Source organism: Pleurodeles waltl, chromosome 1_1 (genome assembly GCF_031143425.1).
Source record: "Pleurodeles waltl isolate 20211129_DDA chromosome 1_1, aPleWal1.hap1.20221129, whole genome shotgun sequence".
Taxonomy (NCBI): domain Eukaryota; kingdom Metazoa; phylum Chordata; class Amphibia; order Caudata; family Salamandridae; genus Pleurodeles; species Pleurodeles waltl.
The window spans coordinates 226,684,301-227,504,827 of record NC_090436.1 but is presented as its reverse complement, the minus strand read 5'-3'; the positions used below and the strand labels follow the sequence as shown (position 1 = coordinate 227,504,827).

The 820,527-nt window shown below is 44.9% G+C and overlaps 1 protein-coding gene across 2 annotated transcripts; it reads right to left on the bottom strand.

Moving 5' to 3' along the window:
* Positions 1 to 145,363: 145,363 nt before the first annotated feature.
* On the bottom strand, positions 145,364 to 708,492 carry EGFLAM (EGF like, fibronectin type III and laminin G domains). Of its 2 annotated transcripts, XM_069221264.1 has the most exons (24): positions 708,051 to 708,492; positions 588,785 to 588,894; positions 544,743 to 544,820; positions 518,944 to 518,970; positions 517,299 to 517,416; positions 515,049 to 515,184; positions 416,746 to 416,912; positions 331,925 to 332,040; positions 327,165 to 327,510; positions 316,894 to 316,994; positions 281,339 to 281,439; positions 256,329 to 256,473; positions 247,840 to 248,029; positions 233,545 to 233,670; positions 231,554 to 231,797; positions 223,610 to 223,721; positions 209,202 to 209,318; positions 189,152 to 189,332; positions 170,987 to 171,010; positions 165,399 to 165,477; positions 162,783 to 162,926; positions 159,010 to 159,093; positions 153,602 to 153,705; positions 145,364 to 150,389 (listed from the first exon to the last, which is right to left on the bottom strand). In XM_069221264.1, exons 1-24 carry the CDS (start codon positions 708,148 to 708,150, stop codon positions 150,235 to 150,237), a joined length of 3,105 nt encoding a protein of 1,034 aa, XP_069077365.1. In that variant the 5' UTR covers positions 708,151 to 708,492; the 3' UTR covers positions 145,364 to 150,234. The 2 variants fall into 2 exon arrangements, with proteins under 2 accessions (XP_069077365.1, XP_069077369.1); XM_069221268.1 differs by lacking the exon at positions 170,987 to 171,010.
* Positions 708,493 to 820,527: the final 112,035 nt, after the last annotated feature.

The following is an 820,527-nucleotide window of genomic DNA, read 5'->3' as shown; positions in this document are numbered from 1 at the left end:
AACAGATCCCAGCATGTTGCAGGCCAGTTACCTTCAATACTAAACCTAAAACAGACCATAAACCTTAAAAGACCAGGACGACAGTAAAAGACTAGACTATCTTCCCAAACTTTTAACTTACATTTATAAAATGATTTACAACTACAAACACTAATTTAAATTTAATTTACTGGGGGTACGCCCCCCAACCACCTTTCCTGTTTTAATTAAATGTACAATAATAGCTATGTTTTTACATGGAGTTAACCCATTTCACTTAGTTATAATTAAAGGTGCAATAAAACTATTTTTTTATAGCATGTTTTGCTGTAGATACACATTCTCTGTATACTCCTGCCATCTAATTTTAACCCCAGACGTTGTAACTTGTTTTTGTTGAAAAAGTTAGTTCTGAGATATGCTGTGACTTCTCCTACAGTCCACGAATGAAAGAGGACACCTGGTTCTCTTCAGATTGTTTTCTGCCCTCAGATTCAGACATTTAGACTTTTTGCTCCTAGGCCGTCATGTTCTAACTAGCTTTTCAGTACCAACTCTTTGGCATTTTGGGACCAATGACTCAAAAGACAACTGGCAAACCTCTGCACAGCTGCTTCCTCTGTGACTCGCAGTCGATGACCCTTAGAGCCCCTTGACCCAAACTCCAGCACCAACCAGCAGTCACTAACCTTCAAGGAAATGCAGGTTGTTTCAATGTAGAATATCTATTAGAAGGTGTTAAGGAATGTATGCCTTTCCAATTCTGCCCTCTGAGTCATACCAAGTACCTGTGGTCAGACTAGCGCGCTGACACTTAATGCAACTTTGGGGTCACGTGTTGGTGCAAGAAGGCTCTTCAGTACCGAAGTGAGAGTCTGAGAGCATAATAAGATGCAGTGAGAAGCCTCGCCTCAAACCATCAAAATCTGTAGGCCACAAGACGCTCTCAATGTTGAGGAAGGAAAAAATGGTCCCTCTGGCTTTTTGCCGATGCAGGGTACTCCCAGCACTGAGGCCACCTCTTCCAACAAGGAGCTCGAGGAACCCAAGTGAAACCGTCCACCTCTCAGACCAAGACCATGGGCCCGATTAGGAATCTGGTGGTCTGTGCCACCAAAAGACCACTGTCTCCGCCAGGATCTCTGATCCCGATGGGATCATGCCGGTCGTGGTTATAATCAGCCACAGCGGGACTGAAGTCAACGCCGCTGTGCTGATTACAGCAATGTTCTCCACCAGCCTTTTCATGGCAGTTCAACTGCCATGAAAACGCTGGTGCAGAACAAGTGCAAGGGGCCACAGGGGTGACCCCTGCACTGCCCACTACATTGTCGTGGGCATTGCAGGGGCCCCCCTCCCCAGCACCGTCGGAATACGCATTGTCTGCCGAGTCCAGTGCCACTGCTCGTTTTCCACTGGGCTGACCCAGTGGAAAACTCATAATGGGGCACGCGGGGAGACTGCCAGCTCCAGTGCAGTCTCCTCACCGCAGGTTTGGGGGTCGGGTTTTCCGACTGCCAAACTCATAATCAGGCCCTAAGTCTAGGTCCTATGTTGGTACACAAAGGTCCAATAACAAAACCTCACTCTCAGAACACACCCAGGCCAAGGCAGAGCACAGCTTCTGTGGGAGTCAGTCATCAAGCTCCGAGCTAAGCCATAAAAGGCAACAATGTTTGGTCCTGGCTCTGACACCCCTCTCCTTTGAGAGCAGCCTTAACCGTCTACCAAGCTACTGCCCAAAGGTGTTGAGTCACATCGGCAGATAATTCTGCCTCCAGCACCGAAGAATCAAGCATCGTCTGGCAGGGTTGAGATCGATGGATCATCTGGGCAGGACAGAAAGTAACTGGATTGTTCAATCTCTCTTGCGAAAACGGCTGAATGATTCCTAACACAACACTCTGCAACATTGTAACTGCAGTTACTGCCCATGTTTTTCTACCCCTGTCCTCATCTGTAACCTCTCTCCACTTAAACTATTTATCTAGAATGTAGTAGGCCTGGTGTTAAACATGGTAGCAATTGCTCAGCACTGGTTAGCAGTAGTAAAGTGCCCAGAGTCCTAAAGCCAGCAAAAACGAGGTCACCAAAATAGGAGGTCTGAAGGCAAAATGTCATGGGGAACCACACCAAAGATGCCAGGTCTAACAGTATTGTCTAAGAGGATTGCAGTTCTTGGACCTGCTATTCTGTCCTGACCAAATGATCCTTGGGAGAAGTACCTTCCAGAACCCCACCTTCCAGCAGCTCCGACTCTGATCGGTATCCCACAGAGTATCAGAGTGGCTAGACGAGGGGAAGGAAAATTAGGAAGGGTACTGCTGGGAAGGAAACCTGCAAAAAAAAAAACATATACACCAAAAACAGCACCTTTTTGATCGATCCTTTAACTTAAGGAGTTAAGGAAATCAGGCAGCAAGAATTTACAAGCAATGAGATGCAATCAGGGTTAGTATCATTGCACTTTTCATCTGAACCATATAAGTTTCCTCATAGTCAGATAATGTGTGCTTAATGACAACACACCTTTCCTCCAAACCGTACAAGTTGTAATGTAGACAATAACAAGCTTAATCACAGCACAAATTTTCAAATGTAGGTTTTCCCCAGGCCACAAGTTTCTTTTCTCAGCCCAGTGTTACATTACACTTAGGCAAAAGGGCGAGATCCCTATAGTGTGCCAAAACTAGTAATGTCTCAGTATCCCCGTGTTTCTTTAGTTTAGTCACAGCTTTTCTTCAGCATATTCTATGTGCCTAAGTTTCTTACAAATAGGTTCCATTCCTCCCAGGAATATTCCAATGTTAAGGTCTCTCCTATAACCTAGTGCAGGAGATGTGCCCAAAATAACAAGACTGTTTTCTACTGTTCTGCAAAGGTTCCCCCCAATGCAGGCGTCGCATCGCCACAATCAAACAAGACTGAAGGAGGCCCACTCAGCTGGCCCTGTGCCTCTTTTGGTGATCACCTGAATGCAGGGAACTGGATTTCCCAGAAGCTAGTCCATGAGATTCAGTGATGCTCCGCAGCTCCATCGGCAAATGAATAGCAGTTGCTGGATGATATCAGCACCCCCTTAAGTAGAGATGGTCGCCAAGAATTCCGGAGTTGCGCAAGAGTTCAAGGATGACAGTCATCTTTACCTAGTGTCCAGTGATGGCAGCCAACTTGAAGTGGGCAAGCTCCCTGGTCATCCTGATGTCGTGATGGCAGGTGGGGAACGACAAGCAGCAGCACAACCACCACCCGGGAGGCCCCAGAAAGTACTTCTTGTCACATGGAAGGGAGCCAGCAAGAGTGTTTGCTGTGGCAGCAAGATGGGCCTGCATGTGGCCCATGACATCACTACAGGGTAACATGGGAATAGTGGTAAGAAGAATTCCACTTAAAAAGTATCCATTCTACCTTAGTTTAGTCAACCAGTCTTCCCAAAAATACAGTAACTTACCAGGTGACAGACCAGTTTACCTGTTTAAATACTTGACCACGGCAAAGGAACCAGAGACTTCTGTATCTTCCAAACGTCCCATGATGAGCATAAGATGTAACACCCACTTAAGAAGCCTTTCAAACATGTATCAGGCCTGCCAATGCAGCGCTTGTGTGTGCAGTTTTAAACTACCATTTCGATGTGGTAAGTTAACCCTCTTGCCAGGCCCCAAACCTTTTTTTTAATACATATGTCACCCCTAAGGTAGGCCCTGGACAACCCAAAGACAGGGTGCAGTATATTTAAAACGTAGGACATGTACTTTTACGTTTTACGTTTCCTAGTAGTGAAAAACTCTTTAATTGTTTTGACTGCTGCAAGGCCTATCTTTCCCATAGGATAACATTGGGATTGCCTTATTACATTTTATAAATGTAATATCCAATTGGGAAGAGATGGGACCCCCAGAATTTTCAATTGTAATTCTGAAAATGCCACTTTTAGAAAGATTTTTATTTTTTACTTTAGTCATTTGGTGCATTCTGCCGGTCTCTGAATACACATCCTGAGTGAGTGACAACTGGGCTTTGTGCATTTATTCTAGACAGCCACCCACCAATGGAGCCTAGGTGTGGTTGATGGGCCAGCTACATCCTGCTGGCAGGGAGGAGCTGACACATTTGAATAGGCTGTGTCCTGTCCCCACATGAAGGGCTGCATACCGCCGTAGTGTGTCTCTTGAGCCAGGGCAGGAAGGGATGACCTCTGTGCACTTCAAAGACCTTTCTTTTAAATAACCCCCACTTCAAAGGCACAACTGGGTATAAGTAATGGATCTCTGACACTACCACTTCAGTATGCTTCTGGACCTGTAGATACTCACCCAGGAAGAAGGACAGCTGTGCTTCTGAAATGATTGCCACTCTGCTGGACTGCTACTCTTCTGCACTCCTGCTCTACAGACCTCATTGCCTGGGAGTGAGGACTGGACCTGCATCTCTCCAACCCAGAACCAAAGTCACTCTAAAGGCTTGCTAGTTTGCCTCCTGTTTTCTGAAGTCTCTGGGACACAAAAGACTTCGAAGTCACCTGCTACAAATCCTGGACCCTGCCAACTATGAGTCTTGTTCTGCAAAATGGTGCCAATCCAGTCCTGAGCCCTTGGATGTGGGTATAAGTGTTGCTCCAGTCAAATCAATACATTGCCACCACTGCGCAGATTGGAACTAGTGCATTATCCCCCAATGAGTGGATTAGAGTCCATTTTTCACCTCTCCAGGGAACGTTGACCTCGGCGCATTGCCTGCAGAACCACCGCATCCCGGGCCCGATGCATTGCTGCTGCTGCGTGGAGAAAATCGACTCATCTTTGCTACTGGATGGGAAGAATCGATACATCACCTCCACTGCGCAGATCAACAACTGTAGGAAAGTACCCTCTTTTTGGCATAGTTACCTCCACTTTTTGCCTGCTGTCAGTGTGTTTTGATTGTTCTCACTGGGATCCTGCTACCAGGACACCAGTGATTGCGCTCTCTCCCTCTAAATTTGGTTGCCTAGAACTTTGCACATCCCACGATTGGCATACTGGTGCTCCCCCATATAAGTCCCTAATATATGATACCTAGGTACCCAGGGCATTGGGGGCACCAGGGGTTCCCCATGGGCTGCAGCATGTATTGTGCCACCCTTTCACTACGTTACTGCACCAGGTCACTGTAAGTCACCCCATGAAAGGTCTTCCTAGCCCAGAGGGCAGGGTCTAGGTAACGGTGTGAGAGGGCACTCCTGCGTGAACAGAGCTGCTATTATGAAGTACAGCTCCATTACACGGGACTTCGTAAGTGCGGGGAAGCCATTTTACCAGTGTACTGGACACTGGTCCAGCTACATGATGGAAACTCCGAACCTTGGTATCAAACATGTCAGAATCATACCCCAATACTGTTACCTGTATTGGTTGTATGATTATTTTCACTCCAGCATTGCTCCTACCAGTCTTCTGGGGTTTTCCGGGCAGCCAGTGCTGCTGCCACCCCTCAGACAGATTTCTGCCCTCACGCTGCTTGACCAGCTTAGGCAGCGGAAGGCAGAACAAAGGATTTCCTGGGGGAGAGGGAGCTCTGGCTAGAAACTGGACAATGGAAAGGGGAGTAACCACTCCCCTGTCCATCACCACCCGAGGGGTAGTGCCCAGAGCTCCTCCAGGTGGCCTCTTGATACTGCCATCTTGAATCCAAGGTGGGAAAAGGCACCTGGGAGCATCTGAGTGGCCAGGTCAGGCTGGTGCCGTCACAGCCCTCTCCTGATAGGTGGTCACCTGATAGGTGGTCACCCTGCTAGGTGACCAATCCCCGTTCCTGGGCTATTTAGGGTCTCCTTCTTGGGTAGGTCCTCAGATTATGAGTATAACGTGGTTTACTCTCCATTAACATAGCAAACATAGGAATGGAAATCTTAAATTCAAATATACAACATACAATATATTTCAATTTAGATATCTAAAGGCACCTGGGAGCATCTGAGTGGCCAGGTCAGGCTGGTGCCGTCACAGCCCTCTCCTGATAGGTGGCCACCTGATAGGTGGTCACCCTGCTAGGTGACCAATCCCCGTTCCTGGGCTATTTAGGGTCTCCTTCTTGGGTAGGTCCTCAGATTATGAGTATAACGTGGTTTACTCTCCATTAACATAGCAAACATAGGAATGGAAATCTTAAATTCAAATATACAACATACAATATATTTCAATTTAGATATCTAAATTGAAATATATTGTATGTTGTATATTTGAAATATTTGGTTTACTCTCCATTAACATAGCAAACATAGGAATGGAAATCTTAAATTCAAATATACAACATACAATATATTTCAATTTAGATAATCACCTAGCAGGGTGACCACCTATCAGGTGACCACCTATCAGGAGAGGGCTGTGACGGCACCAGCCTGACCTGGCCACTCAGATGCTCCCAGGTGCCTTTTCCCACCTTGGATTCCTGATGTCGTGATGGCAGGTGGGGAACGACAAGCAGCAGCACAACCACCACCCGGGAGGCCCCAGAAAGTACTTCTTGTCACATGGAAGGGAGCCAGCAAGAGTGTTTGCTGTGGCAGCAAGATGGGCCTGCATGTGGCCCATGACATCACTACAGGGTAACATGGGAATAGTGGTAAGAAGAATTCCACTTAAAAAGTATCCATTCTACCTTAGTTTAGTCAACCAGTCTTCCCAAAAATACAGTAACTTACCAGGTGACAGACCAGTTTACCTGTTTAAATACTTGACCACCGCAAAGGAACCAGAGACTTCTGTATCTTCCAAACGTCCCATGATGAGCATAAGATGTAACACCCACTTAAGAAGCCTTTCAAACATGTATCAGGCCTGCCAATGCAGCGCTTGTGTGTGCAGTTTTAAACTACCATTTCGATGTGGTAAGTTAACCCTCTTGCCAGGCCCCAAACCTTTTTTTTAATACATATGTCACCCCTAAGGTAGGCCCTGGACAACCCAAAGACAGGGTGCAGTATATTTAAAACGTAGGACATGTACTTTTACGTTTTACGTGTCCTAGTAGTGAAAAACTCTTTAATTGTTTTGACTGCTGCAAGGCCTATCTTTCCCATAGGATAACATTGGGATTGCCTTATTACATTTTATAAATGTAATATCCAATTGGGAAGAGATGGGACCCCCAGAATTTTCAATTGTAATTCTGAAAATGCCACTTTTAGAAAGATTTTTTTTTTTTACTTTAGTCATTTGGTGCATTCTGCCCGTCTCTGAATACACATCCTGAGTGAGTGACAACTGGGCTTTGTGCATTTATTCTAGACAGCCACACACCAATGGAGCCTAGGTGTGGTTGATGGGCCAGCTACATCCTGCTGGCAGGGAGGAGCTGACACATTTGAATAGGCTGTGCCCTGTCCCCACATGAAGGGCTGCATACCCCCGTAGTGTGTCTCTTGAGCCAGGGCAGGAAGGGATGACCTCTGTGCACTTCAAAGACCTTTCTTTTAAATCACCCCCACTTCAAAGGCACAACTGGGTATAAGTAATGGATCTCTGACACTACCACTTCAGTATGCTTCTGGACCTGTAGATACTCACCCAGGAAGAAGGACAGCTGTGCTTCTGAAATGATTGCCACTCTGCTGGACTGCTACTCTTCTGCACTCCTGCTCTACAGACCTCATTGCCTGGGAGTGAGGACTGGACCTGCATCTCTCCAACCCAGAACCAAAGTCACTCTAAAGGCTTGCTAGTTTGCCTCCTGTTTTCTGAAGTCTCTGGGACACAAAAGACTTCGAAGTCACCTGCTACAAATCCTGGACCCTGCCAACTATGAGTCTTGTTCTGCAAAATGGTGCCAATCCAGTCCTGAGCCCTTGGATGTGGGTATAAGTGTTGCTCCAGTCAAATCAATACATTGCCACCACTGCGCAGATTGGAACTAGTGCATTATCCCCCAATGAGTGGATTAGAGTCCATTTTTCACCTCTCCAGGGAACGTTGACCTCGGCGCATTGCCTGCAGAACCACCGCATCCCGGGCCCGATGCATTGCTGCTGCTGCGTGGAGAAAATCGACTCATCTTTGCTACTGGATGGGAAGAATCGATACATCACCTCCACTGCGCAGATCAACAACTGTAGGAAAGTACCCTCTTTTTGGCATAGTTACCTCCACTTTTTGCCTGCTGTCAGTGTGTTTTGATTGTTCTCACTGGGATCCTGCTACCAGGACACCAGTGATTGCGCTCTCTCCCTCTAAATTTGGTTGCCTAGAACTTTGCACATCCCACGATTGGCATACTGGTGCTCCCCCATATAAGTCCCTAATATATGATACCTAGGTACCCAGGGCATTGGGGGCACCAGGGGTTCCCCATGGGCTGCAGCATGTATTGTGCCACCCTTTCACTACGTTACTGCACCAGGTCACTGTAAGTCACCCCATGGAAGGTCTTCCTAGCCCAGAGGGCAGGGTCTAGGTAACGGTGTGAGAGGGCACTCCTGCATGAACAGAGCTGCTATTATGAAGTACAGCTCCATTACACGGGACTTCGTAAGTGCGGGGAAGCCATTTTACCAGTGTTCTGGACACTGGTCCAGCTACATGATGGAAACTCCGAACCTTGGTATCAAACATGTCAGAATCATACCCCAATACTGTTACCTGTATTGGTTGTATGATTATTTTCACTCCAGCATTGCTCCTACCAGTCTTCTGGGGTTTTCCGGGCAGCCAGTGCTGCTGCCACCCCTCAGACAGATTTCTGCCCTCACGCTGCTTGACCAGCTTAGGCAGCGGAAGGCAGAACAAAGGATTTCCTGGGGGAGAGGGAGCTCTGGCTAGAAACTGGACAATGGAAAGGGGAGTGACCACTCCCCTGTCCATCACCACCCGAGGGGTAGTGCCCAGAGCTCCTCCAGGTGGCCTCTTGATACTGCCATCTTGAATCCAAGGTGGGAAAAGGCACCTGGGAGCATCTGAGTGGCCAGGTCAGGCTGGTGCCGTCACAGCCCTCTCCTGATAGGTGGTCACCCTGCTAGGTGACCAATCCCCGTTCCTGGGCTATTTAGGGTCTCCTTCTTGGGTAGGTCCTCAGATTATGAGTATAACGTAGTTTACTCTCCATTAACATAGCAAACATAGGAATGGAAATCTTAAATTCAAATATACAACATACAATATATTTCAATTTAGATATCTAAATTGAAATATATTGTATGTTGTATATTTGAATTTAAGATTTCCATTCCTATGTTTGCTATGTTAATGGAGAGTAAACCACGTTATACTCATAGTATTGCTTCCCTGTGTGTTACTCTCTGTATCTAGCTCAGGGACCCTGCTTAGATACTAGGTCCTCAGATTAGACATGCAAGATTCCTGGAGGACTCCTCTGCATCATTTATGTAATCTTTTGGCCATTGGACTGCAACTGGACCCTCCAGGAACCGACAATCTGCAACCTCAGCGATGACTCCGCACTGCAACATTGTTTCTCCGGCTCCTTCGAACATCTGCAACATTTCCCTGGCTGTGCATCCTCTGAGGGTGATGAGTCTTCCTCCTGCACAAGAAGGAATCTCCCTTGGAGTGAAGGAGTCCCTCCCCTGCATCCGCAGGCACCACCTCAACGACGAACGGCTGAGTGGATCTTCTCTCCTCCAGAGCTGCATGGATCCTGCATCACAGGTAGTGGTCTGGAGTGGTCCCCTTGGTCCTCTCTACCAGCTATCCAACTTGGGAAACAGTAATCCCTTGCCTTGCAAGACAGTACCCCTTTGCACCATGATTCTTGCAACTACCAAGGCTTGTTTGTTCCTCCTCCAAGGGATCTTCAGGCTCCGTAGTAGCTCCAGCCCCCAGCACTCAGTCATGCAAAGCACAGTCTCCTGCCTGCTTCTCCTGCTATGTGGGACTCCTCCTCAGGTGTGCTGCATGGGCCTCACTGTGACTTCTGTGCCTGTGGGTTGCCTGTGAGGACTGCCTCCTCTTCTTGTGACTCCCAGCTGCTGAGGGTCACCCTGGACTCCCCTAATTGGGTTGAATACCCTGGACCTTGCTGGTCTTCTTCAGCTTTACAAACCTTCTTCTCCAATTCTTGCATTTGCCAAGGCTTGTTGGTGGTTTTACAGCACCACTGAACGGCTGCATCACGACTGCCGATGTGGGATATCACTTGCATCACTTCTGGGACTTCTCTTCTGCTTCTGTGCTGCACTGCTGACCTTCTTTGTTTGCTGTTGATAAGGTCCTGCATCCACAGAGGGGTGGGTAGTGGATCCTGCCACCACCGGGCACTCTAACTCGAACTGGACTTAGTCTACCTCCTTTGCAGGTCCTCTTCTGTCAGGTTCTACCTTTGAGTTCTTCCAGTCTTGTCTGGGTCTCTCACAATCCTTTTCCAAATTCCTCCTGTTGGTTTTTCGTAAAACCAGATACTTACCTCTGTTCTTCTGGTCGCTGGGGGTCACTTTGGTCCTCACCTCTTGGGGTTCCTTGTTCCTCCAGCTCCCCTCTACTGATTCCAATTCCTTGGGTGGGGGACTGCCTTTCACATTCCACTTTTTTAGTATAAGGTTTGGCCCTCCCCGAGGGCCCTCACTATTTGCTATTGCTTTTATCAATGCCAGTTGCTTTCTATGCTATTTACTTATTGCTTATGCGTATATAATATTGTGTTTACTTACCTCCAGTTGGGGTATTGCCTATACAGTATTTTAGTATTTGTGTTAATATAATGAAGTACCTTTATTTTTGTAACACTGTGTGGTTCTTTAATGTGTGTAAGTGCTGTGTGACTGTAGTGGTATTGCACAAGCTTTACATGTGTCCTAGATAAGTCTTGGCTGCTCATTCACAGCTACCTCTAGAGAGCTCTGGCTGCCTAGACACTGCCTTCACCTCACTAATAGGGTATACCTGTACCTGGTATAATGTAACACCATGGGTGCTCACCACACACCAGGCCAGCTTCCTACAACAATGATGCCTCGCTTCAGCCTGCTTCCCACATCTTAGACGTTGATGCAACCAGGATTAAGGTACTTTTGTTCAGCGGGCTCAACAGGATCTCTGTAGCCAGCCCTCACTCCATTGCGGTCAGCCTGTATTTTTGACTTTGTCCTGGTCTGGCATGTCTAGGTATCCTTGGTCAGTGGTGCTTCTTTCTAAGCACTTTTTCCCAGTTTATTCTTTAAAAATTCAAATCATGGGCTCTACTTATTGGATCTTTGTCATTTGGGTCCTGTTGTATTTACTAAATTAAGCATTATTTTTCTAACCAGGTTTGGTACCTTTGTGTGGTGTTTTCACTACTTTACTGTCTAAAGTGTTGCATAAAAAACTTTACAAATGACCTCTTAAGTTAAGACTATCTACTATGTGTCAAGCTACCAGACGTTGAGCACAGATCACTTTAGGGTGTGTTTGTGTCTTACCCTGACTAGGATTGTGATTCCTCCTTAGAGAGTTGCATACCTCTGCCAACCAAAAACCCAGTTTCTAACAAATACCTACCATGATGTCCTCAATAGAACATTTGTGTGCCTAGATGGTTGATTTAAAAAGGGAGATTGTAGCTTTCAGGTTCAAAGCTGTGCCTCTGACCCGACGCATGAATATCATCCAAACCAGGTCAGACGCCACTAGTAGTTTGGCTGATAGACAACCTAACTCTGGGGTTTCAGGGCTCAGCACACCTCACGTGTCCACAGTAGGAGTTCACCTTCCAACTCCAGTACTCCTCACCACCCCAGAGAGATTTGTAGGAGACCCCGCTAAGGCTCAGATTGTTTCTCACACAAATTCAATTAAACTCCATTCTGACCTCCGGCATTCTCGGATGCACAGTCGCGTGTTGCTTTTCCCATCTCGTACCTAAGAAGTGATACCACCTCTTGGGCTATTTCTTTAGTCACTAATGATGTTCTCTTGTCATACAATTGGTCATGTTTCAAAGAAGAGTTTGAGAAGGTATTCGACTGTTGCACCACAACACGAACCGAAGATTGTGGATTCTTTGAATTAAGACAGGGTAGTAAAGATTTGATGACCCATCTCACACAATTCAACAGACTTGTTGCGGAAACAGAATGGCCAGAGGAAAAAAAAAAAAGAGTCGCAACATATTATCAATCTCGTGGAGAGGAGATGAAGGGCTTTCCGGCACAAATAGATCCCCAACTACAAACGTGCTCCAAACTCATTAATTTGACTCTGAGGTTGGATCAACACCTTGAAGAAAGGCAAGAGGATAGAACAAGAGTTGAGCCTAGAACCTCATTCAAACCCAAGGAGTGAGTGCAAGTGATGGGAGAGAATCCCAAACCCATGGATATCTGGTCTATATGAGGCCCTTATCGCAAAAAGAACGGCAGCTGAGGTGGAACCAAGGGCTGTGCATGTACTGTAGGAAAAAGGAGCACTCCCTCAAGGAGTGCCCAAGCTTCTTAAACCCAAGACAATAGTGCAAAACTAGAAGTCCTGTTGCTTAAGCAGGCCTATTTATCCTGGCAAAGAGGTGGCAAACACCTTACAAAGTGCAGTATCCCATTTAACATTTTGAGCAATGATCAAAACCCCTCATGTTGTGGACGGTATGGTGGATTTGGGAGTGATTGATAACTTTATCAATGCTAAAAACCTTGTGCAAATAGGGTTTGAAATCCGGCGCAAGAAGAAACCTGAAGCTGTAAGAGCAGTTGATAGCACCATGGTAATTTCCTGTCCCATTACCCTCCAAACCATTCCAGTGGATTTCCTGTCACAAATAACCAGATTTAACACAGTGAAAAAATACAGTTTGTTGTTGTAGCTGCCCCACAGTTCCATTTGATCTTAGGAATACCTTGGGTCATCTTGCGCAACCCCAAAATAGATTGGCAACAACGCCATATCGCCTTTACCTTCCCCTTTTGTATAAACAGTTGTATGTGAGCACGCCACCCTCCCACACACTACATATCTACATCACACTGTGGCCACTGCCACTGAGAAACATTCTAATTCTCATGTAATACAATGAATTCACTGATGTCTTCAACGAATCTAAGGCAGAAACGCACCCAACTTATTGCAAATGCGACTGCCAAATTTACTTGATCCCAGGAGTCAAAGTTCCATGCAGTCGTATTTACACACTTACGAAAAGAGAGCTTCTACATCTAAAAGAATATTCAGAGAAATATTTAAATAACTGGTTTATTCGACCTTCTAAGTTGCTGGCTGCTTCACCCATATTCTTTATCCCAAAATCTAATGGTAAACTGCATACTTGGCTCAACTATGAGCGCTAAACATCACGGTAAAGAACCAGTACGCACTTCCCCTTAATTCTGTTCTAGATCAAGCGCACACTGCAACAGCCTACACCAAGCTGGATTTACCGGGCGCTTACCATCTGGTCAGAGTCAGAGAAGGAGACGAGTGAAAGACCATGTTATGTACGTGTTTTGAGTTATACGAGTACTGTGTAATGCCTTTGGGGTATGCAGCACCCTGGAGGCCTTCCAGTTATTCCTTAATGATACATTAAGGCAATAGTTAGACAAGTTTTGTCATTTTGTATATCAATGACATCCTAATCTACTCTCAGTCAGAGGAAATGCATTTATGACATGTTACCACTATTCTGGAGATCTTGCGACAGCACGGTCTCTAATGTAAACTATCTAAATGTGAATTTTATGTTAAAGAGGTGGAATTCCTGGGATTCATCCCGACACCACGTGGAATCTCAATGGCCAAGAGAAAGGTCCAAGCTGTAATCACCAACTCGATAAAGAGACAGACGTTTCTTGGGCTTCATGGGCATTTACCAGTGATTCATTCCAAATTGCTCAGCCACTGTTACCCCATCACAAGCCTTCTGTGCAAAAATATCACCTTCATCTGGTCTCTCGAGGCAGAGCAAACCTTTGCCATACTAAAAAAAAGAGCTTTTACATTAGCCCCCGTTCTTGTGCATCCCGATGTATGAAGACCTTTATTGTAGAAGCAGATGCCTCAGAAAATGCAGTAGGTACTCTATTCCCCATCACAATGTTGAAACAGGACAGATACATCCACTGGCCTATCTGTCAAAAAAAATTGGGACAGGGGGTGCTGAATTAAATTATACTGTAGGGGGAAAAGAACTGTTGGTCATTTGCACTACATTTAAGAAGTGACAACACTATATTCTGGGGAGCATCCACCCTATTATGGTATATACAGATTGCTGAAACCTGGAATGTTTGCAGCCGGTTCTTTGACCCCACATCAGTTACAGTGGTCATTCTTTTCCGTATTTGACTTCCAAAGTCACCTTCTACCCAGCTCATAAAACCATAAGGCTGATTTGTTATCATGCTTTGAAGAGTTGGGGAATACAAAGACTCCCGATCAACCACCTCTCATAATCTAACCCGTCCATATGATGGGGGAAAAACCAACATCATACACTGTTCCTTGACAAGGTCAAAAGGGACTTTTCATTGTTGGACCTGGCACAGTGGATTTACTTAAGAAAAATCAAAGCATACGGGAGCGGTTATCGTTTCAGGGGGAGAAATTGTACATACCATCTTCACTAATCCATTCGCAAGCAATAGACTGGTGTCACCAGACCCCATGCTGGGACATCCGGGGAGTGCAAAAACTCAGGAAGTAGTAGCCTGACATTTTTTGTGGCCTGGAATGACAAAAGATGTAATCAAATATGTATCAGATTGAGATGTGTGTGCCCAAGCCAAAGCCGATAGATCTAAGCCAAGAAGTCTTCTCGGTCCCTTACCCACTTCCTCCCACATGTGAGAAGATATTTTGGTGGATTTCATTGTGGGGCTCAAATAAGGTTACGATCATGGTGGTGGTAGACAGATTGTCAAAAATGGCCCATTTAATTGCATGCAGAGGAATTCTCATCTCAATTAGTTTGAATCAATTAATGTTGAAGCACATTGTGATGCTCCACGGGCTACCCCACTTCCTTATATCCCCCCTTGTTTTTCAAAAACCTGGTGTGAGTATCTAAGGATCCAGGTGTCTCTCTCCACCAGCTTCCACCCTCCAAAGTGATGGCCAAACAGAGCGCATCAACCAATGCATCAAGCAATATTTCTGATGCTTCCTTCAGGAGGCTCCCAGGTCTTCAAGAGATGTGCTTTGGCATGCAGAGTTTCCACACAATGTGGTTCCTCATGCTTCTACACGTTTTTCCTCCTTTCTTGGCCAATTAGGGTTATCATTCACATTATTTGCCTCTGCTCTTGTCAACCAAGGATGAGACAGTGCTGCATGAGGAGGAACACATCCAGAATCTCACCCAGTTGACTGCACTGGCTAGACTACATGTTCTACATGGTAAAGGAAAGTACAAGCTATTTGCAGATTGCCAGGGCCCAGGCCTGATTATTAACCCAAGGACAAGGTGTGGATGTGTACAGAAAACTTCTGCTTTAAATATTGGAACAAATTGTTAGCCAGTTTTCAGTCTTGGCCCTTGTGACTCTTGTCAGCTTCTTATTGGAGCTCCCTTCCACTATGAGAATCCATCCGGTTTTTCACACATCCCTTCACTGCCCTGCTTCCCACAGAGCTCACCCTCGGCCCCCTCCAGTTGTTCTTCATTGCGCTTCTGAGCATAAGGTCAAGGCTACTCAGGCTGTGTACAAACGGCAGGGCCATGTGTGGTACTTGTTTTACCTGGCTGGGTATGGTCCTGAGTATAGGAGCTTGGAGCTTGCCCATGGCATTCATGCTGCCCAGCTCCTCTGCCGCTTTTTGATTTCCCACTTTGTCCCCCCACTTCTGACGTGCTGGACTTAAGGAAGGAGGTGATGTCATGGGCTACATGCAGGCCCATCTCTCCACCGCAGCGACCACTCTCGCTGGCTGCCTGCCATGTGGAATGCTCATTTTCCAGGGCCTCCCAGGTGGTAATCATGCTTCAGCTTGTCATCCCCCACCTGACATTCCAACATCAGGATGACTAGGGACCTTGCCCATGACAAGATGGCTGCCATCACTGGACACTAGGTAAAGATGACCACCACCCTTGACTTCTCGCGCAACTCTGGAACTCTTGGTGGCCATCTTGTGGCCTCCTCTGCTTAAAGGTGTGCTGACATCATCCAGTGCCTGTTGTTCATTTGCCGATGGATTCGGCAGCTGCACAGCATCGCTGTATCCCATGAACAAGCTTCTGGACAAACGAGTTTCCTGCATTCAGGTGAGCAGTGAGTAGTCCCCTGGTGGGAGGAGGTGTAACATCCTCCTGACAGGAAGGCAAATACAATTCACACCGTAACTTGCCCACTCCTGTGTGTAAATAGACAGGTTGGCACCTCTTCCAGAGTGAAAAACCCATGCAGAACCGATTTTCCTAGAGGGGTGGCTGATTATAATGGACATACTTTGGGGTTGTGCCCATATCTCTGACCCCGGTAAGAAGGGTCCAGACATTTTGGATTTGGGCAGAGAGATGTATGATGAGATAGTGCAGTGCCTACGTCCAAGCTAGTCTATGGAGAATTTCATCCACCCATGGCCGATTATGTGCACCTCAAGCCTGCACATCCCACAGTCATCTAATTAGGCAACCCTACTCTGAAGGAGACTCCAATCCCCCCAACACGTCTTGTCTGCTGAAGAGAACGGGGCAGAGGACGTGGTCTCAAAAGCGACGTCACTGCCCTGCACTATGGAGCGTTTGAAAGTTTCTCGCTGCACAGGATGCAACGCCGCCCTGAAAGGGACTCCTGGTGCCACAACACATCTTGTATGCTGAGGAGAAGCAGCAGAGGAGGTGAGGCCAACAGAGACATTACTGCCCTCTACTATATAGCACTTGAAGGTTTTCCACTGCGGGAGCCGCGCCTGTGGGAAGCTTGTGCCAAGGACGGGCCCGCACTTCTTGGATTTTGATTCAAACGTCACTTTTTATATTAATGGCTTGCTACTTTTTAATATCCCATTAACATGGTATCTATTTCTGAGTGTTTCTAACTGACTTTAGCTGCTTTGCTACTATTATTAAGCATATACTTGCGATCAATTAGTTGGTTTCTTACGTTTTATTTTTAGGTTGCTAGTTTCTGGTTTATTGGAAAATATTTTTTAAATGGTAAAATGGGTAAGCATAAACCGTTCAAGCTGTTATTACTCACCCAAGAAAAAAAAGTTAAATCACCCACCAAAATAACCCGTTTTTACCAGAGAAAGGACAATGGTCCCTTTCGCAAACGTTTTTTAACAGATCAGAGAGCAGGCCTCGAAGAGATTCTGCCTCTCACTGGATCCTATTTCTTTTAATGAACCAACAATCGGTTAACACATGCACCTGATGGCCAGCATCATCTCTATATGACAAAAAAATCACAGCCAGAATGGGGAATTAATTTCTAGCCCTTCAGACACTCTGAAGTCCATGCTTTCGCTAATTAGCAAATGACATCAAGGAACTCAAACACTTGGTCCCGAAGCTAGTCATAAGGATACATGATGTCATGAGCAGTATAAACCCTCATCACTTACACTCGACTGGCAGTATGTGTAAGTATGATAAGGTACATTAAGGCTCCCCTTTACCTGAATGTGGAGAAAGTAGGAAATGCCATAGCGAGATATGCTAGAAAAGAAACATTCCATGTTCATATGGGACTGTTCTACTCTTCTATACATTTATAAATGCTCTTTCATATCATACCTAATTGACTGATTACTCCTCATTTGGATAGTCACAGGACTCTGCAATAATCAATAGTAAAACATACAACATTATTCAGGAATTGCATTATAAATCATGCAGAGAACATAACGAGTCCCCTTTTGAAAGCTTATAACAAGCCCAAATCAGAAATATCTGTATACAAATGTTCTCTCTTTGGTTTCATTCTTGTCTTTTTTGCAATTTACCAAATCACTGAATATGTTTGCAGTGCTTGAAGTAATTCCCGGAGCTCAGTATTTCAATGTTTGAATTATTAAATTAAATTTAAATGTTTAGCGCGAGCACACAAACGGTAATTTTTTTGCTAGTCTTGATACTTGTTTTTGCTCCTTTGCTGGTAGGGATTCATGGAGAGACAAAGTTCCAATACGAAGAGGAACAACTCCTAAAGAGATGATGACACTGGAGTCTCTGACATGGAGTGCAGGATATAAGATAAGTGTCCACTAGTTAGAAAGCTGCCGCTTGATTAATGCAAATTGCTGAGGTGAAGAGAACATGCCTTCAGGACTGCTGAAGGGAATAGAGGTAAGTGTCCACGTGTCAGAGGGAAGTGACACGATTCCAGGAAGCTGCAGCTGAAAAAACTGGAACGACCAGCAACTTCCTGGAGGATGGCGTGCATCTTATGGGCAGCGCGTACCGCCCCCATTGCCACACCCTTCATGTGCACCCGGGTTGGATTTGCGAGCCAACACGCCCAACACACAGCTCTATTCAGGTGCAAGTGTTGGCTCCTCCCTCCCATCTAGCCCAGGAAGACTCATCAGCCTGGTGATCGGCTATCAGGATATAAGTGGTACACCTCAGCTACCTTTGTGTGTAACTGTCTAGAGGGAATGAACAAAGCCCAGCTGTCACCCACCCCAGACACGTATCCAGAGACAGGCAGAGGCACAGAATGGTTAAAGTAAGAAAATGCCAACTTTCTAAAAGTGGCATTTTCTGACTTACAAATTAAAATTCAACTTCACCAAAAGTTATATTTTTAAATTATGAGTCCAGAGACACCAAACTTCAAATTTCTCTCTTTTCCCAATTGGAAATTATCCATAAAAGCTGTATCAAGGTTATCCCAATGCTAACCTATGGGAGAGATATGTTTTGCGTAGCGAAAAACGAACTTAATAGCTTTTAACTACCAGGACAAGTCCATCTTTTAAAATACACTGCACTCTGCCCTTGAGGCTAACTAGGGCCTACCTTAGGGGTGACCTACATGTACTAAAAAGGAAAGTTTGGGCACTTGCCAGGTCGAAATGGCAGTGGCAGGCCTGAGACATGTTTAAAGTGCTGCTCTAATGGGTGGCACAGTCAGTGCTGCAGGCCCACCAGTAGCATTTAATATATAGGCCCTGGGCACATATAGTGCACTTCACTCAGGAATTACAAGTAAATTAAATATGCCAATTTGGTTAAGCCAACATCACCATGTTTAGAGTACAGAGCACCTGCTCTTTCGCGTTGGTTAACAGTGGTTAAGTGCACAAAATCCTAAAGCCAGCAAAAATGAAGTCAGCAAAACAGGAGGTCAAAAGGCAAAAAGTCAGGCGAAACCACGCCAAGGGTACCAGCTCTAACATTCTTGAAAACAATAAAGCTGGTTATAAGAAATAATGAAAATTTTCCCAGTTTGGGAACGTTAACCATATAAAAAGTTTCCTGCTCCCCCTGTGTGGGGCCTCATCCTGAGTACCCCTTGAGTTGTCCAAACACTAATAACCAAAAGAAGTGAATCCTCATCCCATATAATTCCAGGCCCTCTGAGATCTTTCTCAACAGACCCTCAACCTTGTATTCTACCCTCAATGGGGAATGTTACCGGTAGTTGAATCCTTGAAACGTCCATCTTTGCGTTGAATTCACCAGATGGGTCGGTGGAGATTGCAGGACAGCATGTTACTCTTTTGAGTACAGGGGTTACACTGTATACATTCACTGTGTGCAATCCAGTTGTTATTGGTTGGATAGCAATGACTATTACCCCAAAACATCTGTTTTTGAGTCAGAGGAGGTGCATGGGTGGGAGGGGGGCATATAAAGGGAAGCATCTGCCTGGTTGAATAGGTAACACTATTTTATGTTTACTGCAGAGAGATCAGCAAGTAGACGTACATTAGACTGAAGTGCTGGACTCTCCTCTGTGGACGTGGGTGTTCTCTGTTTCCTTTCCCCTTTTCCCTGTCAGCCAAATTGCACTGTGACATTGTTGAGACCTTTCAATTGATAGGGAATTGGGGAATCACTCTTCATGCTGCTTTGCTTCACTCCTGTGGATATAATTAAGGTGAGAATATGACACTGTGCCAGTCCTCACACAAAGAGCTGCATAACCCCGTGTAGAGTGTCTGGAGCCATGGAAGGAAGGACAGGGAACTTGTGCACTTCAAAGGCCTCTCTTTGAAGTCTCCCTCACTTCAAAGGCTTAACTAGGTACTGGACCTCCAAACCTCACCAAGTCAGTACACTTCTGGATCCAAGGACATTCTGCCAGATAGGATGACTGCTGTGCTGCCAGGACGGGATGCCACTCTGCTTTGCTGTGTTGGCCTCCGCCCCTGCTGCCTCTTGCCTGGGAGTGAGAAGGACTGGACTTGCCTCTCTACATCGGCCAAGAACATAAGTGACTTCAAGGGCTTGCTGACTTGCCTCCTGTTTTAAAGTCCCAGGGCCATCAAAGACTTCCTTCAAACCTGCTTCCGGTGCTGGACTCTGCCAACTGAGAGTCCTGCCATGCTCTGCAGTGGCAATCCAGTGCTGGGCCATGAAAGTGGGCTTTGCAGGTGTTCTTCTACAAAAACTGATGCATCTACACCGTTGCGCCGATTGGAACCACACCATTCTCCCTCGCATTGCTGCTGAGGGTGAGGACTTTGCATCGCTAACTACGCGGCTCAGGATCGACACACCACTACAAGCACCTGGCGCATCGCCAACTCATAGCCGGCTGCACAGCTCGATGGTGATGTATCACCTTCACCACAAAGGGTTTGATGCCACACCTGAGGACCTGCCATCAACGCCTTTGCAACTTGATAATGCATTCCCTGACTGCGCAGAGCAGAACCAACGCATCGCCTCCTCGCCTCAATGCAACCCTCCAGCCAAGGTATTTTTTCAGATGGCCCTACATGGGTCCTGTAGCTGGCCTGCCCTCCATCGTGGTCAGGCTGAACTTTGGATTTACCCCGTCCAGCATGACCTCAAATGACCTTGAAGCGCTATTGATTTCTAAGCACTGTATTGCAGTTTATTCTTCAAAAAATCATATTGCGAGTTCTACTTGCTGGATTTTGTCTTTTTGGTCTTGTTTTATCTATAAAAATGTTCTGTATTTTTCTAAACTGGTGTGGAGCCTTTTTGTGGTGTTTTCCCTGTGTTCTAGTAATTTAACTGTTGCACAAATACTTTACACATTGCCTCTTAAGTTAAGCCTGACTGCTCTGTGCCAAGCTACCAGAGGCTGAGCAGAGGTTAATTTAGGTTGTGCATCTGACTTATCCTGACATGGATTGTGGTCCAACTTGGACAGGGTGGACACCTCTGCCAACTAGAGACCCAGCTTCTAAACAACCACATCATTTTCAGTTATCATTGGACATTGAAAAGGGAAGCATAACACCACTTTTCTGATGGTATCAGTAGATTCACCCCAAAGACATAAGGGAGAGACACCTCCCATAAATTTATGGTAGTTGATCCAGCCCAAAATGATCCCACCATTTATTTCAAATCCGGATGTGTGTCTGGTGGCACCCCCTGGCCTCTTACTGGTTTCTCTTGTTGGGCATACCAGTCTACTCTGCGGTGCCATTGAAACATTGAGGGCTGGCTAGGAGACTTCCATCTAGCTGAAATATCCCTGTTGGCCACCAAGGCAGTCACCCCAAGCATCTTCTACTCCACCCTCATGCCCCAGTCCCCTCAGTTATGTCCAGTAGAAGCAGCATAATTGAGAGCTCCACTCTCCATACCAGTATCTCAGCTAGTTCGCCAGTCACTGCCTTCCAGCATTTCAAAATTGTGGGGCAAGTCCAAACCATCTGCCCCAGTGCATAAGCATCTGGTGCATGCCGGGCTTGGAAGGAGATGTGCTTTGTAGAGGCGACTGGCGGTAAGGTAGGCATCATAGGGGAAATATGTCTGCACTAGCCACAGTTTGGAGGAAATCATGGTAGTACAGGTAACCATCATGGTATCATGTCAATCTTCATCATTTAGTTGACCCACCATTCTCTCTAATCAGGCTTTCAGGTGTGCCAGCTTGTCAGATGTGTTACTAACTAGTGAACAATAAATCTGAGAAATACCGCCCTTTAATAGTGGTCCCATTAGGACTTTGACCTCTAGGGTGCTGAACTCAGGAAGTGTTGTGCCCATAGGAATGTGTGTCTACAGTGCACGTCCTAGTTGGAGATATTTGTGAAACTGTGTTGGTGAAAGAGCATACATGGACTGACGTTCTTGGAATGAGTATAGTCTAGTGCCTGACCAAACCTCTCCCAGTAGGGTAATACCAATGTTATCCCAGTAAATAAAGCCTTCCAGGCCATCTGTTTAATGCAACCATTTCCCTCGCCACAGTGGAGTTTGTTGTATGAGTTTAAAGTCCCATCCTGAGTGTCGTCGTGTGGCCCAATAGCTGAGAAAAATTATGCGGGTCACCTCTGGGAGGTTCATGGTAAGTTGGGTGCTGTAGAGCGTTCCCAATATAGTGTTGAATCCTAGAGAGGTTACTTACACCCTGTCCACTGGGTCCGACCATCCTCCACTAAACCAATCATTTATTACTAGGACCTGAGATGCTAGGTTGTATAAATATAGGTTAGGCATGAGCAAGCCCCCCATTGTATGGTGCTCTCTGACAGCTCATCAGAACCTGCCCCTGCCTAAAATTGTGCCAGAAAAAGGATGTCACCAACGAATCCATCTCTTTGAACCATTGTCAGGGTATTATCTGCAGGAAATTTTGAAAGAATTATATGAAGTTTGGTAATATCATCATTTTGTAAAGGGCAATTCTCCCCAATACATTGACGGGGATGGCTTGTCAACTTTTCAAGTCTGTCTTCACCTTTTGGATCAAAGGAGTAAAGTTAAGACTCCATGACATCTATGGATGGAGTGTGACATGAATACCCAAGTATCGGAAATTTAGCCATAGCACTGGTATGGTGGCCTGCCAGCCCGCACATTTTCGTGAGAGGTAGAGCGGGAAGAGCAACGATTTTGCATGGTTAACCTGCAGCCCAGAGGCCTCTGCTTAAATTTGGAGGTGGTGAAGGCAGCCCAGGCCAGACTCGCTGGGCTTAGATGGGAATAGTAGGAAATCATCTGTATATAGTACAATACGATCATCATGCCCTGTGTTCCATTTCCATCCCTGCACCTGTGTGTTGCATCGAATGATCCAGGTTAGGGGCTCAATAGCCAAGGCAAATAGGAGGTGGGGACTAGGGGCAGCCCTGCCTGGTCCCCCGGCAAGTGGGAAATGGTTCTGAGACCGCACTAATGATTTGCACTCACACTGTTGAGTTGGAGTAGAGCAATTTGACATAACCACAAAAGCGGGCCCCAATCCTGCTTTCTGTAGGACGTAAGATATATAGTTCCAAATTCTTTCTCAAAGTATAAAACAGCAAGGCCACCGGTTGTGTGTCAAGTGGTGTTGGCAGGCCAATGCAACATTAACTCGCTGGAGGTAATGCCTCATGCTTCTAGCTGCATAAAGCCACACTAATCCAGGTGTATGAGGGTCTGAAGAGTTGCTTTCAGATTTGTGGCCAGTATTTTGGCAAACATTTTTAACTCCTCATTGATTTAAGCGATAGGGCCCATACGCCGTACAAATATTGGGTGGGGAAGTTGATTTTGAAATGACTACAATGCTGGCCATGTCAAGTTCCTGAGGAAAGAGGCCAGTCTTTGCAGCTTCATTGTACAGAGCAAGCAAATTCAGAGACAGGATTTCCCTGAATTTGCTGTAAAATTCAGTGGGGAGCCCGTCCGGGCCAGGCATCTTCACAGTCACCAATGCGGATATAGTAGTGTTGATTTCTTTGCCCGAAATGGCTTGATTTCGAATATCCCTGTCTGTTTGTGACACCATGGGCAGTGAGATGTCCTCCAAAAGAAGAGAGTTCAGCTTGCAGTCTTGTGACCGCTGCATACAGACTGGAGTAGTAATCTGAGAATACTTGGGCAATGCCTGATGTAGAACATTGGGGGATACCTGCGGCATCTATTATTTATGGGATTACTCAACTGGCCATGGGCCTTGTAGCTCGCCAATATGAAAGTTTACAATTTTTATCACCCCTTCGTATACTCTTGCTGTGGAGGCACACCACGTTTGACCTGCCTCCTTAAGGTAGATAAGACAAACCTCAGCCCCAACATGCACAAGTTGTTGGGAGGCCTCTGTCTAGGGATTGATTGTCACATGTCGCATTGACCCACCCTTAGGCCGAGGGCACAGGCCTCCATCCCGGTCACTTGCTTAATTTTATTCCTCTCCCTTCCTTTAAGAACGCTTTTAGTGTGTCCCCTGATTGTGGCCTTGCAGGCCGCTAACAGGGTGCCAACGGATTCAACCGTCCCCTGATTAATCTGGAAGTAAGATTGGAGCTCATCAGCTAGATTTTAGGAGTATCTTTCATCTATAAGGTTCCACACACTGGTTTCCAAGCAATGGAGGACAGGGGCATGATCATAGAATTCCTCTGGGGGAGAATCTGTACCTCAGGGATAAGCAGGCAGTCAGTGGCTGGCATAAATATACGATCTGTGCGTGCATGGGAGTGGTGGGCTACAGAGGTGTGTGTATATTGTTGTTGCTTAGGATTCCATTGTCGCCGAGTCACACATGCCCAGGGTTTTTACCCATTCGGAGAGCTGTCGGGCACTCGTACACTTTTATGTAGAAGATACACCAGCATAGTCTGCTTCAGGGTCTATGACTGCATTAAAGTTCCCCCCCAACCACTGTGGTACCCTTGGGGATTGCCAGGAGCTGGTCTGTAAGAGTATGTAGAAAGGAATCAAAGGCTGACGGGGCGTGTACACATAACAGGTTTAGACTGTGGCCCTCTATCTCACCCTCCACAACAATGTATGGATCAAGGAGAGCATGAGTAACCTTTATATGGAAGGAATGACAGAGGAAGATTGCTACTCCTTGGGAACCTCTGACATCCAGCATGGTAGACTCTATCATACCCTTGTCGGAGTAAGAAGGGACAGTGAGTGCCCATAAAGTGTGTATCTTGGAACATCAGGCTTGCAGGAAGGAAACATTGGACATAGTGTAGGACCGTAGATTGCTTAATGCAATCTAAAAGTCAATTAACATTCTATGACAGAATATGTAAGTCTGTGAATTTTGGTATGACTAAAAATTCAGGACAGGAGGGGTGAGTCTCCCATGATGGGCTTTAAAGGATCAATAATGGACAACTGCCTGGTGGCGTGGTGCGCACTTCATGAAATCTGATGTGGTAGAACAAGGAAGCAATAATCAGTGCATAACAGTGAAACATATTTACATGAAATTAAAGAAACCACCCACCCCAAACCCCCCATCCCATACTTCTACCCCAGAAGCATCTGTTGCCCTTGAAATTCCAACAAACCCCCAAAACATTATGTAGTAGAACGTGAAGTGGTGGAGGCCTCCATTATGTAGGATCTTCAATGGCCAACACCAAAGAAGAAAGAAGAGGAAAAATAACAGTATGGCCGCTTAAGGCTTTCCCTCTCCAGCACCAGTGCACTCCAATCACGGTGCAGGACTCAACAACAGGTCCACATCATCAGAGTTGAAGTGCAGGATGGTGGGTCTCTCCTGGACCCCGTTGCTTGAAACAAATTTAGTAGAGGTCATAGCGATCTGCAGTGGTCAGTCTGAGTGTTCGGGTTGTGTTTCAGAAGTGTCCATATCCGGGGAGAGGGAGCCAGTTTTAGGTTGATCGTGCCTCCTGCAGGAGCAAGTCAGGACTCTCTCTTTCATCTGGACTGTGTCAGATTTCCCCGTTGAAGGCAGTCGCTTGGTAGACTGAGGTGATCAATTTGGGAGGAGGAGTTGTTTCTCTTCAGTAAGCCACTCCCATGCAGCCTCCGGAGTACCAAAGGAGTGAGTTTTCCCTTCATAAACTTTTTATTGTCAGAGAATAGGAGCATATAAGACAAATTACTGACCTTCAGCTTCTTTTTGACTGCTGCATAAGATTTGCATTTAGCCTGGACCTCTCTAGTGTAGTCCCTAAAATTTGTATTTTGGAGTGCTAGGTGCCGGACTTCTTGGAGGATAGAGTCTCTATCTTGAAAATTTAAATTTAAGCTATTATGGGCCTATGTGGAGCCCCGGGGACAGTTTAGGCATGGGAGCCCTATAGGCGTGTTCTTCCACAAATCAAGTGAAGAGTTTGTCCGGCGACATCCAGGACCTAATCTATTGTTCCAAGAACTATGTGGGATGTGGCATTTCTGCCCCATCTGGGAATTCTACACACCTAAGGTTATGACATTGTGATTGACTTTTGCCATCTTCTGCTTGGTGGTGTAGTTCTACTGCCTGAGATATGAGACCTAATTTTGAGGTCGGGAACATCATCCTCTATTGTTGAAATTTGTTCTGCTGCTGTGATTCAACCAATGACATTCCACAGGTCTTGTCAGAGAAGTGCTCCATCTACTTGGACCTCTCCAATCTTAGTTTTCACTGATGCCTGCGATGTTTGGATGGCTTGAAGGATCTTGTCGAGGTCTCCATTTCCAGGAGGCCATTGGTCCACCACAGCCCCTCCAGAGGCCAGGGGCCTTCTCCCGGTCACAGCAGTTAATTTGTCAATGCAAGACTGAGAGGAGTAAAGATTGGGGACTTAGTCTATCACTATGTCTGTATTTGGAGAGGTCATCAAAAGTAGTAGTCTGGGTGCCCAGCCTGCTTGATACAGGCTGTATGGCAGCACGAACAGCTAGGTACCCCCAGAGGGCAAGGGGAGCAGCAAACATAGGGTAAGTACAATTAGGGTCTCAGGCCACACAGCAGGCTCAAAAGCAGCTGATGTCCATTGGAGAACTCAGCCCACGCAGTGCAGGTACTCCTCAGCCATCAGGGCATCCTACGCAACAAGTTCCATGTGGCATGAGCACCTTGCCCCTTTTTCAGTGGCACTCAATGATGACAATCTGTGGTCAGAGCATACAACTACATAGAAGATAGGGGGAGGTCAGGCCATGTCCAAACTGGCATCTCTCAAGGACAAATGAGAGGCCTAGAGGCCCTTCAGGAGCCTAGGGCGTATAGCAATCAGGCATGTAGCTGGGGGCACCATGGCAACCCAGCATTCAATCTCAGCTCCAGCACCTCCACGGGGTCTGCAAGGCCATCAACGTGGGAACAGTGGGCAAGGCCTCCCAAGGCTTACCTCCAGGCCCAATGTCAGCTGTGTCGCCCCTGTGGGCAGCACCAGGTATAAAGGGGGGAGCTGTGCAGTACTTCAGTGGCTCCCAGTGCTCAGTCTGATTGTGAAAGCCCTAGTGCCTGGAGTCCCTTGGCTGGTGGAGGCAGGCCTGTAGCTAACTCAGTTTGAGTGGCGAGTCCAGCCCACTTCAGGTGAGCCTCCCCACCCTCTGTGGCCCAGTGGAAGCTTTCCCACTCTTGATCACCACCTCAGGCCACGCGGATCTCTCAAGTGCAGGGGGAGATGTTCATTCTTTGTAGCCTCCAGCCAAGCACCAGTCCCTTGGGTCGCCCTACCCCTCCAACTGCTCCAATGAGGGACATTCTGTGCACTCTCTGCCCCTAACACACAGCCGGGGTGAAAGCAGCAGATGCCAGGTCTCTCCCGAGTACCAGAGGCTGCCACCCACAATGCATATCGCCCAGGGGAGTATCACTCGAGGAGTCCTCCATCTTAGTTACGGTTAGGACTTTGTCATGTTCCCCTCCCTCCACGGCACCCAGGTTACAGTCCACTGCAGTCAGGGCCCCCACGGAGTTGTCAGGACAAGCAATGGCAGGGGAGGCGAAGAAACTGTAAGAAATGGTGGCTGATGACAGTGGATGACGGAGGGGTCCCAAGCACTCTTAGAGTGCAACTGCCATTTTGACACCCCAGGCCATGCTCCCAAGCTGAAAAAGTTTAGAAGAGAAGACAGCAACTCTAAAAGTGATCTATTTAATCAGGTCACAATCAAATTGTCTTTCCCTCATTCGCTTCAACATTGTCGGGTGCTCAACACAAGTCCAGGAACTGGGATCCTAATTACATGATCAAGTTGACCCTTATTGACTTCAAATTTGCAGATAGACTTGTGTCATTGGATGTGCGTAATTCTCCCCCGATACACTTCAATTCAAGTTGCATCCGTTTTCTGCTTCTGGCCCAGGGTCAGTTGACACCCCATGCCATTGCATCCTCTCAGGCTACAGGATGAGTATCTCCCGCGAGGTTAAGCCCTTCAGCTCCGACATTAAAAAAACACTGATTGACTGCCCCTTAAATCACTTACTTCCATGTTTTCCACAACTGAAAATGATTACTTAGAGATGGTGCCATTAGCTTTTACATCGGCAACCCTCGGAGAGATGGTTTTGGGTACCCCAGGAGTTCTTCTGGGTGCAGGTATTGTTTTAGCAGATAACTCTAGTAATTATAGACCCCCAGTTGTGAAAAAAGGTCTCTTTTGTTCTGGTTAGCCCCCACTTTTTGCCTCATCTTTGATGCAGTCTCAAAGTTGTTAGTGCCCAGGGCCCCTGCTAACCATGTTCCCTGGGCCAGATCTCGTTCCCAAAACTGTCGTGATGAATTGGCACAATTGGCAACATCTTTACCTGCCACTATAAGTCCCTAGTAAATGTATTTATGTACCCAGAGTATGGGGTACTAAGAGTAGGCCCCTGAGGGCAGCAGCACAGATTGTGCCACCCTCTAGGGCCATGCATCTAGATGCACCCGGCACTGCCATTGCAGGCTGAGTGTCCTGGTGCAATCCTAAAATGCAAACTCCAGATGGCACACATCCTGTGTGCCCTGTCCACTAAACATTGCATGCAATATAGGTAAATCACCACTTTGGAAGTCCTTCCAGCCTAAAGACAGGGTACACTACACTATACTGTGTGTGTGGGCATGGATGCATGAGCAGTATGCCCCTACTGTGTTCTTGCCAAACCTAGGACATAGAAAGTGAACAGAGCAGCCATTTAAAATGCATGTGCTAGACACTGGTCAGAATGAGTTTCACAGTTACATGATGGGCACTCTGAACCCTGGGTTGTTCAGTATCAATCAACTCAGAATGATAAATCCAAACTGGTACCAGTATTGGATTTATTCCAAAATGTACCCAGGGTCACCTTAGAGGTGCCCCCTGAAAAAGCTAACTACCTTGGTTGCTGACCGGTCACAACCTGCCTGCCACCACCAGACAAGATTCTGGAACCCTGGGGTGAGAGCTTCTGGGTCCCAGATTAATGCCCTTCCTGGGTGGAGGTGTCACACCTCCCTCCTCAGGAATGTGCACTGCCCTCCTGGCGAGCTTCAAAGGGCTACCACCTTTGAAACTCATCCCCCAGGCCTGCTGCTAGCAGCAGATGGCCACCCCCATTGCAAACTCCCACTTTTGGTGGGAGCAGTGGCAGGAAAACACACAAAGGACAGGAGGAGTAGTTAACCCCCCCTGAGGTGTTGCATGCCAGGAGACCCCTCCGTTTCACTTTCCTCCATCTTGCATGGAAGGAAAATAGGCAATCAGGTGTAGGGAAGTGACCTCTGCCCACAGGAAGTGGTCATATAGTAGGTGTAGCTGGGTATTCCTCTAGATACCCATTAAATACAGTATTTCGTGAGCACCCCTAGACCAGAGATTTGGATTCTAAGGACAGAAGAAGACCAGCAACAAAGAAGATCCAAGGCTCAAGAACTGAAGTCTTGCTGCACCAAAAAACAGGTGCCAAACCCTGCCTGCTGCACCCAGGACTCAACAATAACCACTAAGGGGTTGCTCAGACATCGGACAGACTCTACAAACTCCCAGAGCACACTCTCAAAATCGCTGAATCAATCAATCAATCAGTGTATTTGAAAAGTGCGCTACCACCCGCGAGGGGGGGGGAGAGGGGTGCTGCTACTGCTAAAATTGCCAGGTCTTGAGCTGCTTTCTGAAAGTCAGCAGGTCTTCGGTCTGTCGAAGGGGCAGGGGAAGGTTGTTCCAGGTCTTGGCGGCGAGGTGGGAGAAGGGTCTGCCTCCGGTATTCGCTCTTCGGATGCTGGGGACAGTGGCGAGGGTGAGGTCGGCTGAGTGGAGTTTGCGGGTCGGGGTGTAGAAGTTGAGTCGTCTGTTAGGGTAGGCTGGGCCGGTGTTGTGGAGCGCCTTGTGTGCATGGGTGAGGAGCTTGAAGGTTATCCTTTTGTTGACGGGGAGCCAGTGTTGGTTTCTCAGAAGGGGAGTGATGTGGCTGTGGCGGTGGGCATCGAGGATCAGGCGTGCGGAGGCATTTTGTATGTGTTGCAGTCGTTTGAGGAGTTTGGCCGGGGCTCCTGCGTAGAGGGCGTTTCCGTAATCAAATTTGATGCTGACGAGGGCTTGGGTGACTGTTCTTCTTATATCTGTGGGGATCCATCTGTAGATCATGCGGAGGGTGTTGAAGCAGGATGAGGAGACGGCGCTGACTTGCTTGGTCATGGAGAGTGTGAAGTCAAGGATGACGCCCAGGATGCGTGCTTGGTTGGTGGGTGTTGGGGGTGCTCCTAGAGCGGTCGGCCACCAGGAGTCGTCCCAGGCTGAGGGGTTGGTGCCGAGGATGAGGACCTCTGTCTTATCTGAGTTCAACTTCAGTTTGCTGTTCCTCATCCATTCGGCGATAGCCTTCATTCCATTGTGGAGGTTGGATTTGGCGGTGAGGGGGTCCTTGGTGAGGGAGAGGACCAGTTGGGTGTCGTCGGCGTAGGAGATGATGTTGAAGTTGTGTAGTCGGGCGACGTGGGCGAGCGGGGCTATGTAGACGTTGAACAGTGTAGGGCTGAGGGACGATCCTTGGGGAACGCCGCAGATGATGTTGGAGGATTCGGAGCAGAAAGGGTGGAGGCGGCCGCTCTGACTTCTGCCGGAGAGGAAGGAGGTGATCCACTCTAGGGCTTTGTCTCGGATCCCTGCTTTGTGGAGGCGTGTGCATAGGATGCAGTGGCAGAAGGTGTCGAAGGCGGCCGAGAGGTCCAGGAGGATGAGAGCCGCGGTCAAGCAGGGCCCTGATGTCGTCGGTGGCGGCAACAAGGGTGGTTTTGGTACCGTGGTTGCTGCGGAACCCTGACTGAGATGGATCCAGGATGTTGTTTTCTTCAAAGTAGTGGGTCAGTTGTCTGTTGACGATCTTTTCAATGACCTTGGCCGGGAATGGGAGCTGCGAGCTGGGGCGGCTGTTCTTGAGGCCTCTCGGTCTGTCATGGTTTTCTTGAGTAGGGGTTTGATTTCAGCATGCTTCCAGCTTTTGGGGTAGGTCGCGGTCTCAAAGGAGATGTTTTTGACTTTGCAGAGGTGGGGTGCAATGGTGGCGCTTGCTTTGTTAAAGATGTGGTGTGGGCATGGGTCTGATGGAGATCCAGAGTGGATAGTGCTCATGGTTTTGATTGTGTCGTCTTCGTTCACGTTGGCCCAGGAGAGCAGAGGGTCGTAGTTGAGGGTGGGTGGAGAGTCTGGGGCGTCAGTGATTGGCTGGGTGTTCTGGCTGTTGAAGCTGTCATGTATGTCTGTGATCTTGTGGTGGAAGAAGGCGGCGAGGGAGTTGCACAGGTCTTGTGAAGGTGGGATGTCGTTTGTGTTGGAGCTGGGGTTGGAGAGTTCCTTCACGATGTTGAAGAGCTCCTTGCTGTTCTGTGCATTGTTGTCCAGGCGGTCTTTGAAGGAGTTTTTTTGGGCAGATCTGGTGAGGTGATGATGATTGCGGATGGCGTTCTTGAAGGCGGCATGGTTGTCCAGTGTCTGTTCGAGGAGCCACTTTCTTTCCAGTTTCCGGCAGGTTTGCTTGGAGGCTTGAAGGTCCAGGGTGAACCAGCTGCCTCTCTTGTTGGCTGCTCTGTTGGAAGGTTTGTTGAGCGGGGCGAGTGTGTTGGTGCAGTCGTCGATCCAGCACCAGAGGTTGCAGGCAGCGAGGTTGGGATTGGTGGGTTCGTTGGGAGGTTTTTGGGCGAGGCTGGTGTTCAGCTGGTCCTGGTTGATTTTGCTCCAGTTGCGGTGGGGGATCTGTTGGGTGCGGTGGTGCGTGGTGGCTTTCCAGAAGGTGAAGGGGACGCAGCGGAGGTCGGTCCATGGGAGTTTGGTGGTGTGGCTGAAGGCGACGTGGGGGCTAGCGGAGAAGACGGGGTCCAGCGTGTGGCCGGCGGAGTGTGTTGGAGTAGTGACGAGTTGTCTGAGTCCGAGGGTGGCGAGGTTGTTGATCAGGGTGGTGGAGTTGGGGTCGTTGTTATTCTCTAGGTGGTAGTTCAGATCGCCGAGGAGGACGTAGTCGGTGGAGGCTAAGGCGTGCCTGCTGACGAGGTCGCCAATGGAGTCACAGAACTGATGCCGTGTTCCGGGGGGCCTGTAGATGAGGGTTCCTCCGAGGGTGGTTTGGGGTTGGTGTGGATCTGGAAGTGCAGATGTTTGGCTGTGCTGAGGGTATCTTCAGTGCAGGTTGTAACCCTGATGGTGTTCTTGTGGACGATGGCGATTCCGCCTCCGGTTCCGTTGGTGCGATCTCTGCTGGTGATCTTGTAGCCATCTGGAATGGCTATGGCGATGTCTGGGGCCGAGGAGGCGTTCATCCAGGTCTCCGTCAGGAAGGCGACATCCAGGGTGGATGAGTCCAGCAGGTCCCAGAGTTCTATGGCGTGTTTGCGTGCGGAGGTGGTGTTTAGTAGGATGCATCCGAGATAGTTGCTGTCCAGTTCAGCCGGTGGTGTGACAATTTCGAGGCTGATGAGGCTGCAGTTCCGGCAGGTGAAGGGTCCCTGGGTGTGGCTAGGGAGGCCAGGAAGCAGGCATGTGATCGTCCGGTGTTAAGTGGGTGGAGGGTGCTGGCGGTGTAATGGCGTTGCTGGCCGTGGTGGTCATGGGGACCAGGGGTCCTGGCGCTAAGCGCGGTCCGGGCGCGGATAGGCTTGCCTCCGGCGCGCGGCCTGCAGCTGCCCCCATTAAGGGGAGGTGGGAGGGAGGAGCAGCTGGGAGGAGGGAGGGGGTGGAACCAATGGGAGCACGAGGGGGGTGGGGCCGCAGGGGACACAGCGGCAGGGCCAGGGAACCGGCAAGAGCTGGAGTGAAAAACAAGGCAGCAGGAGCAGCGGGAAAAACGAAGTGGGCCACACAAATGGGACAAATTTAAAAGAAATCACGGGTAAAAACGAAATTTGATATATATGGAACGAAATATAGAGCGAGTGCAGAAAATGCTGGACGCTCTTACTGTAAATGGCAGCGAGGCAGCAGGGATGGTTCATGGACTCGGGGGGCAGAATGGAGGATCCGCCCGACGCGAGGAGTCGAGCCTGGCCTTACAGCAGGTCAGGGGTCACTCTTCGCGGCGTGCAGCGGCCGCCATTAAGAAGGGGAGGTGGGAGGGAGGAACTGCTGGGAGGAGGGAGGGGGTGGAACCAATGGGAGCATGAGGGGGCGGGGCCGCAGGGGACACAGCGGCAGGGCCGAGGGAACCGGCAACAGTCGGAGTGAAAAACAAGGCAGCAGGAGCAGCGGGAAAAACAAAGGGGGGCACACAAATGGCACAGATTTAAAAGAAATCACAGGTAAAAAACGAAATTTGATATACATGGAACGAAATAGAGAGCGAGTGCAGAAAATGCTGGAAGTTCTTACTGTAAACGGCAGCAAGGCAGCAGGGACGGGGCCAGGGACACAGGGGGCAGAATGGAGGATCCACCCGACGTGAGGAGTCGAGCCTGGCCTTAAAACAGGTCAGGGGTCACTCTTCTGAGTGAAGGCATCCCTCTCCTGCAACCTAGACCAAAAGACCAGTGAAATCCAGTTCACTGACCAGCTGCGGACCAAGGAACAAGATGCCACAGCTGGACCAAATGTCACTTCACAGACCGTGAGGACAAAACCTGACTGTGTACCAAGTTTGGTGGCACTTCACCTCCAGTGGTCGGACCATGCAATAGCCCCAGGTACTGGTCACTCAACATAGGACACCCAGAAGGACAGTCCACTCCAGACTGAAATAGGACCAGGAGGAAGCCCCAGTTAAGGGACTTCAGAAAACACCAGGGCCTCCCACCAGAGTGCCCCTGCTGACCTGCATGCGACCCCCAAAGCGACCTACCTCCTGCTTCCAAGGACATCTTTGTGCACAGCTCCTGGCTCACCGATTCACTCTGCAGTGGCCGTCCTGTGCCCTGCACCAAAGATCCAGCTGTGTTCTAAGGGTCCCCAACCCCTTGTAACCATAACACTCCAAGGGGAGCCACCAGACCCCCCTTAAAGTCCACCTGTGCAGTGCTTTTCTATGTGGTCCCCCGCAGTGGCCCTGAACCAACTCCAATTTTTTCTGCAGCTTCTTGCGCCAAAACCGGGAGACGCCCAAACTCCTCCAGCTGGACTCCAGGGCCCACCATTGCCCTATCTGCAAAAAGTTGCAAAACCAGCCTCTGGACAATTATTAGACCTTAGGACACTTTCCATTACTTGAAGATGTCCCTGACCACCAGAGTATTTTTTTACACTGGAGTTTAGGTGCTACCGACTTGAATTTCACTGTCCTGATGATGACCCTCTTTTGATTTGTCTCTACAACTGGGTCGAAACGTCGACATATCTTTGAGTGTGGAATATATAAATATGAAGAAATCTTATCGAACTTCAGGGCTTCCTGGACTGACGGAGCCACTAGAAGTCCATAATTTTCTTAAAACCACTCTTTGTACATACTGTATATATCACCTTCACTTACCTGCACTTTTTATCACCTTCACTGTTTTCACTAGGAGCACCTACTTAGACAAATACAAACTTTATGTTCAGAATAACATGTTTTACGAAATATACACCTCATATCTGTAATAACATGTTTTAAGAAATATTAATGCAATACATTTCAATTGATGTTACATTGTTTGTACACATAGAATTACTTTAGCTATTTGATTTCCGTAGAAGTCTAGGCTACTGCCCCCTTGCATTGACCATTAATCTATCCACTTTACTACCCTGGTCATAAGGGTTAGAGGGTACTTGCCTCATTGTCTTTTACATCTGTTACTTTCAAGCCACTTGAGTGCATGCATCTGGTAACTGAAGAGAAAGAGGAAGCAAAGGGCATAACATTTCTTGTTTCTTTCTTGTATATACATGGAACAGTACGTGCTATACAACTTACCCAGCTGACGTGCACTCACAACTTACATAGCTGTAATGGCCAGTCTAAATCTGATGCAGCTAGCTTTCATTAGGGGAAGGTGTAAAACAGGATTGATTACTTTTTGATGGCAACAGCTCTATGGGACAGAATGATACATTTTATTGTTAACATAACATCAGGTAAAGTTTATTCTGTGATGCACTGTAGTATGAGCTTTAGTCTTTTGGTTTGCTTAGAAAACAATGATCTAACCTCAGTGGAGCCATTAATAGGAAATAGCAGGCCCGGACTGGCTGCAATGGACATCAGGTGTTTCCCGGGAGGCTGAAAGGGTGGGGGCTGGTTTTGCAGTGGCAGGGGCAGGTTTTGTTAATGGGGAAGGGGTTGTTTTGTAGTGGTGTTGCAATATCGGCCGCCAGTAACGTAAGCATTTCCAGTCTCCAGGGGCCAGGCAGTGCTTCCCACCACTCACCCCTCTAGGGCATCCCCCCCTCCAAACGGGGCTGATCCGAGACAATTGCCAGCACTGCTTTAGGTTCCTAGTAGGGTTCTGGACAATAGTCGTAGGACAATCAAGTGGCCCAGGGTATTAGCTAATAGGGAAGCACTAATAAAGATTGACTTTTTATTCAGTAATTGATCCTTTCGCTTATCTACCACAGTGCGACATCCCTATCATTGAAATCAATCAACCAACCGCAAAAAGATACAAAACAGCTTGTGGTATTCTAATAGCTGTCACAAAGCAAAATATATTCTTATTCAGGCAATTAAATCTCATAGTCCATCTGCAATTAGAGTTGCTTGGTCTCACTCTAGGCACAGTTTAAATGCTAGTAAGAGGTGTGAGGAAATGTGTATTACATTGTGTGGTTGTGTGACCTCACTGTGTAATACTCTACGAACCCCTTTAGGATCAGTCAGGTTTCATTATTAAACCTTTAGCTCAACCTTGGTAGCTGTTTCAGGTTTACACAAAGTAACAAGTGTAAAGCTTTTAAGCATCATCAAGGAGTAAAAAATACATGAGCCACCATTTTATAAAAATAGATTAGATTGTTATGTAAATTCAGCCACTAAAATAAGAAAACGTCCATCGGATGGTTCTGGAGATGCAGAATTTACAAGGTATAGTAAATCATCTCTTTTTACTTAACCAGAAACAAACGTTGGCAAGTTCAACAAATTTGACACAAATTGTTTCAAGAAAAATTTATGTAGTTACTTGAAATTAAGTTAGGGGGGACTAGCAAGGTCCACAGAACCAGTGACCTCTCCAGGAAAAGCAGTCTTCAGTTCAGTTCCAGTGGCTCCTGGCCTTTGAATGATAAGGATTCATCCTGATTCAAAGGATAAAGGATGCAAAAAATGCTCAAGTATGCTGAGGATTATGTGTGGCTGAAGGGGGGGAAGGAGGTCTTCATAGAGCTACCTCTCAATCCACTGGCTTGGTGAGGCAATCCTGGTCACTGGGTTGACATCACTGGAAGGCCTCTTGAGCTTGGCAGAAGTCGAGTTGTCATTAGACTACCAGTCACTCAGTGCAGTGGCTTCCTTCTTTTGGCAGTAGCATACCTTCTGGGTGACCAGCTGCACCCCAATGACTCTCCTGGGTTCAGCAGACTCAGGGGCAACGTTTAAGGGTTGGGTCTTGATCCCTTGGGCTGCACGGCAGTGAGGAGCAGCAATTTGGGAATCTGGGCTACCAAAACTTGCCCTAGCAAGCTTCTTCAACTGTTGTGGCCTTGTGCTGTGAAAAGGAGGTCAGCTCACCCTTGTAGTCTCTTGCTTCAGCTGGGCTCAGCAGTTGATTTTTCCACAAGTAGGACACAGCAGTCATGGGCCTTTCTACTTTGATAGACACCAGGTGCACTCCGAATTGGTGCAGCCTCACTTCACTGGTTCAGCAAGGCAGTCCTTCTGTCCTCTTCTTCAGTCCAATAAGATCTGAGTTGTGGTTGCCGGGGTACCCTTTCTACACCCAGAAAATACTCTCAGGGGAGGTTGCGGTCACTGGGGAATGGACTACCAGCTTCCCTTCCTCCTAATGACAACTTCCTGTGAAGAGTGGCAGCTAGCTATCCCACAGTGCTCTGTTCTGCCCACTCTCACGATGGCAGATTCCTGTTTCTGTCTCGAGTGTGGTAGCCCACCCTAGTTGTGTGGCTACCACTGAGCTACACCCCCCCGGCTAAAGCGGCTTGGTAACAGTTTTCTCCTCTTTTCCCTGTTGCCAGCCTGTCTACCTACACAATAGGAAAGCCCCTCCCACATGTGCTTGCTACTTGCCCTTCAAAGGCAGCTTCCACTTTGAAGGTCGCCCTTTGAGCTAACACCCCATGTGGCTTCCTGCCAGGGAGAAGTGTGGATTCACCCTTTATGTCTCTGTCTAGGTCTTCAGCACTATCTCCCTATTTTGAGTCCTACAATCTGATACTTCAGCCCTTATTGTGCTCTACTTAAGTAGATTTTTACATTGTCTCTAGATAATAAGCAACCATGCAAGGGTGGCATTCTAGGTCACAACTGGATAGCCCTGGAATTGCATAGAATAACTTTGGTGTGGGCATCTGATTTTAGGATACTGTTTTTGATATTGAGCAGTGAGTTTTTATGATAGATGTCCTCTAATGTTTCTCAATGGCGTTCTGCATTGGTAAATTGTATTTTATATGTATATTGCAGCATTTTATATTCATGAATATTGCACTGTGCACGTTATTATATTGTTGCATTATGTTGCATAATTTATGAGGGAAATATCCCTGAAAAAAATTTGATTGATTGGTTTAGAGCCAATCCCACCGGAAATGATGTAAGAGTGGGTTTGGTTACCACTTGAGAATTTTGCTCCCATTGTTCACGAAGCCCTCCCTAACCCACAAGCTAGAAATTTGCATCCAGACTTATTACACTGCTAGACTTATAAAGAACAGAAGAAGGACTGCACTTGCTGTACCTGTGGATCTCAGACAGAAAGGCTGCACTAAGAAAGACTACACCTGTTGAACCAAGACAGGACCTCCAAAAGAGAATGACTTCTCCTGCTGTTAAACCCATGGCAATAGACACTAATTGCCTGACCTGCTCCCACTTGTGCCAAGGACCAGTGAATGGACCCCAAGGGCTAGCTGACTACACTCCTGTTAAGCTTCAAGGACACAAAAGCAAAAGAAACCTGCACAGTGTCCAGCTGACCTGACACCATTGGACGTGACCCAGATTCTACTGCTTTAGTCCGTGAGATGAAGTTTAAGAGGTGCCCCAGAGACCCAGGACTCTTGGCTGGTGCTAGAGTGTACTTTTTCTCACTACAGAACTGCAACTTATAAGCAAAAACCAAAAGATAATGCTTGTTGGGCACAGTCTCCAAAGCACATATTTACAAAACTTTTTAGAATTAATTGATTTATCAGAACCTTGCAAAAATCATAACAATGTTTCCCTTTATCTGATTTTTGGCATGTGGGTGTCTGTTTAGAGATTACAAAATATATATATATGATATTTATAAATCAGAGTGGGATTTTTATTGTTATGCTTCTCACTTATTTACTGTTTTGGTGCTGACAAATGCTTCAGCACTTGTTTTCCTTTAAGTTGAGCCTGACTTCTCTGTACTACAGCTACCCTGGGCCGAGCTAAGGTTTCACTTATAGAAACCTAACTGTACCTGTTACAGAGTAGTGACATTATCACTTGGTGAGGCCCCCACTAATAGCCCACTTTTCTCACTGCAGATAAACTGGAAGCCACTATCTGAATCCTGTACAGTGGAGCAAGTGTCTATCTTCTAGAGGGGTTTGGTGCGGTGGGAAGAATGATTGGTTGAGATGACATGTATTTATCATGACAGTGCAAGCCAGTGGCAATGGGTGTTACTAAGTCATTTCTACCATTCGAGGTGAGCCTGATAGTTGTGAAATACCAAAAGCAAATTTGTTGACATCAATTAATAATAGTAAACGTTTGGTATGTTTCTGTGGCTGCTGTCATCTAAGCCGACTTGACAAGAGGAGCTATGAGTGCTTTCGGATGTTTTGGGAGAAATGACTGGGTCGAGTTTAGCTGCAGAGTGTCCTTCAATACCACAGTTTGGGCATGTTTGCATGCTGGCTGACAAGAATGGGTGCTCTAAAAAGACTGAGTCAGTTGCGCTGACCAAAAAGTGGATAAATATAGAGAACTGGATGCTAGATGTCAAACAGTCCATGCACCATCCACCACTGAGAGAGCAAGTTGGTAAGCAGTGGCGAGTAGAGAAACTGTAACAAATACAGTGGCAGATAGTGGTTGTCGGAAACTGAATAAGTTAAACTCAAAGATTCAATAGAAGATCCATTCTTTAAATCAGTCCGAAGAATCCGTTCAAAATCTTCGTAGCCTGGTTCCACAAGGAAGTACCAATACATGTATAAAAATTTAGATAACTTTAAGAAGAACAAAACGAGAAATGGGAGAAGAAAAAAAGAAAAAAAGTTAACTTATCCTCCCCCCCTCCTAGCCCCAGTAAAAAAATTGGGGCACACATCCACCTACAGAGAAAGAGACCATGCAGAGTCCAAAAATCAGAGGGTGTGCTTTTGAGCATTTAAGGAGTGCTAAATCCAACTGTGCAGAAGACGAAAGAGGCAAAAACAGATCAAAAGGATTCCCCTCTCATGGGCGGCATGATCCACAGGCTCAAAGGTCCCAAATCCTGTATCGCCAAATCGACTGTGCTCCTGTACTCCTGGACCAAGTGGAGAGTGGAGCAGGGTTCCTACTGGCACCTTAAATCCCACAAGGAAGGGCCCATCCCAGCCAGTTGCGGCCCACCAAAATCTGGGCCATGTGCAGCAAGATGCCACCATTTGTCCTTCAGCATGCTCGGCCCTGGGCTCCAGAGGAAAGGTAATCACAATCATGGCATGGTAGCTGCGGAAGGAGACAGAGGTACGTGGTGAGAGCAGAAAAACAGGCCACGCAACAGTCAAGTGATCGGTATATAATGGTAAGTGGCCACTGAGGCATGTACTGAAGACTCCAAGGGTGCTGCAAGACAGGCAGATGACAAAGAAAGAAAGTCCAGGCAGCATGCTGTAGCATAAGTGCACTGAGAGAGAGGTCCAGAGGCCTAAGAAGAGTGAAGAGTGTCTGATGAATGTGACACCTCTGGGTGGGCACAAGCACAGCACAACCAAGGGGAATAAAAAAAAAAAAAACAGAGCAAGCACATTGACGGGGATGGCAATGAGGTGGCTGTGGGGGCCTCCACCCATTGGAGCATCACCAACTCTTTGGTTCTTCTATGTCAACTAATTTTAAATACTTCAAGTTTCCTTGCATTTATAAACTTTTAGCATCAATTTACCCACAACTTTATTGGGATAACTTGGGGTATTACTTGTGTTGTGAAAAAGGAAAATATAAAGAGAGGGTTTGATGGGATGACTAAGCTAAAACAGCTTTTAATGCAGTCAAGCACCATGTTATAATGAAGAGAGATCAATGGTTCTTTGGAATCACGCTTTATTCTCATCTCCACTTCTCCTCATCAGCTCTTCACATCTCCTCTTCTCTCAGCTCTCTCTCCCAACATTCTATTGTGAACTCCTCTACCTAACAGTCAGAACATTCCATTCTAAAGGGAAGGTGAGGGGGGACCGTACTACTAATATTTAATTATGTCATAACCTCTAATCTAACAAAATCTGCCTATATGTAATTACATGTTGCTACCTTAAAATATTACAACTAAATTACAACACATCTTCCCTTCCACACACAATATATACAAAGTGATAAAAAATATATACATTCAATAATAATTTGACATACACTACATTGATGTCTTAAATATATACATTCAGTAGATAATTTGACATACACTACATCGATGTTTTAAAAGAAGTTCTATTGGTACTCTGTACCGACGTCACGTCTCTGTTGAATCTCCTCACTGTCGCCATTCTCCATGGAATTTTCTTCACTCCTCACGAGGGCTGATGGCTGTTGGACAATCCTGTCCATACTCCAACACTGACCATTTGTTAACGTAACCACATTGTTTTTCACTTTGGCAATATCAAAAGGACTGGAAAATGTAGTGCCTCGCATATTCGGACAAAAACCCCTTACAAGATTTTTAACATAAACCTTATCCCCACTTTCCACTGTTGTTGTTTAGTACCATGTTTAGTATTGTATCTTTTTTTGTAATTGTTTTGATGATTTTCTATTCTAAGTCTGAATTGTGGAGTTATGGCATCCCTTTTTCCTCCTCCACCTAACCATGAAGGGAAGAATTTGGTACTTGGTTTCCTGCCCTTTAGAGCAGAAAATGGAGAAATTTTTGTAACTGAATTTGGAGTAGAATGGTACGCCCATAACATGTCTCGAATAGCATTTTCAATGATTATTTAGTTTACACTAGGTAACTGGATGCACTCTTTAATCATGCGGTTGGTCCTTTCGACTAAACCATTTGCCCTGGGACAATATAGAGCTGTAGTGAGGTGGTGTATGTTTAAAGAGTTAAGAAAATCTTTCATTTTTGATGACGTTAATTGAACTCCATTGTCAGTGATCAAGGTGGTGGGTATTCCATCCATAGCAAAAGCATCTTTAAGGAAATTTATAACTGATTCAGTGGTGATTTGGCTTGCCATTTTTACATTAATCCAATGCGAGCAATAATCAATCAGTACTAAGGCAAAACGTTTGACAACACCTTTCATGTTGATAGGCCCTATGATGTCTAATGCCAATTTTGTCCTAGGCTTGTCTGGTACAGCCACAGGATATATAGGAGTTTTACGAATAATTTTAGTTTTGTCACTGCAAGCACATTTAATGCAATTTTTGACTTAATTTTCTGTCATAGAGTCCATATTAGGAAACCAATATCTTTCTCTAACACAAGCTTTTGTGAGGCTCCTGCCTAAATGGCCTTCATGAGCCAGATTGATAATTTTGTGTATCAAACCTGCTGGTGGTATTATCTTATCATTTCTTAAAACAAAATTTCAGTTTTCATTTATTTCATGTCTAACCTCCCAATAGTTTTTTAGTGTTTCGTCCATATCCCTCCTAAATTCCGGCCATCCCTCCTTCGCTAATGTTCTCAATAAGGATAGGGATTCATCCTTATGATCAGCCAACTTCCATTCTTCTTCACTGATAGGCAGAGTAGAAACAACCATCACTGGGTATTCCGGGGTCTCATATTCTTTATTTATAGTCAACGGTACTCTAGATAGAAAATCCGCAGCACAATTATTATTACCCGGTAGGTACTCAAACTTAAAACAAAAGCTCTCCAGGCCTAAAACCCACCTAGCAATTCTAGGTGTTCAGTTGTAGAAACTTTTTGTAGAGAAAACAGAAACTAGTGGTTTGGTGTCTGTACATAAAGTAAATTGTGTACCCCAAAGGAAGAATTTAAAATGTTTTATAGCCCAGAAACAAGCCAGAGCTTCTCTTTCAATTACTGAGTATTTGGATTCTGCCTTATTTAAAGCCCTAGAAGCAAGTGCTACAATTCTCTCCTTACCATCAACCACTTGGGATAAAGTAGCTCCCAAACCTTTCTTGCTCACGTCAGTAGTAAGAATAGTCTTCCTTTCATGATTGAAAGTACCCAAGAATGGTGCTGTTACAATGGCTTGTTTAATCCTTTGGAATGCAGATTCATGACATTCTATCCATTTGTAAGGTGTGTGTTTTTTTTTAGTAACTCTCTTAGGTCATATGATATCTCTGAGAATCCCTTGACGTATTTTGTCATACACTCAGCAAGGCCTAGAAAAGATTTTACTTCTTCCTTGTTTTTTGGTGCCTCTGCGTTCTTAACAGCTTCCACTAGTGAAGTTTTATGTTTGAACCCATCTTTAGATATAGTGTGCCCTAAATAATCAACTGAATCTACTCTAATTTGACACTTATCTTTTCTCAATGTCAAACCCGCCATTTTTAGTTTACTAAGTACCTGTTTCAAGTTTGTATCACGTTCCTCTACATTTGCTCCATATTTTAAAATGTCATCCTGAAAATATAGAGTCTTAGGGGTATCTTCCAAAACATGTTGCATGATTTTTTGAAATACGGCCTCAGCTGATGCAAGCCCGAATGGCATTCTATTGAACATATACGATCCTAGGGGTGTAGTGAAAGCTGTGAGCCATTTAGAATCTGGGTGAAGTTCAACCTGGTGGTATGCGCTGGAGAGATCCAGCATGGAAAAACATGCTGCCTCCCCCATAGTGCTTAATATTTCATGAATAACAGGAAGTGGATGTCTTTCCACCCAAATGTTTCTGTTCAAATCTCTTAAATGAATCCACACCCTAATGTCATCGCAATTATGTTTCTTGGCAATTACAATGGGAGATAACCATTCTGAACTCTCAATTGATTGAATAATTCCTAGAGATTCTAGTCTTTTAAGTTCCTTTTTAAGAGGGTCTCTAAGTGAGTGAGGAATCTGTCTAGTTTTATGTACTATCGGTTTAGCCTTAGGTTTTAATTTAATTTTATGTTGGAAGCCTGCCAGTAGACGTAACTTTTCAGTAAAAATCTCAGGAAATTCCTGGAAAATCAACTCACTAGAGTTATTTTTGTCCATGAGCAGCACTTGCTCCGGATTGTTAGGGTCCAGTTTGATTACCAACTCCTTCTGATGCTGCCTACCCAGTAAACTGGATCATTCTTCAACTACATAAACTTTCCCTACAGTGGTACGACCCTTAATTGATATTAAAGCCTTGAACATCCCTTTAAGAGGGATGGGGTCTTTGTTATAACCCTTGGGATTAATGTCTGGTTTTGACAATCTGGCGGACATTTCTTTACCAATATCTTTAAAATCCAGTTCATTTATGATTGTAAAGGGTGAGCAAAATCCAGCGAAAACTGTTACTGGACTGCCATCAAGGGAAATATTACACTGAGGATATTGAAAAGAATTTTCCTGTTCCTTTTTAACCTGCAGTATGATCTTTTTAACTTCTTGAGAATCATCTGCCTTTTTATACACATATTGTTTATCGAATTTAGACACCTCCCTACACACTCTGGCAAAATTGCCTTTTTTATTACATTTTCTACATATGGCTGTCCTGGCTTGACAAAAGGTAGAGTTTGCCAAATGATTGCTGCTCCCACAGCGGTAACATTTTAATCCTGTAGTAGGATTAGTGATTTTTATAGATTGTTTACCTCCAGTTTTAATTTTCATAACTTTTTCTTCTTCTGCATTCACCTTAATCTCTGCAACTTGATCAGAAGAAGTAGAAGGAGATCTTATCTCTTGTAAACATTGCTGTGTGTGCTCAATGGATTTTGCTATTTCCACTGCTTCCTGCAGATCAGGTTTTTTTTGTAGTAATTTTTCCTGAATTTTTACATTACTAGTACAACGGACTATTTGGTCTCGAATCAGTGAGTCATTAAGATTCCCGAAGTTACATAATGTACTCAATCCCCTTAGAGCAGCAACGTAATTAGTCACACTCTCTTGTTTGCCTTGGGAACGACAGAAAAATGTATGACGTTCTAAGACCACATTTACTCTGTCTCCAAACTGTTTTTCCAATTTCGTATATGTGGTAACATAATCATCCTGAACTTGTCCATCTGGAAAAGGAGGGTTCAGGTAACGTATCATAAATTTGTTCTGCCATGCGTCCCTAAATTGTGTAACAATATGTGTTGTTTCCTGAGTGGGTTAAATTTATCTCCACCAATGGCAATTAAATATGATTCAAATTTTTTTAACCATTCTTTCCATGGGATTTAGGTTCTCCAGTTTCATTTAAAAATTGAATTGGCTGGGACATGCCTGCTGCAGCCATTTCTAAATGATAGTGTGATTTAAATAGTTATGTATGTATAAACTATAGCAATTACTATGTACTATCAAGTGTATTCTCAAAGTGCAACTATAAACAATAAAAAGTTAGAAAATAAATATAGCAATCATCACATGTTATTAAATCTAAATAGTAACAGTTGCATGCATATTTATGAAGACATTAAAGAAAATGCACAGTCTAGTGTTGCGGCCGATTTAGAGGAAAAGACCTGAGAACAGTAAATTTCCCATAATGCCACAAGCAGGAAAGAGCTGTGCCTGTCAGTACTACCACCAACAGGCTAATATCATTACCAATGCTTCTTAAATGTTCATGCTGTGCCTGTCAGCGTCACAACAATATGCCAGTCCAATTGCAGGAGGAAGACAATTCAGTGAAACTGCGTTTGAAACCGAAGTACAGATGATCCTCAACCGTTTCAAAAACTCCACTAAAGCTGAGGTAATTATCAAAGTACAACCTCTTGTTGATTATAAGTTAATGCAATATGCTCCTCATGTAATTGTGCGTGCTTCCACACAGTTAAATATAATACGAACGTTCCGTTTCAGAGCTGCCTTTCATAAAATGTCATCAGAAAAAGACCCGTTTATTTTCATGTGGATTCAGCACCTATTCATTTTGCAGTATTGTCAGTATTAACTTGTGTTATTTAAAGATACAATTCTCATAGATGAAATACTTGTGTGTGATAGATTTATTTTCTTGACCTTCCCTCTCAGAATAGGTAACGTCTGCTTGTCTGTCATGAAATAATGCTGGTAAAAGACACATTTATTTTCCTTTCTTTCCAGGAATATCTGTCATGTGATTGATTGTGTCTTCTTGACCTTTCCTCTCAGAAAAGGTCGCTTTTCATAATGTGTGCCTTATATTATTTTCCTTGTAAAATTATTGTTGAATTGAAAGGCTGACCGTATGAACTCTTCTTGCCGGTTTCAAATCACTTCTTCCTGAATAAGTATGATAATTCTACATGGGTTTACACACTTCTTTCCAAATTAACTTTGCCAATATCAGGTTTCGTTTTGTTTTGTCAACACTATGCTTAATATTTTAAGACTTGAAAAATCAGTAATAGTGCTATCTGCATAGTTGCATTTTGTAGTGAAGTACTTGTTGAATAAACAGGATGATCCTTATGACGATCCTAGATTATCCAGTCATTTAATTAAGAATAACAGTACCTTAAGTAAATGGTGGTCACTTTGATGAGGATGCAGCACAAGGGGTAGAGATTAAAGTGCCCCCTTACACACTCCAATCGTCGCCAGTGTTATAATGAAGAGAGATCAATGGTTCTTTAGAATCACGCTTTATTCTCATCAGCTCTTCACATCTCCTCTTCTCTCAGCTCTCTCTCCCAACATTCTATTGTGAACTCCTCTACCTAACAGTCAGAACATTCCATTCTAAAGGGAAGGTGAGGGGGGACCGTACTACTTATATTTAATTATGTCATAACCTCTAATCTAACATAATCTGCCTATATGTAATTACATGTTGCTACCTTAAAATATTACAACTAAATTACGAAACACCAATCTATTGTCATTCTGATACGTCAAAGAATTTACTGTGGAAAGTGACACCTCTGAAAGAGTAGTTTTGTTACAAGGGCCAGAGTATAATCAAGAAGAGTACTCTCTCTTTTTCATCTCATCTTTTGTCTGAACAGAACTGCTCATTTCTTGAAAGGGAATTATTAGTTGCGAATATATCTTGTACTAAATCGAGACATCTCTTGGTGGATAGTAGAGAGACATTTGAAATCCAAACTAATCGTCAGGATTTCCAGTGATCATGAAATCTTCAGTGCAGGAATAGTAATTTTTTCTTTGCACAGTTTGATTTCATTATCACTTATATTCCTGGTTCAAAGTATGGTTGATGCTCTATCCCATTGTTACCCTGAGTCACCACTTAATTATCATTGTCTGTAGTTCAAGGTCAGTGTATATTTGCAATCTTTCTTACTCATATTCAAGATGACTCAAGAACAGATGGATCCAAAGGAATCAGAAAATCTTTGTCTAATGACCTTTTGGCTTGAAGAAATTAAGAGCCAGATAAATGACCATTTTGCAAGTCACAAATCGATCGCAATTGGGTTAGTGAATGCAAAACCGGCAGTGTGCAATGTGCGAAACCGATGCGACTAAATTGTGACTTGCTAAATATTGTAACTCTTGCGAGTCAGTATTAGGAAATTGCAAATAGTGGCACACAATTTGTATTTATAAGGCAGTCGCAAATAGCAAATTGTCGCTATTTCACCCGTTTGTGAATGCAATTTACCACCAATTCAAACCAAGTGGTAGATGGGAGCAAACTAAAAAAGCAGGCCCGGAATGCACTATGGCTATCCATAATGACTGCACTCTACTTGATAGTGAGGAGGATGCGAATACTGGCTGCTTATCAGAGACATAGGCGGAGACAGGAGTGGCTATTCAGAGGCAGGCTGACCATTTTTGACTAAACTGAGGAAATATTTGATAAATACAGGCTAAGTAGCACTGTGATATTAGATTTAATTGACCTCTTAAAGCCACATCTTGAAAGTAGTACTCTGTGCAGCAACTCCATTCCCACCCGTCGAGGCACTATGCTCGTTACACCTATTAGCCACGGGTAGTTACAAGGATGTGGTAGCTGGTGCAGATGGGGTGTCGCAAAGTGTGCTTCTTTCGCTCTTTCCTCGATGCCATGATCCTCAATATCCACCACTACAAATACATGCCCCGTATTGATGAGGAAATGCTTATGACAAAATTGCAAATTGATCACATGGCTAAATTTCCCTAGGTGACAGGGTGCATAGATGGAACACATGTGCCTATATGTCCCCATCTAATCTTGAATACCTGTTTAGGAACCATAGAAACACCCATTCCCTCAATTTATGGATGGTTTGGAATGCCCATAACATAATCACCGACATCCTGTCACAATATCTAGGGAGTACACTTGACTCATTCATGTTCAGGCACAGCGGAATATATAGACGACTGGAGAGTGGGGAGTATGATGACAGATACCTATTAGGTACTGACACATTTTTTAAATGCCGCTATGTAAGTGCCTAATCTGCACAAAATATTTGTTCACTCACATCCATATATGTATCACAGGTGACAGTGCGTATGCCCTTCACCCATGGATCCTCACACATAACCTCTCTCCGTCGACCCCAAATGATAGGCGATACAACACCACACATCGACGCTCAATGACTGTGACGGAACTAAAACGAAAAAGGGGGTTGCCCGTTTAACCCTCTAGAGGCTTCGGGTCATTAACCAAAATATACCTAAAACAATAGACTCCACAGGGATGAATTAAACAACTTTTATCTCTACAATAATCATTTAATCATTATTGGAGCAGTGTGTAAAGATTATATCAAATTTACTTTATTGTACATCAAACGTATTTAAGCATTTCTTATCAGGAAAAAAAAAACACCTACTGTCTCATTAAACATGTACAGTCATAACAAGATGACACAAAACCAAATAATTGTCCATACATATATGAAACACCAGTCCTTATTATTCATTTCGTAACCAGACCTCCTATGTAGATAATCCCATCATCTAGGGTCCGTCGAAAAAAGGTAGTCCTTTTCAGAAAGAACTTTAGCTCCTGTGTCCCATTCATATATGGCGGGAATTGTGGCTGCCAAGCTCCCTATTTGCATATTTATGGAATACTTCTTGTTTTTCAATCATGGACTCCTAGGGAAACAAAATGTCGACACGTTTCGGCCTGCTCAATAATGGCCTTTTCAGGACAATATAAGGAACTCGTGTTCCCAAACATCAGCTGGACATGATTATTGCAGCATTCATCAGTGAGGATCTCAAGCTCCCTCTGTGAGAACTTCAGTTTTCTGCCTCTCTCCACTGCTGCCTTCTCAGACTGGCGGCTGGCCATTGTGAGGCCGGTTTGGTGTTTGGCTGGATAGTCTATGTGTGCTGCAGGACTGCCCACTGCACTCTGCTAAGCCACCACTTCCTCTCCTTAGGGTCCTTCCCCTGGGTCAGGAAGTGTAAATGGGCTGTTTCTGACCACATGGTCACAAACTGCAACTGCATTACCAATTTGTGACCGGTTACAGACTCGCAAATAGAGATTTAGCTAATTGCGATGCGACTCGTTATTGAGTCACAATTTCGGGGCCAGCCTTGTCTGTACATTTGAAATAACGATTCACAAACTGTGAGTTGTAAAATTATGCAATTTGCGAGTCGCGCTTTCAAACTGTCGTACATCTGTCCCTAAGTGTATTTCAACCAACAAGCTACATTTGAGCCAAATAAGGAATTACAGTTGAATGTAATGAAACTATCGTTACTCAACCATTTTGATCTTTAAAAAAAAAATAATTATGATGTGTTTGGTGGCCAACTGACAAACATAACTTATGGCAAGCACAAATAGAACCAGCAAGAAAATCTTCATAAATATAAGCATACCACTTCTTTTGTCCAAGTAGAGAATCCCACAATATGACTGTGTGATAATGAATCTGTGGGTGAAGGTATGTGCAGAGGCAACTTCTGCGTACGTACCCTACTGGAACAAATCTATCAATTAAAAGAAGTCACCTAACAGGGGGCTACCCTTGGGTCCACTGATATTAGGAATTCCGTGTTCAGGGCTTCTTATCATTGGTGTGATCCTATTAATGGGCAAGGGGTTGATGAGGATGTGAATGTCATTAGCTGGTGAATCCCATCTGGCTTCTAATCTTGGTTGTTAAGGTCTAAGGCTGGTGACCCACCTGACTTGTGTCCCCTCGGAGCTGTTTTAAAAAAAAAGTTTTTGTTGAAGTTTTTTTGAGTAATTACATAGAGCAATTACTTATATAAGAGCGGCCCAGTTTCTATCATACATCAGTTACTAACAAACGGGTCCCATCTCATTGTTATTTTAATATTCAGTTTTTCAGCATAGAAGAGACATCACATACGATACACTTTTAATGTCAACAGTTATTATTTCCAACTGCTTATCCCTTGGGTTCTATGATCATTCTTCACTAGCCATGCTGCTAGTTCAAATGCGATTCTTCTATTCAGAGAGTGTCCCTCAAACATCCATTTTGTTTAGTTTAATTAATAATGTGTCCCTTTCACTAAACCTTTATTGTACATTTCGTTTTGGTGCTAATCATGTCAGTTCCCTGATTTCTACTTACACCCATCTACATAAGTCTAGATTCCACTCGTCTCGGGATGATTTTCCAGCCTATTGCTATCTGTGTCTTAGCCTGCTGCTTAGCAAGATCTGCAAACCGGCACGCTATTATGTGATCTTTACCTATGTAAAGGACCCAGAAGAAAGACTCTTAAACTCAACTCTAGTCTTATGCAAGTAACCTCTTCTCCAGGGTCAAATACTCCAGACCAATATGAAGTCAGTGGCAGGCCCAGAACATATGCAAGAGGTCAGCCCTATCCACCAGCACATGTGACACATGGCACACCGATCTGAAGCCCCTGGGAACATTCTGTGCAGTCTCCTAGGTGCAATATGTTAAAGTTCAGAATATGGAATTCTGCACTACCACATGAGGACATGCCGCAATTTTCCCCCAGTCCCTATCTGAGATGGCGGCCCTATTTACATTTTTCACCCATACGTCTCATATCCACCAATTCTCAGGAAATGTAGGTTATTGCTTTATGTGAATTGCCCAGTTTCATTTTTGTATCTAGTACTATTTCAGGTCAGGGGTTTTCTCTTCGAACCTCATACACTCTGTACTGTATGGAACACAACAATAAAAGCTAATATTTGTCTCACAAGTATTGTGTGTGACTGAAATGTACACAATCTACTGCCTTCAATCAAGTCTGCAAAGGTTTTCACCTGTGCTTCCGCCTAGGCCCCACATCCCAGAGGACAGTTTATGAAAAAGTGGCAGTGATCACCGAGGGATGTCAGGCACATATGGCACCCAAGACAATTCTAGTTATGCAGTACCTCGCAGCCAGCATCAGCCTAATATATCTGACAATTTTGTTGTAAGGGTCAAAAAAACAAAAGTGGACGTTGTGTCCCTCCCATCCATTCCAGACATCCAAAAGTTTTTTGTTTTGTTTTGTTTTTAAAAGAGTTACATAATTTTGAGCAACTTATCCACCGGGTATCACAGTTCCAATAAAGATAACATGGCACTAGCAGTTACAGCAATAAGTGAAAACAATAATTACATGCAACAACATACATTGTCATGACCATAAGTTCACTCCACTCAGTAATGTATGGAAGTATATCCACGAGAGATGTATCTGCGTTTGGGTATGGAATCTATACCTCTGTCTGCCCAGACTTTAGTATGTTTGAGAAGCCTGGGGATTCGTATACAAGTAGTTCGGAAACCATGCAGTGGTCCAGCCCCCTGGCCCATCTCTCAAGTGGGGCAGTGGACTCATTCTTCCATCCCCTCGCTATCTCTTTCCTGGCCACCAATAAGCACATGAGCAAAAAAGGCCATTTTGTAGCTCTTGGAGTCCAGTTCAAACGTAATATGAAGAAGGGCAGGCCTAGGCTCGGGGTTCCAAGGAGCAACCCAGCACCTTACACGTAGTGGCAAACACAGTTGGATTTGTAGGGAAATATGGTGGGGATTGTTATAAAAAAGGAATTATTCGTATGTATATGTTTTTCATTTGATTAAATAGGTAATTAGAATAATTACTATATTTTTACATTTAAAATAAAGGCAATGGATTGTTGACTTTGTAAGAGAATTAAAAGTGGAATGATAAAAAAATAATAATTATTTTAACGTTTATGTTAATATTTTTAATTAATTACTAAATTAATTAGATTAACTGATGTATTAATTTAAATTAAAGTTAAATGGGTTGGGGATCGTTTTATTATATTGCAAAAATGTTCTTGATTTGTTGTAACATTTATATTAATACGTATTAATTAACTTTCCATTAAAAATGAAAATAAATGGGTTTTGAAGATTAAAAGCCTCATTACAAGACTGGCAGTCACTAGACCGCCAGACTCACAGTGGTGGTGGATTGGTGATCCCACTGATGGTGGGTGCAGGTTGCAATCAGCCGGGGAGTCGCTGCACGCAGCATCTCCCTGCTGTTTATGACCTGGTTCTCTGCCAGCCTACTGCTGCTGTGCGCATTACGAGGGTGCTGGTGCCCCCTTCAGGCAGCAGCATTGCCACTGCCTCGATTACGAGCTGGCAACAATGCTGTCGCCACTTTCCTGCTGGGCTGACGGGCAGAAACCTTGGTTTTCACCTGTCAGCCCAGCGGGAAAGTCATCATAGATCCAGCGGGGAGGTTATCAGTAAGGCGCAAATGCAGTTTTGCGGCAAAAAGTATAGTGCCGGCTTGCGTCATTCCAAAGCACCAGCTGGGTGCCAAATTAATGGAATCCTGCAAGACTGCGCTATGGTTGGGCTAGCGTCAGGAAAAATTACGTTAGCCGGGTGGGGGTTGCGGTCCAGGGGAAGGGGCTTTTGCCTTGAAAATTGACCCTAGGCTGGTTAGAGGCAAAAAGGTGCCATTAACCAGCCAAGCGTCATCTTCTGACGCAAAACCATCCATACCACATGACTCCTGTCTTAATAAAGACAGGAGTCATGCCCACCACCCCAATGGCCAGCACGGGGACCAGTGTCCCCTGGGCATGGCCATTGCACCCTGTGCCATGCAGGGGGGCTCATTACAGGGCCCCCAAAGGCACTTACATTTTTAAAAAATAAATTACTTACCTATGCTTACCCTACTAACCTGGGATGGGGTCCCCCATCCTCTGGTATGGGATGGGGTGTTCCTGGGGTTAGGAGTGGGCACCTGTGGGCCCTTTCCATGGTGTTTGACCATGGAAATGGGTCCACAGGTCCTCTCACGCCTGCTCTGACCTGGGCATTAAATAATGGTGCTAAGCAGGCTTAGCGCAATTACTTAGGCCCTTCTCCCACGCGTGCACCTTTTTTGCACAGGAGGATAAATAAGGCGCTAGAGGCTTTCAGTCATTTTTTGGACAGAAATGCCTACCTTGCATCTCCTTGACGCAAGGTGGTTTCACACATCCCAAAAATGACGTTAACTCCTAAATTTTGCCGCTAGACGGGTCTAGTGTCAAAATGTAAATATGGAGTTAAGTTTGCTCCGAATTTGCGCCAAAAAAAGATGCAAATTCAGCGCAAAGTATAAATATGCCCCTTAATTTGTATATGTAATACATTCAATAGATTTTATTAGTTAAAAGATTCAAATATGTAACAAATAATTACTATAATTGTTTAAAATGAAAAAATGATTTACTTTGAAAATCAGAAGAGAATATTTAAGTAATTAGTGTGCATTGGAATTAGAATAGTAAATCAGATGGCCCACAAATGAATAACTTTTCTAATGCAGGATAGGCTGGAGTTAGGACAGTAAATCTGAACATCCAGAATGTAAACATTTTCCTCAATGGGTGAAGGATTGGAGTGAGAATAGTACATTTTCATTTCTTAAAATTAAATACATTCACCAATGAAGGACCATTTAAAGTTAGAAAAGTAACACTGTACTCCCAAAACTTCAACTCTTTCCTAATCAGGTTGTGTTTGGAGTAAGAATATTTAGTTTGATCATCCCAACTAGAAATGTTTTTTATGTAAGAGTGAGATATTAGTTATAATAGTATGTATGTTTTAAAATACATCTATTGATATCACTTTAAAAAGGGATTTTATTTACTTAAAACTATATTAAAGATGTGTTTATTACATAAATACCAAATATCAAATTGTAAATGTGAATTTTAAAATGTTAAAAATAGTTAGAATTCGTATGTAATCAGGCAAGTTAATGCTTCATTAAATATTACCTTAGAAATATTACAAATATACTATAGAACAATGCCATATGTAAAGTACACATAAATATATAATAAATTAGAAATTGTATTGAAAGACACAGGAGCTGATTTTCTGAAGGCTGTTAAGATAGTCTTAGAATAAGTTTAAGAGGGACCTTAACTTAATACTCATAATGGATTTAAAAAACATAAGTTGTCATTAAGAGTAAACAAAGATTTACACTACATGTGATTTTATCTTCAAGCAATTCACAAATAATTGTAAACGTATGTAATAGTTTTGCATGAGAAGTTGCATATATTATGCTAGTTTAATATTTTACACCAGTAATATTTTTGTTACTTTTTTACCCATTTTTATATTAATATGATAAATATATTCTTCAGGAACAGAATATTTTTCCACAGCTCTTCTATTTTACCTGCATTACCCCTGTTATATTTGTAGTGAAAGGATGTCCTTCACAAATGTCTCAACCCCTTTTACACTACCTTTTTTATAATAAACCTGGGATTAATATTTCCACTTTAAAAAAGAAGTTAAGATTTCTAGTGAATTTTCTTTTCTTTAACAGAGTGCATGTTTCCAAAATATTTATATATTCAATATGTACACCTTCCTATTTACATTACCCTCACAGCATAATCCGTGAATACTGGGTGTGACCATTCAAAACATATTCGCATATTTGAGGTTTTTCTTGTTATGCTGCATTTTTTGTAGTTCCAAAAATGGTAATAAAGATCTGGTGCAAAATTTACATATTCATGCATAAATTATGCATGCAATAGAATCTGCAATTTTAAACATGCACTAAATATACCTAAAACAAATTAATGCATAATACACAAATGAGCAAATAGTATACACAACTTTCATATTTTATACAAGGATAATTTTCCAGCTAATTACATTTATTTACTTTATTAAATATTTCTAATTTATTCGTGGTTATTTATGTGAAATGAATAATTAAAACAAAAATGAATAAGTTATAACATCATATACATTTTTTAAAAATACACAGTTTACAGTCTACATATTGATTCACACTTCATAAATACTTTACATGACTATGTAATGACATGTCATTCTTGGTGATTGTATTACTTAAATGAAGCATACATTTACTGTAAGAATATATCAAAAATAAGGAAACAAAACAATAAGCACAACTGCATCCACAGTACATTGATGATTGTCAAATAACAGCTTGAGTGGCAGAATGCCACTTTCATATTTTAATCAACCTAAAGGCTTCCTTCATATCAGCTAAGCTGTTTAAAGCAAAATTGGGCTTCACAATAAAATGTTAACTATATACCTCACTGACAAACGACTATACAAAAACAAACCAGAGAAATGTACTGTAATTCAACAAAACTGTGGAATTGTAAATTTGCTGTGGTGGAAACCTGGTCTTTCAGTTTTGGATCCAGTACAAAACATAAGCCAAAAAAGCTATTTTGCAACTGACGGGACACATTCATAACATAGAGGAATTGAAAGTGTATTCTGCTGTTTTGAAAATGCAAAAGTGTAAGAAACGTTTCACTAAAACACAAATAGATGTTCTGATGCATTATGTGGCACCACCATCTTCAACAAAGCAAGCTCAGTCATCGCACCCAAACTCCAGAAGATCATCAACAGCTCCTTCGAGACCGCCTCTTTCCTGGGAGCTGGAAACACGCCGAGATCAACGCCCTCCTCAAGAAACCTAAGGCGGACCCAAAGGACCTCAAGAACTTCCGGCCCATTTCCCTGCTCCCCTTCCCTGCAAAAGTCATTGAGAAAATTGTCAACAAACAACTGACCTGCTTCATGAGGAGAACAACACTCTAGACTCGTCCCAATCCGGATCCGCAGCAACCACAGAACCGAAACCGCCCTCATTGCCGCCACCGACGACATCAGGACCCTACTTGACACCGGCGAAACCGCGGTCCTCATCCTCCTGGACCTCTCGGCCACCTTCAACACCATCTGCCACCACACACACACCTCAACGACGCACGGATCCCTGACAGAGCCCTGGACTGGATCACCTCCTTCCTCACTGGCAGAACCCAGAGACTCCACCTCCCTCCATTCCGCTCTGAAGCCACCAAGATCATCTGCGGTGTACCCCATGGGTCGTCCCTCAGCCCGACCCTCTTTAACGTTGACATGGCTCCGCTTGCAAACATCGTCCGATCACGCAACCTCAACATTGTCTCATACACTGATGACACCCAGCTGATCCTCTCCCTCACCAAAGGACCCCGCCACTGCCAAAACCAACCTCCACGAAGGAATGAAGGCCATCGCCGAATAAATGAAGAACAGCTGCCTGAAACTGAAATCTGACAAAACTGAGGTTCTCATCTTCGGCTCCACCCCCTCCGCCTGGGATGACTCCTGGTGGTCTGCCACACTGGGAACCGCACCAACACCCACTCACGCAACCTGGGGTTCATCTTGGACTCATCGCTATCAATGACCCAGCAAGTCCGGCCGTCTTTTCCTCCTGCTTCAACATCTTCCGCATGCTTCAGAAGATCTTCAAATGGATCCTCACTGGAAGCAGAAGGATGGTCTTCCAAACTCTCGAAAGCAGCAGACTGGACTACAGCAACGCCCTCTTCGCAGGAACCACAGCCAAGCTCAAGAAAAGATTGCAACGCATACAGAACGCCTCCGCACACCTCATCCTGGACATCCCCAGCACAGCCACATCACAGCCCACCTGAGAGACCTGCACTGGCTCCCCGTCAACAAGAGAATCATGTTCGACCTCCTCACCCATGCTCACAAAGCACTGCACAACACTGGACCAGAATACCTCAATGTTCTGCCCTCCTTCTACACCCTGACCCGACAGCTTCGCTCCGCTGACCTTGTCCTAGCCACCGTTCCACGCATCCACAGAACGACTGCCAGTGGCAGATCGTTCTCCCACCTCGCAGCCAAGACTTGGAAAACTCTTCCTATCCACCTGCGACAGACACAGGACCTGCTAACCTTCAGGAGACACCTCACAACATGGCTGTTCGAGCAGTAGCAGCACCCCTCCCTCAGCGCCTTGAGACCCTCACGGGTGAGTAGTGCGCTTTACAAATGCTATGATTGATTGATTGATTGACGTGACACAGATTGGCACACATGGCTCTAAGGACAGCTCTGTAACTAAAAATTCAATATGGGCTACAATCACTGACATAGTTAATAACTTCAGCATCGAGTCACACAGAAATAGCAAGACGAAAAGTTCTGTGCGAAGGGACAAATTTTGTGAAAAAAACAACTTGCGCAACAATCTGGTGGACAGGGACTTGGGAACAACTTAGAATTTATTGAAAGGATGCAAGTGATCTGTAAATTTTTCCCAATACAGTCCTCTATAAGGATTACGGGCCAGATGTAGCAAGGGTTTTGCGCCTCGCAAACGGCGAAAAATGCCGTTTGCGAGGCGCAAAAGCCTCTACGCGATGGAGAAACGCATTTTGCGAGTCGGAACCGACTCGCAAAATGCGTTCCCGACTCGCAAATAGGAAGGGGTGTTCCCTTCCTATTTGCGACTCGCAATGCGATGCAAGTTCATTTGCGACCGCGAAAGTGGTCGCAAATGAACTCGCAGTTACCATCCACTTGAAGTGGATGGTAACTCATTCGCAAACGGGAAGGGGTCCCCATGGGACCCCTTCCCCTTTGTGAATGCAAACAAAAATAATTTTTCAGAGCAGGTAGTGGTCCTATGGACCACTGCCTGCTCTGAAAAATACCGAAACAAAAGGTTTCGTTTTTTTTTCTAAGTGCAGCTCGTTTTCCTTTAAGGAAAACGGGCTGCAGATAGAAAAAAAAAAAAACTGCTTTATTAAAAAGCAGTCACGGACATGGTGGTCTGCTGTCTCCAGCAGGCCACCATCCCCGTGAGTGCCCAGACTTGCAATGGGGTCGCAAACTGCGACCCACCTCATTAATATTAATGAGGTGGGTCTTTGCGACCCCATTGCGAGTCGCAGAAGGTGTCTGAGACACCTTTCTGCATGGCAAATTGCAAGTCGCAATTTCCTTTCTTCCTACATCTGGCCCTACATGAGTTAGATACTGCAACTACCTTGCAACTTCGGTTTTTTGCCATTTGTGCTACTGTACTTCACTTAGACATGTGAAATGGATACATACAGAACTTCCATATTGAATTATTGCCTGTTTACTTCGTATGCAAAACATAGCATGATGCATTATAGCAATGTATTGGTGTACCACATTGCTCAACATGAAGCAAGATGCATGTGGCATACATTTGTAAAACACTCTTCACTCAATCCAAATGTTACTAGGACATTTGAAATAAAGGGGCTGATTATGAGTTTGGGGGTCTGACTGTTGGACGGCCATACCCACGGGGATGAGGCTGTTGTCAAGCTGATGGCCTCACCCCCTGTCGTATTACAATGTTTCCACCGGGCTGACTGGCAGAAACATCGTATTAGGACTCTTCCGCCAGTCAGCCTGGCACAAACAGTGCAGCGGCATTGGCCTCAGCTCCCTTTGGGAGCTGAGGCCAATGGCGTCGCACACCAGCACCCTCGGAGTGAGCACTGTCTGTATAGCAGACAGTGCACATTCTGAGGGTGCTGACAGGGGAGCCCCTGCACTGCCCACAACATGGTCATGGACAGTGCAGGGGTCCCCCTGTGGCCTCCAGCACTGGCTCTCTGCCAGCCATTTCATTGCGGGGACCCATCAATGAAAAGGTTCACGGAAAGTGGAGTCGTAATCAGCACGACGGTGGCCGAACTTGGCACCGCCTTAGCTGACCATGACTCCAACAGCCCCCAACCTGTCGGGATCATAATCTGGCAGTCGGACCGCCAGGAGTGCGTTGGTCCAACCTCCACCGCAGGTATATATATAATCACTGCAAAAAATCAGATTGAGAAAGGGTTTAAGGCTGTCGATCAGCCGAAACGCATCTCTCCTGTGTGTTGTTTGGAGTTGCCTGATGCAATAAATGGATTGATTCGTTCCCATCTTCGAGTGCAGGCTCTCAACACTTTAGGGAGGTTTTGTCGCATATATATATGTATATATATATAAAAATACATAAAAAAATCACTGCAAAAAACATAGGTTAAAGTGACATTATAGTTAGGTCTCGTAATAAGATCTTACTTTGGGCCTTATTATGAGTTTGGCAGACCGAATGACCAATCCGCCGAAATTCCGACGGGGGGGTTGCCACCATACTGGCTACCTCCCCACCAGGCCCATTAAGACTTTCCTGCTGGGTAGATGGGCAGAAATCGAGGTTTCTGCCAGTCAGTCCTGCGGGAAAGTGGTGGCAGCATGAGCCGGCGTCAATGCTTCCTCCCGCAGGGTGCACCAGCACCCCGCAACACTCACTGTCTGCACAGTAGACAGTGAGCATTACGAGGGTGCTGGGCCAAGTGCATAGACAGTGCAGGGGCCTCCCTGTGGCCCCCTCCACCTGCTCTCTGCCAGCTTTTTCATGGCGGTAAAACCGCTGTGAAAAGTCTGGCAGAGAACTAGGTTGTAATCAGCAGGGCGGCGCCAACTTCAGTGCTACCCTGGCTGATTCCAACCAGGACCATCGTCAGCCCGTCTGGAACATTGTTCCCGGTAGTGACGGCGGTCGTTTGGCGGTCTGATTTTATATATAAAATCACTGCAAAAACAAAGGTTCAAGTGACATTATAGTTAGGTCTCATAAAAAGATCTTGCTTTGGTCCTGATTATGAGTTTTGCAGACCGTATGACCAATCCGCCGAAATTCCGATGGGGGGTTGCCACCATACTGGCTACCTCCCCACCTGGCCCATTAACTTCAGTGCCGCCCTGGCTGATTCCAACCTGGACCATCGTCAGCCCGTCGGGAACATTGTTCGACGGCGGTCATTTGGCGGTCTGACTGCCAAGGTCTTAATTTGGCGGTCGGACTACCAAACTGGCAGCAGTCAGGACCGCCACTGCAAGGGTGGTGGTCTCAAGACCACCAGCCTCGCAATAAGGCCTTTTGTCTTAAAAACAACTCAGAAATTCACTGAAAAACAAAGGCTAAAATGACATTATAGTTGGGAGAAATGTAATGTTTTAAACTATCTGGCCAGTGAAATTAACTGTAGTAACTATAACTCACACCTCCGTCATGCACAGTGTTGTCATAAATGTCATTTCATATGTCTTCAATAATATTATCAATGATGTCATAGGACGTGTCATGAGTAGTAGGTGAAATCATAAGCAGTGCATGGTAAGAGTGAGTTACAGTTATTTCAGTTAAATACAGCAGGTCCTGGGGGATGGAGCCAGTTCCTAAGGGAGGCCCACGCCCCTCTCCCCAACAAAACAATTACAGGCCCCTGAGGATGCGATCCAAGGGGCTGACATCGGCTTGGGGAAGAGGTTCTGGGGTTCTGACACTCTCTCCTCTAAATAATGGGGCTGGACTCATGGAATGGCTCACTGAGGGGGTGCGCACACCCACTTCCCTTTAAAGTAATAATGCAGTGACCCCAGGGCCCTTGCCCACCCAGGGGATATTGCTTAGAAGGGGATTGGCTGTTGTTATATTTTTTTTTAACAGTCTGGCAGATCCTCTACATATCAGTGGTAAAAAAAAAATACTTTGTGCTCCCCATCCACAAGGACAAGGTAGTCAGGATATTCCTACTCTGCTACCCCTTATGTTTTAAAAAATATATTTTTTCAGGAAATGGGATTGAGTCAGCAAGAACTAAAATGACTGCCACAACTTCTTTGACATTCGGATCTTATCTTTTGATCTGTTGGATCCATAGATCCAATGTGTCTCTATGTATGCATACATTCATTTTAACCATAATATTTCAAAAACTACAGAATGGATTCATGAGAAATCTGAAAAAAACATGCTTTCTGGATCAATATCTAGCCTTCTGCCAAATTTGGTAGAATTCTGTTTAGCCATTTTGGTTGTTGCTGTGTGTAATTGTTCCATGGGAAATCACATGGAGAAAACACATGTTGGTGCCATGCACCCTCTGTTTCATCTCTTTTGCATCAAAAAGCTGCACAAATGCGGTGCTAAAGAAGTATAAATATGGGCCTTAATGTCTAGAGAGATCATTGGAACCTGGGTTACCTCAAAGCAATGAAGTGCTCCAATCCTCAAAGTGCACAGCGGTCACTTTTCTTCTCCAGATTTCTATGAAAAATAACTTAAACACCTGGGAATCATTGTATACGTATGTGGAGTTGGTTGTAGTGTTTCTTCCCCAGTAACATCCCTTGAATATCTGGGTAGGTAATTTTAACACTATTTACAAGGATTGTAGTCATCCAGCTCTGATGTTTTCTTGAAACATAAACCATGTTGTACACAACATCATTAGACCAAGCACAACATGCCAGTAATGCCCTGCTACACAAGCAGTTGTCAGAACATGACACAGTTACTAGTACTCTGCAAAGGCCAGCAGTAGTCACCTGAAACACATAGGTTACTGGTTATTCTGCAACATAAGCAGTAGTCAGGAAAACATTGTTAGCAAGAATGCACAGGTCATAGTGAATACATTATCAAAAATGCACATGACCTAGTAAACATATTACCAAAAATGCACATTTCCTAGTAAACACATTATCAAAAATGCACGTCCTAGTAAACACGTTACCAAAAATGCCTGAACATTATGATAAATGCATTCTCAACTGCATCATACAAAAGGGGTGGTAAATCCCAGCCCCATAGATGCCATGCATGAGCTCATGTGCTCCTACTACCAGGAATATGGTAACTCAACGTCCATCGAGGGGCTCAGAGACACCTTCACGCCTATTCCATATAATTCCGAAAAACAACAATGGGGGTTTGGCAGGGACTGGGCCTCTGTTGAGGGATCCTTCTGCCCTGCCCTACTATCCTAGAACTAGCCCCAGGTACAGACTAAGGTCATTAGGTTCCACCCGGGGGCCTCCGATGAGGGCTATCACTGTGAAGCAGGAACCACTTTCCAGGCTACAACGAGCACTCCCCTCAAACCGGTGCGAGGACAAACATTGTGGGGAGGGGGGAGAGGGGGAGTGGCGGCTCACTAGAACACTGCCGCCCGATTCCAGGCATCCGGAGCCCTCTTAGGCTCAGAGACACGTAACCCGGCACTCCTGCCAGGCCTGGCCGGTGTCCAGGGCTCCAGGCCTCACTCACGGTCCAGCCTGAAAGCCGGGGCCCTCTTCTGCCCTCCACAGGCCACTGCTAAGCTCCCAGCAGCTTCCTCGCCCCCCCATGGCAATACGATCAGTGGGCGGTCTGGGTCGCGGTGGTCATTGCACCTTACTCCTGCTGGTACCCTGGGGGCACTTTGCTTAGTGGTCCTCACTCCGGGGGCTCCACAAGGAGCCCGCTTGCTCCATTTTCCATTTTCCTGTGCCCCCTGGGCACTAAACATAGCACGCCAGGGTCGCAGCGGTGGTTCTTTACATCTACCAGGGAAACTAAAACAGCACTCTTCACGCACTCGATGTGGAAGAAGGGGCACAACCGTCAGCGCTCTTCCTGCGCTGAGGAAATCAGGTACATGCAGCACTCTCAGGTGCGTTTAGAAGGGCAATAGGAAGCCACTCTAATCGGCCGGCACAGGGGGAACACAGCATTTCTGTGCTTCCAGGGCTAGGGAAATAAATTGCCAAACTCCCTTCCTATGCCTGAGGGAGGGAAAGTGCAGGGGAACAGGAGGCACCAGGCTACTTCAATGGGTGGCGCAAGCAATGCTGCAGGCACACTATTAGCATTTAATTTACAGGCCATGGGTATAGAGATACCACTGTACAAGGGACTTACAGGTAAATTAAATGTGCCAATTAAGTGTAAGCCAATCATATCAACTTTAGAAAGGAGAGCACCTGAACTTTAGCTTTGATCAGCAGTGATATGGTGCTCAGAGTCCTAGAGCCAACAGCAAGAGGTCAGAAACAATAGTAGGAAGTAGGTAAAAAGTTTGGGGATGACACTGCAAAAAGGACCAGGTCCAACATACATCCTTTCTTTACCACCACCATGTCACCAAAAAAACATCCCCAATGCACAGATGACGAGTTAAGAGTGATGGTGGATCAAATTATAGGTAGAATCACATTTATTTGGAGCCCAAGTCCAGCAGAACACTATTGCTAGAAAAATAGAAATGTGGCAAAGGATAGTCTACATAGTGAATTCTGTAGGCAGCTACTCACCCACAAAGGATGACATCAGGAAGAGGTGGAATGACCTCAGCGGGCAGGTATGCTCCATGTCTGCAAGGCATCAGCTGGAGGCCCAAGACAGGCGGTGGGCCCTCACGTCCTCCCCCACAGTTCACATCATTGGACGAGAAGGTCTTGGCCATTCTGCATCCTGAGGGCTTGACAGGAATACCTGAGGAAGTTGAGTCGGGTAAGTCACATCAACAGATTTTGCCCACCTCAATGTATCGGCATGCATGCTCAAGGGTCACCTTTCCCCACCTACAATGTCACATCACACAACAGTCCAGTGGCCACCTATCCGTAAACCTTGGAGGGTACCCACCTGAGAGGATATACACTGTACACTGTGTTGGTGGGACAGGCAAAGACAGCAATGCCAAGATCAGCAGGCACTGGCAATGCCACTCCACTCAACTAACACTGTGTTCTCTGCTACTAGGACCATTCTCCCTCTACTCAGCCTTTGCCATGTACTCACCTATGGGGATATCAACTGTAGAGTGTGTGGGTGCGACAAGCAAAGACAGCAATGCCAAGCTCAGCAGGCACTGGCAATGCCACTCCACTCAGCCAATACTGTGTTCTCTGCTACTAGGACCATTCGCCCTCTACTCAGCCTTTGCCATGTACTCACGTAAGGGCATATCCACTGTAGAGTGTGTGGGTAGGACAGGCAAAGACAGCAATGCCAAGGTCAGCAGGCACTGGCAATGTCACTCCACTCAACCAATACTGTGTTCTCTGCTAATAGGATTATTCCCCCTTTACTCAGCATTTGCCATGTACTCACATATGGGCATATCAACAGTAGAGTGTGTGGGTTGGAAAGGTAAAGACAGCAATACCAAGGTCAGCAGGCACTGGCAATGTCACTTCACTCAGCCAATACTGTGTTCTCTGATACTAGGACCATCTCCCTCTGCTCAGCCTTTGACATGTACTTACCTATGGGGATATCAACTGTAGCGTGTGTGGGGAGGACAGGCAAAGACAGCAATGCCAAGCTCAGCAGGCACAGATCACTCAATGCAAAATACCTGCTCATTGCAGTTGTCCTAATATCCTTGTACAGCAACTTGCTATGAAAGTCTACTCACCTGAGAGTTTGACTTATGTATGCTGTGTGTTGTACTTGGTATAATATGTCTGTAAGACCTATAAGGAACAGTCCTTCTAACTCCAATAACCAGGAGAGTGTCCAGAATGACCTTGTGCTGCTGTCTGTTAATTCACAAATGCAGGTTACCTACCTGGGAGGGACCATACCGATCATGGTACCTAATCAACCATTTCCTGCTTGAGCAGATAAGCCCAACCAATGTGCCTAATGAATGTAGGACAACGCAGAGGTACCACAATTCATCATCTAAATGCTGGTGGCAGAACACATTCACTATGCACAGATCACATGATGACAACTAACAGATAAAACAACAAGGATCCGGGTCTGCATGCATAACAGTCTACTAGGTCTTGAGATGACGTAAGACACATCAGGCTCAGACACTGGTTTGACTGCACAGCTGGGAAGGTAGGAGTCTAGGAATAGACATCTAAGTGCCAAGATACTCTGACCTCCTGTAGCAAGGTGACTTGAAATGGAATTGGTCTGTTCTCCAAATGTTAGGTCTATACAGTTGATAGCAGGTGTGCCTCTCACATAAGGGAAAAACTAAAAACCAGTGTGTACATGCCCTTAATCAAATGTTACTGTAAACTGTTGGAGGTACATGTCTCAATACAACCTGTAACATTCTGTCTCTCACTTCAACAGGGCTACCTGCTACTGGGCACATAGACACTAACCAAGAGACTGCTGCTCCCCCCATAGATAAAGCCCTTAGTGAGGATACCACTCCTGGATGTGTGGACGTTAAGAACGGCGCTGGCCCATCTGGGGAACTTGGTCAGACGACACCTGTCAGTCTTACCCTAACCACATCAGCTCCTCACAGCCCTGGTGCATCAACATCTCTGGCAACCAGTCACCCCCAAACCTGTGTCTCCAGGGCAGACTCAACAAGTGTGTGCCCCCCCACCCCTTCCAGTCCAGGTACCGGAGTCACATCTAGACACCTCTGACAATGCTGAACCTGGACCAGTGGTAGGGGCCAAACTGTGCCAAGGGCACAGGCACGTGGGGATAGGGTGCGTGGGAGGGATGGTGTGGGCCAGTGGCATGAGGCTGTTGGGGGATGGGTCTGGCCAGGACACCATCACCGAAGCTTTGGGTGCCTACCAACAGTCCCAATGCGTGATGGGCCAGGTAATCACCAAACTCAGGGAGATCAAGCAGATGCAGATGGACAACCACCATGTTATCTTGCAACAGTGGGAGTCCAACAATGCCACCTTGGCCTCCCTAACAGGGATGCTGAGGGAGATCAACCCCACCCTGAGCAGGGATTGAGAACAACACCAGATCCCCTGCCACTGGCCTAGTAACATCAGCCTCTTTGACCTCTGTGGCAGCCTGTGGAATGGAGGCCCTGCCAGGGGAATAACCTGTTTCAGACACCCCTGTCTCTGTAGCTGAAGAACCCCCCACAAGCAGGGATGTCCACCCAAACATCCAGGAGGTGTAGATGCCAAGAACTCAACCACTGCCAGGAAGTGACCTCTTCCTGATGGAGCCCCTTTGTGTGCCACAGACTCACTCTGTTGACTGTTCTTCACATACTATCCATTTTCCAGCAAAGTAGGACACTGGACTTTGGTCTTCAAATGTTGTGGCAGCTACTCCAATGATTACAATCGTCATGACTGACCCCTTCACTATTTGTCTCTTTTTTAACAATCAATTTCCACCTTATTGTTCAAAGCACATGTGAATAAACACTACTAGCACACAATCAATGCCTAATAGTGATCTGCTAACATTGGGGGATGTACAATGTGAATTTCATGTGATGTAAATGAGCAACTTATAAGATGGTAATGTTAGGAGGGACATGTCACAGGCAGAGTCAGGCTGACGAATACCAGCAACACCAGAAGTGGTCACTTACACACAATTTTTTATTTACACTGTACAGCCTATCGGCTGCAAATATGGCTGGACTGTTGTTGCCAAGAATGTGTGAACATTGTTGCTTCTGGCTACATATCTCAAAGTACCATCCCCCTGGCCACAGAAGAAAGGGCTATGTCAGACCCTGTTCCATAGTATAGGCAAACAGATTGTTGAATGTTGTCACCTGCTTGAGCCTTATCACATACCAAAACCAGGCCTATCCAACTTAACGTACCCCATTACACAGACAAAGGACAGTACAACAGTCCCTAGTCCAAGGCCCATCCTGTTACAATGGTTAGGTATCTGATGACATGTTACACACCTATGTCAGTGTTATGGCACAGGCACTATGACCTGCAATGAGGAAACACATTGACATCAACATACAGTGCATACAGGAGCATTATCAACACAAGGGAAGAATGGATGGATTGCAGAGGATGCCATGTCACAACGCCACATTAGCACACGCATGATACGATTGGACCAACATACCAGGACAAACAGGTCTAATCTGCAGCTCAGATAACTGCCCTCCCACTGTCCAGGCAGCCTGGGCATGGAACTCACACACCCAAATTTGCGATATAGAGTACATGCATCAATTCCATGTCCCCTTCACATGTCAGACCAGCTACAGCCACCTGCAAATGACACGACTGAGAAATGCCCACATGAATATGGCATGGAAGGGAAAAGTGACATACAAGGAGTTTAGGCATACATGAGACACAAAAGTCATTTCAAAGTCCTGTTGTTCCCTGACAGTGCAATGTGACTGCCCCAAACAAAGGAGATCCTCAAGAGAGGCACATCTCCAAATCTGATGCAGCCAGCAGACCTGGCCTGTAGGATGCATAGCATGAAATGCCCCGTCTCATGATAACAGAGATACCCTTCACCACAAACCTGACCCCCTACAGTACCCCATGCAGTGACAGTTATCACAGACCATCACATACTTACACTCAAGTGCAGTAATGATTGATGATATCTGCCCCATGTCTCCACCTTCATCCTCATCACTGTCATCCTCACTAGGCATTTCAGGAGGCTCACCCATTTACATTGGCAGCTCCCCCTCATCAGGGATGTAAGGGATGGGTCTCCTCAGGGCAAGATTGTGGAGCATGCGGCAGGCCACAAACTTTTGTGGGTGAATAGAGGAGGGCTCCACTGGATTTGTTTATGCTGCAGAATTTTGCCTTCAGGAGCTCAAAAGCCTGCTTCACGACACAGCGTGTTCTTCCATGTGCCTTGTTGAAGTGGACTTCCCCTGGCATAGTTTAGTTCCTCACTGGTGTCAACAACCTGGGACGGTTTGGATAGGCAGAATCCCCTGTAAGGAAAAGTGACATGCATATAAAACATCAGTCCAGGGCAAGGTCTTACTAGCAGCAGACATATCAGACATACACACATGACATATGTTACTTACCAACCAGCCAGGCCCTCTCTGGGTACAGTCATGCCATCAGTTTGGGTAATGCACTGTTCCGCATGATGAAGGCATCATGGACAGAACCCGGGTACTGGGCACAGACTTGAGAAATGCAGAGGTCTGCCAAACACACTACTTGGACATTGATAAAATGGAATTCTTCCTGTTCTGATAGATCTGTTTATTGCCATGGGCTGGAAACAGAGCTACATGGGTACCATCAATGACATTGAGGGGCATATTTATACTCTGTTTGCGCCGGAATTGCGTCGTTTTTTTTTACGCAATTCCGACGCAAAACTAACTCCATATTTATACTTTGGCGTTAGACGCGTCTAGCGCCAAAGTCCATGGAGTTTGCGTCATTTTTTTGCGTGGACACCTACTTTGCGTTAATGATATGCAAGGTAGGCGTTCACGTCTAAAAAATTGACTCCGAGGCATGTGCGCCGTATTTACACTCCCGGGCAAAATTCACGCCCGTGAGTGGGCGGGTCAAAAAAAATGACGTACGGCTGCTTTTGCGCCGTTTTTTAGCGCCTGCAAAAGGCAGGCGTTAAGGGACCTGTGGGCTCTGAAGGAGCCCAGAGGTGCCCTCCCATGCCCCCAGGGACACCCCCTGTCACCCTTGCCCACCCCAGGAGGACACCCAAGGCTGGAGGGACCCATCCCAGGGACATTAAGGTAAGTTCAGGTAAGTCATTTTTTAAATATTTTTTTGTGGCATAGGGGGGCCTGATTTGTGCCCCCCTACATGCCACTATGCCCAATGACCATGCCCAGGGGACAGAGGTCCCCTGGGCATGGCCATTGGGCAAGGGGGCATGACTCCTGTCTTTGCTAAGACAGGAGTCATTTCTATGGGGGCTGGGAGTCGAAAAAAATGGCGCAAATCGGGTTGAGGCGAAAAATTTGCCTCAACCTGACTTGCCCCATTTTTTGACGCCCAAGCCCCATATCCCCCTACGCCGGCGCTGCCTGGTGTACGTCGTTTTTTTTCACGCACACCAGGCAGCACCGGCGGCTAACGCCGGCTAACGTCATTGATTAAATACGGCGCCCGCATGGCGCTTCAGAATGGCGTTAGCCGGCGCTAATTTTTTTGACGCAAAACTGTGTTAGCGCAGTTTTGCGTCAAAAAGTATAAATATGGGCCTTAGTATGTGTGTAAAACCATAGAACTCTGCTTTCACATGGGCAAAATCCTCACATTGAGGAAAACTAATGTAGCTGTCAAGGTGTTTCAACATTGCTGTGAGTAGATCATTCAACACCAAACTTAACATAGGCTGGAACATTCCAGCAGATAGGACCATTGTGTTTTGGAAGGAACCTGTGGCCAGGAAGTGCAACACTGACATGACTTGTACAATGGGTGGTATGCTATTTGGATGACATATGGCTGGCATCAGATCTGGCTCCAACTGATGATAGAGATCTGTGATTGCCTGCATAGCCAGGCAATGAATCTGTATGACATGTCTGTTCTCCATGGTCTGCAAGTCTGCTAGTGGACGATGCACAGGAGGATGTCTGATCCTTCTCCTCCCAGTGTAATAATGTGGGATAAAAAGTTTTAAAAAAGCTGTCACTTAATTTGTCCCTAGCAATTTACTTTATACATGTCAGATATGAAATGTCATGTCATGTGAGTCACTGTAAAGATGATGCACAACACACACCAGGGCTAACGCTTGCACATTTGTGAAATCTTAACTCTTTGTTCATCCACATATGTGTGCAAAACCTCTATCTCAACAGCTACCTCACATGCAAATTACTCCAGAATCTGCCTGTGAATCAATGCCCCAAAGCCTGGATTACACGTGGGGGAGAGGGTGGTGGCTGTACCCCCAATAATGTAGTCACATCTGCTGGACCGCATACCCACATTATAACTGAAACGATTGACCTACGTGACAGGACAAGGCCAGCACTCAATATTCACAAGACATCATTTCGATACTTGTGACACATCAATACATATCTTGTAAAATATATTGTAAATGGCCGCTGCCAGAACAACTTCACTGGACAATGGGAACCGCCAGAGACCGCTGGCGGAAGTCGTCATGGCGTTAGACGGATGCCACAACGGTGGACACTGCCATAGGAGAACATTGCTGTCTGTGGTGGTCTTGGCCCAATGGCACTGTCTGCCGCTGAGCCAGGAAGACCACAGAGGCCCAACTAGGGATGTCCTAAAAACGAGGACGGGGTCCCCGTCACACCAAGACCCCCTTAATGGCCTGCATTTTGGCGGTGGCCTATCCGGCCTTGGATGGGCATTTGAGGCCAGCACAGTAGCCACAAGGGGGTGAGTACATATAACATCATGATTGAACCTCTACCAGGGGATTGAGTGAAGAACAGACTGCTCCCCCTGACAATGTAGCATGTGTCATGTGTTACATAACCTCTGGGAACAAATTGGTGTAGACAGGACATGTACTTCCAACTGGTGTGCTCATCCTTTTGAAGCTGGGACCTAGGAGTAAGTTATGCAGAACCCTCAGTCAAAATGTCCAGCATGGATCTGATATGACTGTGTTTAGTGTTCAGATATCCTGGTTTGACTGGTCTGGTGGATGTTAGTTTTCCACCAAAAGATCACTCTTGACAAATGTTCTAGTTTAAAGGTAAGTAGGATGTGTGACACTGTCCTCTGTCATGTGTCTGGGGATATGTGTAGGTTGACATCTACTAACTGGATGACATTTTCCTCCATTTTATATCGGGTGTTGGGGCCCCACGGCAGTCTGTGATGCATGGATGTCTATCATACATGTGATGTTAAATATTGGCAGCTGTATACTACTTTCCCTTGGTAAGTGGTGAATGTGCATTGTCGTGGGTGGTGTGTAATCAGTGTAGTAAACATACCTTGTGCCAACATGTCTGCATGTGCTCCATTCCCACTAGGAGACATATATATGCAGAAGATGTATGGCATGTGCTAGCCATGCATATGGAATGATGTTGTACAAATATCTTACATATATGTTCATGGGGTCCATTTGTAATTATGATACATCTGCAATGGTTATCCACTTACTGTGATGCCACAGACAGGACCGTGCCACCATCATATGTAGTCAGACAGAAACATTCATGCCTCATAGTATATTTTAAGTCCTGTGTACCAGGACTAGCCATGATGGACATGACAAGTAAGGGCAGGGTGTCGATCCACTTGATGATAATTTGTACCCTTGATGTGGTATGATGGGTCCATCACACCTGTGTGTTGTTTGGGAATTCTGCCCTGACTATATGGATGCATCACCGATTGACTTGCAGTGACATGTGTTAGGGGTCAGGAATTCATCCACAGAGAGATGCCATGCATGTCATGTCTGATATGTGGGTAGTGATGTTGATTCTCGTTGTACAACAATTTGCTATCCTCCTGACAGTGATTGCTAGGTCTGAGGCCCTACATCCTGCATGGTACAGTTGTCGAAGACAACCACACTCAGAAGTGTACATGCAGATGGGTGTGAGACACTGCTGGGGGACATCCCAGGCCTACAAGGGCCATTCATGTGTGTATTCTGGAGACCTCTCTCCATGAGGTGTGGGACCCGACTTCTGGGTGACCTTGCTACTACCTCCATTACTCATTTTGGAAAGGTGTGACTTGTGGAGCTGTTCATTGTTGTGAGGTGTCCATTGTGACATGAATGTTTCCTTGTCACCTAATCCAGTTATAGCATGTTTGAACCAGTGTTGCATGCCTTTCCTTACCAACATCACTTATTGTAGAGACATCATGTTGGTGCAAGTTAGATGTGTTCATAGGCTTGTGTGAGTGTAATTGGTAGGGTACCTTACAATGGTATCCAATTTTTAGTTACTAGTTCCATGTGGTGGGCTGCATGTGACACAGGTTTGCTGTGGAGTGCCCAGCTAGTTGGGTTATGGTTAGTGTGGTAGCTAGTCTTCATCCTTGCTATTGTAGTTATCTGACACCAATATTTGCTCCTGTGTTTCCTTAGTGAATCCATATAGCATGCATGGTTTTGTATTGGCACATGATGCTGACACTTTTGCTTTCACTTTATGCTGTGAGCCTCTTGACATGATGGTATGTGTTGTCTCTCAGATTTGGGATTGATGTGTCATCATGTACATATAATGACCTTAATTCACTTTCTCTTTTGCAGCATCAGCATTGGAATCATTGACAGGTGAAGGAGACAGTATTGAGCCAAGTGGGAAAGCATCTGGTCACGGAACCTCAGGTCACAAGACCACTGACAGCAAATAACCCAGTGGCCTTGTGGGTCAGGGGAGTGCCATGGGGAGTCCAGATCTGCCTCAAAATCATCAGATTCCTCCTCCAGTTGCCACTCTTTAGTGGTGGTGGAAACATGGGGGTACACCCTAATACCATCTTTGCCCCTCACCCCATTCTATCAATGCCCTCTCTGTTGTTCCCCCACCCAGTTAGGTGTGCCCGCTCACCCAAGCCCCTGTTACACCTGCTTCCCTCGGTGAGGAGGCCATTGACCTCCTGAGGTTGATCTCTGTGGGTCAGACGGCCAGCGTGAATGCCATCCAGGGACTGACATGCCAGATTCAGCAAAGCAATGCATTCCTAGAGGGCATTCATTGTGCAATCTCTGGCCTACAGATATTATTTCAGAATCTGTCCTCCACACTGACGGCAGGCAGTCACTCCTTGTCTTCCGTCCCCCCTCCACCTTCCTCTTCCCATTCAAAATCTCTCCTTGCCACGACCCACCTAAAGCACACAGACAACCTCAACAGACAAGGCTAGCGCACACAAACATAAGCACCACAAGACATACCACCGGCACACCCATAAACAACATCCACCTCCAGACACAGCAACAGATTACGGCTTCCTTTGATACTCCGCCCCAGCATCAGACACTCACACACGACATCTGGCACACCTACTGACACTGCATCACCTGTCACTGGTCCAGCCACCACACCTATAATACCCGCAGACACCACCCTAGCAGACCCCCAAACATCCACCCCAGTCACCATACCCATAGACACCACAACCACAGACACACCTACATGCCACACATCCACCAAACCTGCAGTAACCACCCCAATAGACAAACGCCCACACACCACAGCATCTCCCAGCACCTCCACCCCAACACATAAATGCCCTCATTCACCCACCAGAAAGACCCCCACCACACACAAGCATACCTCAAACAAACATGCACCCAAAACATCCACACCAATACGCCAGACAACCACTCCCTCAACCTCCAAATCTCGACCCACTTTCCCACTGTGTAGAACAAAGTTTTCCTCTGTTCTCTTAACCTTACTCCTGTTCTCCCCCCTTACCACCCCAAAAGGTCAGTTTTCAAAGGCCATCCCTTCCACCTCCAAGACCTCCCATGCCCCCTGCAAGCACCCATGCCCCTCCCCGCTGAGGGGCCTTCCAAGAAGGCCACCCCTCCCAGGCCCAGACCCAAACCCCCACCCCCTCCACGACCCCACTCATCCTTGATGCCCCTACCTGTGGAGGTTACATGGCAGTCAGGAGTCAAGTAGGGGACAAAAACAGTACCTTTTGGGCAAACCAGATTGGACTGGCCTATGGCCTTGCACTGAATAACAGTTTATTTAATAAACCCAACCAGTTGCTGGAGTTTTGGATACACCTTGTCCTGCATTTCCTTCCCCAGCTTTCTGTTGTTCCTTGATGACATTGGTTGGGTGTCTACAGTTGTGTGTGTTTGGTCTGCTTGCTGCTCCATGTGGTGTTTTTTGAAGTATGTTAGATTATGTGCATTGCTGTTGTCCCCCAAGGGAAGGCTGTGTGTTGTGTGATGAGTATGTGTGTGTTGCTGCAATGTTGGTGTCATTGCTTTGTGTTGTGTTTGTAGTGGTATATGTATTTTTTGATGTTGTGCGATGTGGGCATGTATGGTATATGACTTGTCCCATGAAATGGCTATCATCAACCTGTGGTGTGTGTTCTTGAGTTTTCTCAGTGCAGACCTGGAGTGTGTTGAGTTGTGGTAGTTTGCTTTCTATGTGAGTGCACATGTGTCGTTTTAGGTGTGGGTCACTTGCATTTGGGTAGTGTAGGGGCATGTCCCATTGAGTGTGAGTTGTGTGTGCTCTGTTGCCTGGCCCTTCTCCCATTGTGACTATGCATATCAATAGGTATTGGTATGTCTTGTCCCTGATATTCATTTGTGTGCAACTGCTGTGCCCATGTTGTTTGGTGCCTTGTTCAACAAGGTATGTGTCCCATTGCCGCCTCCAAGTATGTTCTTGCTGCCCGCAACGCAGCTGTGCAGGTGTTGTTGTGGTGGTGTCGAATTGTCTCTATGTACATTGTGCATGGAATTGTTGGTCCATTGTGCTATGAGTGTGTGTGATGTGTGTGTCGATAGCAGTGTTGTTTGATGGGGGTGTTGTGTGTGTGCCATGGCAGATGGATGTTTCTGTGCATCGTATGTGTGGCCAGTTCGTGGCCAGTGTGGGTTGTGGGTTTGTGGACTGTCTCGGTATATGTGCAGTAGTTGTGTAGTTGTTGTTGTGGTGTGTGTGTGTATGTTGTGTCCCTGACCCTGTGTTGTGTAGCCATGCGTATATATGTGGTATTGCCATGCAGTGTGTGTGCTGGCTGAAGTGTGAATGTGTGGGTGTCTGTGTTGCAGTATGTGAGTGTGTCTGGAATGATAGCTGTAACTGCTGGCCTTGGCGGTTCCCCCCTATAGTGTTTTAGGCACCGGTACAAATTTGTTATGCATGTTAATAATACAGGTAGGTGTGTTTGTGTGTGTGTAAGTGTGTGTGTGTGTGTGTGTACTTACGGTTGGTGTCTTCCACATCAGCATTGTATCCCTTGTCTTTCGGCGAACAGAAGCAGCAGCATAACCTTTAGGAATTGCTCCATGGTGGCTCAGGACTTGTATTGCTGTGTGCAGGTGAGTGGCTCACTTTAAAAGGCTTGTATCCGCCTGCTGATCTGTGGTTGGACTGTGATGGTCACATTGGCTGTATGCAACATCACAAAAAGTCTGACGTAAATAATGTCCCCACCAACCTGTTTGTGCCTCCAGGAGGCCAAGGTGGTCTGTCCCTAGACTGCCAAACTTATAATGCGGCGGTCCGCTCAGGCAGACTGTTGGCGGTCAGACCGTCACCACCAACATGGCAGTCACTGGACTGTCAAACTCATAATCAGCCCCTAAATTTGATTGTAATTCACAGATGTGTACTACCGTGATGAGGTTGCATGTAGCTCTAACTATTGTTCACACACACTCACAGATGCGTACATGGTGTAAACTACACATGCATGTGTATTTAACTCATGCAGGGTTGAAGTTGCTTTTGTAAGTACTTTATGCCTTTACTACATACAATGGTGTAAAATCTAAAAGCAGGCACAAATTTAAAAACAAACTTTGATAATGAATTCAAAAAATTGTTTTGCAATAATTATTATACATATCAACTTACAACCATTAAATATTTTTTAAATACACACATTAACAAATATTTAATTATTTTTATACAATTCAAATTTATTATATAGTTATATAAAGAATAATGAATAAGTTGCACATTTTCTTATGATTATTCACAAACTTTTAAGAAGGAACTCACGCCCTTTTGTGACCAGCAAGCCATATAAATAAAAATTAGTTTAGACCTTATAACACAAAAGACACACATAAGCCTGTTCTTCAGTACAGAACATTGGCCCCATAAATGTTACTAAAATAAATTCTATAATTACAGTTAAATGGAAAGCTTTAGAGTTATTTTTTACACATTTTAGTATGCATAATTAAAAAACACATACTTGTAACATAATACTCATCTTAGGTAAATTTCAAAATAATTGTCATTTAATAAAAAATAGCATTCCTTTTTTTGGCGAAAACAGTTTTCAGTTTAAAAATAGTATAAACAAATTATAATGCATTAATAATATATCAGTAAATATTGTAAATACATGTATTGCCATTTATTAATCAGTATTTAATGTTGTTTTCTCTTTATAAACATTGTGTAGTGAGTATATCATTTATACAAAAATGATTTACATATTGTAAACCATTTACAATTATTTGAAAAGTATTTTCATTCATTCCAATGTAAGTAATTTGGCTGACAGTGTTTTTACTACTAACTGTATCTGTTAGCCTAATTTCCTCTATATTATGGATAGGCGGGCAATGTAGATGGCAGTTAAGAGGTTTCAGCTTTTTATCCGCTAGTGCTTTGTTTGGTGGGTCTAACGTAATATTAGATGAAAGCTAGTAACTTTAGTTATCGTGGTTTGGTTCTTTTGGTTTAATAAATTGTTAAATTAAGGGTCATATTTAGAAGCCCCTAGCACCACATTAGCGTCATTTCTTTTACGCTAATGTGGCCCTATGAGGCTAAAATCCTAGCTCCATATATGCAAAGTGACGCAATGCAAACATTGCGCCACTTTGTAACCCTTTGCGCTACATGATGCCTGAGCCAGGGATAAAGTATGCAAAGGGGGACTGCTCAGAGCAGGCATTAAAAGGGGGTTTCCCTTATTTATAATGGGCTCCTATGTACTCTGTGAGAGTAGCACCAATATTTTGTAAGGGGCGCTAAGGCGCGCAGGGAAAGTGGCGCTGCACTTGGTGCAGCGACACTTTCCATTAATCTGCCCCTAAGTTTTGTAAATATGTTAGGACCTGAGTCAAGCAGTGATTTTTTCAGGTATTTTATTGTAGTTAAAGACATCCATACAACTTTAAATGTATGATATTGTTTCCTTGTTACCATTTCTTCCTCTCTTTCCCATATTTATCAACCTGTTAGACTCTGTTCCATTTTATCTAGGCTTAAGCCTGCAATTGTGCATTGTCCATTGTGTTTCCTTGTATTACATCATTGGTTGTTTGGAATGCAAATCATATTTTTGTTCTGACACAAAAAAGACCAATGAGAGATCTAGCCTACACTTCTGTTACCTCCACCTGCTCTAGCCTCCTAAAACTGTTGCACTGATGTTCCATATGAAGTCAGTGGCTTCACCCAAAGCCCACGCACTGATACTGCAGGTGGCACTGGGATGGAACCAACCATTTTAGTGATATATGGCTACACTATGAACATATTCTAACTGTGGATAAGCCTTTGGCAATGCACCTCCACAGGCACCAGATATTTTCTCACTCAAAGGCTTTATTTGGGTCAGACTTTGATACCCTTGAGATGTAGTTGCCAGGCTGTGTTTGCAGAGAAGGTAAGAATAGCAATTCAGACTTCTGGACTGATACTTAGTGGTAGGCTCTTCATCTGAATCACCAGACTGCCGGTAGGAGATTTCACAAAGAATATTCTCCCTTTGAGGCATTTGCTTGCTTTGCATCAGTCATAAGAAATGTGTCAGATTGTTGGAATTATCCTTGTTTGACACAGAAGTCAAATTACTGGCATGTTACATGCATACGTTGTGGGAAATACCTGATATGACCAGGATGTGGCTAAACACAGTTGTAAAACAGCCCGGGATACAATGAAAAATGTGTCTAGTCTGTAGATGGCATGCATGAATGTGCTCAAATGTTTTCTCCATTTATGTGCAAAGAAACCTGTTATGGTAAAAATGCTGAGTTCTCACTGAAAAGGTTTAAACACATGTTGGATCTGGTCCTTTTTGCAGGGTTATCCCCAATATTTTTGCCTTCCTCCTCCTGTTTTTCTGTCCTCCTTTTTGTTGGCTTTAGGGCTCTTGACACTTTATCACTGCTGATCAGTGCTAAAGTGTATGTGCTCTCTCCTTTAAACTTGGTATGATCGACCTGCTTGGCACATTAAATTTACCTGTCATCCCCTTGTTAAATGGTATCCCCTATACCCAGCGCCTGTAAATTAAATGCTCTTAGTGGGCTACTAGTGGGTCTGCAGGCCAGATTGTGCCACTCACATATGTAGCCTTTCAAACCTGCCTCAGCCTGCCACTGTAGGACCTGTGTGTGCAGTTTACTGCCACATTGATTTGGCATTTAAAGTTACTGGCTAAACCTGAAACTCCTTTTTTACTACATATAGGTCACACCAAAGGTAGGCCCTAGGTAGCCCTATGGGCAGGGTGCTGTGTAGGTAATAGGTGGGACATGTGCTTTCATTGTGTGGCATGTCCTAGTAGTGACAAACACCCTATTTGGTTTCTCACTGCTGTGACGCCTACTCCTCTCATAGGCTAGTATTGGTGATTCCCTTAAAGGTACTTAAGTGGTCATTTCTGATCTGTGAGGAGTAGTGTGGACATGGTTGGCCTATTTGGAATGGTAGTGAGAAATCCTACTTATTGGTGCAGGTGGATTTTTCATTACTATTGTAGAAATGCTACTTTTAGAAAGTGGCCATTTCACTGTGCTTATGACTCTTGTGCTTTACAGCCTGTCTCCAATCCACGTCTAGGATAGAGTGATAGCTGGGCTTGTGCATACTTTCCAGACAGCCATTACACATGGAGGGTTTGGGTGTAACAGTATTAGATCTGCATACTGAATGGTCTTCCAGGGCTGGGAGAGAGAGAGGTAGGGTGCACTTACATTTGTATAGGCTGTGTCCTGCCCTCACACAAAGTGCTTGTTTACCCCCTATTGATGTCTGGAGCCAGGGCTGGGGTTGAAAGTGGGTGTTGTGCACTTATAAGGCTCCTTTGAAGTTGCCCCTAGTTCAAAGACATTTTGAGTATACGTACAGGAGCTGAGACCCCATGATTTTAGACATTGTATTGGACTTGTAACCAGACACTGCTGGCTCTACATACTACACTAGAGGATTGCTGTGCTTCCAGGAAAACCACCACTTTGACTTTGCTTTGCTGTGCTGACCTGGTTGCCTGCTTGGCTGCTAGTGAGACTGTCACTTTGCTGAAGAAACCAGTGTGCTGGACTGCTTCCTGCCTCTCTGCTCTCATGCTGCCCCCGTGTTGATCTCCAGAGGCTGTTTGACTGCTTCCGCCCACCCCTGTTTGTTTAGAAGCTTGAGATGTTTTCCCTGTTGATCCCAACCTGTGCCAAGAAAGAAGTGTGTGCTGAGCACTTTAGTTTTCTGCTGCCTTTTCTGCTGCCAAAAGAGTAGCGTCATGATCTGCAGTAAGCCCTTGGTGAGAGTTGTTGCCCAAAAAAGCTGGGCAACCTCTCTGCCTCCCCTTGTGGCCGTGTTCCCTTATATGGCGACACTGAGAATACTGCGTTGTTCCCCCCTGCGAGGAGTGGCTGGGGAGAAGGAGGAGTACTGAGGTGGCTACAGGCAGTATCAGTTGCCGGCAAGCACGGATGGAGTGCGCACAACCCAGTGACCCCCGGGCACAAGCAGGCATCCACTGCTGTAGCTCAGGCTCTGAGTGACATGGCACTCCTCTTAGCTGTTTTTCACCGCTGTGACCCGAGCAGACCCACCAATGGCCACGTGAGGCCGAAGTCATTACACTGAGAACAGAGGGGTGTCATGGCCCTCCAACAGGCCCCAGGAGGCCTACGTCGGTGCCCTGATATGAGGAAGCCTTGTGGCGCTGGGGCAGGTATCGGGTTGTTGGAGCTGTACCGCGCATTCGTGGGCAGCTGGCTTCAGTGTGTAGAGGCCTCTCCGGTGACATAGGCCCTGTGTGTGCCTTGCCCCCACCTTTTTGTGCAAATATCTTGGGGCATCTGTCCTATGTTCTTGAGGGTGAAACCTCTGGAGAGGACCCTGGGAGCGACACGGGCTGTATCTAAAAAGAAGGTGCTCCAGACATTGCCATATACTGTGTCATAGGAGTGCATGGGTGTCTGTACTCTACATTGGGACTCTGAGATTAGCACATAATACGTAACAGGAGCACTGTGCCCTATAGCCCTGGAGAAATTATCATGTCTAATGTATGTATGGTGATGCTTTGGTAACCCTTATGTGTTCTGCATCTATCTACTGCATTTTGGGCCCTGATGTGAAGATAGATGTCGTTTTTATTTTTACACTGACAGGATAACGAGTACTCTTTCAGGGACTGCAGAGTATGCTCAGTACAGTGTTTTTATGACAGGTGCAACTTAGAAACCTTCCTCTTTTTGCACACACTGTAAGGTTGTGACAATTGCCTAGCCGGCAAAGTAATTATTTGGTTATGTTGTTTTTGGGCTATGATTTATATATAGTCTATTTTTAGATAATACTGTGTGGAGTCTCTTTTGTGGTGTATTTATTGTGTCACTAGAGTGCATGTGTTGTTCAAACGCTTTACACATTGCCTCTGGATAAGCACGACTGCTCTGGCCAAGTTACCCTTGACCTGGCCAGAGTGGCGGGTTCTGCCTGGCTGAGGTGCATAACCTAGCCAACCAGAAACATAATTTCTAACAACACGGCAGGGGCATTATGAGAGCATTAGGACTTATGTCACCTGCAAGGCAATTTCTCCAAGTATACTGAAAATGTTAAGGCTGTTCTAGACCCCAGTCTTTGAGGTAGGAGCAGAGATTCCATGTTGTCCAATCTAGCCGACAACCTTTTCATCAGAACAGGGTCAGAGATGTGGCCAAAATAACCTTAATGTGCTCATTCCAACAATTTGCTTTTAGAACTGGTAAGGCTAATTAGTCTGGTACATCTAAACAGTTAATTTCTTAATGGTCAATACGATTTACACTGCTACTCCTACTATATTTCTCTGCCAGAATCTTCTGTCTGTCTCGATGATTTTTTAAAAAAAAGCTTCCCTATCCATTTCAATTCTCCCATCTTCCTCTGACACAGCTCCCTGAGCAATGACACACTTGTTTCATTGGTAACGAATCCTCTTCAAAACCATAAACTAATCTAGACAATTTGCCACACCGATCACTACACCTGCAATGTATTCTACTCTAAAGTTATGCTCACGAAGAGCAACAAGCCATGTACTAATTCTTGATTACACGAAATCCAGCCCTTTTATAGAACATTTTTCTAAGCGGCTTGTGGTCAGTTCTCCTGGTGAGTTCACAGTCCAAAAAAACTTCCAATGATCAACTTTGTCACCCAAATAAAACTACAGAACTTACTTACAGCAAACAATAGGAGCTTCCTTTTTCATTACAGAGCAATTCACTTTGGTGCCCCTAATGCCCTAGATGCACAACAGCCCCAAACCCATGTTGTTATCAATGAAATAGTTTTCCTACCTTGTTCAAAGCATTGTTGGCAGAAGGTATGACTCAAATTATTCTACACATTCAAATTAGACATTGTTTTCATCTGCCCACTGTTAGACCTGACAGCCCTAGGGTGGTCACCCCTAACTTTTTGCCTGCCTCCCTCCACTTTTTGGACACTGTTTTTGCTGGCTTTTAGACCCTGTGCACTTTATCACTGCTAACCAGTGCTAAAGTGCATATGCTCTCTCCCTTTAAACATGGTAACCTTGGATCATACCTGATTGGACTATTTAATTTACTTATAAGTCCCTAGTAATGTGCACTATATGTGCTAGGGCCTGTAGATTAAATGCTACTAGTGGGCCTGCAGCACTGGTTGTGCCACCCACTTAAGTAGCCCCTTTACCTTGTCTCAGGCCTGCCATTGCAAAGCCTGTGTGTGTAGTTTCACTGTCACCTCGACTTGGCATTTAAAAGTACTTGCCAAGCCTAAACCTCCCCTTTCTCCACATTTAAGTCACCCCTAATGTGTGCCCTAGGTAACCCCTAGAGCAGGGTGCTGTGTGGGTGAAAGGCAGGACATGTACCTGTGTAGTTTACATGTCCTGGTAGTGTAAAACTCCTAAATTCGTTTTTGCACTACTGTGAGGCCTGCTCCCTTCATAGGCTAACATTGGGGCTGCCCTCATACAGTATTGAAGTGGTAGCTGCTGATCTGAAGGGAGTAGGAAGGTCATATTTAGTATGGCCAGAATGGTAATACCAAATCCTGCTGACTGGTGAAGTTGGATTTAATATTACTATTCTAGAAATGCCACCTTTAGAAAGTGAGCATTTCTTTGCACTTAAATCTTTCTGTGCCTTACAATCCACGTCTGGCTGGGCTTAGTTGACAGCTCCTTGTGCATTTACTCAGACACACCCCAAACACAGGGTACTCAGCCTCACTTGCATACATCTGCATTTTGAATGGGTCCTCCTGGGCTGGGAGGGTGGAGAGCCTACTGGGACCCTGGCAGACAGGATTGAACTGAAAGGGGACCTGGTGCACTTCTTAGCCACTCTTTGAAGTCTCCCCCACTTTAAAGGCACATTTGGGTATAAAACAGGGTCTCTGCCCTACCTCATCAGACACTTGCTGGAGAAGAAACCTGAACCAGAACCTGCATCCTGCCAAGAAGAACTGCCTGGCTGCCTAAAGGACTCACCTGACTGCTTTCTACAAAGGACTGCTGCCTTGCTGTTGCCCTGCTGCCTTGCTGAACTCTTGTCCTGCTGCTGAAGTGCTCTCCAAGGGCTTGGATAGAGCTTGCCTCCTGTTCCCTGAAGTCTCAGGACCAAAAAGACTTCTCTTTTTCATTTGGACGCCTTGTGCGTCAAAAAATGCGACGCACAGCTTGCTCCACGGTGAAAGATTCACCGCACGCCGATCCGGAAAGACGCCGCTCGACGCGACGCATGCGGTGCGACCGGAACTTCGAGGCACGGCCTCGCCTGGACAAACGCCGCCCGACTCCAGAAAGGAAATCAATGCGACGCCTGCCGTGAGGGAGAAGATTCCACGCACAGCCCACCGGAATGACGAGCAGCCGGAAAACAAGCCTAGTATTCCACGCACAGACCCCGTGAACCACAGAAACAGACTGTCCGCGCGCCGGAAAACGACGTCCGACTTCCCAGAGTGAAAAATAATGACGCAAGTCCGTGTGTGCTGGGGAGAAATCGACGCACACACCATTTTTCCACGTATCTTTTCTTCTGCGGCCCTTTGCGGAGATTTTCCACTTTAAACCAGGTACTTTGTGCTTGAAAGAGACTTTGTTTGCTTTTTAAAGACTTAAGACACTTTATATCACTTTTCAGTGATATCTCTACAATTTCACATTGCATCTTTATTCGTTTTGACCTGCAATTATCCAGATAAATATTATTTATTTTTCTAAACACTGTGTGGTGTATTTTTGTGGTGCTATATTGTGTTATTGTATGATTTATTGCACAAATACTTTACACATTGCCTTCTAAGTTAATCCTGACTGCTCGTGCCAAGCTACCAGAGGGTGGGCACAGGATAATTTTGGATTGTGTGTGACTTACCCTGACTAGAGTGAGGGTTCTTGCTTGGACAGGGGTTAACCTGACTGCCAACCAAAAAACCCATTTCTAACACCCACATTAACTCGATATAAACTGGTTATTTTCTTATATCTTACTGGCAAAATCTTTTAGAAATTTCCCAAAAATTTCACCATCCCTACGAAGCAAAGCAATTTCTCTGTATTGTCGGTACAGCAACTTTCAACATAGTATCTATCAAATTATTCATGGGTTTAACAACTTCTGCAGGAATCTGATTACCAAAATAACATATTTAATTTCCTCCCAATTTGAATTTCTTTATGTTCATAGAACCTTCTCAAAACAAACACACAACTCTAGAATCATGCTCCTTTTCTGTCCTACCGAACACAAGCACATAACCACAAAAAACGTAACTCCATTCTAATCACCTAGTGGGCATCATAGTTCTCTGGAAAACAGAAGCCATCAAACTAAATCCACAAAAGCACCCACATGAACTTGAAAGCTCCTTGAGAATCTATATGTAACCTTATCTGCTAATAATAGGACACAAGGTCAAAAGTCACGACAATTGTATCATATGACAACAAACCAATCTCTGAGATGCTGGAAAATGCAGATATATCCATAGTCACTTTCTTGTTAAGTTCCCTTAATTTGATGCACAGATGATTTTCTTGGTCACTCGGTTTTCTGGCTACTAGAGTAGGAGTCTTTTACTCCCATCTCATGCAGATTGTTTTCACAGATTCATTCATACTCATAGGTAATGTTCTCACTTTATTCAAAATTGTTGTCTTTCTTTATTTTTATCTTATGTACATAGCCACGCAAACATCCTAATTTCTCACTGAACACTCACACAGTAGGGCTGGAACAAGTTTCAGAGTGGGGGTGCTGGCTAGTGATCTCAACGACTAAAGTCATAGGGAGTTGAAAAGTCCCTGTGATACTGAATAAGCTAGTGACAGTATGTAATACTACTTTAAATATATTTTGTGTGACCTCCAGACATGTTTGTAACAAATAGTGCAATTAGTGCAAATTGAGCCTCACATTGCAATTTATATAGGTAAAATATACAGTGAACACATTGTCCAGAGAAATGCTCTCTGGGTGTTATTAAAGCACAAAAGAACCATTGAAGGGCTACTTACATGTACTATTTTCAGAACAGCCGGTAGCTATTTGTGTTTTTGAGCTTAAGGTAGCCTGATAGGAGGTAAAGCCTTATACAACTGAAAGTCCTCTATAAAATACACTAACTGACTGTATCAATTTAGATGTATAGACAATTGGATGTGCCTGAGATGCAAGGAGAGGAGGGCGCTTTGGTAAACAAGATATTTGAATGTGACTAGGTCCACGCATTCTGGTTAGCGGTGCATGGGCAACTGTCAGTAGTAATGGATGTACAACTGCTTCTGATCCCACAGACAACATTACTGACTATCAAGAATAAGTTAGCTCTCCTGAAATATAGATGGGTCTTTTACTCTGTCTCATTGTGGCTCAATGACACATACCAAGGCTATTGGAAAGCCATACATGCTTAGATGTTCACAGACTGTTAAGGAGAATGGACTGGTGCATGGAGATAGAAAAGTCAATCTATGAGAGCATGAGATGCTCAAAGAAGTGGGAAAAGATATGGGGTAACTGGAAAGATGGCTAGGAAAGATCATTCATCTTGTACTCTAAGTGGACACGCTACACACATGAAATACATTTTGATGTGTACTGGTTGAGCACATTTGCTGTGAGATTAGACAATGTCTTGCTTTATGGATATTGTTTTGTATGTTATATTATGTGTTGCAGGCATGGATATGTTTTTGTCAGTCAACCTTTGCAGGACTGTCGTGGACTTATATTTAGCTTAGCCTCCTCGACCGCTATTAAAAGATATTTCAAAAAGGTAGTCCAATAGGAACCTTGCGAATTACTTGACTGCTTTAAAATTCACAAAACTTCCTGTTAGACTTGGCATCCTTGGCATGGTCTCCCCTAACTTTTTGCCTCTGCTTCCCAAGTTGTTGATGTGTGCTGGACTCTGTTTTTGCTGTTTTTGATACTCTGGGCACTTTACCATTGCAAATGAGTGCTTAAGTGCAGGTTCTCCTGTGTATATTGTATGTGTAATTGGCTATCTATGATTGGCATATTTGACTTACAAGTAAGTCCCTAACAAAGTGTACGAGAGGTGCCCAGGGCCTGTAAATCAAATACTACTAGTGGGCCTGCAGCACTGGTTGTACTACCCACATGAGTAGCCCTGTAAACATGTCTTAGACCTGCCACTGCAGTGTCTGTAGGTGCAGTTTTATATGCCAATTCAACATGGGAAGTGTACACACTTGCCAGGCCTAAATCTTCCCATTTTATACATGTAAGGCACCCCTATGGAAGGCCCCACGTAACACCATGGGCAGAGTGCAGTGTATGTTAAAGTTAGGACATGTACTGATGTGTTTTATGTCATCACAGTGAAAAACTGCCAAATTCAGTTTTTCACTGCCCAAGGCCTTTCTCTCTCATAGGTTAATATGGAGGCTGCCTTTAAATATCATTAAAGTGTAGATTCCCTTTTACGAGCAGACAGAAATGTGGAGTTTGGAGTCTCTGAACTCACAATTTGAAGATACATCTTTTAGTGAGGTTGGTTTTTAGATTGTTAGATTGTTAGTTTGAAAATGCTACTTTTAGAAAGTAGGCATTTTCTTGCCTAAACCATTCTGTGACTCTGCCTGTTTGTGTATTCCGTGTCTGGGTCAGTTTGAAAGTTGGGCTGTTTGTGAATCCCCTCTAGACAGTGAGACAAATGGAGCTGGGGTGTAGCCTGCCTATCCTGATGAACCATCTGTGCTAGAGTGGAGGGAGGAGTGGTCACTTACACCTAAATGGTCTGTGCCTGCCATCTCACAATGCAGTCTCCATACCCTGGTATGTGTCTGGGGCCTGGCCTGGGCAAGGCAGGATCTTGCAAACAAGAGAGACTTCCCTTTGAAGTTTTCCAACTTCAAAGGCAGAAAGGGGTATAAGTATTGGACCCAAACCCCCTGAAAATTAGTTCACTTCTGGATTCAAGAGGAACCTGTTCCAAGGAGAAGAGTTGAAGAGCTGAGGAGAAGTGCTGCCCCTGCCTGTGACTGTGCTTTCTTGGGCTATCCTGCAATTGCTGCTTCTGCCTGTGGAAGGGGACAAAGACTGGACTTTGTTGAGCATTCCTGCTTGAGAAGAATCTCCAAGGGCATGAACTGAGCTTGCCTCCTGTTTTGAAGTCTCAGGGCCATCAAAGACTTCCTCTGCCAGCACCTGGACTCTCTGCTGAGACTCTGCCCTGTCAAGTGGTGCCCTATCAAGTCCCTAGGCCCTTGAAAGGTGAAATTCGCAGAACAAGAGCTGAAAATCCACGCACATAACTCCGTGCGGGGATATTTTCAAAGCACCATCTGTAATGTGGCTAATAAATGACGCGCCACCAGCTTCGTGGCTGAAATCAACGTTCCACCTGCATCATGGCTGGGAGATCGATGCATCGTGGCTGGAGAAACTACGTGCAACACCTGCTTGCAGCTGCTGATTACGACGCAAACCCCACGCAGCGCAGTTTTCTAACACCGTGTGACCGGATTCTCCACGCATTGTCCCTGGGCGTCAAAGTCACCCGACTCTGCGTGGATCCGAGGTGCCCAGTCTGGAAATCAACGCTTTGCTCTCTTGCGGGGGAGAAAAAGAACGCATTGCCAACCCAACCAGAGAAAAAATGATGCACAATCTCTCTTGCGAGGAAGGAATTGACACATCGCTGACTTTTCCAATGCACGCTCGCCCGTGCGGCTTTATTTTCGAAGCAAACCAGCTTCTTTATGCAAAACCATCATTTCCATTGTACTTATTCTTTAGAAAATTCATATTTTAGCTTGCGTTTGTTGGATTTTTGTCATTTTGGTCTTGTTCGATTTAGATAAATATTGCCTAATTTTCTAAACTGGTGTGCTGTCAATTTCGTAGTGTTTCCCTGTATTACTGTGTGTGTTGGTACAAATACATTACACATTGCTTCTGAGTTAAGCCTGCCTGCTCATGCCAAGCTACCAAGGTGGTGAGTGGGGGTTAACTAGGTGTGTTTCTCCTTTGCCCTGACTAGAGTGAGGGTCCTTGCTTGGACGGGGGTAACCTGACTGCCAACCAAAGACCCCATTTCTAACAGATCCCTTATGTAGTAGCGATGTGTAGATCAAACAAGCATGTTATGCCCCACACCTACATGTTGTGCCCAGAGAGAATCATGGATGCAGTAAAGATTGTAGTCGAACTCGTTCAGCCTAAAACGTGCATCACAAATTCAATAATGGGATAAATAATGACCTTGAGAAATACTGAGCTATGGTTCAAAAACACCATATAATGCTGCTATAACAACTGCTGTGTTTCAAAAATAAAAATACCCCGGTACTGTGCCAAGAATAATGACCCTCCGAGTCCACATTTATTTTTGTATTTATTTAGCCCAGCAATATATCTGAAAGGGAACAGGGTGGTAAAACCAACAGTGTGATAAGTAAATTCTAGAAAGTGCAGTCTGAACATCCAGAACCCTGCTCTTGACACCAAATAGACTGACTCGTAGCTCCTTGTAAATAGAAGACTTTTTTTTAGTTGTGTATAGTACATACATGTTTTAGTCCATATTGGACCATCAACAGCAGCAGACATTTAGTTAGCCTTTGATTGCTAACCAAAACTATGATAACTTACTAGGTTCATGGCCAAGAAGGCGTCAAAGTAAAACATGAAAGACACAGTTCACAATTTGGCAGCATAGCTTAACATACTTTCACATCACAAGAGGTAAAATTAATTTCTCTTGTATGCTTTTTTACTCAGCTCACAATGTGTGTTCCTATCATACACCAGCATTAAAGGACGTGTCAGGTGTACTTGAAATAACGATTGCACATGTATCCCAAACATTTGAAAACGTTTAAAAGAGTGCTGCCAGCAAATCCTTTTTGCAATTGTGAAATGTAAAAAGTTTAAAAGGCCTTTGCCATAAGCATTTTGCTGTACTTCTCTATAGTTCTTGCAAGTGTTACCAAGCCTCAAGTTATAAAATGCCCACTCGTTTTAGCTGAACATATTTAAAGAAAAATGTGCTCCATGAAAATGAGTGTTTATAAAGACGGTTGCCCTGTGGGTTAATTAGGCTTAACCCTGGCTTAACCCTGACTATGAACAGAGAAAGGACTGCAGTAAAAATAATTTAAAGTGCCTCATTATGACCTAATCTCTTGTTGAAATCTCTCAAGGTTTTCTCGGGGTGCTGTAGCACCTGCCGCCCTCCTGCTCCAGCACCACTGTGAATACCTGTGGAAATTCAGATTAAAAATACATATTTCCATCTACAATCTTGTCACTTCAGGATTAGCAATGGGATCCAGTTTCACTCCCAAAGACCTTTGCCTACACCAGCCTAAAATACAATCTCCCTCCGAGAAATACCTTAATCTCTGCTACTACAAATCTGTGCCTCAATTCAATGCATGCTACAAATTATCCATTTATCCTAATGAGTTCCCCAACATATCCCCTGGCTCTTGTGAGAAGGGGCTCTCATGCCTATTCTCCTTATTTTGATCTTACTCTCAAATTCTCTTTCAAGGATCTCACTTAAGATTTTTGCAGTCTTTGAACGTGAATCATACCACACATTGGCTGCTACTTACTTATTCCTAACATCTACAGAAGGGTGTCCTTGAAAGTCATTCACCTGTTTCACAATTTCATCGGTCACTCCTGGAATCTCGCATATCCACTTTGTTCTGCCACTCTTGCCACATTTGACATAATATCATTTCTTACCGTAGGTTTTGCAAACTGCATTACAGCACAGAAAAACGTTGAAGGCTAGTAGCCATGTGTCCAGTGATACCATATCTAGGACATTTCCCATTACATTTCTATTCTTGTTTCCCCTTTCTTCAACTTTCTTCACTTCTACCACGTTCACACCCATTTTCCTTTCATAATCTCTTTTAATTTCATGTAACCATGCGCTTAACTCACTTAGCTACAAATAACACCGCAGTAAATGGGGGATCGTCTTTTAAAAACCATTCTTCTCATTGTTTCCCAACATTTCATTTCACTTAATTAGAAATTGGTCTATAATATGGTCATCAACTTAGTCTCAAATTTGCAGACAACATTTTTCATTCTGCATCGCAGCTTTCTACCAATTCCCTTTTAATTTCTCCATGCATTCCAAAATGATACTTTCAAGACGGTGGTTACCTATGGAAGGTAATGATAATTTAATTTCTAATCTTCAATTCTCCAAGGCAATGAATGAGAAGAGAATTCTCTGCTCAGCATTCAAGTTCGCTGTACACACCCCTGCATAAATATTGGGGGCCAGACATACAATACATTTCACCGGTCGCAAACGGCCCATCGGCACGTGCCAGCACCGTTTTGCAAATCAGTAGCTATTACCGGCTCGCAAATTAGGATTTGTGAGTTTCTATTAGAAATGACCACTGCCTACTCTAAAAAAAAAAAATGAAAATGAAACTTTTCATTTTTATTTTTGAAAAGCATCCCATTTTCCTTTGTGGAAAACGGCCTGTATCAAAAAAAAAACTGCTTTATTTAAGCGGCCACCATCCCTATGAGTGCCGGCCATTCCCAATGGATCGCAAACTGTGACCTGCCTCATGAATATTAATGAGGCAGGTTCCTTGGGACCCATCTGGGAATCGTAAATAGTGTCTCAGACACTGTTGCAATGCAATTGCGAGTCACAAAAAAAAATGTAAATTGTCCAGTCACAAACGCTGAGGGTTGTACTTCTGGATAAAGATACCTTCTTCAATTTACTCCACGTTATCATCAAATTTATTCACCTCCCAGTTGATCTAATTAAAAAATGGAGAAGCAACATTTTGCAGAGTGGCTGTTTCACAACAATATTGTCTGTATTAAAACACAATCAAACCCCTGAAATTGGATTAGAATTCTGGGATCTCTTGTGCCTAACTTCACTCTTTATCATAAACTAATATTGAGTACTACTATTAGACAATATTTGCAGAGAGCGTAATAATATGTTGCTATTTTTTTCTAAAAGAATGCAATTATCTTCCCTTAAACAAAACCACCTTACTAGACATTCAGATCGATTATTTTACTTGCTACATACACATAATGTGTGATTTACAAGTACAGTCAAATGTAGTATACCTAGAGTATCATGAAGCGAGACAAATATACAGGCATATAATTTGAAAGGATACATTAATTGTTTTCTTTTATTGTCAGGTATTTCCAATGATGTGCATGTCATTATAAAATTCTGTGTATGATCCACTAATAAGCACATACATCATTTACTAAACCATTGTGAAGATATTCATATTATCTATAACGTTTGCGTATGCTCCAGGGAAGTGCAATATCTGTGTATAGGGCTCCCTAGGCATGCAGACAACAAAGGTAACTTCTGCTTTCTCTTCCTTGCCCATATAGCAGTCTCTATATTTTAACATTTAAAATTACTTTGTTGTTCCACACAAACAAGCTCTTTGTCCATTTGACTCTAAACTTGACAAGCATTTGCCCAAATCCTCTCCCACCCTAGTCATTGCCCAGTAACTTGATAACATTAGCTTCGAAAACCTGTAAAAAGGCCACCATATCTTGATGCAGTGTTACTCAAAATGCCGTCTTGTTGAAGTCTCAGAATAGTACGAATTGGCTTTCCTCCTGGTATAGCAATCCAAAGAGACCTTGACTTGACTTGTCACTGTTATAACATATTTCTCCTTGCTGCACCTCCCCTGGATAGGCATGCATTCCCAGGTTTACCAGTGTTGCTAAATCTGGGAATTTGCCAATATCCATGGGAGGATGCATGGAAACACCCATGGTCAACCCATCACACATCTCGCTGGGGCAGAGTAACGCAAGGCAGCGATTTTCACTGCCTTTTGTTACTCCAGATTTATAAAGCCACACAGGGTCATGCAAAGTGGCTTTGCGCGGCTTGATAAATCTTGTGTGATGCAAGGGCGATGCAACACAATGATAAATATGCCTCCAGGTTTCTTCTTCCAGACATGATGATAGTGTGAAGTCCTGGAAAAGCAACTATCTTAAATATCATCCTTTGTCTTCCACATTTAGGGTCTGAGATTCCCTTCTTTGAATTCCTCTTCTGTAAATGGGATGTGCATGATTACTAATTCATCAAAAGTGGATTGAGGGATCAAATCAAATTCACATTCTTTTTCATAATGTTCAGTTCCTGCAAATGTGATAATCAAGCTCACACAAATATATATTCAGTATTTCAACATTGCTTTTGATCATTTATTTATTTCATCATTATTGTGAAATAATGGTGTTTCTAGAAATTTGATAAATATGTTACATTTTTTGTCTTTCCAAGCCAACACTGTTTGATAGATTGAAAATAGCTGAAAAGGTCTTATGTCATTTCTTGATGAATATGTATCCTAAAAGTCTAGAAAAAGACTGGAATAATCTATAAAAGCCAGACAGAAAGGGCTACGAATCAGGGAGAACTTGACACCCCAAGACAGAAGGTGAAAGGGACACAATTGTGTACCCACCTTAACTGAAGATACAAAGCATTCAGCCTACATTGGCTGCCCGGTTGGTAGCACTGTAGACTGTGCCTGACCCTACGCACACACATCTGCCTTTGTGATATGGAAATATATCTTATTGTTCTGGAATAAGGTATGTAGGTACTAACCATCTTTGAAACTCAAAATAGGCTTTTAATGTTAATGTGCTACTAATGTGCTAGAACTAGTATAGCACTTAGAAGTAGTAAAAGAGGGTGTTAATGGTATAGTTTTCATAGTAACGATTTGGAAATACCTCTTATTGTCTATGTTGCTCATGATTTTCCTTGTTGCTTTACTGTTCATATTCATTATTGTGACAATTCATCTTGTGTCCACTAAAATAAGGTTTTTAAATAAAGGTATTCAAATATTTATCTCATATTCTATAGATCCTTGAGTGTGTGGCTTTTTTTTTTAAAGAGGATTTGGTGTCCACTAAGTGTCCTTATCTCATGGGACTGCACGTTACTTGAAACAAATCTTACACAAACATTACTCAGTGGTTGTGTATTGGTTACAGTTCAACTGGCTTTGTGATTCGAGTCAGTACAATGACTTAGTCATTAATGTCGGTGGATCAGAAATTCAAACCTGTGGTTCTGGAAAGCTCTAGAGAAAATAACAACCTGATTATTTTCCTGTAGCAAAGACACAGATCCACAGCTGATGCTTGTTCCTAATTCCACCTTCGAATTGATAGCTTCCTGTGAGTGTTACACAAGAGCAATGACCAGCAAGATAAGGTAAGGGGCAGTGCAAATGAAAGAAGAAAAGAGAGAGACTATAGCTCATCACAGGATGTCCTCTTTTCACTGGAATATGACTCCTTGAGTGGTTTTTTCAACGTCCTGCAGCTCCCACTCACTACTCAGAGGACTGTTTTTGAATCTGATAGAACTGAAGTGCAGAACAAGTTAGTCTACGACTCATAGCTATTCTTTATCTCTTCTTATAGTTCCCTCCTCCCCCTTTTCATCATCATACTGGACTATCTCCTGTTAATTGTTTCTGGGCTTGAACAGAAAAGAACTTAACATTAGGTCTCCTACTAATACTACCTAGCTCCTTCAATCACTAATGCTTCTCTCTTTTACCTGCTTAACTCTTGCACAGTGTTTATTTCTTCTTCCTGGTTAATGGCACAAATACTTCTTTGCTCTTTTGAATCTAACTTTCTTACTGTTATTTGCCTAAGCCATAGCAATGTATTCAAAAGGTCCTCCACAGCTAACATTAAACCTTGGAAACTACCCCGAACTCCAACTAGGGCTAACACCAAACTGAAATGTTCATGAGAAGAATTAGTCCAACTGTCTTGTTCATCAAAGTTCCCTTTCAATGGACACCAGTCCTTCTTGGTTGTGCAAGACTTTGCACAATGGTTTTCCTTTGCAACACTCATATTGATCTTATTTCTTCCTTTGGGCTATGGCAATGCACTGGACTGAATATTCTCGTAAAAAGATTTAATTAGTTGCTATCATGCATGCTGACATCTTAACTTTTCAGGTGTCTTTAACATTAGATCTTACTGATTCAGTTCTTCTTCAACAACAGGCCCTCTGACTTTGGATGACCTTTGCATTAATGAAACAGGTAGGTAGTTACTGTAAACAGAAATTGGAAAGTGGAGCCCCAAATAAGCTATTCTCATGCTCAAGTCCTGTGACTCTTCCTCTGGGCATGTCTTAAGTAGTTTAGTCTCTCCCAAGATGGTGAAGGTCCTCACAAGTTCTTGTGAGAGTTAGTTCAGATTTTGCAAAAAGACCTTCAATTCTTAGCACATGCACCACCAGTAAACCCTGCACCCCCTTGATGTTACTTGACCCTACATTCCAGCCTCTCCCTTCCACAAACCCTCAAAACCACTTTAAAAGGCATCAGCACACCAACAAAGCTCTTGTCAAAGTGATGGGGGATCCTGACAGGTAGTAACCAAGCCCAGCTTTGGTCTTGTCAGGGAGAAGTTATTTGCAGTGACTCCATTCACTCACATGTCAGAGCACACTATACACTGCTCCTTCGTCAGCTCCACAACAAACACACATCTTCTCCAGCCATAACCATTATGGTGAGGTACCATTCCACCAACCTTGTGGCATGTGAGAAACAAATCACATAACATTTGGTGTAGTAAGAGGATTTGTTAATGTGCCTCTTCCATAGACTACCTTCCAGATTGTCATCCTACAACTTAAGTCCACAATGAAGCTCAAACAGTTCAACATTCCAATAGGCTAATGCATAGAGTCCTAGCACTATACCACAGTTTGGTGCCAGTGTTAGACAGATCCTCACTGCAGCTATCTCTCCAAAACTGATTTAATATTAGTCCATGGTCCACAGTCACAGAGCAGTGATCAGGTCTCTGTTCTTGGACAGGTGAAGGGACATAGGGGGTCACCCGCCAAACTTCCCCCGTCGAAAGACCGCGGGGGCCATTTCGACTTTCCCGCTGGGCCGGTGGGCGACCGCCAAAAGAATGCCCGCCGGCCCAGCGGGAAAGGCCCTGCAACATTGAAGCCGGCTCCGAATGGAGCCGGCGGTGTTGCAGGGGTGCGGTTGCAGTTGCAGTTGCAGTTGCACCCGTCGCGATTTTCACTGTCTGCAAAGCAGACAGTGAAAATCCTGCTGGGGCCCTGTTAGGGGGCCCCTGCACTGCCCATGCCAGTACCAAACCAGCCCATCAGAGTCATTTAAGCAACACTAACAGCCTGGATCCCCACAAAGAGGTGTGAGAAAGAGTGCATGAATGACAATAGCTGAATAGAGAGAGATAATTCAGTCATACCTTTTTACTAAATTAGTGTAATTGCTTGACCTTCATTGATGTGTGTTTATTCATTTATAAAATCCTGTGCTGCTCATATGTTTAAAACTATAAGAAGTAATGAATGTTGTATTCTGGTTTGCGTGTTTTCACCCAAATTGCATGAACATTTGAAAGATTTATTTACATTTTAGGGGAGGTGAAAGTGTAGACAAAGACTCGTCCAGTACAAAGAAATGACATGTGAAATATTTGATTGTGAGTAAAAATATCTTACTCCACCACCACGTAATATAACGCAATGGGTCTGGACTGGCCCACTGCTCATTGTGTTGTAATATTGTAAGTGTTGAATTTAACACCTAGTGTTGTCACATTGCTGTAACAGTGGTTTTCCAGGAAGTAGGGGGATATATCATATCAAAAAGAGCACATGTGGCTATTGCACAACATCAAGCTGAACTAAAAAGAATCACCAGATGTCCGAAAAAGCAAAAAGAATGAGTAGCCAGGTGGAATTGCTCACCAACTGAAAAGCAGAAGAACTGTGTAGGTGGCAATAAATCACGTATTGTTCCTGATATATTAGTCTATTTAAAGAGGATATAGATGTCTGCAAGTGTTTAGAAGCATTTTGGACACACTTTTGTAAGTTACCTTCCACCTACTCTTACAGGCATTCCCGATTGGCTAGGATGATCAAGCGTTAACCAGTTTCAATTTTGTGAGCATTTAAAATCCTATTTTCCATTTTTTAGACAGACTGAGTTTTACTAATTTGCATTGAACAAAAGGTAGGGAACTGTACAACACATTTATAAGCTCTTCAAGTAACCAAACGTTAAACCTTTTATTGTGTTGCGTAGGCTCTCATTATCCTAATGAGACTGGATTTTGAGCAACAAGATCGTCCACGATGTGGGAGACTGAGTCTAACCCACGGTGAATGACACTTGCCACTCTAAATCCGGGATTTGCTCTGGCTAACTAGCAGTGCCTCATCTCTCCCAAATGGAAGAGACAATTGGGCAGCCGAGCGCATGACATCTTAGTACTTCTCAGGGAAGTCGTGGTCACTCAGGTCACAACCAGTTCTCTCATACACAGTACAGTCTCATATATAAATGACAAAGGCAGTTTACGTTTTAAAGATTGATTTAATAAAACAACTGCATTTTAGATAGCAAAGCGTGAGCTGCAATAACCAGAACTATACAACACAGTAAGATTAAAATAGTAACGATTAGAGTGAAGCACAAGAATAAGGCTATCATAGTGCCACTAGATTATTTTCTCTCTAAGTTATATTTCGAGCACAGCATGTTAAGCTCTAAGCCTGCCTTTCAGGTTCCCCCGGGAGGACATCAACCCTCATACCTGAGCAAAGGCCTGTAATCTGCATCAGCATCTGCAACGGGGCATTCAGTATCTAGTTGTAGGTCCTTGGCTGGAATCTCCCTCTTAATGTGTACTAGGACTAGGAAGTGTTTTGATAACTAACACGCAGATGTTCTAAGAAAATGTCCCTACGTAAGAATGTGTATTTTCTACGAATGCTGGAGACTAAACTTCTACCACATTTACCGGCAATGTACCAGACTGTAGCCTTGACTGAAGCACAGTGCGATTAAGAATGCATTATTTGAGAACACAGTGCTGAACTAAGCTAAACAGTGTGATAGAAGACATTAAAACAAGACCGTAAAAACTGGTTATTGTAAAATAACAGTGCAAAGCTGAATAAAATATATCCAGGGCAAAGTGCACAGCAGCCTAGTATGTCAAACTAACGTGCATGAAGCTATATTTAAAATGGCTACACTACACCTGCTTCTCATTCATCATCCCTGCTTCTCATCCCTGCCTCTCATACATCATCCTTACTTCTCATCCATCATCCCTACTTCTCATCCCTGCTTCTCAACTCTACCTCTCATCTATCATCCCTACTTGTCATCAATCATCCCTGCTTCTCATCCCTACTTCTCATCCATCATCCTGCTGCTCATCTGTCATTCTTTCTTCTCATCCATAACCCTTACTTTTCACCCACCATCCTTTCTTCTCATCCATTAACCCTACTTCCCATCCATAATCCATACTTCTTATCCATCATCCTTGCTTCTCATCCATCATACATCATCCCTACTTCTCATACATCATCTGTTATTCCTACATCTCACTCATCATTCATCATCCCTACTTCTCATCCATCCTCCTTACTTCTCATCCATCATCCAAACTTCCCATCCCTAATTCTCGTCCATCATCCCTACGCCTCATCCCTACTTCTCAAATATCTCATCCATTATGGCTTCTTCTCATTCCTCAGTCATATCTCATTTCAATCACACTTTCAATGTTGTGAAACACACCTTTACACTGATTGGTTGGCAACAGCCATTCAGAGTTAATAGAGGGGGCTGCATTCTATTGGTTAAGCAACTGAAAAACAGCCTTCTCATTGCATACTGTGCAGTTTGCTTCTAGTGAACCTAAGGCTGTACAGAATGTATTTTTATTCAAGTGATTATCTATTCACAGCAGGCCTCTGATGAAAGCTCTTATAGTTTGGGAAAGACAGCCGTGGTGGGCCATAAACCAACACTTGGAGCCATGGGTATACAGGTTTGTTTGGTTTAAGTTTAGTATTGTAACAAATAAAGGGGCATATTTATAATGCCCTAGCGCCACCTTGCACCACATTTACGTCATTATTTTTTATGCTAATGTGGCCCGAGGCAGAAATCCCCATGCCGTATTTACAGAGTGGCGCAATGCATGCATTGTGCCACTCTGTAATCCTTTTCGCTACAGTATGCCTGCGTCAGGCACAATGTATGCAAAGGGGGCGTTAGGGGAGTCTGAAAAATGGCACAAGGAAATCTATGAGATTTCCTTCCACCATTTTTCAATGCACTTTTAATGCCTGCTCAAGAGCAGGCGTTAAAAGGCGGCTTCCATTCTTTAGAAAGGGCCCCTATGTACTTTGCAGGAGTAGCGCCAACATTTTGGCGCTATTTCTGCAGAGTACATCAATAGCGTCATGAAAAATTACGATCTTGCCCCCTACCCTGCGCCATGGTGCACCGTATGGCGCACATGGTGGCAGTACGGGGTGCTAAGGGGCTCAGGGAAAGTGGCGCTGCACTCGGTGCAGCCCCACTTTCCACAAATCTTCTCCAAAATTTTTAAAATCAACACTTGCAGACAGGGCAAAATAGTTAATCAGAAACCTTTTCTGGTTCCAGTTTTATTTGTAACAAAGAGAGGGCCTGATTTATACTTTTTTAGCGCTGCATTTGCATAATTTATTGATGCAAAAGCGGTGCAAAATTACAAAATATAATTGAATTTTGTACGTTTGCGCCGCTCTCGCATCAAAAAATGATGCAAATGCGGCACTAAAAAAGTATAAATCAGGCTCAAAGTGGCATATTTATACTGTGTTTGCGCCGAATTTGCGTCAAAATTGTTTACGCAAATTTGGCGCAAACCTAACACCATATTTATACTTTGACGCCCGACCCCGCTAATGTCAAAATTCAGCAGTGTGCATAATTTTCTGGATGCGGTAAACCGCCTTGCCTTAATGACATGCAAGGTAGGTGTTCCCGTCCAAAAAATGATTTTAAGTCATGTGCATCTTATTTATACTCCCAAGCAAATTTGACGCACAGGAGGGGGCGGTCCTTAAAAAATGGCGCCCAGCCTGATTTGCGCTGTGTTTTAACGCCTGGGTGAGGGCAGGCAAAAAGGGACCTGTGGGCTCATTTCCATGGTTTCTGACCCCAGGGACACCCCCTGCCACCCTCGACCACCCCTGGAGGACACCCATGGATGGGGGGAACCATCCCAGGTAAATAGAGGTAAGTATTTTTTATACTTTGTTTTGTGGCATGAGGGGCCTAACTTGGGCCCCCCTACATGTCACTGTGACCAATGACTTCTCTCCCCTGGGCATGGCCATTGGGCAGGGGGGCATGACTGCTGTCTTTGCTAAGACAGGAGTCATTTCAATGGGGGTTGTGCATCAAACAATGGTGCAAGTCCGGTTAGAGCCATGATTTTTTACTCTAACCTGACTTGCACCATTTTTTTAAGCACAACCCCCATTCTTCCTTACGCCTGCACTGCCTGGTTAGAGTCATTTTTTAAAACTCTAACCAGCCTGCAGCGCTGGCTAATGTCAATCCATAAATAAGGCACCCGCCTGGTGCGTTGGAATGGCATTAGCCGGCGGTAATTTTTTTTACGCAAACCAGCGCTAGTGCTGGTTTGCGTCAAAAAGTATAAATATGGGCCAAAGTGTTTTACTTTTAGCCTGAGGCTGCATTTAGCCCTGGGAGATGCATTTTTTCTTTCTTTGCGTTTGTGGATTTAAGGGCCTGGGCTTCAGTTGTGTAGACAAATAGTAAGAGCAAAGCCTGGACAGAGTTGTTACATATAAAACTGAAACCTTAAAAGATTTCCAATGAACTGTATAGCCCTCATTCATAGTATTGATTTATGGCCCAGGCCAGGCTTTTCTCTTCCCCAAATGTCTGAGCTTGCCAGAGAGGTCTGTGTTAACAGGAAAACACCCAAATAAAATGAAATGCTGAAAGTCTGTATTCACTGGAAGCAAACACCAATTGTATTTCCTCTCCGCTGTCCTCACCCAGCATATGTAATAAGCAGGCTATTTTTTCCATGGCTAGACCAAAAGAACTCAGCCCTCTTTCAACTCTAACTTTTGCCAACCAAAATGAAATGCTGTACAGCCTTGGATTCACTGGAATCAAACACCAATTGTATTTCCTCTAGCTATCTTCACCCTGCATACGTAATAAGCAGGCTATTTTGTCCGTGGCTAGACTGAAATAATTCCGCCCTCTTTCACTGCTGACTGTTACCGACCAATCAGTGTGAAGGGGTTCTTCACAACATTGAAAATATGTTGGTTTGGCTGAGTGATGAGGAATGAGAAGTAGGGATAATGGATGAGGAGTAGGAATGATAATTAGGTATAATGGATGAGAAATAGGGATGATGACGGATGAGAAGTAGGAATGATGGATAAAAGGTAGGGATGAGAAGTAGGGGCGATGAATACGAAGAAGGGATGATAAATGAGAAGAAGGGATGTGAAGTAGGGATGAGGAGTAGGGATGATGGAAGAGAAGTAGGGATGAAAAGCAGGGGTGAGAGGTAGGGATGATGGAAGAGAAGTAGGGATGAAAAGCACGAATGAGAAGTAGAGATGATGGATGTAAAGTAGGGATGAGAAGTAGGGATGAGAAGTAGGGATGATGGATGACAAGTAGGGATGATGGGTGAGAAGTAGGGATGACGAGTGAGAAGTAGGGATGATGGATGTGAAGTAGGGATGAGAAACAGGGACGAGGGATGAGAAGTGGCGATGATGGATGAGAAGTAGGAAGGATAGATGAAAAGTAGGGATGATGCATGAGAAATAGAGGTGAGGAGTAAGGAATGAGCATGTCCTAAAATGAATGCTGCCCCTTTTTCTTGCTCTTCCTGCCTTCTCCCTATGTGACGATTTTGCCCTTTTTCTCTTCATCCGTCTTTCAGAACTGTGGGGGTCATTCTGACCCCTGCGGGCGGCGGAAGCCGCCCACCTGGCGGGAACCGCCTGAAGACCGTACCGCGGTCATTCTGACTTTCCCGCTGGGCTGGCGGGCGACCGCCAAAAGGCCGCCCGCCCGCCCAGCGGGAAAGCCCCAGCAACGAGGAAGCCGGCTCCGAATGGAGCCGGCGGAGTTGCTGGTGTGCGACGGGTGCAGTTGCACCCGTCGGGATTTTCAGTGTCTGCCAAGCAGACACTGAAAATCTTAATGGGGCCCTGTTAGGGGGCCCCTGCAGTGCCCATGCCTTTGGGCGCCCAATGACACCCGTTCCCGCCATCCTGTTTCTGGCGGTGAAAACCGCCAGAAACAGGATGGCGGGAAGGGGGTCGGAATCCCCATGGCGGCGCTGCTTGCAGCGCCGCCGTGGAGGATTCCCTGGGGCAGCCGGAAAAACCGCTGGTTTCCCTTTTCTGACCGCGGCGTTACCGCCGCGGTCAGAATGGCCCCAGAAGCACCGCCAGCCTGTTGGCGGTGCTTCCGCGGTCGTTGGCCCTGGCGGTCCATGACCACCAGGGTCAGAATGACCCCCTGTATGTTTTCCCGCTCTTGAACTTGCTAAACATTTGATGCAGGAAATAAGTGCCAGTCCCCAAAAATAAGTACCGGTGGCTCCCACCGCCAACCACTGGCTCAAATTAAGCGATTTACTTGACCCCTTTACTCTTGTGGATCTGCATTTTTGGCATCATTAGAATGTCTGTAGGGTGATAAGGTACAGTCATTGAGCAAATAATCCTGGTCAATGCTTTGTGGGGAGCCAGGAAACACAATTATTATGGGTCTTTCTCCTAGTAGGGTTAGCAAGCAAAGCAGATGATCATCACCAGTGCTCAAGACCTCCACTCAGTGGCCAGTTTGGGGAAGACGTACAATTTTTCACAAGAAGGAAGAGCTGCATTGTGTGAGAAAGAAAGATAACTCTAATTGGATCCAAATGCTACTTACTTTCAGGGAATTTATTAGAAGTGTTCCAACCATTTGGTGTCAGATGAAGGACAATGAGGTTGCTTCTTTCCCTCACAACACCAGAATTACAGTTTTAATTCCATACAGAGAGCTTTACTTTATGAAGTGGAACGTGAGATTAAAGCATGAAGTGATGCTAACTTAGATCTCAGGATTTTTTTTCAGCCAAAGTGAATTAGGATGTCATCAGTGTACATCTAGAAATTCACTAGGCATTACTACAAGATCTGCGCACAAGCATGAAGAGGAGGCAAGAGATGGGTGATCTCTGGGTTTGTGCCATGACACCATCAAGACGATGACTTTGCTGAATCGATCTTTTTTGGCTACAATTGGAAAGACAGGCTTGGATCTAAGCCAAGGCAGATTCAGACAACCCTGTCCAATTTCCCAGTCTATTTGTCATGTTTGTTGAGCAGGTACTGACAGTTTTAGCTCCTTCTCCATCCCCATGGTCTTATGGTTTTTAAAGTGTTTCAAAACTGATGCGCCGTGTGGACGGGTTGAAGGATGTGATATTGCATCTGCAATCTTTTTAGAAGATGCACTTTTGCAAAGTCTCTCCCCTTTTCGAAAGTACATCCCTATTCTCACTATGTATGTGAAATGCAACACTTTGTCCTCCAGGCACGCCACAAAGCTGCAACATTTTTGCATATGTAGAGCCACAAATGACTCTCCCAAAATAGATGATATTAGCACACCGGAGGTATGCTAATATCACCAATGGAGGTGCCAGTGGAGGTTGCAGCAGCAATTCCTCTTTCATCCCTTGTACGTAGTCACAATAAATAAACCCCTTTGCAGGGACCAAGATTTCTCTGACACCGGATATTTGTATACTGAGGTAACATCCCCAGGAAGCCACAGGAAGTTCTAAGTACAGGAACTCAACTGTTGAAACACTAGATGGACTAACACATCCACATTTTTTTTGTTTTTTAGACATGCACTCATATCTACATTTTGAGACCTTCATAAGACTGTCACGTGCTACTACTGGATCAAAATTTGCTCCAGTGAAACTGTGAGGAACGGAGAATGTTGCTTCTGAAACACACTGTATTGGTATGGAGGTAACTGTGCAACTTTCAAAATGATTTCAATGATTCTTATATTTTTAAACAATAAAGACCTGTGTCAAATGTTCCAGCCATCACCCTTCCAAGCAATTTCAATACTAATTTTGGAGAACTATTTTAACATCTGCATCCTAAATAAAACATGCAACATGCAAGTGTGAGCGAAACCTTTCCGCACCCAGGTACTCCAAAGACTTTGTTGAAAATAAAAAATGCATCCGCAGAAAAAGATTGGGAGATAAAACAGAACTCTTGATAACCTCATGATACTGAGGCCCCACCCCTTATCACATCAGCCAAAGCGAAGGCTTTAAATGGGCTGTGTCCTGCCGGTGCTGAGCACTGGCAGTTTTTATATGGGGCCTCGAAACAGGTCGCTATTTGCCTCTCTTTTTATGCCCGGGATCTTTTGTGTCACGCACCGCAATACAAACTGGTGGACAGGCCTAACAAAAACAAAACGTTGCTAAGTGAGTTACAAAACACTTTGTGCTCAATTCGAGCAAATAGAGGAACTTTTGAGCCTGTTGCAGCTGCCCTGTATAATTTTGTGTAGACCCGAACTCTCCAGGTACTTCCCGTGATCTTTGCTGTGCTGCTGGAGGCAGAGTTGTTGGCAGTCGGACTGGATTCATCCCCTGGACAGATACCACATCAGAATAAGAGGAGTCACAGGTGGCACTTGGCTGAGACTGACCTAGCTTAGGAAGTGTTTTCACAAATAGAACAGCACCACTCGGTAGGACACAGAAATGTTGTGTGAGATCTGTAAGCAAAATGGGAAACCCAAGAACATCTTCAGCACAGACGTCCCAAAGGACGTATAGAAACCTGTGCAGTGCCCTGTCTTATGCCAGTATGTGTGCCCTCAGTGCCAGAGCACTGGAGAGAATTCGCACACACAGCACTTCTGTTCATTAACACAGAAAGGCTACAATACTATCTCTTAAGTTCAAGGCCTTATTAATTTGTGCCTGGACTATGGTAACCCTCTTTATTTAGGTAGTCCTAACTATTTTATCAAACGTCTTCAGATAATACGGAATGCGGTGGCCTGCACGCTCTGTAAAATCTCCAAAGGTGCATCAGCGGCCCCTGCTCTAGCAGCCCTTCATTGGTTGTCAGTCCAGAAAAAATTCAAAACCTTGTGCCTGGTTCATAAGGCGGTACAGAGGAGAGGACCTTTGCCGATTCAACGGCTGCTTAATCATTATGTTCCTAAACTGGCATTATGGTCACAGGGTCAACACCTTCTCAAAGTCCATAGATTCAGGAGAGTGAGGAGAGGAGGCAGCTCATTTACACACTTAGGGCCTGATTACAACTTTGGAGGAGGTGTTAATCCGTCCCAAATGTGACGGATATACCACGAGCCGTATTACGAGTTCCATAGGATATAATGGACTCGTAATACTGCTGGTGGTATATCCGTCACTTTACTGTCACTTTTGGGACGGATTAACACCTCCTCCAAAGTTGTAATCAGGCCCTTAGCCTCCAAAGCTCTGGAATGAGCTTCCCTACATATTAGGTGGGAGCCATTGGAGATTCTCTTTAGGAAATTATTGAAACCCATTTATTTTAGTATCAGTAAGAAAGATGTATATAGCTAGTGTCTTACCAGCGCTGGGATGCCAGTTGGTTTAGCCATGGGCTATATAAAAACAGGTAAATAGTAATAGAAAATACTGTCTATCAATGCACAGCTGGAATACGGCTGAGATGCGCAGTAGAACAGACCGCCACTCTGCAGAGGTCTAGTGGCACTACTCACTGTTAGGAGAGCATCACTTCAGGGCATCATGAAGCACAGGCAGTCCTGCCATTCAACACCATAGAGTCTCCCTTCCATTATAGCACAACAAAGCAGAGTCTGTTCCTCTGTGCTCCTTGCAGTGGCAAAACGTAAAATAGAGGTCACCCTGCACAGTGATGCGAGGGGCCCTGAGTCACCCATACCTCACATATATTCACTGGACTTGATTAAATGGCACCCACTGCAGGGTTGCTCCGAATTCCCTTTTTCTTGACTCATAATAAAGTGAACTACAGTTGTAGTCTTGCGATCAGGAGTGTTTCTGACAGTCACATACTTCCTGGCTCTAGTTCTAACAGGGAAACATTTGAAAATATGTCATCTGAAGCCACCTACTCTGCAGATGCCTTAATATAGAATAGGGAGACCCCATAGGGATGGGTGTGATACTCATTCAGCATTGCCTGGTACATTCACAATGCCCTTCTCATTCGTGTCTAAAGTTGAAACAATATAGCAATCCTCAGCCCTTATTCCAAGAGACCCATTATTTGGGCAGGTAATACAGCTCCCAGCAAAAACTAATACTGCAGGTTGAAGTGTTTACCAGTTGCAGTATCACCTGCCCAGTTCAGCACATAGGAATGCAGAGGAATGTGGTACTACTGCATGCTGTATCCAATTAGTAGTTCCAAAACTTAAAATAGTTACATCTGATCACGCCCAAGTTCTGCTAGGGTCATGAGTGCTTCCTTTGTGTTTACACAGCATAAAGCACAACAATGATTTGTCAGGGGTATTAAGGGCCATATGTACAAACACTTTTTTCCATAGACACAGAATGGGTAAAAAAAAACCATTGCTACATCTGGCCCTAAGTGCTTAATAATTTAATTACAATACAATATATAACACACACGAAAACTAATATAGCACTCAGCAGCCAGACAGTAGACTGTAGTTCAAATTGGCTGCTTAATAATTCCCCTTTTCCGCTTGACACTCTTGGAGTCAAATTAGACAAAACTGCTAATGGTCACATCCATCATGCAGTACTGTACCAGTTCACTGCAGTAAACCACCCATTAACATATTGGCCTTCATTGTGACTTTGGCGGTCTATTTCTTAGACTGACGAAGTCACGCCCGCCACATGACCGCCAGTGTTGGCGGTCTTCAGACTGCCATATTATGACTGCTGGCTGCTCTCCACCACCTATTGGCAGGCAAGCCGCCAGCAGCCATATTGGCGGTTTAGTGGAGCTTGCTCAGTCGCTACGGCACCGCCCGCCATATAACTACATTGTAGACAGTGTGGCGGTGTTGTGTTGGCTGGGTGCTGGCGGCGGAGCAAGTGCCATGGACCCTGTTCCCTCCCGGACGACCACCAGGTAAGGTGATCGACCAGGAGGGGACATGAGTGTCGGTGTTGAGTGTTGTGTGTGTGAATGGGTGTGTGTGTGAGTGTGTGTAGGTGAATGGAGGGGGGTTGCTGTGTGTGTGTGTGTTAAGTGTGTGCTTGTGTGAATGCATGTATGCAGGGGTGGGGGGAGTATGTATGCGTGTATGCGGGGGCAGGGCATGAGGGGTGTTGTGGCCATGTGTCCGTGTGTGTGTGAATGAGTGAGGGTGGATGTGTGCGTGCATGTATGCAAGTGTGGTGTGTGCTTGGGGGGGTACAGAATGGGGATCGGGCGGGGGTTTAGAACAGGGATCGGGAGAGGGGGCGTCGCTGCTTGGGGTGGTGGAGGGGCTTCTGATGGGGTTGGGGGCTCCTACATGGAGGGGGGTTGGGGAGTCCTGTAGTGGCGACAGGAATGAGTATTCATGTCGCCAGTATCCTTACCACCAGGGATTTTGTGGCGCGCTGCCCCCACGGAATCCCTGGTGGTAAGGATACTCAAAATACTGTGGGTGGTGTTAGGTGGACCGCTGGGTCGAAGGTGGTCAACTTTCGGTTAGGCGGTCCCACCCCACTAGTGGTACATGTGGTGAACTGGCTGCGATGCAGCCAGTTCACTTGCAATGTCATAATTTGGCGATCCTGCACTGATACGCTGTTGACGGTTTGTCAGCCACCGCTGCCGTGATGGGGGCAGGTCCTCCCGGGTCATAATGACCCCCATAGCCTTTTAAAACAAACACAAAATATGTGTCTATACAGTGCACAACCTGAACTTGTATATTTGTGATAAAGCGCAAAAGGGAGGCTTGGTAAAACAGAGTATTTGCAAGTGCTCTTTTTGAGCCTAATAGTTATCCCTCTCTGTAACTCTCTTAATTACATGGAAGGTTAATGCTTTGTCCTTAATTCTTGGAGAATGAGATCAGAGTGTGGGCAGGGTCAGACTGGGATAGAAAATAGGCCCGGTGCCAAAATAAAAGTGATCCTCATTCGAGAATCAGACAGGTAAAAAGTTGCTCATATTTGCAAAGTGGGCAGCTTTGAACATGTAAAGACATGCTGCATAAGTTTTATGCAACGTCCGGAAGGCAGCATGGATTTCCGGTAGCTGCAGCCAATGTCAGTGCCTGAATACCCACATTGGTAACAAGTTTTGCGCTCTACAAATCCATGTTACATTACATTACATCTTCAAGCTCTACATGGGGACGCTTGGTGCTCTACTCATAGATAAAAGCATCAAGATTCACCATAACACAACATAACTCTACTTCAGACAGCCAATGCCTCAAACACGGCCTGCGCATCATCAAGACCTTGATTTCCAGCACCTACCTGAAGTTCATCCAGCCAAGAAAGAATTCCTGTTATTTTCCAAGAACATGAAACAGTACACAAATGGCTCAATGGCATAAACCTTGATGGCATTACCCCCAACTTTTACTGAATGTCAAGTGGTGCACTTGAATTTACACTGGAAACCAACCGAACCCTAGGAATATGTTGCAAAAAAGACAAATACGGCCAGTAGCTGCTTCTTCTAAAGAAAGTTGAAATGCTTGTGCAAGAAAGCAACTTCAGATCTGCTGGTCACGTCCTTCTACTCTTGCACCTGGATGGTGCAAACACTCTGCTCCATGGCCTTCCAGACAATATTGGCACCCCATAATGGCATTCTACATGCATTAACACTTGCCAACCAGGGACTGAACAAATATGATGACATCATCCCCATCCTGATAGAACTCCATTAATCTACTTGCCAACCCACAACATCATCAAAAACAGCTGCATAATTTACAAAGCCATAACAGCCAGCACCCCTGCTTATTTGCAGACAAGCACACCATTTTTGGTGGTTCTTGGCACACCCATTGTGAGGACATCATCAGATTGCAGAATAAGGCCTATTTTTATACTTTTTTAGCCCCGCATTTGCGCCGATTTTTAATGCAAAAGCGGGCAAACTTACAAAATACAATTGTATTTTGTAAGTTTGCCCCACTTTTGCGTCAAAAAATGACGCAAATGCGGCGCTAAAAAAGTATAAATATGGGCCTAAGTAGGAAAAAAACAAAAAAGGCTGCAGGTCTTTTTCGCCTGTATACCCACCCACAACAATAACATCACTGAGGTCCACCTTAATGTTACTCCAGTTTAGGAACGATTTAAAAATGCACCTCTCTAGAGAACGCTACCTTTCTTGACACTCGTTGTCCTCATGCAAGTCTTAGACCTCGTACAGTGCTTGACTGCCTTTTGACTCGGTGTGCGCTATTGAAATACCACATGCATACATGGCTTTTTACCCAAGAACAATCTGCATGGTGATTGGTGTGCGCTCAGATTAACAATAGAAAAGATTAAACTAGAAGCCCTAGAATTCAACATGCTGTTTACTAAAACGATGGAGTTGACAGAAGATATCACACATGACAAGGTGCTACTTGAAAGCAATTGAACAGAGGATTACAAGTCTTTAAAGTTTCAATTGACATGGAATAAGAATGATATGATTTTTTCAGTAAAAGGCAGGTAAATTATTTATAAAATCAATCATTAACATTGTGTACCATAAAAAATGGGAGTAGAGATCCCGTATAAGTAATGCCACATTGAATGCTAATTATGTGTGTCTGTCTCAGATAGTTAAGGCTACTGTGCTGTCCAATGCTTTCTTGCTAGAGTGAGTTGTTGCATTTCTCTGTTGAGGCCTAAATGCTACCCTCTGTGAGGAGACATTGCTTGGTATACAGGTGTATGTCTCTTGCCCTCCCACGCTCTGAGAGAGATAATGCACACTTGAAATGAGTCTCACTTAATGAAATATACTGATGTTTTTTTCACACCTTCCACTGTATTGAGGGAATTGTTATGCTGCAGCACACCATTTCTTTCTGAGCTTTAAGTGTGGCAGATTGCTTTGTGCTCAATTGGGGGATGTCTCTACTCACTTGTAATACACCATTACAGGCCAGTAGTGTTGTAATTTTTTAATTACAGGTGCCCTCTGATGTCTGAATGTGCTTGTGATAAGAAAATAAAAAGGTTAATGCGATGTTACAAGGGGGTTTTGTAATAATATAAAAACTAATGTTTAAAAACAGAAAAAACACTGAAATTCATCAATTATAGTCCACTGAGCTAGCTATAGCTTTCACCCCTTCTATTCACTCCTTATGACCTTACATATCACATCACTTATGAAATGTTAAATAACATCAATGATGACATCACTGATGACAACTCAAATGACATCAATGATCGCATCACCAATGAGAACATCACACACATATATATATGTATCTGTGTATGTATATATATATGTATATATGTATATATATATATACAAAGGAATAGGGGAGTGTAATAAATGGGGTTACTGGTTGGGGGGGTGAAACCCTACTCAGGCAGTTACTACAATCATTGTCAGGGCGAAGTCACAAGTAAACCCCTAAATTAACCTGTGCTCAATCCTTGAGTAACTTGGCACAGAGCAATCAGAATAAATGTGTAAAATATGTGTGCAACACTGCAAACAGTAACACAATGAAAACCACACCACAAAGGGATCCCTCATCAGTTTAGAAAAAAAAGAGTACTTTTTAATAAATAAAACAAGGTCACAACAACAGAGATTTAATCAGTGAAACCGGAGAAATGCAGGTTTTAGGTTTTCAGTAAAATTTGCACAAAGAAGCACAAAGCAGCAACTGTGGATACCTGTTCACAAGTTCAGGTTGACTGCGATGGAGGTGGGCCTGCGAAAGGGACCCAGTTAGGCTCACTGAACGAGAGTACCTTAATTATTGGTTTGTGGAGCATTGCGAGGTTCTGCTCCAAGCATGAGTCATGCAGGCGGTGGTTCTGATGCGGCTATGGGGCCAAAGAAGAGTCCTTTGCACTGGAAGAACCCTTGCAGCAGAGGCGATGTGTCAGTTCCGAAGGCAGTGCATTGAACAATGCACTGATTCTACTGGAGAGGCACCAAGCTGTGGAGGAAATGCGTCAGTTCTGCTGGATCCACACCTTCAGACCCACTTTCAAGTGTCCAGAATTGGGCATGGTAGGACTCATAGATGGCAGAGTCCAGGTGCTGGGTTCAAGGCTGAGCTTATGTCACTGAGGCTCTGGTCAGGAGGCCGGCTAAACTTAGTAGTCACTTTGGGGCCCTGGGTTCAACAGATGCAGGTCCAGTCCTCTCACCCAGACAAGAGAGCAGCAGGTCAGCTCTACAGGACAGCAGTTCCTTCAGAGCAGCAGTCTATCAAGAGTAGCAGTCCCTTCAGCAGCACAACAGTCCTTCTCCTGACAAAGTACCCAGAGGTCCAGTAGTGTGCTGAAGAGTTGGTGTCTGAGGTCTAATGTTTATACCTAGTGCCTTTCCTATGGAAGGTGGGAGAAGCTTATAGTTTCCTTTGAAGTCCCCAGGCATCGTGTCTTCCCTGCCCGAGTTCCAGACTAACTACAGGGGGCATGCAGCCCATTGTGTAGAGGCAGGACACAGGCTATTGAATTGTAAGTACGGCTGTGCCCAGCTTTGCTCTCCCATCCTTCCAGTGATGGTCATTTCAGGTACACCTAAGCTCTCTATTGTGTACTGCCTTCTAGGAGGAAAAAACTCAAAGCTCAACAGTTAGCTACACCCAGTTATGTGACCCAGAGGAAGGCTGCAGGCACCACAACCCTATATTTATACTTTTTTTAGTGGTGCATTTACGCCGCTTTTTGATGCAAAAGTGGCGCAAACGTACAAAATACAATTGTATTTTGTAAGTTTGCGCTGCTTTTGTGTCAAAAAATGATGCGAATGCGGTGCTAAAAAAGTATAAATATGGGCCCAAATGGCTAAGGCAGGGAAAGGTTCAAATCTCTAGAAGTGGCATTTTCAAATACTGTAATTTAAAATCCGACTTCACTGGAAATTACATCTTATTAAAAGTAATAAGGTAACTCCAATGTTATCCTATGGAAGAGGTGAGACTTGCAATAGTAAAAAACGATTTTAAGAGTTTTCACCACCAGACATGTAAAACTTAAAAGTGAAATACATTGCACCCTGCCCTCTGAGCTGTCTAGGTCTGACCCTCGGGGTGATGTATATGTATTAAAAGTGAAGGTTTGGGCCTGGCAGGAGGTTTATTTTGCCAGGTCGAAACAGCAGTTTAAAACTACATACACAGGCTGCAATGGAACACCTGAGACATGTTCAAAGGGCTACTTAAGTGGGTGGCACAATCAGTGCTCCAGGCCCACTTATAGCATTAAATTTACAGGCTCTGGTGATATGGTGTACCACTCTACAAGGGACTTATACGTAAATTAAATGAGAGCACAAGCACATTAGCACTCGTTATCAGTGGTAAAGCACACAGGCCCAGATTTACTAGATTGTCACGCAACACAGTGCAGCAGCCAAAAAGTCTGCCCCGCGTGAAAAGGAGAAATACAGAAATATGGCTCTCTCCTCCTCTCTCCCTAGCACTGCCAAGGATTGTAGCTGCTGTGTGCCATGCACACACCTTAGCGCCATAGTGCTAGGGTGTGTGTGTGCGTTTAGCATAGGTTTTGTACTGGAAGGGTAGCCTTCCAGTACAAAATACTATGCGTAGACAGTTTACAACTTTTCCTATGTTGTACGTGTGCTGCACAATGCAGCAGGCCTGCAAAGTCAGAAAAAATGAGAAATTAAAACATTTATCTTTTTAATTCTTGCTTTCACATGGTGTTAACTTTTGATGCAAAACCCTGCCTACTATTGTTAGTCGATAGTGTTTTGCATCAAAAGGCATGGATGGTTGCACTGGAATGCCCATGTACCACCCATGTAACTCCCCCTTGGAGCTAAGTAACGCAAAGCAGCCTGCAAAACAAGTTTTGCCCTGGAAAGTAAATAGGTAAAAAAAGATTTTGCACCAATAACACCACATAGAATCTTGGTAAATATATCCTACAGAACCCTAAGGCCAACATAAACGAATTCAGCAAAAAGTGGTAGGTAAAGGCAAAATGTTTGGGGGTGAGGTCCAACAGGGAACAACATATACTGGGCTTATACAATCACAGTGGTATTCCTAATTATGGTTGGCCTTCTTATAACTGATCCTCCTTACCCTGGTCCTGCAAGCACAGGCTCTGCTTGATCTACTCCGCTTGGTAGTCTATGCCCTCTCAGAGCCCTCTTGCTGGGTTACCTGGTCTTCTTATTCCACTTAATCCTCCTTGTTCTGGTATTTCTTGATCCAGGCCCTTGGTCCTGGTTCCCCTGCTATTCCTACTTTTTATCCTGGGCTCTTGGTCCTACTAGACATTGTTCTCCTGATTTTCATAGTGACACAAACCACGTAGGGTGGCTTGAAGGATAGCAAGGTGCAGCAAAAGAAGATCCGTGGAAACAGTTAAGAAGGGAGCCCATGTCTTGTGCCAGCAGCCTGTAAGACAGCCAGGGGGATATTTATAGTCCCCTAGCGCCACCTTGCGCCACATTTACGTCATTATTTATGATGTTAATGTGGCCCAACGAGGCCGAAATCTTCACGCCATATTTACATGGTGGCGCTATGCATGCATTGCGCCATCCTGTAACCCTTTGCACTTCATTATGCCTGCGCCAGGCATAATGTATGCAAAGGGGGCGTTTCCCCATTAGAGGAGCAGGAAAAATGGCGTAAGAAATCTATGAGATTTCCTTGCACCATTTTTTTACGGCACTTTTAATTTTTAATGCAGAGCAGGTGTTACATGGGGGCTTCCATTCTTTAGAATGGAGCCCTATGTACTCTGCAGGAGAGGCTCCAATATTTTGGCGCTACTCCTGCAGAGTACATCAATAGTGTCATGTGAAATGACGCTATTGCCCCCTAACCTGCACCACGGTGCGCCATATTTTATATACGGTTTACACATGGTGGTGGTAGGGGGTGTTATGTGGTGCAGGGAAAGTGGCGCTGCACTTGGTGAAGCGCCACTTTCCATAAACATGCCCCCCTGCTCCAACTGACCCCAGTGGAACCCAAGCGATCCCAGCGTACTGAACCAGAACATGCAAGCCCAGATAACTTTAACCAATAACATTCTACTGGAATCATTTGGCAATAGACAATAAATGAAACCAAAATCAGAATGTGAAAGAATAACGTAACTTTCATGTTAAAACAACAATGCTACATCGCGCTGCGACTTGCAATTAGGAAGGGAACGCCCCTTCCTAATTGCGACTTGCAAACCTATTTTGCGATTTGGTAAATAGATTACTAAATCACAAAATAGGGTTTGTACATACTAAAATGTTTTTTTCCTGTTGCAAACGATCCGATTCTGCTAATTGGGCCATTTGCGACAGGAAAAATGGTACATACATGTGCCCCTTAAGTACCATATCCTTGACATTATGCTTTTTGTCAAACTATTCTTTGGAATATTTCTGCTGAGACAAAACATTAGCTGTTACCCTTTGTCATAAATCAGTTTCCCAATCAGTTGCTGCAACATTACTTTTCAACCAATCAGAGCACAAAGAAAATCTGGGTTTTCTTTTTTAAAATTGTATGAATGAAGAAATCCCTGTGGTACTGTGAGGAGTAGGTAAATAAGCCCAAACGTTCTGTTTCAAGAACACTTATACATCAATGCCGGTTGTCAAAATGGTCTGGATGCCCTCCTTTAAAAATCTATTCATCACCTCTACGAGGCCATTGGATGTGGGTGAATATAAGGCTACTTAAAGATGTTATGTGTTGTAATTCAATAATCTGTTTCATTAGCAGCAAGGTGAAGTGTATCCTGTTGTCAATAACAAGGACAGAAGAGGCACCTTCTGTTTGGAAATTTCTTTTTTAAAATTATATCACTGTAACAGTATTGGGATTAGTTACAAACTAAATATATATCCATTTCAAGAAGTAATCCACCAAGACAATTCAATTTTTTTTAACAGCCTGAGCCTTTGTCCCAGAGATTTTGGGGTAGAGGAACTACATGCAAAGGTGACTCAACAATTCTCCAGTGCATGTCAGAGTTAAGACACACACTACAAGAATTGATCCATTTAGCTACTTGACTATCCATTGAGGGCCATCAGTAATACTGCTTCAGGTTTTTGCATGTACCACTGATGGCCAGCTGCCCCTCATGTGCTAAATTGATAAGCTAATGATAGATGGGGGAACACATAGATCTTGACGTATTAGAAAACCATTAACAATTGATAGTTCACACAAAATCTTTGCAAAGGGTCTAACACCAACATCCAAGTTCCTCACGTGAGGACAACCTTCCTTCACATACTTCAATGCTTACTTCAAATCTTAATCTAAATCAAGTGCTTGTAACCAATTGTTTGTTTTTTTAAATGGCCCCTTTGCCATCAAATAAGTCTTTCAGTGATGCAACTACACAATCAACATCATCATCTTGAACAGTTGAATCATCAACTGCCAATGGCATTCTGGAGCCCTGCTGCTTTTACCTCCTGGGATATACTTTATGGAAAAAGAAAACTCCTGCAGTCGCACTAACAGCCTGACCAACCTAGCTGATGCTCTACTAGTGCCCTTTCAATTCAACAAATACATAAGTGGTTTATGGTCTATAAAACCTTTGAAGTTGCAACTCCACAAAAAAAGTTCTGAACTTCTCTGTTGCCCAGCAGCACGCAAGCAATTGATGCTCTATGGTACTGGATTTAGTCTCAACCTGACATAGGGTCCAAGATGCAAATGCCACAGTGAGTTCTTTACCACCCGCCCACTGTGAGAGGACAACACCAGGCCAATTTGGCTGGCATCAACTGTTACAAAACATCTTTTATCAGGATCAAATGGGGCTAGTGCATGAGCAGAAGTGATATGTGTTTTAACTTTAGAAAAAGCCTGCTCAGCATGTTTATTCCAAATAAACTTGACACCTTTTTTCAACAGACAGTGTAGTGAAAACCCCTCTATGAACCAAGAGTAGTAGTCACTCAGCCCTGACTAAGGAACAAAGGGTGTCTTTACCGTCTTTATCTTTAGGAGGAGTAGTCTCCAGGATCGCTTGCACTAAGGAAAATTTGGGTTTTATCCCTTCACTGGAAATATGATGACCCAAATAATCCAGATCTTGTACTAAAACTGACATTTGTCATTCCTTAATGTGATTCCAACATCTTTACAAATTTTAAGAACCTTTCATTATGTTATTGAACATTTTCAGCAAAAATAAGAACATCGCCCTGGAAAGCTTGTACACCTACAATGCCGTCCAGGTTGACATCCATGAATGTTTGAAACACACTAGCAGTGGAAACTAATCTGAATGGAAGGCATAGGAACTTAACCACACCAAAAGGTGTGATGAAGGTTGCTAAATTCTGAGACTCCTATGCTAATGGAACTTGGTGGTATGCTGATCGTAAATCAATTATGGAAAATAATTTGGTCTGTTCCAAATTTGCTAAAAATTCCTGTACCTCGGGAAGGGGTTGTCAGTCAATGATAATGTTTTTGTTTAGGGTGCGTAGGTCCACAACAAATGGAGTTCCCCAGACTTTTTTCGAACTTCAACAATGGGGCTTACCCATTCAGCAGAATCAGTTGATTTTATGACTCCCTCTGCTACTAACTTTTGTAACATTTATTTTTAAATCATCACGGGCAATGAATTGAGACAGTCTGTCTATATGGACTTTGGGTACCGCACTAGATTTAAGCTTAATCTTATGTTCTAAACCTTTAATGGATCCAATATTGTTACAAAAAACACCTGGAAATTTTTCTAAAATTTCTGTGATGGTCTGATTAGTAGTGATTCAGGATGTGATACTTTACGATGACGGGGTATATACTAGAGAAAGAGATGTGTCATTATGTGAGTGTTTGAGGCCCGAATTGTAGGAGGCTGGCCTGGTTTGTAGTGGGTACCTAAGGTACTTACACCTTATACTAGGTCCAGTAATCCCTTATTAGTGAAATGTAGGCAGTGTTCTAGCAGCTTAGGCTGTCTAGAGGTAGCTGTAGCAGAGCAGCTTAGGCTGAACTAGGAGACATGCAAAGCTCTTACAATACCACTAAAGTTACACAGTACTTATACACAATAAATACAATACTCAGTGTTACCCAAAATAAATGGACTTTATTCTAATGACACAAGCCCAAAAATATCTTAGAGGCAATACTCCTTCTGGTGGTAAGTATTATACACAATATATACACTTGTGACCAAAATCAGGTAAGTAAACAGTCATAGAATAGTGCAAACAGTAGAAAATACAATAGATTGCAATCGGCCTAAGGGCAACACAAACCATATATTAAAATAGTGGAATGCGAACCACGAATTCCCCCCTAGGCAAGTGTAGTGTGTAGAGAGGCACTCGGAGTGTAAGAAAACACTGAAGGTAAGTAAATTACCCCACCCCAGAGCCCAAGAAAGCAGGAGTAAAGTACAGCAAGTTTCTTCAGGACACACTACAAGTCGTGATAAGAGATTTTGCAAGAACCAAGCAAGACTGCAAGCAACAAACAATGTATTCCTGGACCTGAAGACCTGTGGAGAAAGGAGACCAAGGCGGTCATTACAACATTGGCAGTAAAAGCTGCTTAGCGCCGTGCAGAAGACCGCCAACACACCGCCGCGGCAGCGGAGTTCTGCCACAGCTATTATGACCCACAGCACGGAATCCGCCAATATTCAGACACCCACACAAGTCCGCCACACCAAACGTCAGTGATAAACTGGCGAAAACAAAACCTCCACCGTCACACCAACAGAAATACGCCCACACTATCACGACCCACAAATCCACGCGGTGGTCTTTCAACCGTGGTATTCCATTGGCGGTACACACCGCCGCGCTCAAAATACACACACATCTCCAAAACACAGCCACATTGGACAATTCGAAATACACACACCTGATACACATACACACACCACTCCCACACACCCAATACAATATAAAACACACACCCACATCACCCACAAACCCCTACGACCACAATTACCGAGAGAAGGTCAGAGAGAGACACTATCATCAACAATACTAGCATCCACAAGCACACAACACCATCACCCACATAACTTCCACGCACCTCACACAACACACTACTACATATCACCACACTTATCACACCAACACACCACCCCACACATCACCCACAGCACCCCATGGCACGGCAAAGACACCCCAGGTTCTCGGAGGAGGAATTCAGGGTCATTGTGGAGGAAATCGTCCAGGTAGAGCCACAGCTATTCGGATCACAGGTGCAGACACCTCCATTGTAAGGAAGATCGTGCTATGGTGCAGAATAGTGGACAGTGTCAACGCAGTGGGACAACACCCAAGAAATCGGGATGACATCAGGAAGAGGTGGAACGACCTACGGGGGAAGGTGTGTTCCGTGGTCTCAAGACACCACCTTGCGGTTCAGCGGACTGGCGGGGGACCCCCACCTCCTCCCCCACAACTAACAATATGGGAGGAGCAGGTCTTGCTGATTCTGTATCCTGAGGGCCTCGCAGGAGTAGCGGAGGAATGGACTCTTGTAAGTCAAACCTTTAACTACCATATCCCCCACCCTACCTGCATGCCATCACATACCCCCACCCTCACCCTCACCCCCATCACTCCAACTCCTCACAAATGTCCCAACATCACAAACCACCCATCCCAACACCAAGCCCTGCATGCAACAACAAAGCATGGACACACATCACTAAAGCATGTCCACTGCACATACCCATACACCCCCCTAAAACATCATCACACAAGGTCCCACACAGGAATGCAAGCACTGGGGTACACGGTCACCCACCCATTGCACACCATAGCACACACAGATGTAATAAACATCCTTTTATACCCCTGCAGGACCCCTACCCAACGTCACCGGACAGGAGGGTCCACACATGTCAACACCACCAACAGAAGAGGCCCACAGTGATGACAGCACCTCTGTACAACTGGATCTGGATGACCAGCCCGGCCCATCGGGGACCTTGGGACAGTCGGTTCCCCTGACACAGTCACAGGTCACCACAGAGCTTTCCCCCCTCTGGAAACACCAGCACAGCACCCACCCAGCGGGCCCATACCTCCGTCCCCAGGACACGTCAATCAGCAGTGTGTCCACCACTGCAGGGAACCCAGGCTAACCCACCACCCCAACAACAACAGGGACCTGGGGGCAGTGGTAGTGGGCACACGGTCCAGGGGACGGAGGTCCAGGAACACAGGGGAACTGGGAGGGCTGCTGTGCGACAGGGGGAGGACAGGCCAAGGGAACCCACTCTTCACGAGGCCCTCTCCAACATCATGGGAGCCTACTACCACTCCCAGGAGACGATGGCAACGGTACTGGCCAAGTTCCAGGAGACCCAGCGCCTGCAGGAGGAACAATATTTGGGCTTCAGGGAGGAACTCAGATCCATCAATTCCACCCTGAGCACCATTGTAGGGGTGCTGAAGGAAGTACTCAACACCAGGAGGGACACTGTGGCACTACAAGGAGCCCGTGACACTAGCCTGGACAATGAACTGCCCACCACCTCCGCTGTTGCTAGTGGACAGGACGCCCCGCCACAGGACCACCACACCAGCACCCCACCTCCTGCAGAGGGAAAACCACCTCGCAAATGGTCCCTGAGATCCAGGACAAAGACAGAGAATGATGCCAAGACCCCGCCAAGAAATGAGACCACCCTGATTGTCATCCTTCTGTCCCACTTTCTCACCCTGTCCATCCTTAAACTGCCCCAGCTCCACTTCCTATGCCCATTTTCCCAATGTACCTGTGAGACTAATAGACTGGACTCTGCCATGGACATTCCTCCGCCATCACCCCTCACCATTTTGCTACCCTCTCCAATATTGAGCACTAAAATAAACACCCTTAAAGCACAAAACAATCAGGAGTCAGTCTGTGATTTCGGAATAGTGTATTAGCAATTACTGTGGCAACATGCTCTTTCATTCGTAATGTCAACATACCTATGTCACACAGCTGTAGTCCATGATGAATCAAAGAAGAAGTCACACTGTGGACACACATCTGTGGAATCGTAAGTGACCATACACTGGGTGAAAACATCAGACAGTAGAGAGGTAGTAGTGTTAAAGTACAAGTAGTAGGCTGGTTTGTATTCTTACCTGTGTCCCACTGGAAATATTGCTGGATCACTGAGTCCCTGTTGTCCATGTCTTCTTCCTCTGCTTCCTCGTCTTCACTGTCCACAGGCTCCACAGCTGCAACAACACTGCCATCTGGACCATCCTCCTGCAGAAAAGGTACCTGTCATCGCAAAGCTAACTTGTGAAGCATACAGCAGGCCACAATGATCTGGCACACCTTCTTTGGTGAGTAGAATAGGGATCCACCTGTCATATGGAGGCGCCTGAACCTGGCCTTCAGGAGGCCAAAGGTCCGCTCGATTATCCGCCGTGTACGCCCATGTACCTCATTGTAGCATTCCTCTGCCCTTGTCCTGGGATTCCTCTCTGGGGTCAGTAGCCATGACAGGTTGGGGTAACCAGAGCCACCTGCAAATGGCGAGGGACAACTCAGACAACCATTCCCACTGTCTTGCTTCCTGGTGCTCACCTAATAGCCGCACACGGTGCCTCTGGAGTTGACCCATCACATAAGGGATGCTGCTATTCCGCAGGATGTAGGCATCATGCACTGAGCCAGGGAACTTGGCATTACATGGGAGATGTACTGGTCTGCCAAACATACCATCTGTACATTCATGGAATGGTAACTCTTCCGGTTTCTGTACACCTGTTCACTCCTGCGGGGGGGACCAAAGCGACATGGGTCCCATCAAGGGTGTTGGGGATATGTCACAGGGCATAGAAATCACTTTTCACTGTAGGCAAATCCTCCACCTGAGGGAAAACGATGTAGCTCCGCATGTGTTTCAGCAGGGCAGAGAACACTCTGGACAACACGTTGGAAAACATAGGCTGGGACATCCCTGATGCTATGGCCACTGTTGTTTGAAATGACCCACTTGCAAGGAAATGGAGTACTGACAGCACCTGCACTTGAGGAGGAATTCCTGTGGGATGGCGGATAGCTGACATCAGGTCTGGCTACAGCTGGGTACACAGTACCTGGATTGTGGCACGGTCAAGCCTGTAGGTGATGATCACATGTCTTTCCTCCATTGTCAACAGGTCCACCAACGGTCGGTACACCGGAGAATGGCGCCATCTCCTCACATGTCCCAGCGGACGGTTCCTATGAAGGACAACAGCGAGCACAGAATCAACCAACTCAGAGGTACGTACCCACAGCTTACACAGAACACCAATCATAATCCAAAAAGTGGCCTGTATGTGTGTTGAGTTAAGGCCTAGGTATGTGTGACGCAGTTAAAAATGAAGCCATGTGGGCCTCTGAAATGGCGGCTGCCTGGCCTGTAAAGTGGGACAATTGGATGTGAGGTAACTGCGCTGGCGTTGTACACCGTTGCGGTAGGCGGTTGAAGACCGCGGCGCAATGCTGCATTGGTTGACATTGGACCCTATGGGTCCCAGGAGCCAATGACGATGTACGCCGGCGGTGACGGTACGCACTGCCGCGGACGTGACCGCCATTTTCTATCTGTTCAATCACTTGATACCTGATCTTCGGCAGGAGAGGAACTACACTGCAAGTGCTGCTGTGACCTCGGTCTGGAAGAGACAATGGCTTGTGCGTCTAGGGAAAGGGCCCCTGCCTTCACATCAGAGGAGTTGGAGAAACTCGTGGACGGGGTCCTCCCCCAGTACACGCTACTCTACGGTCCTCCAGACAAACAGGTAAGTACACTGGGAGCATGCTGTTTGGGCTATGCCTGTGTGGAGTGGGGTGGATGAAAGATGGGGGGGGGGAGATTGCGGTGTGCCTGAAACGACGGTGAGTGCATGTGCCACATGGCAAGGGTAGGTATGTGGGCCAATGACTGTGACCGTGCAGTTGGTAATAAGTTCCTCTTCCACCTGTACAATTCATGTAGGTCAGCGCCCACCAGAAAAAAGATATTTGGCATGCCATCGCCAAGGACGTCCGGACCCTGGGGGTCTACCACAGACGGAGCACCCACTGCCGGAAAAGATGAGAGGACATTTGCCGCTGGAGCAAGAAGACGGCGGAGGCTCAGCTGGGGATGGCCTCCCAACGTGGGAGGGGTGCCCGTCGCACCATGACCCCCCTGATGTTCAGGATCCTGGCGGTGGCGTACCCGGAGTTGGATGGGCGCTTGAGGGCATCACGGCAGCCACAAGGGGGTAAGTACTCTCTCATCCTGCTGATTTTGTGCGCAGTGGAGGGGTCTGGGTGGGGGAGGTGGGCTGTGGGTTTCCCTAGGCTAGGGCTAGTTCCTTAGGCAAGGTCCCTCCGTAAGGCAGGCCATGTGGCACCCCACCCCATCTCTGTAGAGTGCCAAGTACACCTAGTCATGCCCCTGTGTCATCCATGTGTGCAGATGTCGTCCATAGCCTAGTAGGCCATTTCCCAGGAATTGAACAGTGGAGCCCAAGAGTGCGGCGTAGTGCAGGGGGCTTGTGTGTCTGTCGTGTACGCCAACGGTAGCGGTAATGCATGCACTCAACATGTCTTTCTTCTGTCGTCCCCCCCCTTTTTGTGGTCTCCCTGTTCTTGTGTGCATTAGCACCATCAGGCGGAGGAGCAGTGGCACCGGAGCATGAGGGGGCTGCATCCCACATGGCCATGGAGGGCCACACTACCGACTCGGACTTCACCAGTGGGACGGAGGGCGAGGGGAGCTCCACAGCGGGGACAGGAGCTGAGACCAGCAACATGGACTCGTCCTCTGATGGGAGCTCCCTTGTGGTGGTAGCAACATCTGTGCCCCCCCCCATCTACAGGTACATCTGCCACCCCCCCTACCAGCACTGCCATCTCAGCAGCCCCTCAGCCTTTGCACCGTGCCCGCTCACCCGGGAGGGTGGGCATCACCTTCGCCCCAGGCACCTCAGCCCCTGCCTCAGTCACCCCTGCTGCCCTCAGTGAGGAGGCCATTGACCTCCTCAGGTCCCTCACTGTTGGGAAGTCTACCATTTTGAATGCCATCCAGGGTGTCAAAAGGCAGTTGCAACAAACCAATGCATTCCTGGAGGGCATTCATTCTGGTCAGGCGGCCCTTCAGCAAGCTTTTCAGACTTTGGCCTCAGCACTGATGGCAGCCATTGTCCCTGTCTCTAGCCTCCCCCACCAACTTCCTCCACCCAGACCCAATCCCCTGTACCCCAGCTTATCACAAGCACACCTACAGACCAGCATGCACACACGTCAACACACAAGGGAAGCTCAGGCAAACATAAGCACCACACATCCCACAGGCACTCACACAAGTATCACACACATGCAGACATAGCAACATCCACTGCCTCCACTGTGTCCCCCTCCTCCTCGTCTCCCTCCTCCCTCCCAGTCTTGTCTACACTCACACCTGCATGCACTACATCTACAGCCACTACTGCCATCACCAGCACACACACCACCACACCCCGCTCACATGCAGTCACCACCCCCACTACCATTCACACGTCCCCTGTGTCCTCTCCCAGTGTGTCTGTGACGCCATCTCCCAAGTTACACAAACGCAGGCACACACCCACCCAACAGCCATCCACCTCACGACAGCCTCCAGCGCATGCACCTTCACCCAAAGTCAGCAAACGAACACCTCCTACAACCACAACCTCTTCCTTCACTCCCAAACCCCCACCAGCTACCTGTTCCAATCTCTCCAACAAACTTTTCCTGTCCAACCTTGACCTCTTTCCCACACCTCCCCCACCCCATCCGTCTCCTAGGTCCAGAACTAGCACCTCAGCCACAACATCTCCAGGACCAGTGGTGCCTGTAGTCACCAGAATCTGGAGTGCACAGGCCACCAGGGCAGCCAGTGTGGCCACAGAGGCACAGCACAGACAGTCTCCCACCTGTGAAGCATCAAAAGTTGGCCAGTGCCCGGCGGGAGAGGGGGAAAACTCCAGCCACCAGAGCCGCTCCCAGGGGTCCCGGTGGGAGTGTGGAGTCAGCTGCGACACCTTCCAAGGTGGGGAAGGGCCACAAGAAACCAGGAAAGTCTGGAAAGAGCAGCATGGCAGAGGAGACCGCCATCATCCCCGCTCCCCAGGAGGCCACAGCCATCATCCCCGCTGCCCAGGAGACCACAGCCATCATCACCGCTGCCCAGGAGGCCACCGTCATCATCCCCACTCGGCCAGAAAGGACCGCCAGCACAAGCCCCGCTGGGCTAGAGAGGACCGCCACCACTAGAGAGGACCGCCACCACAAGCCTCGATGAGCTAGAGAGGACCGCCAGCACAAGCCCCGCTGGGACAGAGAGGACCGCCAGCACAAATCCTGCTGGGCTAGAGAGGACCGCCAGCAATAGCCCCGCTGGGCTAGAGAGGACCGCCAGCACAAGCCTCACTGGGCTACAGAGGACCGCCAGCACAAGCCCCGCTGGGACAGAGAGGACCCCCAGCACAAGCCCCGAAGGGCTAGAGAGGACCGCCAGCACAAGCCCTGCTGGGACAGAGAGGACCGGCAGCAGCTGAGTCACTGCAAAGGAGCCCGTCGCTGAACAGGGCATGGCCGCCTCAAGCACCGCTGGCCCATGACCGCCAAGGGCACTGACGCTACTGAGTCCGTCACGAGCAGGATGTAGTACTCTGGGCACAATGCCTCCTCCAGAACCAGTGGAGACTGTTATCCACTTGAGAGACTGTGGCTTTGCACTCCCCAGGATGGAACAGTGGGCAACCCACCCACTGTATAGACTTGAGAGACTGTGGCTTTGCACGCCCCAGAATGGAACAGTGGGCAACCCACCCACTGTATAGACTTGAGAGACTGTAGCTTTGCACGTCCCAGAATGGAACAGTGGGCAACCCACCCACTGTATAGACTTGAGAGACTGTGGCTTTGCACTCCCCAGGATTGAACTATGGGCATGTGACCCTCTCGTGGATTTGGTGTTGTGTACTCAACCGGCTGAGGTGCCCCCCTTGCCCCCCCTTTCCCTCCCCCTGAGGTGCCTGTTTTCTTGTTCTCTGATGCCCCTGCAGTGTTCTCTCCATCATTCCATCATTGTCGGGGATCTTGTGTGGGCCTCGCCCAAACCGTGTGGGCCCAGTGTTCCACAGACTTAATTGGAGCACTACCTGGACTACTATGCTTGGTGTATATTTTGTTTATGGTGTATATAGATATTTTTAATATATTACAATGGTTACACTCATTTGCTTTGTCTTTGCGTTCTTCTGGGGGGTGGTTAGGGGGTGTAACTATCATGTATTAATATGTATTAGTGTGTGTGTTGTAGTGGGTGAGGGTGGGGGTGTTGCGTGTGTGTGTCCCTGTTTTTTCCCTCCCCCCTCCCCTATGTCGTAGGTGCGGTGGTCTTCGCCGCCGGCGTTCGTGCTCCTGGTAGAGGAGCAGGAAGACTATCGCAGGGAGAATTTGGAGTTCCAGCTCCATAGTGTCCTGGTTCCTCGTGGGGTGTGTAGAGGTGAGCGTTTTCCCTTCGAAATCCTGTTTCCGCCGTGTTTTTATCCACGGTGAATCCACCCAAGAAAAGGTGGCGGATTGGTAGGTTGTGATACTGTGGGTGTTACTTTGTCTTTCGCCTGTCTGTTGGCGGTGACTGCCAAGCTGTTTGTTTGTACCGCCGTGGCAGTCGGACTGTTAAAGTGCCTGTCTTTGTTGGCGGTTTCCGCCACGGTCGTAATTGCAAATAAAGTTTTGCCGGCCTGTTGGCGGTCTTACCGCTACTTTAACACCGACCGCCAGGGTTGTAATGACCGCCTAAGTCCAGAATTCAAAGAAGAGTCCAGGAAAGACAGAAGCCTCTGCCAACCTAGAAGATGGTGCAAAAGTGAATTCTACAGTATGAAGAAGAGTACAGAAGAGCACCAAAGAAGATGGCTGTGAGTTCCTGCTTGATGCAGGTGATGTCCCACGTCGAGTTGTTGGATGCAGGCTGTTTACATCACTGGATTCCACCAACAATCCTTGGTTCATGCAAGTACGTGGTTTGCGTCAAAATGGAGCTGACGGGACCCAGGAGGGACCTGGGGGTCTCAACTAAGACTGAGGAGACAGAAAGGGCTCTCAGCACTTCAGAGAGCCCACAGAAGACCAGGCAGCTCCCACGGGAGTCCCAGAACATAGTGACAAAAAAGATGCAAAGTGCGGTTGTTGCAGCACTATAAAGGAAGGTCCCACGCCATCGGAGAACAACTCACCGAGTTGTGCGTCACAGGATGCAGTGCTGGGGACCCCGGCTAAACTGTGCACCAAGGATTATTAGAAGAAGTGCACCGAAGCCCAGGAGCTGGAGAAGATGCGGTGCACAGGGGTACTGTTGCAGCACGGGGAGGCAAGCTCTTACCCCCACCAAATATGGACAGCTGGACCTTAGGACAGTCTGGGTCTCGTTGGTCCACCACCTGTGTTCCAGGGAGCATGCTCCTCATCAGGAGAGGAGTCCCAGAGTACCAGTCATCATCACAGAAGGGTACGTGCAGAAGCAGGGAAGTGACTCTGTCACTCCACAGGAGATTCCTTCGGTTCTTCTGGTGCAGGATGAAGACATGCAGTCCTCAGAGCGTGCACACCTTTGGAAACTGTTACAAATGCTGCCTGGAGCTGAAGTTACAGGTCACAGGAGTCGTCCTGGATACTTTGGTGCAGTTACAGCGGTTCCTGGAGCAGTCTGCAGTTGATCTGATGGTCAGAAGCTGAAGCAGAGGATGCAGAGGATTCATGGAGGAGTCTTGCAAGCTGAATCTGAGGAAACACCCAGAGGAGAGACCCAAGTTGCCTTGAGAGGGGGATTGGCTACCTACCCAGGTATGCACCTATCAGGAGGGGTCTCTGACGTCACTTGCTGGCACTGGCCATTCAGAGGTCTCCACAGTGTCCCCACACCTTGGAATCCAAGATGGCTAACACCAGGGATACACTGGAGAAGCTCTGGGCACCACCGCTGGGGTGGTGATGGACAGGGGAGTGGTCACTCCCCTTTCCTTTGTCCAGTTTCGCACCAGAGTAGGGACTGGGGGCCCCTGAACTGGGGTGGACTGGCTTATGCGAGGAGGGCACCATCTGTGCCCTTCAAAGCATTTCCAGAGGGTCTGGGAAGCTACACCTCCCAAGTCTGTAACACCTATTTTCAAAGGGAGAGGTGTAACACCCTCCTCCCAAAGGAAATGCATTGTTCTGCCTTCCTGGGGTGAGCTGCTCAGTCCCCAGGAGGGCAGAAACCTGTGTGTGAGGTGGCAGCAGCTGGGGCTGTAGTGGAAACCTCAGAGAGCTGGGATGGCAGTACTGGGGTCTAGGGTGGAGGCCCCAGGGTACATGGGATTTGGCCCCCCATACCAGATTTGGAATGGGGGCACAACTCCATGATCTTAAACACCTCACATGGCCATATTCAGAGTTACCATTGTAAAGCTACATATATGTACTGACATATAGTAGCACGCTTGTAATGGTGTCACCGCACTCACGATGTCTGGGAAATTGGCCCTGGACAACGTTGAGGCGCCTTTGCTAGTGCAAAGGTGCCCTCACACTTAGTAACTTTGCACCTAGCCTTCAGTAAATTAAGGTTAGACATATAGGTGACTTATAAGTTACTTAAGTGCAGTGAAAATGGCTGCGAAATAGTGTGGGCACTATTTCACTCAAAGAAGAAAGGTTTTGTCTCGGCTCCTTATTGGTGCAAAAGAAATCCTGCAGCCCATAAGGATCTCCTGGAACCCCAATGCCTTGGTACCTTGGGTACCTTGGTTCCATATATTAGGGACTTATAAGGGGGGTCCAGTGTGCCAATTGGAATTTGGGTCACTAAACTATAGTGACAAATTTGGTAAGTAGAGAGAGCATAAGCACTGGAGTTCTGGTTAGCAGAACTTCAGGGACACAGTTAATCATAGTGCCAACACACACATAGGTCACAAATTATGAGCACTTGGGTCCTGGCTAGTAGGATCCAAGTGAGACAGGCAAAACACACTGACAAATAGGGTTTTAACTATGAGAACTGGGGTCCTGGCTAGCAGGATCCCAGTGAGACAGTAAAAACATGCGGACAAACACTCACAAACAGGCCAAAAGTGGGGGTAACCATTCTAAAAAAGGCTACTTTCTCACACCAATTAGCTAAAAAGGAGTCAATTGTCACTACTTGTGTTTCAGAGTCAGGGATTAACATGAGACCAAGCTTTGCCAAGTCTTGCCAAAAAACAAACTTTCTGCCCTTAAGAGTGGCATACACCTTGTTAACTGAAAAAAAAACAATAAATCAATGTCCTGCTTGAAAAAGGCTTTGGGATGAACATCAGGTTTTTGAAGAGGCATGTCTTCACCCCAGTGTTATGAAAACAAACATTGGATAATAATATAATAATATAATAGGGGTTCCTGAATCAGTCATCATGTTGATATTAATTTCACTGAGGCTCTTTGAGATTTCCACTCACCATGTTAATATTACAATCTTCTAAAGAAGAGTTGGTGTGAACTGATACAATGACTTGATATAAATGAGATACACATTCATCCATTGCCACATCAACACTGTTGATTTTGAATGATGGTTTGTTATCTCTGCAAACTGCTGGAAAGTGGCCTATTTTCTTGCATTTACTACACCTTTTCCCCAAAGCTGAACAATTTGTATTATTGCCCACATGCAACTTTGAACCACAGCTATAACAAACATTCTTAGACATATTCTTAGCAGACTTGTCCTTCATATACAGAGCATTTATAGGTTGTTCTTCTGAGCATCAGTAAAAATTGGTATGTGAACTATTTGAAACTTCTACCACCATAAGTTTACTTGAGATCATGAAACATTCTATGTCCTTGGCAAGATCAACAACTTCAATCAGGGTGGGGTCTCTGCTACTCAAAAGGAGCTTCTGTATTTTTTTAATGACATGCAAAGACAAATTCATCTCTAATGTACGTTGTAGGAAGCTGGCTCTGTATATACTATATCAAAATGAGATATAGGCAGTCATTTTGACATTGTCTGTAAAAACCACCTACCACCGCAGTGATGGCCGCCAAAATACCGGAACCGCGGCTACCATCCGTCCGTCATATTATGAGCACTGCCGGACTTCCGCCACAAGAAGGGTGGAAATCTGGCAGTGTTCATGGTGGTGGACGGTGGTAAGGTGGCGCTGCTACCACCAGCACTGCCACGCCAGTAGAACGCTGCCAGACGTACTATCACAAGTAATACAGCCTGGTGGTGTTCTGCTGGCGGGGCCCTGCTGGAGGTAGCAGTGCCCCTTCCCTTTCCCTGATGGAAGACCTCCTCGCTCAAAGTAAGTTGGTCTTCTCACAGGGGAGGAGGGTGGGATAGTGGGGGCTGTTGTGTGTGTGTCTGAGTGTGTGCATGAATGTGTGAGTGTGTGTGAATGCGTCTGTGTGTGTTGTGTTGTTTGCATGGTTGCATGCATGTATGTGAATGCATGTTTAATTGTGAAATGAGTGTGTGTCTGCATGTCAGTGTGATTGTGTGTAAGAATGTGTGCAAGCATGTCTGGAAGTATGCATGTATGAATGCGTGTATGCCAGTGAGAGTGATTGCGTGAATGCGTGGTGCGTGTCTGCGGGTGTGTGCGTGTATGGGGGTTGTGTTATTATCGGAGGGTTGTGGGTGTGTGTGATGATCCGAGGGGGGTGTGCATGGGTGGTGGGGGGCTTTGGATGGAGGGGGGTAGGGAGTGTCAGGAGTGAGTTGGGGGAGCCGCCTACCGGTGCCAGGGAAGTAATTCCCTCTCACCGGTAGGGCCTACCGCCATAGTTTTTTGTGGCGTTTCTAACACCACGAAAACCATGGTGGCAGGCGGATCATAATGCCTCTGGCGGTACTGTGCCAGCCGCTGGGCTGGAGATTGATATCTCCGGCCCAGCGGCTGATACCGCCATGGCGGAATGAGTGGAGAAGTGGCGGGTTGGCTGCAGCCAACCCGCATTCTCATAATGTGCCAGTATGTACCGCCAGCCTGTTGGCGGTACTACCGCCACATTAACACTCACCGCCGGGGTCATAATGACCGCCATAGTGTGCACAGAGTCCAGGGGTTCCCCTGAGACTTGTAGATAATACTAATGCTCTCTTTTGTGGTAGTGTGGTTGAGCAGTTAGGCTTATCAGAGGGTAGTGCAAAGCATTTGTTGTACACACGCAGACTATAGAAGAAGCACACACTCAATGACTGAACTCCAGACCAATGGCTTTTATATAGCAAAAGTATGTTTTCTTAATTTATTTTTAGAACCACAAGATTAAAGTAGCAGGTAAGTACCTTAAAAGATTCGTATTTCACACAGGTATCAACAGACCTTTGTTTGAAATCCGTAAGTAATACAGTTCTTGAAATATTGGAAATTATCTGTTTTAAAAATGGACACAGTACAATTTTCAGAAACAGTTCCTGAGGGGAAGAAAAGTTAGTTCAGTTTACCGGTATGTACAACACTTACAGTTTCAGTCTCCCAGTTTTAGGAAGTCCACCGGTTGGAGTTCAAATTAACCCCAAACACCCCCCACCAGCAACACGGGGCCGGTCGGGTGCAGAGGTCAAAATTGAGCAATTTTAAGGTGGGCTCCTATGGAGACAGGGGGTACTCGGAATCAGACCTGCCTGCAGGTAAGTACTCGCGGGTCAGAGGGCAGACCAGGGGGATTGAAAGAGTACTGAAGGGGCCACAAATAGGACATTGGGCTTCCAATGCTGTTCTATGAAGAGACCCTGGGGGTCTCCCAGAGGCTGCAGGCAAGGTCCAGGGGTTGTCTCAGGCACACCACTGGTCAGGCAGGGAGGAGAGCCACCTGCTGAACGTAGCTGAACGTAGCTGCACTGGCTGTTGGTTTCCCAAGGCCGGGGGGCTGGGGGTGAAGTGTATCTTTAGGCATCGGCTATCTTCGTCCGTGGTCAGGAGGGTCCTCAGGGTTCCCGCTGCAGGTGTCATCGTGGAGGGGTGGAGAGGTCAACCCAGGGTGGGCACTTGCTCGCAATCACCTGGGGACCCTCTCTTGCTAGGTGGACCACCTGCACATGGGCCGAGGGCGTTGGAAGCACAGGGGTCGGGGCTCACGCATCCGGAGTGAGGTGTGAGTCCTTGGTTGTTGGATTTTCTTAGACAGAGCCACTGTCCTTGAAAGTTCTTGGTCCTTTTGGGTGCAGGGCAGTCCTCTGTAGTTGGACAGAGGTCGCTGGTCCCGCTGGACACATCACTGGTCTTTTGCAGGTTCTTTGAAGCAGGAGACAGGCCGGTAGGGCTGGGGCCAAAGCAGTTGTCATCTTCCTCCTTCTCTGCTGGGGGTTCAGCTATGCAATCCTTCTTCTTCTTGTAGGTTGCCAGGCATCTGGTGAGTTGGGTTCAGGGAAGCCCTCAAGTACAAGATTTAGGGGTGTTACAGGGGTCAGAGGGCAGTGCCAATGGGTACTGTCCCTGAGGGTGGCTACACCCTCCTTGTGTTCACTCCTTTTGGGGAGGGGAGCACATTCCTATCCCTATTGGTCCCTGTCCTCCAAACCAAGATGAGGGATTCTGCAGGAAGGGGGTCACTTCAGCTCTGGAACCCTTAGGGGTGTTCCCAGCTGACATTGTCACTCCTCTTTGTTTTTCCTAAGTTTCCCTCCGAACTGGCTGCCAAAGTGGGGTTTTGTCTCCCCACCAACACACACAATCTGCAATGGCAGTGTGGATGTGTTAGGTGAGGGGTCCCTTAGGGTGGCACAACACATGCTGCAGCCCTTAGGGACCCGGCCTGGTCACAGGGCCCTTCGTACAACTAGTACCTTTTACAAGGGACTTATCTGTGTGCCAGAGGTGGGCCAATTGTGGAAACAATGGTATATTTTTAGGTAAAGAGCACTGGTGCTGGGGCCTGGTTAGAAGGATCCCAGCACACTCTCAGTGAAATCAGCATCAATATCAGGCAAAAAGTGGGGGGATAACTGCAACAAGTGCCAGTTTCCTACATATGTGTCCAATGCATCCCCAAAGCTACAAGTGGAAGCCAAATATCTAAGACCAGAAATTAACTCTTCAATACTTTCATCAGGTGACTGCTTCCTTTTGAAGAAATGTAATCTTTCAAGCAGTACACTGGGTTATTAAGAAAATAGGGAGTTGCTGATTTGCCATGCTGAGCCATAAAGTAGTAAAATTAAGAAATGAAATGGTACCTGTATTGTGATGTCCCTGCCATGAGGATAATATTGTGCCTCTTTGACACAATAAGTGTGTTGCTGTAGACATCGCAGCAGCAAGACATTGTCACCAAAACAACTATCTACAACATGTTGCTGCTGTTTCTGATATCAGCTTTGTTTTCAATATTAACTTCCAGAATTAAGATGGCCGCTCTTTCATGAGCGTCACATGATGACGTGTTCAGCGTGAGTATGCGTGTGACGCTGCTGCTGATGAGTATGCACGAGCTGTGGGTCGATTAGTTTGTGCGCAGCACTGTGTCAAGCTGCAGGTGATCCGACAAGATTAAAGTTGAGGAAATTAGCACAAACCTTCATCACCAGTAACTCTCAATTCAGGGGCAAAGCATGTAAGGCAGAATGTGTTGGTAGCAGCGGGCTTGTGCTTGGAGTGTGTCAGCCAAGGGGAAGGGCAAATCCAGACATTAACGATTGGCTGCATCTCACTCTTGAATATGGATTCCCTTGAAAGGTGATCCTCGTTGTCAAATGTAGCAAAAGAAGATCTGTGGAAACAGGTAAGTTAAAGTCCAAGTTTATTGTAAGAAAGGGAGCCAACATCTAGTGCTAGCAGACCATAAGAGACCAAGCTCCAACTGACACCAGTGGAACCCAAGCGATCCCAGCATACTGAAACAGAACAGGGTAGCCTAGGTAACTTTAACCAGTAACATTCTACTGGAATCATTTAGCAATAGGCATGTGAACAATGCACAAGTACAATAGCATGACACTACACAAGGCTAATCTCACCTTCGCTACCTAGAGGTTGTCCATCTATCAGTATATGTCAGAATTCTGCTATCCTGCCATTAGATGTCACTCATGATGGCCCTTTCTGGACCTGCCTTTAAGTCTGTAAAGGACAACGTGTAGCAATACTTTTGTCCAAGTTTCTGTTCCACTTCCCTGATGCATTATGGTAATTGAATTTTAGTGTCTACAGACCTGCCTTAGAGCATTTCCTGGTAGTGGTTTCATGCTCACTAGATTTGTTCCCAAATCCCATGGTTATTCGGACCCCTTTACATTTTATTTCTTGACCCTTCTTTATATTTGTTCCAATCCACTCCAGGTTTTCCTATTCCCTGTCATGTGGCTCCTGCTTCTCCTGGTCTTTCCTTCTCCAGGTCCCAGTTCAGCCTTACCCTCATTGGTGGGTTCCCTGGTTCCCTGCCCCTAGTTAAGTCCTTGCACCTGGCTTTCTCACTGCACCTGAGCTCCTTCCTGAGCTTTCGGCTAATTAAGCCCCGTGGACGCAGACTGCATCAGCTTGCAACTACCTTCTGTTGCATTCCCTTGTGCAATGTTGTGTTCCTGTTACCACAAGTTTGTTCTTTGATTTGTTTTCCTATATTCCTTGTGCCCATTTTCCTGTTTTTGTCTATTTGTAGTATCTGTTTCTGTCCCTTGTTTTCCTGTAGCTCTGTTCCTGTGTTAGCCATTCATCATAGTCTCCTGCCTGCACTCTTTTTGATTTCCCCTGTCATGTGCAGACTCCTTTGCTTGTGTTCTGTGTCCCTGTTGGTCTGTATATTTCTGTCTTGCCTTTTTGAGTGTGGATCATCCCTAGCCTTGTTTTCAGTATGCCAGCTCTGTGCATTCTAGCCCTGTTCCTGACCCTGATGCCAGTCCTGAGCCCAATTTCTGTGTTTGTGTTCCTTGTTCTGTTCCCTGTTGTTCTGTCTGTTCGATATTGTAATTATGACGGTCTTAGCTTCCAAGGGTGCCAGTCAGACTCCAAGGCTTGTGCCTTGGGTATGTAGAACCACCCTGCACTCCCTTCCCATAGGAGCTGCTGGAACTCTGTGAGAATATTCTGCTGCCTACTTTCAAATAAAATCTTTTCACCGTACAGAGATAATTTCCGAGGATCAGTCAAAATATCATTTAAGATAGTTTGTCTATTGATCTTCTGCTTTACCTTCCTGCTGTTAGTACTTGTGTTTTCTCTGCAGGCTTCCAATTCCCCATTCTCTGCCTGTTCCAGCCTGCTTCAGTCCTTTACTTCTGTCTTGCTTCCCTTCCAGCCTTCAGGTCCTCTCTTGTTTGAGTTCTCTTCAGAGACCACACACAAACGCAATATCCAGTCTTGTCCCAGTCTTATCCAGTTAGTCCCCTGACAGATCATCTGCAAGTTCCCTGACAGTATCAGTATCTAGGAGACTAATGAGCACCAGTAATGAAGGGGAAACAGGGTAAGGAATAAGAAAGGGACACACACACACCAAGACCGACCCTTGCTTCCAGCAGAGCTGGACTCTTGGAGGTTCGGGATGGCACTGCATTCCTGTGGCACACTACCTGTTTATTGTGTCCTGCTCTCTCTGACCTTTAAGTCATGTTCTGGTCCTCTCGTGGCTGGGACAGTATTTTTGGACCTTACCCTGGAAACTATTATCCTACATGGTTGTAGACTCTACTGCCCTATCTTCTATCTCCTCTATGACATGCGTTTCCTGAATCTCTTATGTGGTGTCTTGTGTTGAATCTGTAACATGGTCCTCCTCAATCTGACCCTGGTCTTCCGGGCCCAAGTTCTCCTTGTTGTCATGGTTCTGGAATATATTCTTTTGGTCCACAACAGATCATCATAGCCTTTCCCAATTCTGATGGTGTAGGACCTATTGTCCATAGTAGTTTCACAACTTACTGGCATTCCCAATCCTTGTCCTTCTGTTTGCCATTCCCAGCTACTCCTGCCCTGGTCGTCTGGATCCTTGTCCTCCTATTTCACAGTCTTTCAGTTCTGCCTCTTTTCATCATCCTCACCCTAGTTCTGGTGCTCTGGTTCACCTGCACTAGCTCCCCTGGTGTATGTAGTCTTCCTGGTTTACCTGTTTCATAATCCCTCTGCTCCTGGTCCCTCTAGATCTGGTACTCCTTTGTGTGGTGTCCCTGAATCTGGTCTTCTGGTGCTAGTCCCACTGGCCTTGGTTTCCATAGACCTCCAAGAGCCCCTGCTTCTCCTGCCCTATCTTAGTCCTACCATTCCTCCTGTTCCCCTGGTTTCAGCATATTCTTGTTCCTCTGACCGTGGTCCTCTCCATCCTCATAATGGACTTGGCTTTGGTCTTCCATGTCCTCTGGCCCTAGTTCTATTAGTTTTTCATGGTGCAGATCATCCTGGTAATAGTGGTCCTCCTGGGTCTGCTCTTCCTTGTCCTTGTTGACCTGGCCCTTGTCCTCCTAGTTCTTGCAGTGTCGGTCACCATTTTTAGCACAATTTTAAGGTCCTCTTAAACTTGACCATCATGGGTCTTCTTGTGCTGGTCCAATAGGACCTGGACTTCCTAGTCTAATTTATTCCTCTTGGCCCTATTAAGCTGTTGTCTCCTGATCTTCCTGTTGTGACCTTCCTGGTCCTACCCCTTAGGTTTCTGGTCCCCTGATCCTCGTTGATCTGATCTCTGTGGTCCTGATCCCTTTAACCCTGGTCCTCTTTCTTACAGTTCTCCAGGTTCATTTCCTCTTGGGTCTCTCCTCTTGGGTCTCTCCACCTGGGTCTTCTACTCCTGTCTCTCTTCCCCTTGTCCCACTGGTCCTGGTAGGAGTTCCTGGTCTACTTACCCCTAGGTTCTTGTCCTCATTCCAGCCCTGGTCCTCTGAGCCTTAATCCCCCTTGTTTCACAACTTCCTGATCTTTATTATCTTGGTTTGAGTGTCCCATACTATTTTTCTCCCGATCCTGCTCTGCAACTATTTGTCCCTGGTACACTCTGGTTAGGGTCACCCTAGCCCTCTTTGATTAGGACTGCCTGACCCCGTTTCTTTTGTCTTGTTCTCATGGCTCTGGTCATTCTAGCCCTGAAAGTGGCCCACCCTTTCTTTCTTATCCTGCTGGTCATCATCCTCCTTCTACCAGTCCTCCTCCTTCCTTCCCAGATCCCCTCTACAAAGACTTTTACTCAGGTACAACCTCCAAGCCTGTCACTCAGACATATTTTTTTATTTTATTTTATTTTTGGCTTCCTGTCAGAGTCACCAGATCCTCGGGGTCTGCACATGTTCCCAGCTCTTCCACCACAAGACAGCTCCAATACTCTGATTAGAATTATCACAGGGTCTAAGAGAGTCCAAGTGGGGAAAAGGGGATTAGGAAGGGAACAGCTGGGAAGGAGACCTGTAGGAAGCAAAGGGTTCAAACACACAATATCAAGATTATATCATATGAATCAGTACTAGATTATAACTCTAAGCATTGTCGTTCTGAACTCATAAATAACCTATGAATGGACTTAAACAACTAGGCTTCAAGATTACTGAACACCTGAGAGGAAATCAAGAAATGGTTAAATGCAATGTTCAGATTCAAATATTATCTTTTGCATGATGATCAAGGAAAGAAAAACATTATTATATGCACACTACATCACATCTAGAACTCTAGCATTTTGTTCTTTCAAAAACTGTAGGAAACATGAATTGTGCACATTGTATACTTTCACAAAGGTTGTAAATACCATAGAATGATTGTGCACCATGAATAACATAAGCTAGGCTCGAGAAATAAAACACGCGTCTTACTGGCTAGAAAACCACCTTGTAAATGCCATGAAGAGGTAGCACATTATGAACACCGTGATATTAAAAACAAGAAAAGAATTGCGCTTCCTGCCGATTCAGATGTCACAATGAAAATGCCAGAATAAGTTAACGCACAATGAATAACATGAATTACACATGAGAATGAAATTGCGCGTCTCGCCGATTTAAATGCCACCATGTAAATGCCAGGAAATGGTAGCGCACAATGAACTGCATGAATTACACACGAGAAATGAATTGCACGTTTCGCCGATTCGAATGCCACCATGTAAATGCGAGAAAATGGTAGCGCACAATGAACAGCATGAGTTACACACGAAAAATGAATTGCGCGTTTCGCCGATTCGAATGCCACCATGTAAATGCCAGAAAATGGTAGCGCACAATGAACAGCATGAGTTACACGCGAGAAATTAATCACACGTTTCGCTGATTCGAAAGCCACCATGTAAATGTCAGGAAATGGTAGCGCGCCATGAATATCAAGGTTTAAAACACGAGGGACGAATCGTGCATCTTGCCGATTCTAATGTCACCATATGAATGCCTGGAAATGGTATCGCACAATGAATATCAAAGGTTAAAGCACAAGGGAAGAATTGCTTGTCTTGCCGATTCGAATGTCACCATATGAATGCCTGTAAATGATAATGCACAATAAATATGAAGGGTTAAAGCACGAGGAAAGAATCACGCGTCTTGCTGATTCGAATGTCACCATATGAATGCCTGGAAATGGTAATGCACAATGAATATCAAGGGTTAAAGCATGAGGAAAGAATTGCACGTCTTGCCGATTCGAATGTCACCATATGAAATCATGGAAATGGTAACGCACATTGAATATCAAGAGTTAAAACACGAGGAAAGAATTGCGCGTATTGCCGATTCAAATGTTACCATATCAATGCCTGGAAATGGTAACGCACAATGAATAACATTAATTAAACATGAGTAAGGAATTGCGCATCTTACCGATTCGAATGTCAGCATGTAAATGCCCAGTAAACATCAAGCACACTTTCACACGAACGAGAGTCAAAATATTTTATCATGATAATTAGGCCCAAGAACTCGAACTCCTTCGAGAACGGGATCGGGGGCCCAGCCCGACCTCCGTCTTACCACCCTGATCAAGAATCACCAAGCGCAGTGAAAGGGCGAGGTCTGGAAGATCCAATTAGGCTTCCGGAATAGGAGCTCAGGAAGTTGCTGCTGCTCTGCACCGGGACCTCTGAACAGTGAGCACGCGGAGCTGGGCTGGCTCCCTTTTATAGTTTTAGCCCAGCCCACCAACCACACCTAGGCATGCTGCAGGGAAGCTTCTAGAAGGCCCTGGAAAGGGACCACACCCTGACACAGTCTGAAAGCCTGCAGCAGTACATTACATGTGGACAATATTTATATGCATGCTGAACATAAGTCTTCAGGATGAAACTCTGCAATGCAAAAGGTTAAACAACATTATATCAGCACAATGCATAAATTATGTTAGCTGAAAATCATAGGGTTTTTGCATTCTGGCCGCCTGTAGAGCGTGCACTGCCCTGATGTTGACAGTACTCCCCTCTCCCAGACGCGCTCTAGGGCCTGGTTTGTCTGAATTGAGACGATGAAAATGCCTCACAAGTACTGGAGCATGGATATCAGATGCGGAGACTAATGAGTTACTTTCAGGGCCATAACCTTTCCATGAGATTAAGTACCATAGGTTACGCCCTCTCAATTTAGAATCCAACACTTTCTTGACTTCGTATCCTACTTCTTCTTGTACTAGAACTGGAGCTGGATGAGGACGGACCTTCTGGACTGCTTTTTTCAAGAGGGAAGTGTGGAACACTGGATGAATCCGTAATGACCTTGGCAATTGCAGTTTATAGGTCACAGGATTAATTTGCTAAAGAACAGTGTAAGAACCTATGAATTTGGGGTTGAACATGTGCTTCTTCTTGAAGGCTATATGTTTTGTGGAAAGCCACACTTTGTCACCTGGTTGATACTGCGGTCCCTCACAATGTTTCTTGTCATAATGCTTTTTGTATTTTTGTTTGGCTTTTTCTAAATGCTGTTGAATCAATTTCTGGGTTTGATGCAGATGTTGAATGGTTTCTGACACAGCTGGAGTAAGGGAACTTTATTGAGGGATAGTGATGGGCAAGGTGTCAGGATGATAGCCAAACAAGCCAAAAAAAGGTGTGACCCCAGTAGAAGTGTGGGAAGAGTTATTGTAGGCTAGTTCAGCTAACCATAGCATTGATGTCCAAGAATGAAGTGCTTTTTCAGCGTAAGCATGCAGGTACTGCTTCAAAGTCTGATTTAATCTCTCGGTTTGACCATCTGTTTGAGGATGGTGGCTAGTAGATAGTGTTGATGTCACTTGAAGTGTTTTACACCATGTCTTCCAGAAATTGGAGGCAAATTGCGACTCTCGATCGGACAGGATCATTTTAGGCAGTCCATGATAACGAACCACCCTATTCAATAAAATAGTTGCCAGTTCACTGGAAGTGGGCAATTTCTTACAGGCACTGAAATGTCCATATTTCGTGAGACTATCTACTACCACCAGGATTACTGAATGTTGTTGAACCACAGGCAGACCTGTAATAAAGTCTAAGGAAATGTGCTCCCAAGGACGACTTGGAGTTGGTAGTGGATGCAACAACCCTTTCGGTTTTGAATGACTTGTTTTCGTGCGAACACAGACTTCGCAGTTGTTTACCATCGTTTTTACATCTTTCATTAAGGTAGGCCACCAAAAATAGCTTTGAATTAATTCAAGAGTTTTAGGAGTACCTGGATGACCTGCTGTAGGTATAACATGCAGCCAATGAAACACTATCTTGCGAAGTTTGGAAGTGGGCACAAACAAACGAGCGTCATGAAAAGGTAATCCTTGCTTGATTGACCTTTTGGGATTTGCTTGGGCCCATGTTTGCCATTTCTCAACAGTGAAAGAATTGTGGATGTCTTCAAAGAAATCTTCAGTTCTTATGATACATAGGACTTTGTCTGGAGCAATGATACTTCTGGAGGTTTGAACGGTAGGCAACGTGGTAGACTCTTGGCAGGACAAGGTGACAGCTTTGAGATTGTCTTTACCAGGCCGGAGGGTTACCACAAAATCAAATTCGGCAAAAAACAGCATCCAGCGTAATTGCCGAGGAGTCAAAAGTCTGGCGGAACTCACGAACTAAAGATTGCGATGATCAGTATATACTGTGACTGTGTATTTGGCACCCAATAAATGATGTCTCCATTCTTTAAAGGCATCACAAATCGCCAGAAGCTCCTTTTCAGCAATGACATAGTTCTGTTCAGCTTCATTCAACTTCCGAGACATGTAAGCTACAGGATGAAGTTGACCATGGTAAGCCAAGGATTATTTCATATTGAGGAGCATGGATAACGTCAAGGATAAGTTTCTCTTTATGTTTCTTTCATTGATTCTTATCCTCACAAATCACCAACAAGGGGACAGTCTGAAGAGTTACTGGACTTCCAGTCAAGAGTTTTCCATCGACTGCCTGGATGATTTCTTTTCAATACATGGGATCCCCCATGCACGAACCAATTGGGCGTCAACAAAGTTCCTGGTAGCCCCAGAATGGACTAGAGCCTTCTTGAAATAGGTATTTTTCTTAACCTGAACTCTTATTCCCAGTTTGAGATGTCTAGATTGTGAAGGGTCCACAGTGACACCCAAGAGCAACCCTTCTCTGCCTCTTGGGTGCTTTAGTTTTCCGACTCGACTTGTGCATTGGCTGCAACCTTCAGTACTGGGCCTCGTTTGCTCTTTGGTTTGATTGGACAATCTTTGGCAAAATGACCCTTGAGTCCACAATAGAGACATTGTCCATCCTTCCTACGTAAGTCTTTTTCATCTTTGGTCAACGGTCTCCTGATGGTTCCAATTTCCATTGGTTCCGGCATTCTTTCTTTCGGAGTTCTTGAGTCTCTATTATCGTGAACACGCCAGAAATATTTTTCAGTCTTTTTGATTGTTCCTTTTCGTTCTGATAAACGATGATCAAGCCTCAAGACAAGGTTTATCAATTCTTGACAGTCTGCAGGTTGCGGGTCGATTTGAGCGAGGATATCTTGCAACTCCTCTTTGAGTCCCTTATAGAACAAGGCTGGTTGTTATTCTTCAGGCCAGGATGTCTCAGGGACCAGCTGATTAAAGTTGGCTAAATATGACACTAAGGGGGTGATTCTAACTTCGGCGGGCGGCGGAGGCCGCCCGCCAAAGTTCCCCCACCAAAATACCGCTCCGCGGTCGAAAGACCGCTGAGGGTATTTTGGGATTTGCCCTGGGCTGGCGGGCGGCCGCCAAAAGGCCGCCTGCCAGCCCAGGGCAAATCAACCTTCCCACGAGGACGCCGGCTCAGAATTGAGCCGGCGTAGTGGGAAGGTGCGACGGGTGCAGTGGCACCCGTCGCGTATTTCAGTGTCTGCATAGCAGACACTGAAATACTTTGTGGGGCCCTCTTACGGGGGCCCCTGCAGTGCCCATGCCATTGGCATGGGCACTGCAGGGGCCCCCAGGGGCCCCGCGGCACCCCCTACCGCCATCCTGTTCCTGGCGGGAGACCTGCCAGGAACAGGATGGCGGTAGGGGGTGTCAGAATCCCCATGGTGGCGGAGCGCGCTCCGCCGCCATGGAGGATTCTGCAGGGCAGCGGGAAACCGGCGGGAGACCGCCGGTTTCCCGCATCTGACCGCGGCCGAACCGCCGCGGTCAGAATGCCCTGCGGGGCACTGCCGGTCTGTTGGCGGTGCTCCCGCCGACCCTGGCCCCGGCGGTCTCAGACCGCCGGGGTCAGAATGACCCCCTAAGTCCGGAATCCCTTGGCGTAAGTCTAATAATTCTCGATCTGCTGACAGTGTTACAGTTCTACGATCAAAAACTCGCTCAAACTCTCGAACAAAATTTCTCCAGTTGTACAACAGAGGACTACCTTTACGCACAAGAGGAATAGCCCAGGTAGCTGCATCTCCAGTCAGATATGATAACAAGAAAGCTACTTTGGACTGGGCATCAGGGAAAGTCTGTGGTCTGCAGGTAAAGTGTAGTTCCACTTGAACCAGGAAAGATTGCGCTTTCAAGGGGTTGGCTGAGAAACGTTCGGGGGAGCTAAAGGAATGGCTGAAGGGACATTGAGGGAAATGTTTGTCGGATTACCTCCAGAACTTTGAGAAGAAGGACCTGGCCAAGACACACCTGTGGGATGTTGTTCCTTCTTCTCTACCTTATCCTGTAACTGACTCACTCTGTCAGCTAGGCTAGATGCCAAATCCTTTGATGATACCACCTCAGCTTGGAGCTGAGTGATAGCCTTGACTAGCTCGTCCAGTGTGGCCATGCTGAGAACATACACAAACCAGGAGGATAATAATTTGTGGGCTCACTATTCTGTCAGAGTCACCAGATCCTCGGGATCTGTGCACGTTCCCAGCACTTCCACCACAAGACAGCTCCAATACTCTGATTAGAATTATCACAGAGTCTAAGAGAGTCCAAGTGGGGAAAAGGGGATTAGGAAGGGAACAGCTGGGAAGGAGACCTGTAGGAAGCAAAAGGTTAAAACACACAATATCAAGATTATATCATATGAATCAGTACTAGATTATAACTCTAAGCATTGTCGTTCTGAACTCATAAATAACCTATGAATGGACTTAAACAACTAGGCTTCAAGATTACTGGGCACCTGAGAGGAAATCAAGAAATGGTTAAATGCAATGTTCAGATTCAAACATTATCTTTTGCCTGATGATCAAGGAAAGAAAAACATTCTTATATATACACTACATCACATCTAGAACTCTAGCATTTTGTTCTTTCAAAAACTGTAGGAAACCTGAATTGTGCACATTGTATACTTTCACAAAGTTTGTAAATACCATAGAATGTTTGTGCACCATGAATAACCTAAGCTAGGCTCGAGAAATAAATCACGCGTCTTGCTGGCTAGAAAACCACCTCGTAAATGCCATGAAGAGGTAGCACATTATGAACACTGTGATATTAAACACAAGAAAAGAATCGCACTTCCTGCCGATTCAGATGTCACCATGAAAATGCCAGAAAAATTTAACGCACAATGAATAACATGAATTACACACGAGAATGAAATTACGAGTCTCGCCGATTTAAATGCCACCATGTAAATGCCAGGAAATGGTAGAGCACAATGAACTGCATGAATTACACACGAGAAATGAATTGCACGTCTCGCCGATTCGAATGCCACCATATAAATGGCAGAAAATGGTAGCGCACAATGAACATGAGTTACACACGAGAAAGTAATTGCGTGTTTAGCCGAATCGAACGCCACCATGTAAATGTCAGGAAATGGTAGCGCACCATGAATATCAAGGTTTAAAGCACGAGGAAAGAATCGCGCGTCTTGCCGATTCGAATGTCACCATATGAATGCCTGGAAATGGTAATGCACATTGAATATCAAGAGTTAAAGCACGACGAAAGAATTGCACGTCTTGCAGATTCGAATGTTACCATATGAATGCCTGGAAATGGTAACGCACAATGAATAACATGAATTAAATACGAGTAAGGAATTGCGCGTCTTGCCGATTCGAATGTCAGCATGTAAATGCCCAATAAACATCAAGCACACTTTCACTCGCACGAGAGTCAAAAGATTTTATCATGATAATTAGGCCCAAGAACTAGAACTCCTTTGAGAACGGGATCGGGGGCCCAGCCCGACCTCCGTCTTACCGCCCTGATCAAGAATCACCAAGCGCAGTGAAAGGGCGAGGTCTGGAAGATCCAATTAGGCCTCCGGAACAGGAGCTCAGGAAGCTGCTGCTGCTCTGCACCGGGACCTCTGAATAGTGAGCACTTGGAGCTGGGCTGGCTCCCTTTTATAGTTTTAGCCCATCCCACCAACCACACCTATGCATGCTGCAGGGAAGCTTCTAGAAGGCCCTGGAAAGGGATCACACCCTGACACAGTCTGAAAGCCTGCAGCAGTACATTACATGTGGACAATATTTATATGCATGCTGAACATAAGTCTTCAGGATGAAACTCTGAAATGCAAAAGGTTAAACAACATTATATCAGCACAATGCATAAATTATGTTAGCTGGAAATCATTAGGTTTTTGCATTCTGGTCGCCCGTAGAGCGCGCACTGCCCGATGTTGACACTTCCAAATGTATTTTGCTAACAAAGCTGCCAATGTCAGAACTGAAGGCCCAGTAGAGAAACGTCCCAGCCAAATTAAAACACTGTTTAGTATGGTGAAAATTAAAGTGAGTGCAATTCCAAAGACACATTGGGCAGATTACTAAAATGCCAATGTGGCAGAATGGGCCACTGACAATATGAGACCACTAAAAAACTATGCCTAAAAGTCATTCTGGGTGAATGGTGTAAAAAGGTGTGTTTATTCAGGGGCCAACAGAGTGAACCGACATTTCCCTCTAATGACCCAGATGCTTTGCTTACCTGCACCCTACATTTACTTCTCCTGTTACACAGAGGCCACATTACTGTTTATACACTCAATTTACCTCCTGCAAGTGCCCCAAAGCATGCTGTCCATTTACTTCAGTTGCTTTATGTCAGTGTCCCTTCCTCTGTGGCCGGATACCACCTGTCTTTCTATACTCTCTGTTTGCTACTACTTATTGGCTGTTCGCCATTTTGTAATATCTGAACTACTAAATAAGCACAATATCCCTAAGAAAGACGTCCAAAATAAGTGCAAGGCCTTCCAATAAGAAGTCCAAGATGAGTCCAGACGTAAAAAACATAAAAAGACGGATAATGAACATTAAAAAGCAGTGTATTTTCTTGACAGATCAAGATCAACATGCTATCAAACACTAACCTGTTTGTCCCACGTAGGCACAATGCTGACCCTAGTTGCTTGTCCCCAACTTCACCTAGACATTGCGTACTTGCGCACTTACTTGTACCTGATTACCATGAGAACATTCTGGGGGAAAGGGGATAGATGAGAGCGCGAGAGAGAGAGAGAGAGGAAGAAACACGGACATTGCCTGGCAGGATCAGGATGGATAGCGGTGGTCTAAAGAAAGAGCAGATAAGTCCTACGATGAATTAAACTTATAGTCAAATAACACTGTTCATGTAACTGATATGCTAAAACTACTCTTTGCCAATTCCCACAAACTAGGTGTACCAGTCAGGGTCTCGTTTCCCACTTTTGATGGCTCTCCCCTCTCTCTGGGGATCTTCAAGAAACAGTATTGAATCTGCAACCAGACATGAACACTAATTACGAGTATGGTGGTCCTAGGACTGCCAGGCTCGCAGTGGTGGTGGTTGGACCATCACCAAAGTGGTGGTCGGACAGCTACATTACGACCGTGGCAAAAGTCCCACGGTCTGACCGCTGGCACCACCACTTTTTTGCCGGCTGCCAGCCTGGCGGTGCCGGTGATCTTATTCCGCCAGGGCAGCACTGTCCTGGGGATTATGACTCCTGTGTCTGCCAGGGTTTGCTTGGTGGTGGAACCGCCATGCAAAAGCTGGCAGGGATAGGGTGCCGGGGGCCACATAGGGGCCCCTGCACTGCCCATGCTACTGGCATGGGCAGTGCAGGGTCCCTCATGGACAGCCCATTGCACTTTTCACTGCCTGAATTACAGGCAGTGAAAATCTTAACAGGTGCTGTCACACCCGACACACTGCAACATTGCCGCCGGCTCGATTAAGAGCCAGGGTCAATGTTGTGGCTAGTTTCCCGCTGGGCCAACGGGTGGAAACGCTGTTGGCCCAGAGGGAAACTCCTAATAGGGCCAGTGGGCGGAAGACCTGAGTGGTGGTCTTCTGACCCAAAGAGTTTGGCGCCGCCCGCCAAGATCGGAATGAGGTGCACAATGTTTAGCCTTCTATACTATATACATGTATTCCCACCATGTTCCCAAGTCAATGTGGCCACACTGGAAAACCTACCTAAAGTGTTCCAGAAATTCAGCCTTGCTCGTTGGGTCTTGTTGAGACTTTCTAAAACACAGTCACACTCACAATCATAAACATATAACAGGCCATAAGAATGAAAATCAATTCTTAAATATTTAGATTTCTCAAATATTCAGGGATTAATCAATGCAGTGTGTTAATATCGAAAAGAACACAGTTCAGTGTTTTAACCACACTGAGAGCATAGGGTTAACATACTAAGGCTCACTTTTGTCAAAAAATGGTGTAATTACTGTTACATCACAGTGACAATTGAACATAGGAATAACAGACCATTGATTCATCTTTTGAAACTAGTGTGCACCAAGCACTGAGTGTTCTTTATCATAGGCAGCGATTGGTATCACAAAAATGCTACATAAAACTCAACTACAAACATGTTCATAGTACATCGCTAAAATAATAATTGTCAAACACACACTCAGATCTGTACTGTCATTGCAAGCTAACAACAATTAGCGTTATTATTGGGCAGATAGCAAGTATTCAAGTAACTAAGGACACTGATAACGTGCCTTTCTAGTGTGCACTGCCCGTCTGAACATCAGGCAATCAACTATCAAAGGTAACAGGTAAGAATCCTTTCAAGTGCGTGCAGCACGTTACTGCCTTTTATGATGCTAATCTTCTTGATCGCTTCTTTGCTAGGTTTGGCATCTGCAATGCTAGGCTTTGGAATAGACGATCCAGGAACAAGTTTGGAGGAGCAGAGAATCCCACTCTACATTTGAAGACCTCTGGCGGCAAGCAATTACCTTGAGACTGGTGTAGTTTTAAAACCTGCTGGACCTGGCCATACCCAGTCTGAGTCACCTGGCCAAACACAGTCTGAGTCATGAGGCTGCTGTACCTGGCCACACAAAGTCTGAGTAATGAGGATGCCACAAGTTCAGGCAACAGGCTCACACGTGCCCCAGATTCCTTCACGAGTTCTAAAATAAGCATTGTCTCAAGTAAACATTCCTCAAAGGCAACAACAATCAGTGGCCCATGCTTAGGAGCACACTTTACTAAACCCCAGATGTGGGTTCTGGAGCATATCCAGGTTTTCAGGCCCAACACATGCATGCAACATTCATTAAAACATATTCAGTATGCTTTGAAGAGATGAGTTTAAACTATCTTATACAAACAGCCAGGTACACTCAAACTGAAGAACAAAACATATGTATGACATTTCCTGAAGCTTCTGAAGCAGAAGTTTGATTTACAATCTGTAATTTGAATTTCATACAGCATACATTTATTTATTCTAAACTGCTTTTAAATTTTTACCTGTAAATAACTTAGCTTAATCTTTTCCCTTTTCTGTACATACTTTTTTACATTTGTTTATGCACTTCATTTGAAATGCTTCACACAATTTCCTGCAACCCATTCGATTGCCTGAGTCTCTTTATTGTTCATGTCTGGTAAAATAACGATGCCTTTTACACTAATCATTTAGTAGCTTGAGAAATAGTACATAATATTTGCTATTGAGCATGTGGCCAGATAAATAAAGAAGTTTCAGATATTTAGCTGGCTGATGGGTAAATAGCAGAGAATGAGTATTAATTTAGCAAATAGCATAGATTTGGTACTATTACTGTTCGGGTGTTGGCCAGGTGAATAATCACTTTTTTTCTTTAGCATAAAGAAAGTGGTTGGTAATTGTTTGCTTTAGAAAGAAAATAACTATAGACTAAAAAGACACCAGTGCATTAGTTCAAATCTTTAATTTGTTTACGTCTGATGGCTTCATAAATGTACAAGTTAACTCATCAAAATTTACAAAAGAAAACATCAGATTTAAAACCAGTTAGAATTCACACATATCTCTACAAATAATGTTTAGGCCTTGGAACACATAGCATAGCTCTTCCAAATCAACAAACAATATGATTTTGGAATGGTGCCAAGGATTAAAATGTGAAACGTATACTAAGTATTCATTTACCAGAGCCTGTTGCATCTATAAAAATATACATGTACAAAATGTCTAGTTTGGTTTTACAAAGGTAGGGTCAAGTAATTGGGCTATAGTACAAAATATGAAGACACTCTTGTAAGAATTTGTACCTTTAGCCAAGTTCATGGTTCACGTTTTTGTTATAAAACATAATGCCTGGAATTGTATTAATTATATATGAAAAAATGTGTAACCTTATTTAAAAATAGGTGAATCAGCCCACCAACGTGTGAAGTTAGTGTAGGAAGGAACTCCCTTTAAGTATTTGAAACTGTTCATTATTTTCTATTAATGCTGAATGGGTTTCTTCATTTATTCCAACATTTGATATTAACTTTGTGCCAATGATACAGGATTAAAATAATTAATTTATTGTCAGATTTTATGGTTATCTTTGTTGCTTTCCATGAATATTTGGTACCTATTTCCACTGGAATCCATACATGAATGTATGCATTTCTTCATTCATTCCAATATTTGATGGAGGCTCGCATATTTTCAATGGTCCAAGGACAATTATAGTAACCTCATTGTAAATTATGTGAGTTAGAACTAAAGCTTTTTTGTATTTCTGTACTGAAAAAAGCTATTACAGTACTACATCTTCATCTAGTTTTCTATTGGACCTTGGTGTACACAAACGTATGTGTTTGAAAAGGCAGCACAAACACACAAAAGTAGTATGAGATTAGGTACTTGTCTTAAAAGCTAGAGAAGGAATTTGTAAAATGAGTTCCTCAGTGAGACACGGTAAAGAAGAAATAGTTTGATACTTGCAGGCAGAAACAAAACATTAATTATTTGAGAGGATGCATCTGGATATATTAGAGAAGGATTTACCTAGAGCTCAGTGAACATCTTCATCCATTAGTTGAACAGGCTAGAAGTAACAAGCATACTGAAAGGTAGTTTGTATGGGCCGGAAAATCCTTGTTGGCGTGGCTGTCTTTTTAGTCTATTTTGTCCCTTTTGTCTTTGTAAAGCAGAAATACTAAGTTGTCAGAATGTGTTGTTGGTTATAGCCTTATACAACATGGCAATAGCTGATCATTACATATTTTTCCATCATCTTTTTCTTTATTTGGCTACTTCTGCATCGCTTTGAATGAGGTATAATGTGTAATACATTAAAAACAGCACCACTGTCTTCTTGCTTGACAGTAAGTTTACTGTGTTTGCAAGAATGTGGAAACTGCTTCTATAGGCATTTGATAAACAAAGAGAGGCAGCCGCCCAGTAACCTTGCTTGAATGTCAGCGAAGATCTCACAGTTTGGTGGCAGGAGTAAATCACAATCCTGCAGGGTCCGTGTAAAAGCCCCAGCAGTGGCATGGCCAGACTTGGAACAAAGAACTGCAAGATGAAGACCAGACTATGATCCAGGATCTGAAATTTCATCCCAGTTCACTAGCTCATTCTGTTCTCCACTTTCTAAAGCATGTGAAGAACCTTCAAGGAACATCTCATACACTAGTAAATAAACCGTCCGCTCCTCTACTTGTCCTAAGTGGGACTTACAAAAACATTCTGTCTTGATAAATTACTCTTCATGACCCATTCCTTCCTCTGTACTACTTTCTACCATGCTGTTTTACTTTATGGCATGATGTCTGCTTTATAAATGCACATAAATACAATGGAAGATAACAAATCATGAATCGAGATGAATGTAAATTTACACTGCAATGTCTAAAGTATGCAAACTACTCAAGAGGAGCTGTGTATCTCGTGATGGACAACTAGGGGGGCCAAAAGAGTAGGGCATTCAATTTGGGCTTTTGAATGAATGTCCGGGTGCATAACTGTACAGGTGGCATATATTTGCTTCTGATCTATAAGTTATATAGATGTACATGTGTATGAGTATGTATTTAGACATGTAGCAGCATTATAAATAAGTCCTAATTTTCCTTAATCATGGTTCTTGAAGACAGTTTGATCGCTAATCCTCTTTGATGTGGATGACTGGCAACATGCCATTTTTGCTGCTTTTTGGAGTTTCGTACCACATACAAATGCTACTTCTGAGGGGTTAACTTCATTTTAAATTATCTGTTCAAGCAGATGTGACAGGGCCAAATTCGAGGAAAAAACTGCTGTGTAGCAGTTACAGTCTGTGGGGCACTTTTAGAATAAGGAGTCTTTCTTTGCTTTCCTGTGCTCCTTTTTGAGGCAATCTGAATGCTTCCCTCAAAATGGGAACAGGCTGGACATGTACTTTATATAATTAGGCCCAATATAAGGAATGAGTTAGGTGGAGGTCATAACTCCTCTTTCATTCTAAAAAAGGAAGGACCATCAGAAAGCCAATTTTCTGCCATCTTTATAGCTGAGAGGAGCGTGAGGTGCCTGGCTTGAACTGAAATCAATTTGATTAAAGGAGCATTTAATTGTTACTGAATCTTTGGTGAATGTATATTGTATAGTGTCCTACAGAGCAAAGTACAAGTTCCGTCGGCTCTAATATCAAGTCAGTAGCAGCCAAATTCACCACGTATATTTCAGGCTAGGTTGCATGACTATGCTTAGTGTTTCTACACTCCAATTCTTCACTAATTTGTAGGATGTTATGCCTTCCTAAGTGTGGTGTCAGCAGCGCTTATTGTTCTGTTTTCTAAATGCATTTATATAGCATATATTCCTGTTATGTGATTTTGCAATTACTGATAGATACACCTCTCCCATTGGACTGTTTCTTAAATGTGGTAGTAAATTCTGTATATTTACTTGAACCTATTACTTTATACTTTAGTTCATGTTCATGTTTGACTGTTTTTGGGTGGGGGCAATTAACACACACGATGCAGTGATGATGATAGAAGTGAGCAAGTATTGGTAGGAATTAAGACTTTTCTGCCAGGCCATAAAAGAGGTGCTGTACTCCTAACCATTGCCTTTCTTGACGATGATGTGAAGTTTATCTTTACTCGAGGGCATTTATGGAGGCAAAGTTTACAAACACTACCTTTGAACTTTTCTTTATGGAGGAGCATGTACTGGACAGTTCATATGTCCCCTGTCTGTGCTTGTTTTTACAAATGATCTTAAAGTAAATGATCATTATTAGACACACCATAAAAGGGATTTACAACAATCCCTAGACAGAGCAAAATGTATTGTGTAAATATATTAAAATGTATATGTAACATTGTTTACACGCACCTTGATTACATCAGGAAATAGCCAACAATGAAGTAATGAAAACAATAACTCAGAGGCAGCCTTCATTTACCCACTAAAAGAGAAATGTAATAACCTGGATAACAAATCTTTCTTATTACGTAATCTCTGGAAAAGGATTCAGGTGCTATGCTCTAAGCACAGTGCAAATGCATGAATGTGCAAGAATGACTAAACGGTGCTGGTAGCTGAAAAAAGGTATCAGGGAAACTTTATAAAGTGTTAATCCTTCTAGGTAGTCTGAACTGTCTACTAGATTTCTTTATGGGCAATGATTTTAGGGTGAGATATCTGTAGTTGTGAAACTATCTCAGAACATTTAGCAAACTACCTATACTATATGTCCAGAACTGAGCCTCTTAAAGGTATGTTATCAATATAGAGAAGTTGTTGATCTCCGAAGTACATTCAGAGGTGTGACATGTCCACTGAGCTATTTAGCCTTCATTGGAATTCACCTTGATGTAGCCTTCAAGAACAGCTTATAAAATGGTAGATTGTGTCTGAAGCCCAATTATGTTTGCTGTGGGTCCATAACTAGTCCTGGGGCTTACCCACATAACTTCTCTGTATGGTTCCTTTATTGTTCAGACCATAATGCCATAATCTAGTACTGCTGGACAGCTTTTCGAGGTACCACTTGCATCTTTGGGGAAACAAGAACTTGCTTGATGTATAGCAGTGAGACCTCCACCTTTAGAAATAACACCTGTGATGTTGATTATTTTAGCATCAAGTGGATCTGGTTTTTTTAAGGAACTTCTATAACAAAACGAGAAGCGTTAACTGTATGGAAAGGATTGTAGAATGGTTCTATAACATTTTTTTCTCAGTGTTATCCTCACTGCTAAGTAAAGCACTAATACTGATTTTTAGACACTGGCACACTTTAGTAAATGACTGATAAAGCTTTCAATATGCCTTCTAGAACCAATAAATACTATTATTTGATGTCAAAATTAATCGCTCATACATTCTATTTTGGACATGCAGATTTTCTTTAACTTTCGAGTAATTCAAAGTGATCTGGAAACCTGCATATTTGTCAGTCATTTTGGTTGCTGTATGTATTTATAGACAGCATGTTAAATACCAATACCTATTAACAGAAAATTAGGCTTATGGATATGAAATGTTATATCACATTTCCCTTTCTGAGTGCATCTTTTCATGTAGTCAGACGTCAATTCTGTGAAGGGGATTGTATAATTAGACTCAAAGACACACACTTCATGTAAATTAGAAGTCTTTCAACTTTAAATTCATTCACTAAAAACTGTGCAATTTATAAAGCAAAAGATTTACAAGAGGGATTCATATTTTCCCATCTTCTGTAATATTCTTTCGGTGGCTCCTTGGAAGGTTTTCCTCGGGGAACAATAAGTCTTTTTTAGCAGTCTCACAACGCTGGAAGTATTATTTTCCTGAAAGTCTCTACCTCACTATTTTGCTCCACAAGTGTTGATGTTTTTCCCGTCTGCAGCATCTTCCACCAGGGAGACATGGAAATCGGTGGACAGGGTGAAGTGCGATATGCACCCTACAAGGCCCCCCATGTATTGCCGGTTTGTATGCAGGGCTATCTCCTTCATTCCACCTACAGAGCAGAAAAAAACAGACAGTAACAACACTGAAAATATGACCATAGGTTTGCTTGTTGCAAATATTTTTATTTGTCCCTGTGTTCTCTGGACACATATGTCTGTGCTTCTAACTAACATGATATTGATAAAGAGACACACATATTGCTTTAAAAACACTACACCATGGCACGGTTACAGTCCAAATGCACCTCAGAACCCAGTTATGCCTCCAAATCACTTGTTAACTGTATTTTTCCCTTTGACCCTGCACTGTGCCCAATTGCCTTTCAGCTAGATTCATGCTATACATACAACACATATGTACAAGCAGTGTTCAGTTTGGGCCCGTGCTTGGCTCCGCTGCTTACTTGTAAAAAAACTTGCTTGTATTTATTAGAATGCGTCACATGGGGCAGTGTGTGATGTTTTCTAGCAAACCCGTTAGTGCAGCATGTAGCCATTTATTATAACAAAAAATGATAAAACTATGGTTTAAACCTAGAGTTTAAGCTGACAAGCGAAAGTACAGCTGCAGTGCACTTGTGCAAAATATTGTAGGTCCTGGTATTTTTGTTTCCTAATAAATCAGGCACTGTACACAAGTACATATATATTGAAGGCCTGGTTTTGTTTATCTCAGAATTTATCTGCGGTTGTGCATGTAAATCTACCTATTTTTAATATAGGATTTATACAGTTCAAATGCACGGAAAAGTGCATCTGTGTGCCTGCCTGTCTGTCTCTCTGGCTGTGTATCTATGCATTTGCTTTGCATACTTATGTACAACCCCCACTTCTCTACTGCTGTTAATATAACGTGTTTGCATGGACACATTTCAATTCAACATAGTAGTAACAAAGTTTCTTAGTCCCACAACTGGACGGACGTTATTTGACAGAGAACGCAGTGCGATCAACTTCATACTTACTTGCAAATATGTGGAATTTTGTAACAAGTGATGCAAACTAAAGCTGAGAAAGTTAACAATGTTTCTACACAAATTATGCAATAAATGCTACGTTGTTGCTCTCAGTCTGAAATATACTACTTGGAACATGGCTGCTTTAGGGCTTGCCATCTCAGTTTCTTCTGGTCTACTCATGCCAGTTTTAGGAAATATTAACTTTCGGTTTGGTTTCTAAGTCTGTAGCTTTATTATTATATTACCATTATAATAATCCATTTTTGGGTAAATGTGAACTTTCGCTCCTCAGTGTTGTTGGGGACCAAGATCTGGAATGCTTGTGTAGTGAAGAGAACTTCTCTCACTCTATGGTAGGATGGTATGCTCTGTTCCAGCAATTAGGTCCCCATTCTGGAATTTTATTACTTCCACATTTAGCAGGCATGTTTCCAAGCGGGTGCAGTCTCTTTTCCAATGATCCTGCCTCTCAGAGTAGCTCATGAACGTTTTGGCATTGGGACTCCTGTTTAGCTAGACTTTATGGCTATATGCATGCTAATCATTTATCTTGTTTACAGATTCCCCTAAAGGATGTATATATGATATGCCTTTGCCATTTATTGATACCTGACGTTTTACACTTTTTTGTACCTCCTTTTTTGTTATGCAGGTTCTTCAAAACAGACTGTTGTGTAAGTGCTGATCTTAAATAAACTTTGGGAATAAGGGCCCTCACGTGTGAAACACTTTTATGGTCACAAGGCATACAAATCTCAAAAACCCAGGCTTCGCACTTGCAAAAGTATGTTTTGTTATGTACAATCCTTTGACAAGTCATAAAAGTCTGGGGGTTTTGCAGACCCTAATGAATATCAAAAAGAAGGGGCATAAAAGAGGCATCCCATGCCTAATTAGGAGTCACAATGATACATATCAATGATTTGCAATAACAATTGCAGATGCAAACCACTGATTGGATATGGACACCTGACTTTAGGTGGAACAGTGTTCCTTTTGGTAATTGTGACTGCCGACCGTGGGGGCTCTGGAGGAGAAGGCACCTCAATGTCATTCCTGAAAGGACCTTTTCTAGGTCTGGCCTTTAAAAAAGCATTAGTTGCCTCGCCATACTTGTTTTTCCAAAGAATCAAGACATAAAACACATTCATAGATGGGCTTTGGGTCAGTGGTCTGCATCTATAGGTCAGTTAAACGTCATTCACATTTTGCATCCGCCCATCACAGTAGATAGCATGGGACAATGGATCAGCTCACTTTACCCACTGGCTTCCTTCACTTTTAGTGATTGCACAAAGCCTGTGTACATTATTCACCTAAAAGTAGTACCTTTCTCTTCACTGACAAACCTGGTTCAAAGTATTTTTATTTAATTTATTTATATTTACTTTAAATACAGGTTATTCATTTTGCCTGCACTTCAGGCATCCAGTTAGGTGGTAATTTATTTTCTGCCTTCTCTTTAGATTTAAGTGACATTATAAAATTGGAGGAATCTGAATCCAGCGGTGGGAGGTTGCTGTGCTTGCCGCCATTTGAAGTGAGTTGCAAAATGCCACCTACATAATTAATTTTTCCCAGGCAACAGGTTTGTGAACTTCAGCAATCCACATTTTGGGATGTGACTAATTACTGCAAGGAAGACAGTAAATGGGTGATTGGTCTGTATCCAAAGTGCCCAATGCAGGCCCAAAATGTTATGTTGCTCATGTACACAGCTTTCTCCCTCTTATGACCTCTTTGGTATTTTAGTGGTTTCAGTTGAAATTTTTGTCTGCAGTCGGGGTCCTTGACTTAATATCTGACTCAAAATGTATAATTAATTATGTATCAAATTGTATAGCAGCATGTTGGTGTGCAGGTTTGTATATTCTGGGACAGTCTCTGTAGAGGGTGGTCTGTGGGGTGGGGCAGTGAGTTTCCTTACACACACCCGATAGTGTGTGTAGTTGAAAGCTGTTGTCCATGAGCAGATCTGTGTATAGTTGTCTTACCCCAGTGTGTGAGATTTTCTAGAATGTATGGTGTAGGACACCCCATCAGAGGAGCTTCCAAGAATCCCTGGAGGTGCCAGAAAGCAGGGTGCTATTGATTCAAGTGAAATAAGTATGCTCAAACAATAAAGTCTGTTCCTCAAACTCAAAAGGGAGGTGCCTCATGGCTATATTTCTTAAGTGGCAGTTGGGTTCCGACTAAAACTACAATTTGTACTTGAAAATTTGTACTTTTTGATAAAACGATTTTTCCATTTGTCTAAGACCATGATAAAAGTAAATCATTGTCATCTTTAGGTGGACACTTACCAACATATAAGTCTCCATTGATATTTAACTGACGCATCATCCCCGGTGATTTTCCGGTCCGTGCACCATAATCGTCCACAGTTACTTTTCCTGATTGACCATCACTGCAACAGAAATACAAAGCTATTCATGACTGCTGGTGCACATGTTCTTTACATTTCTCTTGGTATCATAAAAAATAAATACACTAAGGAACAAAGTGAATGAAAAGGAAAACTACCAAGAGTAAATTCGAGTAAAATGCCAAACAATGGCATATTTACATGAGAAATTTAATTTTGTTTGAACTATTTCACTGCCACAAAAATGTATCACAACAATAAAAGTTTAAATCCAATTTAAGATGGGGGGAGTGGAGGTGGTCCCTAAATATTTGTGGCTACTATATCTACCTGGTAACTACCTGTGGTAACTAAAGTCAAAGATGTACAATAGTATAACTACATGAATTAGGACTAGTCGCTTCTGTTATTGGGAAACTCCCCCGGGTACTGAAAGCCCTGCTTCGGTTGTAATCATTCAGAAACCTAGAGGCAGATTTACCATTCTTTCATGCAAGCACGGCAACTTGCTGCGCTGCATTGTGTGACAGTGTACAGGGCAGAAATGCTCCATATTTCTAGAAATATGGAGTATTTCTGGTCTCGCATTGCACTGGTGCACTGTGTGCTGCCTAGCATACTGTGTGCCGGGAACGCCCATGCTCCACCCATGTAATGTCTACGCGACACAAAGTAAAGCAATGCAGCGGTATGGGTTGCCTTACATTACTTTGTGTTTACTAAACCATACAAAGCCACGCAAAGTGGCTTTGAGTGGCTTAGTAAATCCCAGTTAAGGTCTTTTGTTGCCTTATGATGACTTGCATCATGCAAGAACAACACAAGTCCTTAGTAAGGATGAATCTCCAGATTAAAGCACAAGATAGTATGGTAATGGGCTTCACTCAGGTTGAAATTGTGTCTCAACAGATGTCACACTTGATGTGTTCGTCTTGTCATCTGTTTTGTTATGACCTCAGTCCAAGTGCATTTTAAATGAGTCATAGTACATTTCTTCCATTGCTACAGGTCCAACTCCATCACCTGGTATGACGTTTGTATTATTAATACCATAACTAGAGGTAATCATAAATGTATAAGACACAACGGGCAGACATATTTTAATTATTGTCAATTTATAGCTTATGCTGAGGTATGGAGATCAAGGCTCAAATAAAATAAAAAGAGGTTCTTCAGAACGGAGGATTTACTCTCTGTTCTATTAGCACCTTAAAAATGCAACACAATTGCTTTTGTAGTACTTTTAAATCACATGTTTTTAGGTTACTTAGACACAATTTGCACTAATATGCGTCCACTGGGTACCAAGTTATAACATGGCTGCAATTGAAGAACTCAAACAGCCAACTGCAGTGCAGCTACAGCCGCAGCGGTTGAGCAAGGTAGGGCAGGCCATACAGATAAGAAGGAGTGGCAAACTTCATTCTGGCGCCTTTCCCTGAAGGAGAACATTGTGCATTTGCCCCGTCCTGCCTGCTTATTCAATAATAGGATGAGGCAAAGTGCTAACCTGCAGAGGACACTGTGCCAGGAAACCGCCAGAGGAGCAGTAAGTGAGCTACATGATGAAACCCAATCCAATCATCGATTTATATAGTGCTACTTATCACCCTGGGGGTATCCAGGCGCTGTGAGATGATGCTGCGGGTGGGAGGGTTCCTCCTGGATATTGCGAGGGTAGGTGTGGTTTGAACTTAGATGGGTAGTTTGTTCCAGTTGTTGGCGGCAATGTAGGATAAGGCAAGTCCCATGCTTCAGGTACGCTGGATTCTAGGGGTATATGTGAGAGGACAAGGTTGGCTGTTCGGCGTGCTCTGTTGGGCTGGTGGAAGGAGAGCCTGTGGTTGAGGAGACTGGGTCCAATGTTGTGGAGGGCTTTGAAGGCAAAGGTAAGAATGTTGAACCTGCATCTCTTGTGTACAGGAAGCCAGTGAACTTTCTCAAGGTGGGGGGTTCTTCCAGTTAGGTCCAGGATGAGTCTAGCTGCAGCGTTCTGGGTGGTCTGAAGTCTGTGGAGCAATGGTGTGGGGAGACCAAGTACAAGGCGTTTCCATAATCAGTCTTCTGGTGGTGATGGCAGCCTGTGTGACAGTTCCTATGAAGCATGCAGAGTTGATGGAAGCAGGTTGCTGTCACAGTGTTTACTTGTTTTCTGAAAGTGAGCTTGCTGCCTATGATGAAGCCTAGATTTTGGGCGGGTTTGTTTGCGGCCAGAAGTACTCCGAGCTCAGTGGGCTACCATGTGCCATTATAAGGTGATGGGTTGTTCCTGAAGATGATCACTTCTGTTTTCTCTGGGTTTAGCTTAAGGCAACTGTTTCTCATCCAGCCGGCTACGTGGCACATAGCCTTGCTCAAGTTTTGTCTGGGTGATGTGTGGGCTTCGAGTGGGGCATCTTTCAGCTAGGGAGAGGACTAGCTGCGCATCGTCAGCGTATGATATGATGTTGAGTCCATGGTGGTGCACTATCTCTGCCAAAGAGGTAATGTAGATGTTGAACAGGGTGAGCCTAAGGGAGGAGCCTTGGGGAACTCTGCAAATGATGTCCTTGGGTTCTGCCACGAAGGAAGGCAGGTGGATTTTCTGGGTGTGTCCTGTGGGGAAGGCCTGGATCCATGTGAGGGTGTTTCTCCTGATACCCCCATGGTGCAGTCTTATGGTGGGGGTGTAGTGGCTGATGGTGTCAAAGGAGGCAGAGAGGTTGAGTAGTACCAGAGCCATATTCTCTCCTTGGTCTAGGAGGATCCGGATGTCTTCTGTTGCAACAATGAGGGTGGTTTCTGTGCTGTAGTTGGAGAGAAAACCACACTGGGTGGAGTCCAGTAAGTTGTATTTTTCCAGGTGTCCCGAGAGTTGTTTGCTGATCGATTTTTCCAGTACTTTTGCAGAGAATGGGAGCAGAGAGATAGGTTTGGTCATTTTTGAGTTCACAGAGGTTTGCAGTGGGTTTTTTGAGGAGGGGTTTGACTTCAGCTTGTTTCCTGGATTCGGGTATTGGTGGCTGTTCTAATAAAGGAATTGATGATGGGATTGGGGATTTGGCCGATTTCCTTCTGGCCATGTTTAAGATGTGATGGGGGCAGGGGTCGGAGGGTGAGCCTGACTCGGTCGATGTCATGATGTCTGCCGTTTTCTGAATGGAGAGGGGCGACCAATCCATGATCAGGTGGGTGTGGTCTACCTCATTGTTGTGAGCATATGGTCGCCGTTGGAGGGTTGGTGAGGGAAGTTGCTGTAGATTTCAGTGATCTTGCTGTGAAAGTGTTCCGCAAGAGTCGCACGGTGTCTGGGACGGTTGTATAGTTTTTTGGGTGGCCCCTGGCCAGGAGAACTCCTTGACAATCTTGAAAACTCTTTGGGGCAGTTGTCGATTTCCCTGATGCGTTTGTTTCCTTGATTTAGAGGAGGTTTTTTTTTTTCAGATTCCTTGTAGATTTGGCGGTCTGCTTGGTCTTTGCTGGTGCACCATCATCTTTCCAGTCATTTGCAGTCTCTTTTAAGCATGCAGAGTTCAGGGGTGCACCATTTTGCTGGTTTGCTGGATCTTCTAGGGGTGGAGGTTGTAGTGGGAGCTACTTCATTGGTGCAGTTGAGGAGCCATTAACTTAGTATGTTGGAGTCTTGTTTGGGGTTGTCCAAGAGCGTGGGTCTTTTGGCGTGGAGCATGCTGATCCATTGTGTTTCTGTGTTTTTTTCCATCTGCGGGTGGGGGTAGCGGACGGGCGGTCATGGGTCTGAATTCATAGCTTATGGAAAAATGCACCAGGTGGTGGTCGGTCCATGTGAGTTCCGGGGTGTGGGAGAACAGGACAGGCAGTGATGGATGACAGGATGTGGCCCGCAGAGTGAGTGGGGGTAGTGACCAGTTGTCTGAGTCCAAAGTTGGCAAGGTTATCCAAGAGGATGGCAGAGTTAGGGTCAAGGCTATCGTCCTGGTGAAAGTTGAGGTCTTCTAGACCTAGAAATATGTAGTTAGTTGAGTCGATGGCCAGCTGGGTGATGAAATCGGTGAGGTCTTTGCAGAACCCGGGGCGTGAGCCAGGAGGTTTGTATGCAAAGGGTCCTCTGAGGAAGGTTTTGGCATCCATTGTTATGAGAATGTTGAGGTGTTCGATGAGGTGGGATGTACCGTCTTCGATGGAGGTACAAAAGATGTTTTTCTTGTGCACACTGGCAATTCCTCCTCCGAGCCTGTTAAGGCAGTCTTTGTATCCTTCTGGGGTGGCACATTCTATGTCTGGGTGTAAGCCATGTTTAAGTGATGAACATTACGTCCGGTCTAAGGGTGGTAGGAGGGTCCCATATCTCTGTGGTGTGTATACCAAGGGATCTTACGTTGATCAGTATGGAGTGCAGAGTTTTTCTTGGCTTACAGGGCAGTGTTGATGGGCTGATTGGAATTTCCCTGGAGCAGATGGAGCGGTATCAGCGGCAAGCAAAGGGTCCGTTTGTGTTTCTAGGGAATGTGGTGCCACAGCAGTTATCCTTGTTCTTGGGAGCCAGTTCCGGGAGTTCGGTGGCGGAATACTGGATGGAGGGAGGGCCTGGGTTCCTGGCTCTGGGCACAGTCCAGTTGTGGATTTGTGCTGACTGGCTTGCCTTTGGTGTGCCTTCGGAATGCCAGTGGTCCGAGTGCCCATAGCACCGTTGCGCAGCAACCGTCAATCAGTAGGTCCTGGGGAGGGGGCTGGGTGGGGAAAGCGGAGGGGCAGAAACAGCGGGAAAATCAGGTGCTGGGGTTGGGGGCATAAAGAACAGGTGCACAGAACAAAAGACAGACCAAGCCAAAGGAACAGCAGCGCATAGAGAGCGGAAAGGACACAAGTGGCTAGCACGTGAAAAGTGGCAGATCGAAGAGGACAGATGAAAAGCAGAAAACAGATGAAGCACAGGGGTACAGAGAATAGGGAGGACACACAGAAGACACAAGTGAGACAGATGAAACAAAGTGACATAACAGAAGAAAAAGCAGTGGGATAGATGAAATGCAGATAACAGCACGAGCACAGGTGGCAGAGATACCGGGGGCACAGAAAACAGGAAGGACAACCAGAGGAAAGCACAAGTGGCACAGAAGGAGAAAGAGGCAGTCAGAGAATGGAGTGAGGCACACCTACCGAGGCACACCTAGAGTGGAGCTCGGAGAGCTCAGAGTGCCAAGCAGCAGCGAGGGGGTAAGGTTCAGGACCTGCTGAAAGAGTTGTGCAGCCATCAAATTGCAAATCATATGATTTGCATTTAGTTGCTCCCCTTTTAAATAGTGGAGTCGTTGTGACATACAACTATCCGTGATATAATTGATTCAGCTACACAAAGTGTAAACAGTTTAGAAATAAATCACGTACCGAACAGCTTTCACTCTATGCCACCTTCCATCATTAAAGGATCCATTGACCAAAATGGTTGCAATGCCGCTTCCGAGGTTGTAGCTGAAAAAATAGAAAAAGGCACTGATAATGATGCCACTCATTTACATAAATGTTCATCAGTTCAATAACAAAAACATACAGAAATACCTGAAACCGAGCATCATCAGCTGACTGACTATGACCTGTAATGTTGTCCAGCATACAAAAATGAGAAATGGTGAAACTAAATATATTAGTCTTACAACAACTAGAGCGCCATTCTTCTTATTCATTCTGGACTTAATTTTGTAAAAACATGACATTGGCATGTTGATGCCTTATTTACTTACTCCAATTGTGTTACATTATAAAATGGAATGCTTAATCTGATATTACATGATTTATGAATGTATAAATGTAGATAGTGAAAAACAAATCAGAAAATAATCAAATCTTCATGCTTGGAAAAATGTCCTCCAAAAGTAGAGAAACAGCGAGTAGCATAAGATTACAAGTGAGATGTTTGCATTTGTAATTTACAATAGCTGTCAAATTGAAAGCCGAGCAACAGACACACTTCGTCCCTCACGGAAATGCACTTTACTTGTGACTTTGACTTCAGTTTTACAATGCCCCATGGATAAACCTAGACACCTTCAGCATTGACATATAGGTTTCCATTTCATGTCTTAGATAAAAGGGACAATGGTTTTGGAGTAATAGATGTACAAAGATCATACCTCAGAGGGACCACAAAGTTTTCAGAAAAACACAAGATTATGCGCCTCATTACAACCCTGGCAGTCAAAGACCGCCAGGGCTGTTCTGGAGTTTGTACCGCCAACAGGCTGGTGGTACAAACTCGGGGATTACGACCGTGGCGGAAGCGCCGAGGTCGCACCTCCGGGACGGGCGGTTTCCCGCCACATTGGTCCCGGCGGTTGTAATCCCCCAGGGCAGCGCTGCTTGCAGCACTGCCCAGGGGATTACGAGTCCCCCTCCCGCCAGCCTTTTCATGGCGGTAGGAACCGCCATGAAAAGGCTGGCAGAAAGGGGGGTCGTGGGGTTGCGGGGTCGCGGGCCCCTGGGGGCCCCTGCACTGCCCATGCCTTTGGCATGGGCTGTGCAAGGGCCCACCGCCACGGCCCCAGGGAGCTTTTCACTGTTGCACCGCCGCAACACCGCCGCAACACCGCCGGCTCCAATTGGAGCCGGCTTCCGTGTTGCGGCCGACATCCCCGCTGGGCCGGCGGGCAGAAACTTGGTTTCCGTCCGCCGGCTTAGCGGGGATGTCTTAATGGCCACCACTGGAGTGCGGCTGCATTGGCGGCCGCACAGCGGATACAACTTGCCGGGCGGCGGTTGCCGCCCGCCAAAGTTGTAATGAGGGCCTATATATTTAGAGATGAAGGGTGCCCAGTCCTGGTAACACAATTTCTGTCTTTAAAAAGGTATTGCTTTATGAAAGGTTTTTTTTTAACTTTAGTTATGTTCATTTGTCTATGTTCTATGTAGTGTATATTAATGTTTTCCAATTTTCCATTATCTGCATAATGTGACATGAATTGTTGTCCAACAACAAAAGTCAAAACACTCCAATGCAGAGAAATAACAAGTAGAACAGTTTGGCAAAAAAACATCGTTCTCATAGTTTTTTAAATTCTACTTTTTTTTTTTTAAATCAAATTGGGCATGCTTTGGCTTGATTTAGCAAGGACATGAAGAATAATGCAAGTGAAACCTTGTGGTAGCTGAGAATATTAATAGACACAGTTACTAAATACCCATGTACTGACGTAATGCGATGATCCACCGGGCATTGTTAAGATTGAGGAATTATGACTTCATGCTCTCTGCACACAAAATGTAAATGGCGACTCTGAAGGGGGTCATCTTTGAACACCTGCCTCAAGCTCTGCCACTGGGCCATGACTGTCTGCTCAGGTAAAATAATGGAAACAAGTTTGTAACCAAATCTTGGGACTAATGTGTCGAGGAAATACACGGTGATCCCTGTGTTTGCAGATAACAGTAGGAAGACATACCGATTTAGTTGAAGTGACAAAGAAGTTCGAATACTCAGGTGCTAGTACTTCACCCAGTTTCAAGGTACCACTCTTTAGGTAAGTCTCTCAACTGGAATATTTACATTTTATATAGAAAGGTATCATGGACATTCATTAGATTATCAACCAATAAACATTCTGGCTAGAAAGAAAATTAATGGAACTGGTTTGAAAGCATAAGACATAAAGCAGAGCCAAAAGGTTTGACATTTGCACTCGAGCACCGACAGAACTAACAAAAAATTGCAGCTTCAACACAAAACAATTAGAAAAGAAGATTGCTTTGTGTAGGCAATGCATGGCTATATACACAATGCATGGCTAAGTTAAAGAGTAAAATGTTTGGTGATAATGTGTACTTTTTAGCTGTAAAATATTCCCTCATCCATTTCAATGGAAACAACCAATAGAAAGAAGAGGAGGATGAAATACTCCTGTAGTATGACAATGTTTCCAGCAGTCGCTAAATTTTCCTGAGCTAGAGATGCCAACGGCTAAAAAGGATAAACCAAAGCCCCTTTGTAGCATGAACAGAATATAATGTGTTTGCAATGAATGGGGCAAATGTTATTACGCATCAAACCTAAAAACATATACATCTGAGGGAAATACTATAGCCGCTTTTCAAGCAGCAATTAAACTATGCAACAACAAAGGATCAGTGAATCGTTTTCTGTCATGTCATGAATGTGTTTAAGAGTTCTTTGAGAGAAAGTGTTGTGATTGTCACTACCCAATATAGTTCATATACAGTGGTAACCATAAGTCAAGAGCCGTGTTCATTCAGAATTTGCAGGCATTCGCCTTAGAAGGAATGTCTGAAACCACTTTGCAGTAAGGGATATAATTCTCAGGTAAATGCTGTTGTAGGTGAAGGAACATGGGTAATCCAGAGGGAGGAACACTGGAAACAGTTAGTAACTGTGAGTTTGATGAGGGAAATGTGCTTCATGCATGAAGAGAAACAAATAGATCAGAACAACAATTGGTAACTAAGGATATCCAAGACTTCAAAACTGGCATGAAATTGTTATGAATCTTCTTTGATTAGCCTCAGTAAGGAGGTCTCTCTCAGAGTCACAACAGATGTGTCCTTATAATAAATACTCTAAATGATGCATAAGTTATGTATATTTGTGATCCCTCTATTTAGCAGAAATACCTGCCAAGTTTAATCCCTGCCTTGACAATTTGGTCCTTAATACAGAATCTAGAAATGAGAAAAACCTGTGCTTTAGTAACATTACCTGTATATAATGAAAGGTAACCATAACTATTTATGATTTCCTGTACCCTTCATTCCCATGCCCTGGAAAGCAGTCACCAGATGGAATGAAAAAACAGTATTCATGCAAATTAAATGAGTAATACATAAATGGGGAAGCAGCCCACTTGCAGGATGTAAATATTTGAAACAAATTACAACTATAGTAGTCCATAGACAATTAGTAGGCAAAATACCTATTTTGGCCAATTGGTGAGTGTGTGGAGTGAAGGACTGAGAGACAACATAAACTATTAGGCAATGGTAGATTAGGTTTAGAAAATGAAGATCAAAGATGGAGCCAGTTCAGAGGAAATAGTGGCCAAGTGTGAATTACTAAAGCCAAGATAATATAGAGATAATGCATTAGATGCTGTGATGACAGAAATCAATACAATTAACACATACACATGCAGACTGCAGCTAAAACTAATGCTTACCTGAATGCTAAAGTCCCATCGTGGAGGCCAAGAGAGATGAAATCACTGTTTGGCCTCATAGGGCTATCGCCTCTCCACATCAGCAAGCCATCTCTTGCTGTTGTCTTAAACCGCATGAATATGTTTGTTCGAGTTCCTGAAACTCTGGAGGTTAAAAGAAAAATAAAGGACAGGGCTTGGTTATAAAATCAAAAATCAGTTTGAAGCAACCAAATATATCTTTCTACAGTTTAGCAATTGACTAATCAGTTTTGCAAGAGGATGACAACAAAACTATGACTTTCTCTCTTATGTTAACTATGTAAAGCAACCAAAACACTAACTCTTTGAGCCATTGTTTTATGTATGGATACATGTGTAGTGTGGTTTTTATTTTCTGATCCACTGCTAGAAGAAGATCTGGCAGCCTTCCAGATGAATATAAAAATTATACAATATTTCTGGGAACACTAGATTAAAGCAGACCCAAGTGGCCTGGTTACACAGATCCACTCCTGCTTACACAAATTGTAGTACTGGATGAGAGCAGGCTGGCATATTCTAAAAGATTACCTAAGGGTGACTGTTATGCACAGACATTGGTCCTGTGCTTACTGTGCCATAGTACGTAAGCTGCATTCTACTGGTGAGGTCCACAAAGGTCTAAACTGGTAGGGGACTGCTTGAGTTCTGGTTCAGAGGGGTCTGGCCTGGTAATTTGGCCTGGACTGTTCCAATTGAAGCAGGACCAGTGCTAGTTGCACGAGGATGGGGCCTATCTGAGGTGGCATAGTTGGCAAAAACAGTAGATCTGATTTTGGCCCAGAGTAATTACCAATAGCTGAAATGAATTCAAGCAACCCCCATATCAGTTTGTTGTTGTCCTCAGTACAATGCCCTAAGAACAATGGGTATGTCCAGAACTGGCTCCTGTGCTAATTGTGCCACTAGAACCAGGCTGTGCCCTGATGATAAGGCTCAAATATGCTGAAACAAGAAATCCCGCCTTCCCTTTTTTAGGTCTTGCCTTCGTAAGCATGCACTAGTGCATGCACTCTCACTTGGGAGACTCTTGTGTTTTATAATGGGCTTGGACCCTGCCATTGCTTAATGTTCATTTGCAGCATTGTCACTCTAATGTGCTGCCTTCTAATTGGCCAGTGCTTGCAATGTATCACTTTCTTTTCTTTCAGTGGCACATGAACCAAGTACAGATTAAGTTTGATTAATGCCCCTCCTCTGGCCATCCGCTGCTTGCACTGTGATTCAGGTGCTATTTCTTTTTTTTTAAAACACGCTATGAGAAGGTCAACTCTGGCCACATCATAACTTTTTTTTACCTCCCTGCACCCACTCCCATCCTGTTTCTTCTACCCTCCACCGCCTCATTCTGTTTCTTTAGAGTGATCCTGTTTGGTCTCCCCCCACCACCCACCCCTGGCCCTTTTGGTTCTACCCCTCCTGTCCCTATTTCTTCTCCCCCACCTACCCCTTCTTCCATCGAATTTTCAATCCCACACACACAGGAGTAAAAAAAAAACCCCAAAACAAACAAACTATGAAGCCCTTCTTTTAACCGTCACGTTAACCACTCCCACCCGCTACCTATCCCACCTCCTGCACCCGTTAGCCATCCCAATCCAATTCCCAAAGCCAATAGCTTGCACATAGGCAAGCCCTATTGGCTTTGCCAATACTTGTTTGGTTTCCTCAGTATGCTCTCAGGCGCCAAACACATTTACTGTAGGATGACTGATGCTGAGAAAAATAATATCTGTTAAGATCACCTTGTATTGCAAAATGAGAGATATTTAGTGTTCTGAGAAAATTCTCCATATCACTGTTGTTTACTAGTTCCTCGTCTTCACCAATGTATGGTGATCTATGATTTGACTTACCTGAGAGAGAGACCATAATTAAACAATACAAATAAGAACAGCGAATCCTTTAAATGGCATATTTTATAAATAGTCTGTCTCCTCTTTGTTTCTATGGAGTCTTCTCTCAAAAAGAATGCTATACTCATGTATTTGTTGTCTGCCAATGAAATATGTAAAATGTCTTTACATTTCCTTCACCTTAACGTTTAGAGCAAAAGACAGGCTAACAAAACTTATGAGAATGTCTCGAACTTTTATGTGAATAACCAAACTTGAGTAAAGACTATTATTTCAACTATCCTTAGTTTTTATGAACAGCAACTGTCAGAATGCAAGTCAATATCATAAACATCTGTCAATTTAGGATATATAAAATCTGTTTTAATGGTAGCACTGCTGATTTAACAGAGCTTTTGGGGTAGACGACATCAATTCCCGGCTTTAAAACGTTCTGCCAAAGCTAGTCCGTCGAGGCAGCCAATAAACAGTATTGGCACACAATAAACAGGCCCGAGGAAAACAAAGGAATAATAAATGTTAGGTTTGATGTTCAATTAAAAGAGAATTCAAGCATATAATAATTCATGCAGATGCTTTCAGTTAGTCTAGTTTCTTCAAAAGCCAAATGGATAAAAGTCTCAAAAATATGTTATTCAGGCAGCTGTTTTAAATTCAAAGTGTACAATATGTGTGTTTTTAATGCAAATATGCGAATCATAAAGTGGACATCCATTTTGTAGTAAGGCAAAGCTCTTACCTTTTTAACATGTCAGTATTGTCATAGGTCAAGTAACTACGACCAATAAACTGTGGGATTTCAATGGCTTCTGTAATGACTGGAAAATTAAAGAAACCACAATTAGCAACGCATGACACTGAAAAGCAAACATATTGCATATTCACCAAGAAGCTTATTTTTTACCACAAGGTTGCACAACATTGGCCATATGAGGAAAATGTGTTACTTACTTTCCAGATGTTCATTGTTTCAGCACAAACATTATTGCGACATATCAATAATAATTCGTATTTCCAAGAATACATTTGTTATTCATAATTGTGGGAGCGTTCGGGTTGACCAGAGGCTACGTTCCGTATTAACAAAAAATACCCCCCCATGACCTAACAAGCAGTCTGATTCACCCAACTAAAAAGGGTCAGCAGTGAGGTTTGTGTTTGTGACTCTACTCATGGAATCTTTAACATCAGCATTTGGAAGTGGGGGGCTCTGGTGGTAAAAGTTGTTTGTGAAAGTGAGGGTGCAGGTAAAGGCCTGTCCATCTCAGCACCAGGTATATGAGGAACTGTTGATTCGAGTTGTAGGTAGCTCGGAGTGGTGTCTTGACCCCCATTCTGTATGGTGGCAGGGGCGAGCCTATTCCCGCACTTTTCTCTCCACCTCTGTCTGCCCCTTGAATTATCCCAGCAACATGTCCCATTCCAAGGAGATGGTTATCTTAAGCAAACCTCTATATTCTTCTCTGCCTAATGCCCCACTCACAGCCAGACCCTTGTTAGCAACTTCTTCTCGCTACTGCACTACCAGCAGGGCAACTGAGAACTTATAGCGTCTCATTATTAATCGTTTAGCCAGGAGTATAGCCAGGTCTGTGAAGAGTGTCAGCTCCTTGGATCCTTTGGGTCGGGGCTTAGGGTTAGAATACATGAATATGGCGTCTGCCAGTAATCCTGCCCAGTTAAGTCCGAGTGACTGGTCAATATCTGACCAATACTGCGAGAGGGGTAGCCCCATACCATATGTAGCAGGTCTGCAGTGACTGTGTGACAGCAGGGGCACGCTGCAACAGTATTGGGGAACATTTTATTGATTCTGTACGGCATGAGGTATGCTGTGTGTAGTAGTGAGAATTGGATTAATTTAAATCTACTTCCGAGATATGTTTTTGGGAAATTCCAGCAAAATCCCCACTCCCTATCAGTGAACACTCTGGACAAATCTGCCTCCCACTTGGCCTTCAAGGCTTCCAGGGCAACCCCTAGATGTGCCCAAAGGCCACAACAAAGCCAGCGCACCAAGTGTCTGGCATACCCCATTGTGTATAGTGCTTGAAGCAATTTGTGTCTACCAGGTTCTGTCCCCTCTGTTGCCCAGTTATGGCATACATAATGTAGAACACTCACATGTGTTAAGAACAAATTATTGGGAAACCGATGGCAAGGTACAAAGTTGGAGTGGCATTTATACGCTGTCTGCAAACTGCGAGGATACTATCAGCATTCCGTCTTGTTCCCACATGTGTAATCTCTATGCTGTCAGCGTGTCCATGGTGACGGGGAGGCCACGTAAAGGAATGCTGGGTGTGTAGGGGAGTTTGTGTAATACATAGCCATCTTGCAGTAAACGAGTGCCAGTCGCAACACCAGCAAGGATGTGCAGGGAACAGAGGTTCCCGGATATATCAGTCTATGCAACTGTCCATGACAGATCTGATCTGCTGTAAGGTCAATTTCCATTAAATTATGCCAAGCCAGCCATTGTAACAGTCCAGCTACACAATATGCTTTGATATTCTGGCATCCACCTCTCCATCCGCCGGCAGCTGTAGTTTTGCCAGGCTGACTCTCGGACGACCACTCTCCCAGACCAACTCGATCAATAATGTATTCAGTAGTTTAAACACTCATGCTGGCACAAGGATGAGTAAATTAACAAAGGAGTACAACAATCGTGGTAGAAGAACCATCTTCGCCAGTGCCAACTGGTCAGAAATCAAAAGCGGTTAGGTAGTCTAAAATCCCACCTGGGTTTTGAGTGAGTTATTCGTACGCATGAGGTTCCCCTCCAACAAATCTTGCGCCTCCCGATAAACATGGATACCTAAATGACAAAAAGGAACACCATCCTGGAGCCATATTGCTGCTCCGTGACAAAAGGCCGAATGAAACGTGTGGAACAATTGACCCCTTCACTTCTTTTGCAGTTTCCGAGCCTCCAATGCTGTGAGATGCATTTCTTGCAAATAAACAATCTGTGCCCGTCATCTGTGCAATTGGGCCAGCACCCTGTGTCGTTTGTGAATCGTGCCCAACCCCGTACATTTCAAGTAAAAATATTATATGAATTCAACACTGTAGTCATTGTTCACAGAGCGTAAGACATTAGGCAAGACTTGTAGCGCACATAGCACAATGTATATAACTCAGAATATAAGTGACTGCATTAACCAACTAAACATTATTTACCATTACGTGGTCCAGTGATGTGCTGTTGTTCGACCAAACTGTATAACAAATCTGAACATTTGAACTAAAGAATAACCTTTGCCTTCGCATTTGGGGTGACCGTGGATAACCTGTGTACACATTGCCGAATTATAGAATAGAAGCACCTTGGTGCTGTAGGGGGGCTACCTGAGCCCAGAACCCCAAGGATAACAATTTCAGTAAGCTACTTATTTACAGCAGTAATGGTGAGCATCAGGGGCTTGACTGCGTTGGAGCCCTTACATACGGAATCAGCAATCTCCGCAGTGCATCCCAAAGCAGTTAATCTAGAATATGGAGGCATCCTACCCGTCCACCCGCAACCCTCATTACCTAAAGTTATTTCCATAGTGTCATCACATCTGACCTCTTATAAGTCATTGGCCGTCTGTGGTGTTATAGACGCAAACAAAGCCATACTTCCCATGGACTCAGAATCAGAAGCACTGCTGTGTGGAGAGCTGGAGCTGGCTAGCACCTCTGTGGTAAGGAAAGTGGACGCCAATTTTGTTTGCTTCCAGTTGGCCTACCAGTGCCTGTTGAGGAGAGGCTGGTCCTCTTTTGGTACTCCAGGCAGTCTCACCACACTAACGTTGACGAGGCCCTCGATGTGCCCCTGGAAGAGTGAGTACCTTTGGTCCAGCCCCGCAGCTTTCGGGGAAGTGTTGCCCCTTCCATTCTCGCACCATGTCAGGAGAGTCAAAGAAGATGGCTAGTTGCTCGTGTACCACCTTGAGTTTGGCCGGAAACAAGAGGCTTAGGTGAGGCCAGCTGAATGTAAGCACCTCTTTAGTTCATGGATAGAAGAACGATGGTGAAGAACAGCTACAGTATAATCAGGAAATAATGAAATCCTCATGTTTTCTTTAAGTATAGGTGTCTTTTCACAAGTGGCCCTCAGCAGCATGCCGTGATCTTTGAAATTCAGTATCTCAGCCACTATGGGCCCTGGTATGGCTCCCGGGATAGGTTTATTGGTAGGAACTGAGTGAGCTCATTCAACCGTGAACAAGTCCGATAGACCCGTGGTGGCCACCGCCATGCGTAGTTAGTCTTCAATATACAGTGTCGCATGTGGACCCTCTGTACCCTAAGACATCCACACTATTCAAACATTATTTCTGCTGGCCCTTCCTTCTGCACCTGCTGATTCTTGCAGGAGCACTACTTGTCACTGTAACTTGGCAAGCTGTGCAATATACTCCATAGAGTTAGGCCTCAGGGTGGCGATGGACGCCTCATTTGCTTTAACTTTCTCTGTTAATTTTCAGTGGTCATGATTGAGCAGGCTTTTGTCTGTGGTGATGACTCCCATCTATTGTTCTATAGCCAGACAAAAGTCTTGTATTTCCTGAAGGATTACATCCAACTTGTCCATGGGGGGCCCCGGCTCAGCTGGAGGAATCCAAGTCTCTGGTGTGCTGGTAGAGAAATATTCAGATGGAGAGGAGCATGAACGTGTATCTGACACTGATCTGCCACTCCTGGCCTTGGTCCACCCCATCATGCAAGCAGCGGGCTCTCTGGCACCCCAGGGTTGAAAAGGAACAACGATATCCTGCAGGGGAGCCTATGGAGTGGGGGCCCACTTGGAGCTTCTGACCTCCACAAAACCCCTCTGTATCGTCAGTGGTTTTTTGTGGACAGGAGATGTTGGTCGTTCCCACAGCAGGCTCACACGTGGGTGTTGCTGGCACAGTGATCCTCACCAAATCACCTAATTTTAGTATATGAAATGTTGGTGCCAAGTTCAGAATGTAATAAATCCACTCTCAGCTATTGGCATGTGACCTTAGTCTTTGCCTGGTCCATACATGCGTCCGTTTTCCAGGGGCGCAATGGTCTTCCAGGGAGCTTTCATACAAGGCAGAGTGGCGTGGAAAGGTCTCATTACTCAGGGGGCTCCCATGCCTGTGCCCATACAGCTCCGCCCTTCAACATTCCCAGCGCTGGACTGGAAGACATCCGCAGTAGGCCCCAGGCCTTTCTCGCCAGGAGGAGGCACCAGTGCTCGGTCACATTTTGGCTCACCCGTGAAGGTCAGCGCTGAAGTCCATCGGTGCACAGCACCCCCCTGCATCCAGGTGGGCAACAGATCTCACGAGGAGTTTGATTACTCCGTCCACCCCTCCTCACCACCAGAGATCCAGGCGCCCCAGTTGGGCCACACGGGGAGACTGCCAATCGGACACCCATCCGGCTCGACTCAGTTCTCAAGGCCACACCGCTCCGTGCCACTGCTCCCTTAGATGTGTAGGCCCTCATGGCCAGGTAGTCTACAGTGCACTAGGAACTGGTCTACTGTGCTCTGGAGTGGGCCCAGTGATCAGGCGGCCCTGGCCAATGTCTTCCTCTTCAGTCTCATTCTCGGTTTCCCTGTGGTCTCAGTGGGATTGGCAGTCATTGCAGGGATATTAGCGCGATCCTGTCATGGACGGATGCTAGTGTTCAGTGCAGGATTAAAAGGATTAGGGATCTGGGCTCAGGAGGTGCACATCTAGGCGTCCACCATCTTGGGCGGCTGAATATATCCCTTAATTTTCCAGATGGTTATATCTGATACTTTCAATGAATCTAAATGGGAGAGATTTACATAGTCTGTAATTGTCCTGAAAAACTGACAGACCTCCTACATTCTATTCATTCATCAAAGATGGAGGACTCTGTTTTTCCCATGGACACTGACTTGAACCCACAGACATAAAGTAGAATTCTCAGAGGATTTTCTCGATACTTCTGATTGTTGCTTTTATTTTTAGTCAATACATTTATTTATTTTTGTTTATCGGTTGCCGCCATGTTCCCTTGCATGAATGCCAGATCACTTAACACAATGAGGATGTTGACTGTTACAGTAGGTGACAGATATCCAGTTTTAAATAGCAGCACTGGTGTATAACTTAGTTTATAACTTGCGTCTGGAAAATAATCTGTGAATTTGTGTCACCCTCTAAACAGTCTGGCAACTGAAAGTGTAAGTCATTGAGATAAAAACGTATGCGTGCTTATTTTTGAACAAAATTAGCTACATAGATATTGTGGTGAACTCCTCAAATAATTGGGTGGGTAATTGTCAATCCACAATGACTCAATCAATGCTTAGACATTCAAAGTACTTACTGTTGATGCAGTAATTTCCACACTCTGCATGCAGTAAGCATGAAACAAAATGATCATTAGAATCCATCATTCGATATAATTAAAATAGCTTTTTAGTAAAAACACTTTACTGTACAAGAAATGGTTGAGTTGCATTCCATAATATATATTCACTTAACCCAACTGAAATAACACAGTTTAACAATTTAAATTAGAGCACTGTCCATTTGTACACAACTCAAAAATTAAGTTCAGGGCTTAATTTGAGCCAGTGGTTGCAGGTGGAGCCTACCAGCACTTAAGTTCTGATCCCCAAAAGTATTTTCCCTCATCAAACTTTGACCTAGAGCTGGAGAGAAAGAAACACAAGGGGGAAAAGAGGAGGTAGGAAAAGATGGAAAACCATAGGCAAAGAAAGAAAGTAGAGCTAAAAAAACTTAAGAGTGAGATAAATGGGCAGGGAGTGCCTGGTGATTTAGAAAGGAGGCATGACGTTAAATAAAGACTACAGTGTTGGTATTTGGCACCCCAACATTTAATAGTGCTATTCGTGGACTTCTGAGCAATACTTCCGGCTCCTGGATTTATTCTTCTAGAAATTAACCACTGATTAAGTTGGTAACTCAAAAGACCCAAAAGACATTCTTTCTTCGGCATTCCAAGTTAACTTCAAGAAATACGTCTAAATGTATATTCACATCAGTTCCAGAATGTTAGTGAAGTATTATAACTAGATGGCAGAATGCTTAAAACTGTGGTCAAGAGGGTTGGCTTTTGTTAGTTAAAAAAGAAGCAGTGCCCACAACTTTTGAACCCAAAGGTCCAGCCTCTTTATGTATTTACGGTTTTAAACCACTACTTAAGACCGTTTTAGTTTCACTGCACAGTATTACATATCACAGTTTACATGCATTTGCAGTGCATACTAGAACTTAAGAGAGATTTTCATAAGGGGAGTATAGGAATATTCACTTGGCACATGGTTTTGCCTACATTACTACCATCAGTGATACACATAATTTTTACAAAAAATGTAGACTATTTACTCAGTGGGGGAGAAACCAAATGTGTCCATCGTCAGTGCCCATTATTTTGTCTTTGGGGTTGACAGTTACCATCTAGTTTAAGCAACCCTCTCATAAGGTCTAGAATATTTCAAATTGAAAATATTTTCCATTGAAGCAACATGACCGCATCTCGCTGAAAACAAAAAAGAACATAGGAAAAAAGAAAGTTACACCAAGGGCCAGATGTAGGAACCGTTTTGCATGGCGCAAACTGCGAAATTCGCAGTTTGCGCCATGCAAAACGCACATCGCGATACACATTCCCATTTTGTGAATCGGTACCGACTCGCAAAATGGGAATGCGACTCGCAAATAGGAAGGGGTGTTCCCCTTCCTATTTGTGAGTCGCACTGCGATGCAGAATTGCTTTGTGACAGTGAACGCGGTCAAAAAGCAATTCGCAGTTAGCACCAATGTGAAGTGGGTGCTAACCCATTCGCAAAAGGGAAGGGGTCCCCAGGGGACCCCTTCCCCTTTGTGAATGGCGCCAAAAATATTTTTTTAGAGCAGTGTGAGAAAGTAGCCTCTTTCTAGCCTTGTTACCCCCACTTTTGGCCTGTTTGTGAGTGTATGTCAGGGTGTTTTCACTGTCTCACTGGGATCCTGCTAGCCAGGGCCCCGTGCTCATAGTGAAAACCCTATGTTTTCAGTATGTTTGTTATGTGTCACTGGGACCCTGCTAGTCAGGACCACAGTGCTCATAAGTTTGTGGCCTATATGTGTGTGTTCCCTGTGTAGTGCCTAACTGTCTCACTGAGGCTCTGCTAACCAGAACCTCAGTGGTTATGCTCTCTCATTTCTTTCTAAATTGTCACTAACAGGCTAGTGACCAATTTTACCAATTTACATTGGCTTACTGGAACACCCTTATAATTCCCTAGTATATGGTACTGAGGTACCCAGGGTATTGGGGTTCCAGGAGATCCCTATGGGCTGCAGCATTTCTTTTGCCACCCATAGGGAGCTCTGACAATTCTTACACAGGCCTGCCACTGCAGCCTGAGTGAAATAACGTCCACGTTATTTCACAGCCATTTTACACTGCACTTAAGTAACTTATAAGTCACCTATATGTCTAACCTTTACCTGGTAAAGGTTAGGTGCAAAGTTACTTAGTGTGAGGGCACCCTGGCACTAGCCAAGGTGCCCCCACATTGTTCAGGGCCAATTCCCTGAACTTTGTGAGTGCGGGGACACCATTACACGCGCGTACTACATATAGGTCACTACCTATATGTAGCTTCACAATGGTAACTCCGAATATTGCCATGTAACATGTCTAAGATCATGGAATTGCCCCCTCTATGCCATCCTGGCATTGTTGGCACAATTCGATGATCCCAGTGGTCTGTAGCACAGACCCTGGTACTGCCAAACTGCCTTTCCTGGGGTTTCACTGCAGCTGCTGCTGCTGCCAACCCCTCAGACAGGTTTCTGCCCCCCTGGGGTCAAGCCAGGCTTGTCCCAGGATGGCAGAACAAAGGACTTCCTCTGAGAGAGGGTGTTACACCCTCTCCCTTTGGAAAATGGTGTGAAGGCAGGGGAGGAGTAGCCTCCCCCAGCCTCTGGAAATGCTTTCTTGGGCACAGATGTGCCCAATTCTGCATAAGCCAGTCTACACCGGTTCAGGGACCCCTTAGCCCCTGCTCTGGCGCGAAACTGGACAAAGGAAAGGGGAGTGACCACTCCCCTGACCTGCACCTCCCCTGGGAGGTGTCCAGAGCTCCTCCAGTGTGCTCCAGACCTCTGCCATCTTGGAAACAGAGGTGCTGCTGGCACACTGGACTGCTCTGAGTGGCCAGTGCCACCAGGTGACGTCAGAGACTCCTTGTGATAGGCTCCTTCAGGTGTTGCTAGCCTATCCTCTCTACTAAATAGCCAAACCCTCTTTTCTGGCTATTTAGGGTCTCTGTCTCTGGGGAAACTTTAGATAACGAATGCAAGAGCTCAGCCGAGTTCCTCTGCATCTCTCTCTTCACCTTCTGATAAGGAATCGACTGCTGACCGCGCTGGAAGCCTGCAAACCTGCAACAAAGTAGCTAAGACGACTACTGCAACTCTGTAACGCTGATCCTGCCGCCTTCTCGACTGTTTTCCTGTCTGTGCATGCTGTGGGGGTAGTCTGCCTCCTCTCTGCACCAGAAGCTCCGAAGAAATCTCCCGTGGGTCGACGGAATCTTCCCCCTGCAACCGCAGGCACCAAAAAGCTGCATTACCGGTCCCTTGGGTCTCCTCTCAGCACGACGAGCGAGGTCCCTCGAATCCAGCAACTCTGTCCAAGTGACCCCCACAGTCCAGTGACTCTTCAGTCCAAGTTTGGTGGAGGTAAGTCCTTGCCTCACCTCGCTCGGCTGCATTGCTGGGAACCGCGACTTTTGCAGCTACTCCGGCCCCTGTGCACTTCCGGCGGAAATCCTTCGTGCACAGCCAAGCCTGGGTCCACGGCACTCTAACCTGCATTGCACGACTTTCTAAGTTGGTCTCCGGCGACGTGGGACTCCTTTGTGTAACTTCGGGTGAGCACCGTTTCACGCATCCTCGTAGTGCCTGTTTCTGGCACTTCTCCGGGTGCTACCTGCTGCTGAGAGGGCTCCTTGTCTTGCTCGACGTCCCCTCTCTCTCCTGGTCCAATTTGCGACCTCCTGGTCCCTCCAGGGCCACAGCAGCGTCCAAAAACGCTAAGCGCACGATTTGCAGCTAGCAAGGCTTGTTGGCGTTCTTTCGGCGGGAAAACACTTCTGCACGACTCTCCACAGCGAAAGGGATCCGTCCACCAAAGGGGAAGTCTCTAGCCCTTTTCGTTCCTGCAGGAAACCGCAGCTTCTTCTGTCCAGTCGAAGCTTCTTTGCACCCGCAGCTGGCATTTCCTGGGCATCTGCCCATCTCCGACTTGCTTGTGACTTTTGGACTTGGTCCCCTTGTTCCACAGGTACCCTAGATTGAAAATCCACAGTTGTTGCATTGTTGGTTTGTGTCTTTCCTGCATTATTCCTCTAACACGACTTCTTTGTCTTTTGGGGAACTTTAGTGCACTTTGCACTCACTTTTCAGGGTCTTGGGGAGGGTTATTTTTCTAACTCTCACTATTTTCTAATAGTCCCAGCGACCCTCTACAAGGTCACATAGGTTTAGGGTCCATTCGTGGTTCGCATTCCACTTTTGGAGTATATGGTTTGTGTTGCCCCTATCCCTATGTGTCCCCATTGCATCCTATTGTAACTATACATTGTTTGCACTGTTTTCTAAGACTATACTGCATATTTTTGCTATTGTGTATATATATCTTGTGTATATTTCCTATCCTCTCACTGAGGGTACACTCTAAGATACTTTGGCATATTGTCATAAAAATAAAGTACCTTTATTTTTAGTATAACTGTATTGTGTTGTCTTATGATATTGTGCCAGTGACACTTGTGGTACTGTAGTAGCTTCACACGTCTCCTAGTTCAGCCTAAGCTGCTCTGCTAAGCTACCATTATCTATCAGCCTAAGCTGCTAGACACCCTATACACTAATAAGGGATAACTGGGCCTGGTGCAAGGTGCAAGTACCCCTTGGTACTCACTACAAGCCAGTCCAGCCTCCTACATTGGTTGTGCAGCGGTGGGATAAGTGCTTTGAGACTACTTACCACTCTTGTCATTGTACTTTTCATAAGAGAAAAATATACAAAACAAGGTCAGTGTATATACACATAGCCAAAAAGTTTTGCATTTCCTCTTTTCACTCTTTTCTAAGTGCTGAAAAGTACTTCTAAACTTTCAAAAAGTTCTTAAAAGTTTAAAAAGTTTTTTTCTGTCTTTCTAAAAAGTTCTGAAAACTTTTTTCTCTTTTTCTATCACTTTAACTCTCTCTAAAAATGTCTGGCACAGGCCAAAATGTTGATCTGTCCAAACTTGCATATGATCACCTTAGCTGGAAAGGAGCAAGGAGTCTCTGCATAGAGAGAGGTTTGAGTGTAGGGAAGAATCCTTCCTTGGAACTGTTAATTAACATGCTTAGAGAACAAGATAAGGCTATAGGTGCCCCATCTGTTGAAAAAGTACCTAATAGTTCCCAATCTGATTCAGGGACTCCCCCAGGAAAAGATTCAGGAAAGAAACTTCCTAGCCTGCCCATAACTAGACAGTCTAGCATAGTTGGTAATGATGATGAGCCACACCATACAAATAGTGTTGTCTCACATCATAGCAAAAGCATTTATTCTCACCATACTGGTAGTAATGTTTCTGTTAGCCAAGCTGTTAGGGTGGCTTCTGTAAGGGACAGGTCTCCTTCTGTTCATTCCCATCATACCTCTGTATCTAGGAATGTCCCTCCCACCAACCCTGATGACAGAATGTTAGAGAGGGAACTCAATAAGTTGAGGGTGGAACAAACCAGACTGAAGCTTAAAAAGCAACAGCTGGATTTGGATAGACAGTCTTTTGAACTAGAGAAGGAAAGACAGAAGTTGGGTTTAGAAACCCATGGAGGCAGCAGCAGTATTCCCCATAGTCATCCTGTAAAAGAGCATGATTCCAGGAATCTGCACAAGATAGTTCCCCCTTATAAGGAGCGGGATGACATTAACAAGTGGTTTGCTGCACTTGAGAGGGCCTGTGTTGTACAGGATGTCCCTCAAAGGCAGTGGGCTGCTATCCTATGGCTATCATTTAGTGGAAAAGGTAGGGATAGGCTCCTTACTGTGAAAGAAAATGATGCTAATAATTTCCAAGTTCTTAAGAATGCACTCCTGGATGGTTATGGCTTAACCACTGAACAATACAGGATAAAGTTCAGAGAGACCAAAAAGGAGTCTTCACAAGACTGGGTTGATTTCATTGACCATTCAGTGAAGGCCTTGGAGGGGTGGTTACATGGCAGTAAAGTTACTGATTATGACAGCCTCTATAACTTGATCCTGAGAGAGCATATTCTTAATAATTGTGTGTCTGATTTGTTGCACCAGTACTTGGTGGACTCTGATCTGACCTCTCCCCAAGAATTGGGAAAGAAGGCAGACAAATGGGTCAGAACAAGGGTGAACAGAAAAGTTCATACAGGTGGTGACAAAGAGAACATTAAGAAGAAAGATGGTGAAAAATCTCAAGATAAGCATGGGGATAAAGGTAAAACCAAAGATCCCACTTCAAATCTTAAACACTCTTCAGGGGGTGGGGATAAAACAAATTCTTCCTCTTCTTCTCAACCTACACAATTTAAAAAGCCTTGGTGCTTTGTGTGTAAAAATAGAGGCCATAGGCCAGGGGATAAGTCCTGTCCAGGTAAACCCCCTGAGCCTACCACCACTAATACATCAAGCTCTAGTGCCCCTAGAAGTAGTGGTACTAGTGGTGGGACTGCTGGCAACAGTCAAGTTAAGGGTGTAGTTGGGTTCACTTATGGGTCCATAGTAGAAACTGGGGTAGTCACTCCCAAGACAGTTTCTCTCACACCTAGTGGCATTGGCCTTGCCACACTGGCTGCTTGTCCCCTTACAATGGATAAGTACAGGCAGACAGTTTCAATAAATGGTGTTGAGGCCTTGGCCTACAGGGACACAGGTACCAGTATCACTTTGGTGACTGAAAACCTAGTGCATCCTGAACAACACATCATTGGACAACAGTATAAGATTATTGATGTCCATAACTCCACTAAGTTTCTTCCCTTAGCTATAATTCAGTTTAGTTGGGGTGGAGTTACTGGCCCTAAGCAGGTGGTGGTATCACCTAGCTTACCTGTAGACTGTCTCTTAGGTAATGACCTAGAGGCCTCAGGTTGGGCTGATGTAGAGTTTTATGCCCATGCAGCCATGCTGGGCATCCCTGAGGAATTGTTCCCTCTCATTTCTACTGAAATGAAAAAGCAAAGGAGAGAAGGCCTGAAAACTCAGGATCCCTCTCCACCAACAGGTAAAAAGGGTATCACAGTATCCCCTAACCACCCTACCATTCAGGATACCATTCCTGTGGTGGGAGAAACCTCTCCTGGGGTGGCACCTGTTCCAAGGGAATCATCAGTTGGCAAAACTGTACTCCCTGAGGTAGAAGTACCTCTCTGTGGGATAACTAACATTGGTGAAAAAAACAGCACCATTTTAGTTAACATGGAGCATCCCTCCAACCCTCCCAGAGAAACGTTGGTGCAGAAACTCTGCACTGCCTCACAACACTTAGGACAGCATCCCTGCCCTAGTGTGGAGCTCATAGGACAGCATCCCTGCCCTGCTCCAACCCAAGAGAAACAGCATCCCTGTTCTCTCTTCCAGCCATATGAACAAAGTTTTTGCCCAGCTATGGCTTTTCTGAGACAGCATCCCTGTCTGGCATTTCCATCACTACAAATAGGTTCAGTGGACAATTCCCACTGCTCTAAACTAAAACTTACTGATAGAAACTCTGATAATACATCTTCACATTGTTGCTTAGCTAAAAAACTTCAAACAGGGTGGTTTACATCCCCACAGGGAAGTAACCATATAGTGGATGATAAAGGGAGTAACCAGTCTATTGCAGAGCTACTCTCTACTTATCACCACTTAGACAATAAAGTCTCAACTGGCCAAGGTTAGCCTTATTATCCTTCGTTTGGGGGGGGGTTGTGTGAGAAAGTAGCCTCTTTCTAGCCTTGTTACCCCCACTTTTGGCCTGTTTGTGAGTGTATGTCAGGGTGTTTTCACTGTCTCACTGGGATCCTGCTAGCCAGGGCCCCGTGCTCATAGTGAAAACCCTATGTTTTCAGTATGTTTGTTATGTGTCACTGGGACCCTGCTAGTCAGGACCCCAGTGCTCATAAGTTTGTGGCCTATATGTGTGTGTTCCCTGTGTAGTGCCTAACTGAGGCTCTGCTAACCAGAACCTCAGTGGTTATGCTCTCTCATTTCTTTCTAAATTGTCACTAACAGGCTAGTGACCAATTTTACCAATTTACATTGGCTTACTGGAACACCCTTATAATTCCCTAGTATATGGTACTGAGGTACCCAGGGTATTGGGGTTCCAGGAGATCCCTATGGGCTGCAGCATTTCTTTTGCCACCCATAGGGAGCTCTGACAATTCTTACACAGGCCTGCCACTGCAGCCTGAGTGAAATAACGTCCACGTTATTTCACAGCCATTTTACACTGCACTTAAGTAACTTATAAGTCACCTATATGTCTAACCTTTACCTGGTAAAGGTTAGGTGCAAAGTTACTTAGTGTGAGGGCACCCTGGCACTAGCCAAGGTGCCCCCACATTGTTCAGGGCCGATTCCCTGAACTTTGTGAGTGCGGGGACACCATTACACGCGCGTACTACATATAGGTCACTACCTATATGTAGCTTCACAATGGTAACTCCGAATATGGCCATGTAACATGTCTAAGATCATGGAATTGCCCCCTCTATGCCATCCTGGCATTGTTGGCACAATTCGATGATCCCAGTGGTCTGTAGCACAGACCCTGGTACTGCCAAACTGCCTTTCCTGGGGTTTCACTGCAGCTGCTGCTGCTGCCAACCCCTCAGACAGGTTTCTGCCCCCCTCGGGTCAAGCCAGGCTTGTCCCAGGATGGCAGAACAAAGGACTTCCTCTGAGAGAGGTTGTTACACCCTCTCCCTTTGGAAAATGGTGTGAAGGCAGGGGAGGAGTAGCCTCCCCCAGCCTCTGGAAATGCTTTCTTGGGCACAGATGTGCCCAATTCTGCATAAGCCAGTCTACACCGGTTCAGGGACCCCTTAGCCCCTGCTCTGGCGCGAAACTGGACAAAGGAAAGGGGAGTGACCACTCGCCTGACCTGCACCTCCCCTGGGAGGTGTCCAGAGCTCCTCCAGTGTGCTCCAGACCTCTGCCATCTTGGAAACAGAGGTGCTGCTGGCCCACTGGACTGCTCTGAGTGGCCAGTGCCACCAGGTGACGTCAGAGACTCCTTGTGATAGGCTCCTTCAGGTGTTGCTAGCCTATCCTCTCTCCTAAATAGCCAAACCCTCTTTTCTGGCTATTTAGGGTCTCTGTCTCTGGGGAAACTTTAGATAACGAATGCAAGAGCTCAGCCGAGTTCCTCTGCATCTCTCTCTTCACCTTCTGATAAGGAATCGACTGCTGACCGCGCTGGAAGCCTGCAAACCTGCAACAAAGTAGCTAAGACGACTACTGCAACTCTGTAACGCTGATCCTGCCGCCTTCTCGACTGTTTTCCTGTCTGTGCATGCTGTGGGGGTAGTCTGCCTCCTCTCTGCACCAGAAGCTCCGAAGAAATCTCCCGTGGGTCGACGGAATCTTCCCCCTGCAACCGCAGGCACCAAAAAGCTGCATTACTGGTCCCTTGGGTCTCCTCTCAGCACGACGAGCGAGGTCCCTCGAATCCAGCAACTCTGTCCAAGTGACCCCCACAGTCCAGTGACTCTTCAGTCCAAGTTTGGTGGAGGTAAGTCCTTGCCTCACCTCGCTGGGCTGCATTGCTGGGAACCGCGACTTTTGCAGCTACTCCGGCCCCTGTGCACTTTCGGCGGAAATCCTTCGTGCACAGCCAAGCCTGGGTCCACGGCACTCTAACCTGCATTGCACGACTTTCTAAGTTGGTCTCCGGCGACGTGGGACTCCTTTGTGTAACTTCGGGTGAGCACTGTTTCACGCATCCTCGTAGTGCCTGTTTCTGGCACTTCTCCGGGTGCTACCTGCTGCTGAGAGGGCTCCTTGTCTTGCTCGACGTCCCCTCTCTCTCCTGGTCCAATTTGCGACCTCCTGGTCCCTCCAGGGCCACAGCAGCGTCCAAAAACGCTAAGCGCACGATTTGCAGCTAGCAAGGCTTGTTGGCGTTCTTTCCGTGGGAAAATACTTCTGCACGACTCTCCACAGCGAAAGGGATCCGTCCACCAAAGGGGAAGTCTCTAGCCCTTTTCGTTCCTGCAGAAACCGCAGCTTCTTCTGTCCAGTCGAAGCTTCTTTGCACCCGCAGCTGGCATTTCCTGGGCATCTGCCCATCTCCGACTTGCTTGTGACTTTTGGACTTGGTCCCCTTGTTCCACAGGTACCCTAGATTGGAAATCCACAGTTGTTGCATTGTTGGTTTGTGTCTTTCCTGCATTATTCCTCTAACACGACTTCTTTGTCTTTTGGGGAACTTTAGTGCACTTTGCACTCACTTTTCAGGGTCTTGGGGAGGGTTATTTTTCTAACTCTCACTATTTTCTAATAGTCCCAGCGACCCTCTACAAGGTCACATAGGTTTGGGGTCCATTCGTGGTTCGCATTCCACTTTTGGAGTATATGGTTTGTGTTGCCCCTATCCCTATGTGTCCCCATTGCATCCTATTGTAACTATACATTGTTTGCACTGTTTTCTAAGACTATACTGCATATTTTTGCTATTGTGTATATATATCTTGTGTATATTTCCTATCCTCTCACTGAGGGTACACTCTAAGATACTTTGGCATATTGTCATAAAAATAAAGTACCTTTATTTTTAGTATAACTGTGTATTGTGTTTTCTTATGATATTGTGCCAGTGACACTTGTGGTACTGTAGTAGCTTCACACGTCTCCTGTCTCCAGCAGGCCACCATCCCTGTGAGTGCAGGGAATCGCAAGGGGGTCGCAAATTGCGATCCACCTCATTAATATTAATGAGGTGGGTCTTTGCGACCTCCTTGCGATTCACAGATGGTGTCAGGGACACCATTCTGCATATGGGTTTGCGACTCGCAATTTGCGAGTCGCAAACCCTTTTCTACCTACATCTGGCCCCAAAAATTTGATTATCACTCCCCACTTTAAAGATCCAATTTCAAGCAAGCAATGATCAAACCTGTATTGTACCACCAACCAGCTGTCTTTTTGTGGTAAATCAAAAAAGTACCTATCGTTACTTTTTACATATAAAAAAAAAAAAAAAAACTTTCCTTATCATGTTTTGAATCATGCCACACAGACACATGTCACTAGAGTCCGTCAGTAAATAATGATACAGGATGCATAATATATCTACTCATTGCGATCACCAAATATCACAATTATGGTGACTACTTGGCCAATGTTCATGTGCAATGAAACAAATAAACCTTGACTGCAATACAAACAGAGGTCCATATTCAGGAACAATCGACCGTGTACAGGGTGGGGTAGGGGGTAGGCATGGGGGATCCCCTGCCATTCCAGTCATCATGGGTCAGATGGCTGAGTCTTGGGAGCCTTGTGCCAAAAGGTAAGTTTGCAAGGGTTGCCATATGGCTAGAGGTGGCTAGTTGTAAAGATGCTTATAGCTCATTCGTGGTGTTGCAGTACAGGAGGATTTGGATCAAGTCTGTTTTCTCGGGTGGGTGTAGACTTCCCCACTGTATGGTTACCTCGCACTTGGCCAACAGTAACACTACGGCGACAAATCGGTGTACTGTTTTGGGTAAATCCAATACATAACTCAGCAAAGCCAACAGCAGAGTGCGCACAAGTGCGATACTTATCATCAGCGCAAGTCAGTCAAATACCTCCCTCCAAAAGGGGACAATCCTACTGCAGGTCCAGGTCATATGGGCGAAGTCTGCCACGGGTGTGTCTTTGTGCTTTGGTTGCCTGTGTGATGTATGCCTTCCGAAGGAATTTATAATGGAGGAGTTTATGGTGGTGGTTGAAGGAGACATGTCACATGCACAGGATACATACCAAACCTTATCAGTTAATGGATGTCCCAGCTCTAGTTCCCATGTATCCCTCAGCTTGGAGTCTCTCACTGGTAGGCGGTATATGCAAACGTTAAATATTGTTGAAATTAGTCTGCTCCTGTCACTGTCCGTAATTATTAAAGTCAATGGTGTGAATTTGTCATGGCCAACAGATAAGTGAGGAACTAGGTGCGCAATGCATTCTGAAGTCGTTGTAGTACAAAATGATCCATGTATGTGGTGTCGTGGAATATCTGGTCTTCCATATGACTAAACACATGCTTGTCCGGGAAGAGATCCCCAAATTTATGTACAGCGTGGGTTGGCAATGTGCATTTCACCAGCTCTTCATGTGCTATGGAAAGCCAGGAGTTGTCTGCCAGTGGAAGTGCAGAAGAATAAAGCATCTCACCGCCCAGCACTGTAGCGAGTTTCCTCCAGGACCATCTAGTGGCAGATATGGGCAATATCTCATTCTGGTCCGGGGAGAGGCCCGCTGGCAACAGGGCCTGCAGCAGTGTCAGGGCCACCAGGTCTTGTTCGGGTTTGGCATAAGGGAAGCGGGCAGGGTGGAAAAGGGATGAGAAATGGGGCACTGCCACCATTCTCAGAATGCTGATACAACCAGTACCCATTGTTACTTAATGTACTACCTATTGCAATTGTCCAGAACTCAAATAAACATTATGCCGGTTGGACCCAGAGGTCACGATGGGGTATATAAAATAGCTGGTTATATCTTTGCCTTAGAAAAAACATGAACTGACTCATATGTTCTTCTGTGATAGGTACATACAACAGTCAAGGCAAGTAGCAAGATTTCACTGTGTGAGTAACCCTGTATAATTTCATGGCATGTGCGAGCACTTATGCTATATGCAAAAACTGTTGATCTGATAGAAAATTTGGAGTGTGCTTTTTCCTATGAGTAAGATTTTTCAGTCTTGTGGATCACTGTGTCATTTTCTGTCAGCCATGCTCTAATCATTGTGTTTCATGCTCCTTTGCTACAGGGAGCATCCACACTATTAAGTTTATCATGGAAGTAGAGACTTCATAGCAGTAATATTATGGGCCAAGGCATTTAGGGGCCTTATTAGTAATGCAAGTGGATTTACGGCTTTAGCAGATTCAGGTAAAGAATAGCTGAAACTTTCAGGTCTGAAGCATTCAGATGTCTCATGCCCCAATAACTGGCTTTAAATCAATGTGTTTACCTTTTGTACATGAGTTCACCATCTACCTGTGTGGCAGTCTTATGAATGTAGCCTGGCAGTCGAACTTCACAATTAAAAGAATCAAAGGCTCACTGCTTGAACTCTGACATGAGAAATGCCCTGAATGGATGCAGCCTAATGTTGCCTCGACATCACCGTACAAAAGTAAGCTAGAGATGCCTAGGGATTTTTACGATCACACAGACATACTGGATAATGTTTGTACCAACTTTGCGCCTGATTTATTTAGAGTATTTTACAAAGTACTAGATGTTTATTACTTTCTAATCTTTTTTAATTAATTTTGTATCCATAAATCAGGTACAAGGTATAGCATGAAAAGTAAGGAACACCCTTCATAAAGTCTATCTAAATAACGTAGGAGTGAGGATAAATAACTGGGACTGCTTTTTAGCTGCCTTTTGTCGAATATGAGTACTAGCAGCATCATCTACTGTATTGTAAGCTTCAGATGGATGTACCCCAGTATTTGTCAAATTAAAAAAATGCAGCGAATTTCAACAAGAGACAATTTGGATTTACTGTTTATGTGTATTATTTACAATCGAGAGGAATTGATCTCCTTGACATGAATAGATTTATTTAAGCTAGTTTGAGGACTGGAATAAAAACAATGGACAAACTAAGGATCGGGTGATTTGAAATAAGGACATATAATGAATAAAATTTCTAATTAGCTTAATATAGTATAATGCTTGAAAGTAATAGTATTTGTATTATTTTTCTTCCTTGGTAGATCAAATATTGCTTTGCATATATAATGTTTGAGGATCATTGCATCCCCTGACGACGGACCATTACAATTTTCAAAATGCATCATGTATAAGATCTATTGTGGAGGAATGTTACACTTGGTTGGTTTTATTAACAACACCCAGAAACTTTATTAATATTAGATAAATCATTATGAACAATACAAGCAATACAAAAATGTAAGAAAGTGCTTTATTTTGAAATCACAGAGTTGTTTTGAATTCTTCAACTGTTCCAAGAGTAGCACTAGCCATAATGCCCAGTGAACTTTCTGAGCAGCAGCTAACATGACATTCTTCCTCCTCCACTCTCTCATCCTTTCTCCCTCATATTTTGTCATTACTCTCTACATACCTTATATAAATAATATTAAATAATACATTTGCCTAAACTCTACTGCAGAATAGTCAACCAATATTACTTTACCCACATTGTCAGTAACTTCTAACAAGATCCTACGAAATTGTGGCTGAACATAAGTAATTTCCTAGAATCATGTGCTTTTCACACTTTATCATTATCAACATGATTAATTCAAGATTCAATTTCACTTCTCACTAGTGGAAAAAGGTAATTCCTTTAATTAAGCATCAAGAACAACTCAATATTTTTGTCCTCCTGCACTATTGACAAAAAGACTCATAGGACATTTTTCTCTCACAATGTTATAAAAGCTCTAGTAGCAACAATAGCAAAAAAAGCGGGAATGATTGGTGACCAACACCTGTGGGTTGTTCTATTTTGAGGGATGGGTATTCTAATTTAGACACCATACAAACAGTGAGTAGGCTTGCAAAAACCTTAATTTGCAACCAGCAGACCGCTCTACATTGCCATCAAGTCCAAAATGTTCAATAGTTTAAACCTATTGATAAAGTTGAAGGTCATTAAAAGGTAGCCTTTTTTTACATTTACATATATCAGAATATGGAAGTTAAGAGAACATATTAAAATGCTGGTTCCTATTCTGCCATTAAACCTGATTGTGAAGCATTAATTCCTTTGAATATCTAGCTGTATAGTTTTCTTATTTCCACTTCCTGTAACTGCTTGTTCAGTCCACCACTGTTGAACTCATCAGATGTCCCTTCTTAAAACAGTGAAAGCTAATGATTATGCACTGGATGTAAGGACTGCCAATCCCTTCTAGTCTATCTTATAGCCTTTCTAGCAGCATAGATTTTACAGAAAAGCTCTGCCTTTTGCCTCATTACTTCTTATGGATTGTTGCACGCCTTTTTAAATGGTTTCTGGGTTTTACCCCAGGAAAGATTAGGAGACTTCATTTGCCACTGGCAGTGGGCAGGGCTGAAGACTAACATAACTCCTCCCACTCTTGCAGGAAGTGGCAAATTCAATGAAAATCTACCAGTGTCACACCACCACATCATATTACCCTGTGGTGAAGGAAAGTCTACTGGCCCACCCTCCCTTCTCCCCTGAATAGGGCCCTCCACCAGGAGCTGAAGGATCCCCACCACAACCCCCCTCAGGCTCCAGGCTGCTGGACCCCAAGGGAACTTTGACAGTGCTCAGAAATGGCCATGGTGATGTCTCAGTCCTATAGAAAATTCTGTAAAATTAAGTCACAAGTGTGCACTATTCCTGGTTGTGATTGCAACACCACACGTTGACTAGTTTGTAGTAAAATTGCACAAATGAGTTGTTCCTTCACTTTGCTGTACACTCTATCTTCTTTTCCTTCCTTTGTTGCCTCCCTACTTACAATGTTTGCTTTCCACCTTCCATCCTTCACGCATGCCTATCCCCTACTTTTTCTCTCCCTCACTTCACACACTCCATCTCCCCCTCACCACCTCTGATCTTTTCTGTTTTCCCTCTTTTATTCCCTTTTTTCTAATATACATCTTTTTGTCTTTCTGCTTCATTAGAATCTTTTCCTCCCTCCCTCCTTCACTTCCTTCCTTCCCTTTCGTCTGTTCCTCCTTCCGACTCTCCCATCGCCTTTTTGTCTCAATGCTCCCCCTCTTTCAACTCACCCCCTCCTTTTCCATTTCTTATTCCATTGCACATTTTCTATTCTGCTTTTGTCTTTCTCTCTCTCCTCCACTCACTAACCTCCCTGGGCACATTCTATTTTTCTTCCCGTTCCTTATTCTCTTTAAGCTTCCCACTCAGCCCTCTTTCCTTTGCCCTTTTTACAGTGTTTCTCTCTCTCTCTTGTTTCTTCCTCTGTACTTGAACTTCGCTCTTCTCCTTTTGTCCCTCTCCTTCTCACCTCGCTTTGAATCTTTCTTACTTTTTCCCCTGCTGTCTCTTCTTTTCCTTGCTGTCTCCCCTCTAGCTCATATCTCTGGTTATTGCGTTCTCCCATTAATTCAAGCCTCCTTTTTTTTCTCTCCTTTCTCACCATTTTCCCTCTCGCCTTATTGTGTCCCTCGCTCTTATCTTGGTTCACGCTCCCAAGTGACTGTTGGCATAACATGACTAAAACAAACTGATTTTGGCCGACGTGTCACACATTTCAATTACTTATATGACCTGATTTAGTCCAAGAACCGAACTCTTTTGGCCTATTAATGTAATTTATGTGAGCCAAAAATGCTGGGACATAAAACCTCACATTTAGTATTCTTCACTCATATTACATATTGAAACTTTAAAAAACATTATGCTGATAAAAAAATGTCCTTGTTATGGTATGAATAATTTTGACCAAACATTTTAATTTGTGCTCAGAATGGTGGGACTTAACGCTGGTTTCTCAAGTCACTCAGATAATGTAGCACTGTACAGTGTCACAGAATGTCAAACCTCATGTTTCTTACTACCTGAAATGAGGGTAGAGTTTCCTCAGGTGGCAGTCATGACTTCCGGGCAACAGCTCCTCCTGCCTTCGCTTAGCATCCAGTGTGCAAAGTGTGAAAGCACTTTTCTTCACAATACTTTAATTGTTCCAGATCAGTCAAGGCCCAAATTCACTTAATGCATGCATGGCAAAATTACTTCTTGACCCCACCCTCTGCCTCAGCACCTGGCAGCAGCAGACTGACAACTCCTACTAGCAATTACAATGAAGAACTGAATGACCTCAAGCAATAGTAAGAAAAAGACAGGGAGGAGTTCTAAGTACATGCTAATCCATTCGGTATATGCAGGGACAGACACTGAAATAGGTTTCATAAGTGGTACTTGGTTGGGCTAAGTAGAACTCCTCCTCAGCCCTGATCGCAAGAATTTGTGTTGTCACAGAGCCACATCACTCTGGATTAGTTTTCAAGTCAAGCTTCCTGGGATACACCTCCCTGACTTCAGTTCTTAAAGCTGTGGTCCCGGGAATTGTTGTATGGATCATTAAAATCTGCATTGCATCTTTTTCCTCTAGTGTCGTCCCCTTGAAGAGTACAGTGGTTGTTGCCCTTAAAAAGAAAATCACTTGCCTTGCCAACCTCCTTAACTTCTAATCATTTATCTTCTGTAGGCAAAATCATACAGAAAATGACTTACTCTGAGGTGGCTTATTTCCTGCCTCGTCCCAGCAGTTTTAGTGAACTCTGACACAATTTCAGCACAGAGTTGATCTATAATGGTATCATGAAGGGCTACATGGGTTTCAAGTCAAGGCATGCATCGTTTTCCACTTGCCGATTCATCCCAGTGCTTTATTTGTGCTGGTGTCTGCACGTGATAAGCACTGGCACTTATTTTTAAACACCAACACTTCTTTATGAGAGTACACCACACGGTGGTGCTCTCAGTCTGTTTTGTGAGTAATGCATGCTTGTTTAGCAATGCAATATGTTAAAAATGATAAAACTTGCAGTTCCAGGCCATCCCTACCGCTTGAGGCGACCCGCAATAGTCCAAAATGGCACACTTGTTTGGATGTGATAAACAGCAGGTCACGCTGGCCTTGCCATTTGGCACCAGTGGCAGGAGTTGTGGGTGGTGCTGGCTGCAGTGGAATACCCTGGGCCCAGGCACTACAAGTTAAGCACTGCTTTACCTGGTCGCTCCTTTCACAAAGCATGACTCATTTATATCCTAGCTCCCATTTTCTTTGCAACCGATAAAACTTGTCTTCTTACTGTTCCTGCTATATCTACATACCTTGAAGATGTATATATTGCCTAGGTGCATGTGAAGTTAAATATAGTTAACATATACGTATCTAGATTATATTTTGTTACATTACATGTGTAGCCCAATATTTTTACATGACATTCCAATAAATGTTATTTGGTCCCAGCACCAAGAAACTTCTAGTGTATTCTTATTCACTTAATGAGTCAGCAAACACAAAGACATCTGGAGCCTCTCATACAAAGCTTTGCTCACTTTCAGTGCATTTGTTCTTACATTGTTGCAATATTATATTAAGAACCTATTTACTTTGATAAATTACTTTTGAAAGGACATTGAACTGGTACTGGAGCTCTTTCCTTGGATAAGAGAGGGAAATATCCTGATTATCCTTGGAAAAGAAAACATGTAATGTTCATTTTTTTCACTTTAAAAGAAATGAAAATGTGACGTACCTTTCTGACAATGCTTTCCATCAAATCCTAGTGGACAATCACACTCATAGCTGTCCCGTTTTGGCCTACAGCTGCCTCCGTTAGCGCAGGGTACATTCGCACATGGGTGCACAGTATTGTCAAGGTTTACTCCAAATGCCAACCCTTGCTTGAGGTGGATGGTGCGGTCATTTAGGATGATCTGTGAAAGGATAAACAGAGACACAAGTAGTCTTTGGTAATCAGAATCCATCTTCGTTAACATGACAAGCCTTTAAGTTCCATTATAATAATGTGATGATAATAATGAATGTAAGACACAACCTTGATTCTGAAGTTTGTCTGAATTTAATAATCTTGAATATTTTAATTCAGTGTCAATTCAATGAATCTTTTTTCAGTACAGAAAAAAATATGATCATAAGAGCACATAAGTTAAAATACAACAATTAAAAACGCAATGAAGTATGAGTAAAAAATATTTAAAATTACAGAGTACCACTTAAAATTGCAAAGGTAAAGTCTTAAATAGGACATTCTGCGCTATTTGCTGGTAAATGCCTTCATTTATCCTATAGTCCTTATTAATTTCCTTGTTTTTATCATACACAAGGAACGATGCCATGGCAAAGCTGGTCTTTATATCGTGTAATTCCATCAAGAATTGGTATGCCTTTGTGTATGTATACAGACCTCCTCTTATGAAAAGGGGCTGTCATAATCACATGCAATGTAGATTGAGTCGTAGTGTCACCACAGGGGCATTTAAAATCAAGGTGCCTGCTTGTAACCACGTTGGGAATGCTATCAGATGATGGAATATTGAAAACAGGAATCTATTCAATAAAAACATGTGGTATTAATTGTTAACCCAGCCCATGTGCAGTTGTAGACCATGAGACATCTGATAGGATGTATATAACACAACTGTTAGAAGGACCTCGTTCCTAATGTTAGTTATTAGTTCAGATTTCTACTTAACTAATTGGTTCAAGACAATTTTAGAGGTTCGTGCTATATCGCACGAGGTCTCCCGAAGGTTCAAGCTGTTACCTGCTATGATGTGTTGGGCCCTTTTAATTTCTGAAAGCCACAGTATATTACAAACCTAGTCTAGCGACACACTGTCACTTATAATGTCCAGGGTTAGAGTGGCATCATTTATGGACCAACTGAGTGCCATAACAACAAGGGTCCCACTTCTATTAGTGCTGGTATGGGCTGTGAACAAAGTTCTATGTGAATAATCGCACTTGGTTTTGACTTTGGAACCACCTGCAACCTTCTAAGAAGCTTATATTCTTAAATTTGAATGGTTGTGTTAACCCCCAGACCTCAAATACCCACCCGATATGCAGCAGCTGATACGGAAACGTGTTGTATAATTTTAGCATATCTGGTATTCACTTTGACTCAAGCTTGGCGGCAAACCTGAAAATAGCCTCATTGTTCTTGGTCATAGTAGTGACACAGGATTCTCTTTGAGTTCTCCATTCTCCGTTTTCAGAAAATCTGAGGTCTAGATAATTAATGTGCCATGGTTACCCCCATTTTCTGCCTGATGTTAGTGTGCTTTACTGTATTCACTGGGATCCTGCTAACCAGGACCCTATTGATTATGCTCTCTCTCCTTTAAGTTTGGTTGTTGCATACTGGAAACTCAGTATTTCACCCACAATTGGCATACTGGTGCACCATAGTGTATGGTACTTAGCTACCAGGGCATTGGGGTTCCAGGGGATCCCTCTGGGCTGCAGCATATCTTTTGCCACCAATTGAGAGCTCATGCAAAGGCTTCTGTAGGACTGCCATTGCAGCCTGCGTGAAAGAGTGTATGCACTCTTTCACTGCCATTTGCACTGCACCAGGTCACTTATAAGTCACCCCTATAGCAGGCCCTCCAGCCCTGAGGGCAGGGTGCAAAGTACCTGGGTGTAAGGGCACCCCTGCACTAGCAGAGGTGTCCCCATGACCTCTAGGACCAATTTTCCGGACTTCGTGAGAGCGGGACGCCATTTTACGTGAGTACTGGACATAGGTCACTACCTATGTCCAGCTACATAATGGTAACTCCGAAGATAGGTGTGTTTGGTATCAAACATGTAGGAATCATACCCCCATGCTTTTTCAAGCATTGGTTGTATAATCCCATGCACTCTTGGGGTTCCTTAGAGGACCCCCAGTACTGCCATTACAGCCTTTGAGGTTTTCCAGGCAGCCCCAGCTGCTGCCACCTCACAGATAGGTTTCTGCCCTCCTATTGCTTGAAAAGCTCAAGCCCAGGAGGGCAGAACAAAGGATTTCCTTTGATAGAGGGGTGTTACACCCTCTCCCTTTGGAAATAGGTATTACAGGCTTGGGAGGGGTAGCCTCCCCAAACCACTGGAAATGCTTTTAAGGGCACATTTGGTGCCCTCCTTGGATAATCCAGTCTACACTGGTTCAGGGACCCCTAGTCCCTGCTCTGGCGTGAAACTGGACAAAGGAAAGGGGACTGACCACTCCCCTGTCCATCACCACCCCAAGGGTGGTGCTCAGAGCTCCTCTAATGGTCCTTGGGTTTTGCCATCTTTGATTCCAAGTTTGCAGGGAACTCTGGGAGCATCTGAGTGGCCAGTGCCAGAAGGTGATGTCAAATAGGTGCTTACTTGTGTAGCTGACCAATCCCCCTTTCAGGGCTATTTAGGGTCTCTCCATTCGGATTGCAAGACCCTAGCAGAAATCCTCTGCATCCTCCACTTTAAATTCTCACCAAAGAAACTGCATCTGGACCCTCCAGGCACTCTACAAACTGCAAGAAAGAAGCAAGACACCTTCTGCAACATTGTATCTTCAGCTCCTACCTGCAACTTCAACTGTTTCCCGATCGTGCATCCTTTGAGGAAAGCCTGTCTTCAGCGTGCACCAAAAGAGCGAGGGTATCTCCCTTGGGGTGAAGGAGTCACTCCCCTGCTTCAGCAGGCACCTACTGCAACGATGACCAGTTGCTTGGATCCTCTCTCAGGCTGAGGTGCGTGGATCCTGCATCATAGGTGGTGGACTGAAGTGGTCCCGATGGTCCTGACCTACAACTGTCCAACTTTGGTGGAGGTAAGAGCTTGTCTCCCCATGCAGGATAGTACCCCTGTGCATCATGTGTTTTGCAGTTGCCAAGGCTTGTTGGCATCCTTCCACGAGGTTCTTCATGCATCTTGCGGCTTCGGTCCCCAGCATGCTATCCTGCGAGGCATTATCTTCCTGAGTGGTTCTCCAGCAACGAGGGAGCCTTTGTCGTAGTGCTGCGTGGGCCACTTTTGCACCTTCCTTTGTCCCCGTTCTGTAGGACTCTGGGGCGCTCTGTTTGGTCTTATGTGGGCTCTCTAAGTTGCTGAGAGCCCCCATCGACTTACCCTCCGGGGTAGAATCTACCTGGTCCCAGGCAGCGCCATTTTCCGCTAACCGCAAGCTTTGCGTGTGCCAAGGCTTGTTGGTGGACTCCAGCGACACAAACCAGACTGTAATCCTCCATCCAGCATGGGACATCACTTGCACTAACCAGGAACCCGAATCCATCTTCTTGGGTGCAATACTGACTGCTCTTCTCCAATGGTGGTTCTTCTTTTGCACCTTTATCCGGGTTACCAGGGGCTCCTGTTCTCCCTGGACTCTTCTGTGCTTCTTGGTCTCCGTACCCTTCTTCCACAGGTCCAGGTTGGTGTCTTGCAGTCTCTTCTAGTTCTTGCATAACCTTCTTTCTCATGTTATTGTGAGTTCTGGGAAAGTTACTGTGTTTTACTCCTGCTTTACTGGGCACTGGAGTGGTTCATAGTACTTACCTCTGGGGTTTTGTAGTACTCCCAACGACCCTCTACACACTACACTTGCCTAGGTGGGAAACCGACACTCGCATTCCACTTTCATAGTATATGGTTTGTGTTCCCTCTCTATGGTATTTTTGGCAATTGTGTCACTGGAATAAAGTACCTTTATTTTTGTAACACTGAGTATTTTCTTTCAGGTGTGTGAGTACTGTGTGACTAAAGTGGGATTGCATGAGCTTTGCATGCCCCCTAAATAATCCTTTGCTGATCACCCACAGCTACCTCTAGAGTGCCTGGCTTATAGACACAGCTACCTCTGGAGTGCCTGGCTTATAGACACTGTCTATATTTCACTAATTAGGTATAACTGGACCTGGTATAAGGTGTAAGAACCATAGTCACCCACTACAAGCCAGGCTAGCCTCCTACACCGTGAATTGTGTGGATTAGCCATTGCAAATCCCGGAAGTAAGTATATTAGTCCGTATGTATGAGGATCAACTACAGTGGAGTTGAGTCGCCTTTTCAAAGAGAGCAGGTATTGTTTTTGGCTTCTATCTTAACCACAAACCCATCCTATATCTCATAGCCCCCGCTGACCAACCCCCTGTCTCTCAGGGAGTGGTGTATGCCCCCTTCTGTTTGGGCCCAATGTTGCAGAGCTTGGAGCCATTTACTGGTGTCCGGTGTGGAAGGCGCCTTCCACTGCATTGCTATGAGCCGTTTAAACAGTACAAATCCCGATCAATAAACCTATGGAGGTGTTTGTCCCCTTTGGCTTTAGGATGGAGGCCAAGGAGGCAGGATGCAGGATTCAGGCATGGGAGTTAATACATGGCATGCTAGGTCGACTGTTGTCTCAGTTATCCCTTGCCAGGCACTATCTCAAACCATATGGTAGAACCCCGCATCTTGAAATCCACAGCGCAGACACTCCGGAGTAATCAATGGGAGCATGAGTTTAAGACATTGGGGGTATACTTGAGGCAAATAATTAAACTGGGTAAATTGGATTCTAGGGTTACATGAGATTTCTTTTACTTGTAGAAGGGCTCTCAGCCATAACATTTGGGGTAAGGGCCTAGGAAGGACCACGTTCCAACAAGCTAGCATTTCCTCTACATCAGTTTAGGCATTTGTGGCGAAGGTATCATATAACAGGGAAATAGTGCGTCTGTGACCTACTCCCATCAATAACACCTAAAGGACTGCCGACAGCGGAGGTTCTGCTTCGCCCTATTTCCAGGTAGTGTGTACCAGTTGGCAAATGGCACAATACGGTAAGAACTGCACAGGGTCAATAGTGTAAGACTCCATAATGTGATCAAAGCACATAAAGGACCCATCAGTGAAGAAGTCCCCAGTCATCGCTAAGTTTGCAGCAGTGCCTAGTATGCAGGCCAAAGGGATTAGAGAGGAGTAGGGTAGGATTAGGGTCCTGCACAAACCTTTCTCTTCAATGGGGGGCATGCGCAGTCCAACAGCCAGGTATACACACTAGTCGGGACCAATTCTCGCTCGTATAGATGTTCTTTCTGCACTAGGGGAATTACTAAGCCAGTGTAAGGGCCACTGTAGTTGCACTGCAGCATAATATAATTTAAAGTTAGGCATGCCTTATCCTCTCTCTTCTAGCAGGTGTTGTATTGAACTCTGGGCCAAGTGGCGCTGGTCTTTTCCCCACAACAGTTCTAGCATTAATCCATGTAGTACAAGAAAGAAGGATATAGGAAGCACTAATGGTAAAAATACAGCAGCCTAGGGAGTATGAGCATCTTAGCTAAGTGAGAAAGCAGCAGAGAACACCAAAAGGGGAGTGAGCCATGGATGGAGCGGATGACACAACCCAAATATCCTTCCTTGAGGTCTTCATTGTAATGATATATTTGGATACTACCTAAAGGAATCATGGCACCATTGCAAATGATAAGTTGGGAGAGTGGCTCTCAGGGGTGTTGGAATCTGGGCAAGAGGCAACAGACAAGATTTTGTCCAGTTTACCCTAAGCCTAGTACACCCATTTCATCCAGTAGAGAGACCACACCCTTTTGAAGATGTATCAATGCATCATCGGCATAAAGCAACACACTGTGGTGTGCGTCTAGGTCTGGAATCCCTCAGTGTTGTGCACAGGAGTAAACAGGAGGCAAGAGGTTCCATTGCTATTGCAAATAGCTACAGCAAAAGCAGGCACCCCTGCCTGGTCCGTCTATATAGGAAAACTATTGGAGATTAATTGTCCAATTTTTACTCTGGCTAAGGGGTTAGAATTCAAAGTGCTATGTCCATGCGCCGTAGGGTATACAGCAAAAACTCCCAACTGAGGGTGTTGAAGACCTTCTCAATATCTAAGGAGATTGCCACTCTATTACAGTCAGCCTGTGGTGTATTTTGGAGAATTCTTAAGAGTGTCTAATGTTTAAAAGTGTGCTGCACCCTGGAATAAAATCTGATCAGAGTGCTTATCAGGGGTAGGAGTCTGTTCATTAGTATTTTACCTAACACTTTACAATCTAAATTAGGCAAAGACAGTGGCCTGTAAGAGTGCACGTCAAGTGGGTCACGTCCTGGTCTGGGTAGAACTACTATGAGGTCATCCCGTTGGGAGTCCAGGGGCTGTCTGTGAGTTCTTGCTTCATTGAATACCTCTAGCAGAGGTTGGCTAAGGAGTGCAGAATAGGTGGACTAGTATTCAGTCTGCAGGCCATCCGTACTCAGCGTTTTGCTCCAAGCGATCTGCCCAAGTGCAGCACGAATTTCCTCTAGCCAGATTGGCATGTCAAACTTAGCTATCTGCAGTGGGGTGAGCTGAATAAGGGGGAGATCATCCAAAAAGGCCACCAGTTGCCCAGGGGCAGGTCCTGCTGCATATAATGTCTGGTAGTAATCGGGAAAAGTGTCATTAATGTATGTGAGGTAGGCCAAGCAGCCAGTGTCTAATCTGATGGCCCCAACTGGGATACTTTCGCAACACAAAAGGATGATGGATGGGGTCCTGAAACCTTTCACCCACTCACCTCTGTCAAAGATCTGGGTTTAATCCATCGTTCTTTTGCTCACCATGCCCTCTCAATTTGTACTGAGCCATATGCAAATCAGTTTTGACCCAGTTCTCGCCGTGGCCCACACACACTCCGATGGCAACCGGGCGAGGCCAGCATCGAGCCACTGCGTCCCCACTGTGGGTTATTTCAGCAGGTTGCTCCATCCCCTGTAGACTGGGCGGCAGCTGCGGGCATCACTCAGGGAGAGTCCTGAGTCAGCAGATTGGCGCCTCAGTAGGCCATAGGTTGGGTGCAATCGGTCTCCGCACCTCGCCCCTGTTGATCAGAGAGAGAGCTGTCAGGCGCCGGCACCCTGCAGGGCAACCTCGGGCTAACATGGTATTCTTGGGTGGGATTGGATTGATAGGATTCTTATTGGGCATGCTGCAGAGCTTCGCGCTATGTGTCCGCTCCGACAGCCATGTTGGCCACCTCCCCATTGAACGTTCTACTTAAATCCATAAAACACATGTAGAGATTTTCTGCCCTGGCATTTAGATATTTACCAATTAAAAGATTTAGATTAAGGCATTGTTCAACAGTGCCTAGACCCCTTCTAAAACCATTCTGTGTATTTGGAAGTATGTTATTAGACTCAGAACATTCTTCTAGTCTTTTTAGTGGAACTCTTCCCAATAGTTTGACTGAGGAATACAGAAAGGAGATTGGTCTCTAGCATTTCGGATCTTGAATGAGATATCTCAATATGTGCATTAAAAATGTTCTCTCTAATACCATGCAAAGGACCCACAGAAATTGTTCTAAGTCAGCCACTTGAACTGTATGGATTTCTTTCCTGGTGAATATTTATATGCAATGGCTTGCTTATTGTCCACTAGGATGGACAGCTTGAGTGCTAGTTTAATGGGATTGTTGTCACACACCTTTTACTTATTACCGAGTGAAGTGGTGCTAGTCCTTAATTTCTGGATACCAATAAGTGGTCTATGTTACTCTGACCCCTACGGCTCATAAAAGTATATTGTTGACTATCATCCCCAGTGATGGAGGGAGCCATGATGTACATTTCAATTCTAAGCACTAATTTATTGAGGTGAGTAACATACAAAGAGTGCGTAAAGAGATTTATGTCATACTCATAGGGGTCATCAAAGCCATATACCGTTGCCAGAATTAGGGAACATTTAGGCTGATTAAAGTCTCCTGCCCAGATAATAAGTAAACTTTACAAAGCATACTCCAAACCCACTAAAATCTGGACTCTTTGTTTATCGAAAGGAGAGAACATGTTACTTATTCAGTAAGCATCTGTTTGTGGCATGTAGTGCTGCAGATTCACATTCTCTACATACTTCCACCATTTAGTGTTGGGTCCAGAAGGTTACAAGTCTTGTGAGAGTTTGTGGGTGCGAGGATGAATATTTGGAGGTGTGGAACTGAGCTCCAGACAATAACCATGTTGGATAATATTGAACACCCACTCATCTGTTGTGATGTGCTGCCAGTTTTGATAAAAGAGCTGAAGGTGCCCTCCTACAGGTGTATGGGTGTTCAGAGGGGAGTCGGAGTAAATCACTTCTTGGGAGCAGCAGTAGATGCTCGAGGAGACATTGTTTTGCCTCTACCTCTACCATTGTTTCCTCTACCTTAGCCTCTAAAGAAACCTCTGAGTGAAGATTTATGTGTCTGAACTGAGAAGACGCTGTATGAAGGGAGGAGACGCTGTGCCACGCTCAGTAGAGGAGACACTGTACGCTCAGACGCCAAGACACTGAGGGATGTGGCCTCAGCTCAGAGTGGAGTGTGTGGTGTATGGGGCGACCTCTAGCCCCTAGCCCTTAGCTCAGCCCGGTTTCCCCAGCTCACCCAGCTCTCCCCAGCTTTCAGACCTCTGGTGGTCTCTGGGGGCCTCAACTGCCGGGAAGATGGGGAAGACGTGAGGTAGACCCATAGCCACCGAGCCTCGGAGGGAGACAGCCTTAGTGCAGTGAGCATGAAGCACCCCTCAAGCACCTTTAACCCCGGCCACAACTCCAGCCCCAGATCCCCATCAGGACCGGCAGTGAAAGTTGGAAGGAAAGCGTGAGGGAGAGCTGTGAGACCATTTCCTCCTTCTTGCACAAGTTTGTCAACGAGGAAGGGAGGAACCGGGCGCCCTTTGGCAGCCCCAACAGACCCATTGTCGGGGCCTACCATCAGCCTGATAAGGAGCAGCACCGGTACCGGTACAGGATCAAGACGAGCTGCCCAGACCAGCGTCAGAGGAAGCAGCAGTGAGTGAGACCACGGGGCTCCAAGAGGCTCGGGGTCTTGGGTGTGAGAGCGCTGTCAGCACAGTCAGCTCCACCTACAGTGTGCGTCAATCCCCTTGTGGACAAGGGCCAGCAGGGTGCGGCCTGTGGTGGCAGAGTCGGCGGACCCCACTCACACATACCACCTAGCTAGCAATAGCCTCAAATGCTGCATCCCCAATACCACACTTCCTGTGGGAACTCAGCGCTCTGTCCACTCGTGCACAACGCTACAGACCAAGAAAGACTGCAAGTCCACTCTGAACACTCCCTCAGTCCATCACAGATCACTCTTCCGTCATCACCCAATCAATGAATCCTTCTCATCAGGGGTCAGATATAATCACACAAATCACCCAAACCCCCAGGCCACCTTCAATAACAACGCCCAGATGGTAGAATGCCAACAGCTTTACAAAGAGTCAAAGGAGCAAAAGGAACCAAAGGAGTCAAATGAGCCTAAAGAGTCCAATGAGACTAAAATTGAGGCTAATAGCCCAAAGGCAATTAAGCTCACACCAGCTAATCTGGACAATCTCATACCTACTGTCTTTCCGGCGACGTACAAAAATACCAGAAGTCAGGTATCCCAGAAATATCTGTTTTCCCAGCTTTGAACGACACAGAGAATTATCGAACTTACCTCAAGGGATACGACAAGGAGCATCCTAGAGGGGATTAAGTCCATGCCCACACGTCAGTGCCAGTTCTCAACCTGGGAAACCCCAGCAGTTATATGTTTCTGTCATGTCACAACAGGGGGAACAGTGTAACAAACTTAAAACCCTACCGGCGAGACATCAGGTGAGACAACTAGAAAGACACTCAGGTGTCCTGCTCAAAACCACGACCGACTGCATTTAATCAAAGGGAAAGACAAAACAAAAATAACACATACATTTGGTAAGCGACCAAAGGGAGCAAAGGGACTCACCCAAAAGACAGTTCTGGCTTTTTCATAAAAGTTCAAAAACCACTCCCATCGCCAAATTACCTCCCTATGGGGCTCAACTCAATTTTCAATAAAAAATTCATGCAAGACAGAGTAACTCAATGGGGCCAGTGGCAACATGGATCAATTCGGCCAAAAGATGATTTAATCATAGAAATATCATCTGAAAGTACCATAGATGGCACGCCAATGGTAATGGTGATAAATCACAAAGGCTGGCTCAAACAATAGTGGAATTGTCTCTTATGCTTCCTATGCCTCCAAGACTAGACCTACAAGTGTCACTCCCACAGACTTTGCACCAGATAATCAGGAACAAGAGACCACAGTAGTCTTTCCCCCTGCATTGCAAATAAGCAGCCCATCTTTTGAAAGAACAAACCTTTGCTACACCGGAGAACAACTTGGCCAATCGCTGCATCCACATGCCATACACAACGCTGTGGAAAACAGACAAGTGGTCACTAATTCAAGAAGGCAGAGTGACTCGTATTGCACTCAACATTACTTGTCTCACAGTTCAAAATATATATACTCATCAAAAGCCCAGGCAAAGTTAACAACCTCAATCACTCAATCAGTACAGATCAGAGTAACCTACTGGTATCAATTAACACAACCCTGACCGCAGCAATAAATGCACTCACCTGGCAATCAGACAAGTTAGAAACACAACTGGACCTGATACATGCATTAGCCAATGCCATCAATAGAATAGAAATGAAGTTCACAGCTTTGGAACAAAGAGGACCATGAATTGACATCAGAGCACCAGCATGTGCAAGCAATCTAATCTTCTTTACCTGAAGTTCGGAAGTCTATGATCACTGAATGGAAATCAGTTCTCAACAGCTTAAGCTCCATAAAGACCCCAAATCTAGACAATGTGCAAGCACGACAGGTAAGTCACGCCCCACTGACCAAACAGAACAATAAAGATCTTAGCGTGTTTCCGGCCCATTCGCCTGGGCGCCACATATGGTAGTGAACAGGTGCCTAAGAGCTTGAGAATAACTCTGAACTCCTACTTACCTCACCTCAATGAACTAAGGAAACGAATAGGAACAAAACTACATTAAATGATTTAATAAACAACAGAGCCCTAGCTCACTCAACAACGCTCTCAAAAAGAGCAAGGAAAAGGCTAAAAAAAAGCAAAAAAAGAAAAAGAGACATTACAGATAGTGCAAAGAACGGAACATATAGTGACAACCCCAACCATGCTAAGTACATACCCCATTTTAAGATATGGGAAGACATCTCGCAAAATTCCAGGGACTGTGAATCGTCGGCAATCACTGGACAATCAAAACATTTCACCATCAGCTCCAGACGGCGTCACCAATAATGACAGCACAAGCATAAAACCTAAAGAGCCTCATGACAACACAGTCTCTCTCCCCGCTGCTTGCCAATGGAGGCAACTACAGGCTCAGGCATACCCTTTTGGCACAACAAGCACAATCTCAAACAAGACCCGGGACTCTTTATCAGTACTGTCAACGGAAATTACATCTGACTTCACGCTGGGAACCCCATTAGGGGCGAGAGCTGGCCCCTTGCATCCCACCCCAGAAACCCCAGGGCCATCGTCCCAACAATCTGAAGCACAACAAATAGACACTACTAGTGGGAATAAACAAAGAGCTAGTCTTCACACCTCAATATAGCTCTGAAGGCAACCACAACACTTTGAATCGATCAAACCTATTAAAGCTGTTTAAGGCAATTCCAGAGCCAACTAATATAGAACGGAGGACATTGAGAGAATAGCATTCAGAGGGCTACCTGAGCACAGCAATTACCGCAAATCCACCATAATGACTTAAAAATCCCTAGCATTGGCAGAAACGGTCCTGAAAAACAAACTGTATCTAGAGGAATGGGGTATTAAGGTGAAGCCGATGGGCCACCATAAACATCCACATCCCCGAAAAACACCCTGCAAAACCAAGCCCCAAAAAACAAGCACCCGCAGTATCCTAAAAGGGTCCCGACACCCCAAGATGGGTGAGCAGATGCCCAAACTCTCCATATTTTGCCTCTATGCAAACCCTACAAACTACTCTAGAAAAGTGACCTTTGTTCAAGGAAGTATAAACAGCACAAATATGAGCACAACCACTCCCACAAGATCAATTCAGCAATATGCCTAACAATAACAACAGCCAATCCGTGATCAATTACCAAAATTTGACAATTATCTCCTGGAATGTCGCGGCCTGAAACTCTTAAACCTTGAAGTAGTGCAACAGCTCTAAAAAAAAAGCAGAAATATTATACCTACAAGAAACCTGGCTAACTTTTCCATTGGCTATCCCAGGCTATCACGAAATACACTAACCGGCAATAAAAAGAAATATCTTTGTGAGACATTACGGGCGCCTATAGATTTACATAAATGTCGACCTAGATTTTAAAGCTAGCACTGTTCCCACATACAACCACTTGCTACAAATAATAAGAATAGAAATTTCTATTCCAAACAACCGCACATCAAAAACTCTTTTAGTCAATCTCTATTTCACCATCTTTGGCCAAGCAAGAGCAGAAAGTATGTCCCAATTTGTCAACTTCTTAGAAGTATTCTGCGATCACACAGGTTATAACATCATAATTTGTGGGGACTACCCCCTCAGATTTTTAGGCAAAACTGTAGATCAAGACCATCCGACGTGCTTGGCTACCCAACAACTTCAAAAATTTCTGAGCAAGCATGGACTTACTTCCATCCAGCATTTTCAACAAGCAAGTTCCTTTCCACAACCGTTCCCTGAAACCTACCAAGGCAAAAGCACCCTAGATTACATCTTTGCCACTGAGGAAGTCATTAACAATCTGACATCCTTTAAAATTCCACATTTAAATGCCAGTGATCACCTCCCACTTATAACACGCTTTGAACTGAACCCAAGTCCAATAGAAGGATACGAGTCAATAGGTCACTCGCAGGGGGACGAGGACCAACAACTAATCCGGCTTTTAAAATTGGGTCCTATAGCATCACAAGCGTACACCTCTTGGTCCAATTCAAATGGTGTGACTACTCTCTATGACTGGAGAAGAACTTTGAGCCAAATGGCCAGATATTACCAACAATCTCTTAGCGCAAGCTGGAGCAACCAACACCCTCCAATGCCATCCTACAAAGAGCCTCCCACATTACCCCATAAAGGTAAGCAAGCTGAAGCTTGGCAGACTTAGAAGATCACAAGCAAAAACTAAGGACCCTTTAATAAAAAAAGAGCTAGCATCAAAATTACAAACACAAACAAAACAACATAAGCAGCTGCTCTGGTCTCTAAAACGGCAACAATTGGAAAAGGAATCAATCTATATCTACTCCCTGATAAGAAAACACAACCACAGTGATTTATGGAGATACATTAAAAACAAGATGGGTCAGAGAGACCAGCAAATTAACATGATAAACGAGGCAACATGGATAAAATACGTAACAAAATTATACGCAGCTGAAGCGCTCCCTCTGGAACAAACAAAGGAAGACCCAGAAGTACACGATTCTGAATCAACAATAAGCTTATCTCCCTCTGCAAGGGAAATTACCATTACTCTGCAGAAAATGAAATCATTTGGGGCCCCTGGTCCCAACAGAATCCCTGCAAAAATTTAAAAACGAGATCAAAAGCTCTGGATAATAATCCTCTCCACATTGTATTGCTTCTGCCTTGATTCACAGGTTGTCCCATCGAGCTGGAGAGGTTCTATACTTCATCCAATTTATAAAAAAGGCGATATGAGGGATCCAGCCAACTACTGTTTAATTGCACTCCTGGATGTTGAAGCAAAAGGCTGTGCCTCAGCCCTCTTAGAAGAACTACAATCCTGGGCAGAGGCAAATTAAATTGTACCCTTAAGTCAAACTGGCTTCAGGGCGAGCTCGGCAACCACTGACAATATCATAGCCCTCTCTTACCTAGCCCAGGAGGCCGCCACCAAAAAGTCAGTATCACTCTTTGCCTGCTTCGTGGATTACTCAGCAGCATTCAATGCTGTGGATAGACATCTTCTATGGAGCAAGCTAAGAAACAGGGGAATTCCAATAAGCTACTAAGGACGATAATGCTACTGTACACATCCACCTGGGTACGGGTCAAGCTGACGAACTCTACCATCAGCAAGGAGATCACCACTAATGGCCTAAAGCAAGGATGTGTTTTAGCACCATATTCTATTCAATCTATGTACAGCAGACATGTCACAGGAGCTTACGCAAGCAAATTTGATACCACCAAAAGTTGGAAACCTAAAAATCACCTTGCTCCAATATGCTGACGATATTGTTATGATGGACCACTCCAAAATCGGCTTACAAAAAGCTCTAATAGCCCTGAACAGCTATAATACGGCAAATAAAATGAAAGCAAATGCAACCAAAACAAAGGTTGCAATATTTGGTGGGTCAAAGAAACATCCGCTATTACGATGGAAGCTGGGGCCACTCACCATTAGCACTTCGGACACGTACAACTACCTAGGCACACGACTATCAGCCAAAGGAACACCTACTGCCCAACGTCTTCACCTTAAGACAAAGGCTGACTTTATAATGACCAGAATATGTCAGCTAAGCAATTTAATAGAAAGCCCTTCAGCAAGACTAATACTTCAAATTCATAAAACTACTTTTTTACCAGCACTGAAGTATGGCCATGAAACCTTTCCTGGACAATTCAACGCTCTGATAGATAAGCTCTAGGTAAAAATTTATAAGAGTGTTCAAATTGCCACAATGTATCAGAAGTCACTTGGTTAGGTTAGAATTTGGTCTGGAAAGTCTGCAATGTGCACTGACTTTCTGAAATACTATCATAGGATAGTCATGCCCCCCCACCCCCAAATACTCTGAAATCAGCCTTGTGCCACATTTTTTAAACAAAAACAAACCTCTGGTCACAATACCTCTCAATAGCTATAACCAAACTTCAAATCGACCAACTAGCACTGATCAAACTAGCCCAGTCACATACTCCTATCAAATCTATACTGGGAAGACAGACGAAAACGCCCTCTAGAGCAAATGACTTAGAAAAATTGAACAGCACCCCCACACTGGACGCGTTGGCGCACTCTTATTTAAACATCACACAAAATCTGGCACCACAGCCATATCTTACCTGCTCCATCAGGAAGGTCTGCCTATCCCAAATCGCTTTGCAAGGCTCCTTGGCCTAAGGATAAAGGAGTTTAATCCGAAATGGAATTCTCTCTCCAACCTAAAAGGGTGCAGGCTCTGCGATTATAAATCTGAGACTTGTATTCATTCATTGTGCTGCTGCCCGACATTACTGAATGTACGACACACTTTATTAAAACCTTTGTTTCTTTGCCATGGCATAAGATCCTGCACAGATGCTAGATTTTTGGTATTCACTTTAAAGGAACCGGCTGATCTGGCCAAATTCGGGAAGTATGTTGTGCACCTCCAAGCAAAACTGAACGTTCACCCCAATGTGCAAATAGATTCCCCGTTCTAGCCATGAACTGTTCTTTTATGCGGACCGTATTTTATATTTTTCATGAATTTTAAATTTTATATTTTGTACCTTCTTTTGCAATGATTTTAATTAATCACACAATAAATTGATGATGAGGTATCTGACCTCTATTGTATGTTGGAGATGACTCAGCTGAGGAAGGTTTAGAAGCCGGGTTGTATTGCGGTCTATGAAAACTCCCTCGCAAATTGGGAAGTTGCAGCACACCCATAGATTTTGCCACCTCATTATCCTTTTTCACTTTTTCCAGGACCTGGTCTACTTGGGGCCCGAATGTGAAGGGTGGCGGAGGAGATAAAGAGGGCGGGCCCGAATGTGATGGGTGGCGGAGGAGATAAAGAGGGTGGATGAGCTTCTTGTCTGTCTCTATCTGTCCTCCATTGCTTGACTGGAGGTGTAGGATGGTGCAAAACCTCCTTAAATGAAAGCTGTCTTTTAGAAGGAGTAAAGATAGCAGTCTTTACCAACACTGTTCCTGTTTTAGGCTGGATATGAAGCTGAGACTGCTTGCCTTGGAGCTCCTGCTTCATTTTATGGAGAACGGGCTCCGGTAGCGATTTCGAGCTCTTTCTGGGATTGAGTTTTTTTGGTTCCGAAGAGGATAGTTTTGGTGCCCAAGTCATCAGAGCCGAGGCAAGCAGTCTTTTTGGTGCTGAGAGAGCAGGAGCGAATGGGAGGTGGAAGGTTTCTGTGTCGAGAGAGATGGCATTAAGCTCAGAGTGGAAGCAACCGTTTCCGGCTTAGGTTTCAGTGCCAAGCTTGAGGGTGGGACATCCGAAAACGTTTTCTGATGCCTGCCACGGCTGGAAAGCCGTGGCAGCTCAAGAGTTTTAGCTTCCAAGGTGGTATGCTCTTTGGTCGAAGCAGGGGATAATTTACTCCTTGTTTGTTGACCCGGGGGGAATTTCCTGCACCCCCAGTGTCATTTTTGGTTTTGGAGTATGAATCTTGTATGGAGAATACCTCCTCCTCTGCAGCTGAGGCCTCCTGGATCTTCAGCTCCGTTTCCGACATGATGTCCTGGAGACTGAAAATATTGGGCATCTGTTCTATCTCCTGCCTCTCTGTATTTCCCTTCGATAAGCTCTTCTGTAGTGCAGTCTTTTTTTACCTTAAGGATTGGCAGGCCTCACAATCCTCCCGGTGCTCCGGCGACAAAAAAGGTAACAGTCCTGATGTTGGTCAGTCTGAAAAAATTTGGAATGGCACTTCAGACAGAAGCAGAAGGGCGTCCGTTCCATCAGTCTTTCATTTTCCGAGGTGTAGAGTAGCGAAAATGGCCGCCCGAAGGACACTGCCCAAAGGGTCTGAGTTGAAAATTTGAATCACACTGAGGTTTTTCTCAGTCCCGAATCGAAATGGCTAAAGAATAACATGATCAGAAACCATACTGATGGAAATAGGAAGGAGGAGACTTACGCAGTCCTGAACCGGAGCTTCAAAGAAACACGACAAGAACCGACAGCGGAAGAAAACAATCTGAAGATAGAGCCGAGGACTATGAGCATCACCAGCAAGATGAGGAGTCACTACATCTCATGATTTGAAAGACTTTTCCAAACAAAAAAAACGTGTAACCTTCTGGACCCAACACTAGACGGCAGAAGTATGAAGAGCATATGTATCTACAGCCACACATGCCATCGAACACATTGGTTCAAAAATTAATGATCAAAAGATTCAGAATAACGACCATGCTTTTTAGGAGTAATTGGAAGTAACGAGAGGCCAAGAAAGTTATAATTATTCTTAAAATTGCCTCAGTAGAAATCAATATTAACAGACTCTCCTTTGCTTTACCCGCCCTGCAAGCAGTAGCCAAGGTTCAGACTGAAGTAAAGCCGTCTATGGCTATATCATTGGTGGACTAAATCTCTTGGAGGCTGACGATCTCAGTTCCCTTAACAAATTTTTCACAGTCCGCAATTAAGGGTTTATTCGCTAGACCCCCCCAATATTCCAGGATACCACCCCCAGAGTTTTTAGTGGTCCAGAGTCCAACTCTATAGAACTTGGATTACTAGAACCCCTTTGAGCCTGTTGTACATGTTATTGAGCTCAGCATAGTTAACAGAGTAGCCTTTCGATTCAGTCTCGTTGCTACAATCAATAGGGTACTGAGGAGATCTCAAGCTGATAGGCTTCGAGCCTCTCTTCCACATTCCCTATTTCCCTACTAATACAGTTAATTGCCCCAGTTAAAAAATTGGTAATAGAACCAACTGACGACGTCTTTAGGAAGAGGATTAATCGCTGCCTTTCTTTTGCCCACCTTTGTTAAGGAGTAATATAGAGACTCATTACAGGAGGTAGAAATATAACCACACAAGCAGGTACAACAAATAAATTATGCTGCAAAGTCGGAAACGATCAAGACGTACAGAATCCGTAAGAGGTCAAAAGGTGGGTGGCGCCCAGCCCAGCCTTGTCCAGGCGCAGAATGGCCAGCTCTTGGCCTGGGCACGCGCCAGGGCGAGCCCCGGGCACGCCCAGTGCCACGTCTCACTCGTGGCTCTTTTATGCCCGCCTTCTCCCTCATTTACCTCCTGGGGTAGCACAAGGTGTAGATTCTGGGCAATGTAGTCCCAGTCTGCAGGATGGCTGTCAGATTACGGCGTTTCCCGCGCCTCGTGTCACTCGTGCCTCTTTTATGACCGCCTTGCCCTTCCTTGACCACCAGGGGCAGCACAAGGCAATGTGGATTCTGGGCACTGCAGTCCCAGTTTGCAGGATGGCTGTCAGATTACGGCATTTGTCGCGCAGCGGGTCACTCGTGCTTCTTTTAAAGCCGCACGAGACGATGTGGATCCGGGGCAATGCAGTCCCAGTCTGCAGGATGGCTGTCAGATTACACTGTTTCCCATGCTGCGGGTCACTCGTGCCTCTTTTGTTACCGCCTTGCACCTCTTTGACCTCCTAGGGCAGCATGAGACGATGTGGATTCTGGGCAATGCAGTCCAAGTCTGCAGGATGGCTTGTCGCCCGCCCTCTTCATTGGCAAATTCTTAGGCGCATCGGTGTCTTTGATATGGCATCTTTCCGTGAAAACACTTGGTACCAGATAAAAATAAAAGCCCAGAGGTGTAACAATCACAGCATGCTCTCACAGGGGCCGAATACCACACTCACGCTAGGTACAAAAGGCAATTTAGGAGTCTGTTAGTAGTGGTGAGGGGAGCAAGGTGAAATTTGGAGGCTATTGGCTGTGGCGGGGAGCTGTCACTGCTCTACCTTTCATAGTAACCCTTGATCCTGGCGAATGGCATGGGGACAGCCAGTGTCAGGGTGGCTGGAGATGTACTTTGTACATTATTAGTAGGGAGACACTTTGTAGCGCTCCATTCTCACAAGTATGGATGCCATAATGAAGAATATGCGAGAGGCAAAGGAAAGAATGTGCACAGGTATATAAGTAGAGGAGGAAAACAAAAGGACACCACTGTCTTCCCAACAGTCTCTTTCTCTGCTTAAAACAAAGGACATCCAAGTGCTGTACAGTAAACTCGGGCTTTTTAGTCATTCCTTTGCACCGTCTGGGTCTGTAAACTGTGAAATAATCACATCCATTTTCATTGTTTACATTGTTGTAAAATGTAGTTCTGTTTATTTCATTCATGTATTAGCCATAACAAATATCAATCCGTTTAATAGGAACGTGTGTTCTCATACATCCTTATTATTTCTTCCAAATGAAAAAAATATATTTCCTGTAGTCTGTCTATTACCATAACCAAAAGGATGTTAGATAAGATATTGAAATTGCAGCAGCAGTTGACAAGAAGAATCAAAATTAGTTATAACCATTCTTTTTGACAGATGTGTTTAAAACAGAAATTCTTTTGAGGAGATTATTTTGCTGAATCCAATTACAAGTATTGTTTTTTTTCATCAAATGACACTGTAGATTATTTACAAAAATGTTTCAGGGCACACACATGGGACTGGCCTTTATCCACTATTAGTAAATCAGCAATGTCGGGAAAGAGAATTAAATGTATTCAAAAATAGCTTAACCACAAAAAGCCCAAGGTGACATCAATTACTCCTTCAACATACTCTTAAAAGGTGGAGAAAAAACCCCAATATAAACCTTGTCACACATACACAGCCACTGACACTGTACCGCACCCTTTTTAGTTCACCCATCTGTTTCTGCAAGTTGGATCCATTGCCCTCCACAGCTGAGAAACTGAGCAACTTGGGAATCCTCTTTGTCCCTGAGCTCTCATTTGTCCCTCACATTATTGCTGTGGCCTACTACGGAAATATCTTCAAGTCTCCAAATGGACTACAGAGTTGAGATTCGTTATGGCACGCCTAGATATTGTCCCATCACCTATACAGGACCTCTAGAGTAACCGTGCACTGTACCAATTTCCATCATTGTACCGCCGGTAATGACTGATGTTGATCCTGAGCACGCATGTGAAGGAGATGTTTATCAGGAACACACTGAGATGCTAGTCGGACATCAGCTAAATCTGAATTAAAAAGAGCGGCTTACCTTTTGAATACTTCCACTAAAAGGCTTCCCAACGCCAGAGTTTTTCTTCACTGAGTCGTAATCAGGAACGCCACCAACAAAAATGTCTGTGTTGCACTTAATTTGAGTGAAGGCTCCCTGCGAAACAGAAGAGAGACGTTTCAAGGGTTTCATCGTTGTGCAGCTTTCACACAGTGACCATTTCAACACCAACCAAGAAAATAGTTCTGTTTATTATTTGTTGGTAATGCATGCAAGAAACCATGGTAGTTTACAGTCTAGGGCGCTATTAAACTGCATGGGAAATTAGACATTAACATTTTTTATACTCCTGTCCCTAGACTTCCATATTTGTCCTCACTTACGTTCTGTTGTGCTATACATTGTCTTTATGTGGCCCTTCTGTGCTATGCAAAACAGCCTGTGCGAGTTCTTGTCATTTCCAGTTGTCCACTTGGGTGTTCCCAGACATTGGATGTCCCTGCCATAAAAGAAAGCTCTACTGTGACTTATAGATCTTAAGATACAGGCCTCTCAACCCCACTAAAATCAAAAGGGATATATAGGGTGAGCTAGGACCCTAAACAGCCACTGTCACCATCAAGTATTCCGGTGCCTACTAGACTTGCATTCAGAGGCGTAGCATAGTGAGTGAGATTAGGAGGGGGGATCTAAATTTGACAACTAAAAAAGCAGTGGGCTGTAGGTTGGAGGGTTGAGATGACCAAGGTTCTGGATGGACTATCTCCATGAAGAACTGATTGCATTAGATGGGCCCCTGCCTAAAGTGGCACTAAGGGCAAAAAACAAAGGACTGTTACTTTTCCCTTTGATGTACCTCTAATTAGGACTTTGAAGTAAGAGACGCTAGTTATTGGCCCTAGGCTTAATATAACACCGCACAGCAACACCAGTAGTGTCCCCCAAGAATAACATGGCCATAGGGCCCATTCTGAAAACCATACCTCCTAGTGATAAATGTTTTTTGAGGGGTGGGGTTTAATTCTGGTGCAGAAGTTGGTAAGTACTTCTAGTTTTCTCTAACTATCTCTATTGTAAGTGTTGAATAGTTTTCATAACTGTAAACACAGTAACTTTTATTAGATAGATAAGACCCGTCTGCACATTGGCATTATTAAATATTATTGGGTATGTAAACTGTTTAAACTCATAACACTTCCTGGAGTAAGCGATGACGGCTCGAATTCGAAGAACTGTGAGACTCCGGTGATGAAACGGGGTAATTACTTATCTGGTTTGGATGTCACAGTTTTGTGGAAATCACACAAAACATTGCAGTTAGTGCTCAGTAACCTCAGATTGCCCGGGGATTCCAACAAAGGCCTCACAATGAAGATATTAGAAACGAAATGCCAACATGGACATACATTTTTCATTCACCACACAGTTTAATTAAAGAAGATTTTTCAGATTTTGTTTTCCAAAATGGCTAAGGAGAAGCAGAAAAGAAGATGCCAAAAATGAAATAAATTGATAGAAGTTGGAAAAAGGGTTGTAGCTTCAATGTTTCATAGAAGACGTGATGGAAGGCCTCAGCCATAACTCGAGATCACTCGAGAGTGGGACAGAAAACGCAGAACAGAATTTTGTAGGAGGCCACCATAGTGGAACACTACCCTCCTGATAAACATTTCAACCACTCCTCCTAGGTTTTGCATCTTCCTCAGCTTAGCCCATCTGAACTCACCCCTAACCAGCCTGCACTATTGCACCTCACCCCACTCTGTTGCATTGGACTTTTTTGGCTTGGCCAACACCTTGGCAACGGCACAGGCAACCAATCCAATGGGAACCTCAGTCTGAGTTCTGGCACAGTTGTTTCCATATGTCAGATATTTATTTTAATATCTTTTGGTCATTTGACAATCGTTGGTGTTTCTGGGCTTTTAAGAAGAGCTGATGGAAGTAAACAAAGTTGAGAGGTACTATGCAGCACCAGCATAGGATGCACAACCATTCGGTAGCCACATCTGTGTCCCCGGACTTAAGGAGGTTATTGCAACTGTTGTGGTACTTAAAAAGTAGTGTTCAGCTGAACAAAGCATGTGGTAGAAGTATTGCTCTAATTGGTATTAGCACCGCAACAGTCCCACAAGTAACCAGCCAGACTCAGTGGCAAGGCCCTTGCAAGATGTTCCTTGCCGGAATGTGTTCTGGCTTTAAAAAAAATTCCAACGTGAAGATTAGTCGATTATATTAATTTATTTTAAGTAGAAAACAAGGCACAGCTGATTAGCAATGGATGACTAAAGTTCTTAGAAAATTGAATTTCGAAGCATGTGAGATAAGTTATGCAGATGCAGAGTTTGACCAGCAAATGTAACTTGTGTACTTGATCGATATAATAGAGACCATCATTGACAAAAAGTATTGGCAAAACCAGTGAGCGTCGCTTTTGTGACCTATTAGCTTTGTCACTGGTTTTAGCCACACTGTGTAGCATCCACTATGCTGAGCACCATGGCTAAAGTAAAAAAAAAAAAAAATTCTAAAAAAGAGCTTTGATGCACCCACTTGCGCCATTTTGTAGGCGTGCACACTTAAAATGACACAGGCGCTTTTTTTAGCTACCAATCCTAGTTGAATTAATAATTAAAAATAAAATTAAATGTGCAAAGCTTTTTTTTTTTTAAAGTGAACAGGCCAGGGGAGCAGGAGCCACACAGGGGAGGGAGGAGGGGAAGACTGAAGGAACACAGGAGCTGGTGCAAACACAAAAGGGGAGGGGTTTATGCATGAGCAATGGGGACAGGGTGAGAGTGAAACCAACAGTGGATGGGAAAAGCAACAGAGAGGGTGCGTGTGGGTGGAAGCAATGGGGAGACGCACGTAGAATAGCGCAAGAAGGAGGAGGCAGAGAGAAAAGGCAGGCAACAGACAGCAACATGGAGTGCAAGGTGAGAGATGTACACAAGTAAGACAGCTCGTAAATACACACATTCTAATGGAGTACTTCACACAAAAAAGTAGTGCATGAAAAGCAGTGGAAGAGCATTGATGCCAGCTAATGAAAGAGATTGTAAAGATGTTATGCTCCGTGGGAGTGGCAGATATGCGCTGTCTAGAAGGCTGACCTTAAAATGTGACATTAGATATGGTTACAGGGAAAAGGAATGGTCCAAACTATGAGTGAAAGAACTAGTGCTACATTTGAGCGTTAATGTTTGTCTTTTGTCAATGAAGAACATGGAAGGAAAGTTTCTTCTTAGCGTCGTGGACCCGTGTTATGATTTAGGATAAATACATCAAAGAAGATAACTCGACCAACATGCAGCACTGTTTTATGGAGAACATGGAGGGCCAGTGATGCAAATACATTGCTTTTTGCCCATCATCAGAATTGGGCACAGAGTTAAAGATGGTGCATGCCAACAAGTAAAGAATACAATTTTATTCCATTTGTAAATAGTGGTTGCAAATTGCACACTGGCTTTTTGTAAATGGAATAGTATTTTACTGACTGACCTATGTACAAATATGATGGTTCACAAAATAGTCAGGGTCGCAGAATGAACCACCAAATTGATATTCATTAGGCAGGTTGCAATTTGAGACCCGCCACAATCAAAGGACTAGTGACCTGCAAGGTTCAGAAGACCATCATATCTTTTACTTTGTTTAATTCATGAAATCTTTTTGAAATGCAGCCCATTTTATTTAAAGGAACTGTGCCTACTCTCCCTGGAATATTTTCCACGATTCACAAAGAGGCTAGTGTGATGTTTGTGGTGTAGTACATGCTATGGTGGTGTGACCTTTCCAGATAGTACACTTGCAAAACTCTCTTGGGTCCAGTCAGACTTGTTTGTAAGTTTTAGTCACCAAAATGAAAGAGACATTTCCAAAGATATAGATTTTTCAATCAAATGTAAATCTCATCTGTTGAGACAAGAGCGCAAACAAGCATTAGTAACCATAAAGTTTAGAAACTTTTGAAAAGTTTGAAAGAGTTGTGTTTGCTACTCCAGCCCAAGTGGAGCAACCAAATCTAACAGAGAGAAGGTCAGGGGGCCACTAAGGAGTATTTGGACAGTTATCTGGTCACCAAACTAGTCTCAAGTCCAGTTTCACACTTTACATCAAGACCAACAGAGGTTATAATGGAATGGTATTGATGTTGGGGAGGCATGATGCTCAGGATTCTAAAAGATGCTCCGCTGCCTTGCAGTCGACAGTGGTATCCTTGAGGTTATTCCTCGGTCCATGGGTAAGGTGGGGTGACTTTGGCCACAGGGGTCGGTGTCCCTTAAAGTCCTCTTTGAGCCAGTAGAAGGCCAGCTGCAGCTGGGCTACCGATAGCCATACACAGCAGGTCCAGCAGTATCCTGAAGAAGGCGGTGTCCCTCTTTGGTGACCAATCTGCACTCAGATGACACTTCCAGGTTGAGCAGACTCTGGTGCAACTTTTGGCCATCAAGGATCGGTCTTTTGGGTTGCCCAGCGGCATTCAGCAGCGATTCGAAGAAAGTGGCTACTGACTTGCCGGAATGGGCTTCTTCAGCTTTGATGGCACTGGTGTTGGTTCCAGGAGGTCAGTCGACTGACCCTTGGAGTCACTTCTTTGTTCTTGGGCTCTGGAGTGACTTTTCCATGAGCCAGGAGTCACAGTCCTCTGTTTGCTAACCCAAGGTGAGGCAGGTTCAGTTCAGCAATCAATACTTTTTCCAGGTCCAGGGTCAGCAGGCCAGTCCTCCTTCAGTTCTCTCTCCAGGTCTTTCATACTCTGAGGTTCAGGGTGCCAGGGGTACCCTGTTTATACACAGAATGTACCCGAGGGAGATGATGCAGTCACTAGTCAATTGGCTACTACGATCCTTCCTGCCCTGTTAGGACTTCAAGCTATGTATGGCATCTAACAATCCCAGAGTGCACTATTCTGTCCACTCTCGACATGTCTGAACCCTTTCTTGGATGTTGGTAGCCCACCCTTGAGGTATGGCTATTTGTGGGCAACATACCCAAGGGAAAACCATTTTGGCACTGGTTTCCTTTCTCTGTTCCTGCTGCCAGCCTGTCTACCTCAAAAAAGAGGCAGCCCTTCAGGAGTGGCTTCCTGCCAGAGAAAACACCTTCCTCGTAGCAAGTTTCTATTTCTCCAGGGGCTTGGATACGTTCACACTACTCCCCAGGAGGGTAGAACGTTATATGGTGGTCAGAAACTGTGTAAGGCTACTGGACAAACTGGGCAACAGAGTGGCAACTTCTAACTGTAGTCTTTTCTTAAAACTGACAATAAATTCAACTTGGGCATTGAATTAGGTTTAATGCCCGATTAATTTCATACCTTGAAGTACTAATTTTAGAAGTCCCATTCAGAAGTTAGCTGTGCTGAGAAATCAGCTGGTAACTCTAAGTTAGCCAATGTGGCTACTAACTTTTCCACAGCAAAAATGACAATTTGGAGGTTTTACTGTTAGGGCATAATAAAAGTATATGTGCTACTTAATACTATACCAATCCCTGCCTTAGGGATCCATAGATCTTCTTAGTGGAGTCTTGCATATATTGTTAAGAGAAGTGGGTTTTTTGCTATTGGTTTAAATGACAAAATCAAACTAGCAGTGTACCCTTATAAGGAAGTTTATGCCTACTGGGGGTACCCGACTCAACATACATACATTTTGTAAGGGGTTAGAATGTTGGCACTGAGCAGGCATTGGGGCACTCTCAGAGTAAAAAAACCAGCAACATCAGTCCATAACCTTAGGGTGATCTTGTATAAAGAGGCATTTTCATACAGATGGCATCCAAAAGGGATCCCTCCCCCTGTACAAATCAGCTATCAGTTTGCGAATCAGTGATCATGCAACTCGGTCCGCAGCTTTTCAATGTTTTGCGACCAGATTATGATTGCAGAGCATTGATATATTAAGGTCAGAATTGCTCAAAATATGTCTATTCCAAATCTGAAAGCATTTCAAAACCCATTTATCAATTTGGGAAACTTTTCCAAATAGGTAAATGGATTTAGTACATTTGAAAAAGGGTTTGAGCATACACCAACCCTCTGATTTACTGTGACAGAGGGTTTGCAAACCCTAAAACTCTTCATACATGAGACACCTGTTTTTTTGCTTTGATCTGAATAAAGTATGTTTACTTTCTGCTCTCAGAGGGATGAGCCTGGAGTTTTAGTGAACATTGACTTACCCTTATACCATTATTCTGCCACGATTAACAATGTCCTTTTAATGTTTGTCAAATTAGAGCTGCTGCTGACTTCAACATAATTTTTTACAGGTAGGAATTTCAATACTTTGACCAGCCTATTTTTGCTTAATTTATTTACACATATGTATTTAGGTTTTGTGTATAATTTATTTATTGTATACGTAGGCATTTAAAATAAAGTAATGACTGCAATTACATGACAAACTAGATCTACTGTACTAATTCAAATGATTGTGTTTAGGTTTCATTCTCATACTAAGAAAAAACTAACACAACTATAACTATTTAGGAGGCTGGCATATTGGTCCTCTATTTTTACAGAAAAGCATGGAAGACGTATGATCAACATTGGTGACATATTTTCAAGTGATTTTTTTTTAATAATGTACTTCATGATGTATCCGCTGGCAGAGTACTGGACACAATCCTGCATGATTTTATGGAACACACCAAAAAGTTTATTAGACTGCTATGAGTCTGTGGGCCTGCCACCTATGCTACTAGGGTTTATCTAGGGCTTATCCCACCCCTCTATAAACTGACTGAGATATCTTACACTCTACATAATTGCCTATAGGTGACTCCCAAAATGGCCCTGTGCATCTCAGCATAAGGGCTGTTCCTGAAGAATTGGTCACCATTGTGCTTGGAGAGTAGCAGAGTTCACATTATCCTAACCTATCCTTGAGGTAAGATGCAGCGAGATTGGGCAATTTGTAATGCATTTTACAGTGTTTCCCTAGCATGCCCAGTTGGCAGCCTTATTTGAACCACATTTTCTTATAGATGATTATTTAGCAATGTTTGTATCGGCTCAAAGTATGTGGCATGTATGTTGAATTGCGGTATAGGTACAACGCCAATTGTATGCCCTGTTAATTTTTAAAATCAATAAAAATATATTAAAACACTATGTACTTCATTATCAAGGTTTAATCATTTTAGAACCTGTTACTTTCTACTTACTCCATTTTACCCAACCCTTCTCATGTCACTCCCTTTTATGCCCTTCATATATTTTACCTTACAATGCTATTTGTTTTATGTATGGTTTCTCTCTCTCTCTTTGTCTTATATTAAAACATCTTAGACCAGAATGAATTTGTGCTTTCATCAAAGGACTTTGATGTCTGATGCAGTGTCATAGAATGCTTGATTTTATCCCAGTAGCAGATGGTAAAGTCAGATTTTCTCACTCATAAACATTGTGATGGTGTTAGGTACTAGGGTGGCACTGCTGATGTCGAATATTCTAGTGCAGTGGTTCTTAACCTTTTGCCTTATGTGGAACCCCACTTACTCATTACTAAAGCCCAGAGACCCCCACTGAATCATTATTGGAATCTGGGGACCCACACTGAGGACATACCGAAGTCGGAAACCACAGCCTGAATATTTTTAATGATTTGAATTGCAAAACAATACATAAAAAATAAGAAATGCAGTAATAGGCATTCAAACAAATATACAAATTATGAATTTTTTTTTTTAAATTCACAAATAAGTATACAAATAATCTAAATTTTTATTTTAATGGGATGGTTGGAGCTTTTCTAAATTCAGTTGAGGCCACTCATCATCCATACTATATTCTGTTCGATGCACTTGCACTGCTCTCATGAATCAATCTGAGTATACTAACTTAATTATTAGCCTCGAGTTTCAAATTCCTTCACATTTACAGAATGCTCTAAATTTTAAATTGTATATTTTTCTTCTTTATTCATACACACTTTATTAATCTGTTAACATTATTTAATTTTCTAAGCAGTTGCGGCCCCCCTGAGTAGGCTTCACGGATCCCCTGAAGATCCTAAACCACAATTTTCGAACTACTGCTCTTGTGATTTGAAAAACTGTTATTAAAAATTGTACAATACAGCCCTACGTTTATTTTTCAACATTAGTCTCTACCTCCCTATAAATACAGCCACCTGTAGGGAGGGATGTGACTTGAATGTGGACATTCCGGCCTGTCAACTGAGAACATGATGGTCCAACCTGTTGATGGTTTCACACATCAGGCAAACCAGATTGGGTGATCGTTCCTTCTCTTTGACCATGGAGGACTGCCGCTCTCTTCTAACTTCAGATAGAAACATATCCAACTGTATTCATCTCCCAAATAAAGCCTCAACATATTGCTATCTAAACCTTTCTCTAGTTTTTGCATTTGTATTGCATTTATACATATATTTGTTTATTTATGTGCTTATTTATTGATTAAAGAGTATTTTTGAGTGCAGCTTTCCCTTCAGATGGAGCTTCTTGGTGCTGTTGGAGAGAATACAGTAACACATGGAATCAGGCATACAATTTGAAAATAGCCAGGTTTTCAGTGTTTTCTTAAATTTAATTAGGGATTGTTCTTTGTGGATTTTGACCAGAACTGTATTCAATAATTGGGCTCATTGGACTCTTTCTTCCACTCATTAAACATATTTACATGATCCTAAATTGTGCAAGGAGATGTATTTTCTAAATTGAAGTGTTGGGTTTATTTCGTGGAAGACTTTGTATGCATGATGCCTTAAACAAATTGTTGTCTCCATTGGTAGCCAGTGTATTTTTCATAATTGACTGTATAAGGAGTCAAATGTATTCAAGTTGAGAGCACTTCTCACTAGTATAACACAATGGATGCTTTTCTTTCATAATCCATGCGTTTCTGTAATACATTTGGACTGCATACAGGCATTCTGTGGCTGAAACAAAGAAAAGAAAAAAACTCACCTGAAAGCTCAGATGTGACACAAACAGCTCTTGGTATCTTTCATAATGTGTTTTAGTAGGTTTAGTTCAGAGTCTAAAACTAAGCAAAGGTCCTTAACTGTAGCTATAAGTTTTGGGCATTCGCCCTCTGAGCAAAGCCCAAATCAGAAGTCATGATGATTTATTTTGAATCAGGAGTATTTCTGTCTTGGATTAGTTTATATTAAGTTTTTGTTTATCTGGGTACATATACTCCTTTTAGGGTGGGCAATAAGCCTGAGGTTGTATTTTTAAGCTGAGTGTTTAAGTTGATTATTATTTGCGTATCATCAGCAGAAAGGGATGTAAACAGATGAAATTGTTGTAAGAACAAAAAGCCCAAAGATAATAAAGCAGTGGGGACAAAACTGACTCTTGCAGGACTCCCCAACATAAAGTTCAAGGTACTGATGAGAAATTCCTTATTGGGCTTATTGTACTGTATGTAAGTGGATTTTATCCAATGGAAATCTGTATCCGCCATGGCTGTGCTTTCCATACATTTGAATAGTAGCCTGTGATCTATGGTATCAAAAGTGACAGAGAGATCCAAGAGTGTAACAACTCCTGAACCTCCTTGTATGGCTATTATCCCAAGGTCATCAACGACTGAGGTAATCACTAATTCAGTAACACTAAAAGCTTGCTTATGTAGTTTCTAGGAAATTATTTTCTTCAAAAAAAGCTTGAAGCTGGGTAGTGGCTATCTTTTCCAGGAGGTTTGCAATATTTGGTAGCAATGATATTGGTTGAAAATTAGCAAGGTTTCCAGGGTTTGGGAGAAAGCCTTTTCAGTAAAGGTCTAATAATGGGCGTTTTAAAGAGTGAGGGAACCTACCTAGACTTGACATCAAGTATTGCTAATGTGTGTGATGTTAGGAGTGACATATTAACAATAGGTTTTTAATCTGGCCGCAGGGCAAAAATCGAATTGTGAGCCAGGTGGATTGCTCTGTGTGATTTATTATATATATTCCTCTTCTGAAAGACATGTTTATTAATACATTCTCATTGCAGTAATTGAATTCTTCTTGCTGCACAGTGTGTTCCATGTTTAACATTTTGGCTACTGTTGCTCATTTTACTTTGGAAAAAGGAAGTTAGTATATCCACCAACTCGTGAGGGAATGATACTGCTATTTGTGGAGGCCCTGTTATATAGAAGTTCTACTGTTTTAAACAACTCTTCTGCGTTTTCTTTAGCCTGCAATATTTTGTGGGAATTATAGATTATGTTGGTCTATTTTACTAGATGATTGTGGTAACACATCTGTTTTGAGAAGTTAAGCTTATATAGAATAATGGAATATTTACAAGTCCTATTTAGTTCTTGTAATTGTCCTTTCTTATCTTTGAGGCCTGGAGTGGACCAAGGTTATTGATTTTATTTGACCTTTTACTTCTTTGTTTTCATAGGGTCTATATGACCCTAGTGCTTTAGTTATCAGTGTCTGAAATTTAGTCACAATATTATCAGCACCCTAAAGTTTTTTAAAGTTGCTTGCTTGTTTAAGGGATTTGTGAAATGTAATATTAAGGGGTGTTGATACAGTCAATTTCCAGTTATGATTGGTCCTTAAACCAAAAGTAGGATTACTGCATTTATTCACCTCCACAATGGGCAATGACCATGAAATGGTCAGTCCAAGATAATTCCTCTGTGTGGAGATATTCTATTCAGTTGTGGTGGTAAAAATGAGATCCAACGTGTGTCCTGATCTGTTTATACAGATCAGTTTCTGTTTTTACTTCAAGGTGCAATACGTAATTAAGGAGACAGTTTTAAAACATCTAAATACATGTTCAATAATTTTTTTCATTCATTATTTCTTGGCCTGTAGCCAATGTAGTGCCAGGAAGGGGATTTTTGTGCAAATGATTTAATTGCCGGTGACTGAATGGCAAGTTTGTCACTCATAAATGTGAAGAAGGTGGCCTTTGTAAAGATGAATCAAGACATAGGTCATCCAAATTTTACTAAGTAAGGATTAGTCATCTTCCTGGCTGTATGTGAAATGCATATGAAAATACTTGGAGAGAACAAGGTTCAGCCCTACTATAGAACGAACACAGCCTACACCTCAATTAGAAAGATTATTGTTATATGTGACATCGTCAGTGTGGTCTTCCCTCAAACATTTTGATTTCACTCCTCCTGTTTTCTGAATTTCAATTTTGTTGGCATTAGGACTCTGTACACTTTACTACTGCTAACCAGTGCTAAAGTGCTGTCTCCTCTAAACATGGTAAAATTGGTTTACACCCAATTGGCACACTTACTTTACTTGTAACTCCATATTAAAGTGGTACTACATATATCCAGGGCAAGTAAATCAAATGCTACTAGCGGGCCTGCAGCCCTTACTGTATCATCCACTAAAGTAGCCCTTTAAAACATGTCTCATGTCTGCCACTGCAGCCTGTGTCCAATTTTAAACTGCCAATTGAACATGGTAAAATAAACCTTTTGCCAGGCCTAAACCTTCCTTTTTGTTACATACAAGTCACCCCAAGGTAGGCTCTAAAAAGACCACAGGGTAGGGTGCAAAGTATTTAAATTAAGGACAGTGGTTCTGTTGTGTAGCCATTTTAGCTATAGTTTTAGACACATTGTTTTAGCAAACTAGGCCTGCTGCTGTGCACTTCAACTTAGATATGTTTTATTCTAGCTCTGTTATATTATTTTAATAATAGCCACATTTGTGGTCTTGTTTTATTTTCTCTGTCTAGCCGTTCTTCACCTAGGTCAGCACTAAGTTCTTAAAGAAGACATTTCTTTCACTCTGTGCTTTTCTCAAGGCTGTAGTAAGATAGGTTGCCGGCAAAAGTGGTACGCTTTGCCTCCAGTGTTTACAGAAACATTCACACACGTGGGGATACTTTCTTGGAATATCAGCTGTTTTATTATAAAAACACTACTTTGAACCATGTACGTTAGAGGGAGATTCCAGCCAGATGACCTAGACTGTATGCTGATTGCTTCGCTGCAGCTGCTTATGTAGATTACAGGCCTCTTGCTCAAGTATGAGGGATGATGTCTTCCCAGGGGAACCTGAAGGGCAGAATTAGAGCTTAACATGCTATGCTCTCATATAGTCTAGGTAGAAACTATTCTTAAAAACCATAGTGACAACATGGTAGTGTAAATTTACTCACGTCTTTCCACTGCTCAGATTTAGGGGCATACTTTTTTTCTTTAGTCTTAAGCACTCTATATGAGTGCATGTGTTTTCCTGCTATCTCGCTAGGGTGCTCCTCTTCCACCACTTGTTTTCCGTGTTCTGTTCTCTTTCACCCATTTACTTATCACCTGCCTGCTCCATGTTAGCCTCTCGTCCATTGCTTTACCTCCCCACCAAGCTCTCTATGTTGCTTACCCGCCCCTGTGCCCTCCTCTTTCACCTGATGCTTCTCTCATCACCCTCATTACTCCCCCTCTTTGGTTTCCCACCCATGTGGTTCTCTCCCAACAGCTCCAAGTTGCTCTCTTGCCCATTACTTTTTCTTCTTGCCTTGTGTATTCTTTCTCGCACCCACACCCTTCTTATCTCCCACCTGTTACTTCCCCTATCCACCCTGATTCATATGTTGTTTCCGTCCCCTCACATTGCTTCCCTCTGCCTGCCCTGCTACGTTGCTTGCCATTCAACCTAGCACTTTGTTCTGCCCCTCACACTCCTCCCCACCAGCACCTTTTTAAAGTTTGTTTCCTTTAATCATGTTGCACAAAGCCAACATGTCGCAAAGAAGTGACCTATAGTTTTTGCCAATGCTTGTTTAAAGCTTCTGGTGGCTTTTTTTCTGTAGGTAATGAACAATTGAGACTGCTAAAAGAAAGTTGGGTCATATTCTGGCCCATCCTCCATCTTCTTCCGCGTTGTGTGCACAGAAATATATGGGACTCAATACAGTGCCTAAATGATGTTGAAATTCTATGTTTGTTGGGTTTGTTGTATTGATATTTATTTTGGGGTTAATGGTGGATGGAATGCCAGTAGTGGGCTTGCATGAGCTTTATTGTTGATGTTGTAATTTGAAGAAACGTCTTTTTCTTTCGTTGTACTTTGTGTTGAAATAATGTTGCTGTAATTATAGATTAGCTTTCTATATTTTGTATTGGCACGCTTGATGATTAAATTAGGCAAGGCTTGCTTGGTATTACCCAACTCTTCAGTGCAAAATATGAATGGTCTAGAAGATGGCAGTGGAGAGGTAGGACATTTCATGAACCTTTTTATATACAGTTGTGTGGCTGGGGAGTGAAAAATAGGTGGCAAAACATTGAATCTCTTCTGTGGTGGCAATCCCTGCAGTATGTGTTGAGGCATAGAGACAGGTCCACAACTCATTATGGCAAAACTGCCCAAAGGCACAGGATGAAGTGTACCATTCTGCAGATGTGACCTCAGTGCCCTGAATCTGCAGTCCCTTGGTTCTCCTGTCTTGTACATAGTGATATATTACATCCCTTCCGAATCTTATCATCAGCAGACCACTGTACATTGCTTTTATGAGAAACAGGAGGTGCAGGGGAGGAGCAGCAGGTGTATGTGCTACTGTCTAGGTGGTTGTTGTTAGATGGTTTTGTGGGTCTAGACTGTGATGGTTCTTGTAATGATAACATGCTGCATCTGCATCATTAGTAGCCATCTCCAACTGGGCCTAGATTTTTATTCACCACATTTTTTTATTTGTTGGTGTGGGTACAGCCCTCTTCACCAACATGCAGGTGAAAGAATGTAAAAGTGGCCCTGCATCAGGCATTACCCGCCTAATGACACATTCTTGTCTTCAATAAAGCTCACATTATATATTGCTTTCATATCATTGGAAGACACCTTCTAATTGGATATACTACCCTGGAGGAATAGGAAGGGGTTTATTAGTTCAATAGTGCTCACTTTTCTGTTAAATGACAGTAATAAAATATTACAGAAAGGAAATCTTATTCGGTTGTAAGCAATACTGTTACTACTTTACAATGTGTATGACAAGTTGTTAGCTAAAAAAACAATCTAACTTCACCAGAGTAATGCAAGATGGCCGTTCTGTTAACCAGTGTCAATAAACTGTGTGTAATGATAACATATTAAACAAAGAAAAAAAACTTGTTTATTCCGCTGACATCCTATTTCTATCTCTGTTACCCTGTAGTTTAGTCGAAAATAATTATTAGTTAAATGCTTGCATAACAATGTCAGAAAATGAAACCTTAAATAGAACTGAGAAAGGGATTTCTCCAGTCACAAAACAGGATAGCACAACCACTTCCGGAAGACATGTTTTTTTAATTTATCATATACTTCGTTACATCTGTCACCATTTTATAATAGAATGTTCCAACTATTTACATTTAGTTACTGCACATAAATGTACGATTCAAAGACTTGGAAAATAAGTATTGCTTGCTTAGTCAAGCCTTTCCAATAGTTAGCTAACCAGAACTAGACATTTCTAGGAAGGAAATGAACATGGTTAATGCTTACCTCTGCCATTCCTTCTGTAGGTTTTTCTCTATCCACTTGTAAAATACCATTTTTTGCTGTGCGGGATACGCGTAACTCATGCCACTGGCCCAGACTTATGGGTTCTGCACTCCTGGGGAAAAAAACTGATTACGTAAGTCTTAAAACTGTTTAAATGTGTTTAGAATGTTCATTCTGCTACTGTCAAAATAGTATAGAATGATGAAATCTAAGGTGAACAAAGTGATTTTTATGTCCATGCAAGTCTATAGGACATTTTGACAACTCAATGACTATTTAACTGTGAAAGTATCTTGGTCAACAACACCTGTAACAGGTATTACCTGCCCTCTGCTTCAATAAAGCTCTCAAAAGTTTAATGCTATAATACCTTACAACTTCAGAGAACATCAACAAGCTCCACAACAGAGGACTTTGTATATGATAATCTACTCTCTGTAGTGTACATTTTTGATCACTCAAATGAAATGTAAAGGAAAGCCAAGGCGGACAAATATTATGTTGATAGCTTAACTTATGCAACTTTAGAAAGGCCTTTGACATTAGAAATCGAACAAATATAAATTTAAAAGATTACCTCCCTGTACAGCCTATTTCCCTGGTCTGCTGCGCACTGGTAGAAAGTGATTTAACCTCTCAATTATGTTTTAGTTACTTTTCCTGCTTCTGCCAATTTAAAAATGCTTTGTCCTTTGGGCTTTTTGTGTGACTGATGGTGAGTATGAAGGGAGGCATCAGGTTAATATCATCCTTTTTATCTTGGATGCTATCTCATCTACCTCCACATTGACCACCTCCTTACTATGTCCTCTTCTTATCAAATTTCAACCCTTAAAGCCCCTCCGTCTCACCTCATACCTTCTTTCTCTTCCCCTATTTATACGCAGTTTCTTTCAAAAGGCCCTATATTATTTTTAGTGGTGTTTGTGAATACAGACACCTTGCAGTCACAAGTTGTGATTAGACTGCATGTGGCTGGTTGGCTAATTTAATGGTTGTATAGCGGCCATCTCATGCCACGTTATGAAGCTTTGATACAAATATTGAGTGCAAAAGCCAAGTACTTTTCAACATTGGTTTGGAATCTTGATATAAATGTTGACTATTGTTTGTGAGCACCCTGGATAAGGTACTAAAACCTTGACAACATTTTCAAGTGTGGAGTCTGAGTAATTTTAAATTGCTGATATGGGACCATGACATAAACTTAGGAGTCTTGATATAAATATATAAAAATGTATTTTGAGCACTTGGACAAGGCACATGACTTTGATATGAGTTTTGCATGACCAACTCTGAGAATTTCGTATTGTTGATATGCAGCCTTGATACAAATATTAGGAGTCGAAATATACATATTGATGATGAAGATGATATTGAGGCAAATTATAGCGAGTCCAGCTACTCGTAAGAGTGTCCTGGCGTGATCCTGCAGGTCTAATTAAAGCACATAGCAGCCCTAAATTTGCACAAAAAGCAAGGTTCTAAGCTTCTTTTTAAACATTGCTCTGCTGCTAAGAGCTCAAAGCTCCAGAGGGAGGTTATTCCATGGCAGTGCACCTTGATAAGCCAGAGATCGAGCCCCAGTCCTGGCTCAACAAAAGTGGGGACTAGAGGCTAACAGTTTGTTCACTGATCTTAAATTTTTCTGAGGGTCATAAAAGCTAAACCGAGTTCTGAGGTAACCAGCATCATACTGGAACAAGGCACCATGTACCAATACCTGAACTTTGAACAGGATTCTCTTTTTTTACAGGGAGCCAGTGCAGAGCTCGAAATTGGGGCGACATCCGTGTTCTGGTTGGCATGTTCAACAGTAGGCGGGCTATGGTGTTTTGGGCTACTTTGTTTAGTTGTTGTTCTGGTAGTCCAAAATACAAGACATTACCATAGTCCATAGTAATCAAGGGCTGGATCACCAACTTTTTTGCAGAACATGACAAAAAGTGTACAGATTTATGCAGGGAGAGCATTACCCCAAAGCACCTACCAACTACAGAACTAATTTGACCTTTGAAAAATAGATTATCAAAATGGAACCCTAAATTCTTTACTAAACCTTCTTCGTGGCTGGGGGGTGCACCATCCAGCCAATTTGTCCTTTAGAAATGAGGCTCAGTTTTACAAAAAAAAACAATTTAAGTTTTATCAGCATTGCACTTGAGTTGGTGGCTCGCCAGCCACTGGAATACAGTGGATAGACAGAATTTATTCTGCGTCCCTGATAGACCCTCACTCTTACCACAATAGTTGCGTATCATCTGCGTAAGATACAATTTTTACCCCAAAGACTTCCTCAATCCAGGTCAGAGTCAGATATAAATTAAAAAATGTGGGACTCAAGGCCAAGCCCTGGGGAACTCCTACTGTTAGTTCATATGATTTCAACAAGTGAGGCAGCATCTAGATTTGTTAGCTCTCACCAGCCAAAAAGGAAGCAAACCAGTCCAAGTCCAATCCTGACACCCCAATAACCTGGAGATACTCTAGGAGTTTTGAATGGGGGACAGTATCAAAGGTGGTTGACAGATCTAACATTAACAGCACAGCCTTTCCCCCCATGTCAAGCGTACTTTTGATATATTCTGCCACCTCCACTAGAGCAGTCTTTGTGCTCAAACCAGAACTACAGCCTGATTGGCTAGGGTGAAGAAGGTTGTTAGCCTCTATATAGCTTGAGACATGCTGGTTCACATGTTTTTCCAAGATCTTAGAAAAGGGTATCTCATCTAACATGTTCTAGACGAGATGCATGGAGGCTGCTTGGCTACGGTGCTATAGCCTGTTTTGGGCTGCATATGCTTATGTCATAGTTCCAAGGTTACTAGGGATTGTAGTATATTCTTGATTCTCCACCATGTATGTTTGTTGGTGTTGTGTAGGACTCAGGTAAATTGCATCTAGCTTGACTGTTTTGGATGAACTCTTCCATCTACTCATTCTATCTTTTTACCACAAAATAGAAGTTTATTTCCCCATTCAGGTGTTCACCACTCTGATTCCTCCTCCTGTTTGTCTGCTACATGTCATCACTCCCTGACTGACTGTGAAATCAGAGGTTAGAATTAGTTTGTTTGGGTTTAAGGTCATCAGCTGAGATGGGTTGGTATGGATTGAAATACTGAGAAAGGGACATTTCTGTATATTGTTCTTTTCACATTGTCCATAAGATTCCAAAGTCTCTTGAGGGATGTTTGACCAACTTTCAGGCTCTACGTTTTGAAACACACTCTCCCATCTTGGGTTATGATCATGTCTACAGAGAAGAGTGAACTTTTACCAGAGAAACTAATTGAGCCAGCAGCTGGTTGGGTATGTATGGTAGGGAACTTAGTAAAAGAGTAGACACAGGTTGTCAAGACATGTTTTCAGATGTTTTGGTACTCAGATGCATAGGATGTTCTAGGACACTTTGCAGATCTCTATTGCTGGGTTTAATATGCAGTGTGCTCTATTTTACATAGAACAGCACCATAGGATCATTATGAAAGTCAACATTAAGTTGTTGAAGCTGGCCACCAAGAAGAATGATAGGAAGTATGTAGGCTACTTTTTCAAAAAGATTCTTAAGTACACTGATTACATCCTAGTCTTTCAAAAAGAAGAGAAGGATGTGAGAGCTCTTAGCCTTCAATAGATATTATTTTTGGCATGGATGAAAGCAGCAGGAATTGCGGTCTTCCTTTTTTCCTCAATTTAGGCCAAGCATTATAGGGCGTCTGGGAAGGTTTGGGCCAAAGGAGTTAAATCCTCCTATAATCACCCCCGCTTCTCCCTTCCTTTGCTCCTGTAATACTACGGGGAAGATTGAGAAACATCTGTCTGAAACACCTAATGGATAGTTATGTGCTACAGACTAGGGCCGTAGCTTGGTCGGTAAGATTTCAGTGGTTTTAAGCTTCAGATGTTCCAACAATCACACTGGCATACAATGTTAAAATACATGATAAGACAAGCAGGTCACATCAGAGGGGATTAAGGGGCATTGGAAAGGGAGAGGAATGCAGACTGCTAGGTGTTTTAAGTGAGAGAAAACACAATATTTTGTAAAATAACCAACATTTGTGAGGCTTTCAGAGAGTGTGTGTTTGTGAGTGTGTATGTAAAAATCCCATGTGAAAACCGACACACACCTCACCATACACAAATGAAAGTCCCTGTACCCAATTATTCATCAGAAAATAAATCTATTCCTCTCATCAAAGCTACTCCCCTGCTCCAAACAGAGAGGTTTAGCTCAGCTGTTATGAGAAACCAAGGCAGATAGGTGTTCCTACCCTATTCAGTTCTTGCTCCACCTAGGGAACAACTACAGTGTTCATTCTTGGACTTTCCATTGGTGAGGTTAGATATGTAATACATATTTTAGAACATGGATTTTAAAAAGGTTGCCTGTTACCTGCTCAAAGCCTCCAAAGGTCACTTTGCAAAAGCATCCTGCTTTCATCCAGGAGCTCAGTAACCCCGTTGATGAGGTGTGAACTGGTTCCCAGATCTGAAACAAATGCCTTGGATGTGGGGAAGTGTTTTGTTTCTCTGGAAGACTGACAATCTGGGCTGTGCTCAGAAACTTAATCAGCTTCAAAGAGAACTACCCTGTCTCCTGGTGGATGTATCTAACACCTGGATCTGCCCCCTTTCATTGTCCCCCAAACAGTCAGGCACCAAGCTCACTGGGAGAGGAGCTGCCCAAAGAACCGATTTTGTGTGACCACAGAGGAGGGGTTGCTTATTTCCCTGGACAAACTCTATGGTGCGCAAAGAAGATCTCCACAAGGGAAGGAACTTTCTTTCATATTGTTTTTTGGCAGAGAAGGGCACTTTGGGATTCTTTGGAGCAGTGCACACAGGAACTACTGCAAATGTCAGGAGTATTACCGCTAGGTACTTTAACTCCATTGGTTATGGAGTGGCCTGAAATCCCTCCCACACACAGACTGATTTCAGACATAAATCTGATGCCCACAGTGCCTTCCCCAGATCATGTCTGGACCTGTGGAAGAACAGACCTGCTGTCTGTGACCTGAGAAGAGCCCTGAAGACTGGACCTGCTCTCTCTCTTGTACCAGGTACAAAGAAGTGTACTCCAAGGGTCTTAGGGCTGACCTCCTGTTTGGACTGCAGGGACACAACATGCTCAAGAGGGCTTTTCTTTCCCAGCTGACCAGTTCCACCTAAATCTGCCTTAGACCCTGCTGCTGTCCTCAGCTGGAGTCAGACTAACCCTCAAGAGCTGTCCCCAAGGTCCTGGACCCTTGGCTGGTATCAAGGTGTACTCATCCTAAGGTTTCCTGAAACCTGGGACTTAAAATTGTTATGCCTAAGTTTTGCCCTGAGAACTGCCAGAGGACAGGTACTGGAATTGAGTTTGCTGCAGCTCTCATCACGTTCTTCTCTGCAGCAGAAAATCAGATTCAGAGGGTCTGCCTTCTACCAGTATCCAATGACATCAAGCATTCTTCATTCATGGCCTGTAGCCGTCCACTGCAGAAATGTTTCTAGGACCAAACGTATAAAGCTTCACCAGACCAAGCCGTGCCTAAATCCAGCTGATGATGAGAGCTTTTTGGGTACAAAAGCTGAACTTTTCCTTCTTAGAGATTTTCGGCTTTTGTTGATGACTTTCACTGAGACCTTGGAGTGTTGTCCTCAAGCACTGCTTCGACCACAGCCTTCTGCTTTGCCCTGCTGAAGACTTTGTGCACCATAAAGCTTCTAAGTGAAAAGGTAATCTTTTGACAGGACAAACCGGATCCTTGTACCAAACCCATGCTCCATCGCAGTCAGTCTTAGAGCTTAGCCTTGTCCTTGTCAGGCACAACCTAGTCACCAATGTTGGAGCTTAATGCGTAATGCCTGGTAATCATACTATCTTCTTGATAATGGTGAGGAAATATCCACTTAAATAAAGGTTTGCAGATGCATCTCAGATCTTGCATTAATGTCAGTAGCATCATATCACATGCTGAGAAGAAAGCAAAGAGAAGGTGCAGGTCACACTGATTGAAAAAGAGCAATCCAGCTAAATGCATCTAGGGCAAATCCAAAACACCAAGCAAGAATAATATATGTGTGCATAATATAGGATTAATCAGGGAGGTGCACTTTGGTCTGTGCACAGCAAGCAAAGAACCGTGTTCCTCTTTTGCATTATATGAACAGACCTTGCACTGTTGCTTATCATGCTCCAGAGAAAAGCACCAATTGCAAGTATTTATGGTAGTTTTCTTTGATTATATTGCAGGTACTCAATTATTCTGATTTGTTTCAATCCTTACTGTACCTTTGCATCTCTGACACTACATTCAACAAATCGCAGAGGAAATTAACATTCAAAAAGAGAAGGTTTCTAGAAATGTGTTAGATCAAGATTTATCTAGGTCTGAAAAACATGGTGGGCACTGACAAGTGGTTATGACATTGATGTGTGGGCATTTCCAGACTGATCATATCATAAGGGGGAACTGAGTAGATTAAGAGGGAGAAAAGAACTTGTAGGGTAAGTACAATAATGGTTAAAACTAAATTCCAAAAAAGAAACCTAGATGGTCCTAATACCTTCAGGTTTTGATGGCCAAATCGAATCTTTATTACAGCTTCTTCATGCTAGGTGCTATAAATAGTTTAACAATGAACACTCTAGCGAATGTTACACAATAAGGATTCTTTACGTTAGATCAGTAAAATTGACATGTGTTAGATCGCCTCTCTAAACATGGGGGCTTTACTGACGGTATAGTACCCATAATACTGGTAAGCCTAGCTGTAGTTTGGTCTAGTTGCCTGTAGTACACAGGGATGCTGTGAACAAAGGAGACAAAAATCTATAGCCATTAAAATTTGCCCACATCCCAAAGAACGGGTTTCCCACCTGAGGAATACTTGGCATTTACTTGCAGGGTCCAAGTCACTGACTCACTAGTTTGTCATCTATCACTAACATTAAAGAAGGAAAATAGTTAAGAGCTCAACTGAGCCCCATAGGTAAAGTTACAGGGTGATGAAAAAATAGTAGATTTCTCACTGTGTGTTTCAGAGGTGTCTTTTTCTTGTAGGGGCCTGCATCGCAAAACCTACCAGTCACAATAATGTTTTTCTAGTATTGGGGCACATACAGATACCTGGGAACATGCCAGGAATCGTGATGGCATTGATGTGACTAGCTACTGGTCCAGCTGTAGAATTGTGTAACTGCAGCTTCGACTGGTGTTATCTCAGATATAGTAAGGACTAGAATGTATCATGAAGATCCTTCCAGTAACCTGGGCCTTGGCACTATTCTCTTTGATCACTCCTCCTGGCATGCACAGTTGAGTTTTTCGTGCTGGAAAATTGGTCTTCCTTTTCTCTACAGGCCAAGTAGTAACAAAAGCTTTCCAGAACTTAGTCTCAGTCTGAAGGCATGCAAATGTTCCATTCCTGCCTTTGTCCGTTCTCTTGGGATTGTGACACATGTCTCCTCAATGTTGAATTAAAAAAAGAGAATCAAATACTGGTTGAGTACGGTGGTACGAATACTTCTCTAGAGTTTGCAATTTATGAAAGTTTAAAAGCTCTGCTTCTCCTGGAGGAGCATTTTCATGGTGTTCCTGGACAGTAATCACAAGCTTCCAGCCCTGGTGGCCGAACTGGGACCATGTTGGGGGGCGGGTCAGGTGTAGATGCATTTTCAGGTGTCTGGAAAGCTCCGACTGTCCTAATAAGATGGCACAAGAAACATGGAAGGAGTGGGTTTCAATTAAGCAGAGGACATTTGAGCCACACAAACTACCTGGGCTGATTACCTATGTCTTTCACCAGTTACATCTAATTTTGAGGAGGCCAATACGACATATGTGCATTGAGGCTGCAGCGTCCAATGCTATGAAGTGAGTTTTTGTCTGACTAATGGTGTAACAGAGGGGCTATTTGCCATTACTTGATTTGTAAATAATGAAAGCTTACCTTATTGCTGCTGTTCCAGAGCCACAATCAAATCTGAATTCCACAAAGCCATCCACCATATTAATAGAGATGAAATCTCTGCTGTCCGTGTCATAGCTGTACAGAATAACCCCGCTCTCAGAATCTGGCCTTAATGTGATTTCAAATTCAATGAAGGAAAGGTAGTGCTGTGGTTGAAATGGCCAAGGTGTTGCAGCAAATGAGCGCAAAGACTCATTAAACTGAGGCACTGCCAAAGTGAAAGCTGATCAAAAACAAAAATAAAAAAGGATAGTGAAAAGCAGACAGTAAATATGAGATTTATTTTAAACATTTTAATTTGTTTTAATTATTCTTTAAATACATAGGCCCTCATTACGACTATGGCGGTCTTGAAAAAAGACCCCCAAAGCCGTGGGCGCCACAATACCGCTAGTGCTGGCGGTATGCGTGGCACCCTATTTTGACATTTTCACTGGCCCAGCAGAAAAGTCACATCAACATTGAAGCAGGCTCATGATAGAGCCGGCGGCAATGTTGATGTGCAGCGGGTGCAGCAGCACCCGTCGCGCCTTTCACTGTCCAAAATTCGGGCAGTGAAATGCACAATGGGGCTGTGCCTGGGGGCCCCTGCACTGCCCACGCCAAGTGCATGGGCAGTGCAAGGGCCCCCAGGGGCACCCTGAGTCCCCCTTACAGCCAAGCCTTTCCATGGCGGTGTTTACCGCCATGGACAGGCTGGCAGATGGGGATTATGACCGCCTGGCAGTATAGTGGAGGGGCCGGCGGTATGGCCGTGGCTAATGCGCCATGGTCATAATACACTGGTGGAACACCGGCAGCCTGTTGGCGGTGTTACCGCCAGTGTTCCTCTGGCCGCCAGAGTTGTAATGACCCCCATAGTTTTAAAAGGTTGGTAAGGATCCTTCATAATTAGTTTTTCTTTCTAAAACCGTGGTATATAAATCCTGCTTTAACCTACTATAGGTGACATATAGCTTTCGCAAAGCATTGGTGTAGTTGCTCAGTTGCCCCCTTCATTCCCTAGCACACTCTTATATTAAGGGAAAGTTTTTGGGTGAGAATAAAGTGAGTGCAAATTGGCTTTGATCCAGAAATAGCTAGGAAGGCAAGGGTCTACCTCCTAAGGAAGGATTTATGGACTCGGCAAAATGTTATGATGCTGTCTATGGTCCTAATTATGAGTGGCCCGTTCTTTTCCGATTCCTGTGCAAGCTGTTCTTTGCACAGGAATCGTAATTACAAGTTTTGTGGTACTTCGAACATACTTCACAATTTTCCCCAGGTACATTTTGGCACGTGAAACCTGCCAATTATTACTGGGGGAAAATGGACGGCAAAACCACGTTATGCCCATTTTGAAGGGCACAACATGTAAAAGGTGATCATTAATGCACCTTTTAAGTTCTGATCCCCTTGGTACCGGATTTTAAAAGGTGCAATATTAATATATCCTAGTTGGGTCACTTGTAATGAGTGCAAAAGAGTCTAATTTCTCGAAGAGAGCTTTAGTCTGAAGGAAGTAAGCTAACACTTGGGAAGGTGACTAGGTTTTGTAAATGGGATCTGGATATGAATTGTAATGTAGGGTCCTACAAAGCTGTCTTGTAGATGCATTATTGAAGTTTTGTATGAATCTAGAATTTTGTGGAAAACTACTGGGAGCCAGCGCAAGGGCCATCAAATGACAGTGAACAGACTTTTTATTTTTAGAATAAAAATTGAAAACATAACCATATTTGAAATCACTTAACTAGTCAAAATGTTATGATTGACAAACGTAGGCATGTTTGCTTCTGGTGCTTTGAGGGATATGCAGAGTATGAACATGGTTAATTGGTTACTTACCAGAGGTCTCTTCGCACAAGGAAAGCTGCTTGTCATAGAGTACAAGAGCTGTTTTGAATCCTATTGTGATCTACACCACTGACCATCAGCATACACAATGCAACACACTTCTGTCAGGCATAAAAGTAACTGTGTTTTCCTACCCCTTTCACAGTGTCGACCCCTGAACCCGATGGGGCAAAGGCACATATATGAGTCTGCTCCATTCGAAGTGCAAGTACCACCATTGATGCAGGAGGCGTCATCACAGATTCCGCTGCTACATTCACCTGGGCATTGAAGTTTTGAGAAGTTAGAAATTGTGTCAATTGAAACTTCATTTGCATCATGCTGTTTTACATTCCTTTACAATGTAACTGAATTACCTACATCACCAGATCGTTGTACTGCAACAGAGCAAGTAGCTATCAGTATTAATATATTTGTGATTTTAAGCATCATCCGTGTCCATATATTCACAACTTTCACATTCATAACTTGATATTTCACTTAGAAGCACGGTGTATTGAAGTGGACACTTTTGCACAACAATCCATGTTCCATGATGGCAGTAGAGCAAGGGGACGCACCACTGACAGGGAATACTCTTCAGAGTTTAAGCGTCTCTGTAATAATAGATGGCTTTGCATTGGTCATTATTTTAAAATTGAAAGCGGAGTGACTCTAACACAAAGATCCAAGCCCAACCACCCCACGATCCATCTTTTCAGGTCCATATGATATGATCCTATTGTTAACCAAAAGGTTCCAAGGGCAACCAAATAGTTAGGACATGTATATATGTGTCCTGTCTGCAGACATTAACATAGAAGAGTAAAACCCTTTATGATGGCATCACTAATGCCCCCTTCTCCTTCCAATTTGAATCCTATGTAGAACCTATTAGAACGTATTCTCATTCTTACAGAGACTAGCTGCAGTTCAGTGATAGCGCAAAGACCTTTCTGACTCAAAGGATTGTAGTGCAAATGGGAGTTCATTGACACGGATTGTCCTTTTGGCACAGGTTCCTCCAGGGCATCATTCAGTGCAGTGTCACAATGTTATCATTTATTTTCTCTTCTAGATATATCCCTGTTTAAAAAAAAAAAAAAAAAAATATATATATATATATATATATATATATATATATATTGTTCATTTAGATGTATGTTTCAAATAGAAATGCAAATCTATTCATGTTGTTATTCATTGCAATGTGATAATTGTCTGCTTGAATATATTCATGTTTTCTGTATAGATTACATTCACTTTTTCAGTGACTGACTTTAAATAATGAACAAGGCTTCCTAGAAACTGATATCTTCACTTATTGTTTTTAAACAACAGGCAAGGTTTCACATGATGTAAGTAAGTGAAACTTTGCAAGGGCTTTACTACTAATTGTTTAATCTAAAAATGCTCACAATGTTCAAAATTAGAACAGAGGGATATCAGAGAGTCATAAACAGCTGTAATCACATTCCTTTGCTCAGTCCTACAGGGACAGCACATCTAGACGTATCTCTCTTCCTGCAGCCTCAGGCAGGAATAGCAGATGATGTTTCTTTTCTGAACATTGATTGTATTGTTCAGAAGAAAATGCAGGTGGCAACCATCCACCAAGCTTTCTTCTTGAAAGATCCAGAATGGTATTTCTGACACCATGGGACTTCAGTGTATAGAGTGACACATACAAATTCTCCAGATGATCATTTCTGAAGACTAGAAAATGTGTAGTACAGGGACAACAGGAGGTGATACTGCAGTTTTGGTCCCAAACTTTCCCACAGTTTATATACTATCTTGAGAAATCATGTTGTTCACCTCATGCCTTCTTTTTATCTATGATTCACTAGCCTCTTTTTCAGTAGCCATTAACAACCTATCAAATTAATTCTCATAGACCACATTCACTTCTAGGATGGCCACTAAACAGCTACTCAAGTGGTAGTGGTGGACCTAATCTGAGATGACCACTACGCACAGCTGGATAAACATTAGACTTTGTTCACACTGCAGGAGCAGAAGATTCAGTCCCAAGGTTTCTGAGAAAGTCCCTATCTGGGCTACCATCATCCGTTTATCAATCCTAGATCTGATTTCGCTTAAAGATAGCAGTGGTTGATTCTCTTGTACAGCTGCCTAAGCTAAGTGGGTACCAGATGAGATGTACACCGATACAGTTGGTGCTACTGCAGCAGAGACTGTGGATGTGTTGCGCTACTCAAATGAGCACAGAACTTTTACATCTGAAAAAGGAGTGCATCTTATTGTATTTATTTCATTTAATATAAAACTTATCAAGAAATAGAGAACTATAGGAATGGTATAGGAGGAGATTTAAGATGTGCACAGTCTGAGATGGGAGTTTGTTCTACTAGGACTCAGAAGCTGAGGATTTCTATTTGAAGTAGAACACAGGACAATAAAAGTCTTGGTGCCTTGGGACAGCAGGCGTAAATGGCCCAACCACAAACATTGAACCCAGTATCATGTGGCCGTGTGGCCCTCTGAATGGAAAAGCTGGAAAAGGAGAACTCTGTTGTAAATGAGCTGAATTATTGTTGTTGTTTAAACCAACTTTACATATAACTGTCTCTGTAACAATCCAAATATTGCATTATTGCAACAAGGCAGCATAAGGGAGTACTCTGGTAATACTCGTTTAAGACATCTATCTTGGAAAAACTGGAGTTAATGCTTATCAGCAGAGTGCTCCTCATCTTTGGTCAGTGAAGTAGCTTGGAACTGGAAATGAGTTCGAAGGTCTGGGTCCTACTTTTATACATGCCTTCCAAACAGGGTATTGGCTGCAGTGCCTACAGTTCAGGAGCAGGTTGGGGGGGGTTCCTTTTCATAACTTCATCTTCATTCCGCAGTGCAGATATTTATTTGTCAAAGATGACAGCTCTTACAGCAGGTAGTGATGATGGCTTCATGCAGAAGAACCAACACTGGCACAAGAAATGTAAAGCTGAACCTAGGGCTGTAATCAATCTTCTTGAATGGGCCATACAAAGGAAGACAAAAGGTCTAGTCCCTACATATAAACATCTATCGATCTAACATCTGAATCTGCTAGCTTAACCTCATTCCCAAACCATTATCCAAATATCAATTCAGGAAGGACTAATCTGCAATCCCCTGCTAGATAGGTCACATGGAATTTGTAATTGCAAGCCTATATCCTTCGGCCCAGCCTCCAGCTCTTGAATCTAGACAATACACTTCCACTTTCTGGGGAGGCTGTATTAACACCTCCATAGTGTCATATTAAAACCAGCAAAAATCCAAAGTAGATCCTACTGGCCATAGCATATGTGCACTCACAACTGAAATGGAGTCCTGGAGCAGGCACCGTACATGCATCATGTGCTCGACATACACACGGTGTTGTCAGCGCATAATCTGAGTGGCACAAGCAGAACTTTATATGAGCTGGCCTATAGGCATTGTGCTCTATTTTGAAACAAGGATAGAGGTCTGTCAAAATACTAAGAATTCAAAAATGTTATAGTGTCACCATCACTATCTGTGCATTTCCCAGGAAAGGGCTATGCTGTTGATGCACCCCACTTAAACTCAGTGACAGGCTCCGGGACGCATGGTCAATTTTGTACCTGGGTCCCAGTGAGCAGGCAAGATGTCATGGATGCTAGGCCAAAAGAACGTCAGAATACCAGGTTTAATCACAATTAGGTAACTCAGGGCAGGGTGTGGGTCTATTTGTCATCAGAGGATGTACCTGTCCCAGCAGTATAACTGATTTTACGTAGCCTTTTCTCCTTGTTGAGTGATGTTGCTCTCTTCATTGAGTTGTAATGAATGAGTGGGGTTTTATAAAATGTTAAATAAATTATATCCCAGTAGCTCCAAAGTGAGCAAGATTATTTTAGGTAATGTCTAACAAAGTTATTTTGATATCTGGTTTAACTGGATAATAAATAAACTTGCTTAAAGACTCAAACAGTTTTAGTTAGTAACACGATAGTCCACGTCCATGGTTCTTAACCTTTCGACTTCTGTAGACCCCACTTTACCGGAATCCTGGGACCTTACTAAATCATTATTGGAATCCCCAAAAATTTATTGTTGGAATCACGGCCTAAATAATTTTGATGAATGGAACCACAAAACAATACATAATATTAAGGAAACAAGCATCCATCAAACAAATACACAAACAATTACTGTATTTAATTCACAAATATGAGAAAATAAAAACGGTGGGCCCGATTCACAAAGGTAAACTTAGACCAAAAGTCTAGGTTTAAAACAAATTCTAACTTTAGTTGTAGTAAAATTATACTTTTGGCCTAAATTTAGGCTTTTGGTCTAAGTTTAGAGCAAAAGTCTCAACTTAGACCAAACGTCTAACTTTATTAGTTGTAGTAGTAGTAGTAGTAAAATTCTAACTTTAGTCGTAGTAAAGTTAGACTTTTGGTCTAAGTTTAGACCAGAAGTCTAAACTTAGACCAAAAGTCTAACTTTAGTAGTAGTAAAGTTAGATGTCTGGTCTAAGCTTACAATTTTGATCTAAATTTAGACCAAAAGTCTAACTTTACTACCAGCAATAAAGATGCCTTTAAATTTTGTTCTTGTCACATTTGCTCTGTGTTCAGAGACAGAGGTCAAAAGTCAGTGTATCGTACAATAAATTTTCCCTCTGACTGCAGAGTTCCAGGAGTTTGTCAGTTTTTTTCTAACATACAACATTTAAATAGCTAAGTCAACAGTGCAAACATTTCAAAATATATTTCAGTAGTTGTGAAAGCCCATTGTTTGTACTTCTGTGTGATGAAAAAATATTTCCTTTTCAGATTGTTAATACAATATATAGTTTTATCAGTAAAGGTGCAAGTTAGTAGGAAGGTTTTTGGACATTTCTCGGAAATGACAGTGTGCGACCACATCATGCTCTAGTTATATATTTATTAAAAGTGAGTGTTTAAACATAAATGTAGAAACACTCCTGCTTTGGCAGCAAAGCTTTTAGTAAACTAAAAGGTAAGAAATGGATCATGTGTCCCCTGATGTGAGCCAGATTCTTTTTATACAGGGAGCAAACATTTAGGGCCTCATTATGACCCCGGAGGACCCTAGACCGCCAGGGTCACGCTTGGGCCGCCACGAAAGTGGTGGTCCAACCGTGACATTATGACCGTGGCGGAGCCGCCACGGTCCAACCGCCGACACCTCCAGGCTGCCGCCAGCCTGCAGCCTGGTGGTCCCGGCGGTTGTAATGCGCTAGGGCAGTGCTAGCGCTGCCCTGGGGATTACAAGTCCCCATCCGCCAGCCTGTCCATGGCGGTTTACACCGACATGGACAGGCTGGTGGGATGGGGAACTCAGTGGGCCTGTGGGGGCCCCTGATGGGGCCCCCATGCAAAGCTCTGAATTACGGGAATTACGGGCAGCGGAATGCGCGACGGGTGTTGCTGCACTCGCCACACTGCCACACTCCAGCCGGCTCCATTAGGAGCCGGCTGCAATATTAAGGCCCTGTTAAGTTTCCGCCCGCTGGCCCTGCGGTGAACTCCTAATAGGGCCGGCAGGGTTCAGGCTGCTCTGCCACACACCAACCTCATAATGAGGCCCTTAGTTTATTTAATCAAATAAGTTTTTATGTACAGAAAAACTGCTGAGCTCACATTTTTAAAGGTACACTCATGTGAGAATGAAGAAAAAGGCGACTCTGTAAAATAAAATATTTGCCTAAGATCACACAATTTGAGACGCCTTTCGGGACATGTAGATTATTCAAGTTACTCGACCAGCAGGTATAGTAAAATGTTTATGATTTTTCGAGGCCTGCCCCTGCTTACTTGCTACAATAAAACTAAATATTTTGTATGCTATCTTTGGGTAAAATATTGAGTAGAGGGTATAAAGTGGCAATAAAAACTTATGCATATATTTGACTGATTAAATTGCATTATAAGTACAATTTTCTTATGTTAATTGGTGCAATGTATGTAGTTTAAGAAACACCTGGAGTTTAAGTAGGAACAAGCAGATATTCTTGCTGACGTTTTCAGAAATATATTGTAATGCCCTCCCTGTAGAACTTTTACTCTACATTGATGCCTCTTAGCTCCTACAACTGATGCTCATCTACTGTTTTCTGCTTTGGATAATAAGAATTCATACATACAAGAAACTGGCATGGGTCCATTCTATTATAAAACATCATAAATCTTGCAATATCTCAATTTTTATTTGTTGAGGTAATTGAATTTATGTCATTTATATAGGAAACCTTGGAGACGATAAAACAATAAGAGTTTGTAATCAGTGCAGACAGAAAGTATACAAATATAGAAACGTAGAGCCTAATAATCTTTTCAAACAGAAAATAGTGGCTGTATAATAAACGTTTTCATTGTCTAAGAGGGCCTAACCATCATCTCAAAGCAAATGACAAAGCTTTTTGATAAATAATTGAGGTTGTTGTTTGTACATGCAGTTGGAAAAGATGGCAGGTTGAGATACAGAAAGGAAAGGCTTGCCTACACAAACCAACATTTAGTGTGTGGGAACTCAATTTGTTAGAGTCAGATACTTCACAAACTAGGACTACACATGAAAGTATTTAGGATCCTAGTACATTTCTTAAACAAATAACCAATTATTAGAAAATGCATCTTATCAATAGGTCTCCAAAATGTTGTAGAAAGCCAAAATTCAAACAAATTGGCCTACACCTGATTTGACTGTTATCAGATATAGCTGTAATTAATCAGCTCCGTTTCTTGAAATTGTGATAATGAAAGTTTAAACATAATTACAAATTACATTTTTGAAGGGTGCTAAAAGCCACATATTTATCTGTTCATGAGGTTTCATTTGCCAACCTCAGAGACAATAGAGTTATGTGGAGATTTGATTAAATGAGTATTCTAAATGGAGGAGGTGAAGGGAAGTCCATGCCCTCTCTACTACCCCTCTTGGAAGAAGAATTGAACAAACATCAGTTAAAACAGGACTAGGTGGTATTTCAAACTCATTCAATGCTGTCTTATTACTAAGCTGAAATGAAACCTTAAGACCAACTGAACTGGTCACCAGAATTCTCTAGTCACAAATTATGACCAAAAAAGCATGAACTCCCATTTAAATGCACTTGTTGAACCAAGCAATTCCTTTCTGAAACTCAGAATAAGCCTCACCAAATCTTAACAAAAATACAAAAGCTTACTTTAGAAGGGATCCATCCTTGTCTAGACTGTATTATGTGAATGAACTATGCATAAATATCCTTGAGATGACAGTAAAAATCTAAGACAAAGGGGGCAAACCATGTTTGGTTTCTAATCCTACATGTAGGCTTCCCTTCCTATACATGTATGTACTATGCATATGCACACACTGCAAGAGGGGATTAGGAATGTTTGTAACTTTTGTGGATTAAGTTATAACAACCCTCCCAAAAAAGCTGAGTGTAGCTCCAGCACTGAAAATTGTAATACTGGACTAGGTCCCATCTGTTAATTATCTACTTTCACAAGATACCCTTACAATGTATACATAGATCATCTAGTAAAACTGTAACAAAAAAATAAAATGTGCATAAAGATATTTGTAGTATAGACCACCAACATCTACAATGAGCTTATAATAGAGGTCATAAGGGATCAGGAATTCAACGATCCAATTCACAAAGATTTTTCCACGCATAGGAGATATCTGCAAATGGTAGAAACTATAACTTAAGCCTACATTATTACTGGTGCCAACCAACAAAATGAGAGCTGTCTCTGTTATACATGCAGTTGTTTCATCTACTTTTAAAAATCTAGTGCTTGAAGTCACTAGGGCACGGAGAGTGGTCAGTGAAATGTAATGCAAATAAGATGAGTACCTGCACAGTTGTAATGCTGTGGGCATTCACAAACATATATCAGTGCATATCTGAAATATAAATGTTCCACTAGAATACACCTGAATGCAGTTGAATAAACTGTTGGCTAGGGTATATGTTTCCAATTTTTACAGCATTTGCAAGGGAGATAAATACATCTGAAGAAAAAAGTATAACTATTTTTGAAGCAAAAATAATTGAAAAGAATAATGTTGAATTATGTACATTTCCTACTTCTGTACGTATGTGGCCCATGGAATTCATGGGCAATGTAATCATGGGGTTAGCTTTGGTTGTAACTATCATACCATTACTTGTGTCCTGTAGGAATGTCTAAACATTTTGAACACTAGCAATAACAGCACATGAAAATGAAGTAAGTCAATCACTTCTGTTTCTAATCAACTACAGTGGTGTAGATATCCAGCTTGCTTGATTTTCAACAGCAAAACAGCTGGAAAGGAAGTGGCATGGGAGCAAAGACACCTGAGACAAGGCAGTTTTCAAGACCCCCCTCAACCTCTAGTATTGCCTGCTAAGAGCAACAAAGAAGGCAGCTCTAGTCATGCGCTTCGAAACCAGCAGCAACAACATCAAGGAACTCTTTAACATTGCTAAGGAATTATCCAATCCGGCGGCTGGCAAAAACAACATCACACTCCCACAGGAGCTGTGCGACAACCTTGCTGATTTTTTCACAAAAAGATTGCAACCATATACAGGAACTTCAAACCCCAACCTACACCTACAGACTTCATCAACAGAGTCGCCACCACAACAACCAACACCACTGACCACCTGGAACCGAGGATACCACCTCCACCATGAAATCCATCCACTGGGGAGCCCCCACAGACCCCGGCCCTCACCATATCTTCTATCTCAGAAACCAAAGGACCAGCCAGGAACTCACCACTCTATCAACACCTCCATCACCACAGTAACCTTCCCTGATGCCTGGAAACACTCCAAAGTCAAATCACTACTCAAAAAGCCTGCTGCAGACCCCAGTGTACTCAAAAAATACTGGCTAATCTCCCTGCTCCCTTTCCAAGCTAAGGTACTGGAGAAAATCATCAACAAGCAAGATCAACAAGCAACTCATGACCTACCTGATGCAGAACCAGCTGCTCAACGCCTCCCAATTCAGCTTCCATAGCAATTACAGCACAGAGACCGCTGTGATCACAGTCACAGACAAAATCCATCCTCTCCTCGACCAAGGAGAAACAGCAGCCGTGATCCTCCTTGACCTCTTGGCAGCCTTCGGTACAGTATCCCAAGCACTCTGATCAACAGACTACACCGCATCGGCATCCAAGGAGATGCACTCAGATGGATCACCTCCTTCCTCACCAGAAGAACTTAGAGGAATCACCTACCTCCTTTCACCTCCAAACTAAAAGACATCACCTGCGGGGGTCCCCCAAGGATCATCCCTGAGTCCCACCCTTTTTAACACATATATGACCACTCAGGCCAACATCGTCAGATCGCACGACCTCAACATAATCTCCTATGCAGACAACACCCAACTCATCCTCTTGATCACAGGCGACCCCACCACCGCCAAAACCAACTTCAATGGATGCATGACAAGCATCGCTGACTGAATGAAGAACTGCTTGCAGCTAAACACAGACAAAACAGAGGTTCTGATCTTTGGCAAGACCAGCAACACATGGAACGACTCCTCGTGGCCTTCAGAACTAGGACCCACACCCATTCCCTCCGAATAAACCAGAAACCTAGGAATCATCATTAACAACAGGCTCACTGTGAAATCACAGACTCACACTGCCTCCTCCACCTGCTTCTTCACCCTATGCATGCTACATAGGATCTTCAAGTGGCTAGCCCTGCACATGAGATGCACCGTGACACAGGCCCTCATCACCAGTCAAATAGACTATGGAAACACCCTCTACGTAGGAATTGCCTCACAACTCTTACTAAGAATTCACACTATACAAAATGCTGCAGCCAGACTCATCCTCAGCCTTTCCTGATGATCCCACATCACACCACACCTCAGGCAACTCCACTGACTCCCCATGCAGAAGATGTCAGAGTCACCAGATCCTCGGGGTCTGTGCACGTTCCCAACTCTTCCACCACAAGACAGCTCCAATACTCTGATTAGATTTATCACAGAGTCTAAGAGAGTCCAAGTGGGGAAAAGGGGATTAGGACGGGAACAGCTGGGAAGGAGACCTGTAGGAAGCAAAAGGTTAAAACACAACTTCAAAATTACATCTCATGAAATCAGTACCATGCTACAACTCTAAGCTTCGTCTTTTCCGAAAAACATGAACAACCCTAGAATAGTCCTAAAACTGACCAGGCTTTCGATGAGCGAATGCCTGAGGAGGAAACAGGAAAAGTTAAATAGGACTTTCAGATTCAAGTACTTTCTTTAGCATGAGAATCAGGAAACACTCTGAGCAATTTCTAAACAACCATATGAATCTCCTTTTAAGAATATATATCAGGAACACACAGCATTACATCTAGAACTCTGGTATTGTTGTGTTCATCTCAGAAAAAACATTGGGAAGTAAATTGCGCACATTGCAGATTTTTATATGAGTATTAAACACCATAAAGGATTGTGCACCATGAAATCACACAACGTAGATTCAAGGAATAAATCACGCAACGTGTCAACTTGAAATGCTACCAAGAAAATGTCTTAGAATAGTAGCGCACAGTAATTTACATTATTTGTACACGAGGAAAGAATTGCGCGTCTTGCCGATTCAAATGCCACCATACAAATGCCAAGAAATGGTAGCGCACAATGAACAACATGAAAAGCACTCAGGGAAAGAATCGCGCGTCTTGTCGATTCAAATGCCACCATGCAAATGCCAAGAAATGGTAGCGCACAATGAATAACATGAAAAAACACTCAAGGAAAGAATCACGCGTGTTGCCGATTCGAATGCCACCATGTAAATGGCAGAAAATGGTAGCGCACAATGAACAGCATGAATTACACACAAGAAGTGAATCGCGCGTTTCGCCGATTCGAATGCCACCATGTAAATGTCAAGAAAAGGTAGCGCGCGCGCAATGAACAACAAAGTTAAATGCTCATGAAATGAGTTGCACGTCTTGCCAACTCGTAAAACATCATGTAAATGTCAAGAAATATCAGCGCGCAATGAACAATAATGTAATAACGAAGTCAAATCTTTATGGAATAAATTGCGCGTCCTCCCTATTTGCAAACCACCATACAAATGTCAAAAAATGACAGCACACAAGTAATCTGTTATTCATTTAAGAATTAAAATCAAGAATATGAAAATTCTCAATTACGGTGTTGGGAAATGTCCAAACACCATCTTACCGCCTGGAAACAGTGATCACCAATGAGAGATGAGTGCAGAAGACTGGAAAATCCAAATAGGCCGCCGGGACAGGAGCTCAGGAAGAAGCTGCTGCTCTGCACCGGGACATCTGAATAGTGAGCACTGGAAGTTGGGCTGACTCTCTTTTATAGAGTCTTGGCCCAGCCTAGAACCACGCCCAGGCTTGTTGCAGGGAAAGTCTCTAGAAGGCCCTGGAAAGGGACCACACCCTAACACACTCTGAATGTCTGCAGCAATACATTGCAAATGTACAGTATTTATAAGCACCTTAAAAATGAATCTTTTGGATGGAATTCTGCAATGCAAAAGGTTAAACAATAACATATCATCACAATGCATAAATTACATTATCTTGCGAGTGTTGGGTTTTTGCATTCTAGATGCCCGTAGAGCGCGCACTGTCCTGGTGTTGACAGAAGAGGGCATATTCAAGCTACTGACCCACACACACAAAGCTCTACACAACAAAGGACACGCCTACATTAACCACCGCCTCAATTTCCACTAAACGTCAAGAAGACTACGCTTCACCTCCCTATCGCTGGCCCACACTCCACACATTCACTGAAGCAAAAGTGGATGACGTGTCTTTTCCCACATAGCAGAAAAAACCTGGAACAGCCTACCCATGCTTCTCCAGATCATCACCTCTCATCCGGACTTCCACAGAGCCCTCAAGGCCTGGCTATTCTAATGAGCAGCTGAGACTTGCAAGCACCAGGGTACCCTGAAGGTGAATCGTCTCACTTTACAAATCCTCTTTGATTGATTGATTGATTGATTGAGGCAGGAGAGGTAATTATTTACAACACTAACTGGAAAATAGATTGTCAATTAATTAAACTAATATAAACATGTGGCCAAAACATTCATTTCTAGACCTATAGATGGGAGCTGAAGATCATGATACCTCTCCTACAGTATATATTAACACTTAGTGTAAAAGGGCTATGTTATTTAATCTACATATATCCTGGTTAGAGATTGATGTTTTCATTTAAAGGGATTTAATCATTGAATAAAAACAAATGTTTATTGCAGGTGATACAATTCATGTTGAGTAGAGTGGAGCCCTAGATAGTTGAAATATTAAGTTAAAAACACCCTACAACATCTACTACTAATGACCTTTTCATTCAATGTATTAATGTCAAGGTGATGCTGGATACAGAGGTGATGCTTCTTCCAGTTCTGGAGAAGGTATTTGGAGGATATTGAAAGCTCTACAAATACACACCCGCTAGTGAGGGAGGAAGATTAAAGGCTAGCCTGAATCTCGCATGTCCATCATGCGGCAGCGGTGACGGCAGGCAACAATTTTTCTAAGGCTTTGGGTCAGGAATTGGCCAGCCCCGGAGCCCTGACTCCAGCCTATACCTTCAGGTTCCCAGCACTTTCTTATATTGGCTGACTTTGCTTACAATCCGCTCCTGGTGTTCCATTCCTGGATCCTGGCCTGCCTCATGATGGTGCCCCTCCCACCCTTGAGGAACATCTGCCTTCTCTTGCCCAACATATACTCCTTGGGCCCCTGGCCTTTTTGCCCTTGGACTTTTGACATCCCTAGCCCTGATTTCCTTAATGGCAGTGCTTCTGCCCTATTTGCAACACAGGCTCCTACTCTGGCACCTGCTAGTTTCGCAAGATTAGCTGGGAGGAAAGAAACTGCCAAAGCTGAACACTGCCCTCCTTGTAAGTTGTGAGAGACAGAGAAGGCAAGACTGAGCTAAGACTATGAATGTTAATGGTAGAGTGTAATGTACTTAGAAGCGTCCAAGTGTGAATGAGTATGTCAGCTTTAGATTGTATAGTTGTGCAAGGGAATTGAAAGGAATGGCAGATAGGACAGCATGTTGGCTCTCACTGGCATACAGGTCGACTAATCTTCTTGGTGAACGTTCTGGCTAATCATATCTTAACATGATGTTGGCCCAAGCCTAGAATAGTGAGCACAGATGATAATATTATGGTTTTACCTGGTTTTAGATGTTAGGGTTGTCTACCCCACACCTTTAGCCTTCCTCCTCCATTGTTTGCTGATATTGTTCTTGCTTGCCTTAGAACTCTCTGCACTTTACTACTGCTAACCAGTGTTAAAGTGCTTTCTTTGCTAATCATGGTAAAATTCACTCTACCCAAATAGCACATTTAATTTAGTTATAAGTCCCTAGTAAAGTGGTACATGTACCCAGGGCCTGTCAATCAAATGCTAATAGTGGGCCTGCAGCACTGAGTGTGCCACCCATTTAAGTAGCCCTTTAAACATGTCCCCGGCCTGCATTTTCAGCCTGTGTGTGCCATTTTGAACTGCCATTTCAACCTGGCAAAATAAACTTTTTTGCCAGACTCAAGCCTTCCTATTCAATACATATGAGGCACCAATAGGGAAGCCCCTGAACAGCCCAGAGGTCAGGGTGCTTTTAAGTTTTACATGTCCTGGCAGTGAAAAGCTCCTACATTAGTTTTTCACTACTGCATGGCCTACCACTCCCATAGGATAACATTGGGTTACCTTATTACATTTGATAAGTGAAACCTTCCAATTGGACGCAGGTGGACAGATTGAGTTTGGTGTCTATAGAATTATAATTAAAGATTCTCTTTAATGGTGAAGTCAGATTTTTTAATCACAATTCTAAAAATGCCACTTTTAGAAAGCTGAATTTTCTTGTCCTAATCATTTGGTGCCTGCAGCTGTATCCTGGGTCACATGACTAGGTGTAGCTGTCATTTGGCTTATGTGTATTGCTTTCAGGCCGTGAGACATAGGGAAGATAGGTGTTGGCAGTGTTGGAAGCTGGTCTCTATATGGTGCACCAAAAAGAAATACACCAAGTGCAGAGAGTCTAGTGGCTCCCCAATTGGTTTGAAGAGGCAAAAGTAGATAGTACTAACACTCTATTTTGAGGTAGAGTGGGTGAGCAGTTAGGCTTAGTAGTGCTTGTAAGTGGCTCCCACAGTTGCCAGAGTAACTCTAGTTACTGAATAGGCAACACCATGTGTGCCGAAGCATCAAAAAGATAAAATATTGTGGAGTCTGGCAGACAACAGTAGCAGCTTGAAATTGTTGAATTATAGTACATTAATAAAAAAGCAGCGTCAGACCCAAAAACACAGACTGACTCGGAGCCTTGCATGCATCTGATCAAATATGTTGTTTTGCTCCCATGTAAAAAAGAGCCAACAGAACAAATGTATGCATTTTTACTTGTACTTACCAACATCAGCTCCACTCAGGGCTCTGCCTAATGGCCACGGTCTCATATCAGTCATCTTATCATTGATAACCAACAACTGGATACATCCTTTAAAACCTCGGTTTGTTCCTGCTGATCTTACCAGCCAATAGGCACTTGGCGCGCCACCAAGGTATAAAGGAGTCCTGAAGGTGATTTTACTGTACTGTCCCTGCAAGAAGGGTACAAAAATAACAATCAGATATATGAGTCATTATAAAATATATATGTATTATTCCTTCTCCTACCTCACCCCCAAGGCCTGGAACTCCCTCCACACCAACCTTCACAAGACCCAAGACCTCCTGCTCTTCAGAAAGAACCTCAAGACATGGCTGTTCGAACAGTGACCCTCTTTCCACCCCCCCAGTGCCTTGAGACCCTCACAGGTGAGTAGCACTCTCTACAAATTTTTTGATTGATTGATTGATATTAAACCATAAATTGTTTGAGTTTAGTTGCTGCTACAGTGACATTGACTCAACCTGAATGAGTGGGCACTATAGATCTGGAGACATTATCATAGACAGGTCAGAAAGACAATTATACATTGCGCAGTTGTTTATTGTAGCCCAATGCTGAGAGCTATATCAGTTGTTATAGACCCTGCCTAAAGTTATAGGTTGGAGCACCAGGAGAGGATCAATAATAACCACTATACATCCCAATGCAAAGAAGCAATAAGGCTACTAGAACCAAACAATAAATTTCCTCTCAGTGATAAACTAGCTTATGTTATTTAGATCTATGTTCAACAAAATATAATTTCAGTTCCTATTTGCCACTAATGTTTACCACATAACATATCTCAATTCATTCATTAAGAATATGTATATCTATATTTTCATTTATTTTAACAATCATCAACAAATGTTTATACATACATAGAAATTTCCATAAAATCAAACCAATAATACTCAGTGTAAACAGACAATCACATTTCACATCATTAATCGCTTCATATTACACAAAAATTCATTAAAGTATTAATAATTTAAAAAACTCAAATACTGCTGGTGAGGTGTTTCAGTGGTTTCTTGGTTTACTCCACCTTCTTCAGGACATAAACAATTAACATTTTAAAAATATTAAAAACCATGGGCACATTGTTATTTCATGTGGGACTCTATTCCTTTTAAATGAATGGCATATTTGTTCTTTCACCATACTTGTCTCTGCCTTTTTTATTAGTGTCTGGCTGGTAACCCTGGAAATGACTTGGAATTGTTTTTTACACGGATAGCAAGGGGCCATGGTATGGGAAGACTGAGCGCTTCTTTGATGTATGCGAGTGCCACAAAGGAAGCAATAATCATGGTTCTAGTTCTTGCGAGCCAAAAACAAGATGCTGAAAAACAGCAGTTGAATATCCTGTGGCAAATAAAAGTGTCATCATGATGACATGGAGACAAGGTTTTGCTTGAAGGAAGAACAACCTTTTAGATCAGTGGAAGTTGATTTGAAGGAAACTAAGTGATTGGTTATTTCGAAGAGGAATTTAATTTGCACAAGTCAATGTATAACACATCTTTTATATAACAGAAAAAAACAAAAATTATCCTTGAAGAACATTCAAAGACAGAGTTCTTTTACATGCTGAGTTTTTGATGTGATCAGTTACTGAACCTTCTTCCCCTTGGCAAATCCTTTCATCAGGAGGTACTAGAGTTTCAGCAGGTGCTGGACCTTGCTCAGTTAAACAGTCATGTCTTAAGCCAGTTACACAGGCATCATAATCACACAAACCATGAGGGTAATTATCTTCATCTTCATCATAAATCAAACAGGACTACTCCTCATCAGCATTTAATTAATGGCACATTTGACCACACTCCGGAGATTTCAACACATACCATCATGGTAATGACACTCTCTTTATTGAGTTTAACAACTTATAAAACTTGGAGGAACCATTTTCCATATGTCTAGGAAGGCATAGTTTTACAAAGTCACCCATGTGTATTTCAGTAGATTTGGTATTGAAAGGGCATGTAACGGCCTCTCCTCTCTGCATGGTGTGACCCCACAGAAGTTGTAATTGGAGATCAGGTTGGACATTGTCAAAATCTCTACAAGGTATTTTACATTTAATCAACCAAAAGCATACATTTGAGGTGTGAATTTGGCACTTCATCAGGGTCTAACACCTTTAACACAGTTAGGAGAAATGCTATACTACCACAAGCTTTCTTTGATGGCCAAACATACAGGAATCTGACTCTGATATGCAAGATGGATGCTATACATAAGTAACAGTTACTCACCGCTCCGTACACTTTAATGCTGGTATTACAGCAGCCACATCACACAACAGTTTGGCTCCAATAGGGGTATTCTCCTCATACCCTGAAGGAAAAGGATAATATGTGCATCCAGGCTCCTACAGATGGCAGCACACTGGAAGCTCCACAAGAAATCATTTGGATCCTACACTTGTCACCAAAACGTGTAGTTGAATGCTAGACCAGTATTATCTAGAGCCTTGAAGGAGTGAGCGAGGAGTTTGAATTGCCCCCATTTGTGACTGGGGAGCCTGTGGAACCCCTTTAGGAGTGGTGTGATGTGAGTGGAGCAAGTGGAGCATAGGAGGTTGTGAGTAATTCTGGCCGCCAAATTCTGCATGGCCCAGAGGCGTCTGGTGAGTTCTATGTTGATCCTGGGATACAGGGTGTTCCTGTAGTCCAGCTTGCTTGTGACAAGAGTGTGTGACAGTTTTCTGGGTGCTGATTGGGAGCCACTTGAAAATCTTCCTCAGCATCTTAAGGTTATTGAGGCATGAGGCAGAGACACATTGAATTGGGAGTTCATGTTGAGTTTGCTGTTGATAATGATCCTGAGGTTCTTAGCATGGGTCGTGGCGGTGAGAGTCAGTCCTAGCTCTGTTAGTCACCAGGTGGAGTACCACAGTGATGTGCTCTTCCCAAAGATCATGATTTCGGTCTTGTCAATGTTTAGCTTTAGACATTTGATCTTCATCCAGTGGGCAATTTTCAGCCATGCTGGCATTGAACTTGATTGGGGTACTGAGTGTCTTGTCCATGAAGGAGAGAATGAGTTGCAAGTCATCAGCGTAGGAGATAACCCTGATGTTGTGAGACCACATGATGCTGGCTAGAGGGATCATTTATGCGTTGAAGAAAGTCAGGCTCAGGGAGGATCCTTGTGGAACTCCACAGATGAGGTTCTGAGGGTGTCTGAGGTGTACAGTGCTAGGCTGATTGATTGGGCATTTCCAGTCTGCTAAGAGCAGATCCATGTCAATGGATTCCAAAGTTCTGTAGGTGTTGGATGAAAATGGGGTAGGAGACCATGCCAAATGCTGCAGAAAGATTAAGGAAGATGAGGGCAACCATGTCTTCTCTGTCCAGGGTCATGCGGATGTCATCCATAGCCATGATGAAGCAATTGTTGGTGCTGTGGTTGAGTCTAAAACCAGAGAGAGTTGGTTGTCATGGAGGTAGTAAAGAGTTGACGGTGTTGAGGAGTTGGTGGTCATTTAGGTATTTGGTGAGGCGTCTGTTAATGATTTTCATTACGACCTTGGCTTGGATGGTAGCAGGGAGATTGGTCAGTAGTTGGTGATCTTTGAAGGGTCTGCAGAGGGTGTCTTCAGCAATGGGAGAACAGTTGGTTGTTTCTAGGTATCCGGGAGGGTTGCAGAATAGGTAGAGGCACTTAGAATGAGTGTGAGCATGGTGCTGATTGGTTGCAGTCCTATGCAGTAGACGTGGTGTGAACAGAGCTCTTATGGGGTCTCTGAATGGATGGACTTCATGGTGGTGGCAATTTCTTCCGTGGCCATGATGGGCCGTTCTTTGGATAAGATCGGTAGGTATTTAGCGAGGTGTGTCAGGTCCAGTTATGGGCTGAAGGTACTGTTAATGGCAGTGATTTTGTTGCTGAAGAATTGAGATAGTTGCAGAGGTCCTGTATGGTGGTGATCGAGTTTAGGGCAGCGGAGGTGAAATCTTTTACAGTGGCAAAGATTTCTTTGTTTCTGTTTCTGGCATTGATGTGGTCCACCAGAGCAATGTATTTATGGTCTGGATCATTTGATTGTAGCATCTTAGGGCAGATTTGAATGTGCTCCTGTCTGCATTGTCCTGGCTCTTTCTCCATTTAAGTTCCAGTTGTTTGTAGATGAGTTCCATCAGTCTTAGTTACTACATGTACCAAGTGGCCTAGGGTCTGGATCTGGTTGCATTGCTGTGGTTGAGGGGGAGCCATGGAGTCAGCGCAGGAAGTGATTGAATTGTTTAAATTCTTGATGGCTGTTATGTTCGAGTTGGTGGGCGTTGCAGTCCTTGTCAGTGATGAAGTTCCAGTTTCAGGGGATTGGTTTGGCGGTGGTGCATATGCATTGGACCAGGACAGGGATGCTCAACTTGATGAGAGCGGGGTCTGTCCAGGGGACTCATGAGGGCTTGACAACTCAGATGTTGACAAAGTTGATGAAAATAGGGTCCAGGAGGTGTCTGACAACATAGGTACTTGTTGGGTGAGGGCCCAGGCTTCCACAGTCTTCAATGAGTGCTCTTGAGTTGGGGTCGATGTGGTCTTCTAGGTGGAAGTTCAGGTCTCTAAGTAGGATGTGAATGCTAAAATTGAGGGTGAGTGGTGCTGATGGTGTCAGTAAAGTTAATGCATGGTCCGGGTGGTTTGTAGATGAGAGTACCACGTGGGGTAAAGTTAGCTGTGGCATGAAGCATGAAGGGCAGGCGCTGCATGTTGGAGAACAACGTGTCCATGGATGTGGGCAGCTGATGGTGTTCTTGTGGATGATGGCAATTCTGCCTCTGGGTTTGTGAATTCTGTATTGTCTGGAAATCTTATTGCCTGGGGGGATATCAGTGGTGTTGTCAAGTGCTGACGCAAGGGTCAACCTGGTTTCCATGAGGAAAAGTAGGTCAGGGGCATTGTAGTGCAGAAGGTACCAGATCCCTCTGGTGTGTTTGGTGAGTGAGCAAGTGTTGAGGAGCATGCATGTGAGTGTGGAGTGTTTTGTGGATGGTTGCAGGACTGTGTGAGTGCAAGGGAGTGTGGTGTTAGGTGCTGTCAGTGTGGTGAGTGTTGTGTGTGGGTATGTGTATGAAAACTTGCAGGATGCACAGGAGAATGTTCCCTCTGTGTTGTGTGGTGCTGCAAAACAGAAGCATGTGGAGCTGGGGTTGAGGGCATAGAGGGTCAGAGCGTGGTAACGGTGGGACGAGGAAGGACCAAGGTTCCTGGCACTGGACCTGGTCCAGGTTTGGACATGCTCAGACAGGCTTGCCTTTTGCACTCCATAGGCATTCCAGTGGTGTGCTCACTGCTTGTTTTTGCTGTGGCATCCATTAACTAGGTGCTGGGGGAGAAGAGTGCTGTCACTTCCTGTGCAGATGGATGATGGTAAATCCAGGGACGACACTTCTTGTGCAGATAGATGATAGGAAATCAAGTGATGTCACTTCCTTTGCAGATGGATGATGGAAAATCCAGTGATGTAACTTCCTGTGCAGATGGATGATGGAAATGAATCCTCTTGCTTGGCTTCTTCTTTTAAAGACAGCTGATCCAGTAGTAATTACTCCTGAATGTGTGTACTTCTGACAAAAATCCCATTGTGTTACTGAATCCCACTGAACTCTTGCAGACTATGTTATGGACATGTTATGGACAGTTTCCACTGTCCCACCCAAAGCTACCTGCATTCTCTTTTTATTTGTCATGCTACCTAGCTCTTTACAAAGAAGGATCATGCATGGTTTGAGTAACAGAACACAGACTTAGTGGACATAAGTCTAACAACAGATCAACAGGTTGCCATGCCCTGCAGCAACTGAACCCCACAGAGCACACCCTTGTACCATTCTAAGTTCTAAAGACCACTAAGCTTGCCACATTCACAACAGGCCCAGGCCCAGACCCAACACACTAATTTTTCATTGTTCCTCTATAGTTTGATTCTTTGTTCACCCTCATTGTTCTCTTTCTATGAACCTGTGTCTAGTTTATTACTTGATGATTTCTGTTTTTTTGTAGTTAATTCATTCATTCATTTCTTTTTGCTGTGCTCCATTCCATTTTCTTTCTTGCAATCCCAGAGTTTTTCACTTATCTCACTTTCTCGCTCATTTATCTTTCTCTTTTCCCATTACTTCTTACTATTCCAGCTACTAGCTCCCTACCTGTTTCACGTGGTACTCTTCTGATTAATGCATTTCCTTTACTTTTCTATTTCATCCTCCTTTATTTCTCCATATTTTCCCTATTACGCATGCCGGTCTGTATAACCTAATTTTCCTATTAGACAATGTCCTCCTTCCCTCTTCTTCTCTCAACCCTGAATTTTTAGCAATTCCAATATATCTATATATATCTTTCACTCACACCACTCCAGTCAAAATTTCTGTTGAGTCATTCTTCCATATTTTACTTCATTCTTATTTTGTGCCTGTCCATTAATCATTCTCCTTCTAGCTCTCCCTAATGCACACTTTTTCTGTTTCAACCTCATCTTTTTCACTCTTAATGTTCCTATTTCACGATCTGACCTTCTGTCACTTTTTCTTACCCTTTTTAAAATGATTTTATGCATGTCCATCTCTTTCTCCGTTTATCTCGCTCCTCATTAGTCTTTTTTCTGATATCCTTAATTTCTTGCCACTCTTGTCTCTCCTTTTGTTTCTCCTCATCCTTTCAACTACTGTGGAAAAGATTCCACAGCAGAAAGAATGGAATGAACTTCTAAGTAATTCACTTACACGAAGGGGAAGATTTCCAAATGTTCTACGCAGTTGGAGTAAACACTTTTCAAATATAAACTACAAATCTCAATTCACAGAATCAGGATTGATGGGATTCTACATTGCTTACTTACTTACTGCCCGTAATACTGACTAGCATGTAGGGCAGCCATGAAGGGCCTCCACTTCATCTATGCTGGGCAGTTTTGACAGTGCATCAGCTGTGGTTCGGCGTCTTCTTTTCTGTTGTGACAATTTGCCTTCAGGTGTCCTTTGGCCTGCCTCTCTTTCATTTGCCCTCTGGGGTCCAGTAGAGAAGTGTTTTTGTGATAAAGTCTGGTTCTCCTCTGATGCGTGTTCTATCCATCGTCAACTTATTCTCATAATAATGGTGGTCATGCTCTCCTGCTTGCATCTGGTGAGGAGTTCCTGGTTGCATATGGGTCAAGGACAGAAAATGTGCAAGATTGCTCTATGGTTGCTGGTGTAGAAGGTAAACAGCGATGTCACTTTTCGTCATCTGCCAGCAAATCCGATCATTACAAGAGTGTGTACAGAATTCAGGTTTGGTAAAACCTCAGCTTGGTGCTGGTGCTATACTGAGATGATCACACATTGTTTAGCATCCTGAGGGCAATCCTGGCTTTCTTCAGTTTGCTCTTTATGTCACTGCCTGCCCCTTCATCATGTCCGATAGAGCTTTCTAGGTAGGTAAATTCTTCAGTCATGGCTAGGTCATCTCCATCCACCTTAATTGGTGAAGGGTTAAGGATTTTGAGTGGCATGACTTCAGATTTCTTCATGTTAATCATCAGGCCTGCTTGCTGTGCACAGATGTTGAGGCGAGACGTATTTTCCTGCGTATGCTGGTCCTCCAGTGTAGAGAATAAGGTCCATCTGATGCCTCAGGTCTGTTTTTCAGCTGTGTGTTGCATCACCCAGTCCATGACTAGGTTGAAGACCAATGCTGACATCATGCATCCCTGTCTCACACCAGTCTTGACTTCGAAGCTATACTCAATATCTCCCACCTTGCAGGTAAAATGAACATAAAAACTCTTGACAACGAGAACTATATGCTGCGGTAGCTGCAGTATGCCATATGGTGTCAAAGTACGCCAGAGGCCGTCACTCTGGATACTGTCAAAAGCTTTCTCAAAATCAATGAAGTTAATGTTTAGCTGTCACTGCCACTCCGGAGTGCACAGGATTCTACATATGCACCTACGAATTAGAACATTGTTTCGGTATAGCAGAACTTCTACATTGTCTAGTTCAGGGACATTATTGTGAGGATTTCTGTGAAGGCCATATTGGAAGAGGTGAATACCCACAATCTTAGGGGGAGTTCACAAAACCATACAGGTAGTTTCTCATCCTAGAAACACATGCAAATTGTCTGCCGGCAAAAGCAAAGGGAAGTAAGTACCTTTCCATATTTGGAATGGGGAATGTACACTGGAAAAAAAGTTTTAACCCTCAAGGAAAAATGTAAGTTGCATGAGCTACTTCACATTCTTGTTTACAGAATGTTTAATGTCTAGAAAATGTTCATGCTTACGTTTTGTGCATTGAGTAATCCATCAAATCAATGCCATCACAATGATCTTATATTTCCAGATGTACTTTCTAGCATTGTAACTTAAGATTTGGTGAGTCAGTCACACACTATTATGTTCAGGTTCTCTGATTTCCAGTTAATGAATAATTCTTAAGTATAAGAAGTGGAAGTTTTAATTATGTTACCTGAGATTTGCCTGCCACAGGAGCGTTATCGTCCACTTGAAGACGGCCACTGAGTCCCTCTCTGTAAACAGTCACCCTGTGCCAGCTGCCTAACTTGATTTTACTTTCGCTTGTGATGACAGCTGCACCAGTACCACAGTTAAACCTGAAAATACATTATTTGAGACTGTAAGTAACAACAATAAATACAAGTTATAACAGTACATTACCATATGTTGGTGCAGAGCTGAGATGCAGCAATCAGCAATGCCCTCCTGTGACTTGCATTTCTGTGTCATGCAGAGGTAAACTCAATCACTGGTGGCATTTTCAGAATTTGCCTAATACAGATTGATGTTTTACGTGTTCTCATTTAAACAGGCTTCAATGGCTTACTCCTTCGCCTTCCAATTTGTTTCAAGTAATATAGTTTCAGCCTTTTCATGAAGCTGATGTGCATACTATGCAATGAAAGAAGTGAACGTTATATGAATACCGCCAAAATAGTTAGAAATTAAAATCTTTAATTTCAAGACAAATAATGGCATGAAATAACTATTGATTTATTCCGCCACAACAGACATATTTCACTATTTAATTAGACTGGATAAAACGTGATCTCTAAAAATCAAAGCACTAGGATTAAAAGTCCATATCAATTAGTTACCAAAATTCATTTTCAACCGTGTCCACTTTTTTGTATCCATTAGTTTTATCTTTAAAACAGTGCTTTCGTTTGGAACCAAATGTCATCAACTACTAAGTTTGCTTTTTGCTTCATGCTAGATGGCTAACAATGATGCACGTGCATTCATGACAGCTTACTAGCATAAACACATATGTAGACCCCAGGGCAGGCCTTCTCTCTATGTATGACCTTTGCTGCACTGCTGCTGGACTCCACAGGAACAGAACAAGACTGCAACACTGAGGCAACCTTGCCCTGCAACATTGTTTCTGCAGCACCTGTCAGCTCTTTGCAACATTTCCATGGCTGTGCATCCTCTGGGGTTGGCAAGACTTCAGCTGCACCAAAGAAGCTAGAAGGATTCCCCCTTGGAGTGAAGGAGTCACTCCCCTGCATCCACGGGTACCTGAGATCTTCTGTCCTCTAGATCTGTCAAGATTCTCCAACACAAGTTGTGGTTCTGAGGAGTTCTCTGGGTCCTCTTTACATTCTGTCCAACTTGGGAGACGTGAGCCCTTGCCTCTTCCTCTACGACAGAATACCTGTGTACCGCAACTGTGGGAGCAACTAAGGATTGTTGACTCCTGCTCTGAGGGATCTTCAGGCTCCAAGTAGCCCCGGTCCCCAGCACTCTACCTCTGCAAGGACAATCTCCTCTTTGCTGCTCCAGCGACGTGGGACTCCTCTTCAGGTGTGCTGCCTGGGCTTTACTGTGACTGCTCCTAGTGGGTTGCTTGTGGGGGCTCCGACCTCTTTTGCTAGCTCTCCTGTCTTCTGAGGGTCTGCCCAGGCAACCCTCCTGTAGTGTGGTTAGTTTTACGTATTCATTGCGCTTTAGCTTCAGGCTTTAGGCCTTTGTGCACTTTGCCCTGAATGTATTTTATTCCTTTGCTGACAGCTTGGAGCCTCTGTGCACTTTGCTCTACATGCTTTTTATTAGGCTTTGTACTGTTATTTTTCAAATAGCCAGTTCTATGGTGTTGTTTTTTTATTCATATCACACTGTTTTGCCTACTTCAGCACTAGAGTTCTCCATAACATATTTACTCTGTGCTTCAGTCAAGGATACAGTCTGGTACATTGCCGATAGACGTGGTAAGAGTTTAGACTTGGCATTCTGCGTAGGGACATTTTGTGATCACGATGACATGTTAGTTATAAAATCACTTCCTTGTCCCAATACACGCAAGAGGGAGATTCCGACCAGGGAACCACAACTTGACGCTGACTGCCTCGTTGCAGATGCTGACCCAAGATCACAGGTCTTTGCTCAGGTATGAGGGCTGATGTCTCCACAGTGATTCTAATAGGCAAGCTAGAAGCTTAACATGCTGTGCTCTAGATAGAACAAGCAGAGGGAGAGTAGAAACTGTTTGACAATATGATAGCTTTGTTTTTATGTTTTACTCTCCTGGTAACTATTACAATCCTACTGTGTTGTATCGTTCTGGTTATTGCGGCTCATGCCTTAATATCTAAAATACAGTCGTTTTATTAAAACATTATATAAAACTTATACTGTCTTTGTCATTTGTATATGAGATCATATTGGATATAAGAGAGTTGGTTTGGATCTGAGTAACCACGACTTCCCTGAGAAGTTCCAAAGATGTCATGCGCTCGGCTGCCAAATCATTCCTTCCACATGGGAGAAATGAGGCACTGCTAGTTAGCCGGAGCAAAAACCGGATTTAGGGTGACAGAGTTCTTTACACGTGGGTCAGACTCAGTCCCCCACACCGTTATAGATCCTGCTACCTAGAAATCCAGTAGTCTCATTTAGAATAATGAGAGCCCACGCGACATGGCGCCGCCAACGTTTGGTCTGGCTCTAATGATTAGGTCCGACTGACTCTCTTGGTCTCATATATATTTTGACTCCTCGGTTCCGTATACGGAGATGTCCGTGGGGCTGAGGCTTTCCGCCGCCACGGCATAGGTGATTCCTATTGCTTAGTGGTTGGTTGTTCAAGCTTGAACTTTGAAAGGAAAAAACCCCGATATTGGTGTGCCTTCTCTGACCTGAAGCAGTTTTTTATAAAATGGCGAATCCTAATGTAGTGAACGTAGCGATTAATATGCGACATCCGCTCACGGGACACCTATTGACACATGGACTGACAGTCCAGGGGGGTCCAGTCACTTTTGTGGTGGACGCCCATGCAGCCTATAGAACGGAACCTTTTTATTCTTGGGTCGCATTTCCAGCAGTGGATGGGGGAACAAATACTTTTCACGAATACACAGTTGCGAATGTCCCTGGACAATACAGGGCTTACGCTTATTTAGAAATACCTCTATCTTATCAAGAACACCATAATTGGCTTGATGGCGCCCTCCCACACTCAATAGCACAAGTAAGGTTAGGTCCACTGAGTAATGATGGTCCTACCTGGCCTTTATTGGCTACATATACACCACATCCTGCGGTTGCTCAGTTGGCAGTGGTTGAAGTTCGTCGTTTATATACAGAATTAACGGCTACATATAGACGATTAGTTCAGTTTGTCATGCAGACATTAAATACGAATGCAGCGCGTGCTGCTCCAGCGCACCCACAGGCTGTGGTTCCGGGTATTAATCCGGCCACTGTACACTCAGTTATGGGTAAAGTACCGGTTAAACGAGAGGAGACTCCGTTTTGGCTGGCGCAAAAAATTAATACACTGGAAGCAGTATTTCCCCATACGGGACCTCAGGATAAACATAGAATTTTGACGATGTGTTTGCCGTACGGGATGGTTCCTCCGGTGGACCTTTGTAATACCTGGGGCACGGTGTTTGCCGCGCTCTACACTACGGCACACGGTACACCGACATTAGCTAATTTACCGGACGTACTTAAACAGATTCAGGATGAATATGGGGCTGCCCCTGCCTTGGATTTGGGCATGCAGTTGCTGGGCAATTTTGCCACAGTTTCTTCTATTATTTTGAGTAATCTCAAGGGAGAGGCAGTAGCACTAACAGTGCGAATGCGTCTTCGGGATGTTCCGCTGCTTAATCAGGAGCGAGAACTTCTGAGAATAATAGCAGAAACATATTCTAGTATTGGTCGTGGTAGCCTGGGGGCTAGGCCACAAAAACCCCAGTTACAGGGTAAAAATAATAAAGATAATGCTAAACAGCAACAACCTGAGGGTTCAAAAAAGCGCTGGGAAAAGAAACAGCAAACACCTAAGAAAGATGGTGGACAGTCTCCGCAACCGGAGACACCACAGAATAAGTATAATCTCAGGAATAGGGATACTTTGAAGACGCCTGATAGATATCAATATACTCTTACACGCCAATCTCGTTCCTTTCAGGACTCCTCGGAAAAGAGAAGTGAGAGAGGTGGGCGGTCAGAGCGGAGGACGGAGTACGTGAAACCGAGACAGGATTCACAACGCTCAGCGGAGGTTTCTATTAAACAAGAAGAGAAACCGCTGCAACAAAAACAGCAATTTAAAAAGAAGAAAGTGGCAGCAGTCTCGGTTAGACATGCCGCTCAAGAAGAGAGTTCTCTTGACGAACAAGACATGGGCGTTAGCTCTGTTAGACAGCGCGGCAGAGGTCACAATAGTTCGCCGGAGTCTTCTAGAGCATCTGGAGGTGAAAGCAACTGATGACTTCATACAAGTCGAAACGGCGGATATGCGAGTCTCTGATCCAGATAGAGTATATGAAGTGACTCTGCGATTGGAAGGGGACATTGACCGTATTATAAACGCAATTTTTTGGGACCATGTGGTGAAATCATATGATGTTCTGCTGGCCGAACAAGATTGGCCACCTGACTTTGTTCGCGACTGTCCGGTTGGGGAGGAGGTTATTACACCTTCCTTCTCACCACTTGTTCCGAAAGAACTAGCGGAGTCTTATAGTGAATCATGGGCTCTAGCACAGGCTCCCGCCTTGTATAGAAATAACGTGGGGTGGGACAGACAATCACCTTATCATGTAATTCCGATAAAGGGCGAACCTCAGCCACAACCGCAGTATCCTATCAAATTTGAAGCAAGGGCATCGGTTAGGAAAATTCTTACACAATTGGAGTATCAGGGTGTAATTGAGCCCTGTGTCTCGCCGATGAATAATCCCTTGTTTCCGGTTGCTAAACCGGACCATTCATATAGGATAGTGGTGGATTACCGACATTTGAATAGTCATACACGCACATATGCAATACAGAATTCACATAGCGCAGCGCTTATGAATAATATAGTGCGTAAAAAATACAAAACAACATTGGATATCTCGAATGGATTTTTTTGCCAGAATATAGCGCCCGAGAGTCGGGACTATACCTGTTTCAGTGCGTTTGGCTCTCAGAAAATTTTTGTCGTTTGCCTCAGGGGTATAAGAATAGCCCAGGACTGTTTTCGGCTCGTGTAACTGAAATGCTGCATGAGTTCGACCCTGAAGCATTATCATATGTTGATGACATATATCTGACAGATGATGAGATTCTGCAACATCTAAGGCGTGTATCGCGCATTGTTGTGGGGTTTGCTGACATTGGCTATAAGTTTAATTTTAAGAAATCAAAGATTGCCTTCCTCAGCGTCATTTTCCTGGGATATGAGTTGTCGAGTGAGGGCAAGAGCCTAGCGCCACATTTTTTGGAGAAATGTGCTTTATTGCAGCCTCCTAATACGGTTCAGAAGCTCCAGTCATTGTTGGGGTTTCTGAATTTTGGCAGAACTTACATTCCTGATTATGCAACGCGTATAAAACCTTTATACGAGTTGATTCGCCCGAATTTTTTGAGTAAATTTTGGACGATTGAACATACACACATACTGCGAGAATTACAGAGTGATCTCTTAGCAGTTAAACACTTACACACACGGGACAATAAGACACATTTAGTGATCAGGGTGATACCTGGGGCTGTTGGGTTTACTTATGTCACCTTTAATGAAGGGGAGACAGTCCCGATTGCATACAAGTCTCACTTGTATTCTGCTGCAGAGCAACGTTTTGCACAAACTGAGAAAATTCTCACTGCAGTACAGATGGCTGTTATTAAAGAAAGACCGCTGGCCCAGGGTCAACGCATAGTTGTCGTTTCCCCGGTTCCGGCCTTAGAGGCTGTTACAAAAGCGAGTGTTCCTAATTCGAAGGCTTTACACCCGCGATGGATACAATGGGCTATGTCTTTAACAGCCACTGATGTAGATTATGTATTTGACCCTAAACTGCAGACTCAAGAATTTCTTCAATACGAAATAGAATACCCTGTTCCTGCTGGTACGTTGCCTATTGACCAATATGAAGTGGTCATGTATACTGATGGCTCTGCGCAACCAGCGGTTGGGACTAAACAACAGTATTCTGCTGCATGTGCGGTGGTGAGCGGCACTATGGAGGGGGAAGTGTTCTGCCCCCGACATACTTATACTAAAACCTTGGGAGATTGCACGGCACAGCTGGCTGAGCTCAAAGCTCTATTGTTAGCGTTGGAGCACGCGGATCCGGCACTTTTAACCTTGCTGGTCTGTGACTCCTACTACTGTGTGCAGTCTTTCAACGAATATCTACACTATTGGAAGATGAATGGGTTTAGAGATTCTAAAGGCAACACCATTAAGCATAAAATGTTGTGGGGTAAGGTTGCGGATCTGAAGGAAACGCTTCCTAAGGTCCATGTTGTGCATACACTTGGACACCAGCGCGTTGGAATACACGTTGCTGGGAATACTTTGGCTGATGAAGCCGCGAAATCGGCAGTGGCTGTCGCCACTGTGGCCGCAGTGACTCGTTCGAGTTCCAAACCAGACACAGAAATTTCGGCTGCCATAAAGGCTACGGCTGATGGCACGCCCTTTCCTAAAGGATTTCCTTCAAAATATAGTTACTGCTTGAATGGTGCGCTAAATGCTACTGTTACAATTCCAGGCATTGGTGTACGTGAAATTACCAATAAAATTGAGAGACCTCGATTGATTTCTGCAGCACATGAGGGGGTGGCTTCTGCACATGCTGGGGTGGCTGCCACAATTTCACTTTTACAGGCTCGTTACTGGTGGCCTGGTCTCTATAAAGAGATGAAGCAATATGTCCTTTGTTGTGACGTTTGTCAACAAATTAAAGCATCGTCGGCTAGACGCCCGCAGCAGACGCCCCTTCTGATTTCAAATAAACCATTACAGTGTGTGTACTTGGATCATTGTGGTCCGCTGACACCAGATAGTGCATACAAATATATATTGGTTGCTGTAGATTCGTGCTCCAGATTTGTATGGGTATGGCCACAACGCTCGGCTGACGCTCGAACTGTTATTAAAGATTTGCGCATCTTTGTCGATATATTTGCAGTTGCGGCTTTTCATTCGGACCAGGGCCCTGCTTTTGCCTCTAAGGCATTCAGGGACACCATGGCTTCGTTGGGGGTCCAACTCCAATTCTCGTCTCCATTTCATCCCGAGGGAAATTCTGTCGTGGAGCGTTTAAATCGTGATTTAAAGCAGTCCTTAACGGCCAGAGTTATAGGTACGGGTCGTGGTTGGCTAGCCCACCTATATGGAGTACAGAGAGCACTTAATAACTTGCCTAGAAGGTCACTGGGGGGTCGTACTTCATATGAGTGCCTGTTTGGAACACGAATGTATGTTCCTGATCTAGATGGTCCTGGTGTGGAGGCGGCAGATACGCCCTTTGACATAAATGATCGTGTCACTGTTTTGCAGGATTTACAACAATTCCATGAAGATAACTCTTCTGCCAGTGCTGCCTCCTCAGGAATTAAGGATGAACCAGTAACACCTACTGGTTGGATACCCAGGATTGGGGATCTAGTGCGTGAAAAGGTTGCAGTTAAAAAAGAATTTGGTCCTTCTTATCGAGAACCTGTCCCTGTGTTGGGGGTGAGCGGCACGAGAACTGTGATTTTACCTCCGCTGCGAGGGGCCAAAGGAAATCGCTTTGTTTCCATTGATAATGTCAAGTTACAACATGTGGCCGATTCTGCACAGCAGACCAAGAGGGACACCCAGTAGTTCCGGAATCCCTCTCACTACTGGGGAGGAAGTCCCGCTGCAGGTGATTTTCACTGACACTATTTCCTCTCCGAGCTTGGGGAGGGTGGATGATGATCTTGCGATTGTTCCACCGACGGCGATTAATATGGAATCTTGTGATCAAATTGCTGTACATTCTACTGACGTTTCTGAACATGTGGTTTATAGCATGCCACGGCGAGAGCCTCCATCTGCTTCTTCGTTCACAGTTGCACCTTTTGCTAGAACTGCTTCTGGCTGCTTCAACGACGCTGATAATGATGGGTCCGGCTCCTCGTCCTCGATGTCTTCTGTCCACGGTGCACGACGGCTGCTGGGTTGGCTTAAACGCACATATTTTGTGTTTCCTTGGAACTATTTTTGGCTGTTTTTGGCCGTGATGACTATTTTATTATGGTTGGGATTTGTGGTTACTTTTTTTCTGATCATACATGGTCATTTTCTTCCTGATCGATCTGACATTGAGCACGTGGAGACTGTGTTAAAACCGCATTTTTCGTCTCATATGGTTCGAAGAGACTTGTCCACAGTAAACATTTCTGCTATACCAGTTCCGGATGGAATTGTGTGGGATAAAGTAATGTTTGATATATATGGTCCCACTGAATTGATTCAAATACCGTATGTCCTCAAATTATCAATGAATGATATTGTTATACCTGGCATTGTTTCTGATGATTGGGATGTGAAGACAGTAGATTCTATGCTAACGGATTTGCAATATTATACTGTCTATGACGATGAAGATGCTTACCAGTTTAGAGATAATCATGGTGACATGTTTTGTTACAACTATTATGGACACCACTTTATTCATAAAGCTAGTAGCCCTAAGCCCATGTTTAATTATGTGCAATGGGAACATTGCTCGACTCCTCCACAAGGGAGTTCGAAAACGTATTATGATAAATTTGCATATTTTTCTGGGCATGATCAACGAAATGCTAAGTCCTACTATTTTAAAGTTGCACCGTATTCTAATAAGCAAATGTTATTGACCGATACTAAATTACTGTATTCCAATTTGTTTGTATCTAAACTTTCGGTCAAGGGATATGAATACTGGTTTAAAACTGTTGACTTGAAAAGTGTTTGGGGTTCGAAAAATTGGCACATGCAAGGCAGGGACATGCTATTTAGAGCATGCATTATCCCTGTGCAGATGATTTTCCTCAATGACACAGTACAACAGACTAGCTGTTTGGGCTTAGCGACAATTAGGGAGTTGACTTTGCCTAGTATACCTGTCCCTTCTAAATTAAGAAATTGGCAGCACTATGTGAATGCTACTTTTAGTGACTTTACACATTGGGTCCAGAACGGTACGCTTAATACTTCATTGTTACATCCAGGCGGGTGGTTGTTATGGCCTGTGGACACTAATATGTGTCATCAACGTTTTGTCACCTCTTCAGGGGGGTTCAGGACTAGTAGGGCAGACCCTCGTTACGTTTCACCGGAACATGCTGATATTATAACTACATACAGTGTGGGGAAGCTTTGTCAGCAATGGTTGAAGTCATCCACGCTGGATGCAGTTAAGTCACATCTCACGTTACTGTCTAATGATACTGATTTACAAGATTTTTTGTCAGGTCCCAAAGTACCACGAAAGAAAAGGTTCTTATACGAGGTTTATAATGAGATTTGGAAGCTTTCACAACAGGAGGCTGCAGCCCGGTTGCGGCAGATTGATCAAGAAAATCTGATGCAGACTTTGTCTGTTGTTGATAATGGCATGCATACCCTTTCTGACCGTGTTTACACGATTGACAGCATTGTTTCCTCTGCCATTGACATTATTAAATCGGACATGTCTTCTTTATATCATGGGCAGAGTCAGACGCGGTCCATCATGCAGCTGGGTTGGACTCTTCAGACCTTGAAGGCGGGTCGCGTTCCATGGCAGCACATTCGTGCCAGAGAGATCTTTATCTCTTTTAATTTGACTCGTCAACAACAACTGATGGCTAAAAAGGAAGCGACATATGTTATGTTAAATATTGAGAAATTAGAGAAACTGTCTTTCACGGTAGCTGAGATTCCGTCAGCTGAATGGTTGATTCATGGGGTTATTAATTTGCCTATCTCTACTTTGCAATTTACTTCGTGTTTGAAACACATTCCGGTGGGAAGATATGAACTATTGGGAGACAGTTACATACACGAGGTGTGGGACCTTCCCTTTCAGTACAGATGTGTTAATGGTTTGAAGGAGGTTTTTGTTAGCGGCAGCGAATGCGAAGCTTCTGTCAGCCATTCAATGGTTTGTAAACAGCTGTCCTTGCACGGGGCGTGTAACGCTTCGATTGCTAACTTAGCTTGTTATCTGAAGGGAGTTCCAGTCCCGGTTATTAAAAACACTTTCCAGGTGCTTTCTAACGGCAGTTACATTGTCCTTAACAGCGAACGCTGCTGTGGCATGCGTGCCGGAATAGTTTACATCGTCGTTGTCAACAAGGCCGTTACGTGCTGCGGGAATGTGTTGTTTCCCCCCACTCAAATTAGGGAGGTAGCGGACATCTGTCCTCATATTGCTACTTCCAAGGTTGATTTTGACAAATTGAGTCGGCTAAAAGCTTTATTGTTTCAAAAGCATGTGGCCCTTACATCTGCTAGCGAGACCTACGCACTTCAGGTGGCAAGGTCATCGGCGGAGATACAGTCCCTTTTGAATACTAACTTTCCGAATCACTTCGGTGAACTTGTGGGACGTATATTTAATGCATCCAGCACTGCTGGTATTGCACATTTTTTCAAAGTCGTTGGTGGTTTCGCTCACACCTTCTCTTCCATATTCGGTTTGATACCTTCGGCTATACATTCTATTTTCGGAAGCATTTTTGGGGGTTTCCCGATTACTTTGGCTTTATTGGCTGGAGTCTTGCTGTTGTTGCTATTTTTTCGCAATGGCTGTCCCGTCACAACGAGATCCTGTATTGCTGCTCCCGTCAGCGCAGCTGTGTCGTGAACGCATGATGCAGCATTTTGGAGCGACACTCCTGGGACATTTGGAGTGTGACTGGTCTCTGTCATTCAGACCGGTTTTGGATTGTGTGCAACCCGTGTTTCGGTGCCTTTGGTGCTCGTTTGAACATGCACTGGCTCTCTGTCTCTCATTGCAGCGCCCTCCAATGGTCGATAATGATCTGTTGATGTTCCCGATTAGGGCTCATTCCCAGACTTGTGCACTACGGATGCGCTTGCTTCGTGAGGCAGTTTATGAGATTCCCTTCCTGGAGGAAGATGGTATTGTCTCTTTCATAGGCCCTGCACGGGGTGCCGCCCTGAATGGTTTTGGGGCTTTGGATCACACCTGCTCCATGGTGCTTTGTGGCGTGGATCTTCCGATATTGACATATATCGAAGTGGAGGAACTCCTGCGTTCTATTGCTTCTATCTGACGATTGGATTTTTACGAAATTGACACTATATTGAATTTGGCTTTATGGTCACGTGTTACCTAAATTTATGACTTTGTTGTCTTCTCTCTTTGTCGAAATAATTGTTTTAGGTATTGTTTATATTTGGGGCATCCTTTTATATTATTGGAACCACTTGCTACCGACAAGGGGAGGGTGTAGTGTGGTTAGTTTTACGTATTCATTGCGCTTTAGCTTCAGGCTTTAGGCCTTTGTGCACTTTGCCCTGAATGTATTTTATTCCTTTGCTGACAGCTTGGAGCCTCTGTGCACTTTGCTCTACATGCTTTTTATTAGGCTTCGTACTGTTATTTTTCAAATAGCCAGTTCTACGGTGTTGTTTTTTTATTCATATCACACTGTTTTGCCTACTTCAGCACTAGAGTTCTCCATAACATATTTACTCTGTGCTTCAGTCAAGGATACAGTCTGGTACATTGCCGATAATGAGAGCCCACGCGACACTCCAAGGGTCGAGCCCCCAGGACCTTGCTGGTCCTCTCCAGTCCTGCAAATCTTCTTCAGCTCCAACTTGCATTTGCTTGTGCTAGTTGGTGGTCCTCCTGACCACCGACCCATCTGCAATCCGGCGACCGTCGAGGGATAGCTCCTAGATGACTTCAGGGACTCCTCTGCAGCTCCTGTACTCAGCAGCTGGCCTTCATCCATCACCGTCAACCTGGTTCTTCACCCACGGAAGGGTGAGCATTGCCTCCTGCCCCGTTTGGATTGGACTCTGTCCCCTTCTTCCACAGGTTCTCTCCTTCCAGAATCCACCGCTGGGTTTCACCGGTCTGGTCCTGTTCTTGTACTGTTCCAATTCTAAGTCCCATGTGAGACTATGGGACGACCAGGTAACTTTCCTCTGCTCTCCTGGTCACTGGGGGTATTCTAGATACTCACTTCTTGGGGTTCCATACTCTCCCAGCCCTTGGCTAACTACTCCATATCCTCTGGTGGGGGACCCATTCTCAGATTCCACTATTTTAATATATGGTTTGACCCCCTATAGGGCCTTTGCTAATTCTTGCTACTTTCTAATGTTTTATGCTATATCCTAGTAGTTATCTAGTACTTAACTAGTACTATTGCTATATGCTAGTACTTAACTTTGTATATTTTGTGTGTACTTACCTCCAGAACTGGGGCATTGCCTATAGTATTCTAGTTTAGTGTTACTATAATGACGTACCTTTATTTTTGCAACAGTGTGTGGTTCCTTTCATGTGTGATAAGTTACTGCGTGTCTACTGTGTATTGGAAGTGCTTTACACTCCTCCTAGATAGGTCTTAGCTGTTCACCACAGCTACCACGAGAGAGCCCTGGCTTCCTAGACACTGGAACACTTACTAATAAGGGTTGCCTGGACCTGTTACGACTCAGTCATCCCATCTCTAGGGGGCGCTGTAAAGGGACTGTCGGTAGCCTGGGAATCACCTTCAACACTCATCTAGAGTCCCTTGCTGACTCCCGTTTGTCTCTCTTTTCACTATGGTATGCTTTTATAGGATTACATTTGCTTCTTGGGACTGCAAATCCCATAATGCACAGCCTGGTAGTCAGGAAAGCCTGGATTCTGTTATACATTGTTTTCTATGGGAGAAGTCCAGTTGCTCCTTTTCACCAGATCCTCTCCTCCAGGGCTTGAGAGTGTCTGAAACTACACACACCTGAAACCTCTCCTGTGCAGCGCAGTCATGTGATTCCACCTGGGGTTTTCTGTAGCTTGGAACTGCTTATAAGCAGTCATTTCTTCAAGATCCTCGTCGTGCATTGGAGTTCAATTCCTTTGTGTTACAGACCCCTATTCGGATGGTGATCCAGTCTTGTTCCTGTTCTGTTCCAGCTTGAACCTGTTTCTCTGCCCTGCTCCTGATTGTTCCAGCCAGAGTCTGCTCCCTATCTCTTAGTCTTGTACCTGTTTGTTTCTTCCAGAGCCTGCTCCCTGTTTCTCTGTCCTGCTCCTGCCTTGTTTCAGCCTGAACCTGCTCTCTGTTTCCCAGTCCTGTTTACTGCTTATTCCTACTCCCTGTATTCCAACCCTGTCCTTGCTTGTTCCAGCCAGAGCCTGCTCTCTGTGTCCGAGTCCTGTCTCTGTTCCAGCCAGAAGTTTGCACCCTGTTTTCCAGTCCTAGTCCTGCCTTTGCTTCAGCCTCAGCCTGTTCCCAGTTCCTGCCTCTGCCTCTTAGTTTGTTCCTTCTGTTTCCGTTTCCTCTCTGTATTTGTGTCTAGTAAGTTTTCCATCAGTCTTCACCAGTGTATAAGTGTCCTCCTTTGTACTGGGGTTGATTCCTGGTTTCCATTGGTTTGTGCAACCACTGATAACTGCATGAAATGTATGTGCATAGAACTCCTTTTGGGTGTCCATACTTTGAGGTTTTTTTCAGCCGGCCTGTGATGTTCAATATAACCATCTATTGGTGTGGGATTTAAACTCCAGGTTTCCTGTAATAACAGTAGGTAAAACTTTTGGAAAGACTCCATTTTATCACTATCCTGCGGCAATAGCAAATGTTGATGTTATCTTGCTTTCTCAATGTTTCGTCAACATTAGGAACTATTTAGACGTAAGGCTTTAGGAATCCAATCCCACTCCTGCTTTGGTTCTGCTGTTGTATCTATCTGGGTCTGACTGCGGCAGCCACTGGCTGGGGATTGCATGATTATTATTTTTTGCACATTATTTAGCAGGAGTTCTGCTCCCATTGCTCCTCTTAGCGCTGTACGCCTTTTTGTGAAACCTAATTGCTGGTCCCTTCCAAAGGTTGACTCTGGTCCACACTTGCCATTAGGCAGTAAAGGACATGGTTATTGTGCTGGTGCTACCTGTTGTAGTTTGATCCCCCATTTGGAGAAGGTTTCCTGAGGGTCCAGCACCCAGGTAGTTAGTATTGCCTCTCTGTTTCTTTGCAGTGGACAGGGTTTAAATTCAATTGCTGGTAGGTGTGCAGACGTGATGTGTTCCAATGCCTGTATTTCTTTTACTAGCTTCATAGCTGACTCTCGATTTAGAATGTCGAACGCGCCTTTTGAGGCGTAATTTGGGATCGTAATAATTTTGCTTGTTTGTTCTTCCCGGGTCTCCCCCTGGGACATTGTCCCTGGGTGTTTGTTCGAGGCTGTATGAAGGAATCACACATGCATTGACAACGAACAACCTAAACTATCCTGACTCCGCCACCCAACCTAAACCTAAAAAAAGAAATTCCCCAGCCCCCCCACCCCTATAAAGTAAAGTACCCTGACCACCCCCCCCACCTGCCCTAAACCTAACAAAAACTACCTGGACACTCCCCACCCTCACAGAGCCCTAAAAAAAAAAAAAAAGAAAAGAAAATATATATATACCCCAACCCTTAAAAACTAAGCTACCTCGACAGCCCCCACCCGCCCTGAACCCTAAAACCTTCCCCCTATTAAGTAAACTACCCAAACCCCAACACACCACAAGCCCTAAAAGAAAAGAACAACGATACCGATACCCCCACCCCCTAAAAACTAAAGCTAAAGTACCCCGACAGTCCCCACTCACCCTAAGCCCTAAATCGACACTCATCGCTAAAGACAACCCACCAAACCTGTGTCAACCCCACTTATCTCACCTTCTCCTCTCCTGTTCCTTTCTCCTCTTCTCTCCTCCCTCCCTTCCTTACACCTTCCCTCTTTAAAAAAAAACTACCCCACCACTCACCCTAAATAAAAAATATACCCAACCTCCCCCACTCCTGCACCTGAAAAAAAAATAGCCTGACCCCCAATCTAAGTCCTTAAAAAAATACCCAAACCCTCCTACCCAAGCCCCTTAAAAAAATAGCTCACCGCCAGCCCCCCACCCACCTCAGTCCCTTAATCCAACCCCCACCCCTGCCCCACTTACCTCACTGCATCCTCTGCATCCTCTCCAGAACAAACCATGGCTTTTTGTGTGCCTTAACTACGCATATGTGTAGTTCAGCACATGTGTGGTTAAGGCACAGAAAAAGCCATGCGTTATTTAGGCAAGCGTGGTTACGCTTGCATGGGAAACGTCTACCTTGTTTACAACGTGTGGTTGAGGACGTTTCCCTTTGTTGGAAGCTTGTCTAGCTTTACTGGGCTCCTGCGAAAAAACGGCCTGCTGTAGATGTGGTGCTGCAAGATTGAATTTCAGCCAAGGCAGGGCTCCATTGTTGCCCCTACCTTGTTGTAGCTGTACATTCTTACTTGCCTCATTGCTGATTACATACTCTAAATGTGTGTTCTCTTTTAAGTCCAGAATGTTTCCAATTTCTCCTGGGGCTTGAGTCTTTACCTCCTTTTGGACAACTTTTTTTGTGGTTTGATTTCCTGTCTCCTTTTGGTTGATCACTTTTTTTCCTTCGTCATTTGATGTGTTGAAGAGTATTTCCTTCATGTGTTTGCCTTCCAAATGTGATTCCCTACCATGTGCATTTTCTTCTATTAAACTATGAAAGAATGGTTGCTATATATTGTTTTCATGAACTCCCTTACGTTTATTACATGTTTTCCTTTATCTTTTCCATTCCCTTTTGGTTAAGCTCGGTCTGCTTGACTTACTTTCTTGCTCCGTGTTTGCGCCCTCTAGGCTGGCCTCATTGATGTTTCCTGCGAATCCCAGGAGCTCTGAGTTGATGTGACTTCCTCCAGTAACTCCAATACCATTATTACATGTTGGGGATGGTAGGTACTGGGTGTGGAGCATATTTTTGTCCTTCTCTTCAATTTCTTAAACTCCAGATTTCCTCTTAGTTCTGGTTGATTGCATTTTTACCTCCTGTAAAATGTAATTACGTATCATTGGAGGTGCCTGCATTTTGTCCAGTAATGTTTCTAATGGACAGGGAGCTTGTTGCATGTAGTTTTGTGCTTGAGCTCTCACAATCAGCTCATTCAGTGTTTGTATTTTGTTTTGGTTATTCCAGCTTTATGGAATGCCATTGTATTCAGCAGATCAACCTGAATTTCCTGTTTATCTGCTTGGAATTGGATGGCTGATGACAAAGCCTCCTTTGTATGTGAAAGCATGGACCAAGAGCCTTCCAGGGCCTCGCTATGCTTTATCCCTACTACAGATTCTGACCAGTGATGACAGCCTCTATCTCCTGGGCTACCTTCGACAGGTTTGTTGCCCTACTGCCTTTTTGATCCTTGGCCATTACTTTGTGCTCCATTTTGCTGGGTCTCGATTGTGACCTTTTTAGGTCCTTCCAGTTTGTTGGTATCTACAGGGGGTGGCACTGAGTTGACTGGGTTGATGAGGAAGTTATCCTTGTTAATACATCTCTTAATGCACCCTGTGCTTGAACTCAGAAGCAGACTCAAATTGACCATGATGATATACTTCCTTGTCTCTTTTCCTGTTGCTACTGATGAGGAGCAATTGATTGCTACATTTACTTCTTCACTTTGCACCTCGATAACGACTGGGATGGATTCCTCTAAATCAATTAATAATTGATCCTGCTGCTCCCTTTCCCCTGGGCTGTGTTCGCACGAATGTTGCAGGTTTGAATGCTCCCAATAACTTAGGATGGAGAGGTTTAGGAGTGATACTAAAGATGATTCACCAACTTTGTGCACTTGAGCCTGTATCACAATGGGACATACATTTGCTCTCAGATGGGTAGAATGATCCTCTTTTCCTTGACCAGAGCTTGGTTTACTGACTTTAAATTGGGCCCCGATTGAGGTCCTGCTGAGCTCTCCTTATTGATAGCAGTTGACTGCCTGGGATTTGTCCTTTTTTTAAAATCTGTTATTCTGTATTCATCACCTTTTTTCCACATCTGCTGCTTTGTGTCTGTCCCTGATGTTAATTTCTGTTATTTTTATTGCCGTTTCTATTTTCCCTTCGTCCTCTGAACATACCACACAGTTTGTTCAGGTGTTTCTATTCTCATTGTCACTCACTTCCTGCCTGGACCCGGGGCACCCCTTGTTCTGCCTGACTGCATTTTCCTGCCAGAGTGCATTTAGCCCTATCAGTGGAAATGTATTTGCTTGTCTGGTGGTTGACTTCTGATGGGGCCTTTTAAAGGACTTTAGATTGAGGTGGGCACTGTCCTTAAAATACGGTAGTTTGGCTTACGTGGAATTACTGAGTGTTACCTTTGGCCTTATGCTTCCACTGCTCCAATTTTATTGTGTATGCAAGGCCTCGAACTATTTGCTGCTGCTTCCACAGAACCGCATTGTAGGAGCGTGGGCCAATCCATAAAGCAGGATGCAGCAAAAGAGCTGGAGGCACTTGCCCCTGTCAAGCTGCACCCAGGCCTGGCTAGGCTGCCTCTGCGGTGAGACTGACTCACTAGCCTGGTGGCTACCTAAAACCTTCCTCTGCTCTCTGGCGAATAGCTATGACAATTGAGGCCACCTTGGACCCCCGTGTAAAGCGACCTTAACCTCGTCCTTTGGATCCCTCTGTAAAGTGACTTTAAGGTTGTCCTTTGAATCCTTTTAGGTCTGGGTGCGGCATGCGGCAATATGATTGATTATTAGAGTTGTGCAGGAGATTACAGCGATCTTTTAGTGCGTACTTTTGGGACAGTGATGAACTTCTGCAGGGTTTGGCACACAATTCTTATGGTTTGTAATGAACACAATTGGGTCACTGAAATTAGAGGTATTGCATGCAATGCGCAGCCACACCTCTCCCTACAGTTGAGTTAACTTCCCTGTTCCTGGCGGGAGAGGGCAGGAGCACGCAGTATGGTCAGAATGTCACCCCCTAATTGTTCTCAGGTGGACTTTTGGTGGACCTTGTACTTTAATCTCTGCCATGCACTGTATTTCATCTTTACCAGGACTTGTGCAGCCCTGCCAAGTACCACGCATCAGGGGTTAGACTAATGTATTTTAGTGTGGTGTCCGCATCACTGCACTAAAATGCATTAGTCACGCATTTATAACACTGCCCTGACCACCCTATAAGGCGTGCTGAACAATGAGCTGCATTCAGGCACCGAGCATGTGGGCTGTGGTGCCCGAGCCTACTGTTTATAAATACACTATGGCCTTTTAATTATTCACATTTCGACATGGGCAATTCAAACTGAACTTAATTTATTTTTGGTACAATGCGTGGTGGGGGTTCAATCCAGCACACCCAGGCACCTCCAATGAACCAAGTGGTCTTTAATAAATAAGTACAATCCATTACCCAAAGAGGACCCTTGAGAGCCCTAGCGTGGACCTACGGGCATTGCTTGCCTGTTTCAACTAGGCAGTATTTGATTGGCTCCCTCAGATACTGAGGCAGCTGCAGGCAGATTTGTTTTCCATGCCACACCTGTGACTACCAGAATGGAGCCTCTTCTGTTTGATGCACAACCCCTCAAGTGCAGCTCTGTGGAGCAGGTTTGTGCGCTAGACTGGAGCAGCACAAAATATGAAGCATTTTGGAAGTTCGTAAAAGCCATATTGTTCAAAAGGCTGGATTTCACTTGGGGGGGGGAGGCTTTGGCCCCCTCGGCAAACGGGCAGCCCCCCTCCTGGGGTATATTTTTTTTCAAAAGGTAGGTTTACCCCTGGGAGGGGGGGGAGGGGGCACGGTCGCGCCCGATCGATTACGCCCCCCAGGGATGTAAAAAATGTAAAAAAAATGTTTTTTTTCAAATTACCAAAATGAAATGGACAGGGGGTCACCCGTGAGCAGGGTCAATAATTTTTTTTACCAGCTGTATGGTTTCCCTGGGGTCCGAAACCATACAGCTGTTAAAAAAAATTAAAATATATATATATATATATATATATCTATGCAGATATACCTATATATAGATATATCTATCTACATAGATAGATATACCTATATATAGATATGTCTATAGATATATCTATAAATATATATATATATATATATATATATATATATATATATATATGTATATATATATATATATACATATGTAAATATATATGTGAATATATATATATGAGAGCAATCACTTTTGCCAACGTGCTGCGATCGGCCCCTAGGAATACTACACCCAAATATAAAAGTGATTTCTTCACACACACACATATATATATATATATTCGTCACCAGTTCTCTTGCAGTTGCAGCTTGGGTCTTCAAAGCAATGCACATACTTCAACTGACGCGTTTCAACTGTAGCTTTTAGGCAGGAATAAAAAAAGTAAAATAACTCTTGTGATTATGCTTCTGCTAGAAAGGATTTGACTTTTGTCTAGTGGCAGTTTTGATGCCATAAAGTAGCCCAGAAGGTTTATATGCCTACTGAAAGGATCAAAACTGTATTATATGTGAATAGCTGAGTGGATTAGTAAAGCCAGCCATTACCTACGTTATAATACAAATGAAGTATATGTGTGGGGGGGCTATGAAGAGATGAAGAGCACTTTTGCTAGGTGGTAGTGAGGGAATCCGAGGAGGAGGTCATGGGAGTGGGACACCATTAATGATTGTTGGATTGGGTGCTAGAGGCACTAAAGACTGTGACGATTGGGATGTGACAAGGTGAAGGAATAGTGTGCCTTTTTTGTTTTTTTAAGTGTCTTGAGAGAACATGTTGATTGAGGGAAGAAGCGAAGGTAAGGTAACCTCTACTGTTGCAGGTATCACACACACACACACCAGCAATTTTGTGACTGTCTACATAGGCTAGTGTTTTTGAGCGACAGTTTAGCCAGTAGAAGGGATGGCATCTCGTTGGATGACTGCTGCTCGAGCCCTAACTTGGGTTATAGAGGACAGCTCTGACATAGGATCAGAGACTGAGACAGCAGATAGTGAGACAGCATCTGAGGGATAGGGCAATGGCGCAGACGCTGGGAGTGATTTTTCAGTCAGAAGAGTCCCATTTGATAACTCCTCTTCCAGTGAGGGAGGTGATGAGGACAGTCCTACTGCCCCTTTGCAAGCACAGTCTGTGCAACGGGACAATAGCGGGTTAGCCCAACCCAGAGAGCAGGTGCATGCGGCGGCAAGCACAGAGAGAGTGCTCTCTTGAGAGCTCCCCAATTTAGCTCAGCCCCACATTCCACCACCCAAATCGTATTGTGGAGACATAAAATATCTATCACAAAACAAACTGGTTTTGTAAGGCAGGCACCTGCGTTTTTGGTCCTGGGCTCGGCGGCCATATAGGGAAAGATACCAAACCCAGACATTTCTGGAAACTAGACATCCGTGGGAGTCCACAGAGGTGCGACTTGTGTGGATTCTCTAAAGTTTTCTTACCCAGAATACTCTGCAAAGCTGAAATGTTGAATAAAAACTCTATTTTCTTCTTGTATTTCTGTTACACAAACTACAGGAATATGCTGGGATCCACAAAATTCCTACCACCCAGTGTTTCCCCACCTGTCCTGATAAAAACGCTACCCCACTTGAGTGCCTGTACCTAGTGCCTGCATCAGGAATGGATCACCCCAGGGTCAATAGTTGCCCTCATGTAAGTACCAGCATTGACTTCTGTGTGATCTATTCCTGTCGCGGGCACTAGGCCTACCCACACAAGTGAGGTACTATTTTTATCAGGAGACTTCGGGGAACGCTGGGTGGAAGGAAATTTGTGGCTCCTCTCAGATTCCAGAACTTTCTATTACCGAAATGGGAGGAAAAAGTTTTTGCCAAATATTGAGGTTTGAAAAGGATTCTCGGTAACAGAACCTGGTGAGAGCCCCACAAGTCACACCATCTTGAATTCCCCCTAGGTGTCTAGTTTTCAAACATGCACAGATTTGGTAGGTTTCCCTAGGTGCCAGTTGAGCTAGAGGCCAAACTCCACAGCTAGGCACTTTGCAAAAAACAGCTGTTTTCTTTGGGAAAATGTGATGTGTCCATGTTGCGTTTCCTGTCACTGGCATTAGGACTACCCATGCAAGTGAGGTACCATTTTTATCGGGAGACTTGGGGAAATACAGAATAGTAGAACACGTGTTATTGCTCCTTGTCTTTCTGTAAAATTTTTCCTTCCGAATGTAAGACAGTGTGTAAAAAAGACATGTATTTGGGAAATGCCCTGTAATTCACATGCTAGTATGGGCACCCCGGAATTCAGAGATGTGCAAATAACCACTGCTTCTCAAGACCTTAACTTGTGCCCATTTTGGAAATACAAAGGTTTTCTTGATACCTATTTTTCACTCTTTATCTTTCAGCAAATGAATTGCTGTATACCCGGTATAGAATGAAAACCTATTGCAAGGTGCAGCTCATTTATTGGCTCTGGGTACCTAGGGGTCTTGGTGAATCTACTATCCCCGCAACCAAAAGACTCCAGCAGATGTAACGGTATATTGCTTTAAAAAATCTGACATTGCAGGAAATAGTTACAGAGTAAAACATGGAGAAAAATTGCAGTTTTTTCACCTCAATTTCAATATTCTTTTTATTTCAGCTGTTATTTTCTGATGGAAAACCTTATAGGACCTAAACAAATGACCACTGGGTGAATTCAGAATTCTGTCTACATTTCAGAACTGTTTAGCTTTCCGGGACACAGCATTGGTTTCACACCCTTTTCTGTCACTAACTGGAAGCAGGCCGAAAGCAAAAAAAAGTAGTAAAAATGGGGTATGTCCCAGTAAAATTGTATTGAAATATGTGGTTTTCTGATTCAAATCTGCCTGTTCCTGAAAGCTGGGAAGATAGTGATTTTAGCACCACAAACCCTTTGTTGATGCCATTTTCAGGGGAAAACCCACAAGCCTTCTTTGGCAGCCCTTTTTTCCCATTAAAAAATAAAATTCGCTGTACTTTGCCTTATTTCTTGGTCTTGGGAACCCACAAACTCTGGGTACCTTTAGAATCCATAGGATGTTGGGAAAAAAGGACGCAAATTTGGCTTGGATAGCTTATGTGGACTCAAGGCCTAAGTGCGAACTACCCCAAATAGCCCAAAAAAGTGCTCAGCACTTGGGGGGAGGGAGGGAGGCCCAGCAGCTATGGGGTTAAAGCTTATTGTTGATCAAAATAGTGCCATTTCTGATATTTATCTGTGTGTGTGCACTTCATTGCTTGGGTTTAATCACGAGAAAGTGTCACTCTAAGTGCCACACATTTGGTCAGTGAATGTCAGTCATAAGTAAACTGAAACCCGGTAAATGTTACATGTATACAATCTGAAAACTTGGCAGCTATTCCAATAGTCATTTTTCCAGTCTAATTAGGCTCCTTCCACAATGAAAGAAGTTAAATGCGCATCCATTATGTTTTAATGTTTGCATTAGACATTGTTGATGAACTTCACAGCTCGTTAACGGGATGAACTGTAGATAGTTTTTCACTGAACTCTTTCTAGGTTGCTTTTTGCAGGACAGCCACTTTGTACAGGAGAAAGGCAGACAAACATAAAAGCAACTTATTGTGTAACTGGCATAACTAAACTTACAGAGACTGAACATGCTTGTACTATGTTGTAAAATACTTTGCAATTATGATCTAAATCTTTTATTGGCTCCTTGCATCTTGCGCAGAACATGTTTCAGTTTTACACATAAGCTGGACAGTGACTCATAGTAAGCAATAACATGTAACAATAAAGAATATATAGGGGCAATTGAACTATACTGTTGTGCTGTGTGGAAACAGATTGCTTTTCCAGGAAACCATCATCTAGTGTACAAAACCTTCTGGTCTCCCACTTCAACATTTCCTTTCATAATATCACTCTTTTTCGGTGCCTCCCCAAATTTAGGGCACTTCATTGTTGAGAGATGTTTTGTGTACACATATCTGTGCTTGTTTGCTGCACTATTTTCGATTGGTGCAATTACCCCAGATTGGTACACCTACCTGCTTCAAATTTACCAGCTGCCCCTGGTGCAATTCCTGCTGCATATTGTGTTCTTTTACAGCCTCTTAAAAAATGTATTGCAGACGGTCTGAATGTAGCTCAGATTCTATTAAATAGTGTAAGTGCCAGCCTCTCTGTAAGTGATTATAGTCCACCATCGTACTGTCCTTCTTTTCCCAGAGGAAGCCGCATTGGAAAATCAAAAGTTAATAGAATGAAGAGCACACACACATACAGACCAGGAGATCACTTGCAGTTGCACTGTCAAGGATTTACCAAGGCAGAAGCCTGGGTATAATTAAATAATTGAAGATGAACTGTATGACACATATATACATGGCCCATTATCCAAAGCAAGTCTAGAAACAATTAATGAACCTATGAACTGCACTCGTAGGTGATTTGAAGTTCTTAGTGTGCGCATGGACCATTCTGTTGTTTTTGTTATACAAAAAAAAACAAAAAGGTGAAGGATATATCAAAGAGCTGGATGGAAAATTGCTGAAATACCAGGAAGGAATGCCTGCTCATAAGTAGAGACGGTTTAATAAACTACCAGGGTTATAGGACTCTGGGGAGTGTATTCTTTTTCATATCAATGTTATTATCTACATATAAACTATAGGCTGCTGGCTCAGACGCTGCCACAGTCCTCCATAACTAGTCATTCTGAAGTTGACTCTGATCTAGAAGGCAAAGAGGTGGTTGTCTTGTGTAGGTAAGATTTTGTTTAGACCAATTTCATTTTTTTTCACAAGATGAAGCAAAACATCTGGACACAAGATAAGGAGGCAACAGAAAACGGGAAAATGGACGAGGTCTACAAAACAATTTGAGATAGAATTCCCCCATGCAAGATCATGAAATGAGCAATGAAAGTGACCTTTGGAAACTTTTAAGACTCACAGATAGGGCTACAACACAAACCAAAGAGAGCATATGAAAGGTACAGCTGTCTTCTTCTCCTTCATGAAATGCGGATTTGGTTGATTTTAAGATCAACCTCTGTAGATTTACACATGAAGTGACATTACATAAATTCTTGAAAGAATAAAGAGAGAATGGCCTACCTACCAATGTGTTTACTGATGAGGTCTATACCCCTTATACTCTACGAATTCTAGATGCTACTAACTTAAGGACAGATGTACAAAGCCACTTTGCTAATCACAGGGTTTGTGACCCTCTAATGCCTTTTTAGTATGTACTAAGCCCATTTTACAATTCAAAAGTGCTTACCAAATCACAAAATGGATTTAGAAATGTATACCAAATTTCAATTTAGAAGGGGTGTGTTAAGGGTGCCAATCCAAACTGTGATTCAATGGTGTGTGACTACAATTTCAGTTAAAAACCATTGATAAGTTACCAGCTCCCCAAAGGAGGTGGTAGCCCATTCTGAAAGGGCAAGGGATCACCTTGGAACCTCTTCTCCTTGGTGAATATGAAAACAAAGTTAGTTCGGAAGTAGGCAGTGGCCCGGGGACAACTGGCAACTCTTAAACTTTAAAAAAATGTTTTTTTAATGCTGCCCCCCTAAGGAAGCCAGTCTGCATTTAAAACAAAAAGTGTACTGTATTTATGTTCGATCACAGACATGGTGGTCTCCTGACCCCAGCCGGCCACAATCCCTGTAATGGAATTCAATTGAAGTAAGTCCCAATTGGCAGTGATCCTCATGAATAGTAATGAAATAGGTCTTATTGCGACCCACTCCTAGTCCTTATCTTGGGAACCGATCTATTATTACATATGCGATTTTGTAATATAATTTAGTGTTCACAAAAGTACTGCCAGTGAAATGTGACTAGTATTTTGCAACAACATATATGTACATCTGGCTCCTAATTACTACAAGCCATCTGATGATGAAGGGGGTGACTAGAGAGCATTTTATGAGATGGGATGTTGATACTGATTTACCACCTTTTGTTACAGTATTTGTACTGCTTACTACCAGAATAGTGCTCCTCTGCCTTCCTCGTCCAGTTTTATATCTGTATTGTAGTATTTATTTTACCTTGCAACCATGCAACAGATTAACAATGACTTGCACTGCAGGGGTCTTACTAGGTGATTGCAATAAAGAAGGCCTTGTCTGGCATATGAATTTGTCAGCAGCAAAAGATAAAACGAGGGAACATGGTAAACCCTTACCTAAACTGGAGATTCCGTCGTATTAAGGCCAGTGACATGAAGTCCCCGCGACCATGTTCATTCTCTCCACAGTACAGCAGCAAGCCATCATCAGCTTCAGCCTGTCATTGTAACATCGGAAATGACTGAATGAATTACACATTAAGACACTAGCTTTTTTGGGTGGATAGGTTATGTAAAAGATTGTGGATGGTAGTTCTGGTGATGAAAAATAACAAACACATGCACAGAATAACAAAATACGTGGAAACGTAAGCATTAGGGTTGTTGGCGGTGGTAAAGCTTACCAGTTGTAACATCTACACCAATTCAAAGTCATTAAGTTGTTTTATTATGTGTCATGTGCATCAGATCACCTATGCAAGCCAATGAAACCTAAACAATTATGATTTCTTATTATTATTAAAACATGAGGAAAGACTGACTGTAGATGAAGATATACGCTTTCTAAGATTGCTAGTGGAAAGCTGTTCTAGTGGTGGGCAAGTTAGTAAACTGCAATATGCATATCAGTCAGACTATGACAATTAAAAGGTTTGCTAAAGTATTGAGCAATTTATTTCGGAGCTAAAAAATATTTTTGTTGTAATTAATTAAAAAGCTTGTAATGGCCATTCTGAGAAATGTATCACTTCTGTTCCCAATCATGTCTATTAAGAACATAAGACACAAGCAGGTAAAGTGTTTTTTCAGGATTACATCGTTTGCTTATGTGGGAAAAGCTGCAGTTTCATCCCTTTTTTACCCAGTATACAAGTAAGACCTTGGGGCAGAGTTGCCTGCTTGCATTACTTTTACACACTATGTAATGTGTTCTAGCTTTGTAGTCAAATAATTAAACTTGTTTCTCTTGTGTTTCTCTGCGGTAATTCTTCTGGAAAAGAAAGAAAAGAAAAGTGTAAAGGCCGAACCTGGTTTTATTTTAATAATAATGTTATTCGTGTTCTCTAATTACAACAATAAAAATAAAATCAATTTGACTGAAAAACCTAATTGGAGAGGGGAAAAGTCAGCTGAAAAGCCACACTAATATGCTGTTAGGCTGGGGGAAACCAGGCCAGGCACACGAGATCTTGTCAATTATATAAATACTGATGAAAGCTTCTAGAGTAGTCAGAAGTTTAGCACATGAAAACTGAACCTGCTACACCAATGAGCCAATCCTTAGCTGCCTGTACAGTCTAGTACTGGATTCATGGGGCGGCACACTGTAGAGAGTACTTAATTCGGAACCCACCTGGGCCATTAGGTACATCACTGAGGCCTAATTGGTGGCTACTTGACCATCAGTACATGCAGGGTTAAGTGAAGGGAGTCAAATGTGCGGGCCTACATGAGCAATATCTAGAGGTGGCCTTAGTTATTACAGAGAGGGGAGGTTGGTACAACAGACATGGTACAGAATTATACTTTAGTGGGTAAAAAAGTGACATATGCATGCGTGAATTCACTTAATCTTCTCAATCTGTTATTACACAATTTAGCTTATTTATCTAATATCCCTGAATTCTAGTTGAACATTGATTTGAAGAGTTGCTTCCTCATGTCAGTAAAGTTAGTATAGCCTCATTTAGAACGACAACCAGTGCTTAATTTGTGCTTGTTTTTTCCGGTGCTCAGCACCAGCACTTATTTTTGAGGGCCGGGGCTTATTCTTCTGCCTCAAGCATTTGCTGCGAGCAAAGACACATATGGGAAAGATAGGAGAATGGAAAAACGAAAAAGCATCACAAAGGGAGAAAGTAGAAAGCTGCAAGAGTGATCTGAAGAGGCAGGGAGTGGCTGTATATGGAATTTAGAGGCCCGAGATGGCTTCAGAATTACGCTGACTCAATATTCTGTGTTCCCACATTTAATTGCAGGAGCCGCATGCTTAAGAGTAGGTTTTTGGGCACCAGTACGTTTTTATTTACAAATTAAGCACTGATGACAACTATACATTGCCCTCTGAATCATGTTAAATAACTATATGAAGGAGGCAGTGATGCACCCTTTGTTTTGTAATACTGAGACCATTTTCAATATTTCCTGTGACATAAGCCATAAAACTCCACACAATATTTCTGAAATTCTCCATTTCCAAGCCTGTGGTGTTAACCCCTCACTTTTTGCCTAGTGTTAATGGCAGCTTTGATTGGAAGTGTGCTGGGACGTTGCTAACCAGGCTGCAGCACCAGTGTTCTTTCCCCAAAACAGTACCTTTGTTACCCAATTGGCACAGCCCTGGCACACAGTTAAGTCCCTTGTAAAAGGTGCCCCTGGTATCAAGGGTACTGTGGTCAGGAAAGGTCCCGAAGGGCTGCAGCATGTATTATGCCACCTTAAGGGACCCCTCACTCAGTAAGTACATGCACACTGCTTTGCAGCTGGTGTGTGCTGGTGGGGAGAAAAGACAAAGTCGACTTGGCACTCCCCACAGAGTGCCATGCCCACAAATCACTGCCTGTGGCATAGATAAGTCACCCCTCTAGCAGGCCGTACAGCCCTAAGGCAGGGTGCACTATACCACAGGTGAGGGCATAGCTGCCTGAGCAATATGCCCCTACAGTGTCTAAGTCAATTCTTAGACATTGTAAATGCAGGGTAGCTATACTGAGTATATGGTCTGGGAGTTCGTCATTACGAACTCCCCAGCACCATAATGCCTACACTGAATACTGGGAAGTTTGGGTATCAAACCTCTCAGCACAATAAACCCACACTGATGCCAGTGTGGGATTTATTGAAAAATGCACACAGAGGGCATCTTAGAGATTCCCCCTGTATGTCAGCCAGCCTGGTAGTGTAGGACTGACCGGTCTATACCAGCCTGCCACTTACAGACCAGTTTCTAACCACATGGGGTGAGTGCCTTTGTGCACACTGTGGTCAGAAACAAAGCCTGTACTGGGTGGAGGTGCTTTACACCTCCCTGTGCAGGAACTGTAACACCTAGCAGTGAGCCTCAAAGGGTCAGGCCTGATGTTACAGTGTCCCAGGGCCCTCCAGCTAGTGGAAATGCCCGCTCCCAGAATAAGCCCCCAAGTTTGGCAGCAAGTCCAGAGAGATAATGAGTAAAAACAAGGAGGAGTCACCCCCTCAGCCAGGACAACCCCTATGGTGTCCAGAGCTGAAGTGTCCCCCTCCTGGAGAAATCCTCCATCTTGCTGTGGAGGATTAGGACCAATAGGGATAGGAATGTGCCACCCTCCCCAAAGGGAGTGGGCTCAAGGAGGGTGTAGTCACGCTCAGGGCCAGTAGCCATTGGCTACTGCCCTCTAACCCTAAAAATGCCCCTAAATCTTGTATTTAATGGCTCCCTGAACCAAGAGATTTAGATTCCTGACGACTTCAAGAAAAGAAGAAGGACTGCTGAGCTCAAAACCCCGCAGAGAAGAAAAGGAGACACCAACTGACTCGGCCCCAGCCCTACCGGCCTGTCTTCTGCTTCAAAGACCCTGCGTTCTATAGGGCCATCGACTCCTCAAAAGCCTGTAGGGGACTGCCTGCATCACCAAGGACCAAGAAACTCCTGTGGACAGTGGACCTGTCCAACAAGAAGAAAAAGCAACCATCTTTAAAGGGACTCCCACCTCACTCCAGAGCCTTGAGTCCCAAACTACTCTGCACCCGACGCCCGTGGCCCGTGTTCAGAGGAACCAACCAGCCAGAGAGGACCCCCAGGTGATTCCGACCAAGTGTCCACCCTGGGCTGACCTCTCCCCGACGCCGCCTGTAAAGGGAATCCTGAGGAGCCCCCTGACCGCGACTGCCCGGGACGAAGATATCCGACGTCTGGAAAACCACTGCACCCGCAGCCGCCAGACTCAAGGGAAACTGACCACCAGTGCAGCAGTGACAAGCAGGTGGCCTTCCTCCCTGTCCAGTCTGTGGCTTGCCTCAGAAGCACCCCCTCTGCCTCGCCTACAGCACCTGAGGGCCCCCCCATTAAGTTCCATTGGGAACCCGGCGCCCTGTTTGTACCCTGCACCCGGCCGCCCCCATGCCGTTGAGGGTGCGTGTTTGGTGCCTACTTGGGGCCCCCCCAGTGCTCGTCTAAACCCCCTTGGTCTGCCCCGTGACCACACGGGTACTTACCTGCAAGCAGACCGGAACCGGAGTACCCCTGTCTCCATAGGCGCCCACGTTATTTTAGCTCCTGTTTGACTTCTGCACCTAACGGGTCTATATAAAAACCTATTGGTCTGGAGTTAAGTCATTGAGTGTGTGTTTTCTCTTATGGTTGTGTGTGTACAACAAATACTTAACACTACCGTCTGATAAGCCTAACTGCTCGACCACACTACCACAAATAGAGCATCAGTATTATCTATTATTGCCTCTGTCAAGCCTCTTGGGGAACCCCTTGTCTCTCTGCATACTATATCTCATTTTGATATAGTATATAGAGAGCCAGCTTCCTACATTGGTGGATCAGCGGTGGGGTCTATGACTTTGCATTTGCTGGACTACTCAGCCAATACCTGATCACATGACTAAATTCCAAAATTACCTTTAGAAAACAGATTTTTGAATTTTGACTATTTTTCAAAATTGTTAAAAGTCCTGCTAGGGCCATGTATAAGTCCCTGTTAGTATCTCTTTTTAAGTTTAACCCCTTCCCCGCCACGGACATAATGGTTACGTCCATGGCAGAGCCCGTGTGGCGCCATGGACGTAACCATTACGTCCTGAATGCTGCCCTCAGGAGAAGCGCTAGCGCTCCCCCCGAGGGCCGCCCCCACCCCCCCAGGTCAGGGATGACAGGGGAATCCCTTCCCCTTCAACCCCCGACCCCCCACCCACCCCAACGTGACGTCAGCGCGTGAGCGCGTGCTGACAATCACACAACCTCCCCCATCGCGCTGACAGCGCGATCGAAAGAGAAATGCTCAGCATTTCTCTTTCGATCACGTGGGGGAGGCCCGGAGGGGCTTCAAAGGGAAGGAAATGTATTTCCTTCCCTTTGAAGTCTCTCCCAGGGTTTCAAAAGCCGGATTGCTTGCAATCCGGCTTTTGAAACCCCACTAAACACCAGGGATGGTTTTTTTTGGGTGGAAAGTGACAAAAAGGGAGCGACCCCTTCGGTAAGGGTCGCTCCCAGGGGGGCATTTTTTTTTAAGGCCTTTTCTGCCCCCCCCGGGGGCAGAAACCTCTAGACACCAGGGATACTTTTGTTTTTTTAGTTTTCTTATTTGTTTTCTTTTGTGTTTTAGGTGTGGGGAGCGACCCCTTAGGCAAGGGTCGCTCCCATAGGGGGGAAATTATATTTAGGCCATTTCTGCCCCCCTTGGGGTCAGATTGGCCTATTTTTTATGGCAAGGGGGGCAGAAACCACTAGACACCAGGGAGTTTTTGTTTGTTTGTTTGTTTTTCACGTAAGGGGCGCGACCCCTTAGGCAAGGGTCGTTCCCCCTGGGGGGCAAATTTATTTTAGGCCATTTCTGCCCCCCCATGGGGGCAGATCAGCCTATTTTTTATGGCCGATCTGCCCCCACGGGGGCAGAAACCACTAGGCACCATGGATTTTTGTTGTTGTTGTGTTTTACAGATGGGGAGCGTCCCCTTAGGCAAGGGTCGCTCCCCTGGAGGGGCAAATTGTATTTAGGCCATTTCTGCCCGCTTTGGGGGCAGATCGGCCGATTTTAGGTCAATCTTCCCCCAAGGGGGGGCAGAAACCACTAGACACCAGGGATCTTTTTTTTGCGCCGTCACGCAAGGGGAGCGACCTTGTAGGCAAGGGTCGCTCCCCGGGATGGGGTGGGGGGGAAAATTTATTTTAGGCCATTTTCTGGTATTAGGCCAATCTGTCCCCAGGGGGGGCAGAAACCTCTAGGCGCCTGGGCAAATTGTTTTTTGTTTTTTGTGTGTTTTTTTAGAGATTGGGAGCGACCCATTAGGCAAGGGTCGCTCCCCTGAGGGGCAAATTGTATTTAGCCCATTGTAGGCAAGGGTCGCTCCCTAGGGGGGGGACAAATTTATTTTAGGCCATTTCTGCCCCCCCTGGGGCCGGCTGAGCTAGAGGCCAAAATCCACAGGTAGGCACTGTTTTCTATGAAAAAATGTGATGTGTCCACGTTGTGTTTTGGGCCATTTCCTGTTGCGGGCGCTAGGCCTACCCACACCAGTGAGCCCACACCAGTGAGGTATCATTTTTATCGGGAGACTTGGGGGAACGCTAGGTGGAAGGAAATTTGTGGCTCCTCTCAGATTCCAGAACTTTTTGTCACCGAAATGTGAGGAAAACGTGTTTTTGTTGCCAAATTTTGAGGTTTGCAAAGGATTCTGGGTAACAAAACCTGGTCAGAGCCCCACAATTCACCCCATCTTGGATTCCCCTGGGTTTCTAGTTTTCAAAAATGCGCTGGTTTGCTAGGTTTCCCCAGGTGCCGGCTGAGCTAGAGGCCACAATCCACTGGTAGGAACTGTTTTCTATGAAAAAATGTGATGTGTCCACGTTGTGTTTTGGGCCATTTCCTGTCGCGGGCACTAGGCCTACCCACACAAGTGAGGTATCATTTTTATCGGGAGACTTGGGGGAACGCTGGGTGGGAGGAAATTTGTGGCTCCTCTCAGATTCCAGAACTTTCTGTCACTAAAATGTGAGGAAAACGTGTTTTTTTAGCCAAAAATTTAGGTTTGCAAAGGATTCTGGGTAACAGAACCTGGTCAGATCCCCACAAGTCACCCCATCTTGGATTCCCCTAGGTCTCTAGTGTTCAAAAATGCACAGGTTTGGTAGGTTTCCCTAGGTTCCGGCTGAGCTAGAGGCCAAAATCTACAAGTAGGCACTTTGCAAAAAACAGCTCCGTTTTCTTTCCAAAAAAGGAATGTGTCCACGTTGTGTTTTGGGGCATATCCTGTCGCGGGCGGTAGGCCTACCCACACAAGTGAGGTACCATTTTTATCGGGAGACTTGGGGGAACGCTGGGTGGAAGGAAATATGTGCCTCCTCTCAGATTCCAGAACTTTCTGTCACCGAAATGTGAGGAAAATATGTTTTTTTAGCCAAATTTTGAGGTTTGCAAAGGATTCTGGGTAACAGAACCTGGTCAGAGCCCCACAAGTCACCCCATCTTGGATTCCCCTAGGTCTCTAGTTTTCAAAAATACACAGGTGTGGTAGGTTTCCCTAGGTGCCGGCTGAGCTAGAGGCCAAAATCTACAGGTAGGCACTTTGCAAAAAACAGCTCTGTTTTCTTTAAAAAAAAGGGATGTGTCCACGTTGCGTTTTGGGGCATTTCCTGTCGCGGGCGTTAGGCCTACCCACACAAGTGAGGTATCATTTTTATCGGGAGACTTGGGGGATCGCTGAGTGGAAGGAAATTGGTGCCTCCTCTCAGATTTCAGAACTTTCTGTCACAGAAATGTGAGGAACATGTGTTTTTTTAGCCAAATTTTGAGGTTTGCAAAGGATTCTGGGTAACATAACCTGGTCAGAGCCCCACAAGTCACCTCATCTTGGATTCCCCTAGGTCTCTAGGTTTAAAAAATGCACAGGTTTGGTAGGTTTCCCTAGGTGCCGGCTGAGCTAGAGGCCAAAATCTACAGGTAGGCACTTTGCAAAAAACAGCTCTGTTTTCTGTGATGTGTCCACGTTGTGTTTTGGGGCATATCCTGTCGCGGGTGCTAGGCCTACCCACACAAGTGAGGTACCATTTTTATCGGGAGACTTGAGGGAACGCTGGGTGGAAGGAAATTTGTGGCTCCTCTTAGATTCCAGAACTTTCTGTCACCGAAATGTGAGGAAAATATGTTTTTTTAGCCAAATTTTGAGGTTTGCAAAGGATTCTGGGTAACAGAACCTGGTCAGAGCCCCACAAGTCACCCCATCTTGGATTCCCCTAGGTCTCTAGTTTTCAAAAATGCACAGGTTTGGTAGGTTTCCCTAGGTGCCGGCTGGGCTAGAGGCCAAAATCTACAGGTAGGCACTTTGCAAAAAACAGCTCTGTTTTCTGTCCAAAAATGGGATGTGCCCACTTTGTGTTTTGGGACATTTCCTGTCGCGGGCGCTAGGCCTACCCACACAAGTGAGGTACCATTTTTATCGGGAGACTTGGGGGAACGCTGGGTGGAAGGAAATTTGTGGCTCCTCTCAGATTCCAGAACTTTCTGTCACCGAAATGTGAGGAAAATTTGTTTTTTTAGCCAAATTTTGAGGTTTGCAAAGGATTCTGGGTAACAAAACCTGGTCAGAGCCCCACAAGTCACCCCATCTTGGATTCCCCTAGGTCTCTAGTTTTCAAAAATGCACAGTTTTGGTAGGTTTCTCTAGTTGCCAGCTGAGCTAGAGGCCAAAATCTAGAGTTAGGCACTTTACAAAAAACAGCTCTGTTTTCTGTGATGTGTCCACGTTGTGTTTTGGGGCATATCCTGTCGCGGGCGCTAGGTCTACCCACACAAGTGAGGTATCATTTTTATCGGGAGACTTGGGGGAACATAGAATAGCAAAACAAGTGTTATTGCCCCTTGTCTTTCTCTACAGTTTTCCCTTCCAAATGTAAGATAGACATAGTGTGTAAAAAAGACGTCTATTTGAGAAATGCCCTGTAATTCACATGCTAGTATGGGCACCCCGGAATTCAGAGATGTGCAAATAACCACTGCTTCTTAACACCTTATCTTGTGCCCATTTTGGAAATACAAAGGTTTTCTTGATAGCTATTTTTTACTCTTTATATTTCAGCAAATGAATTGCTGTATACCCGGTATAGAATGAAAACCCACTGCAGGGTGCAGGTCATTTATTGGCTCTGGGTACCTACAGTTCTTGATGAACTACAAGCCCTATATATCCCCGCAACCAGAAGCGTCCAGCAGACTTAATGGTATATTGCTTTCGAAAATCTGACATTGCAGGAAAAAGTTACAGAGTAAAACGTAGAGAAAAATTGATGTTTTTTTCACCTCAATTTCAATATTTTTCTTTTTCAGTTGTTATTTTCTGTAGGAAACCCTTGTAGGATCTACACAAATGACCCCTTGCTGAATTCAGATTTTTGTCTACTTTTTAGGAATGTTGCAGTTTCTGGGATCCAGCGTTGGTTTCATGCCCATTTCTGTCACTGACTGGAAGGAGGCTGAAAGCACAAAAAATCGTAAAAATGGGGTATGTCCCAGTAAAATGCCAAAATTGTGTTGAAAAATTGGGTTTTCTGATTCAAGTCAGCCTGTTCCTGAAAGCTGGGAAGCTGGTGATTTTAGCACCACAAACCCTTTGTTGATGCCCTTTTCAGGGAAAAAACCACAAGCCTTCTTCTACAGCCCCTTTTTCCAATTTTTTTGAAAAAAACAAAATTTTCACTGTATTTTGGCTAATTTCTTGGCCTCCTTCTGGGGAACCCACAAAGTCTGGGTACCTCTAGAATCCCTAGGATGTTGGAAAAAAAGGACGCAAATTTGGCGTGGGTAGCCTATGTGGACATAAAGTTATGAGGGCCTAAGCGCGAACTGCCCCAAATAGCCAAAAAAAGGCTTGGCACCTGAGGGGGAAAAGGCCTGGCAGCGAAGGGGTTAAAAGTTTTGTAAACGTTAGGATTTAGTTACTAGTGGTAGTTTTTAGTTTCTAAAAAGTAATCCCAACTTTAGTGACATAATGAGCAGCACAAATGAGATGGTGATCGAACTCAACCTCACCACTTACCTCCATCTAGAGATGGCAGAATTAAGGACGCTCTGTAAGCTTAAGAAAATTAGAACAGGTTCCAACCCTACCAAGGTCAAGCTCCAGCAGCTCTTGGCAGAGTATACAAGGGACCACCCTGCTGAGGAGGAAGACCTCACCTCGGATGGGGATGAAGTTAGGGATCAGGAGGTAGAACTACCCCCCACCCCCTCCTAACCTAACTAGGGAGACCAGGGTTCCAAGATCCTTGTCTCCAAAGATAGTTCGTGCAGGTTCTGGATCTTCCACAGGGTAGTCCAGCTCCTATGAGAACATTGAGGGCAGCCTCAATGAAGAGGACATCCTTTTAGCAAGGATGGCCAAAATATTAGCTTTGGAGAAACAGCTCCTAGCTATAGAAATGAAGAGAGCAATAATGGGTTTAACACCCATACATGGTGGCAGCAACATAAATAGGGTCGGAGAGAATACTGACATCCTAAAAATCCCCAAAGGGATTGTTTCAAAATATGAAGAAGGTGATGATATCAGCAAGTGGTTCACAGCTTTTTGAGACTTCTTGTGCAACCAGAAAGTTAAACAGATCTCAATGGGGAGCTCTCCTTTGAGAACTGTTCACTGGTAAGTGTAGGGATAGACTCCTCACACTCTCTTTTAAAGATGCAGAATCCTATCACCACGTGAAGGCTACCATGATTGAGGGCTGTGGATTCTCAACGGAGAAGTATAGAATTAGGTTCAGGGGGCTCACAAAACCTCAAGCCAGTCCTGGGTTGATTTGATTTTGTTGATACTCAGTCAAAACACTAGATGGTTGGATAACTGGCAGTGGAGTGCATGACTATGAGGGTCTGTATAATGTATTTATGAAAGAGCATCTGTTAAGTAACTGCTTCAATGACAAGTTGCATCAACATCTGGTAGACCTAAGTCCACTTTCTCCCCAAGAATTGGGAAAGAAGGGAGACCACTGGGTCAAGACAAGGGTGACCAAGACTTCCACAGGGGGTGAACAAAGGTAAGGGGTCACAAAGCCTCCCCAGGGGAAGGGTGGTGAGACATCCAAGGACAAAACTAAAGAGTCTTCGCAAGGGCCCCAACATCCTGCTTAGGAGTGTGGGCTCGAGCCTCTTCACAGGCCACAAATGGGTATAAGGGAAAAAACTTTGATTCCAAGAAGGCCTGGTGTCACAGCTGTAAACAGCATGGGAACCAAACTGGAGACATGGTCTGTCCCAAAAACAATCCCACTAACTCTACTCCAGTTAGCACTGGAATAGCCAGTCTCCAGGTGGGATCAACAGTGTGCCCAGATCAAATCAGGGTTCACACTGAAGCTATTCTAGTCTCGAGGGTGGGGTATATATAGCCGCACTGGCTGCCTGGCCGCCTAACATACAAGCTCTTAATAAAAGGGACAAAAGCAGAAGAGATACAGGTGCCACTGTCACCATGGTGACAGAGAAACTGTTTTCCTTAGGACAGTATTTGGCTGGACAAACATATCCAGTTATCAGTGCTGATAATGTAACTAAAGTCCATCCCATGGCTATGGTGAATTTAGAATGGGGAGGGGTTACTGGCCTGAAACAGGTAGTAGTCTCTTCTGCAATCCCAGTAGAATGTTTGCTAGGGAATGATTTGGAGTCCTCAGATTGGGCTGAGGTAGAACTCAAAACCCATGCAGCCATGCTGGGTATCCCTGAACTGGTGTGTGTAAAAACAAGAGCACAGAGCAGAGCACAGGGTGAAATAGAAGTGTTGGAGCCTGGAATAATGGCCCAACCTTACAAGAGAAAAGACATCCCCCTAGCTGTACAGCAAAAGAAACAGGGCCTCTCTTCCCAGAAAGATGTCATATGCCCTGAGGGAACTGAGACCATAGAGCTGGAACCTTACCATGTGGAGCTCTTGTGCCCAAGGGGGACCCTCAAGGGAACAGCTGTGCCAGGGACAAAAGACTTGTCCCACTTGAAGGCCTGAGACAGCGAGCTGCTGAACAGAAGAAGGAAGTCAGTGGCTGCCACAGGGTCTATTTGGAGGATGGACCCTTTTCACTGAGGTAAGAGATCCCAAACCTGGTGCCACTAGGAGAGTGGTAGTGTCTCAAGAGTTCTTCCTCACATTGGCCCATGACATCCCCCTAGCTGGGCATTTGGGACAAACCAAGAAACGGGACAGATTTGTGAACCATTTCTATTGGCCCAACATGTCCCAGAAAGTAAGGGAGTTTTGTAGCTCCTGTGTCACCTGTCAAGCAAGTGGCAAGACAGGTGGCCATCCAAAGACCCCCCTCATTCCACTTCCAGTGCTGGGGGTCCACATTGAAAGGGTTGATGTGGACATTGTGGGTCCACTTGAACCTCCCACAGCCTCAGGAAACCAATACATACTGGTAGTAGTGGATCATGCTACCATATACCCTGAAGCAATTCCCCTTAGGTCGACTACTGCCCCTGCAGTAACCACGGCCCGAATTGGTATTTTTACCAGAGTGGGTTTCCCTAATGAGGTGGTTTCTGACAGAGGTACAAACCTCATGTCAGCTTACCTCAAACACATGTGGAATGAGTGTGGGATGACTTATAAGTTCACCACACCCTATCATCCACAAACCAATGGTCTTGTTGAAAGGTTTAACAAGACATTGATGGGCATGATCATGGGGCTCCCTGAAAAACTCAAAAGGAGATAGAAGGCCCTCCTGCCATGCTTGCTTTTCATCTAAAGAGAGGTACCACAGAAGGGAGTAGGGTTTTCGCCCTTTGAGCTTCTGTTTGGCCATCCTGTAAGGGGACCACTGGCACTTGTTAAAGAGGGCTTGGAGAGACTGCTCCATAAGATGTGGTGGACTATGTGCTTGGCCTCCGCTAAAGGATGGCTAAGTATATGGAAAAGGCATCCAAAAACCTTAAGGCCAGCCAACAAATCCAGAAGTTGTGGTTGAATTCCAACCAGAACAGAAAGTCTGGGTTCTGGAGCCTGTGGCTCCCAAGGCACTTCAGGACAGATAGAGTGTCCCTGGCCCTTTGAGAAAAAGAGTCAGGTCACTTATCTGGTGGACCTGGGCACTAGCAGGATCGCCAAGAGGGTGATCCATGCTAAACGCCTTAAACTCTACAATGAAATGGCAGACTTAACCATGCTGATGGTTACTGATGAGGATCAGGAGGCAGAGAGTGAACCTCTTCCTGACCTCCTCTCAACTGACCCTAAAGATGGGACAGTAGATGGAGTGGTCTCTTCAGACACCCTCTCTGCCGAACAGCAGGCTGACTGTAGGAAGGTCCTGCAGCAGTATGCTGAGCTCTTCTCTTTGACCCCTGGTCAGACCCACCTGTGTACCCATGATGTGGACACAGGAGACAGTATACCTGTCAAAAACAAAATATTCAGACAGTCTGACCAAGTCAAAGAGAGCAACAAAGTGGAAGTCCACAAGATGCTGGAGTTAGGGGTGATAGAGCACTTTGACAGTCCCTGGGCTAGCCCAGTGGTCTTAGTCCCCAAACCTCATACCAAGGATGGAAAGATCGAAATGAGGATTTGTGTGGACTACAGAGGACTCAATTCTATCACCATGACAGATGCTCACCCCATACCCAGAGCAGATAACATTTTTGACAAACTAGGTGCAGCCAAATTCCTAAGTACCTTTGACTTAACTGCAGGGTACTGGCACATTAAGATGTCACCTGCAGCCAAAGAGAAAACAGCATCCTCAACATCTGATGGGCATTATCAGTTCACTGTATTGCCCTTTGGCTTAAAAATGCCCCTGCCACCTTCCAAAGGTTGGTTAATCAAGTATTTGCTGGTTTGGAGTCCTTTAGTGCAGCCTATCTAGATGATATTGATGTCTTTAGTTCCAAATGGCAGAATCACCCGATCCACCTGGGAAAGGTTTTGCAGTCCCTGGAAGGAACATGCCTCTCTATCAAGGCATCCAAATGCCAGATAGGGTAGAGAACAGTTGTATACTTGGGCCACCTTGTAGGTGGAGGTCAAGTGCAACCTTTACAACCCAAGATCCAGACAATTCTGGACTCGGGGGCTCCAAAACCGAGACTCAAGCCAGGGCATTCCTTGGCTTGACTGGGTATTACAGGAGGTTTGTGAAGGGTTATGGGTCCATTGTGACTCCCCTCACAGAACTGATCTCTAGGAAAATGCCCAAGAAGGTAATTTGGACCCTTAACTTTCAAAAGGTCTTTGACACTCTTAAAGAAGCAATGTGCTCAGCACCAGTTCTACAAGCTCCAGATTATTCTAAGCAATTCATTGTGCAGACAGATGCTTCTGAACATCTGATAGGAGCAGTCCTATCCCAAACCAATGATGATGGCCTTGACCAGCCTGTTGCTTTCATTAGCAGGAGGTTACTCCTCAGGGAGCACTCCAGAAGCGTGAGTCCAAAACTACTCTGCACCCGACCCCCCAGGCCCGTGTCCAGAAGAACCAACCAGCCAGAGAGGGTCCCCTGATGATTCCAACAAAGTGTCCACCCTGGGATGACCTCTCTACCCCTCCACGATGACGTCTGCAGAGGGAATCCCGATGACCCCCGACCTCGACTGCCCGGGATGAAGATATCCGACACCTGGAGAAGCACTGCACCGCAGCGCCCAGACTCGAGAGAAACTGACCACCGGTGCAGCAGTGACCAGCAGGCAGCCCTCCTCCCTGTCCAGTTGGTGGCTTGCCCGAGAAACCCCCCTGTGCCTCGCCTGCAGCGCCTGAGTGATCCCTGGGGTCCCCTCATTAAGTTCCATTGGGAACCTGACGCCCTGTTGGCACCGTGCACCCGGCTGCCCCTGTGCCGCTGAGGGTGTGTGTTTCATGCCTACTTGGGGCCCCCCCAGTGCTCCTCTAAAACCCCCTGGTCTGCCATCCGACAACGCAGGTACTTACCTGCAAGCAGACCGGAACAGGAGTACCCCCTGTCTCCATAGATGCTCACGTTATTTTGGCTCCTGTTTGACCTCTGCACCTAACCGGCCCTGTGTTGCTGGTGCTGGGTGTTTGGGGTTATCTTGAACCCCCAACGGTGGGCTACCTATGTCCTGGAGACTGAGGGGGTCATTCTGACCCTGGCGGTCATGGACCGCCAGTGCCAACAACCACAGAAGCACCGCCAACAGGCTGGCGGTGCTTCCGGGGGCATTCTGACCACGGCGGTAAAGCCGCGGTCAGAAAAGGGAAGCCGGCGGTTCCCCGCCGGCTTCCCGCTGCCCCAGGGAATCCTCCACGGCGGCGCTGCAAGCAGCGCCGCCATGGGGATTCCGACCCCCTTCCCGCCAGCCAGGTTCTGGCGGTGAGGCACTGCAGGGGCCCCCTAACAGGGCCCCACATTGATTTTCAGTGTCTGCGTGGCAGACACTGAAAATCGCGACGGGTGCAACTGCACCCGTCGCACACCAGCAACTCCGCCGGCTCCATTCGGAGCTGGCTTCCTCGTTGCTGGTGCTTTCCCGCTGGGCGGGCGTGTGGCCTTTTGGCGGTCGCCCGCCAGCCCAGCGGGAAAGTCAGAATGACCGCCGCGGTCTTTTGACCGTCGTACGGTCTTCTGGCGGTTCCCGCCAGGCCGGCGGCTTCCTCCGCCGGCGGGGGTCAGAATGACCCCCTGAGTCTGTAAGTCGATTACTTACCTCCAAATCTGTACTGTACTTTCTTCACCCAGGAACCGTTGACAATTCCAGTGTCCACTTTTAATATAGCCTTTTGCCATTTTAAGAAAAACTGTGTACATTGTTGATTCCATTCAAAGTCCTGTTTATACCTATGCAAAGTACCTTTCATGTAATCTACTTCCCAGCAAACTGGATCTTGTCGTTCTAGAAATAAATTAACAAAAGATATTCTTCTAGATAAAAACATATTGCTCTGGAGTTAAGTCATTGAGTGTGTGTTTTCACTTATTGCTTGTGTGTGTACAACAAATGCTTAACACTACCCTCTGATAACCATAACTGCTCGACCACACTACCACAAATAGAGCATTAGTATTATCTATTATTGCCTCTGTCATGCCTCTTGGGGAACCCCTGGACTCTGTGCACACTATATCTCATTTTGATATAGTAAATACAGATCCAGCTTCCTACAAAGCCCCAATCTGTTTCAGCCCCAATATGGCCTTTGGCTCCGAAAGACTGAGATTGATTTCTTAACTCAAAGGAAGTGGAAGATAAATGCCTACTGGCCAGTAGTAATGATTTAGATGCACTGGGCTTATTTTCCATGCTTTTATGATTTGGTTGTGTGGGTGCCCTATGGATTGGCAACTGGTTTCTGTCTCATCCACCAGGGGTATTAGCTGTGAACTCAGGCGGTCTGCCAGAAATTGAACGACTGCTTGTAGTACACTGCAACCAAGCTTAGTCAGGCTATTTTTAATAATGTAAACCTAAATAGAGCCCAGTAGGCAGCAGTTGTCCAGTCACATGTTGGGGAATATAGGGGCATATTTATACTCGTTTTTTTCGACGCAAATTCGGCGCAAAACTAACGCCATATTTATACTTTGGCGTTAGACGCGTCTAGCGCCAAAGTATGGGCAAATAGCGTAATTTTTTAGCGTGAACGCCTTCCTTGCGTTAATGAGATGCAAGGAAGGCGTTCCCGTCTAAAAAAAATACGGCGAAGCAAATGCGTCGTATTTATACTCCCGGGCAAAAATCACGCCCGGGAGTTGGCGGGGCCGAAAACCCCGCATTTGCGCCACTTTTTAACGCCTGGGTCAGGACAGGCGTTAAGGGACCTGTGGGCTCAAAATGAGCCCACAGCTGCCCTCCCATGCCCCCAGGGACCCCCCCTGCCACCCTTGCCCACCCCAGGAGGACACCCAAGGATGGAGGGACCCACCCCAGGGACATTCAGGTAAGTTCAGGTAAGTATACATTTTTTTTTTTTTATATATTTTTTTTGGGCATAGGGGGGCCTGATTTGTGCCCCCCTACATGCCACAATGCCCAATGACCATGCCCAGGGGACAGAAGTCCCCTGGGCATGGCCATTGGGCAAGGGGGCATGACTCCTGTCTTTATTAAGACAGGAGTCATGTAAATGGCGTCTGGGCGTCGTTTAAAATGGCGCAAATCGGGTTAAGATGATTTTTTAGCGTCAACCTGACTTGCGCCATTTTTAAGACGCCCTAACGCCATTTTTCCCTACGCCGGCGCTGCCTGGTGTACGTGGTTTTTTTCCACGCACACCAAGCAGCGCCGGTCTGCTTGCGCCGGCTAACGCCATTCAATAAATACGGCGCCCTCATGGCGCTTCAGAATGGCGTTAGCCGGCGCAAAAATTTTTGGCACTAAACTGCGTTAGCGCAGTTTAGCGTCAAAAAGTATAAATACGGGCCATAGTTTTTAACCATGTTTTATATTTAAAGTGGGCTTTACAGTCTGCCTGCTTGAAATATTTGCATGTTAAACTACACTATGGGCCATATTTATACTTTTTGACGCACAACTGCACCAACGCAGTTGTGCGTCAAAAATTTTAATGCCATTCCAAAGCGCCATGCGGGCGCCTTATTTATTGAATGACGTTAGCCGGCGCAGCTGACTGGTGTGCGTCAAAAAAAATGACCCACACCAGGCAGCGCCGGCGTAGGGGAAAATGGAGCTTGGGCGTCAAAAAATGGGGCAAGTCAGGTCTGAGGCAAAATATTGGCCTCAACACGATTTGCGCCATTTTTTTTTACTCCCAACCCCCATTGAAATGACTCCTGTCTTAGCACAGTCAGGAGTCATGCCCCCTGACTTATGTCCCCTGGGCATGGTCATTGGGCATAGTGGCATGTAGGGGGGCACAAATCAGGCCCCCCTATGCCACAAAAAAAAATAAAAAATACCCGAACTTACCTTAAGTTCCCTGGGATGGGCCCCTCCATCCTTGGGCGTCCTCCTGGGGTGGGCAAGGGTGGCAGGGGGTGTCCCTGGGGGCATGGGAGGGCACCTCTGTGCTCCTTCCGAGCCTACAGGTCCCTTAACGCCTGCCCTGACCAGGCGTTAAAAAATGACGCAAAAATGGCTGGACGTCATTTTTTCAGGCCCGCCCACGCCCCGGGCGTCATTTTTGCACGGGAGTTTAAATAAGGCGCATATGCCTTAGAGTCATTTTTTAGAAGGGAACGCCTACCTTGCATATCATTAACGCAAGGTAGGTGTCCACGCTAAAAAATGACGCAAACTCCAAGATCTTTGGCGCTAGACGGGTCTAACGCCAAAGTATAAATATGGAGTTAGCTTTGCGTCGGATTTGCGTAAAAAAAAACGACGCAAATCCGGCGCAAACAGAGTATAAATATGCCCCTATATCTTTACTACTGAGAGATATTGTTATGCAGTAAACTCTACAGCCAGCAGTTTGCCAAGTCTTGGAACTTGTCTAAATCACAACTCATTTTTCCTCTCCTGGCCTTTCTACAGATACACTAATGGGTTTATCTTGCCTATCAACTATAATACCATTGTGTTTAGCAAGGGTGTCCTGAGCTCTGATGCAAGCTGATTCTGTAGCAAAAAGCAGCCATAATTGTGGTGCTGGGGGCTCGTCACACTCATGTGTCACTGCATGGCAAACCAATTGATAGCTTCCCCCAGCAGTAGATTTGTGAAAGAATAAATGCTGGTGGCCACATTTTTGCTCAGAAGCCCACGGCTGGCTCTACTGAAGGTCAGGCCTCCACCTGTCAGCAGGAAAGAACTGGCAAAAGTGGGTAAACTACACCAAATAATAATTTCTGCGCATCAGATTGGGGTTCGAAATGTACACAATTTGCAAGGTATGACCATTCCAAGGTCCGAAATTTAGAATCGTGTACAAAATTGTGCACTTGTTAAATATGGAACTTCCCATAACCATTATTGAAAGGGTGTGCAATTTTCTCCTACAGTTTGCCCCAGATCGCTATCAGGGCCAACATCTATCCAGATATATATGATATTCTAGAAAGAGAGAAAATCCTTAGAACTAATAAAATGATTAGCATGTCCGAGGTGTCACCAACAAAATACGTCTGGTGAGCAAACATAAAAAGGCAATGCAAAGGAAAAAAAGAATCAGTAACTATGAAAATATACAGGTTAAACATGAGCTACAAGGATTCCGGCCCGGGTTTAGCCTTATGCTATTTCTGTGGTAATTTGATGAATTTCAATTTGTTACATGGTAATTTGTTATTTGACCGCTTGATGGCAGTACAGCTGCATAAATACAATGGTGGACTAAAACAACAAACGAGACAATATAGTAATGCACTCTGTAACAAGGCAATTGTCTGTTTCTCACATGATATTCCTGTTGCTTGACAGTGATTAAAGAAAATCTTAAGTAAACATCGTTTGTATTTAAATGTTATGTTTTTATTGTTTCTTGACTGAGACACGTCGTAAAGGTAAGAAAAATATATAAACAGCTGATGGAGGTACGAGTAAATAAGGGCTAGATGTCCTAAGTGTTTTTACGGTTGCTAACACTCTGATTCATTGTTTGGTACAGTAAATATGTATTTTCAGATGTACTAATCCCATTTTAGGAGTCAGAGAAGATTAAGTGACTTCTAGTATGGGATTAAGACTGCATATAATTGGAGGTGGACTGTTGTATGGTATGTATCAATGTTCTGCTACAGAAATCTGCATTGAAAATTTACCGAGGCCTCAAAGGGAGTGGTAACCCATTCACAAAATAGAAGGGGTCCCTTTGTGACCGCTTCCCCTTTGCAAATTAAAAAAAAAAAAGAAGTTTGTTGAGGAATAGTAAGTGGTCCATCAGACAAGCACCAGCCTTCAAAAATTAAAAAGATTTAAAAAAAAAGTTTACTTTATCTAAAGTGATCAGAGAAATGGTGGGCTGCTGACCATAACAGGCCCCTGTTCCTGTAATGAACATTTTTTATGCACATCAGCGGATATAATGTCGGACACGCTACAGAGCATGACAGTACTTTGACTCCTGATAGCCACGTGTGTTCCTTTCAATTAGGGACCATTATTGTTTAACGTAGTTCTCTTTAAGCACACACCGATGCTATTTGTGCTACGAATTCTTGAGGTCCACTGTATGTCAGGATAGGTTACCAACATGAGAGTGATCTAAATGTGGCGCTCATCTTAGAAAGGACATAGGGCCTCATTACAACATTGGCGGTAAATGCCTCTTACCGCCGTGCAGAAGACCACCAACACACTGCTGCGGCCGCGGAAATCTGCTACAGCTATTACGACCCACAGGCCGGAATCCGCCAAAATCTAGACACCCACACAAGTCCTCCACATCAAAGCTCAGTGATAAACTGGCGATAACCAAACCTCCACCATCACGCTAACACTATCACGACCCAGGGATCCACGCGGCAGTCTTTTCCAGCGCGGTATTCCATTGGCGGTACACACCGCTGCACTCAAAATACACACACATTTACAAAACACAACCACATTGGACAAATCTAAATACACACACCTGATACACATACACACACCACACCCACATACTCAATACAATATAAAACACACACCCACATCACCCACAAACCCCTACGACAAAAATTGAGAACGAAGCACAGAGAGAGACACCACCATCAACAAACTAGGATCCACAGGCACACAACACCATCACTCACACAACATCCACGCACCTCACACAACACACACAAACACATCCCCTTACACATCACAACACACCACCTCACACATCACCCACAGCACACCATGGCACCGCAAAGACACCCCAGGTTCTCTGAGGAGGAGCTCAGGGTCATGGAAGAGGAAATCATCCGGGTAGAGCCACAGCTATTCGGATCACAGGTGCAGCACAGCTCCATTGCTAGGAAGATGGAGCTACGGCGCAGAATTGTAGACATGGTCAACTCAGTGGGACAGCACCCAAGAACACAGGATGACATCAGGAAGAGGTGGAACGACCTATGTGGGAAGGTGCGTTCCATGGTCTCAAGACACCAGATTGCAGTTCAGGGGACTGGCGGCAGACCCCCACCTCCTCCCCCACAACTAACAACATGGGAGGAGCAGGTCTTGGCTATACTGCATCCTGAGGGCCACGCAGGAGTAGCAGGAGGAATGGACTCTGGTAAGTCAAATCTTAACTATTACATCCCCCACCCTACCTGCATGCTATCACATACCCCCACCCTCACCCCCATCACTCCAACACCTCACATATGTCCCACTACCACAAACCAACCATCCCAACACCAAGCCCTGCATGCAACAACAAAGCATGGACACCCATCACCAAAGCATGTCCACTACAGATACCCACACAGATCCCCAAACCAAATATCACACAAGGTCCTAGACAAGAATGTAAGCACTTGGGTACAGGGTCACCCACCCATTGCACACGATGGCACACACAGATGCAATAATCATGCCTTTACACCCCTGCAGGACCCCTACCCAATTTCACCGGACAGGAGGTTCCAGACATTTCCACCCCCCCACAGAAGAGGCCCACAATGATGACAGCAGCTCTGTCCAACTGGATCTAGATGACCAGCCCGGCCCATCTGGCACCTCAGGACAGTCGGTTCCCCACACACTGGCACATGCCACCACAGAGCTTCCCCCCTCAGGAAACACCAGCACAGCACCCACCCAGCGGGCCCATACCTCTGTCCCCAGGACACGTCAAGCAGCAGTGTGTCCACCACTACAGGGAACCCAGGCAAACCCACAAACCCAAGAACATCAGAGACCTGGGGGCAGTGGCAGTGGGCACACGGTTCAGGGAACAGAGGAACAGGAAAACAGGGGAACTGGGAGGACTGCTGTGCGAGAGGGGGAGGACAGGCCCAGGGAACCCACTCTCCATGAGGCCCTCTCCAACATCATGGGAGCGTACCATCATTCCTAGGAGACGATGGCAACGGTACTGGCCAAGTTTCAGGAGACCCAGCGGCTGCAGGAGGAACAGTATTTGGGGATCAGGGAGGAACTCAAGTCCATCAACACCACCCTGGTCACCATTGTAGGGGTGCTGAAGGACCTTGTGAACACCAGGAGGGACACTGTGGCACAACAAGGGGCCCCTGACACTAGCCTCGATGATGAACTGTCCACCACCTTCGCCGGCGCTAGTGGACAAGAGGCACCGCCACGGGACCACAACACCAGCACCCCACCACCTGCAGATGGAGAACCACTCCGCAAACGGTCCCTGAGATTCAGGACAAAGACAGAGAACAATGCCAAGACCCCCACCAAGAAATGAGACCACCCTGAATGTCATCCTTCTGTCCCATTTCGTCATCCTGTCCATCCTTAAGCTGCCCTAGCTCCACTTCCTATGCCCCTTTGGACAATGCACCTGTGAGACAAATAACTGGACTCTGCCATGAACATTCCTCCACCATCACCCATGACCATTTTCCAACCCCCTCCAGTAATTTGCACTTAAATAAACACCCTTGAATCACAAAACAAACTGGAGTCAGTCTGTGCTTTCACAAATGTGTATTTGCTATAACTAACGAAAATAGCAATGTCCATTGTATTGTCAACATACCTATGTCACACAGCTCTAGTCCATGAGGTAACATAGCAGAGGTCACACAGTGGGACCCACATCTGTGAAATGGAAAGGCACAGTGACAGGTCAGGGTCCATACACTGGGTGAAAGTGACAGACATATGATAGGTCTAACAATTGTATGAGATGTAGGAGGCAGTGATGTCTTCTTACCTGTGTCTTACTGGAAGTATTGCAGTATCACATTGTTTCTGTTGTTGATATCCTCTTCTTCTGCCTCTTCTTCACTGTCCACAGGCTCCACAGCTGCCACAAGACCTCCTTCTGGACCATCCTCCTGCAGAAAAGGCACCTGTCGTCGCAAAGCCAGGTTGTGCAGCATACAGCAGGCCACGATGATCTGGCACACCTTCTTTGCTGAGTAGTAGAGAGAACCACCTGTCATATGGAGGCACCGGAACCTGGCCTTCAGGAGGCCGAAGGTCCTTTCGATCACTATCCTAGTTCACCCATGTGCCTCATTGTAGCGCTCCTCTGCACTTGTCCTGGGATTTCTCACTGGGGTCAGTAGCCATGACAGGTTGGGGTACCCAGAGGCACCTGCAAATGTCGAGGGACAACTGTTAGACACACACTAACCCTTAGGGACAACCCCAGACCCAGACAACTATTCACAGGGTATAGGGTCCTTGTCCTCACCTATTAGCCACACACAGTGCCTTTGGAGTTGCCCCATCACATAAGGGATGCTGCTATTCCTCAAAATGTAAGCGTCATGCACTGAGCCTGGAAACTTGGCGTTCACATGGGAGATGTACCGGTCGGCCAAACACACCATCTGCACATTCATTGAATGGTAGCTCTTCCTGTTTCTGTACACCTGTTCATTCCTGCGGGGGGTACCAAGGCCACATGTGTCCCATCAATGGCACCTATGATGTTGGGGATATGTCCCAGGACACAGAAGTCACCTTTCACTGTGGGAAAATCCTTCACCGGAGGGAAAACGATGTAGCTGCGCATGTGTTTCAGCAAGGCGGACAACACTCTGGACAACACGTTTTAGAACATAGGCTGGGACATCCCTGATGCAATGGCCACTGTTGTTTGAAAAGACCCACTTTCCAGGAAATGGAGTACTGACAGGACCTGCACTAGAGGGGAGATTCCTGTGGGATGGCGGATAGCTGAAATCAGGTCTGGCTCCAACTGGGCACACAGTTCCTGGATTGTGGCATGATCAATTCTGTAAGTGATAATGATGTGTCTGTCTTCCATTGTCGACAGGTCCACCAGCGGTCTGTACAATGGAGGATGCCGCCATCTCTTCACCTTCTCCAGCTGACGTGCCCTATGGACGAGAACAGCGAGCACAGAGTCAGCCAACACTGAGGAAGTAAAAAAAGAATTTATTGCACACATTTGTCAGTCCGCTATGTGCCTGTCACTGTGTGTATGCAACGCCGAGATATGTGTGACGCATTTAAAAATAATGCCATGTGGCCACCTGAAATGGCGGCTGCCTGACCTGTAATGTGGGACAAGGGGATATGAGGTAACTGCGCTGGCGTTGTACACCATCGCGGTAGGCAGTCGAAGACCGCAGCGCAATCCTGCATTGGTTCCTATGGGTCCCAGGAGCCAATGACGATGTACGCCGGCGGTGACGGTACGCACCCCGCGGACGTGACCGCCATTTTCTCTCTGTTCACTCACTTGATACCTGACCTTCGACAGGAGAGGACCTACACTGCAAGTGCTGCTGTGACCTGTGTCTGGAAGCGAGAATGGCTCATGTTTCTGGGGAAAGGGCCCCTGCCTTCACTTCGGAGGAGTTGGAGAAGTTAGTGGATGGGGTCCTCCCCCAGTACACGCTACTCTATGGTCCTCCAGACAAACAGGTGAGCACACTGTGAGCATGCTGTATGGGCAATGCCTGTTTGGAGTGGTGTGGATGGAAGATACAGGGGGGGGGACGGAGGCCTGCATGAGCGGACTGTGAGTGTATGTGCGTCAGGGCAAGGGTGGGAACGTGGGCCAATGACTGTGACGGTCCGGACGGTTAAAGATCATCCTTTTCCCCTGTATTATTCCTCTAGGTCAGCGCCCACCAAAAGAAGGATATCTGGCGTGCCATCGCCAAGGACGTCCGGACCCTGGGGGTCCACCACAGACGGAGCACCCACTGCCGGAAAAGATGGGAGGACATTTGCCACTGGAGCAAGAAGACGGCGGATGCTCAGCTGGGGATGGCCTCCCAATGTGGGAGGGGTGCCCGTCGCACCATGACCCCCCTGATGTTCCGGATCCTGGCGGTGGCGTATCCGGAGTTGGATGGGGGCTTGAGGACATCACAGCAGCCACAAGGGGGTGAGTATCGTCACATCCATCTGACTCTGCACTCATTAGGAGGTGTCTGGGTGGGGGAGGTGGGCAGTGGGTTACCCTAGGCCAGGGTGAGCTTCATAGGCAAGGACCCTTTGTGAGGCAGGCTATGTGGCATCCCAACCCCACCAGTGGTAAGAGCCATCTACACCTAGTCAGCCTCCTGTGACTTCCATGTGTACAGCAATCGGGCATAGGCCTTGTACCGCATGTCCCTGTGATTAATTAGGGAACTCTAAGTGCATGGCGTAGTGCAGAGGGCTGCTGTATCTGTAGTGTCCGCCAACGGTAGTGGTATTGCATGCACTGAACATGTCTTTCTTCTTTCTCCCCCCCCTTTTTGTGGTCTCCCTGTTCTTGTGTGCATTACCATCATCAGGCGGAGGAGCAGTGCCACAGGAGCAGGAGGGTGCTGCATCCCACATGGCCCTGGAGGGCGAGACAACCGAGTCTGAAGTCACCACTTGGACGGAGGGCGAGGGGAGCTCCACGGCGGGGACAGGAGCAGAGACCAGCGACACCGACTCCTCCTTTGATGGGAGCTCCCTTGTGGTGGCGGGCCCCTCTGTGCCCACCGCATCAACAGGTACAGCCGCCACCACCCCCCTACCAGCACTGCCCTCCCAGCAGCCCCTCAGCGTGTGTCCCGTGGCCGCTCACCCAGGAGGGTGGGCATCTCCTTCGCCCCAGGCACCTCAGGTCCTGCCCCAGTCAGCTCTGCTGCCCTCAGTGAGGAGGCTATTGACCTCCTGAGATCCCTCAATGTTGGGCAGACTACCATTCTGAATGCCATCCAGGGTGTAGAGAGGCAGTTGTAACAAACAAATGCACTCCTAGAGGGCATTCATTCTGGCCAGGCTGCCCGACAGCGAGCATTTCTGACTCTGGCCTCAGCACTGATGGCAGCCATTGTCCCTGTGTCCAGCCTCCCCCCTCCAACCTCCTCCACCCAGACCCAATCCCCTGTACCTTAGCCTATCCCACGCACACCATCAGACCAGCATGCACACACCTCAACACACAAGGGTGGTTCAGGCAAACATAAGCACCACACATCCCACAGGCACCATACCCATGCAGACATACCAACATCCACTGCCTCCACTGTGTCCCCCTCCTCCACGTCTCCCTCCTCCCTCCCTGTCTCGTCTCCACTCACACCTGCATGCACTACATCTTCAGCCACTACCTCCATCACCAGCACGCCCATCACCACACACCGCTCACGTGCACTCAACACCACCACTACCAAACACACATCCCCTGTGTCCTCTCCCAGTGTGTCTGTGAGCCCTCCTCCCAAAGTACACAAACGCAGTCACACACCCACCCAACAGCCATCCACCTCACAACAGCCTCCAGCCCATGCACCTTCACCCAAAGTCAGCAAACGTACACCTCCTACATCCACTACCTCTTCCTCCACTCCCAAACCCCCTCCATCTACCCATTCCAGTGTGTCTAAAAAGCTTTTCCTATCAAATTTTGACCTCTTCCCTACACCTCCCCCCGTCCGTCCCCTAGGGCCCGCCTTTCCAGGTCCCAACCCAGCACCTCAGCCACCACATCACCAGGCACAGTGGTGCCAGCAATAGTGGGATTTTGGAGTGTGCTTAGCAACAGGGCTGCCAGTGTCCCAAGGAGCGAGGGCAAGGACATTCCCCCACCTCCAAAACAGAAAACGTTGCCCACATCACGGAGGGAGAAGGCGAAAACACCTGCCACCAAGGGCTCAGGCAAAACAAAAGTGGAAAGACAGCTTCGCCACCATCCAAGGTGGGTAAGGGCCAAAAAATCAAAGGCAGGTCCACGTCGACGCCAACCTGCACAGCGGACAAGACTGCCACCGGCACCACCACCTGCACCGCCGCCACAGACACCGCCGCCAGCACGGCAGACACTAAGCACTTCACTAGCACTGCAGACACTGAGCCCTTCACCAGCACCACAGACACTGAGCCCTTCACCAGCACAGCAGTCAGTGACACCGCCACCAGCACCGCCGCTACTGACACCGCCACCAGCACCGCAGTCAGGGAGCCCGCCACCATCACCGCAGTCAGTGAGGCCGCCACCAGCACCGCAGTCAGTGAGCCCACCGCCAGCACCGATGCCACAGAGCCTGCCGCCTGCACCGATGCCACAGAGCCCGACACCAGCACCGATGCCACAGAGTCCGCCGCAAGCACCGCCGCTACTGACACCGCCGCCAGCACTGCCAGCGGCCCCGTGACATCCTGAGCCAGCGGCACCACCGCAGACATGGCTGCCATCCCCAGTGGTCAGTCGTACGAGGCTGGTGGTCAGTTCCAGGAGCCTGGCCAGCTTGCATGTTGCACCACCGTCAGTGGAGTGTCACATCCACTACCTCAGTCCTTGGCAGTATGAAGCACTCTGGGCACAAAGCCCCCTCCAGAACCAGTGGAGAAAGGCATCCACTTGAAAGACTGTGGATTTGTACTCCCCAGGATAAAGCAGTGGGCAACCCACCCACTGGAGAGACTTGAGAGACCGTGGCTTTGCACTCCCCAGGATATATCAATAGGCATGGAGCTCCCTCGTGGAGCTGGCGTCGTGCACTCATCCGGATGAGGTGCCCCCCTTCCCTTCCCACTGAGGTGCCTGTTTCATTTCGATCTGATGCCCCAGCAGTGTTCTCTCCGTTTGCAGTCTGGTATCGAGTGTGGGCCTCGCCCATGCATTTTGGGCCCAGTGGTCCATGGACTTTGAATGGTGCACTATCCGGACTTGTATAGTTGGTGTACATAATTTTTTATACTGTATTTAAAGTTTTGACTAATGGATTTTTATTGATTACAATCGTTACAATCATTTCTTTTTGTCATTGCGTTCCGGGGGGGATTGGGGGTGTAAATCTATTGTTGCAGCATGAATTGGTGTGTGTGTTGTTGTGGGTGAGGGTGGGGGTGGGGGTGTTGCGTGTTGCGTGTGTGTGTCACTCTCTTTTCCCTCCCCCCTCCCTTGTGTTGTAGGTGCAGAACTCACCGTGGTCGTCGCCGCCGTCGTTCATGCTCCTGGTAGAGGAGCAGGAAAACTATCGCAGGGAGGATTTGGAGTTCTGGCTCCATGGCGTCCTGGTTCCTCATGGGTTGTGTAGAGGTGAGTGTTTCCCCTTCCAAGTCCTGTTTCCGCCGTGTTTTTGTTTGCGTTGAATCCGCCCCGGAAAAGGAGGCAGATTGGCCTCTCATAATAGTGTGGGCTGTACATTGTCTTCCGCCTGTCTGTTGGCGGTGACCGCCATGCTGTTTGTTTGTACCGCCGTGGCGGTCGGAGTGTTAAAGTGCCTGTCTATGTTGGTAATTTCTGCCGTGGTCCTGATTCCCTTTTTTTTTTTACTGCTGGCCTGTTGGCGGTCTTACTGCTGCTTTAACACCGCCCGCCAGGGTTGTAATGAGGGCCATAGTCTAGAGTTCCAAGACATCAGTGATTATCTATGTGAGATAATCTTCCCGAGCCTCCTTGATTTCTGAGAAGATGTAGTGGAAAGTGTTTTTTGCGTGCCCATTTTCAAATTTTTAGGTCGAGCATGCAAGTGCTTTTTGACCTGTTGTAAGTATTCTGTGGCTTTTAACCACGCTGATCTTACACCCATCACTTTCACTCGTTTGTGTGCTTGACTTTCAAAAATCCCTGAATGTCATTGGAAAATGATTTATGTTTGTCCCGCTTGGGGGCGATTTTGTTACTGCCTTGCAGACTGACCCTGTTACATGCATCATTGCATGACTGCCCATATACTTTAGCGTGTGCAAAGTATTTTGGTCTTTTGTCTCTTCCCTTCATGCTCCATGGCTTTCACAAAAACACTTGTTATTGATAAATGCTTAATGTAAAAAACACAGAAATCCTCAAAGTGTCTCTCCCAACACAGTGGGAGAGCCGATACTACAATATTCATTGTAGTTGGAAAACGCGCCCCATAATTCTTTGCAGGTCATTAAGTTTAGAAAACATTTTTTCTCATAACTCAGCCTGTGGTGGTCTTAGGACAATGGGACCACCACCAAAACGTTCACTGCGACATGCTCTTTCTGTCTACATCTGAGTCCCCACACTAAGTTAATGGTTACCCCAAAATAACAACCCCTCCAACCATTCAATGTCTTTTCAAGCAGTATCATGGTTGTAACTTTTGTTCCTTAGCGGGGAGTAGTTTGTGTTTTAAAGGCCTTGTTTGTAATTTCATTGCAGTAGGCCTACTAGCCCTAAAATGTGTAATGCGCTACGCCCTTCAGAGGCTAAATATATGGTTAAACTGCATTACTTTCTGACATTTTCTTTTCATGTGTTTATGCCCTCCAGAGGCTAACTATATGGTTACATGACCGTATTTCTTACAAATGTTATTTTCATTGTGGTGTTCTCTAGGGGCTGTTCTGAGCATTGCAGTCTAATATCAAAAGTGTATTTCTGATAAAGGTTTTTATTCGGTTTAAGTGATAATTGTACATATTTTATCAACCTCAAATTATTGCAATTATGACCATGATTCAGGCCAACTTAAAGTCCTTATTACACTACGACTGTTTGAACACTCTTGATGTATTTGGGTGACCCTTCTAGTTTATTTCTCTTGTTACTCCTCTGTGGCTGTCTTGTGTCTTTTTTTGGGAATTGTGCTAACCAGCCAGCAACTCTGATGGTGTGGTGGTGAAAGTGGTATTCTGTTGAAATTAGTATGGCAGATTTAAATTAGGATGCTAAATGGCAGCTTTTTTGGCTACAGACAGAGGAAGAAGGTAAATGGAATTTTTTTATTTCTAGGCAGGGCCACTGGAATTATGTTGCAAGAATAGACCATATTATGAGGCACGGTTGACTAATTTAAGTGGAGTGACCCCCTGACCTGTTTTAACGTCGGGATTCGCTCCACACGCAGTGCAGCTCCACCAGACTGCGCCCGTGACCTCTACTCCACCCTCGCTGCTGCTGCGAGTTTGAGGCCCTCCACCACCCGCAGGCACCCCCCTGCGTCTCATCCTGGGTTTCTAGTGGTTGCCGTAAGTATTGTGTGTCTGTCTTGTAACTGTCTTTCTTTTGTGCCTTTTTCTCTGCTTTATCTCAGTTTTACAGCCTCTTTTCTTCTCTGTTAGCCTTTTTTGCCTTTTCGCTCTTACTCCACCTGTTTTCGGCTTCTCCTAAGTCGTTCTTTATGCTCGCCCTTTCCTACCGCTGTGTCACTGCGGGCCCGCCCCCTTGCACCGCTATTCGCCCACCGATCCCACCTCCCAGTTGCTCCTCCCTCCCATCTCCTCTTCTTAATGGCGGCAAGCCTGTCTGGAGCCCGTCCACGCCTGGACCGCGCCCAGCACCAGACTCCCTGGCCCCGCGTTCCTTTCACCACCCGACGCTGCTACAATGCCAATGACCTCCACACCCTCAACACAGGCTGCTCTGCCACCTGCTTCCAAGCCACCGGAAGCTCACCACGGACCATTTTCCTGCCGGAACTGCAGCTTCACCTGCCCAAAGCTGCCAAGCATCACGCCAGAACCAAACACAACAACCTCAGCTGCATCTTCCTCAACGCCCACTCCGTCCACTAGCACGCCATCGAACTCTGGGACCTACTCACCTCATCATCCCCAGACGTCGCCTTCCTCACCGAAACATGGAAGAACCCCTCCTCGGAACCCGACATCGCCATAGCCATCCCTGAAGGCTATAAGATCACCCGCAGAGACCACACCAACAGACCGGGAGGAGGGATCACCATAGTCCACAAGAACACCGTCAGAATCTCGACAAACACCGATGACACCCTTGACGCAGAGAAACACTTACATTTCCAAATTCACGCCAACACCACCCTCAGAGGAACCCTCATCTACAGACCCCCCAGCCACAGTTCAGTGACTTAATCGTCAACCTAATCAGCACCCACGCCCTTGCCTCTACAGACTACATCCTCCTCGGCAACCTGAATTTTCGCCTCAAGAACGCCAACAACAGCAACTCCACCGCCCTGATCGACAACCTCGGTCTCAAACAACTTGTCACGACGCCCACCCACTCTGCCGGCCACACGCTCGACCCCGTCTTCCCCGCCAGCAGTCACGTCAGCTTCAGTCATACCACTGAACTCCACAGGACCGACCACCGCTGCGTCCACTTCACCTTCCAGAAACCCACCACACACCACCACCCACAACAGATCCCCCGCCGCAGCTGGAACAAGATCACTGAAGTCCAGCTGATCTCCACCCTCGCCCGAGCCCCGCCACCTATTACCACCAACCACAACACAGCCGCCCTCAACCTCAGACAATGGATAGATGACTGCGCCAACACCCTCGCCCCGATCAGGAAACCCTCCAACAACCACACCAGCACTAAGGCCATCTGATTCACCGCCAACCTTCAGGCCTCCAAGCGGGAGTGCCGAAAAATCAAGAAGAAGTGGCGCCATGAACAAACAGAGAGCAACCACACCGCCCTCAAGATAGCCATCCGCAGGCACCACAAGCTCATCCGGACCACCAAGGGATCTTTCTACAAGGATCGCATTGACAACAACGCGCACAACAGCAAAGAGCTCTTCAACATTGTCAAGGAACTCGCCAACCTCAGGTCCTGCTCCATCTACCCCCTCCTTCGCAAGACCTCTGTGACTCCCTCTCCACCTTCTCTCACTGCAAGATCACAGACATCCATGACAGCTTCAACACCTCGACCCCCGCGACCACCGCAGCCACCACAAACCCTAACGCACCCAGCCACACCAACCTCCTGCTCTCCTGGACCCACATCAACGACGAGGACACCATCAAAACCATGAGCACCATCCACTCCGGATTACCCTCCGACCCCTGCCCCCACCATGTCTTCAACAAAGCAAGCCCCATCGTCACCCCCCAACTCCGTATGATCATCAACAGTTCCTTCCAGACCGCCACCTTCCCGGAGAGTTGGAATCACGCTGAAGTCAATGCCCTGCTAAAGGAACCCAGAACGGACCCCGGAGATCTCAAGAACTACAGGCCCATCTCCCTCCTCCCCTTCCCGGCGAAGGTCATCGAGAAGATCGTCAACGGCCAACTGACCCGCTTCCTGGAAGACAACAACATGCTGGACACTTCTCAATCCGGATTCCGTTGTAACCACAACACCGAGACCGCCCTCATCGCTTCAACCAACGACATCAGGACCATGCTCGACAAAGGCGAAAATGCGTCCCACATCCTCCTAGACCTCTCGGCTGCCTTCGACACTGTCTGTCACCACACCCTTTGCACACGCCTCCACGATGCAGGGATCTGCCACAAAGCCCTGGACTGGATCACATCCTTCCTCTCTGGCAGAACCCAGAGAGTTCGCCTCCCTCCCTTCCTTTCTGAAGCCACCAAGACCATCTGCGGTGTTCCCCAAGCATCCTCACTCAGCCCAACCCTTTTTAACATCTACATGGCACCTCTCGCCAACATCGTCTGATCCCACAACCTCAACATCATCTCCTACGCCGACGACACCTAGCTGATCCTCTCACTCACCAAGGACCCTGCCACCGCCTAAACCAACCTCCACGACGGAATAAAGGCCATCGCCAAATGGATGGTGAGGAGCCGCCTAAAAATGAACTCAGACAAGACGGAGATCCTCATCCTTGGCTCCAACTGCTCCACATGGGACGACTCCTGGTGGCCGGCCACCCTAGGAACCGCACCGACACCCACCAACCACGCACAAAACTTGGGTTTCATCCTAGACTCAGCGCTCACCATGACCCAGAAAGTCAACGCTGTCTCATCTTCCTGCTTCAACACCTTCCGCATGCTTGCAAGATCTTCAGATGGATCCCCACTGAAACCAGAAGGACGGTCACACACGCCCTCGTCAGCAGCAGACTGGACTACGGCAACGCTCTCTAAACTGGAACAATGGCCAAGCTCTAGAAAAAACTGCAATGTATACAGAATGCCTCCGCACGCCTCATCCTCGACATCCCACGCCGCAACCACATCTCAGCCCACCTAAGAGACCTACACTGGCTCCCCGTCAACAAGAGGATCACCTTTAAACTCCTCATCCACACTCACAAAGCACTCCACAATGCTAACCCTGCCTACCTCAACGAGCGACTCACCTTCCACACTCCCAACCGTCAACTCCGCTCCGCCACCCTCGCCCTCGCCACCATCCCTCACATCCACCAAACTACAGCCGGCGGCAGATCTTTCTCCCACCTCAACGCCAAGACCGGGAACTCCCTCCCCGTCCACCTACAACAGACCCAGGACCTGCTGACCGTCATGAAACGCCTCAAGACCTGGCTGTTGGAGCAGTAGCACTTCCCCCCCCATCAGCACCTTGAGACCCTAGCAGGTGAGTAGCGTGCTCTACAAATGACTGATTGATTGATTACGTGGCAAGAAAAGTCCAGTTATGAATTTGCAATGCCAATAGCTCTAACTCAAGCATATCCAAGACCTATTGCATTGCAAATGCTTGTTTTTTTGTCAGTATCCAGCACAGCCAATCAAGGACCCTATTGAGTCAATGTATTCATATATGGCTGTCATGTAGATAGTAATAAAATTGTTTCCTTGCTGCAGGGAAGATACTTACAATCCTTGGGCTCCGGAGCCGCATTGCGAGGGCTCAAGTTATAGTTTCCTTAGGCTACGAGTTATAAGTGCAGTTTTAAAACATGTGTACCCACGTTTTTTTTGTTTCATTTTACTGTGGACCCTCCTTGAATCTGCAGCACAATTTAATAAAAATGTGTTTGTTGGTCCTCGGTGGGGTACCTCAGGGACTCCACCACAAGGCTTAGGGTGTCATGGTATCCCTACCCTGCCCTCTTATGTCTTTTTTTTAACGTTTTTGTTAGGACTCTGGACTGATATATATATATATATATATATATATATATATATATATATATATATATATATATATATGTATATACATATGTGCCGGCTTTACATTGGCTTATCTGGATACATGTGTATCCTTCTACCCTGTTTCCAATATGGTGTTGATATGTTTACCAATCCAAGACCGGTAGTACGAAACCAGTAGACGCAGGATTCAATAGAACAGGTTAGCTCTAGAAGAATATGTAGCATAGACATGCTGTAGTTCAAGTCTGATTTTATGTGATTATATGACTGGTGTTGGTAAATATGGGCCTCATGAGTTTTTCACTATGGGACTCAGTTCAACACACTGCTTGTGGAGTACACAATCAGGATTACTATTATTATTGTTGTAGGTCCCTTTATATTAAGATCAGAACTCTGATGTTGATGTATTTGATACACCCTCTCATGAATTGAATGCATCCCTTCAAGTAAGTGTGGTAAGTGTTTTCTTGAGCAGTTAGAGGTAACTCTCTGGGGTCATAAAACATTCCACTTAATTTCAATATTTATGACATAGGAAAGGGTATACTTTACCATATGGCTGCCCACCCTCTAATTAAGGGGCTCAGCAGGTATGGGTGTCTGCAGACAGTGGTATGGTAGTGGAAACATGGAGTTTTACCCTTGAGGGAGTGAATGGCAAACTCCTGGCAGGTTGTCTGACTAGTACTGATGACCTTACACCAGACTAATGGGTCTTTGGGGGTGATTTTAACCTTGGCGGACGGCGGAGGCCGTCCGCCAACGTACCGCCGTGAAATGACCGCACCGCGGTCAAAAGACTGCGGCGGCCATTTAGACATTTCCTCTGGGCCGGTGGGCGCTCTCCGAAAGAGCGCCCGCCGGCCCAGAGGAAATGCCCCTGCAACGAGGACGCCGGCTCAGAATTGAGCCGGCGTAGTTGCAGGGGTGCGACGGGTGCAGTTGCACCCGTCGCGTATTTCAGTGTCTGCAAGGCAGACACTGAAATACTTTGCGGGCCCTCTTACGGGGGCCCCTGCCGTGCCCATGCCATTGGCCCCGCGGCACCCCCTACCGCCATCCTGTTCATGGCGGGTTTCCCGCCATGAACAGGATGGCGGTAGGGGCTGTCAGAATCCTCATGGCGGCGGAGCGCGCTCCGCCGCCATGAAGGATTCCCCCGAGCAGCGCTAAGTCGGCGGGAGCCCGCCGACTTGCCGCTTCTGACCGCGGCTGAACCGCCGCGGTCAGAATGCTCGTGGGAGCACCGCCAGCCTGTTGGCGGTGCTCCCGTGGTCGGTGGCCCTGGCGGCCACCGGCCACCAGGGTCAGAATGACCCCCTTTGTCTTCTTATTTCTGTATTACACAGATGACTTTGTCCTAATTGTACCCATCAATCTACTTCTGAGTTGACATGTTGACAACCCACTCTTGGTTGAACTATGATTTTTTCTTACTGAAATAACCTGGGAAACTGAGAACAGGCTCCATACTGTCTGGAGTTACAACACCAACCTGGTGTTTTGCACAGTGTTTTTACGCAAACTCGTATAAATTTATTTTCACTTTCCCAGGCACTGCCTCATCTGCACTATTGTCACTTTATTTATTATACCTTTAAATTTCATGTAAAAATGATATGACTGCAAACAAGAGAAAAAGAAGCTTAAAATGTTATTTGATTCAATCACTGTACGACTGTAAACGTACTAGCACTAAATTATCTTTTGATCACTTCCACTACCTTTGGACAGAGAAACCATACAGTCGCTGTGGTGTGGTAAAGAAAGTTACACTAATAGATCCAATGGTAAAAACGAAAAAACATCACATGATATCAATAAACTGTACTCTGCATCTAAATAGTATGCTTGAGACCCTCACTGGTGAGTAGTGCACTTTACAAATTCCTTATTGACTTTGCCTTACACAGAAAACAAAAGTGCATTAAAAAATATAAACAACATCTCCATTTGGCCAAAGGATGTGACCATCATTTGTATACAGTTGTAAATTTGTCTCTCCAGGAACACAAAGAACACAAAATAACCACACAGGATAATGTTATAAATGAGTTCCAGTTATGTTTATTACAATTACCCTTGTCCAGGTGGATATTGGGTTGGTCTTTGGACATATAATATTGTTCTGAAATAAGGTTGCTGACACAAACCCTAGAATGAGCCAGTGTATGGTTGTAGTTTGGTTGCTTTTGTACTCACCCTGAATTCAATGGTGATTTCGAATGACTGGTAGGAGTTTTTAAGTGGCTCGAATGTCATGTACGAATGACCATGGAACTGGGGGTACTGGATCGTGACATCTACAAATAATCACAAACATGCTGATCAAGAGACTGCAATATAAGCTCTTCACAAAATAAAACAGGAGCTGTATGTACAGTAGAGTGCATCTTACAGAGGGGGTCACTGTGGATACTGCCCTGGGGCCAGGTCTCCATCAGGGTACTGAAGAGAGCCCAGCTTAACCTTTTAAGAAAAGTGGATTCATGGGCCTTCATGCACAATGGCCCAGTAAGATCCTTAGTAGGGGGTGTGTGAAGTTGTACAGTCAGACAATTTGCAACTTTGTTCTTTTTTATAACTTCACCAAATTGGAAACTTAGCAAAGCCATTGACCTTTTGTGGCAACAGAAACATGACCTTACTGCCTTGAGGGACAGTTATGGCTAAACAGTTGGCCGTGGCCACTTGGTTGCCATCCACCATCACAGACCACACCAGCACCTCTTCGGTACTACCTCACCCCCAGCACCATCCCCTTCAAAATAAACTATTAGTCCATATGCAGTGAGCTTCTTGTGTATGAGTCATCCCCATGCACTGTCCTCTGAGCTCCAGCCATTGCCACCCGTGCCCAGTCCCCTCCTATCTCTTTCCTTGTTCTTCTATAGTGATCAAATGTTCTGTACATCAGCTTGTGACTGGAAAACAGCATAGCTTTGCTGCTTTGGGGAGAAAATCTTGTGGTGGTCAGGAATCTTCACTCACACTTGCCTAGGTGAAGTTTATGACTTTTCCAACTTTTACAAGCAAAGGTTTGCCCTTTGCCTACCTCGAGTTGTTTCCCTTGTACCTACATCTCATTCACAATGCTCCAAATGTGCTAACAGAGTATTTCCAATGCCTTGTCCAGAGAGGAACATACACATCTTGTTAACTCTGTGTTTTTTTTTTAAACTAAATCAACTTTTGGAGGAATCAAAGCCGAACAATGCATTATATTTATTGAACAATTTCCAGGGAAACTTGTTGACAATGCTGTATTGTTGATGCATATGTCAATCATGGTTTTTTTAATAGCACAGTGCAACAGACATGACACAAAAGATGGATGGATGTTGGCCCATAATTGATGAACTCTTGCATGGTTGTTGTATTTATTAGATTAACACAGATTTTGTTGATAGATTCTGAAGTGCTTTAGGAGTTAATACCAAGGAGGGTGGAATTAGAAGTGCTACCAAAAAAATTGGAGTTGTTTGTACCTCTTGCAGATTAAATGTACCATTTGAGTCACCTCCATTCCATTTGAAATTATGGCTGAGCAGTGACCCATTCTAGGCAGTCTCTCGCCATGTCTGGTAGATATAATTCTAGGCAGATTGCACCATTGCATGCCTGAGAAGTATAACCGAAAGCCTACAATTAAATGGGAGGTGGACAGTCAGCAAAAGGTAATTACAGTGTCCAAAACATGCCTGGAAACACCTTCAGCATGCTGATATGACACTGGCAATGCAGCCACATTTTGACATTGTTTAGTCAAACACACCAAATAATACAAAATGCAAAGAATGATTGGCAGTGGAATTAGAGCTCTAGTCTAGTTAATAGCCAGAACTTATTATGGTCAGTCACAAAGTAAATGGTGAGTAAAATAGCATAAGGGTTGCTCAGTTCATGGAAGGAAAGAACATGTAAATATTCTATATGCAGATTAATAAACAGACTGTAATGAGTCTGCTCGCTAAAGGGATCAGGAAGTCTTAAGCAAAGTATTAAGAGGTCTGGACACAGGGGTCTGCCTCTAAAGACAGTTGTGGAAAACCTTGGCCCTAGTCCCAAATGGAGAGCCTTTATATGATTTTGGACTGAGAAACCATACAGTCACTGTGACGTGACAAAGAAAATGACACTATTAGATCCAATGGAAAAAACTGAAAAAACATCACATGATATCAATAACCTGTACTCGGCATCTAATGAATATGATACACTATGTGGCATATTTACAAGACCCTTGTGCCTCCTTGTGCTGCCGTAGCTTCATTGTTTTTTTTTTACGCTGAGGTAGCGTCAAAGAGGCCTTTTCCTGCGCCAGATTTACAAAGTGACGCATTACAAGCATTGCCCATGTTGAAGCAGATATGTTAATTAGAAATTTAATGAGTGTTATGCATTTTGATTAACAAGAAAATGATAGAAATAATTAAGCATAGAAAAACTAATGTGCACGTTTGAAAATGTGACCACGGAGAGTGTCCACCAGAATTCACAAATTGTACTAAAAAATGACTGAAAATATGTGAAATGTTGAAAATGCGTAGTAATAATGTAGTATAATATGTCATATTGAGGTATGTAACTTATGTTTTATATTATATTGTATTGTAGAGTTAAATTAGCTGAAGTTGTGGCCTAGTTTTGCCAGGCCTCATGCAGAAGCTGAATAATCATGCAATGTAAAGAAGCTAACATGCTGAATTGACCCTGAACTACTCGCTGTTAATAAAGTCTGCTTAGCTAGAATTGTCTGCAATGTATTGACGAACAGAAGATGATGGTATAAAAACTTGCAACATAGACTGTGTAAACCAAAGGAGAAGTACTTTCCCAGGACTCGAACAATAGAGACACTGACTGGGGAAGAAGACACAACATTTTCGATACATGATGAGCCGGATGATGAGGACATCGTACAGTGAACCAATCGACACCTTAGAATGGCTTAATATTAGAATTCATAGATTTGTAAAATAAAAGTTACTGGGTAGGGGAATAACTGGTGATCAACTGACCAATTAGGAATTAGGAGGTGGACTGGACAACTTTGATATAATGTCATGACAAAGGGGAAAATCTTCAGATGTAGAGGCAGAACTGATGGGGAGATGGTTGAGGCAGATGATCGGGGAGAGACCTTTCGGTGAAATTGATGCGAGATTCTGTCATTGGGCTCATGCTCTTGAGAGCCTGATGCTTTGCTGATCGATTGATGACCTGAAGACGAAGACTGACTTTGTTGCTGATCCATTCTGTGGATAGGTAAGTATGACAATGTGACTGATTAACTTTTGTGCTTTTCTTTCTAGGTACCAACTGCACTGTCTAAATAGTTTTTCTCTTAGCTAGATGTTTTTTCCAAATTTGTGTTCTAAATTGTTTTTGCATGAAGTCCAACATGCTAATGCTAATCTGGGTTACGTAAGGTCCCTATGGGTGACGCTGACAGTGACAAATGATTGACGAACTGGTTGCTATTAATGTTATCTTATTCTTCTTTGTTGGCTTATGCTGAAGCATTAGAACGTATGTTTTTTCAAGTTTTGATTATATTTTATTATTGGTGGTCACTAATGAATTAACTCAGAGCTGATTGAATAAAGTTTTAATTAACCTCATGAATTAGAATTGTAACTCATAGGGAAATAAAATTGTTAAAACGTTTATTGAGTCGTGGTTATTCATGAATTGTTGACACCATTGACTGATGTTTAATGTTTTTCTTAGTGGTTATTGATCTGTGTACTGATTATTGATGAACATTGGTTACAACATGGCTAGGATACTCCATGCGAATCAAAAGGTTCATCGGCCTATACGTGTCCCCTTGTAAGTTTAAGGACCAGGCGTTCTAACACGCCACTTTGTAACCCCTTGTGGCACATAATGCGCCAGGCATAATTTATGCAAGGGGGATTTCCCCCGTTAGGAGGAACAGAAAAATGCCACAGTGACATTTACAACATTTCACTGCACCACTTTTCCTGTCATTTTTAGAAAGCATTAAAGTAATTGTTCCATTGTTTCCAATGGGCCTCCCCACGCATTGCTGGACTCGCACCATCATTTTTGGTGCTAGTCGACCAATGTGCCACAACAACATCAACATTTTTGACGCTATTGTGCAAATGGTGCACCGTACTGTGAAAAGTGGCATCATAACTGATGCAACACTTTCTTGTAAATATGCCCCTATGTTTTACACAGAAAACAACATTGAATTCAAAAATATAAAAACGCCTCAGTTTTGCCAAAGAAGGTGACCTTCATTTCTAAATCTGTCTCTCCAGGAACATCAATAATACAAAATAATAAAGCTTAATAAATGTTACAGGGCAAGCAAGATGGTTGAGCTAACCGATTTTCATTGAATTCATTAGTGAAAGTCATATCTGAGGGTCTTGGTGCACAGGCAGAGAAAGAGAAACAAAGCGCATTTTAATGTATGTGCACGGTGTACCGCATCGAAGCGCTACAGGAAGCATTCATTGTTTGTCTCCTACCAAGATCCCTCGTCCCTACTGAAAGATGAAGAAGCTGGTTTGAAATATGTGGGGCAGCAGAAGATTACACACCCTGTTGAATCATTACTGGGCAATGTAGATTTAATCAAGAAAACTGAGAGGGAGAAAGCGAGAGGGAAGGGGCAGGATGGTGGCTCAATTGCCCTTTTTCACAGTGAAACACCGACTACAGTGAAAAAGGATAGACCTTGAAATGGGGCGTAAGGTTAGACAAGAAAAGCTGACTATAGGAGGAACTCATTACACAGTGTGTTACACTACGAAAGGTAGGGCGGGCAAATGCCTGCTGAGGAATCACGAGAGTAAAGTGTTGGCTCCTTTATTCAATGTACTACACAACACTATTCGCTATCCGTAGACTCAGGTCAGTCCTGCCTGTCCTTTAATCTTTGTGCATCAGAGAACTACACATCAGTTAGTGTCAGTGTAGCTACTGGAGAAATGGAACAAAATTATATTATGAACATATTGTGTAGCTACCCCTGTGCAAGGTGGCATCAAAGGAGAAGCTGCCAGCCTGGGTGTTAATATAAATGATGAGGTTAAGAGACAAATTACTGGGATATTTAATGCCCAGCATTTGTCTTAGGCTCTGTCTTTTAAAATCTGCAAGATCATGACATGTTAAAAAATTAGGTCTTAAAAACTAGAAAAATCAGCAACTCTCATAGGTGCTACTATCTCAGTAAACCAGGAAATAGGGAGGAAATAAGGCAAAAAAACAAGCGCCTACAATACAAGAAGAGAAAACTGTCAGTTAAACAGGAGCTGCTGCTGGAGAGAGAGAGATCTGCCAGAGAAGGCAATAAACAGAAACTAACAAACCCAGAGGTCTGAAGACTCCCAAACTGTCCAGAAAGTTATCAGACGTTTGAAAGCAGGCAGCAAAAGTAGATATATGCCCACTAGTATAAAACCCCAGAGGTTTTCCATGTTCTGCTCCTTCCATGATTTCCCCTTTCCTCTCAGTGATCAACCCTGACCAACAGACTAGACCAAAGCAGCAGCCAGAACACAGCTAGCAAAAAAGAGCGTAAGAGTGAAAGATGTAAACAAAAATGATCATCAGGAAGCTGGAAAACAAAGCTCACAATATTGAGAACTGCTCAAAATGATCTAATCTGTTTTTATCGAGAGTACTGAAGGAAGTTGGGCCCCTGCTATTGATGGCCGATGTCACAGGAGAGGGGACTAGAGGGAGGTAACTAGTCTGGACCACATGAGTACAAGTGGGTGGAGGGGGCAACTTCAGGGAGAGATGCCGGCCAAGCTGCACAAGGTGGGCCCAGAACAGACGCCTGAGGATCCATGCCAGGTCGGAATTATGGACGGACACGAGTGTTTTGCACAAGTGCCAGAAACAGGAAAAGAGGAGATAGGCACCAGTTTCCGCGATAGTTGCATAATGTTTGATGCCGACTGTCTGGAAGATGTACGAGGTGTGGTGGGGGGGGGGGGGGGCGTTTGTTGGTATAGATTGGGATGGTTGCTGGTCAGAATGTATGATGTAAGCTGAAAATGGCAATAAAAACATTCAGAAAAAATCTCTTATCAATTAAGCAGGACCTTACTAGAGTACAGAACCACTGGAACCTTTTAGTAGAGCTAAACAGGAGTTCACCACCCAATCACTTTTTAAAGACTGTAAAATAAATGTCTGGTTTTAAAGAAGGGTCAGGGTGCGTGTGCGTAGAAATCCGAAGATGGTTTAAAATCTCAGATATTCCCTGATCTTGGCCATTTTACCTCTTAGCACTCAAGGCTAAAATAAAAATAAAGAAATAAAAAAATACATATAAATAAAGAAATAAAATGATACCCAAGTTAAGGAAGGCTGGAGCGCTTGAATAGGAATGGTGTTCATTTTGAAGAACTCACACAGGAGGATTCATTCCTAAAAATATTCAAGAAAGAAGAGTTAAGAATTTGCACCTTAAATGCCCGACGTTGTTTTACCATCTTTGGATGCTACCCTGCAAATGCAGACTCTTCTCCATCATTCTCGAAGTGGGCAATATTTGTCTGTTGAATGAAAATAGTGAATGAATATTGTCTTTGCACCGTGGCCTCACAGTGCTCAGTGCTTATCTGTAACAGAATCAGTGCTGGGGAACAAAGTTTTATTCAGATGCCCGCAGTCGGTGCTATTGAAGGTCGGGGTACCAAATGCCAACTATGCCTAGTCTGAGTTCAAATTCCTGCCTCTTTAATTTAGCATGACACGCTCCGTGCATTTTTATATCACTCCAGCATGTTCTTTTCATCTCTGCTTTTTACGGGCAAGCGCAAAGCGCTCCTCCTGTGTTGTTATCTCTCATCGGGCTTCAAACCACGCCCATGTCACGTCAGTGTCTTTCATTGGTTCGTGGGCTTGCCTTTTAAAATCTACTTGCTTTCATTAGTGGAAGGCATACATACGTCATGCCTTTTCCGGTGGTTAGCCCTCCTCCATCGCAGAGCCCAAGTACTGGAAACCTATGAGGCTTGCTGTTTTCCGTCAGGCTTCTGCACTACTTTTTCTCTTTTTTCGCAGCGCGATCTTGCCGGGCAGAAGTCAAGCGCTTTGCATGACATCGACCCTGTTACATAGTTAATTGCACTTTTGCCGGTTACGTACATAATTGCTCTTTTGCCAGTTACACGGATAATTGCACTTTTGCCGATAAATTTCACTACGAGTGAACTTTTATTTCCGTTTGTGTGTCTGCATTGCACTGATGGCGGCCGTCAGATCGCATATGTGAAACTTTTACTTTGCAGTGTATATAGCAAGAAAAGTCCAGAGAGTTATGTGAAACTGTTTTATTTTAATTTCCAATTCATGGGGCAAGAAAAGTCCGGTTATGAGTTTACAATGCTAATTGCTCGAGCTCAAGCAAACGCGAGACCGGTTGCATTGCAAATGCTTGTTTCCTATGTCATTATTTTGCAAGCTTTCTATTTCCCTTTACTTCCTCCTTTTATGTTCTTCTCTCTCTTGCTCTGGATCAAAGTTTGTTGAGGAAAAATAAGTGCCGGTCCCAAAACAATGAGTGCCGTTGAGCCCCTCATGCAACCACCGGCTTTAATTAACCATTAGCAATGCTTCTTCCAGGTCTTTCTACACCGCAAGCAGGTTTATTTATCAAATCAGATTAATAGGCCAGGAAGTAGTTGTTTCTTTAAATGCTTAACTAATGGTATAGAATATTATGTATTTATCATTAGGTATGCCCTATAAAAGTGTAAACAATACGCAGTGTACCATATGCTACTCTGGCTCCTGGGAGCATATGATTTGGCTGTACCCTAAACTCCAACTTGTTTTCAGAGAAATGCCTAGATCTGGGCAGGGAGATAGCTTTAGGCCTTCAAGCATCAGTAATTGGCATTAGCCAAAAGAATGATGAAATACAACAGACAGCTAAATGTGTAAGGTCCATATTCTCTCTTGTGATGCGCACCAATCCCTACAAATTGGAGAAGGGTAGAAAGTCCAAACATTGGAGAACGAAAGCTCCATCTGAAACAACTAATATATTTGAAAACGATTAGCCACAGTCGTCCTGTTGGTGCAGATTGCACAAAGGGGTTTATTGGTTGTACATGGTCCGTGTTAGAAAAAAAGAATTCCTTCTTCTTTCCGTTCGTGGTAGTGCATCAACAAACATGGTTTCAATATTTGCTTATCGTAATTTTCTAACCATGGTTTTATGTTTTCTTTATACAAATATGCGTCATTTTATCGTTTCTGTACGTGGCCAACTTGATCTAAATGAAAAACAAGAGGAGAAAAAGAGATCGAAAAAATAGCCATATAAACAGAAAGAGACAAGAAGCGAGAAGCCAAGAGCAAATCTAGGAAAAAGAGACACAGAAGTGATCAGGTCAGAGGAAGAGCTAGACTAAGAATGAGACAACACAGGCATTCAGAGGGAGAAACAGAGAGGGGAGAAAGTGGAAGAGAAATAGAGGCACAATGGATGAGAGACAGGGAGAGGTGCAAGCAGAAGGAAAGAGAAGCGAAGAGAAATCAAAAGAACATTAGAATAACAGAAAGAATCAGTGTAAGACAGGCAGACAGTACGAAATCGGGAGAAGACACTTGTGTCAGTAACAGAAAAATTAAGCGAGAGTGAGAGACGCTTGTCAGTGAGAACTAGGACAGGAGAGTTAGCTGGTAAATGTATGATAGAAGGGCTTCACTGTACTCAAGGATTGCTGCATTGCTAAAGTCACTTTGAGCTTTACAAATGCCTGCATTAAAAAACACTCAATCAGCACTCTGCCTGCAAGCGATGAATGCTTCACATAACAAGCGGAGGAGGAGGGATCAGTATTTTATGCTGGTTAGGATCCACGGGGAAAGATTCTCATCTATTAAAAAGTATTGATCTCTATTCCCACACCAACGTGTCCGGCTAAAAATATATCTTTTTTTTAATTACACTACATCAATCGAACAACTACAACACACAGGAAAGCGTGCATCAAATGCTTGATCAGGAAGGTCAAGGGTAATTTTCACAGTTAAATTAGCCGCTGTCACTCCATGATCATCGCTGTGTGAAATGAGAAGTGTTCACCGTCTACTCTGCTTACTAAATAGAGGACCACCTAGACAATCTCACAGCCACTGCTGATGTGCCACAGAATTCCAAAGGATGACAACAGTGTCCGCTTCTGGCACCCCAAAAACCGATAGTGTTGTAAGGTATCAGCAACAAAGACGCTTGCTACCAGCTGTAATGGCAATATTTTGTAAGATCTGAATAAATTGGTTGTGTTTAAGACACACACTAATGACCAGAAAGGAATTTACACACCTAAGTTGAATTTTGGGGGCAATTTCACAGAAGTGTTTATGAGTACTGGAAGTATTACTAAATAATTATTATTTTGTGCACTCTTACATGCCTTTGTGAATCGACCATAAAAATCCAAATCCATAATATTAAGAGGGCTTAAAGCGCACATCCGTTTTGATTTGTACTAATTGTATATGAATGTTCCCATTTTAGATGTTTTGGGGCCAATTTACAAAGAAAAGCGAGCCAATTGTAATTAGGAAGGTGCATGAAAGTGGCGTCCCCTCCTAATTTCTACACGATATGGCATGCATCAGTGGTTGGTGACTGCCAATCACTCATCAACGTCAAGGCTAGTGGCCTGTATTGAATAGGAAACTACCATCCATGCCTTTGCATTCTGAAAAAGAATGCGTGTTTTTAAAGCAACCCTTGTTCCTTAAAGCAACCAGTGGTGCTTAAAAAAACATTTCCTGTTCGGGAAAATATTGTAGGTAGCAGGATGTAGTCTACTGGACCTCAGTTTACCACCTCCCTCCCCCCCCCCCGTTCACTCTGACACTATTCACCATTCAAGGGGACACCTTCCCGTCTGAGAATCAGTTACGATCTCTTTTCAGGTATTGATAACTGATCAGTGATTTGCAGTCACGGACCACTGATCTATGCCATCTTGCATAGAAATTAGGAGGGGACTCCACTTTCATGCACCTTCCCTATCACAATTTAGTATGGGTTTCTAAATCTATTTTGGAAGTTATAAAAGCTTTTCCAACTTAGAAAATGCATTTAGTACATAACTAAAAGCCATTTTGTGGTTGCAAACCATGCAATTTCCCGAATCGCAGGTTTTGCTACCAGAGAATGGCTTTGTTCATCTGGCCCACACATATATTCAATAAGCTGAGGTGCTTTAATATGCACCAGTGCATTCAGTAAAAACAAGTACTTTCCATATGAAGAAGTATAAATATATTAAACACGTATTTCGCAAACAACGTTGCAGATATACAGAAGCAAGTGCATTGAATGTATGAGGGAACATTCATCATCCAAGTATAATAGATATAAGTGCAGTTACAGTTAACCTATGCAGGTGAAAACAAGTTCAACATGAACAGTCATAAAGCATCTGCGCCATTCCAAAATAATGTACCTTCTTCACAAGTGTCTCCTCCTTTTCCAAGAGTACAGTGGCATCTGGATCCTCCACGGTCATAATCATTGACACAGAAGCTGTCAGGAGGACAGACAGTTTCATCACAGGAAAGGTCAAAGAACCGTAGGGGAGCGAGCCCATTCCTTCGTGCTGGCTTTGTGGTTGTGCTTCTGGCCCTGGTTGTTGTGGTGCTGGTGGTTGTTGAAGTGGTGACCAGGGAAGTAACTGGAGCAAGGGTGGTTGTAGTAAACTTTGGTGGCATCTTTGTCCAGTAGCCTGGATTCACCTCAGTGTCAACCACAAACTTCTTGTTTCCTCCTTTAACATTAGATAGGGGTTTCAGCTAAAAACAGAAAAAGTACAATTTAAAATGACTAAACTTTGGTTTAAACGAAGTGAGAGATGTGTTAACATGGACATGAGTTATTTTCAATGCGTATATAGCTCAGTGTCTTAGCTTGTAGTTAGACTTTCCTTTTTTCAATTTCTATTTGTTGTATATTCTGGCTGGGATTTTCAGTGTTTGCAAAGTTTCCAGAAAATGTAGATATCAATGTTGGCAGCATTTCCTCTTTTGTGATCCGTGAAAAAGACATGGGGCTGCAGTTTTTCCATGCTTATGATGAATTTTGATTTTATTTCCCTAATTCCTTCCCTCATTCATTCCTATTTCTAGCTCTAGTTTCCTTTTCTCCTGCTCCAGACTACATTCTTTGTGCTCTTTAATTATCGTTTCATTATTACTCACATCTTAATGTCTATCTCTTTTCCTTGTACCCAAACTCCTCTTTCTCAAACTGCATAGAGGAAGTGCATGAACAATAATATGCTTACCCCTCATTTGATATCAGCAGATAAAAGATTAACGGTGGGTATTTAACACACCTTCCTGCGATTCTATTCTTCAGACAAATGGCAAACACAATCTGAGAGAAGATTTTCTACTTGAAACATGAGATTTCATGAGGTAGATACCACGGGGTGTTCAGTGCTTTATTATTCCACACAGCCTTGTACTCTGTCTCAAAGTAGGAATATGGAAAAGGGTTAATAAATATAGTATTACTCTGAGATGTGGACATATCTGTTCTCTACCTAGTCATAGTATAGAAAATGCATGCTCTTAGTTAGAGGTCCTTTGGTTACAGCAAACTGTGAAGCAGTATGAAACAACACCTAAGGTAGTAAAGAAACTTCATGACCTGCAGCAGGTCTTGGATTGTCTTCCTCTGCACTTTACATCATGAATTAAGTTTATTTTTGGATCGTGCCTACACGATTTTCTGTTTATTTGAAAGACAGCAGAGGGCTGGGAAGCATAACATTTTACCAAGCGTGTGAGCCTTTGTCTATTTGAAAGCAGTGCAAGGACTTTGCTCCTGATGGGCATGTGGTCAGAGTTGCACAGGGCCCTTCATCTGTGTGTTAGGTGCAGCATGCACTGTTCTACTGCATTTTCCTTCTTGGGTGAAAGAACGGGCACAACTCAATATGTTTCCATTAAACGTAATCACAGTGGTGTGTGTGGGTGATGTTACCAAGTATCGAGCCTAGTCTTGGCCATATAAGTTCTATATGAAGGCACTAGGCATCCATAATGAACTCGTTGAACCTGGTGATACTGGGGCTCAATCATGAGTGCATGGCTCACAATAGGTCAGTGTTTTTACTGAAAATGGACTATCTGAAGCACACACAATGAAACAAGTAACAGTGTTTGTGTCTTCATGTTTATGATCTGTGCTCTGAACAGCTCATACACTAATCTGTAGATTTTCTTACCGCGGCTTCAGCAAAACTGGTGCACAGACCCATCCAAGGCATGGGTGTTCATGTTTGCCATGATCCCTCAGTAATATCTGATTTAGTAGCTGTAGGTATGCTTTTCTGGCCATTACAATGTAAAACTAAGAGCAGGAATGTTGGGTACACGTTTTATAAGACGGAGATTCTGAATACATTCCTATGCACTATAATCTTTGTTATCGCAATAGTGATACTTGGAATTTCATAAAGCAGAGTACTATCCTGTTCTCAGTCAAGGAGGATATCATCATGGTGGGGCTACTTACTCTGGAATGGGTCCATGTTCAGAGTTCAGCTGCGAACCTTATGGCACAACAATGTAACATGTGCCAAAACCAGATGAGGTAGACCTCATGCTCCCAAAACGGGAGTGGATGCAGGACTCAGGGTCCGAGACCATATGGATGGTAAGAAATTCATATTATGTTGCTCACCACCATGGCCGAGTGTTCTGTGGCAGTAGCAGCCTTCACATAAAAGTGCATGGAGGTAGGGCTGGGTTATGAGTCTGATTTAAAAAACAAGTGTATCAAAGTAGTAAAAGTTTCTAATGGTAAGCAAATATTCCGTTTATTGGGTTCTTTTGGTTATGTTTACCTTTAACCAAGATCCAGAAACCCTTACTGTGGCAACATCCTGGCAATTATTGCTCAAAGTAGTGGCATTTCTTTCTTTGTCATATTAATACCACCTCTGTTTAGTTTAATTAATAACACAAGCAATTAAGGCTTTTCTAGAAGAAATGCTGTAGTAGTAAAGGTGCATATTAATATTAATAAAATCAAGTGAAAATCTTTAGACTGATACTAGTGAACATTAGAAGAGAAATCCTGAAAATAATTGTGAATGTGCGATTATGCCCTCAAGGCTTGCTTCAGAGTATGAAGGATATTAAAATCTTCCAACTTAAGGAGGATAATGCTAAATTTGGAGGTGAATTCACATGCTGAAATTCCTTCACCATACATGTTCTGTGGTGGAAGACGTTTGCACTGTAGTGTTACTTCTAGATTTAGATTTTCCTCTATAAATTGGATGTTTTTGCTTTACTACCAAAATCTAAGTAAGGCTATAAGTGAGTGCAAAACGTTCCACCACAATAATTAGGATAAAACTAGTATTGAACAGCATGACCCTAGAAGTGATCCATAGTTTGAATGTCTAAACCGAACTTGCAAGTTTCATCAATGACTGATTCCCAGCACTTCCGCTGTGTTACAGACACAGAAAAGAAATACTTTGCGCCTCCTAACCATTCTTAATTTTTAGATCTTATCCTGTCTCAAATATTTCTGTATTAGGTTTCTCACAAACACTAATTCACAGCAGTAAGCACAAAAAAAATGAGCCACCTCGCTCTCGTCGCTACCGTTCATAAGTTAGATTATAAAGTCATAGCTCAAAACAGATGAACATTTCAGGAACATCTCTGATTTGAATTCAGGCTATTCTTTCCACATGTAAGGATATAATGTTGCCATTCTGTAAACTGCAAGCCACATACAAGCCATGTACAAATAATTACAAGGCATATCTCTTTCTGCCCTCCTTTTCAAAATTTGTATGCACCCCCTAGACAAGTGTTAAAGGACAATTACCTTTGCAGCTAAGTGTATGAGGATAACACACACATTTTACTAGTGTCACACACAAATATAGAGTCAGGATTTCTATATTCAGTATTGGAATCACTCTTACCAGGAAGGGGTAAAAAATAGGATATGGATGATGGGCTGTGCTGAAATAGTAATGTCAGTAGTTAACCCGCCACCGTGACAAATGTTTTGCTTTCTCTAAATCTACATTCACTTCCCCCTCAGCTGCAGCCTGGCCCGGTTACGTGCTTCTATTGTAGCAATAATGGATAATACCTTTTTCTGAGTAGGAATGAATAGTGACCTCTCTAAATAAGAAGCAAGGAGCCTGCCTCCATACAACATGCTAAGGATCACAGTATTTTCAAGAGGAGCTGAAAGGGAAGCAAACAGAAATTAATTTTAATGATTGTGTACTCATATCTAAAGTAAACTTCTAAAGCAACAATGCTATAGATGTATAACCCTTTGCTCAGCCAGTTCAATAAAATATATCTATTTCTAGGAAGCAGACCAGGAAAACTCGTTGTCCACTTATGTACTCAATACTGGATGACTTGCTCAATATCCTGTATCCAGACATCTGGCCTCCAAGAAGCGTAGTGCCTAAAATAATGTGATGATTTTGTTACCAATGCCCTTTTTAAACAACAGTGCTTACAACAAAAGTTTGAGTTGTTCAATTTACTTCTTAGTAATGGATCCTATGAATTCCACCACTTTGTCTAGACAGAGAGACACATATTTTTGTGTTTACAGTTTTATAGTAGTGTATTGACATAGGTAAAATCAAGAAAGATTTTAAAGGAATGCAGGGGATCACTTATTTGCCTGCATGCAAGAAAGGAGAGTCGAGTACTCTTTATTTTTTTCTTATGTCTGTTCAGCTGCAAATGATCACCATCTTCTACTATGCTCCCAGGAGCTGTGACCTTCTGATATGAATGGCCAGGTATTGACAATAAGGCTGGTGTGAAGACCTTGGCCCATGACCTGATTGATAGGTGGGAGACAGGTCTGCTACGGCACACTGCTTTAGCTGTTGGATGACGCTGAATGAACCAGAATACCCAAAAGTTTCAGAAACATGTCAAAAATATTCTGCATGGGCTATTGAAACTTTATGATACACTACAAATGAGATCGAACACCTCTTTTAACAATCTGTGTTCCAGGAATTCCCTGATTTTTGAGGATTGTGATACTAACAGGAGTACTGGAGTTTTCAAGAAGAGATCTTCAGTGACCAGTATCCTGAAGGGGGAATCTTCATAAGGCACCACGGATTGTATTTGAAGCAGCACAACAAAATTACACCCTAGCAAAGAAACATAGTGCCTTGGTCAGCTGTCTTACCTCTTCAATGTATATGTCATAATCAGAGTCATCAAAGCCAAATCCATCATCCTCGCCAATTTTGGTATCAGTAATGTACCGATGCGCAAAGCTTCCACTTCCAGCTTCTTCACCACCTGCAAAATGGTGGGTGTATTAAGCAAAGTTTTGTTTTAGCAAATACTATCTATAGCAAAGCCTTCCTTTCTTTCTGTTCACTGCTATACCACTGCTGTACCTTCATAAAGTATTTACCAAAGGGACAGCCCACGTCTGGGACATGGAGCAGCAAAATTTCATTTTGTATTGCGAAATAACCACCAAATTCATAGGAAACATAATTTGACAATTGACCAGTGAATCTGGAAGTCAGTGCACTCATATGATCTGCTCTTACATGTACATTTTAACTTGCAGGTTTGCCATCTGTTAGATATGAATATGCAAGCCTCGTTTTCAGGCCACATATCAAAATTGTTTGTGATTACAATCCATAATATTTTATATTGGCATATGTATTTAAACCAAATTCCAAGTGTTTACCTTGTCGTGATGACTAAAGAAATGCTGTAACCATAATTTCTTGAAAAAAACATGAGGCTTTAACTACCAACGTCACACAGGCTCTTCTGTATTTTCTGATTAGTGACCTTCATCATGGACTGAAAACCATGAAGGCTCCACACATAAGAAATCTGTGTGTGATCACCAACAATTTCCATCAAGTGCCTGTTTGGCAAAGGATTCTGGGACAACGTTAGTTGGACTGAATATTAAAGCACCGTGGGAAGGTCATGACAAATTCATGACTCGTGAATAGAATTCCTGTGCACAACAACGCTTCCTTCAGTACAGAAGTTTGTAACACGAAAATCAACTTAATATGGGTCTCACTGAGATTTGTAAATTGTTAAGCATCGATCCATCCAATCAATCAATCAATCAATCAAATAATTTCTTAAGCGCACTACTCACCCGGTAGGGTCTCAAGGCGCTGGGAGGTGGGGGACGGTTACTGCTCAAAAAGCCATGTTTTTAGGTGCTTTCTGAAGGTTAGGAGGTCCTGGGTTTTGCGTAGGTTGGTGGGGAGGGAGTTCCAGGTCTTGGCGGCGAGGTGGGAGAAGGATCTGCTGCCGGAGGTGGTGCATTGGATGCAGGGGACTGTAGTGAAGGCGAAGTCGGCAGAGGGGAGCTGCCGAGTTGGTATGTGGAAGTTGACTTGTTCGTTGAGGTAGGCCAGTCCAGTGTCGTGGAGGGCTTTGTGAGCTTGGACGAGGATTTTGAAAATGATCCTTTTGTTGATGGGCAGCCAGTGTAGGGATCTGAGGTGGGTGGATATGTGTTCATGGCGAGGGAGGTTGAGGATGAGACGTGCGGTTGCGTTCTGGATTCGCTGGAGTTTTCATTGAAACTTGGCTGTGGTCCCTGCATAGAGGGCGTTGCCGTAGTCCAGTCTGCTGCTTATGAGGGCATGGGTGACTGTTTTTCTTGTTTCTAAAAGGATCCATTTGAAAGTCTTGCGTAGCATGCGAAGGGTGTTGAAGCAGGAGGATGATATGGCATTGATTTGCTGGGTCATGGAGAAAGACGAGTCCAGTATGATGCCAAGGTTGCGTGCATGGGTGGTGGGTGCTGGGGGTGGTCCGAGGGTGGTGGGCCACCAGGAGTCATTCCATGCTGTCTTGTTGAGGCCGAAGATGAGGATCTCTGTTTTGTCTGAGTTCAATTTGAGGTGGCTTGCTGTCAGCAATTTGGCGAGGTCGAGGAGTCTGGCGTGCAGGTTCTTATTGGTGGTGGCTGGGTTCCTAGTGAGGGAGATGATGAGCTGGTTGTCGTCTGCGTATGAAATGATGGTGATGACTTGGGGGCGGAGGATGTCGGCGAGAGGAGCCATGTAGATGTTGAAGAGGGTGAGGCTGAGGGAGGACCCTTGGGGGACCCCACAGATGATCTTGGTAGCTGTAGACCGGAAAAGAGGGAGGCAAACTCTTTGGGTTCTTTCGGAGGGGAAGGAGGTGAGCCAGTCCAGGGCCTTGTGGCAAATTCCGGCATCGAAAAGGCGTGCGTAGAGGGTTTGGTGGCATACAGTGTAAAAAGCTGCAGAGAGGTCTAGGAGGATGAGGGCAACGGTCTCGCCCTTGTCCACTCTGGTCCTGAAGTCGTCTGTGCAGGCGATGAGGGCGGTCTCAGTGCTGCGGTTCTTGCAGAATCCAGACTGGGAGGCGTTGAGTATGTTGTTCTCTTCTAGGAAGCGAGATCGTTGTACGTTTACTATCTCCTCAGCGACCTTTGCGGGGAAGGGGAGAAGAGAAATGGGTCAGTAGTTTGTGAGGTCTTCAGGGTCTGCTTTAGGTTTTTTGAGAAGAGCGTTGGCTTCGGCGTGCTTCCAAATATCTGGGAAGGTTGCGGTGTTGAAGGAACTGTTGATGACGGTATGGAGCTGGGGAGCGATGATTTGGCTGGCCTTGTTGAAAATGTGGTGGGGGCAAGGGTCTGTTGGGGAGCCTTAGTGGATGGAGTTCATGGTTTTGCCGATTTCTTCATCGTTGGTGGGGGTCCAGGTGTTCAGTAGGTTGGTGCGGCAGGGTGTTGTGGTGTTGGTTGTATCAGTGGTGGTGATGGTGGGTGCTGATGATGTGAAGCTGTCGTGTATGTCTGTGAATTTGCGGTGGAAGTAGTTGGAGAGGGAGTTGCAGAGTTCTTGGGAGTGTGGAGGGTCGATGGTGCAGGATTTGGGTTTGGTGAGTTCTTTGATGATGGCAGAGAGTTCCTTGCTGTTGTGTGTGTTGTCGTCTATGCGTTCTTTGTAGAAGGACCGTTTGGTGTTCCGGATGAGGTGGTGGTGTTTGTGCATGGCTGTTTTGAGGGCGGAGAAGTTGCTCATTGAGGGTTCGTGGCGCCAGGCTTTCTCAATTTTTGGGCATTCTCGTTTGGAAGACTGAAGTTCTGTGGTGAACCAGGGGGCGGTCTTGATGGTGCGGGTGTTGTTGTTTGTTTTCAAAGGGGCGAGGGAGTCTGCTCAAGTTTCTAGCCATCGTATGAGGTTGAGGGCGGCTGTGTTGGGGTCGTTGGTGATGGGAGGTGGAGCTTGTGTGAGGTTGGAGATCAGGTGTTCTTTGGAGATCTTGTTCCACTTGTGGTATGGTGTAGTGTGTTGTTGGTGGTGGGTTTCATGAAGGAGAAGTAGACGCAGTGGTAGTCCGTCCAGTGGAGTTCAGTGGTGTGAGTGAAGGTGATGTGGCTGCTGGAGGTGAAGATGGCGTCTAGCGTGTGTCCCGCTGAGTGGGTGGGTGAGGTGACCAGTTGGTTGAGGCCAAGGTTCGTGAGGTTGTCCAGCAGGGCTGTGGAGTTGCAGTCGTGGGTGCTTTCCAGGTGAAAGTTGAGGTCACCAAGGAGTATGTAGTCTGTGGAGGTGAGGGCGTGAGAGCTGATGGTATCGGCGATGGTGTCACAGAATGGGGGGCGGGGTCCTGGTGGTCTGTAGATGAGGGTTCCTCTAAGGGTGGTGTATTTGAAAGTGTAGGTGTTCTGCATTGTCTAGGGTGTTGTTGGTGTTGGTGGAAATTTTGATGGAGTTTTTGTGTATTATACCTCCTCCTGGTTTGTTGGTGCGGTCTCTACGGGTGATTTTGTAACCTTCTGGGATGGCTATGGCGATGTCGGGTTCTGATGAGGAGTTCATCCATGTTTCAGTGAGGAAGGCGATGTCAGGAGAGTTTGTGGTGAGCAGGTCTCAAAGCTCGATGGCGTGCTTGTGGAGAGAGCGGGTGTTAAGGAGGATGCAGTTAAGGTGATTGCAGGGTTTGGTGTTTTTGCGGTGCTTGTTGGTGTTGCTGGTGTTGGTGTTAGTGCAGGAGAAATGGCATGAGTGGCATGTGAAAGGTCCGTGTGTGCGTTTGTGGTTGTCCTGGGCACAGACGGGGTGCTGGCCTGGGTTGAGAGCAATGAGTTCTGTGGAGGAGTAGTGGCGCTTGGGGGGGTCGGAGAAGCGCAGACCAGGGAAACGGACGCTGGGTGTGGTCCAGGCGTGGACGGGCTTGCCTCGGAAAAGAAAACTGGCACAATTAAAAAGCAAATACAGAGCAGAGCACAAAATGGACACAGTTTAGGCTAAAAACAGTATTAAAAACGAAAAACTAAATACAAAAAATGAAATACGAGCTATGGAACGAAATACACGGTATACTAGACACACCTACCACTAGGCTCCAGGGATGAGGCGCAGGCGGGTGCCTGCGGGTGGTGGAGGGCCTCGAACTTCTCTTGCAGCAAACGGCGGGGTCAGGGGCACGGAGGCAGGCTGGTGGAGCCGAAGTGTACTCCTGGCCCAAAGCAGGTCAGGGGGTCACACTAGGCGCAGGGCAGCGGCTGCCATTAAGAAGGGGAGGTGGCAGGGAGGAGCAGCTGGGATGCTGGAGGGAGTGTCCAATGTGGGCGCGAGGGGGGCAGGCCGCAGGGGACGCAGTGGCTGGGTTTAAAGGAACCGACGAGAGCAGGAAAAGAAAACGGGCACAATTAAAGCGCAAATACAAAGTGGAGCACAAAATGGGTACAGTTTAGGCTAAAAACAGTATTAAAAATGAAAAACTAAATAAAAAAAACGAAATACGAGCTATGGAATGAAATACACGGTCTACTAGACATGCCTATCACAAGGCACCAGGAATGAGGCACAGGCGGGTGCCTGAGGATGGTAAAGGGCCTCGAACTTCTCTTGCAGCAAACGGCGGGGTCAGGGGCACGGAGGCAGGCTGGTGGAGCCGAAGTGTACTCCTGGCCCAAAGCAGGTCAGGGAATCACACTAGGCGCTGCGCAGCGGCTGCCATTAAGAAGGCGAGGTGGGAGGGAGGAGCAGCTGAGAGGTGGGAGGGAGTGTCCAATGTGGGCGCGAGGGGGGCGGTGCCGCAGGGGACGCAGCGGCTGGGTTTAAAGGAACCAGCGAGAGCCGGAAAAGAAAACGGGTACAATTAAAGCGCAAATACAAAGCAGAGCACAAAATGGGCACAGTTTAGGCTAAAAACAGTATTAAAAATGAAAAACTAAATACAAAAAATGAAATACGAGCTATGGAACAAAATACACTGTATTCTAGACACGCCTTTCTCATGGCACCAGGGAGGAGGCGCAGGCGGTGCCTGCGGGTGGTGGAGAGCCACGGACTTCTCTTGCAGCAAACAGCGGGGTCAGGGGCACGGAGGCAGGCAGGTGGTGTCGAAGTGTACTCCTGGCCCAAAGCAGGTCAGTGGGTCACACTAGGCGCCGCGCAGTGGCTGCCATTAAGAAGGGGAGGTGGGAGGGAGTTTCTAATGGGGGCGCGAGGGGGGCGGACCGCAGGGGATGCAGCGTCTGATTTTAAAGGAACCGGCGAGAGCCGGAAAAGAAAACGGGCACAATTAAAGCGCAAATACAAAGCGGAGCACAAAATGGGCACAGTTTAGGCTAAAAACAGTATTAAAAACGAAAATCTAAATACAAAAAAAGAAATACGAGCTATGGAACAAAATAGATGGTATACTAGACACGCCTACCACTAGGCACCAGGGATGAGGCGCAGGCGGGTGCCTGTGGGTGGTGGAGGGCCTCGAACTTCTCTTGCAGCAAACGGCAGGGTCAGGGGCACGGAGGCAGGCTGGTGGAGCCGAAGTGTACTCCTGGCCCAAAGCAGGTCAGAGGGTCACCCATCCAATGCAGTCCTATTTCTCATTCACCTCTCAGAATCAAGTTTAAGTGAACAATTTTACCAAAGTTAATCTTTAAAATCTGATCAATTATTAGTTATATATCACTTTGTCTTTTTGATAGTATTTTCTCTTTCAGTTTGATTTTATACACATGTGTAAACCTGTGGGTAGAACTTGAAAATATTGTGTTTCAAAAAGGAGAGTAGGCAAGATAGGAGCATGGAAGGGTGGGAGCACATGGGTGGTGGTGAAGGCTATTAGGGATGGAGATTAGAAAGATGGGTGGGGTAGAGAGGAGAGGAGAGGAGATAAAAACAGATGAGTAACATATAGGCAGAATGATGAAAACTACGTTTTGAATGATAAATACATGTACTGAGAGCACATGCAGACCAATTGGCACACACTTTGATGATGATGCTGCACATAGCTTCTCAAAAACCTCCAATTAGGATTCTGTGGGTTCACCTATGCATGGTGCAGTTTAAATTTACTGGCTATGCAGATTTTCACTCCATCAGTTAAAATAATATAATAACATTGGAATGTTGAGAGCTCAATTGAGGCCTGTATAAACTGGGCTATGCCCACTGCTTTCAACATTTCAGTGTCCTAATACACAGCCTCTACCTTTCTCTTTCCCTTGTCTCTAGAAAATATATTAATTAGGCAGAGAAAAGCGAAAGGCAGTGGCCATGCGGGAGGACACATGCAGCCTAGTTCAGTGTCACATGGGCTTCAGAAGGAGGGAGGGGTTAATGCTTCTCAGCTCCTGGGTCTCCCTAGCTTTCAGCTAAGACGGGTAGGAACAGGGGCTGACTTCAGGCCCCACTCAAGCTCTTTCTGTGATTGATCAGCAGCTAACAGCCATGGCCCTGCTCGAGGCTGTTAACTGTAGATCATTCACGGCAAGACCTGTGAATAAAGGAGTCAGAGCCGAGGGGGATTTCAATGAGCGCGGGCTCCGAGAGGCCTTTGTTTTTCTAATTAGAACATTCTGCACTCATGGGGTGGTATGTTCTAATAGCTTTATAGCCTGCCGTAGACGGATAATACCGGCCATTAAAGGGCCGCTCCGTCGTTATGGCTCGGGCCTTTAAATCTTGAGTGGGCCTTTATGACTGGCTATAAAACTATGGGGGTCATTACGACCCTGGCGGTCGGAGACCGCAAGGGGTACTGTAGCGTCCGTACCGCCAACAGGCTGGCGGTACGGAGGTCCTTATTACGACCGCGGCGGTAGCGCTGCGGTCGTACCGCCAGGGCCGGCGGTTTCCCGCCGTTTTAGCCCCGGCGGTGATAATCCGCCAGGGCAGCGCTGCAAGCAGTGCTGCTCTGGGGATTATGACACCCCTACCGCCAGCCTGTTTCTGGTTTGCACCGCCAGGAAGAGGCTGGCGGTAAGGGGTGTCCTGGGGCCCCCTAACAGGGCCCCGGCCAGCTTTTCACTGTCTGCATAGCAGACAGTGAAAAGCGCGACGGGTGCAACTGCACCCGTTGCACGGCCGCAACACCGCAAAAACTTGGTTTGCGCCCGCCGGCCCAGCGGGAATGTCGTAATGGGGGCCGAAGGAGTGCGGACGCATTGGCAGCCGCACCGCCGCCCGCCAATGTCGTAATGGCCCCCTATATTCTATGTGATCAGCGTGGGTGAGGCTCAAGAGCAACCCTCTGGAAGACATAGCTTCACAAACCACAAGGTAATTAAGAATATAGGAGTGGCACACACACACACCTGACTGGACAGCACACCTTACAGAACACCATTTAATCAACATTCTAAGGAAGACAAGGCTTCTTATACCAAAGGTCACTACAAATCTATGGAAGGCGCAGCTTCCAAAACAACAAGTTAATTAAGGTTCTATGGGGTTCTCGTAGGAGCAGAGTAGGTGTTGATAGAAGTAGAAGAAGCATCTTCCCAAATCATAAGGTTCATAAGATTCTATGGGGTCTACCTTTGTGCAACAAATGTGTGCAATTCATACTACTTTACTTTTGTAAACCTCAGCTGTCCTTTATACTTTTATTATAACGGTTTAGGATTAAATGTAGCCTTGGTTAGTCACCCAGTACAATGAGCACAATGAGCAATGAAACATTCTGACCCTCATTACTGATCAAAATCTCAGGGTTTGATGCAACCCCACTTGTTTTTTTGTTTGTTTATTTCTAACTGCTGTAGGACTATGCGCAGCAGAGCAAAAACAGTTCCACTGACATTTTCCATCTGCTGAACCGCATGTAACCGCATTCCAAAAGTTATTCTCCACTGGGAACAGAAAACTTGTATTGCCAGGTAAGTGGAAAGGAGAATTGTTAAATCCGGTCACACTGTCTACTCCTCTAATTACTAGGTATTTCGTAATCAGGGCCACACAGTAATGAGCTGAAAAGTATTTTACACAGAGAAGATTAACTGCAAAAGTAGTCTTCGTCGTACCTGCCACTTGGCCTCATACCATGTTGGACACCCCAAGACAGACCCAGCAGTCCAACAAACAGTATGTTGCACTCTGGGATTTGCAGTTTCAGTTTCACTTTGCAAGTATAGCAGGGCCAGACTGGGAACCCAGAGCAGCCCTGACAAATGTTGTCAGACCGGCCCTCCTAGACTGCATAGTGAGCGAGCCTGCCCACTACAATGTGGCTTGAAGGGTTCTCTCATCCAAGAAAGGTTGGGGCAAAATGTCAAAAATGATGCATTCTACAACACATTTTTAATTATATATTCAATTGTATTTGTTTTTAAAGCATAGTAAATGATTACCTTACAGTGCACCAGGATGCATTAATCTTTATTGGGGGCTGTTCATTGATTCCCTCACCATCACCCTGTAACAGTGCCTCTCATGTCTCAATAGCCCCTCTCTCACATGTATTTCATTTGTTTTATAGCGCCTCTCTTACCAGCGTAGGGTGGTGGAGCACTTTACATCACACAGATATGTGAGACAATGAATCATATGTGTGTAAATCAGTGTATAGAAAATGGTACATAAGACAAAGGGGACTAAAAGGTGTAGGGTTCACACATCATCCATACTGGTACATATTTTTTAAGAGTGCTTGGTCTGGGGAAGCATAAATTCAGGATTCAGAACGTAACACAGTGGTTAGGATTCTAACAAAATTACTAATAATTTTTTCTACCCCAAAAAACCCTTTTTAGTAAAATTAGGATAATCAAAGACTGGGAAAACATAATGTTCTAACCTGTACCATGCCATTTGCATGCAGCCCTTTGATGGTAGTTCGTAGCTAATTGTGCTAAATTATGATTATAAAAAAGGATCTCTGTGACAAAAGCAGTATCCAGCTGAGCACTGCACATAAAATACTTTTCTGTGATCTGCATAGTACACGTTCTTTGCAGCAGGCATATTAACCTTCTGCATTACTTTAGATTGGTCAAAACTGCCACTAGACAAAACTCTGATCTCTCTCCAGCAGGTACATTAATCACCAGAGATATCTTCTCACTTTTATTGTTGCCTGAAAACTGTTAAATATGCAAGGAACTCTGCAGTCCATTTAAAAATGTTGCACTGTTACAAAACCTCCCCCCCCAGTAACAAAAGCGGCCCCTACCTTTCCATCCTCCTGGAGTAATGCACTATGCCCGGTCCGGTAAGTCCGGCCTTGAAGTATAGGCTTAATAATTCAAGTATGCAGTACACTATTGGCTAAAATGCCAGTGCTACAATCAATGCCACACAGGACATCCGGCCACTTGCCACCTATGAATCCTGATGGCGACATTGACAATTAAATCCCAATAACATGTGATGTAGTCTAACCTTCAGTAGAGCCCCTCGTGTCACACAGGTTATCAGAATGTGACAGTTTATGTTTTATGTTAATTGCAGTTTTACTGGTTAAAGTAGAGGCTGCACTGACAGGCAATTTAAATGTGTACTTGTTTATATTTCAGAGCTCACCTTAGGTGGCATTTGAATCAAATCACAAGTTAGAGGGTTAAAATTGATGCTATAATTTAAATTAGACTCTAGATTAACATTGCAGATAGAAACTATATTGGATTTCTAATGATTCTAATGATAAGGAGTTAAAAATATTTTCAAAAGTGAGAGAAATGCACTTCTTCGTTGTACCTAATGAAATGCAGTTCCCATTTGAAATTAAATGAATTACTCATAATAATGAAATATTATTAATGCTGAATTTATAAGTTTGCATATTACATGTGTTTTACTAAAACGTATTAATTAATTATTATAATTCCCTGGTGTGAGAGAGGTCTGTTGAAGCTTGTAATTTATGACCGTGCTAGAAATGCTGATTCATTTTCTAACATGAACTTTCTTTTAGATTATGGTGGTCATTATGAACATGTCGGTGGTGAACAGAATCCCGCCGGCGGCGGCGAAGGGAAACCCGCCATATAATGATAGAAAAACCCAACCCTGCCAAAAATTCCCAGACAACCACTCCCTGCCAGGACCCTGTCGGCGGGAATCCCGGCCCACCCCACCCCGCCACTGACGAGCACACCCACATCCCACCCTCCAAATATTGATGCACAACTCATCTTGGCGGACAGTGGTGGCCGGACAACCATTGGCGGCTGCGACCGCCACGGGCGGCAAGTGGGCCCAACAGCAACAAGTGCACACATTGGCTAGGCCTATCACCCACACACCTGACACACATCCAGAACACCATAAAACACCCCCAGACACCACCCACAATACCTTGCAACGAAACCAGGACCAGAAGATGGAGAGCACCAGAGCCAAACAGAGAAGGCCAGCAGACAGGACACGCTTATCGACCCACACAGGAGCACCCATACCCTGTCCCCAGTCCCGACGCTATCCACCACCCTGACCATGTCCCCCCCCAAAAATCCTCGCTTCACTGAAAGGGAGTTAAGGACCATGGTGGATGAGATCCTGAAGGTGGAGCCACAAATATTCAGGTCTGAGGTGCAGCACACACCCATTGCGCGGAAATTGTAGCTGTGGCAGACCATTGTCAACAGGGTGAATGCAGAGGGACACCATCCACGCACCAGGGACGGCATCTGCAACAGATGGAACGAGCTGCGGGGGGAAGGTCAGGGCCGTGGCATCCAGGCACCACATCGCAGTGCAGAAGACTGGGGGAGGACCGCCACCAACACCACCCGACTACACCGACTGGGAGGAGAAGGTACTTGCCATCCTGCACCCAGGGGGACTCACTGAACTCACTGGAGCAATGGACTCGGGTAAGTCTTCTACAATTACCCCATATACAACACATCGGCAATGCATGCACCACCCCACCCCACCCACACCCACCTAAACCCACACCCCACCCAGCCATTACCCACCACATCCACCACCCTGCATTACCCACAACTCACTACCAGGCCCACATCACTCCCGCTGTGCACAGCCACCCACCCCTGCACGTACCCACAATGGAATAATAACCCCCACCACAATGTAACCCCACCACTGCCACTATATGCAATGTCCACCTCACAAAGGCACCCTGGAAGGCCAATGAAAGTCACACCAGCACAAAATTGCACAGTTCTGTACACCTCAAATCCTCAGGCATGTGTAACAGACATGTCTATGTCCCCCAACAGGCACCACCACCCATGCAACCCTAATGGAGGGGACAAGGAGTGCCACAGCACTCCAGGGAGGCAGAGGCACATCACAAGACCTTGGCCTGGACACTGATGAGCAGGCAGGCCCCTCACACAGCCCGGGATGCTCACCAAGCAGCAGCCCCACCCCTAACACCCAGTCAAGACCAGCAGGGCAGGGGAGGCGTACCCACACAAGTGGACCCAGGGCAGAGACAGGTGGAACACAGCTCCAGAGGCCACAGTCTCCCACTCCCAACATGCAGGAAGGTGAGGGCCCCAGTACAAGTGGCACATCAAGACCTGCGCAGGGGACACAGGCACAGGGGGCCAGGGCAAGGTCAAGTGCCCCAGTGGGTCAGGGGGTAGGGCACCGGATGGATGCAGCAGCCCAGGATGTCATTGCAGAGGTATTGGGGGCCTACCAACATACCCAAGACAGGTTGGCACAGATTGTGTCCACCCTGGAGCAAAGTCAGAGGATGCAGCTGGAACAACACCAACAGGCCATGGAGCAGTGGAAAGAACACAATGCCACAATGGCCACCATTTCTGGAGCACTGCTGCAGTTGGTCAACAAACAGTCAGACACCCACACCGGACAAGAGGCCCCCACAACAGCCCTGGACAACCAGCAACAGATGACCTAAGCAGCAGAAACAGCACAGGAAATACCCTCCCAGGAATCACAAGGGTCAACCATGCCACCCCAAGAAGCTCCACAGCAGGCACCCAAACCGAGTCTCGGGCCAAGATATGGCACAGGAAACCCAGCTAAGAACAAACCCCACTCCAACAACTGACACTGCTACTACTGCAATGCAACCATCCCACCCATTCACCAACTACACTTAGCTGAGGGCTAAATAAAGTACTATACTACTAATAGAACCCACCTATGACATCCAACAGGGCTGCCACCAAGTTGGTTTTGAGGACACCCAACCCTTACGACTTCCATCACTGTACATAGCACATTTCACTGTATTCGACCAATAAACAACATTTCTCACCTGTAACACTGTCCCCTCTCTTGAATGTTGAACAAAGTGGAGTATGGATGCAACTGGCAGGGAAAAACTTTATTGTCAATTTGTGCTTGGTGGTGGTAATGTGTGTTTAAAATTATGCAAGGATGGAATGCATATATTGTCTGTCAGTAACATGCTGAAGAGGTCCATGTCGCGCCTATCATGACCAATCCCACCTATATGACATGGCACACTTACAGTATCAGTCACTAACCACAATTACAGGCTTAAGTCCCACACAGTTATTGGAAGTATAGTTGTATCAGTTGGTTCCTGGAATTGACATCTTCCCCTTCCTCATCCTCACCATCACTCTCCTCACCTCTCTGAGGTAACTCATCAGGACCCTTAGCACCCTCCACCTCCAAAAGGGGGATAGAATGTCTCACAGCCACGTTGTGCAGCATGCAACAGGCCACCACTATTCTACACACCTTATCAGGCCCATAGGCCAGGGACCCCCCCAGAGATATGTAGACACCGGAATCTAGCCTTCAGGAGACCTATAGTACGCTCTATCACCCTCCTAGTACGTCCATGGGCATCATTGTATTTCCTCTCTGCATCTGTCCTGGGATTCCTCACTAGTGTCAGGAGCCACAGCAAGTTAGGATATCCAGAGTCACCTAGAAAAAGGGTCAATACAGAGTCGTCATTGTAATGTCCCTTAGTCAGACAGGCTGGTTTTCTGCAATGTGTCAGTTAGTGACAGCCAAACTTACCTATGATCCACCCTCTGTCCTCTTGTAGTTGTTCCATCTTCTGTGGCACACTACTGTTCCTCAAAACAAATGAATCATGGACTGAACCCAGGAACATGGCATTCAAATGGTAAATGTACTGGTCTGCAGTACATACCAATTGTATGTTCATGGAGTGAAAGTTCTTCCTGTTTCTGTACACCTGTTCACTCACTCTTGGGGGGATGATAGCTATGTGGGTGCCATCGATGGCACCTATGACATGGGGAATGTTTGCAAAGGCAGAGAAGTCAGACTTGATTGCAGGGATGTCAGCACTTTGGGGGAATCACACATAGGACTGCAGATGTGTACATATGCATTCGGAAATCTTGTCAGTACCTGGCTGAACATTGGCTGTGAGAAACCAGCATCCCATGCCCACTGTCACTTGTAAAGAGCCTGTGGCCAGGAAATGGAGTGCGGAGAGCACCTGCACCTCAGTTGGAATGGCATGCTGATAACGATTTCCGGGAGTCAGTGCAGGATCCAGTAATGCACTTAGGTCCTGAATAGTTGCACATGTGAGTCTGTAAGTGATAATGATCTGACGGTCCACCATGGTCCCCATTTCCACAAGTGGTCTGTACACCGATGGTGCCCTTCCTCGCCACAAGGGTCGGTACCTATGAGGGGTAAGAAAAAGGAGTGATGTGCACACATACATTGGCATATTATCTAAATACATGCAGTGCATTGTTCATAGTAGTGTCTGTGCAAAACTGCAACCTGACAGATGTACATGTACATCACTAGGAGGGAACAGAGTAAATCATGTGTGATTATATACTCAATGGTTAGAGGCCTAGGCACTTCATATGGCTAGTAGGCCCAGCATTGTGAGAATTATGAATTTCAAAATCCGTAGGTGATGGCAAAATGTCTGCCCACTGTAGTTCTGCCCCTTCGTTGTGGAAGTGACCTAATACCGCTAGCGGTTGACGTCAGAGCGTACTGCGGTGTTGACCGCTGTTTGCACCCTCATTGGCTAACATGGATGCCAATGGGGAATCCTGGCGTATCATGATCGCCGGTGATGGTGCATACCGCTGCGGAACATATGCGCGTTCGTCATCGTTTGCTTACTTGACTCCCTGATCTTGTGCAGACAGGTACTCCACTCTGTGTACTGCCGTGGCCTGCCTCTGGCTATGGATGTTCCACGTGGTGCAGGGGAAAGGGCCCCGGCCTTCACCCAGGAAGAACTGGAAAAACTAGTGGAAGGGGTCCTGCCCCTGAACGACAGACTCTACGGCCGGCCAGAGGTACAGGTGAGTCGTGGTTTGGGGGGCACAGTGTGAGCAATGGATGGAGTGAATTGCACAGATGTGTGCTCCTGTGAGCCAAGATGGACCTTGGTGCATGGAATGCTGTGTGCCACTGTCCTGCATGTCTGGGAGTACTGTCTGTCCTATGTTTGACGATTTGCCAGCTGTTGACATTGTGCAGGTGCCTGTCCTCTGTGTTCCATATCTGTGTCAGCCTACTAGGTCAGCGCCCACCAGAAGAGGGCACATTGGCATGCCATCGCCAAGCAGGTGAGGACCCTGGGGGTCTACAACCGGCGGAGCACTCACTGTCGAAAGAGGTGGGAGGACCTGCAGCGCTGGCCGCGGAGGATCAGTAAGGCCCAGCTGGGGAAGTCCTCCAAATGTGGAAGGGGTGCCCGTCGGGCACTGACCCCCCTCATGCAAAGGATCCTGGTGGTGGCGTACCCAGACCTGGATGGGCGCTTGAAGGCTGCACAGCAGTCACAAGGGGGTGAGTACTCATAGACCATACTTCAGCCTGGAAGGATGAGTGTGTGTGCGATAGGGCTCATGGTGCTTAGAGCAGGGAATTTGACGGGTGTCCATCTACTGTCTGTTCCCCAAAGGGTATAGGGGTGTCCCTGTCAGGTTTCACTTACCTCAGCTCCAATTCAATTTCAGGGGATGGGTGTAGGTCAGTATACTGCTCAGTAGTCAGGGCCATGGCCATGGGCATAGTGCACGGTGCTGCCTGTTGGGTGTGTCTACTGGGTAGGTGTATGTCTGTCCATTGTGTATCAGCATTCAGCTATTTACAAGTGTCTCTCCTGTTTTGTCGCCCCATCCCTGTTCTCTTGTGTTCGTTTGGTACAGCATCAACATCAGGTGAGGGAGCTGAGGCACTGGCAAGTGGGGAGGCAGCGGCCCGTGGATCCTCTGAGGCAGAGACAACGGACGACCAGGGGACCAGTGGGTGGGAGGGCGAGGGGACTTCCACGGGGAGGCTACTACCACAGGAGGTAGTGACTCTGAGACCTCCTCCGATGGGGGTCCTCCGGTGGTGGCGGACCCTAGTGGACACACCACTACCGTGAGATCTTCCGCCACCACCCATACCATCAGTGCCCTCTCTTCTGCTCCCCACCAAGTTGCCCGTGCCTGCCCACCCAGAAAGGTGGGTGTCTCCTTCGCCCCAGGCACCTCCTCCCCTGCCCCAGTCAGCCCTGCTGCCCTCACAGAGGAGGCTATTGACCTCCTGAGAACCATTTCTGTAGGGCAGACAACCATCGTCAATGCCATCCAGGGTCTGGCTTCTGAGGTGCAGCAGACCAATGCCTATCTGGATGGCATTCACGGTGCTGTGTCTGCCCTACAGAGATTTTTTCAGGCTCTAGCCTCCTCTTGGATGGCAGCCAGTTTCCCTGGCCATTCCGTCCCCCCTCCAACCTCCTCTACCCCTTCCAGCACCCCACTACCTTCACCTGTCCAAAGCACACAATCAGACCTGCTTACAGGCACATCAACACACAAGAAGCACACTTCCAAACACAAGCACCACACCTCCCACCACAAGCATTCACACAGCCGACAGACACCTGCACACACAACGTCCACTTCCCCTAGTGTTCCCGCCTCTTCCGCCTCCCTGTCTGTCCCCTCTACATCCACACCCTCATGCACTGCACCTTCACTCACTGTTACTGCTCCTCTTCCTGCACTCACCACAATAGCAGACAGCCACCCATACACCACACCTGCACTCACCACCTCTACTGTAGTTGACACATGCAGCACACTCACCAGACTTGCAGACACCCACCCAACATACATCCACACTAGCTGTCTGTCTTCTCCCACTGTGTCCACCCCCCACCTCCCAAAACACTCAAACACACCAAGACACCCACCCATCAGACTATCACCACACAACAGCATACTGAGCAGTCACCTGCACCCACTACATGCACACCTACATCAACTCCCTCTGCCTCCACTACCACACCCTCATCCACGCCCACCCCAATTGCTCCCAAGAAACGTTTCCTCTCCTGTGCAGACCTGTTCCAACCCACTGGCCCACCCAGTCTTGTCCCGAAACGTGCCCACCTCCTTGCCCTTTCCGCTCCTTCCACATCACAGCCCACCCCGGTCCAGCCTTCCCATTCCCGTGCCCCTTCTCCTGTGAAGAAGAAGGCCCACTCAGAGCCTAAGGCATCCAGCTCCACCCGAGCCAAACAGCCTCCACCCCCTTCAAAGGAGAAGCCCACCCCCCCCAAACATCCTCACGCAAGTCAAAGTCCCACCCCCGTCGGAAATCCCCACCACCACCTCCCTACCCCTCTTCCGTGAGGTGCCTGGATCCCAATATGGTGCCCCGTTCAGTGGAGTACCCAGCACTTGTGGGAGTTAGGTGTGGCCAGTTGTGGCAATGGACGAATAGCTTTTTATGGATTGGCCATTGGCCCTGTTGGCACTGTTTTGCTCAGTGAGCTACAAATTGAAGTTTCTGTGTGGCCTGTGTTTGGGCTGCAAGCAGTTCCACCCTGGTGTTTGTTTTAATTTTTTATGGGTGTGGGGCATTTGTATGTTCTATGGTCAAGTTGCAGTGGCCTTCGGTCGGGTACGTCCCTCTTGGTGTGGGGTGTCTGACTTGTGCTGCTGGGAAGGGTTGGGGGGGCGTTGAAGAGTGGGTGGGTATGTAACTTTGCCCTTTCCTCCCTTGTGTCGTAGGTTGCGGTACTTACCGTCGTCGTCTTCGTCGGCGGTCTCGGTCGTGTAGGTATTTGGCAAGGAGCAAGGCTGGCATGATCAGCAGCTCTCTGTCCATGGCTGCCGCTGCACGTTTTGTGGAACTCCGGTGAGTCTTTCCTTCTATTTGTTTAATTTCCGCCTGGCTTTGTGTGGCAGTGGTTCCTGCCCCGGAACTGGCGGCGGAATGGTGGTTCATAATTTGATGGGCGGGTTGGGCCTATCCGATGGCCTGTGGGTGGACTCTGCCGTCGTCAGCGGGACTCCTTTCCTGGTGGTGGGTGGTGCGCGGGATGCGTGTGTTTCATTTGGTTCATTATTTGGTGGTCCGGCCCGCTCCTCTGTTGGCGGTTTCTACCGCCAGCGGAGCGGAATGGACCGCCATGTTCATAATGAGGGCCTATGTTCCCATGAGAAGCTGAACTAGCTGGTAATAGACTCTATTGCCTTAAGTATAGAGAAAATGTAGCTTCCTTGATGGAAGAACATCGTGGAACATAGACTGACATTGTATACAATTGTTTCAAACTTGCATGGTCACACAGATGGAAGATGTTCCCATGACAGACTAGGGAAAGAATTGGACTATTTCAAATTGGAGTCGTACGATCAGTTTCTACTGGATGACGCCCATTCAATGTGACATGAACTGTTACCTCTGACGAATAGGAATGCTTTGGGAATTCTAAAATATCGATGGACATTTGAACTTCTAGCAGTCCCTGACAGATCCTTGCAGTTTTCAGTTGCTGTTCTGACACCTGCAGATGTCTTGCTGGTCCAGAGGCTTTGCTGATGAAGAATTTCTGAATGCTGTATTTGTTGGAGAGGTATCTCCCTCTAAATCCATTGCCCTCCTTTTTAGATATAAAAACATTTTATTTTCCCCTTCAGAAGACTTTTGGCCGAGCTTCTGAATGCTGAGGCTTTCTATTTTTCTTATCTTTTGCCTAAATTAGTTAGCAAGCTGTAGTCTGAGATTATCTTTTTCTAAATTATGTTTGTCCACTTTGTGCTTTTTGTATTTTTGCCCAGATGTGTTTCTTCCCACACACGTATTTCCCTGATTTGATTAGTTGTAGGGTTGACCTGTCCCAGCTAAGGTTATGGATTCTGCTCATTCAATTTGACGGATGGTTAACTCTGAGCAATGTATCAACTCTGTAACTCAGATACTCTTGTTGATGGTGTGCATTCTTCTTCTTGAATGCTTAGTTTTATTAATGTAAGTTTGTCTAAATCTATTTCAACACCTTAGGCATCCCTTGGTTATTATGCAGCTTTACAACTTGGTTTTTCACATTGTCTACACGACTTTAAGCTTGTGTTTGTAATATATTTTTAACTTTATTTCCTGATTGGAGCTTTCCGTCTGTGGCCGCATTGGTTATGGTGTTTAAATTGTTTGGGGTTGTATTGAAATTCTCTAGATGGTTCTACCACACTACTTACTGGGTCCAAAGATTAATTCACCTCGAAGCACATTGATTCCTACGAAGGATGAAAATGCTACAACAGTCCCATGTCAGATCTACTTAACACAATACCTATTGCTATTTTCTTTTTGAAACTTCAACAAAAATTAGAACACAGTGGTTAAAGTATAAGATAAATGTAGGGATTTTAGTTTTCTTTTTTGGTGTTTTCAAAGTTTTGACTAGTCTTTACAGAACAGAGGAACGTGCACTGTGACCACATTCCTTCTTCCTTTTGATGATCCTGTTAGAAAAATTACTTTTTCAGCTAAAGATGACTTGATTGTTTGCTCATTTGACCGCATGTGATTTCCTGATTGCAAACAGTAACGTGACATACTAATACCCTTGCTTCTAATTAACACATTTAAAAATCTGTTTGCCAAGCTTTGGGTTTTGTTACACTTAAACAGGCCCAAATACATTTTCAGATAAGTTTCATTGAGGTGTATTATATCCTCATAAGGTACTTTGCAAAGGACTAACCAATAGGTGCATTTTTACAATTACTGATTGCTTTGCAAAAGCATTGCACAAAAGGAACCTTTGATAGGAAATCAGACAAATTATGCATACCATGGAAGTATCTCCAGCTGCCATAAACAGAATGTATTTGATATTTTCAATTCTTAGTGATCTATAGGACCAAAAGGGAAAACAAAAGATTTTTGTCGAACAAGCATGTAAAGATAAACACCTTGTAATATCTAATGTAGGACAGTTATATGCAGTGTAATTTGTGTATGTTATAACGTACAGTGAACATCCAATTCTTGTAGTATATGCATCTCTGTGTTATGTGTTTATGGTCAGAATTCTAGCTAGAATGTAGAATCCATCAGGATTTTTAGAATGTTGAAGTCAGGGGAGTTTTGGCCAGTTGGAAGCTGTGTCCTGCCTGGACAATACTATACATTAAAATCACTTATTCAACCATCAGCGGGTGATGCTGCTTATTATACACCTCAATCTAATCAAGTCATTTAAACAGACTTTAAAATGATTGTTGCGCAAAATACTACAACTGGTATCTGGACTACATTTGTGTGACAAAGTTCCAAGATATTACGTTAGCAGGACATCTACAACACTAGCAGTGTCAATACGCTTTGCATAAAAACAAAGGTGAAACTATTTCCTACCATAAGAATGTACCAATGATTAAGGGAGGCGGTTTTATGTATGTATTTAAAAGCAGATTTGCAATTAGTTACAAAGTTTTACCTGCACAAACCTTGCGACGTTTACTGCGTAAAAGTTTAAACTGATAGAAAAAAAGGTGTCACAAAAGTAGGTTGGTCTCTAAAAAAAAAAAGGTACGTTTTTAATGAAAGAGTTCTGCTGTTAAATACGATTTTATAGATTTTTGTAGGAAAAGTTGTTTTCCAAGAATTATCAACTACCAGGAAAGTTTTGTGAAGTGTACCGAATATCTGAGTCTTTACAAAGGTGCGTAAAGCTGGCCAAACAGCTAAAACAATATACGACTTTGAGGAAGACCGACAGAGTGTGAGAGGTCATACTTGAGCCGACTATAGACATGCCTCAAGCCCCATCTTGTTGAAAGCTACAGTTTCTTTATTTAACAGTTCTGTATTGTCCTACATAACATTCTAGGTTGTTAAACGGAAGGCAGTATTCATTCAGATGAGACATTTTTCAGGCTCTATCGTTAGAACTGAGGACGTCTGTCCCGACTGCAGCAGAAGATATTGGTTCCAGAATTTTTGTAGTAGCCCAGGAGTTGTTAGACTTTTATTCTGATCTCGGAAACACAAAACCTGAATTGGGACAATTTTCCCTGATAGGGACATATTTACCTGAATGAGATGTTGGCTCCCTGCTTTCCAAAATACTTCTTCTTGTGTGATGTAATGCATTCGCCATAATCTATAAATCGGGATATTTAAACAATTCAGGATAACAAGAAGTAACTCAGAGTGTGTCAGTTATAAACACAGCTAAGCCCAGCAGAAGTGGGTCCACCAGAATAACAAGAAGTAACTAAGAGTGTGTCAGTTATAAACACAGCTGAGCCCTGCAGAAGTGGGTCCGCCAGGATAATTGTATTAGTACATTTTGTTTCATAAAATACTGTAGACTCTGATTTGTCTAGAGCTCTTTTGTTGCTCTTATACTTGTAATACTTTGTCCTTTCCATGTCAACTGTTCTTTTCACATGTCCATTTATGAATATGGTTGCACATGTATGCCTCTTTAGAAGTAAAGAAGAGTTCTCTACCTCATGTGCCCACTGTACCTTAAGGTGCTGGGACGAGATAAACTCATGACAGAAATAGAGGTGTTAGGAATAGTAGTGAACCATTAGTGAAGGTAGATAGGGTGCCTAGAAAATGTTCACAAATAAGTGGGTGTTAATTAATAAGCTCTCATTACAAGTTAGGCGGAAAAGGTGAGGTATTTACCGCATGCTGTAAAATTGCACCTTGGTAGCATTTCTAAACCCATTTTGTGATTTGGGTTTTCCTAATTGCTAAATGGGTTCCTGCCCCAATGATACAGGCAAATGTTAGGACCAGTGAAAGAGATCATTAGAAGTTTGTACCAGCAGTAGGCCAATGTTGTTTCACCACTGTTTAGGTATCTGTTTCATAGGGATACCTTACATCACAGAGTCGTGTATAGCCATTTAAATTTGCTTATGCACTCAGAGCCAATAGCAGGTTTACAAGTGTTCAGAGAAGGTACCCTCATTTAACACTGTAGAACACTTTCTTTGCGTCGATGGACAGTGCCGATTTTTCAGACTTGTCATCTTTAACTTGCACATTAGATGTAGATAATTCCTGGCTGAACACTTAAAAAGTTGAACAAGAGCAGATATCACCCAGGAATACTGCAAGGATCTTGATTTGTCTTTTCAAGACTTAGGAGTGAGGGCCAAGGGCATCCTGCTAAAGTCAGAGTTAAGTAAACCAAACACGATTCAGCATATTTAAAGGCCCTGCTAAAAAACAAGAGCAACCTGGCTGTATCAATTTTTTTATAGTTTTACCAGTAATACAACTTTTCTTAGCCCCTCTCCCTGCTGTACATCCTTGGTTTCTATCGTGGTTTCGTCATAAGTGATTTATTCTTCAGAAAATGGATATCTGCAGAAGTCAATTTAAGCAGTTATATATTGTGATGTATCAACATGGGTGACATACCTTTTTAAAAACAAAGGCAAATTATTTATGTTCAAAGGGTGCTCTAGAAGGCTTCCCTGGTTAGTGCAAATGGCAGGTATCCCAGTCATTGACTTTCTTTGGTGTAGTTGCATTGCCATTAGCCTTTGCCTTTTCTGTATGGTAAAATGCCTCAAATTAAGTGGTGAAAGGAAATATTCTGCTTGCGAGGTGAAGAGAGTGTTCAGATCAAACTTGACCTATTCCAGTTTTCTCAAAAGGGCCACAAATGATGCTCAAATATAGACCAAGGTACGAATAGAGATTTTGTTCTTGATATTTGCCGGGACTGCCTTTGATGCCTATTTAACCCGTTTATAGCCTTTCAAGATGATACCCTTTTGTTACACTGCCCACTGCTCACAGGATATGATAACTGGTCATATTCCCCTTATTATCTTCCATTTAGCAGCTCTGGCTAGTTTATTGGCTGTTTCTATCCCACAGAACTGTGTACTTAGTAGTGTTCATGCACCATCTCTTCCAACGTGGCAAAAAGTCCCAAATCCAAAAGAAGTTGCCCAGATGAGTGATTTGAGAAGCCACCCATTAGTATGAAGCTGACACATGGGTGAAAAGAGAGGTTGAGGTAAAGAAAAAGGTGATGCGTATTGGCAAGTGTGCTGGTTTCATGGACACATGAAATTAACATGTAATCCTTGTCAAAGGGTTGGGGCGATCCACCACAGCTGTATAAATGTGTGATCAGATATAACATTTTTAATATTCCCCCACTCTGACATCCATGATTTCCCAGACCTGTCAATAATACCATCAATTGTTCATTTCTAGTAAGCAAACTATCACAACTCTTTAGTTGACAAATTCAGTGATGCGCCTTGAAGGAGTAAAGAGGAAGCTAGCTTTGCTGCCATCGGTGCATAGTTAAATTGCAACTAACATTGAATGTTGTGCCATAAATCTCAGAAGTATGTAGTAGCCTGCTAAGTGAAACAGGTGTTCAAAATGCACAGGAGAGTGATTTTGAGGACAAAGTAGCAATAGCATAATTGTTTAAGTCAAAGGAAGTTAACAATACAGTTGGCAATGAGGGACAGTTACAATCGAACATTATTTCGCCCATTAGTCGCTCTTGAATTGTGATTATTTTGTTGGCGAGAGATCAATTTCTTAAATCTTGACAATGTGAGGGCATTCACTGGCCAAGTAAGCATGAGTTGATTTTCAAAGAGAAGATTGATAGGTGCCTGATGTTGGCTTCTTAATAGTCATATCACGTGGTAACTCAAATAAGATTTAGGGGTGAAGGCATTAGTGGAGGGAAATGTATAGTCAGTAACAGTTGACTGTGCGAAAAGTGATACACTGGACTTTATGTCAATAAAGAAAAGCTTATGTACCACAGTGGAGATGAATTAAAGTAATAACTGCTCAAATGGAGGTGGGAAATTGTCACTAGAGAGTTGATGGATGGATATCAAGGTTATACCTAATGTATATAATTAACAAGGGACAGGAGAGATATGGATAAACTAAGTAAAGTGCAGATTACCCCTACATATGTCACACACTGTGCTTTAACAGTCTGTACAGTTTCAGCCACACTCAAATTCGAGAAAGGGACATATAAGTAGGCATGGAGCAGTATGGGTGGGAGAATACATTGTGCATATATGTAGAACATGGACCACACTTGGATAGCCTGCTGTGAATTGTCATACACATGGCAAGTAAATGAGCCATCAGAGATTGGAAGAGTACAGGTGTCCAAAAGCATAGGTTAAAAGAAGAATGATGGATCAAGGGTGAGTGAAGAAAAGTCATATTGCATCAAGGAAATCGAACTTACCTGCGGTAATTGCAGGTAAGTAGGGCTTATGCAGAGACTATGGTTGAAGTGGCAAGTTTGTTCAGATGGAGTCTTACAAGAGCAGGTATGGGCTGGGGAGTATCAGCACATCACCTACTGTATCCCAGACATGATATAGGAAAGAGGACCCTCAGTGGGAGAAGTCATAGAGAAAACCAATCACTTGTGCATCTGACCTGACTGGGCGGTAAAAGAATACTGTTATACATGACATCCTTGACATGGTATTCCCCCAATTTTTGCCTTCACTCCTCCTGTTTGCTGAATTCACTTTTGCTGCCTTTAGGACTCTGTGCACTTGTTCACTGCTAACCAGTGATAAAGTCCATGTGCTCTCTCCTTCAAACAGTGTACAACTGACCTACACCCAATTGGCACATGAAATTTACTTTTCAGTCTCTAGTAGATCTTAATACATGTCCCCAGGGCCAGTATATTAAACGCTGCTAGTGGCCCGGTAGCACTCATTTTACCACCCACTAAGGTAGCCTTTTTTTATATGTCTCAGGCCTGCCACTGCAGCCTGTGGTACAGTTTTACGCTGCTGTTTGAACTTGCAAAATAAATGTTCTGCCAGGCCTAAACCTTCCTTTCTAATTCCTAAGGTAGACCATAAAGGCTCAATAGGGCAGGGTCCATTGTATTTAAAAAGTAGCACATGCACTTAAGTTTTAAGCATCCTGGCAGTGAAAAACTCCTAAAGTTGTGTTCACTATTGTAAGGCTTATCTCTCAAAATTGAGTAACATTGGGTTCCCTTATTACATTTAATAAGTGTTAACTCTGGATTGGGAGCACATAGGTGCTTTTTACATTAAAATAAATTGTAATTTAGAATCCCCTTATACGGTAAAGTCAGATTCTAAGACACAATTCAGAAAGTGCCACTTTTAGAAAGTTGGTATTTTCTTGTTCTGATCATCCGTGCATCTGGCCATTGCTCTGGGTCACATGACTGTGACTGGCTATGCTGTTGCTTCCAGACAATAGCACAAAAGGGGTTTAGGTGTGGACAGGATGCGTCATCCTGGCAGGATAAATGGGAAGAGCTGTACCTAGCCCGTTTTACACTTCAAATGGCTTTGCCTCCTGCACACACAAAGTAATCTGGCACAAGGCCTACTCTGCTTTTTGTCAACCCCAGACAGTTTGGAGCTTTGACCAGTGGAAGGACAAAAACGTCCCAAGTGTGGAGAGAACACTTCTGGACCTGTGGAAGTTACAGACTGCCTTACTGTCAGACGACTACACTGCTTTTTGAATGGCTGCCTTACTATTGGAGAAGTAAAACTAGACCTACTTACCTTCATCCCATGCTAACAAGAGTCCAAGGGCCAGTTGGCTGACCTCCAGTGTGAGCTACAGAGATGTAGCAAGATTCAGAGGCCTCCCAACAAATGCCCAGCGGACCAGCTGCAACGACCTTCCTGGACCTGCTACTGGACCTGCAACTGGACTTGCCTGAGCCCTGCTGGCCTTTGCTGGAATGCGTTCCTGATCCCCATTAGGTGCCTCTCCTGGTTGTGGACCCTTGTTTAGACTCAATGTGTATTCCTAAATAAAAAGTACAAATCCTGAAGTTTGGGCTCCTTGTAATCATGAACAGGTCAGTTCGCGCCAATACTCTGCTGCTTGCAATGACCTCCAACACAAAGTTTCAGTGAGACCTTCTCTTTACATTGACAGTGACCACCAGTGATGACCAGCAACGCAAGACCTGTACTTCGCATTACAGCAACAAAAGCCCGCAACGACCACCAACGCAAAAGTACAGCAGCAACTATCCGTGACGCCCGACTGGCTGTTCATGGTATGGTGACAACCATCTGCAATGCCCAGCCTGCTCTTTGCGCTACTGCAATGACCATCCTTGAAGTTCAGCATGCACCTTGCAGATTCCTTCAAAAGTAAACAAAACTCCTGTCGCTGAACTTTGAAGGTAACTCTTCAGTGGTATTAACCTGGTTCCTGTATCCAACACATGCTCGATTGCAGTCAGCCTGATCTTCTGACTTTCTCCAGGTCTAGTGCTTCCAGATGACCGCGAGTGGACCTGTGAGCCATTAGCCTCTATTGTCACTAAAAACGTAGACATTTTATATCTGTGGTTCTACTTATTGGAATTTTGTAATTTTCACATATTTTTTTAATTACCATTTACTCAACCTTTCTTAATTGATTTGGAATTTTTCCCTTGCTGTGTTTTCACTTTATTACTGTTTGTGTGCCACATAAACACATTCCACATGGCTTCTAAGTTAAGCCTGATTGCTTTGTGCCAAAGAGGGTTAAGCACAGGTTAATATAGAGACTTTTGTGGTTCACGCTGACAAACATTGTGGTTGTTGTCGGAGTGGGGCTCAAACCCCTCTCAACCAATAACCAATAACACAGTACCTTACAAATACCATCCCACAGTGAACAAGCATGGTGTAGGACATACTACAACTACATCCTACAAGTTCAATGAGCCTTCAACCTATACCCCGGGTGCAAATGACCAAGTAGCAGGTCAATAGGGAAAAGTATGGTTAAGATCAGGTGAGAAAAGGCAAGTCCACACACTGGCCTCAAGGTGTGTTGGTAAAGCCTATCTTTTCATGGAGAACCACTGCAGACATCCACAGGGTTTTTATGCAACCACCTACACTTGTCTCTGTCCTTCAGCAGGGGGATTGTCTTTTGTATTATCACAGTGATTCTGGAGTTGAAAAGCTCTGAATTCCATGTGCTTAAAAATGTCCACCACTGATACTTCTAGTGATTCAAGACTTGTTTAAGGAAATGCCAGATTCATGGAATTTCTTAGACTTGCCAGGTAGAGTCACAGTCATGTTAAATAGCACAGCATTTTCCTTAATATTTGGCAATAGCATTTATTTAATGCAATATGTAACATGCTGAGAAAGCACACACTTGTAGTGGCAAACATGTTGTTTCTTAAACAAAATACTGGTTGATTTTTGGACAGAATTCCTTGGTTCTTACATATTTCTTTCCTAATTTTGGACCGAAGACCACTGGTTCTTACAAATTTTATAGTAGAGTGTACATAAAACGTATAATCTGTTACAGAGAGAAAAACAGAAACTGAGATAATAGAATGGTTGATGCCACCTACAAAATGAGAAAGAAGAAGGAAAGACATTGGCTTTAGGGGTGGCCGTAACTCAGAGAGTTTCTCTCTATGGATTTCCTCACAGTTGCATAAAAACTCTGGGAGATTCTGCAGAGTTCTGCCCAACTGCAGAACACAGACTGTTCTGAAACAGAAGCCAAGGCCCCAATAATAAATGGAATGGAATGTGCGATTTGCACATATGGGAAGCAGCTCATGTCAGAAGCATTTGTGCGCTACTCACAAAGCCTGGGTCATGTGGTACAAGAAAGGGCTTCTTAACCAAACACGCCCAAGAAAAGGGAAGAGGGAATTTAAATAACGTTGGCAACACAGCCAAATGTAATTCATTTTGTTTCTCTGGCTTCAAATACTCTTTTTAAAACAGATTTCTCTATGTTATGCAACATGGATTTCTGCTTAATTCAACTCCTGAAGGAGCTGTGGGTGATGACAACATTTTCAAGTAGCACAGAACAAGCATTACTTCGTACCATTTGACTTAGTCAAACGCCAGATGTGGTATGCCCCACACAGTTAAAATCCAACAGCCATACACCAGCAAAGCCTCTGCTCAGAATATTGCAGATTATGATATATTTAAAAACAGCAATCCGAACTCCCGAACTGTGTTGTATAATAATTATGTTTAGAGGTGTTCAGAGAGTGAACATCCTGACTCACTGACGGTATAGATGCACACCCTTCCAGGAGATGGCCAATGTTCCCATAAAATCAGTCACATCCCTTCCCCAATATCAGAGAGGCATACCAGCCTATCGGAGCGGACCCCCCCCCAAAAAAAACTAATCAGAATGGCTATTATGATAATAACATGGAATGCTTACTTCTTTCCAACAATACCATAACAATATGCAATTGGATCAGTATGCACCACCAATCAAAATCAAAATGGAATGCACCCCCAATGTCAAAGCTACGCGCACCGCTCCTCTTCAATGACAGGAAAGCAGGCACCCATCAATCATTCAGAAGGTACATGCATGCTTCCCTCCAAATCAATCAAACGCTGCAGCCCAACCCATCTCCCCAACCTTTACCTAGTTGAGAGTGATTACAATCAGGGAAGCTGCAGTTCTGAGGCTCCCCTCCTCTGGAAGATCCCATACATAAAGAGGCTGTTCTTGCAGAGGCAGCACAACTAGAAGCCCCTACCATCAACCCTCGTCCCCCCAGGCACCGCCGTGAAGATCTCCAGGTGGCAACGGGAGATGAAGCTCGAGTGGCCCATGCTGACATCCATTGAGCTCTGGGACAAGTTCCGCCTAATGCCAACGTTGGTGCAATATCTCTTCAGGTACTCGAACTCACAGTTCTCCAGACGGGCCTAGCCAAGTACATAGCCACCAAGAGGACAGACAACCCCACAGACCAATCACAGGGGACCAATGGGGCAGAGTCTGGGAGCCCATCAGTGAGAAACTACAAAGTTAGATATACAGGCACAACTCAGATGCGGCCCTTAATACCCCGCCTCTCAAGCACCATTTGCAAAACAAGGGGGATACTTCCAATTTTCAAATGCATCCTAGAAGATAAACAGTAGGTGGGCGCTAGTAAACCCTGCCACACAGTGGTTGGCACTGAGTTTTTGTTGAAGTCCACGCTCCAAGCAGAGCACGGAGTGGCAAAACTGTGCGAACTCCACCAGCGGAGCGGAGTTTACCATCCACCCTTAATTGGCGTCTTGTGAGGATGCCAGGAGAGCTGCAGTCAGCTTACAAAAATTTAATATTTTCAATATCAGCTGTAAAATGCGCACAGGGAAAAGAAGGACACCACATGACACCAATGGCAAGTTTTGCTTCATTATGCTTGGGTGGTGCACAGCACGACTGTATAAACAGTAAAAACTGTGTAGAAGGGGACTCATTGTGATACATTCAAGAGGGAGAGTGTCCCAAAGCAATCCATGAAGGTTAAAATCTAAAGTTCAAAAGGATTTCATCAATTTTAGAAGAACACCACAATACTGCCAGCAGTCTCAGAGAAATGTGTCTGCGTAATGATTCCTTGTTCCCAAGTTAACCTAAATTCCTTCTCTTGTCTCCCACTGTCTTCCCAAGGACCTTTCATGTTATGATCCTACTTTTCTTTGGAGAATATAGAACACAGGTCATAGCAACTCTCAGGTTCACATAAATATCTTTTTTAATAGCTCCCTTCAACGCTGTTTCAACTTTGTGATTTGTATCACCTTCATACAATGCCTCTTAATGCTCAGGCCCTGTGTATTTAAGTACGCATGCCACACGCTTCTAGGTGCTGAATAGATATTACTTAGAAGAACCCCCAGAAGTGTGACCATCAGCTCCCAAAAGCATGCCTGAAGCCATGGTCTTTCTTTGGACCCTTGGCCCTGAAACCTTCATCTGATTTTGTTACTGGTTGGAAACTCTTCCAGAGGCCCTGCTATTTTTCCCAGATCCTTTTCAGTTTCTCCTGTCCCTCTTGAGCTGCTTACTTCTCCCTCGCAATGATCCCCTTTGCCCTGCTTCCTTTCTTGAGCCAACAAATCTTCTTATTGCCATGCCTCTTTTACATCCCCCCCTAGAAATATTTGATCCACTCCTTCCAGGATCACTATTTTTACAGTACTGGAGTTTCATTTCTTTCATTTCTATAGCTTCCTTTCTTACACAGAGAGATATCACAAATTATTGCATCTAACACATTTCTGTTTGTTTATCTGATATTCACAGGAACCAAAATTTATTTTGAAACATTTGTATACACCACTGTCAGTTAAATTAACCAATAACAGCAATTAGGAATGCGTAAATACATGTCGCCCTGGCAAAAGAGCTATTGAGCTATTTTCATTTCTTGATCTTTGTCTAGCTGTGTAAGTCTTCATGGGAAAAGGGTATGTAGAATTTGCAAGGAAATCAAAATCACATATACATACTAGCTCTGTTGTACAAAAACATTGTGTCCGCATGAAGGTAACCCTATATTACTGTGGAAGGGTGGAGAGGGACTCACCGGAATTAAGGAGAATCAACAATATCCTTCATGCAGCATGTGGGATAGTCTTTCTCTGCACTTCAAAAGAATGGTAGCTTACAGTCACTATGATGGAATTCTAGGTGGGTTCCGTGTTTGAGCATACTAGGAAGGTGGGGATCAGCAGTTGGAAGATAAGTATTGGCTGTGTGGTGCAGCATACAGCCCTCCGTTGCCCCATGTATGTACTATAGGTTCTCTATAAGCTTCAAGACTTGCAGAGATTCTTAGCTTGTAAAGCACCACTGACCTGCATGGATGAGCCATGCTAGAGCTCTACAGAATGCCAGCCACCTTGCACATGGCCAACTACCACCTCACCCAACTGTTTTCCAAGTATAGTGGATACATCTCTCGGGCACTGCCAACACCAGCAGTACTTGAGTAGCGAACAAAGCACCTTGTTAATAATTCACTCTTTTGGAATCCTTAATGATTAATGCCACTTTCTTTACAACTCATCATAGAAGGAATACCCCTGCTCTGACAAATGTTGCTCATGGTACTTAATTACTTTTCATTGCTCGTACGTTGACCGCTACCTTAACTCTACATAGGAAGACCATCACTTTTGACTTTGTTCTGCTTGTATACCTTTAAAAGGGAAGCTCCACCCAATATGTTTTTTTTGGCATTAATTTCTCCACAAGACAAAAAACATCATCTAGTCTTTTCTTTTCTCCATTGTCATTTTTCGCTCCCCTTCCTTGTTATTCTGTGACAGAGGTTACTTTGTTACTTCTGTGGATGCTTTGGCACCAGTTCCTCACATAAATATCATGTAACTCTATTCGTCAAAGAACTAGTGAGAAAGTGTTGTATCTCACCCTTAATTAAGTGAGAGGAGGTCATTATGGAAGGGACAAAACTGAAGACTATTAGGAAAACGTTCCTGGGCAGGGGTTTTCTCAGACATCCACAAATACTGCTCAAGGCATCGAAAGGGCCAATTACAAATTCCTTCTAAGGTTGAAAAAGCTCCATGTTGTACCTTGCACACGATAGACACTCCTCCAAGGTCCACAGAAACGCCCTAAGATGGAACTATACCATTGAGCACATCCAGTCTAAAAAACACAGCCCTGTTTGCCCATCTTTGGAAGTGTTAACTTCAATTAAGAAGCAGGTGATATCTCTTTGTCCTCATGTAGAATCACTTGCTCTAGAGAAAATGTAGGTGTTCCTGACTCCTTCACGAAAGGCTTCTGTAGAACGAATTTTGCCAAAACACACCTTTCAAAAGCAGCAAGCATTTTAAAGATGCTCTTTTATAGGTTTTCAAATGAAGTGCTTAAGAAATGGGCAAATGGCTTTGGACTTTGAAATACTATTAAAATTTCTGAGACTGATTAAGATCAAATGTCAAATGTCATGTAATCTTGTCCCAAGAGTACAGCAAATGTGTTTTCTCCACCAGTGAATTATGAGTCATGGATGTCCCACTGTGCCACTTTCTGCCAACCCCTTGGAAAGGAGCAACCATCTTTGTTGTTATGTCTCTTTATAAGGAAAGCACAGTATGTACAGAACAGTTCATAACTTTGCTTTTGTTTGCTCGACAGTTCTATTTTCAGGTTATTTATTTTGTTGCATTTAAGACGTACGATTGTCATTCAGGTGTGCACTTGAGCGTCATAATACATAGTTAAAAACAGAAGAGATGTATTTTGAGTTTCTATTCAAGATAATCAAATTAATTTCTGACAGACAGATTGCTTGTAACATAAAAAATTATGGATTTGACTACTCGACAATTATGAAGTTAATGTCAGTTTGTAAAATGAAAGACATTGGAACAATTTTACAGCCACCATTGGACTGCCCTCCATTTTTCATGCATAGGAACCATATAGAGAAGAACACAATAGTAACTGTTGTCCAATAACCCCGAGTGATTAAGAAATGTGACAAGACCAAATGGTTATCAGTAGAAATGTTGAGCTGCACATGAAAAAGTGCTGCAGTCAGAACAAGCATTTGCAAATACAATAGGTTTTGCATTTGCGAGAGTTAGAGCTATTGGCATTGTGAATGACAACGTCTTTTACTCATGTGTAATAATAAAAGTAATAACAAAAGTAAAGTCTGATGTTACGAAAAATGTCAACTGTCTATGTCAACCTAGCAAATCACATAGCTGGGCCACCTGGAAGCGCAGAGCTCCCTTGTATTTGGGGGAAGACTTGTGATCGGATCATGAGTCACACGACCATTGATCAATCAATCAATCAATCAATCAGGGATTTGTAAAGTGCACTACTCACCCATGAGGGTCTCAAGGTGCTGAGGTGGGGAGGGGGATTGAGGCAGGGGGGAGGGTGCGGCTACTGCTCGAACAGCCAGGTCTTGAGAAGTTTCCTGAAGGTAAGGAGGTCTTTGGTCTGGCGCACGTGACCAATCACATGACTCACTTCCCACATCTCATTTGAAAAAGTTTATTGGAAGAGATGCAAGGGCATCTTTACAATTTGGCCGCCACTTCTCCACTCATCACCATGGCGGTATCAGCTGCCGGGCCGGAGATGTCAATCTCCAGCCCGGCAGCCAGAATGGTATCACCAGTGGCATTATGAGCCTGCCTACCTCCATGGTTTTCATGGCATTAGCAACGCCATGACAACCATAGCAGTAGGCCCTAGCGGTGACAGGGAATTATTTCCTTGTCGCTGGTAGGTGGCTCACCCACCCTCCCAAAACTCAACTGACACCCCTCACCCCCGATCCTCACACACACCCCCTCCGAACCTCACACACACACCCCCACCCTCCATACATGCACACACCCGCAGACACGCACCACGCATACACCCAATCGCTCACACTGACATACATGCATACATTAAGACATGCTCACACACATTCTTACAACGATCACACTGGCATGCAGACACGCACTCACTTCACCATTCTACCTCCCTTCCCTGTCGGAAGCCTGACTTACCTTTAGGGAGGAGGTCTTCTGGCAGGGAACGGGAAGGGACGCTGCTACCGTCAGCAACGCCCCGCCAGCAGAACACTGCCAGGCCATATGATTTGTCATAATACGACTGGTGCCGTTCTACTGGTGTGACGGTGCTGGTGGTAGCAGTGCCACCTCAACACTGTCCACCACCATGAACACTGCTGTATTTCCGCCCTTCTTGTGGCGGAAGTCCGGCAGTGCTCATAATATGGTGGGCGGATGGTAGCCGCAGTGGTGGTAGTTTGGTGGCAGTCACCGTGGCGGTAGGCGGTTTTTACTACCAATGTCTTAATGACCACTTATGAGATTTACCAGAATGACAATAAATGCTTTACCTACAGCGTAAAGGGTGAGTCTTGATGTTGATATGACCAGCCTTGCATACTTGTACATAATGGCAGTACCTATGTTCCACTAGATAGCCACACTGTCAAATAAATGTATTGTATATATATGAGCATAAATAAACAGTAAACCACGTGTAATAAGTAACCTGCATGCTTAACACTGAACATTCTCTCCTACTTCCAAAATGCACAAGGAGCAGGCTGTTAGCAACACTTGCTTATTTGGGTGCAAGGGTTTGAGTGACCATCCTTGACAGGTTGCCATATTGAGCACAACTCTGCCATGTTTAAAAGGCACACCTGACATGCTGACACACTGAATTGGCAGCACCCTGGAATACTTAAGCAGAAACACATAGTATAATTGTTAGCCATATGGAGCTTTGAACAACACATACATTGAAAATAGCCCCTTGTATATTACCACAGCACCATGACATATAGTACACTCATTCTGATGATATTTAATTTTTTACAATAATTTCCATACAAGGCAGTCCTGGTTTGTTTCTCCTGCACAGTCAAGTTCCTGAACTTCAGTCAATCCTAATGCCAACTCCTCTGGTTGTGACTGCTTCCAACCCTTTATATAAAGACAAACACCACTTCAGGAGGCAAAATGTACAAATGGTCCAGTCGTGATCAAAATTCAAAATCTTATTTTAGATTACAGTCACACGTTTTCATTCCCCACAAAGGAATTTCATCGAGGGATTTTATAATATTTCTTTCACGTGTGTAATGATGAACTTGATTTGCTTATTTCTTGCACTTCAAATAAATCGGGGTTAAATATTGGGCAAATCATCCATCGCTCCAGCCGTGTGTTGGCTCTCCGACTTATTTAAGAAAATGAAGTTCATTATTACATATCTGAAAGAAATATTATAAAATGCCCTGATGAAGTTCCTTTGTAGGGAATGAAACGCGTTGGCTGGGTCTAAATAAGATGAAAATAAAGAAAATGTTTTATAATTAAAGAGAAGAAAATTACAAGTGGAGAGTTGGAGTCTTTCTCGATTGCATGATTTTTTTAATCTCATCAGTGTGACTCTAATCTAAAATGGGATTTTGAATTTTGATCACGACTGGACCGTTTAATATGATTTGCCCTCCTACAGTGGTATTTATATTTTATATTTTGACTGCATATGCTTTTAACTGGCAAAGGTACTGTGGTGGGTAGTTTGTTCTAGCAGTGGATGTAGAACTTATGCCATTTTTCAGTAAAGCAAATAACATTATATAGACTTTACATCTATTGTGGAAAAATGTGGATACTGTTCACAATTGCTTTGTTTTCAGCAGTAGAGTTTCTCACAGGCATTAGCGATTTGCTGTTACGGAGCTTCTGGGCTCTTTTTCAGATTTTTGGACTTTCCAATTTCTTCCCTTACTACCTGAAAAACCTATAGTTAGTTTTTACCCAAACGTTTTGAGAAACTATGGTGTAAAATGAATGGTTTTGGATTTCAGTTTCCCCAAATTTCACTTTCGTTGGTGCAGTGTGGGGCAAATACAGTTCCCTGTGTTTACATGTCCATTAGAGAAAATAGAGTTTTCCCCTATTCCCTCCCATGTTCTACAAGGGGATTAAGTAGGAAGAATGAGATGATAGAAGGCTGGAGGAGGGATAGTAACTATCTTTCACCCACCCACCCCCACCCCCACCTACTCCTTCACATCCTAAAAGGCTTCATGCTGTAGTTTGGGGTGTGTTGGGCCAGTCCAACTCTTCCTTGTTTCTAAAATATACACACAAGGGTACGGCCTTCATAGGCACCTTATCAATATCAGAATTGTCCCTTTTACTTCACACAGGCTGCAACAATCTGTTTGTCTAGTTGACAACTTCAGAAACATAGAAAAACATATCCAAACTACATACTTCTCTGATTGCCCAATCTATGGAATTGTGTGATGAACTTTATCGTTCATTGATCTACAAGGAGACCAATGCATCATACGCAATGTGTATGTTTTTGAATGATATTTCTGTAATGCAGATAGACATACCTGTTAGGTCTGCTGGGATGATATCTGATGCTCAATACAAGGCCGGACTGGCCGGACCGGGCATCGGGTATTTCCTCCAGAGGCTGGAAAGGTGAGCGGCTACTTTTGTTACTGGGGGTGTAGAAGGGTTTGTAGCAGTGCAGCAGTTTTTAAAGGACTGCAGAGCTTCTTGTATATTCAACAGTTTTCAGGCAACAGTAAAAGTGCAAAGATAACTCTGGTGATAACTCTCTGGAGAGAGACTGGAGTTTTGTCTAGTGGCAGTTTTGACTTATCTAAGGAAGTGCAGAGGGCTAATATGCCTCCTCAAAGGACATGTATTATGCAGATCACAGAACAGTAATTTGTGTGCAATGTTCAGTGGGATACTGCTTTTGTCACAGAGATCTCATTGTTATGGGGAAGTTCATAAGTAACTATCATAATCTAGCACAGTGAACTATGAACTGCCATCAAAGAGCTGCATGCAAAGTGCATGATACAGGTTAAAAATATATGTTTTTTCCCAGTCTTTGATTATCCTAATTTTAATAAAAAGGGGTTATTTGAGTAAAAAAACATAGTTATTAGTAAAGTCAACCCTAACAGTTGTGTTATGTTCAGAATCCTGTGTTTATGCTTCACCTAGACCAAGCTCTCTTAAGCAACGCGCACTAGTATGGATCACATGTGAATCTTATACCATGTTGCCTTCTTTGTCTTATGTAACATTTTCTATACACTGACTTAGACATGTATGATTCATTGTCTCTGTAAGTGTGTGTGATATAAAGTGCTCAACACCCTGTGCTAGTAAGAGAGGTGCTGTAAAACAAATTAAGTACCTGTGAGAGGGGCTATGGAGAGATGAGAGGCACTGTTACAGGGTGACGGCAAGAGAATCATTGAACAGCCCCAATAAATATCACTATATCCTCATGTAATGTAAGGACATCATTTACTATGCTTTAAAAACTAATACAATTGAATACATAATGACAAATGTGTTGTAGAATGCACCATTTTTGTAACTTGTTCCCAAATTTACTTAGGAAGAAGAACCCCCTCAAAACGGTGTTGTAGTGGTCAGGCTTGCTCGCTATGCACCCTACTGGGGCTGGCCTGGTGGAATTTGCCAGGGCTGCTTGGGGTTCTCAGTCCAGCCCTAACTAAATAGATGGCTCACAAAACCAATTTTTCACCAAGAGTTGCCTTGGACACAGCTTGCTATATCTGTGTCTGATGTATCATCTATGGGATCTTAAAACTATACACATTTGTTAACCCCATAGTCAACAGATGCAAACGAAACAATAAACTTGTCCATATTGGTTAAGCTTTCCTAAGAGGGGGAATGCACATATATGTTAGAGCATTTTATATATTTAAATATTACTGGCTGATTGCAATTTTATATTTTATAGAAATTTTCTAATAGCTGTTTTCGGAATAAATACACTTGTATCAATATATTGGTCGACTGTTCTTGCTCACGTTTACCATAAGTAAGTAAGAAGAAAAATGATTCCTAATTTAGTTCTATGATCTGTTTGACTCAGAAAATCCAGAAGAGCCTCATAGCCACCAATAGATGCCTTAGGGTGTATGGAATTTTAGAATGTGTTTTTCTTGATGTTTTCATGTGTTTGTGGTTTGAAATCCAACCCCCAACGAGCAGCCCAGCAGAAGAAGTGATTCTAGCATGAAAGGAAGATAGCTTTCCTTCTCTGTCTTTCCCTCTCTCTCACACACACACACTGTGAGAATTTGGGCTGTTGGTTGGGTGATGAGAACCCTACTCAAGCAACAGCCAGAATCCTTGTCAGTGCGAACCACCAAAAGCCACTAAACTAACCTGTGCTTAACCTTCTGGTAGCTTAGTACAAAGCAGTCAGGCTTAACTTAGAGGCAATGTCTAAAGTATTCATGCAGCACACACAGTAATAAAGTGAAAGCACAACATAAGAACAATCGCATACAAATTTAGAAAAGTAGAGTAACATTTAATAAATTATTTGACAAAAAACAAAAATCCAATCAGTAGAACCGGAGATAAGCAATTCAAAGTTTAAGGCACATATACTAACTAAAAGCACAAAGCGCCACTAGCGTTATCTGGCCATGCAAAACTGGGTGAAAGTCACAAGTTCAGTACAACCATGATGGAGAGCGAGATGGATACAGGGACCAAGTTAGTCTTGCTGAAAAAGGTAACAGAAGTTTAGCGCAAAGAGTTCTGTTAGCAGTGGAGAAGGCCTTGAGGAGCAGGGTGAGTTTTGTGGATGGTCATCGCTGTAGCGCGAAGAATAGGCTATATAGCGCTGATGGTTGTTGCTGGAGATTCATGTTTGCGGTCACCGCGGGCTGTCAATGCTGTAGCATGAGGTGCAAATCTCACATTGCTGGTCACCTTTGTTAGTCGCTGTATTGGGAAGAGTAGGGTTCACTGAAGCTTCACATTAGTGGTCGGCGTAGGCAGCAAAATCTTTGCATGAACTGGCCCGTTTGCATCATGAGGAGCCCAAAACGTCAGGATTTCTCCTTTTCTTCAAGAAGGAGCTCAAATGATGGCCACACCAAGGGTTAAGGATCTGAAGGGCACCTCTTGGGGATTAGGAACTCACTCCAACAGTGGTCATCAGGGCTCAGGTAGGAAGTTCCAGTTGCAGATCCAGTGGCAGGTCCAGGCAGCTGGCCAACTGGGCAGATATAGGGAGGCCTCTGCAGCTTGTTATATCCATGTAGCTCAGAACATGTCTGTCAGCTGACCCTTGTAATCACTTTAGCCTTGGATGATGGATGCAGGTCCAGCAAGTAAGACAGGCCTCAAGTAGCAGGGCAGCAGGGTGTCCTTCTTCTATATTATCCACATGTCCAGGAGTGTACTGGAGAGATGGTCTGAGGATCCAGGTTTTATACCTGGTGCCCCATTTGAAGTGGGAGAAGCTTCTGGAGTTTCCCCCCCACAGAGGTGCGCCCTGCCCTGGTCACAGTTGGTCTGGTACACAAAAGGCAAGTGTAAAGTTGTTTGTGAGCATGCTGGGTCAGTGCCTTTGAAGTTCAAGAGTGGAAGGTGACAGCTCCCCCCCCCCCTTATTAAGTCTCAGGATAGTCCATTCTGCCAACACCCAGATCCTTTATTGTGATACTGTCTGGAAGGAATACAAAAAGGCCAGTTACCAACTATACCTAGACATGTAACCTAGGATACAGACTTCAGGCAGAAAATGGTTAGGACAAGAAAATGGCAGCTTTTTTTTAAAGTGCCATTTTCAGAATTGTGACTTAAATTCTGATTTTACCATTAAAGAGAGTTTTAAATTATGATTCCTCATACACCAAACATAACATTCCTACCTGCTCCCACACACAACTTATCACTTGTTAAATGTAATGAGGGAACCCGAGAAAGCCAGCCATGGCCTAGCAGGCAGAGCGTTCAAAGTCAGACAATGCACTGTTAGTCTTCCCCCAAACATTTTGCTTGCTTGCCTCCATTTTGCCTGGATTTTTGCTCTGTTGGCCTTAGAACTCTGTGCACTTTACCACTGCCAACCGGTGCTAAAGTGCATGTACTCACTCCCATAAACATAGTTTGATTGGCATATACCAGATTGGCATATTTATTTTACATGTAAGTCCCTTGCAGAGTGGTATACCATATACCCAGGGCTTGTAAATTAAAAGCTACCAGTGGGCCTGCAGCACTTATTGTGCCAACCACTTAAATGCCACCTTAAAACTTGTCCCAGGCCTGCCATTGTAGCCTGAAGGCAGTGTCCCACTGCCATGTCCACTTGACATTTAATCCCTTTGCCAGGCCTTAAACTTCCCTTTTATTACATATAAGTCACCACTAAGGTAGGCACTAAGTAGCCCACAGGGCAGGGTGCTGTGTGATTAAAAAGTAGGACATGTAGTTTTACATGTCCTATTGGTGAAATACTCCCAAATTAATTTTCGCACTACTGAGCGGTCTACCCCTTCCACAGGGTAATACTAGGGATTCCTTAATAAAATTAGTAAGTTGTAATTCCTAAACCAGAGGTGTAGATATGTCATGTTTGGTACCTATGAACTTGTAATAATAAACCCTTTTTTAATAGTAAAGTCGATTTATTATTACAAGTTTGGAAATGCCACTTTTAAAACGTTGGCATTTTTCTGCACTTAGCCCTTTGTGCCTGTAACATGTCTTAGGTCACATGACTGGGTGTAACTGATAGTTGGGACTTTGTGAATTTACCCCAGACAGTCAACCAATAGGGGGATTAGCAGAGCCTGAATGGGCCATTAACTGGCTGCTCTTTGTGCCTAACTGCACAGGGTCAAGCACAGGTTAATTTAGTGACTGTTTGTGGTTCACCCTGCAAGGGATTGTGGCTGTTGCTTGACCAGGGTTCACACCCCAGTCAACCAACAGCCCAGTTTCTCACAACTGTGTTTGGCAGGAGACTGCAGCTCAACTGCTAAGAACTATGATCATAAGCTGCTCTCCCCCTGGACCACTTTGAAGTGCTACATCATGACCATACTTCTGAGGATGCTGCTTCAGTACTTCATGGACATTGGAGCTAACCCTAAATGCACTCAAGGTTGTGCTGGGCTGCAATCAACTGCTTTTAAGCACCTACGTGGAGGCCTCCTGTCTGCCAAAGGAGAACAGAGAAGTTCGTCAGATCTCCCTGATAATTTTTCCACTGGAATTTCTTTACTACAACAAAAGGATCAAGTGATATAAGGGTTAAACCATCTGGTAGTGTAGCCCAAGATCTCCAATGCTCACTAGAGCTGTGATGTTTTAATCACAACCCTCTTCCTTTTACCACTACAAAATCTATCTACCCGGCAATACTCTTTGGCTCAGAATAGTTATTAACTCCACTAGTCAATGCTAAGATTATAGGGATCAATTTTCATCACCCATTATTTGGAAAATCCTTTCACTACTCCAGAGCCCTTATCATGTCCCACTTGGACTATTGTAACATCATCTGCACTTGCTTCCCTAAAGCATTCTTCACCAGGATACAAAGACTACATATCCACAATAGTCTCTTGCTATTAGCTAAAGCCATGATTACATTCAAGGTTGTATACACTTCTGGGAAAAAGGCTAAATACATTAGATCCACTGTATACCACAGGCAGAAACATCTGCTCATCACCTGCTAGCTTGATTTATCAATGTTCTTTTAAGAGGATCAAACAAGGAGGAAGATCCCAGGAAGTTAAGGTCCAATATTTTAGAATGCCCTCAACTCCTCCTTGAGAAGTAAACCATCAACAGACTCCTGAAAACTGAAGTATTCATATTTGCCTTCCAACACACCTTTCGGATTATCAGTGGCTATGTTCAGAGTATTAGCAATGGGCACTCACCCTTACTGGGTTGAGCACATTCTCCTCCTCATTACTCTTTCACGTCTGAAGGAACATTGGGCCAGATGTAGCAAATTCCGGCTTTGTGACTCGCAAATTGCGAGTCTGAGCGACTCGCAATTTGCGAGTCACAAAGCCGGATGCTGGATGGTGTCCCTGACACCAACTGCGAGTCGCAAGGGGGTCGCAAAGGCCCACCTCATTAATATTAATAAGGTGGGTCGCAATTTGCGACCCCCTTGCGAGTCGCAGCACTCACAGGGATGGTGGCTTGCTGGAGACAGCAGACCACCATGTCTGTGACTGCTTTTCAATAAAGCAGTTTTTTTTTTGTAATGCAGCCCGTTTTCCTTAAAGGAAAACGAGTTGCATTACACACGAAAAAATGAAACGTGGCAAAAAATGTTTTCAGGGCCATTCACAAAGGGGAAGGGGTCCCATGGGGACCCCTTCCCTTTTGCGAATGGGTTACCACCAGTGTGACACTGGTGGTAACTGGAAATTGCTTTGCGACCGCGTTCACGGTCACAAAGCAATTCTGCATCGCGATGCGACTCGCAAATAGGAAGGGGAACACCCCTTCCTATTTGCGACTCGCATTCCCATTTTGCAAGTCGGTAACCAGGTTCCTGACTCGCAAAATGGGAACGGGCACCGCAATGTGCTTTTTGCATGTCGCAAACAGCGAAATTCGCTGTTTGCACCATGCAAAAAGTTTGCTACATCTGGCCCATTGTTCCTATTCACATTTGGTACTCTGGAGTAACCAAAAAGCTACACATATCATACAAACCCTGATAATAAATAAATAAATATACAAATAAATAAACATTCTGTGAACAATAGTTTGCAAACTGCAGAGTACCGACAAACATTATAGTGTTAGAGAACAGTAGATATAGGGATACTAATTCAAATCTATTGTGTGCAAAGATTTGTGTTTTTTCATTATTTGTATTAAAAGGTTTGCTGTCTGATATTTTAAGGTATTAATAAAATCACATTCTTTTTCAAAGTAAAAGACCTGACTTGACAAGTCATCTTTATTAGGACTGTGATAACTGTATTATGCTGCGTATAAACTGTACCTTCATAGCACCTCATCAAACCTATCACAGTTAAGGAGGTTAACGATTAAGAGAAAGCCACTTATGTCCACAGCGAAAGTACAAATTGTTTTTTAGATGCAATTATTTATGTGGAGCACATCCGTAACGAATTATCTCGAGCCATCTAGCCTTACTTAAAAGCCTAGTGTTGCTAACACTTACTGTATCCCACACTGGTCATGATGCACTGTAATTGATTAGCAACTAGGAGAACACATTAGTCCTTATTTAGAACCCACTGGATGATCTGCTGGTCTGCAAGGTGGGTAGAGGCCATGTCCTCCGCCACCCCTGCGGGCCATGCCCTAGTCAGAGTTTCCTACCTGCACAGCAGAGATTTCTGTGCTCTGAAGAGAGCTGTTGCCATAGACTCTCTATTTGAAAGCACTGAAGGTTGCCAAGTAATTGCCAGGTTTAAAGTGCCCATCTGCAAATTTTTTTGTTCTGAGAAAACAAACTCCTAAAGCACAAAAAGCACAAATAATAAATGGATCCGATGCTCTGTGAATTTTCTCCCTGTATGTAGGAGCCATTCTGCATTTTTCTGACAGTAGTCTCACCCTCAATATAGCAGGACACATATGGTGACCTGTCAGCCCCTTGGCAGACTGGCCACTGAGACAAACATTTTCATGGGCGGAGCCTGCATGATCCCCAGTAGCGGCTCGCTTCACTCATAAGGAAAGGGGCGGGTGCAGCATGCAGAGGTGGGTCGGGGAGGGGAGTGGTAGAGGGTCTAAAAAAATAAATAAAAAAAAACATACCTCGATCTTCGCCACGCCGCTCCTCTCCTCTGTCTCACTGCAGGCACAGGCTCCCAGCCTGCCAGGCGGCCAGTCCTGAAGCTGCTCAAAGCAGAGTCAGGATTGGCTGGGAGCACACAGGCAGGGTGCTTTCAGGCAGACTGGGGGCCTGTGCAGGGTCTCTCCAGCCCACAACACAGTGCCGGGCTGGAGAGAGCCTACTGCACACGTGTATTTGGCCAGCCTGAGATGGCCTGTTAAACATACATGCACACTGAGTTGAGTGCACAGTTTATTATCCCTTCGTTGTGAAAGGTTTTGCAGCTTCTGCTGCTGGTGGGGGGTGGGGTGGGGGTGATGCTCCTTTGCCCTTACGGAGGAGCCGCCCCGTTGATACCCAGATTCTAAATAGAGTAAGGGAAACACAATTTCAGTAGTGTGGAAGCAATGTTCATTTATGTCAGTGCTCCCGCTCCCCCAAATTCTAAATGAGGCCCTTAGGCTTTCAATTGAAGGTTTTTTCCACTTTCCTAAAACATAGAAACGTAGGCTACTGTTTAATACCCTGTAGAAAAAAAGTTTCTGATCTGTGAACCCAGAATGGTCCCTCTTGCAATGAAGCTTAAGAACCAGTGCTTACTTGGTATGCACAACTTAGACCATCAAGGTAACAATTTCCGTTAGCTTTTCGGGATTTATCACTGAATGTTTGACAATCCCAACCAATTATTTTGCAGCATTCTCAACAATAATTACAATTTGCACATTGCCCATGACATCTTATGCAAGCAAAAATATATTGAGTGAGGTTTGATAAAACCCTGATTGTGCTAAAACTGTGGCACAGTATACATGAGGTAGGAAGGTAAATCTGTTTGAAGGTTACAATAATGACATTTTGATGAAACCCTCACTAATGTAGTTTGTGAAAGTTAAAACATTTTATTTTACAGGTAAGGTAGTTTATGGATAGAAAAGTCTCCCAGCAGAAGTAATTGAGCCCAAACGAAATAAAAAACATTGGCAAAGTCTTTATTGTACCAATACATGTAAACACAAGTAATAGCAAATGCTATTTACAAGTATTACATGCACAACTGTGTTTTATCATAATAAAGCCTGCCCTGTTGTCTTTGCCAGTGCTGGGGAAAAAAGTAGATTGTTTGCTGTCTGGAATGCATACAGCTTATACAGAAAAAATAGCTGATGACTGAGTTTACTTTATAGATGTAAAAAAAGTCCCTCATGCATTCAAACCAAAGTCCTTGTTGGGAGGTGGAGAGATACACCGAACAGCCAATAGCATAAGGTGAAAGAGTTAATTCTTCTCTGGGTGGAGCTGAAGCCCACTATGTGTATAAGGAACTGGTAGCACTAAGTCTTACAGATAAAGCTGTGCTGTTAAGCCAGTAAAAAAGCCACAAGTCAAAAATCATACTGAAATAGCAAGTGTAAATCTAGAGATTATGAATGGGCAGTGGGTAAGGAGTAGACAGGAAATAGGTCTAGTAAATGGATGAGCATAGTGGCCAAAACTTGGTGTTAAAATCTATATACCTGTATAGTTCTACACCGGCACGGTGTCACTAAGTAATGGTCTGTGTTCCAATGGCAAGCATGATCAATGATAGCCTTTATACAATTAAAATGATAGCAATACTTAGGGGCTGATTCTAACCTTGGCGGACGGCGGAGGCCGTCCGCCAAGGTTCTGCCGTCAGAACACCGCACCGCGGTCGAAAGACCGCGGCGGTGATTCTGAGATTTGCCCTGGGCTGGCGGGCGGCCGCCTAAAGGCCGCCCGCCAGCCCAGGGCAAATCAACCTTCCCACTAGGATGCCGGCTCAGAATTGAGCCGGCGGAGTGGGAAGGTGCGACGGGTGCAGTTGCACCCGTCGCGTATTTCAGTGTCTGCTAGGCAGACACTGAAATACTTTGTGGGGCCCTCTTACGGGGGCCCCTGCCGTGCCCATGCCACGCGGCACCCCCTACCGCCATCCTGTTCCTGGCGGGCAAACCGCCAGGAACAGGATGGCGGTAGGGGGTGTCAGAATCCCCCATGGCGGCGAAGCAAGCTGCGCCACCATGGGGGATTCTAAGGGCAGCGGTAAACCGGCGGGAGACCGCCGGTTTGCCTCTTCTGACCGCGGCCGAACCGCCGCGGTCAGAATGCCCTGCGGGGCACCGCCGGCCTGTCGGCGGTGCTCCCGCCGACCCTGGCCCCGGCGGTCTTAGACCGCCGGGGTCAGAATGACCCCCTTAATGTGTTAATGAAAAAGCACAACAGCACTAAATACAATATATTATGTGTATATTCTATAAATAATGTTCTGGAATTCATTTTCCCTTATTCCTTTTGTTTACTATTTGTTATGATGGTCAGGTGACTAATTACTATTTCTGTTGACATGTAACTCACTGCTATGTAAGGTACTCTTGTACCCTTTTGAGCCATTTGTCCACGATATAAAATCACAAATTAAATAGATACAACTAAACAGATATAGTAAACATTCTAAAATATTAGTTAACCATTTGTAGAAAGAGTGTCCAATAAAAACTAGTTATTTGGTATTTGAAGCCGAGACCCAGTACAGGTAAGGGTATGGCATGTAATACATTGAATCCCTACAACATCAAAATGCTAAGAAATGAGTAACTTCCCTGGACTAGGCAGTTCATTCCTGGTGACTTATTCTGCAACTTTTGCAATCTGTGGAACATTTTAGTTTATTGATTATACGATATAGCATATTGTAATATACGAAACTGCTGCTTGTGGTAAAATACAAATGAAAGCAAAGTGAAAGGTGCCACTGAGCAATATATTTAGAAGAAAGCATTATAAACTGTAGGTTGGAGAGCTAGAATACATGAAGAATGGTACCCATCGGATTCTGACTTGCCAATACACTAAGAATTAATTATTAGTGTAGAAACGCTAAGGTCCTTGATGATTGAATAGGAGAAAGCTCTAAGTTACGGGCCCGTAAAAAATGTGAACAATTAATTTGTACGAAATAAAGTTAATCAGATTGCCCAGTGAGGGAATAAAGAATCTACCTAATAATAATAAAATAATAATAATAATAATAATAATAATAATAATGTTAGTAATAATACTAACAACAACGACAATAATAGTTATTATTATTATTATTTATTCTTAACGCAATAATATTGCCAATTCTAAGTGCTGGCAATAACAGATGTTACTAGAAGCTATTTTAATGGTACTCCATTCACCGACCTTGGAAGGATGAAAGGCTGATTGGAACTATGAAGTAAACTCATGACATGCAGATGATTTATAGTTTCAGCAGTGAGCGCTACCTACCTCGTCGACCCTGCTGACTTAAAATGATCTATGACTACCTTAGATACACATATGGGGTGCATAAATATTTTGACTCAGCTAAAAGCATCCAAAATACAACATTAAGTAACAAAATGCTTCACACATTAATTCTTGATAAAAAGGTTAAAAGTTAAAAATCCTTCACATGTTGGTTAAACCAATGTCTCATCGCTGACCACGCAGACCAGATATAGGCCGACAATGGTACAAAAATGAAGGCCTAGTCTGCCCACAGGCAAGGAGCCAATGCACTGTCATAAAGTGCTCAAGACTTTCCAATTTTCCTGTGCTACAGACACATTATCAAATGTCACTCTCTTTGGGGTACTTTTTGCCATGTAGGCTTATACTGGTAGGACCCAAAGTCTCAACATCAAGTACCAGGAGCAGCTCATCTCTGGAGTAATTATGTCAATATATGGATCAAAGCCGACAAATATTTTGGCACAATAAAGTCCTACTTCGGATCGTGCTGGCTACTTGCTCTTGTTCTGAGAACCAGTCACATTCCTTGATTAGGGCTGGTATAAGCTCATTCATTTTGCTCGGGCTCTTTCAGAAGTTCTCAATTCCTATTGATTTCAATGTTTTCTTGACTTGAGCTAGCCATTTACACTTGCTGAGGTTTTCAATGCACATGACGTCTAGTAATGATTTTAGATTAAATCTAGGCCGGGAATTACATGAAGTCTGATCCTGAGTAGAACGTGGAACAGCAGGATGTTGCCTACAATGCTCTTCATGCCAGGTTCTAGTCTTAGAGCCATTACACAGAAGTAGGTCTTAAAAGTAGTAGGCCTGTTTTTTGTTTCATAAATCTTACAGTAGCCTCAGATTTCCAGAAGTATCAGGTTTACCTTTCTTCATTCTATAAATTTGCAGGATTGCCTTTGGCGAGTCTTCTACAATTCTGGAGTTTTCAGTGTAATACGGCAGCCACATTTTGGTTCAACCTCTGTAATTTTCTCCCTTTGGTGGATGAAGGTGAGCTTGTAATCAAATCTAATGCCAAGGTAGCTGTAACTAGTAACGTTTTCAATAGGAAAACAACTGACTAAAAGCATTTGTGTTAGTTTGGCTCTCTGGTTCATAATCATAAACTTGGTATTGGCAGCATTGATAGAGAGTCCAGTTCAAAGCCTTACAGTAGCGGGTGCATTATGTTCAGTTACGGATAATAATACTAGGTTGTCCGTGAAAAAGATCATGGCTATTGCATTATATTCAGTTACGGATAATAATACTAGGTCGTCCATGAAAAAGATCATGGCTATCTAGTCACCTCCCAATTTTTATGTAACTTTGGGACATACAGATTCAGATCAGAGAGGAAGCTACTGACATTGTTAAAAACAGGTTGAACAATAAATAGGCTAATACGCAACACAGGAGAACCCCAATACCAATATGGACTTCACTCAGACATTTCCCTGCCCTGACATGTCAGACAGGGGCAGTATTCTGGAAATGGCCCTAGATGAACTTTCTTGCCATTAGAAGGGGCTGTACCACTGCAGTTTCTGAATCCCAGTCCATTTGCAGTGATTACAATCCTAAAGCAGTGCTCTGTAAAACAGAGGCCAGTAGTGCCTCCACCCTTTTTTTTTGCAAGATGGGATGACCAGAATATCCCACCAATCAATGTGCTCTTGTTCATTCAGTTAATACGTAGGAGGTTAGTACAAACAATGAACCCCTGAGGTCATGTATTTGGAAAATGGGGACATGAGATGTGCGAGGTAATCTAACATACAGTATATCCACGTTCAACATCACATAAAGTACATCCACGTTCTATCAGCTGACCCCAGGAGGGCACAACAAATAATGAATCTCCATGAGCTCTGAGTACATGATGCATAGAACTCTCAATGCCCTTCAAATATAGGCCCTCATTTTTTGAAAGACCGCCAAAGCTGCTGCAGCTGACAGACCGTCAGTGCTGGCGGTCTGCTGACCACCGTATTAGGAGTCATTGGAGGACTTCGCCCATAGCCGTATTACGGATTCCGGACGACCTCCTCGACAGAGAAGGTAAGTGATCGTCCGAAAGGGGGTGGGGGTGAGAAGTGTTGGGTGCATGTGTGTGGTGTTTGTGTGTAGGTGTGCAATATGGGGTGTATAAATGCACGTATGTGAGCGAGTGAGTGTGGGTGTCTGTGTGCAAGTGCGAGGAGGAGGGTGTGAGTGTGTATCTGGAAGTGAACGGTTGGGAGGGGTTTGTGGGTGCATGTTTGTGGGTGCGTGTATGCATGTGTGAGTATGAGGAGGGTTGGTGAATGCGTGCATGTATGTGATTGAATGTGAATGTGTGCATGTATGTATGCAAGTGAATGGGGGGGTGTGTCTGCATGTATGCACATGAGTGGGGTTGTCTGTTTGAATGTAAGCGTATGCCGAGGGCTGTGTATGTGATGCATCCGTGTGTGAACAGGTGTTTCTAAGTGTGTGGTCGGGTGGTGGGGTGTGTGCATGTGCGTGGACATGTGGGGGTGTGTGAGCCGACAACAGGAATGGGGTTTCCACCAGGGTTTTCGTGGTAGGGTGACCGCCACGGAAATCCTGGCAGTCTGCAGCCTTGTAATCACCCATCAGGCTGAAGACTGTTGCCGGGTTAGAGGTGCTCACCGCCGGCCGCAGCGGTGCGACCGCATCGACGGGCCAGGTGGTGTTGTGGAGGTTTGGCGTGATGTGTCGGCATAGTGTCTTGTCAGTGTGATACAATGGTTGCCTCAAATGGCACCATGTCATCAGGAGGGATAAACAGTAGCAAGAAAAGTCTCAACCAGGAGAAATGGAGCACCAGAGATAGCTAAAGTTCAAAGGAATGCGAAAACTAGAACTGATGTTAAGGAGGAAAATAATTAATTATATATTTGGAATGCTTTTTTAAATGTTTTTCTTCTTATTCAAAAAATCTCAGAAACCACCTTGGTTGAATAGGGTGTTGGTACCTAGACTCCCTTCTCTGAATTGCTGTATGAACTTAGTTGAAGTCCAAAAAAACTGTACTGTAACGGCAACAGAAATGTGAGACATATGTGATGCTATATTTTGATGCAATAAAAAGTATTATAAAAGCACACAATATTAGACTGGATGTGTTTCAGTGCTTGAGGTAGCTAAGACCAATTATATAATGTGATATGAAGTGCATTTCATTGGTACATTTGCATAAGATAAGAACAGTAGAAACTTATCCAAAGTGACATTTTACTTCCAGATGGCAAAAAGGTCGGTTATGGATAGTAATGAGAGGCTGGTTAAAGAAGGGACTGCAAATGTGCTAAAGGATCATGTAACTCTAACAACAGTATACATTGTTATTGCTAAAAGTGGATTATTAAGAAGAGGGGATACTTCTACAGACTTAATAAACATACCCTGATTAGGTTACAACACTGTTCTCAGAGAATCTCTGATCAATCCCCGGTAGCTATGAGACAACCAATGCAATTTAATTCCTCATAGCAATGAATGTTATGTTCAAGACATAACATGCAACATTAAAGTCAGGAACACAACACATTCCTAACCAAATTTAGAACAATCAAGTAAAATGTCATAAGCAAAAATACACAAAATGTTTAAAATCAGATAAGGGGAAGCACAGATATGGATTTTTAAAATGTTAAGGCTAAATTGCATATAGGAACACTGGTATGTAAATGTCACTCTCAGTCTATTTGCATTACCCATACTCAACCAACAGAGTCAACTCTTGCACAAGGATCAGTAATCTTTCATGCTGGCACCCCCCAATGTTTGCAACCTTCCAGGTCCACTTCTATTGAACTCCAGACAGAAATCATATGTAACACAGGCCTCTCTCGTCCTGATTCCTGGTACAACGAAGAATCCCAATTGTTTTTTGATACTGGGACAGTCACTCTGGTCTATCCTACAGCCCTCAAATCTTCATGGAAAACTTCAATGCACCAAGTCTCTCTGCATCCGTGGCTCTCTTAGGATTCAGACCAATCCACCTCATAGATAGGCCTTCAACAACAATTGAAAAGGATTCACACCTATAATAATGACAACAACTTGCAGACCATCATCAATAAAACACAGGTCAAGTCACTTGGATGTCAAAATCCAAAATATATCTGGTTCATAGGCCTAAATAAAATTGAACATGCGACTGTTTGTACATATGTAGGTTCTATAATAGTTAACAAATTAATGTGAAGCACATATATAAAACAACCGCACCATAAAGCTTCCATTCTCAGGAGCAATTAAAAGATCTGGGTTAAAATATTGCAGGGGAGCGATCGGTCCATTGTAAAGGTTTCCTACAATAAATTAGTTCCAGCTCTTATAAACGGTTTATTGTGTTGGACCCCAGAGAAAATATAAAAAGTAGAAACAATACTTCTGAATTGCATCAGAAAGTTATTCACCTTGTGGAGCTCAACATCATAAAGTCTTTTAAGACTGGTGCTTGGCATTACATCTCTTCATGCTCTCAGCATCATCACCTAAATTAACTATTTTATTGACTGTTATCTGGTGGAGAACGATATTTTGAAACCTCATTTTAAACAAACATTTTCAATGCAATAGGTCTCGCATTTGCTTGAGTTAGAGCTATTGGCATTGTAAATTCATAACTGGACTTTTCTTGCCACATAAATTGGTCAACCCTGCCTCATAATTTAGGAGGTTATTACAACTTTGGAGGAGGTGTTAATCTGTCCCAAAAGTGACGGTAAAGTGACGGATATACCACCAGCCGTATTACGAGTCCATTATATCCTATGGAACTCGTAATACGGCTGGTGGTATATCCGTCACATTTGGGACGGATTAACACCTCCTCCAAAGTTGTAATAACCCCTTTAGTCTTTTCCAGCCATATGCTTTCAGTGGCATTTATTTTCTTCCTCTGTCTGCAGCAAAACTTGAAAATTTTGCCATTTAGCATCCTAATCAATTAAATCTGCCATGCTAATTCTGATAGAATAACACTTTCACCATCCCACCATCAGAGTTGCTGGCTGGCCAACACAATTCCCCCAAAAAAGACACAAGACCGCAACAGAGGAGAAATAAACTAGAAGGGTCACCCAAACATATTAAGAGTCTTCCAACAGTCATAGTGTAATAAGGATGTTAAGTTGGCCTGAATTATGGTCATAATTGTAACAAGGAGAGATTATTAAAACATACACAATTATCATATAAACCTTTATCAGAAATAAGCATTTGGCATTAGATTGTAACGCTCAAAACAGCCCCTAAAAGGGCACCATAACAAAAATATAATTTGTAAGGAAAAGGGTCATGTAACCATATTATTAGCCCCTAAAAACAGGAGAAAGTAATGCAAAGTCACCATATAATTAACTCCTACATAACGTTTTAGGGCTAGCAGGCCTACTCAAACACAGCCTTTGAAACAAAATTTCTCCCAGCTGTAAAACAAAAGTTGTAGCCATGAGAAAGCTTAAAAGACACTGAATGGTGGGAGGGGTTATTATTTTGGGGTCTCCACTAGCCTAGTGTGGGGAAGTAGAGATGATGTATACAGAAAGAGCGTTTTGAAGGTGGTCCCATTGGACTCCACTAGCCTAGTGTGGGGAAGTAGAGATGATGTATACAGAAAGAGCGTTTTGAAGGTGGTCCCATTGCACTGGGACCACCACAGGCTGAGTTATGAACAAAAATGTTTTGTAAAAGTAATGCCCTGCAAAGCATTATGGGACAAATTTCTGTGCCACAAATATTTTAATATGTTGATAAGATTGTACTGCTTAGAACAACCCCTAGAGGACACCACAATGAAAACAGCATATGTAAGAAACATTGTCATGTGAGTATACAGTTAGCCCCTAAAGGACATAACCACACAAAAAGAAAATGGAAATAAATAACACAGTATCACCATATATTTAGCCCCTAGAGGGCATAGTGCATTACATATATTCAGGGGCAGCAGGCCTATAACAATGATATTACAATCAAGGCCCTTAAAACACAAGCTATTCCCACCTACAAAACAAAGGTTCCAGTCATGAGAGAGCTTAAACAGACACTGAATGGTGGGAGGGGTTATTATTTTGGGGTCCCCACTAACCTAGTGTGGGGACCCAAAGATGATGTAGACAGAAAGAGCACATTGTCATGAACGTTTTGGTAATGGTCCCATTGTCCTAGGACCACCACAGGCTGAGTGCTGAGTTATGAGCAAAATAAATTTGTAAAAGTAATGCACTGCAAAGCATTATGGGTCATGTTTTCCCAATCGCAGTGAATATTGTAGTATTGGCTCGCCCACTGTGCCGGGAGAGCTGCTTTCACTTTGAGGATTTCTGTTTTACGTAAAGCATTCACCAATTTCAAGTGTTTTAAGGGGAGAGCCACAAGAAATGACTGATTAGGTAACTGTGAACAATGTGACCAGCGCCCCAGTACCGCCGATAGAGTTTACCCCTGTTGTGCCTGTTCGTGCTGTGAGCGCCATGGTTGACATGCAGCACAAAGTGGAGAGAAAAAAAGAATACCTGGCCCACGCTGAATTATATAGGCAATCATGCAATAATCCATGCAACAGGGGCAGTCTTCAAGTCGTGACAAAAACAGCCTCAAGGCGGCACAAATATACAGCATTTACCAATGACATCAAGTGATTTTTGAAAGGCAAGCCCAAGAATGAGTGAAACTGATGGGCTTGACACAGGCGTGGTTAAAAGACCACAATACTTACTACAGGTCAAAGCGCTTGCATGCCTGACCTTAGAAGAGCTGGTAAATCAGTACACCATAACATAGATCCAAATATAATCTGCCCGCACTGAATTAACTATACAAAATGACTAGGGCAGTGATGAATGTGCTACTAAAACAAGAAATAACAATTTTGTGCTGCATATCAGACATTGGGATGTGAAGGAAATACAAAAATATTGAGTATAGTTTGGGATACTACATTATGATACAACAATCACATTTGGATTTTATTGTGAACATGAAGGTGAAAAAAATGTTTCTATGTTTCAGATTCTTTTTTCAACCTTTTGTTCAATTTGATGGTGTATGGAAAGCTCCAGTGAGAGTCACTAATCTGTGTTGGATTTGCAACTAGGAACAGGTAATATCTTTGCATATGTATGGAATTGCTTGACCATCTAAGGATATTTTTTTAACCAATTCTTAAGACTGAAGGAATAAGAACAATATCACATGCAATTTCATTCTGCTAAAGGAGAAGTACTTCAAAATAGGTAGATCATATTATACAATACATTTGCAATCAAACTAAGGGAAAGTAAATTCATGAGGGTTTCACAGCACCAAAGCCAGACCTTTTGGCATAAAGCTCTGATCTTTGTAAATAAAATATATGACACCTTTATTTAATTTTTTATTGTAAAAGGTTTTCAAGAAACGGAGACAATAAAGAAGTTATTCATTCATTCATTTATTCATGTAATCAACTAGGCCTGATGTTGGAGCAATGAGTTCTTCTGTCTCTTGTGTGTCTTCAGCAGCATCAGAAGGCTACTTCCAGATCATTTGGAAAGCAGAAACCGCCCCTTGCTGACAGGAGTCAGGAGCCCTTCAGTCTTCTTTCCTGTGTATTTTGACAGGATCATATTTATTTGCAGATATTTCTTTCCAAGTTTAGCAATGGTCTGAGGAGGTAGTGATTAGGTGCAATTTCATTCTGTGCACTAATCAGTGATTAGAGAATTCCCTACATCAAATCTTAGCACTGACAAAATCTGACCTCTCTTTACAGCACATCCTTTCTCAGTTTACTACAAACCTTCCCAAACTCCCTCATCTATGATGGACATATTTATCTCCCACTGCAGAAGGCTTGTACCTCATTCTAATTAGTCCCATACGGACATGAGGTGTCCCCCCTCTTCTGTGGCTGAAACAGATTTTCTCTCTTGCAGGGGCACAGCCAGAAATCTAGGGTGGTCTTAGCATGAATAGTTTCAGTTCCTAAGAGTCCTATTTTGGATCCCCAATTCTGAAGAAGTACCTGTTAAGGCTGCGCTTTTTGTTGCCAGCAGTTCCTGTCCTTTTCCAGATGACCAATTCCTGCCACTTGGTCACTGTTGACACCACTCTAGTCTTTCTGCTTCCAGAGGGAAATCCATTGTGTCCTCAGAGGGGAGTAATTAACAATGACCCTGGGATGTGCATTCACTCTATAGAGCAGGGCTACATGCAAGTCCAGGCTGGCCGTACCGGGCATCGGGCATTTCCCCAGGTGGCTGGAAGGGTGAGGGTCTGCTTTTGTTACTGAGGGCCGGTTTTGCAGCAGTTTTAAAAGCACTGCAGAGTTCTTTGTAGATTCAACAGTTTTCAGCCTACAATAAAAGTGTGACGATTACTCTGATGAATAATGTACCTGCTGGAAAGAGATGGGTGGCAGTTTTGACTCATCTAACGTAGCACAGAGAGTTAATATGCTTTCTGCAAAGAACGTGTACTATGTAGAACACAGAACAGTATTTTATATGCATAGCTGAGTGGGATACTGCTTTTCTCACAGAGCTCTTTTTATTACTGTGCAGTTCATAAGTTACAATCATAATCTAGCACAGTGAGCGATGAACTACCATCAATGAGCTGAACGCAAACTGTGTGGTACAGGTTCAAATGTTATGTTTTTCCCAGTCTTTGATTATCCTAATTTTGCTAAAAAGGGTTTGTTTGGGTAGAAATAAATTGTTATTAGTAAGTTAACCAGAACTACTGTGTTACGGTCTGAATCCTGAGTATATGCTTCCTCAGACCCAGCACTCATAAAAAATGCCTACTAACATGGATGACACAAATCCCACACCTTGTAGTCCGCTTTGTCAACGTTTTCTATGCACTGATTTACACATGCATGATTCAATGTCTCTTTATGTGTGTGTGATGCAAAGTGCTCCAACAAACTATGCTTGTAAGAGAGGCGCTATAAAACAAATGAAATACATGTGAGGGAGGGGCTATGGAGGGAATGAGAGGCACTGTTAGAGGGTGATAGTGAGGGAATCATTGAATAACACCAATAAAGACTGCTATATCCTGTTGCACTGTTAGGGCATCATTTGCTATGCTTTAAAAACCTTAATACAATTGAATAGATAATGAAAAATGTTTTGTAGAATTAACCATTTTTACTATTTTTCTTGGGGGGGGAGTACCCCCCAAAACTCCACTGTAGTGGTCAGGCTCGCTCACTATTCAGCCTACGGGGGCTGATCTGACTAAGTTTGGCAGGGCTGCTTTAGGTCCCAGTCTGGCCATGGCTACACCCCTACCCAATTCTAAACCGGTTTGATGTCAGGCAGCACAAGCTACACTTTAACAAAGATACGTTTGCACTGATCATATAATAAACATATATTCACTGTTGAATTAGATGAACAAGAGGAAAATAATTGTGACTAAAGTGTTCTAGCACTTTCTGAGGCAAAGTTACTGAAAAGAGGCTATTATTTATCCTGGAATGCATGGCGCAGTGCATGTGGCATTGTGAGAGTGCCACACACCAAGTGTTGCATACAATCCTCACTTTAGGAGGTGGTAGAAATACAGTAACTCAGCATTATGCATCCCTCTGAAATGTTGGACAAACAACACTATAAGACATTAGACTTAAATGGGAGACACATGTGAGGCATAACATCACCGTAAAACACTGGAAGGATGCAGTGGGTTATGTGACAAGGTGTCCCACAAATCATACCTCAAACTCCCTCAATTTAATGCCATCCACCAAACCTACCAAATGCCCAACTAGATGCGAACAACATATGAAAACTCTAGATCAAAGTGTCCCCGGGTGGCAGATGCAAACTTCTACCATATTGATGGAAGTGGCCAAAACAAACCCATTTTTGGAAAAAGATTACAATTACTCTGACGTCTGTGGAGGGTAAGGCAAATCTGTTTAAGTATGAAACGTATCATTACAGCATCATGGCTCGCAAAAAAGTCCAGGAATGAGTCCAGGTTTGTTGACTTTATCCATGGTATTGGCTAAATGTAAATTTGCGATGAACTGGAAATTCAGTACAGCCCTGACAGTGTCAGGCAGGAAACATGAGCTCACCAGATGCGCAGAGAGCAAGGTGAGAATCCTCAGGGCCTTGGGAGCCAGAACAGGACACTGGGGACTTGCAGAAGCATGGGTTTGGAAACTAACTGAATGTTAGAATGGTCAAGCATTTGCTGGATTGCTGCTAGAGAGCTAATGTAAAGTAGGCTTCAGGGGCTTCAGGCAGGGAATGGGTAACTCTAAATATTCCCCCACTGAGTTGAGTTTCTAATAAATATTAAAGAGGATTTTTATTCTTCTTCTAGCTGGTCTCCAACCTGAGATAGCAGATTTCATATTTTATTCTGTACTCTAGTGTATCATAGGATAGCCAGATCCTTCCACAGTGAAAATAGCTTTTGGAAGCGTATTACTGCAAGAACATGGTGACATTACATTTCTACAGGTCCCATTTTAAATGCCAGGCACTCTCCCTTGTGGGAGTAACCTATTAATATTAACCTATCTCCCTGCTCCCCTTCCAGGTTAAGGTCATCGAGAAGGCTGTCAACAGACAACTGACCTGCTTCCTAGAGGAGAACAGCACTCTTGACCCTTCCCAATCCGGATTCTGCAGCAACCACAGTACATCGGAGCCATACTGGACAGCGGCGAAACAGCGGCCCTCATCCTCCTGGACCTCTCAGCCATGTTCAACACCGTCTGCCAGCACACCCTTAGCACACGCCTCAGCAATGCAGGAATCCATGACAGAGCCCTGGACTGGGTCACCTCCTTTCTCTCCAGCGGAACCCAGAGAGTCCGCCTCCCCCCATTCTGCTCCAAAGCCACCAAAATCATCTGCGGCGTACTCCAGGGTTCGTCCCTCAGCCCGATCCTCTTCAACGTCGGCATGGCCCTGCTCGCTAAGATCGCCCGATCCCACAACCTCAACATCATCTCATACGCAGACCACACCCAGCTGATCCTCTCCCTCACCAAGGACTCCACCAAGACCAACCTCCATGAAGGAATGAAGGCCATTGCCGAATGGATGAAGAACAGCTGCCTCAAACTCAATTCCGACAAGACGGAAGTCCTCATCTTCAGCTTCACCCCCTCTGCATGGGATGACTCCTGGTCGCCTGCCACTCTCGGATCTGCTCCGACTCCCACCGACCACGCACGCAACCTAGGATTCATCCTGGACTCCTCATTTTCCATGACCCAGCAAGTCAATGCCATTTCCTCCTCCTGCTTCAACACCCTCCACATGCTCCGAAAGATCTACAAATGGATCCCCACAGAAACCAGAAGAACAGTCACCCAAGCCCTTGTATGCAGCAAACTGGACTATGGCAATGCCCTATACGCAGGAACCACGGCCAACCTCCAGAAAAGGCTGCAATGCATCCAGAACGCCTCAGCACGCCTCATTCTGGACATCCCCTGCCACTGCCACATCACAGGCCATCTGAGAGACCTGCACTCGCTCCCCGTCGACAAGCGAATCACCTTCAAACTCCTCACCCACGCTCACAAAGCACTGCACAACACTGGACCAAAAAACCTCAACAGACGTCTCTCCTTCTACACCCGGACCCGGCAACTCCGCTCCGCCGACCTTGCCCTCGCAACCGTCCCATGCATCCACAGAACTACAACCGGCGGCAGATTATTCTTGCACCTCGCCGCCAAGATGTGGAACACTCTTCCCACTCACCTGCGTCAGACCAAAGACCTCCTTACCTTCAGGAGACTTCTCAAGACCTGGCTGTTCGGGCAGTAGCAGCCCTCCAGACCCCCCAGCGCCTTGAGACCCTCACGGGTGAGTAGTGCACTTTACAAATTCCGTGATTGATTGAATTTTAAAAGGATTTTTTTCACTGTTAAAAGTGTTATTTTGACAGGTCGGAGTGCAGGTTTAAACTGCACCAGTCAGGCTGCAGTGCTAGTCCTAAAGCCATGCTTTCCTTATCAAGCCAGTGTATTGCACAATAAGTGCTGTAGTCCATATATGACATTTAACTTCCCATGCCATGGTAATTTCTTCACCATATACTATAGATGCATAGGAGAGTTAAAGATGCCAATGAGATGACATTGTTTTCAAACATTAGGGGTCAAAGCACATATATTGAGCACTGAAGAGCAGAGCCCCAGTGTGCAGAGTTCTAAACCCAGCAATAAAATTCATTGAAAAATGAAGGTGTACACACAAAAAGGGGTACACAGGAGATACCATTTTTTTCCTAAGCTCAAAAATACACCATGCTGAAGCATAATCTATGCACTGTAGCTGGCCATACAGTCCAACCTATAATGAATTCTTGTATTCCAGTCACTGAGAAGACTAACAACTGCACCAAATATTTGCCTTGTACTGCAGGAAGAAGATGCTTGATGTTCCGTAACATGTGTCACATAAATATGTAACTGTTAGAGAGCTTATCAACATGAATATTAAAAGAAAGCTTAATATCAAAAGTAATCCCTACAGTTCAAGGAGAAGGTGATGGTGATGAAGAGGCCCCGGCTCACCTAGCCACCAAAGTTGAAACAAATGAGATGATTTTCTGAAGATAACTTGTATGTCTGTTTAGTTGGAGGGTGCTATTGTTCATTCTTATGGCTAGAGCTCAACAACAGTCTTTAAAGTTGTTATAAGAGCGATGGTGGATGCAGTAAAAGTGGACAATCTGTTGGGTATCATCATTATAGGAGTAAAATATTCCCTGAAGTTGCCAATTAATGCAACTAACGGCACAGCATTGATATTAAATAAGGTGGGGTTCAAAGCAGAATCTTTTGGAGCATTCAATCTCTTTAAATTTTGAGATAAAATGTACCACAGATAATGGTTGTGTGCTTGATCTTTAATACTAATTTCCTTATGCAGCTTTATTAGGACTGTGTGGAACATATGCCCAGATTAACTAACACTTTACACTCAATGTGTCTCATTTTTGTGATGCAAACCTGATGCAGAATTTTAGGTGGGATTTCTATCCAATGCAAACCAGCTTTGTGTTGTAAAATATCCCAAAGTACCGAATATTGTGCTACGTGCTACTTTGCATCAACCAGGCATTACATGGGTGGTTCATGGTTGTTCCCATGCAATCACCTATGGGTTTCAATGTAAAACCCTATCTACTAAGATACATAGGCAAGAATTTGTACCAAAACATTACGCCTTCTTGAGACAAGTGTAATGAGGAGACATTTTTTCATTTCTCCTTATTGCATGTGTATTGCATTGTACAGCACACATAGAAAGTGGGAAAAGTAATAAAGGATTGTTTTTGTACTGGAAAGCTCTCCTTCAGTACAAAACCTACGTTTTAAGGAATGCACATATCCCTGGCACGAGGGTGTAGGTGTTGGTGCATGCCAGACAAAGTAAAACAGCGCTGTGGGAGAAAACAAATGCTCCATATCTTATTAAATAAGGAAGATACACACAACATAATAACTTGTTATTATATAATTTAAGGGTATCCCATTTACCAACCAAAGACAGGTGTAAGTCTGAGTTGCCATGTTGTGATTCAATTTTGTAATCTGAAGATCAAAGCAGAGGTCAGCAGCATAGGTTGAACACACAGAGCCATCTTGTCAGGATATATTAGGTTAATGAGAGATAACCAATTTAATCAGGAGGAAAACTTAAACACAACTTAAGCAGAGTATAGAGAAAGAGATTTACTGTGAAGAATGTGCTTTTATATCAAAATGGGAATAAATATAGATCAGAAAGCTGAGATTGTGTTTCTTCCTCAGGTCTCAGTACATGTCATCTTCCCCAGCAGATGATGTAGATAATATGCGATATTACTAATTGATGTTGTAACAAATAATTTCTTACAAAAAAACTTGAGGTCTGCGGGCCACAACTGAACCACACACAACATGGTACACATCTGGAAAAAGCATGTGCAATATACACAAGTGAATGTTAAACACAACAGCCTTTAGGACAATAAGTGGATGAGCTGTGGCAAGGGTGTGGTTGATGCACATTTTAGTTGCAGTGTTTGTACAGTTTAGCTCTACAATACACATCTGGTGAGAAGCTGCCCTGTGATGTCAGTGCTATTTTGTGCCAGTGACGCATAAATTCAAGTTATGTTGAGGTTTTTGTAAGTAATGTATGTAGTGTGCAAAACTAGGCACAATGTGCAGGGGGTATAGGCAACCACACGGTTTCCAGAGGTAAAAATTAGACCACCTAATGCTCCAATTTTTAAGGTAGCTGGTCGAGCAGTTCGGCTAATCCAGGAGATGTGCTAAGCATTTGTTGTACTCACAATATCAATCATGCACCACACACACTCAACGAATAACTTGAGACCAGAATTTATAAAAAATACTTCAGACGTTTATATAATTTTTAAGACCAAGATCTTTAAGATACGTTAAGTACTTTTCGAGTTATGACTTTTCAAAGTTTTAATATAGTTAGTTTTTCTGTGCGTAATTAGGCACGATAGAAATCAATAGGCAGTCACTTTTAAAAATGCATTAAAAATCGTACAGTTGCGTTAGCTGCCTCTTCTTTTGCAGAGTGGTCGAAAAAATCAATGGGCACACTGTGCCAGCTGGAGAGCCTCGGGCAGCTCCCGGTTCTGGCGGGAGCAGAGCGGGAAAGTCCCTTGGCACAGGCACAGTGCCACTTGGAGGGGCCACCTGGAAAAGGAGCTAGTTTACAATACAAAAGATGGTCCCTTGGGACCCCCTCTGGCTGTCGAGGTCACAAGGGATTAGGGACCCGGGACACACACAGCAGATTCTGTGATGCAGAACCCAGGGCGGCCAGATGCAGGGTGAATTGGAGGTCTTGGAAGCTGTGCGCACCGGAGCCCTTTGCAGCTGGAGGTAAGACTTCTTTTGGTGGTCTTGCAGGACAATGAGGGTGCTCTGGCAGTAGGTCCTGGGTGTTCTTGAAGTCCCTCGACTGGGGATTCCTCCTGGTCCAGTTGCAGCTCTGGGTGAGCTGTTTTTTGCTGATGTCCGATATGGACTGACCGGTACCTAGATTATTGGCACAACTCAGCCACTGGAGGGCGCAGTGCCATCAAAGTTGGCACACTTGTAGACGTTGTCCAGGCTGTCATTGGTGTGTCGTCGGGTCCGGCTGTGTCTTTCGGTTGCAGAGATATCGGCCGGTCGGTGAAGTGATCCTCACCGGTTTGCGGGTTCTTTGCAGGTTGCTTTAGGTTCTTGAGTGGTGCCTCCACTCAGGAGAGAGATCTCGTGCTATTTGCAAAGCCTGGAGATCCTCTGGGTCTTTTGAGGCTGGTCCTGTGGTCAGCTACTCCGCAGCGGCGATTGTCGGGACTCTGGTGCAACAAGCAGGGATCTTGGAGCCTCTTCTGTCGGGTTCTTTGGTGCTGTCTTCTTTTCTTCCTGATAAATCTGAGTTCTTGGTCTAGGGGAGCCAACTAAATACTGAATTTAGTGGGTGTTTTATGGGGAAGGGGGAACCTGGTAATGTCCAATGGGACACTTACCCTTGGGTGGCTACAACTACTACAGTGACCACTTCTTGTGGGAAGGATCACTTCCCTAAATCTCATTGGCTATTTTCCTGCCATCCAACATGGAAGAAAATGAAATGGGGGGTCCACTTTGTCTGCAAGCCCCTAGGTGTGGTGCATCCTCAGTAAGACCCTTCCTCCTAACCATTGTGTGGTTTCCCACCATTGCTCCTGCCAAAAGGGGGAGTTTGCAAAGGGGGAAGCCATCTGCTGAGTTTAAAAAGCCCTTTGAAGCTCACAGCTAGGAGAGTGCTCCTTCCTGAGGGAGGGGGGGGTAGCTCCTCCACCCCGTAAGGGCATTGTCTTACAAACCAGAGAGACAGGGCTCTCTGGGAATGGCATGCTAGATGGAACCAGTCAGCAACCATGGTAGTTAGGTTAGGTTTTGCAGGGGGCATCTCTAAGGTTACCCCTGGGTACTTTTAGGGTTAAATCCAATAATGGTACCAGTTTGGATTTATCATCCTGGGCTGTTTGATACCAAACAACCCAGGGTGCAGAGTGGCTATCATGTAGCTGGGGAAACTCGTGTTTGACCAGAGCCCAGCACATGTACTTAAAATGTCTGCTCTGTTCACTCACTATGTCCCAGGTTTGGCAAGGACACAGTGGGGGCATATTGCTCATGCAATTATGCCCTCACATATACTATGGTGCACCCTGCCTTAGGGCTGGAAGCTCTGCTAGAGGGGTGACTTATCCATAACATATGCAGTGTAGGATGGACAGGGCACACAGGGAGTGTGCCATGTCGAGTTTGTCTTTTTAGGTTTGCCCCAGAACACTCAGTCTGCAGTGGCAGTGCTGGGAGCCTCTTACCCTTTTACTAGGGTCTTACAGTGATATTTAAGAGTGTAATCAATTGTGCCAAGCATCACAACCAATTTAGGGAAAGAGCTCCGGCCCAGGGAACCTGGTTAGCAGGGGCCCTGGGCACTACAACTTCTAGGACACATCAACATCAGGCGTGGGGGGCTAACCATGCAAAAAGAGGCCTCCTCTCACAGTTTCCTCCTAGTACTCTCTGTCATAGAGATAACGTGCTGTGACTTCACCACTGCTAAACTGCTACACCATCCAAACCATAGGAGAGAAGGGGTTTAACAGCCAGAGCTGCTCACTTTGGAACTAAGGATGCAGGTTCGAGCCCCGGCATCAGCTTAACATCCTGTGATTCTGAGCAAATCACGTAATCACCGTGGGTCTAAAAAAACATGAATGTGACCTTGTTTAATGTCACAATGGTGCTCAAAAAGCGTGTCAATGTACTTGTGCTGAGTTTGCACTATATATGATATATATATATCTATCTAAAATAACGAGCTGACCTGCTCCTGCACCACAAATTAGCACTCATACAGCACCACAAGTTAGCACACACACAGCGTTTGCACAAGCTGCAGCTTACGATAGTCTGACCTGGTGTTTTTATTAGTTACACCAGCGGTTCCCAATCTGTGCGCCGCGGCACCTGGGTGCGCCAACAAAACTATCCAGGGGTGCCATGAAGAGATGCACACCAAGAATACAGTTTCAGAACCACTTGGACTGTATAGTAGCTCGCTTGATGCCAGCAGAAATGATTCTGTGCAAGATGCATGGAATCCGAAAGGGACGTGCTTAACATGTGCATTTAGCGTTTAACTAAGGTTAATTCCTCTACGTTTACAGGAATCGTGTTGGCCTTATAAACAGGTTAGACCATCAGGTTTCTTAAACAACTTAATAATGTTAAATGCAGTGATTTATCCACCAGATGACGCTGTGAACAAGATCACAAACAATGGATGCATCAGTGGGTGCCAGAAACGCAAATTATATGGTTCAAAACAGAAACAACCTGGTTCACTTCAGTGCAAGGTAAATAATTAGTTTGTAAACGGAAATTATAAAGTTTTCACACCCCTGGGAGTGCCCGCCTCTGACGCCCCCTTATCTGAGGAAACTACATTTTCGCAAGAGTTCTAGTGACCGCTAATAGTTTTAATTGTTTAAATGGAGACTGGGCTGCACATGAGTAAGTACAGAGAATTGAGGTCACTGGGCGACACATTACTTGTATTCGTGACAATTGTGAACTAACCTTCCTTCCACCAATACTGCTTTTGGCCTTAGCCTCTGTCACTGGTAGGAAATCAAGATTAGCAGTTTAACCAAGAATTTGTTTAATGGTGGGTATGAGTGCTGTTTGGTCATTGATGGCACTGCTTAGCAAATGTATAAAAAAAAAAACAGGCACTTGGGCCCAAAGTGCCATGTCTGACACCCTCAGCCAGTCAGCACATTTCATTTGACGGCAGTTTTTACCAGGGGTTTTCAGCGCACAACTGTAATGGAAAAAAGCATATGTCCCATAATACAACATTCTCCTGGCCAACATTACCAGAGCTGGCTGATGGTTAGAAGCACGACAGCATACCACTTGGCAATCTGAGGATTACATTTACTCAAAATGTTGGTCAGTGAGAGCCTCTGGGATGGAGAGCACACCTGAGTGTACACAGCTGTGAGCGCAGGAGTTTAGGGAGAAGATGATTCTTCTGTTTATCTAGTACCGTCAGGGCCTGGCCTATTCTTAAGTAATATCACCAGTTTAAGTCATTAGATCTATTCGTCCGTTTTGTTCCTATGGGGTGGAAGTTGTCATGCACAGAAGGCCCTCCCTTGAACCTGCAATTGCACCACTGAGCCTCTCCACACTGACTTAGGCTGCCGCCAGTCACTGCTAATGAGCGTCCACGGCCAGTTTCCAACTTCTCTCTGCTGTATGTGTAAACGTGTGCTGCTCTGTGAAACAATGATAGTGGCACCAGCTAGCCAGTGTTGCCAGTGTCTGATTATGGCCTGAGTCAGCAGGAAGGAGTCTTTGGTTTCAGGTAAGTTTTGATTTTATTAGCTAGGAAATGTGTAGGATGAAAGAGAGTTTGGTTTACACTTGGTGACCTTAAAAACTGCTTGCATGATGATTTGGAGTTTTCTGGGGTGTTCTTTACATTAATTTTGAAGCATTTTTAATCCAGTAACTGTGTCCGCTGGAGAAGTTTAGCTTAAAGATGTGGTCTAATTTCAGTTTTGTTTGGTCGAGAGGCCTATACAGATTTAAATGGTAAGCTTCACACATCACTTAAGTGACTAAACATCTTTATTACACTGTCTCCGGTCTTTCCAGCAATAATAGTTAACAGTGTGGTTGAAAGGCACTGCTTGATCTGCCTCTTGCCATCTCCTATTAATAAACACACATTTTTAATATTCTCATTTAACAATAGATGCAGCCTCTTTGAATTCATCCAGCGTTTTTGCGGTGCTCTGCTGAGTTAGGCCTTTGGTGACTCATCCACTATCTGGATATGTTTTACTTTTTTATGTCAGAAAATTACAGACCAGTCCTTTTAATTGCGCTATCCAATACAGAGTACCTTCACTTCTTTAAATATAGTACTTGGACTTCTCTGAAGTGGTCAATACTTTCAATGGGAAATAAATTGCACTTTTCAATACCTAACAGGTACTTTAGGTTATTGAGTACATTCACATTTATATTTCAATTTCAAGTGGCCAGTATCTTTTTCTTGAAATATAAAAATATAGTTTATTATAGTGATATCTGAGCCCTGTGTTCTGTACCTTGACATTAATTCGCAAGACACCAAATGCCAGAACACTAAAAACAATTGACTGAAGTGATATTACGTAAGGTACCAATGAGAATTATTTATTTCGTTCCCTACCCATCTCCCCCTCACTTTGGTTCCCAGGAGTGAGCCCCAAGCCTAGAGGCAATGTTTTTAAAGCAAAAAATAATTTAAAAAACATTCCATGTGGAGACCCCACTGATGAAGAGTATTGTTTTTGACTTAACTAATTTTTTTTTTTTTATTAAACAACTGTTATATTTTTATTATGTTACTTCTGTGATTATAATACCTTCAGCAGCTTTATACCAATTATTTTGGGAAGAAAAATGGAAGTACTCCGGAGGCCAGGATTACATCCTCCCACCTGCCAAGAAAAATTAGCATAATGGGGAGCCATGGCCAACGGCCAATAGATAAAGGGAGCCACGGGTCAAAAAGGTTGGGGAACCACTGCGTTACATGGTTACCCATAAAAAATTTGTGGAGGCTCAGGCTATCATATCCTAAAAGTATTTAGGGCACAAATGACAGATTTAGTTGCATTATGATTGTGTATTGACGTATGGAAACCGTGAGGCAAGCGAATAGATTAAAGAGCGAATGGGAGAAGTTAGCTGCAGTTCACAACCAATGAGTGTAGGCTAAATGGTGAGGGGTGAGACAAAAAAGGCATAGCTTCTTATATTGCAAATTGAGAAATGTACGAAAGCAGCACAACAAATAATAGTGTGCTCAACTACTGACTGCGTGCACCGTGCCCCTGTGCAACCCACTCCAGGATCAATAGGGTGTCGGGCAAGGACATAATGATTACCTAAAAATGTCTGATCAATACAGGCAGTAATGAAAAGCCTATGGAATCTGTAGGCTAAGCGTTGAATGAATGCAGCATCTGTGTACTGACCGACCTTAGCTACAGTGTTCAGAAGCTGATTGGGAAAGAGGGTGGAGGTTTGGGGGGGTTGGAGAGAAGTGGGGGAAGGGTACGTGTTGGGGCCTGGCTTGCACGAGATCTCCATTGGGTTAAACAACTGCCAATTGTTCACCACCAACTCCAACAGTTAATCTCGTCTCCGACTGTCACACAGATGTAAGTTAGGAATGAATCATCAATTTATTTTACATCCATAAAAGGCGGAAACAATTGGGGATTAATGCAAGCCTCTTTTTTGGATGGGAGAATAGGAACTCTTTAGAAATCAGGCAAAATAATATTGGATGCGTGTAACTCTTTTGGGTAAGCTGATTTATAAGGATGAATGCGCCAAAAAAAAACAGGTACCATTATTTAATGTCCTCACTGATTACAAATGTCGTTATGCAAATATATACGCTCTGTCTGCGCTATTTGTTCTGATAGCTGCTATTGGAGAGAGTGGCTCTGAGACGGCAAATCACGACCAATAACAGTGCGTCTTCATGTTCTGGACAAGTGTTGGCCCTGCCCAATGCCATTTGGGTGTCGTCAGTAGGGGTGGTGTAACGTTGCACTGATAAGGCCTTGTGCTAGCCCCCTCCCCCCTTCACCACTGTCCACGGAGCCCTCTGCCTTCTTTGCCTCCCCATGGAGAAAAAAATCCATAGTGGATATTAAATCCACCCGCCTCGTACCTCATGAATGTGCTGGTGTTAGGGGTGACTTTCCATTTGTTTTAGAAAGTTAGACTTCATCACTTCTCTTCAGGGTCTGGGACAAGGTGGACCGTGCTTCGTCTATTTGTTTTTCTTTTTAAGGTGTTTTCGTGTACCTAAAATGAGTCGAGGCGTGCAAAAAAGTGCCCTGTGCTTGCAATATTTCCAGATCAGTCAAAGAATCCAGAACTGCTGACATGTAGCCGCCGACGGAAATTGGCGGGTTGTCCATAGAAGTGAGTTAATTGCCAAAAGTAGGAAAGGGGAATGTAGGGGCAGCCATGCAGTGAACATCCACACATTTGTAATTTTAATAGACATTGTGCAGACCTTTTTCACACTCCTGAAACACACGTAAAACTACTCCTGTAACAGGCAGGAGTAGTAACCTTTTCAGTGTGTGAAGGTAAGGCAACCGTAGAAGGGTTTAGATGTACCAGTGCCTCCAAAGTGAAAAAAAAATGTTCCCTTATGTGAACTATCTCCAGAGGTATATATAGTATAAAGGGGTATGCCAGACAATGTATGCCTGGTGTAAGTTTCTGTGCAAACAGTAAGTGCAAATATACATGACTATCCAAACTTTTTAGAAACATTTTGTGAACTAGCCCTGAAACTTTATTTTAGATTAATTTCTTTTATTACTTTTTTAATAGAACCTGACATGTTTCTTAGCGGGTTTAGCTGCTTCTCAGTTCATGCTGTGATTTCACCTTCCAATAATAGGTAATTTTCCAAAAACAGAATATGAGAGATTCTACAGGCTGGAGGTGAGGTACAGGACAGGCTCTTTTCCAAAGCTTCTCTCTCTCTCTGCCTCTGTTTATTACTGTTTTCTGCTCATGAACATTGTAGGAGGCTGACCTGGCTTGTAGTGGGTACCAAGGGGTACTTAAACTCTGTACCAGGTCCAGTTATCCCTTATTAGTGTAGAAGAGGTGTTTCTAGCAGCTTAGGCTGATAGAAGGTAGCTATAGCAGAGCAGCTTAGGCTGAACTAGGAGACATGCAAAGCTCCTACTATACCACTGGTGTCACATGCACAATATCATAAGAAAACACAATACACAGATATACTAAAAATAAAGGTACTTTATTGTTATGACAATATGCCAAAAGTATCTCAGTGAGTACCCTCAGTATGAGGATGCCAAATATACACAAGATATATGTACACAATACCAAAATTATGCAGTAATAGCAAAAGGAAGTAATGCAAGCAGTGTAAAGTTACAATAGATTGCAATAGGAGCACATAGGTATATGGGCAACACAAACCATATACTCCAAAAGTGGAATGTGAACCACGAATGGACCCCAAACCTATGTGAGGTTGTAGAGGGTCGCTGGGACTGTAAGAAAACAGTGAGGGTTAGAAAAATATCCCACCCCAAGACCCTGTAAGGTAGGTGTAAAGTGCACCTACAACCCCCAGAGAGCACAGAAGTCGTGATAGGGGGATTCTGCAAGGAAAACCAACACCAGCAAAGCAACAACAAGCAAAGTGGATTTCTGGACCTGAGTACCTGTGAAACAAGGGGACCAAGTCCAAGAGTCGCGACAGTGTCGAGAGTGGGCAGATGCCCAGGAAATGCCAGCTGAGGGTGCAAAGGAGCTGCCACCGGATGGAAGAAGCTTGGTGTTTTGCAAGAACGAAGAGGACTAGGAACTTTCCCTTTGGAGGATGGATGTCCCACGTCGTGAAGAAGCTTGCAGAGGTGTTCCCACGTAGAAAGACCGCAAACAAGCCTTGCTAGCTGCAAGGGTCGCAGTTAGGGCTTTTGGATGCTGCTGTGGCCCAGGAGGGACCAAGATGTCGCCACTTGGATGAGGAGACAGAGGGGGTGGCCAGCAAGTCAGAGAGCCCTCACAGAAGCAGGCAGCACCCGCAGAAGTACCAGATCAGGCACTTAGAAGAGGAGTGAACCGGAGTCCACCCGAAGTCACAAAAGGGAGTCCCACGACGCCGGAGGACAACTCAGAAGGTTGTGCACTGCAGGTTCGAGTGTCGGGGACCCAGGCTTGGCTGTGCACGAAGGAAATCCTGGAAGAGTGCACAGGAGCCGGAGCAGCTGCAAATCATGCGGTACCCAGCAATGCAGTCTAGCATGGAAAGGCAAGGACTTACCTCCACCAAACTTGGACTGAAGAGTCACTGGACTGTGGGAGTCACTTGGACAGAGTTGCTGAGTTCCAGGGACCACGCTCGTCGTGCTGAGAGGGGACCCAGAGTACCGGTGATGCAGTCTTTTGTTGCCTGCGGTTGCAGGGGGAAGATTTCGTCGACCCACAGGAGATTTCTTCAGAGCTCCTGGTGCAAGAAGGAGGCAGGCTACCCCCAGAGCATGCACCACCAGGAAACAGGCGAGAAAGCCGGCAGGATGAAGCGATACAAGGTTGCAGTAGTCGTCTTTGCTACTTTGTTGCGGTTTTGCAGGGGTCCTGAGCAGTCAGCGGTCGATCCTTTGGCAGAAGGTGAAGAGGGAGATGCAGAGGAACTCTGGTGAGCTCTTGCATTCGGTATCTGAAGAATTCCCCATAGCAGAGACCCTAAATAGCCAGAAAAGGAGGTTTGGCTACCTAGGAAGGAGGATAGGCTAGTAAGAAAGGTAAGAGCCTATCAGAAGGAGTCTCTGACGTCACCTGATGGCACTGGCCACTCGGAGCAGTCCAGTGTGCCAGCAACACCTTTGTTTCCAAGATGGCAGAGGTCTGGGGCACACTGGAGGAGCTCTGGGCACCTCCCCTGGGAGGTGCAGGTCAGGGGAGTGGTCACTCCCCTTTCCTTTGTCCAGTTTCACGCCAGAGCAGGGCTGGGGGATCCCTAAACCGGTGTAGACTGGCTTATGCAGAGATGGGCAGCATCTGTGCCCATCAAAGCATTTCCAGAGGCTGGGGGAGGCTACTGCTCCCCAGCCTTCACACCTATTTCCAAAGGGAGAGGGTGTCACACCCTCTCTCAGAGGAAATCCTTTGTTCTGCCTTCCTGGGCCAGGGCTGCCTGGACCCCAGGGGGGCAGAAACCTGTCTGAGGGGTTGGCAGCAGCCGCAGTGCAAACCCTGAAAAGGCAGTTTGGCAGTACCCGGGTTCTGTGCTAGAGACCCGGGGCATCATGGAATTGTCTCCCCAATGCCAGAATGGCATTGGGGTGACAATTCCATGATCTTAGATATGTTACATGGCCATGTTCGGAGTTACCATTGTGACGCTATACATAGGTAGTGACCTATGTATAGTGCACGCGTGTAATGGTGTCCCCGCACTCACAAAGTCCGGGGAATTTGCCCTGAACAATGTGGGGGCACCTTAGCTAGTGCCAGGGTACCCACACACTAAGTAACTTTGCAGCCAACCATCACCAGGTGAAGGTTAGACATATAGGTGACTTATAAGTTACTTAAGTGCAGTGGTAAATGGCTGTGAAATAACGTGGACGTTATTTCACTCAGGCTGCACTGGAAGGCCTGTGTAAGAATTGTCAGATCTCCCTAGGGGTGGCAAAAGAAATGCTGCAGCCCATAGGGATCTCCTGGAACCTCAAAACCCTGGGTACCTCAGTACCATATACTAGGGAATTATAAGGGTGTTCCAGTATGCCAATGTGAATTGGTAAAATTGGTTTCTAGCCTGTTAGTGACAATTTGTAAAGCAGAGAGAGAGCATAGCCACTGAGGTTCTGGTTAGCAGAGCCTCAGTGAGACAGTTAGGCATCACACAGGGAACACATACATATAGGTCACTAACTTATGAGCACTGGAGTCCTGGCTAGCAGGGTCCCAGTGACACATAACAAACATACTGACAACATAGGGTTTTCACTATGAGCACTGAGCCCTGGCTAGCAGGATCCCAGTGAGACAGTGAAAACACCCTGACATATACTCACAAACAGGCCAAAAGTGGGGGTAACAAGGCTAGAAAGAGGCTACTTTCTCACAAACATCCAACCACAAAGATACTAATGGGCAAGTGGATGAGCTCAAAAAGGCAAAGTAAGTAAGTAACCAAAACTGGCCATGAAGCCCCATTATTACTGAGGGAACCCAATCTAACGTGTTCAACTACAGGTTGAAGGGCGCCTTGGAAGCAGTTCTGATGTTCCTGGTATAAGTAATTGTACGCTCTTTATTGTGCTGGTGGGTTGGCCACCATATGTGAAATGTATTTGTGTCAGTACCGACTTCAGGAAAATTGGCCCATGAGTGAAATGTTTCAGTTCTGTATGCGTGTGCCTCAACCAACAATGTAACATCTCCACCCCCATTCTGTAGCCCATTTGCTAATAAGTGTTGTGTGACAGCATGTCTACAATTTACTGGAATAACTACTGGTTGTGCCATTGTTAAATAGGCTTCAGAAATAGATACACCAAAAGGAGCATCCTTTTAAAGTTCAAGCTTAAATAACCTACTAGTATAGGTGCTACCCATATAGCTAGGGAGGGTTTTCCCTCACACCACAGACATCTCTGTATAAAAAGGTGTATAGCCACCTTTGGCATAGCATAGAGAGCTACTCAGGAGATCTGTTAAATAAGTACCTGACCTTAAACTTTGGTGGTGCCATGTTATGTGGTTCCCATTTTGATAACAGGACTGAGTTTTTAGGGCGGCAGCACCACCGAGTGTGGGAGACTGAGTACACCCCACGCTGCTTGCAGCTGCTGGCCTAACTCCTGGTTAGCTTGCAGTGCCTCACCCTGACCACCAAATCAGTTGGGACAAAAGGGGATTACAGCAACCTCAACATGAGACTCCGACTCCTCAGGGAAGCTGAGGAAACAGATCGTATCTCTTTCACTCAGTTACTCACACATGCCAAGGTGAAACACAAAATAAAAAATGGATTTCAAGGTTTTATTGAAGTAACTGCATTTGAGTATAAAAAGCATGTGGTGTGATAATTAGGCAGCTGAAACAAAGCACAGTAACCAATATGACAGTAAGAGTGAAGGAGATAGACAACCTCACCATGTTGCATGTTTCTAGTGAGCCTAGATGTTCCTACCAAAACCCTATGTCTAAATCTGAGAGCATAGTGGTTGTAACACTCTACCTGACCCAACCTAAAAGATTAGCCACAAACCCATACCTGAAACTAATAGCAGGGGTCTGCCTGTGATGCAGATGGCAATCTCCTCAGGAAGCTGAGATATCAGCGTCAGCAAAGCTGAGGGTCGGAAGTAAGGTGTCCCAGGATGGTTATGACCGGAATGCCCTCTACCCTTTATGGGCCTAAGTGTAGTTTATATAATGACCCATGCCTCGTTTGGGCAACAGCTCTGATGCAATGCTGTGTCTCGGAGCAGAAGCTGACTCCTGGGCTGGCAAATACCAGTTAGCATATCATGTCCTATGCATCCCACCCATGGACAAGAAATACAGATCATAAGTATTACAAAGCTGATTAAATGTGCAGCTTGAACTCTGCCTTCCTTGAAGAAGCAGCTGATAAAACATCTAAAAACAAATGCTAAAGACGGGCTCGCTAAAATATGAATAAAAACATATATAAAGGTAACAAAGGCACAAGCCGTGAAAGTGAGCTAGGGCAGAAGTGCCCAACCTGGGAACAAAAGGGCCTTAAGACAAGGGCAGGTGGTGACCAAAGGGAGGCAATTTCCATGGGCCAAACAGAAATCCTAGAGAGCAATCAATTACCTAGAAATCACATACTGGCTCTCAAATCCGAATGGAAAACTAGAACACAAGGATCCTTAACACACAATTTCATTTGATTACTAAATAAATTCATACCAGGATGGATCACTGAGGTTGCTCATAGCTTTGCTTCATGCTATAGGATATTCTGCGTTATGCGGTATGTCTAATGAATGAACCAGAAAATGTATGTCTGGGGCTTAGTGATGTTGCTCCTTCACAACCCTCTTCTCCCTTTTGCATAAGCATCTCTGCAGTGTCCATCTTAGTGTTCTAGTAGAATACAACTGGAACCTCACAGCTTAGTGGCATTTTATGCACAAACCGCAGCAATATTTCCCAGAACTGAAGCCATGTGGAATTTACATGCCATCGGCCACCGTGAAGCATTTTCAGCTTGGCACACCCAGAAGACACACTTCGGAGGAACTAATTCATATATCTACAATTCTCTCATGAAATGCCAACTCCATTGTTTGAGTTTTATTTAACACAGTCTTTTCAATGTCACAGGGGCTTGGAAATGAACGTAATATATCAATGGATTAATGGTGTTTTGAAAAACTAAGCAAGGCTTCAAAAAGTGTTCACTTGTATTTGCACAGGTCAATAAACCTCAACACTAATTCAGTTATACAGCTTCCACGGGGTCTTCCCCTGACAGTTAGCGTTCATGTGAGAGACATGTTCCTTCCATTCTAAGGTTAACAACCACATTCATATTATTTGATTTCATCTCAACATTGCCTATTTCCTTCGCTGTAGGCGTATATGTTTTTTATACTAATTTGGACTTTCATAACTCTACCTATGGCTGAAGTGTTGCTGACAGTTCACCAATCATACCAAATTCATTTTGATAGCTCCATTAAGATAACGTATAAAAACACTAGACATATTAACTGCTCAAAATCGGCACTGGCAGTCACAACAATTGACAGACGCGTGTAGTCATTGAAAGATTTGACAGTAGGGAAAGCAGTGAAATGAACTAAACCAATAACACGAGACAACAGTAACAGTATATGGAAGTGTCTAGATTGAATTGTCAGTCTCTACAATCCTTATTTACTTTATTTTGGAAAAATATCTCTGCTCTGATTCTGAAAGGCCTGGCCAAGTGCCTGGATACTGTCTTGGGTGATCAGTGCACTATACAAATCAACATTAATATTAACATACCATAACATAACATGTACACCCAGCCCATCACCTCCTAGGTCACAAAGCATGCACGTACCTGGAGTCGCACAGCCAATCTGTATTCTTTGAGGTTAGCCTATTATGGTAAATGCTGAACCTAAAACCCATCCATTAACAACAATTATTGGTCACACCAGTTATTCTTTGAGACCCATCTGTTATGTTGGTGGAAGTGCAGGTTTATGCTGATTAGAGGAAACCCCAAATCTGAAAATTAATTAATTTCTTTGTGAATCGGACCCATTATGGCTAGTCTTGCAGAACAATTTTTAAACTTTGCTTTGGTTGTGAAATTATATGCAAAATAACTTTATTTTCAACACTTCTTCTCTTTGCTCCTTCCTCGTATGTCTGTTTTCTCTATTTCTAAAGCTGGTAAACTGATGATGAAATGCTCAGATTTGTATTCTCCTTCCTCGGATGTCTATGTTGGAATCATGTGTACTAATGCTTAATATATCATAGTTATCAACTTTGAAGGAGAAGCCATAGCCATCGGAGTACTGGTTCTGGGAGTTTTGCTACCACAAGACAAGTTATCTATCTATCTATCTATCTATCTATCTATCTATCTATCTATCTATCTATCTATCTATCTATCTATCTATCTATCTATCTATCTATCTATCTATCTATCAAGCTACCTAACTACCTCCCTCCCTACTCAACCCTCAAAGCAGTGAGGGGTGTCTTGGTGCTACAGAATAAGAGAAACATTGAGAAGATTGCAGACTCTCTAACTCAGGGGTCTCCAACCTTTTATGTAATAGGAGCTACTGATCATCAATGGAAATCATCCAGAGCTATTAATATTACTAGTGTTCCATTAGTGAAAACATAGATAAGATCAGTTTAGTGGCCACCTCATACAAGACACCTCAGTGCACCATGCAGGTTTGCCAGCAGTATTGTACGTAGATTGTATTAATTAAGAGTACCATAGCTGTAATGCCCCTGGCACCAAGATAATGAAACAAGTAATAAGTCTTCCCAACACAGCACAAGTTATCACTCTAATTTCAGCTTTAAGGGTTTTGGGTTCTGAAAATACATTTATTAGAGTCTCAAATTCGTTTGTTAAAATGTTGGCATACATATATTACTTTCACCAATTAAAATCATGTATTTTAGTAGACTCAGAGGGACACTGGAGAGCTACTTGCAGGTAGCTGGAGAGTTACCAGTAGCTCACGAGCTACTCGTTGGAGAAGCCTGCTCTAACCATGGTGGTAAAACAAACAGTTTTTTAAGGGTTTCCTAAACCTAACCAGAGAATGTAATGGCGAAGGGGGCTAATATTCTGGAGCTCTTGCCTGCGTTACCTTAAGGGTTTGCTTCCCTTTTTGGTGGATATAATAGTCAGGATGGTAAAAAGGGTAGCTGATGCAGAACATTGTCTGTTGTCAGAGAAGTACATAGCAAACTGCAAGGCCAAATGGCTGGGTTGAGCAAAGTAGTAAATCCCAGGCATGATACAGAGGGCTTTGAAACCCACTGTATACTTGACAGGAAGACAGGATTTTAAACTTGCTTGCTATAGACTTGAAATTAGAAACAGTCATTGGCAATGCCAATAGATATGGCTTTAAAGGAATGTTGCATGGTAATGTGAAGCATTATAAGTGGATAGTATTGGACTATATATGTATTTGTGTAAAGCAAAGAACTGTAGATTGATATTGGTGTAAGTTAAAAGATCAAGTGACAGTTGCACTGTCAAGCCATAGCTAAAAATCCATGTAGGTTAATGACTGCCCTCCTGCCAACTGTGCTGCTGCCAGAGAAAAACACCATAAATTGTCTCGACACTGTAATAGCATTACAATGTTGTGTGTGACTCAGAAAAGTTCAAGCTGAAGCAGATGGATAAATAAACAAATAATTACAGCTGTGTGGGGGGCAAGCACTTTTTTGTAGAAGTGCACAAGTTCTGCCCATTGAAAACGTGTAGTCCTTGCTCCCAACATGTGGGTGGAGCCAAAGCCCTTCTTCTGGTGATACTCACATAATTGTCTGGTAACAGTTGCGCTGTCAAGACAGACAATTAAAAAGAACATTGCAGTTGCATTTGTATGTATTTTAGACAAAGGAATGCATAGAGTTGATAAACCATTGCTCATGATGATTTTGTGACCCATTTACAGAAAAGGAAACATTCACCAGAGAGAACATAGGTGAAAGAAACAGCTACTGAGTACAGAAGACACATGGGCGCCCAGCGTCGGGTTTGTATCAATTGTAGAACCTCTCACAGCCTAACACATGGCTTTGATGAGTTCTCTTCTTAATGGTACCACATCTACCACACCGTTTTTATTTTTAAGGATGATCTAATTAACTTTTTGCCATATACTGTTCTGTTGCTGTGCATTCTGTGTATATCATATTCTTCCTGTTGTATCGCCTCCATTTCGAAAATAGTATTCACATAGCTTCTCCTGGGTAGTTTTGAATAGGCTCTTAATAGAACTTAAAAGGAACTAAACAAGTTATTTGGAGATAGGACTGTCTGATCTAGAATCCTCTGACTGATTACCAAGGTAATATGAATATACCGTCCCATCTTTTTGAAAGCCTTAATCAAGATGGATGTTCTACTTTTGTTAATTTTCTAGAATATTTAATGAAGGATGATCTGAGATATTTTGGGATGTTCTGTGGCAGGAGCTCAGGAAAGGAATAGACCCTTCAAACAGACCTACAAGTGACCTGCAAGTTCATAGCTGCTGTAAAGAGTTTTTTAACCTGGGACAAGGTGACATTTATCCACTCACCTACCTTGACAATGGGGTTCTGTTTGTAGGTGACATCGTAGGCTATGGAATAGTCTAATAGTGGCCTAGTGTTTCCTACTGAAAAGCACCTCTTTAGGAGGCAAAGAAAGAATTTTTGCTACCTTCAGCTTTGGCACTGTCTAACCTTTATGAGATGACGTAAGTGCCAGAGGTGGTTACAAAACCTTGTAAGGGGTGGAGGTGGGTCGGATAAAAAGGGAGATAATATGGGATAAGGTGTAGAAAGTGATTTGCAAACGCAAAGTCTGTAACTTTGGTCACAGTATACATAAGCCATTCGGAAAAGTGTTTTGACTCACAAAATGGCTTTTGTGACCCATTATGGCTCACAAATAGGAGGGGGCCTCAAAGGGGTAGAACCATCCTAGATGTAAGTCTCAATACCATGTATAAATGGTTTGTAACCTCATTAGTGTTTGAAACCCATAGAAAGGTGGCTGACGCCCGACTTGATTTTGTAACTAGCTTAACGGGGTTTGCAAGGTGCCCCCCTGCCTCAAACTTTAATGAGGCAGGAAGTTTTGCAAACCCTACACGAAGGAGAAAAGCAGAGATAACACTGCAATCACTGTGTAAACTGCTCCTGGTATTTGCAAGCTGAGCTTAATAAATTATTTCCAAAGTTAGGCCAAAAACAAATGTGAAAGCAAATATACTGACTGTCGAAAACAAAGGCGGCCATTTGTATAGTTCATTTTAAGCCAACGATACCACATAAGGATGGACTCCATGGAGGAACCCAATATGGATATTAGCCTCAACGAGCCAGTTACATTTTTTGTATATGAAAGCTTGGCAGTCAGGTAGTGAATTAAAGAGTCCACTTCTATTTTTCTGAGTTTAAATACATGCACCATTGGCTGGAACACTCATGGGTTAAAGGAGTCCTCACTAGAGATCTGCAGATCACAGAACTTAATTTTAATGTGTCCTTTAACCCACCGATGACTGTAAAAAATTAAAAGAATGCATAAGGGTGGTAGTAACATCTGTCATGTGATTCCAGTAAATGGTCCAGTACCCTTCTGAGTAGTCAATACACATCTGTTTGGTGGATTCTAGCTCGATGCTCGTTGGAGGACCTTCCCTCTGGTAGAACTCTTGGTGTGTCTGAACAGTCAAAGTGCTGCTGAGCATGCAGCATCCAAAAGCATCTCTGAGTGCAGATTCAGCTCTGAACGTTCAGTGTTTCACTCTAGAAAAGAAGCCTCAGGCCACACATGGCTGGCAAGGGGCATCGGTCGAAGAAGTTTAAAAACAGTGGTCCTGTGTCACACATTCAGCAGCTCGATCAACAGGCCTATGATATGCAGTATTGCGGGCTGGATTAAGAGCTAGTTTCTTTTTAAGGGTCAAAGATAAATAATTTTAAGCTGCACATCTGATACCCGAATAAAGTAGTAAACAACACATAGAAAGTAGTTAGTGCAATGTAAAATTAAGACACATGGCTATATTACTGCTGTGGTAGAGCCCTCAAAAGCACCGTGTAAAGTGCGATGTTGCTGCAAGCCACACTATCTAACATTATGCACAACTCTTATTTTGCTACTTCGAGCTAGAACCGGTCTTGGAAAAATTGCAACGTCAATGTTAACAGCTGGGTAGAAACATTGTAGTTGATTAATTTTGGGCTTCATACACTTTTAGGGCCACCTCAGAGAGCTTTTGGTTCAGAAACAGTCAAGGAGAGTAGTCATAAGATCCAGTGCGATGCCCAATCACATTAGTGAATTTGTTTGTGTGAACTTGGTGTATGTGTACCATGGATTGATGGAAACGTCTTGAAGTGAGTGATCTGGCCACCTGGCACCTGCCATTTGTAGTGACTGTTGGCCTCAGCCACCTCAAGGCGAGGACCCGTGCTGAACGTGATGGCTAATTGTAACCAGTGGTATGAAAGTGGTGTAAGTGCACTTAGGGTTTTCGAGGGAGTGGGCATAGTCTATGTAGCCAAACAACTGGGAGAGAAAGTAGCTCCTCCAAGGTTCAGAGAAGTGAGGTATAAGCATATGCCAGGGGCAGAAATAGGAAAGCCCTTATGTAGAATGAGGGCTCCTATCTAAAGTCTGCTGCGGTTCCCACCTCGACCGCCTGCGCACCTCACACACTTCCACATATATGTACAATGGCTATAAACCCACTCAACTAGAAGGGAATAGATAGGCTCGAAGACTGGAGAAACGATCTGTTTGCCTGCCTTTAGTTAGCAGGGCCAGGAAGTTCCTCAACTCTGCACCGGATATTGACAGCATTGACAGCGTTTTCCCACTCATCATGCTTTTTTTACTGCTCAACACGTCCACCAGGTGCTGTACAGCTAGAGAAGATCCGAAAGACAGGGGCCTAGCTCCAGGGGGTGTTTGGGGGTGTTACCCCCTCCCCCCCTCTAAAACATGTATTTTCCGGTAATTAGTTGGGTGCATGTGATTTCAGTCGGCTTTGGTGCGGTGTCTGTCGGATTTTTACATACACAGAGACAAAAACACACACCCTCTCCCCTCTCTGTTTTGAAAGTCGTCAACACCTGCGGGTAGAAAAACACCTTGAGAGCCTTACTTAACTTGATAACTGAATAATGGTACTGACAGATCTCAGCTGCATCTCTGTAAAAAAATTTCAGTTTGGCAAATGCAGCTCTGGAGACAACCAGCAATAATTCAATATTGTTGCAACGTAAGCCCAATTATTTCTGGTGTATCTAGTGCTCGGGGCTATTCACATCACTTCACCTTTTTATTATTGCCAGCCTGCCCCATCTCTAAATTGTAATCCCGACTACACTTCTATCCCAACATAAACCTTCTGCCTACTGTAATCTCCTCTCCTGAGTCCTTTGCCTCGTCCCTCCACAGAGTGCTCTCAGCAGTCAACATGCTCCATCACTGCTCTATAACAGCACTCCATAGCTTTCTAACTAGGTTTGTGGTCTATTATTTACGTGCATACATATATAAATACAAACGTTAACATATTTATAACTTTACTGTTACTGACATTGCATATTGCAACTAAAACTCATTTCCTGTTTATAATCGTAATTTATTTTATTGCCTCAAGCCCCCTGCATTTCCTATTCGAATCTTTAGATGTATTTCTGCTTTCTAACCATTGCAAACCTAATTGTACAGTCTCACCAATTAAAACTGGGCTACAGATACTCTAGCTGTCTTATAAGCCTCATCAAATCACAAAAACCCATAAGTAAAAAATACATGCATATATACATTTATAGATCGGCTTAGATTCAGCCCTCTTCATTCGTTGTCTACTCAATTGCAATTAACATTTTGCTTCAATTCACCACGGCCAACAGACATTGGCTTTCTTGCACTCTGATTGACTTAATTTTGCCTGACCACATGTGCAAAGCCGCTTAAAAGAAGTGCTCTTCAGAGTCAGGGCTGGTGTGGCAACATTTTACTTTGTCAAAGCTTTTTTTCCCATTCATATTCCTTTTTAGGGGCGAGCGCAAGGCAGTCCGTCCCTCTTCTAATCTCTCTTTAGGGAGATTTTAACCACATGTTACGCCATTCACTTTCATTGGTTCGTGGGTCTGCCTTTTAAAATCCGCTTGTTTTCATTTGTGAAAGGCATGCATACGTTATGCCATTTCCGGTGTTTAGCCCTCCTCAAGAGCACCGGTAAACTACTGGAAACATACGAGGCTCCATGTTTTCCGTAAGGTTTCTGGACTACTTTTTCTCTTTATTTCGCAGTGCGATTGCGCTCATTTTAAAACATTTTTTTATTTAATGTGGCAAGAAACGTCCGGTTAGGAGTTTACAAAGCTAATAGCTCTAACTGGACGTAATGCGAGATCCGTTGCATTGCAAATGCTTGTTTATTTTTCAATTATCTGGGTTTAAAGTATGGAAGTCATTACAGCCCTGGCAGTCTCGGTTGCGGTCTGACCACTTTGGCAGTGGTCAGACCACCACATTACGAACATGGTGTTTGTGCCACGGTCGGACCCCCACCACCACCAGGTTACCTCCACAGGAGGGACTGGCGGTCCTAATCTGCCAGGGCAGCACTGCAAGCAGTGCCGCCCTGGGGATTACGACCCCCCTCTCCACCAGCTTTTACACGGCGGTAGCACCACCATGTAAAGGCTGACGGAGACGGGGTGCAGGGGCCTCCCATGGCCAGCCCCGTTGCGTTGTTGACTGTCTGCGAATTTACTGCAGTGAAAATACAACAGAGATTTAACAGTTACAATGCAGCATATGGGTTTAGTAGAATAGAGAGAGCGAGAGAGAGAGAGAGAGAAGCTAGGCAGAAAAGAAGTTTGTGCTTAGAACTGACACTCATTTGCTATCCCTACATGCCCAGAATCTTGAGGATATTGAAAAACAAAAGACATTTGTATATGCGAAAGGTTGACTCAGATTATAGCTACAAACACAAACTGAGGACTTGTTGCTTGTAGCTTTGATTTTCCTGCCAAGCCCCAGATATGGTATTGGAGAGATGTACAGAGACACTGTAGGATGGGCTTTATTCCATTCCTTTCACCTTTAAAGTATACAGACACCTCTAGGTCTCCTGATTTGCAATCACATAGGATACATCTTCTTTCAAAAAAGTAAAATAATCTTTGGACCGTGTTGTACATAAGTGTCCAAACTCTACATTCAAGTGAGAGCCCTGAAGGGTCTGGGTGTGCAGCAATCAAATAGATGCCATGCAGCAAGTTAACTCATGGTGTGGGTGACGTTTCAGGATACTAGGCGTGCCACTTATCCACTTACAACTCCACAGAATTATTTATCCCTGGAAAGCCCTGCATACAAAGCTAACATACTATAATATATCTGGTGGACCTGCAAACAGTACTAGATGAAGACAGGGTACAACTTTACCTCTTGATGGGTTTACTGGCAGGGATTAAAAGAGGAATGAAAAGAAGAGTGTGGGGAAAACCCTCGGGATAAGTGGATATTAATAAAGAAGATTTGGGAAGATTCTCGCTGCTGAGGCAGATAAGTGGAGATGAATTCCAAATAGTGCAAATGATGGATAGTTGTAGGATTGAAGGGTGATGAGGAATGCTTCCAGGAGTGCACCTGGGCAGGACTGTTTAGGCAACAAAGATGTTTTCAGGTTTTGCATTCCCCCTGTGTGTAATTTCCACTGGAAGCAGAAGTCAGAAAGTTAATGAGAAAATTGGAAGGAGAAAAATTAACAGTGCTATGCATGCTCGAATAGCCATGTTTTTAAATGCTTTCTGAATCATATGAAATAAGTTTCATGTTATAGATGATCTGGAAGGGAGTTCCGTAGCACAGACGCTTGGGCAGAGAAGCTACAGCCTCCCAAACATTTCTTTCTGTACCAAGTAATAACTAAGTTGTTAGAGTCTGATGATTTTAGGAGCTGGAGTATATTTCCCAAGTCTTCTAGCCATAAAACATGGCTCCATGCCGTTCAAAGATTTGGAACTCATACAGCAGATCTTAAGCTGAATCCTTTGTCTGACGTACAACCAATGAAGTTGCTTCAAGACTGATGTCACATGAGTATTGCACAAGGTTTAAAAATCAAACACGCTGCCTCATTTTCAACAACCTGAAGTCAGTGAATGGCATTGTTAGGGAGACCTAAGTAAACGGCATGAGAATAATCAAGTCTTGAAGTGATGATTGCATAATGATAATTTTTAATTCATCCATAGAATCTTTAACAGAGGTAAGCAATTAGATGCCACAACTCTGATCTGAGGTTTCATTGAAAAGTAACCATCCACAATGACCCCCAGACTTTTAAATGCAGTTTTTTAGTACCGGAACAGCTCCCATTTCCAAAGGCCAGTAAAGATCATACCATATGTCAACTCTATTGTTAAGAATTTCTAATTCTGGCTTGTTGGCATTAAGTTGGTTATTGTCCAGTTCTAGATGAAACACAGAATATTTTGGCATTTAGAGTGAGCAGCCAATAAGCCATCGAAACGGAGAAGCAATTGCAAACCATATGCATAACTATATAATGTACAGCCTCTGGCAGTTAGCTTTCTCACTAGGGGTCCGATGTGGATGTTAAACAGGCGCGGTGACAAAGAACATCCTTGGGACATGCTCTAGTTAATAGGAAGACATCTGCTATGAGTGGTTTGAGCTGTACTACTTTGACTCACCCAATAAGAAGTGTCCTCCAATTTAGTTCTTTATCTTGGAACCCAGAAGCCTTCATGTGTGGTCCACCAAATCAAAAGCTGTGAGAGATCCAAAGCACTAATTCAAGTCAATCCTGCGTCCCCATTTAACTTTGGATCATTCACCACCAACAGATCCAGTGTGGCCGGGATGGGAGCGAGCCTGCAGTGGCTCCAGAGCGTTTGATATCTGCAGATATTTACAAATTTCACGGGCAACATGAGCTTCAATAATCTTTGCCGGATAAGGAAGCAATGATTAGAAGAATGAGCGCCCTGTTTTTTCTGCAAATATATAATCACAGCCCTGTTAAGTGTTTGGGTACGAGGCCTTGAACCAAAAACTGATTCAGAAGATTCATTAACAGAATTGTACTAGTCATAGATAGATCTCCCATAACTGCTGGAAGGCACGGGCCCAGTGGTGAGCCAGATTTGTTTTTACCATTCATTTTATGTGGGTTTTGTATCTAATTGAGTAAATGTGGAGAAATGATGGGGATTCAAAAACACCTCTGAGTGTGCTCCACCATTATCCCTTTCAGTGATGCTCTCCTTAATTACTTTTATTTTGTTATTTAAATGGTTGCAAAGTTCTCGAGATGGGTTGATGTAACTTGTCAGTCTCTTAGAGAAGGAGAGTTCATTCATTATCTTGAATGCTTGTTTTTGTTTGTTATAAGATTCCAGGATGTTCATTTCCATCTCTCACCACCACACCAGTGATCACACACAACAGGACATGACATCCAGTGGTAGAAATGGGGAGATGAGAATGTTAAGGAAGAAAACAGAGACACAGAACTCAACACTACCTTGTCACTTCCCAGGTCAAGGAAAGTTGTAGACTATTACCAGCCTATGCTTTGACAGGGTACTGTTAAACCCTGAAAGTACAAGCTGTTTCACTATAAGCTTTTTTGCGAAAGATGAATATAGTTTGTACTTAATTGCTGAAAATTATAAAGTACGTGCATGAATATTCATATACAAATGAAATGTCTTTCACTTTCAGTCCTGTTCGGCCACAGGTATTTTTGGCATACAATCCCAGTTTTAGAGTTCAAAGAAGTCTGAAAAACGCAACGAGTACTCATCAGTGGCAGAGAGATCTGATACGCTGGGCAAAAGCAGAAGCACATACACTGCAATCACTTCAAGACAGAGGGGTCCAAATCAAGGGCATAGAAACATGGGACTCTTTTGTTACTAACTTGGAAAGCAAAGACGACACGCGCCCCCCTTGAGCAATTGGCTCGACAAAACAATAGGACAATGCTGACAGGGAACACACGTAAATGGAAGCACTGTTCACACACTCCAGGAAATGCAGCAATGAATAAACACATCAGTGAACAGCCGAAACGACAGTGGTATGAAGATGGCGGGACGCAGTGGGAGACAAGGCGCAAATACATCAGGTCAAATCAAGCCCAAATTGAAAACATGTCGCGATAGATCGTCGGGGGTAGGTCCTTCCTTCCTTCTTCCTCCCCTCTCTCCCCCCTCCTCCCCTCACGGCCAACTGACCACCTGTGCGCCCCTTGCGCTCGAACTAGACTGGGACACACACAGCACGCTCCCCCTCCTCCTGACGAGGGGCACCTATAACAGGATGCGCGGACGCCCCCCTAGCGGCTCCCCCGATCATGATCTCTTCTCTCCTTTCATTTTTCTTCCTCTACAATTTCTCTTTTAATGTTTCTAAATAATTTCAGTTGAATGTACAAGTAGCAATCACACTGCCGTGTGTGCAAAAGATATGTGAGTGTATTCAGATCCGGAACACATAATAAGTATGTTACTGTTTATATCTGGATGCACAACTGTATTTTCCTAATGACTGTAACAATAAAATAGATTTTAAAAAAATATATATATATGAAAAATAGCATACAATTTGTGTGCAAATCACACATGACTTCAGAATACTTTTCTGGGAATCAAAATATCCAAAATGTAATCCTTTGGGAACTAGAGGCCTTGACGCTTGAAAATCAAAATCTGTGGAGTGGTTTCAGGCTGTAGCACAATCTGCCTAGTAGGAATGGCAAGCACCATTTGAAAAGATATACCTGCAAATCCAAGATGGCCTTGGTCTCTCTCTACATATGGAAAATCTGTGCCATACTGGGAATTCACCGTCGCTTTCCCAACGCATGCCCACCTTCAACCAGAGCTCACACTCCTTAATGATTGCATACCTTTCATTAGTAGGAATGGTTTCAAGGGACTGCTTCCTCGCACAAAACCCTGACATGAAGATGTGTCACTTCCAACCTTGCATCCTGACAGCATTTTCCTAATAGATTCAAGAAGTAGTAACTATCTAGACCATAAGGCATTCCCTTTTTGTGTTTGGACTTCCTTAATTTAAATACATTTCACCCCATTCCCTTCCCAGCACTACTTTCCTTGTAAAGTTTAGTGGCAATAAGCCATGTGCATCTTGGTTCAAAACATCCTTCTACAGGAGGAGATATAACATATTTATTTTTCTTATACAGCAAGTGTGTCAATTTTGTGGCATATTGTATGAAAATAAAATAGAATGGTGGATACCCTTATTGCATTATTGAGTTACGTTTTACTGTGATTATCGTTTATGAATGTAATATGTATAAATCTACTTACTGAAGGTCTTCACCACCTCACTTGGTTCACTGAGCAGACTGGCTCCAAATGAATTCACAGCTTTCACCGCAAACTGGTATTTTGTATCCTGTATAAGTCCCTTAAGGACCATGGAATCCATCTGGATTTGTTCTTTAATGACTGTCCAGTTACTGTCAAGTTCTGGTCTACATTGAAACAAAACAGAGTACAAAATAAAGCAAACAGGACATACTCCAGTTGAGTTTCAGTTATAAGAACTATCAAAGCAACACATGTAAATTTTCTTCCTACTGCTATTACATAATTTTATAAGGATTTCATAAAAATTCAATAAACAATTTCTTTTAAGCACATCTGCTAGTTTCAGCTAGAATGTAGTTGAATGTATTTCATCTTGGATTGCATGCCTTGTTGCTGCAAAGGGGATATCAAGGGTATCACCAAAATAATGAATTAGGAGATGTTCAATAATTTCCTCCCAGTGGTTAATTGTTACCCTATGTGACATAAATACATAATTTATTATTCATTCCCCCGCTATCCGAATTAGCTTTACAGTAGCCATTTTAAAAAATGGCAGTGAGAAGGCGGTATTAAAAGACATAGCAAAGTTTCATCTCCTTCCTTCGAGCAAAATCAACCCCTATTGCAAATCAAAATTTTCTGCATGCTAAGTATTAATTTCTAAAGATATTTGGTTCATTTTGGTTTATGAAAAATGCAGGGATAGCATTTTTGTTAGCTAGCAGTTGGTCCAGGGATAAATCTTGTTCTAATTAAAAAAGAAAAGTGCATAAGATAGTAAGACCATTTTCCGATCTATAGCTGTCACTCAAACTTAAAATCTAGCATAAATCAAAAATGTTAAAACATGCTAACATGTAATAGGGTTCTTGAACCCTAACTCACATCCACCAGCAGTAACCCATCCCATGTTACTTAAGAGCCTGATTTAGATTTCGGTGGAGGGGTTACTCCATCAGAAACATGACAGATATCCCATCCACCGTATTACGATCCCCACAAGCTATAATGGGATTGTAATATGGCAGACGTGCTATCCGCCACGTTTGTGATGGAGTATTCCCTTCTGCTAGGATCTAAATCAGGCCTTTAGGTTCACATTACCCTCTACTCAACTCAAACATTATCAGGAAGCCGCTTGTAGTGGGGAAAGAAGGAAAAAACACATTCTAGAGGATATCACTGTGCCCTACCCTCCACTGTATGCCTTATAATCCATCTTTTGCTTTATACTGCTGCCAAACACTGGCCAGACATAGGGCCTTTTGGGTATCATACCATACATCTCCTGCCACTGTAGGTTTCTGTTTGTGAGGAGTAGGGTGATCTGCCTGACAGAGCCAGTGCCACAAAACGTGTGGCATATCTGAGTTTGCCTTAGATGCACAAAACCATTATTGCAAAAAATAAATCAGGTGGTTTCCAAATATTGATGTAAACCTGCAAGAGTTAATTTTTAAGTTGAGTCTATGAGAACATGCGCTCTCACTTGCTAAACTCTTGTAGTCAGTAATGGGCTTGGAACCCACCCATAGCTTACCATTCGCTGGCATGATTGCCTCTCTTCTTTGATGCCTTCTCCTTAGGTAGAGTTTGTCATGTGTCACTTTGTTTGCTTGGTCTGGCGTACGGACTAAGTACAGATTAATTAGCTTTTGATTAGTGATCCTCCGCTGGCCGTCTACTGTTCATACTGGAATTTGGGTACTATTTCTGAGCTGCGAGTGATCAACATTGGCCACGTCATAGCTCTTTTGTTTTAAATAATCCCTCACCCCTCCCTGCCTGTTTCATCTTATCCCGTTCTTGGTCTACTCCCCTCCCACCTGCCCAGTCTCTTCAATGTCGATTGAATTTGCCGCTTCATATTGCTTTTTAAAATCATCCACCACCACCCGATTTTCAAAGCCAGCAAGCTCGTCCATGCCAATCCGTGGTTTTCAAGTGTGCCCCCCCCCCCCAACTGGGGTGTGTGGCGCTGATCCTTAAAAGTGAAGGGTTTTAACAACCACAAGCCTTTCTGAGGACTGGCTTTAGATGCCCAGATTTTGTGAGCTTCGCTGCTCATTACAAGCAACAGCATCCCAGGGACACTTGCGGCACATACTGCACATGCATTGAAGCAGGCTTAAGTGTATGAAGCGCCATTTGTTAGCCCGCGGCCCAGCGGATGTTAAAAATCACCAAGTGAAAGACACATGAAGCCATGGCACATCCCATCACAAGCCATAAAAGTAGCAACTGGGTGCTATACATCCACACTGCCAACTGCCAGCTACAGGTTTGTTGTCTGCAAGCTGCAGTAGACCCCACCCCGCCACAATTCCTCCGTCCCTTATTCCCTCCCTCCGTCTAGATAGGAATGTGGGTTAGATGTTCCCAGCCGCTTCCGTTCCATGCATAAATAACCACAAGCATTTGATATTTCTGAATTTATTTAGCACAGTGCCCCCTCCACTGGGGTGTGTTACACTGTTCCTTAAAAGTGACTGCACCGAGGATGTTACAACCACATGCCTAAGCACGGGTCGTCAGATGCCCTGATCTTGTGAGCTCCACTGCTATATACAAGGAACAGCAATTTAGGGACAATTAGAGTACATATTGCGTGCACACTGAAGCAGGCTTTAAGTGGATGAAGTAGCCCGGGGCGAGCAGGTGTTAAACAGTGCCAAGTGAAAGACATGAAGCCATGACACAGCCCAGACAGAGGTCGAAGTATGCAGGATCGGGGGGCACTGAACGTGCGCAGACTTTTTTAATTCGTGAAAAACAGTGCCCCTCTTTTTTATGAAAAAACAACCGTCCTGGGAAGGTCAATTCCAATAGTTTAAATGCTTCAGCTGAAGTGTCAGGCAGGGAGTCTCTAGTGCTGTGAAGATGACAGAAACAGACCGCGAAACAAGAAACAGGGCTTCTTGCCAAGGTATCTGTTGCCTAAAAGAAATGTAAATGGTTAATCTGCAAAGGTAAGGGGTGGTTTAAAGCCAGTATTGGCTTTAATTGATGGATTCACAGGAAGCTTCCTGATGACATACGTATTCTTCTTGAGTGATAGTGAAAGGGAATTACCAGCTGAGCTGTGAAATGTGTGTTTTCAAGGGAAAGATATATAAAACAAAATTGTACTATGAACAAATGTGAATCTATATTTTGGAAGCACCTTTTATCTTAAAACTTGAATCTTTTTGTGCATTTTGTAGCATTTTGTAGTAGACTATCTTATCCTGTGTACATGGCTTACATATTTACAGTGCTTTCAGTCACAGGCCAGAACCTCATAGCACTAACTATACACAAATTACTATTCTCCACTTCACCAACCAAGATTCAATTCTGTGGCCCTCTGGTTACACCCACAGATCTCTGCAGTGCATTACGTAACATATTTTATAATGTACAATGTTTCATTTGCCACTGATATGTCAACTTGTATCTGTTTTGCATTTAAGGTGCGTATTATTTTATGTGTAGGTAGCTAAAAGTAAAAGACCAAAACAAAAAAAACAACTTATGGATATTTTGTTTTTTAGCCACACTTCTGACCCCACCCCAATGCTCTGTGATCCCGCCCGCAGTGCAAGCTCACAGTTCCCATGGTTTTCTTAATGCACTTCTACTGCTGGGCCCAGACAATATTTCAAGACCTATTTTAGTTTAAAGGTAAACACTGCAAAGTGACTGTGTCATAAGGCTATAAAAGTGGCACCTGGGCGCTATGCAACCTCAATGTCAACTTCTCGCTACAGTTTATTTTCATCTGCAAGCTGCAGGAGACCCCTCTCTCCACCCAGCAGTACCTCGGTCCCTTATTCCCATCCTCCGTATAGATAGAAATGTGGGTTGGATGGTCACAACCCATCCCTCCCCAAGCATAAATCGCAGCAGGCATTTGCAATCTCTGACTTTACTCAACACAGTGTAAGAATTTTGAAAAATGATCTCCAACTATGTGATAGCAGTTACAAATCAGAATGGAAGTACCCCCGGGGTGAATCTATGTGGTTTGAATTTGTGGATATAGGGTAGAAATTCCCCACAACAGACGTGGGTCTCTGAAAGTGCTCATTTTTTTCTTCCACGATAGGTACATTGGTGCATTTGTGCATGTCAGAAAGGAATTCACAAAAGTATTCAGTATTATTCATATTAGCTGTAAGATAGCCCATGGGTGAGAAATATTGGCTTTGTCAATGCCTGTTTATTTTCTCTTTTCTTTCTTTTCTTTTGAGAATTTGACTCCCTCTTATATTTCCCCGCATAAGCAGTTAGGACACATGCCCAACACAACAAAATACATTAATAAGTCAATATGATACATTTGATAAGAAATAATACGTTCCCACTGAACATGATACAGCATAGTTTAGTTTCTCAGAGGTGAATATTCTTTCAAAAATTTACTGATTAACCCTTCCAAGTCCCTCTTTCCCAACTCATGGTTGCATATTTATGAAGATATGGTAACATGCTGGGATTTAATTTGGGATATTGTTATGGTTAATACTCGAAGTGAAAACAACCGAGTACAAAACAAGAAAAAGCCAGCTCAAAACGTAAATAGTAAACAAAGTAAGAGTAAAATATAATGAAAGTGAATACCATGAAATTAGACATTCCTAAAAACATATCAAATACTACCTATGTCATTCTATCCCAGGGTTGATGCTTCCATGGGGTGAATAAACTACGTTTTTGTTGCTACATGGTTTTAGGGCCCAGAAATGTATTTTTATTTTAAGGAGACTGCTCTAGGTGGTAATACAGTGTTTGTCCAGGAACACAAAAATATCGTCACCTGGGTCCTGCTCCACCCATTACTCCTCTCCTTACCAATCCCACCTAGCATGCCATGCTTGAAGTTCGAGCTTTTCCCTCGGTGTTCTGATCTGACTTCTTAATTCAGAAGGCTTTTGTCTTATTTACTTGGTAACTACCTAAACACTTTTCTGTAAAAGCAGCCCCTACCTTCCATGTGCTTCTGCCTGTTTCGTTGTAAAACATGGTTGTTGAAAAGGCCATGCCAGAAAGGTTCCTACCTAACAAATGGTTAGATAATATATGTTTAAATTAATACACTTATCTTATTATTGTGATGCAGGACCTGGGCATCACTACAATGAATATGCAAAAAATACTTTATCGAAGGCCATCTAATTGTCATTCCTCACTGATGAAGATGACACATCATCAAACAGCTTGGACGATTTATTTAATCTCTAGTGAAGCTAGTGCGGTTGGTAGGCACAAGAAGCTAAGCAGAGTTTTCCTGGTGTCGATGCCTCTTTGGGTGCTATGAAAATGCAAGTCTAGGTTAGCAGAACCAGGCAGTTACAGAAGTGAGATGATATTGGTGAAAACTAAGGCAGTATTCTAATCATTTGCCAAGTCACTTGGATTCATGCAGTACACCATCCTCACCCTCTAGGAACACATAGCCAAAAGCACAAAGATGGCCAGGGACCGTAGTTGAATAAATGGTTCTTTTAATTTTTCCAAAAGACTGTATGATGTTCTTCAAGTTTTTTTTTAAATAGTGTAAATTTAGTGTGAATACTGATCTTTTGCAAGCCTTTTTCTTGCCTTCATGTCTTTAGGTCCACTGCTTCGAGGTACTGCTATGTGCAGCAACTAATGTGTTCCCCGGCTTTTCATCCATTATTTTGCCACATTACTTATTGATTTGTTACTCAGCACACTCCTTGCAATCAGCCTTTTTTGGCACTTCCAAAAAGCTGTCTGGCCCCCTTCAGTGTGGCAGCTAAATGGCGGAATGCCCTGCCTCTCCATCTGAGACTTAACGCTAACCTTGACAGCTTTAGGAAACATTCAGATGCGAGAGCCCAAGAAGTCCCTGAAATGCATGTTACATAATTTCAGTTTGGCAACCAAACATGCCATGGACATAGCGATCCTATTCTATCTCATGAGCTCCTTACTGAAACATGGCTAAATCACTCTTCCTCAACCTTAATGGATATTTTAAGCTCTCCATACCATCATAAGGCTTGATCGCAATCAAAAACTAGGTAGTGGGATTGCATGCATCCATCGAATTACCTTGCAGGTAAAGCCCTTCCAAATGGAGAACCTATCCTCCTATGAATACATAGTTCTCAAAATCTGATTGGCAGGTAGATCTTTGGCTAAACTGCACCTCATTTACCACCCTCCAGGAGGCACCGAGTTATTCATGGAGTAAATATTGGAAACTATCACAGTTCACTTTCTGCTACACCTGAACACGATTTTCTCTGGGCCTTCACTGGAACAAAGTGGATGACATGCATGTTACCACTGTTAAGAACTTTCTCAATGATCATAACTTTGTGCAAGCATGTGGAGGATCAACACGCAACAAAGGAGCGACCCTCAACCTAATTATATCAAAGGCAGGAGCTCTAAGCATTGACTCCATAAACCCATGTGACGGGTCAGTCCATCACTCCCTTATTTTCCACACCACAGCTTGCATACAGAAAACAAGAGGTGAGGGAGTCAAGCTGAGACACTGGACCAGAGATACCAGACACATGAATTAGGATAATATTTCCTTTCTCTGCCAGAGAAACCTTACACCCCCAGAGAAACTAAGAAGCGTAAAATTACTTTACAATCATATGATGGCCAATATCATGGAGGTCATAGTCCCTCTATGCCTCAAAATGTTCAAAAATAAATTAACATAATTGTGGTACAGGCGGTACCTAAATGAAGAAAGGAGAAGATTCAGGTACAAACCTTCCTCACCTCATCGAAAACAGCTTGAAGAACTAAGAAACACCTACAAAAAGTTTGCATGGGATGCCAAAGCAGTATTATTCAGGTCTCAGCTAGGTAAACGTCAGAAACCACCAAAGCAAATTGTTTGAGATTATTAAACAACACACAGGGTTCAACAACAACAGAGCAACCAGCAATTCTTTCTCAGTGAGCTGTGAAGATTTCTCTTCCTTCTTTGGTGAGAAACTAAGGAAAATTAAAACCTCAAAAGCAATCAGCATCGAACAGTTTAAAAATCTGAGTCTAACCTCTCACCATTTGTAAAAGTGAGAGGCCATTAACATGCATCATTTCCACGAAAACCAAGAATGAGGCCACTTGGAGGGAATACAGAACCCCCAGTGAATGTGAAATCCATGAAATCATACTGTCAATGAAACCAACCTCACAGGTCAGTGACTCGATCCCTTCAAAAGTTGTGAAAGATCTAAGCTGTCTCTTCTCCTCTCTCTGGACAAAGACCGTGAACTCCTCCCTAGCACAAGGCATAATCCCAGATTCCCTAAAGACCAGACAAGTAACACCTCTACTGAAAGTACTTAGCACAGACCTGACATATCCAAATAGCTTTCACCTGCTATTTACCATCCTGTTCCTCACAAAGCTGCTGGAAAAATGTGCACATAACTAAATATGACATGACATTGAAAACGTCTGCCTGGTAGACAAGTTCCAGTCCATTTTCAGAACAGGCCACAGCACTGAAACAGCCATCCTACACTTATGGATGATACACTTAAACCCCTGGCCCATAGTGACCTGTGCCTACTGATCCTCCTCTACTTGTCCTCAGCTTTGAACATAGTGTGGTACAACATACTCTTGCAGTTACTAAAACACAGAATGGGAATGTTGGAAACAGTGCTAATTGGGTTCTCCTCTTTTCTCCACAGTTGATTGCAACAAATCAAAATGGGAGACACATTTTCCAACTCTTAAGATACCACAAGGATCCACTATATCCCCCTCTGTGTTTAACCTCTATATGGAATCACTGACAGAGATTCTCAAAGAAGCCAACTTATTGTATCACATGCATGCTGATGACACTCAACTTTACCTAAAGAGCTCCTCCCTAGAGGATATAAAAAGACTCAACAACATAGTTATGAAAACCCAGCTGTCACAAAATCTCCTCAAACTGAATGGTCTGAAAACAGAAATTCTACTTATAACCCGACTGCACAGCTCACTATCAGTTGAAAAATAGTTTAACCACTTAGGTGCCTTCAATTGGAAATCGAGTCAACAAAATCCCTTGGAATAACACTTGAAAAAAACCTCGGCATGTAAGCACACAGCACAGCCACGCAAGGAGCCTTTATCCAAATCAATCTCCTCAAGAGGGTGAAACCGTACATACAGTATAGCACCTCCAAATTTTAGGAAAGCAGTACAGTCCCATCTCATCTCCAGACTGGAATACAGGTGTGCAAACTTAACTGAACTGCCTAAAGCAAGAACAGCACCATTCATGGCCACCCTCAACGCTGCAGCAAAATTGATGACAGTAACAAGATGTTTTGGCCATGTCACTCTCTCTCAAATCTCTCCACTGGCGTCCATTCGAAGCCAGGATCCAGTTGAGATAGCCTGCTTGAAGCACAAAGCCCTCCACCACAATATAGCCTTCTGTCTGGCACAGAAGCTCACAATCTCAGAAGGCAGCTGCTCCCTACAGAGTACTAGCTCCCTTCTGCTAGAATCTCCAAGGTTCAGAAAAAATAAGCCCTACAACCGCACCTTCTCTGAATTGGCTCTAAGAATTTCATACTCTCTCCCACCAGAGACATATTCAAACCCTTATCAAACCCTTCAACCTTGGCCTTCAAGAAAAAAGTCAAACTGATCCTACATAACAGATTCCTACCATAAAGTCTGTTAATTTGGGTTTTTGCTTGAACTGCCTGACACTCGACACTCAGGAAGGACTGATACGGGGAGCCTTTGCACGTCACGATGCTGCTATAATTCATGTTTGTCATCCACTCCCCATATAGGGTCTTGGATATCGTATCCATATGTTTTCTTTGATTATTTCTTCTGTGGTGATAGGTATGGGCTTCACTGTGTACAGCGCTCAGATACCCTTGGATTACATTTGTGCTTTATAAAAATAAATAAGCTAAATTAAAGAACTGGGTAGGTAAGTTTGGGTTTGCGACTCGCAAATTGCGAGTCTGAGCGACTCGCAATTTGCGAGTCGCAAACCCATATGCAGGATGGTGTCCCTGACACCATCTGTGAATCACAAGGGGATCGCAAAGACCCACCTCATTAATATTAATGAGGTGGGTCGCAATTTGCGACCCACTTGCGATTCACTGCACTCACAGGGATGGTTGCCTGCTGGAGACAGCAGGCCACCATGTCTGTGACTGCTTTTTAATAAAGCATTTTTCTTTTTGTATTGCAGCCTGTTTTCCTTAAAGGAAAACGAGTTGCAATACACTCGAGAAAATGAAACTTTTTTGTTTCATTTTTTCAGAGCAATTCACATTTGTAATGGGTTCTAACTGCGAATTGCTTTGCGACCGGGTTTGCTTCCTATTTGCGAGGCGCATTCCCATTTTGCGAGTCAGTAACCAGGTTACGACTCGCAAAATGGGAATGAGCATCGCAATGCGCGATTTGCATGGCGCAAACAGCGACATTCGCTGTTTGCACCATGCAAAATGCTTTGTACATCTGGCCCTGGGTCTTTTTCCATCTAATGCGAATACATGTCCTTCAGTGCTCCAGTATTGCACAAGCTTCTCAGAGCCAAGGTGACCTTGAGTGAATACCATACTTTGCAAAACAAAATACAAATACAAATTTGTGGGATTTCTAAAGCATGCAACCAATCACCCATAGGCATTTAAGCACTGTAAAAGTCTCTTAGTTGATCCATGTTAGTTAGGGTACAACCATGATCTGAGGCTTTTCCAAAGCTTACGTACATTTTTCTCCCTACAGATATAAATGGGTAGCATGTTCCTTAGGAAGGCTACAATGGCAGGGAAAGCACCTTCTCCTGCTTATGTTCATTTTTAAAAAAAGGTAGTCACACTAGGCATCAAAGCGTGCAAAGGCATTTACCAGCTAAACTGATTAGATATTGGCAATAACATGCAGGATGGAAGGGCTTTGAGTACCACTCCTGCAGTGCTTAAATGATATTGGCTTCCCCTGGCAGAGGCACAACCACCAGAGTTAGAGATCACTACCTGCCTGGCAGGAGTCTTTGTGCCTTAAGTGGAGGCACAATGTTTGAAGTGCCTCCTCAACACACAATTTTGTTTTGCAAAAGTAGTCTCCTAAAACTGGAACTTGCTTTTGCAGAATGCAAAAACAATGGCCTCAACATGGAGGGGAGAATTATACTATTTTTCTACTCAGGAGTGTCATGGTGAGGTACCAGGGAAAATGAGTTACAGTCTCCTTTCCCTAAATGGGGTGAGGTCCTCTGGCAGACAGGCTGTCACATCAAGGGTTTCCACCAGTGGAGTCAGCTCACTCTCCACCAGTGATAACCTGGTGGCTTTCCCCTTCTTAATGTGGTGGGATAACTGCGGGGTTGGGGGTTTTATGGCAGATGCATCACTCCATCAACTTTAATTAACCTCCATGTCCTGCCAAGTAAGTCACAATAGGAAATCTTCTGCTAAATTTGAAGGAGTTGAGAACTGTCCATGGTCATTTTTGGGCTACCAAGATAAACTTTTTTATAGTAGTCTGCTCTGTATAAAATACACACTTGTGATGTTTTGTGATAAACTAAAAATGGGCAGAATTTCTTTCAGGCTGTGATGAAAGAATCACTAAACATAGTGCTAACCTAATCATGCAAGTTGAGTTTTAGTAAATTTTTACAACAACATTTGTACATAATTCGAATGCTTTAGTGGGTCTCTCAAGGCTTACAGAAAAAACCTATGCCACCAGAGTGTGGTTTGCATATTGGGGAGCAGAATTTTAAACTTCCCACTCTAAATATTATTACCATTTGAGGTAACTGTTCGACATTCAGATGGTATTGTCTGTAACAAATGTTTGAAAGTTCTAAATGTTAGTGTCCAATTGCATATTTCCTAATGTCTTTTCCGTACATAATGGAAAGTATGTGAACGTCTCAATCGGGTGGGCCAAAGGAAGAACATAGAAGTTTAAAAAACAACACGAATGAGCCCTCTGTAACAACACAGCTCAATTTCTGAGGAGCAGAATTAAAGTTTGGTATGGTCACTTGCTGAGTTCACTGGTTTTAGAATATTTTAAATTGCACTGCCTAGGACACCAACATCACATATCTTTGTTAAAAGGATCCTGTTATCTACAGTATCACAATCTGCACAGAGATCCAGTGGAGACCACTTCACATCCATCATCAAACTGACTTCTTGGTTTGTCAGCGCAGTCTCTACTATTGTTTGTTAGTATCAACAAACTTCTCCTGTCATTTCATGGCTGTCTCCATTAGGTTTCACAAATACAGCAGTTGGGAGATTAGCCATTAGTTTGCCAGACTATCTGGATTGAGTGATGTTTTTTTACCAAAGGGGTTACAATGGCAGTTTTTAAGCTGTCTACTAAAGCCGATACATTCATTATGGCAAGGTCAAAAGACTAGAACACAGCCTTTTAAATATCTTGAAAGAATAAGGTTGAGGTGAGGCCCAGCTGTTAGCTGCACTATCTCCATTTCCTGTGCTGTAAGTAGCTTAAAGACAGCCAGCTGATTCATACAAGACAGCTGGAGGTCAGATAGAGCAGGAAGAGAGGAGAACTTTGTGTCAATAGTGTTATAAATTGTCTCTATCTTGGCATTAAACAAAAACACTGTATTTAGCAGAGAAGCTGGCCCGATGATGCCTGTGTTTTTTCCATCTTATTTTATGTAATGTAGGAAAATAGCTTCAGAGATGTTTTCAGAGAAAATGTTTACTGTAATAAGGCAGTTTTGTTAACCTAAAAATAGACTTATAAACTGTTATGTTTTAGCCAGTAGAGTTTAACCTCAGGGTGTTTATAATCTGTACACCATAATCATGCTGGAGAACACAGCTGTTGTTTGGCTAACTTAATTTCACCAATAAACAAGTTACTGGTGAATGTATGCACTCTATTGTCTGCTGTCTCTTTATCCAAGAGACTTGAGGTGTGATTTAGAGTTTGGCGGACGGATTACTCAGTCATCAACGTGATAGATATCCTGTTCATCGTATTATGATTTCCATAAGATATTATGGGATCCTTATACGGCAGACAGGATATCTGTCATGTTTGTGATGGAGTAATCCCCTGTGCCAAACTCTAATTCACGCCCTTGGGTTTCTGATTGTTACATTTCAATATTCCAACTCTAGTTTACCGTAAGAATTGGATGTAGGAGAAAGGGCTTTAATGCATCAAAATACGACACTTCCTTCTTCAACATATTGGGACAGAATAAACACATTAAAATGTCTTGCTCTTACAAACCACATTTGTATTGATTGTAACTCCTTAAAATCTCACTAGCCCTGTAAATAGTTATTTTGTGACTTTATTGTTTCCTTTACATTTTAAATCTCATCACTGATAAACTTCAGAATTAGGGAGACTATGTTGCATTAAGAAAATTAAAAGGTTCTTACATGTAGCTGTCTTAGAAAGTGACCCCTCTGACTGACACACACACATACACTTTTCTTACAATACAACATAATTTGAAGAAATGACAAAATTCCTCAAAACAGAATGGGGAGTCAGATTGCCAATAAACATGTTTTTCATAATATCTCTTGGAAAAACAGTTTCAACATTATTTTCCTTATTATAAGTGATGTCATGCACTGAAAATCGCATGAGTGTTATTGACTGACCATAAACAAATGTATGGACAATATCAATTGTAAAAATATATTCCCAATATATTATTAACAAATGGTGTTGCTTTTCTGTTATAGAAGTAAATGAGTATGTCTTTGCCATATGCATTTATCGTCATTAGCCCCCTGAAAGGGTATTTTTCTGACATGTTTGTGCTCCCTTGTGTCTGGACAAGATAAATCTCTCTGAAGAGCCATACTGATAGCGAAACAAAAGTCAGGGTTTACTTTTATTAACTTCAGTTCGGTTTGTCTTACAGCTTGGTGTGGATGGCACTGTGCTAATCCTATGCTTAAAGACTTTTCTGTTTGATTGACAAAAGACTTTGGGGCATATTTACAAGCCCCTAATGCTTCCTTGCGCCACCCTAGCATAATTTCTTTTTACGCTAAGGTGGTGTGAAGGAGGCCTTTTTCCTGTGCCAGATTTAGGAAGTGGTGCAATGGAAGCATTGCGCCACTTTGTACCCCCTTGCTCCACATTATGCCTACGGCAAGCATTATGTATGCAAGGGGGGCATTCTCCTGTTAAGATGCCCAGAAAAATGTAGCAGTGAAATTTATGAGATTTCACTGCACCATTTTTCCCACCAATGTTTCCAATGGGCCTCCCCACGCATTGGTGGACTAGAGCCATAATTGTTGGTGCTAGTCGATCAATGCATCACAATAACATCAAAGATGTTGACGCCATTGTGCTAATATGTGCCATGATGCACCATATTGTAAATACAGCACTACCATAGTGACGTTAGGGGGCGCACGGGTTGCAGGAAAAGTGGTGTATCATAGCTGATGCGCCACTTTCTTGTAAATATGCCCCTTTGTCCCTTTCAAGCTCAGCTAGATGTGGATGGCACTGTGCTAATACTATGTTTGAAAACTTTGCTAGAAAAACAGACATTTGTGGTGAGCAAATTTAGAGTGTTGAGTAAATTGTGTCAATGGTGTTGTAGTGTGCTCTATACAGGAGCTGCTCTCCACCTAAACTTGAGAACTACCCAGAGTTCTTTGCTTCTCTTTTGCATAATTTATGCAGCACTCTAAGCACGAAAGGGTATTGTTCAGTCTTCCACTGGTTGCTCTCTTGTGTCTGGCCAAAGCTAAACCAATCCAAAGCTGTAATAATGTGCCTGGAGTGGTAAAAGGCTTTTGTCATTTTACAGCTTAGCGTGAATGGCACTGTGCTAATCCTGTGCTTAAAGACTGTGATGTATGAGTGGCAAAAAACACTGTCCCTTTCTAGCTCAGCGTGGATGGCACTGTGCTACTTCTATGCTTAAAAGCTTTACTAGAAACACAGAAGCATCAATGCCCCTACTCCCTGGAGGTGCAGCAGTGGGATGCCTCCCAACAGACTCTTGAGAAATGTACGGTAAAGCGACTGTTTGTTGGGGGAGGCCTATTTGAGGGAGTAAGAAGAAGTACTGCCAATAAGGGACATATAATTTTGGTTCATACTGCTAATAATTACTACATTATCCTGGTTTGCACTGGCATGGCGGCAATAGCCCAACCACACAAGTTGATGTTTTCTGGGCAATAGGCTCTCTACAAATTGGGGTGGTGAGTGGTATTAAACTCATGATGCAGGGTAGCAGGGAGAGGACAGTTTTTCCGTCTGAGACTTTTGTTTTTGTTTTGTATTGAGTTTGATTATTGGTTCTTTTTCTGGTATAAAGATCCACTATGAGGGGTGGGAATGCACAATAGATACCAGAAGACTATCTTGCAGATGGGGGTTTCCCTGGGGGTTCTGTACCTCGCATATAGGTCCATATCACACCAATGGTAGTACATGCACAACTTAGCCTGACCATATGGACTTGAATGTGAATGTCATAGACATGCCTCTGATCTAGTGCTACTTCAAGAGACATATCTCTGTGGCACTAACTATGAAGCATTAGACAGATTTGGATATACTCTACTAGCACATGCAGGTTACAGAGCTGATTTGAGGGGCACAGGAATACTGATTAAGTAATTGGTTCCGCTCATCCCTCACCACATATGGCATGACCCACTTGGCAGATTTGTGGCCCTAATAGGCACCTGGGAGGGCACACTCCTTAATATTTGTTCCCTATATGAACTGCCAAGATTTCTGGCCCAACTCCCCTCCCCGACAGTGCGCTCCTTTTAGAAATGCCGACGGGGATCCTCATAATGGGGGGGGGGGACACAAATGCAGTGATGGACCTAAGACTTGATAGTAGAGGAGGTAAGGGAGGTCCACTGCGATCCTTCGCGGAAGCCATAGGCTTGACTTACCTTTGGCGTTCACATAAACCACAATATACATACATTTCTGCGACCTGTAATAGTTTTTCTTGCATTAATCATGTTTTCAACCTGCATACTCAGTGAAGGCAAATTTCAAGCAGCTGCAATCCGACTAAGAGGAATTTCGAACCACAATCCAGTAGAGGTTTGGCTCCAGTCCACGGTCCAAAATGTCCAACATGTTATGTTGCCCCCAAAATAGACCCTTGGCATTTATGGGATGAACACATTAAGGACAAGTTCAGAGAGAGGGCAGACACCTATTTTAAGGAAAACAAAGGGACTGTTTCCTCAGTCTGTAACCTGTGGGAAGCCAATAAAACAGTCATACGGGACAAGCACAGTCCCTGATTGCGGGGAAAAAGAAAGAAACCACTTTCAAGTGCGCACACATAGAAAGAGATATCACAGAACTAGAGGCCAGGATATTGGTGGAAAGTACAGAGGATGTCTACTGAATACTGCCCCTCCGACAGAGTGTTTTTCGAGACCTAGCAGAAGAGAGAGCGCACAGCTACACTCTAGCTGCACAACACCGATTATATGACGTGGGTGACAAGGCCAATAAGGTGCTGGCCTGGTTAGAAAAGAGGGATAAACAGCAATCCTGGGTACTTGAGAATGCAGATAGTAAGGGTAGGCTTCAAATTAATAGCACCAACATAGCTGATACCACAGCAGATAGTGAACATTGCAATGGTGCTAGGCAGGGGGGCCCCTGCACCTGTTCTCTGCCAGTATTTTCATGGCGGTGTTACTGCCATGACAAGGCTGGAGAAGAACAAGGTCAGAATCCCCACAGCAGCGCTGCCTGGCATATTAGGATCTCTGCACCACCAGACTACCGGGATCCAGGATCCTGGCGGAGCTGGCTGTTCCTTGGCCATCTTACCGTCAGGCTTGTAATGTGGCAGTCGCACTGCAGCACTGGTGGAGTTCCTGACCGCCACTGCGAGTGTTGTGGTCCTCGTAATGACCCCCTTTGTAGCCCGGTGTGGATGGCACTGTGCTAATCCTGTGCTCAAAAACTTTGTTATAAAAACAGACATTTGAGGTGAGCAAATTTATGGGGTCATTCTGACCCTGGCGGTCAGTGTAAAAGCGGCGGCCAACCCGCCAACAGGCTGGCGGCCTAAAAATATGAATTCTGACCCTGGCGGGAACTGCCAACACAGGCCGCCGCTTTAACGCTCCGACCGCCACGGCGGTACAAACAAACAGCGCGGCGGTCACCGCCAACAGGCAGGCGGCAGACAATGTACCGCCCACCCTATCACGACCCACCAATCCGCCACCTTTTCCGGGGCGGGAGCCCCGCCGATAAAAAAACGGCGGAAACAGACATCTCCAATGGAAAACGCTTACCTCGACACACTCCACGCGGAATCAGAACAGCATGGAACCCGAACTCCACATCCTCCCAGCCATTGCCTTCCTGCTCTTCTTCCAGGATCACGAACCTCGCCGCAGATGACAACGGTGAGTACTGCACCTACGACACAGGGGAGGGAGGAGGAGGAAAGGTTACGGGCACACACATACGCCACACATCCACCCCCACTGAAATACCTACACACCTATGCAGATAAAAAAGTCAGAGTGACACCCCCAACCCCCTCCCCCCCAAAAAACAAAGACAAAAGGCAATGAATGTAAAAGTAGAACCATATTATTGCAACAATAAAGTATAGCGACCTTAGCAATATATGAAGAATGAATACACATCTAGAACTCTATCCATACAAGTAGCAAAAGTCCGGCCCAGTCATTCAAAGTCCAAATGTCCGTGGGCCATTGTTCAGCAACACATGGGCAAAGCCCACACACGAGATCGAGTCCATTGGAGAGAACACTGCTGGGGCATCACTAAAATAAAAAGACAGGCACCTCAGGGGGAAGGGAAGGGGGGGCACCTCAGCCACATGAGTCCACGACGCCAGATCCACGAAGGGCCTCCATGCCCACTGTGCCATCCTGGGGAGTGCAAAGCCACAGTCTCACAAGTCTCTACAGTGGGTGGATTGCCCACTGTGCCATCCTGGGGAGTGCAAAGCCACAGTCTCACAAGTCTCTACAGTGGGTGGGTTGCCCACTGTGCCATCCTGGGGAGTGCAAAGCCACAGTCTCACAAGTCTCTACAGTGGGTGGGTTGCCCACTGTGCTATCCTGGGGAGTGCAAAGCCACAGTCTCACAAGTCTCTACAGTGGGTGGATTGCCCACTGTGCCATCCTGGGGAGTGCAAAGCCACAGTCTCACAAGTCTCTACAGTGGGTGGATTGCCCACTGTTACATCCTGGGGAGTGCAAAGCCACAGTCCATCAGGTGGAATACAGAGACCACTGGTCATGGAGGAGGCATGGTGGGCAGAGTGCGTCGTGAAGGCCTGCCCGACACAGAACCGGGACTGCCAATGGGCAAGCGGTGCTTGACAGGAAGGGCCCAGCGGAGCGGTGCTTGACAGGAAGGGCCCAGCGGAGCGGTGCTTGAGATGAAGGGCCCAGCGGAGCGGTGCTTGACAGGAAGGGCCCAGCGGAGCGGTGCTTGAGATGAAGGGCCCAGCGGAGCGGTGCTTGAGATGAAGGGCCCAGCGGAGCGGTGCTTGACAGGAAGGGCCCAGCGGAGCTTGACAGGAAGGGCCCAGCGGAGCGGTGCTTGACAGGAAGGGCCCAGCGGAGCGGTGCCTGACAGGAAAGGCCCAGCGGAGCGGTGCTTTACAGGAAGGGCCCAGCGGTGCGGTGCTTGAGATGAAGGGCCCAGCGGAGTGGTGCTTGACAGGAAGGGCCCAGCGGAGCGGTGCTTGACAGGAAGGGCCCAGCGGAGCGGTGCTTGAGATGAAGGGCCCAGCGGAGCGGTGCTTGAGATGAAGGGCCCAGCGGAGCGGTGCTTGAGATGAAGGGCCCAGCGGAGCGGTGCTTGAGATGAAGGGCCCTGTTCAGCGGTGCTCCTCACGGCGGGGCCCTGTTCAGCGGTACTTCTCACGGCGGGGCCCTGTTCAGCGGTGCTTCTCACGGCGGGGCCCTGTTCAGCGGTGCTCCTCACGGCGGGGCCCTGTTCAGCGGTGCCTGTTTTGTGTTTCCAGTGAACCACACCTGGCCAATACTTGCCGCTCAGTCTGCATCGGACCTTTCCGTTGTGGGGCCCTCCTGTGATGGAGTCCTGGGGCCCTGGCTCTCCTTCGATACCCCCGGAATGGGGCTGGTGGGGCCCTCATGGCCAGGTCGGCTGCTCCCTGCCTTTTGCTCCTTGCTGCCCTTGCCCTCCTTGGCAGACTGTCCGTGGCCCTTGGCTCCCTTACCCGATGTGGCAGGTGACGGTGCAAGGCTACCCTCCTTGGGGGCAGGCGTATCAGGCCTGTCGCGCCTGCCCTTCAGTTTTTGGTCCTCTTCCCGGGGGGGGGGGGCTGGCTGTGCCTTTGCTGCTGGACGATGTCCCAGCCCAAGGAAAGGGCAGACTCCAAAAACCAGGCACGACGTTCTTTGGAGTTGCTGGGCTGGTGGTGGCTGAGGTGTTTGTGGAACTCTTACGGGATGGAGGGGGTGGGTCAGGTGAGGAAAAGAGGTCCACTTTGGAGAGGAAAATTTTCTTTGGAGCCATGGGAAGGGTGGCTGGAGTGGGTATGGGAGTGGAGGAAGAGGATGTGGTTGTAGGAGTGTCAAGTGTGCTGTCTTTGGGTGCAGGTGCTTGGGCAGGAGGCTGACGTGAGGTGGATGGCTGTTGTTTGGGTGCCTGCCTGCGTTTGTGTGGTTGGGAAGCGGGGGTGACAGACACACTGGGAGAGGACACAGGGGACGTGTACATGGCAGTGGGGGTGGTGACTGCACGTGTGCGGACTGGTGTGGAGGGTGTGCTGGTGATGGGTGCAATGGCTGATGGTGGTGTGCTTGCAGGTGTGTGTGGAGACGTCACAGGGAGGGAGGAGGGAGATGAGGAGGTGGGGGACACAGAGGAGGTAATGGCTGTTGGCATGTCTGCATCTGGATGTTGCTTGGGTGAATGCTTGTGTGTCCTGTGGTGCTTATGTCTGGATGAGCTGCCCTTGGGTGTTGAGGTGTGTGGAGGCTGGTCTGTAGGTGTGGATGGGATAGGCAGAGGAACAGGGGAGTGGGACTGGGTGGAGGGAGTCAGAAGAGGGAGGCTGGAGACAGGGACAATCGCTGCCGTCAGTGCTGAGGCCAGAGCGTTGAACGATCGTTGATGGGCAGCCTGACCCGAATGAAGGCCCTCCAGGTATGCATTGCTTTGATGCACCTCCCTCTCCACACCCTGGATGGCATTCAAAAGGGTAGACTGCCCAACAATGATGGTCCTCAGGAGGTCAATGACCTCCTCACTGAGGGCAGCAGGGGTGACTGGGGCAGGGCCTGAGGTGCCTGGGGCGAAGGAGATGGCCGGCTTCCTGGCCTTGCGGGCACGGGCCGAAGGCCGAGGGGCTGCTGGGAGGGCAGAGCTGGTGCGCTGGGTGGCGGCTGTACCTGTAGGATCGGTGGGCACGGATGTTGCCGCCACCGCAAGGGAGCTCCCTTCCGAGGACGTGTCGGTGTCGCTGCCGTCTCCACGGGTCCCCGTGGTGGAGCCCCCCTCGCCCTCCGTCTCACTGGTCATGTCGGAGTCCGTTGCATGGCCCTCCGGGGCCATGTGAGATGCAGCTCCCTCTTGCGCCGATGCCACTTCTCCTCCGCCTGATGATGCTAATGCACACATTCACAGAAAAACAAAGAAAATGGGGGGGGGGTGGAAAACATAAAGACAAGTTGAGTGCATGCATTGGGGACACCGTTGGCGGAGAGGACAGACACAGAAGCCCCCTGCACTACGCTGCGCACTTGGGGTACACTACTCATTCACTGGGACATGCCCTACAAGCCTATGGGCGACAACTGCCCACACAGTATACACTGGTCCATGAATCGCGTTACTAGGCACCCTACAGAGGTGGGGGGCGGGGGCACAGGACCATACTTCACGGACGGGCCTATCCTACAGAAATCGCCTTGGCCTAGGGATACCCACAGCCCTCCTCCCCCACCCAGGCACCTCCACTGCGCGCAAAATAGCTGAATGTGCTGGTACTCACCCCCTTGTGTCTGCTGTGATGTCCTCAAGCGCCCATCTAAATCAGGGTAGGCCACCGCCAGGATCCGGGACATCAGGGGGGTCAAGGTACGACTGGCACCCCTCCTAGGTTGGGAGGCCATCCCCAGCAGAGCCTCTGCGGTCTTCCTGCTCCCGCGGCGGATGTCCTCCCACCTCTTGCGGCAGTGGGGGCCCCTTCTGGTGTGGACCCCCAGGGCCCGGACGTCCTTGGCGATGGCATGCCAAATGTCAATCTTCTGATGGGCGCTGACCTATGTGACATGTACAGGGGGGGAAGAGAAACATCATCACTTTTCTGCATGCTCGATGTGAGTGGCCCCCCCTCCCCAACCTTGCCATGTGGCACATGCTCTCATCTGTTGTGCCATGCATTCGTCATTCGATGCCCTCCCCTCCATCGTACATCCTCCCCACTCAGCCCAGGCATTGGGCACTATGCATTGCCCCCCATGTACTCACCTGTTGGTCTGGAGGCCCGTAGAGTAGCGCATACTGGGGGAGGACCCCGTCCACGAGCTTCTCCAACTCCTCGGAACTGAAGGCGGGGGCCCTTTGCCCAGTCGCAGCAGCCATTGTCACTTCCATCCGAGGTCACAGCAGCACTTGCAGTATAGGTCCTCTCCTGTGGATGCTCAGGTCTCGTGTGATCAAGCAGAGAGAAAATGGCAGTTACAGCCGCAGCGGTGCTTGCCGCGGTGGTGCGTGCCACGGCGGTGCGTACCACGGCGGTGCGTACCGCGACCGCCGGCGCTCACCGCCATTGGCTCCTGAAACCCATAGGGTTCAATGTTGTCCAATGCGGCTTTGCGCCGCGGACTGCGACCGCCTACCGCCACGGTGTGCCACGCTTGCGCAATGACCTCACTTCACATTGTCACACTTCACAGGTCAGGCAGCCGCCATTTCAAAGGCCCACATGGCTTCATTCCTACTGCGTCACACATGGCTAGGCCTTGCACCGACAATCATACTAGCCATTCAATCCCGAGAGATTCGTGTACTGTGCATGCTGTGGGCACTTACCTGTGGGTTGCTTGACTCTGTGCTCCATGTTGTCCTTCCTAGGCATCGTCCGCTGGGACTTGCGAGGAGACGGAGGAATCTTCCCGTGTACAGACCGCTGGTGGACCTGTCGACAATGGAAGAAAGACACGTCATACTCACCTACAGACTCAACCGTGCCACTATACAGGAACTGTGTGCCCAGCTGGAGCCAGACCTGATGTCACCCATCCGCCAACCCACAGGGATTCCGTCTCTAGTGCAGGTGCTGTCAGTACTGCATTTTTTGGCAAGTGGATCATTTCAAACTACCGTGGCCATTTCATCTGGGATGTCTCAGCCTATGTTTTCAAAGGTGTTGTCCAGAGTGTTGTCTGCCCTGATGAAATACATGCGGAGCTACATCATTTTCCCTGAGGTGGGTGACTTGCCTACAGTGAAGGGTGATTTCTATGCCCTTGGACACATTCCCAAAATCATTGGTGCCATTGATGGTACCCATGTGGCTTTGGTTCCCCCAAAAGACGATGAGCAGGTGTACAGGAACCGTAAAAATGATCATTCGATGAATGTCCAGGTGGTCTGTTTGGCTGACCAGTACATCTCCCATTTAAATGCCAAGTTCCCAGGGTCAGTGCATGACACGTACATCATGCGAAATAGCAGCATCCCTTATGTGATGGAACTGCTACAGAGACACCGTGTGTGGCTAATTGGTGACTCTGGTTACCCAAACCTGCCTTGGCTATTGACCCCAGTGAGGAATCCCAGGACCAGGGCAGAGGAACGGTACAATGAGGCCCATGGGCGTACCAGGAGGGTGATTGAGCGGACCTTCGGCCTCCTGAAGGCCAGGTTTAGGTGCCTGCATATGACTGGTGGATCTCTAATGTACTCACCAAGGAAGGTGTGTCATATCATCGTGGCCTGCTGCATGCTTCACAACCTGGCTTTGCGACGCCAGGTGCCTTTCCTGCAGGAGGATGGTCCAGATGGTGGTGTTGTGGCCGCTGTGGAGCCTGCGGAGAGTGAAGAGGAGGAAGACGAAGAGGACGACACAGACAACAGGGACAGAGTGATACTGCAGTATTTCCAGTGACACACAGGTAATAATCTACTCCTGCATTGTATTATATCTGTAACTGTAGTGGCTCTCTACTGTCTGACCTTTCACCCCAATGTATGGTAACTTAGTTGTGTATATCACTTCCTATTTCAGTGATCTGATCCCCACGGAGTGCCCTCTGGTTTTTTTCCCCATGGACTACCGCTGTGTGACACTGGTATGTTGTCATCACAATGTAACTAGAAATGTTTTGTTGGTTATATCGAATACATTTGGTTTAAATAAATAGATAGCAGAATCCAGTTGGTTAATGTGCAATAATTGTGTTTATTGGAGTTTTAAAATAGGTCTAGAGTTCAAAAAGGGTGATGGTGGAGGCATGTCCATGGCAGTGTCCAGACTGTCGTTCCTACAGGTCCATTGTCCATATGCCTGTGGAAGGTGGAGCAGGGGCAGTTCAAGGTTGGACAGGGTAAACAAGTGGGACAGTGGGATGACATCCGGGGGTTTCCATGCATGGCGGGGGTCTTGACATCCTACTCTGTCTTCTTTCTCGATCTCAGGCCTTTCTTGCGGGGTGGTTCTTGTTCTGCAGGGGGTGGGGTCCGGGAGGGCCGTTGCTGTTGTGTCGGGGCCTCCTGACCACTAGCGCCGGCAGAGGTGGTGGGCTGTTCTTCCTCCATGCTAGTGGCAGGGGCCCTTTGGGGGGCCACATGGTCCCGCAATGTGGTGACAATCTGGTTGAGTGCCACCACGATTGTACCCATTGCGGAACTGATGCTGCGCAGTTCTTCCCGGAACCCCATGTACTGGCCCTCCTGCATGGCCTGGATCTCCTGGAACCTGGCCAGGACCGTCGCCATCGTCTCTTGGGAGTGGTGGTACGCTCCCATGATGGTGGTGAGGGCCTCTTGGACAGTGGGTTCCCTAGGCCTGTCCTCCCTCTGTCGCACAGCAGCCCTCCCAGTTCCTCTTTGTTCCTGGGCCTCTGTCCCCTGGACGGTGTGCCCACTACCAGGGCCCCCAGGTCCCTGTTGTTGTTGGGGTTGTGGGTTACCCTGGGTGCCCTGTACTGGTAGACACACCGCTGCTTGACCTGTCCTGGAGACAGAAGCATGGGCCCGCTGGGTGGGTGCTGTGCTGGTGTTTCCTGAGGGGGGTAGGTCTGCTGTGGCCTGGGGCTGACTGAGGGTAACCGACTGTCCAGAGGTCCCCGATGGTCCGGGCTGGTCATCAGGTTCTAGGTCGACAGAGCTGCTGTCATCACTGGGGGCCTGTTCTGGGGGTAGGATGGACAAATCTGGACCCTCCTGGCCGGTGTGTTGGCGTTCGGGCCCTGCAGGGGTAAAAGAATATGGTTATTGATTTTGTGTGTGCCGTGGCGTGCGATTTGTGGGTGCCCTTGTCCCCCAGTGCTGGCAGTCCCATGTGGGAGGAGTTGTGAGGGCGGTTTGTGGGGGGGGATGGGTATGTGCAGTGGTCATGCTTAGGTGATGGGTGTCCATGGTTTGTGTTGGCATTCAGGGGTTTGGGTTGGGTTGGGTGGGTTGTGCTGGTGAGACATTAACAGGGAGTATGTGTGCTGGGGGGTTAGGGGTGAGGGTGGGGGTGTGGGTTGGCATGCTGGTGGTTGGGGGGGGTGAAGTAGTTGAGATTAGACTTACCAGAGTCCATTCCTCCGCCTACTCCAGCGAGGCCCTCAGGATGCAGGATGTTCAAGACCTCTTGCTCCCATGCTGTGAATTCGGGTGGAGTGGGTGGGGGTCCGCCGCCAGTCTTCTGCACAGCGATGTTGTATCTTGACACCATCGACCGCACCTTCCCCCGTAGGTCGTTCCAGCGCTTTCGGATGTATTCCCGATTTCTGGGATGCTGTCCCACAGCGTTGACCCTGTCGACGATCCTTTGCCATAGCTCCGCCTTCCTGGCTATTGTGGTGTGCTGCACCTGTGTGCCGAAGAGCTGGGGCTCTACCCTGATTATTTCCTCCACCATGACCCTGAGTTCTTGGTCCGTGAACCTGGGGTGTCTTTGGGGTGCCATGGGGTGGTGTGGATGAGGTGTGGGGTGGTGTTTGTGGTGATGAGTGTGGTGGTGTGTGGTGTTTTGTGCGTAGATGTGGTGTGGGTGATGATGTTGGGTTCCTGTGTGTGTTGTGGTTTGCGTTCCCTGTGCTCTCTCTCTGTGTATTGCGCCTTGTCTCTGAATTTCGATTTGTGGGGGTTTGTGGGTGATGTGGGTGTGTGTTTTATATGGTGATGGGTGTGTGGGAGTGGTGTGTGTATGTGTATCAGGTGTGTGTATTTCGAATTGTCCAATGTGGCTGTGTTTTGTAAAGGTGTGTGTATTTTGAGCGCGGCGGTGTGTACCGCCAATGGAATACCGCGGTTGAAAGACCGCCGCGTGGATTCGTGGGTCGTAATGGCATGGGCGTGTTTGTGTTGGCGTGACGGTGGAGGTTTGGTCATCTCCAGTTTATCGCTGACCGCTGATGAGGCGGGCTTCAGTGGATGTCGGGTTTTTGGCAGTTTGGCATTTGTGGGTCAGAATGACCGTGGCGGTTTACCACGGCTGCGGCGGGATGATGGCGGTCTTCTGACCGGCGGTAAGAGCCTTTTACCGCCAGGGTCAGAATGACCCTCTTAGTGTTGCTGGTGATGTAGGGTGCTCTATATAGTAGCTGCTCACCACCTAAACTTGAGAACTACCCAGAGTTCTCTGCTTCTTTTTTGCAGAATTTATGTGGCACTCTAAGCCTGAAAGGGTACTGTTATGATTTATAATGGGTGCTCCCCTTGTGTCTGTCCAAAGCAAAACCTCTATGAAGAGCAATAATGATAGCTTTTATTCATTTAAGGTTATCTTGGATGGCACTTTACCGATACAAAGCTGCAATATTATTCCTGGAGTGGTAAAACTCTTTTGTAATTTTAGAGCTCAGCCTGGAGGGCACTGTGCTAATCCTATGTTAAAAGACTTTGCTGTATTAATGGCAAAAGACATTGTCCCTTTCTAGCTCAGTGTGGGTCGCACTATGCTAATCCTGTCCTTAAAAACTTTGCTATAGAAACAGACATTTGAGGTGAGCAAATTTAAAGTGTTCCTGGTGTTGTAGGGTGCTCTATATAGGAGCTTCTCACCACCTAACCTTGAGAACTTAGAGTTATCTGCTTCTTTTTTTGCTAAATGTATGCACAACTCTAAGCCTGAAAGGGTATTATTCTATTACCAATATACTAATAAACAATAGTGTTGCTTTTATGCACTGTTATAGAAGGGAGTCATCATGACAAATGTATTACAGCTGAATATTCTGTGTCTTTCAGTGTGTGTGATCTGTGCACAGAATTTATTGGCACGTGAATCTGCATATGTATGCTGTCTGTGTTGGACCTGGCCCTCTCTGCAGGGTCACCCCCAAAATTTCTGTCTTCTTCCTCCTACTTTTTGCTGAATTTGTTTGTATTGGCCTTAGGACTCTGGGCACCTTACCACTGCTAACCAGTGCAAAAGTGCTTGTGCTCATTCCCCTAAACATAGTTTGTAAGTAACTAATAGGCAAATTCATTTATGATAGGTTCCCTGTAGAGTAGTATACCATATACCTATAGCATGTAAATTAAAGCTACCAGTAGACCTACAGCACTTATTGTGCCATCCACTTAAGTAGCCCTCCAAAACATGCCCCAGGCCTGCCATTGCAGCCTGAATGCAGAGTCACACTGCCATGTCGACTTAGCACTTAAGCCCCCTTGCCAAGCTTTAAACTCCCCTTTTAATACATATAAGTCACCCCTAAGGTAGGGCCTAGGTAGCCTACAGGGCTGAGTGCTGTGTAATTAAAAGGTGGGACATACACGTTTACGGTTTACATGTCCTTGTAGTGAAAAACTCCCTAACTAATTTTTCCCTACTGTGAAGCCTATTTCTCCCATAGAATAACACTGGGGTGTATTGGATCCTATTTAGTTTTAAGTTTTAAGGGGCATCAGGAAGCTTAGCCTTTGGCTTGCAAGCCTGTGCCCCCATTACCAAGTGACTTTTAAACTACTTAGCTTGCTCTGTTTTAGCACATTTACTTAATTATTTCTTCCAAAATGGCTGCCATGTTTATAGTTAGGAAGTTGTTTTAGTTTCTTGTTATCAACGCCACTCGGTAAAGGCGTTACTATCAGTGTCAAAGATAAATGAGATACATAGGAATTCACATCATGTACTTTACTACTTTCGTATGACAGTAACATAATGTACCTTTTCAGGGAATTGTTTATATAATTGCTGCCCCAAGAATGCCATCTTATCTATTGTTTGGGAACATACCTGCATCAGGAGTCCTACCAGAGCAGTATAAATACATCTCACACAGACAAGATAATCAGAGGGATTCCTACCAGATGCCGTTGATGCTATCTATGCTACACACCGCCTTGATGCAGACCCAGCCTATGTTTTACCACAGAGTCCCATCTAGAGACCTAATTCCAAGATAATGAGGGTTGGGGGGGGCTCTTCTCATGGACATGGTACTGGCAGATTAGGTTTAATACACCTAGCTCTCTTTAGGTTAGAGATTAGGTTTATTATGCTATAGTATTAGGGTTTATTTCACACATATTTCACATCTTTTGTTATTGCAAGATGGTTGGGAGTCTTTGTATTCATGACTCTTGTTTCTACCATTCCATTTCTTGCATTATTCATTATCCTATTCATTGCAGCCCATGCAATTTACAGTAGATTGCAGTCTTGTTAATAAAACCCATTGAAACGTTACTGCATCTCTTTCATTGCCTGTGTGTGACTGAGATATGATGCTCATGTGAGAAAAGGGTAATCTCAGTTTAACCACAACTCCCCTGAGATGTTGCACTTTTCAGTCCATTCGTAAAGGCTGCCACAAATCACCTTTTACTGTTTGGGTTTTTCGGTGAGGTACTGCTTGTGAGCCGGGAGGGTTGGGCCGGCAGCTCCGACTTGTAGGATTGGCCTAGTCACCTACAAACAAAAGTGAGGTCATTCATAAACCAGCAGCCTTGCCTAGAGCAAGAGTCCAACTATGACAGGGGATTCCTTATTACTTTTAAAAAAACTGTAGTTGTCAACTGAGAGGAGGTACATATGTCATGGTTGGTACCTATGGAATTGTAATGATAAACCCTTTTTATTTGCAAAGTCAGCTTTTTCATTACAATTTTGAAAATGCCACTTTTACAAAGTTGGCATTTTCCTGCCCTACCCCTTTGTGCCTGCAGCCTGTCTTGGGTCACATGACTGGGTGTAGCTCACAGTTAAACTTCGTGAATTTCTCCCAGACAGTCACAAAATAGTGGGATTAGGTATGCCTCAATGGCAGGATGGGGTGGGCAGAGGTGACTACAGGCCCACTTACTCCTGAATAGGCTGTGTTCTGTCTCCACACAAAAGGCTTAGCAATCCTGTATGACACTTCAAAGAACCTTTCCAGAAACTTCTCCCATCTCTTACAAGAAAGGCTCCAGAGTATAAAAATAGTACCTTCAGACCCACTCTTCAATTTACTAATGGACCAGCGTAAGAACTCTAAGTGGACTGCATGCTGCTGTGATCTGCTGTGCGCTCTACAAGACTGCTGCTATGCCTAGAAGGACTGCTTTGCTGCCTACCTAGACCTTGCATTGAACCCTCAGAGGCCAGCCCTGTTGTCGAGTCCTGCATCTACACCTGCACCCAGGACTACCAGAACTGACTTGAAGGGCAAATTTGCTTTCCTCCTGTTCAGAAGCATGAGGATACAATAGACTTGCATCATCTTGAGCCCACATCTGGATCCAGCCTGAGTGAGTCCTGAACCCCCAAGAGGTCTCCATTCAGTGGAACACCCTTCCCACCCACCTGCGACAGACACAGGACCTACTTACCTTCAGGAGACACTTCAAGACTTGACTGTTCGAGCAGTAGCACCCCCGCCCCCCCTCAGTGCCTTGAGACCCTCACAGGTGAGTAGTGTGTTTTACAAATGCTTTGATTGATTGATTGATTGATTTATCCACTCCTGGATCATTGGTTGTGGTGCTAAAGTTGCCCAGATGGCTAGTTTATTATATTAATGAGGTCAGTCGAAGTTTGAAACCCATGAGGATGGTGGGTTACTGGGGTCAGCAGGCCACCATTCCTGAGAATGCTTTTAAATAATGCATTTTTTTGTAAATGCTGCCCACTTTCCTTAAAGGAAAATGGGATGTGTTTCAATAAAAAATGAAACGTTTAACTTTCATGGGATCACTGCTTGCTCTTAAAAAATATTTTTCTTAACATTCCCAAAAGGAAAGGGGTCCATTTGCGAATGGCTTACCACTTTCTTTGAGTAGGTGGTAAAATATTAATGTTTTCAACAGGAATTTAGTAGGAAACTAAAAATACACACCACTGCAGTTTGTTAATGGGAAGGGATGCCCTAAACACACCCCTTACCTCCTTAGTGAGGATGGTTAGAAATGTGGTTGGGTTTGCAAAAAGGTGTTGTAGTACTTTGTGTTCCACCTGTGCCTCCTTGTATATCTGAACGTCCACATAATAGTGTTTTGTGAAGGTGTGTGGATATCTCTGTCTTGCAGATGTCGCTAATGGGTACGTTTGCCAGGAACTCTAGAGTTCCATCCTTCTTTCTTGCAGAGTGTGCTGTGAGGCGTGTAGGCAAAATTTTCCCTGCCCTTGTGAAGCAGGTTTGGAATGTCTCCAAAATCCACAGTGCAGCAATCCTTTTTCTTTACTGGTGTATTCTTGCTTGGCCTGGCAAAGGAGACAAAGAGTTGGTTCCCCTTTCTTATTGTGTTTGTCTCTTGTACATAGTACAAGTGCTCTCCGTGCATCCAGAGTGTACAATGCCCTTTCGGAATGTGACTTGGGTTCTTAGAAGAAGGGAAGTAGTTGGCTGCTCTGGCTGACATGGAATTGTGATACTACCTTTGGTAGAAACTACATGTTTGTTCTTAGTTCGACATTGTCTTTATGGATTTCAAGGTATGGTTCTAGGATGGTGAGTGGTTCTGTCATCAGTTGTTTAAGTTATACATTCAGGTTCTACATTGGTGCTGGTACCGATCTCAATGGTGTCACCGTTTCTGACCATTCCAGGAATCTTTTCATCAAGGGTAGTGAGAAGAGGCTATTCCTTGTTGGTCCACTAGTGTCTGCGCCAATGGCGGCTAAGTGGACCTATAACAGCGCTTAGGTCAGGCTGCTGTCTAGTAGGTGGTTGAGGTATGTTAGCACCATACTGTGGTCTGTCCTTGCTTCTAGCTTCTTGCAGTGTGTAAACAAGCTACTATATCTGACCCACCTGGCTGTATAGCACTCCCATGTGCTCAGATTTCTTGCCTCTTTTTTTTTTTTTGTCCATCCTAGTCTGTGTTGTAATTCTTTATTTAAAACTCAAAATCAAAATTCAAATTCAAAAGCATTGACATAGTACATAAATCCTGTTCAACATTGAATAGAAACATATCTCTCATTAAGGCCCAACATATACATGGATCAGTCTACAAGCATACAAGAGAAACAGGTGAACTGAGGTGTACGAATGTAACTGACAATACATCACAGGTATTCTGATAGGACTGGGGGGTTACGTTTATGGCTCTGTCCATACCCTAGTGGTAGTGTACAGAAAGGACCAGTATTCTGGGCATACCCCTTCTTATTAATTCTCTCTCACTTCTCCATAATGCAGCATCCGCCACTTGAGTAGGAGCGAAGGAAGCAGTATGAGGAAGTTGCTAGCAGGGAGGTGTTTAGAAAGGGATGTGCAGTTCCTCTAGCCCACGGGAACCAAAAGGCAGAGATAGGTGATGGGGATAATAGGTCAGAATAGCAAGACATGGTATATGGCGTACAGACCGGGGAGAAAAGAGTATTCAAAAATGCAAAAAGAATGGGGAAAGCAGAAGATAGGAGGGGAGATAGTATAACTGGTCGCTCATATAATAACACGATGGAGGGTGCAAAGATTCCAAAGGGCGAGTTAACACACGAAGCGGGGCTCCAAGACAATATAAACAATACCGACTAACAGGGGAGGGAGGATAGGCACTGAACTTGGAGTACGAGGTATATCTGACAACTGATATGTTGTGTTTCAAGGCGGATGTTAGCTCTGGACTATGAGCTGCAAGGGCTGCAAATAGAGAGAGAGGTGTAATAATAGAACAGTCTTTATTGGCGAAGAAGAATTAAGGTAGAAGAGATAGAGGGAAGAGAGTAGGGAGTAGGCAGAAAGTTAGCAATAGCAACAGTGACCGAGGGGTGCAAGAGGATGGTAAGTACGGTAGGGGGGTGAGGGGAGGTGGGACCTGGAGGGAGTGGGTATGGAAAGATAGCTGAGTCAATGGGAAGGGGAGGCAGCAAAGAGGATGGGATAAGAGGGGGGATGAGCAGGAAGGGACAGCCGACCCATAGCAAACCACAGCCCAGCCCAGGTGGAAACGCTTGGCAGAGCGCAGCTAGAACCGTGCAGGAAGGGAGGGCAGCAGACTGGCATGTGAATATTTAAGTCCCAGGTAAATATACCAATGTCCATCAGTGCTTATCGAAATGCTTACAGATGTCCGGCAACCCTCCAGTGCAGAAAGAAAGGGGGTCCATGTTTGAAGGAAGACGTAAACTTATCCTGGAGTCTCTCATGGGTGGCCCCCTGATACATAGCAGTGACCCATTCCCCATGAGGAGGGACGGTGGTTGCGCCCCAGTGCCTGAGGATACACACCTTGGCTATAGCGAGCACTGTGTGCAGTAAGCGCTGCTGTGGTCGGGATAAGCAGCCTACTTCACTGGTATCATGCAACAGCAATAGAGAAGGGATGAGAGAGGGCGGCAACGGTATTACCTGTCCGAGGGTGCACCCCACCTTCCGCCAAAAAGGTTGTATAGCAGGGCAATCATGTAGGATGTGGGACAGATCACAGCGGTCGTGAGGGCATCTCCAACAGGAGGCGTGGGATAATAACCCCGCCAAACACAACTTCTGGTGGGTCCAGTACCACTTGTGCACTGTCTTGAAGAGACTGAATTTTAGGCGGGCCTCTTGAGCTCCTCGATCCCTGGCCTCAATCTTTTCTGATCAGTCCTCCAATTCGTATTCAGTCTGGAGGCGTGCCTGCCACTTGACCCTGATGGAGAGCAAAAGTGGGAGGGAAATGAGGTGGCGATTCAGTATGCAGTCCGGAAATTACTCCACAAAGGGATCCCCAGGTTTCCAGGTAGTGGAGTATCGGGGATTGAGAGAGGCTCCATGGGGGTTTCCCCAATCACCCCTCTAGGCAATGTTTAAGCTGGACAAAGCGCCATAGATGGTGCACTGGAAGATCAAATTCCTCCCTCAGTTCTGTGAAGGATTTCAAGGTGCCCCTATTCAGAAGTTGGTCAAGTCACTGAAGGCCCTTCGAGCGCCACTCCTCCCAGAAGATGGCTCTTTTCCCTATGAGCAATCCCCCATTACCCAACAACGGTGCTCTGTCGTGGATCTGGGGGTCAATTTTGAGCAATCGATGGGCTTGTCGCCATGAGTGTCGCATGACTCTGATCATGGCATTGGGGGTGCGCAAGGAAGTAGATCTTGAACAATAGAGTATCTGTAGCCCCTTCTAACTTCTAACAGGGGAGGGAGGATAGGCACTGAACTTGGAGTACGAGGTATATCTGACAACTGATATGTTGTGTTTCAAGGCAGATGTTAGCTCTGGACTATGAGCTGCAAGGGCTGCAAATAGAGAGAGAGGTGTAATAATAGAACAGTCTTTATTGGCGAAGAAGAATTAAGGTAGAAGAGATAGAGGGAAGAGAGTAGGGAGTAGGCAGAAAGTTAGCAATAGCAACAGTGACCGAGGGGTGCGAGAGGATGGTAAGTACGGTAGGGGGGTGAGGGGAGGTGGGACCTGGAGGGAGTGGGTATGGAAAGATAGCTGAGTCAATGGGAAGGGGAGGCAGCAAAGAGGATGGGATAAGAGGGGGGATGAGCAGGAAGGGACAGCCGACCCATAGCAAACCACAGCCCAGCCCAGGTGGAAACGCTTGGCAGAGCGCAGCTAGAACCGTGCAGGAAGGGAGGGCAGCAGACTGGCATGTGAATATTTAAGTCCCAGGTAAATATACCAATGTCCATCAGTGCTTATCGAAATGCTTACAGATATCCGGCAACCCTCCAGTGCAGAAAGAAAGGGGGTCCATGTTTGAAGGAAGACGTAAACTTATCCTGGAGTCTCTCATGGGTGACCCCCAGATACATAGCAGTGACCCATTCCCCTTGAGGAGGGACAGTGGTTGCGCGCCAGTGCCTGAGGATACACACCTTGGCTATAGCGAGCACTGTGTGTAGTAAGCGCTGCTGTGGTCGGGATAAGCAGCCTACTTCACTGGTATCATGCAACAGCAATAGAGAAGGGGTGAGAGAGGGCGGCAACGGTATTACCTGTCCGAGGGTGCACCCCAACTTCCGCCAAAAAGGTTGTATAGCAGGGCAATCATGTAGGATGTGGGACAGATCACAGCGGTCGTGAGGGCATCTCCAACAGGAGGCGTGGGATAATAACCCCGCCAAACACAACTTCTGGTGGGTCCAGTACCACTCGTGCAATGTCTTGAAGAGACTGAATTTTAGGCGGGCCTCTTGAGCTCCTCGATCCCTGGCCTCAATCTTTTCTGATCAGTCCTCCAATTCGTATTCAGTCTGGAGGCGTGCCTGCCACTTGACCCTGATGGAGAGCAAAAGTGGGAGGGAAATGAGGTAGCGATTCAGTATGCAGTGCGGAAATTACTCCACAAAGGGATCCCCAGGTTTCCAGGTAGTGGAGTATCGGGGATTGAGAGAGGCTCCATGGGGGTTTCCCCAATCACCCCTCTAGGCAATGTTTAAGCTGGACAAAGCACCACAGATGGTGCACTGGAAGATCAAATTCCTCCCTCAGTTCTGTGAAGGATTTCAAGGTGCCCCTATTCAGAAGTTGGTCAAGTCACTGAAGGCCCTTCGAGCGCCACTCCTCCCAGAAGATGTCTCTTTTCCCTATGAGCAATCCCCCATTACCCAACAACGGTGCTCTGTCGTGGATCTGGGGGTAAATTTTGAGCAATCGATGGGCTTGTCGCCATGAGTGTCGCATGACTCTGATCATGGCATTGGGGGTGCGCAATGAAGTAGATCTTGAACAATAGAGTATCTGTAGCCCGAACGGAAAGTGAGAAAGAGTCTTTTCCGCTCTCACCCAAAGGGGTGGATCCCTCACTCCCGTTAGCAGGTAGGCTAATTGTGAGAGGTGTAGCGCCAGTGTGTAATGTTCCACATAGGGAAGACCCAGCCCTCTGTACTCATGCCTGGCAAGTAATGCTGCCCTGGGTAACGCGGGCGCATTGATCCCCAGACAAAGGTTCGAATGCGACGGTCTATCTCTTGGAGAATAGGCAAAGGGATCTACAAAGGCAACATACCCAGAACATATAGAAAGCGTGGCAGGGTCACCATGCGCACCGCCTGAACTCGGCCCCACATGGAGAGGCCCAGGTGTACCCATTTATCAACGTCACGTTTCATACTGGTTAACAATGGGTCCAAATTATCTGCCACCATTTTCTCCAGTCCTCTATTGATGTATATGCCAAGATACTGAAGACAAGACTGTTTCCATTTTACAGAGAAGCCCCGAACTGACGCGCTCACCGTTACTGGGGATAGCGGTAGTGCCTCGCTCTTTTCCCAGTTGATTCGATATCCTGAAAGGAGCTCAAATTCAGAGGGTATGGCACGAAGAGCCGGTAGTGAATTGGATAGTTCGGGGAGGGTGAGCAGAATATCATCGGCATATAAATAAACAGTAGAACAACTACCGGGTTGGGTATCCTAGAGATGGTACTGGAGGCCGCGTATCGTGGCCGCCGGGGGTTCAACAGCCAAGAGAAACAGCAAAGGCGACAGGGGGCAGCCCTGGCAAGTCCCATACACACCGAAAAGAGGTAGTGGAGGAACCTACTGCAGTTGACCTGTGCGGTCGGGGAGTCATATAGTAAATGCACCTTATTTATGAAGCTAGTCCTGAGGCCAAAGCGTTCTAGCGTTTCGAAGAGGTACCACCACTCTATGCAATCAAATGCCTTCTCGGTGTCCAGGGAGAGGGCAAGAGCCTCTTCCCGCGAGTCCCGCGCTGCCCAGAGAGCATGCAGTAGTGGTTCCTGGAAGAGCGGCCGGGTACAAAGCCAACCTGTCAGGGAAGGCATGACCTTCTTAAGATGAGCGGCGAGTATCCCTGCCAGGATTTTAACATCTCCGTTGAGGAGGGATATAGGACGGTAGCTACTACGCAGAAAGGGGTCCTTACCCAGTTTGGGTAAGACTATTATAGAGGCTTTGTTGGATAGTGGATGTAGAGAGCTAGTTTGGGTAGCCCTGTGAAAAGCCTAATACAAGGCTTCCACCGTATCTTCCCCCGTCCATTTATAGAATTCTGTCGGGTACCCATCCTCATCAGGTGCTTTATGATATGGTAGGTTAGCAATAGCCTGTCGGATCTCCTCTCTGCTGATGTCTCCTTCTAAAAGAGCCCTGCCCCACTCTGAGAGGCAAGGCAGATTCTCCTTCTCTAGAAAGGTGGAGAGCCGGACCCGTTCTTCCTCCGTTTCCGGAGCATAGAGGGTCTGGTAGAAGTGACCAAACTCATCAGCAATTTCCTAGGGTTGGGTAATAAGTGAACAGTGGGCGCTGTGGTGGGGGGTATGGCCAGTGTCGCCTCTCGTTGTCGGAGTTGGCGGCTAGCAGTCGGCCTGCTTTCTCTCCATGCTCATAGTGGCGACCTTTCAGTCTCTGTAGGGCATATTCTGCACGTGATGTAAAAAGGGTGTTGAGTTCCATTTTGGCTTGTTCCAAGTGGCGAAGAAGAGGTGGGGAGGGGGCCCGAGTGTATTCACGTGTAGTTTGTATGATATAGTCTTCCAGAGCTCTCTGCTGTTCACGCCTCTGGGCACTGGCAAGGGCAGCGTCTCTCATAAGTTGTCCCCTAATCGTTGCCTTTGCCGCAGCCCACAGAAACTGGGGCGAGGAAACCGAGCCCTTGTTATCAAGGAGATAATCGGTGACATGGGATCTCAGCTACTCTTTCCCCTTTGGGGTGTGGTAGCGGGAGGTTTTGAGGTGCCACGGCTTACGACCGGGAGAAACCTGCCCCAGCCCTAGGGACAACAAGACCGGAGAGTGATCCGACAAGGCAGCCGGTAGTATCGCAGACTCTCTAATGGCTTGCAAGAATCGATGGGAGACCAGGAAGTAGTCCAGTCTGGATTGGGTCCCATGTACTGGGGAGAAGAAGGTGTAGTCCCGATCGGTGGGGTGGGAAAGATGCCAGTGGTTCAGCAAACCATGGTCTGATAGGACGTCCCCCAAGAGGGCCCTGTTCGCATTGTTGCCCGTGTCACAACCGTTCGATCTATCTAGAATGGCATCTGGGGCTAGATTCCAGTCCCCTCCCAGAAGATGCTAAGAAGCTCCGATCTCCGTCAATAGTCGGTTAAGAGAGAGGAAAAAAGAGTGTTTGGAACCCGTCGGAGCGTATACAGATTCTACGCACACTGTGGAGGAGCCTAACATCAGCTTGGCAAGGACATAGCGTCCCTCTGGGTCACACCATGTCTTAAGAAGCCTAAACTGTAAGGAACAGCGGATGAAAATCGCCACTCCACACCTCCGTCCCGAGCCCTGCGCCCCATTTTGTACTAAAGATCTAAAGCTCTCCAATGGAGGAGTATACTGAGTGAGGAGTTATTGCGGGGGTGAGACTCCAAATATGGGTACATTGATAAAGGGCAGACAAGGAAGGGAGGGGGGAGGCTATGGGGGGCCCTCGGCAAGTAGGAAGTAATGGGAAAGAGGAGGCAGTGCAAGTGCTAATGTGGAAACACAGAGGATGGGATAATATATATAAGGGATGGGAGAACAGATCAGGGGGTATAGCTGGTAGAAAAAAGGGCCCGAGACTTGAGTCCGAGGAAGAAAGGAAAAAGGAGGAAAAGGGACACAGACCAAGGTCTGTGATTGGTAAGGAGACTCCTTACCACTGAAAGCTCTGTTGAACTGCAGGTCAGGACCGGCATGGCCCGCATGCTGAGCGAGCGCGAAGAGGCAGAGGGGAAGAAGAGAAATGAAAGACATAAGGGCCTTCTACAGACATCTAAGGATGAATAGCGGCAAACAACAGGATTATGGGTGGGAGGAGGAAGATAGGATGAAGAATCCAATGTGACAAAGAACTAGATCAAGAAGGTATACAGAGATGACCCAGAGCATGGCTTAGAGCCGGGGTAAAAGGAGTCCCTCGCTCTGAGACAAGTCAGAAGACGATAACAAGACCAAACACCCAGCACCGGCAATGCGCAGGGGGAGCCAAGTAATCCGGATGATCTAAAACCGAGAGCATAGGAAGGTGTCAAGAATCAGACTGATTGAGCAGACTGAGCAGATGGACATGTCCCCGCTCAGCGGTCCCCGCCGCAGTGAGATTTCCGCACGTGGTATATGTCCTACGGGGTCAGCAGTGGGATATGCCTGTGCATAAACGTAGAGAACCTCATTAGCAACACTAGGACAAAGCTGTAACACCATAACACAAAAATGCTGACACGTTAACCCATAACAGATAGGGGAGAGTTAGAGGAGGCAGGTAGATATAGCACTTAGCTGTCCGATGTGGAGGGTCCCACTGCTACTCACTGTGTACAAATGTTCCGGGGGGGACACAGCAGCATTATGTGTGGTCTGCGGTTTCAGAGGAGAACGTGACTGGTCTCTGCCCTGGTCCTGGGTATGGGCGATCACTGCTCGTAAAGCATGGTCGCGTCCGTCCTGCGATTTAGGCCGGCGGTCTTAAGTCCTTCCCCTCTTCTGCGAAACGGCATGATGATGGGAGAAGGCAGGAGAAGCAGAAGGAGAGTCCCCCATGTCAGGGGAGTCAGGACTCAAGGATGTCGGGGCATAGTCCATGGGGCGTTGAGTGAGGTTGTCCAAAAATGAGCCGGGGTTCGGTGAAGGCCCTTGATTTACCGTTGTATGTGATCCACATACGAGCCGGTTCGAAGAGGCAAAAATTGATGCCCAGCTTCCGGAGTTGCAGTCTGAGGGCCAGGAATGCCTTCCGCGTTTCATTTGTTATCCTGGAGAAGTCCGCTGCCACTCTGACCTCATGTCTCTCCAATGAGAATGGACCCTGAGACCGAGCCGTCGAGGGAACCAGGCGAGCTTGCTCATGATGGAGGAAACACGCAATGACAGGGCGAGGCCGCCCAGAGGTCGCTTTATGGAGAGGGCCGATCCTGTACGCTCTCTGGAACTCAAGCGGTGGTGAAAAGGTCAGGCCAGTAAGCTCAGGGAGCAAGCTTTTAAGGAAGGCTTTGATATCGGTGCCTTCTTTATGTTCTGGTATACCAAAGGAATGAAATTTGTCCCTCCGCCTCCTGTCTTCAAGGTCCGTGATCTTTGCTCCTGGGTCCGCAACTCTGCGTCATGTCCCGGTACCATCGCAACGTGTTCTCCTACAGTCATGAGGCGTTGATCAAGATCCGTTACCTTCTCACGGAAACAGGCTATATCCGTCTGGATGGAGGCAGAGGCCATGGGGAGGTCCGAAATCTTTATGTCCATAGCTTCTAGGCACCGCCCTACCGCTGTAATCTCCTGCAGTATGCGGTCTGTGGCATCTACCGCTCAAGGGTCAGTTGGCAAAGTCACAGGACTGGGAGGGCCGGCTGCATAGCCATATTTTTCAATTGAGCAATAGCCTCTGAGAAGAGCAGTTGACAGGAATGTTTGTCTGAGGATTTCCCACTTGGCATCACCTCTGAGGATGATAGGCCGTGGAAGTGAAAAACCGGACACTCCCAGTGATGAGACTATACCGCAGTCCTGTGTGCTGAATTGCCTTCCCAGTGATGACTAGGGTCCCCTACGCAAAGACCGCCGATGGGCCTCCAGTGGAGTGGAGCCAGTTCTTGTTAGAAAAAAAGCATCCAGAATGGAGAAGTGGCGGGATTCCCAGAACAATAAAAAACAAAAGACTTGGAGTCCCGTTTTAGTTGTGGGATCATTAGTCGTTAGGGGTCTCTCCACCCTATCTTGCTGTGGCCTGTCTAAAGCGGGCCTTGGCGTATGGAAGTCTGCAGACCTGGCCATGGGCAAAAGAGATGAGGCACACCGGGACAGCCCGTATGCTAATATGAGCTGACTACAGCAGTCCCCAAGGTGTGCCTGGGTGAAGACCAGAGTGATGCAGGGATGTGGCTAATCTGCTGGATCACAGCTGCAGCCCCACCTCACTGAGGGCGGCTGCTGTTGTCCCAGGTTGTAGGTATTCAACCGCTGTGCTGTGCTTACTTCTCCTAGGCCAGAAGGAGGTTTGTCTCCAACATGGGGTCTGGTTCCGGGCCCTTCTGTGTCTGCGGTGTGGGGGTCAGCCCCTCTAGTGGGGGAGTGCCTCTCCTCTCTCTGGTTACCTCTACGGGGCGGCGGGTGTATGGTGTCAGTTGCCTCTGTGACACGTCAACGTTGTGTACTGTAGGGCAGCATTCACCCTGGTATATGGCACGAGCATTAAATGAATGCGACTCACCTGCCACCGGCTCTCCGTACCCCCTAGGCCTCTAGGGGCAGACAGGGCATCATAGTACAGGTTCTAGGAGATCCAGCTCCGCACCAGTCCCCAGAGCAACCCAGGCGGCCAGGTGCTGTGATGCTCGGCCCCATGTGTCCCCTCAATGGTCCCTCAGGCACTCCAGGCCAGGTCCTGCCGTGCTGCGATCCTGCATGGCTCTCCCGCTGCACCACCATTCCGTGGCCCGGGGAGGCCCGCTTGCCGCACTTCTTGCATCCGAGCCCCCAAAAGACCAGCGACTCAGACGGACTCCAAAGTTCACTCCGCGACCAGGGATAATCCCCCCGGCTGCCTGCCTCACCCCGTGATCACATGAGCTCCCGGCCGCAATTCGAGCCGCGACCATTGGCGCCGATGTAGGCCGCGACGTCACTGCGGTCCTGCCGGTGCTGGGCAGTGTGTACCGACCCTGTTGGGCTCCACTGTCTGTGCAGGGCAAGGGTAAGCCCCGGATGTAGCCACCCTGGTAGCTGGGGTCCCCTCCGCGACCTCCGTCGCACCTCGGCACGCGGAGCTCTGAAATCAGGCAGCCATGCTGCACGGCGGTCAGACCACGCCCCTCCTTTCTTGCCTCTTTAAAGATTTTCATTATCCTGGGGGGTAGGATGGAGGAGGCCGAAGGTGCCCAAATTCTGCCCAAATTCTACCGGCAGCTGCAGGATTTTGAGATTTATGGTGAAGCAGAGCCATTGTAATGTGGTGATGACAATTTCTACGTCTTGGTGGCACTTTTCCCTGGAATTTTCACTGAAATTTGCCTTCATCAGCCAGGTAGGGGTATACATTTATACCCTGTCTTCTCAGGTGTGCAGCTACTGCTGCTGGGCAGCTGTGCATTTTGTGAACACCCTAGGTGCTGACTTTATGCTGAACTGCTAGTGTACCTTGACAATTCTGAGGTACAGTTTGTGTCTTTGGTTCATTGGTATGTGCAAGTAGGCAACCTTTAGGTCTATGGTGGCCAGGTTATATCCCTTCTTGTAGAGTTGTCATCTTGAAGCATTGTGTTCATATGAACCTGTTTAGGTATCTGAGGTCTTACTATTGATCTCAATGTTAAGTCTTGAATTTCTACAAGGAAAGTCCCCCCGGGTGGGGGGGGTCTTTCTATGGCTCGCTATTTGATAATATCTTTGAACTCCTGCTGCAATTGCATGAGCTCTTGTTCCCCTAATGGTCTTTTCTTTGGAGGAATGGGCAGTGGTATCTTGGTGGATTATGTGCAATAACAGTGCCTTATTATGTTTAAAATCCAGTTTTATGAGGTGAATAACCGCCACTTCTGGAGGACTCCTCCTGTCCCCCCCCTCCACTGATGTTATGTGGTGGGGTTTTGGGCATGGCATGGCAAATAACTTGTTTGCCTGGCCTACCTCTGGCCTCTACCTTGTTTCCCACGAAACACCTGTCTGGTCGGGTGCTTGTTGGGTAGGTTTATGTGTAGCTGGTTGGCTGAAGACTTGCTGTTGTTGCTGTTGTGGGGCTGGTGAGAATACTTCCCTGCCTGCTGGCTTCCTGTTGGGTATTCCTCTCCTCCAGGATTCCCTGAAAAGCCCCCAAGACTTTGTCAGTCTTGTCCTTCCTTATCTGCTGTAGTGCCTCATCTGCAGCAGTTCTGAAGAGGGCTTCCCCGGTGAAAGGCATGTTGGTCACTGATGCCTGCAGCTCTGCCTTGAAATCAGACACACTCACTCATGTGTGTCTCCTGGGGATGGCACCTGTGTACATCTATCTACTGGCAGTGTCTGCTGCATCCAATACTGACTTGAGGCAGGAGTTGGTGATGTTCTTGCCCTCCTGGATTACTGACTTGGCCCTCTTTTTAAATTCTGCCTTAGCCCCTTTATATTCTCCTATGGGAGGTGGAGGCCTTTTATCTTCTCCCATTGTTGATGGCCTTAGCGGTTGAGGAGTGTGTTCAAGTTCACAATTCTCCATTGCATATCCGCTTCCCTTTCCATCTTCCTTCCCACCAGATATATATTTATGGTGGTGGCCGGGGTGATGTGTGCGCATTTATTTTCTTTCTGGCTGTCGTCACCATCACATGCTTAACATTCTGGGGCCTTGTTTGGAGTCTTTGTATTTGTGCTCCACTCGAGGAGTAGCAGCCCTGTGGCTGGTTCCCTGAATGCTTCCTTCCCTTGGTCCAGGATACCGGAAAGCCTAGGTAGATAGAGATTAGCCATCTGGGAAGTCTTCAGTGTTTCAAGGAAAAAGCATGATTGTAGGATTCCTCGCTCTCTTCTTCGAGCTGGACCCCATATGAGTTTGCTGCCCTCTCGATGAGTCCATTATACATGGACATGTCATCTGGAGATAAGAGCCTTGAGGCTCTCTCCTTCGTCCCTTTTTTTGTGCCCACTGACAACAAGAATTGGTCTGAAAGTTTGCACTGTTAGTGTCCTTTGGTCGGGACCCATGCAGCTCTTTGTGCTGACCTTTGGTCATCAAGTGTTTTAAGGATTGAGAGTTCAAGCCTTTTCTGTGCTTTTGCTACCTTCTGCTGCTTCGCCTTCTCGCTGTCTCTTGCTGTCCTCCTCGGGTCTTGATCATCTCAGAGTTGATGCCGCCCCCTACGGACTACGACTGTCTGCTATCTGCCGGTTTGGCTTCCTCGACTTTCCCTTCCTCATCTTAACTGGAGAGTCCTAGATCCTTGAGGGACTCCTGCCACTTTTGGGCATTGGCCATGGCTTTGAAGTGTTCAGGACTGTTAGACCTGGCCTCCTTGACATGGTTTCCGCTGTCTTTTTGCTGTGTGACCTCCTGTTTTGTGGATTTCATTTTTCCTGGCTTTAGGATTCTGTGCATGCTACCACTGCTAACCAGTACTACAGTGGAGGTGCTCTGTACTGTATGTAATGTACTTATAAGTCCCTTGTAAAGAGCCCAATATGTGCCAAGGGCCTGTAAATTAAATGCTACAATTGGGACTGCACCACTGATTATGCCACCCGCTACAGTACCTTTTAAACATGTCTCATGTCTGCCACTGCAGAGCCTGTGTGTGCAGTTTTAAACTACCATTTAGACTTGACAAGTGCTTTTTATTACATGGAAGTAACCCTTAAGGTATGCCCTAGCTAGCCCCAAGGGCAGGGTGCAGAATATTTATATGATTGGACATTTACCTTTAAGTTTAACATGTTCAGGTAGTGAAAAAACATTAAATTTGTTTTTCACAACTGCAAAGTCTATGTCTCTCATAAGTTAACATTGGGATTACCTTGAAACAGTCTTTAAGTGTAATTTCCAATTGGGAAAATATAGAAATTTGGAGTTTGGTTTCTCTGGACTCACAATTTAAAATCACAATTTATGGTGAAGTCATATTTTATATTACAAGTCTGAAAATGCCACTTTCTTTGAAATTGTGCATTACCTCTATACAATCACACACAAAGGGAGCTGGGGTGTGACATTACATCCTGATGGTCCATAACCAGGCTGATGGGCCTTCCTAGGCTATATGGGATGGAGGAGCTGACACACCTGAATAGGGCTTTTCCTAAAGAGCTGCAACGTGTCTAGAGCCGGGTAAGGAAGGACAGTGACCTTACGTACTTCAAATGCCTCTCTTTGAAGTCTCCCCCACTTCAAAGGCGCAACTGGGTATAAGTACCACACCCCTAAACTCCATCAAATCAGTACACTGCTGTATCTGACGATATTCTGCCAGGAAGAAGGATTGCTGTGCTGCCAGGAGGGACTATCACTCTGCTGAACTGCTTTGCTGTGTTAGCCTGCTGCTTGCTGCCTCTTGCCTGGGAGTGAGAAGGACTGGACTGAACTCTCTACATCCTCACAAGAACCATGTGACTTCAAAGGCTTGCTGGCTTGCCTCCTGTTCTGAAGTCTCAGGGCCATCAAATACTTCCCACATCTCTGCTTCAGCTGCTGGACTCTATCAACTTTGAGTCATGCCCTGCCAAGTGGTGCCAATCTAGTCCTGGGCCTTGAAAGGGGACTCTGCAGCTGTGTTTCTGCAAAAACAGATGCATTAACGCCGTAAGGCCGATCGGAACCACTGAGGACTTCATATCGCGGACTGCCCGACTCAGGATCATTGCATCTCCACCAGCTCTGGCACATCACCTTCACTGCGCAGCTCGACGAGGAAACATCAACTCCATTGCAGAGGGTTTGACGCCACACTTCGAGGACATTGCTTCAACAACTGTGCTGTTTGACAACAATGCATCCCCCGGACTGCATGGATCGGTACCGATGCATTGCCTCCTTGATATTGACGCAACCTTCCATCCAAGGTACTTTTCAGTGGGCCCTGCATAGCTCCCGTAGCCAGCCTGCCCTCCATCGTGGTCGGCCTGAACTTTGGATTTACCCCGTTCTAGCCTGACCTCAAGTAACCTTTTAGCACTATTGATTTCTAAGCACTGTATTGCAATTTATTCTTAAAAAAGCCATATCTTAAGTTCTACTTATTGGATTGTTGTCCCTTTTTTTTCATCCAAACAAGGAAAGAGGGAAGGAAAGATATGGAAAAAAGGAAGGGTTTGGCGGGGGGAGGTAAAGCAGCCAACAGTTCTCAATACAAAAGGAGCTACCACGTATCCTCTCGGAGGGGGTGACTCTGGTTTTGGAGCCTGGTAGGAAACATAGAGCGACATTGTGCCATCTTATGATCAGGACTCCAGAAAGGATGGTAGGGGGTCTCATATATCACGCAGTTGGGAATGGTGATTCTTTGAGGTTCTACTGTATAAAGAATCGCGATTTTATTAAAGACAAGGAGGCTAGCATTATGCATAAACCCTTTTATTCACTCTTCTGAGGAGCAACCATTGAAAGAATCAAAAGAACCTGAACAACATCACAAAGAAAAAGAAGTTCAAGTCCATTAAATCCAGGAGTCCTCCATTTCCTTCCTCTTTTTTAAAAAATCTTCCTCCATTTCCGAATCTGCGCTCAGAAAGATATTATCCTCCCTCACGAATCTGGAATAAAGAATGAGTTAAATAAAGTATATATAAACCAAACTCAAAACGGAACAACAAACCTTCCAATCACCTCCCATTATTTACACAAACACGAATAAAAATATTAGGTGAAAAAACCACACACCTCTCCTACTTCTAGGGAGGGTGGGTGGGATAATGTTAGCCTCCTTGTCTTTAATAAAATCACGGTTCTTTATACAGTAGAACCTCAAAGAATCGCCATTTTATGTCAAGACAGGAGGCTAGCATTATGCATGTTTAAAGGCATGCAAAACACTTTTCGAAACATGATCAATATTCCTGAAATAAAAAGTCCTAAACGTTTGAGCAGAAGACCAGTCTGCAGCTTTCAGATTAAGATCCAGATTTCCTCCCAACATAGAAGCTTTACTTGCCATAGCTCCCCTCACCGAATGCACTGAAAATCTCGAAATATCCACACCAGCCTCTCTCATAGCACCTTTCACCCATCTAGCAATAGTAGCACTTAAAACTCCTTTAAATGAAATGAAAAAGAAATCAAAAGTTGCTGGGTACCTGCTCTTCTTTTCTCTAACATTCTTGTTTCATACTCCTTCAGACAGCGAACCACACAAACCTTTGGACATTTGTCAAAATATGGATAAAAGATTGAACTAGACATAGGGGGTCATTCCGACCCTGGCGGGAACCGCCATATGGCCGCTCCGCGGTCGGAAGACCGCTGGGGCCATTCCGACCTTCCCGCTGGGCCGGCGGGCGCTAACATTGTTAGCGCCCGCCGGCCCAGCGGGAAGGCGGCCTGCAACATTGAAGCCGGCTCTGAATGGAGCCGGCGGTGTTGCAGGTGTGCGACGGGTGCAGTTGCACCCGTCGCGCTTTTCACTGTCTGCTAGGCAGACAGTGAAAAGCAGGCTGGGGCCCTGTTAGGGGGCCCCAGGACACCCGTTCCCGCCATCCTGTTCCTGGCGGTAAAAAACGCCAGAAACAGGGTGTCGGGAAGGGGGTCAGAATCCCCATGGCGGCGCTGCTTGCAGCGCCGCCATGGCGGATTCGCCCAGCCGGGGGAATTCCGGCGGGAAACCGCCGGACCCGGTTTTCTGACCGCGGCTTTACCGCCGCGGTCAGAATGGGCATGGAAGCACCGCCAGCCTGTTGGCGGTGCTTCCGTCGTCCGCGGCCCTGGCGGTCTTTGACCGCCAGGGTCGGAATGAGGGCCATAGTCTTAGTGCGTCTACACACTTCAAACAGAACTCCAGTTGATTGATAAAATCTATGATTAACTTCTAGAGCCCTTACATCTGAAATCCACCTAAACGAAACTAAACAGAGAAGAGTAGCCAACTTCCATGAAAGCTCTCTATCACCCAAATACCTGTTTACTGGCCACCTTTGAAACAAAGACAAGACTAAATCTATGTCCCGAAAAAACCTCATATTTCGAAAACGGTGGACGCTTTAAACGAATACCTTTCATCACCCTACAAACTAAGGGACTCCTGCCAATAGAAACACCCTGACAAAAAACGTGAACCGCGGCAACCGCAGACCTGTAACAATTTATCGTTCTGTATGAAAAAACCTTTATCAAATAATTCAGCCAAGAAATTCAATAAATTAACTTCATCCGTCTCAACGGGATCCAAACCCCTTTGTGAGCATCAACTAGACCAAATCTTCCAAATAGTTCTATTTCTTCTCTTTGTACCAGGTGCTCATGATTCATCCAATAATCCTGCAGCTGACTCCGAAAGTCTTCTAAATCCTTCAGAATTCCTGATATCCTCCAGACTAGAAGGTTCAATGAACCTGCCTCTACCATAGGATGCTCTTCTCCTTCCACCCCTGGCAAAAGACCTCTGCAACACTTTATTAGAATCGGAAATTCTACAGCCATTTCCATTACCAATGGAAACCAAGGCTGAGTTTTCCAAAAAGGATTCACCAGAACTAACTGACACTCCTGTCGCCTCACCTGTAACAAAACTCTTTGGATCATTGAAAAAGGAGGAAATGCGTAACCTTTCATTTTCGACCAATCCTGCAAAAATGCATCCACTGCTATAACACCTGGATCGTGTCTCCAACTGACGTATTTTTCCATCTGAAAAGTCAACCTTGAGGCAAAAAGATCTACTTCCAAAGGACCCATGACTAAATTTATTTCCCTGAATAGATGCTCGTTCAATTTCCAATCGCTGAAATCCCTCATCTGACGAGAATTTCAATCTGCAACCACATTTTGCACACCCGGCCAAAACTCACTTTCAAACTGATTTTGTGCTCTAAACAAAAACCCCACAATTCTTTCGCCAACTCCGCTAAATTCCTCAAACTAGCACCTCCCAATTTGTTTATAGATGTCACTGCAGTAACATTGTCCATCTTCAGGAGAACAGATTTTCCTTTTAAAACATCCCTGAAACTCTGTAAAGCAAACATCCCTGCTTGCAATTCTAAACAATTTATATGACTTTCTTTTTCCAAACAAGTCCACACTCCACCTGTCTCTAAACCCAGACAATGAGCACCCCAACCAAGTTTGCTCGCATCTGTTTCTAATACAAAATCTGGTTTTACTCCAAAAATTGCTCGACCATTCCATGCTTCCAAATGCTCCTTCCACCAAATAAATTCCTCTCTTGCTTCTTCCGAAATTGAAATCCGGTCTCCATACCAAATACCTTTTCCGAGTCCAAAAATCTTTAAATACTGTAAGGCTCTGTAATGCAACAGACCTGGAAAAATCGCCTGAATAGACAATGTCAAAAGCCCAATCACACAAGCTAAATCTATCAAAGTCACCCCCTGCTTCCTTAACAAAGACGGCACCTCCTGCCTTATTTTCCTCATTTTCCTTGTTGGTAACACCAATTGACATAGATTCGTGTCCACTTCGAAACCCAAAAGCTCCAGCCTTTGAACAGGTATCCACACTGACTTTTCCAGATTTATAATAAAACCCAGACTCTCCAATAAGTCTTTCACCATACACAAATGTTCTTTTAAGATTCCTTCTTCCTGATTCAGAATCGAAATGTCATCTAAATAGATAATCATTCTCACACCTCTATCTCTGAGAAAACCAACCACTGGGCGCAATACCTTTGTAAAACACCAAGGTGCCGAAACCAGCCCAAAGGGAAGATTCTGGAACTGATATAACTGACTCTTCCACCTGAACTGCAAATACCTCTGACTGCATTGAGCAACTGGAATCGTAAAATACGCATCTTTCAGATCCAATTTCACCATCCAATCTTGCTACTGCAGAAGATCTCGTAACAGATGAATTCCCTCCCTCTTGAAATGATAATAAGTTATGAACTGATTCAGGTTTCTCAGATTTATCACCGGCCTCCAACCCTTGTCTTTCTTCTCCACCAAAAACAAAGTACTTACAAAACCTCTCTCCTGATCCTCCAACTCCACAATCACATTCTTTTCCAACAGATGCCTTAGCTCCATGCATACAATCTCTTCCAGTTCTTTCTGGAAGCTTAACTCCTTTGGCTCTACCACCTGCACTGGTTCTACATCGAACTCTATAACATAACCCTGAACCGTCTGCAGAATCCACAGATCCTGAGTGATTAATTCCCAGTTTTCTCTGAAAAATGTCAACCTTCCTCCCACCTTTAACGGGATGGAAGTAGAAATAGTTTTCATACGCACCTTGACTTTGCACGTGTCCCACACTTCCGCCTCTCAATCTCACAGACCGAGCACGTCCCCTTCCCTTCTGTGGGTAAAATTGAGTACCTCCAAAGTTTCCTCTGAAACTCCCTGCTCCGTGATATTGGGCTCTAAAACCTGCCCGGCCAGTAAGCTGCCCTCTCCTACCGGCCCTGCCATATAAATTATTATTAGAAAAAACTCTTTTTATCGAAAAATGCGCCTTGTCAAGGCTTATAAAAGTACGGACATACTTTGTCAAGGCCTTCACCATGACGTCCCCAAACAATAAGCCCGAGCTTCCGCAGAAGACTCTTTATTTGCCAAATCTGCCAATTTAGGATTTATGCGCATCAAAACAGTTTTTCTTTTTTCCGCCAAAATACCTGCATTAGCATTTCCAAGAAAACATATTGCTCTCTGGCACCAACCCCTAAGGAGATGAATTCCAAATCCTTTCCTTTAAAATAAGCGTCCTCCACAGTATCAACACTTCTTGCCAGGGGACCCAAAACATCAAGCAATTTATCTTGCACTTGTTTTAAAGATTTTTCCCAGCTTAAATAAATAAGTTAGCATATCCGGATCTAAATTAGGAGTCATACATACTTTTTCATCAATCATGGGTCTAGAACATTCCGCCATCATAACACTTCCCTGTTCTTTCTCTAAAGGCTTACGCAGCCTATACTTAATATAACATGCCACATGTTCCAATGGCCACCACTCCTTACCCCTAGGGTGTCGAATATGTCTTGGCTCAAATAATTTTTCCCCTAGTGGGTCCAACAACTGCTCACCTGAATTTGCCCTAAAAACCGCTCCAAATTCATCTTCAAAATCATCTTTATATTCCAAGTCCAAGACATACTCATCGTCATCCTCCGACAAAAAATCTTCAGTACAGCCCTTCTTTTCAGCGTCAAGCTGACTTTCATTTGCACCGCTTAGGGTACCTTTCTCTCCTGAGCCACCAGGGACTCCTATCTGTCTCAATTCCTTAGACAAATGTCTTTTTTTATTATAGGATTTTCCTCCCGGACCCCTTAAACGGTCCTCATCTTCTGAAAGAGAGTAAAACTCTTCATCATCTACTCCTTTTCTCTTACCCAGAACCTGCCTCATGGACTCCTGAACCACCGACCTAACCTCCTCAGAGATGATCTTACGAATAAGATCTTCCTGAAAACCTTCCTTTTCCTTGTTTAAATCAGACATGACTACAAATAAAATATATATATTTATAAATAGGAACCACTCTTGCTCTCAAAAAAAGTATTTAACAAATACACAAATACACAATCTTCCTCACAGATCCAATCAAAAAACCAAATCCTTAGTTTCCTCAACCAGGAACACAAACGGTGAACTGGTTCCCATGGAAACACTAATCACAGCAATCCGCTTCAGAAACAAGCAGAGCGCTTGTAACAAAGCTGATTGCCTGTTAAAGAAAATAGAAGTGCACGTGCGCATCAGGATGCGCTTTAAAAACAATCTAATCTCAGCACGCGCAGTACTAACTCACCAACTGCCACGCTGAGACTAAAATCATTGACTCAACCATAAAGATGATCAATGCGCTGCCGCACGGTCATCCAAATACTCGTTTAGTAAAAATACACGTGTGAAACACCAAACATGCCCGGAGGTCACACACACTTTAAATAAACGACGCGCTGACAGGGATAAAATCTCTCTCAGCGCACGTATTACTTATTACAATTGCTTTACAAAAAAATATCTGAAAAGCACAAAAACGCCAACATCAACAGCCTAACTAAAGATTAAAATAACAACCTGAAAAAAAAAAAAAGCTAACACAGCAGTCAAACTAAAGATTTCAACTAATAAACGTATAAAGTAAATAAATCACATTAAAAAATAAATAACTCCTATATAGCCCCATTCACAGCCCATAAATTGGGTTTTCCCTGGAATGAAAAATTACAAACATACCAATAGTTCTTTTGAAAGTAAACTATTAGAAAAAAACATATACTTATCTGCTCAGAAGCAGCAAACAAAAGAGGAAGGAAATGGAGGACTCCTGGATTAAATGGACTTGAACATTCTTTTTCTTTGTGATGTTTTAAGGTTCTTTTGGTTCTTTCAATGGTTGCTGCTCAGAATAAAGGTTTTATGCATAATGCTAGCCTCCTGTCTTGACATAAAATGTTCAGGCATTAACTCCCAGTATGTCTCTAGTTGTTCCTGACAGTACGCAGTATCCTTCAGTTGTCTCCACAGTGAGGAGCTCATTGCCTTCCTAGCACATCGCTATCCTACGTTTAGCCAGCAGCAACAGCATCCTCACTAATATCCAGCATTCTGGGGAGATCTCCTTCACATAACCCAGGAGGGCAAGTTTAGGGGAGTGCGGCAGCACAATTCCAATCATCTCAACAAATAGCATGCAGCACCTCTGTCCAATAGCCCTGCAATGCCCCACATCGCCACGCCAAATGCATGAAAGTAGCCTCAGGAGCACGGCATCTCTCACAGCAATCATCAGCTCTGACACCCCTTCTCCTTAATCGACTTGGCGTATAGTATAAGTGGGGCAAAAAGTTAAAATATATAAGGTGTAATCTATAGTTGGGGGAGAGTTCTTGAAGTTGCGTGCAACAAAATCGCCACATTTCGTCCGAAAGAGTCTCCTCGATATCCGTCTCCCAAGAGATCCTAGCCTTGGACTCGATGGGGGCCACAGGCATCTGCATGCTGACATATTAACATGTAATAAGCCTATGAGGAGACTGTGCTATATACATAAGCTCCAGCGGTTGGCACACAGGAGGCACTGCAGGGAAGCAGGAGTATTGCACCTGCAACATAGCCCGCACCCGGAGATAAAAGAGTTGATACAACGTGGTGTTGTGCGCGTAATCCAGCGAAGCCCTCAAGGAAATAAACGACCCCTCTGGAAACCAAGATCCCAGGGTGACCATATTTATCTTGTGCAAGCTCTCACAGAACGGACTGTCACCCGACAGCGGCAAAAGCCCGCAATATCTTGCAATGGTATTGAGGGCACAAAAGGCTTCAGCGTTCCTGCGTGCCACAGCAGCACTGTCCAAGCCCGTGCCATGCATGTCACTGCATCCACACCCCACCGATGAGGCCTGGGTGGTCCACTTATCACTCCAGCTAATCTGTCAGGCCAGACTGAATCACGCTCAGGAGTTAGATGCAGCAGATATTGTATCAGGTGTAGCCAAAAATAAGCAAAATGTGCCTTTGCGCAATTATAGTACAGTTCTAGATACGGGGCCGCCAGTCCCCCCTGCTCGAACGGGAGGGTCAAAGTTTCCCATGCGATTCTGGATTCTGCCCAGGCGAGGGCCACCAGCAAGCACCTGAGTCTTTTTAAGAAGCTGGTCGTAAGGACTGGTGGTATATTAACAAATAGATATAGAAATGTGGGCAAGAACACCTTCTTTGCAATGGCTATACGACCAGTCACTGAAAGTGGCAGCGAGCGCCACATTGTCACCTTATTTTCCAGCCACATAATGGCCTTGCCATAACTGGCCGACCACAGCTCATCTACTTCTCTACTGAGCCAAATTCCTAGATACAGTACTGGTCCATCCGCCCAACTAATGGGATATCGAGAGTCATGTTGCATCGTAGCAGCCATCAAAGGGAGCACCACTGACTTAGTCCAGTTTATCGTGATGCCTGATATCCGTCCAAAGCGGGCTGTTTCATCTATTAACGTATCAAGATGTAGTTGTGGATCACGGATATACAGAACAACATTGTCCACATACATAGATACCAGTATTGGATTCTGCCTGAAAGCTAAGCCCCTATGACTATGGTGTTGTCTCAAATGTGTTGCATGTGGCTCCATCGCCATCGTGAAAAGCAGCGGCGAGAGAGGGCATCCCTACCGCTTGCTATCGAAAAAGGATCCGACAGCAGCCCATTTACGTGCAATCTGGCTGTTGGTTCTGTGTACAACAGGTGGATCAATTTGATAAATCGTGGACTCAGTCCAACTCTGGCCAGTAAGCCAAACATGTACGACCATGCTAGAGAATCAAAAGCCTTGGTGGCATCCAGAAACACCCAGGCCGCTCATTCACCGGGCTCGACAATCCGAGTGATCGCAAAAAAAGTGTGAAGGTTATATAAGGTAGAGCGACCCGGTATAAAACCAGACAGATCCGGTAGTGCCAGGATTTTTGTCACTTTTGGTCTTGTTATACTATGATAAATATTCTCTATTTTTCTAATTAAACTGGTGTGGAGTCTTTTTGTGGTGTTTTTCACTGTGCTACTGTAATTTAAGTGTTGCACAAATATTTTACACATTCCTTCTTAAGTTAAGCCTGAGTGCTCTGAGCCAAGCTACCAGAGGGTGAGCACAGGTCGATTTAGGGTGTGTATCTGATTTATCCTGACTAGGATTGTGGTCCGTACTTGGAGAGGGTGCGTACATCTGCCAACTAGAGACCCAATTCCTAACAAGAACAAATTCTGTGAAGGCCTCACAGTCCTCAGTGCTGTGGTCTTTCAGGAGACATAAGTTGTACACTTCGTGGGGGTCCCTCTGTCTGAACTTGTGATAGCATTTGTGCCAAATTTTAAATGGGGTGTTCTTCATGCCTCTGCATTCTCTGACCACTTGGTGCTCACTTTTGGGGTCCCCTGTCATGGTCTGAAAGGTTCCCCTGCTTCAGGCTTTGAGTGTTTTTCTTCCATGTCATATTCAATGTTTCTTGGTAGAAAAAACCTTGATGTCTTTCTATGATTGAAGGAAATCCTTTGAGCTCCTCCATTGTGCTTCCAGATCTAAAGGTAGGATAAAGGAATCTGAAGATGGCGACCATGCCCAGGAACCTCCGGGGTGCACGTTCAATGTCACACGGGGAGAAGACTTACCACAAAATGTTCGTCAACGATCTCCACGAAAAAAAAAAATGAGAAGAAAGTCAGTACATGATACCAGAGTCAACTACTAGATAGTACAATAGATGCACAGCATGTGAATCCAGAAAGGGACAGTAACATGAGATGTTGTCAGGCACTTTGGTCTTGTGCAGACGTCCTTATAGTGACTCTGCCTTGAACCCCAAAAGAGAAAGTGTGACTTGAGTGTGGTGAGGGGCCATCTTGGATAAGGAATGGACTATGGGAACACTGGATGGATACTGCTATGTTTGTATTGGAACCACTCTGGTTCCCCACTATATCAGTATGAGTCCACCAATCCCAGTCCCTTCCAACCCCCCACAATCATCCCACCACCTGGCTGCTACATTCTCCATGGTTTACAACCCTTACACCCTCTGACTATGAAGATGCAGACTTGAATCATCGTCTAACAATTCTTTGAGATTTTCATCAGACCACTGTCAAGCAAGATCTGGCGCTGTTTAGGAGTGTTTATTATGTCCACATTGGAGCTCAGGATAAAAACCATATAGGTGAACCCACAAGACTCACTTATGTTGGTTCATAGCAACTTTTCACTCAATGATCCAGCTCAAGCAAGGCATGATAATAATTTATCATAATTAATACATTTATTACAACGCACAACTGTATCACGTGTAAATCTTCACTACCAATCTCTTTGGTTGTGTTTATAAAGCATGGCAAATCATTTGTAATCAGAAACAAGGCAAAAAGCTGTTTCACAACTTAAATATCATCCTTCAATTCCTTCACATATGTGTTTTTTCTGCCGCCCACCTCTGCCGCCCACCTCCTCTTTCACAATAAAGGGAAAGAAATATGACCATCAGCATAGGTTACTTTTAAACATAAGAATGAAGTCCTTCACATGTAGAATACTCAAAGCAGTCGCAGAATAAAATAAAGCTTTTTCAGTTTGTATGGGGCATTACCTCAAAACATGAGACCTCAATTGCACATCAAAACTAAAAACATGGTAGAGGTCGCATGTAGCTTCAAAATGTTTGCTAATGTCAAGGCAGCCCTGAACTATTCTCGAAGCACATTACATAAACTGCTCCTGAATTAAAAACAAGACAGAAAACAGAGCTATGCGACGGCCAATTAACATGATATTTTCCAACAATTTGGGTTTCAATGGCATTTAGCTCATCCCCTTTCCAAAACACTAAAGCTTGTAACCACAAATAATGCTTTTAATTGGCGTATTTTTATGCGTAATACGGGTTGATGTATGATTTTACAAACCCTGTTGTCGATGTTTGTATGTGGCTGTATTTAGTCAATTTGATTTTAAAGAAATTAAAGCCGGCAGTGCACTTACTGTGTATGTTAATCATGATGATAATTGTTTAAGCTATACTTGACTTACTAACACATTCATTTGAAAAAAGTATGAATATTGAATGCATCTCTTCAACGCAATGGCATTCTGTTAAAATCCATTTAAAGCACACAATTTAGAGGTTTGAAGTGACTTCGAGGCAATTATGGAAATATGCTCTAAGATATATCGACTATATTATCTTTATTTTAGTGCCATGAGCCACTACCTTTAGAAGTAACTCTTATCTTTTGTTTTTAGGACCAGTGCAAACGTTTAGAGGATAGCTGATCGATTTACCCGTCTCTGAGGGTTATATCTCTCTGTCTTCAAAGATGGATTTCCTGGCAGATTTTCCAAGATTCATTCTCCAGGGATCTCAACATAGCAACATTTCACTCTATGTATTTTAGACAATTGATAAGCTTAAAGAGTAAGCCAATGGCAGCCAGCAAGGGAGACCGAAGGACAAAGCCTTTAGAAATCAGGCAGCACAGACCCTCTAGAGAGCATAGCAATAAACTTCAAGAATAAATCCACTAACTTTTCCCCAGCTTCTTTAGATACTCGTAAAAATGTTCATTAATTTTCCCCAGAACTCTTTTATGCTAACACAATCCACACTCACAGGTTGAATGCAAGCCAGCCCCCGCAGTATCGTTTCTAAAATACATGTTTTTACCTAATGTGGGAATATTTATTGAAATGTCAATTGGAATGAAAGACAGGGCATCTCAGGAGTTTGCATATTAAGTTGGTGTAGCCTGTAAATTGGTAACTGTAACGTCCCAGTTTGTTCTCCACGTATGCAAACAGGGTTGCACCAGAAAAGTAAGAGTTATTGAAAGAATTTATTAAAATACTTGAGCTAAATAGTTTTTATTGTGTTTCTATGGTCCATCTTGATGTACGATAGAAATCCACTATTAGTGCTTAGTAGTGATGAACTAGGGAAAACAATCTGCATCGACACTTGGAAGTGTATCTGTTGTGCAAGATGTTATCTTTACCTGTCTTAAAGCATGTTCACAACACAGTGGAGGGTGCAAAATGGTGCCCCGCTCCCTGCAGAGCGTGATGAGGGGGCCCGAGCCTCCCACATCTCACAGGCATATGTTGGCTTGAGGCTGAATGGGGACCTTTGAAGGGTTGGGGCTCCCTGACGGTTTGAGGGACCCTCTATGCGGCAGGGGCTGCAGGGGCCTGTGTTTCACATCTGGCACATCATGCATTATAAATATTTATAAAACACATTATATAAGTATTGCTTATTTACACTCAGATACACCTAACACTAACGCTATTTTTGGCTTACCATATCAAGATGTCTATATCCTATGTTTACTATATACATTTGTATTAACGTAAAATATATTTACAAGTAAGTATATCATTCTGCATCAGTTCAGCAAATAAAAGGGTTATTTTGCTACCATATGAAGTACTAAATATTAATAGTTACCGTCACTCACAATTTAAAAACTCAACTTATGGTGAAGTCATATTTTAAATTGTAAGTCTGATAATGCCACAGGGTAAGATACCTGTGTTTCTTATCAAGATATGAAGTGTGAGATAAAAAGAACATTCGCTCCTACACTGAAACACAGCTCTAATCAGTGCTAGAGGAACGTTTTTGTTCACATTTTACACCTAGTGCTACCAAAATCAAGCCTGATGGTGGTCTTGGTAATTGTCTCCATTTTCATTATAAAGTCTGTCATGATTGTCCTATTTGATTTAGCAGACTTTCTGGGTCCTGTGTGACTAGGCCTCCTCTTACGTGTACGTGTATTTATATGGACAGCGTATGTCAAAGTTTATGTCCTGGAAAAGATAACCAGCTTTACAACTCATCAGTGCACATCCTGAAATCAATCTAATGTCATCATGAAAGTGTAAATATCTGCTCACTCTATTTACATAACTTAGCTGATGTACCCTTGATTTGTAACGGCTTCATTCTCACTTTAAATGTCCTATATGATTAAATAATTTTATGAATCTAAAATAGATCACGTTGTTATTGTTACTGCTAACACAAGTTAAAATGTATCTTTATATACTTGGGAATGTTAAGACTTTGATCATCACATACTTCATCTTACTATGTGCTCTGGCACATTGAGTTTTTCACTAAGTGTATATGGTTTATTATTCTTAAAGATTTTGTATTGTTTTTATGGAACGTTTGTGAATCATACAAGTGTTTAGCTAGACAATACAACAGAGGTCTGTCTACTGTATAACCCTTCAGCTTTGCAATACAGGGTGCACAATACACATTTGACTATATTGAGACCAAACAGAAAAAGCCGAGATAGCATTATTAATCCAGAACATAGTGTTGTGCCACCTGGCAGCGCATAATAAGTGCCCTACATTTAATTCGTCAAGACCATATTCCACATTATACACCTATAAAAGGTACCACAAGCAGATAAAATATTGTATGCAAGCCTACAGATGAACCCAAAAAACAATGGGTTGTGATCAATCTTCTGTACCCCATGGGTGCCCTACATATTTGTAGGAAACAATATTGCTAAACTCTGGGGGATAAAAAGCATCAGCCTTGACATACACCTTGTCTGGGAACTCAAAAAGTCAAAACAATCTAACAACTAAAATGGGCAGAGAGTTTTCTCTGAGGAATCCTAAGTTTATCTTTGGTAGTTTGGCACGAGCAGCAAGGCCTATCTCAGAAAAATGTGCATGTAGCTCATCAACCTCAACATCAAAACAAGCTTACAGTTAAGAAATAAGCAATTAAAATCACTAACGCAACTTATCTAAAGAAAGGCAAAATTTGGCGATCACAATGATGCAAAATTAAATAAATCTGAAGTAGGGATCATGGGCTATTTAAAAAATAGAAGTTCTTTTTATAATCAAAAGAAGTCTTTTGAAGTGAAAATTTGAAAACAGCAATATGTGTGCAATGGTTTATTAAAATGGGTACTAAAGGGCAGCAGTGCATTTTTAGCACTAAAATAAAGCAATGTTCTCTTTGAAAATACTGTTTGAGAAGATGCTATTCCTTAAACCCACTGTGTCCCACACTTGTTGAAGCCGATGGTTTAAAATAGATGAATATAAAAAATGTAGATGTCTTCATGCTGGTTCAGCCTGTGGTTTCCATGCTCAGGGGCTCCCCACAACCTCAGGTTCACAGGAGAATGTTCAGCTATAATGGGTCTTTGTGATTCTGCTGCTACAGCACTAACTCTCTCAGTATGCGGGCCTTCTCTGGTCTGCCCATCCATGCTGCAGCTGCCTCCAGGTTACCTTTGTTTCTCCTTACGTTGGTCATACACAACTTGCAGGGGTGGGCAGTAGGGGCCCTCAAGATCCATCAAGTCTGTAGAGCTCTTTGGAGTCAGCACTCCTACTGCAGCCACCATCTTACTCCAGTATCATCGGTTGGAGTGACAACATGTATTGCTTTCAAGTAACTTGGTAAACATCATCATACCTAAAAATATGCATTTCTCAAGAGATATTGAGGTCATTTGAGAGGTATGTTATGGAGAAACATGCTTGCATTACTCTACTGCATCAGTATTTTTCAATCCAGTAACTGGCCTTCATCTTCTAGCTAGCAATCTGTATTTCAAACCCAGGGAGGTGGGATGAAATAGCAACCAGCTGCAGAAGAATCATTAAGAGACATGCAGCCCATTCTTTATTTTAAATCAGCCAAGGTTTAGTTCTTTCATTTTATTTCCAAGCTCAATAACCTTTGTCTTTTATATACAAACTCAAAATATCTCTACAAGCCTCTACTTTCCTCCCCTACTTAACCCGAGGCAAAGGATTATCATTTTCTCCCATACTTAACCCGAGGTTAAGAATTATCATTTTATTGGAGTTTTTAAAAAAGGAATTTTTTCCTGTACAACTGGCCTCGCAATTGAAAGTGACCCATAAATGGGCTCCATTATCATAAAGGTTCCATTAAGGAGAAATAATGGCATCTGACTAAACTTGGCGACCTTATAAAATGGAACATGTTTTAAGAAAATGTTGCCGTTATTTTGAAAAGCTGAAAACAATTTCCTAATGTGTGCACATTAACTAAATATGTCTTGTGGAAAAGGTCACATTTCATTGTGTTTATTTATTGGATCGTTTTGTTTGCAGACTCAAGAGGTTTGTGACGTCTTCCTCTTTTGTTGCCATCACAACACAAGTTAAGCATGCACTGAGTTTTCAAGTCCTGACGGATATTTCACTATTATCAGTGGGTCCTAGAATTTGTGTTTTCCTTCTTGACTGAATACCACCACAACTATGGCAAGGGATATAAAAAAGAGATGGACATGTTATTTCTCAGTGTAACATAGGAAAGTATCAAATGCAGTAGATTGACTTAATACACTACGTAAGGTCTGGCTACTTCACTACTATACTTTTTCATAGGGAGTGATCCGCAGTAGCAGAAGAAAGCTTACTACTAATAATGTTACACTTGTAAAGTCTGTTGTAGGGGGCACCACCCCCTTATTAGAGGGGGTTGAGACATGTAGGTATACATTCGTCTCGTAAATAGTGAATAGCAAAAAAGTGGACAGTACACTTATGTGCAAGAGTAAATATACATGTGAATAATACACATATATGTTTATTTTTTTGTGAATTGCTCTCATATGAATATCTGTAAATGTAGCTATCATGCAAATAGTAGTATAACTGGATGCTGTCTATTGACGTCTCATAATTCTATGTATAAATTCCGGAAATAGTGCAAAGTGTGTCTAAATGTTTCACTATTTCAACCAACATCAAGACATATTTGTAACCATTCTTATGCTCAATGTTGTTTAGAATCTTTGCATAGCATGGCATAAAGATAGGGGAACTCAAAAACAAATATTAAATACAAATAATACCAAATACAAATAACACAGCTTTGAACCAATATGCACACGGATACTCTAATGTGACCCTAATGAAATAAGTGTCAGTTATAGACAACTTACCAAGATAGAAATATAGTTTTTGACAGAATCATGCCTCAAAAAGGATAATAATAATGATAACAATTTGGGCTTAGGACTTGTGAATGGAAAAAGAGATGCATTTACTTAAATACATAATACAGTTTCGCAATGGTAACATCATGGAGACTTCCTTTGTCTGAGTTTCTATGAAAAATGAACTTTTTCGTCTGACCCCGCTTGCACAAGAACACATTAGTAGGGAATGACCATACATGGTTTTGTTCCACTGCGGGTACAAGGACACCAGAACGCTGTTCTGTGTGGTCAGCGTTCTCACAGGTTGTAAACCAGATGCTGGCAACTTATGGCCTGATTACGACACTGGTGGTCTATTAACCGCCAGGGTCGCAGTGGTGGTCTGACTGCTGCCAAAGCTGTGATGTAACTGCTTTGGAAGTGGTTTGACCACCACATTATGACTGTGGCCAGCTCCGCCTGGGCACCGCATCCCGACGGGCTGGCGGTCCTAATCCTCCAGGGCAGTACAGCACATATATATATATATATATATATATATACATATATATATATATATATATGCTATGTTGTATATAGTGAAGTCTGAATATTTAAATAGTACATTTTATTAAAGTCAATAATGTTTAGTAACAATAATACGTTTATCGCATGATTAATAAAAACCTTTGCAATCCAGCAATAAATTGACAGTGCTATTATACAATTATTAGAATGTACAGGTATAACTAGGGTAGGGCGAAAGCTTGTAAAAACGTGCAGGAAATGCTGGCAAAATCATGAGTGTAGATCATTACTACTGCGTAAATGCAAAAAAACAACACAAATACCAAAGTTATCTTATTTGATGCATGGTCAGGAGCCACAAATAAATGATTATCTTTCAGACTTAAATCTCATACAGTTTCCACATGTGGGAAAAAACTGAGATGAACTTGACAAACCTGATATTCAACACTGTATTTTGTGCTATAATTGTCTGTCTACAGGTATGGGAAGCCGTTCATGTCAAAATTACAGCTCCCTATATAGGACACCTCCTGGAATGCATAGCGTGTTGCAAAATAAATATGACCTACACCAGAATGAATGTACTATGTGTCAAAATAAATATGATACCTGGCAGATTTAATCTAACTTGAACCAAAACAAATATGAAACCAGGCAAAGTGAATATGCTATTTAGTGATTATTATGAATAACTCACACTCAGAATTGAATAAGAGATATACTGAACTATATATAAATCATACTGAAATAAATATGGCCCTCACTGTAAATAATAAAGCAATCACTGAAACACATACAATATTTGTCAAAAGGAATGAGACATTTCTTGAAATGACTGACATATGCCAAGAGGAATATGACACAAATTGGAATGAATATGACAGCTTGAAATGAATATGAGGTACTGAAATGAAAATGCATTATTCTGTATGGAATATAATGTGCAAGGAACATTACATTGATAAAAAAATGAATATGGTTTGCATTGAAAGTAATATGATACACATTGACATGATTATAATATGTGTTGCAATTGGTATGAGTCATGTTAACATCAATATCATGCATTCATATGAATGATACATCTATTGAAAGGAATATGACACATGCTAAGATGAATATGACATGAAATGAATATGAGCCCTTTTGAAATTAATTCAACATGCCTTAAACTGAATATGACCAATGCTGACATTAAAATGAAACTTGTCAAAATGAATGTTATGCTTTGAAATAAATGTGATTCACAGCGAGATGAATATTGCATATACTGAAATGTATTTGACCTATGTTGAAATGGATATGACCCATATTAAAATTATAATGTCAGGTGTTGAGATGAATATGACATCCACTGACACTAAAATGCCATTCATTTAAACAGTATGACACATGTAAAGATTTATATGAACCATTTTCAAATGAATATGATATCTGATGAAGTTGATTTGACCCATATCAAAATTAATATGACATTCATTAAAATTAATATGACAGTTATTGACATGGATATGAAACTATATGAGATAAATATAGCATGCTTTGAAATGAATAAAGCACATATTGAAATGAACACAAGCCATGTGTAAATTAAAATGCTCACTGTTTAAATATGGCTTGCCTTGAATCGATGTTGATTTGCTTTAAAATTAACAATACATATTGAAATTAATATTACATATTCTCAAAGGATATGGTATGAACACAAATCAATTAACTAAAATAAATATATGTTTTCGACTATGTGCTGCATATAGTTTTTGCCGGCTTTTGGACCCTGAGCACTTTACCACTGCTGACCAGTGCTAAAGTGCAAGTGCTCTCTGTCTAAAGAGACCTGATGATTGGTTTATCCATGATTGGCATAGTTGTGTTACCCGTACGTCCCTAGTATAGTGCAACATGTGTGCCCAGGACCTATAAATCAAATGCTACTATTGGGCCTGCAGCACTGATTGTGCCACCCACATGCGAAGCCCTGACAATATGTTTTAGACCTGATACTGCAGTGTCTGTGTGTGCAGTTTTAAACTGCCATTTCAACCTGGCAAGTGCACCCACTTGCCAGGCCCAAAGCTTCCCTTTTACTACATGTAAGGTACCCCTAAGGTAGGCCCAAGGCAACCCTTATGGGCAGGGTGCAGTGTATTTAAAAGGTAGGATATATACTGGGGTATTTTACATGTCCTGATAATAAAATACTTCTTTCTTAGCATGTTAACACCATTTTTACCTGTATGTCAGTATGTTATTGCCTGTCTCACTGGGATCCTGCTGGTCAGGACCCCAGTGCTCATAGTTTATGGCCTAATGTGTGTGTCTATATAGTGCTTGACTGTGTCACTGAGGCTCTGCTAACCAGAACCTCAGTGCTAATGCTCTCTCTGCTTTTAAATTTGTCACTAGTATATGGTACCTAGGTACCCAGGGCATTGGGGTTCCAGGAGATCCATATGGGCTGAAGCATTTCTTTTGCCACCCATTCCCTATGGGTGAAATGCTTCAGCTCAGACAAACTCTTGCACAGGCCTGACATTGCAGCCTGTGTGAAACAGTGCACACACTATTTCACAGCCATTTTCACTGCACTTAAGTAACTTATAAGTCACCAATATGTCTAACCCTCACTTGCTGAAGGTTAGGTGCAAAGTTACTAAGTGTGAGGGAAGCCTTGCAATAGCAAATATTCCCCCACATAGTTCAGGGCCATTTCCCAGGCCTTTGTGAGTGCGGGGACGCCATTACACAGGTGCACTACATATAGGTCAATACCTATATGCAGTTTCACAATGGTAACTCCAAATATGGCCATGTAACAAGTCTAAGATCATGGAATTGTCCCTCCATTCCAAATCTGGTATTGGGGAGCCAATTCCATGCATCCTGGGGGTTCCAGCATTGCCAAACCAGCTCTCTGAGACTTGCCCTGCAGCTACAGCTGCTGCCACCTCACAAACAGGGTTCTGCCCTCTTGGGGTCTGAGCAGCTCAGTCCCAGGAAGGCAGAACAAAGCATTTCCTCTGAGAGCATGGTGTTACACCCTCTCCCTTTTGAAATAGGTGTTACAGGCTGGGTAGGGGTAGCCTCCCCAAGCCTCTGGAAAAGCCTTGAAGGGCACAGATGGTGCCCTCCTTGCATAAACCAGTCTACATAGGTTCAGGGACCCCTTGTCCCCTGCTCTGGTTCGAAACTGGACAAAGGAAAAGGAGGGACCACTACCCTGTCCATCACCACCCCAGGGGTAGTGCCCAGAGCTCCTCGAGTGTGTCCCAGACTTCAGCCATCTTGCTTTGCAAGGTGTGGGGGCACTCTGGAGGGCTCTGAGTATCCAGTGCCGCAGGTGATATCAGAGACCCCTCCTGATAGGTCCTTACCTGATGAGGTAGCCAATCCCCCTCTAAGGGCTATTGGTTCTCTTCAGATTCTGCTTGCACGTTTTCTCCAGCAATCCTATGCAACTACTACTTCACCCTCTGACCTCGGATCAACCGCAGCCTGCTCCAGGAACCGCTGTAACAGCAACAAAGTATCCACAAGGGATACTTTTCTTCTGCAACTTCGGCTCCAGCCAGCAACTGCAACAATTTCCACTGTGTGTACGCTCTGGGAAACTTCCTGTCATCATCCTGCACATGGACCGAAGAAATCTCCTGTGGGATGACAGAGTCACTCCCCTGCTCACGCAGGCACCTTCCAAGATGACAACCAGTACCCTTGGACTCCTCTCACAGCGACGAGCGTGCTCCTAAGGACACAGAGGGTGGACCCCATTGACATAGGCTGTCCTGAGGTCCTGCTGACGCAATTTGGAGGAGGTAGGACCTTGCCTTTCCTGAGAGTAACGGTACCCCTGTGTACTGCGTCTTCTTCATCTCCTAAAGCCTCTGTGCACTATTTGCAGAATTCCTTCGTGCACATCCTGGCCCAGGTCCCCAGCACTCCATCCTGTGATGCTCAACTCGCTGAGTTGTTCTCTTTGTAGGTTAGAAACATATGTTTAAAGGAGTGTTTTGTGGTACAAGTACATACCACCGAAACCTACTCTGAAGTGACATGAGTCTGCATTTGCTAGGCCACATATCCACACATGCACAGGGAAGATACTTTCCGTGCCCACCATGCAAGCCCTTTCATTGTCACTCAAGTGTAAGGGTGAAGTCTGTACTATGATAGTTGCCTGTAGGGACTGTATGCATTGAGTCAGTGTTGCAGAGTGTAAATGTGTTTGTCCAGTCAGGCCTAACGAGTTTACCCTTCAGAAACCACATTGCTGTGTGGTGTTTCATTGTGGCTCACATCACAGTACATGTTGCTGGGGCATCGAATACCTGATGTCTTTATGCTTGCTTAGTCATTGTAGGCCTTGAGCAGGGTAGTGGGTTAGTCTGCAGATGAATCCAAAAGTGTGTAGTCATGTCCCTGTACCTATTGGCATGTGCTTCACACTTGTGGTGTGTTGACAAATTGCCCATTTTATGCTTGGTGTTTCTGACGTGTGTGACACAACCATTTGAGCAAAAACTTGTGTTTGTAATCGCTTGATTTGTCTCTTGCATCCATAAAGGTAAACACCCATCGAAAGAAGAAGATTTGGAGAGCCATCACCCAGGAGGTGCAGATCTGGGGTTCCATAGCCAGCAAAGTGCCCACTGTTGCAAGAGGTGGAAGGACTTGAGGTGCTGGGCCAGAAGATCTCAGAGATTCCGATAGGGCTGTCCTTCCAATGTGGGCGGCCACACCTCACATATAGTTGCATGCCAACCTGTCTTTGGAATTGGACATATGTAATGGGGCTACATTTTATGTGGTGCCACAGACAGGAGTGTGTCACCATTGATTGTTGGCTCACACATACTCTCACCCGTCATTGCATGTCATTTGGCATGTACAACTTCAGTAGCAATGAGAGATATGACATGTAGGGCTAGAGTTTTTACACACAATGCCCATTTCCATGCCATTGATGTGGCATCAAGGGGCAAAGTGCACTGCACATGTTAAATGGGAAAGATTTGTTGCCTCACTGTTGGCACACATCATGGAGTGACTTACAGTTTTGTTGGAATCACATGTGGTTGGGTAGAACCATTCATCCACGGACAACTGGGTTTGCAGGACCAAAATGGAGACAGTGATGTAGCTTCCCATTGAGCAACATGCCCAGGGCCTTCTACAAGTTAATGTAAATCCCTGGGCCTCTCCAATATGCAAAGAACTAATGGCTTCTACTGATGTAATCAGAGTTTGTCATTGCAAGGGGTGCCATATAGTAGTGGTGATTTTCCGGGGGCTACCTGTTTCATTGTGTTATGTATTTTAGCAACATATCTCCCTGTCAATTTGCACATTTTCACTACAGTGTACATTTCCATGCCAAATATGTAGTATATCTGATCAACATTAGTACTACCTCCATGACTCAATTAGGACAATTTACACATGGTGAAGTGTGCATTGTTGACATGTTTCCAGTGTGAGTGAGCATTTCCATGTCACCTTCTTCAGGATACTGTACTGCTTTCAGCAACATGGCAGGATTTGGAGCATCATTTCTTATTGTTGTGTTATTGAGTATGTGATAAATAGATGTTTGCATGACCTTGTGTGGGATCTGTTGGAATGAAATTGGCATTGGCCTACTATTGTAAGACAACAGGTAACAGGTATGCTCCATGAGGCAAAGCGTTGAAGGTGCTATGGTCTTCTACTTGTTCAACAGTTATTATGACTGCAACACTTCACCCATGAAATTGGAGATCTGAGACCTGATTTTTCTGTGGGCAACTGTTGACAGTTCATATGACATACATGCATATGTATGATTCATGTAGGAACCACCTTGAAGTAGTTTGTTGCTGGGGCCTACTTGACATCATGGTACTGTTTGTAAATCACAGCTTTTGTTCAGGTGTGATCAGGAACATGTGGAGACCCTTTTCCCCTTTGTATTTGGAGCATCATCCCAGGCAAGTGAAGGAGACAGGGCGAAACCAAGTGGAGAAGCATCTGGCCACAGTACCTCCAGTCATGACACCACGGACATGGAGGGAACCAGTGGCCTGGAAGGTGAGGAGAGTGCCAACGACGACACAGGATCAACCTCGTCATCTTTAGATTCTACTTCCAGTGGCCACTCCCTAGTGGTGGGGGACCCATCAAGACCTGTTCCTGTACCATCCTTGTCTGCCACCCCCAGTACTAGCACCACCCTTCCTCTTTGCTCCCCACCCGGTTGGCCATGCCCACTCACCTAGGAGGGTGGGCGTCTCCTTTCCCCTAGGTACCTCAGTGCCAGCCCCTGTTACTCCTGCTGTCCTGAGTGAGAAGGCTATTGACCTCCTGTGGAGTGTCAGGAGGTCAATAGCCTTCTGTGGAGCTGACTGCCATTGTGAATACCATCCAGGAGTTGGTAAGCCAACTTCAGACAAATGGTTTCCTCAAAGACATTCATAGTGACATGTCAATCAATCAATCAGGAATTTGTAAAGCACACTACTCACCCGTGAGGGTCTCAAGGCGCTGAGGAGGGGGGAGGAGAAAGGGGGAGTATTCCTACTGCTTAAACAGCCAGGTCTTGAGAAGTTTCCTGAAGGTAAGGTGTTCTTTGGTCTGGCGCAGGTGGGTTGGAAGAGTGTTCCAGGTTTTGGGGGCGAGGTGCGAGAATGATCTACCGCTGGTTGTAGTTCTGCGGATGCGTGGAACGCTGCTTTCGAGGGCGAGGTCAGCGGAGCGGAGATGACGGGTCGGGGTGTAGAATAAGAGCTGTCTGTTGAGGTATTCTGGTCAGGTGTTGTGCAGTGCTTTGTGAGCGTGGGTGAGAAGTTTGAAGGTGATTCTTTTGTTGACTGGGAGCCAGTGCAGGTTTCTCAGGTGGTCTGTGATGTGGCAGTGGTGGGGGATGTCCAAGATGAGGCGTGCAGAGGCGTCCTGGATGCAGTGCAGCCTCTTCTGGAGTTTGGCCGTGGTTCCCTTTATAGAGGGCATTGCCGTAGTCCAGTTTGCTGCTTACGAGGGTTTGGGTGGCTGTTCTTCTGGTTTCAGTGGGTATCCATTTGTAGATCTTTCAGAGCATGCAGAGGGTGTTGAAGCAGGAGGAGGAGATGGCGTTGACTTGTTGGGTCATGGATAATGGGGAGTCCAAGATGAATCCTAGGTTGCGTGCGTTGTCAGTGGGAGTCAGAGCAGCTCCGAGAGTGGCGGGTCACCAGGAGTCATCCCATGCAGGGGGGTAGATCTGAAGATGAGGACTTCTGTCTTGTTGGAATTGAGTTTGAGGCATCCATTCGGCGATGGCCTTCATTCCTTCGTGGAGGTTGGTCTTGGCGGATTCTTTGGTGAGGGACAGGATCAGCTGGGTGTTGTCGGCGTGTGAGATGATGTTGAGGTTGTGGGATTGGGTGATGTTAGCAAGCAGGGCCATGTAGATGTTGAAGAGGGTCGGGTTGAGGAACGAACCCTGGGGTACGGCGCAAATGATTTTGGTGGCCTTTGAGCGGAATGGGGGGAGGCGGACTGTCTGGGTTCTGCCGGTAAGAAAGGAGGTGACCCAGTCCAGATCTCTGTAGCAGATTCCTGCATTGCTGAGGTGTGAGCGTAGGGTGTGGTGGCAGATGGTGTTGAACGCGGCCGAGAGGTCCAGGAGGATGAGGGCCGCGGTTTCGCATTTGTCCAGTATGGCTCTGATGTCGTCAGTGGTGGCGATGAGGTCGATTTCGGTACTGTGGTTGCAGCGGAATTCGGATTAGGAAGGGTCCAGGGTGCAGTTTTCCTCAAGGAAGCGGATTAGTTGTCTGTTGACAGCATTCTATATGAATTTTGCCGGGAAGAGGAGCAGGGCGATTGGCCGGGAGTTCTTGAGGTCCTTTCGGTCCACCTTGGATTTTTTGAGGAGGGTGTTGATCTCGGCATTTTTCCAGCTCTCCGGGAAGGTGGCAGACTCGAAGGAGCTGTTGATGATCTTCCGTAGTTGGGATGCAATGACAGAGCTTGCTTTGTTGAGGATGTGGTGAGTGCAGGGGTCATATGGAGAGCCGGAGTGGATGGTGTTCATGATTTCGATGGTGTCTGGCCTACAGAAATCTTTTCAGGCTCTGGCCTCCTCAATGATTACAGCAATCTATCCCCAATCCTCACTCCCACATCCTCTCTCTTCCCTATCCAAATTCCCTATTCCCCTACTTGTCCTAAGCACACAGACACATCCGCGTGCACCAACCTCAACACACACAAGCAGCACACAGCGACACAAACTCTACCAGGCACACCGGCATGCAGGCACTCAACATTCACCCACAGACACCACATCAGCCACCATTTCAACAGACACTCCCACCGACCCACACACCAAATCCACCATTCCCACAGACACCACCACAACACCCAGTGACACATCCATCACACCCACCATACACCCAGACAACATCTGTGAGAAAGTAACCTCATTGTAGCATGGTTACCCCCACTTTTGGCTTGTTTGTGAGTGTATGTCAGTGTGTTTTTCTGTCTCAGGGCACTGGGGTTCCAGGAGATCCTTATGGGCAGCAGCATTTAATTTGCCACTCATAAGGAGCTCAGACAAACCATTTCACAGGACTGCCATTGCAGCCTGAATAAAATAGTGCACACGCTATTTCACAACCATTTTCACTGCACTTAAGTAACTTATCAGTCACCTATATGTCTAACCTTCATTTACTGAAGGCTAGTTGCAAAGTTAATAAGTGTTAGGGCACCCTTGCACTAGCAAAGGTGCCCCCATGCAGTCCAGGGCTAAATCCCCAGACTTCATGAGTGCGGGGCCACCATTACACACGTGCATTACATATAGGTCAATAGCTATATGTAGCTTCACAATGGTAGCTCTGAATATGGCCATGTAAGGTGTCTAGGATCATGGAATTGTCCCCCCATTCCAAATCTGCTATTGGTGGGCCAATCCCATGCATCCTGTGGGCTCCATCATGGACCCCCAGTACTGCCAAACCAGCTCTCTGAGGCGTGCACTGCAGCTACACCTCCTGCCACCTCACAGACAGGGTTCCGCCCTCCTGGGGTCTGAGAAGCCCAGTCCCAGGAAGGCAGAACAGAGCAGTTCCTTTGGGAGGAGGGTGTTACGCCCTCTTCCTTTGGAAATAGGTGTTATAAGTTTGGGAGGGGTAGCCTTCTAGAGCCTCTGGAAATGCTTTACAGGGCACAGATGGTGCCCTCCTTGATATGCCAGTCTACACCAGTTCAGGGACCCCCTGTCCCTGCTCTGGCACAAAACATGGAAAATGGGAAGGTGAGTGACCACTCCCCTGTTAATCACCACTCCAGGGGTGGTGCCCAGAGCTCCTGCATTGCGTCCCTTGTGTTAGCCATCTTGTTTTCCAAGGTGTGGGGACACTCTGGAGATCTCTGAGTGGCCAGTGCCAACAGCTGACGTCAGAGACCCCTCCTGATAGGTGCACACCTGGGTAGGTAGCCAATCCCCCTCTCAGGGCTACTTAGGGTCGCTCCTGTGGGTTCCTCTTCAGATTTGGCTTGCAAGCTTCCACCAGGAATCCTCTCCAACTCTTGCTTCATCCTCTGACCTCGGATCAACCGCAGACCACTCCAGGAACCGCTATAACTGCAACAAAGTATCCAGAATGGCTACTGCGACTCTACAACTTCAGCTCCAGCCAGCAACTGCAACAGTTTCCATGGTGTGCACACTCTGAGGACTCCCTGTCTTCATCCTGCACCAGAAGGACCGAAGAACTCTCCTGTGGAGTGACAGAGTCACTTCCCTGCTCCAGCAGGCACCTTCTAAGATGACAACAGGTTCTCTGGGACTCTTCTCCCGATGATGAGCATGTTCCTTACAACACAGGTGGTGGACCCCTTTGACGCAGACTGTCCTAAGGTCCAGCTGCCCAAATTTGTAGGAGGTAAGAGCTTGCCTTCCCCGTTTGCGACAGTACCCCTGTGCACCACGTCATCTTCACCTCCTGAGGCCTCTGTGCACTATTTGCAAGAATCCTTCATGCACAGCCTGGCCCAGGTCCCCAGCACTCTATCCAGTGATGCTCAACTCACTGAGTTGATCTCCGGTGTCGTGGGACCTTCTTTTGTAGTGCTGCAGCAACCGGAATTTGCACCTTCTTTGTCCCCGTGTCCTGGGACCTCTGTGGTGCTGCCTGGTCATCTGTGGGTTCCCTCCAGTGTTGGGAGCTCCCTCTGCCTCCTAAGTCTGAGTTGAGGCCCCCAGGTGCCTTCTGGGTCCAGGCAGTGCCATTTTGACACAATCCGCGACATTGCTTGAACCAAGGCTTGTTGGACTAATCCAGCGCTACAACTCACCTACATCCAACATCTCCACGTGGGACATCCTTTGCATCATGCAGGAACCCACAGCCATCTTCTTTGGTGCTCTTCTGCAGACTTCTTCAAACCGGAGAATCCTCTTTTGCACCATCTTCTAGGTTGGCAGGGGCTCCTGTCCTTCCTCGGAATCTTCTGCGACTTCTAGACTTGGTCTCCTCTCTTTACAGGTCTTCAGGTCCAGGAATCCACCATTTGTTTCTTGCAGTCTTGCTTGGTTCTTGCAATAACTCTATTCACGACTTTTAGTGTGTCCTAAAGAACTTTGCAGTACTTTACTCCTACTTTCCTGGGCTCTGGGATGGGGTATTTTATCAACCTTTGTGGTTTTCTTACACTCCCAGTGCCCCTCTACACACTACACTTGCCTAGGGGGGAATTTGTGATTTGCATTCACTTTCTTAGTATATGGTTTGTTTTGCCCCAAGGCCTATTTCGTCCTATTGCATTCTATGGTATTTTCTATTGTTTGCACTAACCTATGACTATTTACTTACCTGATGTTGGTGTCCAGTGTATATATTGTGTATAATGCTTACCTCCAGAAGGAGTATTGCCTCTAAGATAGTTTTGGTCTTGTGTCACTAAAATAAAGTACTGGTATTTTTGGTAACACTGAGTATTGTCTTTTATTGTGTATAAGTACTGTGTAACTATAAGTGGTATTGCAGGAGCTTTGCATGTCTCCTAGTTCAGCCTAAGCTGCTCTGCTACAGCTACCTATAGCAGCCTAAGCTGCTAGAACACTACTACATTTCACTAATAAGGGATAACTGGACCTGGTATAAGGTGTGCGTACCTAAGGTACCCGCTACAAGCCAGGCCAGCCTCCTACAACAGCTCACAACCCACAGCCCCACACACCTCAGTCACCATACCCCCAGACACCACCACAACACCCACAGACACATCCACCACATTTGCTGTTGTTTTTCAATATCTGACTTTGTGGGACGTGTTGGTCACCCAAGACAAGGGTAGATGTTCACTGTATGGATATGTGGGTGTTGATCCAATTGGGGTGTCATTGCATTGTTATGTTTACTAGGGTAAGTATTTCATCTTGTGTTGGCCAATGTCAGCATGTATGGTGTAGATTTGTCCCCTGATATAGATTGTACTTTCGTCTCATGTGCGGGAGCTAGAGTTTTGTTTGTCCACACATGGAGGGTGTTAAATTGTGGTGGCTTCCTTTGGATTGGACTGACCATGTGTCCACTTTGATGTGTGTACCTTACAGCTACATCATCTAGATGTCTGGACCATGCTGTTGCCGTTGTATGTGCTTTCTTGACTTGCACTTACACATTTGGCAGCTAGGCATATCACTTGGCTCAAATATTGTTTGTCCCTGAGATACATGAAGGGTCAGTTCCTATGCAAATGCTGTTTTAGGGGTATGTGCAAATTGAAATGTGTCCATGAATGCTCCTGATGTCGCCATCACTATTATGTAGGTATTGTTTGCATTGTGAGCCTTGGATATTCATTTCACAACCTATTGTGCATCCCATTGACCTTCCTTTGTGTTGCAATGTGGGTGCTGTGTGGGTCCATCGATGAGCAGCACCTGCGGCAGGACGTGTGTGTGATGGGCTCCATGGCGGCACAGGTCATGTAACACTGCCTGCAGGTGAGTTGCTTCCTTTATGGTTTCCGTTTCCACCTGCTGGGATGTGGTGGTTGGACTGCCATGGTCACGATGGCGGTAGGCAACATCATGTTTCCATCCGAAACACCAGCTCCGTCGGCCTTTTTGGCCTGCCTCGCCACCGCAGTGGTCTGCGCTGCCTGGTGGTGCTGGCGGGACTGCGGCAGTCTTTGCTTATGGGACTGCCAGCATCGTAATACTGTGGTCTGACTGCCAAGCAGATGGCGGTCACACCGCCGCCATGGTGGTGCACAAACCGCCAAACTCGTAATGTGACCCTTTGAGAATATATAACATTAATTTCAATATGTAATATTCATTTTTAAGCAAATCCACATAAGTTCAGAGCAAGCCATATTAATTGAAACATGAGTCATATTCATTTAAACATAGCTTGTGTTCATTTCAATATTTGCCTAATTAATTTCAAAGCATGTTACATTTATCTCACAGTTTCACTTTCATTTCAAAAAGTGTGATATTCATGTTACAGAATGTCATATAACTTTTGATGTGGGCCATATTAATTTCATCAGGTGTCATATTCATTTCAAAGTGGCTCATATTCATCTTAACATGTCATGTTCCTTTCTATGAATGTCATTCATTTCAATGGATGTCCTATTCACCTTAACACCTGTCGTAATAATTTTAACACAGGTCATATCCATTTCAACATAGGTCATATTAATTTCAATATATGCAGTATTTAATTTGCTGTGTATCATATCAATTTCAAAGCACAACATATTCATTTTGACAGGTTTCATTTTATTTTCAGCATTGGTCATATTCAGTTTAAGACATGTTGAATTGATTTCGGTGGAGCTCATATTTGTTTCAATGCATGTCATATTCATCTTAGCATGTGTCATATTTCTTTCACTGGATGCTTCATTCATATTAACACATCTTAATTTTAACATGAATCATATCCATTGCAACATATATCATAATCATGTCAATGTATATCATATCGCTTTCAATGCAAGGTGTGCTAAATGTCATGATCATTTTAACGTTACTCGTATTAATTTTAAAACATGTCAAATTTATTTCAATGAGGGTCATATTCATTTCAACGTAGGTCATATTCATTTTAACATGTGTTATATTATTTTCAATCAATGTTAAGTTTATTTCAATGGATGTCATATTCATATTAACACTTGTCATATTAATTTTAAGATGCAACGTATCAATTTTAACATATATCATATTAATTTGAATATCTATCATATTAGTTTGAATATGTGTCATATTAATTTCAAGGTGTGCCATATTCGTTTTAACAAATCTCATGTGAATTTCAGCTTTGGTCATACTTATTTGAAGACATGTCGGCTTCAATTCAATGGGGTTGCATTAATTTCAACACAAGCCATATTAATTTTTTATCATCTCCTATTCATTTCTGTGTGTCTCATATTCGTTGCCATCTCGGTAATATTCATTTCAACACAATTCAAATTCATTGCAACATGGTTAATGTTCATTTCAGTGTACATTGTATTAGTTTCAATGTGCATTGTTTTCAGAATATAATATATTCATTTCAATACTATATATTATTTTCAATCGGCCATATTAATTTTAACGTATGTCATATTTCTCTTGGCATAAGTCAATCATTTCAAGAAATGCCCCATTCTTTTTGGTGAATATTGTATTCATTTCAGTGATTGCTTTATTGTTTACAGTGAGGGCCATATTAATTTCAGTATGATTTATATATATTTCAGTATATTTCTTATTCAATTTGGTGTGTGTGTTATTCATATTAATCACTAAGTAGCATATTCATTCTGCCAGGTTTCATATTTGTTTTGGTTCAATTCAGATTCACTCTGCCAGGTATCATAATTATTTTGACACATAGGGCCTGATTCTAACTTTGGAGGACGGTGTTAAACCGTCCCAAAAGTGGCGGATATACCACCTACCGTATTACGAGTTCCATAGGATATAATGGACTCGTAATACGGTAGGTGGTATATCCGCCACTTTTGGGACGGTTTAACACCGTCCTCCAAAGTTAGAATCAGGCCCATAGTACATTCATTCTGGTGTGTGTCATATTAATTTTGCAGCACGCTATGCATTTCAGGAGGTGTCCAATAAGGGGAGCTGTAATTTTGACATGAACGGCTTCCCATATACAGGCCCACGCATTTAAAAGGCTAAACTGCTGGTGGAGCTGCCGCCTGCGATGCTAGAGTAACATACGGCATAAGCATATACCATGTAGTAGGTTTCCTGCCTCGTCTTACAAAGACTTCATTGTGACTCTATCAGCTGAGTTTGCATCTTTAGGCAATGGTCTAAGGTTGAAAGGGCTCCAAGGCAGAATGCAAGAAGCCTATGTTTTATGTATCTTTGTTAAATTGCTCCCAAGTAGGGCTGCTTACCTGGATGGTTATAAGAGAATAAGATCATCCAGACATTCCCCCCCCCACCCCGAACAGAGTTTTGTTGTTGGCCGTTGTGCTCAAGACCCAGGCACTCACATACGCCACTTTTCTGAACTTGTTAAGGTTGTTCCCAAGCTTCATACTTCACGGAGCGCAGGTCATCCAGACATGTGCCCATATATTGAGCATGGGTGGCTTTACCTCTGGTATTCAGTAACTCATTCCATATTATATTGCTAAGTGTATCTAGTAGTGTCAACCTGATTTTATGACACAACTTGAAAAAATGCATTTTTCGTGGGCAACAATTGTTAGAGGAGGCCAAACTAAAAGTGAACCTGGGCTGGTAATGCTGATTTGGGAGGCTGATTTTGTGAGGAAGCCTAAATAAACTTCTATTATCAAACTGCTTAACAATCTTGTGTCTTTGACCAGCATAATTTGACTTACATATGAAAGAACTTGTAGAATCTTCGCCTGTATGATCTGCAGTATCCAGAACATACTAGAACCTCACAGCTTTATTCTTAAAGTTGTTGAGGCTGGCAGAGCAGGTGGGGATGGCAGAGCATGTTGATGCATTCTCAGGTTTACCAGTGTGTGGTAAATCTGGGAATGCACCAAAATCCATGGTTGGATGCTTGGGACACCCATGATCCACCTATAGAACTCCTCCTTGAGGCAGATTAATGCAAGGCAGCAATGTGCGCTGCCTTGCATTATTCCAGAATTCTCAAGTCACTGAGGGCTGTGTAAGGTGGCCTTGCTTGGCTTGATAAATTTGACTTAGGTTTTGCGTCTCCCTTTAGCCCCTTTGCGAGGTGCAAGAGTGACGCAAGACAATGATAAATATACTGCCTGGTTGCAAAAACTTGTGCCGGTAATAGGATACTACGTGCATGGCAGCTTGGCAGTCAAATCAATGCAGTATGGATGTCCTAAACGAGGTCTTTCCATATACATCAGCTCAAACCTACTGGTTCAGATATTAGACATTGCACTGCTAGACCATAGCTTCTTCCCAGTTCTTATGAAAGGATGTAAGGCTGAAGGGATCACATCTCTACTCATCATAAATATTTACTTGAACCCCCGCCTAAAAGAAAAGGTATCTAAATTTCATACGTAATGTGAAGCACAAATAGGCTTGAAGACAGCCTATGCCAATGCAGATATAATTTCAAAAGGGGATTTTAACTTAGATATGTTTCACAACCAAGAAGGTGAAGTGGATATACAAGATATGGGCATCAGAGAAGGCACAACGAGGAGAAATATCTTTATTTCTTCTTGTTGTTTACTCTTTCTAAGTGAGCTGCATTCTGCAACACACTTAGAAAGAGGAATGTGACTCTGAGGATTATTTTTGTGCAGGAAGATGTCCCTTCCTGCACAAAAACAATCCTGCCTGCAACATAGGCACCATTGCACTGTGGTGCAAAGGTGCTTGCTCTGGCGCAAGGTAGCACATTGTGGGCCAACATAAGGAAGGACAGGTATGTGCCATACCAAGTTAAATATGGTGCACTTGCTATTATTGTGGCTGGGTATTGCAGTGGCAAGCCAGCCCTGACTTCTAGTTTGTCTGGTTGAATGTCCAATATCCTTCCAGTGAGGCTTTGTCAGGACTAAGGCCACATCTTTCTGCTGTACTGACAAAAATCTTGGGGAGGTTCCCATGGCTCCTCATGAAACAGAGATTATTTTAGGTTTACCTTGTCAAGAGGATTCCTGGATAACCCATGGTGGTGGAACGTTCCCTATAAACCAGCTTATTTTGATGTCTCATTCTTGAAACCATTCTTATGCATTTATACTTGGGTTGACTTCTGGGAGTTAGAAAAGGTGACGTGGATTCAGTTTCCTGCAGTCCACATGGTATAATAAACTCAGTTAAGGATATGTCATATGTTCTTATGTCTGCCAAACCTGGGATTTCTGCCAGCAGCCTCAGAATATTGGTACCATTCAGTACATTGTGACTGCCAGTTGCTTTATATTGTGGATACCATGAATGTTTGTTTACCTGGGGTATTAGAGACAGATCTTTGTTTGGCCCGTTCATATACGTTGCAACCTCTTGTTGAGGATCCTATGTCATATATATTGCAACCTATTGTTAAGGATCGTCTGTAATTTATGTTTTAACATTTACAAGCTTCCTGGTGAGCTTAATGTATTTGACACTTATGGAAGGTGGAGTTCTCAACTTACTATCAATTATATAAGTGCAGACAGACATTGTAGGCTTCCATGGTTTGGGCCATTCTGGACCGTTCATATATTTTGCTACTTGTTGTTGAGGGTCCTCAGAGATTTCAGCATTTGCAATCTGCCTGGTGAGCTTGAATTCTTTGGCACTTGAGCAAAACGGGGTTCTTGGCTCAGGGGTTTAGTTGGTTGAATACTAGCAAATGCTGTAGGATCACTTGGATTGGCGTGTTCTGTTTGGGATCCAATTATTAAGAATGTGGCTGCTGCCTCGATTATGGGTTCCCTCCACATTGATTGATTTCTTAAGTTGCCTTCTGTCTTTCGGATATCACCAGTGGACATTACGGGATCCACAGGGTTGACCCATTTCTTTAGTATTCAGTGGTTACCAATATTGGCACTCCCTCTACTGTACGTTCCCTCTAACTCCATTGGTTAATGGTTAATTACGGTGGCCTCTATGTTCTTGCTTGCATGAGACTGCCTAGCATGGCTCATATATGCCACATCTTGGCTTCTCCTTGTAGTTTGGCATTCTTCTAGCTTTGAAGTTGAATCCTTATTGTTTTCTTTGTTAACAATTGGGTATAACTTTCCCATATTATTTTCTGTGCTGTCTCTTCTTCTCCTGCTTGGTCAGTCAAAGTTGGTCTTTACTGCTATGTGAATGTTGAGCTTTCGGAGGCATGTTTTTCTGACTGACTCCTTTCTTCTTAATTTCCTCACCGATTTTCCCTCCTCCACCAGTAGGTGGGCAGCTTCTTAAGCCTTGACTTACGCTTTCAGTTTGGCCAGGTCCTGCACACAGTGACATCAGGCTGCGATCACAGGCATACTTTCAATTGATGCTCCTTTATCTTCAGTAATGCTGCATATTATACTTGCTATTTTGGTGTTGGTATAAAGTTCTTCATAGCCTTTAACCTCATATTTAGGAACACATTTTGGGGCATATTTATACTCCGTTTGCGCCAAATTTGCGTCGTTTTTTTCGACGCAAAACTAACACCATATTTATACTTTGGCGTTAGACGCGTATAGCGCCAAAGTAGGAGTAAAGAGCGTCATTTTTTTGCGTGAACGCCTTCCTTGCGTTAATGAGATGCAAGGTAGGCGTTCCCGTCCAAAAAAATGACTGCGACGCAAATGAGTCGTATTTATACTCCCGGGCAAAAATCACGCCCGGGAGTGGGCGGGTCAAAAAAACCCGCATTTGCGCCGCTTTTTAACGCCTGGGTCAGGGCAGGCGTTAAGGGACCTGTGGGCTCAAAATGAGCCCACAGCTGCCCTCCCATGCCCCCAGGGACCCCACCTGCCACCCTTGCCCACCCCAGGAGGACACCCAAGGATGGAGGGACCCACCCCAGGGACATTCAGGTAAGTTCAGGTAAGTATAAAAAAAATTATTTTTATATTTTTCTTTTGGCATAGGGGGGCCTGATTTGTGCCCCCCTACATGCCACAATGCCCAATGGCCATGCCCTAGGGGACATAAGTCCCCTGGGCATGGCCATTGGGCAAGGGGGCATGACTCCTGTCTTTACTAAGACAGGAGTCATGTAAATGGCGTCTGGGCGTCGTTAAAAATGGCGCAAATCGGGTGGAGGCGATTTTTTTGCGTCAACCTGACTTGCACCATTTTTAAGACGCCCTAACGCCATTTTTCCCTACGCCGGCGCTGCCTGGTGTACGTGGTTTTTTTCCACGCACACCAGGCAGCGCCGGTCTGCTTGCGCCGGCTAACGCCATTCAATAAATACGGCGCCCGCATGGCGCTTCAGAATGGCGTTAGCTGGCGCAAAACTTTTTGACGCTAAACTGCGTTAGCGCAGTTTAGCGTCAAAAAGTATAAATACGGGCCTTTATATTTTTAATATTTAATTTACTTGTGTACCATCATTTTAGTTAACTTGTTTGGATGATATTTTATTTTTAATTTTGCACCTATATTTTGTACTATATTTATGTGTATACATATTATACATACATATTCATATTGTAATACTTCTGTTATTTTTTAGGTTCAATTTCATTTTCTAATGTATTCAATTATTTTAGTGTTGGTTCTTGAGTGTGTATTTGGATATATTAACAAATTAAAAATATTGTTTTCATAAAATCTTTTACATTGTTTATAAAACAAATTTAAGTGTGCTTTTCATAAACAATATTAAACTGTATTTTTTTTATAAATGTGATTTTAAATTGTATTTTATTACAATTTGTTTATCAATTTATATTTTTTAAATGTATATTTAGATTGTCTATAATTGTTTTATTGTGTATCATTTGCTAAGTATAATATGTAGAGAGATTGTGTGCACTTTTTAGTGTGAACTGCATATGTGATATGTTTATTGTTTTATAATTATAGACATTTTAATAATATTGGGGTAAAATAATAAATGAGGCCCAAACCTGTTATGAATGAGGAGATTGTTTTAATGTGTAACACCTTTGACAAAAAGCTGGGATTGGAGTAGGAATAGTAGTTCTAAACCCTTTAGTGTCCAACACAGATTAGACAATAAATCTGACCCTTTCACTGTCCGACACCTTCCCTAAAATAGTTTAGATAGGAGTGGGAATAGTAATTTTGACCCTTTTGGTGTTAAATGCATTCCCCAGAGGAGTTTAGATTGGAATAGTAATTTTGACCTCCTCAGGACCCAAAATACTCTACATACTCCTCAAATTGATATAATCAAGAGTGGTGATAGTATCACTGATAACTGCAGTGTCCAAAACCTTCCCCAAAATGGTTTAGATTGGAATAATTAATCTGATCCCGTAAGTGTTCAACACCTTCCTCAAAATGGTTTAGCCTGGAGTGGGAATAGTAACTGTGACCCTTTCGGTGTCCAACAGATTTCTCAAACTGGTTTTAGTGTGAAGAGGGAATAGTAATTTTGACCCCTTTACTGTAAAACACCTTCCACAAAATGGTTTAGACAGAAGTAACATTAGTAATTTTGACCTGTTCATTGTCCATCACATATCCCAAATTGAATTCTATTGGAGTGGGAATAGTACAACCGACCCCTTCAGTGTCCAAAACTTTCCCAAAAACGGTTTAGATGTGAGTGGGAATTTAAATTTTAACCCCTTAAATGTCCGTTGTATTCCTCACAGTCGTTTAGATTGGAAAAGGAATAGTATATTTTACATCTTCAGTGTCCATCGCCTTCCCCAGAAAGGTTCAGAATGGAGTGGGAATAGTAACTCTGACCACTTCAACATCCAAAATGGTTTAGGTTGGAGATGGATTACTAAATGCCACCCATTTCAGATCAGAGAAAGCTTTATTCGGCTCTGTGCAAAAGCCATACAAGCACACACATAGATTCATACGCAAAATATAAAACATAACTTAAACAATTCATAAGACTCACCAGACAATCATTAAAAACAAATAATGCATAACATCGCTTAGTACATAAAAAATACAGTATAATCTGTGTTCTGTTCAAGCTTGTGCTATGTGCAGTTTGATTGCTCTAAAACGGATCGACCAAGCTAAACATGCACATACCAACAATTCTCCTATTTCTGATTACAGAAGCGAGAAAGCTATACACAGTGTGGCACACTATGTCAGTTTGGCATGGCTGTAGATAGTGTAGTGTTTTTTTACAGCTTCTGATGTTTAAGGTGCGCAATAAAGGTCTCAAAATGTGGCTATGTTGGTCCCTGTATAGTTCACAAAAGAAAAACAAGTGGAGTTGTGACTGCTGTATCAAGGAGTCACAAGGACACAGGGGCAAGTACTTGCTCATGTATACTCTAGAGGAGTACAGTACTGAAAGATGGGCCATCCCCAGCCTAAATCTTGTAAGATAGAATCTTTGGTTGCGTGATGTTTTAAATAAATAACGTTCAATAGATGAGGTAGTGCTTAGTGAAAGATATGATTCCACAGACTTCTTCTTGATTTCAGCCTGCCACCTCTTTTTAATTAGCAGCTTTTCTAGTTCGCCTTTCACCTTAGCTTTGTGGGACTGAGTAATAAATCATGCAAATGTCATCTTCCAATCAGGTATAAATTTTCTCTGATACAGGATAACCATTCAATTTTGGAGTTTCCAGTTTAAGGCAGTTGGTGACTACAGCTTTTGCCAGGGCCGCTTCCATTCTACACCACAAAGACAGACCACTCCTACATGCATTAATCATGGCATGGTCCGTGGGTCATATTTTGATTGCATTTTTATGATTGCTGTGTGCTTGTGAGCATGTTTCTTTTCAAACCAACTATGCAGCTGTGTGTTATTTCGATGTCTTAGGGCCATTAGCTGTTCAGAGATCTTTTTGCAAATTTTACCAAAAGCTCCCAACACCAAAACGGGCTCAGACTCTGACATATCTCAAAATACTCCTTATGACTTTCTGAAGCAATTTGAGAAATGCATTGGGTTTGATATCATATTCTGGCACTATTGCCCTACTCCCCTAATTCCAATACATTCAATCTGGGTAACCACTACTTTTGCCTCTGTACTAAATCCTAAACTGAGGCTTAAGAACAAAGGATTATGGTCACTAAAAAGAGTATCTAAAATATCACATTTACACATCTTCATTGCCCTCACCTTAGGCAGCAGTATGTAATCAATCATTGACCCTTTGCCCCTACCTGTAAACGTTGGTTTCGTTAAAATATGCTTAGCTGCAAGATCCACACTAACGATCAAATCGTATTTGTTAATCAGCCTATTCAGTTTATTGCCACAGGGATTATGGGAGGAATGCGAGAGGTTATAATGATCTGTACCGAAGCGTTCCTCTCCACAAATACATTCATCACCAATTGCACATAATCTTAAATTAAAGGCCGCCCCCCAAACATAATAACAAAGTCCTCATTAAGACTTGACAACAGGGTGTCCAAAGCTTGGGCAAGAGACTCAAGAATTTGAGCATTTCAGCTCAAAACATTATTATGACAAAACTAATACCACAAGAGACATCCCGGTCAGAGACAGACATACGATCAGAAAAAAGACTGAGGGCCTCATTATGACCCTACTGGTCTAATGACTGCCAGGATTGCGGTGGCGGTCGGGCTGCCACCAATGCGGTGGTCCGAGCGCCGTATTACGACCGAACGATAGAGCCGCAGTTGAACTGCCAGCACCACCAGATTACGACTTCAAGTCGGTCTGACGGTGCTGGCGCTCCTAATCCACCATGGCAGCGATGCAAGCAGAGCTGCCCTCAGGATTATGACCCCCTTCTCCGGCAGTGGTTTCGTGCTGGTGCACCCTACGCACTAAGCATTGCCGCCGGCTCTATTACGAGCCAAAGACAATGCTGTAGGCTGTTTCCTGCTGGGTCAGCGGGCGGAAACTCAGTTTCCGCCGGACCCAGCGGGAAACTTGTAATGGGCCAAGCTGGGCAGCTGCCACACTGGTGGCAACCTACCCGTCGGGACTGCAGTGGGCGGGCTTTTCCGTAAACCGAAGTCATAATAAGACCCTGGATTAGTAAAGGTCTTCAATAATCTGGCTCCAACAGGAGTACTCAGTAGTGTAAGAAGACCTCCACTATGATGACTAGATGGAGATGCAACCACAGGTTTAAAAGCAGAGTAAATAACAATAATATGCATGTTGTTCTGGGACCACGTCTCTTATAAACAAACAAACTGATACTTGGTGATCATGGCCTCCCAGGTTTTATCATTTGCTTTTCCACTCACTCCAGCAATGTTCCAGAAAAAGAAACGAATGTCCGGGACCGCCAGAGGAACCAATAGTCTATGGAGGGAATTGCATGAAATAGTCGGGCAGCATAATCTGGACTGGCCAGATCAGGCTCAGTGTTATATGCATGTCCACCTATGTAGTTTGCTTTTGGTGTTGCGTCCTCTGTGCTGATGGAAAGAAAAGGTTGTTAAGTCCACAGAGCATGTCTAAATCGTAGGGCACAGCCAACTTGTCACCCATTTAATTTTTAATATACAACTGTGGGAAATAATTATATTATCTTTTTAATGCCCAATGTGTTCCCAAAAATATTTGTGTTGTAGTAGTTGTTATATATTTAAATAATTAAATATGTACTTTAACAAATACTGTATTGCAGAGAGGGATAGGATGAATAGATAGGTTTTAATGAAGTTCTATATTGTTGGTTTGTAGTGTTTCTGTGTTTTGACATTTTAATAATACACTTGTATACATTAACACATGTTATTCATACATGTTTACATTGTTTTCCACACATACATGTTTTTTTATTTTTTACATGTAACTTTATTTACAGACATTAGAAAAAAGAATGTCTCACATACTTTTATTGACCAATACATTTCACATATTTATGTTGATAAATGTAATTTAAGTCTTAATGTCACAGATACACATATAGTTCAAATTGTTACATATTGTTTTACACACATTTTTAAACATATAAATCTTCCTTTACAAATAACCATTTTGTAACATTTTCTGTTTTAATAGATACTAATTAGCACTATTAGTCAATCATATGAGTTTTATAGTACAATTTAAACATATTTACAAATGTGTTTTCCATGCTTGTTGTATTTGATCAAAACATTTTGAAACATGTTTCCAACATTTTTTTCCACATAACTAATATTTTTAAAGTTTTCATTCATTTCTATTACAACATAATTATTTTTTATTTTAATTCCATGGGCATTTCTTATTTACTGCTATCTATTTCTTTTACTCTAATTCAGTGGTTCCCAACTTTTTGACTCCTGAGGACCCCCACTGAATTAGTACTGGAAGCGGGACTCCAAAGCAATTTGTTGATTTGAATTTCAAACATTAAAACAGTAATTTGCATAAAATACACAAACAAGAACACACCAAGTGAATACTCAAATCACCAAATTGTATATTGACAAACATACAAAAATCTAAAACCTTTAATGGAAAGGTTGGTGTTGTATCTTGGCGACTAACTTTTCAATGGTTGGTTTTATTTTGGAAAGTTGAAGCCTCATGTCAGATTCTACATTTCCCAAGTTATTTCTGTATTTATGTTTTAGGTACATAGGATTTAAGAAAGCTTTTTCACATAAATATGTGATTCAGAAAGGAAGTAAAACCTTAAGTGCCTCTCATCTCTCCACAGCCCCCCTGTCACATGTATTTCATTTATTTCATATCACCTCTCATACCAGTGTAGGGTGTTGGAGCACTTTACATCATACACATACAGAGACAATTAATCATACCTGTGTAAAACAGTGTATAGAAAATGTTACATAAGGCAAAGTGGACTACAAGGTGTAAGATCCACATCTCACCCATACTGGTTTGCATTTAAGAGAGCTTGGTATGGAGAAGCACAAGCTCAGGATTCAGAACATCACACAATGGTTAGCATTGACCTTAATAATAATAATAATTTATTGCTATGCAAACAAACCTTTTTTAGCAGCATCAGGATGATGAAAGATTAGGAAAAAAACATAACTTTCTAACTTGTACCATGAAGTTTGCATGCAGCTCTTTGATGGCAGTTCATAACTCACTGTGCCAAATTGCGATTGTAACTTAGGAACTGCACAGTACTAAAAGAATCTCTGTGACAAAAGCACTAACTCACTGTGCTATAAACATAAAATACTGTTCTTTGATCCGCATGATCCACATTCTTTGCAGCAGGCATATTAACCAACTGTGCTACCTTAGATGAGCCAAAACTGCCACCAGACAAAACTCCCATCTCTCTCCAGCAGGTACATTATTCACCAGAGTTATCTTGACACTTTTATTTTTGCCCAAAATCTGCTGGATACAGAAGGAACTTTGCAAGGCTTTTAAAACTGCTGCACAAATGAAGAAACAAATATAAAAACACTTACTTGTTTTGCTTTCTGTCAAGAGGTCCAGCTGGAGATGTGTTATTGGTGGACATTAGCTACAGAAATGTAAGTTGATTTAAAAAATTTCTTTTGCAAAGAAAATGATTGGTGTGTTTGTAATGTTGTGTTTTTCTGCCTTTTTAAATAAAATGTTTTGTATTGTGTGTATTTTTATATTATGTTTGCTGTTTTGTATTTTTAATTTGTGTATTACTGTGTTTTATTCTATGCATTTATTTATTTAGTTAGTTGTTTTTTAATTTTAGACTATTGTGGCTAGATTTTCAACACTGCCTATGTCTTGGCAACATTTGGGGGCAGCAGGCGCTTGTCTTATGGCCTTAATGGTTTGTGCTAATGAGCTCTTTAAATTGAGGATTCCTGGCATTTGCCCTGAGATGTGCTAAGGAACATCTGGACGTATATTTGTTAGGCTTCTTGCTGTGGGTTTCTGTGTATGCTAGAGCTTGCTTCTCCCAGGTCTTGCAACATGTCTTCCTTCTAACTCGTTTATATATGGGAGGTGTTTGTGGTCTCTAACATCAATTACAACATCATTTCTAGTTTTAGCCCTTTCCTAACAAGCATTAGCATAATACTTAGTACATTCCCAATGTATATTCTTGATGCTTGTGTGTATATCCCAGGTGCGCTAATACATTTTTTACATGGCTAATTCTGACATTGTATCTGCAAATATTAGAAGTATTTATTACTTTACATTTTAAATGTTTTTAATTTACAGTTAACATTTTTAAATGGAATTTCACTGTTCGCATTGTATGCTTACTTAGTTGCAGCCTTTTTAATGTGCTGCTCTTTTGACTTTTCAGGTAAGTTCAGTCGAGATGTGAGTGAGGAGGTGCTTATTTCTCTGTTGGCTAGAGAGAGTTTGTTTTACTTTGAGACTTAAAATAATAGTTACATTTGTTACATTAGTTTTCGAGCTGCTTGATTGTTATTTTTTTGTTAACGTTTAGCGGCCTTGAGTTATTTAACATTCAACTACATCTACTTACATTACTTACTTTTTCAGTCTGTTTGTTGACCTTGTTATTTTGGAAGTTGGTGCTTTTAGTGAGAAAGATTAGGGAAATTGTTTGGTTTTCAAATAGTTTGGCTTCATTTTTAGTTAATGGGTTTGTTTTACTTACTTTGTCAACTTAGATGTTCTGTTTTGTGCAGGACAGCTCCTGGAATCTCAATATAGAATCCTACAGAGTTTTGATTTTGTCTAGGTGTGGTATTTTTGCTGCTCTTTTATAGTGTTCATTTAATTGGTTTAAAAGCTCTATTGCTTATTTTATTTTACAGGTCATTTCACTTTAGTTTAGTTTGAATTGTTTTGGCAGTTCCTCATTTCATAGATGCTAACTAAGGATTATGTTTACCTGTAAAATATATTGCTATGTATTAAGAGTTTTTATATTTTTTATGTTAAGTGTATATAATTTTACATTTGTAGGCTAATGTTTCTCTGTATAAGTTAGGTTATTAGGTTTGTATTATTTCTATGGGTTTAATTGCTTAAAAATCATTGTTTATTACATTTTGTTTAGTCATTTTACATGATTTTAAATATAATCTTTAATCTGTTTTGTGATTATTTGATTAGATTAATATCTGTAAATGTTTTTTGTGTGTTTAGTTAATTTATGGGCTCTTAACAATCCTTACTGTTTAAAATTATATATTTTTAAATTTTATTTCCACAACAATTTTGTAGTCAATGTTGATTTCAGGATTTTTTATATGTTTTTTATATACTTAATGTTTCATTAATATTTTGTTTCACCATATTTTTGTATTCAATGTTTTAGATATTTTAACGAACTGTGCTACCTTAGATGAGCCTAAACTGCAACCATACAAAACTCCCATCTCTCTCCAGCAGGTACATTAATCACCAGCGTTATCTTGACACTTTTATTTTTGCCCAAAATCTGCTGGATATACAAGGAACTTTGCAAGGTTTTTAAAACTGCTGCACAAATGAAGTAATAAATATAAAAACACTCACTTGTTTCTCTTTCTGTCCAAAAGGCTGTAACTTTGGTTTCTAATTCTAGAAATTGTTACCTTTGTGTCTACTCTTCACCTTTGAGATCAACCCTGACACCTTGGTCTGCAGGCCCATATCTTTAATCATTGGAACAGAAGCTTTACTAAAGCAGCATATCCTTTAAGATATCTCATGTAGGAATATGATAGCAAAAGAGAAAAAAAATGATCTTCTCTTTTTTTCTCATTACACTTTTGTTTACTGTTTCAGTGTTCCTACTTTTACGGAGGAATTGCTCTAGTCTGCACCACATTTTCCTACAATTGTCTGGCTGAGTCCTTCCTGTCTGCTACCACACATTCCTGTCTCCTCAGTTTAAAGCTCCCTTCCCCTCCGATTCCTTGTCCCTGTACACTTTTGCTTCCACTTAAGGTATGCATTGTGCACACCTATGTCTCTGTCTTCTCCCCTTTTTTCTGCCCACCACCACTCAATGGGGAATGCTCTGAGAGCTCTCCATGTCATCCACCCTTCTCCTTCAACCAACCAATCAGTTAGCTCTTCCTTATTAGCTTTCTATGTCTTGACCCATCCTCAGCATTTAGCTAGGCATTTATCTACTGGCTCCCCATTTCATGTACAATACCTGTCACTGTTCTCCCTTTTGCAGACTCCTCGTTTCTTACCCCTTGACTACTTATCATTTTCAGCATATCTCATAAACAGATACCATGATATCGTTTGTGATATTGTTTTTGGAGTGTGTCAAAGAGATTAAACGATTCTCAGTATTTGGAGTGCTGGTATGATAAATCACACTGGACAAGCTGATTGGGAAGAAGGAGGGGCGTACAAGGTTATCACATATCCCTTTAAGAAGCATGCCTATACCATGCATGTGATGAAATGTGTTGTCCTTTACAATGCACTGTATTTCATTTACCATGCATTTTGGTGGTATTATATATTTTGTTTACATTTTATAAATGTGTGTATGTACAGGTATATATTTGTCTCCCTTTACCCTTCCCTAAGCCCTACAAACTCCATACTTCCAGGTGCTTCTACCATCTCCTAAACCCAATAAAATTCTTATCCCCTTTACCTCAATGTATCTACCCCAAATCTATAGAATCAGCTGTATCCCTCTTTATCTCACCTTAAAATCCTACAATTATCTATGCCTTCCTTTACTTCCATCCACCCCTTTGCCTAAAATCACCCTTACCTCTCCTTAGCTCCACCGCCCCTTATCCTTAAAGTTACCCTTACCTCCCATTATCTCTACCGACCCCTTAACCTTAAAATAACGCTTACCTACCATTATTTCTAACCAACCCTTTAACCCAAAAATCAGCTTGAACTTCCTTTAACTCTACTCACATCTAACCATTTTGTTAAATAACACAAAAATTATGTTATTCAGAAAATATATCTAAATACCTGAGTAGTAAAGCACTGTGTCAGAAAGGATGTGAGGTAAAAGTAAAAATCTATTGTATATGCTTACTTATCTGTATGTTTGTGGATGCACTACTAGATTTGAGGAAGTACAGTTATGCATGAACATCAAGTGTGAGACCACCTGTGAGTATTGTGCATCTAACCACCTGCTGGAAGCCAAGGACTGACATAATTTTGAGGGGTGTTTTTTGAGTCAGGCTTGCAGACTCATAAATTAAAGTGTGTAAGTGGCTGTTTATCTTTGGGTTTCGTGATCAGTGGGTGGACATGTTTGTATATTTCTGTGTGTTTTTGGACCACTCAAATACTCATGTGTAATTAAATAAATTCTGTGCTGAGGCTTCGGTTGCAGCAATACCTGTTTCTAAGCAGCTTATCTAATGTGCAGAATATACCATACACCCAGCTGTGACTCATGGCTACCCTATCTGAGTTTCCCTCTTTCTTTCCATATAATCATTCTTGGACCACACACAACCAACATCTGACCCTTCAATCACAAGATGGGTTTTTACCACTTTTTAAATAAAATGATAACTATAATCTATAGTGCAACAGCAATTCCTTCCTCAATATTGTGGAACCAAACCTGCCTGCTTCCTGGACTTGACCCTGACCTGACCTGACACCTGAACCAGAAAATATCATATCTGTCTTTGTCCTCCCATGATATCATGATGGCCAGGATAAAAGTACTCTGGTGCAACCACCTAACAATGCAGGCAATGCAGGCATTGTATAGCTAACAAAACTACTTGTGCTACATTGTGATACACAATATCTCTCCCCCATTGACTCACACAAGCATCAGCATCCTTCACTGATGGCATGTCTTTTACTATCATTGTGATGCCCTCCTTTTTTGTTGCCTTATGGTTCTGTGGCACATCTCTATTTAATGTAAGATTTTGCTGGTTTCTAATACACTTGACAAGTATTGCCACAAATGTCCTTCATATGCCCCTTTTACATTGCTTTTGGAATTTATTCTCCTTCACCACCTGCATCCAAGGAAGCTATCATATGCAACCAGTCTCCCACTCATTCGTCACTTTTCTTTCCCTCAGTTACTTTGAAATAACCACTGCCCTGTTTTCAAACGTTCAGCCTACCCCCAAAATGTACAGGTGTGCTCCTCTGTAAATCTCCCCTGAGCACCCCTGCCTAATACGCCTGTCCACTACCTAGCAGTTTACTGGCCCACCATCTTCTGCTTCTTGTTGCCCCTATCTCCTCCACATCCACTCCTACTCTCCACTACATGCTCTGCCTTCCTCAGATTACAATAGCTCATACTCACAGAAATGAAACTGCCTCCACATCAACAGCCGATCAATAAGCAATTATCTCTTTTAACTTGATTTCAATATTCATTACAGAAACATGGATCATTGATAAGACCAAACCAATCTGTCATCAGACTATTTCTCCACGATATGGAACCATATGTCAAAACTGCTCTATGAAGGCAGGAACAGTAGGTGTGCAACTGTCGTCAGAACAACAGTAAAGACAACAAACATTGAAAAAATCACTATACAGAATGTAAATCTATGATGATAACCTGTTCCTCCCATATACCTTCTTCTGTTCATTCATTGTAATATATTGACCAATCCATATAACTGAGATTTCGTAGGTAATTTAATTAACACTCTTAAGGTGACAACAATAAATGATATTAAAGCATCCTAGGAAATTTAAATATCTATGGTTGACTGTCCTGATTGGCTACAAATATAATCTATCTCATCAAATCTGTAGGTGCTCAATTTTTATCAGCTCATTAGGGTGGTGACACACAGTGCAGGGCACACTTTGAACATTTTACGCCATCAGGATCTGGCATAAAAACAGACAATTTTCCTATTATCTGAAGCCACCATCATATAATTCTTTTTCATATCAGCCTTCTAAACAGGAAAGCCTAACTAGAAAATATCCAGTGCTTTAGTAGTCACAGACACTGGAAGAAACGTGTGCTTTTAATCAGGACTCATATCTAACCAAGACATCACTCAATAAACAAATAACAGTTGTGGCTTTGCTCTGCAAGCAGATCATTGATGCTGTTAAGCAACAAATCCCATCCATAAAACACATCAGCCATGAACACAGAAGAGAGACCCTCTGGATCAATAAAACAACAAATAAAGTAAAAACTGAATTAATGGCATCACAATGCAACTGCAGAAAGACAAACGTTCAACAAAATCCTCCTACTAGATATTGTATTATTCCAAACAGATCAGGACTGCAGAACGTCCGTCTAAAGAAGTACATAGGATTTTCTCAGAGTTCAGCAACTCAGAATGCACAAGCGATGTTATACAATATTTGCAAACCTTCTATGATGCAATCACCAACCAACTGGTCAACAAAATGATTAAATAACTAAAAGAAATATAACAACCAACCCTCTACCTGAAAGGACAGAACAAAAGTTATAAACAACCAACAGCCACTAATCTCCTTCAGTCAGCTATCAAATACTAAATTTAATGACATGAGCAGGGCAAGCCGTCCTTCTTGATCCCCAGCAGACTGCACCCTGGCAAGAATCTTCGCCGGACCAGCCTACCTCAACGAACGAATCAACTTCCACAAACCAACTCAACAGCTTCGCTCCACCGACCTCGCACTCGCTACAGTCCCCCGCATCCAACGCACCCCCTCCGGCAGCAGATCCTTCTCTCGCCTCGCCGCCAAAACCTGGAACTCCCTCCCCACCAACCTACTCAAGACCCAGGACCTCCTAAACTTAGGAAAGCACTTCAAAACATGGCTTTTCGAGCAGTAACCCCCTACCGGGTGAGTAGTGCGCTTAGGAAATGTGTTTGATTGATTGATTGAAAGGCATCCTCCTAAATACATGCACTAGAGTTAATACAATGAACATACTAAACAACTCTCTAGATAAAGGATCCTTCCCCTCCAAACTAAAAACCGCCTTCATATGACCACTCATAAAAAATGAATCTTAACCTGTCCAACCCAACCAACTACGGACCGATCAACAATGACCTATCCAAGAAAAACTGATTGGATTCTGCACAGTAAGTGGTTTAGAATCCACCTGGATATCTATTTGGGATGACTTGAAATTAACTGTGGGCAACAATGATGTGGCAGCACAGCTGGTCTTGGACAGCAGCCTGTGACATTACCTGGCTCCAGATCCTACTACACAGACTTAAAGAAATAAGCATACAACAAAACAAACTAATCTAGGATCTCTTTATGCCTCAAAAATAGGCATATATCAAAGCCCACCGAAGTCTTCAAAAGCAATATCATAGATTTAAGAAATTTCAGGGTGACCATGGACTCCAACCTATTCCTCATCCAACATGCAAATTAAATACATTCTGTATTATGTGGGCACTGTGACACAGCCTCCCACACCTGTGATACCAAAAACAACTACAGGCCATAATCATTCTTGTGAGGTGACAGGCAGACTATTTATTTCTATTTATACCTGGGAGCTCCCTGCTGTTTACTAAGCAAATCCAAAACACTGCAACAAGGCTGTTACTACTTTATCAGTGTACACATTTCACTGGTGCTTCATGCATTACAGTAGCTATCGATTGCCAGACTTTCTGCCTTTATAATAACACACCTTACCTACAGAGATAACCAAGGAAAAGATCCACTATACTGCAAGCTAAATTTCCCAGATATGTTCAGAACAGAACACTTTATTTAAGACTAGCTGTTCATTTAAATATTCCCTTATACAGGCAAAAGACCATTTGAGGAACAGCATTTTAATGCAGGTGGCAAAACTTAGGCAATGTGTAAAAATGCATTCAAACCAATAGTGCTCATTCTGGGGGAGAACAACTACTTCTACAGAGGACCACTGCCTGCTCGTAAAAAATGCTTTTGTTGACATTCACAAAGGGAAAGGGCCTCTTGGGGATCCCTTATCGTTTTCAAATGCTTACCAACACTTTTGATTTGGTAGTAAAATAATGAATGTTTTGCAACCAGATTTTCGTTGCAAAACATTAATACATGGGCTAAAGAATGTGTATTTAGAAGCGTTCCCTTTACACGCCCCTTCCAAATACCGATTCTGTTATCTATTCTAAAACCCAAAATTCGATTTGGTAACATGTAACCGAATCGCAATATGGGTTTGATACATTTTAAAAGGCATTTTGTGGTCGCAAAGGCTCAAATCTGCTCTTTGCGACTGTAAAATCTCTTGATACATCAGGGCCTATTTGCTTTCTGTATTTTCCACACTGTGCCCTTCCCCCAAAGCCTCAACAGCAAATGCTAAGAAGCTAAGGGGAGACATGTAGCCACTTATGTGCCGTCTGGGTTAAAGGGCGCTTGATGTCACGTCTGCTATCCTTGTTATTTAATTGGCTTGATGGTAGTAGTGGGCAGGATCTAGAAGGGTAGCATGTCCCAATACAATAGTGCATTTATTTGGGCACAAAAAGGACATTTCTGTCAGTACTAATAGTAGTTGGTTTTAGGCAGGAAGTGTGGCTGAATTAGACTACACAAGGCACACAATTACTAACGGAGCATTCCTTCCCTTGTCCTTGAAACTTCAACGGGGATGATTAGTAGCACTTGCTGCCGGCTGGAGCCTTTGGCCATCTTCTTTAGTTCAAGACCGAAAGAGCACGATGGAGGGAATAAAGGAATCTACAAAATGCGATATTTTCTTCTTCCATCGAAACATTTTGTTCACAGCATCCGATCATGACACAAAGAGATCCAGTCACTGATTCTCCCAACAGAGCTCTGTCTGACAAGTACAACAGAAAAAAAGCCAACCCGGGGACTTCTGGCTACTTGTGTGGAAAAAATGATTGAGGTCAAATGTAAGTCATCCTACTCCAATCACAGACATTTTTATCAGCATGCTTCCAAAGACAAGTTAAAGAAGGAATAAAAAATGATTCTTTTATACAGCAAAACCAGTTTGGAGGATGCTTGCATGTGCGTTCTTGAGTGCTCTCATTTCTTTGCAATGAACACTTGGGCCAGGTTTATCAAAATTTGTGGCAGTGTAACGCATCAAGACAACTTGCTGCACTGCCTAAATGGATAAGACAAAATATGGTGCATTCCTACTCTTTTCTTGCACTGGTCCACTTGGGGCTGCCTATCACAAACACAGGTACTCTTGCGCCATGATGCAAGGGCCCATGTGTTATAGGCAGTATTGTTTTTGTGCCAAAAGGGGCATCTTCCTGTACATAGACAATAATTGGAGGCGTTATACTGCTTGTTGTGCCTCTTTAAGGTTAAGGAAGGTTTACAATTTTGTTGCAGTCTCAGTTTAACCAGTCATAAATCTGGGAATGTGCCAAAAAACATGGGTGGATGCGTAGGAACACCTATGCTCCAGCCATGTCATGCCTTACTGGCACAGAGAAACACAAGCCTGCACCTTGCACTGCCTTGTGTCACTCCAGATTTGCCAAGCAAAGCAGGGCCATGCAAGATGGCCTTGCATGGCTTGGTAAATCTGACTTGAAGATTGTGTTGCTCTTACGACACCCTGAGTGACACAAGAGCAACACAATCTTTTGATAAATCTGGGCCAAAGCTTCCAGGTGCCATATGCAGAGGCAGTGGCACAGCAGGACAATATCCATAACACATGTGCTTTTAATAAAAAATGCTTGGCATTGAAATTGAATTGCCTCTACCCATCCAGCACCACATTGCTAGTCCCACATCCTTGGCACATACATTTTCTTCAACATAACATTAACAGAGGTATGCACCCTGTCCAAGCAAGGACAACAAACCGAGTCAGGGTAAGTCAGATACACACCCTAAATTAACCTGTGCTCACCGTCTGGTAGCTTGGCACAGAGCAGTCAGGCTTAACAGGCCATCTGTAAAGTATTTGTGCTACACTTAATTACAGTAACACAGTGAAAGACACCACAAAACTACTCTGCATCAGTTTAGAAAAATAGAGGGTATTTATCTGAGTAAAACAAGACCAAAAAAACAAAGATCCAATAAGTAGAAGTTGAGATATGAATTTTTGTAGATTAAATGTGAAAGCAGTGCTTAATAGTCATTGGAGGTCAAAAGGTAATTAGAGGTCACAAGGAACCGGTGCAAATCCAAAGTTCAGGCTGACCGCGATGGAGGGTTTGCCAGCTACAGAACCCATTCTGAGTCTGCTGAAACAGTAACTTTGATGGAGGAAAGAGTCAAGGGCACGATGCATTGATTTTTGCAGAAATCCACTACAGAATCCAATTCTGAGACCCAGGACTGGAAGGGGCAAGGGAAGCACTCACAGATGGCAGAATCCAGCAGCACCAGAAGGGTTGCAGGCAGACTTTGATGTCGGGGAGACTGCGGAGAACAAGGAGCAAGCCAACAAGCCCTTGGGTTCAAGGATATAGAGAAGAAGTCCAGTCCTTCTCACTAGAGGCAAGAAGCAAGCCAACACACCATAAGAAGCATTCTTGTCTTTGAAGTGAAGGAGATTTCAAAGAGACCTTTGAAAATCACAAGGTCTCTGCTCTTACTTCCCTGGTTCCAGACACTCTACAGGGAGTTATGCAGCTCTTTGTGTGGGGAGAGGCACAGCCCTATTCAGGTAAACGTGAGGCAGTGCTAAGTTTCGCCCCCTGTCAAGTCAGTTAATGACCCATCAGGCTGATAATGGGCCATCAGAATGCAAATGTCACACCCCAGCTCCCTTTGTGTGTGACTGTCTAGAGGGAATGCACATAGCCCAGCCATTATCCACCCCAGACGTGTATTCAGAGTCAGGCAGATGCACAGAATGGTTAAAGTAGGAAAATACCAACTTTCTAAAAGTGGCATTTTCAGACTTACAATTTACAAATCTGACTTCCCCATAACGTGTGATTTTAAATTGTGAGTCCAGAGGCACCAAACTCGTTCTTAACCTATTGGACAGATAGGCCTTGCAGTAGAGAAAAAACACATTTAGCAGTTTTTCACTACCTGGACATGTTAAACTTAAAAGTACATGTCCATCTTTTTTAAATACACTGCACCCTGACCTTGGGGTTAACCAAAGCCTACCTTAGGGGTGACATATGTGTAATAAAAAGAAAGGTTTGGGCCTAGCAAGCAGGTGCACTTGCCAGGTCAATATAGCACACATATGGTGTGTACACACAGGCTCTGGAGTGGCAGGCCTAAGACATGTTTGAAAGGGTAGTGTAGTGGGTGGCACAATCAATGCTGCAGACCCACAAGTCACATTTAATTTACAGGCCCTGGGCACCTATGGTGCACTTTACTAGTAAATTAAATATGCCAATGTTACTGTGTTTTAAGCAGAGAGCACATTAACTTTGGCACTGGTTAGCAGTGGTAAAGTTCAGAGAGCCCTAAAGCCAACAAAAACAAGGTAAGAAAATGAGGAGGAAGAGGGCAAATAGTCCAGGGATGACCCTGCAGAAAGGGCCATTTCCAACAATATTCCTTTGATGCACACTGTAGTGGTGGTTACAATGATAGCAATTCGCGTAACATTGTGTTCTTATTTGAATCCAAAAGCATTTTACAAGCAAACAAAGCGAAGTATTAGAGGGTGGAGATAACTGATGAGATCAGTTAAGTTGGCATTTTTTAAATACATTTTACCTGCATGCACCAGAAAAATTAGTAATGTTAAATAGCATATGATTTTACATTCTATATATTGAGTCTATAGTTTTTATATTCAGTGTATAGTATTGGACATACTTTGAGATGTGTTGATGCTGGTGTCAGGTATACTGAACGAGCAGCAGCGTAGCCAGTGCATCTTGGGCCCTAATCTATGGAAGGAAATGGTCCCTCTGGCTGCTGTTTGAATGACAAAATATAGCAAATAATCGAGGTTCAGTGGGCCTCTCCGATCTCTGGGCCCTAGGGGCACTGCACCTGCTGCACCCATGGAAGCTATGCCCCTGTGAATGAGTCTCCTGCCATGTAAACTTGTGAATGACAGCAACAGGAGTTTTCATGCAGTCACACAACCTAGAGCTACAGATGAGAGCAGCCAAAAGGCATACTGCAGTACAGTATCTCGGAGTATCACTATGGTATTTACCTGCAAAGGTATCAATGCAATAACATAGTTTGCTTTTTAGAAACTTCATTGTGAGAGCAGAAGAGGTCACACCACTATAAAGCGTCATGGCCTAAAGCTGCAGAAGCCTCTGTGTGGCCATTCAGCCTAGAGCTGCAGGGACCTCTATTTACCCTAATGGGTTGAATTTCGACTCTTCAGTGCAGCCTCCTGGATTAAAGCTGTACAGGCCTCATGGTGACCAGGCAGTCTCGAGTAGCAATGACCTTTAATGTTCTGATGTGAAGCTGAAAATTCCTCAGTGCAGCCACCTAGCCTAGAGGCCGTGGCAGAAACATGTTCAAGCCTTTTTAAGCAAACATTTTTCGAGAAAGCAGTTGTTAGAAAAAAATAGAAGTAGCTGTGCCTACCTTTTGTAACTGTGCTGTCACAATGCACATGGGATAGTGGTGAAAATATGACATAAGACTTTCCACATACCAACACAATGCATAGCTTCAACATGTCCCATTGTTATATATAACGCCTCCAGGTAATTCTGGCTTTTTTACTCAACCACTCTTTCCTGCTGGGGTTTTGAGCCCATAGTTACAATGGAAACAGCAACATTTCAAATCACAGAATACAATGAGATGTCTGTTAAAATGTCACAACTAACAAAGTGAGTAATGTGCTATGGGTAAGCTGTGAATGTCCACACAACAGTATCACCACCTTAATGCAGTCAGGCAAAGAGTGCAAAAAATCAGTGGTGAGTGCTTAAAGCATCAACTTCCGGGTGCCTTAGAGTACAGGGCTACAAATCAACCTGATGTAATTCAAACATCTAAAGATTTCACAAGGTACTATGCTGTTAGCTGGGTTGACTACCATACAATCTTATAATATTTGGTACGGTAATGTGAATCACACGTCAGCTTTCTCCAGAAATGTGTTTATGAAAATGTTTGTATTTAGTACTCTTATATGTTTAATCCATTAATATCCCTGTCATCCAGACAGAGCCCTAACAGAGTGGGTGTGAGAAGTAATGAGATGTGAGAGAGGATAATTAGATGTGACTGTAAGAGTGCAATACACCACAGATGTTCTATGCTTGAAACATTGTAACATAGGTTCACTGGACATACTGCCAATCATAAAATACTGCATACCCTGCATTTCTTCTTCTTCAAATTAATTATATGCATTATCACAATCACTGCACAATACTATGTTTTATAAACAACATGTTTTATAAACACTGAAAATATTGAGAAAACATCACTGAAATCCACATAAAATAAGCACTGAAAACCGGACAGCCTAAACACGTGCTTGCTCTGTGAATCAGATGTCAGTAAGATAAACCAAACCTCATGTAACCAAAATAGCATTACCAATAGTGAATACATGAAGGTGCTAATGACATCCTACAAAAAAATACAATAGTTCTCAAACATCTGCAACCCTGATAGCAACAGAAGAGGCCACATGAAACCTCTTCTTAAGGTGTCATGCTGGCAGTAAAGCGGCACTGCCAACTCTAACTATTGATCAATGTCCATAGTCTGTACACAAAGTCACCCATGTATAACCACCTGGAAAATTTGCACTTGACATAGCCTCCTTATCACTACTTCCATTTCAAATGCCTTCCTTCAGAGGCAGTTAATGTGATGCTCTTTTGAACTGCCTTTCTGAAGATTTTGAAACTTTCTGTACTTCCTTCCTCTTATGAAAATCTTAGAAAACTATTGTTCCTAAAGCATACTGACTTGAATCTGTGTTGCTGTCCTTTAATAATTCAATGATCTGTTCCAGCTTTGGATATTCCGAGTAAAGTAAATACAAATATAGTTTTAAGAATATGTATACATTTTAATTAATCATGCATTGGCCAGAAAACCTGTTTTTTGGAAGGGGTTGTATTAGAATGGGAATCTGAAACTGAGCATTTTAAGGGGAGCTTCGATTTTTGCTACAGTCATACATAAATTCTGCGGGGCCTATTCACAAACTGAAATTGATAGTGTTTACGAGTACTACAATAGGACTACAAAAGTACTATAAAATGCGATTCACAAACCTATGTGTTGAGGTCTCTGCCTCTGCTATCTTTCATGTGTAGAGATCCCAGCCCTGACTTCAGAGATCTCTTTATACATAAGCATACATTTTTTTTGCAATGTGGGACGGATGGGGGAGTTGCTGGAAAATGGGGAATGCTTACTACTAAATGGGAGGGGTCTGGAAGGAGTAAGGAGGAGTTAAAGGAAGGTTATGGAAGAGTTTAGGGAGGGACATTCATCCACCCACAAAAGAGTAAGCCTATTGCTTTTCACAAAGTGCCCCATAACTAAAATAGCTGTTAATTAAATCTATATGTCACATTTAATAACTTTTAATACATTATATATATCTTTAATTAACTATATGAACAATAATTACATTTTTTGTTTCATATTAAGTTATTTATGATGTCACATTTTTAGACTGTTGATTTTACATTCAAAATAAATATATAAAGGGCTTTAAAATGAATAACATAAACAAATTCAGTCTAAAAAAAAAAAGTATTTTAAACTTTTCCCTAACCTTTACCATAGGGAGCACTTGTCTCTTATTCCAGAGATGTTTGCCAAGTGTGAAGAACATCAAATGCAGTCATTGTGGGGCTGATTTAGATCTCAGCGGATGAAATCCACCATCACAAACATGACAGATATCCTACCTAACGTATTACGGTCTCCAAAGGATATAACGGGATCGTAAAATGGCAGACGGTATATCCATCACATTTGTGATGGATTATTCCCTTCCATCAAGAGCTAAATCAGGCACAAAGTATCTACTTATTCAAATTATATGGTTTGATTTGAAAGTTTTACTGACACCACACCCCTACAGCTGGGTGGTGTCTACATTTTAGAGTAACTTTTGAATTGTAAATGCAAAATAGCCAAGAGTTACAAAACTGTAAGAGTATCTTTACTAGTAGTAAATCTACACATGTAGCTGTACCTTTGTAAATAGGTTCCTGAGTTTTTAAAATAGATATAGAGAGTGTTAGATAGTATTAAGTCTGTGTTTACCTATAATACATTGAGCTTTGCAGATGATCCAATTTTCACTTTAACCGAAGCATCAATAACAAACTGTAAAGTGAGAAACAATGGCACAACAAAGCTACCAATTTTAAGTTCATATGGCATAAAACTGGAATATATAATAAATACCAACCTTATGAACTCAACAATGTAGTGTTGGACTGGTGAGCTTCGTTCATTGTCTCCTGGCTTCCATGATATTGCTACTTCTGATTCCGAAACCACAACCACCTCGGGCTGAGAGGGTGGTTCAGGGACCATGCATCTATCTACACAAAAAGCAAGATGTCTGGTCAGTATCTAAGAAGGAAGCTAGTCAGTCTAGAACAGCCAATTGATCATGAAATGGTTCTTGGCCTCTGGGAGTCACAAAGGGGACTGCCAATTTCACATGTTAAATGTATTTGTTTAGCATATTCTCATAGGAATCCGTACACCCTTTCATGTTTTGAATTGTGTAGAGGAGAATCACATTGGAAAGAGGTCAGCATGGTTGGATTAGATTAATTAGACTCAAAGACTTAGCAGTCATTTCTGAACCTGCATTGCAATTGGTCCATTCAGCTTTTCACTGATTACATCCACAATGTCAGATCATTTGAACTGCTTATGTGCCAGTGTCATTCCACTTATGCCTTTTCTCCAATGTCTATATAACAGTTTAGGTCTCCTGGTGGTGCTAAGTGACCTTCCAAATGTACACTGACAAAACACAGATCTGTTTCCAGTAGTATAATGGGCCTATGACTCCATCCAAGATCATTTCATGACGAGACCACATGTTCCTTAGATGAGGTAGCTCGTCCTCTGCATGAACTTACAGACAGTTTTTTCAAAGGCAACCTGTCTATTGGTCTCTAGATTAATTTTGTTGCTAAGTGCTTAGAGTGAAATGGTGCATTTCTCTTTGTTCATCACACCAACCACAAAGGCACATCAAAGGCACATTGACGAGAACCCTCATCCTGGCGTGTCTCCATTATTGACTATGACCAGTGACTTGGAGTAAGTCATTGCAAAGGTTTAACATTTTCAGAACCAGACTAGTACCAGAGTAGCAGATTTTACCTTAACCTTTATAAGCTGGACAACATCAAACCCACCCTGACAGCAACTCATTGGATCCCTGTTCACACCATGATTACGTTTAAAGTCATATGTCCTGTTTGTACAGCATATTAGGATACTGGGGCAGTGCTAGTTATATGTTCAAAAAGTGGCACCACACGACACTCCCAAGCAGAGCCCTTCACTCAAGGTCTGCCTATCTGATCAACCAATGATCATTCAAAAGGAAGCGTTTGGACATTCATAGACCCAGTCTCTGAAATCCCCTCTGGGTTGTTCTAAACTCAATTACATGTGTTTTTTTTTAAATATGATTTTATTGGCATGTTGCCACTCAATTAACAGAACCACCCATTGATAAATATACTTTCCCATGTGTTACATGTGAATACATAATTATAATTATTGAAATTGTGCAGCTCAATAATCATGCTGACATGGAATATCAGAAAATTCCAACACTTTGAAATACCATTAGTCACCACTTAACAAAACAATGAAACACTTGTGTGCCTATAACTATAATTTCATCACTACAAGCAGAATGTCAAGTATTAAGAAGAATGCCGCCCCTTCTATAGTGAGGGCTAGAGGATCGCCATCTGCACCTGGAAATGAGATAAAATGTGCTTTGTGTTTCTGCAAATGACCCTGTGAATGCCATTTGTACAGGGTCTAATATGGCTGACATTATCAGCTAAACTGGACCTGTGTTTTCACTACGTGTGTTTAACAAAGGGTGCACCTAATGGCTTTAGTGCCCTGTTCAGAAAGTGTTTATGCACAGGTAAACATCACCCAAATTAACCTGCAACTTGTAATGCTAAACAGGCAGAATTCTAATACATTTGTCTAGACTCTGATTATTTTCCCATATTTCATTTTGCTAAACATATCAGCAAATAAGTATGCAGTGTTGTCCTGTAATCCCAAGTAGCTTTCACTAGTTGAACCTGCCACATAAACTTCCGAATTCCACTCCCACCACTGGCAGAGGAGAGAGAGCACACTCAGAACTCAGCTCCATTCTTGGGAATGTATGGTCTCCAATAAAACCAAAATGTGGTAACTTACAGAAAATACTGAGCAGAAGAGGAAGGATTGCAGCGATAGAGCAGGAAATTAAAACAATGAATGAAGAGACATACATGCAAACGATTCTCACATCATGATATTAATGAGGTTGTGTCATGACTAACATCTCCTCAGAGCTTCATTTAATTAATGTTTACCTAAACCTCATTAAATAGAAGACTGAGTACAACATTCTGGTAGAACTGCTGCTGCCATCTAGCCACAATTGTCAATACATTACCTCGGGATGAGGTTGTTATTTCTCTGGGTGCACTGGCTCGTCCTTTCCCAGTCCTGCTGTAGGCTCCCACACTAACACGGTGGAGCACATTGGGTTTTAAATCTCCAATGACTACTTCCTGTTTTAGACACAAAGAAAGGACCAGATGGTTAGCAAGCATACACTCTCCCTCACTTTTCACCACAGACACATGGCTCATTCCGGATTCTACTCACATTTAGGGCCTTGTCTACACAGGCTAGGCATTAAGCACATCAATTGCACACCAAAGGCAGAATGAGACCGCACTAGCACTGAAAAGTGCTTCAGGGCTTCCATATCTCACAAGCACTCATACCTCTTCTCCATAAAACTACTTATATATTGCTTACTTATCTGTACACCACAAACTATTTAGTACAACTTCATCTATAAACCAAGAGGAACTGGAAACAACTTTGTTGACTAGCTCAATGACCTCACCACAGCAAATCTATAAATTATACGTGCTATTTCTAGAACTTCAATCTACCATGAAACCTCTTAAGTACAAACAGATACTGAAATAATGCAACTTGTCCAGGAATGGAATACCTGAATCCTTGTGCCTTTTCATTTCACACCCTTTCCCCAATGAACCCATCCCTTGCTGAAGCTGAAATGTTCATCGCAGTATTTGACCAGCATGTGATTTTCAACCATGTAACACTGAAGGAATAGTGAGAGATCCTGAAGTTAGGTGGTGTCACTAGCTGTACATTCACACAGTGGAGCCTGGAGAGGACAACATCGCCACAGAGAATAATAGACGGAAGAGGATTGCAACTTCAGAACCATCAAAAGTTAGACTTGACACAGGAGTGAAACCAAACATAATTCTAATACATTCCACAACATTGGCCTGGAACCTCATACTACAGAATAACAGCATCTTTGCCTCTAAATCCCAGTCTATCGGAAGACGTACCTCTCCTGTGCCACTCGATCCAACTACACCTTGGACACCGCAAGAATGCTACCTATCTCATACCACAGAATAACAGCATCTTTGCCTCTAAATCCTAGTCTATCGGAAAGACGTACCTCTCCTGTGCCACTCGATCCAACTACACCTTGGACACCGCAAGAATGCTACCTATCTCATACCACAGAATAACAGCATCTTTGCCTCTAAATCCCAGTCCACTATTGGAAAGACGTACCTCTCATGTGCCACTCGATCCAACTACACCTTGGACACCGCAAGAATGCTACCTATCTCATTCTCAAATCAAAACTCATCTCTTCCACCAGTCCAAATGATAAAAATGAACCACTCCCTTCCGTCGACCTCCTCACTTCTGTATTTTTTCTGTTTCCATTTTACAGTATAAGTATTATCCATTATTTCCTCCTCCTTTATCCAAAATTATGATACATGTGAGTGTGGGTTGACGAGGAAAGCTGTGACAATCATTGTAAGCCTCGGTGTTGGCATCATAGAGAACAAGGCTCACAAACATCTGTATCTAAAACAGCCCAGAGAACTTTGGCGCAAGAGACAGTGTGGCTTTGCGAATTTTCTGCATGTAGAGGCATGAGGAATTACAGAGCAATTGTCACTAAAACACCAACCATATCTTACAGAGATCTACATATCTATAATAAGATTATGATCAGTACTCACAAAGATCGCCTCACCATCAACCTGCCCCTGAAAAAAAGTTTGAAGAATAATTGTTTGGTTATTCATAGTTATATATGTTCAAAATATATATCATGCATACGTAATCAATCATTTTAGCCATTGAAAATGGATTGTTTGTATTTAGGTATTTGTTAAGTTGTTGACTACAGGAATGAATGACATTAACATTGACTATTTTGTTGTGGAAGGACGAACAGCTAATTCATAATCAAAGCATACATCACATTAGAACATTGGAATGTTGGAAGTTCCATTGAAAACAATGGGGTGCTGTGGGCTTCTAATGGCGTAGAAGCCGGAGCTCCGGCATTCCAATGTTGGTCACAGCTGTTGCTGTGAACAAAGGCTTCACGGAGCCCACGGGGATTTTAATCTCTGATGTTCTAATAGTCTTATAGCCCTCTGTAGCTGGGCTACACTGGCATTAAAGTTCTGCTCCCTTGTTAAAGGCCATCACCTCGGGCCTTTTATGGCCAGTATAGCCCGCTACAGAGGACTATAAGGCTATGTTAACAATATTTTAAAAACATAAAACGTTTACAGCAAATTATACAAATAAAAGACCCTTAGTTAATACGAGTTTCTTCTTCTCTATATTGACCCAGGCTCAATCTGTCATAGGTAGCCACTGACACAAAATTATGATTATCTATCACATTTTTGCAATTGGTTGTTTGTCTCAGTTTATATCCCAGACCATGTCCACTTTTATAAATCACAATTACACATCACAGAGGTTGGCATCCTTTCTGACAGCCTCGTGATAGACAAAGTTGTACTGGGCATGGAATGTTTACTGTTACTTTTAAACCAAATTATTTCTTCTATACATAGTAGGGTTGGAGACTATAATTCTGTCAACTGTATAAGTAACGTGACAATATTTCCAAGGAAACAAATGACATGTTCAATGATATTGTGTAAGATTTGTGAACACTCATCTGAATGTAGGTGTTTAAACTGTTACCCAGAATTTGTAAATGCTATAATAAAAGTTGAGGAACAAAGGAAAAGACTGGTGCTGACAAGAACGACAAGAGCACTTAATGAGTCATAAACCAAATACATGGTGTTCAAATAAAATATAAATTTGCTACAATCCAAATATGTCAAAAATAAATGGAAACAAAAAAAAAGAATATAGATGTAATATAGTTCAAATGTATTTAAATGAGTCCTGAATCCGATCTGAAATTGTGATCAAACATCGGAAATATCTTCTGAAAGACCAGCTTCTACAAGCTAGCCACCTCTCTAAAAGTACCCTATTTTGAGAGGTGGTCGATCGGCTGATATTGCGCAAACAAAGGAAGGTACCCTTTCTTCCCATATCTCTCTCCTGATTCTTGGATAAGAAATTTTTCAGGAATTCGTGATGATGCAGGTCAAGAGTCCGCTCTGGGGTTGGTTCTCAGCCTCATGGAGTCTTGAATATTTATTTCTCGCAGGAGGAATTGACTGAAACGGTACGGTGGCTATCTAGCAAACATTGCGCCAAGCCCTGATGGAATTCCTCCAGACCTTTTTATTTCTGTTCCTGAGGTGTGGGCTTCACTTTTAGTCCAAACCATAAATGCTGCTGTAAAAGTGGCATTCCCAACTTCATGGTCCCAATCCATTATTATTCTGGTCTCTAAGAAGGGTAATGGAAGTAAACCTCATTGTTATCGAGCTATTTCTCTCACTAATTCTGTGGTAAAGGTCAATAGAAGGGTCATTCTCAGCAGACTAAAGATTTAGGCTTAGGAAAATCGAGTCTAGTCAGACCTGCAATATATGTGTTTAGGCTATGGTTGGGAACCTCTAACCAGGGTCTTAGTCTTTATCTTCTGGTCAATAAACATACAGTGGGTACATTGTGGTCCACTCATTTTCTTTAACCAACTTTATTAGCATTATATGGAGTAAAGAGAACACAGTCATATCCTCTGTTACAGCATGAGTATTCATAATCAAGTGAAGAAAACATAGAAACATAAGCAAGGTACATTGCAGGCTCAGTAGTAAGAGGTTCGTTCAGCGCTACTGATAACAACTAACAACTAACAGTAAATTGCCTTGTGATACCATTTATCAGTACAAGATCAAATATTACTAGTATGTGCCCTCTTTCGAAGGCTTTCTTCGAGCCCAAGGTGAGCACAGTCTGAGTGTTAAACGTGTTATGCTAGGTGCGCAGAGCAAGTTAGCTGCCTCTCTGTTCTCTGTATGTTTGGAGCATCAGAAGTAGGACCTCCCAGTTTGCCGATATAGGGTATTTGCATAGGCCGCTCTGCTCTTCCCTATTTTAAAGTTGCTGTGCACCAGTGAGCCAGGAAGGGCAAGGATGAGGCTGTCCAGTGCATGCCAATTCGTCTACACGCTTTTAGCAGTGCTAGATCTATGAAACGAGTTGCTGCCTTCGCCGTCTTTGGCCGTCAGAACAGTCCCACTAAAGCTCCTTCCCTAGTGCATATCTCCATCCAGTCAGGGACAAACTCCAGCGCCATGGACACTGTAGACCAGAGCATCTCGGATTCAGCGCACTCCGAGAACATGTGGACCCTGTCGGTTCCTGGCTACTGACAGCAAGCGCATGTCAACGAGGAGCCAAACATATGGGATAAAGTGGCAGGTGTGAGATAAGCTCTAGGAAAGATATTAAACTGAATATATTGAAACTTTGCATTCCAGGAGACTTTCCTAGGATATAAGAGTGACGCCTCACAATCTTTGTTCGTTAATTCCCTGCTCATGTTTCCTTCTCATTTCCTTGAAGCGCAATCAGCGCGTCTCTTGCCGTGTGTGCAAGAGCTCGGGCAAGCCAGGTGACAAATCTCCTCCCACCTCCCATAAGGTGCAGTGTATGAATAAGAGGATGTTGGGCAGGTTCTAAGTCTGTGATATCCCACAGTCTTTCTAGTTCTTCCAGTAAATGGCCATGGGCCAAGAAATGTCCTCCTGGTAGTTCGTATTCCTCGTGCAGTTGCTCAAAAGACATGCACACTCCGTCTTGAAGGAGTGCATTTAGCATATCCACCCCCATTTCTCTTCTGCTTGTCATCCCACCTATCCCAGCATTCCATTAAAAGAGGATATAGCATGTATCCAATTTTTTGGGAGGTAGGGAGGTATTTGCGGCATGAGATTCAAGCTGCGGAGAAAGCTGTCCTCCGGCCACTCATGGGAGTCATGCGCGTGGTAGAAAGAACTGGAGAATTGTACTGCTAGCGTGCACCTCCGTAGGGTAACCCCCCCGTGCTGAATATAGCGTATGAAAGCTGGTTCTCAGGATTTGGATTGGTAAGCTATAGAACTGATAAATTAATAGGGGTAATATGACCATTCTGGCCAGTGACATACTGCCTTGGACTGCGAGGGGCAGCGTGCTTGCAACGGGTGTGAGGATGCAATAGTTCTTGTAAGATTCCTATCAGGTCCTCCATGGCATGATACATATTAATTCCGAGATAACTGAAAGTGTGAGGTTCATCCAACAGAAACTGGTGTGGGGGCAGTAGGACTCAAAGGATATAGCCCAGCTCACACGCAGGTGAGACACATCCTAAATTCCTGTAGGATGGTCTGTATTTGCGTAACGCCCTCTCGCATATCCAGGATGTAGATCAGCACATTGTTCGCGTATAGCGAAACTGTGTGGAGTTCCCCTCTGATCATGATACCCAACTCAGGGATCTGCTGTTGCTGTGCAAGTGGCTCCATGGCTAAAGCAAATAGCAGAGGAGATAATGGGCATCCCTCACACATCCCTCTGCTCACGTTAAAGGGAGGAGATATACACTGGCCAATCTTTACTCGTGTTGTTGGTTCCACATACTGGGGCATATCAAGACTTGCCACACAATGCTGAAAGCTGTTTATGTCGAGAACAAATAATCCCAGCTGAGAGTGTCAAATAATTTCTCCTGGTCCAACACCAGGCTCACAGCATACAGCTACTGAACCGGAGAGAGGTCCATCACCCTATAAAGGTAACGTATGTTTAAAGTGGTGGACCTGCCGGGTATAAACCCATTTTGATGAGGGTGAATCAGGCATGTCATTAGCCTGTATAAGTGGCTTGCCAGAACTTTACTCAGAATCTTAAAATCCAAGCCCAGCATTGATAGCGGGCAGTAGGAGGCAAACTTCTAGGGGTCCTTTCCTGGCTTAAGGATTGAAATTAATAGGGATTCTCGAAGGGACGGTGGGAGACGGCCTTCCTCAAGTGCCGCCTAATATAGTTCTAACAATTTAAGGGCTAATTGACTTTCATACACCTTAGAGAACTCTATAGGGAGCTTGTCCATCCCTGTTGTTTTGAGAGCGTCTGTGCCCCTAGTGGCACCTCAAAATTGTTGTATGGTGAGAGGTCTGTTAAGGTCGTCCCTCTCCAATGGCGTGATTGTATGGAGTTCTACCACAGCTAGGAACTGGGCCATAGCAGCCTGCCAGGCTATAGGTGGAGATTCATATAGGGCGTGATAATATGCTGTGAATCCCACATGGATGTCTGCTTGGTTTAAGACTGCTTCAGTAGGGGAGACCCTAATTATTTTGATAGGTGCTGGGGGGTTCGCGCTGCACAGAGGACATGTCAACAGGCACCCTGGTTTTTCCCCTTCAGAATGTATTTTGGCTTAGTAAGCGGAAAGGTGTAAGCAGTGCAGTTGCTCTACCAGCTATGCATGTTTGGTGAGTGCTGTGGTCAGCACTGTTCACTCCACAGGATCCTGCCTAGCTGCAGTCTATAGCGCTCTTAAAGAAGACTCAAGTTGTGACAAATCGTTATGTACGGTTGCCCAAACGCCGACTACCGATACAATGCCCTCTGATTACCACCTGCAGGGCCTCCTAGTCTATTAATTTAGAGGTGAGCGTACCCCAGTTGTCTGATAGATAGCTTGTGAAAGACTCAGCCACTGTTGCCTGGATTGCCAGGTCCTCAAGCAGGACAGGTTGGAGTCTTCATGTGGGAAATGGGGATTGTGGTGGTGCCCTCTCCATCTGCAATTGTAGGGGGTTATGGTCCAAAAGGTTTTACCCAAATATTCAGCCTCCAACGCGAGTGGCTGGGTGGCAGAGCATCTGATCTAAGAGGACATATAAGTTATGAGGGGTGATACATCGATCTCCAGCAGTCCAGACGGGACCAATGCTGAAACCATTGGGAAAAGTGGGCTGCAGTAGTGATGACTGGTGAATATGGGAGGCGGAGGTATGGCCAGTCGAAACAAGGGTCAACCAGACAGTTTAAGTCCCCGCACAAAACCCAGGGTATGTGGGCCCACTTTACTAAGACTGTAGATATATGTGAAAAGAAGATTGAGTGTGCCGCGTAGGGGGCATAAATGATACCCAGAAGGACCCTCTTCCCATCAAGTAGACCCTCTACCAGGACGTATCTACCCTCTGGGTCAATATCAGTGGTTGGGTTAGAAAGGTACTTTCAGTCAGACCCAGATGAGAGTCAAAAACATTGACCCCCATCCAACATTTCTAGAGGCAAACTTCTTCATCACACAATATGTCTCCTGCAGTAGTGCAATGTGTGTACCCCACCCCTATGTGTATTGCTGCGCAGCGTGTCTCTTCCGGGAAATGCTCATACCCCACACATTCCACATAAGTATGTTTAACTGTGCCATGGTAGCGATGTGCAAGGAGCAACCTGTGCTGCAGCGCTCATACAGCATAATATGGTAAGGAGAGGTTGCATGGTAAGCGATAATAGGTACAGAGGAAAATAGCAGAGCACAAGACATAACAAACTGCAGAAACAAAACCCCCAGCTCCCTACCCAGGGCCACTCGAGAACATTCAGCCACCCAAACAAACATCAATATGTCCCATAAACAGGGGGCTCCAGTTTGTGCACTGGCATACAGTAAACTCACCCTGTAGCCAGGCGTGGGGGGTGGGGGGGTGGAGTAGTCTTCATGATTCCAACTCTCTTGGCAATGTGAACAATCTGCAGGAAACTGGAGATGGTCTCCATCTGAGGGGCCCAAAGGGGGAGAGAGGGAAGGAGACTGAAGGTGTTGGGGCCTCTTGGGCCATGTCTCCATAGTCTTGTGGGGCCTGCCTCTCCTGCGTTTCAGTCACAGCTCTGGAAGCTGTGGGGAGCGGAGCCTTCCACAGGCCTTCAAGCTTCACTGATTGGGCCCAGGCCATAGGCTGCCACACCATCAGACACTGGAGGGTGTCAGGGCCTCCCCGGTCACAGCTCCGTTGATTGTTGCAGTCCAGTCCCTCCTACAGACTGGCTGCAGCCAGCAGATTTAGGGCATCGTTGCGAAAAGCGCAGCCTACTGAAGGCCCCCGCACTGCGCAGGCCTTGCAAGGTTGGTGGTGAAAAAGTCATATTTTCGTGAGTGTATCTCCCATGTGAGGGTGCATAATGCCCTGTTGGTAATGATTACAGGAGATTGTTGGCTGACTTAGAAATCACCACCAGCAGCAGTACTGAAGACATACTGTTGGCTGAGAGCGTGGAGACATTGTCCGGTATCTCATGCTCCATAGGGCAGGCTGGGGGTGAGTGCCTATCCACCCAGAGCGTGACTGCTTTGGACAAGACCTGGACCTGGGTTTCTTTTGACTGCTCTGGTGTGGGTGCTCCTTGGATCGCAGCACCCCGCAGACACAGTGTCTTGCGCTGTCTCCGCACTGAGTCCTGGCTTTGTGGCGTGGTGGGGGAAATGGAGAGGATGTGGTAGAGGTTTCATACCGGCGCTGTTCAACCTAGTCGCAGGCATGATTCCATGAAGAAGTATGCTTTGTTGCCTGCTATGACCACCTGTTGAAACTTTTGCTTTACTTCAAGGAACGAGACCCGGCGATGCTGCACCGATATGGTATAATCTGGAAAGATAAGCACTCTGGCTCCGTCATGATACAGTGGCTCAAATGTCCAGTCAATCTGTAGTAAAGCTTCTCTGTCTCTATAGTTCATTACTCTGGCCACCACAGGTCTTGGGGGTTCCCCCTGTGGTAGGAGGCGACCCTGGACTCTATGAGCACGCTCCAATAGGAAATGGGAAGACCCTATCTTCAACAGCCAGAATTCGAAGAACAGTACTGGGTCAGGCCCTCTGACCCCTCGGTGAATCCCACAATCAGAATGTTATTACAGCCAGAGCACCCTTCCGAATCTTCAGCTTTAGCTTCAAGAGCCTGGACCTCAGCTGTGAGTGTGCAGACCTGACACTCTAACTTGCGGACTACTGGATGTATTTCTTTAATTTCTCGTTCTGCATGCGTGACTCAGTCAGCTAGCTTTCGCTGATCCGCATGCAAAAGCCCCAGCTCTACTGCCACAGCGTCGACTTTGGATCTAAGATTTTACTTAGTGTCAGAAATGGCCTTGAGGATCCAATCGAGCTTGAGGTTTGTAACCGGGTGCTGGCATCGTAGGCACAGGTGGTAGGTTGGATCCTGGGTGCCTCGTTGCACCATCAGTATGTTGCTCTGGTGGCCACGGGCATGGTCCGCCCTTACACCCCACGTGGCCGCTATTTTCAGGAAGAACTTTGAGGCTATAGTCGCCAGTGGCATCGAACCACCAGACCCCCAGCCCTCCATCAGGGTCTATAGTAGAACGGCACAAGCAGTCACACCAATGGCAAAAGTCACTGGGTAGCGAGGTCTTCCTCCTCGTTCATTGCAGGGCTGTGCAATGTGTTCCAGAAGGCCCCTCGCTGATAGCGGTTTGTAGTAGTGTCAACAGGCTGGGAGAATGAAGCCCCAGTGCTCTGCTCCAAGAACCCACCTCACCCCTACATTCTCTGGTTAAGGGAGCATGAGCAGCCCCACCTTCAGTCTAGCATCTGTCCTCACACATTTAGTGCTACGTTGTGTGGCTGGTGGTGGGAAAGAATGGAAAGTCGCCATTGCTGCCCCAACTCACTTACCAATTTAAAGGTATGTAGCTACAGGCGTCTCACTATCCCACTGTATGTACAGTGCTGCATAGGTGGGAGGCCAAATCCAGAGGTTGTCGCTGGCACGGCACCGGCCCAAGGCTCGGAGGCCACTTTTTCCTCTCTACATGTCTGTAAGGCATCATTCTGTTCAGTGTGAGTGTGCTCTTCAGGGAGTAAGGTGCTGGAGAGGAAGGACAGACGAGGTTGAGGCTGGGGGTGAGTGCCTCTCTGAGGGAGAGAGAGGGAAGGAGAGAGGGAAGGAGAGAGAAGGTAGGCAGAGGAGCAGGTGTGGATGCCGTTGCATCTGTTGCGCTTACCATGTGGCTCACCGCGCAGCTTCCCTGTCTCATAGCCCCAGGCCTTGGTCGGAGTCCAAGCCCATGGAGCCAGTGGGTATAGGGGCCTCCTGGGCCGTGCCTCTATATTCTGCCTCTCCCGCATGTCAGTCGCAGCTCTAGACGCCATGGGGAGCGGAGGCTGCCATGCTTCACTGATTGGGCACAGGCCACAGGATACCACACTGTTGGACACTGGAGGGTGTCAGGGCCTTCCCCATCGCGCCTCCGTTGATTGTTGTGGTCCGGTCCCTCGTTGAGACCGGCCCCAGACTCATCAGCTGTTCAAGCCACCGTCCCGAACAGCGAAGTCCACTGTAGGCCCCAGTACTGTGCAGGCCTTGCTACAGGCCCACAGGAATTCACGGTAGCTACAGCATCTCAGAGCCTCAGGGCGAGTGCAGATCTGCCCATGAGACTAACTCGCTATATTTTGCGATCTGAGGTGTTGCAAAACAAATCCTTCCAATGGAGATGGCAGGGATATTGAGCGGATCCTGGGGGCCCAGATGGAGCAGGTTAGAAACTGCCCACCATCTTGTGGTGCTTGGCCACACCCCCAATTGGGGTCCACTCATATTGCTTTTATGGGTCTTACTTCTTATTTAAACCATGTTAATTGGGATAAACTCTGGACTATTTTATTAACCATAGGAGTTGATCCAGGCATTGTTTATATTTTTAGGGATCTTCATTCCATCATGTCCACAGTAGCATACTGCAATGTTGATGGCTCCTGTACTCAGGCTTTTGCTATTGAACGTGGTGTAAGACAAGCTTGTATTCTTGCAGATTTTGGGGCCTATTTGTGAAAAAGTCACGCAGTGCAGCACAGTAATTCACCTTGCTGTGCTGCACTGTGTGACAGGGAAAGGGCAGGAATGCGCCGTATTTAAGCTAACACGATTCATTCCTGTCTTGCCCTATGAGCGGGCGCCCTTCAGCAACCTAGCGCCAATGCAGGCATCCTTGCACCATATTGTGTGCAAGATTGTTCTTGTGCAGTAAGGGACACTTTCGTGCACAAAAACAATCCTGAGAGACATATTCCTCTAGCTATGTCTGCTGCGAAATGCGGCACAGATAAAAAGAGAAAGTAACGAGGAGCGATAAGGATATTTCTCCTTGTTACGCCTCTTCTGGGAAGGCATAGCTTTTTTGGCCATTCCCAGGTTTACTAGTACGGGTAAATCTGAGAATGTGTAAAAAAACATTGGAGTTGCATGAGAATACCCACGTTGCGTGGTGCAAGAACGAAGCAAACCAGCTCATAAATAGGCCCTTTTCTGTTTACTTTATATATTAATAATCTTGATCCGTTTTTCTCTCAACCAAAGTGATTTGCCCCGTGTGGGAAGGCCCATTGTCCGGGCATTACTATATGCAAATGACACAGTGCTTTCGGCAAGAATGGCATCAGGCCTGCAAAGTCAGCTTGACAACTTTGTTACTTTTATGGATTGTTTGAAGTTTACGGCTAACTATTCAAAGTCGGTTGTGATGGTGGCAGGCTCAAGATCTATCAAGACCTGTAAATGTTATGTTCACTGTAGGGATATCTTGAGGGTAGACTCATTGTCTTATCTGGGTATTGTGTTTGATCTGGCAGGTATGTGGTCCCCTTTGCTATTAGCAAAGAAAAATCAGTTTTCAATGTCCATCACCACAGTTTTTAATTTTGCCTCTAAACTGAGGAGCAGATTGGCCATCTTGATGCTTAAACTATATCAGACTGTGTGTTTCCTTAGTCTCTTATGACCCTGAAATCCAAAACACTTGCTCATGGCCGTCATTTTAAACAAGTTCAATCTGCTTTGTTGTATCTCCAAATGTTGCACAACGAATAGGCCTATTTTTCAATAGTATCCTTCTGAAAAGGGACCATTAAGCAAAGACAGAGGATAGGGTAGATAATTTTATGAATGGAAAGTTTTATTTATGTACTCTTTGAAACATGTCTAAGTTATGTACGATTTTAAATGATTTATTGTGATGAACTGTAATTAGTGCACTTTGTGTTGATGGTTGTTATTTTATGGGCTTTTTTTCAGCCAAATAAACATTCTTGACTGACCATTTGAATTTGGAATCATACAGAGGATTTAAAACAACGTTAAGACAACTGCAGGACACTTGCAAAAAATAATAGTTGTTTGGAGTTTCCTTGATGTAGGGGTGGTTTTCAGTGGTACAGACCAGCAGATAAAATACAATCTTAAAAGTGATGATAAATATGATAAATCAGATTTTTCATACCTGTAAAGAAACAGTCCCTTTTCAGGTTTACCCTGACATTTTTCCCCCAATTCGACCACTAGGTACTGGAGTAATGCCTGTGAAATGCCCTGAGACCTGCTAAACAGGACTCAGTGCATGTGCTCTGACCTCTAAAAGGCTGTATGTTTAATTGGCTTATCCCCAATTGGCGTAACCCAACTTACTTGTAAGTCCCTATTACATGGGGTACAGAGGGCCTGTAAACTGAGGTGTCTCTCGTGGACTGCAGCACTAGTGTGCCCTGTGGAGCACTACTGCAGATTGGAAGTGGAGGTTAAAGGTGCTAAATCGACCTTGTCATTAAAATTAATATATGTGTCACCCCTATGGCAGGCCTAACAAGCCCTAGGGCACGGTGCTGTATGTTAAAAAGTGGAACATGTACTTTTACATGTTCCAGCAGTAAAACCCCTGAATTGTCGTTTTTACTGTAGAAAGGCTAGTTGCCCCATTGGCAAGTGCAGACTTACAGGCTGGTACCCTAGTCCTGCTAACTTCTGAATGGGACTACTAAGGTTTGTACTGTTTGGTATCAAAATAATCAGTGCATTAAATCCAACTTAATGCTTAAAACAAAATTAATGGCACTGGTTGGCAAAGTGTAACTTTAGAAGTTGCCCTTTTAGTTGCCAAAGGTCTCCAGTGCCTGTTTACTGATGTACACAGGGCTTGTCCTGCAGACAGCTTTCTGTCCTCCTGGGAAGACATGCTAATGACTCTCAGGAAAGGACACAATGGGAGCCTGCATGGGAGAGAGATTCTGGAAACTGTTTTTTTACAGGAGCATGTAGCCCCTTGGATGCCACACCACAGGACATGAGCTGGGACGCTCTGAGTGTTAAGAGAGGGGTCTCGATCATGTTGGGAGCGGGAAGAATGGTGCAACCTGGGACAGACAGATGTCACACTTCCCTGGAAGTGGTCATGAGTAGGGAGGGAACCTGGTAGCCCATTGGCTACCAACCGCATCCTACCCTGAGTGTATTTTCTGAAGATAAGTTAGGCACTCCTGACACCCAGAACTGAGATCATGACTGACTTCGAAGAAGGACCAAAGAAGGACTGCCCTGATGCACAGAGAGACCAGTAAAGAGAGGCTGCACCATCGAAGACTGCACCTGCTGCACCTTGTGGCTAGCCAGTAGAGGGACTGTGTCCTGCTCAATAAGAAGCTGTCTCCAGAACCTAGCCAAGTCAAGAGACTCCTAGGACAGGCTCACTGGCATCCTGTTTGCAGCACAGGGACACAACAGCTGAAAAAGCCTGCTGAGGCAAGTTGGTAGCCCAAAGTTGTCAAGTAGCTATCACTACCACCACGCAGCACCAAGGACCAAGACCCAATGCACAGAATTGTACCAGAGTCTGCTGAACCCAAGAGTGGTGTTGGAGAGTTTCTGAGACCTTCAGAAGGAGAGTTATGGACCCAGGAAGGATTGGTCTCTGCCCATGACAACGGCGGACTGGTAGTTCAGTGGAGAATGGACTTCTGCCAGACCAGAGGGGACTTTGTGGGACGTCAACATTGCAACCAGGACCCCCTCACCATCTTTGTGGATTGAGGAATCCCAGTAGGAAGACCCCTGTCCACCATGTCACATCCACAGCATCTTTGGAGCTACTTCAGCATCCTTCATCCCTTGCATCAGGATCACTCCATTGGAATCCATTGCAATGTGGATAAAGTGTCTCGAACTGCTAGAGAACTGTTTCTCCTGTGAGAGTAACTGTTCTTGATTACCTTGCTGGTCCCCCTGACTAGCTCACTTCCAGAGTTGTTCACTCCAAGTACTTCCAAACTACCACACTGACACTTACCTAAGTTTCCTTGAAGAAGTTTCTAAGTGTTCAATTGTTGACTTTGCCAAGGCTTGTTTGCAGTTGAGGGAATTTGCTTTGATTTATTATTGCTTTTAAAATCTATCCCTTCCCATAGATCTTTTTCGTTCTAGTGTCTAAACTCTTATACAAATAGAGTCTGTATAAATAGGTATCTGATTTCTTGAGAGTTGTGTTGATTTTGTATTCAATTGTTCTGGTGCTGTTTAAATGCTTTATACTTGTTCCTCTGTGTAAGCAATGTTGCTCAATGCCACTGCTACCGAGAATTTAGATGAGGGTTTTCAGATGGAACCTAAATGGGGTGATAAGTGTATTACATGGTGAGGTCATACAACCACACCATACAATACACCCCATTTCCTTACAATACCTCAGTACTTGGGCTTGTCTCTTACTCAGTAAAAATTATTTTCAGGCAATACTGGACACCCTTGAAACTTCACAGGATGTATTTGAGATGGATGTTTTTCTGTAGAGTCCTGAAGATACTTTTGAGTATATGATTTATGGATTTTCAAGAGTGGGGTTTCTTTCAGCAGACTAATTATTTTGTAAAGAATGGTTGTTTATAAATCACCATAATCTTTTTCGCTGAAGTTTCTAATGATTACCAATAAGATTATTACAGGGAAATGGAAAGCCACCTCATTTCTTAATATGGAAGATGGGTTTCTAGATTTGAGCTCAGGCTGCCATAGAAAAACTTTCATACAAAAATAAATTCTGAATATATTTTGGAAGTATTTTGTGTGGTTGCCTAGAACTGTGTGTACAGTGAATATTTTTACGCTATGTGTCTTCTGTAGGGTGTTCCTTTATTTCCGTGTAGATCATCTTTATAACTTTTTTGTTTCAGTTACTGTGAAACTGTCTGGCATTTGTATTGAATTTAAAAAATCTTCAGCAGAAACAGAACCTTTTGTCTTTGTATGATTCTTGTAAAGGTTGAAGAGTAATTTGCAAAATTCATGAACATATGCAAAAATTATTAAAATACAGGTGTTAGACCTGAAAGCCTTAGGGTGGTCTTCCTTCTACCTTTTTGTCTACCTTCTCCACTTTTCTGACCTCGTTTTTACTGGCTTTAAGACTCTACGCACTTTGCCACTGCTAACCGGTGCTAAAATGCTTGTGCTCTCTCCCCTAAACCTGGTAACATTGGCTTATCCCCAATTGGCACATTTAACTTACTTCTGCGCCCCTAGTAAAATGCACTACATGTGCCCAACACCTGAGCATTAAATGCTATTTATGGGCCTGCAGCACTGATTGTGCAACCCACTCAGCCTTAAACCACTGTGATTAAAGAATTCACTAAACCCAGCAGGGACACCACACACATCCCCACCACCTCCCAAGACCTCTGCGACAACCATGCCACTTTTTTCACTGCAAGATCAAAAACATCTAGGACTGACTCACTAACCAAGAACCACCCAAACCTGCCCACAGCCACCACACCCAAGACTCCAGCCCCGAGCTGACTCTGCTCCAATGGACCCCTGTCACCTTGGAAGACACCCTTAGGATCATGAAATCAATCCACTCTGAGACGCATCCGGACCCTTGCCACCACATCTTCAACCCGGCTTTCGCCATCATTGCCCCAAACTGTGTGACACCATCGTCTGCTCCATCGAGTCCCCCACCTTCCCAGAAGACTGGAAACAGGCGTAGATCAACCCTCTACTGAAGAAGCCCTCCGCTGACCCAACATACCTGAAAACTACAGTCCCATCTCACTGTCCTCCTTCCCAGCAAAAGTAATCAAGAAGGCCATCAACGCCCAGCTCACTGACTTGCTCGAGACCAACCACATCCTGGACCCCTCTCAATCGGGATTCTAGTACTGAGACCAAACTCGCAGCAACCGATGACATCCACACCCTCCTTTACTGTGGCGAAACAGCAGTCGTCATCCTCCTGGACCTCTCTGCCACCTTCGACACCATCTCCCACACCACCCTCTGCACCAGACTACATGACGCTGGCATCCGCGGCAAAGCCCTTTAGTGGATACGCTCCTTTGTCACCAACCAAAACCCAGAGAGTCAAGCTCCCACCATTCACCTCAAAATGGAAGGAGACCTGCTGCGGAGTCCCCTATTGCTCCTCTCTGAGCCCCAACCTCTTCAATATTTACATGACCCCGTTTGCCAACATAGTCAAAAACCATGGTCTTAACATTGTCTCCTAAGCCAACAGCACCCAGCTGATCTTCTCCATTGCTGATGAACCATCAGCAGCCAAGAGAAACTTCCACAACAGAATGAAGGCAGTCACCGCCTGAATGAAAGAAAGCTGCCTCAAGCTCAACTCTGACAAGACTGAAGTTCTCATCCTGGGCTCCACAACCTCTGCCATGGACGACTCCTGGTGGCCCGCAGCTCTCAAACCCCCCCACACCCACTGAGTTTGCATGCAACCTCTGCTTCATTCTCGATTCCTCACTCTCAATGGGCCGCCAAGTCAACACCATCTCATCCTCATGCTTACACATGCTCTGCCTGCTCCAAACGATGTTTGAATAGATCCCCATTAAGGCAAGAAGAACAGTCACCCAGCCACTCGTCAGCAGCAAGCTTGACTATGGCAACACACTCTATGCCGGCAGCACTAAGAAACTCCCAATTGGACTCCAGAGAATCTACAATGCCACGGCCACACTCATGTTGGACATCCCCCGACACAACTACATCACTGCCCACCTGAGAGACCTCAACTGGCTCTTGGTCAACAAAAGAATTACCTTCAAACTCCTCACGCACGGAGACAAGGCCCTACATGACATCGGACCTGCCTACCTCAACCACTGCCTCTCCTTCTACACATCCTCCAGACAATCCGCTTCGCCCAGCTGGCCTTCACCTCCACCCCAAGGATCCGCAAGAACTTGGCTGGAGGAAGATCTTTCTCATACCTCACTGCGCAGACCTGGAACACGCTTCCTGTCCACTTCAGGCAATCCCCCTCGCTGATCCAGTTCAGGAAGGACCTCAAGACCTGGCTCTTTGACTGACCCGCTCCCCCTGCCCCCAGCACCGTGAGGCCCTCTGGGTGATAAGCCACGCTCTATAAGTACCCTGATGTATTGATTTATTGATTGATTGATTGAACCCTGTCTCATACCTGCCATTTTACACTGCCACATCAACCTGGCAAAGTAATCATTTTGCCAAGCCCAAACCTTCCCTTTTTATACATATAAGTCACCCCTAAGGTAGGCCCTAGACAACCCAGAGGGCAGGGTGAAATTTGTTTAAAAGGCATGACATGCACCTTTTTACATGTCCTGGTAGTGAAAAAACCTCAAAGTCGTTTTTTCACTACAGCAAGGCCTATCTCTCCCATAGGGTAACATTGGTATTACTTCATTACATTTTATAAGTGCAATTCAAAATCTGGAAGAGATGACATTTTTGTGTTTGGTGTCTCTGGAATCACAATTTAAAACCTCAGCTTACAGTGAAGTTGGATGTTAAATTGTAATTCTGAAAATGCCACTTTTAGAAAGTTGGCATTTTCTTACTTTAGCCATTTGGTGCCTGCTGCCTTCCTCTGATGACTTGTCTGGGGTGGGTGACAGCTGGGCTTTGTGTTTTCTCTTAGAGCTTAAGTGTGACTTGATGGGCCGTCCTGGGAGGAAGGGAGGGAGGAGCTGAACCCAGCCACACTTACACCAGAATAGGCTGTGTCCTGCCCCCACACACAGTGTTGAAGACCCCACTGTAGTTCATCTGGAGCTAGGGCAGGACCTCTATGCACTTCAAAAGTCTGTCTTTGAAGTCTCCCCCACTCCAAAGGCTTAACTGGGTATATGTACTGGACCTTTGACACCACCAACTCGGTACACTTCTGGACCTGTGAATACTCTGCCAGGAAGAAGAACTGCTGCCTTGTTGCCTGCTGTTACCCTGCCTGGGTGAGAAGGACTGGACTTGCATCACTTGAACCCAGAGTGACTCCATAGGCTGGCTGGCTGACCTCCTGATCTAGAGTCTCGGGGACATGAAAGACTTCCAACTACCCTATTACTGCCCCTGGACTCTGCCATCTTTGAGTTTGCCCTGCCAAGTGGTGCCACCCTAGTCCTGGAATCTTGTAAGTGGGCTTACGGTGTTTCTTCTAATAATTTTTTTTATAATTTCCTCCTGGAGCAGAATTGACACATTGCAGCTGTTGCGTGGAATGTAACTAGTAAATCACCTTCAGAACAGACACTGTGATGTTTTTCCCAGTACACGGTCCTCGTCTTGACGACAATGCCAAATCTTTGCTTTGCATTGCAGCCTCTGTGCTCATCCAAAGCGGCGCATAGCCTTGACTGCGCAGCACATCCTCAATACCCGTCTTTGCATCGCGATCCCTGGTGCCTAGGTACTCAACACTGACCCAGCAGGAACATGCACGTTAACTCTGCTGCATCTCGGAACCCACACATCGCTGCTGTTGCGTGGATAAAATTGGCCCATCCCCTCTACTGCATGCTCTGCAACTAGGATTTAAGGTACTTTGATTCATTTGGCCCAACTGGTCCCTGTAACCGACTCACCCTCCAGCGTGGCTGGCCTGAATTTTTGGCTTAGTCCTAGTCCAGCATGACCAGATATCCCCGGTGGGGCTTCGTGCTTCCAAGTGCTATTTTAAAGTTTACTCATTCATAACTCAAGTTATACTTATTGGATTCTTGTAGTTTTGGTCTAGTTTTATTTATTAAATCTTACTTTATTTTTCTAAACTGGTATGGATTCATTTTATGTGATGTTTTCACTGTTTTACTGTTTGAAGTGCTGCACGAATACTTTACATGCTGCCTCTAAGTTAAGCCTGACTTCTCTGTGCCAAGCAACAAGAGGGTGAGCAAAGGTTAATTTAGGCCTTGCCTGACACTTACCCTGACAAGGTTTGTGGCTGCTGATGACCAAGGATTACATCTTACTCAACCAACAACCCAATTTCTAACAAAAGGTATTTTCAGATTTTGGATACAGAATTTGGACTGATTAGATGCATGTTGAAGACAACTGCACAGGGTAGAGACTGCACAGAGGAGAGCTTGAAACCGCCACCAATAAGTTGGAAGGTGCAATCAACTCGAAAGCTACTGCAAAGGGCACCCAATTAGGCTGATTTCAATTAAGCAACTGCAAACAGCACAGAGACACACCCTTTCAAGAATCATTAACAACCCTATGTAGTATACCAAATTTGGTGAGAGCACTAGAGAGTCCTAGAAGACTCAGACCTCATGCGAGTTGTGAAAGTCATACCTTGAGAACAAACTAACAAACATGACAGCCTAGGTATTGGTGAAAATAAGATATAGAAGTCTATAGCTGGTGGTGATAAGGTTGCTGCCTATGGATATTGCTACTGATATTGATGTCAGGTAGGATGATTTTTGTAAGATTTGCACTGGGATCCTACTCTCAATAATAGATGGGCAGACAATGTTATTGCAGACATCAGCAAACCTCTCAAACTAAGTAAATTTGTTTTTTGCAATGACTGTCAGTGAACTGCTCTGCCACCGCGTAGCTCCACCTGCAAGTGAAGCCTGTCTGACTCAAACTCTGACCTCAGAAGTTCGAGGCCCTCCTCCACCCGCAGGCTTCTGCCTACACCTCATCCCTGATGTCTAGTGGGAGAGCTCTGCTCTTCTGCTGGGCTGCCCTCTGCCTCTTTTCTCTTTTTTCCTAGTTTTTCCTTTGTGTACTGTTTTTGTGACTTTCACTTTCTGCTTTCCTCTATCTTTTCCGCGTTTCTCTAGTCACTCGCTTCTCTCTCTCACACACTCTCCCTGCTGCTGCTGCCCCCGTGGCCCCGCCCCCTGCTCTCCCTCACTCTCCCCGCCGCTGCTCCCCCGTGGCCCTGCCCCCCTTTTTTGCACTGTTTCCCACACCCGCTCCCGCCTCCCAGCTAACTCTCCTCCCCCCTCCCTACTTAATGGCGGCCACTGTGCGGCCGCGCAGAGCAGGCGCGCCTAAGGCAAGCCTGTCTGTGCCCGTCTGCAACCCGACCAGCGCCAGGATCCCTGGTCCTGCCACCCGCCGCCTTTACACATCAGCAGCCCTCATCGCACTCAAACCAGGATGCAACAACTGCAAGCAAGCATCACCAGCCACCACACACGGGCCCTTCAGCTGCCTCCGCTGCCGCCAAACCTACACCACCACCAAGACCTTGGACTCAGCACAACCCACCGGCAACCACACACTGACTCCAAAATCTCTGAAGTGCATTCTCCTCAACATCCGCTCCCTCCATAAACACGCTACTGAAATTGGGGACCTCCTTGACAGCACCACAACTGACGTTGCGTTCCTCACCAAGACCTGGACCAACACAACCTCAGGCCCGGACATCGCCATCCCACAGGGATACAAGATCTGCCCCAGCCACCCTGGGGGGGAATCGCCATCATCCAAATGTCCAACCTCTGCCTGAACACACACTCCAAAGACTCCGAAAAATCCACAAGCCTGATGGAACAACTCCACCTTCAAACTACATACCAGCCCAACATCCACCATCAGGGGAACTCTTATCTACCGCCCTCCCGGACCACGTGCTCCCTTCATCGATTCCATCACGGACTACATCTCTGCACAAGCCATCACAGCCATCAACTACACCTTGCTGGGAGACCTCAACTTCCACCTCGACAACCTACAAGACCCCAACACCTCATCCCTCCTAGACAACCTCCACAACATATGGCTCTGACAGATTGTGACTGAGCCAACACACTCAGCAAGACACACCCTCGATCCCATCTTCACTACAGGAACCTCCGCTACCTTCAGTCATACCTCAGAACTCCCTTGGACAGACCACCAATGCATCCATTTCACCTTCAACACTCCCACCGTCTTCATTTCCCAACACCAACCATCACATAGAAACTGGACAAGAATTCCCGATGATCAGCTCACCGCAGCCCTCGCCGCCCCCACCATCGCACACAATGACGACCCAAACACCACAGCACGCACCTTCCACAAATGGATCGCGGACTGCGTCAACACCATAGCCCCCCTCAAAAAGAACAACAGCACCCACGCAAAGAAAGCCAGGTAGTTCACCCCAGAACTCTGAGAATCTAGACGCACTTGTTGCCACCTCAAGAAAATCTGGAGAAACACCAAATCCACAGAAGACCATAGCAACTTCAGAGCCGCCACCACCGCACACCACCAACTCATCAGAAACACCAGAAAGAAAGCTATACAAGACAGAATCTCCTCACATGCACACAACAGCAATGAACTCTTCAGCATCATCAAGGAGTTCGCCCAACCCAACAGTGAAACAACGGACATCCCACCCTCACAGGACCTCTGTGACAGACTCAACACCTAATTCCGCCACAAAATCAAGACCATCTAAGACAGTTTCAGCAAGGAAAACCTACGCGCAGAACCCACTCTACCAAAACCCGACACCAACAAACCAACAGTCACCACCTGGACCCCCCTCACCACTGAAGATACTCTGAGAACAATGAGGTCCATACACTCCGGGGCCCCCACGGACCTATGCCCCCACCACATTTTCAACAGAGCCGCAGACACCATCGCCCCCAAGCTCCGCCTCACCATCAACCGCTCACTAGCTGCTGCCACCTTCCTCGACGACTGGAAACACGCCAAGATCAACCCCCTCCTCAAGAAATCCTCAGCAGAGCCCACCGACCTCAAAACCTTCAGGCCCATCTCCCTACTCCCCTTTCCTGCAAAAGTCATTGAAAAAGTGGTCAACAGCCAACTCGCTGCGTTTTTAGAAGACCACAACATCCTCGACATCTCCCAATCCGGATTCAGGAAACACCATAGCAACGAAACAGCCCTCCTGGCCGCAACAGACGTGTAGGAAAGTACTATCTTGCCTGGCATGTTACCCCCATATTTCACTGTATATATGTTGTTTTAGTTGTATGTGTCACTGGGACCCTGCCAGCCAGGGCCCCAGTGCTCATAAGAGTGCCCTGTATGTGTTACCTGTGTTATGACTAACTGTCTCACTGAGGCTGTGCTAATCAGAACCTCAGTGGTTATGCTCTTTCATTTCTTTCAAATTGTCACTAACAGGCTAGTGACCAATTTTACCAATTTACATTGGCATACTGGAACACCCTTATAATTCCCTAGTATATGGTACTGAGGTACCCAGGGTATTGGGGTTCCAGGAGATCCCTATGGGCTGCAGCATTTCTTTTGTCACCCATAGGGAGCTCTGACAAGTCTTACACAGGCCAGCCACTGCAGCCTGAGTGAAATAACGTCCACGTTATTTCACAGCCGTTTTACACTGCACTTAAGTAACTTATAAGTCACCTATATGTCTAACCTTTACCTGGTAAAGGTTGGGTGCTAAGTTACTTAGTGTGTGGGCACCCTGGCACTAGCCAAGGTGCCCCCACACTTTTCAGGGCCAATTCCCCGGACTTTGTGAGTGCGGGGACACCATTACACGTGTGCACTACATATAGGCCACTACCTATGTGTAGCTTCACAATGGTAACTCTGAATATGACCATGTAACATGTCTATGATCATGGAATTGCCCCCTCTACGCCATCCTGGCATTGTTGGCACAATCCCATGATCCCACGGGTCTCTAGCACAGACCCGGGTACTGCCAAACTGCCTTTCCCGGGGTTTCACTGCAGCTGCTGCTGCTGCCAACCCCTCAGACAGGTTTCTGCCCTCCTGGGGTCCAGCCAGGCTTGGCCCAGGAAGGCAGAACAAAGGACTTCCTCAGAGAGTGGGTGTTACACCCTCTCCCTTTGAAAAATGGTGTGAAGGCAGGGGAGGAGTAGCCTCCCCCAGCCTCTGGAAATACTTTCATGGGCACACATGGTGCCCATTTCTGCATAAGCCAGTCTACACCGGTTCAAGGACCCCTCAGCCCTGCTCTGGCGCGAAACTGGACAAAGGAAAGGGGAGTGACCACTCCCCTGACCTGCACCTCCCCTGGGAGGTGCCCAGAGCTCCTCCAGTGTGCTCCAGACCTCTGCCATCTTGGAAACAGAGGTGCTGCTGGCACACTGGACTGCTCTGAGTGGCCAGGGCCAGCAGGTGACGTCAGAGACTCCTTCTGATAGGCTCCTTCAGGTGTTGCTAGCCTATCTTCTCTCCTAAGTAGCCAAACCCTCTTTTCTGGCTATTTAGGGTCTCTGCATTGGGGATTTCCTTAGATAACGAATGCAAGAGCTCATCAGAGTTCCTCTGCATCTCTCTCTTCACCTTCTGCCAAGGAATCGACTGCTGACCGCGCTGGAAGCGAAGACGACTACTGCAACTCTGTAACGCTGATCCTGCCGCCTTCTCGACTGCTTTCCTGGTGGTGCATGCTGTGGGGGTAGTCTGCCTCCTCTCTGCACTAGAAGCTCCAAAGAAATCTCCTGTGGGTCGACGGAATCGTCCCCCTGTAACCGCATGCACCAAAGAACTGCATCACCGGTCCCCTGGGTCTCCTCTCAGCATGACGAGCGAGGTCCCTTGAATCCAGCAACTCTGTCCAAGTGACTCCCACAGTCCAGTGACTCTTCAGTCCAAGTTTGGTGGAGGTAAGTCCTTGCCTCCCCACGCCAGACTGCATTGCTGGGAACCGCGTCTTTTGCAGCTACTCCGGCCTCTGTGCACTTCCGGAGGAAATCCTTTGTGCACAGCCAAGCCTGGGTCCACGGCACTCTAACCTGCATTGCACGACCTCCTGAGTTGTCGTCCGGCGGCGTGGGACTCCTTTGTGCAACTTCGGGTGAGCACCGGTTCACTCCTCTTCGTAGTGCCTGTTCCGGCACTTCTGCGGGTGCTGCCTAATTCTGAGAGGGCTCCTTATCTTGCCGGGCGCCCCCTCTGTCCCCTGACGTAATTGGCGACATCCTGGTCCCTCCTGGGCCACAGCAGCATCCAAAAACCCTAACCGCACGACTTGCAGCTAGCAAGGCTTGTTTGCAGTCTTTCTTCAGGAAAACACTTATGCACGACTCTCCACGGTGTGGGACATCCATCCTCCAAAGGGGAAGTTTCTAGCCCTTGTCGTTCCTGCAGAATCCTCAGCTTCTACTGCCTAGTAGCAGCTTCTTTGCACCCACAGCTGGCATTTCCTGGGCATCTGCCCACTCTCGACTTGGTCGTGACTTTTGGACTTGGTCCCCTTGTTCCACAGGTACCCTTGTCTGGAAATCCATCGTTGTTGCATTGCTGGTTTTGGTCTTTCCTGCAGAATTCCCCTATCACGACTTCTGTGCTCTTTGGGGAACTTTAGTGCACTTTGCACTCACTTTTCAGGGTCTTGGGGTGGGCTATTTTTCTAACCCTCACTGTTTTCTTACAGTCCCAGCAACCCTCTACAAGGTCACATAGGTTTGGGGTCGATTCGTGGTTCGCATTCCACTTTTGGAGTATATGGTTTGTGTTGCCCCTATCCCTATGTGTCCCCATTGCATCCTATTGTAACTATACATTGTTTGCACTGTTTTCTAATACTATACTGCATATTTTTGGTATTGTGTACATATATCTTGTGTATATTTGCTATCCTCATACTGAGGGTACTCACTGAGATACTTTTGGCATATTGTCATAACAATAAAGTACCTTTATTTTTAGTATATCTGTGTATTGTGTTTTCTTATGATATTGTGCATATGACACTAGTGGTACTGTAGGAGCTTCACTCGTCTCCTAGTTCAGCCTAAGCTGCTCTGCTAAGCTACCATTATCTATCAGCCTATGCTGCTAGACACCCTATACACTAATAAGGGATACCTGGGCCTGGTGCAAGGTGTAAGTACCCCTTGGTACTCACTACAAGCCAGTCCAGCCTCCTACAAGACGACATCCGCTCCCTGCTAGACAAGGGAGAGACAGCGGCACTCATCCTGCTAGACCTCTCGGCGGCCTTCGACACAGTCTCCCATCTCACCCTGATATGAAGACTCCATGAATCCGGCATCAGAGACAAGCCCCTCGATTGGATTTAACCCTTCATCTCCCGCAGCACTCAATGAGTGGGACTCGCCCCCTTCCTCGCAGACCCCACACCCACCACCTGCAGAGTTCCCTAGGCATCCTCCCTCAGCCCCACGCTGTTTAACGTATACATGGCCCCGCTAGCCACCATCGCCAGAAGCTACGGAATCAACATCATCTCCTAAGACAATGACATCCAACTCATCCTCTCCCTCTCCAACGAACCCAACAAAGCCAGACACAACTTCTACAAAGGCATGGAACCAGTCGCCAACTGGATGAGAAACAGCTGCCTTCAACTCAACGCAAACAAGACAGAAGTACTCATCATGGGCCCTCAACCCAACGTGTGGAAAGACTCCTGGTGGCCACCCACCCTCGGAAACCCACCCACCCCCACCTGCCAAGCCTGCAACCTCTGGATCATCCTGGACTCCACTCTCAGCATGAACCATCAAATCAACTCAGTCACCTCCACCTGCTTTTGCACCCTCCGCCTCCTACGCAAATCCTTCAAACGGATCCCCCTCTAACATAGAACGACTGTGAAACACGCCCTCATCACCAGCAGGACTGAACTATGGCAAGCACTCTATGCCGGAATCAACAAGAAACTCATCGGCAAACTACAAAACATCCAGAACGCCGCCGCCAGATTGGTTCTCGACCCACCTAGACACTGCTACATCTCGCAACACCTGTGTACACTGCACTGGCTTCCCATTGAGAAAAGAATCACCTTCAAGATCCTCACCCACGCACACAAAGCCCTCCACAACACTGGACCAGACTACCTCAACCATCGACTCAACCTCCACGTACTCCACAGAACACTACGCTCAGCCCAGCTCTCTCTCTCAGAAGTATTCCACATCAGGAAGCCCAGAACAGGAGAACGCTCCTTTTCCTACCTCGTAGCCACCGCCTGGAACGCCCTTCCTCTCCACATCAGACAAACCACCATCCACCTCAGCTTTACAAAGGAACTGAAGACATGGCTTTTTTAAGAACCAACGGTGAACGTTACACTTTCCCCCCCAGCACCTTGAGACCCTAATGGGTGAGTAGTTGCGCTTTACAAGCATTGATTGATTGATTGATTTTCAATTTATTGACATCAATTGTGTTATTTGGATAATTAAAATGGAAAGTGCCAGTGAGGGCACCACTCTAGCAGTTAGTGTAAGGGAGTCGAAGAGTAAGAGGCAGAATGTAAGAAAGGAATGCCATTTTGCCAAAAAGGTAATCAGATTTCTTGAAATTTACTTTAGATAGAGGACCATTGGGTTTGATAACCCTCTGAAACCTGATACGAATGAGGGATTTTAAGAATTAATAGAAAGTGATGTCAGACAACATTAAGTGACAGAAAGGTCTTTTTATTAGTAAATATGAGGCTTCTCAGAAACAATAACAGTAGGTTCCGCAACAGGATATTGCAATCTTTGATAAAACAGGATTTGGGGGTTTCAGATGTCCTGACCACAGCAATATAATAAAGAAAATGGGTACGTTTTCAATGTATACCACAGTAATAGGTTGACCATTTACAACACGTGTTCTATACTAGTGACGTGAGACAGAAGTTATGATCATGTAATTATTTTTCCTACTTCATCTTGTGCTGATAATATTCAAGGCAATATTGTAGACCTTTTCAGGTAATCGGAGTTGTACGCTTGATTAAGTGTAAAGTGAAATACATTCAGTGAATACCAAATACCGCGAGGTAGATTATTTTAGATAATTATTTTCTGATTCCAAACTGGTCTGGCCTAAACTGGAAAATACAATAAACGAATTAGGTTTTTGTAGACACACTTCAAGACAAATCTGTAACGAATAATAATGACTGATGCATGAGAACTTCTGAGCAGCATATTAACAAATGCATGGTTCAAATTTTGGCAGACCATCTTGGATTTAATGTAGTTTATTGGGCTCTAGTTGCTAGAGTGCCCACAGGACTTTACCCCCATCAAAAAAAAACATTACATGGAATTATTACATATTTCTGAGGAGGAAATAGGGACAGTGAGCTCTGCTTCCAGGAGGCTTCATTTTGACAGCCCTTTTGATACCAATAATCTGAATTTCAGGGGACACTGCTAGGGATGGGGCTGCTGTTAGCTGTTACCAGCAGACATCAGGCGTCGTGCGAGTTAGAGCTGTAGATCTGATGGCACACAGGAGCACCTAGCATGTTGCTGGTGCATTTTCAATAGCGGTCCGAACACTTATCATTTACATTCACAAAAAGCTCAGCTCTCGATTGTGAATGAAGGACCAATACATTATGAAAGAATTGATCAGATCTACACAGTCCTTGGCCAGGTTATGCCAATGTTCACAGACTCGTATAACAAATAACCACCATCAGGAAAGGTGAAGATCGCCGAGGGGGCTTTGGTTACAAAAAATATATTGTAAGAACAGAGACTCACCATCATGTCCAGACTGAGAGGGGCATCATGTGATAGCTGCTTCACGGGTTTACCTTTCTCAACCTCTGTATAAAATACCTGAAAACAACAGAATATACGAATTACATTGACGCTTCTTAAGCGTATGCATCATTTTTCCTCCATTGCAAACTAATTCTAAGTTTTATTATTTCCGAGCATCACAACTCTTAAGGCTCTATATATATTTTCTGAAAGTGCTTGATAAGCTGTGTGTATGGCTCTATAACGTAAGAAACCTACAGTTAAACTATTATTTGGATAAGTTTGGAAAAGGTCGCCCTAGAAAATATGTTCTCAAAGCAAAGATTATCCTATGTTTTCCATGACTCCTAAGAAGTATCCCTTCCTTTCTATTTGGATTCTCCAGTATTTTATCTCACATCGAGATACAATGTACAAATATATAAAAATTAGAGCACAGGCTATACCTAAGGAGGGCAGACATCAAATACTCAAGGGGCCCTGAGGTAAAAATGCTCAATGGGGCCCCTTAGCCTGCGGGAGAGGGAGCTTAAAGCATGACATGTGACATCGTTTTTAAAACCTTAAATCTGAGGCAACTTTGGAATAGACTCATATATCAGCTACTTCGATTATTTAAAAATGTAATCAATATGTGTTTGGCAACACGAGTGACTAAGCCACGACCCAGCCACTGTTTATCCGATGAGATGCCTGTCTTTAGCTGACGACATGAACACAGTGTCCTTGCCCGTAGGTTATGACGTTAATAAGGTCAAACGAACTGGTGAAACTTTGCATACCCTCTGTTTTTATGATGAGGTGAAAACTTTAGAGAAAATATGGAGTCAGACTATGGTGGGCATATCCAGTCTTATTTGAGTGATATAAAAAGCAGGTTTATTAGGAAATGGGCCCTGAAAGTTAGGCTGGGACAGGTACTTGCATTTATAAGGCAGAAGTTGGTTAGGCAGGTTGGGGCGGAAATTGGTATTTGTCCCTTCTGTCAAAATTTTCCATTGTCTTTTCCGCATATATTTGTATTTTGCACATACTTCGACAAAACAAGATTACTCCCTGTTCTTAGACGTTTACACGTTTGTCACATTAGAGATTTAAGGCCAGATGTACGACCATTTCATTTTGCGACTCTCTAATTGCGATTCATTGTGAATCAGAATTAGAAACTCGCAAAATGGAATGTACAAATGTGCCTCAGACACATTTAGCGATTCTCAATATGGTCACAAATTACATACCTCATTAATTTACATGAGGTAGGTCACAATTTGGGACCCCAGTGGAAATGGCCGCGCTCACTACTGGGGACAGCAGATCACCATGTCTGTGACTGCTTCTTAAATAAAGCAGTTTTTTTTTGTAATGCAGTCCATTTTTCTTAAAGGAAAACAGGATGCATTACAAACAAACAAAATTAAAGTTTCCTTTTCATTTTTTCAGAGTAAGCAGTGGCTTGTGGGACCAATGCCTGCTCTGAAAAAAACGTTGGTGCCCCCATTCACAAAGGGGAAGGGGTCCCTTGGGGATTCCTTCCCATTTGCGAATGGGTTACCACCAACTTAAAGTTGCTACTAACTACAATGATACCCGACAAGCCTTGAGGGCTATGGGAAAATTATGTGATGATCTATTTCTTGGATTGCAATAAGGAGGTGGTGCCAGAGCATATCAGCCTGGATAGAGAAGCATCATCCTATTTCAGTTGTTGTGCAGGTATCAGTACGGTTAAAAAGGATCTCAGGTCAGAAGAGGGAATGTCCAATTTGAATTTGGCACTGGGTAAGTGAAGATCATTATCATGGAAGTTTATATGTTGACTGGTGTATTTTTACTGCATGACCTATTGGCTGTGCCACATTCCAGAAACATCAGACACAGTCAATTTACTACACTTAGAAAACATAAAGTAAGGTAGGATGATCAACAATAATTTAAGAAGATTTAGGATTCAGTGGTGACTAAACATACTCTAATTTCTAGCAGCATTCTGTGCATTATACAGTCCGCTTAATGGAGGAAATTCACCCAAAGGATTTCACTCTGTATTTTGAGTTTACTCCCAAAATTTCAGGATTGTAAGTTAGCAATGAACTATAAATCAGGCCCTTCAGTTTTTGAACATAGAACCTCCAACCTATAAAAATTACATTTGCTCGGCATTGTTAATAATAGTCAGCCAATATACACAAAGTAACTCACAAAAGGCTTACATTTTGCATTTCCTCACAAAGGGAAAACCTTATGTTATTTCACAATATCTAGTTCCAGTAATACACTTATTGAATTGTCAGTAGTCACCAACTCAAGGTAACCCACATCACATCTCCAAATCAAAAACCAGTTTAAGATCTAAGTACTGTTAATAAAATAATATTTTTTTCAAATTGACATACTTCATATAATTACCAGAAAGAAGACTGAAGAACGAATGAGTCATTTCCTGGCCTCCCTTAAATAAAGCCTATTCTTTCACTGTATTTGACTGCCAAGAAACTATAGGATCAATTTCTCAGTATCTCATGAGTGGCAAAGTTCAAACTATCTTAGTGATATGAACTATTTTAGCAATGTGCTATAACCAATGAACCACTCTATGTCAGGATTTTAAATACAATCACAGTTAAAATTAGAATTACAGTCTTTATTTTATCTGGAAATCACAGGATGGAGATGACTATCAATTGTTCCACCCTATGTACCAGAAACATTAAAATGTTTTTTGAAAATTAATTGTGAATTATCAATTATTCTCTTATATAGTAACAGTCTTCAAACCTAAATAAACATTACATTGATTTCTCATATTTTCTAGTGCTGAAGATGTTTTTTTAGCAAATATAGTTGCAAAATGTTTATGCAAAGCAGAATTGTTCAATTAAGTTAGTGGATTTGTATGTCCAGCTAGGTGATGCTACACTGATTTCTCTTCAAACCCGTGGATATCACCTGTAGATATTGTTAAATGTGATTTCTGTTTGACAGAACCAGTGCTTCCCATGCTAATTCTTATTCCAAACATTTTGAGGTAATTTCTTGTCTTATAATTAAATATGTATTTAAATCTGGTTCCACTACTTCGAATTCCCAACAAAACAGATGTGTACATTAAACTCAATATTGTTTTAATATGTGTTAGCTATAACATGGGATGCCAAAATAGCCATGAGATCTTCACTGGAATCTAAAATGTTAAAAGAAGACATTATCCAAAATGTCATTCCTAGTTAGGGATTTGCTGACAGGATGTAGTATCAGAGAGTCAAAAGCAATTAAGCTATCAACGTTAAATCTCCTATTACACGTAGTGTCAGCATTGGATTAAAAACCTGTGTTGGGTGCATTGCACCTCTCAAATAACATGAATCAAGTGCTCATATCAAATAACATATAGCCAATAAGAAAGTCATTAATAAGAATGTAATCAAGGTCTCTACAAGCCAGTATTGTTAATTTGACAATTACTGGTTGTGTGTAGAAAGAGGTCCTATCATTAAGCCGGATATGCGATGTGTCAGTGTGAAGCAGATCACGATGTATTGCACTCATAAAAGACTAAGGTAAAGGATGTAATAACTGCAGTACATCAACTTTAATTTCAGGTATTCAACAAGTTATATCTTGTATTACAAATACTTAAATAGGACAAAATCTGGAGGCACTATAATAAGGAAATGTTAAGAGCTAAGGAGATTATAAGAAAATAAAGAGGCAGGTTAAGAAAAAGAAAATAAAGAGACAAAGAAACAGCAGTAATGCCAAATAACTTGATGATCTACTAGTGAAGATGTTGCATATAGAAAAAAGGTTTATAAAGATCTGTAAAGAGTTAGAAAATAACTCCTTATCTATATGCATTATGCAGATGATCAATAAATTGATGGTAGATATAATGCACTTGGTATGGTCTCTTAGGGCCAGATGTGCGAAAGGATTTTCTCATAGACACAGAATGGGTACAATCCTTTCGTACATCTGGCCCTTAGTCTCTAGGTTCATGTGCTTCCTCTTGGTCCTATTTCTCAACTACTCAGGATTGTGCTCTTATCTTATCGCATGAAGGGTCTTTCTTTTCTTTTTTCCTTCTCTTTCAGGTTAGTGGGAGCGGAGACGGAGCATGTAGGGCATTAACCCACAAGGGCTGTCTGGTGATTTGACATCTATAGGGACCATTTTTTTCACGGTCACTGTGGGGTAGGTTCAACAGGGGGAGGTTTTGTCACTTAAATTTGCTATCTGTTCACTGTCTTTTTTTGCGTGGGTCTTTCTGGGGTTGGCGAGGAAGCAGGGGAAAATGAGTTGGCTTGATCACTTGGTTACTCTGGATATGGATATCAGTGTTAGTACTGGGATTTGCCAGAAAAGTTAGATTGCCATTTTTTTCTATGGAATGTTTAGTATGTGTCCGCTCAAGGTAATGTACTGGAATTTGGCAGGTCTCAAGTGCCCTCTTAAACATCAGCTGGTTAAAGAGGAAATAGATATCTATAGACCTCCGGTGCTGTGCCTTTTAGAGACCCACCTTGCATATAAAGACCAGTTTTTCTTTAGTCAGTTGGACTACAATAACATCATCTGTACCAGTCAATCAGTCTCTGTACGTGGGGTCGCTACTCTCTGTTCTAGACACCTTGATTATTAAGTCCTCAAATCTTCTTCTGACTCTAAGGGCAGATGGGCAATTGCTTAGTTGATGATCTCTTATAAGACGTTTACCGTTTGCACTGTGCACCCCCCAAGCAGTGATGATCTGGGGCTACTGGATTGGTTGAATTTAGACTTATTGGAGTTGCCAGGTGATTTATTACTTGTTGGTGACTTCAACTGTATAATAAATTATGCTGTTGATACTAACAATTGTACTGTCCATCCTGCATGAAAAAAATTAGGACAGCTATCCTTGAGACAGCTCGGGTACACGGCTTGGTCGATCTATGGTGGACTTTGTATCCAGCAAAACCTGCCTTTACCTTGTGTTCTTCACCTCAGAAGCAGCATTCTAGAATCAACATGGCTTTCATTGGGCAGAGGCTAACCTATCTTGCTGATATTGAAGTTTGTCCCAAGATAACATTAGATCATAATCTGGTCTTGAAGACATTGATGTTACCTGACACAGGCAAGGAAGTGTGCCATTTTATGTTTCCCTGTTCTAGTCTTACTTATAGAAGCCACCTGTCGGGCCTGCTCATGGAGTTCATAACTGTGAATTCCAGTTTAGCTCCGCCGCATATTGTTTGGGATGCTACGAAGGCATACAGACGGGGGCTACACTGCAGTTTATTCTTGATTCTAACAAACCGGACAAAGGTTAGGCTCTTAAATTGTGACTACAAATACAGTAACTAGAGTATCAGCATGCCCAAAACGTCTTGGCTAAAAGACCTGAGAAGGTATCTATCTATCTTGAGTTAGTCAAATATCAGTGTATAATTGATCAGGGGTTCAGCGATAAGGCGGCATCCAAGTTTCATAGAAATAAGGTGCTCCAATATGAATATGAGGAGAACATCAGTAGGGTATTAGCTCATCAAATCTCTTGAAGAAAACACAGAAACACAATACAATGTATAAAGGACAAAGGGCATACTTTCCTCTATGGTACACAAGCAACAGCGAAGCAGTTGAGAGATTTCTAGGAGGAAGTCTTTGGCCAACCACTGCCTGCCAAATATTCCTAGATCGATGAATACTTACAGGGGGCAAATATACTTCATCTCAACCTTTTTTAGGCTTCAGTAATAGAGGGAGACAGCAATATTTTGTAAGTTGGGGCAACAGTTAAATTATTGTAATTGGGGAAGGCAGTAGGAGAATACACTGTCCCCTTGGAGTTCTATGCAAGATTTAGTGAGGTACTTGTCCCGGACTTTATAAAGTTGGTTATATATATATATATATTGATGAAGGTGGCGAGATCACTATTTCCTGAAGCTGTACTAATATAGTGGTCTTCTCAAAGAAAGAGAAACCTCTGGAGAAGAGAGGATCATACCGGTTTATCTCCTTGTTAGACTTTGATGCTATAATATTTGCTCAAGTGTTAGCCTCCCTTCTCCCCCTACTCCCAGTCGAGTATTTGGTCTCATCTCAACAACACGGTTTCATAGCACTTCAAAGTCACTGCCTCAGCTCACACGCAAAGGCCTTCACTCTAGCTTATTGTGCCGCCAGCCAGACTGGGACAATGGCAGGGAGGCAGGAAATTGCAGACACCAGAAGCTTCTCCCACTTCAAAGTGTAAAAGGGGGACTCTCAGACCCACTCTTCAGATCACTTTTGGACCTGTGGAAGACTCATAGGAATGACTGCATGCTCCCCTGTTTCTCTGCTGCAAGACAGAAAGGACTGCTCAACTATTCTATTGCCCTGCTTGAAGAGGGACTGCTCTGCTACACTGCTATCTGAGGAAGAAGGACTGGACCTGTACCTTGAACCCAGGGCCACCAGAGTGAATCCAACGGCTAGGTGGCTGACCTCCTCATGAGTGCCTCAGGGACAGAAAAGCCTCCAATCATCTTGGATCTGCACCTGGACTCTGCTTAATGTAAGTCCTAATCCCACAAGTTCTCCCGTTCCTGTTCTGGACCCTTGGAAGTGAGGATAAAGGTGCTCTGCCAGCCAAGCTGTGGTCCCCATCAGAAATGATGCAGCGTGATGCAACCTGACGCAGCCCTCGAAGCTCCTCATCAGAATGGATGGATCACGACATAACTCGATGCACGCCTCACATTGCAGCCCTTGCAGCTTCTCACTGGATCCGACACAGCATGAAACAACTCAACACTGACCTTGCATCACAGCTCTCTCAGTTCCTCATCGGAACCAACACAGCGTGACACAAACCTCGCATTGCGGCACTTGCAGCCCCTCATCAGAACCAATGAATTGCAATGAAACTCGACATGGACCTCGCATTGCCGCCCCTCCTCGAAACCGATGCAGCATGATGTATCTCGATACGAGACCCCTCATCACTCCTCAGAATCACCGCTGGGGGGGCACAATGCTCCACCACAAGCATATAACCTACAGTTCTCAGTGGACCCAACCTGGTCCCTGTAGCTGGCCTGCGCTCTATCGCAGTTGGCCTGATCTTGAGACTTTGACCTGGTCAAGTACAACCAGATAACCACAGTTGGTACTTTGCGCTTTTAACCACTATTTTTACCTGAACTTTTAAAACTGTATAACTCCTGCTCTACTGACAGAATTTTTGTTGTTTTGGTGTCAAATAATTTATTAAATATTACTCTATTTTTCTAAATTGGTGTGGGTTTTTTCTTGTATTGTTTTCTCACTTTCTTACTGTTGGTGAGCTGCATAAATACTTTACACTGTGCCTCTAAGTGAAGTCAGACTGATTTTGTGCCAGGCTACCGGAGGGTTAAGCACAGGTTAATTTAGTGACTATTTGTGGCTCACCCTGAAAAGGATTGTGGCTGGTGCTGGACAAGGGATCACACCCCCTTCAACCAACAACGCAATTTTATATACTTCTGATTTTAATTGATAATTGTTTAGGAAGGAAGAGATAGATAAGGCATTCTGTACGTGTGATAAAAAAGGAGATGCCTTCAACAAAAATGGTCAGCTGTCCAGTACAACTCATGTTGGCCAGCAGGGATGACACAGCCCTGACTACACTTGGTAAACGGCCAGTTTCTCAACTACTTTAAGAAATTTTCTATAGTTAAAACGTTGGGTAGGGATCACCTGACTCAGTTATTCATTTGGGAATGCATAAATGCAGTGCTTAATTTGAGCAGGTGGTTGTGGGTGGGGCCCAAAAGCACTCATTTTTGGGGAGCAGCACTTATTTTTCCTCAATAGACTTTGATCTAGAGTGAGAGAGAAAAACACAAAGGAGGGAAAGAAGGAAGAGAAAGATGGAAAAAGCTGATAAAGAAAGAATGCAGGGATGAAAAAGAACCTGCAAGAGTAAAATAAAGGCGCAGGCAGTAACTGGTGATGGGTTAAAGAGATGGCAGGTGGAATCAAAACTTGGTATTAGGCACCCCAACCTTTGATAGTGCCAACCGCGAGCTTCTGAGCACTTACTCTTTTACAAATTGAGCACTGGTATTTTTATTTTAAGATTAACACAGCTATCATTAGAAAGGCTCAGTTGTGCGCGTGCCACGTGAGACCTCTCCAGGCACCTCCACACCCCCCAAGCAAGCAAGGTTACGAGCTTGCCTACCAGTGGCTGCTTTCAGCTACAGAGGGCCAACACAGTGCTCGTTTCCTGTGGGCTGGTAGGTTCGCCATCAGCCTGCTCAGAGTTAGAACCCCGGTCAAATCAAATCGAAACCCCCAATGTTACATACAACAGTGAGGTAAGTTATCCAGGCATGTTTTTTTCCATTGAATTCAAGCACTTGTGATTCGTCGTTCTCTCTAACAATTCTAGACTACAAGTACCAAAATGCAAAGGAAAGGGTTAATCCACCCTTGACGGCATGTGAAATATTGTTAATTTGAGTCAAATGGCACAATTCCAGGTGTGTACTGGCATTTTATTGAGCTGTACAAACCCTGTTAGCGATCAACAGAGCGGTGCACATTGCAAAAGAGCATGTACAGCGAGCATGTCAGTGTAAGGGACGGAACGATAGGTGTGGTATCGGAGGCGGTAAAGCTGGCAAGCAGACAGTGCTGGACCTTGGCACTTACTTTCTCATGACATAGTAAGACTGGGTGTGGTAAAGTCAGCAAATCGGACAGGGGCCTGGAAATGACAGGGTTAGAAAGAGGCTATGCCTCGAGTGTGACTTACACTATTTCTGTTCTGCGTGGCTTCTGTAACAGCCACTACCCCTGCAGCACAGGGCAAGGGCGCATTATGTTATGTCTCAAACAGTTCCACATCCAAGAAGAGTTGTCTGTGACACAGAACAATGCGGTCGGCGTCATGAAAAGACCAGAAGAACAGGAAATGAGAGCTACAATTGGGAAAAGCACATGCCACAGGGGATTCCTTCTGATGTTCACTATGTACCCATCTGCTAACAATTCCCTTCCTTTTTTTAGCTTCTTAAAATACCATTTAGCATTAACCATGGGGACATGGTGTTGTTTACCCTCAAGATACCTCGGGATTTGACTGTCGTCCGTACAGAGAATGTTTTATTAAGCACAGGTCTTCAGTCTTCACTTGCAATTTATATGATCAATTTCACAAGATGGTTGTAAACCTTTACTCCCATTCAGGAGCACAAACTAAGTTAAGCCAGAAAATATTCAGCAGATACTGGAATTATTACTAATAGAAAACACAACGCAGTCGGAAAGGCAACGATGTCATTATCTAACAAGATCTAAATAAGTAAACATGAGGCACGTTAGGCAACTCTTTATAATTACATAAAGAAATTACATCAGTAATTTGAGACACCCAGAGACTGTCACAGTGGGCCTCATGTCACCTCTTACACTCTCACAGGATGAGGCAGTCTGATTGTGCTCGCTCTCATGAGAGACTTACAGCCACTGTAAGAGGTAGGAGAGGTGCACCAAACAAATATCAGTCTTGTCCTCTCTGACTACCCTGCTGAGATCTGCACTGGTGCACTCAGGCTAACCTCTGATTGCACAACCCTGAGACTGAGGACACTGAAGGGGGCAAAGAGCGGACCTTGCCCCCTCCAAAGAGTCCCCACCACAGAAAGAAAATGCAGACCCCTTTCCACCTCAGACTGAGCCGTCCCCTGAGAAGCTCTGCATTGTGAGCCCCAGGCTCATGTCTTGTAACTGGACACCTCAGTGAAGCTATGTTTCCCTCGTATGCACAGGGAAAACTATCATGAAAATGAGAGAACATTCTCATGTCAGGTGCTTGCTTTAGGATCTAAATGGACACATTGTATGCCCGTGGTTACAAGGGTTGTATGTGTATTCCATGAAGAAAACAAACCGAATTAGACTGTTCTGGCAAATCATTTTCATCCGACTAGTGTTCATTATTTTTTTCAGCTAGAATGGCTTCCACTAGGCTGACAAACATACCTGGCGAATTCCATTCTTGGTGAATAGGATTTTACTTCTAGCTGTATTTTCTTTTTTCTTTTAAGGGGTGCTCTCTCCAGTTTATCAAACCCACCGACTTCCACACTCGCACAGATTGCTTTTATTAATCTTTTTCTGCCTTCTCCATGCATTTTTAATCCCTAAAACATTTCCCGCGCTAGGTTACTTTGACTTTTTTTTTTAAATGGCTTCTTAGCAGCTCTCAAGCCCCATCCAAACTCCTCGCCTTCCATTCTCCGTTCTATTTTTTTATGTAACATATTTTTATTTTAAACACAGCAGAACAGGTACAATGTGGTAAAGAAGATTCAAGGAGCAGCACACTGAAATGGTACATATCATTATAGCGTAGGGACACTGTGGCAGTCAAAAGTACATACACAGATGAGTAAACCCTACATCCAGGTTTCAATATCACCGATTTCCCCGCCTTCTCAACATTGAGAATTTTACCCCAAGCCCACTCCATCTTCACGTTAAGTACGCCAGCTGCCCCATGTTTTTCCCCGTTTTTGAGGGCAACCTCTTCTCTGGTACACCACTTTTTCAGCTTGTTGGCACCAGTTTATGTCTTTCTACCATTCATGAATCCAGGAAGGGGTTGATGTGCCTCACGCTGTATATTGCGGCTCAAGAAGATTATGTTCCTGCCACAGGTCAGTCAGACCCAACACGTCTATAAACGCTGTTAAGAGAGTGGTTTCGCTGTCTCCTTCTACTTGGTGTGACCTATGAATTGTAGGGTCCGTCACCACATTCATGTCACCCCCCAGGAGTGACGACGCCTTATGGCATGTTTACTATCACAGAGCGCCCAGCTCTGGTAATGTCTGTGTGTGCATCTTCGTTGGGTGTAAGTAGAGCAGAGGATCATTGTATAGCCTTGCCAGCTGCCAATCTGGGCCACAAATCTCTCTAAAGGGTGACACCATGTGAGCAGTGAGTTGTACGGGAGCAACGTTTTAACCAATATCCCCACCCCTCCGGAGTTGATCGTAAAGCTTGCATGGGCTGTCAGTGTTAAACCCATCCTATCTAGTGCCTTGTAACAATTGCCCTTCAGATGTGTCTCTTGCATCACTACTATGGGTTTAATTACGAGTCTGGTGGTCACTAGACCACCAGACTCACGGTGCTGGTCTGGATCGTCACTCCGTTGGCAATCCGAGAGTCACATTACAACCCTAGCGGTCTGACCACCAAGGTTCTGCCATCTCCACTGGGATCGGTGATCCCGATGGGCTGACAGTTGGTGCAGGTTTTAATCAGCCAGGGCGCTCGTCACATAGTGCCGCCCTGCCGAGTACAACATGGTTCTCAGACAGCCTTTTCATGGCGGTTTCACAGCCATGAAAAGGCCGGTGGAGAACAGGTGGAGGGGGTCACAGGGGGGCCCCTGCCCAGCACCCTTGTAATGCGCACTGTCTGCAGTAAAGTACTGAAAATAACACAAACAAGGCATTTCTCTAATTCCTGGTAATTGCAAGGCGCTTCTTAGAAGTTTTACAAAGAATGAATTGGGCCACTAATGGTTGGTAATGCAGTGTAGCTTGAATTGACAAAAGTAACTTTTTCATGCATGAAAAAAATACACAAACATTAGATTATGTATTATGAGTGGAATGTAAATGACAGAAGCAAGACCAAAAGCCATTAATACTGTGCAGACAGTGTGCATTACAAGGGTGCCGCCACCACTTTCCTTGGTTTCCACCTGTCAGCCCAGCAGGAAAGTCATAATGGGTCTGGCATGGAGGTCGCCACTACAGTGGCAGCCACCCTGTCAGGAGTTTGGCAGACGGGTGTTACCGTCCGCCAAATTCGTAATCAGGGCCTATGTCTTAAGAGTGTCTCTTTAGATAATGTAGTATCATAGTCCTCTTGATCTTACTCCCAGGTCGGTTTATATTCTAGGTTAACACCTTTAAATTGTTACTGTGCAGTGACCCCTTCCCATCAGAAGATGGCTAGGTGGACTATCCCTAAATGTTATGCCCATGCCAAAAGGTGCAATGCCCAGTGCCTGACTTCACATCTAACACCTTCCATGTCTGTACTGCAGCAAAGCTGAAACAGAACATTTTTACTGAAATGAACTGATAACGCGTCCCTTTATGGTATTTTATTACACATCAGGACTCGTTTTAGGCTAATGAATCTTTTGACCCAGTTGAGAGACACCTTAGGACGAGATAGCTAATCAATATATCAATCAATACATCAATAATGTCATCAATATTTATCATGGCAATGCATTTCACTTTAGTCAAAGTCATTAATCAATTCAAAGACGCTACCATGACCTTTCAGCCATGAATAACCACACATTGTTTAGTAGAATTTTATGAATTTTATTCCCTATTAATTACAGTCTAATAGCAAATGCGATAATCTCAACACCAAGAAACATAATAGCATAGTCACGATATGGCAACTCTGATAAGCTTTCATTAAAGCAAGAATCACAAACATCAGAACATAACACAGCGTGAACATAGATAAATTTTAGCAGAGTGTCAATAACACGTCAGTTCAACAAAGCATAGTGTCGGTCGTTTGTCTATTTGCGTCAGTTTGATGAACACCTGTTCTAACCACTGATTAGCATTCGCATGTTGGGCTTCATGTAAAACAATTTAGAACACTAATTTGGAAAACATCTAGTTAAGGTCTCTGTCAAAAGCAAGCAGTTGGTACCTAGAAAGGAAAAGCAAACAGACAAATCACAAATGCATTGTCATAATTACCCTCCAAGGATTAGGTCAGCACACAGGTTCAGTCTTCGTCTTCAGGACATCAGTCAATTCGCCATCAGTCAGAACTCAGTTCTGGGGCAAAAGGCACTTTCCTCATAAGGAGGTAAAGTGTAAATGGACAATCTAAGGGCGAGGATGGTTTTAAGTAAACCACCAAGTCACCAAACAGAGTTACAGAGTTTCTGGATAAAATCAAAGCATTCCCTAACCCACCTAAATGACCTCCCTGTGACATGGGGTGTTATCCCTTTTTCGTAGTACATTCCCCCAAAATTCTATTGGACATTTGCTATACCCCACTATCTTTAACCTATCGTATAACACATTAGGTAATCCTAATCTTCACCCCATATTATTTTACAAGCTTTTGATTGGTCTTCGTAATTGATGTCTTCAGAGGTGGCACGTCCGGTGTGATTTCATCCTTTTGTAATTCTTTGCACATCTTTTGGTCAGCAGTTCCGTTGTCTTCACCGGTTTGAATGACCTTGTACATTACATTAATCTACATTGTTTCATTTCACTTTTAACATTTATTTTGCAAGACGATGAGAAGCGGTGGGAAATGGATTTACATGGTTACATTCATCTTCCAAAAAGAACTTGCAGGGTCATGTACCATGTGAGTCAGCACACTGAAAAATAGAAAAGGCATTTAATATGAGAGCCAAGCAGCTAAGCTGCAACTCATGCTAACTTAAGGCCTATGAGGTTTTCAATACAGATTTAATAACGCAAATGTTAGTATAAGCTCATTTGAACATAATATAAACATTTTCACTATCATCATTAGTTCGCGTATACATTGGTGGCCACTCATCGTGGTCACAATTCTAGCGCACCTCTAAGCCAAATTGCTATTACTATAGTTTCTATGCAGCATCATCACACCTTAATTCATAAACATTTCATGTTAATGTAGATTATATAAGCTACGCTCTCTCAGTCCCTCCTCTGTTGACGTTCGTCATCACACAAACCTTTCCCTTTGACCTTTCACTTACATTTTTCACCTTACGCATAATGCGCATTTCCACATCTTGGGCCAGATATAGCAAAGGTTTTTACCCATTCTGTGTCTATGGGAAAAAGTGTTCGTACATATGGCCCCTTGTCCCTTATGTGAACTTTCCAAAATTTCGTTAAACATTTTCTCCCTTTCAGTTGATTCATTTTTTCTGGTGCTCTTTGTCCAATTTCTTTTAATTTTATCATTAATTTTGCATGCTCCCCATAATCCTAATAGACAGGCCATAACAATTAATAGACCCCTTAATATTTTTGCGAGTACCCCATTCCAAATATTGCTACACCAGCTCCCTACTCTGGCAATTCCTTTTCCTAATTTCTCCCACACTCCAGGTTCCTTCAAATCCTTTAAATCTGCACTATCTCTATTTAGGTTAGTAAGCATACCTCTAATCTTTTTACTATTGTCAGGTATATATGAGCATCAATGACGCTCGTTGAGCATCTTACAGACCCCCCCACTCTTCGCTAAAAGAATGTCTAAAGCAAGCCGATTTTGAAGAGTCATAGCTCTTTCTGCAGCAAGTTCAGTATCCATCAGGAGTACAGCCACTGTAAAATTTGTCAGCATGTTATCCACAATAGTAGACAACTTTTGAATCTTTATGGAGTTTAAAATAACCCCTAATGAAGGAATTATGGCTCCAAATATGTCACCAACGACAGCAGCCGTTGTCTCTCGTTTTTGTATAGCATGTTGTAATTCAGATGTTTTAGGTATTTGTTTTAAGTCATCAATCTGGTAAATCTTTGGGAAAACTATTCCCAAATAACATGTCCCATACCATCCCTTAGGGAGACAGTAATAAGCATTAAGTCCACAGATATAATAGATCCCAGGGATCGCTGGATCCTGTCCATTTAACATAAATGTCCATTTACTCTGAAACAAAAATACATGCCTGCATTCACTCGTTCCCACAAATAAAGTGTCATGTTCCGATTTCGGCCTATATATACAAAGCCTCCCTACATGTAATGAATCTATAGCTAATTTGCCTTGCGTCTTGATTGCAGTGTAAGCATAATCATTTGCATATGTGTGTTTTTCTAGCCCCTTTTCTAATCTTTCCTTCAATGCTTTGCGTCTATCATCGGTGTGATCTAAGAAGCTTTTCTCTACAGGTGTCAATAAGCAGGTCAGATTGTTGCGGTGTGCATAAGCTGTCTCTCACTAATTTTATACTATGTTCCTTAGCTAACTTCTTCAGAAACTCAATCACAGGCACAGAAGAAAACATAAAATCCAGATTTGAATAAAAGTATTGCACATGCTCTTGATTATAAAATCTTGTTAATAGCAAGCTACAACTTATCCCGTATGTTAGTGGAAGGCTATGGTAGGTGACCCCTTCTTGCACCGATAAAGGAATCTTTGTGCACACATAACAGTTTTTCGCATCCATGGTCTCAACATACTCATTCAGCAAGCGATAGAAGACATTAGTAGAAATATTTTTTCTTTGAATTAGTTCCCTCATGCAAGTGTTTTGCATCCTGCTCAAACGTTTCCCATGGTGTTAGTGTTGTAGTCTCAGGTTTTGAAGCATTGTTAGTCACCTTCTTATCCAACCACGGCATTCCCACAATCACTCCCACAATTATTATTGCACACACAATACCTAATATAAGACTCAACCAACCACACACCTTACCCTTCTTGTTACTACCTCCATTATAAGCCATGTCTGTAAAGAATCAGATAGCAGAATAACAATCAACTTGAGGACGATATAAAACTCTTTTCTTTTCTCTCTTTTTTTCTCCTTCTTTTCTTTGATGCAAAAGTCTCTTTCTTTCTGCGTATATTTACAGAGTTTCACTCACTCCAGGACCCCTTTGTCACATCAGGTTAGCAGCTTGTCATAATCAGGTTCTCAAAGTCAAATCAGGTTATCAGTGTCTCATCCGGTAATTTATAAGTCTCTTTTCTTTAATTTTTCAGTTTTAAATTTTTAACAAAGTCTTTTCTTTGAGTTACTTCAGGTACCGTAGTATTGGCCTGGTACTTCTCGATCAAAACAGAACGCTAAAAATTCTTGTTGCCATTCAGATGTTGTTGCATATGCCCATTCAGGACCTGCGTACCTTCTATTTGCGGTTCTCTTTCTTTTCAATCTGCGTTCACCTTGCAATTCTCCTTCACTCAGATCTTCTACTCGGGATGTATCAGTTTCTTCTGTTATTGTTTCACCTGGTACGCTTCTTGCTTTTGCAGCCTGTTTCTCTGGCTAGTTATCTCCCTTATGTGTCTTCTTCCTGTTTATCTTTTCAGGATGCTGAATAGCACCCTCCTCTTGTACTATGGTGTTTTCTCTTGATGGACCTGCAACTGGCTCTGGGGATGCCGGAGTACTTTGGTCTCTTTCTATTATTTCCCCTTCTTCTTCTTCTTCTGGATCTGTAACGGGTTCAAGTTCTAACCCGTATCCATCTATTTCTGGGAGAACCTCTCCTTGATTTAGTTCTCCTGCTTCCTCTACTGAGATAGGCACACTGTCACCTCTCTCAAACTCGTTCACTGTTTGAGGGACTAGGCTGTTCTCAGTGGGCTCTCCTGCAGTCTCAGTTCCCTCTTGGCTGTTTTCTGGCCCTGAGACTTCCCTCTCTGGAACTGTTGTGCCGGAAACTTCAAGTTCCTCATCAGTTGGACACGTTACCTTTTTTGTGTGACTGGCATGTATCCAATTTGGAACGCCTGCACATTTCACAGCAGTGGTTGTTGTCAAGATTACTTGATATGGCCCCTTCCAGGGCGGCTCCAAACACGACTTTCTCACGTGCTTCTTGACAACCACCCAGTCACCGGCTTGTAGGGTGTGACCTGGATCACCGATCGGTGGCAATGTGTTAGCTTCTACCTGGTGATAGAAAGAGCGAATCACATCAGCCAAGCCTTTGCAGTAGTCCAACACCATATCATCCGTGATATTCACTAGAGCATTTGCAGGTACTGCGGGTAACCTCATAGCTCTGCCCATTAGGATCTTGTGTGGTGATAGTCCTGTTTTCTTATCGGGGTGTTCCTAATTGACATCAGCACTAAGGGTAATGCATCTGGCCATTTCATATTGGTAGCTGCGCACATCTTTGCCATTTTTGATTTCAAGGTACCATTCATTTGCTCTACTAATCCTGAGGCTTCAGGCCGGTAGCTACAGTGCAGCTTCTGTTCAATATCTAATGCGGCACACAAGAGTTTAATCACCTCATTGTCAAAGTGTCTGCCCCTATCTGATTCTATAGAGACCGGAAACCTGAACCTGGGTATTAGTTCCCTAAGCAGCAGCTTTGCAACTGTGAGACTGTCATTTCCATGTGTTGGGTAAGCTTCAATCCAGTGGCTGAAAACACACACAATCACCAACACGTATTTCAATCCTCCGCAAACAGGCATTTCAATGAAATTCATTTGCATCTTGCTAAATGGACCGCCAGCTCTCCCTATGTGGCTCAAAGTTACCACAGTCCTTTTTCCGGCATTCATCTGCTGACAGATGATGCACCTGTGACAGGTAACCCCTGCGGCATGTCTGAACTTTGGGTTAAACCAATCGATTTTGAATGACCTGATCATTGCATCTCTTCCAAGATGAGCCTGTCCATGATAAAGCCTAGCGAACTGTGACAGAAGACTGTTTGGCAAAACTAATTTCCCCTCCTCTGAGACCCACAAGTCGTCAGCCCTCTGTACACATTGCATTCTTTGCCAGGTACGTTTTTCCTCTTTGCTAGCACGACTCTGTAGTGTCTTTAGCTCATCTAATGTATCGACCACCCTTAATGCAAGGTTCAAGCATGTGTCATTTTCAGTTTGCGGCATCAATTCCCACTGATCCTTAAACGATATACAGTGCCCAAAACCTTGCGACTTCATCTGCATAGCCGTTTCCCATGGACACAAAGTCTTGTGACTTAACATGAGTATTGCATTTCACCACGGCAATTTCAAGAGGTAACTGAATCGCATGTAACAAATCCTTGATTTGTTCACCATTTTTCACAGGAGAACCAGAAGAGGTCATGAAACCTCTCTGCGAACACAATTGGACAAAATCATGTACAATTCCAAATCCATACCTGCTGTCAGTATAGATAGTGACTCTCAGATTTTCAGCTGCGTGGCATGCCTTAGTAAGGGCAATTAGCTCTGCCACTTGTGCGGAATACACTCTCTCGAGCCAGGAAGCTTCAGTGATACCAGCTATGGTACATACAGCGTAAACAGCTCTCAGCATTCCGACTGAGTCTCTCAAACAGGATCCAACAACAAACATAATACAGTAATTTTCTTTTAACTGTGTATCTTGAATATCAGGTCGTGGCTTGGTACCTAGTTCTGTTACCTCAAGACAATCATGCTCAACTTCCTCTTCATTATTAACCTCAGTATTCTCAGCAGGAAGTAGAGTTGCCGGGTTCAATACAGTACATCGTTTCAGCGAAACATTAGGTGACCCCAGTATAATTGTCTCATATTTGGTAAGACGACCATTTGTCATGTGCTGAGTTTTGGTTCGAGTCAACAAAAGTTCAACTGAATGCGGAACCATTACTGTTAGGGGATATCCCATTACTATGCCTTCACACTGCGTGAGGCTCTGACCAACTGCTGCAACTGCGCGCAAACAACCCGGTAAGGCTGCTGCGACGGGGTCCAAGGTAGCTGAAAAATATGCTACAGGGCGATTTGCACCTCCATGGACCTGTGTCAAGACAGACAAAGAACAAGCATCACGTTCATGACAAAACAGTAGAAAAGGCTTCGTGTAATCAGGCATACCCAAAGCTGGTGACCTGCACTCTCTCAATTCCATGAATGACTCAAGCTCTTCCTTGGACAAGGCTATGGTATACGGTTCATCTTTAATCTCTTTACCTGTCAGTTTTATCAAAGGCTTTGAGATACTTGAGAAGTTGGGTATCCACTGGCGGCAGTAGCGCACCGTTCCCAAAAACATCCTCACATCTCTCTTGGTTGTCAGAGGGTTCATTTGCAAAATGGCTGTTATTCTTTCTTTCAATATTTTCCTGGACCCTCTTTCAATTAAGTGTCCTAAGTACTTCACTTCTTTCTGGCAGTACTGCAGCTTCTTGGGTGACACTTTATGTCCATTCTTTCCCAAATGATTCAGTAAAGCAATTTTGTCATACCTACAGTCATCCCTTGTCCTGGATGCAATCAACAAGTCGTCAATGTACTGCACTAGAGTCGAGTTAAAAGGCAGTACTAAGGATTCTAAGTCCTTTTTCAATATCTGATTCAAGATGGACGGTGACTCAGAAAACCCTTGAGGAATTCTGCACCAACTGTACACCTTGTCCAGGAATTTTAAACTGAATAAAAACTGGGTGTCCTCGTGAAGAGGTATCGAAAAGAAAGCTTGTGACAGGTCTACAACGGTGAACCATTCAGCATCACACGGGACCTGAAACACAATCACTGCTGGATTGGGTACTATGGGGCAACATTTCACCACAATCTCATTTATTTTTCTTAAATCCTGCACAATTCGAACTTTCCCACAAGGCTTTTTCAGACCCATTATCAGTGAATTACATGGGCTGCTCAACACTTCCTTCAGGACTCCCTGTTTCACAAAGTCTGCAATTATTTGTGACACTTGAATAAGAACATCTTGTACCATGTGATATTGAGGCACCTGGGGAAACACTGCATTTGGTTTCACTTGTACTTTAACTGGTTCTACTCCTTTTATCAATCCCACTTCTTTTCCTGTCAAATCCCAAACTTTCGCAGTCACTGTCCCTTGTAACTCAGCAGGTAAGTCGATCACTGTAAGCATCGGGAATAATGTAATCAAAGGATAATCTTCATTTGCAGTTCCTGTCTCTAACTCTGAGAACTGACCATCATCCCCTTCATCATCACTGTTTGTCTGCACTTCGATTCCATCATTGGAACAGGTAATCGAACATTTTGTCTTGCACAGTAAGTCTCTTCCCAGTAGGGATACCGGACTCGAATCGTAGACTACAAACTTATGCAGTCCCTGGAAGTTGCCGATCTCAACTTGCACTGGATCTGTAATCGGATTTGTCAGGTACTGGTTTGCTACTCCGACCACCCTTATAGTACGCCCCAAAAGTGGTAATTTTGGAACTTCTGACTGTAGAGCGTGTAGCTCCGGTATCAACCAAGAATGAAACCTTGTGACCCATTACCTTTCCCTCTACATAGGGTCCCCTCTGATCTACCTCTAGGGACGCTGCAAGCCTGCACTCTTCACTATCTGAGCTGTCATCTGACCACTCCTCATTCATTACATCTTCACCACGCAATGGGAATTGCTGTACTGTATTATTTTGACTCATCACCTGACCTGTGACCTGCTGAGGAAGCATCACCTGTTGCTGTCCCATCGGAGCCATTGGTAATTGCATTTGCTGTCTAGGTACCATGGGAACCTGATGTTGTACTTGCTGCATTTGCGCTGGTTGAACGCGCAGCATTTGCATTTGCTGCATGGGCTGTAACCCTTGCATCTGAATAATGCTATTTTGGAAGTTCGGGTTTTGATTTCTTAGTTTTGGACCTTTCATATTTTGCAATGTACCGACATTAGTGCTCTGTTGAACGACACCATCCTGCACCACATTTGGGCATTCCAGCATCCAATGCCCCACGCCCCCGCACGCTTGACATGGTGACATCCTTTTCATCCCTTGTGCATCATTTTGAACCACAACAGTATTCAAGTCTGGACCGCGATTTACAAAACCTCGACCTCGACCTCTCGGTTGTGCCTGAAACACACCATTCCCTTGTGGTTGCTGCTGTATCATATGTTGAACTCCATTTCCCTGCATACCAGACTGCGCTGCCCTTATCTGCATCACCATCACTTTCTCCTTTAACTTTTTCTGCTTCAGCTCAATTTCGTCACTACAGTATTTTGCATACTGCAACACCTCATCAATCGGCTTCGCTTGCCAACAAATCAAATGATTCTTAATCATCTGGCTAACTTCTGGTCTCAGCCCTTCAACAAATCTGAACACAAGATGGTTCATGTCTTTCGGCTCAATGGTCTCAGTACCACTATAATGTTTGAATGCCTTTAACAACCTCTCATAGTAAGCATGTATTGATTCCTTAACCTCCTGTGAGGTCCGGTCGATTTTCTGCCAATCAGTCACTTTCGGCGACACTTTCTGTTTCAAAAATTCAATCACTTTATGATAGTACTTCATCACCTCCTCAGAGGGTGCTCCTGTCACCTTATCCCTTGCCGGCTCCTTTGTCTGCCAGTCTACCCCTCTCTTGCACTCAAGCCATAAGTCGGGCGGGACAATAATCTCAAACAGGGTATTCAAGTCTTCCCAGAGACACTTTGCAAGTTTCACGAACCTATCTGTTTGTTGGTACCACTCAATCGGTTTCTCCCTCAACCTGGGATAATCATTAGTAAAGGATAGGATGTCTCCTCTGGACCACGGCACATGAATTAAAACTCCACCAGCTGTTTCTATCATGGGTAGTATTTTTACCGATTCCGTATCGGGTGAAGCTTTAGCCTGACTTGATCCCGGACTGTCACCTTTTTCCTTATCTCTTTTCTTTGCCCATCTGCCTTCACACTTTTCTAACGCTCCCCAGATTTGCGCACTTTGCAGTATTTCTTTTAAGTGCGCTTTCATTCCGGCAGACCCCATATGCTCAAAGTATTTTGAATCAAAGTCTAACCTGTAACTTCTTTTCAAATGTTTAGTGTTCTCAATATCAACGTTGTACTTGTCTGCCAGGTTCACTAATATCTGATGTACCTTACCTACCTCTTTAGTAATCTTAGGACACAGATATCTCAGTTCTGCTTCTGTATATGACTCTAATCTGTTTACCCCCATTGTTCCGTCCACTAGTTCAGCAGCTTCCACCCCCAGTCTCACAAAATTCAGGTACTCATCTCTCCCCATCCTTTCCGGTTCTACTGCAGTCACTTCTGTGAAGCATAGGTCTTCTCTAACCACTCATTCAATTGTTGTACTGTAAAACCTTGCAGTGAAATGTTCCCTGCATGCATCATTGGCGATTGTGAAGCATTCGTACTTATCGTCTGTGGGGTTAGCACTCCTAGCCCTGCCTGTCTCATTGCCTCCAACGGTGCTTCAGCTGGGCTATAATTTAACAAGGACCTCGGTTTTTCAACCACTTGCTCTCCTGGGGCCATTAACTGGGGAGTTCCTATGAACCCTCCTCTTATTGCATCTTGGGTCATTACTCCCTGATCACATATGCCAGGCTTACCTTGTGCATACAATGGTACTGGTGGACCAAAAGTAATTGGTAGCGATATTGCAGCGGGTGTCTGACCTGGTCCCAAACCTCGTGGAGCTGCGACTCCAATGGTCTGATCCTCTGAAGACGGGGCAGGTATTAATTGAGGTCCTGCTGCTGGGTTATATCCCGGTATCAGTTGTGGCTGCGGCTGGGGCAGCAATTGTGGAGTTGGCTAAATCTGCACTAACCTCGATTTTGTATATATCGGGTCTGGCGGCACTATCAGGTTTGTAGTAGTCTCTAGCACTGGGACGTCTGGATAGATTCTCTGTATCGGCGGTGGAGGTTGCAACTGTATCTGCGTGTCTGGCGCAGTGGGTACACTGACACCATTCTGTATTGAAGCCATATCACTAGTCTGTGCTGTATCAGTAACTCCCTTCTCCTGCGTCTGGTTCCCAGGACCCATACTAGTGCTCGGGACATTATCGCTTACCGCATAAGGTGGCGGGCGATCATGTAATATCTGATCCATAAATTCTTCATCGTCTGAATCATCTTCTTCTTCCCAAGATCTCTTAGCTTCTTTAAGCTTACTAGAGTCTTTGTCTGTTTTACAGGTGGCTTTCTTTCCCTGTGTCTCATCTCCCTGTGTAATTGCTGGGAAATTTTTTAATCCATCAACTATTCCCCGTCTCCACATTTTGCTCTCATTATCCCACCTAGCTTCTGCATAAGTCTTTTCTAACCTTTTTATTCTTCTTTGGAACTTTTCTTGTCTCTGTTTAAGAGCCATTAGGTCCCAAATCGCTAAAGCCTCATACTGAGCTGGCCTCGGAGGTGGTTTCTGTACACTTAACATCCACCTCAGATTTTCTAGCACTCTCGTATTGAACGTCCCATGTTCTGGGAACGCCAAACATCCCTCTTTTTCTGTCAATTTACACCACTGTTTCATCCATAAACAAGGCTCAACACCTTTTTCCTCCATAACTATGTAAGCCGGAGTTCCCTCAGGCGGTGTAGGCTCCCCTTCACTCGCCATAATGTATGCATCTCCTTTCAGAGCACTCTTAAAGGCCTTGACAAAATTCATTTTTACGTTTTCTCTTATTTGTATTTAATCAAAAGTGACTTTAGTTCCCAGGACACTCTTCACCCACCTTTCTCAACCTATTGCCTCTCACGGACGGCAGCCAATCCGTGTGCGACCCCTCTCGACAAGTGACCTATCTCAGCGCGGCACCACTGACGTCACACTCATACACTGCAGCTGACAAAGCCTTGCGGCTTGTCCGCCCCTCACTGGATTCACACCAAACTAATGCACAAATTACTGCGAGCACCTTTAACAACAACACAAATTTGCCGGTTTACTACAGGAAGGGTAACACATTCACTTCAGAACTTTACAGAGATTTCACTTGAAGCCTCGGTCGCTACTCTCTCCTTCTCAGTTCCCGCACCTGCAAGCAGAATTCGACCCGCAAATCCTACTCTTGACTTGTCAATGGTTCATCCTAGTGCACTTTAGAACTTGCCAAATCTCCATCGAAGGTTTCATACATACAATTTGACTCAAACTCGAATTGTCAACCACGCCCGATTGACCTATTAAACCGCACAAATTACAACATAAACCCAAGTGTGTCTCCTACACTTGTCAATATACTCTGGAGTCTTAGACCACGACGGGTCCGTACATAAACAACCAACCACGTGGATAATTTTTTAGCACAAAGCGCCACACTCATTAGTAGTACGCCGACTTCCCTACTCTCATACTGCGGAGTACGCCCACTCCTTCTAAAACAACATTACCTGGCCTAAATACACACACACTTCACAATTCATCTGCAATATGCATAAGCTGTGCAAGCGCAAACCATACACCATACATGCTATGACGCCGAGAACATTCCCAACTCACTTAGGCAGGCTCCGAGATCCCGGGAAAGTCATGGTGAATTTAGGAACACATCATACCTCCAATTTGCATTATCTCAGAAAAACAATTTAAACAATGATTCTCCGTCCTAGGGTCCCAAAGGGCCAAACCGTCGCTCTGCTACCAGAACTGATAACGCGTCCCTTTATGGTATTTTATTACACATCAGGACTCGTTTTAGGCCAATGAATCTTTTGACCCAGTTGAGAGACACCTTAGGACGAGATAGCTAATCAATATATCAATCAATACATCAATAATGTCATCAATATTTATCATGACAATGCATTTCACTTTAGTCAAAGTCATTAATCAATTCAAAGACGCTACCATGACCTTTCAGCCATGAATACCACACCTTGTTTAGTAGAATTTTATGAATTTTATTCCCTATTAATTACAGTCTAATAGCAAATGCGTTAATCTCAACACCAAGAAACATAATAGCATAGTCACGACATGGCAACTCTGATAAGCTTTCATTAAAGCAAGAATCACAAACATCAGAACATAACACAGCGTGAACATAGATCAATTTTAGCAGAGTGTCAATAACACGTCAGTTCAACAAAGCATAGTTTCGGTTGTTTTTCTATTTGCGTCAGTTTGATGAACACCTGTTCTAACCACTGATTAGCATTCGCATGTTGGGCTTCATGTAAAACAATTTAGAACACTAATTTGGAAAACATCTAGCTAAGGTCTCTGTCAAAAGCAAGCAGTTGGTACCTAGAAAGGAAAAGCAAACAGACAAATCACAAATGCATTGTCATAATTACCCTCCAAGGATTAGGTCAGCACACAGGTTCAGTCTTCGTCTTCAGGACATCAGTCAATTCGCCATCAGTCAGAACTCAGCTCTGGGGCAAAAGGCACTTTCCTCATAAGGAGGTAAAGTGTAAATGGACAATCTAAGGGCGAGGATGGTTTTAATTAAACCACCAAGTCACCAAACAGAGTGACAGAGTTTCTGGATAAAATCAATAGCATTCCCTAACCCACGTAAATGACCTCCCTGTGACATGGGCTTTTATCCCTTTTTCGTAGTACATTCCCTCAAAATTCTATTGGACATTTGCTATACCCCACTATCTTTAACCTATTGTATAACACATTAGGTAATCCTAATCTTCATCCCATATAATTTTACAAGCTTTTGATTGGTCTTCGTAATTGACGTCTTCAGAGGTGGCACGTCCGGTGTGACTTCATCCTTTTGTAATTCTTTGCACATCTTTTGGTCAGCAGTTCCATTGTCTTCACCGGTTTGAATGACCTTGTACATTACATTAATCTACATTGTTTCATTTCACTTTTAACATTTATTTTGCAAGACGATAAGAAGTGGTGGGAAACGGATTTACATGGTTACATTCATCTTCCAAAAAGAACTTGCAGGGTCATGTACCCTGTGAGTCAGCACACTGAAAAATAGAAAATGCATTTAATATGAGAGCCAAGCAGCTAAGCTGCAGCTCATGCTAACTTAAGGCCTATGAGGTATTTAATACAGATTTAATAACGCAAATGTTAGTATAAAATCATTTGAACATAATATAAACATTTTGATTATCATCATTAGTTTACGTATACATTGGTGGCCACTCATCGTGGTCACAATTCAAGTGCACCTCTAAGCAAATTTGCTATTACTATAGTTTCTATGCGCCATCATCACACCTTAATTCATAAACATTTCATGTTAATATAGATTATATAAGCTATGCTCTCTCAGTATAATTCTCCAACACCCCTCTCCCAGCTCCCCTGCAAAGCTAACTTCGACCTGCCCACTACACTAATATGCAGAGTGCCTGTCGCCCGACAAAAACAATTATAACACAACTGTGGCTTGACGACGCCAGAGGAAGAAATCAGTTAGCAATCATAACATCCCTTAATATAACATAATCAGTGTCACTGCCACATAGCATGGGATGACATTTGTTCACCACAGCTTTCAATTTATTGTTCTGACCGTTTGCCGGTGCCAAATTATATTCAGGGCAAACCATAAGTTACTCACATCCCAATGCTTCAAAGTTGCTCCAAATTTGCATCCCCCTCTAGGTGATCTGCCCATGAGGGGCACAGGCCGTTAGAGTGCTGTTTCTCTTTCGTGGTGCCCTGTCTCCAGCTCTTCGAGGCCCGCCAGCCCTCCAGCCAGTCCCATGTCTCCTCTTGCATCCCAAAGGGCCATACCTTGCCCTCCACAATGACTCGAAGTCTGGCTGTAAAAAGCATGTGTACTTCACTTCTGCTTTTTGTATTGCTTTCTTAACCTCTGTGAAGCTGTGTCGCTGCCATTGTACCTGCAGCGTAAAGTCCAGGAAGAAACAGTCTGTTGCATTTTCAAATGGCACCTCCCCTTAAACCAGGACATCTGAAGAATCATGTCACCGTCTCTATGATTAAACACCCTTGAAAGAATGGTTCTCAGCAGGACGTGCTTTCTGCGGGGGGACTGGTGCCCTGCGTGCTTGCTCTATTGTAAAAAAGTGGGACAGCCTCTTCAGTTTGAGGTGTTTGGTGATGAATTCTTCCAAGAACAGCTCTACACTTGGTCCTTCAGCTTTCTCAGAGACCCCCACCACTCGAATATTATTGTGTCTGGCCCTCCCTGCCTGGTTTTCTAGTTCGGCTACCATAAGGCCATGGTTCTTCACCATGCGCTAGACCCTATCTTCGAGGGATTTTGTGATAACCTGTCTTTCTCAGACATTTTCTGACAGTCTGCTGTAAGGAGGGCAATGCCTATTGTAACAGCATCCAGTTTAGGTGCTAATGTATCTTTCAAGTCCTTTATGACTGCCATTATTTCTCTCAATGACGGTTCATGTGAGCACATACCCTCTCTCTTGCTGATCATCTGTGGCCTCCCTCACCCCCACCTCAGTGGCCAGGGTGGGGATTGGCACTGCATATTTCTCCACCTTATTAAGTTGTGCATGGTGGAAGCCACAGCCCCCTACCATGGCGGTTTTCAGTGCTGGTGGCTTCAAAAAAGGATAGACCTGACCCCACGTGGCCCCCTCAATTCTCCTCAGTGTGGTCTGGTCTAGTACGTCACCAATCTGACTTGTGCACCACCAATGACAAGTCAGTCACATGGACCTGGGAACAACGAGTCATCAGACTGTCAAATCAATGCGTGAGGCAACCAGGTAAGCATAGGTCGCTGCAAGTAGGGGCAGTCTCACAGTCCCACAGTTCCAAGGGCTGGATAAGCCTCCCAGTGCACTATGTCCCGTTTCAGGTACCGGCAGCCACAGGCCCCGAGGCCCAGCACGTATTTGTCCAATGTATAAGTACTGCTCTGCCCGGGGCACTCAGCAATCTCACAACTAAAGTCACAGAGAGTCACCTGCACGGTCTATGGCTCTCTTATCGCTCTATGCCCCAGGCTGGACTTCTTCTCCTTGCTCCTGGTGGGCTCTGCCTCTAAGTTCTGCTCCGGCTGGTGCTGCACGAGCCCAGCCTCTCAGTGCTTCTAGTTCGGGCTTGGGGGGAATACCAAACAGATCTAGGACTTCCACCATTCCTCAATCAATGGAGGATGAGAAGGTGCAGGGGGTCCCAGAAAGGGAGGACCACAGAGCCACGTGGTAGAAGCCAGCCCTGACTTCACCCATACAGTAGTGAATAAATGCTTGGCCGCTGGAGGCTCTGCTCACTCGTCCCGGGTCCCATTTCTCATCACCTCCTCGCAATGCCACTCCGGAGCCATCTCAGGCTAGTGAGTATCGAACGTTGTTGCACAGCAGCCACTGCCTCTCCTCATGCCTCTCCAGACCGGTGGGTCCATCTTCATCACGGCTATGTCGTCTGGGTCTGCGGGGCTCCCAAAGTTCGCTACTGCTCCCCCGACATCAGGGGACACTTGAAGGGGCTGCGGGCAACAGATGATGTCGTGGATGGTAGATGATTTTAGTTGAGGTGTCTGAGCCGACCAGGAGTGAGGACATTTTCTTTGGCTACAAGCCTCACCCCTTTCCATTCTCCATTCTTAATCCCATATCCCTTTAGCTCTTCTATCCTTCCATAATTTTCCTTCTTTCTTCATCGTTTTCTTCACTACTGGGTCGAGTGGTCATGAATAAAAGACTATCTGAACACATTTTTCTATCCATTGTTTTTCCCTTTTTAAAGTACATTCCTTATGACAATTCCCCTGTTTTAGGAATTGTGAGAAGCTTTTTATTTTTCAGCAGTGTTTTTTGCCAGGCTGGCTTTCTCCATTGTGAAACTTCGTCACAATGACAGAATACCATTACAAATGGTGCACTTCACTCAAACTGCACCAACATCATTAGCACAGTGTATAAAATGTGTGTGATGGAGGCCTGGAATCTGCATTTGTTTTGTTGCTACAGAGTAAGGTCCTACAACCTTAAACCTAATGCAGACATATACACAAGCTTTCTTACAAAATCACTTGGGTAAATTGTAAATTCTATACACATTATTCTTCGATGGCCAGAGTGAAATACAATGTCTTTAGAGGGGAAAGAGATCTGTTTTCCAAAAATGAATTAGGCTGTAGTAGTTGTAGAGGTCTGTAGCATTGCATTTTATTACATCAGATTTAAAACAGTAAAGTACTGAAAATAACACAAACAAGACATTTCTATAATACCTGGTAACTGCAATGGCGATGCGTTTGTTAGCAGTTTTACTAAGCATGAATTGGGCCACTAATGGTTGTTAGTGCACTGTAGCTTGAATTGAGAAAAGTAACTTTTTTTCATGCATGAAAAAAATACACAAACATTAGATTATGTATTATGAGTGGAATGTAAATGACAGAACCAAGACCCAAAGCTATTAATAAATGAGGGAGATCAGACAAATGCACAATTTAACATGCTTAGATCAGAAGGTGTTCATGCATTATAGGAATGCAAATACAGTAACACTGTAGAAGCTAACGACAACAATGATAGCATGTGAAGAAATACAGGCTGTGATTAAAACCTGGATAGATGCACTCTCTCTGCATAAGTTTCAAACCCACCTAACACCTCTGTGATCCTCAATGGTCTTCATTTCTCTTCATTGAAAAATGATTGGGTGGAAGCAGGCATTAGCCTGGCAATATCACTACAACCTGTTTGATGTCCATTTCGACCACGCAGGACTAGAGGGTGGAGGCCCATCACAAAGGGCCCAAAACCACCCTTTAATTCTCCCTACCCTGCCATTCACTGAGACAATGTGAGCTGATCCCAGGCATTTCCCTAACCTGTAGGCAAAGGCCACTAATTGATGTGATCCACTTCGAGACTCTTCATGCGTAGTAGGCCTGAGGGAATCAAAAGAATTCCATTATGGGTAGGGATTATTAATCTTGTTTGTGGTTCTTCTGCATACTCACTACCTCCTCACACCAATACAATTTTTAAGGCCAAACTTTGCAATTTAGTTTCTTCGGGTGGCCCTTTCAGCTGATGGGGATTATTGCCAAATCGTTACTTCCCTCTTAGCGGGCTTTGTTTTTATGATATGAGTCCAGTAGTGGTTGATGGTGGGTACTAATGACAATCATCTAAATCAGGCAGTTGGAAGGTAGCACATGGTGGTTTTGAGCCAAAGAAGAGGTAGGTTCCTCCTCCTGACAAACTTTAAATAGCTGTTAAGCCCAGCTTTAAGTTTATTTCTGCTTTGCCACTGCCCCTGTGCATTCTTTGGTGGCAATGTCTCCACATTTAAGAGCACAGTAAGTTTTAAGAGCACTCAAAGGGCATGAGCGCAGCAATTTGTATAAAACCACCGACTTGATCAATGTCACAATGAGGGGGAGCCATGAGGCTTTTTTTCACCCCTTTCCTTGACAATGAGAAAGGCATTTCCTCTGTAAGATGCTCTGGGCAATGAAGCAGTAGGGTGTCTGCCATCTGTCCATGTTCCCCGTTTGCAATTGTGAACAGGTTGCACAGCAGCCATGAGCTGCCCAATCATCCATTGCCTTCAATATTTTGCGAGCCACAGAGGAGAGGGACACTTTACAGCACTTTGCCGCTATCTTGTGAAATGTGAAACGAGATGAGTTAGATAGTCATCCATAACTCTCATGCAGCCGTCTACGAGAGGAGAGCTGTATGAGGGAGGGTCATTCTATTCCTCTGTTCAAGTGAGGCAACATGACTGCTTTGCAGTTTTGTGGCCCATTTCCCAACTTCAACGCATACAGCATGGCTGCCACTATCTGCATAGCTGGCAAGGTTTACGTGAGCCTTCAGGCACCAGAATGTGGGTAAGTAGCATAGAGGGAGGGTGGCAATAGGCCATTCGCCCTGGCAGCATTTTCAAAGAGCAATCTGTAGAGGGCTCTCTACAATGTTGGTATTGTGGACTGGGGCTATTAGTCCTCTGACTTTGAGAATCCAGATAACATGAATCGTGTCGGTGTTTGGGGCTGCAAAAGTGATTTGGCATGGCTAGAAGTATCATGATGAATTGATTGCAGTTGGTTGGGGTTTTGTTGTGTTGAGAAAAGAGCAAAATGTTATGTTGGATGCACTGTGGGCTCTATATAAGGAGCTTTATCATGGGTCATGTTGTTGTGTGATGTGTGCTTTGGAAACCATGGTGCGCCAGCCTCATGATGGTTCTGAGTGCTGCAAACCATGGCATTATTAATTGTTGAAGAGAATTACCTACAGTCACCTGACTGAAATCTGCTGTCCTGTGCTGCCTCTGCTAGGACTGCATATTTTTCTTTAATGATTGAAACTAATGTCTGGATAATTTGCAGTGGTGGACACCGCTAATCTCAAGTGGGAGACCAGAAGGAAAAATAGGATTAGGGAAATAATAATTTTTAAAAAAGTACCTGTCCTGCTGCCGACATGGCCGGCCACCTTGCTCCTTTTCTCTCCTGCTCATGATGGTGTCCCAGCAGTCCCTGGGAAACCAGCACAGGCTCCCAACGCAATCCTGGTGCTGCTTTCATGCTACGGCTAGCATGAGAGCTGCACCAGGATTGGTCCGAAAGGCTTGGTCTGCCACTGAGACAGAGCAAGGGAATCTGTGTTGTTTCTCCAAACCGGCTGTGCAACACAGCTGGGTTGGAGAAACCTACGTGTGCAAGTCTGTTTGGCTGGCCTGAGACAGCCGGCCAAACTGACATGCACAATTTTAAGTGCACTCCAGTGACTCCAGTGAACTCCTCCTCCCCCCTCCCATGGCCCGGCCCGCCCCTCCCTGCACATGCTGGCTCTGCTAGCAGCTGAAAAATAAAACAATAATAAAATATCATTTTATATTTCAGCTGCTGGCTCTGAGCCAATGGGGCGTCACTCCTCTGCCACTGCGGAGGAGCCGCCACTGATAATTTGCTTGTTTTACTGTTGAGTCTGAGAAATATATGTGCTTCGCAGCTTTTTTCTGGAATAGTGTCCCTGTATCTTCTTTTGATGACATATTAAACCGATGTATATTTGTGTAGCACAAGGCATTTGAGGGCACATATTCCAGGGGCCTGGCCAGTAAAGTAAATTGAAAACATAAATGTATCATATTTTCTGATCTCATGACTATTCCACTTAAGGAAGATTAGGCGCGTAACTTGTGAAACTTGAGTCTTTTTATTGTTAATTAATACTATTGCTGTATTCGAGTTGTATTTCATCTATCGTTTCTCATTACCATAGTGGTGACAGGTTGTCTTCACATGCAATATTCTGTTAAAGTATTTACTTGAAATGGTCCAATGAACAGCTGCCTGTGGCAGGCAGAACATGTCTCTGCTGTGGAACTTTAAGGTGCTGCTGCATAAACTGTCTTAACTCTCGCACTATAGACTTCTGAGGAAGAGCTGGTATGCTGGAATAGGAAAAGAACATTCATGCTTGTGGCTAGGAAGTAGAGCCAACCGGTGGACAGAATGTTCTCTTTTATTTCAACAAAGAAGAAGAAGGACAGGTTTAGAGTAAAATAACTGGACCTATGGTGAAGTTCCTATCAGGAGCTAGATGTATAGTGACTGATTTTGTAAAATATGATAAACGAAAATTAAATACATGTGCAATGAGGATATAAAGATAGGAAGCTAGACATGCATGTTTTTTAGGAAATTGCCAGGGTAGGGATTTTATCTTCAGTAATGTTCCTTCCAGTAACTAATATGATGGTCTGACCCATAGGGGTCACAGTCAGTCATACAGATCTCCCACAAGGACCTGGAAAAAGATGGCATGCAAATCTGTCTGTGCAATATTGAGTGGAAGAAATAGAAGATGTTGTTGAAAGAATGTTGAATGCACGTGTAAATTAATTAGCCAGCACGTTATGGTGCCTGTCAGAGAACCCCTTCAATGGCTGCTATGTTGTACAAAGGGAGGGAGAGCTCCGCCTGTGTGTATACTACTACAGAATTAGTACCAAGCATTATGGTCGTGATCACAGGACCGAATAACCGATATTACACCTACATTGGAGTAGGAACCAATGGAAGATAAATCACCTTGGGACAAAAAGCAGGGGAGCAGATCAACACTTGTCTTAAACAAATAATTCACTTTGACTATGAATAAAGCAAAATTGAACATATCAGTGTAATTACAGAAAGTACTGTCCTCACCCCCTCAGAGTGTAATGGTGAACATCCAAGGCACTACAACTAGCAACAAAACTAGAGGATGGTCCAGATACCTTGAGAAATAAATGGAAGACATAGTCTGCTTTATTGTGTCTTGTCTTGTGATGGGGGTTCCAACGAGAGTCAGGAGCTTCATGTTCTAGAATATATTACAAGGGAAGATCAGCCATGTCTATGTCTTAAATGGACCCAAAGCCTCATATCATGATGCCAATGCCATAGGAACGAGCCTTGGATCTTTGAAGGAATGCTCACACCGATTGTCAGTCCAGGTTGCCAGATGATAAAGAAAATGGCTTGTGATAAATGAAAAGCTTTGCAGGCTAAAAGCCAAACAGACAACAGTTCCTCATGGCTATGTGATTTAAGCCACTGAAGAGTATGTGACCTCTGCACATATACTTTAGGAGTAGTTAATTACAACAATACTTAAATACCTATAGAGGAACTGACATGACAGCAAGGATGTTGTCCAGAATGAATCTATATGCATAAATGTAGACAAGAAGGACTAGCTAAATATAGACCGTAATACAGTAGAGTACATTCCTGCCCCTGTACCCTGATTTCGCATGTCATATGAGGCCAGTTACACCCGGACATCTGATAACAGAGCCACTCATTCAGTGTCAAGGTTGTAATCAAAACTAATAATTGTATGAAAATGTCTACAATTCTGCATTCAAAAGCAAGGGGTGACCTTATTGGGATTACTGTCATGAAAGCGGACATAAATACATGTTAAGTAGTTATTGTAGTTTGATGGGTTTTTCTAAGTGACTAGGACTTGGCTACAACTCGCAATTTGACTCCTTGATGGTGATAATCTGCCCCTGCCTGTAGCAGAATTAAATGAGTCACAATAAAGTAGTGCAGCTTTCTACTTGTAAATCATTCCAACCCTGTAGACTTTGTTGATGTGATTGCTTCCTTGGAGAAGCCTTGAGCTTGTTGGCGCCTTTCTCTCATTTGAACTGCAGCATTTCTATCTGTAAATTGTCTTAGACGGGGCTATTAATTTCACCACAATTTGCTAAAAACAGAACATGGGAAGCAGAGACTATCACTAAATTTGTCTGCCACTAACTGCTTGAAAAGAGATTGTAGTTACATTTCTCTCACCTTTTCGAACTTTTACTTTATCTCCCACGCTTGCTGGTCAAATTGGTTTGGTCTTTTTTGGCTTCATTACTATATTAATTTAATTAAAATATTTGATTTGCTATGATTTTCATTGTTGGAATTTGTACTAATAAGTTATTAGCAGTATGTTACGGTGTTAATGGAGGGTACTTAACTGATTATAAATCGTTCAAATAACAAGCATTAGTAAAGCCAATGTCTCTTACCTTTCAGCTTTGCCAATGCAGACCTTTTCGATTTGATATTTCACTTTTTCAGTAAAGGTCAATGAGTTGTAGCAAGGATTGCGGGGGGGATGAATGGTGGAGTATTATAAAAAAGCTGAGCGGTGAGGTGAAGGGAATGGTAAGCACTGCGGAGAGTGTAAGGGGAAGTGTGGATATGAACGTGAAAGCAGCACACAGGGGAGAGGAAGCAAGAGCGAGAAAACACCACATGCACTGCTATGGTTGCTGAAACCAAAATAAACAACTATTGCCAAAGCCAGTAGATCTCCTCTTGTTAACCTATTGGTTTTGCCAATGCTTTTCGCTCATACTGTGCAGCATAGGAAACAATCAACTTTAAATAAAAGGTGTGATGGTACAGAGAAAGTGGCAATTGCATGATTGCACTGGGTGCACACTCATAATGACTAATGCGCACACATGAATTATCATGCATGCATGTGTCAGACGGGAGGCATTTCACTTTTTTAACCAATCCAAGACCGCAGACAACACTTAGAAAGGTAAATAAACAAAAATGAAAATCAGTTAACAAAAGCGCTTTCTGCATTGCAGGGTATCTCAGCAGCAAACTGTAGCAAACAAGCCCTCCAAAATAAAAGAAAAAAGTACTTAAAAAAGGATTGGCACAATGGAGGTACAGGGTAGAAGGAACGAAAAGTGGACGGGAGGGAAAAAGTAATGGGGAGTGGGCAGAGGAAAGAAAAATGTAATGTCTAAAAAATGAGCAGTGGAAGGACAGAAGTAATGCATCCATGCCCCAGTCGAGGGGCAGACACACATATAGGAAGAAGAAGCCTACAGCAGCTGACCAAGAATCGAGCAATGAGCGTGACAATGAACTTAACTAATGGTAAGCAATGGGCGCACTCTAAACCCACTTAAAGTAAACAAAAGATCTCGAAAGAGATAGTGCATGCACTGTCTAGGCGATACCTAAAAGTAGTTCCTTGGAAGTGAGCCGTTAAGGATACATATTAGCCAGTCAACAAATTGTATAGAGTCTAACCTCCAGACAAACAAAAGAAGGACAAGATGGGACAAGGCAAGCCATCGAATAGGAAGCAAGCATAAAATGTTACAGTAAAGTCAACCAAAGGTAAGTAATGAGTGGGCTCTAAGCCCACTGTAAGTTCTTAGAAAGTCCACAAAAGGTATTTTGCAACCAGATAGCTTGAGTGTCTGGTGGCCAAAACGTAAAAAGTTGGTACCTGATGTGAGTCATGGGAACTTCAACAGTCATTAATCTAAGAGCATGATGAAGAGCCTGTCTTCTGGGGAGGCGCAAATAAAAGAAGAGAAAGGTGAACCATTGAATATGAAGCAAGCATATCAAATTTACAAGGAAGCCACCCAAAGATAAGCAATGGGCTTACCAAAAGATCACTACGAGTATATTGTGTTGTAGACAATAGGTCTTAGAGAACAGACAGCTAATACTGTTTGTAGATGCAACCTAAAAAAAGTGGTGCCTGCACCTACACACACCAGACCCCATCACTCTCTGGGTAATCTCTGTTTGTCTACTGCAATTGTACTTCAACCATTTATGCATCACACTCTCGCCTAGAATATATCCTAGTGGCGGTCGCCACTTGGTAGTTATAGTTATTCTTTAGGAAAAAGTGTTTGTTTACTTGCCTATATCTTTGGAGCCGGTTGAGGAATCTTCATGCAATTTTCCCCCAAGAATTTCCGCTCACATGAGATGCTGGGTGGAAAGTTTCAGGGTGATCCATCAGCGGGGGCGAGAAAATTGGGGGTCCCAAAAAGCTTTTTCCTAATTCATTTTTCCATAGGGAATTTTGAACAGCACAAACCACTGGACGGAATTACACCGCAGTTGGCAGAAGAATAGGGTCTGGTCTGTTATTGGGTGTAAATCCGTTCAGCAGTTTTAGAGAAATTAGAGAAAATCCAAATTTGTATATATAGAGATGCGAAGGCTTCACAAACCCTTCTGATCTCATGCTGAGATATGATTGCTGCCAAATTTTCAAAAAGGAAGTGTTGCAGCCATGTTGGGACTCGGCTTCAGCCGACTCCCAAAAACAAAGATGTAAAAAAAAAAAAAAAAAGTGCCAGGGTAATGACACCCTGAACCCTTAGCGCTGGTGCTGGGGTCTGAGAGGGAGCCCCCCAAAGCTAAAAAAGCATTTTTTTCAATTTCCGCTGTGATTTGCAGTAGATCTGCAGATCCGGAGAAAATTAATAAAAAACAAAAAAAAACAAGCACAGGCTCCCACGCTCTAACTGTGGCCCCCTGGTAGGCCAAGTCCCGAAACCATTGCCATTGTCATGCAGGGAATGGTGCCCAGCCTCCCTGCAGCCAAGGGGATCTCCACATACCCAGGGCTTTCAGTAAATATAATGGGGAGGGCACCTGAACCCCCCCAGCCCTATGGACCACCACCTCCCTGGGGCTTTCACCAAATATAAAAGGGGGACACCTGTCCCACCCCGCAGCCCTTTGAGCCGCCAACTCTCCAGGGCTTTTACCAAATGTAACAGGAGCTGCCTGCCTTCCCCCCGCAGCCCCTGGGACCACCACCTCCCCGGGGCTTTCATCAAATTTAACATGGGGGGCCGAGTCAATGGTCGTTGGAGGGGGGGCTGCAGGCCCCCCTCGTGGAGCTATGGATGGCCCTGGGGACTCTCACTCCCACAGGGCCGGCTCCTGCTATGTCCCAGGGTGCCCACCCCTGGGACATAACTGTTTGCTTTTACGTGGTGGGAGCTGATAGCCTGCACCAAGCAAAAGCAAGCAATGTCTGCTTTCTGACAGCAAGAGCTGTCAAACAGCTCTTGCTGGCAGAAAGCAGAGTTTTCATCTATTTCCCTACACGCAAATATGTGTGCAGGGAAACAGATGAAAACATTGTTCCCACACGCAGGGAGCTGCTATTTAAAGCAGCTCGCTGTTTGTGGGAGCAATGTCGGCTCCCACAGGATGCGGGGAGCCAACTAGGACTGCGGGGGCCTTGCGGCTCCCCACACGGTCCTGTCACTCTCTCTCTCTTGCTTCATCCCATAATGGGATGCAACAGAAAGAGATAGAGAGATTGTCATTGCAATGGTCTCTCCATACAATGACTATAAAGAGTAAGACTAGCAAGATGCTTGGTATGAATGTTATAGTTACATTTGGTTGCAGAGCAGAACAGAGTCACTTCTGGCCTAATTGTCACGGTCTTGTGCTGTTACTTAGGAGACTGAAGGTTCAAATCCTAGTATCGCTTGGCAGTGTGCTTGTTTATTTACTGTTTTTTGGCTGTTAAACCTTCCTAGTGAGGGAGCATTCATATTTCTTTCCAATCACATGTGTTGACTGTCATTGGTATGTCTGAAAGCATCACAGTAAGGAGTCACCTATGGTTTAAAGGTTACAGTCACAGACCCTTGCACTGAAGGTTGAGGATTCTACTCCAGGTGTGTCCCTGGTCATTTCCCTTCTTTAATTTCTTTTAAACTCTCTCTCTCTCTCTCTCTCTCTCTCTCTCTCTCTCTCTCAATCTCTCTCTCTCTCAGGGTTTGGTGGTTAGGAAGGTTGGCCGCCGGAACTGGCCGAAGGCCAGGCCTTGCAGCCAACCCCACTGCACATGGCCATATGCTGAGCGTAGTGCCAGGTTTGGTGGCTATAGAGGGTTGGCTACAGGGACTGGCCATGGGCCAGGACCTGCGGCCAAACACTGCCGTGCACGTCAAAGGCTGTGCACGGCGTTGGTTGGATTAACATATAGTAATGAAAATTACTTTACTTTTTTTTAAAAACTTATATTCAATGAAAAAAACAAAGGTTACAGGTATGATATAGTTAGGAAATAGAATTAGAAAAAAACTAGAAATTCACTTAAAAAAACAAAGGTTACATGGACATTATAGTTAGGCTCACATTTTAAGCATACCAAACCATAGATATTCACCTGTTATAGTTATAGTTATCTCAAGTAACTGTAACTCATGCCCTAAGTTAACTGTAACTCGCACCCTCCCCATGCACTGCTAATTATCCCACAAATTACGGCACTCATGACTTCTTTGATAACATCACTGATGATATCAATGTAATATTTGCAGTAAACATTTGCAGTAAACATTTGAAGAAAAAACTGTGCGTGGCGGGGTGCAAGATATAGTTACCTTAGGGCACGAATTATAGTGCTTATCCTTATACTTATACCACGTGCTTGTGGTGACATTAGACCCCTCATCCCCCCCCATGCCGTCCTAAAAACGAAATCTGCCTTCTTTAGATGACCTGGCCTCATGGTCAGACTTCGACAATGCAATCTGCATTTACTTCACTGAGAATGAGGGCGCAGCTTCCTCCCCCCCTTGCAGAGTGTGATGCATTTAAACTGGTCAAATGGGGGCACTGTATTATCAACATGGTTGGGAATCACTCCCAGCTGCACACCGAGATAGGAAGTGCAAAAGGGGTGTCCCAATCCCGACCATAAACAGGCATGGGACTTGATACTACAAGCACTTGGCATGGGCAGTGCAGGGCCCCCCTTGGACAGCACCATCGCAATATTCACTGTCTGCTTTGCAGACACTGCTGTTTGCTTTGCAGACAGTGAACATTGTGAGGATGCTGGTGCACCCTGCAGGCGACAGCAGTGCTGCCGGCTCGATTATGAGCCAGAGACAATGCTGTAGCCTGTTTCCCGCTAGGCCAGTGGGCGAAACTTAGGTTTCCTCCCGCCGACCTAGCAGGAAACCCATAATAGCTCCAGTGGGAAGGTCGCTGCGAAGGCCTCAGCCACCCTGTCGGGAGTTTGGCGGGCACAGTCTTTCAGCCGCCAAACACGGAATCAACCCCTTAATGTTTTCTAATAACACTGTAAATTAGTCATCCAGAAGTGCACACAGCAGAAGCAAGACTGGGTTCTTGGTTTCCTATAACTCTTGTAAAAGTGTCTAGTGCCAGGACACTGTGCTGTCACACCAAGAAGTGGTATAACTTAGAAAAAACACATATAAAGATGCACAAGATACAGCTGTGCCAACGGAGTTTCTGATCACAGACAACATATTCCAGACACTCATTTTTTTCAGGGACAATAAGCTCTACATCAAAGTATTAAGAGTTGGTTTCATAGATGTATGCACATTCACTGTTACAATGTAGTACAGGAGGGAGTGTTATGGCCTGTCATTTAATATATCTCTCATTGCTTCAGACAATACACTATTATGGCCCTCATTCTGACCTTGGCGGGCGGCGGAGGCCGCCCGCCAAAGTCCCGCCGTCAGGATACCGTTCCGCGGTCGAAAGACCGCGGCGGTAATTCTGACTTTCCCGCTGGGCTGGCGGGCGGTCGCCTTCAGACCGCCAGCCAGCCCAGCGGGAAAGAGGCTTCCACGGAATCGAGCCGGCGGAGTGGAAGCTGTGCGACGGGTGCAGTTGCACCCGTCGCGTATTTCACTGTCTGCGCAGCAGACAGTGAAATACATGTAGGGGCCCTCTTACGGGGGCCCCTGCAATGCCCATGCCAGTGGCATGGGCACTGCAGGGGCCCCCAGGGGCCCCGCGACCCCCCCTACCGCCATCCGGATCTCGGCGGTCCGACCGCCGGGATCTGGATGGCGGTAGGGGGGGTCGGAATCCCCGCGGCGGTGCAGCAAGCTGCGCCGCCGCGGAGGATTCAATGGGGCCGCGGTACACTGGCGGGACCCCGCCAGTGGTGCCGGTCCGACCGCGGCTTTACCGCCACGGTCGGAATCCCCATTGGAGCACCGCCGGCCTGTCGGCGGTGCTCCCGCGGTCCTCCGCCCTGGCGGTCAAAGACCGCCAGGGTCAGAATGACCACCTATGTCCTGCAGACCCTTGTGCTTAGCAGAAGGGACGTGTCAGAGTGGTGCAGTCCAGTATCTCTGTCTATTCTTTTATCTCATTACCCTGTCCCCATTTTCATCACTGCTCTCTTTTTGTTGTTTATTTTGTCATATGTGGAGGTGCTGAGAGAGAGAAAAGTGCTCCTGCCTGCTTTCAAGTACAAGGTTAGTGCTCTCTGACACAAAACATTCAATGTGTAGGTAACAGTAGTTCTATTTTCAAGCCACTTTTAGAATGCAAATAGTACAGGGTACTCTTGAATTATATGGCAATTAGACTACAAGGTAATGCATCATTGTTGATGTTGAAATTAATGCCAGTGAGTATTATTGCAGCCTTCAAAGTCTTGAGCAACTTAAAGTGCTTAACTTCACAGATATTTAACAAACAGAAAACATGCAACAGAAGAGTGGATTTTTCCAGGAAAGCAGACAACATAATGGGTGGTCTTTTTTCAATGAGATATGCACTCTTAAAATCCAGAAGGTCAAGTGTTTCTATTTGTGCAGTACTTTATCTGTACAGATTTATCACCAAATTATGTTTACTGTCTACTCTTGGCAATCTTTTTGTGTTTGCCTGTTCTGTGCGCATGCTACATGCAGTAAATGCTTCGCCATTACCCTAAATCTACTCCAATCTTATCCGACTGAGCCAGGGTCCAACTTTATGATGTACAAATAAATAATAATATCATTGCCTAGAAATGAGTTGCCATCATTCGATGAAGGGAACAGACATGCAAGTGGGGCTATATAGTGCTGTTTTAGTTCCCAATTTACTATTTACTGTAACCAGAACAAATCATTAACCCTCTGGGACACATAAACAAACATTAATGCAGTTTTAAAGTACCACCAGTCCTTGCAACCTCTCCTTTCATCAAACTCTCTAAGTTGGTGAAACATAGGATAATCCCCATCAGGATACCTACTGTATCACCAACAAGATTTAGATTTGTAGACTTCTGCTGTAAACTAACTACCTTCACAGGCTACCACATATCCTCGCCCAGTGTGAACTTCTTTGGACCAGCAGGGCACTATCATTCCTGTAGGAGGCTGGCTCAGTATATGTTGTACACCTATAGGTGATGCACCCTGCACTTAGTCCAGGCCACCCCTAGAGATAGTGGTAGAGGTTCTAATAACCAAAGCTCTCAAAGGGTAGCTGTGGAGAGCAGGTAAGACTTATCAGAGATGGTGTAAAGCAATTGCATTAACCACAAAGTCAGTCAATGATTTACACACAAGAAAGAACCACACCACGTGTTAGAAAAATAAAGTATTATTTATTAACACACAGGCACTAAACTAACTTTGGTATATTTCCTAATTGGAGATACGAGCACACAGCAATGCACTTCAAAACAGGTAGATACAAGCATACAATAACATGGGCCCTTATGTGGGGGGGGGGGGGGCAACCCATATACTAAGAAAATGGGTACATAAAGACACAGCTGACCAAGACTGACATTCAAGAATCCTAAGGACTGGGGAAGTCACACCAAAGGTAAGTAGCAGGAATGCCCCAGGAGCCTGTGTGCAGAGGTATTACCTAGTGTAGGGTGTCCCTTAGGATAACACTGGGTAAGTCTCGGATAGGAAAAGGTTGGAAATGGACCCTTCCCAGAAGACCCAGAGGAAACCCATTGGAACAAGGAAGGTTCAAGAGTACCCCCATCAGAGGATACCCATAGAAGTGGAGTACCTACATCAGGGAGCCCAGGGGCATAGGGGTGAAGTTGTGTCAGAACCTCCTGTTGATGTAAATGGGGACCTCTGCTGTCCAGCTGCTACAGTGACTCGTGGACTAGGCCGTTGGAACCCAGGCATGTATTCTGGGCAAGGAACACCTGTGAAGAGAGAGGACAGAGCCCAAATCACCCTAAAGGCATCCAGGGGGTGCAGGAGGGCAACGCCCAACCTTCTTGTGGATGCTTTTCTGTTGGACGTTTGTTGTGAAGATGCAGCTGCGGCATCCAGGCGATGCAGAAAAATCCCAGGAGTTGTCCACAAGCTGCCCCATGCCTGTTATCGAGTGCAGAGGGGTCAGCGGTCAGCAGGACCACCAGCAAGCCTTGGCAAATGCAAAAGGAGAGTCACACAAGGAGTTACATCAGTGGCGACCAGCAGGGTCCAAGGGATCCAACCTTTGCAAGTAAGTCAGGGCCGGCCCTCAGCAGTGAGGAGAGCCAGGAGGAATCAAAGGAGACCCCGGGAGGACAGTCTGGCAGCAAACAGAGGGAGTCACGAGGAGGCCTCAGCAGTACAAAGAAGATGAATGCCCACGTTGCCAAGGTTGCAGGGAAGACGAGGAGCAGTGTGAAGCTTGAGGCTGGGGCTTCTTGGAGCTAGGAGGTCTTCTAGCTGAAGAGGCAACAAGCCTTGGTGACGACAACAGATGTGGTGCACAGGGATTCTGTCCCAGCAGCTACAACGAGGGACCACTGTCTTCCCAGTTGCATAGAAGACAGGTCAGACCTCTAGAGAGCCACAGAGCTACCACCTATGTTGCAGAGCCATGAGCAGTCCGTGGGAAAACAGGATCCACAAACCAGTTGTAGACGTCGAGGTGCCTGCGGTTGGAGGGGAGTGACTCCTTCACTCCAAGGGAGAGTTCTTCTGGATGTCCTTAGTGCAGGCAGAGTCCTTGTACCTCTGGAGGATGCACCGCCACAGAAGTTGCAGAGTTCTTGCCTTGCTTGGAGACAAAGTTGCAGTAGGGGCCCTCCTACCAGTTGCAGTCTTGTTTTGGTTCCTGGCAAGGTCCAGCAGCAGAATCCGGTGTACAGGTTGCAAAAGAAGCCGTGAAAATGAATCTGGGGTCCCTCCCTCAGGGGAGCCCCTAAATAATCCAGGAAGGGGGTTGGATGACTACTGCGGTAACCTACCTATAAGGGGGTCAGGGACGCCACTCAACTGGACTCACCAGTAAGGTGCTTCCAAGGGCCTCTGCACATCGTTCTTCTAGGATGGAAGAATCAAGTGGCCACAAGGCAGAGGTCTGGGGACCCCCTCTAGGGTTGGAGCTGGACAGGGGGGTGTTTACTCCCCTGTCCTTTGTGTGTTTCGAACCAGGGCAGGAGCCTGGGGGTTCCTGCACTGGAAGTAATTGGTTTTGAAAGAAGGGCACCAAATATGCACTTCAAAGAAGTCTGGTGGCGCTCACGAGCACCCCTACCCTAGCCTAGAGACACCTATTTTTAATGGTGCGGGGCTAACACCTCCTCCACAGTAAAATCTTTGTTCTGCCTTCCCCTACCCGAGTTAGGCTCAGCAGTAGGAGGGCAAAGAGTGTCTGGGGCTGGCAGCAGCACTGGCTTGCACACAGACCCTGCTGAAAGGTTGAACAGGCACATGAGGGATCCATGGTGTACCAATGCCCTAGGTACCTAAGTACCATATACCAGGGACTTCGAGGTACCACATACAGGGGTACAACAGTAGCCAATTGTAGGGTGTAAGAAATGCTTACCAACCAAATTTAAGAGAGATAACACCAACACTGTGGTCATGGATAGCAGGATCCTAGTGTACTACAGTCAAAACACATTGACACCTGACAAAAAATGGGGGCAACCATGTCAGAAATATCCTACTTTCCTACAATCCCATTTGCAGTTCAGCGGTAATAAGATCAATCTTTACATGTACAATTGATGCTATTGTATAAAGTTATTGAACTAAATTAAAGACTTGGCACAGATGTGAATCAATGCATTATTGTCCTGTTCTTTTATTGTTGTGCTTAAATGTTGGACATTTTATAAATTGACTTCTCAAGCCTGACTATGATTTATACCAAACAGCACTACCATAAATAACATAAAATAGTAAAAACACGTACATACCAAGGTATATAGAATCTAACAGATGCTAACTTGGCTTGGAAGAGGGTCGAAAGAAGAGATATGTAGACGGGCAAGAACTATATGAAGAACACCACTTATTGTGGATGGAAAGAACATACCACCCACTGTAGAAAATTACTTCAAGCAAAAGAACTGTTTTAAAAAAATAAATACATTCTCATTCTGTATGCAGTCTTTGTGGAAAATAAGTCATTTGCACACTTAAGTACACAATACACTAATATTTTTACAGGAACCTGGCAAGGAATCTGGATGGTGTACAAACAGGGAATCAAGAAAGCAGTCAACGTCGGAAAGGCGGAAGAACACACAGTCATCACATTTCCAATCACAGAACAAATACTACTTACCGTATATCCGGTAATGGTATTTGCATGCTGCCTCGGCATCCTCCATTGCACACTGAGGGCTGTGCAGTTCACTGCTTCAAGCTGTACATCTAAAGGAGGTCCTGGTCTATCTGTCTCAAAACATAAGAAGAGTGCATTAAGAACTTCAGGCCTATTGTAAAGAAATATATCTCTAGAACAATGACAAACCTATATGCCCACGGGACACGGGTACATATGTATATCAATCTAAACAAAATGTCAGGTGGTCCTCATTCCAAAAGAAGGTGGCCTCGTCCATGAGTTAGAGGACTCTATCTTATTTTAACATAATCCCAATTCAACTGGATTGTGTGGAAACATTACTGTAAAAACAGTATAGGAAACATAGTACTGGGCACAGTAAGAATTTCCGTCATGCATGTATCGAATTCGTACATATACAATCTGGTGCGAAACATGTGAATATAGTGCAAACAATGCAGTGCTCACAAGGCGATCATATTACACAAAGACAAAAGGTTATATAATCTCAATTAATTAGAGAAACAGATGGAAGTTCCAATTAATTCACAATCCCTTCTTGTTACTTGTAGGTGTCAACAAGTTGGAGGGAGGGGTGTGGACATTTTGACCTCAAATTATTACAGGGTTCTCCTCAGGACTTCGTCATACAAATACTACACCTGCACATACAAAACTAAAGAGTGGTAAAACTAAGTACCAGCATTGTTACAGTTTCAGTGAGAAACAAGTAAGCACTACCTCCCCCACTGCATGGGCTGGATAGAATTAACAATCAATCTCCATATATTCTACGACAGTATCAAAAGTCAAAAATTACAAATTTCACAAACTGTTATCCAAACTTCATGCACTCCATCACTGTGCAGAAGGAAAATGAAAATCAGTGCTCAGACAAAACCAGGGTACTCCAATATCCCTTTTGCTATACTCAAGATTCAAATCCAATTGAATCCAATAGACATGCAACCAAAGCCCTATGTGCTGTCTAGTGGTCCTAAGTATCTTAGACACAGGTCTTCACATGGATGGCTATTCTAAATGTGAGAGCCCTATGTGGTTTCCACTGCTTCAAATGCATAGTGAACATATACAAGAAATGGCCCGCTTACCAAAACCAGAAACAATCAGTGTCTTAATAGAGGAGCTTGATGTAGACTTGCTACCAGTCCCACCTTTGACCAGTGATTTCAAAGAATGTTATACCCAAAGACTCACAAAGTCAAGAAGTCCATAATGCTGTCACAATTTTATGAATACAGTTTCTGTCACCTCAAAAATGATTGAGATATTCAGTTTCACTGCAGGCAAGGAGAAAAGAGTGAAAAAGGCCAGTTACCACCCATGTTATTTACAAAGTAATCTACAAAGCTGAAATTCTGTGCACAAACCTTGTGCTTACTCCTGAGGGGGAGAACTCCGGGTTCCTCGCTGAACTGCGCTCCTTCAATTGAAGAAGTGCAATTTAGCAAGGAGCACAGAGTTGAGGCAATATGTATGAATACAATAAATGCATGACGGAAATTCTTACTGTATCCAGTACTGTGTTTTCCATACTAATGTTTTACAGTAATGTTTCCACACAGTCAAGCTGAATTGGAATTATATTGAAATAGGATAGAGTCCTCTAACTCATGGATGAGGTCTCCTTCCTTTCAAATAAGTCCCACGTGACATTTTGTTTAGATTTATATCCATATGTTGTAAAGAGGTATTAGTGAGGTGGAAAATATCTGATGTGGTTTAAATCAATTTCTTTTTTATTTATTCACTAGTTCTTTTTTGGCTTTTATCCATAATTTACTCGAGTCTCATATAGTTCTAAACAGGATTCTGCCATTATTTTGTACTCCATTCTGTAGGAAATTTACTTTTTCTGCATGTCCATCCCATATTTTCACTTTTACTTGAACCTGTTTTTGTTGGCTGACTTTAATAATCTGTGCACTTTACTCCTGCTAACCAGTAGCAAAGTGCCTGTGCTCCCCCCTAAACATGACTGAATTGACATACTCCTAATTGGTATATTTAACTTGCATATGTACCCAGGGCCTGGAAGTTAAATTTCATTAGTGGACTGCAGCACTGATTGTACCATCCATGATATTGGCAGTCCAAACATTGCTTCAAGTCTACTATTGTAGCGTGACTGTAACAATGTCAAATGTACTGCAACCTATACAAATAAACCCTTTTTGATCGGTAAAATGGTTTCTTTTAAATAATGATAAAGTACCCCTATGTAGGTCCTGTTGCCCAGAAGGCAGGGTGCATGGTATTTAAAAGTAGAACATGTAGATATGTCTTAACATGTCCTTCTAGTGAAAGTACCCAAAAACTATTTTCACTGTAGCTGTCCTATTGAGAAACACTGTAAGGCAACATTAAATACTAATACTGTATCTCTAAATGCAATTCAATGGTGAAGTCAGATTTTAAATAATGATTAAGGGAAGGTAACTTTTAGAAAATTACCTTTTATCTGCCCGAACTATCAGAAGGCTAATTAACATAAGCCCCTACCAGTTCTCAGCCTGTGGTCAGCCTTCCATAGGAGTGAAAAAGGTGTGCCTCCCAGTTGCAAACAACAGACTGACCTGTATGGGCAGAGATGATTCCTCTGACCTCCACAGAATATGCAAGGTAGGAGCTGTAGGCATCCTTTTTGCACTAGTGTGTAAAATCATACTTGATAGGTCTGTTAAGCCACATCCACCACTTGGGACATACTTCAAAGGGAGAGTGTAAAGGATGTCAAGGTCATTCTTGTGGATCCTCTGTCTAGTTGCTGAAGGACCCTTCTTTTGTCCTACCAGACTTATGTCTCTGAGTATGATGTGCGTACGGTGCCTGCCTCAAAATCTTTTGAATTAGATGAGGTAGGACACTAGGATTACCACAATATACTTTCCCCCGCCACACACACACATCCTTTAGAGCCCAAGTTTAGTATGGCTGAAGGCTTTTGCCATCTTGGATTAGCCCTTACACATTGCATTTTGGGCCTATTTGCAGTAAGATAAACAGGAACTACTGAAAAAATGGGTAGGGTTGGACTGGAAACTTTTACTCCAAAAGATTAAGGCATGCCCAGGAGTTCCTTTAACCCCTAGCTGGTTCCAGACATAAATGTTGTATGCCCATGCACCTTCTGCAAAACACTGCTTGGACCAACGGACAATCAGAAGAGAACTAGGCCTGCTGTATGTGATTTCAAAGGAGTCCTGAAGGACTGGATCTGCTCCCTCTTGTACGCAGGACAAAAAAGTGGACTCCAAGGGTCAGTTGGCAGACCTCCTGTGTGACTACAAGGAGAGAAGCTGCAAGAAGCTTTTCCTGGAAGAACTCAGCAGACCAGTGCCAACTAGTCATGGACTGGACCATGCTGTTGGCCTCTGACTGACATCCTGCGAGTCTCTAAGTGCCTCCGATAACGTCCTGGGAGCCTTAGAAGATTACTCCTGCATTTGGTTGGGTCTTAAGAGACTAACGGCCTGATTTAATTCTTGGCAGTGAGGATGCTCTGTGTCCTCCAGGATTAATCCCCCCTGACAGTCCTGGGGAGTAAGTACCATTGGAGAAATACTACATGTCCACCCACCCAATTTGGATGGGCAGACATGTAGTCATTTTTTACTGTTTTGTTGCTGCCAGGTAACACCTGGTGGTAAGGAACAGAAAAACATTTTAATGCTCCCCCTGCCATGACAGAAGCCTCCCATGCTGAATAAAGCATTAGATTTTTTCTTCACAAAAACAAAATCACATTTTGGAATTTTCTTTTGCAATAGAAAAAAACGATCACTGTTTGTTACAGGGCTGTGTCCTTCCGAAGCAGCCCTGTGACGGACAGTAAAATGCATTCCTGTGACAGCAATTCCTGCCAATGCATTTATGCAAATGATCACCTACTAGGAGGCCATTTATAAATTTGGCAGATGGAGTAGACATAGCCTGGCGGACGAAAGGTTTCTACTACGTCTGCCAAAAATTAAATCAGGCCCTAAGTCAGAAAGTAAAACCTTTCACGAGGATGAACCTAGTTGGTGTATCTGACCCGTGCTCCATCGTAGTCGACCTCAAATCACACCTACATCCTGGTCTACTGCGAACACTGAATATGATTGTGACAGTGTTTTTTTGGCACTACTTTTACTTAAAATATTGGAAATCATATTTCCTGTTTCCCTTATTGGATTTTTGGCGTTTTGGTGTCATTTTATTTATAATTCAGTTTGTCTTTTGGACTTTATCACTGTTTTGGTACTGCATAAATACTTTAGACATTTCCTTAAGTTAAGTTTGTCTTCTCTGTGCCATAGCTAACAGTGGGTTGAGCTTAGATTCATTTAGTGAGTTAAAGAGTTCACCCTGACAAGGGTTGTGATTATTCCTTCAAAGGGCAGTTACCCACCCTAAATAGTAAACCAATTTCTCACATATTGTGGTTGCTCTCCCTTCTGATAAGTGCAATACATTTTACTCTATCCACATGCCCCTATCACTTTTAGGCAGGTTTGGCATATCTTAAAAATGGAAAACAATCAATTATCTGTTGGATTCAACATAATCATTCTCTACCTCCAAATGTTCCACTCATGGTTCAATTCAAGCAATAAGCAGTACACAATCAATACATCATGTGTTCTGGAAGCAAAGGGTATTGTCCTAATCTGCCCTATTTATGGCTAAATGGCCCATTCTGGAGTGTATACCCAGGTATATATTTTAAATAGGGAGCAGAGAACATCAACCCATTTTTGGAAGTCTCTGGAAAGACAGTTTTTTTCATGTTTTAGTCTAATGCCACAACATTTTGAAAAATATAATAAACTGGAATGCTTTGTTTTTCTGATAATAAGATGAGATAAATATACATTTACTAAGAAAAAGAAATGAAAACAAGCATTGGCAGAGCCAATAGGTCTCGCCTGTGCAAGAGCTAATGGCTTTGCCAATATGTTGTAGACATGTTGTACACCAGTGTTGCTGCTGTTCAGCATGGCTAAACGTCAGGCAAGTGGCATGGAGTGGAGTGTCGCGGAGTGGAGTGTTATGGAGTAGCATGCAGTGGTGTAGAGTAGAGGTGTGTGGAGTGGGGTGTCATAGAGTGGAGTGGAGAAGTGGAGTGTTGTGGAGGGGGTAGAGTGTTGTGGAGGGGGTAGAGTGTCATAAGGGGAAGGGCCTGCAGTGCAGTAGAGTTCAGAAGACTGTCAGAGTGAAGTAGAGTGCCCTAAAGTGGAGTGTCCTAGAGTGTTGTGGAGTGGTGTAGAGCAGAGTGGAGTGACATATAGGGTGCTGTGTAGAGTGGAGAAGAGCGCTGCAGAGCAGAGTGGTGTAGAGCGGATTAGATTGCCAGAGTGGAGTGGCATAGAGTGGAGTAAAGTAGGAGAGTGGGAATGGCATAGACTGCTGTAGAGTCAAGTGGTGTAGAGTAGAGTGGAGTGTCATAGGGTGTCAGAGTGGAGTGGCACAGAGTGGAGTAGGTTATAATCGAATAGAAAGGAGTAAAGTGGCATGGGGTGGCATAGAGGGGGTCCATAAAGCATTTTAGAGTGGCATGGAGTAGAGTGTAGTAGAGTAGAGTGGCACAGAGTGGAGTAGAGTGTCAGAGTGAAGTAGAGTTTAAAGAAGTAGAGTGTCAGAGTGGAGTATCGTAGAGTGGACTATAGTGACCTAGAGTGAAGTGGCATAAACTACAGTGGTGCAGAGTAAGCTGCAATAGAGTGCAGTCTCATAGAGGGCATTTGAGTAAGGTGGTGTAGAGTGCATTGGCAAACAGTGCAGTGGTGTCGAGTAGAGTGGTGCAGAGTAGACTGAAGTGGCGTACAGTTCAGTGGCATAGAGTCTATTATTTCAGAATAGAGTGAAGTAGCATGGAGTGGTGCAGGGTATAGTGGAGTGGGGAAGGGTAGATTTCAGAGGAGTGAAGTAGTGTAGGGTGCAGTGGCGTAGAGTAGGGTAGAGTGCAGTGGTGCTGAATAGATTAGAGTGGTGTAGAGTGATGCAGAGTGTAGTGCATAGAGTGCATCAGTGTAGACTGAAGTAGAGTGGTGCAGAGTACAGTGCAGTGGCGTAGAGTGCACTGCCATTTTGTGCATTGGTGTACAGTGGTACAGAGTACAGTAGTGCAGAGTACACTGGTGCAAAGAATAGAGTGGCACAGAGTGCAGTGATGTAGAGCACAATGGTGTAGTGTGGTATAGTTTGCAGTGGCATAGCATTCAGGGGCATTGTATGCAGTGGTGTAGTGTACAGCAGTGCAGAGCTCAGTGGTGCAGAGTTCAGTCTTGCAGAGTAGTGGGTTGTAGAGTGCAGCGGCATAGATTGCAGTGGCATAGAGTGCAGTGGCATAGAGTGCAGTGGCACAGTGCAGAGTGGCACAGAGTAGAATGGCATAGAGTGCAATGGTGTAGAGTGGCATAGCATGCAATGGCATGGAGTGGAGTGGCATAGAGTATTGCAGAGTAGAGTTTAGAGGCGATGAGTGCAGTGGTTCAAAGTAGTTGGCGATGAGTACAGAGGCATAGAGTGCATTTGTTTTGAGCAAAGTGGTATTGAGTGCATTGGTGTAGAGTTCAGTGGTATAGATTAGAGTGGCATAGAGCGCAATAGCCTGGAGTGGAATATAGTAAAGTGGAGTATAGTGCACTGGTGAAGATTGGAGTGGCACAGAGTAGAGTAGAGTGGAGTTCAGCATCATGGAGTGTAGTGGTGTAGAGTTGATTGTATCATAGTAGAGAGAAGTAGTTCAGAGTGGAGTGGTGCAGGGTAGAGTTCAGTGGTGCCGGGTAGAGTTCAGTGGTGCAGAGTAGTGTTGTAGAGTGGCATAGAGTACAATGGTGCATAGTAGAGTACAATGACAGAGTGGAGTGGCACAGAGTTGAGTAGTTTGGCGTAGAGTGCAACAGCATAGAGTAGATTCTTTCAGGGTAGAGTAAAGTAGCATAGTGTGGTGCAAGGTAGAGTGGAGTGGTGGAAGTTAGAGTGCAGTGGCAAAGAGTAGTAGTGTAGAGTGCATTGGCATAGAGTGCAGTGACAGAGAGTACAGAGTTGCAGAGTAGAATGGCATAGAGTAGAGGGGTGCAGAGTAGAGAGGAGTGGTCTAGACTGGAGAGGTGTAGAATGCAGTGGCAAAGAGTGCAGTGATACATAGTAGAGTGGGGGATAATGCACTGGCATAGAATAGAGTGGGACAGAGCTGAGAGGTGTACAGTGGAGTGGCATAGAGTGCAGTGTCAGAGTGCATTAGTGCACAGTAGATTAGAGTGGAACAGAGTACACTGGCATAGAGTGTATTGATGTAGAGTGCACTTGCACCAAGTAGTGTGGTGCAGAGTGGAGTGCAGTGGCCTAGAGTGCAGCGATGCAGAGAAGAGTGACAGAGTTCAGTGGTGGAGATTACAATGTTGCAGAGTACAGTGGCATAGAGTGGAATGGTACAGAGTAAAGGGGAGTGGTGCAGAGTAGAGTGGAGCGGTGCGGAGTAGAGTGTGCAGTGGCATACAGTGCAGTGGTGCAGAGAAGAGCGGCATAGAATTCAGTTAGAAAGAGTGCAGTTTTGCAGAGTAGAGTGTTGCAGAGTACAGTGGTGTAGAGTGGCATATAATACATTGGGGTGGAGTGCAGTAGTGTACAGTGGTGCAGTGTAAAGTGATAGAGTGCAATGGTGTAGAGTAGAGGGTGCAGAGTGCAGTAGAGTAGAATGTTCCAGACTAGAATATAGTGCCATACAATGCAGTGGTACAGAATAGATTAGCATTGAGTGCAGTGGCATAGAGTGTATTGGTTTTGAGTAAAGTGGTGTAGAGTGCATTGGCATTGAGTGTAGTGTTGTTGAGTGCAGTGGCACAGAATAGAGTGGCAGTGGTGGAGAATGGAGTGATGCATAGTAGAGTTAATAGAGTGTACTGGCTTACAGTGCATTGCATAGAGTGTAGTACAGTCACAGAGTAGAGTGGTACAGAGCAGAGTGCAGTGGCATAGAGTGCAGTGGTGCAGAGAAGAGAGGCACAGAGTTCAGTGGCATGGAGCGCAGTGTTGTCGAGTGAAGTGGCAAAGAGTGGACTGGTGCAGAGTGGACTGGTGTAGGGTGAGGGCATTGATATAGAGTACAGTGATGCTGAGTGTAGTGACAGAGTGTAGTGGCATAGAGTGCGGTGGTGCAGAGCACAGTGGTGCAGGGTAGAGTGCAGTAGTGCAAAGTGGCATTATGTAAAGTGATGCAGAGTGGAGCAGGGTGGAGTGAAACCTAGTTGAGTGACGCTGAGTGGAGTGGTCCTGAGTAGATTAGAGTGGTATATTGTGGATGGACAGAGTGCACTGCTGTAGAGTGGAGTGGTACAGAGTAGACTGCATTGTGTAGAGCCCAGTGGCATAGAGTGCAACATAGCAGAGTAGAATGGCATAGAGTGGAGTGGCACAGTGGAGTGGTGTAGAGTGCAGTGGCGAAGGGTGCAATGGCGCATAGTAGAGTAGTGTGAGGTAGGGTGCACTGGCATAGAGTAGAGTGGTGTAAAGTAGAGAGGCGTAGGATGAAGTTGCGTAGAGTGAAGTGGTACACAGTAGATTGCAGTGGTGTAGTGTGAAGGGGTGCAGAGTACACTACAGCTGGGTGGAGTGGTGCAGAGTACAGTGGGGTAAAATGACGTATGCATGGTGTGGAGGCATACTACCATTACAAACAACACATCTTCAATTGAATTGACTATTACATTTGCACAGACATACAGTTTTACCGATAAAGTTATACAGTGCATGAACAATGAGTGGAAATTTCATCACCTAGTGTACTGATTTTTTTTTTTTCATATTAAAATAGTTGTTTCCACCACACGTCAGACTTACCAAGAAATGTGTTTCATTTGTGCTTTCCTAATTCTGATATATTCTGAAAGATCGGTACAGTTCATTTACTGACATTTCAACTTTGTTGTGTGCTAGAAAAAAAATAACATTGTACAACCTTCCTCAAGTACTGCCCTAGTAGCCAGCATGGCTGTCACATAGGTCCTCTCACTTTGAAGTCAGAAAAAGAAAAGTAAACATCAAGCTCCCTGGAAATAGAGCCTGATATTTGATTTCTGTCTTTGAATACACAGCAAATGTGACAAGATAAAAACAAGATGTAAAGGTGTGTTTACAGAAATCCATTACTAGTGGAAGAATACAGTGAATAGAGTTTGAGCAGCGAAAGAGACAAACTCAAACCGACAGCCCAAAAACAAATAGAGGCAGCAAATAGAAAGCATGCTAATGTGAGTTACAAACTACAATGCCAATGGTAAGCAATGGCCAGAATGTATTTCCAGGGAAGCTTTCTGAATGCCCCAAAGATGACATAAGCAAACTAGACACCTGTGCTTACTGGTAGGCTTTGACCTTAAAAGGTGTCATATTCAATGAGTGACACAGCATTTATGTTTTATAAGCTGTGATCCGTATGTATCTCTTGTTGCAAACCTGCCCATATTATTACTAACATTAGCATAGGATGGTTATAACTTATTCATAACCCAGATTCATATATAGTTTCATACAATGAAAAGGATGGCCTGCTAGGATTAATCTGCAGCATAATCCTAGCAGGCCTTCCTTCAACAGCACATACGGTTATAGCATATGAGCGTGGGTCAAATTTGAATGCCCATCAGACATCCCATGCAAGTGAAAAGCATGTTTATCTACTTCATTGGTGACCTACTGTAACTAAAACTATGTCCAATAGCAAATATATTTATCCACACAAAAATAATTAATATTTTCACCAAACCATTTGGTTTAAATGTAAGGTTCATATCTGAGAAGGGCAGCTCAAATCCAGTTTTAAATAACAAACACCGACTTTACCAAAGATTCAGAACTCTAGCTTCTAAATGGCATTTTAAACTGCCCATGTTCCTATATTTGTGGCATTTATCGATGTGTACAGTCTGTCAGACAAAAAATGACTGAAGGCATGTAATAAGATGCTAAGTGCGATTATGGGTGTAGTACTTTCACACAGGTCAGGGCAGGTTCTGTTTTATGCCTCATAAGAGTCCGTTTGTTTCTTCTACCAGAATTTGAAACTATTTCTGAACTAACAAGCATTTGAAATCCTAATATAGCCTTATAGCCTGCTACTTAGTGCTCTACTATTTGTTAAAGTACCGTATTCTGCATTATAGGCTTGAGCAGCAGGTGAGAGCCTATAACAAGCAACGCGGTCTTTAACAGTCAGTATAGGCCCTAGGCAGAAGTGTTATAATGCTATCCATCCACTGAGGGTAACATGTTCTGAATTGAAAAGGAGAAACACAAAAATGAACATTTCAATGTTGTAGAAGATACCAGCCATTTTTAGGTTGAGCATAGCAGCGTGCAAGCACTGGTCTTCATAAAATGTTGTAATCTATTCTGTGGGCTTTAACCACCCCCATTACTTAAGATTATTCCTGCCTTTCAAAAATCACTTGATGTCATTGGTAAATGCTTTTGTTTGTCCCGCCTTCAGGCAGTTTTGTTAAAGCCTTGGAGGCTGACCCTGTGACATGGATTATTGAATGATCAGTGAGATACTTTAGCGTGGCACACTATTTTTTCTCTTGTCTCGCCGTGTCGATCATGGCGGTATGTTGTTTCTTCGTCTTCCTTGGTTTCGTGCATCTTGCTGTTTCTTTGCGATGTTTGCAGGGGCTTTTTTATATATTTTTATTTTTTTGCAGTTTTATGTAGCGCAAACTCAAAATGAAGGTATTGGAGCGCTTTATTTATTTATTTTGCAGTTTTATATACAGTGAACTTAATACAATTTGTATTACAGCGCTTTACATGAGCATTGGTTACATTACACAAGAACACATTTATTTTTGGTAGCAAGGGAAGATTAAGTGATTTGCCAGAATCACAGGATGTTGAGCCGGTGCTGAGACTCAAACTGTGTACCCTAGCTCCAAAGTCAATTGCTCTGGCCATTACGCCACATCATCTCCCCTAGGGTTCTTTTTCTGGTGCGTGTTGGGGCAGTCTGGGAATAACTTGCTTTTTTTATATAGCGCTTAGTAATACAGGTTCTGCCATTTCATAGCGCTGCAAAGAAGGTGCCATTCTTAACAAAATCGCTATAATTCATTTGCATCGACCTTGCAGAAGAGGTGAAAAAGCTATGTCAGGATTGTAATCTGTGCCAATCGCGTTCTGTTACGACTTCTGCAGTGGGTACATTAATTAACCAACTGACTTGAGTACAGCTTAACACTAGGTGATGGCACGTGCTCTTGATAACCTTCGGAGGGTCACCAATCAAGCACATAGGTTAGTTCTAGGCAAGAAGATGGCGAAAGGTGTTGTCTCTAAAATGGTGGAAAAGGAGTCGAGACTCCAGACCCAAGCACTTCACGGCCTCAAGCTTGATAGCAAAAACCATCTAGCTCTTGGATGCAAATTGGGCCTCTTCAACTAGAGTTCAGTTAGCGTGAACTTGATACAAAGTTATTACAGCGCTTTACATGAGCACATTCATTTTTGGTAGCAAGGGGAGATTAAGGCCCTCATTATAACATTGGTGGTAAATCCTGCTTACCGCTGTGGTGACTGCCGCCAACATACCGTCGCTGAGGCGAACATCCGTTCGCCATATTATGACACACACACACTAAAATGACAGAATACGACCACAAACACAAATCCGCCAGATCAAAGGTAAGTGGTAAAGTGTCAGTACAAACACCAACACCGTCACGCCAACCTAACGACGCCCTCCATATTATGACCCACGAATCATCACGGCGGACATTCAATGGCGGTAAACCATAGGCAGTACACACGGGCGCGGTCAGAATGGCCACCCAAATACAAAACAACACAACATTGGCCAATACCAAAAACACACACCTGACACTAATACACACACCACACCCACCCACCCACAGCGCTATAAAACACACACTCACATTACCCACAACCCTTTACGAATACAAAAAATAGCCAAGCGACAGACACACAAATCACAGACACAACTACACACACCATTAACAACCAGCCATCCGTCACGCACCCCACACCCCACTACATTACTCAACACCCACTGCACAACACACAACATCCTTGTACCCACAAAAGCACCACTGTTTCACAGATGAGGAGTTGCAGGTCATGGTGGAGGAAATAGTCAGGGTAGTGCCACAGCTGTTTGGAGGAGCACAGGTACAGCAAATATCCATAGCAAGGAAGATGGAGCTATGCGGAGAATTGTGTACTGGGTGAATGCTGTTGGATTGCATCCAATAACAAGGGACGACATCAGGAAGAGGTGGAATGACCTACGGGGGAAGGTTCATTCCATGGCAGCAAGGCACCAGATCGCCATCCAGAGAACTGGCGGTGGACCCCCACCTCCTCCCCCACAGCTGACAGCATGGGAGGAGCAAGTCTTGGCAATACTGCATCCTGAGGGACTCACTGGAATAGCCGGAGGATTGGAAACTGGTGAGTCAACATTTACGACCTATCACCCCCCATACCTGTATGCCCTCTCATCCCCTCACCCTGACTCCCATCACTCCACTCCATCCCACACAGTGCAACTACACATGACTAACCCCAATGCCAAGCCCAGCATGCCATGGCCACTGCATTTACAGCCCTCCCAGCCCTGCATGTACACCCACCACCTATGCATGCACAGCATGGAGAACTAACAATCCCACAATCCATCACCATACACAAGCAAAGGTGGCAGGGCAACAGCAACAATATAGGGGAAACTAGGGATGTAGAATATGTCACAGACATGAAGCATAATACATCACTTACATCCCCTCAGGTGCCCCAGCCAATCCCAGCAGCGAGGAGGTGCCATAGCTAGCCAGTTCCCCAACAGAAAATGCCCCCAGTGAGGACAGTAACTCTGGACTTCTGGACCTCGATGAACTTCCTGGCCCATCAGGGACCACTGGTCAGTCAGCCACCCCAGCCCACTCCCAGTCCACCACAGGGCCTCCCCCTCAGTATCCAACACCACAGCAGCCACCCAACGCCCCCCAGACCTCTGTCCCCAGGATACGCCAATCAGCAGTGTGCCCACCTGTACAGGGACCCCAGTCCACAAATCACAGCCAAGACAACTAGGGTCCTGGGGTGAGTGGCAGTAGGCACACTGTTCAGGGGACACAGGCACAGGGGGACAGGGACACTGGGAGGACAGATGTGTGCCAGGGGGAGGACAGGCTCAGGGAACCAACTGTCCTGGAGGCACTCACTAATGTCCTGGGGGTTTACCAACAATCCCAGGATAAGATGGGCCAGATTCTTGCCATCATGCAGGAGCACCAGCGGCTGCAGGAGGTACACCATCAGGAGATCAGGGAAGATTTGCAGGCCCTCAACACCACCAAGGTCTCTGTAGCAGGGGTGCTGGCTGACATGGCCAACATAATAAGGGAATATACAGCAAACCAGTGGACCCCTTCCACTAGACAGTCAACTGAACAGCCCACCACATCGGCTGCAGATAGTGGACAGGAGGCCCTGCCACAGGACCCACAGGCCACCAGCACCCCTCCTCCTGCAGAAGGTGAACCACCCCGTAAACATTCCCTGTGACCCAGACAGATGCCAGAGACACTTCCCAAGTGCAAGACCACCACCAGGAAAGGAGACCCTCCTGAATGTCCCCCTTGTGTCCCACTCTGTCACCTTGTCCACTTTGAACTGCCTTTGCTCCCCTTCCTATGGCCCCTTGGACACTCTGGGGGTCATTCTGACCATGGCGGTAATTACCGCCATGGCGGAGGTCGGCGGTAGCACCGCCAACAGGCTGGCGGTGCACCGCTTGGCATTCTGACCGCGGCGGTTCAGCCGCGGCCAGAAACGGAAAGTCGGCGGTGTACCGCCGACTTTCCGCTGCCCGTCAGAATCCTCCATGGCGGCGGAGCGCGCTCCGCCGCCATGGGGATTCTGACACCCCCTACCGCCATCCTGTTCATGGCGGCTCTCCCGCCATGAACAGGATGGCGGTAGGGGGTGCCGCGGGGCCCCTGGGGGCCCCTGCCGTGCCCATGCCAATGGCATGGGCACGGCAGGGGCCCCCTGTAAGAGGGCCCCAAAAAGTATTTCAGTGTCTGCCCAGCAGACACTGAAATACGCGACGGGTGCAACTGCACCCGTCGCACCTTCCCACTCCGCCGGCTCAATTCTGAGCCGGCATCCTAGTGGGAAGGTTGATTTGCCCTGGGCTGGTGGGCGGTCTTTTGGCGGCCGCCCGCCAGCCCAGGGCAAATATCAGAATCACCGCCGCGGTCTTTCGACCGCGGTGCGGTGTTCTGACGGCGGTACCTTGGCGGACGGCGTCCGCGTCCGCCAAGGTCAGAATGACCCCCTCTATCTGTGCTACAAACAGACTCGACCAATACCCTGGACCTACCTCTACCATCACCCCATTCCATTGCACTTTTCTGTCTATAAATTTCACTACAATAAATACCCTTGAACACAACTTGAGTGATAGTGCTTTATGTGCTGAAAATGTGCAATTATGGTAACAGTTACATGTTGTGCAAATTACCTGAACTCTGTGATAGCATACAAATAATGACATGTAGCTGTCTGTAGTCATCACATCAGTACACAGTTGTTATAACACCAACATTTGCAAAATGAGAAGGCATAGGTGACAGTCACTCTAGATGCAAAGGAAGTGACTGCCATCCTGCTACAACCACACTGAAAACATAAATAAATAATCAGAGGAATAGTCAGTTCCACTGTCTCACCTGTGTGTCATTGGAAGAACTGCCATATAACTGATGTTCTGTTGTCAACTTTCTCATCCTCTGCCTCCTCATCCTCACTGTCGTCAGGGTCCACTGCTGCCACAGGGACATTTCCAATCTCCTCCTCCTGCAGATATGGCACATGTCGTCTGAGGGCCAGGGTGTGTAACATGCAGCATGCTACAACTATCTGGCAAACCTTCTCAGGGGAGTAGCAGAGGGATCCACCTGTCAGATGGGGGCATCTGAACCTGGCCTTCAGGAGGCCGAAGGTACGTTGTATGATTCGCCTGGTTCACCCATGTGCATCATTATACCGATTCTCAGCCCCTGTCCTGGCATTCCTCACAGGGGTCAGTAGCCACAATAGGTTTGGGTAGCCAGAGTCACCTGCAAGTTTTGTGGGACAAACATTAGCCTTACACAATGGTATGAGGGAGGACTCCTGAAGGCATAGACTGGCATACATCGGGTGGGGACTCTGGCTCACCTATTAGCCACACCCTGTGCCTCTGTAGTTGTGCCATCACATTTGGGATGCTGCGATTCCTCAGGACGAAGGCGTCATGCACCGACCCAGGATACTTGGCAGTGACGTAGGAGATGTACTGGTCCGCCAGGCACACCATTTGCACATTGAGTGAGTGGAAACTCTTCTGATTCCTGAACACCTGTCTATTGTGTCGGGGGCAAATGCAATATGTGTTCCTTCAATCGCCCCAATAATATTTGGCATTTGTCCCATTACATAAAATCCAGCCTTCACAGTGGCCAAATCTTCAACTTGGGGGAAATCGATGCACATGTGTTTGACCAAGGCAGACAAAACCCTTGCCAGCACGATTGAGAACGTTGGCTGTGATATTTCTGCTGCCAAGCCCACTGTCACTTGGAAAGAACCAGTTGCCAGGAAATGAAGCACTGATAGAACTTGCACATGAGGGGGAATCCCAATGGGATGACAGATAGCTGATATCAGATCAGGCTCCAATTGAGTACACAACTCTCTGTGATTGTGGCCCTGTCCACTCTATAGGTACGTATTATGTGCCTGTCCTTCAGTGTAGCCAAGTCCACAGGGGATCTGCACACAGGGTCTTGTCTCCTCCTCCTATTCCTCCACAGTGGTAGGTATCTAAGGGACACAAGAGTGATTAGGGTGTTACAAATTGAACAATGTAATCACCACCTCAGTGTACATAGCATATGTATGTAATCGGACAATGTGAATGGCAATGTATGTACAATTTATAGCAATGATGCAGTTTCCAATTTCTGAATAAAATGACGACCGCCTGTCCTGTAAGTATGGACAGGAGGAAGTGATGTAACTCCGCCGTGTTGGGCGTCATGGCGGAAGGCGGTCTTGCACCACCATGCTATTCCTCATTGGCTGAAATGGGGCTCTATGGAGTACAGTGCCCAATAGGGATCATCGGCGGCGGTGACTGTGTACACAGTCGCCGACGTGACTGCCATTTTCTGTCTAAAACCTCACTTAATTCCTGACTTTCCACAGGACAACACCTCCACTGCATGTGCTTCTGTGACCTCTGTCTGGATCCTGCCATGGCCCGCGTGACAGGGGAAAGGGCCCCTGCCTTCACTTCTGAGGAGTTAGAGCACCTGGTGGATGGGTCCTACCCCTGTATGGGCCTCCTGACCAAGAGGTGATTACACCATGGACACAATGTATGTGACAAGGTTGCATGGAGATGTGCGTGTTAGCAGTATGTCATTTGGGTGGGGGGTATGTCTGGTGGTAGAGTACATGTAGGGCTCCGGGTGATGTGTGTGCCAATAGAGATGGACATGGTACTCGTGGGCCATATGTGTGACAGGCTAGATTGTATGGTTAATGGTGTCCTCCTGTCTGTCAGAAGAAGGGATTGTGGCGTGCCATCACCAAGGACATGCGGACCCTGGGGGTCTATAGCAGGCAGAGCACCCACTGTAGGAAAAGGTGGGAGGACCTGAGACGTTGGGCCCGGAAGACTGCAGAGATCCAGTTGGGGATGGCCTCCAAACGAGGGAGGGGTGCCTGTCAGAACTTGACCCCCTTGATGGCCCGCATACTGGTGGTGGCCTACCCAGAGCTGGATGGGCGCTTGATGGCAGCACAGCAGCCACAAGGGGGTGAGTACAGTGAGTGTGACAACAATTATTTTTGGGTGGCATGGAATCCTGATGGTGGGTTTCAGTTAGTGGGTGCCCCTTAATGCCAGCTCAGCCATTGGTGCGTGAATCAGCTCAAAGTAAATGGGTGTATAGCAAAATCTAGTAACCTAGATTGGTTGCATTCCATTTCAGACAGGGCTTAGTGGGTCCCAGGAGGGGTGCAGTTCACAGTGGTTGGCTCTCATCTTGCTGTGGCACCTAGCCAATGGAATGCCAGTGCGATGCATAGTGCTCAATGCTGATTCCTGTGTGTGATGGTAATGTGTATGCCGACTGTGGTGTTGATGCTGTAATTGACCCAGTGCTCCCTTTATCTCCCCCCCTATTTTCTGTCCATGTGTGCATTAGCATAATCTGATGGAGGAGCAGGGGCACCGGCAACTGAGGGAGCTGCATCCCACAGTATCCAGGAGGCAGAGTCCACCGATGCTGAGGAGACCAGTGGGATGAAGGGCGATGGGAGCACCATGGCAGAGACAGGAGGTGACAACACTGACTCCTCCTCCGATGGAAGCTCCCTTGTGGATGCTGACACCTCTGGAACCACCCCAGCTACAGGTGCAGCTGCCAACCCCCGTACCAGCACCGCCCTCCTAGTAGCCCCCCACTGGGTTGTCCGTGCCCGCTCACCCAGGAGGGTGGGCATCTCCTTCGTCACAGGCACCTCAGGCCCTGCGCCAGTGAGCCATGCTGCCCTCAGTGAGGGGGCTATTGACCTCCTGAGATCCATCTCTGTAGGGCAGTCAACTATTGTGAAAGCCATCCAGGGGCTGGCATCCCAGATGGGTTGGCGACCCTACAGAGATCGTTTCAGGCTCTGGCCTCCTCCTCTCTGCTCGCAGCCAGTGTTCCTGTTCCTACCATCCCCCTTCAACTACCACTTCCCAGTTCCAGTCTCCTCAACCCCAACCCATCCCAGGCACAGATACAGACAAGCATGCACACAAAACATCATACAAGAGTAGCAGTCAAACACAAGCAGCACACTTCAGGCCACAAGCACTCACACAAACAACAGACAGTTGCAGACACAAACACATCCACTGCCTCCACTGTCTCCCCCCTCCTCCTCCTCCCTCACAGTCACATCCACACTCACACCTGCATGCACTGCATCAGCAGCCACCACCACCATCACCATCATCACATCATGCAGCACATACACCTCACTTGCAGACACCTCCACAACATCAATCTACACGTCCCATTTGTCCTCTCCCACCCTGCCTCACCCCCAAAGAGACACAAACGAACGCAGTCAGACACCCAACAGCCATCCACCTCAAACACTCACACTGTCCATGCACCTGCACCCAAGTCCAGCAGACTTACACCTCCAACAACCACTCCCTCAACCTCCACTCCCATCCCTCCTCCCACATCTGGCCCCAACGCCCCTAAGAAGCTTTTCCTTGCACGTCGTGACCTCTTCCCTGTCCTGCCCGTAAGAGCAGGGTCCCAACGACCCAGCACAGCACCTCAGCCAAACAGTCTGCTACTGCTCCCATCAAATCATCAGCTGCTGGCACAAAGGGGCCCCAGAGTGTGACGGCTGCCACTCCTACTGAGAGCAAACCTCCGTCCCAGAAAGGGAGGACTAGGGTGGTGAAAAGCAAGGGACAGGAGACCGGACAGTGGAGGCAACTCCTAGTCCTGGAGGCAAGGATACAAGTGACATGTCAAAAGATAGGGGACCCGTTACAAGAGGGTGCACATGGATCCCCCTCCACCACCAAAGATTGCCAAGGATCCCCCTCCACCAGCAAAGAAGAGCAAGGTTCCCACTCCACCACCAATTAAAGGGAAGGTTCCCACTCCACCACCAATGAAAGACAAGATTCCCAGACAACAATCAATGAAAGGGAAGGTTCCCACTCAACCACCAATGAAAGGGAAGGTTCCCACTCAACCACCAATGAAAGGCAAAAGGCCCACTCCACTACCAATGAAAGGGAAGTTTCCCACTCAACCACCAATGAAAGACAAGAGGCGCACTACACCAGCAGAGGGCAAGGAGCCTCCACCTCCAGCACAGGCACAGCAGAGCCCACCTCCAGCAGAGGCACAGCAGCCCTCACCTCCAGCAGAGGCACAGCAGCCCTTACCTCCAGCTGAGGCACAGCAGCCGTCACCTCCAGCTGAGGCACAGCAGCCGTCACCTCCAGCTGAGGCACAGCAGTCCTCACCTCCAGCTGAGACACAGCAGTCCTCACCTCGAGCTGAGGCACAGCAGCCCTCACCTCCAGCAGAGGCACAGCAGCCCTCACCTCCAGCAGAGGCACAGCAGCCCTCACATCCAGCAGAGGCACAGCAGCCCTCACCTCCAGCAGAGGGCATGCAGGCCACCCTCCAGGGACTGTTGTACAAGGAGCCCCCTCCAGAACCAGTGGGCACGTTCCCCACTTCAGAGACTGTGGCCTTGCACTCCCCACCAAAGATAAATGGCCATTGAGCCCCCTCCAGAACCACTGGGCAAGTTTCCCACTTCAGAGACTGTGGTCTTGCACTCTCCTCCAAAGACAATTGGGTATGGAGCCCCCTACAGAACCAGTGGGCAAGTTCCCCACTTCAGCTGAGGTGTCCCCCCACCCCCGTTCCCCTTGAGGTGCCTGCCCATTTCCAACATGATGCCCCTGAACAGTGGATTCTGGATTGTGTTGGGAGTCAAGTTGGGCCTTGGACTGTGCCCTGTGGCCATGTGGCCCTTTTGTACTTTGGACTGGCCATTGGCCCATTCTGGACATTGTCACCTGCATTTAGATTGCAATGGACAATATGGTGGCTGTTGGCATCAAATTACAGTGTTTGTTGATTCTCATTGTGGTCCTGGTTTTATTTTATCGTGTGTCCTGTCACATTGGATTAACTCTGCAGCTGGTTCTGTGTATGGTGTGTGTTGTGCATGTGTGTCACTCTCCTTTTCCTCCCTCCCTTGTGTGCTAGGTGGCTGTACTCACCGTCGTCATCTTCATCAGCGTTGGTGTTCCAGGAGGGCCATGGAGTAGAAGAGCATCGGGAAGACTTGAAGTTCCGGTTCCATGGCGAGGGCGGGGTCCTCTGTGAGGTGTGGTGAGTCTTTCATTTTCTATGTTATGTTTCCGCCAGGCTTTTGAAAGCGGTACCGCCCCGGAAATCCTGGCAGTTTGCTATATCATAATATGGTGGTCGGTACCTTGCTTCCGCCTGGCTGTTGATGGCTACCGCCGTGGTCAGTGGTTTTAAAGCCCTGGTGGTTGGTGTGGTACATTGGCTGTCTATGGGAGGTATCACCGCCAGGGTCATAATTTGGGGGTATTACCACCACTTTATCACTCACCGCCAATGTCATAATGACCACCTGAGTGATTTGCCCAGACTCACAGGATGTTGAGCTGGCGCCAAGACTCAAACCGTGTTCCCCAGCTCCAAAGTTGACAGCTTTGCCCCTTATGCCACATCCTCTCACCTAGGATTCTTTCTCTGGTGTGTTTTGGGGCAGTCTGGCAATAACTCTTTTTTTATGTAGCACTTGGTAATACAGGTTCTGCCATTTTAAAGTGCTGCAAAACAGACGCCATTCTTAACAAAATCGCTATAATTCATTTGCATCAACCTTGCAGAGATGAAGAGGTGAAAAAGCTATGTCAGGATTGTAATCTGTGACATTCTCATTTTGTCAAGACTTCTGCAGTGGGTGCTTTAACCAACTGAATTGAGTAGAGCTTAACCCCTAGGCGATAGCATGCGCTCCGGAGGGTCACCAATCAAGCACATAGGTTAGTTCTAGAAGACGGCAAAAGGTGTTGTCTTCAAAATGTTGAAAAATAAGTCATGACTCCAGACCCAAGCACTTCATGGCCTCAAGCTTGATAGCAAAAAACATCTAGCTTTTGGATGTATATTGGGCCTCTTCAAATAGAGTTCATTTAGTGCAAACTTGATACAAAGGTATTACAGCACTTTACATGAGTTCCGGTTATGTTACACATGAACACATTGCAGTGTGTGTAGCAAGGGGAGATTACTGGGGTCATTATGACCCCGTAGGTACATACCGCCACATTATGAGAATGGCTGGTTGGCTGCAGCCAATCCGCCACTTCTCCACTCATACCGCCATGGAGGTATCAGCCTCCAGTCCAGAGATGTCAATCTCCAGCCCGGTGGCTGGCATAGTACCGCCGGAGGCATTATGAGCCTGCCTACCACCATGGTTACCGCGGTGTTAGGAACTCCACGAAAACCATAGAAGTAGGCCCTACCGCTGGCAGGGAATTCCTTACCTGTCACCGGTAGGCTGCTCCAACACCCCCCATCACTCACCATAAGCCCCCAGCTCCCCTCCATTCAAACTCCCCCCACCCCCTCTGATCCTCACACCCACCCCAACCCCTCTGATCTTCACACTCCTTCCCACCACCCATACACACACACAACGGCAGACACGCACCACACATACACCCAATCACTCACACTGTCATACACGCATTCATTCACACATACTTCCAGACATGCTCGCACACATTCTTACACACAGTCACACTGACATGCAGAGACGCACTCACTTCACCATTCTTAAACGCATACACTCACACCCATACAACCATGCAAACAACACAACACACACAGACGCATTCACACACACACATATTCATGCACACAACCAGACACACACACAACACCCCCCTCCCCTTTCGGAAGATTGACTTACCTTGGTCGAGGAGATCTTCCGGCAGGGAAGGGGCGCTGCTACCGCCAGCAGCGCCCGCCAACAGAACAATGCCAAGCTGTATCACAGTTCATGATATGGCTGGCGGCATTCTACTGGTGTGGCAGTGCTGGTGGTAGCGGCGCCAGGCTACCACCGTCCGCCAGTATGACCACTGCCGGATTTCTGCCCTTCTCGTGGTGAAAGTCCGCCAGTGATCATAACATGGCGGATGGATGGTAGCCACGGTGACGGTGTGTTGGCCACCGTCACCGCAGCGGTAACTGGTTTTTACTGCCATTGTTACAATGAGGGCCTAAGTGATTTGCCCTCCTTTGTTGAGCCGGCGCCAGGACTCAAATTGTATTACCCAGCTCTAAGGTCGGCAGCTCTGGCCCTTATGCCACATCCTCTCCCCTAGGGTTCTTTGTCTGCTCTGGCATCTGGTCTGGCGTGTTGAGGCAGTCTGCGAATAACTCATTTTTTATTATTGTGCTTGGTCCTGTCATTTCATAGACCTGCAAAGCAGGTGACATTCATTACAAAATCACAAAAATTAATTTGCAGTTAAGCTGCTTCTTCTGTTATTTTTTTGTATTCAGTCAGTGTTTTTAAAAGTTAGGCTGGTATTGCCAAGGTAGAGGAATAATTCCTTTAAAAGTTTAACACACAGAAATATATGCCTGGCCCTTTTATTTGCTCCTAACTCTTTTGACCCCCCCTTATTCTTCTGGATAAATGCCATGAAGGTGCATTTTTGTGGCTTGTTTGGTGCTATAAAGGTTTAGGTATACACACTAGAAAGGGTTGCATCTCTGGGATATCACAGCCAGTTTGGAGGAATGAGTCAAAAACACTCCCAAGATGGCGTCCTTGTTGTATTCTCTCTCCTGCAGCGACAGGCCTGGGAGGGTTGATGTGGCGCCTTGCATACATCCACCAACTCCAAACCAAAACACATAGGTAAAAGACATTGTCACGCCAATAGCTCTACCACTCACAAATGCGACACCTATTGCATTGCAAATGCTTTTTTATTGTTGACCCTCAATCAGTATTTCTTTTAATATTCTAATGTTCTAATTGGTTACAATTCCAAACAATATTGACTGGGTCAGAAGAGTGTAGAACAAGTTAGAATAATAACTTGTTTGCATTTTCCCCTTTTCAAAACAGTACAAAACAACATGATTTACTATTACTCAGTTTAATGGTATTCACTTTAGTGACCTCGGGAGAAAGGAAAGATGTATTGGCCTGCTGGGATTCAAACTCATGACGTAGCTGCAGACCAGTGTATACTAGTGGCGAGCATTCCACCCCTTTCAGACATCATAAATCGAACAAAATCGAATAGGGTGGTGGTTGTGTAGTGCTGTGTTTTTAGTTGAAGCAAAGGCTTCTTGGGGACATTGTAAAGCTTGCCTGGGAATGCATCCCGCCCATTGCTTACCATTGGATTTGTGCTTTGCAACTTACAGTTGCTTGCTTTTTTATTTGCTGGCTTTATTTGTTTTAAGTTGTCCATTATGTCTTTGTCCCCCCATGGAGCATAACCTGTTTAATGTATTCCGCCACAAGTACTTGCTTTCTGTGAAAAGGCCTTTAAATTTTGTTTTATCTTGTCACATTTGCTGTGCATTCAAATACTGAGATATAGGGGGTTATTACAACTTTGGAGGAGGTGTTAATCCGTCCCAAAAGTGACGGTAAAGTGACGGATATACCACCAGCCGTATTACGAGTCCATTGTATCCTATGGAACTCGTAATACGGCTGGTGGTATATCCGTCACTTTTCTGTCACTTTTGGGACGGATTAACACCTCCTCCAAAGTTGTAATAACCCCCATAATGTTGACTCTGTCTTTTGACAGAGCTTGGTGTTTACTTCTCTTTCTCTGTCTTCACAGTGAGAGGATTTATATGACAATCAAGCTGGGCATTGGGGGTGTGCTGGAGGAAGGCTGTACGATGTTATGTTTTTTCATTTCAAAATTTAAATGTCTGTAAATGAATTCTGCACATATTCAATAACACTAGGTGATGCTATTTCCACACATTACTGTTTGTACGCTGTTTGTACGCTGTATAGTTTTATAAGTAATATTATATGTCCTTGCAAATGTAATGGTCATTTAACTGAAAACGTGCTGTTTGTAACGGCAGCATGCTACCACACCTTTTGTTCCACGACGCTCTACTGCTCTCTGCGCTATGCCCTGAACTCCTTTTGAAGTCACTCCATGCCACTCTACAATACTCTACTCTACTCTAGTTCACTCTACTCCATGTCATTCCACTCTACATCACTACACTCTGCCTCTCCACTCTACAACACTCCGATCCATGATACTCTAGTCCACTCTACGCCACTCCCCTCTATGACACTTTATGCCATTCCACTCTATGTCACTCCACTCCATGCCACTTCACTCCACGATACTTCACTCTATGGTACTCTACTCCATTCAACTCTACGACACGCTTCTCTACTCTGCGCTACTCCACGCCACTCCACTCTATGCTACTTTATGCAATTCTATGCCACTCCATGCCACTTCACTCTATGCCACTATATCCTGCAACACTCACTCTACTACACTCTATGTCATTCAAAACCACTCTACATCACTCTACTCTAGGTCACTCTATGCTATGACACGACTATATGACATTCTATGCCACTCCACTCTATGACACTCTGCAACCCTCTGTGCCACTCCACATTGTGATGCTCTACATCACTTTACTCCTATCTACACTACAGCACTCCACTCTACAGCACTCCACTCTTCTCCATTCTAAGAAACTTTACTCCACTCTATGTTACACCACTCTACGTTATACCACTCCACTCTATGTCCCTTCACTCTATGACACTCCACTCTATGACACTCCACTCTATGACACTCCACTCTACGATATTCCAGTTTACTCTATGTCACTTTGCATCACTCTACTTCATGATACTCCACTCTGACACTCCTTGACATTTCAATCCACTCTTTGACACTCCACTCTACTCCACTCCACTCTATGCAACTCTAATCCACTCCACAACACTTAACCACTTCATGACATTCTACTCCACTCTACTCTAATCCACTCTATGAAACTTTACTCCACTCTATGCTGCCCCACTCTATGACACTTAACCCCACTCTATGCCACTTTACATTACTAGACTTTATGGCACTCCACTATTCGTCACCCTATGACATTCCACTCCACTCTACTCTACTCCACGTCATGTCACTGTATGCCACTTCACTCCACTTTATGTCACTCCCCTTTATGCCACTCTATGCCACTCTGCAACACTCTATGTCACTCTATGCACTCCACACTGAACATTCTACATCACTTTATTTCACTCTACACAACACCACTCCACTTTATTCTACCCTGCAGCACTCCACCCTTCTCCACCCTGTGACACGTTACTCCACTTTGTTATGCCAATCTATGCTACGCCACTCTACACCATTCCACTCTATGTCCCTCCACTCTAGGATACTCCACTCAACGACATTCTTCTCCACTCTATGCCCCTTTACATCACTTTACTTCATGGTACTCCACTCTCTGACACTCTATGACATTCCACTCCACTCTACGCCACGCCACTATATGCAACTGTAAGCCACTCCATGACACTCTAACCATTCCATGACATTCTACTCCACTCTACCCTACATCCCTCTGTGCCGCTCCACACCACCCTACTCCACGACACATTACACCACTCCATGACACTCTATTCCACTCTACAACACTCTACTCCTCGCTATGCCACTCCACTCTGCTCTACTCTAAGCCACTCCACTCTATGCCACATCACTCTATGCCACTCTACTCCACTCCAGTATATGACCCTCTAGTCCACTATACATAACTCCATCTACGCCACTCTACTCCACTCTATGCTACTCCACACCTCTCTATGGACTCTTTACGCCACTCTAGGCCATTCTACTCCACTCTATGCCACTCCACGCTATGGCACTCCACTGTATGCCATTCCACTCTGTTCCACTCCACAATACTACAATCTACTCCACTCTGTGCCATGCTACACCACTCAACTCTACAACATATTATGACATTCTATGCCACTTCAGGCCACCCTATTCCAATTTACACCACTCTATCCTATGGCAGTTCACTTTACAACACTGTATGCCTTTCTATGCCACTCTGCACCACTTCACTTTAAGCCACTGTACTCCATGCTATGCCATTCTGTTCTACAAAACTCCACTCTAGGACACTCCATGCCACTCTATGCCACTCAACTGCATGCCCCTGTGCAACACTCTATGCCACTCTATGGTACTCCACTCTATGATGCCCTATGTCACTTTATTCTACTCTATGCCAGTCCATGCCACTACATGCTATATCACTTCACACAATGACACTTTACTAAGTGCTATGCCACTGTACTCTAACTCTACTCCACTCTATGACACTTTACTCCACTCTACAACACTTTGTTCCACTCTAGGATGTGAACCCCTCTATGCTACGCCATTCTATGCCACTCCACGACAATCCACTCTATAACACTCTACTCCACGCTACTCCACTCTATGCCGCTCTAAACCACTCCACTCTATTGCACTCCACTCTTAAACACTCTATGACATTCCACTCCACTACACTCTACAACACTCCACTCTACTCCATGCCACAATTTACACCCCTCCACTCTACTGCACTCTGTGCTACTCTATGACACTTTACTCTATTCCATTCTTTGACATTCCACTCTAAGCTGCTCCACTCAACACCAGCCTACTCAATTCTACGCTGTTCTACTCTACCTTACTTCATGCCACAAAACTCCACTCTACGCCACTCCTGAAAATGCCACTCAACTCTGAGACTCTCCATTCTAAGTCTAGTTCACGTTACCCCTCTCCATGACACTCTACGAAACTCTGACTCTCCACCCCACTCTATGACACTTTACTCAATGATACTCTACTCTATGACACTCCACTCCACACCACCCGACTCCCCTCTACGCCACTCTATTCCACTCTATGCCACTCTACTCAATGCCACAACAGTCTATGACCCTTCACTCTACGACCTTCCACTATATGGCCCTCCAATCTATGGCCCTCCAATCTACGACCTTCCAATCTACGACCCTCCAATCTACAACCCTCCAATCTACAACCCACCAATCTACGACCCTCCACTCCACGTGTCTTAACTCTATGACACTCCACTCTACACCAATCTAGGCCACTCAACTCTTTGACACTCTACTCTATTCTATCACACTCTAGTCGACTCTATCACACTCCACAATACTCCACTCTATGTCACTTCACTCTATAACATTCTACTCCACTCTACATCCCTCCATGCTATGCCCTCCACTCTATATACCTCCATTCTGTGACATTCTCTTCACTCTGTGTTGGAAATGGCACGCTCTACAGGGTCACCCCCAAATGTTTTTCCCTTCCTCGTCCTACTTTTTGCTGGATTTTTGCTTGTTGGTCTTAGGACTCTGTTCACTTTACTGATGCTAACCAGTGCTAACATGCTTGTGCTCTCTCCCTAAAACATGGTTTGATTAGCATATACCCAATTGGCATTTTTAATTTACATTTAAGTCCCTTGTAGAGTTGCATACCATATATCCAGGGCCTGGTAATTATATGCCATCAGTGGACATGCAGCACTTATTGTGCCACCCACTTAACTAGCACCTTTAAACTTGTCTCAGGCCTAACATTGCATCCTAAAGACAGTGTACCACTGCCCCACTGCCATGTCGACTTGGCATTTAAAACCCCTTGCCAAGCCTTAAACTCCCCTTTTATTACAAATACGTCTCCCCTAAGGTAGGCCCTAGGTAGCCCATAGGGCTGGGTGCTGTGTAATTAAAAGGTAGGACATGTACGTTTTAGTTTTACCTGTTCTAGTGGTGAAAAACTCCCAACTTCATTTTCTCACTCCTGAGAGGCCTACCCCTACCACAGGTTAACATTGGGGATTCCTTATTAAAATTAATAAGTTGTAATTTCTAAACCAGAGGTGGTAGATATCTCATGTTTGGTATCTATGAACTTGTAACGATAAATCCTATTTAATGGTAAAGTTTGACTTAGCATCACAAGTTTGAAAATGCCACATTTAAAAAGTTGACATTTTCCTGACCTTAGCCCTCTGTGCCGCTAGCCTGCCTTGGGTCACATGACTGGCTATAACTGACAGTTGAGACTTTGTGAATTCACCCCATACAGTCACACAATAGAAGGATCAGCAGAAACTGAATGGGCCATTAACTGCCTTGATGGGGGTAGAGGCGGAGCTAAGCAGATCCCCAATTGCAAATGAATTGACTGGACTCTGCCACCACACAATAGAGTTAACAACCTTGTATTGTCAGTGCAGCCAGCTAGGAGCCAGGGTAGGGAAGGCAGGACTTCCTGGAACTTCAGAGAACCATTTAGGAAACTTCTTCCAATGTCTAGGTGCAGGGTACCAGGGTAAAAAAATAGGGCTCTCAGATCCACTTTTCAGTTCACCACTGGACCTGCGGAAGGACTCTCAGAGGACTGCTTGCTTCTGTGATCTGCTGCGCACTCCACTGTACCTGGAAGCAATGCCTTGCTGCCTGGAGGCTACTTGGAACTTTCAGAGGCCAGCTCTGCTGTAGAGCCCTGCATCACCACCTACACCCAGGACTTCAGAGGAGACTTCAAGGGCTAGTCTAGCTGATCTCTTGTTCTGAGCCACAGGGACATGACAGGCTCCCACCATCTTAAACCTGCACCTGCACCCACTCTGAGTGAGTCCTGAACCCCCAAGAGGTTTCCATCCACTCCTGGACCTCCGGTTGTGGTGCTAAAGGTGCCCAGGTGGCCATTTTTCTAAAATAGAGGACTTGCTATTTTGAAACTTAAACTTTAAAATAAATCATAATTCTGGTTCTGCTAATTAGATTTTCATGGTTTTGGTGTCATATAATGTATTAAGATGTTCTCTATTTTTCTAAATTTGTTTGGGATTTTTATGTGTTCTCACTGTGATGCAATTTTGTGTACTGCATAAACACATTGCGTCTTAATTTAGCATAACGGATTTTTGTGCCATGCAACCTAGGGTTAAGCACAGGTTAAATTAGTGACTTTTTGTGGTTCACCCTGCAAGGGATTTTGGCTGTTGCTTGACCATGGCTCACAACCCAGTCAACCAACAATCTAATTTCTCACACTCACCCCTCTCTATGTCATGACACTCTACTCCACTCTGTGTCTCTCCATTCTATGCCTCTCTACGTCCCTCTGAATCACTCCACTCCACTCTACTCTACTCCAACACTCCACTTTAGCACACTCTATAACACTCCATGACACTCTATGCCACTCCCCAATACTCCACTCTATGCCACTCCACTCTACGCCACTCATCTCTATGCCACTCCATGACATTCTACGCTACTCCACTCCATGCCACTCTTGTCTATGCCACTAACTTTTAGCCACACTGAACAGCAGCCACACTTGTGCACAACATGGCTAAAACACATTGGCAAGGGCACTGGTTTTTGCATAGAGGAGACCTACTGTCTTTGCCATTGTTTTCTAACAGAAACCTAATGGAATGGCATAGAAAACCTATGGTTTTCGAAGGTTTGCTGCAGCTGCTGACATAGTCTTTTTAGAGCTGCTCGGTACAGAGAAGATTGGATTTCAGAACATAATTTAGTTGGGTTTCAGAATCTAATGCAATTTATTTATAATGTATGGCTTGATCAATGGTAGATTACATTGAGCTATAGTTCTTCAATATAGGCACTGACAAACCCAAATAAAAAAAGGATTGAATGTTAGCTTTTCCTCGTCATAGATTGAGTCTCAGCACATATTGCCAATTTCAGACCTCGAAGGCCATTCTAAAGTCACTGACCTGTAATGGAGTCGTGGCCTAGCCGTATTGTGTTATTCTATTAGAAGCGCTTCAGTTCTGACAGCAGCAGACTCGATACTCTGACTTAGGCCTAATGACCGGTCCTACTGAATTTCGAAAAGGAAATGCTCTCCAAATGCATTTATTACTCCTTTAAATTATTTTAAGTGACAAAGGCATGGGGCTATAAAATATTTTACGGCTAGATGGTCTCAGGAATGACTCTGCTTCCCTTCAGGGTGGCTGGATTATCCGTAATTTATGCGGCCCGAACCTCATTTCTGTGACGTGACACCATTTAAGTTACACCAGGTTTATCCTTTTTGACTGCGTTATCTTGGCTGCAAAACCAATATATCTGGATCTCTGCGTATTTATTATAGGGCAAATAAACACGCAGCATATGGTGCGTTCTTGATATGGTTCAAGTGCACAGTTTTCACAGTATAAGATCATCCCTGGAACCCCTAAGCACCTCATCACCCCGACTCCAACTCCACTAGCCTCTGATAGCAAGAAGAGGGTGGGGGCGGTGAAATGTTATTGCAGCTGCAGACACATGTTCTGAAAACAGAGAGGATTTCCTCCTACAAATCGTGGCTGCAAATCTAATGCAGGTGAAATACCCAAGTAGATTAACTTGTCAAACCGCAAAACACAAAACGGCAATCGCCATTTTGTCAATGTAACATGCAGCGTATATGCATGAGCCAAACATGTACTGCGATCATATTTACTTCCGCTGTTGATTAAAGATGGACCAAGGATAAACCATAATCATCACTGTAGGAAGGATCAGAGATCACACCTCTTACGTACGGGCATTTCCACAGTGGGCCGGAGCACTTGGAGGTTGGTTGTGAAAGCAGTCGTGGCTCACTGCGCTCACAAGGGGCAGGGAGGGTGCGTCACGCAGGGGGACAACATTTAATAAAACAATAAAAAAATTAAATAAAAAAAAACGTACCTGATCTGCTGCCGTGCTGCTCCTCTTTCTCCTACGGCCAATCCTGACGCAGCTCAGACGAGTATTAGGATTGGCTGGAAGCGCCCAGCCAGGGTGCTCCCAGGCAGACTGGGAGCCTGTGCCTGCTCTCTCCAGCCCGGCACTGTGTTGCCAGGCTGGAGTGAGCACACTGTGCATGTGTGTTTGGCCGGCCCGAGACGGCCGGCCAACCATACATGCACAGTGAGGAGAGTGCACAGTGCACTTCCTCGTCCAGGTCACCCCACAAGGCCTCACCTCTTTCACAATGAAAGGATAATAAACATGGTTTATTATTCTTTCGTTGTAAAAGGTTTGTAGCTTCCAATATATTTATGTATTTATTTATTTGTCAGCTATCAGAATTCGAACAGCAACGTTGTCCAGGGGAATACACATGTTGGACAGAGAGCAGTGGGTTAAGTTAGTTGGCATTTAACCGAGGTGTGAATTGCTTACACCAATTGTGCTGATATCATTGGGGAAGATGGACAAATATCAAATTATACATCTAATCAGACATTTTACAGTGATTTGGGTGAATGGGAGTAATGAGCACCCAAGTCCTATGAAAGAGAGATGGCATTGCCATCCTTTTTGGAGAGGCATGTACAAAGCCCCAATGGTAGAGACACAGAGAGCGCAGAAGGTAAAATGACCAGAACTTAGGAAGGATGTCGGAGAGATTGGTTGGTTTGGTTGGTATGCTATTTATTGCTTGGTATACAAGCATTATTAGTCTGTTACTGTTTTCTGGTGGTGAGCTAGACATCCTGCGTAGAAGGATTATATAAGATTCTGGGCCTGATTCCAACTTTGGAGGAGGTGTTAATCCGTCCCAAAAGTGACGGTAAAGTGACGGATATACCACCAGCCGTATTACGAGTTCCATAGGATATAATGGACTTGTAATACGGCTGGTGGTATATCCGTCACTTTACCGTCACTTTTGGGACGGATTAACACCTCCTCCAAAGTTGGAATCAGGCCCTCTATCCCTAAGTTTAAATTCTAGTCAGCTTTACCAAAAGCATACTAGGGGAGACCAACCAGTAGACTACTATGGTAGTCTACTCTCTAAGACGTACACAATCAGTGAGTGTATTAACTGTGTTGAATGGGAAGAGGGGGTGGATCTTGCTTGTGTTCACTGCTTGGTATCATGCAGCAGTGGCTGGGGTGAAAGTTAAGGAATCAATTTTCATGGAGGGTTTCTAGTGGTGAAAATAGGTGTCAGGTTATCATGTGATGTAGGACATCGTTGACGACAGATTGAGTCAGTGGGAGAAATAGATGCTGATGAGAAGGGAAAATACAGGCCTTCAGTTTTAGAGCAGTTCAACATGAGGGACTTTAAGGCTATTCGGTGGTAGATAGCAGTGGAACATTTAAATCCTCATAGCTGAATGAGAGAGAGAGAAAGTAAGAAACGTGAAAATGACTTCGGTGCTCTCAGCATGAAGCATTTGTTTTTCTTATGGCAGATGAACACCATGGACAATAGGAGGGAAGGAACTGGCCGCATCATATCGCTTTTTTTTTCTTATGAGGTTGAGGGTAAATTACATGGACAAGTGGGGGTGGAGAGAGGTAAGCAACAAGGACAATTTGGAGCAGGACAGGAAAGAAGTAAATGAACAATTGGAAAGGGAGGAAAAGAAGCAACACGGACAATGGGGGTGATGTTGGGAGGGGAAGAGGCAATATGGACACGGGGTGGGAGTGGAAAAGCAAAACAGAAGAAAAAATTAAAATAATACCTCAATCACAGTGAGCTCAGCGGAAGGACAGCAACTAAGGTGAAGCAATCAATACTAGGTCCATGCTCCAGCCGGCAAGCACTGGTCAATGAGAAGGCAGCAAATAAGAGTGCCAATGATGCCAATGAATGGTAAGCAATAGGCGGGCTGCAAGCCCCTCGTTGTATTCAAAATTTCTCACAAACAAGAGTGCAAGTACTGCATGAGCTGTCGCAGGTGATACCTAAAAATTGAGAAGTTGAGACACTGGGTGAGAGATGGAAAGAAAGAAGAGATCCTCAGTGGCTGTCTGAAGAGGAGGTAGAATCGCAGCAGACTTGAAGCATGATGGGTAGGCACCAGATGTAAGTGAATAGTTAAACAGAGAGATTAGACAGAGAATGTCGTTGATGGAAAGTACAAGAAGTTGAATTATTGTGGACTAAAGGGATTGGATGGTGTATAATGTAGATTAGCAGATTTGACTATGGTAATAAGTGAGAGAGGATATAATGAAATGCAAGAATAAAGGTGAATGATAATGGAGTTTAGTGGAGGAGGTTGGAAGTGGAGCAGAGATTACTGTAGCAAACGTTATTTTTATTAAGTATTTTTTAGGAGAAATATTAAGGCAAATCAGTAGCTACTAAAGATGGGTGTGTGGTAGCTGAGTATGGTGGAAAGAGTATATTGTCCGTTGTGTGTTGGTTGTTATGCATTGTTTTGCTGAATTTATATAGAGCTCACTATCACTATGTAGAGTGCTGAAGTGCTTACCTACAAGGGTAGCATGCCACACTGTGTAGGGTATGTGCCAGGAATGATGCTGTCTTTGTTTTGATCCTATGTGGAAAGTGTTTCTATATTGTGGGTGATGACCACCGACGTGCAGATAGTGTGTTATGGTATGCAGCATGTAGCAGTGTAGGGTTATGTTATGTTAGGTCGATCTTTATGGTGTCACATCATCTGTGAGTGTATCTAGGCACATGTGGGGGATGATGAAGTGTGAGAGAAAGGTTGTGCGTGCAAGTTTTATTTTAGTGAAGTTCAATTATTAGATTTTGGAAGTGTACAGACTGTATTGTCGATGGGGTAGTATACTCTGAGCTTGTTTATATGACTTAAGGTTTGCAGTGGTTTACTTCTTGCTTCACTTGTTCTGACATGCTTACACTCTGGCTTTCAGATGGGAATGCATAAAAAGGACCACCACATCAGTCAAATAACAAGAGCAGATTTGTAGGACATAAAAGAATGTGACCCATTGGTGCATTACAAACTAAAATTCCTAACGTCACTTTTTGGGCTGTTTTTCTTTAATGCTTGTGAAATATTGAGGTTTCAATTAGAATGTTCCTGAGAATTGAACCAATAAAGCTCTGCCAGTTATACTGATGATTAAAAATCTATTTGAGAATTATGACTATCTAACAAAAACGCTTATGAAAAATAGTTTGATATTACACAGTAGCCATGATGTTTGATTTTTAAAATTCAGAGATGATTAATGAGGTTGAATCGAGAAGCGTAATGCCTCATCTCTGAAAATATTAAGTCTGTGTGGAATAAATTCGAAAATGGTTAATCGTATTATAAATTCAAAATTATATTTATTGGTTATAAGAAAGTAAAAATAATGTACTGGATTACTTTAATCAGAGAATATAATGAGAAGAAACTTTAAATTATCATCTCAAAGACACAAGGGTTATGGTGCCTAGGGTCATTTATATAGCCAAATGTAATAATAATGCATCCGGCTACTTGCAGGCTCATACCCTGATTCTTTCTTTTTTATAGTGTGAACTTGGCCCAAAGGTATCAGAACACTTTGCATGAGCACTAGATTACATGACACAAACTAAGATTTTTTAGGCACAGTACATTAAGGGCCTCATTACGACTTTGGCTTTCCGTCAGGGTTTCCGTCCTGTGGCCCAGCGGAAAAGTCACATCAACATTGCCGCCAGCTCATAATAGAGCCAGTGGCAATGTTGATCTGCAGCTGGTGCAGCAGCACCCATCGCGGATTTCACTGCCTGAAATTCGGGCAGTGAAATGCATGATGGGGCTGTGCCTGGGGGCTCCTGCACTGCGCATGCCAAGTGCATGGGCACTGCAAGGGCCCCCATGGGCACCCTGAGTCCCCCTTACCGCCAGCCTTTCCATGGCAGTGTTTACAGGCTGGCGGTTGGGGACTCATAATCCCCAGGGCAGCTGTGTTTGCACCGCTGCCCTGAGGATTATGACCGCCTGGCGGAAGCCTGGCGGTCAATTGGAGGTGCCGGCGGTATGGCCGTGGCTAATGCGCCATGATCATAATTTGCCACAATCATAATTCACTGCCGGTACACTGCCAGCCTGTTGGCGGTGTTACCGCCATCCGCCAGGGCCGTAATGAGGCCCTAAGTGATTTGCCCAGAATCACTGGATGTTGAATTGCTGCTGGGACCTAAACCTGGTTCTTAAGTTCCAAAGTTGGTAGCTTTGGCATTTGGGCCACATCACACCCCTTATAGACAAGACTTCAGTAACTCTAGAATGGGAGCTTTTAGCCATTGACCACAGGTTTGTGAATATATACCAGCTCAAATTAAGCATTAGTTTTACCATCTTGTTGATAAGTGTGATAAAATAGAGGCCTAAGTGTTAATCCAAGGGATCTGGCTGAAAATGTTGGGGTGGGTGCATAACCTTTCATCTTTAGTGATTCAAGGAGTCAGGGAGGTTGATTTTGGTTGAGAGGGAGGTTTAGTTTTATGGGGGTTGAGCAGTAGGAAGTTCTGTTGCATCCAGGCCTGTAGTTGGGTAAGACAGTTTCCGAGGCTGATAAAATCAGCCATTGTTGAGGATTTTAGATACCATGGATGTCTTCCACATATTGGTGAAGGGCAACACTGGATTTGTGAAGGATCAACCTTAGAAGCTCCCAGTAGGGATTAAATAAGATAGGCGGTGGGTGTGATTCGAACCATCTTGAAACTTTACCTCGGAATCCCATGAAGTCTTCAAGTACAAGACGAGGTCAATAGGTGTGTGAGAGAATGATTGAGCAGAAGTCATCTATGTCAAGTATGTGATGTACTTCACATAGAACCTTCAAACTTGCAATTTCAATGCTGCAGCTAGGTCTGAATCTCTGTATCCCTGTACCCATCTCTTGGAGAATTGCCCCTTTGTTTGTTTTACAGTACAGTAAACTTGATGAAGGGAGACTTGTGGTATGTCAGCGGCCTATGATTATACAACTTTGCGGGCACTGGCGGGAAGCCAAGACCAGCTAAAGCAGAAGCTTAGTTTAAACTGTCAAACACTCCTCCAGTCAAGATGGAGAGCTTCTTCCCAGACGTTAGTAGCACAGCCGAGGGAGAAGCTGGTATCATGTTGTCAAACTATGTGCACTAGCATCTGAGTGAATTCAGATGCTGTCGGCCAGGTCTCATGTTGCTAGGCGATGTTCAGCACAAAGCTTGCCTCTTATCTGGAGCTTGCAGAAACCAGTAGCAGGGGCAGATGTACACTTCCTTTGCTACCTACCTGTACAAAGATTAAACCAGGATCCCTTGAACTATCTACATGCTGGTTGCCACATTCACACGCAAGGACTAAAGCCACAATTCATCTGTGCAACACTCTTCATCCTGCATAAAGTCTCAAACACACAATACTTTTGTAGAATATTTGACAAAGAGGGCACTAAACTCCACAGATCACGGGGTAAAAGGAAGGACCAATCCGATAGTGCACTGACTTCAGTGAGCCTTCTCCCTTCCCGCAGTGTCCCTACACAAAGCACATTTTTAGTCGACTAGTAGAAATATACAGGCCAGGTCAGAAGCATCCGAACAGGGGCAGGTAGCACACCTTATTCAGTTTAGCTAGGGCTTTGTCGTACAAGTGCCACTTAAATGCGGAATAAGTAGATTCACGCTTAGAAAGGACACATGTTAAGTCACAGATTTAGAAAAAGTGGACATTTACAAATGGAAATTGTATCAATGTTGCCGGAAAACCGCCACCATGTCACAGTTTATGTCATTTTAAATTATGAGCTAGCGGTGGGAACACGGGTGTTCTAAGGCGAGGGAAGTGGATTTAGCCATAGGCTAATTTATGTGGACTGAGGAGAAAAAGCGAAAATAGGATAGCGCATTTGCCATATATAAAATACACTAAATTGTCAGATAAATCACTCGTTTAAGCGTTTATTTTTATCGTTCTCCACAGAGTGAATCAAACTAAAGAAGTAGTTCAGAACGCTGTACAAAAGGGTGTCACAGTAGTTAAAAATAGAAAGGTAAAACACAAGTAGCAGAGAATGTACCATAATTATACATCCACAGGTATAAACAGAGTTGTGCAGAAGTAAAGTGTTATGACTGGTCCTGATAGAAAGCATGCCAGCCTGCATAAAATAAACGTACTCAGAGCGCAGCAGTTGTACAGGAGGAATGTTTCGCAGGGCATGCATGAAGTATTAATAGAATGCTAGAGACTTCACATCTCTTTTGAAGGGAATTCGTTGGGGTCACAGCGTGATTTCAATAGATCTAGGTGCACAAGCTCTGAAATTTTTACAAAAAACAGAACTGTATTTGTAAAGCACACATTCGCTCTTAGGCCTCTTGGTGCTGAAATAACTGAGGTTTAAGGGTACCCAGCTAAATGGTACTCATGTTATCTACCTTGGATGGCTGAAAGTCTAAATATGCTCACCAGGATTCAAATCTGTGACCATGAAGCTGAACCCAGATACTTGGAGTGGATGAATTAGCCCACTGATCACCACACCCTATTATTATCTCGTAAAAGCCATACATCTATTGAATCTAAAAGAGGCAATCTATGAGGATGTAATACAGAGCTTTAAGAAACAGTTTGGAGAACCTGGCCTATTATGACTACAGTCTGCTTTAACCTAAAAGTGAGCTAAATTGATGCCAATGTGAAGTCTCACTGGGTCAGAATAATATATATTGTACCCTCTTTGTGTGTAAGGTTGAATCTCTAAAGGGAAATAAAGAAAGGCACAGATGTATGGTAGTATGGGAATTGACAGAATTTGGCTTCGTGAAAAAGTGAATTATCCTCTCGTGCTCGTGGTAGGCTTCATGCAAAGTGTAGGACTGTTTTGAGTAGATAGCTTGGATATTGCGCTTTCGTATTAGGTGGAAGCACATGCAGTCATTGTGTCTTTTGCTTCTCTGCCGACAAAGCACGGGGTGTAGTATAACTCCTTGGTATGGGAAAGGAAGGCATTAGAATTCTGGTGGGCCATAAAAACACTTTAGGTTCTTTGCATAACCTCACTATAGTTTGCAGTGAGGACAGGTTTCAGGCCTACAGTGCAGATTTTCACATCTATAAAGATGGTACTTTGGACTCAGAGATCACGGAGTACAATCTATAGGGAAATATCTGTCAGATCCCCCTAGTATTAGAATTTCTGCTTGGATTGATGGTAGCACATGTTGATGGTGAGGATATTCGGGATGTGGACGGCCTGATTTGGGGCATCATGATGGAAGTGGTGAAGTAATATGTGGTAAACCAAGGTGAGTGTGATAGATCGGAAGGCTTGGGAATTTCACAAGGTTTGAGAGAAGCTGAATATTCCAGATGGTAAATGCAACAAATTGGTTTATTGGTTGAGGGAGGTGGAACCCTACTTAAGCAGCAACCACAATCTTTGTCAGGGTAAAGTCACAAGCAACCCCCAAATTAACCTATGCTCAACCCTCTGGTAGCTTGGCACAGAGCACTCAGGCTTAAGTTAGAGGCAATGAGGAAAGTATTTATGCAGCGTTTTAAACAGTAATAAAGTGAAAACTCAACACAAGAACAATTCCCACATCAATTTAGGAAAATAGAATACATTTAAATAAATAAAACAAGACCAAAACAACAAAAATGTATTCAATAGAGCCAGAGATAGGCACCTTTAAAGATTTAAAATATCTAGTTGAGCTAGACTGGAACTACGTCACATGTTTAGGCCACCTGCTATGAAGCACAGGCTGGATACAGGGACCCAGTAAGGCCTGCTGAACAACAGTACCTTAAATCCTGGCTGCGGAGCGTTGAGAAGTCCGGCTTCAAGAATGCGTTGCACAGCAGTGATTCCTAGGATCTATGAAACTGCGATGTGAAGTCTTGCCTCATCGTCGAGGATGCTATTGACGAGCGCCTTGCGATGCAAAGTCCTGCGACGAGATGCGTCGCGCACCAGCTGGTTCTGGGGAAGTTCAAAGGCTTGTGATACGGAATCCTGCACTGTCAACAAGGTTCTGGCAATGTGAAACACTGTGTCACGCAAGTGTGGTTTCTGGAAGGCTGCCAGTGGTGATGCAAAGCCCTTGTGTCGGGGAAATCCAAGTAGGTGAGGTGATGCAGTGGTTCTGCTCTGGGTTGCGCTGCGCAGCAGAGGAGATGAGTTGGTTCTACTGAAACCATAGATGGGCGGGCAGAGCACCTTCAGGCCCACTTCCAAGGGCCCAAGACAGTGGTGGCACCACTTGGCAGAGTATGACTCATAAATGGCAGAGTCGAGGTGCTGGGTTCAAGGTTGTTGGAGGCTTCTGTCCCAGAGTCTCTAATTATGCCCTTGGAGTCATTCTGGGGTTCTTGGTTCAAAGATGCAGGTCCAGTCCTTCTCACCCAGGGAAGAGGGCAGCAGGCAGCAGTCCTTCAGAGCAGCAGTCCAGCAGAGAGCATAGCAGTTCTTCCTGGCAGAGTTCACACATCCAGACGTGTACTGAAGAATTGGGGTCTGAAGTCCTAAATTTATACCAGGTGGCCCCTTTGAAGTGGTGGAAACTTCTAGAGACTTCCACCCCCCTGAGTTGTCAGATGTCACATTCCCCCCTGTTCCCCAATGTCAAACCCTTTGTTAGAGTGCCCAGACAGAGCCTTTGTGATGTGCAAGTGTGGTAGGTAACAGCTCCTTCTCCTTGTTACCTCAAAGTGGCTCATCTTGCCAACACCCATCTTCCCCTTGTCTCACTGTCTGGGAGCAATACACAAAGATCAATTGCCAGCTACACCTAGTCATGTGACCCAGGATTAGGTGGCTGCAGGCATCAAATGTTTAGGACAATAAAATGCCAACTTTCTAAAAGTGGCATTTGCAGAACTGTGATAAAACATTTGGCTCTACTACTAAAAAGGACTTTTAATTATGATTGTTTAGACACCAAACTTGAGCTGTCACCTGCCCCAAATTGGAAGTTACAGATTGGTAAAGGTAATAAGGTAACGCCAATGTTATCCTATGAGAGAGGCATGCGTTGTAGTAGAGAAAGATGACTTTAGGGGTTTTTCACTACCAGGACACGTAAAACTGTAAACATACATGTCCTACTTTTTAAATGCACTGCACCCTACTCTCTGGGCTGATCTGGGCCTAACCTATGGGTGACATATATGTATTAAAAAGGAGTTTTTAGGCCTGACAAATGGTTTATTTTGCCAGGTCAAAACGGCAGTGTAAAACTGCAAACACAGGCTGCAATGTCAGGCCTGAGACATATTTAAAGGGCTACATAAGTGGGCGACACAATCAGTGCTGCAGGCCCACTAGGTAGCATTTAATTTACAGGCCTTGGGTACATTTAGTACAACCTTACTAGGGACATACAGGTAAATGAAGTAGGCCAATTGGGTGAAACCCAATTCTACCATGTTTTAAGGGGAGAGCATAAGAACTTTAGCAGTGTTTAGCAGTGATAACGTGTGCAGAGTCCTAAAGCCAGCAAAAACTAAGTCAACAAAACAGGAGGGTTGAAAGAAAAAACACAGGGGAGAACCATGCCAATGATGCTAGGTCTAACAGCACCCTAGAGTAGAGGATGCTGGCTCCACTGATGGCCCTGAAAGAATGCAATTTTGTGCTTATGTATGAAGATTATGTGGGATGTAGTCTCGCCAGGAGGAAACTTAAACAAGCTTGTTCGTAGTGAGAATGGAAACTCTAAGAGAAACACTGTGTAAATTAGGGGCTGATTTAAGAAAAGTGGTGCTGCACCCAGTGCAGCAGCACTTTCCTTGCGCCCCTTAGCGCCCGCTACAGCTACCATGTGTGCACCGTATTTATAGTGCACCATGGCGCAGGGTAGGGGGCAATATCATCAGAATTCCTGACGATATTGATGCACTCTGCAGGAGTAGTGCCATAATGTTGGCGCTACTCCTGCAGAGTACATAGGGGCCCATTGTATTCAAAGACATGCCCCCTTTTAATGCCTGCTCTGAGCAGGCCTTAAAAGTGTAAAAAAAACAAATGGCACAAGGAAATCTCTTAGATTTCCTTGTGCCATTTTTTCAGCCACCTTAATGGGAGAACGCCCCCCTTGCATACATTATGCCAGGCACGTGTAAAAAGTCACCCCCACTTTGTAAATATGGCACGTGTAGAAAGCCACTTTAGCGCCGCCTTAGTGCAAATAAATTATGCCATGGCGGCGCTAAGGTGGTGGAAGGGCCTCTTAAATCAGGCCCTTAGTGTTTGATGTTTGACTTTCAGACATGGCTTGGAATGCCTAAGAAAGGATGCGGTCTAAGATTATTTGTTATTATTGCACCCTGAGAATACTAAAGAGCTCCAAAGGAATGCATGAATTTGTATTATAGAAGAATATGTTGAATGGTGAGCTATGGCAGATGAACAATGTAAGTATGGAGATTGTGCCTATTAGGGATGTAACATCTTAGTTATGCCTTGGGGTACTGGGTTTCTTCAGGAAGATATAACAGTGTGTGGGTATTTTAAGGTAGGAGTCTGGAGTGAGTGCATGTGTATGTCTGTATGTGTGTAAATGTGTATGTCTGTGTGTGTGCTGCACTAGAGAGTAATATGTGGTAACATGTATGTGGCATGAAGATGTTCAAAGTGTATGAATATATTGTGGCTACTACATGATTTGTACAATGTATTCCTCTAATTTGCTTATACATCTATTGCAAAAATATGTATCTGCAACTTCCATGGTAATGTATGTCGGCTCTTTTCATGCCGCTCCTCCAATATGGCATTTGTGTCCTGCTTTGAAAAAGGGTGAGGAACCCACAAAAATGTCTTAGTCATTTTCATCACTATTTGTTAACCTCTGTTACTATGCACTTGATTTTATAATAAATCGATTATTTTTAACCCATGCTGAAATGATCCCTTTTGAAGTGCTTTGATTCATGTGGTCCTTCCATTGTGGACGTTGAATTGTGGTGTTCCACTGTATTATGTATTTCATCAAGGACTGACGGGTAGTTAGGATGTTGTGTGGCTGTCTAAGGTATATGGGAGTGTAATTTACTGGTGACAGACTTGTTTTTCCTGCTCATTCACACATATGTCTCTCAACACGATGGCAGTTACATAGTTTTCTATGGGGAACCAAATGATTTAGAACCTGACTTAGAGTGCGTGGATGGGTGCTCCATCACAAACTACAGATATCCTGTCTGTCTTATTAGAAACAAATTAGGATATAATACACTTGTAATAAGGCAGACAAGATTTTCATAATGAAGTACTTGTCCGTACTTGTCCGCCAAACTCAAATCAGGCCACAAGATATGTTTTTCATAAGAGAAAACAAGGTTTGTACTTCTTTCCTAAAGGACACACACCATTGCACCCATCAAAATCCATGAGGTAGTAGCAAATATGGAAAACTATCAACCACTCCTCTCTCTTTGGAAGATGGAAACTGTAAGCAAGTTATGTTGAGCAGAGCAATGCAGATGTGGACCATATTGATATAAAAAAATAAATGACTAAACTTTGAAGCAAGTTTTACAAAACAGATTCAACTGCTTAATAAAAATGAGCAGGGACAGCATTAAGCCGACACAAACTAAGGAAAATGATGGTGCCATCTTTGAGTAGTCTTACCTAATGAGCAAAATGAAAAATATCTGCAGAGGGCAAAATTGCATTTTACACAGTTGTCACTAATAGACATGGTTGGATTACTGTGGAACAGATGAAATGTAATCAAACTTCTGTTACACTCCTGCTGCAAGTGCTGCTGCCTGTTAACATCTGCAGCTTTATTCGTTATTGGCCACTGATATTCTAGCAGAATGCTGCAGTAAAAATACTGAATTGGGAATAAGGTGATATTACCTTTTTCTAGGGCCACACTTGTCACAGTTCTTACTTAATGAGGGTACACCTCCAAGCAAACAGAACAATGAACATTCTTCGCAGCAATAGCATAATACAATAGAAGCCTGTCTAGAAGGTAGGATTACCGTTCATGGAGGAAGGACTTTCATGAGGACAACCCTGATGTGGACTAGTGAAGATTACCAGTAAATAATCCAAGCATTCAGCATATAGGTTGGAGCCAATTTATGAAGAGGCTCCAGCTGCAGGCTATGGTGGACCACAATGACCAGACAGCAGCTTGGGTCTGTTGAGAAATCCAAATAAAGAATTTGAACAGGACCACAGGAACTATGTGATTTTGCGGCAGCAGCATTTTCTGGATAATTATTGATCTAGCTCAAACTAATCAAACGTTACTAAAAGCACAGCAACATGTGTTGCTGCACAGTTGAAGGTCTTTTGCGAAGGTTGACTGGCCATCTTCTGTCACTTATTGTTGAATATGGATATCAGACTGGTACTAATTAGTTGAACCCTTTGCCCAGATAGTGTAAACATGTGTAACAAGCATTGGCAAAGCCACTAGCTCTTGCCATTGTGGCCTATTAGCTATGGCAATTATGTTTAGCCAAGCTGCACAGCATCCCCAATGATGTGAATGAAGCGTGGCTAAAGTTAAAAAAATAAAGCAATACAAAGTCTGCGGGTGGGGAGAGGCAATGGGGAGAAGCACACAGGCACACAGACGGGTGCTACAGGGAGGGAAGAGGGTGACAGAGAGCAACACGGGGGAGAGAAAACACATGCACTTTCATGGAGTAGTCAAAACAAAAGAAATAAAGTAGTCTTTGAAAAGTAAGCAATGAAAGCAGAGATTCCAGCCAAGCAAATTGATGGTAAAGAGTCAATGGTCCGTTGTAGGGACAAATGCAAAATTGACAACCTGGAGCACAAACAAGAAGCAGGCAAATGAGAATGACAAGGAAAGCCAACCAATGGTAAGCAATGCCTGGGCTCTAAGGCCCTCTAAGTTGTTGGTAAGCTACAATATGCTTTGCAAGAGATAATGTACTATCTGGTAGGCTCAAATTAAAAATGGCAAAGTTATGGGGTATTAGGTTCACAAAACATGCTATATTATGCTTCATAATATGTCTTTTTTACTGCAAAATTTAGTAAACCTTGCCGTACAATTTAGTCCTCCCCTGCTGCATAATTCCAGTAACCCTAGCTATGAGATGGATATATGTCATCGGTAACTTGTCAGTTCAGCACAAGGAAACTAATATTTAAACATTTTAGTACATAGAATCAATATGTAGGGAATCCAATGAATCAATAAAATTAGATTCTTGTCATTTCTATGTGGCTTCTCAATTAAGAAAACAAAAGGCCTGATATGACATTGGCGGATGGGATACTCCGTCACAAACATGACGCATATCCCGCCCACTGTTTTACAAGTTCTATAAGTTACATTGGAACTTTTAATACAGCGAAGGGGATATTCATCACACGGACGTATGTGTGGCGTTAACGTGAAAGTGGAATGGGGAAAAACACGAGCATTGAATGCTGTGGGTGTAGGCTAACAGAGATCGGGAAAGGAGCGCGGAGCTGACCGGAGTGGCCGGCACAGCTCATATTACTTTTCCTGTAAGCTTAATAAAATCGCCTTCTATAAGCTTACCGTGTGCGAGGATTGTTTCAACATTGTCGACGAGCGGGAGCTCGAGCGGTGCCACCATTCTACGTGTTGTGTTCTCCATCGCAGAAGGTGGGATTCCAGTGCCTGTTGCTGAGCCTGTCTGCTTGTGACCCGTTCGTGTATGGGAAGCCTCATTCTTCCGGATTAGCACTGAAGTTCCTGTTCATGAAGGCTGATTCAAGATTTTACATGCGCGTCCTCGTTGCTATGGCAACAAAATAAGAGTAGGCGAATTCAGTCTTCGCGCACCCCCGTTGTCATAGCAACACGCCCAGCGTTTTTGTGTGTGTGCTGCTGGCGGCCATTTTAAAGCTTCCCTTTGCTCGTCCTTGCCTTGGTATTGCTCAGGATATATCTATCTATGGAACATTACGGTGGACATTTTGAAGCAGTGAGATTGTTATATTTGTTTTAGATTCGTGTATGTTCTTGACTGTACACTTCATACTTGGGTGTATTTTACGTTCCTAGCACTATATATTTTTTTAAGAAGGATGAAAGAAAATGTGTTTTTAGTTTTTTTCACTTTTATTCAATTATATTCTATTATATTCAATTATATTATTATATATATAATTAAAATTGTAATTATAATTATAATTATATATATATTAATTATATTCAATTTTATTCTACTTTTACAATTATTATGTTGAATATTCAACCACCACCATTTTTCCTATCTGAGCCCGGTGAACCACCCATGCAATGGGAATTGTGGATGGATTTATTTGAGGCATACGTGGAGGTTTTGGAAGATCAAGAATGCTCTCCAGAAAGATACTTGGCTTTATTGAAACACAGACTTGGTGCAATTGGTCTACGAGAATGTAAGTACTTACCTCAAATGGATAATACTGGGGAAGTGGATGTATACCAAATTGCCAAGAAACAATTCCATGAATGTTACATCAGGCAGATAAACGTGGTGTACAAATTTTATTTGAGGATGCAATATGACGATGAATCTATTGACCAGTTTGTTGCAGCACTTAGAGGATTAGCCGTCACTTGCAAATTTGAGCAGATATCGTATGACCAAGTTTAAAGATCAAGGGACTCATGTGGCTATTATTTTACTTGATCTGAGTGCAGCCTTCGACACGGTCGATAACGATCTTCTTTGCTGCAGACTCTCAGAAATAGGGGTAAGGGGATCCTCTCTGTCCTGGCTCTCCTCTTTCTCAAAGGTAGATCCTTTCAGGTTCTGGACTGCACTTTTTTCTCTAATACTCTCCCTTTGACCTGTGGAGTCCCCTAGGGCTCCTCTCTTAGTCCCACTCTTTTTAATGTTTATTTGTCCCCGTTAGCCAAAGTGATTGCTCCCCACAACCTCTCATTGGTCACTTATGCAGACGACACTCAATCAGTGGTGTCCCTCTCCAGCTTTGGAGATTCATCCGTTGATAATCTCTCTTGCTGTATGAGGGATATCAGTGATTGGATGATTAAATCCAAACTTAAAGTTAACGACGGGAAGTCAGAAGTTATGGTCCTAGGCAATGGTCCCCCTGCCTCTCCTCTCACATCATTTTCAGATACTTTTAACAACCTCCCCCCTCCCAAAACACATGTTAAGAGTCTTGGCGTGTGGCTCGATCCTCGGCTTCCCATGGATGTTCAAGCCAACAAAGTCTCCTCCACTTGCTTTGGTCTCCTACGAGCTTTCAGGAAGATTCTTCTTCCTCCCATGGCCAGAAGAATTCTTATTCAAACTTTAATTCTTTCCCGGCTTGACTACGGGAATTCTCTGTTTCTCAGCTCCCCGATTTATGTAATAAAGAAGCTGCAGAGAGTGCAAAATGTAGCAGCCAGGCTTCTTATTCAATTACCAAAATATTCTTCTGCTAAACCGGCTATTTCAATTCTCCACTGGCTCCCTATTAAGGAGCGGATTCACTTTAAATCACTTTGCGTTGTTCACAAGGCCCTACATGGTAGGGGTCCAATTTTCTTAAGAAAACACATTTTTCTATATACTCCATTTAGGAGCCTACGATCTGCCTCTCTCCGGAATGTTCATATTTTCCGGTCCAAGAGAGCCTGGGGCAGTAACTCCTTCTCTAGTAAGGCCGCCCGTCTCTGGAATGCTCTTCCTTCAGAGCTCCGTCATGAATCCTCAGAGCGACTCTTCAGGAAAAAACTTAAAACCATTCTCTTTTGTGACTAACTCACTCCTTTCCTCCTGTACTTAACTTCTGCTGCTGTTAGCGCTGGGATGCCCTTGGGTAACTATGCACTCTATAAATCCAAAAAACTAAACTAAACTAAAGAGACCAAATACTAATGAAAACAAAGTCTCTCAAAATTCAGGAGAAATTATGGTCATGTAGCAGTGACCTAAAGTTGAAAGGCGCGATTGATGTGGCAAGAACCATGGAAGTATCTGAGAAGTGTATTCAAACTGTTAGGAAAAACTATAGTGATTCTGAATCGGGGTTGTTGTGGTTAGCTCTGTGAACAAAGATTCCAAAGGGTGCGGAAAGAAATCTGATTGGATTTTTTTTAATTTAAAACAATGTTACAGGTGTGGCGCTGGGGATCATCTAGCTAATTTTAAGAAATGCCCGGCTCTCAGTAAAGTGTGTAATGCATGTAAAAAAATGGGTCACTTCAGCAAAGTATGTAAAAATAGTTCAAGAAACATAAGTTATGCATCAGAACATAACGAAATGGAAGAAAATAGGCTTCAAGACATTGTTTTGAGTGTGTTAAAGGATAATGATGCTGTTGAAGGTAGCTCTTCTAAGTTACCTACTTGTAAACTACTTATTGATGCAATTGAGGTTACTGCAATGGTTGACTCCTGTGCCTGGTTCACCATTAAGTGTGTAGATATGTTTAGGAAATTGTGGCCCGGTAGGGAATTGATTCCAACAGATGTAAATCCGGAAAGTTACACAGGTCATAGGATTCCCATTATGGGTTATGGAAATGTACACATTGAATTTCAGAGTAGGCAATGTGAAGGTAAATTGTATGTAGCTGAGAAGGGTCAATTCATTCTTGGTTGGCCGCATATCAAGAAACTGGGTATGATTCTACGAAATCAGCTCCAGTGTATATAGTACTTGAGCACGATTTACAACATGAGTTGAAGTATGATGAGTTAGATAAGAATTTTCCCGGGGTGTTTTCAGAATTTTTAGGTAAGCTTAATGGATTCAAACATAGAATCATATTACAAGAAAATGCAAGTCTTGTGAGACATAAAATGCGGAATGTTCCCGTGAATTATACATCTAAACTTAAGGAAATGTTGAGGGATTTGTGTGAGAGGAACATCATTGAACCGATTGAGAGTTTGGATTGGATCTCTCCGGTTGTAATATCTCTTAAAGGGAATGGAGATCTCAGGTTGCGTGTCGACTTGAGGTCCTTGAATGAAGCGATTTGGGTTAATACATTTCCGTTGCCGAATTTACAAGAATTAGTATCATCAGTATGCCAGGCCTCAGTATTTTCCTCCATAGATTTATACAGCGCTTACCATCAGATTGAGCTGGATGATAATTCCAAACATTATACTGCATTTATAACGACTGAAGGTGCATTTCAATATAGAATGCCCTTTGGCCTTGCTATTGCTTCTGCTGCTATCGATAAGGAAATTAATATAATTTTCAGTGGTGTGCCGAATGCAAGAGTATTTCAGGACGATATCCTGGTATATGGCAAGGGTAGGTCAGAACTTGACAAGGTGTTGGAAGAAGTTTTGGTCATACTTCGTGAGAATGGTTTGACCGTGAGGAAGGAGAAATGTAAATTCGGCCAAACACAAGTAGAGTATTTGGGTCACATCATTTCTCATGAAGGAATTCGTCCTAAGATAAGCCATTGAAAAGCTATTGTGGATGCTCATGAGCCAAGCTGTAAGGAGCAATTGATGTCATTATTGGGTCTCACTGAATTCTATTCACGTTTTATAGAGAACTATGCAACCAAAATAGAGAACTTGAGAAAATTGTTGAGGAAAAATGTTCCATTTGTATGGGATAAGGATCAATCTGTGTGTTTTGAATATATTAAGCGTGAGATAATTCAAGCCCCATCTTTGAAACCCTTTCTAACCAATACGAACTGTAAAGCTGCTGTTGATGCAAGCAACTATGGTATTGGGGCTGTTCTGTCTCAAAAGAAAGGTTGTGAGAAATGGATTGTAGCCTATGCATCACGAACACTTTCGCAATCTGAAAGGAACTATTCAGTGATTGAGAAGGAATTGTTGGCTGCAGCTTGGACTGTGCAAAGGTTTCGAATGTATATATGGGGGAGGAAGTTCAAATTGTGTACAGACCAAAAACCGTTGGTTAATATATTACGTCCTGCTGGTGGAAGGAATTTATCACCAAGACTTGCAAGGCTGGTTTCTAAGCTACAAATGTATATTTTTGAGGTGGAGCACATTCCTGGAAGATGCAATGTTGTTGCAGATGGGTTGTCCCGATTACCGATTGGAGATGAGAATGTGGATGCTGAGTGTGATGTTGCATTTACGTATGAGGATGTGCTGTCTGATTTGGAACTGTATGAGGGATCGGAACGAGGAATTTTGACGGAACAGGAATGGGATCAAGAAATGGTAAAAGATAATGAAATGCAAGTGGTGAAAGGATACATACTGAACGGCTGGCCTAGTGAACGTGTGTTGTGAGGTGAAAGTGCTATTTTATGGAAACTAAATGACAAGCTCAGTGTATGTGGTGAGGTGATTTTAAGGGGTGACAGAATAATTCCCTTGAAGGGAATACAAGAAGTTATTGTGAGCAAGAGTCATTTTGATCACAGTGGTATGTCAAGAACTAAGCAGAATGTGAAGGAATTTTTCTGGTGGCCTGGCCTCGATGTGATGATTGATAGATTTGTAAGAAATTGCTTGATTTGTGCACAAAGTGATAAGAGTGCAAGGGCATGCAAGGCACCTCTAATACCCGTGGAGCTACCTGATAGGCCTTCGAGGAAGCTGGAGATTGACTTTATAGGGCCATTCTCTACTTTGCCAGCTAAGGAAGCATATGCCATAGTATTGGTTGATTATTTCTCTAAATGGCCAGAAGAGGAATTTGTAAACAAGATCTCTATGGAGACAGTAATTTAATTTTTGGAGAGTGTATTTTCCAGGGAGGGAGTACCAGAAATCCTAGTATCGGACAATGGGGTACAATTTACCTCAAGGAGAATGTCAGAGTTCTTGAAACAGAATGGTATAAGACATGCTAGAGTTGCTTTATATAATCCTTCTTCGAACGGTCAAGTTGAAAGATTTAATAGGGTTATTAAAGAAACAATACAATTGGCTCTAAAATCTGGTATTCCATGGAAAGGGTCCGTAAGGGACATGCCTTGCATCGTATAGGGTGACTCCCCATTCTGTAATTGGGAGGATGCTTTTTGAATTGTTAAGAGGAAGGAAACCGTCTACTAGTTTGGTTCCGTGGTGGTTGATGGAAAGGAATCAAGTGAAATTTGATGTGGAATGTGATAAGAATATGAGAGACATGGTGCAAGCTTATCAATTGCGTACTAAATCGTATCACGATGTCAAGTCTAGTATATGTGAGTTGTCAGTGGGACAAAGTGTTCAGGTTAAATTACCTGGAATTGTTGATAAGGGAAAACAACGTTGGTCAGAGCCAAGGAAAATTGTTAAGGTTTTAAGGAATGCAGTTCAGTTGGATGATGGCAGAATCTGGAATGTTAGACGGTTGTCTATCTGTGAGAGAGTGTTGATGGATGCTCAGAGGAGTGTAATGGGTACCTGATGGAAGGTATTCCTGATGGGGTGAATGGTAGTGTTTGTAATGAGAGTGGTGGATGTGAGAATGGTATGTTACGACGAAGCGGAAGGGAAAGGAAGGCACCTGCCTATTGGGAAGACTATGGGCCTGATTACAACTTTGGAGGAGTTGTTAATCCGTCCCAAATGTGACGGATATACCACCAGCCGTATTACGAGTTCCATACGATATAATGGACTCATAATACGTCTGGTGGTATATCCGTCACATTTGGGACGGATTAACACCTTCCTCCAAAGTTGTAATCAGGCCCTATGTAACGAACTAGTGATATAATTGTAGGTATTGTTTTAAGTGTTATTGTGTATAGTTAATTTAATTGAGAAATTTGTAACTGATGTTGGACTATACTCATTTCGTGGTCAATTGTATATTGAACATTGAATCAAGATTTGTTAGGGGAAAGATGTGTGGTGTTAAACGTGGAAGCTAGAATGGGGAAAGAACACGAGCATTGAATGTTGGGGCAGCGGTTAAAGGAGATCGGGCAAGGAGCGCGGAGCTGACAGGAGTGGCCGGCACCGCTCATATTACTTTTCCTGTAAGCTTAATAAACTCGCCTTCTATAAGCTTACCGTGTGCGAGGATTGTTTTAACAGTATTCCATCCTCCAAGGTAGTAATCAGTCCCATAATGTTTTCTACCAGGTATTGAAGAACTATCTGAATTAGTTAGTACAATGTCTGAGGCAAACAAAGCAAAAACAGAAAATGCATTGAGAGTGTCTTAAGTCATCTCAATCAAAAGTAACTTTTTTTAAACTGAAACAATTCTTTTTTAAATATAAATGACTTTGACCACATTTGTATATATGCATACGTGTACATTATAGAACTACATGGTGATTTATTTTCCTTTTTCCCTGTAGTTATTTTTTTGTATTATTGTTTAGCTGTGGTGAAATACTAATACATATACCGAGACTTTTACACTCTGTGTACAATTTTTCTAATTCATAACACATTTAGAATGGTTAACAATACCAACAAAAGGTAATTATTTTATTAAAACCACAACCTATTCCTATAGAAGCTTGTCGGAAAAATATTTCAGCTATTTTAAATCAGAATCGAAATATCAAAATCTGTAATATAAATGAGCAACCATGGAATGATTCAAAAACGTTTCTGGGGCTTGCCTTCGTTCTGAGACTCACAAAGCCAGTAGCAGTTGCGTAGCTAGCAGGAACACTGCATACTAATGGTCCAAAGAGTGTAAAAATACAGGTCAGCTTCTGTTGTAATAAACAGTGTACTAGGTGGCGGGTCATGTCATCTGTGCACGTTTGCCTGGATGTACGTGACATCAGAGAATGCACAACACGGCTGGTGACCTAATTTCTGGTTCTAGGGGAAAAAATTGTCTCATTTCTCACGACCTCACTCTAGATTCTTGGAACAGCCAGGGTTTACGTTAAGATTCTGTGTCTAAACTTCAACCTGTATTTAACCTGTATTGTTTACATGATTGATCCCTCAGCTATATTTAAGACATTATCCACCAGTATCAACATATAGTTCTTGTTAGTTGTCCAACTCATTAACTTAATGCACTCTGCATCTGGACAAATTTAAGGATCAGCTTTGTTGTCATTGCACAAGGGCTCGAAACACACATGTGGTAAAAGTCTGGGGTGTAGTCAGTTTAATTTGTAGTGGACCCTATAATAGAAATTTCGCTGTGCTACATTTCATAACATATTCGCTTTAATATTTAGTATTGTCTGTCCATTAGTAAATTAGCAAAAAGCGAAATGATTGGACCAATCACGTCGAAGGAAGATCATTCATTAGTACAATTTCATTCACAAACTAAGTGCATTCATGTATTCGTATGACAAAGCTCTGAGCAATATTGAAGAAAAAAATGGTTGTTTACATTGCAAGAAGCAATTCATTCATTTACCAGGACAGGCAAGCCCGAGACCCGCACCGGACACTGCTCATTGCAAAGCACAGAAGCGCTGCAACATGTCCGTCTCTTTTGCACAGGCCATAAAGGAGCACAGGCATAAGGGATGGACTGGGTAGAAAGTATAGTCAAGAGTGCTGAAACTGAAGTAAAAAAGACAGCGATGCAGCACAGAAACCCTTATGAGATGGGTAGCCAAAACCGTAAGACTCAACTTAATGGAAGGCAAATGATGAAACCCATTAAAAATTGTGACTCCTTATGCTTACACTGGATGACATTGGATGACATTATTGACTTTATAGACTTTCCCCTCAAGACTGTTCCATCTTCCTTTCTTGTGCCTGTGGCATTTTAATTGTGTATTGTAGGGTTGTGCTCCCTCTTATGTGCAGTGCTTAGTTTGTAAATAATTGAGTGCCAGGGCCCTCGTTGGGAGGCCACTGCAGATTGCACCACCCATCGCCCCAGCCAGAACTGCTAATGACCTTACCAACACAACTACTAGCCACCACACTCCTATGAGTGTGACGATTCACCCCATTCCAGCACCCAACATTATAATAGTGGCTTGGGCAACAGGTATGTGTTCTTGCTAATGTAAGTTGAATTCATAAATGACTGTTATATTGTTCATTTCTAAATTAGACAGATAGTCCACCATGTGGCAGACTGTCATAAGTGCCGGTGTTAACAATAAAGTACCGGAGCTGAGCACCGGAAACCACCGGCTCAAATTAAGCACTGCTTATGTGCCATTAGAGATTTCTCTGTTGTCCCCATCCTCCCTCTTCCTCCCAGTGCTCCTCTATTTGTGGTTTGCAGCTCTCTACAAAAACCTACAAATAAACGAAGTGCATTATTGTGGATGTTGGAGTCCACGGGAATGCACACTGAGATGTGAGATGATGGATACGCTACATTTGAAGAGGTATTGGGTGGTCATGAAGGGGTTAAACATTTAGATATATCTGGACTGTTGGCATCCAGATGTGCCCTGATTGCCACTTTAAAGGGGATAAGTCAGTCTACTTTGTGGCTGGCCACCACCTAAACAATATTGTTAGAAATTGGGTTTCTGGTTGGCAGAGGCACACACCCTGTCCAAGGAGGAACCACAATCCTAGTCAGGGTAAGTCAGGTACACACCATAAATTTACCTGTGCTCACCCTCAGTCAGACTTAACTTAATTAACCTGTGCTCACCCTCAGTCAGACTTAACTTAAGAGGCAATGTGTCAAGTATTTGTGCAACACTTCAATCAGTAACACAGTGAAAACTCCACAAAAACACTTTGTACCCAATTAGAACAAGAGATTCTAATTTTATAAATAAAACAAGACCAAAACAACAAAAATCCAATCAATAGAAGTCAAGACATTACTTTTTAAAGAAGAAATGTGAAAATAGTGCTTAGTTCCAATAAGCGGCTATTGGGGTATCTGGTCAAGACAAAGTCAAGAGTTCAGGCTGCTCGCAATGGGCCCGCTGAGCAAAAGTACCTTAGTCCTTGTCGCAACACGAGATGCGTTGATGGTTCCCATGCAGCTGGGGTGTTGCAACAGATTTCTCTATGCAACTGCAGTGATGCATCGTTTCCAATGAGCAAAGTGCCAGTTCAGAGTGTAGTGGTTCTGAATGCGATACGCTGGATTAATCCACCCTGGAGGGGGGTATGTGTTGAACTTCTCCACACAGTGCCAGCAATGCTGTGGTTCTGAAGTGGTGGTTCCAGAGGCAATGCAGCAGTTCCGAGTGCAATGCGTCAGTCTGGTCCCTGTAACAGTGGTGATACGTTGATCCCGGTCTTGCAGCAGGCAATGCGAAAGTTCTGATCAGCATAACAGCGTTGATGCACAGGTTCTGGCAGATGCAGCAATTAGTGCCTACCTCCAAGGGCCCAGGACAGGATTGGTACCACTTTGCAGGGCAAGACTTGCAGCAAGCAAAGTCCAAGTGCTGTGGGTGATGATGGGTCGAAATCCTTTGTGTCCCTGAGACTTCAGAAGAATAGGGGGCAAGCCAGCAAGCCTTGGAGTCACTCTGGGTTCAAGTGAGATTGGTCTGGTCCTTCCTCAGCAGGGCAGGGGGCAGTAGGCAGCAGGGCACCTCAGAACAAAAGCAGTTCTTCCAGAGTAGCAGTCCTTCCTCCTGGCAGAGTTCTTCACAGGTCCAGTAGTGTACTGATTTGGTAGGATCAGCAGTCCAGTACTGCCTTTGAAGTGAGGGTGAATTCAAAGAAGGGTCTTTGAATTGCACAGTGGTCCTTTCTTTCTGCCCTGGCTTCAGACTCACTACAGCGGATTAGGCAGCCCTTTGTGTTGGTGCAAGACACTGCCTATTCAGGTGCAAGTGTTAGCTCCTCCCAACCATCCTGCCCAGGATGGGCCATCAGGATGTTAATGGTCCATCAGTCATACCTAAGCTCCCTTTGTGTGTGGCTGTCTGGAGGGAATGCACAAAGTCCAGCTGCCACCCAGCCCAGACATGTACTGGAGACAGACTTCAGGTACACAGGGCTAAGAGCATGAAAATGGCAATTTTCTAAAAGAGTCATTTTCAAAATTGTAACAGTAAATCCAACTTTACTATTAAAGGATTAGAGGATTTATTATTACAATTCCATAGGTACTAAACATGACTTATTTACTCCTTCTCAATTAGGAATTAAAGCTTATTAAATGTAACAAAGAATCTCTCATGTTAACCTATGAGAGGGGTAGGCCTCACAGTAGTGAAAAATGAACCTGGGAGTTTTTCAGCACCAGGACATGATAAACCTAAAAGTATATGTCCTTAATTTTAATTACATAGCACCCTGCCCTAAGGGCTACCTAGGGCCTACCTTAGGGACGATGTATATGTAATAAAAGGGGAGATTAAGGCTTGGAAAGAGGTTGTAAATGCCAAGTCCACATGGCAGTGTACCTGCATATACATGCTCTGCAATGGCAGGCCCGAGACATGTTTAAGGGCTACTTGAGTGAGTGCACAAGTCAGAACTGCAGTCCCACTAGTAACATTTAATTTACAGGCCCTGGGCACTTGTAGTGCACTTTACTAAGGACTTATAAGTAAATTAAATATGCCAATTGTAGATGTACCAATCAAACCATGTTGATGGGAGAGAGCACATGCACCTTAGCATTGGTCAGCAGTGGTGACGTGCTCAGAGTCCTAAGGCCAACAAAAAGAAATCAGCAAAAATTTGAGGCAAACAGGCAAAAAGTTAGAGGGAAGATCTCCCTAAGGCTGTTAGGTCTAACAAATATGGTTTGTCATCCATTACAGGGCCCAGGAACCTAGATCCTGTGTCCTGGAAATTAATCACAAAATATATATAAGGGGGCAGGGTAACCTCACCCTGACTCCAAAGGGCATGGGGGTGTTCCAAAATTACCACCTTAGTTGTCTGGTCACAACACAGACAACATCTTGTGGCAGCCATTACAGGACTCAAGAAAATGGCCCATTGAAGGACAAGTAGTGAAAGCTTGTTTTTGAACGTCACAAAAAGTAGCACATATAAAGAGTGATAACAGATTTTCGTCATAACATACATTGTTTGTTGACGGTACCATAATCATTTTTCGAATAATGGTATGTCCTAAGGTGATTTACCCTGTCAAAAAGGGCCAACCCTAAGTTGGGATTTAATGGACCATATTTGAGGGACAACTGTTTTCTCATAGAGGAAATGGAAGGGGCTCCAGAAGCTAAAATGAGAGCACATTTCATATAAGTTCACACTAACGTCCTCAGCAGCTATGTAAGAAAAAAGTTTGATATTCTGATTAAATGTACTTCAATCCCCAGGGTTCTATTCCAGCTTACCATGGTGTTCTAATGAACAGCAAAAGTGCTCACATTCTGTATTTATAAGACAAATATGGCACACCTGAGGCCATCAGTGATATTACAAGTAATGTTATAAATGATGTCATAGAACATGTCATGAGTTATGTAATATGTGAAGTCATAAGCAGTGCACGGTGGGGCACAAGTTCTGCTAATTATGACTGGGGAATTTTTATGTTTTCTTTTAGTTCAAAACGTTAAGTTGGCACTGACGTAAGCTAATAATAATGTCCCTTTAACATTTGTTTTGCTACGCTGAAATTCTACGTTTTTTTAACCCGTTCTGTGCCTTGGACGATGTGACCTCGTCCAAGGCTACAGTTCCCGTGTGCCTTGGACGAGGTCACCCAGGGGGCACCCCCCCTGTACACCCTCCCCCAAGGCGGGGATGGAAGGGGAAGACCTTCCCCTTCCACCCCCCCCAACAATCTGATGACGTCAGCGCGCACAGTGCGCCGACGTCATCAAGTGTTGCTGGGACACGCTGGAAGCCATTTGCTTCCAGCGCGTCGAGGGGAAAGGACTGTAAAAGGTGAGTCCTTCCCTTTTTGGGGGTTTTGGGGGGAGGAAACAGACACGGGGGAAAGGAAAGGGTTTTTCCTTTACCCCTGTGCCTGTTTTCACTAGATTCCTGCTCCACGATCGCAATCGTGCAGCAGGAATCTCCACTAGACACCAGGGATTTTTTTATGTCTGTTTCTTTTGGGGGCGACCCCTGGGGGGCTATTTTTGTTTGTTATTTCCCCCCCCCCCCCTCCTGGGGGCAGATCGGCAATTTTTTGGCGGATCTGCCCCCGGGGGGGTGGGGGTGTCTGAAATCCACTAGACACCAGGGATTTTGTTTTATTGTGTTTTTTGGGGGCGATCCCTTGGGCAAGGGTCGCTCCCCTGGGGGGCTATTTTTTTTTTTCTGTTTCGGCCCCCCCGATGGCAGACCAGCCATGTTTTTGGACGATCTGCCCCCAAGGAGGGCAGAAACCACCAATACGCCAGGGATTATTTATTTTTTTGTTCCCTTTTTTTTGTTTTGTGCTGGGGGTGCCCCCTTTGGGAAGGGTCGCCCCCTAAAGGGGGCACAGAGGTGTTGCCCATTTCTGCCCCCCTTGGGGGCAGATTGGCCAATTTTTTTACGCCCATCTGCCCCTGAGGGGGGCGGGATCCACTTAGGTAGCAGGGACAACTTCTAAATTCTTGGTGGTGGGGTGTTTGTCAACTGGCGAAGTATTTGTATTTGTGATTATAACAAGTTATTTCTTCTTTTTCTTCTAGTTCAACGCTTTTGCTTCCTTTGCTGTGGATCCTTGCGGTTTTGGCAGTAGTTATCCTGCGGTTAGCATAGTTGCATGTTTTAGGTAAGTGAAAGCAATTTACTCCAAAGGAGTATTGTTGACATGCATGAATGACATGTTTGTAGGTGGTGTACTAAATGCAGTATTGTGTGTTTGAAATTGTCCTTAGATTTGAGCACAATGATATTTGTGTTGTCATATGTCTAATTAGCTTTTTTCTTTTTTCTTTTTAGTGGGATATCATTGGTGATTGCTGTGTCTGTGCAGAGTAGTTGCTTGGTGAGTAGCTTTTTCAGGCAAGTGAGTGGTATAGTTTTTTTAGTACATAAATCTTTGTGATAAAGCTACACTTTGTTTATTACTTATTTTTGTGCTAGTTGTTGTTGGCAATCCATTTGTTGTTAGTGAGGATCATGGATAGCCACAGAGTGACCGCTCAGCAGGTTGTTCGCATGCTCTTTGAGTCGTCTTCAGACCATGATTACGAGACTGACTCTGCATCTGAGGCAGAGGAGGAAGCAGGGGATTCTGGAAGTGAGTTTTCTGTCCGAGAGTATTCTTCTGATGAGGAAGCTACTCTCAGTGCAGATGAAGGGCCTGTGTTAGAGGAGGACATTGATGTGCCAAGACTGCAGCAGCCTGGGGCTGAAGGGTTTCCCATTAGAAGACCTGACACCTGGATTGCCCCAAACATGGAGCAGCCACAGTTACCTGCATTTACTGGTCTCCCAGGGTGTAGAGTTAATACGAAAAAAAAATTGCCTGTCCACTTCTTTCACTTGTTTATGGACGATGTATTTTTGGAAGAGATTGTGGAGCAGACAAATGTGTATGCAGAGCAATATTTGCGGGACAACGCTGCCAGACTTAAGCCTCAGTCTAGAGCTACTCAGTGGGTTCCCACATATCTGGAAGAGATGAAAAAGTTTTTAGGTTTGTCTTTTTTGATGGGGTTGCTCAGGAAGCCGTCACTGGCTTCTTATTGGTCTACTTGTCCCTTGATGGCAACGGCTATATTTCCTGCAACTATGACACATAATCGGTATTTGCTTCTTCTTCGTATGCTGCATTTTGTAGACAATGCTTTAGCCTTGCCACAAGATCACCCTGATTGTGACCGTCTTTTCAAGATTAGGCCTGTCCTTGATCATTTTGTAGATCGGTTTTCAGAGGTCTATGTTCCAGGCAAAGAGATAAGTGTGGACGAGTCTTTGGTCCTTTTTAAGGGGTGTTTAGTTTTTAAGCAGTACATTCCTAGTAAGAGGGCACGGTATGGGATTAAATTGTATCTGCTGTCAGAAAGCAGTACAGGATATGTGTATAATTTCCGGGTCTACACTGGTAGGGATTCCAGTATTGACCCTCCTGATTGTCCGGCCACTTTTGGAGTTAGCAAAAAAATTGTGTGGGAACGTGCTAGACGGCTGTTTAACAAAGGTCACCATTTGTACGTAGATCATTTCTACACTGGAGTGCAGTTGTTCAAGGAGTTGTTTAGAGTGGACACTGTTGCTTGTGGCACAATCCGTTCTAACCGGAAAGGCTATCCAAGGGAGCTTGTCTGTAAAAAACTTGAGAGGGGACAGTGCAGTGCCTTGCGGAATAATGAGCTGCTAGCTCTGACATTTTCAGACAGGAGGGATGTGTACATGCTATCTACCATCCTTGATGAGAGTACTTCCCCTGTGACTGTTTGGGGTCAGGTTGCGGAAGTGTGCAAACCTGCGTGCATTTTGGACTACAATAGGCACATGGGTGGTGTTGATAGAGTAGATCAGAGGTTGGAACCTTACACTGCTCTTCGTAAGTCTTACGTGTGGTATAAAAAGTTGGCCCTACATTTATTTCATTTGGCAACTTTTAATGCCTTTATTGTATACAAGGATTGTTCACCTGAGTCAAGGATGACATTTGTTAAATTTCAGGAGTCGGTGATAGAAAGTCTTATTGTGGTGGAACCGGCAAGAGTTCCTAGAGTAGAAGTGGTGGAGGTTGTGGCTAGATTGAAAGATCGGCACTTTCCAGATCACATTCCTCCCACTCCCAAAAAAGACTTGCCCACAAAGAAATGTAGAGTATGTGCCCGGAGATTAATCCGGAGGGAGAGCCGGATGTACTGCCCCGAATGCCCTTCAAAGCCTGGGCTGTGTGTGCCCAGCTGTTATAGAAGTTACCACACATAGAAAAACTTCTGGGAAATACCGTGAGTGTAAGCTGTCAGTTTTATATTTTCATGTTTCACGGTTGGCATCTCTGTCATGTATTTAGTTAGAGCTTTTGTGTTTGTAGTTTTGTGCTTATTTTATAATTAGTTAGTGATTTCTTTTTTGTTTATAAACAAAAAAAAGTGATGGCGGTGTGTGTGGGGTGGCGCTTGGCTGGCGGTGTGCGTGGGGTGGCGCTTGGCTGGCGGTGTGCGTGGGGTGGCGCTTGGCTGGCGGTGTGCTTGGGGGGGCGCTTGTCTGCGGTGTGCTTGGGGTGGCGCTGGCTGGCGGTGTGCTTGGGGTGGCGCTTGGCTGGTGGTGTGCTTGGGGTGGCGCTTGGCTGGCGGTGTGGGTGGAGTGGCGCTTGGCTGGCAGTGCCAGCCAAACGCCAGTCCACACTCCCATCAGCTGGTGTGATTCTTGTATCAGGCATGTGGGCGTATGTAAGTGATGGGCCCTTGAGTGGCGCGGTCTGTCGATGTGAGTGTTGTAATGTGCTGGGCCCGTGGCTGGCGGTGTAAATGGTCTTGTGCGTGTTATGTATGAAAGGTGTGTGAATGGAATGTAAAGCGGTTGGTGCCTTGTCGCTGCTTTACAGCTCACGAGCTGTGAGTCATTGGTTCAGTTTTTTGCCTTTCAGTTATTAACAGTGCATTTCATTTTTGTGAAATCTCTTGTTAATAAAATTTGATCCACTGAACCATCACTCACCCTCGTGCCAAATCCAACCAGTATGTGTGGTAAAAATGACAAAACCTGCTCCGCTGTAATCAGGCGTCGCAGCACACCTGTGACACGCTAGGTGCCACGGGTGGGACCCCGATGATGAAGCATGCCACCAACTTGGTTGGTGGGTGAGGGGTCTTTTTCACATAACCTAAGTGCGTTTCTTTTCACAATTTTAGTGTTTGGCACATCACGGACGTATGTGAACACATCAAAATGATATATTACAAAACTACCTGTGTTTGGGGGGGAGGGGCCACCTATGATTTTGGTCTTGGGTGCGGCATTCATCTAGGGAAACCTACCAAACCCAGACATTTTTTTAAACTAGACACCCCAAGAAGTCCAGGGAGGTGTGGCTTGCGTGGCTCCCCCAACATTTTCTTACCCAGACTCCTCAAAATTTGCTTAAAAAAGCATTTTCCTGACGTTTCTTAGTAGGATCTCCGCTCCAGCACAAAATTCCTACTCCCCAGTTTTCCCCTCAGTCTCCCAAGTAAAATGACACCTCACTTATGTGGGTCCCCAAAGCAGAGTCAGTCTAAAGATATATAAAAGAATGTGTCCTTATAAACTCACTGTGCTATCTCCTCTATCTCTACAAGTTTTGGGCCTTATTCTGTTGCAGGCACCTGGCCCACCCACACAAGTGAGGTATCATTTTTATCGGGAGACTTGGGGGAACACTGGGTGGAAGGAAATTTGTGGCTCCTCTCAGATTCCAGAACTTTCTGTCACCGAAATGAGAGGAAAAGGTGTTTTTTTAGCCACATTTTGAGGTTTCCAAAGGAGTCTGGGTAACAGAACCTGGTCAGAGCCCCACAAGTCGACCCATCTTGGATTCCCCTAGGTCTCTAGTTTTCAAAAATGCACAGGTTTGGTTGGTTTCCCTAGGTGCCGGCTGAGCTAGAGGCCAAAATCTACAGGTAGGCACTATGCAAAAAACAGCTCTGTTATCTGTCAAAAAATGGGATGTGTCCACGTTGTGCTTTGGGGCATTGCCTGTCGCGGGCGCTAGGCCTACCCACACAAGTGAGGTATCATTTTTATCGGGAGACTTGGGGGAACGGTGGGTGGAAGGAAATTTGTGGCTCCTCTCAGATTCCAGAACTTTCTGTCACCATAATGTGAGGAAAATGTGTTTTTTTAGCCAAATGTTGAGGTTTGCAAAGGATTCTGGGTAACAGATCCTGGTCAGAGCCCCACAAGTCAACCCATCTTGGATTCCCCTACGTCTCTAGGTTTCAAAAATGCACAGGTTTGGTAGGTTTCCCTAGGTGCCGGCTGAGCTAGAGGCCAGAATCTACAGGTAGGCACTTTGCAAAAAACAGCTCTGTTTTCAGTCAAAAAATGGGATGTGTCCACGTTGTGCTTTGGGGCATTTCCTGATGCGGGCGCTAGGCCTACCCACAGAAGTGAGGTATCATTTTTATCGGGAGACTTGGGGGAACGCTGGGTGGAAAGAAATTTGTGCCTCCTCTCAGATTCCAGAACTTTCTGCCACAGAAATGTGAGGAACATGTGTTTTTTTAGCCAAATTTTGAGGTTTGCAAAGGATTCTGGGTAACAGAACCTGGTCAGAGCCCCACACGTCACCCCATCTTGGATTCCCCTAGGTCTCTAGTTTTCAAAAATGCCCAGGTTTGGTAGGTTTCCCTAGGTGCCGGCTGAGCTAGAGGCCAAAATCTACAGGTAGGCACTTTGCAAAAAACAGCTCTGTTTTCTGTCAAAAAATGGGATGTGTCCACGTTGCGCTTTGGGGCATTTCCTGTTGCGGGCGCTAGGCCTACCCACAGAAGTGAGGTATCATTTTTTATCGGGAGACTTGGGGGAACGCTGGGTGGAAGGAAATTTGTGCCTCCTCTCAGATTCCAGAACTTTCTGCCACAAAAATATGAGGAACATGTGTTTTTTTAGCCAAATTTTGAGGTGTGCAAAGGATTCTGGGTAACAGAACCTGGTCAGAGCCCCACAAGTCACCCCATCTTGGATTTCCCTAGGTCTCTAGTTTAAAAAAATGCACAGGTTTGGTAGGTTTCCCTAGGTGCCGGCTGAGCTAGAGGCCAAAATCTACAGGTAGGCACTTTGCAAAAAACACCTCTGTTTTCTGTCAAAAAATGGGATGTGTTCATGTGTTCACGTTGCGCTTTGGGGCATTTCCTGTCACGGGCGCTAGGCCTACCCACACAAGTGAGGTATCATTTTTATTGGGAGACTTAGGGGAACGGTGGGTGGAAGGAAATTTGTGGCTCCTCTCAGATTCCAGAACTTTCTGTCACCATAATGTGAGGAAAATGTGTTTTGTTAGGCAAATTTTGAGGTTTGCAAAGGATTCTGGGTAACAGAACCTGGTCAGAGCCCCACAAGTCACCCCATCTTGGATTCCCCTAGGTCTCTAGTTTTCAAAAATGCCCAGGTTTGGTAGGTTTCCCTAGGTGCCGGCTGAGCTAGAGGCCAAAATCTACAGGTAGGCACTTTGCAAAAAACAGCTCTGTTTTCTGTCAAAAAATGTGATGTGTCCACGTTGCGCTTTGGGGCATTTCCTGTAGCGGGCGCTAGGCCTACCCACAGAAGTGAGGTATCATTTTTTATCCGGAGACTTGGGGGAACGCTGGGTGGAAGGAAATTTGTGCCTCCTCTCAGATTCCAGAACTTTCTGCCACAAAAATATGAGGGACATGTGTTTTTTTAGCCAAATTTTGAGGTGTGCAAAGGATTCTGGGTAACAGAACCTGGTCAGAGCCCTACAAGTCACCCCATCTTGGATTCCCCTAGATCTCTAGTTTAAAAAAATGCACAGGTTTGGTAGGTTTCCCTAGGTGCTGGCTGAGCTAGAGGCCAAAATCTACAGGTAGGCACTTTGCAAAAAAACAGCTCTGCTTTCTGTCAAAAAATGGGATGTGTCCACGTTGTGCTTTGGGGCATTTCCTGTTGCGGGCACTAGGCCTACCCACACAAGTGAGGTATCATTTTTATCGGGAGACTTGGGGGAACGCTGGGTGGAAAGAAATTTGTGCCTCCTCTCAGATTCCAGAACTTTCTGCCACAGAAATGTGAGGAACATGTGTTTTTTTAGCCACATTTTGAAGTTTGCAAAGGATTCTGGGTAACAGAACCTGGTCAGAGCCCCACAAGTCACCCCATCTTGGATTCCCCTAGGTCTCTAGTTTAAAAAAAATGCACAGGTTTGGTAGGTTTCCCTAGGTGCTGGCTGAGCTAGAGGCCAAAATCTACAGGTAGGCACTTTGCAAAAAACACCTCTGTTTTCTGTCAAAAAATGGGATGTGTCCACTTTGCGCTTTGGGGCATTTCCTGTCACGGGCGCTAGGCCTAACCACACAAGTGAGGTATCATTTTTATCGGGAGACTTAGGGGAACGGTGGGTGGAAGGAAATTTGTGGCTCCTCTCAGATTCCAGAACTTTCTGTCACCATAATGTGAGGAAAATGTGTTTTGTTAGCCAAATTTTGAGGTTTGCAAAGGATTCTGGGTAACAGAACCTGGTCAGAGCCCCACAAGTCACCCCATCTTGGATTCCCCTAGGTCTCTAGTTTTCAAAAATGCCCAGGTTTGGTAGGTTTCTCTAGGTGCCGGCTGAGCTAGAGGCCAAAATCTACATGTAGGCACTTTGCAAAAAACAGATCTGTTTTCTGTCAAAAAATGGGATGTGTCCACGTTGCGCTTTGGGGCATTTCCTGTCGTGGGCGCTAAGCCTATCCACAGAAGTGAGGTATAATTTTTTATCGGGAGACTTGGGGGAACGCTGGGTGGAAGGAAATTTGTGCCTCCTCTCAGATTCCTGAACTTTCTGCCACAAAAATATGAGGAACATGTGTTTTTTTAGCCAAATTTTGAGGTGTGCAAAGGATTCTCGGTAACAGAACCTGGTCAGAGCCCCACAAGTCACCCCATCTTGGATTCCCCTAGGTCTCTAGTTTAAAAAAATGCACAGGTTTGGTAGGTTTCCCTGGGTGCCGGCTGAGCTAGAGGCCAAAATCTACAGGTAGGCACTTTGCAAAAAACAGCTCTGTTTTCAGTCAAAAAATGGGATGTGTCCACGTTGTGCTTTGGGGCATTTCCTGTCGCGGGCGCTAGGCCTACCCATACAAGTGAGGTACCATTTTTATCGGGAGACTTGGGGGAACGCTGGGTGGAAGGAAATTTGTGCCTCCTCTCAGATTCCAGAACTTTCTGCCACAGAAATGTGAGGAACATGTGTTTTTGTAGCCATATTTTGAGGTTTGTAAAGGATTCTGGGTAACAGAACCTGGTCAGAGCCTCACAAGTCACCCCATCTTGGATTCCCCTAGGTCTCTAGTTTTCAAAAATGCACAGGTTTGGTAGGTTTCTCTAGGTGCCGGCTGAGCTAGAGGCCAAAATCTACAGGTAGGCACTTTGCAAAAAACAGCTCTGTTTTCTGTCAAAAAATGGGATGTGTCCACGTTGTGCTTTGGGGCATTTCCTGTTGCGGGCGCTAGGCCTACCCACACAAGTGAGGTATCATTTTTATCGGGATACTTGGGGGAACGCTGGGTGGAAGGAAGTTTGTTGCACGTCTCAGATTCCAGATCTTTCTGTCACCATAATGTGAGGAACATGTGTTTTTTTAGCCAAATTTTGAGGTTTGCAAAGGATTCTGGGTAACAGAACCTGGTCAGAGCCCCAAAAGTCACCCCATTTTGGATTCCCCTAGGTCTCTAGTTTTTAAAAATGCACAGGTTTGGTAGGTTTCCCTAGGTGCCGGCTGAGCTAGAGGCCAAAATCTACAGGTAGGCACTTTGCAAAAAACAGCTCTGTTTTCAGTCAAAAAATGGGATGTGTCCACGTTGCACTTTGGGGCATTTCCTGATGCGGGCGCTAGGCCTACCCACACAAGTGAGGTACCATTTTTATCGGGAGACTTGGGGGAATGCTGGGTGGAAGGAAATGTGTGCCTCCTCTCAGATTCCAGAACTTTCTGCCACAGAAATGTGAGGAACATGTGTTTTTGTAGCCAAATTTTGAGGTTTGCAAAGGATTCTGGGTAACAGAACCTGGTCAGAGCCCCACAAGTCACCCCATCTTGGATTCCCCTAGGTCTCTAGTTTTCAAAAATGCACAGGTTTGGTAGGTTTCTCTAGGTGCCGGCTGAGCTAGAGGCCAAAATCTACAGGTAGGTACTTTGCAAAAAACAGCTCTATTTTCTGTCAAAAAATGGGATGTGTCCACGTTGTGCTTTGGGGCATTTCCTGTCGCGGGCGCTAGGTCTACCCACACAAGTGAGGTACAATTTCTATCGGGAGACTTGGGGGAACTCAGGGTGGAAGGAAATTTGTGCCTCCTCTCAGATTCCAGAACTTTCTGCCACAGAAATGTGAGGAACATGTGTTTTTGTAGCCATATTTTGAGGTTTGCAAAGGATTCTGGGTAACAGAACCTGGTCAGAGCCCCACAAGTCACCCCATCTTGGATTCCCCTAGGTCTCTAGTTTTCAAAAATGCACAGGTTTGGTAGGTTTCTCTAGGTGCCGGCTGAGCTAGAGGCCAAAATCTACAGGTAGGCACTTTGCAAAAAACAGCTCTGTTTTCTGTCAAAAAATGGGATGTGTCCACGTTGTGCTTTGGGGCATTTCCTGTTGCGGGCGGTAGGCCTACCCACACAAGTGAGGTATCATTTTTATCGGGATACTTGGGGGAACGCTGGGTGGAAGGAAGTTTGTGGCTCGTCTCAGATTCCAGATCTTTCTGTCACCATAATGTGAGGAACATGTGTTTTTTTAGCCAAATTTTGAGGTTTGCAAAGGATTCTGGGTAACAGAACCTGGTCAGAGCCCCACAAGTCACCCCATTTTGGATTCCCCTAGGTCTCTAGTTTTCAAAAATGCACAGGTTTGGTAGGTTTCCCTAGGTGCCGGCTGAGCTAGAGGCCAAAATCTACAGGTAGGCACTTTGCAAAAAACAGCTCTGTTTTCAGTCAAAAAATGGGATGTGTCCACGTTGCGCTTTGGGGCATTTCCTGATGCGGGCGCTTGGCCTACCCACACAAGTGAGGTACCATTTTTATCGGGAGACTTGGGGGAATGCTGGGTGCAAGGAAATTTGTGCCTCCTCTCAGATTCCAGAACTTTCTGCCACAAAAATATGAGGAACATGTGTTTTTTTAGCCAAATTTTGAGGTGTGCAAAGGATTCTGGGTAACAGAACCTGGTCAGAGCCCCACAAGTCACCCCATCTTGGATTTCCCTAGGTCTCTAGTTTAAAAAAATGCACAGGTTTGGTAGGTTTCCCTAGGTGCCGGCTGAGCTAGAGGCCAAAATCTACAGGTAGGCACTTTGCAAAAAACACCTCTGTTTTCTGTCAAAAAATGGGATGTGTTCATGTGTTCACGTTGCGCTTTGGGGCATTTCCTGTCACGGGCGCTAGGCCTACCCACACAAGTGAGGTATCATTTTTATTGGGAGACTTAGGGGAACGGTGGGTGGAAGGAAATTTGTGGCTCCTCTCAGATTCCAGAACTTTCTGTCACCATAATGTGAGGAAAATGTGTTTTGTTAGGCAAATTTTGAGGTTTGCAAAGGATTCTGGGTAACAGAACCTGGTCAGAGCCCCACAAGTCACCCCATCTTGGATTCCCCTAGGTCTCTAGTTTTCAAAAATGCCCAGGTTTGGTAGGTTTCCCTAGGTGCCGGCTGAGCTAGAGGCCAAAATCTACAGGTAGGCACTTTGCAAAAAACAGCTCTGTTTTCTGTCAAAAAATGTGATGTGTCCACGTTGCGCTTTGGGGCATTTCCTGTAGCGGGCGCTAGGCCTACCCACAGAAGTGAGGTATCATTTTTTATCCGGAGACTTGGGGGAACGCTGGGTGGAAGGAAATTTGTGCCTCCTCTCAGATTCCAGAACTTTCTGCCACAAAAATATGAGGGACATGTGTTTTTTTAGCCAAATTTTGAGGTGTGCAAAGGATTCTGGGTAACAGAACCTGGTCAGAGCCCTACAAGTCACCCCATCTTGGATTCCCCTAGATCTCTAGTTTAAAAAAATGCACAGGTTTGGTAGGTTTCCCTAGGTGCTGGCTGAGCTAGAGGCCAAAATCTACAGGTAGGCACTTTGCAAAAAAACAGCTCTGCTTTCTGTCAAAAAATGGGATGTGTCCACGTTGTGCTTTGGGGCATTTCCTGTTGCGGGCACTAGGCCTACCCACACAAGTGAGGTATCATTTTTATCGGGAGACTTGGGGGAACGCTGGGTGGAAAGAAATTTGTGCCTCCTCTCAGATTCCAGAACTTTCTGCCACAGAAATGTGAGGAACATGTGTTTTTTTAGCCACATTTTGAGGTTTGCAAAGGATTCTGGGTAACAGAACCTGGTCAGAGCCCCACAAGTCACCCCATCTTGGATTCCCCTAGGTCTCTAGTTTAAAAAAAATGCACAGGTTTGGTAGGTTTCCCTAGGTGCTGGCTGAGCTAGAGGCCAAAATCTACAGGTAGGCACTTTGCAAAAAACACCTCTGTTTTCTGTCAAAAAATGGGATGTGTCCACTTTGCGCTTTGGGGCATTTCCTGTCACGGGCGCTAGGCCTAACCACACAAGTGAGGTATCATTTTTATCGGGAGACTTAGGGGAACGGTGGGTGGAAGGAAATTTGTGGCTCCTCTCAGATTCCAGAACTTTCTGTCACCATAATATGAGGAAAATGTGTTTTGTTAGCCAAATTTTGAGGTTTGCAAAGGATTCTGGGTAACAGAACCTGGTCAGAGCCCCACAAGTCACCCCATCTTGGATTCCCCTAGGTCTCTAGTTTTCAAAAATGCCCAGGTTTGGTAGGTTTCTCTAGGTGCCGGCTGAGCTAGAGGCCAAAATCTATATGTAGGCACTTTGCAAAAAACAGCTCTGTTTTCTGTCAAAAAATGGGATGTGTCCACGTTGCGCTTTGGGGCATTTCCTGTCGTGGGCGCTAAGCCTACCCACAGAAGTGAGGTATAATTTTTTATCGGGAGACTTGGGGGAACGCTGGGTGGAAGGAAATTTGTGCCTCCTCTCAGATTCCTGAACTTTCTGCCACAAAAATATGAGGAACATGTGTTTTTTTAGCCAAATTTTGAGGTGTGCAAAGGATTCTCGGTAACAGAACCTGGTCAGAGCCCCACAAGTCACCCCATCTTGGATTCCCCTAGGTCTCTAGTTTAAAAAAATGAACAGGTTTGGTAGGTTTCCCTGGGTGCCGGCTGAGCTAGAGGCCAAAATCTACAGGTAGGCACTTTGCAAAAAACAGCTCTGTTTTCAGTCAAAAAATGGGATGTGTCCACGTTGTGCTTTGGGGCATTTCCTGTCGCGGGCACTAGGCCTACCCACACAAGTGAGGTACCATTTTTATCGGGAGACTTGGGGGAACGCTGGGTGGAAGGAAATTTGTGCCTCCTCTCAGATTCCAGAACTTTCTGCCACAGAAATGTGAGGAACATGTGTTTTTGTAGCCATATTTTGAGGTTTGTAAAGGATTCTGGGTAACAGAACCTGGTCAGAGCCTCACAAGTCACCCCATCTTGGATTCCCCTAGGTCTCTAGTTTTCAAAAATGCACAGGTTTGGTAGGTTTCTCTAGGTGCCGGCTGAGCTAGAGGCCAAAATCTACAGGTAGGCACTTTGCAAAAAACAGCTCTGTTTTCTGTCAAAAAATGGGATGTGTCCACGTTGTGCTTTGGGGCATTTCCTGTTGCGGGTGCTAGGCCTACCCACACAAGTGAGGTATCATTTTTATCGGGATACTTGGGGGAACGCTGGGTGGAAGGAAGTTTGTTGCACGTCTCAGATTCCAGATCTTTCTGTCACCATAATGTGAGGAACATGTGTTTTTTTAGCCAAATTTTGAGGTTTGCAAAGGATTCTGGGTAACAGAACCTGGTCAGAGTCCCAAAAGTCACCCCATTTTGGATTCCCCTAGGTCCCTAGTTTTCAAAAATGCACAGGTTTGGTAGGTTTCCCTAGGTGCCGGCTGAGCTAGAGGCCAAAATCTACAGGTAGGCACTTTGCAAAAAACAGCTCTGTTTTCAGTCAAAAAATGGGATGTGTCCACGTTGCGCTTTGGGGCATTTCCTGATGCGGGCGCTAGGCCTACCCACACAAGTGAGGTACCATTTTTATCGGGAGACTTGGGGGAATGCTGGGTGGAAGGAAATGTGTGCCTCCTCTCAGATTCCAGAACTTTCTGCCACAGAAATGTGAGGAACATGTGTTTTTGTAGCCAAATTTTGAGGTTTGCAAAGGATTCTGGGTAACAGAACCTGGTCAGAGCCCCACAAGTCACCCCATCTTGGATTCCCCTAGGTCTCTAGTTTTCAAAAATGCACAGGTTTGGTAGGTTTCTCTAGGTGCCGGCTGAGCTAGAGGCCAAAATCTACAGGTAGGTACTTTGCAAAAAACAGCTCTATTTTCTGTCAAAAAATGGGATGTGTCCACGTTGTGCTTTGGGGCATTTCCTGTCGCGGGCGCTAGGTCTACCCACACAAGTGAGGTACAATTTCTATCGGGAGACTTGGGGGAACTCAGGGTGGAAGGAAATTTGTGCCTCCTCTCAGATTCCAGAACTTTCTGCCACAGAAATGTGAGGAACATGTGTTTTTGTAGCCATATTTTGAGGTTTGCAAAGGATTCTGGGTAACAGAACCTGGTCAGAGCCCCACAAGTCACCCCATCTTGGATTCCCCTAGGTCTCTAGTTTTCAAAAATGCACAGGTTTGGTAGGTTTCTCTAGGTGCCAGCTGAGCTAGAGGCCAAAATCTACAGGTAGGCACTTTGCAAAAAACAGCTCTGTTTTCTGTCAAAAAATGGGATGTGTCCACGTTGTGCTTTGGGGCATTTCCTGTTGCGGGCGGTAGGCCTACCCACACAAGTGAGGTATCATTTTTATCGGGATACTTGGGGGAACGCTGGGTGGAAGGAAGTTTGTGGCTCGTCTCAGATTCCAGATCTTTCTGTCACCATAATGTGAGGAACATGTGTTTTTTTAGCCAAATTTTGAGGTTTGCAAAGGATTCTGGGTAACAGAACCTGGTCAGAGCCCCACAAGTCACCCCATTTTGGATTCCCCTAGGTCTCTAGTTTTCAAAAATGCACAGGTTTGGTAGGTTTCCCTAGGTGCCGGCTGAGCTAGAGGCCAAAATCTACAGGTAGGCACTTTGCAAAAAACAGCTCTGTTTTCAGTCAAAAAATGGGATGTGTCCACGTTGCGCTTTGGGGCATTTCCTGATGCGGGCGCTTGGCCTACCCACACAAGTGAGGTACCATTTTTATCGGGAGACTTGGGGGAATGCTGGGTGCAAGGAAATTTGTGCCTCCTCTCAGATTCCAGAACTTTCTGCCACAGAAATGTGAGGAACATGTGTTTTTGTAGCCAAATTTTGAGGTTTGCAAAGGATTATGGGTAACAGAACCTGGTCAGAGCCCCACAAGTCACCCCATCTTGGATTCCCCTAGGTCTCTAGTTTTAAAAAATGCACAGGTTTGGTAGGTTTCTCTAGGTGCCGGCTGAGCTAGAGGCCAAAATCTACAGGTAGGCACTTTGCAAAAAACAGCTCTGTTTTCTGTCAAAAAATGGGATGTGTCCACGTTGTGCTTTGGGGCATTTCCTGTTGCGGGCGCTAGGCCTACCCACACAAGTGAGGTATCATTTTTATCGGGATACTTGGGGGAACGCTGGGTGGAAGGAAGTTTGTTGCTCGTCTCAGATTCCAGATCTTTCTGTCACCATAATGTGAGGAACATGTGTTTTTTTAGCCAAATTTTGAGGTTTGCAAAGGATTCTGGGTAACAGAACCTGGTCAGAGCCCCAAAAGTCACCCCATTTTGGATTCCCCTAGGTCTCTAGTTTTCAAAAATGCACAGGTTTGGTAGGTTTCCCTAGGTGCCGGCTGAGCTAGAGGCCAAAATCTACAGGTAGGCACTTTGCAAAAAACAGCTCTGTTTTCAGTCAAAAAATGGGATGTGTCCACGTTGCGCTTTGGGGCATTTCCTGATGCGGGCGCTAGGCCTACCCACACAAGTGAGGTACCATTTTTATCGGGAGACTTGGGGGAATGCTGGGTGGAAGGAAATGTGTGCCTCCTCTCAGATTCCAGAACTTTCTGCCACAGAAATGTGAGGAACATGTGTTTTTGTAGCCAAATTTTGAGGTTTGCAAAGGATTCTGGGTAACAGAACCTGGTCAGAGCCCCACAAGTCACCCCATCTTGGATTCCCCTAGGTCTCTAGTTTTCAAAAATGCACAGGTTTGGTAGGTTTCTCTAGGTGCCGGCTGAGCTAGAGGCCAAAATCTACAGGTAGGCACTTTGCAAAAAACAGCTCTATTTTCTGTCAAAAAATGGGATGTGTCCACGTTGTGCTTTGGGGCATTTCCTGTCGCGGGCGCTAGGCCTACCCACACAAGTGAGGTACAATTTCTATCGGGAGACTTGGGGGAACTCAGGGTGGAAGGAAATTTGTGCCTCCTCTCAGATTCCAGAACTTTCTGCCACAGAAATGTGAGGAACATGTGTTTTTGTAGCCATATTTTGAGGTTTGCAAAGGATTCTGGGTAACAGAACCTGGTCAGAGCCCCACAAGTCACCCCATCTTGGATTCCCCTAGGTCTCTAGTTTTCAAAAATGCACAGGTTTGGTAGGTTTCTCTAGGTGCCGGCTGAGCTAGAGGCCAAAATCTACAGGTAGGCACTTTGCAAAAAACAGCTCTGTTTTCTGTCAAAAAATGGGATGTGTCCACGTTGTGCTTTGGGGCATTTCCTGTTGCGGGCGGTAGGCCTACCCACACAAGTGAGGTATCATTTTTATCGGGATACTTGGGGGAACGCTGGGTGGAAGGAAGTTTGTGGCTCGTCTCAGATTCCAGATCTTTCTGTCATCATAATGTGAGGAACATGTGTTTTTTTAGCCAAATTTTGAGGTTTGCAAAGGATTCTGGGTAACAGAACCTGGTCAGAGCCCCACTAGTCACCCCATTTTGGATTCCCCTAGGTCTCTAGTTTTCAAAAATGCACAGGTTTGGTAGGTTTCCCTAGGTGCCGGCTGAGCTAGAGGCCAAGATCTACAGGTAGGCACTTTGCAAAAAACAGCTCTGTTTTCAGTCAAAAAATGGGATGTGTCCACGTTGCGCTTTGGGGCATTTCCTGATGCGGGCGCTTGGCCTACCCACACAAGTGAGGTACCATTTTTATCGGGAGACTTGGGGGAATGCTGGGTGCAAGGAAATTTGTGCCTCCTCTCAGATTCCAGAACTTTCTGCCACAGAAATGTGAGGAACATGTGTTTTTGTAGCCAAATTTTGAGGTTTGCAAAGGATTATGGGTAACAGAACCTGGTCAGAGCCCCACAAGTCACCCCATCTTGGATTCCCCTAGGTCTCTAGTTTTAAAAAATGCACAGGTTTGGTAGGTTTCTCTAGGTGCCGGCTGAGCTAGAGGCCAAAATCTACAGGTAGGCACTTTGCAAAAAACAGCTCTGTTTTCTGTCAAAAAATGGGATGTGTCCACGTTGTGCTTTGGGGCATTTCCTGTTGCGGGCGCTAGGCCTACCCACACAAGTGAGGTATCATTTTTATCGGGATACTTGGGGGAACGCTGGGTGGAAGGAAGTTTGTGGCTCGTCTCAGATTCCAGATCTTTCTGTCACCATAATGTGAGGAACATGTGTTTTTTTAGCCAAATTTTGAGGTTTGCAAAGGATTCTGGGTAACAGAACCTGGTCAGAGCCCCACAAGTCACCCCATTTTGGATTCCCCTAGGTCTCTAGTTTTCAAAAATGCACAGGTTTGGTAGGTTTCCCTAGGTGCCGGCTGAGCTAGAGGCCAAAATCTACAGGTAGGCACTTTGCAAAAAACACCTCTGTTTTCTTTCAAAAAATGGGATGTGTCCACGTTGTGCTTTGGGGCATTTCCTGTTGCGGGCGCTAGGCCTACCCACACAAGTGAGGTATCATTTTTATCGGGAGACTTGGGGGAACGGTGGGTGGAAGGAAATTTGTGGCTCCTCTCAGATTCCAGAACTTTCTGTCACCATAATGTGAGGAAAATGTGTTTTTTTAGCCAAATGTTGAGGTTTGCAAATGATTCTGGGTAACAGAACCTGGTCAGAACCCCACAAGTCACCCCATCTTGGATTCCCCTAGGTCTCTACTTTTAAAAAATGCACAGGTTTGGTAGGTTTCCCTAGGTGCCGGCTGAGCTAGAGGCCAAAATCTACAGGTAGGCACTTTGCAAAAAACAGCTCTGTTTTCTGTCAAAAAATTGGATGTTTCCACGTTGTGCTTTGGGGCATTTCCTGTTGCGGGCGCTAGGCCTACCCACACAAGTGAGGTATCATTTTTATCGGGAGACTTGGGGGAACGCTGGGTGGAAGGAAATTTGTGCCTCCTCTCAGATTCCAGAACTTTCTGCCACAGAAATGTGAGGAACATGTGTTTTTTTAGCCAAATTTTGAGGTTTGCAAAGGATTCTGGGCAACAGAACCTGGTCAGAGCCCCACAAGTCACCCTATCTTGGATTCCCCTAGGTCACTAGTTTTCAAAAATGCACAGGTTTGGTAGGTTTCCCTAGGTGCCGTCTGAGCTAGAGGCCAAAATCTACAGGTAGGCACTTTGAAAAAAAACACCTCTGTTTTCTTTCAAAAAATGGGATGTGTCCACGTTGCGTTTTGGGGCATTTCCTGTCGCGGGCGCTAGGCCTACCCATGCAAGTGAGGTATCATTTTTATCGGGAGACTTTGAGGAACGCTGAGTGGAAGGAAATTTGTGCCTCCTCTCAGATTCCAGAACTTTCTGCCACAGAAATGTGAGGAACATGTGTTTTTTTAGCCAAATTTTGAGGTTTGCAAAGGATTCTGGGTAACAGAACCTGGTCAGAGCCCCACAAGTCACCCCATCTTGGATTCCCCTTGGTCTCTAGTTTTCAAAAATGCACAGGTTTGGTAGGTTTCCCTAGGTGCCGGCTGAGCTAGAGGCCAAAATCTACAGGTAGGCACTTTGCAAAAAACACCTCTGTTTTCTTTCAAAAAATGGGATGTGTCCACGTTGCGTTTTGGGGCATTTCCTGTCGCGGGCGCTAGGCCTACCCATGCAAGTGAGGTATCATTTTTATCGGGAGACTTTGAGGAACGCTGAGTGGAAGGAAATTTGTGCCTCCTCTCAGATTCCAGAACTTTCTGCCACAGAAATGTGAGGAACATGTGTTTTTTTAGCCAAATTTTGAGGTTTGCAAAGGATTCTGGGTAACAGAACCTGGTCAGAGCCCCACAAGTCACCCTATCTTGGATTCCCCTAGGTCACTAGTTTTCAAAAATGCACAGGTTTGGTAGGTTTCCCTAAGTGCCGTCTGAGCTAGAGGCCAAAATCTACAGGTAGGCACTTTGAAAAAAAACACCTCTGTTTTCTTTCAAAAAAATGGGTTGTGTCCACGTTGCGTTTTGGGGCGATTCCTGTCGCGGGCGCTACGCCTACCCACACAAGTGAGGTATCATTTTTATCGGGAGACTTGGGGGAACATAGATTAGCAAAACAAGTGTTATTGCCCCTTGTCTTTCTCTACATTTTGTCCTTCCAAATATAGGAGAGTGTGTAAAAAAGACACCTATTTGAGAAATGCCCTGTAATTCACATGCTAGTATGGTCACCCCGGAATTCAGAGATGTGCAAATAACCACTGCTCCTCAACACCTTACCTTGTGCCCTTTTTGGAAATACAAAGGTTTTCTTGATAGCTATTTTTTACTCTTTATATTTCAGCAAATGAATTGGTGTATAGCGGTATAGAATGAAAACGCACTGCAGGGTGCAGCTCATTTATTGGCTCTGCGTACCTAGGGTTCTTGATGAACCTACAAGCCCTATATATCTCCGCAACCAGACGAGTCCAGCAGACGTAACGGTATATTGCTTACGAAAATCTGACATTGCATCAAAAAGTTACAGAGTAAAACGTAGAGAAAAATTAATGTTTTTTTCACCTCAATTTCAATATTTTTCTTTTTCAGTTGTTATTTTCTGTAGGAAACCCTTGTAGGATCTACACAAATGACCCCTTGCTGAATTCAGAATTTTGTCTACGTTTCAGAAATGTTTTGGTTTCTGGGATCCAGCATTGGTTTCATGCCCATTTCTGTCACTGACTGGAAAGAGGCTGAAAGCACAAAAAATTGTAAAAATGGGGTATGTCCTAGTAAAATGCCAAATTTGTGTTGAACAATTGGGTTTTCTGATTCAAGTCTGCCTGTTCCTGAAAGCTGGGAAGCTGGTGAGTTTAGCACCGCAAACCCTTTGTTGATGCCGTTTTCAGGGGAAAAACCACAAGCCTTCTTCTGCAGACACTTTTTCCCATTGTTTTGAAAAAAAAACGACATTTTCACTGTATTTTGGCTAATTTCTTAGCCTCCTTCAGGGGAACCCACAAAGTCTGGGTACCTCTAGAATCCCTAGGATGTTGGAAAAAAATGTCGCAAATTTGGCTTGGTTAGCTTATGTGGACAAAAAGTTATGAGGGCCTAAGCGCGAACTGCCCCAAATAGGCAAAAAAAGGCCTGGCACAGGAGGGGGATAAGGCCTGGCAGCGAAGGGGTTAAAACAAAATCAGATTTTATTATCATAACTGACCATAATGTCACTTTAACCTTTGTTTTATTTTAGTGAATTTCTAAGGTTTCTTATGTAAATGAAGACATAATTACAATGCCTAACAATGCCACCACTTTAACCATTATCTTTTTCAGTGAATTGCTAGGGTTTGTTTTCACGCAAAATAATGTTAAATTACCATTGGTAAAGGTGACCCCGCTCTCCCACCCCCCAAACAACGCACGGCCTTTGGCTATATGTGGCAGGAGGGCATGCAGTCAACCCCTTGCAGGAAACCAAGTACAGGCCATGCACAGCATGCATATGGCCATAGGGGCGGGCCTACGGTCAGGTCCTGCAAATGCCCCACTGCAGGCAGCCAATCTTTCCATGCATGGACTTCATCCATTCACTGTGTGCATTGCCCACAGGGCCTGGCCCGCGGTCAGGCCATGCAAACGACCCTCCATGGGCAGGCAAGCCCAGCCACGCATGACCTTTGACCATGAGGTTTGAGGTTGGCTGCAGTGTATGTCTTGCTGCCAGGGCCAGCTTCAAACCCCCCCAGAGGCAGTCAGCTACCTGCCGGGGAGGGGGCTTGCACAGCCCCCCATTGCCAAGCCACTACTGGGACTAGGGACTCCAATCCCTAAGGCCAAAAACATTCATATAACATATTTTTTTTAAAGCACATAAGCGCTAGGCCAAAAAAGCACATTTGAATTCAACTTTTAATTTACTAATCCATCCCCAAGCCCAAAGGGATCCTGGGATCCGATCTCCGAGTGCTAAAGAATGATAATAGGGGAAGGGGTACATGGGTCCCCTCTTCAAGCCTTAAGAGGCCCCAAGGACTCCATCCCCAGGGGTCAACCACAAATAATGGAGTTGGAGGGCACGCAGTCCAGCTCCTTTGAGTCACATTAGGCCCAGTGGGCCACATCCCTTGTGACCCAGTTTTGTTACTAAGGGGAGGGGCCATGCGAAGCCCCCTTCCTGAGCGTTATTTGGCCCCAGAGACCCCATCCCCTCATGCTGAATGCAATAAAAAAGGAGAGGGTGGCAGCGTGGCCCTATCCCTGAGCCATATTAGGCCTTAGGATCCACATTCCCTGGGGTTGAATTGTATTATTAAGGGGAGGAGCCACAGGGCCCTCCTCCTCGAGCCTTCTTGGGCCTTCGTACCTGAAGTTAGAAATTGGTGCCCATCCGGGGCACCCAAACCTCTTGTTGGAGGCCAAGGGGGTAGCCCAAAGGCCGGGCTGCCCCAACCAGCTACTCACAAGCTGCAGGCGCTGGCATTGCTCCCCCAGGAGGGAGTAGGTCTGTTTTGCATGCTGGCTCTGAGTGGGAGCAATATCTGTTCTGTTTCCCACCCGGCGGGAGCATTTACCCCTACTCTGCCCCTTGTACTCTATTATTTTCTTTTTCAATACCCGGTGACAGTGATCCCATGTTCTGAAATGATGGCTGCAGCATTTCTCTTCATGTTATGGCCAGTCAATCAGAGCGTGAGCATCCACTGTACTTGCGTAAGCTTCTTGTTCCAGCAGGAGCAAAGCAGCGGATTTGAAAAAAGAGCCCTAGCCCAATGAAATTGCTCTATTATTTGAAGTAGCATGCCCACAGGATTCCCTCATTAACATTTTAACATTTATAAAGCGTGCTACTCACCCGTGCGGGTCTCAAGGCGCAAGGGGAAAAAGGGGGGGGTTATCGCTGCTCGAACAGCCAGGTCTTTAGGAGTCTCCGGAAAGCGGAGTGGTCCTGGGTGGTCCTGAGGCTGGTGGGGAGGGAGTTCCAGGTCTTGGCCGCCAGGAAGGAGAAAGATCTCCCACCCGCCGTGGAGCGGCGGATGCGAGGGACAGCAGCGAGTGCGAGGCCAGAGGAGCGGAGGAGGCGGGTGGGGACGTAGAAGCTGAGGCGTCTGTTGAGGTATTCCGGTCCCTTGTCGTGGAGGGCTTTGTGTGCGTGGGTGAGAAGTCGGAAGGTGATCCTTTTGCTGACTGGGAGCCAGTGCAGGTTTCTCAGGTGTGCGGAGATGTGGCTGCTGCGGGGTATGTCGAGGATGAGGCGGGCCGAGGCGTTTTGAATGCGTTGCAGGCGATTTTGGATTTTGGCTGTGGTCCCGGCGTAGAGGGTGTTGCCGTAGTCCAGGCGGCTTGTGACGAGGGCGTGGGTCACGTTTTTTCTGGTGTCGGCGGGGATCCAGCGGAAGATCTTGCGGAGCATGCGGAGGGTGAGGAAGCAGGCGGAGGACACAGCGTTGACTTGCTTGGTCATGGTGAGAAGAGGGTCCAAGATGAAGCCGAGGTTGCGGGCGTGGTCTGTTGGGGTCGGTGCTGTGCCGAGGGCTGTGGGCCACCAGGAGTCGTCCCAGGCGGACGGGGTGTTGCCGAGGATGAGGACTTCTGTTTTTTCAGAGTTCAGCTTTAGGCGGCTGAGCCTCATCCAATCTGCGACGTCCTTCATACCCTCTTGTAGGTTGGTCTTGGCGCTGGCGGGGTCCTTGGTGAGGGAGAGTATAAGTTGCGTGTCGTCGGCGTAGGAGGTGATGATGATGTCGTGCTTGCGTACGATGTTGGCGAGGGGGCTCATGTAGACATTGAAGAGTGTCGGGCTGAGTGATGAGCCTTGGGGTACGCCGCAGATGATCTCGGTGGGTTCTGAGCGAAACGGAGGGAGGTAAACTCTTTGGGAACGGTTTGAGAGGAAGGAGGCGATCCAGTCCAGGGCCTGGCCTTGGATTACGGTGGAGCGGAGGCGGGTGATTAGGGTGCGGTGACAGACGGTGTCAAAGGCAGCCGAGAGGTCGAGCAGAATGAGGGCGACTGTTTCACCGTTGTCCATCAGGGTTCTGATGTCGTCAGTGACTGAGATGAGGGTGGTTTCAGTGCTGTGGTTGGTTCGGAATCCGGTTTGTGAGGGGTCGAGCAGGTTGTTGTCTTCCAGGAAGGTGGTCAGCTGTTTGTTGACGGTCTTCTCTATTACTTTGGCTGGGAAAGACAGAAGAGAGATGGGGCGGAAGTTTTTCAGGTCGCTCGGGTCAGCCGTAGGTTTCTTTAGTAGGGCGTTGACTTCGGCATGTTTCCAGCATTCGGGGAAGGTAGCAGAAGAAAAAGAAGAGTTGATGACGGTCTGGAGGTGCGGGGCGATGATGTCGTCGGCTTTGTTAAAGATGAAGTGCGGGCAGGGGTCCGAAGGGGCGCCGGAGTGGATAGAGTTCATGATGGATTTGGTTTCTTCCGTGTTGATGTGGGACCAGTTGTTGAGGGTGATGGCCGTGGATGCCGGTTCGGTGGTGTTTGGTTGGGTCTGGTGTCCGAAGCTGTCATGGAGGTCGCTAATCTTGCGATGGAAGAAAGTGGCGAGGGATTCGCACAGATCCTGTGAGGGTGTAACGGCGTTGGCGTTGGCGCTGGGGTTGGAGAACTCCTTGACGATGCTGAAGAGTTCTCTGCTTTTGTGTCTGTTTTAATCCAGTCTGTCGGTGAAAAAGTTCCTTTTGGCGGCGCGGATCAGCTGGTGGTGTTCGCGGGTAGCGTTCTTGAGGGCGGTCATGTTGTCAGCGGTGCGGTCCTTGCGCCAGGCTTTCTCAAGGGCGCGACAAGTTTTCTTTGATTCTTTGAGGGTGTCAGAGAACCAGAGAGGTTTTTTGGTGTTGGTCTGTCGATGCGTGCGTTTGAGGGGAGCAAGGATGTCTGCGCAGTTGGAGATCCAGTTTGTGAGGTTGAGGGCTGCGTCGTTGGGGTCGGTGGTGAGGGTGGGTTGGTTGGCGGCGAGTGCGGAGAAGAGTTGCTCTTCGGGGATCTTGTTCCACTGTCGAAGAGGGATGGGTTGGGTGCGGAGGTGGCGGGTCTCGCGTCGGAATGTGAAGTGGACGCAGCTGTGGTCGGTCCAGTGTAGGGCGGAGGCGTGGCTGAAGAAGACGTGTTTGCTGGCGGAGAAGATGGGGTCAAGCGTGTGTCCGGCGATGTGGGTGGCGGTGTTCACCAGTTGTTTGAGGCCGAGGTTGGCGAGGTTGTCGAGCAGGGTGGTGGTGTTGGGGTCGTTGTTTTGTTCCAGATGGAAGTTGAGGTCACCTAGGAGGATGTAGTCCGGCGAGGCGAGGGCGTGCGGGGAGATGAAGTCGGCGATGGCGTCGCTGAAAGGGGCGCGTGGCCCGGGAGGACGGTAGATGAGGGATCCTCTGAGGGTGGTCCTCGGATCGGTGCGAATCTGAAAATGCAGGTGTTCAGCGGCGAGAGGGGTGTCTTCAGTGGAGGTGGTGACGCTGATGGAGTCTTTGAAGACGATGGCGATACCTCCTCCTACCTGGTTGGTACGGTCTTTTCTGGAGATCTTGTAGCCTTCGGGGATGGCAGTGGCGATGTCAGGGGCCGAGGAGGCGTTCATCCAGGTCTCCGTGATGAAGGCGACGTCCGGTGCTATGGAGTCCAGGAGGCCCCAGAGTTCAACGGCGTGTTTGTGGACGGAGCGAGCGTTGACTAGGATGCACTTGAGGTGGTTGATGGCGCGTGGGCTGGTGGTCATGGTTGTTGCGTGGTGGAAGGTGCGTTTGCAGGAGTTGCAGGCGAAGGGTCCATGGGTGCGTTTGGGGTGAGCTTGGAAGCAAGTGTTGGAGCGTCCTGGGTTGAGGGCGTGGAGGGTGGTGGGGTCGTAGCGGGTCAGCGGGGCTTAGGAGAGCTGGGGTCCAGGGGTCGTGGCGCTGGGCGCGGGACAGGCGCGGACGGGCGCAGACGGGCTTGCCTCTGGTGCGCCTCTGGCGCGCCAGCGGCGCGGTCGCGCAGCGGCCACCATATGAGGTAGAAGGGGGGGAGGGGTCAGGTGGGGGCGAATGGGAGCTGGGGGGCGGGGGCGTGCAGGAGGTCGCGGCGGGAAAGCGCGAGGGGGGGGACAGGTAGAGTGAGAAGAGCTGGGGGATGGGGGTTTAAGGGTGGAGGGGGGTGAGTGTTAGGAGGTTTAGGAGATAGGGGAGAAAGATAGGAGTAGGGTTGAGAAGATAGGGGAGGGGGGTTGTAGAGGTGGGTGAGGGTGAGAGGTAGAGTGAGAGGATAGGAAGATAGGTAATAGAGAGGGTGAGGGAGGGGGGAGAGATAGAGAAATAGATAGAGAAAATAGATAGGGAAATCGATAGATAGGGAAAAAGATAGAGAGATAGGAAGATAGGAGGAGGTGGAGAGTGAGGGAGTTAGATAGTGGGATAGAGAGATAGAGAGATAGGTAGATAGGAGGAGTGGGGGAGGTAGATAGTGAACGGGTTAGATAGGGGAGATAGAGAGGGGGATGCGAGTGGGGGAGGGGGATGAGGCAGGAGCAGGAGGGCAGGCGCGGGGAGAAGAGGACGGAGGAGGCAGAAGAGCCGAAGTCAGAAGACAAGAAGAACAGAAGACAAGAAGACAAGAAGAACAGAAGAACAGAAGACCGGAAGGAGAGAAGAAAGGAAGATCAGAAGACCGGAAGGAGAGAAGAAAGGAAGACCGGAAGAACACAGAAGAACACAGAAGAACACAGAAGAAGATACAGAAGAAGATACAGAAGAAGATACAGAAGAAGATACAGAAAACGAAGAACAGAGGGCAGAAGACCACAGAAGAAGATGAGGAAGAAGAGAAGTAGAGTGAAGACGGGGGAAAGAGGAGTACAGAAGAAGATTACAGACGAGGAGCGAGGAGGAAGAACAGAAGAACAGAGAAGAAGAAAAGAAGAAAAGAAGCAGGAGCAGGAGAGAGGGTGAGTAGCGCAGGGCAGAGCGAGGGGCTGGGAGGTGGGGGGTACTTACTGTGAGGTGGGTCTCAGGAACTCAGGAACCTGGAGGAGCTGCAGCGGCAGGGGGAGCCTGGGGCTTTCTTGTGGGCTTTCTCGTGGGCATGCAACTTCAAATAATAAGAACCCAATCATCGAGATAGCTATCCATTTTTGACTCTTGATTTCTCAGAAGCTACTGTATGGATTTACACCTCATCCCAGAAAGCAGCATTTATTGGTAATGATCTAGCTTTCTGTCGTATTTGGTGTAGTTCTGTTCAACCATTTTGGCTATAACAGTGCCTAGAATTCCTTATGTAAATTGCCTGGGGAAACTGAGTTCCCCCCTCCTGTATTTTTTCCTCAGTCCTCTCTTGATGAATCACTCCTAACCTTTCAAGGAATGAGTTAAGGAGGATAAGGAGGATTAACTTTTTGGGGGAAAATTTTGTTAAGAAACGTTAAATGGCACCAAAGTTATTAGTAAACCACAAAAATCAATTTCCTATGGTACCTAGAACTACACAATGGCAAACATGTTTTTCATTACAAGAACCTGACAAGTGAGCATGTTAGACCTTCCGAAGAGATTCTAGGAATAAGAATTACTGTGCAAATCTTCTACCCCTAGGGTTTGTCAGAGGGAGTAATCAACACCACAATCCTTGCCAACAAAGGTAATTTGTGAGATTATATGTAACAAAATATGTCTGCAGGCTCAACAGTATACAAAAACAATCCATCCTTAAAGGCTTATTGGCTTCAACATACGTTTTTCATAATAAGTAAACAAGTCATTTGTTGTAACTTTTATAATAACAGAGGAGAACTATAGCTTCTGGCATAACTTTTCTCAATGAACTTGCATCGTGCCTATCTCAAACCCACAGTATTAATTAAGAATAAGGTTTCCCCCACAAGGCAACCACCAGGTACACAATAATAAAAGTACTAAAATGTACAAAATTACACTTGTCAACAACACACAAAATCCCTCATAACATGGCCTAGTAAGGATTATCACATTGCAAACAGGTCACCAACACTAAAACCCCTTGCCTGCTACGGTAATTTGTGAGCTTCAATTTAACAAATACCTGCCTACATGCTTTGACCACAGTGTAATAACAATCCACATGCTTTTAACAATAATTTAGGCTTACTGGCTTTCTTATCATTTTTCATAATGAACAGATCAAACCTATGAAATGTGGCACAACTTTTTTCAATTAACCAACAATGCCTATAGACTTTGCCATTGACGTTACACCTAAACCAATACAGGCCTACAGAAGCATGCATATGCTAGCAACCATCATGAATACAGTCATAAAATTACAAAATGTACAAACTTAGATGTGGTAAACAATATACAACCTCTCTCAAAATGTGTAACAACGATTATCACAATGAAAATCTTATTACAAATGTTTTGTCACAGGGGTGATGAGCAAACGCTTGCTTACTAAAGTAACGTGATGTTTCATGTAACCAAATATCTACCTACAAGCTTTGACCGCAGTGTAATAGCATTCTACTATTAAAGGCCTATTTGTGTTAACAAATGCTTTCCACAAAAAATAAGCCAAGTCTATTCCCTTTGTGGTTAAAATAAAGAGCGCAGACCTCTGGCTTCGGACCGAACTTATGCCAGTGAATCAACTCAGGCCTACTGCATCTAGCGTAAGGTTCCCAACAAAGCAACCATCAGGCTTGTAAGCATTATTACAGTTGGCAAAGCAAATATTAGGCATTATAAGAGAGCCTAATAAGGCTTATCATAGTGCAAATCATCTATCCCCAGTTCGTCAGAGGGGTGATATCAACAGTAAACCCTTGCCTGCTATGGTAAACTGTGAGATTCCATTTAATAAAATAACCCTCTACAGACTATTAATACAGTAACACTAATCCACCCTTAAATGCCTCTTAACTTGACATATTGTTTTCATAAAAAATAAGTGAGGCCTTTATCAGAACCTAAACAGATCTAACTGATAGCTTTGGTCATTGGCTTGCTACTATAGTCATTGGCTTGCTACCATAACCAACAAAGCCCTGCTGTATTGCACATAAGCTCTCACACATGGCAACTTGAAAAGAACAAACATCATAATTACATAATTATATATGAGAGGTTGCCTAATAGCATCGCAATGGCATCATGGATGTCAGTTCACGAAAATGGCAGGCATAGTGGCAGTGACATCACACAGCATTTCATCTTTACTTTCACTCCCACACACATGCTTACACAAAGACACATTCATACTTTCACACACTCTTTTTTACATAAGTACACTCTCACCCACAAACATGCACACAACACACATTTAAAAGTGTTTTTTACTTACCTCAGCTTCCACAGAGGGTCATATTCCAGCTAACTGTACTCCATTTTTGATTACACTAATAGTGAATAATATATATAATATATTATTCACTATTAGTGCCATTACAAAAACTGATTGAAAACAAGGAGGTGGAGCCCCAAGCAACATCCATGAGCTGCCCCTATGTTACTGCCACTGATGTCACCACCTCTAAAGCCAGGGGTCACAGAGGCAGAGCCAGGGGTCACAAAGGGAAAGCTAGGGGTCGCAGCTGCAACTGCTGGTGACCCTGAAATGTAGCCCATGAATGGCATATGTGTGACCTTAAAGAACACGCTCCATCCATCACAGTGGCATGTGTGTGACCGAAAAGTCAAACACAGTAGCTTGCCTTGTTAAAGAGTCTGGCTTAAACTGTTTGATAATCAAATGATCACTATTGATTGGAGGGTAAACACTCTTTCTGTGTAAGTACCCAGCTTTTTGACAAATCAAAACTGTACTCAGAAGAACCAACATCTGAGGGAAGCCATGGCTCCTCTCTGTAGTACTCTAAGCACTTTCTCTAATCACATAAGGTTAGGGACAGCAGTACTGTTGAGACTGACCTAAAATGCAAATTCCAGGTTTCACTAGACCCAAGCTTAGGGGTGCAAATAGACCTAAACTTCAGAGGCGGGAGCGGGGGCTCGGGAGGGAAGGGCAACAGGTCAATCAAATATGGTGCAGGCAACTCTCTAAACAATGGGGCGGAGCTATTTTTAGAGCCGATACAAAAAATAGAGAGATAAAGTGGGGATACCCGATATGATTACAACAAACATGTTTAGTGAAATTTAGCAATGCTATTGACAGAGATTTTTAAAAAGGGAAATGAGTGGTTTGACAACTAAAAAGCAGCTTCCACAGATTACAGTACAAAGCACTTTAGAACCTGTTTTTGCACAGTTAGTTCAAGATGACAACCTTTTATGACAATTCTATGAAAATCCCTTCTATGACATGATAATTAGCTTATGAAATAATTTAATTCCATCTTCAGAAAGATGATTCTGTCTGACTGATGATCAAAGGTATGTTCTGCAGTCTGCTCCTTAGGACAATGCAACCTTTTCCTACTTGAGGTTGCACACCTGTGCTTGTCTCAGAATATTGAGCTCACTGAGTTAATGCACCTGAGTTCAGGATGTGTGACTGCCAAGTCTTGAGACTGTTTCCTAATGTATCTTCCATTTCTCCTGAGATTGAATATAAGAGTGTTAATCAGTTGGCAATATTACTGCATTTCAATTAGTCTGAGAAGGGTCTGTGCTATTTTAAATCAAAATAAATTAATTGCTGGTAGAACTCCACATTGAGCAGTTCTCATATGAGATGACTCTATCCATGCAGGTAGCCACCACAAAGGAAGTTGCCTTGAATGAACTTATATCCTTCCAACAAATACGGTTCTAGTATGCAAACAATGTAAGCATTCCTCTGAACTCGAGGACAATTAGAAAGTGTGACTGATGGGAGTGTTCTGCAAAGAAGGCACTCCAAAAGAAACAGCGCATTTTAATAACAAACGTTATAAAAACGAACATGCTGTTCTAAAGCCCGGACTCCACTAACATATCAACAATGTTTTTAAATCCTGCAGGAACAATGTGCAATATAAAATGAAACACTTGTTAACATTTTTCCAAACTTTCTTTTAACAAAATGGCCACATTCTTCACAATTGCTGTTCTTAAATGTAAATACTAAAGATAGCAATTAGTCTGGTCTGGGTAGAGGACAACCTTGAATGGTCCACAAGAGAGACACCAGGCAGCTAAAATGGTTACCAGTTTGTCATTTTAACACTGAAACAATGAATGTACAAAGTAGTGTTATCATTATGCAATGCTTTATTATACCCAGTGTGCGCTTCTCTTGCCAGACCCAGACCTAGTTTAAGAACAGAATAAGGTTTCATTAGCATTTTGCTGCCAAACGTCGCTAGTTTGAAAAGGTAAGCCTCAACCATCCAATTTCTACACAGTGGGAATGTGTATGGACTGCCTTTGCATAGACACCATCCCAGAGAAAGAAAGCATACATTAAAGCAAATTCTACATCTACCTTACAAAGGACTTTGAGAAACTGATCAAAGAAGTGTGTGCTTTTGGTAGTAGAAGTATGCCTCTGGTTAGACATAAATTTTATGTTCATGTTTCGCATAGCTCAGCTACCTCTCAGTCTACCTATGGTCCATGTATTAGACACCTGAGTTATCCCTCAGGTGACAATGCTTCATCACTAAAGGGCAATAATTTGTGCTTGATTTCTTCGAAAATTGGTGCCAGCATAGCATTTAGTGCCTGACAGCACACACTAAATGTATTGAAAATCTGTACATTCAAAATATGAGTTGAGTTGATTTTTTACGTATAAAATGCAACAAATATCCCAAGGCATCATGATCCAGCACTAACATCGGAAAACACATGAAGATAATCACTAAAACAGATGAATTTTAAGAACCTCCTTCACATACAATGTCCTCTATTTTGTGCAGGCCAAGACAGTGAATTCCATATAGAGGAAGCAACAAAAAAGTAGGACATTGCCCTTCAACCCCTCTCATCCCCACTGAGCCTTTCTAAATCGGGGGACTGAGAGCAGGAGGTAAGGGCCCAAATGAAGGGATTGCTTAGACTTGGAAGGCAACACATATAAGAAGCATGTGGCTTGTTTCATAATGGGCACTAGTAACTAAGCAGAACACTTTATAATGGATATTTCTAGAAGCTGGCAATCAGTGAAACTTATGTCAAGCCTCAGAGAACCTACCAAATTTCCTGAAATTCATGACAGCTCACGCCGCCATATCCTGGATGCCCTGAAGCTTGTAAATAGCTGACTCAAGAAGGCCAACATAGCAAGCATTGACATAGGTTAATGATGCGTGAGGCAGGATGATGCCAGTGGAAATCCCATCAACATCTTTCAATACAATCACAGGGACAGTCTGAGGCGGTCATTCTGACCTTGGCGGTTGAAAACCGCCAGGGCAGAGTGCCGCGGAAGCACCGCCAACAGGCTGGCGGTGCTTCATGGGCAATTCTGACCGCGGCGGTAAAGCTGCGGTCAGAAAAGGGCAACCGGCGGTTTCCCGCCGGTTTACCCCTGCCCCAAAGAATCCTCCATGGCGGCGCTGCTCGCAGCACCGCCATGGGGATTCCGACCCCCTTCCCGCCATCCTGGTCCTGGCGGTAAAAACAGCCAGGAACAGGATGGCGGGAACGGGTGTCGTGGGGCCCCAGGGGGCCCCTGCACTGCCCATGCCTGTGGCCTGTGGCATGGGCAGTGCAGGGGCCCCCCTAACAGGGCCCCATAATGATTTGTAGTGTCTGCCTAGCAGACACTGAAAATGGCGACGGGTGTCGCACACCAGCAACTCCGCCGGCTCCATTCGGAGCCGGCTTCATCGTTGCTGGGGCTTTCCCGCTGGGCGGGCGGGCGGCCTTTTGGCAGTCGCCCGCCCGCCCAGCGGGAAAGTCAGAATGACCGCCGCGGTCATTTGACCTCGGTGCGGTCTTCTGGCGGTCTCCGCCCAGCGGGCGGCGCCCGCCGGGGTCGGAATGACCCCCTGAGTGTCTTAAGTCAGGACTTAAACTCATCCAGCTAGCACCTAGTAACTGGTGCTCTTCAAGATGTTTAAAATGCTGGTGAGCCAAGGCTTCTCACTAATCTCTGTAGCAAAAGAAAGATGAGCAGATAGCTTTGCCTTTGGCCCAAGATTGACTTCTTCAAAAGTAGTCTGATGACCCCTTTCTTCCATTTACTAGTGACAGTGCTAGCTGAAAACATATGTTAAGGATGTAGGTAAAAACATGTGTAACAACCACAGATTAAGACTCTATAGTCCTGACTGAATATACATCATCTTCGGTATTAGAGGCTATGAAGAAATAGCAGGTAGATAAACGGGGAAACTAGGTAGGCTTGGTAACCCCAAACTGAAACAAATATGCTGCATGCTATGTACCTTTGTGGATAACATCATGATAGAAGCACAAAGACACATTTGGAGACTAAAGCAATGGTTACCAGATATGTAGAATGTGGGTGATAATTGGTGTATATGGTAATTAGTGCTACTTCTTTGTTAAGTTTCTAATGGGTAACGTAATTAACTTTTCATGAGTTCCTCACCTTAAAATGAAGCCTATCATATTGGATCAGTATTTACTGCACCAATTACTGCATGTTTTGCATTTATTTATTAGCATTTTATCCTGATAATATTCCTCTGTCTTTTTCTGGTGAAATCTGTGAGGAGAAAATTGCAGAATGTAGTAACTGATGCAGAAACTCAGAATTCTGAACCAATGTGGAAACAGTCATTTGTGCATAGATCAGAATTTAAAACATAACTTTGAATCAGTGACTAAGTAAGGTCTGTACCGTTATAGAAGGAACTGATAGGTTATGTCAATGAAGATTTGGTAACTCTGTATTGCTATTAGTATGGCCTCACACAGCTGTTGGGTTCGAGTATGTTTTATTGTATTGTAGTTGCATTTACACAATGCTTCGCACTCTTACTGAGGCTCCAAAGGACACTATGAACTTCACAGTATAATGAGTACAGGACCCACAATGCACTCTACTTAAGGCAATAATTACCTGGGATCAGGAAAGTAGACAGGATTTGGACGGCAGGAGCATTAATTAGAATCTTTGCTAAAACCTGATGACAAAATATATTATTATTTCTTTCGGGTTTTGACTAAATAGTGCCTGATGTTAAGAAAGGGTTTAACGCATTAAGAAAATAAAAACGATGTTTCTTCCAGATTGGCACTTTCAGCCTTTCAATATTTAGGAAAATGGTCAACAATTGTCAATACAACATAATATCACTGTTTCCCTCTAGTACATCCTGATGGAATTCTGCATTGTGTGTATTTTGTTTAAGTGAAAGTGTGGTGAAGTGCCACTGCTGTGTATTTGTTAGATGTGGTAATTGGGCTTTCCTTTTATATTGATCTATCCCTGGGCGTTTTACGTGGCTCACCATGACACCCCCACAAAATGGGGAACTACTGTGCAGACCTGGCTTTACCAGTTGGTATTCCACATTGTATTTATTCCCTTTCCATTTGGTTTAGCACACACATTTACCACTGAGCAGGTAGTAAAAGTATGCAGGAGGCTATGGTAAAAGTGTGCAGGGGATGTCGTAAGGCAGAGGTAGAGGGAGGGTGTGAGGAGACTGAAGAAAAGGCTGGAGAACATAGGTTGACGGGGGAAGCATGTAATCGCACCCCCCCCCCCCCCCCACACCCGGCTTGCCTGAGGTAGCCTTTTCCTTCAGTGATTTTACCTGCTGTATTTTCCAGCTGGTAAAACTGGGTTTTTGTTCCAGCACCAAGTAAATCTGAGGGCAGGAACACTGGACCTTATATAATTAGGAGAACAGGAATTTCACACAGGAATTCTGCTCCGTACGGATCCCAATTGGGGCCCTTGTCTTTTATGGGCACCTTTTAAGTGGTATGATTAGGTAGAGAGAGAACAACATCATGAGGTAAAACAAAGCCTTCTCTACCTGTAAAAGAATGAATGAGTGACGGGCACTTTTATAGGGCACGGTTACTCAGCAAGTGTGTCCTGGCACTTTTTTGAGTTGCTATGATCAGAGCGTGTGACAGACAATTATCCGCTCTCTATCCCCACTAACATCTGAAGAGGTATGTTTTCAAATCTTCTTTAAATCTGGGTTCATCTGCGATGACTGTCAGGTAAACAGGCAGCTTGTTCCACAACCTAGTTGCTTTAACAGTAAAGGAAGAAGCCCAGGAATCAGAGCACCACAATGAGCCCCGTAGTATAAAGTAAAGACCTACAAGGTGTATAGTTCTGAATGCGTTCATTGAGGTACACGGGCCCCCTGTTATAGAAGGCTTGATGCCTTAATGTCAAAGCCTTATGCATGGTGTGCTGGTGGACTGGTAGCCAATGAAGTCTTTCCCAAAATAATGATACTGAAGTCCTTCTCGGAAATTTGTACAGTAGCCAGATTGCCATATTCTGCATCACTTGTAGCCACTGGATCATATATTCTGAAATACCTAGGTACAAGACATTGGCATAATCTAGCCTAGATAAAATCAATGCCCTGAGGACTGTGGTCTTGTGAGGGAGAGGATGAAGGAATTTCCTTAGGATATGTAGGATCCAAAAAACAAGTTTTCACCACAGCAGACACCTGTGCACCAAATGAGAGCTGGGCATCGAACAGCACACCCAGATTTATAGCAACCGATGTTATCGGAGGCACACTATTGGGGAAAGCACCAACCCACTCTGGAAGTGGATCTCGCCCAAATAGTAATACCTCTGACTTAGCAGGGTTGCACTGGAGTCTGTTTAAACCAGTCGAGTAAGGCTGACATTCAGCGGGCGAACACAGCCTTTGCCTCTGCTGGATTACCGTCATACATGAGCAGGAGTTGAGTATCATCTGCATAAAACATGATCTTGATGTGAAAGGATTCCACCAAGAAGGCCAAAGGAGACAAGTATATGTTGAATAAAGTGGTGCTTAGGAAAGAACCTAGTGGTACTCCCCACCTCAACTTTGTTTCCCTGAGGCATACAGTTTCACCCAGACCGCCTGCTCACGCTTCAAGGCAGGAGCCCAGCCAACTCAGCGCAGAGCCAGTTATTCCCAGATGTTCTAGCCTGTGCAGCAGGATGTTATGATACACAGTATCAAATGCTGCTGACAGGTCCTACAGCACCAGAGCCACATGAAGGCCAGCATCCAGGCTAAATTTGATGGACTGCTAATAATGTGGTCTAATGTGGCGGGCTCTGAACCTTGATTGAGAGGGGTGTAGTAGGTTGCTCTCAGTCAAGGAGGTGTTTAGTTGTAGATTTACCACCTTCTCCAGCAAATTCGATGCTGCTGGAAGCAGTGAAGCTGGTCTAAAGTTCGCTAAGTATTCAGGATCTGCATTGGCCTTTTTTAGTAACTGAATCACCTTAGCTCTTTTCCAGCTATCTCGTACTATCTTTGATTGGAAGGAAATGGAAAATAGCTCCTGATAGACCAGACCAATAATATCCAAAATGGACTTCAATATATGCGGGGGTATAGGATCAATAGGGGACCCGGGCCTGCACTTCCCAAAAAATACATTCACCTCCTCCACAAAAGGAACCAGAAAAGTCAACAGATTTAAGTGAGAAGTTAGGACCTCTAAACTGCCTAGTTCTAACCCTCCCAAATCACATATAAACCCCTGACAGATTGAATAGAATTCAAATTATTTTCTCCTCTGTGAACTCGCTAAGTCAGGAGCATAGGGCCTATTTAAGCACCAGAGGGGGGGTCTCCTTCCCATCATTCTCTTCCTCTTCATTGCAGTGTGTATGAAAGAAATTGCATGCCTTCTTAAGATTTTTGTGATACATTTTCAGGGTCCTTTCATAGTGAACTTTGTCCAAATCCTGATAAAAGTGTTGCCAAACTCTTTCCAGTTTCTTACTTGAAGCTCTTTCTCGAGCTAATTCCTGGGAAAAACAGCGTGCTGTGTGGGCCTTTATAACTTTTCTTGAGGCCATATTGGGGGCTAAAATGTCAGCCACCATCCTAAGCCATGAACTAGTGGCCGTGTCCCCTTCTGTTACCAAACCAAACTAAACCAGTTTGAAGTTCAACCTTGTTCCAACATCTATTCTCATTTTGTGGCATAGTGAGTCAGAGATCCTTTAAATAATCAAAATGCCATGCAAAAGGCAGTAAGAAGTGATCTGACCAGGGCACTGGTTGAGGTGATTTCCCTTTAGCACTACATTAAAGAGTATGCCATCAATAGCACAAATGTTTTTTGGATGACCACAGCAGTTGAAGTATACAGAATCCATTGGCAATGACCCTGTGAATCTTTTTACATTTTGCAATAAAAGTTCCCATGCCTTGTGTTCCAACAGCTCCACAATGGATAAGGTAAATGCATGGTCACCCTGGATTTTTCACCTTTGATGGATCCTATTTTTGTTTGCTAGCTTTAGAACTCTACCCTGTACTTTACCCAGGCGTACCACTATTAAAGTGTCTGTGCTCCCCCTTTAAATATTGTTAAACTGGACTATTCATAACTGGTAAATTTAACTTGTCTATAAGTCCCTTGTATATGGTGTACAAAGTGTCCTCAGGATCTGGAAGTTAAGTGCCACTAGTGAAATGAAGCACCTATAGTGTCATCCACTACTGTGGCGTAACAAACACTGCTTCAGTCCTACACTTTGTAGCCTGGATGCTGCATAGCCACCTGCTAAAATAGCTATTTTTGTCAAGTAAAATCTCCCCTTAGTAAATCACCCCTTATGTGAATCTTGTAGCCAAAAGGCAGTGTTCATGGTATTTAAAGGTGGGGCATGTACAAAATTTATATTACCGTGTCCTTGTTGTTTCAAGGCCCTAAAAGCTATTTTCACTGTGGCAGGTCTGGCTGTTCTATATAGCTAACCAGGGTACAGACTAGAATACCAATACTATATGTTAGGAATGGGGCCAGCTAGACAAATAATTAACATTTCAATAGTTGTTAAAAATCCAATTAAATGGTTTAGTTTAATTTTTAATAAATATTAAGGAATTGTAACATTTAAAAAGTTACTCTTTTCTTGCCTGGACTGTCAGAAGCCTAATTAGCATAAGCCTCTGTCAGTTTACATCCTGTGCTCAGCCTTGAATAGATGTGAAATAGGTGTGAAATGCCTTATAGAAGCAAGCAATGGGCTGACCTGATGGGGCACAAATGACTCCTCTAAACTCCACCAAATATTCAGTGTGGGGGCTTGTGGGATCCTTTTCGACACTAAAGTGCCAAATCCTGCTTGAAGCTATATTGATCCACAAGTTGGGGCACAATTGAAATGGATAGAACAGGGTGCCAAGCAATTTTTTGTGGATCTAGAGATTGACTGCTGGAGGACCATGCTTTTGGCCTACCAGATGTCTGTCTCTGGGTTTGTTGTGGGTACATGGTCTGTCTCAAACTAAACTTTAGTGTTAGATGTGGGAGGACACTAGGATTACCATATACCACTCCATACAGATAATCACAACTCTCAGAACCTAGTTTATTGTGGTGGCTGTTTAACATTTTGAAAATGCTGATACATGGAACTGCTGCAAAAGTGAGTAGGGTTACCCCTGGGAACTTCCACCCCATTGAGTAGGGCATGCCCAGGAGTCATTACCAAACACCAACTAATACCGGACACAAATGTGGCACATCCAGGCACCCTCTTCAGGACACTTTCTGGACCTGCGGAAGATCAAAAAAGGGCTGGATCTACTGTCTGTGACTTGAGAGGAGGCCTGAAGGACTGGACCTGCTCCCTCTTGCACCCACAACATAGAAGTGGACTATGAGGGTCAGTTGGCTGACATCCTGTGTGGCTACAGAGAGACAACATGCTGCGAGAGGCCTTTTCCAGGAAATAAGAAAATAGCCTGGAGCACACCTGGAGAGTAACCTGAAGGAACCAATTAGTAAAGTATGCAAACATAAGCTCAAAGAGTTTAAAACTCTCTGGGCTTATCTTCAAATACTGTAATTATTTATTTATTTTCTTAATTGTTTTGGGCAATGCTCTCCTTCCTTACACCAGCTGCATTCTTTAATGGTAAGGAGTTGTATGATGGAGTACCCTTTCATTGCTCCTCTCTTAATATAAAATAGTCCTGTGAACCACAGCCTGTACACCTTATTTAGGGAAGTGTGGTTAATCATTTCTACTGCTACTTGAGTAAAGTTAAACTTTCCCTGGAGGCATGTAGCTGACAAGTGGCAACTGATCCTAGACTGACTCTGTTGTTGGCTTCTGTCTAACATCCTGTGAGTCTCCAAGTGCCTCCCATGAAGTCCTACAGGGCTTTAGGAGTGTACTCCTCTGGTGGATTGAGTCTTAAAATACTATGGGCCTGATTTAGATACTGGCAGGTGAGTTACTCCGTCATAATGGTGAAATCCTATGGTATTTAGTTTTCGACAGACGGGATATCCGTCACCATTGTGATGGAGTAACTCATCCCCCAATGTCTAAATCAGGTCCTAAGTCAAAAGGTAAAATCTTTGACGGGGACAAACCTGATTGGTGTATCTGTCCCAGACTCCACGTAGGTTCTGGCCTATCACGACCACAGATTATCATTGGTGCTTAGCAGTTCTTGGCGCTATTGCTACTTAAAAGTTTAAAAAATCATATCTCCTGTTCCCTTGATTGGATTATTGCCATTTCGGTGTTAATTTGTTTATTGGATTTTACTCTATTGATCTTGTTTAGTTTGGGATATTTATTGTTTAGCATTTTGAATTTATTACTGTTTTCGTACTGCATACATATGTTACACATTATTGCCTATCTGTTCAGTGGCATAGCAACAAGGATGTTGAGCTCACAAAGGTTGTCATTTATTTCCTTGAAGTGGGCAATCACCAACCCCAAATAATGATCCAGTTTCTTACAGCGGGCCTTCAGGAGCCCCTCGGTAAAAGGGAAAGATAGGTGTGTCTTATGCTGAGTGGCTGTAGGAGAGGCAGAAAGCAAAATAAGAAAAAAGCCTTCTCTCTAGAATGCTTGCTACTTGAAAAAAATGAATGTATGTGTGCAATCAGTAAATCTAAGGGATGCTTAGGAGCCAGTTTATGGCTTTATTTGATGGAGGCATTTGAGCCTTCATGGTAACTAAAATGTGTTATTTTGTTATTTTTGAGAGGTAATGAAAGAGTGTTACCAGCTGAGTTCTTTACTGTCCTCCAACGGTAACAAAGAGGTTTGCAATAGGTACAGTACAATTGCATATTACTGAAAAACATATTTTTAGCACAGTTGTTTTATCTTAAATACACACGGCCTAATTCATAAACCTAACACTTTTGAGTGTTTTACACTTTGAATAAGTTTACTACTTTTTGCTTATTGACAAAATCCAAGTGAATGTTCCTACAAAAAAAAAACAGCATTAAGTTCAGCACCACACTTGGCTAACCAATGGCACTATAACAGCTTCTCTCGAAAATAATGGCAGTAGTTAGTTAAAATTAAGTTCCACAGGGAATAAGGCTAAATTAAATAATATTATTTTAAAGAGTAACAACTATGAATAAATATAATTCAATGTAAAATATATATAAAAGTAGTACACATTTATTATACAGTAATCATTTTTTTATTATCCCATTTTGAATATAAAAATGAATGTAACAATTATCTTTTCAGTGGCAAAATCTCTGCAACTTACGGGGCGTAAATAGATGACCAGCACTGCACACAGAGAGCAAGCATTATTTCTGCAACTAGGAGGCGTGGGCTCTTTCTCCCAAGAAAAGTTTGAATTAAAAAATAAATGGACTCTCTCCTGCTAAGTGTATTTCTCTCACATTCATTCCACTCTTCCTTCTCCTAGTCTCTAACAGATCATCTATGTCGGCCTCTGCCTCTCAATTTCTGTTTCTTACTCTCTGATTGTTATCTTTCATAAGGTCTTGAACTCTGCTGCCATCTTGATCCTTTTTCTCACCCTTTCTCCCATGTTCTCTCTGGTTCCTTTCTCTTGCGTCACTCTCTCCATTTCCCTCTTGCTTTTTAATCACTGTTAGAAATGGGGTCTCTAGTTGCCAGTCGGTTTGCACCCTGTCCAAGTAGGGACCCTCACTCTAGTCAGGATAAGGGAGATACCCGCTCAGATAACCCTTGCTCACCCCCTTGGTAGCCTGGCATGAGCATCCAGGCTTATCTCAGAAGCAATGTGTAAAGCATTTGCACATAGCACACAGTAATAAGTGAAAACACTACGAAAGGACACCACACCAGTTTTAGAAAAATAGCCAATATTTATCTATATAAAACAAGAGCAAATACGATACAAATCCAACATACAGTAAGAAAAATATGAATTCTGCAAGATTTACTCAAAACTACAGTTCTTTGAAGTCGATAGCTCCACCTGGGGCTATCACGGCGTCGTGATCAACAAAACCAACAGTTCAGGCTGGCCGCGGCGTTACAGACCAGCTACGGTGTCGGGAAGACCCACAAACAGTACCTTGGATTTGCAGGGCATTGTGATCCTCGCGGTGAGCATCAGAGAGCGGCGTCACTGACGTCGCATGTCGGTTCTGGAGTCGGTGCAGGAGTCGTTGGGCCCTTGAGGTCACACGTGTTGCAGATCGAACTCCAGGCTGATGAATTCAGGTGCAGCGGCGTGGATGGCGTTGGGGCTGTGGTGCAAAGCGGGATGATGTGACGTGCGGTGCCCACAGGTCTCGGTGCAGGCAACGGCTCAGTGACGGCATCCAGCAGCGTCAGTGAGACCAGGGCTGCGGTGTGAAGTGGGGCGTGCGACGTGCAGTGTCCACAGGTCATGCTGCAGGCAGCGTCATCTTCGTTGCTGAAGCGCTGTCGTTGGTAGGCCCAAGCCAGCAGTGCAGGACAGTATGGTGCTTCGTGACCCTCACGAGCGGTGTCCACAGGCTACGGTGCAGGCACGATGCCTGGTGACGACACAGAAGTCGATGGTGCTGGCGTCGGTGGACCAGGGCTGCGGTGCGGGATGGGACGGTGCTTTGTGTACCTCAGGAGCGGTGTCCACAGGCCACGGTGCAAGCAGCGGTGCCGGTGTCAGCAGGAGCGTCGTCGTCGGGGATGCCCAGGCTGCGGTGTCAGCAGGCGATGCCAGAGTGCGGGGCCCACAGGTCGCAGTGCGAGCAGCGGCTCGTGAAGTTGTCCAATGACGGCGTCAGTGAGACCAGGGTTGCGGTGTGAAGTGGGGCAATGCGACTCCGTGTGGTGTCAGCAGGTCATGGTGCAGGCCAGCGGTGTCATTGGCGGCGTCGCAGTGGTTTCTCCTCTTGAACAGCATGAAAGGCACAGTTCCCAGTGCTGCAGGTTGAGGAAACTGAAGTATTTGGTGTCCCTGAGACTTCCAACAGGAGGCAAGCTCTACTCCAAGCCCTCGGAGAATTTTCTCAAGCAGGACACACAGCAACGTTCACCCATTGCACTCTTTCCAGGCAGAAGCAGCAACTGCAGGCCAGTCCAACAAAGCAGCACAGCAAAGGGACAGAACTCCTCCTTCAGCTCTTCTCCTTGCAGAGGTTCCTCTTGATTCCAGAAAGATTCTAAAAAGTCTGGGGTTTTGGATCTTCTTCTTATACCCAGTTCTGCCTTTGAAGTTGGCAAACTTCAAAGCAAAGTCTCAAGTGTTTGCAAGATCCTTCCTTGTCCAGTCCAGTCCCCAGACGCACACCAGGGAGTCGGAGACTTCATTGTGTGAGGGCAGGCACATTCCTTTCAGGTGTGAGTGACCACTCCTCCCATCTCCTCCAGCAAGATGGCTAATCAAGAACAGCCCAACTGTCAACCTGACCGAGACGGGGAATCCACAAACAGGCAGAGTCACAGAATGGATTAAGCAAGAAAATGCCTACTTTCTAAAAGTGGCATTTTCAAACTAACAATCTAAAAACCAACTTCACTAAAAGATGTATTTTTAAATTGTGAGTTCAGAGACCCTAAACTCCATATTTGTATCTGCTCTCGAAGAGAATCTGCACTTTAAGGATATTTAAAGGCAGCCCCCATGTTAACCTATGAGAGGGATAGGCCTTGCACAGTGAAAACCGAATTTGGCAGTATTTCACTGTTAGGACATATAAAACAAACTAGTATATGTCCTACCTTAAACATACACTGCACCATGCCCATGGGACAACCTATGGCCCAACTTAGGGGTGCCTTACATGTAGTAAAAGGGAAGGATGAGGCCTGGCAAGTGTGTACACTTTCCAAGTCAAATTGGCAGTTTAAAACTGCACACACAGACACTGCAGTGGCAGGTCTGAGCCATGTTTACAGGGCTACTAACGTGGGTGGCACAACCAGTGCTGCAGGCCCAGTAGTAGCATTTGATTTACAGGCCCTGGGCACTTCTAGTGCACTTTACTAGGGACTTACAGGTATATCAAATATGCCAATCATGGATAACACAATCAACAGTACACTTTACACAGAGAGCATATGCACTTTAGCACTGGTTAGCAGCGGTAAAGTGCCCAGAGTCCTAAAGCCAACAAAAACAGGTCAGCAAAAATAGGAGGAAGGAGGCAAAAAGACTGGGGATGACCCTGCAAAAAGGGCAATTTCCAACTATCACCCTTTGCCTCTTTTTCCTTTGTTTTTCACTCTGTCTCTGCCTTCCACTGGTTCTTTCTCCTGTTCCCCTCTAGTTCTCTCTCACATCTCCCTTCCACCTCTTGCTCCCTCCCACTCACCATCAGTCTCTCCCCATTATATTTCTTTTTTATTTCTTTTACTCTTCCAATCTTGGTATTTCCCTCTCACTTTTTCTCGTGGTCATTTTCTCTTATGTTTGTTTTCTCATTGTCTCCCACACACTCTCAACCCTATGGCTTCTAGCTCTTTAACTTACTTTTTTGGACTCAGATTCTTGGTTCCCCGCTCACATCATGTACCTCTCAATCATAACTTCCATCTTCCTATTCCTTTATTTGCAGTCCCTTACTTCCTCATTCACTCTTGTCTGTCTCATGTGCTATTTCCATTTATCACACTTCTCCCTCTCAACTATTCCTGTCAATCTAATTTCCCCTTCAAAACCTTCTTTCTCTCTATCCTTTCTCTCTTACAATGGCTATCTATATTCTTCCCTCTCTGTATTGATGCACTTCCACTTTATATAGATCCATCCACGATCCACCTGCTGTGTAGCTGGGGCTCAAGTGCAGGGGTTTCTATTCAGAGCTGGGCCGAGGAATGAAAGGGAAAAAGAAAGATCTGGGTTTAATCCATCGTTTTTTTGCTCACCACGCCACCCCAGGTTGGACCCAGATCTGTGACTGGGGGTGAATGTTTGATTTGCTCTGCATTCCGTCCATCAACTGTTCTTTTTGAGGAATGAAAGGGAAGCATGGTGCGGCGCTCTTGTTTTGGTACTCACCACTTTAGTCGGCCAGAAATATAAAGTAAAATGCAGTTAGGTTGTTTACCTATAATCCATGGAGGCAATGAACCGGGGGGTGGGGAGGGGGGAAAGATGAAAAAATATTTGAAAGGGATGTTTCCTTTCATATAACAGGTGAACATTCCTCACTAGCAAAATTTTTATTTTGTTATGTATTCCCTCCATCAACTCTGGACTGACTTCCGCAAAAAGAACATAATTGGGCTGGGGCACGCACACCGATTATTACAATATAAGCATGGCAAAACTAGTGCGCCTCCTGCTCAAATGCTTCCATTTCAGGGCATGATGAACTCGGGCAGCAGCCCTCAGATATTGATGCACACTATGGCAGCAGTTTGATGCTGCAATCAACCTGATTCCAAATTGCCGCTATTGGTCTAATATCTGGAGGAGGATGAGACCAATGGCAACACTGGAATTGTAGGTTTCGAGCCTGGCCCCTCCTACAGCCTCAGACCGGGTGTTTGAGCCATTCCACTCTGAGGGGTTTTAAAATGTTATGCTTTTATTAATTCTTTACATCACTTTTAATCACTATTAAGGCAAAGTAAAACAATTATTTTGGTAGAAATTTCTTTTTGAATTTAAACTTCAGAAAAATAACTTTAATTTAATATTATCCATTAATGACAAATTTATTTCAAAATTTAGTTAAGAGCACTGTAGCATTTTTAACATTTTGTTCCACATTGAATATAAAGATATAAAATTCAGGGTAGAGATCTTTACATTGTAAAGTACCACAGAGATGTGATCTTATGATCCACCAGGAGGCTGGTCCTCTCTTCTTCTACTACACAGTTGTGGTTCAAAGCAAACAACACTAGGTTTTGGATATGAAGCAGAGGCTTCAACAACTCAATCTAAAATATATGCTCATCAAACAAAGGTAAAAGTCATGGCGGATGAACTCGGTGAGGCTTTGGACTGGAAGACACAATGCGCCCTAAATCTCGAGGGATGAGAAGACTGAGAGGAACCTCAATAACAGACATCCAAGCACCTTAAATAGCTGCAGCTAAGGAAGACGCATTGTATGTAGTTAGTCGATTAGGCATAGTGGGATCAATCAGGACTTGTAGAGCACAGCTAATAACCCATAGGGTCTCAAGGCATGCTGCTCAGTCGAAGAGTCAGGTCTTAAGGTCCTTCCTGAACTGCTTCAGTGATGCGGTCTGCATGAGCTTCAGGGGAAGTGTGTACTGTGTATGGGCTGCTAGGTAGGAAAAGGATCTTCCTCCTGCTGTACTTTTCCGGATCTTGGGACGGCTGCAGGGGCGAGCTGGGAGGAACGGAGACGTTTGTTGGGTACGCAGCAAGTGAGGCGGTGGTTGAGGTATGCTTGTCCTATGTTGTGCAGTGCCTTGAAGGTGTGGATCAAGAGTTTGTATGTGATGCGCTTGTTGACTGGGAGCCAGTGTAGGTCTCTGAGGTGGGAGGAGATTCGGCCATGCTGGGGGATGTCCAGGATGAGTCTGGGTCGGATACTAAAGACTTCAATAACACCTCTCGTTCTGACCATCAGGGAACTAATGAGGATGGAGCAGGACCAGATGATCCTAAAATGCCAATAGTGACTATGTGATCACGGATGAGGCCTTTTTTTGACCTAATTCATAACCCCGCACATCCAAAATGTAGTCAGCATTGGGTATATAGGTATAATTTAATGAATAGTTGAGCACATATCTATGAAGACCCATTAAGTGCTAATGTTGACACTGATATTGCTCAATGCATGTTTAGTTGCAGTAGGTTATAGACTGCCAAAACAATGAGCACAATCTGAGAAAGACTCAGGATGGAGATATAACAAATGAGCCTATATAGTAACCATATATTTAATGACAGGAGCTTGTGGATAGCTCAGGCATGTTGTGAGCCATCTTGTTCCATGTTGACCATGCCTGTGTCTCTGACTAGGAGGTATAGGGAGTGTCTTTTCTTTTGTTCTGTTTGCTAATAAGGAGAGTGAGTTGGTTGAAACTATTGCTTATGAGGGAACCTGTTGTTGATGTTTTTTTATTTAATTGTATTTATAATAATGTGGCAGTCATACACTGATAACAGTGGAACACTGATCAGAGGCTATGTTTTTTTGTCTCTGAGGGGTCCAGGTGGGGGTGGAGAGGAAAGTGGATTGAAATCCTGATCATACTATTTATTCCAATAGTTCTTAACTTGTGGTCCGGGGACTCCTGGGGGTCCGTGAAGCCTACTCAAGGGGTCCCAACTGCTCAGAAAATGTGCATATAAAGAACCAAAATGTAAAATTGACATTCTTAAGACATTTTGTAAATAGGAAGGAATTTGTCATTGGAAGCTAAAACTTAACTTTGTATCTCCAGATTGTTTTATGGGACCAGTGTTTGTTTTATGGGACCAGTGTAAGAGCAGTAAACAGAAGACAGCATCAATGATGAGAGGCCTCAATTACATTTAGAAAAACGCCAAGCTTTCCATTGAAATTGAAATTTTAATTTTGTCATATTTGTTTGTAAATTAAATAAAATATTTCAGCATTTGTGTATTTGTCCGAGTAGTGTTTCTGTCTGTATTTTTTTCTGTATTGATTTGCAGTTCAAATAATCATAAATTCTTAGGCTGGGTTCCTAGGGTGCCAGTAATGACTGACTGGGGGTCCCTGGATTTCAGTAATGATTCAGTGGGGGTCCCCGGCTTCTGGTCATGATTAAGTGAGGAGCCAGAGAAGTCAAAAGGTTAAGAACCACTGCTCTATTTGGTTCACTACTGAGGCTATTCCAACCCCAGTGCTGAGCCTCTTTTTAGGTCTTGCCTAGGCAGTGAATGCACTGTCTCTTCAAGACATGTTGTATCTACTCTAAGGCTTTTTGACATGCCCATCGCTTCTCATTGGTTCCTTCATGTGCCTTTCAAAATGTCTTTCTTTTGTGTGGTGAATTGCTCACATTTGTTCTTCCTTTGGGTGTATTGTGCCCAGCCATAGAGACTTATCTGAAGGCTTCCACTCCTGGCCATTTAGATTAGTATAGCAGGGAGACTCTTTAGTATTTAGAAAAGGGCTCTGAGCCCTGTCAACTTCACGTCAGTGCTTTTTATTGGTTCGTGGGCTTCCCTAATTAAATCGGCTTGCTTTCATTAGTCGAAGGCGCGCATAGGTCATGCCTTTTCCGGTGGCTAGCCCTCCTCGAGCGCAGCGACCAAGTACAGAAAACATGCGAGGCTCGCTGTTTTCCATCCGGCTGGTGGACTTTTTTTTAAACTAATTTACGAGCCCGATCTCGCTTGGCAGAAGTCGAGCGCTTTACCTACTTGATTTCACTTTTTCGGGTTACGTGCATAAATGCACTTTTGCCCGATAGGTGAAAAGTCGGGTTAGGAGTTTACAACGCGATCGGCTCAAACATGAGCAAACGCAAGACCCGATGCATTGTAAATGCTTGTTATCTTTTGCCTCGGCTTGTGTTTCCTCCTCCCGCTCAGTCAGCTTGTGTGTTTGTAGACTTTTCAGGCTTCTTTATTTTTTGCAGACTGAATCACGGTCATCGCTCCCCGCCAACAAATACCCCAAATAACCACCCCCACCATCACCACCATCATCATCATCACCCACCACAGATTTACGAACTTGACTGCTTCGGCCCGAGCACACTCCTGTGGTTTCCTATAGTCATTCATGTTAGTGTGCTTGAGCGGGCAGGAAGAGGTCGAGGAGCTCATCACCCGCCCCCACTGTTACACGCTTGAGCACCTTCGCCCTAGTACTGCTGGGGTCAGCAGGTGCCCCCACTGCTTGTTGTAAAATAAACTGCAACGCACTAGTACTGCTGGGGGTCAGCGATCGCCCACACCGCTTGCTGTAAAAAAACATATTGCCCTACCTCCTAGTCCTGCCACCTCTTTCCGACCGCACCACTTCTACTTTCCAGTCTGGATTTTTTGGGCACAAAAACAAACTGCGCTGGTTTATGGGTACTGTAGTCGTGCATTCATTGCATAGACTGCACATGTAGGCTAAGCCAAGTTTTCCACAGTAGCCATTTCAAAGACACACGTAAAGTTAATGGCTGTGGGAATTACTAGGTGTTTTATTTCAAAGTCAAAGTCAAATTACTTTATTTCAGTTGTAAAACTAATAAAGCATACACAAAATACATCTCAATAAATTTAAGAAATTTACATTAATTACTTCTCAATTTTGCCACTAGAATCAATCCAAAAAATTAAAACAATAATTAATATTTCATTAAACCAACTTCTAATAAATAAATTATGAAATCATAACATTTAAAATTTCAGGTCCATCTTTCTAAGTGTAAAACCAACTGTAAGATTTTACTCACACCATATACAATATAAGAGTTTATTTCATATTTCAAAATCCTTAAGGCCTCTAGGCATTTCCTAACACTTAAGTTCCTACAAATAGGTTGAATCCATTTCCTTCTATGCTTGTCATAAACCATGCAAAAAAAAAAACACATATGCAGTATTTTTAGTGCTACTTAAAGTGCATAGTGTGCAAATTGCAGCTTCTTTAACATGTGGCTTCCATTTTGCATTAAATGCTGTTACTTGAAGAATATCATAATGGAGTTTCAAATGTAACGTTTTTAGCTAGCTGTGGATGAATCATATCAAGGAACTCTTCGAAACCTAGGTTTGGCCTAACAATGAGAAGTTGTGTTGACAGCCTACCTAGACTAGAGGTCTGATGTAAAACCTTTAGGATGTACTCCCAATATGTTTGTTTCAATTGGGTCCTTGATCTTATCGTCAGTGTATGGGGCTCGTTCCAGAAAGACGATAAAACAAGCTTACAGAACCAGGTTTGAATATGACGCAACCAGGGAAAAGTTTAAGAAACTATCAAGTTCCATTAGTTCCTCAAGGCCTTTTCTATAATGGGTCAGTTCTTGAATTGTCCATAGTCTTACCCAATAGAGTAATGGTTTAAGGGCAGCTAAATGCTCTATTTGTCTGATATTCAGATCCTGGTGCATGGTTACTAATGGTGTCGACTTTTGGTAACCTCAATTACCCTCTCGAAAACTTATTTTCAGTTATTGTAAGCTGTTTTACATCGATATATACCCCATAATTCAGTCCCATATAACGCAGCAGCTTCAGCCTTATATTTGTACAACTCTAGAGCCGGGGTGACCGTTTGATTTTAGATCCTTGAAATTTCCTAATAATAGCCCTTGCATTATGAACAAGCACTGTTTTTGCATTAGTCTCGTGAGGAAGCCACTATAGCTCCAAATCCAGGGTATTACCCAAATAGCCAAAATTAGGCACAAGCTCTAACTTTTGTTCTGGATTTTTAAGTTTATCTTTGAAGTCCTATGGGGATTACTGACCATATACTTTCTAGGGTTTATTTCTAGTCCCCTTTCCTCACAATATAAATTCAATTAATCAATTAAATACTGGAGGTACCTGGGTGTCTGTGTGACCAAAATCGTATCATCCGCAAAGAGTAGTGCTGGTACAAGTATCCCCTTTAGCTTTTGGGAGTCATGGCAAACATTTTTAAGATGGTCAACTATGTCATTCACAAAAAGTGAAAACATCCCAATTCCTTTCTTTCCAGTCACTTTCTGCCTTACTTAAAGTTTGCTTATATTTAGCCCACACCACTATTTCATCTCCTGTATTTACAGCTTCCAGTGGTGACTTCTTAGCTGCTTTGCATTCCTTCGAATACAAAGGGTTAAACTGGGAGGCTCTCTCATTGACTTGTCTTCTTTTACATACTGGCAACTTGGTCGAGTACAGCCTAAGGGCAGTGACCAGAGACTGATGGGCTTCCAGAATTGGAATATTGGAAGAACTATGATTGACTTAAGGACTCACCATCTCTACAAATATATTATAGATACTGGTTAAAGTGTCTGGGCTATTCAATGAAGCAGGCCATTTTACTGTCCTGCAATTATTCACAATTATTGGTTGCATATGTGCTGTGCTCGAGCCTAGTGTTCGTGTTTCTATGAGGCTCCTAGCAATCACCAAACATAATGGGAAATGATTGCTGTCCTCTATTGCATCCATTTTAAAAGCAAATAGTCTATCCCATAAGGTTGTGCTGCATAGAATGTAGTCTATCCTTGATTGTATGCTATGGTTTTGAGTACATTATACTTGAATCCTTGATTCCTGGTTGATCTTTCACAGTCTTATATATACATTAAACACATGTAAGGCATCCATACTGTGTAAGGTTAGTTTTACTTCTTGAATATCCAGGGAATCTATGAGAGAAGACCAACACCCCGAAGTCCTTCTACACAATGAAGGTGGAACCCTTCCATATATTCATGCCAGTGTGGGTCCCTTAACTTATGTTTCAGACCTGCTACATTCCAGAAACCAAGCGAGTAGATTCTAATTCAGATGTTATTGGATCAAAATCCTTACCCTGGCTGTCTATATGCTTCCCCCTTTCTTCCGTCTGCCAAACCTGTGGTGTAGTCCTATCTACATTTGTAACTCGACTTGCTCATCAGGTTTGAGCAAAATTGCACTCTTGTTCCCAGGTGTCTGGTACAATTAGTATATAACAAGTCACTCAAACTACTTAGTTTTGTAGTGAATTGATTACAACTTAGTTGGCTAGCCATAGCATGATTTTCCCTGGATAAAGTGCCTTCCTCAGCCAACGAGATATGCAATTTGAACTGAAATCATTTTATTTTTGTGTTATTAATGTGCTGTCTTATGTTGCCCTGTTATCCTGCATTCCCCACCTGCACCCTTCATGTTGCTTCTCACCAAGTAAATCCTCTGTTATAACTGCATAAACAAAAATGCTTTGGGGCTACATTTTTTTAGATTACCAAAAAAACATCAAAGCAATTGCGAGACGTATTGGCCATGTCAATGAATGTTTACACTAGGGGTACTTCTCCCTTATGCCTTTTTAACTTTTTTTCCGCATAGGTATCCATGGCAAATTTGCATCCTTTTTTTCCACACCCTAAGGATTCTAAAAGTACACAAGATTTGAGGATGGCCTTGAGAAAATAGGCAAAATATAGCTATATTTGGAGGGGTTTGGGGAAACATGGTGTAAAAAAAGTGTATGATTTTTTTTCACTAAAATTGCATCACTGAAAGGTTTGCTGTGCTAGGATCACCATCTTCCCAACTTTCAGTACAAGAAGACTTGTATCAAAAAACATTTTTACCACAGTGTTTGCATTTTCTTAGATGTAATCCATTTTTCCTACATTTTGTGCTTTCAACATACTTCCAGTTTGGGATGGACACAAGTAAGAAATCTATGGGTGGTCCTGAAAATCTATATATTTCGGAGAAAGTACACACAATTCCGAATTCAGGAAGGTAATTTCTGTAGGTAACTCAAGGTTTTCCCAAAGACACGAATCGTTGAAATGACAAAATAATTTTAAAAAGTAGTAAAAGTAGCAATTGGTGATAATGTTTTCATTTGTCAATGTAGCCCATTTACAAAAGCAATATACTGTTATGCTCATCATACCCTTCTGATCACAAGGGTATATATAGGTTGTAGGTTTTTCAAAACCACACAATAACCAAAACCAAAAACTAAGCTGCAGCTCTCAATGATTCTTCATTGGCTGCCAAGGAGTAACTCATGTGACAAAATCTAATGAAGGAAACCTATGAATTCAGAAATGTATTCAAGCTACTGAGTTTATGAACAAAGGTTATTTGTACACCTCTGAATTTGGGATTACCTAGACTATCATGTGATTCAGAAAGCCTTTTGTAAAATGCATTCTTTCTTGTACACTGGCTTACAATTGGAAGAGAAATACAATTGGCCAATTGATAACAGTAAATGTTCTATTATCCTTTGTGCCCGCGCTTCTCCAGATAAAAGTGGAACCCCACTTGTGTGGCTAGGCGCAGCACCTGCAACACAAAACACCCCAAAATGTGACCGAGAGACATTACATTTCACCCAGCAAAATCAACTAGTTTTTAAAAAATATGGGTAGCTGTGGAATTTGGGCCCTAGCACAGCCGCCACCTAGAGAAACCTTCCAAATATAAACACTTCTGACAATTAGACACCCTGAAAGACTAGTGTGGTGTGACTTGCATGGATAGCAACACAAAAAGATGATGGGCGGAGTGTTGAACAATGCAAACACTCACCCCCAGTCACAGATCTGGGTTTAATCCATCGTTCTTTTGCTCACCATGCCACCCCAGTTTGGACCCAGCCATATACAAATCAGTCTTGACCCTTTTCCTCATGGGAACAGTCCAGACTGAACTGCCAAGCCAGGTCCTCCCTGGACCAGAAACTGACTTGCATGGATCACATGATGTTTTCTTGCCCATAAGACCTTGACTAACTCCAGCTTCTGCAAAAATACACATTTTCCTTATATTTCTGTGAGAGAAAGTTCCAAAATCTATGGGAATCAACAAATATCCTACCACCCACTGTTCCCATACTTGTCTCAGTACAAATGGTGTCCCCTTTGTATAGGTGGACCCAGCACCCCCGACAGAAAAGGCCCAAAAGTGCAATATGGGCAGATCAATTGTTTCCACTCAAAGCCAACCCTTTTTGTCAATGTGGCTAACTGTGGATTTTAGGTCCAGGCTCCACTGCCACCCAGGGAAACCTACTAAACCAAAACATTTATGAAAACTAAACACATAGGAAAGTCCAGGGTATTTCTAGATAATCCACATTTTGTCTTGCTTGCAATGAGGATGGGGATGCTGTGCATCATAGGTGGGCAGAAAGACTGTTGGCGCTTTAGGGGTGTGTAACACTAGGGTGGTCCACCCACACCCACTTTTTTTTTACTAAAAGTAAAACATATATATCCCAACATATATATCCCAACATATATATCCCTGGAGTCTAGTGTGCTTTTTGCAGCCCACATCCCCTCCCACCTGGGACAAATTGAGGTAACTTCTTTTTGATTAAATATCACTGGGATCTAGTGGGCTTTCTACTATCCCCCCAGTCACGGAGGCAGATTGGGGGAAACCCCCAGTCTGCCTCCTGGGGGTGTAGAAACACCGTTTTGCTTCCTTTGGGTTGGGGCCACGCCCTATGCCACGGTAGGTTAGATCCCCTTTTTTTAAACAAAATAAAATTATTTATGTGTTGTCTAGTCGGCTTTCAACCACATGGGGGAACAGATTAGGAAAACCCCCAGTTACCTCCCAGTTCTGCAGAGAGAATTATATTTCCACTTTGAGTTGGGTCATAGCTATATGCCAGGGTGGGTTGCCCCACCCCTTTTGATTATAATCCCTGGTATAAAGTAGGCCTTTCACCCCCTTTGGGAGACACATTGGAGAGGCAGAAAGGTGGTCTTGCCCTTGAATGGGAGGCCACTGGCCCTTGCCCAAGGGGACTTTCCCCTCTCCAAGAAAGCAGACTGGGGATAATCCTCTGAGGGTTGTTCTCAAGACTACTGGGGTTCAATTACTTTCAAATTCTAGATTTTGAATGGTCAGTCAGAACTCACAAATATAATCTAATTACGTTGAATGTGAGGGGGTTGGGAGGTTTGACCAAGAGGCATGCATACATAACTAAGAGAAATACCACTGAAACTGCCTTCATGGAAGCGAAAAAAGAGCTGGAGAGGTTGATGCGCAGATGGAGGGGACAGTTATCGAGCACTACATATTCTTCCTTTGCCTGAGGTATGCTCACTTGATTGGACTTGGTGATCCCATTTGAGTGATTAAACACATTAGTAATGGAGAGGGAAGTTACACTATCCTAGAGGGTAACATGGATGGGCATCAAATCAGAATGGTAAACATTTACATTCCGAACCAGCAGGCCTTTTCAGACTGTTTCCGGGTTAGCTATCCAAGACCCAGAGTGTGATGGGATCTGGGGAAGGTGGGGGACTTTAACTGAGTTCTTTGACAGACAAAGACAGATTACTACTGGGATTACAAGATACTCAGGCAGCTCAGCTGGGATTCAAACTCACTAGCTGGTGTTCCAGTTGAAGACTGGTTGGCATATGATGCATTATGCACCCAGGCAAGAGAGCACATCCCTAATATTCATGTTTTTATGCTGCATACATGATTTTTGTGTTTCTTTGCAACTTGCAAACCCAGAGCCTAATGTTAACCTCTGAATATCAGATCACTGCTTCCTTAAGTTGGTGTTGGAGTGAGGAGTATGTGTTACAAGAGCCACAATGTGGCACTTGCAACCAACATAATAATTTATTTGTTGATAACAATCTTCTTACATTTGAAGAATGAACTGTGACAAAGTACACAGATTCCGGTGAGACATTTGTTAACATTCAGGTCATTAATACTACACATAAAATCCACTTGGAGATAAGTAGATCTGGAACCAACCCTTCATGACACATTACAAAGTATACTAACTTACAGTGGGACCATTAAAGGTAGCACTTTACTATTTCACAGCCTGCACTACAATCAGTGATAGATGTTTGCTCTCTAAAGGGGTTATGGGATAGAGATGCTGGTGGTTGTTTTACTCTTAAATCAATATCCTTCAAAGATACCATCGAATTTTCAATTTAAAATTATTCAATTTAAAGTACTTCATACAGTATACGTATCTGCTAAGCGGCTACACAGGACATGCACCACTGTAACAGTATCATTGCCATGAGGCAGACTTAGAACATATGTTTTGGAACTGCCCAGACATTCATTCCTTCTGGAAGATGGTTCTGAGTTTTGTGAAAGTGAGTACAAGAAAAAAAATCACACACTTACTCTTGAGGTTATCATGTTTGGCTAAAACCAAAAACCAAAGCAGTAAAATTAAAAAATCTGATTTGTAGATTTAACATAGCTGCTGACCAAGACCCACATTAGTTATATTCTGCAAGATGCCTCAGCCTCACCCAGTTAGAACCTGGATGAGAGAGTTGCTGAAATGGATGGAAGGAGGGTGACAACTTTAACCGCACACCAATGCCCGGTCAGGGGGCAGGTGGATGCGACTAAATGGGACCATGTGATTAAAACCTTAAATACTAAGACAGACGACAGACCTCCTTGAGAGGTTTGACACTTCAAGGCAGGGGAAACAATCGAAGATACTTAGGAAAGGGGAATCTGTTTTTTTTTCTCTCTGCTGCTGTGTGATTTAGTTGAATGAATAGACCCCACTGGCGCCTGTCCTCATGACCCTGACCATATGTTCTTATAGCTCTGGGTGTAAGTTAAGGGCCCTTGATGGCATCACTGGTTGTGGGCTTTTCATTTATAACATTGTCAATGTGTTTAATGTTGAAAATCAGTTTTGAAACATTTAGAAAGATAAATATAGTTTGTTGAGAAACTGCTATCTAGGAAAAACTAAACAATGAAAAGGATACTTTTTGCATTACTGGTAGTTTAAGATTCCAGGTTTGACCGGTCCATAAAGCCTTAGCAATGTTGTTGCCTTATGGCTTCCACTAGGCACCAATTTATTTTAAAAAAATTGTTTTTAAAAGACTATAAAAACATAGAGGGGTCATTATGACCCCGGAGGTGAGTGTTAATGTGGCGGTATGACCACCAACAGGCTGGCGGTACCTACTGCCACATTATGAGATTGGCGGGTTGGCTGCAGCCAACCCGCCACTTCCCCACTCATACCGCCATAACAGTATGAGCCACTGGGCCAGAGATGTGTATCTCCAGCCTGGCGGCTTGCATAGTACTGCCGGTGGCATTATGAGCCTGCCTACCACCATGGTTTTTGTGGCGTTAGCAATGCCACGAAAACCATGGCGGTAGGCCCTACCAGTGACAGGGAAGGAATTCCTGTCACCAGTAGGTGGCTCCCCCACACCCCAACACTCACCTGAAACCCCCCCTCCATCCAAACACCCCTACCCCCCTCCAATTCTCACACATACACCCCCACCCCCTCTGATCCTCAGACACACACACCCACCCCCCTCTGATCCTCAGACACACCCCACACCCTCCTCCGATCCTCAGACATACACCCCCAACCCCTTCCGATCCTCAGACACACACCCTGCAACCCCTTCCGATCCTCAGACACCCCCCACCCCCATACATGCACACACCTGCAGACACACACCACGCATGCACCCAATCACTCACACTGGCATACACACATTCATACATGCATACATCCAGACATGCTCACACACATTCTTACAACGATCACACTGACATGCAGACACGCACTCACTTCACTATTCTTACACGCATTCACTCACACGCATACAACCACTCAAACAACACAACACACACAGACACATTCACACACTCACTCACACATTCATGCACACACTCAGACACACACAATACCCCCCTCCCACCCCCCCTGTCGAAAGCCCAACTTACCTTGAGCGAAGAGGTCTTCTAGCAGGGAACGGGAAGGGGCCCTGCTACCACCAGCAGCACCCCGCCAGCAGAACACCTCCAGGCCGTGTGAATTGTCATAATATGGCTGGCAGCTTTCTACTGGTGTGGCGTGGCGTGACGGTGCTGGTGGTAGCTGTGCCAGCTTACCACCGTCCACCACCATGAATACTGCCGGATTTCCACTCTTCTTGTGGCGGAAGTCAGGAAGTGCTCATAATACGGTGGACGGATGGTAGCTGCGGTGGTGATATTTTGGCGGCCGTCACCGCGGCAGTAGGCGTTTTTTACCACTGATGTCATAATGAGCACCATAGTGTTCTTGTGTAGATGCTTCATTAGCTAAATTTTGCTCTGCCTGGAGCAATTAACATTTTTGCACTATTCCTGGCAAGCCAACTGTTCTACATATCATAGCCTGAGCTCTCTCATTAACATAGAATGCTCTTTAAATTCAGATGTCCAGATTATTGCAGAAAATCGATTGCCTGCCAGGTCCTTGCTAATGACAGCTGTCAGTTAATTGAAGGGTCCTCGTTTACTTAGCATCATCACAGGCTGAAAATGTGGTTCCTCCCCCAGTCATTTTATCACCCAGTTGTCTGCAGATTGCTTTTCCACATTGAAACTCTTCAGGTATTGGCACATTTGCAAGGCTGTAGCAGACACTTTGATGCCTGTAGGATAGGACCTAAATGTTAGTGCTTTTATTCTTTTATTTTTAGGATCCCCTTTTAAGGTAAATTAATATATAAATATGTATATGTAAATATATTAACAGTTTTCTTGTTCACAGGCAGCAGTGTGGTGCTTTAATAGCACTTTGTGTATTCATTGCTATCCCTTACGGTAAATGAAACTGTAAAGAAGCTACTGTGTTAAAAGAAAATACTGTGTATGTCTGGTGTAAAATAACTGCCAGGAAAAGTAGATTAGCAGCACACACAGGCAGCAAATATACTGGAAGGAAAGTTAAACTATCACTGGAAATGTCAACAGGTCTGGCTTTAAAGGAATGTTGTATGGTAATGTGAACCATTACATGTAAATAGCACGGGAATGGAAATGTATTTGTGCTGTAGCAAAGCACTGTAAAATTATATTGGCATAGCTTAAAAGGTGAGGTGACAGTTGCATTGTTAAGCCAGACCTAAACATCTATGTAGGTTAATAGCTGACCTCCTCCCATCTGTGCTTCTGCCAAATAAAAACACCATAAATTATATAGTTATCTAAGACATTTTAATAGCATTACAATGTTATGTGTGAGGCCTTGAAAATTCAAGCTCAGGCAGCTGGATAAATAAATAAAATGATCACAGTTTTATGGCGAGTGGTCACTTTTTTGTGGAAGCACAATGAAAACATTATCTCCCAACATATGGGCAGCGTCAAAGACCCTCTCTAGTGATGCTCACATAATTTTCTGGTGAGAGCTGCTCTGTCAAGCTAGACCACAAAAAGGGAGGTTAAGCTATTGACAAGGCAGATTTCTAACCTTTTCACCAAAATTGTAGCACAGGGGAACTCCAGACTAGGCACTGGTGGGGCATCTTTAAATGCCCTGCCTTCTCTTGTGTCCTTTCACTGCTAGCAAAAACAGACACTGCCCTCTCAGTTTGGGGACAGGGTTTTTGTTTATGTTTATATGTCATGTTTTACTTACTCTTGCATTCCCTAATAGTATTTGTATTTTCCAGTATGGTGTATTTCTGAGGTTTATTCATGCAACATATTACTAATGCATAGAGCGTAGTGATAAAAGAGTTGTGCTTATGTAGCAGTGAGAGTTCAGGTTGAGGTGGACCACTGTTTAGAGCTGTGGAGTTCAGGACGAATGGAGTGTGAATTTCTCACACTGCCTATCAATGGGTCATAAAGGGGTTCGGAATACATGCACACCTAGGGCCTGTTGAACATTTTTTCATGCAATGCAATGCAGCAAGACAACTTGCTGCTCTCTGCTGCATGAGTGAGAGAAGGCAGGAATGCACCATATCTATCAAGATATAGTGCATTTCTGTCCTCTACCTAGCGCCAGCACATGCACTCTTGCGCCATAGAGCAAGGGTATCTGCGCTACAGGCACGATTGTTTTTGTGCAGGAAAGTACACCTTCCTGCATAAAAACAATCCTCTAAGACTTTTTCCTCTTTATACATGTGCTGGTTAAAAAGAGGAAACAATGAGGAGAAATAAAGATATTTCTCCCTGTTGCACCTCTAGTGAAAAGGTGTACAGTTCTAATGCAAGGGATGAAGGATATTGTAAATGCTCTAAGGATGCTGTGGAGGTGATGTGGTTGACGGGGATCTTCCTGGTGGGATTCCTGGGTCCACAAAGATGATGAGATGGTCCTGTTTGCAGGGGCTATGCCTCATGAAGACCTCTCCAGTCTGGCTGAAGTCCAGTCGTCACTGGACTACCGACCGTTGTCATGTCACAGGCCAATCCCTCCAAAGCTAGTAACTCCCCTCTGAGGGGCAGACACAGCCCCTCTTTTTATGGTTTGGCAACTAGTTTCACCTCTGCTCCCTGTGCCAGCCCTTCTACCTCAGCAATGGGGCAGCCCTCTCCATTGGTGTTACTCTATCCTCCCAAGGCAACGTCACCTTTAAAGTCTGCCTTTTGGGACATCCTGCAGGAGGGAGTGGACACCTCTGTGGCCTGCAATCCCTCATAGTTTTCCTTCCCGAGAGTCATTGGCACATCTCTCCAGGAGCCAAGAAAGATGTATCCTGGAAAAGACTACATGTGTGCCCAGTAAGGCACAGGAATTTTAAAGGCAAACCAAGTGGCAGCTTTGCTAATGCTGCACACTGCAATAAGTTACATTAATTTCAACTTGAGAATCAAGTCAAGCTTAATGTAATGAGTTGTTTGATTCCTTGGAGTGCCCACTGTTGTTGCACCAGTCAGGAGTTAGCTCACCTGAGGAGCGTGTAACCCTGTACTCGCAAATAGGGCATCTAAATACTTCCACAGTAAAAACTGTAGTTTTGCATGTCTTACTGCTAGGACATATAAAGCACAAGTCCTGTCTGTGTCTTATGTTGCACCCTGCCTTGAGGACTTGGTAGGACTGCCAGAGGGATGACTTACACACCTGTACAGGAGAAGTGGTGGTTTTGCCATTGCTTCCAACTGCAAAGTTTACTAGTAATCTTACAGTTCTTTAAAATATTAATAGTCATCCCTTGAGTGATTTTAAAACTGTGAGGCAATACTGATTAAATTTTATTGTTTACAATACTAATAAACTTTCCAAATCGTGCAAGGTCTGTGGTGTAAAGCAGAATACTAGTGCATCTTTGCATGTTGTAATTGCACTTCTTAAAAACACTGACCTGAGCAGAGTGTGGCGTGCAGATGAAAATTCAGGACTGCAGCAATCTATGTGTGCTATTGATTCCATTACGTAGTTGCAGAATCTGGTGATTGTTACACACTGACCTTCTTTATCATGATTGACTACTTAGCAAGTCTGAGACTCCTGTTTGAAAAAGGCTTTTTACATGTGTAGCTCCATAACATTGTCTGGCTCTGCCTCCTTTATCCTCAACTGGTTACAACACATATTAGTGCCTCATTCACTAGTCCCTGCTGGTCTAATGTTAATTTGTTTATAAACAAAGCACACAATGCCACTCCACTGCACACAATGCCACTCCATTCCATACTTCACAATGCCACTCCACACCACACAATTCCACTTCAATCAACACAATGCTCCTCCACTTTACTCAACTGCACATGATGCCACTCTATGCCACACAATGCAACTCTACATGACTCCACTACACTCCATAGGATGCAATGTCAGCCCACTCCATGCCACACAATGCTACTCCACTCATGCCACACCACTTCCCTCCACACAATGCCACTCAACGTCACTCCACACAAAGCCACTCCCATTCTACTCCATGCCACACAATGCCCTTCCCCTTCACACAACTCCACTCCAAGTCACATAATACCACTCCACTCCACACAATGCCATTCCACTCCAATCAGTGTAGTCCACCCAATGCCACTCCACTCCTTGCCACTCCATGCCACACAATGCCACTCCTCCCCAAACCACCCAATGCCACCCTACTGCACATCACACAGTCACACTCTACTCAATGCTACACAATGCCACTCCAAACCACACAATGCCACTCCAAGTCACACAATGCCACTCCAAGTCACACAATGCCACTCCACTCCACACAATGTCACTCGACTCAGTTGTCATTGTATTTTTATACCACTAATGAAAAGTTGAAGCACTTTGCAACATGCAATTACACTCCACTTGAAGCCACACAATCACACTCTACTACATGCCATGCCACTCTATGCCACTCAACTCCAACAAAGCCAACAGATCTCACATAGGCAAAACCTATTAGCTTAGCCAATGCTTGTTATATCCTGCATTTGTGCTGTGTTCAGGCTGAGGTGGATAACTCCAGTTAAAGACTGGTAATTAACCATACCACATTAGTATGGAAAACTTTTGGTAAATGCATTTCCACTAAATCTTAGCCTGGCGAACCTCCTCAATATCTCATGAAATCAAAGCGGTATCACAATCAAAAAGCTTCATTCCCGAAAACACCATCATTCAAACCGACCCCCTGCCCCCTCCACCCCCCCCCCCCAAAATAAAACATTGAGCCAAACCTTCTAGGTGCCACGATATCCTTCTGGATATAAATGCCAGCAGATCCATTGACTATACACACTCTCCTGCCATGCAGGATACTACTAAACACCCACCTCTTCCATATTCATCGGAATGCTCAGGAGTCCCACTGTATCCAGAGCCTTTCTTCACAAATGGACTGTTTTAATTTACTAGTTAGGTATGAACGTTGTACAGAGTGTGGCTTTTGGTGAGGTGCTTCATACAATGATCTGTTAAATTGTCATTATAATGTTGCTTCCTCCCACCATAGTATATAGCATAGCACAATGAGTCTGCCCACTTTGCCTTCTGACTCCTTACACTTTGAGAGGCTACTCAAAACCTGTGCCTGGCAAGAATGGCATCATATACATGTGGAAACACACCTACGAACATTTGGAGACAATGGGTTTTCCTACATCTATGATGTCTCAACTCTTAATATGTGAACTGACTGCACAAGAGAACGTTTAAATAATCTATTCACCCACACAACGATGTGCTATGCTATGCTATGCTAGTAAGTGGCCTAAGTGATTGAACTTATTCAGATAGATCACTGATTTGCCATGAAAAAACTCCTTTTGAAGTGGTGTGTTGCATGTATTTTTTACATTAGGATACAAATAAAGAAGCTTTGTGAAAGTTTTAAGGACTTATTGCCTATATTCACAATGTCGTACTGGGTGCCCCTCAGTTTGGAATCCTCCACATTATTTATGTACACTGAAAAGTAGTTCCTTTCCCTTCTGGTTCAAAGTGAGTTTTATTTTGTCTCTCTTTGGTATTAACTTTAAATATTAGCTTTTCATTTTGCATGCACTCTGATGCCCAGTTAAATTAGGATTTATTTTGTGTCTCCGTATTTTAACTTTCTATTATAAAGTGTTTAAGTGGCACTGTAATGTTGTAGCAGCCTGTAATTTGAGTATTGATTGATTAGGTGGTGACTTATTCTTGCTTACTTTTCAAATAACTTACATGGTACAACTGTTATTTTAAAATATCACAAGTAAAATGACTATTACAGTCAATGTTTTTTTATTTAAAAAAATGTAATCTCGGCATATGATAGCCATGTTAAGGTGGCTGTATGTTATTTTGTATTTATTTATTTATGTTGCATATGCTATCAATAAAAATTAAAAAAATATAGGCAACTCATCAGCCTACCAATGCGAGACCTACTGGCTTTGTGAACGTTTTCTTTTGTTTTCGACTTTAGCCAGATCTTTTGATGTTTTCAAAAGTATTTAGGTCTGGCATTAGCCAGGCTTTTGAGAATATATATATATATATATATATATATATACACATATACACACACACACACACTTACAGGGGCTTTCAGTCAGGGCCCTCTTCATACATTGACCAGTTGTTGTGCCTTTCACATATTTCTCCTGCCCACTATTCCATACATAAAGGGGCAATGGGTCACTCCACATCAGCCCTTGGCTAACTTCAGGGAGTGGCTGCATTGGACTCTTTCACAGAGAGCACCTTCACACGAAAAGTAGTTCCCTTCAGCGCCACCGACTACTATTACAATGCGACCTTTTTGATACCAACATAATGTATTGCACTTAGCCAATATTTTTAACATTTTTGGCGATGGCACGAAAGCTCATGAAACAATAAAAATGTACATAAACTATGACAAAACAAACCAAGCACTGACAAAGCTAAAATGCTGGCAACCTATTGGCTTGATTACAGCTGTTTGCAGTTTGCAGTTTGCAGTTTAAATGTAATAATAATATCTTATGGAGCACAGCGATATATAACTGTTAGCTACACGTATGTAAGGAAAACGCTGAGACCGAGACAGCGCCGCACATTTCGATATAACATCATTGGAGCATCAGGAATGGATTATCACCGCGGACTTGGCACCATGCTCTGAAATACAGGCGCTCTGGCAAAACTGGCGCGGTTGCCGTATAACTATCCTTGGCTAGTTCTGAGCCCTGCAAGAGTCAAGCGGACATCTCGCTGTTCGGAAACACAATATCACACAGATACAACTACACCAAAAAACAAAACTGTGTTGCCCTTTAAGTGTTTCATTAAGACCCACTGCAAAGCAAACAAATAAACACGGCCTCGTTTGACTCCGTTGCGTCGGTCTGCGGGGACCCCAAGGCGGGACTGTAATGATAAAATAACAAGACATGCAGGATTTAATGTCCGTAAAACTGACTGAAACAAAGTTCATTTGGAAGGGAGATGCCGAACAATGCATTGTCTGGAGCCAGGGCCGAGATTACTGGCGTCCTACACAGATCTGACGGGGGATGCTGGCGCGGGTGAACATACTGGCACCAGACGAGCTACCCCATGGCAGTGGGCACCAGGCAGAGCCCACATTTCAAACTCTGGGGGCTTTTAAGAACAGGAAATGTTACGCCGGGAGACTCGGAAGCAAGTAAGAGGGCAGAGCCAAGGAGTTTTCAGACAAAGGCTGCATTACTCATGTCCCAGAGCTGTCTGCCAGGTTTTTACATCCCGTGACAAGCAGGGCTGGACCGGGCTGCTGCTGGATCTAAAGATGGCCAAGCAGGCGGACAGCGCAGATGCACTCATTCCAGGGAAGAAAGGGATATATCCGAACGGCCACAGCTGCCGACTTTGAAACTTGGGAACCAGGTTAGAGTCCCGCGGTAGGCTCAGCAGCCTGCGGTTCTGGGCAAATTGCTCAATCTCCTCTTGCCTATAAATAAATTTAAAAAAACAGGCATCTGATACGTCACTAGGCACTACTGTGTTCAGTATCAAACTATCGACCTTTCAGGGGAACCGAACCGGCCCAGCCTGTCTTTGCACCCAAACCAACAGTCAACGACACCTGCTGCCCCTTTCCTATCCGCTCCTTCGAGACACTGATGTGCCTTTTCTCTGTCTCTTCCCTACAGAATATCCGGAAACATCTCGGTGTCCTGTCTCTGCCGTACCCTACAGACAACAGCCTGTCCTCGCTCTGTCCATTTTCCAGCCTAGCTGAGCTTTCAGAGGCACCGGCCTGTCCTGTCTATATAACAGCCAGAGGCACCAGTGTGTCCTTTTCCTACCACGGACCCAAGTGTCTTTCAGAGACAGGGAATGTCCTGTCCCTTCCCCAGCCCTACTGTCATCTCCTGTCAGAAACACTCGGTCTAGCATAATCTTTCTCAGTCCTGACCAGTAGGCATGTTGGAGGCACTAACGTGTTCTTTCTTTTCCCCAGTCCCACCGGCGTTTCAGAGATACTGCCCTGTCGTACTCTGCCTGTCCTGTCTCTGACCCCGGCCTTTCGTACCTGACTGTCAGAGACCCTGGCCTATGACGGACCCAACCACAACCTACCGGTCTTCCAGACGCACGCACTACTGTGCGCACATCTTACCACAGCCCTACCGACCTTTCAGGTCTGAATACCTGGCACTGTCTCTGTAGGCTAGTTTCCCGCACACAGCTCTGAGCTTGCCCGCATCCGTGCAAACAATAAATAGCATCACTTCACTTGCTTCTACATCAGAGAAACACACGAAAAGTGCACATTAAACAGCACCACTTATGGAAACAGCATAGCCGAGCCTGCAGGCACAAACATTTGACCGCCCCCTCCTTCTCCCTTGCAGTCCATAAAGCTATTATAGGAGAGGAGACATGAGCAGCTCCTAATAGTTACCTTGCCTTCTCGGCGTGGTCCTCTTGGACCCCAGAGCGTGCCCACATATCAGAGCCAGTAAATAAAGAGCGAGGCATCCAGACGTCCCGGGCGGTCCCATCTGTCCGGGGATGCAGACTAACTACTCCAGAACGGGGCGCGCAGTGCCTCGTCCTGGGGCAGCCTTTCTTCCGAGGTCCGGGCGGGACAGAGAGGCAGCGAGCGCAGGAGTCTGGAGCGGGGGAGGCAGCAGGTCTGAAGCAGCGGCGCACTGGAGGGCTCTGTGACAGGAGTGGGAGGGGGCTGAGGACACACTCCGGCAGGAAGCGAGAGAGCGGGCGGGCGCCTTGACACCGGCAGTAGGCGGATAGCCCCTCTAATTCAAACAGGCGGGCACGGCTGTTTACAAGTCATTAACTCCCACAAGAGGACACGCATCTCCTCCTCCGAAGAGCATCTGCATTCCCACACTGGCCTCCCGCCCACGCCCGGCATAGGTAGCTGCTTATTGTTTAGGAAGTTGGATGTCCTGGGGGGCGCGGCTTGTCAAACGGGACCTGCGGGTCTCCCGGGACAGCAGGCCCGCTAAGCAGATAAGGCAGGAGTAATCCCTCCAGAAGCGCTGCTGACACGGCTCTGGCTACTCAGACTAATAAAGCAGCACGGAGGGATTTAAGAGTCAGCGGGGAGTCGCGCAGCAGCCAGGCACGAGCGAGGCAGACAAACCCTTACTAAGAACAAATTACTTCAATTCTTCCTTCCTTGTCCCCCTACTTACTCCGTGAAAAGGACGCTCCATCTTCTCATCTCAGGCACCCCTTGTAAACTCCCCACATTCATCAAAATAGAAATTTCGTCCTATTCCCCCCACCATGCTGCTGTCGCTTGGCTGCGCTCCAAGTTGTATAATACCAAGTACCAAACAGGATAATATATCATCATCATAAAAAAAAACGTTATTCAATTGTTTTTAGCAATCATAAAAGTCATTATACATAAGAAACAATTTTCGGAAGAGAAAGGAGGATACAGAGAATAAAATACATATAAATATGAATATAAATACAGTCAAGTAAAAAATTAAAAGAGAAGTAAAAATCAATAAACCATTTGATTAAAAACAAGTAAAAATTTACCTCAAATATAGTGCTTGGAGATCTCACCCATTTGCCTCAAGACATTGTCTGGCCTTAATCACTGAGCATAGGAACAAGGCTAATCCATTGCAAACCATGATAGACGGAAGAGATAAAAGATACAGGAAAGCTGGACGACATTGTTTAAAGTGCATTAATTGTAAAAGTGGTATCAAAAACGTTTTCCTAAAAGTTGAGAAATATTTACAGAAGAGAAGTGTATGCATTGTATTTTGATCGGAGACGTTATCGCAGGGACATTTTTCCAGTTGTAAAGACCAATCGTTAATCAGGGGAAAACTAACGAGACGGTGAAAAGACTCTAGTCTCAGGCGTGTAAGGACGAACCGATGTCTTGGGTTCGTGACTTTGGATAAGTATGGTTCCATGCCATTTGTTTGCTGTATCATATGGTTTCTACTGACACTATATTTATTTGCCTCCACATCCCATCTCAATTCGGCCAGGTGGGTGAGGCAGGTGTTTTTCAGGTCTTTCCTGGAAATTGTTTTCAATTCATCTGAGGTAAAAACAGCTCAGGGTGGCCTAATTTAATAAGAAAATGCTTGATATAATTTAGCCATGGAACTTTGGACGAGTAGGTAAGTGCTAGGGCATCTGCTATGATAGCCCTGTTCAACCTCGCTGGATCTGAGGTCCATACTTTATGCCAGAGTAGAATTGGTTGGACACGAATGAGATCTGTAAGATATGTTACTCCCATTTCTGAATGGCATACTACTGTTGATGTTGATTGCGGGACACTTAGGACTGTTTTCAGGAGAGCATTTTCGGTCAGCTGTAAGGTAGTGCAGTCTCGATATCAACAGTGTCTGGCCCCATACAGTGCTACTGAGACACATTTCGCATTGTAGAGAGTCATCATGTCTTTGGGAATTGCTCTCCCCACCCTTTTAGAAAAGTTTTTTATCACCGTAACAGTTTTCGTGAATAACAATTTTCTCACTTTTATGGCTTGTGCCCATGTACCTTTATCATCGAACACAATGCCTTAGTACGAAAATGTCCCTGTGTCGATTAGTTTTGCGCCTCTTAAATCTATATGACAATTCTTTGTGCGGCTTCTAGGATATGCCATGGAGAAAGTTTTAGTATGCTTAATTTTGAGGCCCAAGGTGTCCATACAATTATCAAAGGTTGTTACTAGTCTTTGCAAAGCGACTGGGGTACGAGCCATCAGGACGGCGTCATCAGCATACAAGAGGGCCGGGATCTTCCGAAAGCCTACTTGTGGAAGTTCACCACAGGCATCGGAAAGAGTCCCCTCTAGGCTGTTAATATACAAGGCGAACAATAAGGGAGCTAACATGCAACCTTGACGCACCCCTCGTTCAATGGGGAAAGATGAAGTACATTCCCCTTGACGCTCATAGCGGACTTTGGCGCTTGCACCAGCGTACAATTCCCTGATGAAGAGGACTATGGTAGTATAAACCCCCATGTCCAGCAAAATAGGCCACAATTTTGAGTGCACCACACAATCGAATGCGGAGGTTAAATCGACAAATGCAAGGTATAGAGCTCTGGGCTTGGCCCTTGTATATTTACCAAGTATGATCTCTAGGTTAAGAGCCTGTTCAGTTGTCCCTATGCCAGCCCTAAACCCGTATTGTAGATCAGAGAGGATGTGATTTTCCTCTATCCAATCTTGTAATCTATTTAAAATGATGCATCCCGCGATCTTTGCAAGTGTGTCGAGCAGTGAAATAGGATGGTAGCATGCAGGATTGTGGTGATCTCCCTTTTTATAGATTGGAATAATTATAGACTCAGCCCAGGTCGAGATGAAAGTAGTTGAGCAGCAGGCGCGTAGCACCTGCGTCAGTAGTGGACCCCAAAGAGAGATATTAGATTTATAGATGTCGACTGGGACTCCATCTGGGCCTGGGGCTTTTCCGCTTTTACTTGCATTGATAGCGTCAGTGACCTCGTTTAGAGTAAATGGTGAAATGAGGTCATGGCAGTCTAATTTAGGGAGGTTTGTTTCTAGTGCCAAATTTTCTGGGGAGTATATGGCAGAAAAGAAGGCAACCCACTCTTCTTCCGTGATGGCAATTTCCATTTTTGGTGTTTCTATGTCACATAGGAGCAGGGAGTTCACAATTTTCCAGAATTTTACATTGTCATTCCAGAGGCTTGCATCATAGAGGGATTGCCATGCCTCATTTTTTAGGTTCTGTTTTCTTTTCTTAATGGCCTTTTTATACTCCTTCCTCTTTAAACTTAGTTGACATTTATCCGGGTTTTGTGAATGTAAGTGGCGTTTTAGGTTTTTGAGAGCTTGTGTACATTCAGCATTGAACCAACCTTTATCCTCTTTCAATTTTGATTTGCTAGAGGTTGCCTTAAGAAACTGTTTTATGCCGGCCGTAATTACCATGAAGGCCTCGATACAGTCTCGTGGACTCGTATTGTCTGAGAGGCAAATATTAAATTCGTTAGCATAGTTGGTCACTAATCGTTTCGTGAAACCCATAGGTTCAATGTCTGACCACCGGATGGTGTAACCATTTCTTGCTCCCAGTTCAATATTTTCTACTATCTCTTCCATGTCCCTGTGTGTAAGGGCGTGTTGAGAAAATGTGAAAGCTACGATTTGAGGATTATGATCGCTGAATGTGGTGTCTTGAATATCATAATCAAGTACATAAGGGAGGAGGTTATTCGATAGTAAAATAAAATCAATTGTCGTGTTGGCTTGCCTACCGTTAAAAGTGGGTTTCAATTGTGGCCTTCCCTGAGTCAGGCAGTTGCATGGGATGAGGTCAAGGCTGAATAGAACTTCATTCAACGAATTGCCTGAGTTGTTGTGTGTAAAGTGTAATAAATTGTCATCACCATCAGGGGCGTGAGGGCAATAGCCCTTAGTTGAGCTGGGGCACAGGTATGTGTTAAATTCGCCTCCCCACACAATGTAAGTCTGTTTATTTGAGGAGTCACATACTCGGTCTATATCTTCCTGGAGAAGGTTAAGTACTAATCGGAGATCTTGAAGAGGTACATTGTTATAAAAATTAATGACCACCAGTTGTGCGATATTTTTTAGATGACATGAGATCACTTGATAAAACGTATTAGATATTAAAGCAATGTCCTTGATTGTATCACACTTATTGGATATAAAGGTACACACACCGCCCTTAGCCCTGCCCCGTGCAGAAGGAACAGCAGGATTATGTAGTGTCCTATAGCCATTTATGTGAATCGGGTTCACAGACCAAGTCTCTTGGAGGGACACCCAGGGAAAGCGCTGGATGTGTTCTAACCAGGCCTCATTCTCCACCTTAGATCGGAGGCCGGCCACATTCCAAAATAAAAAAGAAAGATGGTCTTTATGCATTGCTTTGGCCTGGCCCGCAGAAGACTTATCAATTATCTGAGTTTCCCCTGGAATAGTAATGGTTTCTGTTCATATGAGAGGAGTCGAGGGACAGGTAGAAGTTTTTTTTGGAAGGGGTCTTGGAAACAGTTCATCATTGACAGGTTGTCTAGAGGAGAATTCCGTATCTGATCGTTCTCCAGTGTCTGCTGACGAATTGTCTGTACCCAAACGGGTGAGGTCCAATGTTTCTGTAGGGTACTTGAACCCATAGGATTCCTTATCAGATAATAGTCAATCAGTATCTTCCATGCTGAGCCCCCGAAATCTATTCGCATTAGGAATCATATATTGCGGCTCCGGCCTGATTCTATGATCCTCAAGGCATGAGCCAGGTCCATTGTGGTTTTTAGTGGTTGTATAAAAGAAACACAAAGGGAGCAGGGCAACGCCATGGTCGGTAATCTGATGTGGACTTAAACTACTTAAAATATCTTTGACCAGCGTAGGGGTTTTAAATGAAAGAACTATGCAATGGCCCTTAAATATTTTATGGTTTCTACCCACCCATTTTACCCATCTAACCATCTTGATGTCTTTGAAAAGTTTATTTGTCAGGCCAGGTTTCAGGCGAGTTGCAATCCAGTTCAAGGCCTTGTTCCTCAGGGCTACCCATGATTCCCCCGTGCTCCAGATAGAGTGGGGACATTCGCAAGAACTGCCACATAGGGGGTGGCCGCAGGCGGGAGGTCAAGAATGTCTCTCCCAGTTGGAGGGGCACCCTGGTAAGCTTTAGGAATAGTTACGTATTCCCCTCTTTTTGGCGACATTTTGTAGGATTGAGCATTGCCAGTTCTTTCAGGTAAGGCACAAGGGTCAACTTGTCTTTGGGTGGTCTGAGGAATAGGTGGTTGGGTCTGGTATATTAGAGGAGGCCTAGCGTTAAGATCGGTGTGACAAAGCTGTCGTACAGTTGAGGTTAAAGGGTTTATTAATTGGGGATTCAATATTTTAAGCAGATAATCCACTTTTCCCTCCAATTGGGTTAGGCGTTCCATTACTTGGTCAAAGCGTGTACTAACTAGTTTTTCTAGAGCAGTCAATGGCTCTGCAGGACTAGTTTTTCCTTTCGCTGTATGGGGTTTATTCTTATGATCAGATTTTTCGCCTTGAGGGCGAGTTTGAACTTTTTGGATACAAGCATTGGGTTGTGCTTTCGAGGAGCCATGTCTTATATTCACAGGCGGCTCTTGTTTTGATGGTATGTCCCTCCTTGCTAGTTGGAGTTTCCTCTTGCGTTTTGGTGAGGGAGGATGGTCATCACCATCTGAGATAGAGTCAATTGTATCTTGGATACAACCATTAGTAGTTTTAGTGTGAATTTCACTTCCAAAAGGCTTAGCTAAATGCTCAGGAATTGTTATTAAAGACGAAGAGTTAGGGGGTACTGGTGGCCTATTCTGGGTAAGTATTTTTCCCTCAACATTGATAATCTGTTTGTCGATTTCCCCCATTGCTCCTGAGATAAATTTCAAAATTGATGTATGTTTTTTTTGGAGTAAAGTATCATTTACGCTGGGTTCTTTTTGTTTCCTTTTTCCCATTATCACTAGCTGCCTTAAGCACAAGAGTTCTATGATAATTGACTACTAAGTAGAGGTTCACTTAGGAGGTGGAGTAACAAACAATTGCTTTTAGGGGGATGGGGGCGAAGAATGGTAAGTTGGTTTATCCCAGTATTTCGGGGATTTTTTCCTCATAAGGGGGAGAGATGCAAGCTACAAGAATATGGTCACGGAGCGTCAAGGAAGAAGAAACAGTACCTGTTTTTTGAGATTTCTGTGCAAGGTCCTGGGCTCGCGGGGAAGGTTTCAGGGGGGTGGCCCAGCCCAGCCTCTGCCGGCCGCAGGACGGGCCCGCCCTTGGCCCGGGCTTCGCCCCGGCGCCGCCCGAGTGCGTCCCGCGAGCGGGAGCGCGAGGATTGAGTTTAAAGGGCTCCTGCCCTGCTTGTTCTGGCACTGCCGCTTGCCACCTCCTCCTCCGGCCCCCAAAACACCGCAGACGCGCTTCCCGCGAGCGGGAGCGCGAGGATTAAGTTTAAAGGGCTCCTGCCCTGCTTGTTCTGGAGCTGCCGCTTGCCACCTCCTCCTCCGGCCCCCAAAACACCGCATACGCACTTCCCGCGAGCGGGAGCGCGAGGATTAAGTTTAAAGGGCTCCTGCCCTACTTGTTCTGGCGCTGCCGCTTGCCACCTCCTCCTCCGGCCCCAAAAACACCGCAGACGCGCTGATATATAAACTGGTCAGGATCCTCCCCAATACACCATAGGGACCCGTATCCTCCTGAATCCTTGGGATGCACTCCACAATAGCAGGCCTTCCCACACGAAGCCGTAAGAAATATGAAAGCCATCTCACTTTCTGGAAAGATAATTGAAAAAAATCGTGACAGAACATATAAGGAGTCACACGACCAAGGTTAAAGCAAGATTTCATCCTTAACCTTACAGTTCTGTGTCAAAGACATTAACCTATGTTCTGGTTGTAATTGTAAAAAGCATGACTGTCAACAACGGGCGCACCAACAGGTTCAGGCACGGTTCCAGCTCATTTTATTCTCCAAGAAAAGGATCGTAGTAAGGAGCAATTCCAGCACAACTTGAACCAGGAATGGCCCCATGGCAGCTGCCTCAACAACGCTCTCCCTCCCAACCATTCTATCCCCAGATTCCATACCCATTATGGCCCTCATTACATTCTAATCACCACACATCTTCCTCTCCAAAAATTAACATTTTACCCCTTGAAAACAACATAGATGTGTCTGCCATGTAAAGTATTTATCATTCTTTTACGTTCATTTTATTGTATATATAACTGGGTGATCACAACCCCACTTACTGGAGAACAATTATCATTAGTCCATCACAAATTCTTTAAGGTATCCTGCTAATTTCTTCTCTCTCTGACTTCGCCAAATAGGCACACAACCTTTACCAGACCCAGAATTAATTCTAGCACCACAACCACTATCTGAATGTATCATATCTGATTGCAACATAGAATCGTTCCCCAATAAATACACATTAATATCATCCTGCATGCCACAGTCCTAACCCTCATGTATGTTAGCCTCTTTACAGAAGCTCACATGCCGCAAATTACGTATCCTACCATCTTCAAGCTTGACAGCACCATCCAAAACCTTCCCAATCTTCATATTACCCGACCAGTGAGCTGCTCCTTTACCTATTAATCCAGGGATCCTCACACGTACATACTGTCCTACCACCGCGCAAGGCATGGTTCTCTCTCTATTAATTCTATTCGTCACTTGACAATGGTATTCTTGCACTCATTCCCTTATTTGATCATAGTCATTTGTTAATATCTCCTCTTGTTTCTTATTCTTTAACCACCATGGAACTAACTAGGAAGACGACTCCCTTCCCCTCAACAACTCAAATGGTGTCTTACCTGTTACAGAATGAGGTGTAATTCTTTAAGATAATAGCATACTTTGAAGAGCTTCCTTCCATGATAAATTGGATTTCAATGCTAACTGTATCGCCTCCTTAACTACCTTATTGAAACTTTCAACCTGACCATTACCTTCTGGATGATATTATGACACCCTTACATGGCTCACACCACAACCTTTTTTTTCAAAACTGTATTTTACTCGACGTGAGCTGTACACCATTATCGGATACTAGGGTTTCAGAAATGCCTTCCCTGGAAAATACATCTTCCAAGAAATCAATGACCACATCAATGATTACATTGCTAACCATATGAACCTCTGGCCATTTAGAAACAATAATTGATAAGGACAATAGCATACAACTCCTTGGATGGTGATGTAACAGACAGTCCCATGAAATCAATCACTACCTTCAGCCAAAGCCCCTCAGGCAATTCAACCATTTGTAACAGTGCCACCATAGGTTTAAGTGTCTTATCACTTACTTTATATGCATTGCTCTCCCTTACCCAACGGTCCACCATACCACCCAGACCTGGACACCAAAACTTTCTTTTACCTTCCTTCTGGTCTTCTGGTACTCGCTATACCACTATGACCTTCATGTCTCAACTTAACAATAGTTTCTCGCATCCCATAAGGAGGTACTGTTTTGTCACCCCTCAAAATATTGCCATTACATACAGATACTTCATACTTAACTTCCAATATGTACCATATTCACCTTGTGACTGCCGTTCAGACGGCCACCCCTTCTTGAGGAATTCCTTTACCTTCGATAATATTTCATCATTCTGCATTTCCTTCAACCACTTTTCCTCGGATAACTCCAACTCTGTTTTATTATTTTGAACAAATACCACAGCATCCTATATAAATGCCATATCACACTCACTATTGTAGGAAAGTACCATCTTGCCTGGCATGTTACCCCCATATTTCACTGTATATATGTTGTTTTAGTTGTATGTGTCACTGGGACCCTGCCAGCCAGGGCCCCAGTGCTCATAAGTGTGCCCTGTATGTGTTACCTGTGTTATGACTAACTGTCTCACCGAGGCTCTGCTATCCAGAACCTCAGTGGTTATGCTCTCTCATTTCTTTCCAAATTGTCACTAACAGGCTAGTGACCAATTTCACCAATTTATATTGGCATACTGGAACACCCTTATAATTCCCTAGTATATGGTACTGAGGTACCCAGGGTATTGGGATTCCAGGAGATCCCTATGAGCTGCAGCATTTCTTGTGTCACCCATAGGGAGATCTGACAATTCTTACACAGGCCTGCCAGTGCAGCCTGAGTGAAATAACGTCCACATTATTTCACAGCCATTTACCACTGCACTTAAGTAACTTATAAGTCACCTATATGTCTAACCTTTACCTGGTAAAGGTTGGGTGCTAAGTTACAATAGTGTGTGGGCACCCTGGCACTAGCCAAGGTGCTCCCACATTGTTCAGGGCAAATTCCCCGGACTTTGTGAGTGCGGGGACACCATTACACGCGTGCACTATACATATGTCACGACATATGTATAGCGTCACAATGGTAACTCCGAACATGGCCATGTAACATGTCTAAGATCATGGAATTGTCACCCCAATGCCATTCTGGCATTGGGGAGACAATTCCATGATCCCCCGAGTCTCTAGCTCAGACCCGGGTACTGCCAAACTACCTTTCCCGGGGTTTCACTGCAGCTGCTGCCAACCCCTCAGACAGGTTTCTGCCCTCCTGGGGTCCAGCCAGGCTTGGCCCAGGAAGGCAGAACAAAGGACTTCCTCAGAGAGAGGGTGTTACACCCTCTCCCTTTGGAAAAAGGTGTCAGGGCTGGGGAGGAGTAGCCTCCCCCAGCCTCTTGAAATGCTTTGATGGGCACAGATGGTGCCCATCTTTGCATAAGCCAGTCTACACCGGTTCAGGGATCCCCCAGCCCTGCTCTGGCGCGAAACTGGACAAAGGAAAGGGGAGTGACCACTCCCCTGACCTGCACCTCCCCTGGGAGGTGCCCATAGCTCCTCCAGTGTGCTCCAGACCTCTGCCATCTTGGAAACAGAGGTGCTGCTGCCACACTGGACTGCTCTGAGTGGCCAGTGCCAGCAGGTGCCGCCAGAGACTCCTTCTGATAGGCTCCTTCAGGTGTTGCTAGCCTATCCTCTCTCCTAGGTAGCCAAACCTCCTTTTCTGGCTGTTTAGGGTCTCTGCTTTGGGGAATTCTTTAGATAACGAATGCAAGAGCTCATCAGAGTTCCTCTGCATCTCTCTCTTCACCTTCTGCCAAGGAATCGACTGCTGACCGCGCTGGAAGCCTGCAAAACTGCAACAAAGTAGCAAAGACGACTACTGTGACCTTGTAACGCTGATCCTGCCGCCTTCTCGACTGTTTTCCTGGTGGTGCATGCTGTGGGGGTAGCCTGCCTCCTCTCTGCACTAGAAGCTCCGAAGAAATCTCCCGTGGGTCGACGGAATCTTCCCCCTGCAACCACAGGCACCAAAGAACTGCATCACCGGTCCTCTGGGTCTCCTCTCAGCACAACGAGCGAGGTCCCTTGAACTCAGCAACTCTGTCCAAGTGACTCCCACAGTCCAGTGACTCTTCAGTCCAAGTTTGGTGGAGGTAAGTCCTTGCCTCCCCACGCTAGACTGCATTGCTGGGAACCACGTGTTTTGCAGCTACTCCGGCTCCTGTGCACTCTTCCAGGATTTCCTTTGTGCACAGCCAAGCCTGGGTCCCTGGCACTCTAACCTGCAGTGCACGACCCCCTGAGTTGTCCTCCGGACCCTCTTTTGTGACTTCGGGTGAGCTCTGGTTCACTCCACTTTGTAGTCCCTGTTCCGGCACTTCTACGGGTGCTGCTTGCTTCTGAGAGGGCTCCTTGTCTTGCTGGGTGCCCCCTCTGTCCCCTCACGCAATTGGCGACATCCTGGTCCCTCTTGGGCTACAGCAGCATCCAAAAACCCTAACCGCAACCCTTGCAGCTAGCAAGGCTTGTTTGCGGTCTTTCTGCACAGAAACACCTCTGCACGACTTTTCACGACGTGGGACATCTATCCTCCAAAGGGAAAGTTTCTAGCCCTTGTCATTCTTGCAGAATCCACAGCTTCTACCATCCGGTGGCAGCTTCTTTGCACCCACAGCTGGCATTTCTTGGGCATCTGCCCACTCCCGACTTGCTCGTGACTTTTGGACTTGGTCCCCTTGTTCCACAGGTACTCTCGTCAGGAAATCCATCGTTGTTGCATTGCTGGTGTTGGTCTTCCTTGCAGAATTCCCCTATCACGACTTCTGTGCTCTTTGGGGAACTTAGGTGCACTTTGCACCCACTTTTCAGGGTCTTGGGGTGGGCTATTTTTCTAACCCTCACTGTTTTCTTACAGTCCCAGCGACCCTCTACAAGGTCACATAGGTTTGGGGTCCATTCGTGGTTCGCATTCCACTTCTAGAGTATATGGTTTGTGTTGCCCCTATCCCTATGTGCCCCCATTGCATTCTATTGTGACTATACATTGTTTGCACTGTTTTCTATTGCTATTACTGCATATTTTGGTATTGTGTACATATATCTTGTGTATATTTGCTATCCTCATACTGAGGGTACTCACTGAGATACTTTGGCATATTGTCATAAAAATAAAGTACCTTTATTTTTAGTATATCTGTGTATTGTGTTTTCTTATGATATTGTGCATGTGACACTAGTGGTACTGTAGGAGCTTCACTCGTCTCCTAGTCTCCTAGTTCAGCCTAAGCTGCTCTGCTAAGCTACCTTTTCTAATAGCCTGAGCTGCTAGACACCCCTCTACACTAATAAGGGATACCTGGACCTGGTGCAAGGTGTAAGTACCCCTTGGTACCCACTGCAAGCCAGGCCAGCCTCCTACAACTATTGTCAACCTCCTGAACGTTTTCATTGTTCAAAGGTAACTGAGACAACCCATCCACCACACAATTATTCTTCCCTGGCAGATGCATTATCTCGTAGTGATACATTTGCAATTTTGAAGCAAGTCTTGCCAACCGTGGAGTGAGGTTTTTCCCACCCCCAAGACTCAAAATGTTTACCAATGGTTTATGGTCCGTGCATATTTTAAATTTACAACCCCAGATATACATTCTGAATTGTTGCACAGCCCAAGTTGCAGCTACTAATTCTCTTTCGATTACAGGATAATTGCTTTCCATAAATGTCAAAGTGCGGGATCCATTTGCAACTACCCACACATTTCCTTTCCCCTGTTGGGACAACACCGCACCAATACCATATCCACTAGCATCCACAGAGATAATGCATTCTGCACTCTCATCAAATGATCTTAAACATGATGCATTTACAATTTCTTTTTTTTATAGCTGGAAATTCTTCACATTGCTCCTGTTTCCAGCAAAATGTTGCATTTTTTCTAAGTAACGCTCGTAGATTCTCCACCTTGGATGCATCATTTTCCACAAATTGTGATTAAAATTCTGTCAAACTTAAAAAGGATATCAATTGCTCCTTACCATTAGGCTCTGGGGCTTCACAAATAGCTTTGATGTGGCTAATCTTAGGTAGAATGCTTTCCTCTGAAATAACGTGACCTAAATATTCCACTTGATGGTTCCCAAAATTAAATTTTTGTTCTTTCACCGTCAACCCATTGTCCATTAATGCTTGTAATACCTTCTTCAGTATATAATCATGTTTAATCTTATCTTTCCCAAATATCAATATGTCATACTGTAACACTTTTGCACCAGTTACATTTGATAGTACTTTAGAAAATTATCTTTGAAATAGGGCTGACTCACTAGCCAACCCAAATGGCATCCCTTTGGTTGTTATAAAAGCTGTACAATGTTTAGAATACGGATCTGGTTGTATCTGATGGTAAGCACTGGCTCAGTCAATTGTTGAAAAGACTGTAGCATCATCAATAGATGACATTAATTCCTGAAAATTTGGCAATGAAAAAGCATCTACCAAAATAGCATCATTTAGAGAATGTAAATCCACACAAAGCCTCAGATCACCATTCAATTTCATTGAAATTACAAATGGAGATACCCAATCAGAACATTTGATTGGTTCTACAATGTCCTTTTCAAATAAGTTATGTAACATTTCTTTTAGCTTCCCTCTATAATTAAACAGAATAATCCCCAATTTCTGTTTTACAGATATAGCATTTTCCTTTAAAACAACAGTGTGTTTACAATTCTTCATGCTCCCTAACTGACTACTAAAAACCTTTGGAAATTCCTTCCTTAAATCAGAATATGAATCGTTTGTCCTCTGTATACTACACTCACCCACAGCATACACAGGTAGATTAGCATTAGGGTCCACGTTCTGTCAAATATGGCCAACCCAAAATTGTAGCTCCTTCTCAGCAATAAGCACATCTCCTGAACATTTTTTCCCAGCAAATTCAAACTCAGCTTGCATTGCACCTACTGTAAGAATTTTGTGACCAGAGTAACTGTATGGACTTATTTTTGTATTCTCTAATTCTCTGCCAGGCCATAACTGGTCAAATAGTCTTTTCCCCATTATAGTATAACATGCGCAAGAATCCACCATAGCTTCTACCTGCACACCAACACTTAGGTAATTGAATACTTTACCCTTTAGTATTCCCAATCTATGTACTCAACACCACATTTTGCATACCATTCTCAAGCTCCTCATCGTTAAAACCCTCCATGATCCAAATTATTTTTTTCCCAAAACTCTTACATACTCGCAAAAAAAGTCCCTTCTTCTTACATGCATTATAAATATTGCCAATAGCAGGACACCCTTTAAAATTTGCCAAATAAGTAATAGAACCACATGTAAAACACAATAAAGCTTTGGTATTACCCGTCATGTCATTTCTGTTGCTATTATTATCAGTACCGACAACAACTTTCTTTCCTTAGTACCCTTCTCACCACCAACAGCACACACTGTGCCATTATCCTTACTTTCTTTCCTCATGACTTGTATACAACTCTCTGTTACTTCAATACTTCTTGCTACTTCTACCGCTGTTTTAAGGACAATTCTCCTGAAGACCATAATTTCTGTATTTGTTTAGATTTAGTCTTCATTGATAACTGGCCCCTTAAAACCTGCTCATACGTCTTGCAATTGTTTAAGAGCACATTTGTATACATCTTCCTCACCAACATTATCTAATTGCTAAAGATTTTTAAACTCTCTCAATCCTATATCCCCAGTCGGTGTTTAAGTAATGATAAATGTCTATCAGGTGTACATTCCCCATCCTCCAATGCCTCCACATATGTCTCAAAAAGTCTAACCATAACTCCCATTGAATAGGAGGATCTCCTGGCTCAGCTAAAAAGAAAGGTGGAGGTTGAATACTAGACATATTTTCTCCCTTCACTCATACACCAATTACAAACTGCACACTTCAGAACATTGTTGCCCAAAACAAAATAAATACTTTTTTGTTGATATAAATACACACATAGGCCCTCATTACAACCCTTGCGGTCGGTGATAAAGTTGTGGTAATACCACCAACAGGCTGGCGGTAACTACCGCCAAATTATGACCATGGCGGTGAGAACTCAGATAGACAGCCGCTTTACCACACCGACCGCCAAGGCGGAAACAACAGGAACCACAGCAGTAGCCGGCTACAGCCAGGCGGAAGCCAATGTTCCGCCCACTGTATTAAGACACAGGAAACCGCCACCTTTTCTGGGGCGGTACCAACGACATCAAAAGCCTGGCAGAAACACCTCATAGAAGAGAAAGGACTCACCTTTGGAGACACAGGGAACAACCACACCGCCATGGAGCCGCAAGATTGCATGTCTTCCCAACTCCACCATGAATGCCAACGATGACGAAGATGACGACAGTGAGTGCAGCCGCCTTGCACACAGGGGAGGGGGAGAGGAAAAAGAGAGTGACACACACATGCAACACACCCCCCGCCCCCAACACAATACAAACAATCAGCTGCAGTAATAAATATACATACATATTTACCCCGAACCCCTGATGAATAATGGAAGGACAACAGGAATGTGCTAAAGTGAGTGTAATAAGATCAACACAGTAGAAATAAGAAAATGCAATGTAACTGTTATATACATATGTACAGTTCAACGAACACTGCCCAGTCCTCATTGTGCGTGGGCCACAGGCCACAGGCCAAAGTCAAAGGCCACACTTGTCAAACACTGCAGGGGAAATAGTTGGAAAATAGGCAGGCACCTCAGGGGGATGGGGAAGGAGGGGGCACCTCAGCCGGCAGATGAAAGACGCCCACTGGTTCTGGAGGGGGCAACATGCACTGTGCTTGGCCCTGGGGAATGCAAAGCCACAGTCTCTCAAGGGGGTGATTTGCCCAAATGTCCTGGAGAGGGCAACATGCTCTGTGCGTGGTCCTTGGGAGTGATAGGCCACAGTCTCTCAAGTGGGTGATTTGCCCACATGTCCTGTAGGGGACAACATACCCTCTGCTTGGTCCTGGGGAGTGATAGGTCACAGTCTATCAAGTGGGTGATTTGCCCACATGTCCTGGAGGGGGCAACATGCCCTGTGCCTGGTCCTGGGGAGCGATAGGCCACAGTCTCTCAAGTCGGTCACTTGCCCGCTTGCTCTGGAGTGGGCATCCTGCCCTGTGCTCTTGATCCTGGGGAAACTGGGGTTGGTGGGTGTCTTACCCACTGGTTCTGGAGGGGGCATCGTGCCCTGTGCTCTTGATCCTGGGGAGGCTGGGGTTGGTGTGTGTCTTACCTACTGGTTCTGGAGGGGGCATTGTGCCCTGTGCTCTTGATCCTGGGAGGCTGGGGTTGGTGGGTGTCTTAGCCACTGGTTCTGGAGGGTGCAGCGTGCCCTATGCTCTTGATCCTGGGGAATGCAAGGTCACAGTCTCTCAGGTGGGTGTCATACCCACTGGATTTGCAGAAGGCAGGCCGCACAGCAGCCCATGGATGCAGGACTATATACCATCTGCCGGCAGTGATGGCTGCTCAGTGGTGGTAGTGATGCTGCTGCTGGTGGGGGGAGGCTCGTGCCCATCCCCTGCAGCCTCGGATGGCTGCGCACAGGTGGTGGTGGTGATGGTGCTGCTGCTGGGAGGCACCCAAAAACCTCTACCACGACCCTTGCAGCTAGCAATACTTGTTTGCAGTCTTTCTGCGTGGGAACACCTCTGCAAGCTTCATCGCTACGTGCAACATCCATCCTCCAAAGGGGAAGTTCCTAGTCCTCTTCTTTCTTGCAGAACTCCAAGCTTCTTCCATCCGGTGGCAGCTTCCTTGCACCCTCAGCTGGCATTTCTTGGGCTCCTGCCCACTCTCGACACTATTGGACTTGGTCTCCTTGTCTTACAGGTACTCAGGTCCGGAAATCCACTGTTGTTGCATTGCTGGTGTTTGTTCTTCCTGCAGAATCCCCCTATCACGACTGCTGTGCTCTCTGGGGGTAGTAGGTGCACTTTACACCTACCTTTCAGGGTCTTGGGGTGGGCTATTTTTCTAACCCTCACTGTTTTCTTACAGTCCCAGTGACCCTCTACACGCTCACATAGGTTTGGGGTCCACTTGTGGTTCGCATTCCACTTTTGGAGTATATGGTTTGTGTTGCCCCTATACCTATGTGCTCCTATTGTAATCTATTGTAATTCTACACTGTTTGCATTACTTTTCTTGCTATTACTTACCTACGTTTGGTTTGTGTACATATATCTTGTGTATATAACTTATCCTCATACTGAGGATACTCACTGAGATACTTTTGGCATATTGTCATAAAAATAAAGTACTTTTATTTTTAGTAATTCTGTGTATTGTGTTTTCTTATGATATTGTGCATATGACACCAGTGGTATAGTAGGAGCTTTAAATGTCTCCTAGTCTAAGCTGCCTTGCCATAGCTACCTTCTATCAGCCTAAGCTGCTAGAAACACCTCTTCTACACTAATAAGGGATAACTGGAACTGGCACAAGGTGTAAGTACCTCTGGTACCCACTACAAGCCAGGCCAGCTTCCTACAGAGAGGAAAAGCTTCTTAGGGACATTGGGGCGGGAAGAGGGAGAAGGTTTGGGAGTGGAGGAAGAGGGAGTGGTTGTAGGAGGTGTCTGTCTGCTGAGTTTGGGTGCAGGTGGAGGTGCATGGGCTGGATGGTGTTGTGAGGTGGATGGCTGTTGGGTGTCTGAGTGCTTGCATTTGTGTACCTTGGGAGAGGGGACAGACACAGTGGGAAAGGACACAGGGGACGTGTGCATGGCTGTTGTGGAGGTGTCTGCCAGTGAGGTGTGTGTTCTGCTAGGTGTGGTGGTGATGCTGCTAGTGGATGAGGATGTAGTGCATGCAGGTGTGAGTGTAGACGGAACTGGGAGGGAAAAGGAGGAGGAGGAAGAGGAGGAGGGGACACAGTGAAAATTGTGGATGTTGGTATGTCTGCATCTGGATGGTGTTTGTGTGAGTGCCTGTGGGATGATGTGTGGTGCTTGTGTTTGCCTGTGCCACTCGTGTGTGTTGTCTTGTGTGCATGCTCGTCTGCCTGTGTGCTTCGGGTAGGCTGGGGTTGAGGGGAATGGGATTAGGAAGAGGAAGTTGGAGGGTGGACACAGGGACAATAGCTGCCATCAGAGAGGAGGCCAGAGACTGGGTTGATTTCTGCTGGGCCGTCAGTCCAGTGTGAATGCCCTCCAGGAATGCATTAGTCTGTTGCATCTGGGCTGCCAGCCCCTGGATGGCATTCACAATAGTTGACTGCCCTACAGAGATGGATCTCAGGAGGTCACTAGCTTCCTCACTCAGGGCAGCAGGGCTCACTGGGGCAGGGCCTGAGGTGCCTGGGGTGAGGGAAATGCCCACCCTCCTGGGTGAGCAGGCACGGTCAACTTGATGAGGGGCTGCTGGTAGGGAGGTGCTGGTACAGGGAGTGGCGGCTATACCTGTAGCTGGGGTGGTCACAGAGGTGTCCGCCACCACCAGGGAACTTCCACCGGAGGAGGTATCTGTGTCCGAACTGTCCCCTCCAGTCTCTGCCATGGTGCTCCCATCGCCCTCCGTCCCACTGGTGCCCTCACCGTCGGTGGACTCTGCCTCCTGGCTCCTGTGGGATGCAGCTCCATCCGTCGCTGGTGCATCTTCTCCTCCGCCAGATGATGCAAATGCACATAAGGACAGGGTGACAAAACAAAAAGGGGGGAAGAGACAAAGGATACACTGGGTCAATGGCTGCACCAACACCACCATTGGCATATACACCACCCTCACACACAGGGAACAGCCATACGCACTATGCATTGCACTACCAGTTATATTGCTAGCCACCAAGGCATGGGGAGGGGCACACACCGCCAAATGCAGCACACCTGAGACCCACGCAGCACTGACAAGTAGTGGATGCCTACGAGCTAGGTAGTAGTATTATCACTTCCAAACCCTGGCCACCATGGGACCTACTCTGCAATGTCAGGCCTGGACAAGGGACACCCACTGACACACATCCCCCACCTGGATACCACCCTACCATGCATACGTTGTAATGATGGGAACTGTACTCACCCTCTTGTGGCTGCTGTGATGCCCTCAAGCGCCCATCCAGCTCAGGATCGGCCACCACCAGTATGCGGACCATCAGGGGGGGTCAGGGTTCGACTGGCACCCCTTCCTTGTTGGGAAGCCATCCCCAGCTGGGCCTCTGCCGTCTTCCGGGCCCAGCGTCTCAGGTCCTCCCACCGTTTCCTGCATTAGGTGCTCCGCCTGCTATAGACCCCCAGGGTCTGTACTTCCTTGGCGATGGCATGCCACAACCCCTTCTTCTGATGTGCCCTGACCTGCAGAGGAAACACAAACAGTGGGACACCATGAACCAGACAATCCAGCCTGTTACACATATGGCCTACATACTGCATTAGCCCCTCATCAGGCACACACATGACCTGTACCTCTGCATTAACACTGCCACCAGCCATACCCCCGCAAATGACACATTGCTAGCACACACATACATCTACATGCAGCCATGTCGCCTGCAACGTCCCCATGATGTACTCACCTGTTGGTCTGGAGGCCCATACAACTGACCATACAAGGTTAGGACCTCATCCATGGGCCTCTTCAATTCTTCAGTTGTGAAGGCTGGGGCCCTTTCCCCTGTCGCACGTGCCATGGCAGGTTCCAGACACAGGTCACAGCTGCAAACGCAGTGTATATGTCATCCTGTGGAAAGTCAGGAATCAAGTGAAGAGGTAGAAATAAAATTGCGGTCAAGTCTGCGGCGGTGAACCCCATCACTGTCGGCGTTGATCATCATTGGTTCCCATACTCCATAGAGGGCCATGTTTGCCAATGAGGAATTGCACAGCGGTGCAGACTGCCTTCTGCCATGACGTGAACGCTGGCGGAGTGAGGTCACTTCCATCTGTTCCTGCATACAGGTCAGGCAGTAGCCATTTTCTAATGCTAGTACACATGTACAGATTAATAAGTGTGTCATTGTAGTTGAATGTACTCACCTATACAATTCCAGTGTCCAACATACAAGCATGCTCTGTGTACAATGCAGTAGTGTGTTCATGGTTCCTGTTGTCACTCCCTTCTTACTTTTGGGTCCCTTAGGTACCAACCACTGTGGAGGAATAGAAGGAGGAGGCAAGCACCCATGTACAGACCCCTTGTGGACTTGGCTACACTGGAGGACAGGCACATCATACTCACCTATCATCTGGACAGGACCACAATCACAGAGCTGTGTGCACAATTGGAGCCTGATCTGCTACCTGCTACCCGTTGCACAACAGTAATACCCCCTCTTGTACAGGTAGTCTCAGTGCTCCATTTTCTGGCAACTGCTCTTTCCAGGTGACAGTGGTCTGCGCTGCAGGAATGTCACAGCCAATGTTCTCTATTGTACTTGCAAAGGTTTTGTCTGCCTTGCTCAAACACACGTGCAGCTACATCGCATTCCTCCAGGTAGATGATTTACCCACTCTGAAGGCTGGATTCTATGCAATGGGACATATACCACATGTAATTGGGGCCTTTGGCGGGACCCATATTGCCTTAGTCCACCCCAGGGCCAATGAACAGGTGCACAGGAATAAGAAGAGTTTCTACTCATGCAATGTCCAGATGGTGTGCTTTGCTGACCATTACATCTGTCACATCACTGCCAAGTATCCTGGGTCGGTGCATGATGCCTTTGTCCTGAGGAATAGCAGTGTACCACAGCTGATGGCACAACTACAGAGGCACAGAGTGTGGCTTATAGGTGAGCCTGAGTCCCCACCCAATATATGTCAGTGTATGCCTTCAGGAGTCATACCCCATGCCATTGTGCAGGACTAATGTGTGTCCCTCACTTCTTGCAGGTGATTCCGGCTACCCAAACCTGTCCTGGCTCCTGAACCCTGTTACGAATCAGAGAACAGGGGCTGAGAATAGGTACACTGATGCTCATGGGCATACCAGGATGATTGTTGAAAGGACCTTCGGGCTTCTGAAGGCTAGGTTCAGGTGCCCCCATCAGACAGGTGGATCCCTATGGTACTCCCCTGAGAAGGCCTGCAGGATTGTTGTTGTGTGCTGCATGTTGCACAATTTGGCCCTCAGATGGCATGTGCACTATCTGCAAGAGGAGGGGGATGACAATGCACCTGTGGCAACAGTGGACACTGAGGACAGTGAGGAGGAGGAGGATGTGGACAACAGGACACATATGATGCAGCAATACTTCTAGTGACACTCAGGTAAGACTGTTGAATTAAACGTTTCTCCATTTCAGTGTTGTGGTGTATGGCTGTAGCATTATGATAGTCATTACCTTTGCATCCCACCTGACTGTGACCTATGCCTTCCCTTATTGCAGATGTTGCTGTGGTTACAACAGTGTAATGCTGTGATGTGTGCAGACTGCTGAGACACATTTGTAGGATGGATCAACATATTACTGGACATTTACACAGGATCATGCAGTTCATAACAGTTCTATACATTGTACATTACCTTCAGATAAAGCACTATTGCTCAAGTTGTGTCCAATGGTGTTTATTAAAACTTTGTATACAATACAGAGTGCAATAGAGTGGGGTGATGGTTGGGAATAGTCCAGTGTAGTGGGCCTGTCTGTTTGTGGCACAGGTCCAGTGTCCAAGGGGCCATAGGAAGGGAAGCAATGGCAGTTCAAAGTGGACAAGGTGACGCAGTGGAACACAAGGGGGACATTCAGGAGGGTCTAATTTCCTGGCGGTGGTCTTGGTTTTGGCAACTGTCTCTGGTGTCTGTCTGGGTCGCAGGGACAGTTTGCGGGGTGGTTCACCTTCTGCAGGGTGAGCGGTACTGGTGGCCTGTGGGTCCTGTGGCAGGGCCACCTGTTCACTAGCTGCAGCAGATGTGGAGGGCTGGTCAGTACACTGGCTAGTGGAAGGGGCCCGCTGCTGTGCTGTGTAGTCCGTCATGATGTTGGCCATGTCACCCAGCACCCCTGCAATGGAGACCATGGTGGTGTTCAGGGCCTGAAATTCAGGGTGTTCCCCCTGCAGCCACTGGTTCTCCTGCATGATGTTTATCACCTGACCCATCTTGTCCTGGGATTGTTGGTAAGCCCCCAGGGCATTAGTGAGTGCCTCCTGGGCAGTTGGTTTCCTGGGCCTGTCCTCCCCATGGCACACAGCTGTTCTCCGACTGTCCCTGGCCCCTGTGCCCATGTCCCCTGAATGGTGTGCCCACTGCCACTGCTACTGACCCCAGGACCCTCATTGTCTTGCCTGTGAGATGTGGACTGGGCTCCCTGTACAGGTGGGCACACTACTGATTGAGGTGTCCTCGGGACAGAGGTCTGGGGACGTTGGGTGTCTGCTGTGGTGTTGGATTCTGAGGGGGGAGGCTTTGTAGTGGACTGGGTGTGGGCTGGGGTAGCCGACTGACCATTGGTCCCTGATGGGCCAGGGAGTTCATCTAGATCCAGAGCTCCAGAGTTGCTGTCATCACTGGGGGTATCTTCTGGTGGGGGACTGGGCAGCCGTGGCACCTCCTCACTGCTGAGATTGGCAGGGGCACCTGTGGAGATGTAAGTAGTGTATTATGCTACATGTCTGTGACATATTCTGCATCACTAGCTTCCCCTATACTATTGCTGTTGCCCTGCCACCTTTGTTTGTATATGGTGATGGATTGTGGGATTGTTAGTTCTCCATGCTGTGCATGCATTGGTGGTAGGTGTACATGCAGGGTTGGAAGGGATGTTCATACAGTGGGTATGGCATGCAGGGCTTGGCATTTAGGTTTATTAATTGTGGTGGTGCACTGTGTGGGATGGTGGGGGGTGATGGGTGTCAGGGTGAGGGGTGGTGGTGGAGGTGGCATGCAGGTATAGGTGGGTGATAGGTAGTAAATATTGACTCACCAGTGTCCAGTCCTCCAACTACTCCAGTGAGTCCCTCAAGATGCAGGATCGCAAAGACTTGCTCCTCCCATGCTGTCAGCTGTGGGGGAGGAGGTGGGGGTCCACCGCCAGTCCTCTGGATGGAGAGCTGGTGCTTTGCTCAAATTGAATGCACCTTCCCCGTAGGTCATTCCACTTCTTCCTTATGTCATCCCTTGTGTGTGGGTGTAGTCCCTGTCCATAATCCTCCGCCATAGCTCCATCTTCCTAGCAATGGATATCTGCTGGAACTGTGCTTCAAACAGTTGTGGCTCTACCCTGACTATTTCCTCAACCATGACCCGCAACTCCTCATCGGTGAAATGGGGGTGCCTTTGTGGGGAGATGGGTGTTGTGTGGTGTGTGTAGGTTGTGCATAGGGTGATATGTGATGTGGTGGGGTGTGTGGTGTGTGATGCGTGTGGGATGAATAGGTAGTTGTGATATGTGTGTGCAGTTCTATTTTATGTTAGCGTCGCAAAGTGTAGCCACCTTGTCGTGTTAGCAAAGGATGTGTGTGTTTTATAGTGCTGTTGGTGGGTGTGTAGGGTGTGTGTATTTGTGTCAGGTGTGAGTTTTTTGTTCTGGCCAATGCGGCGGTCTTCACCGCCAATGGTTTACCGCAGCTGAATGTCCGCTGTGGTGATTCGTGGGTCATTAGTAGGAGGGCGTAGTATTGGTGGCGTAACGGTATGGGTGGTAGTTCCGACAGTTTATCACGTTCAGTGGGTCTGACGGATTTGTGGTTGTGGTAGTTTTCTGTCGGTTTTGCGTGTATGTGTCATAATCTGGCTGACGGATGTTCGCCTCCGCTGTGGTATGTTGGCGGCACTCACATCAGCGGTATTCGGAATGTACCGCCAATGTCATTATGAGGGCCTATCTGTTTTGATTTCTATTAACTTTATTAAGCAAGGTTCAACATTTTTAGGATTTGTTTATGTGTTATATTCTATTTTTCTATATTATACATTTGTTGCCTGTACAGCAGAATTATCTAGTTAAATGTATTGTAGGTCATTTTATGTAGCATAGTAGGGTTGAAATATATATACTGTATGTATATATATATTGTTTTGTGTATGGAAGGGGGGGTGTTATGTTCTGGTTGTAATTATAATAAACACGACATGTGTACTTTTATATGGTTGCTAAGAGTTCTGGACAAGGTTCCAGAACATTAGAAATGATGCTGGGATCTGCCATGGTTTCGCTGGATGTACGTCTTGTTCCTGAATATAGCTCTTATACCCATCTCCGCTTGAGCTTCATTGTAGAAATGTGTCACTCTCAAAGAAAAGGGCCTAACCGGAAAAGAGCTGGTGTTGCCCTGGCCCCAAACAAATAAAGTGGGAAACCAGGGATGAGCAAGGATGGTGGAAGATATTGAATTGGAAAATATGGTTACCAAAACAGGACTGCCTACCAGAGTGAAGAACCCAAGATCTCAATTATAGTCCCTAACGTACAGGGTTACTCAGAAAAACATTAAGGTAGGTAAGTGTAGGAGAGCACCCTTTTCACATGGTTAGCCCCCACCTTTTTGCCTGGTCTCTGATGTGGCATTAATTGTTAATGCACTGGGTTCCTGCTAACCATGTCCCCAGTACCAGATCGCTTTTCCCAAAACTGCACAGTTGTTTTGCGCAATTGACAAACTCTTCGGCTACTACTGTAAATCCCTAGTAAATGATACCCCTGGTTTTCAGGGCCTGGGGTACTAAGGAAGGTCTCTGAGGACTGCATCACCAAGTGTCCCACCCTCAGGGACCCCTCATCAAACCCACACAGTGCTGCCATTGCAGACTGCATGTGTTGGTGCAGGCTAAATAGAAAACATGACCAGTTACACACCTGTATGTGCCAGGTCCTCTACCACTGCATGTGCCAAATGTAACCCACCCATAAGGCAGGGTGCATCCAGGCACATGTGGGGGCGTATATGCATGAAGAGATGTGCCCCTGCTACGTCTCTGTTGATTCTGAGACATAGTAAGTGCACAGGGAAGCCATTTTAAATGCATGTGCTGGACACTGGTCATTATAAGTTCCTCAGCTACATGATGGCTTCTCTGAATCCTGGGATGTCTGGTATCAAACATCTCAGAATAATAAACCCTTGCTGACCCCAGTGATGGTTTTATTAAAAAACGCACACAGAGGGCACCTTAGAGGTGCCCCCTGAAAACCTACCAACTACTAGTGTGTTGAATGACTTGTGCTGACGAGTTCAGCCACCAAAGACGTGTTTTTCGCCCCCCTCCCCAAGGTGAGAGCCAGTGCTCTCAAGTGCTTGAGACAAAAGCCTGCACTGGGCTGAGATGTGACCTCCTCTACCAGACAGGATGGACATTCCAGGGTAGGAAGCGTCAAAGGCCTTGCCACCTTTGTAATGTGACCCAGGTCTCCAAATGGTGGGGATGATCTCCCTCTCTTAACCCCACTTTTGGCGGCAGCACAGGTGAGAAAATTAGTTAAATTAGAAGGAATGCCCACTGCATGCCAGTCCCAGTCCTAAGGTGGGCAAGCTGATGTGAACACTACTTTTCAAATTCTTCCATCTTGCTTGGAAGGAATTTGGCCACTAGGGTTTGGGCTATGTCCACTTCCCAGTGTAAGTGGCCATAAGAAGTGTGTAGTCACCCTGAAGGTGAACAGCCCATTGGCTACCGCCTGACAGTTCCTGTAACACTCCTAAATTGAGTATTTATGTGGCACCTCTGAACCCTAGAACTCAGATTTCAACCTAAGAAGACCTGGGCAGAAAAGAGTTGCACCAGCAGACGAAGAAAAGAAGCAGTTGATCACACCAGGCTGTCTGATGACCTCAAAGGACCCTGCACCAAAAGCCAACTCGTCTAGCCTTCAACATACACTGAAATTTCCTGTGGGCAGCGGACATGCCCTGCAAGAAGCAAGTCCAAGGAAGAGACTTTGCAGATGCTGGAACCACAGAAACCCGACACCTGAAGTGACAACTGCACCTGACATCTACAACCCGAGGTGAAATCAACCAACAGTGCCAACTCGGTTCCCCAGCTGCCCAGAGAGTGAGTCCAGTGTGGTCTCACCCATCTTGGACTCACCCTAGATGCCTGCTTTGTCTGCACGCAGGCCCCTTCTCCCACAGCCTGGTGGTGAGAGAAAATCCAACACTTCCAGCAACCACTGCACCTGGCGCCACTGACCACATCCGAGTTGGGTTATTGGTCCCCCGGCTCCCCTAAGCTCGAGTCTACCTTGGGTTCACCCCTGCCAGTCTCCCCGATGACGCCTGCAGCCTCAGCACAAAGGACCCCCTTACTGCTAGTGCTCCCGGACGAGAAAACCAGATGCCTAAAGACACCCCTGCATCCATTGCCCCTGGGCACAGGAGAAGAGGACCAAAGGTGCGCCCATGTCCTCAAGCACCCCAAGTCTAGTACCTACCTGCTAGTTGTCCCTAACTGGCTTCTCAGCCAGAGCCTGCAGCCTGTTTGTCATCAGGTTCAACTCCCATAGAGAACCATTGGATACCCGACGCCTCACTCACCCGGCCGCCCCAGTGCCGTCTGGTGTGACCTGTTGGTGTGGTTTTGATCAGTGCGCAGTACTTATGTTTGCTTCCTGAGCTCGACCTCGTAAGTCATTGTTAAACCTGTGTTTTCCTCCATAGGATAACATTGAAAGAACTCTTGAAATTGCAGTGTTGATTTCTGAAACTGCAAAGTATTTATGCTGAAAAGTCTACTTACTTGATTTTTAAGTTCTTGGGTTTGAAGCATATAAAAGAAGCGTTATTTTTCTAAATTGGTCTCTCATTTATTCTTTGAGTGTGTGTCTCATTTATGGTCTCTGTGAGTGCAACAAATGATTAGTTCTACCCTCTGATAAGCCTAACTGCTCGCACACACTACCACAAATAGAGAAAAACCAATTGGGGGTCCACTCTCTGCACAGTGTACTTAGTTTTAGTGCACTAGAGAGACAACTTTCTACAATGAGGTCTGTGCACGCAGGGGCTGCTATAATATGTAATCACTGGGGACTCTATACAATGGGCCCTGATATCATAGACTAGACGCAGGTATCAGTGATTATGTGACTCTGTCCCGAGGGGCAAAACCACCTATATTTATCCACTTAGACTGCGCCCCGGCCCTCGGGGTGTACACTACCTACAATGTATTGTAGTGGCCAGACAGTTCACTACATCCCTTCTAACTTTGAATGACAAAGAAAGAAAAGAAAGAAATTAAAATAACAAAACAACATCTGACTCATGAGCATTGATCATAGGACATCCGGGGTGTATGGACAGTACTTAGCAGACAAAGGACCTTGTTTAGATCTCGGAAGACAGGTTACTCCATCGCTAAGGTAACCGATAACCTGTCCGCTGAACTTTAAATACCATAAAAATCTATGGTATTTAGATTTTGGCGGACAGGATATCCTTCACCATTGTAACAGAGAACCCATCAGCTGAGATTTATGTTGGGCCCAAAGTCTCTAAGTTTCTGATTCAGCTGTGGATTGGCCTTCAGTCGATATGGATCCCCTCAGCTCTCTCCTCAAGCATCTGCCAGCAGAACCCTTCCAGGCAACTGCGATGGTGGTGATTCACCGGACCCATCCTCCCCAGATTCCATCTTTGACTGTCTTACCACTTCACTTGGTGTAACACTTCCTCCCCCAACATGGTCCTTCTCCGGTTCCTCCATACATGGCTTCATCAATTTTCTTAAACCAAGATGCATTCCAAGAGACTTTTACCACCCCTTGCCTGGTGGTTATCTTTGTTCCTTTCACCTTTTCTACCTCCCACACTCCTCTCTCAAAAGATGCGACACTTCCATCCGCGGTGTCTGTCTCATACTATTACTTGATCTCCAACCTGCAGGTTAGTTTCAATGGCCCTTGGGCTGCAACTGGCTCTTTCATTGGCGGCTTTTCTCTTCGTTTGCACTAAGTCAGTGTCTATCACAGCTGGTCTCCACTGCACACTCTCCCACAATAGATCTCTCACAGATCTTTTCATTAGGAGTTCAGCGGGCATTCATCCACTAGTGATGTGAGGAGTTTGGCAGTAGGCCGTTAAAAACTGTTGTAAGCAACTCTCCAGATTCTCAGCTTTTTCCACCCCTATTCTGAATGCCTTGTTTAAGGATCTCATGATCCTCTCCAATTCTCCATTCACCTACGGCCATTGAGGTGTTATTTTCTTGTGACAAATGTTGAGGGTATAGAGATAGTCTTTGAATTCTTGACCTTGGAAGGGTGGAGCATTATCCAAGGGCAAACTGAATAAAGCAAAGATGGCGTCCTGAATCGGTTTCACACATTCAAATGAGGTGGACCTCACTATTTACACCACCAAGAACTTCATGTGACTGTCCATGATCACTAGCATGAACCTTTGTTCCAGAAAATGTCCGAAGTCCTTCCTCACTGAGGGCCCTGGGATGGTACAGGACTCTTTGGTGATCACCAATGCTGTGGGAGGATCTCTGCTTGTCAGGGTACAAGACCAAGAGTTCTTCATCCTTTCTTCCACCATACCTTTGTCCTGATTCTAGCCTTTGTTTTTGTGATGCCTTGATGCCCCTGGTGTGCAAGTGGCACTGTCCTAGGTTACGGGGAACAACTATCAGGATGAGTCCTTCTCAACTTTCACTCAACACGTCTTGGCATTTCCACAACGTTCTTCCTCCATCAGACTTTGCATGTTTTTGAGAAAGTTTCTCCAATGGTGCCTTTGCTGAGCTTCCTTGAACTTTCACAGACTTCCATCTTTCTCAGTTTCTTCAATCATCTTTTCCAGCGACAATGCTCTTGGATGTGCCATGTCCATGATCATTTTCTCAAATCCTTTGGCACCAGGGTCCTCCTCTTTCTCTGCACTGGAGTCAGCTTCCAGGGGATGATGCAACACATAGTCAGCCGGGTTGTTCACTCTGGGCCGGTAAGTGACATCAAATGAATATTGCTGGAGCTGGACTGCCCACTGTTCTATTTGTGCTGGACCGCTCCAGGCTGTGCCTGAAAATAGGGGTACCAGTGGTTTGTGATCAGTGATGACTTTGAACTGCTGTACACAGAGGTACAAAAGTAAGTGCTTACTTGCCAACCTAATGGAGAGGATTTCTCTTTTGATCTGCAAGTAGCCTGTTTCCACCACTGTCAGTGCTCTGCAGGCATACGTGACAGGGACCCACTCCCCTTTATCTTTTCTTTGCATCAACACAGCTCCCAAACCAACAGGACTGGCATCAATAATCAGTTCAGCTGCTCTATTAGGGCTGAAGTATGCTATGGTGGCATCTTTTAATAATGCATTCTTCACATCAGCAAATGCCTGTGCCGCTTGTCTGTTCCAGTCCCATGGCACGTCCTTGCATGTCAGTTCTCATCTAACACATGCACACTGCCATTGTAGATTGTGTGTGTTGGTGGGGAGAAAAAGGCAAAGTCGACATGGCATCCCCCTCAGGATGCCATGCACACAAAATACTGCCTGTGGCATAGGTAAGTCACCCCTCTAGCAGGCCTTACAGCCCTAAGGCAGGGTGCACTATACCACAGGTGAGGGCATAGCTGCATGAGCAATATGCCCCTACAGTGTCTAAGTCTATTCTTAGACATTGTAAGTACAGCTGTGGCCATATTATTAAGTATATGGTCTGGGAGTTTGTCAAAAACGAACTCCACAGCTCCATAATGGCTACTCTGAATACTGGGAAGTTTGGTATCAAACTTCTCAGAATAATAGACCCACACTGATGCCACTGATGGATTTATTAAAAATGCACACAGAGGGCATCTTAGAGATGCCCCCTGTATTTTACCCTATTGTTCAGTGCAGGACTGACTGGTTTGTGCCAGTCTGCTGCTGAGAGACGAGTTTCTGATCCCATGTGGTGAAGGCCTTTGTGCTCTCTGAGGACAGAAACAAAAGCCTGCTCTGGGTGGAGGTGCTTTACACCTCCCCCTGCAGGAACTGTTACACCTAGCAGTGAGCCTCAAAGGCTCAGGCTTCGTGTTACAATGCCCCAGGGCACTCCAGCTAGTGGAGATGCTCGCCCCCTGGACACAGCCCCCACTTTTGGCGGCAAGTCCAGAGGAGATAATGAGAAAAACAAGGAGGAGTCACCCACCAGTCAGGACAGCCCCTGAGGTGCCCTGAGCTGAGGTGACCCCTGCCTTTAGAAATCCTCCATCTTGGTTTTGGAGAATTCCCCCAATAGGATTAGGGATGTGCCCCCCTCCCCTCAGGGAGGAGGCACAAAGAGGGTGTAGCCACCCTCAAGGACAGTAGCCATTGGCTACTGCCCTCCCAGACCTAAACACACCCCTAAATTCAGTATTTAGGGGCCCCCAGAACCTAGGAAACTAGATTCCTGCAACCTAAAGAAGAAGAAGGACTGCTGACCTGAAGCCCTGCGGTGACGACGGAGACCACAACTGATTTGGCCCCAGCCCCACCGGCCTGTCTCCCTACTTCGACGAAAACTGCAACAGTGACGCATCCAACAGGGACCAGCGACCTCTGGCGCCTCAGAGGACTGCCCTGCATCTAAAGGACCAAGAAGCTCCCGAGAACAGTGGCCCTGTTTAACAAACTGCAACTTTCTGCAACAAAGAAGCAACTTTAAAGACCCCACGTTTTCCACCGGAAGCGTGAGACTTTCAACTCTGCACCCGACGCCCCCGGCTCGACCTGCGGAAAACAAACACCTCAGGGAGGACTCCCCGGTGAGTGGGAGCCCGTGAGTAGCCAGAGTTGACCCCCTCTGAGCCCCCACAGCGACGCCTGCAGAGGAAACCCAGAGACACCCCCTGACCGTGAGTGCCTGTAACAAGGGACCCGACACCTGGAACCATCACTGCACCCACAGCCCCCAGGACCTGAAGGAACCGAAATCCAGTGCAGGAGCGACCCCCAGCCGACCCTCTGCCTAGCCCAGGTGGTGGCTACCCCGAGGAGCCCCCCTTGTGCCTGCCTGCATTGTTGAAGAGACCCCCGGGTCAAGCCTATGTGTTTTGGGCACCTCTTTGACCTCTGCACCTGACCAGCCCTGAGCTGCTGGTGTGGTAACTTTGGGGTTGCCTTCAGCCCCCAGCGGTGGGCTACCTTGGTCCCAACTTTGAACCCTGTAATTGTTTTACTTACCTGTGAACTTAACAATCACTTACCTCCCCCAGGAACTGTTGATTTTTGCAGTGTCCACTTTAAAAATAGTTTATTGCCATTTTTGTCAAAACTGTACATGCTATTGTGATTATTCAAATTCCTAGAATACCTGAGTCAACTACCTTTCATTTGAAGTATTACTTGTAAATCTTCAACCTGTGGTTCTTAAAATAAACTAAGAAAATATATTTTTCTAGTAAGTATTGCCTGTAGTAAGTCTTTGAAGGTGTGTTCCTCATTTATTGCCTGTGTGTGTACAACAAATGCTTAGCACTACCCTCTGATAAGCCTACTGCTCGACCACACTACCACAAAATAGAGCATTAGAATTATCTCTTTTTGCCACTATCTTACCTCTAAGGGGAACCCTTGGACTCTGTGCACACTATTTCTTACTTCGAAATAGTATATACAGAGCCAACTTCCTACAATCCCCATTCAGTTCATCTTTGGAAAACCTGTATCCAAAGAACTCCACCTCATTGGTGTAAAAGGCACACTTCTGGCGATGCAATGTGAACCCTCTTTCTTCCAGTCTGTGTAATGCTTTATGTGATGGTCTTCCAGGGTTTACGAAAATATAAGGATGTCATCGCTCACATTGATGACTCACACAAGTCATGATAGTGCTTCCATGATGGCATCCTGAAAAACTTCAGTGGCTGAAGACACACCAAAATTCAGTCTCTTGAACCTTCTCAGGCCCACATGCGTAGAAAATGTTGTGATATCTACTTGACTCATCTGATACCAGCTGGTGGTAACCAGAGTTGAAGTCAATTTTAGAAAACCACCAGGACTCAATAAGATCAGCCACTATCTCATCAATGGTTGGAGCGATGTGTCTTTCCCTTCTGATTGCCTTGATAGGTAGCCTCATGTCCACACACAACCAAATTGCCCCAGGCTGCTTGGATTTTGGGACCATAACCAATGGCAATACCCAGGGCATGGGTCCAGTCACCTTTTCAATCACTCCTGCTTGTTCCAATTGTTCAAGCATCTTTTCTACTAAGGGTCTCAAATGAAAAGGCACCCTTCGATGACACAACACTCCAGGCTGTATAGTTTCGTCAATGTGAAGCATCACTTGCACTCCTTTCAAACATCTGAAGCCCTTGAGCAACACCTAGAACTCATCCAGAATGTCATCTGCATGGGACTTGTGAACTTGCCTAGCAAAGAACACAAAGCTGAGATCTTCTGCCATGTGACATCCCAGCAGGGTGACGGTGTCACCTTGTGTCACATGAAACTTCGCTAGTGTTTTATTGTCCCCATGTGCCACTTCCACTTCAATGACTCCTCTTAGCGGAATGGGGTGTGTGCCCCCATATGGATAGATCTTTGCCCTTGTGGGGAGTATGACAGGCTTTGGGTCTAGTTTCTCGAACTGATTGGCGTCTATGACATTTACTGAGGCTCCAGTGTCTATTAGTGCTGTGATCTCATGGCTCTCTATGTCTATTTGGCACATAGATGGTGGTCTTTTTATCTTGTTGTCTCTACCGATGAATGATACCTCTTCTTCATCATCCTGGGCTGTTGAAAAGGCGTTGCTTACCCTGGCCTGACTTCCTCCATCATCTTCCAATGACACTTGCCTTATGTTTGCACCTTTTCTTTCCTTCTTATTAGCTCTCAATGCTCCCCCGAGGTTCGACATACCTTGGCAAAATGATTCGGACATCTGCATTTCATGCAGGTCCTTCCTTGGGCTAGGCAGCCCCTCAACAGGTGGTGTAGAATTCCACAACTTTCACACCCTTTTTCACCAGACTTTGCTGCTGGGAGGGCCCTCCCCATTGCTGGCCGCTTCTGGATGGCTTCCACATGCTCCTCTTTCATTTCACCCCTGTCCTTGACGAAGGTGCAGATCCGCTGTGCTCCAGCACTGACTCCATTTCTCCCGCTCTGCTGTCCGCTAATATAATATGTCGTCTAGCAAGATACCAGGCTGTAGGAGGATGAGCTTCCTTAGATTGGGCGATTAATAACCCTGAATCAGCTGTGCCCTGATTTTGTCTTATTTATCTAATCCAGTACATAAATGTGCTAATTTGCACAATCTTGCAAAGAAAATGTCCACATACTTTCCTTCAGCCTGCCTTGCCTGCCGCAGTTTGAACCTTTCGTAGTCTGGATGCATTTGGGTGTCAAAATGCTTGGTCAAAGCGGCTATGACCACATTAAAATTGTCATTGGCTAAGGTGTCAGGTAAATCCTCAAACAGTTCATATAGCTTCTCACTCACCATGTCTAACATCATGGATCTCATCACCGCGCTTGTAGATTTCGAGGATTGCACAAAAGTATTCTGTAACCTCCATGCATGTGCACACTTTTGTTACGCTGAGACTGCAGCTTCCTGCCGTGATGTCGACATGTTTCTTGCTTTATTTCCATGTTTGTGCACTCCACTATTGTACTTTATTTTAGCACCTGTTCAATTGGGGGTGGGGAGCAGCCTACTGTATTTATTCACCCCTTTTTCAGATAACTCACTGCTGCTGTGCTCTCATTTATTTTCCTATTTATTTTAAAGTCAGACTGTAGCTTTAATTCTGCAAGTCATTAATCGTGTCCCCCTGTGCCTTTAACAGTGTCCATGCTATGGGTTCTTTTAATTTCTTTTGTTTATCATTTCATGTGTTTCATGCCATCCTTTTGTTCACACTTCCAATGGAGAGTCAAATGCCCCGCAGTCCCAGCCGTGCAATCCGATCCCAGCGCGCACCTACTGCTTGAGGCCTCTCTCCTTGCACAGGCCTCTTGTAGCCACCCACATGGTCTTCAGCGTGTTCCACCATGCACGCAGGCTTACTTCAGGAGTGGATGCACTCCATACAGCCTGGTGCTCTACCTCTCTCCACTTGTGCGCTTTCGTGCTCACCTCCGTTAGGCCCTCTGGCACCCTGCAGTACACCACGGACTCGCCGGGCCTCCTGATTGGCGCTCTTTCCGCCAGGGAGTTCAGTTCGGCACCACTGCGGCCACAGAACTAGGTAACACTCTGCGGGGCACGCAGTCAGGGCCAGCTTTAGTGATGGTGGTGCCATGTGCAACAGTCTTTATTGGCACCCCACCCACCCCATGACCACCTCCTCGGATTCCCTCACTACCACCCATAAAGTGTGCCCTCAAAGGCTGGCTTTACTATTCCACTGAGCTGTCCACATAAAATATAGATCTGTTCTTTGCAGCAGGCATGTTAACTCTCTACACTACTTTATGGCGAGTCAAAGCTGTTACTAGACAGAGCTCACATCTCTCCCCCTAGCAGGAACATTAATCACAAGAGGTATCTTGACATTTTAATTGCCTACTGAAGGCTGGACACACAAGAAACTTTTCAGGAGGTGCTTTTAAGTTGCAAGTTTCTAAGTTATTGCTAATTACAGCGCCCCTCTGAGGTCACTGCCCCCCCATCCAGGTCAGGTAAAGCCAGCCCTGCATGCAGTGGTACCATTCTCATTGTCATTGTGTGTGCCGGGTTTGCTATAATATATAATCACTCAGGACATTCTACAATGGGCTCTAATATCATAGACTGGACTCAGGAGTCAGTGATTACGTGACTCTGCCACGAGCGGCAAAATCACCTTTATTTATCCTCTTGGGACACACCTGGCCCTCTGGGTGTGCACTACATACAATGTATTGAAGTGGCTGGATGGTTCACGACAAGGTCCAGTTCACTACAGGAAGCAGGAGTGGTTCAGGACAGTCAAGGCTTTAGATGATGAAAGGACCAAAGAAAACATGCCAACCCGAGGATTGAATATCCAGGAAGTTGCCTGAAAGACTTAAAAGAACAAGCATGGCCACAGGGAAGGAAGTACTCATAAAACCGGCTGAAGTATGGCATCTTTGTAAACACCTACGCAGTCACTAAAGGAAAGGATGCCCATACTAAATCTAGAGAAACGCACACCATCACATGGCAGACAGGCAATACAGAACAGAAGGTTGTCAGAACTGCTTTTAGAGGGCCACGGGGCTTGCATGGGTTAATGGGCCCAACCGTGATGGTTGAGGGCTTTTATTCCTGATATCCTGAGGTCCAACCAACTATGGATCCTGAGCAACTGGTAGCTGTGGACAGGCAGTCAAATCTTCCTTGAGGGGAGATAAGTGTAACTACAGGTAAGTGAACATGACTCCTATCTGAAAGTGCACAAAGTATGAACAAACAATCAATATCCAGGCCATTACTGAATGAGAAAAAGAAATACTTTACTTCTGACTCTGCACATTCAAAGGAATAACAATACACCTTTGCAAAAACACATTCTTCATGAGATCAGAGCTCTAGTAGTTGTCAGGCAAACCCTGTCTCATCCTCTACCTTGCAAGGTATGCTGCTGCCGTGGTATTCATGCTGCTTAACTCCTGGTAATGGTGGAAGCCTTCTACCACCATGAAAATAGTGCTTTGAGTGCCCCTCTTGGTGCAACAAAACTGCAATCTGTTAGACAGACCCATGTCATGGAGCACACACACGAATCATGTTTGTATATGACAAATAATCAACAGCAGAGATCTAGACAACAGTACAGTTGGACACGCAGAACAGTGGTACATGTCTTGCCATGCAGAGGACTATTCCGTCCTATTAGAAGGGCAGGCTAAAGAAAAGGGAAAAAAAACTTTCTGATTCTCACCTTCTGAACCGCGCACCTAAAATCTGCCACCGACAGAAGGGAGAAGAGTAGACTAAGGTTAAGTAATTTCTTATAAGGTACACTCCTAGGATCCTAAGTTAAGTAGGATGCCACAGTTTGCCACATAGTAATGTATTCCATCACCATAGAGTCACTCATGAGACACTTCAGGGTCCAGTAAGAACCAGCCATTATAGATGCCCCCATCTGAAAATTGTTAGATCACGAATAAGGGCAACATAAGTGTTGTGGAAAAAGCTTCTGCATGGTCAGCAGTGCAGCTAGATTACAATCATGGAGAAACCAGCTGCTCATTAATGCATGATTCAACCGCACCTCAGGAATGTTGGCCAGGATTGGAACAGCAAGCAGTTTATGCTGTCCTTAAATCCACATAATCGATTGCACTTGCATAGCCAGCGCTTCTACTTGGGTAGCCGCCAGTGATGTCCCTAATGATTTCAGATGCTAAATGTGTATATTCACAAACACAAAATCAGCAAGGTAGCGAGGACTTGTCACACACTGAGTCAGGGCTCTTGCACGAAGAAAGGCATATCTCCATTAGGAGGATTGGCCAGGAGAGGAACACAAGGTGACTCACCCAACCCAAGCCTCCTTTGGAATGTATCTGACATTTGTAAATGTACAATGTAAGCACTTCAGTGCCTTGTCAGGGGTAGCAAGTGCCATCCACATACCAAGGCATCACAATCACAGGTCGTCAACCCTCCAAAGATAAAAACGGTAGGAGGGGACAACACCACAGCAATGCACCATACCAGCCTCCCTGTCTCCAACACCTTCACACTGGTGTCCTTGCACCTCAGATGGTACCTTCCCAACCAGAAAGCAAGCAAAGAAGAGCAGGTGGCCCAGCCAAAGTATGTAACTTTCATCCCCTAGGGAATTCCTTCCCTGGCACTGATAGGGGTCTCCCCCACCCCCCACCCCCACCCTGACTCCCTCCCCTACACCCCCCACCACTCCTGCCACCCCCCAAAGGTGGCAGGACCCCCCTCCCCAAACTGACCCCCGACATTACCTTACACATACACACCCGACACGCACGCAGGCACCACCAACACACATACACGCACACACACCGACATACATGCCAACATCCACACACACAGTGAGACACGCACACCCACATTCAAACATACACGCACACATCCATACAGACATACCTACAGACATACACGCACTCATTCCCAAAACACGCAACACCCCCGCAAGCATACACGCACTCACACCCCCCTCTACATACACCCACGCACACCCCCATGCACCCACACAACACACAACATCCCCCAACCCCCTCCCCTAACGGACGATCGACTTACCTTTTCCATCGATCCTCCGGGAGGGAACGGGAGCCATGGGGGCAGCTCCGCCGACACCACACTGCCAACAGAACACCGCTGCACCGAACCACAGGATGTGATTCGGTGGGCGGTGTTCTGTTGGCGTGGCGGTGGAGGTGGAGCAACCTCCACTTCCCCGCCGCCCGTCAGTATGGCTGTTGGCAGCTCTCCGTCGGAAAAACGATGGAGAGCTGCCAACAGTCATAATATGCCGAGCAGAAAACCGCCACCACTGGCGGTCTTCAGCACAGCGGTCCCTCGGCGGTCTTGTAAAAAGACCGCCGAGGTTGTAATGACCCCCCTGGTGTGAAAGTATACCTACTAAGGAGTTACATTTGCAAGTATTAGTTCTCTGATGGAATATGTTAAATGGTTGGTGTAGGAAAGGAACATCTTTCTTGGCAGGTTACCCCCAAATTCTACCTGATTGTCAGTGTGTTTTGACTATGTCACTGGGATCGTGCTAGTCAGAACCCTCGTGCTTATGGTTTGTGGCCTACATGTCAGTATATTTTACTGTGTAACCGGAGCCCTGCTAATCAGAACTCCAGTGCTTATGCTCTCTCTGTTTCGAAATTTGTCACTATGCTGCAGCATTTCTTTTGCCACCAATAAGGAGCTCATACAAACACTTTTTCAGGACTGCCACCGCAGCCTGAGTGAAATAGTGTAAACACTATCTCACAGCCATTTTTCACTGCACCAGAACACTTAAAAGTCACCTATATCTCTAACTGTCAGACGCTGAAGGCTAGGTGCATAGTACTTGCATGTGAGGGCACCCCTGCACAAGCAGAGGTGCCCCCACGTCGTCCAGGCCCATTTTCCCAGACTTCATAAGTGCGGAGATGCCATTATGAGTGTGCACTACATTTAGGTCAATACATATATACAATGGTAACCACGAATATGGCCAAGTGAGGTGTCTAGGAAACTGGAAATTGTACCCCCAATCTGATTCTGGCATGGGGGAGGCAATTCCATGCACAGTGGGGGGTCCACCATGGACCCCCAGTACTACCAAACCAGCTCTCTGAGGTTTCCACTGCAGTCCCAGCTGTTGCCACCTCACAGACAGGCTTCTGCCCTCCTGGGGCTTGAGCAGCTCAATCCCGGGAAGGCAGAACAATGCATTTCCTTTATGAGAGGAGTGATACACCCTCTCCCTTTGGAAATAGGTGTTACAGGCATGGGAGGGGTATCCTCCCAGCACCTTTGGAAATGCTTTGAAGGGCACAGATGGTGCCCTCCTTGCATAATCCAGTCTACACCGGTTCAGGGACCCCAGTCCCTACTCTGGTGCAAAACTGGACAAAGGAAAGGGGAGTGACCACTCCCCTATCCATCACCACCCCAGGGGTGGTGACCAGAGCTCCTCTAGAGAGTCCCTGGGTTATGCCATCTTGTTTTCAGGATGGTCAGGGATCTCTGGGAGCATCTGAGTGGCCAGTGCCAGCAGGTGACGTCAGAGACCCCCCCTGATAGGTGCTTACCTGGTTAGGTGACCAATCCCCCTCTCAGTGCTATTTATGGTCTCTCCTCTAGGTGTTTCCTCAGATTTGGTTTTGCAGGACTCCAGCAGGAATCCTCTGTAAACTCTGCTTCTCCTTCTACAATCAGATCAACCGCAGAACTGCTCCAGGAACTCTACAACTGCAACAAAGTATCCAAGAAGGCTACTGCAACTCTGTAACTTCAGCTCCTGCCTGCAACTGCAACAGTTTCCAGGTTGTGCACGCTCCAAGGATTGCCTGTCTACATCCTGCACCAGAAGGACCGAAGGAATCTCCCGTGGAGTGACGGAGTTACTTCCCTGCTTCATCCGGCACCTCTCTGAAAGTGATGACCTGTACTCTGGGTCCCCTCTTGTGATGATGAGCATGGATCCTGGAACACAGGTGGTGGATCAAAATGACCCTGACTGTCCAAAGGTCAAACTGTCCAAATTTGGTGGAGGTGAGAGCTTGCCTCCTCGTGCCAGACAGTACCCCAGTGCACTGCATGTTTTGCAGCTCCTAGGGCTTGTGTGCACTTCTCCAAGGAATCCTTTGTGCAGAGTGCAGCCCAGGTCCCCAGCACTCTATCCTGTGACGCTCAGCTCCCTGAGTTGTTTGCTTTGCGCCGTGGGATCCCTTTGTGTAGAGCAGCGAACACCACGATTTGCAACTCTTTTCTCCCTGTGTCCTTGGACACCTGTGGGTGCTGCCTGGTCGTCTGAGTGTTCTCTAAAGTGCTGAGAGCCCCCTCTGTCTCCTCAATCTGACTTGAGACCCCCAGGTCCCTCCTGGGTCCAGGTAGCGCCTTCTCCCGCAAACTCGTCTTTTGCGTGAGCCAAGGCTTGTTGGCAGAATCCAATGGCCAAAACCAGCCTGCATTCTTATACTCGATGTGGGACATCTCTAGCACCAAGCGGAAACCCGTAGCTGTCTTCTTTGGTGCATCTCTGTCTTTTTTCTTCTAATCGGAGAATCCACTTTTGTACCTTCATCCGGGTTAGCAGGGGCTCCTGGACTTTTCAGCTGTTCTTGGACTTGGTCTCCTCTCTCCTCAGGTCTTCAGGTCCAGGAATCTATTGCTGAGGTCTTGCAGTCTTGCTTGGTTTTTGCATTATTCTTTATGACGACTTCTAGTGTGTTCTGAGGAAACTTGCTGTACTTCACTCCTGCTTTCCTGGGCTCTGGGGTGAGGTACATTTCTTACTTTTGGTGTTTTCTTAAACTCCCAGCACCCCTCTACACACTACTCTTGCCTAGGTGGGAAACCGACATTCCCATGCCACTATTTTAGAATATGGTTTGTGTTCCCCCTAGTCCCATTGTAACCTATGGTGATTTTCACTCTTTGCACTAATTTATGACTGTTTACTTAACTGATTTTGGTTACTAATGTATATTTTATGTATAATACTTAGCCCCTAAAGGAGTATAGCCTCTATGATATTTTTGGCCTTGTGTCACTAAAATAAAGTACCTTTATTTTGGTAAAACTGAATATTGTCTTTCTTGTGTATAAGTACTCTGTGACTACAGTGGTATTGCAAGAGTTTTGCATGTCTCATGGTTCAGCCTTGGCTGCTCTGCCTACAGCTACCTCTAGACTGCCTGGCTTCTAGACACTGACTACATTTCAGTAATAACGGATAACTGGACCTGATATAAGGTGTAAGTACCTTAGGTACCCACTACAAACCAGGCCAGACTCCTACATGTGGTTGCTGCAGCAAAGGTGATTGCTGGAGCTCTTCTTAAAGTAGATATCCAAACTAGGAGAAAATCTACTTAAATATGTAAAAAAAACATATATGAGGCAAAGATTGCAAGCTTTCTATTTTATTGTCCTGATAACTTGTCTCGGAGACAACTGATATCCATTAGGATGACAAAAATGAGAATCCGGAAAAACTGCCTATCTTTAGGTAAGGGGACGCTAAACTTCATCTTTATGTTGAAATTAGGAACTATAAATACAAGGTATAAATATTTTGAGAGGTTTTTGACATCCTTATATCAAATTGACTTGGCTATGAAGGAATATTGAAATTTTCCATAAAAATGTCACATGTAGTAGAAATTCCAAGGTCGTTTTAACAGAGTGCAAACCCTGACCTATTTCAGGTCTGGGGAGATCAATAATGTCCGCTCCACTCAACAGGCACTAGCTACCCTACTTTGCATACGCAAGACCTCAGCTGGAGAGAGATCCTTTGCCTACCTCGCGGCAAAGAGCTGGAACACCTTGCCTCTTTACCTCAGGCAGTCACCATCATAACCTCAATTCATGAAGGACCTCATGACCTAACTCCTGAACTGAAGCACATTGGACTGAGCCCCCACAGCGCCTTGAGACCCGTATGATTGAATAGTGCGCTCTATAAATTTCTGATTAAACCAAGGCTGGAAAACAAATATTAAATTGTTCATAAGAATGCACTTTTTGAAGCTGACATGTAAATATAGTTACATTTCACTGATGGATTAATTGTGCATCACCAGAATATTATCTATTGAATTGCTGGAGGTTGGGCACTTAGTGCTAATGATGAGGAGGGGGAGCTGCTTTAAGCATACCCAGAGGAGCCTGGTGAAGTATTCCCTATCATCAGAGACCATTTCCCCTCAGTCTACAAACAACGCATACTCTTATTCATAACATGGCCCACATTTACAAGATTATGATGCATCGCTGTGTTGCGTCAGGCGATGCGTCAAAAAAACTTGCGCCCAACAGAATCCTACACCATGGATGCATCATATTTATGGTGCACCATGGTGTAAGGATCCTGCTAGCTTAAAAAAACCAGACACATCTGTGTGCACAATGTTGCAGCAAAATCTGATGCTACTGCTGCAAAAGGGATGCAGGGCAGACTTGCGTCACGTAAAGTGACGCAAATCGACCCTGCGTCACTTTTGAGTGCTGAATGCATCAAGAAAGTAAAAAAGAATAATGCATAATGAAAAAAAATGCCACACTCCACAGATGGCAGCCATGGGCTAGGCTGCAGGCAGTAGCAGCACAGACAACAACCACAGCACCAGCCAGGATGTCCAAACAGACTCACAGGGTAAGAGGACAAGGAAGTGTAACTTCAGTGAGGAGAAGAATGACTTCTTGATCACGGAGGTGACAGAACACCAACATCAGCTTTTTATCACCTCAAAATTGCCACTAGGGAGGAAAGAGGCCATTTGGCAGGCCATTGTGGAGAAGGTCAACCGTGGGGGGCAAGCAAAGAGGACCGTTATCGACTACAAGAAGCACTGGCACAATAATAATCGCTGGACAAAGGAGAAACTGGTGAACAACTTGAAGGCAGCAATGCAGACTAGAGGAGGGAGTCCTGCACCCCAAGAGGAGCTGGATGCCTCGGAGAAGCAGGTGGCAGATGTCATCCCAGACGAGTTGGTGGCTGGAGTCCCCGGACAAGATTGCGCAGCATACGAGGAACCACTACAGACACAGGGTAAGTAACAATAAGGGGCAATGCGTACAGCAAATGCAAGGTATGTACTTCCACTAGCTATGTCCCAAGGCTCTGCTGTGCTGTCTGCAGGGCAAAGGGCAGGAATCTGGATTATGTCCTGTCAAATGCCACTGAAAGGTCTCTCACACTGCCAAGTAAAATGTTGCACAGCTCAAACAGGCTCCATCACATGTACCCATAACAATTTGAATGTGCAGAACTAGTCCATCTCAACCTGTGGATTGTGGGATACGTAGCGCAATGTACAAAATGATTCTACAAAACTACGGGCCATATTTACAGGTGGCTAGCGTCACCGGTGCATCTCTTGTTTGGATGCACTGATGGCGCAGGCTGCAGGCTGCAGGCCCATATCAATACGGCCAAGCAAAGCTATGCAAAATGACTTTGCATGGCCTTGTGGATATGGAGTATGGCAATGCAACACAAGTTCCTTCATGGCCTCACTCTGCGTCAAAGGGGCACTCCATGGGTGTTGTAGTGAGCATTCCCAACCAACACCCATTGATATTGAGGTATTTCCAGATTTACATTATGCAACACACATAGAAAGAAGAAAATGCCTCTCTGCTTTGTTAATGTGCAGGAAGATGTCCCTTCATGCACAAAAACAATCATCCCCACAATGCAGACACCCTTGCACCATGGATCAAGGGTGTCTGCATTGCAGGAATGAATATTTCTGTGCAGGAAGGGACACCTTCCTGCACAAATGCAATCATGTGAGGTTCTGTCCACCTCCAATGTGTGTACAAATATAATAAAAATTAAAACTAGGATAATCAATCACACAACTCCTTGCTTTGGGTCACCTGGGGAGGTGTTTCACTTATTGGCAATACCAGAGTCACAAAATCTTGTAAGTGATGTCTGTGCAGGTGGAACTCCTATTATGTGTGAACAGGGAAGAGAGTGCATAGCAAGTATAACATGATGGATATGTGTCCTGAATGGTACCATAAACAATACACATGCACTTCTGTGTTTTACAATGTCAATCTTGTGTTGCAGCTGGGAACGGATGACAGGGAATAGACCACGTACAACAGCCTACATGTTATGTGGTCCTGGGCGAAGAAGTAGCATCAGGCAGGAGGATGTGTGCAGGGAATTTGGGCCACCTTGTTTAGGAAGCTGGCCTTGATATGGTATTATCGCCTTATACCGGGTCCAGGTATCCCCTTATTTGTGAAGTGTAGGCAGTGTCTAGAAGCCAGGCTCTCTAGAGGTAGCTGTGGATGAGCAGCTAAGGCTTATCTAGGAGACATGCAAAGCTCATGCAATACCACTGTAGTCACACAGCACTTACACACATGAAAGAAAACACTCAATGGGACAAAAATAAAGGGTCTTGATTATAGTAACACAGTACCAAAATACTAAATAGGCAAGACCCATTGGGGTATTACCTATCTAGTATTTTTGGTAATGTGTAAGTAAACACACTAAATATGTACATTAGTAATCAGAACTAGGCATAAAACGCAAGAGAATACAGTGCAATACTCATAGACAATAGGTACCCTAGGGAGAACCCAAACCATATACAAAAAAATGGAATGTGAATGCAGGACCCCCACCCAGGTAAGTGGAATCTGTACAGGGGAGCTGGAGGAACTAGGAACCCAAAAAAGGTAAATACCAGATTGCCCCCCCCCCAGCGACCAGGAAGAAAGGAGTAAGTTACTGGATTTTCCTCAAACTACCAAAAGGACTGAAAATAAGGATAATGCAAAACCCAGGAAAGTCTGCAAGAAGCCAGTGCTGGATTCCTGGTGAGGAAGACCTGAAAAAAAGGGGGACCAAGTCTGGAACTCGGAGGAGTGTCCAGTGGTGGCAGGAGCCACTACCCACCTGTCAGTGGGTGCAGGACTTGGTTGACAGTAGGACGAAGACGGTCAGCAATGCTGCCCTGGAGTTGGTGAAGTATTCCTGGAGGATGCAGTTGATGTCCAATGCCAGATGGAAGATTGCAGTCTGTCTGCGGCTTTGAAAAACCACCAACAAGCATTGGCAAAGGCAACAGTCATGTTAGACAAAAGTGGAGTTACCGAGGTACATTAGGGTCCAGGGGGACTCAACCCACAGAGGGGAGTCACAGGTGACCCTCAGCAATGCAGAGAGTTCACAGAAGACGCAGCAGGCCCCACAGAAGATCCACTGGAGGGGGACCCAGGAGTCCAGGAGTCGCCGAGGAGCCCATGCAGCACAACTGAAGAAGGGTTCCACGCTGCAGGAGAAGCACACAGAGGCCTGTGCATCTCAGTGAAGAGGGCTGGGGGCGGGGGCTACACGAAGCCTGGAGGAGATGCCAACAAGCCTTGGTAGCTGCAAGAGATGCAGTGCATGGGAGTACTGTCCTGTGTGCGAAGGCACGGGCTTACCTTCACCAAAGTTGGTCAACTGGTAGGGAGGACCAAGAGGACCACTCCAGACTACCATCCATGATGCAGGATCCATGCAGCCAGTCGTTGTTGCAGTTGGTGCCTGCAGATGCAACGGAGTGACTCCTTCACTCCAAGGGAGATTCCTTCTTCCTTCTCATGCAGACTGAAGACTTGCCTCCCTCAGAGTATGCACAGCCAGTGAACTGTTTCAAAAACTGGGAGGAACCAGTAAAACAATGTTGCAGGGCGAAGTCGTCGCTGGAGCTGCAGATTGTAGGTTCCTGCGGATTCCAGTTGCAGTAGACATTGCAGAGGAGTCCTGCTGGAATCTTGTAAGTCGAATCTGAGGACCCACTCAAGAGGGAAACCCTAAATAGCCCTGGAAGGGAGATTGTTCACTTAGCCAGGTGACCACCTATCAGGAGAGGGCTTTGACATCGCCTGCCTGACCTGGCCACTCAGATGCTCCCAGAGGCCTCTGCCCACCTTGGATTCGAGATGGCAGAATCAAGGGACCCTCTGGTGGAGCTCTGGGCACCACCACTGGGATGGTGATAGACAGGGGAGTGGTCACTACCTTTTCCATTGTCCAGTTTTGCGCCAGAGCAGGGGTGGGAGTCCCTGAACCGGTGCAGACTGGGTTATGCAAGGAGGGCACCAAATGTGCCCTTCAAAGCATACCAGTGACTTGGGGAGGCTACCCCTCCCAAGCCATATAACACCTATTTCAAGAGGGAGAGGGTGTTACCCCCATCTCCCAAAGGAAATCCTTTGATCTGCCTTCATTGAGCTGATCAAGCAGCAGGAGTGCAGGAACGTGTCTGAGGGGTGGCAGCAGCTTGGGCTTCCCAGAAAACCCCGGAAAGCTGGTATGAGCAATGCTGGAGGTCCTCTAAGGAGCCCCAAGAGCGTATGGAATCATACTTCCAATACTGACAACAGTATTGGGGTATGATTCTGACATGTTTTATACCAAACATGGCTAGGTTCGGAGTTACCATTATGTAGCTGGACATAGGTGGTGACCTATGTCCAGTACAAATGTAAAATGGCGTCCCGCACTAACAAAGTCCAAGAAAATGAAGGTGGAGTTCATGGAGGCACCTCTGCTCATGTAGGGGTGCCCTCACACACAGGTACCTGCACCTTGCCCTCTGGGCTAGGAGGGCCTGCCATAGGGATGACTTGCAGTGACCTGTAGTGAAAAGGGTACATGCACCCTTTCACGCAGGCTGCAATGGCAGGCTTGCTGATACACTTTTCATGGGCTCCCCTTGGGTGGCATAATACATGCTGCAAACCATGGGGGACCCCTGGTGCCCCAATTGTATTGTATTGTATTGTAATCGTATTTATATAGCGCTTACTACCCCTGACGAGGCGTCAAAGCGCTTTTCGATGAGTAACACGCTACTCTGGAACCCAACAAGAATTAGTGATGGATTAGTATCGTTAAATAATGAGTACAGTTTTAGTATTATTATGAGTTAATTTGAGCCGCGGATATGAGAGTTTGTTAGTTAGATTGACTGGAGTAATAGATGGGTGGAGGAGGAAAGAAATCCAGAAGTGTTAATTGGGAGTATATCCTTCATTTACTTAACCCAAAGGCTTGGGATGAGTAAAGGGGGGGCGGAGGGGGAAGAGTATGTGGAAGGGTTAGGGAGAGCATAGTAGCAGGGTGAGATAAATGCAGGAGAATTTAGTAGGGTTGTGTGGGAGGTCACAGTAGTAGAGTGAGGTTTGGTGAGTTAGATGTGGAAGCGGAGAGAAGAGCTTAGGCAGAGATATTTAGGAGATGAAAGTAGTAGAAGGGATTTGGGATGAGTCAGAGTGAGAATGGAGGATAGTTTGATAGAGACATGACATAGGATGATGAGTAGATAAGTGTGATAAGATGAGAGCAGGAATTCATAGATATCTAGTATAACAACCCACCCAGGAGACATGCAATGATCCACAAACATGCCAAGCACAGAAACAACATATACACATACATACATATATATATACACACACACATAAATACACACACATATGCACATACAATACATAATTAGAACCATGGGTAAAAAATACTTAGTCAAACAGGTTTAAAGAGTGTGTGTGTATTTTATTGTTATGACATAGTAGCAATACATATTTTCTAAAGAAACTATAAATAAATAGAAATATACATATAATCTGAAAAAAATATTTATCAACATAGGCATATGCAGTTCATAGTTGTTTGAATAAGGTGGTTATGAAGGAAAGAGCCAACTCTTGAGTAGTTTTCTGAAGACAAGAAAGTTATCTGTGGCTGTTATAGTTGGGGGTAATGAATTCCATAGTTTGGCTGCTTGGACTAAGAAGGATGTACCACCTATAGTCTTTTTCTTGTATGGTGGTGTTCTAAGGCGGGGTGCCAATCTTGAGCGGAGAGTTCTTTGTTGGATGTATTTGGTAATTTTCTTTCTGATAAAAAGCGGTCCTGTTCCATGTATAGCTTTGTGGGTCATACAAAGCAGCTTGAAAGTGCATCTTCTGGCAACAGGTAACCAGTGTAATGCTCTCAAGGCCGGGGAGATGTGGGCTTGCGGCTTTATATGTAATAGTAGCCTGGCTGTGGAATTCTGGATACATTGTAGTTTTTTCATAACAGATAGAGATGATCCATGGTGGAGGCTACTGGCATAATCCAGTTTGGATAGTACAAGCGAGATAGTAGCTTGCACCTTGTGTGGAAATCCGAGGTGGGGGAAGATGCGTCATAAAGTCTGCAAGATGATGAAGCTTGTGCGTGCTAATTTTTTTACTTGGGCATTCATAGTTAACTTGGAATCCATGGTGATTCCTAGGTTTTTAACTTCCTTGGATAATTGAGGAGATGGTCCGAGATCGTCAGGCCAGAAGCACAGAGTGTCATCATTTTTCCAGTCACCACATATGAGTATTTCTGTTTTGGAGGTGTTTAGTTTGAGATGGCTCCAGGTCATCCACTGATCAACGGCTCTGAGGCAACTGAAGATTTGTGAGTTTTCAATGTTTTGGGGGCATTCTAATTTAAGTAGTATTTGTGTGTCATCTGCATAGTTGTAGCATGTGAGATGGAAATCATGGTAAAGATATCATGTAGATGTTGAAAAGCAAAGGTCAGATGATTGACCCTTGGGGAACCCCTGCTTTTGTGAGGTAGGGTTCGGACGAGAAGGGGGGCGAGTGGATGATATTTGATCTTTTTTGAAGATAGGAAGTAATCCAGTCGAGAGCAATCCCTTGTATGCCGGCTTTGAGGAGTCTTTGAGTTAGGGTGTCATGGTCAACCGTATCAAAGGCAGCTGAGAGGTCCAAGAGAAGTAGTGCAGCAACTCCATTTCAGTTGACTGTGTTTTTAAGATCGTCCCAGATTGCCATGAGCGCCGATTCAGTGCTTCTTCCTGGGCGAAATCCAGTTTGGAAGTCTGAAAGTATAGAATTGTCTTCAATGAATTGTGACATCTGGGCGAATGCTGCTCTTTCTATCAATTTGCCCAGGAAAGGTCCATTTCTGATTGGTCTGTAGTTGTTGGGGTCTTGCGGGTCTAGGTTTGTTTTCTTTAATAAAGGTCGTATGTATGCCTTTTTCAGGTCTACAGGAAAAGTTCCTGAAGTTAAAGAGTTGTTGATGATTCTTCTTACAGGTGTGGCAGCAGAAGAAGATAGAAGGATGTTCTTGAAGATTTGTGGTGGGCAAGGGTCAGAAGGGCAACCAGAAAGTCTGCTTGCTTTGACCAAATCCATAAATTCATCCTGGGATATTTGTTTGAAGGACTGTAGAGGTTGGGTTGGTTTATTCTTAAAGGGTATTTTAGGAAAGGGGTTGGTGCTGATGGTTTTCTTCTGTTTTAAATAGGAGTCCAATGTGTCTGCCTTGGTTGTGTAGCGAGTTGCCAATTTGTTTGTGAAATCTTGAGTAGTGGGATGACTTCCTTCCATGCATGTAGGTTTTCAAAATTCATTGAGAATTTTATAATGCACTGGGTACCATATACTAGGGACTTATATTGGGGCACCAGTATCAAGACACCCTCCGTGAAGTACTGGGCTCCCTTGACACTCCATCTCCAGTTACTAGAAGGGCCGACAGTGTTTCGGGGTCTCCAGAGGATCCACCCAACACACAGCAAACACCACCTGCCAGACCACCCCAGCCCTTAACTCTGAGGACCCTAAGTAGAATTTCAACATTGGACAGTAGGAGTCCAGCGGGAGATGCTAGATGTGGTGGAGGTGGGGATGGAGACCATGACAGCACATTAGAGGCAGTCCATAGGTGCCTCAGTCCAAATAAGGAAACCTTGTCTGCTATACAAGGCACCTATACTCCATTCTGTGGACTACAACAGTCCCTGGCTGATATTGCCGGTGTCATGAGGCAGAGGTATGAACAACTGCCCTGCCAAAGTGGCACCAGCGAGCTCGCCACACAGCTGGGGGCTATACTTAAGATCCTTCAGTCCATGGAATGGAAGCAGGACACATAAATCGCCACTATCAGTGTCTACCACAATGACCTCGGGGCTGTGTTGGCAAACCAGCAGGCTGTTCTGCTTACACTGCTGCTTCATCTCTTGGCACAGAGAAATGCTGCTGTGTACTGGGGAGCTACTTCTTTTGCCCCAGATGTGTGTGTGCCCCATTGCATCGCCTCCAGCACCTACAATACTCCCGTCATGGGAAGCAGCACACATATCAGAGGAGGAAGATGTGGACTTCACGTGTTTCCAGTGTAAAACTGCCCGGTAGCCATTTTCTGTGCCAAGATGCCACTTTCTCCTTTGACCAGTGCTTAAGACTATGCTAGTAAACTTCACAACTGGTATTAATCTCAATTCGATGTCCCACTTGTTGACATCACCCATGTGTGTACTCTAAATATGGCCTTCTCTAATGGCAATTTGTTCATTATCCTCATCACTGAACCACTCCTCTACTTCCCATGGCACATGCAAGGGTTCACCCATGGACTCTGTCATCCTATGCTAAAAAATGTTTGAGGTAGTTCTTGCAATGATTGTACCTGAGATTTAAACATTGTTCCACATGTAAATAAATGCATGAAAATAATCTGTGTGCTGTATGTCTGTAGAAGTATGTAATAAATTGAACCTGGTGTATTATGTGAGAATAAAATTAAAGCAACACACCAAAGGGGCACAGATGTAATGGTGCCATTGACACAGCTCCACTGTCTGGGGGATTTTGATCATGTGAACCCTATGTGTCATGAACCCTATGTGTCTGTACACTAGTATGTAGTCACCCACATGAAGTGCAGTACTAGTGAAGACTCTATCCATGGACACAAGGCTATAACTACACTGCTGTGACAAGCAAAAGAGGTAAGGCTCTGTGCCTAATGTCCTGTCAAACAGTATGTGACCACGGGGTGATGGGATTGTTGACAATGGTTTCACATCACTGCACCTAAAATGCATGTGGAATGACACACACACATAGCAATAAAGTAACAGAACATGCTTTGGCCTGTCTCCCCTTTCACATTAACAGTGTCACTTACATAGCATAAATATTTAAGAAATCATAAGGTCATTCTGTTCCGAACGTGACAGATTTCTCTCGATATGCATTTCACTAAGTTACACCTCTAAAAAACAATGCTAACACATCTAAGTGCATGTAGTTACCATTACATAGGCATATACACTAACACCTACACCGAAAACATGAGCTAGACTCTTATGTTGATTGAAAACAGATTTTATGGAAAGATTAAACAGATCCTATTTAATTAAGCTAACTACACTACCTTACCCTACTGAAACTAAGCTATACCTATTCTAAACTAAGCTAAATGGCATACACTAACTATTACTAAAAACATCTAAAACTAGTTTAATTTAGCAGGGTAATGGCCTAAACTACGCAGGCTCAGCCATGCATGCCATTTGTCCGCAAACAACTCTTGCCTGAACCACACATATGCATGGAGTCAGCCTGAACCAGGCATATGCCTTAACCACCCAAATGTATGGTTGAGGCAGCGGTCTAGCTGTGCGGATGGGATCAGGAGCAGGAAGAAGAAGAATCGGAAGAGGTGAGTGGAGCTGGGGGGATTGTTTTTAGGGGTGGGGAGTGATTCTAGAGCTAAGGGCAGGGGGGTCAGGGTAGCTTTTTTCATTAAGGGCTCAGGGCAGGGGGTTGGGGTAGTTTGGGGAAGAGAGTTGCTTTAGGGGTGGGTGGGTTTATAACTCAGGACCGGGGGGGTCGTGGTAGTTTTTTGGATTTAGGGCCCAGAGTGGGGGGGATCAGGGAGGTTTTAAGGGCAGGGGAGGTCCGTGGGGGTTTTTTGGGTAGTGTTATGGATTTAGAGCTTAGGGTGGGGAGAGGAGTTGAGGTAGTTTAGTTTTAAGGGCAGGGAGCAGCTTGGGGTAGTTGTGAGAACAGTGGGTTGGGTGGATTGCAGGGCAGGGGTGTTGATTTAGGGCTCAGTGTGGGAGGAGGTTGGGGGGTCGGGTTAGTTTTTTGGATTTAGGGGTCAGGTGGTTCAGAGTGGGTTTAAGGGCAAGGGGTTGGGGGAGTCGGAGCAGGCGGTTGGAGTAGTTTTAAGGGCAGGGGCAGAGTGGATTGCAGGGCAGGGGGAAACATAGCCCATATAATTCCTGTTCTTACTGTTGTGTCATTAATCTCTGTTGGAAATTAGCCTTTTTGCAGGGTTATGCCCAAAAGTTTTGCCTCTGACCTCCTGTTTTTGACTGTGTGCGCTGTAGTACATTTTTGCTGGCTTTAGGACTCTGGGCATTTTACCACTGCTAACCAGTGCTAAAGTACAAGTGCTCCTGTCTAAATGGTATTTGTGATTGGTTTATCCATGATTGGCATATTTGATTTAGCGGTACGTCCATAGTATAGTGCAACAGGTGTGCCCAGGGCCCGTAAATCAAGTGCTGCTAGAGGGCCTGCAGCACTGATTGTACCACCCACATGGGTAACCCTACAAACATGTCTCAGGCCTGCCATTGCAGTGCTTGTGTGCGCAGTTTTAAACTGCCATTTCGACCCGCAAGTGCACTCACTTGCCAGGCCCAAACCTTCCCTTTTTCTTCATGTAAGTCACTCCAAAGGTAGGCCCAAGGCAGCCCTACTGGCTGGGTGCAGTGTATTTAAAAGGTAGGAAATGTACTGGTGTGTTTTAAATACTGCTAAATTTGATTTTCACTATGGCAAGGACAATCTCTCCCATAGTGCACATGGATTATCTTGAAATATATTTTACATTTAATCTCCCATTGGGAGCACATAGAGTTATGAAGTTTGGGGTCTCTGAACTCACAATTTAAAAATACATCTTTTGTGAAGTTGATTTTTAAATTGTAAATTTTTAACTGCTGTTAGAAAGTAGGCATTTTCTTGCTTAACCACTCTGTGCCTCTGCCTATTGGTAGAATACACGTCTGGGTCAGCATGACAGTTGGGCTGTTGTGAATTCACTCTAGACAGTTACAGAAAGGGAAATGAGGTTTGCCCTGCATATCCTGATGGGCCTTCCTGAGTTAAAATGGTGGGAGGAGCTGACACTTGCACCTCAATAGGGCTGTGTCTGTCCTTACACACAGCATTCTCCAAACTCCTAGAGTGTGTCTCGGGCCAGGACATGAAAGGCAGGGTCTTGTGCACTACAAATACTTTTATTTGAAGTGTGTCTACTTCAAGGACAGATATGGGTACAAGTACTTGACCTCAAAGTTAGAGTCCTTCTGAACTAAGGACATCATACTAGAAAGAAGGGCCTTCTGAACTGAGGCCATCTGAACTGAGGCCTTCTAAACTGAGGACATTCTACTAGAAAGAAGAGCTGGATGCTGTAAGAGGGACTGCCACTCTGCCTGTTCCTTTGCTATGCTGGCCTGCTGCTTGCTGCTTGCTGCTTCTGTCCTGGGAGTGAAAGGACTGGACTTTGTTGTCCACATCCTGCTTCCAAAGGTTCTCCAAGGGCTTCGACTGAGCTTGCCTCCTGTTATGAAGTCTCAGGGACATCAAAGACTTCATATTCCAGCACATGGGTTCTCTTGCTGAGAGTCCTGACTTGGCAAGTGGTGCCAAATCCAGTTCCTTGGCCCTCGGGAGTGAGTTCAACTGTAACCAAGGAGAAACAAGTACATTGACTCCAGAGCGACTTCGGAACCGGTGCCACTGTCCGACTCAACGCTGCTTCCTGCACAGGAGCTGTGGTCCCCTCTGAGTGCAACGACTGTGGCCGGCGCTGGAGGCCTGACTCCGCAACAGAGCCAGAGTTAGGTGCCATCTGTGACACCTAACTCTGCCGCAGCACCTGTGGCCCCATGGCGTGATCACAACAACGTGAAGTCAACGCCTCACGTTTGGACCTGCCGGATTCATTGATAGCGCCTGGTTGTAAAAAAATGACACCTCACCACTGCCTCCGCATCAACTCCCTTGCAGCCATAAGTACTGGATGCTTCACCTCCTCTGCCTAGCAGTAAGAAACCAACCACTCACCTTCCCGGTAGCAGTAAGGAACCAACAGCACACCGGCTCCAAAGCCGCCTCACCTCAGTGCAACGTCATTGTTTCCTCATTTTCCTAGTATTGTACCCTAGGTCCGTGACTGGCTCGCACTTCCTTGCAAATGGTGTCGGACTGTTGGGAATGACTCCATCAAGACTTCGTGATAGCCCCAGTTGTAGCTCTTGTGTTTCTAAGTGCTATACTACTATTTAATCTTTGAAAATTCATATCTTTACTTGAGTGTGTTGGAGTTTTGTCGTTTTGGTCTTGTTTCATTCAGATAAATATTGGATATGTTTCTAAACAGATGTGGAGTACCTTTGTGATGTTTTCAATGTGTAATGTATGTGTATGCAAATACTTTACATGTTGCCTCTGAGATAACCCTGACTGCTTGTGCCAAGCTACCATGGGGGTAAGCAGGGGTTATCTTAGCTGTGTGACTTCCCTACCCTGGCTAGTGTGAGGGTCCTTACTTGGGCAGGGTGCAAACCAATGCCAACTAGAGACCCCATTTTTAACAAGCCGCTCCTCTGTAGATTTGCCAAACATATTGGACAGAGAATACCATGTTATCTAATACGTTAGAAATGGGCCTCTGATATGCATTTGTAAGTGTTACCATCCCCAGCCATGTTTACATAAGAATCCACTACAACATGTTTTCACTGATTATGGCATTTTGGTCATTGCTCCTATGTCAGCCCACCTATCATGTGGTCCTTTCGATATTTGCATTATATTCACCCTGACTTTAGTCATATGGAACTGCACAAGCCATAAATCAAAGTAGCCTCCTGATATAACCTTTATATGACATATATTTATTGTGTGCCAGATCTGGCAGTGCACACAGCATCCTACATCACACACAATGCTTGCACTACACAATAAGCATTTGGGATGATGCTCACTGCTAATATCCGGGTCCTTGAAACTCCTAGTCTCACCAATTATGTAGGGCTTGGGTCCACCTACAAGATATAACATGAAACATTGCACTGTGACTGTCGAACACATACAATGTGGCAAGTGAATCACAGTACATATGAATAGTAATTGGCTATGTAAGTCTTCAGGTTGTAATGAATCAAAATGCACAGTTGACATGCCTTAGTTACACACATTGTTAAGGCAGATTGATGTTGACACATTGGCTGGGACTCAAAATGCAATTAGTGACCAGTTTGTGGTACCAGTTGAAATACCACACTACTCAAAATGTCCAAAGGGTAGCTGACTTTCATGGCTCTGGGAACCTAAAGAACTCACATACAACACTCTGCAAGGTAATAGTTTTCCCGTGCCTTTCTCATATCTTTACATGTTGATTACTCTGCTATACACATCACACGGTGACCATCCTTGTTACTTAACTTAGCTGACATCAGTACCTGTCATTGCAGCATGGTACCAGAGATTTTCCATATATGCTCTGGGCAGCCCCAAAGATGATAATTTGTCATTAGAACACTTTCAGATGTGTCTTATACAAAGTCAAATGTGAGTAGGATCCCATGTAACATATATCCTGACTCCCTTACAAGAGGCATGATCAACTGGAATGTCAATTATGAGTAGCACTCCAGTGGCTCAGCCCTCTCAGTCATGTCTATAAGACAATGCCATGCCACCCTGAGATGCTTGGCCTGCAATCAGAGGTATGGAATGAGACAAGGCAGTGCAAAGGAATCATACCTTTACCATTGCAATTGCTGTCCCACACAACAGACATATTTTTCTACACCTTCTCAAGATTCACAAACAATGTGGAGCATGTAAGGCCTCATCACTAGGTGCTTACCCAGGGGAGGCACAACGACGTGGAGCAGCTCAATCTATCTTTGTCATGTTCAGTACTGTGTCTGTGCTGCATTACAATGCTCACATTTCAAAAGGCAAACACCTCAATTGAATGTCTTTGTGCAGGAAGGTGTACCTTTCTGTCCAAATAAAATCATGTCAACAATGCAGACACACCTGTACCATGGTGCAAGGGTGGCTGGGTTGCACATGCCAGCACATTGTGCACCAGTGCAGGGGAAAAGGACAGGAATTATTCATATGTGATGGATACAGAATATTCCTGCACTTTTGTTTTGACTCAGGGTAGCACAGCAAGATTTTTGCAGCACAGCCCTCCTCAAGAACAGGGCAATTGTGCCCCAAAGTTTAGTGGGGGCATGACTCTTGTGCATACACATATGTGGGGCACCTAAAGTATGAACCCAACTCATTTATAGAAAAATTAATGATAGGTAGGTAATCACCAAATATGTGTATTTACCAACTTCTCCGCCAACTTGGACGGAGATGTAGTTCAGGAGGTCATTCTATGAGCCCACCACATCCGCCCAACGATGTTTTAGTTGGTGGACCGTCCACTCTATCTTGAGCTTGCCAAGCATGTATCTGCATACTTTCTACGACCTCTCCTTCCACTCCCCATGTAGGGTAGCTTTGTATCACCCATCCACCACTGGCTGTTATGCTTGGCAGATAATGTGACAGAAGCCACAGGAAACCGCCAAACTCCTGGGCAGTCGTGTTCTTTGCTCTTCCCTTACCAGACATTGCCCCCTCAAATGAAAATAGCCGCAACAATACCTGATTACCCCAACAAACCAACTACCCCTAAGTACAATGAAACCCCAAAAGACAACCAACAAACGATACACAACACGAAAAAATATAACACACAAATACAAGACAAAATATAAAACTTTAGTAACAGTACAAGGACAGCACACACTGCAACACTAGTAAAACAACACCAAGACACTCTCCATCACAGTCCAAACCCACCCTCAAACAAGCCCATACAGAAAGACTGTGAGACTAAGTGAAACTAACTTCTCAATTCCAAGTGTGAAGCATGCCAGAGCAATTGCATAATTTCCTGAGTGGATGTGTCATGTTTTCAGATAATGTGTTGTTTGTTTCATACATCCAATGGACACATAGCCATTGCATGATTTTTGCATAAAACCTGACAAGACACTGTAGGAAAGTACCCTCTTTTTGGCATGTTACCCCCAATTTCTGAATGATGTCAGTGTGTTTTTGACTGTGTCACTAGGATCATGCTAGCCAGGATGCCAGTGCTTATGGTTGTTGGCCTGCTTGTCAGTATGTTTCACTGTTTTAGTCAGTATGCTTGACTGTGTCACTGGAGTCCTGCTAACCAGGACCCCAGTGCTTACGCTCTCTCTGTTTCCAGATTTGTCACTACATACTGGTAATCCAGTATTTCATCCCAAATTGGCATACTGGTCACCACTTATAAGTCCCTAGAATATGGTACCTAGGTGCCTAGAGCATTGGGGTTCCAGGGGATCTCTATGGGCTGCAGCATTACTTTTGCCACCCAGAGGGAGCCCATGCAAATGCTTCTGCAGGACTGCCATTGCAGCCTGCGTGAAATGGTGCATGCACCCTTTCACAGCCATTTTCACTGCACCTGGTCACTTATAAGTCACCTATATGTCAGGACTTCCAACCCTGAAGCCTGGGTACAAAGTACCTGAGGGTGAGGGCACCCCTGCACTAGCAGAGGTTCCCCCACATCATTCAGGACCATTTTCTCTGACTTCGTGAGTGCAGGGAAGCCATTTTACGCATGCACTGAGTGGCCAGTGCCAACAGGTGATGTCAGAGCCCTCCCCTGATAGGTGCTTACCTGTGTAGCTAGCCAATCCCCCTTTCAGGGCTATTTAGGGTCTCTCTCCTGGGTGCTTTCTTAGACTGCAAGACTCCAGCAGGAATCCTCTGTTTCCTTTACTTCATCTTCTACAGACAGAACCGCAGCTGAACCCTCCAGGAACTCTACAAACTGCAAAAAAGAAGCAAAGATGACTTTTGCAACATTCTATGTTCAGCTCCTGCTAGCAACTAGAACAGTTTCCAGGCCGTGCATCCTCCGACGACTGCCTGTCTTCAGCCTGCACCAGAAGAACCGAAGGAATCTCCCGTGGAGTGACGGAGTCACTTCTCTGCTTCAGCAGGCACCTCTCTGCAGCAACGACCAATGGTGTGGGTCCCTTCTCCAGACAACGAGAGTGGATCCAGCAACACAGGTGGTGGACTAAAGTGACCCGACACTCCCAAGGTCCAGCTGTCCACCTTTGGTGGAGGTAAGGGCTTGCCTCCCCACGCAAGACAGTACCCCTGTGCACCACATGACTTGCAGTTGCCAAGGCATGTGTGCGACCTTCCAAGAAGTTTTTCATGCACAGTACAGGTTAGGCCCCCAGCACTCCATCCTGCAATGCACAGCTTCCTGAGTGGTTCTCCAGCTGTGTGGGATCCCTTTGTGTCGTGCTGAATGGGCCTCCATTTGCACCTTCTTCGTCCCCGTGCTATGGGACTCCTGTGCATGCTGCCTGGTCTTCTGCGGGCTCTCTGAGTTGCTGAGAGCCTCCTCTGTCTCCCACTCCTGGGTAGAGGCCACCAGGTCCCTCCTGGTCCTGGGCAGCGCAATTTTCTGCTAACCAAGAGCTTTGCGTGTGCCAAGGCTTGTTGGTGGAATCCAGCAACGCAAACCAGACTGCAATCATCCATTCGCCATGGGACATTTTCTGCACCAACCAGGAACCTGCATCTGTCTTCTTGGGTGCATAACTGACTTTGTCTTCTCACCGGTGGTTCTTCTTTTGCACTTTCATCCGGGTTAGCAGGGACTCCTGTTCTCCCTGAACTCTTCAGTACTTCTTGGACTTGGTCCCCTTCTTCCAGAGGCCTTCAGGTCCAGGAATCCATTGTTGGTGTCTTGCAGTCTCTTCTGGTTCTTGCATAATCTTCTATCACGACTTCTTGTGTTTCAGGAAACGTACTGTGATTTACTCCTGTTTTCCTGGGCTCTGGGGCGGTATTTATTACTTACTTTTAATGTTTTCTTACACTCCCAGCGTCCCTCTACACACTATACACACTACACTTGCCTAGGTTGGAAACTGACTTTCGCATTCCACTATTTAATATATGGTTTGTGTTCCTCCTAGGCCCATTGCAACCTATTGTGACTTTCACTATTTGCTCTGTTTTCCAACTGTTTGTACAGCTATTTCTGCATTATAGTGTGTATACTGTGTATATTACTTACCTCCTATGGGAGAATAATCTCCAAGGTATTTTTGGCATTGTGTAACTAAAAATAAAGTACCTTTATTTTTGTAACACTGAGTATTTTCTTTCATGTGTGTGAGTACTGTGTGACTACAGTGGTATTGCAAGAGCTTCGCATGTCTCCTAGATCAGCCTTGAATGCTCAGCTATAGCTACCCCTAGACAGCCTGGCTGCTAGACACCGACTACATTTCACTAATAAGGGACAACTGGACCTTGTATAAGGTGTAAGTACCTATGGTACCCACTACAAAACAGGCCAGACTCCTACAGACACCATGCAGTAATTCAGACAAATCTGCTGCAAAAATCAACGCGTTTCTCAAATGCATGTATTTTATTTATGCAATGGTGCAAATGTGTGTTTTACAGTGTATTGTATGTTGAAATGCATGTAAAGGAGTACATAGATCAGTGTATTGCATAAGACTATTGGAAAGGACATGCTTGGTGTATATATGAATGTGTGGCATGTGCATGTTAGGAGTGTACATTTGTGTGTGTAAATGCATCACTGTAAAGCCAATAAGAGGTGCATCTACAATCCCTATAGCGCAGGGCAGCACAGCAAGTAACCTTGCTGCGCTGTTCTGCACCACAGGGAAAGGGCAGAAATGGGCCGTATCTACATGACATGATGCATTTCAGTGCTCTCCCCCTGTACTGGGGCAGAATGGGCTGCATAGCACCAATGCAGACATGTCGACTTGTTGAGTCGACATGTGTCAAGGCAGGCACCGTGGTGCAAAGGTGCCTTCCTTGACACATGCCGACTCATTGTGCGTCAGCTCAGGGGAAAAGGACAGGAATGCACCATATCTTGCAGTTACTGTGCATTCTCACCCTTTTCTTCTAACGTACAGCACAGCAGCAAGAACCCTTGCAGCACTGCGCTGAGCTAAAACCTCATACATGAGACCCTCAATACATTTTATATGTGTGCTTCAGAATGCAGCACAGATAGCAAGAGAAGAAACGAGAAGAAATTAATGTATCTCTACTTGCTATGCTTCACCTGGGTGGGCATAAGTTTGTGATGCATTCCCTGGTTTAATGTTGCTTGTAAATCTGGGAATGCATCAGAAGCCATGGGTATTGTGTAGAAACACCTATCACAAAACTGATGGCACGCCTCCCTGATGCAGTGTAAGTGCACACAGTGACTTGTGCTGGATTGCCTTACACCATATGTGTGAGGTCATGAAAAGCAACCCAAAGTGCCTTTGCATGAGCACATAGGTATAGGCAAGCACAATGCACTGTTGCTGCATCACAAAATATGATGTACCTGCGGCGCAGAGGGGTTGTAAATAAGCCCATACCTATGTTGGACATTTCTGACAATTGACTAACCACACAGCGTACAAGAGGTGCATCCTACATTAACTCTGAAAATGATCAAATTTTTTAAGTTGAACTAAGGCCAGGGTTGGGGCAGAGTTGCATTGCCCCTGTGGCTGCACAGTGAAGTGTTACAGAAACATTATTTTAAAAACACCTCATTTTGCACTGCGCATGGCACACCAAGCTTCCATTTACTGGGCTATCACAGATCTCCTTGCAAGTTTATCATTGACACTTTGCAGTGAAGCTGAGCAAGTTGATGGCCTGAATTTTGTGGGATGGAGAGGTGAGGAATCCACCATGAACTTGAAGAAAATAGTGGTTCAGCTGGGTCTACTTGGACTAATGCAGAGCAGCCAGGCTGGCACCAACACAGGCACCCTCGCAGCATGGTGCAAGAATTCCTGTGTTGGTGCATGGCAAGCCATTTTGTGCCAGTGCCAGGGACAAGGACATGAATATGGCATTTCTTGCAGATATGGTGCATTCCTGCCCTTTTCGTTTGATGCAAGGCAGTGCAGCAAGAAGGCTTGAGGTGCTACCTTGATCAAAAGTTTGTAAATATAGCCCTATGTGCCTCAACTGATAGCTATCAGACTATGAGTTCACTTTACTATCTTTCACAAGTATGTGGAAGTACAAATGGGTCCATGAACAACATGCACATAATATTTGGTGAACAATTACTTTTACGCCAATTTTTGATAGAGGTGTGTTGTCTGACGTTATTTGCAAGGCTTCATAACGCATTAAGAAGAGCAGTCCTGACTTTGGCATTTTACAAGAGATTTCTGTGGTCTGTATTCCTAACAGACCTGCATTTGCCACAGCTCACTATTTTTGAATTACATGATGTAGTCCAGCCCTGTTTGTTACACATTGCTACATACTTTTGTTGCGTTCCAATGACTAGCACTTAAGATTTGCAGTTGTTGTGCTTTACAGTACCTTGGAATGAAGAATGCTTACACATTATAAGATGTACAATAATTTTTTTTGTTTATTAACCTGTACTCACAATCCATTTATTTGTGGCTTGATTTATCTCAGGCCTCTGTGAAAAAAGTATTTACATTCTGCTCTCTCCAGTGCATCCCGGCACTTGAGGCCACATTTGGCTGTTGGCCCTCTTCTTTTTCTTCTTCGTCACCTGGCCTTCCTAATCCACATTTTCAACATCCTAGGGCACATTGGTCAGCACACAGACGTTGTGCAAAATGCAAAAAATCAGGATGATTTTGTAGACCATCAAGGGAGAGTACAGCAGTCTTCCACCGGACAAATCGAGTTCTGGATCCAAAATGTCCTCTCAACAGTGGACCAGAACCTACTGAGGGCATTGTTGAAGTTGCGCTGTCCCTTTATCTGAGGGTGTGCATAAGTGGCCATGACCCAGGGTTGCAGACCATATCCTTGGTCAGTTGTAAAGACAGGAGGGGAAAAATAAAACTATGTCCACAATCATTTACATACTGTTTTATGTTCTGATTGACTCATTAACTTTTCACACATTAATGGTGGTGTAATGACATTAATAGACATGCATGCACTTAATTTTTTTGTATGACTGACACTGTATTACAAGTGTACTGGTCTTGATGTTACACTTACTGTTTCTCTAACTTGTGAGTGCCAATGCCATGCCGATGTGAAGTCTGCAATATTATAGATGGTAAGTTAGCAATAGAGCTAACACTTCTATCACTCTTCAAAATATTTAATTTGTTTTAAGTTATGTTGGCGTATCAGGACCTCATGCATGTCAGAAGGATCACATTATGTGAAATGCTGATGATGTCCCATTCATGCACACATATATGAATGTGACAGTAGTGCACACTGTTATACATTGGCTTTTGCCATGGAGGGTTTCTAAGTGCATGTTATAATGCTACATGATAGACTTCACATGGCAGTGCACTGTGGAGCCCCTTCCTTGAACACAGTATTGTTGCACAACAGTTTAGTTGTAGTTGCATTGCTGATAATCTTTCCACCTTTTTGAGGCACACACATGGACTCATTTCCAGGTTGTTGCCACAGGGCAGCACAAGGAGTCACTTAGTTGCACTGTTCTGCATTAACTGAAAAGGTCATAAATGTGTCATATTAATGACATGCAGCACATTTGTGTTTATTCTGCATGCACATTATCAGAGATTGGTGAATGGTGGGAACACATGCCCCCTTGCATCATGTTACAGGTATATCTGCATTTTGGACACACTGCACTAGGTAAACATTTATGATCTGGACAAACAAGGTAGGCTCTTGAAACTGTGTGTGTGTGCTGCAGAATAGAGCACTTGTATGAAGACTAACAATACAAATGAAATTATGTTCTTGTTACGCCGCCTCTGTGGAGGCATATATATATGGGGATGTTGTACAAATCAGCATGTCCTTACACATCTGGAAATGTATCCTATGCTTTAGGTGTTGCATGGATAAACTGGACATGATTCCCATGTGATTCATCCTTGATGCAGAGTAAGGAAATGCAACACTTTGACAACCTTGCCTTTGTTCATATGTATGAGGCCATGCCAAGGCACACAGGGCACATAGGGTGAATTTGCATAGCCTCATATGTATGATTGGAATACTGTGTCTGAGCAGAGTGTCATGGAAATGGACACCCAGCAGTACTGACTTCTTGTACATGAGGGCCACAGTGGCTTTCCAGGTCTGTACATGTGTGAGTTATAAGATTATATTGCACATCGACCATTATACAGAACCTACTGAATGCTTATGTGCCAGGAAGATGCCTCTGGTCAAGCTCCCAGGATCTGCTGGTCATACCTAAGGTCAAAAGAGTGAAATGTGGGGGCAGGGCCTTTGCATTTCTAGCTCCCAGGGTATGGAACAACCTCCCCACTCTCATTCGGAATCAGCATTCTGAACAGTTGTTCTCAACTTCTCAAAACCTACCTTTTCGAGTTATAAGGTGGTAATGGGGGGTGGGTGAATTGAGGACCAGGAAGCTGGCTTTCATTGAGTGCTGGGAGCCCCGGATGGGTAGCCATACGCTATAGAAATCCTGTTTGATTTGATTGGATTAGACCTGCGCCATGTGTCATTTTGCAAATATGAGGTCTGCTACATAAGCACTGTCTCCCTCATCCAACCCCAATATGTCTAAATTAAGCAACATGATCTACTGTAATGATGTGATTAATGTGCTTCAAATGTACTTACCAATGAGTAGGCCATTCTCATACCTCCCATTGTGGAAGCACTCGTTGATGATGGAATGTTGGAAGATGTATGAATTATGAGCACTTCCAGGGTACTTTATCAGCACATTTATAAACGTCCCCAGACTTTCCACTATGGTCTGCATGTTGATTGAATATTTGTGCTTCCGATATCTAAACAGGTGGACTGTATCAGCAGGAGGCAACAGTTGCACATGGGTGCCGTCCATTGCCCCCACAACATGTGGAAAAACAGAAATCATATATAAGCCCTGCTTGTTTTCCAGTTGTTGCTGGTGTGTGTTGGGCGACATGAGCTTAATGATGGCATCAAGGATGTAGAGAAGGAAGGCAAAAAGTGATGGCTGGGAGATTCCTGCACTCTGGCTGTGGTTGTTTGGAATGAGCCAGACACCAGCATCTGCAATGCAGCCATCAGCTTCACCTGCAGAGGGATGTCGGTGGACCTCTGTGATGTCTGCAGCCTTGGTGTAGGAGCTGGGCAATAGATTTCCTCCTGAGCCTATAGAAGGTGATGATCTCCTCCTCCCTAAGGTCAATGAGGATAGTCCTCTGACAGTATATCTTCTCTGTTCTCCTGCGTGGCCTCTGTGGTGGTGGTGGAGCCCCCTCTTCACCAAGCTGGAGTAGTAGTAGCTCCATTGTGTAGCTGAGCTTTCCTGAGTGTTTTGTGCATGTTCTGGTTATGTACCAATGCCAATGCACCATGTTATGCCTAGGTTGCTGATGTGAAGGAATTTTTGACACATTTAGGAGCCTGCGTGTCATTTTCTTGCGATGCTTCACTTTTTCCAAAAATCTTCTAAATATGGATGTGTCATTTCTTCATGGACTTTTAAGTGGGAACGCCTACCTTGCTTATGATTGATGGAACCTGACGCAGGCTGTTATGGTGCAGGTTAACAATAAGGCACAGGAGAGAAAAGTGACACATTTTGCAAAATGCATCACTTTGTAAATATGGAGCAATGAATGAGTGTAGAAAGGTGGCTCTTTATATGTTTATCAAAATGAGATATATCCTGCAAAGAGTCCAGGGGTTCCCTTACCAGTGAACAGGACGTGCTATGCATTCCCAAAGTGCTCCATTAGGGGGGAATGTGAGTGAGCAGCCTTAGGCTTAAGACAAAGGAGTGTGAGACACTCGTAAGTGCACACCCAGGGTCTGATTTCAACTTCGGTGGAGGGGATTACTCCCTTCCAAATGTGACGGATATCCCGCCCGACGAATTACAAGTCCATTATATCCAATGGAACTTGTTTTTCGGCAGGTGGGATACCCGTTACATTTGGGACCGAGTAATCCCCTCTGCCGAAGTCATAATCAGGCCCACAGTCAATAAATGAGCACCACTCAAGAAGACCCACACCAATTTAAAAAAGAACAAGTATTGTTATATATATTTTAGCAACAGAATCAGTTTGTTCAGGTAAGTATGTTCTGTAAGACAAATCTCTACAGTTTTGAAAGGTTGACACAATGCAATTTCTATAAGCTGCAATGCAATCCTATGGAGGAAATCAAAGACTGCAAATTAGGTATAGTACAGCAACTTACAAGGCCAGTCTCCTGGACTTTAGGTAAGTACTGGACATGGGTCAGGACCACATCAACAGGTCACAGCAGGTGGCACTGGGGCAGTTGGGTGCAGAGGTGCAGTACGTCATCAGTTGCCCAATGTTACTCTATAGGGATCCATCTGGTCGAAAAGATGCTGCAGGTGAGGACTGGGGGTCCAGTCGGAGGGAACCATCAAGTTGGTTCAGGTCTTGGGATATCCGAGTATGTGGGGACACCTTCAGTCTGCTTCTCCATGGGTCAGGGGTGACGGGTGCAGAGGTGTCTTGAGGCGTTCGGTTTTCTCCACCGGGATACTTACAGTTGAGGGGGCCTGGGTGCAGATTCTGCAGGCATTGTCATAGGATCCTCAGTGGTCATGTCCAGGGTGGACTTTGTAGGGCTGGGGAACCACGCTGGCACTGTTGGTCCATTTTGACTTGAGCTGCATGGCATGGATGAAGTGGTGCTTCCAGGTGTCGGGTTTTTGGTGGTCGGAGTCCTCACAGGTGGTCATAGGGTGCCTGCAGATACAGGAAAGCAGCTCCACTGTTCCACTGAAGTTCTTGGGTTATTTTAAAAGGTATGCAGTCCTCCTAGGCTTCAAGGGCACAGCAGCTGTAGGACAAGATGACTTTGGTGCAATTTGACAGGAGCAGCAGGCAGGTCAGCAGGGCTGGGTCCAAGTCAGGTGCTTCTTCCTTTGCTTTCACACCTCTTCAGTGTCCTTCTTCATAGGTCAGCAGAAATTTGATTTCCTGGTACCAGGACCCCCCCCAAATACTGCATTTAGGGGCATTTCAGGGAGTATGGGTAGTAGCCAGTGGACTACATACCCCACGGGTCATTACACCCCCTATATGATGACTTCCTGTGGAAAGTGGGCATAAACCTGTCCCAGAGTTTCTAAATCTGCCAACTCCAAGATGGCAGATTTTTAAAAGTTGGGTCCAGCTCAAGCAGTGCTCTTTAGGGGTGGGTATGACCTGGGGGGTGGACACAGCTCCCTGAATACTACATTTTCTTGCCACCTGTTCCGGTGCCACATGAGCCCTGGGGCCAGGGGGTTGGCATCTCCCTTGTGAGAGAAGCTAGATCTGCATAGCAAGCATGGTGGGCCTCTTTAAAGCCCCCTGCCCTGGGATTTGCAGGGCATCCTGTTGGGTGGAGTGTATCACACCTCTCCCAGAGCAGGCTTTGCGGTTGACCTCCTGAGAGCTAAGGACCTCACCTAGGAGGTCAGACTCTTGTCTGGTGTTCACAGGCTGGCTCAAACTACACAGTCTGCACACAGGTAGTTGGTAGGGTTTCAGGGAGCACCTACAAGGTGCCCTCTGAATGCATGTATTAATAAACTATCACTGGCATGAGTGAGGGCTTATTAATATGAGATGTTTGATACTAAACACCCCTGTAGCTGGGGAACCTGTAATGACCAGTGTCCTGCACATGTACTTAAAATGGCTTCCCTGTTCACACACTATGGCCCTCATTACGACCTTGGCAGTCGGTCAGAAAGTGGTGGTAATACCGCCAACAGGCTGGGGGTAACTACGGCCAAATTATGACCATGGCGGAAAGATCTCCAAAAGACAGCCAATGTACCACACCGACCGCCAGGGCGGAAACAATAGCCACCACCGTAGTAGCCGCCTACAGCCAGGCGGAAGTCAATGTTCTGCCCACCATATTAAGACCCTGCAAACTGCCACTTTTTCCGGGGCGGCACTAACGACAACAAAAGCCTGGCAGAAACTGAGCTCAGAAGTGAAAGGACTCACCACTGGAGACACTGGGAAGAACCACGCTGCCATGGAACCAGATCTGCATGTTTTCCTATGATATTCTACGTTCTGCTCCACCACGAACACCAATGCCGGCGAAGACGATGACAGTGAGTACAGCTGCCTAGCACACAAGGGGGGCAGGGGAGGAAAACGAGAGTGACACACACATGCACAACATACACCCCACACACACACACCATACACACAACCATTTGCATTAAAAAAGCAATTTGACCTTGTATCTCAGCTGAATATGCAAGGACAAAATGATTTTGCCAAAGTGTTTGTAATAAGATCAACACAGTAGAAATAATAAGTTAGGCAAGATAATAGATATATAGATATTTACAGTAAAAGGGACACAGCCCAGTCCTCAATTTGCATGGACCACATGGCCACAGGCCTAAGTCCAAGGCAGCACATGTCACCTGCTTCAACACGGAGACAACACTACAGGGGCAGCAGTTGGTAAATAGCCAGGCACCTCAGGGGGACAGGGGGCACCTCAGCCGGGAGATGTAACAAGACCACTGGTTCTGGAGGGGGCAACATGCCCTGTGCTTGATCGTGGGGAGTGATGGGCCCCAGTTTCTCATGTGGGCGTCTTTCCCACTGGTTCTGGAGGAGGCAACATGCTCTGTGCTTGGCCCTGGGGAGTGATGGGCCACAGTCTCTCATGTGGGTTTCTTACCCACTGGTTCTGGAGGGGGCAACATGCCCTTTGCTTGGTCCTAGGGAGTGATGGGCCACAGTCTCTCATGTGGGTGTGTTACCCACTGGTTCTGGAGGGGGCAACATGCCCTGTGCTTGATTCTGGGGAGTGATGGGCCACAGTCTCTCATGTGGGTGTCTTATCCACTGGTTCTGGAGGGGCAATATGCCCTGTACTTGTTCCTGGGTAGTGATGGGCCACAGTCTCTAATGTGGGTGTCTTACTCACTGGTTCTGGAGGGGGCAACATGCCATGTGCTTGGTCCTGGGGAGTGCAAGGTCACAGTCTCTCGAGTGGATGTCTTACCCACTGGTTCTGGAGTGGGCAGGCCTCACAGCAGCCCATGGAGGCAGGATTACATATGTCCGCCAGCGGTGACTGCTGCGGAGTGGTGGTGCTGCTGGTGGGGGGAGGCTCCTGCCCGTCCCCTGCAACCTCGGATGGCTGCACAGTGCTGGTGCTGCTGGTGGGGGGAGGCTCCTTCCCATCCCCTGCAACATCAGACAGCTGCACTGTGGTGGTGCTGCTGGTGGGGGGAGGGCTTGTGGTGGTGCTGCTGGTGGGGGGAGGCTCCTGCCTATCCCTTGCAACCTCGGACGGCTGCACTGTGGTGGTGCTGCTGGTGGGGTAGGCTCCTGCCCATCCCCTGCAACCTTGGACGGCTGCACTATGGTAGTGCTGCTGGTGGTGGGAGGCTCCTGCCCATCCCCTGCACCCTCAGACAGATGCACAACCATGGTTGGTGGTCGGGGCTCCATCACAGTTCTTGGTCAAGGCTCCTTGTCCTTCCTGCCTGCTGGTGCAGACTCCTTGCTCTTCCTGCCTGCTGGTGCAGGCTCCTTGCTCTTTCTGCCTGCTGGTGGAGGCTCCTTGCTCATCCTGCCTGCTGGTGCAGCCTCCTTGCTCTTCCTGCCTGCTGGGGCAGACTCACTGTTCCTCCTGCCTGCTGGTGCAGGTTCCTTGGCCTTTCCAATGGCAGGTGCAGGCTCCTAGCCCTTCTTGTCTGCTGGGGAAGTCTAATTTCCCTTTAGGCTGGCTGGTGCAAGATCCTTCCCCTTCAATATATGCGGCCTGGATTCCTTTCCACCACAAGTGGGTGTGGTTAGGACTGGGCCCGTGGATTGTGTGGCTGAGGGGCTTGGCTGGGTTCTTGATACCCTGGTCATATGTGCAGGACGGTGGGGAGGGGTAGGAAAGAGGTCAATGGTGGTTAGGAACAGTTTTTTAGGTACATTGATGCAGGAAGAGGGAGAAAGAATGGGAGTGGAGGATGAGGGAGTGGTTGTTGGCGGTGTCTGTCTGCTGCTTTTGGGTGCAGATGCCTTGGCTGTATAGTGTTGTGAGGTGGATGGCTGTTGGGTGTCTGAGTGCTTGCGTTTGAGTACTTTAGGAGGGGAGACAGACACAGTGGGAGAGGACACAGGGGACATGTGCATGGCTGCTGTGGAGGTGTCTGCCAGTGACGTGTGTGTTCTGCTTTATGTGGTGATGATGCTGGTAGTGGATGGGGATGTAGTGCATGCAGGTGTGAGTGTAGATGTGGCTGGGAGAGAGGTGGTGGACGGGGATTAGGGGGAGACACTGGAACTAGTGTATGTTGTTGTGTCTGCAACTGGATGATGTTTGTGTGAGTGCCTGTGGGATGAAGTGTGGTGCTTGTGTTTGCCTGTGACAGTTTTGGCTGTTGTCTTGTGTGCATGCCTGTCTGTATGTGCACTTGGGATAGGCTGGGGTTGAGGGGAATGGGACTGAGCAGTGGAAGTTGGAGGAGGGACGGTAGAAACCGTGACAATGGCTGCCATCATAGAGGAGGCCAGAACCTGAATCGATCTCTGTTGGGCCGCCAATCCAGTGTGAATGCCCTCCAGGAATGCATTAGATTGTTGCATCTGGGCTGCCAGCCCATGGTTGGCATTCACAATGGTTGACTGCCCTACAGAGATGGATCTCAGGAGGTCAATAGCCTCCTCACTCAGGGCAGCAGGGCTAACTGGGGCAGGGCCTGAGGAGCCTGGGGCAAAGGAGGTGCCCACCCTCCTGGGTGAGCGGGCACGGGCAACTCGCTGAGGGGCTGCTGGGAGGGCAGTGCTGGTACGGAGGTGGCGGCTGTACCTGTAGCTGGGATGGTCACAGAAGTGTCTGCCCCCACCATGGAGCTTCTATCATGGGAGGTATCTGTGTCTGAACTGTCCCCTCCAGTCTCTGCAGTGGTGCTCCCCTCGCCATCCATCCCACTGGTGCCCTTACCGTCGGTGGACTCTGCCTCATGGGTCCTGTGGGATGCATTTCCCTCTGTCGCCGGTACCTCTGCTCCTCCGCCAGTTGGTGCTAATGCACATAAGGACAGGATGACAAAACAAAAAAGGGCGGGAAGAGACAAAGGATGCACTGGGTCAATGGCTGCACCAACACCACCGTTGGCGTACACAGCATCCTCACACACATGGAACAGGCCACGCAATATGCATTGCACTACCAGAGAAATAGTTATGGGGAGGAACACACACCGCCAAATGCAGCACACCTGGGACCCACGCAGCCCTGACCAGTAGTGAAAGCCTGCTAGCTAGGTAGCAAGATTTTCCCTTCTGAACCCTAGCCACCAGGGGGTCTATGCTGCAATGTCAGGCCTGGCCTAGGGGCACCCACTGACACACATCCCCAGCACATTGCTTCCTTCAGAGTGTCAAAGGCCTTTTGACAGCTCACTGTCCAGTTTACCTTCTTTAGCATTTTCTTTGAGGTTAGGTCTGTGATGGTTACCACAATGGTACCATTCCCCTTCACAAAACTCCTTTAGTACAAAGCTATGCCAAGGAATGTCCTGACTTGGGCCTTGGTGGTTAAAACATCCCAGTCCAAAATTGTCTGGATTTTTAGTTGTAGTGGTTAAACTTGGCCTCCACCTACCAGGTGACCTAAAGATACAACCTTGCTCTGCCCGATCTGGCACTTGCTTGACTTGATAGTTAGGCCTGCATTTCACAGAGCTTCAATAACCTTGCCAAGGTGGATCAGGTGATCCTACCAAGTAGAGCTAAAGACAGCAATATCATCAAGATATGCTGCACTAAAGGCTTCTGTAAGGAAATGCCTCCTTGGCATGGTTACCCCCTGCCTTTTTGCCTTTGCTGATGCCAAGTTATGATTTGAAAGTGTGCTGGGACCCTGCTAACCAGGCCCCAGCACCAGTGTTCTTTCCCTAAACTGTACCTTTGCCTCCACAATTGGCACCATCCTGGCACTCAGGTAAGTCCCTTGTAACTGGTACCCCTGGTACCAAGGGCCCTGATGCCAGGGAAGGTCTCTAAGGGCTGCAGCATGTCTTATGCCACCCAAGGGACCCCTCACTCAGCACATATACACACTGTTTCGCAGCTTGTGTGTTCTGGTGGGGAGAAAATGACTAAGTCGACATGGCACTCCCCTCAGAGTGCCATGCCAACCTCACACTGCCTGTGGCATAGTTAAGTCACCCCTCTAGCAGGCCTTACAGCCCTAAGGCAGGATGCACTATACCACAGGTGAGGGCATATGTGAATGAGCACTATGCCCCTACAGAGTCTAAGCTAAACCTTAGACATGGTAAGTGCAGGATAGCCATAAGAGTATATGATCTGGGAGTCTGTTAAACATGAACTCCACAGCACCATAATGGCTACACTGAAAACTGGGAAGTTTGGTATCACACTTCTCAGCACAATAAATGCACACAGATGCCAGTGTGCACTTTGTTGTAAAATACACCCAGAGGGCATCTTAGAGATGCCCCCTGAAAACATACCCGACTTCCAGTGTGGGCTGACTAGTTTCTGCCAGCCTGTCACACACCAGACATGTTGCTGGCCACATGAGGAGAGTGCCTTTGTCACTCTGTGGCCAGGAACGAAGCCTGTACTGGGTGGAGGTGCTTCTCACCTCCCCCTGCAGGAACTGTAACACCTGGCGGTGAGCCTCAAAGGCTCACCCCCTTTGTTACAGCGCCACAGGGCATCCCAGCTAGTGGAGATGCCCGCCCCTCTGGCCACTGCGCCCACTTTTGGCGGCAAGGCTGGAGGAGATAATGAGGAAACAAGGAGGAGTCACCCCCCAGTCAGGACAGCCCCTAAGGTGTCCTAAGCTGAGGTGACTCTTACTTTTAGAAATCCTCCATCTTGTAGATGGAGGATTCCCCAAATTGGATTAGGGATGTGCCCCCCTCCCTACAGGGAGGAGGCACAAAGAGGGTGTAGCCACCCTCAGGGCCAGTAGCCATTGGCTACTGCCGTCCCAGACCTAAACACACCCCTAAATTCAGTATTTAGGGGCTCCCAGAACCGAGGAAGATAGATTCCTGCAACCTAAAGACGAAGGACTGCTGACCTGAAGCCCTGCAGTGAAGGCGGAGACAACAACTGCTTTGGCCCCAGCCCCACCGGCCTGTCTCCCTACTTCGAAGAAAAACTGCAACAGCTACACATCCAACAGGGTCCAGCAACCTCTGAAGCCTCAGAGGATTACCCTGCATCTAAAGGACCAAGAAGCTCCCGAGAACAGCAGCCCTGTTCAAGAAACTGCAACTTTCTGCAACAAAGAAGCAACTTTTAAGACCCCACGTTTCCTGCCGGAAGTGTGAGACTTTCCACTCTTCACCCGATGCCCCTGGCTCGACCTGCGGAAAACTGACACTTCAGGGAGGACTCCCCGGCGACTGCGAGCCCGTGAGTAGCCAGAGTTGACCCCCCTGAGCCCCCACAGCGATGCCTATGTGTTTTGGGCACCACTTTGACCTCTGCACCTGACCGGCCCTGAGCTGCTGGTGTGGTAACTTTGGGGTTGCATTGGACCCAACTTTGAACCCTGTAAGTGTTTTACTTACCTGTGAACTTAACATTTGCTTACCTCCCCCATGAACTGTTGATTTTTGCACTGTGTCTACTTTTAAAATAGCCTATTGCCATGTTTTGTCAAATCTGTACATGCTATTGTGATATTCAAAGTTCCTAGAATACCTGAGTGAAATACCTTCCATTTGAAGTATTACTTGTAAATATTGAACCTGTGGTTCTTCAAATAAACTAAGAAAATATATTTTTATATATAAAAACCTATTGGTCTGGAATCAGTCTTTGAGTGTGTGTTCCTCATTTATTGCCTGTGTGTGTACAACAAATGCTTAACACTATTCTCTGATAAGCCTACTGCTCGACCACACTACCACAAAATAGAGCATTAGATTTATCTCTTTTTGCCACTATCTTACCTCTAAGGGGAACCCTTGGATTCTGTGCACACTATTTCTTACTTTGAAATAGTACATACAGAGCCAACTTCCTACAGCTTCCAACCCAGCAAGGACTTTATTCACCAACCTTTGGAATATGGCAGGAGCATATGGTTTGGTCTAAACCAAATAGTATAACAGTGAACTGATAATGTCCATCTGGGGCTCAGATTGCTGATCATTCCTTTGTTTCAAGGGTCAGCCCAATCTGCCAGTACCCTAATGTTAAATCAAAGATACTGAGAAATGTGGCTGCCCCTAACCTGTCAATCAGTTAGTCTCCTCTTGAAAGAGGGTGTGCATCTGTCATGGTGACAACACTGAGACCTCTATAGTCCACGCAAAGCCTCAGCTCTGGCTTCTCTCCTGTGGAAAGAGGTTTGAGGACTAGGAACACTGAACTGGCACAGGAACTTTAAACAGGCGTAATTACCCATTTAATCCAGCATCTTGCTAACCTCAGCGCTGATACAATCCTTCACATGGTCAGACTGTCTATAGAATTTACTCTGAGTCTTGACAGGCATGTGATCACCAGTGCCCATATCATGGACACACCAGTTAGTCTGACCAGGGGTGAGGGAAAAGAGCTCAGCTTACTGCTGTAGGACTTGCCTGCAGTCAGCTTGTTGTTGGACAGAGAGACCATTTCATCAACTGATCCATTTTTGGGTATGTGGGAGAGGAAGTCAGGTAGAGGCTCACGCTCTTCTTCCTGACCTTCATCAGTGACTATCAGCTTGGCCATATTAGCCCTGTTTAGGCGGTTCACATGGATGACCCTGTGACGGTTGCTGAGAGTGCCTAGGTCAGCCAGATAAGTGACCTCACTCTTCTTTTCAAGGATAGGGTAATGGCCCCTCCATGGCAGCCTTTTGGTCATACTGGAACTTCTGGAGCTCTTGGCTGACCTCAAGGCTTTTGGATGTTTTTTTCTATGTACTCTGCCATACTTGAACGTAGGCCAAGCACATACAATGTCTTGTTTGGGATCTTTGAGAGGTCTCTCCCAGCCTTCCCTCACTAGACTCAGTGGTCCCCTTACAGGATGGCCAACAGAAGTTGAAAGGAGAAAAAACCTACTCCTTTCTGAGGCACTTCTCTGTAGGTGAAAAGCAAACCTGGTAACAAGACATCCCATCTCCTTTTGAGTTTTTCAGAGAGTCCTGAAATCATGTCCTTCAGGGTATTATTGAATCTCTCAACTAACCCATTTTTTGTGGGTGATATATAGGGCTGGGCTGAGTTTGCGGAGTCGTGGTTTGCGCAACTCTGTGAAGTGTTAAAAAGCTCTGCTGTGCTATGTGGAGTTCCGCGGGTAGGCGGAGTTTCCCTGTCACGCCCGTTCGGTTTGCGTTTTATGAAAAACACAACGCAGAATGTGTTCTTGCATTGAAAATCTTGTGCGAACGGCGCAACGCGGTTCGCATGGGCGCGTCCATTTTGTTTGTTACTCTATTTATGGTGCTGGGCCTGTTTTTTCATCTCTAAATATACTTTTCAATGTTCCCATTTTTATTTATTGTATTTGTGTTTTTTTTATGTCTGTGTATTTTTATGTTTTTTCTTTTTTCGTGCGTTTTGTAACTTTTTGTATTTTTGTTTATTTTTCCCTTCAATTCCTTTGTTATTTCTTCCTTCCTTCCATCTCCCATTTCTTTCTTCTTCACTCCACCACCTAGTGCCAAGGCAGAGCAGGGGAGAGGCAGCTCCAGGCCCCACTAAACAGCCAGCAGCAGCCGTCTACCTTGTGGGTGACACCGCCACCAAGGGGTGGTGGTGGGGCAAGGCCAGTGAGTACAGTGGGACTAGTAAGTGCCTGATTTGATTTCAGGTTTGGCGTTAAGGGATACTCTTTGACAAACATGTCAAATACATTCTATACAGCCTGTTCCTTTCCTAGTAGTGCAGTCCATCATTTTCCCTGCCATCTACTTACGGCTGACAGGATAATACATCTGCATTTTATACGTGACGTGTGACATAGTATCTCATTTATTATTCATCTCCCTCTTTATAGTCAGGGTAGAAATGAAGCGAAAGGCATTTGGAGAAGAGCAGAGCTATTGCAATTAAACATAGATAACTGTCAACTACAGATGCCCCAACTGCAGACAGTAGCAAAGTACCCGAAACACTGGCTAGCATGCCTCCATTATCTTGGCACAACAACTTGTACTTCATGTGAGGTAATTTATTGTTATTTTTCCACTTAAAGTGTCTGTTTAGTTACTAGAAAAGCATTTAAAAGAAAAAAAATCAAATCACAGATTTTTTTAATCTGGTGTTAATCTGTCTTAATTTTTTTCTACCAGTCTGTCAGTGCTTTTATGTGACGCATCTGTGGGTAAAGAAATAAAATTGGCCCTGTGACTTGAAATTATAATCACATCAAATTCCAATGTCCCTAGGGGACCAACAATGTACTGCTACTGTGCCACCCACTACTTACTTGTAATGAAGCGTTTGCTCAGTGTATTGTTTACATTAGATATGGCTACTCCTTCTGGTCGACCATTGCCACCCACCAGCCAGGAAATAGCGACCTGTCTGTGGTGGCAGAGACTGGAGAACATCAAGGCCAAATACCAGCAGCTGGTTGTCATGGAGGATGAAGAGGCGAAAACCACTGCCTCTGACTGAGGACCCAGTTTATCAGCAGAATGCCAGCCCCAACCTCCCGGCCATCATCGGCACTGCCGCCAGTTATCAGGGGCCCTGACTGCACCTGCTGCCACCCCCTCCCTCTCTGACAAGGCATTGCTCCACCATATCCTGCAGCGGATGGACATTATGGAGAGCCAGCTCACCAAGATTGAGAAGTGCCTGGACCAGCTCCGGGCCCAAATAGTCAATGTTCTCTACTGAGCCCTTTTTTAATTTTTTGTTTTGGTGGGAGGGACTTGGTCTAGGTGGAGAGGGAGTTGGAACTGGGTTTCACTTTGGACTTTAGTTGGGCTTTTTGGGGGCGGGACTATCTGTTTGGGGTGCGGGGTGGGCCTGTTGTGGGTAGAAAGGGTGGGGTTTCCAATTTGTTAAAAATAAAAGGGGGACATTTATTTTACTTCATTTATGCCTCAAATGTTTATTTTGGTGTTTTATTTTGCACTGCTGTCTTTTATTGTATCCTGTTTTATTAAGTCTGCTACAAATGTGTATGTCATTTACTTATATCCTGTTTCTAGTGCCCTCAGTAATTATATTGACCACCAGGGAATGATTGCATTGCCTATTTTGTCTACAAAAATCCAGATATAGGCAAACAACACCTTCTTCGGCAGAGGTTAATAAGTAGCTAAGTAAGGTCCCTTAAATCCATTGTTCTTCTCTTATCTGAATAGATGAAGAGGGGTTGATACCTCAGTCTTCTTACTGCAGGGTTTTCCCAAGGTGGCATCTTAACTTAAGGGGTAGTAGTAGACGAAAACAGGTTAGCGCACTAACAGGTAAGACACAAGGAGCTACTCCTGCCTTTGCAAACTCCAACTGCAGGATTAATAAAAGGGTTAACCATCACTGTCAAATAGATTGAAAGAAAACAGAGAGTTATTGGGTCATATGTTATATCATACCTTTAGGAACACTGAGACCAGACTACCACAATGACAGTATTTGACACCTAACAAAGAAGAACTGACATGATAATAAAAACTAGCAATATCAATGTCTTCTGAGCAATGGGGAGCTTGTATTTTGAAGCTAAACTTAGTAAATCAAGTCCTTGAGTCAGGAGAAGTGGACTCAGAGGCAGGAGTGGTTGGACAAGGTTAAGCGTTTTTTCAACACACAACCCAAGGCCTTAATGATGATATTGATGGGGCTGGTGTGGAATATTTCTCAGGTAATAAGAGGTCATGCAGTGAGTTTGTATCCCTTTCATCACATCCACCCAGCAAGTGTATTATCCATTCAAGATGTAAAATTAAGTTACATATCAATAAATCACACATCCTGGGGGAAGAGGGTTAGAGGCTTGATGAATAGATGAGAAAAGGGATTTAGGGAAAGGTGTGACAAACAAAAACACTACACAAAAGAAACCACAACAATGTTAATTGGGGCACTGAGCAGCAAACCATCATCAATCTGTTGTGGAAGGGAACAATGAAGGGATAAGTATGACAGTTCAATTAAATACACTGCAACCAGTTTTCTGCCCCAGAGAGACCCAAGATAGTATATCTCTGAATGTTGTGTCTTTTATGTTTGAAAAATACAAATTATGGAGGATTGAAGTTAACCCACCCAGTTCTAAAAATTATGATTGTTAAAAGGAAAATTATACTGTATTGTCAAATTGGGTGGTGAATCTCAGTTCCTTTTGGAATGTCCATCACTTTTGAGTGCCTGACTGAACCCGTCCGGTAGGTAAGCTGGAGTGTTGAGCTTTCACCAAGTTTTGTTTGTGCAGGAGAATACTAGGAGAAAGCCTGCATATTAAAAAACAGTAAATGTGTTACAGAGTAAAGGACAAAAGGAAGCAAGGTAAGCTTCATGAGGAGTCAGGAGGGTACCAAGAAGACTCAGCAGCAGAGCAAGAACATATAAATGAGTTTCACGTTTGAGCCAGCAATGCAGCAAACACACACTCAGCAGTATTTCCCAAATCAATGCACCTCTCTCCAGTCTACAGAGCTGAGTGAGTACTAGATCTCAGAGTCTTCACCATCACCATGGTTTCTCTTTGAAGTTGATAACTTTCTCCTTCTAGCTGTTGAGGTAGTCCGGCCCTGAGTCCTTCCAACCTTCCTCCTGATTCTGAATAACATCGTCACAGTCCCAAACCGAGCGATACAGAACTGTGTTGTGCACTACTGCTGAAGAACAAATAGAGAAAGAGAATTTGAGTATTTTGTGTAGATTTGTGTTTGGCAACTAAAGTGACTGGTTTGGTCTCTGAAGAACCAGAAAAAGGAGTGGATCCAACAGGTACATTTTTCAAGTTTGAAAGGCCAATCACTTTCAGGAAAAAATGATCACCCATCAGCCCCAAACATTACAAATCATCGAAATCAAGTTTAAAAATGTGTTGAACTCCAACTCCCTCCCTTACTATCAGCCACACCACACACCTCATCAATCATCACTTGCAATTACTCAATATATCACCACTCATTGGTGCAATAATTAGTAGTTACCTCTTCCATTCCAAGCACAGTGCTTGGTTGATACAAAATATTATTCCTCTTCAATGGTAGCAACACATTGGAATTTGGCATTGGCACTGGCAGTCTTGTACTCAATGATCTTCTGGGGCCACCCTGCTAGATGATGTAAAAAAAGTATAGGCAATGGCATGTGAGGGAGGTAGGAATTGTCTCCAATGTCCTGAAGGAAATGAGAGGACTTCTTCACTGCGCACAGGTCCAACTGTTTTTTTTGCAAAGAAAGAAAGACGTTCAATGAGAAATAATTAAAAGGTTCTATGGTGGCACTGGCATACTCAGTATGGAAAGTAGAGTTCACCCATGAGCTGGTCAGCAAACACACTTGATTCTGACCAATCATCTTCTTCCTCCTCCTTTTCTGTTTCAGGAGCAGTGTAATCAGGTGGCATGAAATGCTGGTTCATTTTGATCATGGTTAATCCACGTTGTGAGGCAGGAGATCAGTCCTTCTCACTGTAACAACTGTACCAGCTGCACTGAACACATGTTCAGCAGACATGCTCTCTACAGGACAAGCCAGATAATTTATTGCCAGCCTGATGAGCTCTGCCCATTGGCACATCTTTCCATACCAATACACCAATAGGTTTTGATCCACTTACACCTCTTTTGGGTCATCCAGATACTCCTGGAACATCCCCTGAAGTGTCATCGGTGCTGCCACTTGTTTGACCTCTTTTGCCTTCCCCTCTGCACTGGACTTAAGACCTGCCACTTGAAACAAAGCCAATGCAGAGGTTGGGTCCAATTAGTCTGATGCTGTTGTTTCCGGTGTTCTTGTTGCTGGTGTTGGCTACTGTGAGACAAGACTTCCCTCTTTTGAATGTGGCACCTCAGAACCACGGAGTGGGTCTCTAAGTTTCAGCCTTTCTTTTTTGTGTTCTCCGGCATGCTGAACAATCCACCTCTTGTGTTTTGAAACATCCCTTTCAGAAAAAGGAATGAAAGAGGAAAGACATTTTTTGTAGTGTGGATCAAGTAGGGTAGCCCAGATGTACTCTTTAGACAAGATAATTTCATTTTGCAGCCTTGCATTACAAGTCAAGCAGTACCTTAGGCTCACAATCAAGGCATGCACTTCTGGGTCTTTGTTTACCCCTCTTAGCGCAAACCTTTCAGGCACCTTCTTTAACTGGTCCTGTAGCAGAGGAAACAACAGGATAGCTTGGCCCATCGTATTGTACTCCTTGCTAACTTCCCGTGTGAAAACCTTAAAAGGGACCAGCATCTGTGTCAGGCATTTGACCAGGCCCCATTTGTCTGCCTCCATGGTCATAGCTTTCCCAATTGCATCCGCTCCACTTACAATGACATAGTCATGGATCTGTCTGTGGTGCTCAAACAGACTTTGCAACATCTAATAGTTTGAGTTCCAATGTGTTGGCTCCTTCTGTATCAGGGCTTTAACTGGTACTCTGTTACCATAGTGAATAATCCACAACTGTTTCAGGACTTTAAAAGGATGGCTGAAATGAGTGCAGATTTGTTTGCAGGTGGTCAGTATATTGCTGACTATGTCCTCTTTTTGAGAAAGTCTTGTACAACCAAGTTGATGCAGTGTGCCACACACAGGCCCCTGAAATAGCCACTGTCTGCCATGGCCTTGACTATGTTACTGCCATTGTCTGTGGCAACACATCCAATTCAGAGCCCTTTGAGTCACAGCTATTCAGACACCTTGCTATTAAATACATCCAAGATGTTTGCAGCTGTATGAGATTTCTCCATGATGAACATGGCTACTGTTGCATGTCGCCAAACGCTTTTATAAATTTCTTCAGGGGCAAGACCTATAGATAGCTTTTGCTTTACTCCAGAAAAAGAGATCTAGTGTGCAGTGATGCACATGTAATCAAGTAACCTGACAATTGGTCACATATCTGCCATCAGGTAGATAGTGTGGACAACACTTTGCTGCAAAGCTTGTCCAACCAATTGCAACACATCGTGTTGCAGCACTGGAACAGCAACTCTGGCAAAATAGGTCCAACTTGTAACCTTCCATTTCGGTCAGATGGCTGCCAGAAACTCGAAGAATCAAACTCCTTCCATAAAAGACAAGGGTAGGAGGTCCAGCACTAACATTTTTGCCAGCTTTCCATTGTATAAACATGCCAGTGGATGGTTGCAGTCGAAGGGCCTCTCCTGCCTAAACATGCCCCTAATTGTAGCCTGCATATTCTTCTTTTGTGGGGCAACTGACACAGGTGACTTTTGGGATGTAGGTGGAGGTAGACTCAATGTGCGTCCCGGTGCAGTCACCGTATGTCCTGGTGTCTCCATCTGACTCTGAGACTTCCTGTGCCATTGTGAGGTTGCTGAGGCAGGTGATTCTGGTGCACTGCTGGAAACAGGGCTGCTTTGTGTGAGGATGTCACCCTCTTCCTCCTCACCTTCCACCATGATTTGACCAGTTGTAGGTGATGTTTCCCACCTCTCCTCATCTTCACGATCGCAACCGCATTCAGCCATTTTTTAAAGGTGCTTCTCCCATGGATTGCATGATGTTTTTTCGTATGGGTCATCTGGCCTACAGTTCCATAATGTGAAGGCGTTACCTCGCTTATCTCGGCTTACCTCAATGTACACTTGCCTGGCAAATGGGTCATATTGCAACGTTCTCCTCCTGTTTGCTGAAGTCCTGAACTGGTGAGACATCCCATCTCCTTTTGAGTTTTTCAGAGAGTCCTGAAATCATGTCCTTCAGGGTATTATTGAATCTCTCAACTAACCCATTTTTTGTGGGTGATATATAGGGCTGGGCTGAGTTTGCAGAGTCGTGGTTTGCGCAACTCTGTGAAGTGTTAAAAAGCTCTGCTGTGCTATGTGGAGTTCCGCGGGTAGGCGGAGTTTCCCTGTCACGCCCGTTCGGTTTGCGTTTTATGAAAAACACAACGCAGAATGTGTTCTTGCATTGAAAATCTTGTGCGAACGGCGCAACGCGGTTCGCATGGGCGCGTCCATTTTGTTTGTTACTCTATTTATGGTGCTGGGCCTGTTTTTTCATCTCTAAATATACTTTTCAATGTTCCCATTTTTATTTATTGTATTTGTGTTTTTTTTATGTCTGTGTATTTTTATGTTTTTTCTTTTTTCGTGCGTTTTGTAACGTTTTGTATTTTTGTTTATTTTTCCCTTCAATTCCTTTGTTATTTCTTTCTTCCTTCCATCTCCCATTTCTTTCTTCTTCACTCCACCACCTAGTGCCAAGGCAGAGCAGGGGAGAGGCAGCTCCAGGCCCCACTAAACAGCCAGCAGCAGCCGTCTACCTTGTGGGTGACACCGCCACCAAGGGGTGGTGGTGGGGCAAGGCCAGTGAGTACAGTGGGACTAGTAAGTGCCTGATTTGATTTCAGGTTTGGCGTTAAGGGATACTCTTTGACAAACATGTCAAATACATTCTATACAGCCTGTTCCTTTCCTAGTAGTGCAGTCCATCATTTTCCCTGCCATCTACTTACGGCTGACAGGATAATACATCTGCATTTTATACGTGATGTGTGACATAGTATCTCATTTATTATTCATCTCCCTCTTTATAGTCAGGGTAGAAATGAAGCGAAAGGCATTTGGAGAAGAGCAGAGCTATTGCAATTAAACATAGATAACTGTCAACTACAGATGCCCCAACTGCAGACAGTAGCAAAGTACCCGAAACACTGGCTAGCATGCCTCCATTATCTTGGCACAACAACTTGTACTTCATGTGAGGTAATTTATTGTTATTTTTCCACTTAAAGTGTCTGTTTAGTTACTAGAAAAGCATTTAAAAGAAAAAAAATCAAATCACAGATTTTTTTAATCTGGTGTTAATCTGTCTTAATTTTTTTCTACCAGTCTGTCAGTGCTTTTATGTGACGCATCTGTGGGTAAAGAAATAAAATTGGCCCTGTGACTTGAAATTATAATCACATCAAATTCCAATGTCCCTAGGGGACCAACAATGTACTGCTACTGTGTCACCCACTACTTACTTGTAATGAAGCGTTTGCTCAGTGTATTGTTTACATTAGATATGGCTACTCCTTCTGGTCGACCATTGCCACCCACCAGCCAGGAAATAGCGACCTGTCTGTGGTGGCAGAGACTGGAGAACATCAAGGCCAAATACCAGCAGCTGGTTGTCATGGAGGATGAAGAGGCGAAAACCACTGCCTCTGACTGAGGACCCAGTTTATCAGCAGAATGCCAGCCCCAACCTCCCGGCCATCATCAGCACTGCCGCCAGTTATCAGGGGCCCTGACTGCACCTGCTGCCACCCCCTCCCTCTCTGACAAGGCATTGCTCCACCATATCCTGCAGCGGATGGACATTATGGAGAGCCAGCTCACCAAGATTGAGAAGTGCCTGGACCAGCTCCGGGCCCAAATAGTCAATGTTCTCTACTGAGCCCTTTTTTAATTTTTTGTTTTGGTGGGAGGGACTTGGTCTAAGTGGAGAGGGAGTTGGAACTGGGTTTCACTTTGGACTTTAGTTGGGCTTTTTGGGGGCGGGACTATCTGTTTGGGGTGCGGGGTGGGCCTGTTGTGGGTAGAAAGGGTGGGGTTTCCAATTTGTTAAAAATAAAAGGGGGACATTTATTTTACTTCATTTATGCCTCAAATGTTTATTTTGGTGTTTTATTTTGCACTGCTGTCTTTTATTGTATCCTGTTTTATTAAGTCTGCTACAAATGTGTATGTCATTTACTTATATCCTGTTTCTAGTGCCCTCAGTAATTATATTGACCACCAGGGAATGATTGCATTGCCTATTTTGTCTACAAAAATCCAGATATAGGCAAACAACACCTTCTTCGGCAGAGGTTAATAAGTAGCTAAGTAAGGTCCCTTAAATCCATTGTTCTTCTCTTATCTGAATAGATGAAGAGGGGTTGATACCTCAGTCTTCTTACTGCAGGGTTTTCCCAAGGTGGCATCTTAACTTAAGGGGTAGTAGTAGTAGAAACAGGTTAGCGCACTAACAGGTAAGACACAAGGAGCTACTCCTGCCTTTGCAAACTCCAACTGCAGGATTAATAAAAGGGTTAACCATCACTGTCAAATAGATTGAAAGAAAACAGAGAGTTATTGGGTCATATGTTATATCATACCTTTAGGAACACTGAGACCAGACTACCACAATGACAGTATTTGACACCTAACAAAGAAGAACTGACATGATAATAAAAACTAGCAATATCAATGTCTTCTGAGCAATGGGGAGCTTGTATTTTGAAGCTAAACTTAGTAAATCAAGTCCTTGAGTCAGGAGAAGTGGACTCAGAGGCAGGAGTGGTTGGACAAGGTTAAGCGTTTTTTCAACACACAACCCAAGGCCTTAATGATGATATTGATGGGGCTGGTGTGGAATATTTCTCAGGTAATAAGAGGTCATGCAGTGAGTTTGTATCCCTTTCATCACATCCACCCAGCAAGTGTATTATCCATTCAAGATGTAAAATTAAGATACATATCAATAAATCACACATCCTGGGGGAAGAGGGTTAGAGGCTTGATGAATAGATGAGAAAAGGGATTTAGGGAAAGGTGTGACAAACAAAAACACTACACAAAAGAAACCACAACAATGTTAATTGGGGCACTGAGCAGCAAACCATCATCAATCTGTTGTGGAAGGGAACAATGAAGGGATAAGTATGACAGTTCAATTAAATACACTGCAACCAGTTTTCTGCCCCAGAGAGACCCAAGATAGTATATCTCTGAATGTTGTGTCTTTTATGTTTGAAAAATACAAATTATGGAGGATTGAAGTTAACCCACCCAGTTCTAAAAATTATGATTGTTAAAAGGAAAATTATACTGTATTGTCAAATTGGGTGGTGAATCTCAGTTCCTTTTGGAATGTCCATCACTTTTGAGTGCCTGACTGAACCCGTCCGGTAGGTAAGCTGGAGTGTTGAGCTTTCACCAAGTTTTGTTTTTGCAGGAGAATACTAGGAGAAAGCCTGCATATTAAAAAACAGTAAATGTGTTACAGAGTAAAGGACAAAAGGAAGCAAGGTAAGCTTCATGAGGAGTCAGGAGGGTACCAAGAAGACTCAGCAGCAGAGCAAGAACATATAAATGAGTTTCACGTTTGAGCCAGCAATGCAGCAAACACACACTCAGCAGTATTTCCCAAATCAATGCACCTCTCTCCAGTCTACAGAGCTGAGTGAGTACTAGATCTCAGAGTCTTCACCATCACCATGGTTTCTCTTTGAAGTTGATAACTTTCTCCTTCTAGCTGTTGAGGTAGTCCGGCCCTGAGTCCTTCCAACCTTCCTCCTGATTCTGAATAACATCGTCACAGTCCCAAACCGAGCGATACAGAACTGTGTTGTGCACTACTGCTGAAGAACAAATAGAGAAAGAGAATTTGAGTATTTTGTGTAGATTTGTGTTTGGCAACTAAAGTGACTGGTTTGGTCTCTGAAGAACCAGAAAAAGGAGTGGATCCAACAGGTACATTTTTCAAGTTTGAAAGGCCAATCACTTTCAGGAAAAAATGATCACCCATCAGCCCCAAACATTACAAATCATCGAAATCAAGTTTAAAAATGTGTTGAACTCCAACTCCCTCCCTTACTATCAGCCACACCACACACCTCATCAATCATCACTTGCAATTACTCAATATATCACCACTCATTGGTGCAATAATTAGTAGTTACCTCTTCCATTCCAAGCACAGTGCTTGGTTGATACAAAATATTATTCCTCTTCAATGGTAGCAACACATTGGAATTTGGCATTGGCACTGGCAGTCTTGTACTCAATGATCTTCTGGGGCCACCCTGCTATATGATGTAAAAAAAGTATAGGCAATGGCATGTGAGGGAGGTAGGAATTGTCTCCAATGTCCTGAAGGAAATGAGAGGACTTCTTCACTGCTCACAGGTCCAACTGTTTTTTTTGCAAAGAAAGAAAGACGTTCAATGAGAAATAATTAAAAGGTTCTATGGTGGCACTGGCATACTCAGTATGGAAAGTAGAGTTCACCCATGAGCTGGTCAGCAAACACACTTGATTCTGACCAATCATCTTTTTCCTCCTCCTTTTCTGTTTCAGGAGCAGTGTAATCAGGTGGCATGAAATGCTGGTTCATTTTGATCATGGTTAATCCACGTTGTGAGGCAGGAGATCAGTCCTTCTCACTGTAACAACTGTACCAGCTGCACTGAACACATGTTCAGCAGACATGCTCTCTACAGGACAAGCCAGATAATTTATTGCCAGCCTGATGAGCTCTGCCTATTGGCACATCTTTCCATACCAATACACCAATAGGTTTTGATCCACTTACACCTCTTTTGGGTCATCCAGATACTCCTGGAACATCCCCTGAAGTGTCATCGGTGCTGCCACTTGTTTGACCTCTTTTGCCTTCCCCTCTGCACTGGACTTAAGACCTGCCACTTGAAACAAAGCCAATGCAGAGGTTGGGTCCAATTAGTCTGATGCTGTTGTTTCCGGTGTTCTTGTTGCTGGTGTTGGCTACTGTGAGACAAGACTTCCCTCTTTTGAATGTGGCACCTCAGAACCACGGAGTGGGTCTCTAAGTTTCAGCCTTTCTTTTTTGTGTTCTCCGGCATGCTGAACAATCCACCTCTTGTGTTTTGAAACATCCCTTTCAGAAAAAGGAATGAAAGAGGAAAGACATTTTTTGTAGTGTGGATCAAGTAGGGTAGCCCAGATGTACTCTTTAGACAAGATAATTTCATTTTGCAGCCTTGCATTACAAGTCAAGCAGTACCTTAGGCTCACAATCAAGGCATGCACTTCTGGGTCTTTGTTTACCCCTCTTAGCGCAAACCTTTCAGGCACCTTCTTTAACTGGTCCTGTAGCAGAGGAAACAACAGGATAGCTTGGCCCATCGTATTGTACTCCTTGCTAACTTCCCGTGTGAAAACCTTAAAAGGGACCAGCATCTGTGTCAGGCATTTGACCAGGCCCCATTTGTCTGCCTCCATGGTCATAGCTTTCCCAATTGCATCCGCTCCACTTACAATGACATAGTCATGGATCTGTCTGTGGTGCTCAAACAGACTTTGCAACATCTAATAGTTTGAGTTCCAATGTGTTGGCTCCTTCTGTATCAGGGCTTTAACTGGTACTCTGTTACCATAGTGAATAATCCACAACTGTTTCAGGACTTTAAAAGGATGGCTGAAATGAGTGCAGATTTGTTTGCAGGTGGTCAGTATATTGCTGACTATGTCCTCTTTTTGAGAAAGTCTTGTACAACCAAGTTGATGCAGTGTGCCACACACAGGACCCTGAAATAGCCACTGTCTGCCATGGCCTTGACTATGTTACTGCCATTGTCTGTGGCAACACATCCAATTCAGAGCCCTTTGAGTCACAGCTATTCAGACACCTTGCTATTAAATACATCCAAGATGTTTGCAGCTGTATGAGATTTCTCCATGATGAACATGGCTACTGTTGCATGTCGCCGAACGCTTTTATAAATTTCTTCAGGGGCAAGACCTATAGATAGCTTTTGCTTTACTCCAGAAAAAGAGATCTAGTGTGCAGTGATGCACATGTAATCAAGTAACCCGACAATTGGTCACATATCTGCCATCAGGTAGATAGTGTGGACAACACTTTGCTGCAAAGCTTGTCCAACCAATTGCAACACATCGTGTTGCAGCACTGGAACAGCAACTCTGGCAAAATAGGTCCAACTTGTAACCTTCCATTTCGGTCAGATGGCTGCCAGAAACTCGAAGAATCAAACTCCTTCCATAAAAGACAAGGGTAGGAGGTCCAGCACTAACATTTTTGCCAGCTTTCCATTGTATAAACATGCCAGTGGATGGTTGCAGTCGAAGGGCCTCTCCTGCCTAAACATGCCCCTAATTGTAGCCTGCATATTCTTCTTTTGTGGGGCAACTGACACAGGTGACTTTTGGGATGTAGGTGGAGGTAGACTCAATGTGCGTCCCGGTGCAGTCACCATATGTCCTGGTGTCTCCATCTGACTCTGAGACTTCCTGTGCCATTGTGAGGTTGCTGAGGCAGGTGATTCTGGTGCACTGCTGGAAACAGGGCTGCTTTGTGTGAGGATGTCACCCTCTTCCTCCTCACCTTCCACCATGATTTGACCAGTTGTAGGTGATGTTTCCCACCTCTCCTCATCTTCACGATCGCAACCGCATTCAGCCATTTTTTAAAGGTGCTTCTCCCATGGATTGCATGATGTTTTTTCGTATGGGTCATCTGGCCTACAGTTCCATAATGTGAAGGCGTTACCTCGCTTATCTCGGCTTACCTCAATGTACACTTGCCTGGCAAATGGGTCATATTGCAACGTTCTCCTCCTGTTTGCTGAAGTCCTGAACTGGTGAGGAGTACTTTCTTACTGGGCCACTGCCAATGCCTGAATTAAAACTGGAGCTAAGTGGGTGTGTCATTGCCTGTCTCCAGGGTATACTTCTACTGAGGTACGGGTTGGTGCTGGTCTCTGCTGGGTCCTTACAAATATGGGTGTTACCTGTGCCACATTCCTCAGATCTGGTTAGATAGTAATGACAGACTCCTCTGTGCCAGCTTCCACAATGACTGGCTCATTGTCATCATCTTCCTCTTCATCATCCCCTTCCATGATTCTAAGGCATTCTGGAAGTTTTCTTTTTTCTTGCCTTTGCTGGCATCTCCCGTACTCTGTGGGGGTCCTCTCCATGTTTCTATCATCGTCAGCAGAAGTGGTGCTTGGAGAAGAAGGTGGAGTAGTACCCTTCCTTTTTCTTGCTGAAGATCTGGGAGCCATTGATTCTAAAAGAGGAGGTTCTTGCTCGGCAGGAAGCTCGACCTCCTGTTCTTCTCCAACTTTGGGAAGATCCACTATTGCTGGCTACGGGTGCTGTCCACTTTGCTGTGTTCCTGAAATGATTGGGTACTACTTTGTGAAAGGGACAAATCCAATTCAATATCACTGCTCGTCGGCTATGCATTGATTTCAGTGGCTGCCTCACTGACACATGGTCTTAGGCTTTGATTGGAGTGGTGCTGTTGATACAGGAGGGCTGCTCACAGATTCCTTCCCGGAGACTGGTGTCCAAGGCACACATCTCCCAAAAAAAGGTTGCGTTTGGCACATCACTGGTGAAAAGTTGCTTCTTCTCATTGACCACTTTCTTGGGAGCAACTTTCTTTGGGGACATCTTAAGCTCTCAGCAGTGGCACTAAGATGTACAAGCCGAAGAGATTGGAGGACAGAAGTAACTGCACAGGCCTTCTCTTTCGCAGTATTTGGGATTTGCGTCTCTTCTCTTGTGCACCTGAAGCAGCCAAGCAAGAAAAACATGTAGTTAGTGAAATGTGGCATTGTTGCAGGTTGAAATAGTACAGACAAATGCAATCTTAGTGCGGTTGGGTATTTATGTAATAAACACCAATCTAATCAAACATTGTAAAGTCAAACCACACCATCACACCATAAAATTTCATTCCAAATCAGTCAGCACAACATGCAAATATAGCTCTTTGAGTTATCTTCCTCTGTTTTAAAAGAGACACCTGTGGTAGTCAGAGAGAGGTGCATGGGTAAATGGAAAAATCCTTAAAAAACATATGGTGGTTAGGTGGACCGGGGAAAATGGAATAATCATTAAAAAATGATTTATGCTGCTAATTTGTCTGCATTGCACCGCAGCCCGAGTGTCCAGGAGGAAATGGTTTGATTGGATGGAGGAATGGATGTGAATGGATGGATGTATCAAGGCAAATGTAGGATTAAATAAAATCAAATAAAAATGCAAAACAAATTAAAATAAACTAACATATAAATTAAAATAAAAATAAATAAAAAATAACATTTAAATTAAAATAAAAAAATAAAATTAAAATTAAGCACTGTGCCCCTACAATATCTAAGCCAAACCTTAGACATTGTAAGTGCAGGGTAGCCATAAGAGTATATGGTCTGGGAGTCTGTCAAACACGAACTCCACAGCACCATAATGGCTACACTGAAAACTGGAAAGTTTGGTATCAAACTTCTCAGCACAATAAATGCACACTGATGCCAGTGTACATTTTATTGTAAAATACACCCCAGAGGGCACCTTAGAGGTGCCCCCTGAAACCTTAACCAACTACCCGTGTAGGCTGACTGGTTTTAGCAGCCTGCCACACCCGAGACATGTTGCTAGCCACATGGGGAGAGTGCCTTTGTCACTCTGTGGCTAGTAACAAAGCCTGCACTGGGTGGAGATGCTTATCACCTCCCCCTTGCAGGAGCTGTAACACCTGGCGGTGCACCCCCTTTGTTACAGCACCACAGGGCATTCCAGCTAGTGGAGTTGCCCGCCCCCTCCGGCCACGGCCCCACTTTTGGCGGCAAGGCCGGAGGAGATAATGAGAAAAACAAGGAGGAGTCCAAAATTGTCTGGATTTTTAGTTGTAGTGGTTAAACTTGGCCTCCACCTACCAGGTGACCTAAAGATACAACCTTGCTCTGCCCGATCTGGCACTTGCTTGACTTGATAGTTAGGCCTGCATTTCACAGAGCTTCAATAACCTTGCCAAGGTGGATCAGGTGATCCTACCAAGTAGAGCTAAAGACAGCAATATCATCAAGATATGCTGCACTAAAGGCTTCTGTAAGGAAATGCCTCCTTGGCATGGTTACCCCCTGACTTTTTGCCTTTGCTGATGCCAAGTTATGATTTGAAAGTGTGCTGAGACCCTGCTAACCAGGCCCCAGCACCAGTGTTCTTTCCCTAAACTGTACCTTTGCCTCCACAATTGGCACAATCCTGGCACTCAGGTAAGTCCCTTGTAACTGGTACCCCTGGTACCAAGGGCCCTGATGCCAGGGAAGGTCTCTAAGGGCTGCAGCATGTCTTATGCCACCCAAGGGACCCCTCACTCAGCACATATACACACTGTTTCGCAGCTTGTGTGTTCTGGTGGGGAGAAAATGACTAAGTCGACATGGCACTCCCCTCAGAGTGCCATGCCAACCTCACACTGCCTGTGGCATAGTTAAGTCACCCCTCTAGCAGGCCTTACAGCCCTAAGGCAGGATGCACTATACCACAGGTGAGGGCATATGTGAATGAGCACTATGCCCCTACAGAGTCTAAGCTAAACCTTAGACATTGTAAGTGCAGGGTAGCCATAAGAGTATATGGTCTGGGAGTCTGTCAAACACGAACTCCACAGCACCATAATGGCTACACTGAAAACTGGAAAGTTTGGTATCAAACTTCTCAGCACAATAAATGCACACTGATGCCAGTGTACATTTTATTGTAAAATACACCCCAGAGGGCACCTTAGAGGTGCCCCCTGAAACCTTAACCAACTACCCGTGTAGGCTGACTGGTTTTAGCAGCCTGCCACACTCGAGACATGTTGCTAGCCACATGGGGAGAGTGCCTTTGTCACTCTGTGGCTAGTAACAAAGCCTGCACTGGGTGGAGATGCTTATCACCTCCCCCTTGCAGGAGCTGTAACACCTGGCGGTGCACCCCCTTTGTTACAGCACCACAGGGCATTCCAGCTAGTGGAGTTGCCTGCCCCCTCCGGCCACGGCCCCACTTTTGGCGGCAAGGCCGGAGGAGATAATGAGAAAAACAAGCAGGAGTCACTGACCAGTCAGGACAGCCCCTAAGGCAACCTGAGCTGAAGTGACTCTGACTTTTAGGAATCCTCCATCTTGCAGATGGAGGATCCCCCCAATAGGGATAGGAATGTGACCCCCTCCCCTTGGGAGGAGGCACAAAGAAGGTGTAGCCACCCTCAGGGCTAGTAGCCATTGGCTACTGCCCTCCCTGACCTAAACACACCCCTAAATTCTGTATTTAGGGGCTCCCCTAAACCTAGGAACTCAGATTCCTGCAACCTAAGAAGAAGAGGACTGCTGAGCTGAAAAACCCTGCAGAGAAGATGGAGACACCAACTGCTTTGGCCCCAGCTCTACCAGCCTGTCTCCCTCCCTTCTAAAGACACTGCTCCAGCGTCGCTTTCCCCAGGACCAGCGACCTCTGAATCCTCAGAGGACTGCCCTGTTCTAGAAGGACCAAGAAACTCCTGAGGACAGCGGCCCTGTTCACCCAAGACTGCAACTTTGTTTCCAAAGAAGCAACTTCAAGACAACTGCGTTTCCTGCCAGAAGCGTGAGACTTGCTACTCTGCACCCGACGCCCCTGCTCGACTTGTGGAGAAACAACACTTCAGGGAGGACTCCACGGCGACACCGCGACTGTGAGTAACCAGAGTTGCCCCCCCTGAGCCCCCACAGCGACGCCTGCAGAGGGAATCCCGAGGCTCCCCCTGACCGCGACTGCCTGACTCCCAGATCCCGACGCCTGGAAAAGACCCTGCACCCGCAGCCCCCAGGACCTGAAAGATCGGAACTCCAGTGCAGGAGTGACCCCCAGGAGGCCCTCTCCCTTGCCCAGGTGGTGGCTACCCCGAGGAGCCCCCCCCTTGCCTGCCTGCATCGCTGAAGAGACCCTTTGGTCTCCCATTGATTTCCATTGGAAACCCGACGTGTGTTTGCACACTTCACCCGGCCGCCCCGTGCTGCTGAGGGTGTACTTTCTGTGCTAACTTGTGTCCCCCCCAGTGCCCTACAAAACCCCCCTGGTCTGCCCTCCGAAGACGCTGGTACTTACCTGCTGGCAGACTGGAACCGGAGCACCCCCTTCTCCATTGAAGCCTATGTGTTTTGGGCACCACTTTGACCTCTGCACCTGACCGGCCCTGAGCTGCTGGTGTGGTAACTTTGGGGTTGCTCTGAACCCCCAACGGTGGGCTACCTTGGACCCAAACTTGAACCCCGTAGGTGGTTTACTTACCTACAAAACCTAACAAATACTTACCTCCCCCAGGAACTGTTGAAAATTGCAGTCTAGTTTTAAAATAGCTATATGTGTTTTATTTGAAAAGTATATATGCTATTGTGATTATTCAAAGTTCCCAAAGTACTTACCTGCAATACCTTTCATTCAAAGTATTACATGTAAAATTTGAACCTGAGGTTCTTAAAATAAACTAAGAAAATATATTTTTCTATACAAAAACCTATTGGCCTGGAATTGTCTCTGAGTGTGTGTTCCTCATTTATTGCTTGTGTATGTACAACAAATGCTTAACCCTACTCCTTTGATAAGCTTACTCGACCACACTACCACAAAATAGAGCATTAGTATTATCTCTTTTTGCCACTATCTTACCTCTAAGGGGAACCCTTGGACTCTGTGCATACTACTCCTTACTTTGAAATAGTGCATGCAGAGCCAACTTCCTACATTGGTGGATCAGCGGTGGGGTACAAGACTTTGCATTTGTTGGACTACTCAGCCAATACCTGATCACACAACAAATTCCAAAAATTGTCATTAGAAATTGATTTTTGCAATTTGAGCTATTTTTCTAAATTCTTAAAAGTCCTGCTAGGGCCTTGTGTTAGTCCCTGTTTAGCATTTCTTTTAGAGTTTAAAAGTTTTGTGAAAGTTTGAGTTAGATTCTAGAACTAGTTTTAGATTCTTAAAAAGTATTCCAACTTTTAGAAACATAATGCCTGGTGCAGATGTGAATGTGGAGGAACTCGACCTCACACCTTACCTCCATCTTAAGATGAGGGAGCTAAGGTCACTCTGCAAAATAAAGAAAATCACAATTGACTCAAGACCCTCCAAACAACAGCTCCAGGAGCTTTTGGCAGAGTTTGAAAAAGCCAACCCCTCTGAGGATGACAACCCAGAGGATGATGTTAGTGACATGGAGGAGAATTCCCCCCTTCCAGTCCTAACTAGGGAACCTAGGGACCCTCAATCCCTGATTCTAACTGTGATAGTCAGAGATGCTGTTTCCCTCACAGGAGGGACCAGCACCTCTGAAATCACTGAGGATAGCCTCAGTAAAGAGGACCTCCTGTTAGCCAGGATGGCCAAAAGATTGGCTTTGGAAAGACAGATCCTAGCCATAGAAAGGGAAAGACAAGAGATGGGCCTAGGTCCCATCAATGGTGGCAGCAACATAAATAGGGTCAGAGATTCTCCTGACATGTTAAAAATCCCTAAAGGGATTGTAACTAAATATGAAGATGGTGATGACATCACCAAACGGTTCACAGCTTTTGAGAGGGCTTGCGTAACCAGAAAAGTAAGCAGATCTCACTGGGGTGCTCTCCTTTGGGAAATGTTCACTGGAAAGTGTAGGGATAGACTCCTCACAATCTCTGGAAAAGATGCAGAATCTTATGACCTCATGAAGTGAACCCTGATTGAGGGCTTTGGATTCTCCACTGAGGAGTATAGAATTAGATTCAGGGGGGCTCAAAAAACCTCGAGCCAGACCTGGGTTGATTTTGTGGACTACTCAGTGAAAACACTGGATGGTTGGATACAAGGCAGTGGTGTTAATGATTATGATGGGCTGCACAATTTATTTGTGAAAGAACACCTGTTAAGTAATTGTTCAAATGATAAACTGCATCAGCATCTGGTAGACCTAGGACCAATTTCTCCCTTCTCTCCTTCTTCAGGCCCCCAAAAACCTGCACAGGAGGGTGGGCCCAGAGCCTCTTCACAAAACAATTTTTTGTACAAGGGTAAAAACTTTGATCCCAAAAAGGCCTGGTGTCGTAGCTGTAATCAGCCTGGACACCAAACTGGAGACAAGGCCTGTCCCGAGAAAAGTACCACTTCCAACTCCACTCCAGCTAACACTGGAATGACTAGTCTCCAAGTGGGATCAACGGTGTGCCCAGAGCAAATCAGGTGTCACACTGAAGCAACATTAGTCTCTGAGGGTGGGGTGGATTTAGCCACACTGGCTGCCTGGCCTCCTAACATGCAAAAATACAGGCAGCAGCTCTTAATTAATGGGACAAGTGTAGAAGGCCTGAGGGATACAGGTGCCAGTGTCACCATGGTGACAGAGAAACTGGTTTCCCCTGGTCAATACCTGGCTGGACAAACGTATCCAGTCACCAGTGCTGACAATCAAACTAAAGTGCATCCCATGGCTATGGTAACTTTAGAGTGGGGAGGGGTCAATGGCCTGAAACAGGTGGTGGTCTCCTCAAATATCCCAGTAGACTGTTTGCTTGGAAATGACCTGGAGTCCTTAGCATGGGCTGAGGTAGAACTAAAAACCCATGCAGGCATGCTGGGTATCCTTGAACTGGTGTGTGTCAAGACAAGGGCACAGTGCAAGGCTCAGGGTGAAAAAGTAGAGCTGGAGTCTGGAAAAAGGGCCCAGCCTACCAAGAGAAAAGGAATGACAACTGGGAAACCAGCTGCAACACAACAACAACAAAGAGAACCTCTCTTCTCAGGAAGAAGTTCTGCCCTCTGAGGGAACTGAGCCTATGGAGTTGGAACCTTATCAGGTTGAGCTCTTAGGCCCAGGGGGACCCTCAAGGGAGCAGCTGTGTAAGGGGCAAGAAACCTGTCCCTCTCTTGAAGGCCTTAGGCAGCAAGCTGCTGAAGAGTCCAATGACAAGAAAACTGGAACACATAGGGTCTATTGGGAAGATGGACTCCTGTACACTGAGGCAAGAGATCCCAAACATGGTGCCACTAGGAGAGTGGTAGTGCCTCAGGAGTTCAGAGAGTTCATACTGACCTTAGCCCAAGATATTCCTCTTGCTGGGCATTTGGGACAAACCAAGACGTGGGAGAGACTAGTCAACCACTTCTACTGGCCCAACATGTCCCAGAAAGTCAAGGAGTTTTGTGTCTCCTGTACCACCTGTCAAGCCAGTGGTAAGACAGGTGGACATCCAAAGGCCCCTCTCATTCCACTTCCAGTGGTGGGGGTCCCCTTTGAAAGAGCGGGTGTGGACATAGTGGGTCCACTTGAACCTCCCACAGCCTCAGGGAATATGTACATACTAGTAGTAGTGTATCATGCTACTAGATACCCTGAAGCTATTCCCCTTAGGTCGACTACTGCCCCTGCAGTAGCCAAGGCCCTCATTGGTATCTTTACCAGTGTGGGTTTCCCTAAGGAGGTGGTGTCTGACAGAGGTACCAACTGCATGTCAGCATACCTGAAACACATGTGGAATGAGTGTGGAGTGACTTATAAATTCACTACACCCTATCATCCACAAACTAATGGCCTTGTTGAGAGATTCAACAAGACATTAAAAGGCATGATCATGGGGCTCCCTGAAAAACTCAAAAGGAGATGGGATGTCCTCTTGCCATGTCTGCTTTTCACTTACAGAGAGGTGCCTCAGAAGGGAGTAGGGTTCTCACCCTTTGAACTTCTGTTTGGCCACCCTGTAAGAGGACCACTAGCTCTTGTGAAAGATGGCTGGGAGAGACCTCTTCATGAGCCTAAACAAGACATAGTGGACTATGTACTTGGACTACGTTCAAGGATGGCAGAGTACATGGAAAAGGCAAGTAAAAACCTTGAGGCCAGCCAACAGCTCCAGACGTTTTGGTATGACCAAAAGGCTGCAATGGTTGAATTTCAACCAGGGCAGAAAGTCTGGGTTCTGGAGCCTGTGGCTCCCAGGGCACTCCAGGACAAATGGAGTGGCCCTTACCCAGTGCTAGAGAAGAAGAGTCAGGTCACCTACCTGGTGGACCTAGGCACTAGCAGGAGCCCCAAGAGGGTGATCCATGTGAACCGCCTTAAGCTCTTCCATGATAGGGCTGATGTAAATCTGTTGATGGTAACAGATGAGGACAAGGAAGCTGAGAGTGAACCTCTCCCTGATGTCCTCTCATCAAACCCTAAAGATGGCTCAGTAGATGGAGTGATCTATTCAGACACCCTCTCTAGCCAACAGCAATCTGACTGCAGGAAGGTCCTGCAACAGTTTGCTGAGCTCTTTTCCCTAACCCCTGGTCAGACACACCTGTGTACCCATGATGTGGACACAGGAGACAGCATGCCTGTCAAAAACAAAATTTTCAGACAATCTGACCAAGTTAGGGAAAGCATCAAAGTGGAAGTCCACAAGATGCTGGAAATGGGAGTCATTGAGCACTCTGACGGCCCCTGGGCCAGCCCAGTGGTCTTAGTCCCCAAACCTCACACCAAAGATGGAAAGAGAGAGATGAGGTTTTGTGTGGACTACAGAGGACTTAATTCTGTCACCAAGACAGATGCCCATCCCATTCCAAGGGCTGATGAACTGATTGACAAATTAGGTGCTGCCAAATTCTTAAGTACCTTTGACTTAACAGCAGGGTACTGGCAAATCAAAATGGCACCTGGAGCAAAAGAAAATTCAGCATTCTCCACACCTGATGGGCATTATCAGTTTAGTGTTATGCCCTTTGGTTTGAAGAATGCCCCTGCCACCTTCCAAAGGTTGGTGAATCAAGTCCTTGCTGGCTTGGAGTCCTTTAGTGCAGCTTATCTTGACGATATTGCTGTCTTTAGCTCCAACTGGCAGGATCACCTGGTCCACCTGAAGAAGGTTTCGAAGGCTCTGCAATCAGCAGGCCTCTCTATCAAGGCATCCAAATGCCAGATAGGGCAGGGAACTGTGGTTTACTTGGGACACCTTGTAGGTGGAGGCCAAGTTCAGCCACTCCAGCCTAAGATCCAGACTATTCTGGACTGGGCAGCTCCAAAAACCCAGACTCAAGTCAGGGCATTCCTTGGCTTGACTGGGTATTACAGGAGGTTTGTGAAGGGATATGGATCCATAGTGACAGCCCTCACAGAACTTACCTCCAAGAAAATTCCCAAGAAGGTAAACTGGACTGTAGAATGCCAACAGGCCTTTGACACCCTGAAACAAGCAATGTGCACAGCACCAGTTCTAAAAGCTCCAGATTACTCCAAGCAGTTCATTGTGCAGACAGATGCCTCTGAACATGGTATAGGGGCAGTTTTGTCCCAAACAAATGATGATGGCCTTGACCAGCCTGTTGCTTTCATTAGCAGGAGGTTACTCCCCAGGGAGCAGCGTTAGAGTGCCATTGAGAGGGAGGCCTTTGCTGTGGTTTGGTCCCTGAAGAAGCTGAGACCATACCTCTTTGGTACTCACTTTGTAGTTCAAACTGACCACATACCTCTCAGATGGCTGATGCAAATGAAAGGTGAAAATCCAAAACTGTTGAGGTGGTCCATCTCCCTACAGGGAATGGACTTTATAGTGGAACACAGACCTGGGACTGCCCATGCCAATGCAGATGGCCTTTCCAGGTTCTTCCACTTAGAAAATGAAGACTCTCTTGGGAAAGGTTAGTCTCATCCTCTTTCGTTTGGGGGGGGAGGGGTTGTGTAAGGAAATGCCTCAGTGGCATGGTTACCCCCTGACTTTTTGCCTTTGCTGATGCTATGTTTTGATTTGAAAGTGTGCTGAGGCCTGCTAACCAGGCCCCAGCACCAGTGTTCTTTCCCTAACCTGTACTTTTGTTTACACAATTGGCACACCCTGGCATACAGGTAAGTCCCTTGTAACTGGTACCCCTGGTACCAAGGGCCCTGATGCCAGGGAAGGTCTCTAAGGGCTGCAGCATATCTTATGCCACCCTGGGGACCCCTCACTCAGCACAGCCACGCTGCTTGCCAGCTTGTGTGTGCTGGTGAGGATAAAAGGAGTAAGTCGACATGGCACTCCCCTCAGGGTGCCATGCCAACCTCACACTGCCTATGCAGTATAGATAAGTCACCCCTCTAGCAGGCCTTACAGCCCTAAGGCAGGGTGCACTATACCATAGGTGAGGGCACCAGTGCATGAGCACTGTGCCCCTACAGTGTCTAAGCCAAACCTTAGACATTGTAAGTGCAGGGTAGCCATAAGAGTATATGGTCTGGGAGTCTGTCAAACACGAACTCCACAGAACCATAATGGCTACACTGAAAACTGGAAAGTTTGGTATCAAACTTCTCAGCACAATAAATGCACACTGATGCCAGTGTACATTTTATTGTAAAATACACCCCAGAGGGCACCTTAGAGGTGCCCCCTGAAACCTTAACCAACTACCCGTGTAGGCTGACTGGTTTTAGCAGCCTGCCACACTCGAGACATGTTGCTGGCCACACGGGGAGAGTGCCTTTGTCACTCTGTGGCTAGTAACAAAGCCTGCACTGGGTGGAGATGCTTATCACGTCCCCCTTGCAAGAGCTGTAACACCTGGCGGTGAGCCTCAAAGGCTCACCCCCTTTGTTAGAGCACCACAGGGCATTCCAGCTAGTGGAGTTGCCCGCCCCCTCCGGCCACGGCCCCACTTTTGGCGGCAAGGCCGGAGGAGATAATGAGAAAAACAAGGAGTCACTGACCAGTCAGGACAGCCCCTAAGGCAACCTGAGCTGAAGTGACTCTGACTTTTAGGAATCCTCCATCTTGCAGATGGAGCATCCCCCCAATAGGGATAGGAATGTGACCCTCTCCCCTTGGGAGGAGGCACAAAGAGAGTGTAGCCACCCTCAGGGCTAGTAGCCATTGGCTACTGCCCTCTCTGACCTAAACACACCCCTAAATTCTCTATTTAGGGGCTCCCCTGAACCTAGGAACTCAGATTCCTGCAACCTAAGAAGAAGAGGACTGCTGAGCTGAAAAACCCTGCAGAGAAGATGGAGACACCAACTGCTTTGGCCCAGCTCTACCGGCCTGTGTCCCTCCCTTCTAAAAACACTGCTCCAGCGACGCTTTCCCCAGGACCAGCAACCTCTGAATCCTCAGAGGACTGCCCTGCTCTAGAAGGACCAAGAAACTCCAGAGGACAGCGGCCCTGTTCACCCAAGACTGCAACTTTGTTTCCAAAGAAGCAACTTCAAGACAACTGCGTTTCCCGTCGGAAGCGTGAGACTTGCTACTCTGCACCCGACGCCCCCGGCTCGACTTGTGGAGAAACAACACTTCAGGGTGGACTCCCCGGCGACTCCGAGACTGTGAGTAACCAGAGTTGCCCCCCCTGAGCCTGCACAGCGACGCCTGCAAAGGGAATCCCGAGGCTCCCCCTGACCGAAAACTGCCTGACTCCCAGATCCCGACACCTGGAAAAGACCCTGCACCCGCAGCCCCCAGGACCTGAAAGATCGGAACTCCAGTGCAGGAGTGACCCCCAGGAGACCCTCTCCCTTGCCCAGGTGGTGGCTACCCCGAGGAGCCCCCCCTTGCCTGCCTGCATCGCTGAAGAGACCCTTTGGTCTCCCAATGATTTCCATTGGAAACCCGACGTGTGTTTGCACACTGCACCCGGCCGCCCCTGTGCTGCTGAGGGTGTACTTTGTGTGTTAACTTGTGTCCCCCCCGGTGCCCTACAAAACCCCTCTGGTCTGCCCTCTGAAGACGCGGGTACTTACCTGCTGGAAGACTGGAACCGGGGCACCCCCTTCTCCATTGAAGCCTATGTGTTTTGGGCACCACTTTGACCTCTGCACCTGACTGGCCCTGAGCTGCTGGTGTGGTAACTTTGGGGTTGCTCTGAACCCCCAACGGTGGGCTACCTTGGACCCAAACGTGAACCCCGTGGGTGGTTTACTTACCTACAAAAACTAACAAACACTTACCTCCCCCAGGAACTGTTGAAAATTGCACTGTCTAGTTTTAAAATAGCTATATGTGTTTTATTTGAAAAGTATATATGCTATTGTGATTATTCAAAGTTCCCAAAGTACTTACCTGCAATACCATTCATTCAAAGTATTACATGTAAAATTTGAACCTGTGGTTCTTAAAATAAACTAAGAAAATATATTTTTCTATACAAAAACCTATTGGCCTGGAATTGTCTCTGAGTGTGTGTCCCTCATTTATTGCTTGTGTATGTACAACAAATGCTTAACACTACTCCTTTGATAAGCCTACTGCTCGACCACACTACCACAAAATAGAGCATTAGTATTATCTCTTTTTGCCACTATCTTACCTCTAAGGGGAACCCTTGGACTCTGTGCATACTATTCCTTACTTTGAAATAGTGCATACAGAGCCAACTTCCTACAACTCTGCTACGTCACTCTCCGATTAAGAGTTTCAAGACTCAAATGCTCAGGGAAAATTATGCACCTTAATCAAACTGCACAACTAGATTTCAATGTCTGGAAATGATTGCGCACTCTGCCGATCTGTATTTCAAAAGTTAAACACCAGGAATGAATTGCGCACCCTGTTGCCGATTCGAACATCGAGATTCACTTGCAATGAAACGATCGCGCACACTGCCGATCTGTGATTCAAGATTTTAAAGCCGGGAAAGAATCGCGCACACTGTTGCCGATTCTATTATCAAGAACCAAATGCCATGAAAGGATCTCGCGCACTGCCAATCTGAATGCCAAGAAATAAATGGCAGGATTGAATCGTGCACACTGTTGCCGATTCGGAACTCACAATACAAATGCCATTAAATGATCGCACGAACTGCCGATCTGAATGCCAAGAAGTAAATGCCAGGATTGAATCGCGCACATTGTTCCGACTCGGAATTCACAATACAAATGCCATGAAATGATTGCACGTACTGCCGATCTGAATGCAAAGAAGTAAATATGTGGAATGAGTCGTGCACACTGTTGCTGATTCGGAATTCACGATACAAATGCCATGAAATGATCGCACGCACTGCCGATCTGAATGCCGAGAAGTAAATGCCAGGATTGAATCGCACACACTGTTGCTGATTCGGAATTTACAATACAAATGCCATGAAATGATCGCACACACTGCCAATCAGAATACCAAGAAGTAAATGCCTGGAATGAATCGCGCCCACTGTTGCCGATTCGGAATTCACGATACAAATGCCATGAAAACAACTGCACACGCGATTTTAAGTTTAGGCCCAAAACTCGAGTGTCACTGGAAAACGGAGTCGGGGCCTAACCCAACCTCCGCCTTACCGCCCTGCTTGAAGAAGACCAAATAAACGAGGGCAGGCTTGGAAATGACTGGATAGGCCTCCGGGACAGGAGCTCTGGAAAATGCTGCTACTCTGCATCCGGACCTCCGAATAGTGAGCACGTGGAGCTGGGCTGGCTCCTTTATATAGAGCCAAGCCCCGCCCACGAGCCACACCCAACCATGCTGCAAGAAAGGCTTCTAGAAAGTCTTAGAATAAAGGACCACACCCTGTAGTTCTGCAAAGAAGACTTGCAAATGAACAATGAATTACAAACAGCATTAATGACTTTTCAAGGTAAAAGCTCTGCAATGCAAAAGGTTAACATACTGCATAGAAACACAATGCATGAAATATGACTTTGCATAAGGACTGGGTTTTTGCATTTACGTCGCCCGTAGAGCGCGCACTGTCCTGATGTTGACACCCGCTCCTAGTGGCACCAGGGTTTGGGTCTCTGGCCTTACTATACAGGAGTCCCTCCTCCCAATAGGTTCTGTGGGAGCCACTGACATCTCCCTAACCTGGTCAGCCACTTGCTGACAAGCTCTCAAGAGTGGGACAGGTCTTCTGTCCTTGGCTCAGCTCTTTCCTAGAGGGTACCCCTGGGCAGGTCTTCTCCTTGAGGAGAGTTGACCTGAGCTGCTCAGAAATTGGCTTACCAGACTTCCTGCCTTTTCTCTTGGAGGGCTGGGCCAATATTACAGGCTCCAGCACTTCTTTTTCACCCTGGGCTTTGCATTGTGCTCTAGTTTTCACACACACCCATTCAGGTACACCCAGTATAGCTGCATGGGTCTTTCTTTCAATATTTTTATGGCCATTTTGTCTGTGTTGGTGAGGGTGTGTCATCTGCATGGCGTTCAGGCATATTCCTTTATTGTTTGCGCTTTGTATGAAAGCCAAACAATAAAAATGAAACTTAAGGCCTCATTTACGAGTCCCTTGCGCCACTGGAGTGTCACTTTCAGCGATGATCCGGTGGTGCTGATGCCATTTTCAGATTTATAAGGCGACGCTAATCCACTTTGCGTGGCTCAACGCCGCCTTGTAAATATGGGCCCCAGACGCAGTTTTCTGCTCTACAGGTGCGTGCAATGGGTGTTGCTGTGGGTGTTTCCATGCAACACCCATTGCTTTTGACAGTCCCCCAGATTTACGAGAAATTGTAAATCTGAGGCAGCACCAAAAACTAACGCCACACCAGGGGTCACATTAGAGTGGTGCAACAAGGAGAAATTACTTTATTTCTCCTTGTTTTTGCCTTTTCGATGTGTGCTGAAGTCTGAAGCGCACATAGAAAGAGCAAAACACCATTAATGATTGTTTATATGCAGAAGGTGTCCCTTCCTGCACATAAACAATCATTAAATAATGATGATTTGCTACTTCTATGTGTGCTGCATTCCCTGCAACGCAGACACCCTTGCACTATGGTAAAGAGGTGCCTGAGTTGGTGCTAGGCAGCTAATTCAGCACCTGCGCAGAGGAGAACACGGGATACACCGTAAATTGTAATTATGGCGCATCCCTGTATTATAGAAATGATGCAGCTCAGCGCAGCAAAATTGCTTGAGCACCTAGCTGTGCAATTTCCTAGTAAATGAGGCCCATAGTACAAACATTGTTAAAAGGTTGAGCTCACAATTTGTGCATAATGCAGTTGACAACCTATAATAATACGTTCCCGACTACACTCACATCTCGGATGACGAATGAAGGTTTGAGTCGGGTTGTCAGTAGCACTTTGCGCATGACTGTAAATTAAATTTAAAAAAAATAAGCATACAATAATAAAAGGTTACAGCAATTCCTCAAACACATTTGCAGTTACTGTTCAAGTGCAAAATGTGCAAAATCAGAATTATAGAAGACCGCTAAGCCCCTAGCCCAATTCAGCATATGACAATCAAAGATTAAAACACTTTCTTTCATGAGTTTACAATTAATATTCAGGTAAAGAATGTGCAAAAAAAACAATTGTAACAAGCAACTAGACTCCCAGCTCACGACGATACTGAAGTGTTGTGGATGTTCCTTCTTGTTACTTTCCACTCAGCCTAGAAGCAAGAGGCTATGGGGCTTTAGAATTTCAAAGTTTGCTTAAAGACAGAGAGACTTAGCTGCACTGCAGTGTCTTATATTGTGAATGATGAAAAGGGACCATAGATGCATTTTCATGGACTGCACAAATATTGGGTAGAGTAGCATAAGAAAAAGTACTTGTAAAGATATTGTGCAAAGTAGCATAAAACGAAGTAAAGATTAATCTTTTCCTCGTCTACAGTTACAGGCAGATGTTTCCTTAGAGTTGCTAGACAAGTTTTTAGTAAACGTTTTACTGCCTAAACCTTATATATACCTTTTCAATAGTAAAAAATGCCTATCCATGTAGGTTTCAAACCAGACTATCTGGTCTCTAAGAACTGTTGGCCTAGTTACGAGTCTGGCGGTCACTAGACCGCCAGAGTCACGGTGGTGGTCCAGACTGCCGTGGCATTGAAGGTACGACCAGCAAATTAAGAGCTTGGCGGTTGGACTGCCAAAAGACCGTAATCTCTGCCAGGATCAGTGATCTCAATGGGATGACAGCAGTCATGGTTGTAATCAGCCAGGGCAGCGCTGAACTCAGCGCCTCCCTGCTGATTTCAACCTTGTTCTCTGCCAGCCGTCTCATGGTGGTCTGACTGCTATTAAAAGACTGGTGGAGAACAAGTGCAGGGGCCCACAGGGGGTCCCCTGTACTGCACATGTCTATGGTATGAGCATTGCAGGGGTCCCCCTGCCCAGCACCCTCGAAATGCACACTTTCTGCTGACAGTGTGCATTTCGAGGGTGCTGGTGCCCCCTGTAGGTCGCAGCATTCCTGCCGGCTCTGATATGAGCCGGTCGACAATGCTGATGCATCTTTCCCACTGGGTTGTTCCACCGGTCAGCCCAGTGGGAAAGCAGTAATGGGGCCAGGGTGGAGGTCGCCAGCACCGCGGATGACCTCCCCATCAAGAGTTTGGGAGACGAATGTTTCCATTCGCCAACCTCACAATCAGCCCCTGAGTCATAAGTGGGCCCTCCTGTTCGGTTGTCGTGTGAGCCCAGTCCTCATTCTTCAGTACCTGTGTGCTTGAGAGGGTCTTTAGCATGGGGTTAATCCAAAATTCCTGTTTCAAAAAAAGTAACTCTTTCCAACTGCTATTTGACCAGATTTCTCATGTAGCTCTAAGGTAGTTGTTCAGTTCGGGTTTTGTTCAGATGCATATCCAGTAAAGGACAAGTTTAAGGGCTAGGAGTGATTCTATGGTCCGCAGGCTCAAATCTATCCTAAGTGCTGCCACTGGGGCCCCAGGCCTAAGACAGAAAAGGCTGCACAAAAATATATTTTCTGGCCTGTTGTTTTTTTAAACCCTGGGGCTCCGTCTGATATGAACTTGTCACAGCTTTCATTTGATAGGCTTATTGTGCTGGGACAACAAGCTTGTGGTCACACTTGGAAAAAAAGTACAGCAATACTATACTGGGTCAGGATGGTTTTACTCTTAACTGTGTAGACCATGACTTTTTCTCATCAAATCGGGCCTTCAGGTAGTCATGGTATTTGATTGTACTAAGAGGCTGCATGGAAAACAGGCTGTGTCCAACCCTATGTGAAACTGGTATCTCAACGTGTTATTTGTCTCAAGCATCATGTTAATCACCAGAGGTGGATTTACCTGTGGTAAAGATTAGAGAAAATTAAAAATATCTAATGAAGCAGGAAAAAATTAAACATAATTTTATATTAAATATGAATTTAAAGTAATTTTATGAATTTATTTTATATGTACAACAAAATAAAAAATGCTAAAAGACAATGAACTTGATTTTGAATTAAATATTTAATTAATTTAAATAATTTAACATTATTTTTCAGAACGTGAAATAAAAAAAATCCCCCTAAAGTAAAAAAAGATATTGGTGGTCATTACAACCCTGGCGGTCGGTGTTAAAGTGGCGGTAAAACCGCCAACAGGCCGGCGGTAAAAAAAATGGAACTACGACCGTGGCAGAAACCGCCAGCATAGACAGCCACTTTAACACTCCGACCGCCACGGCGGTACAAACAACACCTCAGCGGTAACCGACAACAGACAGGTGGAAGACAAGGTTCCGCCCACTGTATTACAACAGTCCAATCCACCACCTTTTCCGGGGCGGATTCACCTCGAACAAAAACACGGCGGAAACAGGACTTGAAAGGGAAAACGCTCACCTCTACACACCCCACGAGGAATCAGGATGCCATGGAACCCGAGCTCCAGATACTCCCGCCTTTGTCTTCCTGCTCCTCTACCAGGAACATCAAAGACGGCGGCGAAGACCACGGTGAGTACTGCACCTACGACACAGGGGAGGGGGAGGGAAAAAAGAGTGACACACACATGCAACACGCAACACTCCCACCCACTACAACACACACACAAGTACATGTTGATACATCACATTTACAACCCCCAACCCCCCCTGGAAGAATGCAAGGACAAAAGGAAATGAGTTGAACATTTGTAATCTATTAAAATACAGTAATCAAAAAAATAAAAAAAAAATAAAAAAAAAAAAAAATATATATATATATATATATATATATATATATATATATATTTACACTATAAACAAATATATACAGCAAGAATACAAGTCCAAGGTATTCCACCATTAAACTCCGTGGACCACTGGGCCCAAAATGCATGGGCGAGGCCCACACTCAATACCAGATCAAAACGGAGAGAACACTGCAGGGGCATCAGATAGAAATACATCAGGCACCTCAGGGGGATGGGGGTGCACCTCAGCCAGATGAGTGCATGACGCCAGATCCACGAGGGGGCTCCATATCCATTGATGTATCCTGGGGAGTGCAAAGCCACAGTCTCACAAGTCTTTATAGTGGGTGGTGTGCCCACTGCTGCATCCTGGGGAGTGCAAAGCCACAGCCGCACAAGTCTTTACAGTGGGTGGTTTGCCCACTGCTGCATCCTGGGGAGTGCAAAGCCAAAGTCTCACAAGTCTTTACAGTGGGTGGTTTGCCCACTTCTGCATCCTGGGGAGTGCAAAGCCACAGTCTCACAAGTGGATAACAGTCTCCACTGATTCTGGAGGGGGCTTGGTGCCCAGCGTGCTTCATCCTGCCAAGGACTGAGGTAGTGGATGTGATACTCCACTGGTTCTGGAGGGGGCTTGGTGCCCAGAGTGCTTCATCCTGCCATGGACTGAGGTAGTGGATGTCAATTTCCACTGGTTCTGGAGGGGGCTTGGTGCCCAGGGTTCTTCATCCTGCCAAGGACTGAGGTAGTGGATGTCAATCTCCACTGGTTCTGGAGGGGGCTTGGTGCCCAGAGTGCTTCATCCTGCCAAGGACTGAGGTAGTGGATGTCAATCTCCACTGGTTCTGGAGGGGGCTTGGTGCCCAGAGTGCTTCATCCTGCCAAGGACTGAGGTAGTGGATGTCAATCTCCACTGGTTCTGGAGGGGGCTTGGTACCCAGAGTGCTTCATCCTGCCCGTGGAGGCCTCAGTAGCGTCAGAGCTTTTGGCGCTCATTGGCCTGCGGTGCTGGTGGCGGCGGTGTCCTGTTCAGTGGTGCTGGTGGCGGCAGTGTCCTATTCAGCGGTGCTGGTGGTGGGGGTGTCCTTGGTAGCAGTGCTTGTGGCGGCAGTGTCCTGTTCGGCGGTGCTGGCGGCGGCGGTGTCCTTGGCAGCGGTGCTTGCAGCGGCGGTGTCCTGTTCAGCGGGGCTGGTGGCGGCGGTGTCCTTGGCAGCGGTGCTGGTGGCGGCGGTGTCCTTGACAGCAGTGCTTCTGGCGGCGGTGTCCTTTGCAGCAGTGCTTGTGGCGGTGGTGTCCTGTTCAGCGGTGCTGATGGCGGTGGTGTCCTGTTCAGCGGGGTGCTGGTGGCGGCGATGTCCTTTTACAGCGGTGCTTGTGGCGACGGTGTCCTGTTCAGCGGTGATGGTTGTGGCGGTGTCTTTGGCAGCAGTGCTCGTGGCGGCGGTGTCCTTGGCAGCGGTGCTAGTGGCGGCGGTGTCCTGTTCAGCGGTGCTGGTGGCAGCGGTGTCCTGTTCAGCGGTGCTGGTGGTGGCGGTGTCCTTGGCAGCGGTGCTTGTGGGGGCGGTGTCCTGTTCAGCGGTGCTGGTGTTGGCGGTGTCCTTGGCGGCGGTGCTTGCGGCGGCAGTGTCCTGTTCAGCGGTGCTGGTGGCGGCGGTGTCCTTGGCGGCGGTGCTTGTGGCCGCAGTGTCCTGTTCAGCAGGGCTGGTGGCAGCGGTGTCCTTGGCAGCGGTGCTGGTGGCGGAGGTGTCCTTGGCAGCGGTGTTTGTGGTGGCGGTGTCCTTGGCAGCGGTGCTTGTGGCGGCAGTGTCCTGTTCAGCGGTGCTGGCGGCGGAGGTGTCCTTGGCAGCGGTGCTTGTGGCGGCGGTGTCCTGTTCAGCGGGGCTGGTGGCGGCGGTGTCCTTGGCAGCGGTGCTGGTGGCGGTGGTGTCCTTGACAGCAGTGCTTCTGGCGGCGGTGTCCTTTGCAGCGGTGCTTGTGGCGGTGGTGTCCTGTTCAGCGGTGCTGGTGGTGGCGGTGTCCTGTTCAGCGGGGTGCTGGTGGCGGTGATGTCCTTGGCAGCGGTGCTTGTGGCGACGGTGTCCTGTTCAGCGGTGATGGTTGCGGCGGTGTCTTTGGCAGCAGTGCTCGTGGCGGCGGTGTCCTTGGCAGCGGTGCTTGTGGCGGCGGTGTCCTGTTCAGCGGTGCTGGTGGCAGCGGTGTCCTGTTCAGCGATGCTGGTGGTGGCGGTGTCTTTGGCAGCGGTGCTTGTGGGGGCGGTGTCATGTTCAGCGGTGCTGGTGTTGGCGGTGTCCTTGGCGGCGGTGCTGGTGGCAGCGGTGTCCTGTTCAGCGGTGCTGGTGGCGGCGGTGTCCTTGGCAGCGGTGTTTGTGGGGGCGGTGTCCTGTTCAGCGGTGCTGGTGTTGGCGGTGTCCTTGGCGGCGGTGCTTGTGGCGGCAGTGTCCTGTTCAGCGGTGCTGGTGGCGGCGGTGTCCTTGGCGGCGGTGCTTGTGGCCGCAGTGTCCTGTTCAGCGGGGCTGGTGGAAGCGGTGTCCTTGCCAGCGGTGCTGGTGGCGGAGGTGTCCTTGGCAGCAGTGTTTGTGGTGGCGGTGTCCTTCGCAGCGGTGCTTGTGGCGGCAGTGTCCTGTTCAGCAGTGCTGGTGGCGGCGGTGTCCTTGGCAGCGGTGTGTGTGGTGGCGGTGTCCTTGGCAGCGGTGCTTGTGGCGACGGTGTCCTGTTCAGCAGTGCTGGTGGCGGCGGTGTCCTGTTCAGCAGTGCTGGTGGTGGCGGTGTCCTTGGCAGCGGTGCTGGTGGCGGCCGAGTCCTTGGCAACGGTGCTTGTGGCGGCGGTGTCCTGTTCAGCGGTGCTAGTGACGGTCTTGTCCACCATGCAGGTTTTCGGCGACTTGCCTGTTTGTCTGTGCCCCTTTCCTACCTTGGATGGTGGCGCAGCTGTCTTGCCACTCCCAACTGTACTCCTGGGAGAGGCTTTGGTGGTAGATGTTTTGCCTCTCCCCCGGGCAGTGGCTAACTTTTAGTGCTTTATGAGGTCGGGGACTGTCCGTGGTCTGGCTCCTTGGCACACTGGCTGCCCTGCTGCCTGGCACACTCCAGAAGCCGGTTACTACTGGTACCACTGTTCCCGCAGATGTTGTGGCTGAGGTGCTGGGTTGGGACCTGGAAAGGCGGGCCCTAGGGGACCTAAGGGGTGGGGGAGGTGAGGGGAAGAGGTCAAGGTTGGACAGGAAAAGTTTTTGGGACACACTGGGATGGGTAGATGGAGGGGGTTTGGGAGTGGAGGAAGAGGTAGTGGTTGTAGGAGGTGTACGTTTGCTGACTTTGGGTGAAGGTGCATGGGCTGGAGGCTGTCGTGAGGTGGATGGCTGTTGGGTGGGTGTGTGGCTGCGTTTGTGTACCTTGGGAGGTGGGCTCACAGACACACTGGGAGAGGACACAGGGGATGTGTGAATGGTTATGGGGTGGTGAGTGCAACTGAGCGGGTTGTGGTGGTGGGTGTGCTGGTGATGGAGATAGTGGCTGAAGATGTAGAGCATGCAGGTGTGAGTGGAGACGAGACTGGGAGGGAGGAGGGAGATGAGGAAGAGGGGGACACAGTGGAGGCAGTGGATGTTGGTATGTCTGCATGGGTATAATGCTTGTGTGAGTGCCTGTGGGATGTGTGGTGCTTATGTGTGGTGCTTATGTTTGCCTGAGCTTCCCTTGTGTGTTGAGGTATGTGCATGCTGGTCTGATGGTGTGCTTGGGATAGGCTGAGGTACAGGTGTTTGGGTCTGGGTGGAGGAAGTTGGAGGGGGAGGCTGGACACACGGACAATGGCTGCCATAAGTGCTGAGGCCAGAGTCTGAAAAGCTCGCTTTTGGGATGCCTGACCAGAATGAATGCCCTCCAGGTATGCATTTGTCTGTTGCAACTGCCTCTCTACACCCTGGATGGCATTCAAAATGGTAGACTGGCCAACAGTGAGAGACCTGAGGAGGTCAATGGCCTCCTCACTGAGGGCAGCAGGGCTGACAGGGGCAAGGGCTGAGGTGCCGGGGGCGAAGGAGATGCCCACCCTCCTGGGTGAGCGGCCACGGGGCACACGCTGAGGGGCTGCTGGGAGGGCGGTGCTGGTAGGGGGGTGTGGCGGCTGTACCTGAAGATGCGGGGGGCACAGAGGGGCCCGCCACCGCAAGGGAGCTCCCATCAGAGGAGGAGTCCGTGTCACTGGTTTCAGCTCCTGTCCTCGCTGTGGAGCTTCCCTCGCCCTCCGTCCCACTGGTGGCTTCTGACTCCGTTGTGTCACCCTCCAGGGCCATGTGGGATGCAGCTCCCTCCTTCTGCGGTGCCACTGCTCCTCTGCCTGATGATGCTAATGCACACAAGAACAGGGAGACCACAAAAAGGGGGGGAAGACAGAAGAAAGACATGTTCAGTGCATGCAATACTGCTACCGTTGGCAGACACTACAGCCACAGAAGCCCCCTGCACTACGCCGTGCACTTTGAGTTCCCTAATTAATCACAAGCCCTATGCTCGATTGCTGGACACATGGAAGTCACAGGAGCCTGACTAGGTGTAGTTGCCTCTGAACACAGGTGGGGTGCCACATGGCCTCCCTTAAAAAGGGACCTTGCCTACTAAACTCGCCCTGGCCTAGGTGAACCCACAGCCCACCTTTCCCACCCAGACACCTACATTGCGCTGTGAATCAGCAGAATGAGAGTGTACTCACCCCTTGTGGCTGCTGTGATGCCCTCAAGTGCCCATCCAACTCTGGATACGCCACTGCCAGGATCCGGAACATCAGGGGGGGTCATGGTGCAACGGGCACCCCTCCCACGTTGGGAGGCCATCCCCAGCTGGGCCTCCGCCGTCTTCTTGCTCCAGCGGCGAATGTCCTCCCATCTTTTCCGGCAGTGGGTGGTCCGTCTGTGGTAGACCCCCAGGGTCCGGACTTCCTTGGCGATGGCATGCCAAATATCCTTCTTCTGGTGGGCGCTGACCTACACGAATAGTACAGGGGAAAAGGATAAGATATAACCATCCGCACCGTCACAGTCATTGGCCCACATCCCTACCCTTGCCATGAAGCACATGCACTCCCCGTCGTTACATGCACGCCTCATTCTCCCCCCCTATCTTTCATCCACACCACTCCACACATGCATTGCCCCTTTGGCATGCTCACAGTGTACTTACCTGTTTGTCTGGAGGACCGTAGAGTAGCGTGTACTGGGGGAGGACCCCATCCACTAGTTTGTCCAACTCCTCCATGCTGAAGGCAGGGGCCCTCTCCCCAGACACATGAGCCATTGTCTCTTCCAGACTGAGGTGACAGCTGCACTTGCAGTGTAGGTCCTCTCCTGTCGAATATAAGGTATCAAGTGAGTGAACAGACAGAAAATGATTGTGACGCCCACGGCGGTGCATACCCGTCACCGCTGGCGTACATTGTCATTGGCTCCTGGAACCCATAGGGTCCAATGTTAACCAATGCAGGATTGCGCTGCGGTCTTCAACCGCCTACCGCGACGGTGTAGAACGCCAGCACAGTTACATCATATCCCCTTGACCCACCTTACAGGTCAGGCAGCCGCCGTTTCAGGGAGCCACATGGTATTAATTTTGACTGCGTCACACATATCTAGGCCTAAACACTAATACAGGCATATATCAATTAGCAAAAATTATGAAAGAAAGTTGTGTTTACGTACCTCAGTGTTGGTTGCTGTTCTCCTCCATGGAGCACGTCTGCTGGGGCAGGTGAGGAGATGGCGGCATCCTCCGGTGTACAGACCACTGGTGGACCTGTCGACAATGGAGGAGCGACATGTAATTGTCACATACAGACTTGATCGTACCACAATCCTGGAACTGTGTGCCCAGTTGGAGCCAGACCTGATGTCAGCTATCAGCCATCCCACAGGAATCCCCCCTCTAGTGCAGGTCCTGTCACTACTCCATTTCCTGTCAAGTGGGTCTTTTCAAACAACAGTGGCCATTGCATCAGGGATGTCCCAGCCTATGTTCTCCAATGTGTTGTCCAGAGTGATGTCTGCCCTGCTGAAACACATGCGCAGCTACATCATGTTCCCTCAGGTGGAGGATTTGCCTACAGTGAAAGGTGACTTCTATGCCCTGGGACATATCCCCAACATCAGAGGTGCCATTGATGGGACACATGTGGCATTGTCGCCCCGCAGGAGTGAACAGGTGTACAGAAACCGGAAGAGTTACAATTCTATGAATGTGCAGATGGCGTGTTTGGCCGACCAGTACATCTCCCATGTGAACACCAGGTTTCGTGGCTTAGTGCATGACGCTTACATTCTGCAGAATAGCAGCATCCCTTTTGTGATGGGGCAACTCCAGAGGCACCGTGTGTGGCTATTAGGTGAGGACATGGACCCAATACAGTGTGACTAGGTGTCTGGGTCTGGAGATGTCCCCAAGAGTTAGTGTGTGTCTAACAGTTGTCCCTCAACATTTGCAGGTGACTCTGGCTACCCCAACCTGTCATGGCTACTGACCCCAGTGAGGAATCTCAGGACAAGGGCAGAGGAACGCTACAATGAGGCCCATGGGCGAACTAGGAGGATTATAGAAAGGACCTTCGGCCTCCTGAAAGCCACGTTCAGGTGCCTCCATATGACAGGTAGTTCCCTATTCTACTCACCAAAGAACGTGTGCCAGATCATTGTGGCCTGCTTTATGCTTCACAACTTGGCTTTGCGACGACAGGTGCCTTTTTTGCAGGAGGATGGTCCAGATGGAGGTGTTGTGGCAGTTATGGAGCCTGTGGACAGTGAAGATGAGGAAGCAGAAGAAGAGGACATAGACAACAGGAACACAGTGATTCATCAATACTTCCAGTGAGACACAGGTAAGAAGACAACACTGCCTGCTACATCTGATTTAATTCTTCTACCTCTCATCTGTCTGTCACTTTCACCCAGTGTATGGACCCTGATTTGTCACTTTCCCTTTCAATTTCACAGATGTGGGTCCCACTGTGTGACATCTGCTTTGTTTCCACATGGACTAGAGCTGTGTGACATAGGTATGTTGACAATACAATGGATATGGCATTTTTCCACAGTAATTGCAAATACACATTTTCGAAAGCACAGACTGACTCCAGATTGTTTTGTGATTTAAGAGTGTTTATTTAAGTGCAAAATAGTGGAGGGGGTTGTAAATTGGTCAGGGGTGATGGTGGAGGAATGTCCATGGCAGAGTCGAGTCTATTAGTCTCACAGGTGCATTGTCCAAAGGGGCATAGGAAGTGGAGCTAGGGTAGTTTGAGTATGGACAGGGTGACAAAGTGGGACAGAAGGATGACATTCAGGGTGGTCTTATTTCTTGGCGGGGGGCTTGGCATTGTTCTCTGTCTTTGTCCTGCATCTCAGGGACCATTTGCGGGGTGGTTCTCCATCTGCAGGGGGTGGGATGCTGGTGTCATGGTCCTGTGGTGGTGCCTCCTGTCCACTAGGGCCGGCGGAGGTGGTGGGCAGTTCATCGTCCAGGCTAGTGTCAGGGGCCCCTTGTTGTGCCACAGTGTACCTCCTAGTGTTGATGAGTTCTTTCAGCACCCCTACAATGGTGCCCAGGGTGGTGTTGATGGATATAAGTTCCTCCCTGAACCCCAAATACTGTTCCTCCTGCAGCCGCTGGGTCTTGTGAAACTTGGCCACTACCGTTGCCATCATCTCTTGCGAATGGTGATAGGCTCCCATGATGTTGGAGAGGGCCTCGTGGAGAATGGGTTCCCTGGGCCTGTCCTCCCCCTGTCGTACAGCAGCCCTCCCAGTTCCCCTGTGTTCCTGGGCCTCTATCCCCTGAACCGTGTTCCCACTACCAGTGCCTCCAGGTCCCTGGTGTTGTTGGGGTGGTGGGTTAGCCTGGGTTCTCTGTAGTGGTGGACACACTGCTGCTTGACGTGTCCTGGGGACAGAGGTATGGGCCCACTGTTTGGGTGCTGTGCTGGTGTTTCCAGAGGGGGGGAGGTCTGTAGTGGCCTTTGCCAGTGTGAGGGGAACCAACTGTCCCGAGGTCCCAGATGGGCCGGGCTGGTCATCTAGATCCAGTTGGACAGAGCTGCTGTCATCACTGTGGGCCTCTTCTGTGGGTGGAGTGGACATGTCTGGACCCTCCTGTCCGGTGACGTTGGGTAGGGGACCTGCAGCGGTATGAAGGCATGATTATTGCATCTGCGTGTGCCATGGTGTGCAATGGGTGACCCTGTACCCCAGTGCTTGCATTCTGTGTGATAATGGTTTATGGGGGTGTATGGGTATGTGCAGTGGCCATGCCTTGGTGATGGGTGTCCATGCTTTGGTGTTGCATGCAGGGCTTTGGTTTGGGATGTGTGGTTTGTGATAGTGGGACATGTGTGAGGAGTTGGAGTGATGGGGGTGAGGGCGAGGGTGGGGGTATGTAATGGCATGCAGCTAGGGTGGGGGATGAAGTAGTTAAGATTTGACTTACCAGAGTCCATTCCTCCAGCTACTCCTGCGAGGCCCTCACGATGCAGTATAACCAAGACTTGCTCCTCCCA

Bases quoted from the DNA above. Each gene is read 5' to 3' on its own strand.
- EGFLAM (XM_069221264.1), bottom strand. From the start codon at position 708,150: ATGGGACCGCCCGGGACGTCTGGATGCCTCGCTCTTTATTTACTGGCT. The intron at 281,440-316,893 runs GTGAGTACAAAA...TTACAATGACAG, and splicing joins AAATCACCATTGAATTCAGG to GCTGAAGCTGATGATGGCTT. The intron at 153,706-159,009 runs GTACGTGATTTA...TTTCTGTTGCAG, and splicing joins CATAGAGTGAAAGCTGTTCG to TGATGGTCAATCAGGAAAAG.